Source organism: Pieris brassicae, chromosome 9, assembly GCF_905147105.1.
Source record: "Pieris brassicae chromosome 9, ilPieBrab1.1, whole genome shotgun sequence".
Classification (NCBI taxonomy): Eukaryota; Metazoa; Arthropoda; class Insecta; order Lepidoptera; family Pieridae; genus Pieris; species Pieris brassicae.
The window spans coordinates 8233030-9311435 of NC_059673.1; the positions used below are offsets into that span (position 1 = coordinate 8233030).

Consider the following 1078406-nt stretch of genomic DNA (forward strand, 5'->3'; position numbering starts at 1 on the left):
ACATTTCAATGTTAACATTCAATCTGCACAGAGTTAGATTACTATAGGATTACAAGACAAAATACCTGAAATTAAAAAAAAACGCAAAAACTTAACAGAGTGATAATATAATGCTCTTCATTCTAGCAAATAGGTTTAACAATAACAATGAGCTAAGAAATTTAGGCATTACTAAACGGGCCTATACGTATAAGTTTAGAGTCCCTTTTAAGATAATGTTTGAGAATATGATATATTTATGAAAAGTTTTTTTAAAAACAGTTTTACACAGCAAACAATTGAACAACAGTTATAGGGTTATTTAACAGTATTGTGACAGAAAAAATACGACGTAACCGGAATGTTAACATAAAAATATGTTTCGTTGGAAACTGCGTATTTTGTATAAGAGGATTATATTTCAATACGCAAAACAAGTAGAACCGGTATACATAAACCGCAGATAATGTATTGTTAGTATGACTAATCCATACACTGCAAATACCGCTAATTTGAAACATAATTAGGTACTTAAAACAGGTTTTAATCCATAGAAAAAATTTACTTATATTTTCACGCTTAAATGAATTGAGCTATAACAATCCTCTCACTGAATATTTTTATAAAGTATATTAAAACAAATGAAGATACGTAACTTTAACCCTTATTTAATGTATTGTCTATTCGACTTGACTCTATTTGACTTCGGGTCCTTAGAAAACAGCGTACCAATTCTCTGCCCGGCAATGCACTTGCGAGCCCTTTGGCTATGTGTTTGTCTATGGGTGGCAATACCACTTAACATAAGGTGAGCTTGTCCGTTTGCCCCCTGTTATATAAAAAATTATAAATAAAACTTTTACATCTCTGATGTTTTGATTAATGGAAGGATAGTAATTTCTGCGATTTCATTCTATTTATGGTCTCAAACATCACACATGTTAAACAAGGACAATCATACAATTATGAAATATATAAGAAATATACACGTGTGAAAATTACACGAGAATTTCTTCAGGCGCAGCGCGAACCTGATCCAACCTTTTCGCAATCGAGTAGCCCGCGATATCACTGCACTCATATCCCGCTACTTATATCTTTGACTGTGTCTTAATGTGCTATTTCCGAACTGCAAACATCTTCGCCACGGCATTACAAGCCATGGAGTTGAAGGACACACGTAAATATTAGACGTAGTCACGCAACAAATTATAAATAAATAATATAAATAATAATAAATTAAATCTTTTGCGTATTAGTATGTATGTAATAATTCATTCAATATGTAATAGTTACTTTGCCTTATATCATTTATTAGCAAAAAACATATCCATCGAGAAGTGTATTTCAGAAGCCTGGCAGTTCTCAGTAAAATTTTTCGTGTTCCCAGAAAAACTTCAAATGTAAATTAAACAATTTCCTTGCTTTTTCTTGCTTTGTGAAATTGTAATAATTATAACACATTTTTTTACACAATTTAACATTATGATGCAGCCTAACTCAGACTAATAAGTAATTCAAAAGTAACTTAATTTCCTAAACAGTATTTTTGACAATGGACACTTTAGTAAGGGAAAGAGACTAATCTTATGTACTATTAATTCTTTATTCATTATAAAATAAAGTAAATGTTATAATTTACTAGGTTATTAGTGACTTTTAAAAAGTTGCTAGTTCTTAGATTTGATGAAATCTTGGAATTTTTTTTTAATATGGTAAATGAAAATCTTAAATAAAGAACTATTGTAATCTGCAAATAGCCTAGCGACAGACATTGATTAGATTAAAATTATTCAAAGTGAACAAATATTGTGACGTTTAGGCCTATGCCTATGATAAGGTTTTCTCACGAACAAACATACTGAGTGGCCTACTTTACTAGATTAATATCGAAAATACTTCTTTAATTCGTTGAAATTTATAAACAATTGGATAACATAATAATGATTACCTTTTCATCTGTGCAACACAGTAACCACCAGAAAAACATATTGTTTAATAATACACTATTATAAAATATTAAAATAAATTGTTCACATATTGTGAAAACAAAAGATAAGTGAAACAAAATAAATAAAGCAGAAATACCATTGAATAATTCTGCTGTTAGTTAACACGTGTTCCTGTGAAATACTATTGGCCTTATGTGTCATTGGAATCCTAGTCAGCCTTCAGCAGAAATTGTATGCGTCGGTATTTCCGTGCCTGCTGCGTTTTTCAGTATATGATAACAAGGAACTGAAACTGTATTGGTAGAATTTCAAAATATATAGTAACGACTTTATTTTCGCATAATAAATAGTTCTATCATATTCATCACTATTTCTCTATAAATAATACAACATTTGTAAAATATCATATTATTACTAGGTTTATAATATATATAGACCGATCACCGAACAATAGGTAATTTCTTTTGAGACTTACTATCTACATTAACTTAAGAAATGCCAGTAAAATAAGTTCAGTATGTACACTATTTTATTACCTATAATAAATTTGATAATATAGAGAATGAGTGAGCGCTGATAGAGGTGCACCCTTTATCCCTTAATTGCATTGCCCTATCGGACCTTCGTTGTCACGCGATTTGGCGATGGCCAGACCAGCTTTCTTGCTTGATGTATGATGTTTAGCCCCTACTAGCCTTAACAATATCAGCAGATTTTAATGACTAACATGAGCTCCCGTATTTCTTTAGGGAATTGAGTATCGACATACCACTAAGTATGACTCAGTTTTGCGAATGATGCAGTTTATATATCAGGTAATGAACCTTTCTCTTCGTTTGTCGCATTTACATTTATTCACTTCATTGTATTTTGCAAATTCATCGACGTAGAGGGCACAGAGTACGACCAAAAGTATTCTTTCAATAGACTGTGTTATAACTGGTTAAACATGTTTTTGTAATAAGGGGAGTATTTCAGACATTTCCCAATATACTGTTGCTTAAAGGAGATAATTATTTAAATCATTTTTATTTATTTATGCCTGCTGGTAGCATGGCGATATAGAGACGTAAATTGACTTTAATTCATAGTTGTAGAGTGAATAATATATTGTTTTGTCTTAATTCGAATTAGTATTATCATTATGGTTTTTTCTCGATAATAAATAATATTGTCTACTAATAATAATAATCTTTCTTATTTTTTTCAGTTACTTATTATTATTAATAAATAATTGTCATTCTTCTATTGAGGGAAATGCTTGGTTGTGTGAGACTGATGCCTGCTACAGGTAAGAAGAGCTGTGTCACTAAAAACATATATTGGGACCAGTGTTTGGAGTTTTTGAATAACTTATGTTGTTTATGGACACATTCTTAAATAATAAGCTGTTTCCGTCTATAGTAACTTTATATGTATGCAGCATTTACATGGCGTCACGTTCATATGACTTAGCGTAATATTAAAATATTAGAGTTCGCTGACGACTTTGTACCAAGAAATAGATAAGAATAACTAAAGAAATAATTGTATATTACTCAATTTGTATAAAGTATATTACATAAATAAAATATTAGTAATTTAACAAAATACGATAAGGATCATTGAATATTTGGAAATAATAATTTTAAATATTATATATTTAAAATGTATAATAGCATATCATTTATTACAAATAAAGGAAAGGTCGCCAGGGGCTGGTGGAATGCGGGGCGGGAGAAAATATCGTCGTATATTTATTATGTGAACGAATAGAAAATATTAGATAACAAAAGGATTATTTAGGTAGTAGACGAAAAATACTATTTAAAAAGTGCGCAATTGTTTTTCCCTTAGTTAAATTGTTAGTCCGAGCTACCCTCAAAGTATAATCCTTTAATTATGCCACGTCTCAATATCTTTGTTTTTTGAGTCCATTCTATTTATATAGTACGTGTTATAGTATTATCTATTTATATAGTAATTATGCAGGAACATGCACCTAAATTGCCATTAGACAGAGCATTGGTGAATAATTGATAAAATTATGAGATAGAAAAACAAAAAGAAATCAGACTTTGACTACACAAAGGAATCGTTAAAATAATGTTGTATGACGGTAGAGCTTTAAATGTATTTAAATATATGTTTAAGTATTAAAGATTAATTGTCTAGTATTTCCAATATTCTTAACATACATAATATAATAAGTTTATAATTAAAAATTATTAAATACGAGAATTGAAACAAAAAAAAGTTTGCGGTACTTATTGGTTGAACGAGGAAAGTACCGGCTCTGGGGTTACCTGTAACGTAAATCTTTAATTAGCGCCTGTGCACTTGAACCCCACGGCCCATGAGTCTCCACTCTTAAAGGAACAAAATCGACGTTGGAGGAAATACTCATATATTTGAGCCGTTTATTATTATCCTCCTCTGCGGCTGCCCCAGCTTTTTTGTTTCTCTGAGGAAGGTGAGACGGGGCTGACGTGTCCACACAAGTAGCATCCCATTCCAAAGCCCGTCCCATCCTTCAACAACATTCCATCCGGCTGCTGACATTAACGTTGACGGAGGCAAGAGAGCGGCGTATGATGTAGTTAATGTCAATGTCAAATGTTACATCGAAATGAGAAGTTTTTTTTAACAGAAAAAACTAGTTTAATTTAATTTACCTTTTTTTTAGAGACTTTTACCACTTATATTTGTACCACTAAAACCCTTCTATCCTAACCTCTTCTCCGTTTTTTATAGGAGGAGACCTCTCCCACTAACTGATGTACAAAGTCCAAATACCTAAGACATATATTAATAAAATAATTTAATAGTAATAGATAATTCCGATCTGTAAGGTTCATTCAAAGATTCGTACGCTAATGTAAAACAAAAATCTTATTTAGGCTTATACTTGAAATAATCTTTTCATATCTAATTGGAAGAATATTCTATATTTTCTTATCTGCAAATCTGGATATAGATACAGTAACACAGGTGCAATACTGACCCTGCCAGATGTCCAACATTAGCGTCCCACTCCGCTGCTTGGGATATCGGTTCCCTTGCATTTCTCACACCCATCCCTTTTACACTTTCGATTAAATACACCTCTCTCTTTCCTTACTTCCGTAGGAACTTGGGGTGCAAAAAAGTCATTTTTTGTGCGATCGTGTGCGTGCCGTGCTGGTATTTCAAGGGGGTTGAAGTGATACGAATATATATTAAAAAAATAATTTATTTCTCAATCTTTATGTACAGATATTTACAATGGTATAAATTTCTATAAAAAATATGTGTATGATAACACAACTTTAATAAATTATTTGCGTATTTTTATTACGTTTTTGTTTAAAATACACTTTTAATGAATTAAATTCGAATTTCAATTGTAATTAAACATTGCGATGACTCTGAAATGGACTAACATTGTTATTTTGACTAAGGATATATACAACTTTTCGACATTATCCAAAATTCTGGCTGTCATTGCTCGGAGGACAACATCCAGTCGCTTAATTCAATAAAAGTGTATATTTATTAATTACTAACATTATAAAATCTATTCACAACCAAGATAAAAGCTTCGAGGGACAATTAAAGCTTATTTTTGGTCCATTATTATATCACACAATCTATATATAACAGTCTTTAATAATTTTGGTATAAACTCTGAGATCTTATAACACGAAGTGGCATAAAGAATATGTTTTAAAAATACAAGAGATCGGAAACAAAACAAAACATGTTGACGTGTATTTTTTGCTATTTTACTATTAGTCTGTGTTCATTAGAATTAAAAAAAAAACATCGCGCTGCAACCCTAATTGTGCCTCAGATTTTTGAATCTGTTCCATGATCATTTGTCAATCAAAAAGACAATTTGGTGATCAGTCTCCTGTGCCAGACACAAGCCGTCTACTTTTGGGTAAGACAAAGCGGTTTCCTCACGATATTTTCCTTCACCGTTCGAGCGCATGTTAAATGCGGACATAGAATCGAACATAGGGATCGAACCTACGACATCAGGAATGAAAGTCGCACGCTGAAGCCACTAGGCTAACACTGCTCTTGATTATCACTATATTTTATAATTGCAATCATCATTAAATGTTGTTAATTATACTCTTTTTAACTTTGAATTGTTACTTTTCGAGTTTCTTATTATTTTTTTCACTCACTGTTCTTTGTCACGTATTCATAAATAATTAATGTTATTAAACAAAATTATATCGACTGTGGTTAGAATAGCGGTTTCTTGAAATTAGTTTAGAGATCTTGGTATTTCCACACATAATAACAGTAGGAAAATAGATGCTCAGATGCTCATACATACATTAAAAAGACGTATCTACGGTTCAGTAAATTTAACTCTTATTAGATAATGAATATATCTTGGTAAGAAAACACTTTTTAAACGGATTTAAGCTATATATTATTATTAAAAACTTATTATTACGCACGCTGTAAAGCACGCGAAAGGTAGGAAAAATTAAAATTATGTAAATAATTATAAGTTTTTAATAATAAGTTTTTAATAATATACATAGCTTCAATCCGTTTATAAAGGGTTTTCTTAATGTGTAAAAGATATGTTAATAAAAGATTATAGGTACTATATCTTGTTACGACGAATTGTAAATTTTACAATAGAGGCGTAATTCTCTAATAAATTCTTTACCTATGCCTACATCAGTCGATTATCTCTTTGAGCACACACGAGATGCACATCCTTTAGATATTTTAGTATCTACCATTTAAAACAATGAAATGATCGAGTTTACGAATTTCTTCGACTAGTTTTTAAAGCCTTCAAAAAACACATTACCAAATTATCACACTTTATCGCTCATATACATAGTTGTTCTTTGTTATCATATTCTAATATGCTAATTCGGCCCCCCACGGCCTATACGGCTTTGAGCTGTTCTGTGAATATTGGTGATGTGGCGGATGATGAGGGTACGGAGCGGGGTAATGCGGTGCTGTTGGAGCCGGGTGGGGACCCGGAGGCGCTGGTGGCCCCGGTGGGGCTGGTGGAACAGGAGGATAATGAGGGTAGGATGGAGCCGCTGATAAAGGAGCCGCTACTGCTGTGGGAGCGATGGACGCTGTGGATGTTGAAGGCTCCTGGCCGAACCCGCTATGTTGTACCGGGGGGTATTGTGGGTAACCCCAATTGGCAGACTTGGCTGCTAACTCTCTCTGAGCAGCAAAGCATTGTAGGTGGCTCATGAGTCGAAGGCGTAATGGATCCTGGATGTCCAGGCCCTCACAACTAACCAGATACCTAGCTACTTCGGCTGCACATTCTCTGAATCCAATACTGTGGTAATCCATGGCGTACCTCTGAGGATCATAGGCGAGAGTATCGAGACCTGGAAATAAATAAATAAGTTTAATACTAATGCCACGGTACTGCATTTTATGATATAGGTATTTGTTACTACAACAGCACAGTCGAGCTTTCTATTTATTTCATACAAACTTAAAATTGCCTATTAGAAGCTTTATTAATTATTAAGAGCTTCATTTTGATTTTGAGTTTAATTTGTAAGTATGGTACATAATCAAAATTCACGGTCGTACGGTCTGATAGAGTTTTTATCAGGGAAAAGTGTTGAAGAGAATCACGCGTCAGTAAAAGACAATATTATTATTAGTCCAGACTAACTCGAGAAACGCAGATGTCGATTCGCGTCATTCATCTTTTTATAGAAGAAAACAAAAACTATTCTTCCCATTCAGATTCACCCTTTAAAAGTACCCTTTCTTATGCAACAAGTAGAGGGAGATAAAAGTATTTTAATAATATGTTAAAGAGAGACGTAATGTAACGGGAACCCTTTCCGGCAATCTTCCGGATAAAGGTAAAAAATTAATAAGATCCGCTATACTAGGGGTTTGTAAAGCAGGGCAGGAGGGCAGAATCCATCCCCTTGAATAATTTTGTCATTCAATACTAAAATTACTTATACCTTTCGTGATTATCTCTTGAAAGAACTTGCCAGGCTTAGGGTAAGGTTCAAAGACAAGTCTGCGTGTGGAATCTCCCATTTGCCAAAATTTTATCACCGTTTGATGGATGACAATTTCATGTTTAGCCAATTTGTTTTGTCAAGTTAGAATTTCTGAGTTTGTTCCTACATTTACATTAAAGTGAGATACCAACTGTTTTTATAGCAATAGTTTTAGCTTAATGCCAGTTTAAAGTAAGTGCCAGGCAAACTACACGCGAGAAAAAATAAACAAAGACATTAAAAGGAAACAAAGGGATAGGCTAGTTAAAAACAAAATATGGACGTAAACAAATAAAAGTATGAAAGAAGATAATACAATAAAGGATAAAGCAAAAGAGATTTTAGTCGGAAACGGAACACGTAGTAATTGTAAGGAATTTATAAAGCAGTTGCGGTAATATAGGGAAAACTGCGTTTTATAATGACCATAGATAAGAGTAGCATAAAGAATATAGAACAAAGAGCGTTTAAAAAATATATATGGTTCAAAAATACACGCAAATGGCGCCCATTTTTTTTTCTTATTTCTACAAGACCTTTGATCGTAAAGTGCTTCCGTTTGTCATAGATTACAAAGGACGCGTGATGTAGGTTAAGGGATGAAGATTATAGGAATGTGGTTTTTTAGTTCTGGTTGTCATTAATTTGATAGTATTGTATTTTTCAGAACTAACACAAAAATTATTTAATAATAAATTAATAAACTTTGAGATAAGTCTGCACATTGAAACGTTCATGACCACTACAAATTAGATTAACTTGCGATTAATGAGTAAATGTGTGAGAAAATACCTATATTTGCATAACACCCTAGCTAACTCAGAGGTTCAGCCCTCCGATCTGGGATAGCTATAGGGGCACGATTCCCACGCCACCCCTCTAACTGGTCTGTTTGATTACTTATCTTTTATTGATTTATCATTTATATCGGTAACCATTCGAAATATAACTCTAATCTTGGCCTAATTTTTAGTCTTCTTTTATATCCATAGAGTAACAATGATAGATGTGTTAATGCATATAACAATGTGAAAAAAGGGTAATATGATATAATATAGTACTATTTATCTATAAAAATAATAATATTAAAATTATTACAGTAAAGCAAAGGGTAGCATAGCAAAACGTTTCATTTGTTGGTATGAAGCTACTGAAAGGAAGGCTAAGTAAAAAAAAAATTAAGGCGAAACGAAGTTCGCATTCGAATATGTATTGGTTGGATAGTTAAATCGGAAATCTATGCATCATTAAAATAAAGGCAAATGTTACATTCAGCATTATAGAAATTTTGTCAGGCGTTCTTCTTTTTATATACTTAAATCAAAATCTTTTCTATTTTGCAATTAAAGAGAACGCATACTTTATAAATTGTCAATTATCTTTGAATATACTCTATGGATATTATAGATTATGATCTGTGATAAAATTCACCATAATCATACTATATGTACAATTATTCTATCAGTATTTGTGACTCCAGAGAGGAGAATAATTCATAAAGCATTTTTTATACCCCTAAGTGATGTACCTGTAAGGATGGCCTACTATATATTTTTTTTAAAATTTCGCAATAATAAATTCTTATAATTAGCGATACTAGCACTGTTATAATATTCAAATAGTACAAAACATTGGCCTGGACGTAAAATCTGCATTTTAAATATTAATGAATATTGTACAAAGTTAATTTTAAAAAAATAATCCTTCATTTCCTATGTGTGAAAGAGACAGTCTAATATCACTATCACTTCCTGTTTGTAAGTTTTTATTAGCGCCAGGTGTGTGTCCGTTTGCGCGTACCCCCGGAACACAATGACTACCTGTGGTTTGATGGTTTGTTAATTATTCGATGGCTCTTTAATAGAGTTAAGCATTCGTTACGTTTAAGTGGTCATTTTAGTCGTAAAGTGGAATGTATGATAATGGATCCATTTCCCGTGCCATCTGCTTAACGGCTTATAATTTTCATAAAGAAGACGAGGCGACTGAAGTTAAATTTCCACGATCGTGGAGCTTGAAAACAATGGCCGAAATGTATAGCGTTCGTTTCTCCTACTTTTTATTTATCTCAATATAAGGAAATGTGAGCGGTCTTGGCCTAGTGGCTTCAGCATGCGACTTTCATCCCTGAGGTCGTAGGTTCGAGCCCCGGCTGTGCATTGGACTTTCTGTCTATGTGCGCATTTAACATTCGCTCAAACGGTGAAGGAAATCATCATACATGCCTTAGACCCAAACAGTCGAGACGTGTGCTAGGCACAGAAGGTGATCACCTGTTTGCCTATTAGATTAACAAATGATCATGAAACAGATAGAAATCTGAACCTAAAAAGGTTGTAGCGCCATTGATTTATTTTTTCAATATAAAGAAATACTGTTGTTGAAGAAATATTTAATTCAAAATAAATTGTGTTAAATTTTACTTGTAGGCAGCATTTTTAGTACAATTTTAAGTTAATACATTAAAGTTTGAAGCTATGTGTATTATATTATATTATAACTGAGTGATTTAATTATATAGTAGTTGGAGCGTAAATCCGCGGGTGGGGTTAACCGCAAAGGGCTCTTTAACATTAATGGCGTGGTAAAGGTCAGCGAATCCGCAACGGAAGGAAATTAAATATTCCTTTATAAATTTGTTTTTTTCTAAAACCTTATAAGCAAAGTAAGTTTTAGTTATTAAAAAAAATAATGTACTGAGTATTATTGGCCTAGTAGCTTCAGGGTGCGAGCGATTCTCATCCCAGAGGTTGTAGGTTCCATCCCCGGCTATGCAGCAATGGACTTTCTACGTGCGCATTTAACATTCGATCGAACGGTGAAGGAAAACATCGTGAGGAAACCGTGTGTCAGGCACAGGAGTCTGATCACCATCATCACCATCATACTTGCCTATTAGATTGACAAATGATCATGACACAGATTCAAAAATCTGAGGCTCAGACTAAAAATGTTGCAACGCCACTGTATTATTTTTTTTTCTAATGTGCTAAGTTATGACTGGACTGGACGCAAATGTTTCTTGATTGACAGACATAATGTAGTCTGTGGAACTACTTATCCCATTGAAGAATTGTTTTGCAAGAAGAATATATATATTATTCCCGACATTGTCAATATTTTTTTTAGTAAATATATTTGATGCTTGTTATAGAAATTTATTACAGTTTAACAAATGTCTCACATAATATTATTGCAAAACATTTCCGCACATATTTGCAAGTGCGATCCGTTGTATCCTGCATAAAAAGTCGGCACCTGTTGACTAGCGTGGGAATTGGGCCCCCGAGTGATAAATGATAATACGACCGATAGCATGCTAATTTAATTACTAGATACGTACCTTGAGAAATTGTTAATTTTCTGTAATTATACAATTTAATATAGTTAAGTGTAATATTCGTATATACTTAACTTATTAATTTAAAAAAAGAGGCACGTAAATGCCCGATTAGTTAACGACTGATTTAAGGGAAGGCTGTGAGATTCTTTAGTTTGTCGTTTGCTCTATAGTGAATTTATTATTTCTACTAATGAACGAATCTGAACGCGGTTTTTACATTCGTATTTCAGGTCACCGTCTTGCTTAGTGTCATCAAATCTGTCAAACTTGGGTAGGAAACAATCTAAAGAAAAAATGGATTGACAGAGAGAGAGAAACAAAAAATCTGAGTGGACGAAAAACAGAACTTTCTTCTATAAAAGATAACCAACTTTATACCGTTTATATTATATTTCAGCACAGAGATAAAGGCAAAATTAAAAAAAATACTTTAGCATTCGGCAAAAGTCTACTTAAGAGCTTTTAAATTAATTAAAAAATGTACAGATATTTTTAATAAAAGCACGATGTTTAAGGCTATTAAAGGAATTCCATTTTTAAATGTTAACTGTCGACTAGTCATAGGAAAACGGTAAACTTTAGAAAATGTTTTTTATTGCGAGGAAGCGGAAACGAAGAATTTCAACAGGTCTAATTGTCGGATGTAACGGTGTTTAGATTTTTTAAACTGGCATAATCTGGTTTTCTTCCCTTGAAATTCCAATAAATATTTCTAGAGCTATGTCCTAGAGCTATATGTAGAGTATGAATTTGCTTTTTTTTGCTTTTTATTTTTATTGTATGGCAAATATCTTCTGTGCCTAGCTCAAAACTCACGTTATACGATATGTTACATATACCTGTGTTTGCCAGAAGAACATTTTAATAGGATGAATTTCCAAAATAATTTGTAAAATATATAATTATTTCAATCATTACTATAAGAGCTCTGACTGTTCCGTCGAAATGAAAACCAAAAGAGAAAGATTTTAAATTTGTATAAAAATAAATATGTAGTATTTAGTGTACCTTTCGCGTGAAGCATCTTCAGGTGGTCGACAGTCAGTTGTAGGATTTCAGCCTTTTCAAGTTTAGCAGAGCCCTGTTTCTCACATGCAGCCGGCACAAGTCTCTTTAGTTCTGTCAATGAAGTGTTTATTCTGTCTCTTCTCTTCTTTTCTATAACACCTCGTCTGCGTTTCCGTGTCATCAACTGACAGGAATCACCCCCTGTGGATCTATAGAGAGCATTTTATTAGACGGTATTTAATTTACAAATATGTATGATAATAATAAACAATTTTGTGTTGGGTTTTCAACGTGTGTGTGAAACCTAATTGATAATTACTCAGTCTAACAGCGAACGAAACACATAAATAATTTGTTGTATTCAAAAATATAACTGTATATCTTAAGATCGGAAATAAATCAATGTTTAGACTACATTGCTTTACTATGACAACAAAATACAATGAAAGTCGATGAAAAAACATTTCCGATACTAATAAGAATAGGATATATTATAAATGCCTAATACCCACATAGAAAGGCTCACCGTTCGCCGTGAAAAATGTTATCTTGCTACGTCGTAGCGCAAACTCTACAGTTGTATATTGAGGAGCGTTATTTTCATGAATGCAATAATTTTTAATTTTATAGTTTTCAAAATGGTTATAAAATAGTTTTAAAGTACTCACGTAGCGTCCTTGCTGCTTTCCTCTGAAAAAGCATCATCTTCGCTTTCAGAGTGTGTCCTTTTGTTCCTTTGAGCCGGCGCAGGAGCTAAGGTAGGTGCTGGAGGCGCAGGCGCTGGTGGCCCCCAGCCATAATTCCACTGGCTCGGCTGATTTTGCTGATGAGAAGCTTCCATATGTCTATGGTACTCCATCGTATTGCCAGTAATCACAAGTCTTTTGGGATTTTGAGGTCTATAGAACCTTTTTCAATGATAATAGATTTGGAACGTACTAAATTTATTTAAAAAAATACTCACACAAAACACAGTTCACAGATACACACAAATTAATCAAAGTAAAAGACTTAGTAACTTCTTATCAGTTTCAGTAAAGTTCGTAATTATCAATAGTGCGAGCATGCGACGGCGCACACGTGCGCACGCGTCGAGCGACGTTTCGGGAGTGTGCCGGACGCCGGCGGCATGCCGCGTGTGTACACCAAACCTCACGCAAAAATGTAGCTGTCCAAAAATCGACTCTATTTTAAGACATTAAGACTAACATACACGCACAATAATTATGCACCCATGGCCTATTTACAATTTTAAACGGATATTGCAAATAAACGATTTTGAATTCTACTACAAAAGAAATAGAAAAGCCTTCAACGCAGGAACGATTCTACAATGTCACTAACATTTGATATGTACGGCTATTATAATAGATATGGGAATATAGAATCTTTTCCGTTCAATTAAAGTGTATATTCGCGTGTAGATAAATAAGTTTTATGTTTTGGGATGCCGCGTGGCCGGCGCACGGTGGGAAACAGCATCAATTAGGAAACGCAATTTCATTGGGCTAACAATTGCTTTAAGGGGAGAACTTTATGAGGAGCGTGCGACTGCATAGGGATTAAGTTGGTATTGGGTGACCTACTTTCTATATACTTGATATTTCTATTGTGTTATACATATAAAATAGAAAGGTCCCTAATCTACAACATTTATTAAACTATAATCATGACCAACTAATTAGTATATAATGAAGTTTTGCGCTCCATCCCATGATCTGTTTTAGAAGATATTTTTTTGACAGTAAATAACTATATAGGACTTTTAAAAAACATATCATGTTCATAACGTGAATGTGTTTTTACTAATGCGCTGTTTTGTCATAGAGGAAACTCCTTCTCTATTAAAATGTTTGCAAGATTGTAATATTGATAAATTTGATTGGGTACTAAGATACTAACAATAAACAACGCATTCGCGGGTGTTCTAGGGCCGGGTTATCACTTACATTAGATGAGCTTTCAAACTGAGTGCTTTAAAAGACGACCTCTGATAATAATAAAACTCTTCAATAACATACTGAAATAGTTACTTCTACAAATCGGTTCATAAAATACATAAAGCATACGTTCTTAGAAATAAAGTATATTTAAGCCGAAGTATGTAGGTTTCATTTAACCTTTTTATAGCGCTCGTAAGATCAAACTGATGCCTATAAGCCGAATGTTTTAATACTTTTTCAAAAGGATTAAGTTTTTTGTAGGCGTGAGATGGTGGGACTTTTAGACAGGTGTCTTAAATCATTGTTATTGAACTTTTGTCCGCAAAACGAGGTCTTTTGTATCCATTGAGCACAAATATAACGACTCAAGTGCGTTTGTAAAACGTTCTATGCTTGTGAAGTATTTTTGTTTCAAATTGCTCAAGGGTGTTTTTGAGGTTTTTAAATACAATAATTGTATACTGAAATGTATTAGGCATTCCGTGGGAACTACAAGGAAGTCTAATAAATATTATTTCAAAATCTTAACCATTGCTAGACTAGATAGACTAGAAAAAAATATCGTAATATTCTTATTAATCGAAAAAGTATTTTTATTGTATTGATGTTAGATCTGGACACGAGCTATAATGAAATATTGTGGCTACATAATTGCCTACTATATCCTGAAAATTCAAAACAGATTTAAATGCAGCACATGGCTGAAAAATGTATATTTTGGCAATATTTCTGCAACAGTATATGGCTCATTATTTTGTCTTCACACGGTCTACATACATGGCTTGGCATTACTACCTAAGGCTGCAATGGCGGACGAATGCCAAAAGAACGCCGTAAAGCCAGACATCAATAATATGGCCGAGAAATATTGTAGTATTTTCGATTGCAAAGCGATAGTTCCGGCCAAACGGCGACACTAAACAATCATCGCACATACAAACAATATATGGCAATATCTCCCGGGCATACTAACAATATTGCCGAATATTGCATAGACTAGCCATAAATACTGTCTGATTCTACCAGCTACACTCTTGCTTACATATTCGTGAAAAAATGGCCCGTCGAGGCGTCGTAAACCTTTACATATAAATATTTAACCAGACGTTTTTACCCTAGCGTTGAATAATATTGACACGGGGATGATTCATGTTTAAAACCGCGAGGTTTTGTATAAAACGCGGGAATTGATATTCGATTGAAATTCTAAGTAGCTTCACTGCATGTTCGCTACGTGATTCTTCAAATACAAGAGAATTCTAGAGCAGTGCTGTCTAATAGGCCAAACGTCCAGTTAGTTTCTAAAATCAGTTTATTGCCTACCGGTATAATGTTTTTTATTTACTAGTGCAATACACAATAAATGTATTACCTAGTGGAATGTATTATTGTATTACTTATACGTATATTTTATCAAGTAAGTGAATGATTTTATATTATTAAAAATATAAATAGTTTGTTCAGGAATAACAGAATGTTGTCGGAAATTTGTTTTTTTCATCTTTATTAACCCAAAAATCGATGTAAGTAGAATTAAAAAACGACGACAATTAAAAAAAGCGTATAATGACAACAAAGAATCTTAAGATTATACAAATTGTGTCTCTTTAGAAATAATAAACCCGATAGGATTACAATCTAAGTTTCGTATATAATCGGATTAGTTTTTTGATACACTATTGACAAAATGTCCTTAGAAAACCGGCGGCTTTCAGCACATGCAATTTTAATAGGCCCATTCACTGTGATTATTAGCGCATACGAGGTGATATAATGACAAATATAAATTAAAGCTTTGTTTAGACGAAATTTAAGTCTTGGATTCGTTTCAAATCTAGGACTCTACAGCCTTTGATGGGATCAAAGGCTGTAGAGTGGGTGGTCCGTTGCGTGATACCCGCCGTCGAATTTTGGATCATTCGTGCAGATTTTTTGGCCAGAGTTTAACCGCTCGATGCGAGTCTGGGTTCGATTAAGAAGCTATAGTTTTGTTTTAAGCTCAAAAATCGCTTGTTTTCTAATAATTAGTGAAGCAGACACAAATTGGTACCAGGGCATGGGCTAAATATGTATGGTTAAAATAAAAATATCCATCAAACGATACTGCGTGTTAGTATTTATAAGTCAAGTTGCGGAACTATTTACAATCGAAACCGCTACATATCTTTTTACCTCAACTCGAAGGTAAGTGCAAACTAATCTTTATTGTATAAGTTATAAGGTAGGTAATATCAAAGCTATTGTACACGTTGAGCCGCATAGGTTCCCATGTGAAAGAGGGTACCACGGGGGTGGTTATAATTTCATAATTCAACTACTGCGTGGGATATTGTTTTTATTGTTTGCACTCTTAAGGGAAAAAGCGATGAATGTTATGCATTGACTTTACGGTAGTTTTATCGAGTATTCAAATAAGTCAATACAAGATTGATGTTTTTCGACGATCCGGCTCTTTTCGATCGGCTTGATGCTTTGGATTTGCGTAGAGATGTTGGTTCCCTCAGCATCTTCTATCACATTTATCAATGGGAGTGCTCTGAGTGGTCGGAATTCTATCATCAGACGTCAATACTGTCCATCTTAACGCCTGGCGTTCTACAAGACATTTATTTTTCTGACGAGCACCACTTCTTTGTGGAACCAACTGCCAGTAGAGGTCTTTGCAAACCACTACGACTCACTGAACTGACACAAAGAACAGTCACTGAAAGGTCACACCCGATACCCCATGGCGATGGGCGGCTGTTATAACTTTGTGATTTCCGCCCGTCCCATAAAAAATAATATTCTAACAACAGTACTCACAGTCGGCAATTACATTAATTCTAATACTAATACAAATATGTACATTGGACTAATAAAGATTCTTTTCAGTTTTCGATTATTACCACAACCTTATTTAACCACAATGAGTAGAGTTCCCTTCAAAAAGCCTCTGCCGTCTTTATCGAAAATTAGGATACTATCTAACTTATGAACTAACTAAATTAATTATGAAAATATGATAGAAGAGACTTTTATTGATTTTGAAAATTTTACTTATACAATATAAGTATATTACTAAATTTAAGTTGGCAAATGAAACTATAGTACAACCATAATTATATATGCTAATTCTATATACAAACTACATAAAGACAAGCATTCTTAAGTCGTAAGAACTATAATTTAGTTTGTCAGAACATATTTCGTGTAGCGATATGAAATAATCATAATTTAAGATTAGATTAAAGACTATATAACTTATACTATATAACTTACGACTTATGACGGCAAAACTTCAGTCGTCAATCATTTCTATGTTTATGCTATTAACAACAGAAACTAAAATAATGACCAACTGCGCGTTTGCTGAAAACATACCTTAACGGAAAGTCTCTTGAATATGTAAAAAACTACATATACCTGGGTAAACAATTAACATTCAACGATAACGGGGAAGCTTGATGGAAAAGACCAAGGAGAAGAACAAGAAGAGGGCGCCCCAGTTGGAAAAAGCTGGAGTAGGCCATTACCTGTGAAGGGGTCGGAACGGAACTGTAGGTAGCTAGGATATAGGATATATAGGATAACAAGATAAAAATAATGTATAAAATGTAAAACTTCTAAGCTGTATATTTTTTTGTCATGATTGGGAATTAAACGGGCTTCTTAATATTATAAAAATACCATTATTAATAGTTATTATTATTATTATACTACAATAATAAACAGGAGAGTTTTGCAATTTTATACAAACTCAAAACGTGTACCGATTTGTTCACTTTTACTATTAGAATGCCACATTATTCCCGGCTAACTAGTATATTTATTGAAAGAAAACAATTTTTTAACCGAATTAAAGCTATTAGTATTATTATAAACTTATAATTATTTAACATAATTTTATTTTTTCCGACGTTTCGTTCGTTGCATTACAGCGTGCGTGGTCACGGTGACTGAAATTTAAAATTGATTGTTTTCTTTCAATGTGTAAAAGCTATGTTAACCAAAGACAATACTATATTTATTTCCAAAAAGATTTCAAAACAAAATAGGCCGCTATAAAGAAGATAAAAAACGTCCTGTTATCGTTAGAGAAATTTTATTTAAAACCCAATATAACAGCGATGTTCACTTTAGGATAGATACGAGACTCGACTAAAAGTCAAGGTTAGGTCAACCCCGGTTCCAGACGTTTATTCTCGTCTGTAAAAAGCGTATTATGGTCTGTAGATATCATTTGATATGTTTGTATATTCAATTTATTATTATGTCATGGTTTCAAATTATAACAAACGCTAGCATGAAGGTTTGTTAGGACGTTTTACGAACGAACATTACAATTATGAACGAGAGTTAGAATCTCTACCTCTGTAATCTATGGAGGACAACCGAGAGAGTTTACCCACCACTACGTCTTTGTATCTAAGTCAATGAGAGGGTACATACTATGTATATATGTACAAATGTGTGAGAATTTACTGTATTACAATCACGAGTTCTAAAAAGCTTTTTTAAAATCACCCGGCCAAAATCGGCTTCCTGTTATATACCCATTGCAGATTATTTGTTTTAATTATCAGTTACTGGACGAAATAAGCCCGTCAGTTAAAATATACAAACCATTAGCTATATAGCAAAAAATCGGTACATCCCCACAGTCGCGTGCGAGTCGTGTGACCGACGCTGCGCACGCGCTCACACGCGGCCGACGCGCGCACTTGATTTAACTAAACAGGTGATCCGATATTAATTAATGGGGGTGAAATATTGGTGATAAGTATTGACTGAATCGAATTAAAAGCTGTCTCTTGGGTTAGGTTTGGTAGTCATAGAGTAGAATTTTTTGTGTCCATAATTTAATACAAATACAAAATTTAATACAAATTAAAATAAATACAAATTACAATATATAATACATATGTATATTAGGCACTACTAGGGCAGATATAGGCGGATGGACAAGGTCGCTTTATCGCATTTTTATATGATTGTGTTAATATAGAAGATGTCATAGATGTCGTCAACACAATTTTTTTTTATTATGGAATATAAGATACACGTATCACTTATTCCACGTCAATAAATTTGTACCGGTAGACATCCCTACTCATCGGCAAAGAAGACAGAGGGCCGAGAGAAAAAGCCGGCGTAAAAACCTCTCAGTACTCTTTTAAATTTCAAATTATCATACAAAATGACTATGGCAAACATAGAAGAAACCAAAAAGGAGATACGGTCCGCTCTTTATTTGTATTCAATTACAAAACTGTACGGAAACCTCGCAGTCCAGTATAAGGAAGCGGCATCTATTCACAGGCATGTCGTGTGAGCCAGCCATCGTTTTCTCAACCATATTTGAGGGAATTAAACGACCTGTTCAACCCAAAACGCCAGCAACATCGAGTTCGTCAACGTTTTTTTTCTGGATTTGAAGAAGAAAATCTGTATTATATTGATTTCATTACAAGTAATATGACCCCTATATACTAATGCAAATAAAACGTTAAGACTCAAGTCAATAAATAAGACATTTTTGAGGTTATACTTCTTTTGACGCGTTTGGGAAAATGATGAGAGTCAATTTATACGATGCGCGCGCACACTGTCACAAAAAACCGGCACCTTGATGTTAGCAGTCAACATTAATTTTTTTTTTTTAAATTATGTATAAATATTATTTTTGTGATATTTAAATAAACTTTATTAAACTAAATAATGCATTACAATAAAACTTTCAATGTATATATGTATATATATCCTTTTTCTATTTTTAAATTTAATTATATATAACATATTATAGTACACTATAACGGTATAAAAAGAAGAAAAAATTATCGGACTGCTAATTTAATTGAAAAATATACTGTAATATAATTTTGCATATATTAAAAAAACTTTGAGTACATGATCCTCCTGTTTCGTACCGTTTATTTCAACAATTAACATTCAAGCTAACAGCGAAAACTGTTTTTTTTTTGTAGAAGTCGCCAGTCGTATTACATAATACTTGTAACGTTCGTAATTCAAATAATAATAATAAACTTTTATATGTTCAATAGTCTGTGGATTGTTTAAACGAACTAAATCAACATTCGTCTGCAATGCGGTCTTCGTGAACGAATGAACTAAGGGTAAAATCCAATACACGTCTCTGTCTGAATAGAACTGATTGCCGAAATTTTATTCTTGTCTATCAATACGAATATTATACACAACAAAGTTAGACTCAAGTTCCTTAACTTAGCAAATATTTTTATAAATTATATATCGTTATTTCGTTAGTCCATTTATCTTGGAACATTGTAGAAAGTATGTTATAAATATTCCGCGTATGTTTAAAGTTAACGGTTAAGTCATTTCGTAAAGCTAAAAAAGGGTTCTCGAATCAAGTGTATTGTAACTGACAACACAATATAAAAAATCAAAGCTGTAACGTTACAACAATCAACTCATATTAACAAAAAACCGACACATAGGTATTTCTCATACACATACAATCAATACTGATATTAAAGAAAAAATTTATTGTAAGATTTATTATTAAGCTTTATTGAAGTGAAACTTCTTTAGAATCGTTGTGATTTCAAACCGGATGCAACGAAAAAACGACAGGTAAGAGACACAAATACAAAAATGTGTAGGATGAAGCCAGGGGAAAGAATGAGACAGAAATATACATACAATTTGTATATTATCGGTCTCTCCTCTTTGTGCCATACTTCGTAGCGTCCCCACTCCCGTCTTCTAAGCATAGTCGCCTGTAATTTGTGAGCCAGAGCGAGAGAGCAGATGTCAGTGTGTATGTATATTGCACACTGTTTAATACGTGCTTGTATTTGAGCATTTAACGTGTGTAGTGCATGTGAAAACTACGTGAGCTTACTGTACACTGTATGCGGCTGCGTATTACAGCGTTTTAGTAAGATAGCGTGGTGTGTTATTATTTAACTGTTTGTGAGTATTTTTTTCTAATAGGCAATGATCAGGCTTCTGTACTAATAGACAATTAAAGAAACACATAAAAAAACCTTAGATTCCTTGACTATTGAAAGCGATTGGAAGTGAAACTTATTTATCGGCGTTGGAAAAAAATTACCGTCTCATTTTTGAGTTACGCGTCACATATTTCCGTTACGTACTATCTTTTTCGTGTCCCTACCACGGTTGATTCATTAATAACAAAAATATATAATAACGATAACAACGATAGTAATAATTGTATTACAATTAATGAAATTCTGTAATAATCTTAGTAGTGATAAGGTAAAATGAGATAATTGTATTATTTGTATTCATGTCTATGATAATGAAAGCCTTTTGTTAAACTTTATCTAATTTAACTTTATTTAACCAATGTATATAAAGTTGCATATATTGGATCATTTTTCGAAAAATAAGGTCATAAAGACGTTTCACTTCTTACGTGTGTACACTAGTACACGCACACATTCTTTTTTTTTTATTTTCATTACTCAAATATATGAAAACTGAAATGTCACTAACCTAGAGACAAAAAATACTCAAAAAAATATTATTGTATAGTGCATTTTACATATAATTGAATAACAAAAGGTTACATTTATGGGACCCCAATTTCTCCCCGTTGCCATGAATTAATTTAGCTCTTTCTGCAATTAAGTTTAATGATTTTAATTAATGACAACTTATTGTAAAAAGTAGTTAGGTACTTTTAACATGCCCAACGTGGTCATGAAAGGATCACGGAGGAGGATCACTGTACGTTATTTTTTAAATGAATAGTTAAAAAGTATCTTTTATAAGAGCAATAAGCATCTTAAATGTTGCAACATAATTACACTTGCATACATATATTTAAAAATATTTCTGGTTTGTATTTTATTGCTTAGAGAATAAAATATAATAGTTATTTAGTTAATATACAGTCTATGAAGATCTAGGCAAATCTTTCAGTCGGTGCCAATCGGTAGAAATTCATAAATATATACCTACAATCTATATTGGCATTTTTATTCTTAACCACGTTTATATTACACGATGGCTTACGAATGCAAACTTTAGAGGCTGTTTGGCACGTGTCGTGCAATAAGCGTCGCAATTTCAGTACAACATAATATTTTGTTTGCTAAAACAGCACTATTGAAAGACAATTGGTTAAGAAAATTATCAAATTGCACTTAGGTTGTAAGCTTGCAGGGCGACGCTGCTAAAACGTTCCCGATTATAAATAATTTGGATACTTCATTTTGAAATCTGAAACCATACCTGTTACGTGTATTATTTCCACACTTTTCATTCAAACCATATTTGAAGCAACTCATTCCCAACATTAATGTTTTGTATAAAAATCCCCAAAATACTACGGGGCTTCCAATAATACAGTAGCACCATCTATTGCGAGATTTTGTTACTAAAAAACATTGAACCTTACTGTAATTAAATACAGATGGCGTTGTGTACAATTCTGTCAAAATCTATAATAAGGAAATGTTGGAGAAACTGGGGCTGCGTGTGCCAAGTAACAACTCAATACGAACTTACTCAGAGAAGCCATTTACGCGTGTCTTGCGCACCCTAAATATTATTGCTTGTGAGACAGATGTTTTTATTTGCACACTGGCTGAATTCACAAGAATTGCCTTATTATTAATTAGTTATAAAATGGTTTAGATTTTAAGTTTTTACTTGTTATGTTTATATTATGTTTTTAGTTTAGTTTTCTATTATATTAGTATTGAGTTACTGCAAACATATGAAATAAATAAATACATCTAATTAGACGTCCTAATTATAAAATAACTTGTTTGAATTACAACTCTTTCAAAACCTAGACGATTCATACGCTACATTTTACCCCAATATTACGGAAATTGAAATAAATGTAAACTGAGGACTGCAAAGTTATCAATATATATTCTGTTTTTTACCCGAATGTAACTATGAACATTTAACAGAAGTTCATCACACTGCGAATGTGAATTTCCTATTTTGACCCCATAAAACTTAAAAGGATAGAAAAAACGTAAAGACATTAGTGTTGTAAAATTTATTTATTGTTTAAATTTGCTTAATAAAAAAGTAGATTTTATTTGTATCTATTTATCATGGCTCGATCGTGAGTCAGGGTCTGAGGTGTCTCGATGTTCCTGAAGTTCTAATTCGAAGTCATCAACCGCCATCGGGGTGTCTGTAAATTATAAAACATCTCAATAATAATAATTATTCTAAGGTTACTTTTATTTTTGTTTAAATAACTACAATTTACGTTTTCGTATCTCAAGTCACAATCTACAGTCAATGCCGGATACTGTTGTGCTGTATTTAATTTATTTTTTATAATATTTTTATTGTTAGTTAATTACTAACAAAAGCTAGTTTATCAGATTATACCATATGTATATATATGTCGGCAAGGCTGCGTTAAAACGATCTTAGATGTCGTTATTAGCTGTTAAAAGTGTCGATTGTCTCTTTCACAGATGGCGTTTGAGTGAGGTCTGTGTACGGTTCCGCATGTCAAATCATTTTTTATCTTTTAACGTCAGAGGTTCGAGATTGAGCACGGAACGGGTCGACAGGTGATCGGTCACTTTTGTTTGGAACGACATGCAGCGGAATCGTACGCAGAACTCACCGCGCTGTAAATCTATTTGCATCCGCACGTACTGTGAATTATTTTAACTTCTATTTGGTGGAATTGATAAAACTATTATTAAACAACTCGTCTAGACGTTTATTTACGTAAAAATAAATACGAAATATGCAACGTGGTGAAGAAAGCAACTGCAAATGTAATCGTAAGAACATTACGAACAACACGTGGGCCTTACTACCGATATATATATATTTGGACCAGAATCCGGCCACAACCACTTTGAAAAAGTGCAAGATTAAGATAATAATACAGGGCGATTACAATCCTAGCTATTTATTTCTTAGGCAAGAAAGTAATCATTGCTTTCTCTGACATATCACCGATCTAAGGATTTAAGACATTTCGATGTCTTTACTATATTTTCCTTCATACGAGCGGGTGTTAGATGTGAACAAAGTCCAAAGACAAATTCAAAAATCATTTATTCATATAGGTAACACATTGGACACTAATGAACGTCAAAAACCCCCCATTGGCAGTATTTTTTTGACCTAACCTTTGACCTTAGAAATGAGAATCGCACGGCAATAGGCTAACTCTGGTTCTATAACGATATAAGTGTACAAAAGTTACCTTAAGAATATATTTTGACTTTGACTAGTGATTAAAAAGAAAGGCGGAGAGTATCTTTCCAGTTCTTCTTGCCTGCTCTACGCCCTTGACTTGGGAACTGATAGTAAATGTAAATTTACAATTAATTTAACTTTTCTGACGTTCATAAGTATACTTGTTTACCTATATGAATAAAGTTATTATAGAATAAGTTTGATTAGGTGATTCCAATCTACTATAATTTACCTTTTTTGACGTAGTACTAGTGGCATTTGAAACACGTACACTCATACGTACCCAGATGATCCAAAGTGACCCCCATGGCCTTGCGCACTTGTGAAACTGGGGCTAAGCGAGCGGGTGGCACTCGGCGGATCATGGCTCGAAGGCAGGATGCCGTGAGACGAGCCAACTCACGCTCGGAGCCTCCAGGCTTCGGGCAGAGGGACAGGTGCCAGGGTGGCGGAGCTGATAGACTGGAAGTAAAACCAGATGTAAACCCCTTAAAGTTAAGTTATTGGACCCAATAACGGACGTGTCAGCGAGAAAACGTGATCACGAAACAGATACAGAAACACGAGGCTAGGACTCCTTCATAAAACTAAGTTTTTCATGTATGTACTAAACTCTTTTGTCTCTTTCTATTAAATTGTGTCGAAGCTGTGATGTAAAGGGACAGATTAGTACCTCCGGATGAAAGGCATTTTTATGTCTAATACACTCCCAATCAACTATGAAATGTACGAAAACACTATGGGCAATCTATATTTAAGTTTATAAGTTCTAAAACAGTGTGTACTCATAAAATTATACAAGAAAATATGACATCACAATTTTTACACACATACACATCGATTATATTAGAACATTGAGATTTTCATCAATGTTAGTAATCAAGTTGTAAGAGCGAGACAGCCTAGTCACTGGACCATTCAAATGAGCAGGTAAACGAACAACATGTTCCATTGAGATAAACGCAAATACGAAGGGATACGAAATGCATTAAGAATCTTTTAATACTTTTTTCATGTATAAAACAATTAATATTTCAATATTTAAAACTATAATAAATCATATTGTATTGTATAAAACATATTAGAATTATTATAATTCATAGATATGAATGGTTTCAGGTTAAATTTGAGGGTTTGTAGTATTTTACCGACCTAAAATAAGGCTGTTCGACTTGTATTAAAGTTACCTATTACCGAAAATATTTATATACATTATAAAGAAGAAATATTGCAGGCAGACGGTCAGTAAATATCGCTATACAATATCACGATACCTGTCTCAATATATATTGAGTCAACTCATTTTACCATATATATATATCGTCAGAAGTCAGAAGATCATTCTTCGGAGTAGATATAATAATGGACGATAAATTTAAGTAATCAGTAATATACATTAATTTTTTAATAAGGATGTGTTCAAGAATAACGCAATATTTGACCCTCCCCATGAAACGCGCCGTAACGTGTTCTGTACCCAATAGCAAAACGTTTCGTAAACACTGGTAAAGTACTGGAAAGTCGAAAATACTATTTACAATAACGCGTAATTCAATCCCCGCCCCGCATCGTAACGTTTTAGAAGAGTACCCCCTATATCCAAAATTTGTTAAATAATACTTCGCACTCACTAAACACAAACATATTTTACGTAAGTCTATTTTATAAAAACAGTGATCCAACATCTTACTTTGAGTGCTCATCCAAATCAACACCCACACACACAGTCAATAAGTATTGACAGATACTGATGGATCACAAAATCTAGATATTATGTCAACGTGCTCGTTCAATATTTATTTATACCGCGTTAAAATAAAATGAAATTTGTTTATTATGGAACATAAGATACAAGTATCACTTATTCCACGTCATTAAATTGAAATAAGTAGACATCCCTACTCATCGGCAAAGAAGACAGAGGATGTAGGCCGAGAGAAAAAGCCGGCGTAAAAAACTCTCGGTACTCTTTTAAAATAGCGTATGGTCAAACAAATTAATTAGAAGTAGCCTGTCTGGCACTAGTCTCAGGCCCTTTTATCAACTAGATAATCGTTGCCTTGTAGTAAGCCTTTTTACACAGCTTGTCTTTAATACATTACTTAAATTTATTAAAAGGCAGAGATAAAAGAGCCTCTGGGATTTTATTACAGAAGAGTATCCCTTTTCCCAAAAAATAATTACTAACTTTAGATGGTCTAGTACGGGGAAATTGCAGCCTGCGTTTGTTCCTAGTATTAACATTATGTTCTATTCTAGTAAACTTATCACTATTTTGTATACATACATATTTTCATAAATATATTGCGAAGGAAAAGCAAGTATATTAATTTCCTTGAATTTATCTTTCAGAGATTCCCTACATTTTAAATTATTATCCCTCTTCTGCAGAATGAAAAAGTTTCGACATCAGCAGCATGACCCCACAATAATAAGCCATAAGTCATTAAGCTGTGAAAGTAACAATAAACAAGTCTAGCTGTATCGACATCAGTTAGTGAGCAAATTTTTTTAACCGCGTAAGCTACAGAACTAAATCTCTTCACCAATCCGTTAATATGAGGGGACCACTGAAGTTTCGAATCCAAGGTGATTACAAGAAATACAGTTGTAACATCCAGATTCAATTCCTCATCATTTAATTGGTCTGTTATACATAACCCTTGCATTTTTTGCACAAAATTGAATGCATTAGTAACGCATCAAGAAATATTGACGTGATCTCAAGGATCACGATATATATTTGAACTTCTCTACGTCAATAATTGTAAAAAATGAACTCGTATACTGAATAATAATGTAAGTAATGTACTCGTGAATGAATTGTAAAGACTCCCAATAACTTGGTTAAAATCAATCATAAAATTAGCGCCATCTATTGAGAGCTTCTGTTACTAAAAAAACATTGCTTACTGTAATTAAATACAGATGGCGCTGTGTACAATTATTTCAAAATCTATAATAATATTATTAGCCTGTTTATTTAGTGATATTATTAACATAATAAACTATTTCATTATGAAGCCTAGACTTTATGTAATTTGTAATTTAATTTTACATTTATATATATGACACTCATATTTTTGTTCTTCTAACCAAATAAGTTTCTTTTAAGTAAAAGGCAATTACCGATCTTTCTGTTCCTTCTCGAGCTTGGTGATCAGATCAGCCGTGTGCCTCAGAGCTGACGTGATGCCATAATCGTGCTGAGCAGCCGCCACCTCGTCTTCAATCTCCGAGAGGAAGTCCGTGTCCACGCCCACTTCCGATAGTGTACGTAACTCCTCTAAATCTATTTTTACTTTTGAAATATCCTGAAAAAACGATAAGGATTCTAATAATAATCTAGAATAACGATATAATTTATTTTCCTATATAAGATATAGCCTCTAGAAAGAGAGAGTGGATATCACAACAACTATGTAACGGAAAACCCATCTTTTAGGTCAGGACTAGGTTTTCTAAATATGATTCACGAATTTTTTGTTTTCCTTCACCTTACTCATCCCTAAGGTCGTAGGTTCGATGGCCGGCTGTGCACCAACGGCTTTTATTGCGATGCGCATTTAACATTAGCTCGAACGGTGAAGGAAAACATCGTGAGGAACCCGACTTGCCTTAGACCCAAAAAGACGAAGGCTGCTCACCTACTTGCTTATAAATGATCATGAAACAGATATAGAAATCTATTTCTATATATAGGCTATAGGCTAGCACCTTACGAGCGTATGTTAAAAGCGCAAGAAGAAATTGACTTTTCACTGGGGCACAGCCGGAGTTCGAACCTAGTATCTCAGGTAAGAGTCGCATGCTGAAGGCGACACTGCATTGAATTAAATAAAAAACATAGACCAACAATACTTACATTATCATCTTTACTAACAGCTGGTTCGGGCTGGGGCTTCTTGGCTGGGAAGAGGGCCTCCATATCATATATAAGCGACCAGGGAGATTCGGGGGCGAAGCGAAGCATCTCTTCGTTGCCTTGGCCCGTTTCTGCCGCTGTAAGAAATAGTTAAAGTTTAAGAATATTTGAAGAAAACACTTTTTCACCGGATTGAAGCTATAAATTATTATAACTTATAATTATTTTACATAATTTTACATTCAATTTTTTCCGACGTTTCGCGTGCTTTACAGCGTGCGTGGTCACGGTGTGTGAAGACAAAAGGTGTTGAATGTCAAAAAGTACCACAGCTGTAGAGAGAGTTGTGTTATCTGTATTTATTTCCCCGGAGTTGATATCGATTAATGTTACTCTTAAAATTCAAAATCTATCAAAAACTACCAGTCTGGTTTTTCCAGTTGTTCCCGAGATAAAAGCTTTAAAGTAAGGATTCGCCGATACCGATACCAACGCTTCTTGAATTAATATTAAATTAAGATAAAAAAATAGGTTGTCTGTAAAGTCAGTTTACTGACGATAGTTGAACGTAACAACGTCATAAGAAAATACTGATGGAATGGTTGCTTTTTTAATTTTATTTGTTTGATAGATATTTTGTATGGTTATACAGAAGAGGTTATATAAAAGGAGGTAAATGGAAATCACAATTACAGATGTCGAAATCACTTTTTTACCACCATTTTTATTTTTTTATCTACAAGTACTTTCTCTCAATAAACCCGAAATATAGTCAAATATGATTATAGTATGCAACACTCACAAAGGCAAACTTTATACCAAAAAAGGTCCTTTTCGTTTTGAGTAAAATTAACCGAAAAATCTAATAAACTTTAAGACAAACAACATTTTTTCTGTAGAGTCGTGTAATCTGAAAATGTTTTTAAAAATCTTGATTTACTTAGAAGAACTTAGTACTCCTAGTATCTCCTTTATCGGGTCAAAATACTTGTGACATCTTTGTATCGTTACTTGCACATAACTACAATAAAACTGGTTTTGCACGTTTCGTGCGTACGTGTGCGTGCACGCAGTAACCGGATGGTACGTAGTCAGTGCGTTGACCTTGTTATGTGATGCACATTTGTTTACTTTTTTATATTATAAGTGTGTAATAAAACAATAAATAAAACAAATTCACATAAACATTGTGGATAATTTATCAGCCATATACATACGTAAAGTATGGTATATGAGGTGGGTCTCGTCCTTAGTGAGCGTTGAAAAGGTTCCGTCATAGGAAGGCGCATATGAACTGAAGGGTCCGTAGTTGAGGGGCTTCACGCACTTGGCCAAGTTACGACGGTCTTCCCGGGTGCCTGAAACATTAAGATTCACTTACTGAAAATTATTTTGTCACGTAGAGGTGAAATTTGATTTAAAAGTGATAGAGTTCCAGCAAGTTCTTCTCGTTCTTAGGGAACTGGCAGTGAATTAAGACAATTTTCCCCCTATAGAAAAGTAACCTAATTGATAACTAACGTAACCATGTCTTTTGTCACATCGTTAACACTACTCGTCAGAAAGAGACAAAAGTTTATTTTAGTAAAAGATTACGAATTTTACGATCAAATTCTCTTGATCGCGATTATATTGTACATAACAGAGAAGTAAAAAAATAATGTAAAATTCATTCAACTAGAGTCAGAACCTACGGTAATAGTTTGGTTAAACACTTCCATCCAGCACCATTGGATACGAGATAGCCGGCCATAGTTGGACGATATTTTAAAGTAAATAACGAGTACAACACCGGTCTTTAATATTGAATTTTAAATTATACATAACATATACATAAATAAGGGGTTGTAGCGGAAATATAATTTTATTTTTGAAGTCAAACGTCTTTATCGGCGTTGGAAAAATATTTACCGTCACATTTTTCAGTTACGCGCCATCTTTTTCTTGTCCCTACCACGGTTGATTAATTGAAGCCATTAATAACAAAAATATATAATAACGATAACAATGATAGTAATAAATATATTACAATTAATGAAATTCTGTAACAATATTAGTAGTAATAAGGTAAAATGGAATAATTGTATTCATGTCTATGATAATAAAAGCCTTTTGTTAATTTTTTTTCTAATTTAACTTTATTTAACCAATTTCTGTAAGTTGTAGATCATATAGTAGATCATTTTTCGAGAAATAAGGTCATAAAGAAGTTTCACTTCTTACGTGTACACTAGTACACAAACACATTTTTATTTATAAGGGTTGTCTGAATACGATGGCCCCACTATGTATTAATTTATGTTAAAAACTTGTAAACGTTTACATAATCATCAAACTTACTGTGCAACGACCCAGTTCCCTGATTTAACTTCCCAATATATTGGCCAAGTGTGACCGGTTTATCTTCGGTATTATCCACAGGGTGTGTCACGAGGCACAGAGTCGTTTTGCCATCCGCATCCATCCGGGGGAACGCTGAAATTAAATTATAAATTTCTACATAATTCTAATAATTTCTACATAAATATTTATGTATTTGCGTCAATCTGCGGATAGTGCGATGACGTCACACCTGAACACGTCTGGGAGTGACGTCATCGTATTCAGGATTCTATTTTTGTCAGCCTAGTTTGGCCATTTGAACTTAAAATTATTTTCGAACTACAGTTCTCAAGTTTTTGACGTGACAACGTCTTATAATTCGATGGAGCCGGCTGCACGCACGATAAAACATGATTCATGCGGCGTTACCTCGCTCTTAGGTGTTCCATTTAAGGCTTGAAGTGCAAGCGAGAGCGCGGTACGAGCGACAAAGAGGCATAATCAGCCTCTCTCTTACTTGAGTGAGCGATGAAAAAAATTGACATAATTGTATTTATACGTACAAATAAATGTAACTTGATCAATTCAATTGTGATTTCCATTTACCTACTTCATTATATTCATACAAAATATCTATCAGACAAATGAAATTAAAATTTTCTTTTGTAAAAGCAACCATTCCATCAGTATTTTCTTATGACATTGTCACGTTCAACTATCGTCAGTAAACCAACTTTACAGACAACCGATTTTTTTTCCAATAAATTGTTTCTTCACTGAGATATCATGAACGTGGATGGTAAAACGGACATTAATACGATCTAGCCTAACTTTGGATTAATAAGGATCTTAAGTCTAATATTAATTCTAAACTATCAAGTCAATGTTTTTGAGGTCAACACACGCTATCTTAAAGACGCACAGAAATTAACATCTTTAACACCCCAATGAGGAGTTGCTAAAAGAGATGCTACCGTATTCCATGACACCTCTATAAAATTTATCACTTAAAGAACATTGACAGTTAAAGAAACCGCAAGAAGATCTTCCGGCTGTTTGTAATAACCATTATTGTTACTGACTCAATTGACGATGATTAATGGTGATTAAGAGGCGTCCACCGTCTCATAATAACAAAGAGAAGAGAAAAGGCAGTTCCTTTTCTCTTCTCTTTCTGGTAATTTGTGTTTCTTTAAAAAGACGCTGAAAGTATGTTCTAGTTTCTCTTACTAAAAGCTACTGCGCTACCTTTCTTAGCCAACCGTCTCCTGTGCTGCTCCCTAGCGGCCTCCATCTGGATCTTCACACTGTCTCCAGAATCCTGCCTCTCTTGCCCGTCGGAGACCACGTCACACTCAGACCCACCACTCTTTATGGGACTGCTCCGCTTGAGCACTTTGTGCTGTTGATAAAAGTTTCAGGTTTCATATACCATAAAGTTCGTCGTGCATTTTCCAATCGTTTATCAAAAAGCCCGAAATCGAAAACATACACACACACGCCGCATGCAAAAGTTCGCACTATAATTTAACAAACAAACAGATTTTAAGCGATTCTAGTCACTATTACTAAGTGCATACACTACGTAACAAAATAACAGGAGACCTTGAGGGAATTTTGAAAATAACAAAATATATACAATTAATAAACGCCGTCTTTAACTTCGAAAATCAACGAAAAAACCTCAATTTTAACACAACACTTAGAAATGAATATATAATCTTATTTGTAAAAATATAAAATGAAATCTTACATTCAACACATTGTTAATTAAACTAAATAGTATATACTCCACTATTGTAAAGCACTGTTCTTTTTTAAATAGATGCCAATATAAGAATATGACAGTTGACATTTCTAAAATGTCAAACTCAGTGACGATACAAAGGCGCCAAACGATCTTTCACAGAATTTGTCGCAAACGTACAGCAAAGTCCTACGCATTTGGCAAGAGACATTTAGGCTTCTTGGGACTCAAGGATTTCGAGATGTCAGTTCTAATTACAGAACTGTAATAATTAAATCAACTCGTGCAAAACTTCCCCCATCATGCAAAAATCTCAAAAGTCAGGCATCTATAATATTATTTTAGTTAACATTTGTTCATGAAACCCACAGATATATATAAAACAATAGAAAATTATATACAGTGGAACCAAAAACTAATAATCAGTCTCCAGTTATCCCGCAGGGCTAGTAATTATATTGCAAACCTTTCTACCATACGTCCGTAGCGGCTGCGTGGAACATTACTCTCGTAAATTTCATTGTACATTGTCAAACTACAGTTAACGCATGCACATGGCATATGCAGTGCTCACTCGAAGCACATTGATCTTTGGAAAGGCTTTATGAGGAACTCTAAATGATGTCTCTGAATGATGATTGGCGCTACCTGGCTTCATACTATTTTATTCAACTTTTTTATAGGTACAATTCCGACATTATTTTTTAATTAATGAACTTTCACACACACATATATATATCATTGTATATATAATGCATGTATTAAAACACTACTTATTGAAGTGAAAACTTTAGCATCTGAGTGATTTGAAAGTCGAAGAAACGAAAAAGAACAATCTAATATTATGGCAATATTTTTAACTTTATGCCAGTTTCATGTAAAAGGAAACTACACGCGAGAAAAAAAAACAACATCACATCAAAAGAAAACAAAGGGATAAATAAGCTAGTTAAAAACAAAGTATGTACATAAACATGTTACATCTTAATATTATTATTGATTATGAGAGAAGATAATACATTATAATACAATAAAGGATAAAGCAAAAGGCAGGAGATTTTAGTCGGAAACGGAACATGTAATGAATGAACTTTGGTAACTTGTATGTTGATTGCAATAATTATGAAAAACTTCTCGAAAGAAGTCCATAGATCAATGTGCATATTACCGAGTATTATTCTAAAAATTTGACAATCTACAAGGGCATTATATGATATATTTTACATTATTTTCAATTATTAATTATTAAAAACTAATTTATGTCTACAAATATATGTTGAATTTTCTATTCACCATAATAAGGTGCGACAGTTCAATGATGTTGATATGCATTTAACATATTTTATGCCTCAATTACTTCCCTACCTACAATAACGAAATCTCCAATTAATTAAGCATAATTTAATAGCAATATAAGACTTAAAATTTTATCACATACTTGAGGCATATAATAGGCTCATATATTATTTAAATCAATAGTATATAAACAAAACATTTACATCCAAAAGAATATAATATTTTTTCACATGAAAACAGACATCATAATTTACTATTGAAATTAAAATAAAATGTGTTTTAAGCATTTCTCTTAAATGTGACATCAGTTAAATAAAATATTACCACATCCATTTTTCCAATATCAAATCCAAGCTCCTTAATAGGTATCTCATACATATAGGTAAGGATGTCTCCAAGAGGTCTTAGCTTTTGTGGTGTAAGCTGCTTTAGACCAGCATGTAATAACCGCCGAGCTGCCTTGTGATATATTGTACCAGTCTTGTTGTATTTCATTGCGTTATTGCACATGAGTTTAAAATCACTCTGGAACAATTTAATTAACAAATTGTTTATTACCATTATAAACTTTACACAATACAAAACAAAACATCTATCACATTTAAGTAACATTATTAATAAATGTATCATCTCTGTAGTTTAGCAGTTGTTGCAAAAAGTGGTATTGTTGTTGTTACTGTATTGTAGTAGCTTTAAAAAATGGTCTATGCAGAAATCAAAATAAAATTGAAAATGCTTAGAGTTATTATATATGTATTTCTAAATATATTTGATTTCTGTATACAACAGAAATTCTATAGAAAAATATTTATAGGACAACTATGGTTAGTACTTTAGAACAACAATGCAAGCAATATAAAATAGTCCACTGTATCATTATTAGATACTTTTTTACATATAATAATTTACTTACAATAAAACAATTAAGTGATCGATACTCATTGTCATCAATCTTCTGTTTCATTGTGGAAAAATCCATAGGTCTTCTTATTATAGTGGAGTAGCCTGGTGCAAAGTTGTCATTCACTGGCCAAGCAAAAAACTGATTTGGGTCTCGTTTTTCAAGATTACGGAGCAGTTGTTCTAAAAGACGGGATAGGGGCCGGCGTTTTTGGCTTGCCTGAAAAATTTCACACAAATAAAACCTTACTCTTTTCACAATATAATGCATTATGAAGTCTAATTTTTGAATAAATATTATGTTGAGGATATTAGTTGGTGATATACTGTTCAATAAAATATCTTTTAAATAAATTGATAACCTGTTTTAAGAGAAGTGGAACACTTTCACTGTTTTAAAGGAATTGTCAAAATGTTTCTTTAAGAAGCAGATTTAGTCTCAAGTTGCATACTATGTCTGCCTTATATTCAATACATTTTTGATTATGGATACAGAAGTCATAATTAGCACAAAGTTCCAATTATAGTATATAAGTTTTCATTTCTTGTAAATTAAACAAAATTAGGTGAATTAATATTCTATTATTAATATTATTAATATTATATTTACACTTAATTTACAAGAAAAATTGCAGGTTTATGTCAATATTAAATTTATAATAGTTGTTATTACTTCTTGCTCTTACTACTTAGAAGTTTAGGACAATTATCTTAATGGCTCTTATTTATAGTTGCTAGGTCTCAAGTAATATAAGCGCTTACATACTTTAGACCCCATTTATGTTTCTATAACATAAGTTGAATTTAGGTATAAAACCTTTGTTTGAGAGCTGTAAAACCTATTGAGATTTGAAATTATTTATGCAGGTGTGATAAAGAAATATTAGCAACAGCTAATAAACATTTTTGTAAAAATATATTTTGAGGTATTTAAAAAGTAAAGATCCTATTTTGTGAGACATTAGCCTCACCTTGAGCACACAGGACCGAGGTTCCCTATGTGAAGCAGGAGAGTTTGGTCCAGGACTCTGTCTCCGCAGCAACTTCTTAGTCAGCCCCTCATCATCACTTTCGTCATCATCGGACAACTTTATCTGAAAGTTGTCCGATTACTATACTAATAAATTCTTATAGTATATCTAAGATTGCTACTAACTTAAACGTTTAACTTTATACTGAAAATGTTGCACAGTGAGCCCTCGAAATTAAGAAAGACAGAATAGATACGCAAATAATATGTACATATATAAGCACAAAATAAACCTACCATGTCTATTTCACGACGTCTTCTTTTACGATTCTTTTTAGGTTTTTCTTCTCGCTCTTTAACATCTTCTGTTGCCGAATGATCAACATCACTTAAATCTACTTCCTCTCCTGAAATATTCAGTGCTTAATGAAACACAACTCAATCAATATATTAATACAAAATATAAAAGCGTCTTCGTCGATACTTACTACAACTAAGCTTTTCTAGATCATCTATCATTATATTATACAATAAATTACTTAAGACGTAAACGGTAAAACTATGAAAATAAATGTCTTTATTACAAAATATATTAATGTCTTAAAATTAACATAAACAATCTACGTGAGAAAACTATTTAACATAAAAAAAACATATTAGAAGCCGCCAGTCGCTTTTTGTTTAACACTTTAGACTTGACATTGACAGTACCATACTTGATAGTTGACAGCATGCTATTAGTGCAATAGATAAGAAGTAGACTTATTCGGTATACTGTATATCTGTGACAGGTGCGATTCATAGAATAAGTAAGGGAAATCAGCAGCAAACTATACGCCACTTCTACGACGTGACGCCGCCTTCTGCTTCCTATTCTCGATTATGCGGACTCATGCACCTCTGATATGAATGAAGAGTGGCTTGACAATATTGATCACCTGCAGAATATCTGCATGCGTTTTATACGTGTACAAATTCCACAGGAAGCTCGGATATTCCTATTCGACTAGACGTGACGCTCATCTTCTATATACAATTCTTTTCCATCCCAAAACTCCCTCTTATCTTAAAAATGAATTTAAATACTCAGGTCCTTATAACGTATGTGTTATGTTCCTCTAACAGATGCTTTTTGGAAATTCCATCTTACAGCTTATCCTTTTAGGCAATTCATTTAGGATCTCTGTTGTGGATTAGGAAGCCCGACTCCATACGATTGGTTACCCCTTACATCTTTTAAAACTCTTCTACATAAACATTTCTTAACCATATGCTTCATCGTGACTTTTGTAATACTTGTATTTCTTCTTGTTTTACATTGCATGGCAATTCATGAAACCGCGAGATTACCTTTTTAGTTTTATTATTTTTTTGTATCATAGTAGATTAAGGTTGGTGATTTTATATTTTAATTTTTTTAATAAAATTTGGGTATGCACTTCTTGCAGTTTACCCATATATTCATATTTATTTTTTTGGTTTATTTTCCTTACTAGGGTTACCTGGAAGAAATGCCTTGCATCCCTTTATGCTAGGTATTTGTTTTTCCATAAATGTAACGAAGTATAAATAAATAAAATATATGTAAAATTAAATTGAAACCAGAAATGAGAAAGAAATATAGTTATTCCATTAGTAAAAAAATATTATTAACCAGACGGAACCTAACAATAACTCGCATCTATTCAATACAAATTAACGGATACATAAATAAAATATTCCGAGCAAAACAATACGATATTTACTTTCTAGTTTGTGACGATAAATGCGATCATATTTGGAAAAAAGGTATTTTGAACTTGTTCGTTGTTAGATTATTAATGGACTGTGAGTAAGAAAAAGACAAATGGTTTGTTCAAGTTATAAGAGTGTAACTGGACGGATTTAGTTTTTATTTATATGGGGGTTTAAACTTTACTCAAGATGTGAAAAATACATAAAATGGAAAATAAGATAACTACTTTTGCAAAACTAGTTGACAGTCCTTGTACATGGTAGGTACACTAGATTTTAATAACTAACATAAAACCTTATTTGGTTTGTGTTTCACGTCTAAAACCGTTTTTCTACTACGGTGCAGTCACAACAGTCACCACGTAATGCTTTTATCCGTTTCGCTGTTAGTAAAAATGGCATAGGAATATGTTTGTCAAAGTAGAAACTATGTTGGCAAAATCAATATTAGTAGGATACACAAAGCGAAGGCTAAGTCATCAAAGTATTAAATGTTAATGGCCGGTTTAAGGCGCAAACAATTAATTTCGAATCGAGTTGTTTTCGTACAAGATATAACACTGCCCAGGGCTTCCGCGTGTTCGTTCTTCGTATTTCATTGATAATAGGACTAGTTCATACAGCTATTTTACGAATTAAGTGATACATACCAATACTTACGGAATGTGTCTACGCTGTGATAAATAGATTTTCGTTAGTATCAATAAATGGCAAGTATCAGTGAAATTGAGTTTACGTTAATAAAAAGGGTACAGTGTTTGATTTTGTTCATATTTTATAAAATTTTAGGTACGTTAGTTATTAAGTTATAATTACAATGGTTATTTAATTATAACGGTGTGTATATATATTATTTATTGTACAGAACAACAATGAAGTTTTCACTTGCTACATACAACCCATACTTTTCATAATTTTACAATCCTCTGTAGTTAGAGGAATTAGGGGAAGTGAACTTAACTAGGAAATTCAATTGATGATGATATACATAATACGTTGTTGTCTAATTGTCTTTGAGGGTCAATGTCAAGTCTTAGCGTTAAGAATTGTTCTCGTAAGTCATGCCTAGCGTTCCATCTCCAAATTTACCTTCAGATACAGAGTTAGATAAGTGTGCCCGAATATTTATTTTGACAAAAGGAAGTCATACTTACCGTTAAAGTTGATTCATAAACATTTACGAACGATTATTCTAAGCATAGTAACCAATTTAGCAATACGATTCAAACAATACTACAATTATTCCCATAAACAGTTCGAATTATGTGAAAACTTTCCTCCAATTTTGTATTTATACACGCTTTATTATAACCAAGGCTTTACGATTCGTTGTTACAGCATCCTTCCGTGTGATCAGCTAATTAAATTGGCTTACAACTAGCTATTGGTTAATGGCTGTAAATCTTCCGAGATATGTTTGATCACAAAACGTTCTAATGCATTTCATCTTAAATTATTTATTGATATTTGTTCAGTCAGATATACCTTGTGTATGTTCCCACCACTTGTATGTTTCAAGTCCTTCCAAGTCTCAATGCGTGCCAAAAATAGGTAGCCAGCACGTCTAAGACTAAGTAACATTCAGTGTCGTGATTAAGGTTATTTGCCTATTAAGAAAAATGATTGTAATAATAAAGCCCGTTTAATTTCTAATACTGACAAAGAAGATAATATACAGGTTAGATACACAATATCATAGGTAAATTCAGTACCGTCGATCGGAACCCCTTCGCGGATAAAGGCCTCCAGCTTTTTCCAACTAACTATGTCCATGGCTTTCTTTCTCCATTCGCTTCTACTTCTTCTATCCACCTTTTTTTGGGGCGCCCTCTTCTCCTTCTTCTCCTTGGTCCTTTCCATACAGTTGTATTTAAAGTCCACCTTATATCTGTGCCTTTTATCTTGCTATATGCCTCGCCCATTGCCACTTCTCATTTACGGCGTATTGTAAGGGATCTATCACTTTTTTTTCGCTTTTAATTTTATGTAGTTTCTTATTTTATGAACGCTTCTTTCCAATGCTTTCTGGCATGCTACTAGTTTGGTTTTTATTTTTGTATTGTAAGTCCATGTTTGGCAGCCGTATGTGAAAGTAGCTAAGATACAAGTGTCCAAGACAATTTTCTAGAGGTGATGGGGAAATTGCCTTTTTAAGATTTCCTTCATGGACCAAAACCTCGAAGAAATTCTGAAAAGTAAAGTAAAAGAGCTGGAAAATAAAGAAATATGATAACGGAAACTTAAATAGATCGTTTATTTGTAAAGAAAGTGGTACATTTAGATTGTGTATAATAACTTATGGCATAAATACTCTCACACACTAAATGCACCTTGCCTTCAAAAACATTTGCTATTATTTAAAAAATTTGGATGGGTTGTAAAGCAATTTTTTATACGTGATAATAAGAAAATAATCACGAATTATTAGACTTACTAAACTGATTTAACTGACTATTTAAATTGGGACAAATAGTACGAAGCCTCGAAAGAGTGATAGAAAACAAAAGAATACGAAAAATAAATTTATACAGCGCCCAATTGGCATACGACAATCATCCCACAATTACAGTCAATAAACCATTTAAGAAACAATAAAGTTTATAAGCGAAATAAAGCGATAGAAAATTCAAATCGAAATTATTACGTAAGATGTTATTTCCTTAACGATTGTACCGCCCACGCACCGGCGTACAAGGTAATGTCCAAGCAAGATAAAACTAATAATACATTTTTCTAATAAGCTATTAGAAAAAGGAAGTAATTTTTTTATTTAATATGAGTAAGAATATGAAGTACTTTTGAATTTATTAACTATTTTAGCTCAGCGTTTTGTTCTACTGGAATGTAAAAATGATTATTAATTTTTTAAATACAATAAGGTTTAATAAAACCTTTTTGTGTTTTGTGTGACAGCAGTGTTGGCCGAGTGGATTAAGCGTGCGACTCTTAACCCTGAGGTCTTTGGACTTTCTGTCTATGTGTACATTTTACATTCGCTCGAACGGTGAAGGAAAATATCGTGAGAAAACTAGCTTGCTTTGCCAAAAAGTCGACAGCGTCTGTCAGGCACAGGAGGTTGATCACCTACTTGCCTATAAGATTGACAAATTATCATGAAACAGATACAGACATCTGAGGCCCTGATCTAAAAAGGTTGTAGCGTTGTTGTTTTTATTTTATTTTAAACACAATAAGGTTCTGTGAAGACTTGAAAAAATGCCAAGCCATTGCAATATTTAAAAGCATCTCTGTCTCTCTATTTCTAGATATATCTTCTATCGTAATAAACTATAATACAAAAATATCTGTTATAATGCAAATGCAAGTGCGCAAAGAAAATCGGTGCGGGCGCTATATGCCCTGGTCTATATCGGTTCCTAAATTTATTTTATTAAAAGCTATAAAAAGCAAATTTACATAATGTTAGAAAATATTTATGTGATGTAAAATGGTGGCACACCTATTTCACATCCTCTCGGCAATTACAAGATTTATATATCATTACAAAATCGTGTTTCATAATCTGTGTTAGAAACGAAATTTAAATATTTAAAGCAATCTATTTACCAATAAGTAATTTGTCAATTATTGACGTTACACTCCGAAGGGATTCAAATTATATACCCACGCACGCGCTTGATTGGCTTCCGCTTTCCTTGAACCCGCAAGGGAAGCGGAAGCAGTGCCGTCGCAAGCCAAACCTGGCGTCGTACAGTTGGAGATAAGCCGGAAAGACTTGGACCGGGGTAAAATACGAGGCTCAAGGCCGAACGCGAAGGAGACTCACTGTGGACGGCCTCTGCCCCATCTAGTGATTATAGGATATTAAGTCAACTGACAGTTCGATTTCCAGTAAACATCGTATGTAATAATCCGTTGGTTTAATAAGGATCGTTATATCGCAATACTGGTTCGGATATGAATATTTTTAGTTTACATTATAGAATTCGACTTAGGGTCATGAATGAGCATTTTTACTCATCCATAAAGGCCGGAAAGGTACTCGCAAGCCTTCTAGTAGTATGAGTGTTCATGGGCGGCGGTATAACTTAACATCAGCAGAGTATGACTCTCATCCCTGAGGTCATAGGTTATATTACCGGCTGTGCACTTTCTTTCTATGTGCTCATTTAACATTCATTTAAGCGGTGAAAACATCGTGAGGAAACCAGTTTGCCTTAGACCCAAAAAGTCGACGCTACGTGTTAGGCACAGGAGACCGATCACCTACATGTCTATTCGATTGACAAATGATCATGAAACAGAATCAAAAATTTGAGGCCCAGACCTAAAAAGATTCTAATGTCACTGATTTTTTTAGAATGAGTCGTAACAGAAAACATTGGACTCGGATTGCTCCAGCTCAATAGAGGTGGCAAAATTTAATATGCGTATGAAAGTGATAACTCTTAGCGTCTTTCTAAAACTTCGAAGTCACGTAAATAGATGATTGTGGTGAAAAGTTGGGTTTCTCTGCGGTAGAAACTTGCAGGATGCAATACGCATTCTGTTTAGTATTCTATTGTCAAGGCCACACAGTGCGTGCTGCGAATATTTCAGCTCACGGAACAAACTCGGGTCGAAATAACTCTCGCAAATTTGAGTACTTATTAATTATACTTTACTGAAATTACATTAAGGTATATTACTTTAGTGAAAGTAAATTAAACTAAAAACTTATTGACGTCTTTATATATTTTTTTATGTAAAATGGAAACAACTCATCATGCTTGCGTATGCATCAGCTTGGACTATCCAAGACGGGCGTGCCAGTACATTGATTTTATTACATTTAAGCAAGATTATATTACAAATTCATTTCAGTCGCCAACGATGTATCGTCACTTTAGCCAAGACGATCATAGGTATCACAAATATTATAAAGAATCTGCTTTGCAGCTGATTGAAGGACTAATATGGTTTATGCTGAAAGAAAACACTTTTAACCGGATTGAAGCTATGTATTATAAACTTATAATTAAGAAACGTCGGAAAAAAGTGTAATTTAAAATTATGTAAAATAATTATATTATAATACGCTTAAAAAGTATTTTCTTTCCACGTCTTTAAGTGCCACATGATGTCTGAAGATCACTGTTAACAATTTGACTTATCTTCTTCTACAGCTCTTTGAAGAGTGAGGTCGAGGCAATTTACCTTAATTTTCTGTACCGATTATCACTTTATTAAAAAAAAAACAGCCAGCTCGTTTCCCTTCAGTCCCATTAAAAAACAAAAATATACCGGAGACATCTGTATGAAACTCGGTCCACGAAACCCCAAGCATTCTCCTCCAGCACCACATTACCAGAGCGTCTATTTTCTGTCTTTCTACATCTCGCAAGGTCCACGTTTCAGCCGAGTACAGAAATATGAGGAATATAAGTGTCTTCACGAGCCTGGGCTCCGTGACTTTTGTTATATTCCTGTTTCTCCATATTTTTAGCATCTCGTACATATAGTAAGACTACTCACTATGTTATCCGTACAGCAAGTGATTATGGTACATATAAATCAATTGTACAGGCTTTTAAAGTACGACCTCAGCTTTGAGAGTTGGTTGCTTAACTCACTTACTTAGTGGTCAAACGTGAACATTAACATTACGAATACATAAGATATTCTAAGATTTAATTGATATTCTATGCAAATAGGTATACTAGAAACACGTATTAACCTACTTACAAGAAAGCTCTATATTATACCCTTTAGATGCCGGATTTAGAGGTCTGGAAACCTTTGGGCAACTAAGGAGTCGAGACGCCTGACCCCAAATTATTTTCCAAATATATATTTTTTCAGTCGAGTTTTTCAATCTATAATTTATTGTGAAAGCAACTAGATTCTTTTAGTACTTAAAACACATATAGAAATATAACAAAAGAAAAGTTGTTTACTAGGCGGAATTTAAAGCTTTAAAACTTTTTTCCGAAGTCTATTGTGGAGTGGGGGGCCCATTTTTTGGCCCAGGGTCTGTGGCCCCGGTCCGGCCCGGCCGCGTCCCCTTAATCCGGCCCAGCTGCTTCGTATACTTTATTCCACCGTCCGTATTGGCTAGGCAAAAAAATCATAATAACGCTCAGTTCTGGACGTTGAGGTGACACTGTGATACATATTCTGGCTCGACGTCCGATATTCAAGCTCAGCTGCAATACGAACCAAACGCTTCATGGTAAATACGGTAGAAGATGTAGAGAGACCCAGCATCTCTACACAACGCCAAGGGCTCAAGCCGCACGGAAAGAGATTGGTCTTCTACGATTCGAATCGCTCTTCGTTAAATACGGTCTAGCGGAAGGAGCTGGTAATGGCTCCCGCTCAGAAGTGAGAACTCCATGGGTGCATAATTTGCACCCTAATTTTAACTTGGGTTACGTGCGATCTGGGGAAGTTAGTTTTAAAGAATTTTGTACGTGCAAAAACTAAAAGTTATTTAATTGAATTTATTATATTTCTAAGACATACGCTCTGTAGTTTTTGAGAGCAGTAATGGTTACTGGCTTAATTGTTGGACACATTCCTGAAGTAGTAAAACCATCGTAAGGAAAACGACATGCCTTGCCCAAATTATTAACTGGCTGTATCAGTCACAAAAGGTTCATCACTTACGCCTATTAGAAACACGAAAACGAAACAGAGACATAAATCTGAGGGCAAGATTTGTAGTGCCACTTGCTCCTTGCTTTGCTTGCCTTTTATAGTTTTATAATTGCAACAGTTAAATTTGATTCTATGAGAGAATCGTGGTTTCTTTAAAGGGCTATCGGGTTCGATTCTCCAAACACAAATTGGCATTAACTTAGTATTTCTTGTTGTTCTTAGGTAGCATACCTATTGAGGCATGCCTTCCGAGCCATCTATAATGATTTAAGTAAAATTAATTCTTTAATTTATACTAATTAATTCGTTTTTATGAGAAAGAGTCTGTTATTTACGAATTAGTTGGATTATTAAGCTGTATCCTATTCGATTTCGGAAGGCACCTATCATGCTACGGAAAGTGACAATTATAAGAGAAATCTTAAATTGCATGCAATGTTAATTAATTACACGCGTTAAATTAAAATCTATAATCGTCGTAGATCAGATGTTTTATAATCGAAATCGGGATAAAATGAAATCCCTCGATAAGCGCTGGAATAAAGTCCCGTATTGGTCAAAAAACCATCAGACTGTTTAATTTATATAATATTAACAACAACTATTTTAACACGAATAGTTTATTACTATAACTGTTATCGTTATTATATATTTTTGTTATAAATGGCTTCGAATCAACCGTTGTAGAGACAAGAAAAGATGGCACGTAACGGAAAAATGTGACGCGTAACCGAAAAATGTGACAGTATTTTTTTTTAACGCCGATAAAGAAGTTTCACTTCAACATTTTCGTATGAAGTAATGTAACATCAGTGTTGTCTACGTCTATAATCTACATTTGTTTATTTTTATAGAAAACCAGATGGCCTGTGCTGTAATGGCGAGATATGACTGGCCATCAAAAATTTATATTAAAAAATTACCCAATACGCCAATATGTACGCTTATATGTACTTTTGTAAAGCAAAGCGAACTTTGCAATGTGACCATAACCTACCCGTCACGGAGGTCCGTCCACTTTCCCTCACCGCTTTGTACTCCGATCGAAAACTGCGATAACATCATCCCATCTTCATTGATAACACACGACATAACCAAAGACAAAGCTTTAATGGTCATAGAGTAAAGTGAATTGTAGACCAAATTATTTTACAGATGCGACTGACTGGCAAGCCAGAAACGTGTTTTTCCACTCGTTTAGTATGTTCATATTTGCCATATTACTTGATTAAGTCATAACCGAATGCTTTCGAGTTCTTCACTTTAAAGTGAAATAGATTTACGTAATTCACCTCTACCAGAGAAATTCCAAACATGTTAGGAAAAGTTATCATTAAAACCATTCCTCCTTGAATGATCACTCGTCTTTGCAATCCCATATTTACTAAAGCTTGAGTTTTATTTAATGCATTAAATAAAGTCATTTACCACACACCCGAATGAAGTGATTTATTCGCAACACGAAGTATATGTAAAACTCGTTAATACCCGTTAAGTAGTGCTTTTACTAACCTAAAAACATTGACATCTATTTTTCTAAAATAGAAAATAGAGGCTTAATCGCCACATCTGTGTTTTATTCACAGCTCTGTGGTCGGTCACACCAGCCGCTTTCCACGGTGCGCGCGCGTTGCACATAACGGGTCGACCTAACCGTGCGCGGACGCTTTTCTCGCATCACGATCGCGTGTGTTTTGTGCTAACGTTGCGTGTATGTGTTCGATATAAGATTTTAATACTGTGCACCGCTGACTGCAGGTAATTACCATTTATAAACACGAATAGTAGAATCAGAACATTTCGACTTGTAAGTTTCTTTTCGGCCAATTTTCTATAGTTGAAAGTTTGCATTTTGTAATTATAATTCGATTATTTAAATTACAAAATTTGTTACAAAGCGAACGGTTCGTGATTTAGTGCCGGTGGCCTAGCTTTGAATTAGCTTCGGTAGAAGAAAGTTAATTACGTATCAGTAAAATACCTTTGAGTAACTTGATAGTTGTATGCAATATGAGTTTCATAATTTATCTTTACAATCACAGTACTGTACATAGTATTGAATTGTAGTTTGCCTACTTACTTTTAACTTCAATCCAAAATAAGCCATTTAATCAAATGCAAAATTTCTCTTAAAACAACAATCTCATTTAATTTGTCAGGTGAGTAATATAATATATTTTTTAGGATTATAATTTATAATTAAATCTTCGTTTGTATGTAATGATTACATAGATAATAGACATTTGATTTATTGACAATTCATGTGTGAAATGTATGTATTTGTAAATATTAAAATAATTTAGCCTCGTGCTTTAATAGAAGTTAAGTATTCTTAATTAGTTAATATTTACTAAAAAAACATCTCACTTACTTGTCTACTGATAATCTTTGCCTGCATATAGCGAAGCCCCTTAATCAGTGGCTGGTTTCCTTTGCACTTATTGTATGTCTTTATCTGGTCATCTGCCTTTTATGCTAACAAGAGATATTGTTTACATGGACTCAAAGACATTAGGTATACTTACATCCTAAATGTGGGAGACACTTATCTTATCTGTCGTATATGTAGCATCAGTAAAAAGAAAGATTTACCTAGATTTAAATGCAATGGACTAACCGTTAATCAATGACTTTGATGTTTATGTAATACATAATTATACACTCGCATTATTGTCATTAAACGTAAGATCAAATGGCTCTGAGGATTTTTCCGAAGTTAATGTGGCATTAAGTGTGGCGGTCGTTGACCTACATGGACTTACAACGAGTCTAATTACTAATAAATGGATTAGGAATATTTCAATATTCAATTTTATACCTAAGTAATTTATATGTATTGTAAATTATATCATATAAAAAATATCAATCTTATTACAAAACCCTTTTTATGGTACTCTCAAATTTAAATAATTTAAGACCTAGATCATCCAAATAGAGCCCTCAAACGGAGGAGCTATGATAAAATACATACGCAAAAAGTTCGACATCGAATCAATTTCCCAGTCGTTTAATTTAGTAAAATAGAAGTAACTGGAAAGTCTTAGAGGATATGCTAAAGAACACCTAACTACGCAATATAACTAACTACAATCTAAGATAAATATAGTTCAGTAAAAGCTAATCACTAAAGCAAAGTATTTATTGTATATTTAGCGTAGAACGAACTAAGATGAGTCGTTATAATTTATGTATTACTGTAGTTTGTTATCATCCAAATACACAGAAACCGCGGTAGCATTCTATCGTTAATTGAGATATATTTATTCCTAATTTATTAAGCAGCTAACAATTTGTTTTCTAAATCGAAATGTTCTAATTCAAAGCGGACTTCGATTTATAAATCTACCAAGTTTGATCCTCCCTACAAACCTCATGTAAAAATGATCACAGCTGAATACACAAACGCGAATATTTTTATCCTATATGACATAATCGTGTTTTAGCACGATTAGGTTAATTATCATATTAAATTACGATAAACCAAAGAAATCGTTCGAAGGCGTTTAATGTATGCTGGTTTTTAGTAGGCCTATACTTATAGTAGCAGCTACACTACACACATACACAAAAAGAAACGAAAAAAGTCGTAGAATGTATTTGTGTAAATGAATAATAATAAGCCACCTAAAGCAGCCAGCCTGATGATTTCCTCATACAGAAAATGTCAATGCTATAAAGCCATCCGTGCTAAAGTAGAGATAAAAGAAACAATGAATAGTGCAAAGGTATATGTTTTGGCTGCGGTACAAAGACGGACAAATGGGTATTATATTATATTATAAGAGACATTTAAAAGATATCATCAAATGCATATATGAATTATTATATGTATGATTGTAGGCTTATGTTATAATATAATACCCTCATAAAATTAAAATTATATTTGTGATTTACGCGTTCTTTGCCATAGTATTTTTATGATGATTTGCAATTTTCAAAGAGTACCGAGAGTTTTTTACGCCGGCATTTTCTCTCGGCCTACACCCTCTGTCTTCTTTGCCGATGAGTAGGGATGTCTACCGATACAGTTAATGACGTGGAATTGTGATACCTGTATCTTATATTCCATAATAAACATATTTTCTATTTATCTCATATAAATCTTCATTTAATATCGTATTTATTTTTATTTATGCTCCCAAACATCAAACATGTTAAAATTAAGACAATTAAACAGTTATGAAAATCAGTTACAAAAATGATATACACATGTGAAAAGGACTCTAAAAAGGACATAAATAGTTGCTTAAATATACATATTATTATTTACTTTGATTATTTAACGACGAAGACCGAGCATCTTATGAAGTAGGTAGCAACACTCTCCTATACATATATTATATTAAAAAATACCAATTTCATAGAATCATTCCGGAATAGAATTAATTTCCTATCTAATCAATATTCAGAGCGTGGCGTCTGAGAAGTGGGAGTATAAGTTGTGAATTTGCTTACAATTGTCTATTTTGTTCCGCATTCACTTGTCTATGCATTCATTATATAGAACCTCTTTACGTTGAAGAAAATTGAATCACTGTGAAATAGTATTGTATGGTGTTCAAAGGAGTTTACGGATTAATACTTGCAGCTGAGTTTCATCATCGGACGTCGAGATATAATACGAAATTCCACCCATATCACCTCGATGTCCGTCGTTCTTCAACTGAGCACGCTTAAGGCAGTTATTGCACTGCACCACCACTATGTGGAATCAGCTGCCCTCTGAAGTATTTCCGAACCAATTCGACTTAGAGTCCTTCAAGAAAAGAGCATACCAATTCTTAAAAGGTTGGCAACACACTCGCGAGCCTTATGGCATTGAAAGTATCCATGGGCGGTGGCGGTATAACTCAGCATCAGGTGAGCCTCCTGCCCATTTGCCCTCTGTTCTACAAAAAAATACATAAAACAAGACAACAGTATAATACCTATATGTAAGAATATTTCTATGGAAGACCTTGAAAATACAAAATTAAATGCAAAAATAATATCACAAAGTGTATAAATGTTGAATTTTAAATTATATACACGTATATGACATTATATAAATAACTTGGCGTTCTTTTCAGCTAACGTGGTCAGTTGATAGATAACTGTTTATATGTAAGATGAGGCAAACGCCGCTCATGGACACTCACATTGCCAGAAAACTCACAAGTGCGTAGCCGGCCTTTCAAGAATTGGTACGCTTTTTTCTTGAAGTCTTGGGCCCTAAGTCGAATTTTTATGTCTATATCGCCGTATAAAATATATATTCATAATGGGTAACATGAAAGTAATTCTGCGGATGGTGATGGGTTATGGCGAAAATATCCTAGAACGATGATGACTGCTCGGACTTGAGTTCGTGTATGCGGTGATGTTAGTTATTTTAACTATCTATTTGCGTGTTGTTCCCACCAGGATGTATGTGCGTAATCCATCCTAGGTAGGTATAGGACAAATTTTGTTTTTGATTTCATTTATTAATAATGTACTATTAATTACTTCAGATGTCATGAGGAACATGGTGTTATAGTTATAGCTCCTTACAAACATTGTGCAAAGCAAAAAAAACGTGTGGCGAAGAGTTTATTGCCAGTTCTTCTCTTCCGTTCTACGCCCTTGATTTGAGAACTAGCAATAAATGTAATATTAGAAGCATTAAATACATATTTCTTGTTTGACGATCTTACATTGTGTTTTCTATAGGAATAAATGAGATATAGATATACAGAATACTGCTGCCTTAATATGAAATCGCATTGCTTTCACACATTTCCTTGTACAAAAACACCATAAAAAGATTAAAACTTATTAAGACTTATTAAAGTAATTATAATAAACTCTTATTTTACAATAGAAATATAGCGTAAATCGCACTGAACGCACTAATAGATTTGTTTACAATTCAATTACCACACGTCATTACTTTCTGGATAAAATCTGGAGTTAAGTAAAATTTCTTTTTTTATTACATCATAAAATATATTGCTTGTACGTTTTCTCTAATATATAAAAAGTGGAGTTAATTATGGTTACTTTTTCTCTTTGTAGTGGAGACAAAGTACAGTACTATTTCTTTCCATTATTCCACCTCCAAAGTCCTTTATTATGATATTACCTCCCCTTAGAAAAGCTATTCTCCAATTTCTTCTTTTCATTTCCGTGAAAGTTCCAATATTACTAATAAAGTTTCTTTTTTCAAAGTCTTCATCGATAAAAGAAGGTAGTCTTAGCCTTAATTATCAGAGTTTTGGATTTAAATGTAAAGTCTATCTGAAATCGGCATGAATAAATATAAATTAGATGTAATATTTGATGGAATGAATTATTCTTCTTAGTCTTTTAATGTTATAAACGCATTATCTGTATATTGATTGTACCTGCTTATCGACTTGTCAATACTATATATAAACCAACATTGTTCCATTATGGTACAACTCTATGAAAGTAGGTTTCTGTGCCTTTGCCCTATGAATCCTTAGGAAAGTTCATGTTTGTTTCCTAATGAAGTTTCTATGCTAGAACTAATTCTGAAACGGTTTAAATTTATATATCCCAATTAAACTAATATAAACAGTTGATTCGCCACATCAAAGAGTCGGTTATCACGATTGTTTCATATACATATTTCTGACTTACAATCAGTATTTGTATTATTATATTTATGGTTTATTGAAACCTAAACATAACTATCAAGTACACAGTATTTACAACTTTTTTACCTACTTAGTAATAATGATTAATGAAAGAACTAGTTTTAGAACTTTTAGAATTAGAACTAGAGAAATTATGCGATTGGATTTCCAGCTTTCTTGCTGGTCGTCATAGACGGAGCATGTTTCGACCACATACCCGTGAACGCCCAAGGCTGTGGCCTATCCCTGACACTGTTTCATCTGCACATCAATGATATGTTACACCTAAGAGACATTCATTGCTATGCTGACGATCGCACTAGGGATACTCTATACTCTGGCCGTGTTGGGCCGGCAGTTGTCGATGAGTACCGGAACAAACTTGCGACCGAAGTCGAAACTCTACGTATTGTCTCCGACTTAAATAAATTTAACCACATGAAAACGTTTTACGCTAAAAACTACCCTTTGTCGCTACTCCTCTCTTCAAATACACTCTCATACACCTTGCCTGTCCCTCAACCAATCAAGTTTTTTGGACGCTAATTTGTGTGCTCAGCAAGGCGAGATGGTACTTCAGTCAAGGCCAACTGTATGAAGCGCAAATTCGGCCCCACATTGAGTATTGTTATCGCCTATGTGTTCCCGGGCCTAGTAACAACTCCGTGTTCAACGAAGAGTGGTTCGAATCATCGACCATCGATCACTTTCCGATCGGCTTGATTCCTTCGCATTAGGTAGAGATATGGGGTCTCTCTGCATTTTCTATCGCATTTATCAAGGAGTGTGCTCAGAGGAGTTGTTCCAATACCTTCGACTGAGTTTCACCATTGGGTGTCAAAGCAGAATACGAAATTCCACCCTTGATACGGGAGATCATCGAGATCCGTCGTTCTAGAACTAAGTGTTTTTCTGCCCACTGAAGTATTTTCGAACACAGTCGCCTTAGGATAATTTAAGAAAAGAGCGCAGCATTTTGGCAACGCACTTTTGAACTTTCTGGAAATGTAATGTCAGTGGAAATGTATGGTATACATACTAAATAGAGCAATATTGGCCTAGTGGCTTCAACGTGTGACTCTCATCTCTGAGGTCGTAGGTTCGATCCCCGGCTGTGCACCAATGGATTTTCTTTCTATGTGCGCATTTAACAATAGCTGGAACAGTGAAGGAAAACATCGTGAGGAAACCGGCTTGCCTTAGACCCAAAAAGTCGACGGCGTGCTTCAGGCTCCCAAGGCTGATCACCTACTTGCCTATTTGATTAACAAATGATCATGATACAGATCCGAATCTAAGGCCCGAACTGAAAAAGGTTTTAGCGTTGTTGATTTATTCTTTATTTTGATTTATAATACTAAATAACTAACAAATAACTGTTCCTCGGTTTCTGTGTCCCTGAAAGTATTAAAATAGGGTGTCTAAATTCTAAGTTATGGTAAGAGATTGTAACTTATTGTTAAATTACTTCAGAGTGATCTAAGACAATTTCACCTTTGATTGACGTTCATCAATTAAACCGTGAAATTGATAAAAGCGGTAAACTGTCAAGTGAGAGAAACCATCGGAAATTATTTTATTATTATTTCTAATTATTTATGAATTTTAAACATTTAAAAGATTATATCAATTAACATATCAACAATTAAATAAGTATTAAAAATGATATATAAAAAAATAAAAAAAATATATTATAAAAAACATTATTTATACATTCATCGTAATGTTTAAATTGAATATATTCATAACAATTTCCTGAAAATGATCGCTTAGAAGAGATTACACCAAATTGCCACTTAAGTGTATATTAGTTTCATATTTACTAATTGTAAATAATAATTGAGTCGTACTGAGTTCTTTTATTCCTAAAAAACAGAGGCGCTACAACCCCAGATTTCTATATTTGGTAGTGGTTGTTTTATTCTACACAGATATGCAGGTCATTAACCTTCTATGCCTGACACATTGATCGTTGATTCCAAGGTATGCCAATTTCCTCACGGTGTTTTTCCTGTGGTTAACTTCTCTCGACGATTTTAATGACAATATCGATTCATTGGATCTGTAACCTTGAATAATGTCTGAAAAAGTTTATACCTAAATATTATTTAAGGTTTTAATTAAATTCTATGTTATATCGATTACTGCAGGAATGCATGTGTTGCAAAATCGTAAAATATTTGTTTAGATAAGGGAAATAGTCATGTTTCGCACGCTTGACACGAATGTACTTAAATTAATTTAAATTATACAAAACAAAAAATATAATTAAATTAATATCTATAAGAGTGATATTTGTCTCAAAAAATTTAATCATTTGAATTCTGTGTACTTCGTATATATAATATATAAGTAAATACGCATTAACTGGTTCTCAATAAATTAACGGCCATAAACGCGAATTTGTGGCAGTGTATTGTGTGTATGTAAACGCCGTGAGTTACGTGAATATTATTATAAAAAATACTTTTAAACTATTATTGGAGGGGGTTTCACTACTATATTATTTATATATTTCGAGTGAATAATGATCCAGTGTAAAAGTGAATACAATAAGATTCAAGCTGTTGATTTGGAACTCTGAAACTATTTGATCGAATTGAACAAATATTTTTATGTTAGTCAATTTATCGAACCACTTTACCGGGTACAGCCCGTGTAAGATAGTTTGTGATTGTAACGTCTGTCTAATTGCACTCTTTGTACTAAAACTTTCGTCTCTCTCTGTCAAAATTAATGTGTGATCAAAAGAGTACATTAGTAATAACGATTTGACTTATAAATTTGTATGGATGGGATTGTTGATATATACGTGATTACCATAATTTTTATTTTATTATTGTATTGAAAAATACACTTTTTTACAGCGTATAACAAAATATAAACTAAAAAATCTTTACATAATAGTACTTAATAATTCAATGGATTGGTAACAATAAAGTCAATTTAATCCAACTATCTATATCTATCATAGAATTCAATAAACTAACTTAAATTTGTAGAGGAACACCTTGAATAGTATAACTTATACACTATTTATTCCACTGAAGCACTCTGATATCAGAGCTCATCTTGCCGACACCTTACTTGAGGCGAACAGATCAACAGTTAAATAGTTAAACTTTCCCGACGCTCTATCCATAAAGCTGTTCCATGTGTGTGTTTCTTTTGTTGCATATTTTTATATCCTATTAACCGCATGATATCTTAACCCTCTCTATGATAGCCTTTCATAAATTTACGGGTTATATAACTCTTATTGAATAGAGTTTAACTATTCAAGTATTGGAATTACTCAACATTAGTGACAGTATTAAATTTCCTTGTCAGTAATCGTATGTGTGACCTTATTTGGATAATAGTATGTAATAAGATTACATCTTGATTTTTCCAAGTAAATTTTCCTATGATTATGGCGCGGAAAATCTCGTACTACTTTCTATTTCCGCTAGCTTTTTTCTTAAATAGATACAGATGTAGGTATAGCCTTACAGTACCAGGCTAGCAGTCAGTTTAAGGTATATATATTTTTGTTTAATTTATGGTAGAATGTTCAGTCTTATATGGAAGGCACATATGGCTAGTTATCAGTTTGTGGAAGTCAGATACATTGTTGACTTTTTATAGAATTAGCAAAAGAAATAGATTTTTTATAGAAAGACACTCAATGCCAGAGTGTTCGCGGGTAATTTGCCGGCCTTTCAAGAATAGGTTCGCTCTTTTCATGAACGACCTTAAGTCGATTTTTTTTTTCGTAAATACTTCAGACTTCTATCATGTTTCAATAGTTTATAATCTTGATACCAAATTCATATGATAAATCATCTAGTCAATATCATCTTACTAAAGTTTATGAAGGAGGTTGATAACGTGGAGTATTTATTCGCCTTTCATCATTACGTAGTGTCATTGCGTGTACCTTTTTACTAGGTACCTTTTATAACTAGACCAAACAGAAAAGCAATTGATTGAACAAAAGAGTTAAGTCATACTCTCATGGATTGCGTCAACGCGTGTGAAGCGGCTCATACGAACTCACGGAAAGACGCATTTTTATAGTTATGTACCATAGATCACTATCTCACTTCTTTTGAACAAAGAAGTAGGAAATCTTGATAATTATGTGTTATACTTTGTGTAGGTTACTTGGGGTCTTATTCCTGGGTAACAAATAAAAGGCAAGTATAAGTATTTTTGTATTGGTAAGGTATTGAGAATACAATATAAGGCAAGGTTTTAGTTCATTGCGGATCCATGCGTTATCTTTGTCTAGCTGTTTTAATCACACTTGTACTTATAAATAATACCATTTTGCCAAATACGCTTAGCACTGGATCGTATCCTATATGATTTTAATTCTAAAAACGGTTCGTTTTCCAATTATATATACAATTTTAGTTTCATTTGTTTAAACGGCGAGATATATTATTTTTTTACTTTTTATAGTACAGAGATGTATCTGTTTTCTTTACTAAATAAATATAAAAAACTCATATTTCTTTATAGATATAATCTAGATATCATGTTTTATATATTATTTGGTCTTTGTTTCTAAGCGATTTTTCATTTGAGATGAAAAATAATTTATTAGATTTTACGTAGTTAACCTCAGTCAATACTCATTGGGCATAAAATTGATTTGGACATCGGTGCCGACCCAATTCCCTCGATTATATAATTCAGTAAAGCGCTGATATAACCTGTCTTAAGGCTTTTAAGCTTCCATTTAAATTCACTTGTATTATATCCGGACAGTGATTCATATTTTTATAATGGAGCTATTGTCGATTAATGATATAATGTATAGGTAATCGATATCCAAGTACATAGGCAAAGATCTCTAGCCTAGATTTGGAGACTTATCTTAAATATTATCATATTATTCGTTTCTCATTTGGTAATATTTTATGTTTGGTATATAAGTTTCTTAGAGCACTGTTGGCCGAGTGGCTTCAGCATGCGAAACACATCCCTGATGTCGTAGGCTCAATCCCCGGCTGTGCATCAATGGACTTCCTTTGTGTGCGCATTGTCATTCGCTCGAACGGTGAAGGAAACATCTTGTGGAAACTGGCATGCCCATAAAGTCGACGGCGTGTGTCAGGTACAGGAGGCTGATCACCTACTTGCCTGTTAGATTGACAAATGATCATGAAACAGATATTTGAGGCCAAGACTTAAAGTGGAGGTAGTGCCACTGATTTTTTTATAAGTTTCTTGTTTTGGATTTTATATTAGAAACTTAGTATCGGATGCGTAAGATTCAAACACTAATATTTCGGTGTCTTTTTCGGGTTTTAAAGCTGAAGCGTACCCTTACAAACTGTAAGGGTACGACCCTCTATATAGACGGTCAACAATAGCCCTAACTTGTCACCCAGTTCTGAAACAACAAATTACTTAGGTTAAGTTGTCTTCGCTTAGTCTTTAGAAAATGTACCTGATGTGATTTGTGGGTCGAAGCTGGTCATGATGTTTACCTTAATCGTACCAGTAAGTGATAATTACGATCATATTTAAGGGTTCTTATTACTTGGGAGTCGAGAGGATGACATTCAGAAGCGAGATAGCGCGAACTTTGACTCCCGTAAGTCAAAAATTAATACGTTTTTGACGTACGAAGACAGACTCATTTCTGAACGACTGATATAGAGGAATTATAATTAGCTTCGGGTTAGATTAGAGACTTAGCAAACGCTAATTCTTAATCCGTATGTTGATGATACCGGGTGTTATTGCGAAATAGAAGATTCATAAGGTCGTCGCCACGCCAGAATTACAGATGTTACGAATGATCAACTCAGGTGCCGTTATTGTTCGGCTTACAATTGAACAAACGTTATGGCCGACATAGCCATTAGTTTCATTAATTTGCCTGTTTTAATCGACAAATCAAGTTTTCGGTGCACCAGCTTAAAATTTTCAGTTTTATGGTGGTTATAAGACAAAGTTTATATGTATTTATTTAGTTATTTTTCCTAGGATATGCTTTTTGTATTGTAATTTTTAGTAAATTCCGCACTGCGTCAATTCTTTTTATATTTTACTATAATAACGTTTTTAAGCAATGTGAATATATAAATATATGATATATCTTATTACTCAAAACCACGTAAAATTTTGGTTCTTTTCATCTATCTGCTAATACAATTAAACAATATTTAAAATTTTCTTAACCTACAAAGTAATAATTTAAATTATTAAAAAGAAAATCAAAACAAATTCAAAAAGTTTGGTCACTGTGGCAGTGTACCTTTAACTTTTATTATACATTTAAATCTCTTGTGCTTTTCAATTTTTATTTCTTTACATTTAGGTAACAGCTAGTAACAATATGGGTACTGTGTTAATTACAAAATTTATTTTATTTTATACAGACCTCTCGAACTACGAGTATATTTTATGCACTCTATCTATCTAGAACATAGATTATACAACATTATACTTGTAGTTTTGTTATTTTTAATGGTATATATAATTCCCAAGTAGAGCCTGCACCAATGAAGTACGATGATTAAGGTGTATAATTAGTTTGAAAACACATTTCCATACAATTGCAAAACAATTGACATAATTGTGTAATACAACGTGACTTTAATGATATTTGTTTTTGTTGAGGTTAAAATATTATTTGGCATTATGCTACGAGTTGTGCAAGATGATTCGAATGGACAAACTCCATTCGCAAATATGCAACGTTGCTTTTATTGTTATTTAAATCCGCCAAAATATCACACTAAAAAACAACTGGCGCTATTGTTACATGCATTGTACATTTTGATATCTTTTTCTTAATCGGTAAGCAAAGCGTAAGAGTAGTGTTGGCCTTGTGGCTTCAGCGTGAGTCTCATCCCTGAGGTCGTAGGTTCCATCCCCGGCTGAACCAATATACTTTCTAACAATGTGCGCATTTCACATTTGGTCGAAACCGGCTTGCCTTGGACTCAACAAGTCGACGACGTGTGTCAGGTACAGAAGGCTGATCACCCACTTGCCTATTACATTGACAAATGATCATGAAATAGATACAGATATCTGAGGTCCAGGCCTATCATGGTTGTAGCACGACTGATTTATTTATTCAAGCAAAGCGTACTGTGCCTGACAAACGCCGTCTTTTAAGTACCGTTCCGTCTTTTATACAGGAACAAGAAATTTGTAAAGAGAAAGAAGTCATTTGTTCAATAAGTGTTTGAACGTAGAACGTTTGAGACACTAGTAAATGCTTTAAAACTAAAATAAGGATTTTTAACTACATTTTCAGGTGTTATAAAAGCTAGAAAATTAGATGATAGTAACAAAATTTCTGCGTAAGTTTCATTAAGTTTTTCAGCCAAATGATATATTGTATTGATGGAGATCGATACTAGGAGCTCTAAGCTACATAATAATAATAAACTTTATATAGTAGACGATAACATCCCTTAGTTAATGTTGGTAGAATCAGCACAAAAAAATAATGTTTAATTATTAAAGAATTTATTTTATTTATTTCTTATTACAAAAAATGTATTTTATTTACATGAAAAATTTAATATATTTACGAGCGAGATACAAGTCGCTATCAGCCGTCCCAACTTCAGTACTACTCAACTACTCATCCTGATATGTTTATTTAATGACCTTTTGAATTGGTTAAACGCGTTCAAATAATTTGTACAAATATTACTGTTACTTAATCACTAAAAAGTATATACAGGCATTGCCCAGATGTTAACGAAAATAACAGTAATCTTTATACGTAAGAATACCTTATCACATTTAAATAATGAAATGTAAATAGGTTTATTTCTATGAAACGAGTTTTTGTGAATCATATTTATAAAAACACCACGTAACGAAACCTTCATACTATAAATAAAAGGTCGGAGCACTTAATGTGTTGAAATTCTTCATAATGAAGAAAATATTACTCCAGTGAAATTAATTAAAATAAGTACCTAAATGGAACTAGACGTTGCTAAATACATATAAAATCTTTGACGTTACTGTTTTATTTTATAATTTTAATTATAATATGTAAAAGTTTTACCCGATTAAACGACTGTTTTAAAGAAATTGTGCATTAAAAGCCTTTTTTAGCTTCCATTGAATCTGTGATATGCCATATTGAATATACAACAACACTTAGTATACATTCATTTAGAAAAGAATATAACAATTTTATAATATTTATTTACGATCTAAATGATTGGTGACATTATCTTAGCAATATGTGCGTGGGAGATGCAGTATTCAAGGTAAACCTCCAAAAAAGATTTGCATAAAAGCGAATATATGGGAAATGTACCATTTCGCGGAGCTTGGACAATGGCCTCGACAAAGGATGCGATCGTCGTTTGTTCTCAGCCTCTGGCCTCCACTGTCCATTGTAGAGGGTAATTACGAGGAATTCGGAAAAGTTATATGTATTAGTACCTTTAGTGCAGGGCGATTTTCAACTGAGGTCGTGTGATTGCCAATTTTCTTTCTATTTATCTATTGCTTGTAAGGTTGAATTATTATAGGAAATCTCGTCTTAAAGTAAAAAAAAAATTAAGGTCTGCTCTGGGTATGCCGGCCATCCATAGACGTAAATGGGGTAAAGATGCAGAGTTCTAAGAATTTTGGATTTTATATTTCAAGATTTGTTGAGCGAGACTCAATGGATTTGAGATATGATTCAAATAATATATAATTTTTTAAAGATACCATACCATTATTAAACCATGCTTGTCAAAGCAAAACTAATAGCGAAATAGCACACAATAAAATAACTGCATGAATAAGTGACAATTTTATCTCATAATAATTACTTAGAATTTCTCAGAAAAGCCCTTCTAATCCAAAAAAGAGGTTTATTGTGTTCGGTACAAGAATGTAACAATAGTGTGTAGCTGTAACTTGAAGGACAATGTACCGAAATATCGCACGGATTGTTATAACAGTTAAGGTAATGGTTGTAAGCGGTCTCAATAGCAAATCTGCCCGCACTGTAATGGGATCGCGTGCGCAGCATTGCGTCACGGTAGGACATGGTATGAGCCGACAGCGTACTGATGAATGATCTGGCTTATGTTTTAGCAGAACAACAGCGTGCATGTCGAATTTAGTATACTACATTGTAATTGTATAGTTCGAAGTATAAATGCCATCTAAAGATAAAGTTCTGAATTCTTAAAAAAGGCTTCTTCGAAAGGCTTCTTATATGAAATTAATGAAAAACAATTTTTCGTTTTAATCATACAATGAGATCGATAAATGAAAGTATTACGAAAAGTCGAACACAAACTTCAAATTAGAAAAATAAAATCAGTAACATTTCATGTAAGGAAACACGATGATATAACTGTCAAACGTTTCAAACATAAGTTTTACAAAATTTTCTGTGAAAAAAATATTCGCGGCTGGAAATATTTCGTAATATTATTTGGGTTGAGGGTAATTGGTTTTCTTATGTTAAGTAAGGTTTTTCAGGATGATTAACATTTCGCTTATTCTTTGCACCATACGAAACACAAAATCTCCCACGGCTGAACGCGATGCTCACCTTGGACCACACGTCCACGCTCTCCGCAATTTACAAGTTTTCGTAACTAACTCGTTATCAAGCCGATTCTCTTCGATCCATTGAATTCCAATCGACAATTACTTCATGTGTTCATGCTTCATCCATATGCCGATTTTTAAAAAAGCATACCATAATAATCTTATTCGTCTTCAAATGTTTGAAACAATGACGCATCGGGCAGATCATTCGGAGTCTATTTCATTGGTAAATTTGTGAATTATTCTTTGATTTCACCGGCTATAAAATGTTCTAGTAAATTAAGTGTGGTAGAAAATGTTTGTTTGAAATACATCATTTCAATTTAATAATTTTTGATGAGGATGATCCCAAATATTTTTTCTCGGCCGACCGTCACATTTATTAGTTGAGTCATTGTTGAAATTTACTCGGGTTACGTTAGACATATTTTGATATATACTTTTGGTTAATTATAATTTATAATAGTCTACTATTTTGAATTTTATAGTGAGTGTTTAGTGCGTTTTTGAGAACTATCGTGAGGCAAGGTATTAGCTTCAGTCTAACCTGTCTTTGTTCCCAAAAGAATTTCTCCAAATCCTTACGGCTGATAATATTGTGTCCCTTTCTTCCTGGTAAGAAGATATTGTAACGAGGTATGCACTCAGGACTTACTATTCTAGTATAAGATTGTGTATCGACGGCCGAAACGTTCTTTGTGGTACAATGTTTTTAAAGCATTCTTTTGACTAAAGTCTCTTTCTGTCATATTGCGATGAAAAGATCGCTATTTTATAGTATTGTCTTTTGTTAACGTAGCTTTTACACATCGAAAGAAAACACTTTTTTACCGGATTGAAACTATGTATTATTAAAAAATTATGTAAAATAATTATAAGTTTATAATAATACATAGCTTCAATCCGGTAAAAAAGTGTTTTCTTTCAATCGCTATTTTAGTTAAAATGCTAAAATTCGACTGATTTAGTTTAACCCCTAAAACTCCTTATCCCAAAGGGGTTTAAGATACAGATATAAAGATTTTTGCTTTTAAAAATTTCCTAGAGGCTTGGTTATAAATAAATGTGCATTATAATATAATATACGTTTTTAAATGCAAACTCTTATAACTAAATTATCTGTTTCAGATTATATACGGATTGGAAATAAGACTAGAGACGTGGGGTCGCACGTTGCTGTAAGTATTTTTTTAAAATTACATTAAAGAAAATAACGCATTTTCAACTTTTGATCGAAGTGATTTAGATCTACGTATACGTTATATATATTAACCCACCGTAACCTAATTACGACTGATGATTAAAACTAAGAATATTAACACCTTGCTAACACGTTTGCTATAATTACAACTTTCAATTGTATTTATAGCAAACTTATTCTTCGTTAAATCTTTACTAAATGGCCCATTAAAAAAACTCTGACTACAACAGATAGTTGTTAAATTATCGTTATATAATTAATTAGAAATGTTAAGTGTTTTAGAGGTATGTACCCCTGGTAATGTCGAATCTAAATTAACAAGACTTATATTATTTTAAAACGTAATCTAATGACGCTAAGAATTTGGTATTTTAAGATAATTGACATTTTTATTTAAATGTGTCAAGTGATAAATGGTTGTAGTATCTTACAATTTCCTTTTAAACTTGGTGTTCATAATTTTACGTAATAAATTAAATGTGAATTGGTGAACTATCTTCTCGTAGTCGCTATTTTGAAATAGAAAAAACATCGTAGTCATGGCAACGAATACACCACAGTGCTTTTTGGGCTTTTTGGGCAATCTTATCAACCTAGGCAAGCTATCAAATAGACAAGTACAATGTCCAATTAGGATCGTTTGAACAGCGTGTCCATCTCGCCCACGCCTCTTATCACTTCCGTGATAGCTGATGCTAATCTTGAGATTATCTGCTTTAAGATTTAATGTGAATGATTGTGGAATAATAAATAGGTTTAAGTTTATTTGCTCTCAACTAATGGACCATTTGCGGACTGTCAGATAGGACTGCGACCCAAGTGATTTGTGCAACACTTTTCGTGTCATTAATTTATACATTACTAGCTGACTGACATCAATTTGTCAATGCAAATTTTTTTCATATGTTTACTTAGACATACTATAATGTCATATAACTTTGTATACATCAAAAATAAAATCTTCTTAGGTCTTGGCCTCAGATTTCTGTATCTGTTTTGTTAAACCAATAGGTGCCTCTGTGCCTGACGCACGCCGTCGACTTTTTGAGTCTAAGGCAAACCTACGACCTTAGGGATGAGAGTCGCTCGCTGAAGCCACTAGGCCAACACTGCTCATAGTATTACATTATGAATCCTAATTTTTTAATTTGAATATTAATTTTAAATTAAAATAAACAATTTTATGATAACGCATGCTTTTTTTAAGGATTGTTGGATACGTATCTTAAATAGGGATCCCGATTCCATTATGTAGTGTTTCTACTATGACATGAGAGTTTTAAATATTAAATGAAAAACCTCAAAATTGATTTTAGATATTTGATTATAAAAGTTATGTATTAAGCCACTTATAGGCCTATTGAGTCAATAATTGAATCGCTATTGAAGGGAAAATAATAATAGTATAAAGTTTACATTTTAGTATGGACTTTGTGAGACGATCTTTGTGTGAGTGCTTATAATAGGACTATGAAAGTCTTATGGTAATTGGTCACCAACCTTCATCACGGATAGAAAATATACAAAGAGATCTATACTATGACGAAACTGAAACAATCAAATATACAAAATGCTGCTATGGAATTTCCTACCAATTGATATCAGACGAGCTCAATATTTAAATCTATTTAAAATTCTTCTTTTTGATCATTTTTCTTCTGCTTCGTAATTAGCTATTACTTATATATATATATTAATTGTTACTCAATTAACCTTTGTATTTGCTTTACATTTTTGTTTAGATTTTACTTTATTTAATTTTAGTTATAGTTACATGTTATTTTGTTAATTAATTAATTGTATATTATGTTAATGAAGTGTAATTAAATTAAAATAATAAATAAAAAATTACAAAATTTGATCCATATGACAGTGTACATAACTATACGAACAAAACAAAATCAAACTCATGATTGTGTGTGAAATATGTGTTAGGGTGTATGAAAGGATTTAATTAAATGCTTTGAAACAGCGTTAAAATACTACTTCGGTACTTAATTTGTTTTACCTTAACTATGCAAACCAGTTAGCTATTGAATAACATATATGTTATATCAATAATAACTTTCTATTCGAGTCGGGTGACCGGTTCGTCATTGTTATAGTAATTACTTTCGCCGAGAGAATTCACATCAGTTACATAATATCAGCTTCCACCTGACCTTTGTCATGTGTTGATTGGATACGCGAAATCATAAAATTCATCATGGGCTCCTCATCAGGTGTAGGTAAATTTTGAACGTGTTATTGTTGTTACTATATTAAAACAGATCTATCTTTCACAATTTCATATAGCTTGGTGTTGGGGATATCTGACACTAATGGAGGTGAGAAAAATACCAACTACTTAACTTAGGAGAACGTCTAGGATTATATTTATTTTGCAAATGCATTTGAACGCGAAACCTCTTGGCTCATTTGTGCTAGCTAGGATATTAACGAGCATTGACCAAAATCAATTATAATGAATGTTCATCTATTCTGGCGTTATTTAGTAACAAATATCCAAACGTATAGAACATTATATTATTGTTCCATATTAGGTTTGCCTGGAAGAAATCACTTGTTAGCGATAAGGCCGCCCGTTGCCTAATAACTTATGTAACCTGCTTTTTGAAGTGAAACTTCTTTATCGGCGCTGGAAAAAAATTAACGGTCACATTTTTTGGTTACGCGTCACATTTTTCGGTTACGTGCCATATTTTTCATGTCCCTACCACGGTTGATTCGAAGAGATTCGAAGCCATAAATAACAAAAAATATAATCACTATTTTTTATTAACAATTCTAATACAATTAATGAAATTCTGTAATAATCTTAGTAGTAATAAGGTAAAATGAAATAATTGTATTATTTGTATTCATGTCTATGATAATAAAAGCCTTTTGTTAAACTTTATCTAATTTAACTTTATCCAACCGATTTCTGTAAAGTTGCATATAGTAGATCATTTTTGAAAAATAAGGTCATAAAGAAGTTTCATTTCTTACGTGTATACACGCACACATTTCTTTATGTATAATTTTGTATATTATGGTAACGAAGTGTAAATAAATAAATAAATTATAAACTTTTTTTAGATAAACACCAACTCTTTCGTTTATCTTAGGTTTGAATAAGTAAAAAAACATCTTTAATATCAGTTTAGCGTAAACGTAATTTTTTTATTTTACAATCATCAAAGAACTATTTAAAATTATTCTAGTAAGATACAGATTAGAAACATCTAACACAACATTTAACGATGACGACCACAAAGATATGAAAAAGTTAAGAACTAATACGATGTGTCTATTTATATGCCGACAAAGCAAATAAAATAATACAGTGTTGCACTCACGAGAATTTGATATCATCTGGCAATAAAAACTTAAATACTATAACACTAGGCTACGCCGGCCTTAATGGACTATGGAATGTTGATCCATTTCCGAGACCTTAAGCTGTTGAGACACGAAAAAAATATAATGTCATTATTTATTCAATGTGGGTAAAAATACGTAACGTTGTGTTCTATCTGCCTTCAGGACGTCGTATGTCTTATATATATTTCTTTAATAGGAATATTGTAATAAATCAAAATTTATATATTAATAAATAGGATGAAGTTACGAGTACAGTGCTTAAGTGATGTTTGTGGTATCTAAATAATGATTTAATAAAAACGTGTTTAATTTTTTAAACCTTAAAAAAACTAATATCCCATTTCGACACGAGGTTCTGTTTTTAAAGCTAAATATATGTATCTTTTAATTTTTCAGCTAAATTAAACATCGATATCGGTTATTATCTAGAATTGTAAAACCAATAAAGATTGCTGATCAATAATGCTATCGGATGGATCACCCACTTTCCAACCATTATCATATTGAGCCAACAAAAAGACATTATACATCATGGAGTATCTAAGCCAATGGCCATAGACCATTGCTCTGTGTTTTTCTCTATATCTGTGGTATTTTAATAAAATGTTCTTATTACGATTCGTGTATATAATTTTAAATAATTATATAAATTATTGGTTTGTAGAAGGACAACATAAAGGGATCTTAGATTTAATTCTTGCGGTAATTATGTGAGTTACTTTAAAGTACCGCGTTTCCAAATACGTCTTTTATAACTATACATTGTTCAAACACACACCACAAAATATTTTAATTATACAATAAATGCACAATTAATACCAATATTTTCCATGTAATACCTACCTTAGTTTTTACATCAACGTAGTTTTGTTCATAACGAGGTGGCGGAAATCATAGTATTAAGATGTCGTAGTTCTTATTTTAAATTGACTTAGTTTATATGGTATATAGAACTATTAAAGTCCTAAACCCTGTATCTTTCTTCTTTATTATGGCTACTAGTATGTTTGTCGTTCTCCTGATTGATAAATTTTATTTTGTATTGTCTACTTAAATAACATTCTGCTGTCATGTTTTGCTTCTTATCTTATTTTTATCAGTGAAACTTTTTGATATATCCAATATCCAATGTTATGTTTTATTTTTAGTTTTTTACTTTTAGAGATGTATCTGTTTCCTAAATTAATAAATAAATAAAGAAAATGTTATTCTCAAAACTAAATCAGTTTAATTACGTGTACATTATAACCCGTAACTCTCTTACTGTCAAATTCTATTTACGGAGAGAAACAGAAACTGTATATTCACTTTAATTGAGATGAACTGATTTTCTCCAAATTCGGCTTACTTTGGTATATTTTATTTAACTATACTTTCTTTGTAATGTAGTAACAAAATACAAACCTTATGGTACGGCAGAACATAAAGTATTTTTTATTTTAATTAATTGATTTAGCGTAGCCAATATAGATTTACATATATTATGCTAGATAAGATTAAATGTAGTCTGTGCTACCAATTGAATCTCTCGTACGCGAAGGTATCCAGTAGCAACTGATTATCCTGTAGACTGCATCCTATCACGCGCAGACTCTTTTCCCACGATCAGCAACTTAGTCCTGGCTCTACGTGAATCTATTTCTAAATCTTTAATAACCTTTATGTCCCTGCTGACTGACCATCCACTGGCTTACATTGCCGTGTTAGTATATAAAATTTATGTGAAATGTAACACTTGTTTTGTTATTATAAAGAATACGTCGAGGTACTGTATAAATAAATTTACAGAACGAAATAGCTATCAAAGAAAGACACACAATACATTTAAAAAAATCGTAAATTTTAAGGCATGTTTTCAAGCCGTCAATTGTCATAGATATAAATCTAATAATAATAATAATCGTTTATTTACCAAGATAATGGTACAATTAGATCGATCAACTACAAATATTCGCTCCATCAGCCATATAAATAGGCATGCAAATGTCATATAAATTTGTACAATGTCTTTAAGAACATAGAATAATGTCAAAGTTAAGTTATTTACTTACAATTGGTGTCAAAGCTATGGTCCAAGGTTCAAACTACCTTAATATATCTTAACTACTTGGCCGTTCTAGTAGTTACAACGAGGTGCAGAAACTCAGAGGCATCTTCAATTGTTGTTGGTGTAAATGGAGCGAGACCGGGCACGGCTCGCTGCTTCTCGGAGAATGTGCTGATGTGAATATCATTGATGAAAAAATACACTTAATAAAATCAAAATTGCTAGTTATTAGCTCACTATGTTAGAGAAAAGAACCGCAGAAAATGCGTCACAAAATCAGAGCACGCAGTAGACATGTGTCTGTGTAATAATATTGATGGACGTTTTCAGATGGAAACGGCTTTGTTGTTTGTCATTATTGAGTGCGTTATAGCTTCGTAGTGAGGAAGCAAACGGATGGGAAATTGTTTAAATGTTGGCACCCTTGAAAAACTTGAGTAAAACCAGTAAATGTGTAAAAAAATCATATTCAATCAATGGGCCCTACAACCATTTAGGTCTGGGCCTCGTATTGCGTTATCTGTTCCTTGATCATTTGTCAATCTAATAGGCAAGTAAATTATCAGCCTCCTGTGCCTGACACTCGCAGTCGATTTTTTGGGTCTAAGGCAAGCTGATTTTCTCGTGATGTATTTCTTCAACATCTGAGCTAATGTTAGATGCGCACATAGAAATGTCTATTGTGCACAGCCGGCGATCGAACCTATGACCTCAGGGATGCCACTAAGCCAACACTGCTCAAATTTTATACTCTAATACTTTTCAAACTTGGACCCTTTTGCCAGCTAAAGTAGTGAAGTGAAGTTGTATTGTGATCGATGTGATCACAATACAGTTTAGCAAGTATAACAAAAACTCTCACGAAATATAGACATATCTTTGACAGTCACCTTGTTTGTGTAGGTCTGTGTTCGGATTTTATATCGCTGATTATGTCTCATTTTTGGATATGATTCAGGTAAATAGTTGTTAACACATTTGCATTACTCATTTTTAAAGCAAATGAGAGGATATTAAATTTAATCTAATTTAAAACATCTAAAAAACAAATAATTTATCTCAAGTTTACGTTTTTTTATATAAATATATGTTTTATACATATAAATCGTATAATTTGTGGTAATACTTTTAGAATCTTGATTCATTAGTGAGACCTGACCTGACCTGTGTGAAGTCATTAAAAAAAATGTCGTAAAATAAAAATCACCACTCGTTAGTCTATTTTAAGTTTATGAATAAAAAAACATTATCCTAAAAAATATAATGAAAAACATGATTCAATATGGTGTTGTGGGTCAAATAAATCCTATAAATCAAATGAAGGTCTTTCCGTTTATGGTTCGATAGTTAGAACGCGCAATTTCCTTTTATGGCGATTTTTTGTTAGTTGCACTTTTTGCGATACGTTTTTAATGCTGCCCAGATTAAGGATAAAGCATATTTCTTTAGCGATATTTAATTTCTTTAATTAGCGTAATTATAAATGTTTAGTTTAATATTATAAAAAAACAATTCAAACTATTGGATTACACAGCATTATGTATGCGAACTTGTGTTTAAGAAGTGTTTGTAAAATTACCGATTAGAATTGTTTTTATTTATACGTCAGCCTTTGACTCAAATCAAATGACCATTGTTCAAAGCCCAAGTATCCTCCCTTCATGAGTAACTCTAACATATTTTTGAAATATTTTAACCAATTCTAAGTCTTCTAATGTCACGAATTTGACGGTAATTTCTTTATTTATTCTCGTACGTCAATAAGAAAACACTGAGCTGTGTTCCTCATTGTTAGGCAAATTGTTTTGTTTGCTTAGATTATTTTTTTATTGCGGTAAGTACAAAACTGTTCGATTCATTATACATATTCCTTACAAAAATTTATCTTCTATTCTATTCGGGGACTAACAATATGCATCTCAGATTATTTTGTGTCATCAGAGAAGTTTTGTATATTGTACTGAAGCTCACAAATACGCAAAAGAAAGTACTTTCACTTAAACCCTTTTTGAAAGATTTTCGAGCATTAGACATTCCTGCGTGCTAATCGATTGTTCCAAGTATTCAGTGCCAAAATTCGTCATAATTATCCCAGCCAGAGAGTTATACTTTGCTTCAATTTCACGTTTTCGAATAACTTGCTCGTTTTTTTGAGAAATGAAGATTCCATGCCAAGTTTATTGCAAGTAAAAGTTGTTGTTTTATTTAGAAAACCGGAGAAAGTTAATAAGATATGTATAGTTTATTGCTAATTAAATCTAAGAACCAATAAAAGACGCTTGTGTAATTTTATGATCTTTAAATAATCGTTATTGAAATAGAGATAGAAATGGTGCGTATGTTGTAATTTCAATAGACTCACTGAAATTACGATAATTTAGAATTCGTCGAAATTCCTTACAATTTGTAAAAACTGGCGTTACAACCCATGGGTTGTCAAATCGATGGTCATTGGAGTCTGGTCCATGACCATGATCTAAGTGCACTTATTTGGATCCAAAGACAATTAAATTTAAAACGAAATAATAGCTTAGTGTTTAGCCTAGTGGCTTGAACGTGTGACTTTCATCCCTTAGATAGTAGGTCTGAACCCTGGCTTTTACCAATTATTTTTTCTTTCAATATGCTCATTTAGCATTCGCTTGTATAGTAGAAAGAAAAATTGTGGCGAAACCATCACAGAAGGCTGACTTGTAGTTGTCTGCTAGAAAAAAAAAACACTATCAGCATACAGAAATTTAAGGCCAAAAACTTTAAGGTAAAATAAATAAAACTTTAAGAAATTTAAGGTAAAACCGCGGAGCACTACAATCCAAACCTTTGAGCACGCGCAAGCATTGGTTTCATAATCTTTTAGTATTTACTAAAAACTTTTCAAATAAATCAAGTAGTGACTTACATGGATTGTGGTGTGGTGTGTTATTACTCAATCCTGGCAATCAACCATTTTCTTGTTAAACCTGTTTATTTTTACGCAAGATTTCAAGAATGAATGAAAACCACGCCCATTCGCGTATTGCAGGAAAGCGAAAGTAATTCTGTAATTTCTATCTTTCCGAAGAGGTTCTATTAGCATAAAATTTCACTTTCTATCGGCCATATTTAAAGCGTGGGATTTATAATCTGTCATCCGATGTCTCATAGCTTGGGAAACTTGTTTTGTTTCCTTTAATTGGAGTTAATTAGTATCCATGTTTAAGGTTTTTTAATGTATTTATTTACGTTTTTATCCTTAAGTATTGGCCGAATGGCTTAAGCGTGCGAGTCGTATACCTGTCTTATAAGGTTCGAAGCACGTTTGTGCATCACTTGAGATTTTTATGAGCATTTAATACATGTGGTGAAGGAAAATATTGTTAGTTAACCGGCCTTACACCGAAAAGTCGACACCTGCCAGGCGCAGAAGGCTGATTGATACATGTCTGATAAGAAAAGCTCCTCACAAATTAGATACATTAACTTGGATCGATTACATGACAAACAATTATTGGGTTGTTTAAGCTAAACATCTACTTGCATTAAAGTCAAATACATAAACTATTTTAATACATAGTACATACGTCAATCATTACTTAAGTGTATATGGTACAAAATATTTAATTATACGCATAATTCGTTCATTTATTATTTTAAATTTAAGATAAATATTAATTTAAAAATGTATTGCATGTATTTGGTGTTGGCCGTACAAAACCGATAATATCTATGTGTTGACAAAGGATCACGCGGTCCGAAAGCTTGAACAAATTTACTTTAACATATTTGGTAAATCACTTGTCAATATTATATTTCTTCGAATCGATAAGGGATTAGAAATGGTTAGTTCAAATAGAAAATACCGCGACTTAGATCGGAGACATAGTGTGTATCTTATTCATTTGTTAATTATCTCCACAACAATCCACGGAGAGTGTTCAGAGGTGTTCATATACCTACAGCTGAGTTTCATCATTTGATGTCGTACCAAAACTAAGCGTGTATTAAGATGTGGAACCAGCCTACTAAAGTATTTCCGAACCAATTCGAGTCCATTAAGAAAAGTACTAATTCTTCGGTACTCGCGAGTTTGACCCCGGTCTCATCAACTAATTTCTTCAAAATATTTCTTTATCGACAAGTAGGTCTGTTATGCCTGACATACCGGTCGATTTTAGCATCTTAGACGTGCAAATTTCTTTCTACATTTCCATATATGTGTGAGTTTTAATTGCGTAAAGAAATATTAATTGGCTGATGGGAGCCGAACGCCCGACCAAGGAAATGAGCCTAGTCAATGGGATAGAAAATGACTGCTCAAATGGCTCGATAAAGTACAAAAACTCTATATGCTTATTTTACTTTCATTCTGTTACTAAAGACGCAAATGTGACAATTTGTCAAAATTAACACGTGACAGATGAAATTCTTTTATAATTAATTATTATATATAATTAAATTAAATAATTTTGTCTATAGTAATTAGAATCTACCCTATACAATAATTATGGCTTATAAGTAATATTGTGTTGACTGTTGTAGAACTAGTAAATAGCTTAAACTAAGAAAACGTTCATTAACAGTCTTAGTGTTCTATTATGTTATGGCATTATGCTCGTGTGTCCATGTTCCGCACTTCCGCTTATATTCTCTACACTACTTTAAGTAACTCAAAAGAGTGCCTGATGATTACGCTAGGTGGCGACATCGACCGTCGTAACTATTCGTACCTACGACGTAAACTAAACTCTCGAAAAGGGCATACATGACCTGTATAAATATATACATATGAAGATTTGCTTCACGTCAGTTCCTATACTGAGAGAGTCTTTATGTAAATATTATCTATTACTGTTGTTGTTGTATTGTTTTTTTTATATGTATTGTTTTGTATGAGTGTTCCTATATATCCTTCAAGAAAATAAGGTACCAATTCTTAACAGGCCCGCAACACACTCCCGAGCCGTGTGGCATTGAGTGTCGATTTGCACCCTCTTCTATAAAAAAAATAGTTGCCGCATTGGAGTAATCTGTAATATTAGATTATTTTGTTAAAAATAAAAAGGTTTATTTTTCGTAAATATTTTATGACTAAGTATAAATTTCGTTTGCGCATGATATTTGTATGAAGTTGTTCGAAATAACTTATGCGATAGCTGGACGTGTTGGATGTGAGGGACCGGCTCGCCATGTTAGTCATTTGAAAACTAGCTTTCTCAACGACATATCACTTTCACGGCCACTTATGTCGACAAATTAACAGCTTAAGGTATTAACTATTAAAGAAAAATAATTTCACATAGCTTTCATTTCATAACTAATTACGAATAAGATCGAAAACATCAATATTTTTTAATTGTTCTTATTTTAAGCTCTGTTTTGTTTTTGGATTTTTTTATGTCACTGAATATGTCTTGTTCTGTGTTTAATGTAGTATTGTTTCTGTGAGTGGCTGTGTGTACATAGTTAGTCTACCTTATAGTAAATAAAACATATAAAACTTTACATTGCAGTTACTAATTGTTTATTATTGTCATATGATGGCAGGTCTAAATATATTTAGTAATACTGTTTCGTACTATATATAAACAATATATGTTAATAGTATTTTGCTGCTAGGCTCGCCTCCCTTGTATCCCAAAGAATCAAATAAAACTAAGTATGGAATCATTTCTCAGAAAAGGCACATCAGAAGCATTTAACACATCAATCATCAAGATCAGATCACAAATGGAGATGTTGATATTCATCGTAAAATTTCTAAGGACTCTTGAAGTTATACTTCTTTTGGCGCGTTAGAGAAACATGATGAGAGTAAAATTTTAACGATGCGCGCGCACACCGTCGCAGAAAACCGACACCCTGAAGTTAGCATAGTCAGCATTTTAAAATAAAAATGTCTATTTCTATAATAAACTTTATTAAACTAGATATTTTATGTATTTTATTTTATTAAAGTATTCCTACAGCTACTCATTAAACAATATTCAAACAATTACATTATACACAAAGGATTACACATTCAAACATAAACATAAATCACAGTTTTACCTATTTATACAAAAAATATAACAAAGTACAAATTCATACTATATTCTAAATTATAAGTTCTAAGATTCATTGATCATAATAAATATTTAATATAAAGGAAGAATAACAAAGCCATTACTAATAAAAGATACCAGAGTTTTTTTTAATTATTTTTTAAACATTTTTTAGCTACATTAATTATATCTATTTGATATTGCGTTATAGTAAAACATTCAATGTATTAAATACCATTTTTCTATTGTTAGATTGCAAAGATTTTTATCTTGTTACTCAAAAGAAGTATAACTTCTAACGCGTGTACATAAGTACACACACATGTTTTTTTATGCTCTTACATGTAGACCTGTACTTTGTTCCTAGCTTTCAATATCTTTCCGAAGTTCAACCATCAGATTCGCATTAGTTTTTTGGCCGTGATTGTGTCGCAAAGTTGGGATTGCGTTTATTCAAAATTAAGGAGGATCCAACTTATTGATTTGATTTGACCATTCAAATTTCAAAGGTTTCAAAAGGAAAATTCTAAAATTCTTTGTACATAATGAAAAATCTCAACGTATTTATAAGGAAATATTATTTTATCGAACTTTACGTAAAGTACCGATGCGTAAAATCGATTACATAGCCTTTCATAGGCCATCGCGCCAGTGAGGCCGACACGCATCCTTGGCTATATCAGCCTTACTTTGTCACATGGCCGTATCATTTAAATGTAAATTATTTATTTACACTTTGTTATATTTTAAAAACATTTGATATAATATGTACAAACGAATATAAGGGATGCAACGGGTGGTCATATAACTAAGTATGTTGGTTTAGCCAAAACACTAATTATTTATTTATTCATTATAGAAATACATACATTATCCTTACAGACTATGCCAATACGATAATGTCAAAAGTAAAAGTAAAATATAATATTAAATACAAAAAAATCCCTACTGTGACGTCACTTTGGGAACATACTTAAAAATGTCGTTAGTGTCGGAGACAGCATTCATTAATGCTGTTGTTGAAATGGTATTTTCACTAAGAAATGATTATTAGAGCAGTGAGAAGTCGCAACTTTCTGTTAAAACATTAACTGCCGTAACAGTCAAATTTAATATTCAAAATGAAAATTATCAGACGAACATCCTCATTTAGCAAAAAATCACTCCGAAGAAAAATATGTTTTAAAAAGAAACATTTTTTTTCGGTTTTTTCTTCTTTTTTACTTATGAAATAATTGTAAAGTGTATTCTTTTTGAACGAAAAATAGTTGGTCACCTCAAACCTAAACTTTAGGTAAAACCTAGTTGTATCGTTATAGCTTAATTTAGCTAGCTTATGTTGTTTAATACAATCTCATAAAACGATTATAATAGTATATTATTGGTTATTTGATATTTAGAGAGAGGAAGAAATTTTATAATGATACAATTTATTTTCATTTCTTCATTATTCCTGTGTCAAAGGCTATATTTACTTTCAAAATATTTAATATATATATCAGCCTGCTATATATATTGTTATATCACCAATGAAAGCTAATGAATGCAACTTAAATAATCCTTAAGTGTTAAACCAAATGTTAACTAAGTTTAACCTTTTCTGAGATGGTTATGAACCTTATTGATATGATACGCGTATGATTAGCTGATACGCTCGAGCGCCGTTGGAACTAAAACATATCTAACACTGAGATTCTTTATACAAATGTTTGACAGACGTATGTTTTGCAGACAAATTCTTCGCGTCGATGAAAACAATCACACAACTTTCGCGATGTAATAATTCTCGGAATTGCTAGCCTTAGATCATATTAAGATCGACAATTACGTTAAATGAGCTACGGTCGTTATCTAATACTCGTTGTTTTTGCGCACACGCATCGTTTTTGTTCGGTAAGTGAGAGGACAATTATCGAATTGATCGATATCGAATGATGAATGATGGAAAGCTATTATTACGAAAAGAGAAACTCATGTTTCAAATGGATAAATGGAAAATCATGGTATCTATTAAAATAGTAATTTAGAAAATAAAAAGTATTTAAAAGATGAGTCTTCTATTTAACCCCTGTCAACATTACGAGAATATGTAATAAATGCCATCAATAACTTATGAAAAAACCTTATCTCTTAATTTATAACGTAAGCTATGAGGTAATCTAACAATATCTTATACTGACTATATCAAACAATCAATATCTATATTACAAATCTTTATTAGTAATCATAACAATCAAAGATACAGTATTTACATTTTCTTTACCTACATAGTCATAAAAATAATTAAAAATTAATATAAAGAAAATTAAATAAATTTAAAAAGTTTGATCCCTGTGGCAGTGTAACTTTAAGGCTGGCAGCATTTCTTCGCTGTATTGCAATACTTATTCGTTGAACGAGGAAAGCACCAGCTCTGGAGTCACCGGTACTATCTACCAGTCGTCAACTTAAATCTTTAATTACCGTCTGTGCATCTGACCCAAGAGTCTCTACTCCAAAAGGAACAAAATTGAAGTTGAAGGAAAGACTCATATATTTGAGCCATTTTTGTTTTTGTTTTGTTTGAGCAAAAAAATAATCTTTTACCTTTTTCATAAATACTTCTTCAGGCTTCTAATTTTATCCACCTGAAGGGCTTTAATTAAATGAACGCACTGCCCCCAGGGATTTAATTCGAAGAATGACCTCAGTTTTCTAGAAATATGTGGACAAAGAAACACCAAATTAACTCACGTCTAAAAAAGTCTAGATAAATCGTCATAAATAAATGCAATTCCAGTTTTATAGTTACACGTGAACTGTTAACTTCCCTCCGTAACGTCCGAGTTTCATTAATATAGACGGTTAATGTGTTATGAAAATAAATGTATATGGAGAGTATCTAGCCAACTATTCTCGCACGCTCTACGCCCTGGTAGTAAATGTTTTTAAATATTGACGTTCATAAGTTAAAAATATGATGAACTAAATTTTGATTTGATAGATCAGTAAATAATAAATTATAGTCCTGTTTATGACAAAATTTTGATAAATTTTTTGTTACACTTTAAGTGCGTCCTAGAATGTTTGCAATGTAAGAACAAGTTGCATATCTGTCGCCAAGCTGAAGGTCTACTTAGTAGTAATTTATAGCAAAATTGGCATTAGAAGGGAAGCATTCGAGGTGTGGCTAAGGGCCGAATATAGTACGAATTCTTAAGATTTGACCCTAATATATTTAAAATGGAAATGTTCAACACACTTGGTATTGCTATTATTTTGCCTAGCAAATCGATACATTCCTACAGATAACTTAAGACAAACGACTCCTTACAAAAGGACAGAGCATGAAGGCGTTCCTTTTACTAAGAGTAATAATAAATTCATCATCATCGACCGTCATAGTATACGTATATAATTAATGATCGTATTTATTACAATACCATTGTAAAACTAAAATTATATCTATAATATAAAATACATATATAATATCCATTTGACCGAAGGTCGAAACAGGTTGTAAACCATTCTTTATACCTGTATATGATTAGAGTAGCCCAACAAACAGTCAGCAACTAAAAGCTCGTATACAAGCGTAATGGAACTGATGAAACTTTTACCCAACGTATGCGATAATTGAGACTTTCATAAATTATGAAATAGTATAATTATTTCGCTGCTTATCAACCTGTTCGATCAAGCGCGATCAATTACATTTTGAGGACTGTGTTGTTCAGTGTAATTATGTTTTTCTTGATAAAGTTAGCTAGCATTATATGTTATTTGAATTTATTTAAAAATAAAGGAAAAGGTAAGTTAAAATAGCATTTTAAAAGCACAATGGTCTTGAATGTAAGTCTCCCTGGTCTATGTCCTTGTTTAAGTGTACAAAAATCGTAATTGCTACAGTTTCTTGTACAGTGTAATATATACATGTGATGATCATGAATTGATTATATTTGAGTAGTTTATCAGTATATAGTACACTAGCTAACCCGGCAAACGTCGTTTTGCCTTGTATATTATTTCCAGGAAGGAATTTTTTTAGTTCAATTAAAATAAACTATCTTCTATAATAAAAATATGGGTTGGTCGTAGAAGGGTGACAGTTAAGGGTTGTATTTATTTTTGTATGTATCATAAAAAAATAAAAACAAAAAAATGTTAACAAAATATAAATAAAATTTTGTGGGTTTGAAAGATAGATAGTAGCCGATTCTCAGAATTACTTCTACTAAATTCATAAGCATCAGTCGAGCAGTTTCGGAGGAGTATGGGAACGAACATTGTGACACGAGAATTTTATATATAAATATATAGAGATATATTTAGTCAATATTTTTTTAAGAAATTTAGTACGTTATAAATCGTTATTAGTTTAGTACCATTCAAATAATTTGTAGTGACATCGGCGCACATGATCCCGATAACGAATTCAGTGACCGAAATGCGTCATCGTTTTCACTTTCATGTGGAGTATATGGTCAATGCTTTTATAGAAATCAGTCAAAATTTTACGTAAAATTTTTATGATAATTATCTACAAATATTATAGCAAAAAAATTATACGTGCATCTAAGGAGCAAGTGGTTAATAATAATACAATTGAATTAAATGAAAAGGAGGCCAACTAACGGCCTTATCGCTTTCGAGCGATCTCTTCCAGGCAACCACTTATTTTCGTTTTGGAAAGGGAAAACAAATCCACCGCCTCCGCTTTGTCTTGGAACATTTTAGCCAAAACGGTACACAACATTTACGTGTAAAGCCTCTGGGCTAGTGTTTATTCCATACTATTTGTAATATACTCGTATAACACATATTTTTTGTTATATAACAAATATGAAAGTTCAATATAAGCGTATTTTTCTTTTCGTAATTATGAAAAATAAAAGACCTTTGTTCTTTTTTCAAATCTGAGGATTGAGAATAAAAAACGAATTTCATTGCGTTGTGATTAGTCAATGACAATCAAAGTTTTGTCTATTATGATGCCAATGTCATCCTCGTCCCCCATATCATTTTACTTGAAATAATCTTTAGATTTTCTCGCCTAAAGAGTAAGACCAGTATATGAGGGATATTAATCAATTTTCCTCATTTAAAGCTCAAATACTTATGGGATTTCTCCGCAGCGTTAAGTAATGTCGAAAGTATTTGCCCGGGGCGATGGACCACTTGCTTCACTTAGGAAACACGTGTTAACGCCTCTATTATGTAATCTGTAGTTATCTTTATAATTATTTGTTGTCCATGGCTTACCAATGACTACATATTAAAAAAATAATACGCCTTGCAGCGATTGAAGCGGCTTCAAAAAACTGAATTCGATCATTTTTGGTTTGTGTACTCCTCCGTAGACTCCGTAGACTCCGTAGATGAATGTATATTATAACGTATAAAGATAACCCACGCCTTACAGCCGAAATTGAAATGGGCAGGCCATGGAGAGTGTTCAGAGGAGTTGTTCGGATTAATACCTGCAGCTGAGTTTCAGCATCGGACGTCGAGGCAAAATACAAAATTCCACCCGTATCACCTCGACGTCCGACGTTCCACGACTGAGCGTTTCTCAAGGCAATTTTTGCCGCGCACCACCGCTATGTGGAACCAGCTGCCCACTGAAGTATTTCCGAACCAATTCGACTTAGGGTCCTTCAAGAAAAGAGCGTACAAATTCTTAAAAGGCCGGCAACGCACTCGCGAGCCCTCTGGCATTGAGAGTGTCCATGGGCGGCGGTATCACTTAACATCAGGTGAGCCTCCTGCCCGTTTGCCCCCTATTTTATAAAAAAAAAAAAAAAAATGTTGCAAGGTGTTTAAATAAAAGACCGACAGCTGAATCAAGAAAATGAAACGTGGGAATACCATAAAAGCGATGGGCTGACGACATCGTAATATTTTCTGTGGAAATGGATGGAGGAACCAAAAATGCAAATGAAAATTCAGGAAGAGGGGTTTACCTTAATGGGGTTCATACTGTACGTCTACAAGAACACGAAGTATTGTAAATGACAGACACTAACGTAGACTAAGTGTATAACAAAACTCACACCCATTTGATTTTTATAGTATGGAATAAAACTGGCGTTGTTATTATTATATACTACTATTATATATATACAGTCAACCTCTTTAATTAATAAATTTAGGCTTCATGACTATTGGAAGCACAATTCAAACTAAATAGTTGTATATAACTACAATTTATCACATTATAATATAACCTTATTCAAAGCCAATTTATTGTTCATATGTTTTTAGTGCTGTTTGAAGTAATTCGGTAATTTATTGTCACAGGGAATTCATTTAAATTACTGAAAGTAGAATTCTTTATAAGTGTAAGTAATAGTAGTAAATAGTAATTTTCTCTTATCAAGACAGTTTTAAAAACGACCCATGATTCAGGTTGACTGTGCCAAGTAGGACTTCTGAATATTACCTTTATTATTACAGAATAAATTGTATTATATACTATTTTACTTTACTTTACTTTTTGTATTATATGTTACTTTTTGGTTTCAGGATGCTCCAAAAACGCCGTTGGATGAACCTATTTTTATAACAATGGTAAGAACGTTATAATGTCTTAAATGCAATACTTTCAATTATTAATGACAAATCTTAAAAGAAAATTGATAAATGCAAAAAATTACCATAATTAAATGCGGCATTTTCGCTTTCAAGCGATCTCTGCCAGGCAACCTCTGGTAAATAAAAAGTAAAAAGTGCACATGAATCACGATAATTTGAGATCAGTCTCACCTCAGTTAGTAGTTAGTACTAAAGTTTTTTATGTATGTTTATAACGAATTACGTCAAAAACTATTGGACCCTTGGAATACTGCAATTGGGCTCTGTATCGGTTTTACAGAGAAAGCAATACTGAATTTAAACATTCCGAGAAGTTCCTTGACCATGAGTGGACGGACTCATCTAAGCGTCGTTTAGGCGACTTTCCCTTGTTTTTGTAAACATTTAACAGCTAATGCTTCGGAGAACACGTGTCGCAAACATGCGTTACAGATCGCAAATTGCATATTCTCTGTGCAAATACTATTAGGAATGTTAGACGCGAAGTTATATATGTTGCGCGACATAGCGACAACTTTAAAACAATGTATAATAATTTCAAATAATTTGAATTTAATGTTTATCATGTATTCAGAGTCAGATTTTATAATCTATGTCATACTGTGGCGAATATAAACAATACCTAGTGTATTTTTCTATTAAAAATGTATGCAGAGATTCATTAACAGAAGCATGATAAACTATACAATTCGTAAAACGTCAATTCGTTCTAGCTGTCAAAAACTGAAATAATGTAAACTTGACTATCGAAAAGCTAGTGCCGAAGCCTCTGGCTTACGCTGGTGACCCCTTGGCTTATTTCCTAATATATTTAATTATTAACGATTTATAAATAAACCTTGATGTTTCACATCTGTATTAATAATTTAAAACGGTTGTATATATTATCAAGGCCACACGTTGGTTCTTATTTGTATAACTTGTTTCTTTTATTTCTGATACCTAGCCTTGTAGGTGCGGCTAGAAATAAATAAATAGTAAAATGCATAAAATTCTCAATATACTTATTTGCGAACAAATCTCCTTGTCTGTAGACTGCCTAACGTTACAAAACGTCGCACAGTCGCAATTCTGTTTTTATCTGTGCAAAACAATTAATATCTTGTCTATGGAGTTTCGACCTAAATTGTGGTGTTTCGTGGGAGCCATTCTAAGTGTTGCTAGTACTTAGAATGTATTGCTCTAAAATCTAAATGTATTTCTTGCCATATCAGTATAAAGACTAATAATATAGAACTGTCATCTTTAATATCATTTATTTCACATTTTTGTTGTTGTTCCTCTTGCTATGTGCCCCCCCCCATTTCCTTTACTAACTTTAGTTTTTTTTTTATTGTAACATCTGCTACCTTAGTTGTTTTTCTTAAAGGTGTATTCTTTATTTTGTCCATTTCTGTCTTCACTATCATACATCGTTCCATCGATCTTTGACACTCCTGTTGCTTTATATGCTGCGCTTTAATGGGCGGCCAAGTTTGACATCCAGATGTTAGTCCAGGTATACAAGTATTCAAGAGCTTTCTTTTAATGCCATGCTCGTTTTTATACTTTCCATGACGTCTTTAAGCGCCCAAAAGCTCTTCAATGCTTTTGTTATTCTTGTGTCGATTTCTTTTATTGTTACATGGGTCCTGAATATTGTCTAACCGAGGTCCGAGTTCAGCTACGTATTATGGGACAGTTAAAGAATTTTAAAGAAGCTTCAACAATTACAATTACGCGCTAAACCATTTTTATATTATGTGAATCCTTCGCTTCTATATAGGTAAAACCATAATAAAAAATGATTATCACCTCAAGAGATAAAAATCTTTTCCATTGAATAACCCTCGAAATATACATTCCTATAATTATGCCATGATGATATTAATTTCGGTAGGCGTCACCGCCCATGGCCGGTCATTATACTGCATACCGTATCATGGTGCAATCGGATTCCAGTATTAATGATCCATACGTTTCACGAAATGCATTGCCACTCACCGGCGTGGTTTTTTCCAGCCCTGTCTGAGGAAACTTATAGAGGCGGCGTCTTGCATCCTTCGTAATATAACATGAGTGTAAGGATGCTTTTATGAAATATGACGAGCGTAGATGATTAAAAAATATAATAAAATAAATCAGTGGCGCTATAACCTCTTTAGGTCTGGGCCTGAGATTTCTGAATCTGTTTCATGATCATTTGTTAATCTTATAAGCAAGCAGGTGATCTGCCTTCTGTGTCTGACGCATGCCGTCGACTTTTTGGGTCTAAATCAAGCCGCTGCTCACAATGTTTTCCTTCACCGTTCGAGCGCACATAGAAAGTAAGTCCATTGGTGCACAGCCGGGGATCGAACCTACAACCTCAGGGATGAGAGTCGCATGCTGAAGCCATTAGGCCAACACTGCTCATGTCAAAGTTTATTTAGGGATTAACTAACGCTAAATGAGTTGATATGGCAATAACAATGACCATTTTTATATAAATTAGTTTGGAGTATTAGTTAGTAGTTTGTATCTTATATATATATATGTTATATACTTCCAGTGTCTCTACTGGAAGTCAAATTTGAGTTTTCTTCTTGTGGACTGATTGAAATTTCCGACTTGATTAAGTAAGTCTTAATAAAGCCTCCAATCTTGCACCAAAAATCATTAAGAAAACAGATAATACATGTTAGTCGACATCACAGGACCGAAGAGCTGGCAGCTACCTCGGACAAAGAATTAGTCTAGCTTTTCAAAGATACGCTGCCAGTATCAACCTTGCCTACAGACTCCTTTTAATAGTAATTTTAGTTATTATATTTTATGGTAAGTTATTGTTGTTTGTTATATTAATTACTTTATATACGTTGGTTTATAATTAATTATTTACTCTATTAAATTACTAATATTATTTATTATAAATAAATGATATATAAATGTGCACATTGACTAATTGGATACATATGATGAAGAAAGTTTAACATATTACATATTATGTTTATAATACGCTAAATAAATTTATTATTTCTTTATATGTTTGTAAGTTCAATTTTTTTCTCTCTCTCTCTACAAGTTTTTGAGCATTATATATTCGTTGTAAAAACTGTACAACCACATCTTTCATGTACACATTTGAATACTAAAATGCACAATGCAATAGCGTTAATAAACAGGATTTTAGTAAAAAAACCATATTGTTAATTAAAAAGTTCGAATGTCACTGCTTAGATATGGTTTTTTACATTTACATTTAAATTTAATAACATAATATGAACGTAACGTAATATGAATGTTAATTTCAATTAACTATTAGTTTATCAGGCTAAGGTTTGCCAATAATTCTTTAAAAACATTTAACTAGATTCGTGATAAGACCACTGTTAGATAGATAATAAATTAAAGTAAAATAATAATAATAAAGCCTGTTTAATTTCCAATTATGACAAAAAAGATAATATACAGCTTAGATTCTAAACATGATTTTATTTATCTTGTTATCCTATATATCCTACATCTTAGCTAAATTATGTACCGTCCATCGGAACCCCTTCGCGGGTAAAGGCCTCCTCCAGCTTTTTCCAATTGACCCTGTCCATATCTTTCTTTCTCCATTCGCTTCCTGTTACCGCTTCTAATAAATTAAAGTATGACACAAGATATTCCTATTGAAATTCCCTCTTCCTCTGGATCAAACCGCTTCAGCAATAATAATAACATAACTTGTATGTGTTACGTAACTTTCTAATCTTTAAGCAACAAATTTCTTTCGATAGTACTTTGAACATTTATTCGTGATTTATGTCAAAATCAGCTTACCTTACGTAAGATTGTAAGGATTATTAGAGATTTATATCTTCTCCGCATAAGCTTTTTAATTCGTTTTGGTAACATATAAGTATGTATCTGAATGTAAAATATCTATTATGAAACAAACTGATAATTCACTATAGTAGAAAAGCAAAAAAAATCGTTACATATGCACAGATGTATAAACAGTTTTACGGAAACAAAAATAATAATTATATAGAAAGTAAGGACACATATAACAACAAAATACTATAATAATTTATTTATTTAGACGCTTACATTAAATGGCCAAAAACAAATATAAACCTAAGTATACCATTTGTAAAATGAAAAAAGTTACAGGTTTAAGGAAATGATAATAACTGTTGACTTAACATGGCTCTCTAGTGCGTTGCGTTTTTTAAAACCTCGGATGTTTCTTTCGTTTTATTTTATATTTTATAAATACTAGTAAGCAACATATCTTAATACCATATTTTTACAGTTACTATATCATGATTGTTTATTGGAAGTTGATCAAACTTCTCTCATCACTCATTTGTAAAAGTTTATTTAAATAAATAATCATTGCCGAACTATGGACTTTGAAATTATACCAACATTATCTGCTGAAATGTAATTTTAAAAAAAAGGTCTCCGTCATATAGATAGACTAAAACGCGGGTAACTAGTTACATGTTTAAGCTATATTCGTAATAAGATCAGTGATATACGAGTATATGAAGCCTACAGGTGCTTCAGGTGTGCTGATCAATTAAAAGCGATTGCAGTTAAAGATTGTTGCGCGTGCGCACGTCAGGTTTAAGGCAGACGCTTATTGCGGTAATAGCTTTGTCTAGTTACAGGAGAGTCAGACTAGACTAGTACAGCCTATACATAACTAATGTAAGTTAAATATCTATTATCTTGGAAATATCCTGCGTAGATATACAGCCAGTTCTTTTTTATGGTGATCTTTTAAATATCAAAATCGCTAAGCTAGTAAAAGGTTATTACTTGATTTCTTCTGAATAGAATTAATCATTTATTGTAAATTTATTTATTAAATATTTGATAAAAATCTTTCGTCAGTTGTAATAAAAAATCGTGTTTAGTCTGTAACATATTAATGTACATTTCTGAGTCTGATTTATGTTAAATACATTTCAATTTGAGTATTATGGCGTTTGAATAACCGAAAAATAGTTCAAGCGCATTATTAAGCAAAACAATTTATTTATTTATATTCTCCCATATAACATTTACAACAATAAATAAGATTACAGTTGAGAAGGTATTGGGAGACTGGTTTCCAAATTAGGTATGAACCTGTGAAATTGTGCAATCGTAGGCTGTCTACTATGCGTTATTCCATTTCCTGTATTAAAAATTGCTATAGATTATAAATAAATTAAGATTCTCTAACTTAAATCTTAGAGCATTAAACATGCATCCAATCAGTCGTCAGATCGCGAGATAGCGCCACGAACATCGTAAAAAATACAAAAGCCAACGCCATCTGTGTCCATTGAAAGAGTATCGCGCTCTGCGATCTATATTTTATCTGGACTAGACTCCTGTGGGAATTTCGTCTCTGGTTTATTTGTAGATATGTCAATCTTTATTAAAAGCTACCTGTGCCCAGGGCACCTGCGTTCATACAGATATAAAATAAGATAAATGGATTATGCAAAACATTTTTTAAGTTATACTTCTGTTGGCGCGTAAAGAAAAAATGATGAGAATAAATTTTAACGATGCGCACGCACACCGTTACAAAAAACCGAAACCCTGAGGTTACCATAGTCAACATTTTAAAACAAAAAATCTCCATTTCTTGAATTATGTAGCCTTTTTTTGTGATATTAAAATAAACTTTATTTAACTAGATGATGCGTTATAATAAAATTTTTAATGTATTAAATACCTTTTTTTTCTATTGTAGTAGTGATTTTCCTACAAACGTGTCGTTACCTTATTCTATAAGGCGAAAGATAAAATTTTAAAAAGACATTTATACTGTTACTCCAAAGACGTATATCTTCTAGCGCGTGTACATAAGTACAAACACATGTTTTTTTTTATATTTATAATATTAGTAAATAATTATAGAAAACTATACTGTACTAGCATACCCGTCGTCAGGTTGTGCCTTCTACACACGTCTTTTTTCAACAACATTGGTTTAGGGGGTTTATATATATTAAGACATATGTATGTAAACGCAGACGTTTACAATTGCGACAGCGATACCGATCCTGACCCTTTGTAGAAAATTTTGAAGTAGTTCTCCGTAGCGGTAATGCTGATACAACTATGACATCGCTGTCATTGCAAGTTACTGGCTATTTGCCTAAATAGGTTCATGTCTTGGCAAAAACACCTGTAGTGGTCAGGGGTCAAGTCAGTGAAATGATCATTTAAATTACTAATGAACCAGGAGATTTGGAGATTGATTGCCGACCTTCAGTGGATGCACCGCTAGAGAGGAAAATATAGTTTTAATTTCTCAGTACTTAGTAAACCTGTACGAATCCGGCCGAGATACCAGTGCAGACTGCGTTCCAATTGACCATATAGTGCTCGTGATATTTACAAAGCATTATAAACTTTACTTTACTTAAATAAGCCGTACCTTTAAAACACATTTTACATATTATTTATTGTTTCATACTTGTTAAACAAAATTCTATGGTCCTACTGAAATGCAACGTTTTATATTTTATGTATAATAATATATAAATAGATTTTCTTTCTTTCCTTTTTGTAGTTTATTTGTCTTTACCTTTATTTTTACGGATAAGGATGTATGTCTGAAATAGTGTACACGTAATATACATACATACATGAATTCTCATTTTAACTACTGAATATAAGAACAAAATCTGTATTGTTCTATCGGTGTTGCTTATATCCGATTACGAAATTCTGCTGAGGGGTCAAAAATGTTGGTAGTTTTTTCTCATCAGCAACTCATCATAGTAGTTTTTGTAAGGGTTATACTTAGGCACTAGCTAATTTTTAATGCGTTAATATTATTGGAATGAGTGAGGAATATCTTAATCATTCAGGTTCTATGATCACCTGTCACGGTGAACCTCCGTCGGTGCGTTTAACACCATCCAACCATTGCCTCGTGACTATACCAAGAGCCTCCGCGGTACTGCCATCCGGGCTACATATCCAGCCCATTGAAACCCGTCTTATAGTTATTTCACACGGGGTATACCCAATCGATAATAGCCTATTAATATTCTATATTTAATATCGACATCCCGATATCATTTTGTGCGTGATAACAATTGCATAATCCCCACTGACCACGCCATTAGATCGTAACAATAGGGCTCGGGAACAATAGAGCGAGCGACGCCGCGGGCGAAGCTATACAATGCAGCGTTAGAACACAACAAAATTTAAAGCTAGCTATCAACAATAGTGTTCAAAGAATAATTCACAACTTTCAAAGTAAAAATGTTCCAAGTTTCTATTTTTCGGTGAAGATAACATATTCGTGATATCTCATTTCGCATTTATGTTATTGACAGGGTTGTTCTAACATAACTTTGTTACTCTTCAAAAGCCGCAGCAGAGGAATTATAAGCTGCTGGACTGGATTCCCTTTACGCGGCATTTGACGTAGATAATCCCTATTTGTTCTCTTGTCTTTTTTCTAATGTATTAACGCAGTATGTATAGTACGACTATGACCACGTGACAGACACAGGCTGTCACATTCTAGCGAGGCACATATATCTTCGTACGTATGATTGTTGTATAAAAAAAAACAAATTCGTATGTTGAAGGCGTGGGGTCCAGCGAGTGCCGCCGGGGTACATAACAATGGCGGCTATCTAGCATCAACACATTGTTTACTGTTCGCTCTAATAGCTGGACCTCCTCGGACAATATGCATATTGACATGTAGATTATAAACCATAAGATTATCAGATATCGATAGAACGCGGAAATGTCGTCTCATCATCTCTCTATATAGGTTGTGTTGGAATAAGTGAAGACACATAAATACACAACACATTGGGGGTTGTACATTTCGCTTATCAGCATTTCTTAATTTTTGAGGGTGGCGATTACCTAAATGGTGGTAGTTATGCCCCGAGAGTATATCCAGACGTAGACACACTCTTCAACAGTTACATTGCATTCATTCGTTTCATAGCAATTAACTAAATCACGGGAGTTACGTCCCGGGAATATATCCAGGTGTAGGCACTCTCTTCAACAGTTGCATTGCATTCCTTCGTTTCATAGCAATTAACTAAATCATGAGAGTTACGCCCCGAGAGTATAGAAAGACGTAGGCACTCGCTGCTACAATTACATTGCACTCATTCATTTTATAGCAATTAACTTTATCATGAGACATACGCCCCGAGAGTATAGCCAGACGTGCGGAGAGTGCCGCAACAATCATATTGAATTCATTCGTTTCATAGCAATTCATTATTTAGTTTATATTATGTTATTGAACGCGAGTGATTAATGTAGAGTTAAAACAAAATCCTCTATTGTTTAAAGCACCCTGATGACCCAGGAAATGTACAGACACAGTCCGGGGTTCGAGGCATGGATGGGTACGAAATTCTGCATTTTACCAGACATAAAAAAAATATTAACGCTTTCACTTGAACGGTGTTTAAACCAGAATTCAATGTTTTTTTAAATTTATTACCACGATGTTTCAGCGCATAATTAAGTCTTGTTCAAAGGATACAATAAAAACATCTCAATTGTTTAAAAAATTCACATAGAACAAAGGCACTACTAGCTTATTATCTTAACCGTTAATTTTTTTTATGTATACTAATATTATTTCATTTGTGTGTGGGAAGATATCCTACACTAATTAGTAAATAAAGGAAGTAAATTACAGCATAGTTAGTTACAGTAGACATAAGTAAAAGACTTTCTATATGTTGATATATCATATAAATATATACTAAGACTAAGCAATGATTGGTTTAATTTAAAACTTACTCAATGGTGATCGTGTTTATATAAGCCTAAATAATAAACTGTGTTCACAGATTTTATTTGTTATATCATTTAGAGCAGTGTTGGCCTAGTGGATTCAGTGTGCGACTCTTATCCCTGAGTTCGTAGGGTCGATCCCCGGCTGTACACCAGTGAACTTTCTGTCTATGTGCGCATTTAACATTCACTTGAACGGTGAAGGAAAACATCGTGAGGAAACGGGCCTGTCTTCCCAAAAAGTCGACGGCGTGTGTCAGGCACAGGAGGCTGATCACCTACTTGCCTATAAGATTGACAATTGGTCATGAAATCTGAGGCCCAGACCTAAGCAAGTGGTGGAATTTGTAGTTGTAAATTTTTAAATATCTAGACTCATTGTTTGTTTGCCTACCGCCAAAACTATGGACGGATTTGATAATTCTGATGGAAAGTCAAAATATAATCGCTATTAAAAGTTCGATAATATGTCGTGAAAAATACATTTAAGTATCCCTATATCATGTACGCTATTAACTTTTAACAAAGTGATATACTAATGTACTATAGAACACAATATCTACGTAAAAGTCCGAAATACCATATGTTTATTAGATATTGAATCCAATTCAGCCGTACGAAACTGCGCTAATATTATATAATATGGACAAAATGCAAATATGATGTTTCTATATAAGTTTACAATGCTCACTTCAGATATTTCGAACAAATTATAGTAAATACGCGGTTCACAGCAGTGATTACGAAAATATTCGAATATAATAATTATTTGGTCTCAGTAATTTCATGTAATGTATTGCGTAACATGCAATTATCTCTTGAAATGGGCAGACGAGTTGATTTTGAATATACAATTAAAGTAAGATGTACAAAAAGTCATTTTATAAATAAGCTTTTGTAACGAATTGTTCATTCTTTCTGCCTCTGAAAAATTCGGAATAATTATTGAATAAACAAAAGCCGAACGCGACACTGACAAGTTTTTATTTTGCTTTGTCCATTGTACTAATTAAAAATGTTTTTGTGGAATGTGTAGAATTTCTTCCTAACCTTGTGTCAGTCCCTTGGGATCGTCACCCTTGAATAGTTGAACATATGGTGGAACTTCTATCAACATCTGGCGATTGATATGGACATACATATTACACTCAAAGTAGTTGAGTAATAATGAGAGTGCAGTGACATAGCGTCTAATAATGATCATTTCATTACTCTGTAATTACTAATTGTACTCGCTGTAATCGCAATTGCAAGTGGCCAAATTATTTCATTTTAAGGCACAGCTTTTGTATTGATATAATAACAATTGGTAACAAAATTTTGTGTAGACAAACATTCCGATGAATATAATTATTGAATATATACTGTATATTATATTAATTATATGTATATATACTGGACGAATGTTGTTCAAGACGAAGTTAAATCTATGTAATAATACTGAAGAAGCTTTTAACTCAATGGGGCCATACAAAAACAAATACTAGAAAACTTCCACAACGAACTTTAATTTTTAGAATTTATACTAACACTTACTATACTTATACTAGAATATGTATTTAAACATTTTAAAAGACGTTTGTATAAATGAATTAATAAAAATAATTATATAGGTGAATATATTTTTTCGACTTTGAATATAACGACTGTTTTTTATTAATTAGCAATACAATGCAAGCCCCTATCTTATCTAACTTTTCTCATCAATAGTATTCGTTCTATGTCTATCTTCCTAGTGGGAGTGCCATGCTGTTGCCTCCTGGCTTCAGCCAAACGGGCAGGCACGACCGGGGTAGTACCACTGTCTTTCAGAAAACCGGCGTAAAGTGATACAAAAGGTTCGCCTTCTTGTACTCGCGTTTCGTGCGGTGAGAAAGATTCCCGGAGCCCATCCCCCCCCCCCCTCTACAAGAAATATGAAGGTGCAGAAGAATCAGAATCTACCCCAGGGGGGTACCACACGCGCTTGCGGTGGAGAATCCCCCTCTGGGCGTCCACCGCCGGGACACTCAGCACCCGGTGGTGGACGCACAGGCTGCCCTTCGTATTCTGGGGGGGGCAATTCTGCGCTCTTTAAAAAAAAAAAATATCGGTCTCGGGGCAAACGGAGCAATCCAACAAAGGCACCCCCATCCACACTCACCGTGGATTTCACAAATATTAGGGGGCTCAACTCCAACATCCACGCTGTCCACTATCATTTAGAGACTGCGAAGCCGGCCTTGCTCTTTCTTACCGAGACTCAGATTTCCTCCCCGGCTGATACTTCTTACCTCTCCTACCCGGGGTACAAATTGGAACATTCATTTGTGCCGCGGGCTGGAGTTTGCGCGTACGTCAGAGAGGATATCTGTTCTCGTCGCCTCGGGACGCTTGAAGGAAGGGACCTATCTAACCTCTGGCTGCGCGTAGACTGCGATGACCATCCGCGATTCTACGCATGCCTGTATAGGTCCCATAGCGGAAATACCGAAACTGACCGACTCATTGAGCACATCCAAATGGCTACAGATTCCCTGCTCGAAAGGATTCCTACCGCTGAAATCGTGATACTTGGCGATTTTAACGCCCACCATGCCGATTGGCTCGGCTCTGAAACCACCGATCACGCGGGAAGATCCTTTCACGACTTTGCTTTAGCCTACGACTTGACGCAAATGGTCCCTGCGATTACGCGAATACCAGATGTGGATGGTCATAAACCTTCTTTGTTGGACCTTCTGCTGACTTCACATCCGGAGACCTACCAAGTCTCTGTTGACCCGCCATTGGGTTCATCAGATCATTGTGTGGTACGGAGCATTGTGCCGCTCACGCGCCCTTTACGGCCTAGCTTTGCGGGCTGTCGCCGTGTGTGGCACTATAAGTCAGCAGATTGGGACGGGATGCGGTCTTTTTTTGCGTCCTACCCTTGGGGGCCCATTTGCTTTTCGTTGAGTACTCCGGATGCCGTCGCTGACTCTGTCGCTGATGTGGTCCTGCAGGGCATGGAACTTTTTATTCCATTCTCTGCGGTGCCGGTCGGTGGCAAGTCCCAGCCTTGGTTTAGGCGTTCGTGCAAAGAGACTTTGCGCCGTAAGCGTGAATGCTATAAAGCCTGGGCAGAAGCGGCGACATCCTGTGATGCGGCTATCGGCGAACGTAAAAAAGCATACAATTCAGCCTCTAGGTCCTTCAAACGGGAAATCGCTAAGGCAAAGTCAGAGCATATTGCCAGGTTTGGTGAGAAATTGGCCCACCTTCCTTCGGGAACTCGAGCCTTCTGGTCTCTTGCCAAAGCTGTCCAAGGGAATTTCTGTCAGCCCTCTATTCCACCACTGCATAGGGAGGATGACTCACTGGCCCATACTGCAAAAGAGAAGGCCGATCTTCTAGGCTGTCTCTTTGCGTCGAACTCAACTTTGGATGATCAGGGGAAGGAACCACCGACATTATTGCGGTGTGATACTACGATGCCTGAAGTTACATTCCGGCAACGTGCTATCCGTAATCATTTATTTTCCCTGGACATCCATAAGTCGAGCGGGCCTGATGGCATCCCCCCAATTGTGCTGCGTACTTGTGCTCCTGAGTTGGCTCCGGTCCTAACGCGCCTTTTCCGGTACCTGTACTCCCTCAACACTGTTCCGAAGTGCTGGAAGACAGCTTTGATACATCCGATCCCTAAAAAAGGCGATCGCTCTGATCCGTCCAACTATCGCCCAATCGCAATAACCTCCTTGTTCTCCAAAATAATGGAAACCATTATTAACGGCCAGCTCTTGAGGTATCTAGAGGGCAGCCAGCTGATTAGCGATTCTCAGTACGGCTTTCGTCGTGGTCGCTCAGCTGGTGACCTCCTTGTATACCTTACACATAGGTGGGCAGAGGCAATTGAGTCCAAGGGGGAGGCGCTGGCGGTAAGTTTGGACATAGCGAAAGCCTTCGATCGGGTGTGGCACAGAGCACTGCTCTCGAAGCTTCCAGCCTATGGGCTCCCCGAGAAATTATGCAACTGGATTTCCAGCTTTCTCGCTGATCGGAGCATTAAGGTCGTCATCGACGGAACATGCTCCGACCTTAAACCCGTCAATGCTGGTGTCCCACAAGGCTGTGTCCTATCCCCGACCCTGTTTATTCTGCATATTAATGATATGTTGCAACTTAGCAACCTTCATTGCTATGCGGACGACAGCACTGGGGATACCTTTTACACGGGCCGGGCAGGTATTTCTCGGGCTGTTGTTGATGAGTGCCGGAACAAACTTGTGTCTGAAGTCGAAACTCTTTTACGTGGAGTCTCGGACTGGGGTAGACTAAATCTAGTCCAATTTAACCCCAAGAAGACACAAGTATGCGCGTTTTCCGCTAAAAAAACTCCCTTTGTCGCTACTCCCCTCTTTGAAGGCACTCTCCTTAAAGCCTCAGCTAACATCGGAATATTGGGCGTTGACATATCGAATAACGTCCAGTTTCGCGGTCATTTGGAAGGGAAGGCTAAATTAGCCTCCAAAAAGCTTGGTGTGCTCAGCAAGGCGAGACGGTACTTCACTCCGGGCCACCGCTTGCAACTCTATAAAGCGCAAATTCGGCCCCACATGGAATACTGTTCTCACCTCTGGGCGGGAGCTCCCCAGTACCAGCTCCTTCCACTTGACCGTATTCAACGAAGAGCGGTTCGAATCGTCGACGACCAATCACTTTCCGTGCGGCTTGATCCCTTGGCGTTGCGTAGAGATGTTGGGTCCCTCTGCATCTTCTACCGTATTTACCATGGGGAGTGTTCAGAAGAGTTGTTCGGTCTAATACCCGCAGCTGAGTTTCATTATCGTACGTCAAGGCAAAATACAAAATACCATCCGTATCACCTCGACGTTCGTCGGTCCACAACTGAGCGTTTTCTAAGGCAGTTTTTGCCGCGCACCACCACTATGTGGAACCAGCTGCCCACTGAAGTATTTCCGAACCAATTCGACTTAGGGTCCTTCAAGAAAAGAGCGTACCAATTCTTGAAAGGCCGGCAACGCACTTGCGAGCCTTCTGGCAATGTGAGTGTCCATGGGCGGCGGTATCGCTTCACATCAGGTGAGCCTCTTGCCCGTTTGCCTGCTATTACATAAAAAAAAAAAAAAAAAAAAATGATATATTCAAAGTAAAAACAACTCAAAATAATATCCAGGTGCAATACTTCGTAATTTAAATCTCAAAGGAAATGCAAGTCAGTACATTCCGTTAGTATAATTTCATCCCAATACGATTCGAATAACACACGTAACGTCGCCTTAAGTGACGATCGCTTCCCACGGGCATCAAAAAGACCGCTACCTGAGATTGCATTTATTGTAATCTTAAGATTGTAGTTATTTGTGAAAAGATTATTTGCTAGAGAAATAATTTGGATACCCAAAAACTATGCAAACGCGAAAATCAGTTCAATTAAGAAAATTATTCGTTTGTCTTGCTAAATCTCGAGAATGGCTGGACGGATTTGGTTGATTATGATCTTGAAATATTTGTGGAAGTTCAGAAAAGACAGAAATAACAAGTTAAGGAAAATACTACGATAGTTGCATTTTCCAATTAACTGTTCGTAGCTGTGTGGTACAAGGTGATGTGATTGCTTTCCCTACATAATGGTGGCCTAACCCAGGACGTCTATTATGGGCTGAACACCTTAGGACATTCACACATGGGCCTGGTAATTCTGACAATATACCTAAATCCTCCAATATTGACAGATAGTAATTACACGAAACTTACCATGGTCTCGTCTTTTCGTTTAACAATTGTAACCGCTTCTATGGCCTAATAATAAAGAAATATCTAACCTAACATTATTTTGATAAATGTGTAGTCTTTTTAAAAGCTTCCAGTTTGTGTTTTAATGAATTTGACTTATTATTAAACTCCGTAAAAAATTTTATACTTACCCAAATCAAAATAATAGGTATAATTTGTTTAGCAAGAATAACATGCAAATGCAAATATACGTTTTTGTTTCTTCAAGTAGATCTCGCTTTCGCGTTTAACTTAACTGACGCGCTGACCACACAAAATGCTATACGACGCAAGCCTGTGAGGACACTCTGCGCTCGCGCAATAACAATAACTCACCTTTCATACGCAATTGCGCAGAAATGCGACACATGTATATTTGTTAAACGACTTTACGTATATTATCAAAACGATCTTGTAATTAGTAATTATTTTACTGCTTGAAGGATAAATAATATCGGATATAAAGATACATAAATATATGTATTATATAGAGATAAATAGCATAGAATGTCTGTAGTAAACAAAAAAAAAAGATCGTTCCGTTCGAGCTTTCAAATACTAACATTGTCATAACGTACACGAATGCGAATATTTGTCAAAACTATCATAAATTTCAAAGGCATCTGGACAAGTTAATGCCGAAATGAATACGAAAACTTGTTGTAATGGCTATGAATAATTATAGGATAATTTGATAGGCCATGCTTGTCCGTCACCGTCCTTATCCGTATCAACCCCAACGTCCGTCGTTCCACAACTGAGCGTCTTAAGGCAATTTTTGCCGCGAACCAATTCGTCTTAGGGTCCTTTAAGAAGAGAGCTTACCTATTCTTAAAAGGCTGTCAACGCACTTGCGAGCCTTCTGGAAATGTCAGTATCCATGGGCGGCGATATCACTTTATATCAGGCAAGCGTCCTGCCCGTTTGCCTCCTATTGCATAAAAAAAGAAACACAGTTTTTTTATGTTTGCAATTAAAAAAATACTGGACCGATTTAAAAGAATCTTTCATTATTGCTTCATTATCCCTGAGTAAAGCAGGCTTTATGAATGTCCAAAATAAATAATCATTATTTATAAAAACTCTCTGTTCTAATTACACTCTTTTAACTAAATTACTCTCTTTTAATTAGAGTATTCTATATCCCTAATGCCCTGAGACAAGCTGCGGATAGGGTGGTTTGAAGGCAGCAAGTCCACGTATTGCTTAAGGATTTTCAAGGCAGGCACGACTTGCAGGTATGAAGACGACGAAGATAATTCTCTATTTCAGGAAATAGGTCTTGTTTGATAAGTCAAGTCGGTTTCAAAAAAGGACTCAAATCACTTAAAATTTTGTGTGTGAAATGTTTTTACTGTATGTGAGGTCACATTTAAGGCATAAGGTTACTTTCCCAAGAGGTGCGGCAACCGTCACCTGTTTTATGGCTTATTTTACAACGGTGATTAGTAATTTATGACATCGTATTTTAAACTTTCTAATTAAATAGCTTTTAAGATTGTTTTGAATGTTCTAATGAATTTACATTGTTACTTTATATTTTTATTTTTCCTGGATACATTTGGTTAACATTGTCATTTTGTTTTCGAAGTTTTGGAGTCTAAGCGAAGATCAAGAACGAAGGGATACTCTGAATGCAAAGTTATGCGTTTTGGTTTGTTTAAAAAAAATTGTGACAACACCAATAGTAAAAAAACATGTGGGTGTATGCTTATGTACACGCATTTAAAGTTATACTTTGTAGGCGATAAAATCTTTAAAAAAATTTATCTTACGTCTTTTTCTACGTTTGTAGAAAACACAATTTGTATTTAATACATTGAAAGTTTTATTATAGCGTATCTAGTTAAATACAGTTTAATTTAAATACACAAAAAATATTTCTACATAATTAAAGAAATGGACATTTTTTATTTCAAAATGTTGACTACGCTAACTTCACGGTGTCGGTTTTTTGTGACGGTGTACGCACATCGTAAAAATTTACTCTCATCAATTTTCCCTAACGCGTCAAAAGAAGTATAACTTCAAAAACAAACCTATAAACAAATTGAAAACATATACATAAAGTAAACAGCATCAAAAGCATCAAATATTCAATTTACGAATTTTTAGAAAACAGTTTCAACTTAGTAAACAAACTATTAACATCAACTAAAATAAACGACGGCATACATGGAACTGCCCAACAAACTGCGCAACAAATCGACCAACAAACTGTCAAATAAACTCGGCCTATACCATGAATAGTTTGAAATCTATACAAGAAATATCACCTTATTTCTATCATACATAGGTGCATTTTGGAATAAACATGAAACAGTTGCCAGTTTAAACAGGGCTATTCAACAAATTACACGATTCTACGCCACTCTTAAACGCATCAGGCTGCATTTCATAGCAAAAAATGGTTATAACCGACCTACATGGCTTTATTATTCTGCTAATATTAAAATAATTTTCTACTCGTAATTTCGCATATGCTATTTAGATGCGCGAATCATGAGTATCACTATTTATAAAGCGCAATAAAAACGCAAATCAATGATTATTGATTTAAGTTATATTATATTTTACTCGTCGAGTATTTCACTGGTTTATAAGTTTTTATGTTAAATACTTTTGTAAATATTTTTCAAGTGATTATAAACTTGAAAACAGATTTCAAATAAAATTCCATTACAGTAATCGAGACGTAGAAAAAAACATGTGTGCGTGTACTATTGTACACACGTGGGTGAAACTTCTTTATGACCTTATTTTCGAAAAATGATCTACTATATGCAACTTTACAGAAATTGGTTATATAAAGTTAAATTAGATGAAGTTTAACAAAAAGCTTTTATTGTCATAGACATGAATACTAAAAATACAATTATTTCATTGTACCTTATTACTACTAAGATTATTACAAAATTTCATTAATTGTAATATATATGAATCTCTTCGAATCAACCGTGGTAGGGACAAGAAAAAGATGGCGCTTAACCGAAAAATGAGACGGAATTTTTTTCCAACGCCGATAAAAAAGTTTCACTTCAAGAATGTCAAATTATGTTTACGCTATAAGGTAGAAACAAATGAGTACATTAAAACTAAACGTTGCAATGGCATTGTTGTTTTATTAGGGGTTAGTTATTATATGATCGTAGATGATTAATTATAAACATACAAATATAATGTAACATATTCATTCTGCTGTCAATCATTAGTTATATACGTAGTAAATAGCCAATACAGCGATACACGTACGGGTATTTGTATAATTCACTACCTTAAAAGCCTTCAAGGAGTGCTGGCCTAGTGGCTTCAGCATGCGACTCTCATTCCTGAGGTCGAAGGTTCCATCGCCGTCTTTGCACCAATGGACTTTCATTCTATGTTAGCATTCGCTCGAACTGTGAAGGAAAACATCATAAGGAAACCGGCTTGCCTTAGACCCAAAAAATCAACGGCGTGCGTCAGGCACAGAAGGCTCATCACCTATGACCTCACCTCACCTATGACTATTGGTTTAACAAATGAGCATGAAACATATACCGAAATCTGAGGTCCAGACCTAAAAAGGTTGTAGCGCCAGTGATTTATTTAATTTAAAAAGCCTTCGAGGGTTTGTTGACTGTACCTAGTTGTAACCTTGACCTTTCTTTAAGATAATTCGAGCTTCTTACTGGATTCTTTTAAGGCCATTTTTAATGAACTTAATAAACCTTGTTCATTTTAATTATAGAATCATCAAATGGAGGACCATGAACCTATTTTTGGCTATTATTATTAAGATTAAAACATTATTGTATCAATTTTTTTTTAGAACCGGTTGCAAACGGGAGGTTCATCTGATGTTTAGTAATACCGCCTCCCATGGACACTCTCACTGCCAAAGCGAGTGCGTTGCCGGCCTCGCAAGAATTGGTACACTATATTATTGATGGACTCTTACAATAAATAATCCTTTAAATTAAACGTACATAAATATAGACCTTGGTTTATTAAAAAAAATTTAAAAACATCAACTTTAAAACACGTCATTGGTATCGTACAAAAACTACATAAAATCTGGGCGAGAGTTAAGATCCGTTTCTAAAAATAAGTATCTATATCAATTAAATAAGAAAAGAAGAAATAAAATGCATCCATGAAAGGTCGCTTATTTTATACTACAGTCAGTGAACTGTGGCTGACCGGCGAAGGTTGTTTCTAAAGATAAGAATAAAGGTCACTCGTAATGCACTTTATTGCGACGTTTATTTAATAATTACACGGTTTTTTGCGCGAGAAAAAAGTTAAGCATCTGTATCAAGTTATAGTAGCTGACCGCTTTCATACAAGATGGGACACATGTGTGTACGCAGTCCCAGGTGCACTTCCACAACTTTCATAGCGCGGTCGGATGTAACTTTCATAGCAGGCGCAGGACAGCTCTCCCGAGGGTGTTACATATACCGTCAAGTTTCCATCATAGAGCTCCATTGAAATTGGTCTTTGAAAAATCATGTCAATATTCATATCCCACCAGAAACAAAGGTTCCAGCATTCTCAAGTGTAATATCAATTTTGTAGATTATTATGTTATAAATATATATTTAAAATACACTTACAATGACAATAGACCAATGAAAATATTATGGTACAAAACACTAAAAAATTCCGATAAATATTACATTAATCCATTGATCTTTCAACGCTTGGCCGTAGGTACGGAGGTACGGATACGGCATCTAGATAAATGAACTATAACATTTTCTAATTTTTGATAGGGTTAGCCTAGCTTTCTGTGCCTAAAACATGACAAGTTTTCATATTCATGTTTTTGTAGAGAAAATGTTAATCACGGTCAAAGGATGATAAAGTTTTGTCATCGGACATGAAGGCAGCATAGGAAACTCCACCAACAAGTGAGCGTTTTTTAAGGCATTTGCCGCGCACCACCACTATGTGGAACCAGCTGCCTACTGAAGTATTTACGAACCAATTCGACTTAGGGTTGTTCAAGAAAATTGTGTTTAAACGTCTTAAAGGTGCGGAAACACACTTGCGAGCCCTCTGGCAATGTGTCCATGTATCACTTAACGTGAGGAAGCGTCCTACCGGTTTGCCTCCTATTACATAGAAAAAAATACGTATTTTTACGTTTGTAACTAAACAATTACTGGATTGATTTCCAAGCAATCTTTTACTATCTTATATCTTATACTAATCTTTTCCTTAACTTTATAAGCCTCCGGCCCGTCGAAAACAACCCTTTTATGATGCGTTGATGTTGTTACAACTCGAGGTGGTTTTAGTGAGTAAAGTTCACCCGGTTCCTTTTTATATTGTGGATCTAAAATCCTATAAAAGTTAATAAAAACTTATTTGTTACCAATTACAATTAATTGTATACCAATTACCTCTCTTTATAAAAAGGAAATTTGTAATATTCATAGTATCTGACAAAAAATAACGTTGTCTAGTGAACTGCAAAAGCATTACTATAATAATTAAAATTAGCGTAAAAGCCGTGTTCCAGTTTTAAAAATTTAAACCTATCTACATATTCTATCCTGGACACCTGTTTGCAACCTTGTCTAAAACTCAATTAATGAATTTCTCACGCGATCACAATCGGTAGGTGTACCTGATTTGACCTTTACCGGCCTCTTGACAGGTAATAATCGCAAAACATAGTCTTAAATTGATAATTTTTTAAATTTTCATCATCAGGAATTTCAGACTATGATTATTCCTATTGGAGTGTGACCGCCTTCGTGGCGTCTTTACCTTTTTACTCGAAGGCTCTATGGGTAAGCTTCCGAAACGAAACTAAATCCTGAAGACTCCTGAAGTCACACTTAGCGGTAAATCTCGTTTCTGAATCTCACTAGGATCAATTGGGTACCAGTATTGATTCCGGGAGTTCCAAATAGCCAACTTCCTGCCTGAAAATTCCTGACAGGCGTGTAGGACACACGCCTGTCAGGAATTAGGAATAGGGCAGATTCCATCCATCCATTCCATCTGTATCATCTAAGATATACATCGATTCTAAGCAACGCCGGCTTCGTCGCTATATTTACACTTGCAATATTCATTCACTCATAAAAATAATAATCCATAGGAGCAAAGTATGATAATTAGGTTATCATTGTAAATAGGCAACTTACATGATAATTTCGAACAGTTGCCAGCACATTTCATATTAAATCAAATTGAAAGAAGTAAAGGGCGTGGCAGTCCCTAGGCGTCGAAGTCACCCAGTTCGATTCCGGTTCGAGCTTGTGTCGTAACCGGCCTTTTACTACACCGAATTAACTTACGTATACTTACTTACGTACTTAAAATAATCTGTTTAAAATATTGATTTCAAAATTTATATATGAATTAAATTTTTGTATTATTGAAAATTGTTTGTAAAATGTTTACTGAAAATTTATTAGTAAAATCTATTAAGTATTTATTGATGACGAAAATACAATTCATATTTATTTATTTATAAGGCAAACAAGGAATAAATTAATTAACAAACTCATAAATAAAGCGGCCTTCTTTTATAAACAACTCTTTCAACTCGACCTATTTAGGAACTACAAGTAACACAGATAAGTGCAAGAAGAAAAGAGAGAAGGATGTTGTTTCAATAAAAGATATTAAATAAAAACGTTATTTGACTAACTACATACCCACTCTGACACAAAACATAATATAGTCACTATTAAGAAACTGCTGGAAGCCGAGCAGTCTTATTACACCGTGTCAAGTACTTATATTTCTCTTCATCAAAGTATACGCAATTTGAGAGACGAAAAATTACTTTAGTTGAAACTAATTTATTACTGAACAGTGTTGGCCTAGTGTTTTCTGCGTGCGACTCTCATCGCTGAGGTCGTAGGTTCGATCCCGGCTGTGCACCAATGAACTTTCTTTCTATGTGCGCATTTAACCTTTGCTCGAACGGTGAAGGAAAACATCGTGAGGAAATCGGCTTAGGCACAGAAGGCTGACAAATAATCATGAAACAGATAGAGAAATTTAAGGCCCATACCTAAAATGGTCGTAGCGCCGTTGATTTTTGTTTTTATTTATTAAGTACAGTACTAAAAGTTTCGCATAGATCTTTGTATGGTTTACTTGTAACTGCGTGAGCGAAACAACCTTACCCTTCGTACGCATAATTCACAATTGATTATTTCAATGGATCTATTTATTTATGTACCTCTGTATGTGGACTATACATATATACGGCCGGATATATACAAGTTCGTAGACTATATATTAAGTAAGACGATTTCATATAGTGATGGCACAACCGAGTGTGTGAGATAAAATTTCGTTCATCTTGGACATCTAGAGATGCTGTACTAAGCAGTGAGGGTTAAAAGAGGACGTAGTGACAAGGATACGAAAGGGAATGCTTCGACGGTTTGATCATGTAGAATGAGAAGCAGTTAACACGTAGGATATACATAGCAACCATACATGGTAAGTCTGGTTGGGTCGACATTTTGTCGTACATACCTGGACTAAATCCAGGTGGTACTAAATAGGGTCCACATTAAAAGTTCCAATAACCGACGAGCATGCCATGGTAAATGTCATGAAAGTGGATGAAGCGGGTGAAGTATGTCAGGAAGCAATTGGCGATCCAATTGATCGAATTGATAGGCAGAGATCACGGATCATGATTATAAATAAATAAAATAATGTAGTTACAAAAATCGCTTTAAGCAACATAAACAAACCCATGTTAGAATAAAAGCGAAAATTTATCATACATTCCCACGTTATCAATGCAAAACATTTCGAAATACCTTCAACCAATATAAACGAAATAAACGCAAAGAAACCTTGACCTATCGTATTATCGCTATTTGTACATAGAGTTGGCACTTATCTATGTAATATCTGATCTATTGCCTTGCATTAAATTAATGGTTGGTACATTTATTTGAAATTTATAGATTAATCAACGCTAATATTACATAGGTAAAGAGTTTGATGGTATGCACGGCGCTTTTTTAATATCAGACCTGAGGAAAAATGTCAGAAATGTTTATCGAATTTATGTCTGTTCTCTACATTAATACATTATATGATATTTAAATTCTTGCAATGGTAACTCCGTTACAAATTATTGATGACTAGCGGACCGACTAGCGACAGATGTTGTCCTGTCTTAACTATAAATATTAATTTCTAATTGGTATAATAAACTAAAAAAATATTTCACACTTACCAAAACTCAATATGTAATTGAACGTTTAATATTAGGCGTGATAGGCTCTGAACTAACGGTGAGCTAAGAAATTCATATGTATTTTATCAATATAATAACTCCGATCGAAGCATTTGTTTTAAACGATATTCATTTTTCTTACATCCTCTTTGACGATATTTGCAGCACGCATTCTGACAATGTTATGTCAAACAGCATAAGGTTACATGAAAAAAGTTTGAATTGTAAAAGCGCTATGCACTGAAAAAAAATTGCCATTGTAACAAAAGTCAGGATTACTTAAAAAATTATAAATTTTCCGCGCAATTATCTTAATTTTTATCATTCATAAGAACCTTCTCCTGACAATAACAAACACTAAATAAGAATTAGCGAAATCGGTCCAGCCGTTCACGCGTGATGCCGTGACCAAGAGAAATAGGGATTCATTTATAAATTGTAAATACTCTAATGTTGATTAGGTTTTAATAAACGATTTAAATTGGTCGATAGTAAAATATTTTAATTGAATTTTTATAGTTTAATATGGTCGTAAACATAATACATAAAAAAACTTAATAGGAATCGTAAAGATATAAGGTTATTTCAATATTACTACATAAACTAAGTTAAGATTTATTATACTACCTGTATACTACTGTCTGAATTTAACAATAAAGCTATGGTTATTATGTGTGTAGCAATCACATAAATAATGGACATAGTTAACATTTTTGTTTTAATTAAACGTCACGATTAACTGACAAATAACACTTGGATAATTTTAGATGGACACGCAAATTCATTATCACTCACGCAAGTTATTAACAAATTATAGGTAAAATAATGAATTACCAAACAAACACGACAATATATTAAAAACATTTTTATTTCTATGGCTTGGACACATTGGCGACTCCTGGGTAATAGGATGAATACTTGATATACCTAGAGTAAAATATTAGATGTGGTAGTGGGGGTCAACGTATTTGTAATTTAATTTATAATTTAACTTTAATATCATGCCAACACTGTACCTGTCGGTAATCTCTAACTCCTAGTAAATAACTTCGATGCTAACTTCAGTTATTAATATTATGTACGTACACACATTAGCAACTTAATAAGCTGATGCATGCGTGTCTCATTTTGAGAAATTACAATACGGATATTATATACAAAAAATTCGTGACTACTGAACTAAGACATGCATAGTTTTTTTTTGTTTCAGGTTGTTTTCCTTCATCATAAGAGTACATTGACTAATATATATGTTGATATAGAAAACTTTACACGATTTGAACTTTTGTTAGTTGTCCTGGTGTTAACTATGTATAGTAAATATTTCCACCATACTACATATAAAGTCCCTTTTTATAAACTATATATATACAGATTCAAGGTTAAAGTGATGGCTGTCCTTGTAGCAATACAGCTAAAGAGACGGTGTTACATGTCCTGATCCAATGTATGGATACGGCAGGTACTGAAGAAGCTATGGGAATAAAAGTAACAGAGACGAACTTAGAAGACAAGAACAAGGTTAAGACATCTTTCTGAAATTTGTAAAATTTATCCAAAAAGTTGTTAAGAGAAGTAGGTAGTATTGCCTAATCATCTGGGTGACCATTTACTTAATATCTATATATTAATAAAAAAAAGTAACATTTAACAATTCACACCAAGTACTGACCCTCTGACACACAATTGTAGTTTTCTATTTGTCAGCAAATACATTGGCACTTCCGCTTTCGATCAACAGTGCGGCGTGGCGCGTTCTCAAAAGCTTCTATTTCTGTACACTTTTCCAAAATAACTTTTAGATTTTATTCGTTGCCATTTCATCGTTTCGTGACGATTTTCGATCTATTGGCATGTACTCATACCATTAGAAGTTTTGGTCTTGCAACGTCAAGCTATTTTGCTTTATGTTAACAAGAAGCACCTGCTACAGCGATGGAGAACAGTGCTTGTACTGCCCACAGCGATTCTAACTTTACTATTCAGTTTATAGGGCGTTATATGTAGGCACGGTTTCGTCATAAACTCTACAGGCTATTGGAGTAACTTAATCAAAAATGCATACAACTACAGACGCTGAAATCTAATACCAACATTTTCCTGCGCCCTAATAATATTAGGTAAATGTAATTATTTTTTTGGTTAATATATTTTTAACACCCTCTATACTGAACCTGTATAAAGGCCTGGGTTTGTCATAGGGCCGCTAATAAAACCGGTCGACGTTTGTCGAAGCATTTTAACTCGTTAGAATATGAGAGCCACAGATTTATGTTTCCCTTTACTTATTACATCTAAACACCATTTATATTATTTACGACGACCACTTCGACGACTTTGTAAGGATGCTTCCGTAGCGCCTTAGAAATAGAGACAGTGTTAATGGGGATTTTAGATTGGCCGAATGATACAATTGGATTAATTAAGTAATAAAACATTGTCTTCGATAGTAATACTCATTTCAATACTTCGTTGACGGATAGAAAATATCTTACTATATTTGCAGTATATGTTACAAGATATCTTTTCTAAAATATATGCCCATTTTATTAAACGTAAATGTTACAAAAATAAAAAATAATAAAACTGCTGATTAGGTATGAGATAGGCACGTAACAATGCTTACTTTAAAACCGATCAGCCTACACCGAATATATCCAGCTCCGGATGAGAATTGTTTAATCCGTGGTATTGTTCTTAACTGAATTATTTTTGAACTGAAACTTCTTTATCGGAGTTGGAAAATAAATTACCGTCACATTTTTCCGTTACGTGCCATCTTTTTCTTGTCCCTACCACGATTGATTCGAACAGGTTTGAAGCGATTAATAACAAAAATATATAATAATGATAACAATGATAGTAATAAATATATTACAATTAATGAAATTCTTTAATAATGTTACTAGTAATAAGATAAAATGAAATAATTGTCTTCTAATTTTGTTTTAACTTTATTTAAGCAATTTCTGTAAAGTTGCATATAGTAGATCATTTTTCGAAAAATGAGGTCATAAAGAAGTTTCACTTCTTACGAGTGCACACTAGTACACACACACATTTTTTTATAGTTCGTCGATGAACGTGCAGGCCTAATTTTATTTATTTATTTATAATGGCATAGCCAAACATCTCCACCAGCTACGGCCCTGGCATACATTTCTCGCTTCATCCACTTTCATGACGTTAACCATATATGCTCGTCGGTTATGGCTACTTTTAACTTGTCCTTTCTTCAGTAATAGTACTCTCCTGGATTTGATCTAGGTTTGTACTACATGGCCTATCCAACCCAACTTCACTATCCTCGGTATTTTTTAGATCTCGGCCTCAGATTTCTGTATCTGTTGCATGATCATTTGTCAATCTAATAGGCAAGTAGGTGATCTGTGTCTGTCGCATGCCGTCTACTTTTTGGGTCTAAGGCAAGCCGGTTTCCTCACGATGTTTTCCTTCTCCGGTCGAGTTAATGCGCACGTAGGCAGAAAGACCATTGGTGCACAGCCGGGGATCGAACCTACGACCTGCTCATAACTATAACTGTATTATAATTATTTTATGTTCCATCTCTTGACTCTAGTGATAAAACTATAATAGTTTATCCATGTACATTTAGCTACAAAGGTTTAGATAACAAATACCTTAAGTACTTAAACAAATGTCAAAAATGTAATTAAACTAATAGCTATTGCGTTATGTACGACAACTTCATGTTGAAGACAAAAGATTTAAAAATTTTACAAACGTAGAATTTAGTTTTTTGAACGCATTAAGCCATTAACATAAAGAAAACACATTACAATAATAAGTAGGTCTGTATGTTACCCGAATTCAATGCACGCTCTGATACCTTCGGGCGCACTCAGATGTTGATAATTTGTGAAATGATATGAGATAGCCGCTTCCGCAAGTTGACAGTCTTCTGTTTTAATTGTGAGAATAGTTCAATAGTTAACATGTTTTACGCACAATGCGTAAAACATGCCGGTAAAACTCAAACAAATATTTTCATGAATCATTCTAGATATGAAAACCGCCAGTAGCTTTTGATTTTATCCCAGAAAGACAGACTAAAATAAAAGTTAAAGTCAAAGTCAGAAATCATTTATTCATATAGGTAACACAATGTACACTTATGTACATTAATGTACATTTACTGCCAGTTCTCAAATCAAGAGCGTAGAACGGACGAGAACTGGCAATAAACTCACCGCCACTCTTTTTAATCAACAAGTTTTTTGTTTTACACAACGTTTGTCAGGAGCTGCAACCATTGCTGTTAGACATAAGTAATAACTTTATTTTAGTTATTATCAAGTTCTTTATTTATCGTTAAGGCAGAGTGCGTGACCTACCACGAAATTATACGACACTTACAAATAACGTGGGTTTTGTATTCGAAATAACAAATTCTACATAATACTTAATTCAACTTATACATTGAATAGACAAATGATGCTTCCCGCTACCAAATCTAATCTTAGTGGTTGTTTATAAGTAGCGTGTAGAATGTCGAACAAAGAGGCTTAGTGGATGCATTCCCGCTAAGCTAGGGGCAATCATTAACATCGTGGCCACGAAAACAGTTCGCACTTCGTCGTTCCACAATAGAGCGCTTCTAAAGGCAGTTTTTGGCGCGAACCACCACTATGAGGAACCACTACCTAGCTACCGACTGAAGTATTTCCGTACTAATTTGTCTTAGGGTCCTTCAAGAGCGTGCCAACTCTAAAACGTCCGGCAAATCAACGTTTATTTTTATTGTATGCTTTCCAAAACATTTGGCGCATTAAGTACAAAAAATCGTAAGTCTTATGAAACTGCGCTTAATGTGTATGAGATTCACAAAATCTTTTACCCGGTTCTAACAGTTTTTACTTGCTATACATAATTCAGTTTTAAAGAGGGGATTTCTATGAATTTCCTTTTTTCCTGGCCCCTCGGCAGCTGTTCACAGTTAGTCGGGAGCATGGACGCGGAAAATTATTCGCTCAACGCTTCCGTGCCGCGATCTTCGTCATCTATTGCGATTTAATAGCTACTGATTGCGATCAATATACGACCTCCTTACAACCTTATCAGCGGATAAAAGCGTAAAAAAATCACTCTTTCACTAGTGTATTTGATTATGAAAAGACGGGTTTGGCTGTGCTATTAAAAACGCTTTTGAAACCGAAAATTTAAAGAAATCCGAAGAAAATGCAAGTAACAATTGGCTTAAAGTGTTTGTATTTGTTTCGTAATCATTTTTAAATGCAAGTAATCAGCCTTCTGTAACTGACACACGCCATCTTTTTGAGGAAACTGCATACCTTAGGCAGTTTCCTCACTAGATTTACCATCGTCATTTGAACGAAAGTCTAATTGACTTTGAAAAATGTCCACTGTATAGCCGTGGTTGGTAAGCTATCTACTACGCCACTATTATCTCATATAAATAAAAACAAACGAAAACTATATCAATACTCATCTGAATATTCAATAAAATGTCATCTCAATTACACAGCTACCTACATCACACCCACTGGGCTACATAAACCAACCAGGGTGTGAAACAAGTATTTAAATATACGACAGGCGTCTCTGCCTACGGTATTATAATTATGGCATATATCTAGGACCTCCTATTAAGCTATAGAATGTAGCAAGATGAAATATGAATATTTTTTTATTTGTTCACAAACATACGTCTAAATGGATATTATTGTAAGTTAAAATATGGTCTTAAATATTATATTAGTAGGTTAGTATAGTCATAAAATTTAAAAAGGGTTCATGCAGCCCATTTCATGTAATCCAGACTTCTCGCTATTATCGCTAGCGTTCTGTTAGCACGCACGCGCGTTGCCAGAGATACAGCTCGCGCATCGTAAAAACACCTGCACAACCAAACATTGTAAACGTATTGCAATAGCGAGGGAGCCCCGTGGATATCCTGAGCGCATTAGTGAACTAAACACGAAGGGCATTGTTTTTTTGTATAGCAAGACCACAGACTACATGTATAAAATGAGGTACAATATACTCTAAGAAGAGTGATTTGTACCTCTCGTACGCTGTCCAAATGCCTAGTGACCATATTAGATCCAGCAGCGCCTTTTATAAAATACTTACAATTGTGATTGAAAAAACGAACGCATTTATGACTTATCATTTCGCGTGTCAATGCATATCGTACAGATTCTGTTGAAGTTTGATTTGTTGTGAACCGTTTTTTACCGTCAGGAAATGCTGTTACCCATATCCCTAAGGTTTTGCTCATGCAGGGTTCGCCAAAAGGCGGAGATAACAGCTGAGCCCCATACACTCGCCAAGTGCGAATGTCACACACCGTGACTAACATATATAACTATACATACAAATTTTAAGGAACAACTAACAACATTGTACCAATCAACTTAAAGTTAGGTATCTTTTTTAATGTTTATATTACATATCTATGTTTGGGTTGTCTACAAGAAACTGCCTTAGCTTTGTCTTCATTTATTAATTTTAATTTTTCTCCTTTTTGTGTTATCGTGGACTCTTAAACGGCCAGTAAGTTAATGGGACAATAGGAAGACATGTCCGCATCTGTTTTATCACTCTTGTCTTATTACACTCCGACTCCTGCATCATCTATAGAATCTAACAATATTTTCCTTCACCGTTCGAGAAATCGTTAATTACTCATAAGACCATTGGACACGACCTAAGAGATGCCGCTTATACTGTATAAAATTCCTTGAGGTTATGAATTTCCTACTCATAAACTTTCATACCCCAATAGATATATATACTACATGGATTCATATACGTATATAATTCATATGCAAAGAGGATAATACCCAATGGTATAAACACTCTCGTTTGAAAGCAAAAGTGCATATTTGCACATTTTCTCGTTTGTCGTGAAACTTTCTTTATGTTAATTGGAAATGGATTAGACATGATCACTCAATTTAAGTAAACACAAATACGCAATTAAAAAAACACTTCTTTAATTGAATTTGTGTGAAGGAACAAAATACTTAACGTTTCAAAGAGGTGGCGAAGAGTTTAGCTAGTTCTTTTCTACGCTCGTTATGACCTACGTTCAAGTCCTAGAGAACTTGCGATAAATTTAAAGATATGTATTAGATTATTTATAAGTATACAAATCTTATCTACGTAAATAAATGATTTTCAATACTACTTGGCGTCGGACACAGATTAAGTATCAGAATTCTTTTATAATTTTTCGAGTCTCGTGATACGTTCTTCAAGATGTTTTCATTGATATGCGCATATAAACATACATCCATATTTTCCAAAATTATTGATTGTTTCCAAAGCATAAAACTTATTTCGATAGCAATCAAATCCAGGCGTTATCAATCAATTTAAATTGTAACTCGTTATTAATACAAAAATCAGAGATATAAACAATTTAATGAATTAATTTCCCGTAAACTTAACGCTCGACTTATCCAGAAGTTAGTAATATAATATTTTTAGCAAACTGATCGCCTGATAACCCCGGTTCAATAAAATAACAATCAAACCAACGGTCGGGTGGTGTAACGGTATAAAACTATTTATTAAACGGCAATCTATTAATCGTTATTTATAGTGCTTCGAGGTTATAAATCAAATAAATGTCGCGCGAAGGTGCTGGTCCGGGAATTATACTAAACAGTTCAAAGTTTGACCTCTTTTGGAATATCCGGTTAGTTTATTATGTAATAATCAGGTAAGCTAGACAGTGATGCGCTACTAAGTTCATTATACACGTTACCATACGTCCACGCGAGTTCCTGTGTGTAAAAGTTTTTTGTCTTCATTTTCTGATTTTTGATTCTGATGATTTTTATTTGCTACCAAAATGGATGTCGCGTATATTATACATGAATTTATCTAGACAATTTAAATATTAATAATGAAATATTACTTTTTTATACAATCGTGATCGAGAGACGTCACACGATTTAAATGCTCAGTGAACAATAATGCTTTGGTAAATTTTTAGAATCTATTTTTACGATCATATTATACTTGACGTGACTTTAAAAAACTCGGTAAAACTTGACAATGTTTTTACTAAGATGGATTACATAATATAATATTGTAGAGCATAAGGATGTGGATATAGTGATATATATTAGATATCCGACATTATCGGAGTATCAAAAAACAGACAGACTCTCTAAGCAGGCAGATCTTAGGCACGGGAGGGAGTATTACCGTACTTTTACCATTGAAATTCTTAGAAAAAATGCAATTAATATTCGGCCCACCCGAGAATCCCGAACAGCAGTCGATGACAGCGATATTATTATTGAGATGTGATGTTCATGATTGTACGTTCTAATGACGGCCGGTTTCACGTTTTCACTGAAATCATAGAAATTATAGCTTTCCATCTGTATGTTGCTTTTAGTAGGTTAAGACTATGTTAGAGACATTATAATTGCTAATTACATATTCATTGAGCCAGTTACAAGCTTAGTGTAAAGTTCCGTTACACTGCTTGCATTCCTGCTTCTAATAAAAAATATACCTATATAGATATAAGATAAAAAATATCCAGAGATCTTCCGATGAAGTCAAAAGTTGTACCAATCGATTTGGTTTCTATTATCTTAATTAACACTTAGTGTTAAAGGTCGGGCAACCAGATATTGTTGTCTACAAAGATAAAATGATCAATAAACGAATAAAATATTTTTTTATGCAAGATAAATAAATAAATTATTTATTTGTATTTATTAAATATTGCATATATCTGTTTACTTCAGATTAAATGCTTTTTTAACGGAACGCGATTTTATTACATTACAAATCCACGTTTTATGTGTGTAAAACACTCGATGTTCTATTTACGAACAGTGCGTAGAATGGAATAGCTAAAAAGTTATGATAATTTGTTGTTTAAAAACGTTTCGCGTAAACGGAAGCAGGAACATATATCGTACGAATAGAATATTGTATAAATTGTATCGAGCCCTCTCCACTAATTCGTCCAGACACAACAAATTATAGCGCTCCGGACTGTATAGCACTCGGCCGGTGAGACGTATATATCTATGACATATATTTTATTCATTTAATTAGAACATGAACCCGGAACCCACCCACTACAATGGGTGACCAATATCCATGGTCTGCGATGACTGCGCTTTACCGGCTTCCACATAGGCTTGTTTGCCCATCCTATAAAAAAAACAATAATGATTAGATTGTACATTCATTCTAAAGATTTTTCTTATAACGTAGAGAGAGTTACTATGTCTGTTTGTAATGATCGAAAGTGAAAATATAGAAATGGAATATGAAGACTATTAATGATTCTTATTGCCATTTAATTATTATTTAAATGTAGATTATCACATGATTTTTTATAGTTCTTGGAAATACACCATAATTTGTATTCAACACAATCTCTAAATAGCCACGGGTTTATTATACAGAGTTAATAAAAAACACTTCTCTCTTAGTCCCAGACCTTTATTTAGTTTATGTTCTATTTAAGCTTTTATTTTTTATTAAATTATTCCTACAGCTACTCATTAAACAATATTAAAACAATTACATTATACACAAAAGCCAAAAACGGAATACACATTCAAACATAAACATAAAGCACAGTTTTACCTATTTATACAAAAAATATAACAAAGTACAAATTCATACTAAATTCTAAGATGCATTGATCATTATAATAAAAATAAAGGAAGAATAACAAAGCCATTATTAATAAAAGATACCAGAGTTTTTTAAATATTTTTTTAAGCGTTCTTTAGTCACATTAAATATATCTATTTGCTGGTATTTTGTTAGTTACGTAAAAAGTTTTTATTAGACCGAGGAATCTGGAATAGTTGGATTTGCCTTATATTGTATGACGAAGGGGTGTGAAAAAGAAAAAGCGACAATAAGTCAGGGCAGTCAATTAAACCGTTGCAAATAGCGTGTAAAAACATTAGGTCGTATTGTGTACGTCTACATTCAAGGGATTCAATACCAAAGTACTTGCTTCTATGTAGCTTTAAATATTTTTTTTTACCATTTGGTAAACTAGGAGTATGCCGTACAAGACTCACACTCAGTGTTTCTACAAAGGGTAATAAACATTCGATAATGTTGAAGCCGGTTTGTTTACATTGGCAGCCTTGACCCAATACGACCCGCGACCTGTGTTTACGCCAAGTTCACGCTAGAGGCTACGCACGAATAGCAATTTGCTACAGGTACTGATAGTACTATCGTTTACGCACGTAAAGATTTTACGATAGTCTGTAAAAATAACTTATTTACGGCATCAGAGATTAAATTTGATTTAAGTTTAATTTTCTTAACAATATTTTTAACACTGTCCCGGCATTGTGCTCAGATATTTACACGTATAGAACGCGATTGTAAAGTTTACCACTCACTTTACACCAAACATTTTTGGTGGAAAGAGTTTAGTCACAGATTAATTAGTAGCAAGATTCATGGCATTTGATATAATTAGGTTTAAGTTATGCAATTATACTTACACTAAACAGCATTCAGAGACATCACCAGGGCACCGTTAGGCGTCGATAACGAATACATTGTTTACCGTAAACTTGGTAACTAAATTATTCTTGTTGAGTTGTGTAACAATAATGAATAAAAAATACTTCTCAGATAATATTTATTTTCATAAATAATGACATAATTAATATTTGTGTGTACATTACAGATGAGTCGGTCGGAGTAGCATGGGCCAAGCGGGTAGCCAGCCGGTCGCGGAAATTCCGCGCCGCGCACATACCCTGCCGCACGAGCCACTCAGACACGCACCCAAGGTAAAGTATCCACACTAAGTATGAAAAACAAATAGGTTGGCTAAAGTCAAGTTGAAAACCAATAATAGGATTTTCCTTCCCCTTCGATGAGTGGAAAACATCGTTAGGAAACCGTGTCTTAAGCCTAAAAATCAAGTAATGTCTTATATTATCTACTTTCTAGTGGTTTTTAAATGTTCATATAAAAGATGGTACATTACAGGTGCTGCCAGCACTAGCAGAGTCGCCGCGGCTGCGCATCACAAACAATGGTGCTATACTTCACTCTGGAGGCACCATCAGTGGCCGCCGACCCTCTTCCATGGTTCCCGAAGTGACAAGGACGTCATATGGACATGTGGTAAGGAACTAATAAAAAATAAAAAATGAGTAGAAGTGTGTGCGTAAAATTCATGTACCATATATCCATAATCCGTTTTTCCGATCCGTTAATTCGTAATCATTCCTTTTTTACTAAAGAAACGTATATAAAGGTTAGTCCGAGCGGTTTCCTTTGATCTTATAATGAAGTAGTTTGAAGGACTCCTCTAATGAGCTTCAAGTAAGAAACAAATATCTTCATTTAATAAGAGCTTCCGGGATTAAGCTCCACGCTAAAAGCTCTTGTGCATAACCATGTTTAATGAGAGTAATGTTTGATGGATTGTTTGTATTGTAAGCAAAGTTTATCTAATAATTACTATCTAAGATTATTAAATCGAGATGTGGTATAATAAAGATGAATAGGTCAGAATATAATTAATATTAACGAAAATTACAAGCTGCATATTGATTATAATCAAATCAATTGTTCGTTTGACAAATGTCTCAAGCCCATGGATGTCCGTTTGCACCGTTTAAAAACAATATATCTTCACTAAGATATTTAAGATAAAATTAAAACTAGAAAACCAGAATGGACCAAAATAATACGACATGTGTCAAGTTCAGACGAGCGCATATATCTATCTACAAAGAAAAATAGATGAAACACTCCTAAAATGTGTCTTTTCTCTGCCCATTAAATTTATTTTCTACATAAACATAATTAGAAAGGAATTTAAATCGTAATGTTCTGATTTATAAACTCATTGATAAAGCTAACTAGGACTTTCCAGATATCTCTGCTATTTATGTTCAGCATCAGAAAACTGTTATTTCATTTTCAGTCCTATAATAATATCTGAATTATATTTCCAGCATTCCAATGTCTATCGGTCGCGTTCAGCTGGCGGAGCAGAATGCGAGCAAAGATTTGAACGTGACCATCTACATCGGTCACACACCAATCTTGACATGAGGCATAGTGACTGTAAGTATACTTGTTATTATATTCATGATTAGAAGGCAATTGGTTTACGTCGATAATAACAAGTGTCGATAAAACATTAAGCTTACCTCATAGTTCTTAGAAATTGCTAATGCTAGACAATTATTAACAACCTTTAAAAATGACCTAAACTATGTTAAATTGGTATTTTTATAAGTTATATATAATTAATTCTTATTCCAGCAAGCAGTTTGAACAAACGGTTTGGATCAGAGCCAGACCTTCGAATCGAGGAAGACCAAAAACCTCGTAGTAACAAACACTTTCGGAAGAAATACAGGGCGCCCCAACCACCAGCTAACCATGTAAGTATTCTATCATCTTATAGGTCCTTATCATTTGTGAATTTTCCTTTAAAACGGTCAAGAGTGATATCACTTAACATCAGGAGGCTCTTCTGATGATCAGTGACACCGCAGCCCATGGACACTCAATGCCAGAGGGCTTGCGAGTACAGTGCTAGCCTTTTAAGAATTAGTACGCTCTTTTCTTAAATGACCCTGAGGCGAATTGGTTCAAAAATACTGTGATGGGCACCTGGTTCCATATAGTGGTAGTGCGTGGCAAAAACTGCCTTAAAAACGCTAAGTTGCGGAACGACGGACGATATATTAGTTATATAAAACTTCTGTAGAATGTTCATTTGTACTGAAGTATAAAATTATTTTATGAATTAACGTTTCACAATAATTTTCCAGCGCCGAGAAGGCTCCTCACCAGACTCAACCGAAAGACAATCAAAAGCTGAACCACAAAAGAAACTACGGCTATTCAGGACGAGAAATGAAACTAAAAAACTAAACCCATTGAAGCTAGAAACGCAACCGGCCTATAGAAGTACATATACAGACTTTAAGTCCCTGGACTTCCACGACGCGTCTTTCGAAAGACGTTATAGATCCCCGTGCAAAGACAAAGACCATTTGAAATATCCAGACAATATAGATATGCTACAAAGCACAACTTCTTTGAAGAGAGAAGAAAGATTGTTGCAAGGAAGACAAGATTATCGAAATAAAACAGATCAAATGAGTGGATGCAGAGCTAAAACTACAAAACCAAATGAAAATGATGAAGCTTGGAAGACACCACTGCTTAACAGAAATTTCAGGCGCTCAGAAAGATTCAGCAAAGACCTCGAAATACCACCGCTTCGCAGAGAAAAAACATTCGATAACACACTCAAAATCAGTGAAAATGAATCTCCAAAAACTACTCACGAAAGTAGGATGAAATCAATTGGAGAGCAAATAAAAACAATAGAGCCTTTGAGAAAATCTCTTCCTTCATTACTGGGCAACAGTAATGACGAAAAAGATGAATTTCAAACAGAACTCAAAAAGGCGACGAATAGAATAAGAAACGAATTAGTTAATAAAAATAATGTAAGTACCAAAACTAGTCAGAATGATAGAACGAAAACCCCAACGAAACCACAAGTCAAAGAGTCTAATCTTAGCACAAAAGATTCGAAACCATTGAATAATGTTAGACGACCACTAGGTCGGATTAATGAGATTAAAACTAAAGCAGCTCAAGATAAAGTGGAAGCAAAGAAATTTAAAAGCGATGTAAAAGAAAACGTTAAATTACCAGATAGAGGACAAGCTTCAGGGAAAGAGTCTACTCCAGAGCATTCGCCTATCAGAAGGAAAGGAGTTCAGACGAAAGATAAGTAAGTTCAGTCTAAATAAAAATGAAATGTTTAGCTATCATTTATAAAGACTTTATTTAATGTTAGGTAAGTTTTTTATACAGAGTGGATGCACTACAACTGTAAAAACATCTGGAATAGTTTTCATAATGTGGGTGACATTTGTTAGGGACTGTCAATATAACTACACTCCTTAGTAGATATAAAGAGAGATTTTTCTATGTTTGCAGACAGAAGGCACCATCGAAACAATTTTATTTTGGAATGTTAGAGACACCACTAACCGAAACACAAGACAATCTAAAAGACTTCCCCGGTCTCGGAACTCCCATAATTGAGGAGCTTAGCAATTTCCATTTAATTGAAAAGAAGCTACTGGGATACCACGAAGAAGATGAATTGGAGAAGTTTAATAAAAAGTTCAGGAAAAGCTGCAAGAAAAATCGTAAGTATATAAGCATTTTTTATATCATATTTTACTTTCGTATTAAGTTAGCTAGTTTAATAAAAATATAAAATCTACACGGGAGTTAAGTGCGGGGGTGGTGAAACTCTTTGTTTGAAGATGGCGTCAACTGGTTTTAATCGTTTAAAACATGACCTTATAACTAATATAAAATTAGGTAATGTACATTAACACAGTACATTAACAACAAAACTAAATTGACTTATTTAAGGGTTTATAAATCTAAATGACATTTATATTACCTATAAAGTATATAAGTGTAGTCGACCTATTGGACATTATCGGAAACGAGAATATTATATTACAAATTATGACTGTGCAATGTTTACACACATTGAATGCGCTTCTAATTGTTAACTAAAATTTAAATATGTAACATAAGTAATGTGATGTTACATAACTCGGTTATTTAATAAAATTTTCAGTTTTCAATTGTTATAATATTGATTTCATCACACACATATTCGATTTTCTCATTGAAACTAACGCATCGAAAATAATGAAATAAATTCATTTAATTTAAATCCACTAAGGTTGCTAAAGAAAAGCTATATAAGATAATTATGTATGATTCATTCTGATGACCTATGTATGTAGTCAATTATACTATATTTCACAAAAAAATTAAATTACTTTTGCTCTGTAAATTCTACAATCCCATATAATTTGGTTTAGTATCATCGGAATCGGCGCTTTCATCGGATGAAGGATCTGACGGGTCTATGGGAATCGCGGTTAGACTGCGGCCTACTTTACCCAGGAGGATATTGAGTCCACCTCGCTTTTCACCAACCTCTGCTTGGAGGCAACTTGCTACGTTGGATGCTCATCTTGCTGGTAACTTAGATTCCGGTTTATTGTCGTGGCTTAGTACAGGGTAGAATACAATTTGATCATCTGCAAAATAAGTGTTTCGTATTTTGACTATTTCTCTTGCAAGATAATCATCAAATAGTATAATTAATACTTTATAGAATAATCTAAAAAAATCTTAATAACTTTTATCATATATTGTTACGAGAATAAATATAAAAATACTATTCTATGTAAATCGTTTGCCCCAAGGAACAAAGTCGTAAAAGCAAAATTATTTTTTTCTACTAAGTAGTAGAAGAATACAAATAAATATATCAAATGAAAGCAATTTTTTTACCTATTTGATAATTTCAAGATTGTTATGAATATAGTTAAATAATTACAGTATTTTTTAAAATTACACTTAAGCGCAAAGGTATTTTATGATGGTCTCACTGTTTAATCATAATTACTGACGACACAGTTACAGCATATTACGACGGAACATTTTGACAAATGTCTAGAATGAAATATTATGTTCTTAGTGAAACAAAGGATATATTAATTTATTTGCTTTTAAATTGTAGCAGTAACATTAATTTTTATTTTGTAGAATTACAATTTAATCTATTTCAGGAAAGTATAAACGAGTATTAGTAACATTGTGCACAAAATTAATTTCGTAGAATAAAGACATCTTCGTATTTTTTCCTCATAAAATGCTTTGCAAAAATTATGATAAAAATGCTAGTTATTGTAAACCAAAACAGTTGTAATAGTCCTTTATGACTTTGTTTCCCATATGTTTACTCGTAACACATTCTGATATAGATACAGGCAAACATCTTGAACAAATGTCCTTGCCTGCGCAGAAGCGATTTTCAGATAGTATTGCGACGGCGGGAGAGTGACGTGTCAATCGCGTCATTGGTAAATCAGTTGACGTTTGTGTTCCGCGCTGTGTACGATGCGAAAACTTTCCCCCACTCTCTTGTTTAATGCTCAAGAAGTTTGCCGGTATCTATATCTTTACCACACAAATATGTGTTTATAAAGAACTTATAAAAGTGTCGCTTTCTCGTAAATTGCAAGAGATTTTAATATCATATTGTTACAGAAAATAAACCACTAGCAGTTGAGACAAAGCTGTCTTCGGATATATCTGGTGAATCTTCTCCACGATCAGATCAGTCCGGGGATAAGTCCGGAGATTCAGGGATATCTGGGGACCACGTGCATAGTGATAACAGGATCGAGTCTCCTTCAAGACAGAACGTAAGAAAATCTAGTTATTTACTTTCATTTTTGTTGTGTTTCCATATGACATAGTAATGTAAAAAAATTGATACTCACTAACAACCATATGATCAGTTTTGGCGTATAGCGTGTGAATCACATCCTTGAAGTAATAGGTTCAATCCACTATACTATAGGCTCACTTATATACTAAGCTGTTTTATTTATTTTCACTTTGACACAGAGTATTTCTACTATTTGAAACTTCTCCAGGCTCAAACAGAAACCGCATTGCCGGAAACTTGGACGCCGCTACAGGACTTGGGGGACAGTAGCTCTGAGGGTGCTAGTGGAGCTCTGCATCACGCGCCTGTGGCCACCTTTTCTCCAGGACAGCCATTCAGTCTCTCACTACCAAGAGATAATGAAAAAGTGAGATTCGGCAGATTTATTGCACGGGACGTTAGAGTAACAATTAACCCATTATATTAGTTTAACTTTCGTACTTAGAGTCAATAATTCGACACCCAGAATATTGGGGTGCAGCCAAATTTTGTTAAACATGTTTATCGAATGTTGTTTATTTCGAGTCAAAAAGTAAGAGACAAAATCTGAAAGTATCTTAGACATATAGAACATTGTTCGGTTTGTTATTAAAATACCTGTAATCTTCTTCATGATTAATACAGTTATCTTATCTATGTCTGAGAAGTTATGTAAATTTTGTATTTATTGTCCCCCCATCATATATAAATTCGGCGTTTTCTGAACAATATTACCAGATTCTATTATATTCAGAGTCGAGAGTTCTGAGCGTGGAACTGCAAAAGCATATAACTGACCCACGAGAGAAACATTTGGCCAAAACTTTGTAAATGGCAGTCTTTGAATATATATATATATATATAATAGTTATTTATACCAGTGCTAGATTTGAGTTCAGTATCGAGTATACAAGCAAAAATAAGTCATTAACGTCCTTCAGATATGACTACCGTTATGTAAATCTAACATAGGTGACTCTGAGTACGTCTGTTTGTTATAAACTAACACATAACCTAACCTCCCGTGTTTAACTGAGGAGGGATAAGGATATTTTGTGACTAACTTTTGCTTATTGCTTTAACTAACGCTTGTGCACGAAATTAAGTTTACTAACCTGTATGTATTTTTTTTTAATTTATGTCTTGGTGATGACTAAATACACGAAGACTAGAGAAATGGTTTAAGACAGGACTTAGATTGTTTAAGATTATTATTATATTATTGAATGAATTTGTAAATCAGATTAAAGATTGGCAGCACAAATCATAGACATCACAATAGCAGTAACCAAAAATATACGCTGGAAGAATTTTTTTAAAGAATTTAGAAAACAAAGTTAAACATCCAGAAGATAACGAAGAACGAAAGAACTTTGTGATATTTGGAATAAAGCAAAATTTCAGAGAAGTAATAAACCAAAGTTAAACAGCCAGAAGATATCGAAAAATGGAAGAAACTTGTGGTATTTGGAATAAAGAAAAATTTCATAGAAGTTAAACATCAAGAAGATAACAAAAATGGTTCTTCCGTGGTATTTGAAATAAAAGAAGAACAAACCCATTCTATAGTAGAAACCACATAGACTATTTAAGTCACAATAGAAAATAACGAAGTTAACAACGCTTTCAGAATTGGAAAACAATAACGTAATTGATCTTGACCAAGACATATTCCTGTCTCATTTATTATAAGCTGGAAAAGAAATCAGATACTTAAGAATAAAACAAACTTATATACATGGACGAAGAATATTTAATAAAAGAACATTTATTGATGGTAATCATTTATCCACAGTTTTTATGCTTACTAAATGACACACGAGGTTGGCAGGGTCTTTGGTACATTTTAGTGCAACCTGGTTGCTTTTACTTACAACTTCAGGCCATATAAGCAACATCTATAAATTCTTTGGTTTGACTAGGAATACTCAGTTTCTGAACCAAAATATAGCTTTCTGAATTCAGTTCTTGTGTTAGGTTTGTAATTTTATTTATTATTGCATCTGTTTATTATATTTTATTTTATTTATGTCAGTGCCCGATACAGTAGACTTTCTGTCTGTCGTACAAATTCTATTTGCTATGTCAGAGTTCAAACGCAAGACCTCGGTTTGCTAGAACATAGGGCTCATTAGCCAAGGTATTGCCGAGCTTGACTTTCTTGATCCTTGACTCATTATTAAAAATGCAGTTCCTGCGAGCTTTCCTTCAAATAAAAAAGCTTTATACTTCCGGAACTTTCTATCACTCTTATCTCCTTTTTATTTACTTTGCAGTCCAGCATTCTTTTCTGGAGTCACTTTATCACTATCCCTCATCAGATTAAAAGAACTACCAATCCCACGTAGTTAAAAAGCGTGTCGTGTTTCTATGAATGTTTCCAGGGAAAGCCGATACAGCAAGGCTTCAACAGTCTTCAGAAATTTAGGAAATCTGTGTCAGGTGCGCTTGGGGCAGCTCTGGGCTCCAGAAAGTTCGATTTGGAACATGAACCTATGTTGACGGAACCAGAGCAAAATTGGTTCTTGAGCAAATCGGCACCGAATTCCTTGAGTAACCCAATGCTTTTGCAGCCGTTGAGGGTGAAAAGTGAAGAGATTAAAGATGAGTCGATGATTAAGGATAAGGTAAAGATCTTTTTTCTTAAAATTATATGTTTTCACGGTATTAGTAAATTCCAGGCGTTGAAGGGCGAGAAGAATTTTAACTATTCTTTTTATAAATTTTAATAACTGTATAGGAACGTTTTAACTTTAAATATTTTTAATTAATAAAAAATATATAGCAAATTATTGAGGAAGCTAAAAGCACTTAGTTTACGACTACGAACAACCAATTTTATTGTATAATTTAAGTTTTGTTTAGACAATGCTCATAAATACGATGACCGTTGTGAAAAAGGGGACTTTAATTTGACTTAAAGATAGGATATCTGATATCCAAATAGATACCTACACGACTAAAAGTTATATAAAATTCAAAATAACAGCCATAATTCTTTATAGACCAGTCAGAAAATTTTAACGGAACTTTTTGTTTACTTTACATAAAATATGTTATTGTAGGATGACATGAGTCCATGGCAAGGTGGGAGTTCATATCTGCCATGGGCTGGTCACGTGATGTATCTTCCTCCAGCACCTGACCAGCCAATGTCAATGATTCCAACTGACAGACCAGTGAGGTAAGTATACAAGCTTAAAGCTTCTTAAATAATTATCATAAATACTCTAGGGCTCTGGTGGCAGACAAACTTTTGCGCTTATCAAAGAAGTATTTGATTTATTTATGTTATGGCATACATGTGATATGCAACACCTCACTTACTCAGATATTATCTTCTGAAATGTGATCAGAAAATTACTCATATTAATACAAAATGTCTTCAGGATCTTTTATAAGAAATAAACAAAGGTCAACGAAGAAAAAAGAAACTTATCTTAGTAAACGCGGTTAAATTTGGTATTTTTTACTTTAAACTTATATACAGGAGCAAATCAAGTGGATGCCTCGAAACTGCTGCGAGAGCTGCGCGTGCAGCTTTAGCTGGGGAAATGAGAGAGAGGGAGCGGTCTGCCTCACCAGGGGTCGCTAGAGCCGTTCCCGCTAGAGTCGAACCTGTTACCGTAAGTACAATTCTATTTACAAGGAAACTATGACTTGACTGTTTAAATATTTTTTTAAAAGTGCGAATTTTATGTACGGAATATTGTAAGATGTCTTCCATCACGGTGAATTCACTCTTCAAAGCGGACTAACGGAATTGCAGAGACACGTCGCAGGACGTCAATTGATATGGCTCTCTCTTCCATCGTTATTTTATATATAAACTGACAAAAATTGTCACCGAAGAACAGTAGTAGTAAAAGTTTGTCCACAGTTATTATTTTAAGATGACAATACATGGCCTCGTATATTTTATATCAAAGAGGTCAAACCGGTTTCTAGCACCACTTTTCATTTCATCGAATACTTTTTATTTCGCTTTCAAATATATGTTTTGGAAACAGTTCAGACAGATCTGCCTATTACGATGCCAATGTTTTATATAAAGTCAATTTATAAAAAAAATACCGATTTTAATAATTTCAATCTAGATCAAAAATATTTACACAACTAGGTTACCCTATGTAACCTTTATAAATTTCATTTAAGATCACTGTACCCTTTGTTTTTGGTAATGTGAGAACCTCGAAAGTGTATTAGAGTATATACACACAAAGTAGTTTAAAGTACATCTTCTTACTCAACAAAAATCCCACAAAATTTAGTTTTTAATCCGTCAAAAAAAATGTAGTAACAATTATTATTATCTTGTATTTTTTGTATTTACTATATATTATATACTTTTACACACAAATCCTCCAAGACTTCTTTAATTACACTGTAAATTTTTGCTATTATGTGCGTCTGAGACGCAAACTACTAAACGTTGCAATCTCTGGCAGTATGACTAGCGCTGTGGAACACGTCTGCTCCAGAGCATAATGCTGAGCCAGGGTTAGTTGCAACTACAACACACACATTACACACTTAAAATTTTATCCTTTAAAAAAAAATATTTTACTTTTTGATTATTCTTTTTATTATTTTGTGCGTTTCTGAATGTGTTTCGTTAGTAATAAATGTTATGTCTATGTCTTAATAAAAAATAAAAATAGACAAAGGGGAGTTCCTTCCAGTAGACCCAGGTGGAGATGGAGAGAGTACATATTTCAAATCACAAATAGAGCCTTTAATTAAAACATGTAACAAATAAGCCCTTCCAATGTTTAACGGTGTTCTTAATTTGTGCTGTTCGAGGTTCCCACGCGTTTTCAATTAGCAATAGGCAAACAGACATACTTCCGTACTTTTTGTCGAGCGATATTGAGATGACATACAAGGGCAGACGTATATATCATCATTATCAATGGATTATAAAAGGTTGCTAAACGTCAAAATAATAACTTATCATTAATAATGAAATAGGTATTTTTTAAAGGAAATTTTGTCGCCTCAATTGGCGATAAACTTAAAACTTGTTCCCGTATTTGCATGCGGTTTCCACGATAGATTAGAAGAGAGACTTAGGTTTACTATTAGTTCGAAATTTAAAAAAAAACACGTTTACGATGTTCGAGTACGTTTTGATCTGTCCGTAATTGAAAAATATCGTCCCGTAATTTGAATCAGGTAAATATTCATTGTACTGAAAGGTATTAAATTAAAAGTGTAATAATATTAAAAAATACTCTTAGGTCATAATACTTATTCATTAACTTTTTGTTGTTTGATTATTGACCTTATATTTAAATAACCTCCATCATCTATTTTACGTATATATTTTTTTATATAATGTTTCCGTGTACATTGTCTAATGTTTCTAGTATAATTCGCGCATGTATGAATTATACAAAATTGTCGCCTTAAAACAATTAAATGGCAGAAGCCGGCGACAGGCTAAAGATATCTGCAGTCAACTTATTACCTATACTCTTAAATATCCAAATTATTAAATTTCGTATCCAAAAATACAAAGAATACTTGCAGACGTCATTAGAATTCCAGCAATGAATTGACAAACAAGTGAACAAGCACGCTCTCCACACAAACATCAAATTCGTGGCTATTCAAGAGAAGCATTCTTGAACGTTCCTTCTGTAATTAGTACTATTTTTGTGTCTGTCATAAAATACCTTTTATCGTATTTATATAGTATCATATATTTTAAGGTACCCCTGGGAAAAAAACATTCCCGTTATAGCATAGGGAAGACTTTAAACGATGTTATTACAAATGAAATTAATTCTAATAAAATTTGGAAGTACTTATTCTAACACCGACAATAATATTGTCTCGTCAAATCAAAATATATATTTTTATGTTTATTGTCATAAATACTACATGACCTTAATGTTTGTGAACATAATGCAAATCAATAAATAAATATAATAATTGTATGAAGTCCGGAAATCAAATAAATATAGCGTACATACATGCGTAAGCCCATTATCACCTCCTTAAAAAATAATTTCCTATGTGAAATCCTTTTAAATCGGTTAATTATTTGTTATCGTTTTGTTTTGTATACAAAACACAAACAATATAAGTTACATTATAGACTAAGTGCCTTATATACCAATTACACATTATCGACTTACAAGCATTCGGGCAAGCGAGTCTTATAGCGGTAAGTCTCGAGTCTTGCCCGAATAGTTAGCCCGAACTTGCCCTAGGTCAAATCTAATGCGTATTGATAATTAATAAATTTTCGGCCGGCCGGGACTCGCACGATCTCAGTGTTAAGTATCAAATGCTACTATTCAACTTAAGCCATTATTTAGCATTCAAGTCGTTATACCATTATGAGGAATACTTTGTGATCGGCCACCGAGCTGATCTGAATGTTTAACACAATTTACTGTTAAAAAATATTAAGTAGAATATAAAGCGTCACACATCTTGTTCATAGACAAAATTTTTATAAAATTATGTGTGTGTATGAAGAATATCGGGGCGCCCAAGTAGTCGTAGACGATTCTATACTTTATGAAGCGAATGAAGAAAGAAAGCCGTGGATAGAGAAATTTGGAAAGTTGGAGAAGGCCTTTGCCCGTGATGCGGATCTTATCAATTGCCTTTTTTGAATAATTTTTATTTTTTAATGATAAAAGCTTGCCAACGGCACACTGATATATTGCTTGAAGACGATATACAAATTTTAATATGAAAATAACAAGGCAAACATGACAGACACGAAGAGATAATACAAATATTGAACCAAACAATTAAAATTACAAAAACTAAACGAAAATCTATTTAAAAGTGTGAAAGAGTGTGTGTGGTTGCAACTATGGATGTCCAGATCGAATTCGTTTATCAGAATGCCCAACCTGGACATCGGTGAGCTTTGACAAACATAGGAAAAAATGGAATGGCTTGGTTATCTAGAGGGTACACTACGCGAAATTTAAGTGCCTTGAAGGAAGTTAGGATAATGAGTAAAAAGAACAAAACATTTACAAATTTAAACTGTATGGTGGTTAACAATTGTAAAGATTGAAAAAAACGAGCTTTATTACACGAGAGAACTATGTCTTGTTATAATTTTTTGACTCTTATCTATATTGAATTTTAAAATATAATTTTGCGGTTTACAATGTCCAGGGTCGCCTATTTGAACAGTCACAAATAAAAGAAATAATATTTTATTATACAAAAGGTATTTAATTGATAGACCAAACAAATAAGCAATAGTATCAGATTTTTTGATTGTTTTCGTCTTTCTGTATCGACAAAATTATCAACGGCAAGAATTAATATAATAAATAATTATTTTATTTAGTTTAAAAGGTGCAATAAGACTCGAATTACAATGAATAATGAAGTAAATATCTACCTAATTTGATAGAACTTTATGCGTACGCGTAATACAAAAAAAACTTAACAAATATATATGTCATCTGTATTTTCTCTAACTCTATTACCTCTGTTAGGTTATACAAAACATAAACACTACACTGACGCTCTTATTAATGAACGTAGTAAATAATGTTGGGAAGACACATAGTCTCATTGCGCATCCGTCTGCGCATGTGTGATGACGTTTTCGTGATCTGTTGTTTGCGGTTAGATTATTAAGGTATGTTATTTTTTTATTAAAAAGTATCCGAGTTAACCTGAACTTCTAGATAAATATTTTAATAAACATATTTATGAAATAATTAAATCAATTTAAGAACACGAAAACTGAAAAAAATATTTTTTTAAAACAACGAACTCTTTTTTTCTCAAAAGTTGGTAGACTTTTAACCTAAATTGTTTTCATTATATGCCATATCTATATTTTTTCTCTATATCTTATACGATTAATAAAAATTAATCGCAAAACATGTTGTTAAGCGCAGCTCTAAGGCGGATGGGGGCATATAAAAAATGTTCCATATGTTGTTGTGTTTGTTAGTGTGCCTTTTAAAATAAATAAAGCTTCCAAAACGTATGCTAAGTAAAAAATCATATTATGTAAAAAGTCCTCGAGGGCAGCTATAATGCATAAATATAAGATTCTCTTTTTAGATCATTTTTGCATGTAATAGTAATTTAATAAATGTATTAAACTAATTTATCAGAACACAATCAAAACATGTTGTATAGAAATATGATTATGAAATTTATAACTAATATATCTTTAGTTTTCGTGCTCATTTGTAAGAAGACAAAATGATGTAAGTGTTATTATAAAATCCTATAATTAATGAAAGAAAATATCCTTTCTTAATCCATTTTAAAAGAAATAGCTTTGTTTATTGACTGAAAAATAAATGCAACAATAGAATTTTATAAAAATTACCACCAAAGCTTTACGCAAAGATAATGGATTCAAAAATGGTCCGAATTGAAAAGGCTTGGTATAATAATAAAAAAATAAGAATCGTATTTAGGTGCTTAAAACTTGTGTAGTATTTTTCCATAATTTACTATAGTGCAATTAAGACTTTACTTAATTACAAAGTTTAACCATTTGTAAATAAAAACTCCAGAGTAGTTGTCGCCTGGTACTGACGGGGGACGCCAAGCCTTTTTAAGGGACTTTCCCTTTTTAGGAATGGAGAGATTTGACGCTCCCCTGCTGGCTAGTTTCTTGGCCAGAGAACTGCCTGATCGCGTACCTTACTGTCACAAAAATCCGACACCAAAGTTAGCTATAGTCAACATTTTAGTGTTATCTATTGTTAGTGTCGCTTTTTCTACAAACTTAAATTACAATTTGTAAAAAGATTTAGATTATCTTGTTACGCCAAAGAAGTATAACTTCTAACGCGTGAACATAAGTACACACACGTCCTTTTTTTACTAAAGCTGCCATCATCACCAGTAATCAAACCGACATTTTAAAATTAATTTCATTATTGACAATACGTCTTAATACTTTATTATTATGATTCAAAATGAATGGTTACAAAACTACCTAGTACGAGAAAAGCGGATATGAAGCGGTTGAGCGGAACTGGGTTGAAGCGCTTATGTAAAAACTTTTATTTTTACATATATCTGTAATCTGTGCTCAGATTTTATTAGCCGTGACGAAGTTTGCATAATGTTTTTGTGAAATAGGACCTGTGGTGGCCTATGTCGTAAATTCGGAGGACAATAGAAAATCATCGTAAATACCTTTTAGTATATTTATAAAAATTGTTAAAATTAATATGCATTACAAAAATACAGATTATGAATCACAATAATGGTCACAAGTAAATGCTTTTCACGTTTATAGATCACGAATATGATCAAATCGTAAAATAATCATAAAAATAATACGCCTTTTCGTGATTGTTTTATTAGTCCATATACATATGTTATATACTCTTCAACATCAAACATATTCGATGTACAAACTGAGATATTCATTTTATATTTCCTACTGTCCGTATTTGGGTCTAACTGCCAACTGCAGCGAAGCTTCTGAATTTTCTAGTAAGTAGAAGTAAAAATTCATAGGACACAATCGTTGTATACGACAAATTTAATAATTCACAAATTCACAAACTATGAATTTCTTCCCCGTAAAATCAAGTATCAACTTTTTTTAATAAAAAATCTAAACAAATGAATCAAATTGGAGGACAGTGTCGACAATTGGCGGCCATATCGCTTATTAAATATTTGTACCAAGCAAGTCTTACAAAATTTATATCATACGTGTGCAAGATATTAATTGCAGACATTGAAATATGAAGTCCAGTAACCATCATTACATCACAAATATTTTCTCTTAGATAATTATTGTTAATACTAAAAACTAGTAATACTTATTCATGAGAAATTTATAATGTTTTATTTAAAAAGTTCGTACAAATATATTTACGTAAACAAATTCTTGAGGTTTATAATATTCCGTTCCAATTATGAATTCCCAATAGATAATAATTATAGCGTTGATGATAAAATAATTGTCAATGTACGCGACCTTGCATTGTGATCTCATCACACCTATAACTTATACAGCCAGTAAAGAATTTCCATGGTTTATATATGTATATTTTTAAATATCAATTGTTATCTTCTAGTCCATATTTAAGATGAAAAATATTTCAGGTTATTTGGAATCTGAAGTTATGTAAACGTAAATTAAATGACTGTCCATTAAATGCTTATCATATTCCAATCAGTTTAATCTCAAATAACAATGCAAAATATTAAGTTCTAAAGTGTCTTATAAAGCGGTACTAAACTTAACTTCATTCTACATATGAGTAATTTTCAGACAGAACAACAGAATATACATTAAAGCTAAACTAATATCTAGTATTAAGGACAATATTGTGACTAATAAAATAAGAACCCTACTGTCTTCCGTCTGCTTATATAAATAAATTATTATTAGAACTTTATTGTATGAGCAAAGTGTTTGACATACAGTAGTTCCATAGCGAATGTCTCGACTCTAAGTGAATCTTAAGACTATCTGTATTTGGCGCAATTTTTTAAAAATCGTTATAACATTCAGGCTCCAGAAGATAAGGCATTCCTTATATTGAAATAGTATTCCTTTTTACAACAAACTCCCAATCGAAGTTAGATTATCACTAAATAGATTCAAAGCTCTCGTTAAACGTAAATTAATCAATATTTTTTTATTAATTTGATGATTGTTTAAATGACCATAATCCTTGGGATTGATTTGCACCGTCAAACAATTTGTATCACCCAAAACTTGGCGATTAAAAAGAGTGGCGGAGTGTTTCTTACCAGTTCTTCTTGCCCGCTCTACGCCAGTGACTTGCGAATAATGCGATATTTTCTGTTGACGTTCATAAGTGTAGATGGTTACGTATATGAATAAAGTTATTTTGCGTCGGAGGATATATACATATGTAATGAAACACTCCCAAATCTGTCGAATGAATTCCAAAGCATAAAAATGTTGCCATAAACAGAAATATTAATAACAATGTATTACAAACAAGTTATGCCACTGATGTCATCGCTCAATATGCAACAAGTTAAATATTTTTACCTGATTAGAAAATTCGCGACTTCCCTGTCATCTGTTATATATGAATCTTTATTATTGTAAATTTAAATTACTTACCTGAACATAAATTAATTTATATGTTTATTTATTTAAATTTGTATAATTATTTCCCGATATTACTACACAATACATGTAACTGGGAAAAAACTAAGATCATCAAAATATTTATAGTTTTTTTTAAATTTTCATAGTTTACTTATCTAAATTTCTAGTCATGTTATACATTTTTTCTATCTATGTGCACAATTTTGAAACTATAGCGAAACAAAAACGAAACATCGTTAACCAGCGAGTTTAACCATTCAGAATACTTAACGCTAAATGTGCTAACCACTGCGTTGGTCAGAGATAAGGCTGATCAACAAAAAAAAACTTGATCAAGAAAACAAATCTATAGGAAACATTTCAAGGATTTTTCTAAACCATAAAATTACATTAATTACTTTGTTATGTAATAAAATGCACATTTTAAATTAACACATGACAATTAAATACGCTCAGCGTAAATAATTAGCGGACAGTTAGACCTGTTTACGCAGTTTTTGTAACGGGTAAAAATGTTGTTCTTGGAACGCTAAGAAATAACAACATTAAGGTGAAAGCGAAGAAAGGGAGAAATGTGTCTCGTACTCATGGGGTATGGAGCAGGTACATATCAGTTTAACTAAATTTTATATAGACATTATAAATTCAAAACATTGCTTTCAAAAATAAGTATTATAAAAAAAATACACTTTAATCTCTGCATCGGGTTAAATTCAGTCTTTATAGCTACAATTAATTATTTCTGTAGTTTATACCTTTTTAAATAGTCTCTATCTTTACAGATACAGCGGAATCTCTTTAACTCGAACCGGGTTAAGTCGAAATCCTCAGTATGTCGAAAAATAATCAATTCCTTCCGCTGAACGCCTAAATACGCGGTATCTCGAATTATTTAGACTTTGAAACTCGAACAAAATGTTATTTCCTCGTCGAGTTATAACTCGAATTTCAAAAAGGAGACTCCGTACGTCGTAGTTAGAAAAAAAGTTAAATGATATGTATCTCGAAGTTCTTGTTAAGTCGAAAACTCGTTAAGTCAAATTATTTTGCATTTCCCTTGACATTCTACTATACGTATATATATGACTGAACTCCTTTTAAATGGCTGGACCAATTTGAAATAAAATTTTATATGCGTTTGGGTTAGGCGCCCTGGATGGTTTCGATTCACACATCCCAGCTGAAAATAAACAGCTGGTGTAATATTAATCTTCTGTGCATGTTTTCGTAATTAAACTCGTGAACTGGACAGATTTTGATGAAATTATTATCTGTATTCAAGTGGAATCAAAAATGATTTATTAGATTTTTTTATGTAAATCTGTCGGATCCGCTATTACAGTATAAATATCTGTTCGCCATCTTACACTTAGATTAACTTAAGTTAGAGCAAATGGGCATCTTATAGGCAGACGTGGCTAGCCTATTTCATGTAAAAAGAACATCACGCAATAACTAGTATTAAAATGTCTCCGAATCGAGTTCTTTAAACATTCGGTGGATCAAGTCAATTAAAATAAAGATGCATCATTAACAAATAAAATTAGTAAGTGATTTCGTAATCTCGTATTATTGCTTTTTACGAAATTAATGTTTGCATTTAAATGGATTTTATTTCGGATTATGTAAATGAGATGCGTGCAGTGAAACTCTGAGTCAAGTATTACGTAGATATTCATTGTATTTATAAATAATTTTCATTTGTTTGAATTCATATCTTTTTAGCGGAGTAAAGGCATAGATCGGTGATAACGATAAAACTGCCCTATGTCAGCAACTGTACTCTAATATTTATATACAGGCGGTGAGAATATATAAAAGGTCTAAATAATTTTTGACAGCAACACAGCGATCCATTTTTCATGTAACATTAGTTTTTCGAGCGATGCATGTTCGTGATTCGTAAAAGTAAATACTTCCTCAGACTGTTTCTCCTTCCGTACATTTATCGCAAAAAAATTCAAACTAAACTATCCCGTTGTTTTGCATGAAGCAACATGGTCACAATTTGACTGTGGTCACAATATGTACCACATGTCTTTATCAATGGATGAAATGAATTATTATTTATTCTGTCTTGTTATACTTTTCTCTCCTTAATCCTATATCTTAAAATGTAATTAATTGTCAAAATGATTACCAATTCATTACGACGGTTTGTATCATATTTTTTGAGTTCTTCAAGGACATCGAAAATGTTTTTATGATGTAAATACGTACCAAAGGCCAGCGATAAGCTTAACGCGTTTTACGCAACATGCATTACAAGTAGTGTTGATTTTACCATGTAGTGTACCAAGCTGTATAGTTTATTTATTGACATTTAAATTTAAACACAAATAAAGGAATACTTACCTTACCCCTAATAAGCAATCTCTTTTAGACAACCTGTGTAAAGACAGGTAAAAGCAGCAGTAATGCCAACAATACAACGAAAAGTGTATATCATAATATAGTATTTGTTCCCTACGACAATTCTACCCTAAATAAACACCGAAATCATAATTAAAAATAATGTATTACTTCTTTCTTAGATCATGTCATTACTGACAATTTACATACCCTGCCGAATACTGGTGTCATTGATTTTTAAATACATAAAGACTTAGCAGCATATGTACATCGTTCGAAATTTATCATTAATCATCACAACAGTGTCGTTCACTCAATTCTTTCATTGTTCAATCGATCTTTACATCCAATAATTGTTCAATTTGTTGGTACTATTGTAAGCGTTAAAATAAAAGAATATAGCTTATTTATTCCTCATCAAAACTACTATTAAAATCTTCAATTAACAGTTTGAATCAAAACGTAATTAACTTAATAAAATAATAATAATTGACAAGAGTTAAGTACTTCCTAGATTCTCCCCGTCTTTTTAATTTCATCACATCACCATTGTACGCGTTATATAATTATTATCTAGTAATACTAGATTTTTGTCACTGTGACAAACTATTCGACTTCTGCGTCTATGTGGTATTTCAGAAAGTGCTTGATATGTTGTACAATCATAATACTTGGAGTCAAATTTACAGACGACAATGCATTACGTTTGATTTTAATTTGTCTATACTTATTGCATCTGTTCTGTCCCAATCACCACGTTTACGGCATTAGGTCCGTCATTTAACATTTTCACCCTTTTGAAAAAGAGATATTTAAGACTGAATTTGATATCCAATTTGGCAAAATATAAACTTGGCAATTAAAATAACTGGGGGATAGTGCCCTGCCAGTTCTTCCCGCCCTACAACCTTCATTAGAAAAACTGGTAGTAAATTTTATTTAAGGACGAGAATCCTAATTAAAATTGCATTTGAAGCCAAGCAGATACGAATTATAATATTTTATACATAGAATTTAACTCGTCTCATTAAACTTCATCTTCATAGGAAAACACGGCACGCGAGGCCACTCGTGTTCAAACAATATTGTTCGCAAACACCGTGGACAAATGGATGTCCTACTTACGACCACATTTAAATAAAGTCTTAACGTTAGTTATGTAACCTAACATTAGTTAAGTAACATTTAGGTATATATTAGTAAATATATACCTAAATGTTACTTAAAGCAAACTGTAAACAACTATGGCATATGTTAAGCCAATATGAGTTTAGCCAACTTTAGTTTTTACCACACTCATAAATTGTAATTTAACATTCTCGTTTCCGATAAAGTCCAATAATATAAGTGTAATTTAGATTTTTAAACCCTTTAGCCAAGCCAAGATAGGTTTTGTTGGCGTCTCAACCCCACTACACCTAATTTTATGTTAGTAATAAGCCCATATTTAAAACCATTAAAGTCAGTTGTTATCAGTTTCAAACTAAGTGTTTCATTTACATATATATGAACATATGCCTACAACAACCGCCACCGAACAATGATGTACTTTCTTTGACAAATATAGTATCCAAATTGATTCAAAAAATTACATCAGTCTAATACCGATATTTTAAAGACAATGTAAAAAACTATGTGCTACGAAGCCGCACAAGCATAAAAGACTTTGTAACATATAAGAAAGAGTTTAACGTAGCGAATACACAATTCAAAATTCGAATCTATAATTTTTATAGGAAGAGATTCAACTCGTAAACGTAAACTTTTCACAGTACTGCATACGTACAGTTCACATTAGAACAAAGTCTAGATTTAACTATACCAACAGTCAACAATGTGAAGCATTCAGGGCATGTCCATATTTCTCGCATTGTTTGACAAGAATGGAGCGTCCTTCGATGGCAGGATAACATTTATAATGTCATTTGTTACGAGGTAATTGTTTATTGATTTGGGTGACGTAAGTAGGTTGTACATATATGAATTATTTTATGCCAGCTGTCGAAGAATGAATAACTGTTTGAAATTAGAACCTTAAGGCTCTGCCTTCGAATGTACCGGTAAGTCAGCCGTGGTTTTGTTCGCTAGCCTCATCATCATCATCGAGATTTTGGGTCATGTCTTCCGCAGCAGATGTATGCCAAATCTTTTTAATTATTTGTTGTTACAGATGTTAAAATTAGTCTTTAAGTTATACTTACTAACCAATATGGATCTTTGGTATTTACATGATTTAAGCGATGCAAATGTTTTTTTGTATCTCAAAATGTATGTTTTCAGCATATGTAAAAAAAATTAAAAGAAAAAGTTCAATTCCGAAACATTGAAGTAACTTTTTTCCAATGTCTTTTGAAATAGACAAAATCACTATAATTACGTTTACCTTAAATACAATTTCAATTGACTATTGTCATTGTCATAGAGAAATTATTTCATGGCTCAGCTTTCAACATATTAAAAATAAACAAATCATTTTTTTTACATTTACATCTATAGAGTGTTATTGTTAAATCACGGTAATTTACCGTAAGTAGTATTATTGTATCCATCTTTCGCCTTCATATATGTATATAAGCCTGGGGTGACCATATAAAACAAAAGACGATAGCGCGTTTCGCTTGACTCTGATTGGTCGAACGCCACGATGGGTATGTATTATACGCATGTATGCCTGTCTATAATGAAGCTTAATATGCCATGACCAATGACTATTAAACGAAACATGCCATTGTTTGGTCATTGATTCTCGTCAATACCTCAAACCCTTGTCAGTTTAAATCTTGTATAAATTATGTTTGATTATCATTTCGTCGGTAAAATGACCAGTCTAAAACATTTTCACTTGTAAGTGAGATGGCATGAGATTACGTTGTATCGTTTATATAGTTTCCGCGTTCCTCATATGTACATTATACAATCTACTTAAGAAGCCATGCGTGACACGCGTGAAAGAATCCTAATAAATAATATCTTAACAAAAATCTAAACGGCTATTGGCGTGCATCAAGATGTACGCGGTGTCACGTTACCATATTACCTTCAAATTGCGTGTAATGGAGTCTTTGCACTGTATAATCTATACAAAGTTTTTATAGATAAGTTAAATTATAGTGTTCTCAAGGCCGCCTTGGCTATCGCTGACACCTATACCATAAGAAATTGACGCTAAAACTGTCAAATTGTTAGAGTGTGTTGATGAGTACATCAATCATATTAAATTACATAAGAACATTTTGGAATCTATCTTAAAATTTTATTTAATAATAAAATTTCATTTATTCATATCGGTAACACAATGTACACTTATGAACGTCAAAAACAGAAATGTATAATATATGTTCTCAAATCAAGGGCGTAGAACGGAAGAGAAGAACTGCCATGTTTTTGTTTTATACAACGTTTGTAAGGAGCTGCAACCATTAATACCACGTTCCACATGACATCTTAAGTAATTAATAATAATAAAATAAATTAAAAACAAAGATTTGTTCTGTATCAACTCCAGCACTTTATTAAGTTCAATTACTTACTAAACTATTAAGTATAAAAATGATGTTACAAGAAACGATTAATAAAATACATTATAATTCCCGAAACGTAAGTTGATCAATGTTTGTGATAAAGTGTTCATTAAGACGTGAGCAAGCCTATTAGGTAATATCCTACTAACAGAACATGGGCGAACATTCACTTGTTTATATATATTTATTGTTATCATTTATTATCCAATCCGAATATCTACATAACAATGTTAGGTAAGTTTTAACCAGTTATCACGCTAGGCTCTGGAGGATATTTATAGTGCTGAACTAACTAGCTGCTGCCTTTCTTAACCTACCTTATTAGTAGCTACTTACCAACTTATAGAATATTTCGCTACCAGAGAATTTTGCGGAATAAAAACTCGTTTGTATGTTTTTCTGTTCAATTCAAAAATTCTCCACGAAAACGTTCCTCATAGTTCAAGGAATAATTTTAACTAAAAATCATCTCTTAAAAGCCTTACAATGTACATTTAGTTACAAATATGTACTTAAACTAAACTATAACTGAATGTGTTATTGATACTTTAAACATCTTATACAATAATTCTCTAAATACAATATTAATATTTCTGCAATAGAATTTAATAAAATATTGCTATTATCAAGTTTTTTAACCCGGAATAGATTTTAATTGTCTTTATAAATCGCTTTTCGTGTTGTTTCGAATGTTAAGTTCTACTTTAGAATAAATTTTTATAACTAAATACATTTGTTTCATAATACGAACATAACATGTTTCAAACAACTCCTATGTACCAAACGCCTAGTCAGATAAGCAATAAATATGTATATACTTTTATATTTATCCTATTCATAATTATCTTTCTGGCAAGACCTGCTGCCTGTAGTGGCTACAGCGTGCGACTCTCATCCTTGAGATCGTAGGTCCGATCCCCGTCTGTGTAGCAATAGTGTATTTGCGCATTTAACTTTCGCTCGAAGAGTGAAGGAAAACATCAAGGAAACCAGCTTGCCTTAGACCCAAAAAGTGGACGGCGTGAGTCCACTTTTTGGGTCTTAGGCAAGCTTTACAAGAGCCTGGCCTACTTGTTTATTAGATTGACCAATGACCATGAAACAGATACAGCAAAACTGAGCCCCAGACCTAAAAAGGTTGCAGCGCTACTGACCCATTTTTATAATGGACTTTCTCAAACCCCTTGTACAGGAATCTTTTCCTACTTTATGTATAAATCTGTCAAAAAGGAAACGGTTACAGAAATTCTCCATGTTTTTGTTTTAACAATTCATAACTAAAATGTATTATTACGTATTATTTTCATAATACAGGAAGGCCTCATGCGTAATTTAAAGTGGAACGAATTAGAAAATGAGTTGCGAAGTTAGCATATCAAGACAATAGTTAATTTAAACAAGTGTGAAGATTGTCACTGTAACACCGTGACTTGAAGATGTCATTATGTCTAACAGAACGTTTAGTTCAGTAGAAAATAGTAAATGTTCCATTATTTTTATACATAAGTCGCCAAGTATCTTGGGTAAAATTTGGTCTGTTATTTTCATTGTTGGTATAGAAAAGATTTTTATGATTATTCTTGATATTTTTTTGTGAGTCAGCAAGATGCACCTGGATATGGCTACTAGTCTCCACTGGTTTCTGTTGAGTGTAGAGTTTTGAGGACGATGAGTATTTCACTTGATGGGTGACTAATCACGCAATCTTTGGCCTTCTGCGAACCACGATCAGTTTCTCCAAGTGTGGGGAACCACGCCTCAGCGCCTTGTATGGCCGAAACATAAGATGATTTTTTCTTTGTCCTTATGATCAAGTCAATTTTCTTCCATCGACATAGCTGAAGTACATAGGAAACTAGGCCCTGCATCCCTCCATTCATGCTTAGCGCTAATTGTCAGCTCTGGATCTTACCCCAAATCCCTTTTACTAATTGCTCCAGGTAGATTGAGTTTACGAATCACAATTTCATCACGAACGAAAATATCGATTAGTATTTATAATACAGAATGTAAGTAAATTTAGTAAACGAATAAAACATTCTATAGAATAATTTAAAGACCAGCAACGCACTTGCGAGCCCTATTAATTTCTATTAATATCCGTGTCTATGGGCGGTATCACTTGACATCACATGATCCTCCCGCGCGTATTTGTTACAGAAAAAAATAAACTTCGATTTACTTAAATCTTCAACCATTTGTCAAGTCAATAAAAACCACAGGGCAGTCAAATTACAAAGTGTTCTCTTTTCTTGCTTGCAATACACGCGATAATTTTCGTTATATCGATGAACGTTCGCTAGCCCGTTATACATAATATTGACAGTAATTTGTAGCAGGTCAATGTTTGCTCAACCGACACCTGAGCAAGCGACACTGTATTACCAGTTGCGCATATTAATCTTTTCTAACTATTATGAACGAAATACAATTTTTAATTAAGATTCGGGGATTTTGTAAAAAAAAAACTTTATAATTTGAATATAATGAATTAGTTTTGTATTGTATTGTAATTAAAAATATTATAAAACTATTATACAATTACACAACATGTACAATTTAACCTACAAAGTAATAATTAAAAATTATCAAAAACAAAATTTCAAAAGTATGGTCCCCGTTACGGTTTACCTTTAACTTTATTATTTTTATTGCTACATCGTTTTTGATAAAATCGTTTCAATGAAAAAATTCTAAAGGTAAAATAAAGGTTTGTAAATCTCCGGAAAGAAGGGACAAATGGAATAATGGCAAGCCTGACTTCACACTTTATATTACACTAGGCATGTATATCTACTATTAGAGTTAAAAAATCATATTTAAGTGAATCTGTCGCAATTATCTCGTCATTAATGTATATGATTCATAACGCTCTAAAGAGTAAAAGTGCTTTAACATCTTTTGTACTCTTCAGAAATATTTGGAGCGTGTGAAACGTGTACGCATTAGGCTTAATGACTTTGCAAATTATTGCTTAAATAGTCTTTACGCGACTGTGGATGAAGAAAAGGTTATTTACTAAAAAATCAACGTATGTATCTTTTTCTTTTGATGCCTCTCTATTACTGGAGGTTGGCCATCATTCTCGTCACTGACGGACAAACACCAGATGCAGCAACCGCAGTCGCAATACCTGGCCACTCCCTGTCCTTACCGTACACCTTACCACCATGCCGTTTACCCATTATAACTTATTAAGCTGTCATAGCAGGTACGCAACTTTCAGTTGTTTAAGTATATACGTGTAATCCCGTGCAAAGGAATATTACATCTAACTGTTTTTTTTTTAATTATTATTAAGGGCCTCTACGTACTAGCCTATCGGGCACGCAGTTAGTCAGATATGTGACCGAGTAGCTAAGTAGCAGGGGAGTGTCGAAGTCTCCCCTTTCTTAAAAAGGGACATTATTAACTTCTCAGGAAATATCGTCATGATATTTATGGGCGAGTCGGAGCCCGCTGACCGGCGCCACCCGCGTTATATCTCGTGCTATTAATGTCAGTGACATGTTTGACAATCTTACCGCAGAATTTTTCCAGCTGCGATCTGTGCCTAAGCAACATGTCGGATAGCCCATCCCGGGATATCCTCATGCCAGTCTCGAGCTCCAGATCGGCCCTTCCGAATGTTGCACAGTCAACAAGTAAATGAACCACCGTTTGGTCGGTTCTGTCGTCACAGTCACACACGGGACTCATCTTCAGTTTGAGTGGCCAAAAGCGTCTAACTGTTAGGCGGACGCCTGTTTTTCAAGTATTGTATATTTGTTTTAACGGAGTATGAGGTTTATAGAAGAGAGACTGTAGTTTTGCACTGTTTATATCCTGCATACATGGCCAGTCTCAATAGAGATTTTCTATTATAACAACATCCTTACTTTTCGTGTGCTATTAATGAGGTCGCTCGGTGAAGGAAAACATCGTGAGGAAACCGGCTTACCTTAGACTCAAAAAGTCGACGGCGTATAAAGAGGTGATCATCTACTTGCCGATTAGATTGACAAATGATGAAACAGATACAGAAATCTGAGGCCCAGACCTCAAAAGGTTTTGATGATGGGTTAAGTTTTTCTATAGAAATATGGTTACGCTTTGTACTGTTTTTTAGATTCTACTATATTTATTTTTGTAAATTATATATTATGTGTATACAATTTTTTACGAAATAAATAAATTAAATATGTACTACAAATGCAAAAATATTTGGCTAATAGCAGCTACTATATTTACTACCAGATTCTACTATATTTATTTTTGTAAATTATATATTATGTGTATACAATTTTTAACGAAATAAATAAATTAAATATGTACTACAAATGCAAAAATATTTGGCTAATAGCAGCTACGACCTCATAGTAAAATGAAATACCTAGGCTTTACTAGCTAACAGAATAATTAGCAAAATCATATGCATCTATATGTAGAACAAAGGCAAGTGGAAAGCTGATCAGATACGAATCTGGGGCATCCTCTTGCACAACCCGACCTCACTCGTATAACGCATTACGAATTTGCGCTACCTATTGTTAACTGTAATTATTCTAAATCTACTAATTGTACATCTAATAATAATAATCTAATTAAATACAACTAATTATGTATCTGTATTGACATTCAACTCGAAGACGATGTCTTGAATGTCTTTGATGTCGTAGACCGCATGAGCCTTCTCTGCTTTAATGAGTATGTGTTAACGATTTTTCCTAGTTTACAAAAAAAAAATTTGCTAGGTTTTTTGATAATTTTTTTGTGTGTTCATACACAGCTCTTCCTTGCAAATTTCTATAAAGTTAGCTAACGGTTTCTTATATAACAACTAAAACCAACACTACGTATTATTTATTTAAATAAAAAATATATATATAAAGATAATAATTGTAAAATTGATTCAATGTTTCAACTGATTTCAAACGGTTTTTACTGGTTTATTACGATAACATAAGATTCACTATAAAATGTTAATAAATAAACAAACGATCGTTTCTAGTCAAATCACGTGAAAGTATATAATATTTCCTGTCATTACTGTATATGTAATGAATTTGGTAAACCAAAAACTTGGCGATTAAAACGTGTCGCGAAGAGTTTCTTGTCTGTACTTTTTCCAACGTCTTGATTTGAAATGTAAATTTGGAGTATTCAAATTTTCTTATATTGTCGGTTATACCATACCTATATGAAAAAATAAATGTTGATTTGTTACAGCGAACGAACCCGTCACGCAGTAAGCGGTTCACGTTTCAGTCAACAGTGCGACAGCTCGAGCGGCGACGACTCGCGGAAAAACTGTCCAAGGAAGCAGATTTGAAAGAGCAACAAAGGAAAACTGAGCTGGAAGCCATGAGGAGGTAAATTATCACATAGTTAATATGCGTATCGGAACATTTATTCGTATATGATATATTCGAAAACACGAACATCTTGTTGTTTTGAAGTGTGAAAATTTATTTTACAAAGTTTATTTGTTTTTAACCTAAGCTGTAACGTTATACGTGCGTCGAGAAATTTGCTAGACTCATAAAAATTCCAGACGGGACTTACAGTTGGACTACGTACTGAAAGTCTTGAGGAGTGTAGTGTGCAACACAAGAGTACTCCAAGAACTTAGTTTCTTAGTACCTATGCGATATGTACGACGGCGAAGGCCTAGGCTATTTGCAATACCAAGGGCAAGAACCAGTCCTTTCCAGATCCCCGGTCCCAAGAGATCCCAACAGATCCCCGTTATCCATGACGTTGCGCCTACTGAATGCTGTCTCCAACACTATCGACATATTTATATGTTCGTAGAATTCACAGAAGCGATATTGTGTATACTATGTGTTTTATATTATGTATGTACTTTATAATATTTTTATTTAATGTTTCTCGACATAATCATATGGGCATAGTCTATAATAATGAATGCATTACTTTAATAAATAAATAAATTCAAAATGTAACATTTTCAATCAAGGAAATACTAAACGTTTCAGGGTAGAAGAAGAGTTTCAGCGCAAACGTGCCAGAGAGAAGGCAAATATACGCCAACAGCTGCGACTTGTAAGCAGCGGTGCTAGTAGCATGCCTCATTCCCACCACAATGTAAGTATACATCAAAATCAAAACAGAAATCAATTTTTTTTATTTTATACCATATAGTAAATAGAATTTAATGTATTTACAAGATTTATGTTAAATGTGGTTGAATGTTAACTATGTGTACCTACTATGTTAAGAAAATACAAAATACTTGTGCCCAGCTCTTCCTTAACTTATATAGAAACAAATACGTGTGTTTATGGTACTATGTGTGCCTTCGTATGTGTCTGAATTCACTGTCTGAGAAAACACTTCTGCTAAGAGACACTGTTCGTTAAATTCGGAATTTAATTATTCAAAACTATATTGTATTAACTTTTTAATCGTATTTATCAGACACGTGACGAGCCAGACGGCTCCTGCCGAGATTCACCAGACCGCACGAAAGACAGACAGAAGAACAGCAATGGCTCCGAGATCAGTGGACGCAGCAAAAGTTCCACACCGGTAATACTACTTTAAACCTCTAATTATTAATTTTTATTTACCATAATATTGATAAAAGTTCGTTGATTCATAGTTGAAGCGATTATAGATACTATACATAGAATTATGACCATGAAATTCTTCGGACTCCTTGCATGGCATCATTCTACAGCGTATAGTGTTAACAAAATGCATGGTCACAAGTATTTTAATGACAATTTATGTATTGTTTTTACAATTGGGATGCTATTATAGTTAGTTAAACGGATTAATTGGTAATTTTTGAGTGGTTGATAAGCTGTTTTGCTGCTAAACTTGATAAACGTTTGGTAAACTTACCAATACAACTTCTCTAATGGGCAGTATATTTTTTGGTACTTGTAATAATTTTGTATGTTAACATATAATCTTCAGATCCGAAACGTTGAGATGTCAGAATGGCGCAATGATAATGGCGCACGTGTGTACCGCGATTGGTGCGGCGCGTTCGCAACTCACGCGCATCCGCCCGCTTGCGCCCGTATGCATATGGCGACACAGAATCACGGTAATATAATCTTAGGTGACGGCATTTGAAGAGTAATAAAATAGATGAAACTTATAGTTCCCGTAACATATAAAATCCCAAAAGTAATAATGATATAGAAACAATTGGAAAGAAAGAAACAAATGACCTTATAACCGTCAGTACAAATTACTTTGACTTGATCCTAACATATATGTTTTGTTACTGATATGTTTTTTGTGATATAATAGAAAAAGTTTGACTTTAAAATTAACAATTTATAATAAATAAATTAAAGATAATCATTATTTATTCTTTTTAGCTTTAAAAGATCCATTGTATTTAATATTTATTATTACAACTAATGTTTTAAAAAAATGCTACTTTGGCTTGTGCGAAAAATTAGAGCAACTCAAGACAAGTATGACCTAGAACCTTAATTATTCTCTAACATTTATGATGCTTATTTTGTATGAGGTAACGAATTGTGTTTTTAATAACCTGTTGTTTATAATTTTTAATTAAACATATACTCAATAGTTTACTTAACAATCAATGAATAAGCACAGTACGAGGACAACCAGATATGCTAATGTTATTACAATCAGTGACATATACTAACATTGTTTAAAATAGAAGAGCTGTATGCCTAGCGGCTTTAGCCATTCGCAACCCTGCGGTCGTGCGTTTGAATCACGGATAATGAATTTTTCTCGCGCTACGGCAAACATCGTGAGAAAACGGTGATTTCTTAAAACCCCAAAAATCTATTAAATGTCAGACACTGAAGGCTGATTACCTACTTGTCTATAAAGTAAAAACCTAGTTAGGGTTGTAACGACACTGGATTATTATTTAAATTTGATTGTATTTTCAATTGTAGATTGAATACTATAATATAAAATTGATAATTCAATTCACAGATTTAAATATATATCTTTTGTTTAACCGATAGAATGGTTTTATTACTAACGTAACAAAAGGATAACATATACCAAAGAGAATAATAGCGAAAGACTTTGGCTATTTAAAATAATAAATAAATATTTTAAATTATTTATTTATTTAATTCTATGTAATCTTACAGCTATCATACATATTATAAAACAAAAGACTTAGGCAATACAGAAAGGAAAAACTTCCTCACATCTTCTATGGTGAGGTAGAAAATATCAATATTCTCATAGTTGGTGTCATAGTTATATAAAACCCGAAACATTGGGGAATTATGCACAGGCATATGGAACAATTTTGTGTACCTTGTCGCATAAGGGGTTTTAAAAGACATTAACGACAGAGAAATTAATTACTTGAACGCATAAGGCAAGGCTTATCAATGGTCAACGGATGTGCAAAGGCACGTACAGCGACCGGCCTTGTTACAGTGACACACATTTTGTCCGTTGTGGACACGTTCCTATACGCTCTTGTACTTATTATAAGATCACTATAAAATATATACCACCGATAATTCTATATACAATTCATTTTTGCCATAAACATTGAACACGGATAGCAAAATTCATTTCTATGCGCTTTTCGCTTAAATAACACGCATTGTCTAATGTGCTAATTCTCTCTTCGAAGACACTCTCCTTACAACCACAGCCAGCACCAAAACTGGGTGTTGACATATCAGACATACTGAATGTCTCGCGGTTATTTGGAAAAAGCTTAGTGTGATCAGTTAGGCGCGAGTTTTTCACCCCAGGCCATCGCTTACAACTGTTTAAAGTTGGATGTACATGGAGTACTGTTTTACAAAATATACATATTCAATATATTATTTGTCAATTGTGACCGTCTGATCACGATGGCTTTGAAATATCAACTAGAAACGCACATAATGTGATGAATTTTATATCCGATGGAGAAATGTTTAGAATATTGTATATCATTATAGGTGTGGAGGGCTCTACGTTTTCCGGTAGTCCCCGTTCAGACAATTACCGCCTAGAGTTCGCCCGTGGCGTCCCATCACCACGTACACCGCGCCCGCCGCGCCTGCTCACTACCAGATCACCATCGTCTTCCAGCTCAGAGATTTCTCTGAGACAACCCATCAAAATAAGGTACTGCATGTGAACTGTGAAAAAAGCAAAACTAATAAACGGCTAACAACGTGTTTTAGTGTCACTTTGACAGTGACAATTGACAATTTAAATTTAGCTTAAAAAGATCCGTTATTTTTTTATAATTTGATTCATCGATTATTTAAATTAGCATGTTTAAGAAATACATTGTCTCCTCTTTCATATAAACTAAATCAGTTTTAATGCACTCTTTACTAAAGTACTCTATACCTCTCTGTCAAATTGTTTTATCACTGTGATGAAAAGAGACACACATCTTTAAAGAATGCAATTTGATTGGTTTATTTTTTATGATGTCAGTTTACGCATGGAAGAGCATTAACTGGGAGACTGAACGTCAGATTATTTCATATTCAAGCCAATGATGATGCATGAATTTCCTTTACCTCGCATGTAAGTTTATGCTTCAAGCGTTTAGTTAATTTTATTTATAAAAGGCATGTTTAGTAGAAATAACAATGGTTATTTTCCTCAAGGTGGTGAAGGAGTTTCCGTAGTGCTTTATCTAACCGACTTCCCAAAGGTGAGTGCTGTAACTTAGAAATTTATTGGATATCGTTTTTATTACTAAGTTCTATTAACGGTAGATACAAAACGGCCGTTACTTTTGAATTTAAAATTTGTCATCATTTATACCTAGTTTGTAATGACTACTTTGAATTTTAAGGATTAAGATTTTGCATGATTAATACTAATACTACTCAGAATCCTCATTAAACACCAATTAATGTATTTTGTTTGAAAAATAGTTTACCATAGTAAAAAATACTATGATCTCGAATCTCTAAATACTCGAATCTTTGAGTTATTTGTTATTAGGATGTATAATAAATTGTGTAAATAAATATCTCCAATTTTTTTAACTACGTTACACAAACAAAAAAAAATTAATTCTATCATAATTATTTGGGTGAAATTATAATTTGATAAAGTAATTATATATTTTATAATAATAATGTCTCATAATATATGTAACTTCTATGTAAAATTCATTTAAGACAAATTTCCTAGTATGCTTACGCTATTATGTGTGGCAGAATATGCGAATTTAGATATATTATTATTATTATAAAGGCAATAATCAAGTACTATAGAATGTAGGAATTGTTGAGTTCGCTCCACAACTAACCCTATAATTTAATAAAGCGATTACACTCTAACATAATTTACAGTCACGAAACATTAACCCTCGAATGCATTACAGTGAACCGAAAGAAGAGGAGCCCATCGTACCGACATTGCGGCCTTCCAGACCCGCAAGGAATATTGTTGCAATTCGCTAAAAAATTAGTTTAAAACGCGTGCTGATTTATTTAAATGGTACTTTTATGATTTAGAGGTGCCTATTTGAACCTAATTAAAAAATAATACTAAATTTACGTGCTCAGAATTTTTTCGCGTTGTTTGGTGATTATAGTCGAGACATATTCGTTACTCAACTTTGCACAGTTCTAAATATTGTTATTTCTCAATTTTAATGGAGTTACATATATAAGTATAGTTAGTCACTATGCAATAAATACTTCAAGTAAAGTAGTTTTGTATATTAACAAATAGCTGTCTTCCAATGTGTAATAGCTTTAAAATAGATGTTACGGTGCTAATCTCTCCATATTTATATATTGGTTATATATACGGTGTTTCTCTGTAATAGCACATTTAAAGTAAATCCTAAAACATTTGAATTGTATTATCATTAAGCAATTTCACATGTATGCTAAATAGACAAAGTAGATATGTACCTCTCGTCTCGTCGGAGTCTCGCGCGAATGAGAAAGTATGAGCTTGCTTCTCTGTTCACCTTCTCTAACCTTGTAGACGCGATATTAGCAATAAACAATAATATGAGGTAAAGTTGACCCATACGTGCAGTGACTAGGTTAACAATGATATTCAATAGTCATGCGACAACATTACGACAGTCGATATTACAATATAAAATTCTTCACGTTTTTACTAAGTTGCATGGTTCATATATAATTTTAATTGACTTGACGAGTCGGTAAGAACTATTTACTGTATTAAGGATTCCCAGGACGTTTTAACTGCAATATCAATATCTATGAGTATTTGACTGCAGTGTTGGCACGGTGCTACGGTGTTTGTAATTTTTGTAATTCTTTATTTCGTTTAATATGTATAATTACGTGTAATAATAGGTGCAATAATCTATAATACCATATAAATTAAGACTGTAATTACCACGTACCGTATATTTAACAATAAATTGATTTTTAAGTTTTATATGTAAATAGTAAATCTATTGAAAATTAAATGATATTTACAAAATTGTGTTTCTTTACCAATCCTACATAACCTAAACATGAGGTCGTGTATTCATTCATTCAATATTTTCTCTCTACGCAATAACGCTAGCAATAAGGATATTATTAAGCTAATTGAACTAACCTAAGATTCGACGGCGTGCGTAAGGCATACATAGCCTTTCTAAAGACGTTCTACTTGGCTATAAGAACATATAAACAGCAATGTAAGTTTGATAAAATACGACGAACCCTGAAATAATACCTGACAAAAAGAAACATATATATATATATATATATATCTCAATAATTGGCGTTTTAAGAATAAATATCTGGTGCAAACTACATACTTAAGATTTTAGGGATTTTAATATTTTCTGTTTGCCATAAAATATTACCATAATAAATTTTGTATACAAGTCCAGGTTAATACAGTGATGGAGCATGCGTCGTTTTCATAAAGTTGTTCCATCAGTAAAAGCTACGAAATTTAATATATAACCTAAATTTTTTTTTTTTACGAGAATTATTTTGTATATTGCAGATTAGTATAAATGTAGACATATTTTTGGCATAGCGCAGAAGCACGTCTACGTAGCGCTGGAGTAGTATTCTTTCTGAGACTAGTGGTTCTTTCTTTCTAAGTACGAGTGCTCTGTTCCTAATCTACCTAAATAGACGACTTTTTTGTGAATTGTCTATTGAAACAAGAGATATAAGTGAAATAAAATTGTAATCTCTCAGATTACGACTGTAAAGTACTTAGCTAAGGATCATTAACCCCACTAGTTAGAGCACACTAGTGAAAAAAAATGCCAACGGGAATTATACAAGCTTTCAAGAAACACACAATACTAACATTGAAACGAGCATCCACTTTAACGATCAACCAACTTGCTAAATACTTCATAATTACAGAAAGAATTCATACAAAAAGATAAATTTGTTATTTAGAAAACGTAAATAAAAATGATTAAACGTATTGCAAGCTAGGTTATGCGAACTCCCTTTCGACTGATGACAAAAGGACAGAGAAACTGTTAGTTTCTCTGTATCTGAATGTATATTGTTAGAGCGCCTTCATTGAATTAGAAAGAAAGAAAGAAACACTTACATACACAATATACAGAATATTTAGGTAAAGTAAAGTGCAATGGCCCCCACACTAGGACTCCCTGTGTTGTAGGAAGGCAGTATTTTCCTTTTAACATATAAACTGTATTTACATTTATGATTTCTACATAACACAAATTTATATTGCAGAGAATATATAGAGAATATGAATATTTTCTGTATCAGCTATACAGGTTGACAAGATATTCTTTGATATTTTTAGTAAGTGTATGCAATGCGAGTTAGGAAATGTTAGTAATAATTTTGTTGTTAAGAAAGTGGTTAAAGATGAAAGGAGATATCCTCGAAAGAGCGTCGCAAGGAGAGTTATTGTTATTACTCAATACACATGCTATGCTAACCGGATATTATATCTTTCACTGGTAAACTATACTTCACTGAAAGGGTTGGAAAAACTTTCAAGCTTTAGTAGTGAGTTCAACTCGGATATAACACGTACGTAAAAAATAAATATTTCGTTATATATATTTATTAAATACAAATCGTATAAAGTCTTATTCGTAAGTCGACTATAATTTTGCTTATAATGTAATCTGTACTAAGGTTTTATATATAATGGGAGCCGTTTTATAAATATCGCAAAATTGAATTAAATAACTATGGTCACTTTGAAAACAAAACATGACAGCGTTATAAGCTCATTACGATTTGATTTGAAAGTCAAATTGTGAAATATTCTTTTATTTATTGAAACTTTCAACTAACGATTTTACGTTAACAAGTTTTTAATAGTACCGAGAAGGTTTCAGCAACTTTTTTGTACGAATCTGTAAATTGTGTTTACAACGATTTAGATTTTTACCTCAGTTACATTTGAGAAATGTTTTTATTACTATTAGGTTTTACGTACTGCAAATAGCTACAAAAAGTGAGGTATTTTAGTATTCATTAGATTATGAAATAATTTGCAGTTTTAGCTTTTTATTAATGACAATATAAGTCAATCAAGCTGTTGCCCGATATACCAGAACCGGGTTCCCAACCCGCTCTTCATGGGGACAGCCCCATTAGGGTACAAGTCATGGAGAGTACAAAGACCCAGAACGTGACAGTGGAGGAGTTGCTAGAGGATCGGGATCCGAATCATTTAAATCAACATGTTCAGGTAATGCAGGCCTCAGATCAAGCAGGCCTCAAGAATGCACAAATTTACCGTTTAGGTCTTAGACAAGTCAATATCGTTCTTATGCCTTTACTGTTGGAGCAAATTAAAATTACGCACAAAGTTATATGAAATACAAATAGCCTTGTAAACTTTATATTTAAAAATATTTCAATTTTAACTCTAAAGCTCCGATATGTCTCTATATGACAGCGTATTGATCTGGCAGAGAAAGTAGGTCCTATTATATTATATTTTATTTACATTATTTTTTGCTTACTTTGCTTACACTGCTAACTTTTACTATTATTATTATTCTTTGTTTCTACTGAGTAATAGATTCTTATTTGTTTTTTGCGACTCAGGCGCTGTGGATTCTTATTTGCTGTGGTCTCTGGCAGAATGACCAGCGCTGTGGAACAACTCTGCTTCTCAGTATAACGCTGAGCCAGGGCCAATTACAACCACAGCACACACGCATTACACAATTAAACCTTTTTCTTTAAAAAAAATGTTATCTCTATATTATTATTCTTTTTTGAATTATTTTTATTTTTTGATTATTGTTATTTTATGTGTTTCTGTGTGTGTGTTTTGTTAGTAATAAATATTATGTCTATGTCTATATCTAATTGAAACATATATATATGTTATATTATTTGTGTGTAAATATTATTTGTTTACATACATTCATTACCGATTCATAATACCATTTACAATATTTAAAGAGATACATAAACCATAATTCGTAGTCAATGGGCGGATATCAAGTGAAACCTTCTAGGCAAACCTAGGACTAAAATAACACTATTACTATTTATTTATACGTTTTAAGGATTGGAATTTTCGTAATGGCTTTTATAATATGTTTTCCAATAAAATTGCTACGTGAGCCATGTTTAAAACAAAAGCATAAATGTAAAACACACGACGGAATTTCATTTACATTCGCAATAGCTGTAATAACGTAAGAACAACACAAGGTGACTTATAATAAATTCGTAGTTAAATATAAAAACTTTTCTATATCAGACCTGTACACATATCGATCGTCCTGCCTAAAATAATTATGAAATTTATAACAAAGAAAGCGTGATTTAACACGGAGAATAAAACAGCAGACCATCGCGTGACCTCACGCGCTGCTTGCTTGAAAGGGTGTTTGAACGCTAAATTACTTCAACAGTCAAATATTTTTAACGCTTCAGCTAAAAGCGCTTATTCTTGAAAGGTCAGTTGTAAAATATATAAACTTCTGAGAACTTCTTCGCTTCTAGTACTTTAGTTTGAATTACTACTTCGCTTCGAGTATTAAAAAAGAATACCCATTGTCTCTATCTACTTCTTTCTACGTCTATTGTATGTTTTAACACAAAAACTATTGGACCGAAAAATTCTTTCACCATTAAAATTTGCTGCATCTTCACTAACTGACATAAAATTTTTTTGAATAGGCATCTCTAACAAAAATATTATAATATAAACCCAAGGTGTGAAAAAAATATCATTAAACAATCTGTCATCGCATGCGCTGTGAAAACCATTGACTATAGAACAAAAACTTGTTGTACATTATTATTGAACGTATCATATATGAATGAATGTTTCACCCGTCGGCACTTGTAGTTGTATCTTGGCCTATCCCGAGTCGGATCTCCAAAATATGACATTATTTTGCCACAAAACAAAACTACGTCAAATGTTGTGTATAGGGAAGTTCTACAAATAAATGTCTTCTCTTTTATTTTGTTCTTATTTTAACAATTTATCAAGCTAAAAATTCCAGGAGTTATGAATTGCACGATTTTTTTCAATACCTGTACAATTTCAAATTTACTAATAGTAAGGGAGTCCAAAATGCTAAATGAGGATTTACTCGAGCGTCATAAAGACCTATTGGATTGCGAAGTTTAGATAATACGAATAAAAAATGTTATATAGCATTCATGAATGCTATAGATTTTCAAAAATATTTTTTTTAATGTTGGAGATTCTACGTAAATGATGTTACGAATTTAAAAATGTATTAGATATATTCTTTCAAAAGTAAAATCTGTATATTGATTATATTATGAATGTCATTGTGTATCTAATAATCTGAAAGGAAGTAATTAAAAACTAACTAAAATAAAACTTTTATGTTAATAAAAATATATCTATAGTCCGTCTTAGTAGACTATCCAGTAACTACCACGAGATCGGTAACTACACGAGTGAAGCCGCAGGGCATTGTTAGTATCTAATAAGCCTATCGAACGGCGCGTATTCGTCGTACAAATCATTCATTCATGTGGTTTGGACACACTGGCGTCGTTATAATAAATTATTATTTTGCAGTTATTATGGGATGATGTAATCGGGGAACCAGAAGGCGGCAGGAGTCCTGAAAGCGCGTGGCGCGTTAGCAGGTTTTGCTTCAAACAATCACGGCGATGCTGCTATACTGTACTTTCTATACTCCTTGCGCCTCCTTGTGCCCTGGTACTAGGATGCGGATTTGCATGCCTTGCTTTTGAGGTAAGTTTAAGTCTGTTTTTTAAGTTTTGGGTTTGGGGCAAGTGAAAATATTGATTAAATAATGTTTTTTATTAAATTAACTTTATCTTTTTAGCAAATATGGTGCGCGACGCCAGGTTTGCGATGCTTGAGAGTATATTGCTTCTCAATAAGGTCTCTTTGCCAATCACTTTTGGCTGCAACTGTCACTCCAACCATGGAATCTATCGGCCATCTCTGTAAACATATCAGAGTTAATATAAGAAAAGACGCGCCTGAAGAGAAGGATCTACTTATAATATAAATTGAACTGACCCATTTTCCATTGTTTTACGAATTACAAAATATTTAAAACACTGTAAAAGCTTTAAGAAATAAAATTAATTAACAATATTTTTGGCATTTTATTTGCAATTTTATTTATAAGTTTCTCATTTGAAATTGATATAAGAAAAATAAATAACGATCAAAAATACAAGGTAAAACACATAAAGTTCCTACGCAGCTAAATAAATGAATGACACAAGTGCGCATCTTCTATCTCTAATTTGTCTTTGTCTCATTACCAGGCCATACAATTAAAAAAAAAATCCTCTATTTGTCATAGACAATTAAGGATTTATGTATGTGTCATTTGTGATTAGAGTTAAAAGAGCGGGAAAATGTCAGATGAATTGTGTTTTGTGAATAATTAACGCGTAGATCTAATTAATTAGTTTATTTTATTGTGCAAGATTATAAAATTAAATACTTATTACTATTAATATGAATGCGTCTACATCAGCTCAGGCCGCAGCCTCGGATTCCAATTCTAGTGCCGCACAAAATTCGCGTCCAAGTCATTTTATAATTTCAACATGCCGAAGGTACTTTTGGATATTTATTTTCGTATTATTAACATAATTTACTTTCATGTGAGTTTATGTTTTTCTTTATGCAGAAATAACGATTTATTATCTACGAATAGAAATTCATGTGAAAATCAGGAGACGGAAGAGTCAGAGGTTGAGGAGGTACAGTTAAAATAAAATTTTCTTGTAAAAAAATTAACTAATAAATGTTCGTAAAGTATACTTACAAAGTATTACATATATATTTCTCAATTTTACCCACTTTTGAACTGAGTAGTTGAATATTAAAAATAGCACAATATATTTTATTTTTGGATACTTCGTTTTGGTTATTTATTTCGTTAGATGTAATAAATAAAAAATAGATATTTATATGTAATTCCAACATAAAATTGCTTACTTTATTTGTTAATTCGTCCAAATGACCTCAATGCGACACGCATTGTTTCATGTAGATTGAAGATTGTTTCTATGATTACAGAAATGCCAAGAAATTATTTTTTAATAACCTTATAATTAATGAAACATTCATACATTTACATAGCGTCTACTTGCCGTATGCTGCAGATCAGGAAAGCTGGGGGCTGCGGCCTACACTCTACAAACAGGAGATGTAATTTATTCAGACATTTATGTTTAAATATAATTCTACTGTACGTATGTATGTATGTCACTGAACTCCTCTTAAATGGCTAGAACGATATTAATGATTTTTTTTTGTATGCGTTTGGGTGGAGCCCTACAGATAGCGCAGTCGTTATCTAGGTTATTTATTTATACAGCAAATAAACAGCTGGTATAGATCAAAATTTTTGTGTGTTCAAGTGGAGTCGAGAATGATTTACATTATTACATAGCTTTTTGTGTGTAAGACGTGTGTACATGACAACGTCTGTAGGATCCGCTAGTAACTTATAAATGTTTTTACTCAAACATAACTCAATCTTACGTATACATATTTTCATTTTGTCAGTCAATCAGTCAATCCAATTGCACTAGAAAGACACGAAAGTACTCTTCCGTCTTTTTCTATTAAATTGTGTTTGCGCTTTATTGATAATATATGTATTTTAATACTATGAATTGAAACTGCATGATATTGCTACCAACGTAAACCTACAACAATCTTGATGGCCTTTGTATGGTCTACCAAAGTCTTATCATAACCTAGTATATATACCGTGAATGTAAAAGACTGTAGACTATATATATATGTAATTTATATTTATTTAATGAGTTAAATTGTGTCTCAGCTTGAGGTTCTGGAAGAAATCCTCGATCGTCCGCCAGAACATCAAATATTCGTATCGTTATTTAGACAAGTGGATCCGGTTAAGATAATACTCGATAGTAAAAGTCAGAATACATTTATTAGCATCGTGAAAAAGATTGTATTCGAAGAAAATGACTCGAACGGCAAATGTAAACTCATTTTTGTCGCATCTAAAGATTACAGTAAGAAAACACGATTATTAATATTAATAATTATTTTAGTCTTGCCAATTCGGCAGTAACGTTACACGCTAGTGCTGCTTATAGGCTATCAAGTTATAGGTCCTGTTGGTGGCACGTCCCTACACCTGAATTAATTGTAGTTTTTTATTGGAGTTCATAATTTTATAGTAGTTAGAACTACACTGTGCTCCATTAGGGGAAACGTAATTAATATAATTAAAAAAAACCTTAATTAACTAATCTATGGAAAACATTTAGACCATTTTACATTTTTTTACAAAACGGCTGAAACGGATCTATTATAATAACGTAAACGTGTTTTAATAGACTTTGAAGCCTGCAAGCGTCGCATTTTCTCTCTATCTCTTCCTAATGAGCCACAAAATTGCACAGATGAGGAGAGATTGACATTTCTACGTACAGTGATAGATTTCTCCCAAAACCAAAGCGTGCATGCCCTAGGCGCTTTATTACGTTATCTAGATCTTAATTGGTCAAATTTGTGTATGGATTTACACACAAAACCACAATTTCTGGGCTTAAAACGGATTTCACTGTAAGTAAGACCTTGTTGTTTAAGTGTATAAATGAGTTACTTGCAGCTGAGTTTCACCATCGGACGTTGAGGCAGAATACGAAATTCGACCCGTAACACCTCAATGTCCGTCGTGCCACAACTGAGCGTTTTTAAGGCAGTTTTGGCGCACCGCCACTATTTGTAACTTGCGACACATTGCAGTTTTTCCAAAAAAATCGACTTAGGGTCCTTCTATAAAGGAGCGTACCCACTCTTAACGGCCGGCATTGCTTATCATCAGGTAAGCTTCCTGCCTGTCTGCCCTTTGTTATACAAAAAAAGAGTTAGGTAATAAGGAATCGTACGTTAACATATGGTGAACTAATTTTTATGTATTTCAAAAAATGCATGGACTTTAAACAGTAACCTTTAATTAATTATCCGTCCCTGCTGTTCACACAGAACACGCAAATTATCTTATTAATCAAAAACACATTGATTATATAACTCTTTTCTTTACCGTAATATAAGTATATTATTGAATTAAAAGTCTCTGATAAACGTCGAGTGTTGTTCAGTTTACGTCGTATGGAAACTTTAATGTACAGTACATCATTGCGTAAACAAGACATCGTGTAAAGTCAATTATTAATTACGAGTATGAGTGTAAGTGCTATCTTTTATTCTATGACACAACGCTACCTTACAAAGCTTTTTGTGTTTCGTCTCTTTCTGTGAAAATGTTTTTTTGGTGAAGTAAATAGGGAAACTTGAAAAACACTGTTAGTAATAAATAAATGAAGAAAAACTGCATTTTATAGTAACGACATAGTAACAATGGACGAAGACACATATCGGGGTTTGCAAATATTTAGTACCATATCTCATCCGAGTAACTTTAAAAAGGGAGTCCAAGGAAGCAATAAGGAAGGGCTAAGCCTTTTTCAACTATTCAGCAAATGTTCCTCGAAAGTCGGCCACCGACGTATGAGGTAATGATTTATTTTATATTTCTCTAAATCTTTAGTAGGCAAAAATTGGTATGTACCAGAAAGAGTAATAAAGTAACTGCTAATAACGTTATTTGCAAACAATTTTGCTCATTTTTAATTTAATCAAAATATTTCGTTTTTAAGGTTAATTTTTGCTTCTACTTTTTTGTATAATATAAGCGAGACGCTTTCATATATCGCTTTTATTACGATGTGACAATCTCTTTACGAATATTGCAAAAATCAAAGAAAAACAAATTGAATACATTTATCATTAAATGTAATTGCAAATGCATGCATTAGCATTAAGTATAATGATACTTAATTAAATGTTCTCAGCGAGTAGTTATTTCTGTAATAATAAATGTAAAAATAATAATAATAATGTGAAAATTATGTATAATTTAAGTAACATTTTGGTCCTTCGAACCGGCTTACCTTTTCATGTTTTCATGTACAAAAATTTTAAACTTTAATAAGGAATACGGAATACGGAATAAGTAAACGACTTCTTAACTTATTCCGCGTATTTCATAAGATATGAAATGTATTTGTAGATAATGGATATGTAACTTTTAGGGCACTATTCCGTCATCCAAGTAAGGACTTAGTGGTTTTGAAGCAAAGACAAGAAGTCGTCGCCTTCTTTATGAGACCACAAAGTGATACTGCTCTAAGGAACATCTGTTCTTCGCTTAGATTCATCAAGAATGTCAATGTATGTTAATCAAATATTTGTAACGTAATAAGATGAATTCTCTGGTGATTTTTTTCTTTATTACTGCATTGCTTTAATCACTATTCTAATAGAGAGATTACAATAGCGTAAATAGTTTCAAAATTTGACTTGAATTTTGCTACATTAGGTTTAGAAAAGATTGAGCATTTTTTTAGAAGGGTTAGACCATTCAAGAAAAAGGTCTTTTATGTTGACTATTAAACTAACAGCTGTAACAGCTTCATTATAAGGATTATGACGTACAACCCCCAGTTACTGCTGCAACAGATAAAAACAAAAAAGGTTCAGGAATATGTGTAGTTCATGTCACAACTTAAAAGCTCAAAAGTTATCCTGACCATATAATTAATGCTTCATAAGGGCTGGCAAAGGCTTTTGGGGCGTCTTTATCCCTTAACGCCGGTTGAAATAACCTTTAATATGAAAATGACGATGATTATTATAAGGGGACTGAACTGATATTGCATATACATTTGTTTTAGGGTATTTTAGCAAAGATTAAAGCGCTTTCGGCTAAAGCTTACCATTGGAAGTCTCTTTATAATGTAAGTGTGATTTTGCATTCAGTTTCAAATTCAAAATCATATATTCATTAAGATAACACAATGTACACTAATTAATGTCAATAAAGACATATATATTAAATGCTTCTAAATTTACATTTATCGACTGCCATTTCTCAAAAAAAGGGCGTAGAACGCTCGAAAAGAACTGGTAACAAACTTCACGATACCCTTTTTAATCGCCAAGTTGTTTCTTTTACTAAATGTTTGCAAGTAGCTGCAACCATTACACCTTGTTCCACATGACATCTGAAGTAATGAATAATAATAAAATGAATTAAAAACAAAGATTTGTCTCAGATTGTCAAAGATCCTCTATCAGCTGTAGGCATGGTGAAATAGAAGCACGCACTTACATTCTCGTGGGCACAATACGCACTAATAGTGAAATATTGATGACAATTGTCAGTTACGATTAGGAAATTAATAAAGTAGAGAAGGAATTTAAATAATATCAAATCAAATTCTAAAGCTAATATTTACACAATTTGTTGGAACTAGCTACATATTTCAACAAAATTTAAAGAAATAATGTTAAAAGTTTTTGATATACCTGTCTGTAATTGTGCTAAGAAACAAAATAACATCGTTTTGCTTATTTTTCTATCGTAATAAACATTCATTTTTAGACCCTATACAATGCGGTACTGATAAGTGAATTATGTGAGCCAATAGCTCGCTCAAGTGAATATTTGGAGAATATAGCCACTTGTGACACCAACAAGTTATATGAGGTAATAAAAGTATTTAAATCATTTAGATTCATGAGATCACTATTATAAGACTCGGTGAAGGTAACTTCTATATCGTCATCCTAAACCTTTAAAATGGAAATATAAAAGGCTTAATGCCGAAGTTTTGCATTTAAGAATTGTTCATAAATATTTTTAATGACATAATAAAAAGCTTTTGTTATTTATAAGTTTCTATTTATTTCATTTTACAAAATATAAACCCAATTAATAATTTTTAGTCAGCCATGCCTAACCCACAAAGAGTTTAAGTTTAAATTTTTTAAAGATTTCTTCAAGCGTACTAAAGTTAATAGAAAGAAAAAAATTTCACAAACGAGGTTCGAAAGCATACCGCTAGGTTCAATTTGTGTAATTCTACCAATATAAAAATTTACTTACAATTAACAGATGGCGTTATACATGAATAGAATAATAGATTTCGATCTCTCGAAATCGGAAGGAAAGTTCACTGTTAAGGCTGGAGTGGATGCGGACTTAGATATGAGTAAGACAAAACATTCCAATGTGACTGTATAAAACATGAAATATATTTAATTTTCCTACTTTATAGCAAATATTGATTCAGTTATAATTTTGCAAATAAAGCAGCAGTAAGCTAGTAGCTTCAGCGTGTGAATGTCATTCCTGATGTTGTAGGTTCGATACCCGGCTTGTAATGCCAATGTACTTTCGGTATATGTGCGCATTTAACATTCACACGAACGGCGAAGGAAAACATCGTCAGGAAACCGGCATTAAACCCAAAAAGACGAAGGCTGATCACCTACTTGCCTATAAATGATTATGAAACAGATACAGAAATCTGAGGCCCAGACCTAAAAAGGTGATAGCGCCACTGGTTTGTTTTAATACTTCACAAGTCGGTTTAATACATCTTTCTATAAACATGCTATTTATAACTAAAATGATTAGCATTTGAACCACTTTATTGTTATGTCTTAAGAAAAGCAAACAATGGCCAGTCTCCACAACCTTATGTCGGAGACTGCCAAAGTAGAGATGGAGCGTCTCCCATCCTTCGTTGAAGAGTGTACGATGTTGTATATGCCTCATTTGGGATATCTTCTGGGAGTAAAGGCCTGGTCTGATCATCTCACCTTGGACCAGAAGCAGCTGCCGGATATGAAGTTCATGGTACTATTTGTAAAACAACTTAGGGTAATTTATGGAAGTAGTGCCCAAAAAGCCTTAACATCAGATGACTTCAGCCGATTTACTTTTTTTTTTAATTATTGACATTTCAGGTGGACATCTGCATAAAATATTTCATATCAAAAGTTTCGTTTGCTATATGTTTATATCACTTTTAATTTATAATTTTTAAATTACGGACTTTTAATTTTATAGTCAAGTTGTTGACTTTGTAAACCGAAATTATTTCGCCTGGAATCGAACACAAACCAATCAAACCAAACCGTAAACAGCGATAGCGCAGCAATGCCATAGTCAAAAAATATGTGTCGATCGAACGCAAATTTCTTAGCTAGAAAAGATTTTCTTGGAATTTTTGACTTACATTGTTCCATTTTACAGTTCCAAAACAACGATTATATTCATTACAAAAGCAAAGGTTGCGATGGTAAGTAATAATTACTTCACAAAGAATACATTTCAAAACAATTTACTTAGAAAAACTATATCCAAAGGACATACAAAAATAACGCTATTTAAATATATTTCTTGGTACAACAGCTTGGTGAGTTCTATGTGGACTATTAACACATGCTCCCTTTCGTTAACAACTCGACATATATAACCAAGATTCGACGACATGCACAAAAAGAAGGAACTCCGAACACCTACTTGTCTATAAAATAAAAAAGAAACGGCTCTATTCCGAATCCAAAGCCAGCCTGATTATTAACACATATTTTGGTTATCGCTTCTAATTTAAAGGAAATCCTAACAAAAAGTTCAATTTAATGTTTTGTATTGTTGAAAAACGCTTTGTCATGGTGGCAAGCTATCCATTGCCGATATTGTCATATGTTTAAATTAAAAACAACAATTAGAGCATTTCATAGCAGTAATACATGAGCCGTCGAGTTAGATAAATAGTGCAATAAACTTTATGCAATAAAAACCTTTTTATCTTAAAGAATACACTCTTTTACCGGATTGAAGCTGCCTATTATTATAAACTTATAATGATTTTACATAATTTTAATTTTTTTCCGACGTTTCGCGTGCTTTACAGCGTGCGTGGTCACGGTGACTGAAGACAAAAGGTGTTGAATGTCAAAAAGTATCACATAATGCATAGCTTCAATCCGGTAAAAAAGTGTTTTCTTTAAATGTGTAAAATCTATGTTAACAAAAGACAAACTTTTTATCTGTTTATTTGTACTATTATAGAACTGGACCTACTAATAGGCGACACGTACCCAGAAATAGTTGCTCACGAGACACGTATCATGATGCGTTTCACGTCAATCTTATTGGAGAATTTGAATTCTTTGTCCGCGCTTATCGAGAATTGCGCAGAATTAGATTGGTTTGTATTTACATTCATAAACTGAGTTTTATATATTTTAGAAATTGTTTTTCCATTAAACTTTAGGAAACACCATCAAAGTTGTGATTTTCTGACGCCCTATTGTTGTACAGTTTGAAGAGTTTCGTTTCGAGTTCGAGTGTCATAAAGTGGAACTAAATTTAAATAAACCGTCAACAGACTAGGCAAAAATGAAAGGCCATCGATCCAATTCATTATCTCTTAGCTCTTAGATCAACTGCCTGTATATCTTTCAGGCTGCTAGTTAAGCTGCGCTGTTTAGTTAATAGGCTAGGCTGTTAATTGAACGGCTTATTAAGTTGGCTGCGACATATATATATATATTCTAGAATACATGACAACTACGGAAAAAAAATAATTTTACAAAAAATCTCCTTCCTTTTACTTAATAACTCCGCAACTAAATAATTTGTATTGGGGACGTGAGTTGAACGGTCAACGCGGAATACAGCTATTTAATAAATGAAACACCTCCACAGCCTTATAGCTATATCCAAAGTATGTAAAGAACTTAACTTCGTACGTCCAGAGTTAACTATGGACAAAATAATACATATAAAACAGGGAAAACATCCCTTATACTTAACCATTTGTGAGAGTTTTGTTCCAAATGATGCCGAGAGCACTCACACGGCAGGATTTGTTAAGATATTAACGGGACCAAATTCGAGTGGCAAGTCTGTTTATATGAAACAAATTGGTAAGACATACTATTTATAAAGTTGAATATATAAAGCTGACAATATATATGTTCCCAATTATATATCATTTAGTACATTGGGGTGGCGAAATGTTGTTAAAAATAATGCGAAGGTAAACGATATTGTTGCGATACCTATGACTTTATACACTGAATCGCGCTATAAGAGTTATTTCGGCCGCAAAGAATATATACAGCTATTCGGGCCTTCATACCAGTCAGTGGTCAAAAATGCCTCTCTAGGTGGGAGGAAGAGTCCTTCCTCTACATCATTAAACCCTATTGAAAGAACCACCCCATTTCAGTAATTGAGCTTGACGTAATTTAATACCAATAAAAATTAGTGACATATAGTAACATAGTTTCATGTTTACAGTGATTCAAGTTGTGAGAGACTAAATAGCACTGATAATTCAGTAAAAACTATAACGTCATTACTTCGTTGTTTTAATTTTATTGAAATCACACAATTGTTCAAAAGTACTGCAGTCAAAACTCGAGAAATCATGAAAAAAATTGTGACCAACGTGGTGGAGGTCCTATCATTTGAGGCTAATGTTTTATTCACATAGCGTCTTTATGGCATGTACATGATAAACGGCAAGCCTTAAAAAACAAAGCAACGGTTTAGTATTTCACGCCCAATCGGGAGTTAAATAAACTTGAAATAATGTAAAAATGAACCTTTAAATATGTATATGTGTGTGTTATTGCTGTATTGATGTGTGTAATATGATTTTATAACAGAATATCCTAGTAATGAAATATTCAGGACAATGTTGAAACTAACACAATGCCAAACGGACATATGGTTGTCCGCTTTAAGAATAAACTTATTATTATGAACAAATATATAAAAACAATGAAACAATTTTAGGTCTGATAGTATATCTAGCACATATAGGCAGCTTTGTGCCAGCAGAATGCGCCACTATTGGTATCGTGTCAAATATTTTCACCCGAATACAATCAACTGAATGCATCGCGGCGCACATGTCCGCTTTTCTCATCGATCTCAAACAGGTTAATTCTGACATATTCTAAAATGAAGTTCCCTTGCCGCGTCTATATGAACACGATAATCTCAATAACTACCGAATGCGCGGTATTAATGTGTTTGAGGAAGTATAACAATAATTCACGAAATCCAATGTATTTAATGGCCATGCGACTTTGGTCGGAAATCCCACGAGGACAATCTGCGAAGCTTCTAAGATGAAACTAGAAGGATATACTCCCGCTTTTACTCTATAATTTCTATTTAGCATAATATTCATTATTAGATTTAATGTATATTGTTATAATTTCACCCTTTAGTAGTTCTAATAGACCCAGACACATTGCTATATTTACATTGTGACAAAAACTCACTCACACCTACCCGCATTCTTCCTGTATATAGTTTTGTTAAGTCTTTATAACTGTATAACTTTTATTAAACGTTTCAATTTTTTTTAAATTTAGCACTTTTCCACCGACAGGTAAGGTAAGAAACAAAGGTAAATATTTTCCTAAAATATTAAACGTCAACATATGCGAAGTCAGTACAAGCTGCTTTCTATAAAGGGACTAATTTTTCATAGATGGCATTAGCCCTACAAGAATCGTCAACGAATTCTTTGATACTGGTAGATGAGTTTGGTAAAGGCACTTCGGAAACCGACGGCTTGTCTCTACTCGCGGCGTGTCTCAACACGCTACTATTTAGGTCTGAGGAATGTCCACATGTCTTTTTATCTACCCATTTTTTGAACGTAAAAGAGTTTATTGTTGATACTCCAATCGTTAAATTCTTGGTAAGTTAAAATTATTACTATTATAATACTATAATTATTAAAATTATTAGTTATTTCACCATCTTCGAGTACAAATTATGATCACATACCTACCGCCGCTTACGAAGTCTTTCCGACCGCATAACATATAAAAAAAACAATGGCGCTACAACCTTTTGGTTATGGGCCTACCTACTACCTCAGGGATGAGAGTCGCACGCTGAAGCCACTAGGCCAACACTGCTCATAACATATATATTCGCCGCATAACATATACAATATCTCACCCTCAGCCACTGAGACCTGCGGGCCAGGTAGTCGTAGGTTGGTGGATGTAGGACACAACTTCCATCCTCCACACTATTTGTATTCATTAATTCAAATTGTTAAAAAACAAAATTAACCCAGACTTGTATCTTTCATAAATCACTCAATCTTAAACATTTTCTAGCGTTCTCAACACTGATACATTTTATCCTTGTCTATTGTTCAATTTTAATACTTTAACTAGTCTCATTTTAAACGTGCTGGCTTTTTTGCGAAACATTTTTTTCTTGGAATATGCATACTGCATACATATATGAAGTGAAAATTTAACAAAAGCAATTCTTTCGACATAAAATCAATCTGAAAACACTTTTAAAATCAGAGTTTCGAGCACATAATCCAAGATGGCGAACCGGTATTCTTATTTCGCGTAATGGAAGGCTCTTGCGAGTCCAGTTTCGCCCACCAGGTGGCGTGTTCCAGTGGAATTGAAGAAAATATAGTGCATAGAGCTAAACAAATCTTCCAGGCCATGAATGTAATGTAACAATATCTTTATATTACATATTCCTACTTAGCCAAAATGGGATTGACACCAGATTCACCTTTAACACCATCAACCCTTTACGAGCCATAGATTTCTGAATCGTAGCACATAGAAAGAGAACCCCATGAAGTATGGGTTCGAACCTACGACCTCAGGTTTGAATATAACTCATAAACCACAGTCAATTTATATACAAGTTGTTTTTTAGTAGATGTTTTTAGTGATTTTTCTGTAGTGTTAAGAAAAGATTGCAAATCGTGTCATTTTAAAGTCATGAATACTAATGTCTTATTTCAGAATCACCAATTACCAGAACCGAATAAGAAAATAATGTCGAAATTAAATAATATCACAAAGAAGATAAGAAAAGACCTCATTCTAGAAGACATTTATTAAAAAATCGCTTTAAACATTTCGATTAGCAACATTATATAAAATTTCAAAATATACCAATGATAACGGAATGTTTTATAATATTCTTAATAAATAATTTTAATACTTTTGTTATTTTTTATTTCACCATTGCGAGACAATACGTTCGGTGAACACTGTCCCTTGTACGCACAAAACAGATCGCCTACTAAAGAAAATATCAATTAAACATATAACAGATCATATAAATGTGTCTCTATATAATCTTTAAAAAAAATTAACAAAAAATATTGAGAACTTCCTTTTATTCATAAGATATTTGTGACCTCAATGTTGCTCAAAAATGCATGTTACAAAGCAATAAAATTACAATTCAAAACACATTTTCTTAGATAAATAGTATCCAGTTAATTTATTTAACTACATAGACTTCATTTGCTGCATAAGTTCCTCAAGGGACAGTTCAGAAGCCGCCACTGCGCCACCTGTACTGGACTCGGGCGTGCTATTATCTACTGGGATACTGTACGCGACCTAAAAAAAAATACAGTTTATTAAAATTTAATGAACATATATATTTATGTACACGATGAAATAGACTGAGTTCTGAATTCGCAAGAAGTTTTGTGATTAAGGAAATTAATTTTATTGTTATAATAGGATGAGGGTAGGACCAGAGGCACGAGCGATGATTGCCGTGTATTCGACGCTTTTAAGACATAAATTGTATCTTGTGTGATGTGTAATTTTGATTTTTTTCGGATATAACTATGTTGAGGGGTATGTTTTTTCTAATTATTATTTTAAGATTTGGTTTTATTTTGTTTTGAAGCTATCTAAAATGTTTTCTTCCTTTTTAGCTTTGGGAAACGCTCTCAAATTAGATGTTCATTATTGAATAATAAATGAACAAATTTGTTTATGTGGTAAACGTTACCACATATATTAGTTTTGATAGGATAAACCAAAATCCTCCTGGCTCCCACATTTATTTAGTTAAGTTAATTATAAGATTTAGTTCAATATATTAGTATCTAGATTAATTGTCTGAGGTTCCTTTTATAGATATCTTAATATGTGCTAATTTGTTTTATTTAATGTTAAAAACCCATAACATTGTATTTGATTTGTTCAACAATTCTATGTAATTAATAAAAACTTCAAGATATTCTGTTGCAGGAAACAATGAAGATTTTCTTGTACATATTGTATGCGTGTCATGACGTAGAATACACCATATTCATAATAAATATTGCCTATAGAAATTAAACATAGCTGAAAATAATATAAACATCGCGGAAGTGACGTTTTACCTTTCATGAAAATAATTTCCTTTCAACAAAAATATAATTATTTCCATTTTCGTAATGCGTTTCGTTGCGGGGGCTCTTTGATATTCTTATTTAGTGATTACGTCAACAGTAATTATTTACTTTTTTACATGTAATACCCACACAATGTATATGCTTGAAAACGAAATGCATTTTTGAGGATTCCTACAAAAAATTTTTACGTTTATGTACTATTATGTTTAAGAGCTTTGCTTTTGTTGACAAGGGTGGGTGGGAGCTGATAAATAACAGTAAATCTGTTCGTTTATATATAAACTCAACAATGCGTCGTAATGTTGCGTGTTTTGTCTTTAACTGTATTTGTGTGTATTATCTTTTCGTGTTATATGTAATTGTAAATAAAGACTATCTTCTTATATAAGTTATGAAATTTCCAAATGTATATCTTTATACCTGTACTCCATCAACCAGATTCAAGTTGGGTGTCTCCTCTTCCGGTGAATTTTCATCGACCAAGCTGATACCTGAAAATTCACAGTTGTCGTAATGTTTTTAAGACTGGCCGAAAGTTTATTATCTAGAATTTTTTGACGTTTACAAGTACTGTAAATGAATCTCAAAATAAGATCATAGGCGCAAAACCGGCATTGTTTTGTGAAATGCGATTGAATTATCTTGAAAAAAAATTTCGTGTTTTTTCTTATTTCCTTGAGATCTGAGGAAAAAATTATGGAGAAAAATTGCACGGAAAACCTAAATATAATTTTAATCCGGAAAAGCGAACAGTTTAACCATAGGGTTCACAAGTTCGTGGGGGCAGATAGTTTATAATAAAACGGCTTACTAGACAATATGAAAAATAAAATGTTATTAAGACTGAGTCATGTATGACTGGGTCACAGAGTCGAATTGACAATAAGGTTTGCCTAATGCCTTAGATAATGTCTTTGTCTATCCGATACTAATAGTATTTGGAGTTTAACTTCGTCTGAGACTACATCGAAAAACAATTTGAGGGGGTAGTGCAAACATGTATTGGGTCAAGGGATTTATACTAAAATAAAATACTTTTTCGGTTTGATCTTTATTACTTACGGTTCCAGTGATGAACCAGTGTCCCACCACACATTATTCGCTATTTTTCTTTAATAATATCCTTTATTTAACTACGTTTGTCGTACTGTAATACGTTCAGTCTACACTGGTTGAACTTCCTCTTGCGATTCAGGCGATGAATGATGATCTTCATACTATAGCCAACTGGAGTAAAGACTTTGGTCTTAACATTAATCCTGCCAAGAGTCAAGTCGTTATCATCGGAAGCCCTTTCTTTATTTCAAGGGTCAAATGGACTCAGCTCCCTGGCGGTACCTTGACGGCGTGGCCTTGACTCTCAATAAAACTGTTAAAAACCTTGAGATCTTCTTCGTCCAGACGTTATCCTGGGGTCATCACGTGAAGGAAATCAGCCGTAACATTTACGCCGCTTCTTATGCTCTGAGACGTCTTTCTAATTTAATTTAATTTATTTCCAACAAAACACACACAGAAACACATAAAAAAATAATAATCAAAAATAATAATAATAGAGAAAAAACAATTTTTTTAAAGAAAAAGATTTTTCAGAAGATTTTTGAACGGAGGAGGGATATTATTCCAACATTTTGTCGCGCTATATTTAAAACTCCCACGAAATGAAATTTCGTAAATGAAATAAAATTTCCTTCCTATTCGCACTAAAACCATGTTAGCGCAATCTCTTCTGCTTCCTATTCTCGATTATGCGGATTCATGAACCTCTGATATGAAAGAAGAGCTACTGGATAAGATGGAACGCCTGCCAAATTTCTGCATACGTTTGATAGTTGGGCTTCGGAAATATGACCATATGTCTAAATTCCGTAGGCAGCTGGGGTGGTACCTATTCGAACCAGATGTGACGCTCAATTCTTTTCAATCCCAAAACCCCTTCTTATCCCAAAAATTACTTCAAATTCTTAGGTCCTTCTAACTATATGTTACGCTCTTCCAATAGATGCTTATTGGAAATTCCATCTTATACCTTATCCTTCTTAGGCAATTCATTTAGGATCTCCGCCATTAGGTTGTAATCCACAACTTAATGGCGGAGGCTGCCCGAGTCCATACGATTGGCTACCTCTGTATCATCTTTTAAATAAATATAATCTCTTCTGTATAAATACTTCCTAACCTTATCGTATCCTGATCAATCGTAACTTGTGTAATTCTTGTGTTTCCTTTTCTTTTGCATGGCATTTGCATCGCTATTCGCTGTTCATGAATCTGTAAGATTAGCTTTTTCATTTTAGGTTTGTTATTAATATTATTTTTTTTACTTTAGATTAAGGATTTGGGAATATTTTATATAACATTTGGTTCTGCACTTCTTGCACTCATCATTTTCTGTTTTAGTTTTTCTCTTACTAGGGTTGCCTGGAATAGATCGCTTATTAGCGATAAGGCCGCCCGTTGCAGCCCTTGTAATTTTTATGTATTGTGTTATTGTGTTTCTTTTTTTGCAACAAAGTGTGAATAAATAAATAAATAATATATGTGTATTTGTGAAATTTCAGAATGATAACCTGGCTACGTACTTCCGAGCCTTTTGGCAGTGTTTCCATGGATTTCACATTCCATTAACAAGAGCTGAGCCCCGTGTCCGTACCATTAAAAAAAGTCAGAGTCGAGACATAGGGCGAACTCCTAAGTATCTTTGTGATGTAAACGTGTAACAGAGCACCTTGGACACTGATTTTGTTCTTTTACCATATCGCCATATTTTTTTTATATTAATTCTTCACAGACTTGAAAGCTTTTTTAATCCTTTACACTTGGACATACATATCTACATAGTAGAAAAAAACTATTGAAATTGGTAAAAAAATATGCATACTTAATTAAGGTATATAAGAACTTTGTTCAGCCTTTTATTTTTAATTTATAGATATGTATTTTAAATATAATAAAAATCTCACCCCACTGATTATCTACATGTATAGGTTTGTCGTCTTCCGTCACTTCAGTCGCGACCTCCACGGCGGCCGGTCGTGCGTTCACCTCTGTTTGACGCAATCTACAATAGGAGTCTTCGCATTGAGGGTTAGGCTGTGAAATTTAAAAAAATATTAATCAGTGTAAAAGCAAGGTTTATATTATTATTTTTTTTAAATCATAGCCCTAACATGGACTAAAAACCTAAAAACATTATTATTATAAACTAACATCCGACCTAAGCGACTCAACAATAATCATTATCTTTCATTAAATTTAGACTGCCCTTAAACATCGTACATTAATTCGGTATTTTTTGAGTTTAACTCGTACATACAGACGTTCGATATCTAAAGGTATTCCATTTTTATCACTCTGTATTTGAGTTACTAATTGCCTAACATCCTTTTTTAATATTAATAAATTGTATGAATTCTTATTTAGTTTCAAAAGTTGTAACCTTCCATTAGTCTAATCCTACAGTTAAAGTCATCTGTCTCGTTCCATTGCAGTGAAACAACAATATGACAGAAAGAGACGAAAGAGTGCAATCAGACTAGTCTAGATTAGTCTCGTAGAATTATTGTGTATTTTAAGTAATTAATAAAACTATACCTTGAGAGCCATTGTGGGAAAGAAGTCTGTCAAAGCGCTGTAACCCAAGTAATGGCTGACATTACCAAATCCGAGCAAGAATTTTAATGTATTTTGTACTGAAATTAAATTAAAATATAGTAGATTAGTCCGTACTCTGTAACTCGCCACTAATAAATAGTCCGCTAATACTAAGTATAGATAGCGCAATTTAAAAGAGCGTTTTGAAGTGAAACTTCTTTATCGGCGTTGGAAAAAACAATTACCGACACATTTTTCCGTAACGCGCCAACTTTTTCTTGTCCACTGTTGATTCGAAGAGATTAATAACAAAATATATAATAAGGTTAACAACGATAGTAATAATTCTATTACAATTAATGAAATTCTCTAATAATCTTAGTAGTACTAAGGTAAAATGGAATAATTATATTATTTGTATTTATGTCTATGATAATAAAAACCTTTTGTTACGCTTTATCCAATTAAACATTATTTAACCAATTTCTGTAAAGTTGCATATAGTAGATCATTTTTCGAAAAATAAGGTCATAAAGAAGTTTCACTTCTTACGTGTGTACGCACACATATTTTTCAACACGTATTTTTCAACATTACTTATGAACTAACATTAAAAAGATTGTATAACGTTTCTTATGGATTATATAATATCTTTAAAAATATTATTTTACCTAAAAACCCAGAAACAATGCCCATAGTAGTGGGAAGACTTGCTGCACACACTCCTTCCCGTTTCAAGGTTTTCTCGTCGATCTTGGAAGCAACAACTAAAGGAGGCGCGCACTGTATAATATATTTATTACTAAAATTTATGATTGATTGATGATACACGAGTTTAAATGCGATTAAACAATACGTTTAGGATATCTGTATACATTAAAACTATACTTTAGCAATATCCGTCTGTCTGTCTTGTAGTATAAATATAAAACTCAAATTCCAATATGAATACATTATTGAATTATTTAAATCAACGGAAGCAGTGTTAGAATAATGCTCAAGTATCCATTTCCCAATCTGTGGGTGTCTATGCGAATTATGCTGATAGATTTTTCTTTATGTATATTATCTTGATCAACCACTATGAAGAAACTAGTATGTCTTAATTTTTCAAGAATGTGTAACAAAAAAAATGTTTTACAAACTTACTGCAAAACAAGCTGTCTCGCCTGGAACAATAAACTGAATATGTCCTGACACAGCATTTTCACTGACTCCAGATTCAAACCAGCGTTGGTTAAGTTCATTGCAGGCTGTATTGATGGCCATACGAGCCTCAAAATTATCCACACAACTTAAAACTAGATCTACGGGTCCTCCTGATAAACTGCCTTTGCTGGAAGAACAATAAATTAGATTATATTTTCAATAATGATGTCTTTTTCTTAACAGTGGCTTTTTTATTTTTGTTCCTCTCTCTCTTGGTCAATCTATTTAAGTCTTTACAAATATCAAGTTCTGATGAACTCTTGCACTTCTTCACAATCTTTTTTATGTTTTCTTTAACTAGGTTGTCTAAAAATAATTACATAGTAACTATAAGGTAGCCATTTGCACCATGAAATTGTTTTCTTTGTATATGCGTAGATAAATAATGTAACAATCAATGGAACCACAATCATGCTTTTTAATCATACATATAGAATTGTAGCACCACTTGATTTGATATTTTATAACACATAGAAACTGCTGGTCTTATTACTATTCATTCTAAAATTTATTTTTAATTAATACACATGAGTTTTTATTTAACAATTTAAAAAATTCATTAAGTGCATTAACAAAATTAATATGCTAACAAGCCACCTAAATTGTTGAGTTGAGTTTTTAGATACAGAAGTTGTATTTTCTATTTAAATGTATTTTTAGATAAACTTGTGGTCATCTAGTTGTTCGTAATATATATTCATGAGAAACTTTCACTCAACATTTTGTTCAAAATATCTTATTTAAAAAGAATATATTTTACAAACACTGAAATAATTAAAATTACCTGATTGAGTCACAGAACTTCTGGAAATTATCCATTGTAGTAATATTATAGTTATGTGCTTCTATGGTGACATCTGGGTTAATAGATTGCAGTGTTGCCGCAGCCGCATTGACCTTACTAAGCCCTGCTTGGTGGGGTTGGAAGAATAGCCTATTCATGTTTGCCAGCTCCACTTTGTCATAGTCATAGAGTATCAACTGGAACATAGAGTATTAACAATAAAGGCCTGAACACAAATTTGTTATAGAAATGAACTCGCAGACACTAATAATAGCAATATAATAATATTAGTATGGTTAATTAATTATATTGATACTTAAATGTCATGTTCATGTAGTTGGAACTCCACTTCAAGAGCCAGGGATAAATGTTTTAAATAGTCTAATAAGGAGCTATTAAAATCTAAATAAATCAAGGCCTAATCTCTTTAAACCTTTAATAATAATTAAAATATGGATTATTGTAATTATTCTATCACTACTTCATAATTTTATTTATTTTTTGAACAAAGTTTTTCATTTTACATAATAAGAAATACCTTTCCAATGCCACATCTTGTAAGCATTTCTGCTGTAACACTACCAACTCCACCAACACCAACAACAGCAACAGAGAGCTCTCGAATTTTCTCATAGTTGTCCACTATGCCCATTCGTTTGAGTGCCATGAGACGACTGTTTAATTTAAAATTATTAAACATTATCAATTATTAAGTGAAATAGATAAAATGAGTTTTATAAATGTTGGCATACAAATTAAGTAAAATTCTACACTATATTGGCTGTAACATATTGTTGATTTAAAATGTAGCAAGAATAATTAACGACGATAATTCTACAGGTTACTTAAAAATAGAAGCGTTACTAGAAATAAATTATCGACTCTCTGCAGACTCTGCGATTACATATAATGAAAAATCGTAAAATACCTGTAAGGATTTGAATCCACTACTTCCGAAGACATTATATCAATTTTCTGACGCACAGGTCCTGCGTTTCCCTGGGCAGCTGCTAATTTAGCTTCCAATTCACTTACTTTTCGCTGTAAATCCTCAATACTAGCCATTTTTACACAGTATTATTATAAATCTTTAGACTAAATCACTTTTCGAATCTGGTTTGTATTGAAAATATATAGCAAGAGACGTCGAATGCCCATTGTCAAAGTCACTGCAGACTGCTGACGGTGTGCCACGATAGAACGCTGCGTTCAACGTGTCCGTCCTTGAGTCCGTACCTGCTAATTGGAAGTTTTGTGGCAGGCTTATTAGCTACCTGTTTAATTCCAAATACGGATACGAAGAGCTACAGAAGTTTTCCCATGCACACATTGATTATTTCTCTATTAATATAATAGCGAAATAGTATGTAGTATTTTATGTATTGTTTATTGTAATTAACCCTTTATTTTTTATGTTTTTATGTCGTTTTCTACTAAATGTAAAATTTCCAGACCATGCAAATCATACTTGACAAAATATACACTTACTTAATGTTTTTTACAAATGTATCTATGAAAAACTAAGTCACCGAGATAAATTATTTTTAGTTCTTAACGTTAAAGAACAGTTTTGTCCCCGAAAATGTCCGTCTTATCAACATTTATTTTTATCTCTATTCTATATCCATTGTTTATATTCATTTTTTAATCGTTAAATATTTGTTTAACATTATATTGTAATTTTAATATTGTTGTATTTGTTTTGAAAGAAAACACTTTTTATATTTCTAAACATTCAGATGTATTAAATAAACTTCGCTATTAAGTAAGGATCTGTGGATTCAACGTTATTTTTGGCAAAGTAAAGGTTATTGAACCATTGTCCTGCGGTTATTTGGTTCGTTTTTTTGAAAACAGGTTCATTTGGCCAAAACGAATGCACTAATATTTTTGACTACTTTGTCCTACTTAGAATAAATAATATGCAATCTATTATAACTACCACTCTCTCGGCTTCAATAATAATAACCCCGCAATTTAATTGCCCTTTTCTGTGTTACTTTTAGCTACTTAAAAATTAGAGAAGATCTATATTTGCCTAGTTTAATATTTATTCTTTTTTTCTTTATTAAATATGATTAAATAAATACAGCATAAGGTTAAGTCTTCTGTGGCTTTCAAGCTGAAAAAACGCAATTTCTACAAAAATATGACCCTCCGACCAATTTACGTTCAAACACAATCGTTTTCATTATTCTAGTCTAGACCAGTTAAGGTAAAATCCCGGTCGCAACACACTGTCATACATGATTCTTTTGAAGAAAATATAGCCCTTAAAATTACCGGCTAAATAAATTTAGAAAATACACCAATCAAATTAACCACTAAAATACTTTTTCTTCTATTTCTGTCAAATTATGCCTCTCTAATGAACAGAGATAGATTAGCTTTAGTTAAAACTATACGATGGATTAGGGTATGAAGACCTAACCAGTTCAAAACATATAACTGCGAAGTGCGGGCGCCAGAAAAATAATCGTTATTAGTTGTGATATATATTAAATGTATTTATACCAAAACAAAAATACAAAATACCTATATCTGAGCCTGAATCTCTAACCTAACCTAACCTAACCTAACAAAAACGATTCTATAGAATTTCATGACACATCAAAATTGAACAACGAACCATAGATACTTCCTAGACATACACCATACGTCACTATTTAAAACTTCAGTCACTCAAGTCTATTGTTTATTAACTAGATTAAAGTTTAAGAATACGACCCCAAAACTGAAATATCTGAAACCTGTATTATGGTCGGAGAACGAATACGGCACGTTCGTTAGTTGTTCTTGAAACATCGAGTAAGCATGACCAGTGGTTCAAGTTAATGTGTTTGTGATAGTTTACAGTGGTTTATCGTTTATAGTTAAACTATCAGAATTTGTAAGTATTATCTTGAAATGCAATATTAAACTTAAAATATCAGAAAAAAGATCAGAATCATCATCAGAATAAACAATTTAACATTTATAGGTTTTATTTTGCGGTTAATAAAAATTAATAATATTTGCGTAATATTTGATTAATTTTAACATAGGAGAAGTGAGTTTCTAATTTATAAAGTCCTTTTATTTTTAAATCTCTACTAAACAGTTAAAATGAACCGGTTTGTAACAATATAAATCATTTCATTCCAATCTAACCGATTTAAATGTTATGGAAGGTTTTATAAAGATTTACAATTTTTTTTACTGGCATTGGGTTGCTTTGTATTTTTTTGTGAATATAATATTCATTAACATGAGTTATTCAACATCAAAATAAAATTGTTAGCACTTTAGCAGCCATAAGTTCTGTTAAAAATGAAAATACATTTTTTATTAATGAAGAAATATAATATTATTAAAATGTGTACATTCATATTAAAGTCTCAGCAAAAAAAATATTATATTCGAAATGGCCACATTTGGATTTTATATAGGTCTGTTTTGTTGTTTGGCCACAAATTCGAAATCCGCACTGTTTTCAAGGGAAATTTCGCCACTGCTTGCTCCAAAAACTTCTTAAGAGACTCAATGTAGTCGTGTCGTTTATAGCAAGTCATGTCTTCTAAATCTGACCATAATTAGAAAGGTTGAGGTCTGGGCGAGATGTGGGCCAGTCTTTAGCTCTGATAAAATCCGGAACGTTGGTTTCAAGCCAGGCTTGAACAGTTCATGCCATGTGGCCAGGTACAGAATCCTGGAAAGTCCACAATATATTTTTTTAAAGTGTATTGCTGAAAGGTTACACAACATGATCCAAGACTGTATCTTAATACACTTTGGCTGAAGTTTTCTCTCGTTTAACACAAAAATGTAGTTTTGTGACTCCTTCATAAGTCACGGCCCACCAAACCATCACTGACGCAGGACGATGACCACGTGTTACATTTTCGAACACTTGAGCAGCTTCTTTAGAACTGTGTGCGCACACTTTATAATTTTGCTTATCGTAGTGTTCTTCAAACGCGAAATTTTTTACATCGGTAATGAGGATGTTTCTTTGCTTTTAAAGAACTCAATTAAAATCAAATAATCAAAACTCTTGGGCATGTCCTGTATATCATCGGTAAAGCGTCTTGTTTTATAATACGCGACAGAGTCCTAGCGGGAGTCTTCATTACCCGCGATAAGATTTTTGCTTCCTAATAGGGTTTCGACGAATTCTGGCTTTAACAGCATTAACAGACTTTGGATTTCTAACAGCACGCCATGATCTTTTCTGGTCTTCTACAGATGAAGTTTTGTTGTATCTATTGATACGGCTTACATATGGCATATATGGCATGGCTGATACCAAGCTTTTGAAGTGTCTGGACTATGACCGACGTATCCATACCCACTTTGTGCCCATGCACACTGCGGTCACTGCAGTCCTATTTCTCTAACACCCCATTCCATATTGCAATTTTATAGAGAGAATATATGAAATGTCGCAAAATTGGAAGAAGTTTTTATAATAAACTTTGAAAAAAAATGCATTTTCATTAGTAACATATAACTTATGGCTGTACTAGTTATTAAGACTAAAATAGTGACGTTGTTTTATAATTCAAATATCACGATAAAAAATACGTATAGTAATAAATATTTCGTTGCAATTAATACAAATACAGTACATACGTAAACCTTGTCTGAAGTGTTGAATAAGAAAATAGAAAAAGACAAATTTGCGCGCCATTGTGTGTGGCAGACTATGCGAACTATTGTACCAGCTTACACATTTTTGTACCATATTCTTGTAATAAATTATTATTATTATTGTGGGTAATTCAAAGTCAGGTAAGACTCAAAAACGAAACTCAGCCGACTCTCGTACGTCAAAAATTCGATTAATGACGAACTAGGAAGACAATTTTCGCGCTGAGTCTAATTTCTAAATTTTACCCTCAGCGCTAAGTATATATGTTTGTATGAACGAGCTTAAGTACTTTGTCTTGACATCAGCATTGGAACACTTAAATCGACAAAATATCCAATACACACTTTATATTATTGTAAATATGAAATAGGTGCGAGATCTTTTAAATCGAATCGAATTAGCTAGTTTCTCTATATGATATTTTAATCTTTTAATGAATCAATTATACCTTTGAACCCATTTGTTACACAAGATATCCCGCTCATGGGATAGGCACGAATATGTGTCGGCAATCAGTCTGCCCACAAATCTACCGAATCATTTCTTATGAAGGCTGTGTCTAAACTAATCACAGTTTTACCTCATACTTTGACCATATGTTCCATATTCCCTCCAAGCTCCTGAACATAAAAATATCCGTTAAAAAATATGGCCCCCAGACGTGCTCCTTGATGATATTCTACACATATACGTAAGTAAAAATAAACTTTAATAAGTTTATTAGTTTTCTTGATCGCCTTTGATTAAGCTAAGAAATGTCAAATTGTAAACTTCATTTAGATATATAATTAAGATCGTATTATGTTCCATTTTGAAGAAGACAAATAGCTTTGTTTAATTTTTGGTTATACTATACTTTTGAAAACGTGAATTGAATGCGCATTGTCATATAACAGACACTGTTTGATCACAGTTCGTTTTCTGCAGTTGAGTTCAAAAAGAATGTTATCACATAACTGATAACATAGGTTTTGCATGAGGCTTTATTTATATAACATATCGTCGGATCTTTAAATTATAAAATAGTTTTCGCCCGCTTGAATTTCATACAAACCCCGGAAACATGAACAATGATGCTACAATTGTTACAAGAAATGTGTGGCGTCTAGTGAAATGACAAGACTCAAAAATTTGGTATGGTTATATTTTATTTTAGAACTAAACAAACAACAGAAATCAAACAAGAAATTTTATAATTAGTTGCTGTCAATTATAGGGTTGTTAAAAATAAGCTATTGGTATTTTAAAATATTAATATGTGTATATATATATATATATATATATATATATAATACTTATTTCCTCTTAAGATGCGAAGGACAAAATATTCACAGGACAAGGCTCACACAAATCGATAACATGTTCTAAAATCGCTTGCAATTACGTTACGTTAATTGACGTATTATTTTAGAGGCCATTTCGAAAGTTTATATGTAAGTTATTATATATACTTGTATAATAATAAAATTTCAAGAAACAGACACGGAAGTATGAGATCAAGTGTAGCAACACTATTTTTAATATGAGGTTTTTGTTTTTTAATGTGACATTAGTTTTTGAAAATCGAATTCCAAAAATCGGTATCCGGTCTGTATTTTAATGCATATACGTGTTTAACAAAGTATAAAACGCTGTCGTATACACGTTTTTATGTTTTTAATGACAAAATCATTCGATCGCGAATTTTAAGCCTTTTTGGTGTCCAGTCGGTTAATAAAGTTTTATTGGGTTAGATGATGCAGCGGGAAAGCGGCAGCGAAGAGCGCACTCCGCTAGTGCAGCCTACTTATGTCTTCGAGTCTAGTATTTCCAGGAGCTATCAGAAGCGCCTGCGCAGATTTCAGTGTGCTGTTTGTGTGATTCTTATGTAAGTATATGTTAGATTTTGGGTTAAATATGCTACTTCGACCATTTTAATCAATATAAGTGTCCTTGTCAACAGCCTAATTCTGACAGTTACGATGTTGGTGACAGTTGGATATAATCTCACAACAGATGACGTCACAGAATCACCGCCTATATCTAACTTGACTACAAACACAGACTTGCAACCGCTTCTCAAAATGTCTTGGCCCTTACAAGGTGAGTGCGATTTAGCTGTTACAAGTGTTAAGTGAAAAAAGTTATAAGTATCGTAATGTCGAATGTGTAAGAAATGTCGATAGAAAGATAGATGCAGCGCTTCGTAGGCGTGTTTGATAACTAAATAATAAACAATGGTGCTACAACCTCTTTTGGTCTAGGGCTCAGATTTCTGTATCTGTTTCATGATCATTTGTAAATTGAATCGGCAAGTAGATGATCAGCCTTCTGTGCCTGATGCACGCCGTCGACTCTTTGGTTCTAAGGCAAGTAGGTTTCCTCACGATGTTTTCCTTCACCGTTCGAGCTAATGTTAAATGCGTACATAGAAAGAAAATCCATTGGTGCACAGCCGGGGATCGAACCTACGACCTCAGGGATGAGCGTCGCATCCTGAAGCCACTAGGCCAACAATACTGTTTGATAACTAAACTAAAGGAAAAACTTGCATGGTTCGCGAATCGTCCAAAACTGACATTTATATTACCGGATACGAAAACTAGACGAAAATATAGTAAAGTTCGGGCTATGTCCTCTGGTTCTCTGGTTTTATAGAGCAGTGGAGTTTTGTATAAACATCAGATTTGATATTCCCGCTTTAAGTACTTATAATTTAAGTTGTACTGAGTCTTAAAACTTCGCAGCTACACTGCAACCACGTTACCTGTTTATATAAAAAAATGTTAGATTGTTACGCCATGGTTATCAAACTATTCATCACCTTCCTAGAAGTTCATCACTGATCTGAATCACTGCCGTGTACCTAATGCTTTCAAGAGGAAAGTGATAACATTTGTACCTTTATATCTTAGGCGAGTATTTGGACCATAACTTTGTCTACAATTATAAATAATTTATTATTATGACATTGTTATAGTTCTTATTGTACGACATTATTAAAATTAATATAACAATTGCGCGCCTATTTTTATATGGCTGATTGTGCGATTTGTAAAATTAATCGATCTATGTACCACTTTTTTTGCAAATAATTTGTATTTTATTAATATAAACGCAATTTTACAAAGCATATTAAACAGGTTTAAATATACTGATTTTCCGTTTAATGTGTATGAATTAAATCTTAAATATTTTATCATAATTGTAATTAATTATGACGAAAATAAATATTTATCCATACGCCGACATTATAGATTTTTTTAGTTGTTTTTATTTTAATAACCGTTTTTAATAAAATTTAATAATAAATAATAATTTTATTTGAATCCCATATTTAAAGCTCAAGTAGGTTTGTCTTTTTTAAATTGTGTTTCCGAAATTATAAGTCACAAATGTTTTTGATAAATTCCTATTTCACAAATGTTATCGAGTACAATAGTTTTGTAGGATATTCAGATCGCGCTTTGGTACGTGCAATGAATAAATATTATTAATAGAACAATGTCTCTTGAAGGTTGCTATCTGCTTTAGAAAGGTTTAAAACAATCACTAAATGTTCCGCATTGAAACAAAAAAACAATAAAAACAGTCGTTCATAATTGATAAACAACAAAAGCTTTTGCTATTTATTTTTTAAATTACGCCTAATTTTTTCATCAACAAAAACATTTTGTCGAACGCATAAAAAATATTTATCATAACTGAAATAGCTAGTTCCAATATTTTGTTGTTCTTCAAGTATTTTCTGTTGATAAAGCTATGTATGCTTGGTTGTCTTCCATATACAGCGTCAATGTGAATAAGTCATCTTATGTAATAGACACATCCTGCTCTATAGGAGATAAACGTGAATCTATGACCTCGAACCATAGATTATAGTAATAATTAAATGTATGATGATTTGTTGTTCCGGTGTCATGCAACCCTATAATCGGCGCTAGGATTTTAATTTCTGAGTATTTTGTCTATATTTTTAATATTTCAATAGTTGTAACGTGAGACATCTGCGCCGACCGCAAAGTGTCCAAGGTATGTTACGTGATAACTAGATCAAGGATGTATTAGAAAGCTACCAAATTAATGAGTTAATCTAGAAAATTTTACATTCTATGAAGATTTTAATATTAAGTTATAAGGATATGTCCCCGTCTAATGTTTCTAACAAGATCAATTTTAACAACCATTAGCAAGTAGTTAAATCGACTTAGTGTCTTTCAAGAACAGAGCGTAGCTATTCATAAGCGGCAACATACTTGCGAGCCTTCTGACATTGTCCATGGGCACTTCACTTCCAGAAATCATGTTCCCGTTGGCACCAAGATAAAAATAAAATGGCAGCTTATGGTAGATCAGTGACTTATACATAGCCTGGAATGCACATTCCAAAAATACCGATTCCAATATAAAAATCCTTCCTTCCTAAAAGCCATTTTAACTCAAGTTTACTAGCTTTTTACATATCCGGGTTGCAACGCATACTTGAATTATCCTATCTAAACAGCTGCCCACTGAAATATTTCTGAAAAAATTCTACTTAGGGTCCCTCAAGAAAAAAGGGTGGGAATTCTAAACGGCCGGCAATGAACTTCCAAGTCTTCTGGCAATGTTAGTGTCCATGGGGAACATAAATAAGTACTTATTTACTTATAGTTTTCATTGCAGTATGTATACAAATAATACAGTTTCGTATTAAGATATAAGATAGATAGATAAGGAGGCCTTATCAAACTTTTTACACCAATAATAAATTCTTTAACATAAATCAGACGTTACTATTATTATATATATAAAAATAATTTAACCTCTGAAAGATATCTTAAGGAGGCAATCAACATCACGATAGTAGCAAATGTGTCACCGCGGAAAATTGCATATTTTTTACAGTTATAAATCAGTTGGCTAATGAGCAGCTTTCGTGATTTTTTAGATTGGTTCAGAAGTTACGTTTATCTTAACAAACTAAAGTGTTTGATACATGTCTTCAATTTTGAAGATTGACCTTCACATTCAGATTCGTGTGAGTCTTCAGAGTCTAAGTCACCTCCCCTCCATATGTCAAACACTTAAAGAAAAGAGCTAAACAATTCTTAAAAGACCGGCAACGAACTTGCGAGCTTTCTGGCTATGTGAGTGTCCATGGGCGGCGGTATCACTTAACATCTGGTGAGCCTCCGGCCCGTTTAACCGGGTCTATATAAAAAAATACGATAGTGTTAATAAAACTACAAATTAAAATACTTTACTATGCTATGACGTGTAAAATACGAAAACCTAAATAAATACATATAATTAAATCCCGTTATACACAATAATGTGTAATAATGTATTATGAAATACCTTAAAATGTGTGTAACTCGTGTGTTATTTCATAAAAATGTTGACGGCTACAAATTTCTCAATAGAATTAATAAACGAGATAATTTTACACTTTGCGTCTTTAATTTATGTTTTGTCGTTTTTTTTACTAACGAATGAATTTAATGTTTCCGCTTACCAAAATAAATATGTGTTATATTTAATTTTGAATTAATCAACCGATTTGATCAATCAACCAATCATTTGATTGGTATGACGTCAATTCAAATTTAGAACTACATCGGGCAAGACTGATTTTCATAGAATTACAGATTATTGCATAACATTAAAAATGTATTAAAACCTACTTTTTGAAATCTTCATAAACTTAACGTATATAAAGTTATCCTACCTCTAACATAAATTAAAATATATTATAAAAAGGAGTCCCTTTGGTCAAAGTTGTATTAAAAAATGCTGAAGTTTTTTGGGTTAATTTTCTAACTTTCTAAATCTTTTTTGAAACGGATTCTTCTTTAAATATTTTAACACTAATGTAGGCAACGTCAACTTCTTATTTAATATTTAAAGATAAACTGTTCTATATTGTAATAAATAGTTTTAACAAAACTTTGCAAATATCAATTTCAAATTTTATCCATAGCTTTAATGATATTGTGTTTAGTTGTCAGTGGCGCTAACGATAATTTGTGTATATGAACAATTCTTTTGGAAATTTTGGATTGGAAACTTAGCTTTATTATAAACACAAATTATTTTATCTAAAAGTTTAAGATGAAAAAGGAATTGGATTTGAGTTTACGTTTTGTATTCCTTTCTTAAATAATGCAAATATAATTGTAGGTCCGCCCCCACCGGAATGGCCGGCCAAACCTCCAACTTCAGAAGAGATAGCTTCAGCAGTAGCTCAAGGAAACGATGCATTGCAAGAGCGACGGAAGCTGGAGAGTTTTCTTACACCTTTGAACAAAGATTCACCAGCATCAAGGGCGCAGCGAGCGGCAGCAACATCAGCAGATGTCAAACCTCTAGCTGACTCTGCATACGCTGCTGAACAGGCTACCAGAAGCCTTATTAATGGGTAAGTTGGCTAACGTGGTTCATGGTTCTATATTAAACCCTTGGTCAAGTTGGGTTTATGCTTCTGGGTCCCAGGTCTGCTGTTTCAATTGTCCAAAAACTTGAACGATATTAGCGATTATTGCAGGACTTGAATTAATTAAATGAGTTATGAGAGAGATATATTTATTTTGTTTTTGTAATTTGGATTTTGAAAATAGCAGACGTGTTTGGCGATAGCACCCTAAATGCATGTTAACGTTGTTGGACTAATGTTAATTATTTTGAAATTTTCAAGTTGAACAATTTATATTCACTTTAAACTCATTAAAACCTGGCATGCATCATAACTTTCATAATCATGTAATTAGCATATCATGTACCTGCATCTTCCATATCCTTGGGAAGTAAAACCACCCTTTGTGATCTCCGAGTAATTTTCATACTTAATAATTAAAAAGTATACTTTACGGGACTTCAGGAATCGAAAAAAATGCTCAGAATACAAAGTTCCGTTTCATTGTACATGTGACAGATTGTGTCATCTATCAGTCATTGTAGTAAAGAGTCAAAAACAATTGAAAGGTCTTTGTTTTACTATAGGTATACTAGACTATTTAATTCGTAGACAATATAGAAAAATACTCGAAGATCAAGCATGTTACGCTTTAGCATAAACAACTGTTTGGTAATGTTTCTTCTAGTCCTTGTTAAGTATGTTGTAGTATTTATAATTATGTGATCTTAAACCAATAAATACTGTTCCCCTACATCTCGTTTTTCTGCGCTCACCTCATTCCCATTGCCATCAAGCTATAATAGTTTCCTGCGGGATTCGTTACTACTCGAATTCCAGAACCCCTGACAACTATTCAATCAATACTTTAAAAAAACACGGAAAATATACATACATAATAAAAAAAGACATATTCCCAAAATATAAAAACATACTTATACGTATATAATAACCTTGTCTAGCCAGTAATACTGCAACAAAGAAAAAAAATACTCTTATAGTGTATTAGTTTAATACATAAATATAAAACAATTTAAAACATAGAAAGCTTATTAGAAGTGGGAGACCACTTCCATGCAATACTTTCCATGGTAACACTCTGCCAATCGTACGGATTATGTTAGGGACTCCTAATTGTCATGGCGTTTAGAACAAAATACAGCTAAGAAAGCTGACCATAATACAGCCAGCAGATTAAGATCGGGACCAGATGATGGCCAGTCTTTAGCTCTGATGAAGTCCGAAACGTTCGTTTCCAACCAAGACTGCGTAGACCAAGCTTTATGACCCGGCGCCGAGTCTTGCTGGAAGGACCATTCTTGATTTATTGAACATGATCTTGTTGGATACTACCTTCTCAAGAATGGTATCTTGATACACTTGTGCCGATGTTTTGATACCTTATTCATAAAAGTATGGCACTGCTTCAGAGCTAATACCCCACTAAACCATCACTGAAGTCGGATAGTGCCCACGATGCACTCTGTCGACTAATTGGGAAGCTTCCTCAGAGCTTCGAGCATAAATACGGTCATATTGTTTTTTTAAAATGTTCTTCAATTGTTAAAAAAATGTCATCCATAAACAAAATTTTTCAATTATAACAGTATTTATGGCCAGACCAAGTTAATTATAATTAGTATTTAAAAATTAAAAAAAGGGCACCCACTATGCCCTGGTCAAAAATTAATCAACAATGAGTAGAAAAAATATGCAAATCGAAATATTTTAATTCAATAAAATGGTAATCAAATGTCAAAAAATATTTTTTTATTATTTTCCCACGTAATTGACGTCATTAAGCGTTGACTCGCGTGTTATTTTTTATTGCGCAACTAGACTTGTTAAACCACTTTATCGGATGTTTAATAATTAATATATAGTTTATTGTGAACTAACTGGGAGTAAAATATCTTGTGAATGAATTGAAAATTATTTGACAAATTTAAATTAGATTCACGAAACACGATTCACAAAAAACTAAATTTATTATTCTTATTCAGACTCAACACAATTTGGCCTACCTTTATACTAACTATAGTTAAAGTATTTACTGAGAGTTGGTTGCTTACTTATTTATTTAAAAAAAAAGTTTCAAGTCTAATCTATGCAACAAAAGTTGCATTAATTATTTAAGTAAAAATAAGTCAACAATATTATATTTCCCTTTTTTTTCGGGGATCGACTTTCCTACTCGAATCACAAATACCGACCTTGCGACCTACTGACGTTGCTATAACACGGTTCTTATGTCACGGCATCACGCGTGAACGGCTATACCAATTTCACTAATTCTTTTTTTGTTGTGTTTGTTATTGTCAGAAGAAGGTTCTTATGAAACAAAAAAATAAGAAAATAGCGTGGAATATAATAAAATTTAAGAATACTTAAGTAATCATGACTTTTCTTACGATAGCAATATTGTTTGCAAATGCTTTTAAAATTCAAACTTTTTTCATGTAACCTTATGGCGTTTGACATAACATTGGAAAACAAACACAGAATGTTGTATATCATAAAGCTTTTTAGTTAATCATTCCTATTCGAAATCAATATTCATAGTTAAGACAGGACAACTTCTGTCGGGTCCTGCTAGTCATTATATAGTTATGTCAATTTCAGAAGACACTTATATTATAATTATAATAATAGCTGACCGCGATTGCTGAAATCAGATCACTGCCATTTGGTATAAATGTTTCGTTACTGCCTCGTTGAAATTAAGTTTAAAAACCATTCTAACATAAGATAATTTTCAGTCTACGCACGAGTAGGTACACCTTTCAGTCATAATGTCGGATATTATTTTCTAATAAGCTCTGAAACTTAAGGAATTCCACGTATAATGGGATAAGGAATATTATCTGAGCAAAGATCATGTTTTGTGTTTAATCTAGAGCAAAACTAGGACTGTATTTACATTACTAATTGGATGACAGCCGACATGTCCCACATCGACTAATACTGAACGACCTAGTCTTCCGGCCAATTAGTTGAATTGGCCAGGACCTAGGAATGGCTAGACCTAGTCCTTAACAGTGAAATTCACAATTTAATATGTAGGTTATATTCAACATAGATTTATTAGTATCTCTATCTAATTAGATACTTAGAAGAGTGTGTCCGGTCCTTTAAGATTAGGGATAGACATAGGTCGAACAAGCAGAATTGAGACTAAACTTTTACTTGTAATGAAGCACGAGCTGAAGCCTAATCCTGTTAGCCTTTTTAAATTTAGCCTACGGATGTGAAGATGTAATAACCATAGTATTGCAAAATATTTAATATAAATAAACTGGTGACAGTGGTCACCGTATCATCACCCTAATGGTAATATGTCGTAAGAACATTTATTATCCTTCAAAAGACATACAGTCTAAGATATAACTGACACATTTCAGTGTTGGAAAGAGTTAGTAACAGCTTTTATAAAGAAATAAGGTCAAGAGTAAGACAGGTGGCATACAAAAAAACATAATTAATGCAATAGATTTTTTTATTTCCTTTTATTAAAGGAAACTAATATTAATACAATAGAAAATTTATTAATATAAAAAGCTAAACCTTTTTATAACTAACTAGCGGACCGACAGACGTTGTCCTGCATGATTTATCGAAGTATGAAAGTACCGACTGCATCTGTCATCTGCCGGGCTGATTTGTAAATCTAAACCATACAGGGCTCCACCCAAACGCATTCAAAATCATTCAAATCGGTCCAGCCGTTTAAGAGGAGCTCAGTGAAAGACACACGTACAGTAGAATTATATATATATATAAGCTATCCTATCTCTTAAGTTGGACCAGACTGCTCACGGTGTGCCAATTTAAATTAAAATCGGTTAAGTAGTTTAGGAGTCCATTGCGGACAAACATCGTGACAGGAAATTTATATATATTAAGATTATAAATAATGTACTTCTTGTGAATTCAGGCAATTTGCAACTAAATATATCCGTCTCAGATGGATTAACAACGCAACAATCTGTGGTTTAGACAGCATTTTATCAATAGTTATATACTATCTTCATAATCACATTGCAATCAATTAACAAATATTAAATTTATTCCTTTAAAATCGCAATCTCACATATTGTAATTAGTCCCGGTCATTCGTTATCTAGAACGAATCGAGGTCAACAAACTCTAATTAATACGTCAAGGATTATATAATTTCCTATACCACCCGTAATCCTGATATGTAACCCGATACGCGAAACCTTTTGCTTAGCTTTAAGGCTTCACCGGCTGGACCAAATGCTAGATAATTCAATTGACAATCCGACCGGAACGTGTTAATTTACGTAATTTTGATCGACACTTCCGGATTAGAAGCCTTTTGTCATAAACGAATTGGAAACATAATTTAACTGTTTTATTATGGGTTAAATAAAATCTTTCCAAGACATACCCTCAAGTTGTTAAAAAGCATGGTCAATGTAATTTTTTTAATTATTGTTGGGTTGATAATTATGCGTTACAGTTTTATTATGAAACAGAGGTTAAACAGTTCACCACATCATACATAATGCTATAGCTATATACGTTACAAGGTATCTTTGATAAAATGATATTAGGGTAAACATAAATGTTTCCAAAAATTATAATACAATAAAAGTTACTATCAAAACAGCGGATTAGGTATTATGTAGGCACTTAACAATGTTTTTTTTTTTAATTGTTCAGCCCATGATGTTTACACTCACAGTGACTGAAGCTTTTTTATTTTTTCTATCGTAATCTCAAACTATTGTAGCAAAGAAAATTAACACGCCATCAATTATCCAATTTTCTATTCATAACACCTTTTTTTCTTCATTCTGTGAACGTGAGACATGGAGAAAGGTACGTGTACGAGCCAAGGCTGTACATTTTGCTCACTCAGGCTTTCTTAGTTTATAAGCGTGATGATCCCTATGTACGTGCCAAGGTTCGTACATTCTTGCTCATTTACAAGCTTGACAAATTCCTATGTTTGTACGTGCCATGGCTGTACATATCGATCACTTATAAGCGTGACGATTTCCAAAATCGTCGGAGTTACGTCCCGAGAGTATAGCCCGACGCAGGCACTCTCTTCTACATTCGTTCATAGCGAACTAAATCATGGGAGTTACACCCCGAGAGCATAGCCAGACGTAGGCACTCTCTTTGACTGTTAAATTGTATTCATTCGGTATATAGCAATTAGCACGTCATTATTTCGCTCATATTCTATTGTAACACGCGAGTGGTAAATATAGAGTAAATCAATAAATCTCTATTATTTGAAGCATCCCGTTGACCCAGGAACCGTACATTTTGGTCCTTCGAGCTATCCGGGAATAGCGGGTCTTTCGCGTTCAGTTGATCGCGTTCGCGTTTTACTCCGTTTTCCTGAAGATCGGCGCCGTGGAAAAACATCCCACTGCTGGTTCGTTGGGTCATCAAGCAAATCAAATACCATCATCCGCATCAATAGAAAAGAGGAGAGCAACGTTTTCAAGGATCCAGACTAGTCCAAATATATCGGCGTCCTTTCAACCTAGTACAAGGCGACAATCTTCAACGGAGAGAGGTAAACTGCAGTAAGTCCTCTCCCAAATTTTTTCAAGAATCCAGACGGGTCAAAATATATCGGCGTCCTTTCAACCTAGAACAAGGCGACGGACGTCAATCTTCAACATAGAGAGGCAAGCGACAGCGCTCGGTACAGTAAGTCCTCTCCAATTGTTTAAAGCACAGAATGTATCCTGGAGGTACAAGCATTTACAGAGAAGCGTAGCAGAGAAGCAAGCAAAGGGTCTAGAAGGTCCTTTTAAAAGATAATAAACAATCCCGTATCCGTCAACACGGTGTGGCGGAAGACGTCGGGTAGTAATCTACACGCAACATAACAAGAAGAGGAAAGCAGCCATTGCAGTAGGTAAGTCCTTTCCATTTGTTTTGAGCACTATAATTCTGAGAATTATCTCATTTATTCTGAGCATTTTATCAGGCAGAAGCGAATGGTAACGCATTGTTACTACGTATTTTATAAAACATACGTTTAAGAATTTACTAAGTATATTATATATAAACTAGTTAATAATATATACCATAATGGAGAATTTGTTCCAAGCTTCTTTCACTGACAGCCTGAAATCCTTCAGGTATTCAAAAAAAAACCGAAGAGTTGCTTCGTAAACAAGCAGCTTTATTTAGGTCCTTTGATAGTATGTTAGAACTATCTAATGGATACTCGTCATTGGATAAATATGATCTTGAAGAAGCCCTAGAAATATTAAAATTCCGATGGGGGTTAATCTTTAAAACCCATATCGAAATAGATGCTGATCTTGGAGGCTCCAACACGGAGTATCAGAATAAATTTTACGAGCAGGAAGCTATATATAGGCACCATAGAAGAGAGATAAATCTCAAATTGCATTCTAAAAGCCTACAGAAGAATTTTCTAGAAATTCATATGGAATCACCGGTACTTAGGGATTCACATAATTCAAAAAATTCATTATATGCCTTGGAAATGGCTAATAATCAAACCGGACAAGACTTAATTGCAAAACAACAGCGACCTTCATCAAAATGTAGCATCAGCAAAAAATCGCTGTCGACGCATTTCAATAAACGAGGAAATGAAAATAAAATACAATATTGTCAATTATGCAACTTATCTAACCATGGCCTGTTTAATTGTCAATCATTTTTAGCAAAACATTTTAATGACAGGGTTGATACAATTTTAAGATTGCAGCTTTGCACAAATTGTTTATTTAAACATGAAGTGGAAGTTTGCTTCTCGCACAAAAGATGCATGATTTGTTCTCAAAAACATAACACGATCCTGCACGATGCACTATTTAATTTAAATTTAAATTATTCTACTACGCAAGAAGAGCAATCATTTCAATATAAAATGGAAAATAAAAATTCTTCGTCTTCGGCAAGGGTGGAAGAAATAGCAGGAAATGGTGACAAGCACCACAAAATGTACGGTTCCTGGGTCAACGGGATGCTTCAAATAATAGAGATTTATTGATTTACTCTATATTTACCACTCGCGTGTTACAATAGAATATGAGCGAAATAATGACGTGCTAATTGCTATATACCGAATGAATACAATTTAACAGTCAAAGAGAGTGCCTACGTCTGGCTATGCTCTCGGGGTGTAACTCCCATGATTTAGTTCGCTATGAACGAATGTAGAAGAGAGTGCCTGCGTCGGGCTATACTCTCGGGACGTAACTCCGACGATTTTGGAAATCGTCACGCTTATAAGTGATCGATATGTACAGCCATGGCACGTACAAACATAGGAATTTGTCAAGCTTGTAAATGAGCAAGAATGTACGAACCTTGGCACGTACATAGGGATCATCACGCTTATAAACTAAGAAAGCCTGAGTGAGCAAAATGTACAGCCTTGGCTCGTACATACTCCCCCAGGCAAAAAGTGCAAGATGAATATGTAGTGCTTTACAAGATGAAACCATTATATGCTTAACTTAAGGAAATGTTTAACAGTCTCTAAACTTATGTTAACACTTCTTATACTATTCCACGGCACTATCACTAACACTAAGAAATATCGGAGTCCGGTCCCGGGTGGGTCTCCCTGACGCCACTGCGAAACCGGCTGCTGGTTCAGCTGATGCTACACCTACTGCTCCGTGACGTCTCTTGATCTTTATATGATCGTAAAGTCCTATCCACTACCTGTCTTGAGCACATTCTGAGAACTATCATGAGCATAAAAGTACATTACTGTGTTGTTGATTGAAACCATGACCTAGGTTAAATATGATTGTTATAAAATGCAACCGTACCTCGGTAATTTGATATCTACATAATATTATTCATTGTATTTGACGTCTTTCACAGTAGGTCAATCCACTAGCTAACATATGATATTTTGCTGAACTGGCATTCCATGTATTGTTTATGATATTATATTATTCATCCTTTTTCACGTTATAAAATTAAATATAAATAGTTATATCTGTAATAATAACTTTCACTCAATATTTAATGTAAAGTTTCGATGATGTATGTTATACATAAATGGAACTGTATTTATTTATGCTTAAAGGAATTTTAAGTATAATTTTATAGATGGTGCTTTTCTTTCTTTTCCTTTGGTTACTCATATTGGACTCATAGGATTGCATTACTGAATAAGTTTGCTGTATGTTAATTTTATGAAATCCTGAATCGGTGAACCTGCGATTGTGCGGAGCGATAACGCTTCGCAATCTTCCCCTTTTACGAAAGATATCACTCTTTCTGACCATTCTTTTTGACCTTCCTGTAAATTCCTGTCTATTCTTAACTCCTTTTTTTCTTCGAACCTTCTGCTTTTTCACGAATGCTTGTTGCTTAATATATTTCTTGCCTTTATTGATAGGCAAAACATTTAATTTGAGTACCACCTTTTTTGATCCATGCGAACGTTTCCTATTACTGTTTCTAGTTATGATTCTATTGTTTCTTACAACCTTGTCGGACCCTTGTGTTAAGTTGCATTGCAAATACGCCCCCGTAGGCACTTTAATCGGTGCTTCCAACAAAGGTTTAGATAATACTAAGCTGCGATTTCGGTTTTTATTAATCGTAGAAGACATGGATGAAGACAAGTTTTGTTTATCTTCTGTTTCTTGCTTGACTTGTAAGCATTTCATTCTCTTGATACCCACATTAACGCGATGTGATTTATCTTCTTCGCTTACTTTACAATCAAGTTGCGTTTGCTGCTCTATGGGTTGCCATGTCGGCTTGCTAATAGATTCAATGGATAATTTACCATCAATGTTCTTTTTGGTACTCACATTGGGGTTATTATTATGAACTGAACAACTGGTCATTGTAAGTTGACCTGTATTATGTTGTAAGGGACCCCCTTCTACCCCGGAAATGATGCCATGATGCTCCATGCTATCTGAAGTAAACGATTGTACTACGCTCTTTACTAATTTGGATAATTCTCCTCCTTGACCAATATCTGCATAAGTACTGTGCTTATCCATAGGTAATTTACTACCAGTTTTCTCCTTAGTAGAGAGTAGCGTAATTTGATCCGTACTTTTGTGAAAGGTCTCTCCTACCCCGGAAATGAAGCTGTGATGTTCTATGCTCTCTGAAGATAACGATTGTACTACGCTCCTTACTAATTTGGATAATTCTCCTCCTTGGCCAATATCTGCATAATATTATTCATTGTATTTGACGTCTTTCACAGTAGGTCAATCCACTAGCTAACATATGATATTTTGCTGAATCCATAGGTCGCTGGTTCAAATCCGGCTCGAAGGACCAAAATGTACGGTTCCTGGGTCAACGGGATGCTTCAAATAATAGAGATTTATTGATTTACTCTATATTTACCACTCGCGTGTTACAATAGAATATGAGCGAAATAATGACGTGCTAATTGCTATATACCGAATGAATACAATTTAACAGTCAAAGAGAGTGCCTACGTCTGGCTATGCTCTCGGGGTGTAACTCCCATGATTTAGTTCGCTATGAACGAATGTAGAAGAGAGTGCCTGCGTCGGGCTATACTCTCGGGACGTAACTCCCATGATTTAGTTCGCTATGAACGAATGTAGAAGAGAGTGCCTGCGTCGGGCTATACTCTCGGGACGTAACTCCGACGATTTGGGAAATCGTCACGCTTATAAGTGATCGATATGTACAGCCATGGCACGTACAAACATAGGAATTTGTCAAGCTTGTAAATGAGCAAGAATGTACGAACCTTGGCACGTACATAGGGATCATCACGCTTATAAACTAAGAAAGCCTGAGTGAGCAAAATGTACAGCCTTGGCTCGTACAGTACGTACCGTTTTTTGTCACACTTTTACGTGACATATTTTCTGATAGTGAACCACATTTCAGAACCAACTCGTCCCTCATCGAAGGCAGTGTGGGAGTAGGTCCGATTATCAACGGCTTCTTCCCCGAGCCCAGATACTGCAGCCCGCCAAGTGCTCCCTGTGGAAAATCACGATACAGAACTCAAGATGGATCCTGCAATAATCTTAAGAACCCACTACGTTGGGGAGTTTCAAATACACCCTTCAGACGGGTCCTGCCACCTTCATATGGCGATGGTTAGTATAGAAGATCTTGCTAGTGGGTCTTACTGATCAAGTTGCTATGCTGAAGACTATTGAAGAGACGTTTGCATTTGTTAACAAATTTAAGTTGTAATAGCAATGGCAACCTGACCGATAAAATAATCTTTAAAGAGTCCTTATATGGTTGATATTAATCTTCTAGGTTAAAAATCTATATACTTGAAAATCTTTCTGGTTTTTTTCTAAGACTAAAACATTACCTTATAATTTTGTATTGGAATCTCCAGGAATTAGCTCCCCAAGGGCAGGCGTTGATGGCGCAATATTACCCAGTGCTCGAGACGTGAGTGTGACCGTCCACAGACCAAGTTATGCCCACGACTCTACCTTGACTGTGATGCTGGCCGTATGGGGCCAGTTCATTGACCACGATATTACTGCCACTGCGCTTAGTAAAGGTACATATACTCACATAATTTAGACAAGACATCACATGATACTTTCAGTTTTTAATAAATTAATATAAACTTTATCAATGCAAGGAGATAATATACTCGTATATGAACGTAATCGATTGTACTTAAAAAAATCGCAAGCGAAATCTATAATTGATAATAAGACAGAACAGCTCGAGATAAAAATATCTAAGTAAGAGTTGATGTTAAGGCCCTATCCCAGCACGCATTGCTGTGTCAGTATCTCGTGGTGGCCTGCGGTACGCAATGGAGAGCTGGAGCGCTGAGGCGCGCCTGCCTGTAATAACAATTAGTTATGTAAAACTTAAATTAATGTAATTTAATCAATTTTTTTACTGAAATGGATTGCGATAAAATATATCGTCTAAATTTCTAAATCATGTCCTATTATATACATTTTCGTCATAAAATGAATTCAAAGTGTCAAAAATTGGCTATGTCTGGATTTTTTTTCTATCGAGCAAAGTTGTTTCAATCATGTATCGATCTTTCAAAATGGATATATAAACTACTCAACTCCACCATTTTTCTATTCGCCATACTGCAAGAAACGATGACAAAACATGGAAAGAAGCAATGTACTTTTTTGGAGTTGTGCGACCGTATATAGGCCCTTAAAAGCCATTGCCGCATCATGAATTTGTATGGGAAGACATTATCTTCTTTATATTTACATTCATATAAGTAGTTCAAAACAGACTGTTAAGGGTTTTAAAAATATATTTTTTTCAGGCGTGAACAGTTCCTCTTTACAATGCTGCAACACCAATGGCCCTGTCCATCCTGAATGCTTCCCCGTACCACTGGATGCAGAAGACCCGTATTACCAAGACTATAACCTTACTTGTATGGAATTCGTTCGATCTGCTCCCGCGCTGACTTGCCACTTTGGTACGTAAAGAATAAAATATGCTTCTATTGTTTATCAATTTTATCATATATGAAAATTATATCTATGGTATATGTTACAAGTTCGTTTATATAAAATATATTACAATTTTGATAAACATAAATGATACCAAAAAAATAAAAATATTGTTAAGCAGAGAAAAAAAATCAGCAAATAAGCGGTTAAAAGAATATTATGAATAAATATTTTTAGAAGAGATTAGTTATTATCGAGCTACTAAACATAGTGAAATATATAATTCGACGTGAAATCATTTTTATATAACAGTTAATAATATAGCAGTGCAGTGTTGGCGTAGTGGCTTCAACGTGCGACTTTCATCCCTGAGGTCGTAAGTTCGATCCCCGGCTGTGCACCAATGGATTTTCTTTCTATGTGCTCATATAACACTCACTCGAACGGTGAAGGAAAACATCGTGAGGAAACCGGCTTGCCTTAGACCCAAAAAGTCGCCAGCGTACGTCAGGCACAGAAGGCTGATCACCTACTTGCCTATTAGATTAACAAATGATCATGAAACAGAAATCTGAGGCGCAGCCCTAAAAAGGTTGTAGCGCCATTGATTTATTTTTATTATACTAATAATAAAAACTGTATTTTAACTAACTTACCTAACTTACGTGAGATCAAAATTTGTACTCACTTTAAATTAATTCACTTAAATTAATAACAGATCTAACTGAACTGCAGCTTGATAAGCTGAAGTGTATACACAAGATTCATATTTGGACTTTGATAAAAGAAGTTCCGAAGAAAACTCAGCCCGCGGCGCGAGTTGTACCTACATTTTCGCTATAATATTACTTTCAATCCTAGTTCTAGTTATAAAAGCTAATTTTTATGGTCCCTTCTTGCGTTTGCTTTGGTTTTCATTCCCTTGACAATCTTATTCTTAAAACACCTCATAAAACTATATCACTCCTCCTTTACTGTGCACAGTATCCCATAGAAGTCCTTACTTCTTGATATCAGATGAGCTCAGTTAACTTTATTTGAAAATCTTCTTGTTGAGCAATTCTCTTCTGCCTCGTATATATATTAATTATGAAACCCTAAGATAAGATTTTAGTTTAGTATAGTAAGTTGCATCATCGTTACCTAATAGCCTATGTTACCTATTTTATATGTATGGTAAACACGCGTAAAAGAAAAAGTTGTGTAAATATTATAAAAACTAACTTATCTCTCCAGGTGCACGGGAACAGCTAAATCAGGCTACAGCATTTCTGGATGCATCAGCGGTATACAGTTTTGCGGAGAAAAAGACTTCGAAACTACGGGAAGGCATGCGTGGACAGCTGAGGATGCTCCGGATCGGCCATTGGGAGCTGCTTCCACCATCAACAGATCCAAATGATGGATGTAATACTGTGGAAATGAACGCAAAGGGGCGTTACTGTTTTGAAGCAGGTATAACGTTAATTTATACTTTAAATTAAGTGTACAAATATTTTCAATATTTATAAGATTAAAACGTGTATAACTATGGTACAAATAAATTTAAAAAAAAAACTTCACCGTACGAACGAGTGTAAATGCGCAAATAGACAAGGCCATTGGTGTTAAGTCGAGGCTCGAACACACGATACAACACGATACGATAGGAATCTTGGTCAGTCTAAAGCCTCTGTAACTGTAGAAACTGTGTTATCGAAAATTATATATCCATAGCGGTAAGTTTGTCAGCGTCATTGGAGTCTATTGCCTCGGATTTTATCCGTCCTGTCAGTCCATAATAATTTAGATTTATATAGTACCCTTTTAACCAATCTACATTACTTATAGCAATATAAATTTAATAAGAATAATTGAATAATCCAACAAACTAAATGTTACCAAGTTGCTAACAAAACATAAGAATAACGATAACTGAAATTGAGTAAGCACATAACCTAAACAATTTTCATATTTATTCAAATTCAACACATTACGTTCACACTTCATTAATTAAACATACTTACTTAGATGAAGTGGCGAATTCGATCCGATATACCAATATCGGTGATCAACCTTCTGTGCCTGACACACACCGCCGACTTTTCATCGATGTTTTCCTTCACCGTACGAGTGAGTGTTAAATGCGCATAGACAGAAAGTCCATTGATGCACAGCCGAGGGTCGACCCCAGGGATGATGATGATGTCGCACGTTGAAACCTCTTTTACTTTTTACTCGTGGAAATGCATTGCGCATACCCACTAAAACCACAAGGCGCCACCAACAACCGCCTGAGGCGGGATGTGGTAAGAGCAGAGCCTTATCCGCTTCCTGACATGTTGCGTTTGCGCCCCCCTCTCCACACCCATTGTTTACATACTTGACACAAATATCCTTCACAGATCGGACCATTTGCTTTTAGAAATAGCTAGGGGAGATCGGGTCCAGTTCTTGCAGGAATGGACCATAGCTTCTTTTGAAAGCATGGACCACTTTAGGTGGCGAGTTTTAAGTGAGGGCGTTGAAACCTCTAGGCTATAACTGCTCAATCTTCTTGAGTTACTCTTGCAAAACTTACATATAAAACATCCACCATCGTTATATTTCAGGAGATGAAAGAGCAAACGAGAATCTACATTTAACCACGATGCATTTGATTTGGGCGCGGCAACACAACCGAGTGGCTGCTGAGTTGATCAAGCTGAACCCAACCTGGTCTGATGAGACGGTGTTTCAGGAAGCTAGGAGGATTATAGGAGCTCAGATGCAACATATCACATATTCGGAGTTCTTGCCAGCTATCTTAGGTAATATTGCTTCGTAGTACATATATTTTTTTTACTTATATTTTCTCATTTGCATGCTGTTTTTACATACCTGATAAAAATGTATAATTACAAAATCATTTATTCAGTTAGGTAATACAATGTACACTTGTGAACGTCAATAAAGAAATATATATGAAATGCTTCAAATTTTACATTTACTGCCAGTTCTTAGATCATTGGCGTAGAACGGACTTGAAGAACTGGCAATAAACACTCTGCCGCTCTTTTAAATCGCCAAGATTTTTTTTAAAAAGGTGCGGCAACCATTACACCATGTTCCACATGACATCTTTAAGTAATTAACTATGATAATAAAAAATATATAAAAACAAAGATTTGCCCTCTATCAGCAGTAGGCATGGTGAAATGGGAGCACGCACTAACTTTAAAGTGAGAACAACACGCAAATATTTAGTGGACATAACTAACATCACCGCATATACGAATTCAAGTCCGACCAGTCACCACAAGCAGCCCGTTCACGAGAATGACGCATGGCCAAGCATGCACGCACGAACCATTAGACCTCAGCCATATATTTAAGAATTAGCTTTAACGGAAAGAGCCTAACATACGTTTACGTTTATAGGTGTGGACGTGATGTGGGCACTCAACTTGACTCTTCGTACTTCTGGTTACTCTGATATCTACGATCCTACAGTGGACCCTTCCATTGCGAACCACTTCGCGGCATCAGCCTTCAGATTCGCTCACACTTTGCTACCAGTAAGTAAATACACCCATATCGTGGAGGGCGACGTAAGCTTTATTAAAACGTTGACTGAAGGTGGTGTTTGTTGCCACAGTTTATAAGAGATTACAGCCAAAAAGTACCTGGTCTGGATTTTTTTTATTTCCACATCATTATTCTATCTTAACAGTTACAACTAGTCAAAGTAATACCGACACCGACTACGCTACAAAAAAAACATTTAAAAAACTATTTTTATATGCCTAAATCTTATAACTAATATAGCAAGCATCTCTTGTGAAGTCAGCTAGTGTAAAAACAAATAGATCTACCTCAGTAGAAATTTTGTTGATTACTCGTATTGCTCGCGTGAGTGGCGCTTTGCTAACCAAGTTGGAATGTGCTCGCAGTACATCCAAAAGTTTTACCGGAAGCCTCAGGTAAGGTGATATGTCGGAGACAGAGAATGGGTATGGTTGATTAGACTGTCATTTGCAGTTGCAGCAGTTCTTGTCCAGATAGTCAACAAAACTAGTATTTTTCATTTGACAATGATATGAATCATCCCTTCGTCTCTTCGTTTTACATTATCACCTCTCTAGATCACCAGTCATGAAGGTGTTAAAATATTGAGGATAAATATAGAGACACGATTTTAGAGTTAAAATATCATTATACCGAAATTATATAAGATCCTTTCCAATAGTGCTAAGTCTGATCTCGTATATCATTCAATCAATCAAAATCAATCATTCATTTCGGTAAAACAATGGACACTTATGAACGTGGAAAATAAACATATATGATTCTAGTTTTACATTTACTGCCAGTTCTCAAATCGTAGCGGGGTTTTTAAATCGGACGTAGAACGGAAGAGAAGAACTGGCAATAAACTCTCCGCCACTATCGCCAATTTTTTGTTTTGTTTTACACAACGTTTGCTGCAACCATTACACCATGTTCCACATGACATCTTAAGTTTTTAATAATAATAAAATAAATTAAAAACAAATATTTGTCCCCTATCAGTAGGAGGCATGGTGAAATAGGATCACGCACTTACATTCTCGTGGTACAACATGCAGACTTCAGTAAATATTCTTTCAGGGTTTGATTCACAATGTGGAGGTCAGTACCGGCACGGTTAGCTACACCCACCTACACGAGATGCTATTCAATCCATTCGCACTCTACAACACCGATAAGGGCGCGAGGCTTGCGGTCAAATCTGCCATGGACACGCCAGTTCATACAGTGGACCCACATGTAACTACCGAGGTATTAAGCATTTGACACTCCCAAATTCCGATTTCAAAAGTACTTGTATTCAGAAAATCGCCATATCTTCCATAACCAACGATAAATATGACAACCACTTTACAGCACTATTCGATAACAAATTATTAAATCTAGCGATTTTTACAGCTTTATTTACGCGGGGTCACATTTTCCGAAAACTACTGATGCTTCAACTTACGCTTACGTTTAAAGACTTTATTTCTCAAAAAAGACAAAAAAGAACTTACATGAGAATAATACTTTAGATTAACATTACATTGTAGTCGTTCTTAAAATAATTACAATAAAACGATAGCTGTACATGCAATAAACTTAAAAGTAAAAGTCTTCTTTTTCCTATGTGGAAACGAATTCGACTCCAATCGGCACTTTTTTATTTAAAATATGTTGTTTTTTTATTTTTGATTTGAGTTTGATTCACGTTCTTGGACTCGATCCAAAAATATTTTACATAATACGATCAATCTACCTTATAACGCCTGTAATAAAATACAACGCAAACAGTTTTGTAAGGCAAAGCCGTTACGTCTTAGAAGGCGTCATTAATTTACAGAAAAGTACAACATATTGCTTTTGATGAACACATGTCACTTTGTAGGACGTATACATATAATTTTACTGTTTGTATATAAATTATACAAGTATAACAATATATAAAATAAACAAGAGTTATGATTTAAACTCAATCCCATCAAAACATAACTTGCAAAAAACCAAATCTACCATAAAAGTCGAGGTCGACATCCATGACGGTCAGTTTATTCAGTCCTAAAGGGACCTTCTTCTTTAGTTAATAACTAACATAACAACATCTTATAGTGTCCATATCAATATTACAAATCTTGTATGTCCCCAGATCTAGTCTCAAGAAAGTCGGTCGTTATTTCTCAAACCATTAATAAACATATAAATTAACTATTTATCCATTAAGTATTTATTTGTCCAATTATTGCTAATTGGGCATATTAACGTTGCACCGTTCAGTAACAAAAGTTCCTATCTACTAGAAAAAAATAATTCGAAGCTGTTTTTACCTTACAATCACGTTATCATAATTACTTTTCAGCTTAGCAACCATCTCTTCGAGCATCCCAAAGCCGTAAACTCAACAACTTCAACCACTCCATCAGATCCTATGCTCCATCACTGCGGCCTTGACCTGGTATCTCTAAACATCCAAAGAGGAAGAGACCACGGTTTGCCCTCCTACCCAGCCTGGAGAGAGCTCTGTGGACTCTCGAGACCAAAGACCTTCCAAGACTTGAACGCCATCTTTGATGAGCTTTCTCTTAGTCGGATCTGTAAAATCTATAAGTACGTAGAATCAAACCTTACTGGTTTAAATAGTTGTTATTATTTAAGTTGTCCATTGGTTTGGGCGTGCGTCTATCTTCCGCGACGGGTTCTTCAACGTTATTTTGTCAGTTTCCTAATCATTTTTTTAAAAGACACTGCCACAGGGTCCAAACTTTTAAAATTGTTTTAATTTTCTTTTTATTAATTTGTAAGTTTTTTATTATTATTACTATGAAGTAGGTTAAGAAAATTGTAAATATTAATCAAATATAAAGTATTTTATTGTAATAATTACTAATAAAAGTTACATAACTTTTTGACCTTTCAAATGTGATTATGGCTCATGTAGAAAATCCATCCGTGCAACGCCGGCAACTCAAACATTTCAGCAGTGTCGCTTCTCTTCTCTACTGAAGAAATCAGTTAAATCTTTTTTTTCACCAGGGATGTAGAAGATATCGATTTATACACAGGAGCATTAGCTGAGCAACCAGGAGGCAGACTTTTGGGTCCTACCCTCACTTGCCTCATTTCAGACCAGTTTTACAGGGTAAAGGTCGGTGATAGGTTCTGGTATGAGACCGGAGATCCAGATATCAGATTTACAATTGGTGAGTTAATAGAATTTATCAATAATAAGATAAGAATCGTAAATAAAAATTCAAAGGTAACAGACAATTTGTATAAATGAGAGCAAGGCAAATGGTACACGAAGGGAGATTAAAGAGTTAAAAAACACCTGAGGTCACTGTTGGATCATTTCAGTCAAAAACAAAAACACTGCTTACTAAACAAAAACAACAATTTTCATTACAAAAATACGTGTATAATGTTTCCATATTCGTTGTTACTGTCATTTGTATTAGGCCTCTTCCAGCCAGTAATGCAGGATATTTTTCCGTTTTAAATACAATAGATTTGATAAATATTCTATATTTGCATACTGATTTATAATTAACAATTTTTGTGACAATCTCTAATCGATCCCCAAAATAGAATAGGTCCGAAATTTGGACCTACCGACGGAACCTAGCCCCGCGCTTGGTTGTTCCACTGACCACTCTTAACTAAATAACGCGCGAGATAACGCCGAATTTTTCGCGCGTCACTCGAGAAAAATCAACCAATTGTGGGTCTTATCAATAGAACTGTTATTTACAAAACCATATTAAATAAACATCAATTATATCTATTTTAAATACTCATAATTTAAGATATTAATAATACAAATCATCTATTTATTAAACTACCTGTTTTATAACAAACTTGTATATTTTGTAAAAATCAACGGATATTGTTGTATAAAGTATCACAGACCAAGCGGTTTCTGTGATTGGCTAGCGTCTTGGCGGGAAATATTGAGGGCAATCGTGAGGCTACAATAATTATTAAATAAATTGCTAATCTAATTATTAAATACAATAAGTATATATATCAACTATATCGATATAAATATTAATTATGATAAATATAGCATCGTATTCGTTATACAATTTTGGAAACCCTAACAATTGTGTAAAATTCTCCAGATCCCACAGCGTCTAATTAACTGATTATTAATAGAGGGAAAATGTGTAGTGCAGAGGTGCACACGATTGTTCATATATCTGGAAATAGCCCGAAGGCCCGACATGATCCAAAAATCACGAAGTCAGGTGCAGTGCCGGTCTGCAAACACGGCCTTCGTAAATTTGAATCCTCATAGGTTATTTAAACCAGAAGCTACCGTTTTATTTTGACATTATTTAACTTTAAATTCTTTTTTCATAGCGAAAGTACATTACTGTAAAACATGAACATTATACCACTTAAATCCTTAGAACAATTGCACGAGCTTCGCAAAACAACGTTGGCTGGAGTCATCTGTTCCAATGAGGAACTACTTGACCTAGCACAACCAAGAGTCATGGAAGCCTTCAGTGCTACTAACCCACTCGTGGACTGCAAGGAACTTCCCCAACCTAACTTCGAACCCTGGAGAGAAGGGCCGAATGAGATGCCTAAGAAAAGCAAAAAAACTAAAAAGAACTAGATATTTTTAGCCCGATTTATGTTAGCCATATGTTTCCTTTAAAATCCTTGCCAGCTTTAATTCTTTATTGGTTTATGTTAAAGTTAAAAAACTTTTAAAATGTGTGTTTGGTGCGTGATTTTAAAACAGCATTAACGATGCTAGACACCTATTGTTTTTTATAATTATTAAGGTTTGATTACACATATTTTGTCGTCAATTTTCAATCCCTGAATGATTTGTGGTTAGTTAACATTTTATTCATCATAACCGGTTAATAGAACCTACTAACAAAAGCTAAATCTAATTTAAGGCGAAGTCATATAATTAATCCTATTTCTTAAATCTATTATGGTTCAAAGGACGTAAAAACTCCATAGAAAATAGCTCCTGACAAAAAGAATAGACGAGTAGTCAACTGTCATATTGAATTTGAGCTAAACGTCATAATTATATACAAACTTTTTGCGATGCATTTTCAACCCTATTCTGACCTTGCTATACCCGTGCCATGTAATTTAAAATACTGAAAAATATAATGTTATAAAATAATATGTGTTAACACGAATATTACACCTATAGTAAACACTTATTTAAAGAACGTAATTGCATTATTTATATGTTAATATTTGCATTTACACCAGTCTAAATAAGTTTTGTGTTTAAGTATGGTTACTCTTAAGATTAATAAAATTAAATACATTTTTCATCGACGTAAAAGTTTTGTTATCAAAAGTAAATAGATCACATAAGAAGTCGATTAAAACTGTATTTCATTTAACTTATTTACAGTGATTATATTTGTGTATTTTTATATATTTTATATAGTCGTAACAACGATAGATATTTTAAAATATCCTAATAGTAAAAGAATCCCTTACCTCATACAAATCTAGGATAAATTAGATAATTTTTGACATACGCAAATTTTAATAAATTTTGTTTTTAAATTTTGGTTTTATTTACTTTCGTCTAGCATATTATGACTTTACTAAATACATAAATCAATGGCGCTGGGCCACAGATTTCTGTATGTGTTTTATGATCCTATTTTTGTCAATCTAAACACTGATCCTTATGCGTACTGTAGATATAACCTTACGCACTCACGAGCTGCCTCGAAGCTCTTGCGCAATTGTTGTTTAATTATTGTTACACCGTTTATGGTCCGAGTCTTTTAGGAAGAACCCAAAAGTTAATACAAAGAGTGCAAAAATCCTATGTATGCTATAAGGAACACAACACATATATCGCCTTCCTTAAATGAACATAGAAAATTCAAAATAACAACGGACCTAGACTTGCATAACATTATTCTTACAGGGAAGCCCCAATACTTGTTTCGGAAGAACTGGAAAATTACCAACTACCAAAACAACGCTTCATATAAAGTTGTTTTATTTTTCTAACTCAATTATCAGGTATGGCTGGCTTCAGAAATATATTTTATATATAACATGGAAATGGAGTGGAGCTTTAAAATGTTGCAAAAACGACTTATGTAACCTAACATTAGTTGCATATACGAGTATGTATTAAACATAAACGAAATGTTTCTCGTTTACGATAATGTCCAAAATTGACTACACTTTTATTGAAGAGTCACTTTTGTTAGCGTTGCAATACCAATACCTTATAACTTTATTTAGTTAGATTAAGTAAGTCAGTTGTTACCCAACTTCAAACAAAGTGCTTCATTTATTGTCAGAACATCTCCATACATTAAACGCCATCGAACTTTACTCACGGGAAAAATTATTCTTTAGCGTCCGTTGTGGTTAAAGTTATGAAAAATCATGTATTATAGAATTTATCCTCTAGTAAAGTCCGTCATGCATAATTTACTATAACATTCTTTATGTTAACCTCATTAATCCTAAAATGTTACTTCGGGATTCCAATCCAGCAAAACAAAACAAAACAGCATTGTTGGTATTACACTCTTGCTAAAATAATTTTATAATAAAAAAGGTAACCTTGTTATAAATACACCTGTTATATCAATTTTGTAAGAAAAATCACATTTTCTTACATCTTGAGTCATAGTTTAGCATCAATATTTGGCAAAACGTAGGAAGTTGCTGACCTTGCAATTTTTACTGAGCGCGATAGACTTTAATACACTGCAGTAGAGTGTTATTTAAGCTTAAATTACAAACAGTTGGCCGGCTGAATATGGAATAATGACGTCATGGCTGAATCCTGGACCTTGAGTGTTCCTTTGTGATATAATAACAGTAGTTATGGCAGACAGCGGTTGCTCCAATATATAAATGTATGTTGTGCTTGATGCCATGACTACCTGTATTTTTTCTTGGATATAACATCGTTGCCATGGGCAACACACACGATAATATCTTTAATTAACGTTATAAATACCGTATGGACCTCAAAGAACCGGTATTTCCCTTCTGGTACCCGTAAATTACACTATAATAATACATATATTTGAAGCTTTGCAAAAAATATATGTTACGACAGTACAGTTATAAGAGATATATGTGATTGAAGCAAAATAATAAAAAAATAATAAAGGAAATTACATACTGTATTAGTAAATATAAAAAATAGCCTTTTGCTGTTTTTAGAGCCCCGTATTGATGGCACATTTTTGCCTTTTACGACTACTCACCCGAAATAATATTTGCATTCAAGACTGTCCCTATAGTTAGTATGTCATGCGTTCATGCCGGAGGTCTTAGGTTCGAAACGCGGCTGTGCAGCAATGGATTTTTCTGTGTACATTTAACAATCGAAAACATCTAGAGGAAAACGGCATGTCTAACGACCCAAAACGTCGGCGACGTGTGTTACGCTGATCACCTAACATGGTCACAAAACAGATCATGAAAATTGAGGCAAAAATCTTATATTTCACCTGTTTATTTTTCTATAAATCTTTTGTCAATGTTACTATGATCAAAGACGAGTAGATGTTTTTTTATAATTCAATGCAAAATGGCGCCTTGGCAATGACTAGAGTTATGCTTGGCATCGTTGATTGGCAGACACGTTATGTCATTCTGCTGGTGATTTACGATTCTTTTGTTTTATGCACTGCGAAATGGAATTTATATACGTTAGCTTTGTTTTATTTACCAAAGATATAAATAGTAAGCTACCAGAACGAAAACGAACGAACGATAGGAAACGGCAGGGCCTTTACTTTCGACAAAAAACCTATTGACATTTGAAGCAAACATTTCACTTTCAACCAATCAATGAGGCTCGATTTCTTCTAATCATTCGATTGATTTGTTTCGAGATAGCAAAAAAATATTTACATTTTTCGCTGACTTCCTTTTAAATAATCTACGCATTTTTTGGAAGCAGTCCACGAGCGTGATTTTATCACATACCGATAACATAAAGTTTGCTAACAAAACAGCAAATCGAGAAGTTTCTCAAGTATTATCAATGCCACACGTGAGGTAGTACGACTTTGACGTATCACAATGATACTAATTAGTTATCTGAAAACGCATCATTATATGTGAGAGATAGTCGAAATGTCAAGTATGACGTCTTCAGTCTGTTTAAAATATATACGTTAATGTAATATATTAGTTAATGTGGATTTATTTATACCATAAGTAAAATATTCTGTTTTTTATACAATCGAGAGCGCCTGGATTGTATACAATGGAAAATCGCAGATGTGTTAGCTTCTGTTTTTTAGGTATATAATACAAACGATTATTCGCAACACAATATATTGACGACATTCAAAATTAATAACGTTAAATGTAAACGACCAACGAAAATGTATTTTTTTATTTACAAAGAACCTACTTTATTATACATACCATAATATTTATTTATCGTTACTAAATTCAATTTTTTTTTATTATCAAACCTTAATCGGGCCAATAACCATCTTTTGTTAAGATATTTTAATTTCTCTTTTCCTCCGCAAGGTTAAGTGTTGCGTATTAATTTCACACAATATAAACAAGTTATTTTTGTTTTACCCTCGTCTAGTCTCCATGCAATATCTGTAATACTCAATAGTAATAATGAGATTATTCAAAAATGTTCAGTTATTTATATAATATAGTGGTTCTTTTTACAATATGCCAATGAACTTTCATATTCAGTAACAGACAATGATGGTGGGGTCATTCTGTGGTAATCCGGCTAAATTAGATAGCTCTATACAAGTTTAAAGGACTAAGGACTTTATTATGGTCGATTTGTAGGTTTTGTATATCTTGTGGCTATATGATCGCGCGTCACGTTTTGCCTACACGTGACGATGATACGCGCACGTGGCCATCGAAGTTTTTATAAGTAGCTCTGAAATTTTTACCGTGTTTAAGGGAATTTTGCAATCGTTATTCAGCGCTTAAAATAACTGCGAGAAGAAAGATTAATATAACTTCTGCTTTCAATAGTCTTAATTTAACGATGCTAAAGTATAAAAACCTTTTAAAATTATTGTTTGTTGAGGTGCAATAAAATTATATACTACCACCATTGATTTTGATCTTACTAAATGGTATAAAATTTAAACTATTTTTTTTACCTGTACTCGTATGTCAAACGAAAGAGACGACACAGGGAATCCTAGTGCACTTTCTTATTTACTGTACATTATTAAGAAACTATCTTAGTAGATTCAAAACTATACATTGGCAACACAAAAGCATTAGTTAGAATATTATGTAATGTGTATTATGTAGCAGAGGCCAGAGACCGGTCTACCTACTTTGTGAGCGGAGATAGGTTGAGTTTGTTATTTAGTATCCTTCTAGAAAATAAGAAAGCTGCACTTCGTATATTTATAGCATCCCAGTAGCTACCATATAGTATTAGAATATATTTAATTCATTATTCGGATTGGAATGTGGTTGGTTCCAAATTGTCAAACCACTATTTTCTTGTTTTTTTTATAATACGAATTTCCAGCATTATTATTTATATCATCACGCCTTTTCCCTGAAGGGGTAGACAGAGACCACTGATCTCCACTTGATTCGGTTCTGACATACCTCGCTTCAATTAAATACATAAATCAGTTTAAAATTCAAAATATAGGTATTTATTTAGGTAACTAGTACCTGTTTCTTTTCATAACATCGCAAACACGATTCGTCAGAAACAGGTGAAAAAGTTACTATTTAAAACTGTGCAATTTAGACGTTGTTTTATAATAAAAATGATTTCCTATCATGTAGAGCAAGTTGTTATTAAGCTGTTTTTCACGGCCGCACTACGTCCATAATTTGAGAACTGTTAAGATTTTCACATAAGCGTAGAAAAGTTATATTTACGAGTTACAGACGCTCATCTAAGATTTTCTTCTGATATCTAAAATAGTTTTGCAGTGGTCGTATTAATATTTATCTAATATGCCCGCCCCCGCGTAAATGTATTTTTGCATATGACGTCCTAATCCGTGCAGTAACACTTCATAGTTTATTGCTAGTTGATAATGAAGCCCCATTTGAATTTAGAGGATCCTTTTGCCATACGCAAAAAACCCTAAATTCCTATTAGCTTTTTTACTCATTATTTTTGTTATCCCGAAAATTTAATTTCACGTTTAAATGAACTGCAACTTCCGCTTCTCTTGGAATTGGCTGCTTCTCAATGTAATAATTATAGACAATCGGTGTCCGTGCTTTGTAAAAAGAAATAACAGCACATTTCGCAGAATTAACCTGTAGCCGATTTTCCTGCACCAATTTACGATCAAAATCCTGCTGTAATTATAGACAATCCCGCGCGCTACTGCTGATCGGCAGTGATAATTTAAGATCGTCCCCAAACTTAATACGTCTTTAATTGTTTTTCCAACCGAACAGGTACTCTATATTTCTACTTCAATATTAAGTTTTTGTATGGCGCTATCAGCCCGACGGATATAAAACTACGAACATCGAAGTTTGGTATAGAACTATTTTAATAATCGCCCACAGCATTAATACAATGAAAAAAATTCTTAAATGATATATTATTTAAATGGATTTCACAAAACAGATGAACATATACTAATCAAAATCATGTTTCAACAGACAGTATACATGAACAGAAAAATATGATGTTAAGGATTAAATTCAAGGACTGGATAGTATTTATAGGCCATGTATTAAGTTAATATTGTGGATAGTGAATTTTACATTCTAGCGAGGAAAACTGGATTTATTAATTTGTCCTAATTAAGATATAGGTAGGCAAGTGACAATAGATTTTAATATTATCGTAGTTCATTACACCTGTGTTCAAAATAGTGGTCATATTTTTTTAATTAAATCTAAATAATCCTTGATGATTTTTCTCCTTGGTATTGAATCTTATTCTGCAGTGAACACTAGGCATATTCAGGTAAAATAAAAGCCAAAAAGAAATTGAATTTTTTTATTTCAACAAATTTTAGGGCAAAATTATAAGTTTTGTCTTACAATTAAACCTATTACAATGATCAGTCTTTGAAACAAAATCTTGCTGGGTACAAACAGATAAAAAAAATACAATTTTGATTGTTCTTCAAACATGACATTTGAAGAAGCTTTATTAACCAATTGTTTCAATAATTCTATGTATGTTATGTCCAGTTTTAATCTGTGTACAAAGACAAAATTGCATTCCCAAAGTACTATGAAACATGAGCTAGATTCCTAAGTACTGAAACCTAACTTATAATTGTTGCTAATATTTACATGATGTAAGTATTTACAATTGTCAATTTTAAATACACTCACTGACACAATTTTAAACTCTTTGTACTAAAACGCACAAAGTTTCAACCCATACAAACTTTTATCCACAATATAATAAATATGAAGCAAGAAATACTTTGAATATAAAATCATTGAGTAAATTGTGGATTGTCAATGAACACATAACCAAAATGCTCAATTACTTAAATGTCGCTCACCTTGCAAATTGAACAAATGCAGATCCTATCAAGCGGAACTTATGTTAGACAAAGTAAGTCCCAAAACATCCAGAATTTTTTTCCACTTTCCAAACAATCATGTGTAATAGTTTGGTAAAGTGCTCTCCAATATTTCCTTTGCTGCAGGAGTGAGTTTCTCTGGAAATTTGATGTCAAATGCCACAAGCAGATCACCTTTCCTAGTTGGCTCCTTGGGGAATGGAAGGCCGTAACCAGGGAATCGTTTCACTGAATAGGGTTTAACAATTTCTCCTTGTAAATTGACTGTTAATTTATCTCCAGACATTGTTGGCACTTCAATAATTGTTCCACATAGGGCCTGAAACAATAAGGGTTTATTAAAACTATAAGAATGTTACTTATATTTGTATAATATTATTGGTTCCAACAATAAATTTATGACTCATCAGACATAAACCATTAAAAATCCCAATGACAAACCCAGTAGATAGTAATCATTAAACAACAAATAATAAACAAACAATCACAATAATTAAAAAACATACCTGTTTAAGAGATATCTTTGCTGTATATCTGATGTCACTGCCTTCACGTTTAAATAATGGATTTGGTTTGTCTCTAATAATGAATACTATGTCAGCTGGAATCTTATTTCTTCCCTGGTCTCCCTCCTTTTGGAATGTGATCTTGGTACCTGCCTTCCAGCCAGGCTTTACATGGATTGTCAATACTTTATCTTCTTTCTTTGTTGTACCATCTGGTTGAATGACTCCTCTTGAAATTTTCATTTTCTTTACACAGCCCCTAGCAATCTCTTCAAGTGACATGTACAAGTCATGTTCAATTGGTGGGTCTTGTGTTCTTTCTTTCCGATGTGGTGATCCGTGAAAGTTGAAGCTCTGGCTACGATACGCGCCGCCTGGGCCACTTGGTCGAGTTGTTCCCATTCCGATGTTGGCAAAAGGATCCAGATCGACATCCATGTCACGATCAAAAAAGTTACCTCCACCGCTACCGTTAATGTCAAAGAATGGTTGAAAGGGCCTCGCTGAACCAAAGAACTGAGCAAATGTAGCCCATGCATCGCCGTGGTACGAGTACGCGTTGGAATGACCGCCAGTACCTTTGAAATTTCTGCCACCACTCTTCAGCCCCTCTTCACCGCATTCATCATAAATTTCTCTCTTTTTCTTATCTGATAACACTTCGTACGCTTCCGCAACTTCCTTGAACCGTTCTTCTGCTCCAGCCGACTTATTCTTATCCGGATGGTACTTGAGGGCCAATTTGCGATACGCTTTTTTGATCTCATCATCAGTCGCACCTTTATTCAGTCCTAATATTTTGTAATAATCCTTCCCCATATTTCTAAAACAAAGAAACAGATTCCTATTAGAGCACACGTAACACCATTTTAGGAAATCACCGATGATCCACTAGGTTCAATTAATTTTCTAGAACTTTGAAAATGATCGGTACTTTAACGGAGTATCAGATTACAAAACACATAGTTAAGACACATAAATAGAAAATATACTTACAATAGAATTATATTTCTGTTAAAATCCACAAATAACTAGAGATTTGACTAAAATAACCACGCACAAATCACAACACAACTCACGAGTTAACACTATCTACTTCACAAATGAATGAAACGTAATGTTGCCGTCGCGCCAAAATTTATACATTAAAACATCTAGAACATTCTGGGACCTTCACTCAAAGCCAAAACGAGATAAAAGATATCGACTTATTATGTGTAGTGTGAGTTAGAAAGAGATAAATATAATTTTATCTATTCAATAAGTGCTACATAAGCAGCACAAACTTGACGTAGCATGGAAAATCAGTTAGTTTTGTATGTACAAAACTTTGACACGAGGCATATTTCGGCCAATAGCAGTGAGGCATGTCTTTGATAAACCAATCCAGTGAACTTATTTAGTAAGTTTTATACAATGAACGTTATTTTATGAAGACTCTACGCGAATAAACATCTAAACATTGTAATTGAGAACAATCTAGGCTTAAACGGTCGTACGTTGCAATAGAGTTCAATTTTAGATTTGATATAAGAGAGAGTAATTTAGGATGAAATTTTTGGTTTTACTGTTTATGTGTTAACAAAATATATGTACCGAAGGAAGAACGAATTTTTGTCGCAAATTAATTGAGACATATTATATACCTATTGTGCCAGTGGACTGTGGCCAATAAATTAATTAAAGTTCTTAATATTAATTAATATAGAGTATAGATCCTACGTACATAGGTGATTATTTGTTTTTTTATTTTATGGTGATTATTTCATTTGATCCATGGGCCATGCTTCATACAAATTGCCTTAATTAGTTAAATGAAATACAATAAACAAACAATCAGTGCATCAAGTATATGTCATTATATTTAATAACATAGTACAGTAGGATTATTTTAATTTTAATAAAATGCTTAGAAAACAGCGTTACGCCCTTGAGTCGTGGTGGCTCAGAGACTCGACTCTGAAATCAAACTTCGAATCCAGTGCACTAATTTCTATATGCTTGATTAATATCCATTTATACGGGAAGGAAAAGATCATAAAAGCTGCACTGTCTCAACCCAAATCAGTCGAGGCGTGAGGCAGTTACGGCTGATTACCTACGTGGCTATAAAGAAAACTTCTTTAGTAACCGACACACTATATTTATAATGAGTATAACACTACCTACTCGTAATAGGATATCAAATGTTTAGGTGATTATAAATAACCCTGACAATCTCTTTTTAACCAACAACAAACCCCAAAGCATATAAATATGGACCCTACATGAACTTTGAAACTAATAATCTACAGCGGCTGCCTGACTGTCTTGTAGATCACATAACGCATTCGTACACGTGACTGCGATAAAACTCGATGTAGGTCAAAGAAAATTGAAGCATTCACGTGTCGGTAGAATTAATCTAGAATAAACGCTGTATGGCCTTTACGGACGTCGTGGCAAGCACCGGGTACATTGGTTGATTTTACAAATTAATGTTTTACAAGTACTAATAAATAACGCAATGAACGGTTCAGAATGATAGCAATAAGACGTTGTTACAATATAAAGTGATATATAGGGATTACTCTAACCACTTTGGTGCAACGGACTGATGCTATCTGCTGATTATATATATATTTTATTACTTAATATTATGCAAATTCATGGTAGATATGAATAATATTATTATTCTATTAATAACGACGATAACTATTATTGTCAAAAATTATATTAAATGTATCACATTTTGCAATAAGTACATATAATGTAGTTTATTAAAAAAATGATTTTACGATGACTCATTACGTAACAAAAGGTAAATTGTCCACGTTATCATGAACAATCCTGATACCTGAAGTCAGTTATCAGTCTAGTGACAGTCTTCCGAGTCTGTGGACATGGTCAAACATCATAAATGATGAAGCTTCAAGCTTGTCTTGTTACTATTATTATTTGTCACTGTCGGATGTCGGACCGGTAATCGCCTATCAAGCACTGCTATTGTTAAATGTTTACGACTTGCATGTACCAGTATATGTAGGAAATAATAAAATTAAAACATAAAAATAATGTTTATTAAATTAAAGCAGAAAATACATAATTTATCATCGGACTAGTCGAAGGAACAGTGCGTGTCGACATCCTTTGTAATCCATGTTGTAGTATTTTTCGTAAAAATCTTGAATTAACTCTTCGACCTGTGAACAAAATGTCCTGTGATATATTACAAATTAAATGTGATGGTTGCAAAGACGTAACACATGAACCGTATATTGAATGCTGTGACTGTGAAACAAACCTATGTTGTTCCTGTTTTGCATCTGGCAAAGAAGTCGATTTACATAAAAATGACCACAAGTATGCTGTGAGAAGAAACGATTTCCCACTTTTTGACAACTGCAACTGGTCAGCAAAGGAGGAATGTAAACTTCTTACTGCTTTGTCAACATATGGTTATGGAAACTGGGAAGAAATATCTAAAAGTGTGCATTCACGATCCAAACTAGAATGTTTAGAACACTATAAAAAGTATTATATTGAAAATGTTCCTTTTGAAGAATTAAAATTATTACCTGAAACAGATCAATCTCTTTTTCCTCAACCTGTTATACCTTATCTGTTCAACATGGAGATTAGTACCAATCCACCTAGGAACAATCAAGGTGACAGACATTTAGCTGGTTATAATGCATATAGATCAGAGTTTGAACTAAATTATGACAGTAATGCTGAAAACATTTTCACTATAGAGGACACCCACTCTGATGATGAAGATGAATGTTTGGATGCTCTAAAAGTTAGCCTCGTGAATGCTTTTAACACTCGCCTTAAAGAAAGGCACAGAAGATATAGCATAATTCAAAATCATGGACTGATTATGATAAATAAATTATTTTCATGGGTGAAAAAGTTTGATGTAACTCTCACTAGAGCGAAGGCAGAACGTCTGCTAGTTTTTATGCAGTTTATGACAGGCATGCAATTTGATGCCTTTATGGAGTCAATGAGTCTTGCAGAAGCATTGTTGCAAAAATATATACTTTTGACAGAGTATCGTAAAAATGGAATAAAAACAATGCAGTCAGCCCGCCTTTACCGACACTTAAAGTCTGAACACGAGTCAGCATTAAAAGAACAAAGATATTACTCAATGGTCATGGCAAGAAAATTTGAGAGTAAATCACCTGCAAAGCACAAATTCAGTCTTAATCAAAATTTCTTGCCTACTCCAGGCAAAAAATACAAAAGGTCCCATATGCCCTTAGATATTATCGATTTGCCAGGTTATCATTTGTTATCTGAAAGTGAAAAGACACTATGTGCCCATGTCCGATTAGCTCCTAGGAATTATTTAGAGATTAAGAATACAATGATAGCTGAAAATCACAAGTTAGGATTTTTAAGGTTACTTGATGCACGAAGAATTGTTAAAATAGATGTGAATAAGACACGGAAGCTGTATGATTACCTAATTGAAGAAGGATTTATATCAAAACCTTTAATGACATAGTTGGTAATTAAATACTTAAATAATATCCATCTATCTCTGCTTACCTTAAAACCAAATTTTTGATATAGAAATATGGCTGGATTTGTAGGAGAGACATGCAGTGTCACATCCTGGCCAGAGCATGTCTGAAACAAGATTTTTCAATATATCAATCTTTTAATTATAAAGTAAATAGTTCTTTTTTTTTTCAAAATGAATAGCTGCAAATCTAAACCAAATGCAAGACTTTAAGGCATGTTTTATTTTCATTACTATTATTAAATATTAGTACTTTGTCGAGCTGCATAATGTTATCTGTATTAAATTAAAGCAAAAAATCGACTGAGGGTTGATTTTATTAATGGACACTTGTGAGTCAGATATAGGACTGTATAATGGTTCTTGTCTAATATTTTTATGCTTGCTCAAATATATTAGTTCTGGATCTTCTCGACGTACCTGTAAGAGATGATATAACATGAATGTTGCAATATTTGCTCTTCGCCATTCGGGCCGTGTCAATACAAATGAGATATATGCTTGATTGTGTCCAACATCCGGAACTAGAAAGGCACATCCTATTACTAATTTCTTGTATGTCACAACGCAGCTAAACTCAGGGTACTGCAGGGCTTCTGTCACTGAAGTAAAATTGGAGAGTTAGGATAAGATTAGATTAGTTAGGTTGAGACCAACCCTGAATCTTACTCTTAAGGGAAATTCTAGGACACAAATTAATACCATTAACGAAATATAAGGGTGAACGATTTGGAGAGTTGTGAAATATGATAATGGCAGGTAAAGATATATCCATTTCTTACTTTAATTAGATAGTTGCAATCAATTTAATTTTATCATTTTAAAAAATAAATACATAATAATAGTATACTTTACAAAGTTAAGTGCTTGTCATTTTTTATAATACAAGCCTACATACAAGGGAATACAAGCCTAAAACTTACTCTTTGCACGAACACATTTGTGTAAGTTATGTATAATAAGTAAGTAAATAAGAGTAAGTTATATATAATAATAAGTAATGAGTAAGCTATGTAAGTTATGAACAATACATGATAGGCATTTGCCTATCATGTATTATTTTTTTAACTAACAAGTTGATTAAGCTTTATTGGAGACAAAGATCACAAGGCCATGCTTAATAACAGCCACAAAAGTAGAGTATTAAATCATATATAATAATTAACGACATATAATTTAGTAGTTATAGTCATTTTATGTATTGCTTTGGGTTACACACAATGTTGTCTACGTTTGTGCAGCTTTAGCTTGATAATAGGTCGTTACAAATAAAATTGTTTTGTCGTACTTTGGCCACTTTGACCTCAAATACCTCCTCTTTGGTTAAGAATTACAAATTCATGTTTTTACATCTTTTCGAAAAAACATGATTCATTTCATTTTCCCGTTTTAATTTTTTCTTTGCGTCACTCTATTTATAAAATGGAGAACATGAAATATCGTGTTATTTACGAGTATGAGTTCTACCGTGGCACCAGTGCTGCAGAAACGGCTCGATGATGTGTATGGCGGCGGTGTCGCAAAAGAAAACACAATGCGTTTTTGATTTGCGTCTTATAGGAAATTTCGCCCTGCAGAACACGCCCCGTGGACGGCCGGAGACCAAAGTTGATAACGAAGAATGGAAGGCTATTGTGGAAGCGGATCCATCGTAAATCACGTCTGAGTTAGCTGTAGGCTGCGGTGTTAGTGATAAAACTGTATTAATACATTTGCAAGGTCAAAGGTTGCGATGGTACATATTTTGCTTAATTAAATATACCTATTATATTTAATAAAAAACATTACTTTTTATTCCTCCCATACAAAGCGCAAATTTCAAATGTAAGGACCTAGTATTATTACTCGTAGTTAGTCTGGACATAAATACTGTTACAATTGAAAATTAACAAAATATTACATTTGAATTTGGAATCTGTCATTTTTATATGATTGTTCATTGGGTTTTCTCATTTTGGCGCCAATACATTACAATATTAAAATGGAGTATGGTGATAAAGAGAACCGAATCGGTGTGATTGCATTACACAAAGTAGGTATAGAGCCCAATGCAATTTTTAAAACTCTCCATACACTTGGTATAAGTGAAATGTTTGTGTTTGTTTGTGACAGAATTAGATCTGGCTGTCCACTCAGTGTTCGTACAATAAAGGTGGTCAAAACAGTAAGGGAAGGAATCCTGTCCAAAAGCAAAATATTTAATCTCGGGAGATGAAGGTAACACCTAGAACCATGTCGCATATTTTAAAAGATGACTTAGTACTTGTAGCCTATAAGAGACGTACTATTCATTTCTTAACTGATATTAAAAAAAAAAATAGGCTGATAAACCGAAACAACAACTGAAGCGTTACGCAAAGGGAGGTCTTTGAGTTTTTTATATTTACGGATAAGATTTTATTTACAATTGAGCAACATTTTAATAAACAATATGCTTAAACCGTATTTATGCTCGAAGCTATGAGCAAGATTTCCAATTAGTTGACAGAGTGCAACGTGGGCACTATCCGACTTCAGTGATGGTTTGGTGGGGTATTAGCTATGGAGGAGTGACTGAGCTATACTTTTATGAAAAAGGTATCAAAATATCGGCACAAGTGTATCAAGATACCATTCTTGAGAAGGTAGTGAAACCCCTTAATTACCATGTTCAGTAACCAAGAATGGTCCTTCCAGCAAGACTCGGCGCCGGGTCTTAAAGTTTGGTCTACGCAGTCTTGGTTGGAAACGAACGCTTCGAACTTCATCAGAGCTGAAGGCTGACCGTCGTCTAGTCCTGATCTTAATCAGCTAGATGATTTATGATCAGATTTAGAGAGTACATGTACAGTAAACGCCATGATAATTAGGAGTCTCTAACAAAATCCGTACGATTGGCAGTGAAAAATTTCCCCATGAAATTAGTGCGTGCTTCTGTTGATAACTGGCCTCAACGTTTAAAGGACTGTATTGCAGCCAATGGAGACCACTTCGAATAAGATTTTATATTTTAAATTGTATTATTTTTATGTATTAAACGAATACACTGTAAAATTAATAAATGTTATTTGCAATAGATTTTTTTACTTTGTTTCAGTTTTTATGGCTAGACTAGATACACAAAAGACAATAAAATGCATTTCTTACAGTCAATCCCAGGCCAGAAGTACTGCGCGCATAGTTTGTTGACGGCCGCAATATGTTGTGGTTTTAAATATGAATAGTCGATAGTCGCGCGCGGTGGCGGCTTGTACGCTTCTTCGTGCCTATTAGAAATAGTAAACAATTATAAATTTATCATTAATAACGGTCAAGCCAAGTACATATATAAAGAAGATGTATCGCGGGGGTACAGTCGTGATCTAAAGTACTAGGCTATAATTAGTACTTTAAAAAAGATTTTGGTCGCGTAAACATGGTACCGGAGCCCTCCCCCTCCCGGCCCCTAATTAACGAATTATAACAACGGACTCGTTTAAACTCATTCGAGTGCTCTTATTGGGTCGAATATAAATTCAAAATTTGATTGTAAAACAAGCGCGTTTCCCTTCAATGTCATTGGTCAATTGCGACTTTCGTGCAAACTCGATCGTAGACATCGATTTTGTTTTACATTTCAATTTTCCAATAATATATTACAAGGTACTCCCCATTCTTTGTTTAGTTAAAGAGATATGTGGACGAAGGAGGATGAGAACTGACCACTACCAACCACCGGGTCGAAAACACTGAAGTTATTTAGACTATGACAAATGGTATTCAGAGTTCTTGTTCGAGGTACAAAAATCAACGAAATCGATTCGCGAGGGAACTGTGACCACATAGTACATATATATATATATATAAAAACATATTTGCAAAACCTACTTATGCGTTTTTCTTAGCAGCTCGTCCATAAGTTTAAGCCAGATGGGGGTAGTCTCATTATCTCGTCGTATAAACGGTTTAAGGGTAGCGCCAGAATAACTCGACCTAAAGGGCGCAGTCTCCATGCTGGATAACAACACTGTGCCATAGTTCGTACTCGCTATCGTACCACTAAGGTTGTCTATAAGGTACTGAAAAAATTCAGATAAATTAGTTCAAAGTTTCGTACTAATAGCAGTTAGATTTAATTAACTATACTCGTCAATGATCACCACAGGCGTATGCTTTTAATTATATAAAAGACAAATCATAAATATATAGATCACATTCAGTAAAAGTATAGATACCGGCAAACATCTTGAACAAATGTCCCTGCCTGCGCGGAATGGATTTTTAGGTATCACTGGGAGTGGGGCGGCTGGAGAGTGAGGATCGCGTGATTGGTAAATCAGTTGTCGTTTGTATCCCGCGCTGTGTACGCAAACTTTCCCCCACTCACTTGTTTAATGCTCAAGAAGTTTGCCGGTATCTATATTACCAATCAAAATGAGCTCTAATTCTAGTTCCGCGGTAACTTAAAAAAAATATTCCAACGCTCCTAAAGTATTATTTCGTCTCTTACTATCAAATTGTGTTTACACTGAGATGGAAAAATTACACTAATGTAAGTGAGTGCTCCTATTTCTATAATCAATTATAAGATGTTCACGAGAAGCTTGGTTGCAGCTTTATATTTAAAAAAAAGACAATTCTTCTCGTTCTACATTAAGATTTGAGAACTAGTAGTAAATGTAAATTAAAAAGCATTTTTTTAAAGACGTTCTTAAGTGTAATATACATTATCTACTGAACTCAAAATAACTTTATTCATATAGGTAACAAAGTACACTGTTGAACGTCAACAGAATGATTTTAAATTGATCCAAAATATACTTTTTCTACCAGTTTGCAAGTCAAGGGCGTAGAGCGGGCAAGAAGAACTGTCCAAGTATTGAGTCATACAAATTGTTTGAGCTGGAGCAAATCAATCCCAAGGATTAGGATCATTTAAATAATCGTCAAATTTATAAAAAGCTTTCTTGATTAATTTACGTTTAACAAGAGTTTTTTATTACCTATATGAATAAATAGTATTATTATTTAAAGGGTTAAGTCCTATTGATTAAACAATACACAATATATGTATCACAAACATCAGAATATTCATTGCTGCTTTAATAAACTTGAAATGAAGTGATAATTAAAATCGGGCTTCAAAAGCGTATCCGTGTATAGATATCGGCAAACTTCTTGAGCGTTAAACAAGAGAGTGGAAGAAAGTTTGCGCATCGTATACAGCGCGGGACACAGACGTCAACTGGTTTAGCAATCACGCGATCGACACGTCACCCTTCCCCCCTCCCAGTGATACCTGAAAATCGCTTCTGCGCAGGCAAGGACATGTGTTCAAGATGTTTGCCGGTATCTGTACGTAATAGTATAGAGCTAATGTTAGACGGCCTCGATAAACGGACTATGCAAAGAAAGCTCTCATACAAATTGGCCAGTTAATACAAATATAATACATACAGATCTCTGGAATCTGTCGAGTACACGTTCAATATTGGAGATGATCTTCTTGTCTTCTGTGACGTAACCGCCCAGGATCTTCACAGTCCTGAAAATAATGGTCAAAGCTTGCAGAGTTCGCGAAAAAGAAACCAGAATGGCAGTTAAGGCGAGACCTATTCGTATAAATAAATTAAGCTTGTTAATCAAAGACAACATTGTCTTGCCTGCGCACACGCACATTTTTGTAATTTATTTATATTATTATATTTAAAGTAATGCTTTTGGTGTGACCATTTATTCACAATAATTATTTAGTTTAAATTGTTTTGGAATTAGGAAATTTATTGCTTTGACACTGATGGGACCTCAGATCAGAGTCAGAATGAAAAAAAGTGTCATACAGTATGCATAATAAATTAATATTATAACTCTCAATAGGGATTCCAATGAAATCAATATTGAACTTAGTAATTGGAAGAATTGTATTAACACCTTTAATTTTTACATTGATGAAACAGACTATGCCGAAATATGTCTAGTTTGCTAATTCTAAGCCTAGATGGCGCTATTAAAAAAATCTTATCACAAAAAAAGATTATATGGAATTAAAATTAATCAATATTAACCACGAGATACTTTTTTTTTACTTTAGCGATCCCTACAACTTATCTCTTTTTACATAAGTAGGCAAAAGTTTTTACTTACTTATCAAGATCAAAAACAGGAATATGCTTATGTCGTTTTAGCCTGCGTAGAGCCAGTTTGGCCTTAAGTTGAGAGAGATAGGCCTTTTTCTCACTTTCCCGTACTTTAAGTACCAAGGCCTCAATAGTTTTGAGGAGTTGTATTTCTTCATATTCCGTCATTTCAACAACATCATTGGTGGGCTCGGGTGGGCTTAACCAGGGCATGTCTTAAACATAACTTAGATGTTTCAATACTTTTAAATCCAAATAAAAATAATTAATCCAGGACGTAAGATGTGATTTGTTTAGTACATTAGCCATTATTAAATATTGCACATAGACCTTTAGAAAGAGACATTTCATTGAGTACTGCTATCTCTGTCGCACACATGTTTCAAAAATACAATTTACTTTCTCATTCTGTCCAATTATGTTTATGACGCAGTAAAGTAGTTAAATCAGAGAGTTAATTGAATCTCTAGACAGTTAATTAACGATCGATATTCAATCAAGTCGCTAGCATTTTGATTTAAATGAAGCAGCGTCGAAAACGTTTAACTGTCTGTCTGACCGAAAGCCAGCGTGTTGATTAACATTGTAAAACAAGACTCCGCCATGATTATTTCATTTGTTGTTGTTATTTCGGTGTGATCGTGACGAACGGAGAGCTTGGAAATTCCGTGTTTTGCTTTATTGTAAATGGTTAGGTGAGGTTAGTCTTGTTGCCTAGGAACGTTTAGGATACTCGTTAAACGTTTCATTCACTTACTTGCTTAACGGAAATTTAGCGACTTGATTGGATATCGATATTTAATTAACTGTCTAGAGATTCAATTAACTCTCTGATTTAACTGCCTTACTGCGACATTTACACTGTGATGAAGACAGACATAATACAGTTGATTGAAACGGTGCATTTTTTTCAAGTCAAAACTATTGCCATAATTATTTTAAAAAAAACTGTGCATTTAGACAGATTTTTTAAATTCAATTTTTTAAGAGGCTTTACGAAAATGTTCTATGACACCATTTTTTGACCCTATCTAAATAATATATAGCAGAGATTATAGAAAGTCTAATAATTGTTAATTTATTTTTAATGTCGAAATACGTACCGACAGAATTCAACTGCGTAGAAAATAAACTCTCTCTCCTGATATAAGGTTTTTCTTCGGTTCTCTTTGTCTTTTCCTTTTTAACTTCCGTATCAGAGGGAAGCTCACGAAGCGAACTATCCGAATCGCAGTTATACGAATATTTGTACGAGTGTACGCTTGATGAATCACTTTGAAAATTTATCTGTAATGAAGATAAAACATCACCAAAGCACACAACACATTGGAATTCAAATAAGAATCGACTCTACCCTGTATTGAAACGTCATTTTTTTTAAATTTAACATACTTAGTTATCCGTCTCTTTTCATCTCAAATTAATAACAGGTTAACAGAAAGAGACGAAAGATCACTGAGTTAAAAGATTGGAATTACTGATTTTTTTTATTAATGAAGGCCTATATTACCTAAGTCCAGTTAAACTATACATATACTGACAACTCAACTGACATTTGACAGATAAAGGTAATTGACGTTTCATATTTGACACATATTGTTATTCAAAGGTTTTTATATTTACAGGCGGTATATAAGCCGGATAATCAAATTTTTCTTTTAGAAAATCCATATCAGAAAAATTATCTCGCGATGAGATACTGGCTGTTGACGCTTCATAGTAATCTTCCACTTCTTGCTTCACCGGTGACATTAGTTTCTCTTCTTTTCTGTAATTCATTTAAGTATATAATTTATAATTAGTTTCCAATCAATATGACGAGAATTAGTCCATTTCTTATTATATATATTACTAGCAATGTCCCGCGGTTTTACTCGCGTAGATAGACGATCTCGTGGTAGTGAAAGTCTACTAAGTCGGACAATAGATATATTTTTGTTATCATAAAAGTTTTATTTTACCTAGTTTTCTTAGTTTTTTAAATACTTCCTTTCAGATTATTAGATACATGCTTGCATTCATCGTCTAATCAATATATGGATTTCATCAGGCTTACATCTTTGAACTCTCTTTTCATCATAGTGTAACCATAATTTAAGTAGAAAGAGATGAAAGAGTTCTTCATTTTAAAGAGTGCACTCTTTAGACTGATTTGGTTTTTAAAATCTATTTCTGTTGTGTGTTGTATATTAAAACTTACACATAGTCCTGAACATCAGATGGTAGAAAATCTTCAAACTCCAAACGCCTTTTCTTAGCGGGTGTGGGATTTGGTGAGGTAAACACTTCCTCTTCGACTAACTGGTCTTTGTACCCTGAAATTATTATACATTACATTTTCATTAAAACATATTATTTTATAAATAAAGTTATTTCAAAAATCTTAAATACTATAAAAAGGTAGTAAAAATTACAAAAACACTTGCTTTTTTAATGAAATCTTTCATTATGTTAATGCTAAATTATCTATGAGTAACTTAGGTAATTAATATTTTACAATATTAAAAAAAATATATCCAAATGTATCGGCAGGACAGGCCACTACTTTATTAACTGGATATAAAAACCTGGAAAGTGGTAAAACTTGGTTTCTTAGGAGAAATTCTTTAGAGACTACAGTCTAACCCAGTGATAGGCAAAGTACGGCCCACGAAAGTATTTAATCTGGCTCGAAGAGGGTTCATCAGCATGGATAGTATGTGGTCCGTTATTAATACATTTTGACAGTCGAGAAGAAAAAGTAGATTCTTTTTGTAATGTTTTCATAATATTATGATTAAAAGCTTTAATACATAATGCTTTTTTTTTATAATTCTGGCCTCTCTAATTGTTCTCCTCTAGAATTTCTTAAACTTTGGGGCCCACCATTAAAAAAGTTTGCCCACCACTGGACTAACCTATAAAGAGAAATGATCACAGTAATTAGAAATAGTTTTTTATTATATAACATTGATAACATACCTAATTCCGTGACTTTAGCAATAAAGAGAGTCATATCCACTCCTAGCTGATTTTTTGGCCGGGATTTGGTCTTGTCGCGCGAAATCTCTTGTACTGAAATAAGTAAATACATAATTGCAGATATAAATAAATAGTTTTTGGAAATGTACATTTTATTAAAAAACCAACCAACCTTTAATTAAAATATTTAATTTGTACCCATAAATTAGGACACATAGGATAAAATAAACATGTAAAATATGTCATGTAATGTAAACTTTATGCAATACATACTTATATGAGCAGCAGCGGCTGGGCTAAAATTGTGTTTTAACTTCCACCAACCACTCTCTCCTAGCTGTGCCAAGCCTGATTGAAACAGTAAGTTGCTATATACTGACAAGGCGCCTGCTATTGTACCAATCCAATTTTTCTTCTGCTTACTGAAAATGTTAAAAAACCCTATCACTTATGAGAACTGTGTTTGTCTATTCTCTGATAATTTTATAATACAGGCAGGTTTTTAGTCTAAACCATATATAGTTTCACCCTCAAAATATTAATTCAAAGATTTTATTTATCATTGATTCACATTTTATATAACTAATAGGTTGTTTTATTATAAGTATTTACTCGTTTCACTCATAATTATTTTCTCAAGTCATTTTTTACTTAAGATTAAATATGGTAAATTTGAGTTAAAATTGTGGATTTATCAAAACTTAATTTTTTAAAGATAAAAGTACCTATCAAAATTAAGGGAACAGAAGTATTTTAAATCCTCTCTATAAAGAAAAGAAGAAAAAAAACTTTTGTATTAAATTACAGTTATATTAATATTAATAATAGGACTTACAACTTAGGTCCAAACAGTTGCATCCAAGACCTATCTATGAAGGAGCAAATGTGTGTCTTGTAGTGGAAATACCTATGATTACTCATCCCGCTCATATGATTCCTCAGATGATATAAAGTTAATAGGAGAGCATGAACCCTGAAAATCATATACATGTGATAAAGTGTCTAAATTTGTAAATTTAGCATGTTTGTTTATTAAACTGTATTAATATCTTAGGTTTTGGATTTTTATTATTGTCAGGACATTAGGTTGTTTGTAGCTTTAAGGAATGATCTGGGTTCTGCTATGTTTAATTTTCAGTAGCTCTGCTAGGTGAAGAGACAAGCCTTGTGTACACGCATTTTAGCGCGAAAACGTGTTCATAACTAACCAGAGAATCTTCGTTCGTTTAAAAATTTCTTCCTTCTCCGCCGAACAGTCTTCGCACGTATAATCAAAGAAAACATCTCCGGATAGGTCACCCGGTGTTCCTGCTCTTTTCAAACAGGTTAAGTGGACGAAACATATGCAACTTTCGCATATAAGACCTGGTCGGTACTGTTTATCTTCCGGCTCATTGCAATACTTACATGTGGTACTCATATTTTTATTGAATATTAAATATTGATGAGACGTAAATAAACAATTGGAACTAGCAACAATCAAAATTAACAATCTAAGTGACATTTGAAAAACATTGTTTGTCTATTTTGACGAAGTCTTCAAAAACATAGTAAATACTTGACAGTGACAAAGATGTGATAGATATACTCAGATGTGTCAGTTTTCACATTGTTGCAAAATAAATTTGCTCGCTCTCGAAAATATAGTTTCATGTAGTTTAAACTTTAAAGTATTATTTCGTCGTAGGCAGGACTAGGCTTTATAAAGAATAATATTATATAAGTTTTTATCTATCTAGTTTTGTCTAATTAGTAGAAACGTTTCAGACCTAAGAGATTTTTAATTATATTTTTTTAAAGCATTATTTATTTAAATAGTAATGATTTAGTAAATATTTTCAAATATAGTCATTTATAAGTCAATCATGTTTACACATTTTAACACCATGGAAGACATTATTTATTATTATTTGTAATGTCTTTAAGATTTCGGAACTTATCATTTATTAATTAACTATGTATTAGTATATTGTATTATTAATTAACTAGTACTATGAATCAAATAAATAATAAAATCAGTACAGTAGAAAAAAATATTTATTGTCAATGCCTCCTCCTCTGCTCTCTAAACTCTTTAAGCCACTTGTCTATATTCTGTCTATGGATAGTGCGTGCCATTTGTACTGTTGCTGGATCATATGGTGTACTTGGCATAAGGTCTAGGTGATGCGCGCCATCAATTATCACAACGGTCGTGACAGATTTGCTGATGCTATTCAAAATACCACCTGGAAAAAACGATTATTACAATCCTCAAGTTTCAGTTGAAACTTGCTGTTGTAAATAATTTCTCTTATAATTCTAATTTATAATTATTTAAAAAACTAGCGATTAGGGATAATCTCAATATAAAAATAATAAATACTCGATAAATTTAAGAAGACAGAAACACCGTGAAGTGAAAACAAAAATATTGCAAATCACTATTATAAATTGTGGGTTTCTGAAAGCCAATAGTTTTAGGAATAACATAATAAAGTACCTCCAACCCATGGGTCCAGCAGACCATTACTAAACACAATATTAGAAGCAGCGTGTAGTCTATCGCCTCCATACTGGATCCTCGCAGCCTCAGGTCGAGGATACACGTTATATTTCTTGTGACAATTCTCTGCATATTTCGTATAATTCCATGACGAGGCCTCAAACATATCATCCCTTCCTGTTGTGCACATAGGCATTATCATTTCAGTGCAGGCCTGTAAGAAGAAGTTAGTTCTATTCCTGTACAGTAATTATGACTTATTTGTTATTTTTACGTAACAGAACGCGCGCAAATATTTTAGTGTATTTTACCTCATTACAAAGTTTTCCACTCTAACTTAGAGTCCCAGCCGTCTGTATGACTATATATATAATATGAATGGATAAGAATGGATAAAAATAGAAAAAAATAAAGTAAGTACCTGATAATCCCACCCACTTGCGTCAAGGTTTCCATAGTCATTTCCCTTCTTGTAGTCCACGCAAGAACTCTTTCCGTCATAATTTGTAAATACTTGCAATACTTTGCTGATTCCCTGAATGAAATGTTAGGTTTTTAATTTATATCAAATCAAAGGTTCATGGTTCTGGATTTATTCTAGTGATAAAAATTGTAAGATGAAATGGTCAGGATGTCTGTTCTGTTATTTATCAAGCTAACGAACTTAGGACCTTTTCATAGATTATGTTGATCATAGACTATGCTTTAATGATACCTACTTCAAGTAACTTATCTCCATCAAGAGTCTCATTTAAATACTGACAGACGACTCGAACTGGCCGTGCTGGTAGGGAGACGAGGAAATCCGAGGGGAATGGGTAATTCACCATCGCTAGAGTCTCATACATGGATTGAAGGAATTCAACTAATGTGTCAATGTCTTTGCCATCTTTGATTGGGTCACAAAGTTTCCAATTCTTGTGTAGCCACTCACTAGATGTCGCGTTTGTTGCATACTTTCTGCAAGGGTAAAATATACCCGACTTTTTACGTAAGTTCAATAGGGATACAGTAAGTTGATATTATTAAAAATAATACAATGTATAGGCCAAGATCTATAATGGTTTAAAGATACAGGAATTTCTTACCTGATCAAGGGCCACGATTTCCTGATATTCTCGACGCACTTAGCATTAGCCACTTTGAAGCTGGAAGTGACAATTCTATCGAAAACATCACAGGGCACCATGCCTGGATACATGTGTACCGGGGCGGAGGCAGCAATAGCACCCGTTATTATGTGAGGATATTTAATCCTAAAGTAGGCGGCCAGCATTCCACCATACGAGCCTAGAAATATAAAAACAAAAATATGATTTATCATATGGTATTGAGACAATAGAAACAATTAATATAGTCTGTGTATACTAGTATAAGATACGTTGTCTGTGAATCAGTCTTGTTCTGAATGTAAAGGCAATGTTATAATTGGTATCTAATTTTTGGCAGTAAAAGTATGTCTTTATTATTTCTCATATACAGCTTTACTCCTCAAGAGACTTAAATAGGTTATTAACAAAGATTGTGAGAAATGAAAAACTCTCCTCATTTAAAATTGACACAAATATAAAATAAACGTTTTAGGTTATAATTTTCTATTAATATAAAACACTCAGCGGCTAAAAAACGAGGCGGTTTTTTTTCTAGTTGGTAGCCTCCATTGTTGATGTTTATTTATAATGTTTTGCCTTAAATTATATTTTGATTTGAAATGTCTTACCACCAAATGCAACAACAGGATATCTAGGATGCATAGATTCGCCTTGCAGGAAGTCAATCAAGTCTGCATAATCGGCGAGCGCCTGCGCAGCTGTCAGATACCCAATGTGTTCATTATCCAGAGATTTATTACCGAATGGCATTGAGGTCCCATAGTACCTGAAATTATCATACAAATTACTGTAGTAATTACTACGCATGTAAAGATATAATCCACATTTAGTAGATGTATCGAGTTTCAATATTAGATTTATTTAAAATTTCTTTATTTCAGAAAATGCATATAAAATCTTTCAATCGGTAATTTCTCCTCAAATCAGAGAGGCCCAACACGGCTACAATGTATTCAATCAATTTCTCGTAGCATAGCTGGTATTGTAAAGTAAAGCATAGCGAACGTATTTGAAGATAAATTATGAAATAAAGCTGTGAAATTGTTCGTCCCCTAGGGCAATAATTCAATAAAAAAATAGGGTCTCCCTAACCGAATATTATGTGTAACGACACCTACAATCCGTTGCCCCCAATCTGTACGCTGAAGTCGCACCAGTGAAATAACAATTGGGCGGCAGGGCTGGCAGAATGCCAGATAAACTTTATAAACTTGAGAATAAACTTTATTAGATTGAGCAATAAACTTTATTAAATTGAGATATAAACTTTATTAAATTGAGATATAAACTTTATAAACTTTAGATATTAACTTTATTAGATTGAGATATAAGCTTTATTAAATTGAGATATGAACTGTATCAATTTGTGCAATAAACTTTATTTATTTGAGATATAAACTTTATCAACTTTGGTGGCAGGGCTTGCAAAATGCCACGGGCCCCCGATTTAAAGGCCTGCCAAAGAGGCCGCGAGCTCAAAAATGATATTTTTATTTCATTGTATGCAGGTTTTCTCACGTTTCCTTCACCGATATAGCTAGCGAATAGATGATGAATGCATTGAGATATGAATGCAATACGCATTGGGTTAGCGTGGAGACTACAAACCGTTCCCTCTCGCCTAAGACAATAGTTATTATTGTGGCATTAGTGGGACATATACAACGTATAATTGAGTACGCTGAAAATCTCTAGCCCCAGATGGTATAGTTACGCCACTGAGTCGCACCATGAATCGCGCTATGTTAAGCTTATATACAACTTATTGAATTATCAACTGAGGCACTCTTCAGTGGTCAGACTGGTTGAGAATAAAGTTAATAATAGTTTGGAGTAGCACAGCAGCTTCCTTCACATATATTAGTATATTTTACAACCAATTAACATACTAACCTATGCTCTGCAAACACAAGTTTGGCGCGATAGTGAGCGGCGATCTCCCACATGAAGCCAGTGTGTTTTGCGAACAACTCTATTTGACCCTGCACAATAATTACCACTTTAAACTGACTTGATACCCTTGGAACCTAGTTAAGATGTTTCGAAACCAAAGAAAAAACTAAGTTTTGTTTTATTGTTAGCAGAATCTCTGGTTCCACACGTTTATAAAAGACATTCAACGTGATACATCAAGATACCACGTTCTTTTCACCAATCATAATCATATGCATGGTTTCTGTCTATATTTTATTATAATTACGTTCTCAAAGATCACACATGTTAAAATGAGGACAAATACTATTTAAAATATACTAGAGAATATACACTTGCGAAAATGACTGAAACCCAGAACCAAAGAAAAATCAGACCCATGCAACGCCTCACAGTCGAGTAGCCCGCAATACCGCAGCACACAACTCACGAGGGGACTTTTTATCCAAGAAGTCGCATGGGGCCGCCAAGTATTAGCGAATATAAAATTTAAATACATAATTATTATAGCAATTTTATTGTATATGTAAATTTACTCTGAGCACCTTTAAAAGGCAAGTATGGGCATAAATGCACTACGCGAGCTTTCTTGTAGTTACCAATCGCTTTATCGCTTACCATCACGTGAGCGATTTGTTTGTCCACCAGTGACAGTGAAATTTGGGCAATAAAACAATTTTTTGTAGACTCTAGTTTTAGTCACTAACGGTAAAAAGACAATATTATGTGCCACATGTACATACATTTAAAAAATAAATGTCCAATTGCGGGAAGTCGTGACAAGCCGTTGGTATTATGTAACTTAACTCGTTTTATCTTATTGTTATTGTATTAGAAGCCCGATATGACATAATGGAAGATATGTATAGCTATAGTAATAGTATATAGCAATAGATGTTATTATTGGGATAGGTCACCGACCGCAATATATAGTTAAAATTATTTATGGATTGGTACCAAAGTACAAAAATAGGGCTCAATAATTCGTACTACAGTGCTAATAATTTGGTGTGACAATTTTTATAATGTCCAAGCGTTGTTGATGTCACCTCATTTTGTGCATGGTAAAATATATCTTAAAAACTAAGACATAAAGACGCTATTGCAAAGAAGAATAACAATAAAACAGTGCAGTATTGATGGACAGACAAATCTGACTAACTACAAAATGCATTGATAAATATCATATACTGAACTCAAAGTCCTTTATATTTTAAGGTTAATGCAATGTTTAATTTGAAGCCTAAAAAAACTCACACTGCTGTATGAATATTAAATTAATCAACAAACGCCTCCGAGTATACAGTTATTACGTTCCTATCTTGAATTGAATAAAATTACCTCATTGCCGGTGTAAAAAAATATCGGTCCCGAACTGCTGTCCCAATGCTCGTCGTTCACCAAATACTTAATATTAAACGTTTCGTTCCTTTGATAACCGAAATGATCAAGAGGTACTTTAAAGAGTTTCGTCTCATATTTATATTCACAGTAAACACTCCCAATGCACAGGAAAAGAAAATATTTCCACATTGTACGTCCGTCTTCAGCAAAGATGCAAAGACTAATAACTTATATCCGCTTATACGACACTGTACAATCACAGAAAGATGTTGACTTAATATTTAATATGACGTTTTTACTCAAGGCGGATTAAAAAAATAATAATTTATGAATCAGTGATATTTGTATATTTAACCGGTGTCTGAGACATACTTTTTTCCGATGTTGAAGATCAAAAATTATTAAGTTAGCTAATATTGATATAATTAGTGTGAATAATAAGCCTATCTTTATATATATATAATTTTACTGTACGTATGTCACTGAACTCTTCTTAAACGGCTAAACCGAATTGAATGATTTTTTTGTAGATGTTTGGGTGGCGCTCTGGTTGGTTTAGATGCACAAATCAGCCCGGCAAATGGTATCTAACCTAGATATGTATAAAGCAAATAAATAGCTGGTATATATAAAAATCTTCTGTGCATGTGTTCATATTTAAACTCCTGGACCGATGAAATTTGTGTGTTCAACTGGAGTCTGTATGTAAGACGTATGTACAGGACAATTTCTGTCGGGTCCGCCATTTATTTATAAAATCTTACTTTTACAAGCTAGTCCAAGAGCAAGTCCAAATTAAAATAGTGTCTCCAATCATATCTTGTCTTGAGCCTTATAATTAATAGCATGACGGGTATATTAGATGTCATTTTGATTCACGGAATATATTATATAAATTTTTATCTTTGAATTAACAAACTAGTCTTGAAAATTGAGAGTTTTAATTGCTAAATGTTGACATTTGTCGTTATTGGTTCATTTTAATTAGATTTTTTAAATACCTGTATTTTGTACGCGATAGTACAAGTCTTATCATTGACATTTGAACTTCGCATACACAGGATGGACCTAATACGAAATACGATAACTTTGCTTTTGTGGCTCGTTACTATTGCAATTATGTTTACAGACATTTTCTAAAATATTTTTAGCTTATCGTTGCGAGACAAGTATTTTATAATATTTAAATTATTATAAAACACTTTTAACCTTCTCAATTGTTTAATTAGTATATTTTTATGTTTTATGAGTAATTTTTCAGTGATGCACGATGTTATTATACATACTTTGTGGAATTCTGCTGTTATCTATAAATTTTCCGTAAGTATTTTTTTTCATAGATATTTTCCCCGACTATATTTTCGTCAGAGGTATTAAATAACTTATGTATATGTATAACTTTATTAAATAGCATTGGAATCCATGATGATTCAGCATTTATTTAACAACTTTTTGTATAATATTTACAGCAAATTTTAGAAAGATGTCTTTACCTATTGTTCGCTACCCATAGCCACGGTTCAGCTTGATATATGGAACAGCATGAAGATATGTAGTTTCTATGTATGACTCTCAAATTCGGTACCATTTTTCCACAAAGTAACACTGACACCAGCAGTAATGCTATGCTGGTGCATCGCGTGGCGGGTTACTGACAAGGCTACGCTGTTACCGTGTCCTGCTTCGGGCGATTGCTGGTGATGTGGTGGTTAAAGTAAGTATGCACAGCAGCAAGTCCCACAAATCCCTTTACCACGAGGGTATGCCTAACGCATTTCGCAACAAAACCAAGAAGAATCTGTCGTACAACGGTCTTTTTCTAAATAGGCCATAAATTTGATATCAATTTCTTTGGAGGGATGAGGAATACGTATCCACGGTACTCTTTGCTCCAAGTCGCCTTCCAATTACATTTAATATTGTAGGTATCATTATGATACAATAACGAGACGATTATTTTCAATATAAATTTATTTAACAATATTAAATCTATTAAATTAGTGGTTACCATAAACAACAGCATAAGAAACTTGTTTTCTGTACCATAAATATAAAAAATGCAATACATTTTGCGTCTGTTCTTTTGATCATAGACAAAATGTTCAATGCCGTTGATATTTGGACCCAGTTAGAGAGTCGAGACTTAGCGTTTGTATGGCTTCTGTATGTCAAAGACGTGTCTGTGAATCTTACCCTACACAAGTGTTGGTTTATGATACAGTTATGTTTTAGTAATTTTATACATTCTGCGAATACCGTGAGTTATCGGTATAAGGATAATAATTTAAATAACATAAATAAATAGACCGTTTAACATTAATTACGTGCATCAGTTACATATCTACTTTAGTCCACACACTAACACTGTTTGCGGTGGGGATTAGTTTGCGTGTATGTAAAGAAAACTTGTACGCATCTAATTATATTTGAAGTGAAACTTCTTCACTTCGTCACATTTTTCAGTTACGCGCCATCTTTTTCTTGTTCCAACCACGGTTGATTCGAAGCCATTAATAAAAAAAATATAGAATAACGTTAACAATGATAGTAATAATTCTATTACAATTAATGAAATTCTGTAATAATCTTAGTGGTAATAAGGTAAAATGAAATAATTGGATTATTTGTATTCATGTCTATGATAATAAAAGCCCTTTGTTAAACTTCATCTGATTTAACTTTATTTAATCAATTTCTGTAAAGTTGCATATAGTAGACCATTTTTCGAAAAATAAGACAATAAAGAAGTTTCACTTCTTACGTGTGTAAGTACATGCACACATTTTTTTATAGTAACATTTTACTGTTCATTACACTCAATAAGTATGTTATACGTTCTAGTATCTGAAATTTTAGTTCTATTAATATTTGGTCGTTCAATCATTTTTCATTTAAATTTGTTTTTTGATCAACCGTCTTGAAGAATAATGCGGTATTTCTTACAAAGCTGACGTCACCTTTGTTACAATTTATAAACATCAGTTCAGGCGTTTTGTTAGCTGAGACAGACGTGTTAAAATTGTTAATTTATAATTTGTCATAGAACCACCATTCCAGTCACCGCCAAATCCTGCATGTGTTATCTTTTGATGCTGTAATGATAGCATCACCGGCGTACGAGAACGCGCACGAGAAAATCTCCCCACAGTGGCCGGAGAGGACCTGGATATAATGGTTATATTACTATAAAAAGGAATATACAAAACTTTGAATGCTTGAGAAAATCAAATTAACGAGTTGGCAAGTCCCGCCATTATATTATTGTTCTAACTATATGATACGATTAACAGTGTTAAACAATAATTTAATTTGATTAAAAAAACACTGGATTTACCTGCAAACAGTTGCCTGTGGTAGTGTTCCATATCCTCGCACTGCGGTCTGCTGAAGCTGTCAAAAGACATCCACCAGCTGGACTGAAACACACCTACAACATGTTTGGATAAAATAAAATGACTACATGTCAACGGAAAAAAGATTTTTTTTTACCTACCTATATCAAAATACCTATGGGTTCTCATATCTCAAAAACTACTTAATTAATTTTGACTGAAACATTTACTGTTCCTTCAATATGTTTGACATAAATATAAATTTAAAAGGAATAAGTCTATAGCTTAGTTTTCGCGACATTTAGTACACTCGCCTATGTAGATCCTAATACCTCAATAGATCGTCATTCTAAATTATTATACACCACCAACAATGTGGCATGCAGGTTAAACTGACTGCCTTTTTTAACTTTTATTTTGTGATTAACTTGTCTGAATGAACTAGAAAACCGTTAAAACTTGCCTTAGAAACCTCCTCCCTATGACCCCTCATGACAGCCAGCTCCTTGAAATCCGATTTCACGTCATAGATGCGAGCTGAGCAGTCACTAGAAGATGTAGCCATGCGTTGACCAGCCCAGTCAAAGCAGATGTCTAGCACCTAGGAATAATTATCAGTTTACACTAAAATTATTTAAAAAAGGCCTTTGACCCACGGTACCCGAGTAAGAAAAAATTGAGATTAAGCGACCCAGTACGAGTGAGCAACCCAAAAGGTAAGTATTGTAAACTAGATTAATACAGTTGAAAGTGTCATTTTAATTAAAATTTTAGAAGTTTTTTTTCTTTATTTTTCCAAGATACGATTTGCTGGATCAATTACTTTTAAAATGTAGGACAGATTTCTCGGACTCGTGACTTACCCAATACCAAGCTAAGCGCAAAGTCTGAACTTCTTTTGTTTAAGAATAATTTATAAAAAGGCTTTGAGGGGATTAGCGATGTCTATGGGTATATACATTGAAATCAATACGTTTTTGATACATGTGGGTCATAGATACGAGTTACGAGTCTTAACAGCAACGTTTCACTGTAAAGTTTGTGTCACTATTTTGTCAGGCGTTATTTTTAATTCTTTTTACACTACCCCAGGAAATTAGCCAGTCTTATTTTTATTTAATACAGTTATCGTAACACATATTGACTATACAAAAATCCAAATCAAGCAATGCTTAAAAAGGTTAAGTAAACGAGGGGGCCGATGGCTGGCCATGCGTGATACTCGTGAACGGGTGCTACTTGTGGTGACTGGTCGTACTTGAATTTGTGAATGATGTGATTTGAGTGATTTCAACTATGTATTTGCTTGATGTTCCCACGAGAATGTAACTGCGTGCTCCTATTTCACCATGCCTCCTGCTGATAGAGGAACTTTGACAATCTCAGATAAATCTTTGTTTTCAATTTATTTTATTATTATTTACTACTTAAGATGTAATGTTGGAACATGGTGTAATGGTTGCAGTTCCTTACAAACGTTAAGTAAAACAAAAAAAATTGGCGATTAAAAGGAGTGGCGGAGAGTTTATTGCCAGTTCTTCTCTTCCGTTCAACGCCTTTGATTTGAGAACTTGCAGTAAATGTAAAATTAGAAGCATTGTGAATTTATTTTTTGACGTTCATAAGTGCACATTGCGTTACCTTTCGCGTAAGCTCAGAGTACGTTCATCCATGCAATTATGATACGAACAATTGATTGAAGGCACGTGAAATATTAACATTGGCACAGGGTCCGTACCTCATCCGTGTGCTCCGCGACAGTTGCAAGACATTCTGTCTTCCTGGCGTCCCAGAGCTTCGCGCTCCCATCCAGGGAAGATGATCCTACGAGGGAGCTGTCCCAGTTGAACTGGACGTTGGATATTTCACCATCATGGCCTCTCAGTACTGATACGCGACTGTAAAATATATTAAGAAGATTAGATTTTCTTCGAACTAATAAGTGGAATTTTATAAAATTATTGCCATTCGTAAACATATAATATGCAGGAGCTTAAACGTGATGGTGTGTTAAAAAAAACTATATCGCGTTCGAAATTAATAATAAAAATTGATACAAATATTTTTTTAATACTGCCATTCATAAATAGTATCAACAACGATGTTAAACGCCTTCTAAAATAATATTAGCAAAAACGATCTATATTTTCACATATTAATATAATCTAGTCCAAAAGCAGCAGACGAGGTGTTTGAGAGACGAGAATACGATTTTATTTTATCATCGGAGTTCCGGGATTTTAGATTTGAGGTTCTAAAGCAATCGGATAACTAAGCAAATGCATATTATGGAGGAAGTATGTCTGTCAACACAAACGGAGTTGAAGGAACTCAAAAAACAATATCTTCAACAAAAAAAGGTGCAGAACATTGCAGTTCTTCGCAAACGGTACTCAATGTTAGAAATCCTGAGATAATTCGTGCAGCACCTTCATAACTGGCGATTAAGTTTAGATACCACGGAGGAAAAATTTACATCGTATATAAAATGAATATGTGGCATGGAAGTGGATGCTAAGGTTATTAAGATTAAGTCCAAAAAAGCAAAGGAATATGTCTTCTTTATTGTATCATATCGGAATCGGGGTATGAAAAGTTATAATTACCGGAAGCATGGCCTGTAAACACCGGGTGCAGTCAATGGATTTGGTATCGGTAGCCAAACTGTATACGTTTTCTTTTTATTATCAAAACGCTAGGCTTGCGAACCAAGTTAAATAAAGTTATAAGGGATATGGAAGCACGGATCGTCAATATAGTGGCCATAATAGAAACTCATCAAATCCTAAGGTGCGACCGGAGGGACTTGTCTTAGGGATGGTGGGGTACAATAAATTGGAAACCAGACAGGACTTACAGTCGGCCTACTAGGTACTGAAAGTCTTGAGTTGTGTGCAACGCAAGCGTACTCCAAGAACTTGGTTTCTTTGTAGGTACCTCTGTAGGTAGGTAGAGATATGTGCGATGGCGAAGGCCTAGGTTATTTGCAAGACCAAGAACCAGTCTGTTCCACAGATCCCCGTTATCCAGGACGTTGCGCCCACTGAATGCTGTCTCCGACACTATTGACATAATTATACGTTCGCAGAGTGCATTCACAGTAGCGATATTGTGTATACTATGTGTTTAATATGTACTTTATTATATTTTATTTAATGTGTCTCAACATAATTATATTGGCATAGACTGTAAGGATAATATATGTATTTCTGTAATAAATAAATAAATATTGAACTTACTCTTTAAGTCTCGTATCCCATATAGAGATGGTGCCATCAAAAGATCCTGTAATTAGTCGCTGTCCTTCATTAGGATCAAATTGTAGAGCTATCACCTCCGCTGTATGACCAGTGTATGTGTTGACCTCCGTACCTAAAAGTCAGTGTTAAATATTTTGTGTAATAGCTGCCCTGAGAGCATTAACCTAAACAGAGAAATAATTAAAACCAGAAATTAATTTATGATTTCAAAAGAACTAGCAATACTTTTTTTGACAAATCATACATGTGACTACCTACCTACAAATGTGCGCTAGCGATTTTAACTTGAAAAGGAAAAGGACTCTAAAAATCTACACGATAAGGAAAATATCACAAAATAAATACGTTGGTGATTCAAAATCAAATTTATACACACCAGTCCTAACGTCGAAAAGCTTAGCTGTGGTATCCATAGAGCCAGTGGCTGCATGATCTCCCTTCGCGCTGAACTGGGCGGCAACCACTTCGCCAGTGTGACCCCATAATGTCGCTAGACATTCGCCCGTCTCAGGCTTCCAGATTCTAGCCGTCTTGTCAAAAGATCCTGTTATTACGCGATTGCTGAAAACGCAATTTTGAATTACCATGTCTTACAGTCAAGGAACTTTATCTGATATAAAATAGCCATTATATATAACACGAGAACTTAGTTGAAGTGTATATCTAAATTTAATTGTTTGAAAATAACATTAATGCCTATGTCATTTTATTTCAGTGCCAGTTATTCTATGCTTCATTGAAAATTACTTTATCAAATGATAAAACTGTACCAGACTGGAAAATTAAATGCCACAGAATAGACAACGTTTTGATGACCAGCGAGCGTCTTCAATTCTTGGCCTGAATCCACATCCCAAACCTTACAGGTCCGGTCGTAACTTCCTGACAAACATCTGAAAGTATAAGACAATTATTATAAAACTTTACAACTATTAAACAAGTTTTAATAATTTTAATTGATTTATATAATAAAGTATACATAACTTATGTGTATGTGACACATAAGTTATAATCACTAGAACGTCGGTGGAGTCAACAAGACTTGCTATTTTTACATGCCTTTATTAATGGGCGGATAGATAGCCCCTATTTGTTGTCGTTAATTTCTCATAAAATCCCTCCTCCTTACGCGACAAGATACATAAAATTGTTCCATGTGCCTCGTACCTACATAATTCGCCAATGTTTCGGGTTTTATCTAACTATGACACCAACTATGAGAAAATTGATATGATCCACCTCACCATAGAAGATGTGAGGAAGTTTTTGAAGAGGCGGGAAGTCTCTGATTTTGTTTAAACAGTAATTTAAAATATTAATTATTATTTGCTGTTTCAAATTTCAGTTTTCTTTAGTTTAATTTTTTTTAAATATATTTTGTCTGTAAATGTACTTACTTGTTTACTGTTATATATATTGTTAATCTATGTAATCTGTTTTGCAAATAAATACATACATAGAAATATGTGTAAAGAAGAAATCCCGTCATCCATTATGTGCTATTTTATTATTTCTTTATTTAATTGTGATTGTGCTTTCAGTCCTCGAGAAACCTTATTAATAACGTAAAATAAATCATATACTTGAATAAATAAAGTAAATCAATACCTTTGGGCTACAACATTTTTAAGTCTAGGGCTCAGATTTCTGTATCATGTCAATATGATATCATGATTAATTGTCAAAGTAATTAGGCAAGGAGATCAGCCTCCTGTACCTGATACACATATTCGACTTTTTGGGTCTGAGGCATGCCGGTTTCATAACGATGTTTTTCTTCACCCTTCGAGCGAATATTAAATGCGCGGATCGAACCTACGACCTCAGGGATGAAAGTCGCAGCTGAAGCCGCGAGGCCAATACTGCTCTACACTTTTTTTTAGAAACCTTGAAGGGAATTAAACAGGTGTTTCCCCAATATCACAATTATTGAAGTGAAATTTCTTTATAGGTGTTGGAAAAAAATTACCGTCACATTTTTGGGTTACGCGTCACAATTTCCCGTTACGTGCTATCTTTTTCTTGTCCCTACCACGGTTGATTCGAAGAGATTCGAAGCCATTAATAACAAAAATATATAATAACGATAACAAAGATAATAATAAATCTATTAAAATTAATGAAATTCTGTAATAATCTTATTAGTAAGTAAGGTAAAATTTAATAATTGTATTATTTGTATTCTATGATAATAAAAGCCTTTTGTTAAACTATCTAATTTAACTTTATTTAACCAATTTCTGTAAAGTTGCATACGATCATATGATAATTTTTCGAAAAAAAAGTCATAAAGACGTTTCACTTCTTACGTGTGTACACTAGTGCACGCACACATTGTTTTATATTCATATTCAAATTACAAATCTGTCCCGATGCTATACGCGTTCACTTATTATAATTTATTAGTAACGATAAACAGCACCAGTTATCAGAAGTACTACAGCATGAGTGTTGCTATGACGGCCATAAAACTTGGTAAAATTACCTCTTTCCAATTTTATCAAAGCAAACGTTGGTAAGCGGCAAAATGTGGGTGACCAATGTCTTGTAAATATAAAACCTCTTGCCCATTGGGCCTTCATGCTCGATTCGCTTCTTTAAAGTCTCCAAACATTGCTCCAGTTGGTTCCTAACGTCATCTGTGATCAGAACCTCGCGTTGATAGAGCTTCGTTGCCAATTCTTGAATATCGGTACTGTAACATGTTCAAGAAGATAACTAGTCCATACTTCGCCTGGTTTACGCGAGTCAACCGAGTTATTTATATGTTATTTAAAAAAAAGAAACTATGGAGACTGGATACTGGAAACGTAAATATCCTAATATGTATAATTATAGGGAAGACATAAAAACCATTTACTCACTACAATACATCCGGACTAAAATTAATAAAGCATATAACGAATTACCGCAATATTTAAAGACTGAAACAAAGCACTTGAAAATCAAATTAATAAAGGAATATTGTATAAGAAATATTATTACATCGTAACAGAGTACCTGACTGATATATTTTAAGTTATTTATATAAGTTAAGTTTATTAATAATGTTAATAGTATATAATAAGTACATAATCTTTTGTCGCGACGAGAAGCCAGAGCAACAATAAATAAATAACGTATCTACTTATACTATTAAAAATAAAATCCAATTCAAAATCCGTTATTCATATAGGTAGCGCAATGTACATGCGTGCGCAATTATGAACGTCAAAAACAGAAATGTATATGAAATGCTTCTAATTTTACATTTACTGCCAGTTCTCAAATCAAGGGCGTAGAACGGAATAGAAGAACTGGCATTAAATTCTCCGGCACTCTTTGGGAGTTGGGGCTGCAACCATTACACCATGTTCCACATGAAATCTTAAGTAATTAATAATAATAAAATAAATTAAAAACAAAGATTTGTAGTTTATCAGCAGGAGGCATGGTAATAAGAATAGAACTAATAAAGCATACCCACTCCCAACATTGTTGTGCCTAACCAAGGTCTATATTGTAACAAAATTATAACGTCACCTGCAAAGTATAAACATAAGGAATGCAATAAAGATTGGACTTTGACTTTGACCTTTTGTGTCTGCTAATATGACGGAAATATTACTTCTCAGACGAACTCAGGAACACTAGTTTACAAAAACCGTCTTACCAACATAACCACGTAGTTGGTCATTTTTTATGAACTTTTTGAGCAACCCTATATTCAAAAATATGTTATAAGTATAAAAGTCCTTTACTTTGTTTCTTTTCATCACAGCGTGAACACAATTTGACAGAAGTAGACGAAAGAGTTTCATTGTTTTTATGAAGGAGAAAAGTGTAATGTCTGCTTGTTATTAGCTAAACTTTTTTTTTATTTTAGGTTACCTGAACAAAGTAATTACTTGTTGTAGCCCAATCTTATCTAAACTAGGCACCGCCGAAATGAATTGCGATGCAAACACTTACTTGCAGTTCATGTCCAGAAGATCAATATCCTTATTCTTTATGAGGCCTTTTTGAAGATACTCCAGCACCAGGCCTGGGGGATGATACCGAAGGTGGAACTTTAGTAACTTCATTGTCCTGTTTTATTTATAACATTTTTATTAGTTTTTAAGTAAAGGTGATCAAAAATGAAGTTATATCAATAACACTGTTGCCATGGCGTCGCTCTTTGCAGGAGTATGTGGCGAATATATACTCCATGGCTTCAACCTCCTTTATAAAGTTGGGACTGAAGTTTATTTTGACGGCTAGACGACACGAAGGTAAAATATAATTTGTTAACAAGACTAAAGTTGAAAGAGATTCATTTATTTATTGATGGCCGTCACAATCATATGACTAACATATATCCATAGGTATTTTGTAGTTCAATTTTTAAAAGTTTATTAAATAGATTAACTTTTAGTTTCAATTCCCACACAGAAATGTAGCCGATTTTAAATTATATTACATTAATACTGGAATTATAGAATAAAAATAATTAGTTGACCTAATTAGAAAATTATAAACTTCAAAATTCGGTTGATTTTTTAAAATATATTTTTATGTTATACCAATTACTAAGTTAAATCAAGCTTAACTTTGATTCCTCGCTAGACTTTGAATTAGCCTATTCCTATAAGCATACCACATCACATAACTTCAATATCAGTTTCAATTATTATATCGTAATTAGTTAATGATTTGCATTGGCATTGGCTAAATAAGTATCTCAGAAATATTTTAACAATATTAATTCATGGTCTTAAGATTCAGAGACGCGACTTTTATCGCTCAATAAGTTTGCGAGTCACCTTTTAAAGAACAGGTACTCTCTTCTTTTGAAGGACCCTAAGTAGAATTGAATCATGCCATGACATTTAGCTGAGTCCACATAGTACGCCAATAAAGGCCTTAAGAACTCTTAGTTGTGGAATTATAGACATTAAGGTTATATTTGCACTCGCATTATCGGAGATGCAGGACAGGAGGTTCACATGATAACTGATACGCCACCCATGAATATTTTCATTCATGGGTGGAGTGGTGATGGGTATTCCAGGAGGCTCGCGAGTGCTGGCCCTTCAAGAATTGTTATAGTCTTTACGTAAAAACCCTGATTTACTTAAATTCCTAGTATTCGTAAATAACACAGAAATAAAGTTGCGTGGTAAATTTGCTTATAGACGCTTTTGTTTCTAAAAGCCACATGTTTAAGTTTGACCCAGCGTTAGTAGGTCGTGTGTGAGGGCCAATACACGTTGCAAAAGATTTCAATAGGGTCCTTTCCTCGAAAGCCTTCGAATCTGGGACGGCTCTTTGTCGTAAGGAGCTTGAAGCGTAGTGGAAAATTTTATCTTAGAAAAACTTTTTTTGTAAACTATACAGTGCCACTCTACTTTGCCCTGTATGTAGTTTCTCATAACTCGATTCTATCTATGGCTGGAAGCTCAAAGTGGATAAAACATTATCATCACCAGTGCCTTTAAGTAACCGTCATTTTCTCTCTCGAATAAGTCAAACTTATTATTAACTTATTATATTAGAGTAAGTTATCTTAAAGTTGCGTACGCCAATACACAGAACTATGCAACAAAAACTGGAAGTGGGTGTGAAAATCACTCCTAAGAAATCTAAATTGTCAAGCAAACTCTCTACTGGAATCCCTAAGGCAATAACCTGGCTGCCCAAAATAAACTTGGCAACGAACATCACTGAATTGACACCAGCGAAATAGGCTTGCTCAAAAGAGATAGGGATGGTCTGGATACCTTCTGCCCCATGGGGGACATAGGTCATACAACATCTACCCGATCACCGTCTACAATCTAAAAATACGACAAAAAACTGGTTTATAAATACCCTACGCAGTGTTGGAGCTTCTTCTAAGATCTAGTATGTAGTTACACACTTTATTCATTATTATTTATTCATATAAATATATTTTAAGGAATGTATAATTAAGTTTGTTATGGAAGAGCTGGCAACCCTGACACAGGTATTTTTTACTTAAAACGGTTCCCAAATTTAACACATTGTAATGCATATGTACAAAAGGAATAAACACGTTTTTATTTAATTGTTATAATTAAATCAAGTCAAGTATTTCAAAAAAGTAACAAAGTACTAAAAATATTATCACATATTTCATACGCATAATCTTGTCAACACTTGAAAAAATAAAATGTTACGAAATAGTTTCTTTGACAGAATTGGTTCATTAGATAGCAGATTATTGTTACTGAAAATGCTAGATAATACATCGATGTCGTTATATATTATACGTCTTCCCTCAGTATGAGGGAAAGGTTGGAAAACTGGCGAGTAAAGAACGTATCCCGAACTCATTGATTGTGATTAGAGAAACAGTCATAATATCACGATGTTTCATCTTATGAAACGGAACTCGGGATCGTTTAGATTTTCCTTTTACGTTCTAACCTCATGTGGTAATAACGTTTGCGTTCCGATATAGCGACATTTAAACAAATTTTTGACGACTTTAAAAGAATATTGTATCCTCCCACGACGAGAGACTCTATATTCGGACACAAGCTGATTGCGTAAATCAGTTGTAAGAATAATTTTAAAAGGGGTTATTTAAGATGGGGACTAACGTAAAAGACTGGGCCTGAATCTTACCTTGAATGAAGTATTTATTTGTTTACAGAAATACATTATCTTTACAATATCATATATATTATATAATAAATAAATAAAAAATTAATGCATATTATACACAATGATACAACCAAACTCATCTAAAAAATCAACTTAATTTACTCTCTACCCATGGACATGACCTTAATAACTGAATAGTGAATATATGTATATTTTAGTAATTTCACGCGTGCGGGGTAAATCCTTATAACTTTTTCTATCTATAGGGACTCTATAACTCTTATTTTATTACTACCATATACACAAATAAACAGACATAACACACAGAATAGTCATTAAGATTGTGCAAAAGACTGTGCGATATTTGTATATGTATTATTATCATACTGTTTCAGTATCGGAGTATAAACAATTTCGCTTATCTGTAACAATTATATTTTATAGATCCATATCTATTTTAGAAATAAAAACTGACTGCACCGCGCTGCTTGTTTCTGGTTTTATAAGTGTTAAAATCGTTGGAGTCCCGATATCTTTGTAATAAAAGAAATAATCTTAGCATTTTATTTATGTTTTACGTTAAAACACCGCCAACTTAGGAATTTTCGGCCCCATCCAGGCTTGTATTAAGTCTACGAAAGAATTGTAACTAGTACGAGTATGGCTGCATCTTCCCTACTTTTTATCACTTTTTTGAATTGTGATGAAAATGCATGTGCAAGTATAATTGTGATTATATATAAATATTTTAAAAAAATCAATATCGCTACAACCTTTTTAGATCTTGGCCTCAGATTTCTGTATCTGTTTCTAGATCATTTGTTAAACTATAATAAATAGGCAAGTAAGTGATCAGCCTTCTGTGACTGACGCACGCCGTCGACTTTTTGGGTCTAAGCCGAGCCGGTTTCCTCGCGATGTTTTCCTTCACCGTTCAAGCTAATGTTAAATGCGCACATAGAATGAAAATCCATTGGTGCACAGCCGGGAATCCAACCCACGAGCTCAGGGATGATAGTCGCACGCTGAAGCCACTAGGCCAACACTGCTCTTAATATTATATTTTGATTTAATATTTATATCAAAATATGATACAAATATTAAATCAAAATATAATATTTATATACAATCAAACGTGCAGTCGAATTCTAGACTATAAAGCAAGTAGTCACGAGTAATGCGTAAGTTTCCACTAACCAAAGCAATACTTTGTTAAACAAAAAAATAAGTGAATTAAAATGTGTGTACAACTCTGTATAATTAGGTGTCGTAAAGTTTCTTAGGGTAACCAAGTGTAAAAATCCATAATTTCCCTTCATAGCTATCCACCCTACACATCCGGTCAAACAGGTTGCGGTCCTTGACCGGTCTAGTGACGTTCGCGTATCGATAAAAATATCCCAGACGCAACAGACAGTAGTGACATTAGATATTTGAAATAAAAATAACGTAGTTTCTGCATAAATGTACTGTTAAAATGTCATTTAAGCGTACAAAAATGATTATAAACATTGCGTTTGTTTGTTTAAGTAATTGAAATTAGTTTCGCGTAATTAAATTTCAAGTCAAAACAGCACTTAGAAGTTAACAAATAACACAAAGTACGGATAAGTTATTTCAAAAACATAAAAACTAAATATTAAACCCTAAAAACTAATAATATAACTAATATAATAAAACTTCAACTAAGAATCTAAGTTTTTCATCGAGCAGTGTGGCACCTGGGGATGTCATCAACGAAGGGTGAAACTCCAGCGTGTTTCTAGATGAGCGTTGTGCCAACTATGCCGAAAACATAAAACCACATCTACTGTCTACTAATAGTATTGACAGTAGATCGTAGATATCCCCCTGTTTTATACATAGGATTGATTACTTTTGGTTACTGCATATGTAACGACATATGCGTACTTTCGAGAATTTATCGCCATCACATCAACGTATTGCGAATACGTCCCAATACAATTGAGATATCTCACCAGTAAATAGAATAAAAGATTTGTTCCACGAGATCCATCGATTTCAAATAATTAAAACATTCTAATTTATAATTGATTACAAACATATCGCTTATTATCTAATTATGTAAATTATTTATTCATAGAACAACACTATCAGCGCGGGCGCCGTCAGTTTCGCGCCAGGTAGCAAGGTGAACGCCGCGTTCGTAAAAATCGAATTTCGATTTCGCCATTCACTTTATATAAGTTTTGTGGGAAAGTCTGTGCGTGTTATATTTGTGTAACAAAAGGATGTAATAGTTAATACAGGTTCGTTATTCCGTTACTTATAGTTACATGATATTAGATAAGTATTTTGTTTAATTACGCAAATTTCCGTACAAATATTACAGCAAAAAAGCAAATCCCTAGACACAAATTAAGTGATTTTTTTCTATAGATTTATGTTATTATAGTTGTGTTGTAAGCACGCATTTAGTACTATAGAAATTGACTGAATATATATAATAAATACTGTCTAAAATAAATAAATCTTTAATTCTTTAAAAATTTACAATTACTTTCAGTGATCTTCGCAAATATTTTTTTTTAAATATATTGGAATACATACAATATACTATTAATTTTGTTTTCTTTGAACGAATATATAAGAACATTATAGAAAATGACAAACACCTACCATTATCGTCATTTCTTCATGACGTTATATTATTTAATTGCTATAAATATAACCGCGAAAGAGTCTACTACCTTGAAGTTCTCGGTTCTTATCAATGTACATAGAACAAGTGGATTATGAACATTATCCTAGAGGTAGAAAACAGTTGAATGTGAAAGTGACTACTATGTGTTTACATCTTGAGAATCAAGGTTAAACAACTTTGTTATTTTTAAAGGGTCAAACGGTGTATATTTCTTATAAGGCTTTACGACACAGTTTAGTAATATGAGATTTGACTGCACTTTGGAGTCGAGTCTTAAACTAAGACTTCTTTAAGTAAACCCATTATGTTTTGGTCACATGGTAACCTGTAAAGCAATTAAAGAAGAAAATATAAGAGTTGGAAAAACGTCCCTGGACACTAAATGGGCAGTAGATCCGGAAAAAAATCCTCTAACAAGTTTAAACATATATGCTTGCTTAATAATTTTTTGGCATGTATGGCTGAACGTGCTATAGTATACATACTATTTCATAATAGGTACCTTTTTTATTTTTTATTCATTCCAAAACACAAGTTTTATACATTTTCATAAGGAGACGTCTTTGGCTTAGTTATTGATTTTAAAAAATCCTCGCCGTCATTACGATTTTTCTTTTGTTTAAGCTACTACCCTATGTAATAATAAAAAATAATAAACAGACTCCGTAGATATGACTGAGGAATGTTGTAAGCCTTGATACTTTCCATACACAATATTAAATCTTCAACTATAGTTTAGTATAGGCTTAGTTCTTAGTATATAATGGCGTTTAGAAAATAGTATATTTTCCACGTTTTCTTACTAAATATATTAAAAGTGATTGCAAACTATATAAAAACGGTCGTTTCAACTCATTTATATATTTATTCAGATTATGTTATATTGCGTATAAATATCAAATAATTTATTTGTAAGGATATAATAATGGTACAGTGATACCACTGGATTGAAAATTGCCAAAAACCTTATAAATTTATAATGAATTTGGATGACCACGAATACCGTCATTACAGGTGAGTTGACGTCAGTAAATAAATAGAAAAGCACGTGCAGGTATGCGCGGGCGCATGCTACAGTGTCCTGATTCCCAGCTATTGTTATTTGTGTCATTGTTAGGACAAACCATATGGAGAATGAATCGAAGCCTTTACACTTTATTATATTGTTAATGACTTTCCGTATTGGGGAAAACAGTACACAGGGGACATATTTTTGATTATGTCTTATTTTCTTTAAGATGAAAATTTTGTAATTTATCAAGTCCTAGATTATTGGGTTACAATATGCCGAGTTCCTTGCACCGTTTCGTTACAAGCAAATGATGATAAAGCACAACGAATAAAAAATATTGTTGCCTTCGGGGTTTTTGCCACGATTTAGAGCTGAGAATTATACGCTTATTACAGCTTACTCATCAATGACGCTCTCAACGAAACGTTATAAAATAGTTAGTCATAATTATTCATTTAATCAACTTGTTCAGATATAAATAAAAAAAAACTATTATTGATTTGTTTTAGATTATTGTTGATTTTGAACCACATCTGCCAAAAGCACCAACGAAAATCGACATAAAATTAGTTTTGTAATGAGTAGAAGCACGCTGAAGTTTCATTGTCAAAGTGTCCAACTCGGTTTGGTTCGATGTACCTTGTTCAAACAGCGAATCAAGTCCTTCATTCTTCCCTTAAGAGTATATATGGTCTGTCAAACGACAACTGTATATCATCATGGCATCATGGCATGGCTTCTTTTGTATGCTCTCTATTAGGCTGCGTTTCACATAATCTTGTATAAAGTTAGTTATACGGTATTTTTTCTTATTATTATCCGTGTAATTTGATTTGATTGATTATTATCCATAATATCAGGCTTAATGCGGAACAATAATTGAAACCTACTTTTTAATTTAAACAAAAATATGTAGCCATCTCACATTATAAAACATTTAACGTCATATTATTTAATCGATAAGATAATTAACGTCTTAATGCCACTATTAGCTAAGCAATATTATTAACGTTTATATTTAATCTACTATATACTGGAACTTATCTATACCAAAGAATACATTGAAAAAAGTTCGACCAAAATTTCACACCTTTGACTACCATCGCTGGCACATACGGAACGTACGGAATAATGTTGGTTACAGAATTTTGTAAAAACACGTATTGTTTTTTTACGTAATTATATATGTCTTTATTGTAATTGTGGGTATATTTATTTCATTTAAATTGAAGAGTTAAAGCTTTTTAACTGTCGGTATTGTCTTCGAATACATTTAATATTACGTCGGCGACTAAGCATATAAATGAAAAAAGAAAATTACATTTTAATAAATTATAATATATTTTTAGGTGACAATGACACTGGAGGGTGGCCAGCCAGCTGGCTGCGTCAACAGAGCCTTTGAGGGAGTCGATGATGGCTTCCAAACGATTGACTTAAGAACAACGATCAGAAGAAATGGGCATTATCGGGTAACTCATTATTTCTTTGAGCCCTGGTGATATTTGCGACGGGGTTGTTTGCCAAGGGCCAGAAACAGGCATCACAAAGCTCTGATAATAAAGATGTTGTCGCCTACTAAATGCAGACTCTGACATAATCGAAATCTTTTTATGTTCGCAGAAAGAGTTTACACTAATGTAAAAATATACTATCGTATTATTTATTTGTATTTATATATTGTGTATATATTTTGTGAATAAATAAAATAAATAAATATATATTTCAATTATACAACATGTAGTTATATCCTGCTCAGGGCGTGTAGCTTCATAATTATTATATATACATAAATGAAATATAAAATTTTCGTTCTTCATTGGCAAGTAGGTAAAAGTATTTTTGATACTAAAACCAGCCGTAGAGCTTGTTATAATTATGTAAATACCATATTACGTTAAATACACCGGTTATCGTTTGATAGGTGAACAGCCTTAAAAAAAATCTTTTTCGCCGGGAGGCGAACTTAAGATTATATTTCCTATATTAAGCTGAGCTTTATTCATAACATCTCCAACATAGCATTCATATGATTGGCATTTATACAAAGAAAAATCGTAGTAATGCCCGAAGTACATTGGGACTTTTTTTTTCTTTGTTTACTTTTAGGCCATTCATCTTCAGTTTCAGAATGGAGAGCAAAAATTGTATCTACCAATAAATGATTATGTTAATTATTGAATTATTTGACACTTCGTATTCGTAGGTAAAGACAAATTTTAAAAGTCTTGAAAGTAAAGACACATTTCCTACATTTTTACATTATTAAAGTTTATTTTGCGATCTTTCAGTTCGCTTTTCGTGAGTTTTGTAATTATTCAAGTTACCGTACATAAAACACCTTTTTTAAACCTTTAACTGTAAAAGCGCTTTAATAACCGTCAACTAACGACGCAAACAAATGTTTCCGCGTTTCTTCATTTCCCTCCAAAATAAAATATGGCACTCATTCAGTTTCACTTGAAATTAAATTAAAGCGCTTCAAGTTTCCGCACGTGCGCAGTATCCTGGCATAGACTAATTTTGTCATCTAGAGGGATATTTCTTTTGGTTTCTCTATGATATAAAAAAATCATTATTAAATGCGATGTTTGTTGGGAATATAACTATAATTATTTTGGATACTACACTTCAGTTTTTCGTATTAATAATATATAGATTTGAGTATTATAAATATATATTAAAGACGGTTTATTACCTATTTATTTTACTCAACTTCTAATGTAATAACATATTTATATGCAAAATATTATATAAAAAATCATCCAGCCGTACAAAGCCGAGACAGTTTTAAAATAAATGTAACTTTTTTTTATAATAAATATATCTTTTTTAATACTCAAAGTGCTATCGAAGTATAATGTTTATCTATATATTTAAAATTGACAACTTAACATCTGGATAGGTATATATTCAGTCCATGGCCATACTTCTTTGATAGAATATAAAATAACACTTAAGAAAATACGCAAATTATAACAAATAAAGGATTAACTACACGATGTTATTGACAAAAGGATCAGTATTTTATCTTATCAAAACGTTATATCGTTGAAATTAGGTACCTATTACGGCAAAATACAGCAATAACAAACGAATACAGCATTTTAAAAGGAAAATTATTCGTTAAAGTAGGTAAAGTACCTACTTTAACGATTAATTTACAGGAAGTTACCTGCTCTTACTGGCCTGAAAATACACGGCCCTCTAATTTGAATTTGGAATCTTATTACATTATTTAAAATTTCAACTTCACCTCTGTCAATATTTGCATAAACAAGGATATCGCACTCTGTAATATTTATTTATACTTAAAAATATGTCAAATTTAAAATAAGAATTCCTGTCTCTGTGAGCCCCTATCCTGTCCTCGTTTGTTTATATACAGTGGAATGCTACGAGAATTCTCAGTTTGTCGCGTGGGGTTGGTCGAGAGAGTGCCGCCCTCTGAAGTCAACTTTTCGTAAACTTGTGATTATGTTTTGAACTTGGTGATAATTTTTTTCTGCGCCAAAATGGTATTGTATTTATATTAATATCGTTATTTATTTTGGTATTATATTATTACGTAGACTCAATTTTGAGTCTTTTAAATTTATTTATGGGTTGTAAAGTATCACAGTATTAATTGTAATAATAAAAAAAGTAATAATTACTTTATTTGACTCAAAAAAAAAACATTTTGTACTTACATTCTAAAGTTTGTAAACATACAATAGGCAACGAAACGTTGAGATACAATATTCATTTTGGTTCACCTTATACATAATACACTTCTACAGCACTAGCGTTGAAACTAGGCCTAGCCTGTATCTTAAACGCTAGAAGATTTCGATTATTTGATTAATTTCAAGTTGAAATAATGTTTCAACATATTTTTCTAGTTTCAGTCAATCGGTTAAAGTTCCCGTTATATGTACACAAAATATGCCAATTCTTCAAAATATGCCAATTCTTCAAAATATGCATAATTGTACAACCTACTTATCTAGATTTTAGGCAGCTTAACGGTACCTAGGTCTAGATCTAAGAGTTAAAAGGTTAAAGACCTGTACGCGTCAAAGTTCATTTAAGCCTTTATTATTTTTAATATCTTATTTATAATGCAACATTTAATAAAACGAATTAATATAATCTATAGCTCAATTGTTAATGCAAAAGACCTATGACTCAGAAGTACTGGATTTGATTTATTTATAAACAAATAACAATTAGAAGTGCTTTAACGAGCGGAATAAAGTGCAAGAAGTGTATAATCTTATTAAAAAATCTATAAAATCACCAACCTTAATCTAAACCACCAACCACTCCTAATATGGAAATTGTATTCGTTTTTACAACAAACTCCCAATCGATTAGGAGAATTATCACTAAATAAATTCAAAGCCCTCGCTAAACGTAAATTAATCAATAAAGCTTTTTATAAATTTGACGAATACTTAACTGATCCTAATCCTTGGGATTGATTTGCTCCAGTTCAAACAATTTGTATGACACAATACTTGGCGATTAAAAAGAGTGGCAGAAAGTTTCTTGCCAGTTCTTCTTACCCGTTCTACGCCCTTGTATGTATGTATCGTAAATACTTTGCTAAAAGAATACTTTATTTTATTTTGACATGTAAGTATTACTGCATTGAATGATTTTCTGAAAATAACTTGTCTCATCAGGAACCGAACCGACTCAAATGTGAAAAAAAAACCAACCAGAATTGTTATTTTTTGGTCCATTATCTTGATAAAAATAAATTAAAAAATGGTGCTACAAGCTTTTTAGGTGTGAGCCTCCGATTTCTGTATCTGTTTCATGATCATTTCTAAATCGAATAGGCAAGTAAGTGATCAGCCTCCTGTGCCTGACACACGCCGTCGATTTTTTGGGTCTAAGACAAGCCGGTTTCCTCACGATGTTTCCTTCACCGTTCGAGCGCATGTTTATTTCACATTTCAGTCAGTTCGATTCCCAGACGAAACCAGTAGCTTTTAGAAAATCATTAAATGCAGTAGTACTTAATTTACAAAATAAAATAGTCTTCTTTCAGCAAATGCTATCTACGATATTTAAGGTAAGGTTTCTTGATGTACTGTAGACATCAGACGCCCTGTAGATTTAGCAATACAGTTTTGGGCTTGCTAATAACAGATCACAGACTTATAAAGAAGTTAACAATAAATGCATTGCGACCTTGATTTCATTGTCCATAGTCCTCAGACCGTTCATATATCAACTGTTCATATGGTAATATTTTGTGCAACCTCTTCTACAACTATTATATTTCAGTGAATTTACATAAAATCACACAACAATTATACAGTTCAACATTTCTCAGGAGTTCCCGTGACTATCTATCGGTGTAAACTGTATAAAATTCTAATTTTGTGTATATTTAGTGTATAAGGAATAATAAAGAATGTATTAACAAAGTGTCTTCGTTATGCGTAGTATATTTAAACAAAATAATATATAGAAAAGTTAATCAAGAAAAAATCTAAAGTCTGCGAGACCTTTTATGTACGTGAAGTACCCACGTGTTCGTAAGATTATTCAATTACTCCTATCGACAATCATATCTTGATTTAAGCGGCAACGTATAGAGTGTGTCACGTATAAACGAGCTAAATGGTCCTTACTTATATTGAATGGGTATCCGGTGTATTGTGTATAAATAATATAGTTATGATATGAGTATATATAAGATTCAGATCCCCTTAGTCATGACCACCGACTTAGACATAAAGTATTACTAATTCCGTTTAATACTGTTTACACAAAAGAAAACACGTGATTCTGTGGTAAATAACTACATGTGATCTGTACGCGAAAACTACATCCACCCTTGCCAACCTCTGAAACTAACATGAATATTTTTTTTAATATAAACGAAGAGTTTAAATCATAGAACAAAAAGGACTGTTTGTTGGTTGATACAACCCAAAGGCTACATGTATTTGAACTTTGGCTGAAGATTAATTTTTGTGTGAACTTAACTATATGGAAAAAACAACGTGCGGTGCGAATTTGTAGACAAAAAAAATTGTATGAGACACGAAAGCGTAAGATTTATCTATGAAAGTAAAGATATGAGAAATCAGATGCCATCTCTGCCAGATATAAGCATTTATATGCAGCAAAATTTTGTATTATTTAAAACTCTGGATTCATTAACAGAGCCTAAACCGCTGACGTACACCTTAAAGTCGTAGATCGTATTGTAGATGAAACTGGATGAATGTTGCTCAAGACAGACAAAGAGAAATGGAAAGAGGTTTTTACTCTAAAAGGGGCCATACAAAAACTAGACCACTAAAAAAGAAATGTAAATTATTATTTTTTAATTTATACTAGTACAACTAATACTAATATTAAGAAATGTAAATTAACCACTTGTATGGATTAATTAATAAAGCTTTAATAATAATAATAATTGTAGATGAAAACGTTTAGACTATTTTAGAAATTCAGAGTCAAATACACGACTACGAAAAATTAGTTAAACAGCAAACAATTACCGCCTAGTAAGCATAATGGTTGCAGCTCCTAACAAGAAACTTGTGAACCAAAAAACTTACGACTATAGAGACAACTTGCAGAGTTTTTCTAGTAGTTATAATAGATATAATAATTGAGTAAAATTATAGAGTTCCAATCATATGTGTAAATTTCGTATGTTCACGTATGCTTGCCTAGAAATCGTAATAATACGATTTATGATTTAAATGAGGATATACCAAATTAGAGAACAGTCTTTTAATCAAAATCGTTTGAGTAACCTTGAATAGCTTGATACTAATATAGTAAATGGTAATACGCCCACGCCTTCGTTTGACAATAAAAACCGTCTTTTGTTTTGCGTTCATTACATACGATTACTGTTTTCCGTCGAATGAACTCTTTTTGTTGATTGGATCAACACGAAAATACGAATATAACATTTATGAATGATAGGATTTTTAATCTTCTTATGAAAAGTGAAATAACACTAAGTAATATTGTAAACTAGACAAAATTTCATATAGAAAGATTTTCAAACAATTAATAACATTTCACACAAAAAGAGAAAATAATATTATAAATCAATTCGATAAAGGAAAGAAAATTGGTAACAATAAGTTTTAACTTAAATAGATCTTACAAGAAAAATAAAATATTACATTTTCATTGCCAATTACGGAAACATTAATAATTCCTTTATTGTGTAAAAATCTTGAACAAAAGAGAATAAATATTCATAACCTATTGTTATAAGAAGATATAAGGTTTAAAGCTGCCCATAGGTTAACGTATCATTTTTAAGATTATTACATTTAAAATATCCTCCAACGTTCGTGAAAAACTAAAATATTATTAATTTTAATTCATATTTAACTTTTGTTCAACTGTTTAATTAGCCTTATCATGTTAAATATCATTACTACTTGTTACTTGCATGATTGGTTGCTACCATTCCGAAACCATTGACAATCTTGCACCGACCTCTGTGTTAACGACTTGATTTACAAATATTTACTATCCTTAATTATAAATTTCTAAGCGATCAGATATCTCAAAAATAAATAAAACAAATATAAAGTGTGTACATTGTCTTAGCTGATGCCCGTGACTTCAAATCCCGGCTGAATTTTCCTTTCTACGTATTTCAAATAACTGCTTGTATGGTGAAAGTATATATGGAGTGGAAACTGGCATTTTTGAACACTGTGAGATTCAGATATAAGCCTTAGCACAAACTAAAAATGTATTGTATTACTCGTTTCGAAATCTAACAGTCAAAATCGCTGAAGTACGACTCCCGTATATCAAACCTAATAAGACATTTTGACATACAGAGTAACGCAATATATACATATCTCAGGTCAAAACCCACAAACTATTAAGCACTAATGCGATATTATTAGATAATGGTAGTAATATTAAATGACATAAACTGTAGGTTATCAATAAATCACGACCCATTCGTAAGAAACGAATTAACAAGAGACCGGAACTTATTATGTTTATCATGATTTAATGCTCATATGAATTCACCCACATACGCCGTAATTATATTGAGTACACATTTTACAAGTACTTCCGTTTAGTCCGCAATTGAGACTTTGTTTTATATAAGAAGGATGTTCAGAGAGTCTTATTTATAGTGGCCCATGAAATTGAATCTAGTCGAGGTTTCAGTTACTCATGCCATGTATTTTGAAATGGTTGCCTTGTCGAAAAAGTCTATTAAAATAAATATTTAAAAACCCTACTCCACAGTGCACTAAAAAAATAATTAAGAACATTTATAATGATTGGATTTTAATTAAATGTTAATACATTGGTACTTTCAATTTTTAATTAGAAAATTGTAAATTTGTTTAATTGTATAATACTTTTATATTATTTTTTATTTCAATAATACTTTATTCATATTATACTTAGAAAATTATACGCTGAACTGGTAGCCTCCTCTGGTTTTAGGCAGGTTAAAAAGTGGTCCAGAGTATAGCCATATCTCCTCGTTTTAGCCTGCTAATATGTATATTTAGAATATATTTTATCGACGTTCATTAAAAATAAAGAAAATGTTTTTTTTCAGATTGATTAATTATTAAAAAAAAACACACAAACAGCCATATTAATGGCATGCAAATAACATATTAATTTTCACATTATGAAAATTATTTCATTTAAATAATATGTATATACAGGGTGTCCCAAAAGTCGACGTCAAGTCGAAATTTTCTCATAGGTAATCCCACACCAGTTATCAGAAAAATTTAAAAAAAAATAAGTCATGTATTTTTGAAGTTATGGATATTTTTTTGTTATTCCAGAAAATGCACACCATGTGACAGTTTTTTCATTCCTGTTGTTACAAATATTTACTTTTTGCCAATTTTTTTTCTCTCTAGTGTTTTATGTAACCTATGATCCTAAACTCTGTGCTGATCACTCCAACTTTTAGGAAAATGTCATTTTATACCGTACCAAGTTTTCAAAATTAATTTTCGCACTACTTCAACTGATCGTCCTGAAAAAAAAAGTGTATTACTCCAGTTTGGCAAGTAGCTTTAAAAGTTAGCGCATTTAATAAGGATTCTACAGTGGTATAACACTAAGTCCATTATTTCTTAGATCGGCCATAAAAAAAATTACCTATGAGAAAATTTCGACTTGACGTCGACTTTTGGGACACCCTGTATATATAAATCATGTCACAATGTTCATTCCCATACTCCTCCGAAACGACTCGACCGTTTCTTATGAAATAAAAAATGCATATTCAGTTGTCTGAGAATCGGCTACTGTCTATCTTCAAACCCCTAAGTGATAAGGGATGTCCTCCCCAAAAAAAAAAAATATTTTTTGGATATTTTTTTTATCATGTGGCATTTACACATCAATACAATCCATAATTTTGACTCTACTATCATTTTTTTTTCTACACTAGAAATTCTCTAGAAATTATTTTCATGGCAAAACAACGTTTGCCGAGTCAGCTAGTTACTATATATATTTGTAAATTAAGGACGAACAGTCGTCAACAAACACAGACAACATTTTAATACATACACTGATTCTTGTACAAAAATTTGCTTAGAATCAATCAAAACTTAAATATTCAAGTCCATTATTAATCACTGCCGAAAGTACAAAATAAAAATGTTTTTTTTTATCAGGGTGAAGAAGATACAGCATCACAGTTGTCGCCTGAAGAAAGAGCGCTCAGATGTGGTTGGGGTAGGATTAGACCGCGGTGGCTTCAAAGATTCCGCACTGCAAAATGGTCGCTTTTCTGGCTATGCTGGGCGGGGGCTATACAGGGTGAGTACAATTACGTGGCAACAACTGATCATAATATGTCATAGCAATGTAATATATAATCGCCATTATCACCTTCCCATGTCAAATTAGAAGCCATACGATTCTTTGAAAGTATTCGCCCCCTTATTATTCTCCCTAATGGGGTTGTAACTACGTAATTGTGACAAAACACCTAACATTTGCATGAGGGGACTTTTATTAGTTTTAAATAACAATTTGCGCCCTGAATTACCTCCATAACGCAATTATTGAGTGGATAACAGCGAGATATTTCTTTATTACCTGTTACTTTAGAAAATTACACTACGTTAAAGCTTGAGGGTTTGGTTTATCAGGTCTTATGCACTTCGGAATTGTTGATATTTCTATAATCAAGAAAACAATTTTTAAACGGATTAAAGCTATGTATTATTAATATAAACTTATAATTATTTACATAATTTTAAATTTAAAATTTTCCGACGTTTCGCGTGCTTTACAGCGTGCGTGGTCACGGTGACTGAAGACAAAAGGTGTTGAATGTCAAAAGTATCACAGCTGTAGAGAAAGTTGTGTTATTTGTATTTATTTCCCCTGAGTTGATACCCCGGTTTTAATTTGGATATTATTGGATCCCAGGTGATAATTTTAGGCTGTCTTCTCTATTGAAATTGGGGTGTTTTTTTTATTTCAATGTCTTCGCGTACCAATTTTTTCTTAATGTGTAAATGCTATGTTAACTCTTAAGACAATACTAATTCTATAATCATCTTTTGAAACTATTTTTTCTGTAAGTAAAATCTGTCGTACATTTTTGATACGACTCAACAGTCGATACGGCTTTAGAAACTGGATAAGTTTTGGAAATTTATTATGTATGTACTTAATGTATGAAAATGAGTAATTTATTAAACTTGGCTTTCTAAACCAATACTTAAAGTAAAAATTACTCACGCTTGAAAAGGTTACTTAAAAGTCCCTAATTTATTAAAGGTTTTTTTTTAATCTTTATTAAAATCTGTACAGGGAACTATCATTAGCTAACCGATAGAACCAAATCGCGTGAATCCTTCAACGATTAAATGTGTTAGAGTCTTCGCAGACGCGCTACTGGTGAGAAACATGAAATATGAGTAATATATGCGTGTATTAAAAATATTTTTTTATTTTACTTTGGGATGTAAAAATCGACTGCTATTTATTATATAGTTTCGTGATATTTATTAACTATTCGTGACTGATGTTTTTCCGATACGACTTACGTTATTGTTGCGAACGCCACGTTTTTGTTTTGCGTTTATAGAAAGCCAAAAGTCGATATACCGAGACCAAGGCAGGCATATATGCAAATTTATCTCCCATCTGTCAAAACAGATCACCACAAAGAGCCATTGCTACAGACGCTATATCTATATCAATTTTAATTATTAACATATCGTTTCTAGAGCTTTACGAATGGATGTGCAAAAATATCTCTTACGCTTAAAAGTTCTTAAAAGCAGGACTTACTCACTTATTCTAAACCTGTCTATCATATTGACTTACTTATCTCACATAATCTCATTTACACTAAGTTTTGTTTTTCATAAATATCATTCATACGTCTCCGTGACTTAGTAGAAAACGCAGATGAGTCATTGAACAAGAGTGCGATGGATGGCTTACGAGTTAGATACGGAAACAAATTTACCTTAGAAAAAATAATGAAATATACATAAACGTTGCTGAACCGCTATGGGTTATGAATGTTCAAAAATACTACGTAAATTATTTAATTGTGCGAGCACCGTAGCCTGTCTACGCAGTGCCTAATAGCAACAAGATACAACGCTCATAATTTCCCCCGGGAGCCTGTAGTGTCCGATAGCGGGGACATTATCCGTATTATTGGCCAAATATCTGTACTCCTCCACAACTCTAGTTATTATGGTTTAACGAGAATTTATACCCTAGCGTATGAGACATATTTAACCTGTTTGCCAGGTCACAATAATTTTGTATGTGTTGCCACAAAATAATAATCAAAGGCCTTACAAACCTATCTTCATTTTTGTATACATCTATGGCTCACACATTAATTGTTAGATTTAAGACAAGCCGGTTTCACTTCGGTTACTTTCACCAAAGTACTGTTTGCGCTCGTAGTAGAAAAACAATTCTTGGTGAGGTCTGAAAGCATAACCTCAGGGGTTGAGTGTCGCAGAAACGATTACTCCAATGTCATAAACAGATGTTTAATCTAATAGGAAACAGACCTTTACCTTGAAATTTAGGTTAAGATGGTCGTAGTGATAATTATAATATTCTCATGTATTTTTTTTATTCTAAATGTTTGTTTGTTATATTGGTTACGGTTCTGCTAATGGATTACCCTGAGACAAGAATTATAAAATACATGAAGAATATTCCGCAAAAGATACACATAAAACATGTCCTGTACATGTACAGTGTACCTGGACCATGAATCAATCCTGACCTAAACTACACCAATTATAAAAGTAATTATTTTAATTTGATTTATTGCCAAACTATTTACGTAACAAACAAGTATCACAGGTTCCTGATGTTGTGCCTGTGACTTCCCAGTTACATGTATTGCATAGCAATATTGAGAATTAATTACAATAATTTAAATAAATAAAAATAAATAATGAAACAATTTATTATAAGTTAAGTATACATAAACAATATTTTATATAATGCAGTAGATTTTCCACCTCGTTATAGTAAAATGAAAACTGTAATACTAAAAAAACAACATGAAATAAGTAAGGGTAAGGAGAAGAGAGAACAGAGATGAAGCATATATAGTTCAAAAAGAGGGGTAGAAGTCCACCATAAAGTTCCTCTGCGGCATCTATTGTCAATCGCTTACGAAAAAGTCGCATATTGACAGTTCCGCTGTTACTTTAATGATTTATTATATATTTATATTTATATATTAAAGTATATTTAGTGTAAATTGTTTCACGTACAACTCCTAACTTAGGATTGCAGATGGAAGTGACTGGTATGTTTTATTGCACTATTCTCTGTTCTATGAATTATTACGAAAGTTAAACTTGTTCGAAACACTACTTTAAAGCAGATGTCAGTATCGTTGAATGCGGGTGTAATGGCTACTCCCTACAAATATCTTGTGAAATGAAACATTTGGAGATTAATAAGAGTGGAAGTGTGAGTGTATGCCAGTTCTTATCGAACCAGTTTGTTTGCTTTCTCTTTGTTTATTTACAAAAAATATACTCAAAAACTTATACACGAAAATCAGTAAACACTAAAGTGTTATACATACTCAGATATTATAATCTCAGTATAAATAAGGAAGTAGAGAACACCAGTGATTTACGTTTAAAATATTTTATCATCATGGCCGTGCCTTCGCATTAATTCAACTGAAGTACGTGACTTTTGTTAAAACAATGTATTTGGGACACTTGCATATTAGTAATAAGTGAAAGTGAGTTATTAGTTTGCAGTGTTTGGTTCTATATTAAAACAATTTAGTATGTAACAAGTATACTACGACAAAGATATAATTTTTGAAATAAAACAACCAATACGAGATCATGGTAATTTTCTATTATGAAATATTTCTATTGCCGCTTAAACTACCGTATTGTGTAGACATTTGTGGTAGATTGAACCTGTGGTTAAATACTATAAATCATGTTTATTTGACTTATGTAACATTTCGACCTATGTTACGAGAGTCTATCCACTCTTGGTGGCTTGTTGAGGAACGCTTACCTTCCTCTTAATTTTATAAACATGATTGAGATGACTATGAGAATGATAAAAAATAGGAAATATATAGGAAAAAGTTTTCAGAAATATTTTATATTAATAAGTTAAGTCAGATAAATCTAAAAATGATAAAATATCGGAACAAAGACTACGTAAAAGGCGGTATTTAAAATTTATGTTTACGAACACAATGTTATGCTAAAAAAAACATTTTAGCCATAGAATACAAATCCATTAACACTCCGCCGTAATTTCACGAAAGTCACGATGACAGTTGTATATTAATACAAAACACCTAATTTATCAAATTTCTAAAGAATCTTGGATACTCTGTGTAGATTTGTTACACGTTGCAATTTTCATAGTCTGTTATTAAAACAATAGACCCTTTTATTTAATAAATTTCTGGAAATAATCATCTTGAACGATTGACGTGAATTATACTAACGAGAATTTATTACATTAAATCGATTTCTTGTATCCATAGAACATTGCTTATTAATAGATAGTCCCATGTACCACAGACAATATTGATCATAAACAGATGTTTGAGGAAATTATCTATTGGTTATTACTGTATTCGATTATTGGGCAACAATAATTTGTAACACAGTTGTACAGCCATCACTGTTTATTTACAAACATCTGAAAAGAACTCAAAACTTTGTTTATATGTAGTACTCGCGTCAGCCAATTTTACTTGGTATTTAGCGGTAGTAATAATTGTAGAGGAGGTGCTTTTTCTCCAACCTAATCGAGAGGATCATCCACCAATCTAACCACTGACTGGCCGGCCCAAAAGCTTCAGTGAGTGCGAACATGTTGAATTTGCAGCACAATTCGATGTCAGTACTAAGGAACACCTCGACGCGATTTAGGACGTAAATGTATTCGTTTTCCTTTTGAAATTGTAGATGTCGCTTCAATATCAAGTACCCCAAACTGAAAACTTGGTATCAATATCTAGTCTGTACCCTAAAGCGAAGTTGAAGTATATTTATTTGTGACATAATCAACAATATTATGTACTGAATGAGCACACTGGCCTAAATATCGGTCCGTGACTGAGCATTAAGTTGAGGTATTGTCCGAACATTAGCCCGATTTATTTGAGCTTTCTAAAGCTTTGTCGTATTGTATAACACGATTTATATTCATAGAATCAAAGTTTTATATTATATTCATGTACAAAACATTAAAAAACGTCTTAAACTTAGGGCCTGTTTTGGCTTCGCAACAAAACGTCTATTGTTAATTTAGCATTCTACTGGTGAACCAATTTTTGCATTCATTGCATTGTATTTAACCGTTACAACACAAGTATACAGGAATTCAACATTTTTCCTCTGTATAACATTAGTATGTTTAAACAAACAAAATGTTTAAATTTAGTTTTCACTTAATACAGTGTAAACTCTAAAGGGACTGTGCATTTTATGAGGTTATAGAGAGATGTCGTTAAATGTAGAGAAGAAAACGTATAGATAATCTATGACTCCTACTTATTAGTCATGGTTAACAACAGTCTACGCGTTGTTGATCCCAATTTGTAAACAAAAGAACGAATTTCTTAGAAAGTTCGTATGCATGATGCCGACAGTCGAGGTTATTGCGGGCTAGGATAATAAAGCGACTTTTTTTCTAATTTTAGCAACTTAAAAAGTACTTTATTACTCAATTGTTGTCATTATCGATAGTGCGTATTATGATATGTAGAGTGTATCATTCTATGGAAGACAAGCTAAACCAACCAAAAATTTAACGTCTGATCAGCAAAATCAGTGAACGTGTAACGTGGCACGCTTAGCCTAATTGCCTTCTGTATTCCTATTATCTATAGCCCTGTAATCTTCGTTCTTTGGTAAATGGGTAATCCAAAAAGAATCAAATTTTTATCAATAGTTCTGGAACTTATTTACATGGGTAGGTATGGTATAGACAAACTACTCAATCAAAACTTGTTATAAGTAGTGATAATAAAATTCTTGTTAAGGAATCGTTATCTGTTTGTCTACATTATCTTTGTACCGGTGAGAAACTGGAGTGCGTCGCTAGTACAGTCTTTATCATCAATATTATTTTGTATATCATATTCGATATTTTCCTAAAGTAATTGTCATTAGTGCAGTTCAAATTTACTAATACACAGGCGTAAGAAATACAATAATCATATACATAATGAAGATGTTATTTTTAGTAACTGTGCACCAATGGACTTTCTTTCTATGTGCGTATTTAACATTCACTTGAAAGTTGAAATAAACATCGTGTGGAAACCGGCTTGCCTTAGACCCAAAAATGCATGTGTGGCGGCACAGGAGACGATCACCTACTTGCCTATTCGATTGATAAATGACCATTTAACAGATTCCGAAATCTAAGGCTCAGACCTAAAGAGGTTGTGTAGCACTACTGATTTATTTGTTATTTTAATTTTTAATAAGAAGATTTTTTGCTTAAGGATAAATTATGATCTTTTTTTGATTTTAACGGAATAGTAGGCAAATTATGCTTTTCACTCCAGGCCGCGGTCTAGCAGGTGTCTATAATAGTACGCACTTTTCTTGAAGGCACAACTTACGTCTTAGTCGTATCGGTTTGGAAGTACCTCCACTGGTTCAAGAAAGCGGCAGAAAGTGCTTTAAAAAGTAAAATTCCAGGCGTCGAGATAGAAAGGATGGAAATTTGCATTTTGTCACGACATCCGATAATGAAATTTAACCAAACGATTCTTCAGAGCACTCCTCAAGTAAAAGGTGTCCCGATGTTTCGTAAAAAATGTGTGCGTGTATTAGTGTACACACGTAACAAGTGAAACTTCTTTATTAACCGTATTTCTCGAAAAATGGTTTACTATATGCAACTTTACAGAGATTCGTTAAAGAAAATTAAATTAGATAAAGTTTAACATAAGGCGTTTATTATCATAGACAACACAAATAATACAAATATTTCATTTTACCTTATTACTACTAAGATTATTACAAAATTTCATTAATTGTAATAGTTATTACTATCATATTAATGGCTTCGAATCTCTTCGAATCAACCGTGGCAGGGACAAGAAAAAGATGGCGCGTAACGGAAAAAGGTGACACGTAACGGAATAATGTGACGCGTAACCGCAAAATGTGATAAATAAGTTTTACTTCAAAAACAGTATAAACGGAATTTTGTTACAATTTTATATCATATCAAAAATCCGTACAATATTTATAACTTTACAAGAGAAATAAGATATATTGATATACATAATTTACAAAAACATCTATGTAATAAAAAGTCAACAAAATATATCGGTATAGAAATTTCATTCACAGGGGAAAATAATCAGTAACTTACGACAATATCTGATCACCTAAATAGATCGAACACTTTAAGAAACACATTTATACTTGAACTAGCTCCATAGAACAATGGACCATCATTTATGACAATAATTCCCGAGAAATTCCCCAATCGCCCGAGTTCTTTATTTCCTGGCTTCGTAAGCTAAGCCGGCAACATTAGTTTCCGTGACTAAAACTATTGCTCCTATTAATTCAGATTTGCAGTTTGTTTTATTTAACAGTTTTCGATTCTTACCGTAGTAATTGTAATAATAAATATAATGTCCAATTACACAAGTTATGTAACAGTAGAAAAAAAAGGAACTAGATGTTTGTACCTTTCATTTTAACGTTACTTACAAACAGTATAACGTTATAATAAAATTATTAGCTTTGTGTAAGTGTATATAATATGGTTAAAGAACTTTATTTCTCAGTACAATTATTTTTTATATGAGAAAATTAAAAAGATTTACATTTTTAATTACTATTATTACTATGAAGGTTGAGAATATTGTAATTGCTGTATATTTGTGTATTGGAAATAAATTAACAAATGTTTATAATAAGAAAGAGTAGACAAGTGACATAATTTTAGTCTTCTGCATACATTTTGATCGTTAAATTGATTAAACAGGCTAATATTTCGAATTTTGGACAATTAATCATACTTGATAGACCTCGTATCGAATCACCGCGATACAACGGCGTGTCTTACAAATAGCATAAAGACGCTATGACCGAGTTAACAAAAAAACAATTACACATCAAATCGGAACTTCTCTTCGAGTTTTTTGAAGTCAGCTAAAACTTGATTTATGTAGAATGACTATTGGTATTTAATCGAGGCGAATGAACAAAATCACCGGAAACTACTAACCATCCATATCCATAGTAATTTTGAAATTGCAAAATGACATAATTGAACAAGCCCGTTTCATGTGATATTCTGATTGCAAGCGGCTTTAAGGCTTTACTAATATGACGTCCCGCGGCTAAAAATCCACTGTAATAGAGTCGCATCCGCAAACACAGTGTAAAAGATGCAGTTTGGTTTTAAAAACGCGTTGATTCGGCAGTAAATCTAAAGTCATATTCAAATAAATATGACAGAATTCGAATACAACTGTATTAAAAATAATCAAGACCATTATATTTTTTATTCGTGGTAAATTATATAATACTTCCACCGAAATCTGTAATATCAAATGATGGATCCTTTAAAAACGTCGGCAATAGAACCATGCTATCGGTGAATCTTTAAATTAGCCAAAATTTAATATTGGTATTGTGTAATTATAAATAAGAATAATAATTAAAAATAGAAAACTAAAGTGAATTTAAATATGTTTGGTAATTATTATTATAATATGTAGGTTAAGAATATTGTAAATACTATTTGAGTGTTATTAAAATAAATTTCGTCATTAAAACTAAGCATTGCAGTAATATCATAGGTCTGGGATTAGGCTAAAGCCTAGGCTTGAAGTGGTAAAGGATTTATTACCCTTCTTCCAGTGTGAGTTCTCCATAGGTCTCAAATCAGGCCTTAAATCAGGCCAAATAAATCATAATTTAAAATGACAGAGAACGAGCAAAAAATCTGTGATAATATTTTAAGAATGGGTGGCTATTTTTCATTGTCACTGATTAAATTAATCTGTGACAATGTCACGTAATCCTATTATATTGGATGTGATCGCGGACAATGCGACAATTTATACTGCACTTCATACGAGATTTCCAGTTATAATCCGATTAATAGTGAGGATTATATTAATCCCTCATTATTTGTTCGTTGTTATGTAGTACCAAAGTATTTTGAGCAGCCACTTATGTGTCCAAACACTTATGAATAATTCTTTCTCACGGTATAGGTCCTAAACAACCGCAAACTGTCGACGTCACTGCAAAAGTCGAATTAGATTCTTGTTTATATACTGAACTCATTAATATTTGCAGAATTTAATAATCATATAACATCTGAAACTATAAAAATTTAAAGCTTTTACTTTTCTCAAAGATGCTTTAGGCTCTACGTGCCATATTCATAAACATATAAAAGATATATCATTTGAGTAGAAACACGTACCTAAGGTAATTTCATAAAATGAATTAAATAAAAATGTGTGTGTGTACTAGTGTACACACGTAAGAAGATAAACTTCTTTATTACCTTATCTTTCGAAAAATTATCTACTATATGCAACTTTACAGAAATTGGTTAAATAAAGTTAAATTAGGTAAAGTTTAACAAACTGCTTTTATTATCATAGACATGAATACAAATAATACAATTATTTCATTTTACCTTATTACTCCTAAGATTATTACAGTTTCATTAATTGTAATAGAATTATTAGTATCATTGTTATCGTTATTATATATTTTTGTTATTAATGTCTTCGAATCTCTTCAAATCAGCCGTGGTAGGGACAAGTAAAAGATGGCGCGTAACGAAAATATGGGACGTGTAACCGAAAAAGGTGACGGTAAATTTTTTTACAACGCCGATTAAGAAGTATCATCTTCATAAACAAAAGAAATTCAGTTTAAAAGACAATCAGATTGTCGATGTTAAAAGTTTACGTAAACAAGAACTAAGAATAAGAAAGTATTTTAGAATGTGGTACAAAACATTATACACAAAAACCTTAAACTAATTATGGGTTTTATTAATTATTGACTGATTAAATGCATTAACCTACATGCAGACCGTGCTTTAGTGGGCTTACAAGTTGTTGGACGCTTTAACTTTGTTAACTGATATAAAGCTTGGATATAATTTATGTCATATTAAAAACGATATATTTTAAGAAATATTATTTGTAGAAAAACCGCCTTTAATTGAATAATTTCGGTATCTAATTTTTAAATCAGTGGCGGTAATACATTTTTAGGTCTGGGCCTCATTTATGAATGTGTTTTATGATCATTTGTCAATCTAATAGGCAAGCAGGTTTCTACACGATGATTTCATTCACCGTTTAAGAAAATACCAAGAATGTCCATTCGTACACAGCCGGGGATCGAACCTACTACCTCAGATATAAGAGTCGCACGCTGACAACCAACACTGCTGCTGTGTAATTTTTCAGTCGGTCAAATTGTCCTTTAACCATGATTATGACAGATACTATCGGAAACATTAAATAATAGACTATGTTAATATATAATAACAATTTTTTTAGGAAAATAACGTCAACATCATGATTGTTAAAGTATAAACTCATTTATCGATTGAAATCTAAAAACCGTTTAAAAATCTTTGTCAAAAGTGTTGAAAAATTTAGATTTCTTGTTGAGTATTCAGTCTAATCAGAAATTCATACGTTCAACTGACACCGGTTACGTTTTTGCTACGTGATCCCATCGAGATCCATTTTGAATTGCACTATTTTTATTTCATAGAGGTTTGGGTTTGCAGAATATCATATACCAGCTGCTACGTATTACAAACGACATCTTGTTTGCGTCCGCGTAAAGCTAGAAGAAATATTTGCCTGTTTCAGTGAAGTTGATGTTGAGTTTTATTTATATTAAATTTGTTGTTCTATTCGGGACTCAATTTCTTTTAAATGTCATATATGCTTATATATATTATAAAGCGGCTTTTAGGGCAAATATAAAATAACATACGACATATGCTAGCGGCGTTTAATGACATCCCACGTCTATACTTGACCAGGATTAAAAAAAAAATGTATATAAATATAGCCTATCTTACTCAGATGTTATACAGAATGCTAATGGTAAATGAATTTTCGAAATGAGTTAAGTAGTCGAGTTTATTCATAAAAAAAAACAAACATCTTGAGATCGGCCTTCGGATATGTTATTCACAATGAACACACTAAAGATGAATTGAATACATATTTATATTATATGTAATACATACGAACACAAAGGAATGCACTAGGTTAACACGGCTCACAGTAAAGCATATATTCTTGAAACTAAGTTGTTAATGAATCTTGTAAACGAATCACTGTACCGGGAACGATGTTGATTGGTGTGATAATGCCAACATTGACACACTCATTAGAAATTAGCACTAGTTGCAATGCCGACTTCATTACAGATGTACATTCAGTGTAATTTATCAGGGAAGTATGTATGAAGATAGATATTGTATTTTTATTACGAAATGTTACAATTATAATAAATAAGAATGATATATTTGTGGGACCAGCTGTGGCAGTGTGCAGCCAGTGGGATATTTCCGAAACGACTTCCGGACCTTTAATAAAAGAGCGTACCAATTCTTAAAAGGCCGGCAACGTATTAACGAGCGCTCTGGCAATGTAACAGTCTATCCGTGCTGGTATTGTTTGAATCCTATAAAAAAATATGTGTGGAATCAGCTGCCAGTTGAGATTTTTCTGAACCGATACGACTTAGAGGCCTTAAAGAATAGAGAAAACCGTTCCTTATAAGGCCGGCATCAGTCCCGGAAGCACCTCAGCGTCGCAGGTGACCGTCAGTAAGCACTTCGTTTTAAGTGACTCGCCTACTACTTTACCCTCTGTTCCATTAAGTCATCATATAGTTAATTGTATGAATAATGTTCCTATAGTACTACCTGTTGAGTTATTTAATGTTACGAATTCACTTTTATATCATTCAAGACAATCTTAGTTCACTGGAATAAGAAAAATATAACTAGATACCAAGTACAGGTTTTTGATATTAAATTTGTTTCATATATCTAAAATCTTAAGAGTGCGTTAGTATATATATTATATATATATATATATATATACTATCATAATCATTTTCATTGGCAATTTTAATGGAATGCTGCCAAAATATTTCGACTTATCTATTACCAATAAGAGAACAAACCGTGTAGGTTTTAACTAAAGCGTTTGTCCCTTTCCTGCAAATTGATCTTTTGCTGTGATGAAAAGAGACAAACGTTTAGATCACGAATTCGCTTCAACTATAAAAAAGAAGTGGAATTGGTAAAGATTTAGGAAATTAATAATGTTTCTAAAAAGTTATTACTTAACTTTAAGGTCTGTTACGGCTTTGACAAAAATATTTTGTTTCTTATTCAGTGTCCAGTGTACACAAATTGGTTTGACTGAATCCACCAAAGGTCCTCGTCGTTATAAATATTAGCTGATTTTGATTAGTCGAGCTTCTCAGCGATTTAAAAAATTGTGAATAAATCTCGTTTGTATGTTTAATAATATTTTAATATCAACTAAGTTATTCCTTCCAAATGTTTTTCAGCCTTTTCAATAATTAAACAAAATAAATCGACGGGATTGATTACCTAGATGTTGTCACGGTGGTTCTTGTCGTATCTGTACAGGTTCAGGGTCAGGCAAAGAGTTGCCTGTCCATGTAGCAATACAGCTGATGGGACAGTGTTACATTTCTTGACCGACTGTCCAATGTATGGATACGGCAGGTATAACACTGAAGAAGCTATGGGAATAAAAGTAACAGAGACGAACTTAAAAGAGACGAACTTTTTGTTCAACAATAGGTTAAGAGACATCTTTCTGGATTTGCTATAAATGTTACACAAAAACTTGTTAAAAGAAATAAGTAGTTGTGCTCAATCCGGGTAACCAATACCATTTACGTAAGTTGTACATATGCGTAAGTTATTGAATGCCTCAGACGACTACTCGGGGAATTAGCTAAAAAATAAATATGTATGTAAAATATATTTTTAGAAGTTACACGTAAATATAATAAATATACCAATAGTGTTAATGTTGCAACATTTACATCCCTAAAAACTAAATCAATCTAATTGCAAGTTTAACTAAATTATTTTTTGTCTAGGTCTAAGAACTTTTATTTAGATTTTTTTGTACATTCTCCGGATGGGTCGGACATCCTCGCCATCGGTGAGAATTTATAGAGTTCGCTTGTGTGCGTGCACACAATTGTCCACTTTTTTCTTTGTACTACAGTCTCAATAGATCCGAATCGGCTTGGAGAAAATTATTATTATTATTATGATATTATGATAGGCAAATATATACTTCTGCGAAAATTTGGCTATTTTCGTATCATAGGATTTCACTTTACATAACACACGTTACATAACCAATAGGCAACGTTTAATAGTGAACTTCAGTTTATTTATTGAAGTTCACTGCATGATACATAATGCTCTATCTACAGTATTTGTGTCACGCTATCTTACTTTAATAATAAAAATACTAGCTATTCTATGCCTATTGTGCAGCAACTAATTTTTAAAAAAAAAATTAAGCATAATACCAATCTTTAAGTTAATAAGTTAAAATTATACTTTTATAAGCGGACAATCTCTATTTTAATAACTATACAAATTAATGACCAAATTATTTATTGACGACGTGTCAGGCACCTAATAAAATATTTGCTGGGGTGTAACTCAAAGGCCAAAGACGGCTCCAGTAATCCAGAAAACTAGAAATGAAATTTATTAGTAATGTTAGTGACAAAAAATGTGAATTGATAAATTTAAATTTATACAATTAATTGTTTTCCGAATATTGTGTAATTGTGACTTGAACGATACTAATGCTTGGATGTGATTTGTGAACATGAAGTGCGATTCCCGGTGCGTTGAAGAAGCAGTCAAGAACTTCAAAGACTTCTCGCTAAGGGTGATTGTGACTTTTGTACATTTTTGACACACTTGTGTTAAATTAAGTACTTATGTTTATATTTAGACTCTACAACTTTGCCTAATGTACATCCAAATTCTTTAAGGTTTTACGTATGGGACTGATAATTAGCGGCTGTACGCGCGTAAGATTTACGTTTTTGACATTCAGGGAAAAGCAAAAAAGAAAGTAGAATTATAGCTCAGAAAGCTCAGTTAGTATTAATATTTGCAAATTGCTCTACCAATTAAAAGTTTTAGACGCATAAAAACCCAGTATTATTGGCAAGTGAATAAAATTGCGATGAATGGTGGCGATTGGTTGATATTTTGTATGGATTTATAAAAGTTTGAAAATGTTTGAAGCAATTAAGAATAAGGACCTACAAGCTGACAAATTGTAAATATTAAACTTTTAATTATTTAAATTTTAAAGTTAAATATCTGTAAACAAAACCAAAGCAAAAACTAAATTTGTGTACTAGTGTACATACGTAAGAAGTGAAACTTCTTTATGACCTTATTTTTCGAAAGATTTTTAGATCCTTCTACTATATGCAACTTTACAGAAATTGGTTAAATAAAGTTTAACAAAAGGCTTTTATTATCATAGACATGAATACTTATAATACAATTATTTCATTTTACCTTATTACTACTAAGATCTAAAGAATTTCATTAATTTTAATAGAATTATTACCATCATTGTTATCGTTATTTTATATTTTTGTTATTAATGGCTTCGAATCTCTTCGAATCAACCGTGGTAGGGTCATGAAAAAGATGGCGCGCAACGGAAAAATGTGACGCGTAACCGAAAAATCTGATGGTAAATGATTTTACCGTGACATTTTTTCAATTTAAAAATATGGTAAATTTCAAAAGCAAATTAAAAAATATTAAAATTAATATTAAATATTCACGAACTTAAATAGGTTATAAAACGATGTTCATAGTTATAAGTGTTATAATAATAAAAACTGAAACTGCATAAAAACAGAATCAGCCGAAACAGACTCTAAAAATTACTGTGTGTTAAAAAAATAAAATTCATAATTCTGTGTAAAATTGCAAGTCCAGCAATTTTTATTATTATATTTTTGTGGATTACCAATCAAGTCAGCCACGGCGTGGAATGTAACCTACCCATAACATAAAACTCCTTATATCTAAAACTACGTACCATCTTTGATGGCTTTCTTTTTCGCCGTTTCCGAATAGTAATCGTATTAAAGCACGTAGAAGGCTTCTCAAGGGAGACTAGGGGCAGGTGGCGCTTCATTAAACTTTAGACATTTTTATAGCCCTCCATCTTGTTTTGGATACAACTTGTCCCATAATTTTAAACTTTCCACTCTACGTTAGTTGAATTTACTTTAGAGATAAAAACACACCTCATTTAATATAAACCGACTATTGTTATTATTTATCCCTTTAGGTATTCCTTTTTCATCGTCTACATATATTATGATTGCTTTTGTCCATTCTTTATGTCTAAGTAATTAAGTATTAAGATTATGTATGTATGTTTTGCAGTCGTTGTCACTTGTCGTTAGAGCGGTTGATATAAAAATTAAATTCTGGGTGTAAACTAAACGTTTGCCAACAATAAATCATACGTAACTTTAGATCAGCATGAATGAGCTATATGTTAACATCTTTATAACCTTCAGAAAGGGTGGTACTCACACTCACTCCACTTGCTCTGGTACCTAAAATATTTCTTGACCATCTTGGCTTGGGTCTGTCGAACATAATTATGACGAATTCGCTAAAAATACATCTGAAACTGGAGGTTATTACACCTATTATTGTGCTATGTGTCAGTCATTCGTGTATTCTGTTTTTCGTTCTGTTATGACAATACAGATCGACAGTTTTGTATGTATTTTTAGGATCGCGCGGTACTTAACATTAAAGTCGACTCCCGGTACGAGCGGAAATTTAATATTAGTTTTGTTATTTGATCTTCACCTTTTAAATCATCCAACCGAATATGACGAGTGAAGTTAATAACAGCCGAAGCAACGAGAAAGTAATTCCGACAAAATGTCAATGCAAAAAGACAAAGTGAGACTAATATTTACCTGTTGAGGCTATTAAAAAGTGCCTGCGCAATAATAAACAAGGATCAAAAGATTGTCCCGTCTCTGTCAATATACCTCGCAGACCGGAAATCGCTGTTATATTGACGGATCACTTCCGGTCTTGATAAATTGAAATGGCTTTTTATAAACCTTTACGATTTTATTATAAAACGTGGACGTTATTTGTAGCCATAGTTACCATTTAAATAAAACATCGTAACTTATTTTTACACGTAGATAGAAAGTTATTGAAGTAAATTAAATCTTTTTATTAATTTGATTTATTATAAATTCGACGAATGCGTGACCGATTAATGTGGGTATATAAAATAATACAACGTGAAGAGGTCAAATCGTAGAAATCAGAGAAAATATAAAAATAACTAAACCATTGATCATATCGCAAATTACCGGAATTTTGAACTTTTGCTTCGACCTTCACATCACCGCATAATTTTATGGTGCGTTGACCGTATCAGTAATACTATTTATGTTTTCTTAATTTATTAGAATCGAGTGTAACCTAGTGATCCTTACGAATATTTCGCACCACTACTACTAAAGCAAGTATTCTAATCCGTATATCGATTTACAGTGTCGTCTTAATTTTTGTTAGATAAGTCAAACTACACAACAAATGGTAGGTAAAACTAGATTTAATTTTGAGTTAAAGCCTCAAAGTAGTCGGATAGGGAGGACCGTATATATCCGAACAACTGTAAAACTCAAGGCGAGACAAATATTTAATAACTGGAATCTATTTCGTTATACACAATACTTCTATCAAAACTGGCTGGCTTTATCAAACTCAAAGAATCTACGGCATACGCAAATATGTTATATGTTTTTATTTTGATTAAATAATTTTTCCTGTACCTTGTAAGTTTTTGCAAGAGCGGTGTTGGCCTACTTTCAGCTAGCGACTCAAATACTAACGTAGTAAGTTCGATCCTCGTCTGTGCACTAATGGACTTTCTTTCTATTTGCACATTTAATATTCGCTTGAACGGTGAAAGCAAAGATCGTGTGGAAACCAGCTGGTCCTTTTCCCCAAAAAGTCGACGGCGTATATCAGGCACAGGAGCCTAATCACTTACTTGCATATTAAGAAAAAAAAAACAAATGAACACGAAACAGATACAGAAATCTTAGGCCGAGACTAAAAAGGTTGTAGCGCCATTCGTTTTTTTTAAGTTCCGTTCTGGAGACTGGAGTACTACACTACACTAAGTCCTGGACATAAGTATTAAAACAATCGCAAACAGACTGACTTAAATCGAATAGCTAATACAAAAGTAAATAATAATAAAAGTTGTTCAGTACTACACTACACTAAGTCCATGTCATTATGTTTTACACTGGTACTCGACCTCCAACGGAGTGAAGGCCTCCAAATTATTCCACTTGTCTCTATTCCTCGAAATAATTTTCCAATTACCAAGTTTCTTGTGGCCTCTCTTTCTTCTTCCCACTATGTAACCAAGTAAGTAGTAGTCTTCTTGACCCATCTGCCATCACAAATGTGGGCAATGTGACCGACCCATTTCCACTTTAACTCTTTTGTATGTTTTACGTCGTCGTTTATGTTTTTACGGCTTCGTATCGTTTTAACTTTAAGTTTAATTTGAAGAATCAAACGTTCCATAGCCTGTTGGCATACTCCAGTCTTCTTTATTAGCATCTTGTTGTAAATCCACGTTTGGCACCAGTCATATAACTGTAATGGAATGGAAAACTTAAAAAAACGTGCCCGCGCATTTGGAATTAAACGGAAGCGAGAAAAGCATCATGTGTAGGTTCGGGCAGCAAGAGACGGCTGTAGAGCACTCGAAGGGTTTCATTTATGTAAATATGATATGGTTACCCATTCGTTAGCGACGTGATGCTCACGTTCTCCATCTCTTATATTCCATCCTGATTATTTCATTTTATTCTGTTGAACCCTAAAAGATATTCCTATCATAAAAATGATTTCAAATTTTTGGGAACCGATAACTATAGCTTACAATGTTCCGAATACTATATCCTTAAAACCCCATCTCATAACTCCTTCTTTCCTGGCGAATCCTTTATAGGAGACCTTATGGTCCCTGTAGTTAGGCTATGGAATTCACTTGCCGTCCCTATTCGCTCAGTTCCTTTTCTGTCTTCCTTTAAAGATCTTCTGTACAAACAGTACCTGTCCACATCGTATCCCTAACGTACTAACGTGGGACTAATCTTAAATTATCGTGATTCATATGATCTTTTTATTTTTTAGTTTGTTTTGTCTTAATAACTATATGTAATATGTATTTTTGCTCTTGCCTCTTGCCTACTTTATCTAATTTTAAAAAATCTCACAGTGGTTGTCTGGAACAGATCGCTCAAAAGCAAAAAGGCCGCCAGTTGCCCTTCTTTTCATTTAATTCTGTTCAATTTTTATATTGTAATGCAACGAAGTGGTAATAAATAAACAATAAGTTTTAAATGTAAACCAAAAAATAATAGACCAAGTGTATATTCAATTGAATTATTCCAACTTAACAATTAAAGTTCCTTGAATGGTTATTTTAAAGCTCAATCGAAAATTGATTAAGCCATGCAAGCTCGTTCTAAAATAATCCTGACACTTGATGAATGTTTCACATAGCCCGACAGATGGACGAGAATAGACTCACATTTGTTTTATTTTTGCCGAATCGAAAACTATGCTTTTCCATTTCTGTTCTTACATGTATTATAAAATGCTTGTTAGTGGTAATTCTTTGTTTTAGCTAAAGTATCTCTTTTGAGCAGTGTTGGCCTAGTGGCTTCAGCGTGCGACTCTCATCCCTGAGGTCGTAGGTTCGATCCCCGGCTGTGCATGTGCGCATTTAACATTAGCTCGAATGGTGAAGGAAAACATCGTGAGGAAACCGGCTTGCCTTAGATCCAAAAAGTCGACGGTGTGTGTCAGGCACAGAAGGCTGATCACCTACTTGCCTATTCAATTTACAAATGATCATGAAACATATACAGAAATCTGAGGCCCAGACCTAAAAAAGGTGGTAGCGCCATTGATTTATATATATTTTTATTTTTAACTCTTGAAACTGACGAAGGAGAATTCGTATTAAAGAATTACGAAAGTAAGAAGAACTGACTTTAATAGTTTAAAATATGAACTTATAACTAACACAAAATTAGGGCTAACAAATACAAACTTGGATTATATAAGGGTTCATAAATCTAAATTACACTTATGTTATTGGACATCATCGAAACGAGAATGTTAAAATACGATTAAAACTAAAGGGCGCATATTGGCTTCAAGTGTGCGATGATTGTTTACATTTGGTTTACGCTTCCAATTATTACATAAAGTATTTATAACTGTAACTGTAACTTAACTAAAGTTAGGTTATATGACTTACGCAACAATTATTTACTCTCGCGAATCGAAGTTCCAGATTAAGCACCGTTTTCGTTAACCTTCTCCAATAGTGAATTATTTGTAAGTAATTTTCACTTTAACTAATAATTTCTAATTTCCGTTTCAGGAATGGTTGTGAACGGATTTGTAAATGTGGTAATAACAACGATAGAGAAGCGATTTGGGCTAAGATCTATGCAGACTGGAGTTATAGCGGGAGGGTGAGTGAACAAATTATATAAATAAATATATTGCAAGTGAACTAAATATAGCTATATTATGCATTCACAGTTATATATTCGTTTAAATAGTTTTTTTCTCTTTATTATACAAATAATATAATATAATCAGAATATGTTACATTAGAAAACCGCGGTTTGTATTAATGTAACCACAGCAGTCTTGTTTAGGCGCTCCTGACAATTGCATATAAAAGTAGTTTTTTAATTTACTGTTTATGTTGGTTAGCGCTAGGCTATCTAGTATCTGATTGGGTACACTATTTATTAGCCGCGGTAGCCAATACCTCAACGTTCTCTCGCCATATACGTTGTTTGATCTCGATGTACTGAGCCGAATCTGCGTTACCGGTCGAATCGAGTCGAGAGCTTTTTAATGTCATCTCAGAAAAAGTGCTCGACTAGAAGACAAAAGTATTATCTTTACATTTATTGATTGTTTATTTTGTATATAGGGAAGGGTGATAATTCTATAATGACGTGTTCATTCATATTATGGATTTATATAGATATATATTTTTGGTTAGAAAAGAGTTGATAGCCCAGATATAGTAAAACCTATCTGTTGATATCTAGTTTTATATCGCACAGAATCGAGTATCGCATGCACTACGCTTTTTAAAGTGATAATGTTTTTTTATAGATACGACATGGCATCCTTTGCCTGCCTGGCACCAGTAACATACTTAGGTGGTCGCAGCAGCGCCTCGAAGCCGCGCTGGCTGGGCTGGGGCGCTCTCCTCATGGGTACAGGTTCCCTACTCTTCGCGTTACCACACTTTCTTGTACCACCATATAAGATTGCTGGTGATGAACCTGATGACCTGTGTAGTGCTAATAAGACGGTGAGGAAATTACGAAATATCAATTTAAAAGTAAAATCTAATGCATTTATTTCTTAAGTTAGTCTCCGTATTTTTTTTAACACGCAAGGGGACCAAATGGCAACTTGATGTATTTATACCGGCAAACATCTTGAACAAAATTCCTTGCCTGCGTAGAAGCGATTTTTAGGTATCACTGGGGTCGCGTGATTGAAAAACCTGTTGACTTCTTGTTTAATGCTGAAGAAGTTTGCCGGTAACTGTATCGAATGCCGTAAGGCAACTGTTGCTGTAATAAACTTGTGCTAGACCTTTTAAACCTTCTTTTCATCTAGAAACATTGTTGTACTCTACTTGATTGCTTAATTGTTACTTTTATATTGTTTTAATTACATGCCTCCTGACCTTTTCTTCCTTTTTTGCGTCCACTTTTATCTGTAAATTAAGATAATATGTGACAAATTTGCGTTGACAGTTAAATTATCGTTTACCATTAATAATATATTTTAATTGTAAATTGTGTTTATGGATTTGTGATCAGACAAAGAGCGGGTATCTTAAGGAAGCGGCGGAAAAAGTGCTTACAGTCCATAGACACCAGCAACGAGAAGGATTACGAGTGTCTTAAAAGTGTTGTAAATATAAATAATGTATATTACCATGAAAACTTAAAAATTTTAAGTCTTTACGCAAATGAAGTATGTCGTCTATAAACTGCAAGTCGAGATCGTTTTCTCATTTAGAGCCTCCATCAGTTGAATGTACAATAAATTGACAATAAAACCGGTTCCAGTGAATGTGCCATTCTGGATTAATCAAGTCACTCTATAAAAAGCTTTGAACGGACGTAATGACATGAATGTAGTTTACATTGAGACGATTCCATGAATTCAACGTAAAATGCCTATCTTGTATGTATAACATTCCAACGACATCTATATGTAGACAACGTGTGTGTCTTGTCATTCCCAACTAAAGACATAGATTTATTTATTTATAATGTTTCCTTTGGGGACTTTAAGTATGACTTCCGTATGTCGAAATTCGATTTTGAATGCGCTGTGTCGACTTTGAATTTCCTAAGTTTTTTAAATTTCATAGTACACACTAGTTCGATTTCGTTCATTACGGTTTTCTTGACGTTGCAGATCTTTTAAAGATTATCATGAGTCCTTTTTTTTAATATTGTCTTCACTGTTTTAATTTCTTTGTTTTGTTCCATTCGTTTTGTCTAAATAACTATATGTCTTATGTATTTATTTTTGCTCTTCCTGCGCTTGCCTTATCTAATTTTTTTTTCTCACATTGGTTGCCTGGAAGAGATCGCTCGACAGCGATAAGTTGGCCTCCTTTTCATTTAATTATGTCAATTGCATTATATTTCTGTATGCAACGAAGTGTTAATAAATAAATAATCTAAGTTGTAAAAAGTAGCAGTCCTACTGCGATGACGAAATTCTAATGTTATCATAATTTGTTCACAGTCAGCCCTTGTATGCAATGACGAGATGACGTCAGATGGCGGCGCTTGGGCAGTCGGGATTTTTGTCTTGGCTCAACTCTTGCATGGCGCAGGCGCAACTCCACTCTTCACGTTGGGAGTTACATATATTGATGAGAATGTCTCTAAGAAGATGTCTTCAGTTTATTTAGGTATTTTAGGAGAGATTTTATTAAATACACCAGCAGTGTAGCTGTGAAGTTATGTCCTTGATTATTTTTACAATCCAACAACGTAAACGTAACGTAATATATTGTTTGGGTTTATGCACAAACCAGCCAGTTCGCAGCCTCCAGCTTCAGTAGGACTGAAGTATGGGTTGATTTTTTTTTATAAAACAGAGGGCAAACGGGCAGGAGGCTCACCTGATGTTAAGTGATACCGCCGCCCATGGACACTCTCAATGCCAGAGGGCTCGCGATTGCGTTGCCGGCCTATTAAAAATTGGTACGCTCTTTTCTTGAAGGACCCTAAGTCGAATTGGTTCGGAAATACTTCAGTGCGCAGCTGGTTCCACAGAGCGGTTGTGCGCGGCAAAAATGGGGGAAGAGAAAAGAGGGAAGTACATTTTCCGCAATTGTGCTCTTTTCACTCATACAAAGTGTGAGCTGAGGGCGTAGAGGTCGATTGCTGGTTAGGGGGTGGCGAACTAGTTGTTTAACTCTAGTATATGGAAGTTTGTTACACCGAATATACAATGACAAGTGAGAGGGGAAGGTCATCGCAAACATTTGTTGCAGTCTGTAAAACATCAAATAACGGTCATGCAGAAATCTTTTTTATTCCTATGAGATAGCAAACAAAATCGGTTTCCAGATTTGCCGCCCCAAAAATCTGCCATCTTAGGCTCCAGTCTACTTCGCCTGGTAAATCCGCCACTCACTACAGTAATTTAGTTAATCTAGTTTAATATTATAGCAGTTCATTTATAAGTGTTAATCAGCCATAAAACAGCAGTTAGTATAAATAAAAATGTGTCGTGTATGTATAAGAATATATCGTTTAATAGGTAATATAAACGAAATTTCTAAATCACTGATGCTCTCTAAACAAGATGTTCTATTACTATGGATAAGTTAAGCATATCCCGAAAGTTGCTCGTTCTAGCCCCGGCTGTTCAGTAAACCAATAAACACGATACGTTATATACTTGTATATGTTCGGTAATTGAAACAGAAAAAATATACACATACAAAGGTGTGTATGTGATCTGTGGCATAAAAATATATAAACTAGCGGTCTGTCACTTCTTCGCAAGGGTGGATTTCGTTTATTTTGGAAATAAATAATATATGTTTCTCAATGAGTAAACTTGAATAGAAAAATATATTCAGTTCATTTTATATCAGTCAGTTTTTAAGCCTTCTTCTTCAAATCACTCTTCTGTGTAGAATTTGTATAAAGCTCCGTGGTTTATGACACGTGGAGGTCCTATTGTGTTTTATATCTTGTCCTATAAAGACGACTTCAGCCCCACATTCGAAGTATAATAGTATATGAAATAAAAATAAATAGGAGCCAATACAATCTTTTTCCGTCACTTACCCTTTGAATCACATGACCGCGGGTTCAACGTTGAAGTATCCCTAACCCCAAAGGGGCATAATAGCACTTAACTAAAAGTGCAATACACTTACAGAAAATATTCACTACATACAATCGCACTTGCTAAATGTCCCTCTTACTGATATGCGGGAATAAAATTGCCTTGCGATAAAAAAATACCGCTAGACACTGTACTATATTATTATTATGTAGATAAACACACTAGCAGCTTTATAATGTGATCGCGTATTTGTGGATTTGGAAAAATGATACAATATGTATGTAAGAGTTCAAAGAGGGTACTTGTTTACACTTTTCAGAAACCTATTCCAGTCGGCCACCATTCGGTTTGGGAGAAAGTTCTTTAGTTTATATCATATTAAGTGCTACATGTATTTAACAATATTTTATTTAATTCTTAGTAAACTTACAGCTAACATACATATTATAAAACAAAACACTTAGACGATGCAGAAAGCAAAACAGGTTACATAGACAAACAAGTAAGTTCATTAATGGATAAAAATATATTTTAAAAAAACTAAAGAAAACTGAAATTTAACATTTGAAGTTCTTGGTCTGGTGGGTAATTAGCGGGAGTCGCTTTATGTCGATGACAAATTTCATTAGCTTGTTCTAAATACGTCGTCTAGTCACAATCGAATTGGCGTCCACAAGAAGCTTCAATAAAATAACCGCCCTGATCTCGGCAGATATAGTATGATAATCGATACCTTTGTCTTTTGAAACCTTTCCCTTTGAGTGTATCGATGCCATTTGCGTTGCCAACTGTGAGCCTTTACATTGCGATCTCAAAGGGCTTATACAGATGGAGCGAGGCGATAGCTATATACGAGATAGTTTCGACAGAATATGTTTGTATACCTTTTTGTTTATTTAATGAAATCGTAAATACATTAAAAAAAAGTTATATGTACTGTTAATCATTATTTAAAATTATCTATTATTTTAGATACAAATGGGTGTCCTTGGGTTGCAATGGACGGTCCGTTTTAAGCATCCCGTAGGTTCGTTAGTCCCCCTATGCTTTATAAAAAAACCTACATGTATAGAAACTCTCTTATACTCTCCTTTTTATTATAAAATAGCGTATAGCTCAGTAGCTTATTAGTGACAAACATACAAATCATTTCTTTAATGTTTTTATTTATTTATTTCTTAATAAACTTTAACACATCCTACATAATTCTACAAGCTATCTTTTATAAAATATATGACAATTATGGTAACCTTAGATGTTACAAAAAAAATATAAAACAGCGGATTAGGTATGAAATATAATCTATAAATATAAAAATGAATCCTTATTTCCCTTGGTCACGGTGAACGCCTGGACCGATTTCGCTAATTATTTTTTCAAGAAATTGCGCGGAAAATTAGACAATTTAAGAATACTTAACCATATTAAGTAATCCTGACTTTTGTTACGATAGAAAATTTGTTTTTTCGGTGCATAGCGCTTCTACAATTCAAATTTTCATGTAACCTTTATGGCGTTTGACATAACAGTTATAGAATGCGGCCAGAAAAAAAAATGTTGTATATCATAAAGCGAAATCAATATACATAGTTAAGACAGGACAACGTCTGTCGGGTCCGCTAGTATTAGTATAAATAGTATGTATGTAAAAATCCGTACCAATCGCGATATCAATGTGTATCACATACCTAATCCTTTCCGCAGCTTTTAGCTGTGAAAACACGGCTGAAGAGGCGAGCGCAAAGAAATGGGCTATTGTAACACACTCAAGCGGTTTCACACTGTTTAATGGAGATTGGAACGGTGTCACAGCTTTTGGGTACAATGAAGTCGTTGGACTTTGCTCTTGTATTTGTAAAGCACACGCTTTGTCGGGTTTCGCTATTAGCTATTGTTGACTTAGCTACCGATAATGATCTGTATGCTGCAGGACACATACCTGTATGAAAAGAGTTGTGTGGAAAGGTGTGTCCTTACAAAGTTAAAATAAAATAGATAAATCTGTTTCGTAATCATTTGCCACTCAAACGGGCAAGTAGGTGATCAGCCTCGTGCCTGACACACGCCGTCGACTTTTTGGGACTAAGTCAAGCCGGTTTCTTCACGATGTTTTCCTTCACCGTTCTAGCGAATGTTAAAGTCCATTAGTGCACAGCCGGGGATCGAAACTCCAGGGATGAGAGTCGAACGCTGAAGCCACTTGGCCAACACTGCTTTATTATAGTCACGTACTCGATTAGTCAAGTTAAAATATATTTATTCATCAAAAAGAAGACATTAAATGAATGTAAATTTACTGCCAGTTCTGAAAACAGAGAACAACGGAGGGTAGAACTGACAAGAAGCTATTCATCCACCCCTCTTTTTAATCGTCTCGTATATATTAAAATATAAATATGAACTGTGACTTCCGGATGTCAAAAATACATTTTTGTCTTAGCGATAAATCTCGTTTTTGAGTATTACCTTTACATTACATTTCAAACAAAATGCAAACACAGAGTGGATTAGGGTGAAATACATAAACATATTATCGTAGGCAGACATCATCGTGTCAGGCAAAAAGTCAAATTATTATTTTTTCAGGTATTTATTATACAATGGCGGTGGTGGGTCCAGCGCTGGGCTACGTGCTGGGAGGACAAATGCTTTATATATATACAGATTTCGCGACGATGAACTCTGAAACGTACGTATGTCCAATTATATTTACTATATAGCACCGATTTCACGTGAAAACAGGAAAACAGTTCCATAGTATTAGGGTAAGATTAACCTTCAAATTCGGTGTCGAGACTTAGCGTTGTAACTTTCGTATGCCAAAAATGTATTTGCATTTTGACATACAGGAGTCGTACTTCCTGATTACGTTTCTGCTTCTCATTCTTAGTTGTATGCTTCCTCGTGTCAAATCCAAGACTATTACAATTCCGTTAAACTGACACTACTTAGGATCCTGTTTCAACTTTGTACGGCTAGATTTTTGAAGTGAAACTTTTTTATCGGCGTTATAAAAAAAAAATACCGGGCCTTTTTTGGTTACGCGTCACATTTTCCGTTACGCGCCATCTATTTCTTCTCCCTACCCGGTTGATTCGATGAGATTCGAAGCCATTAATAATAAAAATATATAATAACGATAACAATAATAGTTATAATTATATTACAATTAATGACATTCTGTAATAATCTCAGTAGTAATAAGGTAAAATGATAGGTAATTGTATTATTTGTATTCATGTCTATGCTAATAAAAGGCTTTTGATAAACTTTATCTTATTTAACTTTATTTAACCAATTTCTGTAAAGTTGGTATAGTAGATCCTTTTTCGAAAAATAAGGTCATAAAGAAGTTTCACTTCTTACGTGTGTACACTAGTATACGGACTCATTTTATTTTATTTTAGAAATAAATAATGCCCAAATTACTACAGCTTTAAAGTAGTATTCTAATGACGAAAGAATTTCTGAAATCAGCCCACTATTTTTAATTTATTCGATACAAACAAATCTTTACTCTTCATAATATTAGTATAAATTAATTAAAATATTTTTCCTTGTGCAGATTCTATCCCTATGAGGGGCTTCACATGATATCAAAAGATCACCTTCCCCTAATTATCTGAATGTTCGCGTTTTTAATATTTCAAACTCGCAGCGACAGGGCTTCCAACTTGGCCTCTTGCTTTCATCTCATTGTGCCTCTCCAAAGCAACTTTTTCAGCCAAATTAAACCGTTTCATATTTTCATGGTTTCTGGAACGAAATATAATTTTCCGCGCAATGAGTTTTGAACTGTGGCTTCACTTTTTAAATTAACTCTCTTCGCAGTGAACAAACAACGGGCTTTGACTTTGTGATTTTTGAAATTCCTGTGTAGGCAGACTACAAAGTATTCTACGCTCCTTGTGGTCCTTGCCTATACATGTTCTCTGAATTCCAATTATGTCGGGTGATCAGATACTGCAAATTACAGTATCTTAGGCGGAATATTTCAAATATTTTGGTTATCAAGAAGTCGATATACATAAAGAAAATGCATAGAATCCCATTATTAACACGTACCTACTATAAACCACAAGGCATTGAATTTTTAGGTATTCACTCTGTAAGATCTAAAATCAAAACCTTTTATTTTCTATTACCCATACAAGATATTATATTATTATTAGTTACATTTTACATTTATTATAATATTTCTCAAATATAGAGTGGTAAATTGTAAAAATATTTCTCAATGAAGATGAAATAATTTTATTTCCAGCACACATATATACACGTGTTTACTTATAATAAATAAACGAGAAAAGTATATTAAAATTACTAGACGAAGGTAACTGCTAATGTTTTGGTACATATTATTTGCATACGATAACATTGTTAAATATTCTGAACTGCGAATATTATGACTACATGTTTGAGAAAATAGATCTTGTTATTTCTGAATTGTTATACGCAATGGTTTAATTGTTTCTAAGGATATGGAAAATTGTTATAGTTACATACTATAAAAATTCTTTATATGACCTTAACATTGTGTATATCGTTATGATATAGTTTTAGATATAACTTCTTTATACGGCATTGAAGTTATCTCTGAAATATTTACTGATGTCTTAGGCTTATGCACTTTTTATCAGTTTTAACGATGTGTCATTGAATCTATAAAAATAAATTAATTTATTAACGTTTGTAATAAATTCAATTAGTTGTAAAAAGTTTCGGTAAACTAATTAATATCTGTTTCTTTCAGATTAGGAATTACGCCGTTAAGTTCAGTGTGGATAGGTGCGTGGTGGATTGGTTTTATCTTTTCTGCCCTCCTGTGTCTGATCGTCGCTGTCCCTCTACTAGCATTCCCTTATGAGCTGCCGGGTAAGTTTAACCCACGGTATTTACCAAAACGTAAACGTAATTACCAATAATTACGACTCCAAAGTCGTATTCGTGATTCCATTTTGGAGCCGTTCTTTTCTCTAGAAAATTTAACGCGTGGTAACAAATACGATTGATAATTATTTATATAGGATTCCGACTTGTACAAGCAAAAGTATACTTATTTAATTATGATAATGTCGTCTCGTAATCTTTTGTTTGATTCATTTATCCTGGTTTCTTTAGCACCATTATTTAATGCAATTTTATTGTTCTATAATGACAATTTAGTTTTGATTAGATTCGTTTGGAATGGAACGCCTCTTTGCTTTTTGATAAAATTATAGAACAGATCTGATGATAATGTTTATTTTCAGGAGCAGCAGAAATCCGATCATCAAAGATATCAGAAGCTCATGAAGGTTCAGCATCTAAGTCAGCCGCATTCAGCGCCTTACGCGAGTTACCTCGGGCCGCGGTGGCCCTATTCAAGAATCCTACATTCATGTTTCTAAACTTAGCTGGGGCGAGTGAAGGAATGCTTATATCGGGATTCGCTGCCTTTCTGCCCAAACTCATTGAAAACCAATTCGCTGTCAGCGCTTCGTATGCTGCGCTACTCTTAGGTAGCTTTTATATATGCAAATTGCATTATAATGTAGTCAAATTTATTGCTATAACACTCGAGTGATAAACACATATATAAGACGAGTTTTAAATGTAATATGGGAGAACATTTGCTGTGTCAACTCTTCATAAGAAAGAAATGCATGCCGTTAGTAAAATTACATAATGTATATTTAGATCGAAAAAACAATCGATATGTTGAACATATATCAGTTTTTCCCGAAACAATATGCTTTATACAACCGGGCCTTCAGATAACACCGTGTATTACTGAGCGGTTCTTTAAATTAAATTTAAAAAAATTCGGGGTGCTTTAAATAATAGAGGATTTAATTTTCACTCCACATTAACCAGTCGTTTACAACAATAGAGTGTGTACGAAATAATTAAATGCTAATTGCTATGAGACGAATGTTAAATGAATGTAATGTAAATGTTGAAGAGAGTACTTGCGTCTGACGGTCTGGCTGTATTCTTGGGGTGTAACTCCCACTAAGAAAGACTAAGTAAGCAAAATGTACAGTCTCGGCTCTTACAGTTACTATGGTTACGCTTTTCTATGGTAATGTTAAAGAAATATTACTATTTCTAGTCTAAGTTTTATAATAATATCACAGTATTTTTGCTTTAAATGGATCCTTTTAATCAACAGGCTTTATGAGCGTGACAACCCGTTAGTTTATAAAACGGATACGAAAACGTTATTTCAGGTGTGATAACAGTTCCTGCGGGAGGTGGTGGCACGTTCGCAGGTGGATGGCTGGTGAAGAGGTGGAGGCTCGCCTGCGCCGGTATCATTAAGCTATGCGTTGGCGCAACTTTACTGGCGGGACTGTTTACGTTCTCCTTCATATTGTCATGTGACGACTATCCATTTGCTGGGATCACGGCTGCGTATTCTAGTCCTAGGGTGCCTGGGTAAGACTAAGATATAGAATATATTAACTCATTCATTACATTTAAATAAAGTACGCTTTAATGAAAGTAGGTAAAGTATTTATGTTCAGTTGAACATTTGAATTCGCATGTTTGAAGGAAATAATTAGTAACTTGAAAGTTTACATATCTATAGGATAGTATTTACAATTAAGTTTTTTTATTTATAAATAAAAATATTTCAGGGGAGATCGACTCCTCGCGGAATGCAACGCGGGTTGCGGTTGCGCAGGCGCCCCTTATGCACCCGTGTGCGGGGCAGATGGTATCGTGTACTTCTCTCCTTGCCACGCCGCCTGCACCACCGCCACCACCAGTGGCACTGCGCAGCTCTATCACCACTGCGCCTGCGTCAGCTTCAATGGGACGCTGCCGGTTTATACCGAACCAGGTAAAGTCTTTTTAAGACTAAGCAAAATTGCTTTCCTAATTTATCGTAAAGTATGTCGCTTAATATAGGCATTTATTGAATTCGTTTGAGTGTTTTTAAAGTTATAAAATTAAAGCGGTCTAAATAAATTTTTAGTACAAATAAATAAAAATAAAGTATTTATTTTTAACGAAATTCCTTTTGACATCATATGAAGGCAATAATGATCTTTTAAAACTGGTTACGAAAATCAAAAGTACAGTTCCGCAGGTACAACTGCGGAAAGCAGCTAATATTAAAAATGTTACAGTATATTATAAATCATTTGTTACTATTTTATGAAGAATAAAATAAGTTAAGGCGTGGAAACAAATCTACCTTAATGTAACAACTATATTCCAGATGGTACCAATCCGGTGATGTACGAGGCTATAAACAGTACGTGCAAGTCAGACTGCCCATATCTGTGGCTCTTCGTGTTTCTCACGTTCTGCGTGATGCTGTTCACATTCTTGGCCACTATGCCAGCACTTTCTGCTACCTTAAGGTATAGTACTTACTAAATTTGGTTGTGGGTGATCTATTTGGTAAATAAAGTCACCTCAAAAAGCGCTACAAATATTTACGTAGGTGCCGAAATTCTAATTGTATGGCATATTTTTACAGATGTGTTCGCGAGGATCAACGTTCATTTGCATTAGGAATCCAATGGATTCTAGTTCGGCTCCTGGGCACAATACCAGCTCCTTTGCTGTTTGGGTTTCTCATTGACTTGTCATGTTCCGTCTGGGGATCAGGGCAGGCCGAATGCGCCAGGACTGGGGCCTGTCATCTGTATGATAATAAGAATATGAGCAGGTAGGTACTCCTATAAAATAAGTAAAACATTGAATACTTTCCGTCGCTGTCTCTATTCAGGAGTTTTAAGTTTATTTAATTTAGATCTTAACAAACTTAACACGTAATCTATGTTTTGAAAGGCAAATAAAAATTAGTTCAATTCGATGAGTAAAGTACAAAATAACAAACCAAAACGTTTAGGAATAATTGTAGGCAATTATTATAAATTATGTTGTTTTCCAGGTATATGTTAGCATTAGCTTTCGCCGGTAAAATATGTTCACTTATCTTCTTCTTCCTCGCGTGGTGGTTCTACCGACCACCAGGCACGAAAAATGGCAACGCAGTGAGTCCATCCATTGACCTGGTACCGAGCGAGAAGAGCAATGGAACCATACCCACGGTGGCTACAGTTAGTACTATCTCAAACGGTGTAGACAAAACCAATGGGTATTGTAACGCAGCATTGGAATGCAGTGATCATTTATAAAAATAGTCGTGTCTTTGAATTAATTATCATGGCATAATACATTTTTGTAGAGTCGATGTAATATAACAAGAATTTTTAGACATCACATCACATAAGATTCGAGAGGTGTTTTTTTATTATTCGTACTAAGATCAGATCATTACATAAGTACAGATCACATGATTAAATATATTAAGATTTTTCTTTAATCCTAAGTATAAATTATTCAATGGTTATATAAATCTTTATGAAAGTGGTTTAATAAAACAATTTCTTTACGAGCTACTTTAAAAACTTTTCAAATGCTGCCAGGAATGTTAAGATAAAAGTGGTTAGTGCAATTTTGTACAATAATATTAGTGTAAATAGTCATTAGTATCCTATTATCGACAAGTGACCAATTTTGGACAGTAATCAATATTACAATTTGCATAAGTAGGGTTTATTGTAGATAATGTAACTTAAATATTTTATAATTACAAAGACTGTTTTGATCTAATGCTACACATGGAATTTAGTTTTTTCAATAATTTTAATATTACTGCAGATTTAAAAGAAATCCTTAATATTGCTCCCAGATAAATTATTTGTTAGATCGAACAAACAAAGTTGAAAGTAGAGTGTCATTTATTATAAAAGAAACACGAAAGTACAATAAAAGCAAGCTATATTTTTGTTATATAATTTAACTATGATTTTCACATTTTAGATATTTGTTATTTTTGTATATTGTATTTTAGTTGAAGACTGATTCTTAACTTAGATATAACTTAGCATTAGAAGGTTGCATAATAAAATATGTAATGGAAACATTCCATATTCTTTAAATATTCTTTTAGCACAAAACGCTGAATATAAAATCGTAATAACAAAACATATACATTCCAGGTTATACATTTTCGTAATGTTTGTATAATTAGATAAGTCGTTTTGAGATGTACAATTTTACAGTTATGATTATTAAAAATTGTATAAAATGTGTTTTTTATTTATTTATTTTTGCTAATAAAACAACCTTAAAATCTCAGGCAATATATTTCAACATATAAAATGACCACAACTTAACAAAATGCAACATTTCCATACATAGTTTACAAGTTAAAATATAAAATAGCAATCACATCAACTAGAAGAACTTAACTCCTTGGTTATCATCAAATTCCATTAATTCACATTTCCCTTTCACTTCCAAGCTTTTCAATGCTTTAGTCAATATGTTTACATCCAAACCATGGAACTCTAAAATATTTAATTATAATAATTAAAGTCTTTTAGCCTCAGAGACTAAGGTACCTAGGAAAATTGATATGACAAAAACAACACAGACAGATTTCGTGTCATGTATTCTTTAGTCTATTAAAATTTATTCAATAAATGAAATTGTTAGTGAATATACAGAGTAAATGGGGCTTGCAGGATATGTGTTAAATGCCTGGATGTAGATTTTGACTAGAATACCATTAATAAAAAAAAAAATCCTGACAAAGGAACCTACATATATATATATATATATATATATACATTGATAATTAGACTAGAGACACCCCTGGCTTCGTACGGGCCACCATGAGCCATAGCACAATAAGTAACTTTACCAAATCTTCCATAACATTCTAAACATTTGTGAAACCCACAATAAATTGCAGTATGGCAGGATTATCAAGCTCTACAACCTTCCCCTAAAATGAAATATTTTAGTTCAACCGATTTTTCACTGAGCTTTGCAAATCTGACCACCTATGAAAATGTATTTTCATTTGATTAAGATATTGCCTATGACACCAACAATTAATGAAGCATTATATTTTATAAGAAATTTTAATTATTTATAGTTACCTTCTCCTTCTGTGGTTTCACCTTCCCTTAGCTCAAAAAGTGTACATACAGAGTTATTTAAACCATTTGCACTAACCCAGCTATATATCATATTACCCCATTCATCCAATGAATGCCAATACACTTCCCATACTGTCTTTGTCTTATCAGTGGGAGCAGCTCGTCCACACCTGGCCATATCTTCTAAAATAGTCAAAACAGCATCTTGCGAGAGTTTTCTATTGATTGCTGGATTGCTAAACAATGGTGTATTTTGTGATTCTCTTACATCGATAATGTATTGTTTGGATGATTTTAAATATTGCACAATTAATTCTTCCCAAGCTGCTAACTGTTTCTGTCTGGTCTCTGAGTGAGGTTGGATTCTGAAACAGCAAGCAATTAATTACAGTTGCTGTTTGGCAGAATAAAATCCATAACATATATATCCTTCAAATGATTTAAGCAATATAAATTGTTGTTTTTCTTAGTTTTTATCAGCAATCTGCAATTGCAGCATTATTGTGTTGCTTATTTATTAGGTGTTGCAGTTTCTTCTCTGTATCCTTTCTCTTTATAATACTTCTCACTGTTTTAGGCTCCAAATCAGTCACTACTATTCTATATGACATTTTTTTGTCTCCAAATTGTATTGTTGGGTACCCTTCACAGTTTTGTTCAGTAAATGTTATCATGACTGAACAATCTTTGGCTACAGCAGATATTAAAGCTAAGTGAAGTGGGTCAACACTATTAATAAATTTTTTTCTATCTATAGAATTACTTAGGTTGAAATTTTCATCCTTTACTTTGTTTATTAAGTCAGAAATCTTGATGTCATTTATAGCTGTATAATCAATATTTAAGTTGTTAGAAAGAGACTGTATTTCAACAAGATTATAGAGAAATGAATTTTGAGGTAAATCTTGTTTTTTATTGCATTTGAGTGATGTTTCTGGGATAACTTCAGCAGTTTCTGTCAATACTATATCTGATTTCCCATCACTTAATAGAATGTTAATAATTAAGTCAAAAAAAACATTAGTAGAGTTTAAAATTGTCCCACTCATTATCTGTTCAAATTCTATGCTTGAATTTTCATTATAGATGATTTCACTATTTTTAAACATTTTGAAATTATTTTGAGGATTCTCAATTAAGTTTACCAATGCCAACTTCATTCTTTTTCTATCACCTGAATATAGATTTAAAGGACAGTATTTGCTTATTTTATCAATTTGTTTATCACATAGTTTAAGAAATTGTTTCATACAATAGTAACATCTAGAATACTCTTCTAAAGTTTTAGCTAAAAATCCTTCTTTTGTTTTAATTTCTACACAATAGTTGGTAATGGTGGGCTCCAATATTGTCAAATTAGGAGCACTCAGTGCAAACTGGCTTATGGAACTTTTATGTATTCTGTGCTTAGGTCTAATTTGAAGAAGTGTTGTAGTGAGTTCTTTAATTTCATTATTTGACAAACAAAGTATTTCTTCATTATAAGCATGACCTCTACACACCAAAGGCAACATTAAAATATTAACAAACTCAATAGAGTTAATATATGTCCTAATATCTACGTCCTTTTGTTCACCTTTAATAAGCCGAATAACTGTACATGTATCCAATATTTGCAATACAATATGTACATTACCTTCATTGATGTATTTCCATTGTTTATTATTTAATGTGTTCATTGTATAACAAAAGTCTGCGCACCACATAAGTAAAAACTTCTATATAAATGTCTACTCACGTAAAGAAAGGTGGAAAATTGTATTGCCAGGGCCAAGCAATTTCTGCCATCCTTTTAATTGAAAATATAAAATATTTATTGATTCTAAATAGATTCCATTAACCAAGTGACAACTGCCTTGGATTATTGCGTTTAGCTGTCTGAAAATTAACGTTCCAGGCTCAACTTTTGTAATAATTTTTTTTTTATTTTTTATTAATTAAATTTTATAGCGTTACAAAATTAGATATACGACTGACATTAACAATAGTCAACAATGCGATGACGTATGTGTCAAAGTCGTTTAGTAGTTTCAATCGATGTTGACTTATATAATATACTTCTCGTCAGGCTGGAATTTTTGGAAAATTTTATAGTTAATGAATTAAATAAAAATTCTAAACAAAAAAAGGGAGTTCATACTTAAGTAAGCCTTACGTGTATTTCCTATACACCTACTACTTAATTAATAAATCTCAGTTCCAAGTTCTAACTTATGGCAACTGTCAAGTGCCAACGTTGTCACAAAAAATGTGATTTATAGAAGTCTAAAATCAAAGAATTGCAATGAAAATCCAAATCGCGGAGAATGGAAGAAATTACTTCAAGCTCTATTTATCCTAACATTATATTTGCTGGGTTTATGGGAAAAAAAGAAATAAAATATTAATGAATGTTGTGAAATTAGTAAAATTAAAAGGCAATCTTAGGCACAATGATTACACTTAATAAAAAGATCAAGAAGCAATGTCCAGAAGCCACTAACGGGGTTACAAGTGAAGCAGGCAAAAGAATCTCCATCAGAGATAAATTGCTAATCAAAGAGGTTCAGGAGATGAATGAAAACCTTCCCACGACTTGCTCCGTGGACTTCGAGGACCCTAATGTTTTGAATGAATTTATATTAACAGTGGAGCCCGATGAGGGTTACTGGGAAAGTGGAAAATTTAAATTTAGTGTGTTTGTTACAGAGGATTATAATATGGCGGTAAATATATAAATCTATATTAACACTCACGCAGTATTAAAGTAGAATAAATAAAATCTTGGGAGATCTGTCATTATGATCTGTGTGGCCTATTTTATAGAAACAATATATATAGGGAATAAATATATCTGCATCTATTTAACTGATTTATATTGTTTGACCTATTATACCTTCTATCTTAATATATAACATTAAATTATTGTTTGTTCTATCCTTCTTCAGCCACCAAAAGTAAAATGTTTGACGCGTCTCTGGCATCCAAATATTAATGTAGATGGTGATATATGTCTCTCTCTACTTAGACAAACATCTATAGATGAGCATGGCTGGGCACCTACAAGGAGATTAAAGGATGTGGTGTGGGGACTTAATTCACTATTTACTGTAAGTGAATAGCTTAACAACAATTAAACAATATAAATGTTCTGTTTATCCAAAATTAAAATATGGTGTTGAATACATGTATATAGCAAGATTGAAAAATAATTTTGTATAATAATGTCACCTTGATAAATTGTCTTAAGGTCCTGTTTAGAATGGCAGTGTCACATTAAATTGGTGATTAAACCTCTCAAATGTCAAACCAAATAAGTTTTTCTGCCTCATGGAAGACACACTTTGAAATTTAAAGCACCAAAGAGTTCTCAATTGTTCAATACACTATTTTAGTATCCCATTTTTATTTACTATATATAATAGTTGTTTATATTTGGATGTGATTGTTACTATAAATTTATTATTAACCCAAAAACACATGACTTACCAATCTCCTTACTCGATGGTTGAAGCCGACTTATTCCTAAATAAGTTTCTATTTATAACTTTTTGTAATAAATCCATTTCTAAATTAAGTTTACTAATGACAGAAGTGTCAAGACAGCCTTTTCAAATTTTACGTAAAACAATTGTACAGGTCTGTTACATTTTTTTACTCAGAATATATACCCCACCTCAGGACCTCCACAATCGAATCTTTCGTTTTAAATTAAAAAAAAAACTTATATTTCGTCCTAAAAATAGTAACAATTAGTGTTAGTATAATATTTCTTGATTTTCGGTAGGATCAGTATTCTGATTTGAGTTAAAAGTCTCTTTAGACAACGACTACTTTTTCCTTGATTGTGCCTCTTGAAATGAGTTAGTGCCTGCTATCATTTTGATTTCTTAGTCCTATCTTCCATAAGGCCTCTATGATTTTAATCCCTATTGGGTTTATTCCCTTTTGTAACCTACTCAGCCATATGGCTGGTGCCATTTCAGTAGCAGTCCATACCTAGCTTATGTGATATACCAGATTTTATTGTTTAATTTATTTATACTTTTTATTTCAGGATCTTCTTAATTTTGATGATCCTCTCAATTTAGAGGCAGCAGAAATGTACAAAAAAGACAAAGTTGAATTCCAAGGTAAAGTGCAAGAGTACATTGCAGTGAATAAGGGGAAAAGATGAGACATGGCTTGCCTCAGTTGTTGTAACAATAACAATTAGGACTGGAATACTCAACGTGATATCCTTGTGTAATGTGCTAGTGCTTGTACATACCTGTTTTAAATGTAAAATTTTAATGTGCTATGAATTTGGTATATATTTCTATTTTAGTTATGTACTTTCTGTTTAAGTTCATATTAGTGTAAAAAATTCAATAAAATTAATAGAATTCTTTAATGGATATTTAACTTTACTTATTTTATTTATTAACACTTTGTTATCTTAAACATACATATAAAAATCACAGGTTAAATAAGTTATTATGCAACGGGCGGCCTTATTGCTAACAAATGATTTATTCCAGACAACCCTAGAATGGAACAATGAAAAAGAAACACCTACGAAAGGTTATTATTTGAAACATTTTATGTCCTTTTAGGATATTGTAGTCAGCGAGAGGGATAGACTAGAATAAGGATGGTTAAGTAAAAATAAAAACACAATTTGAAGTAATATTTTATTTGGCTTCAATAATACTGAAGTAACCAATTGTATAAATAAATATAAAATTATACAATAAACTTAACAATTATTTTGTAACAATAGCTTGACTAGAGCGAGTGGTGTTCACTTGTAATACAAAGTGACAACAGTCAAAATAATAAAATCAAAGATGACAATTGACTATACTAGACATGTTATGTAGCTTTAAAAAACTTCTTATTTATTTACATTAAAAAAAACGTAAATTTTAATTAAAACTAAAACAAGAAAGTGATAATAGTTGTAGTATTTTAAATTTCAGTCAAATTTACCACCAATTTGTATTTAGAAAGATTGTTTAATTTTAATTGTCTGAATTGCATGTTAATGAGTGTTGCCAGATTCTCTGACATGTTCGTAAAAAAGGAAGTCTTACAGTTGTTTGTTATTTCATACTGGCAACATTTTTATGGAGCAGTGAAGTTAGTCATGAGTTCATCCTGTATGCTGTTGGAGCGCGCCAGCATTCGCGGTGACAGACCGGGAAAAGCCGACGCTACGCTGTCCGCTTCAGACGCTTCTGCAGATTTTCGACTGTGGTATTCTTCAGAAAATTCCTGCAATCAGAATAAAATGTAACATGTTCATTACACATCTTTCATAAAAAACTTAATTTAAGATTTCAGCGTTCTAACTATTTTAGATAATCTATTAAATTAAATAAAAATAATTTAACCTGACAAAGTCTTTAATTTTTTTAGACTAACCTTAAGCCGATTTCCTAGGAAGACGGCTCTTTCCCTCTTCCTAAGCATGAAGTCAGTATTGTGGAGCCAGCGATGTTCGTAGCACTCTTCTGCCGTCGGACGTTTGAGAGGAGTTTTCTTGAATATGAACATCAGGAAACGGGTGGCTTCCTGTAATTAAAAAAAAACTTCGATTAATCCAGTAACATTATTTTTAAGTTCCAAAAAACTATTTATCGTAACCACTTTCAAAAATAATATCCAGTAAATTATCATCGAAAATTATTGATATGTTTTCTAATTTCAGAGCTTATTTATATTTTTATTATAACTTTAATTTCTGGTTAAATTTAATAACGTCCATTGTTATTGTGACTCTAAAGGTAAACGTTTTTTTTTCAAACCTATACCTGTGTAATTTCCTTGTATAGATGTTCGAAGCGATATCTTACGAAGGAGATGTTCTGTTTCGTCTCTGCGTCGTCTGATCCGCGGAAGGGAGACACGCCCGAAAGTAAAATGTATGCTAGTACACCCACAGACCATATGTCCGTTTGGGGATACGCTGCTTCGTCGTTTATTACTTCAGGAGCTGTAAGAGTGTTATAGCAGTAAATCTAGTAAATATAGGTAATAAATAAACAAAAAAGTATTATAATTTCTGAAGGCCTCACATTAAATTTATTTATAATTTAAATTGTGATTTATATTATAAATGTAACTGAAATACACGTATTTATTTAATATATTAATATTAAGTAAATACTTTTTAGAAGCGGACGTCTGTAATATTGATTCCCTAACCGATAGATGCCTCTTAACTTTTTAAAATATTAAGCCTTTTATCCGGCAATAAATCGAGTTCAGCCTAGAAAGGAATTTAAACAAATCATTTGTTACATTCGTTTTACTTTGATTATTGTTATATAATAATATTTGAAACGTCAATAATGTTTTAATTAACCTAACGTTAGTTAAGTTACATATACATACATATAAGGTAATAATTAGAAGCGCATGTTAACAATCATCTTAAACTTGAAGACAATAAATTGTAAAACGTCAGTTTTGTTCGTAATAAATGAGCTTACTTTTTCATTCAAATTTATATTTATTTATTAACACTTCGTTGCATTACAATATAAAAATTGAAAATAATTAAATGAAAAGAAGGCAACTGGCGGCCTTATCGCTTTCGAGCGATCTCTTCCAGGCAACCACTGTGAGATTGATTTTTTTCATTAGATAAGGTAGGGAAGAAGTGCATAATACATATTACATATAGTTCCTAAAAAATAAAAAGTGCACATGAATCACGATAATTTAAGATCAGTCCCACGTCAGTGAGTAGTTAGTACGTTAGGGATACGATGTGGACAGGTACTGTTTGTACAGAAGAACTTTAAAGGAAGATAGAGAAAGAGCTAAGCAGACATTGTAATATCTTAATATATATAAATCTCCTGTTACGATGTTTGTCCGCGATGGACTCCTAAACTACTTAACCGATTTTAAATTAAATTGGCACACCGTGAGCAGTCTGGTCCAACTTAAGAGATAGGATAGATTAGATCTTTAATTATAGTAGCAATTTTATTTTATTGCAAATTATTTGTCTATAATTAATTGACAGTCACAATTATCTGTTAACTCCAAAAGATTCTAACTTTTCGACTGGATTAATTAAGTAATCAATAGATGGCACTGCTATAGTAAACCGACAAACGTGTCATATAAGCAAAAATTCAATATCATGATAATCACATGTTATTGAGGCAAAAGAATAAATTAAATTTATTTTGTAGTAAACGAAATACAGTGAAATTCAATTATTTCTACTTTTTGAATTTTTGGTGTTAGCATAGCCAACCACGTATTACTTAGACCGAAGTGTAAATCAAATTCAAATTATAGTGACGATAATACAGTGAAATTATTCTTTCGTGTCACGGTATTAAGGCTAACTAAAACCACATTAAGGAGAAACAAAGTTCGCGGGGGCAGCTAGTAACATTCTAATTTCCAATAATGTACAATCGACATCGCTTATATCCTTTGTAGGTAATAGATGTGTCACTTAGTTTTATGAAATCATAAATAAGTTACAGTTGTTTGTTAGTCCGTCATCGCAACACGACTACCCCTAATTGTATGATATAAGCCCTTGTTTTAAACAATTAAAATCAGTTGTCACTTCTAACAAAGAGTTTCATTTGTCTGAACATCCCAATAACCGCGACCGAACTTAATAATCTTATTCTTTTTTTAAAAACTGTCTCTAGGTTTCTATACCTATTGTTGGTAATAAGTAGAATTATCAACTATTCTTTCCACTCCAAAATAATTATTTTTATAACGGAAATCAATCCTTTAGATATCTAAAATATTAATATTACCAATTGGTGTTATCATTAAACAACTTATTTTTGTTTATGGTAACTCATTTTTTTTGTTCCTTCATTGTAGTAACGTTATAAATGGTACCCATACGATAAAAAATATAACCCAACCTTGCATTTGTTTCTGAAATAAGGCTCAACAACAAAAAAAAAAGTCTTTGCAGTGAACGTTTTCATACCTATAGTAAAATATTAAAATCTCACCTTTATAATCTAATTCTCCAACTTGCGGCACAATTGTCCCAAGCTTGGTGACCTTATGAGCGGAGCCGAAGTCCACCAGTTTAACCTGCACCGATCGTACAGAAGCCAGCACCACATTGTCAGGCTGAAGGTCGAGGTGGCAATATCCCCGCCAGTGCAGGTATTGCAGGCCATCGAGGACCTGTGTGATGACGGTCGCCACTACCTGCTCGGAATATTCGTGTCTACTCGATAAGTACGTCAAAATGTCCGCTCCTTGAAGCTTCTCCAGCACTAAAGCCGCGACGGGAGATCCCGGAGTCTGATAAGCGGCGAATAAGTTCGATATCCTCTCGTGTCTCAGTCGCCTCAAACATTCGAACTCCCTCTGAACCTGGACTTCCGTTTCCGGCCGACATTCAAGAATCTTCGCGACCACCACGCTGTCCGTCGTCTTGTCTATACCCTTGACAACGATAGAAAACTTCCCTCGCCAAAGTTCAGACACAAAGCTGTATCGTTCGGTGAACTGGTCGGTCGTTCCCCATTCGGGAGATTTTTCCTCAGTCGCGTAGTCCAATTTCGGCCTGTCTTCGTCTAAAACTATCTCCTGCCCGGATTCAGTCATCTGCTGCAAGTGTTTCATCGCTTTCGTGACCTGAATTTTGGGAGCTCCAGCTTCCAAAGTTTTCACCAAGTTGGTTGGGATTCCCTTCTCGCTCCATCCAATTCTGTTGCGGGAAGATAGCCTGAATTGATAACTCATTTGCGGCACCAGGTCTCTGATGACAAAGAATTCGTGGTCGATGTTTTCCGCCACCGTTTTCCACTCGACACTATCGCCTTCTTTGAACTGAAGGCTGTAACAGACGACGGGGGAGTTCCCGTCGTACTTCGGTTGCTTCCACCTGAGAAGTACTTCTGTATCAGATAATTCAGCGGCCGCGGGGCTATCAGGAGCGTTGGGAGTGGTGGCTTCAACAATTCTGGTCCTGGCCACAGTTTGTCCTACTTTATTCCTCGCTACGACTTTGTAGAAGCCGATGTCGTGATGCATGGCCGGGTCGAACTTGAGGGTGGACCGCCCTTGGTCGTCTTCGATGATCTTGATGCGCTGACCTTCGGCTATGACCATGTCATTTTTGAACCATTGGATGACTGGTTTGGGGTCACCTACTGCGTAGCAAGACAATTGGGCGGGCTCTCCCTCCCGGACGGGGAGGATCTGAGGTTTTTCTCTGAAGAAGGGCAGATGTCCATCTTTCTTAGATTCCATGAAAGCTTGAGCTTCCGCGTAGCTGTCCAGACGTGTTCCTAGCTCGTGCCGTAGTCTACGGATTGTGTAGCTTTCAGAGCCATATTGGTTGATTCTTTCTTTTCTTTCGTCGTCAATTTCTTCGTCCATCACGTCCGTAAAGCGACGTCTTTCACGGATAATGGGTGTCTAGAAATATTAATAAGCAAGTTATTCACACAAACACAAATAATTATAAAAGTTAATAAATAGCAAGAATACGAAAAATCTCTTTGGTTTTATCCAAACCGAGAATTGGACATAAAGGAAGATCTTTATTGCAACGAAATATTTTTTAATCATTACATTTAATAATAAAAGTGGCAATAATGCAGTTATCCATAATAGTTTACTGAACATTTTGATACCAGTTTATAATTTTAGTTGTTATGTTCGAAAGTATAACTAACCCGTGGGTCATATGAGTCGTGTACGCTAAGGTTGTACGCTGGCGAGCGATGACAAGCCACCTTCATGTATTCCCGGAGTCGAACTGGGAACTGCGTGTCTCGGAGTTGCAGTAAGTACGTGTCTGGACCATTTTGGTAGCTGTAATAAATTAATTCGATAATTAACACTTTGGAGAGGAACAAGTTTCCTGCCGACTATCCTCAAAGGCCTAAAAAAAATAAAATCGAAGAAGTAAAGGAGTCGTATAAATTTGTTTTTTTAAATTTGGTTTGAATGAAAAAATTGAAATATTCTAAAAACAAGAAATTTGAAATAAAGGGATGAATTATAAAGAAGCAGCTTGTCGCTGGTACAGCCAAGAAAAACTCGTTCAATTTATCTTCAAATACATATTCATTTTCTAATTGAAGCCAGGCTCGTGACTGTAAAGCGTGAAGCGCTAATAAACAGAATGTTTGTTGTAACAAAAATGTTAACCTAAGTAAGCATCAAAATGACTTACTGGCTCTCAGACGTTGCTGACACCTCCCAATCGGGGTGGTCCCACTGCTTGAATTTCAGGTCCCAAGGCGACGATTTCCTCTCCCGGGAGGACCTGTCACGATCCGGGGTTCCCTCGGGGGTGTACAGTTCTCCCGGTGGATAAACCATTCTAGAGGGATGGTCAAATGCGCCCTCTAGTGGCCTACGACGGAACCAAGTACGGCATGACGCGTTGCTCATCCAGTCTCTGCAAATATTAATAAGTTTTGTTATATTTTACTTGAAAATGATTAATTCAACAGCTAGTTTAGGTTTATCGTACGTTTTGAATAAGGTTGCAGAACTTCTACTACTACTGTTTTTTTATAGAACAGGGAACGACTCAGGAGGCTCACCCATGGACACTCTTAATGACAGAGGGCTCGCTAGTGCGTTGCCGGCCTTTTAAACAAATAACATGGACTAGAAACATGTTGGTTTTTTAAGGTTATGAATTTTATAGGACGACCTCTCGAGAGTGAATTTTCTCCTGAACTATAGATAGCTGGATAGCTTACACTTACGTATCGTATTTAAGACATACAACTCTATCGGACGTCGAGGCAGAATAAGAAATTCCCCCGTGTGATACGGAGCGAATCGTCGACGACCAATGACTTTCCGTGCGGGTTGATCCCCTGGAGTTGCGTAGAGATGTTGGGTCTCTCTGCATCAGTCCGATTCTACCGCATTTACCATGGGGAGTGTTCAGAAGAGTTGTTCGGTCTAATACCCGCAACTGAGTTTCATTATCGGACGTCAAGGCAAAATACAAAATACCTTCCGTATCACCTCGACGTCCATCGTTCCACAACTAAGCGTTTTTAAGGCAGTTTTTGCCACACACCACCACTATGTGGAATCAGCTGCCCACTAAAGTGTTTCCAGACTAATTTGACTTAGGGTCCTTTCAGAAAAGAGCGTACCAATTCTTAGAGGCACTCACGAGCCCTCTGGATCTAGGAGTGTCCCTGAGCGGCGTTACCACTTAAGATCAGGTGAGCCTCCTGCCCGTTTGCCCATGTTAAATAAAACAATTATTGATGAACATTTGGCTTAACTAAAACCATAAAGATTTTAACTTTTAACTGAGAGAACAAACCTGTACGAGTTGTAATAGCTCCTCAGCCGGTCAGTGGTGATAATATACTCGTCCTTGTAAATCTTATCGGCGAACGAGAGCCAAGGGTGTGCAAGCGCAGAATCCACGTCGAGCCTGTTACGCCAGTCCATTACTAACAGCTTGGAGATGAAGTCCCGGGACTCCAGGCTGAAGCGTGACCACCATTCTTCGTCGAGCCTAATTATTATGAAAAAACAAGTAATTTTAAAAAGATGCCATAAAAGGCGATTTTACAGCTAAGAGTGGTTTGTTTTCTAAATAAATAGAAATATTCCAAAATAAACCAAAGATGGTCACTTAAATGGATTTTTTGATATAAAAAAATACAGGCTGTGTTTGTTACTCAGGGATAACAGCTTTATATATGGAAGAGCCACGTAGCAAGCAAGGAGTGCAAGAAAACACTTTTTTACCGGAATGAAGCTTTGTATTATTATAAACTTATAATTATTTTTCATAAATTTAAATTTTTCCGACGTTTCGCGTGCTTTACAGCGTGCGTAGTCACGGTGACTGAAGACAAAAGGTGTTGAATGTCAAAAAGAATCACAGCTCTAGAGAAAGTTGTATTATCTATATGTATTTCCCCGGATAATACAATACATTGCTTCAATCCGTTAAAAAAAGTGTCTTCTTTAAATGTGTAAAAGTTATATTAACAAAAGACTAAGGAGTGCAAGTTTATTTCACTTTAAATTTCTTCTCTCCTTTCGATAGAGTTGGGTGGTATCGAGCGAGTTCTTAAACCGTACACGGTGGGCATAGCGGAATCTCAGACATGCAAATTGGATGGATGGACTTCTAAGGCATCAAACCATAAAAAGGAGAGTCACGCCTAAGCCGAAGATGATAGTTGGGAATCACTATTTAGTGGGTAAGGTCTCGCTACCCCCTGGGGGCTTTGAGTGTAGACCCAGCCCCACAGCCCCGCTTCAAGCTCGACTACCATGCGGGCCTGCGTAAGCGCATATTCACCTGATTAAAAAAAATCCTTCTAATAGTGAAGAATTTCGGAAATGAGTCTAGTAGTTTTGAAGTTATACGTTACAACGTACAAATCTTTTCTCTCTATAATATTAATTTAGAATCTGCTGTTTATTATGGTTTTGTAGAACTCACCATTCCCACTGTCCTTCTCTTACTCTTGTGAGTGTCTCTCTATCGTTAAGTCCTCTGAATGGCGATCTCCCACTCAGGAGAATATAGGTGATGATTCCGACACTCCACATGTCGGCTCCGAAGGCCACGCCCTCTCCCTTAGCGACCTCTGGGGCCACGAATTCCGGCATTCCGTAGTTCAAAGCGGCGTGTTGGTTCAAGTGAATGCGACGGGACAGTCCGAAATCACAGATCTTTAGTTCATCGGAACCTACGTGGGAGAGGAGGAGTTCTCCGATCTGTACGGAAAAATTAACCAATTTAGAATAATTGGATTTGGCTATTTTCGTTATTTACTCATCTTTTTTTATATTAAATAAGTTCTTGCAATAAGTAACTAAAATATTATTTAAAAATTAAAAATATCACATAACACTAAATATAAATAATTAATTATTATCTGTCGGGCGACTTGCCTTAAGATATAATTTAAAGCAAAAAATGACATACATACAGAATAATATTAAAAATTAAAAAAATTAAGTTACAGCCTTATTCATACAACATAAATCAATCTAACAATAGTCTTTCCAGTAAACTATCTATCTCTTTTCCTCACAGCGTATACACAATTTGACAGAAAGAGACTGAATAATTTAACTAAGTACTCTTACCGTAAGTCCGAGATGAGCAATGCTATTATCGTGCATATGTTTCAATCCACGTAGCAATTGTCGGACGTATCCCGCGATGTCACGCTCCGTGTACCCTTGGCTGCGCAGGAGACGATCTCTGAAATATACCACAAGGTTAATCACCAAAGCCTTGAACGTGTCAAACTTATTTTCTTAAATCTGTATTTAAAAAAAATATTATATCAATTTTTATTTTGCCCTGCCATTAAATTCATACTTTAACATGGGTTTATTACGTAAATATTGTTAGTTATAGAGACTGGTTAACCAGCATTATTTAAATTATAAATCGACTACAATATTTTTCACATGTGTACAGCAAAAACTTTACCGTATTTTCTTAATGTTACATTGGTGGCTTTACTATCATTGTGGCCCTAAATATCTATGTTAGTTTATGTTTAGTACGTGATAAATAAAGATGTAATATATAAACTTAATTAACTAAATAAGGAATGACCTTAATAATATTTACCTAACAAGCTCTCCCCCCGAAGCGAGCTCCATGACGAGCGCGAGCGTGTGATCGTGTTCGTACGCATCGTGCAAACGCACAAGATGTCGGTCGTTCAGCAAATTCATGATTTCCAGCTCGTTCTTCATGAAGGGCTTCAGATCCGAGTGACCGTGCATTATCTTCGCCGCGTAGTTGCGACCTGGAATAGTTTATTTTACGTTTTTTGTTTAGAATATCTAGAAGTAAACTCAGAAGTACACACTTTCAAATTTTTTTTCAGTTCATATCATATTCTAATAAGTATTGTGATCTACACAACAGACATATTTTCATATAATGAAAATGAAAATACTAAATTTTCACTGAATTATATTTTTTAGAAAAAGTTACAAATTACAATTAACAAAAAAAATATGTCCGTTTTTTAAGACAAATTTCACAAATATTATATAGTATTTACAAGGTATATACAATATTAGAGTTACTTAGTTTCACATTCATAAAGTTCAAAATAAATATACCAGACAATCTTTCAGCCGCGTGATAAACAACTCCTTGAACGCCTCTGCCCAGTTCATCTCCGATGTCATAGAAGTCTCCAAATGGCTTCGAGCTTGGCTTTATACGGGGTGGGTGCTCACGAACTCTAAAATTATCAAAAACACTTCAAAACTTGACAAAAATCCAAAATTAACAATTTGTAAACATTTTTCTATTGTTTTAAAAATTAATATAAATTTAGATTTCTTTAGAAAATACTAAGTACTACTAGTATTGCGAAGGCAGGAATGAGCGATGATAATATTTTTGATCGTTTTATGACGTTTTTCGAACCGGAAGTATATGGTTATATATGAAACGTTTTCTACAAGAAATACAAAATATTTGAAGTCTTCTAAAAGTAGTTCATATTTTTGATATAGAAAGATTTCTATATACATATATTTAAATCTCTTTATACATATATACTAGAAAGAAAGAAGTAAATAAAGCATTAATATCTTAAAAACACAATTTAATATATAAAGTTATTGGTAATATTGACCTGGAAGAGTACTCGTGCTCGCACTCCTCGACGTGCAGCATGGCCGAGGAGCTGACGGCTCCGGCTGGGTTACGAGCTGACACCGAGTACAGGCCTTCATCCTTCAGGATCACGTCATGTATCACCAGCACCACGGTGTCTGGCTCTTTAAAGTGCATCTAACAACGGAATAATTCAAACCCTTTTTAAACTTTTGTCTATATTACACAAAAAAACTGGTCACAATTCACTACTAAATATTTTAAAAGAAAACATTTTTTTATATTTTGCACACATGTTTTTCTTTAATTGAATTCTTTTAATAGCAATGCACTCGTAGTAGAAGTGAATCCTTCAAGTTTTGATTTCAAGATAATGTAAGTGAGGCGAATGTAATTTTAATGTTTAATAACAATTATTAAATTTAACTACAATGATTAAAAAAGTTTGAAATTAGTTTTCACTTCAAAAAGTTCTCATAACTAATCATATGTAAATAAAATTGATAAATTTTATAATTGATTTAAACTAATGACCATGGTTTTTTTAATTCAGAAATTTATCAAATACACTCTCATTTGTTCCACGTTAAATCTTATGAATTTATATGAATGTCTCTTTTTACTTTCCCTTCACATCACAGAACAAGTTTTCACGTCAAAAAAGTCTATGACGTACACACAGGTAATTTTTAATAGCACGATCGTTAACAATGATATTAATTTATCGCTAATGGGAAAGGCAAAGGACTTTAGTCCAAACAACCAGGTCTTGTTCTTGGTAATAATTGGAAAATTTTGGTAGTTTTAAAGGCCGAAGCCACACGATCGTTAAGTTTTAAGAGCAAACTATTTTACATTACGAAGTTTGGATTTTCGCCTTTAACCTTTAATATGCCTCATATATAACTTATATTCTCGTCCAAAATTTTCATCCGGTAATGTGAAATAAGCTTTTAGAAAATCGACCACATATTTATTTCAAATTAATTTGCTAATAAATAATTTTAGCAAATCGATCGACCTAGGCAATATTTTTGTATTAATATAAGTAATGGTAACCTATCATTAGTCAAGTGATATATATATATACTATAATGTGACAATTCTCGTTTCCGATAATGTCTTATAGGTACTCTTATTACTCTTTATAGATAACATAATTCTCACTTAGATTTAATCATTAAACAGCCTAAATTTATTTATTAAACATAAATTAAGAGTTTCATTAAATTAAAACCTCATTAAAAAATCCTCCTCTGTAATAGCCCCTAAGAGGATTTTCTATAACGATTCACACCATGAATATATGTTACCTTGATTCTACTGGAAGGCGCGATAGGCTGCCAGTCCTTGTACCACTTGATCTCTGGGTAGGGCTGTCCCGTGACACGCGCTTCAATGCGAGCCGTTTTACGGACCAGCACCACGCTCTCTTCAGGTCGACGTATGAACTGTGGGTACTCGGCTAACTCCAATCGCACTCGTTGTCTTGCTTGACCGTGTTCGTTGGTTGCCACTGCCTCGTACCATCCCACGTCACGTTCTAGCATTCTACAACGAGACGAGTTTTTTAAGTGGAGAGCGCTCGTACTCGGTACGGAGTCGGGAAGCTTTATACAACCTTGGGCCGCTACAGTAGTAAACATTTTCACCGTAATGATTTTAAATCTTTAGAGAAGACATTCAACAACAGTCTTATTGTGGATATGTGCGAAAAGAGAACCGGCAAATATAAACTCATGTCATTCTTATTTGATTGTCATTCTATAAAGATGATTATTACTGTCAAAGTATAATGACGTAATAGTCGTGGAGTTTCTCTTTCCACATAGTCTCATAGGCCTTAGATTCTTAACAGGAACATTATCGGATGAGATCTTTAAATATTGTTAATGTTATTGTAAAAGGCCATAAAAGAGTCGACTTACTTATTAATGAAGAGCGCGGCCTGTCCGTTCCTTGTGTAACTCCAGTCATACCTTCCTCCGACTTCAATCGGCTCATCGTTGAAGTAATACGTCATTTTGGGTTTAGGGTAACCGTACACGAACCAGAACAAATTCACATTGTGACCCTTGACTCCATACTGAGAGTCGTACTCTTGACGAAGAAATTTCGGCGCCTGCGCATAACCATCGTGAGGTGGCCGCTCGATGTCAAAGTCTTTCGGGAAGTAGGGAGATGTTTCCGGACGGAAATCGATTCCGGGTTCCAAGTACGGGATGAATTTAGGCGGGTCCGGTTCCAGCTTGGCCCGGTGTGTTATAGCATAGGGCGATGGATCGCTGACTCCGTACTTATTTTCCACGCGGACTCGGAATTTGTAGTCGCGGAATGGTTCCAAATTGCGAATATCGCACACGCACGAGCGTAAACCCGTGCGGGCCGTGAACCAATCGCCATCTGGCACTTCGCACATTTCCACCTGGAATCAAAAATTATCAGTTAAGTATATAGACCTAACATTGATTACTAACGAAACATAGACACATAGGAAAAAGAAAAATAACAAAAATTATGGAAAAAACTACATTTTTAATTGTGTAATGTGTGTGTTGTGGTTGTGGCCCTGGCTCAGCATTATGCTGTGAAGCAGACGTGTTCCATAGCGCCGTTATTTTGCTAGATACTTCGACGTTTAGTGATTTGCGCCTCAGACGCAAGAAGAGAAAAATAATGTAATAATAGAAATAGTACAAAAAAATGTAGTAAAAGTTTACAGTCGAAGTAAAGAAGTCTTGGAAGATTTGTGTGTAAAAGTATATAGTAAATAAAAAGAAACATTTGAAAATAAAGACAACAGGTGACCCGGTAAAGGAAGAGTGGACAGGACAAAAAGAAGGTGAGCTGATGACGTAATAGAAATAGGAGATAGAGGAGTCCATACCCAAAGGCGACTAATACTTAGAGGTAAATACTAACAACATTTGAAATGGAACTTATATGAAAATAAAGGCTTTTATTGAAACTAAAAATTTATGATGAATAAAGACAAATTATATCAAGAATCATACCTGGTACGTGACCGGGAACCTCGGGCGATGAGGGATCGAAGGTTTCCAGGAAAGCGTCAGGTGTCGATCCGCCATCCGGGATATGATGGGCTTGTCCGCCAACGGCATTGGAACACCAGTCGCCTTCATCTTGTCGAACTCCGAGTACTGCTCGGATATCGGCTTCTTGCCGGATTGGGGTTCGAGAGCTGGATGAACACGGCTTATTATTATAATATAAATTCTAACTTTATTTATATATCAGAGAGACTTTCTGAAAAACTTTGGTGTTTCGAATGTCATATGTTCATGCTTTAGTGAATGATTAGGCCGCCAAATAAAAGCCTAAAAACTTCTTGAGGAAATTGTTTTTTTTTATTAATCCATAAATAAAGACAATCCTAAAGATTCCTCTTTGACCAGTGCTTTAACGTCTAACCTACCAGTCGTGTGATGAATTTTGGTATAGTATAAATTACACACGACAAAGTTTTACAGTGAAATTTTGTATCAAAATCTACAAAGAGAATTCACGGGTAAAATACATAATTGTTTATTTTTAAACAATTGTTACTCATAAATAGCAATTAAATTAAGTTGCTGATAAGTGTTATAAATCAAGAAGCGATTTGCCCACCCACCCACATGTGGGTACCCACAAATTTACTTTGCACTAATTTATCTTTAATTTTAGAAATTAATTATATTATTGTAATGAATAATGCTTCGGTGGACAGAAAAAATATAAAAGAACTCACTGTCATACGTAAGTTGTGCAATACAGGACTCTTCTCCGTGAGGGTTGAATATCCTGCATCGATAAGACCCGACGTCACTGGGATCGACTCCACTGATAGTCAGGCGAAGGAGACCCGTGGACTCCTTATCCATACGAATGCGCTCGCAGGGGAATAGTTTCTCATCGTTTCGGAACCTAACACCAAAAAAAAAGTAGGGTAGATTTATAAATTTATTTTTTATTATACTTATTTTGTCGAATTTGTGATTTAAACAGATCTTCTCGATATAACTTTTTGTTCCGAGAAATTCGTCAATAATACACTAAGAAACGTACACGTATACGTATTTTGATTGGTCCAACAATATCGCACACATTCTTACCACTAAGCTTAAATCCCATAGTGGGTTTTGGTGTTTGTGTATTGTTCAGTTTAAATAATAATAATAATACTTAAAAAAAACAGGTAAAACAAAAAACCTCATATTGTAAAATTAATTAAAAAACGAAATACCATTCGACATCCGGCTCAGGCGTGCCCGTAGCACAAGCCGTGAACTTGGCGCTGAGTCCTCTGAACACCTCCACGTCACCGATTTTCTTTAGGAAAGACGGCGGCTCCACCTTTTCACGGCGAGATCTGACAATATTTTATGTAACACATATTAAGTAATTATGGTATTAAGTATGGGGAACATGGGTCACCTACGCGTTGGACTGACCATATCAAGTCTGCCGTAGGAGGTACACTCAATGAGTGTAGCAGGATGACCACTAATAGGCAACGATGGCGAAACGTCATGAAGCGCATCACATCTGCCCCTTTGATTACCACTACTACATAGCGATCACGACCGCTCTGTCAAGAGTGTACCGCATAAGAAGAAGAATATTAAGTATATAAAGCAAACATTATATGCATCAAATTCTCGTATTGAATTTGTAAACTGTTACGAAACGCCTGGACTAATGGTGATGTAACAGTTTACATAAACTGTTACATCACCAAATTCGCGAAATATACATATATTTCGTAGGTTTTCAAAAAGGTCGAATTTTGTGTCCCTAACCTTACCCACCAGCGTTTATAAATAGCGATATTAGTATAGTACATCTTTATATAGCAAAACTACGTTAACCGACTCCTAATAAAATACTCCAATGAATAAAAAAATATTTTTTAGAATTTCTATTAAATTTAAATACAAAAAACTTACATCTTATCGACCACCTCCAAAGCAGCCTCGCATTCAGCCTGGCCCTCCTTGTTCTTCGCGACGCACTTGTACTGTCCCGCGTCCTGCTCATTTAGATCCCTAACATAGAGACAGCAAGCGTCTCCATCTCTCTTCATCTGGTACTTGTTAGAAGGAGAGAGAGGGGCGCCATTTTTGTACCAAGTCACATCCGGAGCGGGTATTCCGGATATACGAGCTGGGAATTTCGCGTCGAATAATGGCAGCTGGAAATATATATGACAATATATTGTTAAGTTTTTAATGAAATTACTATATTTCATGAAGTGACCTACTATACAATAAGTTGATTAATTCTGAATTTCGGCTACAATAAATTATATTTAAAATAATTGTAAAAATATACATATATATAATATATGTATATTTATATAGGGTAGTTGTGTTGCGATGACGGACTAACAAACAACTGTACCTTATTTATGGGTTTTTAAAACTAAGTGACACATCAGTTACCTATAAAGGATATAAGCGATGTCGATTGTACTTTATTGGAAACGATGTTATATTACAATGTTTGCTAGCTCCTTCTCTATCTTCCTTTAAAGTTCTTCTGTACAAACAGTACCTGTCCACATCGTATCCCTAACGTACTAACTACTCACTGACGTGGGACTGATCTTAAATTATTTATTTATTTTATTTTTATTTATTTACACTTCGTTACACTACAAAATAAAAATAAAAATTAACATAATTAAATCAAAAGGAGGGCAACTGGCGGCCTTATCGCTTACGAGCGATCTCTTCCAGGCAACCACTGTGAGTAAAGAAAAAAATAAATGTATTAAATAAGATAGGCAAGTAGTGCAAAATACATGTAATACACAGTTATTAAACAAAACTAAACAGGAATAAAATATTAAAGATACATTAAAGAGTAAAAAGACACATAAATCACGATAATTTAAGATAAGTCTCACGTCAGTTAGTAGTTAGTAAGAAAGTTCGGGATACGATGTGGACAGGTAATGTTTGTACAGAAGAAATTTAAAGGAAGATAAAGAAGGAGCTAAGCGAATAGGGACGGGAAGTGAATTCCATAGCCTAACTGCGGAGACCTTAAAGGAATCGCCAAGAAAGGAGGAGTTATGAGATGGGATTTCAAGGGTATAATTTTCGGAAGAGCGTAAGCTATAGTTATGGGCTCCCAAAAAATTTAAATCATTTTTGAGATAGGAAGGAGTTTTAGGGTTGAACAGGATGGAATATAGGAGATGAAGAACATGAGCATCGCGTCGCTGACGAATTGGCAACCAGCCTAGCCGCTTACGGAACGCAGAGATATGATCGTACTTTCTTAGACCGAATATAAATCTGATACAGAAATTTTGGAGACGATCCAGTCTATTTAGCAATTCCTCGTTAAGATCGGAGGAGCAGGAATCGGCGTAGTCCAGTAAAGGCAGGAGGAGAGATTGCGCCAGTGAGGTTTTGGTACTAAAGGGAAGAAAATTACTAAGACGTCGAAGGATACTGGAGGCACCGTATAATTTTCGGCTAACTTCTTTAACATGCTGCTCCCAGGATAAATTTTGATCAAATAAAACCCCCAAATTTTTTACTGTACGGCTAAAATTTAAAATTACACCATCGATATGGATAGGGGATATCCTGGCCCAATCAATTCTCGTCGTGAAATAGGGGCTGCCAATAATTAATACCTTACTCTTTTTGGGATTGATTAGAAGACCAAATTTTTTACTCCAGTCAACTATCTTTGCCAGCTCATTGTTGGTAGATTGTATGGCTTGCGGGAGATCATCGAGACTTGATTGTACGTAGATTTGAAGATCGTCAGCGTATAAATGAAAATTAGTTGAAAGTCGGAAAGTTAAGGAGTTAATATATATAGCAAAAAGAAGAGGAGAAAGTACGCCACCTTGCGGAACGCCAGATTCAATCAAACTCCACTGAGATATGCAATCGCTTGTCTTAATACACTGGCGGCGCCCATTAAGATAGTTAGAGAACCAGTTAACAGCATGAGAAGAAATATTAATAGATCTAAGCAACCCCATTAGAATTTTAAAATTAATAGTATTAAAAGCGTTGCTGAAATCTAGCAGTGTGAGAATTGTGAGTTGTTTGTGGTCCATGCCTTCGCGAATATCATCGGCTACTCTGACCAGAGCAGTAGTAGTGCTATGTCCAGGTCGAAACCCAGACTGAAGTGGATTCAGTATGGAATTTTTGTTTAGGAAATTATTTAATTGCTCATGTATGAGGCGTTCAAGTACCTTGGATAGAAATGGCAGAATCGAGATGGGTCGAAAATCTGAAAAAGTACTAGGATTAGCCTTTTTGGGGATAGGGATGATAAGTCCATCCTTCCAGCAAGAAGGAAATTCACCTATAGAAATGGAAAAATTAAAAATATGTGTGATTACAGGAAGTATAAGAGAGAGAATAGGTAGGATCATAGCACGACTAATCAGGTCAGAACCAACAGCGTTGGAATGAATAGAAGAAATACTCGATTCAACTTTCTGACTAGAGAATTCATCGAAAGAGAAAGATGGAAAACTAGGACGAGGGAGAGATGATATATACTCAAGTGTTAAGTCCAGATCGATATTACTTGAAGTGGAGTGAGAGGTAAAATGGGCGTTTAGGCTGTTTACGTCGATATCGGGAGTCATGGCAGTACGTGGTGGCTTACCGATACCCAGAGATTTTAAAAATTTCCATATTTTTGAGGGATCCCCATTAGACACTGAGTCGTGAATGTGTCGTCTCTGCGCATCGCGACAACGCGTGTTGCAACGGTTGCGCAAGGTTTTGTAAAATACATGTTCCTTATCCGTTTTGGCTGTTCTCATCTTGGCCTTAGCACGGTTTTTTTGTTTAATCAAAGATTTGATTTCATCGTTGAGCCAAGGAGCAGGTAAATGCTTGAGTTTAACGGGCCTCAAAGGAGCATGTATATCATAAAGATTAGTGATGGAGGCATTTAGTAAATCAACTTTACCATTGAGGGTGGGACACTCGTAAATCGTGCTAAAGTCAATTCTGGCCGCATCTATAAGCAGACGCTCGGTGTCGATCGCAGCAAAATTACGCCTAAGGACTACGGTGGGTTTTAGTTTAGGAGGTTTAAGATTGAGAGACAAATAAATGAGGTCGTGATGAGAAAAAGCAACAGCAGGAAGTTGGCCATGGTTGGTAACTAGGTCAGGAGAAGAGGTAAATATAAGGTCCAATAAGGAAGGAGTGGAGCCTGGGACTTTGTGTGTGGCATTAAGTGGCAGGTTATGAAGATTATAAGATTCGGTGATGGAGAGCAACTTTTTCGATCGGCAGTCGTCTTTGATTAAGCAGGTATTGAAATCACCCATAACTATTATGTTTTTATAGAGAGGCGAAAATTTTTCAAGAGTGTTATCAAAGCCTGCGAAATAATCGACTAAAAGAGAAGGAGAGTAAAACACTCCAAGGAGAATTGTAGTCTTACTGAGCATGACCTCGACCAGAAGATGCTCGCATTCATTAGGTGGTGGTGGTTGAGGAGACATACTGATAATAGTGTAAGGGATGTGCGATCGTAGGTAAATAGCGACGCCACCTCCACGCATTCCAACTCGATCATTTCTTATTAGGTTGAAGCCGGGGATAGAATAGCTGAGGGAGGACAGGGTTGGACACAGCCAAGATTCTGATATAAGGATAGCGTGAATTTCGTTGGATACAAATGTTGTCAACAAGTCCAAATGGTGAGCAGGAACGCTTTGAGCATTAATATGGATGACATTCAAGTGTCGCGATTGGTCTTTAAATAAAGCTGTGAGGATACTATGCAAGGGAGGGGGAGATATCTCAGCGCTATGGAATGATTCGAAATCCGACGAAGAGACCGATTCAAATTCAAGAGCTTCACTATCGTGATTCATGTGTTAGCCAATAATATTTATGTATAAGTCTACTAATTATATAAATTTTTAATTTATGTACAAAAATGATCCTGTGTTCACGCTCAATCGCTAATATTAGTGAACAGAAAATATAGTCACACACTTTAAGAAAACAAAAACAAATTAACTTAAAGGGGTTCAATAAACTAATTGTAACTATTTCCAAAAAAAAAAAAAAAACAATTTAACAAGGGAATTTATATATAGTTTGCAGTGATAAATTACTGTAAAAGCTTATTATAAGAGAATAATTTTATGAACTGTGGAAATAGATACAATCTATCATTAATTGACAATCACAACTTTTGACAGTGTCACATCACTTGCTAGTTATTAGTTATAATCTGTCAGTGGGGTCTTTAAAAACACTAAGTAAACAAAAGTTAAGGTTATGAGATACTAAATAGTAATATTTTAAAACAAAAGGAAAACAAAAAAGAACTGTTTAACACTTAAAATTAATGACATCAAACCAGTTGACAACAAAGTTGATTATAACTCCGGAAATATCGTGATTCATGTGCACTTTTTATTTTTTAGTAACTATATGTAATATGTATTATGCACTTCTTCCCTACCTTATCTAATGAAAAAAAAACTCACAGTGGTTGCCTGGAAGAAGTCGCTCGAAAGCGATAAGGCCGCCAGTTACCCTCCTTTCATTTAATTATATTCATTTTTTATATTGAAATGAAGTGAAAAAATACTAAATAAATAATAAAAAAAGAACTAACTAATACCTAAAATAGTTTCGAATTTCAAACTAAAGGAACCATAATTTTATAAATATTTGTTTTTACTCATCAGATTCAGATAAAAAACAAATATGTAAAGCTAACCTGTTGCAAATCAGTGAACTTCTGCGTAAAGGCCGGCGGCTGGAAGACTTTCCTCACATGGATCTTGCCTTCGGTCTTGTCCTCTCCCATTGGGTTCACCAGCTTAACGGAGTATACGCCTGCATCTGGTCTCTCTACTGGGTTTATTTCCAAACCCACCTGGAAATTATTCAACGATTCATGTAAATACAAAGGTGCGTGCAAATGTAGTCAGACATTTTGGAATTTCATGTTTTTATATGTAGATATGATGTTGAAAAATTATATAATTATGGCTTTATAAGACTCTCGTTTATCTCTTGGGCTATCAATTTGAATCTTTAATATTTTTTACCATAAGCTTGTTTGTGTTCTATTTCTTTGTTTAAAAAAAATGGATTAAAGTTATAATAAGTTTAATAAATAAAATATTATGCCACTATCTGGTCAATATATTATTGAAGCACTGTTGTATGTAGAAAAAAATATAAACGATTATAAAACAATTGGTAACTATCAACAGTACAATACTCGAAACAGAACTAATCTCAGCGTACGACCAATCAGGCTCCAGAAGATAAACCACTCCTTATATGGAAATTGTATTCGTTTCTACAACTAACTCCCAATTATCACTGAATTCTTTAAATTCAAAACTCAAACAAAAACTCGTTCAACGTAAATTAATCAATAAAGCTTTTATAAATTTAATTAAAGGATTAGGCCTTGGGATTGATTTGCTCCAAATCAAATAATTTGTATGACTCAAAACTTGGCGATGAAAAAGAGAGGCGGAGTGTTTCTTGCCAGTTCTTCTTGCCCGCTCTACGCCCTAGACTTGGAGGCCTAGGCCTTTGGTGCCTATAATAGGACTATAGAAGGCTTGTGTTATCAGGTCGCCAGCCAAGATTGTGGTACATTTGTTATATGAATATAATGTTAGTTTTTCTGAATTTGACTTTGTAACTCACGCGTTTGCCATCGCACGTAAGCAGAATCCTGTCACTGGGCTTAAGATCCTGCCCGTCCTTGCTCCAGGAGACCTCAGGTACGGGGTTCCCAACGAAAGGTGCGGAGAGTGTTAAGGGCTGACCCTCATCAGCTGTCACTTCGCGTAGACTCTGCAGGAACTGTGGACGCTCTTCGGGGCTGGTGTCATCGGTTCGGCCTGTAGCAGGTTTTGGTCAATGATTCATGATGATAAATATTAACTGTTACATTTTTAATTCAACCAAGAAGGTAGAAAGAAACCACTGGCCTAAATGGAAATATTTTTATTATTAGTCTTTACTGAGACATCACCAAAAATTACGATCTAGTGTAACTTTACAGAGTTACTTTATACAAAAGGCAAATTATTCAGTGTTTGGGCGTTTTCAAGTTATCATTTTTTAATGTCATAGGAGTCAAATGGGCTTGAGGCTCACTTGATGTTAAGTAATACCACCGCCCATGGACCCTCATATAGCCAGAAGGGTTGAATTGTATATTATTACACGAGTTTTATGTGATAACTACGATACGAAGGATGCGTGTCCCTACTTCCGTGATTTCAATATCAAGTATTGATGAGTGTATAGGTTTATATATAGTGACGAGCAGTGTTGGCCTAGCGGCTTCGGCTCTCATACCAGAGGTCGTAGGTTCGATCCCGGGATCCAATGAACTTTATATCTACGTAATAAATGGTCTACCCAATCAAGTATTAGATAGCCTAACGCTAACCAAGATAAACAGTAAATTAAAAAAAATACTTTTATATGCAATTGTCGCGCTCCTAAACAAGACTGCTCTGGTTACATTAATACAAACCACACCGATTTTCTAATGTAACATATTCTGATTATATTATTTTGTATAATAAAGAGAAAAAAATGTTTGCATTTATCATTCGCTCGAACGGTGAAGGAAAACATCGTGAGGAAACCGGCTTGCCTTAGACCCAAAAAGTCGACGGTTTGTGTCAGGCACAGAAGACTGATCACCTACTGGCCTATTAGATTAACAAATGATCATGAAATAGATACAGAAATCTGAGGCCCAGACCTAAAAATGTTTTAGCGCCATTGATTTTTTTTTGAGTTTATATAGACACAACGAAAGCATTGATAACATTCGGTGAGCTTTTCCACACAAATATTGATGTTACTATACTAATACCGGATTTGACTTAATTTAAATCTCATCGTGGTATGAAACCAAGATTTATACAGGTGACCGAGAAAACGAAATGTCTAGAATATATACACTCACTGGCAACACTAAGTTCGGCAGTACTGGCGGTTTCTCCTTTATCGTTGATGGCAACAACGCCGTATTTCCCTGCATCCTCTGCCGTCGCCTTATTCAACAGCAGCGCGTGAGTTCCGTCCGGCTGTGCGACTATACGGACTCTTTCACCATCGGGGACTATTTCTTTGCCGTTGTGCGTCCTATAAATATTTACTCATAAGAAATAACTGAATAGGAAAGAAAATCGAAAAAGTAATTCTGTGCCTGGTCTAAAACTATTTAAAAAATAATGTATGCGTCTACTAGAACTAAAAGAAGTGAAACTTCTTTATGAACTTATTTTTTGAAAAATGATCTACTATATGCAACTTTATAGAAATTGATTAAATAAAGTTAAATTAGATAAAGTTTAACAAAAGGCTTTTTTATGTATTATCATAAACATAAACACAAATAATACAAATATTTCAGTTTACCTTATTACTACTAAGATTATTACATAATTTCATTAATTGTAATAGAATTATTACTATCGTTATCATTATTATATATTTTTGTTATTAATGGTTCCGAATGAACTGTCGTAGGGATAAGAAAAAGGTGACGCGTAACGGTAAAATGTGATGCGTAACCGAAAAAATGTGACGTTATTTTTCTTCCAACGCCGATATAGAAGTTTCACTTTAATAGTTAAAGAACGGATAGCAAATAAAGGCAATGTATAGTAAATAAAAAAATACCATTTGATAATCGGTTGAGGATGGCCGAGGACCTTTACTTCCATCTTGACAGGGAACCCTTCGATCACTTTGGAAGGCATCAGCTCTGCTATAAATGCTGGTTTGCGTTCTTTTTGTGCAACCTGAAAATGTTTTAATCCAAACTTAGTTAATATAAAATATGAATTTTAATAATGTTATTGAAGGACACAGTTTCATTAAGAAGTGAAGATAAAACTATTATCTTATTTGTACAATTAGACGGAAGACCAGAAGATTTTTTATTATTTATTAATTTATTTATATTTTGTTACCATAACATACATAATTATACAAATAAAAAACAAAAAGTAAGTAGGTTACATAAGTTATTAGGCAGCAGGCGGCCTTATCGCTAACAAGCGATTTCTTTCAGACAACCCTAATATGGAACAATAAAAAAAAGAAACACATACAGAGGGTAAAAAACAAGAAGTGCATAAGTTATTAACAAAAAAAAAAATAATAAAGTAAGATAAAATCCAAAGAAAAAAGTGTTTATACAAACAGACATAAAAGCTCTGCTAAAGGTTTAATTGACTCACAATTAATATATACATATAAGTAGTAGCTAATTACGAGGCAGAAGAAAAATTATCAAAAGATTTTTAAATAAATTTAGACACTGAGCTCGTCTGATATCAATTTGTAAGGAATTCCATAGCAGGATACTTTGCACAGTTAAAGAGTGATAGGATTCAGTTTAATGAATAGGAGTTCCAAGAATTAGATTATCTAAGGAACGCAAATGAAAACTACCGCCAGAGAGGAACATACAATTTTGCTTACAGTAAATAGGAGTTTTAGAATTAAAAAGAACATTATAAAGAAGTTGTAAAAAGTGCATCTTACGCCGCAATTTAATGGGTAGCTTTCTTCGGAACTCCGAAATATGATCAAATTTACGAAGTCCAAATAATTTTTTTATAATGATTGCTAAGGATGAAAACTTAAAACCAATAACTCTGTAGTTACAAATACATTATACGCAACTGATTTTTAGTCTCTAAGGAGTTTTTACTCAACATATATAACATAAAACTGACCTCAACAGAAGCCTTCGAAGCAGCTTCTCCCAGCTTATTAGAGAGAGTAAGGGAGTAAACTCCGGCATCTTCGGGCTTGCAGGCATCTATGGCGAGACCGATGATACCGCCAGGTTGATTTATGAAGTTCACGGCTTGGCTGGGACGGATGGGTAGACCTAGATATTTTTTAATATTTTTTTTATACCAGCATAGCTTTGATTTATTATTTTAGGTTTTTTTAATCATGCGATAGCTAAGTTGAGTTTATTTAGCGTTTTTTTTTAATTTATACAACCTACTTATGTTAAAGATAAGTTAAATTATACTAAGAGTGTAGTAATCTTGAAGATCAGGTTGTCCTATCACCGTCAAAGCAATACAAACGCATCATAGATAAATTTTTGTGTGTTAAATCAAAATCCTTAACAAAAAGTTATTACACAATAACAAAGTACGATTCACGAAATTTTTTAACTTAACTTTATATTAATTATAAAGAAAAGATGTTATCTAACCATCCTTGAACCATTTGACCTCAGGCGCAGGGAAGGCCATGACCCTGGCTTCCAGTTTCACAGGTTGACCCACCATCACCTTCGTGTCTTCCAATTCTTGACTGAATGAAGGCTTACGCGGTGTTGCTGAAGATTACAAATTTTTAGTACGTCATTATTGTTATTACTAATAAGCGGACCCAAGAGACGTCCTGTCTTAACTATGAATATTAATTTAGAATTTATATAATTAACTAAAAATGCTTTATGATATACAACGTTCTTTATTTGTTTTTCTGACGCGTATATGAATAGTTTTGTTGGTATTCCCACTTATAACTGGCCATTTGGAAAACATGGATTTTCAAGATTAATGCCACAAACAATTAGCGACTGTAATTATTTTATATGTATTTTATCAATATAATAATTCCGATAGAGGCATTTGTTTTAAACGATATTCATTTTTCTTACATCCTCTTTGACTATATTTGCTGCACGCATTCTGGAAATGATATGGCAAACGCCATAAGGTTACATCAAAAAAGTTTGAATTGGAAAGGCGCTATGCACGAAAAAAAATTGCTATCGTAACAAAAGTATTAAATTTTCTAATTTTCCGCGCATTTTTCTTATTTTTTCTTTCATTAGAACCTTCTCCTGACAATAACAAACACAACAAAAACAGAAATTAGCGAAATCGGTCCAGCCGTTCACGCGTGACCAAATGAAATAGGGATTCATTTGAATATATATAGATATTCGTCATAATTAGATACTTAAGTTGATATCGATATTCAAAAAAACTATTTAAGTATCGTAACATAGGCTGTAGCAAAACAAAACGGACACCATAATATTAGCAACGGGCCTTCTGCGATCCTTCTTCAAGCGATCTGTTCTATGCAGTGACTGAGGTACTCTTAAAATACAAATAATAAAAATGCACGAAGATAATTTCAAAGTAAAGAAGTCGTCGTCTCTCGTCCCTGAGGTCGTAGGTTCGATCCCGGGCTGTGCACCATTGGACTGTGCGCATTTAACTTTAACTCGAACGGTGAAGGAAAACATCGTGAGGAAACCGGCTTGACTTAGACCCAAAAAGTCGAAGGCACGTCAGGCACTGAAGGCTGATCACCTAATTGCCTATTCGATTAACAAATGATTATGAAACAGATACAGAAATCTGAGGCCCAGACCTAAAAAGGTTGTAGCGCCATTGATTTATTTTTTTAATTCATAGAAACGATTTGAACACGAAAGAAACAATGTCAATATACCTAAAATATAGTCAAATATTAAATTTCTAAGTAAGCAAAAGATAAGAAACTAGTCTACTGTAAAAACTACACTTACTGTAAATTTAAAACGTTAAATTTTTTCAGTATTTTTATATTGACGTATAATCATAAATATTCAATGTATTTAGTTACCTATATATGTATAGATAGGACCGATTCGTGAATTCGAGAACGGCTTAGATTTAATGTTTTTTTTTTAAATGAAGAGGAAATCTGTCCCGATTAATAATAATAAATGATTTTTTATATAATGTGCTTTTGAACTTACGATTAATAGCAACCGCGCACAAGGCGGAGTGTTCGCCATTGGGGTTGGTGATAATGAGTTTGTAAGCGCCGCAATCGGACGGGGTCACGTGATCGATACTCAGTTTGATGGTACCATCTGGAAGAGATACTTGCTTCACGTGGTCGTCGGCTGGGAGTTTAACGCCGTCTTTGAACCTAGTCATAAATAAAGAGTTACATATACATATATATTTTAGTTAATAATATATATATATATATGTACATTGTTAACAAAATGTTAACAGTCTCACATTTGAAGCCAATATGAGCCCTTTAGTTTTTACCACACGGTAATGTCCAAAAATAAAGTTGTTAAACGAAATAGATAGTAGTGTAATACCATACGTAAGCTATTTAATACCTCTGACGACTACATAGTCGGGGAATTATCAAGAATTATATTATTTTTTTAAAGTCCAAAAAGTTCGCCTACACTTATATTGAAGCTTAATCTAAGTGATTATGAACCCTTAGATAAGCCCAGTTAGTTTTTGTTAGCGTCGCAACAGCACTACCTGTAATGTTATGTTAGTTATAAGCTCATGTTTAAAACCATTTAAGTCAGTTGTTACCCAGTTTCAAATAAATTGTTTCATTTAACATATATCTGAACATATACCACATAACAACCACCACCGAACTTCACTCCATATTAAAATAAAAGTGATCGACCAAGTCTCAGACTACAATCAAAAGACACTTATTCATATATATTAATATTGCGATTAATTTAATCACAGTAAAAGTTAGTAATTCCTTTTGATGTTGACATGTGCGCTTAATCGTTAGATTTACTGAAAACACAAATAAATCATGTTCAGCACAGCTATAAAAATATTTCTATAAATATAGGAAACCCATATTTTTGAAAAATCTCGCTTGAATAACACAATTGTTAACGAAATCATCGCTATCATTCTTACCATTGAGCGGTAGGAATTGGGCTGCCGTCGACCTTGGCCTTCAGCTCCAAGGGTTCCCCTTCGTCAACTTCCTTCTGCCGATCCAGCTTATGTACGAAGCCGGGTGAAAGCTGCGCAAGAGATATCTCCGCCTCCGTGCTCGCTTCACCTGAGAGGTTTCTCGCTACTGCTTTGTACTGCAAATGGGATTTCATTTATTTTATTAACATTTTAGTGTTTATTTCTGGCAATTTTTTGTTAAATTGTAAGCAGTTCGTTAAGGTTCACAATCTTTCGACAGTTCACAATCTCGCGATACAGATTACAACCTAACGGTATTTACAATTTTACGGTGATATAGACATTTATGCCACGGTATGATAAGTTTAATAAAAATACTAACCTTTCCAGCATCCGATGGATTGAAGTGCTTAATCTCTAGCTCGCTGTCCACTTGTCCTCCCACCTCAGTGGTGATAGTCCTTCGTTCATCATTAGCTAATTCGTTTCCATCCTTGTACCATTTCACATCTGGTTTCGGCACTCCATCGCAGCGAACTTTAAGAGTGACGTCATCGTAGTCTTTGACAGTTTGCTTTTGAAGCGGTTTTGTGAATTGAGGTTCGTTGGCTGGAAATAGATAAAAGTTGATTTACTCTTTTGACTATGAATACTAGTTACTCTTTGAAAGGAAACAGTTTTGAAAACCGGATTGAAGCTATGTATTATTATAAACTTATAATTATTTTACATAATTTTAAATTTTCCGACGTTTCGCGTGCTTTACAGCGTGAATGGTCACGGAGACTGAAGACAAAAGGTGTTGAATGTCAAAAAGTAACACAGCTGTAGAGGAAGTTGTATTAATTTCCCCGGAGTTGATATCGACTAAAAGATGAAGGGTTTTTTTGCAGAAATGACTCACGGTGTCCTCTATTTTCGTGGATTGTTTGTCTTGGGGACAAGCTGTGAATAAAAGCTATGTTAACAAAAGACAATGCTAGATACTCTTTATTTAAGGGATTTGATTTCGTTCTTGATGTGATTTGTATTTATTTATTATTTAGTATAAGATTTTCATAAAATTCATATACTCTTCAGCAAATTGAATTATCTTATTGCCATTTAAAAAAGAAAGAATCTTAATTAAAAACCGTTACTAATTATGTTTTACATCCTTAAAATTCTTAGGATTGTAAAAAAATTGTCAATTCAATTCTTTTTTATTTCATTTATAGTTAATATGTAATTAAATTGTATGATAATCGTGTGATTTTATTTCATAATACGTCTTTAAATACAATTATCGTAAGAAGGGTACATTTAGAAAATATAGAGAAGAATTATAATTTAATTTTACATTTAATATAAATAAAATTACTCTTTCGTATCCTAAAATAACATAAAACGAACACGTACTATGTACAGTGAGTTTAGCCTGCTGAGCGGTCTCGCCGATCTCGTTCTTAGCGGTGACAGTGTAAACTCCAGCGTCTGCAACACCTATCTTCTTGATCGTGAGACTGTATGTCTCCTTTGCGAGATCTTCGTTGATTTCGATGTTAGCTGAAGGTTGGATCACGTAGCCATCTTTGCTCCTATTAAAGTCATAGAATCACATTTGAAGAACTATAAATTCTACGTCACTTTCATGAACTTTATTTTTTTTAAAGATAACACGTTTTTAGAGCTAAGACACGCCATGAAATGTTTAGAACATGTTTAATTATTGACACTGCACAAGAATGCAATTATATTAGGAATAAAATAAAGAAAGAATGATATGGTGGAACGGACGCTCTTATCTCTACTAAGCTTTTTTCAGACAAAGAAGAATTGAGTCGGTATTCAAACGCATGACCTCAAAATTCTTAAAGTAACTCGAAAACAGGTTTCTTTTGAGCACTCTCGATGTTAAGCTGTTATAGACACAGCTTTATAGGCTTTGGTCTATAAAGCTGTGTCTAAGCTTTATGACGATAAATATTGTTTCAAATGAAATATTTTAGTCCTTTTAGGCTTACCATTTGACTTCTGCAATAGGATTAGCTCTGATATTGGCGACAAAGGTTGTTTCTTCATAGGGAACCGTTGTGACGTCTTTAAGTCCTTCGATTTCTGGTCTCAGGAGGATGTCGAGACGAGCTGAACACTCTCCGATGCCGTATTGGTTCTTCGCCTGGATCGTGTACACTCCTGTGTCTTGATGACGACCTGTGAACGACACCTTTGATTATAGTATACGTGAATTTTCTACGTCAACTTTTTCGACTCTCACGATCACATGGCGTTGACGTTATAATGAAAAGCTATTGCTAAATAAGGAATTTTGTTCTAGTTTGAAATCAATTTATAATTTTTTTTGTACTTAGTCGGGAATCTCCAATCGTTTGGAGTCCATATATATTGGGATAAAAAATTCCCGTTCTTCACGACTCCGTTCCGATCTGAAGAATTTATTACAGTACTTACCAGTAGGGATTTGTAGTGTGAAGGTGCACTCTTTCAGACCATGCTCCAGTTCCTTTGAATCTGCACTAGTAGTAACAGTTGCATCTGGTACAATCGCATTTCCATTGAGGAGCCAGGCGACATGTGGTAACGGATCAGCCGTACAGATGGCTTTGAGTGTGACGGGTTCTCTTTGCATTACGCGTTGAGCTTCCAATGGTTGCCTGAAGATTGGTTTGCGGTATTCGGCAACCGCTAGAAAGATTTAATACTTAAAATGGAGGGTGATTAGTCTACGACGAACACCATCTAATAACTCAAGGTAAATAAATAATACTAAGAATTCCAAGAACAGTGCAAGAGAACAGAACAAGATTTTTTTGGGCTACATCACATCAGGAGACAGGACATTTCAAAGAAGATTCAGGGCTAAGGTACTAAGGGCTAATAAACGTTCTATGGCTGTTTGGATTTAATAGTACGTTAAAACTAAAATATGAATAAAAATTGACTTACGAGAAACGGCTAGCTCTGCATCTAAAACTTGTTTGCCAAGTTTGTTACTGATCTCGCATTGCCATTTACCAATATCCTTAAGACCCACTGCATCTATCGCCAATTTGTAAACATCGCCTTCATTCGTGAAGTGGATTCCTTTATCCGGTTTAACCTCCTCACCATTATGAAGCCAACGGACTGTGGGCTTTGGCTGACCGACCGCTTCAACTGTGTATACTAATGGTAGGGATTCGAACGTGTGACCATCTTTTATACTGCTTTCTTTTAATGTGGGTGATGCTAGAAACAGAGGGATATTGTAAATTCATATGATTTTACACACGAGGTTGTAAATAGCAAGAGCTATAATTTTTACAATTAAATAAATAAGCTATAGTCGACGCATTATAAACTGAGGCTTCGGGTCATAAATCATATTTATCTGTCTGGTTCGCTCGCACTTACAGGTCTTATGGAGAGGTTAAGTGATTTGCGTAAAAATCGTGGCCGTGCATATCGATAACGGGATAGGTACGATCTATATGCTAGATATTGTTAAGTATTAATATAATTCCTGCATAACTATCTTAGAATCTAAATTCTTCGTATTGCGTAACAAAGCCTAAGTAATTTAATGAGTGTCAGAACAACAAATCTTATATTCATTAAAAAACAAGAACCCTAACGACCAATCAGGAGACAGAGTGCTAATGAAGGTCACGATGACGCATCGACCCCGTGTGCGCTAAGTATCGATAACAGATTGCATTGCGTACACATTCCTACTGTCAGTGACATTAATTGCCCGACGACTCAGTTTTAAATGCTTCGACTATACATACAAGTAAAATAAAGCGTATAATAATATGAGAAACATGATGATTCATACAGAAATAATATTTGTAAATACGTCGGTACCAAAAAGTTTTACCATAAGCAGTATACAGTTGTGCGAAATCGTTCAATCGTACAAAAAGTTTGGCGTCTATTTACAGCCGTTATCGGTATAAAACTAGTAATACTTACCAAGAGTTTATGTGTAGTGAATTGTAACCATGTGATATATATGTACCTACCGTGTGTATACTAAACATATCAATGCCATGCAACAAAATAAACGAAAGATTGTACCTTGATGAAGACGACGTTTGCAGACTAACACCTTCGACGTAAGACCCAATTATTAGTATGCCAGAAGGAAAAGTTATTACGCATGCGCGCTAAAACAAACATACGTTCGAACATTAGTAAATATATATTGCAGTTATATATTGATCTTTATTTTGTGTATATGGAAAAGCAGACCAAAAGTAAACAACCAGCAATTAAATTTCAAAGTTTAAGCGACATTTATATGTTACTGTGATGTACAAATAGCGTTACTATTTCGTTCACAGCCGCGCGCACTTATAAAATTGTTTCTTGTTGAATAATTGAATTGACTTGATTACCTTTTTCTTCTTCCGAATTTAAAATATCGTCAAGAATGCTGCGTTGTCTTTGGCTTCTCTTCAATAACTCTTCGATGTTTCCGTCTTCTTCCTCCACAATGAATAAACTTTTATCTATCTTTTTCTTCCGTTCGACTGTTGTTTCGGCTAAATTTTTCGTTATGTTAGTGATATTTTTAGGAGATTCTAAAACTAATTCTTCAAAAATTCTATTTTTAATATTATCTTTTTTACTTCCGACATTCATATATTCGCCATCTTCGAATTCTTTTGATATATCTATAAGCCTTTCCGTGACGTCACGCTCAAATACTTTTTCACATTTCTCCTTGAGAATAACATATTCTTCCTCCCCTTCGTTCGCGTAATAATCTTCTTTGAAAGAAGTTTGACGCACGTATGAGTCCTTGCTGAATACCTTCTTGGTTTCGTCTATTTCGAAAAGTGATTTAGACAAATCTTCAATAGATATTTCTCGGGAAAGAGATTCGTTTTGCCAGCTCATTTCATCTTCAGATGCAGACCTAATAGAATATGTACGGTTTCCGCTGTGCCGACCCATTCGAGGAATCGAATCAGCGTCTGAGTCGGTTTGCGGTTCTTCGATAATTCCATATGTACCCCTTCTTATGTGATCAGGTATAGTGAAATACCCAAGCTCAGATAAGAAGTAGCTATGACTAGCTATCTCTTCCACTTCAAGTGAAGTTGTATGTGGTTTATTAGGAATTATTAGTTTTCTATCGCATTCATCATTTTCATCATAATGCATAGCGGTTGTTGTCATTTTATGTAATGTGCGCGTTTCGGCTGGACCTATCAGTTAAAATATTATTATATTTGAAAGACAGTACAAATTATTTAATATAAGAAATAAATAAACATGCTTTAAACTATGGGTACATGAATACTAAAATACAACTACAGGACGATTTACTTTTTCAGGTCGGGGCAGTTAAATATGTGATGTAATGGAAATGTAGTATGGGAAGGAAAGCGGGTTGTATTTTAACTTACCTGTTATTATGGCACCGTGCGAGCGGGTGCTGCTGACTTTAGATACAGTAATTGAGCCATCATCACCTGACTTGAACGTAGTTACTGTTTCGAAAACTCGGCCTAAACAATAAATCACACTTGGGATTGTTAAGAAAAACTCAAATTAAAATCATGCAACGCTACGCGGAAAATTTATGAGTGTCACGAAGTAAAGCTGTTTGCCTGTTTGTGAAGAAGCAAAGCGCGTTTTATACCTTCAGTGTCAGCATTCAATGGTTCTTCAGCAGTAGATTGTTTTTTAATAGATTTACGTTTGGGAGACTTAATTTCCACTTCTTCGGCTATTTCTGGTTTAGTAACGGACTTTCTTGCTTGCTGTATTGTAGTGCCTATTTCTTCGGTAACTTTTTTGTTGGCTTCATTTTGATTTTCATCGATAACAGACCCCGTCTCAATTACTTCAGGCTCTGTAACTGATTTTTTAGCTTTACGTGGAACTGATTCTATTTCCTCAACTTTAGAAGTCTTGTTCATACTATCGTTATCTACATCATCCCAAAAAGATTTTTCTTCCATAACTTCTGGTTCTGTGACAGACTTTTGAGCTTTGTATGGTTTTGCTTCATCAACAATTTTCGTAGTACATTTAGATTTATTGGAATCATCTAGTAGCTCTCTTTCTTCAGCGATTTCTGGCTCAGAAACAGATTTTTTAGCTTTACGTAAAACTGATGCTACTTCCTCAACTTTATAAGTTTTGGTAATTCCATCGTTATCTACATCATCCCAAAAAGATTTTTCTTCCACAATTTCTGGTTCTGTGACGGACTTTTGAGCTTTGTATGGTTTTGCTTCATCAACAATTTCCGTAGTATATTTAGAATCATCTAGTAACTCTTTTTCTTCAGTGACTTCCGGCTCAGTGAAGGTTTTTTTTGCTTTAGCAGGTTTTTCAAGATCGGTTACAATAGAATTTCGTCTTTCATTATCTTGTTCGTTTATCAAATTCTCATTAAGGATATCAGGTTCTGTGAAAGATTTTTTTGGTTTATGTGCAACTGATTCGACATCTTCTACTGAAACCGTCTGGCTAACACTCACGTCATCAACTGATTTTTTTTCAAAGCTTTCGGGTTCTGTTAGCGATTTTCTAGCTTTACTTGAAATGGACTGATGAACCTCTTCAAATGAAACAGATTTAGACTTAGCAGCGTCGTCTAAAACTGACTTTTCTTCGGCAACTTCAGACTTAGATTTTTCTTTTGTAGCTATTTTCTTGACTTTATCGTCGAGAAAGTCTTCAACAATCTTCTGTTTTTCTGCACAATCTTCATCCAACTCATTTTCAGTGAGAGTTTCCTTTGTGAACCTCGAATGAACTTCTTTGGCTATCGAACACAATGAAAAATGAAGAAAATTAAATGAATTACGGGAATTCTAAATTAGGAGATGCTATGTTACGTGCTTTGAAGAATGTAAATGTAAGGACACACGAGCATTCTAGTCTATTGAATGCCTACACTTGTGATCAAGTTTTGCTTTAAACTACAAATATACTGGGACGTCACATTAAAACTACATAAACTACGTGCAGTAGTCAAATCTACGTGAGACTAAGTTAAACTCACTAGTCTATTCACAACTCGTGCTCTTATTTACCGCTATTTTGTTTAAGTTTTATGTGTTCTGTGCTGCAGATCAGGAGTTCGCTAGACATTAAACTAATCTCTATCGTCAGTCTATTGTTCTAAATTATTTAATTATATTTATTTAAATACTCACTGTGTACGGTGACTGTACTCTTACAAGAAACGCTTCCCATTTCATTTTCAGCTCGAACTTCATATTCTCCACCATCTTCCTCCTTTACTAACGTAACAGTGAGGTGATAATTCTCCAACCTGATAATAATCATTACCATTTCAAAATATTTTATAACTGTTTTAAAAATAAATATGATGTTATATCAATTTAACTTTTCGGTCAAACAGCATCTTGTTTGATATACCAAGACTCAAAGAATTAGACAAATAATTCTAAAAGATTGTAAACTTCTAACCTTTTCGTATCCCGTTCGATCTTGATTCTTGCATCAGTGTTCACTTCTTTTCCATCTTTGTACCATTTGACCTTCGGTTCTGGGCATCCTTCTACTTCCACCTCCAGCTTTAGGGTTTGACCTTCATCCACCGTCATGTCTACCAGGCTCTTTGTGATGCGAGGTTTTCCTGAAATCAAATATTTAGCAATATTAGCTAAATGGTGTGCTTTATAACATCTTTAACATGCATACGAATTTATTAGCATATATATAAATTAACAATTTTAAATTGTAATAGACTTTGTAGTTAGATGGTCTTATTCATAAAAAATAAATCAGTTCAATTGGATAAATGGATCGTTTAAGCATTAGTACTCATCTCTCCCTTTTTATCACAGCGAAAACACAATTTGACAGAAAGAGACAAAACGGTACTTTAGGTAATACTACTGTCATAAGACGGAATTAGTTTTGAGGTATAAAAGGGAAAATATACATGATGACTTACTGTTGACAGTGAAAGTAGCTTGACAGGAATCTGCGCCTAGATCATTAGTGACCCTGCAGGAGTATTGACCTGACATTTCAGCTGATACCTCCTTCAATATCAGTTTGTGCGTACTACCGTTGTCTACGCGACTGTACACCGATTTCTTTTCGGTTATTTCAACGTCACCGAGGTACCTGGAATACATTTAAGTGGTTTCTGCATATGGTAATATCCTGTATGAAGTCTCATAAACCAATTTTAAAAAAATGACTTTAAAAGGATGTTATATGTAATTAGAAATATATATGAAGTCAATTTCACGAAGATCCTTGAACCAATTTGGAAAATGTCAGGTCAGGTTCTGATGATGGGACTATAGTGAAATCAAGGTTAATCTTCGTGATATTAAAAAAAGTGAGTGCGTACAAAGTACACATGTCAGAACTGAAACTTCTTTGGCGAACTAATCTTTAAGTCTTGTTCATATTTATATAAATCTAAAACTTTAGATTTCCGAGACTTAGATCGAGTGAAAAACGAAGATATGTTAGAATTTCAATTGTCATTAAAATATTAAAAGTGTTAAAAATTCATAGAAACTATATGTATATTTTTTAAATTTATTTCTTCGATATTTACATTACTCGACGACAGAAATCGATCTACTACGACTGCGACTAAAGCATTATAATAAGTAAAATATGCAATATAAGCCCGTGTTTCAACATTATCTAAATATCTTTTAAAAATAGCATCTATTATCTTCATACGTTCGCCCTTTCTCACTCTCTCTCAATCAGTCTCGATCGCTCTCTCCCTTTTCTACGACAAAAATGCGACACATCTTCGTGACGCAAATATTATTATTATTGAGTTTTATCCGTAAAAAAATTGCCCTCAAGCGCTTAAAGAAGTTGGTTTTATAGAAACAGAAATCGATCAAGACGTAATAAAAAGACAAAGATTTTCATAAGAATTTTTGCAAGAAGGTTTTCGATGTTACGTTTTTCACTCACCATTGCACTTTAGGTTCGGGATAGGCTTCGACGTCGACAGTGAACTCAACATTGACATCTCCCTCGCTCGAAGTGGTGTCCTTGAGCCGTTGCGTGAATACGGGCCCGCAACGCACGTTCAACAGGCACGAATCGCTCGTTGATCCGTGTACGTTACGAATCTATGATCACAATGTTATACGCTATTATAAAACTATGGAGTTTGTTTGGTTGAATGAGCTAATCTCAAGAACAATTGAATTGATTTAAATAGATCAGGTATCGAAGGCTTTATATAAAGTTTGTATTTTTGTATTTGGCTACTTTAAAATTCAATAATATCCCAATAGATATTGCGTTTTACAGAATAAACTCCGCAGTTCAACTAAATAATATTAATAAAAATAAATAAACCAATGGCGCTAAGACCTCTTTAGGTCTGGACCTCAGAAATCTGCATATGTTTCATGATCATTTGTTAATCTAATACACAAGAAGGTGGTAAGCCTTCTGTGCCTGACGCACCCCTTCGACTCTTTGGGTCTAAGGCAAGCCGGTTTCCTCAAAATGTTTTCCTTCACCGTTCGGATAAAAGCGCACATATAATGAAAGTCCATTGGTGCACAGACGGGGATCGAACCTACGACCTCAGGCATGAGAGTCACACGCTGTAGCCACTAAGTCAACATTGCTCAATTATATTATATGCAAAGTGATATTATTATTTAGTGAAAAAGATAAATCTGAAGTCGGAGCCAAGTTCAATGTAGCAAATATACACAGCAAACAAAATGACTAGAAAGTTCAACTGAATATATATAGAAAAAAGAAAAATAAAAAGGCACCTACGCATCAGAATACATTGTGTCAATAGGTTTTAAGACAAATGACATTTTCAGTTCCAAAGGAGTCAAAATCAAACTTTTCCAAAATCTCACCTCACAAGAGTATTCTCCAGCATCAGCCCTGGCTGCTGAGGTGATCACCAATTTGTGCGCTTCACCCGATGATGATATTTTGATCGCCGATGACTCCTTTATTTCTGTCTTGTTCTTGAACCTAGAAGAATCATATCACTTTGATGGATGTTTATCACATTTATAATCTTAGTAGGTTCTTATAAAATATAGGAAATTTTTATTATTAAATACTTATATTATAAACTTTTTTCACCAGAGGTGGCAACACCTCACACGAAAAGAAGTTTACCGATACAGATTGTTCATCTACATTTAAGCAAATAAATGAATATTATTATTATTAATTTTTTTTGTTGATTGTACTTTTCGGCGGTGGAGGACGTTACGTTATTGTGACAAGTTTCCATCGCAATATCAACGTGCGGGGCTAGTACTACTTTATAAAAGGTGGATCTTTAAATTATAATATTTGTTTGAGGTACTGAGTAGTCAGTTAAAGGGAATTTACCAAGTAACAGTTGGCGCGGGTTCAGCTTCGGTTTTAACTTCAAAGGTGACCATTTCCTTTTCTTCGCAAACTTTAGATTCGCCCAGTTTCTTGATGACCTTAGGCGGTGACGTGACATGCCATTGCCAGAAGTCAGAGCATTGGTTCACCTCGTTTCTGAAAGAAGAAATATACACAAATAATTTATTGTTAAATACTCATTGATCAGTGTTGAAATATAAAACCTTTCATTCATTAAAAATTCGTGTGTATTGAATTAGTTGAGCTAAAAATATTCTGTGTCTTAAATTATTATACTGAAAAACAGATAATACTATATATCTCGATAAGTCTAAATTATATTTAAAAATCCAAACATCGTAATCACAGACTTTGTAGACTCTCGCATGTTTTCATATTTAATCAAATTTATTCATTACACAACATGGTTGCATCAAAATTTATATGACGGTAGTTTATTTATTAATTATTTTTTATTTAATTACAATAATTGCTGTAAGACGTGATAAAGATCATGGTGTAGTGGTTGTTGGTGCCTACAAACATTTCATAGAATCCCTTAGCGATTTAAAAGACTGGCAATACTCTGTGTATGCCAGGTTTGTTCGTCCATTCTGCGCTCTAGATTTGGAGGTTTTAGATTTAGAAGATTGTTTACTAGTGTTTATAAATGTATATTTGATTGATAACCTACATTAATAAATGATATTTAGTCAGAATTTATTTCATCAAGCTGAACAGATTATTCGATAGTTTAAACGCAATAAAATTAGTGACGTTACAAGTGGTCAAGGCCCAGATTTCAGACTTCTATATTCCCTGAAATTGTAAAAATTTGTTGGACTTAGGACATGTCGGTTTCCTCGCGATTGTTTTTTAAGCGAGACGTGACTAGGCCAGCTCTGCCGCTTAAAAACTTGGCTGTTTACCAACTATACAATCACAATTGTTTTTGGCGCTGGTAACATTACCATTGAACAAAATATCAGGTTTCGCTAAAAAATTTGCAACACGTTTTACGACCAATTTTTATTGTATGTATTTATGTTAATATTTTTTTAAAAATTTAAATAGACTAAAATTAAAGTCACAACGATTTACTTTTGATCTTGTTTATGAGTTTTCTAATCGGTCTCTCATGCTGTAAAATGCCAGATGTCAAAGCGGAATAAGCAACTAAAATAGTTTTGATTAAGATTCTATTTAATATCGACTCTCTTCTTCTCTTATTCAGATCAAAAACAAGGTGATTTAAAAGAGTGATGAAGAATTTATTGCCACGTTTTCTCGTTTACGAATCTATGACTTTGATTAGAAAAGATAAAAGATCACTTTGAGATTCTCAATCACACACAATTCTCAAAACAATCTTATATATAAAAAACTCACTTAGCAACAATGGAGTACGATCCGGAATCTGTAAGCTTGGCGTCTTTAATGGTGATGGTGTAAACCTCGTCGGATTCTTTGGTGATTATGATGCGGTCTGAGCTGGTGATGAGAACTCCGTCTTTGTAGAAGCTGACTTCAGGTGCAGGAGTACCTTCCACCTCAATACGGACTGTGTGTGATGTTTCCACCTGTAATGTAGAAAGACTTAATAAAATTACGAGTTTTTTAGGATTTAACTACGTGACATAGTATCTAGCTAGACGTTTGGTATCGATGTTTAATGATGGACGTGGAACATGGTGTTATGGTTGCAGCTCCTTACAAACGTTGTGCAATACAAAAAAAAACTTGGCGATTATAAATAGTGGCGGAGAGTTTATTGCCAGTCCTTCTCTTCCGTTCTACACTCTTGATTTGAGAACTGGCAGTAAATGTAAAATTAGAAGCATTTAATGTATATTTCTTTTTTATTGACGTTCATAAGCGTACATTGACCTATATGAATAAATGATTTTTGACTTTGATGGTAAAACGGCTACCTAATTGTTAAATATAAACATAGAAAAAACAGACACAGTAATTCGACAATAGCCATGTTCCATTCGGGCCTCACGGTTTTTATCAAAAGCAACTTAATCACAAGAATCTTAAAAACCTTAAAATATAGAAAACCATTTAATTTATTTTCGGGTTTAATATAAATAAACGCGTAATAAGTAAGTAGAAAGTTCATTATGAAAAACTATTTATTTGGAATAATCACTGTATGAGGAGTGAAACTTCAAACTCTTAAAATCAGAAGAATATTACCATACAAATCTGGTTCTCAATCTTCTTCTTAATCTTGGGTGGAGCAGTCACCACCAGATTGAAGGTAGTGGTATCATCTCCAAGGTCGTTGGACGCTGTCACTTCATACACGCCGCTATCAGCTGATGTCACATTCTTGATGACCAGAGACATGTTCTCATCGTCTTCGTGCAAGAACCTGAAGTTATTGACCAAGAATTCATAAGCATAGGAATGACAGACATAACTTGATGATCAATGACTTGATACAGAACAGGATATTTACAAGAAAAAGAAATGTGTATTTGAACACTAGTTCTTACACACACGTAAGAAATGAAACTTCTTTATGTCCTTATTTTTATAAAAATAATCTACTATATGCAACTTTACAGAAATTGGTTAAAAAAAGTTAAATTAGATAAAGTTTAACAAAAGGCTTTTATTATCATAGACATGAATACAAATAAAACAATTATTTAATTTTACCTTATTACTACTAAGATTATTACAGAATTTCATTAATTGTAATAGAATTATTACCGTCGTTGTTATCGTTATTATATATTTTTGTTATTAATGGCTTCGAATCAACCGTCGTAGGGACATGAAAAAGATGGCACGTAACGGAAAATGTGACGCGTAACCGAAAAATGTGACGTGTAACCGAAAAATTTGACTGTAATTTTTTTCCCAACGCCGATAAAGAAGTTTCACTTCAAAAATTGAAATATTTAAAGTTATTCTATAACTAATTAAATAATTATTTTTTGAATATTCTAAATTATTAAATTAATTATTATCAATAATAATATTGCAAGCCACAGTGAGCCTCCTAAAGCAATGAAACCAGAATAATTAGAAACAAGATTTAAAAAAAGTTCATTACTTTTTGAAAGGTTTAAACGAAGATATAATATGGACAATTGCCTATAAATTACAGATCTTCAATGAAGCTAAAATATTATTAGTATGGGTTTGTCCTTCAGTGAGAGTTAGATCATAAAAATTTACTTATGTCTTGTATCGGCTTCGATAACATCTCCCTTATGCTTCCAGACCACAGTAGGCTTCGGGTAGCCTTTGCAGACCAGCTCCAGCATGGCTGATCCACCACTAGACACCACTGCTTCCCTATGTTCAATCTCTAGGGTTGGTTTTTGGGGCTCGCGGTGGAGGTAGTTGACGGCACCTACATGATTACATCGACAAAAGTTAACAAAAGTGAACCTTATTGATACAATCGTTAAATCGAATCGTTATTTAAGAATTTAGAATACAAATAAATTTTAAACAATTGTTTTGTAATTCAATGCATATTTGAAACTAGCAATGCCCTGCGGTTTTACACGCCGATCTCGTGGTAGTGGAAAGTCTACTGAGTCGGACTATAGATATCTTTTTGTTATCATAAAAGTTTTATTTTAATTAGTTTTCTTAGTATTATTATTATTATTATTATTATAGTATTGTCTTTAGTTGACATAGCAAAATGTCGGAAAATTTTAAATTTAAAATAATTATAAGTTTATACAAATAACTTTAATCCGGTTAAAAAATTGTTTAGTTTCTTGGTTTTTAATTACATCCTTTCAGATTATTAGATACACTTAGATTATTTACATTCCATGTTTACTTTACAGCGAATATATATCTAAAACATTTTAAATTCGTGACATAATTAACGTAGAAGGTCCGACGTTAGAATATAAAAAATTCTCTACTGGTATTGAAAAATTCTTGATTTCAGGTAGGTAATGAAATATTTTTTTAATCAGTCCAGGAATTTTTAGCTTGCTTATTTAAAAATAAATACAAAAATTTAAAATTTATAATTTTGTAAATCATAATTAGTTGTGTTTTACAATAAAAAGTTTTCCGAGGCAGTCCAACATATTAAGATTAAAAAGCGTTTCAGTTGTAAATGAATAACATGCTGCCAAACGTCATCAAGTGCATTGGATGCCAAACGGAGAAGGCCTAGGACGAATTAGTAGAGGCAGGTCAGTTGCCAAAAGTCAACATACTTCAACAATTTAACGATTCAGACGGACGCGATATAATATTAAACTATTTATACGTAATTTAAACTAGGGATTGAATTGAAAATCTATAGGTTTTACAATAAAATCTCGACCGATCTGAGGAATGATGAGATTTGAAACTTTAAACTGTTTTCAAGTACAGTAAACATGAAATCAATATTTATACATTTTCATATGAAGATTGGACTCACAGTTTTAGACGGTCTTTGTTAAACTTACCTTGTACAGTAAGTTCGGCAGAGCAGGAAATATTTCCAGTGCTCGTCTTAGCAACACAAGTATACATCCCAGCATCTTCAGGCTTCACGTGCTGGAAGACCAGCGCTAGGGAGTCCTCATCGTCTCCGAGGAGAACCTTGAACCTCTCTTCAGGGTCAAATTCAAGGCCATCGCGTTTCCAGGCGAACACCGGCTTTTCGCCCTTCGCCAACAGACCTTCCCCGCCGGGCAGCAGCTCCCCAAATATGTTCTTGTCATCTAAAAAGTCCATTTTATTGAAGTAATACTCTAGGAAACCTGCATTTTATAATTACATGAACACAACGAATGGGTCGAGCCGACGCGATGAACTGATTTTAATACTGAGCCTTTGCCAAAATTAAAATAGCGTAAACAAATCAATCGAAATAACAATTGAGGGCATTAAACCGGCGTTATCTATTGGATTATCAACAAGGTTCAGTAAAACTTTTTGGAACGTTACACAATCCACGATATTTATTGTGGAGGCAAACCTATAACAAATTGAACAAACATCCCTGCAAACAAAAATTATGCATAACAAAATTTATGATAATCAGACATTATGGTCATTTAATACATATTCGAATATCGAACTCATCCTGTATTCGAATGAGAATTCTCGACAAGAACAGGTTTCTTGCATCGGCTATGGCGCGTCAATGTTTCAATTGGTTTATGACGTTTTACGTGCAATTTTAATGGTTTCATTGTTTTAATGTTATAGTTTATATGTCAGTGGCCTTAGTATATATGTTAATGATTTAAATATGTTCGACGACCTGGTGGACTGAAAAACTGTGTACAGTTTGTGTTTCCACCATACCAACTTCCTTTATATTAAGATCATTTATACAATAAATAAATAACGGTAGGCAAATGGTAGAAAAATAGAGGCAAAAAGATATTACTAAACAATCAAACATTCATAAAAATTGGAAACAATCCAAGAGTTTTAACTAAAATATGTCGCATATCTTCCCATAACCTTTCAACAAGAAATGAATATCAAGATCAGTCTACATTTAGATTTAAGGAATTTCTCAATATTTGAGTGTGATCTAGTTTCTGAACGAGTTTGGCTTAGCATTAATTTTAATTAAACGAATGGGTTTATGTATTTTTATTTAACATACATAGAATATACTTTCTTTTTACCTTGATTTCAAACTCAACTTAAAATAACTTTATTCATATAGGTAAACAAGTACACTTATGAACGTCAGAAAATACGTTAAATTAATTATAAATTTACATTTACTACCAGTTCGCAAGCCAAGGGCGTAGAGCGGGCAAGAACTGGCAATAAACTCTCCGCCACTCTTTTTAATCGCCAAGTATTGAGTCATACAAATTGTTTGAACTGGAGCATATCAATCCTAAGGATTAGGATCGTTTAAGGATTCGTCAAATTTATAAAAAACCTTATTGATTAATATACGTTTAACGAGGGCTTTGAATTTATTTAGTGATAATTTGTATAATTTCCTTGGAAGATTGTATTTCAAAACAAATATGTATACATATTTGACAATGTTTTATTCAGTTTAACTACGGTCCATTAGTAAATTTAAATTATATTACAATAATAGTACTTTAAATATTCCAAAAAAAAATTAATTTATATTATATTAATCACATCGAATATTAGGTAGCGTCATTACTTTATTATATAGAGTTTATTCATATCTAAATAACAGATAATATATTTGCATGTACATAAATAAAGCACTCTAAATATAAAATATCAAATAATCAGCCATATATATTAAAATAAAAGTCTTCTTTATTCTTACCAACAACAGTAACGGTGCATTCTGATTCAACCTCGCCATATATATTGACAGCTCTACACGAATAGTTGCCTGCATCGGCCACATTCACATCGGAGATCACAAGTTCGTAGCAACCCTTTTCGGCGCGAGTACGTACGATTGATACCCGGTCACTGTCCAGGCATGTTGTTATTTCTTTGCCTTCTCGGTAGCTGTAATTAATAAGTATTATTATTATTGAAGACTCACTGTGCCGGTTTCAGTCGCTCGATCGACAAATGGACTATCCAGTAGCAAAAAAAATCAAATTAAAAACTCTCAAAAGGAAAACATAACGTTTTCCCATTTTTGTATGTTTTTCTATTCATACCTATTGACCGTATATTAATGAAGGAAATGTAAAATTATTGGTTAAAATCGGTTTAATTTTTTTAGAGTTTATCCCTATAACACAAAAAATTGATTATTTTAGCGCGATGTTATCAATCTTTACTATAGAGTAAAGATGTGACACACGAAAATAATTTTATAGCTTAAATTTTTATCACAAGCGTTTTTCGTTATGTAATAGGAGGCAAACGGACAGGAGACTCACCAGATGTTAAGTGATACCGCCCATGGACACTCACATTGCCAGAAGGCTCACAAATCGGCCTTTAAAGAATTGGTACGCTCTTTACTTGAACGACCCTAAGTAGAATTGGTTCGGAAATACTTCAGTGGGTACGACAGAAACTGCCTTAAAAACGCTCCGTTTTGGAACGTCGAGATGATACGGATGGTATTTTGAATTCTGCCTTGACGTCCGATAGTGAAACTCATCTGCAGAACTTCGTCCAAATAACTCATCTGAACATCTATGGTAAATGCGGTAGAAGATGCAGATACCTAACATCTCTACGCAACGCCGAGGGATCGGAGGACGGAACTGACTGACTGGTTGTTGACGATTCGAATCGCTCTTCGTTGAATCAGTGCTAAACTGGATTACGGTGAAATTTCTGAATTAATTCAAATAAACGATATACTTACAACTTGACATCAGGATTGGGGTTTCCCTTGACCTTAACCATGAATCGTAGGTAAGTGTTCAATAATATCTCAGTATCCTTAAGAGCCACAATGAAATACGGCGCATTGAGGGCATTCTTTTGCTTCCTCTCTTCTGGTGTTACTGAAAACGCGTAAGTAATATATTTGATAATATTTTGTTACGTGTAACAACTTCGCTACACCTTATACCAATTATACCAACCATACTTTTTACGTCTCCTACAATAGAGATTACGTTAGTAGAACAGGAATACCTTGTTTTCGCTTAACGGTTAAAGGACAAGTATATTAAGGAAAGGTTTTAAAATTTAATAAAGTAAACGTCACAATACATGCATATCTCTATTTGAGTGGCAAATACGGGAAAATTATCAATAGATTGAAGTAGATTGAACTACTGTTATGCTTTTACGATGTCTTATTCGATGATTGCGGTAGCCAGGCCTTATTATGATCAAGGAACAAACTATATTCAAAAATGTTTTTATAATACGTTACAAGCAATTTAAGTTCAATAAAATCTATACATAAAGTTTATACGGATGAAAATCGTCTAAACATCGTGATCACCAAGATTTTTGAATGTGGCCGAACTTTTAAGTTTTTTAAATATTTTAAAGCATTATGAAATTAATTTGTCCCAATACTAATATCTATTACTCACGCTCGTGCACAATCAGCTGTGCGGTACAGTGGGCATTGCCGGTTTTATTCTGCGCACGCGCCGTGTACAGTCCAGCATCATCTTCCCTGCAGTGCATTACTTCTAGTTTGTGAACACTACCTCTCTTTACAATATTGACTCTGTCCATCAGTTTATCCGTTAGGGGCTTGTTATCTTTCAGCCAAGTTACGTCCAACTCTTCAGACGATTGGATGTCGCATTCGAATAAGGCGTTTTCGCCGGCTGTGGAGTCAAAAATTATGGATGCCTACGGTAAGGATGACCACTTATGACGCATATCGCGTGTGTACGTTTGACAGAGCGATTGAATTTAGTCCAGTTTACACGTTAAATATATTCGTGACAAATGAAGTGGCTAATTGAATGTTTTGTCGAAGAAATACACATTACTCCCAATCTATCATCTAATAAATCTTATGAGGAATTTGGTTTAAAACAAATGTAAATTATAATCTACAATTTATTAAGTATTATTTTTGACAGAAAATGCATATTTATGATATTTTCATATTTACTTAATAAAACATATAAAATACTACTTTATACTTGATATGCACAAAGAGCGCATAGTTTTCCTATTGAAAGTGGTCATCCTATAGAAACTGCATTAGGACATATAAGCGTTAGCACAATGTGTGTGTTAGTTAGATCGAAGAAGCATATTTACAAGCGTTGCGTGTCTGTCGGCTGCGTTTCGTAAATACTTACGTTCAATGTTCTGGCCTTCTAACGTCTTAGTAAAAACAGGTCTGCCATCGAAAGACTCGGATTTAGAAACCGATTTCTTTGATTCATATTCGCTGGTTACGGATCCGTTCAAAAGTGCGTTTTTGGAGAATGCCTCTTCGTAGACCGATCTGCCGTTGGCCTTACTTTGGCGTTTTGATTCGAACTGTGATTCAGCTTCAACATTGTTACCGTCAACACTAGTTTCTATGTTTAATCTTGTGGAACGAGTTTTAGACTTAGTACTCTCGGTGATAGAGTTGCGACCGTATTTAGAAGCAATACTGTCGATTTTGCTTGGAGCGTCCATTTCTACCTCATAACCAGCTTCGATGACCTTTGTAGACTTGGTTTCAATATTATTATTGAGACCGTATTTAGCTGCGATGCTATCTATTTTGCTCTCAACCTCAGATTCTTCGGAGTACTTCGATTCTTTAATAGAGTTGCTTTTTTCATAGCCGTATTTGGAGGCATCTTTGATTGATCTCCTACTTTCATAGCTTGACTCGACACCATATTCATCCTTGATAGAGTTGGTCCTGTCGTATTTGGATCGGTCTTTGATGGACCTCCTGCTTTCGTAACTCGACTCAATCCCATCTGCTGTAGAGCTATTCCCTTCATAGCCGGATTCGATTCCATATTTCGAACCGTCCTTGATGGATCGCCTACTTTCGTAGGTAGACTCTACTCCGTGTCTAGAGCCGTCTTTAATTGAACTCCGACTGTCAAAGCTGGACTCCACTCCATACTTTGAACCGTTATCTATGGCACTCGTTGAGTACTTGGATTCATATCTTGAAGCAGCCGAGCCTTCAATGGAGCCTCCTAAATCAATACGACTGCTCTCTACACGTGAGCCACTCTCGCGGCGAGAGTACGTAGAGATACCGGTTCCATCGGATGATTCGTATCGGCCGCCAGTCGAAGATTTTCGGGTACTACTGGAATATTCTGGAAATTGGAGTTTATTTTTATTTTATCTTTGCAGACAAACTTCACACACCTTAAAATGCGGACAATCAAATATCTATGAAAATATGTTATAAAAAGGATATACACGCGTGAAAATGACACGAGAACTTAAGAAGGCAGTGCTAAGCAGATCCAAGCAACTTTCTCAAAATAGCTCGCAACTCACGAGGGAACTCTTGTATTGTATTGAAGAAGTCGCGTGGGTCCATCAAGCATTGTCGAATATACAATATTAATACATGATTATGTAGTAATAAAGAAAATACACAATTATATAGCAACACAGCAAGGTTGCTAAAACGATTCGGCGAAAGGTCTCTATGGAGTTGCTGTAAATGTCCACCGAGTCATTTTTCATCATAGTTTTATTGTTAATCAGAAACAATCCGAAATAAACAGGACAGGCGTGTAAAAGGGATAAAGGTCACCCGCGTACTGCAGTGGATGGGAGTTTTAGAAACCAATTAAGTCAGTAAATGAAAATATATGAATACTTAATTAAAAGTGTAAGATTAATAATTACCTCCAGAAAGCCGCGAAGAGCGGCTATATCTCGATGACATCTCTTCAGCTGTTTCTTCTGATTCAACAGTTTGGCTTTTTGTTACAACTTTATCTTCTGAAGTGACTGCAGAGTTTATGTCAAGTGCGGATTCCTTTGAAACAACTTCTGTATTATCTTTTTGCTTGGAAAATTCTTTGCTAACACTTTCAGTTAGTTCAGTTTTTTCTTTTCCTGGTAGCTCTGTTACCTTTTCAGAACTCGGGGTTTGGTTAGATGTATCAATAACGTTTACACTCTCGTGTGCTTGAACAGTTTGTTTGGTCACAGAAACGGTTTCTTCTGAAGATTTTATTTGTATGACGTCTTTTTCTTCTTCACTATAATCAACTGATTTGGTCTTCTTTTTTGACTCACGTTTAGTTTTAGAGGGTCGTTTTTGTTCTCCTTTACTAGTTTCAGACTTACTTAGGTCTTGATCTTTATCAGATACGTCTTCTTTCTTAGTTATTACGTTTTCACCAGACGATATTTGTACGGAAGTTTTTTCTGATGTTTTACTAGCTTTATCTGATTTTATTTCTGTCTCTATTTCGGGAGCTTCTTCAACAGACACACTTTCAAATTTCTCAATAGATTGCTGCGAAACACTTACTACGTTATCTTGTGATGCTTCAACAGTAGTTTCACTTTTCTGAGTTTTACAAGCGGTTTCTACTACTTCCTGAACAGATCCTTGTGCTGATACTTCAGTACAATGGACTTGGACAGTTTGTGTCGTTGAAACTTCTTTGGAAGCCGAAACTTCTTGTAGCCCTGCTTCTAAGAATTCTTCTTGGATAATTTCTTGACTTGTTTGTGATTGCGATGTGATCGATTGAACTACGCTAACTTGAGTACTCTCTTGTGTCACAACCGATTTAGATTCTAAACCAACAGTGACTATGTCTTGAGTAGTACTTAAGGTCTCTTGAATATCACTTGAAGCTTCTACTACTTCTGATTTAGATAGTTTCGTTGCAATATCACTTTCTAGAGACGCTTTTCTCTTTGTGGGAATTTGAATTTCCTCTTTATTTTCCTCGGATTCTTCAACACGGGATTTTTTCTCCTTTGAGTATTCTGTTACCTCTTCTGAATGCTCTCTCTTTTTAGTTTCTTCTTGTACTTCAGAGCTATCTTCTTCCTGATATAAATCTTCCTGCGGTAAAACCTGTAGGTCATCCGCTGCGTGTTCTGCTAAAGCAACTGTAATAAAACGTGGTATTTCATTAAGTATTTCAAATAGTCTACTAAACAGTACCGGTTACTGCATAAATTAGTAAGCCTTACCTAGATCGTTCGCGTATTGGCGAATTTCACGTAACCAAGCGGTCTTCACTTGTTCTTTCTGAGCTTTTAGAATGAATATCAATGGCGGATTTTTTTGATGTAGTTCAAATTTTAATGATTCCGGATGATCTTTGATTTCTATATCAGGAATCTGTAAAGAGGACATACTATTTTCACAAGCGTAAGACCAATAAAAATAAAGGATTCAGAACCCAAAATAACAACGGCAAATTTTAAATGTCAATGTGTACAAATTTTACGAATACTTACTCTAATAATTTGTTGCAGTACAAAGACAGATCGATCATCGGCCACTCTTTTTATCTTACTTATGAGGATCCTCGCTTTAAAGAGAAACAGGTAGAGATTTTCTTTAGTCCCTTCTACTTCAACAGTGAACCAATCGTGCGTAAGTAGTCTTCCAAGCTTGTATATATTTCCGCGAAAGCCTTCGATACTAGCAATAAAGAGGTTATTTGTCGCTCTATTTGGGACACCGAGGAAAAGTTCTAAAGCCTTTTGAAGGTCGGTGGAATCGTCGCCGAGACGTTTTGAGTATTTCACCAATTCCTGAAACATTTTCAAGATATTAGAAAAAATCTTTAACTTTACTTGCAACTAGGTGAACTTTGTATTTGTTATTAACTCAAGAAATAGAGACTCTCAAAACGGTATCGTTGTTAATGGAATAAGTATGAACTGGTGATAGACTTTGAGTCAAACAATAACTGTTTTGTAGGTGGATCACTACTGGCCTTAAATAATATTCATGAAATTGTGTCTATCCAAAATCACGGAATGGCAAACAACTAAGTTTGTTTACTAAATATTTAAATTGTTTGCTGGTTTATGACACAAAAACCATGTTATTGTATAATTAAAATGAAATAAAAGTGTAAACAGCAGCTATTCCTACATGAAGCTGTAATTGTTTGGCCGATGTAAACCATTACGACGTCAATATTAAACGCAGAAATTATATTAAGAATCTAGAGCATCTCATTTGTACCATACATAAAATTAAAAGGTAATTTACGAAACGAAAGAAAAAAAGCAAATGAGTTATTTAAATAATGTAATAAATTCCCATTTAAAGCAAAATGACTATTAAAGTAGTAACAATTTCCACTCTTTATTTACCTTGAGAAGCAGTTGGTAATCGTTGATTCGTTGTATGGGGAGTTTCAGATGTTCGGCTAGGCCTTTATCGTCACCAACTTTCTTAGCTATTTCCTGGAATAATGAATACATGAGTATAGAGAGATTAGAAGTAACATAATTAGGTTACTGGATAAAAAAAAATATTCATCATCAACAGGGATCTGCTCGGTGACTGGTCGTCGACGCATCACTCTTTATAGTATTTTTTTCAATATTATCTTGATGGTATAAAAAATTCAGTAATCAAGCACTCCTACCGACACTACAATCTTCTTGAAAAATCTTCGTTGACTACTGCTGCTCATTTAGCAAATCTCGCATTTAAACTTAATGTGTTGGTTCTTTGACAGAAAATCTTGAGTGTATAAAAATATTCGGAAAAAAACCCAGCTCGGTACAAACCACATAAAAAACAATGTTCAATAGACAGCGAACGTCAGAATTAGTTCAAAAATTCGAAACGATTACTATACGAAGTGAAAGTCAATCAATATGTTCATAAAATTGCTGTTGGCTGTAGACCAAACAATTACAACGACACGAATATTGTCGTCTACTGCTCAGACCTACATAATTCTTGTCGAAAATGTCAAATCTGACTAAAGCGTCATGTGAACAACAATCTGGGAGTAAACTCGTATATTGTAGGAGGAGTGAATATGTTTAATGGTCTTATTCATTATAATGCTTTTTCTAATTCTGTCAATTCGCAAATATGTTTATAAATGAAATGAAAATAAAACACATATTTTTTTGAAAATGTTATATTTCTATTATTTGTTTTTATATATAATATTAGAGGACTGGCAAACGGGCAGGAGGCTCATCTGATGTTAAGTTAAACCAAGCGCATGGTACTTACATTTTCCCTTCCTTTCAGGAATTGGTACTTTAATTGTCGAATTGGTTCAGAAATATTTCAATGGGCAGCTGGTTCCACATTATGGTAGTGTGCGACAAAAACTGCCTTAAAACGCTCAGTTGTGGAACAACGGACGTCGAAGTGATTACGGGTGGAATTTCGTATTCGGCTTCGACATCCGATGATGAAACTCAGCTGCAGGTATCAATCCGAATAACTCCTTTGAACACTCTCTTATTATTATAATAGTGATAAAAAATATAACTTCAATGTGCCTAATAGATTGTTATAACAAACTGCATTTAAATTTATGTTTTAATTGGCTTATATAGACTAGACTTTGATTTGAAATTTAGTTTAAATTACACCAGTCTCCAAAAACATCGCAAAACAATACTCTAGGTAAACGATAAACAAGTGAAATTACTTGTAAGCGATCGTAAAATCATCATAAACATGAGAACAAGACTGATTCGGTAATAAACTCGGTCGGTTATAATTAGACCACCTTGACATATTACTGTTGACGCCAACTCTGTATATTTAGAAACTGTGGAACGGAAATCGCTATAAATTATGACTATTCTGTTATTACGCTTGTAATGAGTATAATGCTGATTCCTAGGTAGAATAATTCAATGGAATCATACTACAGATAAATAAACTTACATCATTACATTTTTGCAATACTAATTACTCTAAATAAATATAAAAAAATCATAATTTACTGTTGGCCTAGTGGCTTCAGCGGGCACCTCTCATCCCTGGGGTCGTAGGTTCGATCCCCGGCTGTGCACCAATGGATTTTCTTTCTATGTGCGCATTTAACATTAGCTCAAACGGTGAAGGAAAACATCGTGAGGAAATCGGCTTGCCTTAGACCCAAAAAGTCGACGGCGTGCGTCAGGCACTGAAGGCTGATCACCTACTTGCCTATTCGATTAATATTTGTTAATCGAATGATCATTTGATCATGAAACAGAAACAGAAATCTGAGGCCCAGATCTAAAAAGGATGGTCAATGGAAAGGCGCCATGGATTTTTTTCTACACATAAATCAATAATGTTTTTTTTTAATTTTATTTAAAATTATTTAATTGCCGTTTATATACTATTTTTGAAACACATGAAACGTCGAGAGTTCTATAATTATTAGTGTTTTCTCATTGGGTAATTAACATATAATATTTTAATAAGGCTCAATGGATTCAGGACGAAGGTTCTGAATATAGCACATTTTTAACGAATAATCTAATATATAACGAATGAAGTAACACTTCCAAAAAATTATTTGACCATTAGAATGTCATATTATTCTTGAGCAACATAGTATATATTTATTTCCAAAATATAAAAAAAATACATTTCCAGCAGAAATAATATCTGCAATATTTAATGTCTATAGGCTTGTATGATCATTCTTTAGCTGAATGTTATAATTCGATCCATTCGATTATTGGGCCGGCAATAATTTAAGGATGTAAAAATAATCTAAGTTTTAGCTAGATTTGACAGTCTAGATATATATTTAGAGGTCTCGGTTTGCTAAAAAGGATATATAATTTGTGTATATAATGTAGATAAGGATCAACATTAAACCTGGAATTAATTTCTTTAAGAATTCCTTATATTATATTGCGACAAGATATTCACAATAGTTCTATGCCTCGTACGAACTCGAATTAACCGCGTAATGTAGTTTTAGCTAACTACAATACAATTTATGTAGATATAGACATTTTCAACAATACCAAAGAGGATTAATGGAAATATTTTAGGAAGCGAGAAGACTTTGGGTTTATTTAACTGTAGTAACAATATAGTTTTCTCTTTAAAATGCTAAGTTGTAGTTTGTCCATTATAGTTAGTTTTCTGTTTCGTATATTTTGTTTAACAATGTAATATGTTTTGGCTTTGTCTATTACCTAAGTGTTTTCTTTAATAATATGTATTTGTAGCTGTAAGATTACTTTTAAAAAATAAATATCAAAGATGCACGTCATAAAGTATCAATACAAACGGATTTGGAAAATTTCAGGTTTTGAAATTGAGCACATCGGATTGAAATAACATGTTTTTATTAATATCGTGGTTTAATAGCAATTCTATTTGATAATTTGAACCCTGTAAAAGTATATAAAATATGTAAAATTATGAATTTTTACTCAGCTCTAATTTATTAAGAAATATTTCAAGTCTTTTACGATAAAAATATCCTATGTAAAGCCCTATACTATCAGGTGCTATCCTTAATAATGATTCTTTACAATTTTAAAACAATCTTAGCTATTATGTATGTGTAATCCATCGACAAATAGAACGATCTCTTCAAACGTCAGTGAGAATGCTTTAAGATCTACGTAATTGAATCTTATAAATATAGAAGTTTAGAACTTCGATGCCGACTCATGTTTGAGTTATATTTTACTATACATTTAACAAATAATGCATCTATAATAATTGCATCTACCGTCAAGTTGCTAATTTTGAGAGTACAGTTTTTATAATTACATTAATCATCAATTGAAGACATCTGTTATCGAGGTAAACAAACTTAACCTTTCCTAGCAAAATGGGTCAAGGTCAACGGAAGCAGCACAAAGGACCATACGAAACCAAAATGAAGCGAGAAGATACGACACCCACGCTACGCCTAGAAATAAACCAGACGCATGAAACACTACACCGCGGGAAAATTTCGCAATCCGGCTATTTTTACCCCCATTTTGGGGCTACGTACCTGGGGTCACAACACAATCACAGTCACACACTTCACTCGAACGAGTGGTCGGAGGGTCACGCTGGAAGTTGCGTGTTCGCGGCCGCGGTGAGCAAGCGACTGGGATACACTATGCCTTGGCGATCACAGGGCTAATCTTAGCACGTAGGATAGCAATTTCTCCGGTGACGCTGAACAAGGTCACCAAACAAACCTTGGAGTATCCTTGTCTGTCACTTTGCTAGCGTAATATGACATGCTGGGACTTAATTGTTACGGACGTGTAAATTTAAAGAATAAATTGTGATTGTGTTAATGCGATGTAAATTTAAAAATTATGAAATATCTCTTTCCATATATTCAAATTAAAACCAGCGAGCCATGCAGTTCAGAATCTCACGTGTACCAATGCGTAGTAGGGCTATTTAAATTAAAGAGAATTTTAATAATTTAATAAGAATTAGTGCGGTAGAAGATGCAGAGTGACCTCACATCTCTACGCAACGCCAAAGGATCAAGCCGCTCGGAGAGGGATTGGTCATCGACGATTCGAACCGCTTTTCGTTTAATACGTTGATAATATGTTGCTAAGTTGCAATATGTTGCTGGTCTAAGCTAGGTCTGCATATGAATGATATGTCATTGATATACAGAACCTATACCTACCGCTGTGCTGCTTCAAAAACTGTGTTATGGTACGGTTTGATCCTAGTTTATTATTAGATATATAAACTTCACTTAATACTTCACTTTAAACGAATAAAGTCTATTGATTTTGAGAAAAATATTACAGATAAAACATTTTTAAATATAGTAATTAAAACATTTACTTAACATTAATCATATACTTCGATTAGATAACATGCATAAGATGTTACAATGTAATCGGTAAATTTAGTGAACTAGGTCAGTTCTGCTTTGAAATATCATAATTAACTAGCTTCCAGTAACGACTACAGGTAGCGAGGATAAATTAGTATAACCATTTTAACACAATTCTAATAAATACGTGGAGACTTTTAATGGAGCATGGAGTACGACGCTATAGAGTCGAATCCAGGACCAATCAGGAGGAATCCAATCCAATCCAAATCCAAGTTAAACATATTATTTCTTTGACACTTTTTTTGCAAATACCATTACGAATTATAATATAATTAACTAAGATAGAGGGTAACGGACAGCCGTCTTTTTTATTATTAGTGTTGTTATTATTTATTTGTTTAGACAAAACAATCCCTCATTATGTTAGTTATGAAATTGCAATCGATCGAGAGATCGCCATGCATCATTTTTAGGAAAAATTAATTTAAATAATGAGCAAGGAGTGCAAAAACTATATAACATGTATGCTGAAAACAAACGTATAAACATATATAGAGGACATGTGAATCATGATAATAATCTTTAATAGTGATAATATCTAAACTATGTTAGGGATACGATGTGAATGCTGCAAAGTAGAGATTTAATTTGATCTATCTAGAAAGAGTAAAACAATAATGTTGAATCTAATTGTACGCGATGGGAGTAAAATAGCTATAAAATATATTTGTATGTATTATTTCTGGATTTGACTCAAGCAGACGCGTAGGACTTGTTCATGTTAGAAATAGAAGACTCATTCAATATTCGCGAAATGTATTCGAATATATAATTAATATTATTAAACGCATAAAATTTTGTTTCAAACATTCATATCGTGTATTTATTTGTGGTTAATTATTATATCTGTGGTCATAGACCAGACAATGATAATTACATTTTTGCTCAGTATGAATTATTAATATATAGAGTGTTGTATATTTTAATAGTGTAAGATTTTTTAATAATTTGAAATTGCATTTATCATATTCTGAGCTATGGCCACAGATATTTTTTTTAATATTACATGTAATCTTCTAATATTAAGTGAAACTTTTTTGTTTGAAGCTGGGTGTTAACTTGGTTTAATCGTTTAAAACAGGAGTTTATAAGTAACATAAAATTAGGCGTGGTGGGATCGATACAATTACCAAAAAACTAACTTGAATTTAAGGCTTCTTAAATCTAAGTGCCACTGCTGTGGCATATGGCTTCATATATATATATATATATATATATATATATATATATATTAACTAATGTTAGGATACATAACAAGTGTTTTAAAATTTTTATTACATTACTAGCGCACCCCACAGACTTCGTTCTGTCAAAAAGATTTGAAATGTGGAAGTTTTTTGTTCCTACCAATTTTATAGTCGGCGCAAAAAATTCTCATAGCAGAACCATCATGATGATAGGCAGATGTGTGAGGTTCAGCTCGAACTTTGGCCACTCTTCTGTGACCCACTAAAAAATTGATATATTTTCCTATTAGTCTGTATTCAAATAATTTTGCTCAGATAGGGATATTAAATTATAATTCAAAAATTAAATCCTTTTTTAACGCGATTTGTTTGACAGATGACGTGAAAACATATGCATTTTATGTCGCATGCCGAAACTAAAATAAAATAAATAATATCGCGAAGCCAACCAAATTAAAAATCAGTACTAATGATCTATAGCTCTCACATTTTTTGACTATTCAATTTGGTCGGGTTCGCGATATTATCACTTGTTGTGTTTCGGAACACGACATTGCTTAGACAACAGTGAGTGCTTGTAATTTAATTTGAACTTTATTGAATAGCAATATAGTTCAAATTGACTCTACATTTTATTTACAAAACGTTTGTATGGGAAAGAGAAAAGGGCTGTTTTAGGGTTTTCCCGGAAATTATTCTAATTTTTCTCGCTGTAAAAACCATCCTTAGACTTCAACGAACATTAAAAAAAAGAATTGGTACAATTGGTCCACGTGTTGTAGAGTTATGCGCTTACCAACACATTTTGCGATTCATTTTTATATTATAAATTTACGACTAACCTAAATAAACTAAACCGAATAAATAAAGAAAATTTTACAAATGCACCATTATAACTAAATATATATTTCTTTTCATGACAACGTAAATACTATTTGACAGAATGGGACAAAATATAAGTTAAAAGAGTACAATTACACTGATTTAGTTTTTATGAATAAATTATTTACGACAACGTTATAGCACGTGGGTATATTTGGTACCGATTCAACAGACCCATTATCCACGTGTACGACGTAGCATGTGCTACGTTGCTACAATATTTTGTGCCTCTACGAAATCAGTAGGAATCTGTAGCATTTTCTAAAGTATCTAACGAAGAACTACAGAGGGCAGATGATCAAAAACGGTAACTGAATGGACAAAGAAACAAAGGCATACCAGAAGATAGGCCGACAAAATTGAAAGGATTACTGGCAAAAAATAAAATTAGGATAGTATTGTCTTTTGTTAACATAGCTTTTACACATTACGAAAACACTTTTTAAACGGATTGAAGCTATGTATTATTATTAAAAACTTATAATTACTTACATAATTTTAAATTTCTTCCGACGTTTCGCGTGCTTTACAGCGTGCGGGGTCACGGTGACAATTTAAAAATAAAATTAAAAATTATGTAAATTATAAGATTTTAATAATAAAACATAGCTTCAATCTGTTTAAAAAGTGTTTTCTTAAAATTAGGATGGAAAAAGTTGGCCTTCTACCGAACGAGAGGCGCATCTTAGCTTAATAAAATTGTGTATATACGTAAAGAAATGTAAAATATTATTATTATCTGCTCCGTAGCTAATACATTTATATACACACATTTACTCAATTTTTTTTTTTTTTTTTTGAGAATGGAATCTCGCTGTTGGCCTTAAGGGCCTTTACAGCTCAGCTCGGGCTGTTTTGGCGAGCGTAGCTCGGCCAGAATGGCGTTTTATCCCGCGGCTAGCGCAAGGGCGTCTCCTGTGAGACTCGAACCTCGGCTTGGGCCGTCGCGGGGCGGTCAATCGCCTGAAGGGCAGGATGGAAGCTCACTGTAGTGAGCGAAGTGCGAAGTAAAGGTCCTCGCCTTCCCCGGTGAAGGCGGTTTTTTACCCTAATCTGAGATTGGCTACTTTTATTATTGGCCGCGCGGGCGGCATTTAATTTATTGTTTGCTACAGTAATTGGATCGTCCGGATCCGTTAGTATGTGTCGAGGCCTCCTACGAGCCTTTTTTGTCGGGAAGGACACATTTACTCAAGCAATCAATCACCATTTTTATACTTTAAAAATACTTCGGCAAATCTTGAAACTCGATTGTGATTCGTTCATATTCCAGAACCTGGTAATATGTCTCTTGACGTAAGACAGGCGTTATTTACGCATAAATTTGACGTCAAGACAACGTAAATAAGATTACGAGTTAAATTTGTCCGCAGAAATTGGATTTCATAATAAAATTCACTTTATGGTGATCCACTTGGTTGTAAACTACTAAAACATACACATTCTTAATGCCAATAATAAAAGTTCGCTTTAATGTGCCAAACATGATATTTAAAATTCTGGCTATACTTTCTTATTTTGCATTATTTTTATTATTTTTTTCTTTATAGAGCTAAGTATACTATAACTAATTCTTATTAATTTATAATTTGATTATTTTAAGATTGTTATGTAGGTATTTTTGCTCAGCGAGCAGTGTTCGACGACTGAAGTCGTGCGTTCAAATAACCGGCTGTGTACCAATAGGTTATTCCTATGGGTGAAAAAAAAAAACAGAACAAACAAACAACAAAGTCAATACTGTAAATGCTTATTCCATCATGTTTATTGTATTGGCATTATTATATAGAAATAGTGCAATTTACGAAAAACTCTTAAATCTTGAAAATACGTATTAATTGCTGATGAACTCAAACTCAAAATAACTTTATTCATATAGGTAACCAAGTACACCTATGAACGTCAACAGTTTAATTGATTCTAAATTTACATTTACTACCAGTTCGCAAGTCAAGGGCGTAGAGTGGGCATGAAGAACTGGCAAGAAACTCTCCGCCGCTCTTTAGAGTCATACAAATTGTTTGAACTGGAGCAAAACAATGCCGAGGATTAGCATCATAGAATGGAATTATAAAATGAATTATAAAGAATAGCTAGTTAATAAGACGTTAAAACAAGGATAAGTCCAGTTGCCCTCGCTGTGAAGGGAATTGACAGCGATCCGTGAAAAGCACGCCAACTATTCTAATCTTTGGCGATTTGCCGAACTGACGTGGCGCCATATAACATTATTTTTTAACTGACTGGCAACGTTATTATTACGCTTAGACTCAGTGACGAGCACACAAAATTACCACGAGTTTCACAACAATCACAATCACACCAAGTTTATCTTGTCTTAGGGCAACACAAACAAACTTATTGGTTGGCTATGACGACCTTTTAAGGGAAAATTGAGAAGAAAAAGAGTTTTACTAATACGTAAACTTCAAAGAAAATAAACTTGTTGTAATTAACACTACTACTACACTACACAACTTGATCTTTATACAAATAACTTAAACAATTGTTTATTGGGATATACCCAGTTAAAGATATAAGTTTATTAAGAGAAGGTATAATAATATTAGTGACGCCATCTATTAGAAATCTAACAAAGCAACAAATCCTGTAGGAACGAAAGTCTGTTTGGCTTTAACTAGTTTCAAGCTTTATCACTAGATGGCGAAGTTTCAAAGAAAATGATAAACACTCAATAACAGCGGTTCATAGATGGCGCTATGTAGACCATCAAAAAGGTATACTTTCAAAACGATTCGACGACGGCGTTTATTTACGTAGATATAACTTAGTATAGATATAAAATAGCAAAAAATATAGTTTAATTTTTTAAAGAAAATATATATGTATTATATATAGCTATAAGATTAAGGGTTTGTTTCACAATGTACGAATAAGTTCTACATAAGTACCAAATAAGTTATTTATTACTTATTGGTCGGATAAACACTATTGTTGCGTTTCACGACTGTCAGATAGCGCTAATCGTCACATAAAGTCCATGATAAGCTATGAGTCCGAGGAAACGCCAAGTTTCTTATTCGGAACTTTTATCTTCCAAATTATGTATATGTTGCATATCTATTTGGTACTTTATCCATACATTGTAAAACAGTAAACGCTAAGTTTACTTTCTTTGCAAAAAATAAAACACTTATTTTTTAAATTTAATTATAGAACAGTGGGCACTGTCACAGTTTCTATGAATTGGTACACTCATTTGAAGATCCCTTAATCAATACGTTCAAAAATACTTCACTGGCCAAAAAAATGTATAACACCGAACTGTACGCAGGTACGCGTATTCATGTCCATAACTCTCATCCCAAGATCAGGCGATGGATACATCTGCTAGTTCAAACACCGCTAACTTACTGAATCAATGTTATTTCGTAGTAAAATTTCTTATATAAATTAAGTATCATTAAACCAAGCGAATAATATCATAATAATAAGACAATTTCGTTCACCTGAAAGTACTTCTTGATAACAGGATGTGCGCTTAAAAGCTGCTGGGCCTTGGGTTCGTCCCTGCAGTACGCCACGTGTTTGTCGAACTCTCTCTCCATACGCAATAATGCTCTGCCCAACATACGAGGATCTGACGCGTAGTACTTTATGCCTTCTAACAGAGATCTGCAATAAAACACTTTCAAAAATACCTTATAAATACAGTAGACCTTCATTTCCAACACATGCCGGTCTCCTCACGACCATGCAAGTGGAAGTTGGGCATATAAAAAGAACAATCTTTTGGTGTATAGTAACACTATCTACTTGATTTATTTTAATCGTATAAAACCACTAAAATACTAAAATAGAATTCATAAGTCCCAAAAGAATACATACGTATTATGAAATTCGCAGATCTGTTTAAAATTAGAGAAGAGAAATTCTCGGCTTTCGAAGACAGGTTTAGGCGTGGTCGCCTTGTCCATCGGCCTCATGTACTGACTGACGACCTGTTGCATGTCCCTTCCAAACTCCTCTTCAGTCTCTATGAGTTCACGAATCACAGCCCTGGAATAAGACAAAAGGGATAATACAGATATGTTCTTTCTCGTATACTTCAAAATTTAAGATCTTGGCCTTAGTATTAGAAGAAAAACAAGAACAACAAGGAAGAAACAGTATTTAAAGGCCTACATTATAAATATGAAAAAACTAAAGTATTGAATACTTTCACACCGCTTTATTAGTCCCGGGTAAAAAATGGTAATAATGCATAACCTCATGCTATATTGTATTATATCGTGTGAGTGCCCTTTTCGTCACGTAACAACTTTATAAGATACATGGTAAGCGCACATGCTCGGTGCACTACTTCGTTGTAGCCCACATAACAGAAGAATAAAGTTGGATACCTTAGCGAGTACACACCGTTCTAGGATACAGGTGCCTTATGAATTTGTTTTGAACCCGCTCCAGCAACACCATATTTGTTTATGAGGATTTAATTGTGTAGTTTTAAAATATGATCCAAAATTCAATATATATATATATTAGATTTTAAATCTTTATCTAATACTAGCGGACCCGACAGACGTCGTTCTGTCAAAAAGATTTAAAATGTGGCAGTTTTTTGTTCCTACCAATTTTAAAGTCGGCGCAAAAAAAAATCCTGAACAGAACCGTCACCCTGATGATAGGGTAATGTGTGAGGTTCAGCTCGGTTGACCAAAGTATCTTCGCTTCCACGAACTTTGGCCACTCTTCTGTGACCCACTTAATAACCCCGACTGGGATATTTTCCTATTAGTAGGTATGTATTTAAATAATTTTGCACAGATAGGGATATTAAATTAATAATTAAAAAATTAAACGCTTTTTTACGCGATTTATTTGAAAATGTCGCATGCCGAAACTAAAATAAAATAAATAATATCGCGAAGCCAACCAAAATAAAAATCAGTACTAATGATTTATAGCTCTTACAATTTTTGACTACTCAATTTGGTCGGGTTCGCGATATTGTCACTTTTGTTGAGTTTCGGAACGCAACAAAATCCTCCTACGCGACACGCACACTGTTTTGATAGATATGATTGAATTTGAACTTTGTGCAGCGATAATAAAGTGCAAATAGACTCTTTGATGTTAGGAACACACCTAAATTGCTTCGACAACAGTGAGTGATTATAATTTAATATGAACTTTATTGAATAGCAATAAAGTTCAAATTGACTCTAGAAATCGTTTGGAATGGGAAATGGGAAATAGAAAAGGGTTTTCCCGGAAATTATTCCATTTTTTTCCCTTTCCCTTCCTTCCTTTTTTAAACCTTCCCTAGACCTCCACGAACATTTCAAGACTAAGATAAGATAAATCCGTTCAGCCGTTCTCGAGTTTTAGACTAACGAACAGCAATTCATTTTTATATATATAGAAGATATATAATTCTCGTGTCACAATGTTCATTCCCATACTCCTCCGAAACGGATCGACCAATGCTTATGATTTTTTAATGGATATTCAGTAAGTCTGACAATCGGCTACTATCTATCTTGCAAACCCCTACGTGATAAGGGGTGTCCAGCCAAAAAAAATCATTTTATTTTTTTGAGATTTTTTTTGTTTTTATTTTTTTATGATACAGCATACAACGTTCCACGATCAACCCCTATTTTTTAATAACAGTAGATAAGTTATTTTTATTGAATTAAAAAAAAAAGTTTCCTGGAAATAATATACAAGGCAAAACGACGTTTGCCGGGTCAACTAGTTTAATATAAAAATTTGATCCATAGTTAATTATTTTGATTTAATTAGGCAGACACATTAATCACACTGATTGATTTACAACGTTTCCGACACAATCTTAGAGCTAACGAGACAAGTGGCGAGTAATTGTGTGAACTTGATGCATTGAGTGTCAGAATACTTCCCGTACATTTTGGCTTGCATTGCTGGAATCTGAAATTGGCAATAGGACAACGTTGATTCTTTTGGTACGGTATTTATACAAATACAAAAATAAGCCCCAATCTAACAAAGTATTCCAACAATTTTTAAAGCTGTTAGTGTTTTAGCGAACTGAAAGAAGATTCCTCCCTCAAAATTATCGCAACACCAACGCATCCACTAAAATGTCAATGAGCTGCGATGCCCCTTAAGGGCGTCCCATAGGCTCGTTTGCCTTTGTAGGGATAGGGATATCCTAAAAGAAAAAGTGTTTTGTTCCCGCTATGTATCCTATATATATACCGAGTAATGTCAAACAAACAAAATATACAAGAAGAATTTTTGAAATAAATTCTACTTTCGACTATTCTAGTTAGCTTAAAATATACTGAGTTGACAGGTGTAACTACCCAGAAGTATATATTTTGGACACGGTGAGATATTTTCCAATATTGGCACGGTAGATGCCACTTTTACTTTTATAGAATTTCATTCAAACTGCGCACTTAATAAGTGCCATCAAGATGACTGTTACATGGCAGCTAATGACTCATATTAATAAAATATGCAGGTGTAATTTATATGATTTTTAATGGTAATAAACACGCTTTATGGCCGTCTAAATGGGGGCAAGGAAAGACGTTGCGAAAGATTTAAATGCGCCTAAGATGCAGGGCAAAGATATCAATGATGTCACTCGAGATATTCGTTATTATTGATTCTATATTAAATCTTTTCTATCGAATAAAACAGATAAATAATTATTTCTATTTCGAAGGCAATGTTACTCTAAGAATGCTACACTCGCTACGGTGAGAGAAAACATTATGTGAAAACTGTTATATATTACTGATATGTGACTACGTGGATCACCTGAACAAGAATTTTACAGATAAGATCTTTTGTTTGTTGCTTTAAGGATTCTTAAGCGACGGCGATTTTCTTATTGCGTACAATAAGTAATTGGAAAAGGGAACCATTTTACTTTAAACAACACATTTTTATTAGGGAATAGAATTGGGTTTCACAAGTTACGTACGTTGTAAAAACAGACTGTATATAGTAGTAGTACATGGTATATACAAAAAAAATCTAGGCATTATTATTTTTGTAATTCAGACGGAAGCCAGGCATTTGGTCCCAGACTGTGGTGAACATTAAAATCTACGAGATTCATGGTCTTAGATACCTCAATGCTAGCTTTATAGCCCGAGTGGGTTGTAAATGGCCTTGTCGCTATGTTAAGTGCTAGTCGTAAACTTTCGATGAGCACCTGGTGAGTGTTGATGCATTTCTAAATGCATCCTTTGCCAAAGTGCGTTATATGTGGAATTCATATCTGTGGAAGATTTTACTGTGTTATTAATATATTGTGGTCATATATATGGGGAATATATATTCCGAATAACCCTAGATGGATGGGAGAATGGAGTATACATTGGTGGTGTAAAAATCAGCAACCTTAGGTATGCCGAAGACACCACCAGTGATGATAATCAATAGATCAGGAATCTCACACGCACTGGTGAACTGAAAGATCTAGAAGCAGTACACGAGTTTATATACCTCGGTTCCGTGATAAGCAGTCAAGAAGGAAGCGAAAACGAAACCCAGATGACCAAAGGCACAATGACAAAACTGTTGTGTTTATGGAAGAACTTTAGATTTCCTTGAAAACAAAGAAGAAATTGGTTGAGATTCTGGTATTATCCTTTATAGCACTGAATCCTGGGCAATATCTACATCTAAAATCAATGGCGCTACAATCTTTTTAGGTCTGCGCCTCAGATTCTGTATCTGTTTCATGATCATTTGTTAATCAAATAGGCAAGTAGGTGATCAGCCTTCTGTGCCTGACGCACGCCGTCGACTTTTTGGGTTTAAGACTAGCCGGTTTTCTCACGATGTTTTCCTTCACCGTTCGACAAATAGAAAGAAAATCCATTGGTGCACAGCCGGGGATCGAACCTACGACCTTAGACATGAGAGTCGCACGCTGAAGCCACTAGGCCAAGACTGCTCCAAAATATCTACAACTGAAAGGAGAAAAATCGGTGCTCTGGAAATGTGGTGTTGGAGGCGGATTCCCAGGACTGCTAAGGAAACAAATGTGTCCAATGTCCATACTAAGATGGTTACACGTAAAAAATCGTCTATCAACACTTTGTTAGCAACGCATCCCGCGTTTTTTTGGAAATGTAACATGCATAGATCCAGAAAGCCTAGAAAAACTCATTGTGACTGGCAGAGTGAAGGGCACCAAAACCTCGATTCCCTACTCGCTGGACCGATCAAGTAAAGGTCATTACGGGTCTTACGATCACCCAGGCGCAGAGGCTTGCCGAAGACAGGGGAGAGTGGTAGAAGTTGTCCAGCGCCACTAACACGACTTTCAGAAATGAGTGCGAGTCAAAAGAAGAATATATCGTGTTCATACAATGTATTCAAAGTCAAGCTCGGTCATTCACAATGGCTAAGCTTGTTGAAATTGACAAAAAGTTTCCGTTTACAGATTTCAAGAACGCGCCCATCTGAGAACAGCCAAAACATTTGAGTTTTATATTTCCGACTCCCTTACGAAACACCTTAATTTTAATTATCTATTAAACTAAACCAACTAATTACTAAGTGATAGTATTTAAAAAATATAAAGAATAATAACTTTGTATGCTTTGAATTTATTCAAAATATTCATATTGTCTGTAATGGGAAAATAACTATTTCTTAAAAAACAAAGGTTAAAACTAAAAGGCCGGCAACGCACTCGCGAGCCCACTGGTATTGAGAGTGTCCATGGGCGGCGGTATCACTTAATATAAAAAAACTACTTGACTTCTATGTATTTTGTTTTTGTCTGGATTGTCTGGAAGATCAAGCATATGGAATTAAATATAATTAATACTTTTAAAAATCATTTTTGGTTATTTAGCTAAGTTTTATTTTGTCTTTTGTTAACATAGCTTTTACACATTAATAATAATACATAGCTTCAAACCGTTTAAAGTGTTTTCTTAATAAGTTTTATTTGTTAAAACTTAAGAAGAGGTCGGGCAAATACAAAGGAACGTTAACAGTAAAATCTCCCGGTAAATAAACGCATTAGCCTGCATTTGAATGTAATTTTATTAAATTTATATTAAAACGAGAGCGGGTTGAGAGCTACCATATTGTCGCGAATTAATGCTCGGATGAGAGTTTTATTTTCACACCCTTAATAAGCAGCTTAAGGCTCACGACACGTGAAATTTTAAATTAATTTATTATCTATGTCAATCCAGACGCTCTATTTTACGAATGACAGGTATGTATCTACGGCGTTGATGCTTTATATTATCGCTAAACAGTTATTTTAAGTTTTAAATCGTGATTGTTTGTAAATCAAAATGAAATTACAAATGTCTATTTTGACTTAGGCTAAATTTTCTTCGCTTTCATTTCGTTCTTTTATGTCAGTATTTAAAAAAAAAGTTAGAACTGACACAAATAAAAAGCTAAGACATAGATATCCTTTCTATAAAGTATATATTGGTTTCGTTATATTGATCGAATGTTGAGGTCACTTTTTTATTTTCTGAAGGTCAAAAAACTGATGTACGGCAGGCCTAATTCACACATGGGAAACGTAAACGCGTATAACACGATTATCGTCACCATTTGCCTCCGTTCCGTGATGTGAAACCGCACTTGCCATAAAACAATTAATAAAACCTGAAAATGTATAAATATTTTCGTGTAATATTGATTCTGACCGGCTGTGACTTTTAAAAGTGGTAGAAGATAGAAATAAACATGTACTTGTTTAATGTATGAAAGAGGTTGTTCATTTTTAAAAAGTTAATTAATTTTTTAGTTAAAAAAAAAGTTTATAATAATAATACATAGCTTCAATCCGTTAAAAAGTTTTTTCTTAATGTGTAAAAGCTATGTTAACAAAAGACGAAAGAAGAAGAAGTTTTCAAAATTTCATATTAATTATTTGTATTCACAGGATTTTGATAAAAAATCATATTAATCACAATCAGTGTGTATGAATGCAAATAGATCGTTATATTTTTATGCAAACAGTTATATAGCAAAATATATTCTGAAAAGGGTACATATTGTTACGAGCTAGGGGATCGGATAGAAAATGCCGTAGATTTCTTCAAGGGTTTATTTCTTGAAAAATCAATGAGGAATTTATGGGCACAAATTAATTGCAGAGATGCACTAATAACACACAAAAACACAGTCACTAAATACTTCAATTATGCACACTTCATACAGTACTTTATCACTTATATTCACTTTATTCGCACTTTATCGCTTCGGTGTTTCTCTCGTGTAATCGCATTCAAAACTAAGTGACTAGTCGCGTTTCGGCTCGCTTATATATCCCTGGGAATAATTCTAAACAATATTCGAGAACTTTCTAGGCGGGCTTGCTACTGAGTAGCGATTGCACAATTCTAGAACGTTCGCACTCTTTGTCTCTTTCGCACGTTGCTCCGTCCTTGTCGTACGGCGTTCTAGAGTGCTCGTCTAGTTTCCAGAAAGTTCTGATCTTCTCTCTCTCTCTCTCGTATCATTTCGTCCTCGTCTCACACCTAGAAAGTTCGGTCTAGAATATTCCTTCATCAAAGGGGTATAACTAGGCCTGAAAACGCCTGAAAACGGGTCTCCTGAAAACTGCACCACTCGACTACACATGTTCTGAAACCGACTGAAAAAAGGTTTCAGCTTCCTGAAAACTAGGGTAACATTATGAAAATTACAATTTTCTAATATGTGATTGACCCTCTCCTGAAACGGTCAGAAATCATATTACAGCCTGCTGAAAAGTTCTCTAACTAGTGGAAAAATCTAGAAACATGCAGTCGACCCGTCTTCGTAACACTACCCCCTCCTTAGACATGCTCGTCCCGAGCATCATTACATCCTTTATAGGGAGCCAATCGATTTATGTGAACGACTTTCGGTTTGCTCCTTAAACCACCCATTTTCTTTATGCGATAGGTAACGTCATTTATCTTCGTGACTATCCTGTATGGACCGTCCCAGTCAGCTTGAAGCTTTGGTGATTTGCCTTTTCGTTTTGTTGGGTTATGGAGCCATACTTGCGAGCCTTCTTTAAATTCTATGTGATTCGTCTTTCTGTCATACCTAATCTTCGTAGTCTCACTTATTTTACTTTGCGATGCACGTACGTGTTCATGGATTTCGTCCAGTTTATTACGCAGATCCGCAGCATATTCTGTAACACTCTCCGGTGTGTCAGGTGGTCGCCCAGTTACAATATCCGCTGGTAATCTAAGTTGTCTCCCAAACATGGCTAAAGCAGGAGTAACATTTGTGGTTTCATAAACCGCAGACCGGTATGACATTAGAAATAATGGAATATACTTGTCCCAGTCTTTTTGATGGTTGTCCACCAGTTTTGCCAAGTGCCTTTCCAAGGTTTGATTGAAGCGTTCCACCATTCCATCTGACTGTGGGTGATATGGAGTAGTCCGCGTCTTATGAATTCCCATTAATCGGCACAATTCTTGAAATAGTAGAGACTCAAAATTTCTTCCCTGATCACTGTGCATTTCCAAAGGTACTCCAAATCTAGAGAATACGTCATTTACAAGTATCTCAGCTACTGTAACTGCCTCTTGATTGGGAATAGGGAATACTTCGGGCCACTTCGTAAAATAATCCATAACAACCATGATGTACTTATTTCCTTTTTCTGTTAACGGAAATGGTCCAGCTATGTAAACTGCTATCCTCTCCCATGGAGCTCCGACATTGTATTTCTTCATACTCGCTCTAGTTCTCGACTGTGGGCCTTTAACAGCTGCACAAGCTTTACATTTCCGAATCCAGTCTTCTACATCTTCGCGGCAATGTATCCAATAAAATCTCTCTTTAATTTTCATAAGAGTCCTTTTTACACCTAAGTGTCCGCCTGATGAGCCGTCATGAAACATTTCCAATATGTTGCGAATCTTGGCTCTTGGCACAACTAACTGTAGATGAGATGCATCCCCACGAGCGTTTTCCCATTTACGACATAACACCCCATTATGGAGAACTAAGCTATCCCATTGAGCCCAGTAACTCTTGGTCGTGGTGCTAGTAGATGCAACATCATTCCATCGCGACTTTATAGCTGAAGATTTCATCCAGTCCAGAATTGGTTTAATGTCAGAATCTTGTTGTTGCTCTTCCTGAATTAATTTACCACACCAATCTGGACTAATGGTATCCGTTCTGAGTATCCTCACATGGGCAACCTCTCTACCTTCGTGTCTTGTACAATGTTTACAGTCTTCCTCACATGGCCTACGAGACAATGCATCTGCGTTCCCGTGCGCTCTACCCTTGCGATGTTCAGTAGCAAAGTCATACTCTTGCAATTGTTCGATCCATCGAGCCACTTGTCCTTCTGGGTTCTTGAACTGAAGTAGCCATTTTAATGCAGCATGATCTGTTCTAAGACGGAACTTGCGACCTAGTAAGTATTTACTGAAATGCTGCAGCGTCTTCACAACAGCCAGTAGTTCCCTCCGAGTGACACAGTAGTTTCGTTCTGGTTTCGATAACGACTTGCTGAAGTAGGCTATTACTTCCTCGCGCTCACCTTTTACCTGTGATGGTACACCTCCGATGCCAATTCCACTGGCATCTGTATCTACCACATATTCGCCATCATGGTCCGGGTAGCCTAGTATCGGAGTCTCACATAGTCGGTTCTTGAGCTCATTAAATGCAACTTCACACTCTCCATCCCATGTGAATTTCCTCTTCTCTTCGGTGAGTCTGTGAAGAGGTTTTGCAATATCCGCGAAATTTTTCACGAATCTTCGGTAGTAAGAACATAAGCCTAAGAAAGCACGGACTTCAGTTTTATCTTTAGGTACTGGCCATTCCTTCACCGCAACTATCTTCTCGGGATCTGTTCGAACTCCGTCCTGCGATATAATGTGACCCAAGTAGCTCACTTCTCTTTTAAAAAATAAACATTTCTTTGGACTTAATTTCAGGTTGGCTTTATGGAGTCTGGTGAGCACCCGTTGCAGATTCCGTATATGATCTTCAAAATTTCTCCCAATGATGACTACATCATCCAAGTACACTAAGCAGGCTTGCCCTATCAGTCCTGACAGTACTTTCTCCATTAGTCTTTCAAAGGTAGCAGGCGCATTGCAAAGCCCAAACGGCATAACTTTAAACTGCCATAGTCCTTTTCCAGTTGAGAACGCTGTCTTCTCTTTATGACTTCGGTCTATCTCCACCTGCCAGTACCCACTTTTCAAGTCTAAAGTTGTAAACCATTTTGCCCCACTTAAGGTATCCAAGGTGTCATCTATTCTAGGTAAGGGATAACTGTCCTTCTTTGTGATATCATTAAGACGACGGTAGTCGACACAGAACTGTTATCCTTTTTCTTGACTAAAACTACTGGAGAGCACCAAGGGCTAGAAGATGATTCAATGACATTATGATTTGACATTTCCGCAATCATCTTGTCTATATTCTTTTCATATGCGACAGGTACTCGTCGCGGTCGCAAACGTATCGGTGCTTCGGTTCCAGTCTCAATTCGATGTTTAACGACACCTGTCCTTCCTAGATCTCCATCGTGTGTAGCAAACATGTCTGAAAATGACTTCAATAGTTCCTTTGCTTTCAACATTTCTCCTTTCGACAAGGATTCCTTTCAACCCTCTAATACTTCTTGAACTATATCTCGTTGTTTACTGACTGTACTATTTTCAGTGATGGATCTATAGACGTCATACCCACCCTGCAATGTATTACCTTTTAGAGAAACTACCTCATCTCTACACTTGAACGTACCGTTCTCCAAGTCAATCTTACAGTTGTAATGCTTCATGAAGTCTAAACCGATAATACAGTCATCCACGATGTCAGCAATAACCACCTTATGTCTGTATGATCTTCCCCCAATCTTGAAGGTAGCGATACCTTCCCCTCGAACGGTTATGTGCTGACCAGTAGCTGTAAGGAGCTGTACATTTCCACCAGAAAGGCTTTTGTAAAATGACTTCAGAAGTTGGTATCTAATTACTGTCCGGGAAGCTCCAGTATCAAGGGTTAACTCACACCTACATCCGTTTACTTCTCCGTCGATAACAATGGTATTCCCATCCTGAGTTTGAGTGATCATAACTTTTGGGGCCTTCCTTACAGAACCGGCCAGCACCCGCCCCGTGGTCCTGGCTTCTACTCGTTTCCCTGCCGCTGTTCAGCGGCAGTCACACCCGCTGCTTCCGGTTCCCCACGTCTAGTCTTTATTTCGCCTCTGAGATCTTTTTTAGGGCATGAAAACCTCATATGCCCTATTTCCCCACAGAGGTAATAGGTGGGTCCACGTTGGGTACTTGGTTTTTCCGTGACAGCCCTAATGCGGTTAGGTCGATGATCCTTGCAAAATGCTTCCACCTCCAACGCATGGGCAAGAGCATCCTTAAGTTCCTTATGGTGACCGAGGTTCACAGCCATACGAATTTCACGGTCTCGAATACCGTCGACAAAAGCTTGAACCAGCATCTTGTCTGCAACATCTGGTGAGGATGCGTAGGCCTTCCTTACCAGCTTCTCTATTTCAAGTCCCCATTTTTGCAAACTTTCATTTGTCTGCTGTATTCTATCTTTCAATTGAGCCCTGTAAACGTGCTCTAAATGTGCGTCTCCATACCGTGATTCCAGGGCATCTAGCAGTTGCTTCAACGTCACCTTACCTTTCTTGGTATCTAATATGGAGAGGGCTTCGTCTCGCAATCCCAGAATAAGGGCGGTAACTGCTTGATCGTCAGTCCACCCGTTTGACTGTGCTACAGTCTCAAATTGAAGCTTGTACGCGCCCCAAGAAGATGTACCATCAAAGGGAGGCACTTTCATATTTCCAGGTGGTGCTACAGTCGTGACAACACCAGAGGTCTTCAGGCATTGGATTTCATTTTCTAATCCAAGGATACGTTTATCCTGCTTGGATAGCTTACAATCCATATTAGATTCCAAATTCTCGATCTTTTCATCTACCTGTATTTTCAGGTCACAAAGTTTTTCTCCTATACGGCGAGCCTGCTCCTCTTGACGTCGTGCCTGCTCCTCTATCATGCGACGTGTCTGAGCCTGTTCTTCCATCATTTGGCGTGTATGTTCGTCTTGACGGCGTGCCTGTTCTTCTTGACGGCGTGCCTGTTCTTCCTGACGGCATGCCTGTTCTTCTTGCCGGCGTGTCTGTTCTTCAATCATTTGGCGTGTCTGTTCTTCCTCCATAATTTGACGCAGAGCAAGAACGATGTTGGCCTCGTTGCTTTCGCCCATCCCACAGTTCGCATCAAAACTTTGTCGTCGGGCGGCGTCACGTGCTAATTGGGCCCTTGTCTGCACTCCCTCCGCAGCTGAAGACTCTGCCACAGACTCCTCTTGATTCTCCCTTGGAGTAATTGGCATGTTTCTATCCCACTTCTGACACCAAAATGTTACGAGCTAGGGGATCGGATAGAAAATGCCGTAGATTTCTTCAAGGGTTTATTTCTTGAAAAATCAATGAGGAATTTATGGGCACAAATTAATTGCAGAGATGCACTAATAACACACAAAAACACAGTCACTAAATACTTCAATTATGCACACTTCATACAGTACTTTATCACTTATATTCACTTTATTCGCACTTTATCGCTTCGGTGTTTCTCTCGTGTAATCGCATTCAAAACTAAGTGACTAGTCGCGTTTCGGCTCGCTTATATATCCCTGGGAATAATTCTAAACAATATTCGAGAACTTTCTAGGCGGGCTTGCTACTGAGTAGCGATTGCACAATTCTAGAACGTTCGCACTCTTTGTCTCTTTCGCACGTTGCTCCGTCCTTGTCGTACGGCGTTCTAGAGTGCTCGTCTAGTTTCCAGAAAGTTCTGATCTTCTCTCTCTCTCTCTCGTATCATTTCGTCCTTGTCTCACACCTAGAAAGTTCGGTCTAGAATATTCCTTCATCAAAGGGGTATAACTAGGCCTGAAAACGCCTGAAAACGGGTCTCCTGAAAACTGCACCACTCGACTACACATGTTCTGAAACCGACTGAAAAAAGGTTTCAGCTTCCTGAAAACTAGGGTAACATTATGAAAATTACAATTTTCTAATATGTGATTGACCCTCTCCTGAAACGGTCAGAAATCATATTACAGCCTGCTGAAAAGTTCTCTAACTAGTGGAAAAATCTAGAAACATGCAGTCGACCCGTCTTCGTAACAATATGATAGGCAATACTTTATTTAACGAATTACATAGATTAACGGACCATTTTAATTGTCCGTTAAGTAAACTGAAAAAAGTTATATTATTAATGAGTGCCTATGATCAGTGAATAAAAAGCCAGATAAATATTTGCAGATACTGTTTAAAAAATCTAGTATAAAGAGAAAATCCTAGTCCATCAGATATTATGTAAATACTATTTTTGATTCCGCTACTATGTGCAAACAAGTACTAAAATGTTGTGTCAAAATATCGTTACAGTTGGTCAAATCGTCCATAACAGGACCGGTTTGTATGCTATTGAATTTAACATTTGAAGATAACGTATTAAAAAGTCAAATTTAAATGTAACAAATTACAATATTTTCGTTTAAGAAGTTTAAATTAATTTGACTTAATTTAACAAAGTATATCTTCAAATGATATATTTGCAGACATTAACTATTACATCTGTATATCTTTCCTGCACACAACAAATCTTCCAAATTTATTTAGGTTATATATAGTATAAGTATTATAGATACTACATATAAGTCACGAATATTCACTACTATACTATACTCACTGTCGTCTAGCAGCGAGTGCCGTGATATCCCTCTCAGGTTCCTTCTCTCGAAGAACATGGGCTGGCACGTAGCCCTGACGTGAGCTGAGTTCGTCGCCTTGAACGTCTTCTAGGACACGGACCAGCCATCTGGAAAGGATTTTATATGTTATATTGCTGTAAGCTTAATTGGTAGGGTTTATTGATCTACGGATAAGACATGTAATTATAAGCTTTATTTTGCATATTTTGCGCATTCCCTAACTATTAACTGTATGCAACAAGCCTGGTTATGAACCAACTATATAAATAAATGGTTTGGTACATTTCTTAGACACTAAAGAAACAAATCAATATATAGTAGTATCGAAATTTGTAGGCGATAATATGCTATAATGGTAGAATATAAAGTTAAAATAAAATTTTAAATTAAAAATTTGTTACTTCGTTCGCGTATAAATATGAAAAAGATCAAACACTTTTTTTGCAATATGTTTTACATTGCGTAGATAGTATTATACACATAAACTTTCCTCGTTTTTTATTATATGTAAAGACATTCAGTGTTTGCGTACGGCATGATTTATTACAGGGAAATGCAGCAAGATCAATAAAGAAATTATGTCCTGTCATTTCCAGTCGACTGAAAAATAATTGCAGAATAAATGTTATTTTCGTCCAACACATGTAGGACAAAGACCCGCGTATTATGAGTGATTACTTTATTATTAGCGCGGCGAGTGTACTAGTTTTTTTTTTATTCTGAGTGGAATAAAATCATTTCATGATGTTTTAGTATACATAATTTTTATGGTTTTTTGACAGATACAATTACCCTATCATGTAAGAAAACAAATAAAGTATAATTCAATAAAGATAAAATAACCGTAACATATAATATGTCTTTCTCATTTAAATATTTGTGCAAGAAAATGTTCTTAAATTATCCACTCGTTTTCCACAACAACAAAGCGAACCACTGTCATCCATTTTTGAACAACTTTATGGAGAAGAAATATTTAAAATTTGTGTTCCGCCTCTGGTGAGTTCAATATGAATCCAATTAAAAGACAGAATATCAGCTGTTCTCTCACATTGCAGGTGATATTTCAGTGTCAGTCAAAGACGTTTCTGGAACCCAAAGACGGTCGCAAGCTTGGTTAAGTAGAGCGATCACTGACCCATATAAAAAAACATCATTAGGCTCACCTTTAGTTATAGCAAACCTGATATATAGCAACTTTTATGTGAAAACATATTCGCTATTTTGAAATACTCAAAAATAGTACCCGATGTCGAATGTCTTTCATCAGCTCCAATAGCAACACATTTTTTGCGTAATAATATTAGCAATTTTACGATTTTCTATATTCAATCATTACAGCAATACTAAGTTTCATAGCCGTGTTTATACATAATATGCGTTTCATCTGTCAATGTTGGATACTATCGTAATTTAATTTAAAAAAAAATGGATTTGGTGGAATTTGAGGTGTTGGTCAAAAGAACGTTTCATTATTTATGATATTCACTACGCATTTTTGGGCTAAAACCATCAGGCGTGGCTGAAACGTTTTTAATCTAGAATAACAGATATCGGAAACAGAAGTCGGAACTATCAAAAAGAGTTAACATAGGTTTATCAACACTGTTGGGGTTAAAATCTTATATTTTAGTCACATAAAAATAAAACACAATTTACATGATCTACTTAAATTTCACGTTTTTAAATTGGGAAATCTTTGATTAGCTACTCCTACGTCTGAATTAGATTGAAGTTTGTTTGTTTTTACAAAATTTACTTTCAACATTGCACACGGAGTCTAATAGAATCACTGATATATGTAACTATATTTACGAGAGATATGTTGCTTAAAATATGTATATTCTTTATTTATTTCCCTTTCTATACAATTGTGAAAAATCTTATGTTACTATTTCAATTAACTTTGTATAATTAATTTAAGACAAATCATTAGGCAAGATAAATATATGCTTTTGACCAAATCCTACAATCGCAACAGGGTAAAGCTTGCTTATATAAGCTTTATATTTATTTAAAAAAAACCTATTTATTTTGTAAACACGATAAAATAGGATACGCTTGATGCGTCGATTTATATATGATACATTTGGACAAGAATTCTATTTAAATAATTTATCTTTGAAATACAAAAATACCACTTATTCTGATACCATTGACGTTAAGTCATAAATTTGGTTTACTTAAAACAAGCCCAAAGTAGCCCTAATAACTCTTGAAGTCGGCAACGTACGTGTCTGCTGTTATCGAGACGAATTTATTGCAATAACCTACAACTGTCACGCGGGCCGTGTCAGCTTCGGGAATTTTAATTAAACTGGAGATTGCATTAAAATAACCTTAACCTAAATTGAAAATGAAATAATTATTTTCATAAGTCATAATCGTATTTCGTGTTTGTTAGTTATAATTTTAATTAGAAACCGAAAAAAACTTTTCTATAATAAAAGTCAATCATTTTATAAAGAAGACAGATTTGAATATTAGTAACCAATAAACTTGATAACTACTTAAGTGATTTTAATTATTTTAAAATATATTTCGAATGTTTCATCGTTCCCAGTAACGTAAGTTTTCCAGCTTTTTTAAATAATGTCCGGTTGTGCAAGCAGCTTTAGTCGTAAAATAATTGAAAGATGCGTATTCCTAAATATTGTATGGAAACATATCAGAGGACAAATCATAATAAACAGTGAGTTCGCTTTTACAGAAGATGCATATTTCATTCAATAATAATTGAAAACTACCGGTTATGCCAAAAGTTTGGTTTGTATTCGATTTTACAACAAACTCACAATCGAATGGGAGAATTGTCACTTAATAAATTCAAAGCCCTCGCTAAACTTTAATTAATCCATAAAGCTTTTTATAAATTTGACGAATACTTAAATGATTTGCTCCAGTTTAAACAATTTGTATGACTCAATTATAAATTACTCGCGATTAAAAAGAGTGGCGGAAAGTTCTTGCCAGTTCTTCTTACCTGCTCTACGCCCTTGACTTGGAACTGGTAGTAAAGTAAGTAAGTAAGTTTAAAATTAATTTAACTTCTTTTTGACGTTCATAAGTGTACTTGTTTACCCATATGACTAAAGATATTTTGAGTTTGAGTTTAAAAAGATACAAAACTAATTATTTATTCGTTTTACGCGATTCGCGGGATACGCCCCCGCTACATTGGTACAATAGCCATGGGCGCAATTGTTTGCCGTTCCTTCATTTTTGCTTGCCTCCAGTAGATATTATATTTTTTTCACAGAACCGTTCCAGGCACGGACAGTGCTTTATTAACATGTCCTGTAGGCCGTTACGACCTACTGTCATCTGTGTTTATTACTCTAGGTAGTGCCTGGAGGGTGCGAATACAGAGCAATAATCTTGACATTACACAAATTTAAAAAAGACCATAAATATACTATTACGAATATAAAACTTCTATTTAATTTGACTATGATATCTTGAATCTAATGCCTAATGAAATTGTTTAGATTATTTATTTAATTTATGTACCCGCATTAGATGTTATATATAATATACCTAAATATATATATAAATAATGGAACAGCTATAAGAACCTCCTAACCAAAAACCTATTTTTTACTGCGTATGTAAAAAATAAATCTATGGCGCTACAACCTTTTTAGGTCTGGGCCTCCTGATTTCTAGCTGTTTCATGATCATTTGTCAATCTAATAGGCAAGTAGGTGATCAGTCTCCTGTGCCTGACACACGCCATCGTCTTTTTGGGGCAAAGTCAAGCCGCTTTCCGCATCATGTTTGCCTTCACCGTTCGTGCGAATGTTAAATGCGCACATAGAAAGAAAGTCCATTGGTGCAAGCCGGGATCGAACCTACAACCTCAGGGATGACAGTCACACGCTGAAGCCACTGCGCCAACACTGGTCAAACGTATGTATTTTAACAAAATATATTCGTTAAAAAATATTAAAACGTTACGGCTGGATAAATTTTTGTTAAGTTCATTGAACGATCAGCCACGTCAATTAACGACATTATCGAACCATGCGACATGAAATAGAGTGCTCATAAACACGTTTACGTCTAATTTAAAACTGTTTAAAAGCTTTTTGCTTGATGTCACATAGTAAAATATATGAGGCATGTTTAAGCAGTATTGAGCGCCAAATTACTGTTTGTAGGAAGATTGCTTTTTCGAACTGTTTCATTACCAAAATACTAGATACTATCACTATCACACTAGCACGTTATTTATATAATAAGTTTTACGAACGTTTTGCGAGAATTTTTATACTTACCAAACGAAATCTTATTAACATAGTATTCAGTAAAGATAATTCAATATCAAGTAATGAGAACAATTACAAGATATCGTCTACAGCGTAGGGTCTCTACGCCGTACACGGTCATAGCACACTCTGTAGCACACTTGTGAGAAGGAATTTGGGTCTTTCAATATTCAAAGCGTAACAATAATTTTAAATTGAGATACTAGGAATAGTACATAAATGTATTTAATAAGGCTTTATATATTACAGGCAGTATTTGCCGCGCACCACCACTATGTGGAATCAGCTGCTGCTGCTGCTGCAGCTGAAGTATCTCCGAACCAATTCAACTTAGGGTCCTTCAAGAAAAGAGCATACTAATTCTTGAAAGGCCGGAAATGCACTGCACTGCAATGCAAGCCTTCCGGCAATGTCAGTGTCCATGGGCGGCGGTATCACTTAAAATCAGGTGCGCCTCTTGCCCGTTAAACCCCAATTACATAAAAAAATCAGACCAAGAAAATATACTATACGTACATCAATCTAATGTATGAAATATATGTTTAAAAAAAGTATTCCTGTCTAGTATTACTACAAATCATTTTGACATGTTGTATTTTTTCAAAACGTTCATGATGTCACGTATGAAAGCGTCCGGTCCACTTCCACAGTTGGAGTTCATGGAGCAGGGTTAGAAAATCTCGGACAGCGTTGTAAAAAGTCCATTAAATTTGTATACATTTCATATATTTGTGATGAAATTTGACCCATTTTATTTGAAATGTAAATTGTGAATTAGCGATAGTAAAAACGAATGTTATTTATATCTTAAAGTTTAATTTTATAGAAAAATATAATGTTCTCAGAAGTTAAATTGAAATTAATTCTATACGCCTTACCCCTATACCCTAAAAACAACTAACTATATTTGTTACTAGACATACAGTTTTCAAATGTACATCAAAAATTAACTTGCAATTTTCAGATATAATGAAGGCGTAGATCTACCATTATATTTAAACCTACGAATTCTTCTCGGCACTTTACTCGTTACCCTTCAGGCAATTCTTAAACAAATAAAATAACACCACAAAATAGACAAATAGGTAAATTTCCATTTAAATTAGTACAAAATATAATTAGCAACGAAAACAAAGACGCGCCATGAACAATCTCTTACACGACGTCTGGAAATGCCATAACTAGGACACTGGTGAAATTGTATATTTAATTTCTTGGCAAGACAGATCTTTTGTTCAATCTATAGAAATACAGATGTTCCATTTGTTTCCTAAAAACTATTTTTTGGCGTAATACCAGTTACATGTAAAGAATATTAACTTATCATGCTAAAGTCAAAAATCCAGATACAAAGGCAATGATCGGCCCTTGTGCCCTCCAAGCCACAATTGTTGACGTCACTCGCAACTGGTATTTTAGTTGTTAGTTAGAAACACAATACATAAAAATTACAAGGCATGCAACGGGCGGCCTTATTGCTAATAAGCGATCTCTTCCGGGCAACCCTAGAAAGAGAAAAACTAAAACAGAAAATGATGAGTGCAAGAAGTGCAGAACCAAATGTTATATAAAATATTCCAAAATCCTGAATCGTTAATAAATGTTAAACGCGTTTTGCAACAAAGCAAGGGAAATTGTAACCTATTTGAAACATTTCCATATAAATTGTAACATACATAGATTTTGTGAATTTATATGTTTATAGCCGGTACCTGTATTTTGAATTTGTTTGGAAACTAGACTCTTTTATAAAAGATAGAAAAATTGTTTAGAGTTTCCATTTTATGAATTTTGTTTTTCGATATACTTAATAGATGAGCAATATTCGGTACAATGACCCGTACTGACATTGATTAAGACAACTTTTCCGTGAACAGCGAGTATATTCGTTACGTTTTGTCCCATTTACAACATCAAAGAAAAATATATACTCATACATTCGTGTCGGGTCTAATAAGCAGGTGATAACAATTTTATAACGTTAGAGCAGTATGATTTGTGGGAATTACTGCGAAATTAGATTTAGGTCAGTATTTTTAATACTTATGTCACAGGTAATGTTCACTGTGTAGGTGTTTCCGGTACATAAAAAAATGAATGATTTAAAATATTTCAAAAATAACACTCATAAGTTAATGGTTACTAGCTCCTGCAAGATGAAAAAAGCATGTGTGTGTACTTATGTACACGCGTGTGATACTACAGTGGCGTAACAAGATAATAATCTTTTTAAATTTTATATCTTTCGCATTATTTACGTTTGTAGAAAACACGACACTAACAACAGAAAAAGGTATTAACACATTGAAAGTTTTATTATAACGCATTATCTAGTATTGTCTTTTGTTAACATATCTTTTACACATTAAGAAAATACTTTTTAAACGGATTGAAGCTATATATTATTATTAAAAACTTATAATAATTTACATAATTTTAAATTAATTCTCTCACTTTTAAATCGCAACGGTTTTTTAAAAAAACGTTTGTAAGTACCAGCAGCCATTACACTGTGTTTCGCCTCTATAATACCGACCGCGATTAGCAAGACATGATGAAATTGGTGCATGAAACTATACTACTGTGAAAACAAGAAGTAAACACGTAGTATCAAGACAGGAAATATTAAATACATAGTTATAACAGTAATTTAATATGAAACATCACTCAACAAACAACTATATTTTATCCTACGTAAATAAAAATTAATCAATGGCGCTACATCCTTTTTAGGTTTTTCAGATGTCTATCTGTTTCATGATAAATTGTCAATCTAATAGGCAAGTAGGTGATGTGTCTCCTGTCACACACACACCGTGGTCTTTTTGGGTCTAAGGCAAGCCGGTTTCCGCACGATGTTACCTTAACCGTTCGTGCGAATGATAAATGCGCACATAGACAGAAAGTATGTGTAAAGCCGGGGATCGAACCTACGACCTCAGAGATGAGAGTCGCACGCTGAAGCCACTAGGCCAACACTGCACTAAATAAGAATATTTTAAAATACTAAAATAGCAATTAAATATTTAATTATACGAAAGATTACACGCATAAATTACTGGAACAGTAGAAGAGTTCTAATTTTCATACCTATTTTAAGAATCTAAAACAATACCATTATATTTAGTATAAGTAAGAGACGTTTAGTTCGTTATTTCATTATAAATATGTTTAGCGGTATTTAGAACACCTCTCGCGAACCTGAAACATATCATTAGGAAAGATAGCATATAAATCACTTCATATAATAGCCATTAAACAATAAAACTGATATATGAGTTTAAATAAACTGATTTTCTCTATATCTACTATAATTAATTAGAAAACATATTGGAGTTGACTGGGCATTTTAAAAATGTCGACCTGCGGCAATGAAGAAAGATGAAGATATGTTTCGGAATGCGGCTGTATGTTACTATTACGAACATTATAATATAAATAATTAAGTTAAAATTGACTAACAGAGATTGGCCTGTAGCAAATCGTTAACTAGAATTTAAATCTTAGATAAATTAGCTAGAAAGTTTTTTTAAGTTAGAACTACTGTTGATTCTAGATGTGACATATTTCTGACAAACGAGTCAATATTGTTCAGTATATAGGTCACCTAAAATTTCTAGACATTACGCAATCCAGCTCAAACAGCCAAACTAATGTTTATCCATTAATAACGAATTAAGTGGGCCATGACCGAAAATAATTCGAATAACGTTGACAACCCTGCCACGCTTTGTGTTTTCTAATCGAACGGACCTGGCTACATAATACACATTAATCAAAGAAGTCTTCTTGACAAAGACTACAACCGAGATACTCATTGTATCAATTGGAGAGATTTCCAAAGGAACATAAAAAGAAATGTGAGCGTTTACTAGTGTGTACACACGTAAGAACTGAAACTTCTTTATGACCTTTCGAAAAGTGATTTACTTTATGCAACTTTACAGTAATTGGTTAAATAAATTAAATTATATAAAGTTTAACAAAAGGCTTTTATTTTCATAGACATGAATACAAATAATACAATTACTTCATTTTACCTTATTACTACTAAGATTATTACAGAATTTCATTAATTGTAATAGATTTATTACTATCATTGTTATCGTTATTATATATTTTTGTTTTAATGGCTTCGAATCTCTTGAATCAACCGTCAATGAAATGACGCGTGACCGAAAAATGTGACGGTAAATTTATTTCCAACGCCGATAAAAAAGTTTCAAAAATAATAAAAAAGCCAGTGGCGCTACAACCTTCTTAAGCCTCAGATTTCTGTATCTGCTTTATAATCATTTGTCAATCTAATAGTAAGTGATTAGCCTCCAGTGCTTGACACACGCCATCGAAATTTTGAGTAAGGCAAGCCGGTTTCCTCACGATGTTTTCTTTCACGAAAATTGATTGGAAAACCGCTGGGGATCTAACCTACGACGTCAGGTATGAGAGTCACGCTGCAGCAACACTGCTCTCCAAAGAGACGTACGATATATTTAAAAAACACAGACAGTCGACGCACAGGGCTAGTATAAAATAAAACCGCTAGCAGCCATTTGTATGCTTACAAATGTTTACCTAGGATTTTAAATCGTTTCCATCGAGTGAGTGATTCATGAGGAAGGTTGATGTACATATATCTCTGCATAGTTTATAATCATTTTGACGTACGCCTACATTTTGAAACTACGGTTTCTTGTTTCCATGTAAATATTATAAGTCTGTCGACGTTAAAAATTCCTACTAAAGTCTTCTAATAGATACATATTTCAAGTTAAAACGATAATACACACGACAAATGTTTGATTTATGTTTGATATTACAACTCGGTGGTAAGAGCCGGACATTCAAATATTAGGCCAGCAAAATATACTTCTTAAATTTATTTGTTAGGTCACTTTTGTGTAATCGTAAGTCCTGTTACCTAACAAATATTTAACAATTTGTGTTCTTTGAGTAAGTTTGGGTTTTTTATATTCAAATGAATCAGTTTCTGTATTGTACATCCAACTTAATTTAAAATTAAATAAAGAATGTATTTTAACAAAAAAAATGTGTACCACAAAGAACGGTTCGGTGGCCGTCGATACACAATCTTATACTAGAATAATAAGCGCCGAGTACATACTTCGTTACAATATCTTGTTACCAGGAAGAAAGGCACACAATATTATCAGCCGTAAGGTTTTGAAGCAATTCTATTAGTTCGAGAACAAAGAGAGCTTAGACTGATGCCTTGATACCTTGCCTCACGATAGTTCTCAAACCGCACTAAACACTCACTATAAAATTCTAAATAGTGGACGTAACTATTATCAGTTATAATTAACAAAAAGTATATATCAAAATAAAAATGTGTCTGACGTAACCCAAGTAAATCTTAACAATGACTCAACTAATAAATGTGGCAATCGGCCGAGAAATAATATTTTGGATCACCCTCATCATAAATTATTAAATTGAAATGATGTATTTCGAACAATTAGTAGTATTGTCCCGATAAACGATGTTATATTAAGAATTGTTTGTCATATAACATTTCATAAATATTTTCAATAGCACGCCAATCAAACGGCTGTTTGGGTAACAGTAACGGAAGCAGGGTAAGATTTATTAGCGGCCGAAGTTTAATCGATTTAAGTGCCAATAACTCAACTGCGATAGTTTATATAATATCACACAATTTTTATAAAAATTTGTTTGTTCATCGTTACGTACGTAGATAGTCTTTAGAAATGAAAGAAAACCAGAGAGTCTCTGCACCTGTGTATACATCGTCGCATTCGATAGAACCTTTGATAATTCGTTATTCCTGTATGGCATATTTTTGTACCATTTTATTTGATTGCACCCGTAAGACGTGAAATTTTTGTTCATAGCGTTTTTTTAAATACTCAAATATCCTAAAGGAGGATATGACATGACACATTCACGCTTCAAAGCTAAAGGCTGAAGTCAACTTTGAACGTACGTAAAGTCGCATTGACATACGGAATTGTCATTTTCGATGGACACCGTTTTTAAACCAAAAGTGCATCTATATAATATATAAAATGAAACCCTATTTCCCTTGGTCACGCGTGAACGACTAGACGAATTTAGCTAATTCTTTCTTTGTCGTGTTTGTTAATGTCAGGATAAAGTTCTTATGTAAAAAAAATTTAGAATACTAAACCACCATATTAAGTATTCAGTTATTATATTGATAAAGTACAAATAAAATAATTACACTCGCTAATTGTTTGTAGCTTTAATCCTGAAAATCCATGTTTATAATACGGCCAGTTATATGTCGTCTGTTCCCATGTTCCAGAAAAACTAACAAAGAATTTTGTGTATCAAAAATGCTTTACATTTTTAGTTAATTATACCAAATCGAAGTCAATATTCGTAGTTAAGACAGGACATCTTTCGGGTCCGCTAGTGTATGATAAAAATTTAATCGATAGTTACTACGCCAAGAATTTCAACGGCTGACAGTAGTTATACCCAATATATCAAATAATACAGAAGTTGCTGGATTAATTCACCCAACTGAACACTCTTATTATTATTAACAATTTAGCCGCTCAGATGGAATTAGTGGTTCACGCTGAAACTTTTCTCTCATGGGCAAGACTGTTTAATTATCACAGTGACATGTCGATGGTGTGTCGTCGAGCATTCCTTATTCTGCCATCTTCCATTTCCCTATTTTATTTGAACAATAACTCAACACCGAAAGCACTTCCACTTTTCTGATAAAGAATTGGTATTCTACGTTTTACTATTGGACTAATGCGTTATTTTTGGATTAAATTATTGGTGTTATGCAATAGCATACCAATAATTTGACGTTTCATAAATGTCGTTTCAATATATATTTTTCGTTTGTCGAAGATCGCATTTTGGCCGAAACTCAGCGATACCCAGATTGAGCATTCTGATAACCTAGGTCTGGATAATCATAGTTGCATCATCACATATAATTTAATATTTGTTTAAATTTGACATCGTGTGTTATATTTGTAAGTGCTTATCGTATTAAATTGTATTTTATTGTTGTACATGTAACAGTGTGTCGAGCGTTGACAAGTATTATAAATAAATTTTAACAGAATACCGTTTTAACACAATCGCATGTCAATAGAGAAGCATGTCGGTGGCATGTCCTCTTATCCAAGAGACACGCTCGGTCTCTTGGCCATTAGACGTACGATTATCACACTTGGTGGCAAGTCAAACCTAAATATTAAAAATACAATCATAGTGGGAATTGGTATGGTTTATGTTAAAAGAAATACCTTTCTCCGTTCTGTTTCGGGGCAGCTTTCACTTTTGGGTGATTTTTCTTCGGACGTACTGCAATCTTGTGCCTGGCTGCTGAAGAGTCCAGAAGTTCCACCTCCACATCCAGCTCTTTATCGAGCCGGGACCTGGAGTGAATGGAATGAGTGAGAAGGTACCAACGCAATATCGTGGCTTTGAAATGAGATCAAGATATGGTAAGATAAGTTGTGAGAAGGTACAGGCATGGAAAATAGAGATTGTCTTCGTATACTTAGTTTAGTAAAATAGAGTATCTTCAAATAAATTATTAATTGAATATATTCTAATGAAGATTCTTAGAAATTCATTGATATATACTGCTAATTCTGTAAGAATACTAATGATATGGTTCTAGTTTCTTTTAGGTAAGTACTATTGTGGTGAATGTATATCAAGTACGCAAGAAAAGCACATTCATGCTTTTGATATTTCGTACTTATGTATGGTATTAAATATAGTCAGCGGCGTAACAATGCCTGCCACCCTATTGTGGCTGGCAAAATGCCACAGGCCCCCGTCCCAAGAGGGCCCCTGCCCAAGAGGCCGCGAGCTCATTATTAAAAAAGGCTCCTCACCTTTCCTTCACCGAAAAGCTAGCGAATAGATGATGAATGAATTGAGACATTATGATCTATGGATTACGATATGCAATACGCATTGGGCTAGCGTGGGGTCTACAAACTATTCCCTTTCGCCTAAGACAGGAGTTATTATTGTGGTATTAGTGGGACATATACAACGTGTATTTGAGTAGGCTGAAAATCTCGAAGTACAACTTAAACTGAGTACAACGTGACGACTTTTACTGATAGGGCCCAATCAAAAGAAATTGCCACGGGCCCCAGATGGTATAGTTACGCCACTGTATAGTGTTACCCTTACAAAGCAAAATACTCGTAAGCATTTACACAATTGGTAAAACATAGTAAAAAGGACAGTGGTCGATAAAAAGCAAGCCTTTTAAAGCCTTTAACCTGTATTTTTTGCTGATAGTGATACTTCTGATTTTGATAACTTTTGTTGTATAGACGGAACATTTGTTTTGTTTATTAGGTCACAATACTGATTCATTTGGTATTTATTATATCAACAAAATTAAATTTTATTATAATAAAAAAATTAACATATTTAGAAGTATTGGAAATAAAGCCGTTCGTGAAAATTTCACACATATTAAATTACAATACTTTTGAAGCTATTTGCAGTTTGGCTCCAATCATCCAATATTTCTTCCTGTATGATAAAGAATGGGCTGGGATGACTGTATCGTGTTCCCATCAATCACTCATGCTGTCACGCCAAGAACATTACAATGTCACGGCCTAGCACTAACGTGACTTTCAGAAATTAATATCTATACTATACAAACATTGGAATATCGTATGACCTACGCGTTTTGTCGGGTTCAGTTATATTATATGTATATAAGCATTAAAATCGATATTAAGAGGCATTTTCTTTTTTAATATGAACACTTATACCAACATGCCACAAGAGGCTGCAAGAGTATCATGAGAGCCTATCAATTCAAAATTGTTTCATTTTTAGCGTATAGTAATAAAAATGTATATAATAGGACCTGGGGTCTTCTAAGACTTATACGTGTATTGTGTGACTTGTGGACTATGTATGCATTTGTGTGTGATTGTGAAATGTTATATATACCACAACAAAAACTCAGTGGCTTGCTTTTTGGCATAACTAAAAGTGGTGTATTATTTTGTAATTATTTATAACATACATAACCCCTTATAAAAACGAAATCATAATCCAACTGTTTACGGTTTAACAGAAAGAAATGAAATAACAATTTAGTTAAAGAACTATATTTGCGCATTTCTTCATTCATCCATAGATCATAGATTCATTTTTGCAATTTTGTTTTACATAAAGTACCAAATCAAGTCTTCGATGACTAATAACTTGTTCCGGATGTCGAAGGGCGTGAATCGACCCAGCGGAAGAAATCATATTTATCATTTTAAAACCCGCAGAAATGTCCGCAATAAATCATCCATGTAAACGCCATTCAAGTTAGACCAGTAGCATGGTAATTCTATTTCAGGCTGCCCCAGAAACTGTGTGACGTAAACGACGGCACCATTCTCGCAATTACCTCGTGTCATTGTGTCGATTTTATTAAAATACGTGTAAAACATGTTTTTACAGTTGTCGAAATTCAATTTAACATGCTGAATTCATTCCAATTTTAAATTAACAAGGTTTAATATAGTTCGAAATTATCTTATTAAAGTGGTCTTAAATTTTGTGACGTTGTTATTATAGGACAACTAAGAGTGCTTTTTTATATATTTTTCTCTTGGACTGCAACGCCGCGATACTTGCGAGATCAGAATATGAGATAATTAAAATGTGTAGTATAAGTTTAATTATCTACGATTTTTGTCAAAGAGCAAGAATAAAAATTTTGTTTGGAAGTCAAAGTATAAATGCACTAATATTGGCATTTATACTTTGAAATCACAGATTAACTCTCTACTGACCATGCATTCAGACAGGATACTAATCAAGGCGACCTAGCTAAAATACAACTATTAAAGGGTCATAGTTATTTCTATAGAAATAACGATACGTAGAAATGACTAATGATAATTTGGCAAGTACTACTTAATGTATATAATAATATATTACATATAGGAAATTCGTTATACTAATAAGCTTGACTATTACGGTAGTGTCTCTTCGCTTAATAATAAAATAAATATCGCTCTCTCCCTAAAATACGGCGAGGGGGCCGATGGCTGGCCATGCGTGATACTCGTGAACGGGTGCTACTTGTGGTGACTGGTCGTACTGAAATTCGTGTATGCGGTGATTAGTTATTTGTACTATGTATTTGCGTGTTGTTCCCACGAGAATGTATGTAACCTATTTCACCATGCCTCCTGCTGATGTCATGTGGAACATGGTGTGATGGTTGCAGCTCCTTACAAACGTTGTGTAATACCAAAAACTTGGCGATTAAGGCACCCTTCATTTGACAACTGGCAGTCAATGTAAAATTAGGAGCATTTAATGTATATTTCTTTTTTATTGACTTTCATAAGTGTACATTGTGTTACCTATATGATTAAATGATTTTTCACTTGACTTGACTTAAGTTTAGTAGACTTTATTTTAAATCTATCTTAATCTTATCTAAATAGCTACATTTACTGAGTACGTACTAGCTGTTTCAAGGAAATTATTATCTGTACAGCTAAGTGACTCGATTCATCTTTACAAGTGGACTTTCTTAGAACTTATTGGCCGTATTCCAGACGTCAAAACCGATAAGCCAGATAAGATGCTTATATCGGTTAAACAACAAACGGATTTATTAAAAATATTATTGTATCTTTTGGATGGAAAATACTAAACCAAGGTTGTTGTTTGTGTCCCACTTTTTTATAAGGCAGCAAGAGTATACAGATAGTACATGAGATTATAATATAAAAATGTGTCACTAATCTATGACCTATGAAGCTAACCCATTTAATTGTGGTAAACTTTTGTGTAATTCCGACTCCAATCGTCACACAAGTAATGGCTACTATATATATGTATATTAAATTGTAAAATAAATTGTATATAAAACAATATTTGTAGAATGAAGATAAGATTAAATTAAATAGGTAATATTGTTATTTGTATCCTAATGTTTAAATCGTAATTTAACAAAACTCTGTTGCCACGGTGAGTAGTCAAATCAGTGAAGACAGTAAAAACGGTTGCAGGGTTATTTTTATATAAGTGTTTTATGTAATAAACTGTTTCTGTAACTCTATTTCCTACTAAAATGTAATCTACACCAGTAGGTAACGTCTTGGCATTTCTATCGAATGATTCACAGTAATCTCGTCCTAAGAATATCCACAAGCCCCTTTCGACATTTCAGATGAAATGGCATCTACTCTGCCATTTGATAAAATATATCTTAATAAAATTCAAAATAATATATAAAGCTTTTGTTAAGACATCTACATAACATTTGAATTGTGATATTTGTTGTTTATTGAAAATTAGTTTGTTTTAAATTTAAACGCAAGGTGCGGAAAACGCATTTTTTTGCCAATATTTCCAAAAATTGTCACCCTAATATAATAACACCATCAAATTAATAAAAAATATATTACTTTACCATATCAGCTCACCGATTCCTGGCTAGAGAGATGTATTAAAATCTAAGTATACAGCTTGTTGAACTCCTTTAATAATTTTCCAATATGCATTATATATTTCTATTACAAAAATACTCCTGTATGACAAACTTAACTTAAGAACTAAAAGGAAACTCCATAGTTTTTATTGTCTTTATTAAATACATCGCTTTGCAATCTGTTACAGTGACAAATGACGATAATTTATTGACAATAGTTATCACAACATATACTGATCACAACGAACGCATTAAGCAAGTTATAATAAGTCATAGGCTTAGGGAAATATTAAAGATTTTATTGTATAGATTAGAAATTAATTAACAAAAACGTACAGCAGTACGTTCTTGAAATAAGTAATACCTTTTTTTTAATTTACACGTATTCTATTCACTCTAGATTGTGAATGAAATTTGAAAATATCGTCTCGTTTCAAAGTACCATTTTTTGTTTTCATATACAATAACTATTCGCATGTGGTTTACAACTTTGATTTCAAAAGCTTAACTTAATAATAGTACATCTTATATATGGGGACACTAAAAACATAGTCTAAAGAGGGACCTCGTGACTGGAAGAAATGATTGTCGTATCTATATACACGTCCCCTGTACCTGCATAAATAATAGGCTCATTACTAATAATGTATTAGGTTATGTTAGTTAAATTATGTATTTTTAATACATTATAAATTTAAAGCTTTCGTACTGAAGCCGATACGAAACACGGGTCACACGGTATTTTACTAGTCGTTAGTTTCCTTTTCCCTTACTAGGTGGGGAATTTCTTTATGGGCATGTTGATTATAAGTGACTTATTAATGATTGTGAGTGTAATAATTGTGACGATTCGATTCAATGGAATAGAATTGATATTAAATGTTATCTTGGAAAGGAATACAGTTTTTTTTTAATTGCGTAGACAGATTTCTCATGAATTTTCTTGATTATAATTTGTGTTTTTATATTATAGGCAAGTATCTTGCCTTAAATATTATAAAAGGAGCTTTTGCATATCTACTTAATAATATTTTCGTACCCAGCATTTGAACGCTCTGTTATATACAGTTTTGGATACATAGATCGCTAGAAAAGACGGGGAAGTACAACGACCTTTCTAAATATATGCGGTATCGTTGTCCAGTGCATCTGAACGATAATAAAACGCATTCCCGGCGTTTAACGATCACCCTAGTTTCGAAAGTATTAATATATACAGAAGACGTTGAATCAGGCAACTTATAGATTTATATTGGTTTGGATAAAAAGCTCGAAAAATACTGCATTTATTATTAGTGTGGGTTAAACAGTTCGTCTACGTGTTGTTTCAAATATTTGATGTTGAGCTCCTCTCTCAACCGATTAAAAGGTATATTTACAGATATTTCCGATTATGTATACAAATTAAAACTTTAAAAGTACATGAATTTGTTTGTTTTTAGTATCGAAAGTAAATAGGTTAACTGTGCAATGAGCATGGTACAACTTAATATGAGTTTTATTTTCGTTTTCTCGATTAACCCGAGATATTGCTCAACATATCAGCTGTGTTAGATACATATTTATGATCACAAATGAGGGCATGTTGTGAAAAGCAATAAAAAGGTACGCCTAATCTAGTATTTAACAATGATCAGAGCTATGAAGGATTGTACACCACAGCACTAATATTGTTCTTCTTTGTTCTAGAAACATTGTTCTTTACCTATATCAAGCTATAGGTGTATCTCTTACGGGATAATTAGTTGGGATTTGTATTATGAAATGAACAAAAATTCTGACAAATTGATAGCGATGGGTGTTGTGTTAAAATAAACCTTAAATTACAACTAACGACCAAGGACAGAAATAACAGATTCAAGAACACTATATGAAGATATACTCACTTGGAACCAAGGGCTGCTTTCGTATCCAGAACCTCGACAATATCCCCAGCCTTGACCGACACCTCGTCATCTGCCACAGCAGTATAATCGCTCGTTGCTACAACAACGTCGTCTACCTGTAACAATAAACACGCAGTTTTTAGATCACATTGCTCTACGTAACTAACGTAATTTGTAATCGAGCAAAGGCACGGGCAGAAGAATCATCTAATGAAGCTAGTTATTTTACTATTTTTTGAACGGTTAGTTGGGAAAAGTTACCTTCGGTGGACTTTTGCTACATGTAGATCGCGATCTTGTCGAAGATCGAGACTGATATCGTGTGTAACTCGGCGTGTAGTCGTAACTATGAATTCTATTTCTAGTTGATTCTCTGTCCGGATTAGCATTACTATATCTACGTCCCAATCCACCCAATCTTGTTGTTATTTGACTGTTGCTTATATTGCAGTATCCATTGTAGTTTTGTAAGTCGTCATCTTTTTCGTCTGCTATTGGGCAACTGTACATACTAAAGCGGTGAGCAATTGGTTGACTTAAGTTCAGAGCAGAAAATACATGGAGAGGCTCAAAGTATTTAATTCCATTTTCATCGAGCACTGTGTAAGCTATTTCACCAGTAAGCACCGCTCTACTTGCTTCTCGCGGTACAACGGCCTGTAATCCTCTTTTCATAATCAATAAAGCACCGGAGCACTTCTTTCGCTTAAATAGGAAGTCTTCCATAGCGAGACTATTTTCAGGTTGAAGCAAACTCAAAGGCACGTCAGCAGAAGTCAATAAAGGAGCTTCCTCTGGTATGATCATGAGGGCAGCACTTTCTCGAACTAATTCCCTTAGTTTGGGATCTGAGCGAGCTGATTCAGGGCTTTTACCAAGCAGGACGAGCGCATCGTGCAAATCTGGAGTTTGCTCGGCAAGCTTTCTCATTACAGTCAGTCTTTTTAATATGTTCATACTTATATCATCATTTGCGATTTGAGACATGCTCGTGTCATCTTTTAATACACATAGTAAGTGTTTTGCAACGTCACTCATTCCCAGAATCCGAGCGAGGCCTATCGATTGCATTATTAATTCTTTCAACTCCTTTTGTTCTGGGTCCGTGTCTTGTAGCATATTTATAATAGTCTGGCTACTGGTTTCTTGGACAGCGGATACAATAGCTTTTTGCAAAGATTCTGCAGCATCCTGATCTGATTTCACAAATGAAATCATTTCTGAAATGTGCCCTAGCACGTGATGAAGAAGATTTGTATCCGTTTTAGTAATGTTTTTAAATGCCGGACCTAGTACTTCATTTTCACTTTTTAAGAAGTCACTGAACTTATCCACAATGTCTTTTTCTGTAAAGGAATGATTTTCAGACGAACGATTCACAGCTATTCTTATTAATTCTAATTTGGGTTTAGTTGTGTTTTCCAATATCTCATCACACAGTATTTGTATTTCGTCGTCTTTTTGAAGAATGTTATACATAGCAGTAACGAAATCTTCATCGATCGTTTTCCCTAGAATAGTATCAATCGATTTTAAAATTTGTTGATATTTTTCTTTTCCATTGTTATTATTAATCTCCTGAAATTGTTCTGCTGTAACTAAAGCAGCTAAAACGGCAGCGGCAATCGAATTCTTAATGTTTTCTTCATGTGCTTTATCTTCAGACGTACTTTCGTTTTCTTTTGAATTTTCAATGTTTCTGCTTTTATGAGATTTGTCTGGTTTTATAATACTATTATTATCAGTATTTTGCCCGATTTCAGTTTTTAGATGTACACTCATTTCAATTATGGATTTTATAACGTCCATCAATTGATTTGCTACAGTATCCTTAAGACCAAAATCTAATGCAAATTCTTTCAAAGCCTCCGCGTTTTTAGTTTCATTTAAAATAACATTAATCGCTGGTAACTCTGCAGGCACTTGTCTTCCAATGGACATACCAGCTTCAGATAATTGTTTTAACATATTAGTGTCTATTGTTAGCTCTCCTTTTGTTGACGTAGTATCGTTAGGGTTTGTTTTAACTTTTAGGAGCTTTAGTTCCTCGGGGGTTACCAAAAAGCTTTGTACCGAAAATTCTAAACCCTCATCACCTTCGATCAAGTCAGGAGCAACAAACTTCAGACCTTCGGGTGTTTGCACAATTTGACCAGGAACAAATGTAACACCATTATCATCGTTTTCTATAACTCGTCCAGGAACAAAACGTGGACCTTCTTCTGTATCAACTACTTGACCAGGCACAAATCGTGAGCCCTCATCTGTTGATATTACTTGACCTGGTATGAAGGTGGGTCCAGCTTTAGTTTCTATAATCTGACCCGGGACAAATCGAGGTCCATCTATTGTATGAATAGCCTGACCTGGAACAAATTTTGGACCACTTTTTGTGTTGACTACTTGGCCAGGGACAAATTTTGGTCCATCGCTGGTATCAACTACTTGGCCGGGTACAAATTGCTCTCCATTCTCAGTAAATACAATTTGACCAGGTACAAATATTCCCTCGACCATTGTTCCAGGTACAAATCGAGATTCACCAACATCATTTTTAACCAAGCGTCCTGGTACTACTTTTCCTTCATTTTTAGGTACTCTTGACCCTGGATAGAATTCAATCCCTTTTGATGTTTGCACCATATGACCAAATACGTATAGGGATTCTTCGGATACAGAACAAGTTTTAATATTTATAGGTAAGCCTATGGGCATGCTATCAGAAAATTGTACATCCTCAATTGACTTAGCCATAGAAAATTCTACATTCCCATTTCCTAGTGTTATGGTTTTACCAGGTACAAACTTTTCTCCGAAATTAGTTTGTATAATTTGGCCTTCAAGAAATTTGGGTCCATCAGGAGTGTCAACATTGGTTCCAGGAATAAACTTTAATCCCAATTCATCTTTTCTTGTTATTCCTGGCACAAAGCAAGGCTCTCCATTTATAGAGACAGTTTGACCCGGTATAAATTTAAGACCATTTGGAGTAGCTAAGGTTGCACCAGGTATAAAGTGCGATTCACTATCTTTATGTACCACTTGACCAGGTACAAATTGCCACTCATTGTCAATTTTTGCATTCAGTCCAGGCGTAAACACAATATCACCATTTTCAGTAGAAGTCTGTCCAGGAATGAATTGTATACCATCGGGCGTTGAAAGTGTTTGTCCCGGTACAAATACATCTTCAGAGCATGTATGTATAATTTTACCAGGCACAAATTTAAAGCCTTCTTCCGACAGGACCGTTTGCCCTTCTGTATAACGGTAGCTGTTATCCTTATTCTTTATCACTTGACCAGAAACAAACTTATCGCCTTTCGGTGTCGGTATAATTTGTCCGGCGAGAAAAACAGATTCATTGTTATTTTCATTTTGTATAATATGCCCAGGTATGAGGTTAACGCCTAGAGGCGTATTGACACTCAGCCCTGGTACGAAAACAGGTCCAGCAGAAGTTTCTACTGTTTGTCCTGCTATAAACACAGGTCCTTGAGGTGTGTTAACATGTTGACCTGGTACAAACTTTTTTGCTTTTTTGATATCAAGGGTCAATCCTGGTACTTTCGCTACTTTTTCTCTTTTACCTTTTTTAATATGCTTTACAATTTCAGGCAAATCGTCGAGGTTCGGTATCATATCCATTTTATTTGCAAGTAGCATTTTTTCTGTAACATTTAAAGTTTCAGTCAATCGGTCGTGGGCTATTTCTCTAATAGCATTTATAATTTCTTCTGAAGGCCTACTTTTTATTGGTTTTAAAGGATTTATGCAAGGAACGTTTTCAAGAGAAATCGAATTTTCAGAAATATTATTATCAACTTGATATATTTCTGCTTCACAATGATATGGTGTAATTTGTAAAGGTGTTGGCAACATATTAACTTTAGGACAGTAACTATCTTCATTAATATGTTTGCCTAATAAATCCCAATCAAACGATTCAACGAGTGGGTGCATTTGATCTCTCCAATCACCATTGCACATAAGCATACTAGATTTTGAACGCATATGTTCCAAGTCAAAGTTGTTGTATGAAACTCTTTTAAGATCATGTTTTTCTTGGCGCACTTCCAATTTAGCTTTCTTTGCCATCCGATCTTGTTTTAGTTTATCTTCTTCTATTTCTTGAACTTCAGCTAATTTTTCTTTATTTTCAAATATTTTTTTCATTGAAGACAAAGCAGCAGCACGTTTTCTCTTTTTCTTCCTTTCTTCTATTTCTTCCTTTTGCCTCTGTTTTAATACTTCAGCATTTGGCCCTTCACCTTCGAACATCTCCACATCTTCAGCAAATTCTTTGAAATCCATCGAAACATTTCTTCCTTGTTTTGTTTTGATTAACACTGTATCCGAATCTTTAGCAAGCATAACATCCCTGACATCACCATCACGCACTGCTGCTTCCATTCGAGCGCAAAAAACTAAGCTACACCTTCTTTCATCAACTGTATAAACATATTTTTTATCTTCCGTTATTTGTTTCATCGAAAGCATTTCAATAAGGGCTTTCTGGGCTTCTGTAGAACCATCCAAAACAGGGAATATATATCTGTATCCAGGCAAAAGATTATGCTTTCTGTTTCCATAGTTAATTTCAGGTGAATAGTGATGTGGACCAAGCTCTCCTGATACATTTGTTATTTTGCACTTTGTTTTTCCGCTTCTTGAAGCTAAAAGGACTGGAATGTAATGGTGAGATGGCAGCCCATACGACTTCCCTGTAATTCTACAACAACGTTTCGCATCCGCTGGGGATATAGGAGCCAGCAATGGAAAATAATTAGGCTTAGGCAACCCTCTACTTCTACCGGTAATCCGACAAAACGACATTTTTATTTTTTAAGTCCTCATACTATATTTTTTTATTGTTTACAAACACTATAGCGATCGGCTATGCGCACCGAATCAAAAAGTTTGCGAAGTATTTTCGCGTACGCGGATAAACGTATGTTTTGGTTGACTGCTAAATAGCGACTGGCGAGCGTTCAGGTTCTTCAAAGCTTTACGTAGCGCGAGCGCATTCAAATCTCACCTTTGCGGAGGCAGACGGTGTGCCGTATATTTTTGTTCCGGTTAAACGCTATTTTTAAACATATGGATTGTATGTGTGGAGTGTATTTACGAAAAATATAGTTGCATAAAATATTTGAAGTTATAAATATTAACATCAATTGCTTACATATTTTTATATTAAGTTATTCTGGCATTTTTTTTAAATATGATGCGTAAGCATCACGACAATAAATAAAGAAAAATACATAAGCTTTTCTCAAGCCAATTTTCAGAGCATATAAAAAATCCATAAATACCTTTTGTCTTTGAGTAAGAGGTAACATAAATTAAAAGTTACGAGCGTGATAATTTACATCCATAACACAAAGGATGCAGAAAAATTCAAATACAGACAAAATTTATATTCTTCCTTAAACTTGTAATGTTCTTAGTGTAAATCTTGTTTTAATTAACATAATGTTATTAATATAAAATAATTAAACCTAATAAATTAATTTAAATATACCTATTTGTAAAAAGTAATCATTAGTTATACTACTAGCAAAACTTCTGAAGGTGTTAACATCCAACTTACAATCACTAAAGGTGCCTAGAAATATAGTTATCACGAAATATAACATTGTAATACAATAATAATTCTAACTAATTTCTAGAAATCTTTGCACGCAAATATAGTTGGCAAAAATAAGCACGCTGAAGGTTTTAAATGCAAGGTTGTCGTTTGTCAAACAAACTGACGTTCAGCTTCCGTCATAGTCGGTTGACGACCCCGGCAAATTATATTATCCGTGAGAAGTCACCTAGTTTAAAAAGCTTGAAATTGACGGTGGTCCTCCTAGGACATACCCTTGGATATTACGATACAACACAAAATGTTTATACCTATTTTTAAATATCTTCAATGACATAAATAAAAGTTAATATAAAAAAAATTACCTAATGTAATACGAACACGTCATTAACAGGAAAAAACCGATTCAAACTTTACAGCGTAATCGCAGCCATAGGAAAATTTGAAGGTGGCAGCAGAGTTACATGATTTTTTTGCTAAATTGACATCACTGTTGTCTATAGGTAAATAGTATTAATATTATGAAAAAACAAAGTAATTTGTTGTTAATAAATGAAAAGACGCGTATACAATAAGAGTTATATTAGTTTGTATAACCACACGTTCTTTGTCTGCATATTATCTAATATTACTTCGGAAATTGACAAGTAATTTCCAATAAATAAATTAATTCAAGTAACGAGACTCTGTGTTAAGAATACTGTACTATATTTTAAATGAATGCTAAATGGCCACGACCTATCTGAAAATTAATAACGTTAATGATCAGAAAGAGAAAATCTGTTCGTTTGCCCAACATTCGGCAAACGAGAAATAATACAAAAATAGACCATATCAAACACGATCAAATATAAACAAATGGAAGTATATTTTAATAGAAGTAGAGCTGTTATTTTCAGTTTCGCGATAAATTTCGTTACCCATCAAAGACTGATTGCGCAAAGACAATGATACTATTTTAAATCAAAGCAATTTCAGGGAATTAAATGATTACTGCTGCTTTTATGTCGACATCTCATAAACTGTACGTGAAATATTGCTTTTCATTTTCTTAGATCACCCTAAGATGTAGACGAGACTAATACTAATTTCGGCAACACTAAACATGCTGGATACATAGGTACAGTCAAATATTGCGTAGATTTGCAATAAACACCTTAATTGCAAATTGTATTAATTAAAAATAATTATTTAATATCTTTAAATTGGTATATAGGAACGATTGATAGTAAATGCAACTTAAGTGGATTGTTATATGTAACTTTGTTTATTTGTACCATTATTTGCACATTTCTGAAAATTACGAGAAATGTGATGGAGCCAAAATAACTTGTCTTTTTGTAAGGATCCATTATTCTTAAGACAACGCGGAACAATGAGTGAGCAAAAGTAACATTTTCCTTAAAGCTAATTTGATTTTCACAGAATCAATTTTATATTTCCCACGGTTTTATTCTTTAGAAAAATCATAAAACTTTGTTAGCGCGAAACTAAATTGTCTTGGCTTTTTCCGATGATTCATATTATGACTGTCGTAAAATGTGTAATGTATTGACAAAGTTGATATTCTGGCAACATTCAAATATATAAATTAGTTTTACCTATTAGTCGAAAGTATAATGTTTGTTTGTAACGTATCAAATTTATATTGGAACTAAATATAGCAAAATTATGTAAAAATTACAATTTATCTTGCTGATAAAACAATGTAAAACAGAATAAAATAACTTCAATGTACAATGCGTTTTAAATATAGAAGGCCCCTTTTTTAATAGCTACGGAAATCAAATGCCTTAATCTAATGGATTGAATAGCAATTGTGTTGGTTTACAACTATCGTATAGCAGTCGCAAATATAATTAAGAAAATAGATACAGAATATAGGGCCAAAGACCAAGAGTCTATTTCAGTTGTTTACTAGCCTCCAGCAGCTTCGCCCGAGTTTTTTTTATGACTTCTTCAATACATTTTTAAGTAATATTTTAATAATATTTTCAAAAGCAGATCTGTTAAGTCAAAATAGTAGTAGTAGCTAAATAGAATAAAAACAAAGTAAGCCGATATATTCCTGTCCACTTTGTTTTTCTTAAAAATACCACAAAATGACAGATGTCTATTAGATTTTGGCGGGAAAAAACATTTAGACGACTCAAAATATAACGAGATGAAAGAAAATGGTATGATGCTTGCCAATACTATGTTAGTGGAGAACGCTTTAAACTTTCGCCGTTTTATTATAAAAGCTTTGAGTATAAACCGAGTAGAATAGTACTCATCGATCTTATAATTTTAATTTAGCTTTAATTTAGATCTCTTAATTTAGTTTTTGATAAATATCATTATTTTTATTTCATATGACGTGTTCTGTGGAATGTGACTCAGAAATAAGTATTTAGAAAGTCTATTCGTAAAATTATGGCTCAGGACTCAGGCAGTATGTGTTTAATAATTTAAAATAAAATCAAAGCACAGTACTTTCGGAATAATCATATCAAATATGTTTATTTAAAAAAATGTGTCTTAATAACGCTTTTTAAAAACGTTTCCAACTAACTTCCGCACGAAACATAGTTATTAAGACTACAGTTCGTTTTTTGTGACAATTGTTTTGTAATTGCTGGAATTAAGTTGTATTTAAGCTTGATTCTACAATAAAAAATGAGTTTCCATTTGTATGGACAAGAAAACTACTATGCAGTACAAATAAAGAGAAAAATCTAGTACAAGAATTTAGTTTTCTCATAAATCAAAAACTGTGGGCGCCGGACGTAGGTGCAGTTTGGACAGTCAAATTTCAAATATGAACCTATAATTTTATGTACTACTTGTTCGTTTAGAATATATAATAGTATATTAGTAATATATGTATTAAGAAAAAACGAACCTGGTGTTAGTAATATTTTGAATAAAATCGTCGTTATAAAATTTCACAATCTTCGTCAGATGTGACGTGAGTTGTATAACCTAACATTAGTTAAGTTACCTTACCATTAGTTAGATATCATCGCACTCTGCGAATAAGAGCCCTTTACTTTGAACCACACTCATAAATTGTAATGTAAGATTTAGGAACTCTTCAATTAGTTAAGTTTTATTAATCCAGCGTTGCAACCCCGCAGCCCCTAATTTTATCTTAGTTAAAGCTCATATTTTAACAATTAATGTCAGTTGTTACCCGGCTTCAAATAAAGTGTTTCATTTAACATATAGGTATCTGTATGTATGTACTTTTTGTTACCACTCAATATGACTTTGCTGTGAATGGAAGCCTGGTTATCCATGTCACAGGTTTATTACACACACCTAGTTTGGAAACCAGCCCCCCAATACCTCCTCAACTGTAATTTTATTTATTGTTGTTAATGTTACATGGGAGAAAATAAATAAATAATTATTATTAATATCTGAGCATATCCATACAACAAACCCAGCAGAACTTAATTTGTGTATGCAATTTAACGATTTGGTATAAATACATTTGCGTCATACATAATTTATCTGGGTTCACTAGGTTCTGTCTAGATTTTACTGAACCTCGTAAAATAATCGTGTATTTTAATAGGATCATGCTATCTTCAATTGCAAGCAAGATAACATTATTTTGTAATCCTATACGTACAGCTAACATAAATTATATAATTTTACATATGTAACAAAAATATACTACAGATAAAGCCAAAAATAGAACACAAAATATAGTTCGAAAATTTACGAGAATAAAACTATAAAATTAATTAATACCTAATTTGGCTGTGCTGTATGATAGTGTGAAACTGATAGTATGTACGTAATCGACAAACGGACAAGTAACGTTGAATTACAAAAACGAATTTACTGTTCTTGAGAAAATAATTTTTACAACATTAGTCAACAGATAACGAATGGATTGGAATTGGCGACCTCAAAACGTTTTGCAACGATTTAGTACATTTACAGTGAAATTAAGAGAAATGCGAGCGCATATATTAAACCGCGACGTTACTCAGGCGTGACACATAAAAATATTTCATGTAATACATTACTAAGATGTGTGAGAATTATCAATTTAAAAACATCTTAGAGAATTTTTTTTTTACATTTTAGCTACGAGAAAATTCTTCCTTCATTTTCAAACTTAAACTCAAAATATCTTTATTCATATAGGTAAACAAGTACACTTATAAACGTCAAAAATAAGTTAATTGTAAAATTACATTTACTATCAGTTCGCAAGTCAAGGGCGGTAAGAATAACTGGCAAGAAACTTTCCGCCATTATTTTTAATCGCTAAGTTGGAGTCATACAAATTGTTTCAACTGGAGCACATCAATCCCAAGGATTAGGATCATTTAAGTATTCGTTAAATTTATAAAAAAGCTTTCTTGATTTAATACGAATTTATTTTGTGATAATTGTCTTATTTCCCTTGGGAGTTTGTTGTAAAAAGTTCTATTTCGCGTATTATACTGGTGAAAGTCACCATTTGTTTTAAAATCGTTTATATTCTTTTGTACACACAAGGCTTCAAGGATATATTGACCAGATAGTGTCATAATATTTAACTCCTTAAACCTATGCCGTACCGACTCCCTCGGAGAAACACAACAAATACCCCGAACAGCCCGCTTCTGCACGACAACCATGGATTAAACCTCTGCAGCAGCAGCCCAACGGTAGAATACCGTACGACATAACGCTGTGAAAGTAGCTATGATACACAATTTTATCCGTGTCCTTTATTTATTTATTTATTCATTTGGGAAACAAACAGATACATCTCTAAAAGTAGAAGTCAGAAAAGAAATATAAACATAAGAATTAAAGCATTGGATAAATCCACAAAAAGTTTCACTGATAAAAAAAGGATATAAAGCAAAACAAAACGTGACATGACAGAGAACAAAATATTTAAGTAGACAATACAAAGTTTATAGATCGGTAGAACGACAACAAAACACATACTAGAAGCCAAAATAAGAAGAAAGATACAAGGTTTACTACTCGAATAGTTGTTTCAACCTATTCTTAAATGAAGCAGTAGAGGAGTGCGAAAAAAGATCGATATTAGTAGTAGAATCAAAAGTAGAACACATCCTGTGAAGAGGCTCACGGAACCCAATGTTGGTTCTGGGAGTCGGAAGGTTAAAGGTTCTGTACGAGCGTAGAGATCTGGCAGGAATATAGAATCTTATGAGTTCGAGAAGATTTGAACAAGTTAATTCATGTACGCATATTTTTCTTATAATGACACAATCTATCCAACTGCGCCTAGTACTCAAAGAAAGTAAATTATATTTTTTTAAAAGCCCTACCACCGTTCATGCGACAATTTAAAGTACGTAAAAATTTCTTTTGTACAGCCTCCAGTTGTGTGACATATATAGCGTAGTAGGGATTCCAGATTGGACTAGCGTATTCCAACTGAGACTGCACAAGCGTCTTATAGAGGTGAATATATGTGGTTTTGTCTTTGAAAGGTTTGGTGACACGCGTTATGAAACCCAACATACGGTAGGCTTTATTAATAATCAAGCCTATGTGTTTATCTAGGGATAATTTGGAGTCAAGAAGGACCCCAAGATCCCTTACAGAGCCCACACGTTCGAGGGAATGGTTTCCAAGGGTGAAGTTGGCCGTGATTGTTTTATGTATTTTCCTTGTAAACACGATATGCTGACATTTACTGTATTTTAAGAATAATTTGTTTATTTTGCAGTAGTCACCTAGCCTATCGAGATCTTCCTGAATAAGTTCCACATCAGAAAGTGCAAGTCCTTGTCAGTAAACTGTCGGGTTTTCTTGCTCCAGAGCTCAGCCTATTCGAAAGAGTCTCTCTGTGTGGGCCCCACTGGAGTTTACTATCTATTGTTATATAGTAGTAGTGTATTGTTAGTTTATAACGAATGAGATAATTAATATAAAAAATCTGGCTTAAAAGTTGACCTTTGTCATCATCTTCTGGTTCACTATGGTTTGGCGTAGACAACTAGTCTGCACAGAAATTACTAAAATAGACACAAAAATTTGTCTGCCAATCCTTTTGAAAATCACCATTTTCACTTACATTTGATAAGTTCAAAACATTACCGCATTTAAAGGCAATATAATGGATATTATTTATTTATTCAAGTTCGCCACATCATAAATAATGCTATATCTCGAGTATACATAGCAAGTTAAAACAGTGGATTAGGTATCAGATAGGTACTTAATTCATCAGCCCACTACCGAATATATCTAGCTCTGTATAAGTAGTGTTTATTGCGTAATATGTATGAGAGGTGTCTTAAATACGTTTTAATTATAAACAAACATATCCAGACGCAAATCTCAGTCTAAAGGTCAATAAGTTACAAAATAACTGTATTTTCAGCGGACATATTATTAGTTAACTAGTTCAAGGCCCGAGACTGTAATAATAGAGGTTTCTTGGAAACTCGCTAAATGTAGCGCTGGTATTATTTGTGATGAGAGTAATTTTAAACCGTTTATTTGAATAATAAAAATAAAATCATATTCAATAGAATATTATATAAAATAAATCACGAGTATAACATGTATTATTGAAGTACTTGCCCATCTTATGTACTTTAATACATTTTTATTTTTTCTTTACACACAGTGGTTGCCTCGAAGAGATCACTCGTAAGCGATAAGGCCGCCCGTTGCCCTCCTTTTGATTCTATTATGTTATTTTTTTTTAATATAGTAGTAGTATAACGAAGTGTAAATAAATAAATCAATGGCACTACAACCTTTTTTAGGTCTGGGCCTCAGATTGTGTATCTGTTTCATGATCATTGTTTAATCGAATAGGCAAGTAGATGATCAGCCTTCTGTGCCTGACGCACGCCGTCGACTTTTTGGGTCTAAGGCAAGCCTCCTCACAATGTTTTCCTTCACTGCTCGAGCTAATGAATGCGCACATAGAAAGAAAATCCATTGGTGCACAGCCGGGAATAGAACCTACGACCTCTGGGATGAGAGTCGCACGCTGAAGTCACTAGGCCAACCCTGCTCAATGTTATATAGTATTGCTAATAAGTATAAGGTTTTAACAATGCAAAACTTTTTTATTTACATAAAAAATTATAAATAACTGGCGAGTGCTCATGAATTAAAGTGGTGTTTTTTTTCTTCATTTAATGGTGTTTATTTAATCAAATATAATTTTCGTTAGATATAGGATTTAATATTACAATAATAGCGTGGACGACATTCTTAAAACTGAATATAAAACTGGCTATCCGGTAAGCTGAAATGTAATAGGTAATAATAATATAACCAGTATATTTGACGCCAAAATGAAACCCTCTTAATTTACACTTTCCCAGGAACAGAAATGGCACTTTATTTGAACCGAAATATCACTCAGATGATCCTAAACGCTACAATGTAGGATCAAAACAAAATAATGTTCATGTTATTGCCCCGTTTCTGAAGTTTATTTGAACATATAATGCAACTGTCAAAAGGTGTCAAGTGATTCGTGTTTATACTGAGCTGAAAGTGTTTTCAGACAGCTGGATGCACTTATGAAAATTATATTATAGGTTGGTTTCCTGGTTTGCCGTTGAGACGAACGTACATTCAGCAACATTGTGGAAACAGTAAAACAGTTAAATTCTAACGTGATATAAGGCTATTTTTTTTAGATATACATTAATTAGCCTTACAGACTATGCCAATACGATAATGTCGAGAAAAAATAAATATAATGTAATAAAGTAGTGTATACATAATATACACAATGAACCCGGGGCGTTCTAACATTTTCTAAGTGTATATTTCATGCAGACGTTGATATTAGTAACCACTAAGGCTTTGGATGTCGTTTGAATCGCAGATACCAATGGATCTTTATGGTTAAAAAACTACAGTATCTCGTACAGTGAAAGATAACATCGCGCTTGAAAAACTAAAATAAAATATATGTATAGATTTTCTATATTATTTATTTATATTACAGCTTTCTGTGACTACAATATATGTTTTACTGGCTTATGTCGTTTCCCATTAATATGATTTTTGTAGTTGTACTTTGAAACCTCATACCCATAAGGAACATTTTTCTATGCTACCGCAAAGAGACTGTTCGCATTTCTGGAATAAAAATCTAAGTACTACATATTCAACTACATTTTTACGTCTTCCCGTGAAATTTTTAATTGTTTTCTCTCCAGAAAAACCTTTATCAGAGTTCAAGGAATAAATAAATTTAAAAACAATTACTCAGGCATATATTTTGAGATTTTTTTATATAGATTTATCCTAACTATACAAACTATCTGAAAAGATATAATATGCGACAGTTGTGTTAAGTCCAAGAAACTAGAGATAGATACTACCAAAATAAAATTAAAAAGTAATAGTATTTAGGCATACGCTTAACATTTACAATAAATATACATCATATACTTAACATAAAATATTCAATGTCCCTTTTGCAAATTAGCTCTGCGTAAATATTTTCAAATGATTCATAAATCTTAAAACTATGGAAGATAAGATATAAGATCCTATTACATTATTTTTTGTATTTATTAGATTAAACATCGGTAGACGCGAATAGCAGGCGATAAAAATAATCGTTACAAGCTGAGAAACAGGTCGAATACTTAAAAATCAATAGAATGACTCCATTAAATCGCTCACAAGCGTTTCATTAGGGACGTTAAGAAAACCGCGAGTGTTTTTCTGGAAATAGATTAGTTATCGTGTAGGAACTGGTTTATTTTTAATCCACTTTTTCAACTTTAGTGGATTTTAATTCGACATTTATTTCCCTGAATTTCTCCGCAAACCAAGTAGCACATACAAAGTGCATATTTATTTTATAAATTAATATAGTGTCTTTAAAAAATTGATATACGGCCCTAAATTACAAGTGTTTTTTTGACAGAACAAGAAACTGCTTTCAAACGCTCAGTTGTGGAACGGCGAACGAGGTGACAAGGGTGGAATTTCGTATTCTGACTCGACGTCCGATGATGAAACGGAGCTGCAGGTATTAATCCGAACAATTTATCTGAACTCTCTCCATGGTAAATGCAGAGTTTCCCCACATCTCTACGCAACGCCAAAGGATCATGCCGATCGGAAAGGGATAAGCCGTGGACGATTGGAACTGCTCTTCGTTGAATACGGTCAAGTGGAAGAAGCTGGTACTGGAAAGCCCCCGTACCCCATCAGAGGTGTGAATAGTACTCCATATGGGGCCGAATTTGCGGCCTTTATACGGTTACAAGGGGTGGCCCGGAGTAAAGTACCATGAGCACACCAAGCCTTTTGTCCAAACGACTCCGAAACTGAAGGTTGTTTGATATGGTAACACCAAGTATGCCGATGCTGGCTGTTTAAGAAGAGTGTCTTCGAAAAGAGGAGTAGCGACAAAGGTTGTTTTTAGCGGAAAAGGTCTTAGGATTAAATGAATCTCTCAACTGCCAGAAGGCTCGCGAGATCACTTCCGACCTTTACAGTCTGAAAATTTTTATATAACATCCAAGCTCACATAACAGTACGCCATTGGTATGCGACGCAATGCCGCCTACACTGCATTCGATTCAAACAAAATTAGCATCTGTCAATCAGTGTGACGTAATGTCAAGCACGTCGCCATCAGCTGTCATATGGCCAGACTAATATACGCCTAATTACTTGAAGATAAACATGCAATTAGCGTAATTATATGACGAGACGGAAATCAAATAGAAATGTAGAAAACAATAGTTAGTTTTGTGAATAAAACTGAATTTATGGGAGCTAATCGCGAGTCTAGACCCCGTTAAGATAATGTTTTGTATTACATAATTTTACGAACATTACTTTAAGTATACTCCTTCAAATATATGTCTCGATTCATATTTGAATTCATGATGAGTTAACCGAGGTTTTAATAACAATATAAGATGAAAAAAAGAATGCCAACTAATATCAGTAACTACAAAATCATTGAAACAAGTAAATATAATTTCTAAAAAACTATATTACACAAAACAATTACCAAACATTACACAAAATTAAATGAAGCAGATTGATCTAGAATGATAACTAACGCCACCTTGTGATAGCGTACAGAACACATACAAAATTGTTCTGCTAAGACTGTGTAAAAATCTAATTTCAGTTGTTTCCACGTTGAATCGATTTGTTACTAAGCCTCGACAACAGATGGCGTTATAACGAAAATAGAAAAGTTCTAAACAGATGGCGTATCGAGAAAGCAAATCTATAAATAAAGGCATATTTTGCGAAGAATGAACAGATTTAGCCAATGATTTGGCAATCAAGATACATTGAACACATGAGAAATTATAAATGGAATAATATGAGTAACGAAATCTTTATTTGTAGCAAAAATTAAGCTTCAATGTATAAAGTCAAAAGCAATGTTGCAGCAGAATGTTGATCTCTGACTGAGGTGATCATAAAATACTTGTTTATGAAATATTATTGTTGGATTGGTTTACTATTATGTCAAGTTTAAAAATATGAAAGACTAGCATTCTTTTCTAGACTAAAATTTGGCTTTCTCTGATTTTTCATTTTGACCAAATTTAGGGCATTACAATAAAATGCTACCTATTTTTTAGTATTCAGGGTATAATGTCACACATACACCCTTGAACTCTGTAATTTGCGATCACTATCAAGATATGAAAAACTGGTACGGGTTTTCCTGAGTTAGGGTTATTAAATAATAATATAAAAAGAAAAGAGCGTACCAATTCTTAAAAGGCCGGCAATGTACTTGCGAGTCTTTTGGCCATGCCACTCCATAGGCGGGAATAAAAAAAAATCTTCCATTCAACTCTAAGAAAAGCACAGAAACATTTCGACAAATTTAAATAATACTACTGTAAGGGTGTGTTGAGAATTAAACTCAATTGTCCTTAAGAAAGTAAGTTATTGTTCTTCTTGATACAATTGTACGAGCCAAAGCTGTACATTTTGCTCACTCAGGCTATCTTAGAATTATAAGCGTGATAATTGTACGTGCCAAGGTTCGTACATTTTTGCTCATTTACAATCATGACAAATTCCTATGTTTGTTCGTGCCATGGATGTACATTTCGATCACTTATAAGCGTGACGATTTCCCAAATCGTCGGAGTTACACCCCGAGAGCATAGCCAGACGTAGGCACTCTCACTGACTGTTAGAATTGTATTCATTCGGTACATAGCAATTAGCACGTCATTATTTCACTCGTAATCTATTGTAGCACGCGAGTGGTTAATATAGAGTAAATCAATAAACCTCTATTATTTAAAGCATCCCGTTGACCCAGGAACCGTACAACAATATTGATTGCATTACAGTATGTACATACAATATGAGTAAGCTAACAATGAACCGTAGGGAGGACGCGGGGCATCGCAACCCTTATATTCATCTAGATAAGGCAATACTTTGACACCGGTCAAGAAAAGCCACTGAACATCCACAACCAGACGACGGAGGGCTATCGTACTCGCAGACGTCTATCAGCTAGCGAATTCCACGAGCTGTTTTTTTTGGCCTTTACAGCTCAGCTCATTAAAATATTGTGCCGTTTTGGCCAGCGTAGCTCGGCCGGAATGGGTGTTTCTCCACGACTAGCGTAAGGGCGTCTGCTGCGAGTCGCGGGTTGGTCAATCGCCTGAAGGCCAGGACGGCAGCTGAGTGGTGTGAGCGACGTACGAAACATTACTTCATACTTCACGCCTTCACCGGTGAAGTCGGTTTTTTATCTGTTTTTGACTATTATTATTTGCTAGTAGTTAGCTGCAGTGATTGAATAATCTGGATCCGTTCGAACATGTCGGAGCCTCTTACGGGCCCTTTTTGTGTGTGTATTGATTGATGATTTTACGCACCAACATTACCTCACGTAGAAGGACACACTAATACCCATGTTACTCCTCTTATTCAGGAGGAAAGAGGGGCGAGAGAGAACCAAAGAGGCCTTTTTTTGCGAACAGCGCCTATGAGCTTACGAAAAGGCATGCCGCTATCGAGCTAGACTCCAGATATTAAACGGACGTAATTTTTCTCGGGAAATAGCGAGAGCACCGGGGTTGCCCCTGTCAAAGAGAACTGTGATGCTCTTCTCGGGATTTATTTGGAAGCCCCATTTCCGAAACCATTCGCCTAGGGAAGTTGCGGTCTGGAGTTGTCCACGATTGGCACCTTTATGTATGTTGGTGGTATAGAGGGCTAGCTCCACATTGGGAGTTCTAGGAATGTCGCCGGTGAACAGCGTGAATGGAAGGGGCGAGTGGACCGAGCCTTGAGGGACTCCGGCCCTGATGGGTCGAGGGGACGATGCCGTGCTTAGTAGAACTTCGCATTATAAAGAAGCCGCGCGTGTGTGTGTAGTGTGATATTGTTTACGGCAACGCGAGTTTGTCGAGATACACTTCACAATTTGTGGTATCAAATTTTTATAATGACATCTTAAAAGCAATAAAAACAAATTCCAACAATGTATTAACCACATAAAAGAGATTCCTAAGTTCTCATATCGTAAACCTTTAGGATCCGCTACACTATAAAAGTTTTATTTCAGCCGTCGTAAAATAATATGTAATTATATTTTCATTCCTAAAATAAAGCCACCAATTAAAAGTATATAATTAATACTTAAAATACAGATTAAGTAAGATATTAGACCGTCGTTCTACAACTGAGCATTTTTAATGCAGTTTTTGACGCGCTCCAACAACTATGTGAAACTAGCTGAATTTCAGATTCAATGCAACTTAAGGTCCTTCAATAAAAGAGCGTACCGATTAAAAGGCTGACTAAGTCACTTACGAACCTGCTGGCAATGTGAGTGTTTATATTGTTATATAAAAAAATACATATTTTTAGTAACGTATTAGACCAATGCGAGCGCGGCCCAGTCTGTATCGTTATATATTCGTTTGTGTAAAACTTCTATTATACCCTAGACATTAAACCAGACAATAACATTTCTTAGGTTAGAATATTATTTCAGATACCAAAGACAACCGCCTTAAGAAACCGATATATGTGCTCTATTATTAAAGGGCCAATAACGAGAACCCTACTTTGGATTTTAAATATCTCCAGGTTGCGACATCAGCTGTACGGATATTGAAAAATTATGAAACAAACTTGGGGAACGTTTGGAATCAGAGTACTGAGGTCTTTAAAAACACATATTGTACTCACTTCCATGATGAGTCGTAGAGTGTCTGCCCGGGCGACGCGTTCGCTGAGCCTCCGGGCTGCACGCACCAGCCTCGGAATGCTCTCCCGGCTTAACCACTCCCCGAATTCTGTGTACGGACACTACACTTCACTTTTGAGGTTTGGGTATTCAATTTGGAAGTATAAGCGAGTTGTTAGAAGCTAAGGCTTGGATAAACTGGCTGGAAAAAGGTTTATGCGATAGCTGAAGCAGTCGAAAGATAAAAAATTATATATGTATTGACAAGTCTCACAAGTTGATGCTGTCATGTGATAGTCGTTTTAGCGTCTGTAGACCAATCACTACCAAGTGACGCTGTTGTTTTTTTAGGATTTAAACTGTTCCTTTAAAAAAAAATGTTTTGTCACTTGATGCTGATGGAATGTCAAATTAAATGTTAATAAAATTGAGAAGGACTAAAATGCACTGAACAACATATTTGAATGTTTAGTCAAAGATTGGACTATATATGTTGATGACAATTCACAATCATTAACTTAAATTAAGCGAAATAATGTTAATTTGAAAAAGAAAAGCAACTATATAGAACTGAGAGTTATGTGTAACTTTTTCACAATCTATTTGAATCGTTTGAAAAAGAAAGCTCATTTATTTGTTTTATTATTTAAGCTTTCAAAATGTAAGGAAGAAATAGAAAAACAACAGCATGTTGATTCGCTAAACATCAAGAACAAGGACATACTAAAATTAGTCATATTGTATTGTGCATTGCAGTTAAGACAGTCGCGAAGAACGTCGGAAGCCATTAATTATACAAAACGACACAGTACAGACAAATGCGATGTATTAGTTTTATGATCTATGCACAAGACACAGTTAATAAATTCCATTCCATTTTGATTTTACTATAGAACAATTACATAATGAAAATTTAAAGAAAATAGATAGATTTGTATTAGAGTATGGATTTTAGACGTGCTAGTTGTATACTGTTTTTAATGTTACAGAACAGCATATAAAAGACTGAATGGTAATGGGTGGGACACATAATAAGAAAAGGGAAAATGGTCAAAGTTGACAGAGTGGTACTCTAGGGAGAGAAAGAAGGCGCGACATTAGGCATACAACATGGGAAGCATACATACTAGCGAAGGACAGATCACATGGCGATATTTAGAGGAGGCCTTTGCCGAGACTAGCTGATTTTGGTAATAACACAATAAAAGCTTATTTTCTTTTCTTTACGTTAGTGGGTAAAAAAAACCAATAGGGAAAAAATTTACATTGTAAACACACTGATTTTACAGGAAAACATAATTGGATAATTATATTTTATTCAGGATAATTGGAAAGTTCTGGGTCAGTGTAATAAGTTTTAACAGTACAGTGTCAGTATCTAACTACGTGAGTTTAGATTTAAATAAAGCGATTAGAGGTTTAAAATTAGTTCGATATTTTTGTGTCAACCATTTTTAATAAAGTTCTCCGAATCTCTTATTTCGATACACATATTATATAAAGAGCATTGTTTTTTTAGTTTGAAGCTATGAAAGCCATGACTTAAGGCAATTGAAGTGTATTTGATCTAATCAAGTCTAGTAATGAAATTAATATTTAAAAGTCGTTTTTATATGCGTCTAAAAGCTTTGAGTAACGTCAAAGTTATTATCCATCGTCTGCGAGTGTATCGCTTTTAAATGTATCTAATATAAGTTAATGCGTATTACATTATGACTAATCCACCTATATTTAAATGTTATTCGTACTTGTACAAAAGAATGTTATAAATAAATCGTATTATTTCAGTTGTGAGTTACTTTTGTTTAATGAAACAATATGTTTTACTTTGTGTAAGCCTAACATGAAAAGTATGGTTGACTTTATTTGTCGACTTTAAGTGTACATTTTGACTCATATGAAGTGGTCTTGACGATAATGTATTTCGCAATATAAAATTTACACTTTATTTTCCTAGTCCAACTGCTATTTAGAATTATTAGCCTAGAATTACTAGAATTCTTATCAAAATCTAAACAAAAATAATTTTAGCTTATAACCGTATTTTTGAAACTATTTTGATATAAAAATATCTAATAGCATTAATATCCGATAAAAGCATAATCGTATTAATAACTACAAAGCTCTACATTATTCTATATTAAGCAACTACGAAGCAACATTTTTAATCAAATGTAACTGACCTATGGCGTCTTTGGTAATGATTTCTCGTGTTACGAATAAATGTTTCGGATCCATGTTGTATTCGTTCAATGTTCGATTTAGAGAATTTTGTACAATTTCAATTGTGTTCTGAGTATCACGAAAATTAATAATGGAATACTCGGTTTCTATACCCACTACTGGCTAATAAACACATAACTTTATTCGTTTTCGGTATGAATGCGTAAACAAAACACTATCATAGCAACATATACTAAATTTATGATTAAATAATTATATCTGAGTCTGACGTTTCCAGGGTTCTCAACGTTACAAGACTGCTTAACTTAATGCCAACATCGTTTCTTAATTGATATTTGATGCTCTAACAAAACACCCAAATAAAAAGAACGAAACTAAATTTCGATTCAGTTAACTCGTATCCATAGGCGCTAAAATAGCAAGTATATTGTGATGTGAGAAGTCAATAGAAATCGCTGTTAGACGTTTTTTTTGTATTGCAAAATACTCTTGAAAACAAAACAATAAACACAATATAATTTATAAGAATAGGCACTAATAGGCGATCTAACTCCCTAAATCTATGCCATCAGAGCGCAATATTGCATATTGGTAGGAGCAACATAACAGCCAAAGGAGCATTTCTGATATAATTAATAGCGTACGGTACGTGCTTCGTAGCACACTCAATAGAAATGAAAAAATTACAAGTAGTGCCGAATAGACGAACTTCTGTGTCCGTTCCATTGAAAAAAATTCATACTGTCACAGTTTACGTGAGTACACATAAATACATTATCTAACTATTACCAACACGTCGTCAATAATTATGGTCCTACATTCTTTTTTAGCAGACCATTACATAAAACAAAAATTTGGCATGGGAATCGCAAACTTAACTTCCCAAATAGTGCTCAGAGAGTAAGAAAGACAGTTAGCCAGTATTATGTGTTTTCTCTTCTCTAGTCGGTAGGTCAAGCTTAAGCGTAGTGGTTATCTGGGTAGAGACTGGAGCAGATTATCTACCTGCACCATCTTTACAAGGGTTTTATTCCGTGGAGTTTTAAGGATGATTTTTTACTCGATCGATTCATTTAGCTGGTCTCTTGTATATTTTTCAACATAAAACTAAATTTTATCATAAAATAGAGTTACAATTATTTCGAAAAACGTCTTAAACAGGATTGCGATCTATTTTGAAATTTTATTACATGTTGATAGTTTTATATCAAGCACATAATATTTATTATTTACGTCAATGTTTTATTTGCGTTACTATCTGTGAAATTAGATTATTTAGAGGATATTTCCAAAATAATTTACACCGTAATAAAAATAACATCTTTATTGTATTGTATTTATATGTATGTATAATATCATATATGGGTGGACCGAGTTGAATGAAGTTTTTTGTATGCGTTTGGGTGGCGGGCGCCCTGTAAAGTTATTAATGTAGAGTTTTGGATACTTATGCCACCGATACATTTTTAATAAAGGATTTTTTAAAGAATAAACGCTTTATCGTTAACTAGTCATATTTTCTATAATTCAATAAATCGGTATTCTTGTAAACAAAAAAAAACTCATATTTCACAAACAAGTTTCCTTAAGAATAATTTTTATTTCCTAATCTGTTAGACTGTTTTTGTCATCACAACAGCGAATTTTTTTCGCATTTACTACAAGAACTACATAGAGTTAAATTTTATTACCATAATATTGTTAGAGAATTAAAGGTCGAATATTCGCAGACATCCGAAAATACAGGTTTGGCTCAAAGAGCACATTCACGAAGGAATTATTTGTATTTACCTCAGAGATTGATTATGCGATAAACATTCAGAGCAACCTCTGCCAACTGACTCATGCCAAATGCCTCTAAATTATGGATATAATACGCCAAACGACTATTAAAAATTCATTTGGGTTGTTTGTCGAAAGTCGAAATTTAATACATTTTATTTTTATTTCTATCAAACAGCTTCAAAATACATTATTAAGTAAACATATAGGTATATAACCCCTTAACTTTTAGTACTTTACACTAGGTATCAACCCTGTATAGTCACTTTAAGTAATATACCAATAAACGTGTATAGGTAATTTATTCTGTTTAGTTTTTATGTATGCAATTAATGAAAGAAAAGCAACTCTTTAGAAAAAGTGTGTTGATCCGTACTTTTATTAAGTGTAAAAGTTCTTATTACACTTCAAATAGCTAAAACGCGGTTTGTCCTCAGATTTCAGTCAAATAGGGAACTCATCTCTTGAACTAAATTAAGGTATATATTTCTGATTTATTATATATAATAAATCAGAAATATATAGATAAGAATAATAACGTTAATAATACATTCATCAATCATCATAATCGTCATAGTGTGAAGTATTTCACGGTCACTGGAATAGGTGACAAAAGACACATCCAATGTGTTAACAGAACAAAAATAAATATGTAAAGACTAGTGAAAGGGCATTCTAACACCAATGTAGCATGAGTCGAACCTATTTCTGTTTTCATAGTAAAGTACATCTTCTTTTATTACGATTTCGGATTGTTTGGGGTTAACTTCCATGGCACATTTATAAAAGAAAGCCGTAAATATGATAAATGAAAGAATAATTTTTATATTACTGTATATACTGTCGGAGCAATGTATAAAAAATTGGTGCGGCAACATACAGCTGACAGTTACGCCTTTGCTCCGATGATTTTTTTAAATTCACCAATGTCTTAAGATATAATAAATAGAAATAGTTATAATATACATCTTTACGCGAGACGGTTACCATATATAAAAAGTTAATCTTCAAGGTCACTCAAGAAGTCATATGTAACGGATTCCGAATAATTTTAGCGGCGGAACTGCGCAACGACGTCCTGTTTATGAATACTCTATATCTGCCAATACGTTTATAATTCTGTTATATTTCGTAGTATATTTGGTTTTATTATAAGAGCTTATTAAAATTTATATATTCCTTGTATACAACTACGTTTTTTACCCATCTTTTCAGTATACACTAGAATGACACCAGAACTCTTAAATCGCTATTTTATTTTTGTTAATTGCCAATAAATATTTATTTATTATTATAGCCACTTAACCTGTAGATAAATCTTAATTAAACAAAATTACTTTAATGCCAAATCTTTCAGTAAAAAGGTTTATTGTTTTTGCCAACAAAACCTAAAACGTAAATTTTTTTTTAGCACGAATTGACTTTTTATAACATCGCTTACAATAATAAAATTATAATTAACAAAATAGTTTTGACATTAATTACAATTTTGAATTCCACCATATAAATAGCAGCAGGTGCCCTGCAGAATCCAATCACCAATAACCGTCAATCGACAGCTGAAGTCAAAGAAAATGTCATCTTGGCGTCGCGGTACAAATTAGCTATGTGATTCACAGCGATAAAGATCAACTATCTATTAATCGTTCAACATGGTCATTACACCAATCTGCTTTAACGAACCTTTGAATTTAATAGGGATTAGAAAATAGCCAAGAAAAATATTCTGTAATTGAACGTACATAAAGTATAGGGCCTTAGAGGAAATCTCCATTTTTGAATTCAATTCAAATTGTAGATGTTGAAATGTTCCTAATGTATTTAATTAATGTAGCATAACGCACTTCATACTTTAAAATCCAAAACACTTGAATGGATTTATAAATAGAGCACAAAATATCAGCATTTTCTAAATTTTATAAACCGACAACATAAATAGACTTCCAATACTTTTAAATCAAAGGAAAATACAATGAGACCTTTGTAAACAGAAACGTATGTATGTTTTACGTAACAGCAAATAAATTGTCACCACCCAAAATAACAGATTTTTTTTCAGAAATGTCAACGCACAAACACTTACACACTTTCGACCTTAGACCTAACTAATTAGGGCCTAAATTCCTTCAAAGTTCACAGAGGAAAGTAAAAGACAGTGATCACGTACATCGTTACTCTTATCACATCGCGATAGATGTTATTTTTGAATGACGGAAGAGAGATAGTTTGCACATAGCGGAGCAGCTAAACCGTTCTAAATTCGTCTACATCTTTGGCACGGCACTGGGGCAAGGACGCCTTGCGCCCATGCAGATTGATTGACCGATAAATCTTGGATAATGAGACGAGGTCCAGTAGAAATCACACCTGATCTCCGCAGGCATAACCTTATAAACAAATAAAATCCAGACTATTACCGCCGACTATTTCAATAGCTTGCCTTAAATATAGCGAGAATGTTTTAGCATCTCCTACATTCGTTTCATTTTTCGCCAGCCAATTGGCTTCGTCGGAAAATGCCAATACTGTTTCATTATATTTAAAAAATAATGCAAAACGTGAGGCAATGGAACAAATATCATTGACAAGCCGCAGTTTGCACATATATAATTTGTGTATTGAACGTTTGTAACGTTTTCTACAAAACGTCCAATTTCTGTTCTAAAGCAAAGATCGAAATTTATATCGCGAGATCTTGAAACAAAACAATAACTATATATTAAGGACGTATCGTATATAACTCAAATTGCGAATTTTAGAATTTGCTAAGTCATATACTGATAATATTGGTAAACTAATAAAATCCCCCAGCAACACAACACTAAATATAAATGCTGTTATCGTTAATGTCGACATTAATCTTGTATAAAGACACGACGACAGACTCAGATACAATTATAGATGGTTAATCTACCCGTTAATAGAAACTTGGTTTGTGTACTTTCTGTTTGCGTAATATTAAAGCTGGCTATTTCTAAACCATACAAATAAATGTATTTAGCGATAATTTTACTGTCTATTAACAACATGTTTGCGAAACCGGATGTGATTTACAATTGTGTTGTGTCAAAAGTTTTGTAATGCTTCTACAGACCGACCGAGGTGTTTAAAATATAATTTAATAACTTGCGTATACACGTGTAAACTGTAGTGTAACTTCACTGTCACTCGCGTGTAAACACTGTCACGTGTAGGGAGGGGGTTACAAGGGTTTTATTACGTGTTCAAGCCACGGGCGCGCGTCCGTCGCTCTCGGTCACCCCACTATAACTGTCCTACTACATACGGATTGATATGTGATTGATACGTCCGAATAAAATATTATGTTATTAAAATTTAAGGTAATTTATAAAACGTTGCAATTTCTGATTATATAGAGTGCGTTTGGTATTCATTTAAAAACAAGAGTGCGTGTTATCTACTAGTGGACGCCTTTCGTGTTTATTAAAATTTATTTAACGTATTTCTAATGCATTTATATTAAAATATAATAAAGCATAAAGCTAATACATTCTTTTTGTAAAATGACACGTTAATTTGTAAGCAAAAGTCTCTTTAAAAAAGTATAGATAGATATTGAAATAAGCAAAGTCAAAAACAATGATTGCCGAAATGTCTAATGTGTATACAACATATTAATTACCAAACAATAATGTACAACAGCCTAGTTTATTTATCGTTTTTCTTTTACTTCATTCGTTTTCCTCTTCACGGATTTTATATTTATTTTACCGTTTGAAAAATTACTTTGAAACCGTTTTTAAATTCAGTTTAAATATTACGTCACCATAGATATGTTTTTTTTTATAATGAACTGGGTACATATAACTACAATATTACAGTACCAGGATGGCATAACTAAGTGAAATTACTTGAGAAGGGAGGCCATTACTTCGACACATACCTTATTCTCAATTAAGGCTTAATGGAACCAATGGAAGAATTTTATAAAGGACTAGGGTGACATAGCTTACTGGATCTATTCCGAAGGTAATCCATAGACATTATAGTTTTATCTTCCTATAAATAGACACAAAAGCATACATAATCAAACATTTATTATTATTTAATTTCACTACACGTCAAAGTTAACCTTGTCTTTGGCTTTTTGGTGTCGGTTAAAAATGCAAACAAGGAGTAAAAAAGTACCAGGGTATCATAACTCACTGGATCTACTTGGAAGAGCGTGTTCGTTCGACACAGGCTCGTATAACTGCCAGCCCGTCGATCCTTACAGCTAATCGGCCACACACATAGGCCTCGTCCGGAGTTCGGATAGGCAGCACCTCAGTGTAAGTGTTGCCATTTGAAGATAATGCATCGCCGAGATACAGGTAGGCGTACCTAAAAGGCATAACAGGCAACATTATTTAACTATACACCTAACATTTTGACGATATTTTTAGAGAAAGTTGCAAGATTTTGTTTTTTTTTTCATTTCAAATTATTTTTTACTATACAAATTCAAAGAAATATGATGTATAAACTACAATAGTAAAATCTACGGCTACCAGAGTTAAATTCATGAAACAGCAAGAAACGTTTTGGTTTCAAATTATTAATTATTTTAAGACCTTATCAATCAAAATCAATGAAATATACCCGATATCCTCACAGCTCTCCAAGCCGAGTGGATCTTCAGGTGGTTCGCTGATGATGGAAAAGATAATACAATCCTTTGGGTCTGGAGACTTGGTGTTATCCTGGCGATGGTGTGCCATTTGCCCCACTACCACCACGTCGCATTCGTTTATTGTAAAGGCTAAAATTTCATATAGTAATTAATAATATTTTTCTGAAAACTTTAGTTTTAAGAAATTGAATGCGTCCTTTCGACCTGTATTTTTTAAATGAATTATAGTTTAAACAATAAATGAAAACTCATTACAGTATGAGATGTACAAATTTGCAAACGGATCGTAGCAAAGCGCTACGGCGTAGGCTTAAGTGAAAGGCCATATAGTAACTATGTTTCTACTATATATATATATATATATATATTTTATTATATAATATAATATAAATAGAATTTTATTATATATATATATATATATAATAAAATTCGTAAAATATTCATATTAATACAAAACAAACGAGAACGAGCAGTCTTATAAGCTGTCTGCGAGGCGACCGATATTGGGTTCGATTCCCGATCAGGTCGCAAGTGTATTTAATTAATATTAATAATTTTATTTATTTAATTTAATCTTGTTCTCTGCCTTTAGTAGGATAGTACGGTAACAGGAAAGTGCTTAAACCGTACAAGGCGGGCAAGGTGAAATTTCTATGGCATTCAGAAGCCATCAAACCTTGTCTAGGCGACTGTAAAGTTTCTCTGTCTAGTAGTTCTACAGCTTTTTAAAAGGACTAATATTTATGCTACCCTAGGATAATGAAATGAGCAGTGTGCTTAGTGGCTTCAGCGTGCGACTTTCATCCTTGAGGTCGTAGGTTCGATCCCCGGCTGTGCACCAATGGACTTTCCGACTACGTGCGCGTTTAACATGCGCTCGAACGATGAAGAAAAACATTGTCATGCAAACCAGCTTGCCTTAGACCAAAAATTTGACGCCGTGAGTCAGGCACAGGAGGGTGATCACCTACTTGTCGATTAGATTTACAAATGATCATGAAAGTGAGGCCCAGACAGATTTTTTAGGTAAACAAGTAATAAGCACAACATACAGACGTACATACTTTTGACATTTAACTTAATGAACTTACATTTCCTAAAATTAAAGTGGCATTTATCCATAAAATTCCTCGGCTTTGGCAAACTACTAGGCGTTTCCATATCCGCACCGGCTTTGCCCAGAAATGCGAAAGCTACATATATTCGCTTAACAACTGGATCGTTCATCGCTCGACACTCTTCGTTTAACGCTAGCCAAAGAATCGTAATATCCAAGGTGTTATTATCATCTGATAGTTTTCCCTGGGAAGATGAATTAACTTTTAAAAAAAATATTTACAGTGGTTTTTTGCAGTGGTAGAACTTCAGCTTCAGGCAACAACGTTAAACCCTTTAGTGGCTTTTACAGTACTTATTTTTCTTTCGTATTTATTAAAACTACATAACAAATAAATGTAACATAAATAATTAGGGATGCAACGGGCGCCCTTATAGCTAACAAGTAATCCCTTCCAGGCAACCCTAGAAATGAAGAAAATAATAAGAAAGGTAAAGGCTAAGGTTAAAGTGCATAACTAAATTATCAAAAATTGAATTACAAGTAACATTGAAAAGTAATAGAATTACCAAAGTTCATTGACAATAATAAAAAAATATGGGATAGGAAAAATATGGTTGAGGTGTTTATGTAGATGCTTTAAAAGAGGTTAGAGAGGTAGCCAATCGTATGAATTCTAGAGCCTATTCCAAAACTTTATGTTTAAGCAATAACAATAAAATATAGCAAGTAAATGGAAGCATATTGAGCGCCTAATGTATTATTATAATTATAAATTTGCCTACCACGGTATAATGATTAAGTCAGAAATTTCCAACAGCGATACCGATGCCACGTTTTTGTAGTTTCGATGTAGTTCTCTCAATATCCACGTCACAAATTTGAGATTGCGCGGAACAAAAACTCATTATTGGTACCGCTATTGGAAGTTACGGAATAAGGTCGGGTCGATTCATATTATTGGGTAAAAAACAGGATAGTACAAGAAGAGAAAGAATGAAAGTATAATAAATACCGTGGAATAACAGCGTAAAGGAGTATATGTCGTCTATCACTGTGAGATAGGATACGTAAAACTGAGAAGCCAGTGGTAACGCTTAAAAGAGAACGCACGTTAGAAGAGGACGTAATGATAACGATACGAATGGGAATATTGGGGTGGGTTTGTTTTTGGTGGGTAGAACGCATTCAGATGACAGCATAAGATTATTATTTAAAGTATATAGATGACTTAAACAATGATGATGAAGATAATAACCATTTTAAAGGAAAGAACGAATTAATAAGAAACTGGTAGGAGGATATACGAGGCGACGGTGGGTGGTGAAGTCCGGTCGGATTGGGTTAGACCTAGCTTAGTTATGGGTGCTTTTAACTTGTCCCATACAAGTTAAAAGCACCCATAACCGATGAGTATGCATGGTGAATGTCACGAAAGTAGATGAAGCGAGAGTGATATGTCAGGAGCGTGGAGATCCATAGCGCTAACACCTTGGAGAAAAATGCGTCAAGATGTAAACAAATAAAACAATTATGATGCAATCTTGAAAGCTAAAATCGATCATGTTTATTTGGTCGTAATTTGATGATAAAAACATAAACTACTCACAATTAGCTGCGAAGATGTCGGTCTTTGCGGTACTTTTTTCAGAATTGTTACAGACTTCTTGTGAAGTCCATCCGCTTGTTTCAGAGCACCTTAATAATTAAGTCATTAGAATTGAGCAGATTCAAAATCAATTCAAAAATTTATACTTACTCGATGTCCGCCACTTTTTTGAGTTCATTATGTCGTAAATATTTTCTGAGTCGTATGAATATTTCTGAAAAAAAAATGCTCTATAACTTTATGAATTACAATGTACAAATAAAAATATTTTCTCTATTGGTCAATTTTATTACGGTTACGTCTTTAATTTTCATAATTCGTATGTTATTTACACCGCATTTTAGTATCAGGATTAAACGCCTTCGCTACCCTTATAACACAAGCACAAAAATACCACGTGTATCAGTCAATTTAGCTTAAAAAAATATGTGTGTGTACTTATTTACACGCGTTAGAAGTTATACTTCTATGGCGTAACAAAATAATAATCTGTACAATATTTTTTTCTGCCTTTATAGAAAAAACCATACCAACAATAGAAAAAAGGTATTTAATAAATTAAAAGTTTTATTATAACGCATTAGCTAGTTAAATAAAGTCAATTTTAATATCACAAAAAAAAATTCTACATAAATAAAAAATGGTCTTTGGATTTTTTATTTTAACATGTTGAGTATGGTAACTTCAGGGTGTCGGTTTTTTGTGACGGTGTGCGCGCGCATCGTAAAAATTTACTCTTATCATTTTTCTCTAACGCACCAAAAGAAGGATAACTTTAAAAAAATATTCCAGTAGTAACAACAGTTTAATATAACAAAACATTACTTATTAAACGATTTTTTGTATTTTGCTCAATGAAGGTGTTTGATATCAATTACCAGTGGTATAACATTTCTTCCGTCACTTTGATCTCATCTACAGAAGAGGTGAGATTCAGAAACAAGACTTGTTAATTGACTCTCGCAAGCCAAAATGTATTAGATTTTGGCATACCTACGGTAGTCAGTCTCGTAACTAAATAGCCATATACAACGGCATTGTGCTTTTCACTAGTTTTGTACAGCTTGTCAGCCAGTGGCCTGTGAACTATATATTTAAATTTACGTGTAAAAAATGTCAGGTGTATTTGTATAGTATATGTAGTGTATGTTAGCAACATTCACCAGATAACTAGATATATGCCTAAGAGCCTTATAATCTTACGGATCCCTAAGCCCAACAGATGTACTCTAACACATAAATAGTGAATACATAAAGATGTACGGGTCTGCACCAGGAGGTGAAATCTCAAAGGTGGCAGGCTGACCACGATAATTAAGGGCTTGAAGGAGTCTTCGACACTTTGAGAGGAATTGTGTAATGAATAATATTAAAATCTGGTGTATTATTATAAAATAACATCTTAAATACTAGTTACACCTATTCACACAAAGAGGAAAATACTCTTGTGAGCTGTTTGTGTATTGCGCACGATCAGCTATCAAAATTTGGTACAAATTACGAGAGCCTTGTTAGCAGTTGGTCAATGGTCAAAGCTTAAAATATATTTTGTATATTAAATGCATAATTTTCTTTTCAATTGTCTGTACAGTAAAACTTCGTAACATACCGATTCCATTAGACGTGTTTTACTCGTTCTACGCAGGTTGAGATCCTGATCAAGATGAAAATCCGAGTGATCATCATCAACTATCCTCTCCATGGATGAAGGGTGATGATGGAAACTTGCGATAGTCTGAAGAAGTATTAATAGTTTACGTGTTTTAAATTTGCTACAGAATGAAATTATGAAATTTAGTACGATAAAATAACTTTCAGTATATAACTTTGGTCGACTTATTTGTGATTGTATTTCTACGTCCTAACCAATTATATCTATATAAATTATAGTTATAAACATATACATACACATCGATTGCAGTATTTTCGAGTCAATTAAATAACCTGGTTCTTCAATTAAAGAACGAACAGATTCTTAAAGGGCCGACAACGCACTCGCGTGCTCTCTGGCATAGAGTGTCCATGGGCGGCGTCATCACTCAACATCAGATTAAACTTCTACCCGTAACATTAATTTAATGGTAAATAAATGAATAAATTATTAAAATACCCAATGTATTTTTACCTGTGAGATGACGTCATTGATGACTCCCATCACGCTGGGAGGTACCCGCAGCATACACCACACATCTAACACCCCCAACTCGTCGTTCATTGTAAAGCTATTCATCGATGTCTTACTCTTAATATCAGTACCGGAAATCTATATTCAGATTCTTATAAATACCAGATGCACTATCTACTTTTTCCTTTATTTTTAACGGACTAGATAAAATACGTTATGAGTCGGACAAGGGTGTCTGACGTGTACAAATTACACGGAAACTTATTCGTATCGTGATGATACTTTTTAGTTTAGTGAGGTATATTTTAACTTCCGATGAAATGTCATCTAATAGGTTCAGTAGTTTTTGATATATCCACACGTTTCCTGAGGGTATATGTAAAAGGAAACCTATGTAACAATATGCCGTATTTGAAAACTATCTATTTTTGAAATTACTTTTATTGCATTAAAGATTAAAATGCTAAGGAAAACAAGAAATACCAGGGCCAAAGACATATCGACTCTTCTATTCGTATGCAACAACGCGTCACGCAATGGGAGAAGGCAGCTCGCGAAAGGCTTCTCCTGGTTGTCTATCTCACATACAATAATTGGCATCTCCTCCTAAAAAAAAATCAAGTACTCGTCCGTCATTTACAGTTTACTTCAAAATTACAATCAACTTTTCACTAAAATTTTCATTAGCTTTATGCAGCAATTTCACCGACTCAACTCTAAAACACGCCTGAACTGGGACGTACTCGTACGTTCGTACGCTCGCAACATGTACGTCATGGAACGTATTCTAAACATAAAAAAATAATCAGGCACAAAGCTCAAATGTTGCCTAAATTAAGGTTTGATTCATGCAGATACGCACATACTCTGGGAAAAATGTATCAATATACAAAAAAGGAAGATTATTATAACACTGCAGTGATGGTCTAACGGCTTCAACATGCGCCGTTCGTGCGTCTTCATACAGTACGATTGAAAACAACGGTAAGTCTCTAATGTATAAATTGATGCCATGTGTCAGATAGAAGGATGTCTTAGTTGTCTATGAAATAAAAATGATCAAAGAAAGGAATGCAATCTGTGTTCAAGAACAATTGTTGCTTGTATGTTTATAGTGGTATATTTATGTAAAGAAACTTGTAAGTTTCTTTATTATATACTAGATGGCGCTATCAGACATCGCGGTTGGAAAAAGCAGTTGGTTTGAAGTTAGACAGAAGTAAGTCATCGGCATTGAAAAAAGCTTAAAAAGGAGATCTATGGCGTTTACTTTCCGATTCCCTAGCTCGTAAAAATTTACTATAAAACAAGGAAATATATATTAAAACTTACATGTTTGAGATAATCTATAAAGTTTTGAGATAGCCGTGATTCATACTCCAATGAGAAGTCAAAATGCATCACTCGTCCCGCGAGCTGATGGGTCATACTCGGTGGCTGATCGTAGAATCGCCATGTTAATGTTAACGCTTTGCCACGGGAGCTTATTACTGCCTAATTGATATAGAAATAAATTATACAGTATTGTTTACATAATAAAGCGTGCTTCTAACATACTATAAGCTTGCATTATAAATGTCAAGTTCTTATATAGGACAAAACATAAAAAAAGTTTTAAACGGCACTACTCAGAATCGTTTATTAATATTTAACGGTTACTATAAATATGCAATTATGGTGGAAATTGGTGGAATCTCTGTGTTTGTGATTACAAATAATATTAGAATAAAAATAATATCATTATTCGATTCACAGGCGATATCTACAACAATGTTACTATGAGGAAAGATTTGTATTTTTAACACTCCTCGATCAATTTCAAACAAAAACACCATAAGAATGGTGCATGAACCTCGAGGACATAGGCAAAATATTGAAAAAAATCCAGGTTTCGAAAAAAATCTTTGAAGGAATTGTGATACATGCTTGTAAATTCAAATCTAGTATCTTTAAAGTCAAACAAAAAAATAAAATAAACCTGATCAGACAAGATAACAGTCCCAACGTGTAAGGTGAACACGCATTTGGCAGATATACCTCCAACACGCTCGTTCGCGTCGCATTTACGAAGTATCAGCCCACTTTTCCGACTCGACGTTTCGCTACTACGAATATTTCGATTATACAGGTCCAAATTTCGAGTATTCGACTCAAAGTCGCAAGTATCGATGTTGCGATTATCTTTTTGACTTCGACTATCAGGGTGGTAATTCGGGTGATTTTGATCAGGTTTCGGGATGTCAATTGACTCTGTCATACAAGTTGCGTCTTGAGGTGTTCTGGAGGACTATTTAATGAACATTTAATTAGTAATAAACTCTAGTACTGGTTACTTACTACGTTTGTAAATGGACTATATTAAAGCATGTTACAATTAGACAAATTTCTGTACATGCTTAGCTTCGTACTTCGTACGTTCCTTCTCGCTGTAAAGTTAAATGCGCTCATTATTATTGTCTGAGCAATGGCGCTTCTGTCAACTGTCACTGTCATTATTATCTAACAGAGCTAATAACTTAAAACGACAAAGTCAAATCAGATTAAAACCGTTAATACTTGTTGTGTATTCGCTTTTCCAATATTAATAGATATATATCAACAACTGTCAGCTGCCGTTGTCATTCTGCTATAGAGCCGATGTCTGAGCAATGGCGTTCCTGTCAGCTGCCACTATCATTATTATATGTCACAAGATGTCATGTAAATTATAATTTATTTCAACAGGTATTTCCTATATATATTGATTGTAAAATAAAATATAAATCAAACTACATTATTTAAAAATACTTTTATTAATCTACTGTTTTCTAACTACATAATAATTATTTAGGTACATGTAGAATTATTACTAATCTACGTCACTATATACAAAATATTTTCTTAGTTCCCATATCCATTTTCTCAAATACGAATCGCAAAATTATCGAAGTGTAGCTACAAGCACCGTATCAGATATATCAACTGTGAGTCGTGGATATACCATTAAACAGAACAGTAAAAGAATCACTATACAACTTTAGTATGCAAGCCAGACTTTTCTGGTCTACTACTTTGGGCATTACAGAAACGTTGCTACTTCATGTAGCATAAAAAGCTCTTAAGCTCGTTCCAAAACATATCTCAGCGCTGTGAAAATTGTGAAACTTGAAAGAGTAGGTTATAAAATTTGTACTTGAATGAATACAAATTAGTCTCTGCGGAAAGACAAACGATACTGATACTTTGAAAATTTATGTACGAATGCTTTAATATAATAATAGAAATTCAACTAAAAATGGATAAAAATAAGAAGATCAATGTTTTAACTACCGACAATACCTACTGTTGACTAGGTTACGATAGAACAAAAAAATATAACAATTATAGTTTTGCTACGATTCCCAATCAAATATAAAAACAGTAATTGTTTTCTATGAGAATACATTTTTAGCACCAATTATTAGTCAATTACCTCACGCGAGGATTGCATCTGTAACAAATGCCTGCATTTCGACAACTCTACGCTGATCGCACGCAATGTGTCCTCCATTTTTTCTGAAGTAGATGTTTCTCTAAAAATATATATACAAGGTAACAAAATTTGAATAAATAAAACAAGTATATTCAGACTCCAAAGACTAGAAAAATACACTAGAAAGTGAGGGTAGGCTTGTCGATGAAAATTATTCTACCCGCCAAAACATCCGTCTTGTCGCTGTATAATTTTAATTAGAACAATGCTTTAGATGGATTTAAAACACCCCCACCCCCATCTAGGTTTAATATATGCTTTAAACTCTACATGTTACCATGGAAACAATATTTTTCTTGCAAAGTTTAACTTGGTAGCCTCATACAATAACACCATTTTTTTATTTAACAAAACATAATTACCTGAAGCAGTAACACATTTTTTACATAACTCAGTTTTGTATTATCTCTAACGGTACGTAAATAATAATAATAATAATAAAATATGTTTATTCATTTTAAGTTCAATTTCATTACAATGTGTAAGATTTGGGAACCCTTTTAAGTAAAAAATATACCTGTGTCAGGGTTTCCAGCTCTTTCATAACAAACTTAGTTATACATTCCTTAAAATATTTAATTTATATATAATTTAGTTACATCTTCTATTAACTTTTTTTTCTTTTTTTGTTATTGATTTTTAACTGTTATCAACACACTGGAGTGCATAAGTGAGTGTGTGAGTGCAAATGTGTGAGTGAGTGAGTGAGTGAGTGAGTGATTGAGTGAGTGAGTGAGTCAGTGAGTGATTGAGTGAGTCAGTGAGTGAATGAATAAAGTCTGTACTACATACTAGGCCTCAGAAGAAGCTCCAACTCTGCGTAGGGTATGTTCATGAGCCAGTCCTTTAGTCGTATTTTTAGATTGTAGACGGTAAGCGGGTAGATGTTAAGCAGCCTATTTAATTTATTATAGATGTAGTCTGCTTGCATATTGCGTCTCGCAAAGTCAGTCCTAACGGTCTGACCGACGACAACATCCCTATTTCTTTTTAAGAACAGCCTACTATCAAATGGTAGCGCTCTGTGTGATTTTAAAATTAGACTCAGGACATACAGCTTCCTAACGGAAAGTAATTAGCTGAGTTGATAAAGCTCCTCCGATGGGAATCTGTATGGCCGGAACAGCATGACCTTTAATAGAGCCCTATGTCCCCGTTCCAATTCCAAAAATTTTGTTTTATTGGCCGTTCCCCATATGTTTATGCAATATGTCAGTACGGACTGAACAAGTGCTATGTAAATTCTTTTAAGTATTATATCCGATGTAATGTGTCGCAAAAGGAAACTAACATATTTTAAAAATATATGTTAGTTTCCTTAATCTACCAGTCATGGACTCTATATGGGGATACCATGATAGTCGCTCGTCTATATGAATGCCCAAATATTTGATAGAGCTAACTTTTGCTATTGGAAGACACGGACACTCTTTGCATATCGCAGTGATGTATTTTAATTTTAAAATCATTAGGTGGTTGAGTTCGATCAGAAATTCTGAAGCATACATAGTTAGTTTTCTCTTTATTGAGAGACAAAAGGTTAAAATCAAGCCACTTAGCAATAGTTGTCAGTCCAACTTCCGCTGATATTTTTACCTCTGCCCAGTTAAGCCCTGTGAAAAGTACAGCCGTATCATCCGCATAGGAAAATATTTGCCCGTGATCAAGTTTTAGATTGCTTAATGCATTAATATATATTAAAAATAATGTTGGACCTAATATGCTTCCTTGCGGAACCCCATAGGTGATTTCCAATTCATCACTTACGTAATCTCCTACTTTCACTCTCTGTGTTCGCCTTAATCTCGCTCTAATCGCTCTAATGCCTATATGCTCCATTTTATGTAAAAGTGAGGAGATACAGACTGTATCGAAGGCCTTTCTTAAATCTAGAAATGCACCAAGGCATTTCTTTCCCTTATCTAGGTTTGATACTATTAGAGACGTTAATTGAGATATGGCATCTTCAGTTGATTTTCCTTGCCTGAATCCATATTGTGCGCTTGATAGAATATTAAATTTATTAAGGTAGTTTAGTAATCTAATATTTAGTAGTTTTTCTAAGACCTTAGAGATGGCTGGAAGAATGGAAATTGGCCTGTAGTTATTGACTTTGTCTTTATCGCCTGATTTAAGTACCGGTACAATAATAGCTTGCTTAAGTTTTGTCGGAAATATCCCTTTTTGAAAACATAGGTTGACCAGATGACATAAACAAGGTACTAAAAGACCTCTAGCGAGTTTTAGAAATCGTGTGGGAATATTATCCCACCCCGGTGCGCTATCTGATTTTAGGTTTTTGATTATGTGATCAACCTCTGGATGGTCGGTACTAAATAGAACAAACGAATGCAAGCTGGATATAGGGGCTAGTGCTGATGTGGAGGAGTGTGACGAGCTTTGTTAAATTTCCTGAGCCAGTAGAGGGCCAAGATTTGTGAAATAATTATTAACTTCATTTATAGACTCTGTAGGCGTAGCCTTAAGATTTAATAGTTCGTCATTATTATCTTTTGTTTGACTCATATATGTAATCTTTTTAATATTTTTCCACAACTGTTTTGGGTCATTAACTGAATTATTTAATTGTGTTCTGTCATATTTTCGTTTTAGTTTTTTTATTAAGTTATTACAAAAATTTCTATACCTTTTATAAGTAATTGATAGAACTTCGTCATATTCATTATTTTTTAAACGCTTTTGCATTTTATTTCTGTTTCTTATGCACCGCAAGATACCGGCAGTTATCCACGGCTTTAATATCTGATGTTTTTTAGATACCTTCGTGATTATTGTATTTTCTTCTAAGGATTTTTTAATCTTATTTATTAATTTATCAACGACTTCATTTGGATCCTCGCAAAGTAAGAGATTATTCAGATTTTTATGAGATAATGTTATTACCGCTTTATCAAAATCTGTATAGGTTTTAAGTTTTTTAACCTTTACTGCGTTATGCATTTTTAAATTCTGTAAGCTTAAAAAAACCATGAGATGATCTGAAATTGATGTATTCAATACAGCTACTTTTGCCAGAATTTTTTTATTTTGTTGTTTTATCATAACATGGTCAAGACAGTTATTATTTCTAGTTGGGAAGAGATGTCCCGGTATTAAGCCATATATTGATAGCATACTAAGATAGTTTAGTCTGTTATTTAGGTAACTGTTGTCGACATTGTAAATAAGATTTATATTTATATCACCGGTGATGACTATATTTTTCTTGTTCTTTACATGATCCAAGTGTAGACGAAGTGATTCAAGAAATGATTCTGAGTTCGGAATAGAAGGAGAACGATAAATTCCTAAGATTAAATGATTAAGTACCTCGATTTGTATACAAGATGCATTTTGTAAGATTATTTCACGTACTTTGGGTTTAAGATTATTCCTGATATAAGCCACTACGCCATCATTCTGATTAAGCTGATTCTTAGTATAATATGAAGAATATTGGCTAAGTTGAGGAATAAGCTTTGTATTATTCAATCTGCATTCAGTTAATATAATGGCATCTACCTCAATTTTCAAACTGCTTAAGGTTACTTGTAGATTGTCGAAATTCCTATAAATGCTTCTTATATTTTGGGTTATAATAGTTAAATCACTTTTTTTAGGGTTTATAAATTGCTTTAGATTTTTTACTTCACACGAAGTGGATATAGCTATTTCAGTTTCATCTAAATCATGAATTGTTGTGAGTGTATTATCCATAATAAATTTTGAAAAAAGAAATGATTTCTTTTATATGATCACAATCAATGTAAATCGAATAATTGGTAGGTATTGGTAATTCAGTAATAAATTCCATGTCATGCCGTATTTGAGGGTAGTAACGAGGATATTTGCATTTTGCCTGAAACGTGTAAAGGAAAGAGAAAGCAGAAATGTATCCTTTTCTATGACCATAATCAATGTAAATCGAATAATTGAAGGGTATTGGTATTTTAGCAATAGGTGTTATGACATGCAGTATTTGAGGGTAGTATTGAGTATTATTGTATTTTGCGTGATACGTGTAAGAGAGAGAGAGAACATAAATTACGGTTGCAGTATTAATTTAGTCCCGAGTAAAAATGACAGACAGACAGGTGCATTTTTATGATGAGTATAAAAGAGAGTGTACAATGGTGTATAATGTTTTAGTGTTTTTACATAAGATATTTTGTTGTGATAACAGTTGCAAAAGATAAGGTGACAAGTACATTTAAAAACTAATAAAACCTGCAATAGTCAGTAGGATTGCATTATTTGCTGTATTTGGGCTTCAGTCTTGAGTAAAAGTATTGGTGTATAATCATCTTTCCTTAGATATACTTTACCATACGAAGTCCACCAATATTTATATGCCTTTGATCTCACCAACTCTTTTCCACGATAAAGGAGTCTAGATGCTTTTGGCGTTAAATTTTCAGATATGTAAATCGGAGTATCTTCATTGGTATGGAATCCTAAGTGTTTAGCGCACAATTTAGACTTGTGTTTTATATTGAAAGCTTTACCCATTTTCATGATGTCGTTCTTAAGCAACGTTGAAGTAGTCTCAACCAAGATAGTCGTGTTTTTAATACCTTCCTTCTTGGAGCGTTGCCTGTAAATATCTTTAATCTCAGTTTTGGGAAGTGAGCAGCCAATGTTTGAAGTCAGACACTTAACCATTTCGAGTAAGTCTTCCTTTGTTTCATTAACCTTTTTTGGGACATTTTTAATTTCAAAATTAGCCTTTCTCATGCCCTTATGCATTTCTTCTATTTTATCCTCTAGTGTTGCAATATTTAACCGATCTTGCTGTGACTTTTGTTCTAATTTTTCAATTTTCTTCTTATACTCATCATTTTGCGCCATGAGAAATGCAATTGAGTTTTCAATGTTGTGGTTAGTATTTTTTATGTCTGATAAAGTAGGATTGATTTTTTTAAGTTCAACGCTATGCTCGGTAATCATGGTAGTCATTAGATTTTTTATTTCCTCTTTGAAATTAAGGAGTTCAGCAGATAAATCAATATCCTCTCTTTTCCTTTTTAGGCGAGTTGAGACAAACATGTGTCTCGTTGATGTTGGCGTTGCATATTCGGTGCCACCGATAGTACTCATGTCTGATTCCGAAAAAGATCTATTTATTTCAGAGACAGGTTTATTGTACTGTGTACATGCACTCTTATCTTGGGACATATTAACAAAGGAATTCTTATCGGCCAATGAACCCAAGCTACGTATGTCAATGACTTGTTCTATTAGTCGCAATTGTAATAGGGCGTCTGAAGAGGGAGGAGCCTTGAGACAGGTTTTAGTGTGAGGGTGACAAGAAACTGACTGCGTGCGCGCAAGATGAGACAGCAATATCCAGTTTTTACTCACATTACCAGGGCAGCAAGAGGTCCGTTCCGTTTGAAAGCCACACTGCTTGCACTCTATTCGTCCCTAGTATTGCACTTTGAAATACAAGTTTGTAATTTGACAAATAAATAATTTAAAATACTTTGTAGCGTCCACGTCCACACAGTTCGGTTATCCAAGAGGAAGACCTTAAGAATAAATGAGCAACTAGGCTACGAAATGTAACTTGTAATTAATTTGCGACTTGTATATTAATCCCAAAATATTCAGAATGTCACACAACCATGGCGCAAATCTTGACTTCACTATTAACTAGGCTTTATTCAGGTGCATTAAAATTAAAAAAAAAACAATGATAACAGAATAGAATTAGTTTTAGCAAAGTAAAAAAAGACCGTTAAGCAACGGGTTAAGGACATAGGAAAATCATTTTAGCTTTGACTTCGGTGTGAAATATGAAACGGCTTAAAAGTTAACCAGTTTTACACATGCAAATTTAAATGCAAAACTTACCGACGTCGCAAATTAACTTCAAGAGGCGTTTCACCAAGCGAAAGCCGTTTACCTGAAATAAATCGATATTAAATTTGTAGAAAATATTAATTTTGTATAAATTTTATATAGTAAATTTTTCTTTGTTAAGATATCGGATATTAAGTTAAAATAATTAGGAGCCTTAAAACGATTGAATTGTAAACTTATTACTTTATTACTTATTTTATAAAAAAAAGGTTATATAACATAGGCTATATATAATAATAATCATTGGCGCTACAACTTTTTTTAGGTATGGGTCTCAGATATCTGTATCATGATCATTTGTTAATCTAATAGGCCTTCTGCGCCTCACAGGCCGTCGACTTTTAGGCAAGCCGTTTTCCTCGCAATGTTTTCCTTCACCGGTTGAGCGAATGTTAAATACACATAGAAAGAAAGTCCATTGGTGCACAGCCGGGGATCGAACCTACGATCTCAGGCATGAGAGTCGCACGCTGAAGCCACTAGGCCAACACTGCTCAGGCTATATATAGTCAGGTAATTATGGATCGGTTTATGGCCCGATTGTAGATCTAAAAATGATTATAAATTATAATTCTTTACAGATATATCAAATTTTCAAAACTTACGTCCAGAAATCGGTACCTCGCCTTCACTGAGCGAACCGTAGTCCGTGGTTGAGCGCGGCGTTTCGTCGCTTTGTGTCAATGTGCCCTTATCTTGGCCTAACGACGTTTGCGCACTTACAGCTAAAATTGAGAGATTTCAGAAAATGTTTGGAATACAAAACATCAGAATGTACGTAATCACTAATCATGTATGTAGCGGCTGTATACCGATACTTATATATGCGCAACTAACATGTAGAATATATAACATAATAATATACGATTATTAGTATTAACATATGTCAGGTGAAGAACTTATGACCACTCTGATAAAAATTAATTTGATTTATTAAAATATTTACACTTTTAAATTATGTCTGATTAAAATATATAACAAATAAATAATTTATTAAAGCCATTTTCTTATTCAAAGAAAACACTTTTTTACCGGATTGAAGCTATGTATTTATTATAAACTTATAATTATTTTACATAATTTAAAACTTTTCCGACGTTTCGCGTACTTTACAGCGTGCGTGGTCACGGTGACTGAAGACAAAAGGTGTTGAATGTCAAAAGTAACACAGCTGTGGAGAAAGTTGTATTATCTGTATGTATTTCCCCAGATAATACAATACATATCTATAATACATAGCTTCAATCTTCAAAAAAGTGTTTTCTTTAAATGTGTAAAAGTTATGTTAACAAAAGATAATATCATTTTCTATTATTTTCTCATCGTAATCTTAAAACGTATTTGAATAACACAATAAATATATACGAATCACTTTTTTATTATATTTAATAACACATACACGTAGATCGTAATACCTTCCCTTTCCGAAGGTAAATCTGTCAAGGAGGATACTTCATAGCCGGTTGTGATGGGTGACATGGAGTCCAAAATTGCCTCACCCTGTATAACAAATGTACCGTGTGGCGTGGATGTTTGACGAACGTAAGTTTGGGAACCTTTTACACCTGAACAAAACATGTAAATCGCTGTATAATGAAACCGTTAAACAGTATTATTAATTGCTTTAAGGCGAGAAATATATTTTAAACTAAGTGTATTCAAGAAAAAATATTTGTTGAATACACTTTGCTTAAAATAAACATATAGCAATATTACGACTGAATTTTATTCTATTACAAAAATGCGTTCAAGTATTACGCCAAGCAATTTCTGGAGATTCTTGACACCCCCCCCCCATGAAACGCACCGTAACGTTTTCTGTATCGAATAGTAAAACGTTTCGAGACCAGCCCCAGTGACTTTTTATACCTCCCTCCCATAGTAATGCCTAAACACAAACAACCATAAAGATTTAGTTTAGATAGTTCTAACAAATAATCAAGAAAGTTAATGCGACACTTTAAAAAACAAATAAACGGTAATAATATCTCTGTTTCACCACAGTCATAATATATCCGCGAAAAGAATGCTAATAAATTATTATGTTCTAGACATTCGTCAAAATTATCAAAATTACTATGTCGTCCGTTTAAACAGTGAAACAATCGTAAAACGCTTTTGGTATTTAGTCTAATTAGATAAATTACTGTAATGTACATTTAGTTATTTTTAACTATTTACAACACTAGCTTTCATTTGAGATATACTTATGTATAGGATAATTTGACATTAGACATTATTACGTTACTGTAGCCAGTAATATAGTAGCCCAAACATGCCAATGAGGAAGCCCTTGAGAAATGCTGCTCACTGATTGGATCGAAAAAGGTAGATTTGTAAAAAAATCCCTTAATTATTATTATTACTCATCGTGACACTTGTGGCTCCGATCGGAGCTACATATTTATGGTCAGCTGGCATTGGATCCACAAAAGACACCCGAATCAACAAGGGAAAATGGATCAACAAATTACTATTCGGCACGTTGGAGCCACCAAGCGCAATATAATTACATATATAAATAAATATTTATGTAATGCACTTAGTATCTTAGTAATAACGGCAAGCGATTGACAATTTAAAAATAAGCCGAACAACGAAAGGCATTACGATTCAATCTCAAAAGAATCTGAGCAAATAATGAATTAATTTTTTGATGACATACTATCAGATTAAGCTTTCAATATAAGTAAATGCAAAACCTTTCATTTCCAGAGATAAATTATCGGCACAATCGCACTTCCGAAACTTGCTGTTAGAGATCGTGGTTGTGAACCGAAGCGTACCACTACACGAACGGAACATTGAGGTTCCGCGACGGGCGGACTCGGGACAAGTGCACACGCGGACTGATTGCTCACATATTTCTAATTTTAACAAAATTGTATGTATATATTAAAATCACAACATATATACAATAGTGTAGAATATAAAATGCCTTAAAAATATAATAATGATTATAGAAACAGTTACGTACGGTTTCGTCAAGTACGTATACGTCAATACGATATTGTCTATGGGAGCATTCAAGTATTACGTAACGAATTTCTTCCTCTTGTTAAACGTTACGATGCAGGGCGGGGATTAATTACGCGTTATTGTTAATATTATTTTTCACTTTCCACCATATAATGGTAAGTTTTACTTATAAAGAGTCACTGGGGTTGGTCACGAAACCTTTTACTATTGGATACAGAAACGTTACGGCGCGTTTCATGGGTAGGTCAAGAATATCCAAAAATTGCGTGACGTAATACTTCGCTCCCTATAGCAGTCACTAGGAAGTCATTTTAATTTAGTGTCGTTTACTATACGAATGCTTGTCGAATCGTTTTTTGTCGGTTTAGTATCTGAATGAAGCAGAGCTCTAGATGTCCGTACAAAAATCTATCGTCTCTATCTAATCGAGGCTTAACAACTAAGTTTAATACGATATTTTTTGCCATAGTTAAAACAATCTTATAGAAATAATATCGTAACCATGGTAACAGTACAACTCGTTAACTTCAATCCACGTTGTACGACCCAGCATACAACCTATACACGACACGATATGATGACTTTTTGCTGGTTAATCTTAGTTTACACATATGACATTTCCAACCAGACAGATTTTTTTAAATATACAAGAAAGTACACTCACCAAGGCGATTCTTCTCTAATAAAGACAAAGTTGTCTCATCTGTATGAACACCAGTTTCTTTAAACCTATCCAAAGGCAACTCTATAGGATCAACACCGGTTGACACAAAATTCTCAGACTCGATTTTTGAAGACGAAGTTTTCTTTACATTCGATAGAGCTGCGAAATTATTATTTGCTTGATAATCATCTTTCTCTCTCTGAAAGTCATCTATCGATGCTTTTTTATCTATCTCATGAAACGGTTCAGCGACGAGTTTGCCATCAATTTTAGTTATTGTTTCTTTTGTGAAGTGAAAACTATGGTTTGATTCACAAGCGTTGTTTTCATCATTATCTTTTCTATATGTTTTGTTGTCTTGGCTGGATTCGTTAACACCGCTTAAATCGAGTTTCGGTACATCTTTGTTATTAAAAATGTCTTTTTCATAATCCTGTTCTATCGTATAGTTTTCGTCATCAGAATTGCATTTTTCTTTATCTTTTACATTAGATACTATGGACGGACAATTATTACAGCTAGAATAATCTGCGTCACTTCTGTCATAGTCTTTACACCATTCGTTTGTGCTTTTGAAAGAATTCAGGCCATTTGTCCTTATAAGAAAATCGCAATCATCCGGTACCGGTGGACTAAAAATTTAACTTTTAGCTTTATTTTTAATTTAAAAAAGTTATTATAAACTGACAGAAAGAAAAAATACTTTTTTAGAAATTTCTCAAAAACCTTTCATTTTGAACAAGTTATACGGGTAAGGTCTCTATAATTCGTATTTCAAGTAAACAATAACGTCTTAAACGCTGTCAAATCTGTCAAATTTCATACAGAGATGATGGATTGACAGCTCTTAAAACTAGAATTAAGTTCGACGTCAGTAAAATTCTAGAATATAAGCCGAAGTTGTATCAAAATCGGTGTAGTAGATTTCCTCCAATTAGACATTAATTCTGGAGAGGCATTTATAACTTAAGTAATAATGAAACTACTTTTATACACTTATACATAGTTAAATCTATTATTAAGACTTACTTTCTATAGTCATCTTTTTTACTGCATGATGGTCTTTCCAAACAAGACTTTCGTCTCAGTAAAATGGATTCGTCAAAATCAATGTCGCGATTTTCTCCCTAAATATAACAATCATTAACTCAAAAATAAATTTCTTCAAATATTATTTAATATGTAGGTTTTATCACTTAGGTAATAATTTTGTAAGTCTGATCAAAGAATATGACATACAGGAGTCGTACATAGCACCAAGTCTCGAATGTTAAAATTAGATACGATTCCACCAAAATAGTGGGCGAATGTAGGCAATGCTATGTGTAACTTTTGTGAGCGCACAGTGTTCCACACTTGTTCACTGAGAAGATTTTCCGCCGACAGTTGCTGTTATGGACAGGAAAACGTGCTTGTAATATATTCGCGCACAATTTGTTACTGTTCGCTTGATTGAGTCAACTAAAACAAACATTTGTGACGTACGCTGTGCGACACTGTGCCGCTGTGCAACAGTTCAGCACACTGGTGGAATATTTATTATCTTTACCCTATGAAGCATAAGATAAAAAGGTCGATATTAAAATATCATTTGATTATTACAAAATATCTAAATAATGGAATTGTCAAACTGTCTTCAATTGATATCGACTCACAAGCGACTGTTTCAAATTGTCCAACTGCTCTTGAAGGGCGGCAATTTGATTCACGACTTTGATATCCTTTTTCGTTGAGTCCTAAAATACAAACGTTTTACTTAGTAACGGATGTTAGATTTCCTACACACATATAAGAATTTATTTTAACGAAATTATATCAACAAGCTAACTTTAAAACAATAATACTTTTTAATTTTAATTTTTGTAGGGCTATAAACAGTCATCGCAGCCCATGGACGCCCATTTTTGTAAGTGCGTTGCCGGCCTTTGTGGGAGCAGTATGTTTAAACAATTAGACCTGCTTCTTTTTAAAATTTAACAATATCAGACATGTATCCAGATTAGATTCCTTCTTTTTTTATAAATTATATTACGTTATTATTAATATAGGGTATAATATTAATTATATGAAGTTTGTTATAAAAACGAACCTCACAAGACGCATTGCTATTTTCGGCATACCCTGAATCGTCGACCTCTGAACGCTGATTAATTACTTTTTCCGCACTTGTTTCTGATACTTTGTCCGTTTGAGATGAAATAGAGTTATTGGGCACTATTAGTTGGAACTGGCAATGATACTGAAAAATCAATTATCTATACAAATACGTATGTAGAAAGGATGGGGCGTGGTCCGGATTTTTCTGCCTGAACTAAATATACTATTACTTCTATATATATTTCTAAATAGACGAGTAGATGCCTTTGTATGTTACGCAATACCAAAATGTAGTTAGTACTTAATACAAACGAAAATAAAATTATCGAAGCGATGCGAAATTGTATACAGTAATACAAATAAATAAATAAATAATACTTTAAATAAAAGCTAACTTGTTTTTTCCGGCTAAATAAACTAAAAACCAGTGCACATGCACTACGACGCGTAAAAGTTTAGGTACCTAATAAAAATAAATACACTTACCATAGAACTGTTGTCAACACTTTGTGCTGACATATCGCGTTTTAATTTTGTTTCCTCTTCCTCCTTCTTTAACTGTAATAAATTCAAAGAAAACACTTTTTTAACGGATTAAAGCTATGTATTAGTTTACTTTACAGAAATTTCTCGAAAACCTTTAATTTTGATCAAATTAGACGGTAAGGTCTCTATTATAATTCGTATTTAAAGTAAACAATCACATCTTAAACGCTGTCAAATCTGTCAAAATTCATACAGAGATAATCGATTGACAACTCTTAAAACTAGAATTAAGTTCGACATGAGTAATCTTATAATTATTTTACATAATTTTAAATTTTCCCGAAAGTTTCGCGTGCTAATACATAGCTTCAATCTAGTGTTTTCTTTAAATATGTAAAGTATATGTAATAAATTCATCAAAAATTCATCAGAGCAAACGGCAGATCCCATAATTGCCGTAAAAAAGTTCTAACGTTTCAAAAATTCATATTAATCTTTTCTCGCTCGCTTATAATGAAAAATAAAACAAAACTATGAAATATTCTCACATTTAATCCGGCTAGGTGTTGTTCAACAGCCGTGGCGATGGTCGATGACATATAGAAAGCCTTCGATTGCATCTCTAGTTCCGCCGACCGACTTCTCTCTATCTTTAACTGGACTGACAAGTGCTCTTAAATAGATAAAACTTTATTAGTACGAGTATATCGTCATCGCAATAATTTGTAGGCAAATATTTAGGTACGCTACAAATTGATCCAAAACTAGTTGACCCGGCAAACGTCGTTTTGCCATATATATGATTTCCAGATAATATTTTTTTAGTTCAATAAAAGTAACCTATCTAAAAATAAGGGTTGATCGTATAGGGGTGACAATTAAGGGTTGTTTGTATTTTTGTATGCTGTATGATTATAAAATAAAAAAATTGGGATGGACACCCCTTATCACTTAGGGGGTTGAAAGGTATATAGTAGCCGATTCTCAGAATTATATGAATATGCATAAAAAAATTCATAAGCATCGATCGAGCCGTTTCAGAGGATTATGGGAACGAACATTGTTACACAAGAGATTAACGTAGAGAACATGATATACAATAGTCGGACCTATTGTTAGATTAGAAATCTCTATCAAACAACTTTTGGGTGACTAAATCTAAATATACAAAATTCTCAGTGTTTGTAACCAAACGCCTACGAAACAGGGTCACAGATTTTAACAAATTGTGTTTATTCGTGAGAGCTTATGCTTATATAATATATTCCTGAAGTGATGAGGGCATCCCAATCTCCATTTTTGTATTTTATTTATTTATGAATTAATGTTAAATAACGCTTAATTTTTAGTTACCAGTTAACCCTTTTTTATTGCAATATTAATACTGTAATCATCTTTATTTAGACTGACCACTGAAACATTAAAAAATCTTCTGTTACCAATATTTCCTCCGTTTTAGGTCATACTTAATAGTGGAAAAAGATTTATTAAACATAAATAATTTCGTGCCTTTTGTGTCAAAGAACAGAAATAATAATTTTTAAAAATTGCCTTTTAAAAATTACTTAGCAATAACGCCATTGTTCAGTTGAAACTGCAGATGCACAATAGTATTTTCATGCTTCAAGAAATAACCTAACAATAAAAAAACAATAAGCTAAGCTAAAAAAAAATATGAATATTTACCACATTTAGCCTCGCACTTCCTCAACCTTTGCAATAAATCTGATATCTCCCCCCTTTGTTCTTCCACACGATGTTCGCTAGACGTAGACACCGAACGTACGCGTACGTTCTCAGTATTGAGACGCGTCATTTCATCTTCCAGCTTTTTTATACGTGACGCATACTCTTCGTGCGTTTGCGATAGCTCCTGTATCTCGCCAAAAGTATGTAAAAAGTTAACTTTTACTACGATATAAAACAAACGCGCAAGTGATATACGATTTATGAGTCAAATTATGTACTTCAATTTATGTCTAAGATAGACAATATAGTTTTAAATTTAATACTGATTTCAATTGCAAAAGATGCATGCACAGGCAAATAGTAAAAGCTAAAATTAAAAACTCATTAAAAGGATTATAAACAAAATAACGGTAAGTAGAATGATTGTAAAATATATCAATATTTTCATTAGTTACTAACACTAACTAATTAAATTGAAATATTGAGATAGTCTATTCACAGAAACATTAAAAGTAGCAGCCGTATAAGACTTAGTTTCAGATAAATCTAGGATTACAAAGGGAAATGATATCAAGGTCAGTATGAGAATAAAAGCAACAAAAAACAATAATGTCTATGATATCTATTACAGATATTAGTTCGGTCAATATAGATATTTAAAAAAAAATGTATTCTACAAAAGTTATTCGGGGTCAAAGGTCAAAGTTTGAGTACGGTAAGTTTTATCAAAAAAACGTTTGATGCCAAGTTATACTTTTTAAAATTCTCTTAAATCTTAAAAAACCTCAAGCTTTGACCTTTGCCCCCGAATAACTTTTGAAGCACACATAAGATCGGTGGGGATTTTTAAAACTTTTTTGTTACGGAAAGTCCCAGCTCTCCAACAAAATTCAGCTTTCCGGGAATTTTTGTTATTTGACCACTATTTTTATGTCTAAACTGACCGGACTATGTGACGAGTATAACATATACTATCCAAGGCTTTTCATTTTTCTTAATAAGGTTGTCTTAGTTTGAGGTGGCTGTTAATTAATTCGCTTTGGCTTTTTAGCATATTTCTTTAAATAACATACATGTATACCTAAGTGAAAGCATACTGACCTATGAACCGGACAAAACGATTACATTCCTAAAACACATCGCCCAAGCAAGCTATCAAAAACATGCCTTGTTCAATACATTCATAAATATTTTACCTCTTGTAGCGATAATGTTTTCTGTTTAAGCTCCTCCATGGCAGTACGGCATTTGTTCTGATCGCACAATTCATTTGTCTTATCAACAGCCAATAGCCTAAATATCAAATTACTACTAAAGTCTTCTTTCTAGCCAATAAGTCTATGAAGAACTCTTCTACATAGGTTTTAGGGAAAAGGTTGACAATTTCTGCATCTACTTTATTGGTCATATAGACCTTTCCGACATACATCGATATTTAAATCTAAAGGAATACTGGTATTTTTTATACTGATGGCTCTCTCAACCCTGAATTTTATTTCAAGAACGGTCACGATGATGTACACGAAACATCAATTATTAGAGCCTAGGCTTTATTCTCTATGAAAAATAAATAAAATAAAAATAAATCAATAACGCTACAATATTTTTAGGTCTGGGCCTTAGACAGAAGCCGTAATATCTTCATATACTTAAAATTATTTTCAATTAACTAACAAATAAAAAATTAAGTACCCACTGTTCTCTTGCAGAAGATCCGGGTGTTGGTGATGTAACACTGTAAAGGACTATTTATTGACAAACAATGATTTTACAGGACAACTTAAAAATAATTACACACTACCTGACTTTCATACACACACGCTTATACGACAAATAACCAAACGAAAAAATTTTGCTAAGAATAACAACGTACACAATATTTTGCAAAAATATGAACATATAATTTTAAAAATAATTAAATTTCTTCCAAAATTACATTAAACAATTTCAAGTTGAAAACGTGACGTTAATTTGGGGCTTTAAATATAATATACCGGCACTACGACCTAGAATCGAACCCGATCACGCGTCACGTAACTTAACCCGAATCTATATCATAGATATGCATTAAAGAAACTATGCTAACTATGAACTACTTACATACTAGTTTAATTGTAGTTTAGGGTTCCAAACAATTACCAGAAACTGAGAAACAAAAAACACTTTCAACATCAAACAAATCCAGGATATATATTTCTATAAACCTTGCCATTAAGGCAAAGTAGAAACAGCATGAATGTGCTTCGTATGTTAATAATTCTTACTTTAAGTAAAATTTAATTCTAAGCACAAATAAATAATATTACCTACTTTGCAAAGTATTGGCAGGATGCATTTGCAGATTTAACGCTGCGTTCAATCACTTCTGTGGTAAGACCAGTGGTAGATGAATTTCTGAAGTCACAGACAATTGTTTAATGGCTTTCCACAAATAGGTATATGAAACAATACTATTAATGTAATATTTGAATCATAGACACATAAGAATACTTACTTAACAGATACAGGAACACCATTGCAACATTTTGGACATCGGGCACTGCTTGGTAACTGGCCTTTTTTGAGAAACTGTTTTGCAGAACAAAGTCTCATGTTAAGCAAGCGAATCCTTTCTGTTAAACGATCATTACTTTTTTTCAGATCAGCTATGCTAGAATAAGAAGATATTAAAGTATTAATATAGCATAGAAAATGAAGCATTCTAAGTTAACTTAGGTAATGATTCAGCTTAGGAACATCAGATATTAAGTGTCTTGTGAGTTTAGAAAAAACCATAAATGTTATTTTATTTAATTAAGAATACCAAATATAAAGGTTTGGTTGCAGAATCCATAAATTTTTGTATAATTTTTAAAGCCTAAGGCTATGTAAGATATATATATTCTGTTTAGCTGTAATTTAGATTTAAAACACACAGTAATTATAATAGTTACAAAGGATATTAACAAAATATACGTACACATCCTTTTGCTCATTTATAATAGCCTTATTATTGATGCAGCATTCCTTTAGCTCCTTAGTGGTAGTGGGTCGCTGAGCCATCATCCTCTGGACTTTAGTGTTCAAAAGTTTGATCTGTTCCCGCTGCCCATTTACAGTTTTTTTGAGATCCATGTTATTTTCGACAAGAGCAAAGTACATGTCTTCTAGCTCACGCTTACTTAATTTTGAAGGACAAATCCTGTAAAAATCTGCAAATAAGATAATAACGGACTATCCATTCAGTTTGTAAAAGGAATATTTTACTTGATATACACAATATTTCACCCTTTTCGGATCTTCCAGTGTGGTTTTTACACATGTCGTTTCCGACTTCTTCTTGGGCATTATTCATTTTGTGAAAAAGCAAACCCCCTTGCCATTTAACAATTTTAACATTTCATAAGCGTAATTTTATCAATTTCAAAACTTACAACACGCGGGACCTACATAACTAAAACAGTGATTTTTCTTAGATCTTGCTAATTGTATACAATTATAATTTACATTGCATTACACAAATCTAACTACATAATTTATTGTTTGAAAGAAAAATCTAAATCTGGCGCCATAGCAACTAAAGATAAAAAGTACCACAGACTACATGGTTGGACAGTTACAGCCACAGGTTCTTCTATAGTCCACATGGCACTGTATGCTCTGACCGCAAGATTATATAAAGACTGTCCACAAGATTTTAAAAACCAGATTTTTAATTATTTAAGTAATTTATAATCATGTTATATTTTAATTTTTTTGATAAACTTTCATTGGAATGGGATTTCAATGGAATTTTAAACATTCAAACTACAAATATCATAATTTAAAGAATAAACATCAAGCCTTATATCTTTTAATTATCATTCTTAAATTACAATCAAATACGAATTATATATATAAAAACTCGTGTCACAATGTTCGATACATTTTTTATTCCTATACTCCTCCGAAACGGCTCGACCGATTCCTATGAAATTTTTTATGCATATTCAGCAAGTCTGAGAATCAGCTACTATCTACTATCTAACCCCCTAAGTGATGAGGGGTGTCCACCCTAAATTTTATTTTTTTTAACAAAATTTTTGTTTTTATTTTTTTACGCAACTCACAAAAATACATACAACCCTTAATTGTCACCCCTCTACGATCAATCCCTATTTTTACTATAGTAGATAGGTTTTTTATTGAAGTAAAAAATTTTTTCCTATAAATAATTATACATGGCATAACGACGTTTGCCGGGTCAGCTAGTATAAATATAAAACCAGTCTCTTACGAAATTATACTCCAACGACATAATTTATTAAGATATTATTTACTGGTATGGTACGTTATCGTTGATTCGACTTGCCTGTGTGTGATATTATGTTACGCGACTGACGTTAAAATCAATATTGTTCACATTTTTTTTTATACCTACTTTTAATTTTTTATTTCATTTTCTATTCATGACATTTTACTACAAAGCCAAGTTTTATGTAAATTACTCTGACTAATACTTTATTTTTGATACATTTAAATAAGTTTATATATAGAAGTGTATCTAGACTAGGCGCGTACTGCATTTGGCATAATTTAATTTAGAGTTATTTGTGGAAGATATAGCAACGCGGTAAAATTCAGTTTTCGCGCATCATGTTCCGCCTATGCTGCCAATAGAGTCAGGAGACTATTACCACAATATTGTTACAGACATACCTACACACAGAAAATTCAAATCTACGTAAGTAATATTATCAAAATAAGTTGAAGTATGCAACAATTCATTATATAATCACGTCTTTGCAGATTTAATTATCTTTGGATTGGCGTCCAATTCGAATTTAAAATAAATTTTATTCAAATGGCGAGTTAATTTGATTTTTTTTCATTTGTTTGGTAGCTGTTGTAGGTAGTTTAAGCACCACGGAAAAACTGACATTTCGTTTAATTTTTTAGGCTTCAAGAGTTGCAGCTGGAAGCTGTAGTCACTCACCGCGCTCACCGGTCGTTGGCACAACAGAGTTCTACGTTTTTCAAAATATAGTTAATTTTTTAAGTGGGAACAGAGAGTCAGTACAAAAGGCTTTCGCTGACTTCATTGTCTCCCATCCTGCAGACTTCTACATTAAAGGAATAAACAAGCTACCATTTCTTTGGATAATTTGGGGAAATATTTTAATTAGCTGAAAAAGAATTTTTTTAATGTTTAATACCTATTTCCAAACAATTTTAAAGGTAATAAGAAATATTTTATTACTTAATATTAAGAATAAACGGGCAGTAGTCACAGCCAGGGTCGCGAAAGTGTTTTAAAAATTATTTTACTTAATTGATGTGTATAACAATAATTACTGGCAAGTAATTATTGTTGAAAAAATAAAATATCTACGGTTTTGATACATATAATAATTAATAATATACAATCACAGTAAAATATTTCATCATATAACAATCGAAGTCAAGTAAGTAAACAATTTACCAATCAAATAGAATAACCATAACCATTGCGACGAAAAAACAATAGTATGTGATTTATAAATCTATACACCGAAACGTCATTAATAAGGGGAAGAAAATTATGCCCTCTACATAAAATAATTTAGCTTTTTTCTATTTTTTGTTTATTAATGTCGATTTTATCAAAAAGGTCGACGAGCGACTTCTGTTAGTTTTTAAATAAACAATCCATGCCGAATTTAATTTTAAACATATTAATAATTAATTACTAAACGTATTGATGTATTTTAAAGCTTTATTTGTAAATTATGTTAAACATTACAGAATAAACAAGTGACAAATAATCGAAACCTAAAATAAGCCGTTCCTCAAATAAACCACAATAGTTTAAAGAACTACTTTTCCCTAGAATAATAATCTGACTCGAAGTCTTATACTTATAAAACTAAACTAAAAAAAATAACTTCTATAAATCTATTTTAGCCAAGTGTGCGTAATTTGCATAAAAAATCTTACTTCGCTAGCGCATAACAAATACTTAAATACAGTACGGAGTACGCAATAATAATACTTAATTTTACTCATGGTACAATGGTATACTTTATAGGAATCCCAAAGTAAATAATGCTGACTCACACAGTTGTTTTACATGCAGTAAGTTTATCGAGTACCTGTATTTCTATTAGTTTACCGACACAATACTATCCCATCTTTAACCGAACAATCTGATTCTCAAACTCTTCTTCTACTGATTATAACTAATTAACAAGTACTTAGCACATCTCTAGTAAAGCATTTAACATTTGTATTTGCATGAAGTCCTATTTCGGCACTTTCTTTTCTGCCGCTTGACGTCGTAAGTCCGACTGTATGACAGCTGTGATGACAGTGCCAAGAACGAGAATAGCACACATGGTCACATTCGCCCATCTGTCCCCAACTGTACCAAGCATCCATTGGAAGAGCAGGGTTAAAACTATACCAAAAACCTGAAAATATTATCGATTAACCACTGTTTACTATTTCAACACACTCTGTATTTTCTGTACTCTATGTATTTTCGATATAGAAACTAAAATTGGTCGAGCAACGTAACCTTAAATAAAAACTGATCTATCGTGAATAAATAATGGACTGGACTTAATTTTAATTATAGTATTTACACATTAATTAGTTATGTTAAAGAAGTTTTATCAAAATAATTAAGTTACAAACCTGAACACCAGCATTAAGTAGACCTGACGTTGTGCCCTCAGGTTCTGGGTAAGTGACTTCTGAAGCGAATTCGAATCCTACAGGTAAGTATCCTGTCATAAAAAATCTGTAATGACAATTACATTTCATTTTAACAAAAGAAACAATTTGTAGTTGTATTAATAGTTAGGACATTTCAGATAGGATATTTTATGTTAATACCTATTACTACAGTAAAAACTGTGATTGTGTCTGTAAGATCATTTATCGTCGAGGCCGTACTTTTGCCGCACACTATCGCGATGTAGCTGCCCACTAAAGTGTTTAAAAACCAATTCAACTTTATAAGAAAGGTCTTTTAAGAAAAAAACGTACCAAGTATTAAAATGCCGGCAATGCACTTGCGAGCGGTGTTGGCCAAGTAGCTTGCGTGCGACTTTCATCTCTGAGGTCGTAGTTTCGATCCCCGGCTGTGCACCATTGGATTTTATTTCTATGTGCGCATTTAACATTAGCTCGAACGGTGAAGGAAAACCGGCTTGCCTTAGATACAAAAAAGTCGACGGCTTGTGTCAGGCACAGCGCCTTATTGCCTATGCGATATACAAATTATCATGAAACAGATACAAATCTGAGGCCCAGACCTAAAGAAGGTTGTAACGCCATTGATTTATTTTATTTTTAATGCACTTGCGAGAGTTCTGGGAATCTATGTGTCCATGGCATCCATTACCGGATTGCAATCTGAGGCTGAGACTCCAATAGAGTTGTAGCTTCTCTGGATTATTAGTTATTATTATTAAATATTTAACTCTTACAAATAGAGTAGTAACAAGAAACAGATTAAATTTACCCAAGCAAAATGCCACTGAAGTACACAACACCGATGTATCCACAGTTCAAAGTAAAGGTAAATATAACCATTCCGATGGTTGACGCAGCATATACGGCAAATGCTGTCTCCTTAAACCGGTGAGTCTTGTCTATGATGACCCCACAAACAACAGACCCAACCATTCCTGCTACCACAATCACGACGCCTATTCTACCTGCGTCTTCATTTGCTCCCTGAAATAAAATACAAACATTACCATTAATTAACATGAATACAAACTTTATTATCATTTTGTATTACTTTAACGGATACAAGCTCGCTAAACCATAGACAATCTACTTACCACGTAATACCTCAACACCAATTCATTCAGCAGCGTCGAAATAGCATAGAACACACCAACATTCATGCCATAAGAGATTAGTAACAGGACGTAGTTTCGATTCGTCAGTAAAGACTTCAAAGATTTGAGGAAGTTTGAGTCAACTGCTGATTCCTGGTCTGCTGCTGCTGAAGGTGGTGTGGCTGGTGCTGCTTTAAAGACTGTGGAGTGGAAAATATAATAACTGTCACATCAATTTAGTTGTTACGTAAGTTATACTTCTTTTGGCGCGTGACGGAAAATAATGAGAGTAAATTTTTACGATGCGCGCACACGGTCACAAAAAACTGACACCCTGAAAATAGGAGTCAACATTTTAAAATAAAAAATGTCCCTTTCTTTAATTATGTATAAATATTTTTTTTGTGATATTTAAATAAACTTTAGTTAACTAGATAATGCGTTATAATAAATCTTTCAATGTATTAAATACCTTTATTTTTGTTTAAATACCTTTCTATTCTTAGTGTCGTTTTTTCTACAAACGTAGAATAACATTTATGACATAATATCTTGTTACGCAAAATAAGTATAACTTTTAACGCCTGTACATAAATACACACTGATGTTGTACCATGTCGAATAGTTTAAAAAATATTAAGTATTGAAACTACCAAAATAAAATAGATGTACATATGAAGCCACAAAATAAGTCAGTCATCCTTAAATAATCGATGTTTGTAATCAAACTCGTCCCTAAGAGATAAATATTTTATATGATTTTTGCCGGGTCAGTATATATAATTTATTGAAGCTGTGCCATAGTTTCGTCTCATCATAAGGCTAAGACATATTGTATTTATTATACCTATATCTACTTACACAAAATAATGAGAACTAAGAGTAAAGTAGTGAAGCCTGCGACAAGGTAGAAGAGAAATTTGAAATCTTCTCCTATTTGCTCCATAGAACCTTGTGCCTGGACTATCATTGGCGTTATCAGGAATCCCACAGCGGTACCTAGCTAAAACATTAAAAAAATATATGGATTTCAGTTTTTCATTGATGCTTTTTAAGTCAAGTTCGTGTCTAGCAATTGTTCGCCTGGAACCCGGAATCCAGATTATACAAAGTGAGCTTTACTAAGCAACGAAGTTTGTTGGTACTATTTACATTTTACAGACTATTTTTGCTACATATATATGTATACATTTATAGTTAAGGGTACATTTAACTAAGTATGTGGATTTGGTTACACGAATATGAACAAATATTTTTGTTATCTCCAGAAATTGATCCCAGAACCTTTGTAATAAATAATGGAGATAATTGGTGGCAAAAGATCTTGTAAGTTGTAATTACCTGATTACCAAATACCCCTATGCTGCAAGCAGATGATACTTGATCAGCACCAAACCAGACAGCAGCTAAACGTGGCGGTATGCCTAGTACAAAGGCTTGAGCGAATGCGCACACAGTTTGCCCCAGAAAGCTGAGCCAGAACAAATCCTGGCGAACTGAGAGGACCTTTAACCAGGCGCCCACGCAGTTTCCGAACGAACCTATTATTATTGTTACTCGAAGATTCTGAAATAAGTATTACATTTTCTGAGAATGTATTATTTTTGGTTTATTAGTTATCATAGCAATCAAATATACAAAATACAAAATATTCTTAACCTATAAATAAAGTTTGTTCACTTTGGAGTAGAGACGCTTGGGCGCTAATTAAAGAGTTCAGTTGGCGGCTGGTACCGGTGAACCCAGAGCTGGTGCTTTCCCCGGTCAACGTATAGGTATCGCAAAACAGCGACCAATATTTTAAAATGTGTTTTAATTTTCTTTTTTTCATTATTTTTAACTTGATTATTCGTTTTAATTTCAATATTTTATTTATTTTCACCTATTATACGATCCTATATAATATTTTATTAATTTAAATTTTTAATGAAATTATTGTAGGTTGAATGAACTGACAAGGTATACAGTTTCTCAGTGGCTAGTTATTTTTTCTTTTGTTTATAAGACCCAATTTTTTAATGTTTTTTGTATTTAATTGCATGAAATATATTTGTTGGTATCAGAGTTTCTATATCTATAAATTAACAGCTATTCAATGGTCGATAATTTTTCAAAGATTTTTTTATATAATAGTGGCAAACGAGCATACGGGACGCCCAAAAAGTTTTAGTAGGTGCGTTGCTGGCCTTTGAGGGAGGAGTACACTCTAGTTTTGAATAAATTGAGGTAGTATCTCTTAGGGAAGACCCCCTTCGGGATTCGATTCCACCGTTCACTAGTTCGCAAAAGAAAATGCCTTGTAAACGGACTGTGGAAGGAAGACTTCCAGCCATCAATGTGATGTTGGGATCAACCCAACCAATCCTTCAGAACAGTAGTGGTGAGCACTATAGTACCTCTCACCACTGTAGTACACTATAGAAAATGAATTCGCTTTGCTGAATTTGGTCAAAAGGAAGAAGCTAGTATTTGAGAGCACCAGCCCAGAGATGTGAGCAGTATTCCATATGAGGTTATACCTGAGCCTTATAGATCTGCACACGCTGTACCTTAGTGAAATACTGCTTCGCCCTACCCCAAAACACTCAGCTTTTCGAAGCCAGTTTGGCTTTTTCTTCCAGATGACTGCAGAATTGGACTTTTTTGATATGCCAACTCCAAGCATACTGAGGCTGTGTGAAGAACTAAGGAGAGCGCCTTCAAATTGAGGTAACTCGAAAGGATCTTTTTTGGCAGAAAACCAACAAACCTGAGTATTTGTAGGGTTAAACTTAACAAGTTGCTACTGCCCCACACAGAAACTTTCTCCAGTATCAATTTGGAAAACAAGTTTTTACAGTTCTCATCGACTAAAGATCGAGACGTGTTCGGATGGCCGGGATAATGTGTCGATGGTGCGGTTGTCTGCATAGCAATGGATGTTGACGATATTCAACAGGTCATTGATATGCACAACCAACAGGGTCGGCGAGAGGTTAGAACCCTGCGCAACACCTGCATTGATGGGTCTGGGATTGGTGCTCGCTCCGTCAACTCGGACTATTATGCTACGTCCTACAAGAAAATACGTCCTAAAAGAACGCTGCGGCGGCGAGATAGTGACGTGTCGATCGCGTGATGGGTAAATCAGTTGACGTTTGTGTCTCGTGCTGTGTACGATGCGCAACCTTTGCGCTAATTTGTTTAATGCTCTAGAAGTTTGCCGGTATCTGTAAACGTATTAATTTTATGTAGGAATCCTCGAAAATGCATAACGTTTTCAAGCATAGACAATGTGGGTAATACTGTAATAATGTAAATAATTACTGTTGACGTAATCACCAAATACAAACTCGGGTTGCTATATACAATGTGTTTCGTAGGTATTGCCATGATAAGCAATTGTATTTAATCATGCTACATACGTATAATTTGTATTTACAATTTTCTTAACCTACAAAGTAATACGTTTACGTTTTATTTGACAAGAACTCGTACGTCATAAAATAATAATTTCCACACACAAAATTATCGTCGTACTCAGTGGCGTAACAATAGGGTGGCAGGGCTGGCAAAAGGCCACGGGCCCCCGACCCAAGAGGGCCCCTGCCCAAGTCGCCGCGAGCTCAATTTTTTTTATTGTAAATGTATGCAGGTTACCTCACGTTTCCTTCACCAAAAAGCTAGCGAATATATGATGAATTCATCATGTTCTATGGATGAATGCAATACGCATTAGGCTAGCGTGGGGGCTACAGACCATTCCCTCTTTCCTAATAGAGGATAGATTCTTATATAGGATAGGGCCCCATCAAAAGAAATTACCGCGGGGTATGGTATACCCAGATGGTATAGTTACGCCACTGGTCGTACTTGCCACATAAAGTAGATCGACTCATTTGTTATGATAGGTTATACTATTATAACAAATTTTAACAATGCACAAAATTCTTTGATATCGCCTACAGCTCTCGTTCATAGCTTGTGGCGTCTTGCTTTGCACTTTGCACCTAGGAATGTAAGATCACAAAATCATATGATTCTACGTATGGTTAACCCAATTTAATCAAGCCTGAACCTGTTGAATATTTTACAAAGATACATTTATCATAGTCTACACGGCACTCATTAGGTATAGTTGAGATTTATTAAAATATTCTTACGACTCTTCTGAACATCTAAAAGTAAACAATCGTATCCTATTAGTCATAATTTGTTACGATTTCGACACAAGTGAAGACTATAGGTAAGCAGTGAGATGTTTACTGTACCAGACCAGATATCGCACAAGCAGTCAATCTAGTTAGCAGGAGGGTCGAAAACCCCACTAGAGATGACGTCACAAACGTCAAGAAAATATTCAAAAGTAAAGTTTGAAAGACACTGTACAAGATTAATGTATATATAAAAACGTGTCTCGGCAAAATGAGTGAACATCAGGAGAAGGTGTTGGTAGGTCGTGATGCTGTCCACTTAAACTTGTCTATCATGCACTGCAAGCGATAACATTTACGTCCTGGTTGTAGGTATTCTTTTAGTCCTAGCACACCAATATCTAGTGTGAATTAATTTGCAAGGATGTTAAATTTATTCTACTTAGTCTATTTATTATATAAATTAATAAATGACTTAATTTGTTTGTAAGGACACAATTGTTAACTCAATTTGTCTGTAAGGAAAAACGGATTTCTTAATTAATTACATTTTCCTTGTACTTTTACGTTAATATTGGCGACGATAACCATTAAATAGAAAAAATGCAATAACGTATATAATACGTTGTAAACAGGCACTGGTTGTTGGCGTTATTGCATTTCCATATAGATTTCGATTAAAATTTACAGATTTTAAAGAGGCACTAAATTATTTTCTATTTAAAATGTCATAAGTGTAAATGGGAACATAATTATATTATGACTTAGGAAGTACTTCTCTTAATTATTTTTTAATTTTAGTAAACAGTTATCAGTATTATTGAATATATATAGATTTAATGCATGAAGAAAATGATAAAATATAATATTAATAACCGTTAATAACAATTGACAAAAATTTATAATCATTGATTTATCGATAGTTCATCAACTATATATGGCGCGTTTCGACCGAAGGCACCGGTTGACCTGAAATGATGGTGTGCGCTCTCCGCCCTCTATTTCGAAAACGGTTCATCGTATAAAAAAAAATTTAAACAAAATTTGTAGAGAATTTTGTATTCTACGAGATATTTCCAAAAAAAGCGCAAAAAAACGATTTTTGTGACCTTTGACATGTAGGTTTTGAGACAACTTTTAAGGTGTCAATATACAACTATTTACAGACTTACAGCTCGGTATCTCGAATTCCGAGGTGAACGTACTATAATGACTGGAGTAATAGAGTGGTCGAACCAAGCAGAAGCACTTTTATATTGAACTTAAACGTCGAAATAAACTACTTTTTAAAACAAAACTAATATTTTTTAAATGATATATCTGTAGGTCCTGTTATTGGTAAAATTCAGGTCGCGCTGTCTAGTTCAGAATATTGTTTGTTGCTTTATTGACGTTTGGTCCATATCCTGTCGTTAGACGACAAAATTCATACGCTAATTGACAGTTCCTGTCCTTCGTTTACTTCCTTTGTCCACACGTATTCCTTCACATTCCGGCATCATTATTTAGGTGCTGCCCTCGTTTCTGCGAGTCCTTGCTATTTAATATATTCCTCTTCATCATTCCATCATATAGAAAGTACGTCAATAGCTAAGTTACTGTTGAGGGTAGAAAAACAAGTACGACTTTAAAAGCACAATAATTATTGGAGTAAATTAAGTGGAGGGGGCTTGAAACGTGTCCAGATTATACAGCAGGCTAATATTATTTTGTATAGTGTTCATTGTTAGATTACATACTTTTTTTATGGTGGATGAAATACACAAACTATTATTTATACCAATCCTATGCAACTTTTCGTTACGGGTGCTACCTAATTAGTACATACATAATTGTATATTGTTATAATTTAAATCGAGAGTCTTATTAAGGTGTGGTTACATGTAACAAAAAACTAATTACATTTTAAATAAGAAACCTTATTACGGAACTATAAATAATCATAAAAACATGGCAATTGTTTTATATTTTATACAGTATGTATTGCCAAGTGTCCATTATAAACCATGTAGGAATGTTTTTTTTTTCATTTTTGTGAACATTATTCCTTATGGGAAGTGATTTATCTCGTTATTTTTTATTACAAGTTACACAAGAGTTATAAAGAAAAATAATGGAAAAAAGTTAAGTTGGCGCCTGGTAGATAGTACTGGTGACCCCAGAGCTGGTGTTTTCCTCACTCAACGAATAAGTATCGAACAAGTATATAGCGAGAAAACGCTGCCAGTGTTAAAGGTAAACCACAGGGATAAAACTTTTTAAATTTGTTTTAATTTTCTTTTTATTAATTATGAATTATTTTTATTATTACTATCTAGGCTAAGAAAATTGTAAATACTATATATTTGATTGTTGAAATCTACAAACTATATTTACATTTTAAAAAAATTAAAAATTCTTACTCAGTTATCAGTTTGCCTTGAAAAGATCTTTTTTTTGTGTTCTATTTCTATAATAGCTTAGCTATTTGACCAAATCATATTGAAATATAATGTATGTGTATTTGGAGATTTATAAATAACGTTAAGAATTGAAAGTTTGTTAGCGTCTAAATTGGCATGGTACATTATAAAGGTTGGTGAGACGTCGTACATCTTGCATAGAAAACTATTTTGGCGGGTAATGTTAAATTTGATGTTACTAATACGTAACATAATAAAGTAATTTGAATGGTTTCAAATTCTTCTCAAGTAACGAAACGTAACCAGATAATAATAAAAAGATTAGGATTCTTGCAATTAAACACGGAAGAACGATTTAGACAAACAGCGACATATAAAAGTGTATTCAAAGCGAGGTCAAATCATTTAGGATGTAATAATATGGAGAGAATTAGCACTATCTATGTTTACCTACCATTTAAAGATTTGTTTTGTGTCAGCAGATTAAGACTAACATTTCCACAATACATAAGTCATATACACATTACCACAAAAATCTTACGTGACTTAGTAGACCTAGGATAAAGTAACGATTTTTCCACAAAGTTGTATGCAAATCACTAATGGAACAGTGCAATGGCTACCCCCATATATATGTAATTAGACATTATGTTTACAATGTAAAACATTTTTACATTTGTACTCTATATAATGGAAATAAATAAATACTAGAACAATGAACCTAAAACTAAAAACTAAATTATCAACTCCATATATATATATTCCAAACATATTTTATTTGACTTAGTGATTGGCGTTACAAAAAATTTGGTTACGGTGAACATATGTTTAAACATATTATTATTAAGTAAAGTAAATTATTCAAATATGATATGATAATGATATACAGATTAACTTAGTTCAAAAACTTTACATTAATTTAAAAATATAATTTTCTAATCTATGTATATGAAAAAGAAAACAATGTGGTTTTTGAAAAGCATAAAGCTTTGATTTACAAGGCACAGTACGGCAGTGAACTGAACAACGCTTTTGCTAATATATTTGTGTAGATTAAGGAAGATAATTATTTAAGAATTTTATTTTAAATATAACTGTATAACTTATAATAATTTTACACCTTGGAAAATAATAAGAAATTGCATTCTTAGTTTTCATACCTGGCCATAAACTAAGGCAAGAGAATAAAGAAAGAAGCAGAAATTCTGGGATTACGGGACGGTATTGCGATAACATTTATATATTAAATTTAATTTTTATACTTACTGTTCTGTCAAGAAGATAACTAGCAGGAAAGATTAAAGGGATATAAGCGAGCATGTAGATCATAGAAGTCCAGTACACTGCGATTTCTGGCACCCCATAGTACGATACAACCGTGTCTTGTATGATGCTGTACTGAATCCATTGCATAGAGTTACTGGCAGAGTACAAAACGAATATAAAGAGAACCAGCCATCGTATTGGATACACCCTGTATTCTATGGGGAATTTCTTTGCTTCCAAACTTCCATTGTCAATCACACCATCCATTACACTCCTGATAATATCTATGTTTGTGGAAATCGTCATTCTGTTGTAATTGAACTTCCAGCAGGCAAAATTCTCACTTGTGTAATTGTTATTTTTTTAATTAATTTTATTTAAGAAAAACCGCGCATGTTATGCTACTGCGCCTTGCGACGACCTGAGATTAACTACATTTTAAATTTTCCTTATTTTCAAGTGTACACCCTTCAAGGTCAGCTTGAACACAATATCACTCACATCTTAAATGTATACTTGAATCGAGTAATTGTACTGTTAGAATATTAGTTATAAAAAAAATTGCATACAATCTAGTAAACATAATTTGCGAATTTTTTGATATGAATATATTTTAGAAGAAAACCTTTTCTTAAAAGATATCACGATATACTTTAATGCTATAAAGGCCTTGGAGTCCAATTATTGTCTGTTAATTTTGCGTATATGCAGAATATATTAAGTATGATTGTTTATACACGCGGCACGCTTTCTATGCCTGATTTTCATTGTATTATTATTTATTTATACAACAAACTAAAATGTATAGTCTTAATATTGTCTTTGGTCTACGTGAGCTATATATTTACACAAAATAAATCACGAAATTATTACGACAGTGTCTTGCCTTTCAGCAACACTAAGCAAGAGGCACTACGTTAACAGATTCGATATTATGATTATTACCTATAGGTAATGGGTAACATAAATAATTTACGATAAAGTAATTAAATGTGAAGTCATATATTTGTATGATTTATAGTAACAAAAAAACGTGCAAAGGTTTGTTTTTGGGATCATAGTAGTATTCATTACTTTAATAAAACAATAAATAATTAATTAGATTCTTTCTATATTTGTTTATGTTTGATTGGCTTGGATTGGAGAACTAAACCTTTTGAATTAATAAAGCTAGTGTAGTGAATATAAGTGCAAGTGCGGTATCTCGGATACACGAACATTGTGTCAAAACATTATTCAACAGTTATAGTGTTCAACATTACCTTAGTTTAAGCTATTCATAAGTACATATTGTAGAAAATTAAGTCAACATAATATTACTAATAATATTATGGCTAATAGTAATATAGTAAAATAGTAATTTGATTGATTGTAATTCATATAGTCTCACTCTTTTTTGTGAACTTTATTGTAGCAAAACAAAATTGATCGCGTTACTCTGGGGAGCAATCCCGGAAATAAGCGTAAACTAATCGCTAAAACTGCCTTTCGCTAGTTAGATAGGTAACGTTAACGTTAAAATTAATTCCTAAACCCTCCATATGTCCATAAATGTATCCTCGGTTCGCAAGAGTATTTCACTAGAATGTAATAGTGTTTAAGGTTTGATCTGTTACAATGATTACTGATCTGTTAAAGACGACACCAACAGAAGAGAAAATTAAATAATGAGAATATGTATTTGCTTAATGGCATAATAATAATAAACTATTAAATGCCAATATTTAATTTATTAATTTAATAGTGTGGAAGCCAGTGCACTTTACTTTACCTAAATATCCTGAATATTGTGTATAATAAAGTTTTTCTTTCTTTCTTTAATATAAAATTGGCTAAACCTTGTAAAATAGATATATATAATATTGATCCAGTTCATCAATTGATAAATTAATCTTACGTACTTGTTATTTGAGTTTATCTAAGAAAGGCATTGTGCGATGAAGGTTATGCTTTGTCTCATGCCAATTGTAAAACGTTGTTTTTATAAATCTACTATGCCCTGCAGTTTCAGTCGCGATAAGTCTGCCGTAAATGGTTTATCTATATATATAAAAATGAATCCCTATTTCCCTTACGGCATCAGGCGTCAATGGCTGGACCGATTTCGCTAATTCATTTTTGTCGTGTTTGTTATTGTTAGGAGAAGGTTTTTATGAAAATATTTTTTTTCATTGCATAACACTTTTACAATTTAAACTTTTTTCATGTAACCTTATGGCGTTTGACATAACATTGACAGAATGCGTGCTGCAAATATCAACAAAACAACAAATGCTTCGATCGAAGTTATTATTGATAAAATACGTATAAAATAATTTCAGTCGTTAACTGTTCGTGGCATTGATCTTGAAAATCCATGTTTTTCACAACGCCACTTATATGTCGGAATACCAGCAAAACTATTTATATACGCGGCAGAAAAACTAACAATGAATTTTGTATAGCATAAAGCATTTTTAGTTAATAGTACCAATTCGAAATCAATATTCATAGTTAAGACAGGACAACGTCTGTCGGGTCCGCTAGTTTCTAATTTTTTTTTTGCAATGCAGTTAAAATTTCTGCCTAGCTTTTTGTATTTTTTTAGTACTATTACTTAGTTATTACTCTTACTGTTAATGCTCAAAATATATAGTACTATATTTTCGATTTGCAGACAACGCTACACAACAGTGACAGAACAACATAATTTTCTTGATAGCCATTAAATAAATAATATATTCTAATATAATCACAATTTTATATTTCTTAAAAAACCAAGTACGGAAGAAAATGTCACATTTTTTCTGTATTTTCAAATTTAGAAGTGAAGTTTTCTTCTTGCACCAATGGATTTTCTTTCTACGTAGGCATTTAACATTAGCTTGAGCGACTAAGAAAAACATCGTGTGAAAACTTTGACCTTTAACGGCTTGCATTAGATCCAAAAAGTCGACGGCGTGCGTCAGGCACAGAAGGCTGACCGCCTACTTGCCTATTCGATTAACAAACACAGAAACAGATTGTCATTGATCGCAATTGATTTAATTATTTATTTATTTTGTAACTGTCTAATAAACAAAAGTCTTCGCGTCCCACTAGCATTTCGGTATAGAGCCTTTCAATACTGTGAGCTCAGTCCAAGGTCTAATCCCTTTTATATGTTTGTTTGTTATACACATTTCCATTCTCCGTAACAATATTTTCCCGGTTTGGCACGCGTGTGTTATGCAATCCTATTTAAATTAGATATCTTTAAAGATTTTTCTTACAATATTTCACGGGCAGATTCTGCTATTTGTGTGCTCCAATTTCATTTCTGATTCTAAGTTTTATGAACAAATCAGTTAACTTCCAGTTTTCTGTTTTATATATATTTTTTTTAAATAATCATCACAATACGGTACACACGAATTGTCAAACGAATTATACTGCAAATGACTCACAATGTCGTCGACATTACTTTGCATTAGACAAATCGATGTCCATACATACATAATGAACATACGTTTTCTTTTTACAAAAAATTGCACAAAACGAAAATGAATACGAGATTCTACGAATTATGTCATCCAATGACAATGGCACGAGTTATGCTGCAGTGTCATAAAATAATTATGAATACATATGAGCTAAGCATTTTCGCTTCAAAGAATCTAATAGTCTGGTGCAAATAGCGGTATGTACCTTTCCATGAAAAACTGTTTGTTTTTATACTGGAAGGAACTAGCGTTTAACATACAGGCTAGGCCTAGTTTAAACGCTAGTACTCATAGAAGTATATTATTTATTGGTTACAATATGAATATTGTATCTCAACGTTTCGTTGCCTATTGTATGTTTACAAACTATAGAATGTAAGTACAAAATGCAATGTTTTTTGAGTCAAATAAAAGTAATATTTTTTTACCTGCTTATTAATTATTGCCTCTAACTATTACAGTAGGCCTTCAACGAACAACCATGGGTAAGGTAATGCGGGATGCTTGAGGGTTCTATGTTTATAAATATTAACCTCAATCATCGTCAGTTTAACTTGGAAGCACATTTTACATGAACTTAATATTTAATAATGAATTTGTACTGATATTAACGTAGAGGTTGGCCTGCTATTGCTGAAACTATGCTAGGACTGACAGTCGTAGACGCGTATATATAAGTTTTAAAAATTTCTTGTAAATATAGATATATATTAATATATATCTTTTGTCATTCAGAAATCTTCAATTAAAAGTTAATTAACGTTGCTGGCTTAGTGGTTAAGCGACTTTCAACCTAGAAATCGTCTCTTGAAATTCTGTGTATGAAATTTTTAATTCTATAAGCGAAAAAAAGCAAGGCATGTTTTAGACACTCAACTACTTGCCTATAAAAACAATTATCAATTGATATGTAAATCGACGGCCAGGAATTGTAGTGCCACTGGTTTTTGTAACTTCCATATTCTTTTAATAAAGAATAGAAAACGAAAAGTACGCACACATTGAAACAATTTATTGATATCAATTACAATAATATAACATTACAGCAGTTATTAATGATTATTCTTAATTCTATTTCAGCATACACATATGTTTGCATAAATAACTTGAAACTGGAAACGTGGATCTGACAGAAATGATTAGTTAATAAACATTTATAATTCTGATAATATACTACGCTACGAGTTTCTAAGGTGGAAGTCTATTAAATATGACTTTCATACAACGAAAAGGGATTGTTTTTTCTCGTACGCTTTGCAAATGCATGAAATTAATAAAACACGATATCTCATCTATTATAGGTACATATTACAATTTTAAACGTTGATACACATCTTAATGGAGTATTGAACGCGAAAAAACTTTATCGTAATGTATATTGCGAATACAACTATTCAAGAAAATCCCAAGTACTAAAACCATGTCGACGCTTGTCTCTTGCGAGGGTTTAAGCATTTTAGTTACAAGGTGCTTAATTCCACATATAAATATGAAATTGTTTAAATAATTTTCTTGTACAACAGCCGTAAAACATAAATTAAGAAGTGCAATTTTAAAACTATATGCCTCCATAACGTAAAGTACAGGCAATTTATTATAATAAAATTAATATAAAATTTTATAACAAATGAATGGAACAAAAAATGTACGTAAATGCTATTTTTTATAAAAGTTAACTTAATCTACACTTAAATAAATATTATTAATACTGCATCTGATCACAGAGAACGCCATTATGTGTTGTAACTAACGTCACAAGCCTTTCTTAATAAAAAAACGATACATTTCAAATGAATACGCCAGATTTTCATCATTAAGTCTATATAACGTACAACTACAAATTTCAATTATTTCGAGTAATGTAATGCATATGTTACACTCCAAAATTGTTTTTATTTAAATATTTAATAAGCATAATATAATTTTCCGCAAATAGATTGGTCACGATTATAATAATTGCCAAGAAGTAATTTTTAGATTGTGCTACTAAATGTCAACGCGCGCGCATCAAATTTTCCACCACGCTAAACCTGCTCATGTTGCGTGTTGATATTTCTGCTTATATTATATATATATAATATCCTTATATAGCGGTTACCTTTGGCATATCTTTGCTTTTTATATTTTTTTATGTAATAGGAGGCAAACGGGCAGGAGGCTCAACTGATATTAAGAAATATATCCATGGGCATCACATTGCCAGAAGGCTCGCAAGTCCGTTGCCAGCCCTTTTCTTGACGGATCTTAATTGGTTCGGAAAACTTTTGTGGGCAGCTGATTCCACATAGTGGTGGTGCGCGGCAAGAACTGCCTTAAAAACGCTCAGTTGCGGAACGGCGGACGTCGAGGTGATACGCGTGGAATTTCGTATTCTGCCTTGACGTCCGATGATGTAAGTAAGCTGTAGGTATTAGTCCGAACACTCTCCATGGTAAATGCGGTAGAAGATGCAGAGAGACCCCACATCTCTACGCAATGCTAAGATTCGAATCGCTCTTCGTTTAATACGATCAAGCGGAAGGAGCTGGTACTGGGGAGCTTCCGCCCAGAGGTAAGAACAGTACTCCATGTGGGGCTGAAGTTGCGCTTTATAGAGTTGCAAGCCGGAGTGAAGTACCTTCTAGTCCTGCGTACTCAGCAGGGTAAACTAAGCTTCTTTGCGGCTTATTTTGCCTTCCCTCTCAAATGACCGGGAAACTGAAAGTCATTTGATATGTAACTTATAGTTATACATTTTTTACATGACCAAATACTGTTTTATTTTATTATTATTATATGTAAGGAGTACGCTCGAAAGATTTAATAATAACACTAAACATTCATGCAGGCCGAATTTAAGCCTGTTTATTAATTTCTATACATATTACACTGGCTGCAGGGTCAGTGCGTTCATCTGTTATTTGCTAAAAACCAAATTTTTATGTATATTTATAATTATAACAATATATATCTACCAAGTTGCCTATCAAAATTTTTCATTCAACGCATGCGTAATGGTTTAAAAGTGTCGCGCAGCCGGCATCGTTATTCTCGTCGGACCAATGGTGTTACGCGTTAATTCTCTTTCACTCTACCTTAAATATTTATCATTTTTAGCAGCCAGAAATTATTAGGCAACCATATATGATAATTAATTGAAAAAAAGCTTAAATTTGATATACCATATAAATGTACACCTGGCTGCGAAGAGATGCGGCCTGATGCGTAACAGTAACCGTGATTTTGTTAAATCTTTATGTAAATTGCCGTGATGTAGACTATATTTTATTTAAAAAACAAGTGAACGAATTTTTTTCCAAAAATCAATTAAAAATATTAGCGGCCAAATTTTAATAGGCAACTTGGTATATATGTTGTCCTAATTATACATATACAAACAAATATTTTTAGCGAATAACAGATAAACTCACTGATCCTGCAGCCGGATCATAGACCATATCTACTAAGTGAACAAGACTTATATGACGATATATTATTTCATATATATATGTACCACATAGAGTATCTGTTGACCAACAAAACAAATATCCCTAGAGGGAATTAGGGTCTATACGATTAGCTACTATATAGATTTTTAAATATAAAATGAAATTTAAGTATAATAAAAGATTTCATCTTGCCGAACTACGTTTGGTTTCATATTCAGAACAATACATATATACATACATATTAAATTATCGTTTGTCTTAACAATTCATTACTTAACATACACTTATCGTTACACAGCGAACGCATATGATACCGTAAATATTATTAAACAGGTTCTAAATTATTCCTTCTTACACTACGCACTATTCAACCACAGATACAATAAATATTATAAGCTGATAATGATATCTGTACGCGAATTGTCACAATTGGTTAGTTATTTTCTTTAGTATAACATCCATTATAACTTCTACAATACTAAATATTCAATTTTAATCGAAAAATACATTTCTTGTATACTTAGACACGTGTTTATTGTCATCGTGAATTGTATGTTACGCGTAAGTATACTTAATGTTATTTCGATGTGTACAACAGTATAAACATTTACAATCAAATTTGAAGATCCAAGATTTTCTAAAAATACTATAAAGTTTGCTATCAATATCTGAGCTGTCTACAATTACTTTAAAATTATGTTAAAAGACGCACAGTAGAATCAAAATCGAGACCGCGATCACCTCCGAAAGCATTATGGGTTGACATACCAGCGAGTCTCGACTCTGAACTGAACTTACCCTCAGTGCCATACCGTACTTTGTCACATTTCTAATTAAAGTACAGTAAATATTATTTCCCTTTACTAATACACTTTGTGTTGTAGATAAATAGCCTAAATTACAACTTAATTTCACAGAATTAAAATAAAATTTGCTATTTCCTTTATATAAAAAAGTAGAATTATTTGTCATGGTATTGTTCCTTCTGTTGGATAAATTTAAAAAATGGGCCCTATTATTGTCCTGATATAGTATGTAATATAAAATAGACCGACATTTTGAAGGTTATCTTGACAGCTTTTGTTTTAAAAGGAGAACCTAATCTTCGTCTAAATCTACATATCCATATTGTAAATTTTAACTGAAATGCTGCATATTAAGGTAACCTTTTGCAATCTAATTTCAAATTTAAGAAATCGAATTTTAAATTTACACAAAAATAACTTTGTCACGCCCAAGTGTTACATCTGTATCAACATTTTATACAAATGCATATTTCACGCGTATTACTTTCAAAAACTTTCAATCTTTTCTAGTATACATAATCAAATAAACGATACGTTCAAGCTTAGAGATTATTGTAAAATACTGACGACTTAGGCCTTATTTTGCGCGGCTTGACGTCTCAAGTCAGATCGAATACATGCGGTGATGACTGTTCCAACTGCCAAAATAACGCACAAAGTCAAGTTAGCCCAACGGTCGCCAACTTCAGCCAGCATCCACTCAAATAGCAGTGTTAGTATTATGCCAAACACCTGAAATGACGATTACAAAGTATCATTATCTTACTATAAGAACTAAGTATGACTCCCTTTTGTCAAAAACGTTTTCTATTTGACATATGAAAGTCTTAGTCAGGTCTCTATTTATTTAAAATACTTAATTGGTATAAATATATTTTCACATTTTTTTATTTTAAATTATAAAACTATACCAACGTTGTGGCTGCTTTTAAGAAATCACTTCGTTTTTATCCAATTTGGCAGATAACCTGGATGACCTGGATTCCATTGCCGGGTTAACAATTTTTTATTTAGGCTAAAATAGTTTTACGCAACTTCAATAACATAATTTTAACTTTGATCTCCTAAAATCCTCAATAATATAATAATAATAATTTAATTATTTTCTCCCATATAACATTTGCAACAAACAATAAGATTACAGAAAAAAACTTCCTTGATAGACTCTAATTGAAATTATATTATATACGATTAAAATGGTTTTTCAATTCACAATTATATTAAAATATTTACCTGCACACACGCATTCAAAATTCCCGACGTCGTTCCTTCCGGTTCAGGATATGTCACTTCCGATGCAAACTCGAATCCAACAGGTAGGTAACCCGTCATGAAGAAACTGTTATAAAGTTCAATGGATATTGAAAATATATATACTTAAATGGAGCAATCCAGTTGTAAATGGCCTATTTCAATTTACAGATTAAGATTGAACTGAAATTTGACAATGGAGTCTGGATTTGAGATTAGTGTGGCGTGATAAAATTAAAAAAAAACCAAGAGGACTAAATTTAAAAATAAAATTTGAGCGTTCTTATTTTTATTGTGCTTTCTTTGTTTATAACATAATTGTGAACTGAATTCGAAGTTTGAAACATAACGTTAGCAATTATTACTATTTTATTAATTAATAATTATTATTATTATTTGTGAACACATACTCTTTACTATCGCTTAAAAATTACCTACAAACACATTTTTCACATCAGCTTAGGTAAAAATTATAAAAAAGTAAATCAGTGGCGCAACAAGCTTCTTATGTGCGGGCCTCAGATTTCTGCACCCGTTTCATGATCATTTGTCAATCTAATAGGCAAGTAGGTGATCAGCCTCCAGTGCCTACACACGCAGTCGATATTGGATATAAAGTTTCCGGTTTCCTCACGATGTTTTCCTTCAACGTTCGAGCGCATGTTAAATGCACACATAGAAAGAAAGTCCATTGGTGCATGGGTATCGAACTTACGACCTCAGGAATGAGGTTGTAATTAATAGTAATATTATAATCAGCTTTTTGTTTATTTGATAATTAAGATAAATTAAACTAACAACACCACTCGCCGTCTAAACGCTTAAATCTTTAAATACTGACGGGTTACTAATTAATTAGTTATTTAATAAGTTTTACAATATACATTAGCTAGAGAAGTTTAAGTGAGATGTATCGGAACATAGTATAAAATATAGTCAATTAGATTTACAATTTCCTTCATATCAGTCGTAACTTACCCAAGAATAATACTACTGAAATATACTACAGCGATTTGTCCACAGTCCAGCGTGAACGTGAAGATTATCATTCCTACAACAGAGGCAGCGTATACAGCCAGTGTCGTCTCCTTGAAGCGATGTGTCTTGTCAAGTATGTAGCCACATACCACCGAACCCACCATACCAGCCACCACTATCACTAGACCTATTCTTCCTGCATCTGCATTGGCACCCTAAAATTGTTATTAACTAGCTAAGTTACGTAACTGTTATTTACCTTATTACTAAATTCTTGGTCTTAAATATTCAATTGCGATACTTCCTTAGTAATTTTATCATAACTGTAATGTTTGGTGATATTCAAACCGACGATTTCTACGCGATGAGGCTGTACAGAGCTACTAGCGTACATGCGCCTTTTGGAACGCTCTAAAATATTTTTTTAAAAGGCAACATTTTTTTCTGAAGCACCGGATAAGAAGTAACGAAATATCTTAAAATATTAACTTTATAAAGTAAAATTGTTACTTAATCCAACCATTTCCATGGGTTCAATCAAAATTATATGTAATAAAATAATATAATCTTGTAGCTTACCGGATAGTATCTCAAAACCAACTCATTAAGCAGAGTGGAAATAGCGTAGAAGACTCCGATATTGAGACCGTAGGAGATCAGCAACAATATATAGTTTCGGTTGGTCATCAATTTCTTTAGTGACTGTAGGAAGTTGGAGTCAAGTGCCGCGCCAAGATCAGCTGCTGCTGAAGGCGGTGATGCTGGAGCCGCTTTGAAAACTGAAACGAGAACTGGCGGCTTTACGGCAATATAGGAATCTAACATTATTCGTGTGACTAAATCATATGTAAATAACTAAATAATAAAAAATAGAAGACAAAAGATGTAAATGGGCCATTTTACTGCTAAACATTTACAAAAAAAATATAGTGATAGTCTATAGAAGGCTCGTATGATGTTGGATAACACACGATCACTTATGACCGGCGCTCACACTGCCAGAATGCTCGCAAGTGTCTTGTTTACAACACTATATGATTAAAATTCAAGTTATATGATATACTTACATAGTACAATAAGTACCAAGAGAACTGTAGTTATAGCAGCTACAAGATAGAACATGAATTTGAAGTCTTCGCCAATCTCCTCAACTGTACCTTGAGCGCGGACTATGATGGGTGGTAGCAGAAAACCCAGGGCGATACCGAGCTAAAATAATAACAAGTCAATATGAATAAGACATAATCATGTATCGGATACATATATTTTTGAGTCTGTTTCCAGGCATTGAATGCTAGAACCCTAGAAACTTCCGAAATGAATTGCGACAGAAATCGTAATATTTTTATGACTTCTATTCATTGTATAGACTAAGTGACTGACAAATTTATGTGGCTCTGTGATTAAGTAATGCGCAGCCGGAATTTGAATTCACGATCATAAGGTTGAGAGTCGCACGCTTAAAAATGTATATAGACATTGTGAAGAGTACTTTTTGTGCAACATAAAATATTGAGCAATGTTCTCGTTCATTAATGACGAATAAATGTATAAAATAAACCAGTGTTTTCATATATTTTATTACTCATTTATATATTACATATAATTTAAACGATCTGACTAACAATAACTACAATACAATAATTTAACTAAAGATGTTATAAATAAGGTTTTATAATATGTATAGTGTTCATGTCTAAGTGTCAATACTTCAAACATAATAGAGTGTTTTGATTGAATTCAGCTTAATGTTCAATCATGAAATTGTACCAAACATTATATAATTTATTCGTTTACTGTCATTGTAACGACTTCATCGATTTGTGAGTGAAATTCAAATCATTCATTATTAGAACTGGGACATGATTTGGTTAGATTTCGCGTGGTGTTAAATTCGGCCATGTTCTTTTATACGAAAAACTTAAAAGACGATGCAATGGACATCAAATGATTCTATTTGTCAAGTCAAAAACTGTTAAGCAATGAAATATTTAGAACTTAAATTCGTAAATCATTTAAGACTTAAGTTTTGAGCTCAGTAGTAATGGCAAGGGCAAATGGAGGATTCACCAACATCTTCCCTCTGTTCCATTCAATTTGTGTATATTACGATCCCTAGTGAGCTCAGTAATTCTCTCTCTCTATAGACAACTCTATAACATTATCCCTTAATTGAATTTTCAATCATTTTGCATATTGAACTGAACACACAGTAAGCAAATATGTAATATTATTTATTTATTTGTAAAAGCTTGCCAATGCTCGGCACACTAATACATTGGTATAAGTAAAAAATAAAATCCAGTTTGTAATGTGACAAGCCCTTATAGCATATTCCACAGCAAGAGATATTTTTTTTTTAAAAAACTAAATAAAATCGATTTTAAAGTGACATAAGTTTCTATATATTATGTCAGGCAAGATAGCACCGGGAAAATTTATGTATACGTGCATATAGTTATGTTTTTCACGGAAAGCCACTAGCTATTGAATTATAAATGTACATTTATTCACCTTTCAGTGCGATTTACGCTAATAAGTGTTCCGGTTTTGAAACGTTCGGGGAGTAATAATTATGCTTCATTAATTAGCAAATTGAATAGTTTGGAATCATGGAGATGAAAACTATTGTGATCGAGTTACCATTTAACTGTCGCAAGTTTACATTGTCGGTCAAACTTGTTGATTATAACATTTCTTTTTATATATAAGGTTAGATTCGTTTATCGGAATATACGGCGGTACACAAATGTATACGGAGCAAATCAAGTATAAGAGTGGGCGCCGTATGGACGGACCCATGTTTCCACATGGGACGGAAATAAAGATTAAGAAGATTAAGCTTACTTAAGGCTGGTGTAGCAGATTTTGAGGAGCAGAAAGTTTAGTGACTTATCCGTGCATCTCACTGCTATATTGTATATTGTAACCCAATTACTTTGTTAGTAACGTACAATTTTTTGACTATATTAAATGGCTATTTCATTCATATCCTAATGTGGACCGAATCACTCTGCTCACCATAAAGTACTTTATAATACGCGTTCAATTCTGCCTCATTGAATTTCCATTAAATGGCAAGAGCGAAAAGTCATTTGTAGGTGGGTGGGTAAATCCGGTAATATATGAGAAATCTACATTTGCTCCGAGACAATGAGATCGCTGACGGCGTGAATAATCTTGTCGGAATAGTTCAATATCCAAACTAATGGGTGGCTTTTCAAAGCTTTTAAACAATTTGCATTTGAGCGTGTATTTAAATCCGTAAAGCCGTCTTTTAAAAAGAGGTTTTGCAGTGATTCATGCATTATTACGAACGTACTTTTAGGTAGGTCAAATAAAGAGCTAACATTTTTTTCACAATATGTGCAAAGGCTTTATGTATTGCACTGGCAAAGTCTAAATTCACATATAGAAATATACACATATAAATAATCTTAAGAATAAGCCTATGTTAACAGGCCCTTCACTAATATTACATTTAATTTATCTGCTTCACACATTTTGTTGTTAAAGTTGAGAATAATTTGTTTTTATATTTACATTACAAAGCTTCAAAATGAAACCGCATTTCACCAAAATACAGTAAGTACTTTTAAAACTAAACTTCGTTGGAAATTCTCCACTCTACCTGTAACATTGAAAATGATTTCAATATTTAACTAATGTTACAAGTGACGCAAGTGGAAATGGATAGGCCATACACTCCCAAAAGATTCAAATTATATCCCCAAGCAGGCACTTGATTGAATGTGTGGCTGTCTCGAGCAAACCTGGTATCGTACAGTTACAGAGGAGGGATAGGGAGCCGGACGGACTTGGATCACGAGGCTCAAGTTCGAACGAGATGGAGACTTATCATGGACGCCCTCTGCCCCATCTTGGCGTTATAGAACATTTAGTCAAGTCTATAAATAAATATATAATTTTGTGTTTATCATTACACAAATATCATGAAGATCATCTCGAAGCCTATATAAACAAACTTGGGTCCTGGCTTCGAATGTTGTCATGCAATTAAACAAAAATAGCTAATTATTTATTTACTAGTGAATTTATTACTATTTGTTAACACAAAGTTAATTGGATTTTATTCCTATGATATATTCATATCGTTAACTAAGACATTATCACAATGGTTAATAATAATAAAGCCCGTTATATGTCAATAATGACAAAAGATTTTTTACATTATATTAATCTTGCTATCCTATATCCTAGCTACCTTCAGTACCATCGATCGGAATCCCTTCACGGGTTAAGGCCTCCAGCTTTTTCCAACTGACTCTGCCTCTGGCTTTCTTTCTCCAGTCGCTTTAGGTTAGAAATATGTACATTTTATGGATTACTTTCTTTGCAATATGAGTCTCAAATCTATTATAGTACAAAATATATTGAATAAAATTGCGCTAAAGTAAAAAAAAATAAAAACAAAAACGACTAATATACAGAATAAAAGGTTTATTATGTATATTAGTCGTTTTTGTAAGCTAAATCAACTTTTCATCGAAAATCGGATCCAGAATTCGAATAAGCTCAACCATTCCAGAATAATTTCATTACACAAACAATATATCCGCAATAATTCCTCAGCAACGAAATATACGCGTGTGGATCACAATCACAGTCCCCTCGTATCAAATTGAGTACATCCTCCAGTAATCGCACAATTTTGTTACTCAATCTGCTATTATAGCATTGTCTAATAAAAACGACGGTAACTCGTCACATTCCATTCTACCCGCCTCTGTGACATGAAGAGGTGGGAAGTATTGTACTAAGGTTTAGTAAATGCGAATGATAATGACAAAATATTCAATTTGATATCCAAATCCGCATGTTAGATACAGCCGAGGGAGAGGGAAAAATGTATGAACTACAAACTTCCTGTGAGTCAAAGTCAAAATAACTTTATTCATATAGGTAAACCAATATGAACGTCAAAAAAATAATTAAATTAATTCTAAATTTACATTTACTACCAGTTCGCAAGTCAAGGGTTTCTTTCCGTCACTCTGTTTAATCGCCAAGTTTTGAACTGGAGCAAATCAATCCCAAGGATTAGGTTCATTTAAATATTCGTCAATTTATAAAATGTTTTTGATTAAGTTTACGAGGGCTTTGAATTTATTTAGTGATAAATCTGTTATTTTGCTTCGGAGTTTGTGGTAAAACCTCCTTAACTTTCTCCAATATTATAATAGATTATTGACTTGACATCGACAAGAAATGAACCTACGTCCGTATATTTTGAACTTGTATACTTTTTATAATTTTATAAATTTGAATCTCACGTTTTTGATTAAGTCATTAACATTGTATTTGCATTTTCAATTAACCAGTCGTAATTGCTATGAAGCATGCATTAATCTATTAAAAATAACAGCTGTCGAATGTATGCAATTTTTTTATATATATGTACCAGTTGGATTTATAATCAAAGTGTTAATCGATTGGATATATATCCACTAAGTAGAATTTTTTTGATAAATATACCTTTCGTACTACTGAGAATAAGTACGATAAATAGCATAATTGACGTTGGAGCAGGAAATTCCCGGCAACAGTATATTTACAGAGGGTATAAGGTGTTATCACCACGCTTCAGGCACGCTCATATTCTTCATTATACATTGTTATTTTAGGGACAAAAAATCTGTGACATAATAGGCAAACATAAACACTGTCTCATGTTTATTTACTTTGTAAAAATTATAATTCTTTGTCATATTTTTATGTTATAAAAATGTAAGCAAATATATCTTTGTGTCTACGACATTGACTTTTAATATTACATTAAGTGTATTGTAATAATTTTATTTTAATTTCACGCAAATCGTTAATAAATAATTTGTACAACAGTCATAAAAGCCGTACTTAAGCCGTATTAATACAAATCTTTTAGAATAGAAATTATAATAAATTAATTTAAATATTCGTCAGTTATTTTTCACTTAATGGTAAAGTGCGAATTCTCAACCTTCGGGCCGTGCGTTTGACGACTGTCTAATGTATTTTTATTTCTATGTGCGCAATTTACCCTTGCTCGCTCGAAAGATAATACTGTGAAAGATATCAACCTGCTTAATGTGTGTTAGGCATAAATGGCTGATCACCTAATCAATCATAATTCATAACTATGTAGATACCTAAGTTAAAATTCTAATAGCTAATTTAATTATTATGATCTATCTGCATTAAACACACACTAAAAGCTATTTACCTGATTTCCAAAAACTCCTATACTGCAAGCAGATGAAACCTGGTCGGCTCCAAACCAAACTGCAGCTAGTCGAGGTGGTACATTCAAAATGAACACCTGTGATATGGCCACTATCGTCTGGCCTGTGAAACCAACCCAGAACATATCTTGTGGCACAGAGAACACTTTCATCCAGGCACCCACACATGTTCCCAGCGAACCGATAATCGTTGTCACACGGAGACCCTGAAAATTTTCTATTATTTACCCATAATACTTTAATCTCTTTGACTATCATAAATCTTAATATATAAAACAAATTCAGGTTTTTTCAGGACCGATATTCATGATTATAATTTGTTGTAATTGTCTCCCGCCTGAATAAGTGTTAAAAACCTAGGAAAGTTTACGAAAAAATAAAACAAAGAAAAAAAATCCAATACAAAATGTTTTGTTTTTTAACTGTCAAATATTTACGATAAAAACTAGCCTCAAAATAAAAAAAAATGTGTGGGTGTACTAGTGTACACACGTAAGAAGTGAAACTTCTTCGATTTGAAATGATCTACTATATGGAACTTTACAGAAATTGGTTAAATAAAATAAAATTAGATACAGTTTAACAAAAGGCTTTTATCATCATAGACATGAATACAAATAATACAATTATTTCATTTTACTTTATAATTACTAAGATTATTACAGAATTTCATTAATTATATATATTTATTACTATCATTGTTATTGTTATTATATATTTTTGTTATTAATTGCTTCGAATCTCTTCGAATCAACCGTGGTAGGGACAAGAAAAAGATGGCGCGAGACGGAAACATGTGACGCGTAACCGAAAAATGTGACGGTAAATTTATTTCTAACGCCGATAAAGAAGTTTCACTTCAAAAAACCTATTTAAATAAAGGTGTTGATTCGATAATCTACAATATTCGGATAAAGATAGAAGTATGCCACTAATGAAAAAGGTTGTCCAATATTTATGAATGCGTTCAGAAATTTATTTTGTGTTGGTAAACTAAGAAATATATCTCAATCATCATATATCATGTATTGCAATTCGGTGATAGTAGTGATATTTATTTTGTATTACTTTCATAAAACCATTGAGCGAATCTGTATTAACATTCATTGACTGTTAGGCGGTACGAAGTTCGCCGGGCCAGCTATTATTAATATCAAATTGTCTAGGTTTTGCATCTTCTTAAATGCTACAGCACTCTGCTATGCTATAAAGCATACTGGATTACGATTATCACAGAAATTGAAAACACAGGTTTCAAGGAATACCTATTTTCTTATTAAATAACCATGCATTGTTTGAGACCTACAGGACTAAGCATACAGCAAACTTATATAATTTAAAAATCCTTTCACAAGCTTCGGTTTGTATATAGTAAGCGACTTCAAACTCATTTCATAACGTCTATAAAGGAAAAGTTCTGGATAAAATTGGAAATATTTTGAGTTTCAAATCTCAAGATTCAGAAAGCTTATTAATCTATAGACTACGTAAGCATGAGCCTATAAAAAGTAAACACGCAAAGTGCATTTGTGTATAATTAAGTGGTGTGGCCCACTGAAAATTATATTGGTAGTGACATCTAATTTACAACAAACACAAAATAAAAATAATAATAATCAACAAAAAATATGGAAAGAAAAAAAAGGAAAAACACATTTTACGTGTGTGTGTTGTGGCAGTAACCATATGGCCCAGCATTATGGTAGCAGACGTGTTCCACAGCGCTGGTACTTCTTTTAGATACAACTTTTAGAACAGTTAGTTTGTAATTAAAGCTCAGTTCGGCCTATTTAAGTAAGGCCGGTTAAATTATTATTATTTAATAAAATAATTACTTTTTCTTTCTTTCTAAAAGAAGATGCCACGTAGCTAAAGGATTATTTATGAAGTACAAAAAAGCCTCGTAGTTTTTTTAGTATCAAAAAGGTTTTTAAGCGAGGATGTACAAGTGCGAAATGTATAGGAAATAATAGTTGCAATCAAGGCCAATACGGAGCTATTTCCTAAATCATCCTACATAATAAAAATAACAATAGTCTGTAATTTTGTATTATCGTCACGCGAATAGTATTTGTACAAGGTCAGCTTGTCAGTTTTATATCAACCTTCCTATCGACTCCTGGGGTTCAGTCACATTAGTCCCGCCTAAAGGTTTTAGCGTGCAACGTTCATCCGATCGTTTGTTCGAACCCCGGCTATCACCAAAGGACATTCGCTCTATGTGCGACTTTAACACTCAAACATGCCTCAAAAAAGTTAACGTCGTGTGTCAGGCCCAGACAGATCACTATTAGCAAAAATGATCACAAAACGGACTCAGGAATCTGAGGCCCAACAGGTTGTTGCGCTACTGGTTTATTTTTAAATACAGTTAGTACGAAGTTATATCACCTACTCGTCTAATTATTTAGTAAAGTCTCTCAACGTGTAGTACTAATCTAACTAGCAATATACACGAACTAAATTTACTTTAAAGTAATCTCTTTAAATAACAAACACACTTGCGTTAAAATAATCTTTTAATAGGATAAGGAAAATAATCACTTGTTTAAATAACATTGTTATTATAACGTATATACTCGAGGTCTAATGAGACTTTACATATTTTTTTCTGATTTTGTAAAAATATTTCATTTATTAAATTTCCTAATTAATTGATTTGAAACAAATTAAATTGCTTTTTATTGTGTATAAATTCGTAAATTAACGGCTAAACGTGCGAATCTCATCCCTAAAGTCATCTCAGCTGCAGAGCCAATGGGCAGCAGATGTAGAAATCTGAGGATATTCAAGTTGGATAGCTCCTAGATACCATTACAGATAAAGTTGCAATAATAGAAAGTGATATAGGATTGAAATTACTGCAATATTTTTACTGAAAATGTCCATTCCGTGATTTCCGGTCTTCAATAAATTCTTTTATAATGAGGAGATTGTTTGTTTGCATCGAAACGACTCCAAAATTACTGGATCAATTTAAAAATCATTTTCACCATTGAAATCCTACAGAAACTCTGATGAATAGACCATGGTACAATTTCAAAAAAGTTCGGATACCGTATGAAAACTTCAAGAATGTAAATAATACCGATAAAAATACCTATATCGCGTACGCTGCTAAACACAAGAACAATAGAGCAAAGTAGGTACTACAGTTAAATAGCAGATATCAATATCTTTAAAAAAAATGTGTGCCTGTACTAGTGTACACACCTAAGAAGTGAAACTTCTTTATGACCTTATTTTTCGAAAAATGATCTACTATATGCAACTTTACAGAAATTGGTTAAATAAAGTTCAATTAGATAAAGTTTAACAAAATGCTTTTATTATCATAGACATGAATTCAAATAATACAATTATTTCATTTTATCTTATTACTACTAAGATTATTACAGAATTTCATTAATTGTAATATATTTATTACTATCATTGTTATTGTTATTATATATTTTTGTTATTAATGGCTTCGAGTCTCTTCGAATTAACCGTGGTAGGGACAAGAAACAGATAACGTAACAGAAACATGTGACGCGTAACCGAAAAATGTGACTGTAAATTTCTTTCCAACGCCGATAAAGAAGTTTCACTTCAAAAATCCCTGATATCTTGTTTAACTATAACATTTACTATAATATCCAGCCGTACCTGAGACTGAACACTAGTTTATCATAAATAGTTACAAGATAGGTATAATTGGTATTATCTTTTATTTGTCCTTTTTTATTGTCTTTTTTTCTATTAGTTTTGTCTAAATGACTATACGTCTTATACGTATTTTTGCGCTATTTCTTGCTACCTTTATTTTTTTTGGGCAGGGGGCAAACGGGCAGGTGACTCACCTGATGTTAAGTGATACCACCGCCACCCATGGACACTCTAAATGCCATAGGGCTCGCTAGTAAGTTGCCGGCCTTTTAAGCTACGCTCGAAATCGATAAGGCCGCCAGTTGCCCTCCATTTACCTTAATAGTACTATGTTTCAGTATTGTCCCGTTATTGCGGTTGTTACGACGTTTTTATAAATAAATAATATTTAAATATAACGTCATTTTCAAATCTTTAACTAAACGTCAAAACAAATCAACCGGATCACTATTGTGTATTGTCATTTATTGTTGTTGTAAAAAGCAATTCTATGCACTCCAGTTTCTTTATCTGACTAGTCTACGGCCTTACTATAAAACGTGGATGAATTATTGTATTTGTTACCGTGGTTACTGGTCTTATGAAGTGAGATTCAACGCGAAGTATGAATGATACCATTAGGGCAAGTTTTCAAACTATAACTCTCACAGTCAAAAATGTATTGCAGTTGGCGTAGATTCGACTCTGACTTTTCCCCTTGTACCCATTGTAACAAACACGATACAAACCCAGACTTCGTACTAGTAGGAGATAAAGATAAAACTTCATAAAACAAAATCCAGTTATAAACCGGTAGTGTTCGAAATACATAATTTCGATTTAATAATTTTAGCTGAGGGTGATCCCAAATATTTTTTTCTCAGCCGATCGTCACATTTATTAGTTGACTCATTGTTGAGATTTACTCGGGTTAAGTTAGACACATTTTTATTTTGATATATAAATAAATAAACCAATAGCGCTACAACCTTTTTTAGGTCTGGGCCTCAGATTTCTGTACCTGTTTCATGATCGTTTGTGAATTGAATAGGCAATTAGGTCAGCCTGCTGTGCCTGACACACGCCGTCGACATTTTTTTTGGGGTAATTTATTAATATTTGAAGCGTAAAAATCCTCATAAACAGTATTTGCTCTGCGTAGAGCAAGAACGGCAAGAAGAACTGGCAAGAAACTTTCCGCCACTCTGTTTAATCGCCAAGTTTTGAGTCATACAAATTGTTTGAACTGGAGAAAATAAATTCGCGGATACGGTGTCCGGCTTTTAAGAACTGGTACACTACTTGCATGAAGGACAATAATTCGAATTGGTTAGGGAATTATTTAGATAGTGGAGGCATGAAAAAACATGTCTTAAAAGTTCCTAAAATAACTTCGAAATAATCGTTTGGCACTTTCTATCTATATTTGCTACTCACTGTTTGGCAGTGTATTTCTATAATATCTTAATTATTTTTCCTCTCAATCATATTATCCCTAAAAAGCAAATAGCAGTAACAGATATCTTTCAAACGGAAGCAGTTTCCCATCGCGCGACCAATTGATATACCACAATATTTTCACAAGAGAGTATTAAAAATACCAAGGTATCATTCTTAGGCATTGTTTTGCGCACTCGAGCGTTGCTACGTGTCGTTTTTCTGTCAGAAAATAAACATGTGTAGTTTGCGGTTTGAAGTACACTTGCTTCGTTCCCAAATTGACTTTTTGACGTTCCAATATTTTAAATGGGCCAGTTATACATACTGTACTTTAAGAGTAATTAATTTACAGTAAAATCGTATAGCGTTTTAAATCAATAAGCTCCGTTTTCAGCCATGGTACCAACAAGCGCTGTACCAGATTTCAAGAGTTTGAAGTTGGTTCGAATTAAAGTATTCAGAAGTCGGAACTATCGTTACAAGGCAGTGCTAATCAAACATCACTTATTAATATCAATTTACGAACGTTTATAGGCGTTTACTAATGACTTTTATGAATCTCATTTGTATGAGTAATGAAATGTATAATTAATTTCCTATTTCATTCATTTTATTTATAATTACTAATTCAATGTATATGGTACATTACTAACAATATAGGGCCAAATTTAGACGAAAAATATCTTTTATATACGACTAGAGTGATAGTTTTTTAAATCAAACTTTTTTATACTAGTAATAAATCATTGGGTGTATTTGATTTTAAAATTGATACAATTAACGTTAAATCGTTACCGTTCTGGAATAAGAAATACTGAAAACAAAAATATTTAACTCATATACTTTACTTGACTTTAAACTCATGGCAAACTATCGTCTACGCGGCAAAACTCGCTAAAACAAATAAAAATAATTAATCATCTAATATTCCAAAAAACTGTAACTTACAAATTATTCATTCACATCGAATAAGGTCACATTCGCAACTAATTTTTGCAAGCCGCACACCACAATATGAATGCTCTATACTGTGACTAACATTGAAGATTATCCCAGCGGCACACGTAGCGGATAAATTTACCCCCACAATTATATATAAAGTACAAATAGCTATTGAAGGTTTTATATATATATATATATGGATATCGATAAAAATAAGGTTTTTTTTTTCAAATATAAAACATCAAATTAGTGTAGCTCAAAGACATGTGAAACTGTTATTTTATGCTGTTTTGGTAATAAATCATTATAATTGAATCAGAACTACCACTATAGCTACACTGAAGGCTATTTATTTAATATTATCATTTATTATTGAAATTATGTCGTCTATTCTATCTATCTATTGCTGTGAAGTTAGTTATAATTATTTTATTAACACTTTGTTGCATACAAAAATATAATACAGGTCACATAATACAATGAAATGGAGGGCAACTGGCGGCCTTATCACTTTCGAGCGATCTCTTCCAGGCAACCAAATATCGAATTGAATTTCCACTTCACGTCACCCATTTATTTCGCGGCAATGGCAGAAATGATTTACGTTCAACCCGTACACGGTCCAGTTTGCGAACATCCTTATACATTATCTTCTTTTCCGTAAAATATTACACTAACATTAGCATACCCGAGAATCGCATGGGATCGCATGCCATGATGACGAAGGGCAGTCTTAATTAATGAAGATAATTTTATTTTACATATTACAAAACCTTAAAGATTAATTAATGTTAATTATAAAAATGATAGTACGCAAAATATTAACTAATTACGATTTTGTTCGTTGAAAGTGTTTTACTTGGGCTATTTATATAAGTATTATTTCACATAATAGGTAGTAGCAAATATTCAATTTCCGTTATCCAATGTACTGGACATTCAGTTTTTTTTACCAGTTATCTACAAGTAAAAAACATGTCTTACCGCTTAGAATGAAATAAACTGTGCTCTAGCTACTTTTAACGTCAGAGAACAGTTAACCTATCATACGTAACCTTTTCAGTTTATAAAATAGTTCTAGTAACAAAGAGCAGTTTAGTGTCCATTGATGACAAAATATCCGCCTGATTCAGTGATTTTCTGTTTCAACTGAAAAACGGAATCTGCCTGCACTCTGTCACTGCCATTAAACTAATAGCTTTTCGATGTTTTTCCTATGCACTGTTTCGAGATTTAATAAAAAAAATCGCTATTATTCACACATAATATTATACCTTACCAATATAGCAAAAGATGCGGACAAATAATGCTCAGTGTCATACAGAGTCAATTTTATCACAAACTAAAACCCCCGCATGTTTGAATCCCTTTAAGACCCAAGACGACTAATTACTTTCAATATTTAATTTCATATGAACGAGTTAGCTGTAATATTGACAGGTGAATAATAAATAATATAGTGGCGCTTCAACCATGTACGGGTCTTGGCCTCAGATTGAATCCGTTTCTAAGACCACTTTTATTGCATATACTAGTAGGTAATCGACCTTGTGCCTGACACTTTTCATCGATATTTAGATTTCGTCCTGAAAAAATCCTACGACTGTTAGGTGCGTACATAGACAAAAATCCATTGGTGCTCAGTCGAAGGTAAACCAGCGACTTCCGGGATGAGAGTCGAAGCCACTACCAATGCCGCCTGATTGAAAGGGGGTTCGTATTATAGTTCGTTCAGCTTCTTTACTAGCGTCAATCTAAATATCCTTATAATTTACACATTCCCTAATTATTACCACTTCGTTACATTAAAATAAAAATAAAATTAAAAATAATTAAATCAAAAGGAAGGCAACTGGCGGCCTTATCGCTTTCGAGCAATCTCTTCCAGGCAACCACTGTGAGTAAAGAAAGTATTAAATTACATAAGATAGGCAAGAAGTGCAAAAACCCACTAACAAATTTTTAAATTGATCCTAAATTAATGAGCAATAAGTACAAATACACAACATTCAAAATTTTAGCTTGAAAAAACACACAAGCATTAAATTTAGCTTTAATCTCACACATAGCTGGTATAACACTTATCATGTACATCTACCTAAAATCAGAACCGTGCAAAAATTTAACTTATTTCGGAGTGAGTCTTTACAACAGCTTGCCTTTCTGGAGGCACGGGAAATAACAGCAGTAGAGTTTGAAAATGTTTATTTATTATTGTTACAAGACAGAGTCTATAAATAAAAATATTATGGTCATGTACGACGGTCAATGTAAGCAACATTACAACATAAGGCTAACACAATATAATACATACAAATTAACATACTGACTTCATCGCATTATTCCAAACCGTACTTACTAAGGGGATAAAAATCGAGAAAACTGTGATTGAGTGTTTAGTTAAATTGTTTTCCTGATGAGTTTGTTAAAAATTCACGGTAATTTTATTAACAATTTCTAATTATAAAATTTGAAACTTCATTTCGCGAATATATCTTTTTTTAATATTGCATTAGGATGAAGGTTAAAACAAATAACAGAGAGTTGCCAGTTCTTGTTGTCCGTTCTACGCATTTGATTTAAAAACTCGCAGCAAATCTAAATTTTCAAAGATACACGTATTGATGATAATTGATTTTATAACTACTACTTCAAACGATAACAATAAATAAAATAATTTGTTAATGAAAATTTTTTTTATTGGAATTATAAGTTACTTATTTTAGGCGTTAAATCTATTCTTTGAATGTTTAGGTATTTTTTAAAATTATTTACGCAGTTTCCTTCTTCGGATGCGGAACTCAATAAACCCATACTTAATTTGTTCGTCAAAAGACCTCGCAAACTACGCTTCAAAAATGTTGTTTTATCTCTCAAACTGGTTTTAATTTTTAGGTTTTGATGCAATTTTAACATCGCTGTATATTATCTTAGATATCGTAATTAAAGCTGTGTTTGGAGGCTGTTGACTCATAGCCAACGTATACTAAAAGTTGATTCATAAATTAACTTCTTGATAATGTTCCACTTATTATTTCAGTAATATAATTATTACGTGTGAATCATAAACTTTGTCTTAAATAGTAGCGAAGAAATTATTAATTACTAGTTTTATCTTTTAATGGTTATACATGAAAACAAAAAGTTTTTAATTGAAATCAGCAGTCAATTTATGTGCGTGTTCAAACAATAAAACACAGCAACAAAAAATTATATTATTTTAATATAACCTTGTTAAAAAATTGTCTTGTAACGAAAAAATACCCATTTTTCATTACGTTCATTTATGCAACCTTTTTCCCTTGTTGAAGAGTATTTATCATAATAGTTCACTTACAACTTTATCCAGTAGATAACTCGCAGGAAATATAAATGGGATGTAGGTGATCATATAGACCATTGACGTCCAGTACACGGTGATACTCGTAACATCATAATATTTAACCACCGTGTCCTGTATGATGCTGTACTGTATCCACTGCATGGAGTTACTAGCAGAGTACATCACAAATATAAAGAGAACCAGCCATCGGATTGGATATACGCGATACTCAGTCGGTATTTTCTTAGGCGATTCTAAATCCCCTTTCTCAGTCACCCCATCCATAACGCTCCCGGAAACCTCCAAGCTCTTCGCATCCATTATATCTAATTTATTGTCGTTATATGGCACTTTAAATAAAACTATTTGTCTATGACATTTATTTATTATTGTCAATTCGCGCGCAATTTTAAGGCGGCGTAGACAAGTGTTCCGCGCGACCGCCTGTGTTCGACTGCATTTTCTATTTTTCTCCGAGTCGAGTTTTCCACCCTCTGACCTTCACGATGATTTAAGCCTAGTGTAATTTGTGTGCCTAAATCCGAATGACCATAACGAGTGCATACTTTGTAAAGGTTTTTTTATGACTGGTTTTATAGCGTAACGCATTTATTTTGTATTTATAAACGTTTTGTATTGTTCTTATTATCGTGTAATGTTATACAAATGCATTATTATTGCACGTATGTTTAATCTACAATAAAACATTTTATCAATAACACCAAATGAATTAAATATATTTTTTATGGGACATAAATAACTCTTATATTATTGCTTCAATAACAAATCGTTATTTTCTTATAAGATTTCAAGTAAAATTATAAGTTGAGTGTGTGTTTGATTCCCGTAGTAATAATTTATTTATGATAAGAACAGGAAGCTATAGTATAAACGCTTGAATTTTGTTGTTGTGTAAAGTTTTTATTTCCCACATTGTTTATAATAATAAATCCAGGTGTTCCAGTACCATAATAGAAGAAATAAGCTGTTTTTGTTATCATGATATTAATCCTTATCTAAAATACTAATCATCTCTAGAAATTAAATTTGAAACTGCCTTTCAAGTCATTTGATTACCATAAATGTCTTAGGAAATGTTATAAATTTTAGAGGTCAGTAATGTACATCGTTTTGAAACTATTTAAAAATAAGCTATTAGTTAGTTGTTATTTTCTATTAGAGTAGGACTGCTTTAGGGGGATGTAAATAACAATATTTACCGAAGTAAAATAATAATCAGCATGATATTTTATTAATAAAATAACATTTTAAACTATAGAATGTTTAGTTTTCAATTATCATCTTATCTAATTTTTTAAACAGACACAATGAAATACTTAAGGTACTTAAAATAGAAAATAACGCTGCATTTAATGCTTTACAATCAACTATTCTAAAAAGATATTATATAAAAATCTAAACAATTATAATATTTTAAAAATCTGGACTTCCTCAGTAAGTTTAAGGTTTTTATAAAAATCATGATTCTTTTGTGGTATTATCATTGTCAAACAAAGTAATCAAGTCCTTACTTCAGTTATCGCAACTGGCTGTTTGTATAACTTCTCTAGTATGGTCTCTTTCTCTTTCCTCTTTTCTTACTCTTGTGTATTTGAAATTGTAGTGACAGATAAGTTTTCTATTTTCAAAATAATCATATTTAAATTCTAAAACGTCAGGACAGCGCCCTTGAATTGTAACATCTATTGTTTCCATTCCTAATTATTTTCTTAGAGTTCGTATATTTAAGCCACTATATAGCCATTCCTTGAAATCTAAAATTAAATCTTGATCCACTTCTACTACTGTATAGGTTGGGACATTATATTTAGCGTAACGAAGCAGCGTTTTTGTTTTTTACTGATCTTTCTATCTGCCTCGTTTTGATTATGACCCTTTTCAAAGAAACGATGGCACAAGTCTATCTTAGGTTTGTTGTTTACAATACGATTGCGATTCTGGTCTGCGCACTTGTCTGGCCAGAATTTAAAATCTTTGACACCAGCTTCATCCTTTTTTTACAAAAGAAAACAAACAACTTGCTACTTCAGAAAACAAACGATGGTTGCGTCCCATATGTAACAAACAGTTCTTTTATTCCAGCACTAAAAATAATAAAAACAATTGTGTTTTAGATTGGTAAAACTGATGTTAACATGTGGGGTGCTATTAGTTTTATGAAAATTAAACATTGCTGTAATAATTTTCAATGAATTTGAATGAGCTTCCATTTTATCAACGTTTTCCATCTCTCTGGCTAGGTTTTGTCATCGAAATGTAACTGATATTTTAATTTCTCACTATCCAATGGTAAGGTAGGGTTTTTCGTTGAGTGATATAAGTCACATTGATCCATTTTCGGTTTTTCAACTGTTCATTGATGATATCATTATACGTATTGCCTTACTGAAACGATTCAGAAACGAATATAGTAGTATTGTTAGAGTTAGTAATATCCGCTAATAACTTTGATCTATTGTTACTCATGTTTCACAGTAATATAGTGATATTATTAATGCAAAATAACAATAAAATACACGACTTAACTGTATTATAATAGTGCGTTCTATTAGGGAAACCCCCGTAAATGACGTTACGTTCGACATGACTAGCGCTCGCGTCGATTGGCACGCTTTTAAAATCGTAGTACAAAGGTATATGTATAGTTGTCCGTATATACGACATCGATTCTTTGAAACCAATATACTTATTCTTTTATAAGTTTATCTAGTAAACCACAAAATATTAACAAAAAAATCTTACATACAAAAAGGTATTTCAAGATAAAGCAATGAGAATTTTGACATTTATATTCATTCGTCGAAATATTTGTGCGCATTGAAACAATATTTCTATATTTGTTTTCGTTAGGATTTATATTGATCCCATAAAATGTTTCGATCGTTAATGGCTTTAATTATATTTTTATTTACCCAATCAGGTGGATTTATAATTTTGATTTTTCGAATGTTGTTGTCGTTAATGTTTTTAAATATTAATTTTAATTATAATCTAAAATAGATTTTGATAAATAAAAATAAAATTTAACATTCCACCACCTGTATTGCTCGTAGTTAATGCTACACCCTCCCTCGCGAGGGGGGTGTTTTGCCCTGTTCGGGGCGTATGCCCCCTTCAGGTGGTGTCTATGTTCGCGCCCTGCTGATACAGGGCGGTAAGGGGGCGGGCATATAGCCCTTGGTGAGGGCTGCAGGCGCGCGGGGAGACTCAGTCTCTACCCGCTGCGCGCAGCCGTTTCGTATTATTTTTTTTCTTCTAAAGTTATAGTGATGTATATAACCAGGTAAAATAAATATTTTTGCTTGTTCTTCACTCTTGACTAATTTTTGTGTAATTACAATAATGGTTAATCATATTTGTAAATCAGTTCAGGATACATTTAAGTTCATCAATCATTTCATACAATACTTCGAGCATTTAAGTATACACATTTTAATTAACTAGGTTCTTTCGGCGTGAATGCCTTTTTAAATTATTTAATTTGACTTTTTCTTCAACAATTGTTTTTTCTAATCTCTCATTTTCTAATTCAAGGTTTGCAAATTTCTCGTGAATGTTGTGATTATTGTGTTTTTTGAATCCTCTTTCATGTCTAATCTATCTGGTTTTTGTTGTTTAATATGCCTTGCTGTAAATTCAATAACATTTGATGAATTTCTTCCATAGTACATCAGTGTTCTCTATCCGAATAAATATAAATATATCAACGAATTTAAGAAAGTAGTCTCTAAATTTATTTTACTATTTCACTAAATGTAACTTTTAACAAATTTGTCTTACAATCTTTGTTTTGTAGTACCAAATAAGCTATTTAATGTTTATATTGGTGCAAGTTGGTTCATTTGAACTTGGGCCGCTTAACACTTAGTCGATACCCATATGTAAGTGGTATTCAACAAAAAAATTTTCAATACCACTTACGTATTTATACAATTTAGTATAAAAGATAATTCTTTTACCACTTCTTACGGATGATTAATGTCTGTTTATTATTTGTATTTCGTTTTGCACTAAGATTTTACATAAAGCACTTCAGTCACTTATGACTAAACTGTAATTCGCATGTATATCTTATTAAAGAAAGATTATTAAACTAGCTTAATTTAAAAATATTAATAACTTTTTAGCAACCAACCGGAACTTAAAAATCTATTTTTTTACGATTGAAATAACATTAATTCTTTCAAAGAGTCTTTAATTTTGGCTGCAATCAGTTGAATTATTATCATAATCATCAGAATGGGCAAAAGATTGAGATCATCATCCCTCATAACTATTTTGGCTGTCTCAAAATCATGTTTCTTGCGTCTAATTTAATGTATTGTACGGATGAAAAATACATGCTAATTACTTTTCCTCAGCAATTACTACTCCATGCTTTCTGCTCAAATTTTTCTGCAAGGAGTTATAAATGTGAAGTTATCAAGCGGTAATCTTTTTACACTGCTAATGTACGTCAAACGCCTTTTATTGATCAAATTTTATCTTGTCAGCCGTTCAAAGTTGTAAAATATTTATTGATAAGTTTATTCGTAATTTTCATTTCGAAGTGTTTTTTTATATGTAAAAAAGAATCACAGATATTATTAATTGTACCTACTCTAAGAAAAACTGCATATATAGGTAGTAATAGAAGCCTAATTTAGACGTCAGAAAAAGTGTTAAAGTACAATCTATAAACGAACTTCAAGCCTCTTATTAACAATTCATTCCATTTATTCCAAAATTAGAACTCCAGAAATCCTCCTCAAAGCAACATAAATATAATTGTGCGGCAGGTCTATTCTAAAATCTAAAGTTCAATGAAACTTCACTGTCTGTTCACATGCAACTCAATCTTGTTTATCAACGTATAAGATAAATATCATTACAACCTAATCTCTTTAACAGGCTTACTACTTATCTGTACACAATCGACATAATTTGAAATCAGCATTTAATAGATGATAAAATACACATGTAAAATTTACACGAAATTCTATATAGTAAGACTAAACCAGACGGTTAAACAAACGAACGATAGTGCCTGTGTTTAATTGAGGAATCGCAAAGATACAGTCCTGTCCCTGATTCCTGTAACATTTGTTAATTTATCAAATGTAAATCTGCAGTGTAAAGATTTCAACCTCAAACAGTTGTTACTACTCAGGAACTAATACTACACTTCCAGCACCAGATCCTAGTAATATAAGATATTATCTTAGTATATCTTTAAGAGGAGTTTTTATTAAAAGTTATCGTATAAAAATATATTTTCGAGTCATCTCGCATAGCGACAACAAATTCCGCTAATACATTTCGAGTATTACTTATCAAAATGTAGTAAACCGATAAAAAATATAGTAAAGTGTTCGATGATTACTCAAAAGAAACTGGCCTTATCGCATTCATTTGTCTTGCTAAATTATTATTATTAAATGTAGTACTAATGTACAGACAGAATACAGAACAGTTCTAGAAAGATTTCATTGGCATTTTTGATTTTACTTCAAAAAAGCTGAAGAAAAGGTCTCACGTTATCAACAGGATATGTTATGCACAGGGAAGTTGGGACAAATCTTATTAAATGGCGCGACGCGGCGAATACGATCACCCCAAGAGACTTGCTTCTAGAATCGACTTGGATAATGAACGTCCGTGTAGAAAGTACACCTATTTCCTAATTGTGAAAAACGTAACCAACCGTCACAATTATTTCGAACCAGCTGCAGTCGAGTTACTTCTGAAACTTAGCGCCATACAATAAAAGTCCGTCCGTCCAATAGCTTTTGTATCCACTTATTAATGGATGGTATGGTGGGTTATGACAAGCTACGCCTTAGAAGAGCTTTATTATGAGTGTATCTATTTAGATTACTAGCGAGCCGAATGCATAATGTGGATATAATGGAGAGACTAAGTCTACGGGTTTCAAGGAAGAATTTGAGGCGGTGGTTGTTGTTCCTAACACTCACGCGAGCGCTTCACGTTAATAATAGGATTTATATCGAGGTAGACCTATCAGTTTGTACCCTGGCTGAGTTCAAAAGAACTGCTTGTTATATTAATAGTTATAAGATGTGAGTATATAATTTTTACAATAATTGTATTTTTTGTCGCGTAGTTCTATCGCATTAGTAAAGATATAATTATTATATTGTGAATAAATAAGTGTTCATAGTTAGCGATGTCACGTGACCCTTCAGCCCGTTTGCCCCCTAATTAATAAAAAATATAAATACAAAATATTGACCTCCAATTTCAGTTTCCAAACTAGCTTTTCTAGACAAATATGATACATATAAATGCCTAAAGGTTATTTCATTATTTCAGTATAATCGAAACGATTAGGTTGCTTCATCGGCTTGACGGGGCAATTAAAATTACTCGCTGAGACAGCGAAATTTCCTAGAAATGGCACTTATTAACTGCCTTGACTGCCATTTTCAAATTTAATTAGGATGCTGCCTCTGTAGCTTAATAGGAAACGCAGATGACCTTGACTTCAATTCCAATAAATACAAAGACCAAACTATAATTGCATTAAACTGAAGATCTAATTGGCGAAATGTTTAACGAAGCCATGATTACTCATAAAAATAGTAATACTACGATATTAAATTTTTTTTAAGAACAGCTTACATCTCGAGACACTTCGTCATTATTTCAAACTTGAAGTTAGAGGGTGCTCAGTTACACAGTGCACATGATAAGTCGTGATAGTTTTATTAAGAAGTAGGCACTTATATATTAATAATTCATATTATAAATCAAATTGTTAACAGTAATTATTATTATTAATACAAGTAGAAATCCGATGCACCATAAACCAGAAGGAAATGTGCAAACTCATTATGTTTATCCGAGAAAAGGAAACGAATTGGAAATATATTGTTTCTAATGTACCATATAATCGCTTATATGTATTGATGTCATATAAAACTCGAACACATGACATATATTTTATGAGCAGTATAAAAACATACAATCTGTTACATCGAAGTATCTCGCTGGGACCAAAAACTGAAAACTTTATGTCTATAAGAGATTGCTACTAAAACGGTTATATCCAATATTTTAGGTGTCTGAATGATATGTGCACTAGTGACGTCACACTTGTAGTCATATATAAAATGTCTTAAAGGTTAAAAAAAATGGCGAGTTTAGCCTTCTCGTACACTAGATCCACTTAGCGTCATACGCGCCATAATCGTCAATTGGACACGAGCTCACCAACCACATGAAGTGATTCTGCCCCTGACTGGTCTAGACATTGTTGAACTATATTGTGTCGAATGTATTGAATCAAATGCAAACGATACCACGAGAAGACATAAAATACTTCCACACGTTTGCGAATTATTTAAAACTAAATCATGATTTTCTTTAATCATTGACGCACTTTTAAATAATGAACGTTTTATATTTTTTAGTTTATTGTATCGGTGTAAAATTTAAGAATAATATTATAGCGATATCATGACTTCTAGTGATTGTCATTTCCATGGGCGGCAAGTATCCCTTAACATTAGTATAACAAGATGGTCACATCATATGATATGAGGATATCAGAAGAAAACTCGACTAAAAACGTAATCGTCAATTCAATAAATATTTAAGCAAATGTATAAGCTGCGCCTTAGTATGTGTCAACAATCCGAGTTTTAGTGCATTCTACATAATCCCCACAGTGGTCTGCTTGGGGTGGAGGATGATCTGGGGCTCGTGATCTGTGCATACCCACTAAAACCCAACTTCGCCACCAACACACCCTCTGGCGCGAGGCACGCTAAATGTTCATTGTTAGTTGAGTTAGTTAGAGAGTTAGTCAGCGGTCAAAAACTAATTCCGTTCCATCCAAACATTCTAATCTATTAAATTGCCGAAATAACATGATTTATTTATATTTAATTCTTATACTTTTTATGGACTTAAAAGGACAAAAACAATATTTAAAACATACGATTGTTTACGCCTAAATCAAAAACACTTAATATATTGTTACCAATTTAATTTGTACTTTAGCCGCTTTAAATTAATGAAGGTTCGGGTCTGACAGATGCTACCATTAAGGCTTTAAGGAGATGAGTCGTTAACAACTTAAGTTGAGTCGCTAAATAGTATATAATCTCATATAATATTCCAAAAACAAAACCATCGCCACTACCCTGTGCATACATGTAATCTTTATGTTAGTTTCTGTTAGAGGTCGCCGATAAAACAGTGGTTGCCTGGAAGAGATCGCCAGAAAGCGACAAGGCCGCCTGTTACTTTTCATCTAGTTATGCCAATTGTATTATATTATTAATAAATAAGTCGTAAACGTTTCCAAATTTTTGTAAGTTAAAAAATATGTCTCCCTATTCCGTATATCTAAGTACAAGATATGTTTTATTATTATTTTCACATCCACGTTGTGTAAATTGTAACGGACCTAACATTCTGATTTTGTTTAATAGTTGTCTACATGTTAACTTATTACGAAACATGTACAAATTCGTAACGCGTGAAGTATACAGGAGCTACGTTGCGTTTTTCGATAGCTTTGGAGTATTTTACTTACGTGAACATTTTACTGCTTCAATATTTCTAAACATTCATCTAAGTTTAATAACATCAACACATTAATCTCAATTTTGTTCCCAGGTATGCATTGTTACGTGACAATAGCGTAAAAAATTTCGACCAATACATACCAATGACGAATCATTATTATTAGGACGTCTTTAATTATAATCATATAACGCTAATTATTTAGAGACTTAATTTTAGTTTAACATATAGTAGGTTCAGATTACTGCGTGTGTTTTCCAGCTACCTTCAACGGCTGCCTTCGTGATTTTTAAGTTCTGATGAATGCTAACGAATTTTCCTTATCTTACTGACAAGTGTTAATTAGATCTTAGAAAATCCAACATAACCATTATAGTGATTTAATTTAAATGGTTTCTATATGCCTATTGCAAGAATATACAAGCCTCTTTTAAAAATAAAAAAATGTGTGCGTGAACACGTAAGAAGTGAAACTTCTTTATGACCTTATTTTACGAAAAATGATCTACTATATGCAACTTTTCAGAAATTGGTTAAATCAAGTTCAATTAGATAAAGTTATCCAAAATGCTTTTATTATCATAGACATGAATACAAATAATACCTTATTACTACTAAGATTATTACAGAATTTCATTAATTGTAATAGAATTTTTACTATAATTGCTATCGTTATTATATATTTTTGTTATTAATGGCTTCGAATCTTTTCAAATCAACCAATCAACAATCAAGAGGACAAGAAAAAGATGGCACGTAACGGAAAAAGCTGACGCATAACCGAAAAATGTGACGAATGTGACGACGATGTGATTGTAAGTTTTTGCCAACGCCGATAAAAAAGTTAAAATCTGTAATAATACAACCTTTTTAGGTGGTCTGGGCCTCAGATTTCTGTATCTATTTGATTTTATTTGTCAATCTAATAGGCAAGTAGAATAATAATAATAATCATATAACGTAATCAGCCTACGGCAAGTTTCGTTTCCTCACGCTGTTTTCCTTCACAGTTCGAGTGAATGTTAACTGCGCACATATATTTCTATATAGCATAGTCCATTAGTCCATTGGTGCAAGGGCGGGGATCGAATCTACGACCTCAGTGATCGGAGTCACACGATGTATTCACTAGCCCAACACTGCTTTGCTTTCAATTCTATTTTAGTAATGGAAATAAGGATAAAAGAACGAAAAACTTACTGTTTTATCCAAGAGCCAACTCGCCGGAAATATCAAAGGCACATACGCGATCATATAGACCATTGAAGTCCAAGACACAACTTTGCCGGTCACACCATAGTAGTTTACCACTATATCAGATATTATCGTATACTGAGTCCATTGCAGCGCATTCGAAGCCGAGTACATTACGAAAAATCCTAGCATTAACCATCTAATCTTAGACACTTTATATTGTGGTTCATTCACATCTAAAATAATCCCATCCATAACACTTCCAGGTATTTCATACTTCGGATCCTCATCTGATAGATAAATCTTCGGTATTTCGTTTTGTAATACTTGTCCATTATTCGTGAACATTTTATCTTACACTAAACACTTGTGGTCCCCGATACGTCCAAAGGTTGTCTTACAGTCCTTGATTAAATCTCTTAACTGATAGATAACGCTATCAATAAACGATTATTCGAATTACGCCGAACTGATCGTAATAAATCTTCAGTTCAGTGAAAATGTTTGTCTCTTTATAGTCTATGAAGAAAGACACCGTATTTAATCTGAACGAATGTTTTTTTATTTGTACGAAACTGGATAGAACTATGTCCCCAATCCCACCCGTTAATGCGGTGTGATGTGTGTTTGTCTATGTTATTACAAAGGGATACCTTAAGGCGAATTATTCTAAAACACTTTGATATATTAAAACGCGATTATAAAATACTTAAAACTACGTGTTTAGTTCTTACCGCCTCCGCGCGTATGTTACGAAATGCGTACATTTTTAATGCTGTTTTTATTATGGAAATGTGATCGTAAAATAAATTGAAACACTTTAAAACGAAAAACATTTCACTTAACCCTGTTTTTCCTCAAACACATCATACATATTTAACCCGCCATTGTTATTTTCAATGAATTTGTCACATTAAACGTCAAAGAAGTAAATAACATATAACACTCCACAGTATCACGAATTTTAGAAACAAAACTGTATTCTTTTTAAATTTATATAGTAAATATTAGAAATTTAAAGAAATCGGGAAAACAAAATTGTTCCCGCTCATTTAGCTTCAAAGCGAGAGTGATAAGGACAAACTATTCAATAGTTGAAGTCTACAGCTAAAATTCAGTAAAATTTAATGACGCGACTGGCGTGTTATCTTTCCACATAAATAATTCAGAGCGCGTTCAATCGAAATAAATGATGTCTATGTTATACATATTTAATAAATATATATTTTAAATTTACGTATTTTTAAATGATTGTTTAAAACGTTGCGTGATTTAAGCTGATACTCATCAGCACAGTTTTAACTTTATATTCAAAATAATTTGAGCAGAGTTGGCCTAGTGGCTTCAGCGTGCGACTCTCATCCCTGAGATCGTAGATTCGATCCCCGGCTGTTCACCAATGGACTTTCTTTGTATGTGCGCATTACATTCACTCGAACGGTGAAGGAAAACATCGTGAGGAAACCGTCATGTCTTAGACCCAGAAAGTTGACGGCGTGTGTCAGGCACAGGTGATCATCCTACTTGCCTATTAGATTGAAAAATTATCATGAAACAGATACAGATCTAAGGCCCAAGACCTAAAGAGGTGTAGCGCCACTGATTTTTTCAAAATAATTTCATCATTGAGATAAACGCGTTTAAATCTGGTAATATTTTCCTATAAATCTGTGATAAAAGCATATATAAGAGAAATAGAATGCATATATTGATTTTGTAGTCGTTAATATTTTCTAGATCCGTCAGCGGACACCATTTTCCTAAAAAAAAACATTCCTAAACCTCTTTATTACTTGTAAAAAATAGTATTATATTAATGATTGTTTTCTTCCACTCGCTGATTCCTCGCTGCGTTTCGTGCGTCTTGGCATAATATATTTGAACGACATCAAAACAATGACTTATTTCTGTAAATCTATCGTCGGAGATTTCACTGGTGAACCGTACAAAAATCCGTTCAGAAGTGTTTATCGCGTAAAATACAGTCGCGGCTTTATTAAGAATTATATCGCGGATCGCAACTATTCTGATCTCACACAGTAATTGTTACATGATAAGATAAAAATGACGTTTAATCTTTATCACCTAATCTCTAGTTAAATTCCTTTGAATATTCCGTAAACTGTTTATAAGAGTGAAAATAGCATATTTCGAATAATTAATATGGGTTAAAAGGGTAAACCGGAATTCCTTACCCTTATATCAAAGGAGTTCGCGCAGCTTTGCAAAATTGTTATGAAAATTTCATCCGAAGCTAAAGTCTATAAACTACGTTTTACCTATAGATGTCACAATAATTGTAAATATTATCAGATCGATTATAATCTAAATATGGTTTCAATATCATTAATCAACTTTTGTATTTCTACCTGTATTTGAAATCTAAAACGAATTAAAAAAGTAATTCATCAATAGCTATATTGTTTGACAGTATTGATTGTGATTAATATTCAAATACAACCCGATCGAATCGCTTGAGCATATGAAGAAAATGATATCGCGTTGTTATGTTATGTTGTAACACGTATGTGTATTTTACTTAGAAACAGGTGTGTACTATAGATATTATACATATTGCTTCAATGTTCGGCAGAGACAGGAAAAAAAGTGGAACAAAAACATAATGTTTACGTCATCGCCTACCGGTATTAGACGAAAAAAATATTCTCTTGATTGTAGTTGAGTGAAGCTAAGCTGATTATGCGTATATAAGTCTACTTATTATACTTTTAATATTGGATTTAAAATAGATAAAACTATCTCTATTCAACAGTTTTACCGTAAAAAAAATATTTTACAGCAATTTTGCTGTGTCATAATGATTTTTAAATTAAGATTGTATTTTTTATGAAACGAATAATCTAGTGGACCGATGTGATTATTTCACATTTAGAATGCACAATCGCAGAGGCTATATTTACTTCCCAAATATTTGGTCAAAAATTGATTAAGTATCCAGCGGTGCGAAAATAAGTCAGGCCGCTACAGTGACCGAATGCCAATGGTAATAATAATATAGTAGGGAATACCGTTTGAGTGAAAGAGACAAACATTTCACCTTTCTCAAGATCACGCGATCGCAGCTGTTCACGCCGGTGTGCACTTTTACACTAATTCTAAAACTACACAAAACAGAATAATACACCATACTCTTCCGGCCGATAACCAAACATTCAATTGAATGCCTTTGGTAAACGATTTCAATTGGTATTTAATTAAAATACAGATTGGTCGTCAGTCGAGCTCATGGACGGAATACGCACAATAATTAATATCAAAACATATTTACGTTGAGGTTAAGTCTATGGGTTATCCTGTCAGTTGTACGGTGTGACATTGACTAACGCATGCGTAGTGCAAAAGTTTAGGGGAAAGTGTTCTATACAACGTATATCCTGTACCTTGAATAAACTGAACGCCTTCAAAAATTCTATGAGCAATGTTGATTTAGAGCGTGAAGAAACTCTTTGCTATATTTTTATCATTTGTGTAGATCAGTCTTAGCCACAATTACAAATGTGAACTTGGTATGTAGTTTAGAAAATGTTATAATCACTGAACATTATTATAAATATAAAATATTATACGGAAATTGTTAATATGTACCTTACATAATCGACTTACTTGTTACTTTAATATTCAAAATGACAACGTTGGAAACATTATCGACCAAAGTTTGAACCTTGAACTTCACCTCAAGGTGCCTAGACGAAACAATTAATGTAAATAGCTTGCAAAGCCAATCTTCTTGTCATTAATAAAACAATGCAAACAGGAAGACATTTTATTCCACGTCTAAAAGGTGGGATAAAGTATGAAAGTGGTGTCTTCTGTTATCTAGGATTCAAAATCAAGGTCTGTGACTCCCGACTCAATATAGCAAGAAAGAAAAAAAAACATTTATTTTAGCTATCAAAAATTTAAACGGACAATTAAAGTTATTAATTAATCCAAAATGGGCCCAACTCATCTAGTTACCATAACCAGTACCAAATAAAAATGTTTACAATTAGAATTAAATAAAATATGTAAAATACAAATTACAAACACAAACAAACATACAACATGAGAAAACTAAATTCCCATTCTGCCAACTGGCATTCCAGAATGTAACGTTTGCTTTTTATCTTGAAAACGTAATGTCTTGGTTATCGCGGATTGGAGGTAGCAGGTTGTTGTCGCATTTAGTTACATTGTACCGAAAACTATCGCGAAAAGAAGCTGTGCTATGGTCATGAAAACTAAGCAGCTTATTATATCGTGTTGGCTTTAGAGGGTCTATTTCTTCGAGCAGCAATTGTTATAATTGGAACATATTGTAGCGTTAAGTATATTAAGATCATAGATATTTATTTTATTTTATTTATTTATTCAGAAGATTTACAGCATAATACAGAAATGTATGTATATACGTATATAATTTAACATTGTTGGTCAATTAAAAATCTTCACATGTACTTTATTTGAAATCAGAAAGAAAACATGCCAACTATTTTGATTGTAAAAGAAAACATAAAAAACAGAATAGAATATTCTAGATATAGTTGATATATTGAATATAGTTGTCAATGATTATATACACCATATAGGAGTAAAAATAATAATTTACTATATATTGATAAATCAGATGCAGAAAAATTTTTCATAGGCGACAAGTAATTTCTAATGAATAGCAAGTTAATATGGCAAAGCTGAAATAATTCGAGGGTGAGGGAGTCTGTTTTTTTGGCTGGGCTTGGCTGGCGGGACTCTAAGCACGAGTAAAAACTAATTAGTGTTTGGCATCCGGAAGTTATACTTATCACTTAAGTAGCCTGAATCTAGTCCGAAACCTTTAGACAAAAAGTTTCTGTATACCAAAAATTTTTTTTTTGTCACAGTATCTTCCAGATTAGTAGGACAACATAAATTCACCAGAGTACGTCCTCTATCAAATGCGATTTGGAGCTAAGCCGGTTCGGAATTCCGTATTCCGCTGACCCAATTCTGGAAATACCAGATAGGCATTCAGGATATCCGAAACCATATTCATGATATATCGTTCTTCAAAATTCCAGTTTGTTTCAGTTGATTGACTTAAATAATTATATGAAAGGCTAGGCAAATTTTAATACTCCTGTATCCTCTGAGAAAACTTTAATAGATATAACTTTCAAGGGTTGGATTAGACGTAATATTTGACATAATGCCTCAGTAAATTCTAACAAGTACGTACTAGAGAAGGCATAGGTAAAATGTACCGATAACTGACGAGCATCCATGGTGCATGTCATGAAAGTGGATGAAGCGAGAGATGTATGTAAGTGGAAATCTGTCTACCCTTTCAAGAAAAACTCGTGAATGTATAAATATATATCCTTACACAAATCCAAGACAAATCAATACAATTTCGAAAAAATCTATCAAAGTAATAGGCAATAAAAGCCTACAAGACAAAGACAAACCTAAAAGACAGTACAGCAAATAGAATAAGTTGTATATTAAAAATACTTCTATTTCTCTATATTTTCGTGTAATATGCACACAAATACTGTTGTAAAAATATAATGGCGGCAGCCTTTATCAAATAGTAAGTCAGTAACATGTAAAAATATCAAACTGAAAAAATGAAAACTATTTGTCTTTTGTTAACATAGAAAGAAAACACTTTTTTACAGGATGGAATCTATGTATTATTATTACACTTATAATTATTTAAATAATTTTAAATTTAAATTTTTCCGACGCTTCGCGTGCTTTACAGCGTGCGTGGTCACGGTGACAGTATATATTAAATAAAACCAAGGTATTGTGTCATAATGTACATTAATATCTATAATCACGACTGTCCTCAAAAACAAACAATACATGCGGTAATCGTGGCCACTTTACAGATATTAATTTTGCTATCTGTACGATCTTCAAGGCCTTCAAACGATTTTAAAGCTAAAAAAATATTATAGTGGTTCTTCATTCCCCGGAGAAGAAAAGCATTATGCGCTGACCTGTTAACTAATTTCTCTAATGTTAGCGCGAAAAGATTTTGAGTGTGTATTTAAATACTAAACACAAACCCCCTATGTAATGTTATAACTTCTTACATTTTAAATGTTCTTCCCTCCTCTACATAGGGTTTACACATGTAACGAGCAAATCAGAGATCCTAGTTCAGTTTTCCGACAAAACAATTCTTGGATTCTTACCACATACTTGACAAAGCTACGCAAATGTCTGCCCTTTACACAATTGGATGATAACTTCTAACAACGAGTATGTATGTGATTAACAATGCATACAATTTATTGAGTGACATTAGAGAAGGAATTTTTAATTTTGCACCAAATAAATTTTCCTCAAATGTATGGCGTGAGTAATTTAATGACACATACATCTTATGCAGAGCGTGTGCTGAGAAATTAGTCGAAAGTAAAAGTCACCCAGCGAACTCGAACTGTGTTCAGCTTTCTGTAATGCATACATTTTCATTAAATACCCATTAAATTAAGATATGGAAGGTCTTTGGCAACAAGCAACATGACTGTATATGAGTGTTTTACGAATGTATTACGGAATACGGAATACAACTTGTTCGAAAACGTAATACGTTAGAAATATATATAAATTATTCATTGTTCAAAAGAGTGTAAAAGATCGCGATACTACACAATTTATATTTTAATTAATTTTAATAATATTAAATAATAATTAAATGTATACAATAAACACAGTTGTAATCTTCTTAAAATTGACTGATTACTGTGATAGAAACGTCCTTAACAATAAATAAATTAGATTTTAAGTAAATGAAATGTAAATCTTTTAAAATTATGAAAATAAATTGGTGTGTAAACATTAAACTTCATTAACTATTAAGCTGTAGTTTTTTTGTGACATTTTTGTTATAAATAAAATCTTTAATTTTAAGCCCATTGGAACGCCGACTGTGATATTACAAAAGTTAAGATTATGGGTAATTTCTTTGCAAATACATTGCTAATAGAACAATTTCACTGGATAAGCGAGACAAACTGTATTATGGTCGGTCACGAATACTCTAACCATCAAATTACGTTCATTTGCCATCCGCACGATCTGCATAATATAATAAATTCGTAAACCTTATGTTCATTCGTCTTGTGATGTCGTATGTCCATGAGTTTAGGAAAATCTTACAAAGATACTTTAATTGTTTGGTTGTTTCTATCGAAACACAACCAAATTATTTCGTCAGAACTATATTTTTGTACGGATCAGTCCTCTTCAATTCGTGCAGCGGACCTAAACAAGAAAGAGGCATTCGGTATGTGGTGTTGGAGGAGAATGTTGGGAAGACCATGGACTGCAAAAATAACTACTAAAATCACCAGATTATCTACTAACATTTACAAACGGGCTTATCTACTTTAGCCATATTGTGAGGATAGAACCAAATTGTATCGAACCTACCCGTTGGTATGACCAAATAAAGACAATTATTTGTTAAGACCCTCAACATCCCTAATGACATACGTCTGTATCTTCTATTTTAGTTTATAGCACTCTGCATTTGAGTTATTTTTAAAATGACGTCTCGCAGCAAAAGGCTCTTATAACACAGTTTATTTTAATTTGTGATTTAGAAATTAAATATTAATTATTAGATGAACAAACTCAGTGCCTAGGGGCCGTTGAATTATTACGTAAGCAGATTTACTGCAAATTATCCTCCTCTAAACCCCCCCCCCCCCCCCCCGCTCAACGAAAATAGTTTGTCAGACAAAAACGTACAAAGACGTAAAAAGTTTGAAGAGTCTCAAGAAAAGTTTCATTGAAGAAATAAACTGGTTTGGTATTTATATCAAGTATTTTCCTTAAAAATATTCCTTCTAACCCATGGACACTCTCGCGCCTCTCACATCTTGTGATAAGAGTAACTTGTCATCTGCGTCTGCGCAACGCGCCGTGCGCCCGCGTCCACCTTTCTTTCGTGACGTCAAGACAATTTCAGCCTAATCAAAACACGATAAGAACCAAATTTGTGTGTTATAGTGTGTGTTTAAACGTAATTACTACGGTACGTACACTAATTAACTAAAATTTATTGAGTGTATTTTATACAATAGGAATATTGTAAATGTTAGTAAATCTAGGTCTAATAAATATATTTCCAACTTTAGTTCAGGTAAGTTCTGTTGTATTATTTCTAGATCTAAAGTAGTATTTTTGTGTTTATTCCTTAATTATACATTTCCTGTATAAGGAATAAACACAAACACACTTTTAATAGTGAGAGTCTTCAGATATAACAAAGATGTATCAGTTTCCTACATAAGCATTCTTTATAGATGATTAGACGAATATTTTACATAAGTGACTGGTCCTTCTGTAGCTTAAACGATTTTTGTGTCTAAGCTTAAGTAAAAATTCGTCCTTATAGACAACGCAGATACAATTGATTCAAATTGTATGTTATTATATTGTTTAAATCGTTAGTCTTCAGCAATTATTTTACCGTGCGTAATATAAACGTACAAATCAATAGTGTGAAATAGTTATCAAGATGTGTAACGTATAAAAGATAATGGCTGTACTGTCTAACGGACGATGCGCTTGGTCACACAACCCGATTTATATTTATAACTAAGCACCAATAATTAAAAAACGAATAAACTGAAACTATAACAATTGATTATTTTTTGTAATTAATATCAAATGTAGTAGTAGTCGACTTTTGGGTATGAGGCAACCATTTCCTCACGATGTAAGAGCCGATTCCTCTAGATAAAAATTACATTGGTGCACAGCCGAGGATCGAAGTCCGATTATACCGAAGCCACTAGGCCAACACTGCAAAAGATAATAAACAAACTTTTAAATTTCAACTCACATCTACGAATACCTTTGCGGCATATTCGTGACAAGGTTAAGAACGTTTGTTGTGGATTTTAAGCAATGCCTAGACATATTTTAGTTCAAGTAGTAGTAGGTTAAGTACTTAGTTTAGCTATTATGCAACGAACATTTACTAATCTGGCTGATGTCTTTGACCCAAACTATTATTTATTTATAGCCCATGCATGGCCAAATTCTAACTAAAAATAACATAAAACTAAAATAAAATACAATTAAGCTATCTACAATATTGACAGTAAACCTCCTGCTAGCCTTTAATCTTTTGAGTCTGAATCTGATCTCAGAATCTGTTGAGTAGAGAAACCCATTAAGCAGCGAGAGTAACCGAGGAATGGAAGCTTGTTGACGCGGGACAGTGCGAGCCGAACGCACAGCATAAAGGTTATGTTTAATTGTCCGGAACGTACAGTCTCATAATCTCTTCCAGCAAGTATGCGCTCTCCGTTTCGTTTTTATTAACGCTTAAACCTAATTTTATCACATCTAATTCCCTATGAAGTTCTAATAAATTGTACCCTAAAACCCCCATCAAGGACTTTATATAAATCGTCTTTTATATAAATTTCTAAGGAACATCTTCTGCACCCTTTCAATCATTTCCCCATAATACCATGTGACGCAGCTGGTTTGAAGAAGTGAAGAATTATGATTCACAAGACAAACTATGGCCTTATACGATTTTACGACATCGTCCTAATTAAAATCAGAATCACGGCCTTGTGGATCTTGCCATACATCATCGTGTCAGTGATAATGTGGTCATGTAACGTTACACGCGTATAATAGTGCTGAAAATTTTATAACCTTTCTGAATAGTTACAAACGAATCTATTATGGCTCAAAATAGAGTCAACGAAATGGCTTCCAAACTTGGGAGGGGAGGACCTCCTGGGCTTGCTAATGGACTTAGAGCTGCGGCCATTATCAGTGCAACGGCATATGGTCTCTCCCAAGCAGTCTACAATGTCGACGGAGGCCACAGAGCCATTATATTCAACAGAATAGGAGGTGTGCAACCCCAAATTTTGACTGAAGGTATGCATTTCCGCCTCCCATGGTTCCAGTACCCCATTATTTACGACATCCGGTCGCGACCTCATAAGATTTCCTCCCCAACCGGCTCGAAAGATTTGCAAATGGTCAATATTTCACTAAGAGTCCTCTCAAGACCGGACGCCGAGAGTTTACCAACAATGTACAGGACATTAGGTAAAGATTACGATGACAAAGTTCTTCCGTCCATATGCCATGAAGTGCTCAAGTCAGTTGTTGCAAAGTTCAATGCTTCTCAACTCATCACTCAACGGCAACAGGTGTCACTTCTTATAAGAAGAGAACTTGCAGCTAGAGCGGCTGATTTCCATATAATTTTAGACGACGTATCGCTCACTGACATGAGTTTTGGTAGAGAATATTCAGCGGCTGTAGAAGCGAAGCAAATAGCACAACAAGCTGCTCAAAGGGCTTCATTTGTCGTCGAAAGGGCTAAACAAGAACGACAGCAAAAAATTGTTCAAGCGGAAGGAGAAGCGGAAGCAGCGGAAATGTTAGGCAAGGCTGTGTCGATGAACCCAGGATATTTAAAGTTACGTAAAATCAGAGCGGCCCAAAGCATATCTAGAATGATTGCACAGTCCCATAACAAAGTGTTCTTATCTGGCGACAGCCTTATGTTAAATCTTCAAGACCCTCAGTTTGACAGTTCTTCAGAAAAATTGTCTAAAAAGAAGTAATAAAGTTGTTTATTCCGAAAAGACATTTCAACAATTCAATAATGAAATAGACTTTAACAAGTGAATATCGAGAATTACAAATCGAAACAATGAACTAAAGAATTATACTTTATGCAACTCAATGGCGACTAATAAAAATAATTTTCCTCTTAACCTTGAATCTGAGCGTCAGAACAAATGAATCGTTACATAATTTATTAGCGAAGAAACCATAATGTTTAATGCAACCATAACCATACTAATGTTTTACATACGTTAAAAATTATTACGTTCTTAATTTGAATGTGCATAAGATCATACTTAATACCTGTTTCGCATTAAACCTCCATTAGGAGTAATAATGGAATTTTTGTGAAATGTAGATAATGAAAATTACTGGATAATTATTGGTATCTTATTACCAGGTAAGTTGTTGGTTATTTTATTACAATACCATGTTTGAAGCAGTAATTTCATACCCATACGGTAAATATACGTATACATTTAAAAACAATATATTTTTTATTAAATTTCGTTTAGATCTCTTTGTAGTAATAGACCATTTCCGAGCAGCCTCAGACCATATAAAATAACCACTAATCTTAAAAACACATCTCTTACATTTGACTTACTAATAAAACTACATATTTCTGCATTTTAACTACCTTTGGTACTACGTGCAAAGCGTTTCTGCCGACGATTCGCTAAAAACAATATTAAAAAGGCAGGCACAGAACTTACCTAACGACATCAACTTTTTTAAGGTCATGAATTATAGGCAAAGGTCTGGCACAAAGACCAGACATAATATTGTTTTAATGTTACGCAAGTATGGCCGTATTGAGGTTCTTTATGAAATCTTTAATCAAATTTATTTTGACTAAGTTTAAAAATATTTTTAGTTATCAACCTTTTTCTAAACTTATTTACACTGTATGAAAAGAAATATTTGACACGAGAAACTAGCTGTAAATCAACCACTACATTCTTAAAAGGAAAAGTACCTTTCTCTTAATTTTTAACGTGAAAATGTATTTATTTTTAGCTTAAGATAACATTATGTAAGTAGACGTAATATTTATCGATTAAACTAGTTTGAAAGTATTTTAAAACAAGTCAATATCCGCACTTCATAAAACCGAATGGAGTTCCGTACAATTAAAATGTATTTAGTTCAAGTTAGGTTTTAAGAAACGTATAAATAATTCAAATACAAAAAAAACAATAAAAAACTGGATTTGACAACATGAAACATGTCGTTAGTTATAAGGTGTTTTCCTCAAAAAGCATTGAATATGTATAGGGATATAGCATCTATGATATCATGTGTAACAAAAATTTTAATTAATTATTTTATATAACAGAGGGAATACGGTCAGGAGTCTAGTCTGATCATAGGTGACCATAAACCAAAGCCTCCCATTACTCTTTACTTAAAGTCGGTACTGAAAACCTGATAAACAGATACATGCTTCTAAGTCTCAGTTACTAATTTGGAAAATTATTGCAAGTTTATTAAAACACTGTTACTGAAGTATTCAATACAGAACCTATTATCAAACATTTGCACTTTTTATTTTAAGTCTCAAAAACAATATTTCGATATTTGCGATTTCTAAACTTTCATTAAAATCAATATAACACCGACATTTAATTTACATAATTATACATCATCTATACATTAATAATAATTTCGTTAATTAATTAAGTATGATTAACTAAAATGTGTAATAAATATAATATAAGCTAGCTTGATCACTCGCCTTTGCCTGTCTTCATATAACAAGAACGAGTCGATATGTCTAGGGACATAATCTAAAATTTGATTTGATTTCCAATGCAGTAGTTATCGCAAAATCTCGACCCTGAAATACCCTAGAGACACCACTGCTCAGCGCTTTTTTAACCAGAAACGTTGGGTTTCCAGAGAAACGGAGTTATTTGGATGAACACCTGCAGCAGAGTTTCATCATCGGACGTCGAGGCAAAATACGAAATTCCAATTGTATAACCTCGACGTCCGACGTTCCACAACTGAGCGTTTTTAAGGCAGTTTTCCCAAGCACTAGGTGGGACCAGTTCCTTCAAGAAAGGAGCGTACACAAAGAGTGTCTAATCGGCGGTGTCACTTAACATCAACAGATGAGTTCTTCTACCCGTTTGCCCCTGTTCTACATAAAAAAAACAATATTATCAGCTCACTAAAGACAATGCCGAATTCGCATTATGCTCCAGTTAATTTTACTTATCGTAAAATTAACTGGAAAAAGGATTAGAAATCGGTATATATGTCATTTAGACGTCTGGGATGAAAATGCATTTACGCTCCTCTCGTAGCGGTTAAGTTTGCCGGTCTATATGCGGCTCGACATAACACCTTTTTACACAAACCAAGAGAGAAATCACCCTCGGGTACTAAGGACTAAGGACTAGTACTACTGAGATATTGAAATTTCACGTTTAGATGACGCTAGGCTACGCGCTAGGCTTTAAGACGAATTCAGTTAATCATTGAACTAATTAGTTTTATAAAGTAAGCAGGCTGTACTGAACTCATATGCTTAGCGTTAATTCATTATTCAAATGGGAAAACAAATCAAGACGACACAACAATTGTGTGACCAACGACTCTTTATGTACTTCATAAATTATATATTTCTCAAGGTAAAGCGACAAAACAATAAACAATTATGATATTAGGATCTGAGAAAATTGTTTAGGTAAAAACATAAAAAAATCTGCACTGCCGTAAGATTGATGTGATAATGAGAAACCAACGTGACGGCATTTATCACCTTAGTTTCGCACCTTGAGTATGTTTACTTTGCTATCTAAAGGACACATTATGCGATATGTTTATACTATAACTGCTTATATTTTAAACTATTTTGAGGCTAGTTAAGAAATGTTATATTATTGGTTTTATTTTAATTAATAACATAAAAAACACAGTGGTGCGACAACCTTGTTAGGGTCTCTGATTTCTATATCGGTTTCGTGATCATTTTTAATAGTCAAGTAGGTGATCAGCCTCCTGGCAAACGCCTTTTCGACTTTTTGGGTCTAAGGTAAGTTGGTATGCTTACGATGTTTTCTTTCACCGTTCGAGCGAATGTTAAATGCGGACATAGGCAGAAAGTTCATTCCTCCATTCAAGCTCAAGGAAGAGAGACGCTGAAGCTACTACGCAAACACTGCTCCAACACTATTTTAATTAAACTGATTTAAGTTAACATAAAACTTAAAGAGAAGAAAAGTAACTAATTATTCGATATATAACATGATAATACATATATGTATATGTACTTCACTAAACTTTTTTTGCCCAATATATCACTTAGAACTTCGTTCCGTTCCGTTTTGTAATTAGTATGTCTTTAGGCGATTACTCTACATTAAAAGTAACTTCTTTAACGTATTAAAAACGCAAATTTATTATATTACGATACCATACAATTTTATAATAAGAATATAAATCTTATTCTCACAAAAACTCAGCTTTAAAATTAATTTGAAGTATTATCTTAATACCGTTTTACCAAATTATCTCATTTTCCAACAAAGCTGGCTTGGCTTATCGTTGGTAAAGTTTTGATGCCATCTTTAGACACAGTTTTCACTCCAAAGTTAGGCAGATTCATAAATAGTCGCTTGTGTATTTCTCTAACACAGAGCTTAATTACCTCAAATGCCTCCACTTCGCTGAGAGCTGTAAAAGAGTATACGTGAGGAAACGGCATGTCTAAGGACTAGGTACGGAATGCTGATTACCTACAAATCTACCAAGAACTAGATCAAATAAACAAATGCAATCTTGTCGATCATGCGTCGGCGCAATCAAATTTTCTGTTTACATTAACTACTAGACACAGTATACTTACTTTGGCCTTATGAACGTACTACTTACTGGGTTTATAATACTGACTAAGAATGCCTATACTCATGAGGCCACCGAATCCATGAGCAGCGAATGGAAGCCTCACGCAAGAAGCCAGAAAGTCCATTGTATACAACTGCCCACCTTCCTTTTCGTCAAACCCAGCGATGAGAAGGTTTAATATGAATGGGTTCTGGTGAAATAAAAATATGAAATGACACGAGAACGAAAAAGACAAAAATCTTTTCACTAAAAACTATCTTGTCTCTTTCTGTCAAATGGTATAAACGCTGTGGTGACAAGACGCAGAGTAGTATAGTTAAATCGATGCAATTAGACTTATTTTTAATGAATATGTAGTCAATAGTATTGTTAACGAATGATATTATTTAAATTACTAAATTATTTTAATGATTAAGCTTTGTCAACCTGTTGGGTTGTATTGGGTCTGTATATTGTACTGTAAAATCTCTTGGAAAATAACATCTTATTTCATATTGCGTGGATAAATACGTTACGTATACACTCCCTAGACGTGATTACCTTGTGGTAGAGGGTTATGTGGGACTCAAACCCCACGGCGCCGCTAGCAATCGCCTAAGGCAGGACACGGTAGCACGGTTTACATCTTGCCACGCGACCAGCCGTTGAAGTCACGGCCCAGAACTATCTACTATACTCTCCAACGTAGTAACCCAGTAATTATGTTAGTTGTTGGTCCATACAAGGTTTATTCGGGGTAACATTTTTATCGACCATAGAGACAGAACTGTTATAAATATCAGATTTCTGATCCTAATTTACGAAATTGAATATTCGTTACTGATCCATTTTGAACGAGGTACTTCTGAAATAATTTCTAAATGCATTGATAGTATAATGAGGTGGTCTACCTACTTCTCTTCGCAAAATATCGGCCATAGTAGTTCTTGTGAAGTGAACCGCTGCCTTTGTGTCCAACTGGTATCCATTCTTTATGGAATACAGCTTCAGATTCTTGTTGATGAACTGGCTGAACTGTGCGATATCACCAGAGTCTCCGTTTACACCCATCAGTAATTTATCGGAGACTTGCATTAACTTGTCTTCGTCTGTAATTTTTTTTTATATTTGTTCTGATGGCTTCATTCAAGGAAAAATACAATTTCATGGGATTGCGTGGTACAAAAACCCAATCAAATGATATTGGAATTTATAAAGTACGGGTGCTGGAGCTGGGTAAGTCTTGACATAGTCACCACAATTATATAATTATTAATTATATATTTAACATATCAAAAAATATGTAATAAGAAAATAACAATATAGTATACGATTGTAAACCACAGTGTTCGTATGATGTCTCGTTGGAAAGTATTGTTTAAGAGCGTGATTAGCATTATCTGGGACTGAAAACAACGTAAACAACTAAATTTGAGTAGAGTATTATTAGAGTAGGTAAATTACTTTTTCCTGTGACTCATGTCTTAAAAAAGCTAATAAAACAGCTGTACAATAGCCCATGTCAAACAACACACACATTGATTAACCTTGTTTTAAAACCTTAACGTAATTTATTTTACCTATAAACCTTGTTAACAATCATCTTGTCAGTTACGAAGTGATAATATATCTTATAATTGCTTATTTGACCTAGTATAAAACGCCAACCCACATACTATGGTAATAATATGTAATCACTTTCATTATACTGCTAGTACATTTCACTTTTGACGAAATAAAATTATACATTGCCATTTAATTTAATTATTAAAATCTTATTAGTAAAATCAGATACTAATCTGTTACATCAGCATTTAATATACTAATTACCATAATATAGATATACTGTGGACATACATCACAAAAATAAAAACCAAACTACTATAGCATGCCGAAAAACAATAGAAAAAGGCGTTAACACGCAAATAAGAAAAAAACATAAAAATGGGTAAAATTAAGACAAAAACCAAAATTAACATTATGCCCTAAAAAAGAAGTGGCAATGGGCAAGGCATACTCAAACTCAAACTTAAAATATATTTATTCATATAGGTAAACAAGTACACCTATGAACGCCAAAAAGAAGTGAAATTAATAGTAAATTTACATTTACTACCAGTTGGCAAGTAAAGGGCGTAGAGCGGGCAAGAAGAACTGGCAATAAACTTTCCACCACTCTTTTTAATCGCGAAGTATTGAGTCATACAAATTGTTTGAACTGGAGCAAATCAATCCCAAGGATTAATAAATACTATAATAACGAATTAACGATTAATAAATACTATAATAACTTAAATGATCCTAATCATTTAAGTATTCGTTAAATTTATAAAAAAGCTTTATTGATTTAATATGAATTTATTTGTGATAATTCTCTAATTTCCCTTGGGAGTTTGTTGTAAAAACGGATACAATTTCCATATAAGGAGTAGTTTAGCTTCTGGAGCCTGGTTGGTCGTACACTGAAATTAGTTCTATTTCGCGTATTATACTGGTGAAAGTCACCATTTGTTTTAAAATCGTTTATATTCTTTTGTACACACAAGGCTTCAAGGATATATTGACCAGATAGTGTCATAATATTTAACTCCTTAAACCTATGCCGTACCGACTCCCTCGGAAAATCACAACAAATGCCCCGAACAGCCCGCTTCTGCACAAATATGGATTGAAGCAGCTCTGCAGCAGCACCCCACGGTAGAATACTGTACGACATAACGCTGTGAAAGTAGCTATGATACACAATTTTAGCCATGTATCAAGAATTTAAAGACTATATGGAAAGGACCAAGAGGAAAAACGAAAACAGGGCGCCATGAAACAGGTGGATAGAAGAAATAAGAATTGTTAGCAGCAAATTGAGAAAGAAAGCCATGGAGAGAGATATTTGCAAAACGCTGCCTTTACGCGTGAAGGGGTTCCAATCAATGGTACTGAAGTAAGGATTAGGATAAAAAGAATTGTACCAAATGTAAGCTGTATATTCTACTTTTGTAATGATTGGAAAATAAACGAGCTTTTATTATTATTATACTTTCTACCTGGTGTGACTTTGTACGCACGTTTTAAATTATTGTATATAGAGAATATCATTGTGACCTATATGTGTTATTGGAAATACAATATATTCGACAAATATGATCTTGTTCGTCCATATAAATTGGTTTAGTACTTTTAGAGATATAGACATCTACGCAGTCTTTTTTGTTTCCAGTTGGGCACGGGAGTTACACATGGCGTGAATATGACGTAAAGGGACTGCCTATTTATTGATGATTTATGATGTATGATGATTATGATATGATGATGAAACGATAAAATGTTCACCGATCCCAGACCTGTGCCACTTTCTTCCAGTTGTACTTTCAAACCCAAAACATTATTTTTTTGTTGGGATTTAAAACTACGACCACAAAACGTGTTGTTTTAACCACAAGTTATGAAGTTTTACAGCATTTAGTAAGACATTCTGTGCCTACAAATTTGAAACCATCTTAGAATCAAAATGGTCCATGTGCATTAACAATACGCGATGTAGACGGCGTAGGCAGTTTAGTAATATTCAGAGTCGAGACCTTAAAGTTCAGACTTCTTAACGCGAACTATGACCCTTATAAACAAAATTTTCACAACCATTTAAAAATTCACATTACATCCGTTCACTAAAAATATCAAACAACGTATTTTCAACCTATCCTATGCTAATACAGAAAATATTCTTAATGTGTAAAAATAGTTTAATTATAAATTTATGTTATGTAGTAAACATAAAAGAAAATACACTTAACATGTTAAAAGGAAGAGACTGGCTGACCACAACACAGGGAAACCTAGTGTGGAGGCTAGTGCACTTTACCTAAATATCCTGTTACTGTATATAATAGAGTATTTTCTTATTGAAGTTATACTTATTTTAGCGCGATAGGGAAAAATTATGAAAGTAAATTTTTACACACAAAATACCGACACCGGCACACCGTCGTCATAAAGATTTAAAATAAAAAATGTCAATTTCTTCAATTATGTACAAATATTATTTTTGTGATATTTAAATAAACTTTATTTAACTAGATACGTTATAATAAAACTTTCAATGTACCTTTTTTTTCTTTTATTAGTGTTTTTTTTTTCTATAAAAGTAGAATAAGGCGAAAGATAAAAAAAATTAAAAGATTTTTATCTTGTTACGCCAAAGAAATATAATTTCTAACGCGTGCACATAGGTACACACACATGTTTTTTTTTTTCTTTTCTTTTTATCACACTTAGTATGCACCTTGCATTAAGCGTAAACAGAAAAAAATATACGACATAAGATGTTGATATTACATCTTTAGTACCTAAAAAGGCAATGCGAGCGTTTTAAATAGTTATGGCATAGTGTGTGCGTGTTACACTTTAGCTGAACGTGATTTGAATTTGTTCAACTATTATAAAACGATTACCTAAATAGAGTAGTTTTATCGTTTCACCCATTCTTATGAATCACGTGTGACCGGACTATTTTGCGATTACTTTTAAATAATGTTTACTTAAAAGAAATATAACGAAACAATAAGGCATTTAAATCTTTACATACAAATTTATAATTTACTCAAAATGAATGATGAATTTTTGTACAGATACGTACCGACTGTGGCATTAACAGTTCATGGGTCCGCTTTGGCAATACCACCTTGTCGTGATGATAAATAAACTGAATTCAATTAAACTTTGCAGATACTTTTTAGAATATTAAGCTTTTAAAGGGAAATACACCAAACGGGATCAAATTTTAATATATTTTCCAATCTGTTTCGATATGTAATAAATTCGTTTGAGCGTCTAAAACTTAACAAGTTCGAGCTAGCAAAAGGGATCACAAGTTAAGCTAATTAGTTACGTAAAGTTTCTACTCGTAAATTGTAGATTTAGATAATTGTACCAAAACGAAAACTCCTCATGGGCAGGCTTATACCAGAAGGTTACTTTTTGGTGAGGAGTATTTTGTTTTAGAGAAATACCACTAAACAACTTTTGCCAATATAGATATCGATAAACATATTAATGCAAAAAATATTATTACCATGACTCACCATCTTTCATAACTATGATACTTTGTGTGTTGTTCTGGTCCGCGGCTATGATCGAGAAATCCTTACATTGCATACCAAGCAGACACTGTAGAAATAAACTAGTAGCCATTGATTTAAAATAAATACAAAAAAAATATAAAAAGCTTGTGAAATGAAACGTCAATAATGATTGTCTAAAAATGTTACCTGTACATACCGTATGCAAAATCCCATTTCCACAGATACTGTTTGCCCAGAGCTTGCCTATGCAATAATAGGGTTAAATAAAGATTTTTTGTTATAATTTGAATATAAGAAATCATTTTCATCGTATAAATCAATTAAATATATCTTTCTTAACGAATATTATAGAAAAATATCAGATGTATATAATTAGGTGCAAGAAAGTCAATAGCTATTTAAGAGACTACAATTATAAGTCTGTACCATAATAAATCTAAAGAAGAAATACCTATAAGTTGTGTACATTAATTAATATTTTATCGCATGTAATATTTTCAGGTATTTTATCATATCTTAGTACCTAATAATTTCAGTAGAAATTTGGTAACTTTAACTTTATAAAGGCGTAACGATTAGGATCAAAATGTTATTTTGAACGAAAAAGTATTTATTCACTGTCACACTCAATACTCCAAAAATGTTTTTATTATAATATTCATTTCAGATTAGTCAAACCTAAATTAAATTATACATTATATATATATAAAAGAGCTAGCTAAATGGAAATAAATCGTTTTATTGAAAAATTCATAGAATGTCATATAAAGGTATTACGGGCAGGAATTTTATCATATCTTGAGGCAATATCCCTTTCATAAAATAGATATTTTTACACAACGTAGTATCTTAAGAGTCAATATTTGTCCGCTTTATCTTCATTGTTCCACAATTTTACGTTTATTTGAAATGTATTAAAAACTTGCATAATATGAGTATTTATAACAAATCTAACTAAACATCTCTTTAAGAAAACAGTGAATTTTAATATGTTAACATTAAAACTCTACTACGTTATTTTTGTTTTCCCCAAGAATTATTAAAAATTAAACTGTTTTTCTTAAGCATAAAATAAATATGTCCTGCTTTTGTGTCAAAGGTATTAAAGATATGACATTCAGTCGTTATGTCGCATATCAAATGACTTACTTTAGCACTGACCGTATTCTGATTATTGAAGAACCAAGTATAACAAAACTTTATTTATGCCCAGAAACAAAGCATAATTTGTCATTAATTGCGACTATTAAGAGAGTAATTTACCAAACACACTCCAGTATTGAGTGGTATAGTTAACAGTTAAAATATTATTAATGTTAATCCATATTGGATTAACTTGCTTAGAAAATATTGATTTATTATAACAATTATTCCCTTTCAATTTATTATTATAATACTATATATTGCTTCGATGTTTATTTCTAACCAAAGCCAAACCCGAAGGATGTAAACAATAGGATGGCTATTTTTCTATAATCGAGTGCATCTTCCACATTATTTTCTTTACCATCGATCATCGTTAGAACTTCCAATAGACCTCGTTTCAACTAAGCCTTTTAACAAACAGGTCTTAATGAGAAAAGTTTCGAGGCTTTATTCTTAGCTTATTCATTTAAGATAAAACTTCAATCTTAAGACTCACCTCATTACCTCAAGGTAATCTTCAAAATTGGTTTATTTTATTTGCAATAAATTTGTGGTACCTATACCGTAGTAGAGTCGTAAATTGACTCTTCTTAATGTGGTTAAGTGTGTATTTTCTTTTAATTAATGTATATTATTGGTAAAATAACTGGTCACTAATGCAAACAAGTATTTATAAGGTTCAATACAATATCTGAAGATATACAAACTTTGTAATAATAAACAGTTAAATTTAAGATAATGACAAACAGCTATGTTTATGACCACGCATAATACTTCTATATATCATAGTCATATTCAATAGTGGTTATTCCTTAAAGCTCGCTTTAAGGCTACTGACTACCATAGAGACGTATTTTTAAATGAGTTATAGTGTAGAGTAATTAATATAGGCAACATTACGATGTCGGTGAGCATGAAAAGTGATATGAATGATTTACACCCTAATTCACGATCTCTTTGTTGCATTACAATGTCGAGATGTTAGGATGCAAGCATTAGCATTAGTGCCCATTCCCATACATTACTTAAACCAATATTTCACAGCGATAAGCTTTACAATATAACGGATTTCGTGGGAGCCTCACACCACTGCATCCTCGCTTAATGCGATTTCAAGATTAAGTTATTGTTACATAGAACTAACATGATAACTAGTAGGGACTCTTGAGCGTGGCTGCAGCTGATTCTATGGTAACCAGGACGTGAATGATCTAGACAGGTTTGGGTTCAGATTACAGTAGTGTTCCACTACATAACAGACCATGGCATACTTGGCATTATCTAGGCAATGCTCATCTGACTACGTCAGCAATTCCCAGAAAGACCAAACCCCGACTTTCCTCCCCAGGTCACCAACGACATCTCTTGAGAAGATTCTTCAACGAGTAACCGTTGGTGCGATGCCGAGAAACCACGATGAGCCAGCAAATTAAGCGACGCAAGTGATACTGGATTTGTCATACATTCCAAATATATTCCCGACATTAAGTTAAGTAAGACTGAACTGTGAGAACGTAAAGAATAATATATGTTTTGTTTATTGTTTTAAGTAACAAACTTAAATAAAACTTTTTTGATAGATATAAACGCGATTACATAGAGTACTATGGAGAGAGTTCTGAAGACTTGTTTATGTCATCACCGTACGGGCCGTTAACTAGAAATTTTATCAGCATCACCTTCATGCCTGGAAGTCTTCCACAGTCCGCTTCACAAGACATTTTCTTTTGCCAAGTAGCTCACTGTAAAATCGACTCCCTGTCCCAGGGTACAAACCTGTGGGGGTCTTCCCTGGGAGATACGGCCTCCAATTGTTTAAAAAGGGCTCGTGTCTAAAATGTGTATCCATGGGCTGCGATGACTACCCTTTTTGGGCGTCCCGTACGCCTTACTTCCCTATCCTATAAAAAAATAACTCGACGTTTCGATTGCTTTGTAGCGATCTCTTAAATATTTGATTTAACACACACTTTTGATGGCTTAAAACATTTTTTTATCATTACTATTATTTTCATTTTACGGCCCACATTAACTACGGCGCAAAAAATTACCTTCTTAAATACACATAATGGAGGCAGCCTGACAAAAAAAGTGTCAGCAAGCAAGTCAGTCATAGCCGTCTGACACACATACAAATAAGAAGTTGTACTTGAAATAAATAAAAATAAAAACAGACCACATTTATAATTAATGAGAAATAAATTTGCCGAAAAGATTTTAGTTAAGAATATCATTAAAATGTTAATTAAGATTTAATTGAAGGGGTCAATCTGGTTATTATACAATAGTCGTGTGTGAAGGTGCCGCTCGTGAAAGGCAGTTATGCATTGCTTGTCAGTGACAACTTAAGCATGATTTTATAACTGGATAACAAATGACAGACGGCATAATAATTAAAATACAGCACAAACCTTATGGACACGGCAACAAACTCTATCCTTATTTTTAAGTTAACCAGCGTTGTTTATTTTTATTATTCAGTATTTTAGGTTGATGCCTAGATAAGTAAAAATAAAAAAATCACGCCCAGACCGCATATGTGCATGATTTCTATATGTTTTAATTGACGTTTCTCTATTCGCAACTTGAAGTACGCATGCTGCTTCACCCGTCGTCAATATTGGGTGTAAAATATGCCGGTTTTCTCGCTATATCTTAAGTATTCATTCCGCAAATAAATCTTATGATTTACCGACCGTTATTACATCTTACGTACTCGCTACACACACTTATTATAATATTAACTAGTATTACAAAGGTCTACACCCAACCCATTTAAGATGAATAAACAATAAAAAATTCACGGAAACCTAAGCTATAAGCTTATAAGCATATACTTACGGCTTTCATCAAAATACTTCTTGAATGGAAATTAATATTGTGAATCCTGGTTGAGTGAAGCCTGGATAAGTGAGAAATCTCTATGACCGAGAATTGCAATGAGAACCTGTCTCTTTTTCATCGAATTACCATTGTAAATGGGTGTTTTGGTATCTGTAATCAGGATGATTACCTTAATAATTTAGACTCTGTAGCTTAATTCCTTGTACAAGTTAGACAGATTTTCGTCCAAACGTAAATATAACTCATTATCAGCATTTGCAAAATTTCGATCCGATTATGATTGACGGTATACAACTAAAATTTTAATTATTTTTCTAAATGAAAAACTGGATAAATGACAGTTCTTTAAATGACAAAATCCTTAGTCCCATGAGATCTATATTAACCAAGTTTCATTAAGTTCATTTTTCATATGTGTTAATCTAAATGGATATCCATTATCCTTTGCAAAAAAATAACGTTAAGTCTCAAATTATGTTTTGTTATAAGAAAAGTTTTAGTTTATGTGTTACCTTGAATCATGGAAAAAAAAATAGCATAATGTATGATACATTATACTTTGTTGGTCATATTATATCCTTACAATATGTCAGAACCATTAATTTATAATTGAATACTACGTAAGCTATTGTTTGTATGGAAAATACGAAATCTTCAAACCAATAACAAACCAACAACGTCCGTTAATCTAAAGTTGGATTTGACTTCCACAATGAGATACCGGATATTACGGCATGCTACAAAAAATAATTTTACTACAAAAACTAGAAGGACGTAATTCAAAGTCAATGTCAAAAATCATTTATTCATATAGGTAACACAATGTACACTTATGAACGTCGATAAAATAGAAATAGATAAAGTTTTACTTTGGCTGAACTTAGCGTTACATACGTTTTTACTGTACTCAGTAAATATATTAATAAACTTCTGTTACAGGTACATAATGATCTCCAGACTATAGTGGAACCGGGTTCAAAGAGACAATGCCAGACACACTGTCCCTCTCTACGGGAGTCAGCTTGGGGCTGCTGGCTGGGATAGTGTCGGGAGTATGTTACCTTTTCGCCAATGGACTGACGAAGTCGAAGTAAGTTTGATATTATTACCACCTATTTCTCAAGACAGATAATTAGATAGCCTGTATTTACTTTAATGTTGTTAAACATGTTTATAATCGCGCCATCTAGTGAAAGTCGTTAGATCTCATTAAATATTTTACACTTATCGTGGTTTTACCTTTGCCTCCACTCTATACGGATGGCGTTAGCCACTCTTGTATAACCAAGTTGAAGAAATTATCTACACTAATATGTATTATAAAGAGGAAACATGGTTGTAATGTTTTTGCACAAAAACTACTTGATCGATTTTAAAAATTATTTCACCATTTGAACGCTGCATCTTCAATAACTGACATAGGCACATTTAAAAAAAATAGGGATCACTAAAACATGCAATAAAATTTATTTATTACAGAATACATACATTATCCTTACACACTATGTCAATACGATAATGTCGAGAAAAAATCAATTAAATATAATAAGTATATTGAACGCATAGTATACACAATATCTCTGTGAATTTACTCTGACAGAGACAGATAGAATTGACCATGACAGGGACAGCATTCAGTAGGCGCCAAGTGTTTAATAACGGGGATCTTTGCAACAGACTGTTTCTGGCCCTTGGTATCGCAAATAACCTAGCCTTCGCCGTCTCACATATGCCATAAGAAGCCATGCTCTCGGAGTACACTTGGGTTGCATATAACACCCCTCAAGATTTTCAGTACGTAGTAGGCCAACTGTGAGTCCCGTATGGTTTCCAATTTACAACATCCGTGTCACCTCGACGTCCGACGTTCCACAACTGAGCGTTTTCTAAGGCAGTTTCTGCCGCGCACCACCACTATGTGGAACCAGCCACCCACTGAAGTATTTCCGAACCAATTCGACTTAGGGTCCTTCAAGAAAAGAGCGTACCAATTCTTGAATGGCCCGCAACGCACTTGCGAGCCTTCTGCCAATGTGAGCTGCCAATTTGTGTCCATGGGCGGTGGTATCACGTAACATCAGGTGAGCCTCCTGCCCGTTTACCTCCTATTACATTAAAAAAAACATTAAAGTATAGTAGGGATAGACGCCACACAGTCTGTGTGAGGTAAATTTATTCTGTATGCGCTCCAACATAAGGCAGGATTTAGCTTCTTGCGGAGCACAAGCAGACGTGTTACACTCTAACATACTTCTAACCAGAGCGTTGTACAAGCTTGAGGTGGCTTTAATATTAGTGAACGTTGTTTCCCTTCGAAGCATAAATCCCATTTTTGCGTATGCTTTCTTGCAAATGTCCACTACATGATCTCGGAAATTCTGTTAGGCATCCACTCGAACCCCCAAGTTTCTTACTGACGATTCTCGCTTGAGTACCACCCCTGACACGTTGTCCTCATGATGATGAGGCAATTTAGCGTGACTAAATGTCACCACGGCACATTTGTTATATTTAATTGGAGCTTATTTTTTTGCTCCACTCACATACTTTGCTCCACATACATAATTTATCCATAAAAAATCTGTCATCAACAAAACAAAAAAATGTTGTAAAATGTGAAAATGTTACAGAACGTATCAATATATGTATTAAAAAAATAGCCCTTTTTTAGGTCTGGGCCTCAGATTTCTGTATCTATATCTTCATGATCATTTTTTTTATCGAATAGGCAAGCCTTCTGTGCCTGACGCATGCCGTCGACCTTTTGGGTCTAAGGCAAGGCGAGCTTATGTTAAATGCGCACATAGAAAGAACATCCATTGGTGCCCAGCCGGGGATCGAACCTACGACCTCAGGGATGAGAATCGCACGCTGAAGCCACTAGGCTAACACTGCTCTTATCAATCAATATATGTATACAACATATTTTTTTTCCCCTGGGTTGGCCTATCCCTATATTATTATATTATATATAGATTAGAGTCGGAACTCCATAACGTCAAATTATTTTGCTGTCACGAAACAAAACTACCTCAAATGATGGTTATAGGGAAGTTCTACAAATAAAACTCTTCTCTAATATTTAAAATATTCAAGCTAAAAATTCCAGTAAATAATTTAAAAAAATATTTCATTACCTACTTGAAATAAAAAAAAATCAATACATCAATAAATTTATTATATAATTATAAATCATGTTACGAATTTAAGACTGTATTATATATATGTTCGCTGTAAAGTAAACGTGAAATGTAAATAATCTCAGTGTATCTAATAATCTGAAAGGACGTAGTTAAAAAACAAGAAAACTACTTAAAATAAAACTTTTATGATAACGAAAATATATCTATAGTCCGACTTAGTAGACTTTCCACTACCACTAGATCAGTATCTACGCGAGCAAAACCGCGGGTCATTGCTAGTATTATAATATACAATGTACAATATAGATTTACATATTTATAATTCCTGGACAATGGAATCTAAACATAACTCAAAATTAACATTACGCCCATTGTTTTGGCATAAATTTTGGTGGAGGGTTTTGTTTACAGAACATTTTCGCCGGTATCGAACTGACTGCCTGAGCTGTGTGGGTTATCAAAACAGCACATCATATTCTGTCTGTACAATCTTAATTCTAATATGTTCATATTACAATACTCCTAGTACGTGGATTTCAAAAAAATAACTTTTTTCGACAAAATAAGTGTGATCCATTTTTGTTTACAATATCAATGATCTGAGCTTTTTGGATTTCGACCCCGCTTTCGTATAATTGGATAGCTATCTATCTATTGGGACGTTATTACCGCCTTACATAAAGACCTGCGTATACGTTCCTATTGTCCGAAAACTATTGGTTATAACCTATTTTAATAATTTTAGTACAGAATGGATATAATTATGTTTTAAGTAAACGTTTAAACACAAACAATCGTTAAGAAGGTCATGACTTGTGTCGCAAGATGATGCACTAGAAGAACCCTTAAGTGGTTCCATCGCTACTTAACCCACATTCAGCAGTAACAACGTAAAATATTTCATGTAATCATTATTTTAATCTTTACATACCATAAACAAGCCGCGTCGAAATATATTGGTTATAACTTATGTTATGCAGACTTTTCATTGTAATGAAATAAGTGCCTTTATTGGTTAATATAGAAGCATTTGGGGCTTAGAGAAATAACAACTTCCTTATAATTTTTGCATTTTACAAAACATTATTTGTCGCGAATTTTAAAAATAACCTTAAAGTTTCTAGTTTAATAAAAATATTACTGAAACTTATATTCTAAAGTAGTATGCAGTTTGTTTGCTGAATTATTTATTACTCTAAATGTCGTAACATAACGATCACGATTATAAAAATGGCCACGTAGGAAAATCATGAAACAAAGTTTTCAGAAATATCTGTGTATGTTTGAAAGTTTCTCTAAAACAAATCGATATCTCAATTGTAATAGGTGAAACAAGTGGCAACTGCAGGACATGGCGGTTTTAAAACCAGGTGCGCCTTCGCCCCATCAAATGATAAGCCTTAATGGATATATCACCTTGGATGGGGTTATACAATTACAAATGCACTGCGCATAGTTCCGGGCCCGACATCCGCGCCTGCGCACTCAGTTGTCACTCACTGCCAAAACTTAGCGGAAGTTTGATGTCGTAACTTTCATAATTCTAAATTCGAATAGAAAAATCGAAAACAGTGTATTTGTGATTACTGTGGTCGTGTTAGTGAATTTTTACATTTATTTGGATTTTAAAAGGTTGGTTGTGTTTTGAATTATTACCACATATATGTGTTTAGTAGTAGTGAGTTTATTGGATTACACACCTGGGAGAAACGTTTATATTAGAAACATATTCTTTGTTACCCAAAACAAAGTACATATTTAGCTATAATTAGATGTAATGAATGAGAAAAGCGTGACGAATGGAAGGCCGACGATTACAAAATTGATGAAAACAATTTGTTGTTGCCAGTAACTGCACAGTTTAACCTGATTTTCGTAAATAATTGTATGACGAATTGTCATCTGTTTATACAAAATTGTTTTTAAAAACATTATTGTAACTAAATAATATATAAATTAAATTATTGCGGCTATTAAAAACACCACCATTTTGTATTCAACAGAAATTTTGTGTATTCTATAAAATAAAATTAATATAAACATAGTAACTAAAATCAAAATTTAATTCCACTACATATGAAAAATGTTAGGGCCAACAGATTCTAATACTCACAAGCTTTATTTATTTTAAATAGAATAAAGATTGGTGTCATTCATCAATCAGTATTGATTTTATTGATAAAAATAATAGATATCACTCAACGTCGACGCGATAATGTTATTTAATAGATTATAATTAATTTAACCCCAACGAGATTAATTTTATTTTATTAATTTTATTTTGTCGTCCCTAAAACACGGTCAAATGTAGAGCAAATACTTGGGATCTTGGTTACAAAGTAACTTGGATTTCTGTATGCTCGTATTTTTTCTTCATTAGCAACTTGGTGATCATTCTTCTGTACCTAATGCATTCTGGGTTTTAGATCCAAAATTAGTCTAACAACCGCATTTATGATGTCTTCCTGCGGTGGTACATACATTGATTCCGTTGGAAGACTGTGAACATTGTTCAAAAGATACTCTCACCTAGCCACTAACACTTCCCATGTTACTTAACTTTTATTTATTTAAAGGATATTACATCGGACATCTAAAAGCGTTGATAGGAGTGTTAGCCGCACTAATTATTTCGCTACTTTCATAAGAATCCGTATTATTTTGTCAACGCACACGTAATTTTGACTCATCGTTTCGCTTTAGTGGTTTTACCGTTGCCGTAACTGCCTTTTACTAAAGTATCTTTTTATTGTATGATCTAAACAATACGTGCCTATCATATAAAATTCACATTCTAAAGTACTTTAATGTAATAACTATATTTGTTAATAAAGAAGTCAATTAAGATATTTGGCTTATTCTACAGACTTTTAGATAATTTTGAGTTGTATATATACTCGAATATTGAACATTATTATAAGAACAAGCTACTTCACTTTCCCTGGCCTAGTAGATCTAAAATTACAAACTTTATTTTTGAACAGAGATACGATTTCTTGTGTATATCTAACGTTCGTGATAATGTAGAAAACGAGGTGTATAGAGATCTTATAAGAAATCTAGGTTTACTGTTGTAATTTGAATTCTGATTACCTCAAAAATAAAAAGTATCATTTATGGACTGTGTATATTTTCTTAGTAAGACGTATTCACTCAAAGATTTGACATTTACAAACGACAATTTAAGATATAAAAAAATATAAAATTCAATAATCATTTAGATACAAGAATACCACATGAACAGGAAATACACATAAGTATAAAACTTGGATGAATACCCGGTAAGAAAAGCTATTATATTTATTTTCCGAGCTATTTATAAAATACATATAAAAACTCAGCTGTAATTTCGTATCTCAGTAAAAGGTGTCTGACCTAAGCAATTAGCCGAACTTAACTAATTAAATTAACGAAAGTAAAAGCTAGATATGTCTAGAAATGCTCATTAGTTCCATCATCAGATTTGGATAAAATATAACTTTCATTACTCGGAAAAAATATTTTTAAAATAATATTTTAAATTATAGTAATTTGTGAGAAGAAATAACGCCTCCGAAGACCGATGATTTTATAATAATCTTCAAGGTCATCGTCTGCCTTTTGAGATAACCAATCATATTATTTATGAAATACCAACTATATACACCATGTTGAGTTAATAGTAAATCTTATACGTTTTAATGCCAACAAAGTATCGTTGTACCTCAAGTATATATTATAAAATGTACTACTAATGAAATTACAATTTTCGAAATTCAGAAACATTTTTGCTAATTAAGTACCAAAGTCATCTTAAGTGCATCCCGTATATTTAAGAAATATTATATTTATGATCAATGTTAGCCTGATGTTAAAAGGTAAATGAAATACCATACTATTATTTTTCAAAAACAAAACAAATTACTTTGATATTATTAACGCCCAAAGTCAAGTATTAATTTAAGGGGAATAATTTAAAAAATAGTATATTTCAGGAAAGGGAGCGTTCAGTTATTACGTAACGTACGTACGTACGTACATCTTGTAAAACGTTACGGTGCGGGGCGGGGATTGAATTACGCGTTATTGATAATATTATTTTTGACTCTCCAGTACTATACACCACAAAATGGTAACTTTTAGGTATAAAGAGTCACTGGAGGTGGTCACGAAACGTTTTACTATTTACGTTTACAAAAAATTAGTTATATATACAGTTTATAGTCCAATTAAGTACAAACACATGAATTAAAATACGCAAACACATTTCTTTCTTCCTTCTTATAGATGCGATAAATACGCCATCTGTATCAGTACTTTTATATAATTGATGTTAAAGATTAATTATTTTGACAATTATTATTGTGCGGTGAATGAACTGTGACAAATAGATTAGCTTCAAGTGACTATTATTATTCCCAGTGCGTTACTTCCTGTATCCGGTATAAGACTCGAGAGAACACGGGCTGATATATGCAATATGAAATAAGTAAGATATTGCTAGATCGGTGGCTAATATGGTAGTCGAACCGCAATTTATATTTTTTAAATTGGGACAATCCTCTCAGACGGGTGCCTTTCTTATTCTATGACAATTGTACGGTAGAAGAATATAGCTTAAAGTCGTTTGGCAAAGATGATAATTGCGTATTAATTGCCTCGCGTAGTTTGCTAGTGTACCTACTAGGTGCTTAAGAATTAAAGGCAAGGCTTGTTCGAGCTGTTACAATTTTTTTAGGTAACATTCAATTCAAACTACTGATTATGTTGCCTGATTGGTAATAAATACATACGTCGGCCATTGAGACACGTTAAAAATTACAATATGAAACGCCCTTTAAACACATTTTAAGATTTAGTAATGATTCACATACTCGAATATATCTTGATAAAAAACTGGCAAAAATTTAAATATTGTTCCTGTATAAAAAATATTAGCAATAAAATCAAAATAGTACTAGATTGGCAGGCGTAAAATTTTTTTATAATATTAACATATAAAAGATTAATCAACTAACAATAGTTTTTTACCTCTTTATTGTACTCAAAGTCAAACATTGTATTAGTATAAATATAATTAAGTATATAATAACAAATAATGGCGTCCAGCTACGAAGTTTAATGTCTGTTTTAAGGAAGCAACCGACATAATGAATTAAATGGCCAATCACTCATAATGACCACCTAGGGGTATTCGGAAGTCGTTTAAAATAGGTTTCAATTATATAACCGTGAAAAAACATGAAAGAATTTGTTATTTCTTCTTAGCTCCGACTTTTAACATTGGTGTAGTCTTCCCTGAAGGAGTTGGCGCTGGTGGAGGAGATCTATTAGGACTCTCGCCCGATATAAAATTCGTCACCTTATTCTTTAAGTCTTCGTAACGCGCATCCTCCCGGTTTAATTGTGGTAGAACGGATATCTTTTTGTCAAATTCCTAAAAATATTAAATATCAATTACACATAAGTAAGATGAAAAAATATGTGCGTGTATTATTGTACACACGTAATAAGTGAAACTTATTTATGACCTTCGAAAAATGATCTACTATATGCAACTTTACAGAAATTGGTTAAATAAAGTTAAATAAGATTAAGTTTAACAAAAGGCTTTTATTATCATAGACATGAATACAAATTATACAATTATTTGATTTTACCTTATTACTACTAAGAATATTACAGAATTACATTAATTGTAATATAATTATTACTATCATTGTTATCGTTATTATATATTTTTGTTATTAATGGCTCCGAATTTCATTGAATCAACCGTGGTAGGGACAACAAAATGTAACGCGTAACCGAAAATTTTTTTTCAACGCCGATAAAAAAGTTTCACTTCAAAAATTAACTATTGTGTTAATAAATAAATTGAATACAATATATATCAGAAAGATGTTGCCGAAAACTTTCTATTTATGCAATTTACTGAATTGCGTCGCACAACACACGATTGTTAGCTTTTAATATTTATTTAATTAAATTCTAAACATTTTTTATGAAAAATATTCTTAAGAATCTTGCAATAGTTACTCATTTGACTCGTTCGGTTGCTTACGAATTGACTCGAACATCTCCCCGAAGTAGGATAATCGAGTCGGAGTAGGGAGGAGATTATAAAAGAGGTTGTGACAGTTTACTAGATCTACTAACTAACTACTAGATTAACTAAATCAACTAGCCCTACATGATAAAAAAGTTAACATAAATCTATAAAATAAATTTATAATAACTATTCAGTTTTGTATTCATCAGATCCCTAACTTTCTTTTTAATTGTTTTGTTTACGTAATTGGTAATATTTTTGTGTTAATTTAAGTGTTTATTGTACTTAATCCCTATAAACCATGCCTAAACCTACTAAACATATCTTTCCATATTATATATCTATCATATATATAAAACTAAACTAAACGGATGACGAACAATTTAATTTTCAAGGGCCGTACATGATAATAGTCGCTACCTTGATTCTACAAAGGTCTTCAAACTATTAGATACATGACTTGAATATAATCGACGCATTATGTGACGTTTCGTTAGTGAAACAATAAAGGTGGAGGATAAATTGACCTTTTCTAAGAACCAGAGTAAATTAAGAGTCTTTTTGGTTTGTGTGTTGTATATCTCTTAACATTTGCGTTATAAACAATGTTTTGCAAATTTTCATAATGAACAGTAACTGTAATAAAATATTTCCATCCCTGTTTCTTTCTTTAGTTAGTGCTTTATATGTATCGATTGCTTTAAGCGCTAAGTGTGACTCCTGTATGTCAAAAATGTATTCGATATTTGTTTATTGCATTATTGTATATCAATGTTCCGTGCTTTCACGTATGTCACCTTTGTCGCAGCATAACGTTCCTTGATAAATGTTTGACACAAATTAATTATTTTAATTCGAATCAGTAGTTTCTGAAATTTACACTTTTAACCATACAAACTCTTCTAGTTATAATAATAATGGTAGGCAACACGAATACATGAAAACAATAATGTAACAGTAGAATTATCAGTGTACACGGAATAGCCCTATGTAACTAAATATTCCAATGGAAACGCAGGATAACCTTGTCTATTCCGAATTCTGATAAATAATTATCGAGTAATTAACAATTCTTCCGAATATGGAATCTAATTAGGAATTTCCGTTTACGCATTAATTCTGCGATATTAAACTATTATATGTTAGTATGATATATTGTAATATGTTTTGTGATCGAACGATCTAACGTCTTTCCGCCGTAAATATTTTTTCTTTATATGTGATCAGTTTATCTGTTCGTATGTCTAAGGATACTTATAGCTATCGCTCCTATCACGTAGTGGATTTGACTTTTAGGATTAGCGCTATGTATCGATTTTGAAGATTACACTTAGGGATGTGACTTCAATATGTCAAAATTGTCACAGCATAACGTTGGCCTTCCTCAGTAAATGCTTAGGACAAATTAATTATTTTAATTCGTATCAGTAGTTTCTGAGATTAACACTTTTAACCAAACAAACTCTTCTAGTTATAACAAAAAAAACTTAATTTGTTTTTTGATCGGATCTCACGATCGGAAAATTGCAGTTAACAAAGCATGTTATCGTTATAACTTGCAATTTTTTGCATCTAGTTTTACCTAATACACAAATCCGGTAAATAATTACTACGAATAATTTATTTTCGTATAACACGCACAATGCTGTTTTTATCTAGTTCTCAATAATTGAAATAATTATTATAACATCGTTAACGATACTTTTGTTTTCACCGGATCTTTTGATCATATTTTATCTTATTGATTATTTAAGTTCAAGCTCCTTCACAAAACGGCATGACTGTTTTTTAAGATTTTTCGATAGATATTCGATCGAGATATTCTGTACATCTAGTTCTCAATAATTAAAAGAATTATTATAGCATCGTTAACGATACTTTTGTTTTCACCGTATCTTTTAATCATATTTTATCTTATTGATTATTTAAGTTCAAGCTCCTTCACAAAACGGCATGACTGTTTTTTAAGATTTTTCGATAGATATTCGATCGAGATATTCTGTACATCTAGTTCTCAATAATTAAAAGAATTATTATAACATCGTTAACGATACTTTTGTTTTCACCGTATCTTTTGATCATATTTTATCTTATTGATTATTTAAGTTCAAGCTCCTTCACAAAACGACATGACTGTTTTTTAAGATTTTTCGATAGATATTCGATCGAGATATTCTGTACATCTAGTTCTCAATAATTAAAAGAATTATTATAACATCGTTAACGATACTTTTGTTTTCACCGTATCTTTTGATCATATTTTATCTTATTGATTATTTAAGTTCAAGCTCCTTCACAAAACGACATGACTGTTTTTTAAGATTTTTCGATAGATATTCGATCGAGATATTCTGTACATCTAGTTCTCAATAATTAAAAGAATTATTATAGCATCGTTAACGATACTTTTGTTTTCACCGTATCTTTTAATCATATTTTATCTTATTGATTATTTAAGTTCAAGCTCCTTCACAAAACGGCATGACTGTTTTTTAAGATTTTTCGATAGATATTCGATCGAGATATTCTGTACATCTAGTTCTCAATAATTAAAAGAATTATTATAACATCGTTAACGATACTTTTGTTTTCACCGTATCTTTTGATCATATTTTATCTTATTGATTATTTAAGTTCAAGCTCCTTCACAAAACGACATGACTGTTTTTTAAGATTTTTCGATAGATATTCGATCGAGATATTCTGTACATCTAGTTCTCAATAATTAAAAGAATTATTATAACATCGTTAACGATACTTTTGTTTTCACCGTATCTTTTGATCATATTTTATCTTATTGATTATTTAAGTTCAAGCTCCTTCACAAAACGGCATGACTGTTTTTTAAGATTTTTCGATAGATATTCGATCGAGATATTCTGTACATCAGTGAATAATTAACTAAGGGAACAAGAAAAAATTGTTTTCCATTTTTGGATTTGTTTATTCTTTATGGATTAAAATCTTAAATTTTATCAATTAGATCGCTACCCATTGAATTTATTTTATTGTTTGACAAAGCAACGTTACATCAAGTGTATAATTACATAGGTTAATACAATGTTTATTGATTTTCGTTTTAATTATTCATCATTCAAAACAAATTGTTCAAATAGCAATGAAGAAATACAGCGTGGTTTGTGATGAAAACCACAACTATTTTAGGTCAAAGACAAACCACTATTATATTTTACACGTAATGAAATGAAATTTAGAATTAAGCACTAAGTGCAGACGTAGATTCTATGTCTTTTTTTAAGCCAGTTTTATCGTCATGTTTGCTATAGATACTTTCTTAGTTATTCATTAATATTGTACAAGTATTATTTAGTTTTAGACTTTAATAGTTTTTATTTTTAAGGTACCTATAACCTTTAAAAAGCAGCACAAACTACGTCATCATAATATGATATGACCAAAAGTATGGCTCACTGTTCCAATTAACGTACTAAAGACAAAGACTAAATTTGGTTTAAAATATGACAGACTTCATGTATGTATCGTAGGCGTAGTAACAGAACCACTGGCGTTAAAACCTTCTAGGTCTGAGCCTTTTGTTCCTGATATGCGTATACGTCCGTACTTCATGGTACGGGCTAGGCTAATGTTGGTTGGGAACGCGCTGGGAACGAGCCTACGAACAACCTCAGGGTTAAGAGACGCACGGTACTACTAGTTCAACAGCTCATCGTAGGCATAGTAAAAGTACATTTTGCAAACCATTTTCAATACAATGAGGTAATATGTTTTTTTATGCTCGAACTGGTCAGTTACATATGCATAGGTCGGCATATTGAATAGTCCTTTTAATGCTCCAGATTCGTCACATAAATCAAACTGTGTGAATATACCAAGCCTGAAAAGCAGTGAAAATATTATTTTCAAACATATCTACTATATTACTAAAATACAGTATCATTATTAGATATATCTTGTAATCTTAAGTGCGATAAAAAATTTTCGGTCTATAGCTTCCCTTAGCGCTGATGTTAAGTGGAAACCCGTGAGTATCATGACTTGGTGGCACCAGCTGGTTGGCGATTTACGCCGCGGTCTTTGTTTTTGACAGTTATACATATCTTTTATATAATAAAGGGCATTTAAATACATTTGAATTATTTGGATTTTTTATAACAGATCGTTCATTATATTTTAATTTATTATATCATCAATATAAGTAAACTAATACAGGGATAAAAGGAGGTAAAGACTTGTTTTGTGAAAGTTAATATATACGATACAAATCTTGTAACAAGATGTTTTCTGATATTGAAACCACAAACTATAGCTTATGTTTATACGGGTAATACAAACCTGCATTTCTTTCGTATATACTCCAACATGATTCTGACAGGACATATAGGATTAACCAACAACATTTTTTCAGTGGAATCATCTATTTCTGACGCTCTTCGTACGGATAATTCCGGCGAATCCTTATATGTTATAAAAATAAACATTATTGTTGTTATCTGTCACATTTATATGACAATAAAAATACATATACACATTCTGGACGTTAAAACGTAGAATGTTACCAGCCGCTTACGTATTCATACTTTTTGGATTGTCTATTTCTGAACCAGATAGATATTATATATATTGTACTGTAGAGCCAGAACTTCACCTAGTGAAAGTTTAAAGGATGTAAATTTTTTGAGTTTATTTACGAATAATGTTTCCCGAATAAACTTTTCAGTCCCGGTAAACATCGTTCAGGAAACTTTTTTTAAGTTATTATAATTTTATCTAGTTATTAAAATTTTACATAATACACATGTATTTTATTAGTCATATTTATCATTGTCATACAAACTTTATCATTTTAAAGAAAAAAGACAAATAAACTTAAAAAATAATTATTTAATTTGATAAACAGGAAACAGAGTAAATGCGTTACCAGTGTCAGGAAGTAGAATGACGTATTTTAACGCTTACAAATTATTTCCGGAATTCAACAAGGAACCAAAAACTTAAAAGGAGACATTGAACTTATAATTTCAGACTGTTTTAACTTCGTCAATAAATATTGTTTCGTATGTTTTGTTACTACAATTATATTATTTTGTACTTGAATTAATTTATTGTTGATGCAACATAGTCAGAAGTTATCTCTAACGATAGGCAATATTTCAAGATTAATTAACTTTTTGACATAAACAGGTTATCATAAAACAAACATTCAAATAGAGATAATGTACTGGTACTTATATACATCAGAAATGAAAAATAAATGTTTTCCTGATAAGGACATATAGCTCTAGTGTTTAGTTAGCATAGTAGAGTAGTATATATATACGTAATATTATACTTATGAAGTATAATATTAGATTATAAGAAGTTAATTAACTACGATCGAAATACAGATATCTATTAGTAGAATTGACCATGAATAAAACAAGAGATACATCGACATATTATATTTAAACTCAAACTCAAAATAACTTTATTCATATAGGTGAACAAGTACACTTATGAACGTCAACAGAAAATATTTTAAATTAAATCTAAATTTACATTTACTACCAGCTCGCAGTCAAGGGCGTAGAGCGGACAAGTAGCGGGCGGTATATAGTACTGAAAAAAAGGCAGAAAAATAATTAAACTTATTTTTAATAATTATATCGGTGCCATCAAATATGAATGAAAATTGCATCTGAAACAATATCGCATTAAAGGTCATCGGCCAACGCGCAGCCTTGACCGGGTTGCATTCACCATTTCCCAACGAACTTCTAACTAAAGCGTACACATTTCATAACACGCAGCAGCAGCGCGGCGGACGTACGCGAGTGCTACACAAATAAACAAGAGATTTATTAAATTAAATTAGATATATATATATTAATATAAAAAATTAAGATATACTAGGCGGTCGTAGATTGTACGATGAACGGTTGTAATAAGTGGAATTTTTTTATGTGATTTGATTTAGTGAAAATGACAAGTAGATGAAATGTCATTGTCGGGTGTAATCAGTGTGATGGCGTCGGGTGTGGCAGCCTGGCCCCCTCCGGGGCCGATTCCCAATACCTTCCAACCTCATCACCAAGGCTCGAACTTCGCGATATTTGTGATATTATTCGCACTATGCATGATGGAAGTTGTCGTACTAAAAATAATGACAGAGGACCACAGTCGTGAACAGTCGAGAAGTGTAACTTCCATGTGGTTCGATATGGACGATGAATAACTGTGATAATTCGTGTAAATATATTAGTTATTAAAATTATACATTACAAAGGTTTTGTTTTCTTACGTTAACTTTTAATATTAAATAATCTACAGAACGTATGATTTTTTTATCGAAGTTACTCTAGAGTAAAGATAATTAATTAATTGTATATAAATAAAACCTATTTAAATATTATAGAAGTATTGGTTTCCAGTTTATTAATAATAGAGAGCGTACATTTTTTTAAAATTTATTTTCACTTTAAGGACCCTTTTTCGTTTTGTCCAATTGTGATTACGCTCATCAAAAGAGAGATCAGTACTATAATTAAATCAGTACAATTATTGATTTATAAATAACGAGGTTAGTCCTTAGAATCTGTTTTTAAAAAGTAAAATCATTATCAACCAGACAATTTCGAGGCTCGAACAAAGACTGTATAATTTATACGGTTGCTATGTCAACACACAAGAACAAACTGATAAAAATCTGATTTGTGTTTGTCTAATATACAGTCGTGTTATTCCTCAATTTTGAAGTCGCATACAGAAGTAAAGAAGCGAGAGAATATTTACTTGTGTTACGATGTTACAAATAAATTCGTATCATAATTTTCACATACACTAATCTAACTGTTTTTATATTTATACAACTATTGTTTAAAGTCATCTAAGGCGTTAGCTTATCAAAGGTAATTTTAATCAATTCAATTACAACATATTATGATAACAAATTGTGTTTTTATTATAATACGGTAATTTATCTAAGGAAGTAAGTTCTGTTTACTTAGACATTGTACCGCGTTTATATATTGTAGATATTTTATAAAACAACAAAATGTATGATTATGACGAAAAACATATTGAGGTTTGAATAGAAAAGTACATCAAATTCTTTTTTGAAATAAGTATAAGTGGAAGGCAAAAGATTGCGGGAAAATTGCCAACCCGCTGATCTCAACAAGTCATGATTCTCACGGATCTCCACATAACAGCTGCGCTAGTCATCTATAGACCGAACAATGTGGAGCACACTAACAGGACAACGGGCAACTTACAGTGACACGACCATCAGCAATAAAGAATACGACCGAGAAGTTATAATGAATAACTATATTTCTCAAACAAGCCCAGTGATCCTTCTATACATACGAAACTAAACTTAACAAAACTTTGAATTACAACTACTGTTTTTCTTTAAATTAACATTTAGAATTTAAAACAAGGCACCTAGCAGCTGTAAAATAATATAAATAGTATGTTAAAAATAGTACTCAACTTCCACGAAACGAACTTGTACGAGATTGTATATAAAATTACAAATCAACGATTTTATGATTTACATTTACTCTAAATATTAAACAGATACTATACTGATATAGTCTAAATAAAGAAGAGTTTATTTATTTCATTATTAACACTTCGTTGTACATAATATAAAAAATGAAAATAATTAAATTAAAAGGAGGGCAACTGATCTTATCGCTTTCGGGCGATCTCTTCCAGTCAACCACTGTGAGAAAAAAATGTATTAAATTAGATAAGGTACGCATATATAATTATTAAGACAAAACTAAACAGGAAAAAGAACAAACTGAACTAAAAAAGGATACATGAAAAATAAAAAGTGCACAGTCTCACGTCAGTTAGTAGCTAGTAAGAAAGTTAGTTTAGTATATTTATTATATATATATAAGTCTAATCTGAGCGGAAATTCCCGTCAAGGTTAAATTAAAATAGGCATCTTAGAATTGTGTAAAACCGTGACAAGCTTCCTATATGTATTCTGTATTCTTTGTGTTTTTGCAGAAACCTTCCGGGTCTTATTGTCAAAGCCTTAACAAGTTTCTTCAAAAATATAAACTAATTTTAAAATATGTTTCAGTCCCATCCAAACGGGTTGTGTCTTTTCCGTCTATAACAATATTATTTTTACCATTTCTTTTTTACATTATGTGACTCGTCGTCCTCAAAACTTCACACTGCAATAACAGAGACGCTAACCAGAAACTGATGAAGACAGATAGTCCGCTCCAGCTGTAATCTTGGCAACCACGACTAAAAATAGAGATAGTTGTGTCAGGATGGTAGTAGAATATGGAAAAAATCTAATCTTTCTGTGTACAATTTTACAAATGCCGGTAGCCAAAGAAACACTTTTTTTTTCGGAACAGATTCAGAAATTTAAGACATCATAAGGTTATTACTTAGTTTAGGGTGTCACTCACAAAGTTAGTACAGTAAAATGAAACAAAACTTATTATTATAATAATAAAGGTTTTGGATTAACAAAGAAATAATTATAGCGCTTCAGTTCATTGAACTCAATGTAATCGCTAAACCTAAGTGTCTCTCCGTCATTGGATAAAATCTAGAAACTGGTTAAGGTACCTCTTATTACCTAAACACCTACCAAATTAGTCAAACCTGACTTCCACACATACTAAGCAAGTAAAATAATGAATTATTTATAAATTACTCAGTACGTAATAAAGTCGTCGGACCAAGCCGTAAATGTTTGTTAATTGCAAAGTATTTTGTTTTTTAATAGATAAGACTTTCCTTGAAGTGATGACCTTTTGAAATAAATGTGTTTGAGCTTCTATACATTTTCATTGGTTTTCTGAATTTTCTCTTTGGCACCTCGTGTTGTGCTCACTATAGAATCAGAAATGATAAAGGGAATCTGACACAAATGACATTGGACACAACGATATGATAGTAAAAGATAAGTTGTGGTAATGTTACAAACCCCCAAAAACCTTCCACAAAAGAATTAGACAACAAAGCTTTTCTTCCGCTTTCCAATACAATTAAAAAAGTATCAACTTCAGGATTTGAAAATAGTTGACAATAAAAATTCTTCTTCACTCTTCACTTAAGTCAACGTATAAATCTATCACGCTATAGTTTTTGAGGTTACCGGTGCAATATCAAAAGGGAAAAGCGACAGCGCTACCGAAAAGTCCATTCCAAACGATATTGATATCGAATACATTTATATGAATATAATATTAGTACATAAGAAAGACATTTTATGCATGTAACTAACGCACAACGGACCAACTATGAGTCTAAGAGCGGAAACTGAGCCCACCAACCCATACCTTCATGTAACTTAACATAATAATCAAATATACAGTATAATTCTTAACATAAATAGTTATAATAAAAATAATGAATAAAAAGAAAATTAAAACATTATTTCATTAAAAAGTTTGGTCCCTGTGGCAGTTTACCTCTAACGCTAGGAGTATTTCTACGCTATATCGCGATACTTATTTGTTGAGCGAGGAAAGCACCAGCTCTGGGGTCCGGTACTAGACGCCAACTTAACTCTTTAATTAGCATCCAAGAGTCTAAAGGAAACAAACTCGAAGTTAGAGGAAAGACTCCAATAATGAATATCATTAAGATATAGTTCCATTTAATCAGCTACTTCGCATTTATATGTAAATTTCACGTAAAAGTAGTCTTACAAAAAGCATAAAATCTTGAACTTGTCTTACGTCATAACCTTGACCTCACTGCATAACAATATTTACAAACCATTAGAGGAAAGGTATATGATAAATATACGTAAATTTGTTTTGAATAATTAAGAATGTACTTTGGACTTTTAAAAAAACCCTACGGCGTATTTTGACGCACTGTTTTTAAATGACAACAATTATGAAAGTATTTGTGTTTTGCAATATACAGGATCTCAGCAGGCTTTTGTACGGAAAAACTTTGGCAAACCTTGTATGAAGTGACAATTATAATTAGAAATGTAATATAATGCACTGTTTTAAGGATAAGTTTTTGTGTGTTCTTCTTCTTTCGAAAACAGTAATAAGGACAAAAGTTTAAAAAACATTTTGATGTTTATATTGAGTGTCTAGTTATTATAAATATTTTTTGTTACTTCTGGATATCATATCTATAATTCTTTGTTTATTTTATTAAGTTAGGATCATTTACAAAAGTGAACGACTTTCTGCCGTTTTTTTATATCTAAGACAACTTTTATGAACACTTTTGGTATAAAAAATTGCATATTTTAAACTGATTTAATAAAAGTACATATATCCTACATAATAAAGGACAAAAACAAAATGTCATAAACATTTTTAAATATCATCGACTTGCAACAGAAGTTTACTCTGTTTGTAAATGCGATATTTTTATTAATAAATGTCTTAAGAATTATAATAATTATTAATAATAAAACAGTAAATCTTTATTTAAATGTTCCTGGTTTCTAAGAAGGCCATAAAACCTTAACTTACATGACAGGACACGTGTATGTGTATTTATTTAGTCATTTAAAAATATGCGAGTTACAAAACGATTGCTTTGATTTGGCTTGCTTCACACCAGTGTCCCAACCACATCGGCAAGGTCGTCCTCTCGTTGTGTTTATGAATGTTTCCGTAATAATTGTACATTAGCTGTACAGTACCTTAATGAACTGATGTTGCAACAAACGTTCTCCCTATATTAAGTACTTAAAAGACGGAGATGACCAAAGTATTAATGCAACAAAAAACAAGACAGCTTGCCTGTTACAGGACGGCTACTCACTTGCTTGCACTTACTGCAGCGGTATCACTATCAGGTGAGCCTCCTGCCCGTTTGCCTATTTTTACATAAAATAAACATTATTAGAAGCAGAACCTATTAGCTGAGCGCTCCACTCTCAATCTTAACGACAAGGCAGTGTCAATATATTTTTCATATAATTAATGCTTGTGAAAATAAACAACGGGAAACCAGTATAAAGTCCAGTCCAACATTTTACGGCATTTCTCTGATGTGTGTTTGAGTAGTAAAATTATTAATTAATCAATTTTAAGGCCAAATGCCAAACTTATGTTAAGGTATATATATACATAAGTCTCAATGCCAGAGAGGTCGCAAGTGGTTGCCGGCTTTTAAAGAATTACGCTCTTTTAAGATCTCGCGAAACATCCTAATATCGAGTTGAACTTGCTCCATTAGTTATAAGTTTATTCTTTACAAAAAGAAAAGTCTTCATTTTTTTTATTTTATTACTATAGTATTCGATGATAACGAAGTATAACCAGTAATTGATATTTTTTCATAATGTTATTTTAACAAGTTTTGACGGTATCGCAATGATTATAAAGTATAAGGATGTATTTTGAAATAAATATCTTTAATAATCCTTGAGTATTAAGATTGGAAGTCAAAACGTTTCTATATTTTTCCTTAAATCAATAAATGGAAATATGATCAGAGCTTTAAATGAAATTACAGAGTAATTTCATTTAAAGCTCTGATCTTTTCTTCTTATAGAGCTTTTAATAAACAAAGTACTAATATTGTTTGATTCTGTTACGCCAACTGTTTATTACGTGTACAGAAACGTTGCTAAAGTGTAAATTATAACGTATAAATCTAATAAAGTTAGAAAATGTTAACTATCTTAGTACATTCCAATCTTAATGTCATTTAGTTTACATTACTTTAATATTTAGTCCCTACTTTAGATAACTCGTCGACATTATAACAAAATTTTATGTTCCTCTCTGGCGGTAGTTTTGATTTGAGTTCCCTTGACAATCTTATTCTTAAAACCCCTACTCATAAAACTGAATTCTATCATTTCTCCTTTACGATGCGAAGTATCCTCCTTTCCACTTGATGGCAGACGAGCTCAGTCTTTAAATTTATTCTTCTTTTTAATATTTTTTCTTCTGCATCGTAATTACTTACGCATTATAGATATTAATTGTTATTTATCTTATTTTTTTTATTAATTATTTATGTGCTTCTTGTACTTCACCCTCTGTAGGTGTTTCTGTTTTATAATTCCATACTAGGTTGCCTAGAAGAAATCGCTTATCAACGATAAGCCGCCTAACCTGCTTATTTATATGTATTTCTTTCTATAAGGTAAATAAATACTTTCCATACAATTTCTTTTGAAATACACCTATCCTATTCGATCAGTCCTTGCCATACGGGAGAAAGACGAAGCGTCCTACAAATGAGTTCAACGCGTTCCGTTGCTACCTATTTTTACACGATCTTTTCCTCGTTCTTAATCTTGTAATTAAATACTTAATTAATAATGCGTCTATTATTGTAAAAATAACTTTAAGAACATTATGTGTACATTATTTTTATATTATTATTTACTAAATTTTAGACCTTAATGATCGAGATTCCAGTATTGATTGGAAATAATGTCATACATAGTATTCGATTCTATGAGTCAGTTGTGATTCATGAAAGTACAACTCTTTATCGTTATTTTTCCTTCAACTAGAATTAATCTTTATACTATATTTGCATCTCTTTTCTAACAGATATACCATACAAAGTTTATGAGGGGGAGATAACTTTAAGGTTTTGTGCATTTTATCAATGTACTGTATACTGAGGAAGATTTTGTGCATTCCGGGATAAACTACCTCATTAAGAGTTCACTTTGAAAATTTTATAAAACTGTCAGATAAACAAATATAACATGGTTGAGGTAATAGATAAAATATATTTGTCGTGTTTAAAAATGCCCACATAATAAATTTAATCGAAGAAAATATATCTTTCTTAACTATGAACAGGATGTTAATGGATTGCACTTAATAAATAAAACTGATTTTAAAAATGGAACTTTTTGGTGTTTATTTTTAAATAAACCTTGATTAATTACAGGGAAACAAAAGACGTCCACACAAAGAAATCTATAGCTGCAAGTGACAAACACATCTGCCGTCGGTGTGGTGGTGACATTTTAGGCGGTTTGGTCCCGTGCATTTGTGAATACCACGAGTAAGTTACAAGAATATTAATCGTTGTGCAATGTTACTGCACTTGTTAGCTGAGTATTTCTAAGCGCTACGCTGTTGAAATGAGAGAAAAACGCACGCGCAGATTGTGCCATTCTTTATAACTTCTTATTTACATAATAAAAAATATTTCCATTAAAAAAGTTACAAATAAAATATTATGTTGGTGTCTTTACTTGGGAGTTATAAGGCCAAAGATCGAGATAATTTTAGATAGTAATTTAGCATATGAGTGACTGTGGCATATTACAAGATAATACGCTTGTTTTTATTATTATTTAATAATATATATGAATAATAAAAATCATATTGTACTCATAAACATTACATTTTTTACTTAACTTCTAAAGGTTATACAATATTCATTTTAGTTAACCTTATACTTAATACTATTATAATATACTTCTATGAGCACTAGCGTTTAAACTAGGCCTAGCCTGTATCTTAAACGCTAGTAAAGTTTGTATTTTTTACATAAAATTTTTAATTGAGATTTCAATATTTTTGATTATTTTCAGTCCGGTAAAGTTTGAGTCAGGGGCGTGGTTTCTGAGACAAGTTCAACGCGCCCTCAGCCTGATGCCCTGGTCTCTCAGCACTGATAAACTGGAACAAATTGGTATTTAAGTTTTCATTCACTCCCCAATATATTATTTATCAGACAATTTTACTAAAGACTAAATTTGTAAAACATTAAGAACTAACTATATCATCCTTTAATCTAAGTTAATAATATTATACAAGATAAAATAACGTGTTTATGGCATTTCTCTATATTATATATACTTATCGTAAATCTGAGAACGAAGTAATAAATCTGAGAAGAATTTTTTAACGCCTGCTACATTTTTCTATGCAAAGTGATATGTGGTCATACTTGCCATTAATTTATTAAAAAATCGTTCGTTTGTTCATACTATTAAAGTTTACAATTAATCGATTTTAGACGAAGAATGCGAAGGCACAAACGACAACCGAGACCTCCATAATGTCAGGGAGTTTTTGGAAGCTATATCTTCCAAATTAGCCGGTGGTCCACTTGAAGGAATCAGGGTTGCACCTCTTTATGATCATCCAGCATGTAAGTAAATAGCAATGTATTATTACAGTTAATAATTTATTGTATTACTTAGCCTTTCTTATTCCTTCAAACATTCGTCGTAAGTGAATCAACGAATTGTTTTTTTTTTTTTTATATAAAATAGGGGGCAAACGGGCAGGAGGCTCACCTGATGTTAAGTGATACCGCCGCCCATGAACACTCTCAATGCCAGAGGGCTCGCGAGTGCGTTGCCGGCCTTTTAAGAATTTGTACGCTCTTTTCTTGAAGGACCCTAAGTCGAATTGGTTCGGAAATACTTCAGTGGGCAGCTGGTTCCACATAGCGGTGGTGCGCGGCAAAAATTGCCTTGAAAAACGCTCAGTCGTGGAACGGCGGACGTCGAGGTGATACGGGTGGAATTTTGTATTCTGCCTCGACGTCCGATGATGAAACTCAGCTGCAGGTATTAATCCGAATAACTCCTCTGAACACTCTCCATGGTAAATGCGGTAGAAGATGCAGAGTGACCCCACATCTCTACGCAACGCCAAAGGATCGAGCCGCTCGGAGAGGGATTGGTCATCGACGATTCGAACCGCTCTTCGTTGGATACGGTCAAGTAGAAGGAGCTGGTACTGGGGAGCCCCCGCCCAGAGGTGAGAACAGTATTCCATGTGGGGCCGTATTTGCGCTTTATAGAGTTGCAAGCGGTGGCCCGGAGTGAAGTACCGTCTCGCCTTGCTGAGCACACCAAGCTTTTTGGAGGCTAATTTAGCCTTTCCCTCCAAATGACCGCGAAACTGAACGTCGTTCAATATGTCAACGCCAAGTATTCCGATGCTGGCTGTGGCTTCAAGAAGAGTGTTTTCGAAAAGAGGAGTAGCGACAAAGGGTATTTTTTTCGCGGAAAACGCGCAAACTTGTGTCTTCTTGGGGTTAAATTGGACTAGGTTTAGTCTACCCCAGTCCGAGACTCCACGTAGTAGAGTTTCGACTTCAGACACAAGTTTGTTCCGGTACTCATCGACAACTGCCCGAGAAATACCTGCCCGGCCAGTGTAAAGAGTATCCCCAGTGCTGTCGTCCGCATAGCAATGAATGTTGCTAAGTTGCAACATGTCATTGATATGCAGAAGAAACAGGGTCGGGGATAGAACACAGCCTTGTGGGACCCCAGCATTCACGGGTTTAAGGTCGGAACATGCTCCGTCGACGACGACCTTGATGCTCCGATCGGCCAGAAAGCTGGAGATCCAGTCACATAATTTCTCGGGAAGCCCGTAGGCTGGAAGCTTCGAGAGCAGTGCTCTGTGCCACACCCGATCGAAGGCTTTCGCTATGTCCAAACTAACCGCTAGCGCCTCCCCCTTGGACTCAATTGCCTCTGCCCATCTATGTGTAAGGTATACTAGAAGGTCACCAGCCGAACGACCACGACGAAAGCCGTACTGATAATCGCTAATTAGCTGGTGGCCCTCTAGATACCTCAAGAGTTGGCCATTAATAATGGATTCCATTATTTTGTAGAACAAGGAGGTTATAGCTATTGGACGATAGTTGGACGGATCAGAGCGATCGCCTTTTTTAGGGATCGGATGTATCGAAGCGGTCTTCCAGCACTTCGGGACAGTGCCGAGCGAGTACAGGTACCGGAATAGGCGCGTCAGGACCGGAGCCAACTCAGGAGCACAAGTACGCAGCACAATTGGAGGGATACCATCCGGCCCGCTCGACTTATGAATGTCTAAGGAAGATAGTGCCTTGCGAACAGCACGTTGCCGGAATGTGATTTCCGGCATTAAATAATCACACCGCGAAATCGTCGGTGGTGATCCCCCTCGGTCATCCAAAGTCGAGACGCGAAGTTGGACGCGAAGAGACAGCCCAAGCGGTCGGCCTTCTCCTTCGCAGTGTGGGCGAGCGAGTCATCCTCCCTGTGCGGCGGTGGAATGGATGGCTGACAAAAATTCCCTTGTACAGCTTTGGCGAGAGACCAGAAGGCTCGAGTCCCCGAAGGGAGTTGGGCCAATCTCTCGCCAAATCTGGCGATGTGCTCTGACTTTGCCTTAGCGATTTCCCGTTTGAAGGACCTGGAGGCTGAGTTATATGCTTTTTTATGTTCGCTGGTATTGGCATCACGAGATATCGCCGCTTCCGCCCATGCATTAAAGCATTCTCGCTTTCGACGCGATGCTGCCTTGCAAGAACGCTTAAACCAGGGCTGTGACTTGCCACCGATCGGCACCGCAGAAAATGGAAGAAAGAGTTCCATGCCCTGCAGAACCACTTCGGCGACAGAGGCAGCGACGAAATCTGGAGCTTCCGACGAAAAGCACATAGGCCCCCAAGGGTAGGACGCAAAGAAAGACCGCATCCCATCCCAATCTGCTGACCGATAGTGCCAAATACGGCGACAACCCGAAAAACGGGGCCGAGGAGGGCGCGTAGTAGGCACAGTACTCCGGACCACACAATGATCCGATGAACCCAATGGCGGGTCAACAGAGACTTGATAGGTCTCCGGATGTGAGGTCAGCAGAAGGTCCAACAAAGAGAGTTTATGACCATCCACATCTGGTATTCGCTTAATCGCACGGACCATTTGTGACAGGTCGTAAGCTAAAGCAAAGTCGTGAAAGGATCTTCCCGCGTGATCGGTGGTTTCCGAGCCGAGCCAATCGGCATGGTGAGCGTTAAAATCGCCAAGTATCACGATTTCAGCGGTAGGAACCCCTTCGAGCAGGGAATCTGTAGCCATTTGGATGTGCTCAATGAGTCGGTCAGTTTCGGTATTTCCGCTATGGGACCTATACAGGCATGCGTAGAATCGCGGATGGTCATCGCAGTCTACGCGCAGCCAGAGGCTAGATAGGTCCCTTCCTTCAAGCGACCCGAGGCGACGAGAACAGATATCCTCTCTGACGTACACGCAAACTCCCGCCCGCGGCACAAATGAATGTTCCAATTTGTACCCCGGGTAGGAGAGGTAGGAAGTATCAGCCGGGGAGGATATCTGAGTCTCAGTAAGGAAGAATAAGGCCGGCTTCGCAGTTTCGAGGTGAAAGTGAACCGCGTTAAGATTAGAGTTGAGCCCCCTAACATTGGTAAAGTCCACTGAAAGCGTGGAAGGGGATGCCTTCGGTAAATTCTTCCGTTTGCCCCGAGATCGAAACCTATAGTTTTTAGCGCAGTTTTTGCCCACCCCAGAATACGAAGGGCAGCCTGTGCATCCACCACCGAATACTGATTGTTCCGATCATGGACGCTCAGAGGGGGATTCTCCACAGCGGAAACGTGTGGTACCCCCCTGGGGTAATCTCTGTTTAAACTGCATCTTCATATTCTGGGGGGGGGGGGAATTGATAGGCTCCGGGAGTCTCACTCACCGCACGAAACGCGAGTACAATAAGATGAACCTATTGCATCACTTCACGCCGGTTTTCTGTGAGATAGTGGTACTGCCCCGGTCGTGCCTGCCCGTTTGGCTGAAGCCCGAAAGCAACAGCATGGCACTCCCACTAGGAAGGGGGTTGACTGACTGCACTGGTGAAATAACCTCTGTCACAGGTTATTTCACCAGTGGGCGATGGGGTCGTCACGTCCCGACGCCTTTTCTTAATCATATTAAAATGAATCTAAAGTTAAAGATAAACTGTATAATATACAATAGAAATAATATATTGTAATAGTGTAATAAATCTTATTCTTAGTTAAGTATATGTGTATTTCATCATTAAAATACGCGTTTTTGTATAATATTAACCAAAACAGCTGCTTTTGCTTTTATACAAAGTTAGAACAACAGCTTCAGGTGGAACAAATACGCTTATATTTTTTTTTAATTAAAGCTCCACTGGTGATTATCTTCATTGTTATCTTTATTACTTTAAATTCTAATACTTTATCCTTATTGTGACGCTCTCTGACCGCGGGTATGCAGTCTATAAGTTATATACAGATGCTAAGACGCCTTAGAGACAGAATTTTGTATAGATGTTGAGATGTTTGAGCGACACCACGCTGTGCTACGCGAAACGCTCGCTACACTCTCATCAACGCTGCGGGAGGCAATTACACGTAAGCTACTTATAACGCAGTGCACTGGAGGCTTCATGTGCACTATGTAACAACTTAAATAGCAAGCATTTTGTTAATCACGATGCGTTGATTGACTTGCACGAGAATGGCATGTAACACTTTTCTTGCTTATTTGGGAGATGCAAATCTGATGCTTAAAGATTACCCTCGAGCATGGTCAGCAAAAAATTTTCTTTGAATTGGTACTTTCTATTTAGATTATAGCACAAATTAAAATAAATAACACACCACTATCCTATATTACACAACTATCGTACGACCACAAATTTCTTAACTTTGAGTTTTTTCAATATTGTAAATCTTTGCGAGGCTTGTGGTGAGGGACCTTACTATTTTTATTTGATTTAGAGATACTGAGAGAATATTGCCGTAGCCTCGTCTACAATAATATTACAATATTCACAGGCGAATCAGCCCTCCGTCTTACGATTCCCGTCCCCGTCGCTTTCAATTCAGTGAGTGTCGCATTTTACAATTGTAAAAAAATCCAGTTGTGACCTAGAAATCCTACCTTAGGGGTATCAATAAAATATTTGTTAGTAGTTTGTCAACCGAGTCATTAACCACTATATAAACACACAATTCGGGATTATATAGAATTGAAAAAATAATGTCTATTCCTTGTTATTATAATCAAAACCTCTTAAAATGACAATATGGTCCGGTCAATTTAGACCAAAAATTGAGAGTGAAGGTACATAAAGTCCAAACAAGCTAAAAATCAGTGAAATTGTTCAAAATATAATTATAAATAATATTTAAAAGTTACCCAACCCAGTGTATGAAATTTTTTTATTCAATGTCAAAGGTCTAATTTCTAATTTTTGCGATTTCCAGAAAAACGGTAAATTTTATCATAAAAGTACTTTCGACAAAAATGTAGATCATTAAATTATCTATAAAAAATATATCAATACTTTTTAATTTATTTCTATGACATTATGTTAAATTATAGAAATTAATATCACAATAGCGTGCCTATTTTATATGGCTTATTCTTTATAATTGGCTAATTTAATAATAACCAATAATTTCGGTTTAAAAATATCTCTTATAACTAAATTATAAATATCGTGAATCTCAAAATATCTCAGGTATAAATATCAAAGCTTTTAATCCTAATTTGCTTGGAGATAAACACGAGTTAAAATTTAAACACGAAATTATAAAACATATTCAGTTGAGAGCAAAAAAGTAGATTTATTTCCATCGAAGAATACAGGATCCGAGTTCAATGCCCGTAAAGGTAATAACAAATTATCTGCGTATTTTTTGCTTCGATCCTGCCGCTATTTTTGTAATAACTTTACGTCAATCATGACATCATTTTCTTATTAAAACAATCACTAGAACAAGCCGATATTCTGTAACTCCGAAAAGCGAGTACCGACCTGGTAGGTATCAGTGACGTAAATTTATAATATGTGTAATATTGACAGAAATACATCAACATTCCATAAATCGGTATCGGTACCATTTTTAGAAATTACAAATACAGTTCGCATGTATAATATTAAAACAATTTGTTTCTAAATGTAGGGCTTTCTTAATTTATGCAATATCACAGAGCAAACACTCGTTCACAGCTTACGTTCTTCAACATAACAATGCACATCTAAATGTAAAAAAGATTAGCGTTTTAGTTGAACCCGTGTTATAGGATTAATTTGGCAAATGAGTTCAAAGACTGCAGAAGAAGGTGTACAATTCGACATGTAATTTTTTTATTGGATACTTCATTGGGTACAATTTCACGGTTCACGATCGTTACGTGAATGAGTTTATATTTTAAACTGCCGAAAAAAAAATTTCCTTCTTTTCATAGCTTCTAAATCCATGGAAATTAATCATTTATCGACTAGCCTATATTCCGAATTATAATAGTAACTACACCATCTTACGACAAACTGAATTACGTAGGTTAGTGTAAGGTACACACCCTTAGAACTACATTACATTATTTCTTAATAGTACTGAATCGTAATCCGAGAAGAGAGACTTTCTTCTGAACAGCTTCGCAAACCAACTAGGATCTTCGCCATTAGGTAGTCCCCATTCCTACATCCTTTGGAAACTTAACCCTAGATAAGAAATATCGTTAAATCTTACTTGTTTAATTGATTGGCCTCAATAAGAGCCAAAATAACCCATAAGTACAAAAAATATGTATAAATTTAATGGCCTAGACACGGTCACACATGTCATGCCCTAAGCATTCTCACCAAGTCTCTTTCTTACCCAGTTCGGTCCAGGCATTTCTTATATCTTCCAATTTACCATATTGCCTTCTATTTGTCCTCTTTTTATTTTAGATCACCATGGTTTACATCCTCTGCACATTTATAGTTTTTATCACCTATTTCCGCTAATAGGATTTCCAATAAGGACAAAAGTATGAACTATGTAATTACATTGTTATTATACCATAATCTTTTTAAATTGGCCTTTAGAACAGGTGTATAGGAAGTTAGTAACGTCCGGTAATGAATAATTAGTATAGAATGGACCGTGACGATCGCCCAAGTGGAAATATGTTATCCACCTCTTGTATAGGTCATTAGCCATTGTCTCAGATAAATCTTGGTACCAATACTGATACCATTTAAAAGTCAAACCAACACCTATGCCAGGATAATGTTTGTGCCATCGTTAGACATTTTTTAAAGACAACTTAACCTACTAATATAACATTTTAGGTTATATGTGATGTGTCCTAGGAACCTCTGAATAAGAGTATAATTCTGTAGTCAGTTAGGTAAATAATCGCGGAATATGGTATTTACACCATCACACAACAAAGCCAAATTAATTACTAAAATTTATAGAATAATTTTTATTATTTGTCCTGTTTTGTAAATATTACGTACTCAATCTTATCCTTATATTTTTTTGCTGTAGGATTACGAAATAAAAAAATAAATATAATATAATTAAAATTCCTTTGTTACTTGCTTGTATATAATATAATATTATTGCTTATATATTACGTGGGCTCTAGAGTAATATTTCTAATGGATTCTAATGGTTTTAGGAACTATGCGTTACAAAATATGTACGACTTACGTACGCAACCCAAATTTTAGATTTTGCGTTCACTCGTGACTAAGCTGTATGAACATACATCTTCATAATCAGTTATATATGTAATATAAATAAATAATCTATAAATGTAAACCTAGAAATAATTACAGATACAGAATACAATTTTAAGTATAGAATCTCCATTCGTGATATCATTACATGAAATAAAGCATTTTCATGATTAATCACGCCATAGTTATCATTGCACGCAATGGGTCAAGTATGAAACAATTTGAATGATTTTCTTCAATAATGTTTCAAATTACCATCGTTTATTACCTCCTAACAAAACGAGGTAAAATATTAGTGATAAATTCACTGGCACATTCCAAATTGACTATTAATTATCAATAAATTATAAACAATATATCATTTATACATTTTATATATTATTTAAATCGTTACGAAGTATATATTACTAATTTAATTTATAGTAATTATTGCTTATCTTGCTTGAACGGATTAAAATAAGTCTGACACGGTCTCACTTGGTACAATATCTAAACTGAATCCCAATGGCACTTTAGACGCTTGAGCGGGCTAGATTTTTTTTTGTTTTTTATCTTCTACCGTCTCAGCCGTTTGTTCCCATATAGCAATCTCCATTATACACAGTTATAGGAGACGGTTGTTCGTATGCACTCGTAAAACGTTCCCGACCAGTTTTTATTGTGTCCAGCCGAGCGTGGGATAGCGAAATATAATTGTGTAAAAGGTAAAAATAACCATATTGTTATCGACTTGAACTTGTAAGCCTTAGTTTTAAAAAGAAGTAAAACCGCCCGTGGTAAGGCGAAACGCGAATACCTAAGTTTATGGTTTTAACATGCATAATATATGACTTTAAAATTATTGAGAATATTAATAACTAAATAAATATATGGTCTCTGTGGTATAGTCGTTACTAAGTGAATGCTGGGCTCGGTTACTAATTGGACCCCATAATAATATGTGTATATTACAATTTGTATTTGTATCTTTCATTACTTTTGGTTTTGGTAAACAGAAAATTTTACATGAGATTATACGTTTCGAATGCTTTTTAGCAATCAGCGAGACTAATGTACTTAATAAATTAACTTCTAATCGGCTCAAAAGGTTTTATTAATGACATGCATGATTAGGTACGATTATTATTTACTTGATGTCTCGGTTTAACTCTCCATATGTTCCGAGTTTATAGAAATTAGATTATGAACTTTCCTTTTTGTCCCATTTCTCGATGAAATTGTAATAAGAAAATAATTCAATTATGAGAAAGAGACATTTCTGCTGTGGGACTCATTGTTACAATTGTATTCTAATGATATTTGTGATTGAAAAGTTTTATAGTTATTAAAGGAAATATTCAATTATCTATAGGTTAACTAGGTTTTGGTATAGATGAACGGAAGAGGTTTAAACTTCCTTTAATGGTTGTAATATGTATATAAAAATGAAATGGCGAATTTCATTATACGCTTCATAGATTTTCTATTAATGTTAAGGTAAATAGTACTGTCAAAATGGAAAAACTTGGTCTCGTATTAAATTTTAATTACTTCTACTCGAATTCTATTTATCAATTTTAACTATATGTTTTTTTGTTATATTGCCCATATGAGTGCGTTTATAAGCGCTGATTATAGATCTGTCCTGGACATTAAAAGGCTGGCAACGCACTCGCAAGCCGTCTGGCATTGAGAGTGTCCATGAGCAGCGCTATCAATTAACATCAGGTGAGCCTCCTGCCCGTTTGCCTGCTGTTCAATACATAAAAAGGCAAGCTGACCGTTTCATTAAGTGGTTGGTTAGATCATGTTGGCATTATTGCATCTATCAACATCGCGAAACTACAATTTTACAATTCAAATAAGCGTTATCAAAGATTATACAACTTTCAGTAATTAAAAAGTTTTGAATTATTTATACATTAAAACATAGTATATTACGTGATAATGATGCGTCATGATCATCTCATAAAACGATTAATATTTAAATTCAAAGCTAGTTTTAGTCAAAAGAGATTTCTTTCGATCCTTTTACTTTTAAAAACTTCGATTTGAGTTTTAAGGTAATTTAAATCTAACTGGTGAATTACGCGTGAAATGTATATTTTCCCTTTAAATACCTCTGCCACCACACTGGATTTTTACTTAATTTTGCAACGATTTCATAACTCAAACTCAAAATAACTTAGATAAACAAGCACACTGATGAACGCCTGAAAAGAAGTTACATTAATTGTAAATTTATATTTACTACCATGAGCTCTTAATGCGAGTCTATTGACAACCTACAACTGAGATGCATCACTAATTCGTACCATGACATCGAAAAAACGAGACTTGTTCCCACGTGACCTTACCGGTAATCAGATTTCGTTCGTTCAATTTGTATGAAGATTCCGTAACATGACCGCTCGGCAGAACCGAAATTTGACAGTTGCACCTTCCAACTATGACAGAATAAGCGATTCAAAAAAAGATACTTTTTGTTCAACTTTTTTGTGTCGAACGTGTCCAAATAATAGTTTGGAACAAATTAAATTCTATATTTTGATAAAACTTGTTAATAAAGTTAATATAATAAGATGTACCTACTGTCTAATTTAGGAAAAATATATTATTTGTATATTTCTTAGGGGTATTTTGAGTTTAGAAAGTGTGATTATAAATAAATTATTAAAATATCGACGGAGATGAGGAACAAGACGACAATCCCCCTCTTTAGACTTCTATAGTATAGTATTCGTAGATGTCGAGTTTAGAATTTGCTATAGATCACCGACTTTAATTCTTTGAAGATTCAGTGCAAATAATTGCACACACTATGTTCAATAATATTTGTATATAATATGTGTATTTAATTAATTAGGTAAGTTTAACAAAATCATAATTCCCCAATATATAATATTTTATTTAAGCCCGCGTTGGTTTCGTGTACTTTACCAAATTCTCTAGCAACTTCTTCAACGATTATTCCGTGTATTAAAATATAGTATAATTATTGACACACCTTCATAAGGATTCTGTGTTATAGGTAAATACTGTAAAATAACCGCCGCCTGGTTCTTCATTTTACAGTAAATAAGAATGCTATCACGAGTATTTATTTTAATTAATATTTTCCTCATTATGTTCATGAATTGTATTATTCTACTCTGCTTTTTGTTGTTTAAACAAACATAGATATTTTTCACATTTATAATAGGTACTTTATAGCTTGAAGACCTACTTCAAGCTGTGTTCAATTGGATATAAACATATATTCATATTGTCTCTCAATTCAGCGAGTTTATCAGGTTAAGCTGTAAATAAAATATAATTATTTATATTATATGAATATGGTAACATGTAAACTAATTTTCTACAATGTGAAGGAATTCATTTAAAGTACTTATGATTTTTAAGTTATAAGATGACTTTTAACATCTTTTGCAAAGGGACAGGGATATCAGAAATACCTTCCATATAGGTATTTATTTTTAGACAACAAAGTGAACAATACTAACCGCACCATATTTATAAGTTAAACAATTTGTTAAACTATATTTATAAAACTGACTGAGCAACCAAGATATTGAAAGCTCCTATCAAAATTTTACGAAAACGTTTAAAAATAATAGGTGTCAACTATTAAAGCACCAGAAAACTTTACGTTTTATATATATCGAAAGAATAGTTTTTAAATTAAATAAATTTATATAAAGACATAATATCTTATTGTGATCGATGAATTATTTAAAATAATTTTATATTGTATTTATTTTTATAGAAATATCTGTCGAAGCAAGTTCGACAATTAAATTTTAAAACTTACACAGAAACCTCCAACAATATTATCGTTCGTTCATTCGGTCTTGCGATGCAAATACGTTTCTGCTTATAGGAGGCCATGGTACGAAAATATGCTATTGACTTTAGGTACCTAAACTCAACTGCATCGCAACTGGATTGTTTTAAGGAAGTTCATGATAGGCCCCCAGTTCGCAAGTCAAGGGCGTAAACAAGAAGCACTGGCAAGAAACTTTTGACTGTTTGAACTGGAGCAAAACAATCCCAGAGGTTAGGATCATTTAAATATTCGTCAAATTTATAAAAAGCTTCATTGATTACTTTACGTTTAACGAGGGTTTTGAATTTATTTAGTGATAATTCTCTAATTTCACTTGGGAGTTAGTTGTAAAAACGAAGTCAATTTCCATATAAGGAGTAGTTTATCTTCTAGAACCTGGTTGCTCGTACACTCAAATTAGTTCTGTTTCGAGTATTATACTGATAAAAGTCACCAATTGTTTTAAAATCATTTATATTTTTGTACATACAACAAGGCTTCAAGAACATATTGACCAGATAGTGTCATAATATTTAACTCCTTAAACTTATTCCGTAATATAGGTTTAAATAATGTTTGCATTCGAAGTAAACAAAAACATGCAACACGACACCGCCCTTCGAGAAATATGTAAGGTTGCCTAAATATACAATTGTCTATCACACCATACGGGGCCCAGATAAAATTTTCTTTATAATTGATATATTGTATATTCATACATTCATACGTTTATCGATGACTACATAAATATATTTCTGTATTATTATTTAATAAAAAGATATAAATTAGGATTTTCCATTAAACAAACAATGTCGTACCATACTATTACATTCAACTGATTATTTTGACTTTTAAATTTGATAAATACATTTTATTTTTTGTATAACTAGTCTGGCCATAAATACTTAACTAAAAACTACTAAATACTTTACTAAAAACTTTTCTTTTTTTCAACTTTTTAATTATTTTGAATTTAGAACACGTATATTTTTTAAAAAAACTTCTTTCGACTTTGCGATATTTCACATATAGTTTCGTGTCCATTATGAAATTACAATATGGAATGCGGTACTAAGTCGAAAACCAGAAAAGATAGAGGCGGCCGCGTGCTGTTAGAACTACAAAAGCTGTTAATGTTGTTAAAGCCAGAATTCATTTAAATCCCATTAGGAAGCATTAATCTTATCCCGAGAAATGAAGATTCCCGCTTGGAGTCTCTTATTATAAAATAAGATCTGAAACTCGGTTCCTATCATCGATATACAGGACATGCCCTAAATCAATCTGTACAATTAACGATATTGGACCGAAAACGCCTTCTGTCGCGATACGTAGGTGAAAAGCCAAGAAATATCCTCTTTAACGATGAAAAAAATTTCACGATTGAAGAACACTACAATAAGCAAATTATAAAGTGTACGCTTACAGTTCTAAAGAATCTGTTCAATTTGTCGGAAAAAGTACTACGTGGTCATCCTGCGTCAGTGATGGTTCGGTAGGGCGTGTCTTATCAAGGAGTCACACAACTACTTTTTTGTGAAAAAGTAGTGGAAACTACAGCCAAAGTGTATGATGATATAGTCTTGGATCATGTGTGAAACCTCTCAGCAATACCTTACTATAAAATAAACCTGTACCTGGTAACAAGGCACGAACTACCCAAGCCTGGCGTAAAACCAACGTTCCGGACTTTATAAGAGTAAGAATGCCCTCATCTAGCCCAGACCTCAACCATTTAGACTTTAAATTAAGGTCAGTTTTAGAGGACATGGTCTACTCTAAACGACACTGCGACATTGAGTCTCTTAAAAAAATCTGTGAAGCAAGCAGTGGCGAAATCCCCCTTCGAAACAGTGCGTAAATCCGATTCGTGGCCAAACACATTAAAAGCCTGTATTGGCCAAAGGTGGCCTTTTCGAATAGAATATTTTTTGGTGAGACTTTAATAATATTACATTACTTCATTAAAAAAATGCTTGGATATATCATACCTAGTATGATATCTCGTATGAATTGCGCATTCGACTAAAAGCTGTTTGGACTAGTTACCCAAAAACACCGATTACACGACGGTGTGAGAGAAGTATGCATTTTAAAGTTGTTCGCCTCAAATCGATTGCGTAACGGCTAATTATACGTACGCAACTTATCTGATTTTAACTTGCACTTGTCATATAAGGACTCTTTTTAAATTTGGTTGCGACAGCCCTACTTAATACTTTTTTACAGTACATGTCATCAGTAAAAATAAATGTAATCTAAATATGGCAGGTTAAATTACTAAAATTTACATAGACCCAACATACCTAGAACATACAATTAAGGTACGCTAGAGTGGAAGAAGGTAGTCGAACTACCAAAGCATGCGGTCAAGAATCAATAGAATTGCCAATTGAATTGCGTGGACATCACTCAGCTAAAGTACAGTAAGAATCCACTCAAATATGTCCAAGAATGAGGAGTTAAGGTTCACCTTGTGGTTTTACATTAAAAAATGAATCGCCTGAGATCCGTCAACACATACATAAGTCAGCCAGTCCAAAACCATAACATCTAGGTAAACTGGGTCATGGCGTACGCTGAAATCCCTGGAAATGAAAGGGCAGATGAGTTGACAACTACAGTGGTTGATGAATATGAAGAATATTCATCAAAGAATGTAAAAATCTACTTAAGGAATGAATGTTCAGTCCTTCATAGTGCAAATTCTGACATGACATGTTGTGTTTTGCCGAATTTCTACAACGCTTTTATTTAAAAACAAGCCATATTTTCAAGAATGACTAAAAGTGCCACAATGTTTATTACACTTTATTCTAGAATGTCCAGTGTTCGCAGCTGCCAGGTGCAACATATTATTACAAGGATAACTCTGCTGGAAAGGATAAATCCGTACTCCTTCATGCCTGTAAATATTTTAATGTTCCGGGCGGGTTTTCCGTGTTAGCAGCACCATCACATATAGGCTGTAAAATATCCCTGACATAGGCCATTTCACCGAGAAACGAATGCAGAGACGGGTTATAAGATGTATCTACAGAGGCTATCAAAAATGAAAAATATTACTATCGTTTAGCAATATTTTTCCTTTTATTTACTTCACAAAAATTAGACACACTTAGTTTAACGATAAACATTTAATGTTCAATTGCAATTGTTTTCTACTGTTTGATATGGACTAGGAATTTTAAAAGGGCGGAAAATTTGTAAACACGGTTTCGTTATACAACTTTACTGCTAACAATCCATACGATTAATTTTATTTTAAAATTGCGTTTCAATTGTGAAAGAGCCGAACGTTATTCATTTTTTGTAATAAATACTTTAAAACGGAAGCGATAACATAAAAAAGTAAACAGAGAGAGTTTTACAATCTTGTTCTACATAATTTTTCACTATTTGTACCCGAAAACAAAAAGTGGATCACTCAATCGTATTCACCTTGAACAATTCCTTAATCCATACGTAATACTTGGACACTATCTTCTTATTTGTTTCGACTACTTGCAACCAAGAATTTTTCTTGGTTTCTCTTTTAGAGGATTATTGCAATCTCTGCATGCAATACTCCTGACCACATATACCGCATAACACATTTTACGTAGAATAGGCAGTTGAATCCATGTGTAGGTCCTTCAAATGGAAATGATAAATAGATTTCGTCCTTTGTGAAAGTACAATGTCCAAATTTTATACCTTACATTTTCCAAATGATGTAACAGAAAAATTTCCGACCATGATCGACACCATTAAATGAATCGATTAGTCTCGTTAGATACACGTGGAGATTACACGTACTCACTTTCAATGTTTTCAAATCTTTTCACTTCGTAGCTTGGAAAGCAATTGCTATTTATTAACGAGATTATAGTAATGATGCTTTCTCGGTTAAAATTATTATTTTGTGGCGATTGTAGCGTACGTAGTAATTGGACCATACAAATAGCTCAAAGGTCCCGAATACAACTCAAATACCAATTCTCTCTGGCTCTGGCGGCGATATCATTTAACATCAGGTGAGCCTCCTGTTGGCCCCTTATTAATAAAAAAAACCCCGAGAAGACGTAAGACGTAATTTCCATATATAGGAGACATATTTGGTGTCTCGCCTAAGAATCTTACCCATAGATTCTTGATCAAGGTAGACAACGTAGATTGCTTTTGGAAAGCGAACACATTATTGAAAGATTGTTTAAGCGATAGCAATTGGTAGTAATTTCTGACGTTTGTTCCTCAATAGAAAATAACTAGTCATGTCAATTTGCAGACAATCACTGTATTTTATAAATAACGTAGAATAGGGTTGTAAACTTTCATTTAATAGTTTATATGTCGCAGTCAACTAGGGTAATCAGCAATTCAATTAACTAGCGGCCTGAATGATATTCAGCCGTAGCGTTTGTTACAACATTTAATAAACGGGCTGGCTAATGCTTAGGCCATTCGTATGATACAGTCATTATTTGTCAGAAATAAAAAAGATGAAACTTTAAAATAAATATTTTGTATGTCATATGACATACAAAATTATTAAATCGTTTGAGTCAAATTTACATTTTTGGTGTCACTACACTCTCCCATTGTACTTGTTGTTTTTCATGAACCTTTAGAAAACACCATCAAAGTTGTGGTTTGCCGACGCCATATTGACAGTTCACAGGCTAGGCAAGTAATGAAACGTCATCGACCCGATTGCCTAGCTGCTTGATCAACTGGCTGAACATCATTTAGGCCGCCAGTTAAATGGCGCCGTTTAGTTAAACGGCTAGGCTGTTAATTGAACGGCTAATTAGGCTTTGGCTGACATATAAAAAGCTGTCATATGACATACAAAATTATTAAATCGTTTGAGTCAAATTTACATTTTTGGTGTCACTACACTCTCCCATTGTACTTGTTGTTTTTCATGAACCTTTAGAAAACACCATCAAAGTTGTGGTTTGCCGACGCCATATTGACAGTTCACAGGCTAGGCAAGTAATGAAACGTCATCGACCCGATTGCCTAGCTGCTTGATCAACTGGCTGAACATCATTTAGGCCGCCAGTTAAATGGCGCCGTTTAGTTAAACGGCTAGGCTGTTAATTGAACGGCTAATTAGGCTTTGGCTGACATATACATGTAGTACATAACATTAATTTATACAGACAATCCTGCCAGGTGACTTACGATATACTACTAAATATTAAGTTTATAATATTTAAAGCGCTTTAAGCAGCTACAAATTACATAAAACTACGAGAAACTTTAAGTAGTATAATTATAATAAACTCATAATTACCATAGTTGTTAACGGATGGTTGAAGCTTTATTATTTATTCTTCTTATTTTTTTTTAAATATATACAAAGGTTGTTTAGGCAAAGCCTTAAGTTATTATTCCATTTATTTTACATATTAATAAAAACATGAACTTAGTTATAGCTTTTTATATGATTTTTGATTATCTTTGGTAAAGTGACATCCCTGTTTAAAAAGACACTTTGCCCCTCTTGATCATGAAAAAATTCAAGGCTAGTCTATGATTATTCATAAATTATCTTACGTCACGCCGTAAATGTTAGATTAATATTTAGTCATTCTTCTGTGTAACATAATGTATTATTTGAGTTATAATACGTAGTATTGTCAGTATTTTACATAAGACCATCAAATATATGTCCAAGGAATTCTAGATGTTCTCTGGTGTCTGGAGACTTCCTTTGCCCGCTGTCATTGTAATTCCATCTGCCCATCGAACACAAGGGCTCTCGATCTTGTGTCTCGTGGCCATGGCTATTTCACCAGTCATACTTTCCCATACTGATAACATATATTTAATTATTTGAAATCAAAATATAATATATTTATATGTCTATTATATTTAAATTCCCATTACAATGTGACAGACACTACAGAAACAGACAAGTCAATTAACTTTTTCGTTGGATGTCAAACGCACTTACTATGAGCACAACAAAACGTATAAACGTACAACTAAGTAAGGATGTTAATTTTACATATATTATACAATTATCCGAACGCGTAAATGGAAACGATTGCGAGTTCTTCAAGTATTTCATCCAATTAAAAATACATTCCTAATTATTATTTATCTCTCATTAAGTGTTTGTGAAAACATTTCGATTCGCACGACTGCTAAACGTGAATTGTCTTTGGATCATAACACGTGCCTTGACGAAATATTAGTTTATAAATTAATTTAAAAAAATCTATCCTAACACATACAATACGTAAAAAAACAAAAAAAAACAAAGAAACTAAAAGCGATCCGTTCTAAGCAACAAGTATATGTATAAGATCGTAACGAATAAAATGTTCTATAATACTTATTCTACATGTATAAACAATTAGTTTATAAATCGGTTATGACCGACATAAAATTGCGTTTTATTATTGCTATAATTTTATTTTTAGACTCAGAATATAGTCTATAAGAGACAAAATAAATTATTATTCACTATCTAAGTTAACGGAAACTAAGCTAACCTAACATAATCAAGAAGATCGAGAATCAAGAAGCCTATTACATAATAAATATGACACTAAAATTCGCTATAATATATAAATTAAGATATCAACTGGTTTAGATATGCGTGAATAATTTAACCAATTATCTGTTAAAGGTGCACTTCAGTCTCCGTAGAGTATTTGTATACACTGTACACGCATTTACTCTTCTGCCGTGGCACGCGACGCGCGCACCGCGTGCCTTCTATAACCGCCGCGAAAAAATTCAAGCCCTTGTCAATGTCATTTCTGGGCGGGAAAAAGTGACGTGATTCTTGTGTCTGAGTTTACATTATATTTAAACAAGTGATAAGGATTTTCAAGGTTGCCATTTACGGTAAAGTTTGTAAAATTAAATCTTAGTTAAATAGCTGATGAATATTTATCATTTACTGCGATAACCCCAATTGTTATCGTATTGACTATTTAAAATGTGTTTATAGGTAAATTTTCCATGGTTAAAAGTCAAGATTTCAATGATTATTTTTAATAAAAATACGGCCACATAAAATATTAATGACTAAGTTATACTTATACATAGGTACTTTTTAAAAGGGGTTTATTTAAAAAACATATTATGTTTATTTTAAGAATGTATTCAAGAAAAATTATAATTACTTGATTCTGCTCACTTTCATCATAATAATTATATGGACTGGGTATCTTTTTAACATACAAATAATTACAATCCAAAACAAACACAAAAAAACACCTAGTGACAAGTTTTAAGGGGATTACTTTAATCGCAAAATACCTTTTGGTTAGCTTATGTGTCACTCAAGGGCCGTGGAAAATACTAAGTGTGGAATAACCACAACCACTCATTAAACATTTTATTTCCTTTTTTGTATTGACGATAAATAAAATATTCAAGATATGTTATTAAGTTAACATAATAGTATACGAAATTTCCTTATACGTTTTTATTTAAAATGTCAAAAACAATTAATACAAATTTATTTGAATTCAATTTTACTGAGTTTTTTAATTGTCTCTAGGCAAAATCTCAGTAAATTTTAATTGTTACTAGAGTACCATTTCTACATATGTGTAATGCCTAAGTTAGCGCTTAGCACTGACCCTGAGGCAGGTTGAAACTGATCCGCTATAGCCTTAAATCGATATAAGGATGTGATGCTAAGGTAACTTCACCCTTGTCAATAATGACTTATAAAGATACTTATAGCGTAATTGATACATGTTTAAAAAAGTAAATATGTTGATAAATTATGCATAATGTAAAACTCATCCATTTTTCTTATGACGGACAAGAACTTCAATATTTAGTCACGTAGAGGCATCAATTAGAATATTTGCTAGGCCGTTAATTAATATGCCAAATAGTAGAAACCAGTACCAAAGTTTGTATTCTCCGTCAAAATGTTTTCATATCCGCATAATTTACTCTAAAATGTACGTACTTCATTAAAATTTAGTTTATTTTTATATATGTACAATACGTTCATAAATAATAGAACGATGTTATACATAAAATATGAATAGTCTACAATCGTTAGAATAATAAGAATTGAAAGATTGGAACAATATATTAAGAAAACACTTTTTAACCGGATTGAAGTTATGTATTATTTTATAAACTTATAATTATTTACATAATTTTAAATTTAAATTTTCCGACGTTTCGCGTGCTTTACAGCGTGCGTAGTCACGGTGATGGAACAATATATTTTACCGCATAATTATCGGGAAATATATAAATATCAATTTCCCAGTACTGAAAATAAAATAGTAAACTTACCTGTTTAAACATAATGATGATGCATTTTTTAAAATTAATAAAACATAGTTGACGTCATAGCGTCTATCTATAAGTAAATTTACAATTGTTATCTATCTGTTTGCACTATTTAATAGTTTCCAACTTTCAAAGACCTTGACGTTGTTAAAAGATAACAGGCCTTCTAAATCTGCATCTGATAAGGAAAAAACAGCTCTTAAACAAGAAAAAAACATATGTTTAAAATTAAATTAAATATATTATTATAATATTAATACAATATATGAATATAACTATATACGGAGCTTAATTGCCTATTAACAGGATAGGATTATATTTTATAGAATCCTCTGCCTAATCTTTATTTAATTTCCGGTCGTGCCTTACTTCCGGATCATCAAACCACCTGTTCTTTCCCATATGCTAAGACATGTGGGGGAGATACGTTTTCAAATTTGTAAGGTATTTTTAAATTTACGGATCTTTACGTGGCTTAAATCACAACTCGTACCTACTTTTATGTACTAATTTTTATTCAAGCACGCTTCAAGGTTACACAGGTGACGTTGACGTATTTGGCAATTTTAACCAATCGTCATCATCATCGGACGTCGAGGCATACGAAAACCCGTATCACCTCGACATCCGTTGTTCCACAACAGAAAAGTTTTTCCGAACCAATTCTACTAAGAGTCCTTGAAAAAAAGAGTGAGCCAATTGTCAAAAGGCCGGCACCGCACTCGCTAGCCCTCTAGCATTGAGAGTGTCCATGGGCGGTGTCACTTAACATCAAGTGAGCCTCCTGCTAGCCCGCTGTTATTTTAAAAAAAGATTACGGTAATTTATTACGGGGTGGGCAACGCCGAGTATGTAGGTTCTAAGCATGTCTTAGACTCAAAAATGTACGTGTCATACTCTGAACACGCTGTTTACGTGATTGATGGTTTTAATTATATTCACGACATTGACGGTCTCTTGGAATAAATTAACGATCAATGTTCTCGTCAAGTATCCCTGACTTTAATATTAACAGTAAGAGAATATATTAAGCACGCGAAATGATTTACTTGTTTGATGTTTATGGTGTAATTTTATGAGAAATGTTATATATAAATATTGCAAAACACGGAATGCGAGTTAGTGGAACGGAAATACAATCGATATTATCTAATATATTTGTAGAGTATATCGCGCGGCAGTGTCCCCTGCAAGTCGAGCCAAAAACCAACATCCTTTTCTCGAAACAGTTCCGATCTTACTACTTTTTACCACTAAAAAATCTTACTTAAATCATATGATTACTTGTAAAATACATTGTGTTTTCATGTGATGGCCAAGTGAAAAAAATATATAAAAATTGTAATATTGCTATAAGATGTTGTTATGTGAGCTAATGACGTAATAACTTAAGATAGAAGGTCCCTGAAGTAGGAACTGAATAAATTTACCAACTGGATAACACTGATCACACAACATTTTACGATAGAAGATTTGCGTTGCGAGACTGGGTTTTTAATACAAGTTATGTTTTATGGTACATTACAAAACAAATTTCAGTGTATATTTAAATTGAATGTCCATAAGGGGTGACTTTATTGCAAGGTTCTCTTCTAAGCAGTTTTATCGGTATAATTACAATGTTAAACATGTTTACATATAAATCTGCGAAAAACTCCAACAAAAAGTGGCAGTACCTTGGACTCTGTACGGTGTACCGGTTCTTGTATTGCCAACATCATTAACGCTTGTATTTTGTTCTTTTTAATTTCCTTATTCATACAGATAATTTACATTTTTATAAGTTATTTAAAAAAACGTATTTGGTAACGAACTTATTTTTAAGTAAATAAGTATTTGTCTGTCGCCTATTTATTTAAGTTAATCTCCTTTAACATATACGCGATTTATTATGTAACTACCTTGATCGTTCCAATAATTTGTAGCAATGGTGGTGTGCAAAGCCTGCAAAATACTCATATTAGACTTAAAATTGTAACAGATAAACAAGTTATGACAAAATTAAAATTGTTAATTGCTATATTGCGCTATATTCGACTTATTTGGACAACGACAAACAACACGTTTAATTAATATATCAAACATTTTATTTCGAAAACGCTTTTATATAAATAAATAATACATCAAAATTAGTAGGTATTAATAGCACAAAAGTCTTTTGAAATCTATAGCAATAATTTATTATAAACACAAACGCCAAGTTCTCAGATTTCACAAAAAAATTGTAACCCAGTACCAATTCATTTATTTTGACTGACAAAGGCCGTTGCAGACTTGTATATCCTCCTGGTAATGTCACTTAGATACAAACAAATAATTATTTGTTTATTTGTATTTTTAATATGAAACTTGGCATTCGTTCTTGGTATTTTTGGTACCGACCAGTTTTTAAAGATAAAAGTCGAATTTCTTACAAATGATTTGGTTATATTTTTTAAAAGCCTTTAAAAAAAAAAAAAAGAGGAAAGGTGAATATGAATTCTTAATCATTCATTACAGAAATCAGATAAATCCTAACGAAACCTATCTAAAACAAGCTACTTAGAAATAGTATTATGGTATATTCTGAGGTGGGTGATGAAAGCTAGTACGGAATCTAGCTCATTATGCTTGTGTAATATGAAAGTATTCGGGAAAAGCATTCTATTGTTCTGATATCTGTCATAGCATTTCTTTCAATTAATTAAGTCGTAAAGTTTTTATACCATTTATGTCAATTGTCTAGACGTAACCGAATTTCTTAATCATCCCACAATAATACATAAAACTGATTGTTCTGACTACTTCAACAATGCAAAACCAGTGTTATAACACTAGAGAATTTTAATGCGACATTCATTCATAGTATTACGCGTTAAAGTTTGTGCAATGCTTTCAGGATCTCTATATTCACAACATTTTAATAGTCGTTTGACAAAAATTACAAGTACTATTTTACAATTATATCAAAACCAAAGTCAAAAATCATTTATTTATCATCAGGTAACACAATATACACTTATGAACGTAAATAAAAAAGAAATATACATTAAATGCTTCTAATTTTACTAGAACGGAAGAGAAGAACTGGCAATAAACTCTCTGCCACTCTTTCTAATCGCCAAGTTTTTCTGTATTACACAACGTTTGTAAGGAGCTGCAACCTTTATACCATGTTCCACATGAATCTCAAGTAATAAATAATAATAAAATAAATTAAAAACAAAGATTTGTCTCAGATTGTCAAAGATCCTCTATCAGCAGGAGGTATGATGAAATAGGGGCACGCACCTACATTCTTGTGGGAACAAAACGCAAATACATAGCCGAAATAACTAACATCACCGCATACACTAATTCATGTACGACCAGTCACCACAAGTAGCACCCGTTCACGAGTATCACGCATGGCCAGCCATCGGCCCCAGCGGCCAGGAGGCTCATCTGATGTTAAGTAATACCATCGCCCATGGACGCTGACATTGACAGAAGGCTCGTAAGTACGTTGCCGGCCTTTCAAGAAGTGGTACGCTCTTTTCTTGAAGGACCCTAAGTCGAATTGGTTCGGAAATACTTCAGTGGCTGGTTCCACATAGTGGTGGTGCGCGGCATAACTGCCTTAAAAACGCTCAGTTATGTCATATTTTTTGGAAAACTTTTAATCGACGTAAAAAGAGAATTTTTAGGAAATAAAGATTAACATTTAATAGAAAATCTAGTATCACTTACTGTTATATAACAATAAAAAATATAGAAACAGAAATATCGGACTATCTGCGTGAAATTGAATAAGAAATTATAGTTTCTATACAAACATTCTACAGTAGTATGGAGCAATTCCATTAGTGCCTCTTGGTTCAAGTGCTTAAATAATTAAGTAATTTTTAAATATATTATTTTTGAAGACACACGCCAACTGTAGGATCTTAGCAATAATTTTCAGACCAGCAATTAGTGTTTTAATATTGTTACTAACAAATGATAAGGATCTGTTAAACTCAAACAAATACATACTTCACGAACAAAATAACAACGTAAATCAAGTAACGTAAAAACTTTGTATGAGATCATCAGTTAAACCAGAAACATATCCCGATATTTCTGAATGTAAACAGCATACGTATTATTGTTGTCGATCGTTTTAACAATATAAAAAATCCTAATTACTACCTTTATGTAATTAGGATTTTATACATGTAACTTTACGCAAGATATTATATCTTTCATACAAAATCGTAGTATAAAATAATGAAGTTATAGGATTACAGGATGTTCATGGTCAGCCTGCGTATCTGGTCATGTTTCTAGGCGAAAAGATACCAGTTTGTATTTGCTACACGTAATTTAATTAATTCACAAAAATACGTCTTATTTTTTTCTCATTACAGTGGTAACTGTCAAACTATAATGATGTAACAGTGTTGCCAACATAACAAAAAGGTCGTATAGCACTGCCGCCAAATCCCTCGATGGTTCTTATTCGGCACGGCCTTTATTATCGGGTTGTCAATAAACTAATCAAGTGCTTTTTTGAAGTCAGCCAATCTGTGATACGTCCTATCGGCGTTGAAATTCTCCTTCAAACGTAAATAGTTACGCTAAATCTACCTTTAGCAGTAAAGAAAGAAGCTTAGTATAAAACAATCCAATAAATAGGATGGATGGGTTTCAATTGGAATAGAAATATATTAATTACCTATTCTGAACTTAATTACATTGTCCGTGACATATGTACAAATTGACCAATACTTAACAAAAATGTGGTACTAAGCGAGTTACCAAACTACTGTTTAAACTTGCATTAAGTAATTAAAACTCGTTCTAATACCAAAGTTCTTATATATTATATATGTATGTGACCCAGTAACGGCACCTCAAACGGCGATAAGTACGAATATTGAATTACTTTTACATCTATAAACCTACATTCTAATGTAAAATGCGCATGACTGCGCGTGAGTGGTAAGTGAGAATTACTTACTTTTTCTCATCATTTTCATAACCAAGCCGACGAGCAAGTTAAATAGAATGGAAGGGGCATGGAGACAAATTTATATTTAAATTAATTTCTACATAATTTACCGGTATAAAACAAACTTATTATCACCGCTATCAACATTAAACACTGTATATGTCCAATTAAATTATTTCCCTATTAGATATAGAAAGAAGTATGAAGATATTTCATAGGAATCTCAATATACCCGTTTTACAGTCGATTTAAAAATACAGATCCAAATACGATGTAAAAGAATATGTAACACATTAATGCTAACCAGAATTTGGATGACCCGTAACGTATTGAACTTATATAGAAATGACCACATTTTCTTCATAAGACCAGTTCAAGAGTTAGATAGATAGGTGTTATATGTATATTTGTCAGAAATACCTCTCATTCTTTGTTCTAGTAAGAGATAAAAGTGAATTTATAATTTAATTCGGTTTATAGCATAGCATGAAACAAGAACAGTATTATTTTCGTACTTTTAGTAACGCTTATAAAATATACTTTACCCGTAATCAAATTCACTTTTTATGATTAGTATTATAATGAGAATAACGGGTAAAGCTATGTTATTTCTTACTGACATACAATTGTTGTTCCCACATACAGTAAACATTAGACACAAATATATTGGTACTTCATATATTGTCACCTAGATTTCAACCATCTTTATCTAATTACGATAAGTAGGCCTGTTGCATAGAATGTGTGAGCATTACTCAATATTTGCGCAGTCGCCACTTGTCAGTTGGTGACGAACAGGTTTGCCCTTTACATAAGTGAAAACTTGCAATGTTGGCCTTCGACGTAATAATTACATTTCTCGGGGTTTGTTCGATATTCAAATATTTCAACCTGTGTATGAAATATATGTCTTAACCGCTACCACAGAAATGATTTAAAATCTAGAAGTCGGTCGTCTCTGGTCCAGTTATCTACTTAAAGAGTCTGTTTTCGGCTAAGATTTGTTTTACTATTGTTTCCAGCATTGGGAATTATTTGAGTTCTAGTTTTAGGGCTAATTATAAAAGTATGACATAAAAAACTGTTGCCAAGATTAAGGAAATTTGCTGTCTAAATTTCTATCTAGTTTTAGTAAACATTATAAAGAAATTGCTACTAGGAAACTTTCTTCAACACCAAAGCTAACCATAACCAAGTACATGTATGTACACGAATGCCATTGAACTGCAAAGCGAAAGTGAAGCAGTAGCCCTACGTGTCCATATGGGCAGTGCAGGAAACTGTACTTTGTTTGGAAATACATAGAAAACGCAAGTTGAAGGAAAAACTAGGTTTTCTAATGCGTTTCCTTTCTATGTATTGGCTTCGTCCGGTGTTTGTAATTCTTAGAACCAAACAATGTACGCCTAATCGTTATAGGTTGCAAATGATTCCGTGATACAATAGTTATTTAACTTGGATAAGTGGTTCGTGGTTGTTTAACAGAATTTGTAAAGACACACAATGTGTTAAATTGTCGCATTGGACTAGCAGTGCGTTCGACTGCATATTTTGAGGTCTCGGGTTCATGTCGAAATTTAATATATGTAGTAGCACTAAGGTTGGCTTGAAATGTAAACACCCGTGTCGAGAATGATCTTTCAACTACAGAGCTTTACAAAAGGCTGGTGAGGTGATGGTGGAAAGGCGCTCGAGTAACTTCGTTGGTATTGGACATTTTTACAATCGTAGTATGAGTTATAAAATAGCGTGTGCGCTTATGCTTATGTACCAAAATATTTATTTCGTAAGTCCAGGCTACATAGATACCTCGTAGCTGATTTATCAGAATATTAGTAGTTCAGTACTTCGTTCTACGAATTTATTAATCTAAGAGGCATTTGTTATAATTGTCACAATACGAAATTAGTTTTTGACATAAGAGAATCACACTTTAAAGCTTTAAAAAATATCTATTATAGCAAATATCTTTAAAATATAGATTTTAATGTTACGTGAAAGATTTCGCTTTATTGAGGTTTAATGTATACTATTATTGTGATTAAATGTCTTGGTATCGTCAATAGCAATTGAATATTACAGATTATGACAAAGCAAGACTCGGAGAGATGGTGTCATAGACAATCTTGACCCTACACTTTCTCTATGATGTACTAAGCAATTTCACTAATATTTTTTTATAGATGAAACTATTAAAACTACCGCTAGACAAATAAAAGAATAATACAATATGAGAAATACGTTAACAAATACAAATTATTTAATATAATAAAATATTACAAATTAAAATATCTGTTTCGCTTCCGTTTAGAAAACAGCAAAACATTTTGACTATGTATATATTATAAATTAATTTGCTCGCATATGCTAAAAATTGAATACAATGAGTTTAGTATGTATTACAATACTTTATCACTGTTTGGTTATTCAGAATAACTTATTAACAAACAAGTGATAACGTGTAAAATTTATGTCTGGCCACGTGATCTGCGCGTGCCTTTATTGAAAACGGCTAACATTACACATTGTTTTTTTATTCATAATGCCACACTATAGTGGCGGGTGGCCCTTAGCTGTAAAGATCGTAGATTTATAGAGAATTTTGTATACTAGAGATTACATGCAGTGAGTTTCAAGCAGCTCTTCCATCTCTCAAATGGTAATAAGATCACGATAGGGAGAATCTTGTACGCACTTAAACTTATTAGTAACCATTGGTATAGCAGTAGTAGTAGCAGGAGAGACTAGAATGTAACTTATTCATAAAAACTAATATACTCTTTTGCCTCTTTCTGTCAATTTCTATTTACACTGTGATAAAAAGAGACAGCTGTGTACTGTAGTTAAAACGGCGCGATAAGACTAATTTGTATTGTATGATCAGTATATACATACTTTTATTTAGGTAATATATAATGTCCGCTACATTCTTATTATAGATTTATTTGATTCCTTACAATTCTGGAATTTGGACCAAATATGCTCGATTAGCTTTAAAAGTTGTAACATTAGTATAAACTATACATTATAACCAGTGATTAGAAATAGATTGAAATATAATGTAAACTCAGTGAGCAATGACTTGAAAGTGATAACAAAATGTTGGAATATCTAGTTGTGCTTCTGTTCGGCTTCTGGCTTGGTGTCGCCATATTTCTGTACGTGTCATGTTATTGGCTTGAGGAGATACTAGGTAAGTTATTATGCTTTTGGTAAGTCAGTTACAATTAAACTGAAAATGATTTGAACGCGGACACACTTAAACAGTTGTTTTCTTATTACCTAATACACCTACCTCGCAAAATAATTACAAGCAGGTGGACTTATCGCAATCAAGCTATATCTTCTATAAAAACGACTTAAGTACATTTAAATTAGTAATCGAGAGTTTAGATATAAAACAGAAATGCGTTGATCGACCATTTCAAAGGAAATAAGCTTATACGAAGAGTGCAGCAGGACCATCAGTCACCTTCGTCATTAATATAAAATGTATTTTATGAAGTGTTTGTTACACCCAAACTAGCTTCTCGCTATAAAATTTGTCAACCAGCGTTTTGAAGCTGCCTTGAAGGCGTGTTAAAATGATCTCAGCGCTCATTAAATATGTTATAATAGAAATAATACTATCTACACGTTAGCTCTCAACCAATAATTTTCGCAAGGAAGGTAAACCAGTTGCATAATGTCATTTCAACAGAGAAAGGTCGTTGGATAATTTTCTTTTTCTTGCAACGAGTGCATATATGGCTTGAATTACTTCGTAGAAGTTCGAACCTTTAAAGGAAATAATCTAATGCATTGCCATATTCGTATGATTTGAGATAACTATTCTTTAACCATGAGTCTGGTGACGCCCTTGTAAAATACATCCAACTCCGGTTGAGTACCGATTCATTACTGACAGTTATGGCAGGGGCAGCTGCCCGTAAAAGAAAAACGGACTTACCTGATGCCAATCTGAGGCGAGGCTTGCAGCACCAATGGTTGCCTTATGAAACTAATGGTAGACATTTCCAATTTTCGGTTCTTTCATAACAAGATTTGATTCTACGGTCATGATAATTTGGATTGACTTCTATTTATGTCTATAGTACGGTTTTCCGTGGGACACAACTTATAAACAAAAATATTAGTCTGAATCTATGTATAATCCATCTAAGTTAAAGCACATCCGTTCTTACTCGATTGATAACAAAGATTGCTCGTTATATTTGGATTAATATAATTTGTACAAATAGTTTTCCGTTATCTAAAATTCAATATATTTCTTAATAATAACCAGCGGTATGCCTTCTGAAAAAGCAGGTCTCCAGTTTTTATCCGTCACAACCTGGAAATATAATATTTAAAATCACATTTATTCTTTAACGTTTAAAAAAAAACGTTTATCTGCCATTCAATAATTTTAATAAGAATTATAAACCATTAAAACTAAATGTACATATATTAAAATGTTCATTGCAAAGTAAATACACAAGTTATGTTGTTTTTTATAGCGATGTTAGGCAAAGGCAAAGGCCATAGAGTCATTAAATAGTCGTTCAATTTACTCAAGATAATTAATATTGTGAGATTTTCTAATAACAGATTTCTACGAGTAGACTGCTCTAGTGTTTTCTGCTTAGTTTTTGTAACTCTCACTCTTTCTCATTACAGACCTAGATTTACTTAAAAAAATATGCTATTGTGAAAATAAGATAAGCATAATATAAATGTATTATTATAGTTAAAGAAGTTACATATATATATGTCATCCTAATGATTTTAGTTAATCATTAGAAGTGAAAATTACTTGAAGCCAAAATGAGCCCTTTAGTTTTTTCCGCACCCATAAATTTTAATACATTTAACATTCTTGTTTACGATAATATCCAATAGGTTGACTACACTTATGTTACTTATAAGCCCATGTTTTAAACGATTAAAGTAAGCTTCAAATAAAGTGCTTCATATATTCCAAAATCCCTACAACAATCACCACCGAACTTAACTCTCATTAATTTTATTTTTATGACAATTTACATTTCGTAGCGAACTCATAAAATTACGGTCAAAGTTGACGTCATTATACATAATAACTTTGAAGAAACAAACTATAGGTAATTATGTCAGGGCTTCCGCCTTACCAAACTTTAAAAACAATTACGTATATATAATTATATACGTAATGGGTTTTCATAGATATACTAAGTATATAGAAAAGGTATTTATTTATTCTTAAGAAACACCTTTTATAGAAATATCAAGTGTCATTTTCTCCTTTATAAGCTTCGTGACTACTTTACAATGGTTAAGGATAGCTATTTATTTAATTAAAAAGATAAATAAAATGTGTTTATCCATTATAACAATGCATTAAAATACGTAAGATTTAATAACCGTTTAAGGAAATATAACTGCGTTAGAGTTCCCACCTCTTCTATAGCCAACTTAATAGTTAATTCAATAACAAAGTTTATACATTTTTTTTTAAATTACAATTTTGTTTACAAAGATTAGCCACCGATATGTTATAAACTTTTTGTTTTCTCCGGCATTTTGGTATTCCTACTATATTTCTTCTATCCAGGAATCCCAACATCAATAGCATTGCGAAACTTAAGTTACGTTACGAACTATATCATACAAAAATGTCGGTATTCCTGTTTTTTTCAGTATTGGCTGTTTAGACACGTACCATCCCACGCTCTTATTGTCAGGGTTCAGGAACGATTGTTAGCGTATCAGACATAGGCCTGATTAGATTTTTAATATTTAATATCTTTTATAATTTGCAATAATTTTCAGTTCTCTCTTGCAACAATAATTGGTCAAGTAATTCCTCGTAGAGATATGCATATTTTTACAATTCTATTGTTTTTCTTTGCACAACAATAGTAATAATTAATTATTTTAATTTGAGACTCACGTTGCTTTCACGGAATGTTTTGCGACACTTATAGCACTTAGGTGAAAGTTTATGATATTGTTAACGTACTATAATTGTTACAATCTTGTATTATCAATCATAAATGAAACTAGAGAAATTCATAGCTTTTGTAAAATAACATAAAGTGCACCTTCTTCTTATTGTCTGTGGAAGGATTATAAATACCATCTGTATAAAAAATGATTTCTTGTTCAAACAAAAAACAACTAACTTATTAGTACTATCCAATTAAAACGTATTCAACTTATTCTCTCCACAGACTTACCAAAACCACAGGCAGCGCACAATAACCGGACGATCGGTGCTAGTGGTGCGCACGCGCAACTGAAACGCCTAGTAGCGAGAGTGGTTGAGGAAGCTGCAGCTCTTCCAGCGCTAGCCAGATATGCAGCAGAACCGTCAACACCCACAGAGTCTTCTTACGAAGATCTTCTAGCTACAGCTATACTTAACAAGGTACTTTGACTTATTTTCATAGTCCCTTCGCCATTTTTTTCTATTAAGCAAAGACACGACGATACCGACGCCCATAGACACAATACCGGAAATCTCATCCGCCTTACCCATAATGTTCTTTCAATTTCGGATTGCCATATGCGCAATAAAATATATTGTAGTGCTCAAATCAGTGCTTTGCTACACATTTGTGTGTCCTTGCGTATTTCTGTCTATAGCGTTGGGAACTACTAATAGCAATCATGGAAGTATTGACTCTCTCAATTTCCGCACCGCTGTTTTAAACTTCTCATCGCGCGGTACTAAAACTCAACTAACGTGCCAGTGTAAGCATACCTTTCCTACGCCCTCAAGTTTTTTTGAAGTGAAACTTCTTTATCGGCGTTGGAAAAAAATTACCGTCACATTTTTCGGTTACGCACCACCTGTTTTTGTCCCTACCAAGGTTGATTCGAAAAGGTTTGAAGCCATTAATAACAAAAAATAAATAATAACGATAAAAATGATAGTAATCATTCTATTACAATTAATGAAATTCTGTAATAATCTTAGTAGTAATAAGGTAAAATTAAATAATTTTATTTTTTGTATTCATGTCTGTGATAATAAAAGCATTTTGTTAAACTTTATCTAATTTAACTTTATTTAACCAATTTCTGTAAAGTTGCATATAGTAGATCATTTTTAGAAATTTAAGATCATAAAGAAGGTTCACTTCTTACGTCTGTAAACAAGTACACGCACACATTTTTTTGTTGTATTTTATATGCCACCCTAACTGCTTTACACAGAAATATATTCAATCCCTACAATATACAGTTATTACAATAGTTTAGTCTTTACGTTAGTATTACAATTAGAAGTTTATAATAATACATAGCTTCAATCCGGTTAAAAAGTGTTCTTTCAGTTATTACAATATTATAAACTCTCATAGTAGAAACCCTTGGGCCATGGGGTTCAAGTGCATTAATCAAAAGTTAAAGTTGGCTCATGGTAGTACTGATTACGCTAAAGCTGAAAGCTAAAAATTCTGCTAGAATGAAAAATCACAAACATATTTTTAATTCTTAAACCTAGTTGGATAAATACATTGATTCGGTTTTCACAACACATCATAAATAATTCGATAGAAATCCGAATTATGTAATCATACATAATCTTGTTAATTCATGTAACAATACAGTTATAATTGATTGAAAAAGTAGATCAAAGTACAACAATTATGTATTGATATCATTACACGTAAATATTGCTTACGTATTTACACGCGCGGTTATGCGCATCCTGATAGCAGGTTTCGCATGTTCTGTGTTTGTCATTTTTATAACGGAACCGGATTCTGGATTGGCTGAATACATAGGAAGGCCAACCTAATATTTATGTTCAGATTTGGCAATTGTAGCAAGTTATTAGCTGCTGTCGGCTAGGATATATTTGATAGAATTGCCGGCAATGCACTGCACTGTCTTTTGTCATCTAACCTTGTTTTTAATCTTTTTTCTTTCTTCTTTTGTGTTTATCGGTAATCTATGAAATCCGAATTAAAAATGATTATTATTAATCTCTACTAGAAATGTGATATATTTATAATCTGATGTCGGTGATTTTTAGCAATAGGATAATAAAAATTCTAACAAAAACAATTCGGTCAACGTAAAAATTTGTTTTGCCATTAAGTTGTGAATGAAGAACGTATGATTTTGATTGAATTATTAGTAGAATGCGCGTGGAAGATAATATCAGTAAATAATTTACCATTTTATAACACGAGGATCATACATTTTATTAGCTTGACCAATTACATTAATACTATCACAGTATATTGGAGCATATGTTTACGCGAGTTTTGCGTTTCATACGTTTAGGGTTAACCTACTATGGAAATTTAAAAATATTATAAACTAGCGGACCCAACAGACGTTGTTCTGACTTAACTCTGAATATTAAATTCGAATTGGTATAATTAACTAAAAAAATATTTCGAACTTACTAAAACTCCATATTTAATTGAACTAACAGTGACAAGCACAGCACTAAGAAATTCATTTTTTATTAGAAATCATAAATTAATTATTTTATATGTATTTTATCAACCATAACTCCGATTGAAGCATTTGTTTTTAACGATATTCAGTTTTCTTACATCCTCTTTGACGATATTTGCAGCACGCATTCTGTCACAACGTTAGGTTACGTTAACAAATGTCATGATTACTTAATTTGTGGTTAGTTATTCTTAAATTTTCTAAATCTTTTCTTCCATAAGAATCTTCTCCTGATAATAACAAACACAAAAAATAGAATTAGCGAGATGCCGTGTCCAAGGGAAAAAGGTTTTTATATATATATTATTATCGATAATTCAGTTGTCCAGGATAAACTGACAGTTGTTTTGGCTTAATCTTTACGCACTGAAATACGGCGCTCTACGTTGTTATGTTCCGTGGACATTGCACTCGTATTATACAATAGAAGATGAATCCATACAAGTTGCAACTACATACTATCGTCAGCTAGATTATCATTTATTTAGGGCTATCACCCTATTGATTGTTAAAAAATAAAACTTATAAGAATCAAAGTACGTTTAAAAATATATTTTATTACATTTTAACAGTAAGCGGCTTGATCCCTTGGCGTTGCGTAGAGATGTGGGTTCTCTCTGCATCTTCTACCGCATTTACCATGGAGAGTGTTTTAGAGTTGTTCGGACTAAATAAGCAACAGCTACATTTGTAAATTTATAAGTTCTGTATTATGTCACAGGCACTCATTGTCACTATCGGCATATCTTTATGATTATGCTGTTAATTAATTCACTAAATTTGGAGTTCTGGGTTTCGCCAAAAAATTAAACCAAATGGACAACAAAAAGCAAACAGAAAAATTCTGAATACATACCGAATGAAGAAGATTTATAGATATATCATTATGTAATGTAAATTCATATTAACTTTGCGCACATGTTACAACAGGATCAAGAACTTTATAAACATCCATCCGATTTATTTATCGTTATCAATACCGATAGCGCTGTTATCGTGATAACAATTTAGTATGTTCGATGTCCAAGCCGTGTAAAGAAATGGTAAGCTCATTATTCGTTAATTACTGTTGAGATCATGTGTTTTTCGCCATAATGATATCGACAGTCGACGGTTTTCTTTTCGTTTTCTTCTTGTATGTATTAAGCTGGGTAAGGTCTGCTTGTCTGTTTCTATACGTGATAAATTTCGTGAACGTGATATACTGATGTAATGATTTATGTGTATATGATATTTATTTTTAATATATATCTTTTTTAAGTGAGTGACTAGATTATAAAGAAAACTTCTACGTAGGGAATGATAGTTAAGTTATCACGTTGATTTAGGTTCTTCGCTATTAATGTATTTATTAAATAAAATTAACAAATTTCTCTCCGTTTCATACACAATTTTATATTAACTGTGGTTTCCTAAAACAACTTATACTTTGGTTAATAAAACACTGAATAGAGAATTCAGTGGTTTTTGATTAAGTAATTAATTTTTATTTTGATTATTGCGTAAATGTACAACCCTACAGCGTCCGTGGCTCCGACACAAGCCAGTGTTCTAGTGAAAACCGTGCATCACCGTGTGAATTTCATTGTATAATTTCTACAATTAATTTTAAATAGCTGTATTAATATTATCTTGGTGAGCATCGAAACTATGAACGGTTCTTTTGACTCCAGTCAAGATACACAGGTAACTTGTCATTTAATTTGCTTTGATAGCTATTGTTGGAAAATTCTTAACGGAGTTCAAAGCGGGATTTGTGTTACAGTTTTATTTTAATTACTAACCATAAATTTACCACTAAATAATTACTAATAATTACTAAATAATTATTAATATAAATACCATAAATTAACCACTTTCATAAATTTATTTCATTAATGAATAAAATACTAAATGTTTCTAGTACCTACATTCGACTTTTAAGTTATTTTATTGTAATATAACTAAAATAAAAACAAGTGTTCAAAACAAATAGATAGATTATAGAGTTTAATATTATTGATATTTTACATCTAGTTTGATTTTTCTATTACTATCATACATTGTAAGTTGTTTTTTTACTCCATATAAATTCTTAATGTAATGTGTTCGTAACGTTCTATAGAAATTTCAAATCTAACTAATCCAGTTTTAATAAAATATAATATTATAAAAGCATGCAAATTTGCTAATTATTGGCGTATGTTGATAATGATAAGATTACAGAGATCAAGGCCCAAAGCAGAGTACTTAAAATCACTATAATCTGATAATATATCATTTAACGACAGCTTGACAACTGATTTGCAGATTTTATCACTGGCTTCTATTTTAATGTGTAATAATTTTTTATTGTAATGTTTCACTCCTTATCACGTGAAACGATTTTATGGTTGCAGCTTCTTATATATTAAATTTAATTAGTTACTTAATTTCATCACAGACTGAGAACTGGCAGTAAATTTAGAGTCAATTCATAGTTTTTTGACGTGTGCTAAATTCACCAAGTTTATACATATATTCTGATTTTACTAAATAGTTGTGTAATGTAAATTATCTTAATTGTTATCTTACAAAAAATGTGTTTATTCGTTTGACAACAATACAATATGATCTCATCTCTCTTATAATGAAATTTCTGATTTAATGTAAAAAATTTCATTATTCTATCTAATTAATTGTAGTGGCTATAAACCGGTGCATCCGAAAATGATTATATCAAGGCGATTGTTTTGGTTATGATGCAGCAATAGGGTTTTCCTCTCGAAGGGCCAGCTAAACTTTAGGTGTGCATACTTTTATTCATATTTAAAATACTTCTCTCGTTATTAACTCATTCTGTATGTGAAAGATAACATACTCATTTAGAATGTTTCTTTAAGCAACGCTAAGGAAAAATGCTTCTTAATTACATAGTCTGTCGTGTATCTTGTCCGTCATGTTCCTAATGTTAATCTAAGTTAAAACTGAATCTTATCTTTTTACTCAAATTTCTACAAAGTTATCTAGCCTTTTACTTTGGTTTAATAGAATGACTATAGAAGAAATATATACATACTATATTTAGAGGTAGGAATGGTAGGTACAAATTATAAATTATTTTATTCGGTGTTACATGTCTGTACCAGATTTTTTTAGAAAACCTATAAATTTCCTAAATGTATAATTTATTTGGAATAAAAATAAGATGAAATAGTTCAGGCTTGCATGGGGCTCAAATGTAAACCCAGGTTTCAGTTAACACATATAATCCAACTTAGTAAGAATTCAGTGTTATGAACAGATAATTATTAATAAGCAATTACAGGTCATAGAACGCTACCAGACGGAGAGCGGCTCCGGTGGTCGCAGCAGCGGGATCCACTCAGCTAGTGCCAGTCCATCGCCTTCCGAAAGATCATCTCCGCGGTCATTGGAACTTAACTCACGTAACACAAGGGAAATTTCACCATCTGTCAGTGCTGTAAGTTTACTTGTCAAACAAGATGTTTACCTTACTTTATAAGTAACCGGACGATTACAAATTTATTATATGCTAGCTACCTGTAACTATATGGAATTATAAAGTTTCCTTACTTGCGCATTTAGGATAATATAGTTCATAGAAAGGATTCCAAGGTAGTCTGTAATGTTTTTGATGTGACTTCCTTAGGCGGATAATGAGGGTAAAATTTTGACGGAAGCATCTCGATATAGATGTCGAGCGTCATTGTCGAAGAGAAGCGATTGAGACGGATTGAGAGAGAGTGAGAAAGGGAAGATCGAGAAACAATACACGCTATTGGTTGATGTATTCTTTAGATGGCAATTATGTCGCTTAACGTCTTGTGCAGTAAATAAAATTAACGCCGACTTTTTATTTATTTATTTATGTTATCATTAGCACATATACAGTGTGTAAACCGAGTGAATGTTGATATACAAATAAATGGAGTGATCATATACTGGTACATGATCATCTATTGGGGCTTTTACCTTAGTAATAATTAATTTACAATGAAGTTTCACTTTTGACATGTGTACTTTATACGCACGCACGTGTTTTTTTATATATAATATGGACAGCCTAAAAAATATTTATTGTTTGATTATATTATATGAGATGGGTCACTTCAAACGTATCAGAATTCAATTGAGGAATTTTATAAAAATAATTGTAGGGAAACCTATACAATCTCTTGTCATTATTTTTGTAAATGTATCTGTTGCTGATTGGCGCTAAAAAACAAGTGACTGTTGGATACAGTTGCATTTATTATTTATTAAATCAGCAAATCATTATACAGTGTTATTTTTTTCGCATATACGTATGATTACCTATTTTATTTTATTTTGTCAGGATTCGTTAATAAATAAAAGTTATCGGCACTAAATCAAAACAAAATAGTATTCTGAATATAAACAATTATTTTAAATTCTGGCTAACAATAACTGTCATAAACTAAGAGTTGAATGAAATACTTTCACCGATGAATGACATACTTTGTAATTATAAAATATACAATTAACCATAATTGTAAATGCTTAAATTTCAGATTCGTGGTGATGATGATGTCTCAGATTGGGAAGAAGGCGAAGCCACCGACGATGCCGTGGAGCTGCCACGACGCGTACCTTTCCCCGAATTTGGTGGAGATATTGTCCACCCAACAGGTAATACATATCATAATGCTCTAGATTTAACTATGTCTTTAACTCAGCACAAGGTATCATCACATCATATTAAGGAGTTCATCAGATCTTACTAAGAGCCCTTATTTATAATAGCTCAGGGGTTAAATTTCCGTTTTTTTTAAGATCCATTAAAAACTTATCCATTAAAAATGTAAAAGAGAAACCCCAAAAAGCAATTCAAGCCGAAAGGTCGCTTAAAAAATATGAAAAAGATAACCTTTTGTGATTATTTATATTAGTTATGTTAAATTCATAATTTTATGTAGTGGTGTTGTAAATTGTTATATTAAATATATAATAATACAAATTAATATTTCGAAATTTCAGAAAACATTGACCGAGACTTCGACGAAGTTTCCGGAAGTGACATCCAAGCAATCGACGGTTCATGGGAGGAGAACTGGCTTTTCCAAAAGAAGAAAATCAAAAATATTCAATCAGTTCCGGTTCCTATGCTAGTCCCAAACTCTAATACAGAGTACAGAGTTTTAATTGGCGACAGGGATGCGGACGATACAACAGACCTTTCTGATAATGCGAGTGATACTGAAGAGAACGAAACATATCAGAGTGATATAAAAAAGGTTCTAGAATCAAAACACGTTATCGGAGGTAAACCTAAAGTAGACGAAGTGTGTGACTTTGAACCAGACAGTCTTATGTCTGTTAACGGATCAGAGGAATTTGAGAAAATTTATAATGAATATTCTAAAAGCGAAGACACAGTCGATGCAGTAGAAGTAAAAAATGTAGGGGAATTACAAGAAATAGATCGCCATGAAGACTCAATATTGTTAATCGGCGTAGATAGCGGTCCATTACCAAAAACTGAATTCAATTTAAAAGAAGAAATCCACAGAACCGCTAGAAATGGTCACGCCATGTTTGAAGATTTAAGGAATATAAAAGAGATGTCCATTGACAGTCTGGAAATGGATGGAATTCCTAACGAAAAAGGTATTGTTTTATTATTTTGTATATGAGCTGGAAGTTAATTCGGGATCCCCATGGGGGTGGACGGATATATTTCTGTTTCTGTCATATAAATCAACGGAATTGAGGATAAATGTATTTTCTAATCTATGGGCGTTTTAAGAAAAGTTACAAATAACTTTTTACTTAAAGAATATTTCATACATTTTAGAGTCGACAAACACGCTGAGCAACCACGAACGTGAAGGTGAATATGAAGAGACAGTAACGGTCCCAGTACAACGGTACGCTGATAGTTTACGGAGGAAACACTTTGAAGATGAACCTCAAATGTAAGTCAAGACTAAAAATGACATACTTACTTTCGAGATGCTATAGCTTTTTTTAGCCAACTCCATACTTTTTTTATTGTCACCCTTTATTCAAACCATAATATAATAATTGAGTTGTAATGGAATTACGTGAACTTAGTGGGTAAGAAAATTTTTCTTCATCGTGTAATGTAATCCTACAAAATACTTACTACTTCAAACTTACATTTCCAATATGATCAAATTACGACATACAAATATATTCAAACATCTTTTTGATTTTAGTAAACCAGTATCAAACGAAATCGACGATGAACTTATGCCAGGTAAGGATATTTTCTGTAATGCGTTACAAAGGAAATAATAACACTGTTAATGTCATATCTTTCCTCTTAGATTGTCCTAAAGATTTAACGGATCTAGGTTTGATATGACATATTGACACAAATATTACGCTAATGGTATTTAATAATGTAAGTACATTTATTATTTCAGGAACCATAGCTTACAGAGAGCGGAAAAAATGGTTGAATTACGTCGAAATGCCAAATAATCCTTATTCACCAGAGGCGATCCAGAAGAGATTGTCAGCGAAAAGTACATCCTCCCTTTTCGATAGTTTGACGTCTAGAAATAATTTAGACGATAAATTCGCTTCAGATGAGGACGTAACCAAATCCACGAATAATGAAGATACATATAAAAAAAATTATTCTAGCCAAAGTACAGAATGTTTGAAAGTTAACGATCGATCACCGAGTCCATCGCCGAAAATGTTAAAAGATGTTTTGGCAGAAGAAGTTCCACAATACAAACGGTATAAAGATATATTTAGATTACGATTATTGTATAATTATTTTTACCCTTTGCTAATTATTATATTTGTTACACAGTTACGGCAGAGATTATTATATTAAAGAAGCAAAACATTCGTCAGGAGGACGAGAGAAGACGTTTAGCGATACAAGTTCAATATCGAGTTCGATCAACAAATCGAGCAGCTTAGACAATTTCGATACTGAATTCGCCTCCCCCGTAAGTGCCAGCAGCTCACTGAGCGATCTGGAAGCCTGCGCCCTTCATCAGAACATCGTCCGTGCCGTATTCAGCCCTAGAAACGCTAGCCCCAATTTTGCCATAAACCCCATTTTCGAAAATCCCATAGATTCCGATGACATTGCGTATCGGCGCAACGTCAGCCGCACCAATGTAAGAGATCACAATAAATATGGAGGTGACGGTTATGTGGAAAACGAGGATATAGTTAGACTAAAAATACCAAAAATGCCAGAAATAACCGAGGACCTTTTTGAGACGTATCATAATGTTAGGCGGAGTAATACGCTGCGCAGTGGAGATATGTACGCGCGGGTAAAGCGACGACCTGCCCTCAATTACGCGTTCGGTGGGAGCCTCAGATTAAACAAAGGCTTTCACGCCGACATATGGTGAATCACCATAACATTCCGTACACCTCCTTTAAATAAGTAGTTAGATCTCAGTCTCTTATTTAATTTTTACTGTGTACAACACGTGCATAGACTTAGGAATTAAACTCTCTTTAAACACAAATCATATGATTCATCACATATTTCTGGATATATCTTCGTTTTAACACAAACAAAACGCCTGTTGAGTGATAAAAGTTAGCATGGTGATTTCAGCTGACTAACAGCACTCCGCACTTTATTAATATACTAGTACTGCACGTAATAGTTGTGCCCTTCTGATTAAGTTTCAGTATGCCAACAGTAATCCACCAAGAACTTAGTGGTGAGTGTTGTAAGTTTACGGTGAATGATTTGACTAACAACGCTTACTGCGAACTAACTATTCTAAGAAAACTGTTTCTTTTAACATCGCACAAACCTCTCATTCTACTGCATTCACAGCATCCGCTTCCGACTTATAACACTTAAACGCCTTAGCAATTACTAATTAACCCGATTAGATGTAAAATGATAATTTTTATAAATAAATAAAAAAATCGTCTGTAGAAAAAACGGGGCTTAGTTTCATTTTCATCTTCATATTATCATGACAATATATTTATTTCAAACATAAAATAACAAATTAATATCATGCCTAATTTCAGGAATTGCTAATACAGCAATTTAATTCCATTGCCGCTAATCAAGACTATACAAAATTCAATGGTAAAGAGTCAAACAATAAATCAGTAACTACAGTTCCAATAGAGGGTAAAAATGAAATATTAATAGAATACGAAGATACAAATGAGGTATTTGTTGCGAAACCGGTTATGGTAGAGGATCAGATCGACAAACAATTCGAAGACATACTTGACTCAGTTGACTCAAGCACGCAGTCAACTGAACCAGAAAAATCACCTACACGAAGTATAGAAAATTCTTTTAGTTCCAGCAGCATTGAAGATTCCATCAAAATATATAATATTCAAACTGGCGAGATAGTCAAATGCAAACCAGAAGATAAGGTATCGCGATACGAGTGTGACGAAAACGACAATATACACTCAGTTGATAACAAGATCTCCGGCGAAATTATCGATAGGCTCAGTCAAAACGTTCAACTCCGAGACGACGCCGGCGTCGTAACAGATTTGAAACAGTCAGAAAGTAAACTCGAAAAAATCAGTGAAATAGACGAAATAATACCGCAATTACCTAAAGTAAAGGAACTCGCGAAAAAGTTTGTCAGCATGGATAATCTTAACGAACCTACTAAGGTGAGTTTTATGTGATTCATAATATACGAAAATATACGAAATTTCAATACACCATGACGCGTACTTAATTAGTTAACACCTGTGTTTATTTTGTGATAAATTCTTTAATAACATTAATTTATGTAGTAAATAAACAATAATTGTTAGACATTTTTATATCATTTATCATATTAAGAGGGTAGACACTTACAGTAATCTGGTATCCGTTATCTTAAGCGTCCTGTATTTTTCTGAATAGATGTTGGCACCTTAATTATAAATCAGTAAATATAACATTTTTCAGTATTTCAATCGACACAAAAATTAAACTAAACATATTTTAAGGTTTTTAATCGCGATTCCCAATTTTAACCGTAAAAGTGTAAAAAAAAGTACTATAAACATACATACCGAATGGCTATTTATAGAACATTATTATTTTTAAATATTTATGAAATATTTTGTTTTGAAATAAAATCTACATGCGACATATTCATATTTTCAGCTACCACACCAACTATGGCGACAAAGGAGTAAAGAGAACCTTCTTGATACAAAAGATAAGTCGAAACAATTATACATGCACAGTCTTACTGCTAGAAGCATTTCTAAGCAATTTCGCGAAGAACTAAAATTATCAAAGCCTACAAGCATAAAGGTTCCCGGAGGGGCCAACGAAATCCCAGAAGGTGCAGACGAGGTTGTTAAGGAGTATAGTCCAGAAAGACCGCCCAGCCCAGTCCCCGTGCCTGGCACAATTAAGACAAAATTAGCCTTTTTTGAAAGTTTAAAATCTAAGTTTAGCAGCAAATAGCAGCAAAATTATTGATAAAATGTCTTAAATGTTTATTAACTTATTAACAGAATTTTGACAATTAATTTTGTAAATGGGTTTCATAGGTATATAACTACTACATGTTTAGATCATCATAAACTTGTTTTGTAGTTATGTCACAGTACGAAGTCGATTATGAATAGAGACAGAGCTAATAACAAAAAATAGAAATTAATAATTAATTTAATACAGTAATTTATTTGGAGAATATTTCATTCATACTCTTGTTTTTGACATAAAACACTTGAATGTAAATGACAAATGTGTAGCTTATTTAAAAATCAGCTGAAAACATTATTGCAATAATTCTATTATTAAAGGTGCTTTTAGTTTAGGCATATATTATCAGGGGTTAATATATTTTATAACTTATGAATGGTGTAAATAAATAGAATAGTGCCATTTTATAATCATTGTTTAGTGTATGCCAAAGTTGTAAATAGGAACATTCCAATAAAATTAGTGGTTGTGTCTATTGAAGTAATTTTTATATATACTTCTAGTCAAAGTATTGCTAGAGTAAAAAAATAAACAAAAATTGCGATTTAATGACATCTTATCATCCAATAATTTATAACTAGCAATACTATGGCTAAATATTGGTGTGTGCAATAATTATAAAAACCCCCATAAAGTATGAAATGTGATAATGAACTTATTGAAATAAGATAGATATTTTTCGAGGGGGTGTTGTTCAATGGGTGATCATAAACAAATAAAAATATTTCGTCTTTTAATTTAACATGTTCAAAAGTATGTAGAAGAGAGAACGGATTTATACGTTCCAGACAACTAGAACGAAGTAATTAAAACCGATCGGAAAAATTACTACTAAGTAAAACGACCGACTACAAGTGACTTCGTCACTTTCAAATCTCTAGAAAAAAAATCCATAAACTTCATTCAACTTTTAGAAAATATTTCAATTATAATTCTTCCTTGAAGAAGTCAGTGAAAAAAAGGAGTTCTAAAGCCGTAATACACTAGGTGCAATGGAAAACCAACGGCTACTACGACTATTCTTACCGAGTTCAGGATAATACACTTCGTATTACGATGAGACAGTAAATGATAACTCTAACTCTGTAACCCGTTTTCTTTAAATACAACCAAAATAAGATATATGCAGAAGTGGTGTAAAACACATGTTTTTCTACATATTAGATTAATTAACACAATTGTACACAATTACGCTACTGCGAGCCCAATCCGGTACGAAGGTCACAGTGGAGTACGTGCGTAATCGCGTCGCTGTCTACCAGGCCTTTATTGCATTGAGGTTCGGCATCTGGGTTACACTCACAGCATTCTCTTTAAGTGTTCCGTAGGCGGTACATCGACGGCGATGTCAGCCTCCACCATAGCTATGTATGCACCCACCATATAGTATGACGAGAAGCGCTAGATCCAATTCAAAGGTGGTGGCTAGGGAGCTACGATCAGAGCTCCATGCCGGATAAACCTGTAAAGTATGTTGCGCTGTGTCATCTGCGAAACCAAACTCGTGATAAATGGGGAACGCCTCCCTTCTGACGACCCTGTGAAGTTATCCCTCGGACATTTGTACCTAACTGTCTAGACTCCTGTCCTGTGATTGGTTTTGAAACTCGTCCGTCTCCAACTATTTATGAGTTCAGGAAAGGGTTCAAAACCCTTGCTTTTACTATTTATCCTACGCCAATTAACATTAATAATATAAGTAGCTTATATTTTAACGTATGTTTAAAAAGTATAAATAATAAAGATTTTTTGTTAATTTTACTAAATTATTTTTCTGTTCGGCGTTAGGTAAAATGTTAATTTTAATCTAAAATAATTCTAAACCTTACTTTACCTACATTTTCTTACAACATTAAGCTTGCAACAGATCAGCCAACCAAATAGCAGATAACAGCTGTTATCTATGATCTGACTCCTGACATCCGCTTGTACTCTAACCTATGCGAAGTTAGTCAAAAATCAAAATCAACAATCAACAACCAACAATACTTAATACTACCGCATGAGTTTTATTTAATAATAATATTTGTAAATCCTGTACAAAACAATTCAAGACACTTAAACTTTTTCAGTTATTTGTCAGATAAGATTTTTAAATAGGAAACAATGTCTATCAACATTGAAGGAACATTTGTGTCACAAAAAATTAATAAAATTCGATGGATACCTGAAGAATATGTGGAAACTAAACACTTTTTTACTGGCAGTTGGGACGACGATGAAAACTCTGTAAAAGTTTGGACATTTGAGAGTGTCCATGATGATGAAAATGTGGAAAATCCGCGCGAGTTGTCAGAATATAAAGTGGCGGGAGATGTTACGGAAATAAAGCTAACTGATAAAAACAAAATTGCTGTGTCTTTATCCAACGGGGAAGTAAGGTTGCTAGAGATCAGTGCTTACGAAAGAAACAGCCCACTGAGAGAAATATACACATGGAGCAAATTACATCATATTAAGTAAGTTTCTACAACCATGATTTGTGTTGAACCAGTATTATTGACTGAGATTAGGTGAAAGACTGCTTAAATATTGTGTAGCATTATTTATTTCTATTTACAACTTTGTTGGACAACAAACAACAACAAAAAAATGATTTTCTATCCTTTATAACCTACCCAAATATGTTAGACTGTCACAGAAAATATTTGAAACTAGAATACCAAGACAAAATACTCTGTTAAAAGATAATTTTAAAGAAACCTATTATTTTAAAATTTTCCTAATTTACTCTTGAATTGTATTAGAATTAGTTCTATTTTTTTGTGTATTGGTAATTGCATTATATATTTGTATAATGTATTCTGATGGTGTTTTTAGTTCCGAAAGATGTTCTTGTACTGCCCTGGACACCTTTGAAGGTGATATAGTAACTGTAGGTGAAGATGAGAAAGTGAACATACTCAACGGCAGAAGGGGGGATGTAACTAGATCAATTTCAGATACTGACAGTTGTTCTATTCATTCTGTCTGTTTTCTTAAATTAAATGAGGTAAATAGCTTAAATGTTATAATATCAATCGCAACAAATAGTTTGCCATCCAGGTTTAGGAATATCGGTTACTTAAGGCAGGTGTCATGAAGTAACACCATATTGCTATAAAGCTACACTCCTTTAATGTATTTACTGGGAATTCTACATATTAAATATTACTATATTTTGTCTTTATTAAATATGAAAGTATTAATTTAAAACTTCCAATCTATAATAATACTTCCCAAATTTATAAGCTGCTGTTTTTTTTTAATATATTTTTTACCAACTTTTGTATATCCAAATATATATTTTAACAATTTACAACATATATTTTTATATTATATTTATAAGTATTATGATTTAGGTCATAACAGGAAATCTAAGAGGACATATGAAGATTTGGGATATCAAAAGAGATAGCAACAAACCTGTGGCGTCATTCCATTTTCCTGGCGAAGAAGTGGCAGCAACCTGCATTGTCCAACATCCAACTCAACCGCATATAATTTTAGCTGGTAGTGAATGTGGCTCTTTGGCAGTATGGGATTTACGTATGAACAAATTCCCTACTTCCCAATTAAGTGCACATTCATCCGGTGTTACTGAAATGCAATTTCATCCAGAAAACCCAAACAAATTAATAACATGCTCGTTGTATGGTGATGTATGGGACTGGAATATGGAATCATTGACAAAGAAATCTGGTGATAGCTATGTACCCCTAGATGACAAAGCTACAATGAATGTGACCTCGCTAATCCCCACTTTACATAAGGCAGTTAATTCAATCCACTGTAGTAAAGGAAGAGTATTGTGTGCTGCTGATAATGAAGCCATATATCTGATCAAAAATCTGAAATATTAGTTCTTCTTGTTATATATATGAGTTTGTTTTAAGAAAACATAAATTAAAAATCTGATGAAAAATTGGTGTTTTTTTGCAGTAAAGCTGATTCTGAGGTACAAGCTAGACCAAAGTTTTTAACATACAAAAAATAAAATTGGTCATTTAAGAAGCTTAAATTATAGAAATCACTAGGAAATTCAAATTCATTAATTTTAAAGAGTTTTCAAATAGCCCCCTTTAATAATCAAACTGCCCCCTCAGTGGGGCGTGAACCCACATTAGAAAACAGTGACCTAGATATTCTCTCAATAGTTAGAAATATAAACATTTGAATTCATTCATAGTCACAGCCCAGAATATGTTATGTCCATGATGTTGCTAGAGAGACATCTAAAATAAAGTCGTGAAAGATGAGTACTAAAGGCATAAAAATAAAATACCCACACAGGCCAAATAATTTAAAACAGACAGGATTTAAAAAATAACTCAATTTGAAATAATAATATATTTTTTTATAATTGGAAGTAAATATGCTTACATATAATATACATAACAAGTCAGTCTTTGCTTGCCTAGACAATTGTTAATTTTCATTATTTTCCCAGTTACTTGAACTTTTGTATTAAATTACATTGTAATAAACATTGGTACCACATTACAACGCCTTTTCCAAATGGTAACCGATCACTCAAATGGCACCACAAACATTGGCTTAACTAGTGTATTAGTGGAGGTATATAAACATTTTTCAAGTAAAGAAAAATTATAGTAATCAGAATATTCTGTTAGTTTAATCGTTAACAAATAAGATAAATCGTAAAGAATTAAGAATATGTGATTGGAAGTTACCTAGTCATGCCTAATACAGTCCCTAACACGCAATGGCTTAGCCTCAACTGGAATATTTATACTAAATTATAATATAAGTTATTTGGCTTCATATACCACTATACCTTAACATATGGAGTATACAATAAACAATATCACTCAATATCGTATCTTAAAGTTAGATTCGAATAGTCTACGTCATAGTCATTCAAATCGAATCAGGTATACTTAAACTATCAACATATTTAAGTATCTTTTCATCTAACATGCAAATAAGCACAGCACAATTCAAGCACCTTCCGGTCCATTCAACTAGTCACAAATTTAATTAAAGTAAAATCAAGTGTGATTATTTCGTCTGTGTTGGTGCGGTTTCCTCTGAGAGGCAGCGAGAAGTGAGGCAGGAACCGTCCATAGTTGGTCGTTCCATCGCATTAACGCTTCTGTGACATGACAGCTGTTTGCCGCTGTCGCTAACTGTGTTTCCAGACTGTCCGTCGGCTTCAGGAGAAGACTGGAAAATAAACATAATTAAGTTTTCTTCATAAAAATGCCAAAACCTGTTTCATAAATTAAAAATATTGATTATATTATTTGATACCTCTAAATATGCAATTGCCGTGACTATTTTATAATGGTATATTAACTGTATAGTTTCAACAAGTCTAACAATATAGGTTTAAGAGTTCAATTGCTAACAAATTTGATTTACAAATGTATCTGTAAGTTTTTAAGTGCAGGCAAATACTCCTAGGTTCGATGTTTTTATTCAACAATTTTGGATAATATTACAGGAAGATCATCTTAAGATAGACTGTATGACAGAAATGTATCCTTGTCTCAAAAATATAGTGAAACAAGTTTCCTTAAACACTTGCAAAGTGGCGTCGTATAAACTTAGACTAGATTTTATCAGAAGCCAGGTTAGTTGGTGAATTAATAAGGTGAGTGAGAATTAAAAACCATATACCTGGGTGGAAAAAGCGCCGGTGCAATAATCATAGCCACATTATGTTCGCTCATTTTGTTTGTATCACTCATCTCCACTATCTCTCGAACTAGCCGTAATATCTCCCGTAATGTTGCACGTTGTTCAGCCGGCAGAAGTAAAACTAGGAGATTTAGTGCACGGCCTTGGGTGCTGCCAGATAATGCTGTAATATTTAAAAAAGGAATAGTTATAATTTAAAAATGGAAGAGTAATATTATAAAAAAGCAATAGAAATATAATAAAAAAGAATAGTTGTATTATACAAAATGAATAGTTATATTATAAAAATGGAATAGTGAAAGAAACTACGCGAAAAGTCGGAACCCACTATCTTTTGTATATCTAAATTATGTACATATTTATTATTTATTCAACAGATTGTATTCGAAGGAATGATTACCGTCTAACAAGTTGGCCACAACTAAAATGTGCGTGTCGATATTTATGAAACAAAAAAAGTATAGCAAGGCATGTAATAGAGAAATCGAGACAAGGAAAGAATTTATATATAATTTGAATTTGTATACATTTGTGTTTTAAATGTTTTTGTATGTATCAATGTAAAATTACTTAAAATAAGGGTTTAATTAATTGAGTTGATTGAGTTAATTATTTTAATTTATCTCCCGGTGGCAAGGTATTCATCGAAGTGGCGCTATACTCTCGTTCTCGTAATTACGTTTCTGTTTCTTGATCATTAATCGCTTATGAACTTAAATATAAATTTGTTTGGCACATACCATACGTGTGATAGAACAGCCTGGCCAATTCCTGTGTCAGCGGAGGCTGCGGAAGCGCGCGGAGTAATCTCTTGAAGACTGCTGCAAGATCGTGTCCAGTGGCTCGGGACAGGGCCGACTGGACACCGCCACGCTCGCTGTACCACTGCTGCTCTATCAGTTGACAGAGCGATTCGATCTGAAATGTAATTATTTATTAGGAACTATGGATAAATTATAAGAAAATATAAATCGATTTTACTGTATTGTCGGGATCACTATAGATTTTTAGAATCGGAACTGGTCAAGTCATTTATTCCAATTAGACCACTTAAAATGGCACTTTTGAAGGTTAAATCAAATATAAAGATGATTCTAGTTGCCCCTTCCAAAAGGTAGTTTCGTGTCGAGAAGAATAGGCAAGAAACTCCATACTTATTCTTTTCAAATAGGATTTACAATATCAGGGGGCTTAGTCAAGATGCCTTAACAGTAGTGTGTGCAGAGAGTCGAAAACTAAATTTGTATGAGAATGACAGTTGGTGTCGACAAATTTATACAAAATTAGATCAGCAATCAACTTGATTTTGTCAAGGGTCTGTAATTGTCATATGGAGCACGATTTGACGAACGTATTACATTTACTGAGATGTATAAGTATTTTTCGACATTTGTAAAAATTTGTGATATTATTGATGAACTGTATTTTCTATTATATGTTCAAAACTATTTTAACTGGATTTTGGCAACGATTCCCAGTAAAGATTATAGTATATCTTTATTACAAACCTTATGCTTATTCCCAGGGACCCGAAGCAGTCCTTCATCTCTAGTCCTGTCCCGTAGCGCCTCAATGAGAGTCCTAATTATAGCTGGAACGGAGCTCCAAGTTTCTTCCCAAATGATCATATCCTTTCGAAGGAGTGTTTCAAGGGCCACTCCAAAAACGGCGCCGTCTGAAAATATACACGGAGATTATAATATTTACAACAATAAAATTAGCCACATAGTACAATTGCGCTTTTTTCACTGTACTCTTTGGTCTCTTTCTGTCAAATTGTGTTTCCGTTGTGACGAAAAGAGACAAAGCAGAAGCTGATATAGTTACTAGGCCGAAATGTTTCTTCCCGAAGCGCCTTTTGCGCAATTTATCTTTAATTTTAATTTGGTTATCAAAAACAAGACAAAAAAGTGAATATTATAGTTTTCAGTACTACCAATATTTATAAGTATAAGATTAGTTTGTGAACTTATACGGCTAACAACTGTAGAATTAAGGACTTATGGTCTCTGCCTGGATTGTACATCCTTATCCAGGCTCACTACCTCTCAAACCCAAAGTACTATCCGATTCATTAAGATAAATCATACTTGGCGACAATGACTAGAGCCTAACAGTCAACTGCTCGATAATCCTATAATTACCAGATGGTTTATTTATACCTTCTTTCCTCTTCTTCTTCGGAGGTTTTCTCTTGTGGAATGGGAGCGAGAACTTGTCGAATAACGCAGTCAATTCGAGCCAGAGTAGAGGCTGGAGCTTCTTGAACTGTGACTCTACTAAACTCTCGATGTCCACGGTGCTATCGTGTTCGGGCCATTCCTGTAATTAGCATGCTTACTTACAAAAACATGTAAATAACTTATGTCATACAGAAAAACAAGGGGACAGAATAAGTCTAGTTAAAAAAGCAGCTTCATATCGTAAATACCAACTCACGGCAACAGATGGCGTTAATAATAATATACTACCACTAAGTCTGTAAGTTTATACTAACATAATGGTGGATTTTTTATCTAAACAAATAAATAATAATAATAAATGAGTCGGTTTAATAACTGCGCCAATTCCGGATAGTGGTTATGAACCAAGCATAATCTGCTCGATTTATATAATAGTTTTTCTATTGAGCGTAGGCGATTGATGTCGTTTTTATCAAAGCTTACTTCGTCGTGTTCGAGCATCCGTCGGTCGAGGTTGAACTTGTGTTCGAAGCTGAGAGGCTGCGAAGACGCCGCGCTCTTCGTGCGAGATACAGGCGCGTGCTTCCTAAAAAGATATAAATCAATTTTAAGAGCAGCAATCTCCGATGTTGTTTTACTATATATACTGAGCGGTTTCTGTTATAAAAACTATGGAAAATTGTATGTTGAAGTATATTATAAAAACTAGATCGAGGGTAGGAAATTAAACACTCCATTAATTACTTGATTTACTATAATTCATTTCTTTATTAACTGTATTACTTCAACGATAAAAGAAGAATGCCCGTGCGCATGTGCCACAACTTGTTGTTCTATTCTCTACTGCGACTCGACCATCCCACTTCGAGCGAATGTTTGACGTCAATGCATAAACAACCGAACGAGTCAAATAAGAAACTATGGCACATGCGCGCTTGTAGCTTAAGAATATGATTATGTTTTTTTTTTAGAATTCAATTAAATAATAAGCTAAAATACGAATGAATATCTTTAAAATTATTTTACAATGTCATAGCTAAAAGATAGAAGGTTATATTTAGCTTGAGCCTAGTAAAATTACTTACATAAAAACATCGTTTTCTTTGAGTATGGAGCCATTAATCCGCTCCTTGCCAATCCTAGGGCCTTGTACGGTCCCATAGCGTTGGTAGCCAAGGAGCTCTATGCCTTCTGTAATTAAACACATTATTATTAACGAAACTGTACTAAAACTTCATACTAAACGATAAAGGAATTATAATTATAATATAGGTTTATATTAAACCAAAGGCATATCAAAATAGGTTTACTTCCCTAAGAATCCAACCCAGGCGAAGGTCCTTGGACACATATCAATGTTCGACTGTATGTTATTCGTTACGTGCATAGAAATCTGAATGGTTTCTTATTGTTGCATTTTAATAAATAGTCTGCGTAAATTAGTAATATACTCTGTTTGTTGATCGTCATTTACTACACGTATGTATGTATGTGGACTGTAGACTCTCAATAGGTCCGTTGTGCGTAAAGTCCTGGCTAACTAAGCCAGCCTTCCAAAAGCACAGAAGCCTCCTGGGTACTTCGCAGGCTTCACGGAGCGACCTCACTGTTACTACACGTTTGAAGTAATGAAATAATGGCTATGTGATATACTGACCAGTATTAGAAGCGATATCAGCCCAATGCAGCTCGTTGGGCTTGAACAACTCGTGGCCGGGCCGAGGTGGGGAATTCGGCGCGGGAGGGGAGAGGCGCGCGCGTCGCCCGCTCGGAGCCGACGGAGTTCGCGCGATCGGTGCGTGCGTGCCCGTTGGGTAACTGTCACTGTGGTATAAAATATTAAGTAATGACTTACTACTACGGGATTGTGTTATGCTATTAGTATTCTTACACGCATTTATTCATAGACACATAAACAGTCCTTTTACAGCGTTAACTGACTGACTTATCTCCTTTTGGAGCGAAGACACAATTTCACAGAATAACGAAACAAAAACTGTGTAATCTATAAAGAAGCGTATTAACTACTAGTGCCTTATATATAGAAATAACAGAACGTTGTAGCATCTTAACTTCAAATCTGGAAATCTACAATATTAAATTATTCAGTTTGGTTTACAGTCGAATAAGCCTTCATCTTGCACTTATTTCCAGGGTTATAAAGTTATAAGAACTAAAATAATATAAGAGGAATTTACTTACACAAAGTCAGGCGGTGTGGCAGCATCTGCCCATTCAGTTGGGGGACTGCCTGATCCGCCGCTCGGCAGCGAGTCCAGAGAATCCGGGGTCGCACTACGCGACCTAGGCTCGCTGCCACTTGAGTTCTGTAACGAAAGTTCAGTAATCTTGTTAATCTATCATTGATAGACAGGATATACGATACCTTATATGTTCAACTCTAACTGTAGGTTGGAATGGAAAACTAACATAACTTTTTAACCCATTAAAATACACACATGTATAACACTTTCCAATTTTATAGCAAAATGAAACATTAGTTTTAAAACACAGCCAACAAAAGTTAAACTCACTGAATACGAGTAATTGTTATTTTGTTGGAAACGAGCGTTCATCACACGTGAGAACACTTTACAAAACATTCACTTTGCTACCGAAATGTATATAGCATGTAATTACTACATTACATTTTGTATTTATCATCCTTTTATGACACTATGATGAATATATTATATTATATATAATAGCCTCGTTGTATGTATAAAAAAATATAAACGATTATACAACAATTAGTAACCTTCACCAGTATAATACTCGAAACAGAACTAATCAAAGCGTACGTCCAACCAGGCTCCAGAAGATAAACCACTCCTTATATGGAAATTGTATTCGTTTTTACAACTAACTCCCAATTATCACACAAAACTCAAACAAAACCTCTTAATCGTAAATTAATCAATAAAGCTTTAATAAATTTGACGAATAATTAAAGGATTAGGCCTTGGGATTGATTTGCTCCAGTTTAAACAACGTGTATGACTCAAAACTTGGCGATTAAAAAGAGGGGCGGAGAGTTTCTTGCCAGTTCTTCTAGTCCGCTCTTTAGTAGAGGAGCCCAGATTTTCTAAGGGGATGTTAAGTGAACCAACAAAAACGATCTCGTATTTTTGTATCAAAATATTTATTAAATCATTGAACTTAATTCATTAATAAGCTCAGGAAATAGCAAAAAATGTATGTTGTTCAAGTAGAACTTGTATTTATTATATAATGATTTAAAAAATGATTTAAAAAATCAGTAACCGGAAGAACCGGTTTACATTGACGATATTCTAAAACGATATTTATACATTTTTCTAACGATTCTAATGTAAATTTTATTGATTTTTGCAAAGTAGTTTCACCACAATATACATACTTTATGTTAATATTACTTATAGTTAATATTTTTAAACGAATATAGGCATCATGCAGCCGCACATACTAACTTTATCGACGAATTTTTCTTACTTTCGGTCTGTGGAAATCGTCTTTATATATTTTTCGCAATCCTTGAATTATTTCCTTCGAAATAAAAAATATATTTTTTTACAATTTTGCAGCCCTCCTCATTCTTTATGTCACTTGCAAATTGTCAGATTAGTGAAATATACACTTTTCAACATGTTATTAACTCCCCCTACTTTAATCTGACGCGCTCGAGAATTCCTCTTTTTTTATACTAGTCTGATCCTTTATCCTTGACGGGCGGCCGTATATATGGGGTTCATATTTGGTGGAGGTACTTTACTGGGTACAAGGTATCCCCCTGTATATTAATCTGTGACGCTGTAGTAAATCCCGAAATCCCTGGGGTCCCCTACTAATACGCCCTTGACTTGCGAACTGGTAGTAAATGTAAATTTAGAATCAATTTAACATCATCTCTGTCATAAGTGTACCTACTTGGTTACCTATATGAATAAAGTTACAGCGATAATGTAATTCATAGGCCGTATTATTCAATCTGAATGCTCTGTAATGAAGCAATTATAGTACTCCAAAAAGTAATTGAATACTATTCTTAAAATATTAAATAATACATTATATATTTGATTTTGTAAATATGTAAATGTGTGATGTTCACGCGAATTTATATTATTTTGAAAGTCTGGTGCGCTTGTCCCAGCAATAAAGATAATAGTTTGTGTCGTGAGACCGATTAAATAACAATTAAACGAATAAATTTTGCGTTATTTGTTGAATTTCAGCAATTATGTTTTCCTTTCAATATAGGATGTTAACCCACATGTGTATCCTGTTGTACGTTTAACGCGAATCACATTTAAGAAAAAATTATGTGGCTTTAAAGTCTATACGTATATATATCTTTGAGTTGAATTTTTATTTATGTGGTGAATTTTTTTTAGGTGATGTTAAATGATACCGCCATAGACACACATTACCAGAGGGCTCGCAAGTGCGTTCCTGGCATTTTTATTAAAAAAAACAAAGGACATTGATACTCAGTAATGGCATTCTAGGACGGTGGAATTACATAAATGAAAAAAGTTTGCTTAGTAGTATGCAAATTCTAAATTTAATAAAAAACAATCATACAATCGCACATGTAAGAATTATGGTCCAGCAAAAAGCAACTAAACATCCGGTCACAGCGGATATGTCGAAAAACCAGTGTCCACTGATTAGGAGACACGCCGGCTGCAATACAACCTTGTCAATACGACCTTGATCATACGAGTTTTGATTAAAATAATCTATATTTTAATAGATTTCTGTACTATTAATAGCAATTTTGTTTTTGTTTCATTCAAGATGTTTATGGACATATTGTGGTAAGGAAAAAGCAAGCAATCCGAGCAATTCTCCTGTTCCCTGAAGTCGTGAACCAGCGGCCCTTGTTCTTTTGAAATCAAGTTTAAAATAATAGTTGTATAGAATTAATGTTTACAATTTATGCAATAACATAATTGGAAGGAATATTCTTGTTACATTTTGATCGGCATCTAACCTACCGAGGTTTACAATTCGGTATTCGAATAAAAATGATTTTTTTTAAATACACACATACACATATATGTGTGTATGACTCTCATCCCTGAGGTCGTAGGTTCGATCCCTGCCTGTGCACCAATGGACTTTCTATGAGCGCATTTAACATTGGCTCGAACGTTGAAGGAAAACATGGTGAGGAAACTGGCTTGCCTTAGACCCACAGAAGGCTGATCACCTACTTGCCTATTAGATTAACAAATGATCATGTAACAGATACAGAAATCTGAGGCCCTAAAAAAGCTGTTGCGCCATTGATTTTTTTGTATATCGAAATACATAACGCAGCGTGGCAATTAAAACATGACGCGGCCAACCTCGTGTTTAATTAAATCACAAGCATTCCTTTTTGTATTCTAAGGGTGAATGACTGTTCTGGGAAGAGGATACGTGAATAACGCCATGTTTTTAACTGGAACTTACGTACTGCAGTTGAATTATAATGTTATTGTTGCGAGTGCACACAACCACAACGAACATCTGTGTGGTACTAGTCGGCTTTCTAAGTTAAGCGCCCTTTAATCCGCTTTCAGTTTTTTCTCCTCGAAGAGCGAGAAATGATTAAAAATGTATTGAACTTTTGGTTACATGGTAAATAACGCCTTTCCGATTTATGTTATTATTAAAAATATTTGCCTTAGAAGCTTAATGGTTAATTGGCGCAAAATAAGGAGCTCTTCGGTTCGATTCTCTATAAAATAATTATTAATTAAGACATCCATGATAACTGGTTAATAACTAAGTGTTTTTTTTTGTAATAGGAGGCAAACCGGCAGGAGGCTCACCTGATGTTAAGTGATACCGCCGCCCATGGACACCGACATTGCCAGAAGAACCGCAAGTGCGTTGCCGGCCTTTTAAGAATTGGTTTGGAAATGCTTCAGTGGGCATCTGGTTCCACACAGTGGTGGAGCGTGGCAAGAACTGTCTCAGTTGTAGAACGACGGACGTCGATATGATACGGATGGTATTTTATATATTGACTTGACGTCCGATGATGAAACTCAGCTGCAGGTATTAGACGGAACAACTGCTCTGAACACTCCCCATGGTAAATGCGATAGAAGATGCAGAGAGAAAATTTATTTATTTCATTTTCAAGACTCTAACTTTACACAAATCATTTATCATGACGGCTTCCGTGTTGATTATCAAATTAGTAAACTAATAAAATTAACCGTTTCGAGTTATTTGACCTACATTTAATTACCCATTCCGAATTAATAAATCGAGGTTAGATAAAATTAGTATTATCCCTTCTCCGCCGCACAAGGTAACTCAAATTTAATTTATAACAGTTATAACGTGAAAAATCACCGGTCAAATTTGACCATAGACCTTAGTTTTTATGTCTATATAAACGGGTATTCATGTTTCTTATTCGTAACATACATAACTTTAGAATAGAAATGTTTTAAGGAAAAATTTACGACCTCAGTAGCGAGAAATCATTTCTTTATTTGGATCTAGTCTGGGTTACTTGTTTTCATAATTTCTATTTTCCCCGGAATCGAACCTTGGTTCCAGTCCATAGCAGTTTCAATACGTCATCAACCAAGATACGGTGGTATCGTATAATCGATATGCATATTGCTCGCGTGCAGTTGAAGCGAAACAAAACCTTCGAAAAATGAAAACATTATTTCCTTCGTATATAATTAAACTAATTCGTTAATTTTCGCACTACATGTACAGGATTATATATTTTCACTATAGCTTTATAATAATCACTGAACAAGTTTTTTTTTATTATTACTCTGAGATGGAATTTTCAAAGCGCCAAATTTTTCTAATAGACTTTTTGTATTAGCATTGTCATATCATACTTAAATTGTTCATATTACTGGCAATTTACAGTTATATCTTTTATTTAATTAAATAAATTCCTATTACCAACACTGTCCGATATAATATATAATTATACGTTTCAGAAAAAAACATGTAAATAAAAACAATATCGTGAATATTTAAAAATAGCTTGTAATTTTTTTTCATAGTTCAAGTACCTACAGTACCCACATAATAACCTTTGATTAATCTATTATCTTTTAAAGGATTTCCAATAAGTTATCACTAAGAGCTATTTCTAATTCTTGTTATCAGCGCATAATTCTTTACCACTTTTGTTTATCTTAATGGGTTAAGATTTACGTACAAGTCTCTAATTGGACTGTCCTACTATCGAAGATCCCAGCATAGCAGAATTTAAAAAAGTAATTTATGGCGAGTGCGTCTGAGAAACAAGTAACCATAAAAAAATAACAAAATGCCTAAACCGTTTACCAGTGATTCTAAAACTTAACCTTATCAAGATATGAATGAACAGAAGAATAATATAAAAGCAGCAAGCGAAGACAGTCATCCAAACATTGTAAAATATTAATGGCATAGCTAACTTAGCTGATATAATTACTGATGAAATGATATTGCATTAACTGATAATGAAACGCTAACGTTGCTATAACATTGTAATATACAGAAGATTAAGAAAATGAAAGGAATAATTGTTGACGCCATACCATTATATCAAGATACGACCGCACCAACGCCAATCCCCGACAATTCCCCATCTTCTCGCAAACCTTATGTCTCATTGTATCACAAATCATTGTCACAACACACATCCACTCCGCACAACAAACACTGGTAATATTGCGTTTTGAAATTCGCCGGACGCCAGGCAATTTTCAACGTCCGTTAACACAATAATTTTTACGTAATTAAAAGGGATATTTGGACGACCGTCCTCGGCTGACATAGACAACAAATTGATTCTAATGACAGTCTAATGAGTCCATTACCACCTGGAAATATTTCTGGTGCCTGACAGAATTAAAGGAATCGATTATAAAAAGTTTTATGAGGCGATTAATAGGTCCCGTTGTAATAAATTTGATTTTATTGAACTACTGTGCGTTAGTAAGTTACGTATAGTAAAACACAGTTACACACTGGTACTTGTTCATCAGCCGACGGAAGCACAAACAGTGTTGTCTTGCATCCTACTTTTACGTTATAAGGTACAATAAAAAGACATCTCGCAAAGTGCTGACTTGCAAAATCGCATATTTTCACCGATTAACCCAGTGTTAAGACGATTTGGCGCAATATACCATTAAAATGAGCGATTCACGTGAAGCATCGTGAAATACTTAGCGTAATGACACTTACATTTGTGGAGTATGTCAGTATAATGCTTTTATTTTAGTTCACTTGAAATTCGGTCAAATATTTTGTATGTTCTAAGAACGTTTCTTGTCACGGAACATTTATATGACAAAGCGTGTCATGCATTTGCCATTATAACTTAGTGGTCAGTGTTTGACTGAACCCTATGTCACGAAGATGGACAAATAGCAATTTCAATAGTGATTAGTCGACGGGTCTGTATCAGTCTGGAGAACATATCTAACCTTATTCGATTTTGATATTGACCTCCCAAGATTATGCACTTAAAAAATAACTGCAAAATTACCGCAATAAACAATAAAATACACGAAAATACTAGAAAGTGATTCGTGACTATTTCACCTCGCTTTTGAAAGTCACAGGTGTAAAATTGAGTGTCAACAGTTTATATAATGGTTTATTTAACCAGACACCGAGGCGTCTAGTTGAAAAAGGTTAAATTAACGAAGAATTTGGTTGCTACCTTGTTACATTGACTTTTAAGTTATACATATATCACTTATAGCTTATCAACTTTTTACTTAATGTAGGGTCTATTTCACAGTATATGGATAAGTTCTACATAAGTTCCACATAAGCTATTTATTACTTATTGGTAGGATAAACATTATTGTTGCGTTTCATGACTGTCGGATAGCGTTACTCGTCACATAAAGTCCAACTTATGATGAGTCCCATGAAACGCGAAGTGACTTATAAGAACTTTTATCTTCCAAATAATTTATGTGTTGCAAAGCTATTTGGTACTTTATCGATACATTGGGAAAAGACCCTTAGTCAACTAAACTGAAATTAACATTTTGATGTGAGAAAAATGCGGCTAAAACCTCAAAATCAAAATATTATTTGTTTATATAGGTATAAATGTTATAAACTTCAAGAAAAAGGATGCAAATAAAAAGTAAATACCATACGGTGTCGAGACCCTTGGTCCTAACCAAGGGTCTCGACAGCCTCATAGCACTAGGGTGCTATAAGGCTTTTTAAGGGAATAACTAAAAGGTTAGTCACAAGTAGTAACATCACATTAGACCGAAGAGCTGGACGCTACCTCGTAGATGAATTGGCAATATTTTTATAGGCATCAAGAATTATCTACTCGAGAGATTTCGCTACAGACCAGACACCACGTATCCACAAACAATATAACATTTTAATTAATATGTATTGAATGAGTTGTAGCTTCTCTTAGCCTGAAAATTCACAACAGAGGTCACTATTGTTTATTCAAGATATCAGATAACAGTGAAATGAGATTTTGTTTCACGTAGACTATAAAATTAAGATAGTGTCAACTTTTAATTCAACTTTCTCATTTAAGACCTCTCATTTGATAGAAATTTAAAGAATTTAACCGTTTTATTGAAATCTAAATAAAATAAGTATTCATGACAATTCTCAGATTCGTATTCTTTAAAAAGAAAAGGGGGCCAAGGTGCCACTGGTCAATAAATTAGAAATTCAAAATTATTCTTTATTTTGTTATAAATTTTCACTTTATATTTCATCCAAACGACTTGTCTATTACGATTTCGATTGAGTAATTTCTTTCGTTTTATTAAATGAATATATGTATACCACTCACCTCTAAATCACGGAAGACATCCCTTATATCAGGTTTCCTGGCGCGTGTAGCAGCCTTTTTTCGTCTAACAGTTCTATTGAGACGTCTGACTCTTCGCCTCACGGCGGCCGCTTGTTCCCGCGGCAAGGGCCGGACAGCCTCACCCAACTGGGCCTCCGTCACCTCCAGGCCAGCCTGGAATGGCGCCGCGAGAGATCCTAGACCAGCCGCCTGGAGCCATTCTGTTTCTAATTCGCCTTCTGTTAAAGAAATAACACTGTTAATAGAAGCATATAATGCTTTTTTAGGTATGAACAGAGCTCACAATACCTATCACAGATTTGTATATAGATTTAATGAAACCTATCCGACAGTTATTTATACTTTAATAGTACAATTTAGTTATTATAATTTATTAGAAATATGTTCATAATTGTATTGATATTTAAGTTTGTAATATCATTGTGCAGGCCCTCATCCAGAGGACATATATAGAGTATAAGGCAGTATCATTCCACATTATGAAAGATTACGGTATCAACAAACCTTAAAACATATAAAGCGTTTTTGTAAAGGACTTATTATAATAAAATCGTGCCTCGAAAAACCTTTAGTACATTTAAAATTAATGATTTAAAAATTGCACAGGAAACGAATCATATCTAAGTGTACTGGAACCATAATACAATAATGATACACTTTTTACAGTATCCAACAAAAACCATTATAATATCGTCCTTCAGATGTTTTTCGGGTACAATTAGTATTTTTTCTAAACTATTATCTTATATTTTCAATCAAAAGTCAACCGTAACTTATCGCAATAAAGGTCCTAATTCTGTGCGAATAAAAGTTTTTTCGATGATGTATCAAATCAGCACAAAGTAAAACATTTAACAAAAAACCTGACATAGGTTAAGAAACTCGTGATGTTGCTGGTTATGAAATTATATTTCATTGTTAAATTTGAAAATGAATGAAATTCACGTAAAAACGTTATTACTAATTATTATTAAAACTAAATATTTCCTTAATACAATAAGAACTTTGGTTTAATACTTTTTTAATTAAACTTCTTGAAAGAGAATGTATTACATTATTTACATAGCTACTTTTTAGTTCTTTAATATACACATATTTATTTCTATACTAGAGGACCCGGTTAACATCGTATCACCTACAGATTTTTGTATAAAACAGTAATTCATTTTTTTAAAACAGGCCATAGATATCCGACCTCATACTACAACTATGAAACACAAGTTTCTGAAGGCATCTATAATATATAAAATCAACAGATTGACAATTTTTTATTTCAAAAAAGACATTAAAAGGCCGGCAACGCACTCGCGAGCCCTCTGGCGTTGAGAGTGTACATGCCTGTTTGACAGTTTTTGTTTTATAAAAAATTAAAAAAAAACCGAACTGGGAAGAGTTTTTACTGGAAAATTTATTTGTCATTTGTAGTATTTATAATTACTTATTATTTATGTTTTTCCTCTTAAAACTTCGACGAACTTCCAAAAATATTTAAAGATCAAAATTATCCAAAACGTTCCAGCCATTCTTGATACAAACTTGAGACAAACGAACAGCAATTTATTTCCTTCTGCAATGTTTTAAATCTGTTTGTCAACTTAATGACAGACTTCTTAATGATGACCCGTCGGTTGTTTAACCGAAACGATAATGTTATAAAATCGCGTTATATCCGTAAATATAATTTTCCATTGTTTTACCCAAGTAAAGGCACAGCAAAAGCCTTATACGTAGTTATCACAAATATTCAGAATATAACATTCAAAGAGTTTATACTTATCGTATTAAAATCAACTTCTCATTCCGCGTGCATCACTCGAATTCTACGTGATCTTAAGATGAGGTCATTCAAAATAACTGTTTCAAAGACCCACACTTCATAATTGTTAATAGTACGAAACCACCGTTATCGAAATGGTCATCTAAATAAGGATGACAAAAAATATAATAATTGTATGCTTTATCTAGGCTAGGCGGAGGCGAGCGTTATTTGAAATTGTACAATTCTTTTGTTCTAAATTTTTATCATGAAGCTTAAAAACGTATTACCGCCCACGTTGTACAGTATTGTGCATTTTTTATCTATTCGTTTGTTTGTCAATCGGTATTTCTAATACGATACTATTGTTTTCGTTCCTTAATCCTGAAATGAGGCTAATAATAAATAAAAGTTCGCGGTTGTACATGTGTATTGATGCCATTAGATAGTATGAATGTTATAGTGGAATAAAATTTTAAAAAACAATATAAATTATAAATATTGTGTTATTTTATGAATCATTAATTAAGTTAAACAAAGGATATATAAATTAAAACTGATCCGTCGTGTGTTTATTTAGGCCGTGACAAAGTAAAATAAGTCTAGTTTTACCAGAAGCAGTAAATTTCAATTAATTATTGTCTAACGAGGATGCAGCTACGTTTCTAAATATACATTTTGAGTCAGCGGTTAACGCACGCTTAGTTTGGTTTAAATTTAACTAAAGGGTTTAGGTTAAATGTTACTGGCAGTTATAACTTTGCTGTGGCAAGTGTTTTATAGAATCATAAGTAACCAAGATAAATGATTATTTTTATTGTTAAAATCACAAACACGGTAACAAATTTTAAGATTAACTATTAACAATACAATTGCGCTTCTCGGACAAGTCATTTTAACCTCATGGTAAGGATGCTTTATGTCCGTATATCTAACTAATGAAAGATGAATGAACACGTAGTATTATTAAATACAATATATTATATTTATGTTCAAAGATATGGGCGTCGCGTTAGTTTGTGGTAAGTAATCGTTCTTAAATTACAAAACCACTGGCAGTAGTAGCTGTTATTATCATGAGTATCCGATAGCTGTGATAAAACTTTAGCATCAGCTGTTCTCCGCCTCCTATCTATATATATATATAGGTCTGTGATGTGCAGACATTTTTGTCTTATTTCTGAAGTTTCCGATTACAAATTGACTTTAAACAGTTCATATACTATATACAGGTTCCGTCTGATATTTAATTCTGAGAACTAAAAGTATATCTAAGCACGAAGAATTTCTATCGCTTGATAGTTCAATTACATGGAGCCTCCACAACATTAAGCTGTTAACATTAACGAGCCTGACAGACAGACAGATTGCCTGCGCTATTAGACCACCTACAGTCACTCAATTTGTAATACACTACACCAGTCTTCTTTTTTTGGTCGTCGTTCCATATGAATTCATTTAATTTTTGCTTAAGATTTTTTTTTCGCTCTTTTTGGAGTTTCTTTCGCTTGGTTAGTTAATAAGCCAAATTCAGTGAACCTAATGTTCATTTCCGTCAAATAATGAAGCACGTAACCAAAACAATAAGCAAATCAACACAGGAAAGAGTGAGTACCTACTATAATCTAGACTACCAACTCTAAAACATCAACACTATATTGTAGGAACAATCTTGCACTTTGTTTTATTAAAAATATATTTACATTTATAAAAAGTCAAAAACACAAAAGTTTTGCTTATCATCAAAAAATAGACAACAATATCATTTTATCTACACAAAGAACACAATGGCAGATTGTTTATTTTTTTGTTTTCAAATGTGAAATGAAAACAAATCATCCAAATAACCCGGTCGCCGATATAGATAATCATGTATTTATTGTACTCACCGACATCGTATTTGGCGTGAAATCGGCATAGTGCTCGCATAACACACATTTAGCTCTCATATTATTGTCAATTGTCATTAGAATTTTCTTCGCGTCGCGCCATTTTATAGACTTTGGTAAAATTTGAAAAAGGAATTGTTGGCTGCGTTCCAAAAGCTCAATACGGCTATTTTGGTTGTAACATTTAAAAAAACACAACTTGAGGCACCTCTTAGGACGACAAAACAAAACTAACATGCAACTATTAGATTACTAATATTTTCGTCATTAATGAATAATAGATAGGTGGGATGTTTTTGTATTTAGATCTAAGATAAGATAAGTGGGTGGGTTGAGTCAATGAACAATATTATTACTATGTAGAACGCGTGCTAATTCACTCATTTCGTTCACAAACCATATTTCGTTCTGCACTATTCACATCATTCACTCATATTTTTCTACTACTATTGTATGGTAAAATCTATTTTGTCGCTGCAATTATGAGCTTCGGAGCATCGCGCTCCGATGTCCGTTCCAGACTGCGTACATGTAAGCTTACAGTTTTCACTGAGTTTATTATGGACTTATATTTAGACTCGATCGAAAACTCAATATAATAAATAGTATTTCCGATAGGTTTAACACCCCCATAACTAAATTACAAAGTTCTAGAATCACGTTCTAGTTTTTAATTACGTAGGTTATTTCAGTAGAGCGTCATTTCAAAAGTTACGTTTAAATTTGGAAGGCTAGGAGTAGTAGGAAATTGAATGTTATCTGTGTCAATGCACTGCAGCTGTCTAGACTAGCTATTTTTAATACATTGTCAATTATACAATTTTAACGTATATGTGATAAGCCCGCACCTCCTTTTTACTTTGTTTAAATCCTTTAATTTATCCTAGAATTAGTTAAGTAAGCCTCATACGGTGGCATTTAATTGATGTAATTTTATAAACACACTTAGGAGAGTCCGTGATTTGTCAAGACAATTTTTATATATATAAAAGTAATAGTATTTTTATATATTTAAAACAAACAAGGTCAAATACGACTGAGCCTATTGAAAAAATTCTTCCAACGTTAAAATGTTACCTTATTCTTAACGTTCTTAGTTTTTTAACTAGCAAATTTTTCGTATATGATTAAACTAATAGATCTATAGAACGACTGGATTCAGGAGAATCTACCGGATTTTAAATGGATATTGGAATTTATAATGACATTGGTAATCACGGGTCACCTTGTGAACATGAAAACGAAAACTGCCCGGATTTGACATTACCATTAATTTCGTTCACTATCAAAGTTATGATGTAAACACTTCACTTCACTGACGTCATAATCATAAATATCACAAATTCACGTGTCTTCATTCAACATCTTCGTTCTATTAATAACTCGTTCATTTTATTTTCAGTTTTAGACTAATGGCTTGCCAAATGAGTGGCATAGGTAAAAATATTTGTCTTACTAATTATCGTGGTATTTTAAGATAAAAATAAACCTCCACTTTGTTCGAGAGAGGCGAGATCACAAACAAATTTTTTAGGTAGAGTTTATGCATTAGTTTGAAAATTATTTTCGTTTATTTTGTACAACAACATTAAATTTAAACAGTTGTATAAATTATATTATATTTATTGTTTGTATTACATTTAGAGAAAATCATTGAACGTATAAACATATACTATTGTACAAAATCCTTGATTTCTTTGATTTGATATAAAATACTGTTGCAATATGAAACTGCTTTGATTCCGGGCGCAAAAAATCTTAAATATAAACGTTTCGGTCGATAGCCATTTGCGCCCCTCAATATGGACCTTCAAACCGATACATATTTACTATAAATGATTAACACGTGGAGGCTTCAACGTCACTCAGTCTAAATATTAATGAATGAAACATCACGTGGGAATCGATGTTTATATGTAGTAAGAGTATGGCGTCACAACTTGAAGTCTATTTCTGTATCGGAACTAAATATATATTTACATTAAGCGATTATTTATTCGTAGTTATATATAGAAAGTGTTGGCCTAGTGGCGTCAGCGTACGACTCTCAGCCCTGAGGTAGTAGGTTCGATCCCCGGCTGTGCACCAACTGACTTTCATTCTATGTGCATTTAACATTCGCTCGAACGGTAAAGGAAATCATTGTGAGGAAACCGGCTTGCCTTAGACCCAAAGAGTCGAAGGGGTGCGTTAGGCACAGAAGGCTGATCACCTACTTGCCTATTAGATTAACAAATGATCATGAAACAGATACACAAATCTGAGGACCAGACCTATAAAGGTTATAGCGCGATTGATTTCACATACAGAAAGTATCATGGCTTGAGTAACTGTCAAAACATTGTTTACACGTCGAATTGATGACCTCGTCTTTATGTTATTTTTGAGGTCGGTTTAAAACTTTTTTTTATTATGTAGCCAAAAGGTTATATTAAAATCCAAATGTATGGAAAAAACCATGAACTGTCCATAGTAATAAACTAAATTTGTGTCTGCATACGTATGTGTGATTGTATACTTAATATTACTTACATATAATCTGTAATGTACAAAAAAAGTCGGGTTCGTTTAAACATTTATAACTCGAGAACAATTCGAGCGATTTTCATGTTTTTTTAGTTGTACTTCTCTCCGTCTAAATAGCAAAATGACTATTAAAACGTTAATAAATTTACGAAAAAATAAATCCTATACAAAATGCCATCGTTTTGTTCCGTAACATACATTTAATGTTCAGCCCGTCGCGTCGATGCGGTATACTCTAAACTCCAATTGTGGGTGACGGTGACGGTGGTTTCGACTTGACAAGATATATTCGTATTTAAGATTTTTAAATGTATGTGTTATGTCATTTAATTCACAACATTCATTGACTATCAAGCGGTACACAATTAACCGAGGCGGCTTAATAATAAAAGCTTTTAATGTGAGAAATTAACTAACCGAAACTCATTGTATTGTTACACAAGTTACGAAAAACGTTTTGTTTTTGGTGTTAAAAAATGCAGTTCTTTTATCTGTTTAGGGCAGAACACTATTTAGTTCATAACGATTAAAATTCCTTCGATAAACGCAAAGTAAAAGGTGTTTCACGAATTGTATACAATTAACTCACCAGTATGACGCGAAAGTAGGTCTCTCGCAAGCCTAAACCGCAATATAACAACCATTGTCACAATTTTTCTACATAGGTCCACCCTATTCACTGCACTAAGCAAAACTAACTACGGATAAATGTAAGATAAGTACTCTAAACACAATTAGCTAATGAGTCCAATGTTTTGTAGATTAAAAGGGTTGTTTTTGTCCAAATAGTTGAAACATTTAAAGAATACCTGTTTGCTAATATACTGTAAGTAATAAATAAGCCTTGGCAATTAGCACGTTTCATCGGACAGATTTATATTATTACCGTTTTTCAGTCAAAAATAAGAGTCCAGTAGTGCTATGTAATTCTATGGATTTGATTATTTATCTCAATTTGAAGTTTAATTGATGATGATTAAAAATAAAAATCATCAACCTTCTGTGCCTAACATGTCGACGATTTGGTCTAGGACATGCCGTTTCGATGTCAGCTGTTACAATCCGAACCAAATAGTACTTATTCACGCATAACAAGAAAAAAATATTGTAATCGGGATACAGTTCTTGTATAAAAATTTTTTTTTTCCTTTCTTGGCCTGCATGGTTTGTCCGTCAGCCAGTATAAAAAATTAAGAAATCTACAAAAATCTAAACATAATTATCAATAGACAAAGAATCTGTTTAAAATTAAAAAAAATATTAACATTTTTAATAATGAAGAATTATTCGATCGTTTCAATCCATTATTGATTTAAGGCATAGATAATGAAGTCTAAATAATCTAAATACAAAGAAATAATACTCACTTATATAATACGGTGCTGGAGGCAATATCAACATTGTAAGGACTCATTAAAAGCAGAAATAATGTATAAACAAGTATGACTGAAATATGTACACTGAGCGTTGCTCTTATTTCTACGCATTTAAATAAGACATCTTATCGATGTATCCAACCAAGATTACAATTATTGTGAGACGTAGCTTATTAATAATATAGACTTAAGGCAAATCAATTAAAGAGAATTTGTCTTAGGTTGTCAATAGTACGGTTGCATTGAACATTCGCGTTTCTATGTGTTTCTCAGAATTATCTCGTCTTAATTTAAAAAAAATAGATAAGGTGTTATAATAATTAAATTGTAATACGACTATAAATATCATATAAGTTTGAAAAATCCCTTTTAAAATTTTATAAAACACATTTCTCTATCTCTAAATGAATCTGTAACATTTCTACATTCATGAAGACATAGATGTTGTCATGTATAAATTTACATAACGCTGATAGATGACAGATTGAGCACAGATAAAGAACAATGATATTAACGTGTTCTCTTTACGACATCCTTGCTTGTCGATCACGGACTATTTTTAATTCAGATAAGTTTATTTATAGAACGGGTTATTCCGTAAAAACACTTTATAATAATAGACTTTAAAAAATTGACTACAACGCTTTACAAGATCAAAATATTTATTTTAAATTTTATCTCATTTATAGATAAATGAAAAGTTGAAAACCCTAATTTATTTATTTACATTTAACTTAACATGCGTAATCTTAATCATTTGGTTTGGATAACTTATATTAATTGGAATTAATTTAGTATAAGAAACAACAATATCATACAATATTGACAGCTGCAGACAAACTTTGTTTAAGTCACGTCTTTGAGTGTAGAGTGAAAAGTCAAACCATCAAATTGCATAACGAACAAGATTGCCTACTTATCTTAATAGGTATCTAGAATTATGATGGTCCTCCAGTGTTGCCAAATATAGCAGCTCTTTTACAATTGTACTGTAACGAAGATAAAAGATTTAATTGGATAAGACCCTAATTAATGTTAATTAGTTCACACGGTCGCATTATATAATGAGTATTATGTAAATGTCCATCATTTTCGTGGCTCGTACGTTTGGGAAAGGGCTGTTTTAAAGTCTGGGACAAGTATAAAGTGTTTTTATCAAACTCTGACCATATATGATTTAGAAGACCTCACCAAAGAAGATGTAGGAAGTATTTTAAGAGGCGGGAAGACTCTGATCTATATATATATATATATATATATATATATATATATATATATATATATATATATATATATTATTTGTTGTTTCAGTTTTCTTTAGTTTAAATATATTTATGTCCATTAATGTAATTACTTGCTTTCTGTTACATATGGTGTTTTTCTATGTAATCTGTTTCGGCTTTGTGTATTGTATAAGTGTTTTGTTTTATAATATGTATGTTAGCTGTAAGATTGCTATTATTTAAATAAATAAGACACTGATTTTACAGGTTTAACTTTCAATATAAATTTAATAAATGGATAAACAATTTTGTACTCATTTTTATTCCCCCGCAAACTTCTTTTCGTCTTAATATGTATTTTTTTACTTAGCCTTCCATTTAAGTAGCTACATACCAACATTTGGAATATATTTGCTATGCTACCCCATAGGGACTGATCTTTTGCTTTTCCAGCATATATCATCATTATATAAAAACATATTACTCGAATTGGTTCAACCGTTAAGAGTTTTGCTATTATTTTTATTTATATAGATTTAAAAGACCACATTACAGATAGTCAGTTTTGGTAATTTTAATAGTGACATACAAGACTTTACAAATCAGAATATAAGATAACTATTAGCTAAACATAATACCCATGCAAAACGATTGCTTACTTTCATAGCATAATGTCCTATGGTATTCTACTGTGGGGCGCAGCGGCTGACGTAGATGCCATATTCATTCTCCAGAAAAGGGCAATTCGTGCAATTTACAATCTTGGCCCCCGCGAGTCTCTGAGAGAATTATTTAAAGAAATTAATATACTCACGTTGCCTTCCCTTTACATTCTAGAGAATATCATGTTTGTTCGTAAAAATTTGCATCAATTCACTGTCAAAAGTGTTATTCATTCTATAAATACCAGGAATAAGCATAAAATAGTAGTCCCAAAATACAGATTAACAAAATCGAATAAATCGTTTCTTGGGAATTGTGTCAGATTCTACAACAGGCTACCGAAGTGTGTAACTGATCTTACGACTAAAAAGTTCAAAAACGTCATCAAAGGAATCCTAATTAAAAAAGCGTATTATAAAATCCAAGACTATGTTGACGATAAAGATGTATGGCGCTAATTCATCTCTGCATGTGCGGCTTCCCTAGCAACTTGCGCTGTGCAAGTGTGTGTATCTCATTTTACACTAATAGTAAAAACTCAATTTTCTTTTGCATTGTATAGAATCTCTGTATACCTTGCATTATATAAACTTCTCAGCCGATTATTACTATTGTAACCGAGTCTTTGTAAGCTAAACCATTGTTGAAAAGAGTGTCCATGGAGTTTCTTGCCGGTTCTTCTCCATGAGACCCACTTTTTGGAACCATGCAACTAGACGTTTCATAAGAGCCTGCAAAGGCCTATTTGAAATAAAAACTTTTAATTTTGATTAAAATTTAGTTTAAAAAGTGCATTGATACAAAATTTAAAAAATAAAAATATCATATCTTAATATTTTGACAATAACTATATACAAACAACAACTACAATGGTTTTAGAGTTACTGTCACACTGATTCTATAAATCTCAGTAGGTACGATAAGAATTGTAATCACAATATCAAGATTCTGGATTACGGGCTGCTGCTAACATTATTGATTAGTTATATTTTTTAGAAATATTTTCATTCGCGGATGACCACAGGCTTATATATCGCTACATGTCAATGCAAATTAAAATCATTATTCTTTACTTTATTCCTCTTATATTAAAACTAACTATAACATTTTTGTAATGTTAACGCATGACAAATTGTTTAAGAAGTTTGCTTATATTCTAAAAGCGCTTACGGACGCTTCATATATTATTATGTTTAATTTTGTAAGAACATATTTTTTAAAAATTCAACTATATTTTACATCAACATCTCATTATGTAATTAATATTACTATATAGATTAAAAATATTGTAAATACTATATATTTCCAACCGGAAATTCAGATTCACATATTTCCGGTCGAAACAGCAGCCAAAGCCTTTTTAACTTTATAACGATCGCCACTAATTTCCTTAACATTTCTCCTAAATTATTTTTGTACCATTTTTTTAAATGAGGTGAAAATGAGCTTACACAAGCCCGCGCCAAGGATATCGAGCTTGACGCGGGGACTGCGGGGCTGGGTCTAAATATGGGCCATGCAGCATGGGCCCTGGGGGTTCGAAATTATTTTTGTACCATAGTTAGGCCCTACTTAGTACTAATAAGTACAGCAGTACCTAGTACTTGTATGAGCATAGTATGTTATCAACAGCTGAAACTGTTATAAAAATTAGAAAAAACAAAATCATTATTTTTCACATTTGCTTAAGTTACTGCTTATTAAACATTTTTACCATAATATGTCAGTCAGGAAAAGTACAATCAGTCCTTTGTATGACCATTATACGTAACCTAAAGACATATTCAATGACCATATAAGTAATAAACTCTTGAATGGTTATAGAATGGAACGACGTCTACATATAAATGTAACTGGCGAACGTGATCTGACTTCCTGTTAGTATTAGTTGACAGTAAGGAATGATTGGTTAACTAGACATATTATTTTACTTATAATGATCCAGAATACATAGACGTGATCAATAACTAGTATATGCTACAAGACTTTTTTATATATATAATAGATTTCACGCTTTTCTACACAGATGTTTTCTTTGAAAATCATGGTTCTAATAATAATAATATTCTTAATTGTATAAGCGACTTTATAGCTTAGGTTTCTGTTATATTTAGGTGTACAAAAGTAATTTATCAAAGTCTTGCTATAATAAATAAACCCTTAGGGACTTATATTCATCAGATGCATCGTAGATCATGAGCCTTAAGCGTATTGCCGATGCCGATAGTATTTCTTTCGTAATCCTTCAAGTAATGACGTTGCGACTCTTAATAAACTACAAATCTCACGCGAGTGCCCATGAGCGGCGTGTCACTTAACTAAATCAGATGAGCCTTCAGCTCGTTTGCACCCTGTTTTATAAAAAACTACAACCTTTTTATTAGAAATTTACTAATTTGAAACTTTCCTTTTAAATTATATAATCTAAATATACAATATCATAGATCTGATAACATATCAAACGTAATAGATTTCCATCTTTGATTAATTATTAGATGCATAAGCTTAAAGGCCGATTACGAGTAATGGACATTCCCGGAATAATTGACAACATTTTGAGTCACTCCAAAATAAATTAATGATAAACATACATGTCCGATAACGGTTATCTATAATGTACTGATTGTGTTTGATGCTTTTAACGTAAAAAAAATATGTGTGTACTTACGTACACGCGTTGGATGTTACTTCTTTGGCGTAAAAATCTTTTATCTTTCGCCTTATTCTACGTTTGTAGAAAAAACTACACTTACAATATATTGAAAAGTTTTATTATAACGCATTATCTAGTTTAATAAAGTTTATTCAAATATCACATAAAAAAACATTTTTCCTTAACGCGCCAAAAAAAGTATAACTTCAAAAACTTAAATATACGAGCTTTTGCGTGTAACATTGGAAGATTATTTGTTTTCTTTTCTCATTTTGGAAGCGTTGGTGTCATTAAAATTATTTACGCTAAACGCTTTATTTTTGTTTGTCGTATAATTAAAAAAATCTGTAGCTGTAATATATGGATGCATATATATAAAACCAATAACAAATCTCAATTAAACAGAATTATAGACGTATTATGTAAATGTATTTAAGTTGCTGTTACATAAATTCTATGACGCATGAAGACGGAGATAAAAAATGTAAGAAAACCCCAGATAAATAGATTGATTTTCGACTAAAACATAGTGAATAACTAAGTATGACTCCTGCATGTAAAACATATTAAATTTTGACATATAATCATTTTTGGCGCCCTTCTGAGTCTGTGCCGAAAGATAACCGTTTTAAGATTTGAGGTCTCAGCTGTGATGGACCTTTTTTGTTAATTTAATCTAATCAATCACCAATTAAAATTGAATGTAATTATTGTGAATGCTCACAGCATAACTGGCCTAGTGGCTTCAGGGTGCGCCAGTCTTTGCTGAGGTCGTAGGTTCGATCTGGCTGTGAACCAATGAGTGGTGTTTTATGCGCATTTAACATTTGTTCGAACGTTGGTGGAAAATGTATTCAGAGAACCCGCTTGCCGTAAACCCAAAAAGTCGATGGCCTATGTCAGGCACAGGAGACAGACCACCTACTTGTCAATTAGATTGACAAATGATCATAGAACAGACTCCACTATACCACTATTTTTTTTTAATTTTTGTAAATAAAGAAATAAGGGTTCGCTTAACTGCCACGTCGTTTCTCTTTTTATACAGACATATCATTTAACATCTATTTTTATATTATTTAATCACAAAAATATGAGTTCTTATATAGTGCAAACTTATTGTTAGATCGAAACTGGACCCTACATCCTTCTTATACTCTTTACCTTTATACGAAGAATTCTCGCGTATCCGTAAATTTGCCAAAACTGGAATCATTAGTCACCGCTAACGTCAGCAGTGCAAGATCCATCATAGTTTATTTTGACGGGTTGTTTAAACAAGACAAACGTATGTCTGATTGGCACCCATTATCTCGACATCTCATTGTGAAATTTGATCGATTGTGAATATATTACCTGTAAATAGTCCTATATACGTTCCATAGACCACACATTTGATTGCAACTAGTATTATACTTAATTGAAACTTCGTAAGGTGTCGACAAATTTTGTTCAGACTTGTTATATACACAAAGATTTAGCACTTTAAAAATATAAGCATTAAAGTAAACTGTATACAAATAGCTCATAAAGACGTCTATGTTAAGGCAATAATAAATAAATAAAATTAGTTAATACAAATGTGAAGTTTAGAGTGTTTTACAGCAGAACAAGCGAACGTCAGTAATACTATTGAATTTGGGAAGTTCCTAGATTCTTTATTTTTCAGATAAGTAAAAACAATAGAGGATTATCTCAATATATGAGTCACTACAAAAGCACTCTGATATTACAGTGTTAGGACGGAGTGTTCGTGTAAAATTCCTCAATGTTTAAAGTAGAAAGTAGTCAAGGATTAAGATATAGCAAAAAGTAACGGATGCGCCGATGACTGTAATGGCCTTAAAGACGACCCTGAATATAGAAAGAGCCTTTGCATTGTTAACATCGAGCTGAAATCAAATTGAAACGGTTAACACTTAACACTATAATAGGTTTACATGAATTCAGAAATATTATTTATATATGTATCTAAGTTTGGACCACAGAGTAGAAATTAAAAAGAAAACTAATATGAAGGCATCGCAAGCGTGCCACAAGTGTAAATGCAATAATGATATAGACTACATAATTTTCTTAATTGGAAGTTCACAACACGACAAAGTTCACAAAACTTATCTACACTAATATTATAAATAGGAAAGATTTGAAGCTTTCCTCTTTATTAATATAACTTTGTTTATTGGCCGATTAAAAATAATTCTTCCATCATTATAATCCTACATTATCCCTGATGAACATAGGCTATAGAACATTAAAAAAAATATCGATCCATAAGAAAACCAATAATGTAAATCAAGGTGTAAAAAAATACAAATAAAAATGCCTATATATTGTACGCTGCGGATATTATAGAGTATATTCAATAGAGCAAAGTGATGTACAGTTTTATGTAAGACATCAATATCTACGAAAAAGTCAGCGATGCCATTATCCATTACATCTTAGAAAAGGAAGAAAAATTCTAAAATTGAACGGGAAAACATATACGTTAAAAATCATATAAGGCGAAATGAAGTTTGCAGGAGCAGCTAGTTTTGAATCAAATAAATATCGGAAGTGAACGCTAATTATTTTTTAATATGAATATTATTATACCAGTAGTATTATATATATAATAGCTAAATTGCTGCAATTGAATCTCTAATTCGTATTCAAACCTGCTTAGAAACGTACTTAAAAAACAAATATTCGTTGAATATATCAAACAAAGGCAGCGTGAAAGTGCTTCGAAGCGAAGTTGTGTGGGAGACGTATTGTGTACGTACCTTCTGAGAAGTTATAAGTGATATTTAATTATCTGTATTGATTGAAAGTCTTTTATAGAAGTGAAAAGGTAAAAGAAACATTTTACGTTGTTTTCCGTTTTATTTAAGATTATTTGCTGCATTGTGAGAATTTGCTATTTATTTGCGGAAATAAGTACAAGTGTACAAGTTATTCTTTTGTACAATTCATAACCATCATTACTTAATCATGCGGAGTTACTATATTTTTTTTATAATCATTATTAAATAGCTTACGTATGGTATTGCTAACCCGGATGATTAAACACTACTATCTATTTCTATTAACAACTTTTTTTTATGACTTTTACAGCAAATCCAAGAAATAACTATATTATTAGTGAAATTAAAGTAATACTATAAATTTCCATACAAGTCAAGCATTGCTAAAGATCGTGTCTGGGAGAATTATGTATGGATTTGGTTGAGTTGGCAATCCACGAATAATATAGGCAAAGCCAAGAAAGTTTATGTATTCCTCTTAGGGATATCCTCAGCGTTAGTAAACCATATATTAATCAAACATAGAAATAGAGCATTTTGTAACAGTTATACTAGACAAAAGGCAATGCAACAAAACATACCACAGATAACACCAAGGACAAGTGAAATTAGTGTTTTTGTGGACTTTTTTTAATTTAAATATCTATAATTTTAATTGATTTCAAAATAATTATTCAAGGTTAGTTATAGTTTTTTATGTGTCTGTTCAATCGCATTTGTTCTGTTTCGAAATGTCAAACAAGTTATCTTGCTTGCATATAGTCAAGATATTATTAAAATGCAACTGAGACTAGATCAATATACTACGTGCACACGCAAATACTAACTACGTCTTCCAAGCGGATTCGATCACACCACTGCTACTACTGCGTTGATACGTACTGCGTAAATGATAAATACGTTTTTATTTAAAAGTTTTTTTTTATGTAATAGGAGCGGAGGCAAATGGGCAGGAGGCTCACCTGATGTTAAGTGATACCGCCGCCCATGGACACTCACATTGTCAGAAGGCTAGCGTTTCCCCAACATAAGAAAAAAAGCCTATTCATAAATATCTAATGCAATCAAAAACATAATTTGTAAAAAAAAACAGTTCTTCTACCGTAAAGAGAGTGAGCCATGTCATACCAAGTCTATTAATTATTCAGTCCCTACCTACCTTCTGTTTTAAGTTATTACGTAATTAGGTAACCTAACAACACATCATAGTGACCATATCAATATTACAAATCATTTTTGGTTTAAATAAAGAAACGTGACTTTTCACGCTAAACAATCTTATTTAATTTTACATTAAATTAGAGTGAGATCGTGAGTATCGTGAGATACATTGTTTTCATGCTTTTAGTTTTATCCACAACGAAGTAGAAGTCCAAGTGGCCACGGATTCTCTTTGGTCACATCACTCGATTTAAGTTAAATCTCTCAAGCGCCGGCTTTATGGTTTGCTGTTGTTAATAAAAAAAGCTCGACTCGACAAACGCGCCGTTATGGAGATCACACTTTGTACTTGTATCTTTAAAATTGTTCAATCATATAAATGATAACCAATGGAGTCGGGAAAAGCGTACAATGTCGAGATTAGAAACAATAAGCATTGTCAGGGAACAATTGATGACTCTCTCGAATGTACCGGTTTGTTGATATTCTTGAATTAGTCATGCGTGTTTTGGTTTTATTGTTTAGAATAAACGATCCAGCGACAGAAAGGCAACTGCAAAGAAACAAGTTTTTATAACTTTTTAAGGAAAAGTTCTAACCTTTTTTTGTAGATACTTAAGTCGATTATTTGTAAGATCTATATTTTTTTAAATTGTATATTTATAATTTTTTTTTAACCAAAATTGTGTAACATTTTTGATAAGAGTTATCAAAAATAGTTAGTTACATATACCGTAGATTTACTACTATGTACGATGAGGTAAACTTCAACAAATAATAAATAAATATATTGCATTAGTCAGCGATGCTGGACGAATTTACCCCTCAGTATATCAATAGAAGATGTAAGTTCCTAAACCGGAGCTTAGCAGTATTTTAAGCATTCACGCACCACTGGGAGCACGCGTTTGTACGCGTATAGAGTTAAACTATGGTACACTTATAAACGTAAAAACATATTTGAACTAATTTATATTACATATAAGTTAAATCAAGGGCGTAAAAGACGAGAAGAACTAGCGAGAAGTGCTTACCATATTACCAGCTTTACGCGTTATCTACATTCCAAAGTATCCGCGGTAAACTATTACTAGGTACTTTGTACAGCCCATATAGAAACAATACTTTGTACTGTACGGCCGCGTTTACAATATCTAAGCATTATAAACACCGACGTATAAAAGGAACAAAATATAAAGAACCTTGATCTAGGTTCTAAGTAACACATTCACATCAAATTTAGATCATGACACAATGAACCAAGCTTCAATTAAAATCGTTGCACGAACAAGGTCCATTACTAACAATAAGATCTAGATATACAGTAGAACGATAATATGTTACCTACTTATACTAATCTTAAGTTATATCCAGGTCAAATTTGTTTTATAGAATCATTTTGAAAACAAAAAAGGTCTAGATTTTACCATCAAATTTAAAACGGTACTTTTAGAACTAGGTAAAATATAATATAAAAGAGAACTCGAGAATAATATTCGTATGAAATCTGTACCATATATAATATTAATGTACTACTTTCGGAAAAACATGTATTTTCTATTAATTATTATTTGCGTGAAACATTATAAATGATATTAATTTGATAACGTAATAATATATGTTTAATGTGATGATGTAAGTATTGACTATAATGATATGACTCATAATATAATTTTTCTATTTTACCTTTTAAGACAAATTTGTACGGCATTGTATGCGCGAACGTGATGGCAAATAAATTAGTATTATCAGCATCACTAGAAGTTAGCTGATTATGAAATACCTTTATGGATCACTGCAACACAGATACCCATTTCCCATTTCACTAATTTTATATTTGCGTGACTTTTGACATAAAGTATTTGAATTTTGGAATGAAAACCAGTACAGATGATGACATATATTAATTATTATGAGTATTCGTTTAGCCCACACAGATATGTCACTGCTCAAAATACAGCAGAGGCGGCGTGTAATAACATAAATTAAGCAATTGCTACAATTTGAATAAGTAGGTTGGACCCACTTGTATAATTGTCAAACGAACCCGACATTTCATACAATTGTTTTATTTGAAGTATAGTCAAATTTATTACGTACGGAAATTCTACCAGCATTAAAATCTCTGCCAGTGACTACACTTTAAAAAATAATTTTATACTTGTTTAAGTACATTTTAATTTAAGAATCTATTTAATATGGTAAAGTGTGTTTTTTTTTTAATTTGTGATACTCAAATACGTTTATTCAAAACAAATAATTTATAACATTTTCCGAAAATCTTGAATTTGATTTTGGGTGAATTGTTTTAAGTTAGGCACAAAAATCTCATTCCTTACGTTATTTACTTATTTTAGATATATATGAGGATTCGTACTCATAATATACTATACATAAAATTCTCGTGCCACAATGTTCGTTCCCATACTTCTCCGAAACGGCTCGACCGATGCTTATGAATTTTGTTATGCATATTCAGTAATTCTGAGAATTGGCTACTATCTTTCAACCCCCTAAGTGATAAGGGGTGTTCACCCCAAAAACATTTTTTTTAAGACAATTTCTTTTGTTTTTATTTTTTTATAATACAGCATACAAAATACATACAACGCTTTGTTTCCCCTCTACGATCAACGCTTATTTTTTATTATAGGATATAGGTTATTTTTATTAAACTAATTTTTTTTTCCTGGAAATGATATACATGGCAAAGCGACGTTTGCCGGGTCAGCTATTGTACTATAATCATCATTAAAAGCATTAATAAATGAATTTCTATGATACATTCCTCAGAGACCTTTAAACAGCTATATCAATAAAGTGTTAAACCAAGCCTGTTAGTTGTAGGTTATCAAAGATTATGTCACCAACAAATTATTCGCTTCGGAAGTGCTAGCTTAGATATAATGATGTCATAGACAAAGGTCATGATGATCTTCACCTTATTAAAATTAGTCTATATTAATGCATATATGCTGAAGGCACGTTACAAGGTCCGTAGAGCATAATCAACAGTGCTTTTAATTCGTCCACTATAGAAATTTTGTGTGTAACAGGCTCAAGTTGCTGGGAGTTACCAGGGTATACGTGGGTGTAGATTACAGGGCTGCACCGAATGGCGAACGACAGAACCCTAAGGTTACTGAACTCACAACCCAGTGGCAAGAGTAAACCCGGTAGACCGAGGCTGCGTTGGTATGACCTCGAAACAATAGGGGTTCGAAATTGGACGCGGGAAACACTGGATAGATTGCGATGGCGAAGTGTATTTGAGGCTACGCCCCACAAGGAGCTGTATAACCCTTGATGATGATGATAATTTTTTTACGCGACCATACACATTTTTTTTTAAACAAGGGCAAACGGGCAGGAGGCTCATCTGATGTTAAGTGATCGCCGCCAATGGACACTCTCAATGCCAGAGGGCTCGCCAATGCGTTGCCGACCTTTTAAAAATTGGTACGCTCTTTTCTTGAAGGACCCTAAGTCGAATAGGTTCGGAAATACTTCAGAGGGCAGCTGGTTCCACATAGCGGTGATGAACGGCAAAAATTGCCTTGAAAACTACGGATATTTTTAAATTTCTTGCACCATATGAACCATGACGCATGCCTAACGCACCAAAGCCTCTTTGAAATCGTATCTACTTCCTGTCAGTAAGCTGGAGGACTTTAATACAATGCATCATTCAGGCCTATAAGATTTATAGGCCTGAATGATGGATTCTATAAGATTTCTCGTTCAAATTTGTTCATAAAGAACATTTCATAAATAAGCAAATATTTCGTAGCTAATTAGCAAATATTATGTGTGGTATTTCCAAAGAGCAAAGGTTGGTTATATAAAACAAATAGTTTTTCATGTTTATATTTCTAAGTGCTTTTCAGTTGAACGTGTAATTTGAATTAAAAAATCAAGACATTGCTGAGTTATCTAACCTATTATAAAGTAGTTAAATGAATCTGTTTGTTTTAAAGACTTTATAAGCTAAGTTTAGGAAAAGAAGAGAAGGAATATCTCACTATTAAATACTGTACACGGCAAGTCGTAAAAAATATATAAGTAAAATTATATATAAGGCTAGAGGACCCGACAGACATTGTCCTGCAAGATATTTTAAGCGATTAGGATATAAAACAAACTACTTTCATGTACCAACTGCAGCGCTATCTGCCGGGCTGATTTGTGAATCTAAGCCATCCAGGGCGTATAAATTTCTTCACATCGGTCCAGCCGTTTAAGACGAGATCAGTGACACACACACCTACAGTAGAATTATATTAAATGCTATTATTTAGGTGGGGTTACAACATTTGTATCAATCAGTGAGATTAGAATATAATAGAATGATATTAGAATAATGATTATTGTACTAAAAGTCTACATATTTTGACTAGTCAATTCTGCAATTTTTTTTAACTGGCCTTTGATTTCGCGTTTTAAAAGCCTCCTAGGAATACATCCTCCTCTTATTTACTATTCAGTTATGTATACAGTGTGTTATTAAATCATAACGGGGGTCAGGCTGAAGGGTCCCGCTAGTCGGATTAAGATGACCGTTACATTCCGAGCGTCGTGCAAAAAATGTCAAACAAAACCAGATTCATAGCATTGCTCTCGTTGCTCAGATTCATATCTATGTTTATTTCATACAACTCATGTAGCAATGTTTTAGACTTTACGTAATCTTTGAGAAAGCGTATGTCTTGTATTAAAAACTGGTTTTGTTTGACACCTTATATTTATTTATTGAATTGTATTTGGGTGCCTCATCTTGTGCTCTTTGGTGATGGAGCAATAGCTGAACCAATCTTCTTCTCCAAGGAAAGTGTGTACATTTATTTATGTTTCCATACTTCTAAGTTTTGTTAGTTTTTTGTTTATTACAATCGGTTGTGGCGTACACTTGGGCAGAGAAGCGAAGAAAATGTCAGCAGTGTGAGTTGTAAATAGGTCACTCGCGCTTTTACTGCCCATGTCGTTCAGAAGAATAAACAGTGAAAGCACTCCAGTCTGGCCGATATTACAGCAAGAAGTATTTAGGCACCGACAGGAGCATAATTAGATTCCCTAATCGGGGACTAAAGATAGAACCATAACTGTTGCCATGACTACGCCGTTTTGCCAGGTAATAAATCTTTAATGTCAAATAGTTGTGTATGTATGTAATAACTGATGTGAAGTCGCTGAACAATGGATGAAAATCTCCCAAAACGTCGTGTTATGATACTACCTAATCAAGAACCAGTCGTGTCACAATGGTTGTTTACTTAAAACTAAGTCTTATTAATAAACTAAACGACCAAGCATCACCTAACCTTCCACATAAAACATTCAATTGAGAAACCAATTTTCCTTTCACCAGGCTAATTCCTAATTTATTACACTTTCTACGTAATACATGTTATTTAGTATTACGTATTACTATTAAAACTATAACAGACCAATTTAAAAACCCAATTTATTGCAAAGTAAATCCAGCGACAACGGCGATATCGTATTATTGTTTACAGCAAGCTTACCACGCGATTTTATATCATAGATTGACACAATAGTTAACTGGCATTCGCACTGTTTTACAAACAGCTATAATGTCATTGACGACGGAACAAATTAAACTTATTTGACTTCAAAATCGCTATTGAAGTTACATGGTAAGATCTCAGGCGTCGCGTTACGTGCCTTAGAAACTCGTATAAAAAGCCAATTAATTTCTTATCAAGTCTGACTCAAACGAATATAGTGTTGTAATTACATACGCAATTAAAAGCATCTCTGAAGCATCATTCCATTTGAAATTGATTGGAAAATAATCGAGTAATAAGTAATATATTTTGCGCACCGTGATAAAATTTCTAACATCAAAATTGTTTTAGCGATAAGGATGACAAAATTAACGCAACAATATACAATCAAGATCGTAAAAAGTAATCAAAATTGTTTTTATCCTCATCATCCACTTTATTTACTGGGCAAGTGTTTACGATTATCAAAGCTGGGGTGTATTAGAACCCAAGCTGTTCTCTAATGAAAAATCGTACGAACTAGCGCGATCTATGACCCCAACTGTCAATGATTTTGAACCTTAAAAAATGCTGGTGCGACTTTTAAAAATACAATGGCCCATTATTTTACGTATAGCATATATATCATGTATAAAGTGGTAAAAAGTGTGTTTGTTGAGATTCGATACGATTTTACCGGTAAAAGCATTGTGTAGTGACGTGTTAAAAGAGGTTTTCAACTAACGATATAGAAATAATAGTCTCAATACATTTAGTAAAAAATTAAATGGCGAGAATTCGGTCTTGTTCTGAATTGCGTAAGGCGACAATCCGTTTTAAAATAGCTTTTCCGGAAAGACCATTGCGAAATAGATACCTCAGCACTATAATCAAAGTTAAAAGGGGGCGATCCAAAAATAAAATAAAATTGCGACTTGTTAGAAAAATTTACATTTGATGGAGGAAGGTATTAGACAGGAAAAAATAGGAACATAAGGGAGGACGCATGCATAGCAATACATAAAATTATAATTACTGCGCTACACACAACGCTTAATATGTATATATTAATAATAAGTGATATTTTGAACCGGTAAGACATGATTAGACAAGACGTGAAGCAATTCGTTGAATGACTCGATCATTGATAACCACAGGTTTAAAGAGGCAACTTCACTTAACTTTCTAAACACACGGTCAGGTTGTAACCTTGGCATGCCTTTACTAAAGATAGTTTAACTAGTTAATGATAGACCTAAATGTAAATTAACAGAAACTAATATTACATATTTTTCTTGTATAATTTAAAAACATTGAAATATATTAATAGGCTGTCATCATCATCAGTGTGTGTTCTGTGGCCCTAAGGCACCAAGATGCCCCGTAGTGTTACTTTTTTTTGTGATGCTGTACTCAAAAGTGTACTCAAGATTAAATTAATGTTAGAGAAAATAATGGTTGAGTTTATTTATATATTTTAAGTAATAAAAACGTGGGCAAAAAATGTCTTACGATTATGATGGTTTGGTTCAATACCATAAACTGATATAAAATATGTTTTAACCATAAATAAATTAAATTAAAATTTTGAATTTCTACTAAGAATTGACTCAATTGGTTTGTTATATAATAAATTTATCTTAATGTATAGTAGTATATAATTATTATGTCTAGTATTAGAGAAGAGATAATATGTGAATGAATTGACGGCCTCCTCGAATAATTACCTATTTTCCTTTGTTTAAACCTCCTAAATCTGGTTTTCTTTTACCCAAAGGGCCTTTTTGTTTTGTTGGTTGACTCAACTTCTTTTGGTTGTTGAGATGCGGTCCCATAAACAATTTTTTTTCATGGATAGGGACAGGTCAATCTTCTTTTTATCGTTGCAGTTAGATTGATAAATAAGTGTCTATATTCAAAACAATAACTACTAAAAGTAGATAATGCTACATATATAAATATACATATGCAGACTAGAAGCAAGTATGAAAATTTCGTACAAAAACGTGTTTTGAAGAAAGTGGTCATACAACTCTTAAACCGTGCAGATTTCTTTTATTATCTTTCGTTGTTATATACCAGGTGGACTTGGTCAGATGTATTTGTTTCCTATATTTTAAGCTACTTCATACCGCATCTTCTTCTTCAGTCGCACTCTTCATTTCTGAAGGTTGTGTTAGTAGCGACGCAAAACTTCCTCCACTCTTCCCCGTCTTCGGCAAGCCTCTGCGGCTGGGTGAGCTTAAGACCCGTAATGGCCTTTACTTGTAAACTTAATCAGTCCAGCGAGTTGATAGGCCTCGAGGTGCCCTCCACTCTGCCAGCCACGATGAGTTTTTCTAGACTCTCTGCATCTCTGCGTGTTACAGGATGCATTGGTTACAAAGTGTCGAAAGACTTTTTTACTTGTTTCCGTCTTAGTATGGATTGTTTCCTTCGCTGTCCAGGAACACTCTAGCATCCGCCTCCGACACCACATTTCCAGAATCACAGAGCCACATTCTCATATATAAATCAACTTATGATTGTTTAATACAATACATTTTGGGAATGGTGAGCAAGTCAAGTGTTCTTCAACAGCTTGGATTATTTGTACCTAGGGTATATGTACAACGGCAAAGGCCAAGGTTGCTTGCGAATTGTAAATAAAGACGTTGCGCTTACTGAATGCTGTCTCTGACACTATCGACGTCTTTATGAGTCCACAGTAGCGATAGTGTATATATTTGTTGAATATTATATTTTAATTTTGCCATTGTCGTATTGGCTTTGTACTGTACGGTGTATATGAATAAATAAATTCATTTCATTAAAGTAATAAAACGTTTTAGTCCAATTTTTTTCTTTACGATGCAAATAGTTGGAAAATCCATAATCACAATCACTGTTTAGAATTAGCCATTAGGCTAAATCTGCTCTTAGCTATATACGACTATACATACCCGGTATATGTATAAATATTCTAACAAACTTTCGGTGTAGGCCCAACACCGGAAAAAACGCATCAAGGGTATCCGTGGTATTAGTCTGTAAGGGCGCATTATCACCTTGTTAACAAAACACATATCTACGACAAAAAATTATATATACTTAATATATACACACGTGTGAAAATGACATGAGTACTAAACAAGGCATGCAACTTCCTCAGAATCGAGTAGCCCGCAATACCTGCCCACAACTCACGAGATGACTCTTTGTATTGAAGAAGTCGCATGGGCTCACCAATCATCCGCGAATATACAATGTTAACTTACAAAAAAACTCAGGAAGATCCAGAGAAATTTTAAGCTTTGAAATAAAAATAATAAGTATACCATACTCTGTGTTCATAATTCATATCAGTATATAGGATCTCATTGAGGAGTTGACTGTTTTACAGTTGATCAATTTGCGTGAAGTGCATCAACTCGTGCGCATCCGTCCGTTATGAGGTACGTAACGGGACCCGTGTCGTGTGCGACCATCGCCTAAGTTACCATTGCCGACCTCGAGTTAAGGTCGCTTTCTGGTTTTGAATGGGCTAATTTATACACGTTCAGTATTTGTTTATTTTATTTAATTAATGTCTGAACGTCCAGTACCTACTGTAAGTAGCAGGTAAAAGTCAGTAAGTACAATTTTTTAAATCTAGAACTAAAATATAAAAAGCTCCGAAAAAGAAGATTCAATAATAATAAACAAAGCTTTACTTAGTTAACAAAATGAATCAAATAAAAAAATATATAAAACAAAATGTTTTAGTACAAATAATAATTCAGCCAGTGGTAACGTATAACGGGAAGATATCGTTTTCGTATTTAAGCTGCACGAGTCTGGGGTCCTTTTATTAGAACATTTCGTTGTAAATGAAACACTGCAAAAAAAAATTACATACGAATATATGTCGCATAGCTGTCTTGGCCTAGCTTCAGCGTCGAAAGCCTGAAGTCGTTCGTATATCTATATATCACGGCTGCATTGGCTACTACAGTGGAAAAAGGTTGGTCGACATAGTAATAAAACCGGCATGTCTTAACATGTAACATGTAACGGACTCGTTACCTCTCATCGTCTTGTCTAAAAGAAATAATATAAATGACCTAAATAAGACTAACGCAACTAAATAATTATGACACTGACGTTAAAAACTTTGTCAAACACATAGTTTGGAATTTACACTCGTCTATCATATCGCGACAACAAATTACCTAATAGAACCTGGATGGTAACACAGAAGATGAAAGGATCACCAACCAGTTGGACTGAAAGACTCATATTCCTCAAAACTGTATTCTGTTATAAGAGGGGGGTAAAAAAAGAAACTGGTGGAAACAGTCCAGGTGTTACCTTGCTGACCACTACGCTCAGACATGAGCAACCGACCGAAGAGTGAGATGGAATTAAGAATCACGGAAATAATCAGCGAACATTCCAGTCTCTATAAAGTACGAATTAAATACAATAATTGCCGAGGCTTTACATTCCAATGTTAATAGTAGGCGATGGTTTTACAGTTAGTGAATGCCGTCTAAACAAAATTAAACAGCACTTGACCAACATTTGTCTTGTTCATTGGCTTATATGCGTGATATATAGTAACTTTTTAATATGTAAAAATAAGTTGTTACGGATATAGTAATTTTATTTGCGGTTAACTTTAAGTACCAGTCCAAAATTTGCTCTGAGTTGATTCTTCTACTACATTTAAATATACACGACATAAAAAGCTTTTATCAAATTCCGGAGCTGTGCCCCGTCTGTTTATAACGATTATCATGTCAATATTAAATCTCATTGTTAGCTTTGGCATATCATGTGTCATATATACGTAAAAAACGTATTTTACTTAGAAGTGTATTTATAAACCTATGTTGTCTGTAGCTGCAACAATTCAAAGCCCACAATTTAACTCTGTCCTACTCACATTTAAATAACAAAGATAGTAAGGAAAGGTAGGTTCGTGGAAACGTCCGGTTTTCTCAACGAAACCTGTCGCAACGTGGAATGCAGGCTCAAGGCTGACGTATGAAAGTCGATAAAATCGCAACCGATTAACAAACTCCATAACAGATTGTGAAGAAAAATCCGAAAATTTATTAAACTTTCATCACAAAGGGCTTGCCTTGATAAGCTTTGTTTAACATAATCTATCTTTACGACTGCTCTCAATCTTGATATCTAGGCTAAACAATACTTTAGGTAAGTTAGTTTTGTTTTTTTACGAATGTAACTTTCATAAATTTGGGCCAATAAGGCCTAGAAACCTATTCATTGTTTACGATTACGCCTTAAATGTCGTCAAGCAGGAAGCATCGCTCCGCGAGTTTGTTTACGTTTCTAGAATTCGTAATCACATAATAAAAAGTTTTATTTTACTGTGATTGAAGCTTTTATTTAAAATCAATCCAAGTTTTGATTAGCATTGCATTGTCGTATGATTATTATTGTTGGCGCAATATTGTAATGAGATGAGGCATTTTAATTATATAAATATTGGGTTTTTATTTGATGGCATAGAAAATTTTGTCACAGTTTTGTTTAGACAAATAATGTTTTTGTTGCGATTCACAATTAGAATTGGGTTTAGGATCGAATATTATTACATTGAATCTTTATTTTAAAAGACTAGTTTTGAAATGTTTTTCATTGCATTTAGTAACTGTATATTGAGATCTTTCTTTTGTTCAATATTGACGTTGATACGTATATGTACCAATATGATTAAATAAACGTTGATTTGACTTGAATCGTAAGATGCCTAATGCTCGAATTCCCAATGATTGACATAAAATTTGCAATTTCCTCCAATGGATATTATTGCAGTAACATCTGCATTATAAACTTTATTCATATTCATATATTTAAATATAATATTAGCAACATTGCATACTTCATTTCAAAATAAAGACTAATTTGTTGTATAATTAGAACATTACAACATTTGGTACATAAGGAATATATTCGATAAATTAGTTCTTTGTCATTTTATTAAAATTATATCTAAAATAAAAATTTGTCAAATAAGTAGACAATTTATTGAATTTCTACATAATCTATATATTCCCGTCTATTTTCCCCGTTAATGTGTAAAGGCAAAAAGCAGAATTACAAAAAAATATATATATATATGCTTCTAAGTATTCAAATGGGTATCAATACGGTTTCCATGGCAACATTCTCAGTTCTTACTCTTAGATAAACGAGCAATTAGCCTAAATTACCTTCGTAATGGTTGTCGTCGTCATCGGTGTGGTGTGCAGTGCTGATCTGTCGACAGAGGTCTTCGTACTCCGCCCAATAAGCTGCTAATGCGGAAGGATCAGGCGCACGTGGCGGCAATGGAAGGGACATCCGGACTTCCGGCGACTCCTGTTTTAAAATATATGAAACTTTATAAATATTCGTACATACCAAGACCCTAAAAACATTATATAAAATTATATTATGTTATTACTAGTGTTAAAAAATTTAAATTTAGAAGTACAAGTTAACGTTGTTTAAATAATTACTTCTATATAATAAACTAATAGTTCTATATTATCAACCAAGTTCGTATTATGTATTGCATATAAACTCGACATATGAATACAACAACTCAAATTCATAATCATCTTGAAATCTACATCAATAATATATAAAAGAAAACTGCCGCAACTCCATATTATCATAGAATTTACTAAGTTATTCTATTATTATATTTGTATGTTTTGAAATTATTCTTAAACTAGTATTTGTAAAAAAAACTCATTGGACTATAGTATTATATTTTATAACAAAAATTCTTATATAAACGCGAAATTAGTAGATACAACATACCTAATCCTTTATATCCTTTTCTAATCACTACAAACTACATACCCATACTTATATAAAAACTTATTTCGCAATCCTACAAGTAACATAAATTATATATAACAAAAAACAATTATACTACAGAAGTAACCAAAGGTTATTATAATGCATGTAAAAAGGTTCAAGCGTTTACACAAGGAAAAAATTAAATAAAAATATTCAATACATTCAAATAAGTAAAGCCTAATTCGGCTGTGTTTAGTCATGGTGTGTGAGTGTATGTACGTAAGGGTGTGTATGTGGGGTGTGCTCATGATGCAGGTTATTTAGCGCTATGGATATTTTTAATACTCATTTTTAACATATTCCGCGACGACTAGAACAATCATTTACAATATAATTTTCTTGATTTACTTAAACTCAACAGGATTAAGAACTATTACAAATACATAATAGAATTATTATTCACAAACAAACCAAAATAATATTAATGAGAAATTATTATTGTAATAATACTCTTTCACGTTGTCTTTAATAATTTAATTGTTTTATAGTATAAATTACTTTTATATACACAAACGCACAAGTACAAACTACTGGCTAACAAGTTAACAACGCATTCGTTGCTTCGTAATTGAAGTTTTATTTCTATTTATTATACATAAAAATGTTATATAACTTAAGTTTTTTTTTTTCAAAATAAATGTATATTAACAAATTAAGAAACTTATAATTATGTATATAACAAGCAATTAAAACAGTTGTATAATTATACGATGATAGCTTGAAATGAAATTTAAAACTAGAAAGTATAAGCCTTAGTCCGATTTAAAAATATATTTCTCAGCTAAGTATATAAATCAGAGCAGTGTTGGACTAGTGGCTTCAACCTGCGACTCGCATCGCTGAGGTCGTAGGTTCGATCCCCATTTAACATTCGCTCGAACGGTGAAGGAAAACGTCGTGAGGAAACCGGCATGCCTTAGACACAATAAGTTAACGGCATATGTCAGGCACAGTGACTGATCACCTACTTGGCTATTAGATTAACAAATGATCATGACACAAATACAGAAATTTGAGGCCCAGACCTAAAAAGATTGTAGCACCATTGACTTTTTGTTAAGTATGTAAATCATTCATTACACTGTGTGACTTTGAACGTTCATGATCATTACAACTATTAACCTAAAATCAATTTCTCGGCCGACTCCTTTACACGTTATACATATTTAGTATAGATGAGATGTACGTATAAAAGACAATATTTAAAAATTAAATCGTAATTTTTCTCTTAAAACAGCTATGCTACAAGAGGTACGGAGAACAGTATCACTTCAGACATTCAAAATCATAACCATAGCTTAATTCACGACATAATTAAGGTTTCGATCGAATGTTGTCGCCGGTTTGATAATTTCCTTTGTTAAAAACTATGAAGTACGAAGTATAATGCTTGCCGTAAGAGCTGTATTGGTAAAGTAAAATCAAAAATCATTTATTCATATAGGCAACACAATGTACACTTATGAACGTCAAAAACAATAAATATACATAATATGCTTCCAATTTTACATGTACTGCCAGTTTTCAAATTAAGGGCGTAGAACGGAAGAAGAAGAACTGGCAATAAACTCTCCGCCACTCTTTTTGATCGCCAAAGTTTTTGTTTTAGACAAAGTTTGTAAGGAGATGCAACCATTATACCATGTTCCACATGACATCTTAAGTAATTAATAATAATAAAATAAACTAAAAACACATATTTGTCTCAGATTGTCAAAGATTCTCTATCAGCAGGAGGTATGATGAAATAGTGAGCATGCGCCTCTCAACCCTGAGATCATGCGTTCTAATCACGGTTGTGCACTAAACACTATCTCAGTGATGGCAAACATCGTGAATTGAGGTACCTTGGACCCAAAAAGCTGACGGCGAGTGTCAGGGACAGAAGGCAGGTATGTACCAGTAAGGAAAAATTATTGATCAGGAAACAGATACAGAAATCTGAGGCCCAGACCTAAAAGAGTTTGTAGCGCCAGTTTTTACAATGCTTGCGGTACAATACCCATTCGTATTATCTATTCCGTGACTTTATTGTAATCGGTTAACATGGAGGTTAATTGCGCAGTTCATAAAACATTGATCTTGATGTTTGTCAAGGAGTGGTCAAGCAGAATACTGACACACCTAGCACTTAAAATATAACCTTAATAAGTTATATTGCGTTAAGGTTAAACTTGAGATTAGAGGCGGGTTAGGAAATCATGACCTTTACGGTTAATTTTGAATATTAAACTTAAAATTTTTACTTTTTTGTCGTTACAAGGTCGATACGTAAAGTAAAAAAACGCTTAATATATCTAGATTTTCTATATTTACATATAAGAGGACAGGTTTTCATAAAACGTGAACTATGGAGACTTTTTTTTGTTGTTACGATGTTTTGTTATGTCAAACAAAAGGTAAGGATTCGAAGTCAGTCAGGCTTCAGAGATATGTATTGTCATACGGCAGTTACAGTTAGCTGAGTTTCGTTTCTGAGACTTAAACTTTGTATTAGAGACAGAGAGAACCCAAATGTTTAAAGTCAACGATAATATTTTTCGTATGTGAACAATTACAAAATGTAAATTGATTTAGTTACAATTTATTTAATCAATTTGTGTGGAATTACAGTTTTCATGAAGCGTATAAATATGAATTCCATTACCGGCGTCGGGACGTGACGACCCCATCGCCCACTGGTGAAATAACCTCTGTCACAGCGCAATCAGTCAATCCCTTCCTAGTGTAAACCGGCGTAAAGTGATACAAAAGGTTCGCCTTCTTGTACTCGCGTTTCGTGCGGTGAGAAAGAGTCCCATAGCAGAAATACCGAAACTGACCGACTCATTGAGCACATCCAAATGGCTACAGATTCCCTGCTTGATAGGATTCCTACCGCTGAAATCGTGATACTTGGCGATTTTAACGCCCACCATGCCGATTGGCTCGGCTCTGAAACCACCGATCACGCGGGAAGATCCTTTCACGACTTTGCTTTAGCCTACGACTTGACGCAAATGGTCCCTGCGATTACGCGAATGCCAGATGTGGATGGTCATAAACCTTCTTTGTTGGACCTTCTGCTGACTTCACATCCGGAGACCTACCAAGTCTCTGTTGACCCGCCATTGGGTTCATCAGATCATTGTGTGGTACGGAGCATTGTGCCGTTCACGCGCCCTTTACGGCCTAGCTTTGCGGGCTGTCGCCGTGTGTGGCACTATAAGTCAGCAGATTGGGACGGGATGCGGTCTTTTTTTGCGTCCTACCCTTGGGGGCCCATTTGCTTTTCGTTGAGTACTCCGGATGCCATCGCTGACTCTGTCGCTGATGTGGTCCTGCAGGGCATGGAACTTTTTATTCCATTCTCTGCGGTGCCGGTCGGTGGCAAGTCCCAGCCTTGGTTTAGGCGTTCGTGCAAAGAGGCTTTGCGCCGTAAGCGTGAATGCTTTAAAGCCTGGGCAGAAGCGGCGACATCCTGTGATGCGGCTATCGGCGAACGTAAAAAAGCATACAATTCAGCCTCTAGGTCCTTCAAACGGGAAATCGCTAAGGCAAAGTCAGAGCATATTGCCAGGTTTGGTGAGAAATTGGCCCACCTTCCTTCGGGAACTCGAGCCTTCTGGTCTCTTGCCAAAGCTGTCCAAGGTAATTTCTGTCAGCCCTCTATTCCACCACTGCATAGGGAGGATGACTCACTGGCCCATACTGCAAAAGAGAAGGCCGATCTTCTAGGCTGTCTCTTTGCGTCGAACTCAACTTTGGATGATCAGGGGAAGGAACCACCGACATTATTGCGGTGTGATACTACGATGCCTGAAGTTACATTCCGGCAACGTGCTATCCGTAAACATTTATTTTCCCTGGACATCCATAAGTCGAGCGGGCCTGATGGCATCCCCCCAATTGTGCTGCGTACTTGTGCTCCTGAGTTGGCTCCGGTCCTAACGCGCCTTTTCCGGTACCTGTACTCCATCAACACTGCTCCGAAGTGCTGGAAGACACCTTTGATACATCCGATCCCTAAAAAAGGCGATCGCTCTGATCCGTTCAACTATCGCCCAATCGCAATAACCTCCTTGTTCTCCAAAATAATGGAAACCATTATTAACGGCCAGCTCTTGAGGTAGCGAAAGCCTTCGATCGGGTGTGGCACAGAGCACTGCTCTCGAAGCTTCCAGCCTATGGGCTCCCCGAGAAAAGATGCAACTGGATTTCCAGCTTTCTCGCTGATCGGAGCATTAAGGTCGTCATCGACGGAGCATGCTCCGACCTTAAACCCGTCAATGCTGGTGTCCCACAAGGCTGTGTCCTATCCCCGACCCTGTTTATTCTGCATATTAATGATATGTTGCAACTTGGCAACCTTCATTGCTATGCGGACGACAGCACTGGGGATACCTTTTACACGGGCCGGGCAGGTATTTCTCGGGCTGTTGTTGATGAGTGCCGGAACAAACTTGTGTCTGAAGTCGAAACTCTTTTACGTGGAGTCTCGAACTGGGGTAGACTAAATCTAGTCCAATTTAACCCCAAGAAGACACAAGTATGCGCGTTTTCCGCAAAAAAAACTCCCTTTGTCGCTACTCCCCTCTTTGAAGGCACTCTCCTTAAAGCCTCAGCTAACATCGGAATATTGGGCGTTGACATATCGAATAACGTCCAGTTTCGCGGTCATTTGGAAGGGAAGGCTAAATTAGCCTCCAAAAAGCTTGGTGTGCTCAGCAAGGCGAGACGGTACTTGACTCCGGGCCACCGCTTGCAACTCTATAAAGCGCAAATTCGGCCCCACATGGAATACTGTTCTCACCTCTGGGCGGGAGCTCCCCAGTACCAGCTCCTTCCACTTGACCGTATTCAAAGAAGAGCGGTTCGAATCGTCGACGACCAATCACTTACCGTGCGGCTTGATCCCTTGGCGTTGCGTAGAGATATTGGGTCCCTCTGCATCTTCTACCGCATTTACCATGGGGAGTGTTCAGAAGAGTTGTTCGGTCTAATACCCGCAGCTGAGTTTCATTATCGGACGTCAAGGCAAAATACAAAATACCATCCGTATCACCTCGACGTCCGTCGTTCCACAACTGAGCGTTTTCTAAGGCAGTTTTTGCCGCGCACCACCACTATGTGGAACCAGCTGCCCACTGAAGTATTTCCGAACCAATTCGACTTAGGGTCCTTCAAGAAAAGAGCGTACCAATTCTTGAAAGGCCGGCAACGCACTTGCGAGCCTTCTGGCAATGTGAGTGTCCATGGGCGGCGGTATCGCTTCACATCAGGTGAGCCACTTGCCCGTTTGCCTGCTATTACATAAAAAAAAATGAATTCCATATTTTTCTAATTCCAAACAACCTCACATAGAAATGTAAATAAAGCACTAAATTCCATTATAATAATTTGCATATAAAGCCAATCCCTTCAAGGCGAATGTCAAGATTTCAAAGATATTTCCGTTTACGAGTTGATTCTAAATATTCATGAAGATGTTATTACATTAAAATTCTTACATTTAATTCGAAATTTGCTTAATAAATCATGGACATAATTTGAGTAAACACAATTTTACAATACTAAATCGTTTATTTATCACGATTACATATTAATTTATTTTTAACTGCAAAATAAATATAAAATATAATAAACTATTAAATAACTTACGTCATATTCATATATCTCAAATTTATATAAAGCAATACATAACAAACAATTATATGTATTATAGTAACTGTCAATGCTAGATACTCTTGCGCCATACCTACTTATTGTACGCGGCAAATAGAGTGAAACTCGTTAAGGTTCTATGTCGTAATGATTTATTTGCATGGCTTTTTGAAGCCACCATTTAAAGTGATTCTGAGTCAAATTCCACAGAACTTAAACCCCCTCTAATTTAATCAAAGAATTTAACAAAATTAAAATCGTTTTTAAAACCCACATCCGTTTTTAGTATGATATGATTGTGTTTCAATGTCAAAGTCAAAAATCATTTATTATATACAATTTAGGTAAAATACAATTATAGGTAACACAATTTACACAAAAGAAATATACATTAAATGCTTCTAATTTTACATTTACTGCCAGTTCTCAAATCAAGGGTGTACAACGGAAGAGAAGAACTGGCAATAAACTCTCCGCCACTCTTTTTCATCGCCAAGTTTTTTTGTATTACACAACGTTTGTAAGGAGCTGAAACCATTACACCATATTCCACATGACATCTGAAGTAATGAATAATAATAAAATAAATTAAAAACAAAGGTTTGTCTCCGATTGTCAAAGATCCTCTATCAGCTGTAGGCATGGTGAAATACGAGCACGCACTTACATTGTCGTGGGAATAACACGCAAATACGTAGTCGAAATAACTAACTAATATTACAATATAACTCTTGATTTATAATTCCAGCCAGATGAAAAAGATTTACAACGTATTACTTAAGATACATGTCGCAGCTAATTACTTTAATTAGCTGTTCAATTAACAGCCTAGCCTTTTAACTAAACAGCGCCGTTTAACTAACGGCCTTAAATATATTCAGAACATCTTTCAGGCCGCTAGTTAAACGGCACCGTTTTGTTAAACGGCTAGGCTAATAATTGAACGGCTAATTAAACTAGTTGGCTGCGACATATACATATAATCAATACATTCGATTTGCAACACGGTCGTACGTGCGTAAGCGCTTATTGTAACATGAACCGATAAGTCGAGTTCTGCCAAGCGTCACTTATTTCTTGTTGACGACCCTCACAACACAATAGGTACTTATGAGATCTATAAAATCTGACCGGCCGAAGTGTCAATTCAAAAGTGAACAAAATCCAACTCATGTTCATACGTTATGCAGTTGAACTGACAATTGACGTTTGGGAGATTGGTGATATGGAAAATCTCGGAGTTTTTGGTCATTGAATGTTTTGTCCTTATCTCTCACGTCGTTTTATTTAAAAGTGACAACAGTACTACGCTTATGATGCAGCATAAAATATACAGTTAATAACAATATGTACTATTACAATAGTTCTTCGTCTTTTGTATGGATAATACTAAATTCCCCACTTAACGGGTAAATGACAAATAATTTCGTAATTCAATAAGCTAAAATGGAAAGTAAGTACATCAATTACGATTATACAACTCATGTTCATATTCATAAAACGCTGATTCGTAAGAAGATTGTTACGTAAGCCCTTGTAATGCCATTTATCTGATACACCTGTTTCCCTACTTCCTGATTTAATCACTATAAATACTTTAACAATTTTGTTAGAAAATGTTACAATGTATACAGTCTGGGCAGAATCATCAATAGCGTCTCCCAATGTGGGGCCAATAGAAATAATGACAAATAAGGCAATAGAAATAAGGACAAATAAGGCAATAGGCAATTGGATAGTGAAGGGATTCGTTTTTTTTTAATAATTTGTAATTTCATTTTTTCATGTTTTAACGTTTACTTACTGTGTTTCGTTAATAATTTGGAAGTAATTTATTTATAAAAACTATCATTTAAGTTAATCTTAAATGAGCAATTCAATTTTAGATATTAAACACTGACCTATATCGAGAATTTTGAATCAACGAGTAAATTAGCGGCAGAACTATAACTTTGATCTTGTTTCATTTGGCGTTCATTTTTTTCTATAAACAGGGACCCCTACATCAGGCAGGTATGTGACCGAGTGGCTAAGCGGTAGAGGACTGTCGAAATATTTCCTAAAAAGGGACTTTGTTAACTTACAGACTACTCCGGAAATATCCTCATAATGTTTATGGGCGAGTCGGCGCTTCCATTTACGGGCTTTAAAATGAAGGCGGAGGGATACATATGTATATGTGTTTTTATTTATTTATTTAACAGAATAATATAATCCAAATCATGTGATATTTAAAAACCACTGTGGTTTTGTATTAATGTAACCATTGCAGTCTTGTTTGCGAGCGTGACAAATGCATATGTAAAATATTTCCTTAACTTTATATACATTAGTTAACATTGGGCTTTATAACTGCGGTGAGTCCATCTTTTAGCCACTAAATTTAGTTCGAGGGCGGCTCATAGCACGAATCTTGCGATAGATACGCGAAGTACGAGTATGTGTGTAAACTACTCGATTTGCCATACAATGCGACAGTTCTTTTTGTTTGCTAAACTTATAATTTCACTCATTTTTATCATTTTTTCTATGCTAGCAATAAAGGCAAACAGGAGTTCTACTAAAAACAAACACGGAAGTCGAATAAAAAAGTGGTCGCGGCATTAGAAAATGGCCCCATCGACCCACCGAAAGTGAAATGAACATGACGCAAGACAATTATTTTTGATTTTGTAACAAAACAAACGGTGTAGAACAAATATTGTTACTAATTGAATCTAGACACTAATTAGCCTGACTTCACACTTGATACGTAATGTAATTAGTTTATCTGATTACGCCCCTTATATAATACGTCAGGCCTGCTTGATCATTAATGTCGTTTTATTACTACATAATATGCCATATGGATGGAGATTCGAGGCTCATGAAACCTGTGCCGTTACTCCAAATTGAAAATAATATTTTCGTAATAGTTCTTGGTGTGAATTTTACAAGTTGTAGAGTGCCAACGCTGGTCTTAAATGGTTTATCAAAATTAATGAAACGTGCAGAAATATCTTTGCCTCGTGTTCTACTTACTACTAAAAGAAGAAAATTCTGTATCTGTATCATTTCCGTTAAATGGGCATTTAGAAACAAAAATCAAAGTCGTAATTCGAACTCACGACCTCCGATTTAAAGCCGCATGAGCTTCAAAAAACAATCTATAATCATTTCTTTTTTATTACTGTTTTTTGTTAGTTGCCTGCAAGGAAACGCTTAATAATGTAATGCCCGTTTCTTACACTGAGTAATAATTGTATTATTGTAAATATGCAATAAAGTGTAAACACATTGTGCAACAATACATTAGATATTAAGTTAGTGTATGGATAATTTTATGGTTTAAGACAATTATGCATTAAGAACAGTTAGCAGCTTTAGAACACAATGTGTCGATAAGATTCTCAATCTGAATTACTCAAATGGCTATTTACGACTCGTAATACATACGAGTCGAACACTTTCAAAAATAATGTTTATGAAATTCGATTCGGCTATGGAGCTCTATATTATATCCGGTTTAGATAAGAAAATGGTAAAGACCGGCGACCTTTACCGATATTTATTTTTTAGTCTTTACATTTTACGTCACCTGCTTCCATAGAAAAAAGTATGGGCAGTTACCTGTTCTCTTATACGGTGCATCTGCGGTCTGTAATATATCCGAAAGGAACTGCATCCGTACTAAATATGTATGTATCTCGTACTCGTATATACTCGTATACGCCATGTGCGTACACTTGGAGTACCGGCTTCGGCAAATAATCCTCACCATTGGAAAAGATACAAAAATAAGGGCAGTTTGCGACTTTTCCGCAAAAAGAAGAGTATCGGAATACTGGTGTGGACAAATCGAATGACGTTCAGTGTCACGATCATTTGGAAGGAAAGGCTAAAGTAGCCTCTAAGAAGTTAGTGTACTCAGCAAGGAGTTTTTCACTCCGGACCACCGCATTCATCTCTATAAACCGCGAATTCAGAATCACAAAGAGTACTGTTCTCACCTCTCTATGTAGAACGCTGCCCACTGAAGTATTTCCGAACCTCTATCAAGAAAAGACCGTAACAACTCTTAAAAGGCCAGCAACGCGAGCCTTCTGGCATGGCGTATGCATGTTATTAATAATTTCTTGTTGCTTACTATAAGACATGGTAATATTAAAATTATATATAAAAGTGTATTTTGTAATAAATTGCGTAATATCGTCATTTATCTTAATCTTAAAAATTTATAAATTGACCAACAGAATAGAAACGCAGTTTCTCTTTGACGTAATCCTAATATTAATGCAGAAGTGGGTTTTGTTTGTTTGTTAGGGAATTACGCGTAAACCCATATTGATAAATTTTAGAATAAAGATTCGATAATTGGATAATTACAATTAGTATATATGTCACATTTAACGCGTTGAATTACAAGTTGTTGCGAGGTGTATCCGCATTAGTTAACCGTTTCTATACTTAGACTACTAATAAAAGAAGATTTTTATAATTAACGAAATTTACGAGACGAATCAGTACAAAAAAAACTATTGCGTCATTCACTATACTAGTTTTTACTTTGGTACTACGACTTTAAATACGTCTTTTTCTACAATTCATGAATACGTCATTAGACAAAACAATCAGATACAACGTAAAGTTATGTGAATCTATATACATATATAATATATATATCCCGCGTGGAAGGACGGAAGTTATTGTTTTGTTTATTGGAGGTTCTTATGAAAGAAAAAATTAGGGAAGTTGAGAGACGTATTAGAAAACTTAACGACTATTAATTTTACACAACTGTCAATTGTTTGAAATAGCTGTCAGCGATTGACTGAATGAGAAAGCAAAAATCGTTTAACACGTTTTTGGATAACATTATATTTTACTTAGGCTACCCTTATTAGTACACATATGGAACATTTTGCTTTGCAACCCCATAGAGACTGTTCGATATTTCGGAATAAAACCTGTGTGAATAAAAACTATTTTGTTTCCTTTTTTATATTTCTCTATCCATAAAATCCTTCCTCGGAGTTCAAGGGATAAATTCAAAAAATACCAAATTGTCCAGCGGTATCGTGTTTTGCGCTTACCAACATATTTTGCGATTCATTTTTATTTATGTAGATAAAAAATAAATCAATCAATCAATGGTGCTACAACCTTTTTTAGGTCGGGGCCTCAGATTTCTGTATCTGTTTCATGATCATTTGTTAATCTATCAGGCAAGTAGGTGATCAGTCTTATGTGCCTGACGCACGGTCTTCGGTCCTCACGATGTTTTCCTTCACCGTTCGAGCTAATGTTAAATGCGGACATAGAAAGAAAATCCATTGGTGCACAGCCGGAAATCGAACCTACCACCTCAAAGATGAGGAATTCAATATTCATAGTTTAGGAAGTCTGTCAAGTAAGCAAGTACTGTTATAAATTCCTGTTTATCTATCAGAAAAGTTATCTTTGTTATTAGCTAAAGTTGACACTTTGTTTGCAGATGGCCAAAGGAGTTTAAGGTTTTGACATCCTATATTATCAAACCGTAATGCCAAAACACCTCTCTGCATAATTTCAGGCTCTATCGTGTTTGCTAACACTTTTATTAGGTCTTATCGCGAGCCTACAAATTGAGCAACCTTCAAAAATTTTGTTCAACAAATGCCACTAAAAATATTCTGGTGAAATGGGGTCAGTACTAATCCATAAGCACATATCAAAAATCTCGTTTGTAATATTTGTGTAAACATTATTTTATCGGTTCATACTAATTACGCTGGATATCGCGTTCACTATACTATTAAACATATATATATATATACCAAATATTGTAATGATTTATATTGCATTTATGTATATTAATACAGACATGAAATATGTGTGACGATTATATACAAAAACTACAAGGACAAATCAAGCCATCAAATATTTTGTTTGTCAATGTAATCTGTTTTGACTTTGTATATTGTGTAAGTCAAGTCTTTATTTTGATATGTAGGTATACACATATGTGTAGCTGTAAGAAAACTTATAAATAAATCAATTGTAAATTGATGTCAAATATACTTATTATTATTTAATTAAGTACAAATTCGATATCATTTAAAAACACAAGATTTATCTCTACTTTCACTGTTTAATTTGGAGTTAATTTTAATTAAATCGATCTAGTTCATGGTTCATTATGCAATTAAATAAAAATACCAGTAACCGTCAAAGTAAAGTTAACCTTTGTATTTTTCATCTAGAATTCCCTTTCAGTTATCATGACTTATTCGTGTAATGATAACGTGAGTGTCTAACTAAAGTTTCGTTCGATTTCAAAGAGGACTCGTGTTGCAAGTGTCTAGAGTCGTAGTTAGGCAATCATCAATCAATCATTCGCACCCCTGGTCCTATTGAAATAAAAATTTATTTATTAATTATATTTTTGCCTTTAGGATATTTTATCAACCGTGATGTCGTAAGATCGATCTCCCACTGTGCACCAATGGACTTTACTGGACGGTACTGGAAAGCATCGTGATTAAACCAGCTTTAGACCTAAAAATAGAGAGCTTGTGTCAGATAAGAAGCCTAAACACCTACTTTCCGGTTTAAAAATTATCACGACATAATCAGGTTATTGCAGTTTAGTTGTATTTGTACATAATTAAAAGAAGCATCACTAAAAGGATTATCCTTTATGACGAACGAAGGATATTGTAAAACCTGATTCACGCTGACATCACACCGACATTCTTACAATACTAATCCGGTTATAATTCACCGAGAGAAAGGTCTCCAAATGTATAGAAAAATGCAAGAGCATTATCTTATCATGAGACAAGAATGTCTAACCTAAGATGAAATAAAACAATAGCGTCCGACATTCGACTCCGCTATGAGATGTAGTATAAGTTCGCGAATTTCAAAGTTATTTCTTCAAATACATCGTTTAGTTTATAAAAAAATAGTTAGTAAATAGTATATAGTAAATAGAAAATAGTAAACAAAAACTAAACACATTGCGTCATGAAGTCAGCAGGACGACGAAAAAGCAACTTTTATACTAATTATGTAAATTACAACCAAATGCTAATTGCGCAAATAGACCAAACTATATAATATGTATTAAAACAATCCAGTTAAAGTTTTTTTTTTATGAAATAGGGGGCAAACAGGCAGAAGGCTCGTACGTTGCCGGCCTTTCAAGAATTGGTACGCTCTTTTCTTGAAGGACCCTAAGTCAAATAGGTTCCAAATTATTAATTTAATTTTAAATGTCAAACTTAAATCAATATTTCTATGACAGTAAATTATTATTATTTTTATTATTACTACGTAGGTTAAGAAAATTGTAAATAATGTATATTTGATTGTTATGATTTATATTAAATACATTATATGATAAATATCGTCGTGAAGTTGTGGTCCATCTCCTCCCTGGGATTTCAATTTTAGGCCAAATTATGCAATGGTTTATTGCTTGATTCATACTTTATCAGAACCATATTATTTATCACCGTTTTGAAAATAAACATGAACCGAAAATCATTGTTAAGATTACTAGATTGTTTAAGTCCTTGTGATAATACGTGCGTCATGTTTTTTACATACAGTTTTTATCTTGTATCATGTGATTCTTCTTTCCATGATCTTAGATAGGAAATTACTACAAATGCTGTGTTATTTACGGCTAGCTGTTTCGAATCGATCTAGAACTGAAATATTATTTAATTCAACTTGAGAACCAATCAAGCAGAGGGAATATGTCAAAACAATTTTTTTCGTTTTTGAGAGATTCTTATATTGTAACATCTCCATTGATATTATCAAGAACGAAGATCTATCATGTTATATAGTAATCGCTACGGTATCTCAATATTAGAAGAATAATTGTATTCATTACAGACAAACACAAAACAAAACATCAAATCTAGAAAAGATTTAGAGACTTTATAATAATACTGTATAACAATTAGTTGATAATAGTCTTAGAACATTATTTTTGTTTTATTTCTTAGAAACCTCTCAACATAAAATACCTATAACTTAAAGTATTTGCTTAATTTTTTTTATTACATAATCAAAGAAATTTTCAAAATTAGGCTTCGTAGTTAGTCATATTTACAAAGTACCCCTGTTCCAGTGTCGCTTCCGCGCATCAGTCGAAAGATAAAAAGAGAAAACTTTTATCTCCAACTAATTTCAAAGAAACAATTAAGTCTTTTTTATAAACGTCGACTTCAAGCAATAAATCTGGCATTAAAATCCACACAAACCCAAACAAGCCTTATGTTTACGCAGCAAAAAACCATATAATGTACATATACTTTATACTATAACAGCACTTATTACATAAAACAATAAAGCTATTTTATCGTATGTTATAACTGCGATAGCCTCTATCCTAAGTTCAAGGTGACATGCGATGCCAGGATCATATAATGTAATATAGATGCCTTCTACGGCCTTCTAATGCGTCGATGTAATACTGGACAGATTGCGTCTAGGAAGGAAAGTAATCTATATAGTAGTCGTGTGTTTAGAACAGAAAATAGTGGCTGTTTCCTTTTTTCTGGTAACTTGAAATTTTAACCAACATAATGTAGTGTAGTGCCCATTTATAGATAATACTTCAAGTTTCGTTTTTCGCATGTATGCGTTAATTTGCGCTATTTGAGCACGAAAGGCCTAAGGCACTCGGCCTCGTTAATAACTTGCGTGACATTTTTTTATCAAACATTTTTGATTTCTAAATTAATTTTCAAATATTTAGAGGATAGCGTAGACTGTATAGTTTATACCACCTATTTAAATAAAAATAGACATTTCCAAAGTCTACGGTAGAGATTCTTAAACGTATCAAGAAATGAAGTCAAATCGTGTATTTCAATAAGGATAAATTTCAAGATTTAAAAGTCAAAATTACAAGTTAAATATATTTTAAAAAAATACTATAGTTGCCCATGCAAAACTTAGTTTCATATGAAGAATAATTGGCAAGAAACTCCATACTTACTTTTTTAAAATAGTTTTACAATATTTTTTATACATTGATTTGATAATTACATGTGAAGACCAGAGAAAAACAAACTACTATACTAAAATAAATAACTTTAGTCAAATATTCTTGGTGAAATACTTCAACAACATGACAGATTAATACTGACCTACAAATATATAATGTATATCGCACGATGGCCTAAGGTTTATTAGAGAATTAAGCTTAATTCTTTTAGTGCGTGCCGAAAGATTAAATGCCTTAAAAAAATGGACAATCAGTTAAAGTGACAGGAGAAAATCAGATGATTAATGTAGCGATTTGCCGCCGAGGTTGCACGCAATAAAACTCAGTATATGGGTAAGTGGGCCAAATCCTCGAGCAAAAGAAAGCCGACAATTTCGTCTTTATTTCGCCAATTGACTTATGCATTACACTGCGGTGTCATCTGTAACTCATACTTAAATTCAAGTTCATCGGGTACTTTTATTGCATGCAACTTTTACACTCCTATCCGAAAGCCTACTACTTCGTTATCTGAGGGTCCCATTCAGACACGAGGCTGATGGATAAGTCCGGCTTCTGTACGTGCAAAATTAAATGGATTTTAACATACAAAGTCGTAAGTCAGGCTGAGACTCATTTATAAATCTAACTAACACTAAATCATTTAATACCAGTGTTATAAGACTGATTTATTTAATTCTTCTACTGCCATAAAATGATGAAGCCCTATCGTTCTTGTATCAAAGAAGCGAATTGCAATCACAATATCGCCCAGCAACTGTAAAACCCATCCAAAAATGTAATGATTACTTCCCTATTTTTATTAAGACGTCATTATATTCACGAATAAGGAAACTTAATGTATGAAAATTATTATAGCATTCGATGATTCATGTTATTAAACATAATAAAACTTACAAAGAAGCTGTATGACGAGAACAGCGAGGTTAATAAAAAACGTCAAAAAGGAATTCTTTAAAAAAGTTTTGTCAAGATATAGTAATAACTGGATGCTTTTATATATAATATAAAGTATATAGATAAGTCTAAATCGCAACATATTTTAAATAATCTTAAGCATACTATGTATGTAAATGTCGTAAGATTTATTACATAATCTTAAACGGAGCAAAGCGTTTTAAGCTGTATTTACCTCTAATAGTATAAAGAATGCAATAATTTTACTAATTCCAATCGTTACAATTAAGTGTAAACCAGAAGAAAGACATGTCTGTTATAAATATTTCCTAATTGATATCATATCTTATATTGACACAATATTTTGTTACGTTTAGAAACCAGTTATAAATCAGTTAAAAGTTTACTCCAACGATGAATTACAAGGTAATAATTGTATAAATTTACAAAGGCACTAGACTAATGTATTGCCTGCGGTGTATTTGAAATATTTTTATGAGACCGCATTTAATACATCGTCAACTAATTATGATTAACTACACAAACCACATTTATACATTAATATTGAAGTCGACATTGAAATGGAAATCACAAATTAAGATTGAATGTTAAGAAAAACGTCGCAACCAATGATGCATGCAAAATACGATGAACGTTACACAAAATTCACTTTCCAGTTTGCACGGTTTTCAATTAAAATTCTATCGCTTTATCGCAGGTAAACAATACTAAACTTGAACAAAATATAAAATTACTAACCACAAGAATGAGCTATCGATACCAAACATTGCGAGACTAGCTGACGTTTTTAACCTATAATACCACTGTAGTTTTTTTAAATAACTTTCCGGCGTATGGCGGGAATCAATTTTTTTTTTACTTGAGCATCATACTAGTTATGTTTACTCTAAACTTGTGAATTTTTATCCTTTTAGTAACTGGTTTACCTTCGGATTAATACGACTAACTTGATGACATCAGTAGCTTGACATCGAGTGAGATTAAATACACTTACGTTAACATCGTCAAATCTGATTATACACAAATCATTGAACATCAAGTTCGGTGAATATATGTTATCTTATCTATTTCATACGCTATTTATTGTCAATTAAAAAGGAATATCGTGTTTATTAAATACCTATTAACAAAACTTCTGATGCGCAATTTAAGAATGAAATATATAAAATACCGACCAACTTCAACATCTGGGATTCCAGTTTAGCGGAGGACATTAAATTGCTTGCTTAAATTAGTTCTGATTTGAACATTAAGTTAAATGTTCACAACACAAGCACACACTCACTTTCGTCAAACTTCAAACCACACAAGTCAGTTTTATTTTATCGCTACTCGTCCGTTTGGTTGCGGATATTTACAAATACCAGCCGTATGCACTGTCACAACATGTGATTCGGTTTTCAATATTTATCAATCAACTTTATTGAGATAATAAACGCGAAAGTTTAAGTGGATAATGAATGACACACACTATCATTACAACAGCCGGCGCGACACTGAAATGAATGAAATGTCGGCAGTCGGATGGCGGCAGGTGGTAGTGTGACCATTTGTAAGATAAAGAATCTGCCAAATACATAATACATAAAATTTGAAACACTTTAATTAAAATAATATTATAGAAATCTGAAATAGTGTCAGATTTTGATACATACACTTTTATGAAATGTATTCTTATTTTTATTTAACTGATAACGATTAAAAGATTAAATGTTTCTGTTAAAAAGTAACTTTTTGATAAGTGCAGTATCAATTGAATCTTTGCTTTAAAATAGTTAAACTAACGCGATTAACAATCATGACATTTGTTTTATACTGAAGTTCTTCAAAAAAACATAAAACAAATGCAGCTATTTAAATTTGACTCAATCTGCACATATTTAACCACAATAGTTCCAAAACAAAACGACCTGCTCTTAAGTGGTCACACTAACTGTCAGCGACAAAGCCACTTGGGGTCTTGCTGTGAGACTCGGTAAACAAATACATTGGAATTGGAGATCCAAGTTTAGCAACGGCTTGTCCTTTTCGAAAACTTTATACATATCTGTTTCTTGCTATATAACTATGAGTAAGAAAAATTATGATTATTTAGATTATCATACAATTTACAAGTTCGTTAATTTCTTAGTTTAGCAAAGGAAACTAGGTTTTCGACTCTCGTATTTAACTTATATTAAACCAAAATTACAATTATCCCCGATAAAATTAGGCGATTAGAACATCTATTCGTCAAAGTAAGATTTAACATTAATAATAATAATCTAGTGGCGCTAAAAGTAGAACCCTAAATGGGTCTTGGCCTAAGATTGCATCCGTTTCTTCCATCATTTCTATTTTAACATACCTATTCGTATATTCATATAACATTTCAATTCAAAGTAGGAACATTAAGTATTCTTGTATTAACTTGTGTTATTCATACCTTACCCATTTTTATCGTATTTCCCGCAATGATATGGAAGATATTTACAACAATGAACTCTTGCTCTAGTTAAAATACAATATTACGAAATTTCGCTTATGACAAATACGCAATAACACTTGAATTAACAAATGAATCATAAACCATTTAATAAAATATATAGGTTTTTAATACATGGTTATAAAATTTACACTATTATATAAACGTTATCTAATATAACAAATGGTAATAGTGAGTAGAATTGATTAAGAATTACATTAATTTAATGTAAAATTAATTAAAATCTTTATTTTTACATAAATATAACAATTAATTATTAGTACCATGGAGTAAACTCGTATTACGTCTTCATAGACATAAAATGCTGAATACCCAAGATACTTTATATTTTTAACCTTTGATAAAACCAAAGAGGTTATAAATTCAACGAGTAATTTCTTGTTTAATAAAATGGTAATTGGTATGTTTTAATCAAAAACCGTACCGTAGACATCCATAGTATCTTTAAAATCAAGTATGTTAACGCATTTAAAGAAGCCACGCTATTAGTTAGTATAGGAAAACTGATAAAGGAAGTTAAACTTGAGACTTCCTCTGCATTTCCGTTTCCCGCCAATGATTGATAGAAAGCTGCATCTCTCATTCCTTATATAGGCCGAACCATGAGAAAATAAGCAGAAAAACATGTGAAACTACAGCTATATTTAGATGGGTAGTCAACGGGCGAGTTTCTTAAACTTAAATATCAATCGCTCCAATCGCTACAATACGTGAATCAGTATCGGGCTGGTTATCCATATAAAAAGTATGCCATACTTTCCGTAGACTACGTTTTCTAATAAGGTTGAACAACTCATTATTATTATATAGTCTATATAACATTAATAATATACATATGGATAAGTCTGTGACAACATTTGCGAGTGGGTAAATTTTCTATTGTTGCATTCGCTTTATCTGTGCAAAACGACATTCTGTTTTTATTCTTAATTCAAATTATTATCGCTTCCGTCTTTGTTATATTATAGAATATTTAAAAAATAAGCAAGCTTGTCATTTCATCGTTATATTGGGATGCTATATCATTAAAAATATAACAAAACAAAAACAGTTTTAACGATCAGGATCCAATTTATAAAATCATTAAAGAAAATAGGCTTCAAATGAACTAGTTCCTTTAGGCTCCACGCAATCATAATGATTTCTGAGAAATCAACAAATGCAAAGTAAAAACTGAAGTCATCTTAGTTCATTGATCGTTGGAACAAATCGACTGACCACACGGAACTATGGATTAAAATATAATTGGTTTAAAGCATTTGCATCATGTTAGTAGAGGAGAGATAGCAATTCCTTTTTAAAAATATTCAAATGAAGGCAAGTCACTTCAAAAATAAAGACTATTTATTCTTTGACTTAAACGGGTGCGGGATAAGTAGTAAATAAAAAAAAACATTTTTTTTAAAGTTAATTATTTAGAAAAAGTAGTTAGTTGGCTTAAAAGTTACGGATCATAAAATATAGGTACCTAAAGTGTTTAGTTATATTTATCAGAAGAACATTTGTTTTATGTAGCTGGTGATGATTTCAAATAAGAATGAAACTCTTTGCATGTTTTTTTCGTAATCTGCTGCTCTAACTTTCGCTCGGTTTCTGAAAACGGGACAATTTTGCGTCCCACAGACACCAAGACGTGATTGGAAAAAGGGACGTACAAAACGGGACCTCTGGTCACGTTATTCATAAACCACTAAAGATGGCAGACACGTTTGGCATCTGGTCCACTGATATTAGGATTATAGATAATTCTTAATTAATTTTTTGGATCTTTATTATATCTTTATTGAGAAAAACTACAACCAACTTTCATACAAAAATCTCGAGATCGGTATCGCCGTCACTGTTAGCAGTTCCAGAGTAATGTTATAGGAGTTTAAGGCTATGTTGCCTTTGGAAACGTACATTTTGCTACTGTAGTTTCGTTGGTAATCAACTAAAAAAGATTTTACTTATAAAATTTGGTAAGCTGAGGCTGTAGTACAATTTATTTTATTGAAATCCACCAATGATAACGAACGTATTTATTACCTTTATTAGTACCGCAGTTTCCTGAATTTGAAATATATTAAATATAACATGGGTAGAGCAGGACCGCTGCCGTCATTCAAACAAGTTATATTCTTGAAAATTTGATTATATTAACATTATTTTTTATAGAACGGCAAACTGATGATACGGTGATACCGCCCATGGACAAAAATTGTTAAAGAATAATAATATAAAAGTACAGTTTAAAATTGTGTAACAAAATTAACGACAAATTTTACACGCACTCTTTACTGGAGGACCAGACCTAACCCTGAAAATGACCTCAGTTGAAGTCAATGCACTCAACTCGTCCCTCGTACACGTTTCACAAAAAATAAACTCCGCTTAATCAGCTATCTCCATTTGTATGAGTAATCGTAACAGGATTGTTTCTTTTTGATGTTGAATATTTCTTTATGTAAGGAAACTTAGAAATGTTTCTCAGGGAGTGGTATCACAGTATAGTGATCTGTGATAGCCATACCGTTCTATAGGAATCATCTTTTTTATGAAAAATAAATCAATGACTAAGTATAAATATAAGAAAACACACATGAATTGTTACCGAGGAATCCAACACGACACATTCTACGATAACACTAAGTACTGGAAGACATTTGTAGACTCTTTTAACGTTTAAATAAAAATAATTATAGTTTAAAATCCATTCTTATTGTCGTGACGTGAAAGACTGTTCCTCCCACTGCCCATCTTCTAATATTATAAACAGTATAGATTTGCTGAGTTTTTAAGTAAATTTCTAAAAATGTACAGGGCTCGGTCAGTAATCACTAAGCCACTAGAATGTATATAATTCGATTCCCTCTACAATATTCATTATAGATATAACTACTGTCGTCTTTTACAATAATTGACAAAACATTTTGGACTTTAACTTTACTGTTTAACCAAAATTAAACAATTAAGTATAAGTGTTTTTACGGTTTCCGTCAAACAGTAACAATGCTGTTGACATCTGCGATTTCCTCCCATTCAGAGCTTCCTTTAATTGTTTGCGTGCCTTGACACCTCTGAAAATTTGCTCAGAATAATGTTAATGGCTTTAAAAGGAAACGGGCTGTCGGTTTAACGATTAAAAACAAATACTGAGAAGAATTGGCGCATTACAATTCCAGTTGTTAATCTATATCGAGACTGGCCACGCTAATGAAATTATTTTGCAGAGATATGCACCTGTGATACCATAACTGTAGTAACCCAATGAGTCGGTTGCTTCCAACATTTCGAAATCAGGACATGATCGACACCTTCACGTGCTTATCCGTCGCTTTAGGCTTTAAAATTAAACATTTTGATACAAACAAAAAGTATACTCTTTATCTGAAGACTTATATTTATTTAAAGATTACAAAGGCCCTAGCAGGGGAAAGATTACGGTTTTGGGATCACGGTCCACATTTAAACCTATGATGAGCTATATTGCAAAATAAAGTGTGGAAATCTAGATTAAAGAACTTGAAAATATCCAAAGAAATTTAACTTCTGATATTCTCTGCTTCTATTATTAAAGTAATACTGAATGTAAAATGTATTGTATTGAGTCTATATATCTATTTATTATAATGTTGATTTTTACCTATCATTCATGACTGTACGATAAAAATATTAAGTAATTCGTATATTCAAGTCACAATATTAAATCTAACAAAACAATACTTCATCATTCGCGTAAAGATTACATCGCAGAAAAAGTTTAATATTTCATACGAATCGCGTGGAAATGAGAGGAAAGCTGTTGATATATAACAAAACTATATTTTCATTTGTCCAGTAATAAATCAGTGTAAACGCGACTTTCTGATAGAAAGTAAAACCGCATCAATTACTTTTAATTGACTAGCAAAAAGTTAGTGTTAAACACACTAGTCGTGAAGACAGAACTGACAATTACTTTTTGTTGCAATATTCATTATTGTTTTGTGTCAGGTTAGAAGTTAAACGAAATATAATTGAATCCAGAGATACTTTTGACCAATCACACTCACGCGCCGATCGCGACGCGTCTGTTGGACATGAAATGTGATAAACTGCCATACTTCCTTCTTTTGTTTAGCTGTTGAACCTTGACAGTATTAAGGTAATTATGGACGAAGATAGTTTATGTAGTGTTTATTGTATTGGGGGTACGGCAGTGCGCCCGCCAAGTCGAGCAAAAAAGCAGCACGGCTGTACCTTGCTTTTCAAGCAGTTACTGAAGACTGCTATTAAGGCTGAAGTTACCAAGCTGGGATTGTATTAACACGGTATATTTAAAATTTGCACCAGTAGTTTTACAATAACTAGTAAAATTTCATAATTTTGCAACTAACTCACTGACTGACCGATCATCAAAACTCGAAGGCACTTCTAGCAGACATAGGAGCTTCAAATTCAGAATACAATTAGTGTTTAGTGTATAAATCAAGGAAAGGATATTATAATTCATATTTGTAATATTGATATACTATAAGATGTTGTAATAACTAATTTCGTAATAACTTAAAACAGCTTCTTGAGTAGGGACTCAATAACTTTTTATGGTAGAAGAACTGAGTTACGAGTTTTTTTTTTTTACAAGTTATCTTTTTTATGGCATTATGCATTATGACCTTATGTCTAGTCAAAGATTAAAAGCGACTTACGCATTCGGTATTGAGAGAACGCCATGACAAACTATTGCTCCTCTGGAGATTTGTCGCAACGTGTTTGGACATTATGATGCAATCTGAAAAAAAATAAAACCAAATACACAATAAATATATGTTTAATTATTTTTATACAAAACCAGCCTAAACAGAGGTAACAGTTAATAATGTAAATTTTGTATTAACTACTAAACATTACTCCGCATACAATACAATTCTAGAAATATGTCATATGTGATACTTTCACAAATAAATTTAATTAATAAATATCAAATTTCAGATAAGATTAAAAGTCAATTATTTCATCTGTTTTTGATAAATTGATATCAACATACTTGACATATATAACAATCTGTGGTTTCTTTATGTTATCATGGCCTACATTAGCTACTAAAATGCCACACAAAACCAATATGATTTCGGTATGTCAAATTCAAACTGGATCAACTCTTAAGTCATCTTGAGTCTTTATTTAAGATTAAGGTTTTGCATAGGAAGTGTTTAAGGTTTGTCAGATCTCTAACGAGCTACTTTGGGAGCCCTGCCGAGAAAACCCGGTCAGCCAGCAGATCAAGCGACACAAATGGATTGGATAGGCCATACACTCCCAACTATATTCCCAAGCAGGCTCTTCATTGGAATCCGCAAGGAAAGCGGAAGCCTGGCCGTCCCAAGCAAACCTGGCGGTGAACAATTGCAGACCAGGCAAAGAGAGCCAGAAAGACTTTGAGCGAGGTGAATCTCGAGGCTCAAGACCGATCGCCCTCTGCCCTATCTAAAGAGTTATAGGACAGTAAGGCAAGTAAGTCATGGGAAGTGTGTTTAAACCCAAATTAATTAACTCCGTCGCGTTGGTTGTTGGTACTAACGACATCTGACTGCCACCGTAAGGTGGTTAGTACCAAATGAAACGGTTTGATCAAAGCAAAACATTTCATTTTGTGGTGACAAAGTGTTAATTCGAAGTTAAGTTATTTATTGAGGCGGTACGATTAAATATTTATCCGGAAACCGAAATGATCACACACGTGCTAACTAGCCAGAACGAAGTTAAAGCCTTCGTCTGCGCAGAATATTAAACTCGTGAAAGTCGTGAAAGCGCGCCAATACGTCGGTGCTTCCAGGCTTGATATGATTCAAGTAGATCTACTTTAATTTGACTGTTACATAAAATACAGTAGATTATAAAGAAAAAGAAAATTGCGTAGAATGTTCAAAAATATAATATTCTCAACATACATGCTTTCTTGTTTTGATGATTATGAAAAAAGTTTATTTAGTTATGTATCAATTTAATACATAAAGCCTTTTAAAAAGCTTTCACGCATAATTTGTGTTGTATGTGCCTCCGTTACACATTACTCTACTTTGTGACATTCCGATTAACAATTTCTTATTTTATGAAATTAATGATGAGAATGATTTTGAAAGTGCATACAATCGGTTGTTATTAGCTGTAAATTTACTTTCAGGACCTTACTGAACCGACCACAAATATAACCCTGAGGTCGTGTGCTCTATTCCAGCATAACCAATAGATTTTTTAGACAAATATTTCATGTAGGATCATAACTAGTCTTGCCATTAATACTGTTCAACTTTTTTATTATTTTGAATATGGAACTTTTAAAAACTCCTCTCGATTTTGCGCCATTTCACATATTTTTTCGTGTTCATTTTCAAATTAAAATATGGAATGCGATGCTTTGGTGGGGCGTGGCTTATCAGTGGAGTCAACTACATACATAAACTACATTCTTGTGAATAAGGAGTGAAAACTTCAGTCAAAGTAAACATTATTCAAAAATATACCGTGGACTTTCCAGTAGGATTTTAGTAGGGAACTATCCAAGCCTGGCTTGATACCAACTGACTTTTAAAGAGCTAAAGACTGGCTCTCATCTAGTCCAGACCTACCAGACTGATCAACCCCTTAGAGTTCAAGTTATGGTCAGTTTTAGAGGACATGACATACTCTAAACGACACGGCGACATTGAGTCTTTGGTTTTGGACTTTGGAGAAACAGAAATTTCCCTTGGAAATTGTGCATAATTCCATAGATTCGTTGCCAAACAGATTAATAGTGGTCATTTAGTATAGAATATTTTTTTCTTTTCAGCTAAGAGTTTAATAAATATGTAGGTATAATTTTTTATAATACATATTACATTACTTCATTTAATAAAATAGCATTTTCATTTGTTACAGAAGTTATGGCTGGAATAGGTACATGAATAACACCTCGTTTCTTAAGATAAATAATAAGTAATAAATAAATAGTTTATAATAAAACATTGTGAAACTGTAGCATTCGAAATTTAAATAGCAATAAAGTTATGAATAAAACTATTTTAGTATCTTTTTTTGCGACAACAAAGTATCTTAATTTAAAATGTTAGTGAAGCCATGGACATTCGTTTGAGCTGCTGGAGCGTTTCATGTATATATAGTTTAAATACAAAATAACAGGCGAGACCTATGGGCCATAGTTAAAAAAGTTAACTCTCTGTGTTCACTAACTGATTAAAATCACCACAATTACACATTCTCGTGATTATATAATTGACACAATAACGACAAAAATAAAAGGAGCTTAATGATTTACCCTGCATTATTTTTTATTAATTATTTAACCGTCAGTACTTACAGTAACTGGGGAGCCCACGATTTTAAAATGAACCCACGATAAATTACTCAAGTGAGCTTAGATAATTAAAAAAAAAACTTTTGTACGTAAGATATAGGTTATTGTGTGGTCCTTTATAAAAAAAAATGTTTATTATGGAATATAAGATACAGGTATCACTTATTCCACGACATTAAATTTTTATCACATCCATACTCATCGAGTCGAGAGAAAATCCCGGCGTAAAAAAAACTCTCGGTACTCTTTTAAAATAGCAAATCATCATAAAAAATGGCAAACACTTATTGTAAAATATATATGCTATATTTAATAAGTGAGACGTATCTATTAGTGCCATCAGTCTTTTTGCGCTCTTTAATCTACTATTTATTCTCTTTTTATCCATTTGTGGTAACGCTTTAAATAAAATAAATTATTTAATTATTAAAAATAATTATTATTTAAAAACAATACTTAGTTTGTAATGCAATTTTGATAATGTATCAAGAACAGGGTGAGTTAACACGACTCGAATTAATATGACATTTTAAACCGACTGACAAAATTTTAATGCGCAAAATAGCATCAGATCTTTACGAGGCAATTTTAACCTGAGAAAAGAGTATTTAATTATATTCACAATAGAGATACGTGCGTATCCGAATTGGCATCACAGGTGATTACAGTTAGAACAGCTATTTGCATTGAAAGTGTGGACGACGACCGCATAACAAAACACTTCCTCGATGCACGGCCAATTCGTACTGCCTTTTTGCTCTAATTCTTGAACTTAGTAAATATCTCCTACATATTAGTATTCTGATGTTTAGTTTTTTGCGGAAGACTGAAAAATTGTCTTTGTCTAGACGATTCTATGGCTTTATTTTTTTTCACAACAGACCACACATCTGTTATTGTTATGACGATTTATATTTTATTACATGTTTCATAATATATTTATTTCAAAACTCACAAACATAGAACAGTTGCAAAATTACCTAACCTAACTAACCTAACTAATTAATTATTGTAACTAAGTTATAAAATAATAATAAAATTAGTTTAAACAGGAATAAATATAAAACTAAAACTAATTTAACGAGTCTCTGTGGCTGTATACGTATACATTTCATTAGTTATTTATTCTAATTAAGCGTTTTCTCTATCTTTTTATGAGACCTAACTTATATTTTATAGCATAAAAAAGTATTGAAATCGTCACATAAAAATACAATGCCTTCCAGTTTAAAAGAAATAAACCTTTTTACAAATTTAAAAAAAACTTTTAAAAGTACATATAATTAACAACATACCTATAAAATAACAATAATAAAAATATACATATATTAACGGTATAAATATGTATTTATAAAACATCAAAAAGGCCCTTCTGGCATTTATTTATTTATATCTGTGAACGAGAGTCTAAGAAATTATTTCTATTCGATAGTCACATAATGCACGTTGTAACATCAATGCGACCTACCTGCACTTTTGTAAATAATATTGTACATATTGTTAGAAACTAATATTTTTATTTTATATAGCTTATTTAAAAATATTTCATAACACATGTACCCCTGTATCCCTCAGATTTATACAGGTATTTAAATAAAATGTTCGGTTCAAACATACTTTATTTACCAAAGAATTACATTCACTTAGCGAGAAAAATTACAGTAGGTTAGTAACTAACATTTTATTTAAATACCTGTATAAATCTGAGGGATCCGTAACTCATTGTTATACGGGCTTATTTATAATTTTTTTGGTTGTACTCCTTAGAACGTTCGTAAGCCATTCATAATTTTCAGGATAAACCTTGAAACAAAATCGCCGTATTTTCATTATACTGTTCGTAAAAGCCACATATCAAATGAATTGTTATTGAAAACAAAAGCCAAGATAATTTTTCAATTCATCTAAACCCATTCCGCAGAGCACAACCGTGAAGTCTGTGACAAGAGATTTCAATCAGTCAATAGTAATTCTGTTCCGCAAATTTGTTTTTGAAATTACCGTAATAGACGAAGGCAAATAGCCCAGAAATCATTTATGAATGTGGTCTATACTGTTTGAAAGTAAATTCTGCGGTTTTATAGCGTTTAGAAAGAGAAAAGAGCTTAGAAAGGGCGTACAAAAGAAGAAATTCTTATTATAGTAGGTTGTTTCGTTTTAGTTTAAAATTGACGTTTCAAAATATTTTTATGAATCAAAACATGCATTAAAGCACTAAACATATATCAAATTTCCTTTTGAACTAAAATTTACTTTGATTAAATGATAATGGTGAAATATCTAGCCTTAGTACCATTTCTATCACGTAACGAAGAGTGTTTGCACTGCGATGGTGCCCATCTAGATGATGTTATTTTTAAAAAGTGAATTTCCCAAATGGTAACATTAATTTAAAAATAAATTTGTTTAAGTATTACTTTTGGTTCCTTTTTTATATTTTTTTCAAAATCGCAAAATTCCGAGGCCCACCCTGTATTTATTTTATCAAGCGGATCGTACTATAATAATATCTACAAGATTTCATTGGTTACCAGGTTTGTTATTAGTCCTTTAAATTACAAATTTCACAATGCGGCATACAAATAATAGCTCATTAAAATCTTCTATATATCCTAGCTTTATTACGTGATCACGCAAATAACAACCGTGATAATTAAACTATTACTTAACTTTATCTAGCCGAGGTCGACGAAGAACGACTTATCTCTTACCAAAGTAGCACTAGAGTCCCCGAGATAAAAAGGTACATCAGCATGTTTAAAAACGCCATGACACATTTAAGCAATGTCTAGAAGAAAAGAGGAATTGGTATCAAAACCAAAATTAGATTTATACGAGCCCTAGTATTCCCTATCTTCCTGTAGGCTGACTATTGGCCTATATATTGGTCTGGCTATTACACACGTTTCTACTTGATTCGAGAAAGGCAAATGTTAAACCCTAAGAACAGCTTTTGAGATGTTGTTTAGGAGGCGAATGTTACCGTGGACTGCGAACTGCACCAATACATCGAGCCTGACCTAGCTCTGCATACTCGCCCGTCTACCATATGCCAACAAACTGTCGTCCTCAATACTGTACACTGTAGACGCTGGACGCAAACCTGTGGAAACAGATGACCCCAACGCGACGCTTAGACGTGAGCTAACCACTGCCAAACCCACAAAGCAAAATATATTGCCATACATTTGACGGGAAAAAGAATTAATTGATAGTCCGACAGTGTTTTATTTCCTAATGATTGCGTCACTTGTTACGAAGTTGTTACAACAACTCAGCATTATTTTATAAAAATCGTTAGCAAAACTTACACGCGGTTCCACTTAACGTTTCGTAATCAGTACCAAGAGTGTGTTAAAATAAATCATTTATGTAGGTAAGATTTGAGACAGATTTCAGCCATGGCTTTTCTTGGGGCAATTTTTTGATTTATACCATTAATATCAGAATAATATTCCGTCGGCTTAGCGGCTTTTGCAAGCAGCAACTGACAGAGATGATATCAATTCAATATTTCATTCAATCCGTTTTCTATAAAGAATTTATTTTTAAGGTATCAGAAATTAACACTTGCTACTCAACACTTGCTGTTCATATGAGTACCTAGAAGAATTAATTATACTTATAATAATTATTTATTGCAAGAATTTGGTACAAAAATGTGTAAGGTGGTACAATAGTAAGTTCGCATATTCTGCCGCACACAATGGCGCGCAAATTTGACTTTAAAGGAGTTTTACATTATTAGTCGTATGAATTGGTAAATACTTATTTTATTTGTATTTTACATATCATATCAAACCTTATTAAATTTATATCAACTACAGTGTCTCACGCAAATAATCATTTATTGAATAATACATTTTTTCCAAAAGTAATACACCAAGTAATATAATAATAATAATAATTTTTGAATACTTATATAAGAGTATCTCTTTGTCTCAAGACATAGAAATTGAATGTGTAAAATGTACGTGAAGTGAACAGTGATTTTAACAATGTTTAGTTTAATTTAGGAGTTATACGTTTAAGTAGCCACAAGATTATTAATGAAAATACTAAGTATTTGAGTGTTACATACAAATGACTTCTGAATTATGATTTTAACAGTTATATGAAATTTCTCTTCAATGGTGTGTTATACGATTTTCAACGGCTTTAATACATGGAAAATAACCAATAAAGTATTATTCACAAATCATGGCGTCCATTAGATGACATGCGCCATTCCTAGCAAAGTATGCGACTACATTAAGCTTATAATTATAGGGCTGCCAGTTGCTCTTAATAAATGAAAATATTTTTAGGCATTATTTACATTGTCAAAGTCAAGAAAGAAGCCTTAGTAAATTACTCATTATACTTTATCATCTAAGTTCTAATGTAATGAACGGGGGGCCAACGGGCAGGTGTCTCACCCGATGTTATGTGATACCATCTCTCATAGACACTCACATTGTCAGACTCACAAATGCCATTATTTTAACTATAGCTGGTTTCACATAGTGGTGGTGCGCCGCAAAAACTGCCATAAAAACGCTCAGTTGTGGAACGACGGACGTTGAGGTGATACGGATGGTATTTTGTTTTCTGACGTCCGATGATGAAATTCAGCTGCAGGTAATCCGAACAACTCCTCAGAACACTCTTCGTGGTAAATGCGGTTGAAGATTCAGAGAGACCCCACTTCTCTACGCAACGCCAAGGGATCAAGCCGCTCGAAAAGTGACTGGTGGTCGACAATTCGACGATAAGTTAATAAGTTTCCCTTTTAATATAATTATATATAGTTTTAAATTAATTTAATATTATATTCAAATAGCAAACTGACAACCCTGACATGATATTGTTGTTATTTGAATGACGCGTGCAGTCCTACTTAAGTACGGAGCAACGCTTTATTATAAAATATGTGGCTACATTTATAGTACATCTACATGCCTCTACGCCTCTTTATTACGAAGAACAAACTGTAAAAGGCACTCAGTTATTGGCGTTATAGCTCATTTAAAAATGAATAGTATTAGAATACAATTTCATAAATAATACTACTATACAAATAGTAGTATTATATAACTAACGTGGAATTTTACTCGGAGTTTATCCTCAACTTATGAATACTTCGACAATTTTGTGTTTGTGTGTGATGGTTGTATAAACTGCCTCTATTTGTAGACACGATTCCTAAAGTGCCTTTCAACCTTAAATTATTATTTTGTTTTTGGGAATCGAGCCCCGATCAGAGCCCCCCAGGAAAATGCAATGAATTCACAAAGCATTGTATCTTTGAAGCATGGAGATGGAAATTTTACTTATTTTAATAGTTAGTGTCAAACACACACATTTGAAGCCTTCTTTTGTGTGTTACACTAGACAAATTGGTGGCGTTTTGTTGGATTGAGAAAACGTTTAGTGTGGCGTGTTACTGATTGGATGAGAGATACTGTTTACCAACCACAATCAAACGAAACGCGCTATCGTTACAACTTTTATTTTACATTCTTATCCAATTCTTTTTTAATTAAATGCCTCAAAAATTAGATATGTAGTAACATCAAAACTATGCCTCATCTTGGACTCAATTTTCCTGCAAATGGCGCAGTGCTCTTATTTATAAAACAAAGAGTATTACTATTTCCATCACGTCCTAAGGAAACTTCAAGCCGTCGCAAGGTACACATCACGACTTAATTGTGTGATACAAACTATTTGCATGATAATTTAGCACCATGACGTTTAGGCTTCATACAGACAATAACAACCATATTTTAAGCGTATTCGTGAACCGCTAGAAAAAGTTAAAAACGCTTAAAATAAATCTGAGATAAGAATTTTAAACTAATATAGGCTGAAAGAACTTCTAATCCGGAGTTATGAACCAATAAATATCTATTTAAATTATTAGACAATTACGGCTGAGTCGTCGTTGATTGTCTAACACTATCCGATTTCCTCACGATGTTTCACCGTAAACCAAAACAAAAACACCAAAGTCAACAGCTGCTTGCTTAAGCACTATGCGTAGAATATGGTACAGAGCACTTAAACGTGCAGCTTTTGCACTCATTTTGTAAGAGAGAGAGGCCACAAACTTCAATCAATAATAATAAAATATTCGTCTGATTTAATATTGTCATCATGAATTTCATCCGTAATCGACTTAAAACTGTTTATTCGCTTTATTCATGTTTATAAAGACTTACATACTTGAGCAAGGAAATTCCATATGAATGCTCTGTCAATAATGAAATATGGACGTTCCTGCATATGTACATACGTTACAAATGCAGTTCTTTGTTTTGTGGTATTCATGAGATGTATGACAAATGTCTTCATAGATTCTTACACTTTGAGGTTTGAATCCCTTTTCTATACAATGTTAAGAGAAATACGTTGTTTAGATATTTCTGAATCAGTTTCAGCTTCTTCCTATACAAGTACTACGTTGGCTTTGATGGTTCACTAGTCACCACATATATTAAGGATATAAAACGTATGTCACTGATACGAATTAGTTTACATAGATAAGCTTTAGTGTAATACATAACTCGATCATGTAAATATGAACATATGAAGGGTCTTACGTTTAAGGGTATACAAATAGTACCTCTAATTGGCTTATTTAATATACATATAAGACTTTTTATGGAGCGTTTCAATATTCCCGCCTAACGACCTATATTTATTAGATAGACTGTCGTACCTTCACTTGGTTTACATATGTAAAATTATATAAGCATTTTTAGTTTATGTAGACATTACATAATGTTTATAAGTAATCATAACAATAAAATATACATTATTCACAATTTTCTTGACCTATATAAATATAAAATTGAAATAAAAAGTTTGGTCCCTGTGACAGCATTATATAATAATTAGTTTTTAAATAACCTGTACACAGATACCATAATAATAAGTATTACAACGGATGTATTAAAGTACATGTGATATAATGTTTTAATTAACATTATGAGACATTTACATAGTATGATGGAATGTGATCACATTAAGAATTCTATATGCACTTTGCATTGACAGCAAGGCGTAGATAAATCGTAATACATGATTACATTATTTACGTAGTTTAGCATTGAGAAATATGTTGTTGTTGTGAGCTATTTATATGGAGGAACATATATGGGAAACGTATCCTAGACTTCTTATTCACAAACACACTAATTATGACGATTTTGATATTTTCCATCTCACAAATGGGATATGCGGAAATATTTGAAGAGGACATTGATTTTGTTAAGTAGTATAATAGAATACAACTGTATTTCTTGGAATCACCATGGATTAAAAACTTCAGTGGTTCCCTCATTAACGGATTGGCGAAGAAACTTAGTTCTGCAGTCTACGCGGTTAAAAAAATTAGCTCACTAACTGATGTCGATACAACTAGACTTGTTTATTTTAGTTACTTTCACAGCTTAATGACTTATGGCTTATTATTGTGGGGTCATGCTCCTGATGTCGAAAATATTTTCATCCTGAAGAGGGCTATTCGTGCAATCTATATTTTATAATGTAGGGAATCTCTGAGAGATAAATTCAAGAAAATTAATATGCTTACCTTTCCCTCGCAATATATTTATGAAAATATTATGTATGTATACAAAAATAGTGATAGGTTTGCTAGAATAGAACATACGCACAATGTTAATACTCGGAACAAAACCAGGCTGCAATTTCCCAGTACTAAACTATTTAAAGTTAGTAATTCTTTTTTTGTGGAAAAGGGATACTCTTCTTTGATAAAATCCTAGAGGCTCTTTTATCTCTGCCTTTTAAAAAAATAAATGTATTAAAGAAAAGCTGTGTAAAAAGGCTTACTACGGAATTAACGATTATGTAGTTGATAAAAGGTCCTGGGACTAGTGCTAGTAAATAAATACATTACCTACCATACCTACCTACCATAAATACATTTTGACAGAAAGAGACGATTACTTTTAGTATAGCCTATTTTCTTAGATTCACTTCTTGTTGCTGCTACGACTCGTTATTATAACAAAATTATATCCGGGTGCTAACGGTTCATAACAGTTATAATATTTGATCGCTAATGGGCAGCCTTACCATAAAGTGGACAGGCATTTGGCTATTCCTTATTCGTGCATTTTGTTGATACTTATGTGGCCAAGAAATTTGCCTTTTTATACAACAAATATCCTTTTTTAATAGCACGGTGTAAACGGGCAGTGGGCTCACCTGATTAAGTGATGCTTCTGCCCATGGAATAAAGCTGACTGTTGCCATACTTTATACAATAAGTGTTATATATGAATTGATACATTTCAGAGGAGTATGACTAAAATAAAAGAAATATATGGCCAGTGATCATCTAATTATTTGCACTAATCACTACTACACAATAGAAATTTGTAATCTCGACTTTTGCAAGCCTCAGATCTACCTGTTAATGCAACCTAAATGTCCGTTATGAAACGAGCATCCAACAAAACCGCATAACGTAACATAACGAAAGGTCGAGGTCTTGCCCGATAAACCCAGAACTTGGACATGTTAACTTTTCTAAAACAAGATTATTTCTTAACTACCGGTTATCCATATTCGAGAAATCTTGTGAATTAATTGGAGTGTAAACCATATCTCTTTCACTATGGTTTAATATTAAACGTATCTTTGATTGGCTTGAGGAGGCATTTTCTATTATAAAGTATTATGTTCATTAACATTGTGTCATTAAAAAAATATTGCCTTTCTAATAGATACTTACTAGATAACTTACAGATAGGTAATAATAGGCGTTAGTACATTATAAAAAATGAACGTATGCGAACATGTGTTAAAAATACGAAACTATTTAGACAAATATTTTAAAAATCGCAACCAGTGTTATTACTGTTTCGTCTCTTTCCATAAAATCGTTATTAAGTATACTGAAAAGAGACAAAATATCTCGTTAGTTAAGTGCTTAATGCAAGATTTCACTTTACACCGAGTCCTAGAAGTTTTGGTAATTAAAATCCGTGTCTCTAATATCACTGTTAACATGAACTTGGTTTCAAATTGAAGAAAAGAAATGTTAAGTCATACAACCACGAGACACGATTTTAACTTATTCACTATATTCTGCAATCGATGAGGTGAACAGCAATAGTTGGTATAGGACCTCGTCTATTGCATCCCGATAAGCACTTAAAGACTAAATATTTTAAGGAAAACTATTTACTTAGTATTTTTTGTGAGGGCACAATGTTCGCGCCGACTAATGGCAGTTAATTATTCGATAAACTTAAATAAAATGTTATTTTTAGAAAGCTTTTATTTAGATACATAATATTACGATAAATTAAATTAGTATTTTGTAAAATGTACGAGGATTGCAAGTGCAACGCTAATAGAGCTAAATTAGCGATGTATTGTGGTCGTATGTCAAAATATGCGCGTGCGCTTATCACTGGAGGACGACTGACGTCATGCTTCAAGTTAATTTCTAACATATGCGAAGACTAGCAAATTTATATTTTAAGATTATTATTTAAAATATTCAGGATTGGTATTCGCAAACTTAAATTTATTCCGTTTATGTCATGCATGTAGTATGAGAGAAGAGATAACACTATGAGCGAATACAGATAGGCTCAATTATCAGCATTTTATTTTATAAGCAATAGCACATATACTAATGAATACATATTAATTTAAGGTTCAACATCAATAAGTTCATTTCAAACGAGTAGCTGTAAATGTTTGGTAAAACCTGGCCGAAGACGAAACTCCTTTGTTGGTTAAAATAAAACAAAAAACTCGTCGTGAGATAACATCTCGGGTCGTTTACCGCATTGGTTTGGAGGACATCAATCAAAATCGGGATGCAGCGTTTTCAACTCATTATAAATCTCTTTATATCTGAATAGTAGCTGTTACTTTAGACCGAATTAAATGCAACATTAACCATAATATATGCATGGAAAGTGCAAAGCCAAAATTGTTTAAAAAGTGAAACTTAATGATAACGTTAGAAACGTTTGAGAAACTGAAAGGATATAATGCTCAGTTATAATGTCTTTAATAAGGTTTTAGATAAAACAATTTTTTTTTTTAAATCAGGTATTCTCCCAAAAGCACATTAAAATAGGTAACATCTCTAATAATTGCAACCCCGTCTAGTATCAAGTTATTTCGTCTATGAAAGAATCTACCTATGAAATTGTTATTATTATATGGTCTTGTATAGGTATTGCCTTTATAGTACTATCTTAGGCTTAATGTCAGGTTCAATGTTGAACAGATTACTGAATAGATAATGCTCATCTACACATGATTACATTTTAAGCGGGTAGGAGAAGCGTTGCCGGTAATGATTGAAAATTCTCATTTTCAGGAATAACTACTGCGGCAGTCATAACGTAAACACTATGACATTAAAAAGTTGTGAGATCCATGTAACACTAAGACTTCTTAAGAGAATATTTAATTATCTAACCTAAAAACATCCTTTATTGGATTACTGACCATATCAATATTATATGTTTTTTTTTTAATTTGTAATATATAAATTAACTTCATTCAGTTCAGTAAATTCAGCCTCCTAATTTTATCCACGACGAAGTTATATGGGGTAAAATGGCGTGAACTCGAGAAAAAGATATCCACTTTTTTGCTCGAATTGTGCGCTCGATGTGCGAAGATATAATTAAACCCAGACAACGTTCGAGGTCCATCATTAGATTAGGACAGTGCTACCAGAACCCACGTATGCTGGTACCACTGTTCCAAATTGGATCATCAGTCCATTCGTTCAGGAGCTACGCATCTCGCAGAACTCACATAATTAACAGATGTCAAACTTATAACTATTTAATTACCTAAGTTCAACAATAATGAGAAAATTTCACATTTTTAGTAATTGCCGCAGGCATAGAACAATCTGTCTAATTTGAATATATTATATCGAAATTTGATTTTACTCCTTTTTTACTGGCTTTTTACAAGCGTTTACACTACTGTAGAATACTGCCGCCAGAGACAATTGATAAAATATCTTCTATTTTCAGTTGAGTTTACAGTTCATAAAGTTTTTCACTCGCATTCATACTTTCCATATTTTCTTTCGTTCTACGTATAGGAGATACAAATGATGGTTTAGCTATAACATGAACGTGAGAACCGCAGCCTTCCCACGTCGACCTTGCTGTGTTTATCATTAACCTCTTCCAGTCAATGGCTTAAAACAAGCATTGTTTGCTTCTACATCTTATACACTTAACAGGTTTCAAAACTCTCCCTTAGTTCAGTGTTTATTTTTGAATTATACATTATAACTATGAAAATTTACCGGTAAATAATAATTTGTGTACCACCACTAGGTTACTCCTAGTATGTTTTTTTATATATATTTTACAAGCCATAAATATAGAAAATCAGTATTTTCATCACCGTGTAAACGTAATCTTTTATACGTAAAACAGACTCCTATATCCGTCCGTCATCTTTATCAGTTTATTAAATAAGTTCCAATCAATATGAAAAAAGTTAATTTCCATTCTTCCTTATAGACTCAACTAACAAATGAAGCATTAGGTATTTTAAGTTGAGAATCAAAAACACAATTTAATTGATCTACAGGTGAGCAACACAAATATCCAATAACGTACGATAATTTCTTCACTTTACAATAGATAATACGTATACGTACGTAATAACTTCAAATGTTTTCTTTATAAGATAAATATTTTTAAATTAGCCTACGACGTCTTGCGTATCATTCAAAAATATTTCGTTATCCCAGATAAAAAATTGTTATGTTTTCGTAAAAAGTCCATTCATGTTATTTTCCACTGTTTAAGATAAAACGTGACTAATCTCTTTATCCTTATATCTCGTCAAGTCACTTTATATTACACTAATATAATAATAAAAATAACCCTATCTATGAACTTTATATGAAGTTAATACATTTCAGACCATTTTTAGTGATGAGGTAAAGTTTTTATTAGGTTGCCATCAAAAAAGAAACTTGTAAAATACAAGTCTCCCAACTCAGTTCTTCTACAAAGATGTGAGATCCATGTATTAATATCAATGTAGTCTTAAGTTTTTACGTAATTAGCGAAACTAACAACATGTTATACTGTCTATATCGATACCTTTTTTTGTTTTTAATAAATACATTGACTTTATGCTTCTAATTTTATCCACAACTAAATTAAGACAGTGCTAAGAACCCACGTTTGCTGGTAGCACTGATGTTGTGCTGTTCCAAATTGTATCATCGGTTCAGGATCTACGATGCCTCTCACAGAACACACTGAATTAACAGATGTCAAACTTACAACACCCTTCCTTGTGAGGCTGTTTTCTAATTTCAAATTAACATAACATTAATTTAATAAATTCAAAAATAATTTAAAATACTGAACGCGTAATTAACTTCGTTATATAAAATATATCGGGTCTACTTGTGAATTACGTAACATATGTTTACCATAAACATTTAATATGTTTTGTCTTTGTCACATACAGTATATATCATTATAATTATTTATGTAAATTGTCGTCTCTATTGCTCTTATTTTACATGGTTTTAATACCGGAGCCTTATACTATCATACTATAATGAGATATACAATACAATATTGTTTTAGAATTACGATTTCGAAATTACTAATCGTAATTTGGTCATTATAAAAATTATAAGCTTAAACAAATTATTACCAATTCGGACATCATAAACTTATATTATGAACAACAAGTGAATAATTTACGAGACTCTTTACTTACTAATACTTTAAAGAATCAAAGACTCATGTCTTTGATTCTTCATTCCTTTATTGATAGGCACATGTCAAATGGAGTCCGATATTTTAAATACAAAAAAATAATCTCACCTTGAAACTGTGCAGCAGATATTAAAAATACAACACAATCGCACTAAAACAATATTTAAACAACACTGGGAGCAAACGCGAGAGTAAGATAATAGATACTGTATCTTTAACCAGTAGGTATCAAGGACGACCCAAATCTTTGATATTCTCGCTATATATACATTCTGGGTAATATTAAAACAACGAGATATAGCGCTATTACCACCGTTGGTTAAAACGTTAACTAATTGGACATTTAAAGTTGACTGTTGAGACTTAAATCTATAATTTAAGAAATAAAATTGCCCGGAAAAGTTCGATTGGCAATAAGGTCTTGTTTGTGTCTTACTTTAATATAGAGGTAGAAAATGTTTTCCCCATTAATTCACAAATAACATACGACGCGAGTAGTCTACCATAGACATACTTGCCTTTTAGAGAGAGATATCTGAAGCCGGTGAAACCACTTCCTGCCATTAGGTCGGCCGTCACACGTGCGATCACTTCCGTAAATCAAGCCTTAATTGGTACTGATATGCTTAATAATATTTATTATTAAATAAATATTATTATAATAATATTTATTAATATTTATTATTAAATAAATATTATTATAATATTAATAAATTGATTCGTAAGTCAAGGGAACTGGCAAGAAACTCTTCGCCACTCTGTTTAATCTACATGTCATTAAGTCATACAAATTGTTTGAACTGGAGTAAATCAATCCCAAGGATTAGGATCATTTAAATAATCGTCAAATTTATAAAAAGCTCTATTGATTAATTTCCGTTTAACGAGAGTTTTGAATTTGTTAAGTGATATTATATTATTCTGGGTGTTAACGCGTTTTATTGTCAAATGTAATTCAATATCAATAATTTTAATAAAAGATAATAATTGTAAGATTATATTTATACATCATATTATGATAGAGTTGTGGCGAATCCACTCTACGGTATCAACCTCCTGTATAGACGTGGTAAAAGACTACAGATTTAAAATATGGATTTTCAATTGTTACTTTATGTTATTAATTTTATTAAATTATGTCAATAATAAATCGGATTTCTATAGTAACTAAAGCACTTCTTAATGAGATAATCCTTTAAACAACCTCAATACGTGGTATCTGTAACAGGATTCTCTATAGTCTATGTCGTTAGAACGGGTGATAGAACCGGCGAGATTTGCATAAATCTGTAGGTCATGTGGGCTACTGGCAAACTAGCAAACACACGCCGTAGAAGTGCACACGAGCTTCGCGCTAGTTGGATAATTTTATTGTATTATTACCATAGTCAATCTAAAACTGTTTAGTAATTATTTAACTTATATGATAGCCTGAAAGGCTAACTGTATATTTTTTTAATAAAAAAGGGCGCAAATGGGTGGGAGGCATCACCTGATGTTATCGTTTCACTTTCACTCATCCATGGACACTGAGACCAAAGGGTTCGCGAGTGCATTCCGACCTATTAAGAATTGGTACGCTACTTTCTTGAAGGACCCTAAGTCGAATTGGTTTGGAAATACTTTAGAGGGCAACTATTTCTACAGGTTATCAGCATCAGCTGGTAACTGTTTCTTTGATCATTATTTATCGACAAATAGGTGATACTACTACACCTACTGTGCCTGTCACTTTTTAAGGGACTATTAAAGATTGACCAAATATGTTTGAGCAGATTTTTTATAATCATATCTTGCCTTAAAACGTCTTCTCTACATTACGACAAAAAACTTCAATTTCTTTCATACTATGAATTACTAAAATGGGTGGGGCACATGGTAAGAGGACCAGAAAAGTGGAGCAAAAAAATACCAAACTGGTGCTCATGGTATAGCAAACGAAGAAGAGGAAGACAACTTAGAAGGTGAATAAACCAAATTAGACACAGCAGGTGGTACATGGCAAGAGAGTGGCACATTGCGGAGAGAATTGGCGGGATTTGGAGGAGACCTTTGCCAAAAACGGGCACACAGATACTTAAAAGAAGATCGAAATATAATAGAAACGTGTTTAAATGTTAAAGTATCTATTATATAAAATACTATTATTATTATGAATTACTTAAATACGTTTCAATCAAGCCTTACCCCAGATTAATTAGAGAATAATATCGATTATAGTAGACATAGTATAACCATATGCGGTAAAAAATAAAGGCAATGACAAATGCCGTGACATAAAACTTTTTAGTATCACCTACAACTAGGTCTTCCATATAAGGAAGAAACTAATTATAAAGAGTAATAAAAGGTTAACAGATTGTTAAATTACCTTTGAAAATATAACGCCTGTTAATAAAATTTGTTATCGGAGACTTTAAATGTTGCTCTAATAATTTCTACTAAGTTTTTTAATGCATGCTTTAAGAGCGGTATTAGTGTAGCGATTAAGGCTGACAGTAGTGGAGAATAATTTTCGGTATATTTAAGACATATGTGCCGGGTATAAGCAATAAGTTGATCAACTTTAAGTCATATCTAAATAACACCTAAAAATATAAGTAGGTAACACAACGTACCGTTACACACAATATTTATATATCTATAAAAAAATTAATGGTTCTGAATTTATTTCCAGTTATCAAATGACGGTAGAATTAAGAACTGGCAATACTCTGACAATTTTTCAGTCACCAAATATTTTCTATCTACTCCTAAAAAAAACGTATTAAATTACATAAGATAGTAGATCTTATGTAATTTAATACTTTTTTTTTTCTTTACTCACAGTGGCTGCCTGGAAGAGATCGCTCGAAAGCGATTCCTTTTAATTTAATTATGTTCATTTTTTATATTATAATGTAACGAAGTGTTAATAAATAAATAAATATTTTGTTTCACAGAATATTTGGCTAATTCTACCATTACATGTGATTCTCATGACATCTTGAAGCAAATAATTTGAAGTCTAGGTTCTTGACCTTCGCGTTGTGTCATAGAGAAAAATGACCGTATTACGGCACATCGTATCAGTAATGACGAATAAAATTGCACTTTCGATTTTGTTAGCCGCGGGCAGTGAAAGCCAAAACCCTGGCTGAAGATAGCTTTGTGACAATGAGATTTCGGACCTCTTAAATTTTACGTCTGTAAGGAAACTACTAAAAACCTTGTGAGACTCCAAATTTCCTTGGAAGAGAATTTAATTCATCCGAGTCTGCGAAAATATTTAACAAGCCAATTTCTTTTATATGCGTTCCTTCCCAACAAAATCTTCATTTATACGCCAAGCTTATGAATATAATACATGTTATAATATATACAAAAAATATTGTGGAAATTGAAGTTCCATAATTGTATAAAGTATGGTCACCCATGAAGTTTTCTACGACACTTACGCGAGAGCAAGTGGCTATGACAGTGATGTGATAATAAGAAAGCATTACATGTAATATCTATTTTGATTGACGTCTTAACCGTGCGAAAACTTTCTCTTACAGATGCTTGCTATCTTTGGAATTAGCTAATTGTAATGATAGAATATAATTTCTCCACAATAAGTTGCCTCACTTATTATTAGTTTCATTTCTCTTTGTTAGACGGTTTAGCCGATGATTTTGGGTAATAAACCACCAGGCACGGGATTAGGCAGACATTCTTTGACTTATTCCTTGGGGTAACGGTACTGGTCGATCTAAGCTTGACCCGTTAATAAAAACCAAATCAATCTGCATACAAACTATTATAATTCTAGATCACAGATTTCTCCTTATTCTTTAACAGTGTTTTGGTGTGAGAATGTAAAGCGATAGACGAATCTGTGCGTTTGATTTGACTAACGCAATGTCATGGCGCGAGTTAACCTACTAACTATTGACCAATCACAATCAAACGGAAGATGGTGAAGTTTCGGCTTTCATTTTACAGTGTCAGTTCCAAGACTTTAATAAGGAAGATTTGCACAAACTACACCTGAATATTTTTTTTATGTAATAGGTGGCAAACGGGCAGGAGACTCACCTGATGTTAAGTTTAACCGCCGCCCATGGACACTCACATTGCCAGAAGGCTTGCAAGTGCATTTCCGACCATTCAAGAATTGGTATTGAATTGGCTCTTTGAAGGACCTAAGTCGAATTGGTTCGGAAATACTTCAGTGGGCAGCTGGTTCCACATAGTGGTGGTGCGCGGCAAAAATTGCCTTAGAAACCGCTCAGTTGTGGAACGACGGAAGTCGAGGTGATACGGATGGTATTTTGTCTTGAAGTCCGATAATGAAACTCAGCTGCCGAACAACTCTTCTGAACACTCTCCATCGTAAATGCAGAGAGCCCCACATCTCTACGCAACGCCTAGGGAACAAGCCGCACGGAAAGTTATTGGTCGTCGACGATTCGGATCGCTTTCAGTTGAATACGGTCAAGTGGAAGGAGCTGGTACTGGGGAGCTCCCGCCCAGAGGTGAGAACAGTATTCCATGTGGGGCCAAATTTGCGCTTTATAGTGTTGCATCGGTGGCCCGAAGTGAAGTACCCCCTCGCCTTGCTGAAGAAACCAAGCTTTTAGAAGGCAAATTTAGCCTTCCCTTCCAAATGACAAGGAGATCACCAGATGAGCGACCACGACGAAAGCCGTACTGAGAATTGCTAATCAGCTGGTGACCCTCTAGATACCTCAAGAGCTGGCCGTTAATAATGGACTGCATTATTTTGTAAAACAAGGTTATAGCTATTGGGCGATGGTTGGACGGATCAGAGCGATCGCCCTATTTAGGGATCGGATGTATCGAAGCGATCTTCCAGCACATCGGAACAGTGCCCAGCGAGTACACGTACCGGAGACAACTCAGGAGCACAAGTACACAGCACAATTGGGGGGATGCCATCAGGCCCGCTCGACTTATGGATGTCCAAGGAAAATAAAACTCTACGGGTGGCACGCATATTATGATATTATTGAAACACACGCAGAAATATTGGCACGTTACACGTTAAGGATCGAAGAAATCTAAAATTGGTGTAAAATAAAAATACATTTTTGTTTAAATTCTTTATAAGATCGCAAAATACATTTCATGAGTGACCACACCGATAGCTTTTTACCATAGCCACTAGAGGCAGCTTTAATCTAATAAACAAAGCAAAATATTTTATTCACGTGACACAGCCCTAGTATTTTTTCTATACTTTTTAATTAAAATACAATGCAAATTATTTTAAATATATAAATTCTTGCGTTAGTTATGCTGTAAACAAGATAAAAACAGGAAATGTGTCATTAGGAAGTCCTTAGTGGCAAATGTAACTTCAAATATCTGATATTTGATCATACAGCATTTATTTAACTAATTAGACAATAATTCCTTCTAATTCATATTTAGTAATTAACTTTTAACTATACAGGGATCAGACCAAGCAACCCGAAGAGCACTCTTGGCAACCTGTCACATGTACTGTAATTTGTCAATTTGACATTTTAACTTCTTAAATGAATTCATTTTTTACCGAGACTTGTAATAAGACTTAAATTGATCATACAAGATTTTATTCACAAATCTGTAAGATAAAAATCAGTCAACTGTCAGCTGTCAACGTCAATGCGAGTTTTATTTTTAAGAGAATATCATTTCTATTCGGCTAGCTCCTGTTATGTCTGTTGCCCCATCCACGTCTGTGGTCGTCCTTGTATTCGTCCATACTACGTTGGCGCGCTAACTCTTCGGGATCGTCATCTTCTGCTAATTCCTCCTACACAAAATATATTTAACCAGTTATTCTTTAGAACAAGATTGATCAAAAATTTTGAAGAAGTGCAAAAATACATATTACACATACACACACATAACACATAGTTATTAAGACAAAACTAAACTAAAAAAAGCATATATAAAAATAAAAAAAGTGCAATATTCCAACATGTAAGACTAAAAAACTGTCCCATGTTGGTTGAACCTGTAATTTTTAAATTAACTGACGAACTTTTATTAAGTGCTTATGTCAATCTTCACAAAAAGATAGAGTAACAGATTCAACATTACGTATAATATTTTTCACCATTATAACATTATTGATAACATATTATTTTTTATAAAAAATAACCCGTCCTGGAGCATAATATTCTAATATATTCATTACCTTTTTTATTTGCTCGGCGTCATCTCCATCTGTTTCTGTATTTTGAATTGTTGTGTGTGGAATATTTGACGCGGCTGGAAACCTGGAATTAGTAAAAAAGAAATACAATATTTTATATAACCTTAAAGCTTCACTCTGTTTAGAATTTAGAGTAACATATTTATCAAAAGTAGCATAGATGAAGTAGCATACATATTTATCAAAAGTAGCATAGATGAAGTAGCATACATATTTATCAAAAGTAGCATACATATTTATCAAAAGTAGCATAGATGAAAACCAAATATAAAGAAACATACAACTTAAACGACCCATATTTCTCACTCAGAAAACTAATGTATAAAAATATACTAACGTTCCCTCCCGGACTCGCTTGTCATAGAATTCCTCAATGGTATAAGTATGCAATGAAGGGTATCCGGCCCCATATACGGCCTTTTGAATCGCATCACGTGTTATTATAACTGGCTTTAGGGGCGGGGCACGCTCGCGTTGTTTTGGTTTTATTTCTGGAATAAAAAACATTAATGTTGAATATTAATAAATAGAAATAATAACTAAATAATCAACTTACTAATATAAATATTTAGGACAATGTTGTAACTAACAAATAAATAATTATGTATGAAAATAAAAAAAAACCATTAACCAAGACCCAGACACAATTAAAAACAATATATAATTTTTTTTAGATTTGGACCGCTTGGGTTATTCCTAAATACTGCTGTTTAATTAATGAATGTAACTAGAGTACATTTTAACGGGTTCTCCACACCCTCTCTATGGAGAAAACATGAAAGACCTACCACACCCTACCTAAGGTAGGTAGGCTGTGGTACAGCATAGATTCACAAGCATATTATATTGCAGGGAACATTCCAGTTTCATCAAAATCTGGTCAATAGTTTTTAAGATATGAGTATAGACACATTTTCTTATTTAGTTGATAGGTATTTAATACTTTGTTTGTTTGTATTTTAATTCGGTTATTTTAATTACATTTATTCTCACCTCCTGCATGTTTAGACATATACTCCAAAATTGGCTTTTCCTGTTCAATACTGTTAAGTTCATCCAAGGCTTGGTTCACATAATTCAATAAGAGGGTTGTGAAATATTCTCTCTTTGTATGATCATCTACATTCGGAGATTCCATGGATTTTGATAAGGTGCTTAATTTGTCTTTGAGCTCCTTCAACTCTTTGTATCTCTTTATTTTCGCCTCACGTGAAACCACCTTTAGTATTCCATGTAAGCAAAATTACAATATCAAACAAATAATTGTATTATCTGTAACAAAGCAATCTCCCAAAAAATTATTAATTAGATTGTGAAATGTTTTATATATTAATAATGCATGGCCTTAAGGTCGTAATATATAAATACATAGTACAAAAACTATATAGATTTAAGCAACAAGCAAAATATTAAGAAAATGTCACAGCACCCTTTTAACCAAACATAAATTTCGGTTAAACACAAAAACAAAGATTTTTTACAAAACTCAGACAGCACATTTACAATTATTGAGATGTCAATCACCTGTAGTAACCAATTGGTTAAAAAGCAATTACTTTAAATGTGGGCTTGTTTAATATTAAATAAAATAACTTACCATGGTAGCTATTTTAGCCTGTTCTGTTTGAGATCTAGTAGCAATACTATCATCACTAGCAGTTTGTGGAATTTCAACATCTGTAACTCCATAATCTTTGCATCGCTGTATAAAGTCCCTGTAATTTAAAAGTAAATTGTAAGTCTTGTCCTAAAGAGAAATGGGTCTACATATGTTTGAAGATTTTATTATCGCTTGTCACCCTTCTGTGCCTACCAACCCAAAACAACCATCATTTTATGAGGAATCAAATTCAGGCTTTTCAGGTAATTAATGTGCATTGAAGACTAAGACAATTATTATATGTGATTACAATAATTAAGCTTTAGTTTTGTATACTTTTATAATTTGTGTACTTTTTGTAAACTAGATGGATGAAACCTTAATAATAAAATAAATTAGTGATTATAACTTGCAATTTTCTTTAAATCAATAACAAAAACTTACTTGAAGTAAATTTCAGCCACATTAATTATATCTTTTCTAGGCTGATTGCAAAGTTTTAATGTAAGAGATCCTAATAATGCAGGCAATAGAAGATATTGAAGAGTCTCGGTTGGTAATTCCTCTAGGGCTTCATTTTTACTAAACATGCCTGACATGGATACTAAGTTGGTTGCTTTCTCAAAGTTGGCTATTGCTGTTTTTACAGTCATCTGAAATAACAATTACATAGTCCATAATTATAAACAATCATAATGCACTTAATTTCTAATTATAACCATAATTTAAAAATTACATATACATTAAACATTTACCAGTATTCATTGCATCTGCTTCAGTTTTTTGAGAGATTGAGGCTCCGAATAGTATTATGAACTTAATGTTAAACCACATTCTGATACCATAATTAAATATTTTAACCTCATAGTATTTAGATATATCATTCAAGTTTTCCATTGATAGGATTTAAATTTATAAAACTTTCTTACCTGCACCGCAACACTGTTGGTGGCTTCGCTACCGGTTTCCACTTTATCGAACAATTTCATTGCACTATCAAACACACTCTTTAAGGATTCATCGTCATTGGAATTTGTTGGCTCGTTTTGCGCCATGGTTAAAGAATTCAATTATGATTATTTTTTGTGTAAATTGTATTACTATTCTGCACTGGCCTGAAAACTGAAAAAACACAATTTAGAAATCAGCTGACATTTTAATCTGACGTTCAGAATATATTGACAATTGATATTTTCGTATAATCCTATTCTAAATCTAAAAACTAAGGGTTTTCATAATCGCAAAATAAAATTGTCGCCAGTCGCTAGGAGATGTAACACTAGACGAAATCTTAATTGAAAACATTGGAGAACAGGTCATTTGTACATTTTTCTCGGTTCATTAGGTGTGATATAAGTACTAAAGTGTATAGAACATAATGTATTAGTAGTATTTAAGTAAATAAGTATTGTTCAGTAAGAGTCTAAATGTAAGATTAGATCAAAAACTTTAGCTCAGTATTGGATTTTGTTATGCAGGAATCATAGTTCACGCTAAATATAGACTCAGAATCTTACTATATACTTTATATTGGGAATATTTTGCTTCGCTAATCGCCTATCGTTTAAGTCTTTAGTATTTTCATTTTCACAACTAAGATGTTCCAATTAATTGATCACCATTGGAATAATTAAAATATAAACATATATTGATATAAACTTTACAAAAGTTGAGCTACATAAAGCAGGTCATCAACTAGGGTATTATTACGTTGCCGTGGAACGCTATCGACATTATGTTTATAACTTAGTAGAATATTCTATGGCAGTAAGAGTGCACGTAAAATACTGTGTGCATACATGTAGGCAGATTACAATCACGTAAACAGCGGGCCAGGATAATACTTTATGCGACCTCGGACTTGTGTGTAAAACAGACTTGATACAAGTTGTGTTAGTCACGTTTTCGGGATTCAAAACAATTTTCCTTGGAATTCAATCGTACAACGATCTCGTAGGTAAGTTGCTCAATTTTATTTAGTGAAGCAGAATTGTAAAAATCGTATATCGTACCGATGCACTTTCAAATGCTCAAAATATTTTGAATTTCAAAATCCTAATGCGTAGTTACTGATAAAAATAATATTTATAGCAAACTTGGTTGATTTCTTAGGATAAATAGTATGACATAAGTGTAAAATGCATCGTATCTTTAAAGTTACTATTGATATGTACAAAATTTCATAAAGTTACTTAATATGTTAACTTCAAACCTGTTGTACGAGTCCACACGACATCGACAGAAGGGTTTGTAAAACATGTCTTTATGTCATTTTGTCTGCGACTTTGAGTGAAAAATATATTATGAGTCATTTATACCCCTTCCTTTGGGTTTCATCTGTTAAGGTACGTGGCCGTGGTCGAAATTAACTGAAATCCATTTATAGGCGCAATAGACAAGCTCACTTTTACTACACGTAATACTACTTACTACAAATAATAAACTTAATTTTGATAAATATTTATTTATTTTGTATATATAATGTTATTTATTCTTTACGATACAAATTGCGACTATAATTTGCTACTTTTTTTTGTATTAGGCGCCTTTTTATGGGCTTGTTTGATTTTGAATTCGAGTTTTAATGGATATAATTTTACCAACTATTTAAATAAACACTAACATAATATAGCACATGTGGTTCATATTATATATTTTGATTTTAAAATTATTCTAGAAGAGTCTAGAGATAAGTATTTTGCTTTACATCAGGCTTGGTTTTGGCTTGGCGTTATTACACATTTCTGAAAAAAATCATTTCTATATCTTGCAAATGTGTGGTAATGGCGTAAGTAAAAAATGTGTGCGTGTACTAGTGTACACACGTAAGAAGTGAAACTTTATGACCTTATTTTTCGAAAAATGATCTACTATATGCTACTTTACTCAAATTAGTTAAATAAAGTTAAATTACATTAAGTTTAACAAAAGGCTTTTATTATCATAGACATGAATACGAATAATATAATGATTTCATTTTACCTTAATACTACTAAGATTATTACAGAATTTCATGCATTGTAATAGAATTATTACTATCATTGTTATCGTTATTATATATTTTTGTTATTAATGGCTTCGAATTTTATCGAATCAACCGTGGTAGGGACAACAAAATGTGACGCGTAACCGAAAAATTTTCAATGTCCATAATGAAGTTTCAGTTCAAAAATATTGTTCGTACATTTTTAAAGTAATTAATCAGCATGTTAGTGTTCTATTAATTTTAAAATATCTCGACGTTTCCATTATTCTTCAACAATCATGTTGATTGAGACTTTACAAAACAAGCCAAACAGTGTTGTTTAAATGTATAACACTCGATTAACAGACAATTTTAATTTTATAGATGTTTCGTATTATTAATAGATTTGAATCACACATGCTGACTCATAACAACAGAAGGAGCCGTTTTATTTGTGCATCTCTATTTTAATATATTATATATGTTTCATATCCCCACCCAAAGCATGTGTTTTTTTTTCTTCAACTAACTTAATTTTCTATTATATTCAAATTTCTCTAGAACTGCTGCTGAAAATATATCTAAAATGTCTTTTAATGTCTAACGAACATTGATATATTAACGTATTACAACTTATAGTAAAATATTTAGATAACATAATCATCAAAACCAAAGTATATTTAGTTTACGATTACCAAATGTACCAAGAAAGCTCCCGATGTTAAATTTAAATTATTTATTACAAAAACAAAAAAATATTTTTACAGTGTCTTTTAAAGCCACTTGTCTAGTTAATGAATACATAAGTAGTTCATATAATTATCAAATCAAATATCCATAGATCTAGAACAAACTTGGTGTTAATATCAGCAATACGAAACAATCCGCGATACTTTTCAATTGCAGTCTAAATATTGTTATCGCATTGTTTTTATAAACAGAAATACGGGATGGAATTTGTTTCATGTAAGTTTAAACTTCTTATGTCTAACATAAACTTTACCATTGGACACATTTCAACCCAGTCATGGGCCACAGATAATGAATATTCTACTAACCATTGCAGGTGCAATTTATCTTCTGTAATCTACCCATTTGTAACGAGTCTTTGAAATTGATGAACAAAATTGCTTGTTTACTTAAGTGGATCACTCAACAGGCGTGCCCGGTAATCACATTAATAAAATGAAACTACCACTAAAATAGTATTTCTGTTCTGTTAAAACGGAGTAGCAAGAATACTTTTTAGTCATTATTTCGTTCGTCGTTCTTGTTAAGAATTAGAAATATACGAATATTTTATTTATTAGACGAATTGCCTACTATTTGCAAACGTTGCATAATTTAATTTTCTATATTTATCTAAAAATATGTAGGAGTGATATCTCGTGGCAATCTATTTTAATACATACGTAGTCGATGGGTACTTGCGCCACATATACATACCCAATAGAAAGTTCATAGCGATAAAGTTCGCATATCACTTCGGCTGCAATGATCCATCATCAGTGCTATCGCTATCTGTAATGCTTTGGAGGATTATTTGTATCAAATAACAAGCTTAACATGCCTATTCTATTACTATATTCCATTGCGCTTCTGGAAAATTCTGGCGGGAAACAGTTAGAGTCGGTCAGCAGGATGCGACCATTACAACGATTGAGTCGCTATTTGTCAGATTACTTGTATTGTGGACTCACCTCATTGTAAAAAATTCAATTAAAGGGCACTGGTCTTTGTCGATTCTAGATCTCAGTTCAAATTGGACTAACTTTAGAAGATTTATAATAAACGAACAATAACTCTTTAGATCTGATAATGATAAGTCTGATAATGTTACTAATACAATTAAGAATTTTAAATCTGTAATCGAGATTTAATAAAGAATACGCCAACAAAGTGCATCTGCAGTAGTTAATAGGATGACTTTGTATACATTGCATTGTCGTGATAGTTCTAAACAATCGCTAATCGATACATCACGTTGCACATGACAATCGTTACTTGCAATGTCTAAAGTACATAATGGTACCTTTGTTTTCCTCCCGAGACAATCACAAATGATTCATGTTCATTGAAACCTGGAATTTCCTTTTCAAAATAGTTACTACTTCCCTACATTACCCCAGATATTTTATTGTGAAATACATGTTTTTTACTGTTTCAGATTTAATAACATGGGTGAACCAAGACATTGAAGATTCACTCAAATAAAATGGCAAACACAGCGGTATTATTTCTATGTCTGATTGCTCTGCATCTTGGCTACAGTTTCAACGGAGACAGTTTTGAACTAGAATGCCCAGACGAATGCGACTGCCACTACTTTAGGATAAACTGGGTCACGGACTGTTCTGAGAGTAACCTCACAGAAGTTCCATACGATGAGCTGAGTCTCAGCGTCTACATTTTAGATCTAAATGGAAACAATATAACGAGTCTTAAATCATTCCCTAGTGATATTAAGATGAGAAGATTGCAAATTGCGGATAATAGGCTGACAAGAGTCGAGCGGCAGGCATTCAAAGGACTTGAGTATCTGATAGACGTTGATTTGTCTGGCAATAACATCTCTTATGTGGATCCCGAGACCTTCTTGTGAGTAAAATCAAATTGTGTTTAGAAATTTTTTTTAACACAATTTTAATGACTTTATCTGCCTCTACAAATCCATGTACGATATTCCTCCCTTTTATTAATTAAGATAAGTAATTAATATATTAATATTTACGCTAATAGACTGTAATGCCGTCATAAAAATTATTACGCCCATTGTTTACATAAGTTATATTTTCTCACGTTCCATTGTTCGGTTCAATCACTGTATAATGGAAGTGATGACAAAATTATAGCAATTTATTCTAACTTGTTGCGGTCTACCCGAGCTACAATTGGCACTCGTGATGTCAATATTAGATAATGGCCACGCAAAATGTGGATTGAATTACTGACCATATCTCACTTGCAAAGTTATAAAGATTGCAATAAGTTTTATAGATAAGTTACTTTAATAACGTACCTAATTTATTGAATACTTACTATTGAATTAGAGCAGTGTTGGCTTAGTGGCCTGAGCGTTGTGACTGTTACCCATGACATCGTAGGTTCGAACCTGGGCTGTGCACAAATGGATTTATGTCCATGTGTGTGCACTTGTCTTTGTGCGTATATAACACTACGGATATAGGCATGCTTTGAATCCAAAACGTCGACGACATGTGTGTGACACAGGCGGGTGATCACCTACTTACCCACTAGTAAATAATGATCACGAAAATTATACAGAAATCTGAGGCCAAGACCAAGGGTTGTAGCGCCGCTGGGTTTAATATAAAATTACGAATTATAACTTTTCTTTTTCAATTACAGAGATTCCCGAGGCCTACTTAATGTCGAGTTGCAAGACAATCCTTTGGGAGTCATTGAGGGACCCTTTCTTATATCCGGAACACTTCAATACCTAGACATCAGCAACTGTAACATTTCTAGCATCAACCCGGTGTTCTTTACTAATATTACCTCTATTACAACACTCGATCTCTCAAATAACCCTTTGGTTAGTCTAGACGCTGCTGTTTTTGATAATTTAACAAGCTTAGAAACACTCAAGTTAAATGATTGTAAACTAAAATACCTACCTGAAAACATTTTTGAAGCATTGGTAAATTTGAAGAACCTAGAGCTAGCTGGAAACTTTTTAACGGAAACAAACTGGCCTGAAGTTTTAGGAAACCTGCCAAGACTGGAGTATTTGAATCTGCGAAAATCGCAAATCACTTACTTGTCGCAAGATACGTTCTCGAACTGCACAAACTTGGTCACGCTTGTTTTAGCTGACAACAAATTGCTCGATTTAGATGTGGCTGCGACATTGGGAAACAGCGTCAACCATTTAGAATTGCTGGATCTATCAAATTGCCATATAAAGGGACCTATTTCTGGGGAAGCTTTCGCAAATGCAACGAGGTTAAAGTCTCTATATCTCTCAGGCAATCCACTTTTCGCTCCTGACTTACAAGAGGCACTGGCACCTTTACCTAAGTTAGAAAAACTCTTCTTGGGAAATTGCGGTCTTCGAAACCTTCCAGATAATTTCAATGTGTTCGAAAATCTGATTGAACTTGATATTTCACATAACCCGTTGGCCAATGTATTTACAAGATTACTTGCCCCACTTGACAAATTAGAATATCTTAATATGGGTTACAGTAATTTGTCATTTGTTGGACCAGATACTTTCTCACATATGACCTCCATGAAGAGGCTGGTCTTATCAGGCAACGACTTATTGTCATTAGAGGCTGGGCTTTTCGGCAACCTTACACAATTGACAACATTAGAGTTAGAATTTTGTGGACTCAAGAGACCATTAAATGCAAACGCTTTCTTTAAAAACCTCACGTATACCGACTTAAGAGAAATCAAACTTGGGGGCAATCCTTTAATAATCCCTGAAGTTGGCCCATTATTCCCGAAGGCTCTGTCGCAAGTGACAGTCCTAGATTTAAGCAACAGCAATATATCGTCATTAAATCCGGATGCTTTCAAAAACACTGAAAATATAACTGATTTAAATTTAGCAGGAAACAAAATTTGTTCTGCGGAAGGCGATTTAGCCTTTTTAGAAATCCTTCATCACCTTGAGAAAATAAACCTCAGTAACAACAACTTGACCACGATAGAACCACAGGTGTTCGCACACAATCCCAAACTACACTCGCTGAAATTAATAGGAAATCCGTTTATATGTGACTGTAAAATTGCCGAGATGTGGGACTGGGCTAACATGATCAAGGGAGATCTCGATGTACTCATCGGAGCTAAGAGCGCCGAGAAAGACATTGTTGTCAAAGGAAACAAGAAGAAGAAAAACCTTTACTGTCATTACAAAGAACTACGTAATATTACGATCACCGCAAACAAAACTGTCCCTGGTAGAAGGCCTTTCGCAAGGCATAGAGAAATCACCTATGCCAATAGAACCTGGGCAAAGTATGTGAGAGAATCTGGATGTGAGCCTGTGGTTAAAATACTACGGCCAGTCGCGCTAGTGGCCGACGTCTTTACTGAGGACAAGGATAATATTTCAATTACCGCTTTGTCTTTAGCTTTTGTAGCTATTCTTCTTGGTGCTGCTACAGTGGTTATGACTTGGAGACTGTTCCAGAGGCGAAAAAAATTTGAAATCGACACAGAGAACCACAGAAAGAGCAGTTAAGCGTACTTTGTAATTGTTAAGCACATACAACTGCAAAGTACGAGTTATGTATTTAAAGCTTTGTAGTTATATCGTGACAACGCTGAATATATAAAAAGTGATTTTGTAATTAACATAATAATTTATTACTAGTCAAATTCGAAAAATATACTAAAATCTTCCCTGTTAGATTGTAGTTTAGTCTTATAAATGTAAGTAATTTTCAGTATTTTTTGTTTTATGTATTGAGTTTTGCTTCGATAATAAAGATTAATCTTCATACGTGAACCTGTCTCTTTAATGACTACTCAATATTTGTACCTCTAGGACATTGCGTCCTAAAAGAATCCCGTGAAAAAGTAAGACGAGACACGAAAGACGAAGCAGTTTTTGGAATCAAATGTTAAATTACTTTGAGGTCAGAAAGCACGGTGCCCCCTAACTGATGGGACATGGCTTATAATAAATACATATACCATATATAATATATTTCATTTCATTGACCCCTTTTATAATATTTAAGCAAGCAAGGTGTACGTATTAGATTTGATAAGCGTGTCGTTTCGGTTATATCTGAGGGATTCAGAAACGAGACTTAGCGAGAACTACTTATTTATTCTTAACCTACATAGTACATAGTTATTATCAAAATATATAATTATTTATAAGTAAAAATTAAAACAAATTTTGGTTCCTGTGGCAGTGTATCTTTAACGCTGGCAGCATGTCCTCGCTGTTTTGCGATACTTGAGTTTATTCGTTGAGCGAAGAAACTATGGGGTCACTGGAAATCTCTATGTAATACACAAAATAATTACCTACAGTATTTTTCAATATCTTAAAAAAATAGGTAAATAAATTGATTTATTCTTCTATAGTATAATCTTTGTAATGAAATGTTATTGTCCAACCTCTTTCACAGTTCGGTATTAAAGAGAAACAAATGAGATTAATTGAAAGTTACTCTACGAATATAAATTTTCAACTTTGTTATCAACGCGTTAATACGGGGTGTTATGTATTTTTTATTGAAGTGAACATTGGTTCTCTTTGTTTGGATACTCTTAATTACACAAAAATAAATTTATGGGCTGATCTTAAAACAATTATGGACAATCTATGTGTATCTTATTATAAGTTAAGTAACAACTCAAGAATCGTTTCCTAAGGTTTACACAGGTGTCACAATTCGCTCAATGCAGAGCCACTTGCTACGGTCAGTGACTTTGTTAACGATGTTTTTATTTGAATCTGTTTCCAGGAGGCAAAAAAAGTTCGTCACGTAACGTATTGATAGCGAAAGTTTTGTTGCACAAGTACTGAACAAAAAGTGATGTCATTTTATAAACGAAAAACAATATTTTATATTATTTTAATAACAGTCACAAATATAATGCTTAAACCTACTTTACAAAAACTTAACTAACATTGGTTTTGGTCTAATACAATAATTATTCTTATATCTATCGACTTATTTTCTTTCCACCTTTCGTGCTAGTTTTTTTAATGAATAAGTTTTCTTTGTAAATCTTTTTCCGCGTTCCTTGTTTCTCGCTTTTAGGGTTATTATTAGAAGCCATCGCTGCTAGCTCGCTGTCTAACAGTTGTGGTAGAGATATGGGTTCAAAGCCATACTGAAACTGTGGTTCTACAAATTGGGTTTTACTCTTATACATATGTAGAGGTCGGGTTGCATAAGCAGATGCATCTCGAGGTTTATCACTCGAATAATTATGTTCATATACATGAGGATTCGATTTCTGGTTTGCGCCATGTTGCCTTTGTTTCGGCACATAAAATTCATAAGTCGGAACAGTGTATTTCGCGTACTGCTTTTTGTCTTCATCTACGTTATGATAGTAACTTTTGGGTTTATTATTTTTAAACATTTTATAGTAACTCTCTTTATTTCTGAAACTACCTCGAAGGCTTGTCGGTTTACTGACAGCGTAATCCAGAAAATAATCTTCATGTATTTTGTCCCTCTCATCTTTGTAATTTGATCTTGTTGTTTTTGGGAAATCATCCCCTTCACTTTCGTATTGTTTAAATGGGCTCTTCTCTATATTGTACTCAGAATAATAACGGGGTGCACCATACGATTCCGGATTATACAAGTCTCTTTCAGAATCATCACGTGGGGAATCATATGCAGCGAAACCATAGGCAGCGTCTTTATAACTCTTTTCGAAATTTTCTTCGCTATTTTCTTGTACTTTATATGTATCTTCTGGTTCCTTATCTTCCTCAGCTTGTTCATTTTGTGCTTGTGTCCCTTTCACGATTGGCGCTGCAGAATGGTGGGATCGTGTATATTCATAAGTCACCGGGTGGTTTTGAGGTGAAGGAGAATTTCTTGACGTTTGAATGTGTTGATTAGGATCTACCCTTATTTGATCATTGCCTGTATGAAAATGTTTTGTGTTTTCTTCATATTCAGGAACTACTGGTTGAAAGTGTTCCTGTTCACGTTGCTTTGGAGCGACATTTTTATGAACGTGATTAATAAATAACTGTGGTACGTGGTAGTGTTTTACAATATTGGGATCTTGTTGATTTTTAGTATGGTAATACTGGATATTCTTGTCTTCTGGTTTAAATTGGTGGGTATCTTTAGTAGATTCTATAAAACGTACATGATGGCCATGATTTTTCTCCTTGTTCCTATCTTCATAGTCTTGAATCTCTCTTTTTTTATCAGACTCCTCAGAGTTAACTTCGGAGTTTTCCCTATTATGATGGCGAGATCCTTTGTTTTGTTCAAAGCGGTCTTGATCCTCTGGTTTGATGGTATACACTAAATTTTTAGGACTTTGAGTATTTCTAGTAGTATAATGAATGGGTTCTTTGACAGTTCTAAAATAAGTATAGTGAATAGGCTTCTTTTCTGTATGTTCCTCATAGGAATGATGAACTGGGACCTTTTCTATATGTCGTTCATAACTAACAATAATAGGCTTCTTGTTAGTATTTTTTTCATAACTATAATGTATTGGCTTACCTTCTAATTTAGTTTCATAGTTATGAGTTTCAGGCTCTGACTCACTTTCTTTATTGTAATTAATTTTTTGTTCCGTATACGTTTCCTTGTAATTCGGGGAATTAATTTCGTAAGTAAATTCGGGACCCTCATTTGAAGACTCATTCTCTGCAGTGTGAGTTGGATTTAAGCTTTCGTTATTTTCAGTAGACTCATCACCCTGAGTCACTTTATTTATATTATTTTTGGGTTTATCGTCACTGTCATAAGATTTCGTATTCTGTACAACAAATTCCATCTGATGAGTTTTGATTACGTTTACGTTTTTATTTGGAATCTTGTGAAACGTATCGTCGTTTATCCTAGGTAAGTAGTGCTGCACTTGAGGTACCACAGGATTTGCAAATGTTAGAGGTTGTAAAAGATTTAAGTCCAATAGAGGAAGAGGTGGTTTTGTTACCAAATTTAAGGATATCTTTTGGCCATTAGACAATGTTGTAAAAGTTGTTTGCTTTGGCGCCTGTTGCAGTTTTTGAACATTATCAGTTTGTGCCGTATGTTGAAAAGATGGATTTTTATCTATGTTGTGAAAATTCTCCTGGCCTCCTTGCTGTAAGCGTTGAAATTTGGGATCAGTCTGAATATTGTTTGAATTTTCTGAGGCAGCTGCATTAGCGTATACATTTTTGTTACCAGTTGACTGCGGTTGAGCAGCTTGGTGTTGATACTGAGTATATACTATTGAATTGGGAGATAACGTTTGTATGTTACCATAAGCAAGCGGTTGTTGTTGTACAGTGTATCGACCAAGGGTTGTTTGTGGCAACGACTGTACACCTTGCAAATTATACTGAGATGTTGAGAAGAAATGTGGTGTCAGCTGCTTGAACTGACTGCTGGGTGATACCAGTGGCTGGCTTAAATGGGCTGGCAGATTTTGCAATTGCACGTATTGCCTCGGAAACGTTGTTCTATACGCCAGAGCTTGTGGTGTCTGTAAATATTTGTTTCCATAAGAATCTTTTAAAAATCCATTTGTATTCTGTAAGAGAATAGTTTCTTCCTTAACTGGGATATTATTCGGTGCTATCACTGAGGGCACGTGAAAAGAATACGCGGCATAGGGGGCAGCACCAGCGTAAACACCCACAGGACCGTTTCGATAAAGTCGGGATACACTTTCCGCACTAATATTGTCCGCTACTGGTTTCGTCACAATATTGTCAGACTTTACAGATTCAGCGATTCTCAGTAACGACAGAACTATAAGTACCTGAAAACAACAAAAATACTGTCAATACCATTTCTAAACACTAACAAAACTCCAAAGACTACAGTTTTTACAGAGATTAAAGTAAACTCCGTAAAGTTTGAATTTGATACTACATATTTTATTGATAAATATATTTACCTTTGTCCCCATTGTAGGAGACCCTAAGTCTACAAGACTGTGAGAGACACTGCGCCAACGCGTCAATGCCTCGTTCTTATATTGATGTGAACTCTGGACCACTTTTTCCGCGCGACGTGAAACCCGCCATTTACAGTGAACTTATCAATTAGAATATTACATGAACGATTTTATTCAATACAATCTCAGAATTAAGTAAAAATTTGTTATAATTAATTCGTAGACAGACTAGTATAATATAATAGTTTATATTTAAAAAAATGCGTTGGTCAAAACTAAATATATTATAATGTAAATGGTGAAGCAAAGGCTTTTTTTAATTTAAAGTAATAAAATCGCTATGAAGGCCGGTTTCAGATGGCAGGTCTTACCTTATGTTGAAAGATAGTTTGCAAGTGTTGTAATATTTCACTTCTTAGGTCTTGATGATCTTTTTGTCTTAGTCTTAGTCTTGACAGCTACAGCATTTAAAGATAATTATAATTAATAGCCTCATTGCAGACTTTACAATTTTTTAATCAAATAATTTATTTAAAAATATGGTCTTATGAACGTCAGTATTTCAAAAAAATATAAATCTTAAGACAATTCTTACTTTTGAAACCCCTAAATATATAAATTAAAAAACTAAACAAGTCAAAATATATGTATATTTTTAAGAGGTCGTTAAAAAGTTGGACTCATTGAAAATTATTCCACTACACATTCCAGCGCATGTCAGGCATAAGTGTGACTTTCGTACGCCAAAAACTATTGGATTTGACTTCGCGCTACGTCTCCGACTTTGAATTACAGAAATGCTTGATTTATAAGATATATTCTATCTACCTATAAATGCTATAAAAAGTATCGTCCTTGGCATGTAAAATGGAAATGCTTCATCGATTTTTGCCTCTTCTCAGAAAAGACTACATGCGTGAACTTTTCCCCACTATGCCAAAATCTTTCGCAGTCTGCTGATTTCCAAGTCGTATAATTTGCTGATATTTTAATAATGATTAAACATTCTTGTAATTAATCATAGAACTTTCGCTAAACCGCCATCCCCCGTGCGCGGTGACCATGACCAAGTGAGCAAAGCCACTGTAAGAAAGTGCATGTATCGTATTTCAGTGTCACACTTTCTTTCATTGCACATCAAAGGATGCAGGTCTAATAAATCAGCGACGTTCCGCTGCCGCTGATATTATTTCCGCTGCCTCATAGCACAAATGAGCCGAAGAAAGTCGAAATGAATCATCACGTCACACAAATTCGTTCCAAAAATAATTATAAAAACAGATTTGCATTGTAGGCAGTTCCGTTAGCTATTTATTTACCAGCTCAGTGATTAGTTACAAGCTGAAGGATTTCTCTTGGTCGATCGGCAACGCGTCAAGGAATCTTAGGATACTGTGGGTGCCCACTGACTTGTAGTAATAGGTTGGGGATAAGTTTTTTCGCATTTCTTAACAAAACTGACAACATTTATTTAATATAGTTTATTTACATTTAACAAAAGTATATGTACAATTTTGTTCGATAAATTTTTGCCATCTTGTACATGGCTCCATTGCTATAGACATTTTGGGACTTCTGATAAAAATACCGTGACAATTGGTTTCGGCAATCCTCGAGATATTAACCTGACAATGCCTAAATAATTCTGAAAAGATCGAAACAGGTGGAAATCTGAAAGTGCAAGGTCAGGACTTATACGGCGGATGCATTAACACCTTCCAGCCAAGTTCCCCTACTTTTTGCTGAGTGGCTATAGGTGTGTGAGGCCTAGCGTTATGATGAAAAACCACACCCCTTCTGTTGATTAATTCCGGCCACATTCTCTCAACTTCTTGCTTTAATCTCATCAGTTGTTCACAGTTGAGTTACGAATCGATGGTCCTGCCTAGTGGTAACAAGTCATAAGTAATAATGCCATTCCAATCCCACCATACACACAGCATCGCCTAGTTGCGAGTTAATCCGGATTTCCCCACAGTTTGTGAAGCCTGACCGGCCTTTGACTTCAAAAATAGTTCAGTTTCATTACGTCGTAATAAAGAATCACAAACGGTTTTTAGGTTTCTTTCAGTGAGCTCGTGAGGTACCCAAATGTTAGGGTTTCTATCTGGTACCGTAGGCGGGGACGCCCACGTTATCAGGATGATCGATTGTTAGGGTTCCTAATTAGTATAATGAAAACGTTGCTATATTTACCATAATTAATGTTTATATTTATGTTTAGTTTATATCGAAATTGTTGATTTATACATATTGTATTTATAAATTAGAATATAAATAACACTTCTATTATATGCCTCACAATAATTGTCCTCAGTATTTCCCGCGGAGACGCTAGCCAATCATAAAACTGCTTGGTCTGTGACACTTTATGCTTTATACAACAATATCCGGATATTTTAACAATAAATACAAGTTTGTTATAAATCACGTAATTTAATAAAAATATGATTTGTATTATTAATATCTTAAATTATTAGTACTTAAAATAGATACAATGATGTATATTTAATGTGGTTTTATATATACAAATAGCAAGCTTTTTTGTGTACCCAGTGTTTGTCCAATGCGCCAAAACTGTTTTGTTGTTAATTCCCAGTTCTTCAGTTACGTCAACTACTGATATGCCGATCTTGCTCCACGTTTTCAAAAATGGCATCCATAGTATCCGCAATATTTCCGGATTGAAAACGCTTAAACCAATTTTGTGCTACTCTCACAGACACTACACTAGATCCATAAACATCGCAATTTTTTTTCGCGGCATGCGTTGCATTTTTACCTTTTTTGTAGGAAAATTTTAAAATGTATCGAATTTTTTCATTAGATTCACTCATATTGACTATTTGAAAAATAAATAAAAATCACACATTTTCCTAATTTGAATTTGGAGTTCTTTAAAAATTAAACTTTTAATGATACCAAAACCAGCCAGATACAAATAGCATAGCCAAAGAGATTTCATTACAAGTTCATTCATACAATAGTTCATATGATGTGAAAACACATTTTCCCCACCTAATATATAAAAAAACAAAACATTTTGGATAAAGTAAAACAAAGTAAAATTTTATTTTATAGCACTTTAATTAACAAACTATTTACATATTAATGAGAAAACATTAGAATAAGAAGAAAATTCGAGGCACACTCAACATATATTGACTATTTTTGTCATATTTTTAATTCTAATCTAGATTATTAGCAATCAAAACTGTTAACATTGTGATAGCTATTAGTTGATCCTGAGTATACTTTTAACATGATATTTATGTATTTCCTCATTATTCTCATACCTATAAAGGATGGTGGTTGTTCTCAGATATAAAGTACTTTTGTGCCCCCTTACTGGTAAATGTTATTTACGCTGAGGTGAAAATGTTATATGATTGTTATCAACCAATATTAATTTATTTACATTATATAACTTAAATAAAAAAAGGCAGTTATGCACCATTTAATTTAAAATTACTGTCCAATGGCATTTATTTCTATATTTAGTTGCTGTTAAAATTTAAAAAATAGAGAGACCTCTTGCTAATGAAAGCCAATACTCTTGTGGAAAATATACAACTCGAACCAATTTCTTCTCCTATTTTGATACGGAAATCAGGCATGGTCTATATATGTATATAATATTTACATAAATATTTTTAATGCCAGAAGGCGATTTAAAGGCCGAAAAGCTACCAGTCAACATAAGTTATTTTAATTATAAAGAAACATATACTTAAGATCTTTTGTTATTATTTAAAAATCAGGTTAAATTATATAACTACCAATGATTTTGTAAAAATATGAAACAAAAATTTTATGGTACGGCAACACATGGTCTACACAGATTTTTTTTACAATCAAAGCAATGAAAAACACACAATTTTAATATACAGAAACCAAGCAACATTAGAATAAATATTTGTTCTAGTAATACATCAAGTACAAAACCAACAAAAAGTATTTTCAACAGTATTGTATAATTTAATTACTCTGACATAAGTCAGATGTTTTAATAACTGCTTTTTGAGCTTCAAATAATTAAAGTGAAATAACTTGAAATAGTATAAAGATAAGTATTAAATGCCTCACATAAATTATAAGAAAGAAATCCGCGTTTATACACTTCCTTTCATAGAAACGAATTTATTGCGGTATATTAAAGAAAACATTAAATTTTTCTGACTTAGGATTAGATAAAAAAATATCAGAATGAAGCACTTTTTTAAATAAATCCAGCACCTAACCTATTAAACAAACTATTTGTAATCTTATCCTTTTTAACACCGAGCCTGGCCTTGACAGTATTTGTGACGGGCATGGATAACCGTCTCTCCGGTTTATTAAAAACTGAAGTAAATTTAACCGGAGGCTTTTGCACATTTTCTATTTCTTTATATTCTACACGGTTTGAGAATTTAACTGACTTAGCTCCGGACAATGTCAATTTTTCCTTAGCACTGACAGGTGTCTCATCGGCCCTCATTGTTCCCACACAAGTTCTTGTATTATTCTTGTTTGTTGTAACTGTAAAGGTACGCTTTGCTACTGGTGGGCTTTTTAATATTCCTTCATATTTTAATGCATCTTTGGGTATCGGTTCGGTAATTGCATTTTTGGAACCGAGACGAGCAAACACTTGTTTTGTTTCCTTTTGTGTTTGTTCGGGTTTAGGATCTGATGAACCGAGTCGAGCAAACACTGTTTTACTTGGAGATGCTAAAACTGAAAAACATTTATTTTAAATACTATTTATTGGCATTCTCTGTGATTTAACTGAGAGGAAAAAAGTTGAAAGCAGTGTTCTTAAACTTATATTGTTTCTATGAAAATGCCACCCCTTTTTTATAAAAACTTAATATAATTTAAATTACTGTATTATAATTTTATAAATCAATTATGTAGTTTAATAATATTAAGGCGGACACGACTGTGTCCGTTTCATTGACAATTTTACGGTGATCGTCTTAACAGTATAGGGCCGCTACACTCAACCCCGTGATCGTGCGTTCGTACCACAGCTTATAAACCATGAATTTATTTACACAAAACTGCTTATATCATAAAGGATAACATCGTTAGCGGCCACACCACCTTCTTGGGTAGAAGTTTTTAAAACCGAAGGCTATTTAAAAAAAATCGACATATAGGAATCTGTTGGCAACACCAAGTCTTGTAGGGCTTCCATTTTTAAGTTGTCATCACACAAGCCCGAAAGAACAAATTAATTGCTGAGAATCTAGCCCAGGCCATGGGAAAATTGATGATTTATTATCTACAACTTTTTAATGGTCATAAATTAATTGGGCTGTGAAGCATCTTACTATTATGATAAAATTTGACCTAAGGAAGAATTTTAAATATATATTTTTTTATTAAAAAAATAAAAAATAGTAAATTAAACTTACCTAGTTTAATAGGCAATGTAGCTAGGGCTTTAGGAGGGTTAGCAAACCTTATAAGCCTAGCTTTTTTATTGTTTACGGCCGATTCTTGCGGTCTGAAAAAACCAAATAATTTTTTTTTATAAAGTAAAAAAATTGTTTTATTGAACAAGATCGGCATTCCAATAAAAATACTTACGCAAACTCATCTGACTTTCTTTTGTTTTGCACAACTGCAATGGGTGCAGGGTCACAATTACGTGTATAGTGCTCCAGCATTCGGGTTGCTGCTGAAATATATATAATTACTTGGTAATGGTATGGTATGGGACAATTGAGACTAAATTTAAAATAATTAACAACAAAAAAAATTAAAAAGGTTGCTATATATATGTGCTTTTTTTATAGAATTCAATGAAGTAATGACAAGTTACAGTAGTGAAAGTATTTCCAAAAAAAGTTCTCAATCCTATGCCATCCCACCAGAACCAATTATTATAAGGAAATCTTGCCCATCAAATAATTTATTATCCAAAGTGAATTTTGATCTATTGTCACAAATAATGAAAAACCTCTTACATCTAAATTTAAATATAACTCACGTGATGATGGCTGTGATACAGTAGACCGGCCTGCAACAGTAGCTACGGGGACTTTGTTTGCAACATTTGTTGTGCTTAGCACTTTATCCCTAGCTGTATTTTCATGTACTTGCTTGGCATGCCTGAAATTTTCATCCTGAAATTTATTACTTATTTTTTCCTAACTGAAAAGCCTTTAAAATGGAGAAACTATATTTTTAATCCTAACTTATTTTTCTATAAATTATAAAATTTAAGAAATAATGTCCAACATCTTTATTTCATAAAATAATTGAGGACCCTACAACTACTACTGGTACTACTCATAAATTGAAAATCTTTAAAAATTTGCCAAACTTTATTTAATTGCCATATTTCTATAGAAATAAGGATTAGTTATTTAACTAATTTTCTCCTACAATTTTTTTGTGTAACTTACTTGTTATTAATGATTATAGGTTAAAAAGAAGATCATTTTACCTCAATATGGCAATAATATCTCCCATTCTTACAATGCCCATGTCCCTGAGGTACTCTTTGTTTAAATCTAACAACATATCATTCTGAATTCTGTTTTCAGTAAATGTTAGGGCATATGTTGCTGCTACCTCAGATGGAATACCTGCAGCTGTAAAAAAGGTCACCCACAAACCTGAAAATGTAAGCAATGGTTTGTTTTAATTAAGCCAAAACCAACATCCAAAATTCCTATGGTGCGGCTGAAAATGTTAAAAAAATAACAAATTAAGTTTAGCTTTTTCAATTGGTACAACAAAAATTAAAGTGGGTAATCAAATTCACTTTAAATCAGTCATATTTTTAGTTGGCTTTAAAAGCGGTTTCTTACAAAATGCAGTTGTTAAAATCCTTATACGTCAAAATGTTTTAAATTAAACTCCGCAACCAAAATTTAAGCTAGTGTCAACTAGTAATCTGTTGCGTTATTTTGACCATTGCTGACCTATCGAAATGTAAAAAGCGTAACAAAAAACAGACACGGGATCAAGCCTTACTATGCCCGGATAATGACGAGTCCGACGACGCTCGGAAAATCTAAACATACCTGTGGGATTTAAATCCATTTTCTTCGTGCCAGAATTCATATCTCAACACTACGCCTACGGCAACGCCAACTTTGTCCTTCACTCAATTTACCGTTTTGTATTTTAGTATGTATTTATCTTATACTTAATAGCTGTAGACGATTAAATTATATTACTGTATGAACACAGCATAGCTTAAATTTTAAAGCTTAAAACTGTAAAGACCACTACTACATAATAAACACACAATAGCCCAATATGGAATTGAAGACTTTAATTTAAGTTTAAAAATGTCAAGTGTCACCACAGATTATAAAGATGTTAGTTTTAAAAATACGCTTGTCAATTAACAATGATAATAATAATACAATGAATCTTTATTTTTTTTATATTATGGCAATAGTTTTAACTTTATGCCAGTTTCAAGTAAAATCACAGAATTTTTCAGTTTTTAAAACATAGATTTTTGACAATTCGCAATCTTCCGCGGTCAACAAAACTAAAAACAAATCTGATCTGTCCAGATCAAGATTCTAAATTAAAATTACAACTAAAATTTTGCAGTAGATATAAAGGCAACAAATGATTATAGTGCAACAAATACCCAGAATATTATCTACGTCGTGCCAAAGTTCCTTTAAAAGACTTTTAATTTATCACAGTAAATAAAAACTTTATACCTAATAATGTAGTCCAATATAGAATTGTGTAATAATTGTTTTTTTTCAGACTCTAAAGTAAATAAAAACATGTCCTCATTGAGTAACGTTCCTGTCGTGGATATCGATCCGAGCGGTGTTTTTAAATACATACTAATTAATGTCTATGAAGAGGTGAAAAGTGGTCAAGAGCCGAAAATGACTATAGCCAGAGGTTATAAAAGATGTAATTATCATTCAGATATTTATGATGAGGTAAATTTTTAACACTATTTAATATATTTTTATATAACATTGAACTTAGTACTATATTTCTATTACAGGTTCAAGCTAAGCTCTCTCCTCTAGATTGTGAGCCTCTAGGAGGGGGAAGAATTTCACATGACCCAGAAAATAAGAAAATTCATATTTATGGTTACTCACAAGGTTACGGAAAAGCTGATCATGAGATCACTGCAAAACTAATCAAGGCAGCTTTTCCCGAGTATACAATTACCATCAGTGATGAAGGGTACTAAAACTACCTACCTACCCATTTAGAAATAAAATTTAAGGACAATTATTTACTATGTTTTATATTTTTATTAGCAATTTAAATCTGGCTAATAAAACATTTAAAAAAAGACTAAAATATTTAACAAAAATAACAGAACAGAAAATCAACAATGGGGATCTAAAGGCCGCAGGGCTTCTTTTCTCAAAGGATGTTCTGGCCCCTCCATGCACTGCTCCAGATATCCCTTTTTCTTCAGACTCTCCGACAGATGTCTAAGCCTGCTTTCAAATTCAGTCAACTGAAAAGTTCTATACACCAATTTCTTTAAACCAGGATCTGATGGGCTGTCACTCCAACATCTATATGATTTCATATCATACACTGTTGAATATACAGGTGCTCGTCTTTTGGAAAGACTAAGAGACCTTTTTAATAAAATGCCTTACTGTGAGATCAAACCAGTTATTTCCCCTATTTTAAACTTGGTGGCTCTCATCAAAACAGATGATGGAGTGAGACCAATGAAAAATTGTGTTGTCGAAAGATGACAAAGACTTTTTAAAACATTCCAGAAATATATGCCACACCCTTTTTGCCCCACATCACTTTGCATTGCCATTAGTCTTCGCTTAGGTGTGCCCATATAAGTGTCCCTGTAGTATTTTTTTTATCTTACAGGAGGCTTACCTGATGTTAAGTGACACCGCCGCCCATGGACACTCGCACTGCCACAAAGCTCGCAAGCGCCTTTAGCGGCCTTTTAAGAATTGGTACGCTCTTTCCTTGAAGGACCCTAACTCGAATTGGTTTGGAAATACTTCAGTGGAGGGCTGGTTCCATATAGTGTGGTGGTGCACGACAGAAATTGCTTTAAGAAATTGGAAATTAATTCTCGCCACACCGTTCTCTTGTGATGTGCTTTCTAAGTAAAGAGAATTAAGTTGGCGCCTGGTAGATAGTGCCGGCGATCCCAAACCTAGTGCGAGGAAATGCTGCCAGCATTAAAGGTAAAGAGCTACAGGAAGAAGTTTTTTCTATGTTTTATCTAGGTTAAGAATATTGTAAATATTTTTTATTTCTTACCATTATATCTCTGTTGCAGTCAAGTAAATGAAAATGGAACTAAAGAAATTTGTTGTTGTGGAAAGATTGCAATAAATTAAGTATTGGAGCAACAATATGAAACGACCGAAATTAATAAATACCTATTCAAATACTTTTGTAATGTAAACAGATTTGGATGTCGTGATCTGTGTTTCAAGATTCTGTTCAAGTTAAACTAACTGTAATAATATTACGTTTCTTTTTTAACACACCAGATTATAGACAGTCAATTAAATAATAAAGTAATAGCTTATCTTTTACATTAGCATCAAGGAATGTTGCATTATTTTTATTATTACCTATGTATATAAACTTATACATAACAAGTAAAATACACTAATTTGCTTTAATAATACAATGCCACAACCAGCTATCCAAGTGTTTTTACATCGCAGCGTCGGAACTTGCTTGATCCAAATGGTAAAAATGGATTGCGCTTAAACTTCCCGTGGGAATTATTGTGCATAGGTACCCACTAACACACCATGATGCCCCTAACAAGGGACATGCATTAAAAGCAGAGCTGAACTAACACGCGATATGACTGTTGTATTCTCCTTACCACGTCCATTGTTAGATTGGGGTGATACTTTATCCCTAACTATTATTTATAATAGATCTCTAAAACACTTCTTCCATCGAAATGGAAAAGGTCTTGTGTTGTACCTGTGTATCACAGGTACAACACCTGTACACCCCCTTTTTGTACCGACGTAAAAAAAATCCGTCCTATTTGTACTCTATCTTGTTTTTCCAAGCTGTTTGAGTCTGTCCTGTATCCCACAATCACCAAAAGTGTTGACGGATGAATCATTGATGAGCAACATGGTTTTAGGAGAGGCCGTTCAATTCAAACGAACTTCATGTTTTTTGTGACTAAAATATGTCAGGGATTAGACCGTGGGCGCCAGATTCTTGCAATATATACTGACTTTAGCAATGCCTTTGACAAAGTCAGTCACGTGTTACTGATTCGGAAGTTACGTGGGTATGGAATAGGAGAAAATTTACTGATCTGGTTTAAGTCATATCTAGTCGTACCAGGCACCAGTCAGTAGTCGTTGGAGGCGCTGAGTCTACTCCCTACGTTGCGCGATCTGGTGTTCCCCAAGGATCCCATTTGGGGCCGTTGCTATTTTTATTATTTGTCAACGACGTTAGGAATCATATAAAGAACTGTAAAGCGTCTCTCTTCGCTGATGAATTAAAGATTTATAAAGTTATTAGCTGTGATGTTGTTTTAGTTCAAAGTAAACCTAATGGTGTAAAACAATTGTGCTTTTTAAATGGTTATGATCCTAATTATAAACCACTTGTTACTGTGTATGAGCTTGACGCGCCATTGAAGGAGGTTCAAGAGATTCGTGACTTGAGTGTAATTATTTACAAAAAAATTACGTTCATATCTCAGGATAATAAAGTAGTCACCACATCAGCACGAATGCTCGGATTTCTTAAACGGGATGCAGATTGTTGTGGTTGTACGTCTAAACACTTCTGTACAACTCTCTGGTGCGCAGAATCTACTATATGTGATCCATCCGCAACACCTAGCCTTTATAAGTAGATGATTCGCACATAGACACCCGTACGATCAGCGACTTCGAAAAAAATTTGCTGATGATTTTTTTTCTACTTTACCAAAAATTTCTGCTAATTTTATTGTGTGCTTATTTTATCTTATATATGTTTTGGTTGCATTATATAACTTTTAATTTCTTTTTTGAAACATTAATGTTTACTTCAATTGTCATACATTTTAGATGGATGATTTTGTAAAATATGCAGTAGGTTTAGTACTATGTACGATGAGGTAAACTTTAATAAATAAATAGATACCCGACAAAGCAAGTACCTATCCTTACCAGACCGTGTTGTTCGCTTTAATAGAAGTTGGGAAGATCCGATCCAGTGCTTGTAGGGATTGATCAGCCTCTTTTTTTCTTTAAAACGTATGGACCCCTGCTTCCCCGCTTGGGCACTTTTTAGGTGGCGAGGATTTGGTGAGCACGTTACGTTATTACGCGACGGCACTGCAGTTTATTTGGTTGCCGTCGCGAATGGGCTCCCTGGCACTGTCTACCCTTCTTTCTAGTTCAAGACGGCCTTGTAGAAATTGTAGATTTCTTTTCCCTGTTCGCGTTTAATATCACTGTTACTACTTTCGGTAGGCTGTTTACGTCCTCGCCCTAGAGTACACCTAACATGGCCTTTCTTTCCACCTTCCATGCTGGGCAGTCCCTCAAAGTATGCAAAACGCCGCCGGGCGCGTTCGTCTCATACGTTGTGTTTACAATTAGAGTTACGAAAACGGAATTTTCCTCATTAAAAGTTTTTTAAAAAATATCCGCAATTTTAAAAGAAATAGCACATGCGCTTTGAACATATAATGCAAATTGTAAATGTATGTCGCAGTTGAGCTAGAAAATTATTAATTGCCCACTGCTCGCGGGTCGGGACTCGGGTCTAAAATTAACGCGCGTAAAATTTGAAACTTCGGGACACCCATAGTATCGAGTGAATAGTAGAATATAGACTCCATGTCTACAGAAACAATATTCCTGGTGGCCGGGGTAGGTTGCCACCACCCCTACGCTTCCTGGATCGAGACGTGCCGTGGAAGACGCCGGTCACCTATCTAGGGGTCACCATAAACCGGAGTCTGACTATGACGCACCACATCTCCAGGGCTGTAGGGAGAGCCAAGTGGGCGGCGCACACGCTTCGCCCACTCTTCACAGGCAACCTACCTCTCCGCACCAAGCTCGCGCTACACAAACTGTATGTGCGCCCTCACCTCACGTACGCGGCACCGGCGTGGTTCTCCTACGCCAAGGAGACCAACCGCCGAAGACTGCGCGCCGTACAAAACACCGTCTTACGGCGCGCAGTAAAGGCACCACGCTACGTGAGGAACGCCACCATAGCGCGAGACTTGCGGATGGAGTCGATCGACGAGTTCGTCGCATGGCTCGCGATGAGGATGTTTGATCGAGCGGACGCCTCTCAACATCCTCACCTCCAAAACATCGCGCCGTGGCACTCCAGGCCGCCCGACCAATACAAGTACCCGCGTGAGCTCTTCTCCGCGGGTCCCGACGACACCAGGGCAGCAACCGCGGCTTCGACCGCTGGTCGCCTCGCTTGGCCTCCCCCGGGTCCACCGGGAGTACCACCCGGCGGTGCTTGACCGCGAGCCGCGCAAGCTGCCCGCGCGCCGCAGCCCTCAAGCCCTAGCCAAGGGCTATATACCCGCCCCCGTACCGCTCTGTATCAGCCTGCTGATATAATAACACCACCTGAAGGGGGCATACGCCCCGAACAGGATAAAACATCCCCCTCGCGAGGGAGGGTGTAGCATTAACTAACTATAGCAATATTTTCTAGGATTTTTTCAGTTTTCTTCAACTTGTCTCTCATTCATAGTCTGTGAGTCAGATCGACATTAACTTTCGAAAGTTCGAAGTCGACATTGACAATCTCCCTTATCACTATTCACTGAGAAATGAGCATGTACTGAGACTTGAGAAGTTGAGTACAAAATCTGTGCGACGACAAAACGATTGTATTGTAGTGTTGTGGAATTTTATTTGTAAACCCTTCATATTTCATATGAAATCACATACTTTTTATCATGGCTAACTTAACTACGGATGGAAAGCTGTGCATAGAACGAGAAATAGATGTTCAAATAATTGAAAACGATGAAACTGAAATGACATCCCGATACTCGATTGCAGACACTTGCAACTGGATAAATTCTAACAAATATACCAAGGTTCAAAAACTAAAGTTCCTAACTAACTAAGTTTCAATTATAAATTAATTAATGCATAATTCCTTTTGCTTAATAACTTACACCTTTACTTTAACTTTTTAGGTATGTTTACAATTTCCAGACGAGTTGTTGGGCATAAGTTCCAAAGTATATGAGGAATTGAAAAAGGGGACAGAAGCAGATCTCTATATTCTAGGTGATACTTCCTATGCCAGGTAAAAAATAATATGGTTTATTTATTTCAATACAAATAAGAGGTGCATTATATTTTGACTCAATCACAAAGTTACATTATATACACAAAGATATATTAAATATATATGTAATTCAATTAAAATTGTTATGTTGTCATCTACATTTCAGTTGCTGTGCTGATGTTGTTGCTTCCATGCATGTCCAAAGTGATGCCATAGTACATTATGGGCATACATGCTTCAGTAAAACCAACATTCCAGTATATATAGTACTGAATCAAAAGTCATTAGATATAGACTTTACTATGAAAATATTAAGAGAAAACTTGACAGACTTTAATCTTAAAAAAATGTGCTTATTGTATGATTGTGATTTTAATCATCTAAAAGGTAATTAATATAGGGTCTAGAAAACACTTAAACTATAAGTTCCATGTCCTGTGTTGTTTATTCTTTAGAAATGCCTTAAGTAATTTAATTTGACTAAGAATTGTTTCCAAATTAAATTAAAGTAGCTTGGTGTGTCCCTGACAGCTAATCTCAGCCGTGGGCTTTATATTCATTCTTCAACCTAGGTGGCAGGTGAAATGCTTGGTAGTTTGGGGATCCTCTGACAGTTCTTAGCCATTATCAAACTCGAGTCCATTGGTGTGTGAATTACTGCTGTTATCTCTTGGCAGATTCTGCCTAATGTCATCTGGATACCTTGGATGTTATTGAGAAGCAGCCGAAGCAAATTATAGATGATGATTCAGTTTTTTAATCTCAACTCTTAAGTCTTAATTTTGCCAGTCATCTATAGATTGCAGTCTGGAGAATGCTCCATCAAATTACAGAATCTGATTTCATCGTCACTTACAAACAATGCTCATTGAGGCATGCTGATGTTTTACCCCTTCATTGAAGCATGCTGGTTTTCTACCCCTTGTTGACATCCCCAGGTGCTGCACTGCACAATTTGGATTGTAGTTGTCTTGTAAAAACAGCAAAGGATTTTTCTGTGGAAATAAGATAGGCATCTCCTGGACATGCATGCCCTCCAATAGGCTGCATGTCACTTGACATCAGGAGTGATTGAGGCCAAATGTCTGTAAAGTAAAAAAGAATTGGCATTTTATGTTTTGCTTTATGTCTATAACATGTTTTTTTTTTCAGAATGTTTGACCATATTTTATTAACTCATTTTCAGATGACCTAACTGAGAAGTGGTTCCAACAATATCCCAATAGCTATATTGCATCTATATCTATGAAAGAAAGCAAACAAAGATTCTTTGGCAGAGTAGTTAAAAATGCATCCAGTGAAAATTTTTCTAGTGAAATCCTTAAGGACTGTGTTTGTATATATGTTGGTTCAAGAGGACGAACTTTTTTTAATTTTACAGTATCAGTAGAAGGTATGGGAACTATATTACAATTACTACATTATAAAATTCAGATCTTGTAAGAAATGATTTAATTATTCAGTTATTTATTGTAACAGAAATTAAAAATATGAACAACCTATGCTGCTGCTTAAGACGAAAAAGCTATCTACTGATGAAAGGTGTATTATTACATATCAAATAATAATAATTATGCCCTTCTAGGATAGTTGATAATCTTTAAATCATATTAAAAGTAGCAATACACTGTTATAACTATTAATGTTTCTTGCATACATAAGTTATCTAGTAATTATTTCAAAAAGGTTGCTGTATATAAAAACATTAGTTATAATTTGGGCTTTAAATTTAGCAACTAAGTTACACTGTTCTGAAATAACTGGAACTAACTTACTGGTCATTTCGTGATTGAGGCATGGATAGCTATTTATATATTTTGTGTGTATCTTTTTTTTAAACTACTATGATCTCTGTTTATAGCTGAGAAATGGTACTTATTGGATCCTGCGTCAAATCAATTAGATGTCATACAAGAAACTATTTGGTTCAAACGCAGGAGGTTTTTGATAGAAAAGTGTAAGGATGCAAATGTTGTTGGTATTCTTGTATGTAAACTGGCTGGGGATCAGACAAAACAAATTATTAATAGAATGAAGCAATTATGCAAAGCCAATGGTAAAAAATGTTATATTGTGTCAGTTGGCAAACCAAATGTGGCAAAGCTGGCTAATTTTCCAGAGGTAACTTATGCTTTTATTAATCTGCTGTTTATAGTTTATTTCCTATTAATTAAGTTATGTTTATTACAAATATAAACACTGCATATTGTTGCAGATTGATATTTATGTTATGATTGCATGTCCTGAAAATGATTTATATGATAGCAGAGACTTTTATCAGGCATTAGTTTACCCTTATGAATTAGAAGTAGCTCTTAACACCAACAGAGATTTCTACTTTACCTCTCATATTACCAATTATGAAGACTTACTACCAGGAAACCTACATTATAAAGATATCAATGATATTTGTGATAGCACTGATGTTAGTTTAATAACTGGAAAGATCAGGGAAACAAAAGTGACAGCAGCAAGTTCTAGTACAGATCTGGTTCAAAAACAGAATTGGCAATTAGAAAATATTGGGCATAGCCTTAGCAAAAGGTCATGGAAAGGATTAGAACAGAAACTTGGGGAATCTGATGTAAAACAAGTAGAAGAGGGGAGAAAAGGAATTCCTTTACAGTACTTAAATGAACCGGAGTAATTTAAAATATTTATTTACAATTATGACAATATGTTAAATACATAAGTTAAACTGTATACTATTTTTACCATGTTTTATGCAATATAAGCAAAAAAGAGTTTTTGTTATCTCTGGATCCTATATATCCTTTTTGTTAGCCTAAGCCTGGTTCAAAGGGTTTTGTGGTGATTTCAACCATTCTTTCCTAAGCATCTGTTTAAGCTGTGAGAGCCGCAAACTAGGGTTTTCAGCTTTTAATCTAGGGAGGTTTATTTCCTCAAATGCGGTGTAAGCTGCCTTCAATCTCTTTTCAGGATGTTTGTCTACATCTGACTTTTCACTAAAACAGAAATAATTAATGTAAAAGATTTAACAATATTTTACTGCTTTTATACATTTTCAATATACAACAATATTACTTAACTTACCTTAGTATTGAGATAGCCTCGTCAACAGTTTGTGCTAACTCGCCATCGATTTGTAACCGGTTGAGATTTTCTTGTAGAGGTGGTTCCTCAACAACCACTCTAGCAGGCTGAAATAATATTGTAATGAAGACTAAACTTATCAACTAAAAATTCAGACATAATAGCATAATTTATAAATAAAACAAATCTTTTTACCACTGTTTTTACAGTAGGTTCATGTCGAATAGTCTTTTCTTTTATTTGGGATATTTGTGCGCGGGTGATCTTTGGTGGTGGTGGAAGTGCTTTTCCCTTTATAGATTCCATCTCTTTTTCTAATAATGCCTTGGCTTCTGCTTTCTTTTGTAACTGTTCTTGTCGCTTTTTTTCTTGTTCATCCTGAAATAATTTCTCCCATTGTTTAAACCTTTCATTTATTATTCGCTTTCAATACAAAAATTATTGGTATACCTTTTTCTGTTGTTTTTTCTTTAGTTTTTCGTCGTTATCTTCCCACTCGGCATCGTCTACCATTTTTTGTATCTTTTGGTCCTTCTCTTGTTTAGCGTTCTCTTTACGCTGTCGTGCCGCGACCGCTTTGCTATTTTCTCCCGCAAATTTTTTAGGCATCTTCGTTTAGTATTTGCCTAAAATTATTTATAAATTAATTTTATACCAATACAGTACCATAACCAGTCGAGAAGAATTTTTTTGCGTACTAGCTCAATTAAATCAAAGGAAACCCTAGTATTATTTTTGTATTAACAAACAATATTGTTAACTACTACACCGACCAGACAAGCTAAAGAAATATTTTTTGAGAATTAAATCAGTGATATCAAAGTTACTAAATTAGTGTGATCATATTTCTTGACGCGCCAGTTGGTATAAATTGACATCTAACAACTTCATCTATGTTACTCGGTAGTCTATAAGTAAAGGTACTCTATGGTACAAACTGTGGCTATGATTTATTAAATAGGATAAGAAACAGTACCAAATACCATTTACGTATTTAATTGTTAGTTACAATGGCTTTAGTTGCGTATGATAACAGTGACTCAAGTGATTATGATGAACCTGAAAGTACTGGAGACACTTCAAAACTACAAGGTACTACTTACTTACATGCAGTTCTAACGTTACATTACTTGATGTATTGTCGTTTCAGCTATACTACCTGATTTGCCATCGGGCAATGGAACAGAAGTTAGGAATGAAAAAAATCTTTTTAACCTCCTTCCTAAGCCAACTAAACAAAAAATAACATTAAAGGAGGATGAAGATGAAATATTGCTCAAAAAAGAGATAATAAGTGAAGTTAAACCTAAATCAAGAATTACTGTACCATCTCTAGGTGATGTATGTAACATTTTATAATTACAGACAAAATATATAAGAATAGAGATATTTAAATCTATTTAAAAATATAATTCTGTTTCAGTTTAAAGATATGGAAGATACAGTTCCAAGTGCAAAAAGAAAAGTTAGCAAAGAGGTAAATTTTTAACTATAAAGATAACATACTATATTGGTAACAATCCATCATCATAACTACCATATTCCATTTTTATTTCAGAAAAAATCTGGGCTCTTAAGTATTCTTCCACAGCCCAAAAACAGTGCTATAGTATCCACAAAAATGCTAATACCACAATCTGTATCTAACAAGCCATCTGCAACTGTAAAGAAGATAGACTCTGTTCCAAATAATTTAAAAAAAGCAAAGGTTGAAACAAAAAGTGTAGTTAAAACTGACTATTCAGATGAAAGCGATAATGATGATCTTCAGAATGATTTCTTCTCAATAAATAAACCTGTAGAACTGATCCCAGAAAATGTACCTTTCAATATTGACGTTAAGGTTGAACAATCTCAAAAGGAACCTCGGTCCCTTCAGTCATATTTCAAAAAAGATGATCATGTTACATTGGAACCAGATTATCAAAGTTTAGAACCTCAATTAGTACAAGAACAGTCTGAATATAGCAGTAATCAATCAGATTTTATCCCAGTTGATTGTGTCAGTAATAGAGATGTATTGGACGAAGAAGCTGTAAGTTATTAAGAAGTATTTTTAAATTTAGAATTGTTAATTTCATGCAATTAGTTTACACTTGAACTGATATATGTTATTAAATTTTATATGCTGATAAAAGTAATAAAATATCATAATCATCCTTTTATGGATGTATTTTTACCGTAATAATATTTATATTTCAGATCTTAAAACTTTGTGGTGCTAGAGGCAAACGCAAAAGGGAAGAAATTCAGATTGTTGATGTAAATCAACAAGAAGTGCTTAGAGATGCAAGAGAAATGTTACTCAAGGGACTTATGGATGACACTACTAAGAGGCAATCCCACAGTAAGAAAAAGGGCAATGAACCAACAAGTCAACAGAAGAGAAAACATCAAATTACCTACTTAGCACATCAAGTAATTATTATAACACTTATATGCTTAGATGTAAAGCTACAAATTATTAACTAAAGGTAATTTAGTATCACCCCTGATTACAAGTGACAATATAAGGATATAATTTTTTTGTCTTTTAGGCTAAAGCAAATGAAGCAGAGTTACAGAATCAATGGGCAAACAATAGAATGACAAAGAGACAAACGCAATCTAAATATGGCTTTTAAGATAATGGTAATTGAATTTTAAAAAATACTCTTTATTTTAATAAAGTTAATAAATATTATCATGTAATATTGTAATCATTTTATAAATTTTAACTATAATCATATATATTAATTATTACTAGACTACAGGCAGAAACAGAAACTTACAAATAGCTTTGCCACTCGCGGCTTAGCCATTTTGGACTGTCTGAAATCCGCATTTTGCGACCAACTGTCATTTTGTCGTTCTGTGAATCTTTATTAAATACAGGAGCACATGCAAGAAGATCAAGGGAAGTAGCTAGTACAGAACAGTCATAAGCTCTCCGGATCCTCTCTTTGCAAGCTCCTCTGCAGCCAGGAGGGAACTCCAATATTTGTTTGTTGTTAGTATTTTTGTTTTCTAATATTATCGGCACAGACAATATCAGATACAAATTTAATACTAAAGTTATTAATTCTTGGTTCTAAGCCCTTGATTTGAGAACTGGCAGTATAGTGTAAAATTACGAGCATTTTATATGTATTTCTTTTTTCACGTTTATAAGTGTACGTTGTTTTACCTAAATTAATAAACGATTTTAAATTTGAACATAAATAGCTTATGCTGGGTCGTTTCATGTTCCTCTTCTCTCGTTTGTCCTGCACTGTTCCCGTTGAAAATGTATGAGTTAGCGATCCTATCACATGGCGCGGCTGTAAGCAATTGGTACTCTATCGCCCTATTTAAAACAGTATTCTAAATAGCTGTGTGTATACTATTGAATTTTCCCCATAAATCTAAGTGCACAATTCTGATGGCAGCTAACGCCGCCTCCTGCTGTAGCCTGTATGAGGTGAAGAGGTACGATTTGCAGGGCTATCTCCATCGATACCTTTGGCGTTGTTGCCCCAATTACGGCAGTAAATAACCATTATGTTATTTAAGGCGATTTAGCGCCTAGTATCTAAGTATCTTTTTGAATTGATAGAAAGCGACGTTATTTTATTTAGTTTTTATTCAAGGTGTTTAAACATATGTATGTTCTAAATATCAAAGAACAAATTACTTAATGATAAATTACGACATTTACCCCACATAATGTGTTACAATTTTTTTATACATATCACAATTTTCGTTTTTTCCACAAAATTTAGGTTTGTTTAATGATGGGGGCAGGGAGAGAGGATTCCATTAAGATATTTAAATTATGTAACGGATATTAGGGTCCCAGTTCCTGAAACTATGTGGAATTATTGTTGGTTCCTAAAAAGGCAAAATAATACAGAATTCAATAAATACATGAGTAAAAAGAAAATCTTAAAAATAGTTAGTTATGTAGACTTATCACATTACCTTGAAAATAAAAACCTTTTTTATTTAAACTATTTCTATATGTACCATATTAGCCAATTGGACATTTTAGGTCATAGCCATGGCAGTTGCTTTTTTTTACTTTTCATTTGTAGAGTACTGTTATTTCTACCTTCATAATCTTATGTTTGCATATATGTAGTTACCACATTTGCATTCTCCTATTTCACTATACTTATTGCTGATATATTAAATTACTTTAAATGTGGTGAGGAGCATGATTAATTTAGTACCATTAATTTTTACTGACATTCATAAGTGTACATTGTCTTACAATTATGAGTTTAATTGTTAAGAGGTAGAATGTTCATAGTTATAGAAGAAATAAAAGAAATATTTATTTCTAACAAAGTTATAATTAAAACTAAATATGTCTATTAAACAAAGTTATCTACAATCTTCTTGCTTTTCTTGGTCTAGGAGGATTCCATGAAACATGAGTTGCATCTGTCACTGATACAACTTGTAAACCACCCATTGTCAAACCTTTTACAGCAGACTGAAAAAAAATTATATTAACTTTTTAGCTGAAACATACTTCTATAAATTTATTAACATTTCAAAGCATATATGCCTTAAGAATGAAAAAATACTTACTAATCTTCCAGGACCCAAGCCCCTCACTCGTACTTTAATAGTTTTATATCCCTTGTCAATAGCTTTCTACAAAGGAAATAATTATTTGAAACTCTTATGTATATCTATATGTCAGGCTTGTTTTGTTAGATTGTAATATAAACAAAGTACTTACTGATGCAATACTTATAGCAGTAGTCTGTGCAGCAATGTTAGTTCCTTTTTTTGTATTTTTGAAACCTTCCATGCCACAAGACCGTATTATTTTTACAGCCCCTTCTGCACTTGTTAGAGTAAAGATGGTGTTATTATGTGTTACTCTTATGTTACAAATTGGCAGATCTTTGTAAAGTATACCATCATGTAATTCTTTATCAGATTCAGGTGTAGGGAAAATATTTCGTTTTCTAAAAGGTAATGATATAATTATATATTAATAAATATGTATAAGTAAGAAACTCGAAATGATTACTCTATTGTACTTACTGTTTTAAGACAGAGTCTAGATCTATTATCTTTTCTCCCTGTACACCTTCATCGTCAGCTGGGATTCTTTTAAGATCAAAACGCTCCGTAGCTACTGGTGCTGTGGTTTGAAACGATCTTACGAAAGTATTGACGGATACACGAAACTTATTTCTTAATGCACTAAGCATTTTGTAAACTGTTTAGACTAAATATTAATTTTAAATTGTTGTTTATATTTATAACTTTTCAATTGGCATATTATGTATTAACACATAACCTAAAGCACTTAATCTACCACAGATAAGCATCTGTATTCTGTATGGAAATGCAGAATTTTAAATATTCAACTATTTTCTTACGTGTTATTTGTCACAAGGTTTCAAATAAAGTATTGCAAGTTATTTCTAGTAATTGCTATGTATACATAATAGTTTTGAGTTAAGTATACAAAATAGTACACGCACACATTTTTTTCTCTTGTGTATGTATAACAAAGTACTTTAGTTGCAAGAGAGGTGGCAACCATAGTTGTCACTCACTAACCCTTTTGTTCCTGTTTAGTTTTGTCTTAATAAATGTGTATAAGATGTATTTTTGCACTACTTGCCTATCTTATGTAATTTAATACATTTTTTTTCTTTACTCACAGTGGTTGCCTGGAAGAGATCGCTCGCAAGCGATAAGGCCGCCAGTTGCCCTCCTTTTGATTTAATTATGTTAATTTTTTTATATTGTGGTGTAACGAAGTGTAAATAAATAAATAATAATTTTAGTTTCTGCGACTGTAATAAATAATACTTGTTACAGATGATGCGGCGTTAAAAAGCTGCGCAAGGGTTAGAGTTGCGACAATTTATTTAAACTTAAAAAAAATTACAATACTTTCTAAAAATATAATTAAGTTATAAAATAAAACAAGAATATATATTTTAATTTTTCCTTTGTATCTGTCTCCTCTTTTTAAATAAGCTAACTGGTCTATGCAGATTATGTAATTTGTTATTTTTATCCGCTGTCTCTAACACATCTTTTACAACAATTGTTTCTCTCTGTGTTTCAATTTCAGGTGATACTATAGTTTTATTTTCGTCCAAATGCTTTAAATCATTAATAATTCCATATTTTGTCTTTTTTAAAATAGATGTAGTTTCATTAAGAAACTTTGTGGAGAATGCCTCATAGATATCACTTGGTTTTTTAATTCCATTAGTAGGGTTGTAAGGTACAGTATCAGGTTCTACATCTGAATGTTTCATACATATTTCTAAAGTTTTGGCTTCATCATCATTAGCAAATGTTACAGTTTTCTTTGAACTAAGAGTAGTAATTTCTTTAGTAGATTTTTCTGAGTCTTCTGAATCTTCATTTAAGATATCATCTAATCTAAAACAATAATAACATTTATTTTAATTAAAGACATTTTTACTAAAGAATTATGTTAGAAATATATCACTATTAGGTACTAAATGTATAAACATAACAACTAATTATCTCTTAGCTTTCTTTCTTTAGTTAATACAACTTACAAGATTAAAAAAAATTATACCTGTTCATTTCATCTTCAAGTTCATCAAGTTGATCAATTTCATTTAGTTTTTCAAGTAAGTCATCCTCAGTTTTACTGTTTCCTCCCTTTTTATTTTGTAATTCCGTTAGTTTTAATTCAAGATTTTTTTGCCTGATCATTATTTGTTCTAAAATTTGTTCTTTAGATTCAGAATTATTGCTGTGGTCTGGAACTTCAGGTAATTGTTTAGACATGCTAACAGGGTTTGGTTTTGTAGGTATATCATTTTTTATAATCAATGAATTATCTGCCTCTATATAATTGTTCCTATTTGTCATGCTCAAGTATTCTTCTTCTAACTCTTCTTGTAGTTCTAGTTCTTCTAACCTACTCCAAAGTTCATTATCTGTTAATTCATTATCACAATGATCTAAATGCTTTTCTTTACTCTGATTGTATTGTTTAACTTTTTCTTTGTGTTTTTCTTTCCATATCCTGTCTTCTTCTTCAGTACAAGTTTCAATAATATCTTGACCCAAGGTGTCATTAGTACTGTTATTTAATATAAGCTGATTTTCCAAATACCCTGCCTCTTTTCTATATAATTCAAGTTTGGATTGCGCATCTATAAATGGTACAAATAAGTATAAGTTTACATTAGTCGAACTAAATATGTAGCCATTTATAATATATACTCTCTTACCTTTGATTCTATGTTGTTTAATTATTTCAGCTTGTTTAATGGAACACTTTGCAAAGTAATCAGCACCAAGTGAAACAGTTACTTCATTTGTGTGTTTCAACAAACCTCTATAGAATATTTTATTCCCAATTGGCACCAAAACAGGTACTGTAAGCTTATCACTAAATATACTAAAGTCTAGAGCGTTAAGATCTTCGACATAAGCCTCCCAGAAATGTATATTACGTTTATTTTCCTCTAAACTCTGAAAACACAATAAACAACAATAATTAAATAACCTTAAATTTTAACCAGGTAGTCAATAAAGAACCTTACTTGCCTTTGTATAAACATTATGTAAGAAATTCATTGTTTATAATATAATAATAAACAGTAAGCAATATTTTTTTACGACTTAAAAAATTCAACAGTTATTTGATGAACAGTCAAATATTTTTTTTTTTTTAAATAATTTTATGGCCTGGTAACGAGACCTTTAAGCCAAACAGTCAAATAAAATAACCAAAACAAAGACCATAGAGTTCATCTTTATGTAGTTGAACATCGGTGATATTCAGAAAATAGACCACCTATGCACACATGGCACTTAAGATTTGTCAGATGTCAATACTATCAAATCGTGCCACTGATAAGAAGTATTGATTATTGATAATTTGTCATCAAACTATTTGATAGTCGATACACACAACACAGATGTGTACGTATTGACTACGTCCAATCTTGAATGCAGAGAGAATACAGAAAATATTAAGACTTTTTAAGAACAGTGCATTTAACGTTTAATTATAACCCGCTGTCCTTAAAAACTAAAAATTTAAATAGTGTAAAATCTGCGATGGCAGATCAGAAATCGATTTTACACGAACTCTACGTATTCTCTGAGTGGAAACCAGAGCCTGAATACTTGGTAAGAATTTATATCACCTAATATACACACGAATACTTGGTTTTACTCATCTTTCATACAATATTGTTTTACAGCAAAAGCCTGACAATATATTTCCGGAAAATATATCAGCTTTATGGAAATGTCTTAAATTTTTTGGACCAAAAAAAAGCTTGCTTGACAGTGTAACTGCGTAAGTATAAACAATAATAAAAATATTTATTTTGTGTCTTCAGACGAGTTAATGATTACAAGATATTTATTTCTTTATTGCCTAGATTTTTTACAATTTTGTTATGTTTATTACTTTTTAGGCACACTGAAAAACAACAAAAATGGCATATAGCTTTAGGTGATGAAGGGAAAGTTATAGCTGTACTTACTGACAATATATTGGAGATTAGAACTAAGAGATCTGATTATGCTACCATTGCTGCCAGAACTACAGGTAATAGTAAAGTTTAAGAAAATAGATATTGGAAAATATAACACATATGTGGTATTACAGGATTTATTTATTAGTTTCAAGGGACCCATATCCTCAATGGCGAAAGGTAGTTTGGAGTCCAGATTGCTCTTTCTTAGTCATCACTTATGGAAATGGAGTAGTCAGCTTTTTTGATCTAACCGCATCAAACCTATTTAATATCCCTATTGTAAGTAGACATAATATCTAATCTAATAATCCCTGTATACATATATTTTTAGACATTTTTTTTCTTTGTGCTGAAATATTTAATTATTTGTGGCTACTGCCCCTTACTAGGTGAATGGAAAATAGCTATACAATCTTAATTATTTGAGTAATATAATTTTAGTTAGAGAAATTTTATAAAGTTTTTGTTAGTGGAATAAATTGTAGTGACAATGCTTTATTCTTCAAATCATTAAAGTTGAGAGGTTTTTTAGGATTGCTCAAGACCAGGTGGATTGGAGTGCACTGATAACACTCATGCCGTCTCAGAGATTATATTCATGCCGCTCAGAGTAAAGGATACCAAATGGTGAGTTGTATTTATCTTAAAAATAGTTTTTCTCTCTAATCATATAGTCTAAATTTTCTGTAAAGTTCAATTAATCTAGTAAAATTTTACAAGCTGACAACCATTTTAATATTATGAATATATGTACTTAGATTTTATATTGTCTGATTTGATTTGATTAACACAATTACTTAACATTCAAACAAAACTTCCTAACTGGATGTTAGCTTTCTCTAGATTCAAGCTCTTGGTGTAACACTGATAAACAAGCAGACTATTCAACAATATCCGTCCGAAATCGTTACACCAAAATCAGAGCATATTGCAAAATTTGGCGATAAATTGGCCCACCTCCTTTTCGGGACTCGAGTGTGGTCCCTTGCCAGAGCTGTCCATTCCATTCCATCTACCTCTCCAAAGGTACAACGACTCGCTGGCCAGTACCGTGAAGGAGAAGGCAGATGATATGATCGCGCCATACCCCCCAACCTCCTTCTTCTCCAAATGCATATCAATGATATATTGCTGCGTTACGGACGACAGCGCTAGGGATACTTTTAACACTGGCTGGCCAGTGAATTTTGAAATTCTATTTTCATTTTGTCACTATAAAGGCATTTACAAATTAAAAATGATCGATCATATGTATCTGAGAATTATTTTAATGTAGGAATTGGGAAGTCCTGGTTATAACGTATGATGGCAAACTCCGCGGGTTTCTTGTGTCTCAGACAGAAGGCTTTAAACTACATCACACTTTCCACTTTACGGGTGGAGTTTCGGCAGCTGCCTATTGCGCGCCTCACGGCATACTCTATGTTGCAGGTGTGCCACAGGCTGTGTATAAGGTATGACCGACGCATTAATTGGACACATAAATTCAAAACCAATTTCTATATTATTTCCTTACTAAATATGTTTTTTTATCATTGTCTATACTCTATATCATTAACTATACTAGACATTTTCTTATTTCTAATAAAAGGCGGACTGAGTCGCTTTAAAATTAAGAGGTTGCTAAATGTATTTGTTCCACGAGATTGTGTGCCTAAATAAAGAAACGTTCAGTAAAGTCCTAGACAAGAAGTATTTTTTTAAATAAAATCTAAAGTTGTAATAAATATAATTGCTATAGAATACCTAATATACCTTGCTATAGAATCATTAAGATGTGTATTTTCACAAAAAATTTAATGTTATAAATCAAATTATCTTTATAAAACCGTAAATAAAATGTACGTTGTAAATAATCTAATACAATAATGATTTATAAGTTTAGTTTTTCAGGATGATAGTTCTTCGTTATGTGCGGGGTTAAGCGCGTGGCGTATTCTAAACGATGAACCATTCTATAAGCTATCAGTTGTATCAGACGAGTTGCAGGCAAAACTCGCCCAGGAGAGATTTAAACTCTACATACCATTTGTATATTCAAAGAATATGGTGAGTATTATTCAAATAATATGTAATTTTAGAAATGAACATTGTAAAAAATGGGTCGTCAATATAACGTATATCAACATAGGTAATATATATGCTTTACTAGATGAGATTTGACAAAATCGACGAAGAATTTGATAAACAAATGTGTCAAGATTAAAATTATTATGAAGCAAAAACACCCTATATGTCACTGAAACACTTAGGTTCATATTGTAATTCAAAATCTTGAGCGCTGTCAAATATGTCAAACTTCATACATGAAAATACATTTAATTTTGAGTGACGTATTGGAAAGCGGCGCTGAGAGACTCAAAGTTGAGACTTGGCGCTAAGCGTGACATCCACATCTGAAAATTACTCAGAGCGAAACAGAACCCTTCTATCTCTGAACTCTTAAAGCTAATTTGGAACAAATATAAACAAAAATCTTTGCTATTGCCATCTTCATCCTTAGTAAGATTTAATAATAAAACTAAAACGTAATAGTAAATAATAACAATAAAGAGCTACAAATTAACAAGTATCCGCTCTCTGCTATTATGTTGTTATTAAAAAAAATATCTATGCTTAGCATTAGCTAACGTGAAACATTATTGTTGAAACCCAAAGTGGCAGATTCGGTTTGAACGTACGACCTTAGTACGGAGAATCGAAAGCTAACTTTATAATTTATTTCAGAATTTTATCATACGTATGGTACCATCTCCAGACTCTACCAAACTATTATGCATGCATTGCAACGGTGATGTATCAGTATGGCGTCTTCCCGTATTAACGGGCGAATATCGATACAAAGTTAATGAACAAGACAATCATGCCTTACAAAACCCGTTAAGTAAGGACCAGAATAATAAAGACCAAATGCTCCATTTCCCCGCTGATGTAGATTGGTGGAGTAATCAGGTAACAAACAAAATATTCATATATTACTTAGCTGTAAAAGAAAACTATGAAATTCTTGTAATCGAGCTTTCCTTATTATTGCTCCAATCAATATTTTACGAAGGATAAAATTGATTGAAAATTGAACTTATTTGGCAAAGCAAAGAACAAAGCGACGACTGCTATGTCAAATGCGACTATAAGCAAGTTTAAATTGTTATCAACAGGCATATAGGAACTTCAGGTTAAATAACAATATTTATTCCCCTTTATATTCCTTTCTCACCTTAATCACACGTTCAATACATTAATATTATTCCGCCAATCCTATATTCGCTACAAAATTATATACTTTGTGTATATGACGCAGCCTACTAGCTTAATACGCCGTTCAGTTAACAGCCTGGCCTTTTAACTAAACAGCGCCGTTTACCTAGCGGCCTGATAGATATATAAGATAAGATATCTTTTTCTTTTCAGGAAATTATAGTATCAAGATTTAGTGGAGCGGTGTCGATTTGCGGAATTGAAGATATGATCAATATATTGGGGAAGCGGCCGGAGTTCTTCCAGGGTTCGCCTCAAGTAAATATTAGTTTTTTTTATTTACTAGGTGTCCCCGCAAACTTCGCCCTTTACTTATACTTTCAACTACTACTACCAACATATGGAACATTTAAACGTCCTGGTGGACAGAAAAACTGCGTACAGTTTGTGTTTCCACCACACGAACTTCCTTTATATTTAAGATCATTTATACAATAAATACGTTTAGCTATGCTACCCCTTAGAGACTATTTGCTTTTTCGGAATCAAAACCGAAGTACTAAATAAAACTAAGATTTTCAATTTCCTTTTAAAAAATTTCTTTCCATAAAAATCTTCCTAAGAAAAAGAAAATACTGGAATTGGTCCAGCTGTCTTTGAGTTTTAATATATTTTTTTATTCAGATTAAATACAATCTGGGATCATAACATGTACAAATTTTGTATATAATTATATGACAAAATATCAATCCAATACGTTTATAATTATTATCAGTGTTGAGTCATCTCCTTATGGGCCAGGATTAAATTAAACGAGTAATTACGTGACTATTATTTATTGCCTAACACTCGTCTAAGCGCAACGGGGCCCGGAGACAACTGACTCGCGACTCGTAATTTTCACACGTCGACAGTAGTCCCCACAACATCCCCCTTCTTAAAAAAAATTACATAATTAATACATTTTTAATAAATTACATTTTTTAATCTTTTCTGTTTACACAAAAATGAATAAGTGTAAAAGTGTATGTAGAAATAACCATAATATGGGTACAAAAAATGTGTATAAAACATAACGTATAGATCTAGTAGTTTCACAAACAATAATAATAAAAATGTTATTCGATTGCTTAAACATATTTTGATACAACGTGCACTTAAACTTAACATCAGCAAAACGTACAGGTCTCCGCGTAACACGACCGTGTCGGCGTAGTCCGTAAGTCGGTGTCATGTTCGTCGTCATGTTTAACTGTCGCACTTGAATTCGATAAGAAATATGCTGGTTTCAATCGGTCAATAGATATTTGAACATTTCTGTTAGGAAACTCAACTTTATACACCTCAGATTTACGACTCAACACACGGTACGGACCATCATACGTTGGCTTTAATGGTTTATGTACCTCGTTACGAACGAAAACATATTCACAGTCTTTCAGATCAGAATGAACAAAAAATGACGAATTACTATGAGACTTGTGATCAGGTCTAAAACTGTTCAAAATGCCACGCAACTTTTGAACGTAGGTGAAATCATCACCTGTTGTGATTTACTCCTTATTAAAAATATCGGACGGCAGGCGAAGTGTTTGACCGTACGTCATCTCTGCTGCACTAAGTTTACTGTCCGTTCGAATAGCTGCTCTAAGACCTAACAATACGGTTGATAATTCGTCAACCCAGGATGATGATTTTTGAATTAAACGCGCTGTTAATGAAACTTTTAAACATCTATGCCACCTTTCTATGGCGCCATTGCTTTGTGGGTGACATGGAGTTGTTCGGATTTTATTGATACCTAGCAACACCATAAGCTTAGCAAATAAGTCGCTCTCGAACTGGCGTCCCTGATCGCTTGTTATCCTTAAAGGACAACCGAAATGCGATATCCAACCATCATACACATACTTGGCTACAGTTTCCGCGGTAATATCCTTAAGAGGAAATGCTTCCGGCCAGTGCGTGCGTCTGTCTATCATAGTCAGGCAATACCTGAATCCTTCTGACGTTATTGGAAGAGGTCCAACGAGATCTATGTGCACGTGTTCAAATCTTCCACAAGTTGGAAAGGCTTGCACGGCTGAATTAGTGTGTCTAACTACTTTAGTGCGTTGACATGCTAAACAGTTCTTAGACCAAATCCCAATGTCACGATTCATACATGGCCAAAAAAAATTACTAGACACCATTTTTCTAGATGAGCGTATGCCTGGATGTCCTAAATTATGTATTGTGTCAAAAGCTAATCTACGAAAATGCTTAGGTAAATACGGCCTAATGTTGTTTGTCGATATTTCACAGAAAATAGGTTTGCTACACATGGGCATAACTATTTTCTTGAATTGAGTTCGCCTATTAACATCGTTGATGATGTGTGAGAGCTCCTCATCCCCACCTTGAGCGTCTGCCAACTCCTCATAATTAATAGAGGTAGGACAGTGTATTGTCTCTATGCGTGATAAGGAATCTGCTACCACATTTTCGGAACCTGTAATATGTCTAATCGGTAGTATACTCGCTAATGAATGCTAGCTGTCTTATGCGTCTAGGTGTTTCTTTTTCGCACCTCGTTTTTTTAAAAGCGTAAATTAAGGGCTTATGATCTGTGTAAATGTGTAACTTACGGCCTTCTATTAAATCTTTAAAATGACGAATCGCTAAGTAAATTGCTAGTAATTCGCGATCATAAGTGGAATACTTGGTTTGAGCATCTGAATTTTTTTGCGAAAAATAACCTAACGGTTTCCACTTATTATCTACATATTGTTGTAAAACTGCTCCAACGCAAGAATTTGAAGCGTCAGTCATTAATGAAATTGGAACCTCGCAACGTGGGGCGGACAAAGTGACCGCTTCTTGTAAACACGCCTTGTACCGATCAAAAGCTTCGTCGGCACCGAATGTCCACACAATGGGTGTTTTGTCTTTTTTCTTCGCACCACGTAAATATTTATTTAAAACTATTTGATACCTAACTGCGTTGGGAATATGAGAACGATAAAAATTAACCATTCCTAAGAAACGACGTAACTCATCAATCGTTTTAGGCTTAGGATAATTTTTAATAATTTCGATTTTGCTGTCCAAAGGTCGAATGCCATTCTTACATACTGTATGCCCTAAAAATTCAATTTCTGATTTTCCAAAACAACATTTACTGAGATTAATAGATAAACCGAATTGACTAAAACGTTCAAAAACTTTGTCTAAATGTTCTTTATGTTGTTCTACTGACTCCGAAGCTATGATTACGTCGTCGACAAAAGTAAATAAAAAACTCAAAACCTTGAAGTACCGAATGGTCCATAAACCGTTGATCAGTTTGACTTGCGTTACGTAAACCGAAAGTCATCATTGGAAATTCAAAAAGTCCAAAGGGTGTCGTGATCGCTGTCTTTTCAATGTCATCCGGAAAATAGGTATGCAATGGTAAGCTCTAATAACGTCAAGTCGAGTAAAAATCGTCTTACCATCCAACAGATAAGCAAAATCGTGTAAACGCGGTACGGTATAACGATCCGGCTTCGTTATTGCGTTTAATCGCCTATAGTCTCCGCATGGCCTAATCTGGCCATTTTTCTTAGGAACTACGTGCAGTGGACTAGACCATGGGCTTTTCGATGGGCGGCATATCCCCATCTCCTGCATTACCTTGAATTCTTCCCTTACACGTTTGTACTTATCTGGCGGAAGTTGTCGAGCACGAGCGTGAACTGGAGAACCTGTAGTTTCGATGTAGTGATACACATTATGCTTAGGACTATTCTTATAATAAACAGGTCTAGTAATATCTGGGTATTTACAAATTACATCCCAGTATGGATGACTTTTGTCAATAGTGGTCACAGAAGCTAAGTTACAATTCACAATAGATGCTGAAATTTAAATTAGTCACCTTATCTATCAACTTGCGTGACCTTACATCCAGTAACAAACTATATGCGCTTAAAAAATCGGCACCGAGAATTGGCTGTTTTACCTCGGCTACGATAAAATCCCAGCGGTACGGACGACGTAAACGCAAATTGAGCTCTAGTGACTTAACACCGAAGGTTCGAATTTCGGCACCGTTAGCTGCGTATAGTTTGTAATCGGATAACTTAGAATAATTATTACAAGAACGTTTTCTTACCGGAAGAACAGAAGAACATTCGCACCTGTGTCTACTAAAAAATTATAACCACTATTGTAGTCTATAACACGTAGGCGATGCGTTGGGGAAACAGCACAGATATCCGCCTCATATACCTGCGCACATTCTAGTTTCCCTTCTTCCAGGAACAGGGCTGCACACACTTGTTGGCGCGCTCCTTGAAACGGAAGTGGTAGAAACAGAGCCAATCCTCGTTCTGAGCGCTGCGACGGGTCTGGCTATGATTGCGAGACCGGGAACGTTGACGAAAACTACTGGAGTCTCTCCTCCGCGAAGTGCTGTGAGATCTCTCTAAGTTAGCTAACCTAACGCTCAGTTTCGCAATTTCAACCAAAATCTTATCGTCCCCTCTAATAGGTTGAGGCGATGATAACTCAGAAACCTGTGGCTGCGAAGTCTCCATGATTTTGTCAGCCACAGTGGCCAGATTATCTATATCCTTAGTTTCCGTTACGGCTAGCACGGCTCGCACGGCAGTGGGAAGATGACACTGCCACAGTATCCTCAACGTATCGTCAGGTATTTTCTCCCGTCCCAGATCGCGCATACGGCGAAGAAGTTGTGACGGTTTTTGGTCGCCTAGCTCCATTTCGCCAATCAGTTTTTGTATCTGGCGATTCTCCGATTCCTCATAAATTGTCAGCAACCTACTCTTAAGCGCTTCGTATTTTTTACTGTCAGGGGGCTTGATCAATAAATCAGTTACCTGCTGAATAGCCTCTTTACCCAGTTTTGACACAACAATCTGGAACTGCGCTTCATCAGCAATCTTTTGAGGGCCTATTACCGCTTCCGCTCTGATGAACCATACTCTTGGCTGGTCAGTCCAAAATTCAGGAATACGGCTAGTCACAGAAATTGCCGACACATCACTAAACTCCGGCTTGAATTGCGATGGTCCCTGCTGAGCGGCAGTCTGAGATGAAAGTCCTGGTACCGGATTCATCATCAAAATTGGCACTTAATTTGTCCACTGAAGTTCACTAATGTCACTTGATTTTTAATATATCAGGGGTCTGGGTTCGTCGGGGTCACCAATGGTGAGTCATCTCCTTATGGGCCAGGATTAAATTAAACGAGTAATTACGTGACTATTATTTATTGCCTAACACTCGTCTAAGCGCAACGGGGCCCGGAGACAACTGACTCGCGACTCGTAATTTTCACACGTCGACAGTTGTCCCCACATCAGTTTTAAAAATATATTTCAAATTTCCAACGATCTCGACGTCCGAAATGGGGAAAAATCATCAGTTACGATATAGTTTTAAGGGTTGTTTTTAATTCCAGGTGAGATGCGCACACGACGGCGCGTTCGTGGCGTTGGAGTGCGAGAGTGACGTGTTGCCGCCAAATAAGACCAGAGCTGATGATTCGGTAATATATTTTATTGTGTGGAGAAAGTTATGTTCCAATTGACCGTTCCCGTACAGTTTTATCAAAATCGATTTAAGATTTCTAATTTATTTTTCACAATATCTAATTACAAAGATGTAAAGATAGAAAACTGCCATTATACTTTCGCAGACATAAAAAATGTAAAAATATAAAAAGTCAATGACGACGTAAGATTTGTTTAGGATGTTATAGTTAATAAACGCGGTTACGATTATAATAATAACTTAAAATTATATAAAACTCACAACTAAAACTTAAAATTCACAACAACAGCGAATGAATGAGATGAAAATAGCGCATATTGTCAAAGAAACTTTTACCTTAATTTGGTTTCTATTGAAATATAATTGGGTAAAGATTCCTTTATCCACTTCTAAAGGTTCGCCAATTTTGATGATTTTTTAGGTATAAGAATAGATGGTAAGAAAGAAACGAGACTTATCGCTAAGTCTGACTCCCGTACCTAAAGGTTGTGTCTATAAATCTCATTCTTAGTATCCAAATCAAAAGTTTTTTCTTCTTTTTTGACCAACGGGTTATATAATATCACGCCATAACCTAAAAGAGTTGAGTAACAGCAGCACGGTTATTACTTCTATATATTATCCTCAGCAGGTGGCAGTTGTAAAAGAGGAAGTGGAAGTGGACGACTCTATGCTAGAGGTGACAAAAGAGTTGATGAAGTCGGTTCTCTATGCGATCACAGATATGGAGACTTTTCAGCCCAAACCGAAGAAGATAACTATTGTATCGCGGGTATACCGACTTCTAGGTGTGAAAAGTACTACGCCGGGCGAACTTTTCTCTAGAAAGGTATTTTTTTTTAATTTCATAGATTAGTTTTCCATTCCATATTAGTTATGTTAAACTTTATAAGTGAAAAAGTCCCGGAATAAACATTTCGGGGCTCAACACCCATGGATCTAAAGCTACTTCAAAGGTACAGTTCCGTTCATTGTTTTATTTTTAAATTAATTCCATATTTTTTAGATTGAAGGTGGAAAGTATTCCGAAGCTTTGACCCTCGCGGAGACGTTTGACTTGGACAGTGATCTCGTCTATCAACAGCAATGGAGGAAGAACCCTGTCTCCACAGATGCCATTCAGAATTATTTGGTAAGGGATATAAATATAAACGGAATTAAACGTGAAATAAAATTACTGTGGTAACCGTTATTTCGTCGTAACCATGGTAACTGACGATTTTTTGTAATGCCGTATTAGTCTAGGTTTTGGCAGTGGTATGTTTAATTTAAACTTAAGTGCCACGTAACCGTGTTATGTTATATGTACATAGGTATAATATATCTTTTATAATGTATTTGAGTGTCTCTTTGTCTTTATAATGTATCTTCCAAGGGCGGAATTCGCGAAGCTTTTTTACAATTCACTAGTCAAACCTAGTTTTGGTTTGTTTATATACAGACTCTGCTCAACAACAGCTGTTCGGTATATTAAAAGTCTACGGCCCAGGAGGACCAAGATCCCCAAGACCCCTGGCCCTTGCGTTGACCATTGCTGTATACTCTTCATGCAATAAATTAACGTTTATGTCTCTAAGTATTTGAGGAAATTGTATTGTATTGAGGAATTTGAAATAGAGGACACCGTGAGTCATTTATGCAAAAACCCGTCATCTTTAGTCGATATCAAATAAACACAGATAACACAACTTTCTCTACAGCTGTGATACTTTTGACATTCGACACCTTTTGTCTTTAGTCACCGTGACCACGCACGCTGTAAAGCACGTGAAACGTCGGAAAATTTTAAAATAAAAATATGTAAATAATTATAAGTTTATAATAATACGATAGCTTCAATCCGTTTAATATGTGTTTTCTTAATGTGTAAAAGCTATGTTAACAAAAGAAAATACTACGAAATTGTATTCGTTTTTACAACAAACTCCCAAGCGAAATTAAAGAATTATCACTAAATAAATTCAAGACCCTCGTTAAACGTAAATTAATCAATAAAGCTTTTTATAAATTTGACGAATATTTAAAAGACCCAAATCCCAGTTCAAAAAAATTGTATGACTCTGAACCTTTAATGAGTGTCGAAAAGTTTAATGCCCGCTCTACGCCCTTGACTTGCGAACTGGTAGTAAATGTAAATTTACAATTAATTTAACTTCTTTTTGACGTTCATACGTGTACTTGTTTAGCTATATGAATAAAGTTATTTTGAGTTTGAGTTTATTTTATAAAACATTAATAACAGTTGAATTCATGTAGAGTAAGGTGTCTAAGAAGATATGGGCGGTACATCAGTGCGTGGATCGTCTTCCCGAGAGCTTGAGTGCTGCGAGGGACTTATTGGACTTCGGACTTACGCTCACATGTTCCGAGATTCTAAATGGTGGGTTCCTTTTTAATGCAACAGGGACTAAACGGGCAAAGCTCACCTGACGATCTTTCAATGGCTCAAAGCTAGGGTATACATATCAAAATTGTTTAACCTAATTTGCGCAAACTAGCTGCTGTGGTCTCTGGCAGAATGACCAGCGCTGTGGAACAACTCTGCTCCTCAGCATAATGCTGAGCCAGGGCCAATTACAACCACAGTACACACTTAACTTTGTAATTGTTATTGAAGTTATTCTTCTTTTGCCGCGTCAGGGAAAAATGATGAGAGTAAATTTTTACCATGCGCGCGCATACCTTCACATAAAACCGACACCCTGAAGTTAGCGTAGTCAACATTTGAAAATAAAAATGTCCATATCTTTAATTATGTAAAAATATTTTTGTGTGATATTTAAATAAACTTTATTTAACTAGATACGTTATAATAAAACTTTTAATGTATTAAATACCTTTTTTCTATTGTTAGTGTCGTTTTTTTCTACAAACGCGAATAAGCTGAAAGATAAAATTTTAAATAGATTTTTATCTTGTTACGCCAAAGAATAATAACTTCTAACGCGTGTACATAAGTTCACCCATTATTTTTGTGTTTCTGTGTGTGTTTTTGTTAGTAATGAATGTTATGTCTATGTCTTATCGCACCGCTTGAGAAATGACTTTTTTACTAAGAAATCGAAACGCACCAACTTGTAAGTCATTCTCTTTTTTATAAATAATTACTTATTGTCTTCAGAAATTAACAAAGACCTTCCCGAAGACGAGTGGAAATCTGCCGATGACGTCACAGTTGAGGATCTAAATGGGTACACAAGTGAATTGCTTCGTTGCAGACACGTTATGATATTTTATAAGGAGAGGCTAAATTTGTATGAGGTAAGTTCATTTTAAATATTCCGTATTAATGAACGTGGACTAGAGATGAATCAGTGTTCGTTGTCATGGTTATTTATTAATACACTTTGTTGAATTACTTAATTCATGTTCAGATGACATAAACTATTAGGGAGGCAACGGGCGGCCTTTTTCGCTAACAAGCGGGCTTTTCCAGGTATCCACGTATATATATATACTAAGGGTTACGTTCAAAAAGAGGATAACTTAAATAAAATTACAGATAAGATTGCTAACTTATATAATTAAAAAAAACTAATCTTAAGAGTTCAATACAATTGTTTGTATCGAAACAAATTTATCATAATTAAATTAATAAATAACTGAGGTAATACACGTTATACTATCTATATTCCGTGTTTTATAATGGGGCGGATTTAATTTAAACTTGTCGAAAAAATTTTAAACTAATCACTTAGTTGTATTAGTTTCATGATTTATCCAGAGTTACTAAAATTTATCTGTGATATTTTGTTTTTTTTTTATTCTTAAAAGCCCGCCTGGTTAGACTCGGAGGTTTTGTTTAAATCTAAATTAATTCAATTTCTAACTAAATATTTCAGGCCATATTAAAATGCGAGAAATCAACATACGTTAAAGACGAGTATCATCGCCTACGGAGCAACAGCATAGTCCATAGTGCTATGGAAATTGCCAAAGAAGGCCGTATCGAGGCGTTGACGTGTCTATGGCCATACATAAAAAGCTTGTCTATGCAATTGGCGGTACTCGACAACTTACCAGAATCCACCACTCCCTTGGAGTATCAGCATTTATTGCCCACAAACGCTCCAATGACATGGTTTGAGCAGAAATCTCCGATTAAGATCAAGCCATCGGAACATGAGCACGATTGGTGTAAGAAGGAGACTTTCAGGTAGATTTTACACGTTAATTATTGCAGATCCAAGTTTATATTTACCCTTAAGGCTTTCTATCATTAAAGGCACACAAGACTTAAGTTAAGACTTCAAAAGACTGTATAAATTCTATGACTAACCTTTATGGAAACGAAAACCAAGAAAATTTAAAAATAAATGTAAAGGAGAAAGATTTTGTATTCCAAACGTATTCCAAAATGAATAAACTGGACTAAATAATCTTGGGCCTTTAGATTGCTATATTGTCTTGATTAACATAGACTATTTTTATTTCCAAAATATTATAAAACATAACAGTCCCGGCGTCGGGACGTGACGACCCCATCGCCCACTGGTGAAATAACCTGTGACAGAGGTTATTTCACCAGTGCAGTCAGTCAACCCCCTTCCTAGTGGGAGTGCCATGCTGTTGCTTTCGGGCTTCAGCCAAACGGGCAGGCACGACCGGGGCAGTACCACTGTCTCACAGAAAACCGGCGTGAAGTGATGCAATAGGTTCATCTTATTGTACTCGCGTTTCGTGCGGTGAGTGAGATTCCCGGAGCCCAGCCCATCAATTCCCCCCCCCCCCCCAGAATATGAAGATGCAGTTTAAACAGAGATTACCCCAGGGGGGTACCACACGTTTCCGCTGTGGAGAATCCCCCTCTGAGCGTCCATCACCGGAACAATCAGTATTCGGTGGTGGATGCACAGGCTGCCCTTCGTATTCTGGGGTGGGCAAAAACTGCGCAAAAAACTTTAACTTTAGGTTTCCATCTCGGGGCAAACGGAAGAATTTACCGAAGGCATCCCCTTCCACGCTGGACTTTACCAATGTTAGGGGGCTCAACTCTAATCTTAACGCGGTTCACTTTCACCTCGAAACTGCGAAGCCGGCTTTATTCTTCCTTACTGAGACTCAGATATCCTCCCCGGCTGATACTTCCTACCTCTCCTACCCGGGGTACAAATTGGAACATTCATTTGTGCCGCGGGCGGGAGCTGGCGTGTACGTCAGAGAGGAGTTCTCGTCGCCTCGAGTCGCTTGAAGGAAGGGACCTATCTAGCCTCTGGCTGCGCGTAGACTGCGATGACCATCCGCGATTCTACGCATGCCTGTATAGGTCCCATAGCGGAAATACCGAAACTGACCGACTCATTGAGCACATCCAAATGGCTACAGATTCCCTGCTCGAAGGGGTTCCTACCGCTGAAATCGTGATACTTGGCGATTTTAACGCTCACCATGCCGATTGGCTCGGCTCGGAAACCACCGATCACGCGGGAAGATCCTTTCACGACTTTGCTTTAGCTTACGACCTGTCACAAATGGTCCGTGCGATTAAGCGAATACCAGATGTGGATGGTCATAAACTCTCTTTGTTGGACCTTCTGCTGACCTCACATCCGGAGACCTATCAAGTCTCTGTTGACCCGCCATTGGGTTCATCGGATCATTGTGTGGTCCGGAGTACTGTGCCTACTACGCGCCCTCCTCGGCCCCGTTTTTCGGGTTGTCGCCGTATTTGGCACTATCGGTCAGCAGATTGGGATGGGATGCGGTCTTTCTTTACGTCCTACCCTTGGGGGCCTATGTGCTTTTCGTCGGAAGCTCTAGATTCCGTCGCTGCCTCTGTCGCCGAAGTGGTTCTGCAGGGCATGGAACTCTTTATTCCATTTTCTGCGGTGCCGATCGGTGGCAAGTCACAGCCCTGGTTTAAGCGTTCTTGCAAGGCAGCATCGCGTCGAAAGCGAGAATGCTTTAATGCATGGGCGGAAGCGGCAATATCTCGTGATGCTAATACCAGCGAACATAAAAAAGCATATAACTCAGCCTCCAGGTCCTTCAAACGGGAAATCGCTAAGGCAAAGTCAGAGCACATCGCCAGATTTGGCGAGCGATTGGCCCAACTCCCTTCGGGGACTCGAGCCTTCTGGTCTCTCGCCAAAGCTGTACAAGGGAATTTTTGTCAGCCATCCATTCCACCGCCGCACGGGGAGGATGACTCGCTCGCCCACACTGCGAAGGAGAAGGCCGACCTCTTGGGCTGTCTCTTCGCGTCCAACTCGACTTTGGATGACCGAGGGAGATCACCACCGACGATTTCGCGGTGTGATTATTCCATGCCGGAAATCACATTCCGGCAACGTGCTGTTCGCAAGGCACTATCTTCCTTAGACATTCATAAGTCGAGCGGGCCGGATGGTATTCTCCAATTGTGCTGCGTACTTGTGCTCCTGAGTTGGCTCCGGTCCTGACGCGCCTATTCCGGTACCTGTACTCGCTCGGCACTGTCCCGAAGTGCTGGAAGACCGCTTCGATACATCCGATCCCTAAAAAAGGCGATCGCTCTGATCCGTCCAACTATCGTCCAATAGGTATAACCCCCTTGTTCTCCAAAATAATGAAATCCATTATTAATGGCCAGATCTTGAGGTATCTAGAGGGCCACCAGCTAATTAGCGATTATCAGTACGGCTTTCGTCGTGGTCGTTCGGCTGGTGACCTTCTAGTATACCTTACACATAGATGGCAGAGGCAATTGAGTCCAAGGGGGAGGCGCTAGCGGTTAGTTTGGACATAGCGAAAGCCTTCGATCGGGTGTGGCACAGAGCACTGCTCTCGAAGCTTCCAGCCTACGGGCTTCCCGAGAAATTATGCGACTGGATCTCCAGCTTTCTGGCCGATCGGAGCATCAAGGTCGTCGTCGACGGAGCATGTTCCGACCTTAAACCCGTGAATGCTGGGGTCCCACAAGGCTGTGTTCTATCCCCGACCCTGTTTCTTCTGCATATCAATGACATGTTGCAACTTAGCAACATTCATTGCTATGCGGACGACAGCACTGGGGATACTTTTTACACTGGCCGGGCAGGTATTGTCGATGAGTACCGGAACAAACTTGTGTCTGAAGTCGAAACTCTACTACGTGGAGTCTCGGACTGGGGTAGATTAAACCTAGTCCAATTTAACCCCAAGAAGACCACCAAGACCAAAATTCCACCCGTATCACCTCGACGTCCGCCGTTCCACGACTGAGCGTTTTTCAAGGCAATTTTTGCGCCGCACCACCGCCTGGTGGAACCAGCTGCCCACTGAAGTATTTCCGAACCAATTCGACTTAGGGTCCTTCAAGAAAAGAGCGTACAAATTCTTAAAAGGCCGGCAACGCACTCGCGAGCCCTCTGGCATTGAGAGTATCCATGGGCGGCGGTATCACTTAACATCAGGTGAGCCTCCTGCCCGTTTGCCCCTATTTTATTTAAAACAAAATATGACTAGTCTTGCTAAATTGGAATAGGCCGCAAGATTAGGAATAATAACTCTTATCCTATATATAGTCATTGGCTTTGATAAATATTTTTTTAAGTAGTGCTGATTGGCAGAGTTTTATTTCACTCCACAAAATATACGTTTATTTTAAGATCGATCTGGAGCTCGAACTGGTCGGAAGACACAACTGAGTCCGAACCGAACCTTCCCGAAGAAAAAATCGCGAGTTGGTACGAACGGCGTGCGAGGGAGATAGAAGAGCGCAGTGGGCTCGTTTCGCACGCGCTGATGCTCGTTTCTATCGCGACTTCGGGGGGCGGAATCAAGGGCTTAGACGCGATACTTTATAATCTTTTAACGTTGGACACTTTGCTATACGATATTAATTTGGAAGGAGTAACCCTGGCCCAGTTGGAACAGATGGATGTGATTGAAACCTGTAAAATGCTGACAAAATTTGTAAGTTGCGTGAGATGATCTTTTATTTAAATAATTTTTACATTTGTAGTTATTGTTACGACGCAAATTATCTGTCAATTTATGACATAAAATTATTTTGCAAATCGATTTATAGTCTGGACTATATAAAGTATTTAAAACTTTGATATTTTCAGTCAACAACGGAGACGTTCGTAGCAGATTTACGTTCGTACGTAACGCCGTTTCTGCAACGTCACGAATCGTTCGCGCGCCAAGAGGGACTAACCGTGTCCAATCTTATTACGTTTCTTGAGACATTAAGTACGGACGACCTTACTTTAACATTGATGGTAAGTGATCATTCCATATTAGGTTCTCAAGTTACGAGTTCGTCTTGGCAACTGGCAAATATGTCAAATCTATAAAAAAATTACAACCCCTGATGCTACTTGAGTTCGGAGTTTTATTGAGCTTTGTTCATTTGAGATAAAAAAAACAATGTCGCTACAACCTTTTTAGGTGTGGGCCTCAGATTTCTGCATCTGTTTCATGATCATTTGTCAATCGAATAGGCAAGTAGGTGATCAGCCTTCTGTGTCTGACGCACGCCTTCGACTTTTTGGGTCTAAGGCAAGCCGTTTTCCTCACGATGTTTGATGATCCAAATGCAGAAAATAGTCAATTGGTGCACAGCCGGGGCTCGAACCTACGACCTCAGGGATGAGATATCTCCAACTTAAGTTTATCGAGAGGAATACCTAAGTGATTTTGACGTAATGGAATGCAAATATTATATGGAAGTAACGAACTAAACTACGAAATTTTGACCAGCGCTCCTTGGACGTAATTAGAACTAAAAAATCTAAGCATATATTCGCTTTGAAGTTGCTTCCGCATAGTTAACTATACCCAAATCTATTAAAAGTGGAAAATACTAGTAGTTTCTCAGATCTACATTTTTGGTTATTAAAATATTATAAAAACAAATATAGGTTACTCAGAGATAGTTAAGCATTCTATTGAAATAAGATATTTGAAATAGTAGGCTGAGTTAGACTTACAAAGATTCAATACAAATGTTTTCTGTTATGTTATGTTTAATTGTTATCTGGGGAATGAGGTTTAAATAAGTAATTATTTTAGGTATTCAAGTCAAAACGTGAGTTATCGTTAGATATGTCTACAATAGTGGAATTGGCGGAGCGGTGTATTATGGCTCATGCGCACACGCACCAGTTAAATTTGGCCTGTGACTTACTGCATTGCATACTCAGGGAGTCGTAAGTAGTATAGATAGACGGCTTGATGGAGAAATAAAAAAAAAATGTAACACATTGTTTCGTTCCTGGTTCCAAACTCAACACTACATTCAAAAATTATTCGCCCAGAAAAAAAACAGTCACATACTGCAATTAGTCAACTAAAAATTGGAAAATGTTTCACTATGATCACATGTAACGCCATGCCTAGTGCTATAAGTTCACACATCATTAAATCGATAAAATTTTAAACCCTGAGTTCTTGATCTCAGATTGCATCTGCACCTGTGATATTTTTTGCTTGCTTTACTCTTATCTTGACGATAATTTTGGAATACTTTCCAGTTTCCTCCTAATGTTGGCTTCCACCGTACAAACCAAGCGTGCGTACGCGTTGTGTGCGCAAGATTTACGCGAACTCAGAGCTAAAATTCCTTCTCAATTTTTTTTTTATTTCTTTATATAAATAAATAAAAAATAACATTAAGATCGCATATATTTTTCATGTAAATATTTATTACAGCGACGGCACAATTTCCAATACGTGCCTATTGCGCAAAGTGTCCGAGTTAGAAAAGATAGTAGCGGGCTGCTCGAAGCTCACTTGGCGGGGCGTGGCCGTTGCGCCAAGGGACCTAAGGGACGTGCTTAACGATAGGGATCATTGTATAAGGCTGTTAACAAGGCTGGCGAGGTCGCATCAGGTGGACCCTTTGATGTGAGTGTCCTCTTACTCTCCTTTCCCAACCACAGACCACTAGCTGCTAAGAGTTTTGAAATGGAAATAATTGTATACAATTCTTTAATTTCTAGTTTTTACTTTCAATGTATGTGATTCAATTATTACATGACTTTTTTGTTTCCGAAAATGATTATTTTTTCATTAAAAATAGGGTGGTATTATTTTAGTTATTTCCGCCACAGATAGTTTTTATTATGTTCCTTTTATTGTTCATTCCAAATCACTGTATTATCAATTAAAGATATTTAGTTTTCTAAAACTAAATTATTTTTAGAACTGAAAAAGCAAAGCAGAGGGAATGGAATAATATTCTCAAAGATATGCTGGATCTCCAGACCACAATCTTTGGATGTGTCACTCGGGAGGAATGCTATGAGGTTATTTTTTAATTTCATTGGACCATTACTATTAGTATTAGTATTATTTACATTACTACATTACATTACTATTAGTATTAATAACTAATATTGTTTGTTTTTGTGATTCATAGTTTGGAAGTTATCGTTATTTATTTAACGTACTATAACCCTGATACAGCGATTCAATTTATCTGAAACACTTATTGTTTAATTTACATTTATGAATCAAACAGATTCTATCATTCTATCAAACAGAATCTAGACATTTAAAATCAATCAAGTACTTCTATATACATGGGCTAGCATATCGAAATGAAAGAAATCCATCGAGGCCATAAATAGAAGAAATATAATACTGGCGAAAGTTATAACCGCCTTTTTAATTATTTTATATGTTTGCTTGGAAAGGTTGTCATGTTAATCGAGACTTTTTTTAAATAATTTAGTTCCTATTAAAAAAATAGGTTTACGCATCAGCCCTCCTTACATCGGGCGATCCCGACAGTATACGCATGTCTGCGGACGTGTTAACGTGCACGCCCCTAATGCAATATGGTTCGCATATGATCAACTATGAGAATACGGTGAAATTAGTACTCAATGCAGCCAGGGAGTACTTCAACTCGGCTTCGTCTCTCATAGATCCCGCTTTGCAACTTGCTACGTAAGATGTTTATAAATTTATTATGCATATATATATATATATATATATATATATATATATATATATATATAGAATCTGTGACGTTTACTAACTTCAGGTGTATTTTGGCATCTCCGTTTTTTATTGTTTCCGATAACAGGAGGGTGTCTGGCCATTTTTTTTAAATTATAATATATTTAATTTTAACTTATCTTGAATAGTAAGTTTATCGTTGTCTTAAGAACAACCTAGAGGAATATCCAGAGAATTCCTCAAATCGTCTTTTTAGTGCATTTTTAAGAAATTTCCCTTTCCCTTTAATTGTACCATATTTTACAGCGAATGAAAATATATTTTTTGATTGTATTATTAATATACTAATACTTTTAGGTTATGTTTGAAACTAATCGAGCGTGGCAATGTTGAAGTGCAGCAAGAGATTGATCTGATCGAAGCTTTGCTCACTCTCAATGCTTTTCGAATTAAACTTCTGCCTATTCAAGGTAGGTTATTGTCTGCTGATTTGATATTTCTGCTTCTAAGCGTTTGAGCCAATTTTGTGATCTTTTATTGGCAATATTATCCTAGTGGAATTCTCAACTCCAGGATTCGCTTGCTAAATTGACTGTTTTAAGAGGGAAATAAAAAAATTAAGAAAAATCTAGTTTTAGGGTAAGCTCAGATTCCAGACTAAGTAATTTCACAAATTTTGACACAAGGATACGATCGTCATACGTCTAAGTCTTACAGGTTTATTTTTTCTTAATAATTCCCAGAATATCCATCTCTATTAAATTTATTTTCTTTATAAAACTTATATGAGATTATTTTTAGTGCGACTATGTGAAGATCGTATGAAACTGATAGAGGACTGTTTAAAGGCTGAGCCTAGCGCGTTCTTATCGAGCGAGAAGCTTCTGCAAATTGCTCAATTGTTGCGGGTTGGCGGCAATGATGACGAGGCCAGGTGAATAAAAACCCTTTTAAACATTTACTTTTACATTATATTTAAAATTTATCCTTCGGAAAACCAGTTATGTGCTTCATATTTTTTTATATTTTTTTATTAGTCATAGAAGGCCTTCTATAAATAATAAGTGAAAGAGATATAGAAACGTGTTTGGCTTTTAAATATTTCTTCTTTAAAAGTTTAATTCAGTTGTCACTTGTTTAATTTTAAGGCCCATTTAGATGGAGAGAGAGGTTGTTTCTTCGTATATAAATCGGCGACAATTGCCTCGCATTGGAAAATTTATTGTGTCCGTGTAAACAGAATTTCAAAAGCAATAATCGTAAGTCGAGGTTTCGGCCAGTTGCTATGATTGCAGTGCATGAGGGTGTTTTTATTATGTCTGCTAAGACAAGAATGGACAGGAAAAAAAATATGTTGATTAATTTTCATTTTTCGTATTCCACAAACACTCGTAACTTCTATAAAGTTCAATGAACTTAATATTATCGGCAGCGCCAAATGTAAAGGATTTTTGAGATCAATACCCTAGTAATCACTAAACTCGAATGAAACATCTCACACTCAAAACGGTTCAAACCGATTTGCACGATACTCTTATAAACATGAAAAAATGTCATACGAGATCGTGTTTATACTAGTCGAGATTTCGTAAGTAAGAATCTTATTACTAAAATGTATAAACAGACTTAGGAAATTATCGCCTAGCGATAAAACACTGGCGAATCTCGTATGACATAATCATAGGTGAGAATTTAGTTCATTCAACATTTTGATACGATAATGCTATGGAGATTATTGCTGGTGACAATCGCGTACGATTTCCGAAAGTCTCTCCATCTAAATATCTAGTCTCAAGCCGTTGCTCAAGTCTAATTCTTCGAATTTGTATTGTAAAGTGTTTCACTCTCGTTATACTTTATTATACTGTTAAAAATTTACATTCAGTTTGGATTTAAAAAAAAGAAATTAATTTGTTACCAATAATTAAAATATACTCTAATTAATCAAATAATGGCGAGGAGCAAAAAAAGATTACTCAAAAATCTAATCGCTAATTAAAACTAAAAACCAGGGAAGGTATGGTTCTAACACGCGTGTGCGAGTACGCGATGCGTGCGGACGCGGCGGGCGGGCAGACAGCCGTGGCGGGCGCCAGGAGACTCGCGGCCTTGCGCTACTCGGGCGCACCGCACATACTTGCGAGCGTCGCACGCGCAGCCAAACCGCATACGGCCGCGCCACTTAGACGCGATCTTTTAGCCGCCGCACTTACTTTTTGTACGCCGGAGGATCTTGAAAAAACACTTATTTCTAGGTATATTTATGTTTTTTTATAACTTGATCGACTAAAACTCGTACTAACGTTTTGTGTTAAGTTTTCTATTCCAATATTTACGGAAAAGAAAGAAGAGAAAATTGTAATTTGGTACTTAAATAAATTTTTATTTAAAGATATTTTTTAGGCTGAATTTGGAGCTGGAGAATCTTAAACCAAAACCAGTTGAACCAAACTATTACGGCTACCGATGGCCGTCCACTGACGATGAATATTCTGATGCTCTTAGCACGGTACGTTAAAGTTTTAAACCACATTTTTTCATTACACTGTTAGATTTGTCTAATCTATAAAAAAATAAAATCAGTTTACTAGTACGACCGGTGTCGTGGTTGTTGCGTGCACATTCCAAGCGAGTATACGTGTTTTGTGTGTATATTCACCCCACCTCACTGGACCAGGACATGTTTGTATAGATTTATTACCAATTAAACAAACTTAGAAATGTGTCTACTCTATGGGAGATGAAAATGTTAGCTTGAATGAAATATCTTTTGCAGCCCGTTACCGAAAAGAAAGATTTCTTAACGCCGGTTCAAGAGAAGAAACCGCTTCTTAATTATTTAGTGGACACCATACAGAATAAATTTGTGGCAGGGTATGTTTCAGTATTTTTTAATAATCCCAGTAGCATTTATTTATTAATGTATTGTTAACAATTGGTTAGTTAACATTTCTTAATATGAGTGTTAGTTGTGATAGTATAAGTTCTAAAAAAAAATAGATTTCTGTTTTCTTTTTTGTGGTCTAGTTTTTGTTTGGCCCCTACCCTTTCTCCTTTTCCATTTCTCTTTGTCTTGACCAACATTCATCAGGTATTAATTGCAATAAAGACTAGATCAAAGGTAGGAAATTAAACACTCCATTAATTACTTGATTACTATAATTCATTTAAATAGTATTACTTCATAGTTAAAGAAGAATACTCCTGCGCATGTGCAACAACTTGTTTTATTTTCTATTTTCCTACATATGGCGGATGTTCGACGTCAATTCACAAACATCCGAACGAGGCAAATGAGCAACTATGGCACATGCGCACTTACAGCAAGATTGTTAAAAATATGTTTCATAGAAATGTTAAGAATTTAATTAAATAAATGTTAAAAGCTTACTTGTTATTGAAAATTGACTTGCTAATCTACAACAAAATCTTAAAAAGGCCGCCAACGCAATCAATATTCTTCTGGTAATGTGATTGTTCATGCGTATTACTTAACATTATACGCCGCCTGCCCGTTTGGAAAAAATAAATAACGTTTATTTAGAAATTAATATATATAAAATTTTAACGTTTTTGTAACCAATTTCTTAGTTTTTCAATACGACAAAATACTATCAATAATAATGTCTATACCAGTGAATTAATAAGTTGTTTTTAATTTACAGAGAAAAGGAAGTCGAAAGTGAGTCTGAAATAATTCAGCGCAAAGTCCACTGCCAAGAGTTCTATTCAACCCTTTATCCAGATCTAGAAGTATCACAAAACTTCTATCGTTACGACCGCTTTTCGATCGAGAACCAACTCGACGCTGTCGACTCACCTCACACGAATCTGAAGATTTATTACATACAAAACTGCCTAAACGTTAATCCTAGTAATGATAATGAGGCTCCGGGTAAGTTTCCTACTTAATTTTAACTATAATCTATTCGTAATTGCTACTAAGAGATTTTTGAAAAGAATGTTTGTCCCTTAATATGGTATTATATACGTGTCTTAATAATTACGACTGTTATTGGTAACAGTAACAATTTGAACCTATTATGATTTTAAACTATTAAAATCTTAATCTCAAATATTTTTTTTAAATAGTTAATTTTTTTTAACCATTAAATAGCTGCGAGTAATTGAAAATGTATATTAATGATTAATTTTATTCTAACGGTCCTGTGTCCCCAACGAATGATGGTATCGAAATAACAGTTTGGAACTGTTAAGTTTATTAAATTATAAATATGTTCGACATTAATACTAAAATAAACAATTTTAGTGGTACAAAAATGCGCTGAAGACACCCTGTATAAAGACACGGCACTGAGCGCGGCCTGTCTCTTGAGGTCCACTCAAGACTCGGCTCTGTGCAAGCAATATTTACAAACGCTGTTCACTGAGGCGGCCGTGTCCGCGGCTCTGTACGCCACGCTCGTCAAATGTAACGCGCCCGAATTACGTGACAACGTGTATTTGGCGAAACCACGCGACGTGAGTTGAACATTTTTAATTTGGTGTTGCCATGTATCAAAGGAATAATTTTATTTCAGTCAAACTAAAAATATTTCGACTATGTATTCGACATTTGCGTGTTGTTCCCACGAGAATGTAAGTGCGTGCTCCTATTTAACCATGCCTCCTGCTGATAGAGGATCATTGACAATCTGAGACAAATCTTTGTTTTTAATTTATTTTATTATTATTCATTACTTCAGATGTCATGTGGAACATGGTGTAATGGTTGCAGCTTACAAACGTTAAAAAACTTGGTGATGAAAAAGAGTGGCGGAGAGTTTATTGCCAGTTCTTCTCTTCCGTTCTACGCCCTTGATTTGAGAATTGGCACTCAATGTAAAATTAGAAGCATTTAATGTATATTTCTTTGTTATGTGTTACCTATATGAATAAATGTTTTGTGACTTTTAATTTGAATATTCAATATAGCTTTAACTATTTAAACTTTCGAGGTCCTTTAACGCCTACACGACTCAGATTCCAATACGTCCGAATTACTCAAAAATCTTCTTGATGCTATTTAAAAAATCTTTAATGCCTAATTAAATGCGACTAACAAATTTTAATAAATTAAAAATATAACTCGCGTTATTGTTGTAGTTATTTAATATTTTTCATATCATTTCAGATGGCTATATCGTCGCTGAAACAAAATAACGGTACCGAAGAGCAAATGGCCCTGATACGTGAATGCATTGAGAAGTTGAGCGCCATGAGCGAAGTGAACCGTTTGAGGGCGCTCGGAGTCAGTGTCAATGCGCTCATGTTTAATGCTGACGAGGATTATAGGAGAGAAGTTATCTATAGGCTTGCCAAGTAAGTTAAAATAACGTTATTAATTACGAATTACAGACGATTTAAACACTTGTATATATTTATGATACTGTTACGAGCTAGGGGATCGGATAGAAAATGCCGTGGATTTATTCAAGGGTTTATTTCTTGATAAATCAATGAGGAATTTATGGGCACAAATTAATTGCAGAGATGCACGCAAAAACACAGTCACTAATTTCTTCACTTATGCACACTTCACACAGTTCTTTATCACTTGTAATCACTTTATCGCTTCGGTGTTTCCCTCTTGTTATCGCATTCAAAACTATATTCCCTGGGAATAATTCTGAACAATATTCGAGAACTCTCTAGGCGGGCTTGCTACTGAGTAGCGATTGCACAATTCTAGAACGTCCGCACTCTTTGTCTCTTTCGCACGTTACTCTGTCCTTGTCGTACGGCGTTCTAGAGTGCTCAGTCTAGTTTCGAGAAAGTTCTGATCTTCTCTCTCTCTCGTATCATTTCGTCCTTGTCTCACACCTAGAAAGTTTGGTCTAGAATATTCCTTCATCAAAGGGTTATACCTAGGCCTGAAAACGCCTGAAAACGGGTCTCCTGAAAACTGCACCACTCGACTACACATGTTCTGAATCTGACTGAAACTAGGGTAACATTATGGAAATTACAATTTTCTAATATGTGATTGACCCTCTCCTGAAACGGTCAGAAATCATATTACAGCCTGCTGAAAAGTTCTCTAAGCAGTGGAAAAATCTAGAAACAGTGCAGTCGACCCGTCTTCGTAACAATACTATAAATTAAATATCAATTTAAATTACAGAAATATAATTAAAAAGATTTTAAACATCTTGTAGTATAACATAGCTTTCGTCACTAAATTGAGTTGACATTTGCCAAAATATAATTTGTTATACGAAAAGTTTGTTTTTAAAGTAGTTTTGTATGTAATGTATTAATTTCCGCATTATGTCGTTTCTGAAAAAAATATAAAAATATCTGCCGAAACCAGGGATCGAACCAGGGACCTTTAGATCTTCAGTCTAACGCTCTCCCAACTGAGCTATTTCGGCGTTGCTGTTATGATCAAAATTGTAATATGTATTCGATTATTTCAAAATTATTATCTATTTTTATTATATCTGTCTGTTGTCTGATAAGGAAAGTCTCGTGTGTTGTTATTTAAATTTTATGAAATATTTAAGTTCATCTTAGTTCCCATATAGCTGGTAATATTCATCAATCATATTTGAATACGATCGCGGTCTAAATCTTTGGTTTTTAATTACATACATAAAATTGAAAGCTGATTAAATTTGAGTCTTACAATTGAATGTGTCTGTTCAATTGTTTTTCGGATAAAGACAGAACATTTATTAAATGCTTTTCGACAGTACCAAGTACCGTGTGGCTCTGTCATACGCTCTTATATAAAATATTATTTTGCGCAATAAAAGTCAACCAAAGACAAACATATATGGTAAATGTCTGTTAATGCGTGATTTTAATATAGGTCAAACTCTGAGGAACACGCGCGTCTGGCGTGTGGTCTGGCATTAAAGTATCGATTAGATTTGCTGGACGTGTGGCTTCATCATGTCGCATCTGATCCTACCTTATCACATATCGCACCTGACGCCATTGAAGACATCGCGAGGAGGCCCAATGCACACTCACGGTAATTGCAATAAAATATTCAAAATCTGATTTTTTTTAATTTGTATTAAAACGGGAACTCTAAATGTCAATGACTACTAAACTTATTAAGTACATTTTTGATGTAATTTATTTTAACTTATTTTGAGTAAGTTTCTATAACAATTTTTCAACCGGATTAAAGCTATTTGTATTATTATAAACTTATAATTATTCTACATAATTTTAAATTTTTCGACATTTCGCGTTATTTACAGCGTGCCTGGTCACGGTGACTGATATAATTATGTAAAATAATTATAAGTTTATAATAATACAAGTAGCTTTAATCCGGTTAAAAAATTGTTTTCTTTCAATGTGTAAAAAGTATGTTTTTATACTAAGTTTCTATAAGTTACAATTTTAACTTGTTTATATTGCCACTAGGATGTTCTGTTTTAGAATGTTTACTATTGCTATTAAACATAACGCCAGTGGTAAATGTCAAAGTATTTTGTTTTATCTAAATGTCAATACAACTAAATGATGAATGATATTAAAAAAAAAATTTTTTTATTCTTTAATGTTAAATATAAATCTTTTTTTTTTAAGAATTCGCGAAGTCCTATGGCCCGAGATAACTGGCAACAATTACGTGGCATTGATAAATTATTTTACATTACTCAAGAAAGTAGACGAAAAGGCGCTCATATTCGGTCTGAACGCAACTGAACATATAAAACTGCTGAAGAAGGCTAAATCCGCTTCGCCAGGTAAAATAAATTTTAAAAAATCAGTGGCGCTACAACTTTTTTAGGTCTAGGCCTCAAACTTCTGTATATGTTTCATGATCATTTGTCAATCTAATAGGCAAGTAGGTGATCGTCCTTCTATACCTGACGCCGCCGACTTTTTTAGGTCTAAGGCAAGACAGATCCTTTAGTAGGCACTTAATAAATAGACAGCCTTGGTATAACATGGATATTTTACGGTACAACAGAGTCGCGAGATTTTTTTTAATACGTTATGTTTTTATGGCATTCAGTTATTGTCCAAATATTTTTTATTAAGTAGGTTATAATTGTTTCGTCAGAAATGAAACATACTCGGTCTCTCAGATCTTCGGGTCTGTTTTATGCACAAAAGCACACGAGGGCTTATTTATAAAACATTTTAGAGCTCGACTATAAACTCCTGTTAGAGCAGCCATCGGAAGAAAAATTTACTTCCCACATCTTGAACATAATAAAACCGGATAACGCCGGGCTTCTCACCAAGTTTTTGAGAACTCTGCCCCCGGCCTTTAAGATTCCACTATCCGTCAACCAGCTGTACACCAAATGGCTTACTAAGTACTTCTTTGACGTAAGTTATTTTAACTTATTTCAAGTAAGTTCCTATAAGTTCTAATTTGATTTTCTCTTAGTCTAAAGTTAAAGTTTTTGATAGTGTTGGATTTTTTTTATCTTATCTAAGTTAAGATAATTTTAGGTGATCCATATATTGCGGTCACCTAGTTAAAAGAGTGTAGGAAATTAAACATACCGGCGCTACTAATTGTACGCCACAAACTATCGCAGTAATAAAACCATACGTAATTATTAATTACAATATAATTAAATAATGAATGTAAGTCTCTCACAAAAAAAAAGATTTGTAATCTTAATCAACGGTTAATATTCAACCCTGAAGTAGTGCATTTGAACTTTCACTATGCGTAACTTACTTTAAAAAAGTTTCTTCCTAAAGATTCATAGGAATACGGTATAATGCTACTTCATGACATCTCTAATAAAATGAATTTCAGCTCAGTTCTAGAAAAATTGCCCTTCCATATTCCGGCCTACCGGGCTCGTGATCGTGCTTTGTTTCACGTTTTTCACATCAACACCAACTATGCAAAAAAAACCTCCGTTTTGTATCGCACAGCCCTGTCATAAACCGCCAATATTAAAGTCAGCATAATTCTAAGCACACGCATTAAAATGTATCTTTTTCTTTAAAAAAAAATGTTATCTCTCATTCTTTTTTTTATCTTTGATTATTGTAATTTAATGTGTTCCTGTGTGTGTGTTTTGTTAGTAATAAATGTTATGTCTATGACTTGTTTAAGCTATCGTGGAATATGCTTAAAAGTCGTATTAAGAATATCCATAGCGCTGAATAACTTAAATCGTGAGCACACCACCACACCAAGACAAACTCACCTCACTTTCACACCATGACTCAACGCACCCGAATTTGCTTTAGCCGAATTAATTACATTTAACAATTTTATTGAATTTTTCCGTATGTAAATATTAGAACCTTTTTATATATGTATTATATATTCATTCTTTGGTTACATCTGTAGTATAATTGTTTTTTGTTATATATAATCTACGATGTTCTTCGTACTACATAAATAAATACTGTTATTAATAATTGAATATTCATAGGTACCCACATCGAACGTGAACAATAAGAAATGGATGCAGCAGTATCGCGAGTGTGTCAGCTATTTCAATAAACTTTCCAAAGACGATATCGTCACATTCGTCGAGAACACTTGCTTCTCACGGGACGGCATCGACCGGTAAATTTACGCTACTTTGTGTACATAAGAAAACTACACATTTAGTGTATCTCCATATGATTAATAATTACCAAAGCAATAAAGTTTTTTACGTATTATAAATTAAATTTCGCATTCATGCATTTAACATTTTTTACTGTTTTGGTTAAATAAGGCCGTGTTTTGCACAATTTCTTTACCACTCCTATGCGAAAAATGTAAATAAATAACAAAAACAAAATAAATATCTAGCTTACTTATAAGGGCTCATTCAGACGAACGGCACGCGCCAACTGCAAGCGTCGACAAACGTCAACGGCTGCCGCCGACACGTTGGCGTTTGCTGTCGACGCACAGACGACTGTCGTTAACGGTAGTCGACGGCAGCCGTAGTTGTAGCGTGCCACGACCGCCATTTTGTCAGTCGACTGCAAATAGTCCAAGAGTGCGCAAGCGTCGCGACTCGCGCGTCCACACAATGAGCTCCAGTGAAGAGATTGATATTGAATTGCTGATAGTTGCAGTAAAAAAAAGAGCTTGTATTTGGAATAATAAATTACGAGACTATAGCAAAAAAACAATAAAAAACAGGGCATGGGCGGCTGTGTGTTGTTGACATTCGAAAATAATTGAAAAAATTATTTTCGTTTCTTAGTATACGTGTATAGAGTGTAAAAAACTTTCCATCTTGTTCTCCGTACATCAATATTTCTTCAACCCATAATGAACGTGTCTGCCTTCTTCACTTTTGTCGGCGACGACGGCGAAGTAGAAGCAATAACAGTGTTTCTTCATCGGAAGCCATTTTGCAACTGGCTCCCTGTCTATATTAGTTACGTAGCACGCAATAACTGCAAGCACAAAAACCCATCGACGGCTGCCGCCGAAACGTTGACGTCTGCCATCGAATGCCGTTGACGGCAGTCGACGGCAGCCGTCGACGCTTGCAGTTGGCGCGTGCCGTTCGTCTGAATGAGTCCTAAAAGAGTCTTTCTGTAACACAATTTGCACTAGGACTTATAAATAATACAGAAATTCGACGACTTATTTTACCTCATATTGGATTTAAATTTTATTATATGTTTTGAATAAATTCGTAAAATTGTATGATATACGACTACTTGCATGGTTCGGTTAGAAAATATTTTCTGGGCAATATTCAGAGTCGACTTTGACTCCCGTATATCAAATGTTGTATTCGATACCTATAGCCTATACCTATACCTATAGCCAGTGGACTGAGAAATAAATATTTAAAATTATATGTAATAAATGACAGGACTATTTGTATAGTATATGTAGTGTATGTTAGAAATCTGCACTAGATAACTAAATATATGAGTGGTTGAGACATAAGAACCTAACAACCCTACGGGTCCCTAAGCCCTACAGATGTACCCTAACATATAAATAAGTAATGTCTGCACCAAGAGACGTAAGGTAACAGACGGAGCCCTACGTGTAGGATGAAAGTTTCATGGTAGTGGGATTATCTCAAAGCTTTCGGGCAGGCCGACCACGATAAAGGGGGATTCGTCTTGGGAGGAAGCGAGAAATGAATATTGCTCTATCAGCTATATAACTTCAGCAAGAAAGACGTGACGTTTAAAGTTACGTGATAACACAAATGTGTATATTATCTTTATATTCTTCAAAAGTCTGCAACACACTTGCGAGCCCTCTGGCATTGGTATCACTTAACATCAGGTGAGCCACCTGCCTGTTTGAATAAAAAATATTGACAATCTTCAACGGTCGTAAATGATAGATATTTTTCAAATGCAAAACTTAAAAAATAAATAAATTTAAATTAATTAAGGCTATTTTAAATTCTACAGAGTGCCAGGCGCGACTCGAATCTTGATGATAATGCAAGCCGTGGATTATTGTCATCAGGAACATGAGAACGAAATCAAAATCAATAAAAGGTAATTTTATGAGCTTTTATTTCTTCTTAAGCCGTAGCGATCCCTGTAGCATTATGAACTGAGGCGGGTCATAAATCATATTTATCTGTCGGTCTCGCTCGCACTTACAAGTCTTATGGAGAGGTGTGGTGAAGTTCGTAAGAATTGTAGAGGTGCATATCGATATCGAGATTATGTTAATTATCAATATAATTTTTTCAAAACCGTGGTATAAAACAAATTCCCCAGTGTTCGTTTTGCGTAACGAAGCGTAAGTAATTTAATAAGTGTCATAACAAAACATCTTACATTTATAGAAAAAAAACAACCCTTACTCGTAACGACCAATCAGGAGCCAGAGTGCTAATGAAGTTCGCGATGACGCATCGACCCCGCGTACGCAAGTAGCGATAACAGGTTGCATTGCGTGCGCATTCCTACTGTCAATGAATTTTTTTCGTAAGAAGGCCTCTTTTGTCTTCTCTCGCCTCCATTTCCTCCTAAATAAAAAGATTCACATGTCCCTTAGACACAAGGTGACATTGTACAAGATTAGGGTAAAAAACCGCCTTCACCGGGGAAGGCGAGGGCCATTACTTCGCACTTCGGTCACTCCAGTGAGCTTCCAACCCTTCAGGCGATTGACCATCCCGCGACGGCCCAAGCCGAGGTTCGAGTCTCACAGGAAACGCCCTTGCGCTAGCCGCGGGATAAAACGCAATTTCAGGCCGAGCTGAGCTGTAAAGGCCCTTAAGGCCAATACTCGCTATTGGCCTTAAGGGCCTATTCCGTAAAAAAATATCAATCACATTTATTTCGGTTTTAGTTTTTTTTTTGTTAGTCATCCTACTAGCCCTTTAATACATGTAATTAAAATTTAAAAAGGGTAATAAGTAAATAATGAATTTTCAGTAGTCAGTCATGGTCCCAAGTGGAGCAAGAGTTAAAAAGATGGGCCCGATTCCTCGAGAACTACCAGTCATCCACGTTACAAGCGATACGGAACAATATCGACTTAGCACCGGGATGTATCTGGCCGTAAGTTTTTATTAATTATCTATTTATTCATATATCATTGTTAATCAATACGCTGGCTTTCGGTCAGACAGATAGTTTAACGTGTTTGACGTTGCTTTATTTAAATCCAAATGCTAGCGATTTAATATCGACATTTAGTTAACTGTCTAGAGAATTAATTAACTCTCTGATTTAACTACTTTACTGCGACATATACATAATATTAAGTTTCTCAGGTAAATAAAATACAATTTTGTAATGAAAAATAAAGTTCTTTAAACATTAATGTGTTTCAGTGAGCTAGAAATGACTCATGGGGACGTAGAGAAAGTGTTGCCAGTAGCGAGTCGACTGGTTTGCCAATCGACAATAAAGGCGAGTGCTTTGGACTCTTTGCTCCAATGCTTGAATCTGAAGCTCGACGTGTACCAACTATTCCAATATGCCGCTGACAAATATCTTAATTGTTTAGAGTAAGCATATTTTTATTTACGGGAATGTAGTTTAGCAGTACATCTAATTAGGCATTTTTGACTAAGATCAAAGTTATTTGACCTCCTTGTTGAAAATAATTCGTACTTGTACCTAAATAAATCCATAAGAAGCCTGGTTATCCATATCACGGGTTCTTACCTAGTTTGGAAACCAGTCTCCCAATAACTTCTTAACTGTAATCTTATATATGTTGTAAATGTTATATGGGAGAAAATAAATAAATATGGGAGAAATAAATAAATGTCGTCCTAATGTGCTGTATTTAACTAAAAGGAAATGACCGTATAATAATGTTTATTTATTTGCATATGTTAAGTCACCAATATAATCTCGAATATAAATTTAACGACTGCTTCAAACCGAACGCTTTGGAGTAATCTGTTATGGGAGCTCATTTTTTTAAATATAAAAAGAAATATACAAAGACAATTTATTTATAGTTACAGGAAATACACATTACTTTACTTTACTTTTTCATGACTTTTCTGACATTTGTTCGAAATTTAATCAAACAAATGACGTATGTATTTACTTATTTTTAGAGACACACAAATACTAGTGTCCCGTATGACACAATATCACAAGGACGGCACAAAGTTTCCGGAAGATTTCCTAGACGGTGTCCTTCAAAAGTCTTCGCACTTCGGTCTTCCGCCTCACAAACAGCTCGGTCTACTGTCTTTGAGCCAAAAGTCGAGATTCCAAGACGCCAACGACCTGCTCAAAGTCGCCGCTTCCACCATTGACCTATTTCGAACCGAATGGCCCGACAGTGAATACGCCAAGGGTCTGACAGGTAACTTTATGTCTATAATATATATAAATTATAGGCATATTAAATAGAATTGGGTCCTTATAACTAATAAGGAACGAACTTTTTCTATTGACATGAGACAAAAACAGTTTAATTTTTTTTTTATAAAATATAATACTTTCAACCGATATTGAAAATACTCCTGACACATTAGAAAATTTAATCGGCTTAAATGCGGAAAATGACATTTTGATAAATTTAATAATGAATTTTAGATGACATGGTGTTAACAGAAGAAGGGCGAAACGAAGTGTTTGGGAAATTCCTACGAATGAGCGACACCTGGCAAAGGAAGAAGGCACTCGCCGATGTCCTCAACTGCTGGCCTGTCACTTTCAACAGGTCTGACCTCGTTTTTTATGTTATTTCTCATTTAGGTTAATCGAGCACCTTTAAATTGGTATCCTTTTAATGTAAGAAAACACTTTTTTACCGAATTGAAGCAATTTATTATTATAAACTTATAATTTTTTCCGACGTTTCGCGTGCTTAACAGCGTGCGTGGTCACGGTGACTAAAATTATGTAAAATAATTATAAGTTTATAATAGTACAAATAGCTTTAATCCGGTTAAAAAAGTGTTTGCTTTCAATGTGTAAAAGCTATGTTAACAAAATACAATACTATTAATATTATTATTTTAATGTTTCATCAGTATTAGGTGATAATTGAAGAAAACTGGTATACGGTAAACCCTCCTATAACACGGTAGTTCCGTGTTATATGAGAATTCAATCGAATGAACAAAAAAAGTGATTTAAATCGAATATAGAAAAAACTATGTTATGAACGAAACATGTGCATAAATCATAAATATCACAGACCACAGTACATAAATACAATGTGTGCAATTCCCACGTTATATATGGGGAATTACCTGAGTTATACGCGTAATATGAAAATGAATTATATGAGTAAGAGTTCCGAGTTATATATATGTAGCGTCAGGCCCCGACATTGTTAAGATAACAAACACAAAGAATTCTCCCAATCACTTGATTTATTCCAATTCTAATTTCAGTCTCTTAATTCAATCCGATTAATTTCAATACTATTTTAATAAACAAATTCAATAGGTAAAGATTTCAAAGGCTATTCGGTAATTACGTAACGTGTGCACCGGGCAATGGTCGATGAACGACTGCCTGAGTTGTGCGCGCGCGCTGCTTTATATTGGTTCTGTAGTGGGGATCGAGTGACACATCGTACGATCGTTCGACTAATCGCCCGTTGCACGTTGTTTTACAAAACATTGATAGTGGCGCCGACATATATATATATACTGTATTTATTTAAAATTCTGCAAACCTTTGTTACCTATTCGCCTTTGTTTTTCATTTAAGAAGGTATTAACACTTTCTAAATACACAAAACTTAGCCGGTATTAATAAGAACTTATTTCCAGTGGTGGCCGGAGCTTGCACAGTGAATACATTGAGAAACTACTAGAGAAAGTGTCTGAGTATGCAGAGAACTTGGTACTAATCAAACAACTACTCGGCAGACCGATACTTAATGAAATGGTATAGATATTTATTTTAAACATTTATTCTAGCTTTAAGGTTTGTGTTATATACTGGAAGTTTGCATACAAGATTCTAGAAAATTCAATATTGATATAGACTAAATAATTCAATAATTTACCCAATTATTATATGTTTATAAATAATAATCTTGTATATATCTGTGTCCATAGTTCAGAAATTGATAAATGTAATTTAATTACTTTACAGGACAAGCATTTAAATTATTAAGAAATCTAGCACTATTAAAATATACAACACTCTATATATTAATAAGTCATACTGAGCAAAAATGTAATTATCATTGTCTGATCTATGACCATAGATAAAATAAAACAAGTAATGTTTGGCATGGCAGTGCGCCCGCTCAATCGAACAATTTTCGGTAACCAAATTGGCAGACAGGCATTGTAAAACAAAAATATTTTGCAATTTCGGTACGGTTTACTAACTGCATATATAAATTTATCTGTATCCTTACATGGGACTACATGTAAGATTTGTATAATTGATATGGTTACGGTTGATGTTGTTAGGTTAGCTAATTACGTAATAAGTTAAGACCGAAGGTCCCTTAAGTAGGCACTTAATAAATAGACCGACTTGGTGTTACATAGATCTCACAACTATTTACTACTTTACTATTAAAAGTTTAAGAAATAATATAAAATATTTAGAGCGTACCTAATATTAGTATCACTTTACGGGATCTCAAAAGTTAGCTTTATTTAAGTATTTTTTAGTAGACCGTTTTCTTAAATGAAAGCTGGGTTAGGCAAATACCGTTACTGAAACAGTAAAAACCAATATATATTTGACGTAAGATCCAGAAACGAGACTTAGCGCTTAAATAACATAATGTGCATTAAGATTATCTATTCTTCTGTTTTTAATAATAATCATTATTTTTAATTGAATTATAGGAAGTGCGACATGTTCTCCGTGATGTAAGTGCTAATTCAGCAATTGGAGCTATGTGGGTGTTACTACTTACGAAATGCGACAACTTCGTGTCCATGTTGTATGACCTCATTGACAAGCACAGGGTATAGAAATTTTTATTACATAAATCACTTTTGTTTGTTTCACAGTAATTATAGGTCACAGTATATATTAACTCTATGCATATGTTTTAAGTTGAATAGGTAACGATTTATAAACTAGAATTTTTCCTACATATTTTTTTCAATTCTCAGAATGTACAGACAGATCACCTACTTGCTTACAGAGAAGCATAAAGATAAATAAAAATTATATATATAATTAATATATATATATTAATTGGCAGCACTTATCACATAATCTTATTTCAGGAAGCTTTGGTACATCAAAAAATTGGTGAGGATCTTATTAAGGAAATGTTGGAGCAAAGGCTTTTCGTAACACTAGTTTCGACTCCGTTGTACACTCATATGATAAACTACATACTTGGTGGAACAGCTGAGGAACCATCACTGTACACCGCAGAACAGGCGATCAATGATTTAATACAAGAACATTATTTAGCGGAAGCCGGACATCTTAAATTATTGTCTATAGGTGTCCCTATACCCTTACGTGGTTTCACGCAGGCCGTGCGGTCTTGTAGAAACGTGCTTAACTAAATCATATAAACTTTGTATAATGTATGTCTATTAAGTTATTAAATTATCGCTACGACATTGCTTTTAATAATTATTTTGAACCCAAAAATAATAATTATGCGTCGCTTGACAAATTTAAATGAAATTTCGTATTTGAGAGCTATGCAATTGAAGCTACGGAAACTGAAAACTGGGTAATTCAGAGCGGACTGCACTAATTGTGACTTCAAATATTTTTACGTTTATAAATTTCTTCTTTAAATAGGGCGGAAACAATGTTTTTTTTTTAAGAAAGTCATTATACACACACTACTGTACATCTTAACTATAGCAACACTATCAATGTCAAATATATAACGTCAGGCCAACAACTAACACAATAAGTCATGAGTCAGTTAGTTCATAGTCTGTAAGTTTTTTAATTTATAACCTCAAATTGAGTATTGAATTTATTTACTGATTTTTATTTCTTCAGAAAGAAGTGAATAATTAAAAATAAATAAAATTCCATAATGCTATCCCGTAACATACGGTATGCATGTCGACGGTATAGTCATGCTGTAACTTTCAGAACAACTGAATCTTCCCCCGTAAGTATTTCATATATTAAACAAACGTATTATTTATACCAATTTAAGTTGCATTTTATATTTAGTTTTCGATTTTTGTCTTATTTCAGACACAACAGACTGATAATCAATTCGGTTTATTCTATACAGTAAACAAAGATTTATGTAAACAACTTTATGGTCACGGTGGACTTCCTAAGTCTTATATGAAGCAGTCAAAAACCTTTGCTGAAACTGCAATAATGGTGCGACGACCTGCTTTGGATATAATCAACTGCATAAAAGCCACAGACTTAAATAAACCTGCCATCAGATATGTTTTATGTATCCTTTTAAAATTTGTTTTTTTATTCTGAAATCAATTTTCAAGCATAATATTTTGTTATGACTAAGAATAGTGAGTGAATACCTTTTGGAAAACGATGTCACGAGTAGATTGTGCATTAAGGTGTAGGTTTATAGAAGAAAAAGCTTCTGTATTGTCTTTTTACTTACTTTCCTTGACTGTTGTGTCTGATAAAATAGATGGTGAGGATGGCACAGGCAAATCTATGACTATTGCTCATTTATTGCACTATGCATTTGAAGAGGGATACTTGATTGTTCATGTTCCTTGGGGTAAGATATATTGTAGCATAATAACATAATATGGAACAATGTATAATACTACATAAATAAATTCCAGTTTCGGACTGGTTGCGACGTGTTTTACGTCATAAGGAAATGGCAAATTCACTTACTCGTGAAGGTCTTGTAGACCTACCTCTTGATGCAGCTGCTTGGTTGTTGCATTTTAAAACTCAAAATCAACACTTATTGAAGTCACCAGAAGTGAGTAATTCAGCAATGGCTGATCTAATTTTAAGTACAGATTGTTTTTATAATTATGTTCTATTTTTAAAATGCATTTTTAAATTATTGCTTTGTTTAATAATAATAGAAAATTTGCCTTTACAGTTCATTGTATCGAAGGAATATGTTTGGAGTAAAAGAGAGAAAACGGAAGCTGGTGCACCATTACATGAACTTGTTGAACTGGGCATTGCCAGAGTAAAATATGCATGTGATGTGGTTGATGCCATTGTTAATGAAGTTAAACTCCTTTCAAATTCTAAAAAGTATGATAGTTGCTTAGCTTTTAAATTAATGATTTATTAGCCTTAAATTCATTTAGGTTTATATATACAAAAAATTGTTGACAACTCTTTGGTTTCATTCGAAATTTCATAACTGAAAACTATAATATTATTGTAATCTTGTATAATGCTTAAAATTTATAGATTCTTGTTTTAGGTGTAAAACCTTTGTTGCTGTGGATGGGTACAATGGGTTCTTTAATCCTCTGACTCGTCTAAAAACTCCCACAAAGAAAAAAGTTGCACCAGAAGAGGTCACGCTGACTACATCTATTTTGGAGCTTACCAAAAATGACTGGGTAATGTTTAATTTTAATATAATATCAATATTTTAAGAGTTTGCTCTTGAAAAATATATGTTATTGTTGGTTTGATAAGTCCATTAAGATAACATTTTTTTTAGACAAATGCTGTTATGGTGCTTAGCGCAGACTCAATCGCAAATCCCGATGATGACACTAAAAATTATCTGCCACAACATTTATTATATAGAAAGGTTTGTAATTTTGTTAATGTATATGTGTAAAATAGTATTTCATGAGTACTGAGGTTTCACACATATGTTATATACATATTAATTAATTTAAATTTATTATTAATAGAGTATGAGGCATAACATAGTACTAACTTACTTTTCAGGGCTTTGATCACTTAGATCCCTTTGTTCCAGTAAAAGTTGACCGTTACACTGATAGAGAATTTCTCACTTGTGCAAATTACTACAGGGACAGGCTCTGGATAAGAGGACCACTGGACATGGAGACAGAACTTAAGCTTACTAGTGCATGTAATCCATTTAAATTTATGGAACAGTGTGCACCATTATAAATTATATTTATGTTAAATATTAAATAGTTGTAAATAGTAAGTTTTTTATTTTAAAAATTACACATTTTCTTTATTCTTAAATGTTCATACACAAAGTATATATATATATATATATATAGTTAAAATAATACAGTTACGTGTTTTAGCAATTTAATCGAACATAATATCTACAGTGCATAAGTTAGAATAAATTAGACATTGTATCCAACAATGTGACGCTTTCCAATACATTCTCCGACATAGAACCAGAAAAGCACTTCAGCTCCAACCAAGGTGTTGAGTGTAGCCTGTTTTACAGTTTGCTGCTTCCATGCACCAGACCTAGCACTGGACAATAATTTACTAATACCAGCTTTAATCTGAGGGATCTCGCTTAGCTTAGGAGGTGCAAGCTCGACCTTGGCGTATTTCATAAAAATTGCAAATTTAGGTCTAGCTTCAGAGATGGCCGCTGTAAAAAATAAGATAAATTAAAAATTATCCCTGAATAAGAGAAGTATCAAGATATAACCTGCGTTATTACATAACGTATGTCTTAAGTGTTTTGATGAGATATACAAATACATACTGTTAATTAACGACGGTATTTTAGCTACAGCTCCAGCCATTTTCAATAATTAATTTAAACAAGTGAACACTAAAACTGCACAGTACGGAAAACCGTGAAACGAGCCCTTTTTGATTTCGGAATATTGAACTCGAATTTTAAAATGGTTTTGTCAGTCAAGTGTCAAGATTTAATTGACAAAAGAGTATTATTTTCTGTGGCGAATGTCGATTACATAAAAACGTCAAATTCTGCTACTCTAGAAATTGGAAGTTCCATAGCCAATTTGCTACGTTGTCTTTTTATGTCATGCTAGACGTTAACGACTACAGCTTGTTGATAGTCAATAAGTGACAGCTATTGCGGTTCTCTGATCGTCTACCCAGAGAAACGAAATTATTATTTGCCGGCTGAAATTTGTTAAAATTAAATAAATTTAGATGATTAAATAATAAATAAGAATTAATATTGTTTTAGTAACCTATTTTAATACTTCAAAATGATTTTTAAAGGTAAATATTATCCAATTTTAGGAAGTGATGCTGTGTAACTGCCCTCGAATACTTGCATTGCTTACAAAATATTAAAATATAACAATTACAAAGTACTCGAGTGCTACTATTCATTTATAATTGTGGCAATAGTTCAATAATTTCACCATTACACATACACCAAATACTCTATTCTTACGATTCAATGTAAATGTTTCGGGACACGTCATGTTACCGGCGGTTTATTTGTAGGTGTATTTCTGAGGTTATTATAAAAGTTAACTTATTTTTTTTAATATAAGAGATAAAACGACTCGCTTTTACATTTCGATTATTTTTCTGAATTAAAATGCGACGAGAAATTTGCACCCAAGGTTTCTATAATCACGTTGCTTGTTATATATATAAATAAAAGTTTATATATTTTCAGTAGCTTTGGCTTTCATTAGCACTGTGGCAGCATGTTCTGCCATACTTCAAGGGACAATAGATGTTAATAGACTACAAGGCATATTACAAGAAGGTCTTGGAAGTAAAGATTTGAGCTCTATTTACTATTCAGTCAAAGGACTGAAAGAAATTAATGCCAAAATTCCAGATATTTGTCAGGTATCTTTTTTAAATTTATTTAATAGAAAGCTGCATTAGAAAAGTAAGAGTCTAATTAAGTTGAATGGATTTAAATAACTAAGCTTCTTGTACACAATAATGTGAAAGTGTGAACTAGCTCAGCTTAGAGCTGTTTACTTGGCTGATCCTATTAGTTCTTATTACTGCTTTTGCACATGAACATCAAAAAATTACACAATTTGTTTGTGACTTCAATATCTTCAGATTGTATGTTAAATATAAGTGTACTTTGATTTTGGTGACCATGATACAATTTGCACCTTAGGAAACTTTGGAACTTACCCAGGCTTATAACATTGGGCCTTAAAATCAAGTTTTTTACCATAACACACATTTAACATATTATTTTTTATAAATATTTACAATCCTAAATTAGCATTGTGTTGCAGGTTATTAAATCTGCAAACTATGATTTAAATAACATTGAACAAATATTCTACCTTACAAATGCTGCTTCCCTTTCTGGGTGCCAGAATTTCTTAAAACCTGATGTATTAACTGCCCCAGCGAGGACACTAGACAAGAAAGATGTTTCTCTTATAGAGATGTACCATGCAGTGTATTCTCTTAAAGCAATTGGAAAAGGTCAAACATTTGAAAAAGAAGAGGCCCTTAAAAATCTAATTCAATTATTGAAGAAAGATGACACGCCAGCTAAGTAAGCTCTTATAAAATTTTGTCATATAAAAGTTCCATCAATACCAATTTTATAGAAACATTATAATGGTCATTATTCAACTTAAAACTATTTATTGCAGTTATGGATATGTGTTTGCTTTATGTGAGCATATGGGATGTGAAGCTTGGACAGCACAGCACTCCGAAGGAGTGTTGCTATCAGCTGACGAGAGTGACTCCAAATCTCTTCACTTTGAAGGTGGCCTCCCTGTTACTTCCTTCCTTTTAACAACTATTCTCAGGTATGACTTGAATAGTTTACTTTATGGTTTTAAAAAGTAAATATATCACATGGAAAGGTAATATTAATTTTCCAGCTTTGTTCTGTTAATGCTAACTTTTAAACTTTATAGATCATACAAAAGCCTTAAGAAGCCAGCCCCACTGACTTTAGACCAGCGCTACAAGTTTGCCACATACTTGGTGTCTAGGCGTTCAGTGAACACTCCACGTGGGGCTGCCCTATTACTAGAAGCTGCTGTAGCAGTTGCTGATGACCAGGTAGAACTAAAAAAATATTTTTTGAGAGTTGGATATTTAGCCAATTTACATTTACAACTTGGCACTGGTGACTCCAGGAAAATATATCTATGTCAATTTCTTCTTTCGTCTCAGAAGTGGTTAGATACTTGTTATTCTGCATGTCATAAGATTATATGTCTAATAGTAATTTGTTATATTTCAGCCAACTCCAATCAGTGTAGCATTCAAGGACAGGAAGTACATCACCTCTGAATTAGACACCATTGAGTTCTCTGTCACTGACATAATTGGCAGGGCCATCTCATCCCTTAAACCGGAGGAAGTTGTTGCACAATCTGGCACCAGATTGGCTGATGATGTAGTTGTTCTTTCCAAGCAACCTTTAACTCAAAAACAAAATGATCAAACAACTTACATCCTCAATCTAAATAAAATTAAAACACAATATGGCATGTACAAAATCTCCTTGGCCGCGGGAACTAAATCAGCTAACTTTAATGTTGCTGTGTTGGGTGAAATCCAATTGGGTAATTTGGAACTTGGTATTGGAGATGTCGATGGAACAACCAGCCCCAAGGTGACTACTCTTGCCTTCCCCAATAAACTTACTGATGTACTGCAGGCTGATCATTTACAGAAGTAAGTAACTCCTAATAGCTTCTTCTAATTTTTTATCATAATCTATTAATCTATATGGCTAATTCAATATATACCTAAAGTTTTAATTTCTGAGCTTCGTTAGTTTTATACTTGAAAAAAGTTGAATTCGTTTGTATATGTTTCTTTGAAAATATAGTTCCTTCATGGCCAACAATTACATTTTCTGTTTGGTGTTGAATATTTTAAAAAATACTCATTAAAATGGTTGAGCTTTATTTGATAGTTTAATAAGGTAGAATCAATTCTACAAACTGAAAATAATATCAAATGGAAAATTAGTTCATGCTGAATATGAGCATGTAGTTTATCTATATTTAATGTAATAATATAAATTACACTTGTGAGAGCCCTGAACTGTAAAGCATGCCCTATTTTTATACATATGTGATGAACAATTTTAACACAGGGTATCATTGAAGTTCAGTGTAAAGGACAAATGGGGCAAGCCAGTCTTAGTTCAGCAGGCGTTTGTGCGAGTAGCTCCATCTAGTGGAGATGATGAGGCAATCTTTGTTGCAGAACCTGACAATACTAAGGCTTATAAGGTTGACTTGGTGAGTGACAGTAATTGTATACAAATATTTTTTAATTAAGTATGTGTTCACTGATAATTTCTATATCTGAATTATTTTGAAACCTGCTAAACTAGGATTTTATCTGATAAAATAAATATTGTTTTCAGAACGTAGCAGCTGTTGGAAAGTTGGTACAGCAGAAATCAGGTCGTCACTCCTTAAGCGTCTACCTCGGTGATAGTGCTGTCTCCAACCCATTGCTCTGGGACCTCGGGGAGATAGCATTTAACTTTGGAAAGGATGCTGTAGCTATTGGTGATTGCAAATATTTCTTTGTATATAAATAAAATTTCTCCAAAAATGATTTATGTATTAAAATTATGGAAATTGACTTTTACTGGGGCAATAATTTCATTCTCTGTGATATATAATTATACATTTACATTTTGGGTTTAGTGTAATTTCCAAAAAAAACTCAGTTGGCATCAATAATGCATTAATAATTTCTACATAGAACGAAGCCTATCTGCCATTTGAGATATGATATTTGTAGGTGAAGATAAATCCCGGGCCAATTCGGTCAACAGAGGACCATTACCTGAGATTTCTCACAAGTTCCGGGAGCCAGACGCACGTCCCCCGAGGCTGGTCTCCGATGTGTTCGCGGCCGCATGTGCCGCGCCCTTGCTTATCTTGCTCTTGCTCTGGGCAAGGATCGGAATCAATTTCGGAAACCTGCCTTTTACACCGGCTGCGCTCGTCTTCCATCTTGCGCTCGGAGGTAACGTTCAACATATGACCTTGGTCATTCAAATGTCAGAGATCAGATATTCTGAATACTACTTGATCTGATAACCTTCCCTTCTAAGCCCCTTAAAGAGAGATGGACACGTTAAAGTATGTAGTTGCTCGTTTTCTAAAAGTGGTAAGTGTATGCTGTCTAGTCTGCTGTGCGGGTCTCGACACATGACTCCTATTCCAAGTAACTATAATCATGTATGCGAAGACAAGCTTTTTCTGAGATTTCTCAATTAGTTATGATATATTACATTCCAAAAGTAAAATTAACATGTAATAAATTGTATCCCACAGGTTCCCTGGCGCTGTACGGCTTATTCTGGCTGCAGCTTTCAATGTTCGCGACGCTGCGTTATTTGGCGCCTCTTGCGGTTGTCACATTCCTTTCAGGTCACAGCCTTCTGCGCCGCCTCGCGCAAGACAAGCAAGACAAGAAGCGCTAGGTGCTCTAGACTATTGTAGCAATTAAATAAATTAATATTCTTATTTCTTTCTCTTTATTATGCTCCTTACTATTTGTTTATTTATGTATAGTAATTTCGGGTTCTCCAGATCAAGTTTCTGACTCTGTCACCGAGGTGATCCTGCAGGGTCTGGAGCATTATTCCAACCCAAACGCTCTTGGAAGGCGACTATCGACGAACTTAATTAAGCATATAACTCGGCTTCTATGACCTACAAACGGGACGTCACTAAGGCAATGTCAGAGGACATTCGGATTTGGCGAAAGATAGGCCCGCCTTCCTTCGGGTATCGGCGCCTTCTCGTCTTATGCCAAAGTTATCCATGGGAAATTCTGTCAGTCCTGCATTCCACTACTGCACAGGGAATATAACTCGCTGGCCCACGCCGCGAAGGAGAAAGCTGATCTTAGCGTCGGGGGAAGGCCCAATCGACATTATTGCGGTGTGATACTTCCATGTCTAAAATTATATTCCGGCAACGTGCTATCATTGGTCATTAAACATTTAATGAGAACACTTTTTTACCGGATTGAAGCTATGTATAATATTGCATGTATAGCTTCAATCCGGTAAAAAAGTGTTTTCTTTATATGTGTAAAAGCTATGTTAACAAAAGACAATACTACATTAAACATTTATTAGTCGAACTAGCCTGATGGCATCTCCCAATTGTTCTGTGTTCTTGTGCTCCAGAATAGGCTTTTGCGGTACTTGTACTCGCTCGGTATTATTTTGAAAAGTTGCGGGACAACTATAATACATCGGATCACTAAAAAGGGCGATCTCTCTTAGAGCGAAATTAGGCAACTCTACACTGGCCGTGCAGGTATTTCTCGATCAGTGTACTTATGTCTGAAATGAAAAGTTGTACATGGAGTTTCCCACTGGGGTCAACTTAATCTAGTCCAATCCAATTTAACCCTAAAAAGAATCAAATTTCACATATCCAGGCCACCGCTCGCAACTCTATAAAGCGCAAATTCCAGGTCCAGTACCGTTGTAAAAAAATTGGACTTAGCTAATATCCACTTAAACCTTTTTTTGAACGTGAGTTAAGTTCAGTGGCAGTCGTAGGGATGTTCAAATGTGTTGCGACCCTAGACTAACAAAAAACGAACTTGACTTTTTATTAAAGCTAAGGCTGGAAACAGTGCCCGGAATGCCTAGTGTTACCTACAAAGAATATATGAGTGTATGCCTCCTATTAGACATTAACTAAGACGATAATGTTATAAAGACAATTTAAGAGTATGGGCAAAACTCTAGGACTCATTTTGGCTTCAATTGTGCAATGTTTACCCAAATTTGGTTTGTGCTTATAATTTTTAAATATAATGTATAAATGTATGTAACATAGTTAAAGTTAGATTACATGACATGTTTGGTCATTCTACCTAACTAATAATAAATATCGATTTATAACCTAGTGAATCAAAGGAATAAATAAAAAAAAACAGTTTTTATAGAGACCCACTCACTTATCACAGGAATAGGAAAATAAAACTACAATAAATTTAAAATCTTATAATCTTTATAAAAAGTCTTAAGTAGTATATATCACAACAATTATTCTAGTTTATAAAACTCTGCAAACATACAAAACATTGCTCACAAGAATCACTTCAAAACACGGTTTGAGAATCAATTCCATTATGCTTACAAAAATGATAAATTATAGTACATAATTACTCTTACGAAAATAAAATTAGCCTAGCTTATAAATTAAATACCAGATAGGACTGGTAATTTGGTCAATTATTCGATGTTTTAATACTGGAATTAGTCTATAAATTGTCAATCAGAACTCTGCATCCAATGTAAACACATTATCGTTAGGATTTGACATGACCCCCCACTTTTGGTACTCTCCGACCTTCTTTTCAAAGAAGTTTGTTTTTCCCTCAAGAGAGATCAAATTCATGAAGTCAAATGGATTCTTAGTGTGGTAGTGCTGTAAAAATGATTGTATTAATTAAAGGCTTAGGCTAGGAAATCTTAATTCTAAAACAATATCAAGGCAATTTTAATGCAAATACCAAATTATTGCATTGTTAGTTTTGAAACTAATAAAGAAAGTAATGCGGCGGATATAGGTCATAATTAAACTGATGAAATACAAAAGCAAGGCAGAAAAATAAAGGCAAAATTATACAATTTACCTTTTCTCCGATAAGGTCCACAAGAAGCCGGTCAGCGACAAACTGAATATATTCGGACATGAGGTCGCAGTTCATGCCCAATAGCCTAACTGGTAATGCGTCAGTGAGAAACTCCTGTTCAATAACTACTGCATCACGAATTATTTTCAGTACTTGCGATGGAGGAGGTTTTTGAACCAAGTGCTTGAACATTAGGCATGCGAAGTCAGTGTGGAGGCCCTGTAATGTTGTTCATTGTGATATTAGCTGAAAGTGACTTATACCTCGTGTCTAATATATTATATTATATCCTTGTGAAACATGAGATAATAGATTTCTAAAATATAAAAAAATGGTGAAAAAGGTAACAATTGTATTGCAACAATTTTATCTTTTTTTTGATAAAATAACATTAAAATGTATTATATTAAGTTTCAGTCTCATTCTGAATGTTTTAATATAATTAGACATAAATGTGAATTTAGTTATCAATCGGTACTTGAAACTAAAGGTTAATAAAGAGCATAATGTAACACACTTGCAATATAAAGCATACAATAATACAAGTAGAATAACACGCGATAGACCACGTTTTGGTACCGTTATCTGTTATCACAAATGAGGAAAATCTATTTCCTTATTAATAATAGAAATTACTGATTACACTTGGATAAAATTGCATAAAGACCTGGGAAGAAACTGCTGGAAAATATTGAAATAATAACTTTTTTCGACACGATAATATTTGGAAAAGTAAGGTTTCGTAATTGCAGTGCAGTGTTGACCTAGTGGCTTCAGCGTGCGACTCAAATCCCTGAGGAACTAGGTTCGATCCCCGGACCCCGGAATGGACTTTCTTTCTATGTGCGCATTTAACATTCGCTCGATTGGTGACTGTCGTGAGGAAACCGGCATATTTTAGACCCAAAAAGTCGATGGCGTGTGTCAGGAACATAAGGCTGATCACCTACTTGCCTATTAGATTTAAAAATGAACATGGAAAAGTTGCAGAAATCTGAGGCCCAGACGTAGAGGTGGTAGGGCCACTGATAAAAAAATTAAACTAAAAGGTTGCGATGTCGTAAGCATCACTTAGGGCTACAATATGAACCGAATCCCATGAGATAATTTGTAGCACAAACACTAGTTTCACATCTAAAGATGTTAACAATTGAACTTTGAACTTTGATCTTCACAAGTCACTTAATAAAGTCTGGAGAACAGATGTTTTAGTTAAATAGCAGGTGTTATTAAACTTAATGTTATTATGTTAAAGCTTGGGGAGAATGCCGAGAATTAATGTACATGAATGATAATATGTGATTCAATTTCCAATGGTTCAATTCTCATTTAAATTACTGATAAAATTAAAACGTTTTGCAGCTATAACTGATGGTACAGTAAACATAAGTTCAATGACTTGTATAAGTAAATAAAATATGTAGGTCAAGCATCAGACAAGAATCAGCAAAGTTTACTGATAAACTAATACATTTATCATTTGTTCACTAAATATACATCCAATTAGAATTCCTATGAAAGAAAAAGAAACATATGCATGCATATATAAAAATAGGGACTGGACTATCAAACCACAACTCAATAGACCAAAATAAAAAAAAAGGTTATCAAGAGTTCTTGTAAAATCCTATCTATACATTACATACCTCATCCCTTGAAATCATTTCATTGCTGAAAGTTAGACCAGGCATTAGTCCTCTCTTCTTCAGCCAAAAGATTGAAGCAAAACTTCCAGAGAAGAAAATTCCCTCAACAGCAGCAAATGCAACAATCCTTTCACCAAATGTAGCAGATTTGCTGGCTATCCACTGGAGAGCCCAGTCTGCCTTCTTCTTTACACAAGGAAGAGTCTCTACAGCATTGAATAAGAAGTCCCTAAAAATATAAATACTGTAATAAATTTCTTTTTAGACTTGAAAATATAAGATATAAGAATAGTTAACTTAGCAGGATAAATGTAACTTGATGAAAGGGCAATCTTACCTCTCCTTAGGGTCCCTAATGTATGTATCAATAAGTAGGGAGTACATTTCTGAATGTACATTTTCCATTGCAATCTGGAAACCATAGAAACACCTAGCTTCTGTCACTTGTACCTCTTGGGAGAACCTTTCAACCAGATTTTCATTGACTATGCCATCTGATGCAGCAAAGAACGCCAAGACATGCTTGATGAAGTGCCTCTCACAGTCCTTAAGACTGTCCCAATCAGACAAATCCTAGTAACAAAAAAAAAATATTTAGTCGAAAAAGCATGCTTAATTTACTCAAATAGAAATTTACTTTTTAACTCAACCAAAGTAGGATATTGGCTATTGGCTTGTGAGGTAAATTATTAAGAAAATAAGTAAATATAGCAGAACAACGCAAAACAATACCTTCGATAAGTCCACTTCTTCAACTGTCCAGAAAGAAGCTTCTGCTTTTTTATACATTTGCCATATGTCCGGGTATTGAATAGGAAACATAACAAAACGGCGAGGATTTTCGCGTAATAGCGGTTCCAGTTGAGGGTCGAATTCTACCTTGTCCGTCTTTTCAACATCCATTGTCTCAACAACATTGTTGTTACGAGAAGTCAGCACATTTTTCACAGGAGACTAAATAAAACAATGTTATTAATAAAAAGCGCATGTCTATGTGCTACGTTACAAAACTTTGTGTTTGCTAAACTAACTTTACTTACCCTAATGTGCACGTTGTTTATTCCGTCGTTAAGATTTTCTTTCTCGTTTAAATGAGCCATGATATTAGATTAAATATGAATTCACTAAAATGTAAAATAAATGAGCGTGCGTGATATTCGGGACACTTATATGCGCGAAATAATCAACCGCAAGACAGAAATTACGTTATCCGTAATAAAATAACAAATGTCATCTCAATTTTGGAGGGAAATAGAAATCGTTCGAGAATAAACAAGAAGTTAGTAAATACATAGTATTAACAGTAAGGATTGTATACTATTAAAAAGATTCTCCGATGTTTTAGACAAAAAAACCATTAGAATTAATAATACTTGCATTTAAATTAGTTTCTGTCAATGAAATATAATTAAAAAAACTTATAAACTCTCTCAGCTTATTATCAGCATCTATGGTTTTTTCGTTATTTCTGAACAAATATTCTTCTCTTGACATTACCGATAGTATTTGAGAAAATAGTGGCGGGAATAATAATTATATTTCATCCATTCGAGCAAATCTTTTTATTTATTAAGTATACTGATTATGATTCAAATGTTAATCTATTAGTAGTGATTAGTGTGGCCTTCTAGTTATTTTATTTAAGAATTTCGCTTGTACATGTTTTACCGCCAAATGAGCCTAATTCCCTATTGGCTATTTAGTAACCATAAGCAATACAAATTAGAATTTCTGTACAATTGACATTCATTTGTCAATAGGTTTTAATCTAACAAATAACAATTGACTTATGGTTTGAAGTTTTGAACGCCATATTTTTTGATGCATGATTTCTTGAAAGTTAAAGACGAACAGCCGATTTTGTATAAAATTTATCAGACGTTCCATTGTCGAATTGAAAATCTGATTCCTTTGTTTTACTACACAATTGATTAAGTTATCATCGTTAATTTATAGATGTAACTAGTTGACTATATAAGGACACGCGACATTGTCTTTCTTGTGACCAATCAAGGTAAACAACTTTTCGGTAACAATAATATTTTTGATTTTTTTGAACTTAAAATTATTGTATCATTATTACAGGTAATGTATAGTTTAAAATAACCAAATTCTTAAAATTTTACTTTGTAACTTGTTTAAATAACACTTAAATGTATAATCATTTTTTTTTATTTGTTGAGGGTATATGCATTCGTGAAATTAAGAATTATTTCATTAATTTAGTAATAATAGGATGCAATAGAGGGTAATCTTTTATATTCTAGACATGCAATATTTTGTTTTTGTTGTTTAGTAATGGTCTTGGTTTCACCTCATATTGCATGCTTATAAAAGTTTATCTAAAATATCAAACAGTTTTCTTCTTCTTAGATACACAATGAGTGACACACCAGACCAGTATGATCCCCCAAAGGATGTAAGTTATAATTGTATAAAAATAGCCCTACTTCGAATAGTCCAAAATCCTTACTGAAAATATACAAGCACTAATCATAGAAGCTATAGTAATTAGGTACCAATTGTGGTTAAAGTTATATAAATATATAATTCTTTAAAACTTGGTAATTACCAGTCTAACCAGTATCACAATGGTACATTACATGTTCATCTTTAGTATTTGTATTTTTTTGGTTATATAGTATATTCATTAACAAACAGGTATTTTTTTTACTTATTAATATTATCTAGCCCCAAGAGTTGGAAAAATTGGAAGAAGCAAAACTAAAGGCTAAATTTCCAAATGCAATGCTAGGAAGAGGTGGTTCACATTCTGCCTTTTTACAGAAGAGACTTGCAAAAGGAGTAAGTAGATATTACTTTTTAAATGTATTTTTTACTTACTCACTTATATTTACTTACTGTATTTAGTTATTCTGTGGCAAAGATACTTTTAAGAATAATCATGGACAGGTGACACAACCTACAATCTATTGTGACTAAAACAAGAATTATTCTTGTACATGTTATCAATAATTTAAATTTTTGGTTTAAGCTACCAATTATTAACTAAACAAGGTTTGTCTTAAATTATTATAATGAACTGGTTATAAGATTTGATATTGACTAATCTTATTTTTTTTTTTAATTCTTGCAGCAAAAGTTCTTTGATTCTGGTGACTATCAAATGGCTAAGCAAAGGCCAGGAAACTTAGCTGCACCATTCAAGGCACCAGCAGCACCAGCCAAGCTGCCAACAGGAGATGCTATCCCTACGCCTGAGACTGTGCCCTTACGGAAAACATCCATAATTCAGCCAAAATACCAGCCCTCCAGTCAGACATCCTAGCCTTGCTGTCAGATCAATATTTTGGCCTCATAGATGTGTAACTTGCATTCCAACTCCATTGTGATCATTCTTCACTTGTATACATTGCAATGTTCACCAATAACAATGGTACAAGTGATGTAATGTTATTATTGTTACATCATAGTTTTTAATAAAGATACTTTTTTCTAAAACTATTTATCACAACATTAAGTTGCTTACATTGAGGCCTTATTATTTATGAGACATCTTTTCTGAATTGCTTTCACACTGCACTTTTTCATGTAATGTTGGAAATGAGACAAGTGTTTAAAACAACTGTTATATTTATGTATAAACATTTGTTAAATGCATGAGTGGGTGAGTGATAAAAATGTGCTGTTAACATTTAGTTCCTCCTGCTAAGTTACATGTCTTATGCCTACTAACCTTTAATAGTTAACAGTAACCTATGTGACAGGGATCTGAATTTTCTACTAACATTTGTTATCCATGATCACTTTTTAGGTGGCTGTATGTTATATTTAAAAGTAGTGTTGCCATAGATTATTGATAACATTAATATAAAAAAACAAAAGTGAAAATGAATACTTTTGGCAGTTCATCCATTTATTGTATTAAAAAGCATTTTTTTAAATATTGACTATTTCCAAAATATAATTATCAAAGCCTGAACTTTATTGTAGTCCATCTATAATTTCTCTATTGTCATTGTATAAAATAATGATTTTAATATTTCAATTTGACTATGCAGATATTTTAAAACTTAATGAATATGTACATTACAACACCTTAACTCATTTAGCGCTCATTCATAAAATGGTGCTATACATAATAGCTAATTTTGGAAATATGTGCAAAATCATTAACTACATTATCATGGATAAAATGTTTTAAGAAGAAATTTAGACTTTTGTTAAGTTAAAATGTAACACTAGACTTTAAAAAGCTAATTGTAATTATGGTTGTTTTCATATGATTTATATCAAAATCCTATCACTCAGCACGCGATTGATGTAAAGAATATTGAGATTTAGACTTACAATAAGACTTATACAAATAAAAACGTAATAAAATGTAGTTTTTATTTTATAACCTGCTCCAACAATCAGATCTATCAATTTGTACAAAGTAAATTGATATGCACTTCAATACTTTATATCACAAGAAGTTAGTAAAATCCTAAAACTATGTAAGAGTATGTATATACATATGGCATTATCAGATTAACAAATTCGAGACATGCAGTTAATGACACTGGTTAAATGTAACTTAAGAATACTTCAGCATCAGTCTCTACTTGATGTCATTCACTGACACTTTGGTTTTCCTTAGATGCTGCTTTCTGAAAATAAAAAAATAAAATATACAAAATTTGTTTCCATACATTATTAGGAAGACTTACTATAAAACATGTAATCCTTCAAGGGCATATATTCTAAACACCTTCATATTACTGGTTGTCTTGGAAGTAGAGATTTTGTCATTATCCAGTTGGATAACTGTATTGAGGTTGTGTGTTCTACATTCTACATCCTGAAGAAACTGCCATGCCTTAGGTAAAAAAATATGTGTATTTAACTGAAAACAAATTTGTCTATGTGAAAGGAATGTCTGTACCATGCCCCATTCAGGGTAACTTGATACCAACCTGGGTTCCAATGGACATAATCAGGTGTAGCGGCTGCCTGGTACTCCCGAACTAATTCATCTACAACCGAACGGGATTCATCAAACTCCTCTAGTGAGTCCTGGAACATAGGCTCTTTGCGGAATACATCTATAAAAGCCTCGCGCTTGCGCAGTTTATCGAATTGTTGTAGACACCGGTCAAACAACTGCAAACAAGTTACATATTTTAAGTAAAAAAGGTCAACTTAAATCAACATCAAAGATCAAGAAAAGATTTGTCCACATATTTTGAATTGTAAAAAAAATGATATTTTTTATCAGATTTGCCCGATTCAATTTCAATAATGTGTTTAATATAATATGACCAGTAAATATATATTATAATAATTTTCTTAACTTTATGGAATTTGTATTTTATCAATTAGCTGCCAAAAAGTTACTGTAGAATAGATACTTTAATAATTTACTTTAGTAATTATTACTTACTGAAGAAATATTTGTGTGATTAGCAAGAAGTAGGCCAGACACTTTGTGCGACGCTGTGACGTAGGGCGAACGTCGAGACAAAGCTACTTGTATGGAGGCTGGACCCCACGGAATAAACGATGCCAGTTTCCGTTCGCGGATGCGTTGAAGAGACTTATGCACTTGAGATGGGTCTACCTCTCCCTAAAAAAACTTTAGGCTTTTAAATTGAAATAACTTTTGAAACAACTTGAATAAAACGATTTGAATTAATTTCGAATACCTTAAAATGTAAATATTCTTTTGTTAAGATTCTAAATTTAGAAAAACTACCATTATGGCAACAGTAAATAAAAGCAATTTTTTATTATTTTATTATGGTAACAAATATTTAAATCAAGGTAAATACCTGAATGATATTCAGAATGGAGATGTAGCAGTGTTGGTTTGCTCTATCAGGGCTCAGTGATACCATCATGTTCTTTGGTTGAAGAAGTCTCTGCATTACATCCAGCACAGTTGTCTTTCGAATCTTTGGAGCCTAAAATACAAAATATTTTATTGAATGTTTTTGCTGTCAAGGTTGCTGTATAAAATGGTTAAGAAATATATTGACAATCATTTCATACCACTAGATATTTAGGATCAATCCACTCTGTAATTTCTATCTACTAATGTGTATATAGATACTGTAGTCATGTAGCATAACATTGTGCATATATTTTTATTTAATTTTGAGGTGCCCCAAGTATGTTATTAAATGGAAAGTATTGATATGATTTTGATTATTTAAAGCAATTTAATAATCATAAAATATGTTGTTATAAATTAGAATCTTACATTGAACAACAAGTAATTAACAATAAACAACAAATGGTTAAAGTGATAAAAATTTTGAAAATTCATATTTTAAAAATACATACAGTATTAAGTTCATGGTCAGCTGTGAGAGGAGTATAACCAGTCATGAGGAAATGTAAACGTGGAGTAGGTATCAGTGGAGCCACTAGGCTTATTAGGTCATTGTTCATGTAGGATGGATACCTGTAAAAAATAATAATTAAGGTAACTTAATATATTTACACAATTGTAGTATCTTAAACAATTTTTTTGGCTTGATCATCACATTCTTTTTTAAGGGTTAATTGATAAGGGTCCAGCTTCCCTGACTTAAATGACTAGGGGTATAAAAATATTTAATATAATTATTTTTATTAGTGTTCATCTTACAAAAATACCCATTGTAGAATTTACCTCAATGTAGCTGTACTAGCACTCATAATTGTTGACACAAGTGTATTAATTTGTGCAAATGATGGGTTTTGTATATGCAATCTGTCACTAGCAATCCTGTTGAGAGCAGTGTTGTCCAACACCATCACACAGTCAGCACTTTCTGTCAATCTCTTCAAAGTTAATAAAGAGTTGTACGGTTGGACAACCACATCACTAAAATGGTATGGATTATTAAAGTTGTATTATTTATTAATGTAATTATTTTAGTGTAGGTTTTTTTAATAATATTTGTTTTCAATGGTTAAAGCATTCCGTAAACTATTGCAGTAAGGATATCAATAAGTTTAATATTAAATAAAATGAGTGAGATGTAATTAGTATATTGAATTTGCAGTTTTATTGAAACTACAGACTTTATTTACATGTATTATTATAAATAATATGGAGTATATTACTGTATAGACATTTCTATTTAATACCTGATTTCAATTAGATATATTATATTATAGATATATCATATTTAATACCTGATTTCATCCAAGTTAGGAAACACACTGTATGTTTGTACCAGCTTCTTAGGGAACCTATCTGATAGGTGCTCCAATATGTATGATCCCATACCTGATCCGGTTCCTCCAGCTATGGAGTGGCACAAAACAAAACCCTGTTGATCAAAACTATATATCATTACAAATTTTCTCCTTTCATCAGTAGTATACCTCAGTTTGGTTATTCATAATTTTATAAGGCTATAATTCTATATTTCCTTAGATTTAACATGTTTTTGTACAACATTAGTAAGGTTGTATATATTAAAAACTACCTCTAAGTTATCACTTCCATCAGCTTCTCTGTTAATGATATCAAAGACTTCTTCATTCAATTTCTCACCCTGAGCATAGCCAGATGCCCAGTTGTTTCCAGCCCCACCACCATGCTTTGATAAGTAAACATTCTCTGGATTATAAAGCTGAAAAATATATTAATTGATACAATACAATACAACTATATAGTCTTGTTAAGGCTAAAGTTTTTAACATAATTAAATTAATTATATATTACAATAACTATAAATTTGAAAAAAAAATACCTTTGCGTAAGGGGAGTTCATTATAGTGTGAATGACTCGAGGCTCCAAATCCAAAAGCACTGCTCTAGGAATGTAATGGTCATCATCTGCTTGATAAAAGAAAACATCTTTACGATCAGAACCCGCAGATGCAAACTCCTCCAATATTCCCTCCGGAGATATTCCATGTTCTATACAAAGCTGCTTCCAAAATTCAAAACCAACTGTGAAAATAAATAATTGTTTATGTTACTAAAAAGAACGAGTTCATAAACAGTGCTATATTTCTTACTTTGATTGCCACATTGGCCAAGTTGTAGAGTTATCATTTCACTCGGCATTTTTTCAGATTTTTATATATAATTTTTGTTTTAGTGACTGTAATCTGAAACAAACTATGTATCGCTAAAATTGCTTAAATGTTTTTGTTTAACCGTCATATTTTAACTACTATAATGTATAATTACTGACAATTGACAACATAAGTATGGTTCAATGATACGATTACAACTGACATTCCTACAGTTTGTGTTTCGAGTTTCAGTGTGTCCTTTTATTAGATTCTAGAACCTTTAAATAGTATTAAATTATTAAATCTGGGTACACACTAAAATACTACAGTTCGTTCTCGGACTGATGAAATATTTTAAAATATAATTTAGATTCGATCGGAACATGAACGGATAGTATGAATGCCGCCTTGTTTTTCATGAAATAATATTTTAAGCTTCTCCTATGATATATATTTTTAATTATTAAAATAAAAATTATAAATTATGTAGTTGTTATAAATCTGTATCTTATATTGAACAAAAAGTAATGAATAAATTTCGGTAAAAATTAATGAAACAATTTCAATGTTAAATTAATGGTCAGGTGTAAGAAGAGTATAACCAGTCATGAGAAAGTGTAAAAGTAAGGTAACCAATTATTTTTTCTTCATTAAGAGTAAATTTTATTTTCTTTTAAAAACATATTTTTCTTCAGACTAGACCTTTTTTGCTAAATGAGGATGTTCGTATGTTTTTTTTGCTAAGATAGATATATCCATCTCTTTTCACAAATGTAATTTTGACGTTAGAAAAGGAGGTCTGTAGTATCTATAATCATAAAACGGCCTCTTAATTGTGATAGGAAACGGCAGACATATGTGCGCGCGAAATTCAAATCACTGTCGAAATCATTTTAAATATTTAATTTAATAAAATTTAAATAAAATAATCTAAAAATGTTGTAGTAATACAAATGAGTACTTTTCGAGTACAGGATTTGAAAAGAGTACGGTTTGCGTTTGAAGAAAAGTACAAAGCTCAGAAAATGAGTATACTCGTAGGTCACCTTAGTAAAAGAGTCGGATTCAGTGGAGCAACTAGGCTTATTCGGTCAATGTTCATGTACGTTCGTTCGTTGAATACCTATACAAAATAACAATGATTATGTTAGGTTAATAGATTTTACCATTTAATATTTTATTTTTTTACCAGACAGATCGGACCACGAACGAACCGTCATCGAAATTGTAGAGTAAACTAAATTTGTATGTATTTAAATTTTTTTAGATGTTTCCAGTTTCAAATTGGTCTGTGCATTTTAGTTTAAAGTTAAAACTTAGTCAATAGTCAACAAGTTAAGGTTTATCATTTAGTGTGAACTGTGAACATTAAACATATTTACTTTTTAATATAATTTTTAAGTAAATTCAATGGGTATTATTGTAGAATATAAATATTACTAATTCTATTTTAAAAAACTTTAATCTTTTGGTGTTTTGAACTTCTATTGTTTATAGTGAAGTTTTATCTGACCTTCACAGCTATTTCTCAATCTCCACCTACAAGTAGACTTGAGAAATGAAAAGTTATTTGAATAATGTCATCCTATGTTTGTATGTGCGTTAAATTGTAATTAAAGTAACTCGTAATTACCTAATCAACTTATACAATTAAGTCGCTAGTTGCCGTGTAGTGTCTATTTTATTCGAAGTTAATTAGATATTGTTTCATCCGCATACTTTTTAAGTGTGAAATCTAAAACTTGTGTATAATTTAAACCTTACCACACCTTCCGATCAAAAATGCCAAAAAAGCTGTTAAAATTTTTAATAGTGTTTGATAATACTTCTTTACTTTATTTTCCTGGACAATTCTTATCAGGAAAAGTGTTGATGGAATTACAAGATGACACTCCTGTATTGGGTAAGCATATAAGATAGTGGTACTTTTCCACTAGTGACTACAAACATTGCTAATGTTTAGACTTTAATTTTATAACATCAAATATTTTACATAAAAAGTATGTATGACTTTTATTGTTTTGATTTTATGTTAACTTTGTAATGTTTTTAAGTTAGCTATTTGATCAATTAGTTACTGTATTAACAAAATATTATGTGGGTGGTGGAAGGTTAACTACTTGAAAAGATAGATAAAATAATTTATCTAAAGTCAAATTTAATTACATAGTTATACTATATTATGATTTATGTTTAGATTGATAATAAAAAATTACAATTTTAGGATTGCATTTCCATGTGATTGGGGAAGGAGTAGTACGAGTGGGCTCTGGTAGACATGAGAGATTATTTGACAAAGAAAATTATATTGATTTTAGAATGAGGTTGTTAGGGGAACCAGGTAATAAATATTCCATTCGAATATCTCAATAGCTTTACAAAGCTTTCTATATCACAGTAGAACTTCCTTACCCACAGGTCATAGTGCATCTATATTGTCACCAGGCATCCACAGCTTTCCATTTAAATTAGGTTTGCCAATGGGCCTCCCTTCCACATTTCTTGGAACTCATGGATGGGTACAGTATTTCTGCAAGGCTGCATTGAGAGAGCCAAATGGATTAACACACAAGAATCAACAAGTTTTTATAGTTATGAATCCTATTGATCTTAATTTGGAACCTCCTGTTTTGTCTGTAAGTACTTTCTATCATATTGGGGATACATGGGAGAAAACTTATAAAAATGCAGAAGCAGATCTTCACAAACTTAACGCGCACTTAACCAGCAGTCAGCTAACTATTAACCCATCTAAAACTAACTTCATAACTTTTACTATATGTGATAAGAGCCAACCCCCCTCTAATCTTAACATAAAATTACACGAACTAAATTGCAATTATAGTGAAGACTGCGGCTGTGACACGCTGCTTAGGGTGAAACAGATTAAATACTAAGGTGTGATTATTGACCAAAATCTAAACGCCCATGTTGATGCAGTAATAAAAAGGATACGTAGGTTAAGTTGGATTTTTTGCAATCTACGTTATGTAGCGGAACCAAACATCATATATACCGTATATAAAACATTAGTTCAATCTGTTATCACCTACTGTATCACAGTGTGGGGTGGTTGTGCGAAAACCAAAGTTCTAGCACTTGAAAGAGCTCGAAGAGCAATTATAAAAATAATGTTACTAAAAAATAAAAGTTTTCCAACTGAAGAGTTTTACAAGTCTTGCAAACTACTGACCATACGCCAGCTCTATATTCTCCGTTGTGTCCTTAGGAGACACGCAACCTCTCCACATAGAACAAACACACCTCAAAAAAGGACCCAACATAATATAATAAGCTACACAATTTGCAAGACTATCTTTGCACGCAATCAAATCAACAATCGCTCAGCTTATCTCTATAATAGTTTAAATAAAACCCTTAGCTTTCATAATCTTACATACCACAAATGTAAAACAACTTTAAACCATTGGCTCGGTACACTCAACTACAACAAAACAGAAGCATTGTTAAATCATCTAATATAATTTTTTCCTTAATCTATCTTTTCATGCAACACGCGCACACATTTATTTCGTCTTTCACAAACACATTACATAGTCATCATAATATATTCATATATTTATTTATTTTTAAACCAATTGTGTTGGTTGATGAAACTTTGTAAATTTAAAGAAGAGCGAAGCTTCCCTGTCTCAGGTCTCTGACTTACTAGGGAGGCCTCAATCTGAATTCTATTGTACATCTGATATCTGAACAAATAAAGAATTTTGATTTTGATTTTTTGATATCGCATTCAAGATTATTGTCTTGAATAGTATACAGGTAACACTAAAAATGTTTAGAAAATGAAAAACGGCTTAATGTAGAAAGTTGTAAATACTTTTATTCTTTTTCGAAGTAATCTCCGTATTATTATTATTGGTATTTCTGTATGCTTTCACCGCTTCTTCAGGCCTCGTAAAAGCGAATACCTCGAATTTTATCTTTAGTTCTTGGGAATAAATGAAAGTAGGCCCCAGGTCAGGACTGTATGGGGGATGACTCATTATCTCGACACTTGCCATAGTCAAATATTCATCAGTCCGTTTTGCGGAGTGCGCTGAAGCATTGTGGTAAAGGAGGATCCTGCTTTGAGGGCGCTGCTGTCGAAATTTTTCCAAGACAACATGCAAACAGCGATTGGCATACCAGTTTGCATTAACTGTCCTTCCATCTTCTAGCACAACTGTCGCAAAATTCCGACCAAAGATTGAGGCAATCATCTTGTTTCCTTCACTTCTTCCTTTCTTTACCTTAGTTGGCCGATCCTCGAAATAAAACACCCACTGAGCTGATTGTCTTTTGGTTTCGGCAGCTTTCATCACCTATGATGACATCGTCACAGCATTTGACTCACCGCCGATCAACTTATCTAACATTTGGCGACACCAGTCCATGCCATGATGTTTCCGGTCGTCGGTTAAAGTATGAGGAATCCATCTGGTACAACGATTCCTGATGCCTTAATGTTCGTGGAAAATTTTCTCGAGTTCATTTTCACGTGTAACAAGAGTTTTAGATTTACCGCCATTTCACAAAAACAAATGAATGCAATATACTACAAGTTACCAAAGAGTTCTACAATTGAAATTCAAAAAAGTTCATTAGCAATGTCTAACTGGCCAGTTCTAAACATTTTCAGTTACCCACGTAACATTTTTTAAAAATATTCTCTGAGGCATTACAAATTCATTGTAAAACTGATAATAGCCTTACATTATTACTGGTGAAAGTAATAATTGTTTTCAAATTATTGCATTTTGTTTTATGCAGCAGGTAATTTGTTCCAGACTGTTAAATGTTCATATAGCCATGTCACGTATAAATTATGTAAAAAAATACGACTGATTTTCTGAAATGATTCATAATATAAACAAATACAAATGTATATTATGAAAATAAAACCAATATTTGTTGTTGTAACCAACATAGTTAATAAGTGCATATAAATAACTGCAGGATTTCCTTTATATTTTAGCAAGAATTTGAGTTGGAAGTAGAGCATAAGCTTGGTGTGGGTTGTGTGGGCGGTGGGTCGGTCCGTTGTCGTGTTTCTTTGGATCGTGGTGCATATATACCAGGGCAGAGTGTTGTGCTATCGGCACATATTGTCAACAATTCAAGAACAGCATTAAGGTGTACAAGAGCAGCGCTCACAGAGGTAGTTTAGTGTGACTTACATATTTACAATAAGAGGAATATTAATGTAATACCACTATTAATTTCCATTCATTTTTAAGAGCAATGCACTTCGGTCAACAAAGTACCGAATTTAAACATGTAGTTTATGAATGAATGGATAAAAATGGCATTTCATATTTATAATAATTCTTGTTGAGATATCATATATTTAATAATATGTTACTCAGTAAATCAGTAAAGTAAATGTTTCTTTTATTTTTTTAAAGTGCTTATTTCCTCAAATTACATGGACAGGTACGAGTATCAGTTAAGCATCTAGTGTGTATGCTTCTTACTAATAACATATTTTGCAGACAATTCAATACATAGCCCATGGCAAGGTGGCAGCGCGTGAGGTCCGCGAATTGTCTCGTCTTGCGCACGGCAAGACTCGGGCAGGTGAAACAGATCGGTGGCGAGGGGAATTACTCTATGTACCACCCCTGCCGCCTACTAATCTCCGTGGGTGTCATTTAATATCAGTGCAGTATGACGTCTTTGTAAGTATTATGCTTATGTTTGTTAAATAAATGTAAGAAAGCAAATATCTAATATTTCTAGTCCAAAGCCAGATGGAGTTTTACATAACATAATCTATATATATATCTATTACATAATCTACAAACACATTCAATAGATTATAACACAAAATAGTATGCAATATGTTGAAGGGTAAAACTTTTCCCATATATTCACCATTAGTATTTTGCAATATTAATTTTGTATAATTAATATATGAATATGAGAGTGTAGCTTAGATGTTTATTCATTGTAAATTTTTTTTAAAATTACAGTTTATTATTGAGCCGAAAAGTTTAGAAAAAGAAATTAAACTACAGTTACCTATATTGCTGGGCACCTATCCATTCCGTGATGATGATGAAGAGGCACATCCTCCTACTCACTACCCTAGCACTCTACCCATTTTTAGACCCTGGCTTAATGAGAAACAAACATAATTATATGAAAACCTCACCTTAACAAAAGAGGTTGATTTTGCAAATGACTGGAACTGTTTAAAAAAACACAATTCAGAATCTTATTTACATTTTAGCCCTAAGTTTTTTAATACTATGTTGGCATATGTTTACATATCATAGGAATTTGTTATGTTTAACATTCCAATAATTTAAAGATTTCCAATATTTAGACCTAGTGCCATTTAGTTAGATAACATTTTTTTATATTCTCTTTAGAGGTATGATAATATTAATGATGTACTTATATGATTAAATCATTTATTGGAATTTTATAGTTTTCTAATGACATTGTATATTAACCTGTGATATATTGTCCGTCCATTTATTGTACTCAGCTTATTTAAATAAGATTTTTTATTAAATAATAAATATTATTACTAATTTTATAAAAATAGTTTTATTTTAATGAGAAACCACTACTTTAACAATTATATTGAAATCACAGTATTTTTCTTAATGACAAGAAATAAAAGATCTATTTTTATATTTACGTAATTTTAATTTAATGAAAGAAGCAACTGTGAACTGCTTATTTTATTAAGGCAACAATTCAAATGTTAATGTGTATTTAAAAAGGTTTTTAAAGAACAATAAGATAAAGTTCTAGAAAAGATGTAATTTACAAATAACTCAAACTTTATTTTACAATTGTTTTCTTCAGAAGATACTTATTGGGAATCATAATATTGTCAATTAGAGACAGGTTGTATAGTAATTACAAAATAAAATTGTTTTTTTGTACAACTGAGCTATCATCATTTCTACTGATTTTTCTTAAAACTGAACTTTAGTAACAAAGGTGTACCTCTTCTGCCAACGGCATGAGTGTAGGCATTGTAAAAAGAAGGGTAGTTACAAAAGTCAAGCGAGCTTGTTAGCCAGAGCCAAGTGAAGGCCGGCGAGTTGCGTAGTCCACTTATCAAGGGCGGAATATCGCGCTGCGCCGCGGGTACTACTTGCTAGTTCCAGCACTGAGTTCACTTGATCGATACGACCACTAATAGTACTGAAAAGTGACATTCGGAAATCAGAAGCATCTATAATCATGTTATTTTCAACTCGAAACAAGCGCTTAAATTACATAGAATTAGCAGACTGCTAACTCAGTTACATATTTTTAAATTGGCTATATATTATATAAGGGGTTACTTTTGCATGAATATACTTATTTAATATTTGAAACAGTTACTGCAATAATCAGGTAAAAATTAAATGTTATTGAATGATTCTATATAATATATACTAGTACTATACATATACACTTACTTATCAAGAATGCATGTCACAAGTAGGTTCTCCACCTCTTTCTCATCAATATTTAATTCTTTAGATATAAAAGGAATATGAATCCTAGTGTATGGACCAATTAGCTTAATCAAAACTTGAGTTCTGATGTTTCGTAAAAGATCCTCAATGTGTTCTCGGATAAAAGGATCATCCATTATATTGTTTCTATTATGTTTTAGAATAGACTCAAATTCATTTATGTCATTATTCTGATATGCCATCACTAAATTTGTCATTGCGAGTATTTCTGGATCATTTTTGTATGGTTTTGCTTCTTGAGAATCAAATGGATTAATGCCAGATTTCATAAGCCTAGGAAAGAAAAACTTTTGTAAATTCAACTAAATAATAAATAAAAATATGTCTATTTGTAAAAATATGTTTCGCTATGTGTAAATTATATGAGCAAGTTTATAATATATGATGTGTGATGTATACGATATAATACTGTAATAAATAGAAAAGATTGTATACTAGTGTAATTAAGATAACTTACATGTTAGCCAGTACTAAATACTTGAGACAGGTTGTACGACGTGGACTTCCTGATTCATCATAATTTTTAAATGCCTCAAAAAAGTCTGTATGGGCTTTTTCAAACTCTCCTTCACGCAGGTGCATTTTACCACCACATTCTATATATGCATTATATGCTGATTAATATATAAAACTTAACAATCCAAAATGAACTTCTTTTGCAGTTTTTTTTGTTAAAAGTCTCTAAACTTATACAGTACATCTAACCTTTTCAAAAATTTACTTAAAGATTTCCTTCTACCCAACTTCAATTGCATACCTCTTATTACTCCCATGATGAGTGGATGTGGTATGGCCGATTTGATATGCAGTGATTGTTCATAAAGCGCTTTTAATTTCTTATTATTCTTTTGTGCTGTGTACATTTGTATTTCTAAAGCATAGATTTCTAAAAGTTGTGTGCCTTTCTTAAGGTCATCCTCACCATCATCAGTCTGAAAATTTAAAGTGGTTAAGTGTTAATACTATTACAAAATAAAAACATATTCAAATAAAATACTTATATTTGTAATAGGTAAATTTCTGATATTATATTAGGGCTATAAATCTATATTGGAGTCTTTTTGAATCAATCATGAAGTAAATCAATAAATGTTCAATATACCTGACAACTCTGATGTAGTTGCTTAAGAATCTTAGCTAATTTATTAAAATCTCCTCTGTCATAATACAATTTTCCCAACTTAGTATTTGTTTTAAACCAAAGCCTATCATTTTTTGCATCCTTTAATGCTTCAAGAGTAGTTTCATAGAAGTCTTGAAGAAGCTCCATCTGTAAGAAATAGTTCCATCTGTAAAAGCTATGAATAATATGTTTACATACATTTAATCAATTTATAGTCTAAAAATCAGTTTATGACGACACTGTTTAGTAGTCTCTATGATGTCATTTTAACAGAGTTTGACTGTATTGCAATAGTAAATATGGATAAGTAAAAATAATTAGGATATAGAAGGTACACAGGCATTTTGAAGTGGTAACAGCACCGCGATGTTATGTCTGTCTCTTGTTGATTTAATATAATATTTTAAAAGACTACTATACTTATAGTGTTACATATTTATTATATATTGTATAATTGGTCTATATACATACATTTCTAGAGGTGGAGATGTAATCAAGGATTGAATTAATTGATTTTTCAGAATGATTTCTTGTTACCGCACTCTTAATATATGTAAGAAGTTGTTTATATCTTGTCATCATCTCCATGAAATTTCCCTATAAAAATACAAGTGTTATTATTGACATACAATTTAAGTAAACTATTTAGATCTTAAGTAAATAATATCACTTACCAATTTAAAATTTATTTTAATCATTTGCTTAAGAGCCTTAAAACCCCATTCTCCCTTCTCCCCGCCTTCAAGCTCTAAAACCTTTTGGAAACTGAGTAATGCCGCAGCTGGTTCATCTTCTTTTAGAGCTTTACTGTTGTAGTATTGGTTCTCAAGGTCTACATCTGGTTCTGAGTTACTGTCCTCAGAATACTCCTTAAAAATAGTGAAGGTATAAATATCTTTTCCTCATAAGAAAGATAACTCAAAAGCTGTGTTAGCTTTATTAATCAGAGCTCGAATGCAACAGATATTGGTTTAGAATATCATAATACAAATATGATATTCTGTATTCAAAGAATGCATGGGATATTTACCAAGCCATAGTCCTCCTCCTCTTCACACATGTAATCGTCATCGTTGTCAGACATTATTAGGCAAACGCGCGCTCTAACAATTATCTACAATACAGTGCCTGTGTCTTTGTGAATACTAGAGATACAACTGCAATTAAATGTCTGTCATTTTGTGTTTAAAAGTATCAAACGAAAGGTTATGTGTTTGACCTACCTATGATAAATTAAATATCACATAAATTATTATAAATAAAGTACTATTATAAAATGTTAAGTCGGCATTCAGAGTACAGTATTGATAATGTGATAGTTGATACTTATTACTTGAAAGTAAAGAGAATTGACATTGGGAGGAAATGGGAAGGAAGGAAGGAATGTCAAATCACATTGAGATTTTATAGAAATAATATAATTTATATGCCAAAATTGACTATTGACAATCCAATATGGTAGGCACTAAATAACTACAATAATGTTGAGAACATTAATGTATTATACGTTTTTATTGTTAAGATGTCTAATGATGGTGAAGTGCAACAATTTTTTGTCGAAGACAAAATTAGAATTGATAATATATGTATGGACTCCTTCAAGTTCTTTGTCACTGTAGAGACAACTGACAACCATTACTATGACTGATAATTAATATGATATTTAGAATTTAAATTGACATTTGTGGGAAAAGCCCGCGAGCAATAATGCTTAATGAATGAAAGTTGACCGCACGGTATTCTATGAGTATAAAACGTTACATTATAATAGCATATGTATAAGAATGATCTATTACAGGGTACAGAGTTAGATTGCCGGTTGGAATTTGTTTATTATTTTAATGATATTATTATTAACCGTGGTTAGTTATTTTTGATAAATATGGAAACTGAAAATGTCGAAGAAGAAATCGATGGATCAATTCACAGTATTCATGTTCGAAATTTTTTCTGCCATGATAATTTAGAAATTAAATTTAACCGCAACGTAAACTTTATCGTTGGACGCAATGGCAGTGGAAAAAGTGCATTATTAACGGCTTTGGTGGTCGGTTTAGGAGCTAGAGCTTCTGTCACAGACAGGGGAAGCAATCTTCACTGTAAGTACTAATTGCATTGACTAAGGTATTATATATTATATTTGACTTAAGGTTCTATAACCCCTCCATGGGGCAGAGGGAGTCCACATTGAATCTCCATCGCGATCGGTCTTTAACCTCTTTTCGGCTCTCTTTGCCTGATCTACAACTGTATTGCATTACAAATAAGAAAATATTTTGTGACATTATTGAAAATATTCATTTTTTTTATCCTGATTCTGTATTTGTATAAGCTGATGGCTACCTTAATAAACAAATAAACATATTATTTGGATTCATAACCTATTTATTTAGTTATTTATTTTACAACTATACCTTGGCTTACTTTAGCTAGTATATATTTAATAATTTACATTGTCTCAGTTGCTGGAGTATCTTAGTTTTTGTATTGGTATTGTAGCATTTATCAAGAAAGGGACAAACTCAGCAACAGTAGAAATAAAACTCAGGAATAGTAGCCCAAGAGCTTTTAAACATGATATTTATGGAGACTTCATTACAATTGTGAGAACACTTAATGCTTCTGGTGGATCCAGCTATAAAGTGAAATCAGCTTCAGGTATATATGAGATTTATTATCTAAGGATTGAGATTTTATTAGCTACTATATACTTCTTTCAACATTTGTGTCGGATTTAACTATTTATTTCCAAAATATAGCTGGTCTTCCATAAAATGATATACTCTACAAAGCATTACATTCACTCTCAATAACAACAACAATTGAGTAATAAAGTACTTTTTAAGTTGCTTAATGTAGTAAAAACTGCACATCTGTGTACATTCTTATTCCGCTGTATTATCCTAGCCCGCAATAAATTTAACTGTGGCATCATGCATTTGTATGATCATCATGAATTTCTTAGAATGTACAAACATTACAGTACATTCTAAGAAATTCATGATGATCAAATTAATTCTTTTGACTATTTTGACATGAATAATAAGGAGTTATGGATTATCTATATATTTTTTTTCTCACCATTTAATGACATCTCTCTATAACACCATAAATACCAGTTGTTATATAGAGTTTACACTGTATATATGGATATTATGTGAAGACTATATTTTAGGGATCTATTTATATGGTTTAATTTTGTATTTTTTAGGGGAGGTGATTTCAACAAAGTTTGATGAAGTAAAAACAGTTATCTTAGCACATGACATTCAAGTGAACAATCCAATTTCTGTGTTAAATCAGGATACAGCTCGTACATTTCACACCTGCGATGCTAAGAAAAAATATGAGCTATTTAGACAAGCTACAAACTTAGAACAGACAGAAAAAAATTATAAACATGCTCTTGAGAACTGTACCAAGGCTGTTGATATTTGGAATAGAAAAAATGAGGTAATGTATACTGGATTTTTGTAGTAAAATATTATTATTCTTCTCTTTTATCTGTTTCTCCAGTTCTATCTGTACTATAGGGGCTAACAGTTATTAGGGCAAGATTCATCCTTCATTCATTTAGTTTAATAAGGGTAAGATCAGTCAAAGTCAGGCACACGGTCATACATGAGTTTATATTGATTAGATAATCTACATACTAAATTTACTTAACATTTTTTTAAATTAATTTAATTACTAGTAATCTTACAGCTAACATACACATTATAAAACTAAACACTTAGTCAATATAGAAAGCCAAAACAGATTACATTAATTAACAATATAATATATGTAACAGAAAACAAGTAAATGTACTTACTTGTTTTCTGACAAAATATATTTAAAAAAATTAAACTAAAGAAAACTGAAATTCAACATTTAAAAAATAATTATTATTATATCAAATTACTGCTTCAACAAAATCAAAGACTTCCTGTCTCTTCAAAAACTTCCTCTCATCTTCTATGGTGAGGTGGAAAATGTCAATATTCTCATAGTTGGTGTCATAGTTAGATAAAACCAGAAACATTGGCGAATTATGTAGGTAATTCGATTTCGTACGAGGCACATGGAACAATTTTATGTTTCTTGTCGCATAAGGAGGAGGGATTTTATGAGAAATTAACGACAACTAATAGAGGCTATCTATCCGCCCATTAATAAAAGCATGTAAAAATAGCAAGTCTTGTTGACTCCGCCGACGTTCTAGTGAATCTAAATTAAAATATTTGCAAGAACCTGAATAGCTATCGAAACTGTATTATTGTATATTTTCTACAGCTTTTTTTATTTTATATAATATGGAGACCAGATAATACTTGCAAACTGCAATTATGACTGGCATTGCCGCTTGACAAATCCTAGTTGCTTGTTATGTCATTGATATGTTCTGATAGGCCCATTTTTTCATCTAATAATAATCCAAGGTCTTTTACTAATTTTACTTGTTTCATTGGGGTTTTACCGATTTTGTAAATGTATTGTATTTTTTTATTAGTACGCGAAACAGTTATCTTATTACATTTGTTTATATTGATTGAAAGTTTATTTTGTTTGTAATATATTCTAAGATCTTGTTGAATTTGATCACAGTTATCTATGGATTTTATTCTTAAATTTTTTTTGTCTTCCGTGAAAACAGTATTTTATATCATATAAATAACCATTAAATAATAATGGGCCAAGTATTGACCCTTGGGGTATTCCTGATGTAATGTTAGTGAACATGCTTTTGGATCCGCATATTACTGTTGCTTGCCGTCTATTAGTTATGTATGACTTAATCCATCTGTAAAGATCGCCACGTCTTCCAAGAGAGTAAAGTTTATGTAACAGGATAATATTATCAAAGCGTACAAAAGCTTTTTCTATATCCGTGTAGATAGCATCAATTTGGTCACCCTTGTCCATACCTCGCAGTATATTGTTAGCGGTAGTTGATGGGAGGGGAGGAAATTAAACACTTCAATGATGACTTAATTCACTATAATTTACTTCACTGATTTTACGTGAACTGTATAACTTCAAACTTGTACAAAGAAAAGGCCCGTGCGCATGTGTCACAACCTCTTTTATAATCACAACTCCCTCCTCCGACTCGACCATCCCACTTCGGGAAGATGGTCGAGTCAATTCGTAACAACTCGTAAACAACCGAACGAGTCAAATGAATAACTATTGCACATGTGCACTTGTAGCAAGATTCTTAAGAATATGTTTCATAAAAATGTTTAGAATTTAATTAAATAAATATTAGAAGCTAACAATATTGTCAATATATATATTCTTGAAAATAGAAATAGTTGAGTTTGTCTATATTTGGTAATATGTTTGTTTAGTAAATCCGTGTTGTTGTTCCGGTAGCTGTTTAGTGATTAATGGACTTATAACATTATGTACTAGTTTTTCGAAAAGTTTGCTAAAATAATTAAGGATTGAGATAGGTCGGTAGTGGTCAAATTTGTTTTTGGAACCTTTTTTTATGAATTGGCAACTACATGTGCTTCTTTCCATTTTAAGGGAATGTACAGAATGTGTTAAGGGAGAGATTATAGATATGTATCAGTGGTGTTGCAAGATCCTTCCTACATCTTTGTAGGAAAACTGCAGGTATTCCGTCACAACCTGGAACCTTGTTTATATTTAATGTTTTTATAGCTTTAAAGACATCATGTTCCCGTTATATGAATGCTGTTATATATAATATCTGACTCGGGTAATCAGGTAGGTCATAAGTATCGTCGGGAGAGTGGAAGACGCTCTTGAAGAATTTATAAATATCACAAATCTCAGGCTCCTATTTGAAGGACTTATTAGACTCAGATTTACATTGCCTCTTATTTCTTATGTATGACCCAACGCCTTTTAACGCCACGATTTTTAGCCCAGTTATTTTGTATATGCTGTTCGACAGAAAGCATGCACTTTTCGGATATACGTTTTTACGTATTACGCAGCAATCAGAACTCGTCATAGTCTTATGGGTTCTTATACATTTTCCAACGTCTGTGAGCTTTTAGTTTATCTTTTATAACGTGTATCAGAGACTTAGAGTATCACACGGTGTACTTATTATTACAATTATTACGATGTAGAGTATTCTCTCCTCTGCATATTTTTTTAAATTATATACCTTTGTATAACTTATTCATCCCAGGCGGCCCAGGAGCTTAAAAACGAGTATAACAAGTGGAAAAACATACATGAACAAATGCAGTTCCGGGATGAGATTGAAGCTAAGAAAAAGGCTCTTCAAAATGAGTACTACTGGAGTGAGATAGCTGAATTTGAACACGAGGTGAACACTATACACACACAATGTGAAAAGCAAAAACTTAAGGTTCAGCGATTGATGGACAGACTCAAAAATATGGAGCAAAGTTATGGAACAAATACCTCTGCTATTGAGTAAGTTTACTTCAAGCTAAACACGTACCATAAACTTATGTTTAACTTTACTTTATACTTTGTGCTTTGTTACATAATATTGTTTATTATATAGAACACGCTCTTAAATCTTCATGCTTTGTTTCATTCTGTAAACATTTTTTTTACCTACATACCTGTATGTATATTAATGTGTTTATTATACTTATTTAATTTTAGTTCATTAAAAAAAACCCTGGAAGAGTGTACTCAAAAGAAATTAACTCTTGAACAAGAGTTACAGGAGTTGGAGAATAATTTACGGACTGAGCAGAGCTCTCAACGGAGTGCTCAACACACAGGGCATAAATTAAATGAACTGTTAGCTCGTGAAAAGAGAAAGGTCGATGACCTGGAGCGGGAGATACACAATATAGAGTAAGTTGTTTTTTTATATCACTCCTAAAAATGAATTAATTAATAGGGATTTTATGTCCTGCTAATATTATGCAATGTATATATACATACATTTATATTCTTTAATATATATATATATTATTATATGTATTAAAGAAACTTCCGTTAGCAGTGAGACCGCCCATATACATCCACTGTCTAGTTTATTTTTACCTTTTTTTGTGATATAAATAAAGTGTTTTTTATTAGTAATATGTTAGAATGTAACGTCATTAGACCTCTCCGAATTTGGCCTAAGACATTTCTACGTACGTGATCACGTGTAACGCTATATGTAATTAAATTATTTAAAAAAAAATTATTCGCTTTCTGTTTCTGAACAATAGAGGAAGTTTCCATAAAAATGGAAACTTCCTCTATTGTTCTAAATTAACAATGAACAGTATAATATTTTGAAATAGGCTTTGTAGTTAAGTTAACTCTTGAAACTGCTTAGAGTTTGAAATTCAACACCAAAAAAGTAAAAAAAAATAAATTACTCTAAAAATTGAGGCTGGATGGCTCTCCACAGATCCGGCAGTTGTGCCTCCCAACGCTCAGAACTAGAGGCAAGGGCAGAGAAGTGTCAATCTGCAGAAACGGCGGCCCGAGCGCGTTATGAGACGCAGCAGAACGATACTGGGCAGTCAAGAAGCCACGCAGCGCATGCGCAGCCCAAAGCCGACCGAGCGGATGAACGTGTAAGGGCGCAGAGGAGTCGACTTGGTAAGGAAACTGTGGGCATACTTTTATATGTAAAATCTTAGTCCAGGTTTTAAAGCTGTTTATCGGTGGATATAACGGACTATGATTATATATTGTGTAAATCTTAAAAATATTACTATCAATTATATTGGATTGTTAACTAATATCTAAAAAATCCATGTCGCCTAAATTCATATTAAATTTAAAAACAAAAAGGGCTTCTAATTCCTTAGAATCAGAGACGACACGTAGCGCTAAGTATGGCTTCGGTACGTCAAATTCAATACGTTCTCAGTCATACGTACGGTTAATCGCGTGGAACGCCGCATCATGCTTGCGTCATTTGCCTTGACCCTAAATGACCAGTCTTATCTATTATTTGATTTCATGCGTAGTTCAACTGAAACAACAACTCCGTGAACTAGAATCTCGTGGGGATGACTCACTGGCGGTGTACGGGGGGAATATGGTGGAGCTGTGTCAACTGGTTAAGGCCGCCGTCGCGAAGGGAGAGTTTAGTGCCCCACCGCGTGGGCCCGTTGGTAAGAAACGGAAATATTAGGTCCTTACATATGAAATTGGCGTATTTCGTACTGGTCACTTTAATCACGATGTTCTCCTCTTTGGTAAGGAATTCCAAATTCAAATTTGTACAGCTATTTACTCATGTATTTGTGCTTCGATGACCGTCATTCATTTGTTTTTTTCTGTTTGCGTCCCTCATTTTACAAAATGGAAAACTTAAAAGTATCGCATTATTTACGAGTACGAGTTCCGCCGTGGTACTAGTGCTGCGGAAACGACTCGAAGGGTGAATGATGTGTATGGCGGTCATGTTGCAAAAGAAAACACAGTTCGTTTTTGGTTCTGGAAATTTCGACCTGCAGAACAAGCCCCGTGGACGGCCTGAGACCCAAGTTGATAATGAAGTATTTAAGGCTATTGTGGAAGCGGATCCATCGCAAACCACGTCCGAGTAAGCTGCAGGCTGCGGTGTTAGTGATAAAACTGTTTTAATTCACTTGAAGCAAATTGGGAAGATTTAAAAGCTTGAAAGGTGGGTACCTCACGAATTGACTGAAGCAAACCGCAAACGCGCGTCGACTGCTGCGTTACATTACTGAACTGGCACAATAATGACGGTATTTTAAATCGAATCATTACCTGTGATGAAAAATAGATTCTTTACGATAATCGGAAGCGCTCAGCGCAATGGTTGGATCCTGGCCAGCCAGCCAAATTTTGCCCCAAGCGAAAATTAACCCCCAAAAAAGTTACTTGTAAGCGTTTGGTGGACTAGTGCCGGTATTGTTCATTGCAGTTTTCTCAAATTTGGCCAGACTATTACGGCTGATGTCTATTGTCAGCAATTGTAAACCAAGATGGAAAAGCTAGCGGCTAAACAACCTAGGCTGGTCAATCTCTCCACGCCACTGCTACTTCACGACAACGCTAGACCACACACTGCACAACAGACGGGTACCAAATTAGAAGAGCTTCAATTGGAATGTCTAAGACATCCTCCGTACTCCCCGGACATTGCTCCAACAGATTACCATTTTTTTCGAAATTTGGACAACTTCTTGCAAGGGAAAAAATTTAACTCTGATGGGGCAGTCCAAATCGCCTTCACAGATTTTATTGATTCCCGTCCGACTGGTTTTTTTAGTAAAGGGATCAATGAACTACCTATGAGATGGCAAAAGTGCATAGAAAACAATGGTTCATACTTTGATTAATTAAATATATTATATTTAAAAATATTCGACTTTTTGTTCCTCCCTGTATGGGCCCTGTAAACGCCAATTTCATATGTAAGGACCTAATATATATTATTCACATAATTTCTTAACTTTTATTTATTCTTTCTATTCTATTCTTGTGAACTCAGGTAGAGCCTAAACAGGTCAACTTAAATGAAAGTCATTATAAAATAAACAACCTTAAGTATTAGAAATTGTATACATTTAAAATCCGTGACAATTGTGTAAACTATATATTTTTTTAATATTATGCATTGTACGTGGGTAACACTGAAAATATTTAGGACAAGCCAGTTAGAAACATTGCTAATGAAAAAAAATTTTTTTTTAGAAGTCTGGTTATCTAATGCATTCATTTGTCATTTGTTTTTGTGAATTGGCGGCAAATCTAAAACTCTTGTTACGCGTGAAAATGAAGCTAACGCGAGAAAATTTTCGCTCAATGATTTATTATGACGAAAGTCATGTGGGCTTACTCAACAACAAAGCTGGCTAGCATTAGGCTGCGATTAGCATTTCTTAATGATCCCCCATCTCGTGCCACTATTTACCAATTTAGTTATTGGTTTAACGAATTTAAGCGTGGACGTAGCAATCTCAATGATGAATCGCGTGAGGAACGTTCTTTAACAGCGACTATTGAAGATAACATCAGTGCTGTGCGACGCATGATAGAGGAAGATAAGAGAGTGACCTATCAGCAGATACGGGCAAACTTAGGCATTGATATGAGTCAAGTTCAAAAAATATTACGCGAACATTTAGGCGTCAGGCAGCTTTGTACCAGATGGATTCCCCATTCTTTAACCGACGACCAGAAACACCTTCGCATAGACTGGTGAATATTTGACTATGGCATGTGTCGAGATAATGAGTCCTCTCCGGTCCGCTTTACGATCCCTCAAGATGCGCTGAAAGCGTACGAAAATGCCATAGAAGAGACCCCTAAGGAAGAAAGGGCCTACTGCTTCTCTGAGTGGTTCGACGATGTGTAGAGAGAAACGGAGATTACTTCGAAAAACAATAAAAGTATTGGCAAATTTTAACAGTAAGCCGTTTTTCATTTTCTAAACACTTTCAGTGTTACCTAGGTATAATCACTACAGTTATTAGCAGTTAACTCGAATGTGAGGATTATTATGTTAGAATTCAACCAAGGGTATTGTCAATACGAAAATATCATCACATTGCAGGTATATATTTAAAAGTAAAAGATAAGAAGTGGGGTGGGGCCTTAGAGCATATAATCAAGGGGTCTCTAAGAACGTTTTGCGTCAACACGCCAGAGGATTCCAGGAAGTTGTTTGAAATCATGAGAAAGGTAATGTTTTCGTAATTATTTGTTTTGATTTATCATTTATCAAACTCCAATGAGAAATTGAGGGAACTCGTAAGTCTTCAAGATATTAAAAGTCTAATAAGGCTATTTTTGACAAAATCACTTTTTGTACATATTTGTAATTAAAAAACTAGATGTTTTTTGCGTCTCTTGGCCTCCAAAATGAGAAACTTCCAGCGCTCCCCGTCCTGTGCCCCTGCATGAGGTCTTCCTACACTCCGTCGATCTATACCTAGGCCAATCACTTAATATTTTTAGAAGTTAATAGTCATTTTATTATTAAGAAAACTAAGTTTTTATATTGTACCAGCGGATCTAACAGACGTTGTCCTGCACGATTAGGATATTAAACAAAGTATGAAAGTACGGACTACATCTGCCACCTGCCGGGCTGATTTTTGAATCCAAACCATCCAGGGCTCCACCCAAACGTATACAAAAAAAAACTAATTGGTCCAGACGTTTAAGAGGACTTCAGTGACATACAGACGTACAGTAGCATTATATAATGTATGTAAGCTGTATATAATTCTACTCCTATCTTTTAAGTAAGATAAAACTGTACACGGTGTGCAAATTTGATTGAATTCGGTTAAGTAGTTTGGGAGTCTATATCGGACAAACAACAGATATAATTATATATATATAGAAGATTATTAGGTACATTTAACTCTATATTCATTAAAAAAATATTAATTGTCTCAGATACGTTATGGAAGGGAAGCGAAGCCGGGTGTAACCTGTAGCAAATTCCTGAGCCAAGTGCACAATGTTAGCAGACGTTCCGTGCGCGCGGGCAGCTTTACTTCGGCCTTGGATGCGTTGGACGTAAAGGATCCAATCGTAGCCAATTATCTTATTGACAATAAAAGTCTGGAGAAAATATTGCTGGTGCCTGATCATGGTAAATATAACTTGATTTTTGTAATTGCTGCAAGGTGTTATGAGGAGCATGTTGGTAGTGACGGAGTCAATACTCGTCCGTTGTACGGCGCTTCATTTGAGACCTTGCAGTACTTAATAGTATTCTTAATAATATTATTTTGCTTTAAAATTACAAATTCGCATTTCCGGTATAGCACAGGAACAGGCCGTTCTAGTAGTACTGTTGGTCTAATGGCCTCGGTGAAATCTCAACTCTCCAACTGTACATCTTGAACTTCTCTTCCCTTCATCGTGAGGAAACCGAAATGCCTTGGACCTAAAAAGTCAACGGCGTGTGTCAAGCACATATTTGCCTATTAACAAAAATAAATGATCACGGAACAGTTATATAAATAATACTAAGAGTCGTGGCGCCACTGGTATTTTACCAGAGTCAAAGGTTTCCTTAAAAAGTGGCTTACTTTAAATGTAAATTTAAGATATGTATATTTTTGTAGAGGACGCTATGCGCCTGTCCGACACCCGCGAGAACGTTCCCGAGAATTGTATAAAGATAGTGACATTGGATAGCACGGAATATAGGCCGGCGCCTAACTACCGTTGCTATGGAGGCGCAGACCGACAACCCGTTTATCTCCAGACAAGCACTGCTCAGAGGAAAGCGTGAGTTGATTCAATTCCTAAATATATTTACCCACAAAGTTATAGCTGAGACTTATTTAGATAGAGAAATATTAATTTTAAATTATTACATTTGTTTTATTTAACGCGCTGAAAATAGGTCTCTAAAATGTAAATGCTCTAATCTCTTCCGATGTAAGGCATATATATGTTGTTTTAAAAATGAGTAGAAAAAGTTATTTTATTGGTAAGATAAATTGAAAATATATTGCAGCGGACCTAGAAATATTTTTATTTGGAGTTATAATTTTAACTAGGTCGTGAGCCCAGAACATTGTAAAGAGAGAGAGATGTAAAATAATCTTGTTTGTGTATACGTTGGTGCCTTTCGAAACATTTTTATTCCTTCGACATCGACTTCTGGACCAAACGAAAAAAACAAAATGGGTCCACTTTTAATGTATGTTATGATATTAATTTTTGTAGACAATTACAAGGGAACATAAAAGAAGCAGAGCAAACATTACGTTCCTACGAAGCAGACGCAAAAGAGTTAAACGAAGAAGCGTCGCGGGCGCGAGACATTGAGCGAAAAGCGGCGCAAGCACTACAAGCGTTACTTGTCGATTTGAGAAGAAAGGAGGAGGAAGCACGTCAAGCTACTGCAGCGCTTAATCAGCAACAGGCACCGCACCACGCCGTTTTGGTTAGTTTCACTTAATCAAAATAACATGGCATCTGATGAAGTCTCCGTGTTGTGATATGGAGCAAAAAAAGTTTCGGTTTGTTAAATAAGCCAATAAAATCAAACTTATACATAACAATTTGATATTGACTATAACTTAAAATATTTTTTATTACAGTGACAATCATAAACATTTAAGTTATAAATTAAAATCACAAATTTCTTTAACATATATTTAGGCTAGTTTTTATAAGTACATTTATTATGTGTGGATTTTCAAAAATTAAATTAAAATTCAGGTCGATGAACTGAAAATCAGCAAAGAGAAAGTGTGTTCATTGAGTGATCAAGTAAAAAGTCATAATGGACAAGCACAAGAGTTAAATGATCGAGTAAATGACATTGAAGAGAAGATAAGAAATCTTCGGAAAAAGAGAGACAAAGTAGCCGGTCAGTGTAGGAATTTCAGGGTGAGTTAAAATTTAAAAAAAACATAAGCAGTATTTCCCTAGTGGCTGGCACCCTGAGATCGTCCATTCGAATCACGGCTTTGCACCAATGGGTTCTTCTATCGAAATAAACAATCGCTCGTGTGGTTAAGAAAAATATCGGAAACGTGCAAGACTAATATACGAAACACTTTTTTTAATGATTTATAGGATTACGTTATTGCTATTGTGTTTTATTTATTGTTTGTTAATAAATACCTTAATCGTATTTTTATTTATTAAATTAACGCACTACACATAACATAAACGTAAAACATGGTACAGTGGAATCTCTATAACTCGAACCTCGTTAAGTCGAAAATTGCCATTCCCTTCCGCTGAACCCGAACAAAATGTTATTTCTCTTGTAACTCAAACAAAATGTTATTACTCTACAAATCGAAAATATCCGAAGTTCTTGTTAAGTCGCTTGTTCTCATACAGGCAACCATTGTTATAAAAAATATCAAAATTGAAACGTAAAATAGAAATATAAAATGTATATCAGGTAAAGAACTGAAATGAGTAGCCAGAAGCTAGCAAACATGTTTTTTATTTGTACGTATCAATTTCTACTTTGATACGTACAAATAAAAAACCGAACCTGGAACAGTTATCTTATATCGAATAGACAGTTCATCATGTTTCTATAATCTGATTTTTTTAAATGTGTACATAAATGGTTTTTAGGAAGAAATCGAGCAAGAACACCTCAAAATGGAGCAAGGTGTTATAGAGAGGCAGACATGCGAACAGAGATTAAGTGAGGACCAAAGCAAGTTGCAGCAAGTGGAAGTCATTTTGGCAGAGAAGAAAGAAGTCGCTGATAAGAAAGTGCAAGAGGCTCTTAAGTTGTGTCCCAGAGTGGAGAATCCCAGGTATGTCAAAATGTGCTATTTGACAGCATAAAAGATAATGTGTTATCTGTTTAAAAACATCTACATTTGTATACTGTGCCACATACTTTTCTTGGCCGGTGGCTGAAATTGGTACTACCATCGCCATTTTGAAATGTCAGACTGACACTCGACAGTTAGCTCTCAAATACAACTATCTACCAACATCTAGGGAAAATCCAGCTAAAATGCATTTATTTTTATTCCTTGCATTATTAATTACATTGGCAAAGTTTCAATTATCGAACGGTTCTGATATATTAAGAGTAAAGTTACTAAAACCTATCATATTCGTTGGTCCTAAGTTCGTGTGACCTTTATTTTAGACTAGATATGTATTATCTAGTATGCATCAATAATTAAGACATTTCAATAAATTATTAAGAGCACAAATTATTCCCCTTATGACAGCGACCCTTTTACTGTGGATTACAAATCAAATAATTTCGTCGGACTTTTTAATTTTAAAGCCAATACTTAACAGAATTAAAATTAACTTATTTTGTATAGGTTCTATACTTACTTATAAATAATTTAAAATGGTTTTTAAAATCTTGTGAAATAGCCTTTTCAAAAAAAAAAAAAACTAGTTTCCTCACTCTGTTTTGTCACCCTATTTCGTGTATTTTTGAGACCTCTTCAGCAATAATAATAATAGTTATAATACATTTTTATAGCTGGAGTCACTCTGTATTAGTAACAGTGAAATAATGAAGTGAAATAGCAACTTAAGTAAGGATTTTGTCTCGTTCGTTTATATACAATGTTATATTTGTGTGGAGAGAACAAAATATTAAATAACAATACACAAAATATTAATACAGTGGTGGTCATATAATTAGAATCACTTCTTATGAATACAGAAAGTATAACTTCAATAATAATCATGAAATAATATAGCCACTCAAATCCAAAACTAATAAATACATAAAATATAAAATACTTTACTTTACTAACATATTGTTACGAGCTAGGGGATCGGATAGAAAATGCCATGGATTTATTCAAGGGTTTATTTCTTGATAAATCAATGAGGAATTTATGGGCGCAAATTAATTGCAGAAATGCACTTATAACACAACAACACAGTCACTAATTACTTCACTTATGCACACTACACACAGTACTTTATCACTTATATTCACTTTATTCGCACTTTATCGCTTCGGTGTTTCTCTCTTGTTATCGCATTCAAAACTAAAGGCGATTAGTCGCGTTTTGGCTCGCTTATATATCCTTGGGAATAATTCTAAACAATATTCGAGAACTCTCTAGGCGAGCTTGCTACTGAGTAGCGATTGCGCAATTCTAGAACGTCCGCACTCTTTGTCTCTTTCGCACGTTGCTCCGTCCTTGTCGTACGGCGTTCTAGAGTGCTCAGTCTAGTTTCGAGAAAGTTCTGATCTTCTCTCTCTCTCGTATCATTTCGTCCTTGTCTCACACCTAGAAAGTTCGGTCTAGAATATTCCTTCATCAAAGGGGTATACCTAGGCCTGAAAACGCCTGAAAATGGGTCTCCTGAAAACTGCACCACTCTACTACACATGTTCTGAAACCGACTGAAAAAAGGTTTCAGCTTCCTGAAAACTAGGGTAACATTATGGAAATTATAATTTTCTAATATGTGATTGACCCTCTCCTGAAACGGTCAGAAATCATATTACAGCCTGCTGAAAAGTTCTCTAAGTATTGGAAAAACCTAGAAACATTGTAGTCGACCCGTCTTTGTAACAATATCTTACATTAAATTACAAAATGAGTCTTACATCTTACACATGAGTTCATATTCTGTTAGAAACATTTTAAAAAAGCAAGAATGTTTTAAAGAAACACATGGAACTGAAAATGTTCTTAGATACGCCGAGCGAAGAAAACCCTCACCCAGAGATTCGCTAATCGTTCGTATTGCTAAAGAAACACCCAAGAAAAGGTTTAACCAGATTTAAAAGGGAGTTTTTTCGCCTGATGACCCGAGAAACGACTCGTTCTCTCGACGATTAGTGGCAGCTAAATTGTTTGGAAGAAGCTTAAGAAAGGTACCACTTCTTACCAAGCATCACCGAAAGAAGCGATTATTATTCGCTGAAAAATACGTTAATTGGACGGTACGAGAATGGGAAAAAGTGTTATTTTCAAAAGAAACTAAAATATATAAGGTAAATTCTGATGGAAGGCGCTATGTTAGACGTCCTGTAAACAATGCTTTTAATTATAAATAAGCAATTAGTCTAGCACGGTGGCGGTAACATTAAAGTTTGAGGTGTTGTTCCGGATGTGGAGTTGTACCCATTCGGAAGATTGAAGGTACAATAACTCCTTACTCGGACAATCATTTGCATGTAACCTGGAGCTTTCAGCTTTACAATGAACCTGAGCTCACCGCCAATAGCGTCAAATGTTTCTCTAGCGTACAGCGTATATACGTTTTAGATTAGCCAATAAATAGTCCGGATTTAAACAACAAAATAATTTCTCAAACAAGCGTAACACCAGTTAAAACGAACTATATGAAGCATTTGTCGAAGCATGGAATTCAATTACTCCAGAAATATGTATGAAATTTTTTTTTTAATCAATGCCACCTCGTTGCAGTGCTGTCATTGGAAATAAGGGATACTCCACTAAATATTAATTATAACTATTGGTAGGTAGCTATTTCATAAATAACAATACTCATTACTATACTTAAAAAGGATATTATTTTTAATACATTCTTGTTGTTGTTTCTAATTAGTTGACCATTATTGTTTATATTTAAAACCGAGTCGTAACATGACATGAACATAATGTCAAGGACCGTTGGTAGTGTTTCTAATTATACGACCACCACTGTATATAATTCAATTTATATAGGTTATGGAAATGCTGAGTCAAATATTTTCTTTGTGGTCCTAAATATGTATTGTTTATAATAAATAGGGAGCGAGCCGAAGTAACAAGCGAGTTAAAGAAGACTCAAATGAAGCTAAGTTCACTCTCGTCGTCGGGTATGGATCGGGCGCAAGTCGCGGAGAAGCTGTTACAGGTGGGACGGAGTTATAAACGCACGCAAGATGTGTTGCAGAGGCTGAATGCGTTGATACGAGATGTAAGTTTTTATTTTTTTATTTATTATGTAAAAAATACATAAATTTATGTGATAGTGGAACACAAATTGATCGCAATTTCTCCGTTTACCTAAGCAATATAAGCTTTTAATTTCCTGCTAAAATGATCATTTTGTTACTACATACAAATAAGCTATAATATATTATAGGTTGAACATTTAATAGGAATAGGCCTTCTTTTAGGAATGCTAGAAGGACAAGAAGTTTTGAAGTCCCCGTCGCAAAGACCCCATCTTTTGCGCCATTTGCCTTTCGTCCTTGATTTGACTCGTTTTGTCCATCTTCCATTAATTTTTTTTGACTATTATTTTAATTAAATTAAAGGTGTTTTATTTATATTGATATTAAATTGCCCGCATCTTAATTTATGAAAAGAATAACCCTACTTAAATAATACCAATTTAATAAATTCTTGTCAGAACGAAAAGGAGCTTCTATTTCTAAAGTATTTTTGAAATATTATATACAGTGGTTTTTATTCACTGGTTTTCATCGATTCAGTAAAAAAAAATATGCAAAATGTCTTTGCCGAAAGTCCTAGTCTTGGGCGTTAGAGGCTCTATATTTAAATAAGCGATTTGTGTAAGCGCTTATTTATTTTGTCAGTATGTTTTCATACCAAATTCACAAGGGCTTGACTAGTATGTTATTTAGATGATAAAGTAAGGTTTTAATAATTGACTTTTCATGAACCAGATAAAGACAACTTCCAATAAACATTTGGAGTTTTGTCACAAAGTGCAAACATTCATTGCTCGCCGAGTGCAGTACCACTTTCAAGTTATACTCTCATTACGGAATTACTCGGTAAGTATTTCTAATATTTTAATATAACCCATTAAAGTTAAAAGACCTGGGGTGCGAAGTCCTGTCTCATTTTATTAGCATTTTATATTTTTTTTCCTTTGGCCCTTAAGTTAGTTAGTTAATATAAGTTCGAAAAGGTAAAGAGATGAGAATAAGATTTGGAAGAGTTCTCTGTCCGTGACTATGACACGACCAGTGCAACAACCGAAGCGTTAGCCTTATGGATGCCTCCATAATAAAAGACACCCATATGTTAATCAAATTACTTTGTGATCAGAAATGTCAATGGATGTATGTATGTAATATTATTTAAATGGCCACGGCAATGCACTAGACAAAAGTAATGAATGTTGAGTCACTTTTTAAATGAATGGAATTGTAAGTATACCAGACCAAAGTCAAACATTTGGGATTCAAGGTTAAGATTCCATAAAGGTATCGAATATTAGTTCCCTTAGGTCTCGACTCTGGATTTTATTCTAAGTCTCCATAATACTGCGCGATAATATTGGATAGAATTTCTTTATGCATTGAAGAACAACTTAAAAACCGCATAAAATATTCAATTATATCTATCGTAGGGCAAAATGACCATAGACTTGGCTACGGGTAGACTAGACATGGAATGCAAGAGAGTAGAGGAAAGTGAAAAGGAACACGCGACATCTACCGCATCGCTGTCGGGTGGCGAACGATCATACGCCACTGTGGCGTTTATGCTCGCTCTGTGGGATTGTGTCGAGCTGCCTTTTTATATTATGGACGAGTTTGATGTTTTTATGGTATGTATAATTTGATTCATCATCGTACGTAAGGAAGCACTTAAAGCTAGCAAACTTTCTGATTTTCGAGTCTTTAGTGACGAAAGCACGTCACCGCAGCGCAACTGTCGTGCATCTATATAGTACAGAGGGCATTTTCGCGTAGTCAAACTCATAAAACATTTATTCATATAGGTAATACAATACACACTTATGAGCGTCAAAAAAGAGAAATATACATTAAATGCTTCTAATTTTACATTTACTGCCATTTCTCAAATCAAGGGCGTAGAACGAAAGAAGAAGAACTGGCAATAAACTCTCCGCCACTCTTTTTGTTTTTCACAACGTTCGTGAGAGCCTAACAGGGCTTTTACTAATGATTAGTTCTGTGATTTGTGTCAATTGTAATATATCAATTATATTATGTAAAATGGCGAGACGTTGGGATCATCTATATTCTATACCAATATTATAGAAATTTATTATATAAAAATATTACTTATAAATGTTTTATTTTGATTCTAAGAGATATCTCTAAAACTACTAAGCCGATTCTTTTTGTGGATAATGTAAGTCTATTACGAGTTTCTTCTAATATTTTTAACCAGTGTTTGCATTAGATGATTTGTTTTATCTATTTATTGGCACCTAACAGCGGCAAATAAAATAAAGGTTTAAACATTATGACCTAAGATATGATTAATTTAGACGTATTATTATTATTTGTTATTTCATTAAATAATTACGTGTTATATTATATTCTTACTAATGTTTGCGATGGTGTTTTGGTTTACTTTTTGGTATTGGTATTTAATTTGTTCGTGTTTTTTTTTTTTAATGTAATAGCAGGCAAACGGGCAAGAGGCTCACCTGATGTGAAGCGATACCGCCGCCCATGGACACTCACATTGCCAGAAGGCTCGCAAGTGCGTTGCCGGCCTTTCAAGAATTGGTACGCTCTTTTCTTGAAGGACCCTAAGTCGAATTGGTTCGGAAATACTTCAGTGGGCAGCTGGTCCCACATAGTGGTGGTGCGCGGCAAAAACTGCCTTAGAAAACGCTCAGTTGTGGAACGACGGACGTCGAGGTGACACGGATGGTATTTTGTATTTTGCCTTGACGTCCGATAATGAAACTCAGCTGCGGGTATTAGAGCGAACAACTCTTCTGAACACTCCCCATGGTAAATGCGGTAGAAGATGCAGAGGGACCCAACATCTCTACGCAACGCCAAGGGATCAAGCCGCACGGAAAGTGATTGGTCGTCGACGATTCGAACCGCTCTTCGTTGAATACGGTCAAGTGGAAGGAGCTGGTACTGGGGAGCTCCCTCCCGCCCAGAGATGAGAACAGTATTCTATGTGGGGCCGAATTTGCGCTTTATAGAGTTGCAAGCGGTGGCCCGGAGTGAAGTACCGTCTCGCCTTGCTGAGCACACCAAGCTTTTTGGAGGCTAATTTAGCCTTCCCTTCCAAATGACCGCGAAACTGGACGTTATTCGATATGTCAACGCCCAATATTCCGATGTTAGCTGAGGCTTTAAGGAGAGTGCCTTCAAACAGGGGAGTAGCGACAAAGGGAAACGCGCATACTTGTGTCTTCTTGGGGTTAAATTGGACTAGATTTAGTCTACCCCAGCCCGAGACTCCACGTAAAAGAGTTTCGACTTCAGACACACGTTTGTTCCGGCACTCATCAACAACAGCCCGAGAAATACCTGTTATGTCAATATTATGTCGAGCGCTGGCTCAAATTGCGCTTGCTCAAATTGCTGGCTGTTCTCGTCTCAATGGAGCGATAGCGACTGTCTGGTGAGACAAACGCATGGCCCAAGTTCGCGTGACATGATAGACGATACAGTGTTTCGCGTAACAAAAATGACGTAATCGCCAAATGCTTTTTAATTAACTTACTCATAAATAAACAATATTTTATGAAATTGCTAGACTGAATCATCCTAAAGTGATTTCAATAAATTTTTACCTCCTTTTTTATTTTAAATATTTATATATATTTAAATATTTAAAATATATTACGCCATATTTATTTTAAATAAAAACGAAATTAGACAAAAATTAGAAGGGATTTTATTTCATATTGTGTTTTTCATTGAAGTCAACTATTGAAATTATAGTGAAGGATTAACGTTACGATGCGTCACAGGTTTTGGACTACGCATACTTTGTTTTTTTAACCCTTCAGAACAGTCGCTTTGAGAGATTCCCTTACTCATTTTTATATTTTTTTCGTCAAGTTTTAAATGGAATGATTCCACTTGAATGTTTTAAATTGTGGTATTAGTGGAGATTAAGACCTTTGCGGCGCATTATATGGAATCAAAAATCTCCAAAAAAATGAGTTACGTAATATTTTCACTAAAGCGGTTCAATAATTTTGTGTATCTTTTTCAGGATAATATAAATCGCAAAACAACAATAGAGTTGCTGTTAGAACACGCACGGATCAACAAGAATCGTCAGTTTGTATTCCTAACGCCTCAAGACGCATCCTCAGTGACGGCTGGACCAAATGTCACCATACACGTGTAAGTACCTGGTAGTTTAGGCCGGCAACGCATTTGCGAGCCTTCAGGCAAAGTGAGTGTCCATGGGCGGTGGTATCGCATAAGAGAAGCCTCCTATTACATTAAAAAAAATTCTGGTAATCAGCGCCATCTGTTGTTGCAAAAATACGATTTAAAGTTTCATGGAAATCGGTTCTGTTTGGCAAGGATGACGTGATCTTTTATGCTTTTTTTAATTTAGAGTGAGTGAGTTTTTAAGAATAAAAGCCAAAATCTCTCTTTGGAAGTGTTACTTATATTAAATAATGTTGTTGCAGGATGGCAAACCCAAGAGACTAGTCTTCGTCCAAGTGGAGTATGTATTTTTGATACAATTGTATACCTCTTAGATAATAATTATGTATATATATTTTGTAATGTATGTTAAAATTACCTCAATTTGTATGACATGGTTAAATATAGAAAAAAATAAGATATTTTTGAAATTTGAATAAAAAGCCTTCGTCATAAACACCATTTATTGAATAGAATTTGCCATGGTAGTGGACTGCATATTGCAGTATGCGTCCACTCTGAGATCACACACGCTCAAAGCGTTAAACGAAGCGGCCATAACAATCAAAATTTATATTTTTATAATGGTATTTACTGCGAATTATCAAAATGATAATTTACAAGCAGTTTATCGAATATAGAGCCATATAATTCAAATGTCTGAGATTAACTTAAATCCCGCGTTATGTCCATGCCGTAACCCGATTGTAGAACAAGAATTATTCATAAATAACAACATCACCGGCGCCTCGTAACTATTTTATCATAAACACTGAACATACCGTTTATGCTATAAAAACTATGAAATTCTACACTCGAGCTCTCAAGATTCTATAAAAATAACACCAAATTAACGTTACAATTCGTCTAATTCTCGGGAAAAGACGGTGGCCGAGTCACGCTTTAATAATCAAATATAAAATAACTTAACCTATGTCTGTTATATATTAACATCTAGTCTTACGAGGCGAACTCGCCTGTGATAAGCGTAATTATTGGACTTAAACTAATATGCGAGTTCTATCGGTGGCGCGTTCGCTAGTCTAAGGTACTCTATCTTGGTTGGGGCTGAAGTGCTAAGTGTTTTAAAATGATGAGGACTGGCTTCAAAAAGAATTTCTTTCTGAATTCATAATCTAAATGAAGAAAGCATTGCAATGAAATAAAATTCATTTGTATGCAGTTCCGAGATTCCTTTATTCAGATTATCAATTTGAAAGTAATTCCGACTTTTTAAGGCTAGCCTTTAGAACTTTTCAAACAATGTACAAAAAATGTGATACACTTGCAACAATATCAGTTTATGAAACTATTCACGCAGTTTTTCATACAATTCGCTGTTATATCATATTCGAACGTTTTTTTTCTGTATGGAAAATTAATGCTACAATTCTATTAGGTTAAGTGTCATAACATAGCGCTAAGTATGACTTGTGTCAAATCTACGTTTTTGACATGCAAAAGTCATAGTCTGTGCTAAGTCTCGACATCTTACTTTAAAAGTTAAAAAGTGTAGTTTAACAAAGGGGAACACATCAAATTTGTCGTAGAATTTAATTGAAAGTTAATTAAGTTAACAAATTAATAATTATTAACAGTTGAATAACTGACTCGACTAAATTATGGTTACGAGGAAAGAAAATGGATAAATTTACTTTGCGTATTAAAGAGTCATTTAAGTAGGTTTAGATTTTTTTTCGTCCGGCACAGATATAACCAAGACAAAGGAGTTTTTAGTTATTTGCTTCACAAAGCAAGCTAAGTTCACGAATTCCCTATAGCTAGTGCTCCTTAATGCTAGAATTAACATTTACTATAAAAATTAAAACACAGTGACGGTCTCATTCATAATTACACTAAGCCAATAATTTTGTTAGGTCTTATAAAAATAAATAAATTGTGCCGGCTTTAGTACATTTATGATTAAGCCCGTAGTGCTTTAGCGCGCCGATAGAATCTCATATGAATTTCTATTAAATTACAATTAAAATAGAAAATTTTCCTAGAAGATCTATTCCGAATTAAAATAATACAGTACATTTTTATTATATCACTTATATAATAATGAAAAAAAAATGATGTAGTGATTTAAATTATAAAACACTAAATTCTACATTTATAGTTTAAAAATATATTATTTTTGGACTCATTTAAATTTATATGTATTAAATATTATATGCGATGCAAATTATTTGTTTTGATTACAAGTTCTCTCCGGTGTACAAATTCTGTACAGCAATTTTCCAATTTAGCAGTCGATGAAATACATTTTGTAACAACTCATAGGCTTAATTTAAATTTATCGATTGACGCAAGTGTAACATTTAAAAATACACCACAATTATACGATTTAATCGATTGGAATTAAGTTCTTTAAAGTAATTTTGTATCTCTCTCTGTCAAAGTCTTTACGCTGCGATGAAGAGATTCCAGTTAAAACAGTGCAACTGGATGGTATGTTTAATAAGGATTGTTAAACGGCTAATTTAGATTTCTCATACTTCTAAAATATCTCATCTATGTACATCAGAACAATAAATAAATATTCGTAGGAACATTCACAAGTCTCTTATACATTCAGTTATATCAGTCCATTTACGAGCAATTTGAATAAGCTTTTAGACTATCGATTTCTATTTGGAATGTATTTAAAAACTACTGTATTTATATTTCGTGGAAGGAAGTATATCAGTTACGATTTTTTATTACATAAGCAATATTTTGATTAGATTCACTTAATGAATTGAATTAAAAAAAAATTACAATAGTTATGGGCACTGAACGTCCTAAAAATAGGTAGCATTAAGGTATTTTTTATATTTGCAAACATTTTCAGGTCTAAAAAGCTTGAATAGAACACTGTTTTTGCACTATACATTTTACCGTTTTTTTTTTTCAAGTTCCATTAAGCTATTTTAAGACGGGAAATGTGTTCATTTTGTGTTACCTGTATATTCGGTATATCTTAAATTTTTAAAAGGACGACTGAATAATTTGTGAAATTATCCTTCATAGCCCATATTAATGATTAATTAGATAATGAACCTATTAAATTACCTTATATAATTTACAAATTAGTTAATTCTTATTATCTAGTTATTTACAAACAATACTAGTAAATGTACAGTTAAGATGTTGTTAATCTATAATATTATGCAGATACAAATGTACATTAGTTACCTAAGGATACCTACTCGAGCCTACGTAAACATAGGTTTATTTGTACAGAAATGATATATAATTATGAGCATATAGCTATTTCTACGTCAAGAATTCTGTTGGTAGTAACAAACTGTTTTGGTAATTTATTGCTTTTTCAATTACAAGTTTTATTTATTTAAGTAATATCCATTGCTTCGCCAAATGCTTTAGAAAATACTCGGCACAAACAAATCCTAGTTATACGATATGCAAAAAGATAGTATAAATGATAAATGAGATTTTGAGAAAAAGCTAAACATTGCCAATGGTTAGTATTTTTATTGCCTGAATTTTTTTTCTTTGAATAATTTAGTTTTATTCGAAGAAGCGCGTGAGTGAACTTGGGACAGCTCTGTCTACTAAATAATAACTTCGCATTAAATTTAATAGGTACAAGTATATAATCAACTAATAGGTTTAGAAGTTCATGAAAGTGTCAGAAATGTTGTCATTCGACGAAAGTTTATTTTAACGGAAGACGCGAGCTTTCCCGTACCACGCGGTCACTGGCTATCTTTCGCTCATTTTTATATCAGCGAGTTGAGAAATGTAACTAATAGTTAATAAATTTGGTTCTAATTAAAATAGCAAATGTATGAAGCAATTCAAGAGATGCAGTTCAGTATAAAAAACATTGCAATAATGTCGTTCCCCTTTGGAACGTAGGAACAATAAATAGTGAAAAATACTTGAAACTTTTTTCACTCAGTCACTTTGACACTTCACTAAGTCACACTTCAGTCAGTCTCATCTCCGGTAAGGGGGAAATATGCCTCGTCGAGGGGGTCTTAGCCGCCGGAGTTTTGGGGCTCTTGTGGTCGGACTGGGGCGGGGTCGGAGGGTACAAGTGATCTTGCGATGATGAACACGTGTCCTGTGTACTTGTATGTTCTTGCAGCTGTTGAAACACTTTGTCCTGGAACATTATGAAAATATAAAATATTCGAATCTTTTAGAAGCGTATGTATGGAACGTTTGCTTAACTAATAGCTAACCAAACCTTGTATGGTAATAATAATAAAATATATTTTAGTAATGCATTATTATTTTGATCGAGGGTACTATCCGATTAATATAATAATAATTAGTGCAAAACGTTAATATTCTGAATGTGAATCCATGGAGATTAATAGGTGTTAATAAAATCTTATCGCGATACCACTATCGCAGTCTTAGTAAAAGTAAAAGCAGGACTGAGTTTAGAATATTTTCATTATTTCAAATTTGCTATTAAAGTGATTAATTCCTTAACAAAATAACGTACATACAATTTAACAGTTATATTGTAGTGATATTGAAGTCGACGATACTCACAAACATGTCCAAGGTGACGTTGTGCGCCTGGATGCGATGGCTCTCGTCCATGTTAAGGTCGGGGCAGATGAGCGACAGCTCTGCCGCTCTCTGGACGTGCTCTCCGTCCCCTCCCCGCACTACACACTCCGCCCCCTCCGCCCTCACCCCCGCCGCGAACGCCGCCATCCAGCGGTGGCAGCTCTCCAGCGCTTCCCAGCTGTAGCCTGGATTCACATTCAGAACATTATTGTACAGTGATAGCAATAGATCTACGAATTACAGAGCAATTCGCGATATGTTCAGTATCATACCTATTAAATTTAAGGGATACGGCTGACAAACAAGATAATTACATCTCTAAACACTGGTTCAATTCAAATATAACAATTAGTCGAATCATTATAATTAAAGGCAACAGACCACTTAACAATTTCTATCAAGACTCAAATTCGATTAAAGTTATTAAAAATCTATTATATATAATATCAAAATTTAAATAGCTAAATTCATGTAAATAAATAAAAAAATATGTATATGTAAAATTTAACTTAAAAAAATCGTAAATACGAATACCTGACACCCTCAAAGCCAAGTCCCGTGAAAACGCGTGCGCGATGGCCGCAGCCGCGATCGCACTATTCGCGAACTTATTTACGTCCACGTGCAACACTGCGAGGTCGACCAGTTGACCGCAAATGACGAATTCCAGAGACGAATACTGCGGGAATACGAACGTGTAGCCCCGTAACGCGTTCACGCCTACTTCTTTTTCACCTGTAAAATTAACGACAACGTTAGAGTTTTAACTAACCACAATACGTTTCAAAATAATTTAACATTACACTTTCAAGTTTTAGTTGAAAAACTATTTACTACGAGGTGTTTATTGTGCACATAGAAATAACGAATTATGGGGTTAAGCGTTCGTTTGACTTGTATGTAATATTTTTTGGAATCGGATAACATTCGAGTATGATGATTGATGTAACGACCATGTGTGCTAAATTTCGTAAATGCATGTTTGTACATCAATTTCTTAAATTTTGGATTTGAATCGGGTATACACGAACATAAGAAACAATGGAAATTTCATCATAACCGGTTAGGGAGCGTATACGTCACGCAATTTTTGGAGATTCTTGACAAATTTTATATTAACGCATGTTTAAACAAAACAACTGTTAACTTATCCTACTTACAACTGTTGCTGTAAATTTTAATTGTAGAGACAAAATAATCAACAGTTTGAATTTGAGTATCACGAAATGAAACGGAAGTAAAGTAATTCTTTTAAAATAGTACCTATCAGTCTTCTTTTCGCGCTGCGTCCTTCACTGGCGAGTTGTAAGTAAATATTAAGCCAGCTATTAATAGTTATTGGTGTAAGACTCCACGATAAAATTTTGAGTACAAGTTGTTCCTCTAAAAGTATTTCATCTGTGGTACACGAGCCATCAGTGACGTATGCGAACTCTGTAATCTTTGGTGGGTAAACTTCTTCTATTTTGGCTGCTATAAATAAACAGGTTATACCTGAAACAAGAGTTTGTTAATTAAAATGATTTAATTTATTACTTTATCGATAATCCACAACTTTACAAAAAAAAATATTAACATAACATTATGTACCAACAAAGACAATGTACTAATAAGTACATATTACTGTGTTAAGGTGTGTGTGTAATTAATTTGCAATCTGTGGGAGTATGTGTGTTTTAGTTTTAATAACATCGTCATACATTGAGTCGTCCCGTTTTTTGAACGAGATGTTTATCGAAGTATCTGGCCGTTTAGTATGCTCAAATCATATATATTTCGTTATGTTCAAATACACATCACTTACCTATTAACTGCAAACATCCCTTTTGCACGTCTGCAGTGTTTGAAAGATATCTATCTATATAATCCACTGTCAGATGAAATGTTTCTCGGTGAAGTTTATAAACTGCACATACCTGTAAATAAGTATGATTATTTCTAGCTATTATCTCAGCTTAAAGTAGCAGTAGTAGCTAGTTGAGTGTTAAACATCAAAGTTATGTATATTATGTAGTAAAGTAGTTAAATCAGAGAGTTAAATGAATCTCTAGACAGTTACTTAAATGTTGATAATCAATCAAGTCGCTAGCATTTTGATTTAAATAAAGCAGCGTCGAAAACGTTTAACTATCTGTCTGACCGAAAGCCAGCGTGTTGATTAACAATGTATAAGAAGATGATTATTTAACTTGTTATTGATATTTCGGTGTGATCGTGAAGAACTGAGAGCTTGGAAATTCCGTGTTTTGCTTTATTGTAAATGGTTAGGTTAGGTTAGTCTTGTTGCCTTGGAAACTCGTTAAACGTTTCGTTCACTCACTTGTCAGACAGAACTTTAGCGACTTGATTGAGTATCGAATTTTAGTTAACTGTCTAGAGATTCAATTAATTCTCTGAACTACTTTACTGCTACATATATAATTTAAATAAACGACATAAATATCGTGTGTAAAATATAATAAATAGCTGTCGCTTCATGTATGTGTCTAAATAGACTAGTCTAGACTATAATATATTTTTAATATTTATTAAATATTTCGTTGGAACCGAAAATATTCATCCCCACCTCTGTATCTGTAGCTTTGCAAGTCTTAAATACATGTTCTACGAAATGCTACGAGGCTACGAATCGTAGCTTGCAATATAAAAATACATAGAGATGAGTCCCCAATTGAAATTAATTTCTTTTATAAAAAACTATATTAATATTCATAAATCTGTATAAAAGAGTACGTAATAATAATTTGATTAGGCTGTTAAAACGTTTAATTGACAAACGCCTAAAACATAAGTATGGACTATGAAGGAACTATGTGATGTTATCACACCACACTCGAACTCGATCAAAACCACACTCGTGTCCGCTCTCACACAATAATTAATTATCTATTTTTGACAAAACTAAAGAGATAAGTTTATATACGAGGCAGTATTGTGTAAGCAATACAGTTTAAGATAATTTTTTTTCAAAAAAACATAAATTGAACGTAGTATTAGCTATTTAACATCTCGAACCTTCCATACAGTAATATATTTGAGTATGCGTTATATTATACATTAAATTATAATATTCATGATTAACGTCACAAATAAATTTAACTCGACTCTCGATTATACAACTCTATCTAATTGAAGACTGGAAGCACTATTTATATTGAAATCTGAATTATTTTATTAAAAACAAAAACCGGCATTATACATAATATAAGAATCATTTTATAAATATTTTGGAATATAGCGTAAAGTTACTGCAATTACGTAAAATACTTCGGACAATTAATTGCAATTTATATTTAGAACGCGCGAATACGATTCGAGTGGAGACCTGGGTACTTGGTATCATCCGGAAATAATCACAAGGTCGATTTTTTGCAAGTTTAGTATGTGATAGCAGTTTTACGAACAATCAAAATAATTAGGCCATTACACATTTTAATTGAACGCGACGAATACGTCAGTATTTTTATACCACCTCTTCGAATAGTAGGTTCATACGATAAGGCAAGAAACTTCATAGTAAATATTGAGTATTCGATTGTAGAATTGAATGATGATAACTTTAAATTCGATGTGTAATTTTTGAAGAAAAAAAAATTAGGTCAAAGGGAACTTGGAAACGTAATATAAATTGCTTTATTTTAAGATGTATATCCTCGCGAAGTCAATAATGTATAATAAGGTATGCGAATATTATATAATTATTTGTGAATAGTAGTATCGAATGGCATTTATTGATAGTAACATTATTAATTTTTTATAACTACGAAATTTAAAAGCCATAGTAAACTCTATAAAATCTAAATTAGTCATAAAAATAATAATCCGTTTTCTCTAAAGCCTTATACGTGTAAAAACTTGTTCGATATTAGAAAGCACTAAAAAGCTAGTTTGAAAATGAAAAGAATTTATTCATAATTCGGGGGCTCTCGCGCCGCCAACAGTGGTGAATTACAAATTAGGCATTAAAATGGCTCCATATGACGTTTTTGCTATGTAATGTACACCATATTTGGGGTTACAAAATATATGCTACGCAGCAGTGTTAGCTTGGCTGGGCGCACGATCCTTAGTCCTGAGTTCGTGCGTTCGAATCCCGGCTATGCGTAGTATTCATTGCACAGAACGCACATTTAGTCAGGTTTAAACTCATAACAGAGACTGACATAGTCAGTAACAGGAGAACTTAAAATATACTTAAAACACAAATAAATTTTAGATTAGATTTAGATTTTTACCGGGTCATTAATTGGTTAAAAAAAACATTGTAACAAACCGAAGTTGTCTAAGTTTAAGACTGACTTTACCCTACGGGAGAAGGCTTGTTGGTCGCCAATAATACGACACTTATTAGTACTTTCTATAATATAATTATGAGTTGCTACATTTGTTCTTCATATTATTATGATATCGTATGCTCCATATAATAATAGTATTTAAATACATTCCGAATTCCACATTCAACACTGGTGTAAACTTTATATATTATGGTTATAACGATCATAGATAGATTTAGCCATAACTATAAAATCGAAATATTTTACGTAAATCTAACGCCTAACTAGAGACGCCGGTCTGAGTAGATTAAAAAAAAAAGATCCCGTTTTTATGCAATTCAGACAAATATCTTTTCGTATTCCCACGTAATTAATTAAGCATATAATTATAAGAATGTGACTCAAGATCGTATCACAAAAATTTCGTTAGTTTCGCCCCATACCAAGTCAACCCTCTTCGCAGCAACCCCATCGTTTAAAACCGGATGGTTTAGATGATATGCAAGGTTGTATGTTGTTGTTATGTTTTTATAACTTGTCAAGCATTAGTTTCTTCTATATTAAACAAAACGGAAATTAACGTTGAATATTTGGATTAACTTGCATTAAACTATTATCGACATATTTCGTAAGCTGAAATTATGAATTTCACGAGCATTTATTGATTTTTTCTTGTACTTAACATATTGGTTAAGTACGCATCCTGCTAACTCGTTTATAACAGACATATGCGTGGCTTTCTGCCTCACTGGGTATCGTGACAATACGTATAATAATATAAAAATTATTATATGGCTAAGAAGTACGTACGTAATCGCTTTTACAAGGGAGAGTTGAGAAACAGATGGCCGTTCCAGTAAATAACAATAGGGATCTTGGGTTTTGGGTATAACGCTGTAAAAAATGGTACAAAGACACCGTTTCTGCGAAGGTCAGAGACCGTTACTCAAGTTTTAACGATTAATGTTGGAATAAGAAATGGACGATAGAATGGTGATTTTAGTATTTCCTGTATCGATATACAACTAAGAATAGTATGTTTAATGGGGCAGCATAGGCAGTGCTGGAAAATCATTTCTTTCGATATATGTCCCCCTTCATGAGCTCATTTTTTATATATGTCATAATAGACTGGTCCAAACAAACGCATACTAAACGAGCGATTAAAAGATTAGCAGATAAATAATATTGGATACAGACGGCAAATAATAAAATATATGAATAAAATTTGAAGAGGCCGCATCTTAGAATAATACATATATATTTATTGTTCCGTTTGTATATTGTATGTAAAATAGATGTGAATAAATAAATTAATATTTTTATAATAAATGTAATTTTACTTTTAAGTGATGAAATGTCGAACATCAGCAAAATAAAATCTTAAATGAGGTTAGTTACGTTAACAAATAAATGAGGTCATTGCAATGCATTGAAAATTATTATTGATGATTAAAATAAATATTGTGTTTTAAGAAAAATAATATAAGAATCAAAAATGTTAGATTTCATGTCTAATAAACACATTTGATTTGTTTGTCACGAATATAATATAATTATTATTGTACCGTTGGCAATTTACACAAACCTGTAACAGACCGTATATATATTAAAATATTATTAGCGTTAGAATCGCACTGGAAATTTTGAAAAGCTTCCAAATTAATGAAAATCGTCTTAGCGTGAAGATAGCCAAATTAGTCGCGGTTTTAATAGTACGAACAACTTAAAACGATTCAAGACAGGAATCGTGATCATGGGTACAGAGTGCGATAAACGGTAGAATTAATTACTTCCATGAAGTAAAAACTATATTTTTAAGCCAATAGCAATAGAACTTGCAAATATATAGCTGGTGCTTCAGGTCATTGAACGGCGCAAAAAGGGGTCATTGCTCCGTATATTACTGTACCCTAGACTTTTAAAATCATCCCATGTTTGACTAAGTAACATTAGACAAATATATTCTTCAAGACCTTATGGGGTTATTCACGATTAAAGTTATTAAATCTTTCAGATACCAAAACCAAGGTCTACGAATATACTAACAGTAAAGAATACAGTTATGCATTTGGCTCTAAAGAGCCAATTTTTATACTGCTTGACTTTCGGATATGCGGACAGCATTAATTATTATAAACCACTACACGAAAAAAGTGTAGTATCTACAAATCCACTGAAATCATAATTTCTCGAATTATGAATCTCCAAATAAAATGTATAAGGCTTTCATTTAAATCTATTAAATTAATGACGACATTGAAATCAAGTGGATTTTTTACAAGAAATGACGTTAGACAAAATCCTACGCCTTACAGCGATTCGTCATTCAATGTAACTAATATGAAGTTTAATACTTAAAGGAACATTTGTCTAGCAGTTGGATTAAGAAAAACACATTAAAGAAATAATCCTCTAGGTAGGTTATGGTTATACGTTTGCGGTACATTTTAGGAAGAGAACGAAGCTCTTTTATAAATTTGGCTTATGAAAGCATAGGCTCATTGATATTTAAGCAGTCTTGTTCATCGACTACTTAAAATATTTTATTATGAAGAACGATTATTTCTCAAGGTTTCACAAGTTTTTTTATAGCACGATCAACAACTTTATCACCCAAATGCGCAACACGAAATTATCACGTAAATTGTCCTATAAAGCTTAAATAATATATTTCTTAGTCGTGGTGGAGAGACAACTTCGTGCCATAGTTAACGATATTTTTAAAATGAGGCCTATTTAAATGACGAATAATACTATCTATTGTGTCAGACAAATTGTATACGTTAATAGTCCACAAAAAACGTTCTCGTGTCACCACGCAAGTTAATCTAGATCCTTAAAGCGAAACTCACCTTGCCTAAAAAGCAGCATGAAACAAAATAATTAAGTAAGTAAGTAAGTACCTCACACCAAATGAAAACCAAAATTTTCACTACACCCTTAGCTATAGAAATTGTGAAACTTCGTCCTGACCACACATTAATGTGGCATAGAGGTAATTTAATTAATGAGAGACCACTTGAAACATCTATTGTAGTTTAGACATTAAAATAGACTTCATAATACAAAGTATATTTCATGATACTGGAGGGAGCCCCAATCCTCTCATTTACTTCCTGAATTTATGGAATTTCTAGTACTAATAATACATGACACAGATAAAAAGTGATTATTGTTTATCACATGTTTTAAAATGATAAAACTTAATAATAATAAGGTGTTTAAACCACTCAAATGAGTACATTATTGACTTGACTTTTGACATTACCCATTTCACCTGTTTACACATTACACAAAATAATATAAGAGAGAAACTTAAAAAGATCACATAGGATTATAAATCCTTACCTCATTCAGCCAGTCCAGTAAGATGGCTCTCATCCTTGGTTGGAGATTAGGGTGATTGTCAAACATATTAGGATTCTTCTTCATGGCTGATCTAGCATCACATTCACACATATTTTTCCACACATCAGCCGGGTCTGCCCAGGACAACCCAGGCAATGGGCACTTGCGTTTTGGAGGTGATGGACATAGTATTTTATTACTGCTGTAAGAATTATCAATCACCATATTATTCTACACTGCATCAATGAATTTGACTCCTCATGAAGTTTCAGAAAAAGAAGATAATAAATAATCCTTTAAGATCCTGAATTATTAAAAAATAAATGATAATGTTTAAAGGAAAGGAATTTATTTCTTTTGAATTGTAATCTTTTAATGCCAAAGGGTATTTATAAAATTTCTTTATGTTTACCTGGATCTTTTATTAGAGTGTGGTGTAGAGTCTCCTCTAGCTACATTTTCAAGAGGGCTAAGGACACAGTTTGGTAGGTCAGATATACTTGGTGGGCTAAGAAAACTGTCTGCATTATAATCTATGTCCGTGTAGACATGATTGGACTGGTCTGCGCTTCCATCTTCATCACTGGAGCAGGATGATGATTCCACAACTACATTATGAGCAGGCTGGTCAAAGAGCTCTTCAACTTCTTTATATGATAGTTTCATGGGGGGCATGTTCTCAACCTGTAAAAAATTCAATTTTAAATATAATGTTCAAGTGTGAAGTAAGTAATATTGAGACAAACAATTTGCCTTACCTCATCATCTGTAGAATTTCTTTTTCTTTTTAAATTTAATCTCTTATCCTCTGTATCACAGGAAGAACTGCAAGAAAAGAAATAAGTAAACAAAGTTCACCAAAAACGAACTTAACTGCACTGTACTTGTTCACTTATACATACCCTGCTTGGGCCATTGTAGATGTTGATTTACAAACTGGGGCCTTTACTGAAAGAAACACATAGTTCACTAATCAACTGAAAGACTTAGATAGAATATTGTTAAGAAGATTTAGAAATAATAGGTCAAAATATACCGCATGTCACCAACCAAATTTAAAATAGGGTTATGTCATTTGACAACCAGTTTAATGTGTACTTTGCCTCAAATTATTAAACGTCCTTAAGCTACACGTTTAAGAAACTATTAATTTATTTAAATAGGCGTTCACAACATTGAAAAAATAAGGGCTGTATGCGGGTCTACAGGCAGCGTGCCCCCTGGAGGTTGGCGGGAGAAAATTTTTCAAGACACATTTTAGTACGTTATTACCACTTTAATTTTATAATTATGTTATTTATAGTCGCTTCGATACTTGATTTAACGTTTATTGCGAAGAAAATGTGAAATCTTGTTAATCAGCTGGCGTAAAAAATGCCACGAATCCGTCACAATCGCGCGCGAAATCCTCCCGTCAGCGCCATTAGACACGTCGCTAGCTTGGGTTTCTGTGCCCATCCACATTAGGAAATTGATAAAAATAGAACATCCCAGCCGTTACCTGATCATTATAATACTAGTTGGTAATTTAATCACTACTAACAACCCCTAATCACTATAAGAAAACCACAATCATTGCAAGTATAATTGGCTTGGCTTATCGACCTCCAAAGGTTTTTAACCTAATTATGCAGTAATGACCACAAATCATTTTGAATTAACTTCACATATTGATTAGCGAATTATTAAAGAACTTAATTGATGATTACAACAGTACCTTGTCATTCACAAATTCAAAGTAAATCCTTAAAGAAAAATTTCCTTAATCACTACACTTGGAGATTCACTTTTTGGCACTAACTCACAAGCTTTTATCCAAATGTTTACCACTAAGACTGTCCTATGTAAGAATGATTCCAAAAATATTACTTTCAATGTAATTTTTATTACTTTAAACCTTTATTCAGTTTTTTACGGATCGATAACGCCCGGCATTCCGCGCGAAAATGTCGCGGTAAAACTTTGGCCTCCTAGAACCTAACCGTTTCCTAACTTCACATTTGTTTCTCCCTGAAAACATATGTCACAACAAATCTGTTCCGTTATACAAGACTCGACAATAATAGCGACAACTATGACACAAAATTATATAAAAATTAGTTCATGATAATAAATTATAAAATCTTTTAATAAATATTGTATGTTATTTTGTTTTTTTTTTATTATGAAATAATTCAAATAAAGGAATTAAACACATTGAAATAAAATATTTTAACTAAGAATTGCATAAATTATTTCTTAGCTTTTCCTTTAGAGGATAATTTGAAATGTTTTAAATGTTCTTAAATAATAATATAAATACACGCCACGATAACCACGTATATTGAAACATTTTTCATAGCTTAATAGATATCATTCATTGGTCAATGGTGATGTTGGCTCTACTGCTTATTGCTTGGCATCGGTTTACATTGTTGGTAGCACTGTTTGGGCCTATATTCACGTTTGTGCTCAGCTGGGGACCAGCTGATAGGAAATCGAAGAGCGTAGCTGCTAATCGATATCATATACATTCTGTTAAATATCAAACATATTTCATGGTATTGTAATTTACTGGTGCTATTTATTACAGTAATTTTTTTTCACCACAAATCATACTTAATTTTTAAAGATGTCAATTCAAAACTTAGCTGTGAAGCTTTGTGGTGTCTTACAATCACAAACTGAGGAAGGTGGGTTTTCTTATACGAATGTTTATTTATATTTCTCTATGGCTTTCTAATTGTTTTTATTTATTTAATTGTAGAAGTAACTGCACGTGAATGGCGCTTAGTTGGTCAAGAACAAGATGGGTCGCAAATGTTGACATGGATTTCGAATCGACAAAGCAAAGATGTGTTGAATATTGGCGTGTATACTAACAAGACAAAAACATTAAAAAACCTCTATACATTTGAACATAAAATCAATATTATACAGGCTTCTGTAAATTCTTCACATACTTTGGTTGCATATGTAGTAAAAGTTTTTCCTGCGGATTTAAATGATGAAGCTCTTTACTGTCCATTCTTAGTTGGTGTTTTACCAGATAAAATAACAGGCCCCGAAGAGATTGAGGAAGGTTCAACTAAACAAATAATGGTTCAGTATGTTTATGGAAAGAGCATCAAGTACAGCCCTGGGATTAGAAATGACAGATTCATTCTCTTTAAACACTTGGAATGTAAGTATTTGGATTTCCATTTATACATAAATATGGCCTATGCTTAATACTTTATCAAGAAAATTGTATTTTTTTAAAAACTAGTGTAAAAAAGGTGTGTTGGTCATTACAGGCATTAAAATCTACAGAACACCAATGTTTCTTAATGAATGTGATGATGGGTCAGAGAAGTGGGGATTTGATGGAATTTATCCAAATCCAGAAAAAATTGTAAATGTTTTTTCATGGTCTCAATGGGATTGCTTGAATCAAGTAAGTTATATATATTTATAGACACCTTTCTATAAGGCAGGAATGATTTAATCATCTATATGCTATATGTTGACCTATCAGATTGTATGGTTTTTTGTAATGGATCCATCTTATATACCAGTTTTAGAATAAAGGATTTATTGGTTTTATTTTATCTTGCTTAATCTAACCACAGTAATTCTCCGTATTATAAAAAAAAAACAATCTATAGAATTTGCCTTCTTTACATTTCTTTTGCAAATTTATTTAAACATATGGTTTTATATTTACTCAGTTCTAAATGATATATATTAGTTAATGCATAGCTATTATTACACCAGTGCCATAAATTAATTAAGAGAGTCTTTAATGACCACCACAATACTGCTTATTTCCGACATTTAAGTAATACAGAGTACTTATAAATAGTCTAATTCAATGGGATTCTGTTCTTAGTAGTGCATTGAACTTTCATTTTAATTTATCATAGCAATATTGATTAATGGTTTAATGACTTGATTATGTTTGTCCATCTTGAGTAATTGGTATTGTAATTTAATATTGTTTTAATGCTCAAGTAAATCAATAGATGTAAGTAATTGCTAAATTATCTTAACATGTTAAAATCTGTTGTTAAATGACACCAAATTTATATTTCAAGTGTTTTAAACTAATCAACATTTTAAAGAGTTGTTAGTTTGTTGATGGATTATATTTTATATTATAATTAAAAATAACCCTTGATGTATGTTGTAGGTCCTATTCTATATCCACTACCGTGCACCAGCCCCAAGTTTCGCAGAGGAGGAAGATGTGAAGACTCCAACGGAACTGACTCCAATGTTGTCTGCGCTCCAGTTTCACGCTGATCTGCCTCACGAGACGGTGGTACGACGTTTTATGTTGAAAAACCATATTGCCTTAACGATACTGAGATAATGATCTTTTTCTTGTTCAAGTGCGTAGAATGATCGTTTCTATGAAAATAGGCGCCTCATTATAATACTTTTGCTGTTTATTAAAATATCCAAGTCAGACGGAATAAATTTATTTTTAAACTATTCACTATGAGTAGACAATGTCATTGACGTTCACTATGTTAAATATGCGAAGATACGTATGGGTGACATCTCCACACTATGTTTATGTAATGTTTGGAATTAATAATGGTAAAGAAATGTTAGGTTTATGTTATGGAAAACAAATTATGATTTCTTCTGATATTTAGTTGCTTAGCATTGATTTTCCTTTCCTTAATTCCAGCAATAACTGTTACATCAATTATTTCCGAATAACCCTACTTATTTGCACTCTTTTAACTAAAATATTATTTCGTCGCTTTCTATCTAAATGTATTTACACTGTGACAGAAAGGGACAGGTGAGTTTGAGATAAAATATATTTCATGAATAATTGAAATTCGTTGTTTATAAAACTATATTTATTTGCGGAACTATCGTTTCCCAGTTAATACTACTGGTTTTTATTGTAGAGACATGAAACACATAAATTATTCAGTGTAGCTGTTTGACATAACTACAGCTAAAATAATATTTGCTTAAGAGCAATTAATTACAACGTTATTTCTTATTGTGCAAACATGGATAAGCTTATGATATTTTCAAGCTGGATAAACGCAAAAAAATTGCAGTTGAAGTACCTACCAACATATCAAAATGTATGGGTTTTTATTGTTATATCTTTACTACACGTCATCTTCATATTCATTGTAAATTATGCATTTTATTCCATGTGTGTAACTATAATTATACAGCGTTTAAATCGTGTTGCGTAATAACATTCGCGTAATACAGACGTATAAACTACTTGATCGATTTATATACTTATTTTTTAATAAAAATGCGAACTTATTAAGTAGTGTAAGACGATGGGTGTGTAAGTTATTTCTGAATAAGATATACCTATATTACACTTTAAAATGAAATAATAGAATATAAAAAAAATATTCAGTATAAAAGATAAACTGCAAATTGGACAATCTCCCTTTATAATGTATTTTTATGAAGACAACATCGTTTATCTTATCACATTTGCAAGATTATGGAATTTCGATGAGTTCACCTGCGACTCCTATTGACCTCGCCATAATATTTTATTCATCCAGGAGCCTAGTATGGTAAGGGGGATCACTTAGGGAGCCCGATTAACTATGGTGTATGTACCATGAGATTTTTAATCCAAAGAATTTGTTATGCTTATGAAATATATTTTTTATTTAAGTGAATATTTCGTTGAAAACTAAAACTGAGCGGTTTGTTATGGTAGTTCCAGTTAATGGGTAATTGATTACAAAGTTATATATGGATATATATTGTTTGCCATAATTAATAGGTAATAATTGTCTGACGATAATTTTGAATGCGTTTTAATGTCATGTAAGCAATTAAGATAACTGCATGTCCTAATTCAGATGATAGCAAATTGAGTTTACAAAGACCAAAGATACATTGCGGATATTATGAAATCAAGCTTATCGATATTATTTTATTCCCAAATTTTGAACTTTGATAATATGCTATTTTGTGTTCAAGTTATATGAGTTACATATGAGATTTTCTGAGGTTTGCGTTTAATTCTATCAAAATATATTAAAGAAAAGGGTAAATCACATAGAAGCCTATTTTGATGATGCAGAAATAATTTTAACAAGTCACATTGATATGCACTATGGACGTTTTCCCCGAACTTTAACTGAAATGTACTTGCCATTTCCGGTCGTAAAACGGTCTTACATTAAAAAATACTTAACATTACATACATGACTTGTATATTATGAAATTTAAAGAGTATACTTTTTTTACTAAATTTATGTCGGAAATAGTTGACCTCCTTATAACTCCTGATGGAAAAAGTGTTGTAACTAATAAAAATTATTAATCTTCAAAATATTAATTATTACAGTTAAACATTCCTCTAAGCCTCCCTCATATGCCAGGCGCTCACGGAGCTGCTTCAGCCTGTGGCTCATACGAGGACGATCCTGTGCCACTAAGGGTACACGATTGCAGCCTCGATCTTTATATAATATGTGACCAACGGGGTGTGCTTTGTGTCTGCCATCATTACCTGTATAAGGTAAGATGTTTATTTGGTGATGAAGAATAATTGATATAGAAATTATATTATGCGTAATGCCTTAGAAATGTTTATTCTTTGCTGTTCCTAATGCGATTTAACTTTTAAGACGCGAGATAAACTCAAGTTGCTTTTTGAAAAGCACTTTGACATTCTTTTAAAATCTTTATCTTCGTTTGCCTGTTGCCAAATGCACCTATGCTTTGGAGGTGCCAACCGGCCTATCTTAAAGCCCATGTACACAAAGGTCTGCCGACAGCTTCACTATAGCGAGCCTTCTGGCAATGTGAGCGTCCATGGGCGGCGGTATCGCTTCACATCAGGTGAGCCTCTTGCCCGTTTGCCTGCTATTACATTAAAAAAAAAATACGTTACTCAAGCGCTTTAGGCTAATGACAAATATTTGCCAAACTCATAGGGCTACAGGTCTTATTGAAATAAAATCTAGGTCAGTAAAATTAATTTTTAAAATGGTTTTGAATTGGAAACAATTCCATTAATTTAAATGAACAAAATTTTCTACCTATTTTTTTCTTATTACACACATTAGTAGCACAAAACCTTACCGAAATCTATTAATCTCCAGCCTCTAGACGATTCAACCAGCTCTCTAGTACTAGACGATGTAGATTTAAAGGACTCGGGAGTCAATTTTGCGTACTCTGTGACTCTACTGCATCACGGCTGCGTGGTGCATAACGTGGTACCAGACATCCCGTGGTCCTTAGCGAAGTCTCTTAGACCTTCCTACATGCTGTATGCTGGTAAGATTTCTGAATATTTTTTCGCATTTTTTTTACATTTTTATTTGGATTTTTAAATTCTATTTCTACGGAAACTTCTTTATAATTTTAATCTAAAAAAGTTCATAATGGGAAAGGTCATCACATCACAAAAATTTGAATAATAATTTCCTATGTGCTTAGTTAGTTAGAATCGAGTAGTCTACAACTCCGACTTTTGATATTGATATTCACCGACGAATGATTTTTTATATTTCCATGTGCGCCAACTTCCTCATACGATGAAGGAAAACATCGCATCATCCTTCCCGCCTAAAGCAAATTAACAATGGCACACAGGAAAATCTGTTTGCCGCACATTATTCTCGACTGTCTCATGCATTAGCAAATGACGTTTGTACTTCCACAGAACACCATCTTCTCGTCCATATACCAATGCTATTCACACACTTGATAGACATAAGTCCCCATCACGAGCCCTGCTGCCACATCGTTATGCCGATTGAGAGTTCAGAGAGTGGACCCAGTCTTGCCCCACTTTTGGGTTTCGGAACACACGCTACGGTGGATTTGAATACTTTAGACGTGGTTACTATGACAGTAGCAGATAAAGATCTGGCAGCAACGTTTAAGTGTGACACAGTGGTGGAAAACAGATTGGGCGTGTTACACTTTTTGATTCAACACGAGGGGAACATGGATTTGGCTGAAGAGGTAAGAGGGTTTATAAAAAAAGAAGAAACTCAAAAAAATAGAATGTTATCTCTTTTATAAAAAAATATATACCAATCCAGATTCTGCGATCTTCATTAAAACGCTATTTTTTGGAGGGACCTTTTGCACCAGTCAATAAGAATTGAATAGTTTTACTTCTACGTCATTCTCTAAAAAAATACTTAAAAGTTTTAAAAAAACTGACAGAAAGTAGAAAAAGAAGAAGAAGAACGTAGAAAATGAACATGGCTATCCTTATTGCCATTTATAGCTCTGAAAACGGTTTAATAAAAAATTTCAGCTAATATCATGGCTCTGCGTGAACCAGCAGGACGGCGTCGTAGCCTTACATAAAGTGATGCAGGAATATCTCATAAGTACCACGTATGCGGTGACCCGGCGTTCTCTGCCGACGTCTGCGATCAGTCTCATGAATTGGTTGCCTTTCTCTATACATTTGAAGTTCACTGATATAAAGGTATGTGGTGAATGGTATTATTTTCTCTTTTGACACATAAGATTTTTTTCTATAAATTATAGAATCTAGTTATTACGTAGTTATATGTTCTGTGCTATATTGTATATGTATAAAATTATCGTGTCATAATGTTCGTTCCCATACTCCTCCGAAACGGCTCGACCGATGCTTATGAATTTTTTTATGCATATTCAGTAAGTCTGAGAATCGGCTACTATCTATATTTCAAACCCCTTAGTGACCAGGGGTGTCCACGCCAAAAAAAAAATATTTTTCAGACAAAACATTTTTTTGTTACTTTTTTATGAAACAATTATACATACTCACGATCAACTCCTATTTTTAATTATAGCAGATAGGTTAGTTTTATTGAATTTTAAAAATGTTTCCTATATAAATAATATACATGGCAAGACGACGTTTGCCGGGTCAGCTAGTATAAATATATAAAAATGAACCAATTGCGCTTACTATTTTCATTGTGGTGTTTATATTTATCAGTTTATGAAAGATACTTTATGCGGAGTTATTATATTAAGTTGAGCGGATATTTAAAAAAAAAAGATTACCTAACGATAATATTTATTTTATATTAATGTCAGTTGTTAGAAATAACTTTTAGAGATTGACAGAATAAACATAGAAATGAGTTTTTGAATAATATTTTTTATTAATTAAGTATACCTATTCGAATTGTAACAATACAATTTATATTTCTTTTCTCTTCTAAGGTATACTAATAAACTTCTGTTTTCTTTTTTTATTCTTCTTGGTGTCTCTTATTTTTTTGTTTTCAAGTGCCAATAAAAAAGTTACCTCTAATAAATACACTTCACAATCTTTAATAATGTAGGTCGCATGGAAGAGATCGCTTAGGGGTTATATGAGCAATAAAGTAGATTATTCTTAACCCTAGGCCGGCTCAATATCAGTCTCAGTGAGCCAAGCGGCTTTGTGGCGCACCGCAGTATCAGCTGTGGTACTATCTCCCAGGCAGCGCGTCAGCCAATTCGCTGAAGATGCTTGGACGCGCCTATGGGCTACTTTGTGTGCCCTCGCTACGCCCAAGGAGAGGCTACAGCCCTCGCAGGTGCTGGAGAAGTTGAGGGTCAGCCTTCATTGCTATCAGGTTAACGATTTTTATGTCTGTAGAGAGATATACAAATATAAATATATAAATGCAGTGGTGGTCGTATAATTAGAAACACTACAAACGGTCCATTAAATAAGAGACTTCACCGGAATCGTTTTCATTTTTATATTCCATTACACAAGTGCAGTTTCAATATTACATTACAGACAAACATTTTAGTTGGTTTCAAGATATGAACAATAATGGTCAACTAATTAGAAAAAACAACAAGAATGTATTAAAAATAATATCCTTTTTAAGTGTAGTAATGAGTATTGTTATTTATGAAATAGCTACCTACCAATAGTTATAATTAATATTTAGTGGAGTATCCCTTATCCAATGACAGCACTGCAACGACGTAGCATTGATTCAATCAATTTTATACATTTTTCGTAACGTTTGTTTGAGACTTTCTTTTTAACAATATACCTGAGATTTTCTATCGGGTTTAAATCCGGACCATTTGCTGGCCAGTCTAAAACAGATATTCGCTGTTCCCTAATTAAATATTTGACGATATTGTCCGTGTGTTTAGGGTAATTGTCATGCTGAAGGATCCAGGTTCATCATTGTGTGCTCTAAGGTAGTTTTGTATTGCCATTGATCTATTGTACCTTCAATCTTCCGAATGGGTCCAACTCCACATGCGGAAAAACACCCCAAACTTTGAATGTTACCGCCACGATGCTTGACTACACCACTCCTTGTGTGTTTATAATTAAAAGCATGGTTTACATAGGAATTTACCGTAATTACTGTTCTTTTATCTGAAAATAACACTTCCCATTGTCGAACCGTCCAATTAACGTATTTTTTCAGAGAATAATAATCGCTTCTTTCGGTTTTGCTTGGTAAGAAATAAAAGGTACCTTTCTAAATATTGTTCCAAACAATTTTACGCTTTTACTAATCTTCGAGACGACGCGATATTTCTCGGGTCATCGAGGCGGCGGTCATAGGTCAGACGAAAATACTTAATTTTTAATCTGGTTAAACCGTTACTTGGGTGTTTTTAGCAATACGAACGATTTGTGTATCTTCTCTGGGTAAGGTTTTTCTCGGCCGAGCCTTTCTGAGAACATTTTCAGCAGTTCCATGTGTTATATAATGATTATTAAACATTATGATCATTAAAAACTTTCTTACTTTTTTAAGTCTTTCTAATTAGGCGCCCAAGCGGCCAGTAACAAAATATAAACTCATGTGTAAGATATGAGACTGATTTTGTCATTAAAAGTAAGATATGTTTTATATTTTATGCAGATAATGAGTTTTTTATTTGAGTGGCGATATTATTGCATGATTATTAATATTATTTTATGTATATCTTTTTACGAACTTGTACTTTGAAGTTACACTTTATTCATAAGAAGTGTTTCTAATTATACCACCACCACCTGTATATATGTAAAAAATATATATTAGTAACGATTACTTTCATTTTAAATTCCATATTTCAATTGTTATAGGACATAAATCCATCTTTAATATTTTAATTGTAATTAGTATCTAGATAATAGATATTTAAGAGAATTAGAGGCGGAATTTGATTTAAGAAAGCTCAAATTTATGTAGGGTTTACGATGAAGACCATAGAACAGAAGATGTTTTATTCTATTTTAAAGTTAATTTCAATGATATAAAATTAATTTGTCTATCAGCCCGAAGCCCTATCTCGCTGCAGCACTCCAATGTCCCCAACGGCGGGTCCTTTGCCCCGTCGGCCTTCGCTTGTCACCCACGACGCGTTACCTTTCTTTGAACTAGACGTCTGCACTGCAAGCAAACAGGAACACGTCATCGCTGCGGTATTTATTCATGTTTTTAACTTTATTTACAGAATTATAAAATATATAATATTCCCGAAAATCAGACAGAAAGAGAAAGAGCATCTCTCTTTCTCTTTCTGTCGAGTTACTTTTCAGCTGTGATAAAAAAAGACCGATGACTAGTAGCATAAAGCAATTAGACAAGTAAATGGAGAAAGTATTTGTCTATCAGTGTTTGCTTTGAACTAAGGACATTCAAAGTCGTACATTGTCATGTATGGCTACCATATACTATGAATAGCCATTTCAATATATAATTTCTGTAAAATATAATTCCAATGCGAATGCGCTACGGATACTGAAAGAACATCAAAGTTGGTGTTCGTTATGACGTCATCACGGTACTTTCAGAGTCAATACAACACATATTGAGTAATTAAAGATGACATATAATCCACATCAATTCCGTTTTAAACCTTCAGTGTTCCCTTAGATATTGTTCGTTGTTTCTTCACCATAAAGATACCAAAAAGGAGAAGGGATATTCAACATAGAACGTCACTGGTAATATATAATATGCACAATAGACTTAAAATGCAGAATCTACGCGCCGTAAGCGTTCACCTAATGCGCGAGAGCAGTGGATCGAATGGCGCGTTAGAGAGCGGTGTACACGCGTTGGCCACTCGTTGGGCGGCCGCGCAACTGGACGCATCGCGCGCTCTCTGTCGCGCAGTCGTGCGCGCCGCTGCTGCCGTTCCGCTCGCACATCAGCCACGCGGTTTCGCTTACGTGTATGATTGTGTGTCTGTTGCGGGCGTAGATCCAAACTTCAAAAAGATAAATCAACTAACAAATATAGAGAAAATAAAAAGCTTATTCTTAGATCTGTATTTAAGCCCATAATCTTTATTGTTTAAATAGCAAATGCGTTTCAGTAGTAACTTAATAGATATTTCTCCTTTTGGTCAATTTGGTCTTTTTATATTTAAAGAAATGGTAGCCGTAAAAACCGACACAATACTCCCTGTAGTACCCGTTTTAGAATAAGGTCCAGTGCTGAAGTAAAATAGAAATGGTGCTGTGGCGTTGTGAACGCCGTTATACTCGAGAATCTATTTAAAGTTAAAGAATGGATCTGCGCCCAGTTCGTTATTTTCTTTGGCTGTTTTTCGTTTGGTTTGTTTCGAATTCACGTGTGTATCACTCGATCCCGTTTGGTTCATAGCGTTTTTCACTTTGTTTCATCATTGGTTATTTTGCTTTGTTATTTGGGTTACATCGACTTTTCAGTTCATTGTTTTGTTCGTTTTTCGTATGGCTTGTATTTAAGACGCAAAGGAAAGATTATATTATAAATTTATTGATTTGTATAGGGATGAACTGGACTCTTCGCACGGGTTAGTCCTGTTCAAACTTCTGGAGCAGTATTACGTGGCAGCGGACTCGGTCGCTTACCCACTGCCGCAAGGTTTCAGCTCGTTCTTTACATATCTGGGATATCGTACGTTGCCGTTCCACGCGTTCGTACAGTACGTGCATAGGAACGTACTCGAATTGCAGATTGATGTGCTTAAGGCGATTGTTGCTAGTAAGTTTTATGTAAATCCGTTTCAAACTCGAGGATTCTATTAGTAGAAATATTCTTCATACAAATATAGTTATTATATATGTATATTTCTAACTACTCTGTTACCAATCAGTCAGCATGATGAAGATATAAGAATATTACCGGCATAACAATAATTCTACTCTAAAAATATTAAATCTGTTATTTATTTTTGACATTTGTAAAACTGAGAGTGAAATAAAATCGGTTTACTGTCGAATTCAGTGTTACAAATTTACGACAGCAAATACATAAAACTGTCATCTCTTTCTACATCCCCCCTCCCAGCAACGGGCTGCTTCGCTATATTCAATATATATTTTGATATATCTATTTTTCGGACTTATTAACAGAGAGGTTATATATATTTTTTGTATATATTACTGTTTTTGTGGTATTCCAATATCTAAAATATACAGGTAAAGACGACGACAGCAAGCGCACTGTGAACAATAAGCTGCGTCTGATCCAGTTAGCGGGCGAAGGGCGAGGACGTCGCGCCTTAGCCTCGTGGCCTCATAAGCAGGCTTTGGTCCTTCGAGCCCGGGACCATGCAGCCGCCCTGCTCAGTGGCGTCACTCCACCTGCCAGGGACCATCATCCGCATCGACCTGTCAAGGACACTGGTTAGTACATCTTTAGGTCATCGATAAGGGAAACATTAGGCTTTGAAGACTGACATTTATATCTAAATTATTTTAGTAGGGTTTGTTTGTGAAATAAATTGGTAAGAAAATTTCTCCAGTCAATGAACTGTCTCCTCGACCTCGTGCTGAAGACAAATTGCCTGAGGAATGAGGATGTATGAAACATGATCTAGATTCGATTTCCGGTGAGACGAGAATTGCGTAAAAAAAACCTAAACCTTTCGTACTATTTTTTGAAAAATGATATAAAATTTCGAATTGCAATCGCATGATTTTGGTAAATGCCTCTCGTGATACGGTTCCATGTTTATGTAGAATAAAAATAATATATTAAAAAATGTTGCCATTTCTTTTAGTTTGGCTTTTCATATCCAAACTTTTTATGAGATAAGATTGCATAAACTTTAAAATATATATATTACTCCGAAGTTCTTTTTGCAGGTATTGCAGCGCTTCCATCAGGAGAACGTCTCTCACCTCTGGATACTTTTCTAGATTTGTTGACAGCTAAAGCTAGCCTTAATGAACTAGACTTTAATCTTATCATAGAAGCCACATTGGCATCTGTACAGCAAGATACTACTGCTTGAATGATTAAAAAAAGAGAATTTGTAGTGGAATTTTAATCATTAAGTAAAACATTCCATTTTTATTACTGTAGCAAATAGTATGTCATTTTTTATTAATAGACTGTCTAATTTTATAATAGTTTAAACAAGAACCATGAAGGAGAGAGATATAGCTATTCCCCTAATAGAACATTTATGAATTCTTATTCAGGGTAATGGTCATCCATTAATGAAATTACTTAATACTGTTTTAACTCAAATTAACCAACATAACCACAAACCAGACTAACTATAATAAATATAATCTTTTAGTATTTATATTACTATTGTACAACATAGTTAATTTAGAATAAGGGAAGTCTTAAAGGCGCTGGTGGATAGCGAATTGTGTGTAACATGAAAATACAAAGTTGGATTTGAATTAATAATAATGCATAGATATCATGTTTCAAATTGTGACATTCTGACTTACCACTGGCCTTAGTTTTTAAAACATGACTTACACACTGATTTTATGCATGATCTCTTAGATAAGTTATTCTTGCAAGTATTATCTAATATTATTTAACAGCACAAAATGTTTAATGTAAGGGTCTCAATGTGCAATATAATTTATTGTAGTAATCTAATTAAAAATTTAAAAAAAAACATTATTTTTTTATTACTTTTATTTTCATATATATATACCAATACCAATATATACCAATAATTGATCATCATATCAACATTTTTTATTAAAATATATTAATTATAGAATGGATTGTATGTAACCCAGTGAGCTCGTTTTTGGTCTTCTTCACTTTTGTGTGTTGTAAATAATGATTTATAGACTTCACTTGATTGAGGATCTTTGGCTATACTGTAATCTTTCTTTGTCTTTTTATAGGATGGATCTTGCTGCAATGCATTCGGATGAGCCCTTTTGAATGATCCAAAATGTCCTCTTGCTTGTTTGTTTGGATTAAATTTTGGTAATGTTAGTGGTATTGTATCTGACATTTCTTTTTTCAGTTGACTCTTATCATCTTCCTTTGTAACTTGACTACTGCAAGGTTGAGGTTCTTGGGATGTTGAAGGTTCCTCTTTTTTTATTTCAACCTTTTCTTTCTTTTCAGTTTTAGATTTTTTAGTCTTTCTGTTAGATACTCTTATTGACATCTGTTCCACGAGTTTTTCAATATCTTCCTCATTTCCATTGAGAACCACTACATCATTATCAGTGAAAGGATTCTGACACTAAAAAGAAATAGTGTTGTTAAGCAAATAAAAATAACTAGTAGAACAATCAAATGTAAATAATACATTAAGATTTCTTGAATATGTGTCTTGAAAATCTAATTGAATTCTTTTTTCATGGAAATACAATGTGTACCACATGTTAAGTTGATTTATAAAAAAAACTGACACACTGTGGACTGTTAAGTGTGATACCTACTAATTTCCTCGCCATTTTTTCCTTCATCATTCAAAGCATGACAGAACTTTATCTATTTTATTTTTAAATAAAAAATTCTTACCATATGACAAAGGTTCTGTTTCACTTCCTTTAATGCTCTTTCAGCTAGCACACAGCCACAGCTCCATAAAAATATGAATCGAAACTTTCCTGTCATCTCTAAACCACTTATGGGGCATATATAAGGAGCACTGCCATCACCCACTTCACCATTGGTATGTTCAGTTTGTTTGTATGCCGGATTCTTTGTCAGATTTAGATCCCTTATATCCTGTAATGATTAATTATGTTTACAAACCTATTCCATGGTAACATAACAAATTCAATACAAGTGAATGTGTTAACACAATCGTAGTCACTACTCATGTTTATTTCGATGAACACTTAATATATATGTAATTACCTTGAGATTTTTAATATGACTTATTGATTCGGGCTTGCTTTCTTTATCCAGTAGAGTTTCTAATACTGAACTTTTGCTGTACAATCTGCCAAGGCCACATGCGGCTATCGGTTCTTGCAATGGTTGCTGAGATAATGCACAATTACGCCACTTGAAAGAACGTTCAGCATCTTTGTCTTTCTGTAATACGGACATAAGTTGTAAATACCAAAGTAAAGTAGTTCATTGATTACTGTTAATTAATACAAAATTTACACAATATAAACTCTTAACTTACCTGTTCTGGTTTCTTTTTTAAGCGGACAAGTTCATCACGACGGGGAATAGTTCCACCATCACAACCCATTTTGCAGATTGCTCAAAGATAAAATCGCAAGGAAAAGCGTGTACGGTAATATAAAATATTGAATCTGAAACCTTCAACACACTGAATATAATTCAGATATGATTATTGGACGATGATCACTTTTAATACGGATTTATTCTTTAACCCTTGGTGACTCGAGTTTTGATTGTAGGAGTGAGTAATGAGTATTGACTGATTGTAATCATTTTTTTTTTTTTATTAATAATTTTATGGCCTGGTAACGAGACCTTTAAGCCAAGTCTTATTTACGGTCACTAATTCACATGTTATTCTATCGTTTCACTTGTTTTCTTAAATCTTCCCCACGGTATTTTTGATGTATATATATAATGCACTATAACACTTTTTGTTTTTGAGCAAATCACACAACTGGCGGCGGGAGGGATCACTAATTTCCATTATTTCACTTGCCAATATTAGTCTATTAAAAATGAATATTTGGTTTTGGCATTTAAAAAAGATATGGTTGATATCTGCGATCTCGTTATTATTACAGAAAGAGCAAATATTGTTAGTTATAATATTAAGTTTAGCGAGGTGCGCGGGTGCAGTGTTATGCCCAAAGCGCAATCTGTTGATTGTGGTAACGAACTCACGACTCACGATACAGCTAGTATTCAACTCATCATACCAGGGTCTTATATGTAAATTTTCCTGTATACTACCATACCATTTTCCTTTCAATTTTTGATCTTCTTCCCATAATGCTGTCCATAAAATTTTTATCGAGTTATTGATATAATAATAATAATCAGTCATAGGAACCTGTACCACATTTCTGACATTAAGAGTGTTGCTTTGTCTGCTTTTTCGTTACCAGTAATACCTTTATGTGAGGGTACCCACATAAAGGCAACAGTTATATCTTTTTTATGCAACCGTAAGACAGTATCTTTAATTAAATAAATAATATAATTAGTTTTAAAATTATTAATATTAGAATGCTTAAGGCTATTTAAAAGACTCAAAGAGTCTGTCAAAATTAGAAAATATTTACAATTATTTATAGAAATTATAGATTTTAAAGCGGCAAAAACTGCATATGCCTCTGCTGTAAATATGGAGCACTTTTTATCGAGAGCAAAGCTTTGAGCGACATCTTTTTGAGAATCATATACCGCACTTCTCACAAAATAATTGCCTTTACTGCCATCAGTGTAGATTGTATAATACTTGTTATTTTCTTCTATAAAAGCCAGTAAATCTGAATTATTTTCGATTAAATTGGATAAAATCGTAATAGGATGAGTGATACAACTGTATGAATGAGTGTAACACGACCAGTGTGAAAGTTTTTTGATGTTCGAATAATGAGATTGTATTTCTAAGAAGATCTGGCACAGAGTTGGAGATGTACCTCTCAGGAGATCATTTGGTGAAGTGAGTGGACCATCTATATTGATTGGGTGAGGTATTATCCTATTTATAATTTGGATATTATTTGATGATAATAGTTTCAGGCAGTTTTCTGCAAGCATAAGTCGTCTCAATATCAATGGCATAATATTTGTTTCGACTTCCATGGCCCTTATGGGAGTCGAACACATTGCTCCTGATATGATCCTCAAAGCTCTGTTCTGCAATATATCCAATTTATGTACATGAGTGCTATTTAAATAAGCTAAAGAACTATAATCAAAATGACTTCTTACAATAGATTTATATAATAATGAAAGTATTTTGGGATCTGCACCCCATGTAACACCTGCTAGACATCTTAAAATGTTAACACCATTTAATGCATTTCTAGATACATATTTAATATGTTCTTCAAATGACAATTTCTGGTCAATGATAATACCTAAAAATTTGTGTGAGGTGACTCTTTGAATGACATCACCATTATAGACAACATCCACTACTGGTGTGTCCTTTCCAAATAGCATTAAATTACTTTTGCCAGCATTTATTTTCAATTTTAATGTGTGTTGATAATAATTATTTAACTGTCTTAAGGCAGTGTTACCATTTTCAATGGCTACTGTTAAATTTACATCTGAACTATACAACACTAAATCATCTGCAAATTGAAGTATATTTACATTTTTAGTATTAACATATTTACATATCTCACAAGTATACAAATTATACAACAAGGGTGATAATGTGGCACCTTGTATAGTACCTTTTGATGCAGTTCTAGGGCCATATAAGATATTGTTATGCCTAACATATAGTATTCTGTTATTGAGGAAATCATAAATCCATTTACATAATTGTCCAGGTATACCAGAATTACTGAGTACCTTCACCAGTATGCCAGGATCCACACTGTCAAATGCACCTTGCACATCTAGAAATACACAAACTGTGTGTAATTTATTGTTTTTTGCATTTTTCAGATCAGATATGAGAGAAATGAAGCTATCAACACAACTTCTTCCTCTGCGAAATCCATATTGAATGTGTGGAATGACATTATTGGATTCTGCATACCAGTCAAGTCGAGATTTCACCATATTTTCAAATATTTTTCCAATACATGATGATAACGAGATTGGACGATAAGAACTGATCTGTTCAGGTGACTTATCTGGTTTTAATATAGGTATTACACATTGAGTTTGCCATGAGTTTTTTATGCCATAGATTATTAAGAACATTCAAAAATAGCTTTTGTACAGATTCAGATAGATGTTTTATTAATAAATATGGAAAATCATCTAAACCAGGACTAGTATTTCTTCTAGATTGTATACTCATTAAAAGTTCAGACCATGAAAAAGAATCCAATAAAAAATTAGATTGAGGATTTTCATTGTTAATATTAAAATAATTGTCTAATGAATTTGGGTCAAGTAAATTGTTACTATCTGATAACTTATCTAAAAGTGGCTCTACAAATTCATCCCTATATGATTTATTACCAATTCTGATACCCTTAAACTTTTTAATGAGATTCCAAATTTTACTGATGGGTGTAGTTCTATTGAAACTATTGCAAAAACCATTCCAACTGATTCTTTTTTGCTCCTTTATAGTGCGTTTTTTTAAAGCATCTAATCTTTTATAGTTGATGTAATTATATTCTGTTGAATCATTTCTATACAATTTCAAGGCTTTGTAAGATTGTATTACGGCTTGTTCACATATACTGTTCCACCAAGGGGCTGGTGGTCTACTCCTAAAGTTAGTCCTAGTGAATCTAGGAACTGCCATGAGTTTGAGTTTATTGAGCCGGTTACAAAACTCATCATAAGATTTTATTGGACTCTCTACGCTAACCATCATGTCATGGAAGACCAAACCAGACAATTCACTATACTTTGTCCAATCTGTTTTATCATATAAAAATCTGTCAACATGTTTATTAATTGTGTATCTTTCAATGCACATTGTAATGTTTGTTATGGTTGGATAATGATAACTACCCATAGCATCATCATGTACTGACCATTCACAAAGAGGAGCCACACATGGACTAACAAAGCTTACATCTATTGCTGAGGGGTTGCGTGTAGGATAATTTACTGTAGTAAAGCTACCATTATTCAAAATACATAAATCACATTCATCAATTATATTATATAAGTTATTCCCTCGACTTTTCATAGACATACATCCAAAAGCAATATGATGTGCATTGAAATCACCACTTACAAAAAGAGGCTTCGGTAATTCTCTTATAATATTGTGCAATCTATTCATTCTTATACTCCTACGTGACGGAGGACAGTACACACAAAGAATAGACAGTGTAGTATTTTCTGTGTATATACTTATGGCTATAGTTTGAATATCTTCATAAAAAGTAGTATTTATAACATTGTGTTTCAAATATGGTTTAATTAATATTCCTACACCATTACGAGGATTTTTTGAATTTTTATTGTAGAAATTATAACCGGAAATATAAAAAGATTGATGGTCTTTTAACCATGTCTCATTTAGTAAACAAATATCAATATTATTTTCATTTAAGAATTTTGTAAGAAGATGTTTTTTATGATTTGCACCTTGAACATTAAATTGCGCAATACGTAGAGATGATGTTGTATATGGTTGTGTATCCATTATATTGACAAATTTTTAATAAGTATATCTTTAATAAATGTTGTAGTTATAGGCTCATTATCATTCTTATTACCTATTTGAACCAGTGTTTGTACCAGGGCCATAAGTACATCACTGTTTGCAATTATTTGTGATTTTATATCATTAATACTTACAGCCTGTGAGGCAGGCTTAATATTTACAGATTTATTTACATATTTGGGTGCATTATTTTCACTAATCACTTTTTTATTTACAGGGTTGGAGCGTGGTGGAAGGGGAGGGAACTCATTGTTATCTTTTGTGCTGGCAATGCTTGCATATGTTATTTTATTTTTCTTTTCTAGGATTTTATTCATTTTTATTGGACACATTTTGGATATTGCTAAATGAGGTCCACTGCAATTTACACAGCAAATCTCATTTTGTTTATTGCAGTCTTTATAAGAATGTTCACCTGAACAAATAGAGCAACGCTGTTTGCCATTACAAATTTTAGCATAATGATTAAATTTCATACATTTGAAACATTGTTGGAGAGGAGGTATATATTCAAACACTCTGTAAAAAAATAAATCATATTGGACACTCTCAGGTAAAGAGTTTGCCAAAAATGTGATACTAACAGTTTGTGTTCCGACTAATTCATTGCCAATTTTTTTCATAAATCTCCTAACTGCAATTATTTCATTTGTAGAAGTTAATTTCGTAAATAGTTCTTTATTTGATATACTTGCAGGCACAAATCTGATAATACCAGTTTTTTCAATTTGAGCTGCTGGAATGTATGCTTTCATATCATGTTTCTCAAGAAAATGTATATTGTGTATCAAGTTATTAGCTGTATTATGTTGTTTAAATATGACAACAATTTTATTTGCGCTAATTCGCCTTATTGCCACCACGCCTTTAATTTCGGAGAATATGTGGTTTAAATATATTGGGCTTTTATTTCCCAGCCTGTCCTGAATATTTTTGTTTTCAATAAAAACCTTAAATTCCATATTAATAGAATTTTCAGGATAAAGTCTTTTATAATTAGGCTTGAGATATGGGATATACGAGTCTTTCTCACCGCCTCCGCCGCCAGCATCAGAAACATTTTGGGGATCTTCGAGCCGCCGTCGTGGTCTCTTTTTTGAGTTGGGCGGGTCAAGCCCGCCCCCCTCGTTTCCTTCCATTTGTATTATTTATACACTATGTTTATATTTAATTTGTCTATTAATACTGTTATTTACAAAGAAATAATCTTTATTTTAATTAAAGTATTATTTTAGAAAAAAATAGTACCGCGCTTTTTCAATTTCCCGCCAAGAAAACCGATTGTATTCATATTTGTGTCTCAACTCTCAATGATGTCAATAGTCAATACCACAGTTTAAGTAGAGGTCAAACCTCAATTCCATACCTTAAATATTACTTAGTCTATGCTGAAGACTATTTTATCTCAAACTATGACATATCCCTAATGTGCTCGTATTATTAAAGTAAAATGATACCAAACCTTGCTACAGTTTATTCTTTTTTTGAAAACTAGTATTTTAGATGAATAACTCAGAAAAGTATCGTGCGACGACTCACTAACGAATTGCGATCAAAAATGTACTAATTTTATGTTAAATAATATAATCACTACACTTTCTACTTCTAGCTGACAGCTGGGGTCTGTATATATTGTCTATGGTATATAATTGTTTACTATTGTTGCTACTTTGTACTTGGTCGTTGGCACTGTGTGGTTGTGGAATGTGGTAGTAATTACTTACTAGTTACTACTAACTAGTGTCTAGTAAGTACTAGTTACATGTATAAATAGTCGCGAATTTGTCTAAAATTGTTAATGTTATAATTTTCACGTGTTAGTAATTCCTGAAACACGATGCCTGAGATAGTGGAAAGGGTTCCAGAAAATGGTTCAGATTGCGATGGAGACAGAAATGAAAATAGTATGGATAGTACTGTGGGTTCAGATTCGGATAAATTAAAAAAAAAGAGAAAGCGAGGAATAATTTATCTGTCCACGATCCCTCCTTACATGAATGTTGCCAAAATAAGAGAAATTTTTAGTGAGTTTGGTGAAATAGGAAGGATTTACTTACAATCAAGTGCAAGTATGTGCTTTGAGGTTATGTTTATAATGCTGTTGTGTTGTTATTTACTAATGATTAATATAAATTAAATTTATTTTCAGAACCTGGAGAAAAACGAAAACGCGTTCCTAATCAGTTTACGGAGGGCTGGGTAGAATTTAAGAAGAAAAAAGTTGCCAAAAGTGTTGCCGCTAGTTTAAATAATACGCAAATAGGAACTAGGAAGAAATCACGGTATTATGATATGATATGGAACATCAAGTATATTCCTAGATTCAAGTGGGTTCATTTAAGTGAAAGGCTAGCTTATGAGAAGGCAGCTATGAAACAGAGACTCAGGGCTGAAATATCTCAAGCAAAGAGAGAAGCTCACTATCTGCAAAGCAATGTTGAAAAGAGTAAAAAGTTTAAAAATAAGAAACCTGTTGCTATAACTCAAGCTAATAACACTGACTAAAACTTATGTTTAATTTGATAATTGTTATAGGTTTTTTAAATAAAAATATTAACCACAGTATATATATATACTTTAATTAAACATTGTCTTGAATAAAAATATTAGATCTAGTAATTAGATTGGTGATAATTAATATACAATTAATCACAAAAATATTTCTGTAATCATTTTTTACCGAAGGTTGCTCTTCCACTAATAATTTCCTCAACTCTCATTCTTTGATTCATATTTAGTGGATCTGGAGTAAGTTTTTGTATGTAGCGGCGTGATGGAATCTTGTGAGACAATATTCCTTGTGAAAATTCCCTGTGTACTCTTACACCACCAAGGGCGTTAGGTTGTAGCTTTTCAAAACTATGAAGTTCACACATAAATTGCTTACGCTGTGCAACTTTAGCCCAGTGGTAACGATGACGACAGACAACTCTACTAAAAGTATACATGTTTTGTTTATATAGAACTTTAAATCTAAAAAAATGAAATGTGCTTCTAATACTTACTAAGCAACACCTAGTACAGAATAACTGGGATAGACACTGACATCTGAACGAGCCAGTTCTGGGAATCCTGGATATAAAGGCACTCTTCTTTTCCTTTCCTCTGTAGGCTTATCTTCTTTATTTGCCATGTCTCTTCCTAGCTTGCTCAGTTAAAAAAATTTGTTTTGTAAATGTATTAATATGCTACATGAAACAAAATTGTAGGAAAAAGGAATGAGAGGTGTCTGCCTTAAATAACTGTTGCCATGGAAATAGATAACAGGATGAGATTTGAGTGTTGAGACTTAAGGTGGACACAAGGTGGCACATTATTAGCTTCAAGTATGTCATATTGTATTGGATTTTGACATAGAGGAATAATAATATTATATACTCCTATATAAAATTATTATTAATAAAAGGACAGTAATAAATTAACAGTTTATTCATACATCAATAATATATTATCTACGTTTCCATGTTGTTCAAACATTACACCACTGATTGTATTATATGCAGTTTCTATGAAATGTACAGTGGTTCAAGAGCTTGCTGATACTGCTGCAATTCTGCTCTTGCAAACACAGTCATTAAATTCATTCACTAGCACTGAACACAACAAGGATTTATTTGGATTTGCACTGTAGCATTCAAGAACCTGAAATAGTCATTGTATTAAAATCTTTTCAAAAATCCAGATTTGTCAAATATATCTAAAAAGTTCAACACTTATTAGAGATTCATTAGATGGAAAATGTGTCTACATGACTCACATACTAAGTAATAAGTGAAATAAGAACTGTATTACATAAAAAAAATATTTACCTTTGCTTTCTCTTGTTCACATGGAGGAAGTTTATTTACAATTTTATCTGCTTTAACCAATTCGAATAATTCATTCGCTTCTTTTAATGTTTTTTCATATTCCACAACCATTCCACTATTAATTTTTTCATGAGCTCTCTTTAAATTTTCAATTCGGCGTGCCCAATATGCTTCCTCAGCAGCTGCTTCTTGCCGCTTTTGCGGGTCATACATTGGAGGCGAAGGAGCATATTGTGGTGGTGGTGAGGGAAGTTGCTCAGCTGTCTAAAATTGTAAGTTGTAACAATCAATGCTACCATAGGAAATCAATTTTATTATAATGCGAAATTGTAAAATATTAGAGTAACTGCTATACTATAATATCCTTTTGAACAAAAAGAAGAAAAATAATTATATAGTGTGATTATTACAATATAGAAAATACAAATTACAATGAATCTGAGACAACATTGAATAGAATGATACGATTATAACCTATAACATTGCAAATGTTTACGTTATAGAATCATTAAAGTTCACTATGTAATTATTAAGTATATACGATGTTCATTTTCTCAAGATGTAATAAATATAATTTGTTTAATAACTTGACATTGATCCAAATTATGTAATTCACAAAAAAGTTACTTTGGCGGACAGTTGTGACTGTATTCGGTCTAATGCTTCTTGGGACACTTGAATAGCATTTTCATTGTCCACACTAAGCTTGCGAGTGCTTTGCGAGCCTCCCATATTTAGAAAAAATTAAAAGTTTCGGAAAATTTATCGGCAAATCACGTCAAAAAGACATTTTTGTCAGAGATACAAGGAAATCTGAAGGATCTCTATTCAGGATCTTTCAGACTTCAGTAAATTATTTCTGACATTGACAAGTATCTTTTTGTCAAATATGCAATAAATTGTCACAGTCCTGCTGCATTTTACAGAAGTTCGTAGATTTGATTAATAATTATTATCAATATCATATTAAAAATTAACAACATAATTTTACACGTAATATTTGTATATTTTTTTTTGTCTCGAATGTGAAATAACTAAAACAATATGTACTAAAGTTAATCTATTTTACGATAGATGGCGCTTTATTCTGATTATTTAGGCAAATTGCATTTGTCGAACTTCTAGAATAAAAAAAAACTCAGTCTTAAATACACCACGTATTTGACTACAATAAATTCGTAAAGTGTATTTTACAGTACTGATATAGATTGCATCTTTTGAAAAAATAAAACCAGTAGTAGTAATTATAAGTTGTTTCTGTAGTCTCAATTCATAGACGTCATAATATGATATTTTGGTTAACAAAGATCAACTCATACGTTTAAATTAGTCAAAACTGTTATGTATTACCCTACAAGAATAAAATTATGGGCGTCATAAACGTAAATTTTGGCAACTTAGCAGGGTTGGCGGGTTGAAAACGTGGCGGTGTGAGAGGACTAGTACAAAAAGTGACCACAATGGGGTTTAGCATAACCGGTTGGGCAGCCTCCAGCCCGCCACGAGCTATCATCTCGATTCTTGCCAGACATACTTTCTTCCGTCTGATTGGTGCACGATCCAGCTCGCATAAAACTTGGTTATTTTAGCTTTCACCTTACTTATAGTCGATATTTCGTTTTACATAGAATTAAACACAATGAATAAAATTCTGAAATTAATACAAACCAACCTTGCTTATATTTGTAGCTATGCATATACTCGTCAAGTATAGATATTTCCACTTATTTGGAATCAAATAGTAATTTGGACTATGTTTGAAAAATATTGCCTTTTTTTAATTTGTATATTCTGTGGAAAATTACCAAAGAGACAATATCTTTATTAAAATAGAACGTGTCGTTCGAGCTGGATCGTACTTGAGCACCCAGCGGCCGATTCTGCCAGCAAGCAGACTCGATACTGTCAATTATTCTCCCCATTATTTTTACTTGATACAATAACACATTTAACTTCAATTGCATAAGGATTACTTTCAAAAAGCAATGTCGATAAATTTGACTATATCATTTACGGAACAATAATTCATTCTATTAACATCAAACATGGCGTGGCCCTGCTTAGTTAAACAACGGTAGTTAATTACGTACTTCTAGTCTTAAAATTAACAACACGACTTTATCATGTCGCTAAATATTTACTTTAATATAAGCAATGTTACGAGCATTTACTTAATGGAAAGGTAAACTAAATCTAAAACTAGCTTTTAAAATTACGATTAAAAACTAAAATACAATATAATACCTGGTGTCATAAATAAGTTTTAGTTTCAGTCTACCTGATACCAATTCTGTGAACGTACACCCTTATCTTTAAAAACTAAATCAGACTAGTTCTACTACGACTTAAATCGTTTTAAGTAAAGTTTCTACATATATCTTTATACGCAGCGTAAACACAATTTGACATACGAGACAATACTTTTGTCAAAAGAATGCAATTAAACTGTTTTTTTTAATGAGTATTATTTTTAGTGATGTTCATAAGAAATAATATGTAAAAAACATAAATAATTTTTTGAGAACCGACCTACAGAAATTGTGATAAATGTTCTAGGAAACTTAAATGTATTCACCACAATATTGATCTATTCTATAAGGAATCATGAAGCAATTTTGTGGCGATACTCTCCGTATTTCACGGTAATAATGTAATAAAATTAATTTCGTGTAGAGGCGTCAGTGGATCACGGCTAATTGCAATTTATGCTCACATCTCCAGTGCAATTTCGAGGCGATTTTCGTTTAATACCAGTAATTTTCTTCGTTCGTGGGGTTCTTGTTCTGTCACTAGATACGATCGACTAGTTTTCTATAAGATAATTTTGCGTTTATTTCGTGAACTATGAACGGTAACAATAGTTTATAATTAATTATTTTCACATCTTGATCATAAATATACAACTGCATTTGGTATAATTGTGGTAAAGACAACTAAACACAACATCCATGTTTTAAATGTCCTTGATATTAGTAGGGTTAGAGGAGATCAAAGAATATAGCATATAAGACTTTAAATATACATCATTTTACTGGAGGTTGGCCACGTTTCAGTCTCGTGAAGCGTGTCTTGTTCTGCGCCAGATGTAGTAACAGTTTTTTATTAAAAAAAATTAATACCTGACTAGTAGTAGTTACATTGTTCTTTGCACAGGCGTACTTAAATTTTCCTGAAAATGTATCAATTACGAGATACTAATACAACTATAATTACGAGTAGTGGCTTTCAAAACGCACCGCCATTCAGTTCGATTTAGAATAAAATTGCATTGCAAATCATATCAGGAAACGTTCTTATGTTTTGTATCTTTCTCGATGTTTTCGTACCATAATAACACATACCTCTATCATATATATTTACCAATTGTACCATGGAAATAATAACTTAAGACGCCTTCGAAATAGTCTACCCTTAGGCTTAACTGCCACGTTGAAAGATTGACTCTGTACATAAAAAGTAAACTGGAATTATATAGCATGATAGATTTATAGCGATATCGACGCTATTTATGACGCGATAAAAACAGCTCTTTGTACCACTATTCAAGTTTTATTCCTACAATCTGCAAGAATCCAGTATTATTATTACACAGATGATACAATCGATTTTCTACCTGCCTGCTTTTGGCTTGTCAGTAAAGTCATCTTCTCACCCTCCGTCTAAAAAGAAGACAGTAAAAAAATAATGCCCAAGTTATTTTAAAGTTGATTAGTGGACTTTATGCTATCAACAATAAAGTGTCAATTCGAATGTAGTTTTGTTTTTTATTTGTACACAAACTAACCAGTCATCGAAATCATCTTGGGTCCGTTTGGGGCACAGGTGCTCGGTCAATAAAAAGGGAAAAAAACTTTGAGATCGCGGCAATTAATGCGTTATGGTATAAGATCGGTTTAGTAGCGTAAATGGGACCTTGCAGGTTGTAACGTATTTTTGGGCGGAGCTTTAAGCTTCAGCTGTCAGCGTCTTTTTAAAACATTCTTAAAGCTTTGTAGAAATGTATTTTTTATCAAACCAGGTCTATATATTTGGATAACGGAAAAATGGAACGAAAATTTAAAAAAGATATATTGTTCAAAGAGTTTATAAAATTAAACTATCGTCGTAGGATGATGATACAAGCAACAGAAAGAAAAGCTAGCAACTACAGTAGGTACTCTAGCTACGTAAGTAATATTATAATTTGTACAGTAAATTGTCGGGAAGCTTAGCTCTTAATTACTGCCAGCGGTCTCCCAGCGCATTATTTGCGGTCACGATTCACGTCCTATAAATTAATTTACATGACTCAAGATCATTTCATACAGGAAACAGTAAATTCTATGCGATAAATAAATCTTCTAGCTAAAATTTAGATAATGCTTTTGTCCCCTTATAAGTCCTAGCTGCACGGACGGAGTTTTATTTCAATGTACTAAATTAATTTGTACTCGTAGCTGTGGTGAATGAAATACCGGAGAGTCTATAAGTCATAAATGATAGTGAGAAGAGATATAATCTATGAACCAAATGAAGAACTCTTATTGCTCGACCCAAATAAATAAATGCATAGATAGTTTTAGTCGGTTGGTAAGGTTAGTTATTTTTATTTAACTTTTTGATAAGCTTTCATTGTAATTAACTTATCAGTTCTACAATAAACAACTATCGCTTTAAATTATTTAAAATGTATTTCGATCTTATTTAATCAGCTTTTGCGTTATTAATTAGCTTATATCAACATTTATATTGATTATGATTCGTGAGATATCCGTTTAAAGGTTTATAAAAAATGTAACCCTCACTGGGTTTAATGAAGGCTTTGTACTGTACTATTTTAAGCGTGTCACTTTTATTATTTATACATTGTATGCATCATAGATACTATTTAAATAATTGCGGTCAAAGTTAAAAAATTCAAACAAACGCCCGATAATCATTTGTAATACAGAACAGTTTATAATAAATGAGATTTAGCGAAAAAGCGGAAAATAATAAGACAGCGATACCAATATGCTTTGCCTACATTATATAAAATTACTGCGTAGAATTATGATTTATAGGATTCATTCTTTAAAGAGTTAATTAGAAGTTATCTACATAAATTACACCACGGTTGTTGAAATAATTAAACCCAGATTCTCTGTTTATCACTTAAACGAGAAAAACGTCTTGATTTGGGTCCGTCATAATGATTTCAAAACATTGTTTCACTGATGACTGGAAGTTTGTTTAACAAACACAAATTTTTAAGAAAAGTCACACATCATCATCACTTACGTTAGAGTACGGTCTTATTAAGTCGAGGTTATCGAACTTAAATATTAGTGCTGTCCAAACTTTGTATATCGATGAAATCAACGTCGGCTTTATAAGTGCGTAACTTAATGCAATAATCACGTGTAAAATTCATATATAGTAAAAATAAATGAAGCAGTATTGGCCAAGGCCTAGGCTTTAGCGAGTGACTTTGATCCTTGAGGTCGTAGGTTCAATCCCCGGCTGTGAATCAATCAACTTTCTGTCTATGTGCGCATTTAACATTTGCTCTAACGGTGAAAGAAAATATCGTGAGGAAATCGGCTTGCCTTTAACCCAGAAAATCAACGACGTGACAGTCTGATCACCTATTCGATTGACAAATGATCATGAAACAAATACAGAAATCTGAGGCCACTGATTTTTTATATACATATTTATAAAACATTTTAACTAACTAACCTAGAAGCAATAATACTAAATATTAGGGTTATCTATATAGTGTTTGATATTTTAATCAAAGGTATTTAATAATTGAATCAATACAATAAAATTATACGTAATGTGCATTGATAAAGAACAACACTACTAAACAGCGCGGTTGCAATAATGTATGCAAAATGTGTCAAATTTAATTTAATTTTATATCGTTAATGTTCTTAAAGGGTCAACGAATTCCTCTCACGAGCCTTTACATTAATTGATAAATAAAAGTTTAATTTGTTTGGAGGTAGTTTATATGAATGGAGATACTCGGTGCGAATTCAGACTCTGTTGGTCTTGTAATAAATAAGTGCGTAAACTTTCGATGTTTGTTACCATGGTTACAATGATTTTTAAATATATTTTAAGAATTAACGACGAAAGAGAATCTAATCATTTACCTATTTTCATCTTAAATTCACACACGCTAGTATCATACAAAAGACTTCAACGAGCTATGCTGCGCGTGCGCAATGAATGTAGGGTTAAACCATTTTTACTTACTAGGAATCGTACATTACGCAAATATAAAATTTAATATAAACACTCTTAATAAAACTCATAGATAGATGAAATTAATGTTATTGCTCGTCAATTATGGTAACGAAAGTTTACACGTTTAAAGACTAGTGTTTTTCATTATTTGAATGTACAAAATATTAATTACCGCAGAAACTAAAACTCCTTATTAAATATTTTTATTACTTAAATTTAATTTAATAAGTAAGTAAATTGTTATTCGATTTTTATAGTATTTTTTAAGGTAGGTAATATTTATTACGTAAATACAACACCAATTATAGGTATTTTAACAAAACACGAGTAAAAATTCCTTCTTCTTAGCAAGGTACCATTAAGTATCATAAATTTAACTACACTCCGAACTTGTGAATATAATGATTGGTCAATAAAGCGAGTAATACTCCCATTTTACTTTGTACCTCCTATATCTCACAAACATCAGTAAATTGTGCTGTTCAAGAATCGAATTTAAAGTTACACGCTAAAATTTATTTAGAAATGTATTTGTTGAAAGTTTACTTCATATTCAACCACTGACAAAAAAACCCAAACATGTTCATAATACAGTGCAATTAGGATATTATTTTTTTAATTAAAATTAAGTAAGCATAATACTGATTTTGATAGGTGATAAAATTATAAACATGATTTCGATTTTTTTTGTTATTCTTTCGATTTAGTGTTTCTACATCTAGTTATAAAGTAATACCTATACAATTACACAAAATATAATATTTAAAAATGGAATAGTCGTTAAAACACAAATATTTTATGGAAAAAAAATCTTTAAATGAAAACATAAGACAAATAGGTTTACAAAATACGGCAGTATTTGATTGCGGGTACGTACGCATTTAGTAACTTAAGATACTAATATTGTCTTTGGTTTATACGAGTACTGCATCTTTAAATAAAACCTCTTTTACGGATAGATAAAAAAAGTCACACTATGTCTATGTCTATTATGTTTTTCTTAATGGCAATAGTTGTAACTTTATGCCAGTTTCACGTGAAAAAATAAACAAATACATCAAAGGAGTAACATTATTTATTCCCGACGTTAAGCGTTCGTGGCCAGCAAGAGATAGCCATTCCGGGACATCTAATTGTGTACATAACGCAATAAATTCGCCTTTATATTCGTTAAAGAATTCTTATTAAAATAAATAGTAATTATAATAACAAAATGTTTGAATTGTTTGCGCAAACTCAAGAGTAAAAGATAACAGACAAGATTGAGTATATATTATAAACTCGTCTATTTTCCAGTTTGGTAAAATTAATATCAATAGGCTCAATAGTTTATTCACAGTGTGTGCGTTAGCATAAGGCCCTCGAGCATGTCTGAAGAGGTTCTGAACAAACAGTCAATTGACTGACTCATTCTGTAATTTTAAACCAAAGATTACAAACAAAATCTTTTCCATAGAATTCTAGAATCTACCAAGAAGATTTTAAACGAACAACGTTTCGTAATTGATTGTAATTAACGAAAATTAATTGCAAAATATGTTGCTAAGCGCAAAATTTGAACACGGCTGGACCAATTTGAGTATTTTTTTATTTATTCCTTGAACTCTGAGCCCTTTCTCCCTTTTGGAGACGAAAACCTTTTTCTTTTGCACAGAAAAATTATGAAACCATTTTTTTTCGGAAGCTTATCAAGAAAACCATATTAAGATTAGCTGGGGCTAGTGTTTAATAATATTTTCTAAAAAAAATACATGTACACTCGACCTAGTGTTTAAGCTACTTCAAGGGTAATTCTAGCAATGCTAGCTATAACATTACCATTTCATCTGTAAGATTGATACACAATAAGTCTTAATCCTTAATTCCAATTTTGGTCCAATGACCAAAAAGCTATACCGGAGCAATGGCGTTACTGTCAATTGCCATTGTCATTGTTCCTCAGTAACTTATACAGGGTTAACGTCAAAGCCAAATCAATTCAAAACCGTTAATACTAGTTTATTTGAAATGCCATTTTTTTAGATCTACAAGTTTACGACTATTCAATGATCGATAATCAAAACGATACGAACATTTTGATCAGTCTGAATAAAATAATTGGTTTAATTACTTGTAGCTGACAATCACACATACTACAGGTTAAAACAGTTTCCAATCTGTGTTTCTTATGAAAACTTTCCCATTAAAAACAGTATTAAATAGAATTTCAATGAAAAATTCAAGTTTGATTCTTTCTATCGCTCCAGACCATACACTAAACATCGGTTATGATAGCGAGCGCCGTTAGAGTTCGGAAATTCATAGAGCTATAAAACTATGGTGGAATAATAACGCGATGGATGCGGAATGGTTCTAACAATGTACAATCAACTTTCATCATCGTTAAGCTTAACATAATTTTACAACTTAAACATAAGTTAGGAATAAGTAACGTGCCATATTTTATACTTTGTGTGAGCTGTTGTTTATTTATAGACTAAGTATTGAAAAGATCAATACATATACAAAACAAAAATATTATACTGGTCTATATATTAAAAAGTGACATTAATATTTAACAACGTCTGGGATTTTTTTATTTAGTCTAAAGTGTAAAGGTTAAATCGATTACTAATAGAGAATTACGTATTTTATTACATTGTTTGTGGATTTTTCTCTTTAGGCAGGGATGTAATTGTAGACGAAGAGTAATTGAATGAAACGTTATAACAATTTGTTTATCATCTTTAATAAAATAAGCAATAAATTAACAATAAAAAAATGAGTGGAACCAAACAAATATTTTTGCGTTACTTTATTTTATGGCATTACGTGAATAGTCACGTTCTCTTCTCCACATAGGAAAAATAACGATACAAGTCGGTTTGTGGACAAAAGTGTTGCAGTTTTAGTTTTAAAATGACTTGCCAATGTAGATTTAACCTTATCAATGGGGTTTAAGGCTTATTGTATGTTAATTAAAGGCGGTATTATAATTGCATAGCAACGTGAAGCTGGCCACAATAATTGTTTAAATTTGCAAAACAGAACTTTAACACCACGTATTAAGGTCTAGACAGATATTGTTTTTAATGAGCAAGCGTTGTACCACATTCGATATCAGACAGAAAAGACGTCTACATGGGAAAAGTGACTCTAGTACCTTGTTTTAAAGTTCAAGTATTGTTTGAGAGATAGTTTTTTATTAGTCGGCAATCGGGTTGAGTCGGGCTGGGTGCAGGAATGCGGTCCAGCGGACCCCGTAGGCTGTGGTACATAGTATCGAAGGTTGTTAACACATATATATCTCTGTCGTGACCATGTAATACTTTTCTCTCGCTTTTACAGACTCCAAAAGGATGAGTTTCTTGGATTAAGAGATAGGAGTGGAAATTAGCCGGATTAAAATTTTAAAGAATACGCGGCGCCCTGGAACGTTATTGTTATTGAGTGTGGATTTAATTATAATATTAAAAACAAATATTGAACTTATATAAGTGTTCATAATATTCTACCGCATGCTGATTATAAACGTTTTTTAATATCCGATTTGCTTTATCTAATTAATCGACCTTTTCATTGATATTTTTGTTGAAGAATTATATATCATTGAAGTAATAAATTAATGAACTTTATTAAGTCAACTTTTAATGTTCTGTAATTGGGTGCCGTTTTTGCATTTGCACAGAGTCAACGACCCACTTGTAACAATTGACAAACCAGATATTCGAACAGGCTCTCAATTTAACCCAAACATATTAATGTTAAAGAATAGGGCTACATATAAACAAAATCAATTATAATATTTGATGGTTCAAGGAGAATTTAAAAAGATTTTTCACACGATATTGACTTTGGTATAAGCCGTATCTAAGTTATTTTGCTAAGCAAGTGTTTCTAAAACATGATCTCGTGCATTCGAACCCGATAAATGGTCTTTTATTGTTTGAAGTAAAGGAAAACATTGTGAAGAAACTCGCTCGTTCAACCCAGCGTTGGAAAGTGTCAATTCAGCCTGAATATTATCAAAGAAATAGGCACAGAAATGCGTCTGCTCGCAGCTTTGAATGGGGTTACGGAAATGTCACAGCCCACTGGTGCAGTATAAGAACACATATAGATAGTATATATGTACATATATATCCAACAAAATGTATGATTGTTTTTATCGCCTTAGTGGCTGTCAGACTTGCAGTTATTAAAACGAACTAGCTTCATAATTCAAACTCTTTCAACGCATGCATTCGTGAATTACGGTTACGATGTAGTAGTATTTGCATATACCATTACGAGTTCCTAGAAGACACCATAACTTAGAGAAACGACTTACACAATTATAGCTCTTATTATAAATGGTTATTGCATATAATAGCATACACGATAGAATGTAAATAATGTTTAGAATGGCTAGTTGTGAGGTCTTTGTTAGGAATGAGCTTTATTTCAAAAAATAAATATATTATTTGTTTCAAATGTAAATTCTACTTTCAGTTGAAAGCTGCGTTGTATCAAAATATTTCTATAGTAGGTAAGTATTCTATTGTTTTTTAGATTGATAAATATTTATATTATATTTAAATTTTATATTTAATTATTTTTATATGTAAGTAGTAGTTGTAAAATGGTAACTTGGTTTTTAGTAATCTGAACAAATCTTAACTCGTGTAACAAACTAACAAGTTTGAATAAACATACTTTTATTATGACACGAAACATTAAATCAGAATTATTTGACATTTATTTCCTAAAAGTAATCAATAATTGAACGATAATACCAGACCGCCATACCAAATTATGGACTATACACAGTTTTGCATATGATAGAATATGGTTTTAAAATCTTATTTTCTATAATTTCCCAAAAAAATAACATCAGCACAGAGTTTAAGATGAATTTTTTTTTATAAAATAGGGGGCAAACGGGCAGGAGGCTCACCTGATGTTAAGTGATACCGCCGCCCATGGACACTCTCAATGCCAGAGGGATCGCGAGTGCGTTGCCGGCCTTTTAAGAATTTGTACGCTCTTTTCTTGAAGGACCCTAAGTCGAATTGGTTCGGAAATACTTCAGTGGGCAGCTGGTTCCACATAGCGGTGGTGCGCGGCAAAAATTGCCTTGAAAAACGCTCAGTCGTGGAACGGCGGACGTCGAGGTGATACGGGTAGAATTTTGTATTCTGCCTCGACGTCCGATGATGAAACTCAGCTGCAGGAATTAAACCGAACAACTCCTCTGAACACTCTCCATGGTAAATGCGGTAGAAGATGCAGAGTGACCCCACATCTCTACGCAACGCCAAAGGATCGAGCCGCTCGGAGAGGGATTGGTCATCGACGATTCGAACCGCTCTTCGTTGGATACGGTCAAGTGGAAGGAGCTGGTACTGGGGAGCCCCCGCCCAGAGGTGAGAACAGTATTCCATGTGGGGCCGTATTTGCGCTTTATAGAGTTGCAAGCGGTGGCCCGGAGTGAAGTACCGTCTCGCCTTGCTGAGCACACCAAGCTTTTTGGAGGCTAATTTAGCCTTTCCCTCCAAATGACGGCGAAACTGAACGTCGTTCGATATGTCAACGCTAAGTATTCCGATTCTGGTTGTGGCTTCAAGAAGAGTGTTTTCGAAAAGAGGAGTAGCGACAAAGGGTATTTTTTTCGCGGAAAACGCGCAAACTTGTGTCTTCTTGGGGTTAAATTGGACTAGGTTTAGTCTACCCCAGTCCGAGACTCCACGTAGTAGAGTTACGACTTCAGACACAAGTTTGTTCCGGTACTCATCGACAACTGCCCGAGAAATACCTGCCCGGCCAGTGTAAAAAGTATCCCCAGTGCTGTCGTTCGCATAGCAATGAATGTTGCTAAGTTGCAACATGTCATTGATATGCAGAAGAAACAGGGTCGGGGATAGAACACAGCCTTGTGGGACCCCAGCATTCACGGGTTTAAGGTCGGAACATGCTCCGTCGACGACGACCTTGATGCTCCGATCGGCCAGAAAGCTGGAGATCCAGTCGCATAATTTCTCAGGAAGCCCGTAGGCTGGAAGCTTCGAGAGCAGTGCTCTGTGCCACACCCGATCGAAGGCTTTCGCTATGTCCAAAGTAACCGCTAGCGCCTCCCTCTTGGACTCAATTGCCTCTGCCCATCTATGTGTAAGGTATACTAGAAGGTCACCAGCCGAACGACCACGACGAAAGCCGTACTGATAATCGCTAATTAGCTGGTGGCCCTCTAGATACCTCAAGAGCTGGCCATTAATAATGGATTCCATTATTTTGGAGAACAAGGAGGTTATAGCTATTGGACGATAGTTGGACGGATCAGAGCGATCGCCTTTTTAAGGGATCGGATGTATCGAAGCGGTCTTCCAGCACTTCGGGACAGTGCCGAGCGAGTACAGGTACCGGAATAGGCGCGTCAGGAGCCAACTCAGGAGCACAAGTACGCAGCACAATTGGAGGGATACCATCCGGCCCGCTCGACTTATGAATGTCTAAGGAAGATAGTGCCTTGCAAACAGCACGTTGCCGGAATGTGATTTCCGGCATTGAATAATCACACCGCGAAATCGTCGGTGGTGATCACTTCACGCCGGTTTTCTGTGAGACAGTGGTACTGCCCCGGTCGTGCCTGCCCGTTTGGCTGAAGCCCGAAAGCAACAGCATGGCACTCCCACTAGGAAGGGGGTTGACTGACTGCACTGGTGAAATAACCTCTGTCACAGGTTATTTCACCAGTGAGCGATGGGGTAGTCACGTCCCGACGCCTAAGGTGTAATATGGTAATACAAATTAATATTCTTAATATATATATATAAATCTCTCTCTTATTGCAAATTATTTGTCAATAATTAATTGACAGTAACAATTATCTGTTAACTCCAAAAGATTCTAACAGATATCGATACTTTTCGACTGGCTTGAGTAAGTAATAGATGGCACTGCTATGGTAAACCAAATTAAGTAGTTAAGTACAATTCAATATCATGATTACCACGTGTTATTGAGGCTAAATTATAAATTAAATTTATTTTGTAGTAAACGAAATACCGTGAAATTCAATTATTTCTACTTTTTTTAATTTTTGGTGTTAGCATAGCCAACCACGTGTTACTTAGACCGAAGTGCAAATCAAATTCAAAATATAGTGACGATAATACAGTGAAATTATTCTTTCGTGTCACGGTATTAAGGCTAACTAAAACCACATTAAGGAGAAACGAAGTTCGCGGGGGCAGCTAGTTCTTTTTATATATTATAGCAATACACCTTAATGCTATTCGCAATACAGAAGTGATCGATGGTAGAGGACGCGAAATAAATCATTAATCAAACCCATATCTCACTACTTTACTACCACAATAATTTAGAAATGTGTATTCAATATTCTGACGGCTTTGGTAGGGTTGCTCTTTGAACAATTTCGACGATATTTTACATACGGTTAGTTAGAAAACGTTTTCATATCTTTATATAATTTGAACTTTGATAAAAAAGCAATACTTTTATTAATACAGTGCAATCAAACTGGTTTCTTTTCACGACTAAGCAGGTGAATTTTTCAAGTCCCTTTCAAGTGCACACGACACATTTAAGATACTACGTATACAAACTACATAGGTAGACAGGCATACTATTGTAGACAATCATGTTTTTTCATTAAGCTACTGGTTTTTTTTTTAATATTTACAAGACGGGGCTCTGAGAGCACATGAGTTTTTATTGGATGAACATATATTTGACAACCCTATAATATACAACGAAGTTATGAAAAATGATACAATATTTCTGCAATGTGAATTGAATAAAATTGGATATTGGCTCACAATAGTTCTTATGCATCATCATATTCCGTATACACCTATGTTCGTATTGTACCTACGTATAAATGTATTCAGTCATGTTTAGTGCTGACCGCTGAAGTGATGTATTACAAATACTCTAAAAAAAATCATTTTGTAAGCCACAAACAAAAACTTCAGTTACTATGAAGTTTTTTTATATATTTTTAATTAACCGTAACCCGTAATTGAAAAACCAGCTAACAAAATAAATAATGTATTATACCAGCCTCGTCTCAACTCGTATTTCTAATGTGTTTTGTTAAGGACGAAAACAAATTTTTCTAATGTAACTGAATGTTACATTTTCTGATATATTAAACATTCCTCCGTACGTAACATATTCGTATTAAAATATTATTTCTTGTGAGTAAATGTATGTTAAATCAAATTAGTTTACAAGACTTGTATGGCGGTAATTATGACTTAACTAACAGCTCTTATCGCAATGTTTGTTTTATCTACGGAATGTTATTAAACATGCTGTATTTATTTATTTACACTACATTACATTTATAGAAATACAAATACAAATATCATAATATATATTATAAGGGATGCAACGGGCGGCCCTCTCGCTAACAAGCTATCTCTTCCAGGCAACCCTAGTAACGATAGAAACTAAAAAAAGAAAAATGATAGGTAAAGTGCAATAAGTGCTTAACCAAATCTTATAAATAATATATAATCATTAAAAATTTCATAAAATAATCTAATAAATATAAAGCTAATCTGACGGATTCATAAATTGCAATTCAGTACAAATGAATAAGAAATACAAGAATTAAAAAAGTCACGATAGAGCAGGAGAGGATATGGTTAAGAAATGTTTATTAAGAAGAGTTTTAAAAGATGTTAGGGAGGTAGCCAAACGTATTTCGGGCAGCCCATTCCACAACTTAATGGCGGAGATCCTAAAAAACTTGCCTAAAAAGGATGACCTGTGAGGTGGAGACAAATTCATATACAGAAATTGTAATATAAATTGTATCAATAATAGATTTAATAATATATTAATTGCTTAATTGAATAATAATATCATGTTTTATTGATGGCTGCGACTACGAGTCTGTGAAGTTAGCAGAGCACAAACAATTGCAGTTCTAGTAATACACACAATAGTTCTATAGTTTCTGATAGTTTATACACAACCACTACAGACCACTTCTAAAGTCTATAGTTTTAATCTCCTGCACCATAGCTGCAAAAACAGATGTGAATATTAAATTTGCATCACATTATATGCAACACATTGGCTACATTTTTCTCCTCTTAACCGACTCGTTGTCATGATTATTAAGAATGCCATGCTCAAATATACACACCCTAGATGTGTAGAATATAGTTAGAAGAGGTTGTGCATATTAAGTAGCACTTTCCTCAGTATTTTCCCTACCAAGGACTAGACATTTTATAACATATTTTCAATATAACGCGTTTAAAATGGAGACGCTTAGGCGATAACACGATACAAGTAATGTACATTCGGTGTAGATGCTAGAATCTAGATCGTTACTGTAAATCTTCGATACAGGAAGTAAAGGGCACACATAAAGATAAATTGAATTTATTTGTTTACGACACCGATACTAATTCTTGCCTGAGTCTAACTATTTTCCTTTAAGCGAAATCGTGCAAATGTAATTAACGATTACGTTGCAGAATATATAATTGTCTTAATCTTATATTTAATTTGCAAACACTTTTTCTACGTGGCAGGAACTTAAAAAGCCACAACTATTCGACAGGAATTACTGTCTCTGTCATACCCATATGGAGCTATACGCAGTTGTAAAGTATAAATTAAATTAATTAGTAAAAAATAAATGCATCTAAAAAAGTGATTTTTATAAAACATTGCCGCTTGTAACTAAGTTGAAATGCCCAAGATGGTGTTATAATGAGCTAACCGGCTCCTCATTGGAGCTAGGATAATTAGGCATTCGTTAATTATGACGTCACTATTCCCTATATGGGTGCCAAGTCAACCCGCGCAAATAGAATCAAGTCTTGCACCTTTGGTATGGAAATTGTGACTATAACAGGCGAGTATGAGAAAATTTCGATAAGCGGATAAGGCCAATTCGATGTATGCTAAGTATGGCTTTTCAATGCATATAAAGCTGAGAATACACGAGAAGAATTTGTGGTATTGTTGCAAAGATGCACCGTTTTAGGTTATGCCGATATATGGTGTCTAGTATGAACAAAGCCTATCTTTGCAGCAGATATACAAATACTCACTTAATAATTTCACGTGAATACCAATTAATGGGAACCCAGCTCATCCGTAAATTTTATTGTAATAAATGTACGTATATAATGTGAATTATAGACTGTGTGCATTTGGGTGTGTGTAATATTATAATAAGAGTCATTAGGTCAGTCAGCTTTGAATATTTTTAATATTTCAATTAGCTCTTTATACATTTAATTATTTATTTTATACATTTAATATAAGATTTAACAGCTTAAGAAACAATCAAATTACAGGACGTACCAACTTGTTTTATTTAATTTTAAAGACGGCTTAGTGTTTTTAAGCGACCATGTTATAGTATCTTACAACCCGTTACCAAAAGGCATTACATCGAAATGATTAGACTATATTCGCCTTTATTATTATGCAATAAGAACCAAATTACAAAATACAGTTTCTGGATATTTTCGTTCGAATATCGGAGATTCGGTTGGACCGGTTAGACAAGTTGGGAGAGCGTTGGTTTTTTTGCAATATAACTCTTCCTGCCCGTGCCCTGTTCTCACACGACTCGATATCGAAGGTGGTATAATAATTGTGTATCTATATTACGAAGAAACTAAGGTGTCAGATTTTATCGGCGAATATGATCTCACGAATTATAGGCGTTAGTTAAACGAAGGCTAGTTCAATATTTAAATTATTTTAGTTACGCAATTTTTTTCTGGGCGCGTTTTTGAATATCCTTTAAACATAGGTTGAATTGACATTTATAAGGGATCGGGTGGTAATTAAACGTGATAAAGATTATGTTTTTATATACAAAAACATCGTTGTAAATAAAATGATTATATTTCGTGTCAGAGCTGTTATTTCTACAAAGTATTAACAAAAAATAAAACCAAACGATTTCCCACTATTTCGCCGAAAGTCACAACTTAATTAAATAACAAAATGGCCGGCTAAATAAGGTACGTTCATTGCAAGCGTTCGATAAATGTTTTAAATTATCTTAAGATTACGTTCGTAGTAAAATGTATGTCTATAATTATTATTATTGAGGTTAACAAAAAAACCGCGAACGAATTTGCGGAGTACATTGACTCCACAGATGAACAATTTAGCCGAAGTATACAGCTTGTGTATAAACGAGTTTTTAGCTGTTTCCATTGTATTAATAATGCAAGTGTTTTATTTTAATGGTTTTATTAAAAGAAATGCCATATAACTATGACTATTATATTTGCGTTATACTTACTGAATATTAAGATTCTAAATTCATTATTAAAGGTACACATTACCAATGTGTCATTTCAGATGAACTAAGCTTTTTGCACTTTTAAAAAAATAGTTTAATATAAAAGGATATTGTGTAGCAAGGTAATAAAAACTACAAATCATACTTGCGTATAGTATTAGTACATATAAGTCAGACAACTTCAAATTCCCTTACTTAATTTAAAACTATGTATGATATAAAGTTATTTATTCACCAGTGGAAACAAAAGCTACACACACATTGCGAGATTCGGCAACAAATCACAGCACACATGTGCGATCGAGTTTGGTCACGATCCGACATTAAGGCCAGCCCAGTCTTCCCTTGTCTAGTCTAGTTCATGTAATAGTTATATAGAAGCGTGCTTTATTATAATGAGCCCTAGTCGTGCGGCTATTTAGGGCGCTATGAATCAGATCTATGCTAAAATACGAAAGCTTACTGAATTAATAAGGCTCGCAGTTTACAGTGAGAAATATAAGCCAGTTCGTGTTCACACAGAGAAATATAAACCTGGAAAAAATAAACAAATCCCTGGGTTGATTGATACATCGCTATATAGATTATGTGTCCTTGTATTTTGAGTCTGGAATTTTCCTGTATTTACGATAAAAGAAAAGAAAATCTGACATCGGCCATACGTTTATGACTACCTATAAAAGTGCCGTTGTAAGGAATGAAGTATTATTTTGATTTTTTCGTAATTTATGACGGCAATCGCATCGATTTGCAAGCAAAAACCGAGGCGAATTTTTCGTTACGTCTCGTTATTAAGACATTATAAAACAATTCATGTTTAAATTTGATTCTTAGGAGGTTAACTTCGTGGCTAAATCAATGGTATTTTATGTACCCTTATTTAATGTTCTAAACTATCAATTACGAGACTTACCTGAATTGTTAAAATATTAATTCCATACATTTCATTTATGTAGTCCCTTATTTTATTTTTTTACGTTTACCAAGCAGATGATTTTTGATTATTGTGAATTTAATGTTTATAAAAATTTGTTTAGCGGTTAAAATTCTAACATTTCAAAATTATCAAACACTTATTATTCGTTATTTGTACTATAAAGTGCGTTAGTTGTACTAAAAAAATAAGCTTAAAATAAAAAAAAACAAAGAAAACCAGTCGAGATATTTTCCTGATTCCCTAAACATTTTCGCTTAGGAATGTCTTTGAAGCGCTTCCAAGAATTTTGTCAATTGAACAAGAGATATTTTATCAAAACTAACTTCCTTTTGATATGAACCAGATAAATTTATAATCCAACGTTCGAGAGAATAAAATATAAAGTCTTCTTTCCGGCAAATTTAATAAATTGTATAAAAATCTACAATTATTACACTATTAAATATTGTATGTGATTTTAGTAGTTATAATAAGTTTAGTAAAATGTCACTACTTATGTTGTTTGAATGAAAATTGCTTCCACGACTTTCTTGATCTTCCTGTGTGTAGGTTTCTTGCAATTTATATGCATTTTTATAGGTTCGGTATTCTGACGGCTTGTACTTGCAACAGTTTTCACTTAAAAATCTAGTTGACCCTCGTTTTGTTTGTAAATTACAACACTTATTAAGGATAATAGTTTGTATTTTATATTTACTTGCATTTACCACCCAAGATCTAATGAACAAAACCTATACAAAGTAACCACAGTACCTATCTCCATTAATTGACAGTTGAATCGGTATCAGACACGAATTAATCGCTATATTGAATTATTTATAGTACGTCGGGAGAGGGAACGCAACAGGTCTGCATTGTTGGGCTAAAGGGATGAGCTAGGGTTGGTACTCGGGCGTTCTTCTCAAAGGAATTATGTCTTATTAATTAAGCCGTAGTGCAATTATGGCGACAAGGCAGGACAGGCGAAACGGGATGTCAACTTATTAGCGTCACCTGTAATGAGAATAGCGGAATGTTGTTATCGGACTTATTTCTTGATTGGTTGGCTGGTTACGCGGACTCCCCTTTAGTGTTACATAAAGAAAGCTAATTGCTGTAATAAACAAGTGTAGTTTCGTCTCGATTACCTGATTTCTCTCTTTGTGCACGTGTTCTAGCAGACTCCATATAGGAAAAAAACTATTAAATAACTCATGGGGGAATGAACAAATTCAAAAGTTATGTAAGCCCTATAGAAAATATAGCTATAATTTTATTATGTTCCGAATATTCTATAATGTGATCACATTAAATTGAGTGAGATAGGAAAACATTAGTAAGAATATCTGTACTTCATTTGCTGTTATATTGGTAATAGAATATATTATATTAAAAGTTTGGTCATCCCTATAGCCAGTGGCGTAGTCGAGGTGGGGTGTGGCAAGGAATGCGGGCTCTTTTTCGTTTTGGGTAGCGTCTGCGCAGGTAGGCGCGTCCCTCCCTCTCACCGTTGCTACGGGCCGGACCCGGCATTCTATTCGTGTTGACTTACTTTTGCTCGCGGTTTTATTTGTGTGAATTACTTCCCTTTTATGTTGCCGGAAAAGTTAAGATCCTTTATTAGATTGATGTTTATAAGTTTCTTTAAGTTGTTGTTTGATATGTATGAAGTAGTTTATTAAATTAACAAAGTACTATTCCAAATCAAGGAAATATTTTTACACATAATATAAATTTCAATAGATATATTTCCATACAAATATAATCTTGAGCGAGAAAATAAGCGGTATCTCTCAGTCCCAAAGTAACATAGAAAAAAGTTGCGAGAATTTTCAAGCAACAAGATACTTTATGAGGCCGTCGTCTTCCATTAATACAACTGCATGGCTTATAGAATATTTGTACATATGATCCTATGTATTTATATACTAAGCCCACAATTCATTCAGTAAAAGTCGCTATAAATTGTTCGAAGTCATCCTTTATTGATTCTAGAAAATCGTTACTATCCAGCTTCGTAATTAATTCCGAAGCTAATTTCTTGTTGTATAATTAACGTCCCATCTTCCCTATATATTCTCAATCGGACGTAAAATTAATTAGTATAGTGAGATCTAGAGTCTAATTATATGTCTTTATTACCAAACAACTGGACAGCTTTATCTTATTTTATAACTTTTTTTGAATTGAGATAGAATTCCTATGGCCTATATATATATGCCTGTAAGAAGTGGAGACCTTATAATTTGTTTCTATGGAAAAATACAGATAAAAAATAAAAATACAAGCTATAAATTCAACCTGTCACACTTGGCCTTGACTATGTATTACCAATTTGCGTTCGAAGATAAAATATATGCGATTTTTAATCTCGTGTGATTGTTTTAAAGCTCGCCTTCAGTTTAAATAAATAAACGAGTCAAGCTCCTTAAGTCAGTCGGGACCGACAAAGCGTTTATTTTTACGTTCCCTGGCTGAGGTCAGCCGAGTAGTAAAAGTGAGACTAAATAAAAAAATACCACTCATCGGAGTCGGAATCCAGGTCATAAATGGTAGGTGTGTAATTTGAATGCAGGTAAATATTAAGCTTTAAACTGTACTATAGGATGATATCATATACACAATTTGACTAAGCCAAAATGATTGAATGAACGAATATGTATGTATATAATCTATTTAGGCTCCAATCAATTTTATAATTGCAGTAATTCGGTCATCGACTCAGTCGCGTAGTCTTAGATGATTTAGTGTCCGGAAAAACATTTATTTTGGGTAAAAGGCACTTTTGCATTGATTGTTTTTACACCAATTTCGAAGGATTTCGGAATTTTGACACCGGTATACGTTAATAGAAATAAAATATATTTTTAAATATCAAGCCAATCGTGTAATCCGTATCAAGTTAGAATCGTGGTTTCTAGTGTTTATCTTTAAATATATTTCATAATAATGACAACCTTTATTCGACACAGAAAGATGAAATGAACTAGAAAGAAGCCTCGCTAGTTTGATCCATCACCATCTAATTACAAGCTTTTATTATTACTGCATTTGCATCTATAAAAAGAAACAGCTTTATCTGAAATGGAATTATAAATAAGTTCAAAGCTCTCGTGTTTGTGTCGCAATGTTCGCAACAAATGAGGTAAAGCGGATTATGTGTTATTAAGAAACTCAACAAGACTAATATTTAATCTTTATTCGAACGCTTCAATACCTGTTACTAATATGCCAATTTATATAACACTTTATCATTCTAGGTTAATTGATGGCTTTAATTTATCATACTTTGTGAACTAAAACTGATACTAGAAAGTGATATATGATAGCTTCAACTACAACAGAGCTCCATCCCCAGAACACAGATTAAAAATAATTGTAAAATGATTATTTATATATTTTTCTATCAAACATTACCCTAATAATAATAAGATATACATAATCCCAGTACATTTTACATTGTCCTAACAGTAAACAAAGCAAATGAATCAAAATGTAGTTAAGGTAAATTGCATAGTTCACGCAAAGACACTCGTTATGCGATAGTATCGGGTGTAAAAGACATCAACGATCCGATACAAGCCAACAATGTTTGATTCAGATGTTATGAACCTTTTTTAATTATATTCCGATTTATAATTTTAATCATATTCCAAAATATATAAAAAAAACTGCTACTTATTAGCATCTTCTACTGTAATCTATGAGGTTTCGGCTCGAAGTCCCAAAGAAGAGTCTTGAAAATAAATTTAGCAGTCTCCCATCAAGTAGACTGCTTAAAAGTCCTGAAATCCTGCTCATCGAACAAACGTACAATTATAATTATTTAGAGAAGTTATATTTAAATTCCAACTATTTAAATTGCCTTAACATGTAGTTAGTTAACTTAAATTATTGATATAGGCACTTTGTTTATCACCACATCATAGCCATTTGGTGCTCTAACTGAGCTCATGTCACTCTCCAAGGGACAGCTAAATTAGTGTCTTTTTTATAAAATTTGGTTTTTTTATGTGACCATAGATATGTCCCGGTTAATTATGTTGTTGTTAATATGTTTATATTGATAACTACCTATTGTAGAGCAGGGCAGGATCCTAAGTATTCTTAGAAGCATCATATCATTGAAAATATAATTAAAGAGTAGTAAAGAAAGTCCTTCTCCGCACAACTTCGGCCTGAATGTCAGTCACGGATATTTACGCGTCGAATAAAGGTTAATTTAGTCGGATCTAACGTCAACTGTGAAACGTTGAAGGTCCCCAAAGAAATCTCGCACCCACTCTAAGTCTTCGTCAACCGCTGTCTTCGCCGTATTCTTTGCATCTACTGGCCTGTAAACATCTCTAAGGAACAACTTTGGGAGCGCTGCCGAGAAACTCCGATAAGCCAACAGATCAAGCGATCTCAATGGAAATGGAGAGGCCAACCACCCGTATGGCCATAGAACCCGCCTGGCGCCGTACAGTTGCAGATGAGAAAAATAGGGCCGTAAAGACTTGGAGCGAAGTGAAATACGAGGCTAAAGAATGAACGCCATGGATACTCTAGGACATTAAGTTAAAGAAAGTTCCATAATGTTAACAGATGGACCAAATGTTCAGTACAGCTAACTCATGCTGTATTATAAATAAGAGTAAGTGCGAGACAGGAGAATTTACATTGGAATTTATTTATAAATAGCTGCAATAGCCGCGTGATTTCACTAACAGGTACTTTAGGGTGGAACGTGAATTATCTGCTATTTTATCTCAGGATAAACTCACATTTCTAACGAACAACATTTTGTTCATAATATTGTTTTATTTATAGGCAGTTTGTTTCAACTACACGTCAATCCTTTGTCTTAGAGACGATTCAAAAATCTATTAGTATTTTATGATACCTTTTGTTCACAGTAGGCAAATATTGAATTTCTTTCTATGTTTATATTGCAATTGGAGTGTTTTTAAATACAATAAGATATGAAATCTTATCTTAATTTTATAGTTATTTTTATTTTGAAGTTATAGATGACGTTTAAAGAAAGGATAGGAATTTCCTTCTGATACCTTAGATACAGTCACAATTCACATTATTTTACTTGAAATCTATTGTGTAAATTTACAGTAAAATGGGTAAATGCTAAATTGGCAAAATGAAAATCTCAGAGAAGATGGTATTGAAATGAATGCGGAGACATCTCCAAAGGTCAGTATCGTCCCATGCCCTCAATGTGTGCACTTACATGAAGTACCTGACCTGTCACATTCTCTTAATTTATTGAGGTTTTCTAAAGGCCTAGAAGATATATCTATACAAAGATTTGTGTAGTTTTGTAATCCCACAACTTTTCTAGATTAGTTTGAGTTTTCAACAATACGCAACTTTAATTGATAGATTCTTGGGTATTCTTTTATTTCATTTACAATAATAAAATGTGGTAATACGTTCCCAGACATAAGATGAATGTTTGTACGATTTACAGTGCGTGCAAATTTGTAAGTAATATATTGATTAGTGCACGAATTTTTACATAACATTACATATGCCAGGTATACTCATGGTTTCTATCTATTCATTATATTTTATTTATGATAGGAAACTGCCAACATCTCAAGTAATTATAAAAATAATTATCAAATCAAAACTTTCAATTATTTATATTTTCAGAATTATCCGGTGTCGGCTTTATGCACTTTCAATAATTGTATAAATAATAAAATAAAAAAGCCTTTGAATTCTTACAGCTTATAAAACAAGAAGTTAGTTTACTTACATACAATAATTCATTTTTGTTAGTAATTATGATTCTATAAGAACTCCTCTGTAGGTGAAGGCCTCCTCCAAAGATAGCAAGTCCTCTCTAGATTGGGCTACTTGAATACAGTTGTAACCAGATGTTTTTATGATGTTGTCTTCCCAGCTAGCCACAGGTCCACCTCTCTTTCTTTTTCCCTATGGATTATGTTTCTAATTTTGATATATTATTTTTTGAATCTTTCTAATGTTCAGCATACTGCGTTCTATACCCCTCTGATATGCAATAATTTTATAATATTAATAATTTTATAGATATAATAAATATGTGGGAAATTAAATGTCAAAATAATTTTCAAGTTAATCTAGTCTTGATTTAGATTTTAGACCGATATACTAAGAAGGAGACATCGCTCCACTTAAAAGTAAACAGTTAAGAAAAAAAGAAAAAATCCAAATTTACTTTGATTTTGATTCACGTTCTGGAGTAGCCTTTTCGATCATCGATTCCCGATTGTGCGCTGTGTGTGGTCTATCATTTATTGATATCACGAATCATGGGGTGCCTTTACCTATTCATAAAGATAATTACGAGATAGTGGATCAAGTGTGAAGATATCGCTTCTTAATATTTTTTTTATAGTTAAAGATTTTTACTTAGCGACTAGAATTCAGATTTTTGTGTATGTTTTATTTTTAAGCTCGTATCTCATGTAGACTGTAGGATAAATTAAGTTTTATTGAATTGTTATTATTCTATAATTGATTTATGTAGCATATCTTTAAGATTGTTGATATCAATTGTCGCTTGATCTACCAAGTAAAAACAAGAGTTATCAACTTAATTATCATTTATCCACAATTTAGGGAGCAATCTAAGAATATTACATGAGCGGGAATCTTTTAAAAATAAAATAATTGACATTTTATTCATTAACGCTAATGCAACTATCAATTAGCACTGATACTGTGCGTGATTGGGCCGAGAGCGCCATATGGCGGAAGAAGTAAGAAACAACAAGTGAGAACCAAACATGATTAATTGTAAAACAGGCATGCACGATAATAATAAAAGAAATAAATACAATTCAAACTATATAATATACCCATATGTTTTACTACGTTATGTACAAAATCAACAGTTTTTTCCCTCGTCACCACTTGTACTCACATTAAGTACTCTCAAGCATTAAAGTGCATCGACTTTAATCCACTTATTCAAGCGTCAAAAGTGACGTATCATAAATAAAAGAGGGCATTCAAACAAAATGACCGACGGAACAAAATAAACCTCTTATTTATACGAAAAAGTGCATACCTTCGTCCGCCATTCCTTTCTTTCCTTTTGAGTTTTATGCAAATTTTTTCGCATATTTTTAAGTTGAAGTTCGCCTCTCAAAGGAGAAGAATGTTCGAGATTACTTGTTATTTTTAATTGTTTGCCGTCTTGCAAGTGGAATATGCGATTTTATAGACAGCAACTGTATTATGGAATCTACATAGGAAAGCCAGGATACCAGCCACCAGAAAAAATGCTCTGTAGAATTAGAATTATAGTAAGGTTTGTTGGATACGCATAACTTTGGTTAATGTTTATGTGATATACTCAAAATGCCTCAAACTTAATTAAAACCTTATTTTCTAACATTACAGGAAACTTACTAACTCGATAGTAAAGAGAAAAAAACTTAACCTAAACCATAACTAACAATGGAAAATGCAACTCTTTTGAATACATATGTGATAATCAAGAGTACAAATCAATGTATTAATCAATCTTTCTTTTTCATTTTATCTTGATTAAATTAAGCAACACCTCAATAGTTTTTTTGTTCCTTTTGCAGAGATTAAAGATTTGGGTTGGCGCCAGCTTGACAACGGTGACCCCAGAGCTGGTTGTTTCCCTCTCAACGTATAGGTATCGCAAAACAGCAAAATGCTGCCAGCATTAAAGGTAAACTGGCTAAAGGTAAAGGGACCAAACTTTTTTTTTTTAATTTTCTTTTTATCTATTCTTAACTATTAAATTGCTTATAATAGCGTTGAATAGCACTTATTGCTTCATAATACGAAGCCATATTTTATAAGTCTTTATTCTCAAATACTTATTTCAGTAGTTGCGTTACAATTTTGTATAGACTACTAGAAATATTCTTGAATAACATGCCTGCAATGGAATCTTTACGTGTACCTCGGAGACAAACATAAAAAAACACATGAGTATGGAACTTATATCGATTGTCTATTGTTTTTTTTTATATCCACAGCGTAATTACGTTTATCGATAAATAGCTACGTAAGTAAGGTATATAATTAGAGTTCCACAGACATTTTCTATAGAGTAAACTTTCAATGGAACAAAATGAAGTATTGTTTGATAGATAAGCGGCTAACAGAGGCAACCTGGCTCGCTAGAGATAGGCCCCGATAGTGATAGATTGGCTATTCTGAAAGATTCGATAGTTTTAGCGTTATGTTCACTTAGACATTTTATTAGTTTTAGAAAACTGTGAAGAAGTGTGTAAACTATGAAAGAAAATAAATGATAGTACGAGGAGTCTTTGTAAAGGTTGATTTAAGTGTGTTTATGGGTGAAAGATAGTATATGCAGGTAAGCAATTTTAAATATTATAATAAGATTCTTTACATTATTAATATATATTATATTACTATAAGGCACAGATGCCAATTTTTTTGTAGAACAATAAATGTATGTGTTAAAATATACTTAAATATGCAGACAATCCTGCAAAAACTGAACTTCATACAGACTTGTTGTCACATTTTTCTTGCGATATTTTTGTATAATGTCGATTGACTAAATGACTACTTAATAAACCCCTATAACCGCGGGTCCGACAATGAGCTATTATAGATATTATAGCTAGCTACAAGTCCACAGATTATAATCTTGACATGCATTGTCCACTTGAGTTATGGCTCCGTACTCCAGACGCCGTAAATTTGCGCTTACCCAGCTTTTACGATTCACCCTTTATCGATTATTCGACTTACATCTTGAAATATATGATAACTTCGCTAGTTCCAGATTAGTATGAAGAATTGCCATAATTCTTTAGAGATTTTGTTTGAATTGAAGTAAATAAAAACCTACAACAACACAGACTAGGGTTAGACATAGTTATTATTTATATTCTGTTATTCAATGGCGTAAAAAACAAATAATAGAAGCAGCCTAGCCAAAATTTTTATCAAGTCAACTACAATGTGTAATACGTGAAAAAAACTTTTATTTTGAAATAACAACTTAAAATAAAACTTTCGACTACTGGACAGAACAATTTGAATATAACGAGCGTAAGGATTGTACGGGATCTACCATAAAAGACAATTATAATTGGAATCAATATATGGAAAAGGATTCCATTGTTTACTAATCCGATTGGAATCTAAATAAACGCAGCACTCGAGGATAACCAAAACTCCGAAATTCTAAAAGATATCTAAACATATTAACGATTTTGCGCCTACATATTATATTACATCTTATACTAAATCTTAACTATTTTAGTTTTAGAAATAATCTGGTTGACAAACCAGAGGACACAAGAAACAAGGCTCCTAATTTATTTAATATTTACTACCAACACAGGCTTGGACATATCTTCTACATATCTGAAATGCTGAAAGATTTTTGCAATTTTGTTGTTTTTGAGTTTAATTGTTACAAACATAAAAAGCATATGTTTTCATGTATTTGTAATGAACACATAGGTACGCACAGATACACCAACTCTATAAAGCGCCCCACATTGCATACTGTTCTCACCTCTGGGCGGAAGCTGCCCTGTACTCGACTTTCCGTGCGGCTTGATTCCTTGGCGTTGCTTAGAGATGTGAGACCTCTCTGCATCTTCTACCGCATTTACCATGGAGAGTGTTCAGAGGAGTTGTTCGGCCTAATAGCTGCAGCTGAGTTTCAGTATCGGACGTCAAGGCAAAATATAAAATACCATCCGTATCACCTCGACGTCTGTCGTTCCACAACTGAGCGTTTCCTAAGGTTATTCTAATTGCCGCGCATCACCACTATATGGAAACAGCTGACCACTGAAGTATTTCCGAACCAATTCGACTTAGGGGGGTTAAGAAAAGAACGTACCCATTCTTGAAAGGCCGGCAACGCACTTGTGAGCCTTTTGGCAATGTGAGTGTCCATTGGCGGCGGTTACACTTAACATCAGATGAACCTCCTGCCCGCCATGGCATTCTTTGGATAAAAGCTGTAGGCTACCTAAATAAATAATAGTACAACTACATGAGTAGATTTAAACTTTGTAATCAGGAGGTCTGCGTTTTTGTGCCGGCTTAGCATTACGCGGTGTTTTAAATTAAGCTAATAAGGTAATAAGAAAAACACTGAGAGACGTTATTCTGTAGATTGACTGCCTTAAACTAAAAAGAAAATGCATATGGTAGTTTTCAAAATAGATAATGATACATAAATGTCAAAATTGTCAACCACTGAAATTAATATTTTTAGTGCTGTATATTAAAATACATATAACAGCATATAAACATATAACCTATATTCAACTGAGAGTATAAATAACTTGGTATGATTTTGCTAAATTAAATTTTATTAAATTTTAAAATGTTAAAAAGTACATATAGTGCCATAACTACAATAGTTAGACACATGCTATCGCGACATTTTTTGTAGATATTGATATGTTCTTTAACATTGTGGAATATTTTTTTTTGTTCTACCATCAATAGTTTTCGCAGCGCAAGCGATGAACGATATTTTATAGGCATGTTTTTTACACATTGGTTAACATTATTGTAGTTTTAGTACTGATCCTCATTTTTTATATAAATCAGTGATAATGTAGCATAAAAATGGTAAAAGAATTTTTATAATCCGTCCAGTACTTTTTGAGCCAATTCGTTACAAACATACTTACATACAAATCTTTCCTGTTTATAATATTAGTATAGATTAGTTATTCGAAGAAATGTTTCTCTTCGTGACATCTGCCGTCATCGTGGATTTCCTTATGGATGAATATTCTTCTATTCATAAAGGTATATTACGGACATGTTCTCAGGATATTAAGTCCTATCTAGACTAAAACATCGTAAATTTATACGCTAGGATGCATCAGAAATTAAATCGATATTTTTCTTAATACGTTTACGCGACACTTTTGTACTCTTTACAATTTACGATAGTTACGAGTCAAGTATGCGTATACCTCACAGCTAATTGAAATTGTCATATTTTCGATAATATGGCACCAGCCTTACTTTTTACTCAGAGGCCTTTAAATTTCTTATATGTATAGACCTAATTTTAGTGCAAACATATTTTCTGAAATATAGAAAAACAGATGCATTTCATACACAATATTTAAATTATAGTTCTGTGTGATGTTAAGTAAATCTAATATGGTAACACTAAAATCTCAATTCAGTCAATGACTCGAGTCTATGGTCAAAATCATATCTTAATACGACACGAATAAATCAGAAAATACAATTAATTAAAAGAAACAATTAAACATATTTTTCCTTATTCCTTTTCGAGTCATTTAGATTAGTTAATTTAAATTTTATCTTGTGGTACTAAAATTCCGAAATGAAAACGGGGGAATAAATCTACTTGGATAAACTGAATTTACGACTTCTTCAATCTAAATGTATGGCAACTGCTGTTCTTAGGAGTGGTTTCATAAATAACTCATAAGAAACGCTACTACGAGTCACAAGATATTACCATTGAAATATAATCTAGGTCTTTCTATGTGCCGCCTACGATGCCTCGAGTAATAAGCCTTAAACAGGATACCCATAATAATAATAACGTAATATATAAGCTTCAAGCAACTTTCTACTCTTCTGCCATGGTTAAAGAGGATAATTTAGCCTAACGGTATTTCAACTTTGTTTTTTAAGGCTAGGTATGGTATACAACCGGATCTTGTGGGTAGACTAGTTTCAATAATATTGCTTACGTTGATACATTTCGATGAATCAAAACGTATATTTTGAAGTGTAATAATTTATTCCTTTTACGGAATTAATGAAAACAAAACTTCTTTTAAAAATATCAGATAATATTCTAAGGAAAATTAGTTTTATTATTATTATTTCTTTAGATAATTCTTTGTGTGAATTGTGAAATAGATGTGATAAATTATAAAAAACCCAAAAATGAATACGAAATTAATAGGCCTATTAAAATTCGATCGATATACATCGCATGTGTTTCTGCAGCCCTGTAGGGTATCTCTGGTGATTAGGGCCTGTGGTGAGCCGCGGGAGGCCGCGTTCCGAGGTTCTATTTTAAACGAAGTGGATCATTTAAATTACAGGAAAGTAAAATGGACCTCAACTTGATCGATGTTATTAGGGAACCGATGCATGAACCGAGATATTTGAAACAATAAATTTACTAACAATTACTAAATATTTTTGGATTTAGTGGGTAAGAATGTCTACTCTAGTATGTGTAACTATATACATTATTTGTGATGTAAATAGTTGCTACTTTAATCTGTAATGGTAGCTTATATTGTTAAATAAAATAACTTCTCAAATAACTACAGGTATAATAATGATTGATGTGAAATTTATAAGTATCCAATTACGGCTAAAAGTCGTTCGTGCCTCCACAGCTTAATTCTTTATTCCTCACATACGATGATAGAACTCGACGTCTCCATTCAAATGAGGCTTGTTTGTCGTTACATCTAATTGGATACGAAATATCATACATACACAAGTGATTTCATGTGGTCAGAAAAGATTTCAATTTAAATGAGATTATGGGCCTCGTAGTAAGGTCATATTTCTACGTCAAATAACAAGGTTTAGAATATATTGATTTGCAAACGAATTATACATATTATTATACTTTTGTCAAATGGAAACATTTAATGAGTAAAGGAAAATGGCATCTGTTTCGATTTCGGATCGGATCATTATATTAATCGCTAAATTTCAATCAAGCTTTATCTAATGGTTTAAGTAGTAGTACCTTAAGCGTGAAACCCCCATCCCTTTTGTCGTGCGTTTGAGTCATGGATAATTATTATTACTTTTTAAGTTTATCGCATTCAAATTATATTATGCAAGGATATGCCAAATGATCCTTAATTTTGTGTTTTCTATCCGCAATGTACGTGTGTCTGTCCTTTATATTAACGACGGACTAAATGTAGCATTATTATTGATTAACAAAGCTCTTTAATTACAATTATATTATAGACAGAGTGATTAATTAGGTTTCAATCTAAAGTACCTAATGGATAGCTGATGCCAGTATATTATGTGTAAGCTCTGAGGCATAGATTAGAAAATATAATTATGTATTGATACATTCGTAAATGGATAGATATAACAAGGATTAAATGTTTTTTATATCCGTTATGATTTATACGTGCAGTAACAATTTTAGTACGATGCTGACAATTCAGAGAAACTGCTTTAATTGGCATCGGTTTTAGATATGCTGATTTTATATAGGCTGGGACTAAGTATTTAGTCAAAGTAAACGCAAAACTGTTTTTAAGCAGTCTTTTGTTTTCATATCGCAACTTTCTTAAGACCTAGGTACTAGCTTGGTACCCGAAACAAACTGCCAAGCGAAATTAGAGAATTATCACTAAATAAATTCAAAGCCCTTGTTAAACGTAAATTAATCAATAAACCTTTTTATAAATTTGACGAATATTTAAATGATCCTAATCCTTGGGATTGATTTGCTCCAGTTCAAACAATATGTATGATTCAAAACTTAGAGATTAAAAAGAGTGGCGGAAAGTTTTTTGCCAGTTCTTCTTGACCGCTCTACGACCCTTGACTTGCGAACTGCTAGTAAATTTAAATTTACAATTACTTTAACTTCTTTTCTGACGTTCAAAAGTGTACTTGTTTACCTATATGAATAAAATTATTTTGAGTTTACCTAGGATATCTCAGGTTGATTCATGCGAAAAGCTACAAAGGCGAAAACTACTAAAGAGATTACTACGAAAGAGTATAAGACAATTTGAAGTTCCTTCTATTAATTACCGCCTACAGTTTAACTTTACTAGGACATGAGTCAGCCTACGCGCTAGGAGACCATTGTATTCTAAGACGTTTATTTTGAAATCATACACGGGATGAATACAAATTCCTACGATAGTCTTTTCTTTTGCCTAGGGACAAAGGTGCACGAAGATGTCGGAGAAAATAAAGCAAAAGCTTTGAATATTGTTTCTAATTTTATTTTGTTGCGAGGGACTTGATATAAGCTTATAAAGAAATATTCCTACATATCTTAGTAACGTGATTTTGCTATTTGGAATTAAAATACAATAGTTTTGTTTTCTTATCAATATTTAATCACGTGCTGTCTCTCGGAATATTAACCTAGACGTAATTTTTCGTCAGCTGCCCATAATAACCCATAATTGAGCCACAACTGCACAATAAACTTTACCCAAACAAAAAGTTACTGGCTATCAAGCGGTCCGCCATATTGAATTTTTGATGATGTAATAAACTTTCGACCCTTCTCCATAATATGATCTATAGAGCGTTTTATGAATATTCAGTTTAGGACTTACAAAGTTTTCGTACAATTTTACCTCACCAAAAGGCTTTTCATGGAAAATAACTTTTTATGATACATTGGAAACGTGTAGTACATATCATTTTGAGTTATCTTAAAAACATAATTAAAGTTTATTTTACTTGTGTTGTGTTGCTTTAGATATTTTTGTAGGATAACTACACAACTTGTAGGTTGAAAAATCTAATAGAAATAGGACATAGACATAGAGTACATATTTGTATCCCCTAACCTTGTATGTAAAAATTATTAGTAGAAATGGGTTTACGGCGTTATTATTTAGACATTTAGTGACTTCGCAGAAGCTGTTTTCTACCTCTGACATTAGCTATTAATTCGTGAAACCACAGAGTTATAAGTTATAATTTGATAAAAAGTCTAGTTTAACATAATAATACAAATGAGTTGTTTTGAAGTGGGCGGTTAGAAAATTACATGGAGCGTGTGCTGGTGGCGGCTCCCACGAGTTCAAACTCTGATTTGTTCTCGGATTTCGGACCAATTTGTTTTTGGGGTTCCGTTCTTAACAATTTACGACTTCAATCACACATTTTATGAGGTTTTGTAATTAGTTTTTATTGTTACCCTAAAACGTTATTATGAAGATTAAAGAATTTCACACAGAAAGCTGGTTTGGTACCTAAATGTTTATAGAAAATTAACCAGGATGACGAAATCATTACTTATCCTACGATTAGAAATGAGCTCATTAATTTTTTTCCAACATGAAAAATGCATTTTATTTAGTAAATAAATACATTTTTCGGGAAGTTTGAAGTATCGATTTCCTGCACTTATAATGATTCAAAAATTATTTTTATATTCCGATAGTTTCTGAATAATTGAATGTAAATTGGCATAATGGCCAATTAATGGCGTTTGATAAAGTTTTTCATACAAATTATAACGCAAATACTTATTAAACTTTAGTTTAATGAATCAGAATGACACATTCTTGACACATAAGTCAGACTCGTATTTTTTGCGGAACCTTGAAGAGTCTAAGAACGATTTAATAAAGTGGCAAGTGTAGCGCATCAAGGCAAGGTGAGGCACCTTCCGTGACGACTGTAGTTCACTGGGGCATACACAATTAGGAAGGGACAAGTGTTTTTTCAATGAGCTAGGTTACACTCCGCTGAATTACCCCCGAAACTTTCAACTTTTAATTATCAGCTTTTTTCTCTGACTATATTAAATGATATCACTTTGTGTGTACCTTGGTAACGTTTCTACGTATGTTTCTGATCGTAATTAATCGCGTATAAACTCCGGACTTTCACGGGAACTAAGGGCTTGAAGAGTCAGAGTGTCAAGCTCTTGTATTAAAGCAAAAACTCGCTATACATCGAACTCACGAACATTTTAATGCTGGAATGTATTTATATTCCAGTATCAAAGTTTGTAACACGAGTTCAAAGATCAAGAATAGGTTATAATCTTACTTAAATCACTTCTCGAACTTTTACGCCGGTCGTCTACGAGATATAATAATACCATTTGAGAGGTCATTGTTTTCTGAATAGCAGACAATAGTAACTTCGGCTATAAGTTTTTTATCGAGTGTTTTCGGGAACTATCGGCGTCTTTGTATAACGGCCGACCTTCACACGAGTTATTTGATACCTAAATGTATTTAGCTATAAGCTATTTTGTAAATATCACTGTCTGAACTTGTATTTTTTTTTGTATTTACGTATACTTTTAGCTGATTTAATTAATTATAATTTTTTTATTTATTTTATATATAAAATGTTTATTTATTATATTAGTAAATGTTTAGCAGTAAGCAGTAAACTAATTCCTTTAAAATACTATTTCCCTTTTGAATAAACAAAGCCAGTCACTGTTTGTTGTTTGATGGTATAAACATATACATATGTTACAAAACATATTTCTGCTTTCTAGACATTTTCTTTGGATCAGCCTTCTATTGCCTTTTCAAGTCCATGAATTCCTACACCAAATAAATTTACGAACCTGCGGTGCAGGGGAGTTACAACAAACAACTTGTATTGTACATTTTAACGATTTTACGATTTTAATAAATATATTTTATAATTTTTAGCTGTCACCTAATAATGAGGAGGTATGGCGGTCGAACGGCAAACATAATATATAAATTATCATTTGTTGCAGCGTTTAGAAGAAAAGCTTGAACTAACTTGGCTGTCATCATTTATTTTGATTATTGGTGACTTTGAGCAACAAAACAGAAATTCGGTGAGACCAAAATATTTGTCAGTTACAATTGCGATAAACATATTCACAACAATACAAGTCATATTGCCCTGAACATACTGCTCATTTCATATCAACCGAGTACAATGACAAATGTTTAGTCTTTTGAGTACGTGCCTTGCACTTCTGTCATTATGATTTATAATTCATTATTGTACCGTTAGGAGTCTGCGTGTGCCAATGTACGTTGAACTTTTGCAATAAAGTTATGTTATGTTATAATTGATCGAATTCCACACGAATTTATAGATTTATAATAATGAGGAAATTGATGAAAAGGATCTTCTTTGCTTTTTAAAATGCGCTGAGATATGCGCAGTTTTATCTGACATAATTTGTGTTTGGAGCCAGCCTTTGTTTAAATTTGTATAATGTAAGTAATTTAAATAAAAGTGTTAGTTTTCATTTTATATATTTTATCCATTATTAACTATTTTATTTGATATGAAAAGTTAAAACTTAAACAGTCTTAGGAAATGTTAACCATGTAATTTTCTATTTTGTTACCATGGTAAGGCTGTTTTTATACGTAAAAGATGGTAAAAATGATGGAAATAACGAATATGACAATTTTTTAGATACAAGAGTTTGTAACATACACCATGTACATATGTATGATGTCGTAAACTTTATTTAATAAATTATATTATGAAAATAATTTTACAAATTTTTACACTTACACCTGGTGCAATGCTTGAGTGTATCAAGGTAAATATTTAACGGAAATCTGTCTATTAGGACACTATTTTAAGAGAAAAGAAATATATTTGTGTTGGTTTGTGTTTAGACGCGTGCGTATTCGGACGGTGTCGAATGTTTGACCGGCACGAATTGTTTTTCGTGCTCAATTCTACAACAATGGCGTCAGTGTGACGGTAGATTTGTTCACCTTCAAACTTTTATATTACATGTATACTTTATATGGGAAAGAATTGACTTTTAGTGTAAAAAGTGAACTACCATAACCTTACGTTTTCATTTATTCTACTTTTTGTGCCATCCTTCAAGAATCCCAAAAATTCGTGGTATAAGACCAAGTCAGAAACTGAGATATTTTAAGTATAACAGCTAAAAGTATTACAAATACAAATTTAAATAAAGTAATTTCCCACACGATAGTCGATCACAGTAAAATATTTCACCGTCAAAATAATTTAGCTTTGGCAAAAGAATGTCTCAGGTCAGGCCAGTTGTTGGCCTGGGGTCGTACGTTCGATCCATCATCGTGAGGAAACCGGCTAGCCTTAGAACCAAAAAGTCGACGTCGTATGTTGGGAACATGGCTGATGACCTACTTGCCTATTAGATTAACAAATGATAACGAAACAGATACAGAAATCTGAGGCCCAGACTTAAAGAGGGTGTACGGCCACCATAACAATAAAAACAAAAAGAAACAAAAAGTTTGGTCTCTGTGGCAGTGTACCTTAAACGCTGGCAGCGTTTCTTTGCTGTATTGTGATACTTGTTCGTTGAGAGAGAAAAGTACCAGCTCTGGAGTCACCGGTACTATCTACCAGTCGTCAACTTAAATCTTTCACGGCCCAAGCGTCTCTACTCCAAAGGGAACAAAATCGAAGTTGGAGGAAAGACTCTTACATTTGAGCCGTTTATTATTACTAATTTCATCTACGTGAACTTGTCTTAAGATCTTTTCGTACACTTAATTAGTTATGTATTCAAGATAACTGTCTTATATACATAACTAATTAAATATATAGTAATAGGATAAGCCTCTTAAAGTTGAACAACAAGACAGTGTAAAATAAATGGATAGTTCATACTACAAATAAGCCGGGCACATAAATCATGTACATAATTACGGGTCTCGGAAGTTTCTCAATATGTTGGTGACAACACTCAAAGATGTTTAAGCCGCGTGGGTGAAGCCATCCTCCAGGATTGTGTGCTCCTTGTCATCTGTCAACGTTCATAAAATATTCTAGCAAATAAAATATACTCACGTACGCATATTAGTGTGTTGTATTCGGAGTTTGTGGGTTCACAATACATGAACGTATTTTACAAATGTTATTTACATACTGTAAAAATTCATGAGTTGCTAAGAGTAGAAATGGCTCAGGAAACATTTTATCAGATAGCCGATAAGTTTGCTTTAAATATATTAAAAATATACGTAGTATCTTGAGAGCGTTTACGTTGTCAGTTTCGTTTGAAATAGTTCAGATTCAACGATACTATTTTTGTATTATAAAACAATTTTATTAGTTTGATTAGGTATATTTTAAGTTTATTACGAAAATTGGCAGATGACAATTTTAATTCTCTTTCTCCCTTCCCAAAAGTTTTTGTTTAAATTTGTTACTAGTTGAACAAAAGAGGGGTCAACAACATTGAGCCGAGACGATCAATCTTACAAAACATTATCGTCGTTTAGCTAACTGGAATTAAAAGGAAATGGCCGCCAGCCAGTTTCGGTACAAAGGCTACATTAGTAAACTGGTTTATTGATTAGTTCGCCTAAACATCGGCGCCAGCTTTTTATACGAGAATAGAATTTAACGATTCTCTATACATTAAATGTAAAGCTTAATTAGTACAAGAAGACACATACCTAGTCCAGCCATAAGTTCTGTTACAAATGAAAATGCATTGATTTTTTAATTAAGTAAATATTATTAAAAGGTATAAAAAATAAATCAATGGCGCTACAACCTTTTCAGGTCTGAGCCTCAGATTTCTGTATCTGTTTCATGATCATTTTATTTAATGGAATAGGCAAGTAGGCGATCAGCCTTCTGTGCCTGACGCATGCCGTCGACTTTTTGGGTCTAAGGCAAGTCGGTATCCTCACGATGTTTTCCTTCACCGTTAGAGCTGATGTTAAATGCGCACATAGAAAGAAAATCCATTGGTGCACAGCCGGGAATCGAACCTACGACCTCAGGGATGAGCGTCGCACGCTGAAGCCACTAGGCCAACACTGCTCTTTAAATTGTAAATTAAAATGTATACCTACATATTTATTAAAGTCTCAGCAAAAAATAAAAAAGAATTCTATTCCAAGTACCTCCACCACCACCAATAGGCCACCTTTGGCTTTTATCTGTTTGGCTACGAATCTATGAATCTACGCGCTGTTTCAAAAAGAAATTACGCCACTGCTTGCTCGCCTTAATGAGGGCCAGTCTTCAACTCTCATAAAGTCTGGAACATTGGTTTCAAACCAGGCTTGGGTAGTTCATACTTAGTGACCAGGCGCAGAATCCTGCTGGAATGTCCACGGTGTATTTTTTAAATGTGTATTGCTGAGAGGTTTCACAACATGATCCAAGACTGTATCTTGATACAGTTTGGCTGAATTTTTTACTCTTTCTTTCACAAAAATGTAGTTTTGTGACTCCTTGTTAATACACGACCCAACAAACTATCGCTGACGCAGGATGATGACGTTGGATTTTTCCGACCACTTGAGCAGCTTCTTTAGAACGACGAGCGTACACTTTATCATTTTGCTTATTGCAGTGTTCTTCAGTTGTGGAAATTTTTCATCGGTAAAGGGGATATCCTCTGTTAAAGTAATATAAACGTTTAAAAAAAGAAAAGTTTTTATGTAACAGTATTTATGGCCAGACTAGTCATAAACATCATTCTTGAAATATCCATAAGGAATAAAGGCGTACGCAAAGCGAGTCAGGTTTATTTTAATCAGCTTTCAAAACACAATTTGGTGAAATCGAAGAAAGAAATTTTACAAAGGAGTTTTGTAACAGGATACTAATACGATTTAATGTAAAATTATCTGTAGGGCTATTTTACATACATTCCACGATATTGCGTGTCTAACCTTCATGAAAAGGTAAGCTAATACAAAATATTATAGCCAATATACGTTTGTACCTATTGAGATCGTTAATTATAAATAGTTGCTGTAGATATATAGTACAAAAGTAACTGTTGATTTCCGTTTCTTGCAGCCTTTTGAAATAACCTTAAAACATTTAATGTATTCATTAAATCATTCACTGTACACTACAATATTTTTGTTAAATACAGTAGGTAAACACAATTTAATAATGGCATCGATCTTGTTTGTATGCAATACCCATGTATATTTTTGTTGTTGTTTATTATTTGTAAAACTGGCAGCATCTACATAAATCCTTCTTTGCAAAATATATTTAATACAAAATCTAAAGATATGTAATCACGAAATAGTGTTGAATTCAATAGTTAGGCTATAACGTAAAATGTTCTGCAACCTTAGTGATTTATTGATAATTCTTTTCTTCATATACATGCTCCTTCTATCGCTGATCTTTTATTAGTTTTTGGATCTAACACAGAATTGTAAATTTTATAAAACTATACAAATTGCTTTCTTTGCGATAAGCAATTGGTGCAAGGTAGGAAATGGTATTCTCAATCACTAGGTTAACTCTCACTTTGAGATTCGGCCCATAAACTACGGTAAGTGTAACGCTTACAATTCGAAAATCTTTACTATTTTCTACTAGCTGAGTTTGCGAACATTTTGCTATGCTACCCCACACTGACTTTACTTAGGAATAACCTAAATAAAACTAAATTTTTATTTTAAATTTAAAATATTTTATTCAAATTTTTCTTTTCGTCAAAAACCTTTTCAAGAATGTATAAAAAGTACTCTGTCTGGTACGGCCATCTTTGACCTTTGAGCTTGGCTTAGTTATTTTACGATTCATTTTTATACTCATATATAATATATTTAGTATTTTTTCTAATGATTTGTCTTTTTTGGGTAATTTAAACATAAAAAGGATTGCAGTAGTAATACTTTTGAAGCCGAAAATACTTTGATGACCACTACTTCAAAATAATGTCGTAAAATCCTGTTTAAGTTAAAAAAGATATCGAAACATCCAGCCACCATTGAACTGTTACGAAAGTTAATATCCAATGATACTCGAATGCGAGCCGAAAGCCAGTTTTTGAGGCTATTGTGACATTCCGCGCCATATTTGGCGAAACCCGGTTTCCTCTCGAGAATATGCGACTAAAGAAACGCGAAATTGTTCATTGCTTTTGGTATTTAAGTATCGTTTCGATTATTTAATGTTTTTAAATCACAAAAAAATGTAAAAGTCACTTTTAGGTAATTTTTTATTGTAGTGTTTATAGATTACAGATTTATATTTATAAAACAACATTAGATATGCCACACAAATATATAAAGCCCTTGTCATACATTATGATATTTAAATTTCTTTTTCAAATGTATAATAATAAAAATTTGACAAATACATGATTATAAATTTTAAAAAAAAGTTTGGTCCCTGTGGCAATGTACTTATAACTTATAATGCTGGCAGCATTTCCTCGCTGTCTTCAAATATAATTATTATATTTTCGATCGAGTAAATATCATTATAAATATCATGATGAGTAGATATTTATGGTTATGTTTCAATTACTTTTTTTCTCAACTCTAACCGAGTAGTGTCGCGGGAAATCAAATCAGTTATCATTGTCTGCAAACATAGAGCGAAAACTTAATTTAAACTTAGTATTGAAAAAATCACTTCACTAAAAAAGAGAGAAAACCAAAGAACTTAACTTTCAACTTTATATAAAGATGTTTTAACTTAAACTTATTACGCACAGACGGAAAATACTTATAAAATCTTTACTTTATAAATGTTTCTTTCAGTTAGTTAAAAGACAACCAGTGTGTCTCGTAGATGCAGGGCCCATGTTTATAGATAAACAGTGGCGTGTAAATTTGCATGGACCGATATAGGTTCGAGATTAAAGAATTAATTGTTTACACTAATGCCTATTTTGCATTTTACTCTGTGGGGTTTCTTTGTCTTCAATCTAACAGAGATTACAGACTATTTTAATCTACACTAATTACATATCAATTCTAAGACATTATGTTATTCTTCAGAAATGTTGTTGAACATCAAACAACAGTAAAGATAGCGACTTTAAATGAAGCACATTGGCGTTAGACTAATAGGTCTTCAGTGATGCTCTAGGCTGATGCCTATTCGCTACTTTTTCCTCTTTTCATGAATCAATTTAAAAATCAAGTCAAATGTTGTTCTTCCCAATTTAATTATGAAAATAAGTGTTTGTAGTGTACATACAATGCTATATAGTGGTTTGTTGGTATACATTATAAAAATTATCCAGTCTGATCGATCTGATTGATTATTCATTCTGATATGAATTCTTCAATTGCCAGATCTATATATTAAATTAATCTTTGTCATCACGTCTAGGGCTGTTCATTGACATCGCGGATCGTCACGTGTGTCGCAATGATTACGGTCCCATTTAAGGAACACATCACACTGCGATAAGTGCAAGCTTTTTCGTTCCAAAAATATGTGAAATTCTAAATAGAAGATATTTTTTTGCTAATCGTATCGTAACTATTATTCCTACAGTTAACTTTTAAAATGTATGTGTTTAGACAGAGCTTAAGCGCGAAACATAACCATTATTGGTGTTACGCAAAAGTATTTGATCTGTTAATACAGCTGTAAAGAAAATTGTGAACAAATGAATATATTTTTTTGTTTAATATTGACTATGTCCGTCTTATTCGGGAAATGCTTTTGTTTTACCTTATGTTGGAATAGGAGGTTAGAAAAGACACTATATTTGAAAGCTACCACAGTCACAGGCATTATTAGTAGATGAAATCGAATATATTAAATTTATGGTAACATGAATTAATTCTTTTCTATTAGGTAATACTACCAATTAACATTTACTATCGCTTTTCAAGGGGTAGAAAGATCCTATCTGTCACGCTTAAGTTTCTTGATTACAAAGAGCAATTACGAGTACAACAATAGGCAAGAAAGATTTCACCAAGTCTGTGTTCCCTTTTTAGTACGAGGGATGTAGGGAGGCATAAGACATAGATTTGTGTAATTCAAAAAAATAAATAAATAATTGTATAAATATTATGAATTGAAAAATAATCACTGAAACGGACAGAAACTTGATGTGAAAACGTTACAAGTTAATTGAATTCCTACAGGTATTAGTTTTCAACAAGAATTTAGCCCGAGGGAAATTCATCTTTTTATGTTCTTCAAAACGAGCTCATAATAATCCCATATTGTTGCAAAGAATTTCCTTGGAAATATTGAGAAAATTGAAAATATTAAGAGCATACAAAGACAATATTGGAATCGTATAACAGTTACCTCTCAAAGCAAAACATAAAATTTAATAAATTTTCTTAGCAAATATATATATAGAACCTAATATTATGGTACTAAAATCGAACCATTGCGTAGTAGAGTGAAAATTAAGTTATATCCTTTCATTATAATTTCGTACTTCTAATTTAGAGCCTTTAACAATCAATTTTAGAACATAGACCGTTAATCACTTTTTTGCACACCGTCATATAAATACACGTTGAAAAAGTTTGCATATTACTAACAAAACTCTAAAATAACAAAAGCTTTGAACAACTTTTCCGAGCTATTTTGAGCCATATTCATAATAAGTTTAGAACATTAAGCTTGAAATAGTGGTACGTCATTAGGTAAGTTAAATGAACATTTTCTCCATTAATTAAAGTTTAGCTAATGATCTCAGCGTGTAGCAATCAAGATCGTATTGCCTATTAGTATCAAGGTTCATTTGTTATAGGAAAGTATTTTTATACCTGTCCAGGTATAAAAAGTAACATTTAAAATTAAAATAACTCAATTTTATATTTGTACATGAACAACTATATATTGGTAAGCAAAATCGAGGCATATTTTGTTCCAAATACAAATTTGTATTAAATAATACACCAAATGAAGTAAAAATCTAGTGGCTAGTGAACAATCCTTTTTACAACCCTGAGAGGTGTGTTTTTATTGCGTTTGGACGCCAATTAATATTTTTTTTATCAAAGAAATCTCATAACTTATAGAAAATATGATTAGTGTTCGAGTTTCTTACTAATGATTGGTTTTTGATTATTATAATTGCACTAAAGAACAACAACAACATTTTTTACAAGATAAGCTTCCAGTACAGATTACTCCAATACAAAACAAACACATAGCAAAAAATATCATAACATTTAAAATATTTAGAAAGAGAGTATTTCTTACAGTATAGGAACTGACATGAACTAGACCTATAATAAAATTATACCTTTATTATATTTATATTTCTATTGTACCTAGTTTAACCGACGTAAAGTCGAAAATATTTCAATTGCATCTTATGAACTTTTTTTAAATATTATTTTTCTAACTTTGTTAAAATATTAACTAAAAAATAGGTAATTCATTCCGATTAGTGTCAGTTGATAATAATGCATTTTAATGATAAAATCTTTCAAGTTCTGGATTATTTTTCGAGGGACAGACAAGATTAAAGTCAAAGCTGTCATTATTCATAGTCCCAATTTCATAGAACCTCATTTGTTAGACGACGGAATAGCGACTAAGCTCCCCTATTTAATATATCTTATATTACTGATAAAGTAGACTTTACTTATATTATATCGAAGTATTTACCATTATAATGACATTGTCTCTTTTAACTTATCTATGGACGTCTACTGACCATGGTTAGACTTAAAATTTAGAGATGTTCAACGAGAGCTGGCTAGTACGACGGTACATTGGTAATTAAGACGTATTTATTGTTGGAAGTATATATTGTGGTCCGTATTTAAAAAAACATATTGATATTTCTTTGATATCGGTTAAAAAGGGTAGGTTACTTTACAAGAATACCAATGTAACTTTCAATATAACATTCAACCTCTTTCCGATTAAATTCCCGGCCGAGAATCGAACCTACGATCTGAGATGAGATTCGCACTTTAAAACCAACACTGCCCTTTCTCAATTATTCTTACTGGTAGTAAAAAACAGTAATTTTCAGTTATAGAAAAAATAAATTTAGGTACAATCCAAAACAAAATTACTGTTGCAAGTCAGTTAATAAAGAATACGGAGGCATTTGTATTTCCAAAACAATTTGTAAAGTTTTACTAAACAGTCCATAAACGAAATTTCAATCATAACTCGATTATAATAAAAAAGCGACCAACCGCAGATCAAACGAAAAAACTAACCTTGAAAATGTAACGTACGAAATTAAAATAAAACAAACATTTGAGATTTAAATTGAAACGTCGGAGAGGTATTTCGGTTAGCGAAACTTACGTCACGCTCTCACAGAGGTTTTAATCCGGGGGTCGATGGCCTGAGCGATGCAGATGCGTTGGACGGTTCACATGTAACTACAACCGCCCACGTGTTTGTGGTGTCGCTTATGAGCGTTAGCGGGGGGCTAGAAGCTTTTATAATCACTATATCTTTTTAGTATAGACTGATTTGTCGTTTAAAAATAACACCGTTAGGTTTTAAGTTACGATTACAGTCTGCGTGAGAATCGGTTTTAAAGTTAAAATCATTCTCGCCAGACGCCGCGATTGGATGTAGTATACTATGATTGTTTTTAAAAACTTGTTCAACCAGAAGACATTCTTATATTCTTATAACTACGAAGAATGATAGCTTCATTTGGTGAGAAAACTTCTTTTATAAGCCTAAGTTTTGATAAAGTTTTAAAATCATTGATTGAAACCCCTCTATTTAGTAAATATTTGGTATATTATCTATTCAATTAGTATTGTTTAAGTTGATTTTTTTACATCTTATCATTTTGATTAATACGTTATTTTTCAAATACTTAGTGAAAGGCGTCAAGCCTTTCACTAAGTATTAAGTATTAAGTAGACTTTATTGATCCTAGTGAAAATATAGAGGTTGGCTTACCTGCTGGCTGAATTAGGTCTAATATAGACTACATTAGATCGGATAAATTTCGTTGAAAAAGACTATATTATATGTTATAAAATTTTCCTTGTGTTTATTACAATATATTAAAAACAAGAAGGAAGGAAAATATATTATCTTATTTAGATAATAACGATTTCCTGTAAGTTAAAATAGTTATGCTAAATAAATATTTCGACCAACATGAGATCATGTTTGTTAATGAGATTATAGTATTTATAGGGAAATTACGTATGTCAATATAATGAAATACCGATGAAGTAAGTTCATTATCGGTTCTTAGTCATAGTTTTCTTAACTTATATTTTATTCCAACTGCATTCAAATGATCAGTTTAAAGTAAATATTATATTCTAAGAAATAAAATGGCTACAAAAATACACATTGAATATATGTTTGATAAAATGGAAACACGAAATAAAAAGCCGCTCGTTTAAGGAGCTAAACACAATAATATTATGTAGAACGTAAATTGTAAGTCGCCCTAAAAGAATTATTGGTAATGTTGTTGACAGTCTAAATAAGGTAAAATACGACGTATAATGAGAAAAAATACTTAAATATTCTGAGGGAAAATCATTATTTAGTACTTTATACTTGAACTTGAAACTTGAATAAATGTTTTTTACTCTTGCCTATAATCTTACAAATTACGCCATACTCTTTAAAGAAGTCCGCCTACACGATGACTTTTCGATTTAAATCCGACTTGGTTTGGTACTTTTTGTCGAGTATTAAAATCGGATACTCGTTACCAAGTAACATAATTAAGGGAATATAGTCATAGCTAAAAAAAAATTAATCCTAACGTATATGAAATTATTTTTATATATATTCTTCCTATTTCCTATAACTATTTCTTATGACTACAAATGTACAGAAACATTCTTCTTCGATTCTTAGAATGATATCTGAGTAATGTGTTGTTTTTATTTTTTATTAATTCAAATAATTATTTAAAACAAATTAAATTAAAATTAAGTTAAAAAGAAAAATTATTTGGAGTTTGCATTTCAGCGTGATAAACTTCCTAGTGATTTCTTCCTAAAATCTATCATTTAAGTTTCTTAAGATAACAATTCAATTTGATATCACAAATAACGTAAGTTACAAAGGGAGATAGACATAAGAGTTAAGAAAGACTAAGGTGGGGCTTGGCGCAATAAACACTGCTTTAGAATGTAAAACTATTTAAAAATAAACATATGGCTTAAGTGTTCTCCATTGTTGCGAATAATATGTTACGGAAGAAAATTCCTCAAATTCCAAGGTGTAGCATAACTAATCAATCTAGATCTGAACATCATGTTCTGAATGACCTAAGGTTAACAACCGCTTGTAGCTAACCTCGATTCTATAAGAGATATTAAACAAGTTCACAATTCACCGCATACCATTTCGACCCTTAATTTATTACCATAGTATATATTCTTAAATAACAGTATTGATAAACGTATACTGTGGTATCGCTTTAACCGCAACTCGTCATTATAATGACACTAGCTCTAATTATTCGAATAATTACGCCATCTGATTACGCAATTATGATAATCTTAAATAAATATTTGTAATCGAATTCATATGATCACTTGAAATAATGGAAGCTACTGTTAATTTATATTCTGTGGTCCAGTAACGGTGTAACTAATTTATAATGTTATATTACACGAACATTGAGCCCATATAATGATAATAATAACAGATTGAAGCAAGTGTTGAAATTGATAATACAATTTATTACTGTCGTAAAACCATTGATACTGGTATTCATAAAAAAATATATATAGTAAGATATTTTACGTTACAATTTCCTAGAGATGTTTACAAATTTAAACCTCAAACGATCCATTATATACATTTAAATCCGTTTATCTTAATAATTAGGAACACATTTCTTGGTAAATTATGGACATTCAGAACAATTCCTAGTAAAATTATATGTAAAATAGTTGGTATCATACCATATCCGTGCATATTCACAATAAGGCATGACTCAGACAACGAGTCACAATAATTTAGAATAGTTCTCTCATATAAATGCAGAAAGTTACTCCGTGTGTAGTTGTTACATATTCATGAACTATAGAAAAAAATTACAATATTATGTTCAATAAATATACCAATTTTTTTCAACGCAGTAACTTATCTCTAAGCAGTTTTGGAGGAAAGTAGGTGAACAGACTTATGTGGCTACCTACTCCAGAATTTATTTTTGTCAGGGACTGTGCTAAGTCTCCAGGTAAGTTAATAATAACCCTATATCCTCGGTGGCAGGATCAAGAATACATAATCATTTCACTATCTGAAATAGTTAAGTCATACGAGTATTTTATTAAATTAATTTTGTCTCATGGTACATACTCCACAATCAGGCGTACAGCCTTAACGTAATGCTGTAGAGGAAATAAGCTACGGCTTTTCCAACAAAGTTAAAGGATCCTCAACGAGTCTACCTACGGTCTGGCCGCTCCAAAGGCTCCAGTCGGTCAGGTCGTAGAGGTTATATATATTTTTAGTGGTCGAAATTACTTTGATAGCGTGATTCAGGGTCTAACGTCATGGTACTAATTGCAGGCACAGATTCGTTACAATGATACAAGATCGTCCTTAAAATCCATTAATAGATAGTATTTATAAATATTGTTTATAATAAGATTATATATTCTGCCGTATTATTTAACCAATATTAAGTTTATAACGAGAAAGCTTAAAGAACAAGGGTCGCAAAAATGTGCGCTACATAAATGCTAATATTCGGAGTTGTTAACCTTATTCTCTTGTGAGTTAGAATTTTTCATCTATTTATAATATCATGTCACTCCAATTACCTGGGATTAAAAGGAAACTGTGGTCCGTGTCACTTAACTGCGATTTATTGAGAGCGTGTTTAGACCAATCGTAACTTAAGCGACATGAACCACAGTTATCTTTTTTGAATAACGAAGTGTAAGACACAAACTAAACTGGAAGTTCGCCCTATGATAATAATAATATAGTAACCAAAATTTATTAAAATAATATAAAAATTAAATATATCACTGAAAATAAATTTTCAGATTTTAGTCATTTAGAGTAAAAATAGAATTTAATGCTATCTCCCTTACAAATGTAAGTTAAGATGTTTTTCATTTCATACTCCTGAATAAGTCAACGTTTACAATTTAACTAATAAAATAGCAATTATATCGCAGCGCGAACAGAAGGTGTAGTGTTGAAGCAACAAGAAATTATTTATATCTATAATAATGTAACTACAACAGTTATATCCGTGTAGCCATAAAGTATAAGTAAGAGCGAGTCACGATCGAGAACACCCCATATCACCTTTGCGAGAAAGCTTAAACATTTCTAGGACCGCCTTTCTATCGTGTTTTTTATTTTTAATCTTCGTCATAAACATGATAGGATGACAGGCGTATTCCTTCGAGAATTCAAAGTTTTATTATGTAGAGTAGGTATAACTCACTAGTATGATTTTTATAATATTGATAATGAATGATGTAAACATCTATATATTCTGTGGTATAAGATTTTTCACAATCATAAAAATAAATCCGTCTTATTGCATCGTTTTAGCTCATCTGTCTTTTCATCATGGCGTAAACACAATTTGATTGAAAGAGCACGAGTAATCCATGCATTTTTCTAAGGAAATAAGGAAAGATATTTTAATAATGTTTGAAATATGATATCGCAATGATTTGTAAATTTTTAATTGATGTTCGTTTGTAGCTGCTTGTAAATCGCGGGTATCGGTTACAAACAAATCGGTTAAAAACTTATAAACTTGGAGAAATTCAGAAAATCTATGTCTTTATGTCTGTTCCGCAGCTATCGGTCGCCATATTTGAAATGCCATTTCCATATATGACCATTAAGGAAAACATTCGTATTATTTAATTGACGACTCGCTGGATTAACATTTAGCAAAAACGTTCCATTAAAAAGCAGTTGATTTTATGCTTATAATCTTTGAAAAGTGCACATAACATCTTCGCATTAGCTTGGGTACATAAGATAATACCGTTAACTCGAGACCAACAGCCGGCCATGATTTGCGTATTTTGTATGCATACTTAGGTTAAGTTAGTTTTCCTTCAATATGACATTAATACATTTATTTGTCATGCCAACAAAGTGTTTTTTAATGTAAAAAATTTATATTATCTAAAAAACTATCTCGCTTTCTTCTTAAACGGTAGAAAAGGTCTCGTTCTTTATGTATAGTATTTCCGAGTTCCATATGCAGGATAACTGTCGTAATTGCAACGATTTCAAAAAATTTATTTTAAATTATTGTTATACAAGTTAACAAGTTGCATGTAGCATGTTAACAAGGCGATAGAGTGTTATCTAGCTGTGATTAAACTCTTAGCGTCTGCCGTGATATAATGATGTAATGATTAAGTTTTTTTTAAATATCATCGCTGTTAGTACGAGAATATCTTAGCACAATATATACCTGTATTATGTAAAATCTATCAAGCTGAGTACAATAGAGGGCGGAGTGGCGTGTCGTGACTGACTGACTCATACGACCTTATTCCTTTGCGGAAGTTGCGAAATGGTGACACAAACGTAGAACTTAGGTCATTGGGTCTTAATGCCGCAATTCAGTGGCACGATCGAACTAGAGATATTGTATTCAAATATAAGAATTTAGGATCCTGGTTAGGAGGTTGAATATTTATTTATAAAGTACATTTTACAGCAGCATTTGACAATTAGGAATTATTTTTGATTATAGAATACGGTATTAGGCAAAAACCGTAATCGTTTGAAATCCTGACACCCCTATGTGCAGACGCAGATATGTGCGTCTATTTTATGCTTCAGTATCAACCAAATTATTTGTTATTCTGCTTCATTTGGCATATTTATAATCATTATGTAACCTGCTACATAACTCCAAGTAGCTACCAACGACAACGTTCTCACGATCCAAAATAATTAAAATGTAAAATGGTAGATGGTAAATCAATCAAGTTCCGTACTTTGGCTCTCATTAAGAAAGTGTAGCAAAAAATCGAGCATTTAAGCTATTTTCCTATTGGCGCCGTTAGCGTTTTTGATATATAATAATTTTACGATGTCTGGGGGATGTTTTATTTTAACTATATGACAGATTGATCGACACTTGCCTATAAAAATAGAGTGATACAGACGCAGAAAAAATCATCAAATCATCAATCAATCGTATTTTAGATTGAGTATATATCTTAAAAATAATCTACACCTGTTATTATGTTATATTAACTATGTATTTGTATGTAATCAAGAAAGTAATCCACCCTAGGCCCACCCTAAATAATGTAAGCATAACTCAACTGCTGACATAAGACGGCGGTGACACGCGAAAGTACAATCAAGTTATATCCGTTAATTTAAAAAGAATGTATGTATTCTAACGATCGCTTCAAGTTCTTACAACGATCTTCAGAGACGCCGACTCCTGGCGATACCAAAGATCTTGATTCTATCTCAAAACCAGTGTAACCACTCCATATTCATATGTAATTACTCCTAAATAAGTCAACGGTTCAGCAATTTGTATAAACCGTCAAGCCATTTCATTAGAACCGGTTATTTCAGTAGCATGATATCTCCTGAATTGGGAGGACGTACGATACGATTCATATACGGAAAGTTCGCGAATCACACCACTCGCGCCGCCATCATGGAATTTCGGCCATGTTTCGCCGACGTAACCGTCGTATAAGCAATTAAAATTTGAATTCTGAATCGTTGGGATGGTTTGTCTGTGGTCATCGTGGCCGGTGATGCTCTGGAGGGGCGGGCCATGGCGCGGGGGAAGGAGGGAGCCGCTCAGGCAGTCGCCGGTTGCCGCCGCACGCGCATTGCCGCGCGCTCAATCAAAACCTATACAGCCAAAAGCGCGGTAACTATCATCCTCACAGTTTACATGTGCCCTGGGTGTATACAGGGACGTGTTACTGCGTTTTTGGTTATTTTGGCACGTTTACGTTTACCAGTGACCGGTACGTAGTCGGCTCGTTAAAAACGTGTACCGGCGTCTTATAAGTTTTCCGATCGACTGCTCGTCGGATAAATCATTTTTTTGGTAAGTTGCATCTTTTTATTTCAAATTTCTCAAAACTTTATATTTTATCGACATCGCATAAAACAATTGACAGTTACTTATGTTACGTAAACTTTGCATTCTTTATAGTACGAGTAGTTTAAATATTTATATAAAAAGTGTATATACATTTATATACGTATCATATGACATACAATATTATCTTTCGATATTTCATAATAGTTACAATATTACGTAACGAATGTCATATATTTTTTCAATATTAACAAATAAATCAAATTTTAATAATCTTTTGAGGTAAGAAAATATTGACAATGCGTATTACATTGATGAGGTAATTGATATGGTCCTGGTGGACGACTTCCTCCCAATACATATTATTTAATTTTCTGTTCACTCGGTATCAATGTTTCGTTAAGTTTAGTCTTACTAATAAAAAACAGGAAAATTACCAATAACCATTTCAAACTTGTTTCACAATCTCAATTTAGGTGCTAGGTATTATTATTAGGCTATATCCGGGTAGGTAAGACTGCCCACGACAGACCTTGACCGCTATGAACTCGCCGAAATCTTACGTGCTACGTATGACGCACGCATTAGTTTTACATTCAATAAAACCTTTGTTCATTTTACACCTGTTTGTAATATTGTTAAATATTCCCTAAGAAAATAATTATTAAATCGATTTGGTATAATATGGTATGATTGATAGAGTTATTCTTAGTAGCAAAAAGTAGTTGTAGTAAACTCGAGTCATCCACATCGTGGCTGTCCACACAATTTACATCTTTTTATATTTTTTGAGAAAGAGATGTTAGACTCGGAAATCACTTCAGTGTGCCGATGAAGCTAAAAGAACTGTACAACAAATTTCAGAAGTTATTACGATTACATTGTATTTTTATAAATTCATAATTAAGCTGATAAATCTTAAAAGATTGCAAGTCCATAAAACCTAGTACATTGCAACTTTGTAAGGTATACTTAAATGGAAAAGTGTATACTGTATAGATTGTAACGTAACCTGAGACATTTGATAGTCGCCGAGACAGCAAACGATATTAGAAAGTTGGAAACTAATTCCGGCCGACACTTTAATGAATAACTTGTGAAACTTGAAGCTGTATACTAACTACAGAGATATCGCGTATATTATTATTGTTAAAGAAAAGTGGTTAGCTTCCTGTGGACTGAAAGCTATACCAACGTTATCAAATATATTTCTTCTAAAAAGTTAGTCTTAAATTGAAAGTTGGTTATTACTACTATATTGAAATTCCCTATAAATCAAAGAAGACTAAGTAGCAGATATTACTTGGCATGCGTCCTGCGTAAAGCTAATTTGAGCGCGTTGAAGTCTTTTACATGGGGTTGATTCTGGACTCTACGCGGAGAAGAATTTCGGTTTTTCATATATCAGTACTATAAAAATAATGTTATAAAAGATATTTATATATTATTTATAAGGAAAACGTCACAAATTGCACCAAGATACGGAATTAATTTTTATTGCTATGTAGACAGGAACTATGATGAATAAATAAATAGGTTTAGTTGGTTTTAAAATATATAAAATTAATATGCTTATATCATTACAACGTTGCAAGCAATATTAATAGAACAAACCAGTTTTAATAATAGCCTAGAGTTACGTTGTATGCACTTATATGTAATAATGTCCATGTTAGTAATTAATCCTGAATTTATAACAGCAAGAGATCCTTATAACGGCTATTTATCAAATACGCAATACCTCGTGTCTAAATTTATGAATAGTACTATTAATTGTTATCTATTTAAGCCTTATAATTAACTATTTTAGAATGCATAACCATATCTACTACTGGAATTTATGATTTGTTTATAATTATATAAATCGGAAAATATATACGAAATGTGACACACACAAGAAGTTTTTGAGTTCTCGGATGTTAGGTTAGTCTGTAAATAGCCATATATTATTCACAATTGCAAGGAGAGAATGCTATATTCTAATTATTATCCATCAAGGTAGTGATTATCTAATTTCTCGAGAAGGAAACGTCCCGTTACGCTATTGTTCGTAGTTATCGTATATTTGTGTGTGTATTTACATACTCAGTGACCGTGAACGTGTGTGAGTATCCGTGTGAAACCACCAAAGAATGTCTGGAAAACTTTAACTAGCCGTGCAGTGACCATACATTTCGTGCACTTGTAAAAAATATGTAAATATGAATAGCCAATAATGGTTGTTTATATATTAATTGACGCTGTCTATAAATAATATGTAGATTTTCAATAAATACACTGGACTTATAACTTCAAAACTTAAAAATTTGTTAGGAAAATGTTAATATTCTAAAGAACTTGAGAGTTAGATAATAAAACCGGTTGGAAATAAGAAGATATTACGCTTTCAAAATATTTTCCTGTATACGTATTATTATAATTACACCAAAATTTATATAGATTAATCAATGCGGATAAGCAGAAAAACGGTAACGTCTGATAGTATTATCATTCTTTTCTAAAGGTTTTGGGAAAATTACGTTTAAGATATTCCTTTGTGACATGAGATCTGAGGATTTTTCTAATTAAACCTCGTTCTTTGACTCGGCAAATTGCTTCCTCTTGTCATTTGTGTTTTTTCGTATTACAGGAGTTAAATGTGATGTATTTTTTTCTTAAAATAGTTAATTTTTCAAGCTTTTCATTCCTTTATGTTCATATATACCATGTGGTTTAAGAATCTACAAGAAAAAAATATTAAACATCGAACTTATTTTATTTACTCCATTTCAGTGATAAGCCTAGGGTTATTAGTACATTTTTATAGATTTTTTAAATAAAATTAAACGATATTGTTAAGTTGTGAAATAAAGTAATTTTGTAAATGCATAGCACTATTTATTTGTGAATAGAGAATAATATTATTCGTATATGTTTCTTCTTCGAGTGCGTCGACCCGCGCCAAACATCTTTGTTATTACGAAATGAATAAGTTGGAGCCTTCTATTCTATTGTTTAATGTCAATGTTCTGTACTAACAGTATTTTCGTGAAGAATCAACTAGTACACACCATTTACATAGCCACCGACCGTGAACGAACATGTGAAACTGCCTTAGCATTGTCTAACAAAATTTAATTCAAATTGCTTTAATTTTTTTCTCATTTGCATTAGTTTGATATTTAATTGCCTTTTTAAGATACTGAAATGCACTGGGACACAAGGATTGGATCGTTTTAGTCTATATTCTCCATTACAATTTTCTAAGTTTAAAAATACAAAATTTTTTTATCCTTTAACAATGTTAAAAAATGGATAGCTCAGTTTCTCATAGTGCATTAGAAGTATGATCACGATCTGAGGACGGGCTGGCTGAATACAGTCATATCTATGTCTGAATCGGCTGTTCGCACGCTGGCTGTCGTGACCTTTATGTCGACGCAATAAGGTTGCATTTGATCATCTTCTGATACATTAAAATTTATGATTCTTTAATACACGTTTTGAGTTGGTATTTGAAGACCTGAATTGTATAAGGTATCAGAATAGTTAAAAACTATAAACTGAGTTTTATTTCGCTTTGGTATAATCTTTTGGATTGTCATATAATAATTTACAGCTTTAACTAAATCTAAATATATATAAAAGTCTATTGTAATTTGAATTGATAAAATCTATACGGATGTAAATTTCTAGGAAGGATCTCCCAAGATTTCTCTTAACCTCATTTTTATCGTTAAACATTTTAAAGACCCTAAATAGGACTCCATTAGAGTTCCTATGGCTATCATATTTCTTAAAAAATTGCACAGGTATGAAATTATTCTTTATGTACATTTTGAACGGGCAGATCTTTTGTCTCTACACACTTCACAACACGGAAACTTTAATTACGTATCCCTAAAGCAAACATTATCCTTCTTAAGAGCTTTCAAAGTTACTACCTGCTTTACGTCCTATTGTCATTATTTAAAAGAAAGCCCGTCAACTGCGCGGTTAAATTGTGACTTTGAACAAAAGACAACAATTAAGGACTCCTCGCTCCTTCGAGTGATCGTAAAACCTGAAGATAAGTCGTATTGCGATTTTTGAGCTTACAATGGATTATTGACACGTTGTTATATTCGTTATAAGGTTCTTGTTCTGACAATGTCAAATCGTATTCTATAGAACGATGTTATGAAGGCTGTTAAAAGAACACATAGTTACATCAACAATATAAACGTAACACACTTTCATAAATGGATTATTTTTAATAATTTATGAAAGAAAATACATACGTTACAAATACAAAACCATAATAGTGAAAAATAAGATACATATTTATATAAATTCATGGAAACCGTTCGTGTTTATCATTTTGCGAGGCCGTACATGATTAAGTGAACGTTTTCTGAGTAGCAGATGCATCAAGTTGCAAAATAGTCATGAAAAATAAATATATGCAAATAATGTCATTAAGATTTTGTCACCGGCGTAGTTTGCCTTGAATTTGTCCTAATACTGGGTGACCTGAGTGTCACATGCATTTTTATTCTAACATTTTAGCTCAGGGCCATTGCAGAAATGTTTTTGTTTGACTTTCAAACTGTTGACAAGTTTAGAAGGAAACTTATTTATTACTGTATTTTATCCTTATCATAAATAATGAATTTTATATTATTTTAATTTGTATAAAACTTGGTTTTTATTAAGGACATAATGTTTTGAATGTTAAATGTCTTTATTTCAAAACGATTAAAATTTTAATTTAATTTGATGGATAAATTTAGTTTATTACCTATGTGAGCTTTCGTGAGCTTATTTCTGCTATTTAACTCATCTAATGACCAGAAACGACATCATAGAGGCTGAAGGCCTACCTAATGTAAGAATTTTCGGGAATAAGAATTTAATTTTTCCATTAGATGAATTGTTTTACGTGTATTGAAATTTAAAAGTTACCCGTTCTTTAGCGATATTATAAAGGTAACATTTGTGTTTATTTAATATTATATATTATGTTTTATTCGGGAGTAAATATAATTGGTATATATACTTATATAGAACACAGAAGAGGCTTTCTTATGTGTTTTATATTGTTACAAAATGTGTATCTCTTACAATCAGTAAAAAAGTTCTTCGAGAATATTCGATGTAAATCACGAATAGTCCGCAGGTATCTCTTTATTTGGCGCAGGTATACGAGTACACCTGCCGACAAAATGTGCCTTCACGGGATCCTTGCAAGCGTATTATTCTTCCCCTCTTTTACCTTGATGGCTATTTACCGCATGGCCGAGGCAGGACAAGATTTTCGGTCAGTCTTGTTCAAACACTAGTGAAGTTTACACCGTTTATTTAGTGAAATAGTGCAATTGGGTACGTGTGTGTGTTTACTTTTTCGGCGTTACATGAAGTTATTATATATAAAATTTTATTTTTATTATTATATAAAACAGTGTCAAAAAACAAAATGTTAATCTAGGTGCCTTTTGTTTGCATAGTCTTTAAATATGTAGTTTAAAACATAATACGTAGTATTGTTATTATCTTCCACTCAGCTTGAGTTTTTAAAGTTACTTCTACACCGTAATCCGCCGCCACCTTTTGTGTATGATGCCTAAAAATGTTATGAAAACAGGTTCAAATATTAACACGTAATTGATAATTTTACGTTTCACCTGTTTCCGTTCGCTCCAACCACCTGGTACGCCATTGAAAAATGTGGTCGGAACGCATTAAAAACAAAAGCTATATTGAGCTTGTTGTCATAAAGATATTTAAACGTAGCAAAAACGTTAATTCCATTTAGGAATTCGTTTTTTCATAAGGCTGTGTTCAGTTCTTTAGAGCGTGACTGAGTTTTTTATGCTCGGAGGCGCTCACTTCATATATTCTGACATATTGCATATTTTAACTCGAATAGATGTGAACATTTATTTTATAATAAGCTTCTGTCAGCGACTTAATGGTAAGAAATATGCCATAATAAATTTTAGTAAAAGTGTATTATATTGAAATAAAATGGATTAATCATTAAATTCAATCTTGTGTCCACCTATGAATATTTATCTAAATACAATATAATCAGTGGCAGTTTCGCTAAATTTAAAAGGTTATGGCAGTACTCTTTCCTCACGCTTTAGTAGAAATTGTATGAAAGTGCATGTGCCCTAGGAACGTAAGAAACTATACGCCAGCGAATGAGTCATCTGTTAACATTAAGTTATATGATGAATGAACGATATTGCGTGCTAATATAATGTTAAAATATTCCATCCAACGTTAATTGTCGTAGATACAATCCATTCCAATTTACTTGTTAATTTTCGTTAATATTTTCCTTGTATCTTTGCATCATAATTCACGTGAACGTATAGTGAAGAAATTCTTAGATCCAAATTTACCATCGTCCAATATTCTTATGATCTTAGTAATAGCATCTCATCTGAGTACAATTTAATCTACAACACATTATTTACATAATTGTACAAGTCTGAAACAGTTAGAAATAGTCCTACTACTATACGTACACAATTAATAATTTTGTTTCTACGTTACATCGTTTCGTAAATTGTTTATAAAATCACTGTTTATAACATTAAGCTTTGGGTGTGTTAACCGAATTTAAAATGTTTCATGGCAACGCCTGTAAACTGGTTAGCCATAACGAGTTTCACCATCAATTGCTCCGCCTTTTAAGGCACTTTTCCAATAACGACGATAACTGGCCGACTGTTCTCATTCTTGTCTGTCTAGACTGGTACCTGGGGCGAGGTTTACGCTCATAAATTATATGGTATATAGAAAAATCTCATTTGATTTTATTTAAGAAAAGAACACTCTAACAGCCAACAACGTTTGTTGAGAGAAATAAATAAATTGTTCATTATTCATTTACTTTTTAATAGTTTTCCTATACATTTCGGTGGTTTTGAATATTTTTATTCAAAACCATTTACTATGTGCACGTTTTCGTGCACATAGTAAAAACTCGCAAGTGACATGATGAGCTGAAAATTTCCCGCCCACCACGGGATATAGCTGCCCAGTAAAGTAATAAAATCAACAATTCGACATAGGGTCTTTTAAGAAAAAATCGTACCAATTCTTAAAAGGCCAGCAACGCATTTACGAGCTATCTGGCAGTATGAATGTCCAAGGGCACCCGTATCACTTACTTTGGGTGACTTTCCTGCCCGTTTGCCCTCTTTTCTATAAAAAAATAGATATTCCTTGACAGAAAGCACGGCATCTTTTTAATTTATGGATTTTCTTTATTAGCGAGAGATTACGAACCTCCTATCAATTTTAGCCTTACAGAAGCTATGTTTAATTAAATACAACTAATAAAATGGCAATTATATTCCATAGCTCATTTTATTAGAATTTGCATCTTGTACAAATATTAGATTAGCAGACCTGAGCTATTATTCGGGTTGTACAAATATGACACAAACATAAGACGTACGATGTTACCAATAAGTTTATCTTCCGTCGCGATCTCGTCACAAAGTTATATTGCACAGCTCGGAATTGGCCAATTATTTATGTTACAGAATCGGTGTAGCAACCGTCCTGATTTCGTGTTATGAACGTAATGCAGTCTAAGAATTATATATCTTATTTAAACAGTTAATATATTGAATGGTAAATTCCACATTGTATTATAAAGCATCATATTCCCGGTTTATCGTGAAGCATTAAACGTTTGTAAGTAAATTGGCATGTGTAGTTTTCACTAACACTGATTCTGGTTGAAAAAAGAAGTTAAATTCTGCCTTCTACCGTAAAACATAAGATAGAAGTTCTATAAAAACAGTTGCTACATGTTACTTAATTTGTTCCACGTTTAAACTTTCTATATTACTCAGTATATGAATTAGCCGTAATGAATAAATAATGTACCTTAATAGTTAAGACAATGGCCATATTCCAGAATAGCAGGATATCACGAGTGGCGTTACGCATTTCGTCCTTCGCTTTGCGTGAAGTGTGTTTTAAAAGGTACGATTTGAATTCGACTCTGTGAACAGTGTTTATTTGTATTCAATGCGAACGTTACTTGAATAAGGCGTTTTTGCCGGAATTGCCTTGTGGGGACGTGACGACGGAGTTCCATTTCGATAACTTGTAGGAATTGAATAGCGTATGTATAAATAGAAATAAATTGAACTGTAATTGCTCTGTCACTTGAATGCCTTAGCTACAATTATGTGGCAGGAAGAAAACAAATGCTACGGCCCGTAATCTTAGGAAAAAATTACGGGTGAAAAGACTCTTGTATTCCATTTGAGATGCTTCCTATTCTCATTTTAAAATCTTTTCTAAATTTTAGCTGGTATACATTTTACTAAGCTTTATTTGTTTGTATTTACTATAAGAATGAAAATGTCGGATAAATATTACATCAATAAATAACATTAATATTTAAATTAAGATGCAGCGAAGAAAAATATTGGTACCATACTGACAAAGTTGCAGTATGAAATGATAACAATATGTTTTGCATTTCAAATACCTAGAGCAAGGAATTAATTGGAAATCGTGGGAAGTTTGCAAACTGAGTTAAGTCACGTTCATCTGAATCTAGGTTTTAGCCTATTATAAAGTCTATCTAGATGTAACGGTTATGGCTCTTCATGGTAATAACGTGATAGTCGGACACGTAAATCTTTCTTGGTAGAATTCAGACGTTTAAAATTGTATTACATTTACAGTTAGAAACATATATTTAGAATGCTAAAGTAATGTTAACTATTCAAAATGTAGTAATTTATCTAATATCTATAATCTTATAATCTATTACGTTTATGTAGATCGAATCAGTAATATAAAGTAATTACATCAAAACTTGACTATATTGAAACAAGGAAACAACCTTAATGCCGACAGCCTCAAATATATTAAAAAGTTTTGCGGAAAATTCAACAGTTATTTCCTTTCCGCCAGTCACGGTCATTTGTACACCAACGTAGTTTGACCTCTCGAAACCTTTTTTATAAAACTAGAATAGAGACAACATTTTCCCCGCACATAATTAATCGCTTAACCGCTATAATATAAAGACTACGAAAGTGACATGTGAGGTTTTAACAGAGTGGTTAATCACTGTTAACATCCTTGGATCACAACACCGCTGTATATCGCTGTGACCTTTAACGAGTTACTCTAGGAGCAAGGTCTATGTATTCTGGTTACTGATATATTTGGTTAACAATGTTATGAACACTTGAATCTTGACACAACTCATTAGCACTTAGAGGTAAATGCGATGTCTTATTTAACGTTCATTTTTAGTCGATTCATGCGATTTTTCTTGTTGTTTGTTTTGAAATGTTTATCAGAAATGTGTTTAAGGTCATCCGCTATTTGAATTCTAGGAAACGTTTTTTAATGCTACGTTCTTGAATTAATATATTTGCTGTTTATACTTAGCTGTCAGTTTACAATACTTCTTTATCTTCTTCATATAAACGTCAACCTTAATGTATTTATATTAGTAATTGTTTAGTTAATTAAGATGAAACTTTGGTAGGGATACTCTGATTATATTTGTGTACGTTAATAGAATAATAGGTACTTGTTCATGGGATATCTCTTAATGAAATATGAATAAAGGTAAAACATGTTATGCTTTAAGCCTTTACAAATTCATATACCTAATAAAGGTTACTCTATAGCGATAAATATCAAACGCAAAAGAGATTTCGATTGATCCTTTATTATGTAAAGGATGAAATTACAATGGCTTCGGGCTCTTTACGAGGCATCCTTTAATTGATCTACAGGACTCAAAATCTAATCGCCTTTAATGAAACTTTTGGTCATTGTTTCCTTTGTACACTCTTTCCAATTTTGTTTAAAACGTTTCATGATTTATTTATACGCATTTGTATTGTCTATAAGCTAAATTCCAAAGATCTTTCTAAAACAATTAAAGAGTTTACTATCTCACGCTTGTAAGCAATAAATGTCTGCCTATATAAAAATTATAAGATTACGATCAAGCTCTGTTTTAGTTTCCGAACAAAAATTTATTTAGTTTGGACCTCATTTACTGACCGTTTGGATAAGTTTCCATGAATCAATTATGCCCCTGTAGGATGTATCGAAACATTGCTTATTTCAGAAATACATTATTATATGCAATGAGTTAATATCTGTATGTCTGTATGTATCCTGTACCTTTATGTTAAAATTGAATATTAAAAACATCTTTTCTCAATTTCAGATTGCCGGCTATCGAGAAAACGAACAAAGTCAAACAATTCACATTCAATACGTGGTACAATCAAGAAAGTGGAAACTTGAGACTGCAAGAGGAAAAATTCATGAGATAAATTTCTGGTCCATAAAAAATAAACATTTAATAATTAGATTTTTTGTATGATCCTTAAAGTTAAAAACACGATTTTTATAGATAAATAGATGAGAATCAGTAACGTGAAATCTGACAGATTTGCTAATTTTCGATACAGGTTAAAAATTATTGAGAGTTTATTTTTTGTCAAAGTTTTAAGTTTAAGTTAATTACACGTTTCGACCTAATAATAAAAAGGTCATTTCGATTTTTAATACAAACAAGTATTAGTCTTAAACATTGCACTGTTACGAAAACCAAAATATTTGCCTTTAATGTATATCAATACTAAAGTGTAGCCTAAACAAAGATAAGTTTTGGCTAAAATTATAAACATTGTTATAAAACATTTTTGTCAATGTGTGTAAGGTATACGTATATACCTAAACAAAATATTGTACTTGCCAAAAACGATGATTTTAGCTTCTAAAAATCTTTGTTACCCTCTTTACAATTAAATTTTTCGAAGGTCTCCATTATTTCAGGTGTATAAAACGATTGAGAAACAAAATATATCAAAGAAGCGTACTTTCCAAAAAAAATCTGTTTTTTGAAAACGTATAAAATATAAGTTTAATGTCGTTCACACTACGAGCATAAATCTTAATCCAACACACCGCAAGCTTTTAATGTTTGACTTAAAAGCTTAATGCTTCATACTTAAGATTATAACGAAACGGTATATAATATATATACGAGTATAAACTATTAATATTATAAAAAATATTATTTTTTCAGATGGATACTAATACAGTGTATTACGGAACATATTAACTATGAAGAACGACGACCCTAACATAGGAAGTGAAGAGTTTCGTCGAAAGAAGATTATATAGATTGGCTAATTGTCTTTGGTTATCTAGCTGTATGAGTATTTTGACATCATAAAGCTAGGTTACCGGAGTTAAGAACCATCTAATAGCATCATATCAAGATCATAGGAAGATTTAGAAGTTTCGACTAAATTTACGAAGGCTTTTATTTGGAAAATATACGTATACATTATTTTATGTAATAAATAAGATGTATCATGCAATTGATTTGTGCTGATGGCCAAAGATAATTAATCTGTTAATAAATGTGAATAATTTTTTGTAAAATTCGAATAAAAGTTCTTCCGCTCTCCTAATATTGATTTATAGCAAGAAGAAATGTATATCTATCCGTATATCATTATTATGTACGTGAAAAATATTGTAAGTACTTTATATTTGTGTGTCATTAAATATATTTTTATTCTTTATATAGATATATTGATTGTTTGACATATCGTTCCCTACGGTTTTTGTTTCATGGCGGTTAACAATTTTTGAATGGGTAAATTTGTTTAATTAATTTATACCTATTTTGTATTGAATTGTTGTACTAATAACATTTGAACCTAATTCCAGTCATCGTAAGTAGACCGAGAAACTTTAAACAAACTAACAATATCTTATAAATTATACTATATAAATTATACTATACCTAATTGAGCAAGGAATGTTTCCCTCGCTGCTACACGTTGTGAAACTGACTTGTTTCAATGTAATTAATTAGACATCACGTGTTGCTTTTTCCTTAATATCGCTTCACATCTTAGAAGTATAGTTTATTGTTCAGTTATTTAAGTAAATCATCTGATATGTATGGTTCACCAATTTTATAAGAAATAAACTCGTTATTACCATTGAAGGAACTACAAAAACTGCGTTACTGTCAGCTGCAAGTTACCATACAAAATTCTATAAGCCACCACAAGAATGCCATATTTTATATTTTAAAGTATTATTTCTGGTATCTTTATACATAAGATACCCAAAAATTCTAGTTGATAAATAAATAAACCATAAAAAGTATTGCTTTTATACATTATTTTACGGTTGTTTTCAACCATTTCAGCATTTCCAGAAATACAAAATTAGTCAATAGTAGATAGGTATATTTCACCATCAAGCGAAGCTGTTGTCTACACCTGTCGGCTACAATCCGACAATCTAAATAGTACTACGAATAATATTATGGAAAGAATTCATTTGTTTTCTGTGTTTGATATAAATTTGTCAAATACGTTTGTAAATTACGTTACGGGAAGATACAATATTGACTACGAAATATGTATTACAATAACGCGAACAGCATTTTTAAAATTTATATACTTGAATGTAGGTACACACTTAGTACACCCTGATATAAACGAAACTATTTTAAACTGATATTTTTGACGTGTTCGTAAATATAAAGTTATACTTAAAAGATAAACTTTGAGATCCCTCCTAGATCATAAGAATAAGATTTATTTCTCCTTAAGGGTAGTTACCTTTTATTCGCAACTATATATATAAAAGTACTTAAACATCTGTCTATAAATCTACAGGTGAGACGTGGAGTCGTTAATAAATATAATATTAAAAGCGTCGTATCATTGCAATAATACACCACGCACCACGCGTTTAAGACTCTCCCTCAAGTTCTTGAATATCGCTCGACTTCAATTAGAGTTCGTAAATAAAATTGAAACACACATTTCTCAAAGTAATTCTCTACTTGCACAGGAAATTGCTATTTTTTTAATTCCCGAGAGCTCAGAGGTAATTGAATTTCGGATAATCAAGTAGTTTCCGACAAAGCACGTTCGTTATTTGGTTTTTTAGTAATGAAGAAAGTGCATTTACAAATTTAAACTTTATTTTAAGATTTTATGCGGCTTTAATTATGAATGCGATATTTCAACAATACAGCCACAACCTTAGTGGCGTCATTTCGTAACTGACAGGACTAGTTCGCAACTAATGGCTAATATTGATAGGTTTTGCTAAAATGTATGGCTACAGGGATTAACAAAGATTCTAAAAGGTATAACAGACGTCTCAAAATCTCTTAGCGAATTAACAATGAAAGTCTCTGTATTTACACAGTAGAATAATTGCCTGCCTTTGTAAGCCGTGGGCCCGCGGCTGAGACAACTTTATGAATTTATGCCCCAAATTGTCTTTGCTTACATTTTCGTTATAACGAACTTCATTATGATATATTAATTTTACGCGTTTATCCGCTTGATAGATTTTATAACCAAATGTATTCTGTGGTTTTATTTCCAACTTATATAAATTTTTATTATTAAAAATTCAATTGATTATATACTACGAAAGAAACTAAGTATAATATAATAATAAAATATATGTAAAAAAGGAACGCTTCAAAGCGTAATTTGTATATAAAATATAATTTTCTTTGAGAAAATAAAGCACTGTTTTATAATTATAAAACATGGAACAACGAGAAATAATAAATTAAAAATAGTAAAACTAGGTTCTACCTAGATGTAGAAAAAGATAATAATATTAAATCATTCAAACATTGCTCTCATTACTAGTATGTCACTGAGTTGGAAAATTTGGGAGAGAGAAAATCAAATATTAGCGTTTCGTTATGGAGTTAAGAAGCTAAAGGATTTAACTTAGTTTGGTACGGAACGAAATTTATTATGATATCATCGCCACGACGAAAATTTTAAAGCGCCTTTGAAAAAAGTACGAGCCATTTTACATATAACCCAATATGCAGAGTTTCATAGGGAGTATTTTACTATTGGTAACTGCATAGATAGTATTTGCCATATTATGTCCATTATTTTCATTTAAATGAATTTCTTTCTTAAACTGTACCTTTACTTAACTGAAATTTAAGTCTTTACAAAATACATTAGATTCTTATTAAACTCCGTTTTAAATTGCAAACATAATTTGTCTCGACACTGCACGTCACTTGTAGTGAAACTAAATTGCTGTCGCTTCATTACAAAGCTTGGAGTGCTTCCAGACTGTTTCAAATTGAGCAATGTTTGTGTATACTTGTCTGTTGCTAATACTCTAAGAGGAAGTCTGTGGCAATATATTTGATGGCAATATGGATTTGTGTCAATTAAAACAAATACAAACGAATAATTGCGGGTTTTTAATGCCTTTATTTATATATTTACACTTCGTCACCATAATATACAAAATCATATATATATAAAAAAAACAAAAAAGCAGGTTGCATAAGTTATGAGGCAAGGGCGGAGTTGACTCGAGTGCTCACATGGTTACTCCAACTATCGTACTCCTCGGGCGTAGTAAGCTCATGGAAGACTGCCCAGGGTTCACCCCAAGTCTAAAACTGTCGCACGACCGTTGGGACCCATTCAACTACAAACCTATTGCAATCACTTCTATATTTTCAAACTAATAGAGTCTATCATCAATAGGCAGCTTCTGCAATATCTGGAAGTGATAGTCAGTATACAGGTAGCTGGGCTGGTTCCGCAAGGTTGTCTTCTCTCGCCCATCCTGTTTATGGGTATCAATGAACCCTTGAACTGGCTTCCAAAAAGTTTGATGTATTTCACTGAAGTACAACGTATGCAGCTCTACAAGGCTCAAGTACGACTTCATATAAAATACTTTCACATCTCTAGGCAGAACCGAATTCAGCGAAGGGCTTGTCGAATTACTAAATGTATTACCGATCTGAGTGGTTATCACTCTCTACGCAGAGGCATTGCGTTAAAAAGGAGAGGATACTTCTACCTCAAAGATAGCCAACGCACGCACTAAAATGGGTGTTCATAGGCTGCGATGACTGGCCTTTTTGGCCATAATAATTATTAGCTAATTAGTATATTGTTACATTTGCGAGATAGTTTTTCTAGATTTGTTATTCTCTTTAACTAAATTTTACAAGTTTAGTTAATGTTAAACAACAATCTTTACATCCCGTTAAGTATTTAACTCATTTGAAAAAAAATTATAAACGTATAAATACAACGTATAAATTTTTACAAGAGGATCCTAGTAACATCTTAGACTGGGTCTGCACTATAATGCCGTTTAAGTTTCGATTTCGATCCAGTCTTGTAAAACATTATGAAATTGAAATACAATGCGTGCTTTACAGTCTAGTTATAATAATACAGTCTAGTTCTGTTCGAATCCAAATTATACACGAAGATTATTTCTACAGTCTTAATCATCTCTATTTTAAATGAAGAATGCGTTAATTCAATTTTAATTTAAAATGGTTTTCATGTCTTGGTTATTTTATTTATTTATTCAGACTTCGTTGCAATAAAATAAAAGAAACACAACTAACACAATACATAAGAGATGCAACACGCGGCGTTTTCGCTAATAAGCGATCTCACCCAGGCAACCCTAGTAAGAGAAAAACTATAAAAAGAAAAATGACGAGTGTAGAACCAAATGTTATATAAAATCTAAAGTAATACAAACAAAAAATATTAATAACAAACTAAAAGTAAAAACTAATTATGTTATGTTTATATTATGGCTATGACATAACATACCCATATGTTATGTCATTGCCACTTCAAAGAATGCTCAAGAGGTCACACCAATGCTATTTTAACTCCTAATTCGAGATCACTCGTGGTGTATTCACTGTCTCTAGCAATATCTCATACATGATGCATGCCTCGCCCTAATGCAATTTCCACAGGTGCATACTCAGTTCGCCGAGATTGTTTGGTCTATTTCCTATCACCAGTATAGAGGAACAACTTCGGAATCATATGGTATTGAGGCATCTTAAGTAACAGGTGTTTCAAAATAAAGTTAACATTCAATTCGGAAGCGTGCTAGTGCTTTAAATGTGCATAGGTTTCATTACACCGCATTTTACGCAAAGACCTAAAGCTGCACCCCTACAAAATTCAATTAGTGCAAGAATATAAGCCTCAAGATGCGAGTCAAAGGCTTGACTTCGTAAATCAGGTAACTGAGCGCTTTTCGACGTTTATCAACTTATCTTTTCGGATGAAGCTCTTTTTTATCTTAATGGACTCGTAAACAAGCAAAATTGCCGCTACTGGAGTGCAACGAATCGCATTCGCCTATAGTGACGGTATGGGCTGCGATGCAGCACGAGGAATTATCGCCCCTTACTTTTTTGTAAACGAAAGGGGGTGCACAGTTACAGTAAATTCGGAGCGTTATGTGTTCTACGGAGCAACGTCACACACGTCCAATACGCCTCTGCCACGAGTTTTCTCAGGCAAACTGATCTCCAGGAGAGGTGACATAAGTTAACCTCCACCCAGTCCTGATTTAACCCCTATGGATGTTTTCTTATGGGATTATCTTAAATGTAAAATATACGTCAATAAGCTAACTTCTCTGGCTAATTGAAAGAAAATATCGGTCAGGCAATGGCAGCCATCACTGAGTCCACCGGTCTAGCCGTCATAAGTAATTTCATTGTTGATGAGTGCCGCGAACGCGAGGGTCTACATTTCGACGGTATTATATTCAATAAATAAATTCCCAAAATCTGTACTTTAATAATGAATAAATACTTTTTTGATACACGACATACTTTTTTAAAAATCAATCAACTAAATAGGAACTTTCTTTTGAGACACCTTGTATATCTATAGTCTTGTCTTGTATATATATTCATATTATCATTAAGTAATGATAACTATCAAAGTTATTAAATTTGTAAGTATCGAACATAAAATAATTCTTTTATCTCCTGGTATTTTTATCACAGCTACCTTTATCACAGTTTGAGAGCGCTTTCATATAAAACATTCTAATGTAGTGTATATATATTACGTGTGTAATAAAGGTCGTTAAAACCTTCCGTCAGTATTTTAATCTACCTGATTTGCAGTGTATTTTATACACTGGATCAATAAGCCAGTGCAGATGCTAGAGATCTGTAATATGACCTTATATTTTCCCTATCGTTACCTATATATATATTGAATAGCTATACATATATTGAATAACTTGTATAGAATATAATACAATACATAAATGAATTATCAAAAAGAGCAAAAATCTCATTACTTTGTTATGTCCTTATAGCCCAAGGCAACTTGTATCCAAAAGTAAAGTAATAAAAGAAATATTTACTTAAATAGTTACTCGGATTTAGAGAAAAAATGCTGGGATTGGCTCGACAAATGACTTTCCATACGTTAGGTGTGAACTGTTGCTATGGAAACACCACGATTTTTTAATTGATTTACTTTTAGCTGCTAGATTTGTGTGTATTCCCCGATGCAATCCAGTTTAACTCCCAGTAATTGCAATATAATTCTGAAAATCTTTACTTACTTATGTTGTTACGTGTTAAAGATTCCAACTACTTTTAGAGTTAGCCATTTTTCCTTATAATAATTAACAGACAAGATAAAGGAGAAAGTTTCTGAAATATAAGCTTCAATTAAACAACCTCTTCAAATTGCACGACGTTTAAATATTTTAAAAACCAATTTACCGATCACTTTTATTAGAAAAGATGTCGAAGTTCTTTCGCCAGGCTCTTGATATTTTTACAATATTTATTCTCATTACCATAGAACATTCCTTAACTATGTCTTAGAGTATCATGACGCTTATATGTACGTAACACCAATCTATATATTTTCCTTAATTAAATGAAATTTATTCATGCATTAGTAAAAAGTATACGATTCGGTATGAAGTTTAGTTATGAGATAAATCACATCCAACATTATCTAGCACTAGTCCCAGGTTCTTTTATTTAACTAGATAATCGTTAACTTTATAGTAAGTCTTTTTACACAGCATTTCTTAAATTTATTAAAAGGCAGAGATAGAAGAGCCTCTGGAATTTTATTAAAGAAAAGTATGCCTTTTCCCAAAAGAGAATTACTAACTTTAGATAGTCTAGTACGATAGGAAATTGCAGCCGGCGTTAGTTCCGGGTATTAACATTATGCGTATGTGTAGTAAACTTATCACTATTTCTGTATAAATAGTACACACATAATATTTTCATAAATATATTGCAAGGAAAAGGTATGTATATTAATTTCCTTATATTTATCTCTCAGAGATTGCCTACATTTTAAATTATAGAATTCCTTACATATGAAATTTTCGTTTTGTCGTACTGGCCACATTGACCTCAAATACCTCCTCTTTGGTTTGTTCTCTAATTTCAAATTCAAATTTGTGCTTCGATGACCGTCATTCATTTGTATTTTTCTGTTTGCGTCACTCATTTTACAAAATGGAAAACTTAAAGTATCGCATTATTTACGAGTACGAGTTCCGCCGTGGCACTAGTGCTGCGGAAACGACTCGAAGGGTGAATGATGTGTATGGCGGTCATGTTGCAAAAGAAAACAGTGAACGTCCTGAGACCCAAGTTGATAATGAAGTATTGAAGGCTATTGTGGAAGCGGATTCATCGCAAACCACGTCCGAGTTAGCTGCAGGCTGCGGTGTTAGTGATAAAACTGTTTTAATTGACTTGAAGCAAATTAGGAAGATTAAAAAGCTTGAAAGGTGGGTACCTCACGAACTGACTGAAGCAAACCGGCAAAAGCGCGTCGACTGCTGCGTTACATTACTGAACTAGCACAATAATGAAGGTATAAACCGAATCATTACCTGTGATGAAAAATGGATTCTTTACGATAATCGGAAACGCTCAGCGCAATGGTTGGATCCGGGCCAGCCAGCCAAATCCTGCCCCAAGCGAAAATTAACCCCGAAAAAGGTACTTGTAAGCGTTTGGTGGACTAGTGCCGGTATTGTTAATTGCAGTTTTCTCAAATCTGGCCAGAATATTACGGCTGATGTCTATTATCAGCAATTGCAAACCATGATGGAAAAGCTAGCAGCTAAACAACCTAGGCTGGTCAATCGCTCCACGCCACTGCTACTTCACGACAACGCTAGACCACACACTGCACAACAGACGGCTACCAAATTAGAAGAGCTTCAATTGGAATGTTTAAGACATCCTCCGTACTCCCCGGACCTTGCTCCAACAGATTACCATTTTTTTTGAAATTTGGACAGCTTCTTGCAAGGAAAAAAATTTAACTCTGATGGGGCAGTCCAAATCGCCTTCACAGATTTTATTGATTCCCGTCCGACTGTTTTTTTTTTAGTAAAAATACCTTGGTAAATTCACAGCGGACACAAAGCGGCAAATATCTAGATTTGTCATAAAAGTTTAAATATGATAAACTACTCGTATAAGGTTATGTGTGTGTGGCTAGTAGTGGTAGTAAGGTATATAAATCTTTTTTATCCCCCCCCCAGACACAGAGGTTTAGGTACGGTTGAAGAACGTCTTCTCAAGTCTTTAATAATATATAAACAAAATATTATTGGCTGCCTAATAATCAGTCTTTGCAATCAGAGCATTCCAATTTCCCCTAAACTTTTAACCTACCCGAGATTACTTTGGCGTCTCATCTGAATTTAAATTACGCAGCAATAATTGCCTCTATTCATTCAAGAAGATTAATATTTACTAGCTGATGACGGTAACTATGTCTGTAGATAGTTCTATACCCAAGCATCTCCAAGGTATTTGGAATATTAAATTGTTCTAGTAATCAAAAATAAAGTAGACCTTTCTTTCTATGGTGAAAGAAAACAAATCAACAGAATGTCGCGGATAAAGAAGAATTCAAAATGTACAATTGTATTTAATTTGTGTAATTGTATCAGAAATTTAAAATTAACTTTTTTTATTAAAAGTTGCGCCAAAAACTTACATCGTTTTCACAGTTCTCTAAGTTAGTTTATATCTAAAGGAATTTTGCTTATCTTAAATCCATTATCTATGGATCAAAAGGAGTTTAAATAAAGCAAGAAATAATAAGCAGGCTTCATCCTCGATCGATCAATGCCGGGAGGAAATATCCGCAAATCGTATGCCTGCAGTGGATGGCTCTCCTTGGAGATGCCACGGAATTACACTTATCTTATCAACGACGGATATTGAAGGACAGAAATAGATAAGATTATTTATTTAAAAAAAAGTGCGTGTACTAGTGTACACGTAAGAAGTGAAAACTCTTTATGACCTTATTTTTCGAAAAATTCTCTAGTGTATGCAACTTTACAGAAATTGCTTAAATAAAGTTAAATAAGATAAAGTTTAAGAAAAGGCTTTTATTATCATAGACATCAATACAAATAATACAATTATTTCATTTTACCTTATTACTACAAAGATTATTGCAGAATTTCATTAATTTTAGTAGTATTATTACTATCATTGTTATCGTTATTATATATTTTTGTTATTAATGGCTTTGAATCTCTTCGAATCAACCGTGGTAGGGACAAGAAAAAGATGGCGCATAACCGAAAAATGTAACGGTAATTTTCTTTCCAACGCCGATAAAGAAGTTTCACTTCAAAAACTTTTGATGAATGCATACAGGACTGGTATATTCATTGTGGTTATTAAAAGCGAAACCATGTAATAACATTCTCTTAAACCTCGGTTTTATATTACAAAAGTTTCATGAGCTCGGGAAAGGAGCAATTAACCCTTTAAACTTTAATACATGATGTAAAACGTTTGAAATGTGCTTCGTAGATTAGTTTTCTTGAAATCCTATGATTAAGTTGAATTCTACTGAGGAAATTGCAGTGATTGTAACGACTAGGCAACATATTATCTTAACGTAAATGGCTTGGACTGATGGATGTTAGCCAAGTGGTTAGTTATGGCATTCTCAAATATGAGGGGGTGTATTCAAATACAAGGTATGCACGGAAGAAGACATTATTTCATACAGCCGAATAGGCGACGCGAAGCAGGCCCGTTAAGAGTGAAAATAAGTTTGCAAACATAACGGAATTTTCAATTTATTTTTCAAAGATATTCTTTTGGCGCATTAATCTTCACCTTTGATACCTATTTTATTTGGTATTAGTAATATTTGGTAGTATTATGAAGTCCAAAATGTAATTGAAGATGTCTCTTATCGCTTAAATCAATTTCACAAAATCGAATTCGAGTTTAAAACAAATTAATTAAGGATCAGTCGACCGAACTAATGCACTAATTTAATTACCGATAAACGCAATTTAACTCGTTTTGTAAAGAATTGTATTTTATGGTTTTGTCTCATAAAATGTGTTAATTGCATCAAAGGGACTTTTATGCAAGTTTAAAACACAGAGGAATAAGTTATAAGTAAATTACAATTTTTGTTTTTTTTTATTATCATAAAATAAGCTTTCCAATGAATTCATTTACAGATTTTACTGTGTTGATTAATAAAATTTGTAAAAAAAGCTTATAGGAATTTAGGGTTTATTTTGCGCATGGCCAAAGGTTTTTTTAATATAAAAGCGGTAATGGCATTGTATAATGCACTTGTTAGGAGCCACTTGGAATGTAACTCTATGATTTGGGCCCCACAAGAAAAGAAATATTCTCTAATGGGGGAGCGTATTCAAAATAAATTTACGAGATACATTTACATGAGGTTGTATGGAGTGTACCCACTTTACCCAGTAAATTATCCAACTTTGTTTGTGTTGGGTATGGTGGGATACAACAAGTTAGAGGTAAGGAGGAACCTAACTATCACATTGTATTTTTTAAGGTCCTTAGAGGCAAAATATATAATGCGGAAATGTAGGAGAGACTGGGGCTGCGTTTGCCAAATAACCACTCTCGACGTGGTAAGCGATCGCAATTGCTGGCAGTGCCCTCTGGCCTCGGGCGCGTACGAACTTACTCAGAGAAGCACCATTTACGCGTGTCTTGTGCACCCTAAATATTATTGAGAGATGAGACAGATGTTTTTATTTGCACACTGGCTGAATTCACAAGAATTGCATTATTTAAAATTAGTTATAAAATGGTTTAGATTTTAAGTTTTTACTTGTTATGTTTATATATATTATGTTTTTAGTTTAGTTTTCTGCATTAGTATTAAGTTACTGTAAAAATAGGAAATAAGAAAATAAATAAAAATAAAATGTTAATTAATAAAACACCACACAACTATTCCAAACAATAAAATATTTTTTTTAACTCCATCATAACAGCTTTCGCTGCCGTGACCAGGATTCGAAACTGGGTTACTACGGCCACAACGTAGGGTCCTAACCACTAGACGATCACGGCTATCGGAGCAGATACCTTTCACCGCTTATCACTCAAAAGGTATCGTGAGTTGTATTACTAAGCCAACTTAAAATGATCAACTACCCGTTCCTTAGTTAAGTGATAGTGTAACTTCTTAAATCTTTCGTATAACCGTTGTGAAATAAGAAAAACGAGAACAACCAAATTGTGTCTTTTTATGTAAGTTTCAAGAGCGCTTGCGGCGACCGGAACCAATCTAATATTGATAATGTCCGGCTTCAATTTAACTCTTATCGCTTGCGATGGCTGTGTATTTTATGTCCGAATAAAATTAATCTCTTGTAATTTCATTTCTGATCCAATCTAAATATGGGCTAACGGGTATATCTATACTAGCATAGTTAAATCTTCCAAAAAGCGGGCTATTCTTTGGTTGAAAACACCTTAAACTGGCAGAATGGACACCAATGACTCCCGAACTATGTAAAACTGTGCCTCCTGAATCTCCTGGACACAGAAACTCTGATACGCCGCACTTAGGTACTGTGCATATTCTTATATATATCTTTATAAACGGAAGACTTTTACATTTCATCAACATAACATCCATCATTTTTAAAGTATAGTTTGTTCCTGGATCCTTTTCATAAGAAGTATGCGTTTTTCCATAACCTAAGAGTATCGCTTCTTGACCAATGAGAGTGGTATAGTCGACTGAGCTGAGTTTCGCGTAAAATGGAAGTTGAATACTATCAGTTTTCACTAAACTTATATCATTTGCAATATTGCGACGTTGCCGGTTTGGACTCAAGATCCCTTTAAGAATTTTTTTTCGTTGCAGCTCACCTGTTGTATTATAACGAATAAATAGTGATTCCGTTTCAAGCGCCACGTTCTCATTATTAACGCAGTGCGCGGCTGTTAACGTCCAAGTGGAAGAGAGAGCAGTGGCGGAACACTTTGGAAGATATTTTAATTTCTGGACCCCCTTGTGTGTTGTATATTTGTATAGTTTTTCCATAAAGACTACGAAAGGAAATTTTTCCATATCCGCGTCTTTACCTCCATAAATTCGAAGATCCGGCCTATGATGGCTAAAACTAAGACCATGCAATAGTGTCAACACAGGAAAAATTCGATTAATCATTACATTAAATAAATTGGAAACAACAAATAAAATAAAGAAATTTTTACGTGAAACCCCTTAACGTTTGTGTAGGAAAATAAAAAGCAATTCGATTTTATATTATATGATAAGGCATTATGGTAACTACTTTGCTACAATATAATGAATCATAAATCACCTATTGAGATATAAATAGAAATTCGTACATGAAAATAAGTGGAATATTTGTTAATAATAATAATTTTAAGAATATCATTTTGTTTAATCCAAATACAATACGTATTACAAAAACGCAAAAATTTTGCATTTTTAATACGTAGGGAAAAATATATTTCATAATTCCTTTAAATTTTTCCAAATAGACAAATGTAAATTCAACATTGAGATATATATTACAGAATCTAATTGGGAATTTAGACATAATTTTATTGCTAACTTGTTTTTATTGCTGACATTTAAAAGAAATCCATATTTAGTTTATATCAAATATAAGTCATTTTAATAGTGTTGATAAAAGTAACTACCGCCCAATCTCAATCTTAACAGCTATATCAAAAATCCTAGAAAAACTATTAACTCAAGAATAATATCCTACCTTAATAAATACAATCTCCTCTCACCAACTCAATTTGGGTTTAGGTTAAATTGCAGTACTGAAGATGCTGTCCTAGCCGTTATAAATTACCTTGTTTGACACCTTGACCGGAAACAAAAGTGTCTTACACTGATTATCGATCTCAAAAAGGCATTTGGCACTGTTTTTGTTTTAACTCTCTCTGATTAAGCGCCTGGATAATATTGGCTGATCTTCACAAAATTTTCCCATACTTAACCAGCAGTCAGCTAACTATTAACCCATATAAAACTATGTTCATTACTTTTGCTATACATGATAAGAGCCAACTCCCCTCTAATTTTAACATTAAATTACACAAACTAAATTGCAATTGTAGTGAAGATTGCGTATGTGACACGCTGCTTAAGGTGAAACAGAGTAAATACTTATATGTGATTATTGACCAAAATTTAAACTGGTACGCTCATGTTGATGCAGTTATAAAAAAAACTACGTAGATTAAGCTGGATTTTATGCAATTTACGTCATGCAGTGGAACCAAACCTCATATATACCGTGTATAAAACATTAGTTCAGTCTGTTATCACCTATTGTATCACAGTGTGGGGTGTTTGTGCGAAAACCAAAGTTCTAGCACTAGGAAGAGCTCAGAGAGCAATTATAAAAATAATGTTACAAACAAAAAAAGTTTTTCAACTGAAGAGTTGTACAAGTCTTGCAAAATACTGACTATACGCTAGCTCTATATTCTCCGTTGTGTCCTTAGGAGGCTCGCAACCTCTCCACATAGTCCAGACACACCTCAAAAAAGGACTCAACATAATTTAATTAACTACACAATTTGCAAGACTATCGACTTTGCACGTAATCTATTCAACAATCGCTCAGCTTATCTATATAATAGATTAAATGAAACCCTTAGCTTGCATAATCTTACATACCACAAATGTAAAACAACTTTAAACCATTGGCTCGGTACACTCAACTATAACAAAACAGAAGCATTGTTAAATCCTCTAATATAATTTTTTGCCTTAATCCATCTTTTCATGCACACTTTCGCTTAGATTTGTTTCGTCTTCCACAAATACACACAATTACACAGTCATCATAATATATTTATATATTTATTATTTTTATAGTACCCTTGTTTTTTAAACCAATTGTGAAACTTTGTAAAATTAAAGAAGAGGGAATCTTCCCTGTCACAGGTCTCTGACTTACTAGGGAGGCCTAAATCTGAATTCTATTGTACATATAGCTAAACAAATAAAGAATTTTCAGGTATACGCAGTCTTTTTCATTCATACAATTTAATATATCTATTTCATTCACGCACAAGAATAACAGCCAGCACTGCAACTTGTATAGATAATATATATAGTGACATAGCCCCTTTAAATGTTTGTATTTTCAATAGATTTAAATCTGATCACACTGGTCAATGGTTTGAATTCCAAGTAAGGCAACAAAAACCATGTAAAAATAAGAAAACTCATATTACAGATGACCGTTTGGGCAGATTTAGGGAAGCATTGGTGTACATGTGCCATTTCTGTGTGACAACTCATCCCCTAACAATTTATACTTTTTTTTGATCATTTAATGATGAAATCAAGAAAGTGTTTACTCAAAAGACTTTTTTCGTTTCTGAGAAAACAACTTTCTGTGACTGGGCAAATGAGGAGTTACACAGAAAAAGGTTAAAATTATATGATATGTATTATGAAAAGCAATACGTGGGTAACACAGAAAATGTTTAAAACTGGCCAGTTAGAAACATTGCTAGTGAAAACTTTTATTGAATTTCAATTTTAAAACTCTTTGGTAACCTAATGTAGGATATTGCATTAATTTGTTTTTGTGAATTGGTGGCAAATCTAAAACTCTTGTTACACGTGAAAATGAATCTAACGCCGGAAAATTTCCGTTAATGATTTATTATGACTTTTGTTGTGATCTTACTCAAAAACAAAGCTATGGTAGGCTGCAATTAGCATTTCTTAACAAAGCCCTATCTCGTGCCACTATTTATAATTGGTTTAACGAGTTTAAAAAATTTTGAGAAAGCAATCTCAATGATGATCCGCGTGAGGGACATCCTTTAACAGCGACTACTGAAGATAACATCAGTGCTATGCGACGCATGATAGACGAAGATAAGAGAGTGATCTATCAGCAGATACGGGCAAGCCTGGGCAGTGGTATGAGTCAAGTTCAAAAAATTTAGACGTCAGAAAGCTTTGTACCAGCTGGAATCCCCATACTTTAACACACGACCAGAAACACCTTCGCATGGACTGGATTTGACTATGGCAGGTGTCGAGATAATGAGTCATCCGCCATACAGTCCTGCCTACCTGGCGTCCTGTGACTTTCATTTATACCCAAGAACTAAAGATAAAATTCGAGGTATTCGCTTTACGAGCCCTGAAGATGCGGTGAACGCGTACGAAAATGCCATAGTAGAGACCCCTAAGGAAGCATGGGCCCACTTCTTTTCTCAGTGGTTCCATCGAATGCGACAATGTGTAGAGAGGATCAGAGATTACTTTGAAAAACAATAAAAGTATCGCCAACTTCCTACATTAAGCCGTGTTTCAATTTCTAAACATTTTCAGTATTACCCAGGTATAACACTAGTGTGGAATTCAAATAATTTCAAAAAAGTTTACAAAATTGCTTAGTCACAATATTTAAGCACAAAATGAAAAAATTGAATGGTTAAAGTAAAAACTACCTGGAAAATAATAAATGAAGAATCAGGTAAAACGTGTGACAAACAAACCAACTATATGTTAAAAAGTTAAAGGGGAAATAATATTTTTTTCACAAATATAGCACAGTGTTACGTTCATAAGTGTACATTGTGTTACTTATATGAAGATTTTTGACTTTGACTTGACTTTGACTGAATACGGCCAAGTAAGTCCCTGGTTTCTTCATCTGTTGCTGCGATATCATTACTAGAAAAATGTGTAACTAAACGTTATATAAAATTTCAATCGATAAAAACATATAATTTGTAATTATATCGTTAAAATTTTAAGGTAAATTAATTATCAGTATAATACTCGAAGAAGAACTAATCTAAGCCAACCAGGCTCCAGAAGATAAATCACTCCTGGATATGGAAATTGGATTCGTTTATACAAAAAACTCCCAGAAATTGGAGAATTATCACTAAATCAATTCATAGCTCTCGTTAAACCTAAATTTATCAATAAAGCTTTTTATAAATTTGAGGAATATTTAAATGATTAGGCCTTGGGATTGATTTGCTCCAGTTCAAATAATTTATATGACTCAAAACTTAGCGATTAAAATGTTTCTTGCCCGCTTTACACCTTTGACTTGCGAACTGGTAGTAAATTAATAATCAATTTAACATATTTTCTGTTGACGTTCATAAATGTACCTACTTATTTACCTATATGAGTAAAGTTATTTGGCGGTTGAGTTTTGAGTTTGTTAAAATCAAATGTTTCGTAGGTGATTTCTATGTACAGTTTATCACTCAAAAGGTATCGTGAATTTTATTACTAATCCAAATTAAAATTACCAACTTCCCATTCCTTATATTAGGTCCTTACATATGAAATTGGCGTTTTGTATGGGAGGAACAAAAAGTCGAATATTTTTAAATATAATATATTTAATTAATCAAAGTATGAACCTGTAGGGGTATATATATATATACAATATAGTTGTGAGCATAGTTTTTTAAGTGCGACAGTCTATTTAGCGATTGACGCGAAAGCACGTCAAATAAAGATGTCATTCACAATCGCATTGTTTCCTTTGGAGTCATCCGGGTAATCACCCGGAGGCAACATACCCCGGCATCCCCCACATCTACATTGGTGACCCCGACTACACAAGCAACCCCGACGGTACAAGAAACCCAGACTCCGAAATTCAGACGATAGGATGGCATTGCCACAATCGCACGCGGCGGTCACGCAAGAAATCGCAGCGGTGACGTCAGTCACCTCCCGGATTCCTGATTTCTGGACAGATCAGCCCCGTGTATGGTTTGTCAGGGCTGAATCCGTGCTGTTACCACAAAAGATGGGAGATGATACTAAATTCAACATCGTGGTGTCGAAATTGGGAAAGGACAACAAATCACAGACATCCTTTTCTCACCTCCCGAACAAGACAAATATGGAGCTCTTAAGAAGAAGCTGCTGGAAATTTTTGAGGAATCAGAAACGAGGCAGCTGCAGAAGCTCATCAGCGAGATGGACTTGGGAGAACAGAAACCGTCTCAGTTGTTACGCAGGATGAAGGACCTGGCTCGGGAGAAGCTTCCGGACGATACTCTCCGTATTTTGTGGCAGACGCATTTACCGCAAGCAGTCCGTGCAGTTCTGGCAGTCACGGAAACCAAGAACCTGGATCAACTGGCCAACGTCGCAGACAAGGTAGCAGAACCCATCCAGCCACCTCAATTGGCGGAGGTCAAGACAAGTGGCGGTCTTCGGCAAGACCAGGACAACGACGAGCATGCGGCCATCGCGGAGCTGAGCCACAAGTTCGACCAGTTGCTGAGGAGCCGTACATCATCTCGCCCGCCCTATAGAGGTAACAGCCGTGGGCAGGGACGGCGTTCGCAGTCCCGTGCGCCGAGTGATTGGGCATACCCAATCTCTTTTTACCTTTACCGTTTCAAAGACCGTGCTACCAAATGTGTGCCCTCTTGCGCTTTTAAGAAGGGAAACCCCTAGAGGTGCGGAGTCACGGAGGCGGATGCCTGCACCATCGCCCCAGCACAACGCCTATGCATCTTGGACAGTAATAGTGGATATAATTTTTTTAATAGATACCGGCGCAAACGTATCCGTCATTCCAGGAGATAAAAACAGTGCCAGATCAAAATGTAGTGATTTTAAGTTATATGCTGCTAATGGTACGGTTATTAATACTTTTGGTTCAAAAATGTAAGTTGTAAATTTTAAGTTAAGGAGGGCATTTCGTTGGAATTTTATTATAGCCGATGTGAAACAGGCAATCATTGGAGCTGATTTTTTAACACATTTTGGGTTATTGGTAGATTTAAAGTCCCGGAAATTAATAGATAAATTAACTAATTTTAATTCCTTGGCATCCATAGTTAACACTAGTTGCTCTAGTTTAAATACTATTAATAAAGATCACCCGTAGTGTGACGTCATAAGTAAGTTTCCTAACATTACTAAACCATGCAATTTTAACGATCCGCCGTCACATGACGTATATCACTATATAGAGACGACGGGTCCTCCTGTCCATTCCCGCGCTCGACAATTAGCACCCGACAAGTATAAAAAAGTTATGGAGGAATTTTGAATAATGCAGGAGTTAGGGATTTGTAGGCCTTCTAAGAGTTGTTGGTCTAGTCCGTTAGACGTAGTACCCAAGAAGAATGGGGAAATACGTCCTTGCGGCGACTTTAGACAATTAAATGCGATCACGAAGCCAGATAGGTATTCTTTACCGCGTATACGTGATTTTACATATATTTTAGAAGGGAAGTCAATTATGTCCCGAATTGATGTGGTTCGAGCCTACCACGGAGTTCCTATATTTCCAGAGCATATTGAGAAAACAGCGATCACAACTCCTTTCGGGTTATTCGAGTTTCCTCGCATGACATTCGGGTTGCGTAATGCTGCACAAACATATCAACGTTTTATGAGTCATACAGTATTAAGTGGTTTAGATTTCTTATTTACGTATATAGACGATGTACTTATTGCTAGTTCGTCCGTTGAAGAACATAAAGAACATTTAGAGTTAGTGTTTGAGCGTTTTAATAAATACGGTATATCGATAAATTTAAGTAAATGTAGTTTTGGTCAGACAAAGTTAGAATTCTTAGGATACGAGGTGTCTCTGGATGGTATTAAGCCGTTAGAACATAAAATAGAAGCCATTAAAAATTTCCCGAAACCTAAACGATAGAACAATTACGCCGATTTTTAGGTATGCCTAATTTTTATAGGGCGCATATTCCAAATGCAGTTACACATCAAATAGTTTTAAATCGTTATTTGCATAACGCGAAGAAGCGTGATAAAACTAGTATAGCTTGGACACCTGAGGCTGACGAAGCATTCGAGCGATGCAAACTTAGCTTGCAAAATTCAGCGATGTTAGCGCATCCACGAACCGATATACCTATCTCTCTCGTCGTAGACGCATCAAATATCGCGATCGGAGGCGTTTTGCAACAGTATATTGACAACAGTTGGAAACCTTTAGGATACTTTTCTCAGAAATTGAGTGAGGCTCAGAGGAAATATTCTACTTTCGACAGAGAACTTTTAGCTATCTATTTATCTATTCGTTATTTTCAGGATGTCATAGAAGGAAGAGAGCTTATAGTATATACCGATCATAAGCCCTTAACTTACGCATTTAATAAAACTAAATGCGAGAAAGAGCTACCGAGGCGTGTTAGGCAGTTAGCGTATATTAGTGAGTTTACTACAGATATTCGTTTCGTTACTGGCAGTAATAATACTGTGGCAGATTCGCTGTCACGCATTGAGACTTTGTACTGTCCGAATGTTCTAGATTATGAAAAAATTGCCGAATCGCAATTAACCGACGAGTATGCAAGTGAACTGTGTTGCAATGATAATTTTAAAAAAGTCTTTTTACCTACATGTAATAAAACAATTTATTGTGATTTTTCGTCAAATGTAGCGAGGCCATATACACCTAGCGAGTTCAGACGAACAGTTTTTAATAGCATACACAATATTAGTCACCCGGGCATTCGAGCCACCCGGAAGTTAATAACGGAAAAGTTCTTTTGGCCAAAAATGAATTCTGACATCAATCTTTGGGCCAAAACGTGTATCAGTTGTCAGCGAGCTAAAGTAGACGGGCATTTGATGACCGGAGTGGGCAGTTTCCCACATGCCGATCGTTTCGAGCATGTGCACATAGATTTAGTAGGTCCTTTGCCTATACTGAAGACGGATTTAAATATTGTTTAACCTTGATAGACCGTTGTACGCGATGGCCCGAGGCTTTGCCATTGCGGGATATGAACGCGGAGATGGTTGCTAGAGCGTTATATGTAAACTGGATATGCCGTTATGTTTGTCCAATAAAGCTCACGAGCGATCAAGGTCGTCAGTTCGAAAGTTCGTTATTTAGGGAACTCATGAACTTATTAGGCATAAACAGAATCCGAACAACTAGTTACCACCCGCAGGCTAACGGAGCGGTGGAGCGCTGGCACAGGACATTGAAGGCAGCCCTAATGGCTCGATTGTCAAATAAGTCATGGGTCGAAGAGCTGCCCACAGTCTTATTAGGGTTACGAGCAGCTCAGCGGACCGACTCTGGCGTGTCAGCTGCTGAATTGACCTTTGGGCGTACTCTTAGATTACCAGGTGATTTTTACGATTCTTCTACGCAGGTAGGGTCTGCAGAGCCCCAACGATTAGTAGAAGGTATCCGAAAGCATATAAAATCGTTAAAATCGGTCCCGAAATCGCATAGTAATTCCCGTCCATATTTCGTGCATCCCGATTTAAAAGATGCAGAATTTGTATTTATCAGAGACGATTCGGTGCGCAAGCCGTTGAAACCGCCATACGATGGTCCATATCGAGTAATTAAGAGAGGTCCCAAAGTATTTGTCATACAATTTCCTAATCGTACAGCTAGTATATCTATAGATAGATTGAAGCCCGCTTATGTGTTGCCGGAGATAGAATGTCAGAAAAACATCGAACCGGCACCCCTAGTTCAAATGCCCGACGTTGAACCCAGCATAGAAGTCGAACCCAAGCCTGTTAAAAAGACGCGTTCGGGACGTATTATTAAAAAGCCGGTACGATTCGCGAATTAAAGCTAAGCGCTCAGTTTTAGCTATGCTATATAAGCCAAGCTAATTACAAAATGCTATGTTAAGATTAAGTATTTTTGCTTAAGTTATAGCTAGCGATGTAAGATATTGTTACGATACTGCACTGTAGCGTTTACTTTATGGACATACGTAAGTAGGTTAGTTTTTTGCAATTTGAGCACTGCAATTAAATATATAAGATTAAATTTATTATTTATATTATTATAGTAGGTATTCAATTCATTTGTTTGTCAAATTATATTAAAAGAATGGGTAAAAATCAGAGCAAACAAGAAGAGAAAAGTATAGTTATAGCTCAAAATGGTGCCAACCAGGCTACTACGTTGGAAGAAAAAAACGAAAAATACGGCACATTTATAGCAGCAGTATTGGTGTTATTACTAGTAATTGGTGTTTACTTTCTATATAAGAAGATAAATAAGAGTTTAAAGAAGTTTACCATGAAGGTTGTGTCGATGGAGATGCCGCCTACCGATAAGGCACAGGCAATGCAACCTACAGTGCAGGACGCGTGATTGCTCGTAGTTATTACTAGATTGTGTTGTAGAATTGTGTGTTATGAATTCTTGTATTTCATTTTAACTGTGTATTTATGTTTTAAAATGTTTAGAAGAAACATTTTTTTTTGTAAAAGGGGGGAGTAGTTGTAGGGGTATATATATATATATATATACTATATAGTTCTGAGCATAGTTTTATAAGTGCGACAGTCTGTACTTAGCGATTGACGCAAAAGCACGTCAAATAAAGATGTCATTCACAATCGCATTGTTTCCTTTGGAGTCATCCGGGTAGTCACCCGGAGGCAACATACCCCGGCATCCCCCACATCTACAAACCATTGTTTTCTATGCACTTTTGCCATCTCATAGGTAGTTCATTGATCCCTTTACTAAAAAAACCAGTCGGACGGGAATCAATAAAATCTGTGAAAATTGGACTGCCCCATCAGAGTTAAATTTTTTCCCTTGCAAGAAGTTGTCCAAATTTCGAAAAAAAAATGGTAGTCTGTTGGAGCAAGGTCCGGGGAGTACGGAGGATGTTTTAGACATTCCAATTGAAGCTCTTCTAATTTGGTAGCCGTCTGTTGTGCAGTGTGTGGTCTAGCGTTGTCGTGAAGTAGCAGTGGCGTGGAGCGATTGACCAGCCTAGGTTGTTTAGCTGCTAGCTTTTACATCATGGTTTGCAATTGCTGATAATAGACATCAGCCGTAATAGTCTGGCCAGATTTGAGAAAACTGCAATGAACAATACCGGCACTAGTACACCAAACGCTTACAAGTCTCTTTTTCGGGGTTAATTTTCGCTTGGGGCAGGATTTGGCTGGCTGGCCCGGATCCAACCATTGCGGTGAGCGCTTCCGATTATCGTAAAGAATCCATTTTTCATCACAGGTAATGATTCGGTTTAAAATACCTTCATTATTGTGCCGGTTCAGTAATGTAACGCAGCAGTCGACGCGCGTTTGCCGGTTTGCTTCAGTCAATTCGTGAGGTACCCACCTTTCAAGCTTTTTAATCTTCCCAATTTGCTTCAAGTGAATTAAAACCGTTTTATCACTAACACCGCAGCTTGCAGCTGACTCGGACGTGGTTAACGATGGATCCGCTTCCACAATAGCCTTCAATACTTCATTATCAACTTGGGTCTCAGGCCGTCCACGGGGCTTGTTCTGCAGGTCGAAATTTCCAGAACGAAAACGTTGGAACCAAAAACGAACCGTGTTTTCTTTTGCAACATGACCGCCATACACATCATTCACCCTTCGAGTCGTTTCCGCAGCACTAGTGCCACGTCGGAACTCGTACTCGTAAATAATGCGATACTTTAAGCAATGTTAATGGTTTTAATGTTATAGTGTATATGTCACTGGCCTTAGTATATAAGTTAATTATTTAAATATGTTCAACGTCCTGGTGGACAGAAAAACTGTGTCCAGTTTGTGTTACCACCACACCAACTACTTTTCCATTTTAGATTATTTATACAATAAACAAGAGCAGTATTGGCCTAGTGGTTCAGCGTGTGACGCTCATCCCTGACGTCGTAGGTTCGATCCCCGGCTATGCACCAATTGATTTTCTTTCTATGTGCGCATTTAAGATTCGCTCGAACGGTGAAGGAAAGCATCGTCAGTGCGTCAGGCACAGAAGGGCTGATCACCTACTTGCATATTCAATTTACAAATGATTATGAAACAGTACAGAAATCTGAGGCCCAGACTAGAACAGGTTGTAGCGCCATTGATTATTATTATTTATACAATAAATAAATAAAAAATTGTTATGGCTTCGTTAATTGGTTTGGATTTAAGATCATTTTAAAAATATTTTTTCGTTGCGGCTCATCTGTTGTATTATAATGAATAAATAGTGATTTTCTCATTGTCAATGAGTTAACGTCCAAGTGGAAGTGAGAGCAGTGGCGGAACACCTTGGAACATATTTTAATATCCGGACCCCATTGTGTGTTGTATATATGAGTTTTTCCATAAAGACTACGAAAGGAAATTTTCCCATATCCGCGTCTTTACCTCCATAAATTCGAAGATCCGACCTAAGATGGCTAAAACTAAGACCATGCAATAGTGTCAACACAGGAAAAATTCGATTAATCATTATATTAAATAAATAAGAATCAAAAAATAAAATAAAGCCATTTTTACGTGAAACGTTTGTATAGGAAAATAAAAAGCAATTCGATTTTTATTGTTTAAAACATATTGAATTATGATAACAAATAATCGATTGTGATATAAAATAAAAGTCGTTCACGCTTATTATGGATTTAAAAATTAGTAGTGATTTTATGTTTATTTATAAATTGGTTTACAATAAAAAAAATATTTTACATTGTGAAAAGTATTAAAGAGTTTTTTCTTAATGTAATGATGGAAATCATAAGAATTCTGAAGGAATCAGCAATTTTACTTTAACATGATTAAATTCAAACGTAAACAATATCTCATCTATTACATATTATATAAAATGTAATTTGATTATTTCGAATAAATTGTTTAAATTAAAGGATTTTTACGCAGAATTAAAATAAAATACTCCGCCGTAACAGCTATTCGCTGCCGTGACCAGGATTCGAACCTGGGTTACTACGGCCACAACGTAGGGTCCTAACCACTAGACGATCACGGCTATCGGAGCAGATAAGAATTGTATTGAAATTGTGCTTCATTATAGGTTTTTGATTGGTTCCGGTCGCCGCAAGCGCTCTTGAAAGTTACATAAAAAGACACAATTTGGTTGTTCTCGTTTTTCTTATTTCACAACGGTTATACGAACGATTTAAGAAGTTACACTATCACTTAACTAAGGAACGGGTAGTTGATCATTTTAAGTTGGCTTAGTAATACAACTCACGATACCTTTTGAGTGATAAGCGGTGAAAGGTATCTGCTCCGATAGCCGTGATCGTCTAGTGGTTAGGACCCTACGTTGTGGCCGTAGTAACCCAGGTTCGAATCCTGGTCACGGCAGCGAAAGCTGTTGCGGCGGTGCATTTGTTTTTGATTTAATTAGATTGATGTAATTTATCAAAACATCCCCACATATTTGTATGAAGTAAATATAATGTATTTAAAAATATTTTTTTTATTTTCCTTAATATGTTGGTATATACCTACGGCAAGAATTATTTAAGTTTTGTTCATAGCCATGTATAATAAAAACACAGCTCTGCAAGAACGTCGACCAGTGCAAGAATTCAAATTAAATGTTAAGGACTAAATACCACATGCACCACACAATGCTTTAGAAATCGCCACCGCAAAACAGACCGCATGCACAGGTTCTCTTCACAGCTTCATTCCTCACACTACAATATGATTCAAAATTTACTCGTAAACGTTCTCTAAGCTATATTTGACAGAGGCTCCCTTTACATTTTGATTCCATCAGACTATACGAATAAATGTGATACTAATCGATTGTTTATACTCGTATAAAAATGTACTTTCTACGTAAGATATTAGTTTCGAAAAAAAACTCAAGACTTGAGTTGACTTGTGTTAGGTGGCTAGTTGAAGGAATGTTGAAATAAATGTTAAATTAAACTATTTGTTTGAAGCTGCGAGTCAACTGGATTTAATCGTTTAAATATGAACTAATAAATAACAAAAAAAACACTTCAATATAAGTGTAGTCGACCTATTGTACGTAATCGGAAACAAGAATGTTATATATTATACAATTTATGAGTGTGGGAAAAACTAAAGGGCAGATTATTACTTAGCTGACGTTTTACAATTTATTGGTTACAAGTAAGTGTACGATGGTTGCTAACATTTGGTTTACGGTCCAAATTCTTAACTAAAATATGTAATTTAACTAAAGTTTGTTTACATAACTCTTGTCTAGTTCAAATTTCGCCCGACCAATATCACAACAAATACTCGTGTACGACACAACGTTGCAGCCATTGTTATAGCAAACATCGCTTTTCATGTCAATTTCGATCGTTTAAGCAACCCACACGTGTCGACATTGCATAACCAAAATCTCGATCCATTCACACGTGAAGGCCCAGTCAAGCGGATTGAACCTTTTAATACGTGCGAAAATCAACAGCGAGCAAGAAAAACGACTTTTATGAAGAGCTATTAAGCGACCCATATACGAAAGGGTTTGTTTACGTACAATGTTTCAGTAACGGGGTGTTCAGGACTTCAGTGTAGCCACGACACTCGCCGTGACACGACGTTATCTGAAAAACCGCTTTAAGGGTCGCGCAAAAAACGCCGACGTATTTTGCTAAAACATTTTATCCCTTTACTGATATTTTGGTGCGTTTTCTTCAAATAAATGATAAATTTAGTGCTTTATTAGGTTTTTAAATGTGTGAAGTTGAGGACGTTAAAATGAATTTAGCAAGCAAGAAGCAAGTTTATTGGTTGCTGTAAGGTAAGACTGATTTCTGTAATAATTATTAATGAAATACTATAATTAAAATTAAAAATGTTTAAAAATATGTGCCCTAAAAATACTTTGATTCAGATAGCACAGAGATTTTCCTCTATACATAACAAAAAAATCCTTTAAGACAAAAGAGATTTTATATAATTTTAGTAATATATGATACTATTATTAATATACTTTTATATAATAATGAAATCTAAGTATTACTAACGATTTCTAATTATTTCGACGCCTCTTAAATCGAATTATCAACTCTTAACCACCCTAATTAAGGCATTCAATTATTTCTCAATTACATATATTCATTAGTGTCAAGATTATATTCATTGTTAATTGCAATAAGCTTCCTCCCACGCATTTAACGGATCACTTACTTTCCAAATCAATTAAGCATATAATACTGTACATTATTCCTAACAAAACAGAAATGGATTGCTTTAATTGGCTTATTATTTACTAAACAAAATTTGTTATTTACTAATGTGAGATGAATATACTACATGCTAATTTTGACGTTTGTATCTCGAAGATTTACATGTGCTTGCTTGTGTATGTATTGTTTAAAATAAAATATTTAACGTTATACCTACCATTACATAAGTGGATTCTAATGGTAGGTATAACGTTTAATATCAATTATCGTACTAAAGAAAACACAGAAAAAGTATATAAGCTAATGCTCTATCTTCTAACAGAGATACGAAAAGCTTCACGAAGACAAACGAGTTGGCTAGCACTAAGAAAATATAAGATTACTAACTGATATATAAGATACTTTCGTCCCCAGAAATTGCTCTCTTTCCCATTCTTACTGAAAAAATATTTTCATAATAAATATTGCGTAGCCTGTAATAAGATGGATTGTTTAGATTTCATCTTTTACCGTGGATCGTCATTGAATTCGTAATGCCGCCCATGTCCAAAACTTTGTTTATTGACATTTTATTGGAAAGTGTTCTCCCAAATATATAAGCCAGTCAAGTTTTTATTAAGATAACAAATGTAAAAGGTCGACAGATCGTACGGATTGACGTTGCTATATATAACGAAGGAACTTTCCCCTAATGAGATAACGCGAAAATTCAACAACTTTTGTGACGCACTGATTTGAGGAAACAGTGCGTCAGCATTTGTTTTCGGAAAAGAATACATATAACAATAGTTATATGTATAAAAGCTTTGATTTTTTTAAGAATGGTCTTGAGCGTACATAGTCGTTTAGTAAGAGTCAAAAAGCAAGTATTAGGCTGTTTTAGGCTTTCCTAAATGCTATAATTACTCATTGGAAATCCAATTGATTTCAATCATGACATTTAATTATTTTAGTTTTAGTCTTTGTGATGTCTTATGTGATGTGATGTGTTATTATTATTTATCCAACAATATATTTCGTATTATGGGTGGTACTAAACCACATCTTTCATTACTACAAAACGCTATAGTAGTAGCTTGTAAGTAAGCCTAACGTCAACATTACGAGGATTTACTTAAACAAAAGAAAATCCTATTACTGTTAACGTTTTGTACACAATACAGGCCACTGGAAGGATCATATTAAGACGATATAAAGATAATAAAACTGAGATACGGAAGTAATTGTGACATTAATATTTTATGAGTAAGGAACGTTGGCAGAAAACGACAACACACCATGTACATATTGTGAGCTAAATGTAGATGTTACTTGATACTTTCTCGTTTTACTTGACAATAAAGTAAGGGTGAGAAAAATCTAATAAAGAACGATTTCGCAATACCACCTGATGTTGCATATTTTCTTTGTAACTGCGCAATAAATGTTCATATCTTGTTGGCACTGAAACTCTCGAAAAAGAAAATTTTAACAGTGATTACTAGTATACTGAAAGGTTATAGCTGTATTTATTATAGATACATACTCTGTACTAACTCTTTCTTTGACGTCAAAAACTTATAGTATCCTAATCACATTCATATAAGTTAATGAATTTCTGGTCAAATAATAGTGAGGCTGTACCATTTTGATGAGATAAAAGTCCTATTGATTTTAAGGCCTGTAAATAGGGCCTGGATAATAAGCAGAATAGAATAATATAAAACAGTCTTTTATTAACGCGGAATTTTCAATTAGAACTTCTTAATTCCAGTTTACTATATCTATATATAAAAATGAATCCCTATTTCCCTTGGTCACGGCATCACGCGTGAACGGTTGAACCTATTTTGCTAATTCTTTACATAGCGCTTTTACAATTGAAACTTTTGAGAGGATGAGATGAAAAATTATTCGCTAATTGTTTGTGGCATTAATCTTGAAAATCCATATTTACACAGTTATATGTCGGAATACCAACAAAATTATTTATATACGCGCCAGAAAAACAAAAAGAATGTTGTATATCATAATGCATTTATAGTTAATTATACCAACTCAAAATCAATATTCATAGTTAAGACAGTACAACGTCTGTCGGGTCCGCTAGTTATTTACATAAAATCAAGCATATTATTATAAACATGAAATCGCTGCAATAGATGGCGTTAATATGATTCTAATTTTAATACCAAATAGTCTCTCAACTTGACATCTGTAGTAGTCTCCCGGTATGAGAGGTTGTCAAGTTTTATTTATTTATACTAGCGAAAAGAAGATAATATTGTTATATTTTAAGTTTTTGTCGTTATTGAAGCGAATTTGATGGAGGTGTATTGAGAATAAAGCGAAGATTTTTTCCGCAGCAGTTTCTATAAGTTACTGGAATATTTTAAGGAGATTACATAGCTCAGAGCTGAATAGTGGCGATTACTGAAACAAATTGCGTTGTCGTTGTGGGGCGGCAATAATCCGACAAAAGCCAGCAGATGCACCTTGCTACGACCGCAGCGAGCGCAGACTGAGCTATTCCAGATTCAAGCTTTAGTATTTTATAAAGAATATTTTCTAAGCAACTAGTTAAAATTTTGCCTGCATTTTGTTTGTATTTTTTGTTTCTAGACGTGACCATAGTTACCGTAGTTTACTTGATTTTACGTAATAACGAAAGCGTTATTCAAATTTAGACGGAAGAACGGAATATTTTTAATTACCTAGTTGTTACGTTACGCGTCAAACTATGAAAATATTTTGACTATTTTAAAGTAACAATCTGTTCGATTCCATTTGAAAGCCCTCAATCAACACAAAGTGCTCGAAGTTGTTTACAGCATTGCGTTGGATTCGCTTAATTATTCCTCCTGAATGTGCTATAAATTAAATTGCAAACAAAAATCATTGTTTCGAGTTATTGCTTCGCGATTTCTAATTCTATCTTAATATATTCATTTTTACTATTAATTTTATCAGGTTATTGTAACGCTTATTGAGCTATATTTTTTTTTAAAGAACAGGGGGCAAATGGGCATGAGGCTCACCTGATGTTAAGTCATATCGCCGCCCATGGACACTCTAAATGCCAGAGGGCTCGGCCTTTTAAGAATTGGTACGCTCTTTTCTTGAAGGACCCTAAGTCGAATGGGTTCGGAATACTTCAGTGGGCAGCTGGTCCCACATAGCGGTGGTGCGTGGCAAAAATTGCTTTGAAAAACGCTCAGTCGTGAAACGGCGGACGTCGAGGTGACACGAGTGGAATTTTGTATTCTGCCTCGACGTCCGATGATGAAACTCAGCTACAAGTATTAATCCGAACAACTCCTCTGAACACTCTCCATGGTAAAAGTGGAAGATGCAGAGTGGCCCGGAGTAAAGTACCGAGACGGGACGGCCTTGCTTAGCACACCAAGGAGGCTAATTTAGTTCTAAATGACCGCGAAACTGAACGTCGTTCGATATGTGAACAAGTATTCTGATACTGATTGTGGCTTTAAGAAATTGAAATTGGAGTAGCGACAAAGGATGTTTTTTTCGCGGAAAACGCGCAAACTTATGTCTTCTTGGAGTTAAATTGGATTAGGTTTAGTCTAACCCAGTCCGAGACGATTTCACTTAACTATTCACAATATTTAATCTCGAAAAGATTTTCGCGGGCGACTGATCATCACCGTCAACGGTGATGGCGAAAGTAACACAAGAATTTATGGATTATGATAAGTTTGAAGGAATAAAATTTCCTTTCAAGATTCTTTTGAGTAACTTTAGGATTTTATGTATTTAAGGGGGCTGGTAACAGCTATAACATAAGACGTTAATAAAATATCATGACGTTATTAAAAATATATATATACTTTGAAACACACAAAAAGTTATAAACAAAGTTGTGGCGTACAATAAAATAATGAAATGGTTTGAAATTAGTATTTAAAAAACATGAATGAGCTGATTATAGCATATTAATGTGCTTAATTAAGCTTACCTAAAAATAAATCTCTAATCTCGATCTCGTAGGCAAACTATTTTTAATAATTAAAAATCGTTGTTTCGATCTCGAAGGCAAACTATTTTTAATAATTATATCTATTAATTTATAATTAATCAAATCAAATTCTATTAAAAAAATTCTATGAACGAACTTTCAGCGTACCAATTTAAGTTTATTTTTTTCAATTTCAATTATATTATTGTTCTAAATTAATATAAATCAATATTATTGCCAATTTCGTTTACTGCTAAATATTTGCTCTACTCAGTAAAAGCAACCATTATTTACATTTGGCAAGCAATCTAGTAATTGCCCTTTTGTGTACTACATTTCAAAATAGGCAATACAAAACCGTGGTGATGATTTGAGTAACTCTGAAAACATTTAATACAGGATGTATTAATTATCCAAGTAATTTCACATAACAATACAACATTAGGCAAAATTTCTTGTTTAAACGAAGAGAAACCTTTTTCATGTTGGCGTATATATAAAAACAAGAGTTCCGAGCTTATATTGTTGGCGTGTTTTATTGATGCGTAATTTAATACTTATCGGTTTCCAGTGTCATTGAGGAAGAGGTAATGGGTCTTCATATAAATGAAAACATAACGGGAATGTAGAAAATCAGTACAAATTATAATCTTTAATAACGTCATGATATTTTATTAACGTGTTATATTATGGCAGTTACTATACAGTAACCGATAGCCACTTCAAATGAGAAATGGAAATTCAACAGTTTTGCTGCCTGCGGTGACACGGTGGTTTGGTATCCCATATAAAGTAGAAGTCCCAGAAAATTTTAGTACATATATATGTATGTTTAATATCTCCTTCATGTAAAGGGATATCGGTTACTGGTAGTGAGGTGTTTTTATATCATCCTCTATTATACGGTCTAATTTTATATCAACATCGCTATATCCAGTTCCAACAATCTTAATATATATAAATCTCCTGTCACGATGTTTGTCCGCGATGGACTCCTAAACTACTTAACCGATTTTAAATTAAATTGGCACACCGTGAACAGTCTGGTCCAACATATGAGATAGGATAGCTTAGATCTTTAATTATAGTCGCAATTTTATTTTATTGCAAATTATTTGTCTATAATTAATTGACAGTCACAATTATCTGTACTCCAAAAGATTCTAAAAGATGTCGATACTTTTCGACTGGATTGAGTAAGTACTCAATAGATGGCACTGCTATGGTAAACCGACAATCGCGTCATATAAGCTACAATTCAATATTATGATTACCATGTGTTATTGAGGCTAAAGTATAAATTAAGTTTTTTTTGTACTAAACGAAATGCCGTGAAATTCAATTATTTCTACTTTTTGGTGTTAGCATAGCCAACCACGTGTTACTTAGACCGAAGTGTAAATCAAATTCAAATTATAGTGACGATAATACAGTGAAATTATTCTTTCGTGTCACGGTATTAAGGCTAACTAAAACCACATTAAGGAGAAACGAAGTTCGCGGGGGCAGCTAGTATACTATAGTATTGCGAAGCCCCCTCCAACAGTTTATCCGTCAAAGAGCAAGTTATTGGATTGGAGAGCTCTCACTGAACCGCTTCGATTTGTCAATTTGAGCGAATTGTCCCATTGACAACCAGTTTGTAATACTTTCGATTATCTGTAACAGCACCTTGTTATATTTTTTTACGGTATGAATAGTATGTTAATAGAAGCTTGGATACTAGTTGCATGGTTTAGACAGTGTTATCCATAGTGGCATACATGAAGACATAACCTGAATTGTTTAATTTCTCTAAAATATATTATAACCGTATACAACATAACCACATAGTATTTATAAATCATCAAGAATTGTAGAATTGCGTGTTTGCCAATACTTGACATGCTTAGTTCACACATACACTCTTATTAATAGGCAAAATGTATACTAAATCGATTTTCAGAAAAAAGAATAATAACAATAATAGTGTATGTTAAGTGTTTTCGATTCGTTAATTTAGAATAAGATTATTACCAACTAAACTAAAAAATCCAACTTAAATCGGCATCTTTTTATTTTTACATGTTTCATACGGGTTAATCCATCCCGAAGCACATCGACATTCTTAGATAAGCTCCTTAGAAGAGGGCTTAAGAGCTTTAAAGGCCCTTTTATTAAAAATTGGCTTCAAACTTAGCAAAGATATATTAAGATAAGATATTTTAAGCTGCTTAGTACTAGCGTATCTTATTAAACGTTATAAGTGGAATTTATCACTTATTGATGTTTTTATTGACTTTGTACATGTTTTTGTTCGAGAGTTTAACTATAAATTTCCCAGTCTGGTAAAGGCCTGTATTCACTTTGATCAGTGCAAATGCAAATGATTAGAAATCACTTATCACCTGCACCAATCAAGTATCAAAGTGAATCCAGGCCTTTAGGATGTTACGGATTTCTTGGCCATTTCTAAATAAATTGCATCTCTTTCTAAGGGATCTAATATTACTTTCTTTATAAAAAGTAATCAATATTGTAAAAGCGAGATTACCCGATTTGAAATCCTTAGATGAATAGCAAGCGTGATTGTTAAGGCATGTGTGAAATTCAATTTCGAGAGGTACTCTAAAGGGTAAATAGGTTTTTCTTTAGAGGGCCATAGCACCGTAGCACCGTAGAGCCGAAGGGCGTAGGCAACTGTGTTCGGAAGCGTGTCATGAAAAACGGTCCAACATTTATTACATATTCATATGGGATATGCCACGTAATGGTATGTTATGTATTAGTTTATGGAGACCAGCAGCAGCGGCTTTGCGATCAATCATGTGACAGCCATTACTATCATCGGTTTTTTGTTTTGACTCGTATAAATATCTTATAGTTGTAAGTTATAAGAAACATTTAAATGAATAAAATATGCAAAATATATATATATATATAATATTAAAGTAAATATTAAAATCTATCTTTAATTTCATTATTATTTTAGTGAGTTACAATTCTAAAATGGCTTTTACGAAAAAGATATTGAAAACTTAATGAATTTCATTGAGTTATAAGTTCTCAGAAAGTAAAATAAGTTAAGGATTTTGAATAGAATAAAGAAAGAAACCTCCACTAATTAGTACTTTACTGAAAGGCTAGAATACATTTACTTGTTAAAGTGAAACTCATAGTACAGTAAATAGGTTCAAAAATAGTAATCAGTTTTCTGATAAAACCACAATATGATTATTTGGACTTTGTGGTTCGTGGTCAAATAACGGTTAGTAGATATAGCATTCTTATTATAGAATCAAATTGTTTAGTTAATTTCAATACTCATTAATAATCACGTTAATTCTTATATAGTTTGTATAGCATATCATTCAAAACAATAAACGAAATGATATATGTAATTGTAATCCGTGACATAATAATTATATTTCTTGTATTTATTAATACGAATGTAGTAGTTGAAGATCTTGAGTTGGCTGGATCAGATCTCGGGTAAGGCCTCAACTAAAAATTATCATTGTTATTTTTTTAAGCAAAATTTAAATGGTAGCAATAATAAGTTGGGGGTGTTTGATTGCCCTTACATCTTGGATTTGTGTCTTGCACACATATTTATGAACACATTTTCTCGTTAATCGCTCGCCTCAATAAGCTTAACCTTGGCCTGGAGAAAATTATATTATTTATTAGAAATTATTATGATTTTTTATTTTATTTTATTCACTTCTTTATGCTTTAATTATTTTATTTACTAGAATAACAATATTTTTTAACATAGCGCGTAGAATGTTTCTTCGAATGAAACAGAAAAAATAAATTTACAATTATAAATTTACAAAAATAAATTTACAATTTTACAATACAAAATACAAAATACAATATTTATTTACACTTCGTTACACTACAAAATAAAAATAAAAATTAACATAATTAAATCAAAAGGAGGGCAACTGGCGGCCTTATCGCTTACGAGCGATCTCTTCCAGGCAACCACTGTGAGTAAAGAAAAAAGAAATGTATTAAATAAGATAGGCAAGTAGTGCAAAATACATGTAATACACAGTTATTAAAACAAAAACTAAACAGGAATAAAATATTAAAGATACATTAAAGAGTAAAAAGACACATAAATCACGATAATTTAAGATAAGTCTCACGTCAGTTAGTAGTTAGTAAGAAAGTTAGGGATACGATGTGGACAGGTAATGTTTGTACAGAAGAAATTTAAAGGAAGATAAAGAAGGAGCTAAGCGAATAGGGACGGGAAGTGAATTCCATAGCCTAACTGCGGAGACCTTAAAGGAATCGCCAAGAAAGGAGGAGTTATGAGATGGGATTTCAAGGGTATAGTTTTCGGAAGAGCGTAAGCTATAGTTATGGGCTCCCAAAAAATTGAAATTATTTTTGAGATAGGAAGGAGTTTTAGGGTTGAACAGGATGGAATATAAGAGATGAAGAACAAGAGCATCACGTCGCTGACGAATTGGCAACCAGCCTAGCCGCTTACGGAACGCAGAGATATGATCGTACTTTCTTAGACCGAATATAAATCTGATACAGAAATTTTGGAGACGATCCAGTCTATTTAGCAATTCCTCGTTAAGATCGGAGGAGCAAGAATCGGCGTAGTCCAGTAAAGGCAGGAGGAGAGATTGCGCCAGTGAGGTTTTGGTACTAAAGGGAAGAAAATGACTAAGACGTCGATAATATAAATACAGTATGAAAATAGGTCGTAGCAACGGCTTGCGGATATAGACAACTTGTATTATATTTATATTCATTTTGGGTGCGAATTAGCCGAAACTAAATAATAAATCATATTATGTATTTGAATTATGTATATTCCGTGGAAAAAAATAGTAGTATAATATTTTTAATAAGAGAGTATTTCTTTGGAAATTGTCGATGTTAGAAGAATCTATGCTAATAATATATAGAAAAGAAGTTGTTTGGGCAATATTTCAAAAATATTGTATAAAACAAATCCGCGTATAAAGTAGTCATTAAAATAAAAGTTCTTTTGCTGATGTAAATGCGAATATTTAAATTATTTACATAACTCGACATTGCTGCTAAGCTCTGTAACATCGTGGTAAAAAAAATTGCTCTCATATCTTTATAAGAAATCTCAATTAAATGTCTTGAGGGAACATCGACATTGTAAAACGTTTGTAAATTTATTTGATTTGGATGAAATAGGGCTTCATGGTCATCTTTTGTTTCATATATTCTTAGGATAACTTCGGATAACGTTAGTATTGTGTGATTCAACGTTGCATTCAGTGTGGTTCACGCTTAACCTGGCATTAAAGAGCTTGTGCCTGAAGCTACTAATATGATAAACCTACTCTTTTGGATGTTTCATTTGGCAGCTAAAACCACTGTATCAATTAAGATAGAAGTTTATAATCATCATCATAGCGATTATTTTGTTTGTGTATCCACCAGGGGTTTTAAGTGATTTACACATAACAAAGATTTCGCCTTGCCTAAAGGTAAAGAGAAAAAAATTGTTTTGCAGTCGTAAAACACTTTATACTGTACTCAACATTAACAAATACAGGCTTAATAATTTAATAACTGTTTTTGATTAGTAAACCTAATAGAAAAGTAGGCGATAAGGCTTTTATGCGTGACTCATGTTGTTGACTTTTAGATTTAAAACAAGCACCACCACCAGCAAGATGTAAGGTATTTGTACACATAGTCCGAAAATCCACAACTTCGAGCTTGAAGGACTACGGCATGCCTAAGTCGCATGGCCGATACCGCTCTTGTTACAACATTATCACTTGTTTTTTACAATCGACTATGCGAGTTTATTATGAAATGAGCTTTTGTTGAAGCTATTAAAACTCTAATGCTATCTAGGTAACTGACAAAATTCATAAATGAAACCGATGGTGTACCTTATAAAGCTTAATTTAGTAGGACTAGCAAACAATGGCGTAACCGGCGTCGCCCAGTCGTGCCCAAACCCGTATAAAACTTTTCACTCAGTCATAAAGCTTCGTTTTCATAAACATGATAAAATAACCTACATTTTAAATTTCGCGATAAATTATTCTACAGTATTTAATTATGGAGAACATTTTAATATATTCTCTTTTGAATTCGTTAAGTAATTTTATGCCAACATTGGTCTTTTAATTTATTTTGCGTCTTTGCTTTTTTTATTTGTAAAACTTGTTAGCTGTTGATGTTTTTAGAAGTTATAATAATTACAATTTGAATTTGTTGAACATGACAAATGGACTTTAGGGCAGAAGCCTACCTACCCTGTATTAGAATTAGAAACCTAGAAAACGCTAGCACATCAATGTATGTATGTACCACACTAAACAATCTTGTGGATTACAATGCACACAATTATTATACTTATAATGTCCAACTCAATAAATAAAATTTTGACGTATTTCTATAGACCTACAAATTTTACTGGAATGTCGAATTAGCAGTTATTTCAAAACAAATATAATAAAAGAAACTTAATCTTCAAATTTCTCAGCCGCAGTCAATCGAAGTTACTATTTATTTTAATATAGCTCGTGAATTACGAACGCTGAAAAGTTTTACCACTGCGGCAGCAGGTTACCTACTTCTAAAGGGAATTAAGATATTCAACCATTTTGAGTTTATCCTTTTCCAAACGTGAAAATTCTCCCCGTTTATTCATCACTTGTGACTTTTTATTTATCTTAAACTGTTTATTGCAAGACCTGAAAAGGTTGTTCGACTGAAAACGGAAAATCTCAATAATTTTTGTTCATATTTTATTTTGTCCAATGAATATCTATCAGTTGATATTTTAGTTACTTTTCAGCGTTAAGTTGTATGGAATTCTTTTATGGGGCAAAGCAGCAGATTTACAATCGATTTTTATCTTACAAAAACTTATTAGGTCAATTTATTGCTTAAAACCAGGCACTTCACTTAGTACCTACAACTGTATCGTTTCTGTGCGTAGTAATGTTCTGATTTACAGAACTGTGACATTCACAATACTATACAAGAAACAAGGGTAACATTTCCAGACATCTTACAGGTTGCAGAAAATAAATACTTCACTTATTGGTTAAGTATATATTGCTATAACATGATTCCTTGTCAAATATTAGAACTACCTTTAAACAGATTCAAAACACATATTATTCACATTCAAAAAAGCATTAATGTGTAAAGGTTACTTACTACACAATACACAGCAGCACAATACAAAGTAGCTTCGCTGTCTACGTCGCTAGGGGGCATGCACCCTCGGGGTCAATTCAGTAAAGCGATATTTTTGATCTTCCATGAGATTCCATGATGATCACATCACTATCATGTACTATGTATATTTCTTCTGACATCTATTTAAACTTTATTCTTACCGATCGTTTTAAAAATGTCTTAACCTACATAGTACTAATAATATTAATTAAAAATTAATAAATAGTAAAATCTCTATACAAATAATAATAAAATCTATCAATCTATCTTAATTTATTAAAATATGTTTTATATATCCATAACATATTCTTTGTTAATCCCTGAACATGAAATTTGGTAGCTTGATTACATTAATAAAAATAATTTATGTCGCTCAGGGTCATAACTAATGTAACTTTCCATCGGTATTTTCGATCCAAATGTTTCCGATTTTGCACTCCTTTTATTGTTGAAGTTAAAGAATATAACATATCAAAGTGGTCGTGATTTCCTTATGTTCAAGGTTCGAATAATAGAAATTTAAAACATGATTTTTTTCTATTTTAAATATACAAAAATAATGAAGTTAGAATAATCTCACAGAGAAAATTTCACACTACACGTTCTATTTTGCATCAGGGCTCGTATACAGTCATATAGTGGTATATTTTATTAATTAATTCTTTTTTATACCCGTTGGATAAACTAACTGAAAAAAGGATGTTTATTAGTCGAATGTAAGTAAAGTTTTGACAGAATCCCGGAAAAGTTTTAAGCAGAATAAAAAAGGGATGTTGAATAACGTGTTAATTAATTCATTTTGAAACAAGCTATTTATGAAATTATACCAACTTTTTGTAATTACGAATTTTACTTTCTGAATTGATAATATAATTAGTTACATTATTTTAGTTTCTACGATATATTTTAGTTACTGTAATTACCAGGATTTTTAAATAAGTGAATCTTATAAAAAATACGTTAAACTAGTTTATGAACAACATTGTGAAAAAGAACTCCATTACAAAGAAAGATTTTCCAATGATTTTGTTGAATTTAAACCCAAATTAAACTTCCACTGTGTCATAATTAATTTAATGTAATTAATGTAATGAAAATTTACATGGGCAATGTAATTAAGATCTCGTTAACCTCTCAAACAGCGATAATTCAGCAAGAGCGTTCGGTATAACTTGTTACAAATATTGGGTAAATAATATTTTGCTTACAATTAATAATATATAAAACCAATTAGCATAACTGCCCCAATATTGCGGTGTAAATGATGATAAATTAATGTTGTATTAAGAAGACACAGACCGAGACAGAGCGAGTTTTGCCAGTTTCTCTAAAGAATAAATATAAAGAAGCGAATTTATTAAATTACTTATATAACTTGCTTCGAGTGCTTTACAATTTTCATCAACGAGGGGTGATTCAGAAGTTTTTATTTAAATGTCAATCGAATAGAAAAGGTTAAATTATACCAGCTCACAAATAAAAAATATTTATTTACAGAAATAAATAAATACATTATCCTTACAGACTATGCCAATAAGATAGTATCAAGAAAAAAATATATAATAAAGTTTATAATATTAAACACATAACACACAATATTGCTACTGTGAATTCACTCTGAAAACATAAAAATATGTCAAAAGTGTCGGAGACAGCGCCTACGCGCTTATATACGCGCCATAGGTACAAATATTTAAGTGTGATGGACAGGACCCAGTATTCTAGATATTCTACAAATGGGGTTTGGGAATTGAACTTGGATCTAACATTAAGAGATATGATTTAAAGATGAATTGAAATTTAAAAAAGAAGTTATTGCTATAGCTCTATTGCTATTTAGTCGCAAGGCCGTCATCCGTTTGTTGCTGCAAAAAGTCTTTTACTTTCGAAACCATCACATAAATGATTTTGCCTCGTAATACACTGGGGATAGCTACAGATGTCTCCATATAACATTCGGTTGTTTTCAATGCTATTTTTTATTCATCAATATTATAGATCACACAAACATCGAAAAGTGTAAGTATTTTATGACAACGCTTTTCACGTTTTATTTTTCTTCTAATGGCTTGCTTTCAGTTGATACATGAAAATGTTTCACGCTTTGGAGAGTGAACATGACACTTATCTAAATGTCACATATACAAAAGCGGTATTAGCAATGTAGAAAGTAAAAAAGTAAAACTTTGAGCTTATCTCATACTTAGCATATACAATTTCTTTTCGCTGTTTAGGATAAATAAAATAGGATAAGGAACATGTGGTATTTTTCCAAATATCTATACGATATGATATAAAATAAAAAAAGGATTTTATACTCTTGAATGATATATTGATTTATTCAATTAAATTCACTGTTATTGGATTTACGTAAGTGAATAAAAATATTATAATCTAGTAAAAACATAACTTAAGCTAGGTTCACCTTAAAGTGCATATATTTGTCAATATAATTACAATCGTATTAAGAATATATAATTAAAATATATTCAGTCGGAATTATAAAGATCTCTCATTGCGCTTGCTTAATTAACAGTCGCTTACTACCTATCCGCGTATAAAATTTCCTGTCTAAGTTGAATCATTCTTTAAATATAGTATTCCATTTTTTTCCATAATATGGCACACAAGCATATATTCGAGTCACGATTTTTAGAAAAATATTATTATTTTTTAAATTAAATTTTCGTTGACCAAAAAGGCTAAATTTAATCAACCAAACTTTGGATAACTGAAGCTCGGTGACACTCTCTTCGTGTGATTATTGTGGATCACAATTTCAAATTGCTCCCGTTTGTTGTTTGTTCTGCCTATTGAATATGCATGAGAAACCTAGAATTAGGTATTAACCATCAATGCAATCTGTATATCGTGACAAATGTATAACAACAGTATCTAATTTAAAAGAGCAGTATCGCTTAGTATCTTCAGCGAGGGACTCTCATCCCTGAGGTCATAGGTTCGATTCCCGGCTGTGCAACAATGGACTTTCTTTCTATGTGCGCATTTAATATTCGGAAGGAATACATCTTTGGGAAACCAGTTTGCGTTAGACCCAAAAAAATTACGGCGTCTGGAAGAAGTTGTTACTTATGTTCAATTATCCCAATATTTTTCTTGTTTCTGAGAAACGCTAATAGATATAAGAACACTGAACGGCTCCTGGGTCACCGGGGGCTTTAAATAATAGAGGTTTATTGGTTTACTCTATATTAGAATATGAGCGAAATACTGACGTGCTAATTGCTATGTACCGAATAAATGCAATTTTAACAGTCAAAGAAAGTGCCTACGTCTGGCTATGCTCTCGGGGTGTAACTTCCATGACTTAGTTAATTGCTATGAAACGAATAAATGTAATGTAGAAAAGAGTGCCTGCATCTGGCTATACTCTCGGGGCGTAACTCCGACGATTTAGGAAATCGTCAAGCTTATAAGTTGTCAAAATGTACAGCCATGGCACATATATAGGAAATTGTCATGCTTGTAAATGAGCAAAATCTGCGAGCCTTGGCACGTACATAGGGATCATCACGCTTATAAAACTAAGAAAGCCTGAGTGAGCAAAATGTACAGCCTTGGCTCGTACAAACACAGTGCGTGAACTCTTTGAATATTTATATATATATAACATAGGAATAATAGGGAAAACAACACAGGAGAGTGCCGTAGGCGTCGTATGTGTCGCACTTCAATGTAAAGCTGTACTTCCATTAAATCGCTTCACCATAAATTCAATAAAGTACTTAAAGGCATTGATCTACAAGGTTATTCGTAGATATATATTTTATTTATAATTGAGTACTTAATGTTACATATAGTTTTGGGCCTTCGTATATTATGACACAATGTTGTAGTTAAAGATATCTGTTAAAAGTACGTTTTCCAATGCTAAAAGTTTTATTACCCAGTGAATCAACAATATAGATATCGATTCCGTCAGTAGTTAGGGTAATTTTCTCTTTAAAATTATTCTAATACTTTGTTAACCTGTGATTTTATACCAACTTTATAAAAAAATACCTCGTTATTTGTATTTTTTTTCTCATTCTTAGTTATAGGCATTCAGTTGCATCAATTTCTTATGGTAAAATTCAATGTAGTAAGAAAAGCTCTCAATACTGAGGAGTTAAAGAAAACGTTCACTTAAAATATTTGGTCTGTTCCTGTTCTCATAGAAAAACCAATTCTAAACAAAATTAAATTAATCTGTCACGATCTTAGCCCCGACAGACCCAGCCCACTCATCTCAATTACGTTGGACATACAGCCTCTAATAAAAATATGGGATTAAATTTTGTCTGAATTTTGAAATATTTCTGCCACGCAATACCTGTTGAAACTGGAGTATCAAATACATTGACCTAGTTGAAACACAAAGGAGTTTTGTGTGCGAATAATGAAACCACGGATATAATTTGTTCAATTTGTATTCTCGTATTAACTTCAAACGAGTTCATGTTCAATTAGACGCGGTAAGTCCTTACGGATTTCTTAATATAATAATAATATTATATTTTGATGTAAATGTTACAATTAGTAGTAATCTACTTATTGCTAATTAATAAAATAAATGACCTTAGTACATACAATACTAATTATTTTTTACCTACCTAATCTGTATCTTAAGATACAATCTCGTCTCGGGCACTGACAAATATATTTAAAAATGTGATTTAAGATGACTTGAAGTTAGACAAAAGTTTGATTGTCGTTTTTGAATGGAACTTTACTATGGTATTGCATGTAAATTCTAAGAATAATTAAAATCCTATTAATTAAAAGTTTACTATTAAACTAATAAGCGATAAAATTAAAAAAAACTTCGGCTTGATATAGCACCGTTATCAGGTGGCTTAAACAAAGTTACCAATTACTGTTCGAACATCTATCTAACAAACCTTTTTATCCAAAATCCTTTTTACCGTAATTAAAGATTGTTTTCAATTCGTTTCCAGACGAATTTATTTACTGGTAGATAGATTTATCCTTCAGCGTTTTTATTAATCAAAGTCTGTTAAAATATAAAAAGAGTGAAAAAAATATTTCGCTAGTAAAATAATTTCAGCATTCATAAACTTGATAATATCGTTTTCCAATTTGGATACTGACCCTTATATTCAAAACCTAACCTATACCCATCTAATCCTAATGTTTCATGGTAATGGAGATAGGATTTTGGAAAAACGACCTGAAAATATAGTATCTCTCTAGCGCATTTGAGATAAATGTTTTGGCATCAATCCAAATGCCCTTAAGTGTATGACTTTAACTTTTACATGGAGCAAAATATATCCATCGTCGATATAACATCAGATTTTAAACGTTGTGTTACAAATATCAGACCGTTTTAGTAATACATGATACTTATTCATTTTACAACATTAATCCATATTTTGTTTAATGGGCTCGTAACAATTCAGATTTAGTTTTTTTATATTAGTATTGGTTAGTAAACAAAGGTGCATGGACAGCGCACCAAAGCCCTAAGCCCTTAAAGCTGCGTGTTAAAAAGCTAGACATGCCTTGAAGTAATATTTTAAAAGCATAATGAGTCTTGTGTGCGAAATAACTTATAAATGTATAATCATGTCATAAGAAATGCCTTCAGTGTGCTACACATACATATACATATATGTGCTATAAATTATAAGGCTACAAAAGAGCTTCTATATCTATCACTTTTAGTGCTGGTGATACATATTAATTTGGCGTGCTTTTGCATATCGTAAATTCAATTAATAAAAGATGCAAGAACGCAGGTCAATATTGACAGCGATTCTATATTTGCAACGCCATGGGCATCAAGAGAGCTTTGCCATAATTTGGTTTCGTCCCTACATGACGTTGTGTATATTTAATTATAGACAAACTAATTAATAACCAGTTATTCAGTCATTAAACTGAAATCACTATTGATTTTACAGTTGGGCGAGGTCAGCGCCATACGACGAGTTCAATAGTATATTTAACGAAAGAAATATATTTTTCTTTTACTTTTAAGTAACATTCAAATAATGTATAACGCTGAACCATAAAAAATCTGTAATCAAACACTCTATTTGCTTCATTACAATTACAAATAATAATTATAAAAGAACCCTGTTAAACCATTTGCCCGGGGTTTATTTGATTTGCGACGGATACCAAAGGTTCATTACTTGGCTCACAAATAATTTGGTCACGTTCTGTTGAATCAATTACTTTTTGTGAAAGTCGTGTTAACAAATAGTCAACTGGCTCAGAACTTGGATGAAAATTGCTACTTTAGCATTTGCTAACCGACGAAATTAGAGAACTTTTTCATACGCACTTTAGAAATAAGTTTGGAATTTTCTACAAGATAAAAGCCATAAATTAATTTCTTATTCAATTCAAACTAAAGAATTTTAAATATTTTGATATTTTTGTGAAGTCATCAAAACATTACTATTACTAAATAAATTAGACTAAATAAAAAATTACAGATATTATCCAAAGTTGAAGTTATTTTCGCGCTTATTTGGACAAAGATTCCTTCAAGAAAAGAGCATACCAATTCTTAAAAGGCCGGCAACGCAATTGCGAGCTTGCAGGTATTGAGAGTGTCAATGGACGATGGTATCACTTAACATCAGATGAGCTTCCTGCACGTTTGACCCCTGTGCTATAAAAAATAAGATTAGTTCTTTGGGCTTCTGCGTGTGCTAAATTTCGTATGCGAATTGTTTCTCCACTAGTTTTCTCGGAAACTAAAAGTTACAAAGAGATACAGAGATTTTTCTATATATACCTTCCACTAAGTAAATTGGCCGGTATTTAAAGTCGGTTTAATTTTTCTTAATTCATTTTCATATACAATGAAGTAATGTCTAACAGACTCTGCTTTAACTCCTCTCTTGACACTTGACCGGCAGGGTCGGCAAGGGTCAGCAAGGGTTTTCGGTGTGATGAAGCCTTTATAATAGTATATTCGTATACGTAATATGCGTTATGTGCAAAAACTGTATTTCGAAATGAACAATGAGTGACAAAACACATTTAATACAGTTTGAATAATGCAATCCCTATTATTTAAACCATATTCACCCAATTGTTCACATTTGATATACGCTGAACAGATGGATTCTGTATTTTTAAAAGCCCAAACAATGATCGTTAATTGAATTTGTATTTTCAATTTCTTTATTTCTCTTTTTGTGACGGTTTAGTTGAAATGAAATGCTTCCACTCATTGGTTGAAAATCTGAACTTAGCTTCATTTGCGATTGAATAAAATAAAATATACCACTTTAATTTTATTATGCAATTAGATATAGACATGAGATGAAGCTAAAGTGATAAGTTTTTTATGGTATATATTCTTCAGCTCAATACTATCATTAATAATTATTAAAGAATATAAGCACAGAGCACTTCACTAAAGTTATAAGTGAACTTTTATTATTGGCCACTAATTTATATTATTATTAACAAGTGTAGTTAACTGGTCAATACTGTCATTAGTGTAGCTAAAGAAGCAATAAAAAATATTGAATAGTACTAGGTATAACCTAATAATAACAGAAAGAGAGTACGTTCCTTTTAAAGTATTTAATAATGTTAGTAATTAAAAAGTTATAACAGCTATGAAAACTACTAACACATTAGTACGTTTGTATTTTATATTTCTGTGTTACGTATATTATGCATGATAAAACAACGTTTATGGCCTCATCTCGTAAACGTAAATTTTCGAATTTCATTACTCTTTGCGGATTATGACGATTCTACATCCAGACGACTAGGAATAAAATGTTTAAGGTATAACTATTTGTAATCACCTCAATAGCACATGGTATCAATAGCGGCATAAATATAACTTTTATTACTAACGAAACTCACTAATACTCAAGAAATATAAAAAAAACATTCTCAATTCATTCCCTTCAATTTCATTCAACTGGATTAAACAATATTTACGCAAAAAAAAAACAATTTTATAATTACATGTATTTTTAATACAGTTCCCTTATAAGTTGAAACATAATGCTTTTAGATTTGTTCTAGGGCAGAATACGTGGGAAAGAAAATAGCGTTCAGTAGTAAATATCTGCGGACGTCCCTCAATCTTAGTTATCAAGTGTAAAGCAAACCTGCTTGTAATTATTGATCATCTCGAAGATATCCCTTACGTAATCTCAGTATAATTATCCCGCATTAGTCCTAATTGCCTCAACACATAGAAACGTTTGTTATCAAGTTCTTTACATTCGTAAGAGATATAAGAGTACACAAAACGCGTAAAGTATAATTTATTATCTTTTTAGAAAACGGAGCTCGAGAAAGATACTGTCAAAACATAAGAACCATTTTTATAGATTTAAAGTCGTGTATTTATTATTTCTACTTTGATTCACGGAAGCATCAATCTACGTGTTTGTGTGTTGTTCCCAATGTTATCTGTGGGGTGAGAGTGTATTCGTAGGTGTTTATGATTTTTTAATAGTTAATTAGTAATGGTTACAGCTCCTTACAAACATTTTTTTATGTATCCTCGTAAGTGTATATAAATTGTGTAACCTATATGAATAAATATTTTTTATGAATATTATTATATGTAATTTTATACACTTTATTATTATATACAGTTATATTTATAAGTGAAAAATTATTAAATTATTTCTATAGATTGTGCGTGTATAGCAAACCTTAAACGCCATATTCTCCGCTCGTATAAGGCTGTTAAGAAAGTTTCTTTACAAAGTTTATAAATTATATCAACGGCGCGCGTCATTGCCAATTTACAGGAGAAACTATTGGCAACTCCAATTAATCATACGATGACGTCCACTAGCTGCGAATTCTAATATATTGAACGAAATTATGTATCTGATATTATTCTAAAAAAAAATTTATTTTCTCACTATCTAATAATTAGGTTATAGCTTTGTCTTTGACTTAGTCAAAACTCAGAGACGATTTATATTTGATACTAAAATATCTTGTTTTAACACAGTACTAATTGTTCGATTAAATGTGTGACCTATTCCACTGGGCTTTTTCTTTCGTGCGTCGTAATTGAATTCGTTGGCGGCGACAAAATGAAGAAGTGAGTGTGGCAGTTAGGCGACAAGACTTTTAAGTATTCGTGGAAAAATTTAATACGTTTACGAATGCAGACCTAAAACAATTTTCACTTCACTTCACCTAAAAAAACATATGGTTAATGTAACTTTTCTGTAAAACACCAGATACACCTAATCTTACTCACAGCTCTCTATCTTAGAGTTAAAGTAAATCTTATTCGATATTACGTAAAAACCAAAAATATTATGACTATAGTTATTATTGTAAACGCGTAACGTAGATTCTTTATGTTCAAATAATTACGCAATTCATTAAAAAAAGTCGTAGAATAATTTTTATGTCTATGTAAACAAATAGTATTAGATTTGCAAATATTATGTTACCTTTTACCTAAATATTACCTTACCTAGTAATAATAATATTTAAAAATGGATAAATAGAAGACTAAAATATATGTGTAAACTTTAGTCTCTGTGGCAGTATACCTCTACGTTGGCAGTTTTTCCAAGCTGTATCGCGATAGCTACACGTTGAGGGAGAAAGCACCATCTCTGGGTCACCAATACTATCTACCATGCGCCAACCTAAATCTTTATTAACGACTATGCACTTGAACCTGAGTACTTTAAGCATAAATTATTATAATATTATAGACCTTAAAGTCCGTAATAATTAAAAATTGTATAAATAGAAAACTAAGGCTTATTATAATATCCAATTAAGGCTTCTTATAGAGAATTATCATAGAAGATGACAACGTTACATTTAAAACTAGACACAGAGTTTAAAAGGTCTCGACAACATAGAATCCATCAAAATTCAAGGGATTTTAATAATCATTGTCACCCTATGAATGGAGTTAGAAGACCAATAGACGCTATTGATCTCATTGTTGACTGCTGAACTGTGTTAACTATTTCGTCACAACCCTCTTGGCTCTCAAAGGAAGGCTCTATTAGGTTAACGTTACGCACACGAATTTCACGATGTAAGAATTCTGCTCTTGGTATGGATTAAATAGAAATAGGAAGAGAGAATAGAAGGCATATAAAATATGTTAATAATTCACATAAAATTTATATAAAGCCTTTGTAAAGGATTTAAACACAATTTATATCCTTAACAAACCTTTACAACGCCACTTTGTGGAACAAGCTGCCCACCGAACCAATTTTTCCTTCGAGAAAACAGTGTACCAATTATAAAAAGACTGGCAGCGCGATTGCGAGCCTTTTGGCCATGGGCGGTATTACTTAACATCAGGTTCTCTGCCCGTTTGTCTCCTTTAACATAAAAATAAAAAAAGAATAATTTAACAATTACATAAACGTTGTATAGTAATAATGAATTTGAATAATAAGATCATATTGTAATAAAATTATTTCTACAAAAAGGACAACATTAAACCCTATTGTAGTGATTTATTATTAAGTATTTCTTCTTAAGCTTGTAAATTATTCATTAAAAAGAAAATATTTTTTTTAACAGCCCAATTTAAACTAAACTTAACAACAAAAAGAGCAACTCTCGTGGCACTTGCTACTATATCAATCACGAATTAAATAGAACTTCTAAAACAGCGAAGATTAATTAAGTTTCAAGTTATACCAAAAATCTTATTCAAATTAAATCCGTCCTAAGGTAACAGCTACTTTACGTAACAGTACTCTTGGGTCCTACAAATTAAGGGACCTCCACTTAATCCTTACACTTGTAAACGTCTTAAAATTGCATAATATATTCAATTTCAAACTCTATGTCAACATAATAGGGTAGTGAATGTGTCGTTTGTAAAGTTTAGTCTAAATTGTATTGTGAAAGGACGCCTGAAAATTTGTTGGTTCGTTTCAAATCCCAAGGGGACATCCCGAAGAGGTTTTAGCGATAGATGTTTAATGTTAGGGAAGTAATGAGTCAAATTTGGACAGTGATTGAGTATAATCTATGAGAAAAATTCTCCTGAGGTTCCAGCAAACTTGCGTGTACGGCTAAATTCATATTTTTAAACATATAACCTTAAAAGACTACAGTGTAATAAGAGTGGTCGACAGTTTTTGCTTGGAATGTTTTTTCAAAATGGATTGTAAATATGTATTTATATATTATAAGATTATATATATATATATATATATATATATATATATATATTGGATTGAAAACACTTTTAGGTTAAAATCTTTAGACGATAAGAGATGGTAAGTTGCTGGTCTCGTTGGATTAAATAAATCGAATAATAGTAAACTGTAGAATATTGTGAAACAGCCTAGACACTTACGGAACGCCGAGATATGGTCGTACTTTCTTAGACCAAATATAAAACAGAATATTTAAAATTTAAATGATCCTAAACCTTTGGATTGATTTGCTTCAATTCAAACAAGTTGTGCGACTCAAAACTTAGCTATTAAAAAAGAGTGGCGAAAGGTTTCTTGCCAGTTCTTTTTGCCCGCTCTTCGCCATTGACTTGCGAACTGGTAGTAAATGTATATTTTCAATTAATTTAACTTCTTTTCTGACGTTCATAAGTGTACTTGTTTACCTATATGAATAAAATTATTTTGTTTGTTAGTTTGAGTATGACTTGCGGGAGCTCATCGTGACTTGATTGAACATAAATTTGAAGATCATTTGCGTAAAAATGAAAATTAGTTGAAAGACAAAAAGAGAACTACCCCGAGAATCTGGAAGAGTCTGGGGTTCCCTGCGGATTCAATCGAACTCCACTTAGACATGCAATCGCTGATCTTAATGCACTGATCGCGCCCATTAGATAGAGAACCAGAAATATTAATAGATCTAAGTCCCATTAGAATTTCTCAACTCTGACTAACACAGTCGTCGTGATATGGCCAGGACGAAACCCAGACAGTATACATTCAAGAGATCAACATTGATTTTATCATCAAGTTGAAAAGTGAAATTGCTAGCACTCAATATTAACAAAAACTATATACCTAAGTTTCTTTAAACTTACACTAAGATACTACTCGCCACTTAAGTTTATCCTAATCAAACTAGTTAAATATATAATTTTCGTCGTTTAAAATTTATTTGCCATGTGGCAGTACATCTCACAATTTACAATTTAAACAGAAAACCATTGTATTACAGCCATCAGTGGTAGTCGTCAAGAACGAGGAAGAGAGCTCACTACTTACCACCCTGTCAATTATACCAGCGTAACAGAATCATTGTTAAGAAGAGGTATTAAACCGAATCAATTAAAATCTAATTTTTCTATTTCTAATTTTTGAATACAGTTCAAACAACAATGATTACAACTTGTTATAGTTGATTTTTTCACTATGATTTTAATATGAAAAATTGTATTACCGTATTTAAGATTATAATGATTATTATATATATATATCTAATAATATTGTTCTGTTATAAAAATTAAATCTACTATTCATTTTAAGACTACCAGGTTTAATGATTAACGTAGCGTATGCCCGTCATACTACCAATTTATGGAATAACCGCGTAAAATAATAATAATAATAATAATGGCTAAGCAGACATTAAAAATATACATTGTTGTGCGCTGTTATTTGATTGGTTAATAAAAATACAAAATAATAAAAATATCTTTTAACACACTATTTCACTATTTCTCGTCTTGTGTCTGTTGGAGACAAGGCACGATCAAGTATGCATCGAAAAATTGGACCCGAGATAAAATTATAATTTTATCTTTTTCTTTATTCATCTGTTTATCAGATAATAATAATGAGATAGACAGACAGAAGATAGATATTAAATAGATGAATATTGTAGGTTTCGTCAATACCAATTTCTTAGTTATTGGAAAAAAGCGAAAGTAAAAATGCCGCGAAACCAATTGGTCGTTTCCTGACTACATTTTCTTCGCCATCTATAGATATACATATACCTATCTATTTTAAGTGTTTACATCGTTTGTTTCTTGAAATAGAGGTTTAAATTGGAAACGTGTCTTCTGTAACAGCAACAAAGTTCTATTTCACTAAGCTTATAGATGTGTTTTTTACATGCTGTATGCTGTATTTGTAAATATTATTTTGTAACCTAACGCCGAAAGTACATATTCATTCATTCATACAGGCCCTATGTTAGAACATTTTCACATAAAACAAGTTTTATTCGCAAAAAATTGCCATGTCACTTGTAAATCACCAAGGAAAGAGCAACTTTTAATTTGACGTAAAAATTCGACTTTACTGCTTAATTTAAAATACATGAGATGTCAATTGACATTATTAGAATACCAAATGCCTAATTTTTTTTGCGCATAAGTATTATGAATGTCAAACTTTAGTTCCAAATGTAACAACATCACTCGATCGGCACTTTTGTAGTGGTTATCAGAATGCCAAAGAGCAGAATCCGCTTTGAGAGTTAAATAAGTGAGTTATTTAATCGCAAGGCAGGAATGCAAGACAGCGAATACGTTGCCGGCCATGAGGTATACTTCTGTTTCTACTTCAATTATTCTTTGAGCTCGGAATTTTTTTTTAAACGAAAAGCGCAAACTTCTATTATAAACTTTGGAATTTATTCATGATTGTTTTATTAAACTCATCAGAATATTAATTAAACTAGAGCTGAAGCCTTTATAAAATTACATTTTAAACTCTTTTGAAAGAGAACACTTCAGAGATTCCATTACTCAAAGCAGCTTTGAGCGCACTTCATGATACTTACTACACTATTATTATACATTTTGAAAAACGTGTATATTATGTATTTTGTGTTTGTGTATTACTCTGAGGCCGTGTATTCAGACTCTAACTCAGGATGTTTTTTGCAAATGCGTAAAAACCTTTCTATGGACTTAGGAATATAATCTACAAAGTGCAAGGCAAGCATTATTCGTAAGAAATACCACGTATATCTGTTAGTTGGTATTTAAAATGGACATCACATATTTAAACAGGAGCAATACAGTTGGGAATTTTTCTTCCAAAACGAACGAATGTAAAAGGTACAATATTGTAATAATGATCACATTATTTGCAAGTGTCAGGGCTAAAGGCCCAATTCATCTTTAGACCTTCTTCGCTAATATATTCCCTCGCTTATTTATATACTTATTTGCATTGAGGAGGCGTTCTAAGACGTACGTGATTCGAAAACATATAAATTCCCTTTTTTGATGAAGGTCACAAGAAAATTAGATTTGAATTTCTAGTTACGTGTCGTGAAACGTGGGTTTTAAACTATCTTTTTGTATAGGGAGACAAAAGCGAAAAATTTCTATCTTATTTTCTCATAAAAGTATTTACTATTTTTAACATAAAACTGGACATACTTACCTCAACCTTTTACGTAATTACAAACCAACGAGTACAAATTGCTACCACTCTAGGTAGCGCGATTGAGAAAATATACACAGTTATAATACATAAGGTATTTACGATTCCTGAATAATGTCGCCATAACGTCATACTTAAAAAGTTCAATGTATAATATTTCATAAAAAGACACTTAAGAAAAAATAACAACGATAATAGCATTTAAGAAAATAATTTTTGCGAAACTTTTCGCGTTGGAATAAGTTACGGCGCTTTAATTTTTCTAAAGTTTGTACTTGCAAAATTGTTGACATACGTAAAATTAAAATTGTTTTCAATTTTAAATCGTTAGTCAGGCTTTTATAGACGAATTATGAATGCCATTGTGACTAATGATGAAATAAGGAAGATGGTTATAAATGGTTATAAATCGATGGAATCTTCATGAACACGGTAGTGGTTTTAGAGATGATTCTTTGTCTTAATTATTAAGGTATCCTACACATATTTAATGATTTTTCAATTAGGTGCGTTCGTAATACGTGAGGTTAATGAAGTTCTTAAGTGCGTATACGTTGAAGACTCGAAAAACTAATTACTTTGAAAGACGTGGATAGAGATTATAATTTTTTTTAAAGTCTTTGTAGACAAATTAATAGATTTATAAGTATTACAAACAAAAATATTATTATAATCTATAACGATCAGTACAGAAAAATTATATATTATATTTGTGTTTCAAGCTGACGTCGAAAATCTCGGAGGAGTAGATTTACAATTTGATTGGTAATTTTCAGTCTCACTCGAGATGTTACTGCGGGTACTCTGTAGTTTCAATTGACATTCCGACTTGCGCGCATTCGAGGTTGCAACATCAGCGCCACCGATATTGAGAATACTATTATTTTGAAACAGAGTACTGACGCTGCTCCGTTTATAAACTGATCGCGATCATGAATTCAGTACCACAAAGGTCAAATGATTTTTACAGAATGTTTTAAGAATATGACGGTTTGTTCTTACATCGAGCTGACACTAATAGCTTAGATCTTTAATTATAGTCGCAATTTTATTTTATTGCAAATTATTTGTTTATAATTAATTGATAGTCACAATTATCTGTTAACTCCAAAAGATTCTAATAGATGTCGATACTTTTCGACTGGATTGAGTAAGTAATCAACTGCTATGGTAAACCGACAAACGTGTCATATAAACTACAATTAAATATCATGATTACCACCTGTTATTGAGGCTAAAGTATAAATGAAATTTATTTTGTAGTAAACGAAATACCGTGAAATTCAATTATTTCTAGTTATTTAATTTTTGGTGTTAGCATAGCCAACCACGTGTTACTTAGACCGAAGTGTAAATCAAATTCAAATTATAGTGACGATAATACACTTAAATTATTCTTTTGTGTCACGATATTAAGCTAACTAAAACCACATTAAGGAGAAACGAAGTTCGCGGGGGCAGCTAGTATTATCTAAGTATACTACAAATAACATAAAAATAAATCAATGGCTCTACAGCCTTTTTAGGTCTGAGCCTCAGATTTCTGTATCTGTTTCATGATCATTTGTTAATCTGACGTGCCTAACGCACGCCGTCGACTTTTTGGGACTAAGGCAAGTCGGTTTCGTCACGATGTTTTCCTTCACCGTTCGAGCTAATGTTTAATGCGCACATAGAAAGAAAATCCTTTTTTGCACACTCGGGGATAGAAACTACGACCTCAGGGATAAGTCACACGCTAAAGCCACTAAGCCAACACTACTCACAAATAAAATAAAGTTAACATTAAATAGCTACGTCGCAAAATTACCGCAAGGTTATTGGCGGGTGTGAGAATTTAGAAAAGCGAGGGAAATCTAAAACTGCAGCGCGATGTTGTCTAGACAAAGCGATTCATTCGTTACGTCGTTATCTTTGCGATTTTCCTCTTGGGATTCACGATTAGAAAACCCTTTTAGATTCATTTTCACTACGTTGAGAAGACATCTTTTGATTTTTATAGCAATATATATATATACTTCTATTATATTCTCGCGGTATTCTCAGCATGTATTTACATTTTTTTAAAGACAATATGAATAAATTAAACTGCCTGTTACTATTCGTACTACAACGTTGCAAATATTAAAATAATATAAGTTAAAATTTAAAAAAAGAATTCTTCGACATCCGGGGTAATAAATACAGATAATACAACTTTCTTAACAGCTGTGATACTTTTTGACATTCAACACCTTTTGTCTTCAGTCACCGTGACCACGAGCGCTGTAAAGCACGCGAAATGTCGGAAAAATTTAAATTTATGTAAAATAATTATAAGTTTATAATTTTACATAGCTTCAATCCGGTAAAAAAGTTTTTTCTTTCTAAAAAAGAATTTTCAAACTAAATTAAATTAAAAACATGTCGATGTTGATTTATTATCTTTGCACGGTCCGGCAACGTCGCAGTGTTGTGAACTTCTTGTAATTATTCAACTAGAAAGTATGTTTTAATAGACTTATTTCGCACAATTTACACCACAAGCAATCAAACAAACAATGTATAAATAGAGTAAATAGAAATCAGTCAGCATTCTTTGGTTTTTTAAAGAAAAAAGATGACGATGTGATTGTATTTTTCGGGTATCATAACGGCCGTCGCCATTAATAAATACAGCAAAATTTAAATACATTATTAAAAACTTTTTTATTTTATTGAAATTTTGTTTGTTAGGTTATATCATCATCAATGGTTGGTTATACATATATATATATATAGGCTTGTGGGCTCTAGCCTCCTCAAGTACACTTCATCATCGCAAACTATCCAGTGCTTCCAGCTTCCGCTTGCGAACCTCTGAACCTCCGAACGTATTGTTTCGAGGTCCTTCACAACTCCATCCCACGCAGCCTCGGTCAATCGGATTTTCTATTGCCACTGGGTTGTAGTTCAGTAACCTTGGGCTTCTATCGTTCGCCATTCGGTGCACATGTCCCCGCCACTTGAGCCTGTTGCAATTTATGAATTGGACGATGTTGGCGTCGTCTAGGATGTTATAAAGTTCTTCATTGTAGCGAATATGCCAAACACCGTTGTCGCAAACATAATAAATAAAAATGTGTTTATTCATTTTAAGTACATATGCATTACAAATTTGGGAAACCTTTCAAGTAAAAAATACCTGTGTCAGGGTTCCCAGCTCTTCCATAACAAACTTAATTATACATTCCTTAGAATATTTTCATATAATTTAATTACATCTGAAACTACTCTCCGAAATACTTTATTTTATTTATTTTTGTTTTTGATTTTTCAACTGTTATCAACACGCTTGAGTGCATGAGTGAGTGTGTGGGTGCAAATGTGTGAGTGAGTGAGTCAGTGGGTGAATGAATAAAGTGGGTAACTACATACTAAAAAGGATGTAGTTACACACAACATAGGAATCTCAGAAGAAATCCTAACACTGCGTAGGGTGTATTTATAAGCCAGTCCTTTAGTCGTCAAACAGGACCAAAGATTCTTCGAAGAATCTTCCGCTCGACAATAAGGAGAGAAATCTCGTCTTTCTTAATAAGGGGCCAGGTTTCAGAGCCATAAGTGAGCACTGGTCGCAGAAGAGTTTTGTACAGAACAAACTTGGTATTCTTTTTCAGAAGTCGTGATCGGAAATATCTACGAAGGGATAAGTAGCAGCGATTTGCCACCATGATGCGTCTACTCATCTATCAGCTGGGATTATTGTCACTAGTCACCATTGAGCCATAGTAAACAAACTCATCACATTACATATATTATCGTTTTAATCTAATATAGAAGATAACGCATAGTGGGCATTACCTTGATATTTTTAATTTGATTTCTGGCGAAAACGATAATATAGAATGTGAAAGTCAATTATATACGTTTTTTCAAGAAAATTCCTAGTGAGATACAAGTGTGGTCAATAAATAAATTTAAATCGTTCATTAAAGTAAAAGTGCTTGCTAAGGCCTAATATAATATAAATGAATATTTAAACGATCCTAGTGCTTGGATATAAATTGCTCCAGGATAAAGAGGTAACGTGAATGCATCCATTTCTTACGTAGCCAAGTTCACATTTCAAGGATCGTCATGCTCGCTTAAATGTCATTGCTTGTGTCAATGTGACGTCTCTCTCCCTAAAATATGGCGACGGGGCTGATGGCTGGCCATGCGTCAAACTCATGAACGGGTGCTACTTGTGGTGATTGGTCGTACTTGAATTCGTGTATGCAGTGATGTTAGTTATTTCGACTATGTATTTGCGTGTTGTTCCCACGAAGTGCCACGTAAGTTTCTGTTCCTATTTCACCATGCCTCTTGCTGATAGAGGATCTTTGACAACCTGAGTTTTTAATTTATTTTATTATTATTTATTACTTAAGATGTCATGTGGAACATGGTGCAATGGTTGCAGCTCCTTACAAACGTTGTGTAATAAAAAAAACAACGTAGCGATTAAAAAGAGTGGCGGAGAGTTTATTGCCAGTTCGTCTCTTCCGTTCTACGCCCTCGATTTGAGAACTGGCAGTAAATGTAAAATTAGAAGCATTTAATGTATATTTCTTTTTGACGTTCATAGGTGTACATTGTGTTACCTATATTAATAAATGATCTTTGACTTTGAATAAAAATGTAAAACGAATATGATGCGTTTAGGAAGTGTAATAATAATAATATGAAAAAGCAAGGTTTAGTAAATTTCGACTTTTATCTATCAAATTTTTCAGATTCCAGTGATGCATCGCAATGTACGGTAACTGGAGCGCGGAGGGAGCGGACGAGGATCGGACGCCGGCCCATGTAGCCGTGCTGATCGTGCTCTATGTGCTAGTGTCTGTCATTGGCATTATTGGTCAGTACCTATTTTAAGTTATTTAATTTGTGTCTCTAGACGTATTACAGTGTATATTTATGATAAATACAAATTTGAATATAATTTGCGACTTTGAAACGACGGCGTAACAAACAAAAAATAGGTCTTTGTTTTGGTGTAATAACATGGTAGGAAATCATGTTTAAATAAAATAACACTGATTATCTTTAGGGAAATATATCCATTTATCTTTATCCGTTATGTTCTGAATATGAAATACACTTTACAATAGATAGTTCGTTCATTATGAGTGCGGCTTTTCCAATCGTTTTCACTATGGGAATATAACATTAGTAAAAAAAAATATTTGACCATTTTATAACCTTCGAACGTTATTAATTGTTCAGTTAGAGTTCATCACAATTATCGTCCTGTGGTGATCAATACATTCCAATATAGATTGATGTCCAAAAGACTGTTTAATCACGCTTAGGAGACGTGCGAAACATACTTCTTATTTTCAGAATAAATTAATGTTGTTTTTTCAGGAAATGTAAGTCTAATGGCAGCATTGGCAAGTGGCGGCGCATCCAGACTGCGCACACCGCAATTACTAAGCGCGTGCGCAGCTGACCTTTTGGTGTGCGCAGCTAGCGCTCCACTGGCCGCTACACGAGCAGTGCATCACCAGCAAACCCCTTGCCATTTTACATTTTATATTGAGGTATACATATTTAATAAAATGAAAAGTAATCATAGAATATTTAATAAATAAATATTTCAAATAGTAATCGGTGCAGTGTAAAAGTTGAATCCTGCAGCTCTATACATTATCAAGTTTTACTTGAGACCTGTATAAGTTTAAACATATTAAGAAACGAGTTTAAAAGCAAGCTCTTTAGGTATTAAGCTGAAACAGCCACTTAATAGTTTTCAGTCCGGTGCGGCGTTTATTCTGAAGACATTTCATTTTAATTCAATTAATTTTAGAGAGTCGCGGGAAAATTTATCTTTCATTAATATTATCTTATTGAAATGACGCAAATTTCATTTATATTGAATGCATTTTGTAATGGTTTTCTGAAAAATATTTTACTTCATAATTCTATGACGTATTTTTAATGATGTTTGACTTGTTGACGTTGCGTCGTTAGTTGTTGAATTAAATTCCAAACTTATTTTCGTTATAACGCAATTATTAATATTTTAAAGAAAAGAAAATCTTAACAATACCGATTTGAGAATGCAATATGTATGTACTTTTAAAAGGCACTGTCTATTGTAATCTAACACAATAATTTGGTTGTATTCGCTGGTGGCCAGTCGTTCCCTGTGGCGGCCAGTACTCTATCTCTGGTTGCCATGGCAGCGGACCGATGTGGTGCGGTGAGGCGGGGTCGCGGCTCTTTATGTGACAGACCTTTCCTCGCTGTGGCTGTTGTTTGGATATCCGCTCTCATACTGGGTAAGTATTGTAGAACAAATGAATATAACATTCTCTGATATTTTGGCCAGATGTATTTTACAAACCACAATTAGTAATTCGCATCTTTTTAACATATGTCGCATATTGATGCTCTCTTGTATAAAAGCATGATAACTTATTTTTGTAAAAATTGCAGGTGGAGTAACCGTAATAGCGACATGTCTATCATGCCCACCGCTGGCCGCAGCGCACGCAGTAGTCACATTCTGCGTGCCAGTGATTGCAGTCACAAGATGTCATTGGAGTGTCCGCGTGAAGCTCACAGCTCTGTCCCTCACGGCGCGGGCAGCGCATGGAGAATTGCCCCTACCAGTTCCTTTGATTCGACGACCGACACATGTGATTATAGTAGCTGGCGTCGGCCCTCGGGAAAGACGAGACGCAGTTGACGTCGGTGATGTCAGATCCAAGAAACTGCAGCCGAGTCTCCTCGGTCCACAACCGCAAACGTCAACGCTTCGATCCCGTAGAAGATTGGGAAATGTTCTCATAGGAATCGCTGCTATATTCGCAGCCTGCTGGTGTCCGTTTGCAGCCATAGTGATATGCAGCGCGTTCGGTCTAAATGCTCCCTTAGTGATGTCGCAGTATGCCTTGTTATTAGGCCATGCACATTCCGCTATGAATGCCGCAGCTTATTGGGTATTAAATAGACATGCGCTCACTGCAGCTTGTGCTGCATGGCGTATTCCTCAGTTGAGGGTAAGAGAAGAAAGGCCGTCATCAACAAACGAGGCAGCGTTGGGAGCGTTTCACCCTCGCCTCGCTCGTCCTGCTCCCTCCCCGCGGCCCCCTCCTTCCAGTTTCCTCTATTGATACTACTTTTCTAAACTCTTTGATCTGTGATTCCTGTCTTTCAGTGCCTCGTATAGTCTACTCGCATGAGCGTGCTCTATTCATCGTTATAAACATGGTTGTATAAGATTTTATGGAGAATAATATCCGTGAAGCAATAAAGTGTATGAAACACTGGTTTTTGTTTTATTGCTCGTTAATGGCGCCATAAGTAAGTAATGAGGTGATAAACGAATAAACAGAGAACAACACTTGCGATAGCAATTTTTTTTTCACTCAGAAGGTCGCTCTTGGGGCAAACCTCATCTTATTTTACATATAGATTCTTATTAAGTACGTCATATAAATATGCAATATTAAAGTAAAAATAACTACACCTAATGAAAAGCTTAAATTAAGATTACGCTACAAAAATGCTATTGTTATTTTTATAAACGTAACATAGCTATCAAAATTAATATTGTTGCAGAATGTGCGAAGAAAAGGTCACAATAAATTATAGTGAAGAGGGTTAAAGTCACAACGAAAGGGGGAGGCTTACAAACATTTTCACATTTTTGTCCCTCACAATTGAGACATAATATTATGGTGGAAAATTGAGATTTACATAACAACTTGCAACTATACTCCTTTTGAGTTATCATGCTTTATTTAAAACCATTAGTTATTTTAAGTGCCAACTATTCGGCTTGTTATATAAATATTGGCTGCTTACAGACTTGAGTGTGCGGCGAGACGATTCGTTGTATTCCGGGTATTATTAGTCAGAAGGCAAGATACTATTTTAAGCAATGTGTCCTAAAAAAAAACAAAAACAGAATAAGCCTAAAGGTTAATCGTTAAAAGAGTTTGATTGAAAGAAAATATTATTATTCTAATGGCTGGTATCATTCGATTTAACTACAACACCACATATAGTAAACTATCTTACTGAAATTAAAATAGGGTCGCCGATGACAGTGGTTGAGGCATGGACATCAAACAACTTACAGTTACTACAATTTATTAATAGTAAGGTTCCAGCAACGCTTTTAATACAGTAAACTTTGAAGTTTTGCTAGGGTTGCTTCGTTCTATTAATATGTCTTACATCTGTACATATCTGCATTCGTCAGTGGTGCAATGCTTACATTCGCCATCTTTTATACCCCATCCTAAAACTCTTTCTTATCTAAAGTACTATTTTAAATGTATGGTTCCTCACATCTTTAGTCTACGCTATTTCGAGAGATATATATATATCTTTGAAATCCCATCACAAATCTTTTCCGTTCATGGCGAAAATAGGGTTTCCGCAGTAAGGCTATGGAATTCTATCATCCTTTAAATATTTCCTGAGTAAGAATTCCTTGTCATCTGCAGTTAACACTTCCTGTTTGAAAAGTTAAGAAAATGCTACCGAAGGCTGGACGGTATCTACTACATCCCTGATTTAGTATTGTTAGTACAAATAATAAAGGTACAACTTCATTGAGGATACAGGGACAACTTAAACAAAGTAAACTTCTAGCGAAGTGGTATTAATATAATAATAGGATAGACGTTGTACAAAACAATAACCTAAGACGTCACTTGCACAAGTACAAGTTCAGGTAAGATCAAAGCTTGCTAACGCCAGACATATTTTGAATTATGTATTCAAAAATAGTTATTGAGTTACCATTTTGTCTCTTTATAAAATATTATTTTTGAGATATCTCCAATATATGCCAATAAAAGTAATAAAGCATTATCACAGCGACACCACCGCATGACCATTCGTCTATCCATCCATTCCCCAAAGCCGTCACATCCCTGTTATAAAGTAAGATGACTCGCGACAATTCGTTATTCGATTTAAATTGTGTATTTTTAATTAGTCAAAAGTGTAATTATTATATAAACTTTTTTTCAAATAGATCAATAGCTTAAATAACATTTTTAGTAAAATAGTTATTAGTCTTAAGTTGGGCTAATGTGTGCCATGACGTCCCAGTAAAGACATATCTATAAAAAAAGCTCAATAGTTGCCTCGGCTTTACATTACAGAGATAACAGACACATGATCATTAAATAATATAGTGTTATATACATATTCGTATATAACAATTATTCAATATAACAATAAAAATAGCATCTTTTAAAAACTTATGAAATATTCAGTTGTAATAGTAACTTAAGACTTTTTTTATATTCCTAAGAATTACATCTGCACTTTATGCAAAATGAACTATACAAATATATATTGAAATTTTAATAAATGTATCGCATCTTTATTCAGAAAAATTTGAATTCTGACGTAGATTTTTGCAGATCCTGAGATTATCCGAACCATATTTTATCTTTCTTAATATTCATTCCAATATATTTTTCATTCAGCGGAAATTTGATACCGAAAAGATCTTTCTATTTATATAAATGATGGTTATGAAATTATGACGATTCTGACAGTTATTTATCATCTTTAATATGATTAAGTGAAATCTTCGGATTCCACAGTACATAGTAGTATTTTAACGAATCCGGCACAACCACAATGATTACAGTACGTACGGTGACATTTGATCAACACAATTATGAAATGTTATTGCGCTGCGATTCGTGAACGTTTTAGATTTATTTCATTAAGTCGAATCTTGGTCCTTTTATGCTGGAAAAGATACGCAAACCATTAATGTTGTTACGAAAAATACTCAGCTTTCATTTATTGCTATATTCTTCGTGGTTTATATAATTGTCAGTAGTAGCTGTTTCAAATAGCTATACAGTATAATTTCACAATTGAATATCCACCATGACAAAGTTATCTATATCAAGGTCATCGTACTGACACTCTCGTAGAAACCACCGAGTAATAGTGAAAGTGCTTTAGTTATTGGTATTACACGATTAAATTAGAACGGACCAGCGTTCAACTTAAAAGTTTTATAAAGGTACCTTCCAAACTTTCAATATTATATCAAAGCAATCTTTAAATACTGTGTTTCGAATCAGCCAATATTAACTCCGATAGCCGTGATCGTCTAGTGGTTAGGACCCTACGTTGTGGCCGTAGTAACCCAGGTTCGAATCCTGGTCACGGCAGCGAAAGCTGTTACGGTGGAGTATCCTTTTTAAATTGTACATACCTTACGATACCTTTTGATTTTAACAATTTATTCTCAGTAAACAAATTATATTTTCTATAATTCTAAATATGGATTTCTTTTAAATGTCTGATTAAACTAGTCAGCAATACAGCATAGCAATACTAATATAATACTAATAGCAATACATTCTAAATGGCCAATTAGATTCTGTAATATATATCTCAATGTTGAATTTACATTTGTCATTTTGGAAAAAATTAAAGGAATTATGAAATATATTTTTCCCTACGGAAACTGTTTGCATTTTTGTAATACGGACTGTATTTGGATTAAACAAAATGATATTCTTAAAATTATTATTATTAACAAAAATTCCACTTATTTTCATTTACGAATTTCTATTTATATCTCAATAGGTGATTTATGATTCATTATATTGTAGCAAAGTAGTTACCATAATGCCTTATCATAAAATATAAAATCGAATTGCTTTTTATTTTCCTACACAAACGTTAAGGGGTTTCACGTTAAATTGCTTTATTTTATTTTTTGTTTCCAATATATTTAATATAATGATTAATCGAGTTTTGCATGTGTTAACACTATTGCATGGTCTTAATTTTAGCCATCATGGGTCGGATCTTCGAATTTATGGAGGTAAAGACGCGGATATGGAAAAATATCTTTTTGTAGTCTTTATGGAAAAACACATTAATATAACACACCAGGGGGTCTGGAAATTGAATTATGTTCCATTGTGTTCCGGCACTGCTCTCTCTTCCACTTGGACGTTAACAGCCTCGCACTGCCTTGACAATGAGAACGAGGCGCTTGAAACGGAATCACTATTTATTCGTTATAATACAGCAGGTGAGCTGCAACGAAAAAAAATTATGAAAGTGATCTTAAGTCCAAACCTGCAACTTCATAATGTTGCTATAGCAAATGATATAAGTTTAGTGAAAACTGATAGTATTCAACTTCCATTTTACGCGAAACTCAGCTCAGTCGACTACACAACTCTCATTGGTCAAGAAGCGATACTCTTAGGTTATGGACAAACGCATACTATTTATCAAAAGGATCCAGGAACAAACTATACTTTAAAAATGATGGATGTTATGTTGATGAAATGTAAACATATTCCGTTTATAAAGATATATACAAGAATGTGCACAGTACCTAAGTGCGGCGTATCAGAGTTCCTGTGTCCAGGAGATTCAGGAGGCACAGTTTTACATAGTTCGGGAGTCATTGGTGTCCATTCTGCCAGTTTAAGGTGTTTTCTACAACAGAATAGCCCGCTTTTTGGAAGATTTAACTATGCGAGTATAGATATGCCCGTCAGCCCATATTTAGATTGGATCAGAAATGAAATTACAAGAGATTAATTTTATTCGGACATAAAATACACAGCCATCGCAAGCGATAAGAGTTAAATTGAAGCCGGACATTATCAATATTAGATTGGTTCCGGTCGCCGCAAGCGCTCTTGAAACTTACATAAAAAGACACAATTTGGTTGTTCTCGTTTTTCTTATTTCACAACGGTTATACGAAAGATTTAAGAAGTTACACTATCACTTAACTAAGGAACGGGTAGTTGGTCATTTTAATTTAGCTTAGTAATACAACTCACGATACCTTTTGGGTGATAAGCGGTGAAAGGTATCTGCTCCGATAGCCGTGATCGTCTAGTGGTTAGGACCCTACGTTGTGGCCGTAGTAACCCAGGTCCGAATCCTGGTCACGGCAGTGAAAGCTGTTACGCTGGAGTTAAAACAATTATTTTATTATTTGGAATAGTTGTGTGGAGTTACAGTAAAATGCATAAAAGACACTCTGTTCTTGTGTTCAATTTTTTCATTCACTGTGTAGCACTTAATATAAAAGTATACACTAATTCACTAGTTCAAATGGGTTTGTCGTTTTCAATCTTCTCACTAAGCCCATGGTGTCAGAGAGTTGAATAGCCTCGACATTCACGTGTTGGTGGAGCCTCTGTTCGTGTGCGCCAGCAGTCTTTTTCATTAATGTGGTGACGTCCTCTACTTTATTGGCCCCGATGGAGGTCGTAATTGCGAATGTACCAGGGAGCATTGACTATTCTCCTGAGCACTTTGTTTTGCAATCGTTGGATTACTTGGATGTTACTATTACTGGTAAAGCCCCACAGCTGGCAACCATAAGTCCATACAGGTGTCAGGACTTGTTTGTAGATCAGTAATTTATATTGTACTGATAACGTGGAATGCCTTCCGAGCAACCAGTACAATTTAGAGTAACGGAGATCCAACTCTTCGCACTTCTTTTTGACATGGAAGATGAAACATGACATAAAAAATATTTCTTTTAAAATTAAATCGTTTGAGTCAAATTCACACTATTATTGTCACTACACTCTTACATTGAACTTGTTGTTTTTCATGAAAGATTTTCATGGAAAATACCATCAAAGTTGTGGTTTGCCGACGCTAAATTGAGAGTATTGAAGACTTTCGTTTTGAATTTGATAGTGGCAGAAAGTGGAATTAAATTCAAATTAACAGTCAACAGGCTAGGCAAGTAATGAAACAACATCGATCCAAGTCATTTGTCTAGGTGTTTGATCAACTGGCTGAACATCTTTCAGACCGTTTAGTTAAACGGCTAAGCTGTTAACTGAACGGTTAATTAAGCTAGTTGGCTGCGACATATCCACAATATTGCGTTTTGTTAATTAAAATTTCCTTTAAAAATAATACAGCATAATAACTAAGATAGTTTTTAGTATAATGTTCATATGAAAAATCTTTGTTTGCAATTTAGTCGTAAACCTACTTTGTGTATTTATTTAAACCAAAGTCCAGAAAACTATTTGTATAATCATCTGGTTATTTATATCTCGCAGATACATAACTTCGGGGTACATTGCCTATAAAGATGTTGATATTGATAGGAATATTCCACTTATTAGAAGATGTAGATGCAGATTAAGGTAGTTAATAACAATAAACTATCTGATCTATCCATTACCTGATTTGTGAACAGAAAGAAATATAACTGAATAAGGAGATGGCTCAATTACTCATCGATGCAGACTATCTAATGCAAATAATAAATTATATATTAATATCGTTACCCACATACTCTACCTTCTTCCCGTTTTCTTTATTTGACAATTAATGATACGCGTATTGAATACAATTGTTAAAAACTCTATATAGTATTATTTATATATTTCCGCCATATTTAAAACAATGTAATTATTTATCTACGTATTAGCATTACATGTTTTTGTGTATCGAGACTAATGAATACGAATTAATTGATAACCTCTCACGACAATGATCGTACTTATCATAATTTTATTGGTGTGTACAAACTTGTCATTTCAATGTAAGTCATTTTACTTAATTGTTAATATTATAAATACTTTCCCAGTCTTCATTTTTTATTTAGTTATAAGGATTTATTTATTAAAAATATAGTTTCTTATCAGTGGATTCAAAGTTATGTCAAAAGTACCCAAGTCAACGGCATTGTATCATTGAATGGATGTCACGAGAGAGATGGGCTCACACAGAAAGGTAAACTATGCAAAGGAAAATAACACATACCTACAACTGACACAGATCGATAGATACCACTTCAAATGTACGTAAATAATTATAAGTTACGTCTATGTCTTCGAAGGGTTTTTTTCAGTATTTTAAGGAATCTTGTTACGTTTATTACTTTTATAGGTCCATATCGGGGTTTGTAAACATAATAATAATAGTGACACACTATTCTCCAGACACACGTATAAATGGGATAGACGGAAATGCCTGCTAATTCGCTGGGCGAAATATTGTGGAGCACCTCTACCAGACACGAACAACTTTGATAGTGAAGAACTTTGCTATTCAGAATGTGGGGGGTGGGCTTAACTAACTAAATAATACACAATTAAACATTTGAGTCGATTAGGTACTTTTTATTAAGTCTTATAAGTCACTACTACACAAATAAAGTATTTGGTATTTTAAAAGTATTTACGCACTAGTTATGTAAACAACTTTAACAATACAACACATGAAAAGTAAGTGAATCACAGATAAGTATTTAGGTTATTATGTTATTTCATGTACAATGTATATCGCTGCATGATTAACAAAATGTAATTGACTGCGCGGAGGCAAAGGTGTGGCAGCTCCACCCTCTTTCCTCATAGATTAATATTGTCCAGAGATTCATATTAGTTTACTTAATATTTGATTTTATATTAGTATCACGGTTATATAATAATAAACACAATATATACCAGAGAAAGTAGAAAGGTTCATATTGAAAACGATGAAAATCACTAAACTATACGTATATAATTATAGTTTAATGTAATTATTTTCTTCTATTCATACGTTTTAATTAATAGTGTTGCTTGCAATTGTGATTAACTCTGTCGTTCTTCATATAGTTAATCTTTCATGTCACAATTTCCTTTCATGCTGGCGAATACTCCACGAAAGTAAGTAATCTATGGACTATTTTTACGAGTGTTTGCGAGACTGAACTAGCGCGGCATTGGCAGTATCCACCTGACAAGCCCACGACTTCCTTGGACTTTTTATTTTCACAATGGGAAACAAAGTTGTGACATCCACGGAACAACAACTCGAGGACTATCAGGTACTCTACTTGAGGTTTTGTTTTTTTATGTAGCAGTATAAAATATTTAAATTTATATAAGAAACATGATGTATTTAACTTTACCAGGACTGCACATTTTTCACGAGGAAGGAAATATTAAGGTAAACTCCATGTAAAAAGACAACATTTGACATTCATTTCAAATTGATAGATTTTAATTAAAAACGTCATTTAAGCGAACTCGAAAAGTAAATAAATATGAGCGAAAATTGTATCCAATATTTAATATGCTTTGAATATTGCTAGAAGAGAACACAGTTTTGTTTTCAATATTAAATATGTTTTTAACTCCATCTAGAATAACAAAAGGAATATCAAATTGAACGTTTGAAAGCTTTCGACACAGTTCCGAGGCTTACATTAAAATCCTGTTCAAAATATGTTGTCAAGAGTTGTGTATTCATTTGAAACATTTACGTTGTGACAATAATTTCCCTGTAAATCCCGGTCAAAATAGGGCGCGGCAATTTCAATTAAGGAATTGTTGCGTAAGCTACGCTTTTGACCTAAGCGATCTCCAAATGTCCGATCGGCAAAGATGGCGTTGTCCAGTTTCGGAAGCCAAGGCTCATTATGGGTAAGAAGTAAGTTAATAGCTACGGTGAAGTGTACATAGCGACAGATTTGAACTGAGGCCAGAAGTGTCCTCAAATTTTGATTTGAAAACAAACTTAGTTTAGTAATATTTTAATGTTGATCTTTTTAGAGTTTTCAAGCGGTTTCGAGACGTAAATCCCGAATTGATTCCAAAGAACATGACCGAAAACCAAGCTCACACTATTATTTTACCAGTTGAAGAAATAGAAAAATTGCCTGAACTAAAAGTAAGTGAAACTTCAAGTTGAAACAAAAACTAGAAAAATAGAGAGTTGTGTAAATTAGTACTTATAAATTATTTCATAGAGTGAAGTATTAGGATGAAATACATGATTTTATTATTTTAACAACTGTTGCACAATGTTTAGGATTCCTTTCTAGGGACAATTGATTTGCAGGAAAATCCATTCAAAAGAAGAATCTGCCAGGTTTTCTCTCATGATGGTTCTGGTAACCTCACATTTGAAGACTTTCTGGACATGATGTCGGTGTTTAGTGAAGCCGCGCCACGGGATATTAAGGCATGGTATGGCATGTGACTAATCTATACCTATCAAAGTATTCTATTCCCCTATATAGTATTCTGGAAATTTACCAAAGTCAAGTTATTATTTTTACTTCTATGATTCCATCATTAGATTTCATAATTTTATAAGCGAGTGAATGAGATGTAAGATGGAAGACGCGGAGATATAATCAATCTAAAAAAATTGAAGAATATGCGTTTATTGAGGAAGCCTATATAAGTCCATGCGACAATCGAAATAATGCGGATGAAACCGCATAGCACAGCTAGTTATATTTTGATATAAAGATTTTGACTTTAACAAATTTGAAGTAAAAATACAGCGTTTATATAATTCTATGTTGAGTTCTATAAAAATTTGGTACATATAATCATATTTTTAATCACCTCATACCTACATAACAATAGTATTGTACACCCGATACCGAGGTAGTCGTCATATTTTTATTAAAAAAAACGGTTCTTTGTAAATTAATAAGAATACTTTATAATGAAGATGTTATTAAAATATTTGAGTAATCAAAAGTAATCTCCTGGCAATAATAATAGGGTTTTAACTAAACTCGTCAATTTCAATTCCAAGATTGATGACGACAAAGTTTTAGTCATAATCGACTGAATAAGACCCATTAATCGTTACATCTTTCGGAAATGGGCTATTATTTAACGATTACTCTTATATTTTAGTATACCACGGGACAAAAATAAAACAAAAAGTCGTGTCAGTGAAAACTTATGGGTTTTTCGTTTCAAAAGAGATCTGATTCTACCTACGCGTACGCCAATTATTACTTAAATAATAATATCTATTTAAGAAACCGATATGGTTATGTCCCCTTTATAAGAGTTGCTTGAACCAAGTGACGACGAATGCAGAAGTCATTTTTAGTTTTTATTCGCTCTGCTACCAAATTACGCAATATATATAGTACAATAGCGCAAATACGGCCCCACATGGAATACTGTTCTCACCTCTGGGCGGGGGCTCCCCAGAACCAGCTCCTTCCACTTGACCGTATCCAACGAACCGCTCGGTTCGAATCGTCGATGACCAATCCCTCTCCGAGCGGCTCGATCCTTTGGCGTTGCGTAGAGATGTGGGGTCACTCTGCATCTTCTACCGCATTTACCATGGAGAGTGTTCAGAGTTGTTCGGATTAATACCTGCAGCTGAGTTTCATCATCGGACGTCGAGGCAGAATACAAAATTCCACCCGTATCACCTCGACGTCCGCCGCTCCACGACTGAGCGTTTTTCAAGGCAATTTTTGCCGCGCACCACCGCTATGTGGAACCAGCTGCCCACTGAAGTATTTCCGAACCAATTCGACTTAGGGTCCTTCAAGAAAAGAGCGTACAAATTCTTAAAAGGCCGGCAACGCACTCGCGAGCCCTCTGGCATTGAGAGTGTCCATGGGCGGCGGTATCACTTAACATCAGGTGAGCCTCCTGCCCGTTTGTCCCCTATTTTATAAAAAAAAAAAATTAAGATTCATATGAGTTCATACAAAATAGCACAAGTGAAACAAAAGCTTTTCATACAACTAATTCGTATTTTTATATTATTTCCAAAAATATTGATATATTTCAATTACATTTCATATCAGGCGTTTAAATTTGCCTGGATATAATCCAGAGATTTAAACTAAACTAATTAAGTTATTATGTAAATGTGTATCATATGTAGACATTGGCATTATGCGCCCTTAAATACGTATATTCTATATTAGGTATGCGTTCAGGATTTACGATCTAGATGACGACAAGTATATTGGGCGCGAGGACCTACTGGAAGCTACCAAGCTCCTCACAGCCGGGCAGCTGCATGAAGATGAACGAGAGGAGATAGTCACAAGTGTGTTGGATGAGGCTGATGTAGACGGAGATGGGAAACTCTCCTTCATGGACTTTGAACATGTAGTGGCTAGGGCCCCAGATTTCGTGTCTACTTTCCATATTAGAGTCTAAACTTGACTCATGTTGATAATAAATATATCGACTAGAAAACAAGGCCTGATTTTGTTTTTCTTGTAATATCTATAATATATTTATTTACATATGATAAGTGCTGGGAAATGTGTTGCTCCTGTTCTTAATTCGTGGAATGGAAGGTTTGTGGGCCTGGGTATCCGGAAGCTATATCCAGGATGCTCCCTACCCTTGGTGAAATAATATGCGCTGGATCGGCTGTCGCGTGTCAGTATAATAAAAAAGGAATCCAATAATCGATAAGACTAAAACTAGCACTTACAACGGTGGCGTATCTCACTCCAAACACTGGATCAATAGAGAAATAATAAATAATGGAAATAGAGCCATCTTACAGATTTTTTTGTCATATCTTAATATATTCGTCATTGTGAACATACATCGCCATCTCTTATCGATATCGAAAACTAACTATATGTATGTGTGTGTGTACCACAACACAGCAATGCACTATAAAAGGTAGAGAATTAGGTACAAGTACTACAATGGTATAGATTATATAGGAATATATTATATAATCTAGACCATAGTAGTACTTGTACCTAGTTCTTATTAGTTTAATCAATATTAGAGAATAGAGGAACTCATATTGGTTGTATTACAGTATTTGTAACTGCTTTACTTCAATACCCATAAACTGACAAAAATATTTATTTACCTACATGATACAATTAATTAAATAAAAGACCATTAACAAAAACGAAATATTTATTTCTTAAAATGTTTTTTTGTTGAAATATTCTTGGGCGAAAGATTTCATTTCATCATCATCGAAGTAGGTCAATTTTCCACCTAATATTCGGTTGATTGACCTGCACCAACTGTATATTAAGACATTCAGTGAGAGCCTCTTTATGTGTTACACATTTAAAGGGAAATGACACAAATATGTCAAGAAAACACTTTTTAAACGGATTGAAGCTATGTATTAATATAAACTTATAATTATTTACATAATTTTAAATTCGTTTCGCGTGCTTTACAGCGTGCGTGGTCACGGTGACTGAAGACAAAAGTCGATATCAACTTCGGGGTAATAAATACAGATAACACAACTTTCTCTACAACTGTGATACTTCTGACATTCAACACCTTTTGTCTTCAGTCACCGTGACCACGCACCCTGTAAAGCACGCGAAACGTCGTAAAAGCTATAATAATGTTGTGACAAAATTTTCCATAGCTCTTGCATACCTTCATTCGTTTTAATGAATTTTTTAATTGATGTACCAACCACACATATTTTATTTCCTTCTTTTTTTAGCTATAAATTTGACACTTTAAGTTGGAGTGCTTTTTGCCACAGCTGATGATGACATGAATTTCTTTTCACAGGCCCTTTAAAGATTTTTCCATTTGGCACATGAAGAGAGCTATAATTCAGAGAATCAAACAAATTGTCAATTATAAGGAGGAACGGAATTATTTGTCGGCATGCCTGCGGTAGTACTCCTCGGGCTGCCAAATGCTCCGTCGCAACAGTTTACTGTGCTCTGGTCACACACAGTACATAAAACGGTCAAGCCAGTTGCTTGCACATTTTTGATAACTTCCTGTATTATTACTTTCAATTCATTTTTGTTCAGGTTACCCGTGAAATAATAAGCGACAGGTTGCTGCATCGTAATGCACTTGCGGCGTAAGTGACGTTTCGTCAAAGATTTATTTATTTTCATATTAATATAATATTATTAATAATAAAGACAGTTTATTTTCGCGAGACAAATCATGCACATTTTTTTTTTAATTTTTCATAAATGACTATTGATGCCCGGCTTTAGTTTTATTTTAGTAATTAATCTTTTTAAACATTGTGCTGATGGCAATGTAAAATATTTTGCCATCAAGGCATAACACTTGGGACTCCTCTTATACAAAGACAAGGACAATACTTTTCTTTCAAACAAAAAACGACGACCCTTTTGTTTTTTCACCGTTTGCATTTGCATGGCGGTAAAAAATTTGGCTTGTGATGTCATACCTTCAATTACTTACTTTACTGACTTACTTACTTTTCAAAAGTTGTGTTGGCATCCAGTTTTTCGGCTTTTGCAAGCCGCGCCTTAAATGAATGACCACTTTTTCGCAGTCTGTAGATTTCTCTTCTCAAGTTCCAAATTTGTTTTTGGTAAGTGCTATACCTATTTACTGTCAATTCGGACGGCGCCGTTCTTTCCGAAGCTGTAACAAAAAATATAATTAAATAAAATCAGCCAATTGCAAGTCATTCTCGCGCAATAAGGATTCTGTATCTACAAAAACAGCAAAAAAGTAATGTCTATGGTATGGTATGCCCCTTAAATAAACCCGTAAATGATATGATACTTTTGAAAAACAGGTGTTTTACGAAAGTATTGCTGTCGCAATGACCTCTATAGCTAAACAATCATGTAGCGAAAGGGGCAGTTGGACTTCGGCATGTTTTTGTCTACACAAAATGGACAAAATCGAGGATTTGTATTCCCTATATGAATCCTCCAATATATAGTTAGAACAATCTGTCCTCTGCCTTCTTTATCCAGACTCTACCAGCCACCTGTTTCACAGGCATTCATCGAGGGGACATGCTTGTTTGAGTTCCCTACATAAGAACTCGTCTACAAGTACAGTAGCAGTCAGTTGTCTCTCAGAACTCATTCAAAAAGCTATATTGTTATTACCTGATATGGATGACTTTGGGTAAGGAGGTTTTCCATGAAAGCCTGAAAAAAGTTAAACAATTTACCACTAAAATATTTATAAGACATTGAGTAACAGAAAATAGTTAACCTTTTCATGGAGGAATATGTAAGACATAAATTCAAATTCAATTGCTATTGACGATATATTGGTTTCTCAACCATCCAAGGGTTAAGTAAATTAATTAATATTTCAATTACTTACAATTCAAATGAAGAGATGGAATGGCTAAAACATTCAATAGGCTATTACAATTACAATCTCTGTTGGTGAAATGAACATCACAAACTTTTTTCTTTTTGAAAATCTGTTCATTAGTCAGTCAATATCTGAAAAATAAGATAAAATATGCATGTCAATATGTTGATAAAGTTTTAAGATTCAACATTTAATCATGAAATAATGTTTCATAGTGGCTTTGTGTACAGAAATAAATAAAATTTAATTTCTGTTGTTGCTGAGATGGATAAGACCACACGATTCCGTAATTTTAATAATCTGTTCTGTTAATATGTATTTAAACAATACATTCATAGACATAAGCACTTATGGGATAGGCAGGGGTGCATTGCTTTATTACAACGAGTTCGCTTAAGATGTATATCTTAAATTTATTTCCAGGTATTTTCGTTACTTTGTCAGTTAATTTATTATATAATAGCCCTATAAAGGGCTATATATATATATATATATTTAGGCAAGGAATCGATTATGTGATTTGTGATGTATCACAGGTAGTATCCATAGAATAGTCCGAAGTTTTTGCACATCGAAATGAGCCCTTTGGGGTGGCGGATCGCTAGGAGAGGCATGCCATGCCTTAAAGGCTGTCTTACCTATATCTGCATGCAATCATATTTCGTAAAGTATGCTAGTAAGACTGTCTCCTGCAAGTATATATTATCTATATATGGGTCTCCATTTTCCGTGGTATTTCTATCGCTTAGTTTACACTTCTATACTTTCTATTATAGTAAATGCATCACTTACCATTAGGTGAACAACCAAACACACATCGTTTAGGCATTGTGACCGAAATCACAAAAATATCACGAAATAGCGTCCTTTCGAAGTCTTAAAACACCAATTCGGGATTCTGCACTCGGTGGTACAGTGTACTGTACCACCGAGTGCAGAATCCCGACAGTATGCCAGAGAAACTAAAAGCTCGACTCGACGTACTTACTAGAGTATCTCACAATACAGAAAACAGGATAAAATACAAAATGAACTACAGCAAAATGGTAACGCAACAAGCAGGAGTCAGTTTGTAATTGGAAATTTTTGTTTTGACACTTTTGCGGTTGGGAGTTGGCATTCAAATTTCAAATACCTGATATAACATTATTTTTCATGTGAAAATTTTAGGAAATATCTTTTAGAAATATTTTGCTAAATTGCATAATTTAGTTAAATTGAATTATTTATTTACTTAATCTGCCTCGTGCCCGTAAAAATAAATCAAAGTAGTTTTTGAACGTTTGAAATGGTAATCATATTTTTCATTTAAGCGGCATCTCTTGAGCATAGTAGAATCTAGGAGATCGTCTATAGAGGGCGCTACCACCGAAAGAAAAATCACGTTGCATGAGACTGTCCCCCCCCGACTCCCTGATAGAGAAGCACGGTTATACAAATATTCCGTACGTACTGCGTTATTAATAGTATTACTACTTGGTGGTTATTTTCTCGATGGTTAACCATCGCATTTTAGACCACACGTACGAGGGTCACACGTTCAGTCAAGATGCCATGATACCAGTAGTGTATGTAGAAAGTCGAAAACTAAATTTGTATGAATAAAATTACAAATACGTAGTACGATACTACAGTTGTCCCAGATTACGTAGAGGTACTGATCCACAGAATACTTATACTAAAAATACTATAACTATACAGATAAAGTATAAACTTCTAGTTTTACAATTATTCTTGAAGCTTTTCTTGGGTTAGTTACAAATAAGTTTTAATGCCATCTTTTGAGTAACATCGTATTTAAATTTTGTCGACTTGGTATTCTATTCAAGGTCTCGATGGTGATTTAAAAATACTCAAATACTATGGATGTAACATATAAAAATTAAAGAACATTATACAATCGGCAATGCAAGATTTTCAATAGTATCTTAAAAATTTATTGATCAAATATAGCAATGGAATTTTAGTATAGTCTGTATTAATACCGTATATAGTCTGTGAAAAAAAATCGTTCTTTATCTATGGTTTAGTTAAAAATTGAAGTGAGCTCTGAAACTTCGTTTTTGTAATCGCGTTTTTCATATAATCACGTTTAAAATGCTGCTATAATATAAGTATTAAACACACGTGCCTCATTAATCTTTAAAAACGCGTAAAGTGCAAAGACGGTTAGATACTTTTTTGAAATTATATGATTACTTTGTTCCATTTGACAAATTGCGCTAGACCGCATATTTAAAATGGCAGCCCTACCACGTAGAATAATCAAAGAGACACAGCGATTGATGCAAGAACCTGTGCCGGGAATAAGTGCGGTGCCTAGCGAGTCCAATGCACGCTATTTCCATGTGATTGTAACGGGTCCTGAGGATTCGCCATTTGAAGGTGGACTATTCAAATTAGAACTATTTCTACCAGAAGATTACCCCATGTCAGCACCGAAGGTTAGATTTATAACTAAAATATATCACCCGAACATAGACCGGCTTGGTCGTATATGCCTGGACATATTGAAAGACAAGTGGAGTCCGGCGCTTCAAATTCGTACGGTGCTTCTATCTATCCAGGCGTTACTATCCGCGCCGAATCCAGACGACCCACTTGCGAACGACGTTGCAGAACTGTGGAAAGTAAACGAAAGCGAGGCAATCCGTAATGCCAAGGACTGGACCAGGAGATATGCAATGGACAACTGAGCGTATGCAATTGCAACCAGTGCCTCCCCACACTCGAAAGACGTGGAAGAAACTAACATAATTATATTATTATCATGATTTAAGAGTGCAAGTTATGTTTACCTAGACCATTAACTTGTGAAGAGACAATTGTGAAATTATTGCTAAGGTTGCTGACCATCGCAGCCCTTATCTTGCATTTGCATGTAGACCCTTATACTGTATAGGCACGATCGACAGCCCACTGTTTACCCACTCACTTGTAGCTTCATTATGATATTAGGTATGCATATTTTTTTACTGTAATAAAAATAGCAAATTTAACATCGGGAGAATGTATATATATTCAATGTTTATGAAATTTGGTTAATTTTATACAAGGATAGTGTGTATTGTCACAAAGTTCATTGCCTTTGCTGGAATCTTATTAATAAGTTCTGTAAATGCAATCAGTTCCCTGATCTCTAGTGATACTGAATGATTTTCATGGTAGACAGTTGAAGGATATTAAATAATTTATTTCAGTGATCATCTTTTATTTTTCTGAGAATCTTAAGTGTACTATTTTTATTGTATAAAAGTTATGATTAAATTGTATTTATGTAAATTTCATTTGGCTTTGTGAGCAACTTCAAAATACATAATATACAAAAGCTAACCCTTATTTTATTTATGTAATCTCATTTATTTAATACCTATTTGCTATGTTTATTAAGTATTAAATTCTTTGTATTGGTTAATATAATGGATCTTTTTTAGGATATGTGATTAAATTTTTATTTTAAGCAACAATATTTATAGAATGAATTATGAAACATGTTAAACAGAGTAATTTGCTGGACATTTATGAAACATTAATTCTTTCCGCTCCTTCAAGTATGATTAAGCCAAAAATACTACCTTCACATTATCCACCACTTGTACATATTTAATGCAATTAGAACAAAGTAAAGTTACTCATTCAAACCTGTGAAACTCACCAAAAATTATTGCTATAGATGATGTAAATGGATACTTACAGCAATGATCTTAGCTGGAACTGTATGCATGAGCCAATCTGTTGTTTTTGTTTAAAATTTATTTAAATAGGTGGTAACATGCTATGTAACTTGGAGAAATCAAGTTAAGTTTATCCAATTTTCACATTTCAAAGGCTTCATTAACACTGATTTTTGCCTGCATCATTTGTATAAGCACAGATTTATTATATAGTATAGCAATTTTACAAAACTCGGCATTGTTCATTCTTTTCTGTGTGGATAATTCATGAGATATGTGAAAAAGTTACCAAACCATATAACATATCTATCTCTACAACATTTGTAGAGTTTAGTTAAGGTTTTAGTTGGCAGATTTTTTTTTTACAAGTTTAGCTTGTGCCATATAAATGCATCATCTGTTATAAATGATCTTTGAATTACCTAGTGTGTGAGTGCAATAAATAAATTTTCAACCTAAGATATTTAATTTGGAAAGTTATTAAAGTAAATTACTTATTTCATATTTTAGGCCTTGATGTTGTACTTTTTGGATGCAGTGAATAATTAATTTGAATAGTACATATGTAACTATATGACATATTCTAGATTGTATAAAACGCCATCTATCCAGTTTGCTTTTAACATAATATAATTATTTGACAATAGATGTCAATCCACAATTCCAGAAATCTATACACATACTCATTACATAGAAAATATAATATATAAAAATGTATGTAGTGAAACTGAAACAGTGTATTTCTTCATATTGCTAATTGCTATTTCATTTGAACTGAATGTTATAATTCACCTTTTTTTAAACTAGTGAAGTTGTAATTATTTGGAATATATGTAAATTTAGTCTCTTGTGATTTGTTCATTTATTACTTCCAACTTTAACTTAACCATAAGGCGAGCTTCAGGAACGAGACTTGGCGAATCTCGTATGTCAAAATCCAAGTTATTTCTGATGTTCGGGAATCAGACTCACCCCTATGTTTGTCTTGTGTTTGAATTCTAATAAGTCCTAAAGGCTGTTTTGTCGTGCATCGAGTCCAGAAAGTCAAACTATAACTGAAATTATTTCTATTTCGTGGAATTCAAATAGCCACATTATCCACTAAATTCGTGGTGTTTTGGTTGATTTTCCAATAGAGTCCCAAACTGTTTAATTAATATTGATTTGCCAACATTTTGGCAAGGTGGAGAAAAGTTGATGCATCTAAATCTCGGCAGCAAACAATGACTGACTCATATAAGGTAGTGGGAGGTGCTGGAAATTATAGTGTATTTAATGTGTAAATGATATCCAAATAAAAGACAAAATTTGTTCAATTTCTTAACTTTAATGCAGACTAGAATAATACTCTTAGAAATGAGAACAACAATAGTTTTTCACATGTTACAGTGTACCTATAATATACCAGCTTTTACAATAAAACGCTTTATCATCTGTTATTTCAATGTAAATAAATCTTATTCACAGCTAGCAATACAAAAGTACATCATACTGTATTAAATCTATAATTTTATACTTAGCGGGGATTTAATTTTGGTGTTAAATGTTGACTAAAGACACTTTCAAACCATACCATCCAAACCACTACAACAAACAAGGACAGCTAGATATCAAAATCATAGATAATATACTTGTTAAAAAATAGGATGATCTAAATAATTATGTAACATGTAATAATATTATTATAAATACAAAATCTAAGAATTTGTCAGCTCTTGAACAAGTGGATTACTTACTAAAGCAAGGATTACTTCAAGAATTACACCATACAATGTTTTAAAATATCATTTTTATACTTTACATAAATAAACATTGGCGCTAAGCTATGACTATGAGACACATAGATTATAGTACTGCTATAGCCACACTATAAAATTTACAAAATATGACATATCTTTTGAAACACTACACGAAATAAGTTTTATTATAATATTATCCACTAATCAATTCTTTAGTTATCAATGATCACTTGAGATTCACTGTCTCGTTATACTTCGTCACAGACAGATGATCTGATACTTAACTTTTGAGCTACAAGTATCAAAATACACCAATACACTTCTACAGTAGCTATATATAAATAAAATAAACTTGTTTGGACTATGGTGCAGTGATGATTCAGGGATTTATAACATCAAAGTGGAATGTTAATACATATATCAAATAACAAATAAATCTTTTTATGGCAAATATAAGAAAGGAAATGTTGGTCCAGAGACACCATTCTTATTATTTTTGGAATGTTAATAAACCTCTCAAGTTCATATGAAACTTAAAATGTAAATGGTACTGAGTGAGATAGTAGATTACGCACACCCCTGGACCTCATAAAATTAATAAATGATGTAATAATAAAACCATGACATTTATTATATCGATAACATCTAAGCAGATATGAGTTCTTCACAATTAAATAGTGACAGTGTACTTGTAATAAATAAGAAAATGGAATATGTGATAATTTATGTATACATTTTGTTATGTTAGGGGCAAACAGTAGTAACTGCTGCCAAAGTACAAAAGTCTATACTTTACAATGAAAACAAAAAAAAGCATTTTGTCTGAGAATTGATATATGAGCAATGACAAACGTAATAGTGAAAAGTTTAACAAAATTTAAAATTTAATTTTGATAAAATGGCGACAATTACCACTATGCATTTACATCTTACGCTATATACTTATTTTATCACCTAAGCATATAAGCGATTCCGAAGTGAGACATCACATAGTGTAGCTTTTGTGGGTTTTGAGTATTATATAAAGCCAAACGTAGGTCTCAAATCTTACACCTCTGATAACAATGATGTATTGTGAGACTAGAAGTTAGAAATGAGTCCGGTGTTTTGGCTTTCATTCGAGATACGCCTTCGTCGACGCTATTACTCCACCACTATTTGACGACGACTTAATTATTCCTGCCAACTGTCAACTGTCAAACACTTAGAGGTTATTAATAAAGTTTAGCGATGAAGGTGACACATGGCAAGTACAGAGTAAATTGAACCTTACGAGGTGGGAATGGCGCGTAAAAGGGAGCGAGTGTGGGCAAGCGGCAGTGAGGCACGAGTGTCGAGGCGAGTTCAGATAAACACGGGATTCTCTTGTCCCGTCAACAGACGGAACATGGACGTCGGCATCGTTTTCATTAAAATCTGCAAAAAAGAGTATTAAACATAAAACATATTACTATACGAATATCAGTCAGCCAATAGAACATTGGGGCGGCGTTGGACTCGCGGCTTCAGCGTATCATTCTTATCGCCGAGGTCGTAGGTTCGATCCCGGCTCGACACCAATAGGCTTTCTGTCCATGTGCGCATTTAACAATCGGACGTACGGTGAAGTAAAAGATCTTGATACGGCATGAAGAACCGGCACACCTAGTAGCCAAAGTTTTGACAACGTGTGTCACGAACACAAGTGAATGTATTAAACGTATAAAACGCACAAATACTAATTTGAAAATATGGTTAGTAAAAGAGTCATCATTTAACTACCGCCGTTAACAGTTTGTGCCATCAATGTACAGACACGAGAGTGGAACGTGACAGTAATATCACTAAGTTACCTCGCCGACAGATGTCGCCAGTAGATTGACGATCCGTTCGTGAGGCACGGCCACCACGCTCTGCGAGTTGATCTCGATGATGCGGTGCCCCACCCTCACGCCGCCTCGTTCGGCGATTCCGCCTCGGAGGAGGCTGCAGATCTGTTCATATTGAGATCGGGTTCAAATTGAGAAACGGTAATGTAAAAGTTCCAAATGTGTCCACGAATCGGCGCTTCGAAAAATTATTGTCACTTAATAATCATTGTTTGATTCGTAAAATGGCTGAAAAATGCCGGATATTTTTATACTTTTATTTTTTATATTTACTTAGACACTAGGCTAATTAGTTATCACTCACCACACCGTTCTGCACGCTGAATCCCAACTGGTATTTGGTATCGGGTCTCTTAATCTTGACTTCGACGACGGGTGCACAAGGGACCACAGTCAATTTCACCACGGTCTGGTTTTTCGAGTTCTTTATGTACGTCTGACAGGTCGACAGCGGCAGACCGACGAGACTCACGCCGTTGATCGCGATTATTTGATCGCCTGTAATTGGATTTCGAGGTTTAATATTGCAACGTTTCACGAGCGGCCGGAAGTGACGTGGCGGCGTACCGATGTTGAGCTGCGAGCAGCGGGCCGCCGCCCCGGCCGGCGCCAGGTTGGCGATGACGACGGTGGGCAGCATGGAGCCCCAGCCCGACTCCACCACCACCACGCCCAGGATCTCGCCCTTGCTCTTCGGCACCACCACTTCCTTCTGTAACTCCTGATCATAAACATTCACGTTGATTCACATTCGCCACTCCCCACTGCCGGCTGTTTACAGCTCTCTCCTTGCGGACGAACTATACTTATATAATATTTTTGTACAATATTCTATGTAAAAACAAAATGGCACCAATCGTAACACCGGAAAGTGAAGACAGAACCTTGACATACCTTTTTGGCGAACATTTGCAACTCATCACCAAATATCTCTTGACTGTTTAACACCTCTTGATAATCCATTTCTTTGACGAAACTATGATCTTCGATGCCGTTCGCCTTCAGGAACTCCATGTAGGCCACTTGGAACGCCTGCCCGATCGACTGAGCGATGAATTGCGCCTGGAATTAACGAAATCGATAGCCCTGAGCGATGACAGGAAACGTCGAACCTTTAGAATTCCCGGGCCTCCATGTGACTCTCTTACCTCTTCGCTTTCAAAGACGTGACATATCATCTTGGGCGTACGGTTCAACTTCGGTTGATCCGACTCACTCTCGTGAGGCACGAACCGCCTCCTCGCCATCAACACCACGAGGTCTCCGATGTCGGCGATGTATGAGATGGTCCTCAACGCGTGGTCCATCATGATTTCCTTCAGTTCCGTGTTTAGGACCATTATTTTCTCCGTCGATATGAACAGGTCGACTTCGGTGCTGGGTTGGTTTTCACCCTCCGGTGCCTGAAGACAAAAATATACTTCGTTCGGTATCTCTGCAGAGTCGTTTCCGATCGAAACGACGTTATTCAAACTGTGCTCTATCGTTGTGAACGAGTAACTGAGTATTTGGAAAATACTTTCATAACATTCCCGTTCTCCCGAACTCCCGTTTTGTACAATTGTGTGAATACAAAGTACATCGTAGCAACTCAAGCGTGTCGTGTATCATGTACGTATAATATAATATCGCGACTTACCAAAGCCTGTAGCGATCCGAGGAAAGCGTGAAGAAATGAAACGGTCAAATTATAACATTTTATTTAGTAGCGAATGGGTTTCAGAGTCACGTCTATGAATGGGGCGTGGTCGCGAACATTGCAAACGATACGAGCCAAGCCACTCTAGTTGTACTCTACTTCGAATTTTCGTAATTTTAAATATTTCGTAAACGCTCGAACGCTCAACTCAATCGGTAATCAACAAACGTGTAATGTATCGGACCAAACCACCTTGATCTTGGTGACGGCCTCCTCGACCATGTTCTTCTTGGGGCGTCTCTTCCTGCGGCGCGAGTCCTCGTCCACCTCGACCGACCCGAGGAAGGCGAGCCTGAAGACGGCCGCGGGGGCCGCGTACACCCCGCCGTAGGGCCCATCGCACCCCCACTGCAAAACCGGCTAACCTCCTCACTCATCCCGACCCCTTCACGCGACCCGTCGTTTTGCTTGTCCCCGACGCCCCAATTTCTCCCGCCGAACGAGTGACGATAGCCGATCGGTTTTTGCGCAAAAGCAAGCAAAACAACGCGACACACGTCGAGGACGACGCGCGAGAAGCCGTCGTCGGACGAAAGCGGAGTCGAAAGTGTACGGTGTTCGGGGGGAGTCGGGCCCCTGAGCCGGTGTGAATCGGAGCACGTCGAGCTACGTGCGGAGGGTGAGGGACGACGCTAGTGATAACATTCCATGCAACTACGCGAGGCGGACCCCGTCCGAGGCTTAGAGCCACGGGCGGAGCCGACCGCCCCTCGGGGATGCAAAAGCCAAAAGCGAGCGATAAGAAGCGACAGAAAGTAAACGGAGGAGGCTAGCCGGCCGTCGTCCGACGTCTTCTCGGGTCGGGTCGAGGGTGAGGAACGCTGAAAAAATACTCTAGGGCCGAGTCAATGAGAGCGAAAGTAGCCCGGCCCGTCCGATCCGCTCGGGAGGACGGGGCGGAGGGGTTCCCGCTAGCGTTCTGGACTAGAGGCTGACGAGCATGAAATCGGGACGGAGAACAATTTCTAATAAAAACTGCTTTTACTGAATTCCAAACAATACTTCTACTCTCCGATACATACATTAAGATTACTTTGTTTATAACTAATAAAGGATAAATACTTCGAACAAAGGAAACTTACAACGGTTTAAGATATACATTTGTAGATTAATTTCATGCTCTCGTATGCTTCTTTAACTACATTTACTACAAGGTATAAATACAGGTAAAAATAATAATGTAAAACCGATTCACACGGGCTTTGAGTGATCGTGAATTATGAGAATGCCGATCTCTTGACGGGCGTAGACTCAAATTATCATTTCATACGGTGAATTGAGAGGTTATCTGATCGTTAGTGTAGTGTTTGAACAAATAGTGGGGGATTGTTAAAGGCTTTTTGATGATTTGCTTCATCGCTTAATAAGGACTAGATGATCATAAATCGAATATATTTATAGTAACTTTAACAAGGTGTTTTACCTAAAATCCACAGACTATATAGAATCCCTTAAGATTAACAAAAAAGTAAAAATGCCAATACTGAGCTCATAATGCAGTTAATCGATTGCAATTTATCACCTTAATCCTCGAAACGGCCTCCTCGGCCTGAAGCATCCTGGTGGCTTTGGTGGGTTGACCTTCGCAGGCCAATTGAGTGGAGCCGAGGTACCTCGCTCGGAACAGCACGCCTTCTATCAGCACTGAAGCGATATCTGAAATTCAACATTTACTCAACTCGAATGCAAAAATGAATATTACCATTGCGATTCACTTATATTGAAATTATAACCAATATTTTCTTACTAAACCTGGTTAAGGTTAAGTGATAAAAATTTAACTCACCAGGACAACCCAGGGACGCGTGAAAGAAATTACGCATTAATACAAGTTATTGTTTCATAATTATGAAAATAAAAATAAAAATAGTTACCTTCTTTGTTTTTGCTTTTCTTCTTCGCGTCTTTATCCTGAAACAAAATAATACATAAAAATTATGTATTAACAATCGTACAATACGAAACATCGTTTTGTTTTTTTTTTTCAAAAACGCTTACGTGCAACAATAAAATAGAATAAAAGGACTTACAAAAGTACATTTTGAAATGACTAAATTTACATGTGCCTTTCGTCATCTTTTGAGGAAAATCAAAAATTTAACCTTTCCATTATGAAGTGCCTCGTCGTCCCTGTGATCAGTGATGTCGTGCGCATGAGTTTCTCTGTTCGATGCCGCGGAGCCGACGATGGGCATCACGGTTCTGGACTTAGGTTTGCGCCAACCCTGAAAAAAAATATAACATTCCATTACAAAACTTAATGTATGAACCTAATGTTTTATAAACGACGCAATTGTCAAAATGATTGGGAGTTAAAAGCTTTGAGATGAACAGTCTTCGTCAGTCACACATTACGCATCTATCTAGCAAGATCAAAACATTTGGACGTAGCTAATGTGAAATAATATTAAATAATTAGTGAAGGACATAATTAAATAAATTTGATTTATTTATTTATTAACGCTTCGTTGCATAATGATTACAATTGACATAATTAAGTTTGTACCCCTTACCGCCCAATGATAATTCATTCTTAATTATCTAATAATCTTAATTACTATAACGAATTCTAAATAGATTTATCAATTATATACCTTGTTCTTTGTATCCGAATTATCACTTTTCAAACTAGAATCACTATAAACATCACTGTCTTCATTCAAACTTAGTTCTTCCACACTAGCACTAATTTCGTGAACACTCTTACTGTCTATTTCCTTATTTATATTTATATCTGTATTTTTATCAAGTGTTAAAGTCATATTAGAATTGTTATCAATATTTTTAATACCACAATCCGCATTATCGCTATCACTTATTTTAGTTTCATAATCGGAAATTGGCGACTTTTCGCTGCCAATATTAAAGTCACATTCAGGCACGAAATCGCTCATTTTAATAACGCAACTTCACTTCGGCTCATCAAACAATACATTAGAATAATGCTAATAGACCATGTTGCATAGTAAAATATACTTAAACCACATATTTTTTAAATACGATATTGTTTTTGAACTTCAATCAAAATGTAGTTGTCACTTTCAATCATATTTAAAAAAGGACATATGGTATTTTCTCGCGCGATAACTATTCGTAAACGTAAATGAACACGTTATGTTAATACGAGCGTTGGCACTCACTGCGATACAGATGTTTACTGTTTACACAAAGATAATACCTATATACAATATTGTTCGAATAATAATTCGATACATATAACACGTATGTTCAATCGACGTCTTTAATAATTCCAATATATTTGCGTTCTAGTTAACATGTTATATCTGAGTATATACCAATTACTCGTAATCTTGCCAGTTGCCACAGACTATATTCCATAATAATTAAATTTTTTAATATTTTTTTTAGTTTGTGTATAAAACGATATTAAAACGTATTGGTGAATCTTATGCAATATTAGTTTGAAAGGATGTCATTTTAAGTTTGTTAATTCGTTTGACGTTCTTATAATATGTCATATTTTATTAAATAGCTAACGTTGTTTTTAATTTATAAGTAACATAACGCGCTCTATCTTTAACGAATGATTAACAACTCCTAGAGTCACCAAACGATGTGGCATAAAATAAAATGCAATAACATTAATAGTCTTTGGCCGACACAATAAGAGGGCAAGGTCAGTTCGAGTCGGAGCGTTTATTCGAGTAGGACGTATGTGAGTATTACTTCATTCAATGAATCACCGCGCTCAATTTAAATTATCAAACTGCCTGAAGCTCTGTTGTAAAATTCTATGTAGGGGGCTATGGATGACAATAAAAAAATATCGTATACAAACAACTGATTAGAGAAACACATTTATAACTGTTTAGAAATTATTGGTTTTTATCTATACGTGCTTAATCAAAACGACCTTCGACTTTACATTTTAAATGTACATCAAACATTTTGTTGTGAAAAATCAGAGCTCAATAAATAATTGATTGGATCGGGATCGCTATTGGTCATCACGTAGTCGCATGTGATATTGTTTTTATGTTAATTTTATTACCATATTGTACTCTTGCTCAATTACAAATAACAGTAAATCTTGATCAGGTTCAAAGTAATTGTATGAGATATTGAGGAAGGTCTATAGTTTTTGGTATTTATAAATAAGTTGGACTTATTTTTATTAAGGTCCTATCCCAGCAGGAATTGCTGTATCAGTGTCTCGGGGTGGACTGCGGTGCGCAGTGGAGAGCTGGAGCATTGAGGCGCGCCGGCTCGTAATAACAATTAGTTATGTAAAACATTAAATTATCGTAATTTTATCATTTTTTTCTGGAGTCGATTACTTGGATACTTGGCTTGGATTAAATATATCGTGTAAATTTCAAAACCATGTTCTATATACATTTTCGGCATAAAATGAATTCAAAATGTCAAAAATTGGCTATGTTTGGATTTTTTTCTATCGAGCAAAGTTATTTAAATCGCGAATCGATCTTTCAAAATGGATACATAAACTACTCAACCGCCCATATATTTTTTTCATTCCATTCGCCATACTTCAAGAAGCGATGACAAGAAATGGAAAGAAACAATGTACTTTTTTGGAGTTTGGCGACCGGATAGGTCCTTAACATATTCCTTTGTTTAATACGCTTTCTTTAAAACCCTTTCTAGTCAAAGTGAGACGTTTTCTAGAAGGACAAAAATATGATTTTTTTAACTATATATATAATCTTTAGTAATCTTTCATTATAAATTAGTTTAACTCACTTTGTCGTCAAAAAAACCCTGGTCATCCGTCCTCTGCTGACCCAGCAGCCTGTCCGTTTCGAGATCCGTGTCCGCTTCATCTATCGACATTCATATTTTTACAAACCAAAAAAAGAATAAAAAGAAGCCGTACTTCATTTACAACCAACGAACCTTCGTCTCCACTGACAGGTTTAATCTCCACCGAATCATTGCTCTGCGCCGACGTCGGTCGCTTTCTGAAAGCATAGTCATGGAAACGATTCACAAAACAATTTAGAATTCAGATAGACTACATCTGTGGACTCAGTTGTAACGTGACTCACACACCTCTGTGAGGGCTTGGATTCGAATCCCACTTCTGACATAGAATTATATTTGTTGGAGTGATGAAATATACTATTTATGGTACACTTGGTTTATTAATAAGGGAGCGTTCATGTATTTTTGTCAGGTAATTTTTAGAGATTCTTGAACAATAACGCATAATTCAATCCCCGCACTGCATCGTAGCGTTTTACAAGAGGACACCCACCCCCCCAAATTTGTTACGTAATACTTGAACGCTCCCTAAACCATACATTATAATAATGTGTTTGTCCTAATTATGTGGTCCTAAAAAAAAAAACAACAGACTGCAGTTTGTGTCTCGGACGAGTCCGGACATAGCGGTGCCGGGCGGAATCATAGACAATCACTAGTGGTGTCCACATTAGTATGGTACTATTTTTTTTATAACGGGGCAAACGGGCTCGAGGCTCACCTGATGTTCCGTGATACCATAAGGGTTCGCAAGTAAAAAGGCAACGTTTAAAGGGGGATGGGCCAATCTCGCTCCGGTCGTGCCTGCACATTGGGCTGAAGCTTGAAAGCAACGGCAAGGCACTCACACAGGAAGGAGGTCGACCGATTGCGCTGGTGGAGGAGGTGGAAGAACCTCTATCATACTGACAAGTGGCGACTGAGTCGTCACGTCCCACGTTTAAATAGTTAAAGCAGTTCTATGAAACAAGATAAATATAGACCTGGGATAGACGTCGTCGTGGTGACCGTGGTGGTGATGCGGCGAACGGTCCAGAGGCCGGTGAGGGGCCGGCGCGGGGGGAGGCACGGCTGCGCAAGAGACGACTCTTTTTATTCTCTCTACTCTGACGTCATTAACTTTTAGTTTCATAACTTTTGCGATGTGGCAATACATTAACTACTTGCACTCATATTTCGACAAACGTTTAAATTGAACCTTATACATTTTAGGTAAACTTTACAAAAAAGCAGTCCTACCTAACGGGTCGAGAGAGTGAAGATCCGCGTCGGAGAGGAGATGAGGATCCGTATTATTTCCACTGTCGACTATTTCTTCTATTTTCATTGGCGAATGGGTCTACGGAATTATAAATACCTAATTAATTATTCCTCACGAAATACACACTAAACATCAGAGTGATCGCTCGTCTCTTTCTGTTAAACTGTGACGAAAAGACGGATTTCCTTACTTTTAGATTAGGAATGTTATCTTTAAAATAATGATCTAAATTTTGTGTTAAACTGTTTCCATAGTATTGTCTTTTGTAAACATAGCTTTTACACATTAAGAAAAACACTTTTTGAACGGATTGAAGCTATGTATTATTATTAAAAACTTATAATTTACATAATTTTAATTTTTTCCCGTTTCGCGTGCTTTTCAGCGTGCATGGTCACGGTGACTAATAATTATAAGTTTTTAATAATAATACATAGCTTCAATCTGTTCAAAAAGTGTTTTTCTTAAACTGTTTACATTTAAATAATTATTTTCTATTTATTATAACTAAGTCAATTATAAGACTTCAAGGACAAAAGTAGAATGAATCGAGATGTCATAAGTACCGGCAACGACATAATCTGATTGTTATTGTCAGTGTCGGAGACGTGTCCTGAGGAGAGACCGTCTTCCACCATGGGCATGTGGGCCCCCACCACTCGGTTCAACTCCATTTGTACTGGAACAAACACGGCTGTATATATTCAATTCGCTCTTACTAGTCTGGCCATAGATAGTGTTATATAAAAACTTTTCTTTTTTTTTAACTTTTTTATTATTTTCAATTTGGAACACGTATATAATTTTAGAAACTTCTATCGATTTTGCGCCATTTTATAAATTTTTAGGTGTTCATTATCAAATTACAATATGGAATGGGGTTTAAAGAGATGCTATGGTGTGGCGTGTCTTATCAAGGAGTCACAAAACTATATTTTTGTGAATAAGAAGTGAAAATTTCAGCCAGTGTATCAAGATACAGTCTTGGATCATGTTGAGAAACCTCTCAGCAATAAATTTTTAGAAAATAAACTGTGGACTTTCCAGCAGGATTATGGATTCTGTACCTGGTTACAAGGCACGAACTACCCAAGCTTAGCTTAAAACCAACTGATTTTGTTAGAGTTGAACCCTTTAGACTTTAAATTATGGTCAGTCTTAGAGAACTTACATGGCCTACTCTATTCGACACGGCGACATTGAGTCTCTTAAAAAATCTGGAGCAAGCAGTGGCGAAATGTATCTTGGAACCAGTGCGTAAATTTATAGATTCGTGGCCAAACACAGTGAAGACCTCTATAAAAGACAAAGGTGGTCTTTTCGAATAGAATACTTTTTTATTTATTGCTGAGACCTCAATAAAGAAGTAGGTATAATATTATTGATATAACATTACTTCATTAAAGAAATGCATTTTCATTTGTAACAGAACTTATGGCTTGACTAGGTACATTCCTTTTATAACACAAATTTCTTAAACCAGTAAAATGACAAATAATAAGAATGTCATGAATTATAACTTAAAAGTAAACTTCTCGAGACACATCAAAATAATATGTAAGAAAAACGGTATTTTTCACTTTAGCAGCATTTTAATCGTATTTACTATAACACCCGCAACATGTCAATCCGTAAGATGCAATATTGTGAAGAGGCGTAAAAAGTGTATTATTTTATTAAGTAACGAATAATACAGAACATTTAAAAACAGATTTATCAGAAGAAACGTCTCACCTTTCATCTCAGAGAGCTCGTTCTCCATAAGTGCGAGCGAGAGGTCGCTGGGCGTGTCGCTCGCGGACGAGAGAGCCAGAGCGTGCGCGGGCAACGCGGGGGAAGGGCACACACTGTCGGCCGTCTCCGTCTCGCCCGGACCCGCCCGAAGCGCGGACACGTCGGGCGCGCCGTAGCGACCGCGTTGTTGCTGGAAAACGACGTTACGTGCCTGCGTTACGTACTGTACCAATGACGACCACAACTATCGAACAGACGAATAGACGGGCACCTGCAGGCCGAGGAAGTTGGTGTGGTTGTGCACCGTGTGAGGCGAATGGAGCGCGTCGGCCGGAGCCCAGTCCCCCTCGCTCTCCTCCATCCCGTTCTCCGACGGACATTCGTGCGTCTGGCGACGGAGCTCGTAGTCCAAGTCCTGGAAAATCAACAGAATATATTTTTTTTTTAAATTCAAAACCTGCTTTTTAACATAGTTTAACAACGCGATAGCGACACAACGGCTTTGATCCCGTGGTGTTCTAAATATTTCATTAAAAATGAAGAAATGCGTGCTCTCTCTAACGCAGCTTCAAACACGGATACGATACAATGCATCAATTATGACATTTAAAATGTAGATTTATAATCAAATCTAGTTCGGTGAATTAACAAAAAATTTAAATTCTGGCAAGTATTTGAAACATATTAAAAGACATCATTGTTTTTTACACTCCTAATAAAAAACTGCTCTGCGAAGAAATGCCCCATACTCGTGGGACTTAGGTAATTGTAGACTAGTAAGTCTATTGTTAGACGACTCACTTGAAAGTTGACAATTTCATCGTTGGAGTTCTGCTGTTGTGGGCACTTGAAGAACTCTTCGAGGACTTTCCTCGTCTCCGAAAACTCGTACAGGTAGTCAAAGGCCGAAGACGGCGGCGGAGTCTCGTCTCGGCTCTCGGTTATTATTCGCTGAAATAAAACAAATTTATAATTTAAAAAAAAACCTATTTAACATGCGAGCGATCGAGACGGTCACATTCGAATCAAAGGTCTTTAAAATACCTGAGGAAACCCTGGTCTGGGCGATCGAAGTTGAGTCTTCTGCGTCGACTGCCCTATGCCGTATCGGCGCGGCGAGCCCTCGTACTCGGCTATGGGCAGCTCGCCGATGACCCTGGTGACCCTGGTCTTATCGTCGTCGGACAGCCAGACCGCCGTGGGGCTCCCCTCGCTCAGTCTCACGCCCCGCGAGCTCGACTCACTTTCACTGTCACTCTTATTCACCTCACTATCACCATTTTTCAAATTGTCTAAAGTCCTCTTAACACTCACATCGATTTCGTCATCACTAACGTCCGGGTCCGTCCTCAAACCTAGAGACACAGAATTCAATATAACTGAAAATAAAAGAGTTCACTTTGTAATATAGTTAAAACGATATCGTTAAAGGCTTATGCCAGCTATGTATAAAAACGTCAAACAAAAAGATAATGAAAGGATTTAGGTGATGCAAGCATTTTTAATAAACGAACTAATAAAATAATTATTAAATTAAAACGAACATGTTAAAACGTTTTTGCTATACCTTTCCAATCGTCATTGTCGTCAAAAACCACAACCTGTCCATCGGCCACCACCGCGATGGGGCTGCTCTTAGCGCTGACATCGGCAATCTTGTGGGGATCCAGGATCGGTGAGCTGTTTTTGGGTATACCCATAGTTTGTTCTAAAATATCCCTATCGCCATTTGTGTACGTCGGCGATGTATGCCTCGAAATCATCTTCTTGGGCTCACTGTTTATCCTATGCAAAGATATCTGAAAATTACGGATAATTATCACATTTATTTCATTTATTCACAACCCTTTAAAAATTACAAATGCCTATACCTTTGCTAATGCTTTAGGATGACTTTTAACATGCTTATTATAATTATCGATTAATGAGTATAAATACCTCGTTTGTGAGATTATCCGCGCCGTAGTCGACCGCATCTTTGCTAATTGATCGTATTTTGTTCCGCAGGTTGTGCTTGTGCGTGTTGTTGTGACGTAACTTCCGCACAGCTTTTGTTCTACTTTGCGAGTACAGCTCCCTTCCACCGGCGATTTCTATTATTCTGCAATTTAAATGTTAGAAGAATTAATGAAGAAATGTTCAGTCAGTCAGCTTCATGCTTATTTTAAATTGTATCTAGGTATATAGATGTTAGCTTAAAGGAGGTATTATTAAAGACTGAACAAAACTTGTTTTCAGTACAGTTTTGTAAAATACCACGCCAATAAATATTTATTGAATTGAATAACGGGGGTAGGGACTATTAAGATGATTTTTTGTTGTTTCTATTCAGTGTAATAAAAATTCAATGGAGCACAATTCACTGTCTACTTGCTTATAAAGAAAAACAATTAAAGAAATTATATATTTACCTAGAATCTCTTAGCTTATAGGGTCCTTTAGAATTGGGTATAACCTGAGCGTCGTTCTCCCGCTCCTCGTCTGAGGACATGTTGTTCATATTGTTCATTTCCCTGCCCTCTATGGCAGTATTCAATCTGTAATCATGGGATTTTATTATTAACAAAGGCATACAGTCAATTCGTTTTTTAAATGTCGTTTTATGGAGGATCCTTCGAATGTGTACATTTATAATAAAATTAATTTGCGATTTCCATCTATTTCCAACTTCATAGATCAAGTTCAAGTGTTACGTAAGTAGATCTTCCTGCAGACTGTCATTTACCCCCTCCCCCTCCTCTTGTCAGCAAAAGTAATCACCAAATAAGAAAATCAAATCCCCCCCCCCTCCCTATAGTGTTACGTAATACTTGAACGGCCCGATACCCACTGGTTCTAGTAAAAATTGTACGAAAAACAAATACCATATAAAGGGCCCGTAAGTTATCAAGAGTACATCGCACCCAATAGTTTTCTTATAACTGTTTCTGTAATCAGTTTAATCGCCGTTTCGCGTGTCAGCCCGGCTTCTGCCAAGTAATGACCTAGTTGCGTCTCCTTACCTCACCGCAAGCCTTCCATCGGCTATGCTTATCGTGATACGCGTTAATTTGAACTTAGAATTATATTTGCGTTTAGTAGTTCTAATGCCTTCAACGTACATTTGTATGAGCAATATTTAGACTTAAATTCCATGTAAATAAAATATGGTTCACACTAAAGTATAAATATTTCAATGAACTATTTAACATAAAACGTAACACCGTTATCTTATGTCGAAAGTAGCGATATATAATTATATATTTTATAGAGCATAAAGCTCAAAATGTTTCCGTCCCAAAATTAATGTAAATATTAAGAGTTATAAAACTATGATACACATATTCTAATGAAATGTAGATTTTAAATATGAATTCATCGTTATTCCTGTTTAGTAATTCGTTGTAACTAATGCTAATACTTTACGATTCGGATTATTGGAAAATATTTATTCCAAGCCTCAAATAAACAATATTAACTTTGTTATAGTCTTCACTATGGGTTGCCATCCTAACCTGTCGTGGTGGTGATGCATGGCGCGCGGCCTGCACTTGGGGAACAGGCTGGTGATACGGTCGCCGTCGGAGCCGGGCGTGGAGTCGCCGGCGGCAGGCCGAGCCGCGCCAGCGCTCATGGCCCCAACACCCTCACGCCACCGCCTCTGCCGGCAATCGCCACTACCTTAGTTACGTCATTTTAACTATATTCTCATGTAAATAATGAGCGTATTTAACGAACGAATTTAATATATTTTTTCCTAAGATATAAAAGATTATTAAAACAAGCAACCATTTGTAAGAAAAAAAATATAAACAATATGAATTTGGGATATAATTGTGCTAGACATTCGGAGCGTGAGATAAATCGAAAAATCACAACTTGTAAATTATGCAACGAAAATAGAAATACAATTTAATTCCGTCGTGCTTTTTGCGGATAAAAATGTGTATTAATATTAAACGATTATTGTGAGACGACGCTCATGTTTAATTCTCTGTGAGCGGAATATGTTAGGAAGCTTTCATTAGTCAGCAGAAACGACGACGCGACCGGCATGGCACCGACCGGTCGCTATTAGATCTATGACTATTAGATCGATACAGCATTAACATTGTGGCCATGAGACAAAAAGACATCAATGACTATTCATTATTTTTTAAAAGTTTATATTAATTTCAACAGCGATCATTTTAACTGGTATCGCGTTAAACAACAAAAACACCAAAAATAAATTACTTGGTTGGTCATGAATACTGCGAGGGTTCGCAGATAGTGCGGCGTATATAGCAGGCTTAATGATAACAGAGCCCTGCTATAAATAGAACTTTCGATAAATCCAACCGGGTTTATTTTATTTCTCTTTTAGATCTCATTTAGTTTCGTTACTCCAATACCGCTATCCGTGTGGCCACACAATGACACGTCAATACAACGTTCTGTGTCTGGGGTGAGTTTAAGCAAACACTTTTATTGCCTGCCGCATTTCTATTCTGCTTCATGTTATGTTTATTTAATGTACTCTTATAGACGAACATTGCACCCAGCCACAGTAGCTCTTTTACGTTATCTATAAACGTCTCCCGTTAAGGCTCTTTACGATATACGCATACAGTTCGATTTACGATTATACATATAACTTGAATAATGTTATATAACCCTATCTTACAGCTTCAGTACTTTTACCGCAGAGCCTCTGCGATCCTATAAGATATAATAATACCTATCTATTGGCAATTTAAATTATTAGTAAAGTATATATAAATGGAAACAACGAACGAAAATTCACGCATTAATGAAATTACGAAAATGAGCATTCTAAAATCCGAAATCAATAAAATAAATTCCATGGTAGATTATTTTGCACTCTGTCACGTGGCTCGTGAAAACTACGTGAAAATCTATCAAGTATTATTGGATTATCATTGTAGCAGCCTATCAATACCAAATACTTTAGACTCATCTAAACCAGGGCATGGTATTAATTACAATACTAAATAGAATCTTATTCAATGACTTTTCTTTGAAGTAACGTTATTTTAGCATCAATCCTTGTAAGCTCAGAGCGTTCCTTTGAGAATGGGCCTTAACTTTATAAGGATAAGGTAGAATATTTTATGAGAATATTTAATTGACTGTCCGAAGTGTCAAAGCCTTAAAAGATCCAATTACGTGTTTCTAATAAAGATTTGATTAAAAATATTTTTATACAAAATCTTTGTTATTGTAAAATCTTAGAAGCACGTAGAAATAATTACATAAACAAACAGCAAATAACTTTTGATCAAAAACTTGCTACAAAATGATGTTCGTAAATAAATAAATTATACAAATGCAACAAAGCTAAACTTCTATAAAGCTCTCAACGTTTACGAAAGCCTGGAACTCTGAATTATAAAACAATATGCCGGAATAATTTAAAAAGTCGGAGATACGAAATGCTGAGCAAGCATTTTTCACTCCAGTGGTCGGAATGTTTAATATACCATCTGTTATATAAAACTATTTCATATGGAACGGGAAGGCGAGTTATTTTGCAAATGGAGTTTTAATTATATCCGGCACGTGAGTGCTTCATGTACATCCGGTGAAAAGTTATATCCATGAGGAAATGCGAGACATGCGTCATCAGACACTTGGATAAAGCTCCTATTGTAATGTCTGTCCTGCAGCTACATACGTCGCTACGGACACATCCTACGTATTATTGTTACGCGACTAAAAAGTTGTGGGCGTGTCTTAAAATTAGACTTTTAATTTTTTTGGTTAATATACATTTAAATACATGATTCGTCCCCTAGGAAAAGAGCGAAGCAATATATGTTGCTAGGCACCCATACAAGTAACGAAAGTAGTTTGTTTAACGCATGAAGATAAAGCGGTCACTGGACTACAGTTTATAATAAACATAAGTTACAGCAGCTAAGTAACGACTTCCAATTAGGTATAAACATTTACAAGTAATTTTATAATAGAATAAATATTAATGTACAAGGTAACATGACAAGTATAACGCAATCTTGACAACATTATAATGGATTCGACTGAAATAAATAGTTAATATGCCGCAGTATTTTCATTAAAGATCAAACAGTATAACTTCCAAACCCTATTGTCGTGGAAACACAATAGTTATCGATCAGCTAACACCGTGACAATTCTTAGGTTACACGAACCCTGCTCTTGATAAACTTATCAGTGCATGAGGTACTTTAAGATAAAAACGACAATTGAGTATATCTTTAAACGGATATTATTTTATAAAGAAACAAAATTCTTGGTTTTGCCTCTTAGTCGCACAAATATCATACAAATATACGTTAAAATAAGGCAGTATGATAGATATGAACTTTTAATTATCCATTACACAAATATAGAAAATGCTACTTACTATTCAATACAACACGTATAAATTACTACCTATAACTACTAACTAGCTATTATAACTACGAAAAAGGAAATTATAATAATACGAACATTGAAAAACAATTTAAACAACCATTGTACGTCTATGGAAAAACTCTTTAACGATGTAAATACAATTTGAGGGGGTCAGTGAAAGCTGTCATAAAGTTCGAACAAGAGAAGCCTTCTAAGGAACTTTAACATGAAAGGGGAACACCGCAGTAAATTACGAAAATCCACAAATTTTTGTAAAACTTTTTATACCAGCTACATTGTAATTATTTAGTTACAAAACTTTTAAATAGAAATTTCGTTACTTTTGGAGTTTTACGACTTGTTTTTTATAAATGTTGCTTCTTCGTATATTTGTAGATGTATAATTTTAAATTAACTGGTACTATTTATTGATTGCTTTTTAACATTTACATTTTCAAATAAGCTTCTGATAATAAAATATCACAGAACAAGTATATAAAAACTATAAATCTAAAAACATTAGCAGATGAGAACGCGAATTTATCATGCAGTAGCGAGTGGAAGTGCCTACGGCGTAGTTCTTCGTGGTGTTACGCCGTAGCCATTGAGCACTTTATTCTTGTTATTTGAGAGAAAATAAAATCTTATATTACAAGAACAAATATTTATTCAATACTAGCAACTATAATAAGTAATAATATAAATAAGTGTTCTGTCGTGCATGTGCATTTGAAAAACAAATAAAATTGTAAGTAAAAAGAAAGTGCGTATACATTTGATTTAATTGTATACGATAAAACGGTATTTTATCACAAATCAATTGTAGATACAAATATTAACTTTAGCTGAGCAAGTGCAAAAATTGCAAAAACAATGTGATATTATACTTAGACTTATGCTCATCATTACATACGCTCTGCCGCTGAGAGCTAACTTTGCATTGCATTTGTAATTACTCTGGAAAGCTCTCATTGCAAGTAAAATAGAAGTATTATTCATGCATTTATTAAGTATAGACGTCATCAAGAGCATTCGAAATTACTAACCTTCGGTTATCATCGTGTCGTAATTATGCCTGGAACAAAAATATTAACCATTACAATTTTGTACAATAACCTTTCTTTGTACATCTAAAGAATCTGTTTATTTTTAAACACATGTTTTGTTCGGGGTTTTAATTTAATATGTCAGACAATTTATATATATTTAATGCCAAACGACCAACGGCCCGTTTAGCAATGATTGTTTTACGAAAACCATAAAAAAATGATTACTAGTTGATATAACATTGATAATTTTTAACAATGTCTGGCATATTGAAAACTTTTAAATTAAACCGACAATTATGTAAAATTAAATTACATTTTAATAATGACTTGTTTAATATGAAGTGATGCAATATAACAATTCTTCAGCCGAGAGGCTTCCATTCCAAACAACAATGGCCGGCAAAGACAATAGGCGGTTTATTTTCTCACACAGATAAAATGACGCCCCAATTTCTTTCAATTTTAGCAAAAGCAGCGCTTTCAAGTTATGTAAATACAACGTCCAGTGTAGATGTAAAGAGCTTTGCCGTGCATAACACTTTTTGCAAATACGCAAATATTGTAAGAAAAAAAGACAGTAAATCTACGGTATACGTTTGAATATATATAAACTTTTTAAAGCTATAGTTAAAAACAAAAAAAATATAGTTCGGTGTAAAAAACACGGTACATTTACATCAATCGGTACTCTTCGGTATAAAGCTACTTTAGCATATGATAAAAAAGCGCTTTAAGCGCGAACATCTTATACAGTTATTAGACATATTTTCAAACGCTTTCTGCTGACAGATTCAAAAGGGCCTGAATATGACACTTTTCCTCAGAAAATCAGTTTTCGTAAGATGACTGAGAGCTCTCGGCTCACTTATCAAAGAAATGTATGCTGAAAATGTTTATTTTGTGGCGTGACGCTGACACAAATACGTAGCTAATAATTGGGCTCAAATGTGTTTTCATTTGAGTTTGTTTACATACTCCAAACTTTGGCGTATTATATTCATGTGTATTAATTCCGTCGGAACATCTAACATTGGTTTAAAATGCCATAAACTACATATAATGTTGTAGGTTCTATTACATAGATTGTGACTTTTGGGGCTGTCCCTAGAACCAACATAAAGCAACAACGACCCACTTATCCATTTAATTTGGCCCATTTGCCGTAGTCTTCATTTAATACCAGGTACCTTTACTATTTTCACAAGACGAAATATCACAAAAAAAATTATCAAGAGAGCTTAACATTATATTAACATTCATAAAAGGAAAATTGAAAATATTTGTGAACGACATCAGAGAAAACACGTAATAACAAACACTTGAGTTTAGAAGTTGGAGTTTTCATTTCACTTGGACCAAACCACTCGCCCTAATTCCCCCTGAGCTTTATCCAAGTAGCTTTGATATGAAATATTGCGTTTAATATCTCTGATTACTAGGGCTTTAACTTTAATACATGCGGTCAAGGAAACGACTGCTACGGCTTTTCTAAATGTGACCGAATCTCGATGTTTCTAATCCTTTAACGCATTACATTTCAAATACCTTACATATCGTATTGTATTTAAGGGTTTACGTAAAGCATGCTTTATATGGAGCAAGAATTGTGTACAATTAAATATTAATATAATTAGACGAGCAAAGGAATGTATAAAATGAAAGCTAAATTGTACGTTAGTACTTTAAAAAAACCTCAATTATACCTCTGTTATGTGGTCTGCCAGAATTGTATATATAAGATAAGGGACAGAGTCCCTCATTATAGGCTTACTACTTCCTTTGCTTTCTAATTTAAAGGAAACGTGAATGTAAGTATTTTCTTTGATACATTCATATCGGCAGGAATGTCTCATCAAATTCAAAGCCCTCTTTTTACGACTGGCGAGATGACATCATTAGGCATTTCTGTATAAACGTAAGTACACCGTAGCGAACATGCGAGCGTACTATAAATCATATTTTCTTTTACAAATGTTATAAACATGCGAGTACCACAATTGTACATATAAATAGGCTAGTATATAATGAGAATATTTGTTATATAACAACAAAAGCATGAATAAACCTATACGAAATATAAGTTATTTAGTATAATTTTTACTATTTTTGTATATGTAGTTGACAAGTCTTCTGTGACGCACAAACGTCAGCGGTTTTTCTCACGTATATCGTAATACGTTTCACGTTCGAGCAAAATATGTTAGTAGGAAATGAATCCATTCTTTGAAAGTTACGCTTAAGCACCATCATAACTAGTACTTAACCATAACGTATGAACATGTGAAGATATTAATAATAAATCTTAAATCGATCATATCCATAAATTAAGTTTAAAGTTTTTCCATGTTGAAATGTAATTGAATCTATCCGCGAAGTTGAAAGCTCAGAATATTCTATCTTTGATCAGCGATAGTAAACAGCGTGCGATGTACTCAAACTAAACCGAGCTGATTGGAGATGGTTTAGCTCAGTTTGATTGCGGTGAAACTGTCATCTTACAAACTTAGATAGTTATAATATTTTGGCATAGATCGAGATAATGTAGATCCGTAATTGAATAACGGTCACTGTGTGTAATTTAAATTTAAAAAGAGGTAGGTGATGTGCTGACAATAAACGAGTTACGTGAAAGTGCCTCAATCATATCCGAATCAGGACAGTTCAGTACGGTCTCCAGGACTATTACGACGGCCGTATATCTCTATTGAGATTTTCCAATTCTGAAAGAGATGACACACTTTAAGGTGTGTATTCGATCGGTACTATTGCTGGTATAATATTTGTATAGGATAAAAATACCAAAGTAACCGCATTTTATAATGACTTAATGAAGCTGTATGGCTAGTGTTTGTTAAGCAAACACGCAGATGAAGCAAGCGAGCAATTACCATAATATAACCTTTGTCAAAACATAATTACATACCACTGATTCAATTAACTATAAAGAAAGCCTTACTACACAAATTAATTAATACAAATTAAAATCTAATAAACTAAAAAAAGTGATTCTTTGGTTAAACACGATTAAGATGAAAGTTCATAAAAACTATATCAACATTAATACCAGTTAAGTAAATTAAGGGATAAGGAATTACATTTAATATTTGTCGTAAATTTAATGTTTAACGTAAACATCATGTATTTTGGAATAAATATATTGTAACTTATACTGTAGAAAATAAATAATCTATGATGAGTTGTACTTTAATACATAAAACTACATTTTAGAAGAAACATCGTAAGAGTGTTTTATTTTTGTATATGAAGAGGTCTAGTGTGCAAAACTTTACAGACCTTTAATCATTAATGATGTACAAACTAATTGTATTTAATATTAGCAGGCTTAATGCTTGTTAACAAAAAGGGATTGTCACTTTATTACATCATTCGAGGGTTTAAGTGCTGTCGGTGGTGCTTATTAGAGGCAGGCAGAATAAATACGACCTTTTTATTATTTATGTGTTTAGCTTTAGTGATGATTTAATGTACAAACGTGAAGAAGAGCTTACGTTATTCTAATATTTGTCATTACATATTTATAATATCATTAATAATTAGTATAGGATATGAAAAACAACCCAAATTGACACATGTATCTTTGTATTTAAAATAAAAATAAAATAAATAGTGGCGCTACAACCTTTTCTTTAGGTCTGGGCTTCAGATTTCTGTATCTGTTTCATAATCATTTATTAATATACCTGCGTTGATGACACACGCCGTCGACATTTTGGGTATAAGGTAAGCCGGTTTCCTCACGATGTTTTCCTCCACCATTCCGAATGTTAAATGCGCACATAGAAAGAAAATACATTGGTCTGGAACAGCCGGGGTTCGAACCTACGGCGTCAGAGATGAGAGTCGCACACTGAAGCCACTAGGCCAACACTGCCTTGTATCATTGCATTAACCTATACAAATATTTCATGCCTTGTAAGCCTTATTAAATTCAGTAAGCAACCTGCTTTATCGTTAATAAAACAAAATACATTACTTTTCACAATCAATCGTCCGTCAAAACTGTTCTCAGTATTAGAGCTAATACTTTTTCTCGGCATATATTAAATGATTGCAGTGCACGTTTGCATTTCTAAGTAATTGCTGTTCCACTTTCCTTACATAAATCTCGTTAAAAACTTCCTTGACACTATTTTTCACATTCGTTAACCTATTTTAGGGCTACCACTAGGTTGCAAGATCACGAAAACTATACACATTACGATTATCATAAAGATGTTGTTTTAAGTCATTACTATACATTCCTCTCTTTTTAGAATATTCTAGAAAAACATCAGCCCTAGCGAGTATGTTCCGCAGTTAATATATCTCGTGCAGTGGGTCAAGTGCCCTTAAGTCAAGGGCGCCTACAGTTTCAGAAAACTATTGCTTTTGGTTCATCAATTCCATTCATAAACTGTACACTTACAGACGGATATTAATGTGACATTACTAAAGCATGGTTAGAAGGGCATTCAGTACAAGATTAAGGCCTTTGAATATATCATATGCATATATTACATCCCAGGAGTGCTAAATATAGACATGTTTTATTTGTATGTATAAATTAAGTGGAGGAGGTTCGAGACACCTATTTCATCATTGTTTATACTTGATGGGAAGCTAACATTGATAAATTTCTTGGTGTGTAGTTAATATTTGGTCAAAAACTACGTTAATATAAAACTACAAGTAGTATTGCGTAACCTACAAATCCGAAACAGTCGTTCCAGTATTTCTCGTGGCAACGATTCGAGTGCACTCCCGTCGAGGACTTCCGCATTTTAGATGAATATTGCAATCTGTTACCGCTTTGAACAATTTCGCTTTGCTCTTTAATGTTTGACCTTGCAACGGTGCAATTATTAAGGCAAATTTAATGCTCAAAAAATGCGCGTTATTTAACTGGATACGTATATGGCATATATGTTGATTTCTCGTTAACACTACATTTTCGACATTAAACTAAAGCATACTTATGCTTTAGTTTAATTTGTACTATTTTAAGATTATTTTGTCTTTTTATAGCTGAATGTTTAGTTATAAATAAATAAGTATCTAATAACAGGAAAATAAAAAATAAATCAATGGCGCTACAACCCTAAAAGGGTTTGGGCCTCAGATTTTTGTATCTGTTTCATGATCATTTGTTAATCTAATAGGCAAGTAGGTGATCAGCTTTCTGTACCTGACACATGCCGTCGACTTTTTGGGTTTAAGGCAAGCCGGTTTCCCCACGATATTTTCGTTCACCGTTCGAGCGAATGTTAATAACAGGAAAATACTCAAAGTAAATAAATTTTATATGAAGGAGAGGTGCTTATGGAAAAACATTTTCTTCAAGATATGCCCGAGGGAATGAGCTGGTTCGATACACCCTTATAAAATATCATCGATATGTATTAGATGTTTTTTCTGAGAGACCTTGTCCTTTATAATTTTAAACGAAATACATACATATAATATTGTATTCCTTACGTAACTATTTATATTAATATTGTTGTATGTTATGTTTATGAGCCGTTCATACTGTTAAAGAAATCCAAAGGAATAAGGACAAATTAAGCTTCTATCGCCATGGATGTTTTGTTTAAAATTTCGGAATTCTGCCGCGAAAAAGGTACGAAGGCTGGCACGGCGACGTTTATTGCCTTGATAAAATACACCATTTCTTCCGCTTAATTATAAGAATGGCTTCTGCAGCAGTTCATTTTTATTAACGGCTTAAAGCGAGTTACGCATTTACACTTTATGTCGACTTCAAGTTTTATTTACAAATCTAAAGATTTATTACAACCTATAAGTTAAGAATAAGAATAGTACAGTAGTAGTATATAGCGTATTGCAACAATTTTCCTATAAAATACAAGTGATAAAAATACAAAATGATAAAACGGGTCCTCAGTGATGAAAAAATATTTCTACAATATTCATGCAGGAACACGCGCTTCATATTAAAAACTCGTTAAGAAAAATCTATCAACTGTATTACCGTTGAGCGGGAAAATATTATAGACACAAGGAGATTGTTTTTAATATATTAAACCAACCGACTTGTACTCTCCGAAACCAAATACATATAAGATGTTTATTTAATAAAACTTTTACACAATAAAATAAATAAACTAAAATGCATTTGAACTTCTAAATTGTAATTGACAAGAGAAAGTCGTAGAAAATTTTAATGTATAAGAAAACAATGTTTGAATTTTTTTTTATTCAATTATGTTTTCAATCGAGACAAAACTACAAATGTGAATAATGTACTACGAGCCCCGATGCAAAATAGTCCGTCTAGTATCGAAAGAAGTGCAAAGCGTAAAATATTTATAAGGTTTAATAAAAAGTATCCACAATTTGAGGAACATTTTAAAGTTTTCTTTTACATAACTGAAATTCTTTCATGAATTTACATTAGATAAAATTTAAAAAAAAAATATTCAAAAAGCAACGCAATCGTATTCGTCTACCACTTAGTTGTCGCCTTTGCTCTCAATGACAGCTTTAATGCGAAGAGGCATGGTTGCAACCAAGGCTGCACACTCCTAAGGCGTAATTGACTCCCTGACAGCCAAGAGTTTAGCCTTTAAGTCGCTCTTCGATCTTGATGGATTTTTACGGAGAACTATTTTTCATTTTCCACCACATGGTTTCGATCGGTAACAAGCCGGGGCTGTTAGATGACCATTCGATTGGAGGGATGCTTTTCGCCAGTAGCCACCTTTTTGTTGTCCTTGCAGTTTGGCAGGAGGCACCATCCTGTTAAAAAATGAAGGAAACTTGATGTTTAAGCGACCGAATAGAGAGCAGTAAATTCTCTTCAAAAAGGTTGTTATGCCTGCCTTTATTAATGCTGCAGCATTGATAGAACCATCCACAAACACCTTGTGCAGACATGCCATATCATAAGAGACGCCGGAAACTTCACTTTGCGTTTGAGGCAATCAGTATGAAATGCCTCATTTTTGTTCCGAATCACTTTCTTCCTTTCATCGCCGACTGTCACTTTAAATTTGGTCGAAAGTCCAATTTAAATGAGAACGCGAGCAAACTTCAACCTCTTTTTCTTTTGTACAGTAGTCAACAGAGGTTTCTCCTTAGCGGTGTAAAATCCGTAACCCATTCTTTTAAGGACTCTTTTGCAAGTATCAACTGAGATGTCTTTGTGAAACCTGTCCTTCCATTGGCACCGTGAGTTCCAGCTCCAGCTCAAGCACGACGATTATTTTTGATCATTTTCTTCAGGATTCTGTTTTCTACTTCCGTCGTGGTGCGTTGTCGACCAGTTTTCCTCAAACAAGAAGTCGTTCTATTCCTTTTATAACGGCGAATGATAGATCGGACTGTAGACCTGGTAAGTATCAAGTCTTTCGATACTTGGTAACTTGATTTGCCAGCATCGAACCCACAAACTATTCGCTTTCGAACACACGGGTTTGCCACGACCCATTGTTATTTGAAAACTAATGAAAAAAAACCCAGATATTTTCACAATTTATACCGTCTCACTTGACAAATGACACAATTACTTTTACAAATTTAAATTACAACAACATAATTGTACAAATTAAACTCACCGATAGACGAACACTTTTGCTTATAACTTCAAGTTTAAAACAGGATATATATAAATTTAAAAAGCTAAAATAGTTTATTGGTTCATAATTAAAAATGGCATAAATAACGGGACATGTGATAGTAGAACCGCTTAATATTTTATATAGATATACAAAAATAATGAAGTTAGAAAAATTCTCAATGAGAAAATTGTATACTAGACGAACTATTTTGCATCGGGGCTCGTATATTTTCACTCGCGACAAAACTTCAAAAGTCAATCATGTACTAGACTACCACGTATCAAACCATCTGGGTAAACAATTAACGTCCTACATATACGTCACACAATAACATTTATTCTGTCAAATCAACTCAAAACAATTCAAATAAGCCGAACGTGAATGCGATTATGAAATTAATTCATGAAACAGTCTAAAACTTGTCTGTTATCGAGGTCACGAACTCTCCGAGCCTCCAATTGTTAGGAGGACTCTCAAATTAAACGCCCAACTTATGGCAATGCTTGTCATTCGATTTAATTGCTGAAGCTGACGAATTCACTTTCACTTTTTTCCAATTTATCATCAGAGATTTTTAAAATCAAATCATTTATAAGGCTTACTGTAAAAACTTCTACACAAGGGTGCCTTGCGCGTTCATGATAATAACGCCTTTAGAATGCTGTTAAGACTGCCACACTTTTGCAGTTCCTCAAGCACGTTTACCCAGGCTCATACCGATTACTTCTGGGCATCAGAAACGCACGCCATCACTTTTACGCAGATTGCGAGGTAGTAGAAACAGTACAATAGAGGACTTTAGCAAATTGTTAGGAAGTTTGTGCATATTTTTTTAGGCTCTAAGAGACAAGTATACGCATAGACATAGACATTTAATTTATTTATTGATGATGTTGCTACTTAAATGATTTTTACTAACCATCTTAATTTTGCAACAGTCGCAAAAAAGGAAGTGATGAAATATGAAAACTGTTATACATCATATAAAAGATAAATGCAGTAACGACAAAATAAAAAAGCTATACATAATCCGTAACGAGAATATTAATGTTAATGATGAAATTAATGGGCTGACGAGGAGTTAAAATTGGCCCGTTGAAGAGTTTTAATTAAGTATTTTGCATTCATGTCAATATAATCGACAATATGCTTTTGAACAAACATATTACGAAATACAATTTTCAACAAGTTTAATATTGTAAATTAACGAATAAGCTGCGTACGAGGCATTTACAGCATAAGCTTCGCGTAGGCAAAGTAAACAGGCTTTACGCGTAGCACAAAACACGTCACTTTTAAAGAACGATAAAAAAAAGAGTTAAAATTTATAGTGCAACAAATTTAGACATGCTTTTATATAATGGTTTTTCCTTCATATTGGGGTAAACATATATGTGTTTTTAATACATACGGCTCCATTAAGCAAATTTACATAGAAGAGGTCGATGAGTTTTCTTTACGATTGACAACCTGTGAAAGCGAAAAAGAAATAAATTTCAAGGTTTTATATTCAATCTCATAAAATTGAAGTGAATAAATTCTATTTAAGAATCTGAAGCGCAAATCATTTCCCCGTGATGGAAAACAGGCAACGGGCCACGGCGTACATATAAAATCAATGTAAATAGGCCACGCACATAAATTGCATTCCTCTCGTCAGAGCCTTCCCTCCATTCCGGCAGAGGTTTAAATAAGTGTTTAAGAGCTCTCATTTTGTAGCAGTTTACACTATTTTTATCATGGACTTTTATATAATTTATGATTATACTTTAAAGCATGTAAATGCACATCTTTTAATTACACTAAGTCTTGTATATGTCAAACCACGATCACAATTTAACTTCAAAGAAAATAGGTAACGTATTGTAATCACTCGTCAAGAAATGAAGTGAATAAATAATGATCCCCTTAAAGTCCCTTTAAATGAACAAGTTTCGGTACAAATTAATTACTTTATCATAATAAGGAACAATGCCACTCGGAGGTTGGTGGCGATACTTAACTTCGTCAAACATTCATTTAGAGCCGCAAATTGATAATTATATAGCTTAGAAAAGTCATCAACTTTATTCACATTAAGTAATCCTAACTTCACTGTAACTATTCCGAGAAGTGGTTGTCTGTTATGTAATGATGATAATCTGCATTTATATTCATCTCAATATTAATCCTGATAAATAAGAAACCTAATACAAGAAACAATTAATTTTTAATATTTAGGAAACATAATCTGTTGGATCCAAATTCTATTATCGGTATATAATCAGAGGATAATCTTAAAATCTGAGGGAATGGACCAAATCTTATTCCGGAAACGCATTAAACCTCAACATATATTTCTCAAAGGAGATATTTTATATCTCTATCAGGCAAGATTTCTGTGTTCCCTTTTTAATATAGCTTACACAGTATTGCCCTAAATGTATACATTACACTACTCTACAGCTACGAAATCTAATATATTTTTGGTTTGAGAGATTAATGAATAATTTAAAAAAGTTTAAGCTGCTTATTAACGTCGTTTAATTTTACAAAAGGATATGAGTATTTTAATTTAAAGAGTGTAATAAGTAATGATAAAAGAGGTATATCATCAATGTCGGCCAAATAAAACCATTGACTGAACATGAACACTATGTAAGTAAATGGATTTGTACAATAGATACAGTGTATTTATTACGCTCATAAAGAGCCGAAAAGCAAACAACGGAGTACATATTGAGTTAAGGAAAACTCGATTCAGCGGATTGTATAACATTTTATCGGTTTTTCATATCGATTCGTGTTAGCGACAGTCTATACTTCTAGAAGGATGTTATAAAGTTTATTGTGATTCAACACTATGAAAATATAGTAAATGTAACTGGTCTGGCCATAAATGCTGTTACGTAAAAACTTTTTTTTCCAACTGTTTCATTATTTTGAATTTGGAACACGTATATTATATTGAAAACTTATTTCGATTTTGTGACATTTCACATATTTTTTAGTGTTCATTCTCAAATTACAATATGGAAAGGGGTGTAAAGAGATGCTTTGATGAGTCACTAAACTAAATTTTTGTGAAAAAGGAGTGAAAACTTCAGCCAAAATTTATTATCTTAATAAATTTTGTATCAGTCTTGGATCATGTTGTGAAACCTTGCAGCAATATACCTTTCTAGCAGGATTCTGGATTCTGTCCCTGGACACAAGGCATGAACTAACCAAGCCTGGCTTGAAACCAACATTCCGGTCTTTATAAGAGCTGAAGACTTCAAATTATGATTAGTTTTAGAGGACATGGCCTGTCCTAAACTACACGGCAACATGAGTCTCTTAAAAAATCTTTGGAGTAAGGTGGAGCAGTGGCTAAATGTCCCTTGGAAACAATGCGTACATTCATAGATTCGTGGCCTAACAGATGAGGCCTGTATAAAAGACAAAGGTGGCCAATAATATAAAAAGTAGGGATAATATGAATAGTATAACATTATTTCATTAAAAATGCATTTTCATTTGTAACAGAACCTATGGCTAGGTATTTCCTATACATGGCTTTCGATTACAGCATGTAGGTTGTTATAAATAAACTAGACTATCTTTTGCTTTTAATTTTCTATTACGTTTTTAATTATTACCAACAAAAAAACATTACCATTCTGTTGTTGCAGTTAATTTTGTTCATGAAAAATTTCTTACAAAGCATTTTTGATTTAGTAGGCTCACTTTCTATATGAAACTGAACAATGAAACATTATTATTCCTTTACCATTTCATCATCGCTTAGCATTTAATGCATTTTTATTTTGAATGTTTTTAACACCTAATGATTTATATACGTTTTGATAAAGCCCCTATGTAGCCTGGGTTTTTCCGGTAAGTTCGTATCATTTCCGCCGACCATTCCATTCGCTTCATTAATCATAGCAAAAGAGGGTTGGAATGCTTTGCAAGATACCTGAGATATCTTGTACCGTGAGGGATTTTATCGAAGTATATGCTCATGAAAGCGGAGGAGGGAGCGGAATCTAATTATGATAATTTGAGGTAATAACTATGAATCCTACTTTTCTATGATCAACCCTACTTAACTTCCGATTTACAATTAGATTTACTTGATTTTATCGAATGATGAAAACGTATGAGTACGTACATTTGTGTGTGTGTGTAATGTAAGCATCTAGATTAAAGGCTTTCTGAACATGGAGTGTACAAAAGTACAAAAAAGGCAGACTGCCGAATTCTATATTAGCTGTTACTGACATTCCTTTTGATATAATATAAGCATTACTATTATATTATTTTTAAGTTTAGATTTACGTTGTTATCGATACAATTTTTCACGGTACTAACAAGTACCAAGCACAATCACAAAAGTTCCAGTACACAGTTATCTATTTTTAATTAGAGCTAAGCTTTCCCGACTACAACGATAGTAAAACAAAGATTTTCTATTACAGTGGAAATCCTTTTGTATCGGCGTTGAATGGCGGTATTAGTGGGATGCTGGAGATCTCTAGAATGCTAAACCATTGAAGCCTTTCATTGTGTTGCCATACGTGTATTTTTAAACGTCGATAACACAGGAATCTGGTTTGAAGCGCTAATACCACTCTTGCTATTCACCAGTCCCGATCACTTTTGTACAAAGGTAATGATAAAAAATAGGAGTACCGACAAAGACAAATATGTTTTAATATTACCGTGAATTCTTAATGATTTTTTAACTATTGATAAGAATCAAAAACAGATTGAGACTTGAATTGTGCTTGTGAAAATAGTCTAATGTACCGTATTTGTACATGACCCTTAGCCCTTTTGACTCGAATATTTATTTGTTTTCTATCGGGATATAGCACCAAAGCTTTTTAATAGAGCAAGTGCGCCAACTAAGCCATGAAGGCTGTCCCACCTATATGAGATGCGACAAATACCACAGCAGTAATAGTGTCTTTTGCACCGGTGGCCAACCGCAAATACAGGGTGAATGGACTGTCTCCACACCGCCTTTGGGGTGGTAATGACGCTTCTTTAAGTAAATACAACGAAAATCCTGTTTCGTTAGTGATCTGTTTTTTGTATGTTGTCTTATCGATCGTATAAATTTCAGACACATAAAAGACAGACAACCATTTTATATAATTCTACGCAAACTTCCACAAATTCAGTACTAATACAACTAAAGGGCGTTTAAGTACCACCACCGTACCACTCCTTTAAAGGCCGGCAACGCATTCGCCAAGTTTGACAGCATTTAATTCTTAGTGACCCGCCTGCTCGCTAGTCCTCTGTTCTGCATTATGCTAAGTTTTTAATTTCACAATATGAAGCTATTATTAATACAGTTTACGTCTCCATGTGATTTGCGCAACTCACCTGAAAATCTTAGTATAAAAATTAATTTGAATTAAAAACTATAATTTAAAATACATATCAGAATAGCAATACACGAGATTTCTTAATTAACTCCACGTATATACGTGAAGTATATATATGTGTGTAGTAGTACGTAGATTTTATAATAACTTATGGGAAGGAAAACACCATGAGTTATAAAACAAGGAATAAACGGTAGATTATTGTATTTTTAGCTTAAAATTAATAGATTCTAGAACAATGTGGTCTGCCGAGTGTCGGCTGTCAACGATAACCGTATCGCATAATACCGGCCTATTCATAGACAAATAAAAACGGTAAAGTTCTGAACTCACTTGAACTCGTATTTTAATACAATAAAAGCTCTATGAATCGTATGTTGAGGGATTTAAGCTGTCCTAAATTAGCGACATTATGCGTTAGCGTTCTTAGAATTATTCAACTTTACACGCCAAGCTTTAGATTCGATTTTCGAATTACGGAAGATTGACTTTGACAGTTACTTTGTAAATGCTTACTGTCTGTCTATAACTTTTCACACTAAAAGGTATATGAGAGTTCTAAAGAAATATATTTTATGTTAACCGGAGATCCTGAACGATCACATACAATTTAATAGTTTCCTTGAAGTTATTCTCCGCCAGTCGTTTAAACATGAATAGAGTTAGCCATTTGTAGAGCAGTCAAGAGTGAAGACGATTTATCAGGTATTGAATGGGGTCAACGAACAGTAACTACCGCACGAGATATACATTTAGCACGACACTTGTAAGTCTGCAACCATTTATAGAAGGTTTTTACCATATAATATATATAATAATAATTATAAATAACTAGTATAGAGCTAGCGTTTTTAAGAGCATAAGGCAGAATTTTGCTTTTGTTACACATCCAACAAGCTAACAAAAGACAACTTTTTAAAAAGACGACTATATAATCAAGAGGCTTCTAGTAATGTAAGGCTGTTATCAGTTAACATTATGTAAGGCGTCTGCCCGTATTGCTTTACTAGTGACTGACTAAGAGGCGACGACGCCAACGCGAAGACGGCAAAGACGACGTATGACTTAAGAGGTTCAAGAAATGGAAACAGTGCCTGTAACACGGATTATTCAGAACAGAATGTTCAGTTTTCAGAAGACTATTTTATTTAAATCAATCATCTACAGAGATCAAATAAAACCTTGTAGTATTTAGCGGTACTGATAAAGCTATCCATTAACCTAGACAGGGTCTAGTCTAGAATTGGTGGTTGGCTAATTGTCTGGAGAGTGACGTTTTAAATAAGGCTATTTACTCTAAGCTTCCACAAGAGACTAATTTTGAATGTTCAACGTTCTACATAACTGTAGGATTTCTCAAGGATTAGCATTTCTAACAAACCTGAAAAAATGAGAACTTTGTCAGTCAATATATATATATTGACTGACTTACTTACTATTGACTTAATATATATATATATATAATAAGTCTATAAATGCACATGTGAAATACATACGAAAAAATAATACCTTGTGCGTCTCAATATATTTTTTTTAGATTTCAAATGAATAATAGCTTTCATAAGAAAACTTTACCTATTGCTCAAATGGTTTTTTTTATTTTAACGATAAACTCTTTTCATTCAGAGACATACCCACACTGTAACTTGGTGAATTTTATCACGTCGCGCCCTTCGCCAAAAGAGCAAAAATAAAAATAATTCCATGACGTGTTGGGACTCGTGTGTTCCCTCACTAATCAATTCATTCAAGATCCAGGGGTGTCGCCCTCGTGCTAATAATCGCAAGGGATGACCCCTCATGACTCATTTTATTTCCTACAATAAATCGATACTTACAAGTAATCTTAGTTGACGTAACCTATTCACAAGACGTTACATTCTTATATTGTAGTGCAATACAATGCATAATCTTATGTTTATGGTATTAACGATGTCAATTCTCAGATTAAAAAGTTTGTTTATTACTTCAAATTAAAAATACTAGGCATATTTGCCGCAAGCATATTTACACTCAGCGGGGAATCATTTATTAATCATGAAGCTATTGTACCTAACTTCTGGTTTGATTGGTAATTTATTCGTTAAAAATATGAATAATACGTATCAAAATACCATGAGCAGTCTCGTGACTGTTCTGATTTCCATAACCTTCAGAATACTTATTAGGTAACACGTAACGTTTGTCCAGACTAGACTATTGATTTCTTTATTAATATAAAACGGGTCGAGTTAGTAGATTAAGTAACTTTTAAGATATGTTACAACTGCATATATAATTAAAAGAAATTCTAACCGATACCAGAAGTATTTGGTGAACATTATTCACACAATGTTAATATGTTGTTATGTATTAACATACAATTGTTAAAGATTTATGAATTTTTATGTTATTTCTAATTGAGCTATTCGGTAATAGGCGAATGACGTGTCACGTGCCTAGCTTATGACTTACATAAATATCGGCATACCCCGCTGAATAGAAACGTTGCCTCCTTGCGAGTAGACACAATCGAGATCACGCAAAATCGATGCTACATTGCACTTCACAACACCAATTCGATTACTCGATTTGGACCGTCACTGCGGCTCGACTGCGGGTGACGTACGGCCTTGCGAGCACCCTCAGTGACACTGCGGGACGCGCCGTCCACGCACATGCGCACTTCCATTTGGGGGATGGATCGCGAAAAACCTTAGTATCCTACAGTTTTCAAACTATCGCGAAATAACTGTGATTGTTCGCGTGATGAATGGTAAAGTTGTTTGCGAAAATTACACTTCATTTGCAGGCCTAATTTTGGAGGCGTAAAGTTTTGGAAACCTTTGGTGGAATTTGTAGTATTTAGCCGTACTGTACAAGTGGAATAGTCAAGTTCCGATGTCCTACGCTCGTCAACAATAAAGGGATCTCTTACATAATATATAGAAAACTTTTTCGAATTCCCTGACGTTTTGACGCGACCATTGTATATTTATCAGTTTCTTTGAGACCTTCTGACAGTCATACAAGACTTTATTACTTTAAAAGCATATCGAGGAATGGTATAATAATCATAACAAAACAACACAGATTATTATTAAGATTTATGACATCACGGAGCCTTAGCGCCAAAGCCTAAATGTATTTTAGGATTTATATTGACTTAAGTCAGGCATCGTATCGCGTGCACGCTTTATCTAAATGTGATGTTTATAAATTAACATAATACAATTTATATAAAAGACGAAATAATTTTAACATGTTAAATTTATACAAATTATTTAAAGAAAACACTTTTTTACCGGATTGAAGTTATTTATTATTATAACTTATAATAATTTTACATAATTTTAAATTTCTTCCGACGATTCGTGTGCTTTACAGCGTGCGTGGTCACGGTGACCATGACGGTAAAAGAGTGTTTTCTTTAAATGTGTAAAAGCTATGTTAACAAAAGACAATATAATACAAATTATTTCTATTTGTACCCTACCTAAGATTTCCTTTACGCTTTACGGTTAAGCTTATCGCTGTGTTTTTTTAAGGGGAAGCGGCTAAAAAGCTGTCTCATTTAAAATAATGGAACTAAAACAATGATATTATTCAATCTTTAACACAACGCTGATGTAACCTTTCAGGGATGGTCACACGTTGTTATTAGCACTCAGCGCGCTGAGGGAATTCGGTTAGAGGCAGCCCTCACAAGGGCTGAGCACTCGAACGACGCCTCTGAACGAGTGCGCCTCGTGATCTTGTAAATACAGCGTTAGGGAGTTAAACGTTCTAGACTACTATAGTGGCTGGTTAAAAAGTATAGTCTCACTGTTGTCATATTAAAGCGACGCCACAAAACACGAATACACGATTTCGTACACTCTCGTTACACATCCCCTATCAACACATTTAACGTTTCAGTCATTGCAGAATTATTAAAACATATCATATGTAAAGTGTCAAACAAATCCTGCGTTATTACAGCTCAATCCAGAAACGGTATTATGATATGCGTCACATGGGGCCGGGAGTCGGGAAAGATTTCACCATCGCTTTATATTACATTGTTTCAACAACATTAAATTAAGCTTTTACATGGCTGTCGTATATCGCTGTAATACGGTATTAGTAATATAAAACTTTATGTACAGACACAGTGTCGACGAGGTAATCTTTATTAATATTTATAAGATATATATATATATATATATATATAATGCTTTTTATGTATTTGTGTGCTTTTTGAAATTAATAAAAGCACACAAAAAAGTGTAAATCGTATTAAGTTATATATAGTTACTTCACTGAGATACAAAGAGAAAGAAAGAAGAAAAAGTGAACACATTGATTACGTTTCGAGTGCCTTACAGTAAACATTGCACCGAAGGACCTAGAGACAAGATACCTGATACAGCGTGACATACATTTTACCAGAGAGTAAAATTCTATCCTCTTTACATTGTGATAGAACCAGAATTTTCTACGCGCACATTTACGTATGTGTTGTAAAATAAACAAGTATCGAAATCGATACGTTTTTATTGCTTCTATGTTTTCTCTTCGAACCCTCAATTTCAGAATACATTTTAGGAGGTTGTTGGGCAACACGTTAACGTTGCGTTTTATTAAACTTACACAATTATTTGAAAAATCGTTTGATTAAAGTCTTGTGTAGGAAATATTTGTACATAATTAATATGTACCGGTTATTTATGATGTCAATTATTTTAAATGTTTTGAAACTGGTCTAGTTAGAGATTCGCTTGTATGATAGTAAAACGTGTATGCAACGATGAAAATTGTACCAAGATCACTGACAGAAGATACGACAAGGTACCTACAGACATATGATGTATATACTAAAACAGAAGAGCTCTAACATAATTAAAATTTAAGCAGGTTTATACAAATAAACAAATATTGATATCAAAAATATGCCTTTTGAACAAATAACATTTTTTGACACAGAACTTTTTCCTTATTTAGGTAATGAAATTGTGTTATTATTATGAAGTCTAAGATGTTCTTAGAATACGTTAATGCCATCAGCTTTGTATTATTTATTTATTATTATTATCGATTTTCAATTTGTACTCTTAGAACTTTAAATATTCAATACACATAATATTTAGGAGCCAAATACTACTTTAGGTATATGATTAGGTGTTGTTGGTCTATATATCCCGACATACAATTTGTTGCGTAAATCATAAAATTTAATGTCATTCAACTCGAAACTAAGTATATTGCGACCTATTATATCACAGCATGAGCTTGTTGTTTTCTTCCATATTCTTAAATATTGTCAATTTACAATTGCTCTATAACTGTATCTATGATTATAAAATACTCCTGCATTAAATTGTTGAATACACAACTTTATGTATATTTTTTTAAATAAAACTATTGTTTAGAGGTAATATGTAGGCGGTTAGAAATATTGATTATGTTAGCACGCAACGGTTACATTACGAAATATGAACCGCAGTTCAGGTCGTACCACTGCGGACCGCTTGACATTCCAAGAAGTGTCGCCTACATTATCGATATAATTATCTTGAATGACTTAACATCACAAAGAACACGCAGAACGCTGTGATGGACTTATTAAAAACAATAATTTATCACAGTTTCTAGGACCAAATTTTGGGGTAAAGGAAAAATTCTTCACAATGAAATGAGTTATTTATTCATTTCAAGGCACCACGGTGTTAGCAAACAATACTATATATTTAGATTATTTACATTTTGTTGGGAAGCGGTTGGGAAGGGAAGCTTACTTCGCCCTACCTTATGCGAAAGGATTATACTATAGACTAGATAATACTCTATCAATACACTACAATAAGATATATAATACACTATTTTTACCTCCTCCCATACCTCAGTCACCTCAGAATTTTACAATCGAAATAAATAAACATTCTTGAATCAAATGTGGAAAAAGCAGATAATGCAGACTCATTACATACTCACATTGTTTCAGGAGTTAGAATGTTCGACTTCGAGTTTAAAAAAAGTTTATTAACGGTTTTTCTCGTCCTTTACGCCCTGAAAACTGACATTGAAATGTAAATTAAGGAGCATTATTCTTTACTGATAAGTGTACATAAAGTTACCTATATCAATTAATGATTTTGAGTGAGTTTTGGTTGGCGCTTAGAGGCGCACATAGGATTTCGAGTTTCTCATCATTTACAATGCCACGACCAAGACAATCAAAGTCAAAATAATTTATTCATATAGGTAACTAAATGTACAAGGCACGACAAAGCCATAATACAATAAACAGCTGACACATACAAATATTGAGTGTTTCACGACGATTCGAGAATAGAATAGATTGATTGATTACAATTAGATGTTTTTTGTTTGTTTTTTTTAAAGTTTGAAATTCTGCATTTAAGATGTGTCTACACACACCTGCTAGTGATGAATATTAAGTGAAAACGTCCTATTTCTGATTTTAATAAAACAACCAAGGCCTCTTATAAAAATTATACACAAAATAAAATATTAATCTCTCTTATTTACACAAAAGACACACTAGTGTAAGTTAGGTCGTTCATCGTAATTCGTTATCTGATAGGATTCTTAACATTTAAATTAGCTGTTGTGTATGTGAGCATACCTACTACGGGATTTACACATACGGGAAGAATATATTAACAAATACGTTTGTAACAATATTCTGTATGAAATATCGGATACGATTTAATTGTTTTTCACAAATCAACAACAGGCTAAATAAATAATCCTAGCACGTATCGGATATTCGTCAAACTAGGACGATATATAGAACTGGCTTTTACAAATGCCATACTATATTTTAAATGTAACGAGGATTATCTCGCGAATACGTATATATACGTATTATGCACTGACAAAGCGACTTCTAAGCTTGAATAGAACCAATCTCTAAACAATGATAGGGAGAATTACGGTCTCCTTAATAAACATCTCTTTGTTCTAGGCGCGACAGATAGCCCCTTGTGCAGAGGCTGTTTCAGCGCAGAGGAATCAGTCACCCACGAAGTCATGGAATGCGAGGCTGTGACTAAACAACGTGCAGTAATCCTTGCAACAGTCAGGTCGCTCCGTGAAGCCTGCGAAGTGCCCATGAGGCTTCTGTGTTTTTGGAAGGAGTTAGGCTGGCTTAGTTAGCCAGGACTTTACGTACAACGGACCTATTAAGCTTCTACGTGCGGAAACTGAGTCCACCAACCTATACCTATACGTATTAATATTTTTTTTAGGCTAGGATATTCAACATTAATTTAGGGACATGAACAAAAAAAATACCAAGTCAAAAAATCTCAATCTTAGTACTTCTTCCACTCCGTTTAAGGCTGTAGTACGAAACAGTTCTTGAGCTGTGACAGCGACTATTAATTATAAAACAATAGAGAAATTATCATTTGAAAAACAAAGAGCATCGCGCTGGTTTACCATTGTTGTTTGCTAATATACTTCAATATAAAGAGCAAACAGCCAGTCTGTTCCATTAGTGATTTGTTTGTTAATTAATACAATTTCTATTTTGCAGTCAAATGGAAAAGTTACCCAATGGGGTTTTATTTTATGAAGGAAGAACATAACCAACGTCACACCTGAGGTTGTTAAGCAAACAATTTGCTTGCTTAACAACCTCAACACACCGCGTTAACAGTTTTATTCGAAAGAATGATACCACAATTATTGTCCTTGGACAAAGCAAGCCCATATTTTAAGTGGAGCAACCCGTCATTTTCAGTGCACCATAACCGCCTCACGGCTTTTAATTTACAAAATGTTTTGTATTCCGCTGAATATTCTGCTGTAATAATGAACGGTAAGGAAGTTCTTTCAGTGGCAATATAAAGGACCTCTGGCCGCATTTCGCCGAGATGCTAATGAAACAATTGCACTGCACTCGACAGACACTCATTACCGTATTTAATTAGAAAATGTGCACTATCAATTCATTGCGAGAAGTATTCATAAAAAGGCTACAGAATATTAATTATCATAAGTTAACTACACCGCAGGAAAATTGATTATATCTTCCCTCGGTTTCCATGATTATGTAACACTGCATAATGCGTTTATAAGCTCACCTGTGATCAGAGTGCACTTAGTGCCTGGTGGAGCAATAAGTACCTGGAAGCCTCTGTACAGAGTCTTCTAAATATTTTTAAATAACAATAATTCATAAGAAGATTCACCTCTAACGCTCAGATGGCTTTTTAAGGTACATATCACATTACAAAGAATGCTTGAATGGAGTTGATATATAGTATCGTGCCCTATAACGCTGATTTATTAATTCACAAGCACACAATCTTTCTGTCAAATGCATAACCACTGAATATTCAGAGTGTTTAAGGTGAACAGTCCCTAAATTTCGCCTATGACATTAATTTGACAGATGCAAAGAAATGTTCCGAGAGTAGCGAGCATCGCAGGCGCCCTACGCCAAACGATTATGCTGACGTGATGGGAATTTCGAACTACATCAGGTGTTCAGCATCTTCAAAGAAATTGTCGATATACATTTTATACTAAGCCTTTATATGAAACGACTGTTTTATTCTCAGTTTTGAGTACTAAAAGCTTTCTGGAAGTGCGGAAATGTATTTACAAAAAGCTCGATGCATTTCAACTTCGCGCGACTTATATTAAGAAATACCTATCATAAATTTGAACTTTTAAAAGCTTTTATTGCAAAGGCACACAACGCTAATTTGAATTGACGTATTCAATTTTAATAAATATTTAATTCGATTTATGAAAACGCTAGACAACAAAAGAAAGTTCATTATAATTGGTATCGATTCGGTTATTATTAAGTTATATTATTTATGGGACAAAAGTTTTTACACAAGCTATTTTTTAATACAAACAACGTACATTCTAAAGTTGCAGAGAAACGTCTTATATATATTTTTCACTACAGTCAAACTTTACCTATAAACTGGAAGCACAGAAAACTATAAAGGTACGCGAAATATGAAATATTAGCTTCAAAATAGGGCTGGCTGCAAAATAATAAAATTGTGTATTATAAAGTTACTTTGCCCAATAATTATATGATGACGTTCCTCTCACCTTAAATGTCTTAGATCGGCAAGGCTTATCAATTGTTTCATCACTTAGGAAATAGATTCATACTCGGAGGTGATTTCAATGCAAAGAATACCTATTGGGGCTTAACGCTTACCACATCAAAAGGAAAATAACTTTTCGAAGCAATTGTAACAATGCAGTGCGATGAAATATTAACAGCAAACCCAACATCCAGTATGTGATCCAACTGATCCAAAAAGGAAAGGAAGGACTTTTTTATACACAAATAATTCACCTACATATATTGACATTGAAGACGGATGAGGTATGAACTACGATCATTCGCCTATTACATTAAAAAAAGGAAATTATCATTATTTTTATAACCATTTGGATAATACCATTAATCTCAGAGTACCATTAAAGACTAAAGAAGATATTTACAGAGAAACTGAAAATATGATATCTAACATACAAACGATGGTTTGGAACAACACAAAAAATATAACAAAGAGGATATCGAACAAATGGTATCCCATAGACATATATAATGTGCCTAATACAAGAAAAAAGAAAACAAAGACGTAAGTGGCACAAATCTAACAGGACATGTCTTAAGATATTTGCCTAGAAAGGGAATTGTAAAACTAACAAATATCATTTATGCTTCGTTAAGGCTAAGGTATGTTCCAGGATTATGGAAAATAATAGAAGTCATCATGATTCCACCACCACATGTGACAAGTTCATATAGACCTATCTCGCTACTCCCTATAATGTAAAAATTATTCGAAAGATTATTACTAAAAAGGCTTAAGCCAGTATTAGAAGATGGAAGACTTATATTAAACCATCAATTTGGATTTAGATAAGAACACTCGACTATTGATCAAGTTCATATGATTACTAACATCATAGATCAGGCACTTGGAGAGAAAAAGGTTTGTACGACTATATTTCTTGATGTCACAAGCTTTTGACAAAGTTTGACACGAAGGTTTGATACAACTTAGAAGTATAAGTATTTACCTCTGCAATTTTCAAATATACTACAGTCTTATATAGAAAACCGAATGTTAAGGGTAAGATGCGAAAATTCATATGACTTACCACAACTCCTACAGTACTATAGCTACATTTGCTGATGATACTACAATAATGTCTACCAATGACAATTATGCAAAAGCCATCGAAATTACACAAAATTCCACTTATTTTATCACTGATTGGACAACTAAGTGGCAAATAAAGCTGAACCATTCGAGATCTGTTCATTGCGATATTACTAATCGAGCCATACAGTACATACCATTATTTAATACCAAAAAAACACTTCCATATGCCGATACCGCTAAATACTTAGGAATGACCCTGGATGCTAAATTGCGATGGAAAGAACACGTGAATAAGAAAAGAGATGAATTAGATATAAGATTCAAACAAATGTACTGGCTAATAGGAAGGCAATCGCCCCTGTCAATACATAACAAATTACTTCTTTATAAACAACTGATAATGCATCTGTGGCAATATGGCATTTAGCTTTGGCTGTACAGCGAAGAGCAATTTAGAAATAATACAACGGTTTCAGAACAAGGGCATTGTCAATGCACCATTGTACATTAAAAATGAAAGTATCTACAAGGATATTAATGTGGATACAGTCCTAAATACGGCGAAACAGTTTGCTTTAGCTCACTTAAACAGGCTACATAGCCATGTGAATGCTGAGGCAATCCTACTTCGTGACAAGACAGGAATAAGACGTCTAAAGAGAACTGAACCTTTTGAGTTAATAAAGATAGTGTAGTGAATATATGTGCAAGTGCGGTATCTCGGACACATTGTATAGGCTAGATTGTAATTTATGTAAAATCGCACTCTTTTTTGTGAACTTTATAGGAAAAAAAACCGTGAAAGGCATTAATGTATCTCAAATTCTTACTCACTATAACAATTTATTTTATGAACATCACTTAAGGGCATTTAAGTTCAGTATTATTTGCCAAACTTAATTAAATGCAGTTTTAGTCACCCCTAATGTCAGCGGTCGTCGGCCCCACGGCGCCGTCCGACATCGATTCCACGCGACCTCACTTACTGCTATACAACCTACTAAACCTATGTCCAACCATCTGAACTACATGTTATTCAAATTACTACAAAATTTTATCAAAGGAACACTTCAAATTGTGTGACGTCAAAATATAAAGGGATTTTTAGGCATTGTCACGTTCACCAGTGCACGATCCTATAAGCTTACCTCAATCAGGAAATAGCACCTAGCTACTGCTTCAAGCTGGATTTGTGAAAGTAAACACCTTACACTGCATACCCATGAGTTGAACATGGCCATCTTCCTTAGTTTCGTCGATTTTAGACTACTGTGCGGTCGTTATTTACCAACACTAGTGCAAATGACAGATTTCATCATATTAAAATAATATACAAAACAACTGGCAGATAGATAAAGGCCAGACTTCAAAATCTCGAGACAATATAACAAAAACATGATTTCCTTTGTTTCAGCCGACCTTTCACGTTTCGGTACGTTCCGTATGACTCAGCAGGCCATATGGCTTTTGTAATTCAACACGAAAGTTGTATTTCGCATGTCGTATGTCGAAGAGAGTTCGATTAAAATACTTCCTGAAGGTAATTTAATTAGAAAGTTAATGATTGCGATTACGCCTAACTTAGGACACAAACCTTCGAGATGTCACTGTTCTAATAAACTTGTATCTTCTATGTATTAAGAAAAATTAAAAACTCATTATTGTTATCTTTTATTGTTACTATTTAAAAAGATTAGTAACTAATTTAGTGTAGGTACATAAATATCAATTATTTTTTTCCTGAAGAAACTGCGATTTCCATGTAATTACAACTAGATACCGAAATTAATTAACTAATAACACTGTTTTATCTTCGTAAACAGCCCTTAGCCTGGACGATGCCCGTACTGTCCAATCCCTTCGTACACACTCCCTTTATAATTTTCCAGCATAACTGGCTATATCGAGTTGAGAGAAACATAGAGGCTTTTAACAAACGCTTAATTAACGTTAGTCGTTTACATAGTGGCGCACGTTAACAACTTCACGGACGATTAAGCTGTACGTTGGAGCCGGTGGTGACGTCATTCAATACCCCTCGATGGCTTTTATTCCTCTAGAACTAACCCCAGGGGGTTTGGTTTGGTTGAAGGTAACTTACATAATTTACTGCTTTGGTAATTTACGAGCGTATGACTTTTACGATACCTGTTGATATAGACATATATCAATACAATAGAACAGATCTTCTATCTTTTTATGCTTAAATTCAAAATGCCATCGTTATGTAAACGCGAACCAAATTACTTTATAAATTAATTAATTTTAAAAAATATTTAAAGTTTCTAGGGCAGACCTTCACAAAACTGCTCTTGAGAGCAACTTCATTAAATTTTGATAGCAATGATCTACATTTTGTTTATAACTAAGAAGACTCCAAGTTGTACTGTTAAAACTTCGCAGCGTATCTTAGTTTCGTTACACGGACTCAACACAACACTAAGAGCTAAACACTTGTTAAACTTCGAAATTTCATCTCAGTATTCTTGTTTAATGAAAACTGAACCACTGTTCTTAAGTGCTGTTTTGACATTTAAAACACTTCATAGAAAACTCATCACAAGTACATCACAATAATAGAATTCATATTCTAACCAGATAATAGATAAGCCTGGCTCAACACTAAGCCTCGGCGGCTCCTCAGCTAGGTCTGGTTTAAGAGAGTTGGCTCGAGGCTACAAAAGAGGAGGGGGAAGTTCGAGTGCTCTGTTTGGTGGTGAGCCAGTCGCGATGTCCCACTTTCACACAGATAGTCTATTTAAGACTACTTCCTTTCAACTTAGGCTTTGTTAGTAATGGAAAACCGCAAGCCTCGAGCCACATCAATTATTGCACTCAGGGGATTTCTTTCTAACTTCGATAGTCTGCGAAGTTGGTCGCTAATATACATTTCGGCGGCTCTCTTTAAGGCAGGCCTTGCATGTACTAGATTTACTTTTAATCCAAAATCTCAGGGTTTTTTAAGAAAGTTTGATCAAATAATAAATCGAGTCATAAAATTAAACTATACTTTAATAGAAACCTCACAGCATTTGCAAAACTTAAATATATCTGTGGCCCTTCCTTATTATACTAATCAAACAAAGAGTTATAATGAATCCAAGAAATCATAGTTTCAACAAACAAACGAAAGTTTTTAGTGAGCTAATGCCGTGACATGCATAAAATATGCGTCTAGGGTATTTGGATACAACCCCTTCCCAGAAGTCTGGGGTCACTGAACCAGACAAGAAAAACGTCCTACGCCGAACGTTTGTTACAATTACAGTACAAGTACTATTGTCGTACTTAAATGTAGGCCACACGACACCGCAGTGTACAAAGACTTATCACATCAGTAATAACGGCTTAGTAACATTACAACGAAGGAATTAAGGTGTCAAACACTGCATCTACTAGAGTAGAGAGATGATAGATCATTACTAATAGATTGAACAAATCTTTGTCAGTCTGTGTAGGTAGTGTCTCTCTCCCTAAAATATGGCGAGAGGGCCGATGGCTGGCCATGCGTGATACCCGTGCTACTTGTGGTGACTGGTCCTACTTGAATTAGCGTATGTGGTGATGTTAGTTATTTTGACTATGTATTTGCGTTTTGTTCCCACGAGAATGAAACTGCGTGCTCCTATTTTATTGCCAGTTCGTCGCTTCTGAGACTGAACGGAACGGAGAGAACTGGTAGTAAATGTTAAATTAGAAGCATTTAATAAATATTTCTTTTTTGACGCTCATAAGTGTACATTGCGTTACTTATATGAATAAATGATTTTTGACTTGACTGCAATTTAGTAAAATAAATGTTTTCATTACTATATTAATATTGTAATAAAATCGACGATCATGTGAAAGTATCGTAATCGTAATTAAAAATAATGTCTATATACAAATGTTTTTGCCATTAACAACAATCGTTCAAGAACCATTGTAGCATGTCCATGACTTACAGTAATCGAGGTGGCCATATAATTTCCCCGGGGCGCTGTACCAACAAAAAAATCAACGCTGGCACGTGACGGTATTGATTGTACGAGGCCAAACGAGCTTTTGAGCATTGTGGGAATGTTAGCTTTGTTTTATGTTGCCAGCCGCAGATTGTTTACTATAGGGGCGGCATATGCAATGCATTTGTCCAGAGAGAATTGAAAATGGAATAGGTAAAAATAATAAATACTCTAAATAGGTGCTATGTGTCTTCGTGTTTGCACAATTTTCCCAGTTCATTTGCGAGAACAAAGCAATTAAGCAAACAAATGACTGCATAAATTGAAGAACCCTGGAGCAATAGCAAGGAGACATTGGATGATATGAAATCTGCATACAATCTAATTTCACCCAGGAGTATTGCAAAGCGGCTCCGATTTCAAAACAACAATCTTGTTAGTTTAGTTGTAGTATTTGTTAGTAGAATTTTATTTTTTTAGCTATAAAAGCAATAAAAGGATGGAAAAATACATGAGTATTTATGAGTATACATAAGTATAATATTAAAAATATATGAGAAATTTATATTATTTGGAATAGCCAAATATTATAAATTCCATTATAATATTTGGAATAGCCAAATATTATAAATGCCATACCCCTGAATTAATATTTTATTTAATATACATAAACTTTAATAAATCTTTGTAGTGATTGATGAACGTAGTTTATCGCTTTAATTTCCCAACTTAAACTGTTCAATTGCAATACCAGTAACGACTGTTGTGTTTATTAAATGAATGTTGTCGCATAATGATATTTACGCTAAAGCATAATTGTAATTACGCTTTGTTTAGTTAAAACAATTTAATATAGAAGGAATCTAGTATGCTGTTAGCGGTATGGCAACGTTATTTAATATTAAATCCTCTGATAACGCGAGCCATTTCAGCACCAAATTAAATTTGGCAATGGAGCGTTGCAATAAATTAGATGACGCCGTAACGCGAACGAAATTATAATCCATACGAAGATATACTTTAAATGAGAAAAAAATGGGAAAAAAAATATTTAAATACCAAATACTGTTTGCTATCATAAATTCTCAGAATTTTGGTATTATAAGTACCAATTTATTTATAGAGAAAGTCTATTGAATCATATGTACATAAATACACATTCCTGTAGGTACTTAATTTCAAATAGAAGTGCCGCTATCTGTGTTTTAGCGTTTGAAACGTCTCAAACGATAAAAGCGGTTCGGAACTCAGACACCGCAGAGGCCTCAGATTGGGTTCGTTTACAAATGGCAGGATTCTCTACACATAATTTATAAAACTTTAGAAGTTTTAAGGGGTAAATGCTTTTCGAAACGTCTGCTTGAAAATTCAAATGATGTTATTAAATAAATTTACAAATATCACCATTTAGAATTTTATCTTTATTTTTTAAAATTTTCAAACGAATATCAGTAATGTAGGCTTCGTTAAATTTTGCATGTGATAAAATGCAAATGATGTTCATGAATTATGCAATCAGAATGGGCCCCTATAATACAACTGCTTGTTACTATTGATTACAGCCTTTGGTGACGTAAACTTTTTACACTTCCTATAAACATTATGGATATTATTTTACATATTATTAGCCTATTAAACAATATTTTTACACTAGTTGAAGTTGTTATACAAGAACATATATTCGTATTTATAATAAACTTTATATAGATATATTATAATTTAACCAGTTAAAGCCAGTAATTAATAAAAGTCCAGCGAGGTTTTGCATCTGCCACTGTATGATGATAGACGAACGTTTATCATAAGGAAAATCTCAAGTGACGTTAAACGTAAATTAATCAATTAAGCTTTTTATAAATTTGACGAGTATTTAAATGGTCCAAATCCTTGGGATAGATTTGCTCCAGTACAAACAATTTGTATAACTCAAAACATGGCGATTAAAAGAAACATTCCGCCACTTTTTTGACGTTCTTAAGTGTACTTGTTTACCTATATGAATAAAGTTATTTTGAGTTTGAGTTCGAGTTTGATATATGTATTGCCAGATAAAGACTTATAGCATTTGATAGTGGTATCTTAAGCTATATTATATGTATTATTTTTTATAATAAAAAATCGTCCACCTAGTATCGATATAATTTTTTTGTGAGCGTGGATCCAAAACTGACTATGTTATACGAACTCGCGCGTTACACAGGAATATGAGGGCAGTGTATAAAGTAATAATGTTAAACGTGATACATATGAGCCCAGTTCAACGCCCTATAATGAGATTATCCACATCGGATGAGCCGCTGTCTACATACAACTTACATAACTTGGAATATATAAAGTTATCATCGGAGAATATTCCTGGACATAAAATATTATGAGTATTATTTACGTGCCACAACTTTGCAAGGCAATACGATGTTGGTAGCAACTCGTAAATATGTATCAAAATGTGTTTTTTGGTCTTCCGGAACAATTATTAGAACATCCACTCTTTCCACTCAACTATATATAAATAATCAAATACATAGAGTGCGCATAGTACCTTTGAAATGATATTGTTATAAACATTCATAAGCATTTTCATCAATGGAGCGACGAGACTAGTGCTCTTATAAAAACCCTCGTGGCTCTAAGCTAGACTCATGAATATTTAACCCTATTCACAATCTACAAGGACACTGCAGTATCTTCAAAGAGTAATTATATTCTAATGGAGGTTTTTTCTTAATTGTCTATTTACATATAAGACTAATATAATAGCTAATATATATTGTATGTTTATGATGACGTGAATATTTCATTAATTGAGAGTATATTTCTGATTAAAGTACATATTGAGTATTTGCTACTAGTAATAGACGGCTCAAATAGCTAAATGTTTTGTTTTTATCACATTAGGTATCTTAAGCTTATATTTTATCTAAAATATGTAATTAAAAAAGAAACAAGTATCGGGAATGGATGAATTGTTTATTTTTGAATCGATGAGTTGCATCTGTTATTAAATACAGAGCCGTATATAGTGTTTATATTTAAATCATATTCATTGCGTATGACACAATTTAAATCGTCGGGTAAGTACGTAACTACTTCTATGGTTAAGAGTCTCTTATTATATACCTAAGTAATGTAATATTTTTATATGTTAATTAAAAGATAAATTGTCTATGCTCATGCGGTCCTGTAATCCTACCATATGACATAGCCTTGGGTTGTGTACTCGGTCAGCGCTATAATAGCTTCAAATCGTCTACGTGCATAATGGAAGACCTCCTGTTTAGATTTAATTATACGAGACATTCATCACAATAAACTTTGAATTAAATGCTTTGCTGCGTTGGGTTTACACGTAATTGGCAATGACGATCTTAATGACTTTAGAATTCGCTCATGAATAACTAATAGACGCAACACAATGTTCTTAATTCTCACGAAATCAAGTGCCCGGACAAGCGTCTGATATGTCTATTATTGGAATATTTATACAGAAGGGTTTACATGTATAATGTATAATTATTGTATATGGTTTCATGTAGATTTTAAAGTCGCAGAAATCATCTCAAAATACAAGAAACTCACGCGAGTGAAACTGCAGCTAGTCTAAAATAAATAAAAGATATACCGATATCCTTACAAGATTTGTAATTCTGACAGGCCGAGCTGTTTTTGTTACACGATTTAATGTCCTGTAGCGTAAACAAAAATCCCTTTGAACCCACATAATACACAGTATAAAACGAGCACGTAGGCATCCTTCTCAAAGTAACTCGATAAATTTTGTCCGCCATAAATCGAGCCACGTCGATACTCGCAACTATCACCCTAATGGCTTCTCTAATGAAACTCCGCTTTCAGGAATGCTCAGGTGGATCAATGTTTATTGTTAATTTATTCTGTTAAGCAATTGACGCCTCTATATACACGACACTAATGCCTTTTTATTGTCTTCCATTTAGTTTTCCATTTGCGCGTTTTTATTTCTTTTGACTATATTTATAACTTAACGGGTTAAACTTTAGTGACAATATTGAACTATTATTGGATATAGTTATTATTGTAATTAATCGCTTCAGGATGTGATGAAATATATATTTATGGTGGTGTAAAGATAACAGCTCCTTGCAGATACATAGCGGCGAAAGCTCCACGATTTTTGAGTTCCACGCACTTTATTGGAGAACTGGTGTAAATACACGTAGAAGATGTTATTTTTATTGACGTTCACAATAGTACATTGCGTTTTATTTTTCATTTCAAGATGACATAAAATTTTATTCAACGCTATTTTGGTTTCCACATGCAAATGCAAACAACTTATCGCATTGAAAACATCAATAGCTCAGTATACTTGAACGATTAAGAAATCTTAAGACGATGGTATTTTTCTCACCGTGGAAAACGGATTGTATATAATCTCTTTTCACGTAGTTATATTTCATCGTAGTGATTTCACGTTTAATATATATTTTTACGACGCGCTATGGGATACGTATTTTAATATTATATTATCATTAAAGGAAAACCAATGATGTCTGACGTCTGACGTCTGATTTAAAATTTATTATTTTACAAATAATGAAAATATAATACTGTTGTGGACCGTGCGGCACTTGGGTGACGTAATTTAATATTTTGCAAATATGACGCGTAAATCCCCACATCGTTTTTAAAATTCACGCGTCCACTATACTTTTAAGACTTTAATAAAATGTTATCTCTCATTCAGAACTGTAAAACTAGGTTGGAACATCTTTATATACATTTACTATTAAACCTACGGTATTCTTACAAAAGATACATGAAAATAAAAAAAAACAAACATTTTTAATGATCCGTCAAATGCATATTTAGGTGTGGTAGTGATTTTGTAATATATTGTATGTATAATATTTCCTTAATAAAACTACTAGTTATACAGAATCTACAAGTACGTTTCGATTGTACGATACCGACTTATATACTTAAATTTCTATATATTATTCACATAATATTTGACTAACATTAAGTTAAAAGTAAAAGCTCAATAGAAACAGTACAGTACAACAGTACGCACTATTTCTATATAGCTGAGAAATCAATGTCAACCAAAAAGAAATATATATATTCCAGTAGCGGAGGATGACTGATACATACTGAATACAAGGAACAATTTGCTCGCCTTTGATACGACTGCTCTTTCATTTCCACAAATTAGCTTTAGAATTATCCCATTGAAACGTAGCTCAATTAGATTAACCCCGAACTTGCCTAGACATTACAACGTGACAAAAAATTATATAACGTGTTAATTTGAATTGTGCTGTTGTAAAGAACTTTATACGTTATTTATACCTATTACAATAAAAAATACAAATTTAAAGTTAATTAAGACAAATGAATGTGATTGTCATTGTTCAATCAGCATTTTTGAATTCAAGAAGGAGTCAAGGTGCCTGGAATTGTTTGTACATGTTAATGTTCTTGCATGGCTTCTTCGTTGCCAGTGTTACAATCAATATTCGTTAATTAATATAAAATCTAAAAATAAAACTCTAAGTAATAAACCAAATGTTTTTTTTTAATTATTTAAAGTAAATAATATTTTTCTTGGCTTTGGAATCACAAGTCACACTATTTTATTTAACTTAACTATAATTATGTTACATCGTTACATAGCTGCTCTAGAATAATATTATCAGTTGTATTTTCTTCGTGTCAACACAAACTGTCAAACAATTCACCCAATTACAATGTTTACAGTGGCAATACAAATTAAGCGTCTTATTACATAAAGAATCAAAATTCCGTTGTTGTCAAATGTCAACTGTTTATAGATCGACATCGTGATTAACGGCTCGTAAACGCGACGAACACTTATGAATGTAATGAGTTCCAAATTAGATAACAAACGACAAAGAACATATACTTATAGGGATGTATTCGCTTTATTGAGTTTAGACTTCCATTTCGAAACATAGTTCTGTTATATTGTATACTTACTGCCTACCTGATATAGCCCCCTAATTATTAACGGAGAGACAAGTATGTTTCATGATCATACGATGGCTTGCCTTCTTGAGAATATCATTAACAATATTGATATGAAAATGCGGATATCAAACACACGAAGAACAACGAAGACGCTTAATCGCAAGATTGAATGAATAACATTCCCAGTTTTAAACGCAAAATATAACGTTTCCGAAGTTACATAAATAGAATACTGCAAAATCCAAAAACTTGGTACAAAATAGCATACTATCTAACAGAAGCAGGATCGCAATCCGATTTAGCCTCACGCCAGAGCGGCTCCACTGTTAAACAATGTGCCCATCCTGAGGTCCCAGTACATAATACCTATTATTTTGAAAGGTACTTTGGTTTGCGGTCATCGTCCTTATGCCCTACTTTACGTTGGTTATTTAATCTCCTGCAATAAATCGTTTTAATGCTACATGCAAAAGTGTAGCATTTGAGGCGCGGTCGTCATACTTTATAGATAAAGCCTTATTGCAGGTTTTAATACTTTACTTTAGTTGAAATCGACAATGTTGTATGCAGACAAGCTGATCAACTTCTGTCTATGAAAAATGTAAAAAGATCAACTGCCACATATTTGTCTACCGCCAATGAGGTGTTATGCATTCGGCTTTATTATATAACAACTTAAGGTTCATTTACTATAGAAAAAGCACAGTAAGCATGATTTAAAAATAAACAAAGACAAGAGAAAGCAACTACTAAAATAATACATTCGATATGAAAACGAGATAGCTGCAATTAACCGCATGGCAGGTACCGATGCAATCAGCAGGTGAAATGGCTTGCAAATGACAAGTCGACGTCGACAGCCGCGGGCCGGTCACTGGCCTCCTGATAACCCCGTGGAGAACGGTCAATACTAATTACTGTTACGTCTATATATGTAAAACACGCAATTACTAAGCTCACTATTTAAGTCTTCTAAACGATTACCTTCATTTTTAACGAAAATATGTTGTCGTCGATTTATTGGTCAGACTAAGGTAATTGTTATATTATTTGTACAATTTCTCTCTGAAAGGAGTTATGTGTTAAATTTCAAATATGATAAATTGAAACGAAAAAATAATGGATCATAATCATGAGTTGTTATATAAAAATAAGGATGTTACGCATTTATTAAAAAGCAATCACTGTCAGCGGATAATATCAATCGAATCCTTTATTAACATCGAGTAATTAATAGGAAATCCCATTTCCAAGCAATAACAAATTTAAGCTCGACGGATACAATATTTGGCTCGCAATTAGGCGAGCTTCAAAGAATTCAAACGACTGCGTTTAATTTTCCAGGAAAAAATTGCCGCGTCTTAGCCTAACCTTCCAAATAGTTTCTAAGATAGTAGGTTGTATTATGCAATGGTATCTTGTTAAAAATCTGGATTTTTTGGATATAATTTCTTTCGTTATTGTAACATGATTAGAGCGTTTTCATTCGCCTCGCCTCTCGAGATCCTCTGTGCAGTACTCTTAGCCATTAAAAGGGTCTGGGACCTTCATTATAGCTTCATAGCAATTTTAAAGATCTTTCGAGAGCAATTTGTGTAAGTGCCATTTTGGGAAAATTGTAATAACCATTTTCACCATTCATTTTTGTTAGATATTAAATCTTGAACCGTCACGGATCTAACAGAGCTGTCGCACTTTAAATTTTAATCTCTAAGCGACGTCATAGTAAATGAGTTTACGTCAATACTAACATTATTATGAAAACAAAACTCGTCTGACACGTTTCCAAATTTTTGCCCTGGAAACCTTTTCCAGTTGATCCAATTAAGGGGCGGTTTTTTTTTCATTTTAGGCGTTAACAAACCACTGTTGTGTTGCTGCAGGCAACAATGCTAAAAGTACGGTGGTACTTATTTCAAGTACCCAAGAGTACCTGTTCGGTTGCCAATTTTTTTACTAACCTGAGAGGGAGACATTAGACATTCAATCTGTTACTTGAATTTTAAGTTTTAAAAATATAAAACACGATCACTTAATCAAACGAATGAACAATGTATTAATAGCTTTCAAAAAATCTGAAGGAGGATGTTATATATTCGACGTGTAATATTTTTTTGCTTATGTGCACGTATAGCCGCTCCAGCCGTGCACCGATCTGGATGATTGAAGTGTCAAATTATTCTGATTTGCAGCGAATTGGTCCCATAGATAGGAATGTAATCAGATTAATAGTTTTCAGGATATAACGCAAAATGTCGCATGAAAAATCTCAAACCATACTGCGTCGCAATTTGTAGCTTGTAAGTTGATGGATCTACATGGATGAATAATTTTTTGATGTTTTACATTCAGGATGATAGGAAAAGCTCTCAATGTTTAGTTTCAGGGACATAGAACCTACTGGTTACTGGTTACAATAATTCTTATACGTACGTTCATTTTATTACTTATTTCACATACATTTATAACAATTAAAATATATTTAATAACACACAAATATAGAGTAATAACTGACACGTAACTTACGAAGTAATAAGTTTAATAATTAAAAATAGATAAATAGAAAACTAAAATAAATTTTAAAAGTTTGGTCCCTGTCGCAGTGTACTTTAGGGTCACCAGTGCTACCTAAATCCAGGTGCCAACTAAAATCTTTAATTGCAGGATCTGCACTTGGCCACGACCCAAAGGGAACACAATCAGAGTTGGATGAAAGATACTTATATCTTTGCCATTTATTATTTTCCGCCTGCTCTGCTTCCGCGCTACCGCTTCTGTGAGGCCCGTGCCATACGTCCAAGGCACTCAATAATAATAATAATAATAATAATAATCTTTATTTCTTCTCTCACATATACATACATAGCAGGTTATTATGATTAAACTAAGATGATAACATTTGGAAGTGTATGTGAGAGACTGGTCTCTGTTACAGGAGACCTGAGTGACAGATAGCCAGCCTCTCCACCACCGGACCGGAACACGTACAATCAGGTCATTGTCATAAGATACAATAGAAGAAAATAAGCAAGTGCTAAAGGAAAAAAAAATGGAAACGGAGTCGTAAAAATAAATTTGGTGTGTTTGTGTCTGTGTGTGTGCGCGCGTGTGTCTGTGTATGTGCGCGCGTGTGTGTGTGTGTGTGTGCGCGTGCGTGTGTGTGTGCATGTGTGGGCGAGTGGGTGTGTTACAGAGTAACAGTTATTAAATCTTCTGTTTCATCATAACTCAACGTAATTAGTAACCGTTTTTTTACATTCATATTTCGATAGTGGGTAAATGTTATTTTTTTCATTTAGTTTATTATACAGGTAACAGCCTAGGAAACCAAAGAATCTTTGCGAGAAAGAAGTTGTCCATCGTGTAATACGACAGCAAACTTTATGTTTAATCCGCTTGCTTATATTTAATTCGGGGTCGTAACTAGTTTTATAATGTTGTTTTAAAACTGTGTTGAGAATAAATAATTGACGAATTGTTAACACATCGGCTAGGGCATAAAGCTCTTTAGTGGGAAAAAGAAACGGTAAGGAATGACTTACTTTTAACACTGCTCGTTGGGCTCTTTCAAGTTTTAGTAGATTGGTTTTGAAAGTACCTCCCCACACAGTGATACAATAGCTTAAAATTGACTGACATAAAGCCTGATATACTACTTTAACAATTCTTTTGTCTGCTATAAGTCTTAAAGTTTTAAAGTTTGACAGTTTGACAATGAGTTTACGAGTTCTGCATGAGAGAAGATCCACGTGAGAATTAAAACTCAAGTTACTATCGATAACTACACCCAAATACTTAACACTATAGGCAATGGAAATGCTTTTGCAATTGCAGAGTTGATTTGAAGAGCAAGTATGGGCTGTGATAGAAAAATAATCATGAATGTGAGACGGAACGTTTTTAATAGAGAAGGGCATAAATTTTGTTTTATCAACATTAAGCGTAAGGCCGTTGCCTCTCAACCATTCATTAACAAGGCCAAAACCAAACTGAGCAGAATTATACACCTCATTCCAATTATTGCCAGAGAAGACAAGGGCAGTGTCATCTGCAAAAGATATTATCTTACCATTTGGCAACTGGAGGTTACATAACTCATTAATGAATGTTAGAAACAACGTTGGGCCAAGTACGTTTGTTTATAAGTTTCTCAATTACTTTTGCAATCGTGGGTAGTTTAGATATTGGTCTATAATTATTGACACATCCTCTGTCACCACCCTTGAAAATCGGAACAATATCAGCCAGCTTAAGCTGATCCGGAAAAACGCCTGTGGAAAAAATCAAATTTACAATGAATGTCAATGGTGGGACTATTATTTGATGATACCGTTGTAATATAGCACCTGAAATATTATGCCGTCCAGTACATTTATCTTTTTTTAAGTTGAGAATACAGTTACGAACTTCATTTTCATCGGTACTATCCAAAACTAAGGATGATAGTGGATTGGCCATTGAGGATATACAACCCCTACCAGAGGAATATGCCTTTTCAGCCAGATCTTTACCAATAGAAACAAAGAATTTATTAATAAAATTGACCGATTCAGAGGGGTTATCAGGAGAAATAAGTTGCTCAGCAGGTCTGCAGAGTTTTGATGTATGCGTTAATTTCCTAATAGTGTCCCAGAGTGCTTTATTATTTGTGTTTGCCGCCGCTTTTAACTCTTTCGCCTCATATTCCCTTTTAAGTTTCTTAAGGAGCCAGTTGCAAAAATTTCTGTGCCTGTAGGTTATTTTCTTAATTTCATTGTTCAGGTCTTTTTTATATCTTTTATAAAGTTTATCTCGATTTCGTACACATCTTAGAAGACCAGAAGTCATCCAAGGCTTCTTTAGCCTCTTGCGATTAGGTACGGTGTGATTTTGAGTATTAGATTTTATTTTAGCATTAATCTCCGAGATGAGAAAAGAAGTAGCAATATTTGCGTCTGAAACCCGATAGATCGGTTCAAAGCAAAGGTTTTTCATATCATTATCTAGGTCTACATAATCAATTTTACGATGGATGAAGTCTTTATTTTGTTTGTGAGATTGCTGGTCTTCTATTATGAGAACTACGCTGTCATGATCAGTTACAGATGATTCAACTACATAACAAGCGGAAGAAAAGCACTTTCATAAAAGCGTGATCAAGGCACGTCTTGTTGTGAGTGGATATTGTATGTGCGGGTAACAGATCATGAGAAGCTAGTAGATTTAAGTAAAATTGAGAATTCACATCCTTAGTGTTTGGCATAATATCGATATTGATATCACCAATAATTATGACTGAAGATAATTTTAGATTGGTAAGAATTTCGTTTAGCGACTCTATAAATTGGGAGACGTCTTTATACCCTGGCGGTCTGTAAATGGCAATGACGGCAGTATTGTCATTTATTTTATTACAAGAAAATTGGACTCGAGTACTTTTGGTTCAGATATTTTTATGTTTAGGCAATTTTTGAAGTAAACTACAACACCTTCATTTTGAGTCAGGTTGTGTTCGGTAAGGGCATGATAATATCCGTCAATACGGGGAATAATATTTGTGTGGCGTAGCCAGCACTCAGTGAGCACAATAAGGTCCCATTCAGTTTTAGATCTATCTAATAGTGTTAATAAGTCTGGGAAGTTCCTATTTAGTTATCGAATATTTTGGTGAATCATTTTCAAACAATTTTCAGGATGTTTAATTAAGGTCTGTAAGTCTTCTACTTCACAATTAGAGGAATAAGCTACGGTAAAGTTATCAAGGTCTTTTAATATTTCATTTGTTTGATCGAAATCGAATAGAAGCCATGGTGTCCAAGGCTACCTTGCCTGGCTACAATGCCACAGGGACACTTATGGGGAGTACTCCTACGCGAAGGCTGATGGCAATTCGAAGAAATTCAGGGTCCAAAATGTTGGCAGTGTTAGGCAATGGATGAAGGCATGAAGCCAATAATCGGCTGTAATTGCGGGTTGGCATTGGTTAAGTAATGTATTCTTAAAAAGTCAGAGCCCCTAAGAGGTAAGGTGATGTTTTAATTTTGTATTTGGGGCTAATGTATTATTTTTTGTTATTATGTCGTCGGAGTCCAAATTCTCACCTTTACCTAAATTTAAAATTATTGAATTAAAATCTGATATAATCTTAGACAGATGTGATCAACATCTGCATTACCTCCTAGAGTATCATATCATGAAGATACCAGACGTTACAATATGTATCCAGGAATTTATAGCGAGAATAAAAATAGCCGAATATAAATAATATCCTTGTTCGTTCGTAGTTGTGTAAGTGATGTCTCTTAGTAACACTTAGTAAGATTGCAATAAAAAAGTCAGCCTGGGTTATCTCCCCGCACCAACCAGGTTCATTAGTTCTTTTAAAAGAAGGGTTCAAAAGAGATCTCCATAATTTACTTATTGTTTTGTTTGTTTTGCGTTTTTTACATGAGTATGTGTGTTCTGTGATGCAAAGTGAAATGTATGATTCCAATGAGGAAGCGATGGAAATGGGCACAACATGATATGGTTCTTACAACTGGAAAACATTTGAAAACAACAAGTAATTTTGAAGTTTTATGTGGTCTGGTGTTGCTTGTCTATTAGGAAGTTGTGATTTTTTAACAGTATCTTTGTGTTATATATTTTTAAGCACCGTATTTGAAAACACCGGATATAAAATATTTTTGACATAGGTTACAAGTCAAGTTATCCATATGTACTCCGGGATTTTGAAAAATACTAAATAAAAACACTTAAAATAGGACAACAAAGGAAGGAAAACGCAAAGCGCTAAGCAAAAACACAAGCAAGTAGGGGCCAAGCTCAAGCGGGAACAAAAGCAAAAGCATGAGCAGGAGCACAAGCACAATTTTAAAAACACGAAGTAGAAACCAGACGTAATAGACGTATTATAATGAAGTTTATCTCGTCTGGCCATACTTAATATTTACGTAGCTCATGGTTTGTACATCTCATTAATATACATTGTGAAGTCGGTTTTACTTTTAGATAAAGATAAATTATTCGAAAAGGGTAACATTTTTTTCCATCACCCGCAACAGTATCGAAAAAATATCATATGCAATGTATACAAGATACTGTAGCTCAAAGAATGAAAATCCCCGACATACTATCGTTTACAAGTTGATGGTTCAATCTTAACGTTCAAATTTTCGATTTAAACTGGCCGTAATACAATACAAGTATAACCTTACGAGTAAAATTTTATAATATCTTCGCAGCTTATTCAGAATGTCGTTGAAACTTTGTAAATCTATGAAGGAAAATTTCGTGAGTGCAATGAGGGAATGGTTGAAATGGCGCGTCTAACTTAATTTATCAAAACCCGAGTTAAGTTCGGTGGCGGTTGTTGAAGCTGGGTGTCAACTGTCTTTAATTGTTTCAAGCATGAGCTTATAACAAACACAAAATTATGGGTAGTGGGGTTGCGACGCTATCATAAAAAAAACTAACATTGCTTGGATATTATCGGAAAAGAGAATGTATAAGTGTGGTAAAAATATTCAATATTGGCTTCAAGTGTACGATGATTAGGTTAGGTTACATAACTCCTGATTCAGATTTTCTTTTATATTTTTTCAAATCAACTCTTCGTCTACTGTGGTTCGCAAACGAATAGAAAATAATATAAGAACAATTTGGAAGAAACATATTTTTATTTTTATTCGAGCCATTATCTCAAAATAAATATATTTAAAAAACATCGTCAATATGTAGTCAACATTTCTAAGTCACAAACACGGGCAGAATTCATTTTGTCAAAGGCGAAAGAGCTTTCGCATCTAATTCTCGGTACTTTATCGTTTACCCTGTGTTTATTCAATATTCAATCTGATTCCTTTTGTTGCTTCACAGTCAATCTTATTTTGACACAGAATTTTCTATACAAAGAGAAATTTTATCGTTCTAATGTGTATTTCAATGTTTCCAATAAAAGTCTAGAGCAACAGGATTTTTAAGCAATCGTCATATCATTGAAAAAGTTGTAATAGGAATTTGGTAACCCACACTTATTAGTAGTATAGTTATTGACCAATTTGCGTCCGTTCTACCCTCGACTCGCAGGCGCCGACATAACTTTACAGAGGAGTTGAAAGCGTGCCTTGCGGAGTTTGAAGCAATTACTCACTTGTTAGGTAACTACTTTCTCATAGTCACATAAGTTATATTATACATCAACTATATAAACAAGCAATTGTATACTGTAGAATTGGTATTATTAAAAAATACATGTTTAAATTTAGAAGTAAAACCTATCTAAATCAATTAAACCTTAGAAAATTAACAACTCCTGCCAATAACACTATTTCATCTCCTACTTATTACATACAAATAACAGTAAGAAATGTGGAAATAAACAAACGATTCCCGTTTCCAATCCCGTACACTAAAAGCGTTCGTAATCATTGAAATGAAATGAGTTGCAAATGACGGCGACCGCACGCGTCCATAACGCCGCTAATCTGCCGGGCATTACCTAGCACCGGAGATTGCCATGTATTTCCTGTCCAACCTATTCAAGTGTTGTCGAGGCAAATAGCTATTTCTAGCTTTGCTACGCTATTTTACCAAAATATACTGATCAAGCTCAGTTCCTGGTTAACTAGATTAAACAAATATATATATTTGTCTTATATCTCTACTTATTAACCAAATACAAAGTATATAAGCAAAGGGCATTCATTACTTTACGTGCCGCTGAATTCATCGTAAGATAGACGAGTTCTATTTTCCACCCATTGATCTTGTGAGTTATTTGAACTAAACTAAATTGCTTATTTATCTCTTTTGTCATAGTTTCATCAAAATACTATTTTTGTTTTATTATTTCACGATAAAAACAGCTCGAACAAGTGTTCAATTAATAATCATCAATATAAAATCGATAATTATAATGTATACTTACATCAATATTGTACTCTTGTAATATTTTATCACAAACTGTTTCAGTAAGATACCTGAAATGAAAAGATGGTTAGTTTATCTACTGATTTACATTATCAGTATTTTATATTATACTAAATTGAGTAAACATTTCTCACCTACAGAACGTAATTATGAAGCCTAAACTTAATAAAATTTAGGAAAAAACATTATACCTTATCAGGGCACTTTCAAAGGGAGCAGAATATTAAAATCGTAATAAAAACATTCGAAACACGACGTTTGTCCTTTGTTTATTACAATGATAAAACCTTAAGAGCTCTACGGGTTAAAATGAAGGTTTAATTTTTTCAAAATGAAAACGTGACTTGGCCGCAATTTGGCTGACATCATAATGAGTACCAATAGTGATAGGTTTTAAAGCGGATTCATGGATTGATGACTTGTATAGTGTGAGAAAAACAATGAATATCAATTAATCTTCGCTAGTTAAATAAATAATGAAAATTATTAGGTACAACCCATGGACATTGTTTCTTGACCTAATACATGTTATATGATATAAAATGAAAACAGAATACATATACATAGATATTCAAATTTTACTAGGATCTTAATTTATCATGTGCATAATTTTATGCTCGCAAACTTTGGCCTACACACATTTTCATTCTATACACATTTTATAAATAATGTCTGAAATTGTGTGATGAACACCACTATCGATATATGAGTTTATCCGACACTTATTTTGATATTAGAAAAGTGCGTGATAAAAATATCTCTTAACTCAATGACGAGATAGTTATCTTTTAAATGAAAAATCTTAAAAATAGCCTTCATTCTAGGCCGCGATAATCTTTCTACTTGACCTATTTAAAGGACGGACGGTCGTTTTCAAAACACGATGTATATGAATTATTATGCATTGTCTACAATTCAAAAAGCTTGAACAAAGTACGAGCTTGCTACAATATTTATGTTCCATTTTCGTTTAATTATACTATTAAATACAGTGTAGTTATTTGAAAGTATAGAAATACAAGGCTCAATAAATACCTACTATAGACATAAATATCGAATGAATAACGGACATAAATGTCTAATTATAGTCCGATTCAATTAAGATATGATGAGATACGTTGACTAGACTAGACATAGATATAGCCATATATTAGCTAATATGAGTAACTTACTCGACTAGTATGTCGTTCTTTTAAAAATTATTTCTATAAAGTCTTGGTAAAGACAGCTCCTCCGCTCAGCTGGAGATAATTAAAATGCACGGCTAATAAAAAGCTCGATAGAGGATAATCCACAGCAGCGGTGGAAACTTCCGATATTAATCTATGGAGCATTCAATGGACAAAGCGAGTACAAGGCGCGAGCGGTAAGCCTCTCCGAACCTCTCGTAAAACTGCATCTGTTAATGTGGGCTTAATCTTTACACAGCTCTTCTTACTGCAGTCGCTAAACTTAATATTATACACCCAGTTTCTGAATAAGGTTAACGATAAATAATATTTCGTAAAGCAGTTTTAATATTTAAACATGAAATATAACGAACGAACGAAATAACTGCTTAATTGAAAACGCCCGGATAATAATTCTTTCATTCGATATTTTACGTTATATTAGAATTCCTGAAGTACTGGAAAATCTTAAGTGGGTATTCGTACCATTATGGCAACCATACATAACGTTTTATTGATCAATTATCCACTTTTAAAACACCGAAACATTGATTTACGTATTGGCTTCAAATATACAACTCTGTGCAAAATTATTAATTCCCAAACTTGTGAACAAACAATGACATGGTACGATCTGTAATCAGAAAGTGTTAGTGCAATTGAATCACTGGTTCAATACATCAACTGTGGTCTAAGTCTTGATTATGAAGCCTTTCAGCGGCTTATCACAGTGGAATGGAGTTGGGTGTAATTGTGGCCGTGCTTTAAGAGCATTCAGCTTCGCTACATTTTACGATTTTATTAAGGGAAGTTAAACTTTGCCGGATAATAACTTTCGTGTTTTGCTGTCCCTGCTTTGACGCTTTTTTGATATTGTAACACTTTAAAAGAGAACATTTAAATTATTTCTTTTACGTCATTTTGATAGGATGAGATACACATTTAACATAATGTCTTTATCCTGTCTGATAACAAAGGATCTAACCACAGAAATTCCCCGGAGCGAGCGAATTTATTTAAATGTCTTTACAACTAGAAAGTTTTATCACAAGCAAGACAAACTTAGCAGCTTTGGAACTAAGACGGTGTATGCTCCAGAGATCGCCTCGTGCTGACTTGCCACCTCTAACTTGAAACTTCATCCTGAGTTCAATTTACACCTTAATTGTTTTAGTATGTTTATCTCCAGACAGATAACTCCATTATACAGTGTTTTAGGTATGTCAGTAAGACATAGACCTAGTAAGGTCTTTCTATAAACTTTTTTAATACAAATAAATTTTCGAATTAGGGAAACATATACCTTTTAACTGTATCTGTAAACATACACTTAACTTGATAGTGAACTTAATTACTAACAAATATATGTGTTATTACTTGAAGTAAAAACCAATTATGAAATATCGGTGAGTAAACGTAGCTCTCATTACTAAAGGTAGAGACCGCACTAATTTACTTTTCTCGTTTCCCCTTTACTGCACCGCAAGGCAAAGTTAAGGAGACTAATACGTCCCGTTGTTGTGCTAATATGAAAGTTCCAGGTGCAACTTTGTAGAACATTGCCTCTTGAAAACAATGTGCCTCAATTTAATCCCAAGCTAATGCGTATTAGAAGTTATAACTTGTTGCTGTTATTAAACTTAAACTCTAGAAGATCTCGTTTGTGTAATGAAATTTAATTATGTATATTGATTGACTTATAGGCTCAATGACGCTGTTATACAATGCTCATTCTAGAATTTTAAAATTTCACTCATAACTTGGAATAGGTACATTTTTGTACTTGTTATTAAAATTTAAACAAAGTATCAACAAAGAATGAGACATAAAAACATACCATAATAACAAAATATTATTGTTGTATAATAGAATTTATTATATTGACTATATAAGCAGTAAATATTTGTTTAATGTAACAGAGCACGGGTTTTGAATGATATATGAATCATCAGTTAAGCCGAATTTCGTAGCACTTCGTAGCGGTTCGTAGTACATACTTTATATGCTACCATGTTCTGTGCTTTAAGCTTTTACACCTTCAGCGCTTACAAAATGTTAGAACGGTAACAATTACGTGTGATCATTCCGAATGATAAAATCTTTTGGAAGGTTTATTATCGAGACGAGGTTTAATACGGAATTACATTTTCTCATTGGTTGAAACCAGCGTATTGGCTGTTGGCCATAAATCTGGTTTTCATAATTTACTTAAGTGTCTATTAAGTTTGTATGTTTTATCTTTTACATTTACGCGCTAAACTGATTCATTGTTAACAAATCTCTGTACTTCCTCTAAGCACCGATCACACATATTACAAAAACTAAATTCCTCATTACACATTTTTGCCGAAAAATGTTTACGACAATGAACCACGAGGTATAGACACGGCGTTCAGGGTCGCTATCCCTTTGTAAATTAATCAAAAAACTTAAGTCATTCCTCGCCAGACCTAAATTCCGCGCAAAGGAATTTTATAATTAAAAGAAATTAACAGAACGCTTGCATGTCTAAGTTCACCTCCTATTTACCCCTTTTAAAAATAATTACTCGTAATACGGTCGTACATTTTCCGCTAATGCTTTGTAATAAGTTTGTATGTAGGTTACGATAAATTATAGCTGCTAAGCAAGACAGGAGTCACGCCACCAGAGCTGTTTCTGATTACGCTAAAGAAAAAGGCATTTCTTATATTGCCTACATAATTTATAAAGTAAATTAAAACAAAATATACGAGATCTTAAATAGAACTATTATAGTGGCTTTATTTTTTAATTAAATAATTAAAACGCGGATGGTGATTTACAAATAGTATCGGCTCAAACAGGTACATGTTTGAAGACTCTGAAAAACGAAATTCATATTTATTTCCTGAAAACCATTCTGTCACATATCGATACTGCAATTCGTCAAACATAATCGGTTTAATACATCACTCAACACCGAATATGAATTCGTAATCGAATACTTCCGTATCGATCACACTCGACACTCGAATATAAAACGCTCGGTAATCCAGTGTTGAACCAAATAGCTGAGTATTCCACTAGAGAATTTAAATGGAAATAACTTCTGCATAACGTGTGTGTGAAGATTTCTATATTGGAATGTACCGAGGTATCTTCAAGCGTCAAAATCTTGTTAAAAACCAAAATAAAATTAGCACACCCACCATTGTTGTCCTAAAGAGGTACAATAACGAAATCTAAGGCTGTAATAGTCATGAATTACCTTTTTCGTACGATTTTATGTATATTATTTGTCAACCGAAAACAAGATATAGAATTAAATCCTTATACGGATTATATTTATAAACTTTCCTAATATGTTAGTAAGCTTATCGCAGAACAAGACTTTGCACTCAGGAAAGAATGATCAATTGTGAGAGTGGCCAAATGAATAGTCATTGTTAATCTTTAGGGAGTGTTCATTTGTTGGTTCTTTCAAGTGGCTAGTAAACCCGCCTAACTCAATCAACGACGAACTGCACTTAGAGAAATGTAGAAGTTACGCTTAACTAAGTGCAAATTAGGCACTTTTATACTCACGGATACAATTATATTAAAGACCTCTATTCTTAATATTAATGTTCAATAACAAAGAATCTACACGTCGAATTGATAACCTCCTCTTTCATTTTATTTGAAGTCGGTGAAAATCAAATCAAACTTAATAGTTTCTAGAGAAATTGCAACTTGTTATACATTTGATAATACTAGCATAAATTTATAGTTTGAATGAATTGAATTATTATCAAGACGGAAAAAGGTCAAGAAACACAAATTTGACATGTTTAAAATATAATGCTATTGCATTCTAAAGTAGAGAAGTCAAAAGAAACTATGGTATCGAAAAAAAGTTATATCTATTTCAATTATATTTGTATACTCTGCGCGATTTAGTGGGTAAAAAAAATTACATAATACATAATTTTCGTAAAATAATCTTAAACAATACTACCCATAGTAAATTATTTTCGCAGCCACCCCAGGAACTTGTCACCACCAAAATAAAGTGAAACATACAACATGAATGATTCATACTCGAACACTAATAAAGCAGCCGCCGCAGTATTTCCGCTGTGAGGTACATTACAAGCTTCGCAGACGTGATCAAAATGTTAATCCTGCCGCACGGTGATCGACATTCAAATTTCTAAAGTTGATTGCTTACAGAAATTGCACTAAAATTAATGTACCAATGTAATGTATAATACTTATCATTGGTGCAATATTTATGGGAACAAGCCGACAGCAGCAACTTAAATGTATATTTGCTCTGGAAAATGTTAAAATATAAATGTAAACAATATAATTTGGCTGTACGTTCTAAGGCGTCTGCGAATTACGGAGACCACGTCTCTTGAATAAACAATAATGTACTATCCGGAGGGTGTATCATATTATTCAAAGTAACTTTTATGGGTTTATTTAAACATTATTTATCGTCGTCTTGAGCCACCTGGCTCCCATACTTCTATCCAATTACTTTAAGCTTTATACTCCGAGAAAATGGAGGTTGGGAGAAAACGAAATAAATTCGAATAATGCTCTTGATAAGGTTTTCTTTAATTGTTGGGGAGGGTTAGGAGGGAACATTACTTTGTGTCTGCATATGCAAGAAATAATTTCTTCAAGGTCAATCATTAACTCACGTGAAGTATCGACTATCGTTAGCAATTTATACTAAAAATAAATGTTGTGATTATCATTCTCGGAAAGTATAAAGCTCTTAATGTTTCCAAGTACTAATTTTAATACATAGCATTAATTAAATAATTAATTGATCCCCCCCGAAATTTGAAGGAGCAGCCTGTGTGTCCACCAGCGGGTGCTGAGCGTCCCTGTGGAGACGCCCAGAGGGGGATTCTTCACCGCGAGCGCGTGTGGTACTGGGTAGCTTTTTTTTTCGTCTCCACCTAATTTTTTTTTCGTTGGGGCTAGACTCCGGGAATCTCTCTCACCGGACGAAACGCAAGTACAATAAGGCGAACTTATTGCATCACTTCACGCCGGTTTTGTGAGAGACAGTGGTACTGCCATTTGGTTGAAGCCCGAAGGCAACAGTATGGCACTCCCACTAGGAAGGAGTTGACTGATTGCGCTAGTGAAATAACCTCTATCACAGATTATTTCGCCAGTGGGCGATGGGGTCGTCTCGTCCCGATGCCAAAAATATAAATTATAACTGATAACAAATATGGTCAGTTGTCTTTAAAATTAAGACAGTGACCTTGTCAACCACCATTACATATGTATAGACTACGTATGTGTTGGCCCAACAACTAAGCTTTGCTTGTCTGGAAACTGTCAAATACCATGGTCAAATAAAGCTAGTTAATTAAATTCTATAATTTATATCTGATCACCTTAAAAAAACTACCGGTAGTCTAGAATACATTTCCATTATTATATATGAATGTGAAAGTCTGTTGGTGCGGAAAAGCTTTAACGTCATAACTTTATGTTATGCGTTGCTGGCTAGAACTGGTGTAGTAACAGTTAAAACTAAAATCTTTTATCTATTTCAGGTAAAAAGAAAACATTAATATATGGCCGCCATTATCCCAATGGCTTCTCGAAATGCCTTCAAATTAATTCGACAAGTTTAAGTGGTGCTTTCATTTAGCACATGTCAGCCATCAACTATTAATCTTGTTTCTCGAAACAATTTATTACTGACAGAGAGTTCGCGGCTTTGGTAAATTACTAATGCGAAGATTAAAGGACATTGTGCTTAAGAAAATACAGTTAGCTCTTGCAAAAGTAAGAATCTCTATCTCGATTAACAAGATCAAAGTTTTCTTAAGTAATGAAGAAACAAAATTACTTAAAAAGCATTGTTTATGTTGCTGGGAGGCTTTAATAGCAAATTAATGATTATTTCCACGATACTTCAGCGGAACTTCCAATACAAAATGAATTAAAATCGGTACACCTTGGAATCTGGGCTGTACTTGCCGGAACGAAACAAGTTTCGGGCCAAACTGGTTTAGATCACGCAAATTACTTACGCGAGACCGAACTTATTACAAAATAAAAGAACGTACCAAATTTAAAACATACACGGCTTTACTGTTACGTTTTGAAGATGACGACTTTACAAAATAAATAGAATTACCAAAAATAATAAGAAAATTAAATCCATTTATGAAACTCAATATAAAGCAATTTATGATTTATAACTTTGTAGACATTGAGCGTTTGTTCTGATGATTTGTAGCATTAATATTAATTAATAACTATTAACAATTCTCATTAGTAAACGTACCGGGTTTTCACTAGTCACGTATTCAATTAAAGTTTGATTGTTACAAACATGCTTCGTAACATACCTCCTTCCTTTAGGGTAAATCGGAGGGAATTGGATATTAGTGGTAAATATTGTAAATAAGTTTTCTAACATTAGTTTTAGCGAGATAAACAAATATGTATAGTGCTATGTTTTTAAAAAACCCCTTAAAACCCCTTACAATATTACAAATACACATGTTATGTTAACCACTCACACACTAAATTAAACACTTTCTCATAATTATTCTTCTACATAATATTTCATAAAAAAAATATACAATAAATGAAATATAATCTAGAGAGTTTAGTATTTAATCAAAACTTGCAATGAAGGACACAGACTTTAACCGATAAATTGAAATACAAACATCTCCAAAATACCGAGACGACAATAATGTCTCGTTATTGTAACCAAAGTTTCAATCTCATCTATATTTCAAATTGGTAGGGAATTAAATGATTTAAATAAAACGAAACGTAGGCGGCATCAGTGGCTCGAGATTTATAAAAGAACCACTCGAGCAATAACAGGGCGGCGAATAATGGCTTATTCAAATTTAACGTGAACACCGCACTTCGGAAAACGATCAGACCGCGCACCTGCTACTTGCTCTAAAACCTTTTTAATGTAGATGATGAAGACTAATGAAGATGTTTTATTAATAGAGATAAATATATTACCTTTGAAAAATTTGTATTAATAACAAAAAACATTGATGATCATTAATGTAAATTATAGGTATTATTGCTTTTTCAATAAAAATGAAGAAATTTGGCCTGGAATGGTAATTGGTTGGTAAATAATTTGCTAATGCTCCATGTCATCAAAAAGCAATTAACCAAGTATTATTGAAAAAGAGGAATGAAAAGTGTTTAAATTACTTGTCACTTCATCCATGAACATTTTGTTAAGTTATATAAAATTCCCGCACTTATACATATGTTAGGTCTTGAAAAGTTGATAATAATAATATTTTTTTATAAAATTTAGTGGCTGGAAAATACATTGTATTTATTGTTTAATATTCAAACTATACCTGCCTTAATAGTTCATATGGTTGCACTTATTTTACGGGTTCCTTAATTACCTGAAATGTGTGATAATGGCAGAAAAAAAAGTTGTTTCCAAGACAAAGGGCATAAATATAATCTACAAGATGTAGGTACATATATTATGCACCATGTAAAACTAGACAAGATTATTTAAATTTTGAAATGGAATACATATTTTTTCTGAAAGTGGTAATTCAGAAAATTAAAATTATATTTATTAGCTATTTAACTAGGCATTCAGAATGTAAGAGACATATTTCTTAATATTGTGGTTATACTTCAAATTGCTTATACCCAATGACAGTTATTCTCTAAAAATAAAAACAGTTTCACTGGTACTGTTTTTTAGAGTACCAGAGTACACTAATATAATAAAGTTTTAAGTGAAGTATCAGCATATTGTGCCTATCTATCTAGAACTATTATTGTTTTGCTAGAAATAATACAACCATAATACCCAATGCTGGGTTAAATTTCATATGCCACAAACATTAATGGTTGTGAAACAATTGTATTTTTATGTAAATAGAAGTTTCCAATGAAATTTAATATAAGAGGTTTCTAGTTTTAGTAGAAAGTTATTACTACATGCCATTTTGTTCAACTATGTCATACATGTATTATGTTTGTTAATGCAGGCAGTAGATGAAGTGTAAAGTATATGATGTAAATTTCAACAGAGGTTTTCCTTTTCAATTTTGCCTTTTCCATAATTAATTTATTAAATCTGATTGTTAAATAAAGGCATTTGAACTAATAAATAAAGCGTATAAACACAATATGGTTTTTTACTATTCGTATGAAGGTATTTAAATATCTTGTAAGAGTAGTCAGAAAACATAAATCTTCGATATCGATCGGGTGGCTGGTTACGCTAGAACATAATATTATAACTTACTTTTGTCGTGTCCAGTCTCTATTATTCCGATAGTGTTTACTGCACTTTCACAAGAATATGAAAAAACACAAACGATCAATGGACACCACAAATTATTACAATCTTGTAATTAAAAGCGACTAAAACGCGTAAGTAGATATTTTGATTTTGAAAGTAAAAACATAAGACAAAAAGAAACAATAGACAGAAGTTAAAAGTGACACTTGATTGCAAGAAAAGCGTCAAAGGGTGACAAAACCATATGATAGCTGTATGCGTTTGTTTTTTTTTTTTTAAGCCAAAACGATTTTTTTAAAATATGTATTCTGAATGCTAACTGAAAAAAAATTGGGAATTATAAATGAAAAATCTTATGAATGACTTACTGAAATAATTATATTCTTTAGGTCTGGTAACATTAGAAGATTTTCATTCTATGCTTGGGAGTTTAATATAATTTATCTGGTTTGTGATGTCAACCTTCAATTTTTGCTTTTTAGTTGACTTTGGTACTGGCTATAGTTCGAACTTCGCACTCTAGTTTGGCGCTGGCTATAGCAATAAAAATGTTCCTTTAAATTTATTAATTTTACAAGTATAATGAATTCTGTTACTGTACTATGTATTCTAATGTTAAGTGCAAATCTATGCTTTGCAAATGATATCTTAGGATGTGGAGGTTTTGTTAAAAGTCACGTAGTTTTAGACGTATCTAATATTGAAATTGGACTGTAAGTTAACCTCCAAACAGATTAATCTAATTTAATTTTATGATAAATTGGCTACAGGAACGGTTTTCACATTATAGGTATACCAAAGAAGGAATTTTGTTGGAAAAAACAGAATGTGCACCCACAAATGGGTACTATTTTGTACCACTCTATGAAAAAGGAGATTACGTGCTAAAAGTTCACCCTCCAGCTGGTTGGAGCTTTGAGCCATCTGAAGTTGAATTATCGGTTGATGGAGAAACAGACCAATGTTCAAAAGGCCAGGATGTTAACTTTTCTTTCAATGGTTTTGGAATTACGGGTAAAGTAATCACCGCAGGCAAAGTGTCTGGTCCCAGTGGTATTTCTGTACAGTTAGTAAATGATAAAGAAGAAATAAGAAACACGGTTACCAGCTCTGGTGGAGATTTTCACTTCACCCCAGTAATACCCGGCAAATATGTGTTAAAAGCTTCTCATAGCAGGTAAATAGAACCTAATTTGGACTTGTATTTATAAAGTCAAAGTTATTAGTTTAAAAAATAGCTTTAAACATGATTTTGTCTGACATATTATATGGAATTAATAGTAAAATTTTAAATAAAGCATTAAGATTGAAGTAACTAGTATGTTTCAACATTTTTACTTAAAGTATGTGTTAGTATTTATTTTTGGTAAGGACTACTGTTTCAAATCTTTCATATTTCACAAAATATTGTAGATGGAAACTAGAACCAGCTCAAGCTGATGTGCATGTAAAAGAAGGTAACACAGTGCTGCCAGTTGGAGTACTAGCTGTGAAAGGCTATGATGTCACTGGTTCTATTTTATCTTTTGGTAACCCCATACCTGGTGTTCACGTACTCTTGTATTCTAAAGAGGTGAGAACTTGTCAATACATAAAAACTGACTGTACTTTATTATATAGCAGAAAACTTGGAAAAACCATAACCACCATGCTAAATAATATGAAGAGGACTAATGTTGTATATACATTCGTTTTCTTCTAAACTATATATATATATATATATATATATATTTATATATACTCCTTAAAGCAAAACAATGCATTGCAAACAATGGAATCTTTGCTATTACATTTAAAGAGGATCAAAAGCAAGTTTATAAATTTTGATATCAACAATAAAATGGCATTGTATAGAAATTCACACACAGCTTTATTTTCACTGTTTCAGGAGAACCCTAAATTCAGAGTGGAAGGTTGTAAAACAGCTTTACTCCAAGGTGTTCCAGATTCACCAATATGTTATTCTATTACTGATCAATTAGGAGAATTCAGCTTTGGACTGGTGCCAGCCGGGAAATATAAACTGTTAGCAATGAGCAAGTCTCCAGGGCAAGCTTCTATAACTTACAATATCAAACCAGAAAGTGTTTCATTTGATGTTAATCATGACAGTCAATACATCAAGAATGCATTTGAAGTGAGTTGAAAAGTGGTAATGATTTGTATTACAATTTTGTGTTTACAAATGCATACTCTTACTTTGGCCTAATAGTTCATAATTTTTTTTAAATCTAAATAAGTTCATTGATACTGAAAATGAAGTAAGGCAGATAAATTCTTTAAACAATTTATCTTCCTATATATTTGTGTGTGTGTTATGTCAATTATCATATGAAGTTGAAATATTATTTATCAGGTTACAGGATTCACAGTCGTGGGGTCTGTCATAGCCTCAAAGGGAGGTAAATCAGTACCTGGAGCTCGTGTGTCTGTGAATGGTGAAGCTGTAGGGACAACGGACTCTGCTGGAAAATTCACACTTACCTCGATGACTCCTGGTGTTTATACTGTCACTTTGCAACATGGTTAGTATATAAAAGTAAGAAATTAGAAATATCTGAAATCTTTGACTACCACAACTACATACAAGTAAGTAAAGTTTCATGAATAGTTATATCTTCAGAGGATTTGTAAGGTTTGAATACTGTAAAATTTTTGTATTCCACATTTGGCTATATTTAATGTTTAATTGCTGCTTATGAAATATAATTTATGTTAGCTGTAGAAACAGTTATAAAGTAATTAATAATGTTTATAAGTAAATTTAGTACTTATAAACATTATTAATGACATACACAGTGTGGATCATAATTCTATAAATTTGTTTGCTTTAAATAATCCACAGAGCACTGTGAGTGGGAGCCCCTCGAAGTGGTAGTGACGTCGAGCGGTGTGAGTGGTAGTGTTCAGGCGGTGGTGTCCCGTTGGCGAGTGTGCGGTTCCATCACCCCCGCCCCCTCTCCCCCCCGCACTGTCACTCTGCGCTCCACGGCCACCACTGTACTCGTTTCTAGTGATGCTGATGGTAATTCAATTTAGAAATCTACATAATTAACTATTTCTACTTAAATATTTTCTATATTAGGACTATATAAGGGTGAGGTGAGTTTGACTTTGAATTTACCCTATTTTAAGTAAATGGTTTCAATGGTCGGTACCATTGAAACAGACAAGTGTGTCTGGCCCATACTAAAATGGTTACTGGATTCTAGGTGATGCTGTACATTCTTCCTTGTACAGACTTAATTATATTCATATATTAAAAAATACAAACATTTCTGTTATCTAATTTCAAAGTATTATTAAGATGATAATTATTTTTTATGTCAATAGGGCCAGGTTAACAAAAGTTGTTTCTGTATATTATATTTATTTTACACAAAATCGAAATTAATAGTTGAATTTAATATATTCCAGGCAAGTGGTGTACGTTTCTACCGACAGGCACGTACTCGGCGCGCGTAGACGTCTCCGAACAAGAGCATAGAGATGGGTTACAGTAAGTTTGTGATACCACATTATTATCATGTAAAATAAATAAGTCTCACCGTTGAAAACTGTTAATACTGTTGTCAAGATACCATATATGTATATAAATTTTTGGTCACTAAGGGGGAGGTCATTTCTATATGAATGTATAAAAGCAGACCTTTATACAAGTATCGCACACATATCAATTTAATAAAACAATCTATTGTCTATTATTTCTAAATTAATATAAAACTTAACGACATGATGTACGTCTTCGTATTCCCTTTAGAGGCTCTAAGGGTCATCCTACACATGAAAATTTCAGATTCTACCCGGAATGGTCGCAAGTGGCGGTGGAGGGCGAAGCCGTGTCGGGCGTGTCCTTCTCTCAGCTGCGAGCGCAGGTGACGGGTCGTGCCCTGTGCGGCGACGACTGCAAGGGACTCCGGGCGGCTCTGCGAGCGTTGGCCCCCGACGGCCGCTACGTCGGAAATCCCACCCACGTACCTATCCAGGAGGGTTAGTATACGAGTGTTTAAAGGTTGTCTAAATTAATAAAAGCTTTCGCGTCTTCTCATACGCCGTTCGTGGCAGACGGCTCGTACTCGTTCTCGGAAGTGCTCCCGGGCAGCGTGGAGGTGTCGGTGGAGGGCTCCGCGGTGTGCTGGCAGGACTCGGCGCACAACGTGGCCGTGGTGTCCGCTCAGGCGACCGTGCCCGACTTCGTCATGAGCGGACTGGTGCTCGGAGTGCACAGCTCGCACGATATCGAGGTAGGTCACATCGTGGATCGACTCAAAGAGCGAAGTTGATTTGTAAGAGACGTCGTTAACTCAACATTCTAAATCCCACTCTTCAGGTGGAATACAAAAGCGGAGACACGCAGGGCGTGCTGTCGATCTCGGCCGGGCCGAGTGAGCAATGTCTGCCTCGAGCCCGCTCTTACGAGTTGACGCCGCGCGGTTGCCACAGAGTAGAACCTGCGCAGGCGACTGTCACCTTCCAACGGAGCCAAGTACCCGTGAGTGAAGGACGAACTTGATATGAATGTTTGTAGCATATTACATATCCAGATGTGCTTAACTATTTTATTTAATTAAAGTATATTTATAAAATTGTGCAAGTTAGGCATTATACAATATTTTTTTGCAGTCAGTGGAGTTCACCGCCCGTTCTCACTCGGCCACGGTGCGCGTCATATCTCCGAAGGCGGCAGAGCTGACGCTCCGACTCGAGTCTGACGCGGAACCGGCAATCGTCAAACCGGCGCACACCAAAACCGATGCCGGACATGTCTACGAACACACCCTGTTCTTGGCTCAGGTACACCTTTTGATTTAGAAGTGGCCATTCCTCGCTACTTGTAATTGGATTTCAATTAAATTAGACAAATTTTAAAACACTGTTTTGATTAAAATAAAAATAATTACACAATGATGTTGAAACGATAGGGTGAAGTGGTGACCGTGGTGCCCCAGTCGAGCGATCTGCTCTTCACCCCGAGCGAGGAACGCCTGGTGGGCTCCGGCCGATGTGAAGTGGCCCTCACGGTGCGGGCTGCTCCTGCGCTCACCGTGTCCGGTCGCATTGACCCACCCGTGGCGGGGGCCACTGTTACTCTCACTTCCGGTCAGTGAAGCCTAGAAGGAATTTGGGTGTATTACATATATAGAGTCGAAAGGCTAAGGAGCCTGTCGGTCCTTTGCCCCAATATTCTATATCTATGGTTAGATAGTTATTTGACTTGATACGATTCATATTCAATAAATTAAAATGAATTACAGACGACATAAAGCTGACCCAAATAACAAAAGAGGACGGCGTGTACGGTTTCGGTCCGTTGGCCGCGGACAAGCGTTACAGCGTCAGTGCCGAAAAGGAGTCCTATTCGTTCGGCGAGCCCGACGCGGAGGGAATCATCGCCGCACACAAATTGGCCGAAATACAAGTGCTGTTGGTCGACGACGCCGATGAGACCCCGCTCGAGGTATGGTGGCGGTAGTTTATTACGTGTTGTCAAAATATCCTTTCCTAATAGAAATCTAATTAAGCGTCTCCGACTCGGCAGGGGGCGTTGGTGTCCGTGTCCGGAGGGTCGTACCGTCGCAACGTGGCCAGCGGTCCTTCGGGCCGGATCGCGTTCGGCTCTCTGCCCGCGGCGCAGTACTACGTCAAGGCCAACATGAAGGAGTACCGCTTCACTCCTCCACATCACATCCTCGCCGTTATCGATCAGCCGCAGATGCAGACCTCGCAGTTGGTCTTCCGGTGAGAATAACAAATATTCGCGAATTTCGTTATATGAGTTGGGAAATTTAAAGTTTTCTTTACAATTTATAAAAGCGGTATAAAATAATATTGTTCACGGTCACAGCAGTAATGAGTCTTACATATTAGAAGATCTAATCGAATTTGTTCCCAAAATTTAATTCAATTACCTGATACGGACCATGAATCAGCGTTATGTTCCATGAAATTTAATGTTTTTTATTATAACTAGATTAATTCAAAGATATAATGGCATAAAAAATCTTAATGATTTAAAAAAGTAACCGAGGGTTTATTGGCAGCTCTTCTCATTCTCACTCACTTTGCCTTTGATTTGAGAACTAGCGGTGAATGAAGTTTAGAAACTTCATTCCTCACTTTTATTTTATTGTTATTGCTTGATATCTATTTATGATTATTATGCTTTAACTTTGCAATGGAAAAACTTTTTACGACCGGTTTTTACTTCTCAGCTACTTTAACAAAGTGAATATATTTTTTACCTTCAGCGGTTCCCGTGTGGCATGGTCGGTATCGGGTCGCGTGGTGTCGTTGGGCGGGGCGGGCGCCGGGGGCGTGGCCGTGAGGGCTAAGGCCTCCGAGGCGTCGTCGCGGTGCCTCTCGCAGGACGCCACGGCCTCCGACTCCGGGGACTTCAGGTGAATCACTTGCAATATTATTAACTTTAAATGAATGAAATAAAAAGTATATACGTTTGTAATAGATTTTACGTCTATATCTCAACCGACTGCTAAATATGAACTTTTGATTAATATAGTAAAGTGTGTGTGTGTCGGATCTGTTGAAACTTGACTAATTCTCGAACATAAATAAATGTTTAGGATCCGGGGGCTGGTTCCGTCCTGTGTGTACGTCCTGGAGCTGAAGGACTCCGCGTCGCCCGCCCTCGCGGGCACCAGACTAGTACGCGCCCATCCGCCCATAGAGGTCACTATTCAAATATTATCTTTAATGTTTTTCACACCTTATTTCCTTTCCTTTTTTTCTTAAAGTCACCCGTTGCCCCTATTATTTAATTTTTATATATGCAAACTTTACAATATACACAAAATAATAATATTAAAAAATCACAACCTTCAAAGTTACTAAGAAAGTTGAGAAGTTTGAACATCCCGCGCTCCGATGATCACGCGAAGCTGCCATTGGGTCCATCGGTATGCGAGAGATGATATTCAGATTTGCGTCATTCCTCGACAAATTTAGGTCCACGGCAAAGACGTAGAGAACGTGCAACTGATCGTGATGCAACCGACGCAGTTGACGGACGCGAGCGTGCTCGTGCACGCGGACTTCGAGCACTATCGCACCCTGAAGCTCACGCTGGCCTTGGACGACACCAAGCAGCCCGTCTACTCCACGAAGGTGGATCCCTCGGGATTTAGGTAAATTGAAATCTAGCAATGTGAAGAATATTAATATAATTTAATTAGCAAATCTGAAACTTGAGAGTCGTCTCTCGCAGTGCGTCCTCCAACCCGGGCGTCATGTTCGTTCTGCCTCGTCTCCAAGCCGACAACAAGTCGTACGTCGTGAACGTGGAGTCCTCGCTCTCCAAAGGCACGCACTCGTACGAGGAACCGGCCGTCTACTTCTTCTCGGACGGGAAATACAAACATTTCGACATACACTTCGTGGCCAAGGTCAGTTTTCATGTTTTCTCTTGTGTCTATTCTTAGTTCTGATCTTTACCGCGTAATAAAAAACATCGCTTATTTCTGAATATTCCTGTCGTTCGATAATAATAATATTTGAATCTCGATTATGGTAATAAAATTCCCGATAAATCCGTCAAGGTAAAATCGTCGGAACAAGAGCTCCGTGCCAGCTCCTTTCTGCTGGTTCCGCTGCTGCTCGCTTTGGCGGCCGCGTACTTCCATCGCGATAAGATCTTGGCCAAGATCAAAGCCGACTACGCCACGAAGAAGCTGCCCAGGAAGAAGGTACAGTGAAACGTTCTGTCGTCGGAAGAAACTGGTAATCGTGAATATGGTCGTGCTCATTCTTCAAAAGCGGGTTGATATAATATTCTGTATTTATCCAGTAATTCATTTTCCGATTTTCATAAGTTTCTCTAGAGAAGTATTGCTTACTATTTTATATAAAAAACTAATTTTATACAGATACCATTTATTTATATTGTAATAGAATTTAGCTTATTTGTTTTCATCTATTGTCTATTCCCACTTAGTAAATAATTCAATAGTAAATAGTACAATTTTTGACATCTGAAATGTTTTCTTTTTTTTATTCTCAAAGTAGGTTGAAGTATAATTACAGCTGTTGTGCATTCCTATACATTTAATTATTTTATTTTAAATAAGTATTAAAGGTTATTGTGTTAAAATTGTTATAAATAAGAAGATCGACTGCATGATATGAAATTATTGATATTTCGTGAAACTTATTAATTTATAAAGTATATTGGTGCATTTAAGTTGTGTGTTTGTGAAATAAAACGGATTGTTGGTACTTTGTGTGTTATTTTAAAATATTTTTAATTATCCTTAACGGTTTCATTTAGACTTACTAATTATGAGGGAGGGAAGGAATCGTATTGTACGGGATATTTTATTTTGCAGTAATAGTTATAATAATATATATATATATATATATATATATATATATATATAAGTATATTTCATTACAATTGCGGAAAGCCTGTCATTGCAAAGAGTTCCGACAAAGGTCTACCCGAGTCGAGGCGCAGCCAAAGGTGAGGGTTGACAGTTGGAACAAGTTACTACCTATTTTTAATACAATTGCGAAATTTAATAAAAAAGTAATCACAATAAACTCAAATAACTAATCATTTATTTCTTACAAAACTTAAAATTCACATATACATTGAAATTGGTACAGTTTTTTATACTAACTAGGGAAGTTTTAGGTATTATATATTATATTTGCATATTTACTGTTTAAGATAAACTGTTATTAATTTCGTATAATTGTTTTCCTTTTTGTAAAACGATTTTTTTAGGAAAAACTTCGTGGTTGTTTTTTTCTTTTTAATAGACATTGTTTTGACAATTGGAAAAGAGAACGCACGAGTTCGGAAAAAGTAAAGAAAAAGCTCGAGTATGTCACATATCCCGAACGCTATACGTCCCAGCAATACGCCACTTTTTGAGCAACTGTATTAAAAAATACTTTCACGTATTTCTATGTTAATTCCCACTATATTTCTTGCTTTATCGCCAGGTGATTTCCTCCAGATGACTACTCTCTCGTACTTACGAAAAGTAATGATGATATTGTTATATATAGGCTTTTGCCTGTTTTTGTGTCTTAATGAATAATAACAAGGGAATCTTATTATTATCTATAGCAGTTGTAGAGTTGATAACACTCCGACATTGTATGAGCCCGGTGGTCCCAAAGTCTTGCGTTCTCCTTGCTGAAACGTTATAAATTATTATTGAATAGAATACTAAGTACATTTCCAAAACACTTGGGTCTATGAAATAAGCATTTAAATGATAACTTACTTGACAAAATACAATTGAAATGCCGCCATAAAATTGTGTTGAGATCTGGCGTGCAACTTGCATAAATTGAGTTTTTCACATTCGTCTTCCTCACTGAAATAAAGAATAAAATGTTATAAGAAGATGAATCTGTAATCTCTGTATTAAATAAAGTGACATATTGTGATAAGTATTTGTGTTTTCCTGCTTCCATGCGAACAAGGTCGTACAGCAAAAAAATATATTAAGAAAAAGTTAAATTCTAAATAGGTACAAAATACAGGCATAACGGGGACCCATCCAATTTATTGTCAGCAGTGACCTGTGTGAGCGAAATGGCCCTTTGCATTTCCGGTTAGTCCCATAAGTGTAGGATATATAATGTCAAAAACTATACATAGATAGAAAAAACAAATCATCTTTTTTCATCAATCATCAAGGATTTTTAGGTTTGATTGTACCTTCTCCTTGTTCGTACTCGACTGAGACTATCACTTGAAAATTCGCCCAACGGCAACGAAGGGTTTACAAATCTCTTCATGATTATATGATCATTCGCAGCTACTTCTTCAGATACTAAAACAAAATTTCAACATGAATTAAGGACTTATTCTTAAGAAATATTAAATATGCCGGGAAAATTACTTACTGAAATCAGTGTTTATGGGAACACTGGACACTGTGTAACAAAGTGCTAATAATACAAATAGTTTGGCTTCCATTTTAGTATAGGTTTTCGGAATAACTTACTATAGCTTATCAATAAAAGAAACATGTCTTTAAATGCCAGCGAAAATCCCTTCCACAGTGACTCTGCGTGCGTCATTGACACTTGGTAATGATTTATATAAATGTATCAGAGCGATTAGCATCCGCTACATAACAATTATTTGTGTACAGTGACGATTTCGTACCAGTTTAAGTAAGCTTTCGATGCGTAAGATGGTTATTTTTAACGTCTAGATAAGCAAAGTTAAGAGCAGTCCTAAAGTTAGCAAAATTTATGATTCCACACGCGCGTCTTTTTCCGCCCGTTGTAGTGAAAAATGTAATCACCGAGGGGCAACGGTTTCTGATCTGTAGTAACATAATTACGAATTTTCTGCACCAAGGGTTACTCAAGGGCATTTATATATATGCAATACAATTAGGCAAATTATTAATATGCGGTTTGCTTAACGAGTGCCAGCTTTAACAGTGCTTAACCACGTGGAAAGAGAAGCCCTATATCAAAAGGGGCACCGCGTCCAAATTTACTACCCTGGGCCTAAGTGTAGTTATCAGAACCGAATATTATCTATACTAATAAATATTATAAAAACTTAAAACTAATATTATTTCGATACACTTTCTATGATAAGTTATAAGACTGACTGGTGAAACAAAGTTCGCGTGACATGAGCCGGACGATACAGTGTTTCGTGGAGAAAAAATGAAGTAAGCGCCAAATTCTTTATATTTAAATATCTCGTAAAATATACAATATTTTATAAAATCGCTAGTAACGGCTCCAGACCAAACAATTAATGTAATTCAATTAAATTTTGACTTCATAATATCAGCCATGATTGAATAAAAACGAAATTAGTCAAAAATTAGAGGTGTAGAATATTATCGATAAACTTATATATTGTTTTTACGAGACCCATTTCTTGTTTCATTTGAACACATACCTACTTACATAAAATAAAATCTACGACGAGTAACTTTGGTTAATCCCCGCTTAAGCTTAGACGTATAATATTTCATCATTTCCCGTCTGCAATAAACCTAAGTGTATAGGTTTCGTAGTAGATTAAAAGAGATAGTAAGAAAATCTGAAAATTTGTCAACAATTTCTCACGGTATGATCAATTGTCGATGAGGTATTTTTTTTTATAATATATGACTGAAAATGAAGAATTGTTTTAAGACTAACCGTGATGTAAGATTTTCTTCTAAATATTTTACACAGACGTGTGTGCTTAATACTTCGACAAACGCATGGATCAGTTAAATAACGAACCCCTTTTTTCACGGAAGTAATTCTGAAGCTAATTTTTTATTATTTTTTTCATTTGAACAATTTATCAAAACTTCATTTCAAAGACATTATTAATAAATGCTATTGAACAATAGATGGCACTAAAACGCCTATCGGTTAGCAACGATAGACGGCACAGAAGGTACAAGAACATAAACAATAGAATACTACTTAACAACAGATGGCGTTACTATACAGTTAATTCGTGATTACACTAGAAACTTCGCGAAACATCATGCAAACTCGCGACGATAGATTGCGCCAGTCGCGGCCACTATATAAACGACAGAGCGCGTCACTTGCATCAGTTGAAAACAAACAATATCTTTGTGTGGAACGTAGTGTGAACAAAACAAAGCGAAATGTCTCTTGTGCCGTATTGGTTGCGTCATCTGAGAAATCTCACGTATCGGGATCCCTTCGTGAGGGTTTTGGAGGATCCGTTTACAGTGTTCTCTAAGGATCCGTTTTTCCGAGACCCCGTAAAATATATCAAGCAAGTGTCGACTCCTTTGGAGGGCGAACCTCACGGAATCGAAGGTGTCTACTCCGATTCCGAGGTAAAGATCGACGGAAAAAAGGTTGAAGTACATTTAGACGTTCAGAATTTTACGCCAGAACAAATCCAGGTCAAGACGGTTGGTAACGAGATCATGGTAGAAGGGAAGAAAGAGATAAAACGAGAGGACGGCTGGACCAGGAGCCACTTTGAGAGACGATTTTTTCTTCCAGAAGGATTCCCTCCAGAGCGCGTAGAGTGCCATCTCGACAAAGGCAAGCTGAAGCTGGTAGCGTTCCGATCAGAACCATTGCAAGAAAGGACAATTCCGATCCAAGATAAGTCCAGCGACACTGGAAAATCGTAAACTTTCACAGGAATCGTACCGTACTTTTTTATTTGGAATCATCGTGCAATACTACTTCAGATTAGTGATAGGTTCATTTGACTGATTAGGTTAATATAATTTTGTGGTTTTGTATTTAATAAACAATCAACTGATTTGAAAATTGTTTTTTTTTCTACTGAACTAATGCATAATATATATGTAGGATGGTTAGGACGAGCGAATTCGAGCTATTTAAGCGAATTATAAATCTCAGAGATATTGAGCCCAGCTTTACCAGACCAGACTTAACAGGAAAACTAAAAAAAAATACAGGATGCAAGTATTTTTAATTATAATGTAAAACTAATTTTCCTATAGTCCTACTTGTCTATATAGTAAAAATGATAAAGGGCCTCGGGATTATTATTATTTAGATATACAGTATATCGTACGTAGATTATAATAATAATAATAAGCTTTTATTCATCCACTGCTTATTCACATACATTATACAAAAATAGATATACATACATATATAGAATTTTATTACTCTAAGATGTGGGTGGCCCCTGTCCGGGAGAAGGCCTCCAAGGCCGACTTTTCCACCCTATTTTATTTTTTGCCGTCGTCATCCAATTTTTTCCAGCTATCATTTAAATCTCGTCGGCCCATCGCTCTATTGTTCTACTCTTGTTTCTTTTCCTTTTGGGTCAGTCCATTCCGTTACCGTTTTTGACCATCTGCAGTTATAGACATTTATATTATTATTGAAAAAAAAAATATTTCTTTATTCAATAGCAAGTTTTAGCAGGCATTAGAGCTTCTGAACTAAGTCTAGGGAGACCTGTACATCAGGGTACCCCGCTCTTCCAATGGTTAAATGAAATAGTAGTAACAAAATTGTCGGTGTGAGAATTTGATTTTGCATTGAGATGTAGTGTACATACTAGGTCCAATAAAGCAAATGATTGTATTTTAATGGCAATGAAATAACTAAAAAGTTATAAACGTAACAACGGTAAAAAAAGCATATATAATTTTATTGAGAATAAAGAGGATTGATTCAAAAATTCTAATTATATTAGTAATATCGAAAAAACCATGTCGATCCAAACAAAGATCAGTGCATTTATCGCATAATTAAAAAATTATTTCTTAAAGCTGGAATGGCTTGATCTCTGTATTATTATCCGATAGTATCCCGCGATCGACATCGTTGGCAATAGCTAGTTGTCATAGTAATGATAAAGTCTACATAAACACAATACAGTAGACCACCCTGGATATACATTATACAATCACCTCACACTAAACATCAAGAGTTCATCAAAAGCATACCATAATTTCACAGCCACTTGATGATAAACAGATTCAACTGATTATTTCTATTTGTTGCTCGCTGACCTTCACGGATAAAGAGCTGGTGAGGAATTGAATCTCAGGTCGTCGAAATCGATAAAATATATTTATTAATATGTAAATTAATAAATATATAATTTTTTACTGTTTTCATAAGTATACATAATGCTGATTGTGGGCTACATTAACACAATTGTCCTTATCAACTTGATATTAAGTAAGTAATTGACTACAATTTTAATGAATTCATTTAATTAATACAGTTAAATTTAAAGACACAAATGTTATTTTTTTTATTGAGTTTATATCTTTCAAAGATTAAAATTATCATAATATATTGAAACTACTTGTGTCCTTTACCTTATAAAATAAACTATGTATTTCTAACGTAATAATAGATCGACAACAAATTAAATATAGAGGTGAAAACAAAACATAAACGTTACACCCACCTACATAACAAGCCACCAGTTGAAACCACGGTTCATACCTAACACGTAAGTATTGCCATTAACGAGTAAGGCCGTGTACACAATCACGATTTAAAATATATTTAGTTAAATTGTGTATAACTAATTACAAATGACAATTAAATTTGTTAAAATTACAATACATATTTGTGCATCGATTACTAGAAAGCTACTAATATATCAAGTTTAAATACGAAATTTGATAAGTATTGAACATACAATATACAAACTGTAACATAATAATTAAAATTAATGATAAATTACGCCTTGTTTGCCATTTATTGCACATTAAAATAATAATCGAAATTATTATAAATAACACGTAAAGTATTACAGTATTGATCTTATTATGAACTGTGCCTAAGTACGAAAAGTTTGTGCGTCTACGAAAATGGGTTTTCAGTGGTTGAATCGTAGCGCTTGCCTTCAGGCGGGAGTTCGGTTTTATCTCGATATAAATTACTAACAATTTAGTTTCTTTGATATTGAGAGTAACTGCGTATTTATCATTATAATAGTAATGTGAAGTAATATATTTTCTAAATTAATCTGCTTTGTGTACACTTAAATTTTTTTACTAAATTTAAGTTTGACTGCAGTAATCATAGTATGTTTAATAATTTAAAACGGTTGAAGGATTTTAGATTTAAATAAAAGCTGAAACATGTGGTCATTATTTATTTAATAGAGCTGTTCAACTAATAACGGATGAGTAAAATCAATAAATGTTGAACACTGTAAATAGTAAGGAAGAAATAATAAACATTACAAGCGTGATAAATCGTGTTTAGTAGTTAATTTTCGATACTCTATACTTAACCAATTTCCATTTAACAAGATGAAAATAGTGTTGCAATTTTTTTGTATTATTATTATGAGATGATAAATTCGCTGATCGAAATTAACAAATGTATTTTTTATACTATTTCTTGAGAATCTCTGTACTTCTTAATATTTGTATTCTAGTAACATCGTTTGAAAGGTTGAGTTTGAAGAATTAAACATTTTGTCAGGAATTAATTATAAATTCAGGCCAAAGTTTTTAAAATCAATTTTCATTAAATATAAATTTCAATGTCGTCGCCGGAAGAAAGTAATGGTAAGTTTTACAGATGTTATTATTAAAATCTCTTGATAACTCTAATTTTTGTTAGAAAAATCGCATGAAAAATTTATACGTTATGTATTAAAACACTCGCGTTTATCGACTTTTATAATATTTGCATGTATTTGGAACATAAGATTATTTTAGCAGACGAAACTAGAAATACTAATTTCGAATGAAAATATCATAAAGTACCCCATGGCAGGTGCGTTGGCGCTGATCAATGATTATTTTTATTTAGACTGTTCGTTGTAAGTTATCGAATAATCACCTAGGTCTGGTACGAAAATGTATTAAATGAAAGTCTTGTCTAAACATTTTCTTTTTTCAATTAATTATGGAAAGAGATTGAACTTTACATAAGAGCGGTATCAGCTTAGGCTATTGAATTGCAAGCCTCATGTTACGCATTATTTGCCTTAATTACTTAGTTATTCGTTCAGTTAAACCAATTTGGTACTTGTATTAACACTTACAACAAAGTCTACGATAAACATCGATCGTGTACGTCAGGTAAAGAAGGATCATTGTCATGTAATGAAAGTCGTATGATCGAAAATATATTCAGTAAGCGTTCATCGCGACAAAAGTATATCCCTTCGAAAAATACCCCATTTTAATCAACGTAGTACCTAAATGAAATGAGTAAATTGTATCGAAACGGACATAATCGACGTGTTTATTTACCCTAAGATTTTATTTACAAATGAATGGTATGTCGAATAATGCCGAATAATAAACAATTACCGTTTGCAGCCCTTGAACAGCTAAGTTCCCTAGACCGTGTGGTGGTTCGTGAAAAGACGGCAGATTATCCTAACTGCAAGTATGTGGTGACAAGCAGTGAGGGCGTGGTGTTGCTTTACGCCAAGGAAGACTGTGGTATTGTAAACAAGGTTCTAGCAGGAAAGACTAGGACGTTCCAGATTGATGTCTTCGACACAAACGATAGAGAGGTGAGATTTATATAAACCACTCATAAGCTTAACTACATCTATAAAAATGTAAATCATATATAATATACTTCAACGCACTTGCTGATACGTAGTAGACGTATTAGGAATATGCGGCCAGGCGTATCAATTTAGAGAATATAGTTGTGAAACACCGAACCTTGCACGTACTAGTTACGCAAATAGAAGAAAGGGTTAGAGCGGTGGGACCACAAGTTTTTTGAGTAACTCTGGTTTATTGGAGTTTAATGACAATAACCGTGAACCCTCGCGTGTTATATTTATGGTGATTTTATTACAGAAAGTGTTTTATCGCTCCTTCATGTCGCAGTTATATCATAATGTTGGTTTATTTTATAGGTTTCCTCTCTTGACTTGTTATTTTATTAGTTAGAGAATATCTTGTCTCGAAATAACGAATATTTTATTACCGACATTTATAATATTTTCTATTTAAAACTTTATCTTACAAGCTCATTTTGCGCTCAATAATAGGTAGGTATACGTAAAGAACTAAAACTCGATTTACAAATCGTTTTAAGACTGAATTTGGTATTACACAAAATTTCAAAATTGATTGCAAAGATTTTGGTTTTATAAGTTTTCTATTCTATCTTGCAACTTCATGTAACATGTATCTTCGATGCGCCTAATTATTAAATAAAGAGATAAATATAACGGATACACGATTTAATAACATTAAAGAATCATCAAATAGACCTGTATATAAGACGGACCCTTGTCAATTCTCACGACCCTTGTAGATTTTGCTGTAACATAAGTTTTTCGTGCGTTAAAGCGATTTTGTAATTAACGCTTAGGGGTCAGCAAGGAAGCGTTATTCACGAACACTCAAACTGTAATGTCTATAACAAAACATTTTATCCAAAAAAAATTTGCGTGGAATACTTATTCAGCTACATCGCAGGACTGTATGGACTTCAGTTCAGTACCCATTCTAATAAAAAACGGCGTATAGGAAAAAGTATACATTGCTATGTGGATCTGTATAATATACTGGTGTATATTAACATGATTAATGAACGAAAGTTATCTACGTAACCTACCCTATTTTTGTTAATTAATTCAAACTAACCTAATTATTACCAACTGAAATGTATATCTCCACAATTATTATTTACCACTGGCTTGCGAAGTAAATAGTAAATAAAATCAAATATGTACTTGTACAACTAACGTAAATAACAGAATGTTTACAAAATGTCAGCTTTTAGTAGGAATATCGAGTTCACTGTCGTCTTTGCGCTATTTGTTTATACAGTAGGTTAAATTAACACTTTAGTGAGGATATTTATATATTAACTTTGTTATAGACGAGTGTCCGGAGCTTCATACGTTTTCCGTTACATTATATTGCAGGTAATAAAACTTCGCCGTCCCTACAGCGTGGGTCAGGACAAAATGGATGTAAGTGTTTGCGGTCAGCTCGCTGCCATCGTTCGTAAAGAGGTGACCTTCTTCAAGCCCGTCCTCACCATAAATGACACTAACGATCGACAGGTCATACGGGTCAAGGGCCCCGTCTCTACAACTTCTCAGTGTGATTTTGAGGTGAGAGTTGATCAAGAAAAAATCTTGATTTTAGGGTAAAAGTATTTCGTAATTTAGTTATAAGAGCAGCGAGATCTTCTCCGTTTTGGATAACTTAAAAAGGAGTAGTGTGTTTTTACCGCACATAATTTTAATGTAAATTAGAAGTTTTATGCGCTCTTTAGGATAAAGTTTTAGACGAACGGTACTTTAAAGATGTTGTATTTAGTAATTCTATGTAAGAAATTGTTAAAAAAATTCTGCGACAATATAAAGAAGCAACAAATGTTAAAACCTAATTGTTGATAAAAATACTCTAAGCCCATATATTTTATGTATAACCAATTTGAGAAGAACCGAGCGGTCCAATCGACGAGGCTTTCAATACATTAGCATGTCACTAGCTGGTATTGATAGTGGCCATAATATGTGAACTTATCTGACGAAATAATTTTGGAACCTGTTTGGAAACGTTATTTTAAACAATATATTTTTAATTTCAGTTGTATTCCAATGAGAAGAAACGTATTGGTGCCATTTGCAAACGCTGGAACGGTCTAACTCGCGGTCATGGTGATAGGGATAACTTTGTCATACACTTACCACAGATGGATGCTTCCTACAAAGCTGCTGTTTTAGGGACTTGCTTTCTCATTGTAAGACTCATAGAGAACTAAAAGAACGAAAAACGAAAAGATGGCGCGTTTCGCTTGTTCATGATTAGCCCGCGACACGAAGTGTCATCCAAAATGGCCACACAATAATGGGAAATAATTGGTGCGTTTCGTCTTACGTTTCACATGTACATATTTGTCTCAGTAGTAATTATGAGACAATTAAAACAAACTCTTATAAAAATAACAGTGGCTGATTTTGTTAAGTGTAAGAGCCACAGGAATAGTAACAGTAAATCATTTAGTTTAACTACAATAATATGTACCTGTGTACCTGTAAATATCCTGTCTTGAGTCCCAAACAGAGCTAATCGCCAACTTGTCGAATAATATGTTCCTCCGTATTTCGATTGTATAGGTCAAAATCACATGTTTCTGTATATTAGTTAATAAATAGATAATTTACAATTCCTATATTCTTTTCAGGACTTTCTGTACTACGAAAATTAAAAGATCGCTACAAAATTGTGTTTGGGCGCCATCTAGTAGCAAATGAAGGAACTGTGCTGAAACTACGATTCGTGTGTTGATTGCAACAGTTTAACTTTTTTATTTATGTAATGAGGTTATTAATAGCAATAGATGGCATTGAAATTATAATATAACATAAATATTGTCTTTTTTTACACCAGAATCACATCATTACAAGAGTTATTACAAAAATACAGATAGTTTCATAATATTAAATAGCAATGATAATTTATAACAAAAATAACACTGTAAATGGAAATAACACTGTATTGAATTCGTTTTATTCTAGTGCTTATTCTTTTGAAAACAGTAGATAAGATTAAATGCTTCGCCAAGAACTTTAATAGATAACGTAACAACAACAATAATGCATTTGATTGAATATTGGATTTCTTTTTTTTATTATTCTGACACGCGACATCCGAACCAGCGCATATTATTTTACCGAGGGAAGGGAGCACCCTTCCCTCAAGATGTTTCCTGGATAAAGCTTCCGGATACCCAGGCCCACTTTAGTTTTTCACATTACTTAGCACAAATTCTCTTAAGCAAGGAGTCCTTAGAAATCAGTTCAAAAAACGTCAAAGGAAAGTTGACTTGAAAGAAAACCAATAAGTTAAAGTATTTCACTTTGGTACAAGTATAAGGAAGTCGCATGAAAAACTTTATTGCCTTGCTAATTCGAGGCGTCAATAAATCTTTGCGGTTTCGCTAGCGCTAGTGAGCGTGGATTGCACGAGCTATTTTACTACAACTAATTGCAATGTCAAGAAGCGCAGATTTCTTTTCATTTGAATTTGAAAATAATAATTTGCAATAACAGTTCAATTTTTTTCTTTTAACATCTCGTCAGTCATTGTCAGTCTACTTCAGAACTTTCATGTCGCGAAATCCTGATTGTCTAAAGAAAGAGCGTACTGCATCACAAAACTTATTTAACAAATATATAAATTTCGAATTGCTATAAAGTAGGTACCTATACAAGTCACCAACTTGGAGAATCAGGTTATCTTATAAACAGGTAGACTTAAAATAACTTAGGCATATTTATTTATTATACAATGTCCGGTCCTTGGTGATGTTTTTGCCGACACTCTCACGGCTGCGGACACTAGCCGACAGGTGCGATAGTCAAGAAGACAGTTATTTAAAAAGTTTTTTATTCACGCACAAACTTCCTATTACAATGAACATTACTTTTCATTAAACTGCCAAAAAGTTACATTTGCAGCGCGGTGAAACTTTTCGAATAATCAAAGTTACTGAGAATACAGCCACTTGATAAGATTATAAATAATATTTGATTTTATTTGTAGCAGCAATAACCATTTTTATATACGTTTAGTACGGTGTATGGTTTGTATTAATGTATGACAAATGTATCTCACTCTGGTACAGAGTTCAGAACAATTTTAACTCGCTATGTCGTTCACTAAGTATTTATTATTACGGTTAAGAAATTGTCAATACTATGTTATATTACTTATAATTGATTAAATTTAGCACTCGCCCTAAAATAACTCATACAGCTTCATAGTCATTTAGTTTGTCATAACTCATATCACAATTAAATAGAATTATTAGAACTCAATCAAAATTAATTCATTGATTAATTGATTTTGATTATACGTTATATATAAATAATTAGTCTTTGGTAAATCGATGAAATATATAAAAATAATACATATTCTGTAGGTATCTATGTATATATACAATTTACACAAGGTAAAGGGCGTAAGTCTTTTAGAAATTTGTTTCGAGTGCTGCGGTAATGAGGGCGACTTCTATTTACATAAATGAATTAAAACTAACAACTATTCTCCGAGAGAAGCATTTTTCAGCAAGACTTAGCTTCGTTAGCTCCCCGTTCACGTTTTACAATTAAATTTATTTGAGAGGTGAGAATTGTAAAGGTTGACCTTTACACTTGAAAGTATATTTTTAAATATATTATTTCTATTTATATACATACCTATTTAACCTGAATATTATTTAAATAAACTTTTGCACAAATTCATCTTGGAGCTTTTTGTAATCAGTAAGTAGATACATTCCAAAAGTATACAACTGAACAACAACAAAATCGTTTTAGGGAAAGCAAGACTATAAAGAAAAGATAATTCATATCCACTTCTGAGACTACCGCATAACGAATTCGATATTCTCTAAATCCAAATACGGCCTCAACTTGTAACGTTACATCAGATTAAGAATAAATCATGAGATAGGAAACACCCGAGGCGAACCATTAGCATAATTAAATTCGCTCGTGTCACTAAGTTTTATGTTCGAAGTTGCTCGTCGTAAACTATTGTGTACTTTTCTTCAATATTCTTTCTTTTACTCACCAATCACTCATGAATAGAACCGCACTCGTAACAATTGGCACAATACAACAATTGACAGGTCGATCATGAAAATATATTCATAATAAAGGTATGATTCATAAAGCTATTATTTTTCTTTAACGAACATCTAATTCGACCCATCAAAATGGTGACTTCTAAATGAAATGCGATATTGTTTAATTTGCAAAGTGAAAGGTTTGTATCAAGAAACGACTGAAGTTGGATTGACGAGGGTCCGGTGAGGGGCGCCCGGTACACGGTAACTACCTACTGTTCAACGAACTTTTTAATTTAATCTGAGCTTTTGATGTATAGCCTGGCTTATTGGGCTCGCTTAGATATTTCTGATGCATAATTTACATTTAAATTTTCATTTATTTAGACTATAGGTATTTTTTATGGCTTCGTTTGATTAATAAGCAAAGATATAACCAATACTTTTGTAACGATAATATTTTATCATGATTGCTTAATATACTATAATACGTCTTTTATAATAATTGTTTGACTAGTTTTTTTATACATATATATATATATAAGACACATGTATATATATATATATACATGTGTCTTTACTACGACATCATGGAACATTACGATCTAGCCTAACTTAAGACTAATAAGTAATTTAAGTCTAACCTATTATAGTCTCTATTAAAGGTATGACACTCTGTTCACTCTTTAGACGTCTTAGACAACTCCAACCCACCAACCACCGAGTTTTCTCTTGCCACCAGGTTGGGAGTTCTACGTTAAGATTTTATTTACTAACGACATCTGCAGTAAGTTGCCAATTACCTTTGTTCGTCATGGTAAAAAGTCTTGATTATTGGCTAATCAAGTTCGTCGATACGGTGAATCCTCTCGTTAATTTAAAGAACGTATTCAATAGTTCCGACTCGACAATATATGTCCACAATTCTCGGATGAATGGCGTATTTAAGATTTAAAAAATGTAGAATTATATCAGTAATTGGATTGACATACTTATTTCTCTTTGTGTCAATTACCTAATAAATTATTGACCTAATATTTGTTTTGAATTCATACCGTTACTTTCTTAAAAATATAAATTGAATATAGCTCACCTGTAAAACGACATTCATTTACTGCTCGGCGGTACGAAGTACGGATCAGCTATTTATATAATAGATTTTTTTTAAATCAGTTTACATCAACGGTTAGAGTGTCTCTAAACCCAATATTTTAATCCTTTTGATTACTGCAATGGCTATGTTGAATGATGCGCCAAGACGACAACGAACATAAAACACAATAAAAACAAAATAGCTAAATAAACGTGATATTCCAATAATTCTATAAGTTCTTTGCCGTTAACTATCAATGCAATGAAAATATAATGTTATTAAAATTATAATATTGCGAAAACGTTTATATAATGTTCGTGATGCAAAAATAAATTTCAATGTATCGTTATACGTTGTAAGCTTTTTGACCACACGCCTAATATTTTAGCTAAAGTTTAAAAAGCTGTAAAACGGACGGTTTTTCAATTTATATCTATATCGCCGGTACAAGTTTTAAAAATCGTCAGATCTGTGACGAATAAATCGGGGAAAACTCGAATTTTCATGTTACGACAAAAATTCACCAAAACTTAAATTTTGTCAATACATATTGTATATTATAAAGGGTCTCTCAGCGCCGTTTTTAAACTTTAAGCACAAATTTTTCGGTAACGCGTGGGGCTAGCGGGAGGGGAGTGGTAGCGTTCGGTACGTGATGAGTGCGGATTTTTTTCAATCACGGATGCGGACCGCACGTACACAGTAGTGGCATACCTTTGCAATAAGTTTTCATTGAGTGAAGCACAACGTACGCTTTGTAATCGCTTTAAAATCCGCAATGTAAGTGACTCCCTCAGCAATCAGGTAATTAAGTCGTAGGTAGAATAGTTCAGAGCGACAGGACGTTTATTCATTCGAGTCATTCAAGTCGCCCACGAAATAGAACTGTGCGATCGACTGAAATCGACCGCGTCGCTGCTGCGATCGCGGAGCATCTACGACGATCAGTTAGAAAACATGCTGCCTCTTTGAGCCTCCACCAAGTACAAGTCTTCAACAAATTCTGACCGTAGACTTAAGATTACATCCTTATAAGATCTAAATAGTCCAAAAAAATCTAACCAGAAGACTACAACCATTGAAAATTTTACTGTCAGATGATGTTAGATATTTTTTCAGAGGAAAATGCGATGGACAGTCTTTATTTTAGTGATAAGTCACACTTCCACCTAGAAAGGTACGTCAATCGTCAAAATTGCCGTTACTGGTCATTAAGAAATCCAAAACAAAAACATCGGAAAGCATTACACAGCATAAAATCACTAATGCACTGAGACATTACAATGGGCTGCAATTATAATATCACAAATACAATTTGTTTTTTTCTTCTTAAATATTTAAAGTTTAAAATCGCCTCTGAGACGATATTATTGAAAGTTAACGGACTATGTAATAAATGTATTTGCCAAATACTAACTGTGTAAAATTTCCTAATTACCAGTTTTATTACGACAACAAAGTGATCCTAACAAGCACCTAACTAGTGCGTAAATTGAGTATTTGGCAAACAGTACAAACTGCAGGCGAGTTCCGGCACCTTACATAACTGGCGTCCCTGCCCGTTCCGATGCACATACAGGTCCATAGTGGCTTTTTACCTCTCAATTACTATAGTTTCGGTTGAATAATCACGTGTTTTCCGATAGAAAACAACAACAAAGGGCTCTGATCCATCGTGCGGCCAGTCGGACGGGTTATCGGCGACCTAATTCCGCAATTTATGCCGATGCGGGCCAGATCTCTGCTTGCACACTTTAATTATTCTACCTGCATTATACACGCTATCTATGCATCCTTTTATTTCGAAACAGCAAGTTATTATTTAATGTTTGCTAAAGGAAATTGTAATAAAAATGCCGAAATTCAGAAGTCCAATTTTCATTTTCACTAAAGGTCCGACTGATCGTTTGATCTAGATTATCTGAAATTGACGAATCACCCAGTTGTCCTGTAGATAATCATGATTAAAGATTTCAATTAAACACTTGGATAAAGTAGTAGATCGTGATGAACTAGAAACGATTAACAATGAATTCTTTCGAGATTTATGGTATTTAGTTGAAAACTACTTCACTGCGCTTCCTTGAAGGCCTGTGGAATTATTGTGTACTTAGTTTATTTAACTATTAAATAATATAATATACTAAAATTTATCTGAGAGTTTAGCTCAGAATAAAATTATCTGATATATAGGTTTTGAATCGCGACTCGTTTACCTTTAAAAAAATATCTAAATTCTTTTCCAAAGCATCATTAACGCCGTTTGAAAGTCATTATCCCGGTGTCTTTAGCAGAAAATGAAGACGTTAATATTCAAACATCTCATTTTATTAGTCTGCGGGGTATTTCCTAAAGATTACGTTGAGTTAATCTCAGTTGAAAGGCTTCCACTGCTCATCGGATGTCAAAGAAAATACCTCCGCGGTCGGAAATCATAGCTGCCTTTAATCATACAACTTTATAGGTAAGATTACGTTATATTAGTGCCTACTTTCTGTAACGATATTTAAAAAAAACTTTTCTTTTCGAATATATGTATAACAATAGCACTTAGTTTAACTGACATTCAATATCACTTTTTAACATTTACTTCTTACTGTTATGCCTCTAATGTTTCTGTTATTTGTTAAGTTTACACGTACTTACATTCATATATTTTAAGGCCGGCAACGCAGTCGCGAGCCGTCTGGCATTGAGAGTGTCCATGGGCGGCGGTATCACTTAACATCAGGTAAGCCTCCTGCCCAATTGCCCCTGTTCTATAAAATACATAAACTATGCGTCATATAAGAGAGAGACCGTGATTAAATAACAGGCAACGCATAGGGAGTAGTGCAGTATGCAGTCGAGAAGAACCGTCCGAAAGACTGTTCTACGCAAGGGCGTATCGATTTGAGAAGTGGTCGTAAATAAAAATTTAGGTTTTATTGACATTTATAAATATACATTATGTTAAGTTAGAAGTTCAGAACAGTACAATTCGTAACTTCGTACTACTCGTATACTCGTGCGAGGACAAAACTCTGTAGCAAAGTTACATTAAAGTAAACTGCAAAAAATATATTTTTGTTTTCGTTTAAAAGTTGTAAATGTAACTTACGATATGCTCTTCAGCAAAGCAAAAAAAATACTGTCCTTATATTTTGTTACCGATTATTTACGATAGTTCAGGAGAATTATGTGTTAAGTGTAGACGATTCAAATGTCTGTAATATCCTTTAAGAAACTGTATTTCTACGATCCTAGTGTAGATATCAGTGTCATATACAGCGTGTTTTGCGAAAGTCAACAAGCACGAATCACGATCTTAAAGTTTGAGTAACGTGGAGCAGATTGCGAGTAACTTTGTGGGAGCGACATTCAACTCCTACAATGTTGACTGACACACCATTATTGTACTTGTTATGCATTTAATTACTCGGGGTGTATTCCCAGTCGTAAACTTTATTTGCAGGATCGGTGATGTTTTAATAAAAATGTTAAACAGTTGTATGAAAGGATCACAAAGATTATTAAACATTTATGACCGCAAATGGAGCTCCATACTGTATCTGCTAAGTAATTAAAAAGTTATTGTTAAATTATTATTTGAAGTTTTTATAGATAATTTCGAAATGGGGTTTTTGCTAGTCGACTGTCAAATTCTTTGACACAAATGTGTGAGTTTTAAGAGGTTTCCGTTAAAAACTTAATTTTTTATGAGTTCAACTACTAAATAGTCGCAAATATCCAAGATAAAGCAGATTAATTAGTTTCTCCTTTAATTTCGGTTGTAATGCTAATCTCGTAGTGTTTTCTTTAGTGATTCAACTTTATTTAGGAATCAAAAACATCTTTTGAAGCATCCCAGAAGCCCATAATGAAACGTGGGTGACATTTCTGTATATTTTGTTGGAATATTATTATCTCTTGTTAACGATAACTAGAATATATTTAATTTATCGAACAAATAACTTAATGAGCTAAAATACGTCATTGCCTCATTATGAGTCGAAACGTGAAAGATTTAACGTCCATCAGTTAAGCTGTGCGCCATCATTGTGACACACATGAACCAGAAATGGGAGGTTGTGTTCTGGCGTAATGTGTGCAAGATTGAGTTAAAAATATAGTACCGCGTTTTCTTTTTACCTTCATTAAAGGTCTTTAGACTGGGGCACACCACCGTTGATGGTAATTTCTTGTTTATATGATATTGACACGCGACAGCCGAGGGAAGGGAACCCCTTGGAAATATATGTAGCTTCCGGATACCCAGAAAGGTGTTCTACCTTTGTGGTAACCCAACGGCAAATAATTATGATTGCAATCAATTATCAAGATAATTTTTTTTATTATAAAACATTAACAACGTCTTCTATAGAAGGTTTAAATAGTTTTCTTGATTTAATTTAATTTAGTTATATCAATCGCAGCTTTTGAAAAACTAGAAATACCTAATAAATTGGATTTTTTATTTTTATTTTTAGCTCTTAAAATGACTATAATTATGTCACAATTTTCCATATATTCTTATAGAATAAGAAAAAATACCTTGTTATTGGCAAAAAATGTTAAATCTTTCAACTCTTATTAATAGAATATTCGTTTAACGTACAGCTCGCCGATGATACATTTTATGAACCCAGTGTGGTTGATATGTTGATCAGTGCACAGCTGTTTTCGAAACTACTCATGCAGGGTCGTATTCAGAGACCGCCTGGTATGTCTGATGCTGTTCAAACCACATTTCGTTTTATTTGAATGGGTGTAGCGCCTATTTTATCTTCAAAGTTGGATATAAAAGGTTCGTCGGCGTTATGCTCTTACTCGGGTATCCCTTTAGGAAATTCTGGGAGCTTGAGGAGCCGCCATCTAAGTATTTCCTTAGTGAGTATAAGGAAGTGAGTATATAAAACTACAACGTATCGTGATTCGTCAGGTCGATATGTTGTCGCACCTATTCCAGAAAAGCCCTCATAATTTAGGTTCGTCTATGGACATGGCTAAAAGGCGGTTTATGTCACTCGAACGTAAATTACAGTCATCGACTACTTATGACAGGCTTATGACAAGATATTAATTGAATATCTGGAAAATTATGATATTTCTCCTGTAGATCGGTGCAACAATATATAATATATTAGGTCCTTACATAAGAAATTGGCATTTTGTATGGGAGGAACAAAAAGTCGAATATTTTTATATATAATAAATTTAATTAATCAAAGTATGAACCATTGTTTTCTATGCACTTTTGCCATCTCATAGGTAGTTCATTGATCCCTTTACTAAAAAAACTAGTCGGACGGGAATCAATAAAATCTGTGAAGGCGATATGGACTGCCCCATCAGAGTTAAATTTTTTCCCTTGCAAGAAGTTGTCCAAATTTCGTAAAAAATGGTAATCTGTTGGAGCAAGGTCCGGGGAGTACGGAGGATGTCTTAGACATTCCAATTGAAGCTCTTCTAATTTGGTAGCCATCTGTTGTGCAGTGTGTGGTCTAGCGTTGTCGTGAAGTAGCAGTGGCGTGGAGCGATTGACCAGCCTAGGTTGTTTAGCCGCTAGCTTTTCCATCATGGTTTGCAATTGCTGACAATAGACATCAGCCGTAATAGTCTGTCTGGCCAGATTTGAGAAATCTGCTCTTGTTCATTAACAATACCGGCACTAGTGCACCAAACGCTTACAAGTAACTTTTTTGGGGTTAATTTTCGCTTGGGGCAGGATTTGGCTGGCTGGCCAAGATCCAACCATTGCGCTGAGCGCTTCCGATTATCGTAAAGAATCCATTTTTCATCACAGGTAATGATTCTGTTTAAAATACCTTCATTATTGTGCCGGTTCAGTAATGTAACGCAGCAGTCGACGCGCGTTTGCCGGTTTGCTTCAGTCAATTCGTGAGGTACCCACCTTTCAAGCCTTTTAATCTTCCTAATTTGCTTCAAGTGAATTAAAACAGTTTTATCACTAACACCGCAGCATGCAGCTAACTCGGACGTGGTTTGCGATGGATCCGCTTTCACAATAGCCTTCAATACTTCATTATCAACTTGGCTCTCAGGCCGTCCACGGGGCTTGTTCTGCAGGTCGAAATTTCCAGAACGAAAACTTTGGAACCAAAAACGAACTGTGTTTTCTTTTGCAACATGACCGCCATACACATCATTCACCCTTCGAGTCGTTTCCGCAGCACTAGTGCCACGGCGGAACTCGTACTCGTAAATAATGCGATACTTTAAGTTTTCCAAAACGCCAATTTCATATGTAAGGACCTAATATTATTCCGCATCACGGCGTAATTCGTGAGTCATCTATAAGCACCAAATTCAGAATTTTCCTCGATTCCAGCGCCAAGACTCATGATAACATATCAATTAATGATATGTTACATGTCGGTCCCAACTTACAGCCTGACTTATTCGCAGTTCTATTTCGGTTTAGAACGTTTCCTATCGCATTTTGCGCTGACCTTAATAGATCCACAATTGAAAACCCTACCTGAAAAAATATCAACGCGTTTATTATAGATTTGATCCATCTGATCTGTTACAATTATTTGAATTTAAGCGGGATTATTTTCAAGCCCATATATAGCGCTTCGGACTTTGAAACAACTAGCCGATGATGAAAAGGGGAAAATATACTTTGGCTGCTGACGTTATTAATCGTGGTAATTATTATTTTATGGATAATTTAATTATTATATGGATGATATTTGCTGTAGTTGCGATTCGATGTCCGAAGCAGTTAAAGTACCCTATCAACTCATTAAAATGCTTTAAGTTGGGTTTAATCTTTTAAAATGGTCAAGAAATTCTGAAAAGTTACTCTGTTTTTTACCCTCCAATTATTTGCATCCGCAAGTAGCTGATTTTGACTCAAATGAGTGTCATAAAGTTTTAAGTGTGAAATGGGACCCAGACCTAAAACTAGTATAATACGCTAAGTTGCTTACTCGTTCGAAGTAAGCAACATAGCGTATTATACTTTCTATCCTTATCCGTTTATGGGACGTTTTAGGTTTAGCCGCACCTTTTATACTATTCGTAAAACTTCTAATAAGGGGCTTTTAAACCTGGACAGGGATGAGATTTCTCCTCCTCATATTATTCAAGCATGGAAGAAATTCTATGGTGATCTACCCATCCTATCTAATCTACAAGTACCACGACATGTAGGGGTAACTAAAACTTCTCCCATACTGTTAGCATTTTGTGATGCCAATATGGTACCGTAATTTATTTTTGTGTACAATCTGGTGGAAATAATACTATTCGTCCATTGTATAGTAAATCTAAAATTTCACCGCTGAAAGTTGTTTAGCTCGACTTGAATTTAAAAAATAAATTTAATATCTGCCGTGACACGTGCCTTTTAAAAAAAATTATGTGCATCTAGTAGTCGGTATGTCTGATTCAACGACTGCATTAAACTGGATAAACTCCAGCTCCCACCGTTAAAAGACTTTATCTCTTAGAAACTTCTAGAACATTTCCAGCAAAAGCAATCCTGCTGATGGTTTATCCCGTGGTGTAACTACTCCTCGACATTTAATTTCGTTACTACGATAAAGATTTTGGATTTTATCTGTAAGACGTTAGATCAAGGGTTTATCAATGTAATTATTGTTTTAAATTGCGCCCGAGAGCTGTAACATCGCTAATAATGGCTGATACCAAAATGTAGATTAATGTTTTATAAACATTTAACTCGTGTTGGCGTTTATTTCGGTGAACCTTTATTATATACCCCTATTCGTAGTAGAAGTAAAAAAATATATACCTGTGTATTAAAATGTCTAGTACCAAGAGCAATATACATAGAAACCACAACTAATTTAAGCAATTACTCATACTTAACGTATGAATTCGTACCAAATCCAATTACACCAAGCAAAAGCGTTATTGTATTGTCGAAAACGCTTCGTTCGCAGCTAAGAGACTTGTTACTACACTACCGAAAAGTCGACAGCGTAGCTCCGAGCTGCTGTTCGTAGCACTTTATTCTGTCTTTATTATCTGGATTAAATGTATTCCTAATGTCACATTTAATGTTGTTTTAATTTTTAAACCTAATAAAAATTAAAACATCACTATATTATTTTAAATTTGCAATAGCCGGCTGCAAAATGGACATAAGAAAGCGAGCAAGGTTGGATCAATTTCTATTATGACGGTCATAAGTGTACTTGTTTACTTATATGAATAAAGTTATTTTGAGTTTGAGTTTGATTATCTTTCTTAAATAGTAAAATAAGCAAATATAACAACTTATGGTATATAAGTTGTTATATTACAAACATTACCACTGAACACACACTGGTGAATCAAATTAAATGCATTATTATATTAATTTGATTCACCAGTGCATTATAACTGCAGCATTAATAATATTTATGGATGTAGTTAAAAACCAAAAAATAATTATTAACTAATAAATGTAAGTGTTAATGGGCAGCGAGAAAATTTAACATCTCGTTTGCGTGTTGTTCTATAAAAAAAATTGTTCAATTGATAAAACTTAACGTTAGGTGTTGTGATGATTTCATAAAATTGTTTGGGTACTTTGTAAGATTGTATACCTACATACATTTGATACATAACATAGAAAAAAACCATCCAGTGACTATGATAATCATCGTAAAAATATTGTGCAAATAAAACACATCCTGGGCCATTTAAAAAAATGTGATTGTTTCCTTAAAATAATTGTAAATAATAATAGTTATTGTAAAGATATAATTCTTCTCAAAATCTACAATTACATTTTGTTTGTAATAAATATCTCATTCACGTTAAAATTGCTGAACTTATTAAGATTACATTTGGAAGGACATAGTTTGAGTTACTGTCTCCTGTTCTTGAGGTAATGTTACCTTAACCAACCATGATTTCTTACTCCATGTGTCCATGGTCCATAGTTTCTGTTAATACTTTTAGTTGTCTAATTATCTTCTCTTTTGCGATAAGAAAATAGTTATTTTGTTAGTACTTTGATGAAATAGAAAACTGACAAACTTGTTAAAGATCGCACCAAGGTTAATTCACTAGGTAACACGTAAGAAGTGAAACTTCTTTATGACCTTATTTTTAGAAAAATGATCTACTATATGCAACTTTTCAGAAATTGGTTAAATAAAGTTAAATAAGATAAACATTAACAAAAGGATTCTATGAATACAAATAATACAATTATTTCATTTTACCTTATTACTACTAAGATTATAATAGAATTTCATTAATTGTAATAGAATTATTAGTTATAATTCTATGTTGTCGTTATTATATAATTTGTTATTAATGCCTAATTCGAATCTCTTCGAATCAACCGTGATAGGGACAAGAAAAAGATGGCGCATAACCGAAAAATGTGACGCGTAACCAAAAAATGAGACGGTATTTTTTTTCCATCGCCGATAAATAAGATTCACTTCAAAATTTGAAATTAAAATTTGTAAAATTGATGCACACATACTAGTAACTCTAAACTTTAAAATAGTAATAATTTGCTGAAATATAAAAAAAAACATTTCGTTAAAACATCAAAAATATAACATGTATTTAAAACGGTAGCCATTAAAGATGGCAACAGGGCCACCGAATTACAGTAAATAGCATCTTTTGCGATCACGCGAAAACATGGTGGATAAACGCTGTTTTTTCTACACTGTTGAAACATGAATTGGCCGTTGACTACTGAAAAGCGTGAGCGTTAATGTGTGTATTTTCGTAGCACTGTCATGCCGTCGCTATGTGTATCGACTGACGCCGACTGTGGACACGAACTGTCATTACATACAAATTTACTTTTCGACTTTCTACATAATAAATACTGTTAAGGTATCTTGTCTAAGGCCCCAGAAACATTTAAACATCCTATCATATGTTTATGTCCCTTACCCGTTTTATCTTATCGTTTAGTTTATCATCGTAATTTAGTTTTATTTTTATAATATTTTTTTTCTATCCGTAATCCCCTCTTTTGAAAGATGATCTTTTAAGGCAGGGGCTATGTTTGCGCTTGATTCGTGTTAGTCGATGACGGATGACAATTGTCGATTTTGACTTCGACACACGAACCGGAAATGTTAGGTTTTGTTCCGGCTTAATGGCGCAATGGATGAGTTAAAAGATTAACCGCTGTCGCCTGCGCACTAATTATTGACCGCATATCGTACCACGTTTTCTTTGTACCATTATTAAAGGATCTAGTGTTTGGAGTACGCCAGCGGTACGTGCGAGTCTTAATCTGAACGATTATTAGATTCCTTTTATTTCTTATACTGACACGCGTCAGCCGAACCAGCGCATAGTATTGTATTGAGAGAATCCCAGCACCCTAGATATAGCTTCCGGATACTCAGGCCCACACAGCGATTGTAAATTAAACATACAACTACGATGATCATAAAAAGTAAAGTCTAAACATCTATTATAAGCTGGATTAAAAAAAAACTATAAAGTCACTGTATAAAATTTGATTCCTAATTTATTAAAGATTTGCACAATACAAATTTTCGAATCATATCCAAGTGTATGGAGAAAAGCAAAACACAGTACAGTATGCAAATGTATTTACAAAGATAATAATATTCCTCTTACAAAAAACCTATTCGCTATCGTGTCGTGTGTTACATATTTTCCACCTCAGAACATATTGTAGACACGGAGATGGCATTTTCATAAAATTCTTGTACTTAGTTTTTTCCTTTGTCACAGCTGGCTTTTATTAACATTCGTCTATAAAGCCAATAAATAATGATTTCCACTAAATATTTGTATGTTATTAAAAATAAATTTAAGTAATTATTACTCCAACATATTAGTGTAATATTTTAAGAACTATGATGCAAGTTTTATTTTAATGAAATCAGATGATTGAAAAATTTTACTAATACATATTCATAGTAATAACTAATTCGACTCAGGGTCCTTCAAGAAAAGAGCGTACCAATTCTTGAAAGGCCGGCAACGCACTTGCGAGCCTACTGGTAAAGTGAATGTCCACGGATGGCGATATCACTTAACATCAGGTGAGCCTCCTGCCCGTTTGCTTCCTATTACATAAAAAAAGAAAAAACCATTTGGAGGCGATGACGATATATGCAACGAACTTGAAAATAAATTATGTATTATGTTTTTTTGTCTGTTGGTGAGTATCAATTAGTAAGTTAACAGACAAGAAGGAATATGAACAAATATTTTTACATTCATTCTGATAAATTAAGCATCAATAGTTTGATAGATCATTTCAAAAATCCTTGAATCCGACCGAATCATTTTGATCCATATTATTGACAATAGTTCAGCTCCTAGCCTTCATCCCCGAGGCAAGGTGTGTTGTAGTTGAAATATTTGACGCACATTGTGTTTTATCGTCTTTCATTCCCGCGTTTTTATTAATAGCCCCACTGAGTGTTCGATAGCTATTGTGAACGATTCCTATATTTGCAGCTTTGTACACGAGATTTTCACAAACATTCCATCATACGTAAATTATCAAATCTGAAACATACATAAGGGTAGACTATCTTTTTTATTATTTTATTCAAACGTATACAATACCATTGATTGACTTTTTGTATCAATGAGTACTCATTAGTTTTATATATCTAAATTATATTTTTTATATAATTTTACAGTCCAAAGTAGAATGATATTCACAAGGAACTCTGTGATTAGAACCTATTTGTACGCTGAAAATAAAGTTGTATTGTTTATTTCGCACTGTCGTTGGTTGTAAACTGACATTTATACAACTCTTGCTCGTTGAAATTCATCGCGTTCCACTTACATAGTAAATTCGCTTGTAAAACTGTTAAACTTACATCTATTTCCCTGCTTTTTCGTCGAGTTATATTACGGGCTAACCGTAAATCAATGCTAGCTATCTCTTCTATCAGCGATCAGTTGCGAGGCGTTTACAGCTACACTCCTATCGCCGCCCGCCCTTGCTTAAGCGCGACCTCCCAAGCGATATTATCTTTTACCACTTACAGTACAGAAAATGAATTAAAAATGCATTAAATTGTTTTTCAGTGTATTATAAGAATGAACTAGAGATATCGATACAATCTATAAAATCATTTCCTTAAAAAATTAAAAGCAAAATAGCGATCGTAGAATGACAACCTGGATATTTGAAAGATATATCTACTGATACTATTCATTTAAACAGTAAAAATATAACAAAACTAGTGTAATCAACAAGTTGTTGTTAGTCAACTTGCCTCGGCAGGATATGGAAAAACTGGATATGTATACATGCACTATGTTTGACTCGAAATTGGCGCGAATATATTTAAGAAATTCTATAAAAAACTTCCATTAATTGAAATACACTGTTGTTACAACATTGTATTAAGGCAAATGCAGCAATGGAGTTGGCTGTTAAATCGTCCGTTCCTATAGGTATAAACACCGACCCCGCCTTTATTTCTTTTTACTTCTGTTAATTACAGCCGCTTTGTTAAGGCGTACATTTTGCTATTATTTTGTAAGGAGTGTATAATAATGTACTTTGACTAATTAAACTTTACGAGGCTTGGTATTTTGGAAACCTCATTGAAAGTTTTTTGATTAAAATGTTTGTGCTTTAAACAATTATTATATTTTTCTTTCTTTCTAAAAACTCACAGTAAAAGTATGTAACGATGTCATAAGAACTATGATCAGTGACAAATGTCTGTTTTTAATGAACAGGGCCAAACAGTCAGGAGGTCCAGCTGTTGCCACATGTCGCTACGTATCGCCTCTCATGCATACTCATACTGATAGGAGACTCGCGAGTTTATTTAACAATAAATATTGCGTGGATATTGTAAAAAAATATTGTCAATTATCTTCAATGAAATCTTGTTTGACATAATATTTCCCGATATAGAAGAAATAAACGTATTTTACATGATTATATTTAAATATAGAAAATGGGAAAGAGCTTGGGCTTAATACAAGGAAATCTCATTTGCTTCGTTAATATAAAATTAGAAGTTATTTTTTTCTATTTGCGCCATTCAGACTAAATTATTCACGTCTCATCTCACGTTAATCTGTTTAAAACGAGTTTAATTTTAATTAGAAACAAATCTTATTATTTTCTAAGAAATCAAGAAGCAATATGACTCCTGTCTTTTGTTTGCGCTGCAGTTTTCCGTTTGAAGCAAGTTTCTTAATTAATAAATTTCATAAAGTTCTAAATAAACACTGTGTTTTTCTTTTATTAACTTCTTGAGTCCCGACTCTCGATACAACTTGCTATATTTGCTATTTTCGCTTTAGAAATAAGATATTTTTGTATAAGTGCCATTGTATTTTTGGACCCATTTTTGTATTTGTTTTTATTGGTCCGATAAATTTCTAATTTCTAAAGCCTCGTAGACATTAATTTTCCTAAAATAATGAAAAACCGTATTAAAATGGAAGTAGATTCTCTAAATCACAGCAAAAGATTCAGATAAACGAAACAATCGGAAGGAATTTATTGCGATCTCTAATTACGTTAATGTCGTCGCCTGAAATAAAACAGTTTTATCGCTGCCGGCTGCCTTCATTACTGGACAAAAGGTTGGCGCAAAATGTGCGAAGGGATCTCTTTATAATACCTTATTATTCCATTATGATGATAGCGTTGATGGCTAAAGTCATGTGTAACATCATCCTTGGCTTCTTTGTAAGCGCTAATTAACACGGACCTTGGTCACTAATAATTATGATGCTTGTTATTCGGTAGGTAAGTTATGTAACATTAATATTTCCGCAAAGGAAAAAGTATTGGCTCAGCAGATTTATAAAAAAGATAGATTAGTTTACTGTTTAAACTAATCTCTCGTTTTCAAATCACAGCGTAGACTGAAATTTAAGTTAAATTGAGTAATGAATGTAGGCGTAATAACCGTTCAATTACCCTAATAATATTATAAGTGAAGCCGATTCAGTGTAGCCTCAAAAATATATATTAAAATGGAAGATAATAAACTGTGAAATGATATAAATACAGTAATAAACTGTTTAAATGGCAAGTTTATGAATGAAGAATTTAATTAGTTGTTCCAAGAGGTCTGAATGAATGCACTAACATCTCTTCAAGTCTCATTGTGGCCGGCTTAACTCTAACAAATAGGCTTGGACGCCTACCAACTCTTCCGAAACACTCTGTTATGTTGTAAGCGCTGCCGGTTTACTTATCTTTCGTGTGTTTTATATGTAGACAACTTTCATTTAGTCTTCGGTTTCTAGATGTACGTTACTGTTAGCAAATTTTCGCTCTACACGTCTAGTACGGAATAATCAATAATTTCAATCAAACATACTATATTCTAACCTCCAATAGGGCATTAATTTTTTTTTGATGTAATGAATTTAATAGACCTTCAGTTATTAGTTAGTCTTTAGCTTTAAACAGGTTTTGATGTATAAATAGTTAAGGTATCCTGTTGGAGACAGTCCAAATGCAACATCAAATAAGCGTTTACTAAACAGCTTTCAAAGCAACATCTCACGCTCTTTGATCGACCATTTCATGATGTTATTAAATATTTACATGTATTATTCGGATGTACATTGAAAGTCAGTAACCCCAATACGATGCAGCACAATCGATACAATTGTATAACGCATTAAAATATCTCTCTTAGATAATAGATCTTTATTTTATATAATAACAAATTGATGTAAATAACTATCTTCTTTCGAAAGTAAGTCACGCTATCTATGGCTCTTAGTGGCGATTATCATAAGATGATTTAGTGCGAAAGAAAAATAATAACTTAAGTCTGCAATTAATTCCGAAATGAAGACAAAGTTTTGTCCGGGGATTTCATGGCAAAAGAATGTTTCTGGCGAGCCGTGATAATTGGATTACAGTCGAAAGAAATCGGTATAAATCATACACTTCACTTGTCGCTGAATTCTCGATTTTTGGACTGAAATTGTGATATTGCAGGCATTTCAAGTAATTTTAAATTTTCGGCTCTTGAAAATGTTTTTTTGACATCTCCACCGCGTGAAATAAAATGTTCCGAAGAATCTTTCCAACTGAACACCAGATAGAGTTAAGAAACAATATTTAAATCTTTAATTTTATCTTATTCTTGAAAGAAACTTCACTAAACAATATTAAATAGAATTCTTGGATTTCTTCGGAAGTATTATAATCAAAGTTGTAGTTGACTTAAGCGACTGAAGAGGTAGGTTTGTCTTTGCAACTCATATGCAATTTTAAGATTCGCGAATGTTCTTTATGTCAGCTACTCACTGTAGATTTCCATCTCAAAACTATTTGATAGCTCTTTGAACTCGCTTTGGTTCATAACATCAACTACTACTAAGTTGCATATTTATTTCGACAGTCGCCATTTTAACATTACACTACCTTTTGAGCTACTTATCTATTCTAGCTACTAGATAGATCTCTGTTGCTGTAGTCTGTATGTTAATTTCGAGGGCGCCATTTTAACATTACACTACCTATTGAGCTACTTATCTATTCTAGCTACTAGATAGATCTCTGTTGCTGTAGTCTGTATATTAATTTCGAGGGCGCCATTTTAACATTACACTACCTTTTGAGCTACTTATCTATTCTAGCTACTAGATAGATCTCTGTTGCTGTAGTCTGTATATTAATTTCGAGGGCGCCATTTTTATAACTTGCTATTTGATTGTGTCAAATACTTTCTGGTTGTACAGTTTCAGTTTAAAAATCATATTCAGAATAATACATAGAATTTAAAACTTCGGGTATTGTTTTCTTTAAACACATTAAAGTTTGTCCTAGATAAAAAATAGAACGGAGTTATTAAACATGTACAAAGACGGACAGCGGCGACTCGAATGTATCTCTTTCTGCTTTTAATATACCGTTTATATATACATGTGACCATAGAATATAATCACAACAGTAAGAATGGTAAGTACTACTGTGTAAAATATGCTAATAATCTCTTAATTAACGTTAGTTGAAACACGCGTAAATACTATTGTACTTGCTGATTCTGTGACATAAACATTTTGAAATTGTGACGATACTACAATATTCTATTAAGTAGAAACTGCTGGCAGTAACCTGTGGTCTAGGCAGGTATATGACACAATCTCTTGGGAAAATAATAAAAGTTTGCATACAAAGTAACGTGCATGCACCTGCTTTGAATTTAATGCTACGATCTGTTTACAGGGGATTTACTTGCAGTTTTCTGCATTAGCTATGTACCATATATTGCCGTTTTATACATTCAACTTAAACGAATTGACTAATTTACTTAATTCATTATGAGTAACTATTATCTTATTTGATAAATCCATCTTTGAATAATTGACGAGAGCTTTGGAGTCCAATTTTATTCAGATTCAATGTTCTAGTGTAATTTAAATATTGTAATATTAAAATCAAAGACTAACTTGTTGTCGACTTGGCATGAGAAAACCCCTTTTAAAGTAATCATTATCATTATATTAACCTTACTTTACGATTTAAATAATTATAAACATTGATATTGGTCATATCTCTAACTTACAATCTCCTTAAAAATTCGGTAAAGAGATTTGAAACCACAATTGAAGTAATACGGAAAAAGTCCCTATAGAAAGCGCTTGTAATAAAAGGCCGCATCTACATTTATTAAACTCATACAGTTATAATATAGATACAATTTTAAACGGTCTAACGACAATAAATTGGAAGTGAAATGAAAATAGCCATTTTGATCTGAACAGCCAAGTTTGTTTTAATTACTTCTCAATTTTGTCGTGTGATTGATGACGATTGATGACTTACTTTCAGCCAGATATTTATATTTTAACATCGCTATTACACAAATATTTTACTCGAATATAGTTATAATTAAGTCATTCACATAAGTATTTTTTTTACATTATAAACGGTTGTGGTTTTTTTAATTCTCCTAAAATATATATATATATATATAGAAATGTAAAAATACTTATGTGAATAAAATATAAAAGTAACTACCAACTACATCCATTACGTAACGTATAAAATTCGTCGTTACCTAGTTTAAAGAAACCGCAAGAGTTACGAGCGCCTTTAAGTTTTCATTGAGTACAACATCGTAAGTTTTGACCACGTCCGCACTTTGCGGACATAATTACGAGACAATATTATTATATGTAACAGGAAATCTAAACTATTATTTATGTGGCTTAGATACATAAAGTTTTATTTCAGATTTAATTTGTTTAGGCTTAAAGAATTCTTTTTTGGCCTCCATGGGCTATTTGTCCTGACCTTTCATATTAATAAAAAGAACATGTGAATGTTATATTATAATGGCTCCCATATGACATATAGAATATAAAAATTTATAAATCGAAAGTTCTAATTATTTTTCTACAAATTATAAGGATCGTGATACCTTATGAACTATATCATTAGTTGGGACATGCAATTATTAGAGGGCACGCAAGTTTAATGAATAATTTAAGACTTTAGCTCCTGCTCCCTTATTATTGTTGCTTGTGTGGTACATGCTGAATATTAGAGAAAAAAATAATAGTATTTAGTATCCCATGTATGGATTGTTTTGCTTAGGTGTTAATCTGAAGACTTCCTAATATAACTTACCGTATTTTAATGCGTTTATTTGTAAAAATTATGTACGTTTTAATATATTGAGGAATTTTATACAGCGCACAAACATTGGACGTAGACACTTTTATTTATACTCGGACTTTATAATGCTTGTTTTTTGGCAAAGAATCTGACGTGACTATACATTAAACATCTCCCAAATCCTCAGTGAAGTGTACGTAAAGTCTTAGAATTTTCAAGTTTCCAACAACGTATAAAATGAAAATCGTTTTCAGTAAAACTTCGAGGGTTCTGGCCTTTCTATCGACATTTTTATATTTAATTTAAATATTTGTTGTTCATATTATTTTATGATAATATTAGTAAACGTCTGTTGGTTTTTATGGAAATTTAAATAATCGTGCGTATTGCTAATTACGTTTTGGGCCCATTAAGTGACCTCTTTCCTTTGGCTTTTTCTGTATAAAATTCTGCACAAAACAAAATAAAATTGGCAAAAATGAAATCGAATCCGTTTAAAATTCAAACAACACGGATCATATATCTTTTGAACATTTCTCCTTGGCAGTGTTTCATAGTTTTTGAACTAGTGCGCTCCGCTCTGCTCCCCGTTTCCCGATGACCCACCGCCTCACGCCAAACAAGAGTATTCTGCATCATCTGACTTGTATTTGATTTATTCGCAAACCTATTCGCGTGTGAATCTTCTTTGACACTCGATTGTAAAATTGAGATTTCATATTTTATTTGTTTCAGGGCATTATATTTTGTTGGATATCCTTTACATACTTATGTTACAAAGTATTTTTATTTGGTTTTTGCTGCCCGAGACATTTATTATAAAAATGTATTAAACTAATTCAAACATTGTAAGCTTGCTTTAAAACTATAAAGTATTAACAAATCAACCAAACTACGTCACGTATTTTTTAAATATTATCTAAATTATATCAAGTATCCGTTTACTTTAATATTAGCAATCTATTCGTTATTAATCCTAATACGAATATTTAATTTCATTTGTAAGGCGTAATGATTGCACAATCTCCAAAGTTTGATGTTCTGATTATAGCTATACATTGCTAGTTCTAAGAAGGCGCAAAGATATCAATTAAACTTCAATCAAATCGTTCCAGTCCAAAAAGTATGTCAAATCTTATTAAAGAGAAGAATTTTTTTTCAAATTCTAATTTGTTTGGCAGCTAAAAACAAGTAACGGCTCAAGTTAAATTTCATATGATTAATGAATTTGAGAGTGACGTCGTATCTGCATACTCATTACTCGCACATATGAAGCGTAATAAATAATGTATATGTAACGGTCATGCATATATCTGGCGTTATCCGAGATAACATTCAAAGTTCAACTCATTTCAATCATGATTCAAAAGAAATCACTTTCCACATTATACAGCAGAGTATAGAAAAATGCAGACATTGGGTATGGTATTTGATTAAAATCGAACAAGGGGTCACGGGAAGTAGCCTGTTTTTCTAACGACTAGTTATTAATTAACTATCATCACAATTACAGATTATAATAACAATTATAGATTTTGTAATTCAACAGATTGACGACGTTACTGATCATAGAACCAAAACATTAAAGAGATTTTTAGTATATATCTGTGTAAAAAATGACTCAACATTATTAACGATAATCCAAACAGTTCCTATTTCTATCTATGGCAAAATTTATAAAAATCATTACTATAAAAACGGCGTAAACAAATGCAATTCTTGCATTTATAATATTAGAATTATCATCCAACCTTTCAGTCGCATATTAAGACAATAGACACTCCATAAAGATATTATCAAAGTAGATGCGACGCACTTATGTAATTGGAACACCTACTTACAGTTCTTCTTATATTACAAAGCTGGTATATAGTCTATGTTCCCTATGTTATTAATAAGCATCTGGGAAGAATGAATGCATTTGCCATTGGGTAAAAATATATTAAGTATGTAACGAGCATTAGATATAAATAGCCCGATTGATAACTCACGATATTTGACCGTAGTTTATTTATTTATCAAAAGCTTGCCAACGCTCGGCACACTGATACAATTGTACAAGAAAAATAAAATAAAAATTATAATATGACAAGCACTCATAGGCCGATAAAAATATCATACAAGAGATAATTAAAATAAATTAAACAAAATAATAATATAATTTACATAAAATCTAAACGAACATCGATTTTAAAGAGTGAGGGGAGAAACTATGGATATCCAGACCCAGCTCGTTTAAGAGATGATGGGATGCCTGGGATATTCGTGTACCCACGAAATTTAAAAATCGTTAAGAGGTTAGGGCAATCCACCTGATTATTAAGTATCTTAATTGCAAACGATACATCAATTAACTTTTCTGCGATTCTCCAATGACAACATCTTAAAGTGCTCTAGTCTGGTTTGGTCGAGATGCCACGGTAATCTTTTTGTAAACGCTCTAGTCGTAACAATTGCATCGCGTAATGCCTCCATACAACTGTTCAGTATTCTAGTATGCACCGAACGAGACTATTGTATAGTATTTTAGTTTTGGTGATACGGAACCCTTTAATGTTTCTCAGGACAAAACCAAGCATCTAAGATGCTGATTTTATTGTAATGTGATCTGTAAACAATAGTTAATTGTCAAAAAGTACCGAATTACTCTTTCTTCCTGAATTATTATGCTACCTATCTGATAATTGTGAATTATAATGTCCCGTTTCCTAGAAAAACGAACGAAAATATATTTTTGGACATTCAGCTCCATACCATTGGAAATTCATGGTGTAAAGTCATATCATTCAGAACTGATTGGAGCAACCCGCAATTTTCGAAGTTACTAAGTTAGGTTATAAGTTAAGTTATAAGACGACAAAACGTGAGATCATCTGTATACTCATTAGAATAAATTATTCATAAAACATGATCATTTTTATCACAATCATTTTTATATCATTTACAAATATATTTTGAAAAGCCGAACTAAAGCTATTAACGAGTAACATTCAATTAATTTAAGAAAAGGTGCCGATAAGCCGTAGCTAGATAACTTACTCAAAAGTACTGAGCGAGGAACTCGAATGCTTTGCTGTGTAAATCGTGTCAACTTGGAGACTACAATCTAATGCATCACTTATAAATTCAGTAGAGTAGGAGAGTACTTCTATGCTAGTTGTGGTTGATCTACGTTGCATAACCCCATGTTGTGATAAGGCTATTTACAGTATTTTACTTATAAATATATACCACTTTTGCCGTTTTCCATTTGTCAGGAAATACTCCTTACGAAAGAGATTTGTTATATGTCGTCAAAGTCAAAGTCAAAAAATGTTTTATTCATAAGTAAGGCTTCTACCAAACATTTAACACATTCTCTTATAAATATGGGTGGGATGTCATCAGTACCTCCAAGTCCAGGTGTATTAGTTTACATTTAGTCATAAGAAGAGTTTCATAATTCAAAGCCAGCGGACACGTGTAAAGAGTACTAATTAATAAAGTAGTTTAGAAAAGAAAACATTCTGTTCCTTATTTTCGCTAAATTTGAAAGTTGTAACTAGGAGCGTATAATGTTTTAAAGTACGTGGAAAAAAGTTCACAGACTTGGTAACCATCTTAGGTACAAGTATATCCATTAGAGCCGCTGCGTTTGTTTATTACATAGCACCAAAAGTATTTATAGTGTAAAATATTTACCATTGAGTTGACGTCGTCAATCCCAGCGAATAGCATATCCCAATCGCACTTTGTTAACTCAATAAAAATATAATTTAAGTTACGGAAGTTACGGTTAGTCGTGACTATGTTAAAACGTAATTTAGGATTGCTGACCAGGGAGATTTCAATTTCCAAGGGAGGATGTAGTTTGTCCACAACATTCAAAACACTACACGAGTGAGTCACCGTACACAATGGCATATTGGTAAGTGCAAGGTCAAGAATTTGTCACAATTATTAAGTATAGCATTGTGTTGTTTTAGATCATTAGCATTAAGGAAATCTATAAAAGTTTTACATGAAGAAGGGACATAATATTCACCACTAGAATAATTGCTCCGAAGAACGGTTGTAATGACCTCCAAATTAATTTCAATACACTTACAGCTCCCTCAGTTCTGCAACTTGATGAGTTAAAGACAAATATCCACATACACAAACCAGTTAATATTTATTTTAATTAATTATGGAAAAGATGAGGTTAGATCAAAATAGGCACAGTGTTCACTTTAATGTTCGACTAAGATCTTGCGTTAAGATGCATAATAATAGATTATTTTAATAAGTCAATAACGTAACGATTATAAGTCTATAGTTGACAAACGCGACGTCGTCGCGCGAGCACCCGAAAGTGCAATGTTTTCACAATGAAGTCTATGGAGATCTTGGTAAGTTATGCCCTGTGGTGTGGTTAAACGACATTAAATTATGAAATGTAGTAAAATGGCACAAATGAAGTGCGACGTCAGGCTTCCAACTAATTTTACATTTCTTTTTCATTTTTATATCCACTTTAAGTCCTAGTTTCTCTGAACTCCAAGTTGATCTCCAATTTCCTAATAAAATAAGAACTGGCAAGTGCTGGCTTTTTAAGTGTCCTCGTTTTTGCTTCGTAATAACGTTCTAATGGAGAAAGGGTTCCGTCATTTTTATAGGAAATTACTATTACCATCTGGCCAAATAGGACATACAATAAACAATAATCGCTTGTATACGTATATCGTTATAGTAGGGTTTAGCTTTTTCAAATTTTACATAAACTGACAGTTTTCAAAAG

General features: G+C 33.5%; 56 protein-coding genes, 4 long non-coding RNA genes and 5 other non-coding genes across 133 annotated transcripts; 32 read left to right on the forward strand and 33 right to left on the reverse strand.

The window, feature by feature from the left end:
• Positions 1-6785: 6785 nt before the first annotated feature.
• Positions 6786-13134, reverse strand: LOC123714409 (hairy/enhancer-of-split related with YRPW motif protein). The gene is made up of 3 exons (XM_045668651.1): positions 12944-13134; positions 12276-12484; positions 6786-7282 (listed from the first exon to the last, which is right to left on the reverse strand). The coding sequence occupies exons 1-3, from the start codon at positions 13132-13134 to the stop codon at positions 6786-6788; spliced, it is 897 nt and encodes a 298-aa protein (XP_045524607.1).
• Positions 13135-23223: 10089 nt separating this feature from the next.
• Positions 23224-36132, reverse strand: LOC123714601 (bromodomain-containing protein 7-like). 2 transcript variants are annotated; one of them, XM_045668941.1, is made up of 12 exons: positions 35992-36132; positions 35801-35910; positions 35505-35627; positions 34547-34753; positions 33958-34158; positions 31839-31992; positions 30609-30743; positions 29486-29626; positions 28269-28405; positions 27533-27717; positions 24687-24865; positions 23224-23369 (listed from the first exon to the last, which is right to left on the reverse strand). In XM_045668941.1, exons 1-12 carry the CDS (start codon positions 36020-36022, stop codon positions 23278-23280), a joined length of 1695 nt encoding a protein of 564 aa, XP_045524897.1. In that variant the 5' UTR covers positions 36023-36132; the 3' UTR covers positions 23224-23277. The 2 variants fall into 2 exon arrangements, with proteins under 2 accessions (XP_045524897.1, XP_045524899.1); XM_045668943.1 differs by lacking the exon at positions 35505-35627 and having other exon boundaries at positions 35992-36095.
• Positions 36133-45444: 9312 nt separating this feature from the next.
• Positions 45445-146528, forward strand: LOC123714150. 2 transcript variants are annotated; one of them, XM_045668316.1, is made up of 22 exons: positions 45445-45595; positions 61114-61163; positions 79124-79168; positions 112597-112702; positions 112905-113042; positions 113882-113993; positions 114195-114316; positions 114710-115686; positions 115896-116110; positions 116807-116968; positions 118044-118201; positions 118436-118594; positions 120591-120833; positions 121272-121390; positions 121697-121832; positions 140350-140492; positions 141120-141228; positions 141562-141672; positions 142066-142198; positions 144060-144228; positions 144726-144772; positions 145454-146528. In XM_045668316.1, exons 4-21 carry the CDS (start codon positions 112616-112618, stop codon positions 144730-144732), a joined length of 3300 nt encoding a protein of 1099 aa, XP_045524272.1. In that variant the 5' UTR covers positions 45445-45595; positions 61114-61163; positions 79124-79168; positions 112597-112615; the 3' UTR covers positions 144733-144772; positions 145454-146528. The 2 variants fall into 2 exon arrangements, with proteins under 2 accessions (XP_045524272.1, XP_045524271.1); XM_045668315.1 differs by lacking the exon at positions 144726-144772.
• A 5482-nt stretch (positions 146529-152010) lies between these two features.
• LOC123714410 (mutS protein homolog 5-like) lies at positions 152011-163325 on the forward strand. Its single transcript, XM_045668652.1, has 18 exons — positions 152011-152111; positions 152186-152258; positions 152641-152709; positions 153350-153551; positions 153879-154107; positions 154890-155060; positions 155640-155778; positions 156282-156344; positions 156992-157096; positions 157505-157601; positions 158061-158251; positions 158651-158696; positions 159473-159611; positions 160112-160332; positions 161210-161355; positions 161916-162128; positions 162757-162912; positions 163219-163325. The coding sequence occupies exons 1-18, from the start codon at positions 152011-152013 to the stop codon at positions 163315-163317; spliced, it is 2460 nt and encodes an 819-aa protein (XP_045524608.1). The 3' UTR covers positions 163318-163325.
• LOC123714213 (ubiquitin-like modifier-activating enzyme 5) lies at positions 163295-171480 on the reverse strand. The gene is made up of 9 exons (XM_045668406.1): positions 171134-171480; positions 170744-170879; positions 170206-170402; positions 169362-169548; positions 168884-168995; positions 168213-168310; positions 167582-167711; positions 165039-165109; positions 163295-163827 (listed from the first exon to the last, which is right to left on the reverse strand). The coding sequence occupies exons 1-9, from the start codon at positions 171268-171270 to the stop codon at positions 163714-163716; spliced, it is 1182 nt and encodes a 393-aa protein (XP_045524362.1). The 5' UTR covers positions 171271-171480; the 3' UTR covers positions 163295-163713.
• Positions 171481-172953: 1473 nt separating this feature from the next.
• LOC123714115 (peroxidase) lies at positions 172954-201560 on the forward strand. The gene is made up of 14 exons (XM_045668256.1): positions 172954-173095; positions 176569-176702; positions 176778-176917; positions 180977-181214; positions 191091-191305; positions 191560-191730; positions 192481-192639; positions 193850-194068; positions 195205-195402; positions 196013-196149; positions 197222-197392; positions 198480-198727; positions 199154-199320; positions 200530-201560. The coding sequence occupies exons 2-14, from the start codon at positions 176569-176571 to the stop codon at positions 200739-200741; spliced, it is 2409 nt and encodes an 802-aa protein (XP_045524212.1). The 5' UTR covers positions 172954-173095; the 3' UTR covers positions 200742-201560.
• LOC123714116 lies at positions 186523-188032 on the reverse strand. Its single transcript, XR_006754270.1, has 2 exons — positions 186841-188032; positions 186523-186732 (listed from the first exon to the last, which is right to left on the reverse strand). It is a non-coding gene; the product is annotated as an uncharacterized LOC123714116 (long non-coding RNA).
• A 5506-nt stretch (positions 201561-207066) lies between the features above and the next one.
• On the reverse strand, positions 207067-209260 carry LOC123714449 (dnaJ protein homolog 1). Its single transcript, XM_045668690.1, has 3 exons — positions 209124-209260; positions 208128-208950; positions 207067-207940 (listed from the first exon to the last, which is right to left on the reverse strand). Exons 2-3 carry the CDS (start codon positions 208944-208946, stop codon positions 207698-207700), a joined length of 1062 nt encoding a protein of 353 aa, XP_045524646.1. The 5' UTR covers positions 208947-208950; positions 209124-209260; the 3' UTR covers positions 207067-207697.
• A 1944-nt stretch (positions 209261-211204) lies between these two features.
• On the reverse strand, positions 211205-223209 carry LOC123714113 (cysteine-rich protein 2-binding protein). Of its 4 annotated transcripts, XM_045668253.1 has the most exons (15): positions 223104-223193; positions 222905-223009; positions 222532-222669; positions 221970-222118; positions 221697-221789; positions 220936-221050; positions 220359-220503; positions 219839-220022; positions 218743-218950; positions 218056-218143; positions 216487-216677; positions 215767-215885; positions 213061-213242; positions 212667-212747; positions 211205-211309 (listed from the first exon to the last, which is right to left on the reverse strand). In XM_045668253.1, exons 3-15 carry the CDS (start codon positions 222624-222626, stop codon positions 211217-211219), a joined length of 1743 nt encoding a protein of 580 aa, XP_045524209.1. In that variant the 5' UTR covers positions 222627-222669; positions 222905-223009; positions 223104-223193; the 3' UTR covers positions 211205-211216. The 4 variants fall into 4 exon arrangements, with proteins under 4 accessions (XP_045524209.1, XP_045524208.1, XP_045524206.1 ...); XM_045668252.1 differs by lacking the exon at positions 222905-223009 and having other exon boundaries at positions 223104-223209; XM_045668250.1 differs by having other exon boundaries at positions 222905-223197.
• LOC123714114 (transcriptional adapter 2A) lies at positions 211302-213067 on the forward strand. The gene has a single exon (XM_045668255.1). The coding sequence runs from the start codon at positions 211321-211323 to the stop codon at positions 212620-212622; it is 1302 nt and encodes a 433-aa protein (XP_045524211.1). The 5' UTR covers positions 211302-211320; the 3' UTR covers positions 212623-213067.
• Positions 223210-223715: 506 nt separating the features above from the next.
• Positions 223716-228799, reverse strand: LOC123714315 (lysosomal Pro-X carboxypeptidase). The gene is made up of 8 exons (XM_045668536.1): positions 228567-228799; positions 227187-227275; positions 225902-226059; positions 225270-225471; positions 224901-225141; positions 224603-224716; positions 224179-224395; positions 223716-223924 (listed from the first exon to the last, which is right to left on the reverse strand). Exons 1-8 carry the CDS (start codon positions 228756-228758, stop codon positions 223740-223742), a joined length of 1398 nt encoding a protein of 465 aa, XP_045524492.1. The 5' UTR covers positions 228759-228799; the 3' UTR covers positions 223716-223739.
• Positions 228800-229824: 1025 nt separating this feature from the next.
• Positions 229825-231709, forward strand: LOC123714317. The gene is made up of 3 exons (XR_006754292.1): positions 229825-229889; positions 230170-230283; positions 231613-231709. It is a non-coding gene; the product is annotated as an uncharacterized LOC123714317 (long non-coding RNA).
• On the reverse strand, positions 231248-239310 carry LOC123714316 (dynein assembly factor with WDR repeat domains 1). Of its 2 annotated transcripts, XM_045668537.1 has the most exons (9): positions 239113-239310; positions 237647-237856; positions 235932-236054; positions 235538-235722; positions 235141-235273; positions 233640-233799; positions 232365-232502; positions 231904-231996; positions 231248-231731 (listed from the first exon to the last, which is right to left on the reverse strand). In XM_045668537.1, the coding sequence occupies exons 1-9, from the start codon at positions 239223-239225 to the stop codon at positions 231627-231629; spliced, it is 1260 nt and encodes a 419-aa protein (XP_045524493.1). In that variant the 5' UTR covers positions 239226-239310; the 3' UTR covers positions 231248-231626. The 2 variants fall into 2 exon arrangements, with proteins under 2 accessions (XP_045524493.1, XP_045524494.1); XM_045668538.1 differs by lacking the exon at positions 237647-237856.
• A 4573-nt stretch (positions 239311-243883) lies between these two features.
• LOC123714045 (solute carrier organic anion transporter family member 4A1) lies at positions 243884-287580 on the forward strand. 2 transcript variants are annotated; one of them, XM_045668102.1, is made up of 14 exons: positions 243885-244022; positions 246779-246901; positions 255086-255230; positions 274510-274603; positions 275265-275466; positions 276930-277098; positions 281079-281181; positions 283246-283367; positions 283745-283993; positions 284705-284912; positions 285116-285321; positions 285703-285847; positions 285967-286158; positions 286384-287580. In XM_045668102.1, the coding sequence occupies exons 2-14, from the start codon at positions 246785-246787 to the stop codon at positions 286628-286630; spliced, it is 2199 nt and encodes a 732-aa protein (XP_045524058.1). In that variant the 5' UTR covers positions 243885-244022; positions 246779-246784; the 3' UTR covers positions 286631-287580. The 2 variants fall into 2 exon arrangements, with proteins under 2 accessions (XP_045524059.1, XP_045524058.1); XM_045668103.1 differs by lacking the exon at positions 246779-246901 and having other exon boundaries at positions 243884-244022.
• Positions 287581-287625: 45 nt separating this feature from the next.
• LOC123714047 (vacuolar protein-sorting-associated protein 25) lies at positions 287626-290426 on the reverse strand. Its single transcript, XM_045668105.1, has 3 exons — positions 290184-290426; positions 288446-288810; positions 287626-287848 (listed from the first exon to the last, which is right to left on the reverse strand). Exons 1-3 carry the CDS (start codon positions 290231-290233, stop codon positions 287736-287738), a joined length of 528 nt encoding a protein of 175 aa, XP_045524061.1. The 5' UTR covers positions 290234-290426; the 3' UTR covers positions 287626-287735.
• Positions 290427-290504: 78 nt separating this feature from the next.
• On the forward strand, positions 290505-292828 carry LOC123714046 (NEDD8-conjugating enzyme UBE2F-like). Its single transcript, XM_045668104.1, has 3 exons — positions 290505-291150; positions 291373-291534; positions 292482-292828. The coding sequence occupies exons 1-3, from the start codon at positions 290878-290880 to the stop codon at positions 292599-292601; spliced, it is 555 nt and encodes a 184-aa protein (XP_045524060.1). The 5' UTR covers positions 290505-290877; the 3' UTR covers positions 292602-292828.
• A 176-nt stretch (positions 292829-293004) lies between these two features.
• Positions 293005-409641, reverse strand: LOC123714043 (obscurin). Of its 10 annotated transcripts, none has more exons than XM_045668091.1 (59): positions 404594-404767; positions 402413-402519; positions 383665-383780; positions 377595-377726; positions 366025-366153; positions 353153-353323; positions 352774-352939; positions 342748-342840; positions 341878-342177; positions 341608-341758; positions 340297-341523; positions 338778-339752; positions 338049-338291; positions 337364-337505; positions 336353-336543; positions 334536-334793; positions 333286-333463; positions 332293-332470; positions 331480-331670; positions 330091-330246; positions 329601-329721; positions 328684-328844; positions 327686-327861; positions 327196-327364; positions 326919-327037; positions 325391-326524; positions 325155-325256; positions 324138-324953; positions 322705-322986; positions 322210-322443; positions 321762-321951; positions 321157-321335; positions 320141-320367; positions 319759-319934; positions 318816-318991; positions 317268-317393; positions 316771-316928; positions 315707-315828; positions 314988-315166; positions 313706-313902; positions 312756-312914; positions 307967-308211; positions 307264-307389; positions 306769-306944; positions 306032-306219; positions 304946-305442; positions 304331-304568; positions 303037-303194; positions 302513-302637; positions 302010-302190; positions 301514-301631; positions 300861-301138; positions 299721-299918; positions 298599-298826; positions 298096-298234; positions 296413-297835; positions 294220-294401; positions 293831-293980; positions 293015-293680 (listed from the first exon to the last, which is right to left on the reverse strand). In XM_045668091.1, exons 1-59 carry the CDS (start codon positions 404646-404648, stop codon positions 293531-293533), a joined length of 15162 nt encoding a protein of 5053 aa, XP_045524047.1. In that variant the 5' UTR covers positions 404649-404767; the 3' UTR covers positions 293015-293530. The 10 variants fall into 10 exon arrangements, with proteins under 10 accessions (XP_045524040.1, XP_045524042.1, XP_045524044.1 ...); XM_045668093.1 differs by lacking the exon at positions 404594-404767 and adding an exon at positions 409597-409641 and having other exon boundaries at positions 293016-293680; XM_045668084.1 differs by lacking the exons at positions 402413-402519; positions 404594-404767 and adding an exon at positions 383926-388647 and having other exon boundaries at positions 293005-293680.
• A 641-nt stretch (positions 409642-410282) lies between these two features.
• LOC123714044 lies at positions 410283-436597 on the reverse strand. 6 transcript variants are annotated; one of them, XM_045668095.1, is made up of 29 exons: positions 436356-436597; positions 436048-436279; positions 435583-435738; positions 435399-435482; positions 434785-434823; positions 434285-434381; positions 433086-433272; positions 431948-432072; positions 431400-431471; positions 430906-431055; positions 430472-430552; positions 429846-429943; positions 428817-429448; positions 427876-428040; positions 426589-426738; positions 425779-425898; positions 425165-425216; positions 419252-419351; positions 417779-418087; positions 417133-417294; positions 416284-416406; positions 415801-415938; positions 415285-415410; positions 413826-413889; positions 413676-413764; positions 412101-412311; positions 410979-411138; positions 410544-410720; positions 410283-410396 (listed from the first exon to the last, which is right to left on the reverse strand). In XM_045668095.1, exons 1-28 carry the CDS (start codon positions 436420-436422, stop codon positions 410549-410551), a joined length of 4161 nt encoding a protein of 1386 aa, XP_045524051.1. In that variant the 5' UTR covers positions 436423-436597; the 3' UTR covers positions 410283-410396; positions 410544-410548. The 6 variants fall into 6 exon arrangements, with proteins under 6 accessions (XP_045524051.1, XP_045524052.1, XP_045524053.1 ...); XM_045668096.1 differs by lacking the exon at positions 427876-428040; XM_045668097.1 differs by lacking the exons at positions 436048-436279; positions 436356-436597 and having other exon boundaries at positions 434781-434823; positions 435583-435724.
• Positions 436598-438726: 2129 nt separating this feature from the next.
• On the reverse strand, positions 438727-449090 carry LOC123714208 (uncharacterized MFS-type transporter C09D4.1-like). Of its 2 annotated transcripts, none has more exons than XM_045668398.1 (7): positions 448680-449090; positions 442220-442444; positions 441740-441881; positions 440879-441078; positions 440554-440768; positions 439722-439827; positions 438727-439495 (listed from the first exon to the last, which is right to left on the reverse strand). In XM_045668398.1, the coding sequence occupies exons 1-7, from the start codon at positions 448983-448985 to the stop codon at positions 439328-439330; spliced, it is 1362 nt and encodes a 453-aa protein (XP_045524354.1). In that variant the 5' UTR covers positions 448986-449090; the 3' UTR covers positions 438727-439327. The 2 variants fall into 2 exon arrangements, with proteins under 2 accessions (XP_045524354.1, XP_045524355.1); XM_045668399.1 differs by having other exon boundaries at positions 439376-439495; positions 439722-439798.
• A 5547-nt stretch (positions 449091-454637) lies between these two features.
• LOC123714105 (uncharacterized MFS-type transporter C09D4.1) lies at positions 454638-487022 on the reverse strand. 4 transcript variants are annotated; one of them, XM_045668235.1, is made up of 8 exons: positions 486982-487022; positions 483930-484392; positions 464827-465051; positions 459671-459812; positions 459183-459382; positions 458604-458818; positions 457608-457713; positions 454638-457106 (listed from the first exon to the last, which is right to left on the reverse strand). In XM_045668235.1, the coding sequence occupies exons 2-8, from the start codon at positions 484269-484271 to the stop codon at positions 456945-456947; spliced, it is 1392 nt and encodes a 463-aa protein (XP_045524191.1). In that variant the 5' UTR covers positions 484272-484392; positions 486982-487022; the 3' UTR covers positions 454638-456944. The 4 variants fall into 4 exon arrangements, with proteins under 4 accessions (XP_045524191.1, XP_045524192.1, XP_045524190.1 ...); XM_045668236.1 differs by having other exon boundaries at positions 483930-484346; positions 486982-486997; XM_045668234.1 differs by lacking the exon at positions 486982-487022 and having other exon boundaries at positions 483930-484875.
• A 4800-nt stretch (positions 487023-491822) lies between these two features.
• On the forward strand, positions 491823-573412 carry LOC123714540. Of its 7 annotated transcripts, XM_045668820.1 has the most exons (16): positions 491823-491955; positions 508370-508520; positions 529445-529561; positions 530097-530197; positions 530525-530659; positions 561023-561219; positions 566554-566709; positions 567782-567899; positions 568248-568877; positions 569065-569185; positions 569450-569490; positions 569561-569587; positions 569660-569981; positions 570058-570199; positions 571260-571874; positions 572359-573412. In XM_045668820.1, exons 2-16 carry the CDS (start codon positions 508417-508419, stop codon positions 572665-572667), a joined length of 3135 nt encoding a protein of 1044 aa, XP_045524776.1. In that variant the 5' UTR covers positions 491823-491955; positions 508370-508416; the 3' UTR covers positions 572668-573412. The 7 variants fall into 7 exon arrangements, 6 of the variants coding, with proteins under 6 accessions (XP_045524776.1, XP_045524778.1, XP_045524779.1 ...); XR_006754327.1 differs by lacking the exon at positions 572359-573412 and having other exon boundaries at positions 570058-570937; positions 571260-571405; XM_045668822.1 differs by lacking the exon at positions 569561-569587.
• Positions 493563-495617, forward strand: LOC123714542 (prohibitin-2-like). Its single transcript, XM_045668828.1, has one exon. It carries the CDS (start codon positions 493628-493630, stop codon positions 494525-494527), a length of 900 nt encoding a protein of 299 aa, XP_045524784.1. The 5' UTR covers positions 493563-493627; the 3' UTR covers positions 494528-495617.
• LOC123714543 (proteasome subunit beta type-2-like) lies at positions 497955-503591 on the reverse strand. Of its 2 annotated transcripts, none has more exons than XM_045668829.1 (4): positions 503441-503591; positions 499281-499474; positions 498414-498576; positions 497955-498215 (listed from the first exon to the last, which is right to left on the reverse strand). In XM_045668829.1, exons 1-4 carry the CDS (start codon positions 503547-503549, stop codon positions 498055-498057), a joined length of 627 nt encoding a protein of 208 aa, XP_045524785.1. In that variant the 5' UTR covers positions 503550-503591; the 3' UTR covers positions 497955-498054. The 2 variants fall into 2 exon arrangements, with proteins under 2 accessions (XP_045524785.1, XP_045524787.1); XM_045668831.1 differs by having other exon boundaries at positions 503431-503558.
• Positions 515619-521071, reverse strand: LOC123714544. Its single transcript, XR_006754328.1, has 3 exons — positions 520919-521071; positions 520325-520460; positions 515619-515989 (listed from the first exon to the last, which is right to left on the reverse strand). It is a non-coding gene; the product is annotated as an uncharacterized LOC123714544 (long non-coding RNA).
• A 1155-nt stretch (positions 573413-574567) lies between the features above and the next one.
• LOC123714541 (nucleoporin Nup43) lies at positions 574568-576580 on the forward strand. Its single transcript, XM_045668827.1, has 3 exons — positions 574568-575147; positions 575509-575680; positions 576030-576580. The coding sequence occupies exons 1-3, from the start codon at positions 574795-574797 to the stop codon at positions 576528-576530; spliced, it is 1026 nt and encodes a 341-aa protein (XP_045524783.1). The 5' UTR covers positions 574568-574794; the 3' UTR covers positions 576531-576580.
• A 422-nt stretch (positions 576581-577002) lies between these two features.
• LOC123714226 (rho GTPase-activating protein conundrum) lies at positions 577003-656953 on the reverse strand. 4 transcript variants are annotated; one of them, XM_045668419.1, is made up of 13 exons: positions 656916-656953; positions 641405-641487; positions 618066-618213; positions 590302-590540; positions 582717-582841; positions 582172-582338; positions 581600-581705; positions 580998-581100; positions 580494-580653; positions 579840-580006; positions 579072-579249; positions 578311-578494; positions 577003-577854 (listed from the first exon to the last, which is right to left on the reverse strand). In XM_045668419.1, the coding sequence occupies exons 2-13, from the start codon at positions 641474-641476 to the stop codon at positions 577680-577682; spliced, it is 1824 nt and encodes a 607-aa protein (XP_045524375.1). In that variant the 5' UTR covers positions 641477-641487; positions 656916-656953; the 3' UTR covers positions 577003-577679. The 4 variants fall into 4 exon arrangements, with proteins under 4 accessions (XP_045524375.1, XP_045524376.1, XP_045524377.1 ...); XM_045668420.1 differs by lacking the exons at positions 641405-641487; positions 656916-656953 and adding an exon at positions 635425-635730; XM_045668421.1 differs by lacking the exons at positions 618066-618213; positions 641405-641487; positions 656916-656953 and adding an exon at positions 593968-594467.
• A 4926-nt stretch (positions 656954-661879) lies between these two features.
• LOC123714009 (immunoglobulin-binding protein 1) lies at positions 661880-665774 on the reverse strand. Its single transcript, XM_045667997.1, has 7 exons — positions 665527-665774; positions 665042-665250; positions 664595-664712; positions 663991-664216; positions 663335-663488; positions 662980-663061; positions 661880-662592 (listed from the first exon to the last, which is right to left on the reverse strand). Exons 1-7 carry the CDS (start codon positions 665650-665652, stop codon positions 662482-662484), a joined length of 1026 nt encoding a protein of 341 aa, XP_045523953.1. The 5' UTR covers positions 665653-665774; the 3' UTR covers positions 661880-662481.
• A 561-nt stretch (positions 665775-666335) lies between these two features.
• Positions 666336-673047, forward strand: LOC123714007 (carboxypeptidase N subunit 2-like). 3 transcript variants are annotated; one of them, XM_045667996.1, is made up of 4 exons: positions 666336-666554; positions 668404-668528; positions 669730-670160; positions 670932-673047. In XM_045667996.1, the coding sequence occupies exons 3-4, from the start codon at positions 669778-669780 to the stop codon at positions 672778-672780; spliced, it is 2232 nt and encodes a 743-aa protein (XP_045523952.1). In that variant the 5' UTR covers positions 666336-666554; positions 668404-668528; positions 669730-669777; the 3' UTR covers positions 672781-673047. The 3 variants fall into 3 exon arrangements, with proteins under 3 accessions (XP_045523952.1, XP_045523951.1, XP_045523950.1); XM_045667995.1 differs by lacking the exon at positions 668404-668528 and having other exon boundaries at positions 666336-666550; XM_045667994.1 differs by lacking the exon at positions 668404-668528 and having other exon boundaries at positions 666337-666554.
• Positions 673048-674222: 1175 nt separating this feature from the next.
• Positions 674223-677162, reverse strand: LOC123714411. The gene is made up of 2 exons (XM_045668653.1): positions 677151-677162; positions 674223-677012 (listed from the first exon to the last, which is right to left on the reverse strand). Exons 1-2 carry the CDS (start codon positions 677160-677162, stop codon positions 674223-674225), a joined length of 2802 nt encoding a protein of 933 aa, XP_045524609.1.
• Positions 677163-680217: 3055 nt separating this feature from the next.
• Positions 680218-684459, reverse strand: LOC123714536 (uncharacterized protein C19orf47 homolog). 3 transcript variants are annotated; one of them, XM_045668811.1, is made up of 6 exons: positions 684173-684459; positions 683590-683761; positions 683131-683252; positions 682728-682815; positions 682553-682644; positions 680218-681869 (listed from the first exon to the last, which is right to left on the reverse strand). In XM_045668811.1, the coding sequence occupies exons 1-6, from the start codon at positions 684210-684212 to the stop codon at positions 681370-681372; spliced, it is 1014 nt and encodes a 337-aa protein (XP_045524767.1). In that variant the 5' UTR covers positions 684213-684459; the 3' UTR covers positions 680218-681369. The 3 variants fall into 3 exon arrangements, with proteins under 3 accessions (XP_045524767.1, XP_045524766.1, XP_045524769.1); XM_045668810.1 differs by having other exon boundaries at positions 682728-682818; positions 684173-684453; XM_045668813.1 differs by having other exon boundaries at positions 680218-681863; positions 682728-682818; positions 684173-684446.
• Positions 684460-684566: 107 nt separating this feature from the next.
• On the forward strand, positions 684567-686593 carry LOC123714662 (14 kDa phosphohistidine phosphatase-like). 3 transcript variants are annotated; one of them, XM_045669023.1, is made up of 4 exons: positions 684567-684813; positions 684882-685066; positions 685135-685322; positions 686410-686593. In XM_045669023.1, exons 1-4 carry the CDS (start codon positions 684735-684737, stop codon positions 686468-686470), a joined length of 513 nt encoding a protein of 170 aa, XP_045524979.1. In that variant the 5' UTR covers positions 684567-684734; the 3' UTR covers positions 686471-686593. The 3 variants fall into 3 exon arrangements, with proteins under 3 accessions (XP_045524979.1, XP_045524981.1, XP_045524982.1); XM_045669025.1 differs by lacking the exon at positions 686410-686593 and adding an exon at positions 685986-686029; XM_045669026.1 differs by lacking the exon at positions 686410-686593 and having other exon boundaries at positions 685135-685373.
• Positions 686594-689921: 3328 nt separating this feature from the next.
• On the forward strand, positions 689922-693133 carry LOC123713915 (2-(3-amino-3-carboxypropyl)histidine synthase subunit 2). The gene is made up of 6 exons (XM_045667794.1): positions 689922-690189; positions 690292-690404; positions 690553-690773; positions 691573-691779; positions 692248-692507; positions 692602-693133. The coding sequence occupies exons 1-6, from the start codon at positions 690046-690048 to the stop codon at positions 693031-693033; spliced, it is 1377 nt and encodes a 458-aa protein (XP_045523750.1). The 5' UTR covers positions 689922-690045; the 3' UTR covers positions 693034-693133.
• Positions 693031-694323, reverse strand: LOC123713918 (coiled-coil domain-containing protein 124). 3 transcript variants are annotated; one of them, XM_045667799.1, is made up of 5 exons: positions 694214-694323; positions 693891-694066; positions 693636-693818; positions 693441-693547; positions 693031-693352 (listed from the first exon to the last, which is right to left on the reverse strand). In XM_045667799.1, exons 2-5 carry the CDS (start codon positions 694047-694049, stop codon positions 693172-693174), a joined length of 630 nt encoding a protein of 209 aa, XP_045523755.1. In that variant the 5' UTR covers positions 694050-694066; positions 694214-694323; the 3' UTR covers positions 693031-693171. The 3 variants fall into 3 exon arrangements, with proteins under 3 accessions (XP_045523755.1, XP_045523756.1, XP_045523754.1); XM_045667800.1 differs by having other exon boundaries at positions 694139-694304; XM_045667798.1 differs by having other exon boundaries at positions 693891-694304.
• A 30-nt stretch (positions 694324-694353) lies between these two features.
• On the forward strand, positions 694354-696535 carry LOC123713917 (proline-rich protein PRCC). 2 transcript variants are annotated; one of them, XM_045667797.1, is made up of 7 exons: positions 694354-694505; positions 694591-694781; positions 694864-694917; positions 694999-695475; positions 695643-695858; positions 695978-696071; positions 696315-696535. In XM_045667797.1, the coding sequence occupies exons 1-6, from the start codon at positions 694451-694453 to the stop codon at positions 696062-696064; spliced, it is 1080 nt and encodes a 359-aa protein (XP_045523753.1). In that variant the 5' UTR covers positions 694354-694450; the 3' UTR covers positions 696065-696071; positions 696315-696535. The 2 variants fall into 2 exon arrangements, with proteins under 2 accessions (XP_045523753.1, XP_045523752.1); XM_045667796.1 differs by having other exon boundaries at positions 694354-694532; positions 696315-696534.
• Positions 696536-697149: 614 nt separating this feature from the next.
• Positions 697150-698742, reverse strand: LOC123713920 (28S ribosomal protein S11, mitochondrial). The gene is made up of 5 exons (XM_045667801.1): positions 698460-698742; positions 698149-698380; positions 697995-698060; positions 697648-697896; positions 697150-697260 (listed from the first exon to the last, which is right to left on the reverse strand). The coding sequence occupies exons 1-4, from the start codon at positions 698627-698629 to the stop codon at positions 697789-697791; spliced, it is 576 nt and encodes a 191-aa protein (XP_045523757.1). The 5' UTR covers positions 698630-698742; the 3' UTR covers positions 697150-697260; positions 697648-697788.
• Positions 698743-699252: 510 nt separating this feature from the next.
• Positions 699253-701103, reverse strand: LOC123713916 (unconventional prefoldin RPB5 interactor). Its single transcript, XM_045667795.1, has 4 exons — positions 700971-701103; positions 700652-700895; positions 699988-700573; positions 699253-699824 (listed from the first exon to the last, which is right to left on the reverse strand). The coding sequence occupies exons 1-4, from the start codon at positions 700998-701000 to the stop codon at positions 699371-699373; spliced, it is 1314 nt and encodes a 437-aa protein (XP_045523751.1). The 5' UTR covers positions 701001-701103; the 3' UTR covers positions 699253-699370.
• A 233-nt stretch (positions 701104-701336) lies between these two features.
• Positions 701337-738427, forward strand: LOC123714078 (neuroblastoma-amplified sequence-like). Of its 3 annotated transcripts, none has more exons than XM_045668173.1 (41): positions 701337-701558; positions 701633-701730; positions 701852-701985; positions 702060-702193; positions 702447-702541; positions 703191-703368; positions 703808-703963; positions 704642-704866; positions 705326-705430; positions 710559-710645; positions 711279-711479; positions 711657-711782; positions 712907-713030; positions 713772-713911; positions 714493-714806; positions 718219-718525; positions 718681-718836; positions 719630-719766; positions 720269-720463; positions 720762-720864; positions 721311-721510; positions 721880-721992; positions 722324-722456; positions 723535-723777; positions 723926-724031; positions 724299-724396; positions 725188-725417; positions 725793-726004; positions 726657-726844; positions 728337-728501; positions 729071-729231; positions 729636-729823; positions 730897-731033; positions 732851-732940; positions 733832-733957; positions 734233-734409; positions 734974-735227; positions 735461-735587; positions 736651-736768; positions 737692-737814; positions 738082-738427. In XM_045668173.1, the coding sequence occupies exons 1-41, from the start codon at positions 701487-701489 to the stop codon at positions 738370-738372; spliced, it is 6567 nt and encodes a 2188-aa protein (XP_045524129.1). In that variant the 5' UTR covers positions 701337-701486; the 3' UTR covers positions 738373-738427. The 3 variants fall into 3 exon arrangements, with proteins under 3 accessions (XP_045524129.1, XP_045524131.1, XP_045524130.1); XM_045668175.1 differs by having other exon boundaries at positions 733835-733957; XM_045668174.1 differs by having other exon boundaries at positions 711282-711479.
• Positions 727824-727896, reverse strand: Trnaf-gaa. Its single transcript has one exon. It is a non-coding gene; the product is annotated as a tRNA-Phe (tRNA).
• Positions 738428-738738: 311 nt separating the features above from the next.
• Positions 738739-740920, forward strand: LOC123714082 (28S ribosomal protein S29, mitochondrial). The gene is made up of 8 exons (XM_045668179.1): positions 738739-738941; positions 739031-739244; positions 739446-739538; positions 739606-739751; positions 739878-740038; positions 740214-740355; positions 740460-740552; positions 740696-740920. Exons 1-8 carry the CDS (start codon positions 738864-738866, stop codon positions 740882-740884), a joined length of 1116 nt encoding a protein of 371 aa, XP_045524135.1. The 5' UTR covers positions 738739-738863; the 3' UTR covers positions 740885-740920.
• Positions 740921-741761: 841 nt separating this feature from the next.
• Positions 741762-746172, forward strand: LOC123714079 (dolichyl-diphosphooligosaccharide--protein glycosyltransferase subunit 2). Of its 2 annotated transcripts, none has more exons than XM_045668176.1 (10): positions 741762-741943; positions 742353-742531; positions 742942-743210; positions 743311-743472; positions 743584-743731; positions 743916-744352; positions 744780-744927; positions 745056-745203; positions 745442-745669; positions 745981-746172. In XM_045668176.1, the coding sequence occupies exons 1-10, from the start codon at positions 741931-741933 to the stop codon at positions 746127-746129; spliced, it is 1881 nt and encodes a 626-aa protein (XP_045524132.1). In that variant the 5' UTR covers positions 741762-741930; the 3' UTR covers positions 746130-746172. The 2 variants fall into 2 exon arrangements, with proteins under 2 accessions (XP_045524132.1, XP_045524133.1); XM_045668177.1 differs by having other exon boundaries at positions 742356-742531.
• A 1489-nt stretch (positions 746173-747661) lies between these two features.
• On the reverse strand, positions 747662-751183 carry LOC123714080 (ribonucleoside-diphosphate reductase subunit M2). Its single transcript, XM_045668178.1, has 6 exons — positions 750996-751183; positions 750688-750909; positions 750293-750528; positions 749956-750184; positions 748310-748528; positions 747662-748101 (listed from the first exon to the last, which is right to left on the reverse strand). The coding sequence occupies exons 1-6, from the start codon at positions 751053-751055 to the stop codon at positions 747949-747951; spliced, it is 1119 nt and encodes a 372-aa protein (XP_045524134.1). The 5' UTR covers positions 751056-751183; the 3' UTR covers positions 747662-747948.
• Positions 751184-751747: 564 nt separating this feature from the next.
• On the forward strand, positions 751748-754245 carry LOC123714211 (alpha-endosulfine). The gene is made up of 4 exons (XM_045668403.1): positions 751748-751969; positions 752329-752374; positions 752647-752760; positions 753053-754245. The coding sequence occupies exons 2-4, from the start codon at positions 752336-752338 to the stop codon at positions 753242-753244; spliced, it is 345 nt and encodes a 114-aa protein (XP_045524359.1). The 5' UTR covers positions 751748-751969; positions 752329-752335; the 3' UTR covers positions 753245-754245.
• A 49-nt stretch (positions 754246-754294) lies between these two features.
• On the reverse strand, positions 754295-758072 carry LOC123714210 (tubulin gamma-2 chain-like). The gene is made up of 10 exons (XM_045668402.1): positions 757918-758072; positions 757647-757849; positions 757380-757526; positions 757084-757220; positions 756575-756769; positions 756244-756364; positions 755730-755861; positions 755342-755524; positions 754875-755061; positions 754295-754568 (listed from the first exon to the last, which is right to left on the reverse strand). The coding sequence occupies exons 1-10, from the start codon at positions 757964-757966 to the stop codon at positions 754555-754557; spliced, it is 1368 nt and encodes a 455-aa protein (XP_045524358.1). The 5' UTR covers positions 757967-758072; the 3' UTR covers positions 754295-754554.
• A 1167-nt stretch (positions 758073-759239) lies between these two features.
• Positions 759240-764399, forward strand: LOC123714363 (arrestin domain-containing protein 4). Its single transcript, XM_045668596.1, has 6 exons — positions 759240-759820; positions 760142-760258; positions 760336-760553; positions 762896-763078; positions 763413-763598; positions 763893-764399. The coding sequence occupies exons 1-6, from the start codon at positions 759700-759702 to the stop codon at positions 764055-764057; spliced, it is 990 nt and encodes a 329-aa protein (XP_045524552.1). The 5' UTR covers positions 759240-759699; the 3' UTR covers positions 764058-764399.
• Positions 764400-764676: 277 nt separating this feature from the next.
• Positions 764677-767925, reverse strand: LOC123714580 (COP9 signalosome complex subunit 2). The gene is made up of 9 exons (XM_045668898.1): positions 767751-767925; positions 767558-767684; positions 767202-767396; positions 766999-767124; positions 766507-766674; positions 766162-766336; positions 765862-766000; positions 765345-765677; positions 764677-765084 (listed from the first exon to the last, which is right to left on the reverse strand). The coding sequence occupies exons 2-9, from the start codon at positions 767609-767611 to the stop codon at positions 764940-764942; spliced, it is 1335 nt and encodes a 444-aa protein (XP_045524854.1). The 5' UTR covers positions 767612-767684; positions 767751-767925; the 3' UTR covers positions 764677-764939.
• Positions 767926-768220: 295 nt separating this feature from the next.
• On the forward strand, positions 768221-801380 carry LOC123713984 (structural maintenance of chromosomes protein 6). Of its 2 annotated transcripts, XM_045667932.1 has the most exons (19): positions 768221-768626; positions 769027-769185; positions 769739-769980; positions 772679-772929; positions 773128-773325; positions 773876-774069; positions 774444-774590; positions 777005-777132; positions 777856-778054; positions 778533-778698; positions 779143-779362; positions 779641-779811; positions 780520-780707; positions 783645-783813; positions 784529-784639; positions 785221-785421; positions 787815-787948; positions 788245-788282; positions 801306-801380. In XM_045667932.1, the coding sequence occupies exons 1-18, from the start codon at positions 768410-768412 to the stop codon at positions 788264-788266; spliced, it is 3117 nt and encodes a 1038-aa protein (XP_045523888.1). In that variant the 5' UTR covers positions 768221-768409; the 3' UTR covers positions 788267-788282; positions 801306-801380. The 2 variants fall into 2 exon arrangements, with proteins under 2 accessions (XP_045523888.1, XP_045523887.1); XM_045667931.1 differs by lacking the exon at positions 801306-801380 and having other exon boundaries at positions 788245-789242.
• LOC123713985 (G1/S-specific cyclin-E) lies at positions 790842-802089 on the reverse strand. 4 transcript variants are annotated; one of them, XM_045667937.1, is made up of 10 exons: positions 801860-802089; positions 801045-801085; positions 800901-800967; positions 800555-800826; positions 800143-800344; positions 794322-794433; positions 793781-794011; positions 793052-793252; positions 792497-792702; positions 790842-792098 (listed from the first exon to the last, which is right to left on the reverse strand). In XM_045667937.1, the coding sequence occupies exons 2-10, from the start codon at positions 801056-801058 to the stop codon at positions 791913-791915; spliced, it is 1491 nt and encodes a 496-aa protein (XP_045523893.1). In that variant the 5' UTR covers positions 801059-801085; positions 801860-802089; the 3' UTR covers positions 790842-791912. The 4 variants fall into 4 exon arrangements, with proteins under 4 accessions (XP_045523893.1, XP_045523890.1, XP_045523891.1 ...); XM_045667934.1 differs by having other exon boundaries at positions 801045-801090; XM_045667935.1 differs by lacking the exon at positions 801860-802089 and adding an exon at positions 801415-801495 and having other exon boundaries at positions 801045-801090.
• Positions 802090-802603: 514 nt separating this feature from the next.
• Positions 802604-814895, forward strand: LOC123714119 (protein pigeon). Of its 2 annotated transcripts, none has more exons than XM_045668262.1 (14): positions 802604-802814; positions 802889-803305; positions 803418-803557; positions 804293-804424; positions 806459-806632; positions 807219-807396; positions 807785-808089; positions 808391-808567; positions 809484-809696; positions 811364-811510; positions 812072-812265; positions 812848-813062; positions 813500-813706; positions 814169-814895. In XM_045668262.1, the coding sequence occupies exons 1-14, from the start codon at positions 802754-802756 to the stop codon at positions 814315-814317; spliced, it is 2709 nt and encodes a 902-aa protein (XP_045524218.1). In that variant the 5' UTR covers positions 802604-802753; the 3' UTR covers positions 814318-814895. The 2 variants fall into 2 exon arrangements, with proteins under 2 accessions (XP_045524218.1, XP_045524219.1); XM_045668263.1 differs by having other exon boundaries at positions 804293-804421.
• A 73-nt stretch (positions 814896-814968) lies between these two features.
• Positions 814969-817610, reverse strand: LOC123714120 (replication termination factor 2). Its single transcript, XM_045668264.1, has 4 exons — positions 816433-817610; positions 816156-816335; positions 815814-816023; positions 814969-815532 (listed from the first exon to the last, which is right to left on the reverse strand). Exons 1-4 carry the CDS (start codon positions 816499-816501, stop codon positions 815041-815043), a joined length of 951 nt encoding a protein of 316 aa, XP_045524220.1. The 5' UTR covers positions 816502-817610; the 3' UTR covers positions 814969-815040.
• A 4483-nt stretch (positions 817611-822093) lies between these two features.
• LOC123714121 (pre-rRNA-processing protein esf2-like) lies at positions 822094-823122 on the forward strand. The gene is made up of 3 exons (XM_045668265.1): positions 822094-822304; positions 822379-822626; positions 822707-823122. Exons 2-3 carry the CDS (start codon positions 822395-822397, stop codon positions 823060-823062), a joined length of 588 nt encoding a protein of 195 aa, XP_045524221.1. The 5' UTR covers positions 822094-822304; positions 822379-822394; the 3' UTR covers positions 823063-823122.
• Positions 823123-823970: 848 nt separating this feature from the next.
• LOC123714122 lies at positions 823971-825188 on the reverse strand. The gene is made up of 3 exons (XM_045668266.1): positions 824994-825188; positions 824367-824630; positions 823971-824199 (listed from the first exon to the last, which is right to left on the reverse strand). The coding sequence occupies exons 1-3, from the start codon at positions 825096-825098 to the stop codon at positions 824083-824085; spliced, it is 486 nt and encodes a 161-aa protein (XP_045524222.1). The 5' UTR covers positions 825099-825188; the 3' UTR covers positions 823971-824082.
• Positions 825189-910031: 84843 nt separating this feature from the next.
• Positions 910032-910103, reverse strand: Trnah-gug. The gene has a single exon. It is a non-coding gene; the product is annotated as a tRNA-His (tRNA).
• Positions 910104-910372: 269 nt separating this feature from the next.
• On the forward strand, positions 910373-910444 carry Trnah-gug. Its single transcript has one exon. It is a non-coding gene; the product is annotated as a tRNA-His (tRNA).
• A 944-nt stretch (positions 910445-911388) lies between these two features.
• LOC123714200 (galanin receptor type 3) lies at positions 911389-945022 on the forward strand. Of its 2 annotated transcripts, XM_045668390.1 has the most exons (6): positions 911389-911867; positions 941382-941492; positions 942480-942604; positions 943114-943289; positions 943889-944030; positions 944188-945022. In XM_045668390.1, exons 3-6 carry the CDS (start codon positions 942499-942501, stop codon positions 944865-944867), a joined length of 1104 nt encoding a protein of 367 aa, XP_045524346.1. In that variant the 5' UTR covers positions 911389-911867; positions 941382-941492; positions 942480-942498; the 3' UTR covers positions 944868-945022. The 2 variants fall into 2 exon arrangements, with proteins under 2 accessions (XP_045524346.1, XP_045524344.1); XM_045668388.1 differs by lacking the exon at positions 941382-941492 and having other exon boundaries at positions 911390-911867.
• A 2815-nt stretch (positions 945023-947837) lies between these two features.
• Positions 947838-947909, forward strand: Trnah-gug. Its single transcript has one exon. It is a non-coding gene; the product is annotated as a tRNA-His (tRNA).
• Positions 947910-948774: 865 nt separating this feature from the next.
• Positions 948775-951861, forward strand: LOC123714370. Its single transcript, XM_045668602.1, has 4 exons — positions 948775-949475; positions 951215-951292; positions 951396-951483; positions 951693-951861. The coding sequence occupies exons 2-4, from the start codon at positions 951241-951243 to the stop codon at positions 951823-951825; spliced, it is 273 nt and encodes a 90-aa protein (XP_045524558.1). The 5' UTR covers positions 948775-949475; positions 951215-951240; the 3' UTR covers positions 951826-951861.
• Trnah-gug lies at positions 949598-949669 on the forward strand. The gene has a single exon. It is a non-coding gene; the product is annotated as a tRNA-His (tRNA).
• A 14-nt stretch (positions 951862-951875) lies between the features above and the next one.
• LOC123714368 (calcium and integrin-binding family member 3-like) lies at positions 951876-955719 on the forward strand. 3 transcript variants are annotated; one of them, XM_045668599.1, is made up of 6 exons: positions 951876-951977; positions 952405-952564; positions 952652-952686; positions 953292-953409; positions 953581-953708; positions 955439-955719. In XM_045668599.1, the coding sequence occupies exons 2-6, from the start codon at positions 952514-952516 to the stop codon at positions 955674-955676; spliced, it is 570 nt and encodes a 189-aa protein (XP_045524555.1). In that variant the 5' UTR covers positions 951876-951977; positions 952405-952513; the 3' UTR covers positions 955677-955719. The 3 variants fall into 3 exon arrangements, with proteins under 3 accessions (XP_045524555.1, XP_045524557.1, XP_045524556.1); XM_045668600.1 differs by lacking the exons at positions 951876-951977; positions 952405-952564 and adding an exon at positions 952884-953162 and having other exon boundaries at positions 952669-952686; XM_045668601.1 differs by lacking the exon at positions 951876-951977 and having other exon boundaries at positions 951983-953169.
• A 1014-nt stretch (positions 955720-956733) lies between these two features.
• LOC123714191 lies at positions 956734-959985 on the reverse strand. The gene is made up of 4 exons (XR_006754282.1): positions 959367-959985; positions 958581-958705; positions 958358-958399; positions 956734-957878 (listed from the first exon to the last, which is right to left on the reverse strand). It is a non-coding gene; the product is annotated as an uncharacterized LOC123714191 (long non-coding RNA).
• Positions 959986-960590: 605 nt separating this feature from the next.
• On the forward strand, positions 960591-961907 carry LOC123714554 (ubiquitin-conjugating enzyme E2 N). Its single transcript, XM_045668862.1, has one exon. The coding sequence runs from the start codon at positions 960815-960817 to the stop codon at positions 961268-961270; it is 456 nt and encodes a 151-aa protein (XP_045524818.1). The 5' UTR covers positions 960591-960814; the 3' UTR covers positions 961271-961907.
• A 1654-nt stretch (positions 961908-963561) lies between these two features.
• LOC123714553 lies at positions 963562-1034148 on the reverse strand. Of its 14 annotated transcripts, XM_045668853.1 has the most exons (28): positions 1034004-1034148; positions 1024591-1024642; positions 991690-991748; positions 982699-982727; positions 978790-978933; positions 977707-977832; positions 977234-977396; positions 976863-977094; positions 976340-976674; positions 976097-976246; positions 975567-975710; positions 975296-975485; positions 974128-974240; positions 973540-973639; positions 973284-973371; positions 972433-972497; positions 972280-972359; positions 969657-969779; positions 969429-969465; positions 969077-969210; positions 967747-967902; positions 967495-967500; positions 967004-967258; positions 966750-966917; positions 966423-966576; positions 966160-966353; positions 965820-965960; positions 963562-965403 (listed from the first exon to the last, which is right to left on the reverse strand). In XM_045668853.1, the coding sequence occupies exons 5-28, from the start codon at positions 978906-978908 to the stop codon at positions 965332-965334; spliced, it is 3345 nt and encodes a 1114-aa protein (XP_045524809.1). In that variant the 5' UTR covers positions 978909-978933; positions 982699-982727; positions 991690-991748; positions 1024591-1024642; positions 1034004-1034148; the 3' UTR covers positions 963562-965331. The 14 variants fall into 14 exon arrangements, 13 of the variants coding, with proteins under 13 accessions (XP_045524809.1, XP_045524810.1, XP_045524808.1 ...); XR_006754330.1 differs by lacking the exons at positions 982699-982727; positions 991690-991748 and having other exon boundaries at positions 963562-965180; positions 965261-965403; XM_045668854.1 differs by lacking the exon at positions 991690-991748 and having other exon boundaries at positions 978790-978935.
• A 344-nt stretch (positions 1034149-1034492) lies between these two features.
• Positions 1034493-1042238, forward strand: LOC123714177 (nodal modulator 1). The gene is made up of 19 exons (XM_045668353.1): positions 1034493-1034713; positions 1034791-1035177; positions 1035414-1035573; positions 1035889-1036137; positions 1036357-1036525; positions 1036846-1037025; positions 1037418-1037499; positions 1037797-1037990; positions 1038066-1038244; positions 1038331-1038492; positions 1038624-1038794; positions 1038923-1039100; positions 1039256-1039458; positions 1039540-1039739; positions 1040249-1040398; positions 1040582-1040687; positions 1040964-1041142; positions 1041223-1041400; positions 1041554-1042238. The coding sequence occupies exons 1-19, from the start codon at positions 1034583-1034585 to the stop codon at positions 1041707-1041709; spliced, it is 3414 nt and encodes a 1137-aa protein (XP_045524309.1). The 5' UTR covers positions 1034493-1034582; the 3' UTR covers positions 1041710-1042238.
• A 187-nt stretch (positions 1042239-1042425) lies between these two features.
• On the reverse strand, positions 1042426-1043994 carry LOC123714266. The gene is made up of 4 exons (XM_045668473.1): positions 1043877-1043994; positions 1043689-1043803; positions 1043249-1043341; positions 1042426-1043157 (listed from the first exon to the last, which is right to left on the reverse strand). Exons 1-4 carry the CDS (start codon positions 1043947-1043949, stop codon positions 1043079-1043081), a joined length of 360 nt encoding a protein of 119 aa, XP_045524429.1. The 5' UTR covers positions 1043950-1043994; the 3' UTR covers positions 1042426-1043078.
• A 1536-nt stretch (positions 1043995-1045530) lies between these two features.
• On the forward strand, positions 1045531-1046251 carry LOC123714670 (alpha-crystallin B chain-like). Its single transcript, XM_045669035.1, has one exon. It carries the CDS (start codon positions 1045613-1045615, stop codon positions 1046114-1046116), a length of 504 nt encoding a protein of 167 aa, XP_045524991.1. The 5' UTR covers positions 1045531-1045612; the 3' UTR covers positions 1046117-1046251.
• A 2080-nt stretch (positions 1046252-1048331) lies between these two features.
• On the forward strand, positions 1048332-1052769 carry LOC123714669 (phospholipid scramblase family member 5-like). The gene is made up of 6 exons (XM_045669034.1): positions 1048332-1048433; positions 1048873-1049005; positions 1049768-1049967; positions 1051345-1051536; positions 1052019-1052171; positions 1052616-1052769. Exons 2-6 carry the CDS (start codon positions 1048981-1048983, stop codon positions 1052637-1052639), a joined length of 594 nt encoding a protein of 197 aa, XP_045524990.1. The 5' UTR covers positions 1048332-1048433; positions 1048873-1048980; the 3' UTR covers positions 1052640-1052769.
• The last annotated feature ends 25637 nt before the right edge of the window (positions 1052770-1078406 follow it).

Excerpts from the sequence above, each read along its gene's own strand:
- LOC123713916 (XM_045667795.1), bottom strand. The coding sequence starts at position 701,000 with ATGAATTTCTTACATAATGTTTATACAAAG. Across the intron at positions 700,574-700,651 it reads TAAACAACATAGAATCAAAG|ATGCGCAATCCAAACTTGAA; the intron begins GTAAGAGAGTAT and ends TACCATTTATAG. Across the intron at positions 699,825-699,987 it reads CTTGAAGATGAAATGAACAG|ATTAGATGATATCTTAAATG; the intron begins GTATAATTTTTT and ends TTATTGTTTTAG.
- LOC123714536 (XM_045668810.1), bottom strand. The coding sequence starts at position 684,212 with ATGAATTCTGGCACGAAGAAAATGGATTTAAATCCCACAG. Across the intron at positions 683,762-684,172 it reads AATGGATTTAAATCCCACAG|GTTTGTGGGTGACCTTTTTT; the intron begins GTATGTTTAGAT and ends TTACATTTTCAG. Across the intron at positions 682,819-683,130 it reads TGTATCACAGCCATCATCAC|CAGCAACCCGAATGCTGGAG; the intron begins GTGAGTTATATT and ends TATATATTTCAG.
- LOC123714213 (XM_045668406.1), bottom strand. The coding sequence starts at position 171,270 with ATGGCTAGTATTGAGGATTTACAGCGAAAAGTAAGTGAATTGGAAGCT. Across the intron at positions 167,712-168,212 it reads TTCCCACAATGGCTCTCAAG|CCTAACCCTCAATGCGAAGA; the intron begins GTATAGTTTTAT and ends TAAATTTCACAG. Across the intron at positions 163,828-165,038 it reads ATCTGGTTGATGGAGTACAG|GTCGCGTACAGTATCCCAGT; the intron begins GTATAAAGATAT and ends ATTTTTTTTTAG.
- LOC123714150 (XM_045668315.1), top strand. The coding sequence starts at position 112,616 with ATGGGCCAAGCGGGTAGCCAGCCGGTCGCGGAAATTCCGCGCCGCGCA. Across the intron at positions 121,391-121,696 it reads CCAACTGACAGACCAGTGAG|GAGCAAATCAAGTGGATGCC; the intron begins GTAAGTATACAA and ends ACTTATATACAG. Across the intron at positions 141,673-142,065 it reads GCAGCAAAAGTTCCACACCG|ATCCGAAACGTTGAGATGTC; the intron begins GTAATACTACTT and ends TATAATCTTCAG.
- LOC123714409 (XM_045668651.1), bottom strand. The coding sequence starts at position 13,134 with ATGGAGTACCATAGACATATGGAAGCTTCTCATCAGCAAAATCAGCCG. Across the intron at positions 12,485-12,943 it reads GAAAGCAGCAAGGACGCTAC|ATCCACAGGGGGTGATTCCT; the intron begins GTGAGTACTTTA and ends TGCTCTCTATAG. Across the intron at positions 7,283-12,275 it reads GAAGATGCTTCACGCGAAAG|GTCTCGATACTCTCGCCTAT; the intron begins GTACACTAAATA and ends ATTTATTTCCAG.
- LOC123714044 (XM_045668095.1), bottom strand. The coding sequence starts at position 436,422 with ATGAATAATGCCCAAGAAGAAGTCGGAAACGACATGTGTAAAAACCAC. Across the intron at positions 426,739-427,875 it reads TTTATCTCTGGAAATGAAAG|GTGTAAAAGGTTCCCAAACT; the intron begins GTTTTGCATTTA and ends TGTTTTGTTCAG. Across the intron at positions 415,411-415,800 it reads TCAATGACGTCATCTCACAG|ACTATCGCAAGTTTCCATCA; the intron begins GTAAAAATACAT and ends ATACTTCTTCAG.
- LOC123714670 (XM_045669035.1), top strand. The coding sequence starts at position 1,045,613 with ATGTCTCTTGTGCCGTATTGGTTGCGTCATCTGAGAAATCTCACGTAT.
- LOC123713920 (XM_045667801.1), bottom strand. The coding sequence starts at position 698,629 with ATGCTTAGTGCATTAAGAAATAAGTTTCGTGTATCCGTCAATACTTTC. Across the intron at positions 698,381-698,459 it reads CTAGACTCTGTCTTAAAACA|AAAACGAAATATTTTCCCTA; the intron begins GTAAGTACAATA and ends ATTACCTTTTAG. Across the intron at positions 697,897-697,994 it reads GCTTGGGTCCTGGAAGATTA|TCTGCTGTAAAAGGTTTGAC; the intron begins GTAAGTATTTTT and ends ATTTTTTTTCAG.
- LOC123714543 (XM_045668829.1), bottom strand. The coding sequence starts at position 503,549 with ATGGCTACTAGTTTATTTCTACAGTGTCTGCTTGGTATGCAATGTAAG. Across the intron at positions 499,475-503,440 it reads TATCATAGTTATGAAAGATG|ACGAAGACAAGTTAATGCAA; the intron begins GTGAGTCATGGT and ends AAAAAATTACAG. Across the intron at positions 498,216-498,413 it reads TAGTCAGTATTATAAACCCA|CTCTCAGCGAAGTGGAGGCA; the intron begins GTAAGTAGTACG and ends ACTCTTTTACAG.
- LOC123714316 (XM_045668537.1), bottom strand. The coding sequence starts at position 239,225 with ATGAAGTTACTAAAGTTCCACCTTCGGTATCATCCCCCAGGCCTGGTG. Across the intron at positions 237,857-239,112 it reads CTTCTGGACATGAACTGCAA|TACCGATATTCAAGAATTGG; the intron begins GTAAGTGTTTGC and ends AACATGTTACAG. Across the intron at positions 235,723-235,931 it reads GCATTTAATTTTCCAGTCTG|CAATCGCGTAATAACAGGAT; the intron begins GTACAGTTTTAT and ends TTGCGTTTTCAG.
- LOC123714370 (XM_045668602.1), top strand. The coding sequence starts at position 951,241 with ATGATCGTACTTATCATAATTTTATTGGTGTGTACAAACTTGTCATTT. Across the intron at positions 951,293-951,395 it reads TACAAACTTGTCATTTCAAT|TGGATTCAAAGTTATGTCAA; the intron begins GTAAGTCATTTT and ends GTTTCTTATCAG. Across the intron at positions 951,484-951,692 it reads AGATGGGCTCACACAGAAAG|ACACACGTATAAATGGGATA; the intron begins GTAAACTATGCA and ends ACTATTCTCCAG.
- LOC123714113 (XM_045668250.1), bottom strand. The coding sequence starts at position 223,116 with ATGAGTACCACATGTAAGTATTGCAATGAGCCGGAAGATAAACAGTAC. Across the intron at positions 216,678-218,055 it reads TCGACAGATTCCAGAGATCT|TACCTTATAGACAACCTTAG; the intron begins GTATGTATTATA and ends GAATTTTTTCAG. Across the intron at positions 212,748-213,060 it reads TGTTATATCATCTCTTACAG|ACATGCTCTGGCCAGGATGT; the intron begins GTACGTCGAGAA and ends ATCTTGTTTCAG.
- LOC123713917 (XM_045667796.1), top strand. The coding sequence starts at position 694,451 with ATGGCTTTAGTTGCGTATGATAACAGTGACTCAAGTGATTATGATGAA. Across the intron at positions 695,476-695,642 it reads ATGTATTGGACGAAGAAGCT|ATCTTAAAACTTTGTGGTGC; the intron begins GTAAGTTATTAA and ends TTTATATTTCAG. Across the intron at positions 695,859-695,977 it reads TTACCTACTTAGCACATCAA|GCTAAAGCAAATGAAGCAGA; the intron begins GTAATTATTATA and ends TTTGTCTTTTAG.
- LOC123714542 (XM_045668828.1), top strand. The coding sequence starts at position 493,628 with ATGGCTCAAAATAGAGTCAACGAAATGGCTTCCAAACTTGGGAGGGGA.
- LOC123714541 (XM_045668827.1), top strand. The coding sequence starts at position 574,795 with ATGTCTATCAACATTGAAGGAACATTTGTGTCACAAAAAATTAATAAA. Across the intron at positions 575,148-575,508 it reads AGCAAATTACATCATATTAA|TTCCGAAAGATGTTCTTGTA; the intron begins GTAAGTTTCTAC and ends TGGTGTTTTTAG. Across the intron at positions 575,681-576,029 it reads GTTTTCTTAAATTAAATGAG|GTCATAACAGGAAATCTAAG; the intron begins GTAAATAGCTTA and ends ATTATGATTTAG.
- LOC123714554 (XM_045668862.1), top strand. The coding sequence starts at position 960,815 with ATGGCAGCCCTACCACGTAGAATAATCAAAGAGACACAGCGATTGATG.
- LOC123714045 (XM_045668102.1), top strand. The coding sequence starts at position 246,785 with ATGACACTGGAGGGTGGCCAGCCAGCTGGCTGCGTCAACAGAGCCTTT. Across the intron at positions 283,368-283,744 it reads ATTCCCTTATGAGCTGCCGG|GAGCAGCAGAAATCCGATCA; the intron begins GTAAGTTTAACC and ends GTTTATTTTCAG. Across the intron at positions 286,159-286,383 it reads GATAATAAGAATATGAGCAG|GTATATGTTAGCATTAGCTT; the intron begins GTAGGTACTCCT and ends GTTGTTTTCCAG.
- LOC123713915 (XM_045667794.1), top strand. The coding sequence starts at position 690,046 with ATGGCTAACTTAACTACGGATGGAAAGCTGTGCATAGAACGAGAAATA. Across the intron at positions 690,774-691,572 it reads TGATTTTAATCATCTAAAAG|ATGACCTAACTGAGAAGTGG; the intron begins GTAATTAATATA and ends ACTCATTTTCAG. Across the intron at positions 691,780-692,247 it reads TTTTACAGTATCAGTAGAAG|CTGAGAAATGGTACTTATTG; the intron begins GTATGGGAACTA and ends CTCTGTTTATAG.
- LOC123714363 (XM_045668596.1), top strand. The coding sequence starts at position 759,700 with ATGCCAAAAAAGCTGTTAAAATTTTTAATAGTGTTTGATAATACTTCT. Across the intron at positions 759,821-760,141 it reads AGATGACACTCCTGTATTGG|GATTGCATTTCCATGTGATT; the intron begins GTAAGCATATAA and ends TTACAATTTTAG. Across the intron at positions 760,259-760,335 it reads GAGGTTGTTAGGGGAACCAG|GTCATAGTGCATCTATATTG; the intron begins GTAATAAATATT and ends CCTTACCCACAG.
- LOC123714043 (XM_045668084.1), bottom strand. The coding sequence starts at position 388,500 with ATGTCGTTTTGTCGGATTACCGGTAGAAGTAGAGGGTTGCCTAAGCCT. Across the intron at positions 377,727-383,664 it reads AAAGCAGCCCTTGGTTCCAA|GTCCCGGCTCGATAAAGAGC; the intron begins GTGAGTATATCT and ends CATTCACTCCAG. Across the intron at positions 332,471-333,285 it reads GAAGCCGATACAAGACATAA|GTTCTTGCACGAAGACGATG; the intron begins GTAAATTTTTAT and ends CAATAACTTCAG.
- LOC123714115 (XM_045668256.1), top strand. The coding sequence starts at position 176,569 with ATGATGCAGCGGGAAAGCGGCAGCGAAGAGCGCACTCCGCTAGTGCAG. Across the intron at positions 181,215-191,090 it reads ACCAGAAGCCTTATTAATGG|AACCAACTCGTCCCTCATCG; the intron begins GTAAGTTGGCTA and ends ACCACATTTCAG. Across the intron at positions 199,321-200,529 it reads AGATATCAGATTTACAATTG|AACAATTGCACGAGCTTCGC; the intron begins GTGAGTTAATAG and ends TTAAATCCTTAG.
- LOC123714208 (XM_045668398.1), bottom strand. The coding sequence starts at position 448,985 with ATGACGATTTCCACAAACATAGATATTATCAGGAGTGTAATGGATGGT. Across the intron at positions 442,445-448,679 it reads GTTATCTTCTTGACAGAACA|AATCTTCGAGTAACAATAAT; the intron begins GTAAGTATAAAA and ends TACTTATTTCAG. Across the intron at positions 440,769-440,878 it reads TGGTGTTGAGGTATTACGTG|GGAGCAAATGAAGACGCAGG; the intron begins GTAAGTAGATTG and ends ATTTTATTTCAG.
- LOC123714601 (XM_045668941.1), bottom strand. The coding sequence starts at position 36,022 with ATGATAGATGATCTAGAAAAGCTTAGTTGTA. Across the intron at positions 30,744-31,838 it reads GAGACGGTTGGCTAAGAAAG|CGTTCCCCCGGATGGATGCG; the intron begins GTAGCGCAGTAG and ends ATTTAATTTCAG. Across the intron at positions 23,370-24,686 it reads GGTCACTTTGGATCATCTGG|ACACCCCGATGGCGGTTGAT; the intron begins GTACGTATGAGT and ends TATAATTTACAG.
- LOC123714410 (XM_045668652.1), top strand. The coding sequence starts at position 152,011 with ATGAATGCGTCTACATCAGCTCAGGCCGCAGCCTCGGATTCCAATTCT. Across the intron at positions 155,061-155,639 it reads GTCGGCCACCGACGTATGAG|GGCACTATTCCGTCATCCAA; the intron begins GTAATGATTTAT and ends TGTAACTTTTAG. Across the intron at positions 161,356-161,915 it reads TTCTCATCGATCTCAAACAG|ATGGCATTAGCCCTACAAGA; the intron begins GTTAATTCTGAC and ends AATTTTTCATAG.
- LOC123714540 (XM_045668820.1), top strand. The coding sequence starts at position 508,417 with ATGCCAGACACACTGTCCCTCTCTACGGGAGTCAGCTTGGGGCTGCTG. Across the intron at positions 569,186-569,449 it reads TTTGAAGATGAACCTCAAAT|TAAACCAGTATCAAACGAAA; the intron begins GTAAGTCAAGAC and ends TTTTGATTTTAG. Across the intron at positions 571,875-572,358 it reads ATCTTAACGAACCTACTAAG|CTACCACACCAACTATGGCG; the intron begins GTGAGTTTTATG and ends TCATATTTTCAG.
- LOC123714315 (XM_045668536.1), bottom strand. The coding sequence starts at position 228,758 with ATGTGGAAATATTTTCTTTTCCTGTGCATTGGGAGTGTTTACTGTGAA. Across the intron at positions 224,396-224,602 it reads CAAGTGGGTGGGATTATCAG|GCCTGCACTGAAATGATAAT; the intron begins GTACTTACTTTA and ends TTCTTCTTACAG. Across the intron at positions 223,925-224,178 it reads GCTGGACCCATGGGTTGGAG|GTGGTATTTTGAATAGCATC; the intron begins GTACTTTATTAT and ends CGTTTTTTCCAG.
- LOC123714121 (XM_045668265.1), top strand. The coding sequence starts at position 822,395 with ATGCCTGAGATAGTGGAAAGGGTTCCAGAAAATGGTTCAGATTGCGAT. Across the intron at positions 822,627-822,706 it reads TTACTTACAATCAAGTGCAA|AACCTGGAGAAAAACGAAAA; the intron begins GTATGTGCTTTG and ends ATTTATTTTCAG.
- LOC123714553 (XM_045668848.1), bottom strand. Across the intron at positions 966,918-967,003 it reads ACGTCTTTGAAAGCGAAGAG|GCGCAATTCATCGCTCAGTC; the intron begins GTAAGAGAGTCA and ends CGTTAATTCCAG. Across the intron at positions 965,961-966,159 it reads TCAGCGTGCAGAACGGTGTG|ATCTGCAGCCTCCTCCGAGG; the intron begins GTGAGTGATAAC and ends CAATATGAACAG.
- LOC123714449 (XM_045668690.1), bottom strand. The coding sequence starts at position 208,946 with ATGGGGAAGGATTATTACAAAATATTAGGACTGAATAAAGGTGCGACT. Across the intron at positions 207,941-208,127 it reads CAAAGATATCTCTTAAACAG|GCCCTATGTGGAACAATTAT; the intron begins GTATGTTTTTTA and ends TTATTGTTTCAG.
- LOC123714114 (XM_045668255.1), top strand. The coding sequence starts at position 211,321 with ATGTCCTGTGATATATTACAAATTAAATGTGATGGTTGCAAAGACGTA.
- LOC123714266 (XM_045668473.1), bottom strand. The coding sequence starts at position 1,043,949 with ATGGAAGCCAAACTATTTGTATTATTAGCACTTTGTTACACAGTGTCC. Across the intron at positions 1,043,804-1,043,876 it reads TCCCATAAACACTGATTTCA|TATCTGAAGAAGTAGCTGCG; the intron begins GTAAGTAATTTT and ends ATTTTGTTTTAG. Across the intron at positions 1,043,342-1,043,688 it reads CGAGTACGAACAAGGAGAAG|TGAGGAAGACGAATGTGAAA; the intron begins GTACAATCAAAC and ends TCTTTATTTCAG.
- LOC123714079 (XM_045668176.1), top strand. Across the intron at positions 744,353-744,779 it reads CAGGCTGATCATTTACAGAA|GGTATCATTGAAGTTCAGTG; the intron begins GTAAGTAACTCC and ends ATTTTAACACAG. Across the intron at positions 745,204-745,441 it reads AAAGGATGCTGTAGCTATTG|GTGAAGATAAATCCCGGGCC; the intron begins GTGATTGCAAAT and ends TGATATTTGTAG.
- LOC123714669 (XM_045669034.1), top strand. The coding sequence starts at position 1,048,981 with ATGTCGTCGCCGGAAGAAAGTAATG. Across the intron at positions 1,049,968-1,051,344 it reads TCGACACAAACGATAGAGAG|GTAATAAAACTTCGCCGTCC; the intron begins GTGAGATTTATA and ends ATTATATTGCAG. Across the intron at positions 1,051,537-1,052,018 it reads CTTCTCAGTGTGATTTTGAG|TTGTATTCCAATGAGAAGAA; the intron begins GTGAGAGTTGAT and ends TTTTAATTTCAG.
- LOC123714177 (XM_045668353.1), top strand. The coding sequence starts at position 1,034,583 with ATGAATTCTGTTACTGTACTATGTATTCTAATGTTAAGTGCAAATCTA. Across the intron at positions 1,036,526-1,036,845 it reads TACTGTCACTTTGCAACATG|AGCACTGTGAGTGGGAGCCC; the intron begins GTTAGTATATAA and ends AATAATCCACAG. Across the intron at positions 1,038,795-1,038,922 it reads ACACCCTGTTCTTGGCTCAG|GGTGAAGTGGTGACCGTGGT; the intron begins GTACACCTTTTG and ends TTGAAACGATAG.
- LOC123714047 (XM_045668105.1), bottom strand. The coding sequence starts at position 290,233 with ATGGCAGAAATTGCTTGGCCCTGGCAATACAATTTTCCACCTTTCTTT. Across the intron at positions 288,811-290,183 it reads AATTTTCCACCTTTCTTTAC|AATCCAACCTCACTCAGAGA; the intron begins GTGAGTAGACAT and ends TTGCTGTTTCAG. Across the intron at positions 287,849-288,445 it reads TGAAACCACAGAAGGAGAAG|AGTTCCATGGTTTGGATGTA; the intron begins GTAACTATAAAT and ends TAAATATTTTAG.
- LOC123714007 (XM_045667996.1), top strand. The coding sequence starts at position 669,778 with ATGGCAAACACAGCGGTATTATTTCTATGTCTGATTGCTCTGCATCTT. Across the intron at positions 670,161-670,931 it reads GTGGATCCCGAGACCTTCTT|AGATTCCCGAGGCCTACTTA; the intron begins GTGAGTAAAATC and ends TTTCAATTACAG.
- LOC123714078 (XM_045668173.1), top strand. The coding sequence starts at position 701,487 with ATGGCAGATCAGAAATCGATTTTACACGAACTCTACGTATTCTCTGAG. Across the intron at positions 704,867-705,325 it reads TAGATTGGTGGAGTAATCAG|GAAATTATAGTATCAAGATT; the intron begins GTAACAAACAAA and ends TTTTCTTTTCAG. Across the intron at positions 736,769-737,691 it reads GACCGATACTTAATGAAATG|GAAGTGCGACATGTTCTCCG; the intron begins GTATAGATATTT and ends ATTGAATTATAG.
- LOC123714368 (XM_045668599.1), top strand. The coding sequence starts at position 952,514 with ATGGGAAACAAAGTTGTGACATCCACGGAACAACAACTCGAGGACTAT. Across the intron at positions 952,565-952,651 it reads AACAACTCGAGGACTATCAG|GACTGCACATTTTTCACGAG; the intron begins GTACTCTACTTG and ends TAACTTTACCAG. Across the intron at positions 953,709-955,438 it reads CCACGGGATATTAAGGCATG|GTATGCGTTCAGGATTTACG; the intron begins GTATGGCATGTG and ends ATTCTATATTAG.
- LOC123714046 (XM_045668104.1), top strand. The coding sequence starts at position 290,878 with ATGATTACACTTAATAAAAAGATCAAGAAGCAATGTCCAGAAGCCACT. Across the intron at positions 291,151-291,372 it reads CAGAGGATTATAATATGGCG|CCACCAAAAGTAAAATGTTT; the intron begins GTAAATATATAA and ends ATCCTTCTTCAG. Across the intron at positions 291,535-292,481 it reads GACTTAATTCACTATTTACT|GATCTTCTTAATTTTGATGA; the intron begins GTAAGTGAATAG and ends TTTTTATTTCAG.
- LOC123714580 (XM_045668898.1), bottom strand. The coding sequence starts at position 767,611 with ATGTCTGACAACGATGACGATTACATGTGTGAAGAGGAGGAGGACTAT. Across the intron at positions 766,337-766,506 it reads AACTACATCAGAGTTGTCAG|ACTGATGATGGTGAGGATGA; the intron begins GTATATTGAACA and ends TTAAATTTTCAG. Across the intron at positions 766,001-766,161 it reads CATCATGGGAGTAATAAGAG|AATGTGGTGGTAAAATGCAC; the intron begins GTATGCAATTGA and ends ATGCATATATAG.
- LOC123714200 (XM_045668390.1), top strand. The coding sequence starts at position 942,499 with ATGTACGGTAACTGGAGCGCGGAGGGAGCGGACGAGGATCGGACGCCG. Across the intron at positions 943,290-943,888 it reads ATTTTACATTTTATATTGAG|TCGTTCCCTGTGGCGGCCAG; the intron begins GTATACATATTT and ends GCTGGTGGCCAG. Across the intron at positions 944,031-944,187 it reads GATATCCGCTCTCATACTGG|GTGGAGTAACCGTAATAGCG; the intron begins GTAAGTATTGTA and ends TAAAAATTGCAG.
- LOC123714662 (XM_045669023.1), top strand. The coding sequence starts at position 684,735 with ATGATTATAGTGCAACAAATACCCAGAATATTATCTACGTCGTGCCAA. Across the intron at positions 684,814-684,881 it reads AAGACTTTTAATTTATCACA|ACTCTAAAGTAAATAAAAAC; the intron begins GTAAATAAAAAC and ends GTTTTTTTTCAG. Across the intron at positions 685,323-686,409 it reads ATTACCATCAGTGATGAAGG|TCAAGTAAATGAAAATGGAA; the intron begins GTACTAAAACTA and ends TCTCTGTTGCAG.
- LOC123714122 (XM_045668266.1), bottom strand. The coding sequence starts at position 825,098 with ATGGGAGGCTCGCAAAGCACTCGCAAGCTTAGTGTGGACAATGAAAAT. Across the intron at positions 824,631-824,993 it reads AGTCACAACTGTCCGCCAAA|ACAGCTGAGCAACTTCCCTC; the intron begins GTAACTTTTTTG and ends TTACAATTTTAG. Across the intron at positions 824,200-824,366 it reads GTGAACAAGAGAAAGCAAAG|GTTCTTGAATGCTACAGTGC; the intron begins GTAAATATTTTT and ends TGACTATTTCAG.
- LOC123713984 (XM_045667932.1), top strand. The coding sequence starts at position 768,410 with ATGGAAACTGAAAATGTCGAAGAAGAAATCGATGGATCAATTCACAGT. Across the intron at positions 774,591-777,004 it reads CCCACCGCGTGGGCCCGTTG|GTATATATTTAAAAGTAAAA; the intron begins GTAAGAAACGGA and ends ATCACATTGCAG. Across the intron at positions 778,055-778,532 it reads ATTGCTGGTGCCTGATCATG|AGGACGCTATGCGCCTGTCC; the intron begins GTAAATATAACT and ends ATATTTTTGTAG.
- LOC123714009 (XM_045667997.1), bottom strand. The coding sequence starts at position 665,652 with ATGGCGCAAAACGAGCCAACAAATTCCAATGACGATGAATCCTTAAAG. Across the intron at positions 665,251-665,526 it reads CCAACAGTGTTGCGGTGCAG|ATGACTGTAAAAACAGCAAT; the intron begins GTAAGAAAGTTT and ends TTGTTATTTCAG. Across the intron at positions 663,062-663,334 it reads AAGCGAGTCCGGGAGGGAAC|GTTTCCAGCCGCGTCAAATA; the intron begins GTTAGTATATTT and ends TACTAATTCCAG.
- LOC123714211 (XM_045668403.1), top strand. The coding sequence starts at position 752,336 with ATGAGTGACACACCAGACCAGTATGATCCCCCAAAGGAT. Across the intron at positions 752,375-752,646 it reads AGTATGATCCCCCAAAGGAT|CCCCAAGAGTTGGAAAAATT; the intron begins GTAAGTTATAAT and ends AATATTATCTAG. Across the intron at positions 752,761-753,052 it reads AGAAGAGACTTGCAAAAGGA|CAAAAGTTCTTTGATTCTGG; the intron begins GTAAGTAGATAT and ends TAATTCTTGCAG.
- LOC123714119 (XM_045668262.1), top strand. The coding sequence starts at position 802,754 with ATGTCAATTCAAAACTTAGCTGTGAAGCTTTGTGGTGTCTTACAATCA. Across the intron at positions 806,633-807,218 it reads GCCATCATTACCTGTATAAG|CCTCTAGACGATTCAACCAG; the intron begins GTAAGATGTTTA and ends ATTAATCTCCAG. Across the intron at positions 813,707-814,168 it reads TCGACCTGTCAAGGACACTG|GTATTGCAGCGCTTCCATCA; the intron begins GTTAGTACATCT and ends TTCTTTTTGCAG.
- LOC123714210 (XM_045668402.1), bottom strand. The coding sequence starts at position 757,966 with ATGCCGAGTGAAATGATAACTCTACAACTTGGCCAATGTGGCAATCAA. Across the intron at positions 757,850-757,917 it reads TGGCCAATGTGGCAATCAAA|TTGGTTTTGAATTTTGGAAG; the intron begins GTAAGAAATATA and ends TTATTTTCACAG. Across the intron at positions 755,525-755,729 it reads CCATTCTGAATATCATTCAG|GGAGAGGTAGACCCATCTCA; the intron begins GTATTTACCTTG and ends AAGTTTTTTTAG.
- LOC123714105 (XM_045668235.1), bottom strand. The coding sequence starts at position 484,271 with ATGTTCACGAATAATGGACAAGTATTACAAAACGAAATACCGAAGATT. Across the intron at positions 459,813-464,826 it reads TAGGAGTTTTTGGAAATCAG|CTCGGTATCGCCCTGGGTTT; the intron begins GTAAATAGCTTT and ends TTATTATTTTAG. Across the intron at positions 457,714-458,603 it reads TTCAGTAGTATTATTCTTGG|TTTCTTCATGACGGGTTACC; the intron begins GTAAGTTACGAC and ends ACTTTATAACAG.
- LOC123714082 (XM_045668179.1), top strand. The coding sequence starts at position 738,864 with ATGCTATCCCGTAACATACGGTATGCATGTCGACGGTATAGTCATGCT. Across the intron at positions 738,942-739,030 it reads GAACAACTGAATCTTCCCCC|ACACAACAGACTGATAATCA; the intron begins GTAAGTATTTCA and ends GTCTTATTTCAG. Across the intron at positions 739,752-739,877 it reads ACTTATTGAAGTCACCAGAA|TTCATTGTATCGAAGGAATA; the intron begins GTGAGTAATTCA and ends TTGCCTTTACAG.
- LOC123714120 (XM_045668264.1), bottom strand. The coding sequence starts at position 816,501 with ATGGGTTGTGATGGTGGAACTATTCCCCGTCGTGATGAACTTGTCCGC. Across the intron at positions 816,024-816,155 it reads GTCATATTAAAAATCTCAAG|GATATAAGGGATCTAAATCT; the intron begins GTAATTACATAT and ends TAATCATTACAG. Across the intron at positions 815,533-815,813 it reads AACAGAACCTTTGTCATATG|TGTCAGAATCCTTTCACTGA; the intron begins GTAAGAATTTTT and ends ATTTCTTTTTAG.
- LOC123714080 (XM_045668178.1), bottom strand. The coding sequence starts at position 751,055 with ATGGCTCATTTAAACGAGAAAGAAAATCTTAACGACGGAATAAACAAC. Across the intron at positions 750,529-750,687 it reads AAGAAGTGGACTTATCGAAG|GATTTGTCTGATTGGGACAG; the intron begins GTATTGTTTTGC and ends TTTTGTTACTAG. Across the intron at positions 750,185-750,292 it reads ATTAGGGACCCTAAGGAGAG|GGACTTCTTATTCAATGCTG; the intron begins GTAAGATTGCCC and ends TTATATTTTTAG.
- LOC123713985 (XM_045667937.1), bottom strand. Across the intron at positions 800,345-800,554 it reads CACTCTAATAAAAGATCCAG|CAGTAATAAAATACTATGTC; the intron begins GTAAACATAAAG and ends TAATTCTTACAG. Across the intron at positions 792,703-793,051 it reads CTTGGCTTTGAGGGTGTCAG|GCTACAGCTGGGAAGCGCTG; the intron begins GTATTCGTATTT and ends ATGTGAATCCAG.
- LOC123713918 (XM_045667799.1), bottom strand. The coding sequence starts at position 694,049 with ATGCCTAAAAAATTTGCGGGAGAAAATAGCAAAGCGGTCGCGGCACGA. Across the intron at positions 693,819-693,890 it reads AGAAAAAACAACAGAAAAAG|GATGAACAAGAAAAAAAGCG; the intron begins GTATACCAATAA and ends AAATTATTTCAG. Across the intron at positions 693,353-693,440 it reads GAGGCTATCTCAATACTAAG|TGAAAAGTCAGATGTAGACA; the intron begins GTAAGTTAAGTA and ends TTTCTGTTTTAG.
- LOC123714226 (XM_045668419.1), bottom strand. The coding sequence starts at position 641,476 with ATGTCCAAACACGTTGCGACAAATCTCCAGAGGAGCAATAGTTTGTCA. Across the intron at positions 580,654-580,997 it reads GGATGCTCGAACACGACGAA|GAATGGCCCGAACACGATAG; the intron begins GTAAGCTTTGAT and ends TGCTAATTACAG. Across the intron at positions 579,250-579,839 it reads TCCCTGGGAATAAGCATAAG|ATCGAATCGCTCTGTCAACT; the intron begins GTTTGTAATAAA and ends ATTACATTTCAG.